The sequence below is a fragment of the Lissotriton helveticus genome, chromosome 8 (assembly GCF_964261635.1).
Source record: "Lissotriton helveticus chromosome 8, aLisHel1.1, whole genome shotgun sequence".
In the NCBI taxonomy this organism is placed as follows: domain Eukaryota; kingdom Metazoa; phylum Chordata; class Amphibia; order Caudata; family Salamandridae; genus Lissotriton; species Lissotriton helveticus.
The window spans coordinates 750,874,093-751,873,041 of NC_136069.1; the positions used below are offsets into that span (position 1 = coordinate 750,874,093).

General features: G+C 45.6%; 1 protein-coding gene and 1 pseudogene across 1 annotated transcript; one reads left to right on the top strand and one right to left on the bottom strand.

Moving 5' to 3' along the window:
• Nucleotides 1-302,150: 302,150 nt before the first annotated feature.
• Nucleotides 302,151-959,914, top strand: WWC3 (WWC family member 3; the record flags this gene model as incomplete). The annotated part of the gene is made up of 23 exons (XM_078658903.1): nucleotides 302,151-302,743; nucleotides 492,280-492,389; nucleotides 522,030-522,233; nucleotides 533,366-533,442; nucleotides 582,502-582,581; nucleotides 623,320-623,449; nucleotides 671,758-671,907; nucleotides 716,234-716,304; nucleotides 736,584-736,826; nucleotides 739,776-739,865; nucleotides 743,097-743,650; nucleotides 774,863-774,983; nucleotides 781,723-781,797; nucleotides 789,671-789,757; nucleotides 802,213-802,405; nucleotides 819,716-819,880; nucleotides 821,753-821,904; nucleotides 869,632-869,791; nucleotides 880,341-880,505; nucleotides 897,827-897,919; nucleotides 917,069-917,302; nucleotides 938,046-938,173; nucleotides 959,187-959,914. Coding segments are annotated over 23 exons (3,942 nt in total), but the record flags the coding sequence as incomplete, so codon positions are not given.
• On the bottom strand, nucleotides 932,851-934,114 carry LOC144772904 (actin, cytoplasmic 2 pseudogene; annotated as a pseudogene).
• Nucleotides 959,915-998,949: the final 39,035 nt, after the last annotated feature.

The following is a 998,949-nucleotide window of genomic DNA, read 5'->3' on the forward strand; positions in this document are numbered from 1 at the left end:
GGCCTGCAATCAGGAAAAAGTTGGAAGTCTGGATATAAGATTAACTCTTTCATGAATAAGAGGGACCCATATGTCAATAAATATGTATCCCAGGTCATTCAACCAATAGATCAAACTTTCATGGGCAGCTGTGAGTGCCACACTTTCCAGCTAGTCCTCCAGAGTAGGGACATTGGGCGTAGGCCACCAATGGACTATGAATAGTTTGGCCACCGACAAAATGGAGGCAATCCAGCAGAATTTGTGTGAGGTAAGAGTTGGCAAGCCCCAGGTGTCAAATCTTGGAAGGGAGTGGTGTGGCCAAGAGTGTCTCTTATAAGGTGATCAACCCTGTCCCAGAAATTCTGTGCAGAAACAGAGAATGTGTAGTATTTCGCAGTCTGGGCCACGGCATCAGCAACAATCCAATGTGGGAATCAATTGGGCCCTGTATAATTTAGCTGGAGAACTGTGCCGGTTTTGTTAAACCTTTAAGTAACAGAACTTCATTCGAGCTTCTCTCATACTCCTGCTATGAGAGGTAAGGAGCTGTGACCAGTGAGTAATCAATTTGTAGTCCAATCAGCCATTGATCCGGGGGAAGGTGTTCTAGTGACTCAGAAAACAATTTGCAGTTTAGGAGACTGCAAAGGCCAGAGATGAGCATTTTATAGGTGTCCCATTGCATTGAAGTATGCATGCAGCGAGGTTGTCTGATGGAACTACACATGCCACTACCTTCCTTGCCTTTACAACCCGATTTTTACAGCGCATGCATCTTTACCATGTATGCCTTTCCACGCAAGTCTTTACTGTGACTGTGCCTTAGCCACGCATGCCTTTACAATGAAAATGTAAGTGTTTTACTGGTAAGTGTAAACCCTTTATATTTATGTACATATATAAAGTGGTTCATACTTACCTGTAAAATACTTATATTATCATAGTTTTTCGTTGTGTATATATATATATATTTTGAGCACACTTTTTATTTTCATTTGTGAAGATTTAAGAGTGCTTTACATTCTGGTTAATTTTGACAAAATGAATTTACAATATCCATTTTACTCCCTTTGAGTGGCTGTCAGATCAAATCATGTGACGCTATTCTTACATGTCATTTGAGCACTATGCTCTTAACAGTGTCCTTTTGTACATCGATTAGAAACATAATTGACTGGCACTATTGCTTTAATTATGAATTGTTGGCCTATTTGCTGTGTTGCAACCCTTGCGTCCTGTTTCTTTAGGCGCTTGGGCTTTTAAATTGAATTTATTGCCCCGCCTACTCCTGACGCGTCATGTGATCAAGCTCCGCCTGCGGAGTGAAATGCGTCAGGGAGGGCACTCGCTCTTGCACTTTAACGAAAATAAATATGGATTGCTGGCAGCGGAATTCGTGATGTGGCTTCATTGGTGTTTGTTACTCGACTAAACACCTGGTACCGGAGTGGAGGTCTACGCCTGGTGTAACCGCTAACTTTGGTGGTCAGGTTTCTGCGTTTAATATATATATATATATATATATATATATATATATATATATATATATATATATATACAAATACATACATATATCCACCCACAATTCCATACCCACTCTATAACCTAAAAATTCCCTTCCACCAAAAATCCCATACCCACTCTAAACCCTAAAAATCGGCTTGCACCCAAAACCCCATACCGATCCTAAACCCTAAAAAATCCCATTGCCAGCCAAAAACCAACACCAATCCTAAACTCTAAAAATTCCCTTGCCAGCCAAAATCCTATACCCACCCTAAACTCTAAAATTCACTTGCCACCCAAATACCCTTACCCAGCCTAAACCCTAAAAACACCCTTGCCACCAAAAAACCCTACCTACTGCTAGTACACATGTTTGCCATATGCACACTGCGCAACATCTCACCCTTCATGTACTGTACTTCTTGCAAGCACATATACCCAGCACTCTTTCACTGTGCACGCACTGCACAGCACTACATTACTCAAGTAATGTATTCCTCTACGGTACACATACACCCAGTACACGCGCTCACCATGCATGCACTGCACTCTGAACACATAAATCCAGCACAGATTCACCCCTCCTGCCCTGCGCAGCACTCTACATCTAATTGATGTACGACAAGGGTGAGTTAAGTACACAGTAGCGGAACTTTGAAAAAGATGAGTGAACCTGTAGCCCTCACTCCAGTGTCACAGGTTGAAAAGGGCCTTCCACTTTTACTGATAACTACAGGGTATGTTGCCACCACTGCACTCATGCTATTTAACTCTTGGTGAAGGCAGGAGCCTTCCACCACTAAGAGGGTAACACTTTGTGTGCCCCTCCCAGTCCAACAAGACCACAATCCACCTGGCATGGCACACACAGATTATCAGTGTTTGCCAATGACAACAAAAATCAGCATTATGGATCCAGGCAACAGTACAATTGGGCACACAGAGCAGGGGTAAACGTCCATAACCATGCATAGGACTTTTCCGTCCCAACAATTTACAACTGCAAACTGAACTTTTGTGATTTTCTTGCAGCTATAACTAAAATGTAGTATGGGTTCAAATTTCTCTGAGCATATTTACATCTTCTTGGAACTCAATTGTGTGGTGATGTCATACTGAAAGTAATGAACTTCTACAGCTCTCCCTCTGTTACAGTATACTTCAAAGATTTATAGATCTACAATTAGGAAAGGACCTCTTTAATGTTTGCTCACATAAGCTTATTCATGGAGGTCAGAGAGACGTTTCCCAGAGACTGAGACACATTGAGAAATGAAAAAGAAATGTATTTTTTATTCTTAAAAATCAAGGTATAGAGATAAAATACAATGACAGAGAGGGACTGGGAATAGATTAAGCGAACTAGTCACAGGCGAAAAGTGGTTCCAAAAACAGGATCTTTTTGCACATAAACCTTTTAGATTTGCCAAATAGCCTAGCAATGGAAAAGGTGGACTATTATGTCTTATAGATCATGGAGAAAGACATACAAGCAAGCTAGGTGATACCTGTCCCAAAAGGTTGACATACCTGGCGAAAGATATTGTGCATTGTTAATCTGAAAAACACTAACTTTACAGTGGAGTATTTACTGAAATGATTATTTTAATGTATTTGGTGATAGAAGTGTAATGTAGCATTAGAACATGAGTGACTAAATGTTTGGTATTCCCTTCGGGATCCACTCGGTTTAACAAACAAAGCCGGAGGAGGGTAAACGGTCTAAATATCGAATCCAAAATATCGAGTCACCTAAATATCGAGTCTAAAATATAGAATGGACAAAATATCGACTGGACAGAATATAGACATCCAAAATATCGTTTTGAAGGTAAGTACTTTAATATCAAATTTAAAAATATAGACAGTCAAAATATCGAAGTACATAATATAGTTAATTAAAAATATCGACTTTTTAATAATATCTAATTTTTTAAAGTGTTTTATATGTTAGTTTATGTGTGAAAAGTGTATATTTATTTGTAATTTATTGTAAGTAATTAATTTTATGTTATTTAATTTTTGCGTAATTTAATTCTGTAGCGGGTTGTGGGTTTATAGGGGAAAAGGGTGGGAAGTAATGTAATAATAATTAATTAAATATGTTAATTAATTAATTGGTATTTATTTAGAATTAATTGTTAATTAATTTTTAATTGATAATTAATTAATTGTTAATTAATTTTTATTAATTGTTTAATTGACAATTATGTGAATAATATTATTTTATTTTCTGTAGCGGGTTGTGGGTTTATAGGGGAATAGGGTGGTAAGTAATTTAATTATAATTAATTAAAAATGTTAATTAATTGGTATTTATTTTGAATAAATTGTCAATTAATTTTTAATTGTTAATTAATTAATTGTTAATTGCTAAATATGTTTTATTAATTGATTAATTGATAATTATGTGAATAATATTATTTTATTTTTAGTAGCGGGTTGTGGGTTTATAGGGGAATAGGTTGGGAAGTAATTTAATATAATTAATTAAACATGTAAAATAATTAATTGGTATTTATTTAAAAAAAATGTTAATTAATTTTTAATTGGTAATTAATTAATTCTTAATTGGTAATTTTTTTTAATTGATTAATTTAAAAATATGTGATTTATATTAATTTACTTTCACGAGAGCGGGGATATAAAAATGTACCCCTATGCTAGCCAACGCTTTCCCTACTGTTGCACTCTCTGGAGTGGGAATAGTAATTTTTACCCCTACACTATCCAACGCTTTCCCTACTGTTGCTCTCTATGGAGTGGGAATAGTAATTTTTACCCCTACGCTATCCAACGCTTTCCCTACTGTTACACTCTCTGGAGTGGGAATAGTAATTTTTACCCCTACGCTATCCAACGCTTTCCCTACTGTTGCACTCACTGGAGTGGGAATAGTAATTTTTACCCCTACACTATCCAACGCTTTCCCTACTGTTGCACTCACTGGAGTTGGGATAGTAATTTTTACCCCTACGCCATCCAACGCTTTCCCTACTGTTGCACTCTCTGGAGTGGGAATAGTAATCTTTACCCGTACGCTATCCAACGCTTTCCCTACTGTTGCACTCTCTGGAGTTGGAATAGTAATTTTTGGCCCTACGATATCCAACGCTTTCCCTACTGTTGCACTTCCAGGAGTGGGAATAGTAATTTTTACCCCTACGCTATCCTACGGTAATAATATTGTGTATTTTTTATTAATATTATGTTTATATATATAAATGTTTTAACAGATATGATTATATATTTTTTTGTTTAGAAGTTAACTTAATTATTTATTAAATGTAAGGTAATTTAAGTATTTTTAAGCATATTTTAGCTATGTATTTTTAATAATGTTATTATTTTACAAATATTTTTAACAAATTTGATATTTTTACAATGTATATATATATAAATGTTGGTACTTATCTGTTTGTAGATAGGAATTCGATATTTTGTCCCTCGATATTTTGGCATCGATATTTTGGGTAGACGATATTCTGTCCGTCGATATTTAGTCAGTGAACCCCGGAGGAGATCTTCAATTGTTTATATTAAGCTAACTTATAGTTGATAAGAACCATATACATTTTATGGATGAAAAGTACAAAAAAACGAATTAACAATAAACGTACTTTTTCATAAAAGAAGACATTTTGAGAATTTCAATATATACATCAAAGTTTGCTACGAGAGAATTAATTACATGTTTTTCGGAGGAGGAGCTTGGCGGGCATCCGAGATGGCCGCGTGAGCACAGCGCTCCCCGGACCCCCGCCACTCCCGGCGTAATATCCTGAACAAATCCTGATTTTCCACGAGGATTTGTATAGAGGACGTTGGGCTGATCTACCTGGACCTTTCAGAAATTTATTTTGACACCGGGTGCCGGAGTTACGGTGATTCGAACTTTTGGGCTCCGCCCTTGAGGTGCGCCCGGGACTGGGTGAGGTTCAGTGGCCGTCTTGGAGTTGAACAACAACGGCAGGGGGATTGGACTTGTGGGTCCCCCTCTTAAGTTTCGGTTTCGATTCTGCTTCAGACTGAGACATCGGCTAGAGGGTCGGGCCGGAGCTGGGTCCAGGGCACGAGTCGGCTGTCGGGCCTTTGGCTGGACTGTTCTCCTATTTGGCTGTCCCTATCCTAGCGGTACCTTTGTGGCGGTCCTTTGGTCCTGAGGCCTCCCTTTCTGGTGCCCGGTCCGTTGACCCTGGTGAATCTCCTTGTGACGCATCTCCGAGATGGCGGGCAGAGGGGACCGGGAGACTCGGAAGACGAAGACACCTCTGCGCGGGGGTCCGGTCCAATCTAACGTCATGGATCGTTATACCCACTCTAAGGGGTCCCCCGGAGCTGCCCTGCCCGGTTCCAGCGCGTCTGATCACATCGTGGATGCGTCGACGGAGCCTTCCTTGCAGGACATCATGGGCGCCATTTCTGGCATGAGGGAGTCGATAGGCCAACAATATGAAACCTTGGCCCACAAAATTGACACCGTGGCCATTGATGTGAACTTAATTCGAGCCGATCTTTCAAAAACCAATGAAAAGGTGAAATCGTTGGACATCAAATCCTCCAGCCTCACGACAGACGTCTCTGAGATACAGACGGAGATTGGCAATCTCCGTAGGGTGAACGATTTCATGACCCGGCGCTTGGAAGACTTTGAGAACAGGGCACGTCGCTGTAATGTTCGCGTGGTTGGTGTTCCGGAGAATCCAGAACCCCACTCGGTTGATCTCCTGGTTGAAGACCTGATCCAAAACCACCTCTCTCCGTCTGGCCTGAGTAAATTTTTCACAGTGGAGCGCGCACATCGTGTTCCGGGGGGCCAGGGTAAGCCAGGTGCCCCGCCGAGACCTATTGTTGCAAAACTTTTCCACTATAGGGATCGGGACGCTATCCTGCAAGCATCACGAGTGAAGGGCCCGGTGGCCTTTGAGAATGCCACGGTGAACTTTTATCCGGACTTTTCCCAACAGGTTCAGAAGCAGCGAATGGGATTTCGTGGTGCCAAGAAGCGTCTTAGGGACATGGGGATGCGCTACGCTATGCTTTTTCCGACCAGGCTGCGGGTTGAGTACAATGACCGAACTTTTTTCTTTGATCGGCCGGATGCTGTGAATGACTGGCTGGACTCCTTGCCTGACCGACCTCCTGAGACTGAGTCCGATGCCCACCCGGGCGGTGCTGAAGGTGGTGTAGAGAGCTGAGCATTTCGTCTTCGCCTGGTGCCTTGTCTTGAATAACTTTTTCCAGGAGTGTATGCCCACGTTCCTCTATTGCTTATGTGATTTGATGTATGGTTTTTCTCGTTATTGGTCTTGATCGGGGTGGCGGGTGGGACGGAGCCTTTCCTCCTCCGGGGTCTTTGTGTAGAATGGGGGTTCTTGGGCGACAGGCACACTGCAGGTTGGGGTGGCTTTTTAGCTTTTTGCAGGGGTGCAGGGTGGGGGGTGTTCTTTTGTTAGTTGGGGGTGGGCGGTTGGGAAGTTCGTTGTTTGTGTGTTCTGTTCTCAAGGCGACTTTATCCTGTATTTGATGATGTTTCTTGTGTCACGCTCATTGGTGGGGGGTTTTGGCGTTGTTGGGTGGGATGGGGGGTAGCGGGTTGAGATTCGTTTCGTGGAACGTTAACGGTCTGGGGGACCGTGTCAAACGGAGTGTGGTGTTGAAATGCATACGACGTTTATCTCCAGATATTGTTTTCCTGCAGGAGACTCATTTGGTGGGCAATGTCTGTCATGCGATGAATAGGTGGGGCTATCGCCTCGTAGCACATTCGGGGTTTACCTCGGGTTCTAGGGGTGTGGGTATCCTTGTTCGGGCTTCCCTCCCCCTAGCTATTGATGATGTGATTCTGGATGATCGGGGGCGATATGCTGTCCTTGTGGGTCGCTATGAGGGTCGTGCCCTCTCCTTATTTACGGTTTACGTGCCCCCCGGCCTGCAGACTTCTACCTTTTCCGATTTGGGCCGTGTGTTGTTGGACCTCCCTAATAGTACTCTATTTATGGCTGGTGATTTTAATTCGGTGTTCTCCGGTCTACACGATCGCCACCCTCCTAGGGATACTCCTGCGGCCCAACAGTGGTTGGGTGGGTTTTTGGATACATTTGGCTTGGTGGATTGCTGGAGGCTTTTGCATCCTACTCAGCTTCAATACACCTTTCACTCTGGGGCCCATGGGAGTCTGTCTAGACTGGATTATTTCCTGATGCCTGCGGCTCAGTCGCCAGCGGTGCGTGAGATTGTACACCTACCCAGGGGCATTTCCGACCACTCTCCACTCTGGCTCCATTTTGAGGTCGGAGTGGAGGCGGTGGGCCGGGTGGCTCCTATCAACCCGTGGTACCTTACCTCCCCCGAGACCCGCAGCCTTTTGCTTAAGTCTTTGGACGCATATTTTCTGGATAACGAGGGGTCGGTTTCCTCTGCGGTGTCCCTGTGGGAGGCTTTTAAGACGGTGATTCGTGGGCAGGCCCTCTCCCTTATTGTGGAAACTAAGAAGGCGAGGAATCGGGAGGTGGTGGACCTTGAGGGGGAGGTTTCTGCTTTGGAGGCTGCCTTGGAATCGGGGGTCACGTCTGCGAAACTCCACGACCTGGGTCTGAAACAATTTGCCTATAAATCTATGGTTACGGATGCTGCTAAATTGATGTTTCGGGAGCAACAGGGTCGTTTGTATGATGTGGGGGACAAAGCGGGTAAATTGCTGGCATGGTTGGATAAGAAGGAGAGGGCTAATCGTGTGGTGCCTGTGATTCAGTCATCGAGTGGTGAGAGTGTGACGGACCCGATTGGAATAGTTGACTGTTTTGCTGAGTATTTTCGCGTGGTTTATACCCCTGTGTCTGTGAGGGATGTGGCTGACTCTCGCCTTCTGTTGCGTGATATAGCTCTGCCCTGTGTTTCCGATTTGGATCGTGTAGCGTTGGATTCCCCCTTTACTGTTGATGAGATAGCTACTGCCATCCGTTCCCTCCGTTCGGGCAAAGCATTGGGCCCGAAGGGGTTGCCAATTGAACTGTACAAGCTACGTCCCGACAGAGTGGCGCCATATCTTCGCGCCATGTTTCTGGAATCCCGGGAACGGGGTATTCTCCCATATGATCAGCGTCTGGCCACGATAGTTGTCATCCCCAAGGATGGTAAACCGCGGGACCTTTGTTCATCCTATAGACCCATATCCCTGCTGAATGTTGAGCCCAAGGTATTGGCGAAACTCCTGGCGACCCGCCTCCTGACGGTCATTAGTGACTTGGTCCATCCGGATCAATCCGGATTTATCCCGCATCGCAACACGGCTCTTAACCTACGTCGTCTCCACGGTGCGATTGCGAGGGCGGGGCTTCTGACGGAGCCGGCCATTTTGGCGTCGTTGGATGCCTCGATGGCTTTTGACACTGTGGAATGGCATTATCTTTGGGCGGCTCTTGAGAAATTTGGTTTCGGGCCTGAGTTTATTGGTTGGGTCAAGTTATTGTATGCTGAACCCCTAGCACAGGTAGTGGTAAACGGAAGAGTTTCGACCCCTTTCACCCTTGGCAGGGGAACCCGTCAGGGTTGCCCCTTGTCTCCGTTGCTTTTTGCACTTTCCTTGGAACCATTAGCTGCATGGCTTCGGTGGGAGCCTTCGCTTAAAGGGATTCGCTGGTCACCGGACTTTGAGGACCGCGTCTCGCTTTACGCGGACGACATTCTTTTATATCTCACCTCCCCGCGTAAATCTCTGACTGTTTTATTTGATGTTCTTACTTCATTTGGAGCCAACTCAGGCCTTGTTATTAACTGGGCCAAGTCCTGCGTGTATGTTCTTTCGGGTGTTTTACCCCCATTGCCGAGCAGACTTCCTATACAGGTGGTCCAGTCTGGCTTCAAATATTTAGGGATCTTCATTACGTTGGACTCCTCGCTCCGATTTGAGCGTAATCTCCTCCCCCCGTTGCTTAGATTGCGACTGGACGTGGCCCGTTGGCGTAAGCTCCCTTTGTCTCCTCTGGGCAGGGCGGCTCTGTTTAAAATGATGTCCTTGCCGCGGTTCCTCTATGCGCTCCAGAATTCCTATGACGACATCCCCAAGACCTACTTCCGAGAGATCGAGAGTCTTCAAAGGCAATTGATTTGGGACGGGCGTCCACGTATTGCCCTCGCGAAACTCACCATCCCTTGGTACGACGGGGGCATGGCGCTCCCCGACATCAAGAGATATTATTGGGCTTCCCAGTTGTCTGCTATTAATCACGTGATGTTTTCACCGGGTCGAAATCCTGCATTTGAGATGGATAAACTCCAGCTGCCGGGTGGGGACTTTAATAGAGCGCTTTATTCTCGATCAGCCGGGCGCCATCTGGTGGGTCCGGCCAGGATTGCAGTCACTGTGTGGCGAGCCGCGAATGTGAGTTTGGGATGGGAGGATCGAGTGACATTGGCGACGCCGCTTTATGCCTCTGAACGTTTGGGGTGCCTCTGGTCCACTAAGGGCTTCGACCGCTGGGATATGATTGGGATATGTAAGGTGGGTGATGTCTGTTCGAAAGGTAGTGTGAAGTCATTCCAGGCCCTCCAGGCGGAACACGGTTTGAATGGTAGAGAATTTTTTCGTTATCTGCAGGTCCGACACGCCCTCGCCTCAGTCCTGACTCCTGATGAGACCCTGCCCGAGTCTTCCCCCCTCGAAGATCGTGTCCTTGATGGCCACCTGCCCGATAGCACTATTTCCCTGATCTATAAGAAGCTGATCAATAATCGGGCAGACTTACTGGTCCGACTTTGGGAGGTTTGGGTCGGCGATGGGTTGGAACTGGACGACGAAGATTGGCAATCGGCACTCTCTTCTCCGAAAGAAGTAGCCATCCCTGCCCGTCTCCGTTTGGTTCAACTTAAAATCCTTCATCGAGTGTATGTCACTGGTCCGCGTCTGGTGACAATGGGCTTTTCCCCTGATGGGTTATGTAAGCGTGGTTGTGGGTCGAGTGCTACTTTTTTACATATTCTTTGGGAGTGCCCAGTGGTGGCGGCCTACTGGACTGCTGTGCTTGAAGTGATGACTGCTGTGACTGGTGTTGTCCTGCGGCCGGAGACACGACGGTGTCTGTTGAATGTGTGGGAACCCACTGACTACTCTGTAGCCCAGACCAGATGGGCTACCTTGGGTTACATGATTGCCAAACGGGATATTGCGCAACTCTGGGGCGCATCCAGACCCCCTGAGGTCTCGAAATGGGAAGACAACATGGACTGGTCCATGTTTCGTGAGAAAACAGTTTACGTGGCCAGGGGCAGACCCAGGGCGTGGACGAAGATTTGGGGCCAGTGGAATGAATATCTTGGGGATATCTGTACCCCTCCCCTTGTTGGCACTACTGATGTTACTCTATCTCCCTAGGCGAGCGTTCCCGGAACCTTTTCATACTGTCTTGTGCATTTCCGGTTCTCCCCGCTGCTTCCCCCCCCCCCCCCAACCTTATTAGAGTCTCAGGGCTCTTGTTATGTTCTCCTGATTGCTGACCATCCCCTCCGTTCTTTGGGCCGACCTAGATTACTATGCATTCGCCTTTTTAGTGTTTGTTGTGTTTATGTATAAAACAGAAAATCAATATGCTCTGTGATATGTTTGGAGTAATGCTTGATACTTGATTTGTGCCTGACCACGGGAGTACATTTTTATTTATTTCTTTGTACCTTATTATTAGCGGCCAGCCCGTGAGGTTGTGGGCCCATTTTTGTATTTTTCTATGCTTGCTCAAATAAAGGTTTTTGAAAAAAAAAAAAAAAATAAATAAATTACATGTTTTTCTCTACATATCATTATGTAAGAAAATGCATTTTATGTACAATAAAAATTAAAAATTAAATTTTGACATTTGAGAGCATAGAAAAAAACACATGCAACACTCCTGGCTGGGACTGTACAAGACATACAAACATCATACAAACATTGCTTGCGGCACATCTTTGACAGTGGCATTAGAGCATGGAATACTAGATAAATCCATGTTGGAGGCCCTGATGATGATGCTGCTAAGCCCGAATAAAAACCTGCAAGACTTTGTAGCATTTAAACTGCAACACATGCTCCACATAGACAATACAATATTATGCAATGCAAAGTGCTGTCCGTGAGTTTAAATAGGGTGATGACTCATTTGGTGCATGAAGATCAGAGTGGATTTGCGCTAGATAGAAAAATGACTTAAATCATCAGAACATTGGAACATATAATGTGAGAGAAAATGAAGGGTAATGGAAATTATAGCGATGCATGAGAGAGGGCTGTTCTTTGTCCTTATTATGGTTTGCACTGGCAATAGAAGCACTAGCTTTCAAAATCACAACAAAACTAGATAGAAAGGATAATACAAACACATATGACCGAAGAAGTGTAATATTGTTGTACACGGATGACATGTTAGTGTATCTGAGAGACCCAGCAGGCACAGTGGACAAACAGATTATTATTAAACACTTTGGAACACCGCCTGGACTGAAAATGTATCAGAAGGAATACTTCTGTTTCCAGTGGACTCTCTGAGACCGGTACTGGGTGCCACTTTGCTAGAATGACATTGATATGGCAGAGTGATTCCTCTCATTATTTGGATAAAGTATTGGACATACAGCCTAGAAATGGCATATTCTCAACTTTGAAAAAGTAACAGCGAACGTTCACAAATCAATTAGATCCTGGTTGAGTTTTCCATTGTCATTATGAGGCAGAATAGTAATAGCCAAATGATACTACTGCCAGGCTGCTTCCATTTATTTATTTCTTGCCACTATCCCCTCCAACAAACCTGCACGATATTGTAAGAATTAAAGGGCTGCAGGCTGTGACTTACCATGGGGGCGGCATGTCGTGGCAGCACTAAATGTTCTGATGCCAGAGTGCCAGTGCTAGGAGATGAGAGCCTTGCGTCCTTGAGCTTGCGATGTCCATCGGCTTGGACTATCCACCATATGGACCTCTTTATTACCATTTGTTCCCCACCCGCATGAACTCCAGTTTAAAAGTGGGGGAGAGGAAAGTAACAGCACATGTGCAGTGGTCCATGCATAGGCTGCCATTTTGGATTGGAGAAGGTACAATGCTTTCTTATTATTTCAACATGTTTCTGCCCGCTATTTCAGGCCTAATGAGTCTGGAGGCATTCATCAGGGCAACTGTTCCCTTAAACAACTAATGTTGCTCTATCTGGACTGTATAGAGTCATACGTCTGTTCATCAGTCATGAAAGGGGGAAAGACTACACCTTGCCTCTATCGGGGCACCCAAAATTGGTCATTATGACCGAATATGGCTTAAAATAGGGCCATTTGGCTAAGAGCTGTAGTTTCGTGGATATTTGTTATTCACAGGTAGGCCATGGGTGCTTGTGACCCTTGCAGTGAATAACAGAGACCAGCAAAACTACACTTTTTAGCCAGATGGCCCAATTTTAGTCCACATTCTGTCATATACAGTTGGATGCACATTAATTCCTTGGGTTTGCACCTTTTTTCCGCCCTTTTGTAGATTGTTTTTCAACTTCTGGTGGACCACTTATGGAACTCATCCCCAAGGGAGGTGTTTTTGAATGGTCAGCTAAGCACAGAGTGCTTTTCAACAGATAAATAAGCCCTTTACAGAGGTACCAGTTCTATGTGATCCCAGCCTACTGAATGGAAAATGATGTGCCAGATTCTGCTCTAGGTGCAATTCTGTAACAGAACATCTTGAGGCTGGGTGTTTGCTCTCATTTGTTTTGCTCCACGGAGAGACTCTACACCATCGCCAATAAGGAGTTCCTCACAGTAAAAGCTGCTTTTCAGGAGTGGTGACATTATCTGACAGGCATTAGACATCCCATGATGGTTCGTACTGATTACAGGAACCTGCAGTCTCTGAAATAAGCTTTGAGATTTACCCCATGTGAAATAAGATGGTCTATTTTCTTCTCCGATTTTGATTTACATACCACATACTGACCAAGGAAGTTAGACAGAAAGGCGTATACTTTATCCCTCATCGGTATGATATATTAGTGATAGTGATCTCTAAACCAGGCTCTTCCTTGTCCTGTTTTACCATAACCACATACAAATACCCCTAATGTGTCTGACCAGGTCAACATTAGGTCTTGAACAGTGGGTTGAGAATCCGAACACAGGGTAAACAGCGTTTACAACGCAACTTTACAACGCAGTACCTTTACCACGCAACTTTTACAATGAAAGTCATTACAACGACTTGCGCTGGGGGGCGCTCTAGGATAGGGAATAGTTAATTTACTATCCAAAACCTTCCCTACTATCCACGGGGACTGGAGTTGGAATAGTAAATTAAACTATTCTCTATCCAGCACCCCCCAACGCAAGCCGTTGTAACGACTTGCGTTGTAAAAGTTGCGTGGTAAAGGCATGCGTTGTAAAAGCATGCGTGGTAATGACATACATCCGAACACAGAGAGATCATTTGTGAGGGTCTGATGGATAAACACAATCAGCTTATAATACCAACACATGAGCTGCAGTCAAGTGTGTTTACTATATATCATAAACATATTTAGCTAGTCATTAGGGCTCTACTAAAACCCTGAAACCACTACAACCAGGCTGTTGGTGGTCATCTATAACTAAATGAGTGCCTATGTATGTTTAGCCCTATGCTGTATGTTGTTGAGGAACATGACACACTGTATTCCCAATAAAGCACCTCATATGACTTCAGTCCTAGGACAATTGATATTCACTCACTGCCATTCTTTGAATACCCTTCGGCATATTGACAAATTTCTGCCTCTGGACTTGTTAGGATTTCCTTTCAAACGCTGCTTGAATTACTGTCAGACAATCGCCACGTTCAGCATTGATTTGTCTTCTGTCCTTTCTTGGTGCAAAGCTGGGCTTCCTGACCCTGTTCCTTCCTTGGAGTGAGACTTTGGGTCTGATCTAGAGTTTGGTGGCTGTACCCTGTCCAAAAGGGTGGCGGAGGACATGACATCCCCCACCCTGACAGATAACCGGTCACCAAATGTAGAGATCACCGCTGGTCCAGCAATGATCTCTGTGCCATGACTGGAACTACCGTTGTGGCACGTTCTGTAGAGGTGCAAACACTTTGGTGGACAGCCACAGTCTGTTTTGACAGCTGTCTACCAAACCTTTACCTACTTTTGTTTTTTTCTGGAACAAACTCCCAAAGAGAGAGTGTTTTTCCCTTGTTGTGGGGGTTATTGGTTTTGTTTCTGCCCTCTGCTAGTCGCAGACATAAAAAATGGCATCTCACCTAAATACGGCGTTACAGATTGATGCCATTCCTCTGATGAGCCCCTACCCCTTCTGGCCATCGGAGGAAGCTTTCTGTCAATTGATCCAACATGGGGTCAATCATTAGAAATCTGACAGTCCTCCTGACCCTAACTAGGGTGGGTAAACCATCAGTTTGATGGACAAGGTACTCCACCGCATTCGCAATGGAGTTCCATGTCTGCAAATCACCCCCTTTGTTTCCTGCCCCTGTACCTTTCTGGTACTAGACCTTTGTTCCCTATGCCATGTCTTTCGGGTGCTAGACATTCAATGTCCTGACTTCTTTTCTTCTTCCATTAACTTCAGTATAAGTGACTCGTGGATGAAGCTCATACTACTGACAAAATGCTTCTTCGTGAACCTCTCACTGCTGAGATTCTATTTATGTGCTTCCTTATAGATATTAAAGTTCTGCAAAACACAGCAATTCTGAAATGGTGCAATTTTGAACTTTCTTTGGCAACATTTTATACTATGGCAGCAAATAACAGTCTAACATTAAGGGCCAGATGTACCATCGAGTCATTTTGCGAGTCGCAAATTGCGCTCAATTGCAAGTCGCAATTTGCGACTCGCAAAATGACATGTACAACAGTGTCAGAGACACTGTTAGCAATTCTCAATGGGGTCGCAAATTGCATGCCTCATCAATATTTATGAGGCACTCGCAATTTGTGACCTCTTTGAGAATGGCTGGCCCTCCCAGGTATGGTGGCCTGATGGGCTCAGCAGACCTCCATGTCTGGGACTGCTTTTCAATAAAGCAGTTTATTTTTTAAATGCAGCCTGTTTTCCTTAACCTGTTCGGTGCTGAGGACGGCCCTGGCCGTCTCACGTGACGCTGGGCGTGTGCGGAGGATGGCCGGGGGCTGTCCAAACCCCGCCCACTGATTAAAACTCCCGCACCGCGGCGGAATTCGCGCAGCTGTCAATGGGTTAAAGGAAAACGGGATACATTTAGAAAAAAAATGAAACATTTTCGCTTTATTTTTTAGGGGCAGGTAGTGGTCCCTGGGACCACTACCTGCCCCTAAAAAATATTTTACCCTGCATTTGCAAAGGGGAAGGCGTCCCCTGGGGACACTTTCCCATTTGCAAATGCATTACCACCCTCTTGAAGAGAGCAGTAAATTGCGAGTGTTTTTCTACCGCAATTGCTGTCGCAAAACATTCTCACATAGGGCAGCAAATCGCAATTAGGAAGGGACACTCTTAGAACGCCCCTTCCTAATTGTGAGTCACAAACCCTATTTAATGAGTCGCAAATAAATTGTGACGCGCTAAAAAGGGCTTGTACATTTCCCTGTAGGTTTTTGCATGCGCAAACGGGTCACAAACCCATTTGCGCATGCAAAAACGAGTCGTACATCTGGCTCTCCATCTTCTATATTTTTCTGTAAAACAACTATATCCAGAAGGATCGAGGAAATGTAATGCCGCACTTAACAGCCAAACGAGTTGGGCAAGTTATTAGTCTATATGTGGTGCATCGAACCAGGAGTGCAACCCCTCTCTACTCCAATTTGAAATCAATTTTCAAAACAACATTTTTCCCTAGTGGTCCAGCGCCCACAGTATTATAAACAATATGTCCAGTTAGTGAGAATTCGGCATATATTCATCAATGATTTGTACTGAAGCATATCCAAGAGTATGATACAAGACGTAAGCACTACGTCTGACGTAAGTATCTCAGTTCAATTCATCTTTATTCATTTTCTTCATTTAAAAAAACGCCATTGTGTAGTGATTATAGTAGCCAACAAGATTCGTCCTACACAGACTTCTTCAGGGCTCCAATGTATGTACAGAAATCTTATGTCTCTGGCATATTCACGGATTCTATATTTTTCTGTTGTGTAAGCTCCGTTTTTCTTTTTATTGGTAAGTACTTTAGCTTCAGGTAGGCATAAAGTGACACAAAAATATGAATGCAGCTGCAAGTTACAAATTGTTTTACAGTTTTCTTGACAATTATAATGATTACCTGCAACTTGTTTTCCAGAATTTTCCGTAGCTCATACGCCTTGTTTCTCTGAGGATCGTTTTACATATAATTGAGAACAAAACCTGTCTTGTCGATAGGGTGACCAACTGGCATGGGTGCAAATTCAGGACAGTGAGTGTGAAAATTCAGGACAAAGGGTCAAAATTCAGGACAAAAATGCAGGACAGGAGGTCAAAATTCAGGACAAAATGTAAGTTTTACAGACACATCAGAGGAGGTTGAGTAATAGTATATAAGTAAGAAAATACACAACCACTTAAGTACAAGTGAAAATAAGTTTATATTAGGTTGAGACAATTGTGCACTTAATGTTTTTTCAGTATGTGCACAGCTTTAAGTAAATGTGCAGTTCTTTTTGTGGTAACAAAACTGACGCCCCACCCCACCTTTCAAGCTCCCAGAGAAAACACCTGATGCCCGGTCCGGCCAGTCTGGCCTTGCTGCCACCCTCCAATGGTGCCCCTCATCAAGGGGTGGAATGGGATGGGGTGGGGCAGGGTTCACTATGCCCCTGCACATAGGCAATCCGAAAAAGTGGAAGGCATGAGTCATGCATGATGCACAGTGCCTCAACGTGAGGCGACTGTGACATGGTGTTGTTTCCAGAGCTTTAACTGGGATGAAAAAACTAGGGGGTCTCTCCAAAAGGGTGTTCGATGTAATTAAGGGCGTGGCTTAAAACACCTAAGCTAAAATTCTGTGCTTAATATAATGTGCCGCCCGACTGGTATTTTTGTTGCTTCTGTCATTGCACCAAGATATGTAATACAATATGTAGCGTTACACCTAGAACAAGTAAAGTCACACCTACAGCAAGCCAGAACTATTGGCTTTGTCAATGGTTGTTAGTTGCATAAAATGAAAAAGCAGCAACCATGGCTTCCTTGAATATAATATTGAAAATACATCAGTTCTAAAATGATGAGACTGAAAGAACTATAATCCTTTCCTTTTAACTTCTTTCACCACCTTCAAACTGGATTCTCACCTAGCAGCAGCATGGGTTTGTTTGTTTGCACTTCCATGTGACCGAATGCCCTACCCTGCACCGAGGTTGGAGGAGGCCACCACATGCTGTACCAGCCCAGACTGAATCGTTGTCATTCTGTATGCGGCAATCAGCCTGCATACTGAATGACAATGGGCGAGGTGGGACGGCTCTTGTGCTCAGAGTAGTGTGAGCCTGCCCCACCAGGGAGCTGAAGCCTCTCACAGAGGAACAGCACTGTTCCCGCAAAAGCTCAAAATTACAGACAAAAGGCGTCCATAAAAGGGATCCTCACGGACAACGGACGTGAGGTCTAATTTATGGACGGTCCGGAAAATTTACGGACGGTCGGTCACCTTACTTGTCGACTCCGTAGCGCTTCTAATCGCCAAGACCTACTTCCGATTTCTAATATGCAGCAAAAACACAACATTAAATTCACATCGTCGTCACCTCACGCAATTACAGTAGGAAGACTGGGGATATCGTTGTATTATCTCTCATTATGTCTCACATACTTCAAACATTCACTTTTGTTCCTTACTATTCCACTAGATGGCAGACCTGCCTAAGACATTTTATAGTGTCATTGGTGTACCATTGGGCAAACTTAAATCTAAAGTAAATATTGTCTTTATGATGTCTAGAATGAGCCAGCTGGTGGTAAGAGTTACTTATATATAATAACACTGATGTCAGGCGGGTGTACTGCCATTATCCCTGGCCAATGAAGAAAGCCAATTCTTTTAAAAAAAAATAATAATAATAATTTGAATTGTAAAGAAGCTAGACGAACAACTGCCTGAACATTTACTGTATGAGAAGCGTGTATTTGTTTCATTCCTCCTCACTATTAACTTGAATTGTCTTGGCGCATATAAATAATTATAATTACAATACCAGTGGGGAAAAACAGCTGCGATAATAATAAAAACCAGGCACAACAAAACTAATTATAAATGCAAAACACAAAACAGGTTTTGTATTCTCCATAGCTATTCCAATTTCACTAATAAGTGTGACCCTAGCTCACATTATGGTGGTAGTTTAATGATTTATCCACACTGAAGATCGTAAAGGAGAGAGCCCCTCGAAAAGGAGCACAACAGAGCGTACCACTCATTATCTAAATAATTACTCACAATATGTATGGTCTCTACCCAACTACGTGTAAAAATTGCAAAACTCCCAGTGGGTAAATAACTCATCAATAATTCACATGCACTCAATGGATCTCAAATTGTCATCCGCTCCACTCATTCACCTTGACCATATTACACACTCTATTTCTATATGTACCTCAAAGACCATGAATTGAATTGTTGTGAAATTTATTTGATTACAAGTTCCTTTAAAATCTCACATTAAAAGCTACAATACAGCTGTAAATACCAGCAAATTCATAAAAACAATACACAATGTCAATAATCACAGGTAAATACAATTTTTTTAAAAAGTTTTAAAAAAAGAGAGTGTTACACCAGACCTATACACTTGGTCTTGGAGAGCTACACATCCCCTGTTTTGCTATATGCTAAAAACATTACTTGACAACATTTGTATACTTTTTGCAGATCAAGCAATGCACGGCAAGAGGGTTGTGTATAAGTTAATGTGCTTCGACGCGTTTCGATGGGTTCTCAATTTATTCCATCTTTATCAAGACCAAACGATCACTCTCATTTAACAAGATACGGTTGTGATTAATAATGCACTTATAAAAACATAAATTAAATTCAGAAACTATCATTTATATTTACACACATCATAGAATTCAAATGGTCTTTAAGAGGGAGACATACATTTTCTAAACATGAGCTCATATTTGTGGTTAACAATTATATTCATTACACAAGTGTTTTTCTTATCTCCTGACTGTTATAGCAAATTCAAGATCGCTGTTAGTTAACTGAGGCTTCCTCTTCCCACATTGTTTTGTGTTGGTTCTGTCTATTGTTACAAGGCCCTTGTTCTCCTGCATACGTACTCACATATCCTTACTCACATATGGTCATTTAATACATGAGAACAAATGGTTAAAATAACTATTCACTCCATACATGACATTCAAAACTCAAAGGACACTGTGCATATACGCCTTAGTTATATTTGTCGTATTTTTATGTGTCAACTCACCTTCTATTTGTAAGGTTAGCTATTATGTTGACACCCCGGCTTCTATTACCCAATGCCATATGGCTCTGAGCCTGGAGTAATGTAGGAGCCCTTATTGTGGGGGGAGCTAGAAAGATGATATAACGGAATCATTAGGAACAATTCTCTTATTTGTTAAGCCATACCACTTCCTAATTCACATGAATCTCACCTCTGTTCACTGATGGTGATTATTAGCTCCACTGTTATTAACTTCTTTCCGTTTGTTATAATTTAGGCAACTTCACCTATAATGATATACAATATATAACTTGCTATTAATCCACTATCCAGACACACTAGGTGTCACGCAGCATAGTTACTCTACATATATTAAAGCACACATTTATTAGCTAGCATATACCTTAGAATAAGAAAGCGATGGGCCTCCTTCTGTCGAGGTACCGTCTGTTTCCTCCTTATGAATTTTTGGAAAAAGCCCGAGACTGGTTGGCTCAAATCTTATTTATCGATAGGCTCCGTGTCTGTTGGAAGATAAGTAACCAGCGTGTATGGTATTGGCTCATAATGACCTCTCCCATTGCATATCTCCTATCTCTCCTTTTCAATGAAGTGGGGGTTGAGGGCACCCGTTTAATCAGGGCATAGGATTGCGGTAGTGTGGTAGCACAGTCTTGCATGTTTTTAAATAATCACACCGCCACTCACTCGGAGAGCTATATTGAGCTATATGCTACATACCAGAGTTATCAGGCTATATATACTCTACCCAACTACAACAGATACAGTTGAATTAAATCATGTCAAGGGAAAAATCAAGAGTATTGTGCAGAATAGGGGGAATCCCTTTTTAAGGACAAGAACCCTCACTCACCCGAAGGTGACATGCTTCATCATAGGGGAAACATCCTTCACAACGCGGATTTTACTCCGCAAGGCTTTCACAACGCGTCCGTTACAACACAAGTCGTAACCACGACTTGCGCTGGAGGGCGCAAAAGGATTAAGAATAGTATATTTACTATTCCAACACCTTCCCTAGTGTCCACGGGGACTGGTGTTAGAATAGTAAATTATACTATTCGCAATCCGCGCCCCCAACGCAAGTCATGGTAATGACGTGCGTTGTAAGGGACGCGTTGTGAAAGCACGCGTTGTAATGGAACGCGTCGTAACGTCGTACATCCTCATCATAGGGTTCCCTCCTCACACTGGGGCCGCAAGATCCCCAGTGTGGACTTCAACTCTCCAAACAAAATGAAAGAGGAGCTGAGGTGTTTTGTTTGTTTGTTTTTAGAGGGGACCAAAAAGACACAGTGAGTAAGGGGCAGAGTGCAAAAATGACAAAATAGCTGTGTGAAAAATGTTAAAACTGTCTCCAGGAAACCAAATAACTTTATTTTGCGGTGTTCTGGGACAGGATTAAAAACTCAGAGGACTAGGGGTTAACAACAAATATACCCCTATTAATGGGTCAACATGTTTCTACCCTCTATTCGACCCCCAACGCGGTTCAATGGGCATTCATCAAGACCGGAAATGTGATTAGTCACTCTGCATCAGTAGTTTAATGATAAAATCAATCAGGGTCTAATATCAAGCATTATATATATTGTGAGAAGTTGGCCTGATATATGATGTTCACTGGTTCTAGTGACCACCTTATATCAGTCCAAGCAACCCTTATGGTGATTTGGTTGTAAGTCAACCCTATAGACCAGCTATCCTAATGGTAGCGTGGACAAAGCAGTCTTAGGCTAAACTCTTTTGGCATGTGAAGCCGGCTGTATTACCATATGTAACCCCTTTAACACCAAGTGAAAGAACGCCACACAGGATATATATTCAAAATATATATGTATTTATTACTACAAATAGTCCCCTGAACTCTTTATGAGCACAAGAGCAAAAGTTGCACAATTATGGATAGGCCCTGGTGGCCCCTAAAACCATATACTAAAGAAGGGGTATAAGTACCACGAGTCGAAAGGAAGTAAGGCCTAGGGCCTGGGGAATCGCTGGGGCTGTGCTGCACTAATGCCAGTTAGGAACTAGGAGGCCCACGGGATCTGGTTTGCAGTGCGCAAAGTTAGACGCAATTTACATTGGAGTCAATGGATGCGTAAAAGTTAAAAAGATAAAGGTAGGAAGTCTTCCGGTCAGTCTAGAACTTAACCCTTTGGAATCTGGACACTAGGAGTGTTAAACTACTCGGGGGCACCGGAGTGCCAGCGTTACCTCACCCATAGGAAGCGGGTGCAGTGGTGCCAAAATGTGTCGGGATTCAGCAGGAGTTCAGATGGAGCCTTGGAGTGTTGATGCTGCAGGCGACCTGATGTGAAGAGTTCCGGTGGATCCAAGGGAGGATCTGAAGTGATGAAGACCTGAAAGCAGAGGGGACAATGTTCAAAGTCACTAGCCAGTGACCGGCGTGGAACCAGGAAGGAACCAGGCGTTGTCGGGTGCCAACAGGTGAAGTCGTGAAGCTTGTCTTCTTCAGCAGCGTGGACTAGGCGACGATGACGATGACCAGGAGTCACTCGCGAGCTGTCCCACGTAGGCTCTAGTTGATGGCGGAGTCGGCTTCTTGATCGGAGCAAAAAGCCTTGGCTAAAGCAAGCCACGCAGGAAACAAAGAAGGCTTCTCACTCTAACCAGCAAGGTCAGAGGGGTTACTGCTTTTGGGAGCAGTAAGAGCCAGTCTGGAGCAACCAGACCAGCGGTGTAAAGATGTCGTTTGGTCGCCAAGATGGCCACTAGCCAACGGACTAGTAACCGGATAGGCGCGTCGAGTGGAACAAAGCAAAAGGGCCCCACGCAGATCTTGTGAGAGCTGGAGGGCTGGTCCTTGGTGCAAATGTAGCTCGGTGGTGGGGCTTCTCAAAACCCCAAGCACAGCGATGAGGGTGCCTCAGGTGCTGCGCAGTCAGCTTCTCGTGGACTTTTCAAGAGGTCCGGTCCCACGTCTCAGGTCACCTCCACTCGTCTCAGCTGTGCAGGGACTGTGGATCGGGCTGTTAGATGTCTGGGAGTCTGGTTCTTGTCAGGCTCTGGGCTCGGGCTCCGGCGGGAGGCGGCGGCAAAGCAAGTCATTGATCGCTGGATGGTACCTGTGTTCGCAGGGTGGCCACTCCTTGGCCACAAGGGAGATTCTCCAGTCTTCTGAGCAGCAGAACGTCGAAGGTCCAGAGTTTCTTCTTGTTTAGTCGAATTTCAGGGTACTCTGCAGTCTTGGGACTCAGCTCCTACTTTTAAACCAATTCTAGAGGCTGGACTACCTACTAGGTCCCTCCTATGGATGATTCTATTCAGCCCTACCTAACCAGATACACAAAATCCTGTCTGGGGTGGTGCTAGCACCTCCCAAGGCAGGAAACCCTTTGTCCAAGCCTCCCTCGCTGGAAGGATTCCCAGCAGCAGGCGGTCAGACTTGTGTCTGTGGTGGCAGCATCCATTTTGTGATGCTGAGGCTCCGTTTAACTTTAACCGGGGTTCAGGTTCTGTACATGTCGTGTCCCTCTAAAAGGGTGGAATGCTACCCCCGTTGCCAGAATTGGCGAGGGGGTAGTAGTTTGTCAAAACTCGCACAGGTATCGTGCGTTGATCCGGCCAGCACTCATTCGATCGCATCAGAATGGCAAAGTAACTACAACATCCGTCATGCCTTGCGGCGCGTCACGCAGGTGACGGGCGTTATGCACCCATTTCCGGAAATAAAGAACCCTTCCCGGAATCGGCGGTGCCGATTATTCGTTCCAGTTCTGGTGCCTGTCGGTTTGTATCGCTGGAGATGCGGTAAGAGTAGAGGGTCTTGACTCTACAGAACCTCGATACCCGTTTGGTATCGTTTTTGTCTCTTTCTTGTTGTCGGAACTGCAAGCCACATATCCGGTGTGGCACTCTGATTTGTTTCCTTCCCTCTCGGCTGAGAGTGGACTCGAGTCCTTACAACAACAGTGGATTTGGTGATTTCTTGTTGCTAAACTGTACCCCGATTTCCAAAGTGTCTTCAACTTTGGTATTACCGGGGATTTGCCGCATTTGCATTTATTTTTGGATTTACACACTGGGGCATTGCTTGGGCAGCGGTTAACTGTGCTAATGGTTACGAGTGTGTTCAGAACATTCACATATTAACGCACAGCCGCACACGCCAACAGTGAAGAGATTACTGTTATCCAGCCTGCTGGTTTATTCTTTGGATTACAGTAAACAACGTTGTTTATTTATTTATTTATTTATTTTTATTTTTTTTATTTATTTCTCGTGAAACAGCACAATACAGAGATCAAGCAGCCATTCGCCTACATCCCTTCTCGGGCCGTCAGTGGGTTGTCGGATTTTATACATGACATAGAAGCTTAACAGATGGAGAACAACAACGCCAACTTCAAGGCTGATCAATAGTCCGGCCGAGGCAGGACACCTTTGGCATGTCAATATCATCGACGGTGTGATGTGCACTGTGTGTATATGGATGAATCTATTCATTTTTAACATTTTCCCTCAACCTGTTTCCCACCCCAAGAACCCCGCCCCCCCTCAACTGGACCCCAGACTGTGCTCTTCATGTAAATTAGCGAGTGGCCCGTTGGTGTGTAGTGTATTTTGCTGCATGCTGCCTACCATTGGTTCGTGGGACCATACCTAAGTTCTTGCTCTTCCAGGGATGCTACAACCCCTACCGTCCAATGTCGCGCTGTCGTGTAAGGGGCAGATCTATCTGAGTCACCCAGGATCCAAGTGCGGGTCACACCCAAGTTCCTCCCCCTCCCCCTCAACTAAGTCATTCTCGACCATCCTGGAGGTGAGGTATGTCTGATACAACCCCCAGAAATTCTTGGGTCGACTACGGGGCGGAAGTAACTCACTGTACGTCTCCGCTTGTGTATTACAGTACGTCATGTCGCCAGCCCATCGTTTCAGCGTAGGTAGAGGGCCCCTCATCCAGCATAATGCGACTACTCGTTTTGCGAGTAGCAGACCCATGCTAACCAGTTTCCTGACGGAGGCAGGTACCATCCTTGTGTAGCCCAGTAAAGCAATGGCAGGGTCTAATTCTAAGGCCGTTTCCACTATAGTGCTAAGTTCGGCAAAGACTCTGGTCCAGAACCTCTGCACCCCCGGGCACATCCAGGCTAAATGTAGAAAGTCCGCGACTTGGGCGTGACACCTCTCACAGCTTGGCGTGTCCCTGAGCCCATACCTGTGTAGCCTCTCCGGTGTGTGATACACCCGTTGTAAAAATTTAAAGTGGATCAAGCGATGTCTCCCGTTCAGCGAGATCCGCCTGGAGGCCGCACAACAAAATGCCCACATTTGGTTGTCTATTTGAGCGCCCAAGTCGGTCTGCCAGGCTAAGCGCGCTCTCGTGTAGTGCAGTGCCGTGTGTGCATGCCCTATCTTATAGAGCGTGGAAATCAGCTTCTTCGGTGTCTCAGTATCAATGACATGGACTAGTTCTGGGACTTCAGGAGGTTCTTCCAAGTCGGGACCTAGCAGGTCTAGTAGGGCACTACGCACTCTATGGTACTGGAATCGCTGAAGTAGTGAGGGACGATCCCTCCCTCCTGACAGCTGGTCCCACGTCTTTACCTTCCCTTGCTCGAATAGGTCTCCCAAAGTGCGTGCACCCAAGTCGCTGAGGGCTCTGTGTACCCCTGTTTCCGCGAGCGTTGGGAGCCAAAGTGCCCAGTGCATCGGCATATTGGGTGCGTACAGCAGTTCCTTATTCTGCCTCTGCAATATGGAGTGCCAGGCGTGGTTTGTGGATAAGAGTGAGTCCAGCGTTCCCACCCTGCGGTCCCTAGGGCCACAGATAGTCGCTGGGAGCGGGGTAGGATCAGCAAACAGTCTTTCCAGTATCACATGCGGGATGTCCTGATTACCATGAATCCAAGTGTGGAGGTGGGATGCCTGTGCTATCCTATAATAGCGTTCCAGGTCCGGTGCAGCCAGTCCCCCCTGCTCGTATGGCAACTGAAGTACCTTCCATTGCACTCTAGGGTGTTTTCCAGCCCATGCCAGTCTCACTAGGAGTTTAGTAATGGTTGTGAAGAAGGCTTTAGAGAGGACAATCGGAAGGTTATTAAAAAGAAAAAGAAACCTCGGGAGAATCACCATTTTCATCATAGCGATTCTTCCCATCAGCGAAAGTGGGAGCTTAATCCAAAGCTCCACGTCATCTGCGAGCTTGCTATAGGCAACCCCGTAATTTTCCCTCAGCATAACGTCAGGATCCGTGTGGAGCATTATGCCCAGATACCTTATCGGCTCTGTGGACCACTGGAGCGGATATTCCATTTCGAAAGGTTCAGTAATTGGGGTCAGGGGAAAAGCTACTGACTTTGACCAGTTGACTTTTAGTCCCGAGAGTGCTCCAAATCTCACAACTTCCCTCAGGACCGAGGAGAGGTTATTGACCGGGTCTCTGACGTAGAGCAGGGTATCATCTGCGTACGTGGATATACCAACCTGTAGGTGGGGTAGTTGATGGCTTCATAAGAGTGGTATTCCCGAATCGCACTTGCCAGTGGCTCCGCCACCAGAGCGTAGAGTAGTGGGGAGAGGGGGCACCCCTGCCGCGTGCCTCTGCTTATGGCGAACGGTTCCGAGACCGCATCTCCCAGTCTAACTCTCGCCGTGGGCTGATGGTAAAGCGCGCCCAGGAGTTGGAGGAATAGCTCTCCCAGCCCTAACTTCCTAAGTACTCTGCGCATAAAAGGCCACTCCACGGAGTCAAAAGCCTTCTCCATATCTAGGAAAACTGCAACGGCCCTGGTGTCCTGCTTGGTGTGTTGCATGGCTCCCATGACCGTGCGGATGTTGTAAGTGAGGTTCCTAGCCGGGATAAAGCCTGCCTGCTCCGGGGCCACTAACTCCGGGGCCACCAGTGCCAGCCTGGCCGCCAGCACCTTCGCATACAGCTTAGCGTCCACGTTTAGAAGTGACAATGGGCGGTATGAGCCAGGAAGGTCATGCGGCTTACCTGGTTTCAATATTGTTACAATGAGTGCCTCTCTCATAGAGGGCGGCATAGCGCCATGTTCACATATTTCGTCAAAGAGGGTGGAGAGGTAAGGTAACAGCTTATCTTGATACGTTTTGTAAAAGGTCACCGTTAAACCATCAATCCCGGGTGCGCTTTCCGATCTCATGCCGTTTAGCGCATCTGATATCTCCTCTCGGAGGATAGGGGCCATCAGGAATTCCCTCTGCCAGTTCTCAAGGAATGGCATCTTGATATAGCTTAGGTAGTCGTCAATTTGATCCTCTACTCCTGAAATCTTGTTGGTGTATAGTTCCTTGTAGAACCCCTTAAACTCCGCCAGGATGTCTTCCTCTGCTGTCAGCACTGCCCCCCCTGAAGACTGCATCTCTGTGATAACCTGCCTGCGCCTGGGGCCCTTCATTATTCTGGCTAATAGCGCACCTGGTCGGTCACCCTCTCCATACGTGCGAGCTGTCGCATATTTTCCTAGGTGCCTAACTTCCCTGTCTGCCTCCTCATGGAATTCTTTCAGCAGCCCCTGTAAGGTCCCTTCCCCTGTTGGGGTGGGGTCTGCCAGCCGTTGTCGCTCGAGTTCTGCTATTTGCCCCTCTAGGTGCGTCAGTCTGTTTCGAATGTCTTTCAGGACACTAGAATGTTTAGCCATGACTATCCCTCTGATGTACACCTTAAATGTCTCCCATATCGTCCCGAAGCTACTCACCGTGCCCAAATTTGTGGCGAAGAATGTGTCTATGTCCTCCCCCAGGTCAGCCCTGAACGCCTCATCCAACAATGAATATGGTGGGAACCGCCAGGTGAACGGGGGTATTCTCTGCTTGGGGGTGTTCAGTTCTAGCAACACAGGGGAGTGGTCTGAAAGTGTACGGGGAAGCACCCTACATCCCCTCACTGTAGAGAGTAGTGCAAGTGAGGACAGCCAATAGTCTATCCTGGTGTGGATGTTGTGGTACGCAGAGTAGTGTGTGAATCCCCCTCTAGCACTGTGTCTCTCCCTCCAGACGTCCACCAGCCCCAGTCTCACCATTTCTGCTTGCATTTGCTGCGCGGCTGCCGCCGGGCGTCGAGGGGGGCCTGCCGACCTATCCAGCTCCGGGCTAAAAGTGAAGTTAAAGTCTCCCCCGCAAAGCATTCTATCTGAGGGCCACTCGGTGCAGTGTCCCGCTACTGCCGCGTAGAAGTCAGGGGAGTCGTAATTTGGGCCATAAACATTCATGACCAGTAGGTTATGCCCCTTGCCTGTACATTTGCTCAGTACAAATCTTCCCTCCGGGTCTGCCTTCAATAGCGTAAGTGATAATTTGGACTTCGGGTTGATCCATGTGAGGACCCCCCGTGCGTGCGAGGTGAAGCCTGCGTAAGTGGAGTTTCCCTGAAGCCCTCTATGTGTGAGCATCTTACTGGTGTTGGGCAAGTGAGTTTCTTGTAGTAGTGCCAAGTCTATGTGATGTCTTTGAAGATAGTGTAGCACCTTGCGGAGTTTGCGATAGTCATTTAATCCCCTCACGTTCCAAGTCAGCGCCTTCAGGGTGTCTGTATTATTCAGTAAATCTTCGTGGGGTGTATCAGCCATCAACAATGAAAGAACACCTCATATTCATGTCAAGTACAAGTCCCACCACCCTCCGTATGCAGCATCTGCCATTCACCCCTGTGGAATATAACATTTCAGAGCACATTTTGGGTCCCCCCCCGAACTTCCCTGATCCCCGAACATCCAACTCCTCCCACCTCCCACAGTCAACCAACCCCAACCTGGTGTGACCGGATCCCCAGCGTCCCTCCCCCCCACCCATCTTCAATCCCATTCAACACCTTCCCAAACTGGCTCAGTGCGAGCCGTAACCGCTGTAAGCGCTAGGGCAGAGGTAGCCTACTCAGTCCTTTTGTAGTCCACCGTCCTATCAGGACTACCGTGCAATGTCTATAATTTGCCCCTCGCCAGCGCCCCCATATTCTATCGCAGCAGTAAGTTGTAAGCACAGTATTCTACCAACATTTTTGTGCCTCCCCCCCCAACCCCAACCCCCTGCTCTCTTCGTGCGTCGGGCCCCCGCAAGCCCTCTTCTGTTTAGTATAACTATAGTAGTGACAGCGCTTCCCCACAGTAGAACCATTTCAAAACCTGCAGATCTCACCCACAGTATAGCATTCAGTAGTCCAGCAACTGCAGTGATGTGCTCCGAGTGGGCGCCACCTACTCAATCACGTAGGGGGTGTCTTGGCCGCAGAAGCAGCTCGGTCTCCGATGTGCATCACAGCACCCCTCCACTCGTTAGTCCTGTTCCTCAAGATCTCCTTCGCCTTCTCCATGTCGCTCCGCCGCCGGCTCCTCCGGGCTCCCCCGGTTCTCCCTGATCCACTGCTTCAACGATTTCTGCAGTTCTTTGGGATCTGTGAAGAAGTGCGAGTGTCCTTGTCTGTTAATGCGCAGCCTCGCTGGGTATAACATGGCATAGTCCAATCCCAGGTCTCTAAGTTGCTGCTTGTACGGGGCGAAGCGGCGCCTCTCCTCCTGCACTTTCAGGGTGAAATCAGGGTATAGTGATATGTCCATTCCCTCATACTGTAGCTTCCCCTTCTCCCGGGCAGCTCGGAGTGCAGCGTCCCTGTCCCTGTAATTTAACAGCTTCGCTATAATCGGCCTCGGGTTCGCGCCCGGAGGAGGCCTTGGGCCGAGGGTTCGGTGGGCGCGCTCTACAATAAACATTGGGGAAAATGTGTCGTCTCCCAATAATGTCTTTAATAGCTTTTCAATGAAGAGTTCCATCTTGCCCGTTTGGGTGGACTCCGCCACTCCCGTGACGCGGATGTTGGAACGCCTGGAGCGCGCCTCCAAGTCCTCCGACTTCTCCTGTATTACCTGAAGCAGCCTCCCAAATTGTTTGCGATCGGCGTCCCATTCTGTTTGCGCCTCCTCCGCCTCTGTCAGTCTGCGCTCCGCCATATCCAGCCGCTCCGCATGCTTGTCCACTATTTCCGTCATTCGGTCCATCCGATAAGCCAGCGCGTCAATCTTGTTGCCAATGGCCGACATGCCCTCTTGCAGGCCCTTCTCCATGGTCGTAAGCATCCCCTTTATTTCCGCGCACAGTGAGGCACCCGGATCACCTGTAGCTCCCGGAGACTGGGCAACCGGTTGTTCTGGCCCCTTCTGTCTTCGTTGTTCGAACGTGAGTTTCGTCTGCGTTCTGTCCCCCTTGCCCATCGTAGCGATTGCTGTGGGGGCTGAGGACCCGGGATCTGAGGGCAGGAGTTGCTGTCCGTGATCTGCGAGTGTCCCCTTGCTGTTCGCAGGCCAGTACAGGGGGGCCGTTGATCCGGCTGCGTAGTGCGAGTGTTCTGGTGGGCCGCAGGTGTAGGGTTCTGGCCGCCGACACTGCACTCCCCCGTCTCATCAACACTACCAAGGGCCGCTTCAGTGCAGTGCTCTAATGGAGGGGGTCTTCAGTACTCAATCCGCCTTCCCCTCCCCAATTGGTACTTTGCGCCCCCGAATCACTGGGGGGGCCCGTTAGCCAGAAGCCAGGGGTGCGTGTACCTTCACGGGGTCTCGCCGGCGCCACGTCGGCTCCACAGGCTCCGTAGTCTAGGCGGCGTCTCTTTCGCCGCTCCTTCACTGTTCCTGGCGCCCTCAACTTCTCAATTGGGCCCCCTCGGTCGTGGTGCAGGCGTGTGGGGGTGCCGTGGGAACTGCCTCCACTGGGTCCCGGCCAGCTCCGGTTCGTCCGTTCCGCTCGGCCGCACGTCGAGTGACGCAACTCGGCCTCGTGGTTTAGGAAAGGTCGGGGATCCCGGCCTGGTCCGGCTCTCCCCGAGCAGATGTGCAAAGAGAGGTTTCCCGTGCACGCTCTTCGCCCAAATTGCAGTCGGAGGTCTGGCAGGGGCAGGGGAGACAGCCCCTGTCGGTATCGCTCGGTGAACACCGCTGTAAAAGGATTTTTTCCGGATAGTCGTTGGCGCTGGCTCGGAGCTTCGCTCTTACGCGTCCGCCATAGACGCCGGCTAGCTCCGCCCTCAAAACAACGTTGTTTATCTTTTATATCCTAAATAGGAGACTCATGAGGGGTACCCATTCAGAAGGATTGAAACTAACCCATTGAAGTGCATTCATGTTTAGCTTTGGTATGTGTGGGAGACCTCAGTGATTATAACACGGCTTCTGTTAGTTTGTATTATTTCAAGATTTGCCTTTCTGTTCCTCCCTTGCAGGCGGGTAGCATCTTTGGTGCCTCCTCACTCCTGGTCTCCTATGAAGTGGTCACATGTATTTTCCTTTTCAGTTACAAAGGGGGGGTCTGTTTCAGTCTAGTTATAAGGGGCTCAACCGGGTGGGTTAGTAGTGAACGCTACAGGGGGAGTGTTTCTAAACGCCTGTTATTTGTCATTGCAGATCTCCCTCCCCGCTGTCCCCTTCCTTTCCCTCCCCGGTTGGACTCACTTGGTAGTCTGTGCTTCTATTTTCAGACTCTGAGCCAGTTCATAGGGGAGGTTATAGGTATATCAGCACAGCCCCGAAGAGGCCAGAAAGCAGAGCCTGACACAGTTTAACCGAACCACACTGGGTTCGTGATCCAACCTTATCGGCTAAGAAGGAGTAGGCAATTTCCAGTAATCTCTCTTTCGTCAAGGTTGCAAAGCCTCCTCTACACACCTATATTCACTCTTCTCCAGTACTTAATTTGTAAACAAATATAAGTGCTGGGGCAGCTTGCACCATCCACTGCCCCTGCCAGTGATGCCAATTATACTACTAACACAACTACTGCTGTCACACACCTAAAAGTGTGACAACTGAGATTATTCCAGGTCACTGCAGCTATAAGAATGGCTTGGATGTGTTTGAAAGTTCACAAAGGCTCTCACCTGGGCCCCACAGCCCATACGGTGGAGATATGGGGACAAGCTAATAACCGTCTTGGCTGGTTGGATGTACTGACACAAGCCACTCTGTTATGGTCTACCCAAAAACTAGGGCTATTATGTAACCAGCCTGGCATTGATAAGTGGGACATTATAGGAATTTCCACGATAAGCCACTTAGTGAAGAATGGGAAAATATTAACTTTTGAGGAGTTAAAGGAGAAATGTGAACTAGCCCCGAGGGAGGATTTTGGCTATTCGCAGATCTGTCATACCCTTAAAGCAGCACTCTCCGATATGGAGAACATAACGGTAACATCCCCTCTGGAGGACCGACTACTGTCTGAGCCTCTGTTAACGAAAACTGTATCATTAACATATCGGAAACTATGCAATAACCTATCAGATTCATTTCACGCTCTCCGAGAACGGTGGCAAGCCGATAGAGGGAAACTGGAAGACGATGATTGACAGACAGCACTGATGTCCACAAGAGGGGCAGCCATCCCCATTGGCTCCGTCTTATTCAACAAAAAATCCTACATAGAACCTATCTTACTGGGGTTACATTAGCAACAATGGAAGGAGACAAGATACTAGATGTCTCTGTCTGTATCAGCAAGAGGCAACATATTATCACACTATATGGGAATGTCCTACTATACAAACTTTATGGGAGACAATGACAAGCCATATGCAGAGAGCAGTAGGAAAAGAGATTAACTTAACACCACAACTAGGGCTTCTTAATGTATTGGAGGCAACAGACCTAAAGAAAGTGGAGCACATGGCATACATATCAGTGAAACAAGCAACTGCACTGAAATGGGGGGTGGCAGAAAGGCCTTCTACGAAAAGCTGGGCTATGGAATTGGACAAATGTATGATAGCAGAAAAGGAAGTGTTCAAGTCCAGAGGTTGCCCAAAGAATTGGGATAAAAAATGTGGCAAATGGAACATGTACAGAGGGGAATTGTGCATTTCACAGATGAAAGAAATGGAGATGGGGAGGAATTGTGGGGACACCATAGGCATAAATGGCTGATTCAATGTTGATTTTGACTTATTTCTACAAGTGCTGCAACTGTGGTAAAGTATGACGAATGAAAATATTTATAAACCAATATGCTTTCAAACCAATAAAAATATCTTTAACAAAAAAAAAAGAATGGCTCGGACTGTGCGAAGCAGTCATTTTTAATGCATATTGAATTAATAAACAACTGTTGTTGTGCTAATCTCTAAATTTGACAAAAGCTTAAACATGTGGCAGACGATCATAAGTGCCGGTGTTGTCAATTAAGTGCCGGTGCCGAGCACCGGAAACCACTGGCTCAAATTAAGCACTGCTCTCCTCTGCCGTGCAGGATGATCCGGGATCTGTTAAGCTGTAGTGACAGGTAGGAGAGCCTTATACCCTCCTTGCTAGTGACACTACTTTAGCATAAGGGGTAAGTAGGCAGGGAGTCTTTAGCCCTGAAGAAAGACGAGTAATCCACATGGGCGTTCAGTTTTCAGCTGAAACATGGACGAATATGTTTCAAGGCACATCCGTAATCTTTAATAATAATATGGGTACCCATTAAATAAAGAGATATCTGGGGTTTACTCATAGCCATTTTTAACTCGAACCCTGCACTTGTCTAGATAAATATCTTATCTCGAGCTCCCGACATTTCCAGTTTAGTTGAGCCCACTGAGATGGTATTTACCTGAGTGAGAGGAGGCACGTATGATGAAGCATACCGCAGTATGACGGGTGAGGTGTCTCCTCTAATATCTAACAGCTATTCCACTATAAAGTTATGTTAGGCCTTATGTAGAGAACTGGCCAATTTTCGGCCTTCACACTTCTTGTGGTGCACATTTGATTTTCTTGGGGAGAGGACATGAAGATCAATAGAGTTTCTCTAATTCCTTCATGGCATGAAAGGGAAGTTCTTTTATCTCCTCCCTGCCACATGTGGCCTGAAAGCCAAGGCCTTGGTGCCCAAAGCCAGCATTTGTGGCACTGGAGAAGGGGCAGACTGGTGAATTCACTCTGCCTGCGTTTGAGACAGAATTTGTACTTTGAGTAGCTGGAAATATGTATCATCTCCCAGAGGCCCATACATCTGGTCTCCGGGCTGCTGCAGATAGCCAAATGGCCGGAGCAGATTCTAGTCATGTGGAAAGTAAATGGAAATCATTTTCCATTGAATTCCAAGACTTCTTCAGAAAACTGTTATGTTCCTCGAATTACTTGCAAAAGACCTCTTTATAATATTTAAGCAGCATGATGTGCAATAATCTTTTATTTCCATTCAGTTTCCTGTGTAAAACCTCAAAAATGAACCATACCTATTATAAAGATTGAAAATATTGAATTCAAAGTTCATTGTGAGATGCCATTATTGGTTTTCCTCTGGTATTTTGACATGATTTTTTATCTACATGTTCTAACAATGCTTTAAAAACAAGCACTGGTGTGGCCAGCAGCCGAGGCGAATGGCTCCCCCTTAGTGAGGTTCCTCAGTCCTCGCCGCAAAATCGGACATTCATCCTGCAAAAATCGAGTGATCAACCCGGAATCTAGGTTGGAAGTATGCCTGCACCTCTGAGGCTTCATTAGCGGCATAACGGAGACCTGAGGTGCTCGGAAAACAACATAGCATCCAGACGTGCGGTCGACGGAGAAAATAAGATGGCGGTGGCGCCGTGCTCGACTGATTGAGCCCCAGAGCCGCAGCGCGGACGGCAGTGTCCAAAAGACCCAGAACGCCAGCACGAAGTGACCGCCTACTCCCACTCAAAAGGGAGGATGATGGAAGCGGAGAGTGCATCGGACCCAGCGGAGATCGCATCGGCAATAGGAGGCACGGTGAGTGCGGGGCGGGAATGCGGCGAGAGGGGACCTGGCCGGCCAGTTCAAAATCGAGGACTCGGCCGGAGCCTAGAGTGAGAACTCACCGAGGAATCGCGCAATAAACAGACCACGCAGTGTGTAAGCGTAAAAGGCCATTTTATTAGACCAGGCTGCGTAATCTGAACATAACAATAAACGGCTGCCGTGCAAACAGCCCCCGACGAAGAGACACTAACCCAGAAAGTACACTAACTCGCAAAAATGCGCAACACAGGCCCTAAACTAAAACTCCCTTTCTTTCTCCCCTCCCGATGGTGCCAGGCGCAGGAAGAGGAAGTTCCCTTCCTCCCCTGCGCCCATATACCCACCCCCTAACTCCTCCCCTTCCCCTGCCTGTCCTATCCTGCGCGAAAGACCCCCGGGGGAAGACTAGTCTGCGACTGTGCTTCCCCCGGGGCCCGGCATTGGCCCCCCTCACCCACCCCCCTCTACGCGCTCTCAACGGAACAACGGGGCATAAAATGGGCACTATGGGCATTATAAAGCAGGCACAGGTGAGGAATCAGCAGGGGGGCCCTGTACGAGAGAAGCAGTCCCACCCCCAAAGAGACGCTAAACTTACAGCTACAACGTGGAGTGGGAGGTCTTATTGGGACCACAGCGGCCGGCGGAGTGGAGGAGAAGGAGGGAGATACTCTGGGAACCCTGGTAAAGGTGGGGGCCACATAGATATCCTACTGCCGAAACAGGGACCACCGCGAAAGTTAAGGCCCAGACCGGCACAACTGGGGACCACAGATCCATAGATACCGGAGCTACACCAGCAGTCTCTATTAACAGTCAAGTTCCAGAAGCTCATAAGGGGCCGCCCCCTGGGAAAACTGACAGGCCGCTGAGGGAACAGTTTCCACTGGGCAGGGGGCGGGGACTACCAGTGTAGGCCACAGACAGTGGACAAGATCCCCAGCGGAAATGGCGAGTGAAAGAGGACCCAAAGCCTCGGCCCAAAATAAACTTACCAAATATGCCTGGAGCAAGGCGGGAGAGGAAGGGGACACAGTGCAGCCGGAATCAATGGACGGAAAATGCAGCCCTTTCCCGCAGGCGGACCTCACATTCCACGACATCATGGATGGGAGTGCGCACATCCCTGGACTCAGTGAATGTGGAAGTATCCTCGCTACGGGCGGACTTTCGCAAAATAGACCACAAAGTCAAACATATGGGGGACATGACGGCTGCGCTGCAGGTGGACACATCTCAACTTCAACAGCAAGTCAGTGCAATGCAAAGTCAACAAGCCTTGATGGCTAAACAGCTGGATGACTATGAAGAAGCGGAACGCGCAGAAGGGCCTGCAGCCGACCTTTACGTTGCAGAGCTGATCACCAAACATCTCCAACCCAAGAGACTGTCTAGCTACTTCTCCATTGAAAGGGGAAATCGGGTGCCCGGGTCATCCTTAGGGTGCCCCTCCACGCCCACTTATTGCACAGGTCTTCAATTTCAGAGACAGGGACACAATCCTGCAAATGGCCAGAACAACTCCCCCACTGAAGATTGAAAACAGCGTGGTCACCTTCTTCTCAGGCTATATTGCGAAGGTCCAGGCTCAAAGACATAGTTTTAGGGAGGTCAAAAAAGACCTGAGGCAGCGTGAAGTGAAATACGCAATGTTATTTCCTGCAAAATTACGAGTAGAATCGGAGGGGAGGACATGGTTCTTCTCCACACCAGAGGAAGCCTGGGATTGGATGGAAGGGTCGATAAGAGTCGAGGTCCCACGAAGGGGTCGTAACGGAGGACCCCGTCCACCCAGCCATGCACAAGGACAGGACCGGGAAGATGACACATCCTCGGCCGAGAAGGGAGAGAAGACATGCGGTGGAATAGACTGAGCCTCAACGTGGGAAGAACTGGTACTGAGCAGAGACTAATGGTGGAAAGAGACAGGGACATTGAGCGGCACATAAGTTGAAACAGAGCAGGGGTAGAAAGCAGGCATTGAACATTACATTGTACAACACAATTACTCACTATGGTAAGGCTAGGGTGATAGGTTGGCCAGCCAACACCCACAAGCACATTGGGGGGGTAAGAGGCACTCTGCCTAGTTTGGGAGTGGGTAGTTTTAAATCCACTGGCAGGGGTGCATGGAGTGGGGGAGGAACAGTTAAGGGGAGGGGGCTGGGATGTTTGTGTTGTTTGAGTTCACGAGCCAAAGGTAAATTGAGAGCATATTTCACGATTAACCGAGACAGTCACAATACAGTAAAGAAGGTTGTCACTGGGACTGAACATCATGTGCGCATCAGGGTAGACAAAGAGGAGCATTAGGAGATTTTCTTCTGATCAATTGCAATTCTACAGCTGGGGACAATGGTATATGTAAGTTTGCACCCATGGACAGTGGATGGCAGGGGCTAATATGGACGTGTCTCCGTTAGTGATGTCATGGAATGTGAATGGCATGGGGGACAAAATCAAGAGGGGGATAGTGCAGCAATACCTTAAAAGACAAGCCCCTGACCTGGTGTTACTCCAGGAGATGCATGTGGTGGGTAAAAAATGCAAGGCCCTAACGAGATGGGAATATAAACTGTTGGTGCATGCGGACTTGTGGCACTCATAGTGAGGCGAACATGGGCAGATCAGCGGGGCAAGTTTGCCTTAGCAGAGGTGCAATGGGAGGGAAGGATACTAAATGTGGTCTCAGTGTACCTCCCTTCGGCAATGGGAAGAGGAGCACTTGCTGGTCTGGGGAGGATACTAGCAGACCTTCCTATAGGCACACAAGTGGTGGGGGGACTTCAACATGACGATGGATGACAGCAGAGATAGACTTCCACCCAGAAAATCGACACGACCGCACACACACGTGGAAGAATTCGTGAGGCCTTAGGCCTAGTTGACATTTGGCATGCACTCCAGCCAGATGGAGTCCAGTTTACCTACTATTTCAATGCCCACAGAAGCTCCTCCCGAATTGATTATTTCCTTACACAATCGGGTTCCCTCAGCCAGTTTCAAAATCCCCGGGCATTTCCAAGGGGCATTTCAGATCACTCCCCATTGACAGTGGAATTTACACTTTTCGAGTGCCAACCACGCACTACGCTGACTCTCAGTACCTGGAAGCTTAAGAGCCCAGACATTAAAGAAGATCGAGTGGAACACACCCAGAATTACTTTAAAGAAAATGTAGACTCGGGGGGCGTGGCCAAGCACCATGGCCGACAGGACGTGAGCTCCTCCAGCTCCGTCCCGAAGACCCACTGAATCCTGTTTAATCTCCTGCCCGGGCTGTTCACTTGCCCGATTTTGGGGTCCGAAGTCTTACTGACCCAGCCGGTACCTCCGGTTTTGTAGGAGCGGTCCCTCGCACGTCCGTGTGAGGGGGAGACGACACTGCCGGTGGCGGCGAGGACGCGCTGATTCACGCGACACCGCGGCCTGGGCCTAGGTCGCGGGACTGAGCTGCTGGCGGATCGCCTGAGACTGCAGTGCTGCGAGCTCTGGCCGGAGCGAATAATTGGTGGACCCCGGCGCTTGATCTGCGGCTGCCGCTGTGGCCGTGTGGTGGCGTGAGGGGCGGCTGGGGGGCCCCGAGGCTCCGTGGGGATCGTGGAGACAAGATCCGAGGGCCGCTCATCTCGCGCTCTGATTTGACGGCGGTGCACCGCCCCAGCTACTGGCGCTACCGGGGGTGGCTTGCTGGATCTCCGGAGGCTCTTTCCTCACCGGCGGAGTGCGTGAGTACCATTGCCCCGGGCCCCCATGGGCGCGCTGACTGTGGAGCGGCTCCCGAACTGCTGGGCGGCCGACCGCCCCGGTCCCGCCGTTACCCCCCGTGAGAGCTGGGGCTTTGCCTCCCCCCCCCTCCCCCCAGACAGTGGACGGCATCTCCTGATTGATAATTTGAGCGCTGGGGGGTCCTGCAGAGAGGCGCTTTGGGGCTCCATTGCGCCCCTCCCCCGGCCGCCATTTTGACTCTCGCCTGGCGGATTGCACTGAGGATAGAGGAGACGCGTGGTGGAGCGCGCCGCTGCCGCTACCCACGCAGCGGCCCTGCGACCTCCTGAGGGGGGGGGGGGCCCGCTGAGGCCCCTGCACTGAGTTACTGTTGTCTGGGACTGGAATGACCTAGGTGGGACACGGGTGAGCGTGCCTCCTGATCCAGCTGTCCTACTACTTGGCCCTGGACATTGCCCCTCTCTGCACTTTGGGATTTGAGGGGGTGACGCCTGCACGTGGCCTCCATTCGGTTATGGCTACTGGATCGCCTGGTCTGCCCTGAATGCTGACTACACTGGGTTGACCGTGGACATTGCTGTGGCCTCGCTGCGCCTGCTGACCTTGGCCTGGGCCTGATGGTCTAACTCCTGCGTGACCAGTGATGACCGGTGAGGCTACAGTAGAACGCACTTGGTAGGAGCGGAACATATAATCATGACGACACGTAAAGACCGTTCCTCGAAGGCCACCCAGCCCAATACAATTGTGCAGTATACTACTCCACGCCTGCAGCCGCAGAGGATTACACGGCAGACGGGGCCTGACGACGGTGGGGAGAATCCTGCGGAACCTTCTAGAGCGGACATCCTTAAGGCCATTCAGGGCTCCCACTCTGCCCTGGAGCATCAGATAGAGACGGTCTCCATTGATGTTAACTTATTGCGGACCGACCTCCGCAAGGTGGCAGATAAGGTATCGGACGCGGAGGGCAATATCACACAATTACAGGGAGAAGTCGCTTCCTTACAGAAGTCAGTCGCCCAGCTCACATCTACCACCCGCGCTTTGGAGAGACGTGCAGAAGATGCGGAGGGGAGGGCCCGTAGGAGCAACATACGGGTCCTTGGAGTGCCGGAACGATTGGAGGAGAGAAATCCTGAACGTTTCCTGGAAACTTGGATCCGTACGCAGCTGTGCCCAACTGGCCTGTCCAGCGTCTTCATCGTGGAACGGGCGCATAGAGCCCTTGTGCCCCCTCCACGTCCTGGCGAGGCTCCTAGGGCCCTCATAGCAAAGATCCTGAACTATAAGGATCGTGACTGTATCCTGAGGGCTGCGAGGGAGGCGGAATCCCTTATGATCGAGAACAGTCGCGTATCAATCTACCCGGACTACACTCAGCAAGTACAGGAACAGAGAAAATCCTACTTGGGAGTTAAACAAAAACTCCGGGAAATGAAGCTCCAATATATGCTTTTGTATCCGGCCAAGCTCAAGGTACTCTCCCAAGGCCGTGCACACTTCTTTGAGACGCCAGCGGAGGTCTGGGAATGGCTTGAGATCAGGGGGGATGACTTGCCACCGGGTGAGCGAGGTGGCCCATGTGAGATTTGGGGGACCAGACCACGGAAGAGACGACGGTGAGAAGAGGTCGCCAGTCTGGCTCCCGCGGATCCCCTGAGCCGCGGCCTGTGGTGGGGGCCGATGGAGCTATTTGTATGGAAGCCTCACTGCTGGGAGCGGGTTCAAGCTCGACTGGGGATCCTGCCCCTGGTGATACTTTGGTGCCGGACACCTTGCAGGAAACGCTGCCGGATATAAACTCCACGGCCCCGGAGGTCCCGGAGACGGCCCTCTCTGAAACAAGGTTGGAACAACTGTTTGGTATCCGCTGAATATGCTTCTCTGGGCCGATCTCCTCCGATTGGGCGTCCTCGTCCTGCCACCTTGGTGGGCAGCCACGCTTTCTCCTTGTTGGTGGGGCTCCTGGATATTGGACCGAGCCGGAAGGCTTGTGCACATGTGGCCTGTGATGTGTGGGGAGGGGGGGGGGGGGCACCTATTGATAGGAGCACCTTTGTGGCCACTCTGCTAATGGAGGTGGGAAGACATGCCCGGGTAATGTGTTGGAAGTATTGGGTCTCTTGGGGAGCTGGGAGGGAGGGTGGGAGGGGGTGGACTTGTTGGGAGTGAGTGGTGGCTGTGTGTGTTGTATGGGGTGGCTGTGTACGTCCTGGCACTGGCAGGGGAAGGGCAGGGTGGCGTTTTTCTTTGTTGCTGTCCTTTTGCTCGTGGGTGGGGGTGGGGAAGTTGTTTTTGCACAAGTTACATGTCTTGGGGAGTTTTTGGAGGGTGGGATGGGGTTCTTGGAGAGGGTTTTGCTGACATCATGTGCGAATGTTCCAGATGTTGGGATTCCTGAGGGATGGGTTCTGTTTTACGCGGACATGGTTGCTGGCATCAGGTGTATATTGAGTTCGAGTTGTGGAGGGTCACCTCGTGGTGCTCCTCCTTTCCGCTTACCTATTGTGGGGACCGAGTGGGAGCGGGGCGTGTTGTATTTTCACTGTGCCCCGATTGGGCGTAATAGCTGGACATGGGATTTAAATTTTTAACGTGGAATGTGCGCGGGTTGGGTACTTGCACCAAGAGACACAGAGTGCTCACCTTTCTGAAGAGACATGGAGTCTCAGTGGCTTGCCTGCAAGAGACCCACTTGGATGACGATGGTGCGCAGCGCCTGTCCAAGAAATGGAGGGGCCAGATGTTTCATTCCTCCTTCTCTCCATATGCTAGGGGTGTCCTTATTTGGGTGGCTCCGGGGATCCCCTGCGCTGTCCAGTATGTCGATGCGGATGTGGAGGGTAGATACTTGTTGGTGCGAATCAGATTAGATGATAAGGAACTCTTGCTGCTTAACACCTATGCCCCAAACACCGATGACCCGGCTTTCTTCTCTCGGATCCAGGACCTGGTGGCCTCTGGTATGGATGCACCCCTCCTTTGGTTTGGAGACTTTATTTGTATCTTGCACCCAGAGTTGGACCGCCATCCGCCCCGGTCGGGCACTAAGCCCCGTATGACGGCACGGTTGCGGGACGTGATGCACAACCTTGGAGCGTTGGACGTGTGGAGGGCCTGTCACCCTACGCAGAAGCTCTATACCTGTTACACCCCGACGCACGGTACCCATAGCAGATTGGACCGCGTATTGGCGGCTAACCTTACCCCGTCTCTTACCTTGACGGTTACCCATCAGGCCCGGTATTTGTCGGATCATGCCCCTGTGACGTGTGTGGCGCAGTGGCCTGATCGGGTTACACGGCCCCGCACATGGCGAATGCCCGCTGACCTCCTTCAGGATCCAGTGGGTAAGGATCATGTAGAGACTTCACTGTTGGACTATGTGAACCTTAATTGGGGAGGGGACGAGCTGCCCTATTCTGCTAAATGGGATGCGTTGAAAGCGGTAGTGCGGGGGGCGTGTATGGGCCTCACGTATGGAGTCAGAAAACAACTGCTATCTGAGTTGCAGGATGCGGAGGCTGCGCTTCGGCGCGCCCAGTCCCGCCCTGACCCGGATGCCCTAGATCGGCAGGCTGAGGAGGACGCTCTGGTCTCGATCCACGACATCCTTTCCCGGCTTGATAAATTTACTCTGGGCCAGTACAGGCAGAGACTCCACCGTGAGGGCGATAAATCTGGCCGCCTGTTGGCCTGGATACTTCGCCGTGAGTTCGCACCTGAAAGGATAGTTGCCTTGCGCGACCCGCATGGGGTTATGGTCCACTCTGAATCCGATATCCTCGAGGTACTTCGAAGCCACCTGCAGTCTGTATATGAGGCGGACCCAACGGTTACGGAAGGTACCTATCAATCGTATCTTGAGGAACTGGACCTTCAAGCCTTGCCGGAAGCAACGGCGAAGGAACTAGATGCGAAACTGACACTGAGTGAGATAACTGCGGCAATGGCCGCCCTCCCTCGGGCCAAGGCCCCTGGTGGCGACGGCTATCCGGCAGAGTTCTATCACTCCTTCGGTCATGTCCTGGCCCCCCTCCTGTTGCAAGTCTATACTGAGGCTTTACAGACGGGCGCCCTTCCGACCACTATGAACCAAGGAGAAGTGTGCATTATTTTAAAGCCGGGTGGAGACGGTGCTGACCCCACGGCATACCGTCCTATCACCTTGATTAATACGGACGCAAAAATTCTCACCAAGCTGTTGGCCACTCGACTCGCCCCACTTATGACTCGGCTGATACATCCCGACCAGTGCGGATTCATTCCGGGTCGTAATACGGCGATGAACTTGTGCCGCCTGAACCATATCCTGCATGAGGTGAGGGGTCGAGAGGGCCCTCATGTCTTGGTGTCAATCGACCTGGCCAAGGCCTTTGACACGGTGCACTGGAGATATCTGATGCAGGTGCTCCGGAAGACGGGGTTCGGACCTGAATTTCGCGCTTGAATCCGGGTGCTATACGGAGCGCCTCGGGCCAGGGTGCGGCTGGGGTCGGCCCGTTCGGAGGAGTGGTTGTTGGGGAGGGGCACCCGACAGGGCTGTCCTCTGTCCCCCCTCCTTTTCGCACTTGCGATTGAGCCCCTTGCCGTATCCGCCCGCGCTGCACTACAGCGCTGGGCAATAGCCGTGGGTGGCACTGCTAATGTGATATCCCTATACGCGGATGATGCACTCTTTTATCTTGCCTCCCCCTCTGAGGCCCTTCCTGCCTTGATGAGGGTCCTGGACCGCTTTGGTGCGGCTTCTGGGTTGCGTATTAATCTTAATAAGTCCCTAGTGTTCCCGCTGTCGGGCTGCGCCCCGGACCCCGACGTGGATAGACCCTACCAGGGCCTCCGTTGGGAATGGGAGGCGTTTCGCTACCTTGGCATTCAGGTGGCCGCATCCGATGATGCCCTGCTGACTCGCAATGTGGACAGGGTGCTTATAGCCCTCTGCAAGTCTATCACCTTTTGGAATACACTTCCTCTCTCTCTCATGGGACGGTTGGCGGTGGCCAAAATGGTGATGCTCCCTAGAATCCTATATATCCTGCAGAATACCTTATGTCCGTTGCCTTCCCGAGTGTTTTGCACCTTGGACTCGCTCCTCACTTCCCTGCTTTGGGCGGGGGCGCAGCAGAGTAGCTTTGCGCACGGTGGTGCGATCATGGGAGGAGGGAGGCCTCGAAGCCCCGAGATTCGAACTATATTACTTTGCGGCGCAGCTCCTCCCGGCGGCGAGGTGGTTTGCGGAAGAACAGAACTGGGAATTGGCTCTACTAGCTGGCACGGCCAATGACAGAGTCCTGAGAGAGGCGTTGATGCAGGGCCGAGGCACCGACGACACCTTGCCGTATGTGGTACGCCACACAGCCGAAATCTGGCAGCGGTTTGTTGAGAAGGTGTTGAGGCGAGCTCCTTTTCATAGGGAGCTCCCGTTATGGATTTTAGCCCCGGTACTCCGGTTGGAAGAGACTATGTCCTACCGAGAGTGGCGCTCTGGTGGATGTGAGACACTGGCGGACCTCTATCCAGACGACTCTTTCCTATCCTTTGAACGAGCCAGAGAGTCCATTGAGCTGGGTAGGGGGCAATACCTTCACTATCGAAGCCTCCAAGATGTGGCCAAGATGACATGGCCCCAGTACCCGGAGGCTCCGCCAGTTACGCATACCCTGGACGTCATCTTGTCCTGTGGGCGAGGCAGACGGTTGATCTCCCTTCTCTACTCGGCCATGTGCCGGGATTCCACCCCCCCCGACGGCGCCGGCCTGGGCGGCCTGGGAGGTGGACTTAGAGGTGTCGCTGGCACCAGATCAGCGGAAGCGAATAGGGCTTTTAACCCGCAAGGTCTCCTGCAATGCGCGTTTTAAACTGATACACTTTAACTTCCTCCACCGAACCTATATGACCCCTGTGTCCTTGCATCGTATCTCGGCTGATAGACCTCACACCTGCCCGCGATGTGGAGCGCAGAGAGCGGGCTTTCTGCACTTAGCATGGGCCTGCCCTCCAGTACAGGACTTTTGGAGGAAAGTGGTGCCACACATTACCCGGGCCACGCATATCGAGCTCCTCTTTGACCCGCTCCATTGTCTCCTGGCACTGATACCCAGGCCCAGGAAGAAAAAGTTGTCCTATAAGTTCCTGCAACTTCTATTGGTCCTAGCGAGGAGACGAGTGGCCATTACATGGATGGGTCAGAGGGCACCTGACCTTTCTGTTTGGCTGAGAGATGCGAAAGAATGGGCTCTAGCTGAGGAGACGCACATGCAGCGTACTCGCAGGAACGAGAAATTGCAAGAGGACCTACTTGCCTGGAGGGTGCTATGCATGGAGGGGCTAACGGAGGATGAATCGGATGCCACCAGTGATGAACTGTTTTCTCCTGCTGATCCAGAGTCCGACAGTCCTGGGGAGGGGTCAGAGTTAGGGGGGCTTGATCGGGTGTAGGAGCCCATAGTACCCACGCCAAGTTCCCTTGTAATGTCTGCTTGAACACAGCGGGGATCCCCATAGGTCCAGCCGCTTCCTATGATCCATGCCTTAGCTTGTCCTCACACTAGTAATTTACCTCCTTAGAAGTTGTACTACTGATGCCTATGTTTGTTTTTAGGGGGTTTTCTGGTATTGTTGTAATATTATATGTACTCAGAATTTGTAGCGTAAAAAACAGCGAATGTATTGATGGTTTGGTATCCTTAGCACACAAAGGCGCTTCTTATATCCTCACTACATGCCTAGTCCCTGCGCCGCCCAGCCTCCGGGATGTGGGCCGTGATTGGCTGTGTATTATTTTGGAGTTGGCGTGATGTTATTCCTCCTGCGTATATGCTTGAGGTGTCATTGTAAGATGTGCATATTCTATATTTTCGCAATAAAAACATATTTAAAAAAAAAAAGAAAATGTAGACTCTGTAGATTCAGCGCAAACTGTATGGGAGGCATTCAAAACAGTGATAAAAGGGCAAGCCCCTGGTGTGTGGCTGCGCGCCGACATCATAAGGCACACTTACTCCAGGCCGCAGTGGACATTGAGGCCCTGGAGCGCCGCTGCAGTGTAGATGGGGACAGCCAGGCGGCGGGACAACTTCTATTGGCACAGCAACCCTATGCGTCTCTGCTAATGGATGAGGCGCGGCAGGTATGGCTGGCGACGCGCAGCAGGATCTATCAGTGGGGGGATAAGTCGGGGACGATGTTGCAGAGGCTCTGCCAAAGTACGTTCCAGGGGCAGACCATACCTGGGCTCCTGGATGCTGTGGGGGACCCGATTACAGACCCGTGGGAATTGGCTGACAGCTTTGCGACGTATTACGCTGCACAGTATGCCACGAATGAGTGCCTTCTGGCAGACATGGTAGACAAATTTATCGTGGATTTACCACCGCGTGCGGTGACGGATGAAGTGCGTGAGCGCCTTGAGCTCCCATTGACGGAGAAAGAGTTGGGAGGGGCCCTGGGGGAGCTTAACACAGGGAAGGCTCCAGGGCCCAATGGGTTTCCAAGCGAGTTCTACAAGAAATACCACCTACAGTTAGGTGCGCATTATAGAGCGGCACTAGAAGAGGCCAGGGAGCGAGGCAGCCTCCCCGCTGATTGGCGACATGCTGAGGTAGTAGTGTTTCATAAGCCAGGCAGGCCCCCGGAGCGGCACGCGTCATACCGACCCATATCTCTCCTAAACGTAGAGGCTAAGATTTTAGCTAAGGCGCTGGCTAACCGTCTCCTGCCCCACATTGCGGGGCTCGTTCACCTGGACCAGGCTGGGTTCATGCCCAATAGGGCAACTAGACATAATATTCGCTGGGCCCACGTAGCGGTGGTGGCAATTCGAGATACCGGGGAGCAAGCGGCGCTTCTCCTAGCGGATATGGACAGGGCCTTCAATTCCCTGAGCTGGGTCTACCTCTTTGCGCTTCTGCCTCCGTTTAATTTGGGGCCTCGGTTCCTGTTATATTTAAGACTCTTGTATACAGACCTGACAGCCTCGGTTAGGGTGGTAGGGGCCATTTCCTCTAAATTCTCCATTGGGCGTGGCACTAGGCAGGGCTGCCCCCTTTCCCCGTACCTGTTCGCCCTGGCCATGAAGCCGTTGGCGGCTTGGGTGCGCATAGATGCGCAGCTTAGAGGTTTTGAATGGGAGCGGGGCCCTTCAGATAAAATTGCCCTCAATGCTGATCATGTCCTGTTTTTTCTCACAAACCTTAGCAGGTCGGGCCGCATTTCCTGGAGATTATGCAGATATTTGGCGAAACCTCCGGGTTATATCGGAATCCTTGTAAGTCGACCCTGTGGGTGTTGGGGGAGAGTTCCAGGGTGGGGGACTGGGCGTCCACACTACAGGTAGCGGTGGGGGGCCTTAAATACTTGGGAGTATTCAGCTCCGAGATTCCTGCGATATCCTGGGAGCGCAAACTGGTGCCAGTTTGGGATCAGGTCCGGACGGAGATGAAGACGTGGTCCCGAATGCCCCTTACTATCTATGGCAGGTCGGCCATTTTTAAAATGGTGGCCCTTCCCCGATTGCTCTATCAATTACAGAATCACCCATACCCGATCTCACCCCATTGGTTCCAGCAAGTTGATTCGGCGCTGGGGCAGTTCCTTTGGGCTGGTGGAGCAGTGCGGGTGGCGCTGCGCACCTGTTTTTTGTCAACATACTGTGATGGTTTGGCGACCTCGACGTCCTTTCATACTACCAAGCCTCCCGTCTCCTGGTCCTGAATGAGTGGTGGTATGGGGATAGGGGGGACCCGGCATACGCCCTGGAGCGACAACATATGGGCTTTAACACCCTACATACGGTATTGTACGCGGCACAGCTGCGGAAGAGGTTGCCGCCGGCCACCCAGGTAGTGTTTCGGATCTGGAGACAGGCACTGCATCGCATGGGATGGTGGGGCACGCTGACCGAGGAGACCCCGTTGTGGCATAATGGACGTTTGCCTGCTTTGGCGTCTCTCCAGGGCTTCAGGGGCTGGGATGATATTGGAATCTCGTCCCTAGGGAATGTAATGTCAGGAACGACGCTGAAATCCTTCCAGGACCTGCGCGAAGATTATGACATGCCCCGGTCCCAATTCTTTAAATATCTGCAATTCCGCCATGCCATTACACCAAGCCTGGAAGGTCTAGATTCCCTCCCAGAGTTTAGTCCACTGGAGTCTAAGATCTTTATGGGGGACCTAGGGGACAAAAAGATTTCTTGCATATATCAAACACTGGTCACACATTGCTCCACTACACTGCTGAAGCTCCGGGAGTCCTGGGAGAGGGATGTAGGGGCACTGGAGTAGGAGGACTGGCGGGAGGCGCTGAAGGCCCCGAGAGGTGCGGCTATAGCGATACGCTTGCGGCTCATCCAATTTAAATACCTGCACAGGGTCTACTATACAAGGGAGAGGTTGTGGCGGGCCGGCCTCATCGCATCCCCAGACTGTCTCCGGTGTGGCACGGAGGTTGGGACATTGATTCATACGGTGTGGAGCTGTGGCTCACTGGCTAGGTTCTAGAAAGGGGTGTGGGATTGTATGTCCGAGGTTCTGGGATGGAAGCTTCCTCGCACACCACAATTAGGTCTGCTGCATGTCTTGGAGGGGTGGGGGGTAACATGTATAGGAGGCATTTACTGCTACTGGGCCTCACCTTCGCCAAAAGAGATATAGCCAAAGCGTGGAAAGATCCCCGAGCTCCCTCGGTTCTGGTGTGGAAGAAAGGGCTTGACTTTTGTATGGGACTGGAACAGCCAATCTTTGTGGCTCGAGGGTGCGCACGAAAACATTATAAGATATGGAAGCGATGCGCAGACTATCGGGGCCTGTGATTGGAGCCTCCAGTGGAACGGGAGGTTGATCGGGAAGCGGTATAAAGGGGCCAAAATGGAAGGTGTGTACACATTATTGGAACACAGCTTGGTTCGTAAGAAATGTGACATGATGCCGTGCGACTGGGAGGGGTGGGATCCGGGTGGGGGGAGTTGGGGGACAGGGGGGTTGGAGGGGGGGGGGGGAAATTGTTCAGTTTGATGCACTTTTGAATCCCAAAACAATGCATGGATTGCCAATTCTTTGATGCTGTGTATTTGATTGGCAGTTAACTCCGGAGTGCGGGGTGCTGTGCTATGTGTGCGATCTGTCAATAAAAATGTGTTTTAAAAAAAAAAAAAGGGCAAGCCCCAGCTCTCTGGGTAGAGTACACTAAACAACGGCAACAACATATTATCAGGGTTGAAAGCGATCTCCAGAGACTGGAAGATGAACACAATATGGCCCCCACAGAAGACACTAGACACCGCCTGACGGTCAAGCAGGGGAAATATAAGATCTTGGCTAGAGAAAAGATACAGGCCAAACTTCTTCACACCACACATAGACTATACGAACTAGGGGACAGAGCCGGGAAATTATTGGCGTGGCTGGAGAGGAGGGAGCAGGGGGAGAGATGGGTGCCTCAGTTGACGTTCGGGGATGAGTCGCACGTCACGCACCCATGGGATATAGCCAATGCCTTTACGAATCACTTAGAACAGGTTAACACCCCATCCACTTCATACACTTCAGAGGCCTCCCGACAACTCCTTGAGGACAGTGACATACCGGTATTGTTGGACGAAGACAGAGATGCATTGGAGGGAGATTTGACGGATGTGGAGATTCAGCAAGCAATGACAAAAATACAATCAAGCAAAGCATTGGGCCCCAACGGGATCCCCATAGAATTTTTTTAAGAAGTGGCTACGCAGGTGACGCCTCATTTGCGGGCTATGTTTGAAGAAAGCTATGAGAAGGGTCTCCTACCGGAAGACTAACAACTAGTATCCATTGTAGTACTTTGAAAGCTGGGTAAGCCTGCTGATGCATGTGGCTCTTACCGCCCAGTTTCCCTAATCAATGCGGAAGCAAAGATCTTAGCTAAAATACTAGCCCGATGCCTAATAGCGGTCATTTTATCACTGGTCCACCAGGACCAGTCGGGCTTCATGCCCGGGAGGAACACAGCATTAATCATCAGACGCCTCCATAACGTAATAGCATGTAATGAGTTTCATGAAGAAGACGCTGTAATACTCTCCCTGGATGCTTCGATGGCGTTTGATTCCATTGAATGGCCATACTTATTTGAAGTCTTGAGGCGAATGGGCTTCGGTCCTAAATTTATGGGTCGGGTGAGATTACTGTATACAGATATTTGGGGACAGGTCCGAGTCAATAACTATACATCTAGAACCTTCCCACTAAATAGGGGCACCAGGCAAGGTTGCCCTCTCTCCCCCCTGCTATTCACTCTGATGCTGGAATCACTCGTGGCATGGGTTAGGCAAGATGTTATGGTGAGGGGTTTGAAATGGGCGGAGGGGCACAAGCATAGCATATCATTATATGCAGATGATATATTGCTCTACCTGGCGTCCCCCTATAAATCCCTTCATGGGGTTTTGAATATATTCGCAAACTTCTGAAAATACTCAGGATATACCATCAACTGGAGCAAATCAGTGTTGTTCATCCTGAAGGGTCAGACTCCACGATTGCCATCGGGCTGCATGGTGGAGATCACCACGGAAGGCTTCTGATATTTGGGGATCTTTATAACTCCAGACCCCCAACTTTTCCACAACCATAATCTTGCAGCCCCTCTAACCTGGCTGCGGGCAGACGTTAAACACTGGGGCTCCCTGCCTTTATCCCTGGTGGGGCGACCAGCCCTTTTTAAGATGCTGGCCCTTCCCCGGTTCTTGTACATTATTCAAAACTGCCCCCACAGGGTCCCAGACTCATATTTTGCCGGGGTGGAGAGCAAAATACGAACATTGCTATGGGATGGTGGATCCCCTCGAATAGCCATGCACAAGCTGACTAAAGGGTGGTACGACGGGGGCGTTGCCTTCCCCGATCTCCATCTTTACTATTGGGCAACGCAGCTGGTGGTGGTGAATCACTGGATCTACAGATCCCCGGTGGATCCTGCATGCATGCTAGATAGATATCAGATGGGAGGGGCGGGATTTCTGGAGGCACTATACTCTAAGACTCGAAAGGGGCATTACGTGTGACCCACAGCTCACACGGTGATGATATGGCACCTGGCAAACTCCCATCTAGGATGGGCACAGACCCTCACCAAGGCCACGCCCTGTGGTGTAACCAGAGACTGGGGCTTCTTGGCAGTCACCCCAGGTTCGATAAGTGGAACATAATCGTAATCTCAACAATAGGAGACTTTGTAAATAAGGGGGGCACTTCTCAAATTCGAGGACCTACAGAGGACGTATGATATGGCCCATGGGGAGGTGTCCAGATATCTGCAAATTAGACACGCCCATACCACAGCTATCCCTGATAGGGCGGATATCCCAGACTCGTCCCCTCTGGAAGACAGGTTTCTTGACGGTCCACTGCTTACAAAGGCCATATTGTAGTGTAGTTCCTATTATCCCAATAGGCTCTGCGCATTGGAATAATACCTTCAATAGTATAGGCCTAGACCAGACGTTAACTAGGTCTACTACTGTCGATATTAGACTTAAAGTTTTGGGTTTGCCAGCTAGCTCAGAGTTCACTAGAAACTTTCTCGAATAGGCAAGGAGGAGTTGAACCTCCCTGGATAGACAAGAAGGGATTTAGTTTCTGACAACCATAGAACATGACAACTTTGCTCTCCCCTAATCAAGAGTGTATCTCGAGAGTCGTGTGAAAACAAAAGGCAATTTATTTTACTCAGTCAGTACGTGCATTCTTAGTCTCATCAGATTGTAGAGAAAAGGAAGAGACGGGCGTGTTCAATAAAAGATGTTATTTATTGATCAGTCTCTTTTCTCGTACAAGAGAAATGGATCGATATTATTGCAATACTTATGGTTAAGTAAAGTGCATACATTAAAAGCAGAAGTATAAAATAATACTGTAAAAACATTGATATGGTTTCTAAGCCATATGAAGGTTTAAAATGAATAAGATATATTACATACACATATACATTTGACTAATCGTACTCAACTGGTGTTTCTAACTACGCCTACCCCGTGTACCTGACCTAAGTCTAATGCGTGGGCGGGAATAGAAAGTTACAGTTTAAGTTAAGTTTGTTTTGCCAAGTGACTGACTAAAGAATTCTCTGCGAGGGGTTATTCAGTTCTGTACCTGGAATCTAGGATGGATGAGGGATGGTATCTCTCGTCTCTGGTCTCGATATTCCAGGCTGCCTGCGAGGGCTACCCGGAAGCGCCGGAGCTGGATTTCTCGGCAGGAGAAAAACGGCTTCTCGTTCTCAGCGCGTCAGGAAGGCGGGGCTGCGCCAGCGGGGTCTGCTCTGCTCTGGGCTTCGGCAAGTCTGGCTGCTCCGTCCTCGTCACCAACGCGTGTGTTTGCATAGGGCAATATCGGTAATATTTATACCTTTAAGGTGCCGAGATTGACGTAAGGATGGACATAGATACGTCAATAAGGATGTCATACGACCAGGTCGTTAGCACATTCTTTTGCTGAAGTTCTCGGTGAAATCAAAACAATGGCCGCAGGGTTTTTCCCAAGGTGTCATAGGTTTGATTTGTTTTGAGAACTCCGTATGCCTTATCAGGGGCTGGAGAAATATCGCTTGTCTAATTAGATGGCAAGCGTTATGACCTAATCAGATAACACGCTCCTGTGCCGTAGTGTGGCTTTATCAGATAACGGTTCCTGCATCATGGGGGTTTTCTGCCTCATGGGATGGCTGCTAGTTAACTTGTTAGTTTGTTAACCAGAATAGGGTCAGGAATAGGGGGATCGATACAGAACCTATAGGAATACATCACACCCACTCCACGCTAACTATGGACATATTTACTAATCTATGCATAGTAAAACATACTGTAGAGTATCGTGTATACCTTACCACCCCAAAATACATAAACGCATTTTGAAATTATCAAATATACGGGAGAAAAAGCATTTACATGTATTGTATGCACTCAAGCTGTGAAATAACGCTAAAGTAATCACGCATTTGTATACATTATTGCTAAATGGTATATGAGAATTTACACATGAAATGGCTCTTAATACAGAAAAAAGTTTCGAGACCATTCCATCACAGAATAAAATAATTACGAACATACCAGCGGGCAGCTAATGTCTATAAGCTATCTAAAAGTAGAAATCTTAGTTCTCTAAGAATAGTTCTTACTTTAAGCAGAAGATAGTGTCCCGAAAAATGCAGAAATATTTTGGGGCTGCTGAAAAAAAATTGCTGTCCGTGAACTGGAGGGAAAATTGTTCATGGTATTTTGCTTTTCTAGTTGAAGGTCAAATTCAGGGAACGCCGTGTACGAGCTTGCTCAAAAGTCTCTATTTCTGCTCTGGTGAGAACGTCATATCATTTAGACTCTCGAAAAAGTTGTCAACAGCTTCCTGGGAGAGTTCCACTAACTCGGAAATAGGTGTAACCATGCATTCGTGCGCATGATTGTCTCCATTGACATTCCGATTTGGATTGCTGACAGAAGGTCGTACCTGATCGATGCTGCTTTCATCTTGAACCTCACTACCCCTTAATCGTAGTGGTGAAGCTTCCACGAATGCCGTCATCAGGATTGGTAGCCGTTGAGGGCAGCACAAAGCATGAGCCTTTGTTGGACTCAACAATGTTTCTGCATCCATTGGCGCATCCGATTGTAGCGTCAGACAGGTGTCTAACACGCATTCTTCTCCGCATAGCAGGCACCTTAATACAGGTAAAACACATCGATGCCACATGGGTCGAAATGATAGAAACCAAGTCATGTTCAGGTCTCTAAGCCGGGATAGTCCCAGGATTTTTGATATCCGGTCCCGGTATCCAATGGCTAGGATTGTTTCTTCCCTTGTCGCAGGTGTTTTGTCTGTGACATGGTTTGCCATAACGAAATATAAGGACTAGGAATAGGATTCCTGCTATTAGTCCCAAAATGAGGGGAAGTCCGCCAAAAATCGAATGGACGAAATCTGGAAAAATACCCAGTATGGCTTTGAATGGTGTTAATGCCATCGAAAATACTGTCTTAAATACTTTTGAGACTCCACTGGTATCAGAAATATTTAAGATTTCATTCAGGATTTCTGCGAAATGTATGGGGGAATTAGTCGATAACAATGAATGTATCTCTGCAGTCGTCCTTGCGACTAGGAGATCATACGTTTCTTTTGATGACGTGAGCCTTGTCGGCGTCTGAAGAAGCACTGTTTTCATTCTGCTTAAAGTATCTATTCGAATAGAAGTAATTTTCAAGTTGGGCCATGCCCTTGCCTCCCTGTCTGGAAAGGAGCTGGGGAACAATAAGCGTCCACAGCACTTGACCTTCGCAGTCGTAGTTACGAGATAAGGAGTCCCGGGCATAAGACTACAGCATCTGCGGTCTACAATTAGAATGTAACTCCCATTATAGAGTCTTTGAAAGAATGGTTCTATCTCTGTAGCAGGTGTGCCTAGCTGGTGACATGAAAGGTTATTTGAGTTCCCTTCACAGGCTCCATGCAAACTAATTCCGTTACACAGAAGTGTACCGCTTAGTGACGTCGCACAATTATCGCCACTAAGAAACACTTTCTGTCCTTTATTACTGACACATGCATGTGAATAGGGCAGGTTCCATGTTGTTTTAATGTACCCCTTTCCCAATTTTTCGTACATGCCAGCCTGTATATATTTTTGGCAGTATTGAAACCTGAAGGTTGAGATAGGAATATTAATTATCCCATGTATTATCCATTCACTGACAGGTCGTTCTGACATTGTCACTGGTAATCTTTCGAGTTTTTCAATGCTCAGGATTGTATAATCAGCACCCTTCTGGGCCATACTGATTTGTTTATCAGTAAGGTTAAAGATATTGAAAAGTGACGTTGTGTTGATTAAACGCCAAGGCACATACCCTGAACGCAGATTTTGTAACGTCCAGCCAAGCTGTACAATAGAACGCAATTGAGACTGACCGTGTTGTAACAACAGTAAGTCTTGCGATATTATGTCGATTGCTGAAGACACAATGCTGTCCAGAGAAAAAATTCTGGAGGACAGAGTCATTAACCCATTGTCCACTACAGAAAGTGATTTTTCCAAATTAATACGGTCAATTTCCCGTATTCTTTCTGCTGCCTCAATTTGAGTAACCTTCCAGGCCTCGTTGTATGCTGCATATACAGAGGCTGCTATGAAACGTTTCTGACGCTGTTTGCGCGGTCCCATAATGAAATCACGCAAGTCAGCACCATCAGTAAGTAAAGTTAGGTGTTGCTTAATTTCTGCCAGTGTGGAAGTCTGTAGCCATTGAAGGCATAATTTGCCCACACTGTAGGTGGTAATTATTCCTGGGTGTTGTCTTTGGGAATATCTAGGGTCTGGCCTGGTCATTTTGAACCCCTGTGTTTTGTTCAGGAATCTGTCTTGACAGTTATTAGTATCTGTGGGCCAGATCAACCACTGTTTCCAATCAGGATGTGTTCTGTTTTGGTTTAATACATAATTTACGTCTATCTCTTCGTCTGTGGAGCTATTGCTGTTCAATGTTGGTTTTGGAATAGACGGTTTGTTTAAATCTTTGATTTTGGCTAAGCCAAGACAGGTAGTTTGTTGAACAGTGTCATTTAAAAATATAATTTGTTCTGGGATCATGCAGGCTCTAAACAAAGATTCTATACCCTGTACTTGCCATTCTTTTGTGCCCCAAACACTTTTCAATTCAACATTTTTGTCCCAATAATCAAAACTAAAAGTATTCATTTGTTCAAAGAATGAGTCTGAATATATCAATTTTGTGTTGGTTATCATGGTCTTTGTCCCTGTCTTATTTGACAATTTGTAATAAAATGTTTCAGCATTACTTATGTTAAAACCTAAAAAGTATGAATATTTGTCGTAAACGGTTCTTGAGCTTCCTTTTGGAGGGGTTGCACAATGTTCCCATTGATTATAATTTAAAACATTTCTAGGTTGTGCAGATCTATGTAGAAAATGGTTACCATAGTGGTTATAACAGTACATACTATCATAATTTGTCGAACCCTGCAAATAATCATGTTTGGTAAATTTAGCAGACATCACTAAGTCAGACATCATATTGTTTATACTTTCAAAGTCCCAATCATCAGCAAATGTGCTTGGTTTTACGAAGTCACTTAATGAGATTTTAATTTGGTGTGGATATTTCAGGATTTCAACCGGACCATAGATTTCGTAGTCAGTGTTGTCCCATGCTACCCCACCCGGTATAGGATTGGCTGTGAAGTTGACTGAAGAAAGTTCTCTTTTCTCGACGTGTGAAGATGTGTGTGGTTTGAGGATCAAGTTGATTTTCTGACTTGCTGTGTCCATTTTAGCATATTTTCCCTCAATGAAGCGTCCCAATGTTAGTATCATGATGAGCCAAAGTATGAGGATAAATGCACCAAAACCCACCCAAAATTCAATCCATGGAGAAATTAGATATGTTTCTTTCAGTTGTTTCAAAAGTACTTTAACTTTATCTTTAAAGGTTTTTGTTGATGGCTGTGTCTTTGATTCAGTGAAGCCTTCAGAGGAATCATCGAAGTTTATGAAGTAGCCGGATGCAGTTCTGTCTATTGTTCCAATTGTTTCAGGATTACTGTTTCTTGCATAGTCGTTTGTTACTTCATTATAGGTTGGTGTGTCTCTGCTAAATGTTTTTATTTGGGTGTTCAGAGGTCTAAGTTCCATTGCATTGTTGCATAGTCCTTGCTGTTCTTCTGTAGGTGTTTCGAATGTGATTAGCCTCTTTGTTAGGACCTCTGTACTGGTAGCAAACCTTGGTGTTCTGCTACTCATGGGGAGTCCACTTGGCCTACTGTTTGTTATCGGCCACATGATTGTGGTTTTACCAGGTCGATGGATACAACTCGGTTCTCCTTTTTACCAGCAAGCGGCGGTAGTACAACTGATCTTGTCCCGTTGATAGACAAGACAGGAACTGCTTTTCTGTAAGAAGGCCCAAATTCCTTCTTTACCGCGATCTTTTCTCTGACTAGATCCCCGACTTTTGGAATCCAGACAGGTCTTGCTGGGACAGGTGGTGGTTCTTCAGTGGTTGTTGGCTGTTGTTTCAACTTTATGTTGCTCAGGTCTTTTCTTGTTTCGTTTAAGTCCTGTAAAATAGCCAAACGATCTTTGATATCAAAGCTTTTTTCCTTTACCACTGAAGTCTGACTGTCAAGGTCAGAGATTAACATCCTAGTTCCAAATAATAATTTGTACGGACTGAATCCCTTCAGAGAATTTCTTGGCAGGTTATTTAGACTACGTTGGACACTTATTAGATGTTTGACCCACCCAGCTCCCGAACCTAATACCTTTGCCGTTATAGATTGCTTTATGTCACGGTTTTTTCTTTCAACAATTCCGTTCCCCTCAGGGTGAAATGGACAAGAGTACCGCAATGTCACGCCCATGCTGACCATGGCCTTCTTATAAGCTCTAGAGCTAAAAGCAGGACCATGGTCCGAATGCAGCATGCCAATTGCGTATGTGCCGATAAAGACTCGCAAATCTTTTATAACAGTTCTCGCGTCAGCCGTTCGCTGGGGCCACATCCATATGAATCTCGTACATGAGTCCACTGCAACCAAGATATATTTATAGTTACCATCCCTTTGTAAGGGACCACAGTGGTCTAGGTAAACACAGGCTAATGGTTTATCCGAGATTAGAAGGGGCGTCTGCGCTGGGCGTCTTACCGTTGATACTTTCATTCGTTGACATATTTCACATTCTAAAACATAGTTCCTTGTTTGTCTTCTCATTTGTGGCCACCAGTATCTCTGTTTTAATAATGATACTGTGGCTGAGACGCCAGCATGTATAGAAGCAAGCCCTTCGTGTGCCGCTATTATCAGTCCTAACCTATGTTCCATGTTTGGAATTGCCCTATCCCCCACTCCAGGGATTCGAGCAAAAGGAACATTGTTTGCATCAGTTATGTATGAGTATTTTACTGGGAAGCCTTTCGGGAGTGTTTCTATCGAATCCTTTTCTGTAGCGCTGACAGCCTGTAATATTTCGCTGTCTATTTTTGTTTTTGACCGTGTGATGGCAGCTACGGAAGCCGTTTGCACAGCTGCCTTCGCTGCCTCATCAGCCAATGAATTCCCTGCAACGTGAACGCCATCACGTTGATTACTCAGCGTATGTATCACGTGAGTCTTTGGTAGTTCTTTCTGTAAAAGAACTACTTGTTCCCAGAGCATTTTATGCTTGATTGTGCCACCTTTCGCATCCTTGAAACCATTCTGAAGCCAGATCTGCAAGTATTCATTGTAAGATTGAACGCAATAATACGAATCGCACACTATGAGTGTGAGGAATTCTCGATCGGTATTTTCAAGCGCCATCTTGAACGCCAGTAATTCAGCTCGCTGAGCTGTACAATCTCCTAGAGATTGTGTTTTAGTGATAGCTGGTTTAAATTTCCCTTCATGAGAGTGACCTTTAACGATCGCGCACGCAGCACTGTAGGCTTGTTTACCCCCTACTGCGGGTTGTGCTGATCCGTCTGTGTATATTATACAGCCGTAATGTTCTAGAGGCAGAATTTCGGTCGGCGGAGGACATTCAAATTCATATTGGAGAAATTCTTGTGTTTTTAAGTTAGGATCAAATTCGTATGCCACGTCTGTTGCAGCAAGAGAATTAGCCCATTGTATCCATCTCGGATGGAGCGCTTTAGCATTTGGAATGCTTGCCTTTGTTACCGCCTCTAGGGCTGGTATCGGTGTCACGATTATTATTCGTTTACCTTGTGCCAGGGCTCGTTCTTTTGCTATAGCTGTCTGTGTTGCAGTTAGAATTTTTTCCGTTGGGCTGAATTTCATTTCAGCCTTAGTGTACAAGTGTGATTTGAATGCAATTGGTACCTTTTCTCCCTCATTAGAGGTCAGGTATGTGAATCCGCATCTTCCTGGGATGACTCGAATCACAAGATTGCGTGTGTTATCACGTGTTTCTAATTTTGTTTTAATTAACATGTCTGTTTGTAAGGATTTCAGAATTTCTGTGTGTATTTGAGTCCAATTGGTTCTTTTAAAATCCGGTTTTATTAGATCATAAAGGGGTTTGACCCTTTCTGCGTAATTTGCAATGTATGTTCTTCCGAAATTTAGGAAGCCTAGAATTGACTATAGGTTTTTTAGTGTTCTAGGTGCTTGGAGTACGGCACATTTCTCTAGGAAATTGTCAGCCAGGCTTTTGCCTTCACTTGATAATTCATATCCTAAGAACAGGACTGTCAGATGGGCAATTCTGGATTTTTTAAAATTGAATTTGTAACCCTCTGCTGCGAACCCAAGTATTATGGTGTTCACTCTCTTCAAGTGAGTCTCCAAGTCATCATCTGTTAAGTATATGTCGTCGACATATGATAATGCTTCGTCGTCATATGTTTGTAGTAATTCTGTTACTCTCGCTGAGAATACTCCCGGGCTGTTCTTGTACCCCTGGGCTAACCGACAGAATTGTTTTTGAGTGCCATTTATTGAGAATGCAGACAAATATCTGCTCTCTGGTGCTATGTTTTGACAAAAGAATCCATTAGAGATGTCTAATGTTGTTTTGTATTTTTTGCGCACTATGTTATTCATTAGTGCAGCACTATGCGAGTTTTGCACTGCAAAAGTTTTGCAACATGAGTTAAGGTGTCGGTAATCCAAAACTAGACGATATGAATTGTCTGGTTTGGAGACCGGAAACAAAGGGTTGTTCATTTGTGAGGTGCAAGTTTCAATCACCCCCTGGTATTCTAGCTGATCTAGGATTTCTTTTACCTGTTTCTTAGCTTCTTGCTTAATTGGGTACTGCCTCTGTGCAGTAGGTTGTGATTTTAACTGGATTTTGTGAGGAGGAGAGTCCTCATCCCATCCTACGTGGTTTTTATATAACGCAGGAGCTAGGGCTACTGCCCACTTTCTAGCAAGTGTGTATTTTTTATGAATTGGGATGTGATTTGAGAAGGCAGGCATAATTATTTCTTCGCCATGAGGGCACTCCCTGACAAACTCTGGTGGCCAGTCTTTTTCAGCTAGAAGGATGTCATAGCCCTTGGAGAGATTATCCCAAAATAGTCCCCTTATTTTTCTAGTCTTATCCCCTTCTATACGTAAAGTTATTTCATATATTTTGTGAGGTTTGCTAACTCTGGTGTCTGCAGTTTCCACTTGAAGATATTCATTCGTGTCCACTGTCTCCAGATGATTCATAAGGACTTTGCGAGCTATGCTCACTTCTGCTGCGCTGTCTAGCATTGTCTGAGCCCATTCTCCGTTTTTCAGTTGTGTCCTCAGTATTCTCGGCATTGTTGACTACCTTGATACTAGCTACCTTCTTTTTTGGAAATTGTAATTTCTTTTTTAGCTGAGCAGGTTCCTTGTCTTTGGACTTGGCGTGCTCTTCTCTTTGTTCTGATCGTCCTCTTCTTTCCGATTTCTGCGAGGAAGTCTGAAAAGATTGAGAGGGACGTGTATCAATGTCTTGATATCTATCAGGCTTCTTTATATTATCCCTATTTCTAAGGTTATATCTTTTCCCAGAGGGGTCACTTTGGGGTGACCTGTGTCTTTGGTTCTGAGATTTTTCTCTCCGCCGAGGAGACCTTCCTCTGGACTGGAATTTCTTTTCTTTAGGATTGGATTGTTTGTTTCCATCCCAGCTCTTTTTTTGTGATGTTGAATTATTATTAAAAAATATTTTTTCAGGACTTTCAATCAGTTGTGGTTTTACTGGTATTCCACCTAAACTATCTCTACCTAGTTCCTCATAGGATTTTTCTATGATTCTGGCAATTTCAGCTGGTTGGTCTGCTATATCTGTCTCCTTTAACCTCTGGCGGATCGCCACGTTTGCTGCTTCTCCCTTTATGTTGGCTAATAATATAGCCGAGACCTGCTTGAAGTCTTTTAGTAATTTCATACCAAGAGTTAAAGCGGGCTCTGGACCATATTCGTCTTGAATTTGTTTTAGCACATCTGGTATTACCGAAATGGATGGAACACCGTGCGTTTTTGTGTAGATAGAAGCAAAGACTGTACCCCAAGTGTCACAGTCCTCAATGTGTGCTGCGATTCCCATTGGAAGACAGATAGTCAGAATCCTGTGTTTTTCTAACGGGGTGGTGTCTGGAAACACAGCCTCGATTTGGGTGATTTTTTGTGCTAACCAGAATGGTATTTGTTCCCGTTTAGCTGGTACTTTACCTAGGCAGGATTGTATGTTCTGTGGTGTAATTTTATTTGTGTTCCCCTGGTGAGGGGTCAGTTGTGGAATTTTAATTGCTGGTTGAATTGTTGAAGTCCGCATCACATATTGGACTAATTGTCTATGTAATTTTATTAATTGTTTCAACTGTGTTAACAGCTCTGCTGCAGACATCCCATTGATGTCTGGATGTGGTGTGTATCCGGCTAGGACCGGCCACGTTGCTCCTGGTCTACCTAAAGGACCGAGCCTTGTGATGTGATTATTGTGTTTTAGGGCGCCATTAAATAAGAGCAAATGCTCTTGAAATTTAAGTGGTACTTCCACCTCCTCGAAAGGAGTGTACTCTCCAGGAGGTTCCTCTGTTTTGTAATAGTGGAAGTACTTAGATACAGCATTTGCTGCTGGAAAATTTATCCATGAATAGTATACCTCTGTCTGCCGATATTCGTGTGCCTCAATTACGAATATGACTGTACCACCTCTAGGTGTCAGTCCATTTTCTATAAGTTTTAAAGTTATAGATTTCCTCTTAATGACCGGGATGAGTATTATATCCTGGTCTGCGTCTAGCAGTGCAGCATCAGCTGCTGCGAGTTCAGTTGCTAATCTAACTGCCTCTCTTTCTCCTTCACTGTCTGACATTGTACTGTCCAGAAGGTTATTTTGTTTGTTTGCAGATCAGGTTTCTTGTGGAAACAAAGATTAGATGCACAATATTTTGGAACGGTTTATCCTTCAACGTTGACTAAACCAAGTACCATACATAGGAGTTTCCTCCTGCGAGGTTTGGCGGATATTACCTTTCGCCCACTCCAGACGTCTTTGGAGTATTATGGGAAAAAGGGGTCTGAGTGAGAAAGCACGACTGAGTTACTCTAAATGTCTTACGTTAATGTTATCGCCCTTCCAAACGCGTTGGGCGCCATGTAGTGTAGTTCCTATTATCCCAAAAGGCTCTGCGCATTGGAATAATACCTTCAATAGTATAGGCCTAGACCAGACGTTAACTAGGTCTACTACTGTCGATATTAGACTTAAAGTTTTGGGTTTGCCAGCTAGCTCAGAGTTCACTAGAAACTTTCTCGAATAGGCAAGGAGGAGTTGAACCTCCCTGGATAGACAAGAAGGGATTTAGTTTCTGACAACCATAGAACATGACAACTTTGCTCTCCCCTAATCAAGCGTGTATCTCGAGAGTCGTGTGAAAACAAAAGGCAATTTATTTTACTCAGTCAGTACGTGCATTCTTAGTCTCATCAGATTGTAGAGAAAAGGAAGAGACGGGCGTGTTCAATAAAAGATGTTATTTATTGATCAGTCTCTTTTCTCGGACAAGAGAAATGGATCGATATTATTGCAATACTTATGGTTAAGTAAAGTGCATACATTAAAAGCAGAAGTATAAAATAATACTGTAAAAACATTGATATGGTTTCTAAGCCATATGAAGGTTTAAAATGAATAAGATATATTACAATCACATATACATTTGACTAATCGTACTCAACTGGTGTTTCTAACTACGCCTACCCCGTGTACCTGACCTAAGTCTAATGCGTGGGCGGGAATAGAAAGTTACAGTTTAAGTTAAGTTTGTTTTGCCAAGTGACTGACTAAAGAATTCTCTGCGAGGAGTTATTCAGTTCTGTACCTGGAATCTAGGATGGATGAGGGATGGTATCTCTCGTCTCTGGTCTCGATATTCCAGGCTGCCTGCGAGGGCTACCCGGAAGCGCCGGAGCTGGATTTCTCGGCAGGAGAAAAACGGCTTCTCGTTCTCAGCGCGTCAGGAAGGCGGGGCTGCGCCAGCGGGGTCTGCTCTGCTCTGGGCTTCGGCAAGTCTGGCTGCTCCGTCCTCGTCACCACCGCGTGTGTTTGCATAGGGCAATATCGGTAATATTTATACCTTTAAGGTGCCGAGATTGACGTAAGGATGGACATAGATACGTCAATAAGGATGTCATACGACCAGGTCGTTAGCACATTCTTTTGCTGAAGTTCTCGGTGAAATCAAAACAATGGCCGCAGGGTTTTTCCCAAGGTGTCATAGGTTTGATTTGTTTTGAGAACTCCGTATGCCTTATCAGGGGCTGGAGGAATATCGCTTGTCTAATTAGAGGGCAAGCGTTATGACCTAATCAGATAACACGCTCCTGTGCCGTAGTGTGGCTTTATCAGATAACGGTTCCTGCATCATGGGGGTTTTCTGCCTCATGGGATGGCTGCTAGTTAACTTGTTAGTTTGTTAACCAGAATAGGGTCAGGAATAGGGGGATCGATACAGAACCTATAGGAATACATCACAATATCACTCACATACAAAAAACTCTGTAATAAACTACCAGACACTTTTCACAGACTTCAGGAGAGATGGCAGTTGGACTTAGGACTTAGGACCAATAGATGACGATGACTGGCAGACGGCATTGATGTTCCCTCATGAGGCAGCCATAACAATGCGGCATAGACTTATCCAACAAAAAATCTTACACAGATCTTACCTCACGGGAACAACCCTGGCAAAGATAGGCTTCAGGACTAACGCAATATGCCTTAGAGGGTGTCAACAAGAAGCATATTTTTACCACACGATATGGGACTGCCCAGAAGTGAGACCTCTTTGGGAGGGGTCCACGGAGAGCATCCTTGAAGCCTTGGGGAAAGAACACACCCTTACACCTCGGCTGGGTCTCCTAAATATAGGGGAGCCGACTGACCTAGCGGAAATTGAACAACAATTTATGACACTGGGGTACACATTGGTCAAGAGGGAGATAGCGAGGAAATAGGGGAGTGGCAGAAAGACCCTCGCTTCGGATGTGGTCCAGGGAATTTGACCAGTGTACTTTTGCGGAAAAAGAGGTGTTCAAAGTAAGTGGGTGCCCCAAAAAATGGGACAAAAAGTGGGGCAAATGGAATACCTATCAAGGTGATTTGTGTGTGTCCTCAACAACAGAATTGGAATTGCAACGTACAAAACAAAGATGGCAAGATACACCCTGATTGCGCTGCATTTATCAAATGGAGGACTGTTATGTATGATGAAATATGCCAATTATCTCTTGATTATACACGTGATTTGTTATTGTTCAAACTCAATAAAAAGATTTTAAGCAGTGGCAAAGTCAATAGCTAGGCACTCGCATTGTAAAGGCAAGCACTATTAAATTGCCAATGTTTGCCTATAACTACTGTGAGAATAAAAATATTGATTTACATATTGCCACAATTATCTCATGTTACTTGTTTTCTTCAAACAAAGCATGTTTTAAAGCAATCCTTTTTTCAAAATTAACTTTCATTAAATATTTTCAGTGGCATAAAAATTAATCTCCTGTGCAGAAACAGAGCCAAGACAGAGAACCCAGTGCTGGAAGGAGTGGAATTGAACTCATTTGCTTTTGATGACCCTAACCCAACCTGAAGTAGCCACCTCCCTTCCCCTCCACCCTCACCAGCCAGGAATGACCTTAGCATCCTATTCAATTCTAAGCTTGTCTTTGTTTCCCAAGTCAATACTGTGGTGAAGAGTAACAACCTGCAACTTTCATGCTCCGTAAAATCCTTCCAATTCTCCAAACCATACACTTGATAGTGACACGTCTAGACTGTTAGAACATCATTTACTCAGGACTTACATAGAAACTCAGCCACAAAAATCATAGGTTATAAAGTCATATGCAGCGCTTTAAGTGGGATGAAAAAACTGGGGGGGGGTCTCTCAAAGGGGCATGGCCTATGTAACTAAGGGCGTGGCTTAAAAATACATAAGCTAAAAACCTGTGCTTAGCATAGTTGCCACTGACTGGTATTTTGCTGTGTCTGTCATTGCTTCCAGATATATGATACAACAAGTAACATCATACTACAACAAGCAGAGACAATTGGATTTGTCAATGGTTGTTAGTTGTATAAGATAGATAAGTAACAAACTATGGCTTGTTGTATATAATATTGAAAATGCTTCAGATCTGGAATGATGAGGCTATGGAAGACCTCAAATGAGTCTCTTCAAAGTTTCATCAAAGGCAGTGAAGGGTGGTAACTACTGCAAAGTTAAGATTTTTTTTTTACCCTGAGTGTGAGGACAAAAATGGAGAGCCCGACAGGGACCTGCTTCAGCACCTGGTTTTTAGACCTCAACACTGGCAGGACCTGGCCAACTTACAGCCCTAGTTATATGCCTGAACGTGCGTTACATTGCCAAAGTGGGACTGTATAAAACAGCTCGTAAGGTGCACCACTGGCATCAGGTGGCTATGAGAATTAGGTTAAAACTCTCTGCACCAGACATATTGGGCCTGATGTTTATGTTTATGATTTGTAAAGCGCATGCCCAAGGGCTTCCCAGCGCTGGTGAGTGCTGTTGTAAAGCTATGATCATAAAAGGAGGTTTCATTCAGTAGAGAACTGAGGTCAAGTGGAAGGGCGTTCCACAGCCTTGGTACCAGATGGGCAATGACCTATCTCCCCATCTTGCCCTTTTGGCTCTGGTTGTCCTGAGGAGCTGTAGATGAGAGGATCTTAGATGTCTAGTCAGGGTGTACCTGGATATCAGCTGTCTGCGCTTAAGTGGGCCTTTTTTTGTTAATGGCCCTATGTGCCATACAGAGATATTTGAACTTGATTCTGGCTTCGATAGGCAACCAGTGAAGCTGTTTGAACGATTCTTTAATTGATACGCAATTGGGAATTTCTAATAAAATTCTGGCTGCCGCATGTTGCACCACCTGGGGTCTCTTTGTTACATATTACAGCGAGCCCATATGAAGCGAGTTGCCGTAGTCCAGGCGTGAAATTATGAGAGACTGAGTGACCATTTTTTTCAAATTAACAGGGATCAGTTCAATAATCTTCCTGATCATTTTAAGTAGCAAGAAGCAAATTCCTGATAGTTTCTTGGATTGACAGTCCATTGTGAGTGTGTCCTCCTGCCAGATTCCCAGGTATTATTATGACTGGCTTGGGGACAGGTGGATCACCCATGCTATAGGGGCATTGTATTGCGGGTGCGGGAATGGCAAGGTTTCCCAAATAATAAGCTCTATCGTTTCACCATTTAGTTTCAAACAACTGTTTGACATCCAGTTTACTACCCTCTCAAGACAGTGAATGAGCTGATGGTTACTTGGATTCGGGCCATATGTCAAAGACACTACCAGCTAGGTGTCATCTGCATATGACACAGCTGATGTATCAAACTACTGCTCTATATTGGCAAGCTGTTGTACGTAAATATTGAATGGTGTAGGGCTAAGAGATGAACCCTGTGGAAAACCACAGGTGATAGGGAGACAATCTGAGAAACAGTCCCTTTCCATCACTTGAAAGGATCTGTTCTCTAAGAAAGAAGTGTGCCAGTCCATGACTTTGCCCTGAATTCTAACTTCCCTTAGTCTGTCTTTTCAGATGGTGTGATCCACGGTGTCAAATGGCGAGCTAAGATATAATATGAGAATAGTGGCTGACCCACCATCATCTAATAGCACCTTCAGCTCCTCTGTGAACACCAATACTTCTGACTCTGTAATATGGAATGCGCGAAAAACCATCTGAGTGGGGTGAAGGATGTCATTAATCTCCAGAAAATTGGCCAATGTGTGATTTACATGTTTCTCCAAGAGTTTACCAAAATTCGGCATGAGGGAGATAGGGAACAATTATTGAATATAGATGGGTCGAGGTTTTTTTTTTCTTTCAAATCGCCTGATGACCACATGCTTTCAGGATTTGGGGACCATAGCTGTGTCTAATGACAAGTTAAGCAATTTCATTACAGATGGCAGAATAATATCCAGTGCTTTAGCTAGGATACGTGGGGGTGCTGGGTCAAAAGGTGAGCCAGATTTAGTTGCTTTAATTACATTTAGAACATTCTCTTCCTCAAGTCTAGGGAACCAAGCTAAAATTGGAAAGGATGATGGTACTCTTGTCTTGTTTCCTTTACCTGGATCAGATTCCCTATTACTCAGGAATTTATCAAATATTTCTGTCACTTTTTTGTGAAAAAAAGATGCTATGTCATTGCATCTCTCTTTAGATGTGTGAAAGGAAATATTGCTTTCATGGGGGCTAGTCAGGGTTTTGACCACTCTAAATAGTTCCTTTGGGGAGTTTGCTGACTGGTAGATTTTGTTCTCATGTGATTTAGCTAGCACACTCTTCATTTCATTGTGGGAGGACCTGATTAACAATTTAGATTTAGTTCAAGGGCGGTGTCATACTCCTTTCTCCTGAGTCTTTCAAGTTTTTTTACATTGTTTTTTCAATAAAATGAGCTGTTCATAGTACCATTGAGCTATTCTGGGATGTGTTTTACTGTTGATAGTTTTCTTAGGGGCACCCACATCTACCAACTGGGTAATCCAATTCTCCCATTGCCCATATTGCCCTTCTAATTTATCAGCAAGGTTGGGGATATTGTCCCTTAGGACCGTTTGCCAGGTTTCTGGGACCAGCTTAGCCCAGCTTATAGTTGCAATTGTTTAGGCTCTAACCTTAATCTCCTGAACTGGTTTAGGTAGGCTGGAAATAATGAGAAAGTGGTCTGACCAGGGGACTGGGAAAGTTTTCGGTGCTATGATCTGGGGATAGTTGGAAAAGATAAGATCCAATATATGCCCTTTCTCATGAGTAGGTGATGTCACATGTTGAGTTAATTGTAGTGCTTCCAGGTCGCTCTGCAGCCTTCTTATGGTTGGGGTGTCTTGTGCGTAAAAATGAAGGTTGAAGTCACACAAAATTGCCATATGAGATTTCTCTGTCTCAAGACTGGTTGGAGAATCAGGTAGTGCCCCCATGAATCTGCTACTCGTACCCGGGGACCTATAAATGAGTACACCTGAAAAAGTGTAAGTGGGGAAGAGCACGGTGTGAAACTGGAAGCTTTCACATTCCGGGAGAAGAAACCGGGATGTGGTGCATCTAAAATCACCTTTAAAGATAATAGCTAAACTGCCCCCAATGTTATCTACCCAATCTGATCTATGTATCTGGTAACCTAAGGGGGCGAGAAGGATGTCCAGACCTGAGCTATCATTGAGACATGTTTCCATCACAAATAGTATATCTAGGGAGTCTTCCTCTACCATGGCTCTTATGTCTGAGATGTGCCTTGGCATTGAGCGGGCATTGGTCAATCCCAAATTCCATGTGGGCCCTGAGAGTCGCTTGTTATAGATTCCCCCTTCTTGTTCGTGTGTGGCTCATGACCACAATGGGGGCAGGTTCTTCTAGGAGTGGGCATGTTATCAGTTCCTAATTGTGGGGCACAAGCGGAGTGTGCCAGAGATCTAAGTAATAGTAGCTGATTACAGGAATATTTATATGCACCTGGGTTACGAGGACCAGGGTTCCTGGCCCTGGGCCCGTTTGGGTGTGAACGGGAGCAGAAGGGGTTGCCTGTGGCGTGCCTTTGGTGAGCCCGCACGATTCAAAAGGGGGTGGTGATGGACAGAGTATCTGAATTAAGCAGAACACTCCTACCCAGTCAAAAGATCAGGGCTTGATCCATCACCGTTTTTTAGCTCACTGCACCATCCCAGTTCAGAACCTGGCTACATGCAAATTAGTCTGACCCTGGCCCAGTGCATCATGGGAACAGGGCAGACCAAACTACCAAGCCAATTCTTTACTGGAAAGGAAACAAGCTTCCGGGGACCGTTTTCTGGCATTACAGCCGTCTTCGGCCCGGCTTGCTTGAATCCTGATGGTGCAGTGAGCAAGGGACTCACATCTGAGCATACCCTTCCACACTTGTGGTGGCCAAAACGATTCAAAAGGGGGTGGTGATGGACAGAGTATCTGAATTAAGCAGAACACTCCTACCCAGTCAAAAGATCAGGGCTTGATCCATCACCGTTTTTTAGCTCACTGCACCATCCCAGTTCAGAACCTGGCTACATGCAAATTAGTCTGACTCTGGCCCAGTGCATCATGGGAACAGGGCAGACCAAACTACCAAGCCAATTCTTTACTGGAAAGGAAACAAGCTTCCGGGGACCGGTTTCTGGCATTACAGCCGTCTTCGGCCCGGCTTGCTTGAATCCTGATGGTGCAGTGAGCAAGGGACTCACATCTGAGCATACCCTTCCACACTTGTGGTGGCCAAAACGATTCAAAAGGGGGTGGTGATGGACAGAGTATGTGAATTAAGCAGAACACTCCTACCCAGTCAAAAGATCAGGGCTTGATCCATCACCGTTTTTTAGCTCACTGCACCATCCCAGTTCAGAACCTGGCTACATGCAAATTAGTCTGACCCTGGCCCAGTGCATCATGGGAACAGGGCAGACCAAACTACCAAGCCAATTCTTTACTGGAAAGGAAACAAGCTTCCGGGGACCGGTTTCTGGCATTACAGCCGTCTTCGGCCCGGCTTGCTTGAATCCTGATGGTGCAGTGAGCAAGGGACTCACATCTGAGCATACCCTTCCACACTTGTGGTGGCCAAAACGATTCAAAAGGGGGTGGTGATGGACAGAGTATCTGAATTAAGCAGAACACTCCTACCCAGTCAAAAGATCAGGGCTTGATCCATCACCGTTTTTTAGCTCACTGCACCATCCCAGTTCAGAACCTGGCTACATGCAAATTAGTCTGACCCTGGCCCAGTGCATCATGGGAACAGGGCAGACCAAACTACCAAGCCAATTCTTTACTGGAAAGGAAACAAGCTTCCGGGGACCGGTTTCTGGCATTACAGCCGTCTTCGGCCCGGCTTGCTTGAATCCTGATGGTGCAGTGAGCAAGGGACTCACATCTGAGCATACCCTTCCACACTTGTGGTGGCCAAAACGATTCAAAAGGGGGTGGTGATGGACAGAGTATGTGAATTAAGCAGAACACTCCTACCCAGTCAAAAGATCAGGGCTTGATCCATCACCATTTTTTAGCTCACTGCACCATCCCAGTTCAGAACCTGGCTACATGCAAATTAGTCTGACCCTGGCCCAGTGCATCATGGGAACAGGGCAGACCAAACTACCAAGCCAATTCTTTACTGGAAAGGAAACAACCTTCCGGGGACCGGTTTCTGGCATTACAGCCGTCTTCGGCCCGGCTTGCTTGTATCCTGATGGTGCAGTGAGCAAGGGACTCACATCTGAGCATACCCTTCCACACTTGTGGTGGCCAAAACGATTCAAAAGGGGGTGGTGATGGACAGAGTATCTGAATTAAGCAGAACACTCCTACCCAGTCAAAAGATCAGGGCTTGATCCATCACCGTTTTTTAGCTCACTGCACCATCCCAGTTCAGAACCTGGCTACATGCACATTAGTCTGACCCTGGCCCAGTGCATCATGGGAACAGGGCAGACCAAACTACCAAGCCAATTCTTTACTGGAAAGGAAACAAGCTTCCGGGGACCGGTTTCTGGCATTACAGCCGTCTTCGGCCCGGCTTGCTTGAATCCTGATGGTGCAGTGAGCAAGGGACTCACATCTGAGCATACCCTTCCACACTTGTGGTGGCCAAAACGATTCAAAAGGGGGTGGTGATGGACAGAGTATCTGAATTAAGCAGAACACTCCTACCCAGTCAAAAGATCAGGGCTTGATCCATCACCGTTTTTCAGCTCACTGCACCATCCCAGTTCAGAACCTGGCTACATGCAAATTAGTCTGACCCTGGCCCAGTGCATCATGGGAACAGGGCAGACCAAACTACCAAGCCAATTCTTTACTGGAAAGGAAACAAGCTGCCGGGGACCGGTTTCTGGCATTACAGCCGTCTTCGGCCCGGCTTGCTTGAATCCTGATGGTGCAGTGAGCAAGGGACTTACATCTGAGCATACCCTTCCTCACTTGTGTGGCCAAAAAGATTCAAAAGGGGGTGGTGATGGACAGAGTATCTGAATTAAGCAGAACATTCCTACCCAGTCATAAGATCAGGGCTTGATCCATCACCGTTTTTTAGCTCACTGCACCATCCCAGTTCAGAACCTGGCTACATGCAAATTAGTCTGACCCTGGCCCAGTGCATCATGGGAACAGGGCAGACCAAACTACCAAGCCAATTCTTTACTGGAAAGGAAACAAGCTTCCGGGGACCGGTTTCTGGCATTACAGCCGTCTTCGGCCCGGCTTGCTTGAATCCTGATGGTGCAGTGAGCAAGGGACTCACATCTGAGCATACCCTTCCACACTTGTGGTGGCCAAAACTATTCAAAAGGGGGTTGTGATGGACAGAGTATCTGAATTAAGCAGAACACTCCTACCCAGTCAAAAGATCAGGGCTTGATCCATCACCGTTTTTTAGCTCACTGCACCATCCCAGTTCAGAACCTGGCTACATGCAAATTAGTCTGACCCTGGCCCAGTGCATCATGGGAACAGGGCAGACCAAACTACCAAGCCAATTCTTTACTGGAAAGGAAACAAGCTTCCGGGGACCGGTTTCTGGCATTACAGCCGTCTTCGGCCCGGCTTGCTTGAATCCTGATGGTGCAGTGAGCAAGGGACTCACATCTGAGCATACCCTTCCACACTTGTGGTGGCCAAAACGAGTCAAAAGGGGGTCGTGATGGACAGAGTATCTGAATTAAGCAGAACACTCCTACCCAGTCAAAAGATCAGGGCTTTATCCATCACCGATTTTTAGCTCACTGCACCATCCCAGTTCAGAACCTGGCTACATGCAAATTAGTCTGACCCTGGCCCAGTGCATCATGGGAACAGGGCAGACCAAACTACCAAGCCAATTCTTTACTGGAAAGAAAACAACCTTCCGGGGACCGGTTTCTGGCATTACAGCCGTCTTCGGCCCGGCTTGCTTGTATCCTGATGGTGCAGTGAGCAAGGGACTCACATCTGAGCATACCCTTCCACACTTGTGGTGGCCAAAACGATTCAAAAGGGGGTGGTGATGGACAGAGTATCTGAATTAAGCAGAACACTCCTACCCAGTCAAAAGATCAGGGCTTGATCCATCACCGTTTTTTAGCTCACTGCACCATCCCAGTTCAGAACCTGGCTACATGCACATTAGTCTGACCCTGGCCCAGTGCATCATGGGAACAGGGCAGACCAAACTACCAAGCCAATTCTTTACTGGAAAGGAAACAAGCTTCCGGGGACCGGTTTCTGGCATTACAGCCGTCTTCGGCCCGGCTTGCTTGAATCCTGATGGTGCAGTGAGCAAGGGACTCACATCTGAGCATACCCTTCCACACTTGTGGTGGCCAAAACGATTCAAAAGGGGGTGGTGATGGACAGAGTATCTGAATTAAGCAGAACACTCCTACCCAGTCAAAAGATCAGGGCTTGATCCATCACCGTTTTTTAGCTCACTGCACCATCCCAGTTCAGAACCTGGCTACATGCAAATTAGTCTGACCCTGGCCCAGTGCATCATGGGAACAGGGCAGACCAAACTACCAAGCCAATTCTTTACTGGAAAGGAAACAAGCTTCCGGGTACCGGTTTCTGGCATTACAGCCGTCTTCGGCCCGGCTTGCTTGAATCCTGATGGTGCAGTGAGCAAGGGACTCACATCTGAGCATACCCTTCCACACTTGTGGTGGCCAAAACGATTCAAAAGGGGGTGGTGATGGACAGAGTATCTGAATTAAGCAGAACACTCCTACCCAGTCAAAAGATCAGGGCTTGATCCATCACCGTTTTTTAGCTCACTGCACCATCCCAGTTCAGAACCTGGCTACATGCAAATTAGTCTGACCCTGGCCCAGTGCATCATGGGAACAGGGCAGACCAAACTACCAAGCCAATTCTTTACTGGAAAGGAAACAAGCTTCCGGGGACCGGTTTCTGGCATTACAGCCGTCTTCGGCCCGGCTTGCTTGAAGCCTGATGGTGCAGTGAGCAAGGGACTCACATCTGAGCATACCCTTCCACACTTGTGGTGGCCAAAACGATTCAAAAGGGGGTGGTGATGGACAGAGTATGTGAATTAAGCAGAACACTGCTACCCAGTCAAAAGATCAGGGCTTGATCCATCACCGTTTTTTAGCTCACTGCACCATCCCAGTTCAGAACCTGGCTACATGCAAATTAGTCTGACCCTGGCCCAGTGCATCATGGGAACAGGGCAGACCAAACTACCAAGCCAATTCTTTACTGGAAAGGAAACAAGCTTCCGGGTACCGGTTTCTGGCATTACAGCCGTCTTCGGCCCGGCTTGCTTGAATCCTGATGGTGCAGTGAGCAAGGGACTCACATCTGAGCATACCCTTCCACACTTGTGGTGGCCAAAACTATTCAAAAGGGGGTCGTGATGGACAGAGTATCTGAATTAAGCAGAACACTCCTACCCAGTCAAAAGATCAGGGCTTGATCCATCACCGTTTTTTAGCTCACTGCACCATCCCAGTTCAGAACCTGGCTACATGCAAATTAGTCTGACCCTGGCCCAGTGCATCATGGGAACAGGGCAGACCAAACTACCAAGCCAATTCTTTACTGGAAAGGAAACAAGCTTCCGGGGACCGGTTTCTGGCATTACAGCCGTCTTCGGCCTGGCTTGCTTGAATCCTGATGGTGCAGTGAGCAAGGGACTCACATCTGAGCATATACCCTTCCACACTTGTGGTGGCCAAAACGAGTCAAAAGGGGGTCGTGATGGACAGAGTATCTGAATTAAGCAGAACACTCCTACCCAGTCAAAAGATCAGGGCTTTATCCATCACCGATTTTTAGCTCACTGCACCATCCCAGTTCAGAACCTGGCTACATGCAAATTAGTCTGACCCTGGCCCAGTGCATCATGGGAACAGGGCAGACCAAACTACCAAGCCAATTCTTTACTGGAAAGGAAACAACCTTCCGGGGACCGGTTTCTGGCATTACAGCCGTCTTCGGCCCGGCTTGCTTGTATCCTGATGGTGCAGTGAGCAAGGGACTCACATCTGAGCATACCCTTCCACACTTGTGGTGGCCAAAACGATTCAAAAGGGGGTGGTGATGGACAGAGTATCTGAATTAAGCAGAACACTCCTACCCAGTCAAAAGATCAGGGCTTGATCCATCACCGTTTTTTAGCTCACTGCACCATCCCAGTTCAGAACCTGGCTACATGCACATTAGTCTGACCCTGGCCCAGTGCATCATGGGAACAGGGCAGACCAAACTACCAAGCCAATTCTTTACTGGAAAGGAAACAAGCTTCCGGGGACCGGTTTCTGGCATTACAGCCGTCTTCGGCCCGGCTTGCTTGAATCCTGATGGTGCAGTGAGCAAGGGACTCACATCTGAGCATACCCTTCCACACTTGTGGTGGCCAAAATAATGACAAAAAGGGGGTGGTGATGGACAGAGTATCTGAGTTAATCAGAACACTCCTACCCAGTCAACAGATCAGGGCTTGATCCATCACCGTTTTTTAGCTCACTGCACCATCCCAGTTCAGAACCTGGCTATATGCAAATTAGTCTGTCCCTGGCCCAGTGCATTCATGGGAACAGGGCAGACCAAACTACCAAGCCAATTCTTCATTGGAAAGAAAATAAGCTTCCGGGGACCGGTTTCTGGCATTACAGCCGTCTTCGGCCCGGCTTGCTTGAATCCTGATGGTGCAATGAGCAAGGGACTCATGTCTGAGCATACCCTTCCACACTCATGGTGGCCAAAGTATCTCAGTGGTTTGCACACTATCGCTCTCGGCCCCTTCTGATCTTTGGTCATTCGTCCCGGGACTCGATGTGCTCTGTCAAATTCTAATGGTTGAGTAAAGGTTAAGTTTGTTGCTTGTGTAAACCAGTTCTCAAGGAATGGGACGCACGATCCATAGCTTCCTTCTGATTTTTCTGGAATTCCGAAAATTCTCAGGTTCCCTCTCCTATTTCTGTCCTCTAACTCCGCAATCTTCTTTACCAGATGGTCCGAGCATAAGGTGAGATTTTTAATAGCTCCACAGGTTTTATTCTCCGTATCTTCTAGTTTACTTATTCTACTTTCAGATTCTGTCATTCTTGAATTAATATCTTTAATGTCTTGTCTTATAGCAGCAACCTCCTCTTGGTGGACCTAGCCAGATCTCTGACTTCATCTAGCCTATTCAGGATAGTGTCCATAGCGTCTGCCATATCTTTCCTACCTTTGATCGGCGTCGGCGGATCAGATTTCAGGCGTTTAGGGGTTTTGACAGTCTTTTCGTCACTTATTTTAGTCTACTTCAGTATTTGTATTGGAGGGAGATAGAGCAACGGCACCAATAACTCAGATGCTAGCCTTGTATCACCACTATGTGGTTAATAGTGGTAATGTGGTAGGACAGTATGGGTGAATGGCAGTTCGATAGCAGTTCAATGAATGCACGCACTGGTGCAGGACCCCTATTTTGTAATCCGCAGCACCCTTATTTTGTAATCCAGCACAGGAGTTTGCTGTGCGCCAACCGTCAAGCAAGTGAATCTCCAATGCACACAGCAGACAAGCACATAGTTGTGACGCCTATTGATATTTGCCTTTGCTGCTGCTTGTTTATGCCTGTATTCATTTGCATTTGTTATATTTGCTGTTAGATCACTTAGATTTAGAGCAGACACGCGTGTATCCCAATCACATGGCTTGGGTAAAGTTCAATGCTTCAATCACATATTTGGCAAGACTTAATGGATCTGGACACACTATTCATTATAGATATTAGCACGTGAGATCAAACATCTCTGTATACCCCTTTAGTATTGGCTGAAGTTCACCTTCTGAACACAGTGCAGTGGCGGTGTATATTCAAAAACAGTTGATATTCCCAAGAGTCAGGTCAGGCGACACTGTGGGTACAGACCGTGCAGCTAGGGAGATGCATATCGTCAAAGTCCGCCATTTTAGTTGATCGCTACCTTCTCATCCCGTTTTTATGTGTTTGCACTGTAATGTCATTTTATGGAGCATGTAATTTCGAGCGTTCCGAGTAGGCGTCACTCGCTTCGCTCTTACTCACGGTGTGGCGTTTGGCCATGTGTGCAAAGCCTTCCCATCAGAGCTCCGTAGGCGGACCGGGGAGCCTCGTGGCTGCAGGCGGGTGAAGGCTCCGTCGGCAAGCGCGTCCGCCGGCGGTGAAAAGGAAAGGCGATTTCCGCAGCTCCTTCCGAGCGGAATCGCCTCAAACTTACATCGCTACTTGATTACGGCTTCCGACGCCCAGTCATGCGTTTTGGGCTCAATCAAGCCAGTCCAGCCGCTCTTTTCGTTCAGGATTCGTTTGCCGCCTGGAGGAAGACCGAAGTTATGCCGCCATTCCTCTGGCGTCCAAGCCACGCCCTGCCAATTTTCTTTCTTTTTTACTTTAATAATGAGAGTCGCTCCTATTGGACCTCTCTTTCCACTCCATCAAGGGAGGGTCAGAGGTTATCACTCAAGAGACTTTTATCAGAAGAAGAGAAGCAGGAGGGTTGAGACAGCTTCCAAGATGACGCAGGGTTCGAACTACGGGGGTCCAGAGAGGAGACTCATAGACTTTATTCTGTCACCTGGATAAAATAAAATTTGAGAATATATATGTGGTTCGTAAGAGGTAGGCTCTATTTGAAACCAGGGGATTACTGGAAGATGCTAGCGGAGAGGGGCAGGGCAGATACAGAGATGAGGATGGGGTCCAGTGCGAATCCATTAATATATACATCGATCGAACCCGCTCTGTGCAGACAGGTTACAAAGGAGAATTATATTGAATAAGTAATTTATTTTTAATTGAGAAATAAGTACATTCTAAAATTCATTTGAAATTATGTCAACCTGTTCTCTTCATATAATCTCAATAAAAAGATGTCAAATTTAAAATTCATTGGAAAGCGTCCGTCCCTTCACATCAGCAACAGAAGCAGAACCCTGGGAACAGAACACTTCTGAGATCACAGGCGCTGCAATGTGGTGTCACGAGACCGGGACCTGGCTATATGCAGAGGGGGTGCCTCCACTGCGGCCGAGAGAAAAAGAGACATCTGTTGAGTAGTTGGGTCTGGTAGCACAGGGTATAGTTTCAGGTTCACTGCTGGGTAATTCTTAGCTACAGGAGCTGGATCTTATCAAGAAACCGGATCGTGAACATGCAGGATCCCCCTATTAACTTGAGAAACGTGGTATCACTCACAATGGTGATGCATGATGACACGCTGAAAGGACTCCATTGTGACGTGTTCCTGGTATAAAAGGTTGGTATCCAGGGACCAATAGCAGTGTGCACAAGGACACCAGATGGGGAGGGCCACTGCCAGTGATTGGACCTGAGAGCAATGTTCTGCAGGAAGCTGCACGGGGCTGAGCAGGCACCAAAAAGGATGGGGGCAAGAGAACAAGGTGGGTGAATTAACCAAACGAAAACTGAACTAAAAACCAAACTAAACTCGAAACCACACCGAAAACTGACTTGAAATTCCCATTTACACTCATCCTTAAGTTCTTCGCCCTTCTTTCAACTCGCAGCACTAGACACCCAATCTTTAATTTCACAACTTAATATTTTCCCACATTAATGGCCTTTCTTCTGCTACCGTCCTCTTTTTCCCCTTCCCTCCAAATCCACCCTCTCTTCGTCCCTTCCCTCTCCAGCCCGACTCCTTTCCTATTGTCCTCTACCATTCACTTCTTCCTCTTCCCTATCAACCATTTCTTTCCATTCACCTCTCCCTTTCCTTCACTTCTCGTTCCTTTCCTACCATTCACTTTTGATACCCTCCTATCACTTGCAGTTCTGTCATCTTTTTTCTCCCATTTTTAGGTCGAGCTTAGTGGCAGCGTGCATGCACTGCTAGCTCTGCGAGGCATGCTGTATTAGGGTATGCACTAACAGCTCCACCCACTCTCCGCCTATACTTGTCATTGGCTTTGTGTCATTGTCTTTCATAAAGGCTGGCTTCTGACTTATTATGAGGCTTGTTAGTCCCTCATTGGTACCGCCTTGTCTCCATTTTTTACCGCCCATAAGGACTGGACCTTTTACTTGGCTTGCCAAATGTTCGACTTTATCTAGTGGGTGAGCACCATTTTGTTTTGTTATGTTTTTTTTTTTGTATATGCATGCTGAGCACGGCTCCCGCTTTAGGGACACGCGCTCAGTTTAAATGTTTTTTTTAAAAACTTTAATGTAGAGCGAGATGCCCAATTTACGGACACCGCGCTCTGTTTATTTATTTATTTGTTTTAATTTACTACTGAGCACGGCGCCCGCCTAAAGGACAACACGCTCGGTTAAATATTTTTTTTCTTTTTTACTTTAATAATGTGCATCGCAGCCCGTGGACCTCTCTTTGCTCTCTATCAAGGGAGGGTCAGAGGTTATCACTCGAGAGACTTTTATCAAAAGTAGAGGATAATTTAGGATAAAATAATACCCAGAACATTTCCAATACAAAGGCTCCCGTTGACGACTTTGAGCCGGGAAGCACAAACTTCTGTCCGCTTCTTCAGCTAATAGCTCTGTCTCTGCAGATAAACCGGCTCTTCCCGCATTTTTGGCACCCGGATACAGGCAGCTGCTGTAGACAAACAGGCCCTTTGTGGAGGGGGGACTGCAAGTCATATGGTCAGAGACTACCGACCATCCCCTTCCCCGTCTTGTGCACCCCCACAATTATATAGAAATTGGACTGAGAGGAGTTTCTTTGGAAGGCGGGGGGTCTCACGACCCTCCGGCCGTATTTATTAAAACATGAAAACAAATAAAAATTTGAAATAAACATATTTACACAAGCATTTATGCAAAACAATCTATTGACATTAGATTACAATCATTGTAGACAGGTATCAAAGGGCTAACCTTAACAAATGTCTAATACAGCATGTTTCCTAACCGAATCTAACATGTTGGATCATGTTCACACTTATGGATTTTTCTGCATATCCTAATTTTTGGGCCTACGGCAAGGTCGCTAACCGGTGTCAAATCCTTATCAGCCAGCTACGCCCTCACGTATGAGTGTGCATGCGCAGAGGGCCCGTTTACCGAGAGGGTACTTCCCCCACTCCCGGTTATCCCCGTACGCTCCATGAACTCTATTAACCAAAGGGGTGTCCTTGCACTCTGTGCCGTTTAATGACGTCATAGTGCACTGTGGGGTGGCTAACCAGCCCAAAGAAAGCGTGACTCCCCCCTCCCCCGCACCCATCCAACCAAGCGGATGTACCGCCCCTGGAGTTCTGGGAGAGACCACTTGTCCCTCCCCCTGGGTGACCCCATTCAAGAATGGCGCCGCCCCCTAAGGATCTTAAATTAACTGCTCACCGATCATGACCTTACCGCCACAGGCCAGCATAGTTGCCCGACTATCTGGGCCCCCCTATGCTCCTTCTCTGAAAGGTCATGCCTACTTAGAACCCCCCCAGCCATGCCAAAATGTTCTCCAGAAATAGTTTGTTGCCTGCCCTAGTCAGGTGGACCCCGTCTTGTAAGAAGAACTGTTCTCCCCTGACACACCCAAGTGGAATGTTCTGCAGTTTAGGTGACCGAAATATTTTCTCTATCTTGTTGTTGGTCCTCTTTACGGAGTGATTCAACACTTTGACAGAGACCCCCCCTCCATCTGAGTCGAGGAATAATCTGAGACCAAACTATGGTGCAGCCGTGGTGTGTTTTAGCTAACCAGTTGACTTCTGAGATTATCTCTTCCATCAGGACCCTCCTGCCCAATTTCACAAGGTCGTTGCCACCCAAATGTAAGATAACAACTGTGGGCAGCGTGGTATGTCTATCGAGCAACTCCTTAAAGAACCCCCTAAACTGACTGAGGCAGAGACCTCCCTACCATGAAAGGACACCTTGAAACCTCCCTGTTCCGCCCTCTGTCTATAGTTACCTGCAAAGAAAACAGATTTAACACGTTCCACAAATGAGTGACCAACAACCCATACAACTTGTGCCTCCTTCCTATGTGCCTGGGTCCGCCGTGATGAAGATACTTGCTGTTGGTGATCCGACGACAGTTTCTGCCCTGCGTGACAGGCTCGAGAAACTGAAATACAAGCAAACAAACAAGACAGGCATCAGCGTAAATTATCCTGCCACCTCACAACATGTGCAGCCGCACATAACACTTGTAACAGTTGGAAGACCATCTCCCAATCCTGTTCACACTGCTTGCATGTAAACCTCTAGCAGTTGCTTCAGTGGCAGCCCCTAGCCCAAATGAATGCGTCCCAAAATCTTTCGGATTTAAACTAGCCCTGTCCATTGTCATTGTCAATACTCTTTGGAATTGAAACCTGGTCAGTGGGGTACCGTCTGCATGCATTAACAATGCTCCCCCCGTTGCGCCTGCTCTCTGTTTGATGAAGGCCTCTACGTGGAACACTGGGCAGCAAGGATTAGTCTGCGCCCGATTGAGTACCAGCCCATCCCCCCGGGCTTCCTGATCAGTTTTTGATTTACGTATGGTAATCAACAGCGTATCACCCAGTATCTTTGTGTGTTCCTGCCGGAGTCCACCTAGCATGTCCTGCTTATTGCTAGCCACCAGTTCACCTACTAGGAATGCCCCATAAAAGGCCAATGTAAAGGCGGCTCTGAACAGGAGTACCTCCCCTGGTGAACTGCAGATGTAAGACACGGCATTCAATAATGATGCCAGCAGTTCTAAACCTATCGGTTGTCTGGCGTCCGTGGTGGATGCTTGCAGGTGCCACCACCCCTCTAGTGCCTTCCGCATGATGAAACTATTAGTGGGATCTTTGGCCCCCCTGATCTGCGCAAAGAAAGAAAGAGCTGCCATGTGCCTGCTAGCAGTCGCTGTGGAGCGCCCTCTTTTATGTAAAGCATCTAGGTACTGATTGAAATTCTCTGCCTGATCTCATTTCTCCGCCCATTCCTGTCCCAAAAAGGAGCAATAAGACAAAAACGCCCCTTCGTAAGCGGTTCTAGTCCTGGCCGCTAGGTTAGCTGCCACGAGGTTCTGTAGCTGGGGGCACCAATTTGCCAGAGTGTTGCTGGGAAGTGTGTAGGCGTCGCCTCTGCAGATGGTAGATGTTCCCTGAATACCTGCATCTTAAAGCGAGAGAGTGCGTCAGCTGCATTATTCAAAACCCCTGAGACATGTTTGGCCCTAAACTGTACATTGAGTTTCATGCAAACCAGCACAATTTCTTTCAGTAGGCAAAGTATAGGTTTACACCGTGCTGCCTGCTGGTTGATACATTCCACTACCGTCATGTTATCTGACCAGAAGATTACAGATTGATTACATAACTGATCAGGCCAGACTGTTAATGCAACCCAGATTGGAAATAGCTCCAAGAAACCGATGTTAGCTGTCAGGCCGCTCTCCTCCCACCAAACCGGCCACCGTTGAGCCACCCACTTGTTTCCAAGTATGGCGCCAAACCCCACACTGCCCGCAGCATCAGTCCATAGACCTAACTCTGCAGATGTAGTGGGGGGACCGCACCACACTACTCTGCTGTTGAAGCCCTCCAGAAATGCGATCCAAATACGCATGTCCTGGCGGACTCAGCCGGCAACCTAGTGCGATGGTGTTTCTCCCGCAAGTCCGTCATGGTCTGCGAGATTGAGCGGGAGAATGGGCGTGTCATTGGTATCATTCTTTTTTTTTTTTAAACAATTTTTATTAAGACTTATTGTAGAACATTTCAATGACAGCATGACATTCATCGCTTTTAAAATCATAATTACTTGAATCACATATTTTGCTACAGTTATATGGACCATCACGCCCATTCTCTTCCCTCCCACCCCACACCACCCTACATGGACATGTTCAGGGAGTCACATATCATAATACAATCACGTACTTTCATCTGAATCAGAGTCTTCAGGCTGCGGGGGTTCACATATATCTCCTCTGTACGTGTTCCACTTTCCCCATACCTTCTCCCATTTTCTTGGGCAGCCTCTATATATATATACACTGATCTTTCTGCCACCATTGCTAGGTTCATCATTGGTATCACTCTTAGTGCGAAATTCAACTGTCCCACAGTCTGCTGTAGCTGCTGTAGCGTCACTTTGTCTTTGGCCAGACATTGCTGGAGAGCTGCTCTAAATTTCATGATTTTTTCTTTGGGTAACCTGAAACAACCATCCACTGAGTCCAATTCTATGCCTAAAAATTCCAATGTGGTTGCTGGACCCACAGTCTTCCCAGGCGCCAGCGGGACCCCAAAAGCCCGCATGAGCATGCAAAATTCCTGCAATGCCCACGCACACTCCTGTGAGCCCGCCGACCCGAGAAAGAGAAAGCCATCCAGGTAATGCATGACATGGTAGTGTCCTGTATTTTGCCTAAAAACCCATTCCAGAAAATAACTAAATTTCTCAAAGTAGGCGCATGAAACAGAACAACCCATGGGCATACACTTAGCCATATAGAATTTTCCTTGAAAAGAGGAGCCTAGCAGATGCTGATCTAGGGGATGAACCGGCAGTAGCCGAAAAGCAGATTCAATGTCTGACTTTGCCAGCAAGGCTCCAGGTCCCAGAGTCCTCAACATATCCACTGCCTGGTCAAAGGACGCATGCCTAACGCTACAAATGTCTTCATTGATGGCATCATTTAAAGATGAACCCCTAGGTGCTGACAGGTTATGAATGAACCTGAACTCGCCCTCCTCCTTCTTTGGCACCACGCCGAGAGGCGAGCAAACAAAATTAGGCACAGGGATGTTATTAAAAGGACCTGCTATCCTGCCTAGACGCAGCTCTTTAGCAATTGGTGTCGCTGCCACATCTGGGTTGTCCCTAACAGATAGTTGGTTCCTACATTCTGTTGTTCCGGTATATCCCAACGCTGGGATGCTAAAGCCCTGCAAAAAACCTTCTTGCAACATCCTCTCAGAGGCATGGTCTGGGTACCTGTTCAGCCAAGGAGTCATAGCCAGAAAGTCAATGGGTGAATGAGACACCAGCCGTCCTCTCTCCCTAATCCTGTTTCTTTCTTTCCCTGTTTCCAGAGGCGTTACCTTTATTGCGGCAAGTTGTTTCTGGGTGGGAAGGTTGGTTACAAATGGAACATGCGTGCCTGAACTTGCAAGTGCCTTGTGCCCTGGTACATGAATGCTTGTTAAAATCCCAGCACACCCCTTTTCGCCCCCCACTTCTCCCTGTCTTAGGGGCAGTGCCACCCCCCTGTGCCGGCCGAAAGGGCTGCTGGGATTTGGAGGGGTAGCTTCTGTTCCAACTTGGCCCCGCACTCCCTGGTTGCCCTGCTGTAAACTGGCCATACCATGAAATGGAATCCACTCGATCCCAGGACATTGAGGGGTTAAACTCTTTAGCCTTCCTGAAACTCATGTCATACTCCTTCCACCCTTCCCCTCCATAGTTATCACTGAAAGTTGTGATCCTACTCTGGTAACATGTCATCTCTGCCTGCAAACTCGGGGAATGCTCAGCTGTAATCGCCATAAATACAGAAAAGGCTCTAATCCAGTTGATCAATGTCTCCTCCACCCTGAATATTGCCATTTCTCCCCGCCATTCGCTAGGCGACATCCAGTCTTTCTGCTTCCTAGCATACTCCATTTCCCTGTTATCCACTAGCAAAGAAAACATATTGATATAGTTGCCCGCCCAGATCAAATCCTTCACTTCCTGAGTTACATGTTGAACCAGATTTTCCCTCCTGGAGGGTATTGTGCCTACACCTAGTACTGGTAATGCCACCTCCTTACCACTTTCTGCGGCCCGCGTTGGTTCAACAATCTTGTCTTTTTCGGAGTCGCTGCCCGGACATGTTGCTTGTGGAGTAATAGGCGCACTGCCCCCCCCCCCCCCGCCGCCAGGGGCAGTCATGATCCTTGCTACCATTTTTTGCGCCTCCGCTAAGGGATCCTCTCCCACCTCCTTTGCACCCACTGACGAAGGTATCATCCCCCTATCCCTAGCCAAGGGAGTACTGCCGCTATCTGCGCTGCCAGCTCTGGAGGTACCTGACCAACCACTGGAGGTGCTGAAACTGGGATAGTGATGCCGTGCCGGGTACCGGGATAGGTGCCGGGTTACACACGGGTACCACCGGGACTACCGCTGGTACCACCAGAGGCACTATGCTTGGTGCTGGTGCCGGTGTGGCAGGAGCCGGTGTTACCAGTACACCTGCCGGGATTAGGGGAGTGGGCATAGGAATCACTGGCGGCGCAAGCCCCCCATCAGGGACCCCCCTCCAGGAGGATCCCTCTCCCCCTGCTGCTTGTGGACCCGACCTCTACCCTTCTTGGCCCTGACCCGCTTGGGCAAAGCATCCAAGTCCCCCCTGGGCTGCGGGGGCACTATTATTCACTTGGGTCTCCCAGATGGGCCAGCCTGATCATCAAACCTCTGTCTAAGCTCCGTCATGCTTTTACCTAGCCGGTCCACTTTCCCCCATCTCCTGTTCATTGCTGCCATACTACGCATCATGCCCTGCAGCATATTTTCCATGCGGGAACGCTTAGCGCCACGTCTACTACCCATCCTCTTTTCTTTGCCTTGCAACATGTAAAACCACCTACACTTATGCCAACCCTATGAACACGATGTATTCCTGCACCCACCAGGACCTGCCTGGCTTTTACCTGTACCAAGTTGGAGGTACACAGACTGGCTATAAGCACCACACAACTGTGACCGCGACACACCAGCTAGCCTGGGTGTTGGGCGAGCGCACTCTAGCCCGGCGGCCCAACAGAAGCAGTGAAGTGCAGGCCTGCCTGTGTCCCCGGATAGCGGTGTCCACCACGCCACTCCCTGTTGGCTCAGCCCGCAGTGCCCCACTCAATGAGGTCCTACTTTGAAAAGAAAATTAGCATATAGCACTGCCACACCTAAAAAGAAAATTGCTAATCTTATAGCTGTATCCAAGCCCCTTTACATGAGCATCAGTGAAACAATGCCAGCGTATAAACACAAAATTATCCAAAAGACTGTGCTTATTACAAGATTCCCATGAACAGTTCCGTCAAGCACCCTCAATTTTAATCAAAACTGTGCTCATTAAAACAGTTCCCCCAAAGCCAGCGTTAACAAACACCAACTTATACCAAAACTGTGTTTATTAAAACATTCCCATGAACAGTTTTATAAAAATGTAACCTCGCTGGCCTGTGTAGCTGTATGGTTTTTAAATGCTTACAGCACCTTATCTTTCCATGTGGTTTCCCATCCACGTACTAACCAGGCCCGACCCTGGTTCGCCTTCAAGTTCAGGCGCTACTGCTGCCAGTTGTTCCTGTGACAAATTCTGGGAGAAATTGCCCCATGGTGCCTCGCTTGGCCCGAGCCCCCGTGCGTTGCGTGCCCGCTGCCTTACCGATTCTGAGGCAAGATCTCTTCCTCTGGTCCGCGTGGTGCCCAAACCTCACACCAGCGCACCTGGAGACTCGGGCTGTGCAGTGCGAAGCAGTGCTGCCAGCCGGTTCATGCTCTCCTGCTGCACCCGATGTGTGCTCGATGCCTGCTGCCACTAACGCCACTCACACCTCGACGAAAAGCGCTGGACGCTCCTGCCCGCTCCTCCGGCGTATAAAGAGGCTCCCGGGTCCCTCGACGAAATACACTGCCTGAAATACAAAAAAGAAAATTATCGGGCGCCTCGCGGCTGAGGCAAGGGGCAAGCCTGGGGAGCGCGGGAACAAGAGGGCATCTCCCACGTTCCCCCGGCCTTTTAACCCCTCTGGGGCAGACCAGTTGCAACTGGTCCGCCCCCCTTGGCTCCCCTCCTTTGACCTGGAAGCAATTAAATTGCCTCCAGATCAACCACGGAGCCAGCACCAATCGGTGGTGAAGCGCGCCCACCGCGTCATCAAGACGTGGCGGGGGCACGCCCCGTCACTTAATGAGGTCAGGGGAAGGAGGAGGCCGGCACCCCCCCATACGTGCGGGGGGGGGCCGAGCGGGCCCCCCTTTCCTTGCACACACGCTTTCTTCCTAGGGGGGTATTATGCAGCTTCCACGTGAGGCATTTAAATATCCGAGTCCGGAGTGGCAGAGTTATTTAGCTTTCACGCTCAAGTAGACGTGTTTTTCAAAACTAGAATTGCTTTTTGCACTTCACAATGGATTGATGTACACTCATAAAAAGAAATACACATACAAAGATTTATGCTCGAGTAAACGTGCTGCTCCTAGTTGCAATGAGTGGGAGGAGCCACGGGTGGTAATGTCCTGGCATTTGGGTACACACACAAATAAATATTTTTTCTTATGCTGTTTTATATAACCAAGTCTCAAAGTTATTGGAGCGCCTTCCATGAGCACCACATTACACAAAGGCACATTCATTTTTCAGTAGGCACGGAGAGGGGATTTAGTGATTTTCCCAGGATCACAAAATGTTGAGCCAACGCCGAGACTCGAGACCACTGGAATCAAGCTAGCCGGGCTGATGAGAGTTGTTACCTCGAAACCGGGCCGGTCCTCGGATGCTTGTTTCCGTTCTGGGAAGGATATGGCTTTTGTAGTTCGGACTGGACTGTTCCCATGGGGCACAGGGTCAGCGCTGATTTGCATATCGCCATTGTCCAACCCAGGGTGGTGTGGAGTGGAAAAACGATGGATTTGGGCCCAGATCTTTGGACTGGGGTGAATGTGTGCCATTGATCCACATTCTGTCCATCATTGTTGTGTTTGCAGTTACCGCTCTAAGTGTACTGGGGATGCTCAGACGTGAGTCCCAGACACTCCACACCACTGGAATCAAGCTAGCCGGGCTGATGAGAGGTGTTACCTCGAAACCGGGCCGGTCCTCGGATGCTTGTTTCCGTTCTGGGAAGGATATGGCTTTTGTAGTTCGGACTGGACTGTTCCCATGGGGCACAGGGTCAGGCTGATTTGCATATCGCCATTGTCCAACCCAGGGTGGTGTGGAGTGGAAAAACGATGGATTTGGGCCCAGATCTTTGGACTGGGGTGAATGTGTGACATTGATCCACATTCTGTCCATCATTGTTGTGTTTGCAGTTACCGCTCTAAGTGTACCGGGGATGCTCAGACGTGAGTCCCAGACACTCCACACCACTGGAATCAAGCAAGCCGGGCTGATGAGAGGTGTTACCTCGAAACCGGGCCGGTCCTCGGATGCTTGTTTCCGTTCTGGGAAGGATATGGCTTTTGTAGTTCGGACTGGACTGTTCCCATGGGGCACAGGGTCAGCGCTGATTTGCATATCGCCATTGTCCAACCCAGGGTGGTGTGGAGTGGAAAAACGATGGATTTGGGCCCAGATCTTTGGACTGGGGTGAATGTGTGACATTGATTCACATTCTGTCCATCATTGTTGTGTTTGCAGTTACCGCTCTAAGTGTACTGGGGATGCTCAGACGTGAGTCCCAGACACTCCACACCACCGGAATCAAGCTAGCCGGGCTGATGAGAGGTGTTACCTCGAAACCGGGCCGGTCCTCGGATGCTTGTTTCCGTTCTGGGAAGGATATGGCTTTTGTAGTTCGGACTGGACTGTTCCCATGGGGCACAGGGTCAGCGCTGATTTGCATATCGCCATTGTCCAACCCAGGGTGGTGTGGAGTGGAAAAACGATGGATTTGGGCCCAGATCTTTGGACTGGGGTGAATGTGTGACATTGATCCACATTCTGTCCATCATTGTTGTGTTTGCAGTTACCGCTCTAAGTGTACTGGGGATGCTCAGACGTGAGTCCCAGACACTCCACACCACTGGAATCAAGCTAGCCGGGCTGATGAGAGGTGTTACCTCGAAACCGGGCCGGTCCTCGGATGCTTGTTTCCGTTCTGGGAAGGATATGGCTTTTGTAGTTCGGACTGGACTGTTCCCATGGGGCACAGGGTCAGCGCTGATTTGCATATCGCCATTGTCCAACCCAGGGTGGTGTGGAGTGGAAAAACGATGGATTTGGGCCCAGATCTTTGGACTGGGGTGAATGTGTGACATTGATCCACATTCTGTCCATCATTGTTGTGTTTGCAGTTACCGCTCTAAGTGTACTGGGGATGCTCAGACGTGAGTCCCAGACACTCCACACCACTGGAATCAAGCTAGCCGGGCTGATGAGAGGTGTTACCTCGAAACCGGGCCGGTCCTCGGATGCTTGTTTCCGTTCTGGGAAGGATATGGCTTTTGTAGTTCGGACTGGACTGTTCCCATGGGGCACAGGGTCAGTGCTGATTTGCATATCGCCATTGTCCAACCCAGGGTGGTGTGGAGTGGAAAAACGATGGATTTGGGCCCAGATCTTTGGACTGGGGTGAATGTGTGACATTGATCCACATTCTGTCCATCATTGTTGTGTTTGCAGTTACCGCTCTAAGTGTACTGGGGATGCTCAGACGTGAGTCCCAGACACTCCACACCACTGGAATCAAGCTAGCCGGGCTGATGAGAGGTGTTACCTCGAAACCGGGCCGGTCCTCGGATGCTTGTTTCCGTTCTGGGAAGGATATGGCTTTTGTAGTTTGGACTGGACTGTTCCCATGGGGCACAGGGTCAGCGCTGATTTGCATATCACCATTGTCCAACCCAGGGTGGTATGGAGTGGAAAAACAATGGATTTGGGCCCAGATCTTTGGACTGGGGTGAATGTGTGACATTGATCCACATTCTGTCCATCATTGTTGTGTTTGCAGTTACCGCTCTAAGTGTACTGGGGATGCTCATACGTGAGTCCCAGACACTCCACACCACTGGAATCAAGCTAGCCGGGCTGATGAGAGGTGTTACCTCGAAACCGGGCCGGTCCTCGGATGCTTGTTTCCGTTCTGGGAAGGATATGGCTTTTGTAGTTCGGACTGGACTGTTCCCATGGGGCACAGGGTCAGCGCTGATTTGCATATCGCCATTGTCCAACCCAGGGTGGTGTAGAGTGGAAAAACGATGGATTTGGGCCCAGATCTTTGGACTGGGGTGAATGTGTGACATTGATCCACATTCTGTCCATCATTGTTGTGTTTGCAGTTACCGCTCTAAGTGTACTGGGGATGCTCAGATGTGAGTCCCAGACACTCCACACCACTGGAATCAAGCTAGCCGGGCTGATGAGAGGTGTTACCTCGAAACCGGGCCGGTCCTCGGATGCTTGTTTCCGTTCTGGGAAGGATATGGCTTTTGTAGTTCGGACTGGACTGTTCCCATGGGGCACAGGGTCAGCGCTGATTTGCATATCGCCATTGTCCAACCCAGGGTGGTGTGGAGTGGAAAAACGATGGATTTGGGCCCAGATCTTTGGACTGGGGTGAATGTGTGACATTGATCCACATTCTGTCCATCATTGTTGTGTTTGCTCGTACCTGGTTCCCAAACTCCAAAATCGGCAGCACTGGCCGTTAGGCCACATACTTTGGTGGGCATTCTCATATGCTTCAAGCTCCCTGCGTTCCCTTCCTATCCATGGGACAGGCCAGAAATGTTGGAAAGGTTAGAGATTTACTCGTGTTAAAGGCATGAGGAAATCCCTTTCCAGTGTAGGAAGGACAGAGCAACTGCAAAATTGGTGGCGGTGTAGGGGAGCAGTTTTCTCCATACAGAAAAAATGTGCTCTACAGAGAGGGGAAAAGGGGAAGGAAAGCATGTGCACAGAGAAGAAAGCATCCTCTACCTCCATGCACAACTGTACATTGCAAACAATTGTGCAGTCAGAAATGACTTGTCACATGAGCAGAAAAACATTTACAACTTTCCCCAGAGCTCAGCTGAAAACCTGGGACTGTCACAGTCTGGCAGGCATAACCATGGAAATCTTGGTGAATCCCAAAAATCCAGAAAACTGTATTAACGCAGTGTTGGAAATCTATGTGTACATTTTTTAAACCTTTTCTGTGAATGGAGCCACAATATTTTGTAGTTATGGCATTAGCCGAGAACTTTTGATTTAACCCCAAAAAATATTTATAGTATGTTTACGAATAGGTGCCTTTTAGCCTGCCCTCTGTTGCGAAGAAGGATACTCGAAGCAGTAGTAAGTTAACTAGCTTTATTCCAACTCAAACCCCCTTCAGACAGCAGGGACGTGCGGACGCAGCCACCAGCAATCAGCTCTCTGACCAACCATCACCGTGGAATCTTGGCACAGACTTGAGAGATAACACTCTATAGTGACTCGAGCACTAGCTCGAGTACAAACATAACACTTTCCCCTCCCACCAACAAAAAATTATAATAATAATAAAAACATTGAACAACAGAGCATAACTGCATAAGGATACATAGTATATCCATAAATGGATGAAAACTGAACAAAATTATTTTAACAGTTGATATGCGTGACAAAGTCATCGTATTTTCTAGGTTTGATGCACACATGTTTTGTATGATAAACTACCACCCCATCAATATTGGAAGGATTAGAAACTCGAACTCTAGGCGTAACAGTACTTTGCTTACTTCTTGGACTTACCACAGGCTCAATGGGAATATTGATGGTATATTCAGGTGAGCAAAATTCTTTGGTATCACTAAAATCATCAACCCAATCATATCTGCATGTATTTATACGCATCTTATTTCACTTCAATACGCCCTTTAAACAAAGCAATTCTGTTGGCGTTCCACACTTTACCATCACTCAAAAGTGCAGCATTGCAAAGAATTTAAACAATTTTTAAAGGAGTCGAATACTTACTCTCCCCTTTGCGTACAAGTCTACCTTTTTTTACCTTGACTATGTCACCAACTTGTAAATTGACTCTCCTTCCTTTGTTGGTTACAGAACGCTTCTCCACTAAGTGGTTCTGATTGGCTTCTAGGGATTGCTTGACTCCTTTAATAGACCAGGAGACACTATCAGTGCAACCGAGGCATCCCATGTTATCTTTAGAACGAGGAGAACGTCCTCTCATGAGTTCGAATGGAGAGTGTCCGGTGGATTGACATTTGGTGATTCTGAGGTTCTGTGAATTCTGAACCCGTGGGTTCCATTTTGTGTATGGCAGCCATTTTGTGGTTGCCCTCACATAGGCCGATGATTGTGGCTGAACTAGTCTTTTAAGGACATGTACACCTTAGCTTGAGTTCATGCTGACTTCTGTTTGACCTGAGTGAACTGACCCTGTTGCCTGAAGCTGACCTTGTTAAACCAGTTCCTGCCCTTTAGCTGATCAAGATTAAGGATCAGAGCACAGGACATCATAAAGTTTTACTGCACACAAACATGCCTTATCCTACTTCTATCTGTTTCTGTTTCTTCTTTTATGGTCTATTTACGATATGGGTTGTGGTCCTTTTTATTATGGGTTTGTCCGGCTTGTCTAAAGAAGAATGTTGGGTTTGTTCAATGATTGATTATGGGCCGGACAACTGTAAAATGGGTTTGTCATATGGCAGAGCTTGCATGTCCATGTTAGGCATTTTTTGCATGCTTGCAAAAGCAAGGACTGCCCCTTACTTTTATGCTGAGTTTTGTAACCCTGAGCATATATAAGGCCTCTGTTCTCTGTACTCCTCAGACTACCTCATTCAGTTGCTACGGCTTCTGTGTGACGTGGCCTCACTTATTAAATTTAATAAAGATGTCTTTTCATGGGGGGCGTGGCCAACTGCCGAGCATGGCGGTAGCTTGAAGAGGGAGCTCCTACAGGCACAACGGCCCGCGTTAACTATCCGGACATCCATCCGACTTCTGCCCGCTCGAAGGAGCGACATCGGCTCGGGGACCCGAGCGGCGCTGATTGCCCCGACCCCGGTGGTTCTCTGACGCCGGGAACTGCTCCGTCCTGAGACGGCGATCCGAGGCCTGCATCTGTCTGCCAGCACCGGCCTGTAGTGGCCGTGGAGCCCGGGCGGAAGTCGACCATCCCCGGCCCGGGCACTGAGACACTGACCGGTCGCTGCTGCCTTCTTGCCGCGAGAGGTGCGGGACGACGCCGCGCCTCCGGCTCTTACCCCTGTGTGGCCCAGGGGAGCGTTACAGGCCAGGACTAACACAAGCGCTGTCTGGGGGCACATCACACATCGGCAAGGGCAAAATCCTTCACTGGACACCGACAGGCGCCATTTTGGAGGCGCCGAGCGACTGAACCCGCCGCTCTTCCGCCGGGGTAAGGAGATGAAAGCCGGAGCCCCCGCCACCTCCCAGCACTGCTGACCACACGAGACTCACCCCAATTGCACGGAGAGGCGAGTCCCGGCCTCACCATCCTGGCGCAGAGGCGGCTTTCAGTGTGAGAAGCGGAGGCGACCTGCACAGGGACCTGTTGGTCTACACGCTCCTGCGTTGGCGCATCTACCTTAGGGGACAGAGACACTGCACAGGGGACCCCCCCCATGATAAGACCCACTACAGCGGCGCAACAAAGCAACAGTTGGCAGCGCTATATTACACGCTGATTACCGGAGTAGTCCCGCCACAGACCACACCTGCGGTCCTCGGAGACCGACGTCCTGGCCGCCACGACCACTTGATACGCTGCATCTCGGCCCTGGGTGGACCCCAGCGAACCCCCTTGCGGCCAGCATGCCCATTCACAGAATAATGGCCGCCATTCGGCTGGCGCGACTCCGGAACCGAGTGGCGCTCCGAAGGTGACCTTAGAGGACATTATGAAAACTCTCAACGAGGTCCGAACGACTGTGGGTTCCATCTCCACCGAGGTTACCCTGCTGCGGGCGGACTTCCAGAAAATGACGGAGAGAGTGTCGCAAGTGGAGGTAGTCACCAAATCGCTCGTGGAGGATACCTCGGATCTACAAGTGGCTATGGAGCGCATGGAGAGAATCACTAAGCAGTTGCGAGAGAAGCTCGACGACCAGGAAGGGCGTTCCAGGAGAAACAACGTCCGAATCCTTGGCCTACCAGAGACGGAAGGTAAAGCTGCGATGGACTTATACGTCGAGGACCTAATCAAAAATCAGCTAAAACCTAAAGGCCTCTCGCACTTCTTTTCTGTTGAAAGGGTGCACCGAGTTCCTGGAGGTACGGCCAAACCGGGTGCCACTCCGCGGCCTGTACTGGCCAGGCTTTTCCACTTTAGAGACAGGGACACGATCCTTCAGGCGGCGAGAGTCTCCCCACCTGTCCGGATCCAGAACTCAACCCTAGCATTCTTTCCTGACTACACGGCGGATGTGGCCAGGCGTAGAAAATCGTTCACGGAAGTGAAAAAGGCCCTGCGAGACAGAGACCTGCCATACTCCATGCTATTCCCCGCCAAGCTGCGCATTGTGGCCGAAGGGAAAACTTGGTTCTTTGACACGCCTGAGGTTGCCAGAGAATGGCTGGATGGCTGGAGGCAGGTGGGCCAACCCCAGCGGCCGCACAGAGACCGACAGCGTCAACGCAGCGGAAAATCGACGAGTCAACCATCAAGAGACCCCCCGAATGGAGAAGATGTGACAGTGCTGGATTCTGATCTTGAGAAGGACCCATTTGACTCTGGACAACCTGTTAGGGGCTGATCGCACTGGGATGTCCGAGACACTGCAGGTTTGCAGCCCTTGGGGACTTGCCGCTGATGGAGCTGAGTAGGGCGGGCATTGGCCGGTGCCTGTAGGGGTCTCACCAACCCCACGAGCAAGTAAGATGACCGGGGAGGGACTTAAGCACTCTGCCAAGTTGGGGATGCGGGCGGGTTTTCGTCCGTGGTGCAGGGGAGCAGGGAGGGGGTTGGGGAGGGTTGTAGTACTGTTACGGTTATGGTTATTGTTATGGTTATTGGTCATCACTACGTACATTACTTATGTTAGACACACAGTCACACTACAGGCCGTCCATACCCGGCACTCCGGAACGTGTCACTACATGCAGGTAACACCATACTGCTGCACATTAGTATCACTGGTCTTGCCTCTACATGGCACAACATACACAAGTTGCGCGCACTGAGGGCGCCCCTGCGATGACACTGGTGCCACCGCTAAAACTGCTTACGTGGAATGTCAGAGGACTGGGGGATAAAATTAAAAGAGGTTTGGTATTGCAGACCATCAAACGCCAGGGGCCTGAACTGGTCCTGCTTCAAGAAACACACCTGGTAGGGAATACATGCAAGGCACTTGATAGGCGCGGGTATACCATGGCGGTACATGCTGAGTTCACCGCGGACTCCAGAGGCACTGGGATACTCCTAAAAAAAACCTCATCATTTATGGTTAATAGTCACAAGACGGACGATCAGGGGCGTTTTGCTGCGCTCTCTGGACAGTGGGAGGGGAAAACCCTCAATGTGGTGTCCGTATACATCCCCCCAGCACTACACTCTACAGCGCTGCCAGCGCTTGGGCACTTTCTCGTTGGCCTCCCGGAGGGTGATATAATTATTGGCGGAGACTTCAATGCTATAGCAGACCCCTTACTGGACACCTTTCCCATAAGGGCACGCCCGAGGGGAGCAGCCACGCTTCCTGGCTTCCTGAGCGCGCTGGGTCTCACAGATGTATGGCGACAATTGAACCCTGCGGCGACTCAATATACGCATTACTCATCCACACACGACAGCCTCTCACGTATGGATTACTTCTTCTTTTTGGGGGTGGGACTGGGGTCCATAGACAAGCTAGAAATTTTACCCAGGGGCATCTCAGACCACTCCCCAATATCCATCCATCTTACTACCAGAGAAAAGAAGCGCGCTAGAACATATCCGATCTACCCTAATTATTTACTGGTCCCTGGAATCAGGAAAAAACTTAAATTGGCCACAAAACACTACTTTAGCGAAAATGCGGGAACAGTCTCCTCACCCACGGTGCTCTGGGAGGCGTACAAAACGGTTCTGCGCGGCGCAGCCATAGCGGCAATCACTGGCCATAAGAGGGACTCCAATGCTGAACTTGCTAACTTGGAATTGGCACTCCATGCAGCGAACACTGCCCACATGTTGGACCCCACCCCTGACAACACACACACGTTACACCTACGACAGGAGCAACACCGGGCGCACCTCAAGACGATCATTCAGGGTCATTTAGCAAACACCGCACACCGAATCTATGACGTTGGAGATAAGGCCGGGAAGATGCTGGCGTGGTTGGACAAAAGGGGCGGCACTAACAGAGGGATACAGAGACTATACGATCGTGAGGGCCGGCTGCAGACACACCCGGACCACATAGTTCGCACCCTAGCAGGCTACTTTCAAGAAATATACACCCCGGTTCGGTCCGTCACGGAACAGGAGGCACTGGCCTCGCTTGGACACATCAATATCCCTGAGCTTCCACAAACTGCACAACAAGAACTAGACACGGACTTGACGAAGGATGAGATCCAGTTGGCGATACAGGCATTACAGTCCGGCAAAGCGCTGGGGCCCAACGGGATCCCTGTAGAGTGGTATAAAGCGAATGCCTCGGCATTGGCCGGCCCACTGTTGGATATGTACACTGACAGCGTAGAGAACGCGTTGCTCCCACTCGATCAGCGCACGGCCACGATAGTAGCCATCCCGAAACCAGACAAACCACCTACTGAATGCACCTCCTATCGGCCCATTTCCTTACTGAACATTGAAGCGAAGATTTTGGCGAAGCTCCTAGCCAGTCGCCTAACCCAGCACCTGAGTACTCTGATACACCCCGATCAATCGGGCTTCATGCCACACAGGAGTACGGCTCTGAACCTACAGAGGGTGCATGGGGTGCTGGCTCGGGCACATCGACTCTCGGACCCAGCTGTGATTCTATCGCTGGACGCCAAAATGGCGTTCAACATGGTGGAGTGGGAGTACTTATTCGCGGTCTTGACCCGCATGGGCTTCGGCCCAAAATATCTTGCGTGGGTGCGGTTGCTCTACACGTCACCGGTCGCGCAGGTGGCTGCGAATGGTCACATTTCGCCTCCATTCCCACTGGGGCGCGGAACTAGGCAGGGGTGCCCACTGTCACCCCTTCTCTTTGCATTGGTGCTAGAGCCGTTGGCAATTCTGCTTAGGGCAACGCCACTATTCCGAGGCATTACCTGGGAGAGCGGCTGGGAAGACAAAGTCTCCTTATATGCGGACGATATGCTAATATACATGGTCAATCCAACCGAGGGAATCCCAGCCCTACTGGCGCTGTGCGATGGCACGGCCGGGCGTCAGGGTATACCCTGAATTGGTCCAAATCCATAATATACGTACTTAAGGGCCCGAACCCACTTCTACATGACGAATGCCCCCTAACGGTAACAACCACCTCCTTTAAGTATTTGGGAATTTTCATTACCACTGATGCCGCGGAATTTTATACCAAAAACCTACTGCCACCTCTTGCGCGCTTACGTGCAGACGTTAAATACTGGGCTACTCTACCGTTAACCCTCCTTGGGCGAGCAGCACTGTACAAAATGATGGCTCTCCCGAGGTTCCTATATGTGCTGGAAAACTCTCCATATATAGTGCACCAGCGATATTTTAAGCAGGTTGCTGCACTGATCTCCAGCTTGCTGTGGAGCAATGGCCCAGCAAGGATAGCGCAGGAAAAACTGGTGAAAAGCTGGTACGAGGGAGGGATTGCGTTACCCAATCTCCAATTATATTATTGGGCATCCCAACTTAAAATAATTAATCACTGGATACACACCCCGCGGGGGGACCCCGCATACAAGGCTGACTGGGCACAACTGGGAACAGACGGCATGCTTGCAGTGTTATACAATCCGTCGCGTGTGAGGGACCTACTCGGCCCAACATTTCATACAGCGACACTATGGCACACAGCACAATCCCGACTAAGCTGGAAGGGGAAGATAACCAGGATGACGCCACTGTGGGACACTAGAGCGCTGGGTAACTTGCGGTCATGTAGGGGCTTCACGCAATGGGACCACATCGGGATCTCAGTGGTTGGGGACCTCTGGGACAAAGGCGCGGTGATTGCATTTACACAAATCCAACAACAATATGGCATGGGCTCCACTGAGGCATTCCGATATGGGCAGATCAGGCACGCTCTAATGCAGGCAATTCCACCCGAAACCACACTCCCTGAATCGTCACCCCTAGAGGACAGGTTGCTGACGGAATTTATGGAGCAAAAAGCGACCTCTCTCACTTATAAAAAATTGATTAACAACCTGCCAGAGCCCACTCGGAAGCTTAAGGAGAGGTGGGTTGAGGAATTGGGTGAGATGGATGACACAGAGTGGAACGAAGCCCTTGCATCACCGCGAGAGGTAGGCATATCGGCACGGTTCCGTTTAGTGCAACTCAAGATCTTACATCGCACCTACTACACCAGAACACTTCTCCACAAAATACAAAGGGCACCACACCCTTACTGCCTCAGGGGATGCGGGGAAGAAGGTACTCTGTTTCACACATTGTGGGAATGCCCTCAAATCCAAGAAGTGTGGAGACAGATCATGCGCACAGTCTCTCAGGCCATTGAAGTGTCGGTCCTACCTGAACCACGTAAATGCCTGTTGAACATCTGGGACCCTACTGACCTGAACAGGTATGGACAGCTGTGGGTTACTTTAGCTGTGACTGTGGCGAAACGTGATATCGCACAAAAGTGGGGTGCCCCGGAACTGCCTACGGTGGCTGGCTGGATCAGATATATGGACCTCCTAATGGTGAAGGAAAGGGCAGTTTATGTGCTACGGGCTTGCCCCCGTAAATGGAATAAGGTTTGGTTACCGTGGAACAAATATAGGGGAGAGCCGTGTGCACCCTTGCCGGAAGGTGAGGATTCGGAGTCCGAAGAGGACGATGACTAAACAGTATGGATACGTACACCGTACAATGAGATGTGCGGGGAGGGACCGGGTTGCCACTGTACCTGGGATACAGTGAAGAATGTATGACGAGGCCTACCATTGACTGTGAGAATATGTGCTTCATTGTCGAGTGATGACTTTAGTTGGGTTTTATAGTTTTTTGATGTTTGCTACACGTTGAAATTGTTAGGGACGGGTACATGTGCCTATTAATACTCTGCTTCTCCGTTACCATCGAGGTATGGAACTGAATGCTTTCTATATAGTAATTGATTCTGACAACCTCATGCCATACTCAAGGTAACAAAAGGCATATGTTGTAGTACGGTCTATCTTATCGTTTATTCCTCAATATGCAAAAACTGATACTAGAACGTGAAATGCCTATGTTATTGAAACTATGTATCCTGTATTCCTGACAATAAAGTTTAAAAAAAAAAAAAAAAGATGTCTTTTCATATTTTCAGCTTCTGTGCCAAGTTCTTTTTTCTATTAGTAAGTATTCCCTGAGAATGAAGATTACAGTTCTTCAAATGGCGCGGCCAACTTTGACTCTCCTTCCTTTGTTGGTTACAGAACGCTTCTCCACTAAGTGGTTCTGATTGGCTTCTGATTGGCTTCTAGGGATTGCTTGACTCCTTTAATAGACCAGGAGACACTTTTAGTGCAACCGAGGCATCCCTTGTTATCTTTAGAATGAGGAGAACATCCTCTCATGAGTTCGAATGGAGAGTGTCCGGTGGATTGACATTTGGTGATTCTGAGGTTCTGTGAATTCTGAACCCATGGGTTCCATTTTGTGTATGGCAGCCATTTTGTGGTTGCCCTCACATAGGCCGATGATTGTGGCTGAACTAGTCTTTTAAGGACATGTACACCTTAGCTCGAGTTCATGCTGACTTCTGTTTGACCTGAGTGAACTGACCCTGTTGCCTGAAGCTGACCTTGTTAAACCAGTTTCTGCCCTTTAGCTGATCAAGATTAAGGATCAGAGCACAGGACATCATAAAGTTTTACTGCACACAAACATGCCTTATCCTACTTATATATGTTTCTGTTTCTTCTTTTATGGTCTATTTACGATATGGGTTGTGGTCCTTTTTATTATGGGTTTGTCCAGCTTGTCTAAAGAAGAATGTTGGGTTTGTTCAATGATTGATTATGGGCCGGACAACTGTAAAATGGGTTTGTCGTGTGGCAGACCTTGCATGTCCATGTTAGGCATTTTTTGCATGCTTGCAAAAGCAAGGACTGACCCTTACTTTTATTCTGAGTGTTGTAACCCTGAGCATATATAAGGCCTCTGTTCTCTGTACTCCTCAGACTACCTCATTCAGTTGCTACGGCTTCTGTGTGACGTGGCCTCACTTATTAAATTTAATAAACATGTCTTTTCATATTTTCAGCTTCTGTGCCAAGTTCTTTTTTCTATTAGTAAATATTCCCTGAGAATGAAGATTACAGTTCTTCAAATGGCGCGGCCAACGTGGGCTTCATCAGAGAAGTGACTATCTGTGGGAGTGATCTTGTCAGAGGACTGAAATCTACTGAGGAGGACAGAACAGGATTCTACTAAGGAGGTACTCTGTGCACAGGGATTCTGGAGATTCTTTGTTTCTGCAGCCCAGTATATTTCTGATCTTCCTGATTTTGATCCTCCACATGATGTCACTCCTGACTGAGAACCTTTTTGGCATGAGTATTCTAAAAAAAGACCGTTAGGTCATGTAGAACTTGACAGTTAGAATTTGGATAACCTTTTGATTAGTAAGAATAAGAAGTACAAGTGGGTCGCTCCCATGACTTTGTTTGGTTTCTTGGTTTTGATTTGGTTATTGCAATTACCAAAGCCGAGGGGTTGGTTTCTTGGTTTTGATTTGGTTATTGCAATTACCAAAGCCGAGGGGCTCGTATATTTGCGAGTATATCGTTTTTTTGATAACCCCTTGAAGTTTGAAGCTAGATTAGTGAGCTATAAGATGCCTGGTCTTAGCAAATTTAGGACTGTAACTTTGGAACTTTGGAATTTGTGTTGGCCAACTTTGGATTTGTATAGGTTTGTATATGCGAATTGCAATTTGTGTAGAACAGGTAATGAGGAGAATTTTCTCTATTTGGTTTAGTTGAACGGTGCACGTACGAAAAGTACATTAAGCACTACATTGATTATAATATTGTATATTATGCAATATTTTTGGCATGCCTGTTTAAAAGCTCACATAAGAAGAATGTGTGGCTTTATTTGGAAGGTACCATAGTGTGATGTGAAATTAATTAGCCGGCTCTTCTAGAAGGAATACTTAAATAGGTTTAAGTATACAAACATATTTCTTCCTTGGTGATTCTGTAATCCCCAGGGAATTAAAATATGACATGATACAAAACAAGGATCCTTTGTTCTGCGCAATTTTATAAATGAAGATATGCAGAGCGATTTTTTGGTGTTCTGCCAGCCAAAGCTAGTGAATTAAGTGTGTTTTGGCTTCTTGGATATGCAGCAGTCTGTTTTTGCAGTCTTTTGGAACACTATTGAGAAGTGTTTCTTGTAAATATGACTTACAACTAGTATTTGCAAATAGTTTGGTTTAAGTACAGTCTGTGGGCTGTCCTTTATTTTTGTTCTGAGTATTGATTTGTGGGTTAAATGTGTGTTTAAATGTCTATGTGGTTTTCCCATTAGTGCAACTTTGGTAAGTACATAGCGATGGCGCTATTTATGAAATGCATGGCTAAAGCGCGCCGTATTGTGTGTCCTGAGTGTTTCACCCCTTTCTGTTTATGTCTGAAATGAGCTTAAATGTGTGTTTGTGGTTTTGTATGTTTTTTGTCTATTAAGCAAAATGTCTAAATGCTTAAAAAAATAAAATTAAAATTCACATTCACTAGGAATAAAAAGGCCCCCAAAAACGAATGGTGTGTTTTTGTAGAAAAAACCACTTATAGCATTTCTTCATTATTTTGTATTACAGGAAGACATTTCAATTAAGGGTTTCCTCTCTTTAAGCATTTTGTACGCATATTCTGGGCTCTGTTGCTAAATAAAAATTGTCCTTTTTAGAAAGAAAAATGTGGCGCCAAATTTTGTTATGTTTTAAGTTAGGCTTCTGTGCTTAGGCTTATAAATAAATGCGTCTAAAAATGATAGGCAAGGGATGCAGCTTGATTTTATATGTGGTATTATCAAAAATGATTGGGTTTATTAAAAATAATTATTAAATTATGAAAAATAATTATTAAAAATAATTGCTACAAAATTCGTTTTTTACTATTCATGAAGCTTAATGCTCATACTGTGACCTCCTAGCATTATAATTTAATTTGAGTTGTGTTGCACTGCATAATGAGGACATTAGCATATGAAATCTCACTTAGCACAGGCGTAAAAAACTCATTTTTCTAAGGATTTGCATGAGATATGTCTAATGTCTAATATCTGTAATGTGTAAAGAACATTCTGAGGATGATTAATATGTAATATACTTATAGGATATTTATTTTTAAGTGCCCCAAATATCAAAGTCGAATTTGGGTATTTTTGCCATTTATATTAGCTTTAAAGTGCTTTTAGGCTTCAGTGAATGCATACATTTAGGTATAATACAAATTTGCAGGCTGTCCTCATTTGGGGTTTGCTTTTAAATGGCCCAGTGAGATTCATTTAAGGTTGATGAAATAAGTACCATTGCAACAAGCACTTGTTCTAAAACTGGTATGTGTGTTATTAGGTTCTGTGAATTATTCACAGTCAATGTTGTTTAATAATCTGGAAACAGAGATCATTTTTTAGCGCCTAAAAAGGAGACATTATTTTTCAAAATAGAGTGAATTATTGCAGGTTAGGAGGAATTAGGAAGGCCTTTTGCCTTTGTCAGCCTCAGAGTGGGGGCTAGTAGAGCTGCAGAGGCTTGCTCAAGTCGCGCTGAGGTGTTATCTTTAGTTACTTTAGTGTCTTTAGTTTCCCTGTAAATAATGCAAGGAGGCTGTCATGTTGACATTTGTGACCTTTAAAATTAGGGCCTTGTCTCTGTGAAATGCAGAATGACCTTGCTAAACAGGCCTCTAAAGGGAGGGTTTTCTGGTTTCTCCATAAGAACAGTTGCTTTTATTTGACAGAAAATGAGGTATTGCATTAAGTTTTACACAGAAAATAAGAGGAAGCTCTTTATTCAAATTTTGAAAGCTACATGCCTAAGTGAGAACGATTTGCCAATTAAGAATTATTTTTCAAAGTGGAAATTGTGGCACAAAGCTAACATGGAGTGTCAGCGAAAGAATTGTAGTTTTAGTTTAATGTTGCAAGCTGACCGACAAGATGGTAACAGTTAAGTAATGGAAATTTATTTTTGTGTCTGTTAATGTGTATCATGCTTTGTCTTCTGATTACAAGTTATAAAGGATATTTGTTTGTTATGAGAAATGTCTCTCTTTTGTGTGTTGTATTTTTTTTTGGCTTCTGCCCGCAGATCATTCATGGATTGTTCTGGGTGATTTTAAGGCTGACAAGACACGTAAGTTTGGTTGGTTGAAAAGAGATGTGTTTTTGCGTAACTCCTTTGGAAAGGAATGTTCAAGTGGTTTTCAAGCAAAACAGTAGATTGTCTTGCCAGCCGATCACGACTGACTAGTGATCAACTGTCAAAAGGAGGGAAAGGAAAGTAAAAGTAAGTGTGAGGAAAGTAAGGGAAAGTGTGTAAAAGAAAGTGTAATTTTGATTTTAAACCTGACAAAATAAGAAGGCCTGAATAGTGGTTTTTGGGGTGCAGGTTCACAGTGCATAAAGTACAGGACTTGAAGTGTGTGCGTCATCGCTCATTCACATATGCTATTGTTTGTTTATGGGTTTTTTTTGTGCTTGATATACAGCAAGTATATCTGATGGCTTGACATGTCCGTTGTGTGCGTTTTTTTTGCATGTTTTTTGTTTTATGTTGCTGCTTATGATACTATTACAAGTTTACCTGTGTTGTGAAGGGATATACATGACGATGTGTATCCTGTACAACAGCTGGGTGAATTTGCGCTAAATTTCACAGATATGATATTTTTTCATCCTGTGAGCAAGACAGACAACACTTCACCAGTGCATGTCAAATTTGGCTATAATGGTATTTGAACAAAAATAAAAAAAAGATATACAGGAAACACGGTTTCACCTACAGTTAGTCACGTTACTGCCCCCCTTCTCTTAAGGAACAGGCAGCCCTAAATTTATGTATCCTGATTGGACGTAAGGATAAATTATAGATTTGTGACTCTTGTACATGGTGACCTAATTTTTATATTACATTAGTCGGTTTTGTTCTGCTTCCTAAATAGTGTATGGCCTTGTACCATAAAGGAAACAAGGTTTAATTTTTTTCCCTGAAAAAGGAAACTGGAACATTAGCTGAGATTACCGTATATGGTGTAGAGGCCAGCGGTAGAGCTAACGTTCGTGAACTATTTTGATTTTTATGTATCACCCCCACTCTTGGTGTTGTGTCACATGCCTGACTATCACCCAAGTAATTTCTTGTTCTTCCTATAGATTTTTCTTTTGTCACTTCTCCCCTGATTGATGTTGCATCGTCCCTAGTAATTGGGGATGTTAGCTGTGTCCTAGTCCCATTTTCCCTTTTCCATATTCCTTTCACCAGTTAGCCTTCTTTTATTATTATTATTGTATTAGGTTCACACTTCCAGATTGCAGTAATGTACCAGAGACCCCCATATTATGTATAAATCCCTTTTGTATAACAAGACTGGTTTTTAAGAATTTTCTTTGGGCCTACCTCGATGTTTTCCAGTCTGACCGTCATGGTAGTGATGGACTGGTTAACTGACTCAATGCTATTATAAGACGAGTTTCCACATTTTGATCATTAGTCTGTGTATTGCACAGTGCACATGATGCACAGTTATTAAAAGGGAGGTATTTACATGTCCCTGATAATCTGTATCATGCAATTTCTCTTTTGAGATGTTCTAGATAAGAAATTTAGGAACACCTAGACTTAATCATTGAGAGAGAAAAACATGTTTACCCCATTAGACGATGTCATCATGCGTGAGGACATCCATTCAGATAGAATCCCTATGTTGCTATCTACCTTTAGATGGTAGAGGATATGCTCTCACATGGAAATTAATTGAAGAGGCTAGAGGCACTGTTTTGCCTACTGCCTTTGTCTTTGTATTGCTTTTGAGAATGACAGTGTGTTCTAGACCAGAATTGTCTCATGGCGTATGGCCACTCCCTCGCAGATTGCAGACCACCTGCTTGCAATCCTCTTGTTAAAGACAAACTGTTTTTTGTACTAAATTGAAGGTAACTAATAAATGTGTCCCATTTCCTACGTCACTAGGTTCTGCGGGATTAAGTCATAATAACCTGCGGACCTTTAATGAAAAGCTAATTCCCATCAGTGACAATCCCAGCACCCAGAAAAGCAGCAAGGCTGGACAGCGATCGCCAGAGTGCAATCCATGGTATCTCCAAAGAATCGTACTTGCTCCATCAGACGACATTGGACATCACAGAACCAGTTTCAGTGCAAAAGAGCAAAAGAGAAGGATTCCAGTTATTTTGAGGTTTTAGTTTTTCACCTGTCATGTGCTGGTAACCTCTGACAGTAGGCAGTCCATTGAGCCCCTTGGCCTGAGTTTTGGCCACACACCCCTTTTCTTTGCTCCAACGGAAAGGCAGTGCACCGGAGGATCCAAGACCGGCAAAAGGCACTACATTGTGTTACCTATGATTAAATGAGAGAGCAGCCCGAGCATCCTCTGACACTGAAAAGCGAGTGTTGGAGTCTGAAAGTGTTGCTGAGTATGAAAGCCTGTTGCTCTTTCCTGATTAATAGTACTTGGGTCTGCATGAGATGATCTGTGACCATGATCAATGGAGAGCACACTATCTGTAGTGCCTGCCGCAGAGGAGAGATATTGGTGCACTGCCTTGAGACATTAAGACTTTCAAATAAGCTGCGAGTGTTTGCCAGGAGGGCACTCCAACGGATACTGAGAAGGACCATTTTCATGAAAGGCCTGAATGAAGAGGCCCATGCGGAAGAAAACATCAGAAGAGGATTTGATGAACAATAGAAGCCTGCCGGAGAGGCTTGGTCAGACTCTGGGTATTTCCCGTGCGATTGCATAAAATGGGTGTTAGGAGACTGATTTTTGCTGTTTTGCTGGCATTGTTTTGAAGTAGTATTCTGTTTAGTAAAAGCAGAATAAAGTCCATTACCTGTGGAAGAGTATCCTTTTTCACCTCAGAGCATTGATGAGGATCACCACTGTTTCACCTGAACATATAATAAGTTACTGAAATGCATAGGAGCCATAAAAAAACATGTTACTAGATAATTTTAGGATTTGCTTTCTGCTTAGAGTTGTGAAAAATGATAATTTTGTTTGTAATAGTGGTCATTACTTTCTCCTGTTGTCCATATGTTCTTAATAACATGTTTTCTAGTATTTTTAAGCATGACGTTGTCTTTTGTGGGTTGGATTGTTTTTGCTACCCAAATGACATCTGTACCCTCCTCCCAACCTATGTCTCTTCCTACTACTACTTCTTCGCATTCTTTCCATACTTTACCTGAACATGAACTGGTTAGGAGGTCAGAGTTTACTAATAATTCCTTTGTACAGCTTCTGCATCAACACCAGTTAGTAATGAACACCACTAATTGTTGGGTGTGTGGTCTTATGCCACATACTACAGATAGAGGTATTCCCTATTTGGTTCTGTCATTTAGTTACAATGGGTCTGTATGGGCATATCAGATGATGTTTATTTATGCCAACGAAGTCTATCCCTTGCGTTCCATGAAAGATAACTCGAGTAATAATGCCATAGTGAAGGGAATAACGGATAATATTGACATCGATTCAGATACAGACTGAGTGATTGCCTATGTAAGGGCAAAAGGAGGGTCTGAGGTTCTGTGAATTCTGAACCCGTGGGTTCCATTTTGTGTATGGCAGCCATTTTGTGGTTGCCCTCACATAGGCCGATGATTGTGGCTGAACTAGTCTTTTAAGGACATGTACACCTTAGCTCGAATTCATGCTGACTTCTGTTTGACCTGAGTGAACTGACCCTGTTGCCTGAAGCTGACCTTGTTAAACCAGTTCCTGCCCTTTAGCTGATCAAGATTAAGGATCAGAGCACAGGACATCATAAAGTTTTACTGCACACAAACATGCCTTATCCTACTTCTATCTGTTTCTGTTTCTTCTTTTATGGTCTATTTACGATATGGGTTGTGGTCCTTTTTATTATGGGTTTGTCTGGCTTGTCTAAAGAAGAATGTTGGGTTTGTTCAATGATTGATTATGGGCCGGACAACTGTAAAATGGGTTTGTCGTTTGGCAGACCTTGCATGTCCATGTTAGGCATTTTTTGCATGCTTGCAAAAGCAAGGACTGCCCCTTACTTTTATGCTGAGTTTTGTAACCCTGAGCATATATAAGGCCTCTGTTCTCTGTACTCCTCAGACTACCTCATTCAGTTGCTACGGCTTCTGTGTGACGTGGCCTCACTTATTAAATTTAATAAAGATGTCTTTTCATATTTTCAGCTTCTGTGCCAAGTTCTTTTTTCTATTAGTAAGTATTCCCTGAGAATGAAGATTACAGTTCTTCAATTCTGTAAGCACAAACCATATTCCTCAATTCATCCTCCCAGTCTTTGCCATTACTGTTCGCAAGTTCAATAATGCCTTTGTTAACTCTATTGAAGTGCTCAACGCTTCTTCCAATACCCTCTGCGTAGTTAAGAGAGGTTGTTCTATGTACACTGCAGTGTTTTAACAAAGTTTTTAAAACTCTTTCCCACAAACTTTCCACCATTGCCGGTAACTAAGTCCTTAGGAATACCTTCACTAGCAAACACATCACCTAGGAAATGTAATACATTTTCTGAATCGGACTTATCTACAATTTTTTATTCAGGCCATTTGGAAAAATGGTCTACAATTCCTTACTTCCCAAAATGGAATTAGCATTTTGAGTAAACTAGACTTTTCCGGCCAACCTTTGTGAATGTATTCACTTACTTGCTGTAAATCTTCATCAAGGGAAATGTTCTTCACCCAGTCATCATAAGGAATGCTTGCAAGTTCACTGCTAAAAATGCTTGCTACGAACCAATGGTCCCAGTCACTGCTTGTGTCTTCACACAGTTGTAGGGGACACCTGCTAAAAAAATCAGCAATTCTATTGCGAATTCCAGGGACATACACTACTTCATACACAAAATCTAAAAGTTGGACAGAGAAACGGGAAATTCTGGGTGAGACATTATTTAAACCTTGTGAAGTGAGGACTTTTGTAAGTGGTTTATGATCTGTTCTCAGCGTGGCACAAGTTGGCCACACAAATTGTCTAAAATGCTTAAGTCCCCATAAACAACCAAGGGCCTCCCTTTCAATAACGGAATATTTTTCTTCCGTGGGAGTGAATGCCCTGGATGCAAACGCCACCACACACTCCGTTCCATCTCTCTGTAGTTGAGATAAAGCTGCACCAAGGCCTCTACCACTAGCGTCGGTTGTAATAATACTTTTAAGTTTGGGGTCGAAGCCTTGGAGTGCAGGAGCTAAGCAAACTTATTTTTTTACACTTTCCATACACACTTGACACTCATTGGACCAGCTGAAGGTACTACCCTTTTTTAGGAGTTGTCTAGCACAGTACATTTTCCCTGCAAAGTTGCAAACATACTTAGAATAAAATTCTGCCAGGCCAAGGAATGACCTGACTTCCTCCTTATTTTGTGGAATGGGAGCTTTCTTTATGGCTTCAACAAGCTCAGACTTAGGGCGCATGCCAGAAGCACTTATTTCATGTCCAAGATAAGGGGGGAAAATAGCAATAAACACCAAAATCCAAGAAATGTAGTAGTGTGGGTTCGTGGGGTTTGAGTATCTCATCGCCTCACTAGTACCGGTTTAATACCCAAAGAGGACAATAAGCTACTAAAGGTGACCAGGCAATCTTTGCGTATGGCCTATCACTGTGTGGCAATACATGTCGGTGCATTTTCAGTACGGCTTAATCTGTTCGAGCTACAAACTTTTTTTGCTAAAATCTGCAAATTATGGAGCAGATGCTTGATTGTGTGGTAGATTTATAATTATGTGGAAAACACTGATGCTGCAGAATCACGTACTTCCAGGGCCATGGTTAAAAGCCTCACAACAATCTTTCAAACCCCTTACACATCCACATATTATTCAAGCCTAAGTAAAAACACAGCACATCCAACTTACCGATTGACACTTGCCCAGTCATTCCTTGTGAACACGTGTGGTCACCCTGGCCCAGTACATCGTGGAGGTGCTAGATACTTCCCCCAAACAGGGTTCTTTTACCAAGGCCTTCTAACAGACTTTGGCTGCTCAGAGCTTAATTTATAAAAAATGTACTGCAGGAGCCAAGGTTTTTCATAGTAGCCAATCCTTGGAGCTACTGAATGCCAGAGCTACCGATTACCAGTTGACACTGGTTCCTATACCACAAAAGGAGGATGCACCTATTATTAACTTCATAAGGATAAGAGACTGGGTCAGCCCCACCAGGATGTAGCTCTGTGGCCTTCATGTTACCTATTGGGGTAGGTTACAAGACATTTTACCATCTACCTATTGCACCCCATCTTTCCTAGTCTCTGAACGCTGGCAGTCTCTGCCAGGCTAGCTGTGCAGGTCTGTGGAAATAGTTTCAGGGGTGGATGGGGGCTTTGTTTCATAGAATCAGCGGTGCACTCATCTGCAGCATGGCCCAGTGCTGCTTTTGTCAACACACAGAGCAAAGAACACATGGGCGGCGGTGCATTTACTTGCCAGCTGTGCTGGCTACTGCTGCCGGCAGCACACACTGTGCACTGCAAATACTTGGCTTTTACAAAACTCAACATAATCTATCCCTTAGGACCCAAATCGTAGATCTAATTATGTGACTGAATGTTACTCATTTTGTTGACCTTAGAAGGATGAAGTGTTGAGTCTCCCCTGCTATGATTCGATCCTATGACTAACATACTACTACTCACCAATACCCACAGTAGACGTTAAACTCACAGAGCCGACACCCCAATGACACCTAGACAAAAGATAGTTCACGTATCAGAGGTATTGGCATTGTAAATGACAATTACAATGCCTTTTATTTATGTGTTGACTATCAAAACAGATAAATAAAAGGCATTGTCATTTACAATGCCAATAGCTTAAACTCTCGCAAATGCAAGACCTATTGCATTGCAAATGCTTGTTTTTCTTAGGTGAGAATCCTAGTGGTTATTACACCTATGCAGTGAATTATACATATATAGCTTTTGGAAGTAGTGGTCTTTGTAATATGTTTACAGCGGTCTTGAGACTTCTTTCTTCCTACAAGCAATACGTTGAGTTTGTTGGGGATATGATTATGATGAGGATTGAATTTATGCACAGGAGGATCATATTTAGCTCTCCTTTTCTAGGACCCTGCATATGGATGTAGAAAACAGTCTCCCAACATGTAGTTTTCCACTAAATTGGATTCCCCTTCTGCTTACTAAGCCTATAAACAGAAGGCAGTATGATTAATCTTTTTTTACCTTTTAAGTATTAATCAATACATTTCACTTACCTTTTTCAGGTGTATAATAATGTCTCTAGCTTTCTGCTACCTTTAGGCATATTAAGATGAAAAATGTGTTTGAAAGTCCGCAAGTGCTGATATGTAAAAACATAAAGCATTTACACAACAATTTCAATCAATCTATCACGAAGATCTTAACATCACACATAATGATATCACGAGCTGGTTAGAGGGTATCTCCCTACCATCCTTGTCACTTGAACAGAGTAGATTTCTGGAAGAGGAAATAAGCATTGTTGAAGTAGAGATGGCTATAAGGGGAGCAAAAGGGGGCAAGGCGGCAGGTACCGATGGTTTACCGAGCGAAATATACAAAAACTTGATATCAGAGGTGTCCCCAATTTTAGCGGCTTTATTTAATCAAATAGTGAGGGATGGAGAAGTACCACCTGCTTCTTGGGACAACGCCTCTATAACCCTCATTTTGAAGCCAGGGAAGCCTCCCTCGGATTGTGGCTCATATCGGCCTATTTCTATTCTAAACGCCGACTATAAAATTTTTGCCACTATATTGGCCAAACGGCTTGGCCAGGTTGCGCCTGATATAATACACTCCAACCAAAAGGCTTTATAAGAGGGAGACAGCTATATGAGCTCACTTATGAACTAGTAGGTTCCATAGATGTGGCCAGAAAAGAAGTTCTTCCCTTATCTATTCTTACGTTGGATGCCACCAAGGCCTTCGACAGGGTGAACTGGCTGTACCTGTCGGAGGCCTTGAAAAAATTCAACGTCGGAGATAAATTCTGTAGAGCAATCGATTTGCTATATCGTAGCCCTTCAGCTTCAATCTTGATTAATGGGGGCCTTACGGCACCATTTAGGGTAACTAGAGGAACCCGACAGGGCTGTCCCCTGTCTCCCCTTCTTTTCGATTTATATATCGAGCCCTTCGCGCAAACATTAAGAGACAGTACACTTATCAAACCTTTTGTCTTCGGAGACTGGGAAAAAAAAGTGGCACTTTATGCTGATGATATAATGATTTTTACAACAAACATTAATGCAGCATATCCAGAGGCCATTGACCTAGCTCTCAAATTTGGAAAAATCTCAGGATACGAAGTGAATGTCTCTAAAACAGAGTCAATGTCTTGGAATATCAACTTAATTACAGGCAATGAAACCTCAAGACCTCAACTACGATATCTGGGGGTAATTATAGTTAAAGACATTGACTTGATTGCTTCTTTAAATTTTGCCAAAATAGCAGCGCAATGCCGAAAACACATGAGAGACTGGTCGCACCTTCCGCTTACTATTTTAGGTAAGGTTAATCTGGTAAAGATGTGTATTCTGCCAAAGATCTCTTTTCTATTTAATTCAATTCCACTTTTTTTTATCCTAAGTTAATTTCAAAGCTACAGAGCGCGATTTCTACTTTCATTTGGAATAACAAGAGCCCAAGAATCTCTTGGAAGAAAGTAAGACGCCGCAGAGAGAAGGGAGGGCTGGCGGGACCAGATCTTCAGGTTTACGCATGGGCGTTTCAGCTCTCGCATTCACGCATGCTATTAAAAACACCAGCAGCAACAGGGGTAGGCCGCATGTTCTCTACTTTATTGAATTGTGAGGGAGTAGGACAGGTCAGCTTTCTGTTTAAATTCGGAGACCCCAAATTTAAAACTAAAATAAAATTAAAGGTATTACAGGGGATAGCATCCACGTGGTATAGAGTGAGGCACGCGATCAAATTGGGGTATTACTCAGAGACTGCTGCTATATGGGACCTACCCGCTCCCCCAGCTTGGGCAGAAGATGCACTAATACATCCACTAAGAGAGGCCGAATCAACACTTGGGGAGACCTGTTCATGGATGGATCTCTACTTCCTTGGGACTACTTAACCAACAAAGTCGGGCCAAGCCTGTCGAGATTCAAATACATACAAATTTCAAGCTGGTCTCAGACATATAATGCACAGCCAACCCGGGTCAGTAGCTTACCTATAGGTGGCAACAGTGAACTAGTGATGTGCCTGCTGGACAGTCCCCCTGCAAAGAAGGAAATATTACTCTGCTACAACAAGATCATAGAGGAAACAGACGGTAAATTTTGCCTTCCGACATCATTATGGGCTGATTCAATGCCAGGTATAGACGTGGAGGAGCTTTGGTCCGCTTCTTGTGTAGTGTTGTGGGACCTGGTTAAACCTGCTTGGCTCCGCAGGAACCATCTTTTCACAATACACAGGGCATACTATTCCCCGCAGAGGCTGACAAAGTTTTCTTCGACAGGCCCGGTCTCATGCCCAAGGTGTGGACTAGCTGCTGCATCCGACATTCATATGTTTTACGAATGCCCAAAAATAACTTCATTCTGAGACTCTATTGGAAACAAACTATCCCTGTCACTGGGTTATCACATTTCCATTGACCTTGCCCTTGTTATCTTCGGCCTGAGAGGCAAAGCCCGTAATGCTGCTTCTAATTTGTTGTTTTATTCTATTCTGGCGGCGCGTAGGGAGATCTGCAGACACTGGAAAGATGCCCAGCCGCCTACCATACACGAATGGCGGTCATCGGTTCTCCAGATTTCTAAACTTGACCTAGCCAGGGGAGGGAATCCTAGCAGGAGAGCTTTTTGGACACAGTTAGAGCAGTAGTGTTGGGCCTGGGTTTTTTTTTTTTTTTTTTTCCCCAGGTCCTATGATTAATGCGGGCATTGCCTACCCTTGTATCTATGGCAAGGAGCCATGGTGCTTATGGGGCCTTGGTATCTCGGGCACTATCTACCAATGAATAGCCCTAAGTTGGATCTTTGAAGGCCTGTGTGAATGTGCTGCTGGGAACTGGCCTCCCCTCTCTCCTACGATATCCCTGCCAGCTAACGCTGAGACAGTACAGAAGCACAGCCTAATTTCCTGCTCTGAGGCAATTTATAGTTTTGATAGATTGGAGCCATGCACGCAAATGAGGATAAAAAAAAAAAAAAAAAAAAAAAAATAAAAAAAAAAAACAATTTAAGGCAAACTAGTTACTTGTATTTTTATCAATAATATCATTTTTTTCATACCTATATACATATTCACTGAAAAAGCAATAGGTTTTAGGGGTGTTATAGTTAGCTACACATTTCACTCGTATAAAACCATTTGAAATTCCCCCGTTATAGTTAGTTGTACTAACTATAACTCGCGCGCCCGCAATCCACTGCTGATGATGTCACATATTACATCATTCATGACTTGGTCAGTGACATCACTGATGACATCACTGATGACATCTCAAATGACATCACTGATGACATCACTGATGCCATCATCCAGTGAAAGTGATTTGGTTTGTTATTTAAATATGTATTATATTAGATTGCTATATGATTGCTATATAGGCAATCTGCCTTGAAGACTGAGTGGGTGTATAAGTGTGTGAATGAGGATTTAGTACCAATGTGATTGACTGTCTAAGTGAGGAATTTTAAGTGTCTCACTAAATATATGGGATAGTGATTAAACTGTATGAATACCTGTATCACTCTATCTCTTGTTGTATAAACTACTACGTAAGTTGGTTACTACCTATGTGAAAGTCTAAATTAGCTATAAATTAGTTAAATGAGTATTTGTATGGGATAGTGAATGAATGTGTGTGTGGTTGGGTGGGACGTGTGTGACTGTGGAAAGATGTGTAGATAGTTGATTTAGTAAGTATATGAGGTTAAGACTGTATGTGGAAACAGTTGTTTGGGTGAGTGAATCTCTTTATGGGTGTGGTGATGAGTAAATATATTTCTCAATGATATATGTCCAACAAACAAAAAATATAAAAGGCAGTGTATGTGACAGTTAATGTATATAAATAAGTATACATAATACTCAGTGATTGTATGATTGATGTATGGATAACTGTATACTTGTAATACTGATTTTATAACACACTAAGTAGGAGTTACTATCTATATGAATAAATAAAGTGGTGTTTGTGTAAGTGAGTAGCTGAGTAAATATAAGTATGATCAATTGTTTGCATGAGCGAGTAGGATGTCTGCATAAAGGAATAGGATATGTGCTTGTGTGTAATGTTGATGTAGGTATATAAGTATATTTATTAGTGTTCCATTGATCTTTGTTAGCATGTGTGAGTGAATCTATAGGTAAGTGTTTAGATGTGTGTGTAGATGCAGGAATCACTGAGTGGGTTTTTAGTAACTTGTACTGGTGTGTCAATGTTTCAAATATGGTTTAAAATGTGTATTAAACGATTATGCTACTGTAAGATCAGGTGTATCAGCTTGTCACATGGATGATGTCATCAGTGATGTGATCAGTGATGTCATTTGAGATGTCATCCGTGATGTCATCAGTGATGTCACTGACCATGTCATGAATGATGCAATATGTGACATCATCAGCAGTGGATTGCGGGTGCGCAAGTTATAGTTAGTACAACTAACTATAACAGGGGAATTTCAATGGTTTTATACGAGTGAAATGTGCAGCTAACTATAACACCCCTAAAACCTATAGTTTTTTCAGTGAATTTCTAAGGTTTTTTAAATGCTAATTCCTAACTATACCTTATCTGAAACCTATGTTTATTTTAGTGAATTTCAAATGTTTTTTAAATGCTAATTCCTAACTATAACATGTCTAAAACCTATGGTTTTTTCAGTGAATTTCAAAGATTTTTTAAAAGCTAATTTGTAAATATTTTAATTGGTTTTTTAAATATTTTCTAACTACATTTATTTCATCTTTTTATTTTTAGATGTTATTTTTAAATTGCATTACACATTTTTTTAATTATTTTTTTACATAAAAATATGTTTTCCCTACTTATATTGTTTATAATATACTTAAATTATTTTTATTATTTTTTTCTTTTTTTTTTGCAGTTGCGCACCCTACGAACACCCTACTCATTTACTGCGCGAAACGTCATTTTAGGGTCGCTGTCTAGGATCCGCAAAGGGTGTGTGACGGGTACAACTTTTCCCACGCGGTTGCTATGCGACTTGTGTGCGACGCCTTGCTCATACGCGAGATGTACGTATAAGGCGACGTGATGGACACGCGGTAGCGCGGGACGTCATATACATATCAGACGCGGTGTGTGCGCGACTTCCGCGATTTTTTCAATGTTGAAAAACTAAATTATATATATTTAATATAAATATTAAGACAAGAGATTATCTGAGGTTATTATTTTAATAATTTTCTTTAACTTTCTTAAAAAGTACATCACTGTTATCCTATGGGTAGAAATTCACTTAGAAGGTAAATAGTGTTATCGTTACCTTTTCTTACTCAGTGGTGGATCCCGGATACAGCACTGCTGCATCTCCTCTAAACATTTGAAAGAATGCAAGTTATCAAAGACGCGGGGAAGCCCACGTCTTTTTTTTTTAAAATATCACTAGAATGCGCGGATCATACGCGCACCCCGCGATTTTTTCCGATTTTTTCCCAAAAAATAGGGGCCCTGGGAGACCTTGTGGGACCCCCTGAGGAGACCTAGAGGCTCAGGGTGTGTCTACCCCCTTTTCACGTTTTAAACACACATTTCACACGCTTCTTCAGCCTCCCTTGTACCGAGACATAAAATGACTGCCAACAGTTTCTGGTTTTGAATGTTGACAACCACTTGACAGCCAATTAGCCTTCAGCACGTGATCGGAAGGGTGCGCTTATGGTACGATGACAATAAGCGGAATATCCGTATTCAATTTTTTTATGGGAAGTGGGCCGCGTGGCCCCCCCTCCCGTGCCCAATTCCGGGCACCGGGGTCCCCAGGCCCCGGGGTATGGCTAATTATATATTATTATTTTATGGAGGAGGGCTGCAAAGCCCCTCTCCTGAAGCCACTTCAAGACCACAGGGACATCCGAACTCCATCTATGTATGCACCCCGTAGGAGTTGCCTTCACTTTGCGCATGCATTTTTGCAGTAGCGCATGCGTGTTAATGTTGCACATGCGCACAATACGTCCCACCGTCTGGCTATGTACCCCTAACGTATTTTTTTTTATTTGCGCATGCTCAATTACAACATACCCAATCACAGCTCTCACACCCAGTGACATCATGCTCAACTAATCATCCTTCTGCAAAGCATTAATAAGCTGCCAACTTTCTCAAAGAGTACATCACTGTTATCCTATGGGTAGAAATTCACTTAGAAGGTAAATAGTGTTATCGTTACCTTTTCTTACTCAGTGGTGGATCCTGGATACAGCACTGCTGCATCTCCTCTAAACAGTTGAAAGAATGCAAGTTACCAAAGACGCGCGGAAGCCCACGTCTTTTTTTTTTTTTAAATATCGCTAGAATGCGCAGATCATACGCGCACCCTGTGATTTTATCCCAATAAATAGGGGCCCTGGGAGACCTTGTGGGAGACAAGGTCTCCCACAAGGTCCCCCTGAGGAGACCTAGAGGATCAGGGTGTGTCTATCCTCCCCCTTTTCAAGTTTTAAACACACATTTCACACGCTTCTTCAGCCTCCCTTGAACCGAGACATAAAATGACTGCCAACAGTTTCTGGTTTCGAATGTTGACAGCCACTTGACAGCCAATTAGCCTTCAGCGCGTGATCGGAAGGGTGCGCTTATGGTACGATGACAATAAGCGGAATATCCGTATTCAATTTTTTTATGGGAAGTGGGCCGCGTGGCCCCCCTCCCTTGCCCAATTCCGGGCACCGGGGCCCCCAGCCCCCGGGGCATGGCTAATTATATATTATTATTTTATGGAGGAGGGCTGCAAAGCCCCCCTCCTGAAGCCACTTCAAGACCACAGGGACATCCGAACTCCATCTATGTATGCACCCCGTAGGAGTTACCTTCACTTTGCGCATGCATGTTTGCGGTAGCGCATGCGTGTTAATGTTACGCATGCGCACAATACGTCCCACCGTCTGGCTATGTACCCCTAACGTATTTCTTTTTATTTGCGCATGCTCAATTACAACATGCCCAATCACAGCTCTCACACCCAGTGACATCATGCTCAACCAATCATCCTTCTGCAAAGCATTTATAAGCTGCCAACCTTCTTGAACTTTTCCTATTCGCCAATCACAGCCATTGAGAGTGTTAGTATCCACTTCTTCGTAGGTGAGCACTTTTTTTAAGAGTAATTAAATTAATTAATCTGAACAATCTTTAAATACCACGTAAATGCAAATTTATGTTCGATTTGGCAATGCTGTTTTTAAGCACGCTTTCCTGCTTTTTTATATTGTTAAAGTTGACTTCGTAACTTTTGTTTCTGTGCAAATCACTTAATCCTGGTGCGTTTGTTTAATTTGCCAAGCGCCACATGGCCACTCCTACAGCAGTGTGCTACGTGCTGTTCAAGTGAATGCGATGTACTTTTTCTCGTGTAAGTAGTGTGTCACGTGCCCCACGCATTGCAAAAGTAATGTTTTCGGCAAAAGTGTATTTTAGCACGGTTTCCAGCTCTTATAACTTAAATATTTTGCCTTGGTAGGCGATGTTTCTGGGCAAATCACTTAATCCTGCCGCATATAATTGCGTCACGTGCTGCTTCCTCCCCATGCACTGCACATGTAACTAATTGGTCAATGTTGTATTTTAGCACACTCTCCATGTTTTTTAATAACCTTAAAACTCATTTGCCCCTTTTTCTATCTCATTATACAGATATCTCAACCATGAGACGTACTGGTCGCTACAAGCTGTCCTGCCCATACACTATACCACGTGGTGGTGAACAACTCGACACACCAGATCCACTGACTGCCCTCCATATGTTATCATCCGAAAATTGCAATGGACCTAATGGAGTTATCAGGTTTGTCTTCAACATTTCATGATCTAAAACCATTCTGAGATAAGCATTTGTGTATTCCATGTGTTTGCAGACGGATAAGCGTGTTATTGTCATGTTTTACTAGAATTCGTAGAAATCAACCAAACGTAAAAAAGCATGTCCTCCTGATTTTATTGCCCAAATATGTGATTTAAAATTGAACAATGTATGAGTTATCATTTTTCTTGCTTCTATAAATATGTTTATAAAGTATAAATCTGCATTGTGATAAGCTTATAGACGTTTCTTTCTGAAACCCATTTCTCATTTAAATGCTCGTTACACGTTTTCAGCCTCTACTTCAGATACAAAGTAGAAATGTTGTTGTTTTTTTTTTTTTTTTTTAAACTTGTCTTTTAATTTTCCTTGCTATTTATTTCTGAATTTCTAGATCATGGAAGTCCAAAATGGGTTGCATCAGATCAAGCGGAGATAATCTCCTCGTCTTCGTGATGCGCAAGGAGAAAGTCTCTCTGGCCATTTGCCAACCAAGCAATGGCAGTGTCTTAAAAAAATGAGGTGAAGTCCACTGGAGCTTACCGGTGGGTAGCATATAGTTTTTTATAGAACTTTTTAAAGACATCGAGTAAAGCCGAAGTGTTTCTATGCGTTTGTCCGTCCTCATCTTCAATCTCGAGGACAGTGTTAGCAAAGCGAGAGGGGCAGACAGAGGAAGCCAGTAGCCTTCCCGGTCTCTGCCCCTCTCCATATTGACAGGCCTGATGGTATTTCCCTCTAAATTTACATTCTCGTTTAGCCGTTTCCTGGTATTCTGTGAGCAAGGTACATAGGTGCGTTTGCAGTGTGGGGGAGGGTGTGGACTGTATAGACAGCTCAGTTTGTTTAATGTCTATTTCCAGCTTACGAAGCGTATTACGGATATATTTTAACACTCCCCCGCTTTTGGCAATGCAGACACCCCGTATGGTGACCTTGAAGGCCTCCCATATCGTGGAGTATTGGGGAACTGAGCTATTATTGCGGGGGAAGAAGTCAGATATTTCCTGTTCAAGCTCGTCCTTGAAAACGGGGTATAACAGTGTCTGTGGGTTGAGGCGCCAGGAGAGGAAGGGGGTCTTCATGTGGTGGTGTAAGATTGAGGAGCACAGGGGAGTGGTCTGAATATGTGCGAGGGAGATAGCACGCAAGTGTCATCCAGGTCGCTAATCCTTTATCGACTAACCAATTGACTATGCGCCACCAGGAGGAGTGGGCAGAGGAATAACAAGAGCCCTCTTGAGCTTGCGGGTGGAGAGTTCTCCAGGTGTCTATGAGGTCATGGTCCTCCACAATGCTTTTGAGTGTGAATTGTGCATTAGTGCAAAGTGGCGTGTGAAAAACATTTCTTATTATTAAGGAAGTATATATTATATGTATATGTTTCATACATTTTTTTATTAAATTATGTATATTAATTATTAATTTTAAATATTATAACATATTATTTAATTTATTTTACTTTTTGTTTTTTTAACGATATTTTTTAATTACGATATTTTTGATATCGATTTTCTTTTCTCCATATTTTTGTACTTACCTTGTTGGAGATAGGATGTCGATATTGTTGACATCGATATTTTAATTGCGATATTTTTGTAGGTCGATATTTTGTATATCGACATTTTGTCAGACATTTGTGGTGAGCGAGCGATGGGTAGGATATTCACCAGATGGTCTCCCGAGCAGCAGGAGCCTCACATGAGTGCGGCCATCTTGCGTAGCGCCCTCTAGCGCCACCTCTTGACTGATGGTTACATGTGTCTATATAGGGAAAACCACAGACAAGGAACGCTCAGAGGTAAATAGAGCTCTGGGAAGAACACACAAATGAGACAATCGGTAAGAATCAACAACCTTGGTGCCTTGTGTAACTGTCGCGTCTTGAGGCTGCATAACAAGATAGGCTTATCTGAACAAACTTTATCTAAGGCTTTACTATTATTTAAAATACACACGAAACCCACAGTGCAGACATCAGCTGTTCTTTTGCACTGACTTTGCATGTTTATGCAGCCTACAATATCTCAACTTAGATTTGTGACCTAATATTTATGCAGGTGTGGTGTCAAGGATAGATTCAGGCTGAAAACATGTCAAAGGGGAGCATGGATAAAGCACAGCTAAATTAGAAAACGAGAGATTCAGTGTTTAAGGTTTCATACTCTAGAGAGTAAAGTATCGGTGCCAGAGAGGGTGTTACAAAATATCTTCAAAAGCTATAGTTGTTCTGATATCTGCCTTAGATTTTCTACACTAGTGGGATCTAGGGGGCTGTGTCACTGAGCCTGAACTACTACTGCAGCCTCTGTGTCAAATTCAATAAATCAAGCCACCAAGAAGTGAACTGGCCTCTCAACTAAAGTGGTAAGTGGGCTGCTGGCTGGAAGACGACCTGTTCAGTGTCTCTAGTCATTGAGGTTAAAGTTATAACTGTGTATCTTGATTCCGGTGGTGTGGCACAGGAACCATTTGTCTGTTTGCACCCGCTGTGAATAAAAGGACACCCAAAGTTAAGATTAGGCAGTCCCTCATTTTCTTTTCACCATGATAATTAGGGAAAGGTCATCAGACGATATTGCCAACAGTTCATTTCCATGTTCAGTGCAACCAGTCCCCTGCCCAGCAGTCTTCACTGAATGGGGAACACCCTAAGTTTCTCTAGGATCATAAACATTTAATAAACGTGCCATGAAGGGTATTCTATTGGACTAGGATTGTACTCATCCTACCCCTAGCTCTGAACTTCTGAAATTATGAGATTCAAGTGTCGTGGCCAGCGGCAGCATTGTCCACTGGCTTAGAGCTAGCAGCTCAAAAATAAAATTATATTTTATTATTGTTTATTTTTCAGCTACGGTCTGAGCCCGCGTGGGTAGGGAGGGGCAGGGACGAGCCATGGGAGGGAGAAGGATTGGAGTGCTATGTGCGCTTCTAAGTGAGCATGTCTGTTTGGTCGGTTGCCATACAGACATGCACACTTAGGTTTCTCTAACCCAGCTGTATTCTACAGCCGTGTGGAAAAATGACACAGAATCCCTGTGCCTAAGCGGAGCGCCAAAGCAGCCTGCTCAGGACTATACCGGTGCTGCTCTCATAGTATGAGTCGTGGGGACTCCCGGGAGCAGCAAAAGAACAGAGAAGCAGTGGAGCACGAGGCGGCCGCTGGATCAAGTAGTTTTTTTTTATTCAACCCTCCCCCTTCCTCCACCGCCGCTGCAGCAGCTACCATGCCAACCCACCATTGAATATTGCTAGCAGCCGTGACTGGTTGTATCTTTTGCAGAATTGTGGATTTACCTAGCTTCCCACTTAATGTACCACCTGCTTTATAGTTTAGATTTAGTGGAAAAAATGGCCTGTAGCAGACCACTTGCAAAAGTTAATTGGTCAATTTTGGCGTCCTGATTATTTTATTACCTTACTCAGGCGTTAAACTGGTATTAATGAGGTGAACCATTTTCCAGTCAGTATTGTATGTTAAAATGCAAAACAGGCAACGAATACTGGCTCAAAATAATGCTGAATCATGCACATAATTTGCTTTTTCTTAGCTCCTAATTCGGTGAAACACAAAAGGCGATGGGATGAATGCATGCAGATAGTATAGACTACTGGCAATCACTCTGGCTAGCACTCCAAGCCATAGTTTTTTAGGTCGAGGCTACCGTCGCACTGCGTAAGCAGTAGGCGGAGCCGAAGATTTTATGTTGTGTAGTATGGGGGCTTGAACCCGCCCCTCTTCTCCATTGGCTGGCCTCGTAAATGCTGGCCAGCCATTGGAGGAGAGGGGCGTCACTCCATTGACGCCCCGTCTCTTTCGGATTCGGGGGCGTGTTTTTTGCGTTCTTCCGTCCTGTGAAGTTGATGGAGAGGTAATTTCTTCTGGTAATTTCTCAATGTAAAACCTTCATGCTACCTCTAATTTACCGCTCAAAAGGTGTTGGGCCCTTCACACCGTGTATTACCTTCAGGAGATTTTAAATAAAGATGAACAGTCAAAATACAATTATTATTGTAAGCCAATAAAGAGAGTTGTTGAGTATTTTAAAGGGTTTTATTTTCTAGTCAAAAGTGTTTTTTTCACTGACCCTTTATTCATTAGTAAAATATCAATCAGGTTACAGAATTTGGAAAACAGGAAAAATAGCATAAATACAGAACACATTACAGTCTGCATATTAGCATTACATGTAGGAAAGAAAATGTGGCGCAAAATATCAGTCAAAATTCTTAAAGAGTTTCTAAGAAAAATAGTCTTGCAAGGCCAATCAATAATTAAATAGTTGGCAAAAATCTCCCATAAAGAGAAATAAATGCATAAGACAAATAAATCTTTCCTGACCTAATTAATTAGTCAAAGCATAAACTTAAAGTTTAGCATCTCTAAATCTAAAAAGCCTTTCTATCTGTTGCTGTTCTTCTGCATCTGTCTGTGCCTAAGAGGAAAACAGCCCGCCTTTCACAGGCCTCAAAGGAATGTGGCCTGCAGTGCCAGAATATGACGTGGAAGCAAGAAACCCCCCCCTGACTCTCCTCGGACGCAAACTCCGCCCTTCAGCAATCTCCCAGGTTGTTTCTCGTACCTAACCCATAGGATGTCTGGCCTAATCTGTTCCTTCTCTCAAGAGCTCACACTCACCCCTAATGAGCCTAGAAGCCAAACCCCCTCCAGAGAGATCATTATTTTATACTCTAACTCTTGGCAGACTACACAAAAATGTTGCATCTTCAGGAAAACCTGTACGTGATTGGTCAGTCATGATGGCATGAGTTCTCACTACCCTGACTCATTCTAAAAACCTGACTTTACCAGTTTTAACAAAAGAAGCTCAAATGATTTAATACATTTATAAACGTTTGCAACATTTACTAGGAAAAATGTTTCATTCTAATTCTCTTCCTTCCTTTCTCAGCGCAGTAGGACGGATACTTTAGTTAGCTGGTACATTGGCACAATCACAAGAATGTACAGTTCAAGATGTCCTTGACTTCTTGTCATGAGGAAAGCTGCCACCGTCTGCGCATGCTTCCTTCTCATTAAATTGCAAGCCATAGCCTTGCTGGATTTACAAGCAGCCATGTTTTCTTAGGCCCAAAAAATAAAACAGATACAAACAGAATATTAATTTCATGTAAATCAGCCCATTATGTTTCCCAACTCCATACTAATACCCCTTATAAATGTTTACCTAGCCAAGCTATTAGTGTAAAGCAGCTTTTCTATTATTTATGACAAGATGCAAAATAAATGTGCAATGTGCAACATAGCATTTTCATGCTTTAGTGTAAATTTGAAAAGCACACACAGTTAATATAGCGCACACAGTTAATACAGCACACACAGCAACATGCTTTAATGTTTTAGATAGCTTTTCATGCAAAAAGCATTTAGTCCCCATGTAGTGTTTGGTGCATTATTAATTCACACACATTATGAAAAGAGGTGTTATTAACTGAAAATATTTATCAAAATATGCAACAAGTCAAAGTCTTTTAAGACAGAAATAGTGAATTTAGATTGCAAGGATGAGCTGGGAAGAGAGAAACACATTCTATTAATCTTCAAAGGTAAAAAGGCCACTTTTCTCTACACTGCAAAAACACATGTTAATTCAGCAAAAGCATTTTCAGACTGAATAGGCCTCACTTTCATGTTTTTCATGTGCCATGTTTTTAACTTGCACCAAAATGTGTGTGGCAATTTAAATGCAGTCTGTCTGTAGCACAAAAATAAAACAATGCCTGACTGCAGATGAACTCCGCTCCATCAATCCACCCTTCTGATGATTCAAATCGTAATAAAATGATTTATAATTCATCACACAATTTTCATTTCACAAGTGAAAATATCTTTTTTTTGTTTTAAATTGCAAAAGCTGAGCATATAACAATGTTACTTCTATTTCTAAGGCAAACACAAGTTTGGTCTGTAATCAGATCATATATAGCCAAGATCAAATGTTTTAGTGCAGAGATCTGTAAGTAGCTTCTTGAACAGTTAGTCTTCTTTAAAATAAGGAACTAAAATACTAAAAAAGGAATTAAACAGGACAGTTTCAGCATTTCTTTGCTCATTGTCATCAGCTTGCCATCAGAATGGTTCATACAGTGTGGCATTCTGTACTTTTTCCATGCAAATTAGACTACTTAGGTGCTGAGAAACTCTGACAGAGCACCATCAATCCTTTTGCACTTTTTCAACCAAGGCCTTTCACTCTTATTTTCACTTTGATCAGATTCAGATGTTTCACCACAGCATCTCTCAGATCAAAACCGTTGCACCATCCATTATGCAGATCCTGTGTAGCAGCTGCAATCTGGTGAGAAACTGCACACTGTGCATCAACCAGACCTACACAGCAATGGCTAGTGTTCTCATCAGTGTTTTCCACAAGTGCATTTGCATATGCATTTTCAAGCCACTTTGGTGATGCTGAAAAACAGTCTTTTGCTAAAGGTAACTCTGTGCTGCCATTGTGTTGCTTTATTATGCTTCACACTTCAGGCAGATAGCTACAATCCATTCCTTGTCCAATCTGTTGTTCTGCACTCATTATCTTTAAGACTTCATTATGATCTGATTTCAGAGAAACTGGCAATCTATACCTGGGCATCAGTCTTTGCAATAACACATTTGCCACTTTGCAGTTGTCATTTGTCTCAAAAACAGTTCTGATACAACCCTGTTGTGCTGCTTCAAAAACATTTTCTTGAGCCTCTTTTAATTCAACTGTGAAGATTCCATTGAATGTATGTGCTAACAGAACACAAATTTGTGCAACTGAATTAGCATTTCTCTCTCCCATAACAACAGTGACTCCCAATTGAGCAGATATACTGCATGTTATGGTAAGGGCAATCAATTTTGAATTTTGGGCTGGGGTAATTACTAAAAGCCATGAAGCTTTGACAACATAATGTATAAGGAGCACAGCATGTGCTGCTTTTAATGTGTCACCTTTCAAACATTGGCCATCTACAAAATGGACATTGTTGGGCTGACTCAGACGTTCATCCTTAAAGTCTGAATTTGGCTTTATGCATATTTTCATGATATTTAGACACTCATATTCAGTTTCATCATAATCCAATTCATTTGCTGACATTTCTGTGAAGTTATGGTCAAAGGTCATTGGGCAATACATCACAGACCTTTGAACACAGTCATCTTTTTCAATAGGCAATGAGAGAGCGCAGCCCTCCCCCTCACTGCAAATTAGTGTATTTTCTTTCAAATAAACTTTCATTCCTAGTGCTGGGGCGCGACATTTTTTCTCTTTCAACTCTAGGAATGCTTTTGTGCAGTTGTTGTCCAATGGAAGCGGATCAGACACACCTGAGTGTGTCAGCCTCAGTAAAGGCTTAGCCACTAGGGAAAGGCTTAGTAACCACTCTCTACAGCAGCTAACCATTCCCAAAAATGTCCTGACTTCTTTCTGAATTTGAGGTGTATTCATCTTGTAAATTATTTCCACCTTCTCTGGTGACACCTTTCTACCTCCCTTTCCAATTTTGTGTCCCAGGTATTCATCTTCTTTTTGACAGTACTCCTGACTATTCTCATCCAATGGCACTGTGACATGAACTTGGCAAAAATCAATAAAAATAAGCCATTCTTCACCACATGGAATGTGAAAAAATATATTGGCTGGATTCGGTACCACAGGACAACATGGAAAAAATATGGTTTTAATCTGCTGCACTATTCTGTTCTTTTCATTTATTTTCTGTGAACCTATGATCAGAAAGTTACACAAACTTCTAATCAATTCCATCAAAAATCATTTTATTGGTAAAATTCCTGCAACTGATTGTTGGGTTCCTGAATACATGTCATCTGGTTCAAATTTTAATAAGACATGTTCTGCACATTTTATTAATCTGACATCCTTCTCTGTGAACTCTCTTATTTCTGTGTTTATTATTTTTTCCAAAGCAGAAGGTAATTTTTCAACTGTCTTTTCTGACAACAATGCTACAACTGTCTCTTGTTGGGCCATTTTGAAATTTACATCCTCATCAGGAATCTGAAAAATAACATTATCTGGTGTACAGTAATCTGTGCTGCTTAATATGCAAAATAATTGTTTTCCTGCTAGGCCTGAGTCACAGACAACAACTTGGCAATGTTCCTCAAATGGGCCTAATTTTGGTGCAAATTCTTCTAAAACTGGGTTTGTAATTTCTTTGTTTAAAACTCCTGCAACTGAATCTGGACTTTCCACTGCCTTCACAATGGACTTGGTAAATTCAGAATTGTGAGGGTTAAAACTCTCATTTTCAAACACAGCAACCTGTTGGACTGGGTTCTGATTTTGCCTCTGGAAATAATTCACATTTGCTCTGGGCAACGTATTTAAATTAATTTTAGCATTTTCCATATTTTGTGGTACCATCTGTGCTTGCAAAATTCCTGCCATAGGTACCTGTTTCTGATCTGACATTTGCATTTGCCTAACTGGCATATTTTGCATCTGCATTTCTCCATGTTTTTGTGTATCATGTTTATATTTATTTTTCTTCTTCCAATGCTCAAATCTTTTATAAATATGGCAAAAGGACACATTTTCCAGCAGTACAACATCCATACCTGAATTTGCACAAACCAAAATACCTTTACTTCCATCCTGTGTTCTTTTAATCTGTACCCAATCAACATCCTTTGCTGGCACTCTGCCCTTCAGGAAAGTAATCACTGCTGTGTTTTTCTCTATTACAACAGAAAATGATGGTGCATTCATGCAAACCCTTTCTATTGTCTCTTCACCTGGCTTTTTAACAACATTAGATTCAAACCACAATTCAGTTTGCATGGCAATGTAAAAGAACATTTTCGAATTAATGCACGACTCCTTTAAAATTTCAATAAATCCATCAACTTGTAGGTACAACAGCATCATTTTGTCTCTCAATTGTGGGATTATGTTCAGAAATACTGCAAGTTCATTTTTATTCTGTGGCAAATGCACATACATTTCTCCCACCTTTTCTCTCAATGAGTAAGCAAAAGCTTCTCCCTCATTCTGCTTATTATTTTTCTCAACTAAATCTGGTGGCTTCTTTTCCTTATCCATTTGCCTTGCTAGGTCTGGTGGTTTCTTTTTCTTATCATGTTTTCTTGCCCACTTGTCTCCAAATTTCTCAATCCCATTGCATTTAAAACTATCTTTTATTATTTCTGCCATGTGCAATTGCATTCCTGAAGAACACATTTTCTCATTTGCTTCATCATCCATGTGTACCCTGAAACTTTTCTGAAATGGAAAACTTCCTGAAACATCAGTTTCATATTTTTGAGCCATATCTGTCAGTCCATTATGTGTAGTTAATGCACATGCAGCTGTTTCCTTATTCAGGGAAATTAATTCTTTTTCCTGACACTGGTTTACATTTTCATTATTCAAACAGCAGAGACTGTTAATTTCTTCATGTTCAAATGTTGAATTTAAAACATTAAGCTGTTTCTCTTTTTCAGGTCCTGTGTTAATATGTTCTCCCATGTTTTCTATCTTTTTAATCACTGCTGCTTCCTCAAAGCAGGTTTGAAAAATCCCATATTCAAATACATTTATTTTATCCGGAGCTGTAGATGTTGCAAATACCATTTTTCCCTCACCTTTCAGTGCTTGGGGTAATTTCTGTTCAATAATCTGTGTATTCTGAGTTTCTGAAATAAACCCTTGCAAAATCACTGATTCTGCAGCTCTTTGAGCCTTTTCAGTAGGGACCATATTAATTGGGACAGTCATAATTTTTCTAGGCATTATCTGTGCATCTGCAGTTTGTAATTCTTTGACTGAATCAGCCACATTTGAAGCAGTAACACCTGGAGGTATCACTGTCAGTGCTGAATCAACAGGTAATGGGTTAATATAAAATATCTGCACAGTTCTCTTAGTCTGTATTTCTCTCTGTTCAACAGAAGCAGTAGCCCCTGTAGTATTTACTGGTACACTATTTTCAGTATTTTTCATTGGAACCACATAAAGTGGTGGACACTCAGTTAACAATGCATCCATTTTTTCATCCCCTGAATCATTATTTATTTGAAGCTCTTTTTCATCACTAATTTTCTTCTCCTGCATCTGGTGCTTTACCTTTTTATCCTCACTTGCTTCCTCTCTTGATGTCTTTTCCCACAGGCTTAAGGCCTCAAAATGTGCAGCTTTAGATTGTGTCTTTATTTCACATAACACTTCCCTTAATTTGTCAATAATTTGCAGTTCAAAAGTACCATCTTTTGGAAACTCAAAGCACCTTCTTTTTCAGTACTCCTGCACCATTGGTGAACCCACATACATGCATTTTGTCCTAAATTGGTAGACACAAAATGCACAGGTGTTCCTTCAGGAGCATCACCAATAAAAAACACATTTTTCACTTTACCTCCTAACAGCTTCTTTAAACCTTCAAACATTTTCATTTTTGCAATAGTTCAATGCAATTTCTTTTCTCCAAAGCTGTCAGTCTCAATTTTAGTCAGTTTTACTCCTACCACTGACCCTCCACAAAATCTTACTGCAATATTTCTCTTAATCAATAACTCTGTTAGTAACAACATAAATACATTCGCTACTCTGTCTGTTGTACTAAATAAAGGATAGATTTATATTCACTGCGAGTAACACATTCCGCTTACCCTTCACAAAGTAAGACCTTCCGTTTACTCTTCAAACACCTCAGGTAAATCTCTTCCGCTTACCTTTCACTCAACCTCAGAAGAACCTGCTACTCCTTTGGACTTATCCTTCAGGATATATTTTAGGCCAAAGTTTCACCAGCGAACCCTTTTGCTGTCAATCAAGCTCAGAAGAACCTGCTACTCCTTCAGTGTGACCCTTTTTAGGTGATATCAGACCAAAGTTTCACCAGCGAACTCTTTGCTATCAATCACTCACACAGAAAATAGTCCCTAATTTAACACTGCCAGCCCTACCTAGCTTCTCAGTGTTATTCCAACAGACAAGTAACCTCAGTGCAGTGTGGCTTCCATTTACCACCCGCTATTCCTTCCCGGGATTCCACAGGTGTGCATACCTGCGTGTTCAGACAACATAGAACAAGACACGTACTTAACATGAAGAGTTAAAACATGTAATCAATAAACAAAAAATGATATCCTATGAAATTACCAATATAATCAATAACACCATCAATTCAAAATGAGCAAAATTTCTACAACAATAAAAAAACCTTCATATTTTCAACACTTCAAAAAATACATCCTAGCACATTAACAATATTTCACAGCCCTATTGATACTCACACCACTTCTTGCATCACCTTCCAGTACTGCTTTGCCAGTCTTCAGGTTCTGAGCATTGGAGTCAGGAATCAGGACTTGGGCATTTATCTAGCTTGGGCAATTATTTTACTTCCCTTCTAAGGTCAATGATCCATTAGTTGAATAGTTGATGGTGAAATCAATAATCATTAATCACCAAACTAATCAATAATGACCATCCTCTGCTTACCAAAAACTGATGGAGCGGTAATTTCTTTTGGTAATTTCTCAATGTAAAACCTTCATTCTACCTCTAATTTACCGCTCAAAAGGTGTTGGGCCCTTCACACCATTTATTACCTTCAGGAGATTTTAAATAAAGATGAACAGTCAAAATACAATTATTATTGTAAGCCAATAAAGAGAGTTGTTGAGTATTTTAAAGGGTTTTATTTACTAGTCAAAAGTGATTTTTTCACTGACCCTTTATTCATTAGTAACATATCAATCAGGTTACAGAATTTGGAAAACAGGACAAATAGCATTAATACAGAACACATTACAGTCTGCATATAAGCATTACATGTAGGAAAGAAAATGTGGCGCAAAATATCAGTCAAAATTCTTAAAGAGTTTCTAAGAAAAATAGTCTTGCAAGGCTAATCAATAATTAAATAGTTGGCAAAAATCTCCCATAAAGAGAAATAAATGCATAAGACAAATAAATCTTTTCAGACCTAATTAATTAGTCAAAGCATAAACTTAAAGTTTAGCATCTACATCTAAAAAGCCTTTCTATCTGTTGCTGTTCTTCTGCATCTGTCTGTGTCTAAAGAGGAAAACAGCCCGCCCTTCACAGGCCTCAAAGGAATGTGGCCTTCAGTGCCAAAATATGACGTGGAAACAAGAAAACTCCCCCTGACTCTCCTCGGACGCAAACTCCGCCCTTCAGCAATCTCCCGGGACGTTTCTCGTACCTAACCCTTAGGATGTCTGGCCTAATCTGTTCCTTCTCTCAAGAGCTCACACACCCCCCTAATGAGCCTAGAAGCCAAACCCCCTCCAAAGAGATCATTATTTTATACTCTAACTCTTGGCAGACTACACAAAAATGTTGCATCTTCAGGAAAACCTGTACGTGATTGGTCAGTCATGATGGCATGAGTTCTCACTACCCTGACTCATTCTAAAAACCTGACTTTACCAGTTTTAACAAAAGAAGCGCAAATGATTTAATACATTTATAAACGTTTGCAACATTTACTAGGAAAAATGTTTCATTCTAATTCTCTTCCTTCCTTTCTCAGGGCAGTAGGACGGATACTTTAGTTAGCTGGTACATTGGCACAATCACAAGAATGTACAGTTCAAGATGTCCTTGACTTCTTGTCATGAGGAAAGCTGCCACAGTCTGCGCATGCTCCCTTCTCATTAAATTGCAAGCCATAGCCTTGCTGGATTTACAAGCAGCCATGTTTTCTTAGGCCCAAAAAATAAAACAGATACAAACAGAATATTAATTTCATGTAAATCAGCCCATTATGTTTCCCAACTCCATACTAATACCCCTTATAAATGTTTACCTAGGCAAGCTATTAGTGTAAAGCAGCTTTTCTATTATTTATGACAAGATGCAAAATAAATGTGCAATGTGCAACATAGCATTTTCATGCTTTAGTGTAAATTTTAAAAGCACACACAGTTAATATAGCACACACAGTTAATACAGCACACACAGCAACATGCTTTAATGTTTTAGATAGCTTTTCATGCAAAAAGCATTTAGTCCCCTGTGTAGTGTTTGGTGCATTATTAATTCACACACATTATAAAAAGAGGTGTTATTAACTGAAAATATTTATCAAAATAAGCAACAAGTCAAAGTCTTTTAAGACAGAAATAGTGAATTTAGTTTGCAAGGATGAGCTGGGAAGAGAGAAACACAATCTATTAATCTTCAAAGGTAAAAAGGCCAATTTTCTCTACACTGCAAAAACACATGTTAATTCAGCAAAAGCATTTTCAGACTGAATAGGCCTCACTTTCATGTTTTTCATGTGCCATGTTTTTAACTTGCACCAAAATGTGTGTGGCAATTTAAATGCAGTCTGTCTGTAGCACAAAAATAAAACAATGCCTGACTGCAGATGAACTCTGCTCCATCAACGTCATCGTCACTCGTGAACGCAAAAAACAAGCCCCCGATTCCGAAAATTTCTGAGCTTTGAGGCAGTCATTTCTGCCCGAAGCTCGCCCTGATGGTGGACGCGACTCCCTAGCGCTCTTCTTCTCATCCCAATCGCTTGAGCCCCCCCGCTCGGCCGGACCGCCCCGCACTCTGCTTCGGAGCGCCGCTCCCTTTGCAGCCACCACCGCAGGAATCCCCTGTGGAGATCTCAGAGGGGCCTCTGACCGCACCACTCCATTTGCAGCCCCCACCACTGGAAAAGACAGGCTGCGCTCGCACAGAGGCCTCTGACATCGCCTCTCCCAGCCTGCTCCTCACTGCAGCCCCCACCACTGGAAATGACAGTCTGGGAGCTCACAGAAGCCTCTGACATCGCCTCTCCCCACCTGCTCGTCCTTTCAGCCCCCACCGCTGGAATTTGAAGTCGGGACACAGCAGGGGCGTAACATAGGCCCCCTAAGCGCACAGTGAAGTAATTGACAGACAGCAGGGTCCACTGCGTCATAGTTTTAGTTATGTTCTAGTCCCTACTCCCATTATAATATAATAAATAAAAGGTGCGTGGTGTGCCGTGCACATCTAAGTGGTCTTCAGCTAACGTGGGATAGGGCTGGTATGGAATGGTCATGCGCAGTGTAAGCATGTGAGGTTTCCGGTGCATGCGGAAAACTAAGACTGAGAGGCCATAATATTGCTAGCCATGGCCTTCTGCCGCCCGCCTGTGCCTGTCATCGAAGCTGCGGGTGACTGTAAGTGGTTGTAATTTGTCTCCTTTGACGCACTTCTCCGTGGCGCAGCAGCTGCGGTGCGCATAGACCTGCTATGAGAGCCCTGCATCCGGTGTCTCTTCTCCCTTCAAGTCGGCTCTCCTTCCTGCAAACCCATCTCTCTAAGGGAGGGAGGGCCGAAGCCGGCCACTGCAAAGTGCTTTGGCCGGTCAGTGATACGGGCTTCATAATTGAAGGTGGGTGGCCACATGCGTTACTGCTAGTGGGTCACGGCCGTAGCGACATTCACACCTCGGTGCTGCACCTCTCATGATGTGGGACCGGGGTACTACGGCCTCCTTCTTCACCTTTCCCAAGCAGAAACTGCTCTCTTCCAGGGAGCGCGGCAGGTAGAGTCAGATCCCGATCATGCAGGCCTCTCTTCTAGCGTGCCACCGCACATGTGCACCATGAGGTACCCCCACAATGAAAAGGGGAACACGCTTCCTGCTCAGTGCTCACTTTCTGCTACGGTTTACATGCGCATTATTTTACTTGTTTGTAAAAGTGAGCAGGGGAGTATGTTTTAATGGAAGATGTTAGTGATTTGTTTGCAAGCAGTGGTCTGAAGCTTACAAACATCAGCTTACAGTAAACGAGATGACCCATGTTCGGACCGCCACAGAGGTGTATAATTACAACTCCATAGCTGCCGAGTAGCCCAATGTCAAGTGCGCTCCCGTAAATTGCTCTCTTTAACCAACAGCACTTTGCGGGCCGAGGTTTTAACTACTTACTTGGAACGTTAAAACAAGAAACTACAGGCCCCAGAATGAAATGACGCAGATGTTTGCTAAAAAAAAACAACATCAAACACCTCCCATGGCACACAGCTATGTAGGGCCCTGTCTAACCCAGTCCGATCTATTTTTTTCCTAGACTGTGTTGAGAGAGACTGTTAAGAAATCAAGGGTAACATCAAACTGGGAGAAGCAATTTTGTGTGAAATGAAGCCACATCGATTGTTAATTGTGGTGGGACATGGGAGTATTTTTTTGGCACTCTGATTCTGTCATAAAGTGTGTTTGATCCTTGATGTAGCGTTCCTGCTTCATATAAATAATGCAAAGGTATTAAATGTACTAATACATATGATATTTGTATGCCTGATGAACTGAGACAATACCCATAGTTTTGGCCATACAACTAGTCCACCCTGGGTCCAGAAGAGTGGGTGTGTGTCATATTATCTGGCTGAACAATGACTTTGTGAATGATTTCCATCTAAATTAATCATATGTACATTTATTCAGTGTGACATGTCTCAAGCCCATCTGGTCCTATATTGGACACCTTGATGGAATATTGCTCAGACCTGACTTTTATTGGCTTTGCAGTGTAGAGCGATAGACTTGTGACAGCCCACAATGCTCATTGTAATGAAAAGTGAACTCAAGTTGTGTTTAATTTGTGCACTGGAACCTGCACAATATGAGACACAAAATAACTTAAAGAAATGACACACAAGATAACAATTCCCTACTTTGGCTCATTTGAATATACTCTGGTTCAGATCTAGTGTATTTTAGCTAGTATAGCATATGTACATTTTGTTGGGTTAATTAAAAACAGATACTCTAATTGAGGCCAATGTACATGACTAACTTGGATACTGAGATATTTTTGAGGATGCCTTTTCACTTAATGTAGACATTTGTATCCTTGACTTTTCTTCTCTTAGAATGCAGTACATTTTTCAAAGGGAGTGAGACATCCTTCTCCTCTGATCAGAATCTGAGGATGCAGCCCACCAGTGAAACCTATAATCTGGCTCTATGTTCTATTAGGAATTATTATTTTACCATCCTTGTTTGCCCTTTTTCTCTCTTTCCGTTATCAGCACAAGGTCGCTAGTCCAAGTGGCTAACTCTTGCTAAATTTGATATAGTGGCTAGGTTTTCCATATCTTCTGCAACACCTTCATAGGTAACACCACTTAGAATTCTGGGATATGAAGTCTCACTGTTCCCAATAGGTGTAGGTTCAGCACTTACACTCGCTAAAAAGACAAAACTTACTGAAGGTGTGACCTCTGCATATACTGAAAACGATAAAAAAAAGTCCTCCTTACAGAGAAGAATAACTGATGATGAGTTGTGCACAGTGGCGTAACAAAAGCCCACGCGGTGTGGGGGGCTGCGTGGCCCGAGGTCCATGACCTGAGAGCTCCTGACTGGGTCCAGATCGTTGGGGCCCCCAGCATGTACTTTGCAGGGGGCCCCCTCAAGTTTTGTTATGCCACTGGGACACAGTCTCCTATGTAGTCTGCTGCTAATTTACATTTTGGCAAACAAACACTGATTTTATCACCACAGCCAACTTGCGGCAGCCCAGGCCCAGCCCCAGCCCCAGCCCTAGCCCTTGAAGAGCAGCACAAGACACGGTGACGGCGTGATGCACTGACTGACTCAGCAAGCAAAGGTAGACGAGCCTCGGCCCCCAGGCCACGCCAAGTCCAGCGGCCCAGCAGCCCCATCCTTATTTATTTTATTTATGCGTTTTTATATACGTCGAAAAGTGGTGCAGAGTGCAGATTGTGATTGCAGATGCAGAGTGCAGAGTGCAGATGCAGAGTGCAGATGCAGAGTGCAGATGCAGAGTGCAGGTGCAGAGTGCAGGGTGCAGATTGTGAGTGCAGATTGTGAGTGCAGATTCAGAGTGCAGATTCAGAGTGCAGGTGCAGAGTGCAGGTGCAGAGTGCAGGTGCAGAGTGCAGATTCAAAGTGCAGAGTGCAGATTCAGAGTGCAGAGTGCAGATTCAGAGTGCAGATTCAGAGTGCAGGTGCAGATTCAGAGTGCAGAGTACAGATTCAGAGTGCAGGTGCAGATTCAGAGTGCAGATTCAGAGTGCAGATTCAGAGTGCAGAGTGTGAGTGCAGAGTGTGAGTGCAGTGTGAGTGCAGAGTGCAGATTCAGAGTGCAGGTGCAGAGTGCAGAGTGCAGGTGCAGAGTGCAGATTCAGAGTGCAGATTCAGAGTGCAGATTCGGAGTGCAGATTCAGAGTGCAGGTGCAGAGTGCAGGTGCAGATTCAGAGTGCAGGTGCAGATTCAGAGTGCAGAGTGTGAATGCAGAGTGCGGATTCAGAGTGCAGATTCAGAGTGCAGGTGCAGAGTGCAGATTCAGAGTGCAGAGTGCAGATTCAGAGTGTGGAGTGCAGATTCAGAGTGCAGGTGCAGATTGTGGAGTGCAGATTCAGAGTGCAGGTGCAGATTCAGAGTGCAGAGTGCAGATTCAGAGTGCAGATTCAGAGTGCATATTCAGAGTGCAGACTCCGAGTGCAGATTCAGAGTGCAGATTCAGAGTGCAGAGTGTGAGTGCAGAGTGTGAGTGCAGAGTGCAGATTCAGAGTGCAGATTCAGAGTGCAGGTGCAGAGTGCATGTGCAGATTCAGAGTGCAGAGTGCAGATTCAGAGTGCAGGTGCAGATTCAGAGTGCAGATTCAGAGTGCAGATTCAGAGTGCAGAGTGTGAGTGCAGAGTGCAGATTCAGAGTGCAGATTCAGAGTGCAGGTGCAGGTGCAGAGTGCAGATTCAGAGTGCAGAGTGCAGATTCAGAGTGCAGAGTGCAGATTCAGAGTGCAGAGTGCAGATTCAGAGTGCAGATTCAGAGTGCAGGTGCATATTCAGAGTGCAGAGGACAGATTCAGAGTGCAGGTGCAGATTCAGAGTGCAGATTCAGAGTGCAGATTCAGAGTGCAGAGTGCAGATTCAGAGTGCAGATTCAGAGTGCAGGTGCAGATTCAGAGTGCAGAGTGTGAGTGCAGAGTGCAGATTCAGAGTGCAGATTCAGAGTGCAGGTGCAGAGTGCAGATTCAGAGTGCAGAGTGCAAGTGCAGAGTGCAGAGTGCAGGTGCAGAGTGCAGATTCAGAGTGCAGGTTCAGAGTGCAGAGTGCAGATGCAGAGTGCAGAGTGCAGGTGCAGAGTGCAGATTCAGAGTGCAGGTTCAGAGTGCAGAGTGCAGATTCAGAGTGCGGAGTGCAGATTCAGAGTGCAGGTGCAGATTGCATGTGCAGAGTGCAGAGTGCAGATTCAGAGTGCAGATTCAGAGTGCAGATTCAGAGTGCAGACTCAGAGTGCAGATTCAGAGTGCAGAGTGTGAGTGCAGAGTGCAGAGTGTGAGTGCAGAGTGCAGATTCAGAGTGCAGGTGCAGAGCGCATGTGCAGATTCAGAGTGCAGAGTGCAGATTCAGAGTGCAGGTGCAGATTCAGAGTGCAGATTCAGAGTGCAGAGTGTGAGTGCAGAGTGCAGGTGCAGAGTGCAGGTGCAGAGTGCAGGTGCAGAGTGCAGATTCAGAGTGCAGAGTACAGATTCAGAGTGCAGATTCAGAGTGCAGGTGCAGAGTGCAGGTGCAGATTCAGAGTGCGGGGGCAGATTCAGAGTGCAGGTGCAGATTGCATGTGCAGAGTGCAGATTCAGAGGGCAGACTCAGAGTGCAGACTCAGAGTGCAGATTCAGAGTGCAGATTCAGAGTGCAGAGTGTGAGTGCAGAGTGCAGAGTGTGAGTGCAGAGTGCAGATTCAGAGTGCAGAATCAGAGTGCAGAGTGCATGTGCAGATTCAGAGTGCAGAGTGCAGATTCAGAGTGCAGGTGCAGATTCAGAGTGCAGATTCAGAGTGAAGAGTGTGAGTGCAGAGTGCAGGTGCAGAGTGCAGTTGCAGAGTGCAGATTCAGAGTGCAGAGTGCAGATTCAGAGTGCAGGTTCAGAGTGAAGATTCAGAGTGCAGGTGCAGAGTGCAGATTCAGAGTGTAGGTGCAGATTCAGAGTGCAGGTGCAGATTCAGAGTGCAGAGTGTGAGTGCAGAGTGCAGATTCAGAGTGCAGATTCAGAGTGCAGGTGCAGAGTGCAGATTCAGAGTGCAGAGTGCAGGTGCAGAGTGCAGATTCAGAGTGCAGATTCAGAGTGCAGAGTGCAGATTCAGAGGGCGGAGTGCAGATTCAGAGTGCAGGTGCAGATTGCATGTGCAGAGTGCAGAGTGCAGATTCAGAGTGCAGATTCAGAGTGCAGACTCAGAGTGCAGATTCAGAGTGCAGAGTGCAGATTCAGAGTGCAGGTGCAGATTCAGAGTGCAGATTCAGAGTGCAGAGTGTGAGTGGAGAGTGCAGATTCAGAGTGCAGATTCAGAGTGCAGGTGCAGGTGCAGAGTGCAGATTCAGAGTGCAGAGTACAGGTGCAGGTGCAGAGTGCAGGTGCAGAGTGCAGGTGCAGAGTGCAGATTCAGAGTGCAGATTCAGAGTGCAGATTCTGAGTGCAGAGTGCAGATTCAGAGTGCAGGTGCAGAGTGCAGGTGCAGATTCAGAGTGCGGAGTGCAGAGTGCAGATTCAAAGTGCATACTCAGAGTTCAGACTCAGAGTGCAGATTCAGAGTGCAGATTCAGAGTGCAGAGTGTGAGTGCAGAGTGCAGAGTGTGAGTGCAGAGTGCAGATTCAGAGTACAGGTGCAGAGTGCATGTGCAGATTCAGAGTGCAGAGTGCAGATTCAGAGTGCAGATTCAGAGTGCAGAGTGTGAGTGCAGATTCAGAGTGCAGATTCAGTGTGCAGATTCAGAGTGCAGGTGCAGATTCAGAGTGCAGATTCAGAGTGCAGAGTGTGAGTGCAGATTCAGAGTGCAGATTCAGTGTGCAGATTCAGAGTGCAGGTGCAGAGTGCAGGTGCAGAGTGCAGATTCAGAGTGCAGAGTGCAGGTGCAGAGTGCAGAGTGCAGGTGCAGAGTGCAGATTCAGAGTGCAGATTCAGAGTGCAGAGTGCAGATTCAGAGTGCAGAATGCAGATTCAGAGTGCAGGTGCAGAGTGCAGGTGCAGAGTGCAGAGTGCAGATTCAGAGTGAAGATTCAGAGTGCAGATTCAGAGTGCAGAGTGCAGATTCAGGGTGCAGAGTGTGGCTGCAGACTCAGAGTGCAGAGTGCAGATTCGGAGTGCAGATTCAGAGTGCAGGTGCAGAGTGCAGGGTGCAGAGTGCAGGCACAGAGTGCAGGTGCAGAGTGCAGGTGCAGAGTGCAGATTCAGAGTGCAGATTCAGAGTGCAGAGTGCAGATTCAGAGTGCAGAGTGCAGATTCAGAGTGCAGGTGCAGAGTGCAGGTGCAGATTCAGAGTGCGGAGTGCAGAGTGCAGATTCAAAGTGCAGACTCAGAGTGCAGACTCAGAGTGCAGATTCAGAGTGCAGATTCAGAGTGCAGATTCAGAGTGCAGAGTGTGAGTGCAGAGTGCAGAGTGTGAGTGCAGAGTGCAGATTAAGAGTGCAGATTCAGAGTGCAGGTGCAGAGTGCATGTGCAGATTCAGAGTGCAGAGTGCAGATTCAGAGTGCAGGTGCAGATTCAGAGTGCAGATTCAGAGTGCAGGTGCAGAGTGCAGGTGCAGAGTGCAGATTCAGAGTGCAGAGTGCAGGTGCAGAGTGCAGAGTGCAGGTGCAGAGTGCAGATTCAGAGTGCAGATTCAGAGTGCAGAGTGCAGATTCAGAGTGCAGAATGCAGATTCAGAGTGCAGGTGCAGAGTGCAGATTCAGAGTGAAGATTCAGAGTGCAGATTCAGAGTGCAGAGTGCAGATTCAGAGTGCAGAGTGTGGCTGCAGACTCAGATTGCAGAGTGCAGATTCGGAGTGCAGATTCAGAGTGCAGGTGCAGAGTGCAGGGTGCAGAGTGCAGATTCAGAGTGCAGATTCAGAGTGCAGGTGCAGAGTGCAGGTGCAGAGTGCAGATTCAGAGTGCAGAGTGCAGATTCAGAGTGCAGAGTGCAGATTCAGAGTGCAGATTCAGAGTGCAGAGTGCAGATTCAGAGTGCAGATTCAGAGTGCAGAGGTGCAGATTCAGAGTGCAGAGTGCAGATTCAGAGTGCAGATTCAGAGTACAGATTCAGAGTGCAGATTCAGAGTGCAGGTGCAGAGCGCATGTGCAGATTCAGAGTGCAGAGTGCAGATTCAGAGTGCAGGTGCAGATTCAGAGTGCAGATTCAGAGTGCAGAGTGTGAGTGCAGAGTGCAGGTGCAGAGTGCAGGTGCAGAGTGCAGGTGCAGAGTGCAGATTCAGAGTGCAGAGTACAGATTCAGAGTGCAGATTCAGAGTGCAGGTGCAGAGTGCAGGTGCAGATTCAGAGTGCGGGGGCAGATTCAGAGTGCAGGTGCAGATTGCATGTGCAGAGTGCAGATTCAGAGTGCAGACTCAGAGTGCAGACTCAGAGTGCAGATTCAGAGTGCAGATTCAGAGTGCAGAGTGTGAGTGCAGAGTGCAGAGTGTGAGTGCAGAGTGCAGATTCAGAGTGCAGAATCAGAGTGCAGAGTGCATGTGCAGATTCAGAGTGCAGATTCAGAGTGCAGAGTGCAGATTCAGAGTGCAGGTGCAGATTCAGAGTGCAGATTCAGAGTGAAGAGTGTGAGTGCAGAGTGCAGGTGCAGAGTGCAGGTGCAGAGTGCAGATTCAGAGTGCAGAGTGCAGATTCAGAGTGCAGGTTCAGAGTGCAGATTCAGAGTGCAGGTGCAGAGTGCAGATTCAGAGTGTAGGTGCAGATTCAGAGTGCAGGTGCAGATTCAGAGTGCAGAGTGTGAGTGCAGAGTGCAGATTCAGAGTGCAGATTCAGAGTGCAGGTGCAGAGTGCAGATTCAGAGTGCAGAGTGCAGGTGCAGAGTGCAGATTCAGAGTGCAGATTCAGAGTGCAGAGTGCAGATTCAGAGGGCGGAGTGCAGATTCAGAGTGCAGGTGCAGATTGCATGTGCAGAGTGCAGAGTGCAGATTCAGAGTGCAGATTCAGAGTGCAGACTCAGAGTGCAGATTCAGAGTGCAGAGTGCAGATTCAGAGTGCAGGTGCAGATTCAGAGTGCAGATTCAGAGTGCAGAGTGTGAGTGGAGAGTGCAGATTCAGAGTGCAGATTCAGAGTGCAGGTGCAGGTGCAGAGTGCAGATTCAGAGTGCAGAGTACAGGTGCAGGTGCAGAGTGCAGGTGCAGAGTGCAGGTGCAGAGTGCAGATTCAGAGTGCAGATTCAGAGTGCAGATTCAGAGTGCAGAGTGCAGATTCAGAGTGCAGGTGCAGAGTGCAGGTGCAGATTCAGAGTGCGGAGTGCAGAGTGCAGATTCAAAGTGCATACTCAGAGTTCAGACTCAGAGTGCAGATTCAGAGTGCAGATTCAGAGTGCAGAGTGTGAGTGCAGAGTGCAGAGTGTGAGTGCAGAGTGCAGATTCAGAGTGCAGGTGCAGAGTGCATGTGCAGATTCAGAGTGCAGAGTGCAGATTCAGAGTGCAGATTCAGAGTGCAGAGTGTGAGTGCAGATTCAGAGTGCAGATTCAGTGTGCAGATTCAGAGTGCAGGTGCAGATTCAGAGTGCAGATTCAGAGTGCAGAGTGTGAGTGCAGATTCAGAGTGCAGATTCAGTGTGCAGATTCAGAGTGCAGGTGCAGAGTGCAGGTGCAGAGTGCAGATTCAGAGTGCAGAGTGCAGGTGCAGAGTGCAGAGTGCAGGTGCAGAGTGCAGATTCAGAGTGCAGATTCAGAGTGCAGAGTGCAGATTCAGAGTGCAGAATGCAGATTCAGAGTGCAGGTGCAGAGTGCAGGTGCAGAGTGCAGAGTGCAGATTCAGAGTGAAGATTCAGAGTGCAGATTCAGAGTGCAGAGTGCAGATTCAGGGTGCAGAGTGTGGCTGCAGACTCAGAGTGCAGAGTGCAGATTCGGAGTGCAGATTCAGAGTGCAGGTGCAGAGTGCAGGGTGCAGAGTGCAGGTACAGAGTGCAGGTGCAGAGTGCAGGTGCAGAGTGCAGATTCAGAGTGCAGATTCAGAGTGCAGAGTGCAGATTCAGAGTGCAGAGTGCAGATTCAGAGTGCAGGTGCAGAGTGCAGGTGCAGATTCAGAGTGCGGAGTGCAGAGTGCAGATTCAAAGTGCAGACTCAGAGTGCAGACTCAGAGTGCAGATTCAGAGTGCAGATTCAGAGTGCAGATTCAGAGTGCAGAGTGTGAGTGCAGAGTGCAGAGTGTGAGTGCAGAGTGCAGATTAAGAGTGCAGATTCAGAGTGCAGGTGCAGAGTGCATGTGCAGATTCAGAGTGCAGAGTGCAGATTCAGAGTGCAGGTGCAGATTCAGAGTGCAGATTCAGAGTGCAGGTGCAGAGTGCAGGTGCAGAGTGCAGATTCAGAGTGCAGAGTGCAGGTGCAGAGTGCAGAGTGCAGGTGCAGAGTGCAGATTCAGAGTGCAGATTCAGAGTGCAGATTCAGAGTGCAGAGTGCCGATTCAGAGTGCAGAATGCAGATTCAGAGTGCAGGTGCAGAGTGCAGATTCAGAGTGAAGATTCAGAGTGCAGATTCAGAGTGCAGAGTGCAGATTCAGAGTGCAGAGTGTGGCTGCAGACTCAGATTGCAGAGTGCAGATTCGGAGTGCAGATTCAGAGTGCAGGTGCAGAGTGCAGGGTGCAGAGTGCAGATTCAGAGTGCAGATTCAGAGTGCAGGTGCAGAGTGCGGGTGCAGAGTGCAGATTCAGAGTGCAGAGTGCAGATTCAGAGTGCAGAGTGCAGATTCAGAGTGCAGATTCAGAGTGCAGAGTGCAGATTCAGAGTGCAGATTCAGAGTGCAGAGGTGCAGATTCAGAGTGCAGAGTGCAGATTCAGAGTGCAGATTCAGAGTACAGATTCAGAGTGCAGATTCAGAGTGCAGAGTGCAGATTCAGAGTGCAGATTCAGAGTGCAGATTCAGAGTGCAGGGTGCAGAGTGCAGATTCAGAGTGCAGAGTGTGAGTGCAGAGTGTGAGTGCAGATTCAGAGTGCAGATTCAGAGTGCAGATTCAGAGTGCAGAGTGCAGATTCAGAGTGCAGATTCAGAGTGCAGAGTGCAGATTCAGAGTGCAGGGTGCAGATTCAGAGTGCAGGTGCAAAGTGCAGAGTGCAGATTCAGAGTGCAGATTCAAAGCAGATTCAGAGTGCAGAGTGCAGATTCAGAGTGCAGAGTGCAGGTGCAGAGTGCAGATTCAGAGTGCAGATTCAGAGTGCAGAGTGCAGATTCAGAGTGCAGATTCAGAGTGCAGAGTGCAGATTCAGAGTGCAGATTCAGAGTGCAGAGTGTGAGTGCAGAGTGTGAGTGCAGATTCAGAGTGCAGATTCAGAGTGCAGATTCAGAGTGCAGAGTGCAGATTCAGAGTGCAGAGTGCAGATTCAGAGTGCAGAGTGCAGATTCAGAGTGCAGGTGCAGAGTGCAGAGTTCAGATTCAGAGTGCAGATTCAGAGTGCAGATTCAGAGTGCAGAGTGCAGATTCAGAGTGCAGATTCAGAGTGCAGAGTGCAGATTCAGAGTGCAGAGTGCATATTGTGAGTGCAGAGTGCCGATTCAGAGTGCAGAGTGCAGATTGTGAGTGCAGAGTGCAGATTCAGAGTGCAGATTCAGAGTGCAGAGTGCAGATTCAGAGTGCAGATTCAGAGTGCAGAGTGCAGATTCAGAGTGCAGAGTGCATATTGTGAGTGCAGAGTGCCGATTCAGAGTGCAGAGTGCAGATTGTGAGTGCAGAGTGCCGATTCAGAGTGCAGAGTGCAGATTGTGAGTGCAGAGTGCAGATTCAGAGTGCAGATTCAGAGTGCAGATTGTGAGTGCAGAGTGCAGATTGTGAGTGCAGTGCAGATTCAGAGTGCAGATTCAGAGTGCAGAGTGCAGATTGTGAGTGCAGAGTGCACATTCAGAGTGCAGATTCAGAGTGCAGATTCAGAGTGCAGAGTGCAGATTGTGTGGGTGGCTCTGTGTGTGTGTGTGTGGGTGGCTATGTGTGTGTGGCTCTGTGTGGGTGTAAATGCAATAGGTCATGCATTTGCGAGCGATTAAGCTATTGGCATTGTAAATGACAATGCCATTTATTTAACGATTACGCTATTGGCAATGTAAATGACAATGCCATTTATTTATGATTTTAAAAAAACAAAAAAAACACACAAAAAAAATGTCATGAGCAATGCCAATAGCTCTACCTTTAATAATGCCGAGACCATTGCATTGTAAATGCTTGTTATTTACTGTGTCACTCTAGATCAGGGTTCTCCAAACCGGTCCTGGAGGGCCAGATCCATGCCAGATTTTTTGCATATCCCAATTAGATAAATGTAGTTATTTTAAAAATCTGGCATGGATCCGGCCCTCCAGGACCGGTTTGGAGAACCCTGCTCTAGATAGAGGCCCGCCTTATTAAAATCAGCACTGAGCCTGCCCCTCACGGGAACATTCCATCCTGAACTGCCAAATGAGGCCTCTTCTAAATGAGAAACACCAGAAACCCCAAATTAGTTTCAGTATAATTGAGCCAACCCTGCTTCTCAATTTAGTCCTTTTGAGCCGAATAATTCAGTGGTCCTTCCATCACGGAAGGAAACTACGAAAAATGGCAGCTGATTTATAATAAGGGGTATTACCATATCCACACCCCTGGAAAGAGAGACTACAACCCTCTGAGTAAATTACAATCTTTCCCCCAAAGTTGGGAATTTTTGGCAACACCTAGTCACTACTTTGCAAGCCAAGCTTTTCAATGTAGCCTGGCAATTATCTTCTAAGCCAAGCAGTCAAAGGAGAACTACTCTGGAAAGTTTAACTGAGTATAGAGCTGTCTTACATCGATGACCCTGAAAAAGTGGCAGTGTGACCAGGTTTATTACTATAAGAAGACTGATGGAACATGTTGCTTTTCCCACACGTTTTCCAAAGACAATATGCCTGTTTGCCCATTCTTCCTAAAAGGCATCTGTAATAATAACCACTGCACCTACAGCCATGTCTGCGTGTCTAGAGGGTTGAAATTTGTCAGGATTTGCTGAAGGGACAGTGTCCCATGGCTTAAAAGTGTAAAAAGAAAATACCTGGCTCTGTCCAGACATTAACAAGAATGGCAGCTGCCCCAAAGGCTCATAGTGTCAACAGCAGCACCACCTACGCAACCAGCCAAGGAGACAGCCAGGCTCTACTGAGCACTTCGATTAGGACAGGAGGACTCAAAAGAAGGCGAGGCACAGTGAGTTCACATCATGGTTCAGCATGCTTAGGGAGGCAGTTGCATCCCTAGCCATGGGGAAAACACTGGGTCCGGACGGGCTCCCTGCAGAGTATTACAAAGCATACCAAACACCACTGACCCTAGACGAGGGACTTCTTCCTCCGTCATTACGCGAGGCGAAATTGGTGACATTACTTAGGCCCGACAAGGAGCCCACTGAGTTAGGCTCGTACAGGCCACTAGCCCTGCTCAATGTAGATCATAACATTTTGGCAAAAGTCCTAGCATACAGGCTCACACAGGTGGTCACTAACCTGATTCATGCTGACCAGAACAGGTTCATGCCTTCCCGAAACACCTTGCTCAACCTGCGATGTTTCTTCAGAATCGCAACAGACTCCGTGCCCAACTGGCCATGTACCGGCTTTCTAATTCTGGACCTAGAGAAGGCATTTGATACTCTGGAGTGAGAGTTTTTGTTTGCGGCTCAATGGGCAATGATAATTACACATGAATTAACTTAGGAGGGGGAGCAGCCGGGGAACTCTGAACTTGTTTCACCAGCCCTGTGATATCTTTAGTTGCCCCAGTATCGTTATTGCACACCACCCTACAACATGAGGTCATAAGACAGTAGTATGTCATAGCACTGGCACATATCCTTAGTCACAGAGCTGGAGCGGACATACTGATGCACACAAACTCTAGCCATAGGATGCAAGCAGGCACTGCCTTCTGCTGTGCCTCAAAATGTCCTCTGTTAATTGATGCTGCATCAATGTTGTCATGCTGATTGTTTCGTTTCGAAATGTATATCACTGTTTCATGCTATGACGTGTATGGAAACTAAGTTGAAAACTCAATAAAAACATATTTTAAAAAAATCAAGGGTCAGCAGGTCCCATGAATAGAGATCCTTGTCAGAAAACGCTGCCATGAGTCATAGCAGTGTAGGACTCCTAGGATCTTCTATTTTGGTCTGTGTCAAGTCATTGACTGTCTCCCTTCTGTGGAAGAACTCACCCCTCACAAAGAAATACCCAGTGATGACAGTGGAAAGCCGATCCAAATCAAGTTGAGGCTGTGGAAAATCAGAAATTTGCAATCAACAACACTTTATTGCACACTACGTGGGTCATTAGGATGGCAGGGGTCCCGTGGGGGGAATTAGGATGCGCCCACCACAGTGGCTAAAAGCACCTCCTGCCGCAATGTTAAAAATGCATGTTATGCATTTGCATACACAAAGCGGCAGGCACCGCGCGGTGCCTGCCGCATTGTGTATGCAAATGCAGGGGGGTACCACAGGTACCCCCCATGTGCACCCCCTACCTCGCCTGCGGGCCCCCAAAGTAAAGACCGGCTGCATTTCCAGGCATCTCCCAAAGCCCATCCCAATATGGCTGGCGGTGTCTGATAGACACCGCTACCATATAAACCCTTTTCCGCCCCGGCCGCAAGGCGACCGGGGCGAAAAAGCAGCGGACAGTGTTTCCGTCCGCCGCGGTCCCCCCCGCCATAGTAATATAGCGGGGGGAAATGGGTGGCGGGCGGGCAAGGATGTCGGGCGGATCGCCACCGCCCTCATGGCGGTGGCGATCCGCCCGACATCCTAATGGGCCCCATACTTTATGCAAGAATGCTGGGGAGTGGTGGACCACCTCTGGAAATTGATCAGCCTTGAGTTGCCGACACTTCCCTCAGGACGTCTGCTGCTTGGCCCGCATGCACGGATTGTGTGAACTTGTTTGATTCCCTGTGTGTTGCCAAGAAATTCTTTGATTGCATATTTTCTCTCAGCCTAGGAGTGATGAGATGATGTGACAGTTAATAGATACACGATGTTCTTTATATTTTAAAAGGGATTTAAAGTTTTGAATAGATTGCTTTTAATGTGTCCACAGGGACATCTCAAGGATTTCAGGGCGCTGGGCCAAATGTAATATGAGATCCCCTGTTCGTAAAAGCTTTGGATGCTTGATTCAATTTCATCTCTTTCATGCCCTTTGGCCATGTCAGTGAAAGTGCACAGCTTCACTGGTCCAAATTATAAAAGTGTTTACATATAATATTCAAGGATAAAGCCATGTTTTAAATACTGGAATATAGTGCAGCAACTCACTAATAACAATAGCAAGTCATCTTTGTAACCTCCACACATTTCTCATATGTGAGGTCTTGTTTTAGCCTAAAAGAAGCTTTCTTATGGATGTTGCATAGTGCTGAAAAACATAAACATTTCTTTGCAAAATGTCTGTAATAGACTCCCACACATTAAAATGAAAGGAAAACGGTAATAAAAAAAGATCTGTTTAAGACTCACTGCAGAACAAAGCTGGCTGTATGGGGGGAGGTTTAAAGGCTGGGGTCCTGGGTTAGGGCCCACTTTCCCGTGCCTTAAAACGTATAGTGTCTCTGTGTCCACATTTTATAGTTTCAGTAAAGGATGGAGTGTTTCTGCCCTATCTTACTTTTGTTTCCCTCATACAGCCAGCCTGGTCAAGACGTCTGAAATATTGATAAAGGTAGAGCCTTAGGTGCTCCTTAATGTTTATTTAAACGTGGTTCTCAGAGTGAGTTCTTGCTTTTGAAGTTTTATAGTTGTGTTGTAAAGTTTGATACCTTTGAAACTAATTGTAACAAAATAAAAACACACTTGGGACTTTTATTATCCCCTTTTGTACTATGTGGTGTGGGGCACTTAGCGACTGTGTTCTTTATGAACAATGTCTTCGTCAAAAACATATTGCATGTCACACATGGTGGTTTTGCCGCTGGAGCAGCCTTGTGACCTTGGTCTCAAACAGTGGAGTAGGAATTGAGAGCGAGGTCCCACGGACAACTGGCTGTTGGGTAGTAGCCAGACATAAGTGGAGTAAAGTGGGCTGCTAAGTCACCCTTACCCCATGCCATTGCACCGACTTTACCAATGGGGTGTGTGTGTGTGTATATATATATATATATATATATATATATATATATATATATATATATATACCACCATTCACTCCGCTTTAAGAAAAGATTATCCGGGCCACTTCAAGTTGCAAAGCGTGTTTATTTAGGGAGGCTTAGCTCGACGCGTTTCGCAGTTAAAAACCGCTTTCTCACGAGACCGAGTAAACTGTTTCCAGTGCATTATATAATGATCACATGGTATTCAGCGTCATACCAATGAAAACAAACAACAGACACGCTGAAAATGCTGTGAGCTAAGTTCGCTTGAAAATGTGTAACGTAATTTGCGACATCTTTACAATGCTTAAATATCGGGCAAGAATTGTAATTGAATTAATTACATTTTCATGTGGTATCAGCTGCTCAATACTGTTCATGTTACAGGACTAATAAAGTTTTATCGATAATGACAAAATATACGAACTTCCTAAGCGCATTCAAATTCAACTGAACAGTACCATGTGCATACGTTCAGTAAAAGGAAGTAAAAAGAAAATAAACAGAGCACTAAGAACAATAAAGAGCCCATCTGTGATAATTTCAAAATTATATGTGCCGTCCCTGTGGACGAAATGGACATAATTAAGCCCAATATCAAACCCAAAGTTCAGGTCAGAAAATACCGCCCAAGTGGGCAAACAATGTATTATTAAGTCCAAGGTCTTAATCTTGTCGGTTTAAGCCCCAGTGGGCACATTAAAGCCAATCAATAACTCGATCAAGAGCCATAAGTGTACTCCAACTTGAAATTTCGAGGGGAGCAGCCAGTCTTAGCGCTTATTGTCCATGAGCACATTATTGTCCTTTTCTTAAAGAGGAGTGAATGGTGGTATTTGTGGGGATTCGCTATCCCGTCCGAGGCCCGCCACTGGAAGCGGCAGGGGTCCTAAGCGAACTTGTTGGCTGGAATATATATATATATATATATATATATATATATATATATATATATATATATATATATATATATATATATATTTATATAATTATTATTATTATTTTTTTCTGTCTTCGTTTTATACAACGAGTACGTTCGAGAAATATATATATATGAGGCCACAATTCTGAACCTTTCAGGATTAGAAGGTTCGATGCTCAACATGCAAACAGAGCTGACTTTTGAAATTTCTCACTCAGAGATATTAATGACTGAAATAATTCTGCAAACGCTTGCCTGAAATAATTTTTAATGAATAACTCACCTGCACAAAGGACAGCATGCCCCACAATGCATCCGGGGAGAGAGTGAGAGCAACACGCCCACGGAGGGAGGGTATGCCTAAAGACACCGGAAATGAATGTGCAGGCTACAGGTGTGCTGTTTGCTCACCCAGGAAGAAGGGGCGTGAGGCCCCGAAATGCGTTGGCAATGGAATAAAAATAAACACGCATTTTCAGAGGCTGGCTGCATTTCTTAGGCTGGATGGCAGAGCATCGAGTGTGATCCTCTAAAGCTAAAGGGCGATTTGTGGAGAACTTATACACGGCTGCCTGCGCCGTGGGAGGAAGCACCATCACCGGCTGGGACCCAATGTTTTCCCCAGCCGTCTGAGGCCACAATTCTGAACCTTTCAGGATTAGAAGGTTCGATGCTCAACATGCAAACAGAGCTGACTTTTGAAATTTCTCACTCAGAGATATTAATGACTGAAATAATTCTGCAAACGCTTGCCTGAAATAATTTTTAATGAATAACTCACCTGCACAAAGGACAGCATGCCCCACAATGCATCCGGCGAGAGAGTGAGAGCAACACGCCCACGGAGGGAGGGTATGCCTAAAGACACCGGAAATGAATGTGCAGGCTACAGGTGTGCTGTTTGCTCGCCCAGGAAGAAGGGGCGTGAGGCCCCGAAACGCGTTGGCGATGGAATAAAAATAAACAAGCATTTTCAGAGGCTGGCTGCATTTCTTAGGCTGGATGGCAGAGCATCGAGTGTGATCCTCTAAAGCTAAAGGGCGATTTGTGGAGAACTTTTACACGGCTGCCTGCGCCGTGGGAGGAAGCACCATCACCGGCTGGGACCCAATGTTTTCCCCAGCCGTCTGAGGCCACAATTCTGAACCTTTCAGGATTAGAAGGTTCGATGCTCAACATGCAAACAGAGCTGACTTTTGAAATTTCTCACTCAGAGATATTAATGACTGAAATAATTCTGCAAACGCTTGCCTGAAATAATTTTTAATGAATAACTCACCTGCACAAAGGACAGCATGCCCCACAATGCATCCGGGGAGAGAGTGAGAGCAACACGCCCACGGAGGGAGGGTATGCCTAAAGACACCGGAAATGAATGTGCAGGCTACAGGTGTGCTGTTTGCTCGCCCAGGAAGAAGGGGCGTGAGGCCCCGAAACGCGTTGGCGATGGAATAAAAATAAACACGCATTTTCAGAGGCTGGCTGCATTTCTTAGGCTGGATGGCAGAGCATCGAGTGTGATCCTCTAAAGCTAAAGGGCGATTTGTGGAGAACTTATACACGGCTGCCTGCGCCGTGGGAGGAAGCACCATCACCGGCTGGGACCCAATGTTTTCCCCAGCCGTCTGAGGCCACAATTCTGAACCTTTCAGGATTAGAAGGTTCGATGCTCAACATGCAAACAGAGCTGACTTTTGAAATTTCTCACTCAGAGATATTAATGACTGAAATAATTCTGCAAACGCTTGCCTGAAATAATTTTTAATGAATAACTCACCTGCACAAAGGACAGCATGCCCCACAATGCATCCGGGGAGAGAGTGAGAGCAACACGCCCACGGAGGGAGGGTATGCCTAAAGACACCGGAAATGAATGTGCAGGCTACAGGTGTGCTGTTTGCTCGCCCAGGAAGAAGGGGCGTGAGGCCCCGAAACGCGTTGGCGATGGAATAAAAATAAACACGCATTTTCAGAGGCTGGCTGCATTTCTTAGGCTGGATGGCAGAGCATCGAGTGTGATCCTCTAAAGCTAAAGGGCGATTTGTGGAGAACTTATACACGGCTGCCTGCGCCGTGGGAGGAAGCACCATCACCGGCTGGGACCCAATGTTTTCCCCAGCCGTCTGAGGCCACAATTCTGAACCTTTCAGGATTAGAAGGTTCGATGCTCAACATGCAAACAGAGCTGACTTTTGAAATTTCTCACTCAGAGATATTAATGACTGAAATAATTCTGCAAACGCTTGCCTGAAATAATTTTTAATGAATAACTCACCTGCACAAAGGACAGCATGCCCCACAATGCATCCGGGGAGAGAGTGAGAGCAACACGCCCACGGAGGGAGGGTATGCCTAAAGACACCGGAAATGAATGTGCAGGCTACAGGTGTGCTGTTTGCTCGCCCAGGAAGAAGGGGCGTGAGGCCCCGAAACGCGTTGGCGATGGAATAAAAATAAACACGCATTTTCAGAGGCTGGCTGCATTTCTTAGGCTGGATGGCAGAGCATCGAGTGTGATCCTCTAAAGCTAAAGGGCGATTTGTGGAGAACTTATACACGGCTGCCTGCGCCGTGGGAGGAAGCACCATCACCGGCTGGGACCCAATGTTTTCCCCAGCCGTCTGAGGCCACAATTCTGAACCTTTCAGGATTAGAAGGTTCGATGCTCAACATGCAAACAGAGCTGACTTTTGAAATTTCTCACTCAGAGATATTAATGACTGAAATAATTCTGCAAACGCTTGCCTGAAATAATTTTTAATGAATAACTCACCTGCACAAAGGACAGCATGCCCCACAATGCATCCGGGGAGAGAGTGAGAGCAACACGCCCACGGAGGGAGGGTATGCCTAAAGACACCGGAAATGAATGTGCAGGCTACAGGTGTGCTGTTTGCTCGCCCAGGAAGAAGGGGCGTCAGGCCCCGAAACGCGTTGGCGATGGAATAAAAATAAACACGCATTTTCAGAGGCTGGCTGCATTTCTTAGGCTGGATGGCAGAGCATCGAGTGTGATCCTCTAAAGCTAAAGGGCGATTTGTGGAGAACTTATACACGGCTGCCTGCGCCGTGGGAGGAAGCACCATCACCGGCTGGGACCCAATGTTTTCCCCAGCCGTCTGAGGCCACAATTCTGAACCTTTCAGGATTAGAAGGTTCGATGCTCAACATGCAAACAGAGCTGACTTTTGAAATTTCTCACTCAGAGATATTAATGACTGAAATAATTCTGCAAACGCTTGCCTGAAATAATTTTTAATGAATAACTCACCTGCACAAAGGACAGCATGCCCCACAATGCATCCGGGGAGAGAGTGAGAGCAACACGCCCACGGAGGGAGGGTATGCCTAAAGACACCGGAAATGAATGTGCAGGCTACAGGTGTGCTGTTTGCTCGCCCAGGAAGAAGGGGCGTGAGGCCCCGAAACGCGTTGGCGATGGAATAAAAATAAACACGCATTTTCAGAGGCTGGCTGCATTTCTTAGGCTGGATGGCAGAGCATCGAGTGTGATCCTCTAAAGCTAAAGGGCGATTTGTGGAGAACTTATACACGGCTGCCTGCGCCGTGGGAGGAAGCACCATCACCGGCTGGGACCCAATGTTTTCCCCAGCCGTCTGAGGCCACAATTCTGAACCTTTCAGGATTAGAAGGTTCGATGCTCAACATGCAAACAGAGCTGACTTTTGAAATTTCTCACTCAGAGATATTAATGACTGAAATAATTCTGCAAACGCTTGCCTGAAATAATTTTTAATGAATAACTCACCTGCACAAAGGACAGCATGCCCCACAATGCATCCGGGAAGAGAGTGAGAGCAACACGCCCACGGAGGGAGGGTATGCCTAAAGACACCGGAAATGAATGTGCAGGCTACAGGTGTGCTGTTTGCTCGCCCAGGAAGAAGGGGCGTGAGGCCCCGAAACGCGTTGGCGATGGAATAAAAATAAACACGCATTTTCAGAGGCTGGCTGCATTTCTTAGGCTGGATGGCAGAGCATCGAGTGTGATCCTCTAAAGCTAAAGGGCGATTTGTGGAGAACTTATACACGGCTGCCTGCGCCGTGGGAGGAAGCACCATCACCGGCTGGGACCCAATGTTTTCCCCAGCCGTCTGAGGCCACAATTCTGAACCTTTCAGGATTAGAAGGTTCGATGCTCAACATGCAAACAGAGCTGACTTTTGAAATTTCTCACTCAGAGATATTAATGACTGAAATAATTCTGCAAACGCTTGCCTGAAATAATTTTTAATGAATAACTCACCTGCACAAAGGACAGCATGCCCCACAATGCATCCGGGGAGAGAGTGAGAGCAACACGCCCACGGAGGGAGGGTATGCCTAAAGACACCGGAAATGAATGTGCAGGCTACAGGTGTGCTGTTTGCTCGCCCAGGAAGAAGGGGCGTGAGGCCCCGAAACGCGTTGGCGATGGAATAAAAATAAACACGCATTTTCAGAGGCTGGCTGCATTTCTTAGGCTGGATGGCAGAGCATCGAGTGTGATCCTCTAAAGCTAAAGGGCGATTTGTGGAGAACTTATACACGGCTGCCTGCGCCGTGGGAGGAAGCACCATCACCGGCTGGGACCCAATGTTTTCCCCAGCCGTCTGAGGCCACAATTCTGAACCTTTCAGGATTAGAAGGTTCGATGCTCAACATGCAAACAGAGCTGACTTTTGAAATTTCTCACTCAGAGATATTAATGACTGAAATAATTCTGCAAACGCTTGCCTGAAATAATTTTTAATGAATAACTCACCTGCACAAAGGACAGCATGCCCCACAATGCATCCGGGGAGAGAGTGAGAGCAACACGCCCACGGAGGGAGGGTATGCCTAAAGACACCGGAAATGAATGTGCAGGCTACAGGTGTGCTGTTTGCTCGCCCAGGAAGAAGGGGCGTGAGGCCCCGAAACGCGTTGGCGATGGAATAAAAATAAACACGCATTTTCAGAGGCTGGCTGCATTTCTTAGGCTGGATGGCAGAGCATCGAGTGTGATCCTCTAAAGCTAAAGGGCGATTTGTGGAGAACTTATACACGGCTGCCTGCGCCGTGGGAGGAAGCACCATCACCGGCTGGGACCCAATGTTTTCCCCAGCCGTCTGAGGCCACAATTCTGAACCTTTCAGGATTAGAAGGTTCGATGCTCAACATGCAAACAGAGCTGACTTTTGAAATTTCTCACTCAGAGATATTAATGACTGAAATAATTCTGCAAACGCTTGCCTGAAATAATTTTTAATGAATAACTCACCTGCACAAAGGACAGCATGCCCCACAATGCATCCGGGGAGAGAGTGAGAGCAACACGCCCACGGAGGGAGGGTATGCCTAAAGACACCGGAAATGAATGTGCAGGCTACAGGTGTGCTGTTTGCTCGCCCAGGAAGAAGGGGCGTGAGGCCCCGAAACGCGTTGGCGATGGAATAAAAATAAACACGCATTTTCAGAGGCTGGCTGCATTTCTTAGGCTGGATGGCAGAGCATCAAGTGTGATCCTCTAAAGCTAAAGGGCGATTTGTGGAGAATATATATATATATATATATATATATATATATATATATATATATATATATTACCTACTGGCGGCCACCAGTAGGTAGTTATAGTTAGGACCTACTTTCCATAGGAAATCCACAACATTCTATTTGGATTAACTTGGGCGTCGGTGGACGAATCTTCGCGAATTTCTCCAAGGAAATGGCCTACTCGGTTCCGCTCTTTCCCTCAAAGTTTGGGGGTGATTTGTCAAGTGGGGGCCGAGAAAAAAGTGGGGTCCCAAAACGTGTTTTCCCCATGCAATTTTCCATAGGGACCTTTAGCCAGGGCTACAGCCCGAACGGCTGAACGGAATTACACCAAATTTGGCAGAGAGGTAGATTTTGGTTCGCAGATTGGGATTTTTGTTAAATGGTGTAAATCCGTTCAGTAGTTCCTTAGAAAATTACAAGTAAAATCATAGCAATATCTAGAGACGGAGAACAGCACGCGTACGGAAATCCGTACAATTACGATCACGAGCTGCATGCTGATTGGCTGTCAATTGTGCGTGAACACTCTAAACCAGGAAGGGTTGGCAGCCATCTTGTTCGTCGCTAGAAGTGACTCACAAGAAAACAGTAAAAAAAAGTTGAGAAATAAGGAAAGGGGGCAGGGTAGAAACATCCTGACCCTCTAGGCTTGCCTCTCAGAGGGCCGTACATGGATCTTTAGGCTCAATTATTCTTTTTTTTTTAAATAAAAAATCGGGGGTACGCGTATGGTGTACGTACGCGGTGGAAAAGGGAAATAAAAAATGGAAGTTTGTTTTATTAATTAGGACCAAATTTCGGGGGCAACTTTTTTTCATAGTGCGGGGCTTGTAAGGTGCCCCGAGCACCAGGGAATGCCACCCCTCTGTGGTTTTATTTTGAAGTATGCGGGGGGGTTTCGATCCTCTTCCCCTCAGTCTCAGGGACCGTCACCCCGCGAGGCTTTTCTTTTAAAATATATATTTTTTAAAGTGTGTTTTCAGCTCTCTCTCCCCGTACACGTCGCGGGGACCGCCACCTTCCTGGGCCAGTAATATGTAAAATGACCTTCCAGCCCCGGGTACCTGCACTCCCCGGGGTTTTTTAATGTTGGGAGGGGGACGCGCTGCCCCCCTCCTGGAACCCTTGGTGGCCCTGGGGTCCACCATCTCCCAGGGTCGGTTCTTGCAGTGTCTCGGCGTGCGTACTTCCGGGACACTGCTGTTTGGTATGGTAGGGCGGTACCGTCGCCACTTTCACTTTACCACAGGAAACCGCTTTCCTATTTGAAAAAGAGAGCAAGTTAATCTGTTCTCTCTTTCAAGAAAGCAGATTGTTTTTCGAAAAAGAGAGCAGCATATATGGTGATGTCTCTGATAAAGCAATGCGGGCTCACGAAGGACGCGGGGAGCCGTCTGCGATCGTGGGGGCATTGGGGTAAAAAAAAAAATATATATATTTTTTTAAGAACTAACTTTACTGGTCAAAAAAAGTGCTATATTTCTGTGATAGTATGTAAAACTTTCCGGGTTTTTTTGTGCACCAGTTGTACTCTCTACGCATGCGCAGCCTCGTTTCCAAGCCCACGTTTTTTTCTTTTTCTGCAAGTTCGCCAAGCAAATCTCTTCTCATTTCAGGTATTAAATTTGCCGCTTTCTTTTCCCGGGCCGTGTGTGTCATCCGCTGCTATACTTTTGTAATATATTAATAAACATATTGTATCTATATTAATTTGAAATGTAGTGTCGAGGCGCCAAACGTTGATTACATACTCCGTCTACCGCCATTTTAGTCGTTTTCCTCCGTTATTTTTATTATACATGTTACTTTCATTTTACCTTCCGCATATTTTCTCTGTGATCGATGAGATTTCCTGCTACAGACAGCACGGTGTTTGTCGTTGGCCTCCGATCTTATCAGACTTGGTTACAGGTATACCTAGAAACTAATTTGAAGGACGTACTCTCTACGCACGCGCAGCCTTGTTTCCAAGCGCACTTTTGTTTCTTTTTCTTCAAGTTCGCCAAGCAAACCTCTCCTCATTTCAGGTATTAAATGTGCCGCTTTCTTTTACCGGGTCGTGTGTATCATCCGCTGCTATACTTTTGTTATATATTAATAAACATATTGTATCTATATTTATTTGAAATGTAGTGTCGATGCGCCAAACGTTGATTACATACTCCGTCTACCGCCATTTTAGTCGTTTTCCTCCGTTATTTTTATTATACATGTTACTTTCATTTTACCTTCCGCATATTTTCTCTGTGATCGATGAGATTTCCTGCTACAGACAGCACGGTGTTTGTCGTTGGCCTCCAATCATATCAGACTTGGTTACACGTATACCTAGAAACTAATTTGAAGGACGTAAGCCACAGCCATTACAACGCGTGTTTGTCAACACAAAGACATTATTGAGATTATGCGTTTATCATGCGTGGTAAATGCATACTAGTTGTAAAAGCATGTGTGGTAATGCCATATGCGTGCTAATGGCTTCGTGGTGACGATCAGGCGTTGTAATGGCTGTTTCCCCCCAGGACACTGCAGAAACCGGGTCTGGGCGTGGTGGACTCCAGGGCACCGCAGCCCATCTCATACAATATAGAAATCTTTGTGGGGTTATTGTTTCCGTGGTTTGAGGGGCGTCATTGAGGCGCACACACTTAATTTTGTAGGGGGGTAGGCATTGCATGGGGAAATGTCGCAAGAGGTTTGTAAATGCGGTACACATTGTTTCGTATTAGTTTGATTTCTTTACCATGTTGTAGTGTATCCAGAGAAAATATAACTCAGTACTTTTCAATCCTAGTCTTGAACATCTTCCTATAGTACTTCAACATTTGAAATATTATTTTCATTGTGGATCATCACCCCCCCACAAAGAAAAAGTAGTATGTCGTTTTTTTTATTAAGTTTTATTAAAAGAATAACTATAAACGAAACTTAATGATAACTATATAATAAACAACTAGAAAAATAACTTTAAAAAAACAATAGTATAAACAAATTGTGAAGTTGACTTCAAAAGACGTACGATTGGTAATCTGAAAAACAGAAAAGAAAAATAGAGTTTAGAATTATGTAGATGTGACTAAATGAGCTGAAGCATTGCAAGTCAAGGTAACACTACGATTTTACGTGTGCAGTGTGCCGGTACATTTCACTTCTGTTATAGTGCGGCGTTCAAGTGGTGTCTATATGGAAGTGCCTACTGCGTCACTGACACAAAAGTTGCACAACGGGATTGTAAATATGGCGACTTATTTCTAATGCATTGTAATGAAGGCATTGTTTATCTAGGCCTCTGTGCTTACCGTTGTATAAACACTGCGGCCAGTGGAATTCAAAACTTGAAGACTTCTTTGCTTTTACATATGAAAGCAGACAGCATTTTCTATACCTTTAAAAGAGAAAGAGAAATGATGTCACAGAGAGTGAGAGAGAGAAAGAGAGAGAAAACAACATTAAAACTATCTTGCAGAGTCTGGAGTTATTTTTTCTTGAAAAGTTAGACGTAGATTTCCCATGTTAAAAGTGACACAAAAGTGGCGTAATAAGCTTGTAGATCTGTTTGTCAGACTGTTGTAACCTATCTGTTGTCACTGCTCGGAGGTAATTATACATTTCAACACAGTGAAGCTGGTGCACACTACCACTGTCTCCTTTCACAAATGAAGGTAACACTACAGTTTTACGTGTGCAGTCTGCCTAGTACATTTCAGTTCTGTTATAGTGCTGCGATCAAGTGGTGTCTATATAAAAGTGCCTACTGCGTTACTGACACAAAAGTGGCAGAACGGTATTGTAAATATGCCGAATTATTTCTAATGCATTGTAATGAAGGCATTGTATATCTAGGCCTCTTTGCTTACCGTTGTATAAACACTGCGGCCATCGGAGTTCACAACTTGAGTTCAACTGTTGTTGTAGACGTCAAAGCAGACAGCAGTGTCTATAAGTTTAAAAGAGAAAGAGAAATGATGTCACAGAGTGAGAGAGAGAAAGTAAGAGAGAGAAAACAACATTAAAACTGTCTTGCAGAGTCTGGAGTTGAGATTTTGTCTTGAAAAGTCAGACGTAGATTTACAAGCTCCTTGCGTCACTTTTCCAATGTTAAAAGTGACACAAAAGTGGCATAATAAGCTTGTAGATCTGTTTGTCAGACTGTTGTAACCTAAGTGTTGTCACTGCTCGTAGCTAATTTAACCTTTTAGACAGTGAAGCTGGTGCACACTACCCACTCACTCCTTTCACAGATAATTTGTTGTTGTTTCGGAAACAAAATTGTTTGTCACCTAGTGCCATTGGCGTGATTGAAACATGGTGCTCTACGTGCGGAAGAAGCCTACACTGTAATCAAGAGAGTTAATCATTTCAATTCAGATAAGATTGTATACAGCAGAGTGGAGATAGCAGCGTCCAAATCTTTAAAAAAGAAAGAGAAATGATGTGAGAGAGTAAGAAAGAGAAAGGGAAAAAAGGATATTAAAACGTGGGAGAGACACACACGACAGGGGAGGGGTACGTGAAGCCAGAGGCGCAACCAGTCAAAAATAACGGGGGTGGGGGGGGCTACAAAAAATTTGGGGTGGGGGCTTTAGTTCAAGCAAATAGAAGAGTTGAGCTGCAGGGGCTGTAAGCGGGGGGGGGATTATCAAAGCCTCATTAACAAGCAAAATGTCTTTAAAAGACCTGTCACGTACTCGGGTGCGAGTGTGTGTGGGCCTAGGAATCTATCTCATCCTTGCTGAAGCCCCGTTAGCCCAATGTTTTTTTTGCGCCTGCTGCATACTACATATTCACTCTTTTGACAGATAACTTGTTGTTTCAGAAACAAGCTTATTTGCTTACCTTGTGCTATTGCCGTTGTCCCTGTTACATAATCCATCCTCAAGCTGTACATCTAAAAGATATTAAAAGCAAGATGGTATGATTGGTATTTCTTGCTATATTCATTTGGAGTTAGATAATATCGCGCTTTTATAGACGTTTGATTGTCAGATTTCTATGAACTGTTTGTATTGTGAATATATTCCGGACATTTCAGCGAATATAAAAACGTTACTGCTATTGGGGGAAAATACATTATGTAGCAGTGCGTTCATCTAAAATACAAAGTTGCATTTTTGTATGTAGTCAGCTACAACCCTTTGACTCCTTGCGAAGCGTACTCAAGTCTCACTGCTCACCTTTTCGTGGAAAAGGCACCTTCTTCATGAGGTAGTTCCGATCTTCAACAAAGAAGTCTCATATATGGTGCTGAGTCTTGATATTTCTATGGCTAACAATATATTCGTGCTCCCATCATCATCATCGCAGGTTCTTCACCCGCTCAGTGCTTCGGGCACCACTAACTCAGTGACCAAAGAGGCCACGCATGTGGTAGTGGGCCCCTTGTTCGGTGCTTTGGGAACAACTCTAAAATGGCATAGAACACGTGCGCCCCGTCTTTTTTTATTCATACGGTCACATGTGTAGTGACAGATGTGCTGAATAGGTGTGGTGTGGGTGTATACCAGCCATGAGAGAGTGTGTGTCGATCTGACAACTAGACCTGCAACTAAGAAATCACTACAATGGAAATCTGGGCTTTGTACTGTTGTTGTGTTTTTCTGGTAGCGTAAGCACAGTAGGCTGTACTAACGTATTCAGTCTCGATTAATTTACCACCTCCCCCAGGGGCTTTTAAATGTTGGGAGAGGGGTCAATAATTGTGTTGACTTTTCTTCTTTAGTGTGCAGTGCTATATTGTTTTATAAAATGTATAAGTCTTCAAACTATCTTTACTCTTAGGATGTACGTGCGATATTTCCGTAATTGATTTTAAAAGTAATATACACTTTTGTACAGTTTAAAAAAACTATTTTTGTGATTATCCCAGATAATGTTTTCTCTTGAATAATTAGAATCTCACGTGGAGTACGTGTACGGGGCGCCGTATATGACGTCACACGGGTTATTTTTTTTTATTAAAAAAACACAGGGTACGCGTTTTGGGTGAAAAAGAAAAAAAACGTGAAGCCCGCTTTATTGTTAATTAGCCTCCGGGGGGTCAAATCTCTTGGGCTATTGTTTTTCATAATGGGGGGCCTAGAGGGTCCCCCTGCGTGGGGATCGCTACCCCCGGATGTTTAACTATATGTATGCAGGGGGACTCATGGCCCCCCGGAGTTCCGGGGACCGCTATCTCCTCCACTCGATTCCCTCCCCCCTCCCCCACCTCCCGGGCCTCTTTTTATAAAAAAAAACTGTGCAAAGGTGTTGCAAATGTGGTATTTTGGTTTCGTTTCTGTCTTGTAGAGGATCCAAGGGAAATATAACGGTTTTTTGTACAGTCACTATCTTTCTGCCTGTTACCATAGTAACAGTTCATGGATCACTTGCGTGAGTAGAGAGGTTAGAAGTTTACCACAATATGTTGGTAATTGAAATGCTGGAGATTTATATTTATTTTTTTCATAGGAACCGTTAGTCGTAGAAGAAGTTTGTGGAAAAGTTTTATTACGGATTCCTTCCTGTTCGGGGAGTATTAGGGTAACGTGCTCCAAGCTGGACTTTACGAAGTTTAATGTTCATTGGCTGTAAAGTATTAAAAGTAGAAGGCTTAGCAGTCATTCCTTGCACGTCTTTGGAGAACATGGACATTTTATTAGTAAGTGTCCCGAACACAAGTTTGCTCCTTATTGGGTGGGAACGGTTCGCTGTTGTCAGTGATATTGTGATGCATTTTCCAAAGGAGTATGGGGAAAGAAAGTAGTAGAGGGTAGGTTAGGAAAACTATTAACTGTGTACAGTGCCCATAAGGTGGTGGAGAGGAATTATGAGGTAAACAATTTTTTTATATATGTTTCAAGGGCCATTTATATAATTGCTGTGTGGTGTTTAAATCATGGCGGAAAAATGACAGTGTTTTGCGCTGTTTTCTTTTATCAAGTTTGTAGGTGACATACTTCTTAGTACTACTATTTACTTATAAAGTGGTGTTTGCTTTCATAATGGGGAGGTGTGGTTGCGCAGCAAAAAATTCAGTCTAGGTTTGAAACAGTTTTTATTAAGCAAATACAAATAAACTTTCTTCAGAAACTGTTGCAGTATATATGAAAGGGGTGACAATTAAACATGGAATTTCATAAAATATCAGTTAAGCGTGGCTATATAGTTCATTTTTGTGCTACAGTTTGTAAAAGTGTTGTCCCACATTCTTGTTGATGTAAGAGGGCATCAGTTACTTTTAGATAAAGTAGAATAGAAGTGCTACAACAAACACTCCCGCACTACATTATCTCAGATCAAGAGAACAAGTAAAACAATAAAATCTAAATTGTTTCATATTACATAGAAATGCATGCATTATTATTTTTAAATTTTGTATTCTGTACAATTCAGAAACATGCTGTCGTAGTGTTTACAAGTTGCAGACTGTTCCGCTAATAAATCACATACTCACCAAAGACTATATAGAATGTTACTCTTATAATATATAGTACAGGTACTATATATTCTTCAGGGAGAAGGTGAATAGGAATCGCAAATAAGAAAAGAAATTAGAAAATAACATTCAGAAATGTAGGGTTTCTTAAATATTTAAAGTAACAAAGTATGCATGATAGCTATATATTAATATATATATAAAAATATCTGATCAAGTTTTTATAAATATTTGATAATTATATTACAGATGGGGCTGAAAAATCTCCCATTCCTCTTCTGTAGCAATAGGACAATCTATTATAATATAACGATTGATACCATTGTTACAGTAAAAAGAAAAGGAAAATAAAGTTATGTATTTAACAGAACATCCATAATGAAATAGTTTTGAGCTGTAATTATTTACTGAACTTCTTTTCTCCGGGAGGTGAAAAAATTAGATCTTCGTGGCGACGGCTCATAAACTCCTCTGAGATCATGACGGTGAGAATAATAATATGTATATATTCTCACAGCATATGATCACAAGGGGAAAATAGACTGAAAGCCCCAAGCCGGTAATGTTGCTTACTTATCGTTACTGTTTGTGACGACGGATTGTGAATTCCGCTAGGATCACTGAGACTGTTAATGTTATAATATACATATTAACAGTATGTGATCTCTAGGGGAAAACATAATAACAAGTGTATCATTTTCACATTGATTGTAAATGTTTAGGGTTTGCGTTGACGGGTTAGCAACACCTCTCGAGCGAAGTACAGTATCAATATTATAATATAAAAAGTCACTATATATAAGGTAAAAGGAGCCAGAAAAGGAGTAATATTTGTTATAATATATCTGTTTCTAAGAGCAAGCTGCTGACGTTACAGAGAAAAAGGGAAAAACACGTAATAACATTTTTTTCCACATATAAATGTTTAAATATTGACAAATAGTCACAATTTATAACTAAGTACTATGCCTATGCCATCTTGAAACAACTTACAACTCCGGAATATGTTTGTTGACGCAAAAAGAGAATCCGATGCTGGAGAACGGAACCTGCAACAGAGATTGATGATTCAGAAATAACTCGGGAAAACGAAACTAATTGCACAGTAGGTGTGGTTTATATAGTTTTGTGTTGTTTAGTAGTCTATGGAAGGAAGATGTGGCTCCGCCTATGTAGATGGCACGTTTTGCAGTTTACAGGTGCTCACGTTTTAACTGTTTAACTGTCAGAAAAGTTTCAAACTGTGAAGCTGTAAAGGTTTCGATTTTGATAGTAACACGTATAAGGTATTATTATCTACATACGTTGGAGAGTTTCAAAAGTGTTACTCGGTAAACTGTGTTCTTTGCATTTTCATGATTAAAAGCATCTAAATAGAAAACGTATAAAAAAATATCGTTATCATTAGAAGAAAAAAAAGGTTTAATATTTGTTATTTTTATGGTTCTTAATTTAAAAAATGGTAGCATTTGTAGATCGTAATCCTACCCTCGGAAAGGTGTGTTGGCGCGTGGGGCTTTGGGAAGGTTATTATATAATAAATTCCCTTTTCTATGCACCTGTAGACTTGGCTTTTAAACTTTCAATTGCCTAGTCTGTATATTTACACTTCCTTCAAACATTTTGGTACTGCTATTTTAGTATTGCAGTGAGCCATTCAGCAGTATGTGTTTATGTATACACTGTTCTAAAAGTGAAGCTGCTGTACATTTTGCCAGACACTCTCCTTGCAGAATTGTAATAATTCAGCCAGTACCCAAGTAGTCATGGTGCAAAGTGGGCCTTAGGGCATGGACTGCTTCAAAGTCCTATACACTATGCATGCACTCTTCTATGCACGGGCAAACTTGTCTTTTATAGCTTTTATTATCCAGTCTATGTTCTTACACTTCCAGCAAACTCTTTGTGATTGCTGATTCAGTATTGTAGTGAGGTATTCAGCAGAATGCCCTTATGTATGCACTGTGCTAAAAATGAAGCTCTTCCAAATTCAGACAGACACTCTCGTTGCAGAACTGTAATTATCCAGTCAGTACTCAAGTAATCATGGTGCAAAGTAGGCCTTAGGCCATGTACTGCTTTAAACCTGTATAGAGTATTCTTGCACTCTTCTATGTAGGTGTACATTTGTTTTTTATACATTCAATTGTCCAGTCTGTATCATTAGACTTTCACAATCACTCTCACTCTACTGTTTCAATATTGTAGTGAGCCATTCAGCAGTATTTCCTTATATATGTACTGTGGTAAAACTGAAGCTCTTATAAATTCAGCCATGCACTCTCTTTGCAGAACTGTAATCATGCAGTCAGTATCCAAGTAATTATGGAGCAAAGTAGGCCTTAGTATATGGACTGCTTCAAACTCCTATTTACTATGCATGTACTGTTCTATGCACCTGCAAATTTACCTTTTATATTTTGAATTCCCCAGTCTCTATCCTTACACTTCCAGCAAACACTCTGTCATTCCTCTTATAGTTTTGTAGTGACACACTGATCAGTGTGTAGTAATCCATTCTCTACATTGAAACAGTAATCAGGAGATGTACAATAAGTGGTACATTCCCAGAGATATGGCAGTTATTGTGCACTGTGATATCAGCACAATGGATGCACCGTATTTACAATGTAGTGTATTATGGAGCAAAAACGGCACAGATATGTTATGTAATGTATTTGTGTTGTGAAGGTGGTGCATTACTTGACTTGCGTTCCAAGTGCAACGCAGCTCCAGCAATGCTCTTGGGGTTCTATGCTCACAAAGCTGTGTCAATCCTTACACCTGTTTCAAGCAGGAGCAGGGTTTTGATGTAGCATAGCACTAAAAGTGACTGAATTAAATATTATAGATTTCACTCAGTCACTTTTAGGAGGTGTTCCTATGCTAGAACACTTGCACTCCCTCCCCCCCCTCTCTGCGTAGGAAAGTCTCTTTCTGGCGCAGGGCTTTAGAATATGATGCACCTTCCATATGCATCACATTGTAAATATCAGGTATTATGGTACATCTTTTGCAACACCACTGCATCACAAAAGTGACGGAAAAGATGTGTAAAAGAGGTACTATGGGGTTGTAAATTCGCTCCTAACACATACAAATTCACCCCGGAAGTTTCACTAGCAGTGCAAATTGAAGTATAGACTTCTAACATATTTATATGGATGTGTTACATTGAAGTGCTTCGGAGGTACTACAGTATAGTATAGGTAAACACCTTATACATTTATGCTGTAGCACTCTCTTATACTTTTTGCACTTTCACATTCACCATACACTACTAATTCATTCGTTCATTTATGCACTACACATTCATTCTGACAAAGTTTTACACACTAATATAGAAATATAGTTCTTTTTTAAGCCAGTGGAGGTAGTTCTGAAAAGAAGTGGGGTTTTTTCTTTTTAGTTTTCTATTTTTTTGGTATTTTTTCAGGAAGTTTTTAGTTGGTTTTTTTTTTAAACCAAAAAAAAGAAACTGGAAACAAAAAAACTGTGGAACAGGAAGAAAAAAGAAAAAGAAATATTATTGTTTTGGGCAACGGTGCTCTTCTTTACTCTTCACAATGAGGTGAATAGATTGCTCACCGTAACAAAGGAGTTCTCTGCAAAATTTACAATGAATTGTAAGATTTGCAAACTGAGGCACAATAATAGGATGCGGAATGTTCGGAGGAGGTGGTGGTGCTTTTGAGGTAGAAGGAACTGCAGGTTGAGGGTTTTCCAGGAACCTTTGTGTTGTCATCCTTCCATAATTATTTGGATGCAAATTTTTGACATGGTGAACCACTGAAGATGTCCCGAAAGAGTAGTTTTTAGTGGGGTCAACCCTGGAAAGTGTAACCTCACAGATCTTGCATGTTACTTTCGGTACATTCACCTTTTTCTGTCCCTCCGGAAATGAAGAAAACTTCCAAATGAAAGCTTCTTTTCTCTTTTTCTGAGGTGGCTTAGTAACAAAATGTTTCTTAGAGGAATGTACTGAGGAAGTCTCTAAAAGAGCAGCCATTGTAGAGTTTGGTTGTAAAAGACTACAGCTCCACAGAATAGATGTTTTTCCTGGGAAAGTCGAAGTAGGATAATCAAAATGAGAGGGGTCCTTCAACAGTTGGAATAAGAAGTGTTATGAACTAATCAAAACTCTCCTTTTATGGTCAGATGACTTTGCGTACGCTTACAGTGCTCTTACAGTGCTCTTAAGATGCGAGTATGTACGACGTACCTTTGCGATTTGCGTAATTGCTTTTAAAAGTAATAATTGCTTATTAAAAGTTTTTAAAAAGTATTTTCATGTTTGTCCTAGATACTGTCTTCCCTTAATATGTACATTAAATACATAAATAAATGTTTTTAAACAATTAGAAACTTTTGCACCGTATGCTTACGGGGCGCCGTATATGACGTCACGCAGAAGCGTTGATGCGATGCGCAAGGTCAAAGTGTATCTGTAATGAGTGTGTGGCTATGCGCAGAGGACCATTTGCCGTACAAAGTGTGGTGCGATCAATGTACGTGTATGGTGCGATTACCCCAAAAAATATGAAAAAGGAATTATAGAGATTCTAATTGTAAAAAATTGAGAAAAAAAATTGAGATTTAGTTTAGGTAATATTTTACATTAAGAATATGAAATATAATTAAAAAAATAAAATTAATATAAATATTCTTCATACAAATGTAAGAAATTAGTATAAAAAGAAAGAAATGTAATAATTTATACATTAAAAAAATTATCATTTACTAAACCTTTGAAATTCACTGAAAAAACCACAGGTTTCAGCCACGTTATAGTTAGGAATTAGTATTTAAAAAACCTTGCAAATTCACTGAAAAAACCATAGGTTTCACACATGTTATAGTTAGCTGGAGATTTCACTCATACAAAACCATTGAAATTCTCCCGTTATAGATAGTTCAGCTAACTATAACTCGCGCACCCGCAATGCACTGTTGATGACGTCACATATTACATCACTCATGACATGGTCAGTGACATCACTCATGACATCACGGGGGAATTTCAATGGTTTTGTATGAGTGAAATCTCCAGCTAACTTTAACATGTGTGAAACCTATGTTTCTTTCAGTGAATTTGCAAGGTTTTTTAAATGCTAATTCCTAACTATAACGTGGCTGAAACCTATGGTTTTTTCAGTGAATATATATATATATATATATATATATCCAAAGTCTCTTTCCACAATAAGTTAGTGCGCTCTCAGGAAATGAGTCAAATACCACAAGTAAGTTGAACACAGGTTTAATCCACACAACGCGTTTCGCCTTGCAGCTTGTTCACGTGTAGACGTGTCAGAAATCAAACCACATTGATAAAGTTATGTATGAACATCAAAGAAGGACCAAGTGATACAATACAATGGCAGCCATCTTAGAGTGGAACATATGTGTAACTGAGAAGTATTCAAAAGTTGAAAATCAAGGAGTAGCACGTAATAAACAAAGTATATACACATGTTAACTCTCAGATAAACGGAAAAGTATCTACAATATATTATTCACATTGTGACTGTTAATAACTGGGAGAGAAGGTTGTGTATAAACCACTTGTACGTGTATAATATCGGTTGTAAACATATATAACCAGTGGATGCAATGACTCCTCAGATTAATCTGTGGCAAGTGCCCCAGTATTTAAAACAATGTTCCAGCAGTGAAAATATTACTCTCATTGTTGATGATTGAAAGAGAGGGTTATAGATACACCACTTGGACATATATAGTATCGGTTGTACACATAGCAAACAATGATTACAATGACTCCTCAAGTGAATCAATGGCAAGTGCCCTCATGTGTAAGACAATATTCCACCTGATAGGTTTTGCCATGCTAAGGGCAAGTGCTCAGGACCAAAATCAAGGATGTTCAAAACAGTGAAAACAATCGTAACATACGTGATCTCTGAATAGGAGTGCAAAGGTTAGGTAAGCCCGTGAAAGTGAATGTTCGTGAATAGGCCCCTTCCTTTCCTCTGTGGAGAAAGAAGAAAAGATAAGAATTAGAAAAGATCCTAAAGAAAAAATAAAATTACAGTTAAAACCGATAGTACATTACATTTTCTATCTGTTCTTGCTATAGAAAACCAATGAAAGATATCAAGCAAAGCGAATAATTATTACAATCATTCTTTCAGGTGTATTGCCAGTTCTTCGTTCATAGTCAGACCACCAGGGATTTTAGTTTGGAAATCAATTATGTAACGTGACTCTTTTTTTCTAAGACAGAGAACTCTGTCCCCCCCTCTCGATTTTGTCGGGATATGTTCCAAAATCATATAACTGCAGTCTGCTGTGTTAGAAAAATGATGCTGTTCAAAATGTCTAGCAAAGGGTACTTCGGATCATGATTAGTTATAGCTCTTAGATGTTCCAAGATACGTTTTTTGGCAGCACAAGTGGTGCTGTCTATGTACCACAGTCCACACGTACACTCAATTACATAAATGACTAAATTCATACCACATGTAAGAAATTGTGTACGTTTTTTCATCACCCCATTGTAGGCCACCGTGTCTTTGTATTTGCTGTTTTTGCAAGCCTTGCAGTGGCCACAAGGATAGAAGCCAACTAGCCCATGTTGTGTGTTGGGGGGATAGACAGTCACGTAATTTCTGACCACTAGGTCATGTATGTTCTTATTACGTCTGTACGTGATGTTGGGTCTATTGGGTATGTCACACGTATGATTCTCACCTACAATTCTGACTCACAGAAAGTGAAGAAAATCATCACTAAGAACTGGGACATCCTCAAATCTGTTGGCACCCTAGGGAATTCCATACCCCATAGACCCAACATCACGTACAGACGTAATAAGAACATACGTGACCTAGTGGTCAGATATGACGTGACTGTCTATCCCCCCAACACACAACATGGGCTAGTTGGCTTCTATCCTTGTGGCCACTGCAAGGCTTGCAAAAACAGCAAATACAAAGACACGGTGGCCTACAATGGGGTGACGAAAAAACTTACACAATTTCTTACATGTGGTATGAATTTTGTCATTTATGTAATTGAGTGTACGTGTGGACTGTGGTACATAGGCAGCACCACTTGTGCTGCCAAAAAACGTTTCTTGGAACATCTAAGAGCTATAACTAATCATGATCCGAAGTACCCTGTTGCTAGACATTTTGAACAGCATAATTTTTCTAACACAGCAGACTGCAGTTATATGATTTTGGAACATATCCCGACAAAATCGAGAGGGGGGACAGAGTTCTCTCTCTTAGAAAAAAAGAGTCACGTTACATAATTGATTTCCAAACTAAATTCCCTGGTGGTCTGAATATGGACGAAGAACTGGCAATACACCTGAAAGAATGATTGTAATAATTATTCGCTTTGCTTGATATCTTTCATTGGTTTTCTATAGCAAGAACAGATAGAAAATGTACTATCGTTTTTAACTGTAATTTTATTTTTTCTTTAGGATCTTTTCTAATTCTTATCTTTTCTTCTTTCTCCACAGGAGGAAAGGAAGGGGCCCATTCACGAACATTCACTTTCACGGGCGTACCTAACCTTTGCACTCCTATTCAGAGATCACGTATGTCACGATTGCTTTCACTGTTTTGAACATCCTTGATTTTGGTCCTGAGCACTTGCTCTTAGCATGGCAAAACCTATCAGGTGGAATATTGTCTTACACATGAGGGCACTTGCCATTGATTTACTTGAGGAGTCGTTGTATTCATTGATTGCTATTTGTACTACCGGTACTATATATGTCCAAGTGGTGTATCTATAACCCTCTCTTTCAATCATCAACAATGAGAGTAATATTTTCACTGCTGGAACATTGTTTTAAATACTGGGGCACTTGCCACGGATTAATCTGAGGAGTCATTGCATCCACTGGTTATATATGTTTACAACCGATATTATTCACGTACAAGTGGTTTATACACAACCTTCTCTCCCAGTTATTAACAGTCACAATGTGAATAATATATTGTAGATACTTTTCCGTTTATCTGAGAGTTAACATGTGTATATACTTTGTTTATTACGTGCTACTCCTTGATTTTCAACTTTTGAGTACTTCTCAGTTACACATATGTACCACTCTAAGATGGCTGCCATTGTATTGTATCACTTGGTCCTTCTTTGATGTTCATACATAACTTTATCAATGTGGTTTGATTTCTGACACGTCTACACGTGAACAAGCTGCAAGGCGAAACGCGTTGTGTGGATTAAACCTGTGTTCAACTTACTTCTGGTATTTGACTAATTTCCTGAGAGCGCACTAACTTATTGTGGAAAGAGACTTTGGATTGTGATTCACCGGCACGCTCCGCCGGAGTGTGTGCCACCCCTCCTGGGTCCCAGTACCTTGGAAGGAGCTTTCTCTGAGGATTGATATATATATATATGTGTGTGTGTATGTGTATGTATATATATATATTATTTTTTGTAGTTTTAGACAGCGTGAATTCGACCCGAAGGCATGAGAGCACTTTAGCTTTACGTGAGCACCTGTTGCGTTACAGAAGGACACATTCATTTGTTTAGGCCTGGGGATATTAAGTGATCTGCCTAAAATCAGAAGTTGTTTGAGGCTCCCTTGCCAAACTCAAACCTGGCTCCCCAACTTCAAAGTCTGCCGTTCTAGCCTTTAAGCCAAATCTTCTGCCTTGCACTCAGATGCACAAATAATGCAGTTTTAGGAATAGAATAGATGCCATAGCTACAGTCTGCCACTGGTGGTACAATCCACATGGTGGAAAGTGTTTTAGATAGCGGCCCGCTTACAACGGTGATGGAAGGCTCCTGCAAATTAAAAGAGGTTTCGAATTTTTTTATTATAGTGTCCTGTTCAGGGACTGCTACTCCACTACATTCCACAGATCGTTTGCATTTGTGTGCTTCTCCATTTTATTATTAAAAAATGTAGCATGCAAATATTGTCACTTAGTAACACCTTTGTTGAAGCCCACATGAGTTCTATGGACTTGATTCACAAAGATAACTTACACTTTTTAGTAAGTTTACTACTTTTAGCTGTTCACAAAATCCAAGCATAAATTTACTACAAAAGTGTAACTTACATGTTTCAACACCTCAGTTGAGGGGGTGGAGTCTGAATAACTGTAATTTCCGACCAAATTTTATGTCTGGTGAAGCCTCCACACTTGGGGCAGAGAGTTCACATGGTCGTGAATAAGAGACCTCTGCACACGTGGCAGAATCGAATGGTAGAGAATAGGAGACCAACGCATAGCAATGAATAAGAAAATGATATACACCTTAAACCAGTAGGGCACAACATTCACCTACAGCCACATGTATACTGCTCATTACCTAGGATATGTTTCTGTCCTCTTCAGCATTTGTCTCCAACTCCTTGGTGAACTGCGTGGTTAGAGAAACTTACTCAAACAGCCCCAGCCTATGCTGAGCAGGAAAAGAACTTTGAGGAGAAGACAGCCCTTGAAGTTTCATTTGTGGTGGAAAACTACAAACAACTACGTGGGCTGCCTCCATTCTCCCTCAGTGAAGGCCAGAAGTCAGTTGTATGGCAGGAGGAGACTAATGTGGACAACACATTGGGAGAGGAGATCCTAACAGTGGTGGACATAAAGAAATGGCAGGATGAGAAAAGACAGGTGATGGGGAAGTTCTCAGGATTGAGCTTGATAAGGTTCTCCCTGGAGGACCAACTTGAGCCTGGCTGGCTCCATCTCCCCCTCCTTGAGAAGGACGTCTTCTTCACCATGCATACTCACCTGCTATATGGGCTGCCTCTTTCAAACAACACTGATGTGGTCCATGTAAACTTTTATCCCCTGCACCGTATACTCTCCCTACCTTCAACTCATTAACTGTAACTCTAGTTTCATGTCTACTTAGGTCAGCCAGTCCATGTTTTCCATTTTGTAGAATGTGACTTGTAGCCTTGATTTTAAATATGTTTAAGAACACTACAAGTCCTAGAATTCCCAAAAAAGTCGAATAGCTTAGTTATTCATGCATGGAGCTTGAGGATGTGCCTACTATGACCCAATCTTTTAAAAACTAAACCTAGAAGCACTCATCCATCTCTTTACTTCACTCATACCTGCAATGCTTGTTGCACACCATATACATGCCCCTCAAAAACATCCTGTAACACAAGTTTTAATAATGTTCTATATGTTGTGTTAATGTTATTTTTACTATTCCTCATACACCAGACTGAATGCTTCAGCTGGGGCAGAAGTCCATGTAACCTCAGCAGTGAAACACACAGGGCAGGTCTTGCAATGCAAAATACCAACAAGGACCAGTATGCAATTATGCTAACAAGAAGTGTATGTTTTACCTAAACCTACATAGATATGCCAACATATGTTAGCCATGTCTTTAAAGTAGAGTACAAACTAACCTTGGCATGTATACTGGTACACTAATACATGCTAATGATTATATTTTGTATTTATTAGGCCCTGTGTTGTTGTCCCGTCCACTATCTGCCACAAGAGTGACTTCTGCTCCTACCAGTGCTTTCACACCAGGACTAGTACCCCACAGCAGACAGATCGTAGACACCGGTAAGTTCTATATCAGTCCTTTTTCGGCAGAGAGATAACCAACATATACTAAAGTACATCCTAAAGTTACACGGTGACAAATTCACTCCAAGGAAGGTTATATTTGTGTAACGGTATGCGTTTTTTTTATTTTAGAATTGAAAAATGTATGTGAAATAAAGCGGTTATGTTTTGCTATGGATTAGTGTAGCAAAGTTTATGGAAAGTGTGTTAGTAGTCCAACATTCCTTCATTGACAACACACTGTCCAACATTATAAATGCAGTTACCAAACTAGCAACTCAAGAACAAAATGAGTTGTCAAACTGATCTTGCACCTGCAAACCCTGGCCTCTGTACTATGCCCCACCCCCTTGTTCTTCTGGGGGAGGGTCGATCAGGGTCAAGATCTATATGCAAGCCCCATCAGATGGCGATGTTGTGCAACACACAAGTTACAACAGGCTTGCACCCCCAAGCAGCATGGTCAAGATATCTGAATCATGGCTTGAGCAAGCCTTAAGTGCACTAAATAATGTCTTGTGTACATATATGTGCACTATTAAACCCCAGCTGAGATGCGATAGTTGGAAATCTGTAGGTTGTGAGCCAATGGGAAGAGGGAGCATATAGGTCATCATCAGAAGAAAAAACTGTTTTAACAAGGGCCCTCTAATCTAATTGAAGTACATTATGCATGCATACCTTCCTGCAGTGTGTGTCAGGGTCATGTGTGATGTTTGTGTTGTAGTCAGTCTTGATTAGTGTTGAGATGCCCTCCCCCATACAAATGCAAGGTTAGTATGAGGTGCTATTTCTTACCAAATAGCTACATCACCGAAATCCCCACCAGAGTGGTTGAGGTGACTGCTGGAAAATGAAGCTGCCATTTGTGCTTCCACAAAACATCTGTGAAGCAGCCGCTGGCATCGCAGACAGCCTGCACACTGATGGAGTGCCAGCGGTGTCTGTTGCTGAAAAGATGTGCTGTGTGGTAAGGTGACTGGAGTGTTGCATGTGTGCAGTCAATATACCAAGCACATGAGGAAAGTGGACAAAAGCATAAACCTCACTTGCCACCTTTTGCCTTTCTACCAGTGACTGTGTCATGGCAATAAACGGGTGGACTCTTCTTTTGATGCATCTGATGCAAGAAATTGGGACTGGCTTGCCTGTGATATACCAACATTGTCATTGGAGACTCTCTGGAAAGATCCAATGGCCTTAAATTGGAGTGCAGCTCCTATTTTGACTTTGGCTGTGAAACCCTGGAGGAGGCTGGCAGGTGAATTCAGCTTCTGCTCTCATACAGCAACCATGGCCATGATCACATCAGGTGGAAAACAGCGTCTGGAAATAACAGTTTCTCTGGATATGCCAAAGATGTTGATCATGTGCCTGTCAACCCTCACTAGCCTTCTCCTCAAATGATTCCTCCTCAAAATAAGGGGCAAACCCACAAACCTGTTCAATGACATATTGAAGGCGCGAAAATAGTTTTGGTGTTTGCGCTAATTTTTTATGTGGTCAGTCTGACTCTGATTGGTTGGTGTTGTAATGAGCTTCCGTTGGGGATGAGTGGAGTTAAAGCGATCACTACTTTCATCACCAGGTATGTAACATGTGCTGAAAATCTTCCTATTCATCTCCAGCATTTACGTCTATACGTTTCTGGAAGCTACATTTTAAAAAGAAAAAAATTGTTTAAAGTAAAATATAATTTAATTAGGCATTAATAACTTTTTGTAGTGATGTATTCATTTTAATGAGCCTAATTTCCTTCATTGTTTTTTTTAAGTTCTATTTAACTTATTAAGTTATAATATAAATAAGTGTTAATGAAATTAATATAAAAATGCATTAATTTAAAAGTCAGTTCATTTTACCTTAATTTTCAACATATATTTAACCCCTTGCATTCCCCTCCCCATAAGTAGTAAGTAGGCCCCTTTTTCCACACACCTCCCACATTTACTACTAAAACGTATTTATACTATCACATGCGGAGACTCCACATTCAGGGCGGAAAACTCTGCACTTGAAAAGATAAGAGAGACGGAGGCAGAAACTCTGCATTTAGGTTTGTGTACAGTATTTTGTAGTATAGTTTGTAGAACTACAACACGTACTAAAAAGTGTAGATTGTGAATATATTTTAAATTACAAACATCCTTTGGATACACATTCAAGATCGGTGTACTGCTGTGCTCATCTTCTGCCACTAGATGGCACATGAGACAACATTTATAGCAAATACATTTACACAACTACGATAATCTCAACAGCTATTTACTTGTCTGAACATGCCACTTTCATTTCATGCAAGTCGCGCAAGTTTATTTTATTTCCCCAGAAGAGTATTACATGCCTACCACTTATCCTAACCAGGGCCGGACTGGCTATAGCGGGCATCGGGCAATCCCCCGGTGCGCCGCACGGGTGGGGGCCGGTTTTGGGCCCCTGGGGGCCGTGTTTGTTACAGGGCCGTTTTTGCAGCATAGCAAAATCGGCCCTGTACCAAAATCGGCCAAAAACCTGCCTCGGCAAAAGAGCTCGGCGGCACCCCCAACTCCACCCCCCGCCCACCCCCCCCCCCCACCCCCCCAGTGGTGGGGGGGGTGGGGGGGGGGCGAGCACTTTGCCAGGCCACTATTTAAATAAGAAGTAAATGCAGTCTCACTTCACTTCTCTCCAGCGGGTATTAGGATTGTGAACATCAGCCCTGCCAAGTACCACGCATCAGGCGTTAGACTAACCATTTCAGTTTGGTTGTCCACATCACTGCACTGAAATGCAAAGTCATGCATAATAGACATAGCAACTACTCAGCTGGCAAGCCGTACTAGTGCTGCTAATCATGCACCAATAGAATATAAAACTAAAGCTGGAATGTCAGTGTGTCCTGCGTGCTGCTAATGACAGGCTTGGGGGTTGGCTAAGCTGCTCTGCAGTTCTAGCCGCTACAATGTAACAATCATTCGATTCCCAACACCACACAGCATTACAGATTGATTACGCATGATTGACGTCAGGAGAGGCAGTGACCAATGACTACAACTTAGACAGACATCAGCCAGGTGACTAGTCAGGAAGTGAGTTTTGTGACACAAACTTTAATAGGTGGCCCGTAGAACGTCCAGATGCCATCCATGGCTGCGTGAGCAGGTGGCTGCAGTTCATGAAGTTTGTGGGAGGCTGTGCAAGCTGTGGTAAATTATATTTCAAAATGGGGTCCCCATTGAACCAACCCGACTCAACCCCACGGACTGCGGCAGCCGGTCGAGCCCAGAGCACACCAAAGTACAGGTATGCAGCTGAGCCAGAATCATTCCCGGGCGGAGTTTGCCACGGGACTCGTTCTGCTCTGCCAAGTACCACGCATCAGGCGTTAGACTAACGCATTTCAGTGTGGTGGTCCACATCACCGCACTGAAATGAAAAATCATGCATAATAGACATAGCACCTCCTCGGCTGTTAAGCCGTACTAGCGCTGCTAATTATGCACCAATGGAATGCTAAACTACAGCTGGAGTGTCAGCACGCCATGCATGCTGCTAATGGTATGTTATTACAAAACAATGGTCCAGAGACTATTATTTAAGATGTCGCAGTTAGTCAACAATTTATAAATTTGTGATCTGAGTATAATCATCTACTCTAATCAAATAAATTGTAAACTCTTAAAGATGCAACAGCAGAGACAAAACTTTCAATGGTGGTTTAATTATTTTCCCACTCTCAAATGCACTATCAATGATGCATACAATTCTAAAAATACATAAGGGTCATACTGGTTGCCCCGATTGGAGCGTGCAAAAATAGAAAGAAGTGATAAAGTTCAGTGATAAGAAAAGAAAGGAATTGCAAAGATAAGTGACATATAATTACAATGATATTATTATACATTAGGATACATAAGTTATCCCCAAACTCGTGCCTGGCCTTCCAAAAGTCAACAGCTCTGTCTGGGGGCTTCATCTCGCCCCAAACAACCGCACTGCTAAATGTGCGAATTTCGCAAATGTTCATTAGTTTTTTCACCTTAATCAAACTTCATCAAATATAATCCTTCGTATCAAGAACTTGTTTTTCTTATTTTCAACTTATTCATGCGAGTCCACTCGCTATGTGTAGATGCAATTTCCGATTTTTTACCGTTCACTCTGCGTCTATCCGGACTTTAAGAATGACCAGAACTGAAGCATTAATTCATATCAGGCAGTGTTTATTCTTTAAAAGGTACCCAATGCATTTCGGGCTCAATGCCCTTCTTCGGGGGTCACTGTGAATACAAAATAACCACAATAACTATTCTCACTCATTGCCCCAGCTCATAATAATCTTCAATGTGTCATGAAATATTTAAAACATTTTTACCGCGTTATCTACCTCTGCGCAATAAATGAATATGTTGCAAACATGATATAAAATCTACCTCCTGCAATCCTTTCTGTTTTTTATCTGTTGTTCACTTTCCAGTTTTTAAAAAGAATTTTTAATAAACAGTTGAACCCAACCCCTTCATCATGCTCTATACCCATGGGTTTCTCCTACAACCTTTCTACATCCCTCAGCGGGCATCAATTCAATAGTATAGCCCTTGCACCCGTGTACACATTAGTTTACGATCACCCTTTCCCCTCCCATAAACAGTTCCCTCATATTTACTACCCCACCCACGTTCTCAAAGCCGCTATTATTTTAGCGCCATCACCTGTATTCATTCGTCTTCCAAAAGTCAAACCATCATTTATAAGTTGATCCGAAACCTATATTGATAAACTGTATTGCACGAAGGAATAATAAATGAATGGGTCCAGGCTGATATGTAATGGGCGTCGACGTTTCGACTCGGCTTGTGGCCTCCCGGTGAATTAAACCTGGGCCTTGCGAGTCTTCATCAGGACTGTGACGGGCAACCAATTATCAGTGGATGACCCTATAAGACAACAAATTCATGTCTAAAAACGCTGTTGCCAAACTAAATGTGTAAATCAATTAATTGCAACCAAAAGGGATCAATTGCTTACCCTAGTCACACGAATGATTTGGTTAGACTTTGTCTTTGGGGATCAATGAATGAAGTGTCCTCCTAGAATATAATAGTTTCATGAGGATTGTGAAAACCAAAAACCCAATACCTCATAAACCTTCTGGAGAACAGTAATTACCTTATCATGTGTTTATCCGATTAGTTGGTCAATTCTTGGTTCACACTGAAGTTTCCTGAGAAAAGAAACCGGTGAACTAGATTATCCAATGTCCCTACACAATGGACCAGAGAGACCACCCCCGTGGCTGCCTAGAAAGACAATTACCTGTATTTGTAGGTTTATTGTTAAACAGTGTAATTTGTCCAACCGACCGATGCAAATGATCCAAATATTTTCGGCCACGATGGTGTCTTAAATGACTGCAAGAGAGGAGCAAGGGTGTCTCCAATTAGGATAACCACTCTCAAAGCAAATAACGTATGCAAACAACGTAAATAACGTATGCCACCAACGATGAAATTAAAGGTGCCTCGCTTACCTAATTTTTCAGAACTGTCACAGCGAAGAACTTGGGTGTAGAATATATTTACACCAAGTGTAGACAGTCCCGTCTATTCAAAAACCGCTGTGAGTGGAAAGGGAATACATTAAGTTACTCGTCCCTTCACAACCTTATTCGAACAGAGAAACAAACTTCCTTCGAGCAGAGCAACAACAACGGATGCCTACCTGCGTGGACTGTTAATTCCAGCATATCGGCGTGTCGCGTCCTCTGTTACCAGCTAATCCGCGTGGTTGAATGGAACCGCGAACGGATGCCTAATAGTGGTTTAAGGACATCAAGGACGGACTACCCCCTAAGCGATAGACCGACTAACTGGGTGTCGCCATCTTGGAATGGTGAATAGCCAGAACACGTAACTTCCCAAGTCATTCTCCGGATTACGTGGAATCCATACTTTAAAAGATGCAACGTTCAATAGTGTACGCTGATTTATAAATATCGGTGGTGCTAAAGTTGTTACTGATGGTCCACAACGTAAATCGGATAAAGTTTTTACATATATAAGGTCTACAATTTAATACAAGAGTTACTAAACATGTAAAAACAAACAATAATACACAACAATTTCCACAATGTGTAAAGCATTGATGAACTGATCCTACAATATCGATGGAACTCAGAACAGTATTAGTCACTCAGTCAGATGCAATATTCACAGTATTAATCACTCAGTCAGATGTAATATTCACAGTTGTAAGGTAATACTCAGCATGTAAGGAATAAGTCCAAACATAAATCCTCAACATTTTACTATGTATCACACTGTGAAACATAACGATTGACTAATCCTTCAATAGCAATGGAACTCAGACCACTAAGAGAGAGACTTGTCTACTAATCTCCTCCAATTCATTCAGTCCTGTTTGCACGGTGTTAAGAAGATGTATCCACATACATTCCCGTTTGTTCAGAATCACACTCAAGTCCCCACCTCTGGGGTTTGGTCTCACTTTTTCAATGACCCACCATTGAAAATTCTCAGGGTCATGTTGGAATCGGATAAAGTGCTCGACTAAGGGCGCTCCCTGTGTCTTACAGCGTATTCTGCTCGCATGTTGGAGAATGCGGCATTTGACTTTTTGGATAGTCTGCCCAACATATAAGAATCCGCAGGGGCACATGATAGCATAAATTACCCCAGCGCTATTACAATTACTGTGGCTTTTCAGGGTATAAGTGAGGTCGTTGTGTGTGAAGCTAGTGCACTCCAAGGCGAGTGAGCAAGCTTTACACACACCGCACTTGGTGTGTCCTAGCACCGGTGGTAAGCCCCACAAAGTCGTTTGGCTATTTTGTTGCGGGACCGGTAGAAGGGATTTTACCAAGTGATCCCTGATATTTCTCCCTTTCCTGAAGGCATGCAGAGGAGGGGGTATTCCTCCTAGTTCCTGTTCTACCAAGTGCCAATGACGGTTTATAACCTTCTTTATCATGCTACTCTTTGTGTTGAAGGTGGTTACACAAACTAGGCGTTCTACACTTTTTTCTTTCTGTTGTACATTCAAAAGTTGTTCCCGATGGTTATGCCACGCACGTTTTCATGCTTTTTTTAGAAGACGTAGTGGATAACCGCGTTCAATCAGTCTCCCCAACAACAGGGATGATTCCTCGAAATAATCCTCCTTTTTAGTGCAGTTCCGCCGCAACCTCAGAAATTGGCCAAAAGGCAAATTGTCTCTGAGGTTGCGGGGATGATGACTCGTGTACCTTAAAAGGGTGTTCCTTTCACTGGATTTTCTATACAAGCTTGTATATAGTGTTCCCGCTTCAGCCTTGATCTGAATGTCTAGGAAATTGACACACATGTTGTCTGATTCCAAGGTAAACTGAATATTTGTGGAACAGTCATTGAGCCAGCCATGGAACCCGGACAAAGTTTCCTTGTTACCCTCCCATATCAACAGAACATCATCAATATATCGGGTCCACAAGGAAATGTGGGTCCGATATGGATTGATTTGATTGAGAACGAATTTGTGTTCAAATTCGTTCATGAAGATTATCGCCAAGTTAGGTGCAAAGCTAGCCCCCATCGCTACTCCACTAGTTTGGACGTAATATTTATTTTGAAAACAAAAATAATTTTTAGTCATCGCTATAGTGAGAAGATTTATAATAAACTCAGTGGAAACTCTGTGGGGAGCCGTTCTCTGATTCAAGACCCTTTCCATGCAGGCTAAAGCGGCCTGCTGGGGGATGTTGGTATAAAGGGACGTAATGTCCATAGTGGCTAACATAGAAGTAGTAGGATCGTACACCCGTCCATCTACCATTTGAATAGTTTGAGTAGTGTCTCGTAAGTATGTCGGCGTGGATGTAGCTATAGGTTTTAAAAAGACGTCCACATACTTACATAGGGGTTCCAAAAGGGAACCGCACCCTGAGATGATAGGTCGACCTGGTGGATCGGTTAACCGTTTATGAACTTTTGGAAGCGTGTATATGGTCGGCATCCGGGGGTGTTTGTTGTTCAGAAACTCATGTTCCAGCTTATTTATCAAACCATCCTCCAAAGCGGAATTCGTGATGGTTTTGATGAGAAGACTAATTTCCTTGGTGGGGTCTTTCTTTAACAGTGCATAATTTCCCTCTACTGTGAGTTGAGAAAGTATCTCATCTTTATATTTGTCGGTGCTTTGGACCACTATAGCTCCCCCCTTATCCGCAGGTTTTATTACTATATTGCCATTGTTCTTCAAGGCGTACAAGGCTTCCTTTTCTTCTTTCTTTATGTTGTAGGGGACGTATTGTCGTCTCGCCAATATGGTGTCAATGTCCCGTAGGACTACTTGTTCATATGCTAGTACTTTATGGTCCAACATGTGGACCGGTGGGTTGAACCTTGAGGGAGGTCTCAAACCACTACCTGAAAAGACAGGATTGTAGGGGATTTTTTTAAAGTAATGTTTGAGTCGCACTTTTCTAAAAAACTGGTGTAACTCGATTTTGAGATTGAAATTGTTGGGCATGGATGTAGGGACAAAAGATAGTCCCTTGGATAGGACATCGTGTTCCAATGGTGTGAGTACGTGTTCAGACAGATTGATTACAGGGTTGTCTTGTGAATGGACTACCATCTGTAATGCTTCTGTCTGGTGCGTATATCCCCCTGGTATTCTTGTTGGTTCTGGGGCTGTTGATTCCCTCTCCCTGTTCCTTGATTCCATGTGACGTTGCGTGCCCCCCTGGGCCTGACCCAGGGGCGCCCTCTGCCACGGGGCCTCCACCATTGGTCCTGACCTAAAAAAGGTTGGTAATCGGAATAGTTCTGAGCAAAGTTATTGGGGGGCCCACCCGTGCTGGTGCTAGGGCGTTCCGGTTCGCTGTCAGAACTACTGCCAGCTGAAGAGCCCGAAAAAGTGTTGTACTTCTTATAGCCCCCTCTACCTCTACTTGATAGACCACCTCTTTGATCTCTTACATAGTATCCCTCTTGGAGATAGGGATATGTGTGCTGCTAATGGTAGGCTTAGGGGCTGGCTGAGCTGCTCTTCAGCTCTAGCTCCTACAATGTAACGACCGATTCCCGACAAGGCACAGCATTACAGATTGATTACACATGACTGCCGTCAGGAGAGGCAGTCCCAATGACTACAACTTAGACAGATATCAGCCAGGTGACTGGTCAAGACATGAATTTTGTGACACAAACTTTAATAGGCGGCCCGCAGGATGTCCAGATGCCATCCACGGCTGAGCGATCGGGTGGCTGCAGTTCATGAAGTTTGTGGGAGGCAGTGCACACAGCGGTAAATTATTTTTTTTAAAGTGGTGCCCATGACTGGACTTGACTCAACCCCACGGACCGCGGCGGCCGGTCGAGCCCAGAGCACACCACTGTACAGTTCTGATACTGAGCCAGAATCATTCCCAGGAGGTGTTTGCAATGCAACAAAACAAATTGCCACTCGCCTCTAGAAGTAAGTGAGAGTCAGTGCCTGGAGTGTGGTATCTCTCACTCTGCTTCTAATAAAAATGTGCTCCTTTAGAATTATAATAGTACTTACTAGAGCTTAGCGCAAGGTCATCTTCAGCTGCCTGCCCTGGGCCAGTCAGGGTGAGCCACTGTCAGACTGACTCTGTGGTGGTGGTGCTGGTCCAATTACTTTCAGTGCCAGGGGCGTCACTAAAGTCAACAGAGCCTGGTGTAGCGCTGTGACAGCCTGCTGGTGTGATCTGTGCCACTGGGTGTGGGGCTGGGCAGGTAGCAGTGTGCCGACCAGGGCGGACCGCTCTGGTAATGATTTTTATTAGTTTTGAGACTTGAGTCTGGAGTAGTTTTTTAAATATATTTAGCACCCTAGCCGGCTGTGACATATGTGTGCCTCAACTGAGGCTTGCCCAATAAATGCCAGTGCTCACTGCTGTCTGTGGTGGCTGTCGAGTCCACGAGTCAGTTGAATGTGTTGACTCTTAATTACTGAGGCAGCTTATCTGTGCCGCTGGCTGCAGGTAGCAGTGCGCAGCGCTAACTGGGGCAGACCGCTCGGGTTAATGATTTTTATTAGGGTTGATATTTATATGTTTCTCTCGTCTTCATTTCTTCATTTTGCTTGCAAGAAAATCTCACTCATAGTCATTGAAATGTCACTGATAATTACACTGTAATTACGAAAATCTCACACATAGCAATCTGAAACCTTGGCAGCTATGGACCCACCTTTCCATTTAATTTTATGTTCTGCTCCTGGCTGGGAAATTTTTTATGTTTTGCCTCTTAGGATTTGTTGGATAGTAAGTAATTTTGTAGGAGTTGAAGGACACACTCTGGCTTCTGAAGTATCATATGATATCATGCCGAAAAAATATAAGCAGCCCCAACAAATGTATTTTTAGGTCAAGCCTAGCGGCAGTACGCATGCGCTGCATGCTCTGCGAGACTGCTGTAGTAGAGTATGGGAGAGAAGCCATGCCCACTCTCCTCCCATATTTTTCATTGGCTTGTGTCATTGTCTTTCGTAAACGCTGCCTTCAGATTCGTTAATAGGCTTATTAGTCCCTCCTTAGTACAGCCTTGTCTTCATTTGTAACCTCCCACGGCTACAGGCCCATTTACTTCGGTTGTTACACTGGACCTGTTATTTAGTCTGTAAGCTCTATTTACTTTATTGAGTTTCTCTTACTACTGACCTGACATGCTCTGCGTCGGCTGAAACCGATTGTATTTTTTTAAGCAGCAGGGCCGCCCCCTAACATGGTTGCCCGCATTCAATCACTTTAGCCCCGCATTATCTCATGTCTGTTTCAAACCCCGCCTCCCCTCAAGTAAAATGGATTTAGAAATGATTAATCAATCAATCAATCAGAACATTTGTAAAGCGCACTACTTACCCGTGAGAGTCTCAAGGCGCTGGGGGGGAATAGCCTGGTCTTCAGGAGTCTTCTGAAGGTTAGGAGGTCCTGGGTCTGCCGTAGGGGGATGGGGAGGGTGTTCCAGGTCTTGGCGGCGAGGTGGGAGAACGATCTGCTGCCGGAGGTTGCTCTTCAGATGCGGGGGACTATGGCAGGGCGAGATCGGCGGAGCGGAGCTGGTGGTTGGGGGTGTGGAAGCGGAGTTGTCTGTTGAGGTATGCTGATCCGGTGTTGTGGAGTGCCTTGTGTGCGTGGGTGAGGAGCTTGAAGGTGATCCTCTTGTCGATGGGGAGCCAGTGCAGGTCTCTCAGGTGGGGTGTGATGTGGCTGCGGCGAGGGATGTCAAGGATCAGGAGTGCGGAGGCGTTTTGAATGCATTGGAGTCGTTTCCGGAGTTTGGCCGTGGCTCCTGCATAGAGGGCGTTTCCGTAGTCCAATCTGCTGCTGACGAGGGCCTGGGTGACCGTTCTTCTTGTTTGTGTGGGGATCCACCTGTAGATCTTGGGGAGCATGCGGAGGGTGTTATGAGGGTGTTATGTGTCATGCGGAGGACGACACGGCGTTGACCTGTTTTGTCATGGAGAGAGTAGAGTCGAGGGTGAACCCTAAGTTGCATGCGTGGTCGGTGGGAGTTGGAGCTGTTCCCTGTGCGGTTGGCTTCAAGCCGGAGTAACCCATTGGAGGACTTTAGTTGTATACATCTCTAATTATCAAAATTAAGTACCTCCATTGCCAGTGGCCCGAATATCGTGTGAGCCGCAGAGGTTTTCAAATATCCTTGAATACCCTCCACTCTATAAAACTCAGGTCCTTTTTATGCCTGTGTCATCATCATAAAGTAGACATCAAGAGTTTGAACTATTTTCTTCCTCCTGGTGTCCATACATTAAACGAAATAGAGATTTATCTTTACGCTCGATTGGTTTGGCAAGTCTTTATATTTATAACCTTCGCTCTACATCTTCGCACTGGCCTGTTATACATTCCAGACCTGCTGTGTGCAGTTCAGCCTATTTCATCTTTTTATCACGATGTCCTTCATCTATAATGACAGCTTTGTAGCGTCTGATCAGTTTATCAGTTTTTAGCCTGTTACTTCATCGCTGGGGGTACAGACGCCACGTTCTGTACGGAACATCAAGTGTTTCTCCTGAAGAAGGCGATCCATCTCCAATACGCGTGTAGAGATGGTCAACAATATCTATTTCATTGTTTGAATACCTTGATTACCACTGTGCTCTTCTATTTTAATAATTTGTATGAAATGTTTTTAAGTTACTAAGGTAGTCACATTACAAGTTTTCTGCTGCTACCTTCTTTTAATTTATGCTTTTTATTGTACGCTGTTTATTGTCGAATCTCCCAATAAATATATATATATATTTTTTTTTATATATACATTTCTTGTCTGTCAGTAAATTGAGGCTTCTGCTTATCAATGGTTCATGTTTAACCTGACTTTTGACAGGTTAGTGGTTGCCTAGGTATAATTTGTACTAAATTTTCCAGTGCGGTCGGCCACCAGGAATCGTTCCAGGCCGAGGGGGTAGAGCCGAGGATGAGGACTTCCGTCTTTTCCGAGTTTGGCTTCAGTCTGCTCTTTTTCATCCACTCGGCGACGGCTTTCATTCCTTCGTGGAGGTTGGTTTTGGCGGTGATGGGGTCCTTGGTGAGGGAGATGATCAGCTGGGTGTCGTCGGCGTAGGAGATGATGTTGAGGCCGTGCAGTCGGGCGACGTGAGCGAGCGGTGCTATGTAGATGTTGAACAATGTTTGGCTGAAGGATGAGCCCTGGGGTACGCCGCAGAAGATCTGGTGGCTTCGGAGCGGAAAGGGGGGAGGCGGACGCTCTGGGTTCTGCTGGATAGGAAGGAGGTGCTCCAGTCCAGGCCCTTGTCTTGGATCCCAGCGTCGTGGAGGCGTGTGTGTAAGATGCGGTGGCAGACAGTGTCGAAGGCGGCTGATAGGTCCAAGAGGATGAGGGCTGCGGTTTCTCCAATGTCCAGCAGGGCTCCGATGTAATTGGTGGCTGCGATGAGGGCAGTTTCGGTGCTGTGGTTGCTGCGGAACTCAACTGGGATGGGCCCAGAATGTTGTTCTCCTCGAGGTAGCGGGTCAGTTGTCTGTTGACGGTCTTCTCGATGACCTTCGTCAGGAACAGGAGCAGGGAGATGGGCCAGAAGTTCTTGAGGTCCTTGGGGTCAGCTTTGGATTTTTTGAGTAAGGCGTTGATCTCGGTGTGCTTCCAGCTCTCCAGGAAGGTTGCTGTCTTGAAGGAGATGTTGATGGCTTTCCAGAGGTGGGATGCGATGGTGGTGCTGGCTTTGTTGAAGAAGTGGTGTGGGCATGGGTCTGACGGAGATCCGGAATGGATGGTGTTCATGATATTGTTGATGTCGTCGTCGTCGTTTATGTTGGTCCAGGAGAGCAGGGGGTCGGTGCGGATGGTGGTCATGGGGACGGAGGTCTCAGTGGTTGTCGGGGCGGTCTGGACATTGGAGCTGTCATGGATGTCTGCGATCTTGTGATGGCAGAAGGTGGCAAGGGAGTCGCACAGGTCTTGCGAAGGTGGGATGTCGTTGGTGTTAGAGCTGGGGTTGGAGAGTTCCTGCACGATGTTGAAGAGCTCTTTGCTGTTGTGTGCATTGTTGTCTAGGCGTTCTTTGAAGGAGGCCCTTTTGGCGGATCTGATGAGGTGATGGTGTCTGCTGGTGGCGTTCTTGTGGGCTGCGTAGCTGTCTGGTGTCTGTTCACGGTGCCATTTCTTCTATAGCTTTCGGCAGGTATGCTTGGAGGCCTGGAGGTCTTCAGTGAACCAGCTGGCTTTCTTGTGGGCGTGTCTATTGGAGGGTTTCTTGATCAGGGCAGGGGGTTGTAGCAGTCGCCGATCCATTCTCTGAGGTTGCAGGCGGCGGTGTCGGGGTCGGTGGGGTCGGCGGGTGGGCTCTGGGCGAGGGTGGTGGTTAGCTGGTTTCGGTGACTTTGCTCCAGCAGCGACGGGGGATCCGATGGGTGCGGTGGTGCGTGGTGGGTTTCCAGAAGGTGAAGTAGATGCAGTGATGGTCGGTCCAGTGGAGTTTGGTGGTGTGGTTGAAGGTGACGTGGGCGCTTGCGGAGAAGATGGGGGTCAAGGGTGTGGCCGGCGGAGTGGGTGGGTGTTGTGATGAGTTGTCGGAGTCCGAGGTTGTCGATCAGGGTGGTGGAGTTGCGGTCGTTGTTGTTCTCGAGGTGGAAGTTCAGGTCCCCGAGAAGAATGTGGTCGGTGGAGGTGAGGGCATGTGTACTGACAAAGTCAGCGACAGAGTCGCTCAACTGTGGTCGGGGTCTTTAGATGAGGTTCCTCTGAGGGTGGTGTTGGGATCGGTGTGGAACTGGAAGTACAGGTGTTCGGCGGTGCTGAGGGTGTCTTCGGTGTTGGTCGAGACTCTGAGAGTGTTCTTGTGGATGATGGTGCTTCTTGCTCCGTTGGTGCGGTCCCTGCAGGTGATCTTGTAGCCGAAGATGACAACGGGAGTACTCTCCTAGAAACCAATTTATTTTTCCTTTGGATTGCATCAAATGAATTTTTGGAGATACTGATCTTATATCTGAATAGATGATTGATTGAAACGTGACTTTCATGAGGAAAATCGATTTTACCTGGTTTTATGCTGTATTGGGCCATAGACAGGTCATACCTGGAATGTGGTGTATCTTTTCGCGAGGATTACTTATACCCTGATGAAGTCATTGGGTGATTGTTTCCTGTGACGAAACACGTGTCGGCTTGGCTTACTGGCTACATTTTGTATGATTCCAATCAACATAACAAGGAGAATTACTATTTGGTGAAAACTCCATGATTGTGAAGAGAAAAGAAAGAAAAATAAAGGAATTTATTGATTGAACTTTAAAAACAGATAAACTGTTGATTTATTCTCTTTTCTCTTGAACTTAATATATTTTGTGCTGTGCTCGGGAACAACAACTTGTTTATCAATAATATAAATGGACGCGCTGATACGACCGTGCAGCGGACACACGCAATAGTTGTGCCACTCACCCGCCGAAGGTGGGACAAAGGCAAGCCCGTCTGCGCCCATCTGCGCTCGGATCGCGCTCAGCGCCAGCCCCCCTGCACCTTTTAAGTCAGACCTTTCTACCATTTTAAAGTACTCTAGGGCTGAGCTACTCGCTTTGAATACTGTAAGGAAGGATACTGCCTGTATGTGCCTAACATTCAAAGCAATCCCTGGATCAATCCCCCTCACTTGTCCCAGCTGTAAAAACTCTCTCCCTCACTTTCTATTTCAGGCAACCAAGCCCAACAGGCCACAGAAATGGGCAAGCAAAGAGCGGCGTAATGCAAACCCATTACGATGTTTATTGCTAAACGCCAGATCATTGGTAAAACACAGCAGAGAGTGTGCCAAACTTATGGAGGATCATAATATAAAACTTGCATTTATCACTGAATCCTGGACAGACAATGCCTCAGGACCTAAATTAGTCAAAGCTACTCCACCGGGGTTCCTCTGTCACACATAGAATTGATCCATCAGGAGAGGGGGGCAGTAATATATCACAGCTCCTTAAATGCTGCCTTTCATACAACATCTAATTCAACTTGCGAAGCACTTTCCTTCAGTTTCCGCCTTTCCCATCATCATTCTTGTAAGGGCATTTTATTGTACAGATCAACAGGACCTAGGAACATGTTTCTAGCGTCAGTTGGAATCCTGCTAGAGGATGGACTCTCCTCTGATTCATTTACCATTCTTGGGGATTTTAACTTTTATCTCAAAGCACTTACTGAACCCAAAACAACCACTCTTGTCAATGTGATGAGTAGCGTTGATTTAAGGCAGATTTAGGGGAGATTTATGGCCTAACGACTATGACGGTCGACCACGAATCTGGGGAACTGGGTTTGAGTCTCGGCAAAGAAGCTGAACATCCTGTGATTCTGGACAAATAACTTAATCTCCCCGTGCCTAACAAAAAAAATGAATGTGTCCTCATGTAATGCAATTGGTGCTATGTAAAGCGCTCTGATACCCGATTCGGGTCAAGTTTGCGCTATATAAAACTCTGTAAAATAAAAAATAAGGCAACATGTAGAAGGTCCCATTCATGTTGCAGGCCATACGTTGAATGGGATTTTTTGCAATCATCCACAGCTAACCTGTACTGGGTTGTTGCCACTTGCCTGGACAGACCCCGTAGCAATTCAGTACGAGTTGGTTCCTCCCGACCTACACAATAGCACTGGGGCCCCTAAGAGGCAGATAGAACTAAGAGCATGGAATAAAATTAAGGGCACAGAGTTAAAATACCTTCTCACCATGACCACCTGCTCTCTGCCTACAGAGGTTGAGGAGGGCACTATTTGTCATACAAAGTGGGTGGAGGCAGCCTGCAAAAAACTAGCCCCTTTGAAAATGTTGCACCCCAAACGATCCCAACAAACAGCTCCCTTGTACTTTGTGGAACTAGGGGAACAAAAACTCATTTGCAAGCGTTTAGTACGCAACTGGAGAAGAGAATACAACGAAGCAGAGAAAGAATTATATTAACAAAGTCTTACGGTCTACAAAAGGCTTTTATTTAATACAAAAAGAGCATTCTTTGCAAATCAAATTAAACTGGCCAAATGTTCAACCAAAGAACTCTTCAGGACCGTATCTAGATTGGCTTCCCCCTCGCCTCGTAAAATTCCTAGTAGTCAAGAGTTATGTGAGGAAATTGCCATTTTCTTCTTGCAGAAGGTGGAGCTTATCTTTTCATCATTTAGTTTCTCCCCGATGGGAGGGACAAATGTTCTAAATGCGTGTGCCAAAATAGCAACTGACTTAGTGCCTATCCTTGATAAGTTTGCTCCACAGTTCATTAAAGACACTTTAAATCTACTCACCTATATCAGGTCAGACTCTCCTTATGATTCTTGTCCGATCTCTGTGATCCAATTTGCCTCTGAACCTATTGCCATCTTGCGTACTTCCTTATTTAATGCCATGTTTGAGTCAGATGCAAAAACAACAGGTGATGGACAGAATGCAGAAAAATGTCATACATTTGAGTCAGGGCATTTCCCCAAAACTTGGAAGATAGCATCCATCCTTCCATTGTAGAAAAACAAAACTTAGACACTAAGGATCCTCTTTCCTTGCCTTGTGGAGTGCCACAGGGGTCATCCCTTAGTCCTACTCTTTTTAATGTTCACGTGTCTCCCTTGGCCACCCTGATCAGATCCTTTGGCTTTCATCTCACTTCATATGTGTATGACATGCAAATTGTGGTGTCTCTGCTGCCAGGTCAGGAATCCGATAAGGGCAAGAGGTGGATGACACAGAATTGCTTGAAGTTAAACTCGAGCAAAACTGAAGTCATCATATTTGGAAATAATGCCAGCTTCTGGACTCCCGAATGGTGGGCGGAAGAATTAGCCACCCTTCCAAAACCTAGCAGGAAAGCAAAAAATCTGGGAATTATAGTTGACGATAAACTCACTTTTGGGGACCAGATAAATGCTCTTACATCAGCTACATTTCACTCTCTAAGAACGATTAAGAAAATAATGCCTTATCTGCCGGAGGACAGTCAACGCATAGTTATAACATCTCTCATTCTATCAAGGTTGGATTATTGTAATGGCCTCTACCTGAACATTCAACAGCGACATTTAAACAAACTCCAACTTTTGCAAACCGTGGCAGTTAGACTGCTTACTGGCATGCCAAAATATGTCAGTCACCAAGGAAATGAAAAGGCTTCATTGGCTACCAGTTACACAACGGGTGCTTTTTAAATCTTTCAAGCCCTTCAAGGAATACGGCCAAAATATCTTAAAAAATGATTTCAATGATATGTTCCTAAAAGAGCCCTCCGCTCCTCAGGAGCTAAGATGGTGATTGTACCTCCCATTAAAAAAGTCAACTGGGGAGGGAGAAGCTTTGTCACCGGCGAATGAACTCCCTTTCCATATCAGAACCGCCACTGACTTAATGGCGTTTAGGAAAGGACTATAAATCTGTTTTTTCAGCAAGTCGGATTTCCATGTCAACCTGTGTTCAGATGGTAGTAGCTAGCGCCAGGACACCCTCAGGTAACCGTTGCACATTAGAAATATAATTGACATAACCAATACCGCCACCAATACGACCACCACCAATACCACCACCAATACCATCAATACCCATAGCACCACCACAATACCAATACCACCACCAATACCACCACCATCAATACCAATACCACCACCACCACCAATATCTCACCACCAATACCACCACCCCCACCAATAGCACCATCAATACCATCAATACCAATACCACCACCAATACCCCACCATCAATACCACCAATACCAGTACCACCACCAATACCAATACCACCACCAGTACCAATACCACCACCACCAATACCACCACCACCACCACCAGAACCACCACCACCACCAATACCACCAACACCACTAATACCAATACCAATACCACCACCACCAATACCACCACCTCAGCGCCTCTCGCTCACTAGTAATAGCAGGGGCACTGTACGAGGTCGGAGCTGCAGCTGAGACCATCCCTCCCACCATAAAGCATAGCCCACCCTGCACAAGGAGGTGAAGCCAGGGCCCTACTACAGCTGGAGTGTTTTTTATTAGGCCAAAGATAGAAATGACATTACGCAATGTCACACTGCACACTTAAATCACGTAGGGGGCAGGAAATAGCCCCCCCGCTCTTCTTCCCAAGCCATGACAGTGTAATCGCAGAGTGAAAAGTGTTGGAGCGCGTTGTTAGCTTTTGTAGCTCGGATCATAAGCAACTCTCACTTCACACTTTGTGGCCTGTGTAATTTACAACATTTACACATCTTTTTCACTGCACTATTTATCACTACTTTGAAGATGTCGCAGGCCGGTCTCTTCCTCTGACATTTACAATCTACTAAGCGGCTGGGAAGGCCCTTTATTGCAATGCAACAGATCTCGAGTTTAAGCAATTAGTGTTGTAAATGACAATGCCTTTTATTTATGTTTAAAAAACCCAAAACATAAATAAAAGGCATTGTCATTTACAATGCCAATAGCTCAAACTCGAGTGAATGTGAGACCTATTGAATTGCAAATGCTTGCTATTAATATGTGTATGATATATTCACACACATTAACAGCTGGTCATTTTTAGACTTATTTGAAATTCACATAATATCCTTCATATAACTTCCCAAAAATGTACAAATTTTTTTTTTTTTACAGTGAAATCTATCCTCGCATCCATTTTGACGCAATGATGCATTTAGCACTAAAAAATAGGTCAAAACTGCAGGTGGTGCAAACATCAGCCACTCACGTTCCGTTCGTCCTGGTTGGTCCTGTACTACCGCAATAGGATTTTCACCCAAGTGACGTTTTAAATAAGCCACTGGTATTATGGCATAATCTTGGGCATTTCGCATAAAAAGAGTAATGCAAAATGTAGAAAATACGGCATCATAAACAATTTTCCTATGGTCCAGAGGGACGGTGGATCTCGCGTCATATACTGTCCTTCACCTTACTCCAGCAACGATTGCACCTAGGGGCGCACTCTCAGGAGGAGCGGACGTTGAAGTTGTGTTGGAATAGATGCCAGCATAGAGCTGGAATTGTCCGTCCGTACGCTCCAGCGTACGCTCCAGAGAATCTGCTCGGGATATGTACTGCCCTTCCGGGAGGGGACTGGACTGGACTGAGTTGGCTGAGTGGGAGGAATTGGGAGTACAGGTTGTGGGAAATTTGTACGAAGATGGCGCTCTATTGCCTTACCAGACCCTGCAAGATAGGTATGGCCTGCCTCGAGGGGACTTCCTGTTGCACTCTGCCCTGGTAGCATCGATACAGTGTCATTGGAGGGAAGGATTACTGGAACCACAGACTGCCATGGCATGGCAGTAAGTTGTGATGGCAGCAGGAACCTTTAAAGCTATTACGTGCTTATATTGGCGTATGGTGGGTAAAGGTATGAAACCGTTGAGCCAATTGCAAGAGAAATGGGAGGTGGACCTAGGTAAGGAGATCCCTGAGACAACATGGGCTCAATTGGTCTGGAGATCGAGGAAGAGTACGTGAAATGCCAGGTTCCAACTGGTCCATTTCTTTGTATTACACAGGGCGTATTTAACCCCAGCTAAGATTAACAGGTACTTTAGCGTGAATACGGCTCAATGTCCGCGTTGTAATTTTGAGGGGGCGGATTTTCATCATATGATGTGGGGATGCCCGCAGCTGGAGACATACTGGGAGGAGGTAGTCGACCGGCTCTGTGTAATTACGGGGCGACGGACTACCAGAGGTGGGCGTGTGCTTATTACACTTGTTTCCACATACATCTAAAACGAAGGTTACGAGTAAATTCTTGGACTTGGGTTTGTTACTGGCTAAGAGAGAGATTACAGCGCACTGGAAATCCAAGCAAGGGCCCAGCATTGTGAGGTGGAAGGGGCGGGGGGGGGGGGGTAATCAAATGGGCGTCGAGTGAGGGTTTAGTTTGGATGCGGCAGGCCAAGCGATCTAACAACGATAAGGCATTGGAGATGGCAAGGGCATGGGAGGGCCTAGACGCGTCATTACAGGAGCCTAAGGCAGATTCAGATGGGGGCTCAGTGCTGGAGATGTAGAAGCGGACGCCATTGGTAGATGGACCAGTTGGGGAACCCCTGGCATAATCATATGAAGCATTTGCTGAAGGGAATGTTGAGGAGCGGGGTTCCACAGCCCCGACGGTATAGGGACGCATCATGTTGAGGACTTTGTGGCATCCACTCTTATAGTTGAAAGCAGTTTGGACACACCGGTGGCCGGGGGTGGGCGGGGAGCGGGGAAGGAGTGGGCTGGCTCGATTAGAGGGACATACGTTGCTCAGTTGCAATAGCAGTGGCTCACTTTTGACTATGAGCTTAATGTAGCTCCCTGAATTATAGTTCAATGCTACACCATAATGCGGGAAACTGGAACCTGCCCAATGCTTTTGTGAATGTGGTCCATACACTTGTGACACTGAAGACCGGAGGGTATGGGCTTCAAGGGGCTACTGCTATGATTGGCGCTGAGTAATGTGAATGATGTAACAATTGCCAGAAGTTTTCTTTGTTTGGAAAATTAATAAAAAAGATTTTTTTTTAAATCATAAACAAGTTTCCTCTGGGCCTAATATTTTTTTACAGTGATGGGATGAAATACCTGCCGCAAGTTGCAATGTGTGACAGACAGTCTCAGTCGGAGACCTGGAGGGTTCACCCTCCAAGAAAAGCTTGAGATAAAAGTGTCACATTTTGCATCTTAATTCATATTTTTAGATACATTTTTCAAACAACCATAGACACCGAAAAGCACTCCTGAAATATTCTAGTAGTCTTAATTCACCATACCACCCTCCCATGCATATTCCTGATATCAATCATTTAACCACACCTATCCCACCTCTCACATATCTGGCTCCCTTTCTCCTCTACCTTGATCCTGGTGATGCCTTACTGCCTACACTTCCCATCAACCTACCTCATCTCTTTTTACCACTTGATCTTCAAATTCACTTTTCCAACTTTCTCCTCCTCCTTGCTCCTAACAACTAGCCATTTCTCTCCTAGCTACCTCAACTTTTACATCATTTTTATCTCAACTTAACTGATTTATTATCTCCTTCCATTCCCTCTTATTCCACCTACCTACTTCTTCCCCCTCTTCCTCTTCATTTGCATCTCTTCTTCATCCCATTCCTTTTCCTCCCAACACACCCAGACCTCCCCTTCCCACCTCACTTTTATCTAGAGCTTTTAGAACTGCAACATCATCTTCATCCCCACTTCCCGTTTCCTCATGCCCTTCCTTGCCCTCCTCTAATTCCTAACCTTTCCTCTTCTAACTGTATGCTTCATACAGTCATTCTTCTCATCCCACTTATTCCACCGACCTCCCTACTCCCCTTTTCCCAAAAGTACTGCTTGTAGGCAGCCCTCTGGCATTAGCTCTATTCTGACAGGTAAATCCTATTTCCCCGTCTATAACTCCCTCCCTCACTTCTTACGACACCCATGCAACCGGTTTAATGACGGAACAACGCAGGGAAATACCCTGCATGCCTTTACCATGCACTTTTTTTTAGAACGCATAAGCTTTTACAACGTATGCCTTTACCATGCATTGTTTTACATATATGTTTATATATGTGCGAACAATGTATTAGTGAGGGGACCCTCTACGCCCCCGAACTTACCTTTAAATGGACAGTAAAGGCATATGTTGTAAAAGCATATGCGTACTAATAACATGCGGGGCAAAAAATGCATGGTAAAGGTACAAGATGATAAAAACCTAGGGCCATATGTATCAAGCAAAATTGCATTCGCAAACGCCGACATTCGCAGAATATCGGCGTTTGCGAATGCAATTTTGCCAAATGGTATGTATTAAGGCAAAATGAGGAATCGCAAAATTTGGGATTCCTTATTTTGCGATTGCATTTAAGGAATCGCAAATTTTGGGATTCCTTAAATGCAATGTTAGAAGCACCAAAAAAGTGCAATTTGGCCTTAAGGAATCGCAAATTACCACCAACTTCAAGTTGGTGGTAATTTGCGATTTCTTTGAAAAAATTCATTTTTTTGCATTTTTCAAAGTGCAATGTGAAGCACATACATGTCCTTAGGGCATGTATGTGTGCCACATGTGCACCCATGCTTATTTAATGGGTGCAACAGGGTGTCCTTTTGACACCCCTGCACCCTTGAAATTGCATTCTCAATTTGCGATTCGCCAATTGCTAATCGCAAATTGAGAATGTCTTCCCAGTCATTCCTATGGGCCTCTAGGCCCATAGGAATGAATGGGGAGGTATTCCTCAATTGCGAATTGCAATTTGCGATTCGCAATTAAGGAATATGTAGGATTCGCAAAATTTATTGCAAATCCTACATACATAGCATTTTGCGATTCTCAAATAGCGATTCGCAAAAAATCGCTATTTGAGAATCGCTAAATTACTTTTTGATACATATGGCCCTAAGTTGTAAAGGCTGTTTCCCATGCAACCTGCAGAACTTGTATGATTCCCCTCACTGCTTGCTCACCAACCATACCATTTCTATATCAATCCAACCTTTCACCTCACCCTCCCTCGCCTCTCCTTACTCTTGCAGCCTAAAGTCTTCTTCTGGACGCTCCTATCTTTCCTAACCTCAGATATCTACCCACTCATCCATCACTCACCAGCACCTTTGTCCACCACCCCTCTTAAACTAAGCAGGCAAGAAGGGGATATAGGTGCTGTATTTGTGGATTGGAGAGGACAGTGAGCTGCAAGAAATGATAATATGGACTGCAGCTAAGACAAACAAGCACTGGCAATGCCAGTCGATCGCACTTACCTTTACAGGCAAGTGATGTTGATAGGAATTGCCAATGCTTGTTTATAGTAGTCTTTCAAGATTGATGTTTCATCTTCCACATTTCAGCCGCAGTTTTTTGTAGTGAAGACTAGATGCCACTTATGAGCAGCAAACTGGTCGTGTTTAAATGAAGCTCTTTTTTCAATGCTGCATTCAGAGTGAGAAAAATGACAAACCTACCAATGGCGTAACCGTTTAAGCTCCTGTGGGTGGGTGAAACAAAGAAAGGGAGGAAAACAACAATTAGGAGCAAGATAACGAAAATTGACATGAAAGTCATCCAATCTTGAGCAAGGATTGGCTCTGTGGAGTATGGTATGGAGTCGTCTTTAGCGAGACCAGAAACAGAGATTATAAGAATGGGTTTCAAGGTGCACATATTCCTGATCTGAGCATGGTACCACTGAGGTGGTCAGAAGCCCTACATCTCATTAAGAAAGAACTTCTCTCACTTTGGGCCATATGTATCAAGCTAATTAGCATTCGCAAAGGCCGAAAATGGTATGTGTGTAACATGTTTGATGCAAAATAAGGAATCGCAAAATTTGCTATTCCTTATTTTGCGATTGCACTTAAGGAATCGCAAATTTTGCGATTCCCTAAATGCAATGTATCAAACAAAAAATATTCAAAAAATGCCCATAAGGATTCGCAAATTACCACCAACTTCTAGTTGGTGGTAAGTTGCAAATTCTTTTAAAAATGCTTTTTACAAAAAAAACAAAGGTGCCATATGACGCTCATACATGCCCTTAGGGCATGTATGTGCGCCATATGCCCCCACATGTCATTTTCAGGGGTGCAGCAGGGTGTTCTTGAGACACCCCTGCACCCTTGAAAAAATTCCTAATTTGCGATTAGCAAATTGCTAATCGCAAATTCCCCCTTCATTCCTATGGGCCTCCTGGCCCATAGAAATGAATGGGTAATTTGCGATTAGCAATTTGCTAATCGCAAATTAGGAATGGTAAGGAATCGCTATAAAAAAGCGATTTTGTACATACATACCGTTTTGCGAATTCTAAATAGCGATTCCTTAAAAATCGCTATTTAGAATTCGCAAAACGTAACTATGATACATATGGCCCCTAGTCTTAAAGCTTATTTGAGGTTCTCAGACAGCTTTAGAGACTGTGATGTGAAGAGATGATGCACATTATCAAGCACTGATGCTGCTCAGGAATATCTTGTTGCAAAGAAGGGGCACAGTCACCAAGCTGGCTAGGGCACGCCGATACAACCCGGTCACACCATGTATGAACATTGGAGCTCTGTGATTGGGTCTGGCCCAATACCAGAAGGGAATGTGATTGGTGCAGAGTTATTTTCAAGATATTAAGCCATTATGAGTCAATGTTTTCCACTGGTAATTACTTGATGTTTTGATACCTCACATTTTCAATCTCTCCTCCTCTTCTGCCTGCTGTTAATTTCATTTAACTATACAAGATGATATTAATTTGTTACATTTACTAGGAGGATTAGGTTGCAGACACTTACGTTTTACAACGTGATTCATTGATGTTTGACAGGAAGTAATTGTCACTCTATAATGCTATAATATGGGTATTTGACATTTGACATGATGTCATTGTTTTTTAGTTTATTCACAATAAAAATCCATTTACCAGGAAGATCTCCCTCTTCTCGATCTTCATGTTATCCCATTCTGAGTCCCTTCTCTCCCTGTCTCATCTCACTGTGATGCTATGCTTCTCTATTACCACACACTTATCTTTCTCAGTTCACATTGTAAAGGTAAATGCATGTCTCTGCCTCCTACATCTTAGCAACACATCCAGTTGCTAAGGATACTATGCTTCCCTTTAGAGCTAGTTTAGCTCTTCGTAAATTAATAAAACCTGCATGTTTTCTATCTTTTGCCTTTTCGCTTTGCTCTGGACTTGCCACCTACTCTCTCTCCCTTCTGGGCCTTGATCCTGGCAGATTTTCCCTTCAACCAATTCCTGGTTATTTGGAAACATCCCAGAGAGGCTGGACAGGTAACAGTGATTCTAACATCTGGTGCTGGCACTCTGCTCTCCATGTATTCATAAAAATAATTCTCAATGAACAAACTTAATTCTGCAGCTTAAAAATGAAGATATCAGTTGCCCAAATACCTACAAGATTAATGTAATCTCAGTCGAATATGAATGATGATAATGGTCTTTCTAACACAAGTGTATGGACAAAAGCATTATATGTGAGATAACAATCCCAGGCATACAATATAAAGAAGTGGCACACTAGATTAAGGCAAACATACAACTAATTCAATATGAAAAAATACATGTTTAATATGATAGAGACATATAGTAAAAATCAATACATTGATCCAAATTGATAAAATAACATTGTACTAATACATATGTTGTCACAGTAAAAAATTATTATTAGAAGAATTGATGGTTTCCTGTCGACGCGTTTCGACATACACACTATGCCTTCATCAGGACTCTAACCATCATATTTCTGTGAAAAAAGGATTATAAAAATGTTTTATTACATAATTCCTTCAATCTGTAGCAAGATAATTGAATTAGTATTAGATTTGCCAAACAACATTCTAGTGCCACTTATTCTGTCCAACAAACTGATGTACTGCTTATTCATTTAATACATTCTTGTCAAAATACCTATGCCTTAAGTGTATGGACAAAAGCATTGACACATGCAAGGCGTTTATGTCCAAATGTCTGCCCTGGACAATATTATCATTATTACAATCGCTGAAAGCAATCGGCCGACATGTGAAGGTCAATTGTAAACTGTATGGATGACAATCCACAGCTATGTAACACATTTTACTCCTCGTATCCCAGGAGGAGCTCTGCTGTGGGTTAGACCAGGCGTTCCACACATTTTACTCCTCGTATCCCAGGAGGAGCTCTGCTGTGGGTTAGACCAGGCGTTCCACACATTTTATTCCTCATATCCCAGGAGGAGCTCTGCTGTGGGCTAGACCAGGCGTTCCACACATTTTAGTCCTCGTATCCCAGGAGGAACTCAGCTGTGGGTTAGACCAGGCGTTCCACACATTTTACTCCTCGTATCCCAGGAGGAGCTCTGCTGTGGGTTATGTCGTAATTTGGCAGTGAATAGGTTAGCATTTAGCCCAGCTACACGAACTTTAGTGTTTAACTTGACCAAACTTGCGGGGGCCATTTTGTATTTCCTGGCTTCCATTTTGTATGAACATGCAGCTTCATGGTCAGCATGCCCTTTCTCTGTACCAATGACCATTTACCTTGCCCGGCAACAGGCTATTTTTAGCACTGGTCAAGCTCACGCATGCGTACTCAAACGTTTAGACTAATGAGCGGTCACCTCTTAGGAATGTCCTCCAAAACTGACCAGTGGTACTAAACTCCTCCCACATGTTGGCTGTGTTCCAAAAAATGCCCTTATATGTACCTAAACTCGGAAAAGAGTATACCGCCTACCTTTTATTACTGTTAAACTTGTATAAAAGAGGTCACGCACCGATGTTCGGTGTGATACTTCTTGCATTACCGAAGGGTGCTGTAGGAATGTACCACCACCCCATGGGGTCCTAATAAACTTGTCTTTTGCATTTTCCAGTTTCCGTGCCAACTTCTATTCTATGGTGTTCAGGAGTTTTTTGCAGAGTATGTAGACCTGACGAAACCCAATACCACAAATTGGCGACCACGAAGGGACTCATCGGTGACTCGGATGCCCGAAGGAGAGGTCGTGACGAAGGATTGGAAACTCGCCATGGACGCGTACGCTGCCACTGAGTGACCCGAGTCTTGGCATCCACTGTGTTTTCTTCCTTTCCTTCCAACTCGACCTTCCAGGTGGCGCCGGTCCTCGACTGAGATCCTGATCGGTTGGGTTGTGCAGTGCCCGTTTGGCTTATTCGATTAAGGAACTTGGCAGTTGGAACCTGGACGTTTGAGAATATTTGGTAAGCTTGTGATTGGTAAGGTAGTCTACTGACACTTACTGTGGCTATTTGGATTTGTTTGAGTTAGCTAACATTTGGACCTATGATTTGAGTTATATGTGGAGTGCACCTTACATAGACAGGCATGTAGAGATATTTCTCTGACTTTGTAATTGTTTGAACGGCACATCGTGTGTAAACCATATTAAGTGCCATTTTTGTAATATTGCGTTTTCGTGATATTTTGACATGCCTGTTCTAAGCACACTTCGAGGAATGTGCTGTTTTGGAAATGGTACCAGTTATCGATTAAATGAATCTCAGCCGGCTCCCCCAGAGGGGACACCTAATCGTGAAATGTACATAAAATTTGGCCTCCCCCCCATTATGTATAGTACATTATGGCACAAATATACAAAAACTGATCGTGAATTGCAATGGCCACTACATGGGTCGTTTGATTTGCGAAAGGTTCAATATGTGGAGCAGTGTTTGTTTCAGCGCAGGTCTAGACAGGATATGTTTGATTGTGTGCGTATGTGGGAGAAAGCGGTGCGTGAACGAATGAAGCGTGAACAAGCCTTGGCGGACAAGGAGCAGCGAAAGGCTGCTCGTGACAAAGCTTTACAGTTGCAGGAGAAAGAATTGCAGGAACAGAAAGAGAGGGAGACTCGAGAACGTAATTTACAAGTTAATGGTCAATTTCCTATTCGACGTCCTCTTTATCCTGTCCTTACTAATGAATCAGATGATTTTTCATTATTAGATCGTTGTCCGCCTCCGTATATTCTGCCTACGGCTCCGGATGAGGACTCGGGTGAGGATGATCAGATGGGTGATCGTACCAGGCTAACTGCTGATCGAGCCGCGGAACTACGCGGGTTTGCTCGTAAACTTAACATTGATTCTATAAATGTTTCAGAGATTGAGGGCCATATGTGTAAGTGGTCTGATCGAGAACGATTGTATTTTTTGGATCATTTAGGAGAAGAAGTTGTTGGACGGTTTAGGCGTTATTCATCTGAGTTGGAACCTAAGGATATATCAGTTGGTCGTGATAATTTACGTAAAGGTCTTTTTGTTCTTACAGATGCGGATGAGTTTTTCCAGCGTTTGGTTCAGCTACGGGATGAGGCGTTACGACTACGGGCGGCGAAAAAGGCATCGGGTTCGCCTGCGCCTGGATCGACGGAAGTATCCAAAGAGTGCCCTATCTTTGGAACAGATAAGAACGCCGCAGTAACATGTTATGCCTATGCGAGAAGCTGCACCTTTGTATGTCCCTCCTAAAGGGCTAGGCACAGATGACGATAAGACATCTGTGAATGCGAAGGGTTATTTTATATATAATTGGGTTTATACGCCCTGGAATAGAACAGATGTTATGACACTTAAGAATACTTTGCCTGACCCTCGCAAAAACCCAGCAGCTTTCTATGAAGGAGTGGAAGGAGCTATTTCTTCGTGTGTTATGACATTAGTTGACATTGATCTTTTCTTTGGGTTAATATTGCCCCCTGATATGTGGAGAGCTATTCGTAAGTTTGATGATCGAGCAATTTTGAGTGCTGATTGGAAGGAGTTAGTTCAAGCTGATTTGGATAGGGAACCCGCATGTAAGCCGTGTCAAGTGATTCTAGACCTCCCAACGGCTATTTTGAATAAACTAAAAACGCTTGTCCCCCCCTAAGAAAATTGATTGGACGATGTTGGCTTCTTGTAAGCAGAAGCCGGATGAATCGGTCTCTGACTTTTTTCACGTTTCGAAGAAGCATTTCATGATTACAGTGGCCAATTATTAACAGAGGACACGGGCAGGCATTTGTTTGTTGATAAGTATGTGGCTAATCTCCTACCGGAGATTGCAAAACGTTTAAAAACTAGTGAAAGTTCATGGACCACGGCAACCCCTGCTTCTTTATTGACTATGGCTCTGTATTATGAACGGCAGGAATTGGAGGCTAAAGAAAGTAGTGATAAGAAAGCGAAGGATTTAAAAACGAATGTGATGTTGGCTCAGGTTTATGCTACGCAGTCGAGAGGGAACGATAGGGGTAGACGAGGATCGTATGGTACGTCTTCTGCTCGTACTGATATTTCAGAGGATCAGTGTGCATACTGTAAACAGTTTGGAAATTGGGCTTCGGACTGTCCAGTACTTTGAGAACTGCATAATCAGCGTGGTCGAGGAAGTGGAAGGTCACAGAACAGTTACTCAGGACCGAGGGGTGGAGCGAATGATCGTGGTAGGTTTGAAGCGAGGGGTCGTGGTCAGGCGGATCAAAATACTTTTGATCGACGCAATCAGTATCAGATAGCTGAAGGAGAGTCTATTGAGTCTCAGGATAATACTTATGCATAGGATTGCCTAGGATAGGGGGTGGAATCGGTTGAAGTACCAGTCGATCAAAGGGGTCCATATATATCAGCACATGTTTTGGGTTCTACTGATCAGTTTCTGGTCGATACAGGAGCTACTCGTAGCGCTCTGTCCAAACACTTGGTTCCAAGGGCTCCCCTGTCTGGCGAAACGATTACATCAATAGGGTTCGATGGAACACCTTCTCTTAGCCCATTGTCTCAACCCCTTACATTTCACATTGATAAATTTACTACCCCATGCCCGTTTTTGTTATCTCCAAACACACCAGATAATATTGTGGGACTTGATACGCTTAAACATTTTCGAGCAAGTATACGCTGTGCCCCTGAAGGGGTACGGGTTATTTTAAATGAGAACTACCCAGAGGTTGAGAGATCGTGCCTCATGCAGGAGGCCGATGCGTTAGCTTCTCTTCCAAGCACTTTATGGGCCACTTCTGATACTGATGTGGGTCAAATGATTATTCCTCCCGTACGTATTACTGTAAAGGAGGGAGTGTCTTTGCCTCGCGTACCACAGTATAAGATTTCTAGAGAAGGTGAAGTGGCCTTGACACATATTGTAAATGACTTGATTATGGCAGGGGTGGTGGAGGAAGTCCCCTATAATGTTTGTAACAGTCCGATTCTTCCGATCCTAAAGAAAGACACGGACACTAAGATCTATCGTTTCATTATTGATTTGAGGGAAATTAATAAGATAGTAGTACCCCAGTATCCGGTGGTGTCTGACATTACCACCTTACTTACCTTGATTCCACCTACATCCACTACATTTACTGTTATTGATTTAAAGAATGCTTTTTTCTCAATTCCCATTCATCCCGATAGCCGATATTTGTTCGGCTTCACATTGAATAATAAATCATAGAGATTTTGTCTAGTTCCACAAGGCTACACAGAAAGCCCTAGCATTTATAGCCAGGCTTTAAAAAGACAGCTTGATTCTTTTGACTTACAGTCTGGGGTGGGTCTTATTCAATATGTTGATGACATTTTACTTGCAGCAGACACGCAGGAACAATGTGAGGAGAGTACTCTCTCCCTACTTTCTTTTCTTGCCAAAAATAATCACAAGGTCTCGAGGAAAAAGTTGCAATATTGTAGACCAAAGGTGACCTACCTTGGTCATCTTTTGTCTAAGGAGGGGCGTGCATTGACATCAGACCGAATTCAAGCAATTTTAAATACTCCAGTCCCTTGCACTCAGAAAGATGTTCGTGCTTTCATAGGTTTGACGTCCTTTTGTAGACAGTGGATACTAGGATTTTCGCATATTATAAAACCTTTCTTAGCGTTGTTGTCCAAAACTACACCAATTCCCCTTGAATGGACAGATGAATGTCAGAATGCTTTTGACCAATTGAGACAAGCCCTTTGTTCTGCACCAGTGTTAGGTACACCAGATTATACAAAGATCTTTACACTATATGTACACGAGAAGGATGGGTGCGCATTGTCAGTCTTAGTGCAGACACACGGAGATAAACAGAGACCTTGTGCGTACTTCTCAGCAGTACTCGACCCTGTGGCTCGAGGATTGCCTGGATGTTTTCGAGCAGTTGCAGCAACAGCTGTGGCTATACGACAGAGTGAGGGAATAGTTTTGTCACACAAATTGTTGGTGTTAGTTCCCCATGCGGTAGATGCTTTATTGAACCAAACGAAAACACAGCATCTAACTAGCGCTCGTTTAACAGGATACGAGCTAACGCTGTTGGCGCCACATATTACACTGAAGAGGTGCGCCTGCTACTTTATTGCCATATCCTGTTGCCGAGACCCAGAAGGAAGAACATCATGATTGTGTTTTTCTGACCGAAGAACAAACAAAGGGTCGTATCGATTTACAGGGTACGCCACTTCCAGATGTAGATGGGGAACTGTGGGTTGATGGATCGTGTTTAAAGCTGCCAGATGGTACGACTTCCGCAGCCTATGCGATCACGACAATTAAGACAGTGGTAGAAACAGCACGAATACCGCAAAAATCGGCCCAAGCAGCTGAATTGATAGCCTTAACGAAAGCATGTGAGTTAAGTGCTGGATTATGTGTGAATATCTATACTGATAGCCGTTACGCTTTTGGAGTAGTGCACGATTTCGGCCTACTCTGGAAGGAACGAGGGTTCATGACCTCGCATGGAGTACATTTCATGCATGGAGAATTAGTACGTGATCTCCTGAATGCACTATTATGTCCAAAGAAAGTGGCGATAGTCAAATGTAGTGCTCATAAAAAGGTGACAGACAAAATAGGACAAGGAAACGCTTTTGCAGATCGCATAGCGAGAGAGACTGCTATGCTACAAAAAGTCTCTCCCATGTATGTGGTAAAATCACAGGCTGAGCGATGGCATGATGCCAGAGAGGAAATATTAGACATACAAAAATCAGCATCTGAAGCGGAACTTGCAACCTGGGCAACAGAGGGAGTGTTGGATGATGAGGGTTGTTGGCGCAGCAAAGATATGGAGAGGTGGAAATTGCCTGCCGCTTATTTGCAAGCAATGGTTCAAATGACACATGGGCTGGCACATGTTGGAGCTCTCGCAATTACTAAATTGCTTACACGAGTTTGGGAGCATCCTGAGATTGCTAGCACGGCTAAAAGAGTAGTGCAGACCTTTCTGATATGCTTACAGTACAATCCTGCCAAAGGGACTTATACTCCTAAAGGAGGGTTCGTTCCACCTACTGCACCATTCGAAGTACTACAAATGGATTACATCCAGCTTGAGCGTTGTAATAACTTGAAGTATGTCCTAGTGGTGGTGTGTGCCTTCAGTAAATGGATTGAGGCCTACCCCACGAAGGATAATACAGCATTGACAACAGCTAAGGTGTTACTCAAGGAGTACTTCCCACGCTATGGTGTTTGTAAATTTTTGTGGAATGACAATGGTCCTCATTTTGTTGGGAAAATAGTGGAGCATGTCCTGAAAGGATTGGGAATTAAACAAAAATTCCACGCTGTATTCCACCCGCAGTCAGCAGGTCTAGTAGAGAGATGTAATGCAACTCTGAAGCTGAAGCTAGCAAAGATCGTGGCATCCACGTCTTTGAAATGGCCGGACGCTTTGCCTTTGGCATTACTGTCTATTAGATCAGTGCCACATTCCCGATCTGGCCTCACACCCTATGAAGTGGTGTTTGGAAGGCCTATGAATATATGGGGAGTCCCTAAGCCTCGCTTTTTTTTTTTTTTTAATTTCTTTTTTTTTTTTATATATATATATATTTTTTTATTTTTTTTTCAACAAAGATGGCCGCCGTGCAGGAGCTCCTGTGAAGAGCTCCCAGTGCTTGGGATCCCTTTTCGGGCTTTATCCCTGTTAGCACTCACCAGCTCCCATCAGCACGACGGACCGAAAAGCAGAAATAATTACAAAAGTAACTGGATTGCCCGCTGACCCGATTTATGCAGACTGGAGCCTGAAAAGCCCCGCGATCGGACACCCACCTCGGACACCCGCATCTCTGAAGCTGCACCACTGAGCCTGCACAGCTGAGCCTGCACCGCAGATCGTCCTGCCAACAGCCCAGCATTGGATTCACGGCGGGAGGGCACACACATCGCGGCTGAAGCTCCGGGAGCCGTTGAGCAGTTACCGCCTGCCTGGGGATGCAATTCAAGGCGGGAAGGCACCTACAGCGCGGCTGAAGCTCCGGGAGCCGCTGAGCAGTTACCGCCTGCCTGGGGGTGCAATTCAAGGCGAGAAGGCACCTACAGCGCGGCTGAAGCTCCGGGAACCGCTGAGCAGTTACCGCCTGCTTGGGGATGCAATTCAAGGCGAGAAGGCACCTACAGCGCGGCTGAAGCTCCGGGAACCGCTGAGCAGTTACCGCCTGCCTGCTCGAGGGTAACGGAAGGCTGAGAGAGGCCCCCCCCCACCCGCTCAACAGCAGAGACACGGCGGAGACGCTCGAAGGTTTCGGAGGGCTGAGAGGCCCCCCCCTCCGCCCGCTCCACGGCAGAGACGCGGGCTGGTGTGCTGGGTTCCAGGCAAGGGGAGTTTAAGGAGCTCGGTCAGCCTTCAGCAGCAAAGGAGTCCCAGAGGCATCGAGGGGCAGCGAGGAGTCTGTGGAGAATGCCCCCGGCTGCACCGGAGATTGGTGGGGACCAGAGGTTGTGGCGCCGGTGCCCAGAGGAGCGACTGAGGTGAGCCCTGAGTCCTACAAGAGCTGTGGGGGTGACAGAAATCCGGAGCCTGCCCCCACCGGCCGCTTCCCAGGGTAATACAGGCTTGGAGCCCTGACCTAAAATATCGGTAATTGTGAGATTTGGAGCCTTGACCTAATCATTTGGGAGCACACACACATACATCTGCGAATCGGAAGAGACCGAGAAACTCCTGGATGGAAACTCTGCTCTGCAAAATTTTGACGGCAAACTCAACATGCACACAGATTCTTAAGGTACTTATTTCTCCCACCCGCCTGCTCACTTTTTAAACTTCTTAAACTTTTTAAACTGCCTCCTTTGTTCAAAATGGCTGGGGCCATAAAACTGTACCAATAAATCTCCTCCGGTACCTCTGTCCACGAGGCTCCTCAGACTAACTCCCCCACACAGAGATAAGAATTCCTCCCAGCTAGCCTTGAGCACTGCTTGCTCAAATAGAAAGTGAAATTCCTTCCCTTATTGCTCAAAGTAATAGCAGCAGACAGAGGACTGTCATCCCTGTACCCCCTTGCATGAGTGGGAAGGGAAGTTACTCCTCCCTGCTATACAAGCAACAGCAACAAACAGAGGACTACTGTCTCTATCTCACCTATTTGGCGGCCATTTTTGTGTGACTAGGCTCTCTCTTGGGGGCCATCCTGGACTAGTCAGTTTTTTCATTTTCATTTTCATCATTACCTGAACATGCACTAAGAATCTTTCATTTTACACTTATCCCAGCTACTGAGTACGTTGCTCAGTTATGTAATCTACACCTTCTTGTGAAATAATGTCTGCCGCTTATTGCAGTGTTATACTTCTACCTGTAGTCTGAACATTTGTAATGCACAGATTGCTACCTCATATATGAAAGAACGTCTACCTATGATTGCAGTATTATATTGTATTTTTATTATATTGTATTTTGAACACTGGTAATGCACGGACTACTACCTCAGATACTTTGGTTTCTAACTAATGCCACTCCTGATTTTTGATTCTTGATTCATGTACTCTGTCTTCATCTGTGTCTTGCTCCTTTAGTCGTCCATATTCTGTACATTTCCGCATCCTGCACCTATCCCCGCTTTCCTCTCCTGTTATGCACCGATTGCCATCTCATATCTCGCATACTTCTTCTGTATTCCGCAATATTCTACACAGTTCTGCAACCCGCATCCATTCTCACTCTTCTCTCCTGTAATGCACCGACTGCTACCTCATATATATCTGGCTGCTCTCTAGGGCCACGTCTACCTCTAGTTTGAACATTTGTAACATACAGATTGCTACCTCATATATTTTGATTGCTCTCTAGGGTCACTCCTACCTGTATTTTGAACATTGGTATTACACAGATTGCTACCTCATATTTCTTGGTTGCTAATTAATGTCACTTTGACTCCTACCTGTATTTTGAACATTGGTATTGCACAGATTGCTACCTCATATTTCCTGGTTGCGAATTAATGTCACTCTGATTTGTGATTTTTGACTCATGTATATTGCTGTTTGCATTTGTATCCTGCCCTTATATACTATCAGTATTATACCTACACTTACACCTTGTACTTTGGCTGCTAATTAATGACACATTGATTTGTGATTTTTGACTCGTGTAAACTGCTGTTTACATTTATATCCTGCCCTTATATACTGTCAGTATTATACCTACGCCTATACCGTGTGCCTTGTAATTTACCGTACCGTATGTATTTGCTCTATTGCACACCCTTATATCGTGGTGATGCTGGTTGATCACTAATGTCACTTTTGTAATTTATAACTTACTACTGTGTAACCTACTGTATGCATTTGTTTTTCTGCACATGTGTACCACTATAGTGCATTAGCGCATTCCCCCCATACCCACCTAATCCATCACCGCAACATGGATCCTATCGGCAAACACACATACAAAATCAACTACCCACCATCACTCACCAAAAAGGCCGCCAAACGCTTTAAACACAACTTCCTGAGGTCACACCCTGAAACTCCCTTTGTTGACACCCACTTCTCACCGGTCAATGGATCCCTGAACACTGATATCCTCTTCCACACCACACGCAGAGCTCAATGGAGAAAAGCGTTCCTCATCCTACTCACCGTCTCCTCCACCAGAAAATCCCCTCATAGCCTAACTCTCTCCATCACACCATCCCTAGTCTTTCCAGGCAGAGCCACCATCACTATTTACAATAACGGGATTGTCCTAGCACAAGCTACAGACAGGAACCTGGAACTGCTAGACAGCTTGTTCCCCACCTTCAAAGAACACCTCTCCAATTCACGGACCAACACTCATATCTCCTCCAGTCCCACCAACCATGACCTCACAGCCACACACCCCTCAATCGGGGGCACACCTACCACCCTTGACCTCCCATCCCCCACCCACAACCCCACTATCCCAATTCAGCTCTCAAGCACAGACACACACAGACAAGCACAGACTCACACCACCGCCCCTTCTACCAACTCGCGGACCTCCACACATACCTTCAACACTCCTATCACACCTACAGCGAGCATTAACACACCGCTCACCGCTGACAGCACAGCTCCCACCTTTAACACACCAAAATTAGTCCAGCACCAGAATAACACGCACCCCGACAAATGCCCCCCTTTATCACCCCCCATTCTCAGTCCCCATTACCCTCTAACCATCTACGCAGAACATACCTCCTCTCTTAATTTAACTCCCCCTCCCCTCAACAGGATCATCTCCAATGCCGCTTCTCCTCCTACTCTCAGCCCCCACTATCCTCCCTACACCCCCACCACGGCTATCAGTCTCACAGACTACACCCTGACCCCCCCGCCTACCACCAATGCCCTCAGTCAGATCACCAACGTCCTCCCTACCTCATCCACACCCCTCCCGCCCAAAACTTCTTGCCTGCCTAACTCCATCCCGCACACCAACACAACGCAGACCTGCTCGTACACCAGCCCTCTCTCCCACCTGCACACGAATTCCCTTGTCAGCCAATCACTCCTGACTGCCACCTCCACCCCCTCCACCTCCCCCACGATGGAATACATCATGGCCACCCTCACTCAGATCAAAGAAGACATACACACCATCAAAGAACTACTCTCTACACACCCTATACACCTCTCACCCTCCTCAACCTTCCCTCCCAACTTGCCCCCTACTCCGCCGGCTGACTCCCGCACTCAACACGCCCCACACCGGGCATCAATCCCTGCTCATAGGCGCAGCAACTGCCCTCGGCCCCCGCAACACCCCTGCAACGTCTCACGCAACTACACCCCCCCCCCGCCCAACCTGCCCCCCACCCATCCGACAAACTCTCTCACTCAGCTATCCCCCAAGCTGACCTCAATCCCAGGTCGTAATCGCAACAATCGCCCGCGTCGCACCCACAACTCTTCTTCTGACCTCGACACACTCACCCTTCTCCGCTCCTATGACCCAGCCCTCCAAAATAACACAACCACCCCACACCTCAACATTCCCACGATACACTCAAATCCCCTTAGACCGCCCACACTAAACAGCAGATTCTCCATCCCCAATAACCTTAGAAAAGTCCCTCTCTCTCTAGAACCATCTACCACCCTCAACACACCCCGTCTCAAATGCACTCTTCTCAACTGCAGATCAGCCAAGAAACATTCCGCCGCCATTGCTGACCTCCTCTTATCGCGGGACCTTGACCTAATCATCTTGACTGAAACCTGGCTAACTGAATCTTCGACACCTATAATGGACATCTTGGTTCCTCCCGACTACCACATTATCAGGCTCGACAGAACAGGCAAAATAGGTGGTGGAATCGCATGCATCTACAAGAACAACCTCTCTGTTCAGAAAGTCAATTCCACCTCCCTACCATCCCCAACATCCTGGGAATACATATGCCTTGACATTATTAGTGAGGGCAAACCGATATGCTCGCTTCACAGCATTTACCATCCACCCAGGGACAACTTCACCTTTTCCCAAGAAATTATGGAGTTGATCTCAACTAATTCCGGACGGCAACTCACCCAAATATACCTTGGTGACTTCAACCTCCACTGGAACGATCGCAACGACGCAGTGGTAAATAGTCTTAAAAATTTCCTCGATGCACTTAACCTCACCCAAATATGCAACAGCCCGACCCACGAGAAAGGATCTACCCTCGACCTGATCATCTCCAAAGAGGATTCTATCCAACTCGAGTCCATCCAACCCTGTGACTGGTCAGATCATCATATTGTCACATTTTTTATCAATGAAAAAGTCAAAGTTAACCCGGCTCAACTCTCCAAGCCCAAAGTCTGGAAAAGAGACTCGAAAAAGCTCAACCCAGGCTCTTTGCCCCCTAATAGTTGCAACCTCCTACTGCCACCGACAGGCGCTACAGACGTCCAAACTCTGACTGACCACTATCTCAACACTATGTCCTCTATAATTAATGAGGCTGCACCTATGGAGCTGAAAAGAGTCTCTACTAAAATCTCCAAACCATGGTACGACGGGAGTCTCAATGAGGATAGACAAGACATGCGAATGGCAGAGCGTACCTGGAGATCAGCTCCCTCTGCAATGCACCTAAAAGAGCTGAAGAAAAAGAGAAACGCCTACTTCAGGAAAATAAAACGCTCAAAATCAGACTTCTTCAGCCTCCAACTCGACCAAGCAAAAAACCGCCCGAGAAAACTGTTTGAGCTAATCAAAACACAATCCAAGGAACAACCCCAACCGGTCAACACTAGGCATGAGGCACCCTCCTGTGAAGACTTTGCTGCTTTCTTTATCCAAAAAACTGACAAAATAAAAAGCGATCTCCTCATTGACGCAAGCCTCTACTCCAAACCCCAATGCCTAGCACCCACCGAACCAAAAAACAATGCTACATGGTCTACCTTCGACACATACTCGGAAGAAGAAATTGGCAAACTACTCAGCACCTTGAAACCATCCAATCACCTCACGGACCCCCTCCCTGCCTCCGCAGTAAAAGACTTTACCCCTTTGCTTCTCCCCCTCTGGACTAAAATTATCAACAGCTCTCTACAACAAGGAAGCATACCTGACTCCCTCAAAGTTGGTCAGGTCACACCTCTACTAAAGAAACCTACAGCCGACCCCTCTGATCTCAACAATTACCGTCCCATCACCAATATTCCTACTCTCGCCAAACTGTTGGAAAAATGCGCACAACTACAATTGACTAAACACATTGAGCAATTTGATCTCCTCAACAGCCACCAGTCAGGCTTCCGAGCGGGACACAGCACAGAAACTGCTATGACTCACATAATTGACGACGCACTTCAAATGCTAGACCAAAACGACACCTGCCTCCTCATCCTTCTTGATCTCTCTTCAGCATTCGACACCGTTAAACATGAGAATCTACTAGAACTACTAAACACAAGAATGGGTCTATCTGGAACTGTGCTCAAGTGGTTCACTTCCTTTCTTCACAACAGGTCGCAGAAATTCAAGAGCAACAACCTGATGTCCTCGCCAATACCTGTAACGCTAGGCGTCCCCCAAGGATCCTCTCTATCACCAACTCTGTTCAACCTAGTCATGGAACCTCTCACCTCCTTGCTACATGCATCCAACGTAAACTTTCACATGTACGCCGATGACACTCAGCTATATCTCAAGCTACAATCCCCCAAAGACATCTTGCGTCTGAACTCAACGATCAGAAGCACCCAATCTTGGCTGGCTGATAACCACCTCAAACTCAACGCTATGAAGACTGAGTTCCTTCTGATCTCACCTCCCACTAAAACATCTACCACACAAACATGGCTTAAGCACCTAACAGCACTCAATGTCCAACCGACCATAGTGGATTCAGCAAAATCCTTAGGCATAACACTTGACACCAACCTCAACATGCAGCAACATATCAGCAAGGCAACAAAGGGAGCGAACTTCCAGATCAATACTCTGAGGAAACTTAAACCCTACCTCCCAGCCAAAGACTTCCAAACAGCAGTACAAGCACTAGTCATCCCACGTATTGAATACGGCAGTACCGCCCTCTGCGGACTCCCCCTAACTACTACCGCACCACTAAGAGCTTCTCTGAATGCTGCAGCGAGACTCATCACTGGGTCAAAAAAGCACTCCCATATTACCCCTGACTTGAAATCCCTGAACTGGCTGCCTTTTGAAGCCAGAATACAGCTGAAAATCGCCTGCATGACACACAAGGCGGTACACCTAAACTCACCCGGCTACCTCGCTCAGAAACTGACAATCTCTGGGGGAATTAGAAACACGAGAGGCACAAACAATCTTCTGCTGAAACCTCGAAGATTCAGGAAGGAAAAAACATACAAGCGCTCCTTCTCAGGATTGGCGCCTAGGATCTGGAACTCACTCCCTCCCGAAATCAGGCTTATCTCTTCCACTACACTCTTTAAAAAAGAAGTAAAAGCTATCCTCATGGCTAAATACACTTGATCTATTATCTCGAACTCTGTTAACACCCTGCACCGATGTGTACTACTTGCTTGACCCATTTACTTATTTGTATGAGTTGTCTTATTACTCATGTGATGGGCTTTGCAGCCACCTATCTGTACTATATGATCTATTGATTTATTGTTTGACTATGTTCCCTCATGTACCCCTCTATGTAAAGCGCTCTGATATCTGTGAAGATCTTGTTCGCGCTATATAAAACTTTGAAAATAAATAAATAAAAATAAATAAATACATGATGTGCCTTGTATAATGATGAACGATTATTTGGCACGATTAACAAATGATTTACTTTCTATTCATCAACAGGTTCGAGAAGCGCTCTCCGACAATTCCATTGGAGAGGCTGACGATCTCCGTCCTGGGGATCATGTTATGATCCGTGCATTCGAGAGAACCAGCAGTTTGGAGCCGAGGTGGCGTGGCCCTGAACAAGTATTGTTGGCAACTCGGACAGCTGTGCGAGTCACGAATAAGAAGCGGTGGGTACATTCCACTCACTGCCGTCGTGTCTTTCCGGACCTGGTGAATCCTGCGGTGCTGTCTGATTATCGAGACATCTTGTTACGCCTCATGAATCGGAGGGAGCCTTCCCGGACCACACTGTTTCTGGTGGAGCAAAATACAACCTACGTCCAAGAAAAGCAGTTGTTTTGTGCGAGATTGTTTGAGTTTCCGTTCTGAGGTTTGCGAAAACGGAAGCCGAGAATATCAAGGGGGGGGGGGGGTCAGTTCTGTCCAGTGTAGCGACACCCGTCTTGACTCTCGGAGAAGAAACCAGTGGCTACCTCGGATCTCAGCACTCATATTTTTTAGTTTTTAGTTTTGTTTTGAACTTTTGTTCTTTGGACTATGGCACCTACTATGACGAGAAACAGGAGAATTCTTGGTGCAGTACTTTTTGTTACGACTATAGTGGTAATAGCAGTAATAGCTTGGATCGTAGAACGATTGATTCCGGCGAGAGAATATTTACTGCCTACCACTCCAATCCCATCTGAACATTTCCATTTTACTCTGCCATATCATGAAGAGAGACATAGACAGACTTACCTAAATAACAACTTCATTCAAATTCTACATCATACCCATAATATGACGAACACTTCGAACTGTTGGGTATGTGGAATGTTGCCTGGACGTCAGAAGAAAGGAGGAATTCCACTTATTCCTCTTCCATTCTCTCATAATGGTTCGTGGATTGCCTGGTATACTCTTCTTTTTACTTTGAGATGGCCAACAAAAGGTGGACTACTCTTCCGACTAAATAAAGTTTGTTATAATGATAGAGATGGTTACCCACAGGCAGAAGGAACTAAATTTGAGTGGGAAGAATATCGACCAGACAATGTATCTACACCTCGTATTTTTACTAATCAAAGAATTACAAATATGTCCAGTTTACATGTAATTACTGTTATTGATACTAAAGCGGACCTGTGCGTACGAAATAAAGGTACCATTCCGGTGGGGAAGAGTGAATGCACTATTACCCTAGCATTTGACACACCAACTGGTACTGCCTTTGTAGCCTCACGAAATACTTACTTTATTTGTGGGAATAAAGGATATCATCGTCTTCCCATTGGGTGGTTAGGAACTTGCTATATATCTTTTGTACTATCCCCTGTATTTATTGCCCCGCCTATGTATCATAATGATTTTGTATTATATCATGATTTTATATTAAATAGGGTTAAGAGAACATTAGAGATTGAGGATGTAGACCAAACTGACACCTCTTTACAGCAATATGTAGATTTTAATTTAGGCCTGATTTCCTTTGTTGGTGCTGCCCTAAATAGCAGGAAAATAAGACGGCTAACACGTGTTGTGGAAGCCGTTGCTAATGAAACTGTCTCTGCTTTAGGGAACTGTGACGGGGCGGGCCGCCCCTGCGAGGACTACGAGAAGAGTGGAACTGTTACACAAGACTGGTGGTCAGCTGTGCCTTTTTTACCCCTTTCTCTTCCTCTCCAGCAAACAACGTCTTTTCCTGAAGAGGAGTGGTCTAGCCCTGATTATGCGTACCCGTGGGGTGGCGAGGCGGATTCGGGACTCTGCACCTTTAACACAGACAGCGACGTAGCCGAGACTCCGCCCACTACACTGCTCGACACGTCAAAAGGAGGAGGAACCCGGAAGACGCCGGAGAACGTTTCCCCGGAGGACGACAACGGAGAAGAGAGGAAGCAGAGGACGGTTCGGAGAGAAACCAGCCAAACGGAAGACGTCAAGTCAGGAGGCCAACGGTTCCGCGAAGCGCCCTGCCACGCTCCCGCGGGAGGGGCGTGGCTAACAAAGGTACGGGGCAAGGTTGCGGGCTGGGCGGGTTGGAGTGGATGATCCGCTCACTGTTTTCCGCCGCACGTTTCCCTGCACCCCTTCCTCACTGGCACTTCATCACCTCGCCTTGTATATACACTGTGACACCAACTCCCTCACTCCCGATCCCTTTGCGAGTGTGAGAGAAACACTCCCCTGATACTTTTCTTTCTTCATCTTCCTTTCTCGGTGGTGCTCTCCCGGACTCCGGCTGGAGGTCGACGGCGACCCGTCATTCTGGCGGCAACTCCACCTGCACGTCGCAGAGCCAACCTGGACTTACCTGTATTCCCGAAAGGCGTCAGGACGGAGACAGACGAATTTGCCCGATTAAGACTTTCCAATAGGAGAAAGAAAGCTTATTTGAAAATAAAGCCCTCGTTAAAAGCACTCTTTCAGCCTTACGACTCACTTCCTTCCCCCGTGATACCCACCCCGTTACAGGAACTTAACTGAGGAACTCCAAATTACTAGAATTGTAACGCTTCAGAACCGAATGGTTCTGGACGTAGTACTAGCTGATCGTGGGGGTGCATGCCGCATTATCGGTAATAGTTGTTGTGTGTACGTCCCAGATAATTCACCTTCTGTGTATGATGCCATTTCTAAATTGCACAAAATTGCTACTGAAATTCATCCTGAAAATGGTACATGGACATTCTCTAATTGGTTCTGGACTTTGTTTAGTACCTGGGGTTGGAAATTACTGACTGGCTTGTGTATGATTATTGGAATACTCTTTTCCCTTTGTTTGTGTATTCAATGTGGCCCTACCTTATGTTCTGTATGTATTACAGCCTGTATTCCATCCAAACGAGCTATTGCCAAAAACGAGCCAATGATTAACAAAGAAATGATGAAAATAATGATGATTAATATTGATGACGAGTATCCTGATTACTTCCATTATGAGGTAGCTTCAGCTAAATGCTAAAAGGGTCGTCTGTCGTAATTTGGCAGTGAATAGGTTAGCATTTAGCCCAGCTACACGAACTTTAGTGTTTAACTTGACCAAACTTGCGGGGGCCATTTTGTATTTCCTGGCTTCCATTTTGTATGAACATGCGGCCTCGTGGTCAGCATGCCCTTTTGTCCTTTCTCTGTACCAATGACCATTTACCTTGCCCGGCAACAGGCTATTTTTAGCACTGGTCAAGCTCACGCATGCGTACTCAAACGTTTAGACTAATGAGCGGTCACCTAGTAGGAATGTCCTCCAAAACTGACCAGTGGTACTAAACTCCTCCCACATGTTGGCTGTGTTCCAAAAAATGCCCTTATATGTACCTAAACTGTGAAAAGAGTATACCGCCTACCTTTTATTACTGTTAAACCTGTATAAAAGAGGTCGCGCACCGATGTTCGGTGTGATACTTCTTGCATTACCGAAGGGTGCTGTAGGAATGTACCACCACCCCATGGGATCCTAATAAACTTGTCTTTTGCATTTTCCAGTTTCCGTGCCAACTTCTATTCTATGGTGTTCAGTAGTTTTTTGCAGAGTATGTAGACCTGACGAAACCCAATACCACAGTTAGACCAGGCGTTCCACACATTTTACTCCTCGTATCCCAGGAGGAGCTCTGCTGTGGGCTAGACCAGGCGTTCCACACATTTTACTCCTCTTGTCCCAGGAGGAGCTCTGCTGTGGGCTAGACCAGGCGTTCCACACATTTTACTCCTCGTATCCCAGGAGGAACTCTGCTGTGGGTTAGACCAGGCGTTCCACACATTTTACTCCTCGTATCCCAGGAGGAGCTCTGCTGTGGGTTATGTCGTAATTTGGCAGTGAATAGGTTAGCATTTAGCCCAGCTACACGAACTTTAGTGTTTAACTTGACCAAACTTGCGGGGGCCATTTTGTATTTCCTGGCTTCCATTTTGTATGAACATGCGGCCTTGTGGTCAGCATGCCCTTTCTCTGTACCAATGACCATTTACCTTGCCCGGCAACAGGCTATTTTTAGCACTGGTCAAGCTCACGCATGCGTACTCAAACGTTTAGACTAATGAGCGGTCACCTCTTAGGAATGTCCTCCAAAACTGACCAGTGGTACTAAACTCCTCCCACATGTTGGCTGTGTTCCAAAAAATGCCCTTATATGTACCTAAACTCGGAAAAGAATATACCGCCTACCTTTTATTACTGTTAAACTTGTATAAAAGAGGTCACGCACCGATGTTCGGTGTGATACTTCTTGCATTACCGAAGGGTGCTGTAGGAATGTACCACCACCCCATGGGGTCCTAATAAACTTGTCTTTTGCATTTTCCAATTTCCGTGCCAACTTCTATTCTATGGTGTTCAGGAGTTTTTTGCAGAGTATGTAGACCTGACGAAACCCAATACCACAAATTGGCGACCACGAAGGGACTCATCGGTGACTCGGATGCCCGAAGGAGAGGTCGTGACGAAGGATTGGAAACTCGCCATGGACGCGTACGCTGCCACTGAGTGACCCGAGTCTTGGCATCCACGGTGTTTTCTTCCTTTCCTTCCAACTCGACCTTCCAGGTGGCGCCGGTCCTCGACTGAGATCCTGATCGGTTGGGTTGTGCAGTGCCCGTTTGGCTGATTCGATTAAGGAACTTGGCAGTTGGAACCTGGACGTTTGAGAATATTTGGTAAGCTTGTGATTGGTAAGGTAGTCTACTGACACTTACTGTGGCTATTTGGATTTGAGTTAGCTAACATTTGGACCTATGATTTGAGTTATATGTGGAGTGCACCTCACATAGACAGGCATGTAGAGATATTTCTCTGACTTTGTAATTGTTTGAACGGCACATCGTGTGTAAACCATATTAAGTGCCATTTTTGTAATATCGCGTTTTCGTGATATTTTGACATGCCTGTTCTAAGCACACTTCGAGGAATGTGCTGTTTTGGAAATGGTACCAGTTATCGATTAAATGAATCTCAGCCGGCTCCCCCAGAGGGGACACCTAATCGTGAAATGTACATAAAATTTGGCCTCCCCCCCATTATGTATAGTACATTATGGCACAAATATACAAAAACTGATCGTGAATTGCAATGGCCACTACATAGGTCGTTAGATTTGCGAAAGGTTCAATATGTGGAGCAGTGTTTGTTTCAGCGCAGGTCTAGACAGGATATGTTTGATTGTGTGCGTATGTGGGAGAAAGCGGTGCGTGAACGAATGAAGCGTGAACAAGCCTTGGCGGACAAGGAGCAGCGAAAGGCTGCTCGTGACAAAGCTTTACAGTTGCAGGAGAAAGAATTGCAGGAACAGAAAGAGAGGGAGACTCGAGAACGTAATTTACAAGTTAATGGTCAATTTCCTATTCGACGTCCTCTTTATCCTGTCCTTACTAATGAATCAGATGATTTTTCATTATTAGATCGTTGTCCGCCTCCGTATGTTCTGCCTACGGCTCCGGATGAGGACTTGGGTGAGGATGATCAGATGGGTGATCGTACCAGGCTAACTGCTGATCGAGCCGCGGAACTACGCGGGTTTGCTCGTAAACTTAATATTGATTCTATAAATGTTTCAGAGATTGAGGGCCATATCCGTAAGTGGTCCGATCGAGAACGATTGTATTTTTTGGATCATTTAGGAGAAGAAGTTGTTGGACGGTTTAGGCGTTATTCATCTGAGTTGGAACCTAAGGATATATCAGTTGGTTGTGATAATTTACGTAAAGGTCTTTTTGTTCTTACAGATGCGGATGAGTTTTTCCAGCGTTTGGTTCAGCTACGGGATGAGGGGTTACGACTACGGGCGGCGAAAAAGGCATCGGGTTCGCCTGCGCCTGGATCGACGGAAGTATCCAAAGAGTGCCCTATCTTTGGAACAGATAAGAACGCCGCAGTACATGTTATGCCTATGCGAGAAGCTGCGCCTTTGTATGTCCCTCCTAAAGGGCTAGGCACAGATGACGATAAGACATCTGTGAATGCGAGGGGTTATTTTATATATAATTGGGTTTATACGCCCTGGAATAGAACAGATGTTATGACACTTAAGAATTCTTTGCCTGACCCTCGCAAAAACCCAGCAGCTTTCTATGAAGGAGTGGAAGGAGCTATTTCTTCGTGTGTTATGACATTAGTTGACATTTATCTTTTCTTTGGGTTAATATTGCCCCCTGATATGTGGAGAGCTATTCGTAAGTTTGATGATCGAGCAATTTTGGGTGCTGATTGGAAGGAGTTAGTTCAAGCTGATTTGGATAGGGAACCCGCATGTAAGCCGTGTCAAGTGATTCTAGACCTCCCAACGGCTATTTTGAATAAACTAAAAACGCTTGTCCCCCCCCTAAGAAAATTGATTGGACGATGTTGGCTTCTTGTAAGCAGAAGCCGGATGAATCGGTCTCTGACTTTTTTTCACGTTTCGAAGAAGCATTTCATGATTACAGTGGCCAATTATTAACAGAGGACACGGGCAGGCATTTGTTTGTTGATAAGTATGTGGCTAATCTCCTACCGGAGATTGCAAAACGTTTAAAAACTAGTGAAAGTTCATGGACCACGGCAACCCCTGCTTCTTTATTGACTATGGCTCAGTATTATGAACGGCAGGAATTGGAGGCTAAAGAAAGCAGTGATAAGAAAGCGAAGGATTTAAAAACGAAGGTGATGTTGGCTCAGGTTTATGCTACGCAGTCGAGAGGGAACGATAGGGGTAGACGAGGATCGTATGGTACGTCTTCTGCTCGTACTGATATTTCAGAGGATCAGTGTGCATACTGTAAACAGTTTGGAAATTGGGCTTCGGACTGTCCAGTGCTTCGAGAACTGCGTAATCAGCGTGGTCGAGGAAGTGGAAGGTCACGGAACAGTTACTCAGGACTGAGGGGTGGAGCGAATGATCGTGGTAGGTTTGAAGCGAGGGGTCGTGGTCAGGCGGATCAAAATACTTTTGATCGACGGAATCAGTATCAGATAGCTGAAGGAGAGTCTATTGAGTCTCAGGATAATACTTATGCATAGGATTGCGTAGGATGGGGTGTGGAATCGGTTGAAGTACCAGTCGATCAAAGGGGTCCATATATATCAGCACATGTTTTGGGTTCTACTGATCAGTTTCTGGTCGATACAGGAGCTACTCGTAGCGCTCTGTCCAAACACTTGGTTCCAAGGGCTCCCCTGTCTGGCGAAACGATTACATCAATAGGGTTCGATGGAACACCTTCTCTTAGCCCATTGTCTCAACCCCTTACATTTCACATTGATAAATTTACTACCCCATGCCCGTTTTTGTTATCTCCAAACACACCAGATAATATTGTGGGACTTGATATGCTTAAACATTTTCGAGCAACTATACGCTGTGCCCCTGAAGGGGTATGGGTTATTTTAAATGAGAACTACCCAGAGGTTGAGAGATCGTGCCTCATGCAGGAGGCCGATGCGTTAGCTTCTCTTCCAAGCACTTTATGGGCCACTTCTGATACTGATGTGGCTCAAATGATTATTCGTCCCATACGTATTACTGTAAAGGAGGGAGTGTCTTTGCCTCGCGTACCACAGTATAAGATTTTTAGAGAAGGTGAAGTGGCCTTGACACATATTGTAAATGACTTGATTATGGCAGGGGTGGTGGAGGAAGTCCCCTATAATGTTTGTAACAGTCCGATTCTTCCGATCCTAAAGAAAGACACGGACACTAAGATCTATCGTTTCATTATTGATTTGAGGGAAATTAATAAGATAGTAGTACCCCAGTATCCGGTGGTGTCTGACATTACCACCTTACTTACCTTGATTCCACCTACATCCACTACATTTACTGTTATTGATTTAAAGAATGCTTTTTTCTCAATTCCCATTCATCCCGATAGCCGATATTTGTTCGGCTTCACATTGAATAATAAATCATAGAGATTTTGTCGAGTTCCACAAGGCTACACAGAAAGCCCTAGCATTTATAGCCAGGCTTTAAAAAGACAGCTTGATTCTTTTGACTTACAGTCTGGGGTGGGTCTTATTCAATATGTTGATGACATTTTACTTGCAGCAGACACGCAGGAACAATGTGAGGAGAGTACTCTCTCCCTACTTTCTTTTCTTGCCAAAAATAATCACAAGGTCTCGAGGAAAAAGTTGCAATATTGTAGAACAAAGGTGACCTACCTCGGTCATCTTTTGTCTAAGGAGGGGCGTGCATTGACATCAGACCGAATTCAAGCAATTTTAAATACTCCAGTCCCTTGCACTCAGAAAGATGTTCGTGCTTTCATAGGTTTGACGTCCTTTTGTAGACAGTGGATACTAGGATTTTCGCATATTATAAAACCTTTGTTAGCGTTGTTGTCCAAAACTACACCAATTCCCCTTGAATGGACAGATGAATGTCAGAATGCTTTTGACCAATTGAGACAAGCCCTTTGTTTTGCACCAGTGTTAGGTACACCAGATTATACAAAGATCTTTACACTATATGTACACGAGAAGGATGGGTGCGCATTGTCAGTCTTAGTGCAGACACACGGAGATAAACAGAGACCTTGTGCGTACTTCTCAGCAGTACTCGACCCTGTGGCTCGAGGATTGCCTGGATGTTTTCGAGCAGTTGCAGCAACAGCTGTGGCTATACGACAGAGTGAGGGAATAGTTTTGTCACACAAATTGTTGGTGTTAGTTCCCCATGTGGTAGATGCTTTATTGAACCAAACGAAAACACAGCATCTAACTAGCGCTCGTTTAACAGGATACGAGCTAACGCTGTTGGCGCCACATATTACACTGAAGAGGTGCGCCACTTTGAACCCTGCTACTTTATTGCCATATCCTGTTGCCGAGACCCAGAAGGAAGAACATCATGATTGTGTTTTTCTGACCGAAGAACAAACAAAGGGTCGTATCGATTTACAGGATACGCCACTTCCAGATGTAGAAGGGGAACTGTGGGTTGATGGATCGTGTTTAAAGCTGCCAGATGGTACAACTTCCGCAGCCTATGCGATCACGACACTTAAGACAGTGGTAGAAACAGCACGAATACCGCAAAAATCGGCCCAAGCAGCTGAATTGATGGCCTTAACGAAAGCATGTGAGTTAAGTGCTGGATTATGTGTGAATATCTATACTGATAGCCGTTACGCTTTTGGAGTAGTGCACGATTTCGGCCTACTCTGGAAGGAACGAGGGTTCATGACCTCGCATGGAGTACATATCATGCATGGAGAATTAGTACGTGATCTCCTGAATGCACTGTTATGTCCAAAGAAAGTGGCGATAGTCAAATGTAGTGCTCATAAAAAGGTGACAGACAAAATAGGACAAGGAAACGCTTTTGCAGATCGCATAGCGAGAGAGACTGCTATGCTACAAAAAGTCTCTCCCATGTATGTGGTAAAATCACAGGCTGTGCGATGGCATGATGCCAGAGAGGAAATATTAGACATACAAAAATCAGCATCTGAAGCGGAACTTGCAACCTGGGCAACAGAGGGAGTGTTGAATGATGAGGGTTGTTGGCGCAGCAAAGATATGGAGAGGTGGAAATTGCCTGCCGCTTATTTGCAAGCAATGGTTCAAATGACACATGGGCTGGCACATGTTGGAGCTCTCGCAATTACTAAATTGCTTACACGAGTTTGGGAGCATCCTGAGATTGCTAGCACGGCTAAAAGAGTAGTGCAGACCTTTCTGATATGCTTACAGTACAATCCTGCCAAAGGGACTTATACTCCTAAAGGAGGGCTCGTTCCACCTACTGCACCATTCGAAGTACTACAAATGGATTACATCCAGCTTGAGCGTTGTAATACCTTGAAGTATGTCCTAGTGGTGGTGTGTGCCTTCAGTAAATGGATTGAGGCCTACCCCACGAAGGATAATACAGCATTGACAACAGCTAAGGTGTTACTCAAGGAGTACTTCCCACGCTATGGTGTTTGTAAATTTTTGTGGAATGACAATGGTCCTCATTTTGTTGGGAAAATAGTGGAGCATGTCCTGAAAGGATTGGGAATTAAACAAAAATTCCACGCTGTAGTCCACCCGCAGTCAGCAGGTCTAGTAGAGAGATATAATGCAACTCTGAAGCTGAAGCTAGCAAAGATCGTGGCATCCACGTCTTTGAAATGGCCGGACGCTTTGCCTTTGGCATTACTGTCTATTAGATCAGTGCCACATTCCCGATCTGGCCTCACACCCTATGAAGTGGTGTTTGGAAGGCCTATGAATATATGGGGAGTCCCTAAGCCTCGCTTAATACATGATGTGCCTTGTATAATGATGAACGATTATTTGGCACGATTAACAAATGATTTACTTTCTATTCATCAACAGGTTCGAGAAGCGCTCCCCGACAATTCCATTGGAGAGGCTGACGATCTCCGTCCTGGGGATCATGTTATGATCCGTGCATTCGAGAGAACCAGCAGTTTTGAGCCGGGGTGGCGTGGCCCTGAATAAGTATTGTTGGCAACTCGGACAGCTGTGCGAGTCACGAAGAAGAAGCGGTGGGTACATTCCACTCACTGCCGTCGTGTCTCTCCGGACCTGGTGAATCCTGCGGTGCTGTCTGATTATCGAGACATCTTGTTACGCCTCATGAATCGGAGGGAGCCTTCCCGGACCACACTGTTTCTGGTGGAGCAAAATACAACCTACGTCCAAGAAAAGCAGTTGTTTTGTGCGAGATTGTTTGAGTTTCCGTTCTGAGGTTTGCGAAAACGGAAGCCGAGAATATCAAGGGGGGGGGGTCAGTTCTGTCCAGTGTAGCGACACCCGACTTGACTCTCGGAGAAGAAACCAGTGGCTACCTCGGATCTCAGCACTCATATTTTTTATTTTTTAGTTTTGTTTTGAACTTTTGTTCTTTGGACTATGGCACCTACTATGACGAGAAACAGGAGAATTCTTGGTGCAGTACTTTTTGTTACGACTATAGTGGTAATAGCAGTAATAGCTTGGATCGTAGAACGATTGATTCCGGCGAGAGAATATTTACTGCCTACCACTCCAATCCCATCTGAACATTTCCATTTTACTCTGCCATATCATGAAGAGAGACATAGACAGACTTACCTAAATAACAACTTCATTCAAATTCTACATCATACCCATAATATGACGAACACTTCGAACTGTTGGGTATGTGGAATGTTGCCTGGACATCAGAAGAAAGGAGGAACTCCACTTATTCCTCTTCCATTCTCTCATAATGGTTCGTGGATTGCCTGGTATACTCTTCTTTTTACTTTGAGATGGCCAACAAAAGGTGGACTACTCTTCCGACTAAATAAAGTTTGTTATAATGATAGAGATGGTTACCCACAGGCAGAAGGAACTAAATTTGAGTGGGAAGAATATCGACCAGACAATGTATCTACACCTCGTATTTTTACTAATCAAAGAATTACAAATATGTCCAGTTTACATGTAATTACTGTTATTGATACTAAAGCGGACCTGTGCGTACGAAATAAAGGTACCATTCCGGTGGGGAAGAGTGAATGCACTATTACCCTAGCATTTGACACACCAACTGGTACTGCCTTTGTAGCCTCACGAAATACTTACTTTATTTGTGGGAATAAAGGATATCATCGTCTTCCCATTGGGTGGTTAGGAACTTGCTATATATCTTTTGTACTATCCCCTGTATTTATTGCCCTGCCTATGTATCATAATGATTTTGTATTATATCATGATTTTATATTAAATAGGGTTAAGAGAACATTAGAGATTGAGGATGTAGACCAAACTGACACCTCTTTACAGCAATATGGAGATTTTAATTTAGGCCTGATTTCCTTTGTTGGTGCTGCCCTAAATAGCAGGAAAATAAGACGGCTAACACGTGTTGTGGAAGCCGTTGCTAATGAAACTGCCTCTGCTTTAGGGAACTTAACTGAGGAACTCCAAATTACTAGAATTGTAACGCTTCAGAACCGAATGGTTCTGGACGTAGTACTAGTTGATCGTGGGGGTGCATGCCGCATTATCGGTAGTAGTTGTTGTGTGTACGTCCCAGATAATTCACCTTCTGTGTATGATGCCATTTCTAAATTGCACAAAATTGCTGCTGAAATTCATCCTGAAAATGGTACATAGACATTCTCTAATTGGGTCTGGACTTTGTTTAGTACCTGGGGTTGGAAATTACTGACTGTCTTGTGTATGATTATTGGAATACTCTTTTCCCTTTGTTTGTGTATTTAATGTGGCCCTACCTTATGTTCTGTATGTATTACAGCCTGTATTCCATCCAAACGAGCTATTGCCAAAAACGAGCCAATGATTAACAAAGAAATGATGAAAATAATGATGATGAATATTGATGACGAGTATCCTGATTACTTCCATTATGAGGTAGCTTCAGCTAAATGCTAAAAGGGTCGTCTGTCGTAATTTGGCAGTGAATAGGTTAGCATTTAGCCCAGCTACACGAACTTTAGTGTTTAACTTGTCCAAACTTGCGGGGGCCATTTTGTATTTCCTGGCTTCCATTTTGTATGAACATGCGGCCTCGTGGTCAGCATGCCCTTTTGTCCTTTCTCTGTACCAATGACCATTTACCTTGCCCGGCAACAGGCTATTTTTAGCACTGGTCAAGCTCACGCATGCGTACTCAAACGTTTGGACTAATGAGCGGTCACCTAGTAGGAATGTCCTCCAAAACTGACCAGTGGTACTAAACTCCTCCCACATGTTGGCCGTGTTCCAAAAAATGCCCTTATATGTACCTAAACTGTGAAAAGAGTATACCGCCTACCTTTTATTACTGTTAAACCTGTATAAAAGAGGTCGCGCACCGATGTTCGGTGTGATACTTCTTGCATTACCGAAGGGTGCTGTAGGAATGTACCACCACCCCATGGGATCCTAATAAACTTGTCTTTTGCATTTTCCAGTTTCCGTGCCAACTTCTATTCTATGGTGTTCAGTAGTTTTTTGCAGAGTATGTCCACACCTTGCCCAACTCTCTCACTGCAGCACAGTGTCCCATGCTCGCTGCACCACTGGATTCAAGCTATCCTGTCTAATGTGGGGTTATGCCCCGAAACCGGTCCCAGGATGCTTGTTTCTGGTCCAGGGAGGACCTGACTTGGCAGTTCAGGCTGGACTGTTCCCATGAGGCACAGGGTCAAGACGGATTTGCCTTTGGCTGGGTCAAGACTAGGGTGGCGTGGTGAGAAAAAGAATGATGAATTAAACCCAGATCTTTGTGACTGGGGGTGAATGTTTGCATTGCTCAGCATACCGTCCATCAATTGTGCCTTTTGCTTTTGTCGCCCTGAGTGGGAAGGGTATGCCCAAACGTGGGTCCCATGCTCGCTACACCACTGGATTCAAGCTAACTTGGCTGATGAGGGTGATGCCCGAAAACCGGTCCCTCTTTCCTGTTCAGGGAGGACCTTTGCTTGGCAGGTCGGGCTGGGCTGTTCCCATGATGAACAGGGTCAAGAATGATTTGCATATGGCATGGTCCAAGCTGGGGTGGTGTGGTGAGCAAAAGAATGATGGATTAAACCCAGATCTGGGGGTGAATGTTTGCATTGTTCAGCCTTCCATCCATCAATTTTTCCTTTTGCTTTTGTTGCCCTAAGTGGGAAGGATATGCAGGACATGGGTACTGTGCTCACTGTGCCACTGGATTCAAGCTAGTCTGGCTGATTAGGGGTGATGCCCCGAAATCGGTCCCAGGATGCTTGTTTCCTGTCCAGGGAGGACCTGGCTTGGGAGTTAGGGCTGGACTGTTCCCATGAGGAACCGGATCAAGACTGATTTGTAAATGTCTAGGTTCAAACTGGGGTGGTGTGGAGAGCAAAATAATTATGGAATAAACCCAGATCTTTGTGACTGGGGGTGAATGCTTGCATTGTTGAGCATTCCATCCATCAATTGTTCATTTAACTTTATAAAAGTGGCATTTTCAGAATTGTGACTTAAAATCTGACTTTAAAAATATCAGGGTTGCTAGTGCGGATTCGTGAGCCTACTAAGTAGTATTCATTCCTGTAAAAAATTACAAACAAAGACAACAGGTGGTCCTCTTGATGATAAGTTCATTAGTTCATGAAATTACTGCAAATTAATCGAACCAAATGCCGAATGAACCAACCCACACACAATTTGACAACATAGTGGGTTCCCCTTCCCTCATCCAGATATGTGAGAAAACAATGCAAGAGTTGTTTAGAGGAAATGACACTTTAGTGGAGTGAATGTGCCCTATTAAGATGCTACAAGTGAAACTGACATACAGTTCCCTCCAGTTAAAACAAGCATTGGCAAAGTCAATAGGTTTATAGCTTTCACCCATGCAAGAACTGTTATTTTGGCAATGTATTTTAGCCATGTTGTTCAGTAGAGTGGAACAGGGTAGAGTGGAGTGGAGTGAGATGGCATGGCATAGAGTAGTGTAGAGTGCCGTAGAGTGGTGTGGAGTGAAGTAGAGTGTGGAATAGTGCAGTGGCATAGAGTGGAGTACAGTAGAGTGGCTTAGAGTGGCATAGAGTGGAGTGGAGTGGCATAGAGTGCAGTGGCATAGAGTAGAGTGATGCAGAATAGAGTGCAGTGGCGTATAGAGCAGTGACATAGAGCGGAGTCGAGCAGAGTAGAGTGGTGTAGAGTGCAGTGGCATATAATGCAGTTGCACAGAATGCAGTGGAGTAGACCAGGGTAGTGCAAAGTAGAGTGCAGTGGCGAAGAGGAGAATAGAGTAGAGTGGCATAAAGTGCAGTGGCACAGAGTAGAGTGATGAAGAGTGGACCAGAGTGGTGTACAGTGAAATGGAGTAGAGAGCAGTGTCACACAGTGGAGTAGCGTAGAGCAGAGTGGCCTAAAGTGTAGTGGTGTAGAGTGCAGTGATGTAGAATGCAGTAGCATAGAGTGCAGTGGCATGGAGTAGTGCAGCGTATAGTGGGATAAAGTGCAGTTGTGTAGAGTGCAGTGACAGTGTACAGTGGTGTAGAGTTCAGTGGCATAGAATAGAGGAGTGTAAAGTAGAGTAGAGTGGCTTAGACTGCAGCGGAGTAGAGTGCAGTGGTGTACAGTGAAGTGGTGCAGAGTAGACTGGTGTAGAGTACAGTGGTGCAGAGTAGAGTAGCATAGATTGCAGTGGTGTAGAGTGCAGTGGCTTAGAGTAATGCAGAGTTATGTAGATTGGCTTAGAGTTTAGTGGCCTAGAGTGCAGTTGCCTAGAGTGCAGAGGCATAGAGTGGAGTGGTGCAAAGTAGAGAAGAGTACATTACTCGTGCATACCATGACAAATGGTAGAGAAGCAAAGAGTGATGCTGAAGCTAACCAAGGGTAAGCTATGAGCGGGCTGGAAGCTCACTGTATGTAAACACAATGTCACACAGAAACTGTCTAGGCGAAACCTAAAAACAATAGTAGCGCTCGTGTAGAATCCCCATCAATGTAATCAACACTGTTTTAGTCAGCACACGTTCTACGTGTAGTGTCTTTTGAGTTAGAGATGACTTGACCCTTTTGGTTCCAGATGGACTCCGAAGAACAGTGACATAAGTGCGTTGGTGTGAGTGATAGAATTCCTGAAGTAGAATGTTCAGTTGATGATTACATGCTGAGGAATAAAGATGCGTAATACCAAGCTCTCTGTGTAGTGTGATCATTTGCATATACCTGGGCTGAGGAGGACACTACACTAGCATCGTAAATTGCCCCTTTTGGGTGACTGGAAACGTAACTGTAATAATGCCTATATGGTGTCAAGATTTAAAAAATAATACATTCCAAAGCCAATAGGGTACCCACTGACCACTTCAGGCAGCATCTCCCTCAATACTGTCACTCTTAAACAACATGTAACCGCTGACACCCATTAGGGCTAGCAATGAGCACATTCCTACGGGTCACAGAAGCGAAGAATATCACCATACGCCTATACTGCACATTTAATATGTTTTGTCTGCAGCATCATAGGTGTTGGAAGTAGGGGTGCCGGGGGTGGGGGGCGGCGGTGCTGCACCACACATATAATAACCATGCTGGAGTTTAGAAGGAGAATGAGTACTATAGATGCCTTTCCATTTTATCTTGTCATGTAGGTTACATGTCAGGCTCTGCCTTCTGACAAATGGTTACTTATTCTTTAAATGTGGAGATTGGGGTTTCCCTGCCTTTTCTGACTGCACAATGAAAAGATTTTGCAATGCTACCTGTGTGAAAATCTTGCTGAGTGTGAACATAAAGGCTGTTAAATGTTATTTTTTTTCTAACACAAAACAACAATTTGACTGTACAAATATTCCAAAATATACGAGCAGTTAGGAGTGCACAAATTAATAAGCACTTTCTTTTGTAATTCTGAAGTGTTTTGGAAACAAACATATTAATAGGCTTAAAACAAATAAAGACACTGTTTCTTGGTGATACGCAAATAATAAAAATTCATTGAATCCGGATTGCCGCACACATTATTGTTTGTGCGTTGTATATTATTATCAGTAAAACTTCTCGTCTGCGCAAATGTACTGGTCATTTACATGGAAAATATGGTGTCTGTAACTGACAGTGTGCTACCACATCATGCTTTAGTTATATATTTGAAATGTGCTGCAAAATACACCACTAGCTAATTATCCCAACCTTCCCACTCTCCTGAATGGACATGGCTCAATCAGCTACACTTTTCAGTGACGTAACATTGATGGCAGGACCCCCACTCCTAAACTTTTTCCAGCTCTGCTAGTCAGCATGCTATGTAAAAATGCCTATCTGCTTACACTAGATGACGTCATACCAGTATTGCACCAACCGTGCTGCAGCTAGTGCTCCTGATTCCAAAACAGATTAGGTGCGGACAGGTGAAATCTGGCAACGTCTCCATGGTGTGTATGACTCCTTTATACACAATTTCAATGTTGACACCCATTAGGGGCAGGAATAAGCACACACCTATTTAGAACATCCTGGTAGGCGCCCTTTGTCCTGCAGGTGCAATAACTTACTAAATTCTCAGGTGGCGCTACAGGCAACCCCGTGCTATATTTGCTTAAATAATAAGTGCCAGGGCTCTTGTCGGGAGGACACTGCAGGTTGCACCATACATTGCCATTGACAGTGCTGCCAGTGACAGTACAATCACAACTACTAACCATCACACTCCTACATGTGTGACACTTCAGACTATTCTGGGCCCCCAAAGCTATAAGAATGGCTTGGGTGGCAGGTAATAGTCATTTGTAATGTATATTGAATTATTTATTGCATAGACGCTGCAGGAACCTGGAACATAGATGGCATCAAAAATATGAACAAACTGAACTAACCGAGTTCAAGGCAGCTCTCAAAAAATACCATTCAACAAATCAAAGTTGCCAAGAAATCCTACTTTATCGAAATGCTTAAACTGGTTACTCAAACCAACAAGCATTGGCATAGCCAATAGGTCTCGCCTTTGGGACCTTATAAGTGCTTAGTTATCCAGCACAATATCCTTGGTGCAACAACTTTAACTGTTGCATGGCTAAACACTTATAAGGTCCCAATGGCGAGACCTATTGGCTATGCCAATGCTTGTTTTTATTTCCTGGAAAGCAGGGGACCGCATCGCACCTGGTGCGGACTTTAGGAGGTGCTGTGTTTTCAAATATATTGTGACTTTAAATGCACTTGCTGCCGAGTTCCTTGCCTCTAGCTCTTTTCAGGCAACAATAAATATGCCAAGATAACTCTGGTGATTTACGGGCCTGCTGGAGAGGGATGGGGTTTTGTCTAGTGGCAGTTTTCACTCATCTATAGTAGCCCAGGCAGGATTAGCATGCCTGCTGCAATGCACGTGTACCATGCAAATCACAAAGTGCATATAATGTAGCTAGTTCAGTGGGTTGTTTTTGTCAGAGAGATCCTTTTGTTACTTGCAGTTTATAGATTAAGATCCTAATATAGAGCCGTTAGCTACCAACTGTCATCAAGGCGCTCCATGCAAACTGCAAGGTATAGATTAGAGTTATGAGTTTTTCCCCCTAGTCTTTCATTATTTAAATGTTGTAAAAAGGATAAAAGGGTCAATTGGGTAGAAATCAATTCTAACTAAAGACTACCCTCAACAATGGTGTTTTATTTTAAATTCGGAGTTATTGTTTCTACAGATCAGCACTCAAACTATACTGCCTACCAGTATGGATGACATGCGATTCCTACACCTTGTAGTCCTCTGTCTTGTGTAACATTACCTACACACTTACTTACACCTATGATTCATGTGCCTCTGTGTAATGTGTGTGATGTAAAATGCTCTGAAACCCAACACAGGTATACGGGCTCTGTAAAACAAAATAAATTAATTTGAGATAGAGTGGTTATGGAGACTTAAGGGGCACTGTAAAAGGGTGGTGGTGAGGGAACCACAGTTAAGGAGGTTAATTGGGGGGTGTCAACAAACATTGTTGCACCGGACGCCACCAGTGCTGAAGCCGGCCCTTTTGGAAAGTAAATCATGTTGACTGTCCGTTCATAAATTTCTATAATGATTTTGTTTTAAGCACCTGGCTCAACTTTTAGACCACCTCTCAGGAGCTCCGCCTGGACTTCTTGTCAAAGCTACCCAGGAGAGTCAAGTATGATGAACTTTCCAAATCAGACCCAATACCCACTAATCCTAGTCAATAGGGAACCACAATATAACATGTTTGCTACTGGTTAGTGATTCCTAAAACGATGGCATGCCTTGAATTGCTCGACACACCAGTTCCAGAGGCATGTGCCCCATTCCAATCAATAGCCATCTAAAATACTGATTGCCGCACAAAAAAAGAAATAATAGCATCTTTAAGAATGTCTCAAACTATTGGGGTGGGGGGGGACAATGATTGAAGCTGCAAATGAATATAAATAGGTCACCAAAGAAATTAAGAAGATCTCATATCAGTAGATTGTGAAAACAAGGCACAAGATCAAATTCGTTTCCCATGATTAAACTAAGTGAGCATGTCAGTTAACCAGGATTAGAACCCTTTAATGGTTGACTGGACAGCCTACAGCGCCAATACTAAACATCTTTGCCCAAAGTAAAGGATTACTAAAGGTGGAGCCAAACAAGAAGCTTCAGAAGAAGGGAGGGAGGTCAGAATGCATTTCACCAGCTTGACAAGAAATAGAGACGGATATTCAGAAAAAGCAAATGATTGCAGTCCTTTTATATCACATTAGACCTTACCAAATAAATAAAAAGTAGGCTACCAAAGATCCTTGCAGCAGGCTCATTAACACAACGAGATATCTACTTGTAACCCACGTGGTAACATAACTGCATTGTTCACAATAGAGTGACATGCTATGGCTTGAGGAACACGAAGCACAATTAAATGTGTTTCTATTGTGGTAACAAACACACTAAATGTTTCCAGATGTCTTACACATGATCATCAGAATAGGATTGCTCTCTTCTGCTTCTTGGGATGTCCTCTACACCAAATGTGGCAAAGTAATGTCACTGACTTTCAAAGCACACAGGGCAGAGCGATAGGAATCTGTTACAAACTAGTTCCCTTGTAGCAAAAATAAAATGCCATCTTTTACTCTCAGTAAGCGAAAGGCACCCAGTACCCAAGCATCACAACTGCAAGTAGCAGAGATCCGGCTGGCGCGATTTACTGTGTTGGAGAGCAGAGATACCAACCACCCGCTGGACAAAGAGCTCCTGACCAAGGCACAAATTGCCTCTGGGGCATTACCCAGCGAAGGATAGCCAGGAAGGATATTGTATGCCTTTAGGATCCTGTGAGGATGGAGGGTAAGAAAATCAAGTGCAATACTGGCTTCTACAAAGGACATAGCTGTAGGCAATGCCTGGCTTTTCCCCATTCACATTTTGCACATTTCACCAACTCAATTAGTGGACAAATAGGTTTTCTATTCTGCACGACTTCGTGCACACTATATAAATATCTTTAATCAAACAGCAGTAAATGATTAGGTTAATCGATGGGAATGTTGTTCCAATTTTGTTATATGCAGACGATGCTGTTTTATTATCACGCACCCAGATTGGCCTTCAGCGTCTTATTGATAGTTTTGTAATATTTATTAACGGGAGAAAACTTTTAATTAATAAAACAAAGACCTTCGTCATGACATGTGGGAAGAAAGTTAAGTCAACCAGGACTTTTTACATAGATAATACTAAAGTCCAATCGGTTAAAATGTTTTGCTATCTTGGTATAACATTTGCTGGGGATGGGAAATGGATTCAGGAACATGAAAATGTGCGATATAAAATGACCAGGAATGCCAATAGCATATTCAGATTCTCTACTAAGTTGGGGGACCGAAGAATAAAAGATATGGTGGGCATTTATAATGCCAGGTGTGTATCCTCTGCATTATATGGGGCAGGAGTGTGGGGCCATCATAGTGGAAAGTCACTCCAGCAAGACGAAAATACGTTCCTCAAACGCTTGCTGTGTGTACCAACATCGGCTTCCACAGAACTAATACAAGTGGGAAGTGGGAATTAATTTTATCACAGACCTAGCTGCCCTACGTCCCCTGTTATTATGGCGATCAATTTGGTCTAAAAATGAAACCCTATTTACACAATCTATTATAAGAGATTGTATGAAGCTGGATCATTGTTCCCACATACCCTGGCTCAGATATATTCATCATTGTTATAATCTCCTGTTTAACTGTAATATCTTTGTGGAGCCAGATTATGCAGCCTCCATATCACAAAAGGAGCTTAAAGTAACTGTTCTAGCATGTAATAGGGAGGTTAGGGAGGGACTGATTGAGAAGCAAAGTACTTTTATATTTTATCAAGAACTAAATCTTAGAATTGGCTTTCAATCCTATTTAACTGAAGTGACAAGAAACTCCCATCGCTTTGTCCTGACGTGCCTTAGGCTAGGAATTGTTCATTACCTCGTGGCTTTTCCGTTTATGGAAAAAAACACTAATTCTGCATGTCCATGTGATGATATATCCAAACAACGTTTAATGATTGCTTATATGGTTGTGTATTACAAACTGAATAAAGCATTTAAATCGAAATCGATTAGGTTAATCGCTGTCTTTAGCGATATCTGTACAGGTCAAAGAGGTCACAAACTCGGGCCCAGACTATAGCGTTTCTGGGACCCTTAAAAATAGTACTATATAGCTTGAATGTAAACAATGTTTACGGCAGTATAGAAAAATCCATATTTGGCGAGGGCGGGCAATGCCACTGAAGAATATTCATATTATTTTGAGTGCTCTTAAACCAGTGGCAGGGTCAAAAGCAACACTGAGGTACTTTCAAGGTTTTTCCCAGTAATTAAAATGGCGTTAATCATACATTTATTTTTGCCTGGGCTGAGAATAGGAAACTGCAGGAATAGCACAATTTACTCGTTAACTCTTAAACGCGGACAGCCTAGCTCCCCTGTTCAGCCACAAAGAGCAGGCATTTGCCAAGGGCCCACACGACCTGTATCCACCCACACCATGCTGACTGCACGGGTAAAGCGCACATTTCTAACTTTATGGAATTGTATTGATTTATTCCACTGTACTAGCTAGCAGTTCACAAGCCCCTATGACTGAGCCGTGGGACTTAAGAATGTTTTAACTCTTACAGAAAACCCTAACAGTTAGCGAAACCCTTAATGTGGAAATGCACCTCTCTACAACGGACCAAATTCCGAATGTGGAACTCTTGCACACAGTTGACCACAGCCATCAATGACTACTAACAATGTCCTAGCATAGGCAGGCGAGGGACAAGAAAACGGTCATCAGGAGGATTTTCAGATGCTCACTCAGAAGGAGCAGACTGTGCATGAATGAAGGATTAGAGCACGCCACAAAAGGTGTGAGGGGCACCAGGCAGCTTTGAGGCGCACCTCAAAACAACGAGCACTCAATTGGTACAGCCGATATGGCGTCTAAGGCGACAGTGTAGAATAACAAAACCCCACAGTAATCCAACAAGCATGGGCCGCGCGGACATAAAAGTAAAGCCGCGCGACCGCGAAATGAAAAAAAAACTAGCACAAACACGCAGGCCTCGCGCGGAGGGGGGGTGTTGGAGAGGAGGGGAGCGGGTGCAATTCACTCGCGGGAGCGATAATTGCGACCAGATGGGCCGTGCGCTCCCACGAGTGAAACTCCTGACATGCACGCGTTGCCATTGAATGCAATGGAACGCGTGCACCTGCTTGGCTGAAAAGCCTTAGCGATCAGAAAAGGTCTTTTTCCTTTGCAACGCATGCGCGTTGCGAAGGCCGAGACCTCAAAACGACCTTCAAGATAGTCAACTCCTTTACCAATACCATATCCCTTAAGCAAGAGATTCCTCCATTACATTTTCTTTGTGACCACATAGCTGACTCCTTTGAACAGTCGGTCCAGTCACTACAACAAGATTTCTCAGCACCCCGTCACCTCCGCTAACTCTAATGTCGATTTAGGAACAAATGGACCTTCCTTTCAAACCTTTTCAAACCGTCAGCCTAGATAAAACTTGTCAGACTACTCCTGCTGTTAAATCCAGTTCTCCCTTTGACCCCTGTCCCCCTTTAATTTTACATACTATAATAGATACTGTTAATCCAGTCATAAACAATATAAAAAATGCTTCCCTGTCAATAGCGGAAGTTCCCAATGAATGGAAACTTGTGGCAGTCAAACCCCTCTAAAAGAAACAACTTGTTGATCTCACCACCCTTACCAATCTCCGACCCATCTCCCTACTCCCATGTCTAAGTAAGATCATTGAAAAACTAGTTAATTCTAAAATCATTACCTATCTGGAAGGAGCAAACATCCTACACCCAAATCAATCAGGTTTCAGGCCTCAGCACTCTATGATATCTGCCCTTCTGTACATGGCTGAATCCCTTAAAGCTGCCCCCGACCAGGGAAGGAATGCGTTGTTGGTCTTATTCGACCTATCAGCTGCCTTTGATATGGTCTCACATGTCATCCTTTTGGACCGCCTCGAATCCAACGGTATCTCTCACCTTGCCCTGGCCTGGCTAAAATCGTTTCTACAAAACCGAAGACAAATCATCACCCTTGGACAATACCAGTCGACTGAAAAGCCTCTGCTCTCCGGGGTTCCCCAAGGGCCCATCCTCAGCCCAGTGCTTTTTAATGTCTATTTGGCTCCACTGATTATTCTGATATCATCCTTTAACATCGAGACCATCTCATATGCGGATGACACGCAGCTAGTCCTGGTCCTAGACAAAAACACTAAACTGGCTGAGGAAACTCTCTGTCATTGTCTCACAGCGGTTTTTCATTGGATGAAGGCTAATGACTTAAAATGTAATGCAGAAAAAACAGAAATCATGTCATTGGGGAAAGGGAATACTTTTTTCCATAGTCTATGGTGGCCCTCTGACACCCCCTCACCCCCTAATACAGTAACGGTAGCCAAAAATTTGGGGGTCAAATTTGAGTCAGCACTGTCCTTCCACCATCAATCCAGAGCAGTGGCTGGCACCTGCTTCCACCTGATAAAGTCACTTAAAAAGTACTTTGACTTACTCCCCAGGACAGCAAGACATGCAGTCGCAGAGGCCTTATTCACATCTAGACTGGACTACTGCAACAGCCTCTATGGAGGAGCTAACAAGTCCATCCTGCACAAACTGCAGATGGTACAACATGCTGCAGCCCGATTAGTACTAAAATGGCCCAGGAGGTCATCAGCATCCGCTGCACTGGAAGCCCTACATTGGCTTCCAATCCACAAAAGAATACTGTTCAAAATCTTGATAATTACCTTTAGAATCTTTCACTCCTCAGGCTCCCACTACCTTCAGCCTAGGTTTGCGCACTATACATCTTGCCGTACTCAGATCATCCAATGCAAATCTACTAAAACTCCCAGCCTTCATACACGTCTCAAAAGGGGGAAAATCAGTTGCAGTGATTGGGTCCAGGGCCAGGAACCAACTCCCCAATAACATTTGTTTCATCCAATCTGAAACTGTTTTCAGGAAAGCCCTGAAAGCCTGGATTTTTATGGCCCTTGATGCATATTGTAGATGTAGAGCACTCATCTAAACCATATCTGTTCTTTCAGCCCCAGCCACCCCGTCTGGCAAGCGATCCGCTCAGCGCCACGATGCTCCTCGGAGTGACAGCTGCGCTTTACAAAACCCTTTTAATATAACATAACATAATTGACTATTGTTGTGGTCATCTCAGACAGCGCCACCTTGTGGCAGACTGTCACAAGCCCTGGTGTTGACAATGAAGTTCAGGGGTGAGCACTGGAACCCACCGGCTCAAATTAAGTACCCCCTCCTCTGTTTGCCTTATCCTTCATTGTCACAATGATATGAAGAGACCAGTGCTTTTGTTCTATATTTATTTCTGAAATTAATCAGGTGGTGCCATCTTTAACCTATGGTCCGCGCACCATGCAGTAAAGTGTAACTAAACTGTAAAATAATTTCAATAGAGAGATTCTCTGCCTCACAGTCAGTTTATTTACGATGCCTCCCCGACACAGCTTCTATTCTGAAAATGATATGAACGTAACAAGTAACTGTGTCAATTATGTTACAGTAGCCATTTCGCTATCCTACAATTATGTAAATTCCAGGATATTAAATTCCCTGGTGTGTCATCACATAACGCTATCATATTACATGCTTGAGCATGTAGCCTGATTTTTGTGACAAAAATGCTTCACGGGCATGGTCGAAGCTTCACAGGGAACACTAATTTTGCTGGTGTCTTTTAGTTAATAGTAAGGTAAATCTAGCTAGCTATGTATTTATCAATGTGAGACAAAGAACTAGGAACACCACACCCAGGATTTTTGTTTCCCATGGCGTATTCTTTTACAATGTGTGATGTAGTGGTACTTTACATTCAAGCATGGAGCTGGGCATGTAAAACTTCTCTGAGATAGCGTAGCTAGCCCTCTGGCCGCCCGTGGCTGTCCTTGCGTTTGCCGCCCCGCAGCATACGGCGCGGCAAATGCATTGAGGACAGGGCCGGACTGGCTGTAGCGGGCACCGGGTGTTTCCCTTGTGGGCCACCATGTTGGAGGATGTTTTTATACCCATGGGGGTCGTTTTTGTTACCGGGCCAGTTTTGCAGCATCACTGTAACATCGGCCCCCTGTAACAAAAGCAGCTGCAGTGTTTTCCATGTGCACCCCTCCCCCACCACCACCCCCCTGTGGGGCCGGTCCGACTCAAATGCCAGGGCGGTAATAGGTAGATAGGGTAAAATCAGTGTCCTTAGCTCTTGTCATCTCAGGGAGGGAGTGGACGGAGGGGAAACAGCAATTACATGTTGACTATGCAAAAAGTCGGGACAACGAATGCATCTTAACCACGCCTTCCTTAACCACGCATGTTCCTTTACCACGCATGCCGTTACAACGACATGCTTTAGGTAAAGCGACGTTGGACTTTAAAATCCATCGCGTTCCCTACTGTTGCGCGGACTGGAGTTGGAATAGTAAATTATCCTGTTCCAAAGTCCAGGCTATCCCTAAAGGAAGTCATTGTAAAGACCTGCGTGGTTAAGACACAATCGTTGTTCCAACCGCATTGTTATGGTATGCGTGTTTTAGGCATACTTAGGTGTGTCATACAACCTAGACTGAGGCATAAGCAACCTGATGAGCCAGGTGTTTCTTCTTCTCTTTCTGTTCTAGTAGGAATTTCTTACTGGAGGTACGGGATGTTCAGTCTTCACACTGGGTGGACAGCAGTAAGGTGGTGTTCCCTTGTTGCCTTGGTCTGGCGTCTACAAAGGAGGAGTGAAAAGTTGTGTGTGCGTTGTCTTATAAGGAGATGATTACTTTAGTCACTGTTCTTTTACATTATGGCACAATGCCAATTATGTTCACACACTGGTCATGTTTCACATGGCTTGGCATATAGTGATTACTACTTGTACAGGGAGTTTGTCAGTTTATTCTGATACATTCCTGCATGGATGATTTGTTTTGCCTTAGGGTTTTGCTGGGGATAATTAAAACACATATACTTGAAGGCAATTGTGCTACTGTTCTTAAGTTTTTTACAGCATGCAGATTGTGGAGGAGTTGCACTTATGAACACCACAGGTTGGTGTTGCAGAGTGTGGCAGATAGACTTCATCACTTTTGATTTCCTTGCAATATTTTGATGGGGAGAGGGGGGTATTTTAGAGAATAGCATTCACATTTCATATGATTAGGCAAACATCATTTTAGATGGCAGCCAAATGGTTCATGAGTCTTCAGGGTATGTGTGTGTCAAGAGTGGAGGAAATAGATATGGGGGTTTGTGGAAATGAGGCAAGCCCATTGTTTTGCAGTGCACCAAAGGAGGTGGCGTACCTTTGTGACAAATGTGAGGGATGGTGTTATTTTGTGGGAATGTGTGCTACTCTTCTGGATAGGTGTTATTTATATTAGCCCGTGGCTTGTGCTAAGGCGCTGAGTGATTTCTTGAGAGGCCAGCTGCTTATTAACAAGGCATTCACTGCTACCACAGGATGTGTTTGATGTGCTCTGAAGGCAGTTTACGGTTGCATCAATTTGAGAGTAACAGGTCATGAAACCGTGCCTAATTTGTAAATAAACAAGTGCCTTGACCCAAGGTATTGCTCAGGAGGCCACTGTAGATTGCTCAGGAGACCACTGTAGGGTGCACTACCGACTAGTATCATTGCTGTTACATACCTGTTTAAACGCTCTCTACTGAACTCACACTCATCACAAACATTATAGTTTGTAAAATTCTAGGCCACCCAAAGCAGTAAGAGGCGCCTGGACGCTCTAGAGTGATTTTTTAAATGTGTATTTAATTGTCAAACTAATATGCTCAGTTCAGAAACAGACAGACAGCACCACCATGTGGTGGACTGTCATAAGAAAGTGCAGTTTTAAACATTTAAGTGCAGGTGCCGAGCACTGCAAGCACCAGCACAAATTAATCACTGGCATGGAAATCCTCTCACTATGCACTCTAATGTTATTTTGTGGTCAGGTGTCATCAACGGACAGACAGAGGAATTTAAGTGACAAACAATGATTGGATAATGCAGGAATTTACATATGATCTATATTTCTGCATGGGATACTACTTCAGTGCTGGTGGCAGACCCATATGGCATGAGGTGTGTTCCTAGGGAGTTCAATGCCAGCCATCCTGTATCAATGGCGTTCTGCCTTGTAAATGGTTCTAAACGCTACATCTTTTCACAATAAGATACACTCAATGGCGAGGACTGATCTGGGTAAATATTGTGGCTGCAAAGGGCAGAGAACCCATACAAACTGCTTGACTGATGTGTGTCATTCGCAGCAAAATGGCATCAGAGAGTCAGGAGAGCTGGGATGCTTAATCTCATCCACTGACTGATGACTTGCCAATCAGAGTGGATGTGGAAAGCAATTTTGAGACAACTGGAAAGGGGGCTACGTATTGCAACCAAGCAACACAGAAAGAAGGAATTGCACCGCACCCCAGTTGAGTGATGCAGACAAACGGTGGAGAGGAGAGAAGCCTGAGAAGGCGAGAACCAATTCTTTTGGAGGAGGAAAGGAAAAGCACTGAAGTGCAGTTGAGGGGTTCCCCAGACTACCAGGGAGAACTGGGCCAGTGGAGCAGTGTCAGGATCAACCCAAGGACTGATGGACTTGAAGGATGATTTAGTTGGGGAAACCTGGTCACAGCCTAAGGCCTCATGGGGAGTAGTAAAGAGAGGGAATAAAAAAGGGACAACAAACAGTCTCCGCTACTGAATGGATGAGGTGCAGGCATCATGGCTCTCTCCATTCCCAATACTTTCCCAACTAAGCAGAGCAAGCAAGAGAGAAGTACCAGGTGTAAGTGGGGTCAGAAGGCCAAATCACAGAAACAGGTTCCTAACTGTAAGGAAATGCCTCTTTTGCATGATCACTTCCATTTTTTGGGTCTTATGCTGCTGTTTTTTCAACGTTGAGAGTGCACTGAAGCCCACTAACAAGACATCAGTGCCAGTGTTCTGAACCGACAAAGTATATGTTGGATTGGCTTGCACCCAATAGGTACAACTTGACTTACTTATAAATACATAGTATATGGTACCAGTGGCACCCAGTGCCTGTAAGTTACAGTGCCCCACCAAGACTGCAGCACCTATTGTGCCACCTTGGATGTGGCAACGTGAAAACATGTCTCCCAGTCTACCTCTGCAGAATGTCAGAGCAGTTTGAAACTGTGAACTCGCCTTTGCCATTTAAACTAAAGGCAAAGCCCAAGATGTAGGTAGCCAAATACCGGTCGGTAACGGCCGATTTCGTCCGTTACCGACCGGTATTTGAAAATGGAGATGTAGGGGCATGTTAAAATACAGAATCGTAATTTTACCGATTCTGTAAAATACCGAATCGGTAAAATTACTGATTCTGTATTTTGACATGTAGGTAGCACTTAAATAAGTGCTACAGGGGTTTAAGAAGTCGTTATTTACCACCAACTAGAAGTTGGTGGTAAATAATGAAAACCCTTTCAAAAGCATTTTTTTTGCTTTTAAAACGGTGCCATGTTGCAGACATACATGCCCTAAGGGCATGTATGTCAGCAACATGTGCACCCATGCACAATTGAGGGATGCAACAGGGTGTCAAAGTGACACCCTGCCACCCTTCAATGTTTCCCCCAATTACCGAATCGGTATTTACCGATTCGGTAATTGACATTCATTCCTATGGGCCTACAGGTAAATGGTAATTACCGAATTTTACCGATTCTGTAATGAATTCGGTAAAATTAGCTAAATCCCGATTGCCAGTTCTTAAATACCGAATCGGTATGATTCGGTATTTAAGAATCGGTAATCTGGGATTACCTACATCGGGCCCTAAGTTAGGGTGCTGTAAATTAAAGAGCAGGACATGTATTTTAATAAGTCTGAACAGTAAAGCCCCCAAAATGTTATTTTTACTGTGGAAATGTTAGTAGCCACATTAGTGAGTACAGGGTAGTCACTGACAACTCAGCTGTGATAACTTCTGAATGAGACCGCTAAAGTTGATACTTCAAGGTATCAAAATGATTGTTGCATTAAACCCGGCTTGATGCCCAAGATTAATTTAATGTAACTTTTGAAGAAATGCTACTTTTAGAAAGTTATTACTCTGTTGCCACTAGCCGATGCTTGCCACAAGACTGCCCTACTGGAGAAAAGTGTGAATGACTCCCAGGAGTACAAACAATAGAGGCCTGCTATTGGAAAAGGTGTCACTTCTCCCCCGCAGGATGCCATACAGGGTATGAGCCCAAAAGTGGAGCGTCAAAGAAGAAGCTGCCGTAGAAGGGCAAATGATGAACACACACAAGAGTGGCTGGCCTTTAGTTGAAATGGACGTGTTGGCATTGGGGACAGCTGCCAAAAAGGTTTTTCCATTAGCATGTAGCCCTCAGGTAGGGACACCCCTAGGGTGGGCTACCAAGCTCCATACACTGAGATAGGGGTACTGTGATCTTGGCATTGGGCAAAATAGTGCACTCTGGGATAGTCAGATGCCACACATCGCAAGACGTTGTCACCAGGCCAGGGAGGGACTTGGTAGCCTATTTGGCTAGTAACTACTACTTCCCCTGATGGCACTTTCTGGGCATAACTATAGCATCGTTCTCTGACACCCAGGCCTCAAATCACATCATGACTGTAGAAAGGACTGAAGAAGGGCTGCCCTGCTGATACCTGGACCTAGCAAAAAAGAGGGTGTACCAAAACTGAACTGCACCTGCTAATCTCTGGGCTAGCAAAGAGAAGACTGTGCATGTGGTGCCTAGCATGTGAAAAAGTTTAACACAATAGAGCCACCCGATTATCCCATGAGGACTGGGTATGATTAATAACAGAAATACAAAAGTGTCCCCTTAGGAATTATTTTACAATTATTTCTAGTTTCCAATTAGTCACAAAAAGTGAACACACGTTAACCAATGCATGGAATTATCATCATGTACCATTATTTATTATGGTCATTTCAGAATGCAACATGGCAACAATAATACTACTAAAATTCTAGACCTAGTTACAAGTAGTATATAACACCTTTTGCTTTTTGTATGGACAATCAAAATACCATACACAACAAAGCTTTCAAAACATAATACAAAGATTTTGAGTTCATACAAAGATTCATATGTAAGCAAAACGATGTTAGGCGTCGACATTTCGGTCCACTATCGGTTTATACATTCCACAGGACCATCTTCAGGACGAAAACATTGCACATCAATATCATTTACTTCCAGACGGAAGTTGATATACTGCAAAGGACACCAATGTCCTAAGATAGTTATGCTGAAACGCTGTTCTCAATTACATTGCATAATTCAACCAATTTCCTCTATAAATAGTAAGAATCTTCTCAGGCGTATTAATCACTTAGATTCAGCAACACCCGGCGTCAATATCCGCCCGACTCACTCGATCGAGACTGTGATGTTGCCGTGCTGTATCCCTCAATTATAGGTGGGCAAGTCCCCGCTAAGTGGCGTCTCCTTTTTGGGCTAACTTTACGTTGGACATGTAGCGGCTTTGCTCGGCCTGCGGAGACACCCTGCTGTTAACCATGCGGATCCTGTGTTTGAAGCGCAAACACATTGGAACGGGGGCCGCGTTGAAGGACGAATTATGACCAGCTCGGCGAGATGTTCAGTTTCTTCCTGACCCACTGGGGGAACACTACGATAAATACGAGGGGCATTGCGGCACCCACTTGGGTTTGTTAATTTTCAAGGAACTGCAAGTACCAGCATGCAGTAAGGCATACGCCCAATAGGGCGGGTCTTGGACCATTTATCAGAAGTTCCTTTGAACTGCCGCATTGCTCAGTTGATTTTGCCCGTGAACAAGAACACAGCAATGTTCGAAACGCGTTGGGCCTACAATTGAAAAGAGGGGGAGACTGTGATGTTGCCGTGCTGTATCCCTCAATTAAAGGTGTGCAACTCCCCGCTAAGTGGCGTCTCCTTTATGGGCTAACTTTACGTTGGATATGTAGTGGCTTTGCTCGGCCGCGGAGACACCCTGCCGTTAACCATGGGGATCCTGTGTTTGAAGCGCAAACACATTGGAACGGGGGGCTGTGTTGAAGGACGAATTATGACCAGCTCGGCGAGATGTTCATTTTCTTCCTGACCCACTGGGGAAACACTACGATAAATACGAGGGGCATTGCGGCACCCACTTGGGTTTGTTCATTTTCAAGGAACTGCAAGTACCAGCATGCAGTAAGGCATACGCCCAATAGGGCGGGACTTGGACCATTTATCAGAAGTTCCTTTGAACTGCCGCATTGCTCAGTTGATTTTGCCCGTGAACAAGAACACAGCGATGTTCGAAACGCGTTGGGCCTACAATTGAAAAGAGGGGGAGACTGGGATGTTGCCGTGCTGTATCCCTCAATTAAAGGTGTGCAACTTCCCGCTAAGTGGCGTCTTCTTTTTGGGCTAACTTTACGTTGTGTATATATATATATATATATATATATATACCCTGTGGCGCCCTTAGTTTGAACGTCGGCGCTCCTCTTGCGGCGCGGTGCAAGTTTCCTCCAGCAGGGCAGCCGGTAACCATACACACAAGTGATCCCTGAGCCCAGTGATCGTTTGGAAACGCACTCAGACGGAATCTGCTTCTTTTTCAAGTTGCTTTTATTGCTTGTGAATCCACATCGCTATCCCCAACGTGTTTCGGTTCTTCACTCGAACCTTGATCACGGGTAGTGTATAACCACCAGGCAAACCAGACCTTATTTATTTCCACTAACACAATTACTTCCTGTTTGTGTAGTTGCAAAGCATTCTGGTAATTGTAGTGCACCACATATTTTTACATGTCATTTTACTAAAACCATAATATTTATAAAGTTGTGCTCAATATAAAAGTGCTATTTACAAAACATGTGCTGGTGATGAAATTATAACATTACATATTTGTTGAGAAGCCCAAGGAATGCTTCTAATATTTGTCTGACATTTCCAGTAGTTTCATCCCCCTAGTGGGTGTTTTGGCATTTGCCATCAATTGTGGACTCCCAAGTACAATAAATCAAAATTAATGATCATTGTTCCAGATTGTTGCATCCTGTCTAGTCAGGAATACACTTACTATTATTCTAAGTTTAAGAATATGCAATCACAGATCATGCTATTGACATCATTTACCTTCCCTCAAGTGGGTATATATACTTGATCTTGTGATTATTTGCTATGTACTGAGGAGCGTGGGAGTTATACCACAATTTAGGGCACTTCCTATACTGTCAGTATTACAGCAAAAACCTATATTAGATCATAAAAAAATGTCTAAAGATACATTTTCTAAAAGGCAGTATTTTACATGTTGGAGTCCAAGCCAATTGTTCATTAAAATTTTAAATTTAAAGATGTTCAAAAAGTTCTTCATCCTGATTTAATCCTAAAGGAGTCGAAGTCCTGCATGACACAATATGCTTTGATTCCTTTTGTCTTAGTTGTTTTTGTCGATTTCCTCCTCGTTCTGGATTTGGTATTTGTTCTATTGCTTAGAATCTCAGCAATTCCCAGTTACTCTCATGCATTTTCTCCATGTGCTTTTCGATAGCATTTGAGCGGTCTTTGTTAACAGTAGCTCTTATATGTTCAAGGATATGTTTTTTAATCTCACAAATAGTACTCCCTATGTATTTTAGTTTACATGGACACTCCACTACGCATACAACATATTTACTTTTACAAGTGAAGTGTTGCTTTATCTTTCACTTAACACCCTTTTTGATTTCCACTTCTTTTTTTGGGATTGCTATTTTGCATGCTTTGCAATTTCTATTTAATTTATTAATTGGAAAATAATTATGTATAATGTTTTTATATTTCTTTAAAAAAAAGTAATTGGATGGTAAGTGTTTGTGAGAATGTGTTTCTGAGCTGATATTTGTTACTTAAAATTAATTTGTTTTTCATCTCTTAATTGAAATTAAATAAATAAGAGATGATTAAATTATTGTGTTTTTTTAGTTAGTCAAGTTGTCATTATTGTATGTAATTGTATTTTTTCTTTCTTTTTTAAGTTATACGTTAACTTTTAATATATATATATATTTTTTATTTTTTTATTTATTTATTTATTTTGGCATACTGTGATTTAATACATTTAATAATGTTATGTAGTATGTGTTTACAAGTTTTTACTAATTTAATAGGATATGTATTTATGTATGTAATTCTGTTTACATGAAACACTTTCCCTGCTGTTGGTTAGGATGGAGTGGGGATAGTAAATCTATTCCCTCCTACAAAGTCCAACACTTTCTCTACTGTTCCTTAGACTGAAGTTAGTGGGAATAGTAAATCTGTTCTCTTCAAAGTCCAACACTTTCCCTACTGTTGCTTAGACTGGAGTGGGAATAGTAAATCTAAGCCGGCCGAATTCCAGTGAGTGACCTACTGTTGCTTAGACTGGAGTAAGAATACAAAATGTAACCCCTCTGAACTCCAACACTTTCCCTACTGTTGCATGGACTGTAATAGGATGAGTAAAATTAACCTGTGAAAGTTCAACGCTTTCCCCACTGTTGCTTAAACTGGAGAAGGCATAGTAAATTTAACCCCTCTGAACTCCAACACTTTCCCTACTGTTTATGTGACTGGTGTGGGAACAGTAAATCTATTATTCGCTCCAAAGTACAACACTTTCCCTCCTGTCGCTTAGACTGCAGTGGCAATAGTAAATATAACCACTCTGAAGTCCAACACTTTCCCTACTGTTGCTCTGACTGGAGGGAATAGTAAATCTAAACCCTAATAAGTCTAAAACTTTGTCAACTTTTGCACTAACTAGAATGGGAATAGTACATTTAACCCCTCCAAAGTCCATCACTTTCCCTATAGTTGTGCTAACAGGAGTAGGAATAGTAAAGCTAACCCCTCCGAAGTGAAACACTTTCCCTAATATTCCATAAACTGGAGTGGAAATAATAAATATAATGTTCTCATTCTCTAATACTTTTCCTAATATTTGTTAAATAAATTGTATTGTATTATATATTTTATTTATTTTACATTATCCAGGTATTTTATTAATAATTGTTTTAGTTAATGTTTTTTAGGGGTTTTAATGTTTTAAATATTTGATTTATTTGTTACATTATTTCATATATTTTGCAATTGAATTATTTACATGTTTTACATTTGTGTATGTAGCTTATATTTACCTATATATTAGTAGACATGCTTTTTATACTAGTATTTTTTTAAATAATTAAACGTAAAATATTTATTTTGATTAACTATGTCATTTTATATATACATATATATAAAATGACATAGTTAATTTAAATAAATATTTTACGTTTCATTTTTATATATAAATATAGATATATATATATATATATATATATATATATATATATATATATATCTATTAAATAGAAAAAACAACGGTTTAACATTAGTATTAGTTATAGTTAGGAAAACTTCATTTATTATTTATATACAAAACCAATGAAAACTAATCAAACCATTTCAATAAAAAAGTTATAATTATAACTTTAAATGTTAAGTATACAGTTATAATTTACGCCCTGCCCAAAACTTATTATAACTCATGCACCTCCATACAGAGTGTTGTCAACTCGCTAGTCAGACTAAATTTACTATAGCTCAGCCCTCTCCCATGCACTCTCTTCTCATAAATTATGTCATTTGAAATGTCATGAGTGTTGTTATGAATGATATGATTTAACATGCTATACGTGATGTAATGTGATACTGTATAAGCATTGCAGAATGAGGGCATGGTCTGGCTTGCAAGTTGCAGATTTTGGGCCTGGTTACGATTTTGGCATAGAGGGGTACTCTATCACAAATGGGACTGAAATCCTGTCTGCCCAATTACAATTCCATTATATCCTTTGGAACTTGTAATCCATCATGTTTGTAATCAGGCTCTTAGTGTGGCTAGCAAGTTGACAACAGTTGGTAAGGAGGTGCGTGACTATAGTTAGTTTTGGGCGGGGCATAAATTATAACTTTGAGTTATAACTATAAAGTTATAACTACAACTTTTGAGTCTACATGGTTTGTGTAGTTTAAATTGGTTTTGTAAAGAAATAATAAATACAATTTTCCTAACTATAACTAATCCTAAATCTTAAACCTTTGGAATTTTCATTGAATTTATATTCTTTTTTAATTAGTTTCTAATAATAAAATTTCTGTTTATTGTGGTAGTAATATATTTTTCTTTGTACCACAGTACTTTTGCAATAGGTTACAGTTCATTATGAACATCAACATTATTTGTGTGATCCTTTTGCTTTCAATGTAGGTTCCTTGATATTGGCCAATAATTTTCGTCTTTTCACAGTTAAGTTGTTGGTATGATTTAGTTTCCTAATGGCCAATTAATTAATTATTTTGTTGCTTATCTGCATCATTGTTCCTGATGTCTGTATGTCAGTGTATGTGCAAGACATTTGGGTTTGGTTTGTTGGGCACAGATTAATTTGTCATATATAATTTTTTTTACAAATATTAATAAGTACTGCTATACTTTTTAGATACCTTCAAGAAAGTACAGTGGTACATCAAAAAAAGTTTAAACGAGGAGCTTAGCGCGCACCCAAGATGGTCGCGTGAGCTTAGAGCTCCCGGACCTTCGCCACCTCCATCGATTATCCTGTACCCTATCCTGACTTAGAGGACGGGTTCTTATTGGTGCGGCCCTGCTGATCGTTTCTCTGTTCTCGGACTTCGATTTGGACCCCGGGAGCCGGAGATATGGACTTTTGAACATTTTCGGCCTGCTCCATGGTACTGCCCCGGGCTTGGTTTCCCTGCCAGCGGACAGTAATTGAACAACAACGGATCCTGCGATTCTCCCCCGCCCGGTCTTCTACTTTCAGTTTCGTTTCTCGTCTTTAGACCCCTTTGACTTTGCCTCGATTGCCCTGGTTTATTGCTCTCCGCCTAACCAAGACACACCATCTGGCGTTCCGGCCGCTCACTATTCATTGCTTGGTGGTGGATCCTCATCTTATTCTCCATATTGCTGCGGGCGCATCGAGTGTAGCCATTTTCACTAGGTCTCAAAATACCCTCCGGGGCGCACGACCTGAAATGGCCACCAAACCTGAGGGAGAAAAACGCAAGACCAGACCGGCACTACGAGGGGGTCCCGTGCAGTCTAATGTTATGGACAGATATACCCTCGCTAAGGGCTCTCCGGGCGGATCCAGGCCAATATTGGAGATGAATTCCCGATGAATTCCCGATGGGTGAAGATCTATCGTTGAGAGACGTCATGGGCGCCATTGCCGGGATGAAGGCCACACTGGGTCAACAGTATGAAGCCCTGACCCACAAGTTGGACACGGTCGCAATCGATGTTACCCTGATCAGGGCTGATCTTGCGAAGACTAATGAGAAGGTCAAATCCCTTGATCTAAAGACATCTAGTCTTGTTACTGACGTCTCCGACTTACAGGCAGAGGTCGGTAACCTGCGATCCGCCCGTGACTACTTCTCTCGCCGCTTGGCCGATTTTGAGGGCCATGCACGACGGAACAACGTCCATCTGGTTGGTGTCCTGGAGACGTTGGAAGCATCGCCGGTTGACCTGCTGGTGGAGGACTTAGTCTTGAATCATCTAGCGCCCAAGGGCCTCAGCAAGTTTTTCGCAGTAGAACGTGCACATAGGATCCCGGGTGGCCCGCCTAAGCTGGGAGCCGCTCCGCGTCCCATCATTGCCCGGATTTTTAACTTTCGGGACAGGGATGCGATCCTGCAAGCTTCCGGCCTATCTGGTCCTACGGCTTATGAAAACACCGCAATTAGTTTCTACCCGGACTTCACCCAGCAGGTTCAGAAACAGAGACTTGGATTCCAGGGGGTGAAAAAGAGACTGAGGAACAGAGACATGAAATATGCTATGCTTTTCCCGGCCCGGCTACGTGTGGTTCACAATGACCGAACATTTTTCTTTGATCATCCTGGAGCGGCGAGTGACTGGCTGGACACGCTTCCCCCGGGACGAGATCTATCCGATCTTTCGGGACACTCCGGTGGAGCAGAGGGCGACCCGGTGGAGCAGGAATAGGGAGCGAAATCGGCTCCCGGACCAACGTATTGACTTTCAGCAGTGGCTTGAGGATATGCCACTATTATTTGCTAATATGTTGTCTGATTGGGGTGTGGGTGGGGGTTGGGTGAGTCTTCCTCCTCTGGGGTTCTTTTCGTAGAATAGTTGTATGCTGGGGCGACAGGCACACTGCAAGTTGGGGTGGCTCTTGAGTCTTACGCAGGGGTGCGGGGTGGGGGGTGTGATGTATGAGGTTTCTTGGGGGGTTGGGGGGGCAGTTTACGTTTCTTTGTTTTCATCAAGGCATAGTATCGATGATCTTCTGTTTTACAGTGTCGCGTCTGGTGTGGGGGGGGATGGGGGTGACCTCTGGGATGGGGGGTAGGGGACTAAGGTTACTGTGTTGGAACGTTAATGGGTTGGGAGATGGGATCAAGCGGGGTATAGTTTTGCAGCTGCTGCGACGTTTGTCCCCTGATGTGGCTTTGCTCCAGGAGACGCACTTGCTTGGCAATACGTGCCATGCAATGAATAGGCGTGGCTATCGTCTCATTGCGCACTCAGGTTTCACTTCTGGCTCCAGGGGGGTGGGCATCCTGGTTCGAAACTCCCTCCCTCTTGCTGTTGACGATATTATCCTGGATGATAGGGGACGATACGCCGCCATTGTGGGGCGCTGGGAGGGTAGGGTTATCACCCTGCTCTCCGTCTACGTGCCGCCTGGTCTACAGACTACTACCTATGCCGACCTGGGAAGGGTGATCTTGGGTTTCCCCGAGGGTTTGCTTGTAGTGGGTGGGGATTTCAACTCTGTGTTGTCTGGGATGTGTGATCGTTACCCTCCCCGTGAAATCGCGAAGTCTCATTCCTGGTTGGGGGACTTCCTGGAGGCTCTGGGCCTTACTGACTGCTGGCGCCTGCTTCACCCTGGGCAATTGCAATATACCTTCCACTCTGGGGCCCACGGCAGTCTTTCGAGACTGGATTACGTGTTGATGCCCTCCTCCCAGGCCTCCTCCATAAGGGAGGTGAAACATCTTGCTAGGGGTATCTCGGATCATTCCCCACTATGGTTGGTTGTGGACGCGCAAGTGGGATCGGAGGGTAGAGTGGCCCCGATAAACCCGTGGTATCTCCGTGATCCCAAGGTCAGAGCGGACCTAATTAAAACGATTGACCAATACTTTGCTGAAAATGTGGGTTCTGTGTCCTCCTCTGTATCGTTGTGGGAAGCATACAAAACTGTTATTCGGGGCCAGGCCCTTTCCTTGATTGGCAATGTTAAGAGATGTAGGCGGGAGGAGGTTGTCCGTCTTGAGCACGAAATCACTGTTCTTGAGGGGGAGTTGGAGTCCGAGGTCACCCCGGAGAGGCTGCACCTTTTGGGTCTGAAACAACTTGACTATAGAGCATTGGTGACTGACGCGGCGAAAGAGATGAGCAGGGAACAGCAGGGGCGTTTGTATGATGTGGGATAGAAGGCAGGTAAACTGATTGCTTGGCTGGATAGGAGGGAATGTGCGAGTCGGGTTGTCCCTGTGATTGTTGATTTGAATGACGTGAGTATCACTGACCCTGCTGATATTGTTGAATGTTTCGCTGATTACTTTCGGGAAGTGTACTCCCCTGTCAGAGACGTTTTAATGCATGGGCAAAGTGGGCTCTGGCCCAGGGCCCCAGCCTTTCAGGGGGCCCCCTGACAGAGTCAGCTCCTTTCTCCAGAGTTTTGCCCTAATGACCTTGAATATTTCTTAAACAGATTGTTTTAAATACTGTTTTCCTTTAATTTATTTTTTATGTATTTAATGTGTGAGGGGTCTAGTACAGCCATTTTGCAGGAGAAATGTTGCATTTATATTTCATGCAATGTACATAAAAAAAGTTTCTTTTAGATCAAAACAAGGCCTAACATATAAGAAATGGGAGGGTGTCATAGAGATTATTTGCAGTAATATTGGTGAGCTGCTGCTGTGTTACAATATTGAAAACACAAATAACTATCCCTGAATAATAGATGTAAACACATTTAGGGCCTTATTTATGAGAAGTGTTGCGTCACTGTGTGAAAACAGGGATGCATCATGTCACAAGGAGTTACAGATACGTCAGTATTTCTGACGTATCTGTTGTTGCAAAAGTGATGCATTGCTGGGGTGTGTCTGAAAATAGACACAGCTCCAGCAATGTGTCTTTTCAAATGGGGCAAGCTCCATGTGAGGCAGGTGTAAGATATCGACGAAATGGCATCCTAGAATTGGCGCATTAAGTTCACATAGATTTCAATGCGCCACTTCTACGAGGCTTTTTGCGGGGGAACACCCACCCTGCATACATTATACCTGTGCCAGGTATAATGTGGTGCAGAGGTTTACAAAGTGACCCATCTCCTAGATGCGTCACTTTGTAAATAGGGCGCAACATGGAAAAAATGTTATGCTGCTGGAGTGTCACAAATAGTGACGCACTGGCGGCATAAAAGTGAAGCAAGGCCTCATAAATGAGGCCCTTAGAATTTGAACGAGTGTTCCTTTGCACTGTCAGGGACCTAATGAAATGAAATTAAATGACACAGTGTATTTAATAAAGCGCACAGCTACTCAGACTAGAGTGTCCTGGCGTATAACAGCGGGAGGAAAACGTGCGTAAAAGACCATTCAGTTATTAAAAACCCAGATTTTTAAGTTCTCCCTGAAAGAGAGTAGGTATGTGGATAGTCTCAGAGACTCAGGGGGTCTATTCCACAATTTTGCGCCTAGAAAGCCGAGGGATCTGCCTCCACTACGGGCACGGCATATTTTAGGCATGATGGCCGGGTTGGCATTGGAAAATCTTAGGGGTTTAGATGTTGTGTAGCAATTAACACGCTTTTTTAGGTATCCGGCTCCTTAACCATGGAAAGCTTTATAGAAGATGGTCATCGCTTTGAAGTCTATCCGTTCTTTTATGCGGAGCCAGTGTAGAAACTTGAGAATAGGGGTCATACTAGATCTGGGTTTAGGTCTCAGCATGGCTCTGGCTGCTGCGCTTTTTACCACTTGTATGAGCTGGATAAGGGATTTGGGAAGACCAAGGGTACAAGCTGCTAACATAGTCAAGCTTTGATGTCACCAGAGCCTACCCCGTGATCTTTCTGCTCTCAAGCGGTAACAGTGGCAGGAATTTATTTAGCATCCAGAGTATGCCAAAGCAAGCGCCAGTTAGATTTTGGATTTGAAAGCGCATGGAGAGTGTCTTGTCTATGACAATTCCTAAGATTTTGACTTTCTCCTTTTCCGTGGGTAGGGGCGACAGAACTTTTGGCCACCAAGAGCTCCAGTCAGGCGTTTCTGGATTAACAAAGAAAACAACTTCAGTTTTGCTGGATTGCACTTCAGGTGATCGATCTTAAGCCAGTTAAAAACCTTTGTGAGGCAAGACCTAATCATTGCCCCGTCAAAGTCAGTTTCTTTTTGACATGTAAAAATCAGCTGAGTGTCATCAGCATAGGAAACAATTTTGGCGCCCTCTTGCTCTACCAGAAATGCAAGGGGGGATAGATATATATTAAAAAGGGTAGGACTGAGAATGGAGACCTGAGGGACACCTACATTTATGGCCTGAACGGTTATAAGAAAGTGGGGAGCAAGATGTCCTGAGATCTATCTGCCAAGAAGGATGACACCCATGTTAAGGCGGTCCCCACCAGGCCGATGTTAGAAAGTCTCTCCAGGAGCCTCTCATGTGGGACCTTATCAAAGGCTGCCGACAGATGGAGCAGAATCGGAACAGCCTTGCCTCCCTGGCCCAGCTTACCCTTGAGAAATTCAGCCACTTCCAGAAGAGCGGACTCCATACTGTAGTTAGCCCTAAAACCGGATTGGGACTCATGAAGGAGCTGCCCATCTTCAATGTGTTTTTGGAGGGCCTTGTTTACATGCTTCTCTAATACTTTTGGAGAGGGCCGAAAGAATGGAGATTGGCCTGTAGTTGGCAGGGTCCGTCCGTTTGGCGTTAGCCTTTTTTATCAGTGGAAGAATCTTAGCATTCTTCCATAATTTCGGCATGTTGCCTGAGGAGAGGGAAGCTTTAAAGAGCTGGTTTACCGTTGGGTTTATGGTGGGAGCTAATAGGTTCAGGATATTGGCTGGACCTGGGTCGGTAGGAGAGCGAGACTTAATGCTTTGGAGGAGGGTCAGTCACTCTTCAAGCTGAAACTCAGGAAAAGCTAGTAAAGATGGAGGATCCAAGAGTTTAAATGTGCTATTAGAACTAAGGTAGAATGTCAGTTCTTCCTCTGAGATGTTAGTTAAGGCTTGTTGGATCATTGAGACCTTTTTGTGGAAGAATTGAGCTATTTGCTTAGACCATTCTTCCGTGCATGGCCCTTCCTTTGTGCCGGCTTTCGGGGCGGTAAAGGATTTAAATATGCTAAAGATTTCCATACTTTTATTTTGGGGATTTTCTATCTTGGATTGAAAGAAGTTTGCCTTGGCTCCCTTCACAAGAATGTAATGAGCTTTTAAGGTTTTTTTTGTACACCTCCCTGTCCTCAGGTAGATAGGATTTAGGCCATTTCCGTACCATTTTTCTACAATTTCTTTTGCTAGATCTGAGGGAATCCTTAAACCATGGAGCTGGTGGGGTGACCTCTTTGAGGAGCGGGAAACAACCGGTACCGCTGCACCAATGTTGGTTCAGGGCCATGAATCTATCGAGAGGGCGTCCAAGTCGGGGCAGCCAGACAGCTCCAGTGAGGAACGACAAGGGCGTCTGCTAACATCGGGATGGATATTTTATGGAATTTCCTGTAATTAGGGACCCTCTGACCTGCGTTAGCCTGAGGGGCTGAGGCAGAGTTGGGAATGACACATTTTAAAAGGAAGTGGTCAGACCAGGTAATGGGAAGAGGGAGGCTTACTGATATGTCAAAGTTGTGAAAGATTTGGTCTAGGGTATGGCCCTTCTCATGGGTGGCCGAAGAAATAGATGGAAACATATTGCAGGCCTGCAATGTCTCTTACAAGGAAATTGTTTGAGGGTCTTTTCCATTGTCCATATGCATATTGAAATCTCCCAGAATAAGGCAGTTGTTGTATTTTAAGGCCAGGGAGGTGGTTAATGTTAATGTTAAAAATAATTTATAAAGCGCACGTACACCGGAGGTTTCATGGCTCTATGAAGGCTCAGAGATTGTTAGAGGACTAGCACTAGTTATAGGCTTGTGCAAATAGCCAAGTCTTGAGAGATTTCCTAAAATGCATTACCTCGGTACAGGAGCGGATTTCCAACGGAAAAGTGTTCCACAGTCTAGGAGCAAGAGTGGCAAATCTGCAGCCGCCTTGGCGGACGCGTCTGAAGACAGGGATGGTAAGAAGTGAGAGGTGGGCAGAGCGGAGGTTACGGGCCGGGGTGTGTCTGGATATTAAGGTGTTGATGAATTTAGGATTGTTACCATGCAGCGATTTGAAAATGAGGCAGCCCACCATAAAGGCACAGCGTTGAGGAATTGGGAGCCAGTGAAGTGACCTCAACAGAGGGGTAGCAGACTGCCACCTGGGTTGATGCAGGATCAGTCTGGCTGCCTGGTTTTGTGCCATCTGTAACCGGTTAAACAGATAGGTGGGCATGCCCAGGAATGCAGAGTTTGAATTGTCCAGGAGAGATAACACAGTGGCGACCACCACTTGTATCAAGGCTTCCTGTGTGAAAAAACAACGTATCTTTTTAATCTTCCTTATTTGGAAGAAGCATTTGGAGACGACCATGCCAACCTGAGTTTTTAGTGACAGTTCATGGTTGAGGGTAACTCCTAGTGTTTTAGCCGAGGGAGAAGGGGAGGGAGGAGGCCCTAGTTCTGGAGGCCAGTAATGGGGGGCCCATGATTTAAGGCTGTCCCCAATAAGCACAAGTTCTGTCTTCCCAGGATTTAACTTAAGGTGGTTCTGATCCATCCACAGTTGGATGTGTAACATAGTGGCCTGAAACTCGGTGATAGAGCTATAGGAGTTATCAATCGGGAAGACTAATTGGAGATCATCTGCGTAGTTGTAGACTGTCACGTTCCTGTCTTCGAGGGACTGGATTAAGGGGAAAATGTAATGGTTGAACAAATGGGGGGAGAGAGCGGAACCTTGTGGAACACCACAGTTAGTTTTGCGTGGTGGGGCCATAAAGTGGCCTAGGCGAACGGCCTGATGGCGATCCTCCAGAAAGGAGAAAAGCCAACGAGCCGCAGTACCCAAAAAACCAGCTTGTTTGACACGGTTGACCAAGGTAGCATGGTCGACCATGTCAAAGGCAGCTGAAAGGTCTAAAAGGACGAGTGCTTGAGGGGAGCGTTTATCAGATCCCTCACGGAGTGTGTCCAGCACTGCCAAGATGACTGTTTCCTGGAATGGGCTGGCCGGAACCCTGCTTGGTAGGCATTGAGATAGTTAGATTTTTCCAGGAAGGCTGATAGGCATTTTGCTACGTGGGCCTCTAGCATTTTTGATAGGAACGGGAGCAGGGATATGGGACGGTAGTTAGGTAACAATGTGGGGTCTGCACCCATTTTTTTCAGGAGAGGTACAACAATGGCTTTTTTAAAAGCTTTAGGAACTTGACCGGTGGTAAGTGACTCATTCAAGAGTGTTAGTGCTGGACCAGGATGCACTGATAAGCAGTCCTTGAGTATGTGGGGAGGGCAGCAGTCAGAAGGGGCCCCTGACTTGACTTTGACAAGGAGCTCCTGAAAAGTCTCTGTGCTGATAGGGGGGAAACAACTAAGGGTGCAATCATTACTATGTGTGAGGGTGGTGGGTGACGTGGTGAGTGACATGGGGGGTGCAGGGGAATACTGGCTTTGATGGTAATGATTTTCTCAATGAAATAGTCATTTAAGGAATTACATAAGGCTTGGGAGGGTATGACCTTTGTAAGAACCCTGTCTGGGTTGGACAGTTCGTTCACGATAGCAAAGATTTCTTTGAAATTTTTGTTGGAGTTGGGAATGCGTGAGGAGAAGTGGGTAGTTTTTATTAAACGTAGTAATAACATTTCCATTTGCACCGGAGGTCTGTAAATCAGAAAAACAGCTATGCTATGATGAGGGATAAGGTACAGCGGAAGCCTAAGGGTTCTATGCCCTCAATGTTTTCCATCAGGATGGGAGAGCAGTCTAGTTCTTTATAGTAAATTATGGCAACACCGCCCCCCTGCCCACTCTGTCGGTCCCTCCTAAGGATTTTATAACCTATAGGGATGGCCGAGGTGATAGTAAGGTTGGAAGTTTCAGACAGCCAGGCCTCAGTGAGAAAAAAAAGATCAGGCTGTTTGTTTAACAGTAGGTCATAAATGTGGGGTTCAGGCTTTTGCATAGAGCTTCAATTTAAAAGGGTGGCCATTAAGTCCTCTGTTTTATTATTGTTTTTACACTTATTGTTCTGTGGGAGGATCTTGGGTGCGAGTTTCCTGGGCTGGAGGAGAGACCAGTTGCACTTATTGCATCGAAAATCTACCTCCAAGCTCGGATCAGCCGCTGTACACTGACATAATGGTAGCCGCCTAAGGCTTAGCAGTTTTTCCCTATTGTAATAAAGTGGAAGAAACTCACCGGAGGGAAACTGGGCAGCATGGCTGGCACCGGTTGCTGACGGGCGCAGACGGGCTTGCCTCCACTCCGCGCGTCCGTTTGCATCGAGAATATATAGGCTAATGCCTATGATGTAAACTGGATCGCTAACGCAGCTGAGGAAGCGAAAACTGAGTGGGTGGTAGTGAGGAGTCCGATAGTAGTCCCAGCCCTCCGCACAATCGGCGTATCAGCCACTGTGACTGGAGGAAAAGCGAGATGCGAATAGGAGCAGCTAAGGAGGTGTAGGCGAGCAGAATCAAGTAAAGTGTAAGTGTGCGTAGATAGGAGAAGTTGTTAAAAAGCACAGAGTAATTCAGCCACATTTATACAAATTAAATAGTATTAAAACCTAGTAGCAGGGCAGGAAACACTAAATCCTACTGCTGTCAGCTGCACGCGTCCTTTTGCTTCGGGAATATATAGTCTTATGCCTATGATGCAAACTGGATCGCTAATGCAGCTGAGGAAGAAGAAACTGCGTGGGTGGAAGTGAGGGGCCCGATAGTAGCCGAGCCCTCCGCACAATCGGCCTATCAGCCGCAGTGGACCAGGACTGTAGAAAAAGCAAGATGTGAATCGGAGCAGCTAAGGAGAGGTAGGCAAGCAGAATCAAGTAAAGTGAAAGTGCGAGTAGGTAGGAGAAATTGTTAAAAAGCACAGAGTAATTCAGCCACACATATACATTTTTAATAGTATTAAAAACCTAGTAGCAGGGCAGGAAACACTAAATCCTACCGCTGTCAGCTGCACGCGTCCGTTTACATCGGGAATATATAGGCTAATGCCTATGTTGCAAACTGGCTCGCTAACGCAGCTGAGGTAGCAAAAACTGAGTGGGAAACAGGTGCTCAAATTGGATCATAAATTCAAAGCTGTTCTGAAAAGGGGCCACCAAAACATGTTTGGCCCAGGGCCCCCAAAATCCTTAAGATGTCCCTGTCCCCTGTGTCCGATAGACCTGAACAAGACTCCCACTTGCTTCTGCGCGATATCTCGCTGCCATGCTTGTCCGACCCTGATAGGGATCTCCTGGAGGCTCCGCCTGCGGTTGAGGAGATCGCGACTGCCATACGTTCGGTTCGCTCGGGGAAGGCCTCGGGCCCTAATGGGCTCCCCATTGAGCTCTACAAGCTCCGTCCGGATGTGATAGCACCGTATTTAAGGTCGATGTTTTTAGAATCACTAGAGACGGGCTCTCTTCCTTCTGACCAAAGATTGGCTTCCATTGTGGTTATTCATAAGGCTGGTAAGCCACGTGACCGCTGCGACTCTTTCAGGCCCATATCCCTGATTAACGCCGAACCGAAGATCCTGGCCAAAGTGCTTGCCAATCGTTTGGTTTCAGTCATAGGCGACCTGGTTCACCCGGATCAATCCGGATTTATACCGCACCGCAACACGGCATTGAACCTCCGGCGCCTGCATGGCGTCCTTGCGCGGGCGGAGACCCAACGTGAACCGGCCATCTTGGCGTCTTTGGACGCCACCATGGCGTTTGATACGCTGGAGTGGCCATATCTTTGGGCGGTTCTCTCTAAATTCGGTTTCGGCCCCACATTTATTAACTGGGTGAAATTGCTTTACTCTGACCCCTTAGCCCAAGTGGTGGTGAACGGACGTGTCTCGACCTCCTTTGCTCTCGGTAGGGGAACGCGGCAGGGCTGCCCCTTGTCCCCTCTTTTGTTTGCCCTAGCTTTGGAGCCGCTGGCGGCCTGGCTGAGATGGGAGCCGTCTCTGAAGGGCATTAGATGGACTCCGGAGTTTGAGGATCGTATATCCCTATATGCAGACGACATACTCTTGTATCTTACATCGCCCCGGAAGTCGTTGATCGTCCTTTTCGACGTTTTGACTTCTTTCCGTAAAAACTCCAGTCTTGTCATCAACTGGTCGAAGTCTTGCGTCTATGTCCTCTCCGGCGAGGCCCCTCTCCTGCCTCGTGGCTGTCCTATCTCGGTGGAGCTGGAGGGATTCAAGTACCTGGGTATCTTTATCACCTTGGACCCTGTGCTTCGTTATGAACGCAATTTGCTGCCCCCTCTTCAGCGCCTCCGTGCTGATGTGACTGCATGGGGTAGGCTCCCTCTTTCTCCTCTGGGACGAGTGGCACCCTTTAAGATGATGTCGCTCCCACGGTTTCTTTACGCGCTTCAGAACACACTTGACATTGTACCAGCCAGTTACTTTCGGGAGATTGAAAGTCTACAAAGACAATTGATATGGGGGGGCCGTTCTCGTATTGCCCTTTCAAAGTTGACGCTCCCTTGGTACGATGGGGGCATTGCGCTCCCGGACATTCGTCGCTACTATTGGGCCTCTCAGCTGGGGGCCATCAACCACGGCACTTACGCTCCTTTGCCGAACCCGGCTTTTGAGATGGATAAATGGCTACTGCCCGGTGGAGATTATAACAGGGCTCTGTACGCGAAATCTGCCGGCAGATCTCTCACGGGCCCCACTAAGTCAGCGGTGCAGGTGTGGTATCGTGCTACAGCAGCTATGGGATGGGCGGACAAGCCAACCCGTGCTACTCCGCTTTTTGCGTCGGAAAAACTTGGCTCCCTCTGGAAGTCGAAGGGTTTTGATAGGTGGGATGTGATCGGTATCAGCAGAGTTAATGATGTATGGATCAAGGGTAGAGTCAAGACGTTTGAGGAGCTGAAAGTTGAGTACGACCTGAATGATAGGGAATTCTTTCGGTATGCACAAATCCGACATGCGGTCCTGACCGTATTTCCCCTGGGTTCGGATATTCCGGAGGCGTCCCCGCTTGAATATCGGATACTAGATGGACACGTCCCTGATAGCACGATCTCGCTCATATATAAAAAGTTAATTAATACCAGAATTGACCTACTGGATAGCCTTCGAGAGTCATGGACTAATGATGGCCTAGAACTCGATGATGAAGACTGGCAGGCTGCGATCTCTTCCCCGAAGGAGGTGGCTATCCCGGCGCGCCTCCGGTTTGTCCAGCTCAAAATTCTTCATAGGGTATATGTGACTGGTCCTCGTCTGGTACGCATGGGATTCTCGGCAGATGGGTTGTGCAGGCGTGGCTGTGGTATGGTGGGCACGTTTCTCCATATTATTTGGGAATGTCCTGCTGTGCTACGCTACTGGACTCGCGTGCATGAAGTTATGAGTGAGGTCACGGGTGTGCAATCACTGCCTGAAGCGCGGAGATGTCTGTTGAATGTCTGGGAGCCGAATGATTATGACCAGGCGCAGCTTCGATGGGTGACCTTGGGTAATATGAATGCCAAGAGAGACATTGCCCAGTTATGGGGAGCCCAGAAGCCACCTACAGTTCAGGTGTGGCAACAAAACATGGACTGGTGCATGTTTAGAGAAAAGACTGTTTATGTTTCCGGTGGCACGCCCCGTAAATGGGGGAAAATTTGGACTCAATGGAACACATACCGTGGTGACATATGTACTCCCCCCGTCCGGAACTAGATGCTGACCTGTTCTACTCCCACCCTGATGTTTCCTCCGCAGGAGTGTAGATATTTTGTTTGCTTCTTGTCTCCTCCCCCCACCCCCAATCTCATCGTATATTTCTGACATTTGATTTGCATATGTACCCCCCCCCCCCGGCAGCGAAGTGACACGTTTGTATTATATTGCCTTGTCTTTGTTTTATTTCTGTTTTTTTGTTATTTGAATTCAATAAAAATATTTAAAAAAAAAAAAAAAGTTTAAACTTTAAAAAATGTATATTGATACAGGACCTTCAGGACCAGATAGAAACTACGCTACTGCAAATACTTCGATAATCTGTGCAAATAATTATATTAAACACTGAAATGATTGGTACGAAACATCCTACCAGTGTATGTAACTCAGAGATGAGTAGTCATATGATCTGTCACCTGAGGTGTAATTTCTTTCCCAGCTTTATGTGGGAGTACGCCTCACCTCACCTGGCATCTGCTCAGTGGTTGAGGCCCCGCTCTGTCCGTCGGTACCACACGCTATCTCTGAGTTACATACACTGGTAGGATGTCTCGTACCAGTCATTTCAGTGTTTAATATAATGTTTTGCACAGATTATCGAAGTATTTGCAGTAGCGTAGTTTCTATCTGGTCCTGAAGAAAGCCTGGTTAGTGACACCTTGATGGCTGAAACATGTAGACCTCTTTTCCCTATTGCTTGAGAGAGTTATTTTTTCAAACTATCAGTAGTTGGTTTTTAATCTTGACACTAAGATAGCGCTCATTAAAGTTATTTGTGTCTTAGTAGTCAATTTTAATTGGTTTTGCACTTTTTCCTTTACACTTTTTCTGCACTGCAAATCATCAGCACCACTGAATACAATATAACTGTGGTTGGAGTAGTAACTAGTAATGACTGAAGTGTAGCTGTTCCCCCCTGGATAGGTGTGGGCCACACCAGTCACATAGTTTACAACCACTCCCAGAGGACGATGCTCCGCCACTGTGGTGGGCTGATGGGATTTATTTTGTCTCAGTGAGTATGGGTTTGCATTATCTCTGATGCCATGTGCTTTTGTCTTTCTTTGTCTTGACGCTTATAGACCGGTAGTTCCCTTGTTGTTGTTTTAGTTGTGATTTGGGGATAGGATACTGCCTGGTCACTAAATATTGCTTCCCTAGGACCCCCTTTTCTAAACAAATGCGTTGTGTAGTCTAAGCAATTAACATTACGGCACAATGTTTACTTTAGTTAAGACAAATACCAATGTTCACCGTCTCAGGCAGTTACTTACCATGCATCATGCAGACTCATGATGGCAGCTGAGCCCAGCTGCCAGCGCCGTGGCCCAGTGGGCTGAGGCCAGGTCGGGTCTCTCCTGCTCATGGGATGTGCTGTCACTGATACCACCGCCACGGTCCACTGCTGTGCAACCCGGCAGCTGAGCTGCTATATTGCACTGACTCCACTGTAGGGACACTGGCCTGCCTCACACTGACTCGAGTCAGCTGGTGTTGGTGGGTCTGGGGTCAAGTCACGCTGGCAGGATTGAATCCTGCATATTATTGATTACCACGGGCCGTGGCGGAGGTCGGCAGCTGCTGACTCTGCCTTGCTCTGCCCTGCAGGTCACCAGATGATGATCGATCCCCCCAGGGACGGCTCTAGGCTCATGGCGGCCCTGGGCAGAGAGCGTAGGTCGGGGGCCTCTGGAGTAACGCAGGCGCGGAGGCCAGTGAAGAGGGGGGGGGTCAGGGTGTTTGGAAGTGGAACAGAGCCAGAGGCCGCCAAATCCCTGACAGGGGCCGCCACGCAAATATGTATCCATCCTCAGAGGATTATTATATTAAGGATATACATTGCCGTGGCGGCCCCTGGGGTTTGACGGCCGTGTGCAGGTGCACAGCTTGCACATGCCTAATGCCGCCCCTGATCCCCCTTATCCACACTGACACCGCCGTGGTGCAAGCGGAGAGGTTGGAGGTGCTGCTGCTTGCATTCTGATTTTGCCCCTTCATAGAACAGCCAAAACATTGCTGCATGTTCGCAACAGGGCTGATAGCTAAGCAGGATGGACCTGTGACTCACCTCCAACCTGACCTTAGCGTATAACTGTATCGCACTCACTGAGTCAGATTTACTAGTCAAGCCGTGATTGGGCACTGACTGTGACGCTAGCTATGCTTATGTATTCATCCCTGGGAAGGGTCTACAACTTACATATATTTTAGCAAAGAGAGCAGTACTCACAGAGCTGTGAGCTAGGCAGATCTTGAGCCATCCCCCTTAGCCTCCTTGGAGCAGCGCGCACCGCACTATGGCAGCTCACAGTCACGATCATGCATTATAGCATCTCCCTGCTTGACAGCTGAGCAGGGCCAAAATACATAATTAATGCATTTCAGTGCGGTGATGCAGACCACTATACCGAAATGCAATAGACTAACGCCTGATTCGTGGTACTTGGCAGGGCTGGGAACCAGAGATATGAATTATAAGAGAATTAAGAGAAAAATATCCAGGAAAACATAAATTAAAGCTCCAATACTGGGACCATGGTGCTATTTCAGGCCAACGACGACAGAGCATGTGTTGGATACACCAAGCAGGTTTTGTCCTGGTCAAAGGTTTTACCTTCTGAATTAGTCTCTGAAATTGAAATCCTCCAGCAAGACAAGACTGCAGATTGTATCTGAAGAAGTCTTCTCGAAGCTGGATAGCTGTTGGATGAGGTTCAGCTGCAGCTGTTGGTTCTGGCAGGAAATGTTCACATTTTGCACCCAGAGAAATCCTCTCATCGATCAGATACATTTCACGTCTTCTCCAGGCAAGATCTTTTCATTTAGACGAAATCTCTTTTTTTGGCGCTCAGAATCCTCTAGCAGGGGAAGGTTGCAGGCTGTGTCTGATTAGGTTAGAGTGACGTTAGATGGGCTTGCTGCAAGCGTCTGCTAAACAGGTTTTTAAGTGGCAAAAATCTCCAAGAAGGGCCAAATTGATTTACTTGACCCCAAGCCCCACTCCTTTGGGCAAATTGCCTTGGGTGGTTGTTTCTAATCTTCCAAAGGTCTGGAAGTCCAAATTTTTTCAAAGTCCCAATGTTTCAGTGGTTGTTGGAGAAGTTTGGCTAGACACATCCAAGTGTCTCAGGACCTCAGAGGCAGCACTTACGAGGCAGAACTTACTCCAGCAGAGGGCACCAGCAGGGTCCAATCCAGTTTAAGTTGCAACTGGTCAGGCTAGCACTTCAGAAAAAAGTGCTCTTGCAGCTTGTTGTGTCTGTAGCCTCACAAGTGGTCAGCCAACCGATTCTTTGAGTCAACTTCTTTGTGCTGGGTGCACGTGGGAGCAGGCCCAGCTCTTCAGGCTTCATGGGACTCAAACAACAGCTGTTGTCCTTCTTCTGTTCCTCCACTTTTAGAGACATTGCTCTGAAGACGAGAGAGTGAGGTCCATTTGTGTGCGGCTCAGAAGGTGGGGATGAGTCCTAGACACTGCCTAACCACTATGGAGAATATTCCCAGGGACAACCCTACTCATTTGTGCAGCGCATCATTAGTCTACCACTGCAAATTTGCTCAGCATGCACTAGTCTGTGGAGAATTTAAGATGGCACAGGCCTTCTTTATTTGCAGGAAGCATGTGTGAGAGGCAGGGGTGTGTTTAGGGAAATGAGCATCTGTCTCCTCCTAAGCTATACCTAATTGGTTTTGTGACCAGCTTCCAATTCAACTGGGCTAGTGCCCAACTGGCTACCTCAAAGTGAAAGAACAGACTCATTCTTCCTTAGGTCTCCCCTCACACTAAACAGGAACGGGGAGGTTTCACCCGTGTCTCTTTCAAGTTAGGAAGGTTCATGGAACCTCCCCAATTGCCTTTCTTGAGTTGATATGTATCACCCTCTATTCACTCAGCCCATCCTGTCACCAGGCCCAATTATTGTCTCTGCTCTGGGACCAGTCTTCACACCTCACTAATGCCACACACTGGCAGGCTAGATGCTGTCAGGTTAATGTAAATTAACATCCAGGAACTTCAGGTAGGGAAAATGTATCTTTCTAAAGGTTACCTTTCCTAAATATTTGTTAATAATCTAACTTCAACATTTGATTGCCTTTATATATTTAAAATATATATTAAAGCATTTCTCTAGCTCGTCCCGAACCTGAGATAGCAGAATTAGTATTTTAATCTGCACTCTAGTTTTCTTTGTAGGATAGGCAGAGCCTTCTAAAGCAAAAATAGCTTTTGGTGGCATGTCATTGTAGAAACATGGTAACATTATATTTCTACATATCCCACTTATAAATACTAATCACCTTGTGGGCTACAGGACCTATTAAGGGGTGAATTAATATTTGAAAGTGGGTTTTTTTTCCTGTCAAAAGGATGATTTTGACAGGTAGGATTTGCAGGTTTAACCCCTTGGATGCTAAGGATGTGCTGGACACGTTATCAGCGCCGGCGCTCAGGTATTGAGGATGTGTTCAGCACATCCTAACACCCACCTGCGGGGAAGCGCTGGCATTCCTCCTGTGAGCCCCCTTGTCACCTGCTCCAAAATTTCAGCACGCATATGGTCTGCCGAGGTTTTCAACAAGCATGTTGGGGAAGGAGGACGTTCAGGTAAGTGGACGTTCAGGTAAGTCCTCTCACCTGGGGGTTATCGGCAGCCGGAGAGACACTGGGGGAAAGGAAAGAGTTTTTCCTTTACCACTTTGTCTCTCTAAAGTGTATTCTTGCTGCGGGGTAGTGGGTTGGACTGCGATTATGCAGCAGGAATGCACCACTAGACAGCAGGGGAAGTTGTTTTTTGGGGGTGCGAGTGGCCCCATTTTCTGTCCCTCATCGGAGCAGATAGGCCATTTTTTAGGCCAAAGTGCCTCCTGGGAGGTGGAAAGCCTCTAGACACCAGGGATTTGTTATTTATGTGTATGGGGAGTGACGCCTTGGGCAAGGGTTGCTCCCCTTAAAGAGCTCAATTTTCCTTTGTTTCTGCTAGACACCTTGAGCAAGGATCACTCCCTGCTTATAAGAGACCAATTTTTTACTGTCCCCCCCCCCCGGTGGCAGACTGGCCATTTTTAGGCCTATCTGACCCTCAGGGGGAAGCCACTAGACGCCAGGGATGTCTTTATTTATGTGTATGGGGAGTGGCCCCTTGAGCAGGGGTCACTGACCTTTGATGGGCTCACTTTTCCTTTGTTTCATCTTGACACCAGGGAAATAAATCATTTTTGGGGGTAGGTATATGTAGCGATCCCTTGGGTAAGAGTCGCTCCCCAAATCAGGTTTTTTAAAAGCTGATCTGCTCCTGGGCGGGGGGGCCCACTATACACCTGGGAATTCTATATAGCCATTCAGGTAGTGGCCCTTTGGGCAAGGGCCATTTCCCAAAAATTAATAAAATATCTTCAGACAGTTTGCCACCCCCTGGGGGCAGATCAGCCACTTTTTTGGACAATCTATCTGTGCATTTTTGGGAATGGCCCTTTGGGAAAGGGTCGCTTTCCAAAAATACCTGGACATTTTTAGGCCATTTCCCCCCACTATCTGAGGGCAGTGTGGCCATTTTTTAGGTTGATCTGCCCCCAAGAGATGTGAAAAACTACTAAACACCAGAGGATTTGTACTTCTCGATGTTGGAGAATCGGCCCCTCCGTCAAGGGGCACTTCCCAGCATTGCCCACACCTTTTTTTCATTTCCCGGGTTTTCAGCATCTTAGATTTTGTTTCTGGCCCTATCTGCTGATGGGGGTGAGGGACAATCACTAAACACCAGGAACATGTTTTTATGTGGTTAACTGGTGTTTGGCTCGTAGTATTTGTGCACTGGCATGTGCCTAGGTGTTTGGCTAGAGTTAGCACTGGTAGTGCATGTGAACTAGTGTTTGCTTTGTGTTTGGCTGGAGTGAGGGTCACTTGGCAATGGGGTGCCAATTTTTTGCCTTTATTTTGTGCCCTCATCAAGGGCAGATGGGACAGTTGTGAAGCAGATCTTCCCCCAGGGGCCGGCTTCATTGTGTTTTATGATGTTAAATGTTTTATTTGTTGTCATCGTTTGTCAACTTAATGTTTTATTTCTTTTTTTTGTAGTTCACAACTTTTGATTTCCTTGGTGGTGAATCCTACTTGCAGTTTGGGCATTGATATATCTGCAGTTTGTGTAGTTGCATGTGATTGGTAAGAAAACTTTTTTGTACTGTTTACTACAAATGAGTATCATTTACCTGCATGAAGGTTTTTTTTAAAAGGTGAAATAATTGCAACATAGTTAGCTTCTGTTTTATTGTGTGTCAAATTCACTTTGGATTTGTGTGTAGTTCTAGTGGGATATTGTTGATGCTTGCTATGTCTGTGCAGAATAGGTGCAGTTGATCCTCTGACTAGTTGTCTTTTGTAAGTGAGAGGCATTTTTGCAGTATAAAGTTCATTGTGTGGTTTGTAACGCTATTTTGTTTCTAGATCATTATATGCCAGTAGTTATATTTACTGTTTGGAATTGGCACACCCACAGTTTGTTGAGTTCGAATTTGACACAGTGTTGTTCATTGTTGTGGTGTTTCATTAGTAAACATTATGGCTGCCCATCAGCTGACTGCTCAGCAGGTTGTTGGTTTGCTTTTTGAATCTGCCTCTGAACATGGTTCTGGGACCTGACTGCATCTGAGGCAGAGGATCAAGTTGAAGCTTCTGGCAGTGAATTGTCTGTCCGAGAGGACTCATCTGAGGATGAATCCACTATTAGTGCTGATTATGTGCCATTTCTTTATGTGGACACTTATATGACAGTAGTGCAGCAAGAGCAGTGGAAGTGCTGAATCCTGGGTTACCTCTAATATGGTGCAGCCTGTTTTGCCTGCCTTTAGTAGTGCTGCAGGGGGCAGAGAACTTTTTTGCCCATCAATTTTTCAAACTGTTATGGATGATGTGCCTTGGATGATATTGTTAAGCAGACTAATTTCTATATAGAACAGTTTTTGAGGGACAACAGAGCCACACTTAAGACCGACTCTAGAGCTATCCAGTGGACTCCCACAATTCTCCATGAGATTAAACAGTACAGGGGTTTAACTTTGTTGATGGAGTTGCTAAGAATGCCATCACTGTCTTTATATTGGTCTACCAGTCCCTTGATGACAACTGCTACTTATCCAGAAACCATGAGTCGTGACGGGTATTTGCTTCTCCGGCAGATGCTGTATTTTGTGGGTAATGCTACTGCATGGCCATCAGATCATCCTGATTATGACGATCTTTTCAAGATTCAGCCTGCTCTTGATCATTATCTATGTTCCAGGGAAAGATATATCTGTGGATGAGTCTCTGGTCCTGTTACAAGGTCCTTTGGTTTTCAGACAATGCATTCCCAGCAAGAGAGCACATTAGGGCATTAAGATGTATATGCTGTGTGAAAGTGCCACTGTATATGTGCATAATTTCATGGCATCCACTGTTAGGGATTTTTCAATTGACCCCCCCACTTGCCTTAGGACTTTTTAATAAAGGTCAACCCTTTATACATGGACGGTTTCTAGAAAGGTGTGCAAATATTTAAGGAATTGTTCAAGGTGGACACTGTGACATGCTGCACAATCTGCTCTAATCATAAAACGTACTCAATAGAGTTTATGTGTAAAACACTTCAAAGGGGACAGAGCAGTGCCTTGTTTAGTAATGAACTACTTGCTTTGAAATTTTCAGATAGAAAAGAGGCCCACAAGCTCACAACTATTCACAATGAAAGCATTTCACCTGTGACTGTTTGGGGTCAGGTAGCAGAAGTGTGCCAACCTGTGTGCATTTTAGACTATAACAAGCACATGGGAGGTGTAGTTAGAGTAGATCAATGGTTGGAGCCTTACAATGCTGCTCAAAAGTCATACATCTGATATAAGAAATTGGTTGTTTATTTGTTTCATTTGGCATCCTTCAATGCTTACGTTGTTTTCAAAGATCGCTCTCCAGATTCCAAGATGAGTTTTGTACGGTTTCAGCAGTCTGTAATAGGCAACCTTGTTGCAACTGAGCAGGCAAGTGTTCCTAGAGTCGCAGTGGTAGAGAATGTGACTAGATTGAAAGATCGCCACTTTCCTGAATACATTCCTCAAACACTCAAAAAAGGCATTCCTTTTAAGAGATAAAGGGGCTCATTAGGATGGCAGACGGACTTGAGTCCGTCCGCCATCCTGTGGTAAACCGGGACCGTCCGCAATAAATGCGGCGGTCCCGCATACCAAATCAGGATGCGACCGTCACCATGGCAGTCGCATTTTATTTTTTACCATTGCGGTGGATGCTGCTCACAGCAGCACCTGCCGCGTAGTGAAAAACCATGTTGTGCATTTCCCTGCATTATGTGACAGGCACCACACAGTGCCTGCCACGTAGTGTTGTGAAATGTAGGGGGGTACCATGGGTATCCCCCAAGTGCACCCTCTCCTCCCCCAACACATGGGGGCCCGCAACGGGTCCCCCTAAGTAATCCCCGTATGCCATCCCCGTATGCCACCATTTTATGGTCGCTGGACAGTCCGCCAGGCATTCTGAATGATTGCTTATGGCAGACAAGTGGCGGACGTCTTTCCGTCCGACGCGGTCAGGAAACGAATCCCCCACCATCCTAATTTGGAGGGGGAAAATCGCGGACGGAAGGTCCGCCAAACTGGCTGGCCAAAGGCTGGGGGTGGCGGTCCTTCCACCATCCTAATCAACCCCATAGAGTCTGTGTTCGAAGAGGAGTACAAAAGGAGAGTTGCATGTACTGTCCTGAGTATCCCTCTACTCCTGGTGCAGGAAAGTACCTCTTTTGAAATGGTTACCCCTCACTTTTCGCCTGGAACATGATGTGATTTTGAATGAAAATGCACTGGGTCCCTGCTAACCAGGTTCCCAGTGCCAGAGCTCTTTCCCAAAACGATACCATGATTGGCACAACTTCAGCAACCCCTGTAAGTCCCTAGTAAAAGGTATGCCTGGTACCTAGGGCATTGGGACCACTAGGGTTGCATCACAAATGTTGCCACCCTAGGGACCCCTCACCAAGACCATTTAAACTGCCATTGCAGGCTGCATGTCTTGTGTGACGGGGCAGGGCGCCACAGTGATGTCCACAGTGATGACCTTGATGTTGCTATAGACTGGTGGTCGGCTGTTCCCTTTACGCCCCTTTCTATTTCCTCTCCCTGGCCGGAGGAGTGGCCTCGGACGGACACTGAAACCCGTTGGGGAGACGAAGACCAGGAGGAACACGGGCCCTTTAAATCAGATGTCGAGGGAGACGAGACTCCGCCTCCCTGGTTCGTCACGGAGCCAAAAGGAGGCAGGACCCGGAAGTCTGCGGACGGCGTTTCCCGAGGAGAAGAAGGCGTGAGTGTTTGGAGAGCGGAGGCGGAACCGGAGTACGGCGGGGAAGAGAACCTGATGAGCCCAGCCGTGGACTGCAAGCCAGGAGGCCAACGTACCGGCGATTTGCCCCGCCACGTTCCCACGGGAGGAGCGTGGCTTACAAAGGTACGGGGCAGAGTGGCGGGCTGGGTTGCACGTAGTGGCCATTCGAACGAGTAGACAGCCAGTGTAAATAGTGCACAGTCTCCTCAACCCTTTCCCTGACAAGCACGAAAGGCACAGGATCCACCGTTTGTAAATCACTTCAGCACTTGGTGTCCCTCACGTCCCCGGCCCCCAAAGCGTCCCACGAGGAACATCAAAGTGACTCCTCTCTTTCTCCTTTCTTTTGCCTTCCTGACCTGTGAGGAGCACCCTGGCCCGACGACCACCGCTGAAGTACCGGTCTGGCGGGCTCTGCGTGGAAGAAGCACCCTGGAACTACCAGCATTCCCCAGAGGCGTAAGGACGAAGCCGTACGAGTTTGCCCGATTGAGACTCTCGAGTAGACGACGAAAAGCATACTTGAAAATAAAACCTTCTTTAAAATCTCTACTTCAGGTGTCAGACTCGCTCCCTTCTACCTCTCCTGTTCCCAATCCCGTACATCTTGGTGCCAAGAAAACTAAAGAGTCAACATGGCACACATGCATGGGTTCCATGCCCACAGACACTGTATGAGGTATAGGTTATTCACTCCTACTTCAGGCCTTACTGCTGTAAGGCAGGGTGCACTATATCACATGTGGTCATATCTGCCTCAGCAGATATGACCCTCCAGGGTCATAAGTTCATTCTTGGATATTATAAAAGCACAGGGAAGCCATATAGAGTACAAGGGCTTCAGTGGCAACTGCAATATATTTAAGGTGATGGTGCGGATACCAAACAGGTGGCATTAAGAAAATTTAAAAAAAGGCACTTACTATGCAGACTTGCCAAATGATGTTCTCTTTGCTCAAATGTCTTCGCTCCTGGAAGCTCCGGGCCAGCAAACTGCACTCTCCAATCCTGGCACTTCGTGCAGCATGAGAGATACGCAGGATTGGTGGCCTCTCGTAGCTCCCCAAAGAGCACTGGAGACCTGTGCTTTCTCTAACCTAGCTGTCTAAGACAGATAGGTTAGAAAAGTTTTAAATGTGCAAATCTGGCTGGCCGTCGCAAGACGTCTGGATAAATGGAAATGGCAACTTTAAACATAAGTGCACAGCTCCCTGCTGCCACTAGAAAGCACTGGTCCTGCCCTAACACTTGGTTCAGAACGAAATGCTTAAAAAAATGGTAATAAATAAACTTTATTACCATTTTACTTTTTTGCTGCTCTGTGTCATTTTTTTAGAGGCAATGCTCCTCCACTCTCACGGAGGAGCCAATCCTGATGGGCTGGACACCCGTCATTACGGGTTCCCCAGCACCATGACGGCTTCACTGTACCCAGGGATGTTTGGTACCAAACATCTTGTCTTAAGAAATCCACACTGATGCCAGTATTGGATTTATTATTAAATGCACACAGAGGGCACATCAAATGCCCCTTGAAAACCTATCAAACACTGGTGTGGACTCTAACTAGTCTTAGCCAGCCTGCCACCACCGTACAGGGTTCTGGCCTCATGGGGTGAGGGAATTCACTCTCAGAAGCCTTGGAATAATGCCTGCTCTGGGCGGAGGTGTTTCACACCTCCACCAGGCAGGAATGGCATTCCAAGGCAGGAAGCTTTAAAGGCGATGGTGCCTTTGAAATGCCACCCAGGCATCTCCAGTTAGTGGAGGATGACAACCCCCCATCCTGCTCCACTTTTGGTGGGAGGACAGGCAAGAATATTTGTTAGACCAGGAGGTGTGCCCATATTCAGTCAGCACCACCCCTAAGGTAGGGCAGGTGATGTGCTTCCCACTTTTCCAATCCTCCATCTTGAACCAGGGTCAGGGTTATGCCCACTTCCCAAAGGAAGTAGCCATATGAGGGTGTACTCACCCTAAAGGAAGGTAGCCCATTGGCTACTACCTGTCACCCTCTTTAACACCTCTCAATGTAGTCTTTATGTGGCACCCCTAAACCCTGAACTCTAGATTTGATGGACCTAAGAATAAAACGGACAAAGAGGAGCTGCTGCACCCTAGAACCGAGCGCCTGCTGTGGACTTTGGGCATGTAACCTTGCCTGCCACAGCAAAGACTCAACCATCGAGGTGTACTGTCTCGCCCTGCTTCTGTGAGGACTCTAAGAACCATGGAGGACCAAATGCTCTTTGCAAAATTCCCAAGAACTCCCTTAGAGTAGAAGAGCTACTCCCCTGCAGACTACAGGCATTAAACCTGCAAAGTCCAGCCTATTGATTTGCAGCTCCCCAGCCCGACCAGCGCTGTGGCTGCCCAGGAAGAGGTATTCTAGCTCTGGGAGGTCAACTCTGTGTCCTCACCCAGTGTGAAGACATCAGGACCTACCGGAGCCATGTCAAACCAATCCCCAGCGTACCGGACCACCTGTTACCAACACTCACCGAAAGAGTCCATGCTGGACTCCAAATGCCCAGGAAGTAAGCATCCGTTGAGGTACCCCTGAGACCCACTTCATGAGTGACCCTGCAATCTACTTGCCCCTGACCGTGACGACTATCTTGACACACAGAGCCTGGCTGACCAACCTGCTCTGCATCCAGCTCACCCTGTCTGGGTACCAACGAACCTGCTGTGCTCCCATCCTCCTGAGGCCCTTGCAACCTGATCCCTTGGTTGGGGTCCCTCGGACCTCCCTACAGGTCCATCTATGCAGCCTGTTCTAGGTGACCCCTCGTCTTCGTAGTGCACTAACTACCAACGCTCTCAGCACCCTGCTCCTGGCAGAATCCAGGGTGCTCCAGATGATCTGCTGGTGGAACATTTGGCCTTGGCCTGCAGCTACCTTAAACCTCAAAGCTGAACCCCTAGAACCGACTAAACGATTTTATATGCATCTTTTTCTCCCTTAGGAAATTATTGTACGCAATAGTAAATTATTTTTCGAACTTTGATAAATATAAAAAAATTAAGTACTTGCCTGTGAACAAAGTTCTTGGTTGGAAAAATTATATAAAAATAAGTATTCTTTTTGCAAATTGGTCTCTGATTTACTCCTAAGTGTGTGTCTCATTTATGACCTTAGTGACTACAACAAATGCTTAGCACAACCCTCTGATAAGCCTAACTGCTCACACACACTACCATAAATAGAGCATTAGTATTATCTACTTTCGCTTTTGCATACCAATCTGGGTGTCACTGGACTCCCTGCAGTGTCCTTCATTTTAGTACACTATGTAAGGAAGGAGCCAGCTTCCTACGCCACGTTTTAAATTTTACCATATACAACTCAAGTACTTTCACTTTTGTATACCAATCTGGGTCTCACTGGACTCCCTGCACAGTGTACTTCATTTTAGTACACTATGTAAGGAAGGAGCCAGCTTCCTATGCCACGTTTTAAATTTTACCATACACAACTCAAGTATTTGGAGCAACCATGACAGTAAAAGTGAACTGACTGTGGTCTGTATTGCTATATATTTTCTGTATATCTGTATAGATACCTGGTTGGAAGCTGTTTGATGTACTTAGTTACACCTGTTGTGTATGTAGTCAGTTGGAATTTCATCTTCTTCCAATAGGTTAGTTCTTTCTATCTTAAAAGAAATGATTTTCTTAGTTGGGTGTCTTATGTTTTTCTTGTCAGTGTCTACAGAGGATGTTATGTTTTAATTATTTTCTCAATATAAGAAAGGGTATTGTGAGGAAAGGTAATTTTTCTTAATAGTAATAGAACAAACATTTTGCACTTTGTTATCTAATCATGCACAAAAGAAAAGGCTCTTTGTATACATTCATGATTAATTATTTTTAGTATAAAAAATGTTAATGTCTGTTTTATTAAAGGCGTAGCGCCCGATTCACAAAAGTAATCTGAGACAAAATCCCACTTTACGACTTTTGGTATTCACAGAAGGCATTTAGGAGTACTTAAGTTAGGATTTTAAATTTAACTAAGACAAAATCCTAACTTTAGTACTCCTAAATGCCTTCTGTGATTACCAAAAGTCGTAAAGTTAGGATTTTGTCTCAGATTACTTTTGTGAATCGAGCCCTATATCTTTTTATAGAGGACTATTGAATCATAATTTCTCTCCTATCATCATGTAGTTATTTTTTATTATAAGAAACAGTTTTTTGTACTTGCCGATTCTTTTACTTAATGTTATTGATTACATGCCTAAGAGATAAAAATACTTGCATCTATGAAATTATTGCATTCGTTTGCACCGAAATGGATTGTGGGCCCGATTCACAGAACTAACTTAAGACAAAATCCTAAACGTACTACTTTTGGTATTCACAGAAGGCATTTAGCAGTAGTAAAGTTAGGATTTTGTCTTAAGTCTGTCTTAAGTCTGTCCTAAGTCTGTCCTAAGTTTGTCTTAAGTTTGTCTTAAGTGTGTCTTAAGTCTGTCTTAAGTCTGTCTTAAATTTGTCTTAAGTTTGTTTTAAGTCTGTCTTAAGTCTGTCCTACTACTTTTGGTATTCACAGAAGGCATTTAGTAGTAGTAAAGTTAGTATTTTGTCTTAAGTTTGACTTAAGACAAATTTAAGACAAACTTAGGACAAAATTAAGACAGACTTAAGACAGACTTAAGACAGACTTAAGACAGACTTAAGACAAACTTAGGACAGATTTAAGACAGACGTAAGACAAAATCCTAACTTTACTACTACTAAATGCCTTCTGTGAATACCAAAAGTAGTTAGTTTAGGATTTTGTCTTAAGTTAGTTCTGTGAATCTGGCCTGTATTTTTGCACTCAAATAGTTTTAACCCAGTATGGAAATAATATGGAAGAAATGTTCTCGTGATAGGGGATTAAGGTCTGTCGTTTTATTATGAAAAGGGAAAGATTTTTATGTTTTTCAATGATTTTAGACATAAAAGGGTCAGAGTTAAAATGAGTACTTGTTGATTTTCAAATGCATGTAAGTGGGCGAGTAAAGTATATTTGTATAATAGGGCTAAAAAAAAACTTTGGGGGTGATTACAATGTCAATGCGGAAACCACCTAATCGCGATGCAACAAACTTTGTTTGGTCGCATACTCCCATTCCCCTATGGGAGCTCGTGTTACAGCCATAAACCGGCTGTAACCCACAATGCCCTGTAAACCTCAAAATGTGCCTAATATCGCATGTTTCTGTTGCATTTCCATGACGTATTTTGCCAGAATCAGATGGAATCGACAACATTTCTACCACCCAGCATTCCCCCATTTGTCTCGATAAAAATACTGCCCTACTTGTGTAAAAAGAACAGATTATGGACGGAATGCTGAACAAATCAAACATTCATCTCAGTCACATATCTGGGCTAAATCTAAAGTGTTTTGTTCACCACTTCATTCCAGTTTAGACCCAGCCATATGCAAATCAGTCTTGACCATGCTCCCAATGAGTGGCTGGGCCTAGTGTCAGCAGCAGGAACAAATCAAACTGATATCAATGGGAGTCCTCATAAAGGGACAATTCATTGACCTTGGTTTGATCTGTTACTTTTGGGGGTACTAGGCTTAGCCACACAAGTGGGGCAGAGCTTTTAATGGGATGAGTGAGAGAATTCTGGATGGTAGGAATGTTGTGGATTCCTGTTTATTCCAAAAGTTTACATCACAGGATTGCAATGAAAAAGTGCAATATTAGGCAAAGTTTGAGGTTTGCAGGGCATTTGAGGTAAATAACCTTGTAGAACCCACGCAAGGCACACAACCCTGGACTCTCCTGGGTGTCTACTTTTCAGATATGTCTAGGTTTGGAAGGTTTCCCTAGGTGACTGTTGAGCCCTGGGTAAAAAACTGCTGCTATCCCCGGCCCCATGGCCAAATTAGACCGTTTTTGTGATGGGACATATTGATGTCCCGTATTGTATTTTGGGTATTCTTATTGTGGGCATTAGGTCTACCCACACAAGTGAAGTACCATTTTTATCAAGAGACTTGGGAAATGGTAAGTGATAGGAAATTAGGTGCTCCCTGCAGATGCCAGAACGTTTTATCACAGAAATGGGAGGAGCATGTGCTTTATTAGTCAAAGTGTGAGGTTTGCAAGGGCTTTTGGGTTGGAAAACTTGGTGAGAACCACACAAGACTCCACCCTAGATTCTCTTAAGTGTCTAGTTTTCAAAATGGTCTGGTTTGCTAGGTTTCCTTAGGTGCTGGTTAAGCTAGGGAACAAAATACACAGTTAGGTATGCTGCAAAAAAGGGTCAGTTTTCAGTGGAAAAATATGATGTGTCCATATTGTGCTTTGGGGCATTCCTGTCATGAGTACTAGCCCTACCCACACAAGTGTGGTACCAATTTTATCGGGAGGATGGTAAGTGGTAGAAAATTAGATTCCAGAACTTTCCATCACAAAAATGTGAGGACATGTGTTTTTCAGTCATAGTTTGAGGCTCGCAAGGGGTTCTAGGTAAGGAAACCTTGTCGGGCCATGCAAGTCACTCCACCCTGGATTCCCCTAGGTGTATAGTTTTTACAAATGTGCTGGTTTGCTATGTTTCCCTATGTGCTGACTGAGCTAGGGCCTAAAATCCACAGCTAGGCAAATTGCAGAAAAGAGACAGGTTTCAGTGGAAAAATGTGATGTGTCTATGTTGGCTATTAGGCCCTTTCCTGTTACAGGCACTAGCCCTACATGCACAAGTGAGGTACCATTTTACTGGAAGACGTGGGGCATGATGGGAAATTAATTTTCCCTGCCGATTCTGGAACTTTCCATCCCAGAACTGTGAAGGAAAATGTGTTTTAGTCAATGTTTGAGGTTTGCCAGGGCTTCAGGGTAGGAAAACCTGGTAGGAGCCCCACAAGTAACCCCACCCTTGATTTTCCTAGGTGTCTCGTTTTTTTAAATGTTCAGGTTTTATAGGTTTCCCTTGATGGCAGCTGATCTAGGGTCCAAAATCCACAGATGGCTACATTAAAAAAAAAAGGGTCAGATTTAATTGGAAAAATGGTATGTGTTCATATAGTGTATGGGCCCTTTCCTATTGCGGGCCCTAGCCCTACCCACACAAGTGAGGTACCATTTGTTATCAGGAGATTTGGGGGAATGATAGGTGGGAGTAAATGTTGTTGCTCCCTACATATTCCAGATCTGTTCATCACAGAAATGTGAGGGAAATGTGTGTTTTTAGTCAAAGTTTAAGGTTTGTAAGGGCTTCAGGGTAGGAAAACCTGGTAGGAGCCCCACAAGTAACCCCACCCTTGATTTTCCTAGGGTCTCGTTTTTGAAAATGTTCAGGTTTTATAGGTTTCCCTTGATGGCAGCTGATCTATGGTCCAAAATCCACAGCTTGCTACATTTCAAAAAAAGGGTCAGATTTCATTGGAAAAATGGTATGTGTTCATATAGTGTATGGGCCCTTTCCTATTGCGGGCCCTAGCCCTACCCACACAAGTGAGGTGCCATTTGTTATCAAGAGATTTGGGGGAATGATAGGTGGGAGTAAATGTTGTTGCTCCCTACAGATTCCAGATCTGTTCATCACAGAAATGTGAGGGAAATGTGTGTTTTTAGTCAAAGTTTAAGGTTTGTAAGGGCTTCTGGGTAGGAAACCTGGTGGGAACCACAGAAGTTAACCCACCATGGTTTACATAGATGCCTAGCTCTAGAAAATGTACAGGATTGCTCGGTTTCCCTAAGTGCCGGCTGACCTAGGGTCCAAAATCCACAGCTACCGTTATTGAAAAAAAAGGTATGTTTTCAGTGAAAACTAATATATGTTTCCATGTTTTGTTTTGGGATTTTTCCTGTTGCAGGCACTGGGCCTACCTAAACGGGTGAGGTACCATTTGTATTGGGAGACGTGAGAATGGTTGAACATTTGCTATTACCAATTATATGTCTCTGCATTTGTGTCATCCAAATTCAAACCAGTGTGAAAGAAAGAAAACATTTTGAAAAATTCCCTCTAAATCACATGTGAGTATGGGTACCCAAAATTTCGGAGCTGTACAAATTGCTACTGATCCTAAACTCTGTATCTAGAGTGTATTTTAGAATTACATAGGTTTCCTTGCTATTCATTTTTTAGTCTTTATATTTTACCTTATAAATAGCTCTAAACCGGGTACACAATGAAAACCCATTGAAAGGTGCAGTTATATTGTTGACTCTTGGTAACCCGTGTTTTTGGAAAACCTAAAAACCCTATATATCCCTGCAATTAAAAGGGTCTCGCAAACATAATGTTTTATTGCTCTATTTGTAATTGTGACAAAAAGTTACAAATGAAAAAATTGTCATCAATTACTGTTTTTTCCCTATTATTTCAACAGTTATTTTCTTCGGGAAAATATTGAGGAATCTACATAAATTAACTCGGAATTCTGTCTACTTTACAGAAATCTAAAGCTTTTTAGGATCACCCTGGGTTTCACTCTGATTTCTACCACAGACTGGAAGTAGGTTGAAAGCCGAAAAATTAGGAGAAATATCTTTGAAAAATGCCAAAATGGTGGGGAAAAAATAGGTTTTTGACTGAATGTTCCAGAAAGCCAGGACATTTGTGACTTTAGCACAGAAAAACTTTTATTGGTGCCATTTTCAGGAAAAGAAACAGACATTTATTTGCAGTGCACCTTTTTCCTATTTTCCCCCAAAAAGACAAGATGTGACTATATTTTGGCCATTTTTTCAGTCTCCTCCAAGGGAATCATCAAACCCTGGGGACCTTTAGGAGTCACTACATGTTGGGGAAAAAGGACACTCAGTGGGTGGCTAAGTGGTTTGCAGTCGTCCACAGAGGAGGAGAGATTTGTGGAGGCTGAGCTCCCCTTGAAAACAGTGATGAATTTGTTGTTGACTCCTAAATTAACACAGAGGGTTACCATGACTGCTCAGGGTATCTCAGGTCTGTTGGAAGCAGTGTTTAAGTAAGAAATCCCTTTAAGTTGCATATGCACCCAGAAGACTGGTACAGCACAAAGTTGCCCACTCCTTACACGTCACATATATGACACAAAATGTTAACAGATATGTGACATGAATGTGCACCTAGTACATGTTTCTCTATGATTCAATGATTACTGAAAATTTTTCACTTTACATTATTAATAAAGAGTGCACTTACTCACAAGTGTGTTCAGTCATGCTTTTAAGATATTTTAATGAAGTTTTAACGAAAGTAAAACCATTCTCATTTAACAGATAATGTACTTGCCCTGAAGAAGAACCCTGACTTTCCTAAACGTGTGCTATGATGTATAACACATAATGACTTGAAACTGTAATTAAAATAATCCTCATATATGTCAAATGCAATCTTTCTTTAAACAACAAAGTCTGAGTCTTTAATGTACGAAATCTGTTTGCTAACTTGAGGCTTCAGGTAACAATCAACGTATTTGCTGAGAGGTCCTAGTAATGAGCCCAAACAGGAAACAATCGGTCTCAGAGGTGGGCCCCTGTTATGGATTTTTGACAATTTATAGAATGCTGGCGTGATTGGGTCTATATTTCTGAGGAATCTGTACTCTTCCTTGCATATCCAGTCTTTGTTTTTAGCTTCTTCTATTAAATCAAAAACATCTCTTTTTAGTCCCCGTAATCTAGTTTTGGGATCTTTTGATAGTGTTCTCTGACTGATAATAGCCGTAATGACAGTGCCTTATAATCTGTTGTATCGAATATCACCATTTACCCTTTTATCTGCTGATTTGATCGTGATGTTTGAATCCAGCCTCAGAGATTTGATTGCTTCTCCCTGTGGTTTGGCTAAATTATTCATTTGAAAACAAAGTTCATCCATGATCTTTTTGATATTTATTTCTTCTTTTTTTTTTATAAATGTTTTTATTGGTATTTACAAGATACATGTAACAGAAACCACTCTTTTAAGTGTCAATATGTTTGTCTACCTCTGCTAGTTTGGGGGTAAACGTGGATTTAGCTCTCAGACCCGAGTTGTTATCAATTTCCCTCTCATTCTGGTATGGTCACTGCGGTGTGACTTGTGAGCGACTTAATGCTGTTCTGACGGAAGAAAAATAATGCTTGTGCAGCCTGTAACCAAAGGTGCATTTAACGGACTCCATTGTAGATTACTGAGGTGGGAATAGGATAAAGTGGTAGACCCTCTGTGTTATTCTAAATAATAGATATATGAAGGCCCACATTACTCCTATTCGGAGGCAACACCTTCAGCCCCAAAGTGCCGAAATGACTCTATGTTGCTTATCTCACGTAAAGCTACAAATCACTTATTAGGAGATATGGAAATGAGGGTGACTGTAAACTGAAGTATGAAAAAATTGGATTTATGTCAAAGAAACTGTTGTCAGCAGATAAAGATTTAATGGCAGCTACACTTACCTACTTCTTTGATCTACAGATCAGAAGCCCCAGCTGACTTCAGAAGTGAATTGAGTGACGCCTGGAAATTAAATAAGGCACTTTTCATTTCGATGGTAAGGCACTGAACAATTGGAAGTTGAATAATAGAACCTCTAATGAACGAGAATTTCATTGACCCTCATAGAATTTATTCTTTTATTTATCAGATCCAGGCAGAGGGCAACTTGTGCCCTATTGGACATACTAAGCGAGGAGGATTAAGTACCTTACCATTGATATTAGGGTACACCTTGATTTAAAAAAGGGGGGAAAAACACATGCATGCACAGGTTGGTCCTGGCCCGCTACCATTCAATCTGAATGGTAAGAATCGGAAAAGTATGAAAATTCACCTGCAAGGAAAATAGTGGTGGGATAGTGAATAAAAGGAGAAACAATAAATGTTAATGTTTTTCTTGCCCCTCTAGAGTGAACATATAACGTTTGGAACTCGGGAATAACAAATGGAGAAGAAGAATTCTGGGCACTTTGTTTAAACATAAAAGGCCACATAAAACAGTCTTCTCTCTCATGTTGGTGATTGTAGAATTTTTTTTTGTGAGCATCCAAGGAATGTTTGCGTATGAAAGCATCATGCATTTGATGAACATTGAATGGAGTCTTTCTTCACTAGGGGACTGTCCATTCATAATGGTGAACCCGACACTCGTGTGGATAACTTGAGGGTGTGTTGAGGATAGACCCATAGATATAACAGTATGGTGGTGTTTTTTTGTTTTTTGTTCCAAGACCTTTATTGTAGTCATATAGCAAAGAAAATACAGCTTGGTGCCCACAGCCTTGCTTCGGCTGGCAGCGTGGTGGCATGACCATTAAACAACGTATAATCATTTCAAACAATAGCTAATGAGTTACACAGCAAGTCGCCTACAACCACTGTGGGCCGGCCGCGTTTACAATATCAGTAGGTCTCAGTTTTTACTATTTTATTTAAATAACCACTATGTAACATAACCGGATCAGTCCACTACCGCATTCCACACCCATACCATCAGAGTAGTGCGCTGGTGTAGATAGTACCTCTGCATAACAATAATCATGCGAGTGTCTTGTAGGTCGCCCATGTAATGTGTTTCTCAATCTTCTACTTGTGCATTTAAATAATTTGTGAAATATGACCAGTAATCCCTGGGTCTAGATCTAGGGGGAAGTGATTCCTCATATGTCCTGAGCGTGTCCTGGCAGTATGATATATCCGTCAGCCATTGCTTTATCAGGGGTGCGTTTGGGCCGTCCCAGCACATAGATACTCTACATTTTGCTAATAGTAGTGCTATAGCACAGAATTTACGTTTCGCCGCCTTCACATTACCTAGTATTCCCAAAAGGCAACATTGAATCGGGCATGCAATGGGTACCCCCACCATTTTGGTTAATCTATTCACTACCTCCATCCAGCAGGCCTGTATCCTAGTACAGTACCAGGCTAGGTGTATAAAATCTGCTTGTCCGTGTCCACATCTTTTGCATCGCGCCTCATCACGTAGTCCGTAGCTATGCAGTTGAGTCGGTGTGTAATATGCCTGATGTAGGTATTTGAAGTGGATTATGCGCAAATTGCCATTTGGCGTGAGTAGTTTCGTGAGTGTGCAAGTTGTTTCCCATTCTTTTTCTGTAAGAGGGACTTCTAGTACTTTGTTCCACCTGTCTTGTGCTTTAGTCGCCTTATAATCTAGTTCAGTCTGTGCCTGACTATACAGCCGTGATACTAGATGTGGGGTGTTTTGGGAGGTAATCACCAATTGTAGGGTATCCATCGTTGGTGGTTCGTTTGGGAAGGTCGGATAATGTTGTCGTAATGCCCCCTTAAGTCTATGGAACGTGAAGCGGCAAAGTAGTGTTGGGTTCTGTATAAAGGCCAGGTCCTGCTCTGTGATGATGGAACCCTCCTTATAAATGTCTCCCATGGTACACAGTCCCACCTGTTTTAGAATGCTCATGCCAACCTCCTCCCCTGTGACAGATAAATTCGGGTGGTGGTGAAGGGGCAACGCCGGAGCATAGAGTGGTAGTTTGTGCATCATTTGGCCTAGACGTCTCCAAGCTGCGTTCGTAGCGTCTATCGTGTTTATGTCGTTTTTATGAAGCGGAGGTCTAATATGCGTAATGATGGCATCTAGTGGGATTGGTGCAGCGTCTCCCTCTTCCACCGCTACATGAGTCAGGTATGGTGTTTTGTGGTACCAGTGAGTGGCATATTGGGCCTGAGCACACAGGTAATATAGCCAGAAGTCTGGTACTCCCCAGCCTCCTTTGTGAATGGGCAATGTCAGTGTGTCTAATTTTATGTGCGCTTGTTTGCCTGCCCATATCAAGTGTAGCACCATCGTGGTTATGCGTTTGAAGACCTCTCTTGGAGGCTGGATTGGAATGTTATTAAAAAGATAGAGGAGCTTAGGGAGTATAACCATCTTCACGATTGCCATCCTGTCAGCTAGTGACAGCGGGAGCTGGATCCATCTTTTGACCCTGTCTTCGAGTGCATCTATCGTCCTTCCATAGTTAGTTCTGATAACCACCTCAGGGTCGCGGTGAAACCATATGCCTAGATATCTTATAGGGTCCGTCTGCCATTCTAGCGGGTATTCAGTCGTGTGTTGTCGTGTGGAGTCTGTCAGCGGAAACACAGAAGATTTATCCCAATTAATTTGTAGTCCCGAGTAACCCCCAAATTTGATGTACGCTCTTAACCGCATGCGTGCGGGCGGAATTCCGCTCGCACGCTGAGATTTTTAAAAACGCACTTTACATGACGAGCTGGGCTCGTCATGAGCGTGCGAGGAGGCTACCACATGACGAGCCCAGCTCGTCATGAGCGTCGAAGGGGTTAAGAGTGGGTCTAAGTTAATGGCTGGGTCTTTGACGTACAGTAGCATCTCGTCCGCATATAAGGAGATGTGCAAAGGTCTGTTCGGAAACTGAATTGCCAAATGATGATGTTTCTGTCTCACTATGCAGGCTAGGGGTTCCAGTGCCAGGGCGAACAGAAGAGGGGACAGAGGACAGCCTTGTCTCGTACCACTCTCTATGTCAATAGCTTCCGACACATATCCGTTGATCTTAATTCTAGCTGTGGGTCTGGTGTAGAGTAATTGCACCCATTGAGTAAATATACGAGGAAAGCCCATTCTATGAAGAATCGTGATTAAATAAGACCATTCAATAGAATCAAAGGCTTTTGCAGCATCCAGCATAATTGCTGCTGCTTTCGTGTTTGGTGTAAGGTAATGTGCCGTAGCAAAAAGCGTTCTCGTGTTGTGTGTAGTGTTTCTAGAGGGTATAAAGCCTGATTGGTCTGGGAGGACTAGTGCGGGCATAAGTGGTTGTAGGCGCGTGGCCAGGACTTTAGCCAATATTTTTGAATCTACATTTATTAGTGATAAGGGCCGATAGGACGTACTGGCGGTGGGATCTTTACCCGGTTTCAATAATGCTATTATCATTGCTTCGCGCAGCGTGGCCGGTAGTATCTGAGCCTCGAGGGCCTCGCCAAACATGTCTACTAAATGTGGGGCCAGTGAGTCGCAGAATGTCTTATAGAATTCACACGTGAACCCATCTGGTCCTGGCGCTTTTCCGTTTGGTAGTGATTGTATTACTTCTGTAATTTCTTCTACGGTTAATGGCTGGGCTAGATATTGTCTCTGAGTGTCAGATAGCCAAGCGATAGCAATATCTTCCAGGTAGTGGAGCGTCTCTTGTTGTGTGGCAACCGGTCGTGATGTGTATAAATCCTGGTAGGTGTGCACGAAGCTTTGTAAAATGCCCGCTTGATCAGTATGTGTTACGCCGTCTGGCCCGATAGTTTGTTTAATTACTTGTTGTTTGTGACCCGTGCATATTTTAGAAGCTAGTGCTCTTCCAGGTCGACCACCCTCACCATATGATCTGGCCACATGCCGTTTACTTAAATACTTGATTTCGTCTGCTACAAATTTTTGATGTTCAGTAAGTGTGTTTCTGATGTCGCTCAGTATGGTGGGAGTTGGCGTTAGTTCATATTGACGTTCTAATGCACGCAGTGAGGATTCGCAGCGTGATAATTCTGTTCTGATGTCTTTTAATATCCCAGCCGTTGTGCTTATACATATTCCCCGTATCGTTGCCTTGAACGCTTCCCATAGGAGGCCAGCGTCTTCAGTGGTTAGTACATTTATTTGGAAGTATTCTTTAATCGCTTTACCGATGGTGTCTACATATAGTGGGTCAGTAAGTGCCCCGGTATTAAATCGCCAATGGTATGGTGGAAGTACATAATCTGGGATGTTCAGAGACAATTTTACGGGGTTATGGTCCGACAAAATCTTGGGCATGTGTGTGATTGCACGTGTCCATAATAATATTTCGGTCGACCCCAACCAGTAGTCCAATCTCAACCAGCTGCCATGTACCACTGACGTGTGTGTCGCTTCACGAACTCCTGGGTAACGTTCTCTCCAGATGTCTTTCATGGATAGATCGCACATAATATCTAGCAGTTTGGTTCTGGCGCGTGTGTGGTGTTCTGTCGTATTTCCTGATCTATCTAATTCGTCATCTAGCGCAATGTTTATGTCGCCTCCCCATAGTATTAATTGATCAGTACCAGTACTCTTAGGTGTTGCCAGACTTCCTGGAAAAATTCCGGTGCATCAGTGTTTGGACCGTATGTGTTTATCAGTGTTATTTGCCTGCCTCTTAGTCTGCCTCTCACTATCACATAGCGCCCATGGGCATCTAGGGTAGTCGTGTCTACTTTGAAATTTGTGCCTTTTTTAACTAATATAGAGACACCTCTGGCATAAGATGAATATTTGGAGCAGTGTATTGACTCAGCCCGGCGTCTCCCCACTTGTGCATGTGAATGCGGAGCCTCATGCGTTTCTTGAAACATTACAATGGCAATTCTCCATCTATCTAAACATGCAAAAATATGACAAATCTTTTTGGGATTTGTGTACCCTCTGATATTCCATGATAGGAAATTTAACGCTGTATTAGGTATCACAGGTCTGGCCATGGAATTTGCCATAGACAGTCACGTTCCTCCCCATTCCTAGACAGGGGAAGATCCCACAGTGCATTATAGTGACGTAGCAGTAGGCTTTTACTTATACAATAACAGTCGTACTTTGGCTGGATGTAGGCAATGCATCTCAAGTAGTCTGATCCATAAATAACAGTAACAATCCACCCTTCCCCCCCACCCCACAACAGCAGCCCAATCCCGCTGATGCCATACCCTCGATGAACACCCCAATTGCATTTAACTGTGTCGGGGAACACCCATTTGGGGGTCCGCCTGGACTACACATCAACATCCGAACTAGCGGATGTGGACGGACATATTTACTGATACAGCTACTAAATCCTTTGCTGCGCTGGCTGCACCAACACTCGACAGCGGTGTATCCCACTATGCCCAGTTGTGTCGTACATCCAAATGTCCTTATCTGCCCTTAAAGGCGGCTGTGTCTATACCTCTTTATCAATACAGTATATATGTATCTATGCAGACAATTATATTGATATAACAGTGTGGCGGATCGCATCTAAATTTGACCTTCTCGATAAGTATAGCAATCCTATTGCGGTCCCATTACGCGATTGCTACATGGATGTGGTCTCTGACTGACATATATCCGTAGAGTCTATTACTCAAAGCCTCGTCTGCAAAGATAATACGAGGTGCTGCCGATAGGGTTAATTATATGGGCAAGCGCGTTGGACCACATGTAATGTCTGGTCGACACACATTATATTAAATCAACTGTACAACCTACTTCCCCATTATCAAAGAAAGAGTTACAATGCGTAGCAGTGTCTAAACATGTGGCAGTCGATTCTCATTGTCCTTGACATGTTACATTGGCATTTCGACATATATCCGCTCTGATTGAGGCATCTGAGCAGACAGTACCCCACAGCGTGAAAAGGCGGTCAATGCGGTCATATCTCAATTGGCGCTGTGCCCATACCATGGTGTGGACATTAATTAGTTCAAGCACTCCATGTGGCACAACAGTAGGGTGTACTCAGTTCCTGATAGTCAATAGTTAAGTTCAGCCAGGACTTACCCATAAAGATTCCGTTAGATACATACCGTTTTCAACGTACTTTTAGGAGGGGGTGTCAACGCCCCCCCAGTTAAGTCTCTCTTACCGCAGATGGTACCAGGGGTAGTGCATCAATTCTGTTCGCAGTTAGTCGTCATCTGGGACCTGTTGTTGTCGCTGACTTTCTTTACGATGATTCGCAATTTTCTTTATGAAATCGTTCGCCGCTTTGGGAGTGGTGAGTAGCGTGGATTTGCCTTCCCATGATACTTTCAGTCTCGCCGGATAGAGCATGGCATATTCCACTTGTAGTTCGCGTAGTTTCGCCTTGGCTCCGTTGAATTCCCTTCGAGCTTGCTGTACTGCTTGCGTGTAGTCAGGGTAGAATTCGAGTTTGTTGTTCTGGAATTGAAGGTCTTTCTGTTCTCGTGCCATCCGCAAAATTGCGTCTCTGTCACGGTAGTTTAGTATGCGAGCCACTATTGGTCTTGGTGACGTACCTGGTGGCGGATGCGGTGCCAATGTTCTATGTGCTCTTTCTACAATGAAAACGTGTGAGAATTTTTCCTTGCCAAAGAGAGTTGGGCACATTTCCTCCACATACGTCTCCATGTTACCTATGTTTGTCGATTCCGGTACGCCCGCTATGCGCACATTGTTGCGGCGCGATCTTGCTTCCAAATCGTCGGACTTGGATCGTATCAACCTCTAGAATTTTCTCGAAGCCCATGCTTTTAGAGGTACTGGCACGCGATTCATCCTCAACCGCCGATATGCGGTTCTCTGCTTCATCCAGCCGTTCGCCATGTTGATCTACTTTTGCTACCATAGTGTCCATGCGTGTCGTCAAGTGATCTAGTTTTCCGTGCATATCTTGTAGGCTGTTTTGTATTGGTTTCAGCATAGCCTCCATGCCCTTGGATGGCGAGTGTTCTGCTTCGGCTTCAGTATCAGAGTGCGGGTGCAAACCTCTGGTAGGATGACGTTGTTCAAAGTTTAGTTTGGGTTGTTGCCTGTCAGGATTCCCCATTTTTGATGATGCGTTACCACTTCGTGACATGCTGCAGTGGTGCTTTTATATATTTCCACGCTTCACGTGTGGTATAGAGGTTGCGTCTCGCGGAGCAGCAAGGAGATGTGGAGTAGCACTGGCGTAGCGTCAATTTCAGCTATTCCAGCACCCGCAGCTACGGGCAGCCCGCTTGGCCGCTTTCCCGACGTCCCCTTTAAATTTGGACCGTTAATTTGCGCCACTGAGGTGTTGAGTGTGTGGCTGTGTTGATTGGGTTATCATCACACGAACCGTCACTGCAATATAGGCTGCTATATTAACCAATGCGTGCGTCCAGCATGTGCTGGTATCCACATATGTCGCTACCACTCCACAGCGCACTTTCGACCAGTCTGGTTTCTTTACAATGCTTGTACGTTAGTCGCAACCCTGTCACCACAGATTATTATGCGATATAGCAGTTTTTTGATAGGTTTAGAATGCGTTTGGGCTGCGTGATGGTGCAATATACGTTATTGTTGCCAAGTAAACATTGCCGTTATACACCCGCGCTGGTGCACCGCACACGTCTAGCGCTACAATGCTGAGCTGACCGTCATAATGGAGTAGGTAGTGGTCGCGCATCAGATCGTGCTCCAAGCCCGGCCAGAGACGGTCGCAGTCGGCAGCGTCTCTTGTCAAAAACCCTGCAGTGCAAATATTTTATGTCCCTTTGCCTTTTGCAGCACCAACACACATCCAGCGTCAACTTGTACTTTTACTGCAGCCAGGCGATGATTAATAGGGGCACAGTGATCGCATGCACCGATCCAGACAGAAGTATTAGATAATCTATTGTCGCGCTGTCCTGACAATAATTTGTCCGTAGCCGCAGCTGCAAGTACGGAGCTGATAAACAATTAACGAGTCCCAAGCGCCGCCATCTTTGTTAGTGCTTTTCGCGCCTTTGCCGTTATTGAATTATGTACGGTCGTACCTTTCCTGCGGTATTGTTGCCTTCAGTCCGCGTGCACCAGTACTCGTTGCACCTCTCATTACAGCCACGTGATGTTTGTCGCCTTGTTGTTGAGGTGTGCGCGCGGAGACAGCTCGGGGATGATAAGCCGATCTGGCGCCGCCACTACGAGTGAGCGCACATAGAAGTACCTGATACGTTGGTGCTTGGTCGGTTTCTCAGAGGGTGCACTTCTTCCACACGCCCATACTCCGCATCTCCACGCAAGTCGGTCCACCGGCATCAGCACATCACCACATTAGGTTACACCGGGGTTCCGGACGCTGGATGTAATGTTGGGTCCCAGGTGGCCGCCATCTTGTCTGCATCGATCTCGGACATCCGCGATCCTTTTTTGTCAAATTGCACACATTCCGCTATGAGATCGGAATGCAGACCTACACCATTGCGCGCCGATGTCTTTCCGTCGATCCAATTTCTAATTCAGGCTATGGATCTGCAGCTGCATCGCCGTTAAATTAATTAACTCATGAGCCGTCCGGCAGAGCTGTTGAATTAGCCAGCCATTCCGCAGTGCGCCCTCTAACGCCCCCCATGGTGGTGGTTAAATGGTGGGAGATATTGTCGTAAGAAAATATTGGAATGATGAGAGATGTCTGCAGGCAAGTTTCCTTGAGTAATGATGCATGAATGAGAAATGCACTGAGAGTATGCTTTGGATACCACTGAGATATTGTCTGCATTGTGACTTTTAAACTGCTGGAAATGTACAGTGGAGTAATAGTTATTTCTTTTTTCTGCAAGTTTTCATTCGTCTAGCAGTGAATCTTTGTGGGAATGATGCATTTTAGTTTTTTATCCTGAAGAAGGTGGTGGTATATCTCAATAACCACCGGAACGTGTCGATGTATTTTTATATTAAGCGGGATCTGCTAGATAATGTAGTATGGTAGATGGTTTGTATAGCGAAACACAACATATTACTTTTTTGAATTTACAGCGGGCCAGCAACACTTGAACTGATTTATGTGTACTGTCTTGTGTTTTTCTCCCTTTCTTAAATTGTATTTCTGTAAAGGATTTTATACTGTCAGTTTAACTTTTGCACCTTATTATAGGGAAAGAGTCACTTTATGTATAATTAATGCTCTGAATTGTAGAGTTTCCATTTTATATTACATGTTGTTTTTAATGTATGAAAATATTACTTGACAACAATAGCTATGAGTATTTTGTAAATGGATTGCGCATGCTACCCTCAATCTAAAATTAAAAGTTCTGTGCAAATTCAGTGTCAATGTCATATTGATCTATGATTGAAAAAGTTTTCAAGGTATGAGCGATGAGTGCTGGCTTGTTTAATTTCCTTTGTTTGGATAGTAGACTTTCATACATTTACAACTGTGGAGGTGTTGATGAGGAGTACTTGGCATCATCTTTACATTTATTTTACTGCACTATATATGTGTCACTTGCAAGGCAGAGCGCATGGACCATTTTCAGTGCCTTATAGAAATGTACATGTTCCTGAAGTAAGCTTACATCACTGCAAATATTTATACAAGCATAACCTACCACCACCATGGTCTGCTTTTCCAGGAGGCATGTTGTTTATCATTGGCCATGGCTGCTGTTCTTAAAGCATGTATTTTACTCATCTAAAAGTCATTCTGTGCTACTTGGTTGAGTGGAAGCAATGCAGTGCTGTCTGTGAAAATATTACCTGATTTATTAGTATGATATTTTGGACAAGGGTGCCAGAGATGGGACAGAACATTACTTGTGGACTACTATCCACTTTCAATCAATGTGACTGTATGTGAAGGACATGTCTGCGTACTTGACAAGTGTTTGGGCAATATGGGGGGTGCCCACTTAGGCAGGAACATGGCATCATTTCTGAGACATATTTGTACAGTGCTTACCACTGTCCACTCAGCCTTGGATTCCCACAATTTCTTCAATGTGCAGGATCTTCAACACCTTCTCTTCCTAAGGTATAAGGTTGAGGGGCCTGGAAGACCCACCACTTGTCCCGCTGCATGTTTAAGGGACCGGATAGTGATGGAATGGACTCTCTCCTGCAAGTTGTTCCACCTCTTGCAGATGTCATTCTATGAGCACCGCAAATAGGAAACTGCATTAACTATTTCTACAATTCTGGACCACAATTCCCTACGCTGACTCATGGCAGTTGTCTGCAGCTGTGATCCAAACAACTGTGGCTGTATCCATGTAATTTCCTTCTTTACATGCAGCTCGTTCTCTGAGCGGTGGTGGGCTTTCCTGGATGACATGGCTCAGGCTGATATGGTATAATGCAAGTATCTGTAATGCGAGCGGTAAATGGTTTGGTTTGATGATTTGATCTGCTTTTTAGGGGGAGGCATCAGGGGTTCACATTTAGGTAATGTTCTGCAGGTGTGCCTTGGCGAACTGTCAGTCAAATTTTGACAGACGATTACCATACTTGTTTACATTTGCCATTGTCGTCCTCTGTCACAACAGCTCACCTGTTGTTCGTTGGTAGCAAATATTTGTTAAAAAAAGGTGGATAATGGTCCGCCGCACCAACTTTAGGAGGCGTGTGGCTGCAGACAGAAAATAGAAAATGCCGACAGAGGATATCAAGACCACTGACAAAGGTTAATTGATTTGGCAGATACAGGACTTCACTGGCAGTTCCCTAAATATTTCAGATATTATCCTCGTACACAATGCAAGCATCATCTGCATTGTTCTATTGATAAGAAAACGCCGTTAGTGGGCAGCCCCTGCTCCACCACGTTACACAACAGCATTGCGCTGTTTGCATCACTAGCACATGTGGGAAAACAGTTTTCCCCCTTCTCCTTTCTTTTTGAATCTGTCATGGTCGTTGTTACGCCAGTTTTACATAATGCGCCTTTCTGCCTCCTCAAGGTTACCTGCTATTATCCCAATTTGTTCAGTCATATGATGAACAACTGCCCAGGATTTTTGCGTTGTGTGGCCTGATGCTTGCTATGTGGTGTATGCCGTGGGCTGATCTTGGGATATGCTGTCCTTGTGCTAGGCGCAAGGGCCGTCGTTTGCATGATGCGGATGCCCTACTGTAGTCTTTCTTTGGTACCAGTCACAGTTTGACGCTCTCACCCTGAGCGGAGCAATACTCACTAAGTTCCACTGCGTGAGTCGTTTTTTAGGTCGAGCATGGGCAGCGCATGCGCTGCTCCGAGGCATGTTGTATTGGAGTATGGACTTGAAGCCCCGTCTACTCTCCGCTCATATTTTTTATTGGCTTGTGTCACTGTCCTACGTAAAGGCTGGCTTACAATTTGTTATCAGGCTTGTTAGTCCCTCCGTGGTACCGCATTGTCTGCATTTGTTACCTCCTATAACAACTGGACCTTTTACTTGCCTTGTTACACGGTCTGCTTTATCTAGGCTGTGAGCACTATTTTGTTTAATGATTAGCCCCTATTCCAGCCACTACGTCCCAGCTCGCCCCACTCTTTTATTTACTAATGGCAGTCTGCTTTAACTGTACCGGCCGCGTTTCTTAATTTATTTATTTTAGCAGCGTGGTCTGCTTTAAGTATAGCGGGCGTGCTTACTTATTTATTTATTTGTTTAGTAGCATCCATGTGGCACTTTCACATTCATGGAGGCCGCGCCCCTTTCTTTAGATAAGCCGCATCTAAAGAAAGGTGCGCAGCCGCTATTAAAGTGAAAGCATGGCATGAGCGCTTTTACAAAAAGAAAATCCGTTTGTCAACTTGACAAAAAAATGCTTTTTTTTGTCAAAGCGCCCCATGCCGTAGTTTCACTTTAATCGCGGCCACGCCCCTTTCTGTAGACGTGGCTTGACTGACATGCCATTTTATTTATTTGTGTTTGCCTGCACCACTCACAGCAGGTGGGGCAATGCTCCTCCATTTCAGAGGAGGAGACTCCCCTGGTCAGAAGACGGATCTGCGACACTGACAAGTTGCAACATATCTAAAGATCTGGAACTGATCTTTTTCTTTGTAAAAGCATGTCAAATGGCAAGACCAGCAACATCCTAATCGAGCTCAACACCTCATTACTAGCCTTGGAAGACTAAGAAAAAACCATCAAGGAACACATTGACAAGATTGTTCGACCTGTCACCCTCTAGCAGAGAAGAGTCCCCTTCCACCTACGACAACTGGTAGAATAGGATATGGAGAAGCTGAAAGAAACGTTATTCTTACAAAAGGTGTCAGTATCCACCTCCTAGGTGTCACTGATGGTAGCTACGATCAAACTAAATAGCTGGAAGCCCAAAGACTCTGCATTAACTTAAGGCTCCTGAGCAAAGCCATCGGAGGGAGAGGCACCTAACACCCATAATAGGTTATATGTTGACTGACCTCACTGAAACAGTGGCCACAAGTGCTTTGTCCACCTGTTTTGAGGATCCTCACAACACCTAGCCTAGCCCCCATGGATCAAAAAGTGGGTGATGCAATTGCAGAAGTTTAGACTCACAGTTGCCTACGAGCCAAGAGTTGAAAAAGCTTCTGACAACCTGTCCCCACATGCGACAGGCCAAGATAGTCAGGTGAGATGTCATTCCAGCGATACCGAAAAATATGAGCAACTTCTCACAAAGTTGTCATGATCCCAGACACTCTAACTGAAAGACCTCAAACTCACCACTCAGAATGATGAGTGCTTTCAGCTACCTCTACCAGCACTGCAAAAGGAATAATGGAATATGTTACTGACAAATGTGCGACGCTGAGACAGCCAAAGCAGAAACGCCCAGGAAACATTGTGGAGTGTGAGATCAGAATTAAGTGCCACATGAGATGGGCTAGTTTTGAGAGGGAACAATATTGTCTTACCGAAAGTCCTCAATCAATCAACCAGTGCTTGTTAAGCACAGCTACTCACCCGTGAGGATCTCAAGACACTTGGGGGAGGCGGTTTGCAGGTCCGACTGGGCCCTGTGATTCATTCAGAGAGCCAGGTCTTGAGATCCTTCCTGAATTGCGTCAGAGACGGGAAGAGCCTGAAATATGGCTGCAAAGTAGGAGAAGGATCTTCCTCCGGTCCTGGTCTTGCGGATCCGAGGGTCGGTGGCAAGGACCAGTTGGGCAGAGTGGGGGTGTCTGGTGGGTGCATGAAATGAGAGGCAGTGGCTCAGGTATACAGGTACGGCATCGTGGAGGGCTTTGTAGGCTTGTGTGAGGAGCGTGAAGCTGATTCTTTTGTTTCTGGGAGCCAGTGGAGTTCTTGTAGTTGTTCAGAGATGTGGTTGTGGTGGGGGAAGTTGAGGATCAATCTGGCTGTGGCATTTCACATGTTCTGAATTTTTGTGAGGAGTTTCTGGGTGGTATCTGCGTAGAGTGTGTTGCCGTAGTCGAAGCTGCTGATGATGAGTGTGTGGATGACCATCTTCCTGGCCTCCGTGGGGATCCATCTGAAGGTTTTTCAAAGCAGGCGAAGAGTGTGGAAGCATGATGAGGTGAATGCGTTGATTTGGTGGTTCATGGTGAGCAAGGAGTTCAGCATGATGCTGGGGTTTTGTGCGTGGTTCCTAGCTTGGGAGGCCACCCCAAGCTAAAGTGTTGGGCCCCCGGATAAGGACTTCAGTCTGGTCCAAGTTGAGCATAAGGCAGCTGTCTCTCATCCAAGTGGTGAAGGCCTTCATCCTGTTGTGAAAGTTGTTTCTGGCAGTGGTGGGCTCATTGGTGAGGGAGAGAATCAGTTGGGTGTCATCAGAGTAGGAATTGATGTTGAGTCAGTGGCTCGGGACGATGGCTGCGAGCGGGACAATGTAGATGTTGAAAAGTGTGGGGCTCAGGGGGGAGCCCTGAGGCACTCCGCAGCTGATATCTGTGGGTTCCGATAGGAATGGGGGAAGCCTGACTCACTGTGTTCTACCGGTGAGGAAGAAACGGATCCAGTCCAGGTCTTTGACATGGATGCCGGTGTTGTGGAGTCTTGTGATTACGATGCTGTGAGAGACAGTGTTGAAGGCAGCCAAGAGGTGAAGGAGGATAAGGGCTGCTGTTTCTCTCTGGTCGAGAAGGGAGGCATTGTCATTGGTGGTGGAGAGGAGAACGGTCTCGTTGTATAGTTGCTTTGGAATCCGGACTGAGAGGAGTCCAGGATGTGGTTGGCATTGATGACCTCTGATAGTTGAGCGTTGATGGCCTTTTCGATGACTTTGGCTGAGAAGGGTATCGGGGAGATGGGTCTGAAGTTCTTGAGGTCCTGTTGGGTCGGCTGATGGTTTCTTTAGCAGGGGGTTGATCTTGGTGTGTTTCCAGTCACTGGGGATGGTGGCGGTCTCAATGGAGCAGTTGATAGTGTGGCGTAGTTCGGGGGCGATGGTGGTGGAGGCTCTGTGGAAGACGTGGTGCGGGCAAGGGTCTTAGGGGGCTCCGGAGTGGATGCTCTTCATTGTCTTGAGAATGTTAACTGTGGTGAGGGGGTCCAGTTAAGCAGAGTCTGTCGGGGTTGGAGTCTTCCCGTGAGGTATTGTCGGGAGTGATGGCCGGGTCTTGGGTGTCGAAGCTGTCGTAGATCTGCTTGATCTTGTGGTGGATGTAGGTGCCGAAGTTTGTTGCAGAGGTCTTGGGAGGGTGGAACTTCTGTGGTCTCACTCTGAGGTTTGGCGAACTCCTTGACGATGGCGAAGAGTTCTTTGCTGTTGTGTGCGTTGGCCTTGATTCTCACCTGAAGGGCCATTTTATTTGCGTTTTTGAGGAGAGTGTGGTGTGCGGAGGCGGCAGATTTGATGGCTGCGTGGGTTTCTGAGGTTTTGTTGTTCCTCCATCTCTTCTCGAGCCATCTACAGGTGTGTCTGGACTCAAGGGGGGTGGGAGTGACCCAGTTGGCTTTCTTGGATTGTTGCTTGCTTTGTGCTATCTTGAGGGGCGCCAGCCAATCAGAGCAGTTGAAGATCCATCGGTGGAGGTTGCATGCTGAAGTATTGGCGTCTGTGGAAGTCAGCGGTATGGCAGTGCTGAAGGAGGCGGTGAGATGTCCTTTGGTGACTTTGCTCCAGTTGCGGCGGGTGGCGGTGAGTGCTTTGGTGTGCAGTGGGTTTGGTGAAGGCAAAGTGGACGCAGTGGTAGTCAGTCAGAGGAGTTTGGAGGTATGGCTGTAGGTGATGTTTTCACTGGCGGAGAAGACGGGGTTGAGCGTGTGTCCTGCTGCGTGGGTGAAGAAGTGATTAGCTGCTTGAGTCTGATGTTGGTAAGGTTCTCCAGAAGGAATGCCGTGTTCTGGTTGTTGGGGTTGTCCAAGTGGAAGTTGAGGTCGCCGAGTAGGATGTAATCAGTAGATGCAGGAGCCTGGGGTGCGATGAAGTCGATGATGAAGTCGGTGAAAGGCAGACAGGGGCCAGGAGGTCTGTAGACGAGGGTCCCGCGGAGGGTGGTGTTGGTCTGGACCTGGACCGATAAGTAGAGATGTTCCATGGTTGCCGAGGGGTCGTTCGATTGGGTGGTCAGGCGGAGGGAGTTCTTGTGGGTGATGCCTCTTCTGGGCCTGTTGGTGCTTTCCTTGCGGGTGATCTTGTATCCGGCCGATGACGATGTCCAGGGCCTGAGCCAGGGTTCATCCAGGTGTCCGTGAGGAATGAGATGTCGGGGAGATGGAGTCTAGGAGGTCCCAGATTTCTGTGGCGTGTCTGTGAAGGGAGCACATGTTCAGGAGGATGCAGCTGAACTGGTCAGGTGTGCTGTGAAAAGGCTGGGCAGCGGGCGAAGCTGGAGTGCGGTGGTGGGTGCAGTTGCAGCAAGAGAAAGGTCCTTGGGTGTCCTTTGGTGGCGCGAGGTGGCAGGCGGCATGGCGGCCGGTGTTGAGGGTGAGGTGGGTGTTGGTGTTGTATCATGGAAGGTCCGAGAACCAGGGTCCGTGGCACTGGGTCCGGTCCAGGCGCGGACGGGCTTGTCTTTGGTGCGCCTTTGGCACGCCCGCTGTGTGCGGCCGCCATTAAGTAGTGAGAAGGGGAGGGCTGGACAGCTTAGGGGCGGGAAGTGGCAAACGTCGTGCTAGGAAGGGGGCGGGCCGATGGGGATCGAGCAGCGGCAGAGGCACGGTGCAAAGAGCAAGGAGAAAAAGAGGAAAGCGAATAAACAAAAAAAGGTGAACAGAGAAAAAAAGCAGAAGAGTGCAAAGAGGCAGAAAGCAAAAGGACAGAAGGCAGTCCAGCAGCAGAGCAAAGATGCTCCCCACTAGACCACCAGGGATGAGGCACAGACGGGAGCCTGCTGGTGGAGCAGGGCCTCGAACCAGCAACCAGCAAGGGTAAGAGAGCCTGCAAGGGGCAGCAGCTACCAGGCAGAGCTGCACAGGAAGGGGAGCAGATCACTAACAAGGTCAGTGAAGTTGCTCCTCTCTTGGCGCAGCGGCTGCCATTAGACAGTGAGAGGGAGAGGGCTGGGCAACTGGGAGGCAGGACCGGGCAGCGGAAAACGCAGCGCTAGGAAGGGGGGCGGACCACGGGGTTCAAGCAGCGGCAGGGACACTGCGCAAAAAGAGAGAGGAAAAAAGTGAAAAATTAAAAAACAGCAAAAAAGGGTGAAGAGAGAAAAAAGCAAAAAAGAGTGCAAAGAGGCAGAAAACAAAAGGACAGAGTGCAGACCAGCAGCAGAACAAAGATGCTCCCTGTCAACCACCACCAGGGATCAGGCAGAAGCCTGAGGGTGGAGGAAGGCCTTGAACCAGCAACCAGTGAGTGTCAGAGAGCCTGCAAGGGGTAGCAGCTACCAGGAAGAGCTGCGCAAGAAGGGGAGCAGATCACTGGCAAGAACCGAGTAGTTAGTTTAGCACACCAGGGACACCATGGCATGGCCAAACCCCAAAACTAAAGTTTGGCAGAAAGACAGGTTATGGTTTCCCATACACAGTTCTAAGATATCAAGTTTGCCAGCTCATGAGTGGGGGTTAAGCAGTCGAAAGTCCAATGCGAGCAGCCATGGTGTCGATTTAGCACAGTCTTTGGTGCGCTTCCGAATGACTAGACAATTACTGGTCATGCTAGATGCCTACATGTTGCAAAGTCATCCTGTGCCCTGGGCACCCCCCAACTTTTTGCTGACTTCAACTGGTGGTAACTGACTCTGACTGACCCTGGGCTCTGTTTAACCAGGCCCAGGGCCAGTGCCAAGCTAGAAGGAACACATTAGAATATAGTTAAAACACCCAATATACACTAGGGTACACTATGGTATGGTGGGGTACCCCTGTAATTGGCATGACCTACCCCATAAGCCCCTAGTATCTAATAGGGCAGGGAATTAAAACTACCTAGAAGTCTCCAGTATCCTGGGGCATGGCAGTTTAGAGGCCAGCAGATTTTCTGCACTAGCATGTGTGCAGTGCTGAAGCCTGAGGTCAGTTTAAAAGCAGCACTGGTTGCCAGGACAGCTTTTATTCCTTAAATTGGGCCCACACTCGACTTTGGGGTTAGGGGCACTTAAAAATGAAAAACCTACCATGTTTTTGCATATTAGGGACCCCTAGGTATCCCAGGGGTGGGGGGTCAGTTATCTATAAGGAGCGCCCTTATAAAATGAGTTTTTATATGCCTTGGTGAAGTGAAATTTTACATTTCACTCCCCACATTTTGTTAAAGAGCTGCTCAAATTCGACTTTGATGCTACTATAATTGGGAAAGGATGATCTGCAATATTTCTGCAGATTCAGAACCCCTGAAGTCTTCCCTAGTTGCACAGGCAGTGGGGGTCCTGTAGAAATTAGGGAAATACTTATAAAATATGTTTTTATAAGCCCTGGTGCTAGAAAACTGGCCCAAGTAATTTTCCCCATTGCAAACCCCATAGGTTAACATGGTAGGAAGTTATTGATTAATAAATTGTGATAGGAGAGGACTAGCCGGACCATTCAAAGACTTCCCAGAATGGTAGTAGTAAACCCAACAATATTATATTGTTGAATTTCTCCTAAAATATACATATAAGAAGTTATAAGACGTTCTTGTTTGTAAGTCCAAATTCAGCCTTCCAGTGGTCTGCCCTGATTGGTCAGAGTTAAGTGGATTAGCCAGTTTGCTTTGAAGAGTTGATAAGGAACCCCTCGGGTTAATCACTCTGCTGGGAGGGCAGTGTGCTGGTCTATAGGAATGCCAGGCCAGGGGGTGGAGTCGTAAACCATCCTCTTCAAAGGCAGAGAGGAGGCCTGGGTTCCAGTTTCACTCTGACAATTTTGACCCAGACTCAGGGCTAGGCTTAAGGAAGGTATGTGCAGATGGTAGGGGGAGAGCCCAAGGAAATAACCCATCCCAGGGGGTGTGTTTAGCCAGCTCTTAACTCCTTGCTGGAAAATCAGCCATTATGGATTTGGAAGAATGATGCACTCTGGGACAAACTAACGCCACACTCTACAAGATGTGGTCATAACTATGAGGAGTTGCCCTGCTCTCATTGGTCAGCAGTGACCTGGTGCTTGACCCAGAGAATATTGAATAAGTATCTGAGAGGGGCAGAGCCCTCCAGATCTGCTGCTTGAAACTTACTGAAGCAAGAAGTGCCCTGCTGAAAAGATTTTTCTGTGCAAGGAACTCTAAGGCCTGATCTCTGAAGACTGTACCAAGTGAAACTGCAGCCCGGTGGATTGCCTTGCTGCAACAGTACTCAGTGGACTCCCTGCAAGCTACAGGTTAACAGAGCTCACCTGGACAGCCCCACAAAGAATTCAAAGCCTGGAATACCAGTGGATTTGTAAGGGTTTTGTAGGTTAACATGGTAGGAAGTTATTGATTAATAGATTGTGATAGGAGAGGACTAGCCGGACCATTCAAAGACTTCCCAAATGGTAGTAGTAAACCCAACAATATTATATTGTTGAATTTCTCCTAAAGTATACATACAAAAAGTTATAAGACTTTCTTGTTTGTAAGTCCAAATTCAGCCTTCCAGTGGTCTGCCCTAATTGGTCAGAGTTAAGTGGATTAGCCAGGCTGCTTTGAAGAGTTGATAAGGAACCCCTCTGGTTAATCACTCTGCTGGGAAGGCAGTGTGCTGGTCTATAGGAATGCCAGGCCAGGGGGTGGAGTCGTAAACCATCCTCTTCAAAGGCAGAGGGGAGGCCTGGGTTCCAGTTTCACTCTGACAATTTTGACCCAGAGTCAGGGCTAGGCTTAAGGAAGGTATGTGCAGATGGTAGGGGGAGAGTCCACGGAAATAAGCCATCCCATGGGGTGTGTTTAGCCAGCTCTTACCTCCTTACTGGAAAATCAGCCATTATGGATTTGGAAGAATGATGCACTCTGGGACAAACTAATGCAACACTCTACAAGTTGTGGTCATAACTATGAGGAGTTGCCCTGCTCTCATTGGTCAGAAGTGACCTGGTGCTTGACCCAGAGAATTTTGAATAAGTATCTGAGAGGGGCAGAGCCCTCCAGATCTGCTGCTTGAAATTTACTGACGCAAGAAATGCCCTGCTGAAAAGATTTTGCTGTTCAAGGAACTCTAAGGCCTGATCTCTGAAGACTGCACCAAGTGAAACTGCAGCCCGGTGGATTACCTTGCTACAACAGTACTCAGTGGACTCCCTGCAAGCTACAGGTTAACAGAGCTCACCTGGGCAGCCCCACAAAGAATTCAAAGCCTGGAATACCAGTGGATTTGTAAGGGTTTTGTTCAAGTGGATTGCGGAATTGAAGTTCCACACTTTCAAGGACCCTCTTGGAGATTCCAGAACCTTGGATTGTGTGTTGGATACTTTGGGACCCGCAAGCAGAACTCCAGGAAGGTGTTCTAACTGGACCCCGCTTGCTGAAGAAGGCGGCCCACCACAGTGGTGAGAAAATTCTTCAGAACAATTTATAAAGGTGTGTCCCTGACAGAGAAAACGAAATGACTCAAAGGGGCACTGTTGCTTTCTAAGCACCAGAAAGTGACTAATCTTTAAAAATTCATATCTCTGGTTCCGTACAGTGGATTTTTTTCGTTTTGGTGTCATTTAAAAGATAAAAATATTACCTATTTTTATAAATTGGTGTTGGATTTTTACTTTGTGTTGTGTCTTAATTATTTACTGAAATTGTGTTTTTAAATGCTTTACATAACTGTCTTTGAAGTTAAGCCTGTCTGCTCGCAGCCACGTTACCAAGGGTTGAGCATAGGAATAATTTTCTAAGACATATGCTGAGTCTTATCATGTGTTAGTGGCCTTATTGCCAGTGGCAGACCTACATTTGTCCCTACCAAAAACCCACTTTCCAACATTACACAAAATATGCAATGGCAGAGATCGTAACATCAACAACATTTGAGCACATACAGCCAAAGCTAGAGAAGACCATAGCAACATTTAGGATACCTGGAGATATCAAGACCACTGTCCCAAGGCGGAGGGCTCCAAAGCTATCTCCAAAGCCTTGCACTGGAAAATCAATTCCAGCTGACCAGAAGCAAATGGGGAGGTGAAGCAATTCATGGAGACCTTGAACAAAACTGCAGAGCTGCGCAGGAAGGGGAGAAGATCACTGACAAGGTCAGTGAAGTTACTCCTTTCTGGGACCAGCGGCCGCCATCAAGTAGTGAGAGGAGGAAGGCTGGGCAGCTGGGAGGCAGGAGCAGGAAGTGGGAAACGCAGCCCAATGAAGGTGATGGGCCGCTGGTGTCAAGCAGTGGGAGGGGCACTGCGCAAAGAGAGAAGAATAAATGTGAAAAAAACACCAAAAAAGAGTGTAGATGGAAAAAAAAGTTATTTTAGCACAGCAGGAACATCATGGTATGGCCAAACCCCAAAACTAAAGTCTGGCTGAAAGAAAGGCTATGGTTTCCCATAATGGATAAAAGTAGAGGATGACGCCGTTCTAAGATATCAAGTGTACCAGCTCATGAGTGGGAGCTAAACGCAGCGGGCGGCTCTTCCACTATGGCAGAAGAGCATTGCCCCCAGCCAGCACTTTAAAAATTTTGAGAAATAAAACAATAATAAAACAAGTTTAAACCCCATTTTATTCTCGTTTTATGTAGCTTGTGCTGAGACTTGGGGGTGGGGCCATGGTGGTGACAGGCTGGAGGGGGAGTGTTTTGCACTGCCTTCACTGCACATGAAGGTTTAGCCAGCCCTCCCAGGCCGGTCCTCACCACGTTCATCATCAGGACCCTGAAAAGTATAACTCCTCAGCAGACATCCATGGAGAAAAATTTAGTCAGAATAGTCTTAAATTCCAAAATGGGCGCGTGAAGCCAGGGATAGTCGTGTGGGACTGTTTATGAGAGTCTGTGTGTGGAATCACCATGAGGAAGGCTAAGGTCAGGGTGGACTGAAACAGGCTGCAACAAGGTGGTGTAGTCATCAGAGACTGCTCCTGCTTGGACTAATGGTACTTCATTACTCTGGCTCCTTTAGCCTGTTTCAGTCAGCCCTGGCCACCCATTTCGGAATTTAAGGCTGGTCTGACGAGTTCTTTCTCCATGGATGCCTGCTAGGGAGTTTTTACGCTTCTCAGTTCCTGTTAAAATGGTCTTGGGCTCATGATAGATGTTACAGTCCTGGTATTCGTTGAGGAAGGAAACACGGTTGGCTGATTATATCACAGACCCACTTTTAAATATATTTTTTGTTATGACGGATGTGTTGTTCTTGTTATTTTGACACACCAGATGATCATGCTTATCACATGCATGTAAACACAAGGAGATGATGGACGAAGCGCTGAAACTTTTTGGACACCCACCCCCAGTCACAGATCAGGGTTGAATCCATCATCGTTCTTTAGCTGAATTTGCCACTCTAGTTCAGACCCAGCCATATGCAAATCAGTCTTGACCCTGTGCCTCAGGGGAACAGTCCAGCCCGAACTGCCAAGCCAGGTCTTCCCTGGACCGGAAACAAGCATCCTGGGGCTGGTTTCGGGGTAACACCCCTGATCAACCAGGCTAGCTTGAATCCAGTGGAAAAGTGAGCATGTGTCACTTATGAAGGGCCACTGAGCACATTGTTCTGCAATGGCACTTACTGCGCTGTTTTTGAGGCTTTAATTGTTTAATTGATTAAAAATGTCATTTGGCTGCTCATCATTTTTGCATATTCCTACAACTAAGGACCTCTGTTCCTTGTTCTACCAACTGCCCCAGCTCCCTGGTGATTACTGTGTTTCCCTTGTGTTAAATAATTAGAGAAGGAGGGAGGACACTAACTATTGCACCAGCAGGAGGCAAAGAGCCATGACCCCGTCTACGAATGAGGACATTGTCTTAATTTGAGAGCGTTACCTCAGGTGGAGGTTTCTACCTCATAAGAGAGAGTTTTTTGGACAATTATATCGGTGAAGGCACCATAGTCACAGCCATGAAAGAGTTCGAAACGGTGTGGAAACTTCGGAGAATCCATTATTTCAGACACACATGGCAAAGTTAGCCTGCGAGAAAGTGCAAGAGGATGAAGGGTGTGAGTGGAATATCCCGGCATTTTCACCAGAGGCCCGGCAAACACCTCTAGTGTAAAGCACATCTCCAGAACAAGCAGCAGCCTAGGAGAAGGAAGTAACAGAGGCAGGTAAAGCATCAAGTGGTAGCCGGGGATAGAGCTCCAGGCCGTATACCAGGCCCAACCACTGACTCGAGAACATGTGGTGGTGGCCTTTTTTTAACCCAAAAAGAACAATTGATGGACAGAATTCATAACAATGTCATACAGTCACCCCAGTACAGAGATCTGGGCCTAAATCCATTGCGTTTTTTTGCTCACCTTTTGCTCACAATGCCATTCCACTTTGGACACAGCCATATACAACTGGAAACAAGCAACTTAGGACCGGTTTTGGGCTTTCAGCCCTCATCAGCTAGAATAGCTTGACTCCAGTGGCATGGAGAGCACGCAACTCAGGTCTGAGCATACACGTCCCACTCGGGGTGACAAATGCAAAAAAACAATTGATGGACAGAATGCAGAACAATGTCATACATTCACCCCAGTACAGAGATCTGGGCCTAAATCCGTCGTTTTTTTGCTCACCATGCCATTCCAGTTTGGACCCAGCCATATGCAAAACAGTCTTGACCCTACCCTCAATCGAAACAGTCCAGCCCGAACTGCCAGGCCAGGTCCTCCCTTGAACCCACCCAGGAGATACAAGAGGACAATACATAAATAAATGGGATCTGACAGTTCGTGGCAGGTTAAAAATCACAATAGCCGTTGTAATCCCCACTCGTAAAATACTACATCTCCTCCGGTTAAGAATATGCTAACGAGCCACGTGGGAGATAAGCACATTTATAAATGTTCTTTCTGAAGCAATGTAGTTGAGCCCATAGACATAATGAAACGCATTTTGTCCAGCTGGTATGTGTAGTTTCCCAGTTTATTTAATATGCAGATAAGGGGCTCGATCCATGAGCCAAACTAGGGAGAACAGTATGGGACAGGTGGCGCGCACGGTGATATCTTTCGAATGAATAAAAATAGTCATTATTTTCGAATGAATAAAATAGTGTCATTTGTGGAATGTACATGGGGTTCTGGTCGAATGGGACAAGGAACGTGAAGAGTGCCCGAGACAAGAGGAGTAGGGATAGTGATAGGCGAAGAGTGAACTCGAACGAATCGACTGAGTGCAGTTGTGAGCACCAAAGAAAGAGCCTAGTTGTTAAGTGGGCAGGACCGGGGCTGGGACAGGGGCGGCCCGAGGGCCGGGCTCCGGAGCACATTCCTTCGCCTCCTCAGAGGCTGGCTCTCGGCAGCAGTCTGTGAGCCCTGGATATCCCAGAGGCGGGGCAGGGGCCGGGTTTGGGGAGGCGGTGGCGGCGGCCTGGCTCCAATCTGTGGAATGAAAGATGGCCGGGCCGGGCGGCGCGGGGGAGCCGCGGCTCCAGCGATGAGCGCTCTGCGGGGCTCTGGGCACAGCGGCGCGTGCACCGGCGGACGCTGAGGAGACCGGGCGCGAGCGGGAGGCGGTGCCCGGGCAGGGCGCGCGGGAACCCCGGCCGACGGGCGAAGGATGCCCCCAGCGGCGGGCAGGGATCGGGGGCGCCGCGGCTCCCCCCTGCCTTCCGGCCGCTGAGAGCCTGGAGCGGCCACGGGTGCTGCAGGGGGGCAGGCTGGAGGAAGAGGGCACGCACTCCGCGGGGCCCCAGCGCTGGCCCCCCGGCAGCCAGACTCAGGAGGCGCCGCAGCATCTGTCCGGGGGCCCCCCAACCTGGTGGCGGCGTCGGAAGAAACCGAGTGGGAGCGGCGGGGCTGTACCTTGGCTGAGCGGGCGGCGGGGGCAACCGCAGCCGGTCCCCCCCTCCCCCAGGGCAGGCGGGGAGCCGGTGCCGAGCCCCCAGCAGCAAGCGGCCCCGGCGGGCAGTGGGGCCCGGAGGGAGAGCGCGGGTCTACCCCTGCCCCCGGGATGGGAGGAGGCCCGCGACTACGATGGCCGCGTGTTCTTCATCGACCACAACACCCGACAGACCTCCTGGATAGACCCCCGGGACAGGTGAGACTCCACAGCCATACACAGGAGGGAGGCATGGCCGCGGGAGGGGCTGCGAGCAGTGTGCACGCCGAATACAAGCCAGGATGTCCCCTTCTAACTGTCCGAAAGTTCAAGTACTTTTCTCCTCCTACATGGGGATTGTCTTTTTGTTAGGCTTACTTCCTAGTTTCTTTACAAAAGTTTTCCAGAGTTCCACATTACTTCTCATCATGCACACTTCCCAACTGCCCTTTTTCAAGAAAAGTTGTTTAAACGTGCGTAGAGTAACAATGTCAGGCTACAGCACCCCCAGTTAGAGCAACACTCGCCGAAAATGCTTCCTTCGTTCGTCCAAAGCTGTGTTGGAGAAGCAAGTGATGAGCAGCTTTCCAGTGTGCGTGGTTACATCAGAGAGCAGTTGCAATGATTGGAACTGTGTGCCAATACATATTTGCACGATCTCTTCTGTTCCACCTGTGCATCATTGTGTTTGTTTTGAGATAGGGTTATTCTACCTGCTTCCAGTGTGTCTGTAAGACTCGAACCCCGTTGAGCTTCAGGAGAGACAATTACAAAGAAACAAACTTGGAGTTTTAAGCCATTGTGTTAAATGAGAATCTCGTCTGTTTTCCTTTGTGCGATACCTGTCACTTTTGACCCAATATGTTCCTCGCCACAGCTTTCGTATGTCTGTAGTTATGGCTCATGTGTTTTTATGCGGTCATCTAAATTATGGGATTTTAGATAGTGGCCTCTTTGAATCGTGCCCACCTCAATGGGCTTTACGGCGCTTATGGTATCAGCATTGTGATGGGTAAGACTGACTTGAAATGTTATACCCAATTTGTGTCTTTAAAAGAACTGCAGGTCCTCTTTGAGCCATTACTTTTGAATAGCACTAAGACTATTGTCTGTGCTCATCATTTCTCCTTGCCTAACTAAAACTGTCCAGTTTACATGAGATTGAAATAAGCAAATGGTTATAACGGACTGCTTCAGTAATAAGCTAGGTCATAACCACTTAACCCAGCTGACGCCTTTTCGCTGTAATTCCTGACAAAGATCAGTGTCCTTGACTAAAATGCCACTCGCCCACCGTGACAGTTTTGTGTGTGGGTAACACCCCTTCTCGATCCACGAGGTTTTCTATATAGTGCAAGTACTGTTTTGAGAAAGGAACCAATGCTAGCGCTGGGAAATTTCTAATTTTCCTTACTCTTTGGGGAAAAAACAAGGGCCATGAAACCTGGGGTATTCATGACCATTGGTTTTAAGTCTGATGCTCAAAGCCCAACTTTCTGATTAAGGGAAAAACTAGAGAGTTTTTTTCGAGGAAGTGTACAGCACTTGGATTCTTATTATTTAGGTCTTGGATCTCCAACCTTTTCTGTACGGAGAGCTACTTATGTTCAATGAAAGGCATTGACAGCTACTAATATTATTAGTTATGTATAACTTAATATTTTTTGTATGCATATTCCTTCAACCAAGCAAAAACTTTCTAATTTAAGATCTACCAAAACGCTCAGGAAATTGTTTACTGAGGTGCCATGGCTCAAGTCGGAAATTTCACCAACATGGAGCTGATTGGTGAAGCATGTTAAATTAGTTTTGTATGTCCACCGGAAGACTTCTAGCCTTTTGGCACCTTTCCTATGGCTTAGTTTCAGATTCCGTTGACTTTGCCGGGTTTGTTGCATAGAAAGAATTGTATCCAACTTCATCATATTGTGTTCGCTAATGTTCAGGCTCTTGATGGTGCTCTACGTTGTGCCAATTATTGTTTTTCTATCATGTGCCATTTGCTATTTTTATGCACAATTATTACTGCTAATCTCCTGAAAGGGCAAGGTTTGGTGTTTAAAATGCTGGCTGGTTTTAGTTTTGGGTGTATTTATTCAACTATTGAATAAAGTGTGAACCTGTTAGTTTATTTAATTGAATAGGATAAACGATGGACAGAGGAGGAAAAGGTGGGACATCATATTAGTTAGATGAGGTTAGGGATGAGTTAAGGAGGGAAGAGTCTAGAAAGGGTTATTAGGGAACTCATAGTTTATTCAGATAGTACAAATAGTTGAGGTTTTTTCATAAAATCATCACCACAGACCCAATTTTCATCGAGAGCTCCGCAGCATTACATATGATAAAGTACCCCTTCTGTCCATTATAAGAATATTGAAGTCACCACTGAGTTCTCCGACCATATAGACGAACAAACCGAAGGTGGAGTTCCCATATAAGATCTTGCAACTCCAACATGCAATATCCTTATGATGTACAGGGGGTACTTTATTTCTTATAATACATGGTCAAACCACCACCTTTCCCACAAACGTCTAGAACGTGAATCCTGAAAAGTGAATGAAAAAAACCATTGGTGGTGTAATTGTAGATGTGAATGTGAGTTTTCCATTTAAAAGGAGGATGCCAGGAGTCTGTGAACGAATCAGTGTTGTTGTGATCCTGGGTGTTGAGTCCATGTGCAAAGGCCCTAGGTTCACACCTCCCCCCTGGGCAGGAAATATCTGCAATTTAAAGCATATCACACAAAACAGATAAGGGAAGAGGAGACTAGGGCTCTGAGATGTAAATCACTGAGTGCCTTGGTGCACTTCCTGCTCACCCTAAAGAGGGTAGGAAGCATACATAAATATGTGCACGTTCATAGAGGAATAATTAAATAACATAACGAGACAATCATTAATACACATGCTGGCATATAAAGGTGCGCCTAAATAATCATGCAAGCAAACATAAAGGCACAAGATATGACATGTGCATATAGGAGTAACACTCATATTTAAGCACATAAACAAACACACGCTAACATAACAAACCGTGAGAACAAAGCTGAGAAGTAATTACATTAAAGCAAAGCGGCATGCTGATTTACCTGCACACTCCATTTTGGAGTAGGGAAATAGTACAAAATTGGGCTGTTAAAATTGATGAATGATGGTGCGTACTTGGCTTTCACAACTACCGAGGAACAATAACTTTCTAATCATATTTTAGTCACTGGCAAACATGCAAGGACGGGGTGGGGTGATAACGAGCCCAGCATTGCAGCATGTCTGGAGCCCCTCCGGAGCCGCCTGGACTGCTGCTTAAAAACGAGATTTAGTAAAGCACATGAAATGTAAGGAGGAACAACAAGGTGACCATAACACACTCAAACCTGGCCATATGACAATAAATGACATGCAGCGGACTGGTGAACGGCGCGTTTCTTCAAATAAGAAGCAAGGGGAGGAGGAGGCAGCTGAGGAGATGAGTGAGCGGAAGCAATTTTGAAGCATATGGGCACTGTCAATAAATAAATAAAGGTGCAGGGCGAGCAGTGCTTGAGGACAGCTGAACGCCAGCGCTGCTCGAGGACTGCTAAAGAAATAGTGCTTCCAAGTGTTAAAAGAACATGCAGCGTAGGAGCCCAAGTAACAGAGGTTACAACATTTTAAAAGTGGGGACTAGTAAGCATTTTCACCAATGAAAGGCCAAAGGACAGTAAGAGCAGCCAATAAAAAAGATTGTGAGGGGCTTAGAAAAGACTGGAGGGGCTTCAAGCCTATGTCCAGAACACAGCATGTCTCCAATAGACAGCGCAAGCGCTGCCTAGGCGAGACCTGAAAAGGAGTATTAAGCAAAACGTACAAGTGACTAGGTTTAATTTAGCGTACTTTATAAATTGGAAACACCACCATAGGAAATGCTGATCATAATCAGGAGTAAACCTTATAGCTTGTGAACAACTAATGAGACCTGTAGTATTTAAACCGGGGGTCTTCAAATTTTCTTCGTTAAGAGCTACTTATGTTAGATGAAAATCATCCCCAGTTGCTAATATTGTTGTAATAGTGACCAGAGGAGACATTACATTGTGGCTACTCTATTTAAAATTACCACCAGTGATCACCTCAGTGCATCAGACAGGGTTGCCAACAGTAATGTGAACAAGCATTTGCAATGCAATAGGTCTCGCATTTACGCGAGCGTGAGCTATCAGCATTTTAAATGACAAAGCCTTTTATTTATGTTTTCGTTTTTAAAACATAAACAAAAGGATTGTCATTTACAATGCTAATAGCTTAATGTCGCGTAAATGCGAGGCCTATTGCATTGCAAATGCTTGTTTTTTTTTACAGAGGGCTAATTAATATGGACATGGCCTGCAAATTATACGTCATTCGAAAATATAATTGTGCAGAATTTGATCGGAATATTTCAGAACAACCAGATGGATCAACAGCGCCTCGGTTCAGGGATGTGGGATCAGTGAGCTTTGCGAGACAACCAACTGCACGAGCACGAAGACAACAGCAAAGCAAATCTGGTAGACTGGCCTTGGAGGTCTTTACCCAGAGGTCAAGGGCTCGGAAAGCCCCGAAGGGTTGGGGCAAGAGCCAGTTGACACCGACTACTCTGGCTCTCGTTGGCTGCCAGAAGCAAGCACAGAAGTGCTGGTGACCTGCCATTTCAGAACCCTGCTGCGTCACTGACTCTGCCCCAACCCTTCTGGCCCCTCATAGGTCCCCTCCCCTTCCTGTTTTAAGTGTGAGCTCCACTTTACTCCAGCAGCGCCCTGTCGGTCCCAGGGGCTTGTGTTGCTATGTGTGAACCGCCGGCACAACACAACTTTTTTCAATCCCCTCTTCATCTGTTCCTGCTCGATCAGTAATAAATCAGCAACATTGCACTTTTATTAGTGGTTCTCACTTTCAAATTCCAGCTCGCGCAGGAGGCTCATCATTATTCTGAGCATTCTTATTGGCAGGAATCAAGTTGCAATCTGCTGCTGGTGGCTGGAGCAGGGATCGGCCGACTGGCGCTGCCTGCTGCTCTCTGCCCCGCTGGACCACTCATTAACTCCAGCACTTAACAGATGCCTATATGGCACTGATTTAGCAAAAAACGTACTAGCAGCCCTGCAGATATATCCGCATATATGGTATAGAACGAGAGCTGCTACATGTTCCCATATTGGCAGGACACAACTTAATAGCCTTTCTACTCTTGAGTTTAACATTGGGGCATTCTGGGAGTTGTAGTCTTCAATTAAGAATTAGTCCACTATCATGAAAGCAGTCCCTTGTTGAAGGGAAGCAGAGGCTGAGAGCATGTTGTCAAACCTTCAAGGCTCCAAACCCAGATATGGTTGTCCCCGAATTTTGAAACTTTAGTACTTAAGTGCCATGATCCACCCTGCATTTCAATCCACAGCACGCTTAGTTGTCTATCCGTACTCCCTCCAAATCAAAAAATATCTGCCGATCATAGGTCCCTTTTACTAAGCGAGCAGACTCTTTAACATTGTGACTTTTGTTTGAACTATGGCATGTTGTCTTAACTTAGTTCTATGGGTGTGGTTTTATACAGGTATTTGTAGACTACCACTACCGTTTATCGCAAAAGGGAATAGTTGGGCAGCAAACTTGCCAAGGGCGGGCATTGTCTCATTTGTGACAATATCTCTTCATCCCGACAAGTTGTTGGTCATTAGCCACTTTGCATGTTGTGACTTATAAATCCACATTTGGATAAGAAAACTGCAAATTACAAAATGAAACTCCCTGCTAAGTACAAGGATACAAAACTGGGGTTCAGTGTGAAGTGTGTTGGAAGATAAACATTCTTGTTATAAAGACGGTGCTCTCAAATTAATCGCGATGTAGTTTTTTCAAATTTGTTTTAATTTATTGTTAAAACAAGTGTCAATATTAACTAAGTCTCATTTAAGGCTGGGGTGCAAGGATTTGAATCCGATGTTATGCCCTTGTTGGACGCACATTTGAGTTGATGCATTAACGGATGCACCTACCATGTCCACCCACAATGCAGACACAGATGGAAAACAACAGCAGTAATACCTGCTGGTCGTTATCGCGAGGGAACCAGAAGTTATTCCCAGGTAAACCGAAAGTGCCTGTATGTCTTTATTTGGTTATTTCAGAAACCCTTTCAATTGAAGTTGATATCTGGGAGGTGACCTGTGTGTGCCGGAGTCCGTGTGAACGAGCCTCCCGCGCGGATTGAGCGTTTAGCTTTGATATTTGTGCCAGACAGGCGTATCTTCCGCAATTTGGAGCTTACTACCTGGCAGTCTTAGTACCAGCAACAGCCGCGCTCCGTTTTCCAAAGAATGGAGAAAGCCCGTGGTGTATATGACATACTGAGATAAATCCAGTGCTTGTGTATTTCATTAAAATGCCTTTAAATTCACCGGATTGTAAATAATGCACAAGGCTTCCAGCATCATGACCTATCCGGAGCTTTGTTTGAAAGAGCACTTCAATTCATTTACTTGTAGACATAATGCAAATGAGTGGCTGGTGATTTAAGGGGGCGGGGGTGGCAAACAAACCAGAGGTTGCTGCTTTATGAAACAAGAAACAGAAAAGAGGCCAATAAAAACAAGCTGCAGTGAAAGCGATCGCGAAAGCAACGCTAATTAAAAGCGGCATTTTCATTGCTAAGGCAACCAAATGGCGTGGGACTGTCCACAGTGCCTACGGACATGCGCAATTTGTCTGCTATGGACAAATGGCAAGAGCAGCCATGTTTGTCCATGCAGACGCGTGCACGAAAGCCCTCGGCAGAATTGATTACAAAAGGTACTCGCAAAAGCGAGAGTAGCACATGCGCTGCTTTCGCCAGGCAAGACCTAAAAAGGATTTGTCAATTTGGAATGCCTTTCCATGAGTATTAAATATTAGTCATAGCTGGAACACCCCTACCACCAAGGTAATAGTAATAGTAACAATGCCAAATCATTTATCAATTAAATATCACATTTAAATATATTTACGAAATTCAGCTGTTTTTTGCCCTCCAAACATCGGCTTAGGAGTTCTGAAAATGCACACATTTTCGACTCAACTGTATACTTTTACATTTTGGTATCCATATGTGAACGGGCAGCAGAATCAAGGTCCACAACTATAGGGTTTTGTGAAGCTTTTTTTTTGTACACACGTCGGTACTGTTTTACCAGGGTTAATATGGGGGATAATAATTCTTATCCGGCCTGCCTTCTTTCTTTCAGTGGCACTTCGGGGTTTCCTGGCGTTTCTGCGGGGCGTCTTTAGTTTCGGATTCGCCTCGGAAAACAGAAAACAAAGATACTTTTGTTTTACGGCTGTTTTGTTTCTATGCCTCCACTGAGGGGAAGGGAGTGAAGGCACACCTGTAAGTGAGAGGGTACGACGGTCAGGACGATTCAGGGATACGGGGACTCACTGGGCACTTTAACCGCTGTGCTTCTCCCACCTTCCAATCCACCCAGCAACCCGTGCACGCACCTGTGAAAGCTACGCTCCTCTAGGAGTGTGGCTCAGCGAAGAATGGGGACGTTGGCCTCCAGGCTCTCCTGATGTTTTGGGCACCTCTCTTCTGGCTGCAGGAAGTGGAAACGCTGCGTCTTTTATCCCGTCTTCGTCCTCACAATCCCGGTTCTCCTTCGTCCAGCATCTTCCTGGTTCCTGCGTCTCGTTATCGGTTTCCCTGTCTTCAATTGGATTGGGGCTGATGACGTGCGGCCAGTCCAGGGATTCCACCGACTGCGGAGAAAGGAGGGGAACCGAGCTGTCAGGCACACGCCACCACTCATCCTGTTTTTTTTAAATCACCAGCAACGATTGGAACCCCGTGACACCATATATTAATTTATCCAAGCAAAATCTAATTTAGTAAGCTGGTCTGTACCCGAAGTAACTTCTTACAGGTTACTGGAGATATACCACTAGCTCACAAGCTAGTTGTTAGAGAAGCAAGATTTGAATTTTGACTCGGTGTAAATGCAAAAATGCAGCAAGTTGTTCTGCAAAAAAGCAATGTTCCTTAGGAGAGAAGCCTCAATTAATTTCCTCCCGGGTCTGCTTGGGCATGCATTGGCTACTTTATTTTCTAGCGGATGAAGTGGGACGCAAAAGTGAGAACATGTAGAAGACGATAATGAGGGTGGAAGTTGCCATGTGGGCTTGGTAGCACAACTTTCGCTACTGGTGGGTGTCTGTGATCCAAAGTTGCTAATCGTGTTTTTTTTTTTCATGGTGATTGATGGTGTTGTGGTGTTTTGTACCATGCCCATCTTGTCTTCAGTGCTTAATTTCTGAAAATTAAAATTAAAATCTTCTCCTTGGCCCAAATACCTTCTTATGACAGTACCAAGGTGGCTCACTGTAACTGCAGGTACCACCCCTGTCCCTCTGTGCCACTCTGCTAAACAGTTTCTATGTCAAGCCTATTGTTTTGCATATCACTTGATTGATTCCTCTATCTAGACCTGCACAGCACTACAGAAAAACAGTAAATGTATTGCATTTTAACATTTGGTTAAAATAAGCATTTTTTTGTGGCTTTATTCAAGATCCCCTCCAAAACTCCTTTTTACTCATCCAAAAGCTTCCTCCTACTGCTAAGACCAAAAAAAAAATCTTTCACTCTTTTATCCCTCCACTATCCTTTTCAATCGAAATTAACAGACTAACGTGTTCACTTCTCAAATTCCATATTAAACTATACTAATATACTACCCAAATAACTGAATAACGTATCCACTACTCAAATTACTTCATATTTTTTTTACTATACTAATTTTCCTTTATGGGTTCCGGAGTGGCATGCTACTCGCCAGAAAAGCGCTTAAACACCCATCAGGGGTAACAAGTGACTATATGAATGCAAATCTTTCTTCTCCTTTTATCCCTCCGCTATCCTTCTCACTCCAAGTCACTGACTAATATCCACCACTGAAATTACTTCATATTTCACCATATTAATTCACCACTAATCCTTTGTAGGCTTCCTGAATAACGTGCGTCAACAAGCGCTATATAAATACAAACCTTTGTCCTCCTCTATCCTTCTGCTATCATTCTAAATCCAATTAACTGACTAACCTATCCACCACTTAAAATGTACTTGCATTTTTCATTATACTAATTCAACACTAATCCTCTATGTGTCCCGGAGTAGCGTGCTACTCGCAGAAAAAGCGCTTCAACGCCTTGTCAGGGGTAGTAAGAGCTATATAAATGCAATTACAATACAATACATCACCATTTTATCTATTCAGTTATCACATCACTTAGTATGCAGGTCTACGAAAGTAGATTTGGACATCGGTTACACTCATTCTAATTTGAGTACAGTAATATACATGGCCCCGGTAATCTCTCTAAATACAACATATCGACCAGTTTTACCCCCCTTCATCCACAGGCATCTGTGAAGCCATAGCATAACCAAAGGCCTGCATACGTCCATCTTGGACCTCACAAGTTCCATCACCTACTGGCTGATCCGGTCTTTCCAAATAGCTCCAGGAAGACCACATATATTCTGGGGCCTACTTAACACAAGTTGCAACAGTGCCACGCATTCTGCCGAACCATTGCAATAAGCAGTCTTGCATATCCAGACCTTAGTGGGAAGTGGGATACCCCTTAGCTAAGCAGTAGCAAGTTTGCAACAATAACAGTAGTGCTGCAAGTCATCAAATTGTCTTTGGGAAGTCCTCTATATAGCCCAGTAGTGCAATCATGGGGGTCAGGGGCAGGTGGCACCGGGGGAAATCTTCCAGTAATTCCCTCACTTTGTGCCAGTATGGAGAAATGGCTGAGCACTGCCAGGCGAAGTGCAAAAACTCCCTCCGTGTGGACGGCACAGTGATGGTAGTCTGCACTTATTGAAGCATCATATTTGCACTCTATAGCTGTAGAGCAGTACAGTTGGTTAACACTTTTAAAATGAAGGATTTTGTCTGCAGTTAGATGAAATCAGCTTCACTTAAGAGGAACAATTATCCCATTTTTTTGTTGTAATCTAAAACATGCCCAAAGCCCACCTTCCATAAGCAAATTGGAGGTTTCAATTATATCTGAGCACAGCTTATAAAATTTAGAAACCCATCTACTGACAGAACTTAAGTTTGAGTTGTGTAAGAGAGGTGAACTCGGGAGGCGCAAGGGGGAATGTTGGGACTGCTACCCTAGCCACCTGTCCTAAGTTGAAGTATGTTAACATATGTATAGCTTTATTTCGAAATATTTATCATTTCTTAAAAGCGTTACAGTATAAAAACAGTTATAAAATATAAACAGTTATGCAGTTCGACCATCAATACAAACAGGCAGATCAATAAAAGACAGTATAATATGTACAACAATTGTGCAAATCAGCCATCTAAAATACATTTATACACATATACAATATATCATCCTTAAAAGGAGAAAAAAGAAAAAGAAAACACAGCAATGAATAGCTAACACCAGAGGAATCAGGATAGGTGGCCTTTACTGGAGGATCATTTTCCTTGCAGATCTTATCCTCCAAGCCCATCCCAAAAATTTTGCCAGGCCACAAGCAATAAAGGGGTGCGTGTCTGATCTTAACATCTGTAAGGCCTCCGCGTGTGACCGGGTGCCCAGCCTCAAACAAAGCGGTTTCAGCCATCTGCGGCGAGGAGCAGCATACGCTGAACACTCAAACATTAAGTGGGCAATGGATTCATCCCTATTAGCACAGAATGGGCAGGTCGCTATAGTTTGCCAAGGTGGTTTCCAATTCGCTGTCCATGTACCAAGGGGCAAAACTCTAACCCTAAATTTAAAATACAGTGCCCTATCTATTGGGTTGGAGATCACATCCAGGTAAGGTTCTCTAAAAGGGAGATCTTTAATGACCAAAAACTCAGCAGCAGATCTACATAGATTGGAGTGGCTCACTCTCTCGTTTTCTACCCACGACCAGAATATTTTCTTTAGCAGCTGTTTAGGTGGTGAAGATCTATTGGCCCATGCGTCTCCCAGGCCCAATACGCAAAGGAGGCGCTTTACTTCCAAGAGCCAGCCGATCTTATACCAACCCGGGGTTGAGAGGAGTTCACGTAGTGCATCGGCGTAGCTTAAGAGTTCAGGGACATTCCATATGCGGGCCCATAATAGAAGAGGGCGTAGCTTAGCCTGCTCGGCTATGGAGCGTGTGCCTGTGTCAAGTAGGAGGGGAAGAGTGGGAGAGCTATGAGGGAGCCTCATTAGGTCTTTGTGAAATTTATTCTCAAGTTGGGACAGAGTGTCAAATTTCTGCGTACCCCACAGCTCTGCCCCATACAACGCCGCACTCACAGCTTTTTCCCTATAAATATCTAGTATCACCCCGATAGGTTTAAGGGGAGAGGCACGATGTTCTTTTAGTAACGCACCCGTAACCCTCCTATGAGACAGAATAATTTTTTGGTGATGTGCCTTCCAACTCATAGAGTCACAGATTCGGATGCCTAAATAATCGAATTCCCTTACCCTTTCTAGTGGAACTGAGTCAAGGGTTGGGGGGTGTACTGTCTTCCTAGGGGGATTCAGCACCAGGAACTTGGTTTTACTGATGTTGATAGCCAAGCCCCTGGAGTCACAAAAGCCCTGGAACCTTGATAACAGCGTTTGGAGGCCTAGCGGGGATTTCGAGATCAACAGGGTATCATCTGCAAACAGGAGAGTTGGTATCTTCCTGCCCGCCAGGGAGGGTGCATCTGCTGGTAGTTTAAAAAGATGCTCCACCACTCCGTTTAGATATAGTGAAAACAGAGTGGGGGCTAGCACACACCCCTGGCGGACACCCCTGTCTACAGAGATGCGAGGTGTTTTTTGGCCCTGCTCGCCCCATCTGACTTGAGCAAAATTGCTTTCATGGAATTTAATGATCAATGCGAGCAGGTACGAGGGCATGCCCAAGCCCTCAAGGACAGCCCACAATTGGTTACGTGGGACTAGGTCAAAGGCAGTCCGCAGATCTATGAAGGCGAGATACAGACTGCCTTTGCCTAGTTTTACCACTTTCCAATAAAGCATTAGGAAACGAAATGTCTGCTCAATCGTGCCAGTACCTGTTCTAAAACCGGCCTGAAAGTCAGACAAGACATGCTTTTCATCGGCCCACTGCAAAATCCTCCCTAAAACTACCTTCCCTGCTACCTTCTGGGTGGAATCAAGCAGACTTATAGGTCGGTAGTTGGCAGGGTCGTCCCTACAGCCTTTTTTAAAAATAGGGACGACTTCCGCACCCCTCCATGAATCTGGGAAGCCTCCGCCCTTCATGACCTCATTCAGAAGTTGGGCAATGAATAAGCTCCACACCTCCAAGTTAGTCAGGAGCAAGTCGCCAGGGACGCCATCTGGGCCTGCCGCCTTATTGGGCACAAGGCACCTGATCGCTACTTCAACCTCCTTAGGTGTAAAAATGGAGTCTAAATCTATACTAGCGTCAGGTACGCTATATCTGGGACCCCTAATCTGGCCCAAAACCCCTGATGGGTTAGAATAAAGTTTGGAAAAATGAGCCAACCAGGCCTCCCCTGTGATGTTACATGTCAACAGTGAATCGACCGGCCTGTCCCTTCCTCTAAGCAAGGCCCAGAAACCCCTTGAGTCCTTGCTGGAGCAAGCGTCCATTAGATCTCTCCAGAAGTTTGTTTCATGGGTATCCTTTGCCACTGCTTGGGCTTTTTTATAGTTTTTCCTAGCGAGTGAAATCAGAGCGGGGTCTTTCTTACCAACTGCCCGGATAAGTTCGCTTTTGGCTACACGACAGGCGGGGGAGTACCATTGGTCTCTACCCCTGATTACAGCTCTCCGACTAGCCCTGGCCCTACCCTGGGGAACTAAAAACAGGTTACTAAGCGATGCGATGGTCTCCGTAAATGTCGTAAGGACGGCATTATCGGAATCCAGCGCACCCAAAAGGCGCTTAGCTTTCGTCATTATGGTCCCAGCTTGGGCCATTCTCGTTTCGTCCGCGGCGACTTTTGCCCATTTTAATCGCCTACCACAATTGGAAGGGACAACTACGTTGGACGATTTCCAGTTAGAACTGGGCGATAATGAATTCCCTATTTCCCACGGGAGGGCAAGTGATAGGACCAGAGGATTATGATCACTATCCATTGTTTGTTGGACTTCCATGTCTTGGAAATACTGCCATAAGTTGTGATTTAACAGTATATAATCTATTCTCGAGGTGTAGCCCACCCTGTTGAAGGTGTGCGCACCCCTGGTATCTGATTTAGAACGGCCATTTGTGGCCCTGAGGTCATATTCTAAACAGAGAGAATTAATATCAATGACATTCTGTGTCCATTTTTTGATTGGGTCAAGAACGAGCAAAGGGATGCCTCTCTTAGCATCGTCTTCCCAGGTGTCCAAAATGTCTTCGCTGGCCAGCGGTTCAAAACAGCAATTAAAATCCCCAGCCAGGACGATGAGGGAGTCAATGTTGCAACCACTAAGCTCCTCTTCGACTCCGGTTGAAGATAAAAGAGAGTTCCCCCCCCTGGCCCCCCTAAGATACAGATTAAACACTTCTAAGGTCCTGCCCCCCGGACACTGTATGGTAAGTCTCATGAGATCCGGAGATTGAGTATTTATGTGTCTTATGGAAAGCCCCAGTTTGATACTGACCCAGATAAGAAGGCCACCGGAAGGGCGGCCTTTACTGCCCTTGGGTTTGAGTGCTGGTACAGAGTACGTCGTGAAGCCCACCCTGTACAAGGGCTCCAAGCACCAGGTTTCTTGGAGGAGGCAAATCCCGAAAGGCTCCACAAAGGAGTTCCAGTCTGGCTTATCGAAATTTCGGCAAGCCCTGCCACATTCCAGCTTAAGATCTTAAGCTGGGAGTTGCCTGCAGGTCTTTTGCAGGTCGGGGGGGCAGGGACTGGGGGAGCAGCGTCGGAACCGACAAGCCAGGAGGACTGGAGAGGAGCTATAGGTGGCGACGAGTCAAGTGCTATCTCACTCGCAATTGCGGAAGTACTGGTATTACCGTCAGAGTTGGAAAAGTACAGCAGGCCCTGTACAGGGGAAACCTGGGTCCTGGTTTGAATCGGAAGGGCAGCACTAGTCACAACCAGGGTAGTCAACAGGGGGCAGATATCAGCTTCCAACGAAGAGGCCTTAGGTTGGGTTGCTGGTACCAAAGCAGGAGACATTGGGAGTCAGTCAACATCCTCAAGGCTGCCGAACCTATTTGAAGTTGTAATCCCAAGCCAGCCTCTAGTTGGATTATGCTCCCTGGAGGAGTACCCCCAGCTGGGCTGTTGGGGAACCATAGACCAATTGCCCCCCTGTGGGAATGCAACGCGTGGTGGATAAAAGAATGACAAAGGCCTCGGGGCAATGGAGGAGCCCCCATCTTTTTTTTATTTCAAATCATATTTTTATTGAAAAATAACATAAATGGTAGCAGAAGTGATAGCGGCAAGAAGGCATCATAAGAGTTACAGTCATGTTACAAAGATACCGCAATCAGACATGGATTATACATAAAACAATACGTATACATTAAAGGAAAATAAAGTACCAACATTGCATACTCACATTTGTACATAGTTCCATAGAGCCCTCCGTCTAAATCAAGTCAAATACTACCTTTTACACTTCATCGTTCCTGCTTTGTGGTTATAGGATTGTCAAATCTGTGAGCACAAGATATAGCCATTACAGTTCATGCCGCATGCACCCTACAGTTCACTGAGTAAAGACCTCAACATTTAGACCTTCAGGGTGGGTCAAAGGTGAAGGAGGCCTGGTCCAATGAAGACCATAATTTTTTGTTGGTGACCTGCCATGGTGATGAGTGTAAAGCGGGATTGTCAGTGCCCCTAATGCAGGACAGCCACTCCTTCCATGCATTGAAGGAGACCTCACCTGTTGATTTCCAATTGCATAGGATCACCTTACATGCTAATGTAAGTAGAAGGTCCAAGAGCTGGCGGTCATGGTCCCCCTTTAGTGATGGATCTAAGGCTCCTATAGGAGAATGTAGATGAATTCCCTTGTGGGATGTATGTCAAACGTGTGTCCAATGTAGTCAAAGATTTTTGTCCAAAAGGTGTGAAGCATGGGGCAATCGAACAACATGTGTGGGAGGTCACCAATATCAGAGGAGCAGTTCCAGCACGTCGGTGTGTCCCGCAGGCCAACCTTCAATAGTCTCTGTGGGGTCCAGAACGCCCTGTTAATAATCATATATTTGGTCTGTGATAGTATCGGTGATACCTTGTGTGTGAGTGCTGATGCATGTATCCTGACCCAGTCTATACTTATTCCAGTGTTGTTTGTTTCTGATTCCCATTTTACCTCATTGCGCCTCATCGACTTGTTGGCCGTTGGCGCGAGTAGTTTATATATTTTTGAGACAAAATGTCCAGAGGATTGAAAGTGTGGTAGCATAGCTTTTAGCCAAGGCGTCACTAGCTTGAATGCTCTAGTGGATAAGGCTGACTTTAGCTTTAAGAAAGCATAAAAGTCGATTGGTAGCAGGGAGTGTCTAGCCTGTAGAGTCGAGAATGGCAGTGGCATATTATTTTCATAGAGGTCAGAGACCACGTTAATACCTTTATCAGACCAATGGTCCCATATGATGGGTGATCCGCCAATTTTAATAGACGGGTTACGCCATAAAGACGCAGAGGAGGAATTGTGGATTTGTTGACCAAAGGCGTGAACGCGATCTATCCGCAGAAGTGCCCTCTTGGTATTGAGCATGATGTATTTAGAGTTCGTGAGGTGTGAGAGGTCCATTGTTAGGACAGCATAGAGCGGGGCTTTGCCTATAATGGATTTTTCAATATTGACCCATAAGGGCGTGTAAACAGGGTCTTCGATAAACCAGGAGGCTCCCTGCTTGCAGAGAAAGGCGGACTGGTAGTTTCTGAAATTTGGTAATCCTAATCCCCCTTTAAGCTTTGGGAGTTGCAGTTTTTTCATGGCAATTCTCGGTTTCTTTCCTTTCCACAAGAAACTCGAGATCAATTTCTCAATTTTATGTAAAAAGTCTTCCGTGAAGGTCATGGGGAGCATACACGCCATGTAATTTACCATAGGACTGATCATCATCTTTAGTGTTTCAGCCCTACCCCACCACGAAAGGAATTTAGGAGACCAGCCGTCTAATAGCTTTTGTATTTTTTTGTAGAGCAGTTCTTCATTAATCTTTAAGGTGGATATCAAGTCCTTTTCAAATTCCAGTCCTAAATATTTAAAACTCTTCGACTGCCAGGTAAGCCCGGAGTCGCCCAGGATTGTTTTATCACATAGGTTATTCAATGACTTCACCTCAGTTTTATCCTTGTTCAAGGAGTATCCAGAGATGACTGAGAATTCTTCTATTGTGGACATTAGCGCTGGGATAGCCTTGTCAGCTTGTTCACTCATAACCAACACGTCGTCTGCATAAGCCGTGAGTTTGATGGTACAATCAGCGAACCGGATTCCAGCGATGTCAGGGTTTTCCCTTATGTAGTATAGAAAAGGCTCAATAGCCAGGAGGAATAAGGACGGGGATAATGGACATCCCTGTCTAGTACCCTGTTCTAGACCAAATGGGGAGGAAAAAGCGCCGCCAGCTCGTACTCTAGCAGAGGGACAGGCATAGAGGGACATGACTAATTTAGAAAATACGGGGCCCAGGTCAAATTTATGTAGTACAGCATTTAAGTAAGCCCAGTCTACTTTGTCAAACGCTTTTTCAGCGTCTAGTGTAATGGCGACGGTAGGTGTGGATAAGAGTTTCGCTTTTTCAATGACATGAGCCAGGATTCTCGTGTTATCGCTCGAGAGCCTGTTCTTCAGAAACCCCGCTTGCGAGGGATGTATTAGAGACGGCAGGACTTTTTGAATGCGATTTGCTAAAATTGATGCTAGGAGCTTACAATCTAAATTTATCAGTGAGATAGGCCTGTAGTTTTTGGGGAGTTTGTGGTCTTTGCCTTCTTTGGGTATTACCGCAATTACAGCCTCTGCCATAGTCCCCGTAACTTTACCTGTATTGCCAATTTCGTGGAAGACCTCTAGGAGAGGAGTTGAAAGAATATGGGCAAAGGTTTTATAAAATTGGGCTGTATAGCCGTCAGGGCCTGGGGCTTTCCCCTTTTTGAGGGATTTGATCGCGCTAATAACCTCCGACTCAGAGATCGGCTCATTCAAGGAGTCTCTTTCTGCGGCCGTAGGCGTAGGGAGTGTGCAATTGGAGAGGTATTTCTTCATTTTTTCGCTGTCTACGTGCATGTTCTTAGCATAAAGTTTCTCGTAAAAGTCCTTGAAGATATTCGCAATCTTAGTGGGATCAGAGTTAGGAGTCCCCTTTTCATCGAGCAAGGATGCTATGGTATTCTTTTGAATTTTAAATTTAAGATAAGCCGCTAGCCCTTTCCCCGCTTTGTTCGAGTCGCAAATTTTGAAACGCTTCCTCCTGTCTAGCCAAACTCCCGCCTTTTCACTAATAAGTTTATTATAGGTGTATTTCTGATTGGACAGTTCAGTTAGGACCTCAGGGTTTCTACTCCTCAAGTATGTGTGCTGGAGTTTTGAAATGTCCTCCTCCAGTTTCAATAGGGCTGCAGTGCGGTTCTTATTAATTGCAGACGATATTTTTATGATAAGTCCCCTTATGGTGGATTTCAGTGCCTCCCAACGGGTGGTGTCTGAAGTGTCCCCCCTCTTATTTAATAATAAGAAGTCTTTAATGGCAGTGTCAAGGGTTTCTTTGTGTTTTGTGTCATTAATAATGGTGTCATTGAATCGCCACATAGATTGACGGGTGGTCGGTCTAATATTAAACAACGTAAGAGAGATGCAGGAATGATCAGAGACTAATCTGGGAGCAATGTCCGCGTCCTCAACTCTTGCCACCGCGTTGTTGGATATGAGTATGTAGTCGATTCTCGAAAACGAGTCATGTGGTGGGGAATAGAATGAGTAGTCTCTGTCATCAGGGTGCATCAAACGCCACGTGTCCACCATATGAAATCTATTGCATAGTTTCATGAACGCCTTATGGGCTCTTCCCGGGCGAAAGACGCATTTAGAGTCTCTATCTAGTATTGGGTCGTATGGGAGATTGAAGTCGCCCGCCAGAATATGGACTGCCGTGTCGGGGATGGAGTTTATCTGCTTCGTTAGGCCTACCCAGAAGGACGGATCATGTGTATTTGGGGCATAGATATTCGTGACAAAGAATTCAGTGTCATCCTTGAGTAGTCTCGCTGAAACCCATCTACCTTTCGTATCTGTTGCACTAGACTATTTCCACATTTGCATACTTGGCCACTAGTATCACCACACCATTCTTCTTTGAGACTGCCTCAGAGCCTACCACTTCAGTATAGTACTTATTACATAGTGTGTGAAATTGCTTTGCTTCTAATTTTGTTTCCTGCAATAAAGCTATATCTCCACGCTGCCTTCGTAGATAGTCAAGTGTCTTTTGGCGTTTAACCGGCTGGTTAAGCCCTTTCACATTCAGTGATAGTATTCTAAGGTTAGCTATAATTGTCGTCCCTATAGGAGTATCTATAACAGGAGCCATCAATTATGCAGCCAGTAATATCGTGTCACAGTACATGTGTATGCATAAGTATTAGGTCGTGGGAGCAGTCTCATAACCCTTAAGAAGTCAGCAGCATCTTTTAACACGTACAATGTGCGGCCAGCACAGTATGCAGGAAACAGAAGGACAGAGTATAAGCTTCGGAACGTAATGTGGTACATTGGATGCAAGCTAGTATGCAAGATGGACATAACTAAACAAAATCATAAGCAAAATGTCAAAACAACCCCCCCCACCATCCCTGTCAACCTCCCTCCTCCCTCACCCACAGCCCACCCCTCCCTCCCCAATAGTAGAAACAACAGACCATGGCGACTCGGGAATGACGACCAAGCGGCCGCCTCCAAGCAACTTACTCTTAACTAGCAGTTATATGGGCTGCAACCCAATTCTGAGAGAAAAAAAAAAACAGCCCAATTGTGTAGGCAACAATAAGCAATAAACAACTACGGTTTCAGAACGTTAAACACTGGAAAATCACTGCATTGGCTTCAGTGTCATGATCAAATATATCAGTACTTGCAACAGAATCATCGTAAGCGCATTCGACAACAGGGAGGAGTACTACATGTCAACATTACAGCATAGCGCCTATTCGAGGTCTATAAGGGACACAAGCAATATCATGGCAATATCATGGCAGCATGATATCATAGTGATGTATGTATCTTAACGTGGATATGGTAGCATGGATAGCACCATAATGATGTAGGTTTTAATGATAGAGCATTCAAGTTAAGGATTCATGCGATTGTTCAAGGGATCGTTCTAAGATAGGTCCGGAATCAGTTGATTCACCGTCCCATGGGTACAGAGTACACTACCATGTCATTATCGGCCAAAACCCAGTTGCGCTCACCAACTAGGTGACAAGTCCAAGAAGGAGACCCTCCTAGCAGATCCAGACCGGGTAGGCACTGTTACAAGGATCCTGGAGTCTGAGAGTGGCAGTACAAAATCTCCAACCCATAGTTTATCCTAGGCCAGAAGCAGAGGCTCCTTGTTGAGCTGGAGGGGAGACTTCCATATTGCCATCTCCATGGTCGAACAGGAGCTGTCGCAGTTTTCGCGGGTCCGAGAACACATGAGACACGCCTTGTATAGTAACTCTAAACTTTGTTGGACCAATAAAGCCATACAGGTGACCTAGTGATTTTAGTTGGGGTCTCAATGCAAGGAAGGCTTTCCTGATCTCCATTGTTTCCTTACTGAAGTCCTGTGAGATGAAGATCTTCTGGCCTTTCCATAGCACGTGGTTGTTTTTGCGAGCGAAGGTGAGTATCTGTTCTGTGTGTTGGTACCTCAGTGGTTTGCACACAATTGCTCTTGGGCCCTTTTGGTCCTTTGAGATTCGTCCTGGCACTCTGTGCTCTGTCAAACTCCAGAGGTTGAGTGAAGGTTAGATTTGTTGCCTGAGTGAACCACTCCTCAAGGAAGGGTATGCATGAGTCATGTTTTTCTTCCGATTTCTCCGGCATACCAAAAATTCTTAGATTCCCCCTCCTGTTTCTGTCCTCCAACTCCGCAACCTTCCTCACTAGATGGTCAGAGCATAAGGAAAGGTTCTTGATAGCTCCACATGTCTTATTTTCAAAGTCTTCCAGTTTGCTTATCCTGGTTTCAGTCTCCGCTAATCTTGAGTTAATGTCTTTAATATCTTGGCGGACAGCAACAACCTCATCTTTGGTGGACTTGGCCAAGTCTCTAACTTCTTCTAGCCTGCTCAAGATTATTTCCATAGCTTCCTCCATTTTTTTTGCTCCCTTTGTTCCCTTTGATCGGTGTCGGTGGGTTAGATTTCAGGCGTTTAGAAGCTGTACCATTCTCCTTGTCTCCCATACTTTAGATGTGTGAGGCGATGGGTTGTGTAGACGCCTTGATGTTTCCCAGGCATGTAGACACGTAGCGCCGGAAAGCTGAGAAGCAATCTCTGTTTGATCGTGCAGCAGATTATACACTTCTCCCGTTTTGAAGTTGATTTTACATCAGAGAGCTATGTATGCATTACCAGCTTATGTGTTGCATTCCCTTTAAAGCACTCGGTTTGCGTTGCTATTTTGTATAATTTGAAATATCACTCCTTGTAAATATCAATTCGTGAAGGTAATTACAGCATTAGCAAACTCCCCCCCCTCTAGTTTGTCATATGGTGTTGTTCTCTATCCAATGCTGCATGGAGCTTTCATTTCACTTTCACTGCACTTTTCACTGCACTTATTTGCATGCATGTAGAGTTTTTCAGGCGTTTTACACTTCACTTTCACTGCACTTATTTGCATGCATGTAGAATTTTCAGGCGTTTTACACCACTACATATGACCAAACCATATACACAGTCTCAAAACACTGAGCAGAGCAATGAATGAAGCCAGTAGCAGGATGACCTAGCTGCGATATCAGCGCGACGGCAGACGTGCCAGGGAGCCACCATTTCAGGCTGCTTACATAAAGTTATAAATTCTGTACTTCCGTTTTTCAGACAGTTCGTCAGTGTCCCTTAGCGTGTAGAGGAGACCGTGTAGATTCACAGAATGCACACGTGCGCTGTGTTTATGAATGAAAATGGACACTATGAGGGCATTCTCCTGTGTCGCTGCACATTAAGCCAGTCACAATACTCTGTCCGCCGCCATTTTGTTAAAGCGCGTCTTGTGTTTACAGATGCCGCGCTGTTGCTCACGGACCTTCAGAGACATTGAGCAGTTATGATCGAGCCGATAACACAAATAGTGCAGTTTACCCCAGCAGTTAGTATTGTTGCCCACAGACTGCGCAGATTATAACATTGGAGGTCGCTGGTTTTTTCCAGATCGCAGTCGGGAGTCGCAGTCGGGAGCTTGATCAGACCGCCATTAAGCTGCCGGTGTTTCGCGCCTTAATCACCCTTCCGTGTTGATCGGTTAAAATGCGGCAAAAAGCATTCTTTTTACTCACGGTTCCGGGGGCTGATAATATCGCTGGTCACACCGCTGGGTAGGGGGCCCATTTCTGGACTCTTTAGGCTCCTGTCGCTGACTATGGTGAGCGGACCTGGTGCTCCGGATAGCCGCGCTGTTGTACCCGGCATCAGTCTCCGTCCCGCTCTTCAGTCTACAGTGGTCAGAGCAGACGGTTCCATTTCTTTAGTATTCCGCGCTCGGAATCAGCCCAAAATTCAGGACATGTTGCAGAAAGACCACGACAGTCGAATCCCTCGCCCTTCAGGAGCTGGGGGTCAGATAGCAGCCCTCTATGGTCGTTAAAGGAGCAGTCGCCTGGAGGAGGTCAGAACTACGCCGCCATTCTCCCCGGCGTCCAAGCCACGCCCCTCGAGGAGCCCCCATCTTGACTCACCCAGGTGCAGATGTGATTAGCCGTGAAGAGATCGTCAAACGTCACGACTATGCAGTCACCGGGAATGGATTTCCTTGTTGATCCCACCCACGGTACTCTGCGTACCATAGTGACTCTGCTCCTCCTGCCATTGGGAATCGGTCTGTAGGTGTTGAGCCAGTGCATGACCTTGTTATGTAAGGAACGCTGATATTCGTGATGGCCATTCTCTACCTCCGGCACACCCGTCAGAACCACCACATAATCATTGGCTTCAGGAGGGAGATCAATATATCCCCCTCGAAAATTGCTCTTGGTATGAGGACCCCCAGTAGAGCGAGTAGAGGTTTTTTTCTGGTAGACCTGGGTGGGACGGAGGCTAGCACTATTAGGATTCTGTGTCCTCGGGGCAGCCATCTTAGTACGGGTGTGTGGTTGTAAGATGGAAGCGTTTGGGGTGTTAACCCTGGGCTGGGGTGCCGGGTTTGTGGTGACAACTCTCTTAGTGCGTGGTTTAGGGATGGGCTGAGTGGGACAAGGCGCAATAGGGTTGGAAGACGGGCCAAGCAAAGCTGTGGGGGAAGGGGTAGGAACCTGGGGAGCCGTATTATTCTCTATCAATCCCTGGTGTTCAAGACCTCTCAGCCAAGTGTGGCCAAGGCTATGATGCTTTTCCCCATCTCTAGGAGGTTGTTCTCAATTCGAGAGAGTCTTAAATCCAGGGGAGATAAGAGACTTTTCAGGGTGTCCCAAACCACTCCTATAAATTCCCTTTCCCTCCCCTCCTGGTCATTTGTGACAAGATCTGCTCTCTCAATTGATGGAATACTTTTGGAGGCAGCAGGAGCTAACCCCACGTTAACGTTGCACCAAGGAGCCTGCGGGGGAGTGTAGAGCATTTCCAGACTACCGTCGGCTGGGGTGTTACCAGCATTAGAAAAATTAGCCCCCTGGTTTTTGGTCTTTTTCTGTAAAGAAGTTGTGCTGGGAGAACGTTTTCTTTTGTGCGGATTGGCCGGGATGCTATCGAGTCTACCATAAGAAGTGGATGCAACAGAAATATCTGAGGAATAGGAAATAGAAGTGAGGGGATGGGGAGGGCTACCCACAGGGATGGGCAAACCTTCATGCAGAGGTAGTGAACACGGAGGTGGCGAGGGGATAGGCAAAACAGGAGTGTCGTGAACATTAGCCATCGTTAATACGCACTGTGGATTGTGTGCGCGATTTGGGGTGATGGCAGATGCTATGTGCCCTAGGGAAGATTTCTTGGAATTAGCAAATTCGAGTGACAACTTCCTAGCAGCTTCCAAATCAAGGGACACTCTAGTTTGGAGTTTGGTGATTTCATGGTCTATGGCGATATTTGTGCGTGTGATAAAATCGTCCATAGGACCATTGTGAACCAGCCCCCCCTTGGCCGCCCTATTGCGAGTTACACGAGTACACATGAGGGCATAAAGAAACTACCGGCCTGGGCAGTAATAATAACCAATGTCAGTGTAAGAAAAGGGCAAAGCTAGGGCGAAAGAGAAGGGGCCCAGACCAGACCGCTCAGACCTCGAACGGCCTCAAACGGCCCGCTCTTAGCCCGGTCTTCGCCCCGAGCTGCGTCCCGCGCTGCGGGAGTCCCGTACCTAGATTTATGGGCGGTGGGCGGGCCACGGGGAGAGCGGACCGGAAGGTCTTGCAGGGTCACGCAGGGACTCCTGGGCAATGGAGTCCCTGCACACGCTCGCAGCCCCGCTGCCTCGCACCCAAGCCCTGCACCAACACAGCGCCAAGCACAGCAGTCACGAACCTGCCCCCAGCCAAATGGGACGAAGTGGCACCCGCGGAGCGAGTGCGGCGAGCTGACCACGCAGGCAACAACAGGCAGCAAGGATCCCAGGAGTAGCGCCAGGAACAGCGCTCACAACATAAAAAGGCGTCCCAGGGAGCTGGTGTTCACGAGGAGGTAAAGTACCCTCCTGTGGGCGGTGGGCGGGCCACGGGGAGAGCGGACCGGAAGGTCTTGCAGGGTCACGCAGGGACTCCTGGGCAATGGAGTCCCTGCACACGCTCGCAGCCCCGCTGCCTCGCACCCAAGCCCTGCACTAACACAGCGCCAAGCACAGCAGTCACGAACCTGCCCCCAGCCAAATGGGGCGAGCTGACCACGCAGGCAACAACAGGCAGCAAGGATCCCAGGAGTAGCGCCAGGAACAGCGCTCACAACATAAAAAGGCGTCCCAGGGAGCTGGTGTTCACGAGGAGGTAAAGTACCCTCCTGTGGGCGGTGGGCGGGCCACGGGGAGAGCGGACCGGAAGGTCTTGCAGGGTCACGCAGGGACTCCTGGGCAATGGAGTCCCTGCACACGCTCGCAGCCCCGCTGCCTCGCACCCAAGCCCTGCACCAACACAGCGCCAAGCACAGCAGTCGCGAACCTGCCCCCAGCCAAATGGGGCGAGCTGACCACGCAGGCAACAACAGGCAGCAAGGATCCCAGGAGTAGCGCCAGGAACAGCGCTCACAACATAAAAAGGCGTCCCAGGGAGCTGGTGTTCACGAGGAGGTAAAGTACCCTCCTGTGGGCGGTGGGTGGGCCACGGGGAGAGCGGACCGGAAGGTCTTGCAGGGTCACGCAGGGACTCCTGGGCAATGGAGTCCCTGCACACGCTCGCAGCCCCGCTGCCTCGCACCCAAGCCCTGCACCAACACAGCGCCAAGCACAGCAGTCACGAACCTGCCCCCAGCCAAATGGGGCGAGCTGACCACGCAGGCAACAACAGGCAGCAAGGATCCCAGGAGTAGCGCCAGGAACAGCGCTCACAACATAAAAAGGCGTCCCAGGGAGCTGGTGTTCACGAGGAGGTAAAGTACCCTCCTGTGGGCGGTGGGCGGGCCACGGGGAGAGCGGACCGGAAGGCCTTGCAGGGTCACGCAGGGACTCCTGGGCAATGGAGTCCCTGCACACGCTCGCAGCCCCGCTGCCTCGCACCCAAGCCCTGCACCAACACAGCGCCAAGCACAGCAGTCACGAACCTGCCCCCAGCCAAATGGGGCGAGCTGACCACGCAGGCAACAACAGGCAGCAAGGATCCCAGGAGTAGCGCCAGGAACAGCGCTCACAACATAAAAAGGCGTCCCAGGGAGCTGGTGTTCACGAGGAGGTAAAGTACCCTCCTGTGGGCGGTGGGCGGGCCACGGGGAGAGCGGACCGGAAGGTCTTGCAGGGTCACGCAGAGACTCCTGGGCAATGGAGTCCCTGCACACGCTCGCAGCCCCGCTGCCTCGCACCCAATGGAGTCCCTGCACACGCTCGCAGCCCCGCTGCCTCGCACCCAAGCCCTGCACCAACACAGCGCCAAGCACAGCAGTCACGAACCTGCCCCCAGCCAAATGGGGCGAGCTGACCACGCAGGCAACAACAGGCAGCAAGGATCCCAGGAGTAGCGCCAGGAACAGCGCTCACAACATAAAAAGGCGTCCATATGTAAGGTATTAGTACTATTCCTTGTCAAGAATGGTCACTTCATAAAAAAGTCCAGTTTGGGTGATCTCCCTTTTGGGAAGCGAGGCCATGACTACTGGCTCAAGCTTGGGCAGCAGCAAAGGGTTATGGGTCAGAGACATGGCCTGAAAGTATAATACATTTAAGCCAGCTCTTCTAGCCAGTGTCCACAATGCCCACTGTGTTAAATAAGCAGTCTTTAAAAAATCAGGCAAAAATGGATTGATCTTCTTTCTCAATGTGTCTTGAGTAGCATTTCCATTGCTGACTTTCCACAATATTATGCTATTTGTAACCCAGCAATTATAATCGAAAACAAACTTCAAGTACTGTACTTTATGGAAAAATAATGACTAAATTGGTTACTTTGCTGCTGTGGTACTGAGAACTGTTTGATTTTGTTTGGCCTTTGATAATGAATCTAAATTTAAAAAAATTGAATTGGGTGGAGTGGGGATTTATAAAAGAACTCTGCACACCCTGCTAGCGTAAATTAAGGATAGGAAAGGTAGTACCGTTTCTGACTAGAGAGTAGCATTTTATTTATATCTATTCTAAATCTAATGCTGGATCCACCAGCCAGGTATCCCACTGTATTGAATGTTGCAAAGCAGATCGTGCTGCCTTAGCCTGGCCCACCTTGGCTCTAATCTGCCAAGAGTGGGTGATCCAGTGGTTCTACCAAGAGAAAGGTGTAACAGGGCCTAGGAGAGGCTGTGTGTGTGCCACTAGCCACGTGCAGTGATAGCAGTGGGAGTCTCCAAATAAAAATATGTGTGTCTAAAAGTTAATTTATGGTGTTGAAGTTCTTTCAGGAAAACCAGATCTCTTCTTTGCATCATTTTAAGCATCTCTGTTCTAAAACGAGGTGCTGGCCTGAGCTCCAGCAGACACTTCCCCATATTTAAGCCCTGTTTGTCTGATTGAAGTTGTTGACGTCTGTGATGATGTTGCCTGCAGTGTTTGTCATCTTGCCCCTCACTCCCAGCTGCACAGTTCCCGTACACTCTCCATACAGGACCGCACTGAAACCACAGACCAAATTAGTGAAGTGAAAAAGACCGCTTAAATAGAACAGGTTTACATATATACACAACAATTGGTATTCACGTTCAATACATTTCCCTGCCTCTCTAATGCATGAAACTCCTAGCATCCCCCACCTCTTCAACCTTCATTTGAGCCCTTCAAAAGCTTTCTCCATAGCGCGCAACCCATTCCGATTCTTGAGGTCCTGTAAACTGCCTTGCCGTTATGTCACAGTCCCCTCTTCTCTGACACGCTTAGCCCATAACTCGCCGTTCTTACTTAGCATCATACTCCATCTATGACCCTCCCCCCTTCGCCCCTCTCTGAGCTGTAATAGGGCGACCTGTGATGCGCCAACCCTCTTCTGTGTTTACAAATGTTTCCACTCCTCCCATCCTTTAAATCTATCTACATATGTTTTCCTGAATCAATCCCATTTTTCAAACAACCAATAGTCTTGCAACTCTGTCTTTGTAATAAATTAGTATCACTATGCACATCATAGCATCTCTCATAATACTACTACCATCTTGGCCCACTGCTCCATGAAATACAGTTCGTAGCTAACGTATGATAAGCCCTGTCTGTCCCATACTGGTTATGGTATTCTTGCTTAATCTCCACGTGCTGTTACCCAACAATACCTGAACAAGGCAGAAAACCCCCTCATTTCCAGACTCGCTATCTTCCTTGCTCTTTCCCTTGCCTTCTGCTTTCTCTTCCCTCTCCCCTTCCTTCTCTGCAGCAACACAGTCAACACGATATACATCCCAGACCAAGACTCTTAATACTCCCTGTGTTCATTTGTGTGTCCTTTAATAAACTTACCTTCGATAAAACAACCAGGTAATTTTCACCAATGTGCAGCACCAGATCAGGACAGGTCTTGCCTTTCATTACTTCCACAAAAGTGGATATGTGTCCGCACACCACATCCATTTTAAGAAACTAAATCTAGAGGAAGATGGCGGCAGGCTAACGCCGGCTGCGAGAGCACGTCCTGGACCTAGGAGAGACTGCCGAGTGAGACAGTGGTGTCAGTGTCAGTGCCGGTAGCAGCGAGATGCAGGAAACTAAGCGGTGAGAATATGCGGGGATTTTTGTTGTGAGAATAATGCCTCGGGTTTCTGACGGAGTTATTTGATTTTTTTTCTTCGCCGAGTGGGAACCCAGGGGCGCTAGGACCTGCGCACGCATGGGACGTCCCCGGGAGAGTTACCCGGAAGACACGACGCTACGGGCGGCTGCAGAGCAGCGCGGCGCCTGGAGTTTGGCAAAAGTCTGGTGCAGGACACGAGCGGCGGCGGCGAGGATTTACGTGAATGGCAGCTGTAGAGGAAGGCAAGCGGTGAGCACGGTGAGCGTGATCGGTCCCCTGTATGAAAGGCAAAGAGGGGGGATACTGAATGACACCTTGGTATTTAAGGAGAGTGTGGAGCACTGGGAGCGGATTAGTGCAGCGTCAGTGGTGGGGACCAAGGGTCAGGCTTCAGCAGAGTATAGGAGCCCCGAAGGAATGGACATTGGGGCAGCATCAACCAAAACCACAACGAGTATTGAGGAGAGGGTGTGTTTATTGCTGGGGAGTCAGGATCAAAAGGGCCAGGAGAGCCAAAAAAACGGAGGGGCAGGCTTAATATTGAAGCAGACTCCAGGGGTTGTTGTCCCCCCAGCAGCAGCTAGAAATAGATACCTCCTGCGCTCTCTACACGACAAAGAGCTGCTACTCCTAGGAGGTAATAGACCAGGCTGCCCAGCTACATTAACCCCTTTAACCCCAAAACAGAAGAAAAAAGAAAAAAGTAAACTAGGCGATTGCAGAAAGCTGAAGAAAGGCTGTATTATTGCTAAATCAACTAAACCTCCACCCTCTTTGGTATCCTATTTCAAGATAATGGAGAAGACAGTCTCCAGCCCTATGTTAAACACTGGACCCAGTTCAAAAGGAAGCGGTGGGCAAACAAAGCAAGTAGTGCAAGCAAGTACTGATACAGGTACAGGACAGGCCCCTCTGGCCCCCCCGGCTAATGCATTGGGAGACCCTTCACAACTAAATGTCACGCTCCAGAACAAATATGCCCCTTTGATGTTGGACCCCGAGACTGACCGGGGAGATCTAGGGGAGACTCCAGAAGAGCTTGAGACAACACCTATAGCTATATCTTCTTCTTCTATATCTATACCTATATCGCCATCCATGTCCATGTCCTTGTCAGCATCAGCATCGGCATCTGCAGCATCATCATCAGATGAGCCACGAAAGGAAAATCAAAGCCTAGAGAGCCTTTTACTTACTCTGAGGGAAGACCTCCTGGCAAGCTTGCTCCCTAAATTTGCAACATCGGAAGCTAACCAGAGTGAGATCACTCGAAAATGCACAAGTTTGGAGAATAAAATGGACGAGATAGGTACTAGAACGGAGGCTTTAGAGGGAGAGGTCGCTACTCTCACAAAAGTGTATGAGGCGCACTCTAAGGCCATAACGGAATTGAGAGAGCAGAACAGGTCTCTGCAACTAGATTTGGAGCGATTGGAAATTCATTCCAGGAGAAATAATTTGAAGTTTCTAAAGGTTCCGGAGGGAATAGAGAATGGGGACGTGAAGACTCTAGTATGCAAACTACTGCGAGAAGGTGTATTGAAGGATAGACCAGACATTGAATTGGAAAAGGAAATCCAAAGAGCACACAGAGATCCATTTCGGAAACACCCTGAGCGGAATGCACCAAGGAAAATCCTAGTAAACTTCCTAACATTCTCGGTGAAGGAGCTGATTCTGAGCAGGGCGCTCACAGATACATCATTGCAGATCAACTCAGTAAAATATTCAATCCGCTCAGATGTAGGCAAGGTAACCGCTCAGCGACAGTGGGAGTTAGGATCACGCATGCAGGAACTAAGAAGTTTCGGTGCTCAAGTCATGATGAAATTCCCAGCATCATTGCGAGTTGTCTGGAACAACAAGACTTATAACTTTATCTCCCCACAGGAAGTAGACCGCTTTCTGGAAGCAATGAAGGATCATCAAGCACAAAGGGAGGCCCGTAACTAAATAAATGTAATATATGTAAAAAAAAAAAATAAAAAAAAAAACACATTGTAAAATAATATAACAAAGAAAAAGAATACTTGAAGAAGGGTCTGGGAGTGAAATTAATAAAAAATAGAACAAAAAGAAGAAATCCCCAAAAAAAAAAAAAAAAAAAAACTTTTTCACAATTTTCTCTTTCTTTTGCACTAAAAATACACAGATATGAGGTGGAGATAGAGGCACTGGCACAGAATATGTAAACACACTAAGGTGAGGCAGAGACTAGGCCAGGGACAAGGCTCTCAACGGCGATAAGATCGCCAAGGTTCAAGAGGGGGGGTTCCTCAAGGGAAGGGAGGGGGGGGAAGGGTTAAAAAATACAAAAGAAAATTTTCCTCATATATCAATGGTATCTAAAATAGCTTTGGAAATTATAGTTATATCAAATAATGACGACAGCGACGGCCATATGATCAATGGCGGGGGATAATTTAAAGTTCATAAGCTGGAATGTGAACGGGCTTAGAGAGGATAAAAAGCTGAAAAGAATCTGTGAGTTTCTGAGAAAATCAGATGCTCATATTATCATGCTAGAAGAAACACATTTAGACCAGAAGGAATGTAAAATTGCCTTCAAAAATCAAAGATGGATACAAGATCTCCTCTGCTCTAATCAAAGCAGCAAAATAAGGGGTGTGGCAATCATTGTTAGAGTGAATAGTGGGGTAAGGGTGGAAAAGTACGATACTGATGACACGGGAAGATGGTTGACTGCCTTCATAACTATAAATAACATAAGGCTGACTTGTGGAGTCTACTATGGTCCGAACCAGGACTGTCCAGATGCATTAATTAGCTTAAAAACCAGTCTGTTGGAGCAAGATACACCTATTATTTTAGGAGGGGATTTCAATTTAGTTTTTGATTCAAAACTTGATCGTACTTCTAGGGCCGCTTCTTCTTCTCTACCTAAATCGAAGAGAGAGCTTAAAACTATTATGAAAGAATTTAGTCTGTTAGATGTATGGAGAATCAAAAACCAGAAAAATAGAGATTACTCATTTTACAGCCACAGGCATAAACATCATTCACGTATAGATTTCTTCTTAATCGATCAAGAGCTTGTATCCAAAGTCATGACCACTTCTTATGTTCCAGCTATATTATCTGACCACTCAGTAGTAACCCTGTCTATAAAGATTCCACAGGGAGGGCAGGCCAGAAGGTGGACATTAGACAGATCGTTATTACAACAGGAGGAAATAAGGGGAGATCTGAGGAGACAAATGGAGGAATATTTTATGTTTAACAAGGCAACTGCTTCAGAACAAATAGTGTGGGAAGCTTTCAAGACCTACCTAAGGGGTTTCTTCACAACCATAATGATTAAGAGAAGTAAGAATAGGAAGGAAACAGAGAGGAATTCACTACAGGAGATTAAGCAAAAGGAGCAACAATTGCAGAAGGCTTCACTCGAACAACATGCCAATATACACACCTTACAACAAGAATTAGAAAATCTGAAATCGAAATATCAGGCGAATCTTGATAAGATCATTAAAGAGAAATGGGATTCAAGTAAACTTAGCAACTTCGCATATGGGGAAAAATGTGGCCGCCTCCTTGCATGGAAGGCTAGGTCTGATAGAGCAAGAAATCAAATCAACGGCCTTAAAGTGCAAAGCTCTGGTGATGTCTCCTATGCCAATGAAGTAATATCGGAAGAGGCAAGAAGATACATGCAGACCTTATATTCTGAAACCAGGGACAAATCTAATCTGGTTGGTGATGGATGGTTGGAGGGGGTCAGACTTCCGCAGTGTCAGGAGGACGACTTTGATTTTGTAAAATCTGAGATAAAAGAGGGGGAAGTTCATAATCAGATGAAGAAGATGGCAAAAGGGAAAGCTGCGGGCCCGGATGGACTCCCTGTGGAGGTATATCAAATTGGTGCGGAGATAATCGTCCCAGTTCTCACTTCTTTGTTTAATAAAATATATTTGGCTGGTGAACCGATTCCAAAGACCTGGTTGGAGGCCTCAGTTGCTTTAATCTTGAAGCCGAATAAGGACCCCCTGACTATTGAATCATATAGGCCGATCTCCCTGCTGAACACTGATTACAAAATTTTTGCAGGAGTATTGGCGGCGAGGCTAGCCAAAGTGATTAAAACTATTATACATGAGGATCAGAGGGGTTTCATGCCAGGTAGGCAGATCAATGAGCTGACTTTTCAGGCCATCACAGCAATAGACTATGCTACTGATAAGAGACTTCCGCTGACTATTGTAGCAATAGATGCCGCAAAGGCATTCGACCAGGTAAATTGGGACTACCTCTGGGATGTATTGTTCGCATTCGGTTTACCTACTAACTTTATCACCTCTATAAAAGCACTGTACTTGAACCCAAAGGCAAGGATTTTTGTAAATGGGACGCTCTCAGATTGGGTGCAAATATCAAGGGGCACTAGGCAGGGGTGCCCCCTTTCCCCCCTATTGTTTAATTTATATATCGAGCCATTAGTGAATAAACTAAGGGCAGATCATTTAATAAAACCCTTTTCAATAAACGATCTGGATCTAAAATTCGCCCTATATGCAGATGACCTCTTAATGTTCACTTCCAATCCTGAGGTAGCAATACCTAGACTTTTTGAACATGCAGAAGCTTTTGGAAAGACCTCTGGTTATAGAATAAATAAGGATAAAACGGAAATTATGCAATGGAACCAGGAGGCAGTGTTGCCTGAAACAAAAATAAGGATGAGGTACCTTGGGATTCAATTAGTCCAGGACATTACTCAGATATCGAAAGTTAATCTGGATAAGGTGTATAAGGAAATCTGTGGACAATTACAGCGTTGGTCCGGGCTCCCATTAAACATCTTCGGGAGGGTGAATCTTATAAAGATGATTATACTACCAAAAGTAACTTTCCTGTTTAATTCAATACCCTTATCTTTCGATACAAAGGCGGTGGGAAAACTACAAGGAAAAATAGGCTCATTCATCTGGAATTCCAAAATGCCCAGAATTTCTGCTAAAAAGTTAAGGAGACAATTAAAAATGGGAGGTTTGGCGCTACCTGACATCTTGCATTATGCTCATTCCTTCCACTTTAAAAATTTTAGAGTTATGGCAGGTAAGGCAGATACATCTTTTTTGGGACGTTTGTTTCAAGCAATATTGCATGGTATCCCCCAAGGTCACGAATACTTTTTATTTAAGTTTGGAGACCCCAGATTCTACAAAAAGGTCAGGCTAAAGGTTTTAGTCACGGCTCTGAAGAATTGGGTTTTCTTCAGGAGGAAACTACAAATTCCATACTACGCCTCTCAGGCCCCAATATGGGACTCTCCAGGGACCCCAGAATGCCTTAGAGACCAACTGTCAACCCCTCTCAAATTAGCAGGGTTAATGCAGTGGAGAGATTTACAAAATGATCAACAGCTATTGGGGTGGGACTCCCTCTCTCTGTTGACGGGAGGAACCCTCACAAGATTTAAATATTATCAGTTGTCAAGCTGGTGGTCTACGGAAATATGGGATTGTACATCTAACCCGAAATTTGATTTTGTAAATAGAAAGGGGCGTTGGGATAAAGAACTCGCTTTTTGGTATGAGACTTTGATGGAAAAAGAGGGAGTTACTGATTTGGAACTTCAGAGTCTCTGGGGAGATGTTGTGGGGCTGGATAGCAACAAACTGGTAGACTTGTGGGGGGACTCTTTTAGTCTGGTGAACGGAATAGTAAAATCCGCTCCTCTTAAACGAAACCATCTGTTCACACTGTACAGGGTATATTTCTCCCCAAAAAGACTGACAAGGATCACAAACATACAATATAGCTGCCCAAGGTGTAAATCATTAGAGGCAGATGATTTACATATGTTTGTAGAATGCCCTAGCCTTAACTTGTTTTGGAAAAAAATTGAGGGTTTTTTGATGGACGTACTAGGAACTCGGATTGTGCTTTCACCAGCAATGATTCTGTTCGGTCTGGGGACGGATTACCAGCTTGCGAACCAGCAGACTAAATTTATTTTCTATGTGATGTTACTGGCTAGACGAGAAATATGTAAAGTATGGAAATCTGAAGATGCTCCCACCTTTTCTGAGTGTTTAAGGTATATTATTTATATCAGTGAATCTGATATAGCATGTGATAATTCCTCAGAGTCTAAGATCTGGGAACTCCTTGTGGCATGGCGGAACAGATGAGAAAATTAAAAAAAAAAAAAAAAAAAGAAACTAAATCTATATGCTCCTGCTACTTCGGAATATATTTGTACATGCCAACACATTTCTTCTTCCAGTACAGCGTTCTTATTGCACTGAAATGTTTCAAGAAGTATATGGGTATCTTCCAATGCACTCTCGGTCCTGCACCTAAGTGTATCATGTAGTATTGCAACCTTGCACCTGCTCTGGACACCCCCAATCTTCTGCAAAATGTTCTCCCTGCTGTTGGATCTCTACATGCAAAATTCAGATGACCCAACAACCTCTGCACTTCCCTGCTTCAACCTCTTCTTTACTAATGCCTTTCTAGCAATTAAAACCATACCCCCAACCTTCTCCTTTGGCAACCTTTCTTCCATTTTTAGTGTGTCTAATTAGTCAAAGCTGGAGTAGGACCCTCCATTGTTCAAATGCTTAAGGGACCCCCAATTGAGATATGACTTCACACTGCATAATGGTATCCTTACAATCCTCAGGAACTACTTCACCTACAAATAGAAAATCATCCAAGTAGTATCTTACTGATGTACCACCTGTTTTATTCCTAAACCAGTTGCTGAAAGGAGCTATACAATTTAGACATTGAACAGATGGTAGAACACCATAAGGGCAACACATATACATCCCCCTCAAACTGGCAAAAGTCTCAAAGGTGGACCAGAAGCAGCCAAGAAGCTGACTTCATCTTGCACTTGGCCTTTATTGCCCCGCTCCACAATCCCTAAATAAACCTATATTATTATTTTCATTGTATTGATACACCAGTGTATCATCAGGCAGAATGAAATCCTCGACAGAACTCCTCTCTGTCCATAGTAAGGGACGAGTACTGAGGTATTAGTACCTGTAGTCTTTTTGGGCACCAACCTATCAGTGACACCATTAAGTTAGAAATTGGCCCGCAATGAAAGGCCGGGCCATTCTCACTGCTTGTGCGACTTTAAGTATTTTGGTTCTCTTTGTTCTCGCCCCCTTCAGGTACTCTGCTGGTGACTTCACGTTTTCTGCCTACCTTCTCTCCCTTAGACTTTGGTATCCCAGTCTGAAACCTTCCTTGTCACATTGTTGTGTTTCTGCTGCCTCGCTCTCTGGATAGCTCAACAGCCACTGACACAATTTATGTATTTTAACAGGAGTAGACCCCCATACCTGAACTGTCTGTTGTCCCCTCCCTCTGTTTTGTTGGCCATGTCCTCCAGACCCAAGCTGCCACAACATTACATTACTGGATATTTCCTCCCATTTTTGCACTCATCTGTTAAAATTTGGAAAATGCTCTGCTGCGTTGCCATTTCTTAAATTGCCAACATGGCTCACACACCCTCGTTCAGATAGCTGTCCTGGATGGGGTACTTTTGAAAGGACTGGTATGGTATATGCAAACCAATCGCCATATGTCCTGGATTAACAGCCACACTCGCCCTAGACTCCTCATATTTTAGCCATGCCATACCCCCAAAATCCAATTGTGCTTTCTCAATGGCATCCATATAGTTGAAAATGGCCAAACACTGCTTTTGGTTGCGTTTGCAGTAGATGCTAGTGTAAATCAGAAATACAGATGTCCAGTTATCAACCATTGCAGGCACATTTGGCCTTCTTACCAGCTCCCATTCTCCCTCTTTTGACCGGCCTATGCCAGGATTTCTACAATTTAAACACATCCATAGATTTATCTTTTCTTTATTTTGTCTATTGCACTCACTGTTGCATGCTCTCCACTTACCCAACTAAGCCCATATAAGATAATCTTTTTAAACATATGTTCTACTGTCTTCCTGCTTTTTAGGTCGAGCCTTGGAGAAAGCAAGCGAAGCTTGCTGAGTCCAGCTTGACAACTATAGTCATCCGTCTCCTGGGAATCTGAGACAGGGGCCGGGCACGAGCGTCGACTTAACCTCGTGGGCGCGCACGCCCAGCCCCTGCCTCAGATTCACAGCAAGACAGGCTCTCGCCCGCGCGCACACACAGCCACACTCACGCATGCGCACACACATTCCCACGCGCACACACTCACCCCCTCCCCCCCGAACACGCAGGGCTTACACACACACACAAACGCACACACACACACCCTCCCAACCCCACTCACCGGGCACACGCAGGGCTTCCATCACTGGGGGGCGGGCACCGTCAATGTGCCCCGACGCCCCCCCTCACCGGGTCTGTTATACTCCTCGTCCTGTTCCTCCCTGTGTCCAGACTCCGCTCCGTTGTTTCTCCGCCCCTTCCGGACAGTTCGTGCGTGTCACGCCTCTCCTTTCTCCCGCCCGGAAATCCGATTTGCGTGTCAGGCCTCGCTCTCGCTGTCATCTGCACTGTAGTGCATTCATCTTTTTTTATTTTTCAACAGTTATTTATTTCATCCCTGGATGTTTAACACGCCTTAAACTTAACGCGCTTTCAACTTTAACGTGGTCAGGGTACATTTGCAAGTATCGGTATGAGAGTCCAGCTGTGATTAATTTTGCACGTGAGTGTATTTGTTTACATCGGGGCTCGAGTTTACTACCTAACATGTCATTGCGCACGGACACGCTTTTCTTTCGTTCAAAACACTTATTTTAGGTATGCTATGTCATAATTCCCTACGTGAGTGCATTTCTTGACGGCCTTTTTTTCCGTTCAAGGGGAGAGGGAGCGTGAGCAGTAAGCACCACCCTAGGGGCTTTACAAAGTTGCACTGCGCCGGAAGACCTCCCAAGTACGTATTTAGCACTGTCAGTGTTTCTTGGGAAGGTCTCAGGTGTTAATGTACACGTAGCAGTTGTCGTATTGCATGTGTGACGGCGCTATCAGCCACACTGGTTTTTCCATACCTAAATCAGGTTGCAATCTGTAGTTCCAATTTTAACGTTGCAAAGGGCCAGAAATGCGTTGCTGTGGTTATGCTTTGTTACGAAATGTAGCCATGTTGTTTTTCTCCCTACATAAAATATTGGTTTTCTCGCTGAAATCATGTAGTGTAACTGTAACCAAATTTGCTTGCATGTCTTCCTTCTCTGATGGTAATAAATGCAGGTGCTTTTTGTTAATCAGAAACAGTATTCACAGGAGTCACTGACAAGTTCAAAATGATTTAATGTATTGTGGTGATTACAGTCATCTGGGGATTTTATTGTGCTAAAAATACGTGTGAGCGAAGCTACGTCGCAGGAATGTGTGATAATGTGTTACATCGCCTAATATTTACAAGGCCCTAAAATTCCTACCAATGAAGCTGCTTCTGTGCTTTTTTTTGTGCTACAGACAGCTCTACTGACAATCAATTTTTGAGATGCCATAAGGCACCTCAGTAATTTCACTTACTGGAGGTTAATTACATTTAATAGACAGTCACCTTTGAAGTTTATATACTCTTCTTGGCCCGAAACGGACAAAATAGGTTTTAGTGGAGTGTGAGGTTGGGAGTGAGGGGGCTGCTATGCATTACACCCCCTCACTCAATCCCCCAAGAAGACAGTTTGCTGGGAGCAAAAAAAAAATTGTACCTGTCGAACCTTTAAAGAGTGGGATAGATGCGGAACCAGCACTGAATAAGGCAGGCGACTGAAAAATATTTTCTACACAGCAACGTACCGTATCACTGGTACACTTGAAAGGGTTAGTTGCAGGGACACAGGGTTTGAAGCACAGGCTATGGAATGTCCTTGTCACGTGACACGTTGATTTGGAAACCGGACTTTCAGTGAACAAGTTACTGCGTTCTGGAAGTGACCGATTTGCTACAGTTGAATTGAATCAACTGCACACACTTCTAACAAGCATTTGCAATGCAATAGGTCTTGCATTTACCCGAGTTTAAGCTAGAGGCATTGGAAATGACAATGCCTTTTATTTATGTTTTTAAAACAAAAACAAAATTAAAAGCATTGTTATTTGCAGTGTCAATAGCTCAAACTCGCATAAATGCGAGACCTATTGCATTGCAAATGCTTGTTAACTTACTTTGCTTTATTCCCCTTACTGTCCTGCGTAGATTCATCCTGCTTCACTTCTTCTTTACCCATCTCCTTCTTTTTCTTACCACCTTTTAACCTCATTTGCTTCGGTCCCTATCCCTACAGCCACCATCTTACCATCCACTCTCGCTTTTGGCTTCTTGGTGGAGCTACTTTTTTTGTCGAGCAGCTTACCTCAATCCTTCTTTTTCTTCCCTTCCATATCAAACCTTTTCAGACTTCTGCACATTTGCCCACCACCTCACTTAACCTCCTATTGAGCCCTATTCTGACAAACCAGACCACCAAGCATTTTTTTTAATTTCTGAGTTGCAACTGTACTGCTGGTTTTGCTCCATCAGCAGTCTGTCCCATCCTTTTCCATTGATTCCCCATTCTTGTTTTGTGCTATCCTCTTTGACTCTGGCATTTGTAATGCACCACAATGTCCTTCTACGTTAGCTATCCTCTTTTAGCCTACACATCATTAACCTAGTCCAAAACTGATGCTGAACACCACATCCACCCTTTTATCCTGTGCTTTTTGCAGACTACAGCTTGGACCCTAAAAACTTCCTGCTATTCACTTGTTATTATTTATTGGAAAAACTATATCTTTCGCCCCCGCCATTCAGTGCTTATGACCTTAGATAGTACGTAACTCATGACTTGTTTAATGCCTTTCACTGATGACACCTCAAATGAAGTCACTGTTGACATCAGTAATAATGCTATTGTCGCATACGTCATAGTTACTGCGTGTACATATGTGGGTGAATTGTATGCAAATATCCTAAGCCTTTGGGACAAGTGTAATTATGCAGTTGAAAAGTTTTATAGGGTACACCATTTACAAACCACTAAAGTTTGGGGTGGAAGAAGTACTCTGTGTTAAACTAGTGAAAAGGCTGAGTCCACCTGATGTGGGTTGCAGAGGTATGTTTTAAAGTAGGTTTTGGCCTAAAGCCAAAGCCTGTTCTTAAGAATCTGTCTGAAAAGCCATATCTGCTGTTGACAATACTTTAACCATCAGTGGATATCTAGGCACCACTCATGTTAAATAGTTGTAATACAGTGGTGTAGATAAATTATTTAAGCTGTCCATTTTTTAGGTCTCGCGACCTGTCCATGCGCATTGAGCGGAGCGAGACTATAGGGGCTTAAACAGACTTTAACTAACTGGCGATTTGATGCTGTGCCCGTGCGCTTTTAGGTCAATGCGCAAGCGCATTGACCTAAAATGCGCGTGCACAGCATCAAATCGCCAGCCATCTGTTCCCCAGCAGCTCTTCCCGCTCCGCCCCACAAGCTTCCCCCAGCGTGCGCTCTGCCTGAGCCGCACTCCTCCCACACCTTTGAAGTGAAGCTCACTTCAAAGGCCCCTGCTGCTTCACACTATTCACTCTCCCTCATCGCCGCTCTCCCCTCTCCGCCCCCTGCTGCGGCCGTGTCGCATTTCTCCTCCCCCCCCCCTCCCCACAGCAATGCCCTCCGTCTTGTTTTTCACTGTCTTTCTCGCTCTCTGCCTCCTATTTCTCTTCTTTTCTGTCATCGTCATCTTTCTTTCTATCTCCATTTCCTCCTTTCTTTCATTGTTTTCTTTCTAGTTTCCAGCGTCTCCTTTTGGTCTCATTGTCCTCTCCCTCCCTTCTCTGACTCCCTTCTCAACCTCGTTCCTCTCCCCCTTCATTTCTTTCATTGTCCTCTCCCTCCCTTCTAACTCCCTTCTCAACCTCGTTCCTCTCCCCCTTCATTTTTTTCAATCTCCATATCTCTCTCCTCCTCACCTCCATTTCCTCTCTGTTTTAGTCATCCTCCCTCTCTTACACATACAAGCTTGCGCGCATAAGTCCTACTCCGTTTTATTTTACACTTCTGCCAATTTTAAAGAAGGACTTTCAATCCGTGATATACCTTTAACGCACTCTTTCAACCACAAGGCGGGCCGACCTGCTCGAGGGCTGCGATCACGCGACAACCCTCACCTCAGCCAATCATGCGGCTGCCTAGACAGCCTTGCAAAGGGATTTGTGAGCTGGAGGACGGAGCGTGGGGCACCTACGCAAATGGTTTGCGCTCGAGATGAAATTTGAGAAGGAACAATGTTTCTGCAGGAGCGTTTGTGCAGCATTGTAACGAATATTCGGCGCTCATGCCTAACTTTTCACATCTCCTGTGATGTGCTTGTCTGTGATGCTCTTTAGCAAAGCAGAAAGTGAAAACATTGTGGTCAGTTATTTCATGTTGTAACTACCTTTCAAGACTTAGCACGCACAGCCTTGTAATCTACGCACCAGACGCCACTAAGTTCTGTGATTTAGCATCATTGCAACCAAAAGATTATTTTATTAAGTGGTAAGCCACCACAGTCACCTTTCACATGTTGGAGTCTGTCTAAACCATGTGTTAGCATTTGGGAACCGAAAATGGTGAGATTTAAACAACAAGCATTAAAAATGCAATAGGTCTCGCCTTTCATTAAGTTAAAGCCATTTGCTTTGCTATACAATACCATTAGCAAAGCAAATGGCTTTAACTTAATCAAAGGCGAGACCTATTGCATTTTCAATGCTTGTATTTAAAGGACTTCAAGAAAGATAGATATTGAGATATTGAAGTTTATTGAATTATGTTGGGGTTCCCAATAGAGGTGACTTATCACAAACGTGGCTCTACGGTTGTATGCCATAATGCCAAACTCAAGAATGTGTGGTGTATTTTTACTAAACTACAGAACGTTGCCCATAGGGTCTGACTGAAGGTGTTTTTACAGTGGCAGATGTTTACCTGTCAACCTTTTAATTTAAAGTTACAGGTATTGTGCAGTCTTTAAGAAGGTAATCCCATTTAGGTGAATGGAGTATTGACCTCAAGTGTAGCATGAGGAATTACTTCAAGTCCACAAACCTTCTAGGACAGTCCCACAATGACTGTAGGATATCGTAAGTGATGTAATTTGAGATGTTATGTGTGATGTACTATGTGAGGTCATTTGCAGTGCATGGCGGTGCATGTTCTATTAAGTCGGTAACTGGACAATTACATAGTTTTTAATTTTTTTTAATCTTGTTTTTACCTTAAGTACAACATCTAAGTATACTATTACTTTAACCTTTTTGTTTTTTTCAGTGATCTAATATACTTATGGTTATGCCTGTGGAGACCCCTTCCAAATCTTTTAAAAGATATGGTGTTTCCACACTGGCAACAAGTTTTCCTTTTAATGGAGTAGGTGTGTAGGCAAACACAAGGACATGGATGGAGCGCTGAAACGTTTCAGACACTCACCCCCAGTCACAGATCTGGGTTGAATCCATCATTGGCCTTTAGCTCACTTCGCCACCCCAGTTCAGACACAACTATATGCAAATCAGTCTTGACCCTTGACATAAATGGGAACAGTCCAGCCCGAACTGCTAAGTCATGTCTTCCCTGGACCGGAAGCAAACATCCTTGGACCGGTTTCGGGCTAACAGCACTCAACAGCCAAGCTAGCATGAATCCAGTGGCAAAGTGAGCAAGGGACCCATGTCCGGACTTACCCTGCCAACTTAGGCAAATAAAGCAAACACAAGGAGATGATGGACGGAGCGCTGAGACTTTTCAGACACTCTTCCCCAAGTCACAGATCTGGGTTGAATCCATCATCGTTCTTTAGCTCACTTTGCCACCCCAGTTCAGACATAGCTAAAGGCAAATCAGTCTTGACCCTGTGCCTCATGGGAACAGTCCAGCCTGACGTGCCAAGCCAGGTCTTCCCTGGACTGGAAACCAGCATCCTGGGTGTAGGTGATTATAGGGTGAGCTAGGATGTACAAAATATTTTGAAATGCCCATAAACATGTGTGGGGCATCACTGCGTTTATCCTGGTAAATTCTGCCCCCAAACACGTATCCACTTTAATCCATATCCTAAACCAATGATGGTGGAAATGCTGCTGTTAATTTTAAAGTTTTAGTAGAAGTAGAAAAGTAATACACTTGCACTACTGCTATTTACGGAAATGAGATTCATATAAAAATTGTATTCCTTTGGGTTCTGTGAAGTAGAGGCAATAAAGCTCTCCGGGAAGTATAGTCAAAGTTGTCACGATGAGAGGTTGTGCTTAGATGCTAATGAGTATCACAATTAACAAGTGGGTATGTATACCTTGACTCGCAGCTGTAAGCGTGTGCTTGAGGTGTCAAGTATACAATCCGCAGGAAAAACAGTTGCTGAAAGAAGCTATACAATTTAAACATTGAACATAAGGTAGAACACCATAAGGGCAGCACATATACATCCCCTTCAAACTGGCAAAAGTCTCAACGGTGGAACAGATGCAGCCAAAAAGCTGACTTCGTCTTGCACTTGCCCCTCTCCACAATCCTTAAATAAACCTATATTATTATTTTCATTGTAGTAATACACCAGTGTATCATCAGGCAGAATGAAATCCTCGACAGAACTCCTCTCTGTCCATAATAAGGGACGAGTACAGAGGTATTAACCTGTAGTCTTTTTGGGCACCAACCCACCAGTGACACCATTAACTTAGAAATGGGCCAACATTTAAAGGCCGGGCCATTCTCACTGCTTGTATGGCTTTAATATTGTGTTTCTCTTTGTTCTCGCCCCCTTCAGGTGCTCTGCGGGTGACTTCACTTATTTTGCCTACCTTCTCTCTCTTGGACTTTGGTATGCCCGTCTGAAACCTTCCTTGTAACATCATTGTTGAGTTTTTGCTGTCTCGCTCTCTGGATAGCCCAACAGCCACTGGCACAATTTATGTATTTTAAAAGGAGGAGACACCCATACTTGAACTGTCTGTTGTCCCCTCCCTCTGTTTTGTTGGCCATGTCCTCCAGACACAAACTGCCACATACTTACCTGGATATTTCCTCCCATTTTTTAACTCCTCTGTTAAAATTTGGAAAATGCTCTGCTAAACTATGGTTGTCGTAAAATATAATTGGGGTACTACTCTATGGTTTTGAAATGGTGGACAGATATATAGACTTGCGAACAGCTTTTCAGGAATAAAAACTCTGGAGGAAGGGTATCCTTTGCTCCAGAAGAGGATCTTTTAGGGTTTCATGCCTGGACCCAACACTGACCTTACACACCCCTTTCTTTAGATGTTTTCAATGAAAGTGAATGTTGCTTGAGTTGGAAGACTGCAAACAGCAAGGAGCTGATGTAACTTCATGGGTCTAATCCTTCGATACAGATAGTAATGGATCTTGAGCCACTGTTGGTCATGACACACCGTGAATTCCGGGAGTCTATACATACAAACTGGCTCACCAAATAAGGCCTTACCAGGATGGATGTTACTACGTCTTGTGAAAACTTGAAAATTGCAGAGTTTATAGTGAAAGGCTGCCAGATGATCAGTGGGTTTCTCTACTTATAAACCCACACCAAACCGCCCCTAGAACATATATACCTACTGATCTGTGATGATCTGAAACTTTCTGCAACTTACATCTTGCTGTGACTGACATTTACCACTGATTACCGCAGGAAGGGGGATGGAAACATTATGAGAATAAGGTGTACTTCCTTGCCCTAGAACTGAAAACATTTACCACTTGGTAAGGAAGAGACTCCGTTGCCCCCTCGCCTCCCTTCACCCTCAGACTCATGTGGCAGCCTCGTTATATAGTTACACTATTTTTTTTTTTAATAGATCCTAGGACAAAGAGACTCAAGCTTCAAATTCTCAGAATTTAGATCTAAAGTGTGTCGTGGGAAGGTCCTGCTGTAGTTCCTTGACAGAGAGCCTCGTTAAGGAGATGGTGGCGATTTGAAGTTTAAGCTCCTTCAACTTAAATTATGTATTTTTTTCTTTCCTTCCCTTTGTGGGCAAAAATAAATGTTAACCTCTCCCTAGGAGTTTGTATGAAATTGTACAGTCCAATGTCATTCAAACAAGCATTGGCAAAGGCAAGAGATATGACTTATGAATGCACTGTCAACCCAGACCTAAAAACCCATGTATGTTAATGACTGCCTTCCTCCCATCTGTGCTGCTGCCAGAGGAAAACACCATAAATTCTCTAGTTATCTAAGACACTTGATTAGCATTACAATGGCATGAATGTGCCCCTGAAAGTTTAAACTAACACAGCTGGATAAATAAGGAAAATTATCACAATTGTATGGAGGGCAGGCCCCTTTTTGTGGAAGCACACAACTTCTGCCCAATCAGATGATGTACTCCATACTCCCCAGCATGTGGGCGGAGCCAAAGCCCCTCTTTTGGTGGTTGTCGCCAAGCCAAGCCATAGAGACTAACATTGAAAATGTTGCTTCTATTGATTTGAATCAAAACCTAATCCTGGCACACAATGAAGAGACCACCAAATCAAGATGGCGTTTATAAAGAAGGCACTTCTAAAGAAGGCACTTCTCACTAGTGAAATGCAATAATCATTAGGTGACCACTGAAAATACAGACCAGCTCAGCATGGGCGTCCGCAGTGGGGGGCAAGGAGGGGCGCTTGCCCCCCCCCCCCCGGAGCACCCTTCCTTGCCCCCCCTAGGTCTCGCCTTTGGGACCTTCTGCATACCTAAATACTTATAAGATCCCAAAGGCGACCTATTGCTATGCCAATGCTTGTTTTTCTCAGCTTGGCCTGAGCATTACCCGATCCTGATTGTCTGCCATTTTAGCCCTGCCCCTATTGATTAACATTAGCCACGCCCCTTCATTTGTGGGGTTAGCCTCCCCCCTGCAAAAATTTCTGCGGACGCCCATACAGCTCAGTCCTGCACAGGGGTAGGACCGAGAGGGCAAAAGTCAGAGGGTGCCATGAATCCGGGGCAAGCAGCGCATACAATGTAAATCTTGTAAAATCGGATGCAGGTTTGTAGTTTAGGATAATGGATACATTATCAAATTATGTAACAAGCTTGGGGGTGTGAACCATGCAAAGAAAGCATAATTGTTCAAACCTTTGGCGTACAGAGAATCTCAGTAATTTATATACTTGGAGTGCAGGGGGAGTTGACAAACCGATGACATGCTGAAAGAGGTTTGATTTTTGCAACATGACCAGCATTTTAGTAATTTCAGAATCACATGATGGGTTGTATTTCGGTAGCGCGCGAGGAGATTACAGCATGTAATTGCATAGCACTGTATTTAGCCGTTGTATTTTTACACCAACCAAAATACTCCCGTCACAGCCATTGGGTGGGTATTTTGAAATGGTTGGCATCTAGTTGGGATACAAACACGGATGCCGAGCGCCTGAAATGGCGAAATTAGTGCTGGCGATTTGATGAGACTGGTTAGTGCTGGACATAATACGTGCATGTTGCTACACGCGGCAATCTATTGCAAATCTCGTATCTTTATTAGGGCTGGTGTCCAGGAGTTTACTACAGCGATTACCATATTAAATAATTGCATATATTTGACGTATGAATTGTAGGCATTAAAATATTTCTCCCCATGAGAAGTCTATGAAAACCGTTTAACATGGATCTTTCCCCACCTTACCAGTCGTGTTTAGTCACAGGAAAGGCTGTGTAAAATGATTTATTACTGCCACTATAAAAGTTAATCGTTCATTTCCGTGATCTGCAAATACAGATTCTATGCTTGGTTGATCCGTTTTTGGGATGCTGCAATACACTAATGGAGATGGAAAGGATAGAAAATGTCACTGTGCATTTTGGGTGCTGTTTGTAAGTCTTTCATCTGATAGATCCACCATCTTTAGACCCGTCAGAATGAGTAAACTTTAACTTTATGACGTGAACCTTTCCAATGGAAACCTCTAGCTCTCATCTCTTTTCTCATTGTACCCCATTGCGTATCTCATTTCTTTTTTCATTGTACCCCATTTCATATGTGTATAGGTGTGAATGGGTTGGTTTATACTTTCAACCACTCACATGGGATGTGACTTCAAAGTTACCATTGAAAATGCCAGGGAAAGGAATGGGAGATGGGTGCAGGTTTTATGGGAGCTGTGATCCATTCCACAACTGAGTTTCCAAAATCCAGGGAAGAGATAGCTAAATCATGGACTGCCATTTTAGCTGTGCATGCAACCGCATAAAAAAGAATTTGAGCATGGAAGTCATTGTTGCAGCTATGAATATGTGAGAAAGCAGTATGAGACCAGTGTAAATTTTAAAGATTTCAGGGTCTTAAAAGGAGAAAACCTTTTAGTGTGATATAGCCGTTGAGTATTGAAATGTCTCTGTAAAGTCTTCACGAGGACAGTTGTCACGAAGTTGTGGATAGTTATTTGGGGACATTACTCTCGTGTTTCAGAGCTGCTTCATCTCACCATAGCAGTTCCCGGAGAGGCTTTACGTTCTTATGGTGGTGTGTCTGGTCCCACTGCTTAAAGAGGGATAGCTTTTCTCGCTGCTTCAAGATAATGTATTTTTTTCTTAATTTGTAAATGGCACACACTCCATGAACGTGGCTATTAATACACAGTGGTCATTGAGAACAGAGTTTTGGGACCATCGTGAGGGGAGGGATTTTGAGATGGTGGTGGGGAGGCATGGATGTGTATGCATGTTAATTTTATGGTATTTGATGGACTATGGACTACATTTAGATTTAAAATTTCGAAATTTGAAATGTGGCATCTTGCTGACTACGGAAAGAGTGGTGGTTAATGGGACAATGTGGAAGCAATCTTACAATCACTCGTCCTGGTTGTATCAAAACGTAATTCATGATCTTCAATTAAGGAAGTCCTGAAACCCGAACTTTTCAGACGAATTCTGAAGCAAATTCACAAACTCAGCAGAAGGATTAACGAATGCTTGGTTGATGTGGGCCCACCTTATGCCCCCTGCTGTGCTCCAAGTCCCCCTGTTTCAACTCCTCTCATTCCACCATTTCAGTATTATCTTTTGACTAATGATCTGGAGGGCCCTAGGCGACATGTGGAACTTTATAACACTTATTATAAATAATTAAGCTCATACATCTGTGCTAGCTATGGATATTTGAAACTGCAAACCATTATATACTTGTCTGCTCTTATTTTTTTCCTTGCACCACTAGCTTCTTTTATTAAAAGCCAAAGAGCCTTTCTTTGGATAAATCATTTCGTTTTAGTTCTTTTTGTATTTTCTGTGTATAATTGCCCGTTTGTTCGCGACTTCACTGCAGCAAGGGCGGCCTGCTCGCCAGCTCCCATAATACCGCGGCAAAGGAATGCCTGGAATGCGGAGCAGGCCTCAGAAATGCTGAAGTGCAGTCCGTGTTTGCCTACAACAACAAGCTTAGCAATTCCTGTTTATGAGCACCCTTGCGAATCGGCACGCAGCATATTTTTTATGACTTCTGTCACGACAAACATGTTATGAAAATGGCTGAATGACTGCTAGGTAGTCTTGTTAAACAAATATGGTTCATGACTGGAATGCAAATATATTGTTTCAGGGATGTTTTCCTAAGCGGTGCACACTTCTCTTTAATTGAAGGGGCGTGCTTTGACTTTTATAATACGTTTTTTCCTTGGTGGGGCCATATTAAGGACTGCATTATGGGTGAATACTGCAAAGAAGCCATTCAGATAGTGTTTTGATTTTTCACGCACACTGGACGCCACATCTTCATTCTGAAAAACAAAACCGATTTAATGTTGCAAAGAAGAAAATGTATGTACATTTTTATATGCAAAGAGGCCAAAATTGCCTGCGTAGTTATAATGCGATTGCGTAACGCCCATCCGGTCAACATGATTGAAATTTATCCGGTTTATTTGCGTTTCCTATATGGCATTTTCATTGCTCGGCTTGTCTTAAAATAGTCCATCAGCAAAGTAGTTTTTCTTTTAATTAAGTGAATAAAAATACCACCCCATCATCGTAAAACTTGTTTCAGTCTTGAGGATCAATCACTTTTTAAAGCTCTTTTTCTCCATTCCAGAATCGGTTATACCGGTTGCTTTTGTGTAACCCAGTCCTAATTTCAGTGATTGGTTTTTGCTTTTTCCCCAATTTGATGTAGACCAGCTAGCTATCTGCCTAGCATCTGATTACCGAACGTATTTTCGGTGAAACCTGTTTTTATGGGCAAAATTTTGAAAATTTTAAATTGCTAGCACACATCATCCAAAAGCAAAGCTTACCTAAATCTTTGAGTTTAATGCCAATCCTTTCATGCGTTTCATGCTTGCTCCATAATGTGACTTTTAGTATGGCACTTTGTGGGAAAGTACACACTCCACAAAGATAGTTTGGGTCAAAGGGGGCGCAGCACAGACCACAAAACGCTTAGTTACCAAACGCCACTCCGAAAAGTCCCCGCCTGACTCTTACTTTTCTGACCCCCAATCTAGGAAGGTTTAGGATACTTACTTATATCAAAGGACCTTATCTAGGACCTCCTTTATCAGTATGAAGTATAGCTCCATCCCGAAGCGTGACAAGTGCAACTTATGATCCCTGAAAAAATAAACCGCAGCATACCTCAGCTCGGGATGCTCAACACTCCCAAAACCTTCCGTATCACAAAATAGCCTCATACCCCTATTGATTTTTCTCCTGCCTTTGTCTATTGCAGCGGGTCTTTCCGCTCCCCCCCCCCATATCGAATGTCTCCCAGGAATGAACTCCATCCAGATGTTATAATATCCTGACCACTGCCGCTTAATCTCTAGTAGGTCCTTTTTCATCTGTTTCAGTAATGACAACCCTTAACACAAACCACAAGGTCATTTTTCCCAAGGTGTACAATCAAAACATCAGAGCAAATATTACTTCAAATTAAATTGTTCAAAAGGGAAATCAGCTCATGCCATCGCATGCCACCCTTCCCATGCCAAGAAACATTAAATAAAAACATGTCCAAACCAATGTTCAAACCTTTCCCCTTTCTCATTTCATGGCGTTCAGCCCATTTAACAAAAGAATGACCTACTATCTAGATGGACAGCTCCGCCATAGCTGGCCCCGTCACTGCACCTGAAAACACACATGCGTAAGTATATGGAAAATTATACATCACAGAACTCCGTCTCCCCCAACTTAATGTATGCTTTAAAACAATCAGAAGTCCAACACCTCAAGCACATGATCCTGTCCTTCTCCCAGCCCTGTTTTGCTGCATCCGTCGCTACTCCGATTCAAAAGGAGTGAGTATTATATTTGCTCGGGGCTTCCCCTAAAAACAACACAGCTCTCCGCATCACCCACAGCAACTGCGCTGTAGTAACCATGTGGCCTGAAACCCTGCAAACTCCCTCCAAGAGCCAGGCGCAGCCAACCCTCTCAATGTACACCCCCATCACACCTGACATGCCTTAATGTCTCCTGTAGCACTTCACTATCCACTGCCCTGCTCCCGTTTGGTCTGTCTTCGATTGTTTGAGCGTCACTGCCACCACCCCATCCCGTATGTCCACTTTGCCCCATTGTATACCTGGCATGCCTTTCCTTCCCAGCAGCTCCAAAGCCCGAAAAGCACCAAAATACACCGAATACATTAAGGTAGAGCACAATGTTGTTGTCTCCATATTCCTGCAAATCCTTGGGATGACCTCTAACACGCATAACAACAAAGCTTTAGACACCGGTCTCATAACTCAAGGCCTAGCCCCCTTCTCTCTAACCCAGCCTTCTAGAATATGCCTGCCTAGCTCACCTGCCATCCTGCCTGCAGTTGTGACCTTCAACCAGGGCCAGACTGGCTGTAGCGATCACTGGGCAATCCCCCGGTGCGCCGCACGGGTAGGGGACAGTTTTGGGCCCGTGCAAAATCGGCCCTACAACAAAATCGTCCGAAACCGCCCCGGGGGGCACGGACGAGCACTTTCTCAGGGCCGGATTTGGTTCCCAGTTCGGCCCTGCCTTCAACAGGCCTCTGTCAATCATTGATTAAATAAACTGAACAACATCCTCTTCTCTTGCCCACATGTCCGTCCTCTTTTGAGCCCCCACGTCTATGAACTCCAGCCAAGCCTCTTTATACACCCTCCTAGTGAAGACAGCCAACGACTCTACCACCAATTGCAGCACCTTTTGTCTCCTATGGACCACATCTCTGCCGGCACTGGTGTCTTGCAGTTGTCCGCCTCTGAGGCCAGACCATGGAACCTCTCCCACTGTAAATGAGACAAAGCGTCCGCAATGTCATTGTCCAGCCCTGGCACATGTCTGACTTCAAACAAAATATCATGTTTCAAACAACTGAATACACACTCATCATCTTGAGTACTTGTGCATCCCTAGCAGATTGCTTATTCACCACTTGTACTACTGCCATGTTGACCACCCTAAAGATAAACTTATTTCGTGCCAAGTTCTGTGCCCGCACTGTCGGTACAACCCCAAACCACTAGCTCCTGCGGCATCTGAGTATGTGTGCACATCCCATTCCCACTCTTTGGTTGTCACCATTGGAATGTCATTTAATTCTTCAAAAAATATGCGCCACATGCGTAAATCATCCTTCGTCCCCTCGGACAAGCACACACGATGGTGTGGCATCGTAAGGCCAGCCAATGACCTGCCCAATCTCCTACAAAAAGTTCTTCCTATCCATACTACTCTACATGCAAAGTTAAGATGTCCTAGCAGCACTTGTACCTCCCTAACTGTCACTTTTCCTCTGGCCAGTATGTAGTCTATCAGCAGCATCATCATATGTAACTTTTTCTCCATCGGTAGGCGTGCCCCCATCGCCTTTGAGTCTAACTCGATGCCCAGAAATGACAACACCGTACTTTGACCTTGGGCCAGACGTACAACAAGATTGTGCATGGGCAAACGGGTTTGCGGCCCATTTGCAAATGCTAAATCTGATAGGACCATGTACTAACACTATTTTGCGAGTCGCAAAAACTTGCGAGTCGCAAAATAGTGAATAGTGTCTAGCAACTAGGAAGGGGCGTTCCTAGGGCGACCCTTCCTAATTGCGACTCGCTGCCCTATGTATCAATGTTTTACAACTGTAATTTCTGGTTGCAAAACACTCTCAATTTACCACCCTCTTCAAGAGGGTGGTAATGCAGTTGCAAATGGGAAGGGGTCCTTAGGGGACCCCCTTCGCAAACAAGGATATTGTGCTGCAAAACTAAATACTTATAAGGTCCCACAAGCGAGACCTATTGGCTATGCCAATGCTTGTTTTTAATGCAGGCTGCATAGTGACATATTGATGCGGAGTTGCCAAAGCAGTTCTGACTCATCGCTGCCACAAACTCGGTCAGAGGCGCTCGAGCGTTGCAAAGCCGGGATGACTCACACAGATCGTTCAGAGATGCATTACATGCGATGATTCAAAGGAAGGGAAAGCTTTGACAAGTCTCTGTAGTTTATAAATAAATAAAAATAATCAGCACCTTAAAAAGGAACGAACCTTGGTGTGGTTTACCTCGTCAGTGAAAACGTCAACCGGTTTCCAATTATTACCTATTGTTGCCGTTTTGTATGGTTTCTGTTGTTAGTAATGCAGTTCAAGTAGGCAAGAGGTGAAAATGGGGAAAGCGTAATAAAGATATAACTAGGAATCGAAAAGAATTTCGTTATGAAGAAAAGCGTCAAAAATATAGAACCGGATTAGTTTAAAAGTAGAAGGAGGAGGGGGTGCGAGGGATGAGTGAGGATGGGGTAGCAGGGGAGGGAACACTGCCTGGGGGAAGCTGGCTGGGGAGGGGGAGGAGAAATCCAAAGAAGGTTGTGTGCCGGCCGGCCATCCAAGAATTAGGGGAGGAGAAGCCGAGAAGACGCAGAGCGCACGCTGGGCGAAGCCCTTTGATGTGCTGTGCGGCAAATGCAAGCCGGCCATCCAAGAATTAGGGGAGGAGAAGCCGAGAAGCCGCAGAGCGCACGCTGGGCGAAGCCCTTTGATGTGCTGTGCGGCAAATGCAATTAGGAGGGAGGGAGGCTGATGCGCGTTCACGTTTTTCACGTGAACTTCATGAAAACGCCAGCAAAAAGCTGGTGGTTTCACGAGCAGTTTGCGTACTTGAATTCTCGCTCCGCTCGATGCGCTTGCGCGCATCGATAGGTCGCGAGACCTAAAAAAAGTAATAAAGGAAAAAAATGAAATAAAGACCTGTGATAACAAGTAACTATTCTGTGTGGAGAACTATGTCCATTATGCCCCTTGTTTGAGCTCTGAGAAGCCGTTATTTAAAGAAATTGAGGTCCTGAGGGAACACTACTTTGGCAGTTCTGTTTGGTTCTTTCTTTTTCCCCCTGTTCCCTGACCTGCCAAGTTATTTTTTAGGGGGGGTGCCTTGATAATCCTAGGGTTATGGGAAAGCCGAAGATATATGATGGTTTACCCTGTATCGAGCGCCAATATGGTTCCAGGAGTGGAAATTCAAAGAACATGTGCAGTTGTGAACCAGCTTCTTGGTTGTAGTTCCAGCATTTGTCTCTCACTCAAATTTAGTTTGTCAAGCCTAGCTGGGGTCCACTGAAACAGATTCATTGTAAAAAAACATTTGAATTGTATAAGAGAGGGGTTCGTTTTGTTACATAGTGCAAATTGACCAGTGCTTGCCATTGATCATCAGTAATGTGGTTAAAAACGTTAGCCTTGAAATGTTTAGCCCATTTCGTATATAATATGGATGGTTGTGTTGAGTGCAGTTCTGATAAAAAATGTGTAGATATTAGAGGCAAAATGCACTGACCTGCGGTGCTCTGGTTCCTGCGATGCCTATCACTTAAGCTTGTCCCCTATCGCACCTCAATTCTTTCCCACATGTTAATGGTCACCATTCAGGAGCCTTTTAATCGACCGGGGCATGCCCTCCACTTAGTGGTCCCTTAGTCGTCTCACTGGGGCCATCCGTGGAGCCAGCTGGCCCACTCGTCTGGGCCGTGCGGTAATAGACTCTAGTTTCTGCTTCGGCTGCCGCTAACTACAGCATCGCGGCCCCACCTAATCTGCTCTTTGCGGTCTTGTATGCGTCGGTTTTTAGGTTTCGACTGCAAAAAGCTGCGCAAGCAGCTTTTGCGCAGGAGAAATCTTATGAGAACTGTAGTGTGGCTTTGGGTCGGCCCTCGTCATTCATTGGCTGGCTCCATAAATGGAGCCTAGCCATTGGACGAGGGGCCTGTCCGTCAATGCCGGACCAGATTCGGAGGCGTTCCCGAGATTCTTTGGCTTTTGCCGACGTCACGCGACGTCAGCCGGGAACGCCCCCGAATCTGGTCCGGCATTGCCGGCACCTGATTTTCGAGTATTTTATCCGCTGGCAGGTGCCCACCCTGCCAGGGACCTTGCCGCTGTTGTGGTACCCCGAGCGAGTGCCCACCTCGCTTAATATTTAGATTTAAGGCCGGTGCCCACCCGGCATTGCTCCGTGTATTCACCGCCGCGGCCCCGAGTGAGAGGAGGAAGCAGCGCCCGCCTTCAAGCCCGGGCCGCGCTGGGATTGGCCCAGCCGGTCGAGCCCCCTTCCGCGTCATCGCAGGAGGAGGAGGAGAGAGCCGGAAGGAGGAAGCAGCCTGCATCGACCGTCCCGAGGCTCCCGAGCACAGGAGGAGCCCCGGGGAAAGAGAACGTCCCTCTGCGGCCCCGGAGAGTCCCGAGGAGCGGGAGCTCTCCTCCAGCAGCCGCCGGACCCGGTGAGTGCCTGCAAGGGGAGAGGGGCGTCGGGACACATTGTCGGTGTCGGGGAGAGAGCGAGCAGCGAGAAGGCGGCAGGTGAGCAGACACCTAAGCCTGGATGCAGGCAGCAGGCACGAGGCTCTGGCTGATGAGAGGGGCGGAGAGCGGCAGCGGGAAGCCTGTCTCCATGGGACCGTGATCCCCCAGCATAACAAAACACGGTGAGAGGATGGGGCAGCGCCGGGGAGGGTGATTGTGGCTCACCAGTCCCCGCCACCCGCCAGTGAACCCTGGCGCTGTCATGGGTGATGGAACCAGCTGCCGGGGGTCTGAGCTCTGAGCCACGACAGATCCTATCTGGGTCTGCGCCCGAGGCTGCAGGCGCCTCCTAGAGTCTGTGTGCCATCGGGGCAGGTGCAGAACATTGGCGCCTCCTGGCAGTGGATACATGATGGGGGTATTCTCTGGGCACCGTCGGGGGGTAACAGAAGCAGCAAGTAGGACAGATTGACACTCGATGGCGTGTGTGCCCATCACAGTCCAGAGGCAGACACCCATTCTTCACTGTGTACAGCCTCTAAATCCACCTCCCCCCCATAGCTTCCATGCACCCCTCTGCACACGCCACCCTGCTGCTCCTCAGCACTGCTCACCACCTCACAGTCCTGCGTGCACCATGCTGCATCGCTGCACGCCCCCTCTTCCGCACACCTACCCTGAGCCCCTGTCTTTTGGTGCTACCCAGCACTGCGCAGCTCCATTCGTCAACTGAGACCCCCGCATATCCGCAGAAACCCCCTCAACAAACCCTTCTCTCGTACCTGAGCCTCGCACACGCGCACCCCCCCCCCCATCATTTTCTCAACCCACACACTCTCACCCTGACAGGCTCCTCAGCCCTCACATCGCACCCTGCCTGGTCCCTCTTAGTCTGTATCCAAAACCCTGCACCCCTCGCGCATGCACGCAGGTGAGGAATGGGTCAGCCTGTCTGTACTGTAATGACACCCAGGAACAAAGCCCTGGCAGGGAGCGGTGGAGGAAGGGGGGCAGGGGTGAATGGAGGTAGGGGGGGGGGGGGGGGAGTAAAGAAACGCGGCACCTGCTGTTTATTTAAATCAGTCCTGGAGATTATGGTCGGCAAGGCATCACTGCATTGCTGCACTGGGGGCGTGGAGAGGTTTTGAACAACGGCGGTCGCCTGGCATCTTCGAACTTCTTTCTAACGTCATGAATTGTTTAAAGCTAGCTTTTGGTTTCAGGCTGCATTTTTTATTACCCAGCACAATGTCTCTTCTCTGTTTCGCTGTTCACCCGCGCTCCTGCCCCAGATATGTCCCACACGCCTTACACTGCTGCGGGGACCGGGAGCCGCCGTGTGATTAATAACTGTGATGAATTGTGTTTCTCTGGGCGCGCGTGCTCTTCAATGTGTGAGGACGGGAGGGGCTGCGGGTCTCTGGTGGCTCTTATGTCCCCGCTGCTTCTGTGTTATTGTGGGGGATTATGATAGCTGTAATAGGCTGTACTTTGGAAATTGAAAAAATGCGCACATTTCAAGTGAGCAAATCGAGTAATTCTCTGCATTGCTCTGAATGCGCCTCGTCAGTGGTCAGGGCTAGTAAGCGCTATATACATGCAATTACAATACAATACAATACAATGAGAATGATTTTTAAGGCAGTGCAGCGACGCGCATGGGTCGGTTATTTTTCCGTTTTTGAGTTTGTGTATAAGCCGGGTCGGGTTTGTTTTGCTCCTGCCTCTGTCTGCCCCCACGCGTTGTCCCTGCTCAGAGCTCAGTCCTCTGCGCGCTCACTCTGCACGCAGAGGGATGGATGGATGGCCAGGAGGAGGTAGGCACGTCCCAGACGGATTATTAGTATTCACGGCTCCCGTCGCGGCAGTCCCGCGAGATCTGCAAGTAGGCCGCGATTTCAGCTTGTGGCTGGAGTGGATGAAAGAGGATGGGTGTTATTATGAGCCATCCCTGCCTCCGCTTCCACAGCAGAACTCGCTCACCCCGAGAGTGAATTAGAAGGAAAGAGAAAAACAAGCATTTACAATGCAACGGTTTCGCCTTTGGAAAAGTTAGAGCGATTGGCAATGTAAAGGACAATGCCATTTATTTATCTGTTTTCAAAACCAACACAAATACAAATGTTGTCATTTACAATGCCAATAGCTCAAACTTTTCCAAAGGCGAAACCGTTGCATTGTAAATGCTTGTTTAGGACGGGTTCAGCCCAATGGTCTGAGCGTGCTGATCCACATCCTCTGGCATGCCCACACCTTGTATCCCCGCTGTTTAGCCTTTCTCCCCAGGGGACTTCGGGCAGCACCAGGGAGGAGTCCTTGGGGCCCAAGCCGCCCAGCTCACGGGTCACCTGTCCCGCTCTCACTATGGGATCGTAGGAGTCCTCCATTTCGTCTCTCCTCTTCTGGGTAAGACGGGGATGCCTCCGTTCCTTCTGTGCCGCCTTAGTTTTCGCTGGGTTCTTTTGTAGTCTGTGGGCCCATCTGTGTACCTTACAGCTTTGTCTGACTCCCTTCCAGTGAACGACCTGCGTTTCCCACTGCTCCTGCTGCTGTTTTCCTTGTGGCAGGCCCAGGTTGTAGTCCTTGCGACTCCCCCTGCACTGCACTTGTGTCTCACCGCATGGAGCCGCAGGGCCCGCGGAGCATCCCCTCTGTGTTCTATTTCACAGTCAAAGCGGCCATCATTCGATGCTCTAATTTCTCCAGGGGGAAGCAGCCATTATTGCCCTTTCACGGGTGTGAGTAGATTGGGCAGGATATGTGTAGGCTGATAACTGATTACTTCGCCATCAACGGGAGTGCCGGTAGAGACGTCTACTCGGCCATCTTGTTCGTATATCTAAGCATTGTCTATTTCCTATTTTCTTATGTGTGGAGTTGTTAATGTGCATGGTTGTTCAGTGTAAGCTTTTCTACCACAACCGAAGGGCCTCGTTTCAGGTCTGCCAGGTTATTTTCTAAGTGAGTGAGTAATCACAAGAGGTTTGAGTGCAACAACTACTTCAGAATTATCGAACACCCTTCGAATAATACTTGTATATTCCCTGTCCTGCTCCAGCCATTGTCCTTCAAATCAGTGAATAGGAAATACGTTTAAAAGCAGCAACAGTGTTCAGCAGCAACAGCAATTTCTACTCCAACCCCTACAGATATACTACATTGCATAAACCCAACACTTCAATCTTGATGACATAAATAAGCCACACGTTCACCCTTGACTGTGCCACCTACAAGAAGTAATTCATTAGAGGAATTTTCCCATATAATTAAAAATGACTGCAATCTTGACACAGTTATGCGACCCAACATAAAGAAAGATTAATAAGATAGAACTTTAACAAACCACAAAACCAGTCTGCCTACTTCTCAAAGCTCCCTCATTCACACTCTCTCTATCCTTGAGCACCAACCTCCCCAGGGACTTTTGAGTTAGCTGACGTCCCCCTTGTTACCTTTTGTCTTTCTCAGCTAACATATTCTCCTCTTCCACTCCTCGAAACCTTGCCTCCTGCTCTAACTCAACTTTCTCATACACTCCAACACTTGCCCAGCTTCGACCTGTTGCACAAACTCTCATCCTCTACCCCAGCTGCACTAAACCCACCCATGGCACCGCTGACATGACTCCTATTCCTTGTACAGCCCCTTGCCACCAAAGTATCTAGGTTCCACTTCTTTATTGGGTGCGGTTAAAAGAAGGAATTTGAAAAAGAAATATATTTTAACTACTTATGTGTTGCATGTGCTCTAATTAGTTTCAATAAAGGATTAAACAAATTGTTACGATATTTACAATGCAAATTTCACTCCCATCAGTTTAACATTTCGCTGCCGGCTAGAGTGATTTCTGGTTAGAAGCAATGTTAATGGAATTTTAAACTTTCCGTTCATTCTAGACTCTTAATAAAATGCATTAATAAGGTACAAATTGTCAACGTGTTAATGTATTTGTATGTTTTACATTAAGTTTTCCCCAAGGTCAAAGGATTAAATCACCATAGGTCAAAGGTTAAAATCACCTTAAGTAGTTTTCTCATTTTATCACGAAACTGTACTTCTAGTAGTAATATAACATGAAGTGTATTTCATATCCCATGGTAAGTGAAGGATGCCAACCTTCAACCATGTTTAAATAACCTTGCCAAGTTTCACTGAGGGAGCAATGAAAGTTGGACAGACGTGGGGGCTCGTGTTCTTCCTCCTGTTAAACATTTAAGAACGTGGAACCAAATTATTAATTTCACAGAAAAAAAGTAAATACATTGGATTAAAACCATAGGTTTTACAATAATGTACTCTTCTGTAGGTGTGGACGTTTAATAGGTCAATACTTTAAGGTCTGCAAAGCACATCTGCTCCACACCAGTGATGGTAGGAGTTAGACTTGGAAGAAGATGTATCTCCACCTACACTTCTAAACGCGCCTCTCGACAAAGAAAGTTGGTTTAATTATTAGATCGACCAGTTTTTGTAGCAAAATTCCACAATGACCAATTAACAGAAAAAACAGTTTAATTTATTTCTACCTTACCATTTCTTATATTTCCCATTCATGCCTTTAGATTTTACTTATCTGTCATGGCACTCTATGGCTCTCCTTCGAAGGGAAGTATGTGTAAGTGAATAGATAAACAGATCTCACACTCTCGCAGGCCTTTGACCTCAGAGAAGTCCCTCAAGTTAAACAAAAAGTACAGGCTGAGATTACACCGGTGACGCGAACTAGGGTCTCAATGCCAGTTCTGTATAATGAACAAGTTATAACAAGCTCTGAGCTACATATGAAACTCCTGCAGAGCACGGACGCACTTTTTGGCTGATTGAACTGCCCTCAGCGCCTCTTCAAAGGATTCCTGTCACTTCTTGCCGCTGCGTGCATTTTACAACCGGGACACAGGGGAAGGACTGCAGAGTTACCGGGTGAGTGCGGTCAGCGGGGCTGCGAGCGTGCAGGGGACTCCATTGCCCAGGAGTCCCTGCAAGACCACTCACCAATCCGGTCCGCTCTCCCCGCTGCCGCCCCCCGCCCTTTGCAGCTGTGTGTGTTTAAAAACCCTCACCTCTTTTTCTCCGGCGGGACGCCCTCCAGAGCACGGACGCACTTTTTGGCTGATTGAACTGCCCTCAGCGCCTCTTCAAAGGATTCCTGTCACTTCTTGCCGCACCCGCTCCGCGGGTGCCGCTGCGTGCATTTTACAACCGGGACACAGGGGAAGGACTGCAGAGTTACCGGGTGAGTGCGGTCAGCGGGGCTGCGAGCGTGCAGGGGACTCCATTGCCCAGGAGTCCCTGCAAGACCACTCACCAACTTCCGGTCCGCTCTCCCCGCTGCCGCCCCCCGCCCTTTGCAGCTGTGTGTGTTTAAAAACCCTCACCTCTTTTTCTCCGGCGGGACGCCCTCCAGAGCACGGACGCACTTTTTGGCTGATTGAACTGCCCTCAGCGCCTCTTCAAAGGATTCCTGTCACTTCTTGCCGCACCCGCTCCGCGGGTGCCGCTGCGTGCATTTTACAACCGGGACACAGGGGAAGGACTGCAGAGTTACCGGGTGAGTGCGGTCAGCGGGGCTGCGAGCGTGCAGGGGACTCCATTGCCCAGGAGTCCCTGCAAGACCACTCACCAATCCGGTCCGCTCTCCCCGCTGCCGCCCCCCGCCCTTTGCAGCTGTGTGTGTTTAAAAACCCTCACCTCTTTTTCTCCGGCGGGACGCCCTCCAGAGCACGGACGCACTTTTTGGCTGATTGAACTGCCCTCAGCGCCTCTTCAAAGGATTCCTGTCACTTCTTGCCGCACCCGCTCCGCGGGTGCCGCTGCGTGCATTTTACAACCGGGACACAGGGGAAGGACTGCAGAGTTACCGGGTGAGTGCGGTCAGCGGGGCTGCGAGCGTGCAGGGGACTCCATTGCCCAGGAGTCCCTGCAAGACCACTCACCAACTTCCGGTCCGCTCTCCCCGCTGCCACGCCCCCTTGTCTACCCGATCACCTATTTACTGACCCAGTTCTCCCGCAGCGCGGGACGCAGCCCGGGGCGAAGACCGGGCTAAGAGCGGGCCGTTTGAGGCCGTTCGAGGTCTAAGAGGTCTGGCCTGGCCCACCCCCCTTGGTTCCCCTCATCGCCATTGTGCCTGGACCTTGAGCTTTGTGAGTACTACATATAAAACATAATCGTCACACATCATGTGTACTCGGGGGACTCGCAGTAAGACTGCACTGGGATTAACTAAGTCAAAAGGCACCTTGGACAATTTTCTAGCAAAAACAAATCTGGCTATAGATGTAGAAATCACAAAAATGCAGAAAAGGGTTTCAATTGAGTTAGATGCGGCACGTAGACTCTCCCAAACTTTTGCTAATTCCAAAAAATCCTCTCTGGGAAATATCGCGTCCGCTGTTTCCCCCCAGCCGGCTGAACGCCCCCCTCCTCTGTTGATCCTTGCGGATGTTCATCATTCCCCTTCTTTTTCTTCACCATCACTAGATTCTTCCCTCATCTTTTCACCCATGACCGTCCAACCTAATGAGGGTGCACTACCTACCGAACAGGAAAATCTTACCATCTTGCCGGTTATAACTGCCCCTTCCTTCTCTGTAGCAAAAAGCACAAATTCAGGTTCCTATGCTCTGAAGAAGAAAAAAAATAATGTAAAATCTGCCTATGCTCGCAAAAAAGCCAAAGTGGCTAGGCAGCAGTTTTTCAATCGTAGAAGAACTCTACCCAACGTAGGGGATTGCAAACAAATACCACCGTTAGTTACACAGCCAATAGGGGGTGATAATAATTCCAATCTTCTCACCCCCCTTAATGCCCTTGTGGTCGAGAATCCTACTATTCCTGTAGATAACCTAACACCGGGAGGGCTAAAAGAGATAGAGAGGGATACGGATAATCCAGGTGATGATGAAGACTTTCTTCAAACTGTCTGGGTCACGTTAAAACAACTATTGACACCATTTGAACTCAGACTGTCTCGTATTGAGAATCACCTACTTGAAATGGATAAAACATTAGTATCCCTGGCCACACTTAGTCTAAAACAGCTGGAAGCAATACATCCCCATATTAACGAGGGTTTACCCCTGGCTAGTAATGTTGGTATTCAATCTGTCTCAGACCCTAAGACTAACACTAAAGTAGCCACAGTGTTAAAGGAGGACCCTCCTGTCCCTCTGATTTTGCCTGCACCCTTACCCACCCCATCATCTAAGCCGACACCAATCCCCAAACCGAGGAAATTTGTTAATGTCCCTGCCAATCTTCCAAAAGGCAAGGAAGAATCCACTAAAAAACATGTCCAGCCTAAACCTTCCTCTAGATTTGACCAGAAGGCGAGTAATTCTGCCACTCCTCTCCTAGAGCCCTTACCAAACTCACACCTGAATCGTCAGAACTTTCGTGGGGGCTATATTGACCTCCCCCCTGAGGCTGGGGCTTATGTTGTTATTTTGGCCGGGGTACCTCCGCTCGCCCCTGATATTGTTGAAACCCAGTGGTCCCTAAAAAATAAAGTGATCCACTGGTTGAACACCAATAGGCAGATCCCACAAACCAACAGGAGCAGGGTCCTTATGGCCAGGAGAGTCCCCTGGGTGGGCCGTACTTATAAATCGATACCAGGAGATTGTATCGTGGTGTCCTTTGCTGACCCTCACACTGCCCACCTTATCACCACATGGGATCCATATATGGCGGAGCAAACAATTGTCACCAAACCCCTTACCTTCTTTTATCCCCCTAAACAGGTAGTTGAGTATCCTGGGGCTTGGACTATGGTCCATAATCATAGATGGAAGGGTCAAGGACAGGGTTGGCAGCCCACTAACAAGTGGTGGGAAGGTGTACCTACCATGAATAGGTTTGCTTGCTTAGATCAGGTGGATTGACTGGAAACCGACGATCAACCCCCACGATCAAGTGACCAAATGCAAGCAATAATTGCCAGTAATAGTATCACATCGCCACATATCCCTAATAACTTGACCCATGCGATGGCGACCCAAACCTCCCTTGCCCGTCACCCGCCTTTTGCGCAAGTCATACAACATCTAGACAGGGCACATCCCCAAGACCAGGTTGATGCTATGGAGTATGTGGGTCACACACACCAGGTGGCTAGGGAACCGAAACACTCACTATTATCCTGGAATGTAGCAGGCTTGGGTAATAAGATCAGGCAGACATCATGGCTGGAGACCGTCCGGAAGCATGATATACTTTGCCTGCAAGAAACTTGGCTCGCAGAGGAAAGGCATATCATGGGGTATCGTACATTCCATTCACCCGCGGCTCCCGCCATCCAGGGGCGTAACAAAGGGGGCCTGTGTATATACATTTCAAATATAGGGGATATAAAGGTGTACAATTTCCACTTGGATCAATACTTTCAAATCCTTTCGTTTAAATGGGGCACCACACAAAAGTTTATACTGGTGAACTTTTATAATAATATGCCTGTAAATGAAATGGAATGCATCCTGAATAAAATGTTGAGCTATATTCACAAGGAGAGAGATCAAAACCTGGGAGACAGTACAGTTTTGTGGGTGGGAGACTTTAACTGTACCGTCTGTCCACTCTCTGAGTTAGGTTTGTGCGGCCTTGCAGATCGAGAGGAGGACGGTCCTTTCCATTTCTCACACACCAAGCTGGGGTCTCTCCTTAACAGCATTGTGTTTACTTTCGACCTCACCTTCATTAATCAGGTATGCTCTCCACCAGTTCCCTTTGCCCCAACATACAATGGAAGAGGTTGTGAAAGTATAATCGACTTTGCACTCATATCCCCCACTATACCTAATTTTATAACCTCTTGGGAGATAGGGGATGAACCAATGAGTGATCATTACCCTATTACCTTTGGGGTCAGGCTCCCACAGGAGAAAGCAAAGGAAATTAGCGGCCCACTCTATCCATTGGAGGTTACTTTAACGAAGTTAAATGGCTATGTGCTCAAGTGGGAGACCCTAAACCCTACAATCTTTCTCCACAACCTAACAACCTCTTGCTTTGCAGACATATCTGTCTGTTTAGAGGAAGACACTGAGCCTAAGGCGATTATGGCAGCTTTTGTTAATATTCAGGAGCACATAAAAAGCCTTCTTACCAAGAGCCATAAAAAGAAGGGGAAACGCGCTACCGGGTGGTTTGACCCTAGGTGTACAGCTGCCTTAAAGAACTTGAAGAAAGTTCTAAAGGCCATCCCGAAAAACAGGGTCCTAATCTCTGAGGCCAGACGCGAGTATAAGAGAGAGATTAACCTCAGGAAAGCAACTAGGAAACGAGAGGCCTGGGAAGCTTTGGGAGAAGCGGCCAGGAATAAGGATACTAACCTTTTCTGGAAAGTGATTAGATCAGCTTATAATACTAAGGATACTGAGAACTGTATAGATGTAGCAATCACAGCAGAGCGCTGGGTTGAACACTATGGTAAACTTTATACCAATAGTCAGGGGGACAACACGAATAAACAAAGGGCTCTTTCACCCCTGAACAAATCTACACAGGTTCATCAGTCAAGTGACCCCCCAGCTTCCCCCTATCCAATTGATTTGGTCTTCAGCACCTTAGAAGTGGAAAATGCAATTAGGGAAAGCCCTTCAGGGAAAGCCCCTGGTCCGGACTACACACCAGTTGATGTCTATAAAGCAAATTTGGAACTTTGGACTCCACTCCTAACTAATGTTTTGAACATGGGAAATAAATGTGGCTTAATTAAAACCTGGTCAGAAGCCATTGTTGTCCCCATTTTTAAAAAGGGAAATAGGGACGATCCGGCGTGCTATCGCCCTATATCCCTATTAGATGGCCTTATGAAAATTGCGGGAAGGATTATCCTCAAGAGAATCCAGTACTGGGAGACAGAAAACAAGATCATCACGGAATTCCAATATGGTTTCCGAAAAGGGCTAGGCACTCAAGAACAATGTTTAAATCTGTCCCTACTGATGGCAAAATATACTGAGGCCAAAAAAGGGGATCTGTTTGTTACCTTTGTTGACCTTAGCTCAGCATTTGATTGTGTGGATCATCTGCAGCTTTGGTCAACATTGGAGCTTATTGGGGTGGATCCCACCATCATTGTATTTATTAAAGAACTGTATAGAGAGGCTGGTGCCAGAGTAAGGTTCGGGACCCAGGGACAATGCACACAGAAATTTCCCATAAACAGAGGGGTCAGGCAAGGATGTATCCTTGCGCCCCTTCTATTTAGTTTTTATATCAATTCTGTTGTAGACCACCTGACAATGTTTCAAAATGATTATCCAGTTGTTAATGATAGGCCTGTACCCATCTTACTATATGCCGACGATGCGGCTATTATGTCTAGGACCATGATGGGGTTGCAGCGAGCGGTTAGAGAATTTTCATCCTATATGGGAAAAAGAAACTTAAAAGTGAATATTTCCAAAACCTTCTCTATGCCGTGCACCCAAAAGAGTAAAAAGTCACAATGCTCGATCTACCTTGACGAGCAAAGAATTGAGAGCATGGATACTTTTTGTTATTTGGGTGTTGTCTTTGGGAGAAAAGGAGACTGGAAGCATGCAGTATCGGCTAGGAGGCTTGCCTTTACGCGTGCCATTGGGGCCCTGAGAACTTTTGCAGCGAAAATTGGGGGCAAGCCGACTGCTGAGATGATACAGGTTTACAAAGCAAAGTGTGTAGCGACAGTTACGTATGGAGCAGGCCTATGGGGGTTTGAAGATGTGTCCTCACTCCAAACCTGTGAGAACCTTTTTATCCGTTATTTATTGGGTGTGGGTAAAACTACTTCTACTTATCTCACTCACATTGAGACTGGCCTCAAATATCTTAGCGACTCCTTAAAGCTGGCCCCGTGCTTGCTCTGGCACAAAATCTGGACTACCAAGGAATGCCAACTTAACAGAGACCTGATCAGTGATTGTATGAATTTGGACGCTGCATCCAAAATAAAATGGCTGCGACAGGTCCGGTTGATGTTTTCCAAGATTGGCTGTCCTGAATACTTTGACGATCCAGAGTCCTTAGAAAACCTCTCTAGGTCATCTCTCAGAAAACTTCTAATCACACATCTGGAGGGTATTAGATGGGAGGCTGAGAAACTCAAAAATACTACTTTGAGCTACCAAAGAATAACTCCCACTGAAGGCTTGCAACTGTATCTCAGGACCGAAACTGCACCTTATCCCCGTATGTTACTTACCAGACTCCGCCTAGGCACTTTCTTTCGTATGGTTACTTTACCAAAACAAAATGATTGGTCTACCCCGAATCTAATCTGTCCGTGTGATGATCACTCATCACAAAGTAACATTCATGTTATGTTCTTTTGTAAACTGTATTCTGCCCCAAGGAAATTGTACTTATTACCCCTCCTTAAATGCTGGGGCATAAGAACATGCAAAAACGCTTATTTTAAGTTACTTTTGCTAGATGATGTGTATGTCATCTATGTCGTTTCTCGTTTTTTAAAGTCAGTTATGAAATTTAGAAATTCTATGATGTAACTTTTATATATTTAAATCTTCGTACATGTTTCGACCTAAGGTTGATCTTCTGAAATGACATCACTGACTTTATGTTCTTATCATGTGAAAATGGCTTTTTCGACTTTTTAAACGTTGGGGAAAAATTGTTGTATAAAATGTTTTGTATGCTTTTATGATTTTTACCAAACAAATCGAATAAAGCTAATTTTGAATTTGAATTTGAACTCCTGCCAGAGCAGCAAGTACATTGATCTGCAACCAAGTAAATGTTGATGCCAGAGCATCAGCAATATTTGCCTCCTCAACGGCTAAAAGTGTTGCTCCCATATCATCTTCAAATATTTTTAAAATGCAGTAGTTTTGTCCTCCGATGTCAGCTTTTTGTTTTCAGTAAACAAGCCCATTTTGTTCAGAAATGCATTCTTCCTTTCTAGGGCTCGGCTATAACGCGCTGAAAGCGCGTTCTCCCCAGAGAACTATTGTCGGCGTCTCAGCAGTCTGAGACGCCGAAGGGAGACAAGACCATGCATTCTTCCTTTTTAGGGCTCGGCTATAACGCGCTGAAAGCGCGTATTCCCCAGAGAACTATTGTCGGCGTCTCAGCAGTCTGAGACGCCGAAGGGAGACAAGACCTGGCCGCGCGCAGCGTTTCCCCATAGGATAACGTTGTGCGCGCGGCCAGGTCTTGTCTCCACAGAATTGCATTCCAGACCGGATCGCGTCGCTCGCCTCTCTGGAATGCAGGAGGAGTCTGCAGAGGGGCACGCGGCGCTCTTCACGAGGCGCACGGCAGCCTCATCGCGGTGATGCAGGTACACGCGCGCTACACTCCCCACTGTCCTTTCACATAACTTCAGAATGGATCTGAATCTATAGCCGGTTCTCCCACTCTCACGGTACACAAACATCCTACTCGGCGTCACTCCCCGCATAGTGTATATAACGCCTCAGCAATGAGTCTGAAAAACTGCGATGTGTTGCAAAACAGGCCATCCCGGGACTCTGCTCCTGCGTCACGTTAAACACGTGAATGAATTGTCTACCGTGTGCATACTATGACGCGGGCAATGGATTGTGGGTATGCAGTAGCCATGTTCTAGTGCGGTTTGCAGCGTCGGTCATTAACACATATGCTAATATGCAGTACATTTCAAGACTTTACTGGAAAAATAAGACCTACAAGTGAACACCTCTGTATTCCCTTCAATACCTATTGTTTTGGAAAGCCCACAATTCCAGGCTATCTAATAGCATGCCAATCTGCTGCTGAGGGCCATAACAGTAATTAAAGGCCCTGAACCTGAATGATAGGCTTGATCTGCAGACACCACCTCTGCCGTGCACACACGCACACCACCACTGCCGTGCACACACGCACACCACCACTGCCGTGCACACACGGACACCACCACTGCCATGCACACACGGACACCACCACTGCCATGCACACACGGACACCACCACTGCCATGCACACACGGACACCACCACTGCCATGCACACACGGACACCACCACTTGCATGCACACACGGACACCACCACTTGCATGCACACACGGACACCACCACTTGCATGCACACACGGACACCACCACTTGCATGCACACACGGACACCACCACTTGCATGCACACACGGACACCACCACGGACACCACCACTGCCGTGCACACACTGACACCACCACTGCCGTGCACACACGGACACCACCACTGCCGTGCACACACGGACACCACCACTGCCGTGCACACACGGACACCACCACTGCCGTGCACACACGGACACCACCACTGCCGTGCACACACGGACACCACCACTGCCGTGCACACACGGACACCACCACTGCCGTGCACACACGGACACCACCACTGCCGTGCACACACGCACACCACCACTGCCGTGCACACACGCACACCACCACTGCCGTGCACACACGCACACCACCACTGCCGTGCACACACGGACACCACCACTCCCATGCACACACGGACACCACCACTCCCATGCACACACGGACACCACCACTCCCATGCACACACGGACACCACCACTGCCATGCAGACACGGACACCACCACTGCCATGCAGACACGGACACCACCCGTGCTTAATTTGTAAAAAAAAGAAATGCCAGGGCTTTCATTTGTAAAAAATTAAGTGCAAGGGCACTCGTCAGGAGGCTACTGTACTTTGGCATACACATTACGCGACTTTGAGCTATTGGCATTGTAAATGACAATGATTTTTATTGATGTTTTCGTTTTTAAAAAATAAATAAAAAGACCTTGTCATTTACAATGTCAAGACCTTAAACTCGCGTTCATTTACAATGCTAATAGCTCTAACTTTTGCAATGCCGAGACCGTTGCATTGTAAATGCTTGTTATTAAATGTATGTCTGCTATTCCCGCTATGTTCTTAGATATGGCTATCCAATTGCAAAGGTTGCCATGCTGTGCTTTAATGCACCCTCATTGCCAGTCATTATCATCCTGTACCGAGCACCCTACCTCCATCATGTTAGTCAATGCAATGATGTGCCACACGCATTCCTATATGTTGGTGCTTACGGTGGCTCATCCAGGTATACACTTTAGGTAATTAATTCAGTGATGCCCTCCAAGATTTCTGCTCTGCTGTTTACTGGTCCATGTCCCTGTGCTCAGGTTTACATCATGTAAGTCAGCGTCATCATGATCAGGAACTACCACCGGACTTATGTGCACAGGCATGTAGAGACATGCTCCTTCAAACACAGGCACGTGCATGTTCTCCTTCCTTGCAGTTTCTTGCATACCCATGAGCTGGTCTCCATACCTGCCATTTCGCACAGTATCACTGTATGACACACAATATCTGCTCCCATCACACAGCCTCCGATTGAAGAGCCGATATCACACAGTGGCAGGGAAAACGAGCTGAAAACCACTGTAAATAGTAGTTTTCTAACTCTTTTTCCAAGGCTTTGAACTGCCAACGTCCATTAACCGCTTCCGTGCGCCGGACGGTCCCCGGCTGTCTGACGTCACGGTGGGAGTGTGCGGTGGACGGCCGTCCAAAATGCGCACACGTCAATTTTTTTAAGCACTGCGGGGGAATTCTGGCCGCAGCGAAGTGGTTAAGGGGTGTGAAAACACCCCAGGACATCGACACCAGCCTCAGCAGGCTTTTTGGGGGGACTGGGGTAGAGGGTGCTTGGACTCTGGGTGAGGTTCAAAAGTGCCTTGTAGGTACTTGTTGGCATGAGGCCTCGCCCCCCTCCTCAAACGATGAGATTGTTCTTCAAGTTGCTAGGTCTCTCCTCTCCTGTTCATATCCACGCAGTCCATATTTGATCAAATATTAAGTGCCAGGGCCAAAGGTATTGCTCAGGAGTCCACTGCAGCTGGCACCACTCACAGTTCATGCCACTGCTGCCAAATACCAGTGACAGCAGTATCTTTGTGCTAGTTTTCAGTTTTTAGATAGTATATTAAATAGTTAAATGCTCCACTGATAGCATGGTGTTTCTTTATTTTTTAGCAGAAGTTATTGTTTGGTGGGGTGTCATGAGTATGTTCCCGTGTTTAGAAATGAGTGCTGGTGCTGAGTACCAGCAACCACTGAAAATAAAAATTAAGTACTGCCTCCACATGTGGCCCATGTGATGCTGAAAGTAGAGGCAGTTTACCAATAACCTAATAATCTGCGCTAACCGTGGCCACTGAAGAAATTAGAGCCATATTAGATAAGGATGTCAATGCAGCCCTAATCTTACTTCATTTGTCGGCAGCTTTTGACACTGTTAATCGTGACCTTTTGATTTACCGGTTACAGAGCTTAGGGATTGAAGGTGCAACTTTATTCCTGTTGTGTCCTTTTTGGGTTTCGCCTGCCGAAGGCTGCGCTCTGCGCAGCTCTTCAGCGCAGGTGAAATCCTATGTCGTCAATAAGGACTCCTGGAACGTCCCCCGGCTCTCATTGGTTAGCTCCATAAATGGAGGCTAGCCATTGAGTGCCGGATCTGTCCATCAAGGCTGGACCAGATTCGGGGGCGTTCCGGAGATTTTTTCCCCAGGGCGGAGTTACGTTTTTTCCCGTTCCCTCCCCTTTCACTGAAAGTGAATTCAGATGCGCTGTCCATTCCCGCCCCCTCCGTGTGCCTTTCCGCCCCCCTTGCTGTCCTGTGCACGTTTCCCGCCGTCCGTGTCCTCTCCCGACCCCTCCCGCCGTCCGTGTCCTCTCCCGCCCCCCTCCCGCCGTTCGTGTCCTCTCCCGCCCCCTCCCGCCCCCTCCCGCCCCCTCCCGCCGTCCGTGTCCTCTCACGCCCCCAGCGAGTGCCCACCTCGCGATTTCTGCCCGCCTGCCTAGCGAGGGCCGCCGCGCTGCCCGCGGCGACCCGGAAGTACCTGGCCGGCCGGCCAATCCCTTCGCGGCCGGCCGGAAGTCCCGCACCCGCAGCCCGGGGGAGGGAAAGGGAAGCCTTGCTGTTTGCCGCTTCCCCCTGCCTGGGGGAAGCCTTTGCCGGTGTTGCCGGTCTCCCATGCCTGGAGGGAGACCGGAGAGGAGCCTAACGAGGGTGGAGCGGAGGGGGCGCGGGGCACATTGTGGTGCCCGCCCCCACCGCAAATCCGTACCGGCAGCAAGGAGGAGGGCAGCAGCGATCAGGTAAGGATCAGCGGAAGACGTTAGAACCGTGCAGATCTCACCACCCACGTGAGCCCGTCCCCCCTCCCTGAGCCCGTGTGTAAATGCTTGTCTTTGTCCAGTAGCCGCCACCAAATTGTAGTTTTATTTCTATGTCAAGCGTATTTCACGGCCTTACAGCACTTCCTCTCGCTTTACGGCTTGCTGTATAGCTCTGTTCGTGGCCGGGGCTCCTTCCCTCCTCCCTTTCTACGCTTCACCAAGTTGGCCGCCGGGGTAAGAGTACGGAGCTGAGGGCCTGGATTAGGAAATCGGTTGCCATCCGCCTCCGTGAAACGGGCAGCGGGTTCAGAAAAGTGTGGCGGTCACTCAGGGTAGTACAGATAGAGTATTTAGATCGGGAGACCCCGGGGGGAGGGGGATACCAGGACTCTGCCCTGTAGGCACTGCCCCGACCCTGCCGCACTTCACTGCGAGAGCCGCGGACGGACAGACAAACAGTCACACACAAGCACACACATAGACACAGAGTACACACACACAGACGGCAAGGAGACACAAACACGAGCACACACATTCATCTATGCAAAGGCAGACACACAAAGAGACACACAACTGTGCACAAAGACAGACACACAAACACAAATGCACAAATAGGCACACACACAAACTCACACATACAATACCCACGTTCAACTACTGAAGTACGACACACTCAAACACAAACATACAAAGAGGCACACAGACAACAGATAGCCATGCACAACTCCCCAAACGACAGTCACACACGCAGACAGACAGACACAGGGGGGCAGATGCGTCCGACTACTCAGAGACAGACAGGTGCACACAGAGTCACAGAGGACAGAAACACACAGACACACCGACACCCCACACAGGTGCACACGGGCGAAGATTGCAGGATGCCTACACATCTGCACCAATAGGCAAACAGTCACACAAACACACGTCCTGCAGCGCACTGGAGCTGTGCCATTGTGCGGCTGCGACGTTTTCCGCACATTATGGAAGCGCTGCATTTGCTGCATAATTCGTCCTCTGCTCCACCATGGCATGATTCGAACAAAAAACAAATCCGTTTCTATTTCACACACTTCAAACGTTACTAAAGTCGCAGTGACAACTGATGGCGGGCAGTGGAAGCCCCTCGTAAGGTTGTCTTCTCTCCTTTCTGAGGCTTGTTGCTGTGTTTGTGTGTTAAGACGAGCTGCAGACTATTGTTCCCAGACAGTTTTAACGAGGGTAAAAATGACAAAATGATGTCATGCTATCAGCAAATGCGTTGCATGACGCTGCACCATTTGCCTTTTCTTGCCTCATATTTCAGTCAACCCTGCTGCATAATGTGCCCCCCTCCGATGCATAATTCCAGTGCCTTGAGGTTATGTCAGATAAAGCACCCAGCCGAGCCGTGGCTTAGCTGTTCATCCTTCCAATGTCGATACATTGAATATCATCGAGGTGGTTAGTCAGTGAGGTGCTCTGGATTATGTAATGAGATCCTTACAATGACACAATCCAGACGGATTGGGCGTCTAGGCGCTAGATTACGCTAATCTAGGAATGGTATTCAGCGACCAGGAGTCCTCAATGCGCCCAGCGCGTGTCCTAGCGCCTCTTGGCGCTTCGTTGTAGGTTTGCACTATGGACGGTGTGATTCTATGTGGTGTTTACTACTACGAGCCCGGCTGCTTCATAAAATGTTATTTAATGATTGTGGTTTAATTACACTAAAATACACATTGGTAAGCCATACCCTATCCATCCCTGGGCCCTAATAACACCTTACTGTAGCTAGCTGCCACCCTGAGCCGACCCTAAAAACGCCTTACTGCCCCTAAACACTTCCTATGAGTGACCCTTAAAACTCCCCACTCCCCGCACACTGCCCACGCATGAGGCCTACAATCTGCCCACTGCCCCTGCGCACTGCCCCTCTCTGAACCCTAAAGGCACTTTTGTGCAGTTTTAAGAAGCACAAACTTGGCCACGGCAGTTGGAGCCCTTGGATTATATAATAGAGGGGAGGAGGCATGTTTTTTAGGCCCAGGGAGATTATGTGATTTTTTTTTGTCAAGAATCACACAGTATATTGGCGCAAGGCGTTCAGCTGTGCTATTTGGCACCCCATTTGTAGGGTGATTAGATTGAGTGTATTTTACCGTTAAAGGACCTAGCACACTAGTGTAACCAGGTGCTGTATGTAGCACACGGACATACCAATAAAGGGAATTTAAACTGCATAGCTGCGCTGCTCTAACTTTTCCAAAGGCGAAACCATTGCATTGTAAATGCTTGTTTACTGATCGTGTCCATTCTGTCAACTTTGAGGATTTCACATCTGAATGCTTTTTCTTGCTGTGCGGGGTCCCACAGGGCTCTTCATTAAGCCCAACTTTGTTCAATCTCTACATCACACTTCTGGCAACTTTGATGAAGTTCTTTGGGTTGTCACTAGTATCATATGCTGATGACACCCAGAATGTGGTCTCTCTCTAACAGGGGTTCAGACATGGGCGATACATTTCCGAACTGCATGAGCGCAGTCAGTCAATGGATGATCAATAACTGTCTTAAACTTAATTATTCTAAGACAGAAGTAATCCTTTTTGGCAGTAAGACCTCTTTCTGGACCCCTTAATGGTGGCCAGACGAGTTAGGCTCTTTTCCCACGCCTGTCAGGAAGGTTAACAAGCATTGGCATAGCCAATAAGTCTCGCCTTTGAGACCTTATACGTGTTTAGCCAGAGATATTGGGAATGTTTTCAAGGTATGTTGGAGAGCAATGAAAAAAAAATATGCTTCAATAAAGTCAATGTATCCATCTGAAACTGAACTATGGAATTGAGTCCTTGCAATTTTAGCGCCGATACTCCGCATCCAATACCTGCTCCCTATTGGAAGGTCGTAGAATCAAGACAGAAAACGTTTTGATGGCGCTGTAAACCATATTTTAAAACTCTGGACTCGGATTGCATAAACTGCAACGTAGCCTTGATCACATGCATGCGAGCGTGTTCCTTGTGCATTAATGCACAAATAGTATTTCTACGGCACAAATGACATCCCCAGCTCACGGTAATCACCACACACGTGCCAGGGCAGTCCAACAGGGAACGTACCAGAGATTTTAAAGGCGTTCAAGCACTAGTTTCCAGGCGAAAAGAATCGATTGGAGACAGCAACATATGTACGAGTAAAAACACATTTGGCAAGTAATGCACTTCAGCGGTGTGCTTTGTATATTATATGTACAGGGAAGGCTGCAAAGTATGTGGGGGGTTTTGGGGAGGAAGGGGGTCCCACTGCAGAAAAATACATAGATGAGTTTGCAAAAGATTGCTGAATTCTACAGCATAGAAGTGTCGCCTAAAGAAAATGTGTCACCAGTGGCACAGCCTGACATCGAGGGCAAGGCGCTTCCATTGTGAAAAAAAAAAGATTAACATATTTTCTCACGGAAACTGATCTGTGATTTTACCCCTCGATGCATGCTAGAATTGCGCAAATGCTTACTTAAAAGATAGACGCACACATACTATTATTACGGCGCTTAAAACAACTGTTTCTAAATTCATTTTACACAAGCAGCAACCAGCTGCCGAACAGCTCCACAACGAAGAAATTGCTGTTTTGTGCACCTTAAGTAGACCAAATCATGTGAGCTAATTGTTTTGCAGAGACAGTTTTCCCCCCAAAATTAATTTTAAAAAGTGAAAACGGTTTTATGGATGCGTATGTTACAGCTCCGCGCAATGCCCAAGATGTGCACTAAATGCATACTGCCAGAGTTAGGTTTAAGATGCTCGGCCCAAAAGTACAAAAGGCCACGATGTTGAGCACAAATAAACTTTTAGCTCTCATGTCTGCAAGAGATCGCGATACGGTAGAGCGGCTGCTTAGCTGAATTCGAGCGCAGAGAAGACCCAACGACTTTCGGGTTTATCTCTAGCATGACCATTGAGCACACGTTTAGCCTGCCCTGATGAAAAGCAGCGAGACTTCCAAGACTTTCGATGCCGCTTGGTGCAAACCACCTCTAATTCACCTTAAGATTTAGCGATCAAATAACGAGGCAGGCGCTGGGAATTGGAAGGCGAGGAACAGGTTTATTTCTCTAGAGGAGAACACATAGCTTCGGACACCGGGGCTATCGTCGGGGGGTGCTCTAACAACTTCTCCGCTGCTCAGTCTTTTATACACATTTCAGTTAGTTTATTGGTGGTCAAACATCCTTGGAATTCCTGCCTCCAGCAGGTTCCCACACAGACCCAGCAGCTGTTGTCCCCCCCACCCCCCCAAATCTAACACATGAATGCTATCTTGCAGCTGGACATTCCGACAGGATCTAAAAGTGTGTGGGGTCGGTCAGATCTGAGGGTTCGTGCTACTGATTAAATCAGACTTCTTTGTTAGTGCTACAAGTCCTGTTGTGTGGGGGCAATAAACTATGTCTGCAGGGGTCGGTTAGTGCCTGAGACCGGATTGAGCAGCCAGGTGTGGTCAGGGAGGCTATCAAGAGGCCTTGCTCATGTGCAGAGGATGAAAGGACAAATGGGTTTAGGGCGGGAAGTGGCTCCGGGGCTTTGTCACGAGGACAAGGTTTTATAACCCCAGTATGTTTGGTCATGCTTAGTCAGGGTGCTGGGGATGATTGCGAGGTCAGCGTGAATCATAGGTGACTAGCAGTGAATGAAATGGCTGTGATATCTAAAATGGTTGCTACGAACGCGCTCGCTGAGGCCTTCGCTAAGCACGATGGCGCCGGCAATGTTCATATTTGTCGTTTTATATTTTACAGCCCGTTTTTTCAAAACATTCTGTACCCAAAAGACACTTCAGTTCACCGTCAGTTACAGTGTGTTACTTTCAACATACTTTTCTGGGGGTTTAAAAGACCCTGCTTCCCGAATCCATTAACAGGACTTGGGACCCAAAATGTTGAGAGGTGATTAAAATTATGGAAGCAGTTGTACACTGACTGAGGCATCGGTAAACAGTAGCGCACATGGTACACTGATAAAAAGCCGGAAGGGCTGGGGCAAGGTAAAACTGTCCCTGATCCCGCCCCTGAGCACTCGTTAGAGGAGGGAATGGGGCAGAATGGCCCAATCTGACTTAAGGAAAAGCAGCGCCTAAAAAGCCTTGCCCCAGAACAGGGAAATAACGCAAGTCACATGTAGGCTCAGGGGGCCACAACCATTCAAAGGTGCCCCAATCAACACCAGGTCAGTGAATATCCGAGATGGACTAATCGCCCCGCCGTCGCATTTTTAACAATACCCCTCATTTTGGGTTACACCACTGCCCCAGGACTGGGCTGCCAATACCACTGGGTGACTATAAGGCCTACCACTTAATTTAAAATGCTTAGAGCCCAACATCATGGTAGCAAGCGCTAAATAGACATGGTAATGCAGAAAAGTACGAAAACAAAACCACAGAACTGAAAACTTTCCTTTTTCCCAAATAGGACTTCCTCTCCCCCCCTGGTCATTACAAGTCTTTCATAGCGCGGGGATGCCTTCGGGTCACCAGGCGCTTTATAAATCGCTAAATAATAATAATAACCGAGCACAAAGTAACGCAAATTACACGAACCAACAAAAGCCCCTGAAAAAAAAAATGACGTGCGCAGGGGTGTGGAATTTATTAAAATATCTACTTGTCCATGGGGCAAGTTGCTTCATAAATCTACTTGTCCTTTAACAAAATCCACTTGTCCCTTTGGTACCATGTGGTTCGGCGACAAATTATGGCAGCAATCTCATTATATAAGAGCTTATATAGCCTCTCTGATTATGCCAGTGCTCATACCATAGTAGTTCTTGAATGCTGGCAATCCCTTTATGTTGCCACGTTTTTACAGATCTACATACTGGGACTGAAGGTAGTGGGAAGCAATGGTTCCAGGGTTGGAATGCCCTTTAAGTCTGTGCAAATCTACTAACTTGCTTGTTTTAAGGGTTTTCAACAACTCTTCTCTAATCTTTTCCAATACTGAGAAATGTTGGAATTTTACTCCTGACAATGGCAGACGTAAACCTTCTTCCAGAGTTGGGAAAAAAGTGGTTGATGGGAAAATGACCTTGCAAACACTCGGGTTTTCGCATGAGCAAATCTACACATTCATATTTGCTCATGATAAACTGGAGTTCACAAATATTTTCCAGGAGTATATTTCTTGCACTACTTCTTTAAATTCACGAAAGCCACATAGCTGCACTTAATGCATGGACATATACCAAGGCTGCACTTTGAGACTTTCTTTAATAATAGGGCCCCTAATTTGGTCTGGCGTTAACCACAACCTTTTGTGTTTATTAAAATTCTCTCTCCCTCTCTCTGTATCGGCTGGCTTCACTGTGAGTGACGGCATTAAGCTCTTTCACACGGAGTATATTGGCACACAAAGTAGCTTTGTTCAGTGGCAGTAACTAATGTGGCAGTGTGTGCTTTTTTAGACCAATTTTTTTTGCTTTTGCCAATGTTTGTTATAATGGTGAGGGCCCGGCAGCTCTCACATCAAGAAGGCTTTACAAAAACCATGCCAAAACAAGTCACGTATTGGCAAAATTAAAAAGCTGACACTAATTTCTGACCTACTGGCTTTGCCAATGCTTGTTTATTTGTATGCTTTTCATAATCTTATTGAAACTGGTTACACTGATTTTCCAATATGAATATTTTTGCAAAATACTGGCATGCACCAACACATTTTACTAAATGATGCTGCAAAGAAAGGGTACCTGAAATTTCACAGTAGTTTAGCAAAATGTATTTTTTTCCTACTTTCATTTTTTTAGGAACATTTTATATTGAAAGCAAAGAGTCATTAATCTTGCTCTCAAGCTTCTGCAAATATTTGCATCTAATCAGAGAGCATTCTGGGAGCATTATGCATAGCCTCAAATTGCTAAACTTTGAAACCGTGATTACACATTGTTATACTGTAACCACTGTCAGTAGTGCAGTCAGAACTTACATTTACTTAGAGCGCTCACCCTAATAATAAAGGCTTTCAATTGGTGAACCATAAATACAAGTTTGAACAGCATTAAGATAGGCACACAAATAATAACTTGACTTCAGGCTGTGCCCTTCCCTGGCCCTTAATGTTCTACTGCAAACTGGCAGCCAAAGGGTTTGTGCTGCAGGGGGTTGGGCCTACTAGTCCCAAGGACAAAATGCACATTAAAACTTGTTGCCCTTGACCCCAAACAATATGTCCTGGGCGTCGGGCTATGGGAATTCCACATCCCTGCGTGCAGTTCCGTATTCCACGCTGTGGTTTGGTGCTCTGTGTGTGCTTTTTTACCTGCGTGTAGCCAATGCGGTTGGTCTTTTCTTGATGCGTGACCACCGGCATGTTATTCAGGTGACAACGTTTTCTCCCCAAATTGGTCCACGGACTGAAATCAATTGCTTCCTTCCTTGATTCCGGAAGGGTTCGACTCATGCTTCAAGGGGAGGGGGTTTCTCACTGGTGATGAGTGGGGGCAAGTCAGGGCGCGTGAGTGAGGCCACCAGTCCTGAGAGGAGCTACCGGTGAGGGCTGACCGCGCTGTGTTTAATGATCAAGGAGAAGGGTCCTTTAGAGTAAACCAGCATTGGCCGCGCAGCCGTGAAACTGACGTTGCTGTGAAAGTAATATCGCGTGCTGTGAAAAGGAAGCTGACGAAGAGGGAGGGGTAGGGTGCCTGCGAGTGGGGCACGCGGCATAGGAAAGCCATAAACGAAAAACATAAAGGAAAGACAGATGGCGGCTGCGCGTGTGCACACACGCGTGCATGCAAGCTTGAGGCCACCAAAACCCTGTGGTGGCACTTTCAAAAGCCACTTACTAAATGTCTCGCAGTGCAGCGCATGCGCTAGCTCAGCAAGACCTAAAATCCGTGGCGTCCTGGTGGAGTATAGACTAACCATCAAAGAGCAGGTAATCTAGATTATTGCCACATCTTTCTACGCCGTACAAATCGTCAAACAAATTGCTCAGTTTTTGACTTTTTAAAGACAGTTATCACCTAAGAACTATCAAGATAGACTTTTGCTTTGGCCTTTATTAAAACCTACCCAAAAGGTATTTGAACAAACTTTAAATTCTTCCTAATTCTGCAGGTCGAATGCTCCTGAAGATCCCTAGATTCCATTTGGCCTCTCAAGCCATCAGCAGGCCACATTGGCTTCCTGCGAAGCAACGTATAGTCACTAAGACATTATGCATTGCATTTAAGGCACTTCATGTAGGAGAGTAGGGTATGCTTGCTATGGTCACCCCCACTTTTTGCTGTGATTCTCTGGTTTTTCGACTTTAGTGTGGCTGTGGGCCTGCTAATCAGACCCAGAGCCCAGCTGTTCTCTCTCTAAATTAACACCATGTACTTTAGGTACATACCAGATTGGTTACTGGGTCACTCTTGTGAGCCCCTGTATAGTGTACCATAGGTACCCAGGGCATAGGTGTACCCTAGGCCTACCAGGGGCTGCAGCATGTATTGTGCCACCCCTGGTTTGCCTTCCAAACTGACACCATAGGTCTGTTCACACAGCCTGGGTAAGGTGGTGTAATCACCCCTTACTTAGATATAGTATACCTATATCTACCTTATATATAGACACATATGCACCTATAAGTCACTCCTATGGTAGGCCTCGACAATCCTGGAGGCAGAGTGCTTGGTTTTATGTGAGAGGGTGCCCTAGCATGAGCTGAGCCCCTCTGCAGCTTTCGGAACCATCTCCTTATAGCTGTTCTATGATATAGCCATACCATATACTCTTAAGTGCATTATAATCCTCGCGGTTAATGCTAACTTTGGTTTGGCTTTATCAAAACATGTCGTATAAGGTGTCAAACACTTTGCAATACTACCCCCCCCCTGCCAATTCAGGCGGCGAGGGTAGCATTCCACCCTTCTAGAGGGAAAAGACATGTATGTTACTGCTTTACCAGGTTAAAGTTAAACAGAGCCTCAGCATCACAAAATGGATGCTGCTGCCACAGACACAAGTCTGACCTCCTGTTGCTGGGGGAAACTCCAGCAAGGTCGGCCTGGACGATAGGTTTCCCGTCCAGGGAGGTGCCAGCACCTCCCCAGACAGGGATTTTGTGTATTGGGGCAGGGAGGGCTGCATTCATTGAATGCATCTAGACACTGCCTGGGGCACACAAGGTGCTCCATGCATAGCCCGGTTCAAACCAGTTGCTGGGGCACTCCAGTTTCGTGCCAGAGCTGGGGGCTGGACAAAGGGAAAGGGGTGTAACCACCCCCTTCTCAGGTCCACCCATAGGAGGGACCTAGGCAGGAAATCCAGCCCCCATCCTTAGTATAAGTATAGGAGCTGTGTCCCCAGGACTTTAGATTATCCTGGAACAAAACTTTGATACAGAACTCTTGGACCTTCGACATTCTATTCTGACTAGGAGTGACCACCCTGTTCAAACAGGCACCAACAGCAACTTGCCAGTCTGCAGTTTCAAGGCTCCCGTCGGAACCTGAAGACTCTGCGACTCAAGAACTGGACTTCTAGACTTCTAGACTTCTCTGACCCCGACCCACATCCACAGTAAAGCTGAGACCCGTGGCGGACACGAGAGACGTGGGACCGGACATCTTGGAAATACTGCATTTTGCTACCTGCACTCCTTTTCTGAAGCCTCAGTAAGTTGTGCATTGGGGTACGAGAAGCCGAAGCCCCGAGCATCATTTGACCCGAAGCCCAGGCCTCCACACGTGTCCCGTGGGCCCCGCCTTCACATTTGTGCTCGAGGCGTCTTCCCGGTTCCTTGCCCGTTGGCTAGTGAGCCCCCTGAAGCCGCCATCTTGAATGTAACTTGCGATCCTGGTTGCTCCAGGCCTGCCCCAGCTTCCCTGCAAAGGAGAAGTGCCACAGACCTTGCTTGTCTGCAACAGAGCCAATCTCGACATCCTGCTTGGGTTGCGGTTGCCAAGGCTTGTTGGGTCCAATCCGGATACCGACGCTGCATTCAAATAGATCCATCGTGGGACAGCTCGAATCCAGCTCCTGGTCAACGTCGATGCCTCCTGGACCTCGTGGCTGAAGAGACAAAGTCACCTTCTACACCTTCAAGCACGCAACATCGCCTGGTTCCTTCCTGGTCACTGGCTAGTGACCCAGACTCTGTCCCCTCTGCTTTCAGGTTCTTCACATCCCCGATCCGCCCTTGGATCCACCCGGACACTTTTCCTCTGGTCGCCTGCAGCACTTCTTTGCAGCTCTCCATAGAAAATGACGACGAAACCCGACATCAAAAGACACCTATGCACCCAGCTTCCGTGGGTGAGGTAACACGAGTACTCTGGTAGTATCGGGGGCATTGGCGCTCCTAGTGTCTAAGTCCAAAAGGGTTCCATCCTAGTCCATCCGGAAGTGTCCCTAACTTGTAACTTTGTACCTTTTACGAACTCCATAGAAAGTCAATGGGAGCCTGCGCCTGTGTTTAGACACTGCACGTGACTCCCGTGGGTCTCCTACTTCTTAACCTTTGGTTGCTTAGTGTAGCCCCAGCGATTCTACAGGCCCTGGGCCTGCTTTCTAACTCTCACGTGGTACTTATACCACTTTCTTAGTATATGGTAATTGAGGCCCCTAGGGTATAAAGTATACTGTGCAACTTATTGTGTATTAACTGTGTGACTTGTATTGTATTTTTACCTCTGACCTCATAAAGAGTGCAGAGGGGTTGTGTTTAGATTAAATACATATATATTTAATATATACCTTGTGTGGTGACCTTTCATTTGGTATTCAAGGGATTATATATGGTAAAACAACTTGCTTAACTCACCTACTGAAGTCTTAGCCTGAAGACTGCTGGTTCATGCTACCACTAGGACATCTTTCTATAAGGTTGACTTTACAACCACCATCAATAAGGGTCGATTAGACTGGTGCAAGGTGCCCACTAGAACTAGTGGACATCATATGCCAGGCTACCTTCTCACACTTCATGGACTAGGTCCAGCCTATCTGAAAGAAAGGTTCTGATGGTATTTGCCATGCAGGACTTTTCGTTCCAGCTCCGCTAGTAATATGGTAGTTCCTTCCTGCAAACGTTCTCCTTGGGGAGCCACAAGTTTTGTTATTGTCACGCCCAAAATTGGAACCACCTTCCCCAGGATCTGAAAGCTGCCACCTCTCTATCAGTTTTTAGGAAATCTGTCAAATTTGGTTTATGTAGACATTTGAGGGTCTGCTTGGTCGCCTGATCATTGTCACTTACAGCGCCAAAACATCTCTGTATTTCTTGCACGCTACCAAATCAATTCTTTGAGAAGCCATTTTCAAGTCAACAGCAACTGTAGTCCCCGTCTCCTACTCGAACTGTCCCGGACAGAAAACCTCAGCTGTGTTGTGTAGAGCCTGTATGCACCTCAATTAACTTTGAAATACCCAGCATGCTCATTTGGTTGAGAACATATCTACCTACAAATACGTACTGGAACTAGCTAGATAAGACTGGGTGCATTCACGAGGCCCCACATTTAGCATTCGTGACACCCTATTGGACTGCCTCCCACTGCTTAAAGCTGTTAAAGTGTGCAATTTTCATTTTTGCTATAGAAAAACAGTGTCCGTATTTAAAATGGCAAAGGTTGTTCATGATTTATGTGCTCTGAGGTAGGTATTGGAGCTTTGGCTCATTAAATCGTAGATTAATGGGATGAGAATGTTACCTTCCATTGTTGTGACCGTCATTTTTCGAGCCCCCATCTCCTACCTCTCACACACTAGTCCCACTCCTTCCAAACATAATTTCTCGATATACTTCAGTGGGATTCATCCTTTTTTTTTTTAAAACCTGTATCTCCCTCCAAAAAACAACTCACTTTCCATTCATCTTAAAGGATTTACCCTGTTAACTGTCTGAATGCACCCTCTTTTTAGGGCGAGCCTAGCGTTGCAGCGCATGCGCTGCTCACTTTGCGATGCATGTAATATTAAGTATAGCGTGGAAGCTCTGCCCACTCTCCGCCCATCTTTTTCATTGGCTTAGGTCCTAAATGGTGTCTTCCGATTGGTTTTAGGCTTGTTAGTCCCTCCTCATGACCGCTAAGTCGTCATTAGTATCTTTCCATGGCTACTGGCCCCTTTACTCCAAACACTATTTTCTTCCCTGTCTCTCCCCCACAGTCCGTGACTTCCCGGACCCCCACACGTCCTCCCCCCATTGTTCGTGCCTTGTTACCCGCCTGCACTCCCGTTTCCAATGCAAAAGTTCTCACGTAAATGATAGTCCAATTGCATTGCAAATGCTTGTTTTCACAGTTAACGCGGTTGACGGGTATGCTATTATTGCACGCATTTCCGTTTTTGGTTTCTCTTTACTTTAAGACCTGTACACCACCATGCCCTTTTATTATCCGAATCTAGATGCATATAGGTGGACTGATAAAGGATTAGTTTTATAGGGCGTGAACGCGTAACTTGATCTGTGGGCGATAAAAGAAACGTTAACCATGCTTTTCGGATTTCAAGGTATTCTGCATATTGCACGTATTCGATCCTCGGTACCTTGACAAGCTTATTTTGGGTTTGTTTCCCCCCAAACCTGAAAAGCCGCTTTACAACGCGGCTTTGTCGGCAGTGATTGCCACAGAACAATGGACAGGTGCTACCCTTTTGTGTCAACGTCCATAGCATCCCCTCAAGCGGACGCCTGTACCGTCTAGTCGAAATCAGGGCAGCACACGAACGCCGCTGCAGCTGGGCCATTTAAAGTTCTCAAGGGGTTTAGAAAGTGTATGCTTTTATCAGAAACCATCATTTTCCAACAGTCCGTCGTTCCTGAACGGCGCGTGCCTCCTGGGAGCCAGAAGGCGGCTGCCCTCTGGAGCAGCGTCCGAGAGGTTTGCTTTATGGTGAAATGAGCGGCATGCGCACATCTTGCGGCATGTGGTTTTTCTAGAGCTTCGGACTCGGTTCATCGGCGTTTGGTGGAAGGTTTGGTTCTTGGAAGTCTGCTTTGTGCCTCTCGGAGATTTTATCCCTGGCTTTCCTCCACATCACCCTATTAATATAAACAGAAGGATTTTAATGCTTTTTTTTCTTTCAAATCAAGTTTATGTGGAACTGCAGAAGAGGCCAAAAATAAACCCACTCCCACTCCCAGAGAAGAAATCTGCATTTCCCTTGTAAACTTTAACAAGGGCCGTGACCGTCTCATGTGATTTTATTAAACATAAAAAAGCACAAACAGCACCAAGTTATGCACGAATGACAATTTATTCCTTGTTTGAGTCTAATTAATGCGCCATGAACTAATTTCCGATGGGGGCTGGGCAGAAGCATGATGATCTAACAATAAAGGGAGAGTTTGTGAGTAATTTGCCACACATCTTCCTTTGTTTCTTTTCCCCTTACTATGTTGAAGTAAAACTGAAGTGGAATTTTCAAGCAACAAATGGACAAGAAATGGGAGCTGCAGGTTGGTAAGTGTGAAGCTGCTGCATTTTAAGTTGTATCTGACGGGCTCCCCATACAAATCATTTAATGATTCCACTTAACAAAAGGATCTGAAAGTTTTCTTGGTTACTTGCCACAGTGTTGTGATGTTGATGGATTACTAGAATAAAATGTCGTCAAGCAGTGGAAACCCCCTTGCCACATGTTGGAGGCTTAAAACCCGCGCCATTAAATTGCATCCATATGTTGCAGAAAGTTTATTTGGAGTTTGGCATGCTGGTACAAGTTTACTCGTTCATTTCTTTAAATTTCCGAACCAACTCAAGCTAGACTTATTCCATCTGTGAGACCTTTCCAAAAGTGTACTGCAGGGCCGGAACCAAAATCAGTCCTGGTAAAAATGTTGAAACCAGCCCTACTCCTTTCCTCCTCTCTTTTTACCCCTCCTTCTCCCCACTCACACACACATTAGCCCTCTCGTGGCTGCTGTAATTACCTGGGGAAGTTAAAGAAAGTGGCAGAGGTGCCAGCAGCGCCGCTCTGCCTTAACATGCATGGGAAAAGCGTCTGGTTTATGAATGAGTCCCTTTTGTGTCAGTGGTGGGTTTATGTTTTCAATAAGTGTTGGAAATGTAGTTATTGGCTGAGGGGAGTGAAACCCGACTCCAGCAACAACCACAATCTCCGTCTGTGTGAAACGCAAGCAACCCCCAAATTAAACCGTGCTTAACTCTCTGGTAGCTTGGCACAAAGCAGTCAGGCTTAACTTGGAGGTAATGTATAAAGTACTTATGCAGCACTTCAAACAGTAATAAAGTGAAAACACAACACAAGAAAAATCTCACACAATTTAGAAAAAGAAGGTAAAATGTAATACATTTTATGGCACCAAAACGACAAAAATCCAACCATTAGACCTGAACATATGCTATTTCAAAGATGTAAGTGAAAATAATGCCTAGAAGCACAAAGCACCAGCTGTGGTTACCTGGTGGTGCCGGACCGTAACAAAGTCATAAGTTTAGGATGACTGCGATGGAACGCAGGCTGGATACAAGGACCAAGTCAGGCCCGCTAAACAAAAGTACCTTAAATCCTGGTTGCTGATCATTGTGAGATCCCTCGTCTAGGATGCGTCTCACTGCGGCCCTTCCGAGGAGCTGTGAAGCTGCGATGTGAGGTTCTGCTGTCTTGTGACGCAAAGGTCTTCGTCAATGAAGCATCACGCAGAAGCGGCTCCGAGGAGACTGCGGGCTGTGGTGTGAAGTCTTCCATTGTGGATGTGTCACGCAATGGTGGTTCTGAAGTGGAGCTGGGAGGAGATGCTTCGTGCTGCGTCGGTTCTGGCCACAGGACCACAGCTAGGCTGGCAGAGAACCTTCAGGTCCACTTCCAAGGGTCCAGGACTGGGGCGGCACAACTTGGGAGACAAGATTCATAGCAGACCGATTCCTGGTGCTGGGTTGATGCCTGTTCTGTCCCTGAGATGTCTGATCAGGAGGCCAGCCAACTGCCCCTTGGAGTCACTGTTGTGACCCTGGGTTCAAGATGCAGGTCCAGTACTTTAACTCGCGCAGCAGAGCAGCAGTTCTTTTTGCAGAGCAGTACAGCAATCCTTCTGAGTCTTACACAGGTCCAGAGATGTACTGAAGAGTTTGGACTGAAGGTGCAATGTTTGTACCTGAAGCCCACTTTGAAGTAGTTGAAGTAGGAGAAGGTTCTGGAGGTTTTCATCTCCGGGGGTGCTTGGAATTTTCTGCCTCCCTACACTGGCCGCAGATTGTCTGAGGTCACATTAGAGTAGTGTCAAACCCTAGCTGAGTGTGCTCAGACAGAGCCTTTGTGATTTCAAAGCTGGTAAGTGACCGCTCCTCACCCTCATCAACTCAGAATTTGCCCATCTTGCCATCACCTGTGGTCTTTTGTTTCACTGTCTTGAAACAGTGCACAAATACCAACTCCCAGCCACTTCTAGTCACGTGACCCATGATCCAGACTGTAGACACCAAATGGTTGGGACAAGAAAATATCTACTTTTTAAAAGTAGCATTTTCACATTAGTGACTTAAAATCAAACTTAACCATTAAAGTGAGCATTGAATTGCAATTCTTAAGTACCAAACTTGACATTCTCCCTGCTCCCAATTGAAAGTCATCACTTATCAAATGTAATAGGTTAGCCCAATGTTTTCCTATGGGAGCAGTAGGCTTTGTAGTAGTGAAAAACAAATGTAAGAGTTTTACACTGCCAGAACATGTAACTGTTAAAAGCACTCTCTGGGCTGTTTAGGCCCTACCCTAGGGGTGACTTGAATGTATTAACAAGCATTTGCAGTGCAATAGGTCTCGCATTTATGCAAGCTTGAGCTATTGGCGCTGTAAATGACAATAGCTTAAACTCCTGCAAATGAGCAATCCATTGCATTGTAAATACGTTTTCTTAGAAAAGTGCCCCGTGCCACACTTTTACTTTAATAGCGGCCATAGACCTTTCTTTAGACGCAGATAGTCTAACAAAAGGGGCGTGTACGCTATTCAAGTGAAAGCGTGGCACAGACGCTTTTACAAAAATAAAAAAGCAATGAAATAGAAAAAATATGCGCCCGTGTTCGTTCCTGCAAATAAACCTAGAGCGCAGCCGCAACTGTGGCGTGACGCACTATTAAAAAAAATAATAATAATAAAGCGTTAGGAGAGAGCGTGTCCAACAATTTAAGGAAATAGTGCTCGGAGGCTGTTATTAAAGCCTATCTAGTAACAATACATCTAGCAGGGGTTTTCGCCATGGGAGGTTAACAAAACGAGACAGTTGTACTAAGGAGGGACGACTAAGCCTATTGACAATTAAAAATATGGACGGAGCTTCAAGTCCATACCCGAATACAGCATGCCTTGCAGAGCCGCGCATGCGCCTCCCAGGGGCTTTACAACGCCCGAGAGCCTGCATGCATTCGTGCTTGCTACAGGCTATGTGTGTGGTAATAGCAGGGAAATTTAAAAAAATATATAAATCCACCCACTTGATCAGAAAACAGGCCACACACCTCAAATACCCGACTCACACACTGACGACCTATTTGTCCAGCCATACGGGCGCTGACAGATTGCCCTATAGGCAGTCTAACGGTCCAACCCCAAGTACATTAACAGTACCAGAATCACACCTCCATCAATCATAGAATCTTGCACAGTCAGCAGTACGGATGCAATCGTGTAAACCCATACCTCAATAATGAACGTGTGTCTGTACATATCTGAACATGCACACCAACAGCCTTGGAACAGGGAGTCTGCCGGCTTCAGCTGGAGGGTGTCAATCCATTTTAATTACCATTAACATGGCAATTCCTGTCATTAGGTGACAACAGGCGGGAAGGCAAGGTGAGCTTAGGCCATCAGGATAAGGAAAACAGATGGCTGACGGGCGTCCGGTGTTGCTTTTGATATGCGCGCAGCCTAAACTGAAACCTAACAGGACAATGTGCCTAGGTTAAGAAATGGTGGGACCCTCTGAATCACCCTCAGTTTGTGCCCTCACGGCTGCCTTCAAAAGAAGCACATTCACATGGTAAACACTTTCAACTTTATGCAATTCCTGAGTGGCCGTTGATGTTAGTGCTTGGATCGTTTGAGGCCGAACGTCTGGAACAAACACTGACAAAGCACAACTATTACAGCAGTGGTAGGATGCAAATGTGTTGTGATGGGTTCCGACAACGAACCGTGCTGCAAAAAGACGGACCAGAGGTGCTAGTAACTACTGCACTCATGAAACACTCGAGTTGCGGTCCTTGTGGGAAACCAACATATGAGGCAGTTTCCACAGGTATAGCTGTCATGCTATAAGAATGAACACATCCGAAAAGCCTCTAGATGCAGTCGATATGCCCAACTGAGGAAACAAATTAATTTCTACAGGCTTTGGTGTAAAATGACATTGAGTAGACTAATGTTTGAACCAATCAGTGCTACTACTATGTGCCCAAGTAGATTTTAACCATATGATTGCAGCAATAAATGAACTGTAAATTTCATCTCCTTGCAGCACCCAAAACAAGCATTTGACAATGCAATGGGTATTAGCGAGACTTTCACCTATTGTCTTTGTAAATACAAAAGCGGCCATGCTGCAACATAAAGCCCATGTTGTAAATACTCTCTGGGACTTGTGTGCAATAAAAAAACTTAAATATAAACATAGATGCACAGATAAGAGTAAGGGGAATTAACAGCTGCTGGTGCAGTACAGAAGCGAACAATGGGCAGCTCAGCATCATGCTGTGTAAGCACACATCACACCGCTGCGCTCTTTGAAAGTCCAGTTCTCTGATTGTGCAGATACGGTTATTTGGGTTACAGCTTTGGGTAAAGTGTACTGCTCCCTGTTTCTGGGGCAGTTTACTTGCTATGGCTGTGCCCAGGAGTAGGTCTCCACAACTTCCTGCCTTTGTTGTTGTACTGTGTCACTGCTAAAGTGAAAGCACGTATATTGAGTGGAAGGGGAGTGGGGATCTCTAAATGAACAAGCATTGGCATAGCCAATAGGTCTCGCCTTTGGGACTGCATACGTTTAGCCATGCAGAAAATTATAGAGACAATAAACCTAAAATCATAAGGTATGGCAAGAAAGAAGGCCTGTAGTAGCAAGATACGAGATATGCGAATGTGCACGTGGGAAGGCCTGATATGGGGCACTGCTGATATATACATAGTTTGAGCCGGATTTGTTTATTTTTATTATCTATATGCCTGCCAAAAAAGAGAATATTTGTAGAATGAGAACATCACAATCAAAATCCTTTAAGCACCCTGGAGGTTTACACACTCTTCTTCTTTGAATACCCATTTTCCCCCCAAACACCCTGTGCCTGGAAATACAATCTTGCTGTTTCAGGAGATATGGGCAGATGATTAAACAAGCAAGACTTTTCTTTGGAATGTGCTCGTATTTCATTGCTTTGGGTCAATACCAGATTTGAGCCTAGGTGAAATCAATAATTTTGAAAAAACATTTTCCTTAACTTAATAAAAGCTGCGTTAGCAAGAATTTCTCGCATTTCAGAAATGGACTTTATAAAACTTAACTTTGGGGGAGCGAACTAGGTATTATATTTGATGCCCACTGGACAATTAAAGATGCATCACTATTCATTACACATCATTGTACTGTACACTGTTGGTTGCTGGTCAGTAATTATGCCCGGAGTTGTCTTTAAAGTAAAAAAAAAAAACTAGACACGGCCTTCCGGCCGTGAAAGTGAAAGTACCTCGGGGAAAATACAGATTAACACCCAAACACAAGAATAAGCAATTTAACAGTGAACAGTCAATATTTGCCAAGAGCTTTCCATTTCACTGCAAGAAGCGTGGCTGGAATTTGCGCTTTCGCTAAAGCGCTTTAGGCATGCTGAAGGGCGAGGGAGGCGAGGGAGGGAGGAGATTGAGAAATGCGAGAAACGTGTGAAGCAGGGGGCGGGGGTAGCGGATACCTTTGAAGTGAAGCTAAGCTTCACTTCAAAGGCTTGTTGGCACAGCGCACGCTGGGGAATGCCTCTGGGAGGGAGGCTGGTGTCTGTGCACGCGCTTTTTATGGCAATGCACATGCGCATTGAGCAAGCTTTCACGGGCACTGCATGGAATCGCCCTATCTCGGTAAGCTCTGTTTAAGCCCCTTTATATCTCGCTCCGCTCAATGCGCATGCGCATTGATAGGTCGCGAGACCTAAAAATACAGGGGGGTGCGAGAGGGTGCTCAGTCACAAAGGCCTTCCGGTTCTTCACCCGCCCCTGGCCTCGCACAGACAACAGCGCGGCCGGGAGTGTATTACCTGAGGCTGCTCTCGCGTGGAGGATTCTCTCCAGTCGATCCTCCGGTGGGAGCCCTTCTCATCCGGCGGTGACGCTCTGGTCGGGACGGGACTTCATTCCGGCGGCTTTCCTGCTCTCTGTAGCGGTGATGTCGGTGCAGGCGTCCTGGTTACCAGGCAACCCTCTGGCTTCGCTCGCACTGCAACTTGGCTTCTCTGTACCACAAACTCGGCCCCAGGCAGTCGCCGGTAAATGCAGGTGAAATGCTCTCTCGGCTCCTGGTCTGGCGTTGGTGATTCAAAGAGGACACACAGCAATCCTGGAGATCGGGGGCCGGTGGTGAGAGAATACCGGCCCTCTGTACTTTACTCCTGACCTAAGCCGGCGGCGATGAGGCACGCATCGCTCTCGGCGCTTTTGTAGAGCGGGAAGGCGTGTGAGCCTAACAGGCTTCACAGCGGCACCAGCGACGTCCTGGGTGGTGCACAATTACCCCCAGAGACCGCAGCAACAGCAGAGCACGGTGCAGGGCGAATCACTGGAGTTCTTGGCGAAATACACTGACCATTGGAGTTGTGGAATTTCACCATGCAAAAGCCCAATAGACAGGTAAAAGCACAACTTTATTTAGAATATATCCTCTGCACCATACATCGAACACATAAAGACTGTCATTAAAGTGCCCACAGTAAAAACGAGTGGTGCGCGCGAGCAGCCCACCTCTTTCCCTCTTCAGGGAAGAGGTGTGGCGCCGCGGCCAGGGTGACTGACTCCGGAATCTAGGGATCACGGTTCGATCCCCGGTGCTGGCGGCAGATTGGCCCAGCACCATGTGACTCTGGGCAATAGCTTGCCTAATCTTCCCGACGGCCCCCAGTGCCTAGAGACCCTTACGGGTGATTGTTCACGCTTTACAAATGTGGATTATTATTATTATTATTCTTTCATTTAGTTGCTTCCCTGTGAAATGGATCCAAAAACAGAAGAAGCCAGCGAGTGGTGCGCATGCACCACAGGGAGACATGTGGTTTCAATTATCGCGACCGGGTCTGGGCACGATAATTGAAACCACATGACGGCCGGTGCGCGTAATAGACACCAATAGGCCATGGGCGGAGCAATGCGCCCGCCTTTAGCCTATTGCGTGCTCTCTTGGTAAAAAACATGCACGCAAAGCCCAAGAGCGTGCCCCTAAAGGAAAAGCACACACTCGTGCATGTGCCATTCCTAGGTCAGCTTCTGAAATCCAATTTTAACCTACTAAATGTGTCGTGCTGCGCACTGCAACGCTAGGCTCGAGACATCAAAAGTACATTAAAGGTTGTGGGTGGGCACTGATACTCTAGAAGCGAAAGTAACAGTAAAGAATATGGGGCAGTTATAAGAGTGTGTTTGAGAAAGGAGTCATCTCACATCTGAAGTAAATGTAGTATTGAAGGTAAATGGTTAGGCCAAGAATAGGAAAAGTGTGGACAGATTAGTTCAGAAAGAGGAAAGGACATAATTGCTATAGGTGCTGAAGTCCTAATCGCAAAGCAAAAGTTTTGTCCAGCTGTCCATAGTACATGCAGTACTGTAAAAGAAGGAAATGCTTTTTTGTGCAGGAATATTGTGGAGAGAAAAATGAGCTTATTTACAGAGGAAGGCTATTTGGAAAACAAAAAGAAATGGATGAAATTCGTGAATGTTGTTCAGCTATTGGTAATTACTCGGGCTGCATTCCAGACCAAATTTGTTTGTATAGTATGCATCGTTAGGCAGAGAACAGACTCCAGCAGATAATACTTGTTCTGGAACTGCCAGATCAAGACCTCTCCAGGTCGAAAAACAAGTGAAATGCACTGTTTTTGCCTCCTTTTAAGGATGGTGAAGAAGAGTAGTAAGAAGACTATAGCAATGACGCTCAGACCTGAACAGCAATGTATGCTTAAGTGTAGTAGGAAAGGAGCCAAATGCTGTGTTACATGTGACACAATGTAAATATGGATGTGAGACTAGTTAACATAACAGTAGATACCTGTGCATTGTATACCATTTTAACGGAAGAGTCTGGCTAATAAACCTTGGGAAAGTAGAAAAACACACACTACTTTTGACAGATGGGTGTATACCCAGGATTGAAGATACATATAAGAGGTTTTAGAGTGGGGATGGGTTTTCGAGGGAGAAGAACAAAAGGCAAGGTGTATGAAACTGGAAAGTCATACAATACCGTGTTTACTGCATCGATAGGGAATGGGAGTCCGATTAGCATCTGTAGTGGAACCTCCTGTTTGTGGTACATTCAGAAGAAGAAAATGGCAATGCTTAAAACAGCGTAAAAGTGGCTGGGGAAGTTATTTTAATGTACTGGAAGAAGAAATGTAGGAGTCCCTTTTGCTCATATTTTTGAAAGCCCGGAGGATGCAAGTATAGAACTATCTTAAGAGGGAGGCATTCCTATCATAGTCAGAAGCGTTCAGTTAACTGATGTGTACAAAGAGAGAAAATGCTATCAGTTGTGCCAAAAATAAATTCTATCGCCCATCTAGTTTCTTTCGCCAGCTGTGTTCTCATTGACTGGATCAGGTGATTGACTGGATTAGGTGATATAAGATTATGAATAGGTTTGCATAGTTTGAAAGTTTAAATATGTGTGGACAGCCACCCCGTGCCAAATCTCCATAAGGTCATTCTTTGGCTTCTATTCTGAACGAAGGTGCCTGGTTGGTCGTTGCATGGCCAAGCTTTAAGCGGAGATGCTTAGGTCTGTCATCCTTGTAATAAAGGATGACCGAACCACATACTGCTAATCTGCACACTGCAGGTACGAATACCTAGATTCTAACTGGGGGCACGGAACCAGGTGGAGCTGATTCTAATTGGGGGCACAGAACCAGACTGAGCCGATTCTGACTGGGGGCCCTAGCGGTGAGCTGGTGGGAGAGAGGACCAATGGGAATGCGCTTGACACGGAACCACTGCTGCTTGAGCAGAGAGCGAGTTGTGGGAAGCCTGTTCAGGGTAAAGCGGAAGTGTCAGGGGCCAGAGTCCTTTGCCTGTCTGCTCCATTTCTTTTAGTGTGATGAATAACGCTTCTCCTGTACCACTCGCTGCCAGGACAGTTTCAGTGGAAACCGGACCGTGGAGACTAGAGCCAATCCAAGGTAGCGTTCAGATAAGAATACAACAATAAGCTGGTGAAACTTCCCGTCGCGCGAAGCTGCTGTTAACAAGCATGGTCATTTATCAGATGGGCGGCGTCACTGCTTTCTAACGACGCATTCACATGGTGCGCCAGAGCTGTGTATAAAACGAGCACATAAGCTGCTCAAGACAAAGTAATCTATGTACACTAGACGCTCGCAAGTGTTGCAGGAAAGGGGCACGCATTAGGAATACGAAACATGTCTAGGTTCCGTTGCCTGTTAAAACGGCTATTTGTTCTGTAATAGTTAAAAATGTTGACCTAGAGATTCCACAATGTAAAGTTCCCAAAGAAATGTTATATGTTCTTCCGAATACACAGGGTGGACTAATGCTTAAGGGTTGAAACGTTTTTTCACTATAAAACAGCGATCTGGGTTTACTTTTAAATAATAAAAAGAAGCTTGCGAGTGGTGTGCGCGCCACAGCGAGACGTGGTTTCAGTTATCGCGCCCGTGTCTGGGCACGATAATTGAAACCACATGGCCTGGGTGTGTGTAATAGACACCAGTTGGCCATGGGCGGAGCAAAGCGCCCGTCTTTGGGCAATTGCGTGCTGTCTTTTATAAAAAGATGCACGCAAAGGCCAATAGCAGGACACAAAAGAAACGCACCCGCACGAGCGTGTGTGATTCCTAGGTCAGCTCGTAAAACCCCATTTTTAGCTACTAAATGTCTCGCACTGCTCCGCTAGGCGCGAGATCTAAAAAGGAAGGTTAAGGCCTGGCAAAATGTTTATTTTGGCAGGTCGCAATGGCAGTTTATACTGCACACAATGGCTGCAATTGCAGACCTGAGACATGTTAAAAAGGCTGCTTAAGTGTGTCACATTCAGTACTTCTGGCTCCATAGTAGAATTAAATTTACAGGCCCTGGGTACGCGTAGTACCATTTTTATCAGGGACATGTAATTTAAATGTGCTAATTGTGTGTAAGCCAATGTTGCCAGGTTTAAAGGGGAGAGCACAAGCACTTTAGGATTGGTTAACAGTGGTAAAGTTCAGTGTCCGAAGCCCAACAAAAAGGAGATTAGCATAAATGGAATAGGAATGCAACAAGTTTGGGGGAAGACCACCCTAAGGCTGTCGGGTCCAAAAAGAAGTCATCATACATGTACTCTATCACTCATCTTTGTATTAATGCAGTCATTCATTAATGCACTGATTCGCCCCTGCATTCACCCTCTGGTGCAATCACAATAAAACTCATACAAACTCAACAGGATCTAGAAGATAATTACAAGAATATAAGTAGGAAATACCTGCTGTCCTTCAGACACAGCGGGCATATACGAAACTAAACATAGCAATGGGTGTCCGTCTTGCAGAGATATTGTAAATAGCATATCATTGTTTTAAAGTTCCAGAATGGAGACCACGTTCAGAACCAACATGTTGGCCATTTTGTAATGATAGAACAATGATGCACTAAAGATAGTAGAATTCCATGATGGTATCATATCTATATAAAGATGTTTGTATTGCAAGATTCTGGCAGACAGCTAAGAGGAGGTTCTAGGTTTCTGCTAAGTATTATAGCAGTGCAAATCTCCCCGCCCCCCAATGGTTTCTCAGAGGCAGTACCAACACCAACATCTTTTCCTACAAAGATAATTTGTGAAATGTCATGTAACAAAATACTTCCATGTAGGCTTTAGTACAGAGTAATAGCAATCTGCCCTTAAATCTACTGTTAAATTCCTATGACTTTTACATATGCTTTTCACAATAAATGACAGACCTACTGCCTTTGTTGTAACCTTTCATTGTAAACAATCAGGCCTATAACTTGTATTCGTTGATTTGTCACCATAACCAACTCAGACCTACTGTGTTGATTTTAAGCTGTCTAACAATGTAACTGATAGAGCGCGCGGGTCACCCGACCAATAATTTCGCCACTTCCGGCTCCGGGCCCATATATTTCAAATCACCATATACATTGATCGGATGACCTCACGGTCTGCTATCAGATATTTGTGAGTTCCTTTCGTTATTCCTCAGAGTACCCGACTTACCATCCACCGATGCGGGTACCTATGACCACAATGGATCAGGGAGCTAGCTGTAAAAGGAAAGGCAGCAAAATACAAACCCAACAAATATCATTCAATACTTTTGTAAAATGACCACGGACAACTGGAAGTTTTAAAGTCTTTATCTAATTTAGTAAAATTCAGAAATCATCAAATTCACAGTAATTAAGCAATCGATAATCAGAATAACAGAAAGTACATAGCTGAATAGCAAATAAGTCAGTGCAACCATTTATAAACTAATGGAACCAGGACACATTTAAAATGAACAGCAGGTGCAGAATGGACACCCAGGACAGACAGGAACCCTCAGATTAGGATCAAGACAGGACCTCTCGGACAGGACCCTCAGGACAGGACCAGCACCCGCAGTTCGGAAGCAACGCCTGCGCTCCACCCTCTCTGCAGCTATCGATCAGGACCCCGATTGGGTCAGCGAATTCCCCAGCAAAGTGCTTCGCCAGCACTTAAGGTTCAGTAAAACCTTCAGAGTCTATGGTCAAATTTCGGACAGAGAGCTCCGCAGCTCCTCTGTATCAAGTCACCTATTGAGTGCGTTGGGTCAGTGACAGGTCAGCTAAACCAGACAAGTCGGACAATTTCCCTAGGTGAACCCAGGGTAGATATACTGTTTTGGGACGGTGTACCACCCCCCAATGTTGCAAAGTGTCAGAATCCCTCAATTTGGATTGGTCCTAAGGTAGGGTTTGGGTAACACACCAATCAGGACAGACTATTTGGAGGCCTACTTTGCATCTCTGGGTACCGCCTAGCAAGATTGGGGTTCCCATGAGAAAGTCGCACAGAATACAATGAAAAAGAATACATTTCGATACAATAGAACATAATCATGATGCTTCTGCTGGGTGAAGGTGCCCTTTCCCAGGGTGGCTTTGGCATCAACCTTCTTTGGCCTGAGTTCAATGCCGTGGCAGCCTCTAGTGATTCTGCGCAGAAATACCCTCCAAGATGGACTCCCCAGCCCAGCACCCCTCCGAGTCGAGGATACATGAAAAGTAAGCGAAAACAAATTAAGACATAGAAGTGACGGTATGAAAAACACATCATGGGTTGTGTACTTTAAACTTATCATTATAAAAATATACTATGCAGTTTAAATGTTAGCAACATATACACATTCACAAAAGCATCACCACGTTATTCACGAGAGCTGTGTATTACGCATGCGCACCCTTTCCCACCAAACTTATAACTACGTCAGGTCACGTGAGTGTGACTGACGCATGCGCAGAAGCAATTTTCCAAGCGGCGGCCATGTTTAGGAACACGGATTAGTTGTATTAGAAATACACATACGCAAGCTTGCTCTACTTCGTTAGAATATAAAATAAAAGATTAGTAAGACGTACAAATTTTATTAATTGATTACACACGGGCGAGGTTCATGACTCGAGCAAGTCGCGATGCGAAGCTTGCTCTATCAATCCCCTCTTTGATGATATTTACTATCGTCACAAAAATAATGGAACCAGATGCCAACTTCTTCACACTTTATACATCTCTATCTCTTCCAGCAAGCGATTCAGCTTCTCTTTCTCATTTTTGGTAGGGTGAGAATTTTTCACCTTTTTGTATATCTGATTATTCATTTCTTCTAATTCAAGCTCATCCACACTTCGTTTCACTCCTCTGGCATTCACTTGATGCTTTCTGGTGTGCTTACGGCATTTGCAACAGACAAATATGAAAAATAGGATAAGACCTATAATTCCAATTGGCATCAGTACCTTAAACAATAAGCTTTTACCTAAGCTAGCAAACCAATGACCTACATTTGAGAGACCATCTACCAGTCTCTTCCAGGCACTGTCAACCTCGAGTGGTTCGAGTTCTCTTTCCAAATTAGTAATGTTTTTCACATATCTTTTGAGCTGCACACTTTTGTCCGGAATATAAGTGCAACAATGTTGGGCCTTCAACATCCGGCAGACTCCGCCCTCTTTTGCTAATAAGGTGTCAAGAGCAAGTCTGTTCTGCAAAACCATTGATCTGATCGCAACCATTTCGGTATTGACCAGCAGAAATCCATGAGCTGTGTCCGTAGACAACACATCCACTATAGTGGACAATTTGCAAATTCTGTGAGTGTTCAGAACCACTCCCACTCCCGGTATCAGTGCACTGAAAATACTACCCATTATTTCACCTACGCTTTCTCTTTTACTACGCACTAAGCCATTAGTATTTTCACTGCTTCCAGCAACTTCATTCACATGGTATATTTTCGGAAAGACAATGCCAAAATAGCAGCTTCCATACCAGTGATCCGGCAATTTGAAATAAGCCTTGTCTCCACATATATAATAAATTCCAGGAAACACAGGCTCTGACCCATTTTTGAAACCCCATCCTCCAATTACCTTGTAATTATGTTCACATTCACTGGAACCAATGAAAATGTTATTATAATAGCTAGTCTTCTCGCGGTGAAGACATAGCTTTCCTTTCCTTTCCTTTCAAAATCCAGCAACAGAGCAGGTCCCGCCCCGCCATTTGAGGTGCCTTCCATGTTCTCAGCCCATTTTGGCGTTTTCTGTTTTTCGTCATCTGCCTTTCTTTTTATTTTTATTCTCCTCTTCTCTGCCATGTTCAGGAACATCTTTTCCTGCTCACGCAAAGAACAGGTCAAGTTATCTCTGTGTGCGTCACCTATGTCTATATTGCCTATAGTCAGAAAGTATTCGCCCATATAGCGAGTAACGTCACTTTTGGTATGTACAGGATTCAGGTTCCCACGTATAGGACGTGGTAACAGTTCTCAGTGGTAACAGTTAGTATGAGCGCTCAGCACAGTAAAGGTGCAAGTGAAATCTAGAATCAAAGTAAATGTGGTGCTCAAAGAATGAGGGGGCTGGTTACCACAACCCCAAAGATAACCACAAGGGTACAAGCTGTAAATTGTCCATCCGAGCACTCGTTCAGTATCACAAAAGTCTTTTACGGTTTTCACCAGTCCATTTAATATCCAATTTCTTCAGTTGTATCACAAATCATAAGTCCCAGTCGTATTCCAAATCATAAATCCAACATATGAAACGATGCAGCCAACACGTGTTTCGTCTGGTCAGTAAGACCATTGACTTCCTCAGGGCTGCAGCCCAAAATATCCACAATAAGTAACATTCTCTATATACATTATTTAACCAAAGAATTTCCTACTCTCTAATAGATTTCCTAGAGAGAGAAAAAGAGATACATCCACAAGCCGTAAGATACTTTATAGTATGTGCGGAAAGAGAGGACATGTAAACCAAAGTCGTGTTTTCATCAGTAATGCCTTGAGTTCAGACATAAAGTAAAATTAATTTAGACAACTAACGTTATGTCATGATCAAAGTATCCTAAATAAGGGTCCCTGGTGATGCCACAGATGCTAGGTCCACGCCCAATGAGACTGAATATTACAAATAATAAGTCCTCGCCCTAACTTAGCGCAACAACATGGCAATCCGAACTTCATCTAGAACCATGAATTTGAGGACTCTCACCTCCAAACTTTAGTATCCAGCACCGTATTCCAAACTGTGTTTCCGATATCTATTCACGTAACATCCTGCAAGTATTTCCAAAAATATATATGTATATGTCTCAAATGTACGTACTGTAATACTCTCACATAACACAATATTATATTTATATGCAAAGTTGATTATGACTTCATTGGTCTCTGTTAGACCACATGACCTTACAGAAACTTTAATTCTTACCTCCTAGTCTCGATTCAATATACTCCTTGTATTCCAATCCTATCTTTAATCACCACACGTGTACGTGTCTGTAAGTGAAATACACCATAATGAGATATATACTCTTCTGTCCTTAATAACGTGAGAGCAACCCCTTTCTTTGGCTTACCGTTTGTATTAGTTCTCTCGCGTGTCAAATGGCGTTCTGCGCCAGCGCCATCTTGTAATGGCTTTTTATACTACGTTGCTCCTCACGTCCTATCTCGCTGTTCACACTTATTATTCCTGTAATTACTATCCGTGTTTATTTAGACCGTATTTGAACACAAATACTAGTAAGTTCAGTTCAAAGTGAATCTTAGTAACTGAGCCGTGTTACTATACTCGTAATACAAAAATCAACTCCGCACTCGTAATTTCAAAGTCATACGTCTAATGCCTTTAGAGTGTTTAAAGTCCGCATCGTAATACACCCCATTAGTTGGTTATGCCATATTGATTTAGTATTGTATTAATATTCGATTAAACACCAGGTATACAGTTATACTGCTATGTCGCAAACAGACGCCATCTTAGGTCAGGCATAGTATGTCACCTACTATATTAATTCTCGTTCTTATCACAAATGTGTAATATATACTCGTAGAGAGTCTACATAGAATTATAATGTTCAAATTGTATATTATCCTTATCTCATCTTCCCATAGTAACAAGATGTCAGTGCTCATTGTTCGTGTATCCCGGGCATCCGCAGTACCCTCAGCCCCCCATTTCTTATGCAGTTGTTGAGCAAACAATTTGCACAACAAAGAAAAAGGCTCGGAGAGGTAGTTTAGAGTAGTAATTGATAAAAGCTATGTACATCATCATATTTTCACGGCATATAATAAAGCTTTACAAGTAATCAAATGTAAATCATTTCTTAACACGAGCTGTTATTGTAGTGAGACAAGATAGTTAAAGTGTTACTACATCATTCTGTTAATGACTGAGATGATTGCGGTAAGTGTTATAGGTGGGGATCATGGTACTCATACATCAGTATTATCAAAAGTATATACAAATTGATAACTAGTTGTTATTTCAGTCCTGTCTGACATATACATATACCTACTGTCCCAGATAAAACTCAAATTCATGATCGACATTGAGCCCCCATTCCACAGCTTTCAATTTAATCAGCCATAGAACCTCCCTTCTTCTCAGTATTAGAAGTCTGTTACCCCCACGGGGATCAGGCTTGATGTGATCAATTCCATGGTATGAAAAGTTGTGTTGATCTCGATTGTCATAATTCTGTACTATGTGTGATGCGATCGGATAACGTGTATCTCCGTTTTTTAGGGCTCTAAAGTGCTCAGCCATTCGATCTCTCAGCCTCCTGATCGTGCTCCCCACATATATCTTCCCGCAAGTACAAGTAATGACATAAACCACGAATGTAGTATCACAGTTGATAAACATACCAATCGTGTAATCACCTGAGTCATTATAGTTAAATTTCTGAACTTTCTTTTTTGCCCATCTGCATGAAACACATCTCCCACATTTATAAAAACCTTTGAAGCTGTTTAGCCAATCAGTTTTGTTTGTTTTGTCAGGGTAGCTGGGACTTAACATATTCCTCAGAGTATTTCCCCTCTTAAAGGTCAGGCTTGGTCTTTCATAAATATATGGTCTCAGGTCCTGATCCATAAATAGAAGGTGCCAATGTTTATTAAGAATAGAAAAAAGTCTAGAGCTACCTAGACCATAGTTAGTTATTAGTCTGACCTTCTGATCCTTTGCTCTTGATTCTTTGCTCTGTCTAATTAGTGTGGATCTCCTTTTGACTTTCTTTACTCTGGATACTGCAGTCTTAACTACATCCTGTTTGTACCCACGATTCAAAAATCTATCTGTCATATCTGATAAATTCCTCTCAAAATCCAAATCAAGAGCACAATTTCGTCGAGCCCTGACCAGTTCACCATAAGGTATGGCATTCTTCTGGCTGCTGGGGTGGCAACTCCCAGCATGCAGAATCGCATTACAACTGGTTGGCTTCCTGTACATCCTACTCTTGATCTTGTCTCCTTCTATAAACAGCTCCACATCCAAAAAAGTAATACTATGTCTGTCATGAGCCGTAGTAAATCTCAAATTATATGCATTGTCGTTCAAATAATCAAAGAAACCCTTCAGTCTCTCCACTGAGCCTGTCCAGATTAACAGGCAGTCGTCTATAAATCGACCCCAATAGTGGATATACTGTATCCACTGACTCCCATCTTGGCCCCAGATTCGCTCCGCCTCGAACCAACCCATAAACAGGTTGGCGAAAGACGGAGCGAATCGTGAACCCATAGCTGTACCAAGGCGCTGCCTGAACCAGTGTCCATCAAATAAAAAAACATTGTTCTTCAATACCAACTCAGTCATTCTCAAAATCATTTGGGTGTGATCGTACAATTCAGCTGCTCTTTGGCTAAGGAAATGATCCAAAGCAGCTCCCACGTATAGGAAGTTCAGAAAAGATCTCGTCATTGTTAGAGTAATAGTACTGTAACGGTCCTCTTTTGTAAAATAAACTAGCTAAAATGCTACAGGAAATTCAATATGTCAACGGCAAGTGATGGTATGTCACGCCTTCCGCCACAGAAGTAGGTAGCTTCATGCAGACATAGCAATCTTCAATTTCCATAGTCTCTACATAGTGTATTAACAAGTTTGCGAAAACATTTAAATGTGTCTTATTCTTAACTTCATGATAATGTAGTCCTCCCTCATCTGATGCTTCTAGGTCTCGTTTTGTTTGTTTGAGTGCTCTCTCATGTCTTGCTACACTCTGTGTTGTCAGCTCTTCATTGTCAGTATTTACAATCTCAGTAGGGTCAACATTAATATTTTTGCTCACCGCAAAAGGAATGAAAACGGTTAGTCCTATCCAAACTAATATCACTATAATTATACTACATACACATACCTTGCAGCATGTTTTGCAACAACTGCGACTAGGTCTACCATTCACGTTTGAATCAGACATTTTGGCTCAGAAGAAGTTTCTCAACCCCTCTTTTGTTTCTTTGCACCAGTAGCCTACTTTGTGCAAATTCACGGTGGCTCGTCTTCTTCTTCGGCAGAGTACTCGGCGACTGGTTCTCCGTCGCTTTCATCAGTTATATCAAGATCTTCAAATTCTTCCAAAACGAGCGTCCATTCAGGAGACTTGTACTTTTTGTTTTGTCTTTTTATTCGATCGCTCCTTCTTTTGGAAGTGTCTTCTGGTTGTTCTGCTATGCGAGAACTTCTCCTTTCTTCTGCACGTTTTTCTTCTACCGTTTTTATCCTCAGTCTCAATTTCTTTATGAATCCAGGCTCAATGTGCTTTCTTTTCTTAAGTCTTTTAGTTGGCACTGGGATTTCGTTTTCTTTTATTGCCCTTTTATTTTCATTTGCTTGTGGCAATTCTGCTTCCTTTTCTTCCCTTCCTATCTGACTAGTTCCAGGGCTCGTATCTATTTCTTCTGCCTGGTTACTAAACTGGCCTTGTTCAGGAGAGTTTTGTGTTTGTGTTTCAAATGTCTCTGGTTCTGTTTCCTGAACACGTTCTTCTAATCCTATCTGTTCCTGTTCGAGCACTTCGTTCTCTTGACTTTCTTCCGCTCGAATCTCTTCACTATGTCTAATCTGTTTGTTTTCGACTTCTGGAGTTTGGGGCGGTGTATCAATTATTTGCTCAGTCCCTGTCTGACCTTCTCCTTCCTCAGTTTTGATATGAATCTCAATAGTCTGAGGTTCTTCGCCTATGCCTTGCTTTTCCTCTCTATTCCACTCTCTACCTTCCCAAATTCGCTCTTGTTCTGATTGGGTCTTCTGTGAGGTCAATCAAAGGTATCCACTCATCTGGCCATATGCTTGGCAGCTCGTCATCAGCTACTTCTGGACCAACTTCTGGGAACCCTTCAGCAGGCTTGACTCTTGGTAGCTCGTCATCAGCTACCCCTGGACCAACGTCTGCGGACCCCTCAGCTTGACTGGTACTGGGCTGTACGTCGTCAGTTACTTCTGGTCTTGCTTCTGCAGGCCCCTCTGCTTGATGGCCTTCTTCTCCAGGCTCTTTGTCGGGTAGTACCTTCTGGGTGTGGCTGGCGTGGATCCAATGGGGAACACCTGCACACTTTACTGCTGTGGTCGTTACCAGGATTACTTGGCACTTCTGTCCCCACCTTGGTTCCAGGCAGCTCGACCGAGTATGCTTCTTTATTTTGACCCAGTCCCCTGGAACCAGTTTGTGGAGAGGAGTCGTTGGATTGGCGACGGCGTCTTCTCCGATCTGGCGAGAGATATAACGTACTTGGTCACCTAATCTCTTGCAGTATTCAAGCACCAAATCATCAGTAATACTCAACAGTTTGCTTCCTGGTACCCACGCTTGTCTCCTCACTCTTCCCATCAGGATTTCATGTGGGCTCTTGCCTGTCTTCCGGTCTGGAATACTTCGGAGTCCCATCAGAACCAGAGGCAGGGCCTTTACCCAGGTCATGCCAGATGCATCACACAATTTCGCTAGTCTTGTTTTGATAGTCCCTTTTATTTGTTCCACCACTCCAGAAGCCTCTGGATGATATGCACAGTGGTGTTTTTGCGAGATCCCAAATGCCTTACAGAGTTGGTCGATCACATCATTCTGAAAATGTCGGCCTCTATCTGATTCAATAGTGACTGGAACCCCGAATCTAGGTATCAGTTCTTTTAGTAAACACTTTGCTACTGTCAGTGCGTCACTTTGGGGAGTAGGGTAAGCTTCCACCCACTTTGAAAATAGGCAGACAATGACAAGGACATAACGCTTCCCCTCACAACGTGGCATGGTGATGAAATCAACCTGTATTCTCACAAAGGGACCCCCTGACCTCCCAATTTTCCCTAGTTCCACCATTGTTCTCTTGCCTGGATTCATCTGTTGACATGACAGGCACCTCTGGCAGAGGGACTCTGCTACTTTCCTGAACATTTTGCTGTACCAAGTCTGTTGGAATACCAGAATCATGGCATCCCTACCAATGTGTGATCCCTCATGTATCAGTCTAGCCATTGTGCCAAGCAAGTGTCTGGGTAACACAGGCATACCATTTGGGCCCAAGATGACACCATCCTCACGTCTTGGTCTACACCCTTCTTCCTTCCACTTCTCTCTCTCTTGCCAGGGTGCCGCCTGCTGCCATTCTCTCACTTCATCCCATGTTGGCACTTCTTCAAACACTCGAAGTTGGCAGCTGTTTCCGGCCCCCCCCCGTTTTGGATTTATGATCAATCGATCCCTGGCGCATAATTGTGCCACTCGATCAGCGAAATCATTTCCCAATGATACAGGGTCAAATTCCTTCTTATGAGCAACACACTTGACCACTGCCAATTCTTTTGGTAATTGGATTGCCTCTAAAAGGTCTTGAACAACTTTTCCATTTCGAATAGGGGTACCTGATGAAGTCAGGAACTCCCTCTGTAGCCATAGTTGGCCAAAGTCATGCACAACTCCAAAACAGTACTGACTGTCAGTATACACTGTTAGGCGTACGTTTTTCCCCAATTTGCAAGCTTTTATCATAGCGATCAATTCGGCTACTTGTGCAGACTTTACTTCAAATAAATAACCTGCTTCTACAATTTTGGTTAAGGAGACTACCGCATAGGCAGCTCTCAGGCCTCCTTGTTCATGTCTTAGGCATGAACCATCCACAAACAATTCCATGTCATGTTTAGGCAAAGGTGTTTCTTTAATGTCTGGGCGTGGCTTTGTGCAAAATTCTGTTAAATCAATGCAGTTATGCTCATCCTCCTCCCCATCTTCCATATCCATTGAGTTGGGAAGCAGAGTGGCGGGATTCAGAATGTTGCACCGGACAATCGTTATATTTGCAGCACCCACGAGAATCCTCTCGTATTTAGTCAGCCGACTAGGGGTGAGATACTGAGTTTTCGTTCTTGTTAGCAAAATTACCACTCCATGTGGAACATACACAGTTACAGGATGTCCCATGACAATGGATTCACTCTGCTCTAAACTTGTGCAAGTAGCAGCTACTGCTTTCAGACATCCTGGTAATCCAGCAGCCACTGGATCCAGGGTGGCAGAGAAATATGCCACAGGCCTTCTCGTTGTGCCATGTTCTTGGGTTAGGACTGACAATGCACAATTATCGCGAGTGTCACAGAACAGGGCAAATTCCTTGGAATAGTCTGGCATTCCCAATGCAGCGGCTGTACACAGACAATCTCGCAATTTTGTGAAGGCTGTTAAGCTTTCATCATCCCATTCTACAATATCCGGTGTTCCTCTCTTGGTCATTTTTATCAAAGGCCTAGCTAGGACTGCAAATCCCACAATCCATTGCCTGCAGTATCCTATCACTCCAAAGAACATTCTGATTTCTTTCTGAGTACGGGGTAACTGCATCTTTTGAATTATTCTGACTCTTTCTGACGTTACTTTCCTGATGCCTTTCTCTATCTGGTGCCCCAGATATTTTACTGATTTTGCACAGAACTGTAATTTTTCAGGGGCCACTTTATGTCCCTTCTCACTCAGGTGATTCAGTAGGGCAATGGTGTCAATCACACAGTCCTTATGACTTTTGGACGCCACCAAGAGGTCGTCAATGTATTGCACCAGGACAGAATTTCCAGGTAAGACCAAAGTTTCCAAACATTTTTTCAAGATCTGATTAAAGATAGAGGGGCTCTCTGTGTACCCCTGGGGGACCCTGTTCCAGACATACACGTGACTGTTGAAAGCAAATGAGAAAAGAAATTTGCTGTCTGGATGCAAGGGAATGGAAAAGAATGCATGACATAGGTCTATCACAGTGAACCACTCAGCATCCCAGGGAATCTGGTACAGAATCACTGCTGGGTTCGGCACAATAGGACAACAAGGAACCACTATTTTGTTTACCTTTCTTAGGTCCTGAACTACTCTGTACTTGCCACTAGGCTTTTTGATGCCCATAATCGGTGAGTTGCATGGGCTACTCATTACTTCCTGTATGATGTTTCCTTCTAGCAATTTCTGTATTTCCAGGGCAACACCTGCTCTCACTTCTGCATTCATTCTGTAGGGTTTAGTATTAGGGTATACTGCATTGTCCTTTATTGCTATCTGTATGGGGTCTACGTTTTTCATTAATCCTACATCTTTCCCGGTAAAGTCCCATACCTCTGGCTTCACTGTTTCTTGAAGCTCTTTGGGCAAATCCTGCATAGTCATTCGTTTAATTTCTGAGTCAGGTCTTATTAACATTAATTTATAAATGCCATCTTCATCTGGGGTCTGAATTTCAACACCCTTTGGTGTGCAAAAGATGGTACAGTTCATTTTGCACAGCAAATCACGTCCCAGTAAGTTCACTGGACTGGTGTCACAAACGACAAATCTATGCATTTCTTTAAAGTTTCCAATTGAGATCTCCATGGGCTCGGTAACAGGAGTACTAATCAGTTGATTAGATACCCCCACTACTTGGATTGCTTCTCCCGAGAGGGGTAGGTTTGGAACGTCCACTGTTCTCACAGTAGAACGGGTAGCGCCAGTGTCCAACAGAAAAGTGACATCATTTCCGTCAACCTTTCCTTCAATGTATGGCCCTGACTGGTCTACCGGCAAGGAGGCGCCAAGTACGCACTCCTCGTCCTCCCCTCTCAGGCCCCGTCAGTACTGGTCATCACAAAGGAAGGTATCATTTAGTAAATACTGCGAAGTTGCTGCATTTCTGTTCTCATTGCTCCCCCAGACTTCTACGTCATCACCCTGCGTGGATTTTCCCTTAAATACTTGCTTTGGTGCTCGGGGCAACTGAATCGTTTTTACCTGTTGTTGGGTCTTTCTTGGTCTATCATTCTGCGTCTGTGGAGTTAAATCAGGTGTTTGGGAGTTATCATCCTGCAAATAGGGACACTCATCTCGCCAGTGTCCAATTTCTCCGCACTGGTGGCAGGGAAATTTCTTCTTCGCCTCCTCCCTGCTCATTTTGGGCCGGGGCTTTCCTCCACCCCCACCCCCAGGACTTGGATTCTGAGTAGTTTTGGCCATTTTATTCAATTGTTTTTCCTGCTGTTCTGCGAGCTTCACTTGAGCCCACATAACCTTCTCCTTGAGAGCCTTTTTCTTTTCTGCCATCTCGTCCTCACAGTACTTTGCGTACCGTAGGACCTCATCCATCTTTTTTGTGTGCCAACAGATCTTGTTATCTTTTATCCATTGACAAATTTCGGGTCTTAAACCATTTACAAACCTGTAAATAAAATGTGTCATATCCTTCATCTCGATGTTATCTATACCACTGTATGTTTTGAACACCTGCAACAGCCTTTCATAAAAGGAGTGCACTCTCGTCTCTTTCCTGCGTTGTTCTATCTATCTTGGTCCAATCAGTTTCCTTTGCTGGCACCTTTAGTTTCAGATGCTGAATTACTTGTTCATATTTTCTCATCACTTCTTTCGATGGTTCCCCTGTTTTGTCATCTCTCGGGTATTCCTCACTAGGCCAAGCTATGGCTATTTTACACTCGGTCCATAGATCTACAGGGACCACTATGTCGAAGAACCCATCCAGGTCTTTCCACAGGCATTTTTGCACCTTTACGAACCTTTCCACCTGCCTGTACCAGTCGACTGGCTTTTCGCGCAATTTCGGGAAATCGTTAGTAAAGGACACAATATCCTGTCTGGACCATGGAACGTGCACATACTTTCCACCTGGTACTTCGCGCATAGGGCATAACTGTTCTGGCTTGTCAGCTTCTCTTAGAGCGAATTCGGGAGTTGCCTGCCTAGACCTGGCCTCATCCTTTTTCTTGACCCATCGGGCTTTCCACCTTTCCACATCTCCTCATTTTTGCAATACGGTAAATAGTTCCTTGACCTGTGCTTTCTTCCCTGAAACATTCAAGTTTTCCAAATCCTTGTCTGAGAAATCTGCCCTATATGGTTTTTGCAGCGGTTTCGATCTCGAAATATCTATTCCCATGCTAGCAGCAGTGTCTGTCAGTTTTTCATGAAGTACTCGGGTATTTCGGGTGAGACTCTTGCAGATAAACAGCATTTCGTCTTCGGAGTAGGTATTTAATCTGTCTAATCCTACGTTTCCTGCCATCAATTCCTCTATTTCTATTCTCAGCTTGTAGAGATCTAAAGGTTTCGTTGGGGACGCTTGTTTTTCAAATTCTTGACTCCATCTTTCGATTTCTTCAGGAGTCACCAATGTGACACTCTTCGTACCTGAGGTCGATTCCATCTGAATTTCCCTCGCGTTAAAAGGATTATGTCTTTTCTGTATCTTTTTTCCTGTATTTCTAACGGGCAGATCTAGCAGCGAGACCTCCGACTCACACTCACTTGTCTGGTCATCTATGATTAAGGGTTCTGGTCTGGTCGGTGCAATGACAGGAGTAATTACTGGAGTTTTCGGACTCCCTTGACGGTCCCCGTACAACGGAACCACTGGTCCGATAGTTACTGGGATCGTCAAGGCTTCAGGACTTGCATTTAGTTGTGACATTTTCCGTATTATTTCAGCTCTCTGATTTCCTAGCGCTTCTCGCTCTTTCTCTTCTAATAACCTGTCCAAAGATTTGTCATGTAACACCTGCGGGGTCAGAATAGGAGCATAACTCGGGGCAGTGGGATGTGTCTCACTCGGCCCTCCACCATAATTAGGTTTCTGAAACAAACTTCCTGTGCCTAGAATTCTCGGATCTTCCTCATCCCGGGGCTGTAATAACGGCATTCCTGAACCTAAGGACCTCACCTCCGTAGGGGGGACGAGGGCAAAAATCTCCTTCCCGTGAATATCCCATTTCCCCACCTACAGGTCTCCTAGGGTAAATACTTCTTGTTTCTACGGGTCCTAGATTCTCAGTATAAGGAGGAATTAGATAATCCCCTCCTACACTTGCGGACCTGACCTCTTCTCTTTGTAGGGGTCTCCGGGGAATATCTCCTGCACTCGCAGGTCGGTGTCCTTCATTATAAGGAGGCGGACTTCTCATGCATATGTCATCTAACAATTCGTCATCTGATTCTCCGAGGGGCCCCCAGTGTTTGGATTTCTGTCCTTTTCCACCCCGTTGGAGGATCTTCTGCTGGCATCATGGGAAACAGTCCCTCAACAATCATGCTCTGTCTCCATTGTTTCATCTTTTTGTCTCGGGATTCTTGTTTCTGTTTTGGGTAATACTTTGTCAGCCCTTTGTCCATTCGGGGCTTCTCTCTTTGGAAAGCCTCGATCTCCCATTCCTCTAATGCCTCATACTGCGTTAGTCTCGGTCTGGGATGTAATTCATTCATTCGGGTTCTTAAATTGAATAGGATCCTACCATTAAAGGTACCTTCTAACGGAAAGGCCATTATTCCGTCATCTTGTGTGTATTTCGCCCAATTTTCTAACCACACACATGTATTGTACCCTCTGTCGAACATCATGAAAGAGGCGGGCGTATTTGGTGGTGGAATAACAATGCCCTCTCTAGTTTTAATCGGCTTGTCCTTTTTGAAGTAATTCTTTACCTTATTTACAAGGGACAATTTTCGCTTACTTCCGTACATAATGTCGTATCTATTAGCCTTCCACTGATCCCTTTCAAACCCTAGGTTTCTTGGATCAGGTCTAGTCTCTGGAGTATACGAGTGCCACATACGATTTCTACGTTTAACTTTGTTTACAAATTTACCTCCAACCAGAATGCGTCTTGCAATTCCGTGCGACCAATGGGGTGCACGAGTTCAAATATTTTCGGCCAATGGGTGCGCGGCCTTTTCGTGAGACAGTTCTCACGCTTCGGCGCTCACCCCTCCTTCACAATTCCAGCCCCGCTACCCGCCCGCTGTTTCTACCAATCCCAGCGCGGCACGGAGTGACGTCAGAGACGCTTCGCGACTGACTCCCTCCCTTCACAAGGTAACGGAAACTTTCTTTCTTTCTAAAGTGCTTAGTACTTGGTTATTTGACGACGAATACACATTCGCCACAGTGCTCAAGTGTCTAGACAGGAAAGAGTTGTTTTACTGCAAGTAAACTACTTCCATTTACTTTTCACACACTACGGGTAGATCTCTTCCGCCTACCCTTCACTCTAGCATCAGTGAACCTGTTACTTCCCTAGACCCATCCACTCATTCCGGGATATATCCGAGTCTAAGGTTTCCCAGCGGACCCCTTTGCTTTCACCCAAGCTCCGATGAACCTGCTACTCTTCCGATGTGACCCTTATTAGGTTACGCCACTATGGGAATTTTGCCAATGAACCTCGTTACTAACATTTATTCACACATGTATAGAAAAAGCCCTAGTTAGTGCTTCCGGTTCTACCTAACCTGCACCTAACTTTCCTTGAGCCTGCGACCTCAAGCAAATGGATTCTATTCACCACTCGCTTTTCAATTCCCCGGGGATTTCCGACAACATTTAACAAAACGTTTTACATACGCATGGATTAATACATATAATAATATAAGAACAAGAATAACAATTTTCAAACAATTCATAAATTTAAAAGCAACACATTTCAAGAGAGTGATCAATTCCTCGAAACGGCCGCTCTTGTAGCAGCATCAATATACTAGCAGCTACCGACTTAGCTAGACCAACTAGTCCTGCCTAACCTTTAACTATTCCCTAACCATAACTCTGCTACCAGAAAATACTGATAGAGCGCGCGGGTCACCTGACCAATAATTTCGCCACTTCCGGCTTCGGGCCCATATATTTCAAATCACCATATACATTGATCGGATGACCTCACGGTCTGCTATCAGATATTTGTGAGTTCCTTTCGTTATTCCTCAGAGTACCCGACTTACCATCCACCGATGCGGGTACCTATGACCACAATGGATCAGGGAGCTAGCTGTAAAAGGAAAGGCAGCAAAATACAAACCCAACAAATATCATTCAATACTTTTGTAAAATGACCACGGACAACTGGAAGTTTTAAAGTCTTTATCTAATTTAGTAAAATTCAGAAATCATCAAATTCACAGTAATTAAGCAATCGATAATCAGAATAACAGAAAGTACATAGCTGAATAGCAAATAAGTCAGTGCAACCATTTATAAACTAATGGAACCAGGACACATTTAAAATGAAGGATTAGGACTAGTATTCTAGAATTATCTCAAAAATGAGACAGGAGTTCGGGACATTTATATAACTATAGGAGAGTCTATGTAGAGAGACACGCTATGCTTTAAGGCAAAAGTTCTTTAGATAGTTTAAGTAAGGAGGTTCTAGACCATATCAGGAAATGACAAACTGCAATGCAAAATATAATTTCTAACAGGTAGGGTAACATAGGAACACGTTATGAAATAAATGCAAATAACTTTATGATTCAATGGTTGCGGGAGAAAGCATGGAAAATTATTTCACGTGCAAAGGTATGTCTTTATTGAAGCAAAGACAGAAAAATAGAAAGGTGCAGTTTCAGGAGATTCAGAGCAATATTTACCTAGACTGGTGTGGAAAACCAAACCCTGGCCACGGGTCAGTTAAGGACAGGAAACCCTCAAGGAAGGATACCCCTCAATGGACAGCAGGTGCAGAATGGACACCCAGGACAGACAGGAACCCTCAGATTAGGATCAAGACAGGACCTCTCGGACAGGACCCTCAGGACAGGACCAGCACCCGCAGTTCGGAAGCAACGCCTGCGCTCCACCCTCTCTGCAGCTATCGATCAGGACCCCGATTGGGTCAGCGAATTCCCCAGCAAAGTGCTTCGCCAGCACTTAAGGTTCAGTAAAACCTTCAGAGTCTATGGTCAAATTTCGGACAGAGAGCTCCGCAGCTCCTCTGTATCAAGTCACCTATTGAGTGCGTTGGGTCAGTGACAGGTCAGCTAAACCAGACAAGTCGGACAATTTCCCTAGGTGAACCCAGGGTAGATATACTGTTTTGGGACGGTGTACCACCCCCCAATGTTGCAAAGTGTCAGAATCCCTCAATTTGGATTGGTCCTAAGGTAGGGTTTGGGTAACACACCAATCAGGACAGACTATTTGGAGGCCTACTTTGCATCTCTGGGTACCGCCTAGCAAGATTGGGGTTCCCATGAGAAAGTCGCACAGAATACAATGAAAAAGAATACATTTCGATACAATAGAACATAATCATGATGCTTCTGCTGGGTGAAGGTGCCCTTTCCCAGGGTGGCTTTGGCATCAACCTTCTTTGGCCTGAGTTCAATGCCGTGGCAGCCTCTAGTGATTCTGCGCAGAAATACCCTCCAAGATGGACTCCCCAGCCCAGCACCCCTCCGAGTCGAGGATACATGAAAAGTAAGCGAAAACAAATTAAGACATAGAAGTGACGGTATGAAAAACACATCATGGGTTGTGTACTTTAAACTTATCATTATAAAAATATACTATGCAGTTTAAATGTTAGCAACATATACACATTCACAAAAGCATCACCACGTTATTCACGAGAGCTGTGTATTACGCATGCGCACCCTTTCCCACCAAACTTATAACTACGTCAGGTCACGTGAGTGTGACTGACGCATGCACAGAAGCAATTTTCCAAGCGGCGGCCATGTTTAGGAACACGGATTAGTTGTATTAGAAATACACATACGCAAGCTTCCTCTACTTCGTTCGAATATAAAATAAAAGATTAGTAAGACGTACAAATTTTATTAATTGATTACACACGGGCGAGCTTCATGACTCGAGCAAGTCGCGATGCGAAGCTTGCTCTATCATAACCATCAGTTGTCATCTGTTTATATTGAAAAGTTATGACAAAGCAAGCAGACCTCCCTTAAGGTGAAGAACATGAGTTAAAGGCAATAGGCTTTTAAGAGTGGATTGTTATTACTCTGTGTTAAAGCCCAATGGCAGGTCTTTTGTCCCATGAAATCTCACACATGACCATATTAGGCAAGGGTTTTGGTGTTGGTGACCTACACAAACAATGGCGTTAAGATAATTTGCACCATGACAATCCTTATTAGTTTCTACTAGTAGGGATTTTATATTGTTTTGACAATGGTATTTTATAACATATTTGTAATTTTATTGCGGTATACTTAAGGAATCTTACATAACTTTTCTTACTGAATCGATAACGCTCTAGCCTTTGTAAGTGTCTTGACACTATATATAACACAACCCTACTCAACAGGGTGTAATAAGAATTATCACGGAGAAATTCTGTTCCCTGGATTTGTCTGAGTGGATGAACAGCACCTAAACTCTGGTTTACTATGATAATTTGTGAGATTCCTTGTAACCCAATACCTTTCCAAAGCCTTTTACATAATGTAATAACAGTGAAATGTTAGAGGCCTATTTGCTTTAACTGGTGCCTTTCACAGTAAATACGCCAGGCCTAGTACGCCTTTTTAAAACCTTTTCATAATAAACAGGCCCAACCTCTGGCATAATATTTCCCTGCACACCAGTCAACCATATAATCCTGATCATTGGTTTGTCACCATAACCAGCTAAGGCCTACTGTACTGAACATAAGTGTTCCACAAGGCAAACATCTGACATAGTCATAAAAGTACAAAATTGCACTTGGCAAATCAACATATTATCTCTTCTAGGGAAGCCTATCAGAACCAGAGGTTCACGGGGCAAGCAGAAGCTACTGTGTCATGCACTTACCTGGTCCTAACTGTGGCAACGATGCTGGAGCAGATGTGCAACCTCCTATCACTCTAGAGGACAGCAAATGCCAAGTAACCAAAACCTTAGAACATACACTGTCCACCAGGGGGAAGAAATTTGGAATAAAATAAGAAAAGAGGGACTTGCGGTATTGGATCTGCTCTGTGGCAGTGCAACACTGCATAATAGAATCTGTCACTTCTTAGACCTTCAACATATGCGAGTAGATGTGCACTGGACCAGAACCTCAGGTTTGGCGATGATGCAATGCTTTAGAAATAACAGGTGGAGGCAGTCACTAACAGGTCTCTATATACAGTGACCACTCATTGACCTCAGTGACATACACTTGCAATTTCATCAGCAGCACAACATGGGACATAATAACCAAACTCACAGACTGGAGTTTGGGACACTCCCAAGGATTAAACTCGGAACACAGATTTCAGCGCAAGGTTCAAACATCTAACAAGCATTGGCATAGCCAATAGGTCTCGCTTTTGGGACCTTTTTAAGTATTTAGTTATGCAGCACAATATCCTTGGTGCATCAACATCAACAGTTGCATGCCTAAACACTTATAAGGTCCCAAAGGCGAGACCTATTGGCTATGCCAATGCTTGTTCACTTCGCTTTCAGCCTCGCTGAACAGCAGACATGCTGTTATTCATCATGGCTATAAGACATTAACATTGACCACGACAATAGCTCTCGGATTGCTGAGACCTATTGGCTTTACCAATGCTTGTTAGCCATGCCTAACCCTGGCCCACACATTCACTGACCCCATGTCCCATTGCACTCAGAAATACGGTTCTCATAATTTTTCTAATGTAGTTCTGCCACTGGTAAACGGTAAAGAAAGTCAGGTATAATGGAGCCCCTGGTCCTGACAAAGAATGTATTTGTCTTCCTTATTAATTTTAGTTGAGGATATGCTTGTGGTCACATAGTGTTCTTATCATTTGGAAGAGTGCAACATCTTTGAAAAAATTCCAAAACCTGATATTTACATAAGGAAAACACTTCCATTACTACTCCTGATGGCTAGGGACTCCGCAAAATGCAGCTTTATTAAGTTTTCTCTTATTAGTTTTGCTAAAATAAGTCAAGCAGCATTTCCTGAGACCAGCCAGTTCACCTCCCTCCTATAAACATTAAACAACCTTAAAACCTTTTATCATTACTCTTGGAAAAAAACATCTTTCAAGGGGCGCATGTAAAGTGGATAAATTGTGCAAAAACAATGTAATTTAAAATATACGTAATACAGAAGTAAAATTAAAGTACTTTGAATAAACTCACAATACAATATGAATCAAGACATAAAGTACTCCATTCCTCTAGTAATAATTTTGCATTTCATGCTGTGGCTGCCCCTGGAACCGGTTGTCCTTAGGGCTAACGTTGACTAAACCTTTTCTATGATGGACGGCGCATTTTCATTCGTCCTGGAAGCACGTTCCCCGCTAGTCCTTCTTCTAGGTCTAGAGCTGCCTCTACTTAGGAAGTATTCTGCACATTGCCGCTTCTTAGTAAAGCAAAGAATTTTCAAGCGGTGTTGTGTCTGCCGGGTCGGAAGGAGTTGATCATGTTTCTATTTGCAATAGTGTCCCTGTGTATGCTGAGTCTGACGAGCTCCCGTAAAGCAGAACCCATCAGAGTGTTCGTACTTCCGCATAGCCACATGGACGTAGGTTGGGTGTACACCGTACAGGTAAAAACACTACTATACAGCGGGAGCTGTAACATTTACCACACTGCAAACCTGACAAAGCGGTCGCCGGTTCGACTAGTCCTTGCATGAGATTGAACTCCCACTCCCCGTTGCTGCCGGTGGGCTTCATGATATGTCTCATTTGTTTTTTGAGTGTATAGTTTACAAAGATAGAAGTGAAACTACAAGTCCCAGACTCCAATGGCGTTTACTGAAAAGATAGCACTGTTGCACTGTAATACCGCACAACGCACCATCTTCTGAAGTGTCAACCTCTTTGTACTCTACCCTCTAAGCATTAAAACAAAACCTTTCTCGTCCTTAAAAAAAAAAAAATTTACTCAGTTGATTTCCGTAGTCCACCCCGACGCCATTGTCCATTACGTGGTCATCAGTGGGCTTAACGTCTGCTGTAGCTAGCTGACCTTGACTTGCTCATAGTGGTATCACTTCCTTTCCAGCACACATCAAGCCCGAGGCCCCAGATTCTGCTTGCGCACTTAATCACTGCAGGTCCTCCTATCCACTCCAAGACACATTCTGTCACCCATTTGTCTGAATTAAAAGCTTTGTATCTAAACATTATCCTACATCTTGTAATCGTAGGGGACGAAACCGCTTTGTGAGGCTTTGTGAGTGCGATTAGCAATTGTTTCTCCCCATGTGGGCGGAGCTTTTCAGGTATAACCTCGTATGCTTTAAGGGTGCGAACTATACATAACTTCGGGTATTGTAAGGATGGATAAGACCCAATCCTGTAATTACACCTAGTTCTGCGAGAAATATGAAACACCCCATCCGGGGTAAAAACTCTACCTGTTATATTCAGGGCCTGGACATCTGAGACCTGGCGACATAACAAACGCATTGGCTTTGCCAACTTTGCAGGCAGCTGTTTACTGGAAAGGTACTTATTGTGAGGCCATGATTGAAATAAGAGTAGGACTTTGTTGATGTCCAATAGAGATGTGTACTTGGGTTTAGGAGGGACTAAGAGCCTGATACCCCTCAACAGTTTTCTGACCAACAAATGCTCCCCGGCCGGGTGACCATCCACGGGCAGCTGCTCTGCCGAGATCGCTGATCTGTGTGTAATAATAGACCGATACGCAAAACCCTGAAGAGCCAAGTTCGCTAGAAGATTTACCGCGTGGACAATGTCCGCCCTCAAGGGATCAATTTGGCATTGATGGTACCAACCCAACCATTTGGACCATGCAGAACTATAGCGTTTGTTCGTATTGTCTGCCCATCCCTTGGCGAGCAAGGAGGAAGCTTCTGCTGAAAGGGCTGGGACTTTCCAATGTCGCCTGTAACCCTCCAGGCCATGAGATGGAGTGACCCTGCTAGGACCAGCAGGTGAGGATTGTTCTGGGGATCCAGGAGAAGATCTGGGACTAGCTGTAGAGGGATTGGAAAATCCCAAGAAAGTTCCATCATCCTTGGAAACCAGGCTTGAGATCTCCAAATCAGGGTTATCACTACCAACACCACCCTTTGCCTGCGTACCTGTGCCATGAATCTGGTGATCATGGCGAAGGGGGGAAAGGCATAAGGTTGCTCCTTGCTCCAATCCTGGAAGAAGGCGTCCAGGGCTGTCGCATGCAGGTCCGGTCTCCAACTGCAATATCTGTCTAGTTGGAAATCCAGTCAGGATGCGAAGAGGTACATGGGGAAAGAGTCCCCACCTGATTTGGATCCGACGAAAGATCCGTGGATTCAGTTTCCATAAGCTGCCATCCCTCCAATGGCGAGAGTGCCAATCGGACACTTGGTTGGAGCTCCCTGGGAGGTGTTCTGCTGACAGGGAAGTCTGGTTGGATAGACAGTATTCCTAAAGGGTCCGGACGAGGTCGACAACCTCTTTGACCTCGTCCCTCTAGGTGATTGATGTAGCATACCGCTGCCACGTTGTCCATCTTGAGAAGGATGGGACTTTTCACCTTTTCCTTGTCCAACAGCTGATAGCGAAAGACCCCGCTATCAGTTCCAGATAATTGATTAGCAGAGAACGTTCGGTGGAGGACCATTTTCTGCCGGTGGAGAAATCTCCACAACGTGCCCCAGCCGGAACCGCTGGCGTCCTACTCGACTAAGAGGTCGGGATCCGAAAATCGCTCTGCAATTCCAGGCCTCCATGTGGGCTAGCCACCTCCTCATCTCCTTCGCTTCGATCGCAAGTGGATTCATTTGTGAGTATGAAAGGCCCTTCCTGAGATGGTTGATCCATATACACTGCAAAGTCTTGTAATGAAGAAGACCTGGGAAAATCTCCTGGATTGAGGATGACCGGAGTCCCTCTATCCGTGCCAAGTGACGGAGCGACACCTGTGATTTGGAGATGGTTCTCCGCAATTCGTGTCAGATTTTGGTCAGTTTCTGACCGGGCAAACGGAGAGTCACTTCGGGAGAATTTACCACAAATCCAATGAATTCTATTAACTGGGATGGGACCAGGGCTGATTTTTTTTCGTTCCATCACAAACCCTAAAGATTCTAGCGTATCTACTGCTGTTTGCAAATGTGTGGAAACTTGTACTGGGCACTGATCCATAATCAGGACATCGTTGAGGTAAATTATCAAGTCTTATTCCTCGCGCCCATAAATGTTCAATGACCGGTCTCATCAGCTTGGTGAAAAGACCATGGAGCCGATGAGAGACCGAATGGAAGGGCCGGGAACTCGAACACCTGGGAATCCCACAAGAACTGGAGGAAGCATCAGTGTAGGGCAAAAATTGGTATCGCCAAGTAAGCATCCTTTAGGTCCAGGTGGACCATCCAATCTGACCTCTGGAGCAGGTCCCGCAGGAGGTGGGTACCCTCCATCTTGAAATGATGGTAGAGTAGCCAAGAATTGAACTCCTTGAGGTTGATTACTGGTCGTTGCCCGTCATCTCTTTTCCACTAGGAAGAGGTGCAACTTTGCCCGTACTATTGACCCTTTCTGTAACCGATTGTGTACCTCCTGCCTCACCATTGCTCTCTGCTCTGGTGGAAAGGTTAAAGGGTTGGGCATACAGAGCTGGATCGGGGTACCATAAAACTTGATGTGGAAACCCCCCACTGTTTGCAGCACCCATGCATCCGAGGACAGCTTTCCCCAATCGTCCCCCAATGGAAATGCCTGCTGAGTCTTGTATGTACTCTTACCTTGGTTGTGGTTGAAGTTGCCTCTCTGGCCGGCCCTACCTCCATGACGACGATGGTAGGATTTTGTCTGGTAGAAATTGCCAAACTTGAAATCTTGCCATTGGCCACGCCTTGATTCGCCACCTTTGGAGGCTGCTTGAAAAGGACGGCCGGACGAGTGTCCCCTACCTCGACCGGCTGCAGCAAAAGTGCGGGTGGTAAACATTCTTTTGATTGAGGATTGTGCTTTATCTGAAGAATTTAACGTGTTTAGGGTTTTTCCTAATTCTTTGATAAATGGGTTCCCAAATAAGTTCCCCATGGCTATCGTCCCTGCCTCCGATGTAGAGTTCCCCCAACTTGGGGTACATTTTTATGAGAAGCGGCCTTCGCCTCTGTAGAGATCGCGCAGTTCGCGTTCCCCAGAAAAATGATGACTCTCTGAGCCCAGTTTGAGAGCATGTGTGAGGATATGAGGGAACCGCAGGTCTTCGCATTCTCTGCTATATCCATAATCTTCGACCGGCGACGTCCAGGAGCTTATTCTGGCACAAACACCAGGAGCGGTCAATGCCTTATTTGGGGTCACTTACAAACCTGGCGAGGTAAGTGGCCATCTTGGGATCTATCTCTGGCGTGGTAGCCACTTTCCCATCCAAGGCGGGCCGGGGGCATTCTGCCTTAAGACAGCCCCTCACCTCTTTGTCCAGGGCTTTCGTTAAGCGACTAGCCATGTAGGCCGCTACCTTGGAGGCCGGGCACCATTCAGAGGATCTCTTGTGTAGGAGATCGTCTGGATTCAGCAAATCCCCTTGGGAGGCAAGACTGGCGTCTGCGGGAAGGTCCGACCCTCCTTGGGAGTTGGTCATCGGATGCCATGGTCTAGAACCATCCCCGTCTGAAGTGTTGGGTGAATCATCCCCCACCCCTTGGTCTGCCTGTGGCGGTGTGAGCGGGTCTAACCCCGAGGGAACTGGTGTCTGGGACTCTAGGATAGGTTGGGTGTGCAGAAAAGCTTTCTTGAGATGCGGAAAAGCGTCTAGATTGACTTCGGGGTTGTCTGTGCGTTTTTGCTTTTCCAAACTTTGGGATGGAATCACCGGTGGAGTAGCCGACTGACCTGAAGGTGGGCGGCCGGGGTCCCATTGGAATCTTAACTCACTTTGAGGGGTTGCTGGCACTGCGCCTAGAGTGCCGCTAGTCTCTTTTCCAGGGGGGACACCACTTGAGTCACAGCCCTGAGGATGGATACGTCCATTACCTCTTAAAACTGGTCATCAATGGGGGGGTGGTAGGTAACCTCCTCCTCCATGTAGTCACCAGTTTCCGCATATTCCATGGAATCCATCTAGTTGAGGGGATCAGACCTCCCACTATAAATGAGGAATATTACTTGACAAGGCGTCAATACACCAGAATGGGACTGCCCCCCTTGGGTTCTGTGGGGTATTCAAGTGCCTGGGGTGTCCCTTGCTACCTAAATTTTACCCCATAGGGTGTTATAACTTCAGGCACTGGCTCGCTGAGGAAACCATGACCCCTGACACTGCTGATTCACAAGCGGCTTTACATTTTCCTAAAACTGCCCACTCACATGCAGAAAGGGATAAAATAGACCCACTCATTCGAACAGTAATCAAAGAACCTTCCCCCTGGTACTTTGCAGCAACCGGAACACTTTGTTTGTCAGTCCGAAAAAGTGATGTGTTCCGGCTGCCGGGGGAGGGGTTGGGGACACGCAGGGCGCGTAATGATGTGGATGCGGGCCCTCTATCAGTCGGAAGACCGCACCGCATCAGAGCGAGCTCAACACAAGTCGCGGCGTAGGTCCGAGGGCTCCCACGTTGTTAACCTAAAAATTAAACGGAAGCAACAAGGGCAACCACGGAGAAGCGGTTAAACTCATGCGGTGCCCACAATGATTATCACACAGAGGAATCGATAAACACTTATCTGCTTTGCTGCTGGAGCAGTGAAGAAAGAGGAGGCTAGAAGGGCTGCACAGAAGATTATAGATTGGACTTGAACTTGATTGGATGAATTTAGTTGGTAATTTCCCTAGTGCTCATGGGAAATGTAGTTGTTTATGGACTCTGTGTTTTTACTAAAATGGCAGCTGGTGTTTTACATGGAAAATAAAGTGAAGAGTGATAAAAGCCTAATCCTCGCCTCTGGGTCCTGACATAGAATCCCAGAGCCACAAGAAACTGAGACAGCGTCCTAGAGTGTTGCTCAGAACTTTGAAAAAATAAACTATGGGAATCCAACTTACTGGAGCTCAGATCTCGATCTTTGGAGCCAAATGCTGGAAGAAATGTGAATGAATATCATCGCATTTGTCAATAGATGAATAAAGAGGCTCTGAAGGCAACTCTGCCTTGATATGGGTTCCACGATAAACCGACCAGAAGTGATTCTAAATGTCTTAGTGCACGATGTATTAAACTTGTAATTAAGGTGATCACATGCCATTGAGACAAACCAGTAAAAATTACTGTTCGACATTAGAACCTCGAAGTTAACATTTGCAAATGACTTTCCAGTTAGAGAGTTATAATATTCCTCGCAGAACATTAGATCTGCTATTACTGATATCTCAGAAATAGCACTATACAATAATACAGTGAAAGAAAAATAACTGGAACCTGGTGCATTGGCACCTCTCAATATCCAAGGGATCTGCTTGTTCTTTCTGGAGTGAATATTAAATATAAGAGTGGGGATAGGGCATGCCTTTCATCATAACTTTGCTCCCTTCGCATTGAATGTCATTGAAACCAGAAATAGCTACCCTGGACGTAACTAGCTAACAAACAGTGTGCAACATTTTTACACATTTATCTACCCGTTACAAAATTATCATCTAATGAAGAGACCGCACCACCCCTTTTAAATGTGCCACCAGTTGATAGATTTACAGGAAACTCAAAATATTGGGAGTGAGCTAACCATGCTAAGTATCTGTCAAGTGTTGTTCATACCAATGTAACTGCCAGTTATTAGGAAATCAGTATTGTTTCTGCACTGCTCTGGGCTTAATTTGACAGTCTGCCAAATATCATGCGGTTTCATTAAACAGCACCAAAGATATCAGTACTTGAAAACGTTTGGTCTCCTCTAATTTTACCCCTATTCATTGTCCAGCACAAATATTACTATATCCACGAAAAAAACCATTCTAAATGTTTGGCAAATCGAATGTAAATTTGTCAAAGAGTGCCGCAGTTATTAGGAAACAGACTTTTTTGATCCCCATTTTGCCATCCCACTGCCCCCTTCCCCACGAAAATACCTTTCCAACTGTCAAGCTATTCTGGTAATTTAACCCTTGAAGCCCATCCAGTACCTTTTTAAAATCATAATTTTTTTGATCTCCTCACCTTTATTCTATTACCTTGGACAGTTCTGCTTGAAACTTATGTCGAAACTAACCCCGGTTTAATATTTTTTAAGATTCTAGCAGATTCCTCAAACTGCACCAAAGCAATAAGCAACGCATACAATTGCATTTCTATGGAAGCTTTGACTTTAGCATAATTACAGAGTTGCTATTGCCGAGCCTCTGATAAATATATCATTTTGGGATTACAATTTAAAACCTATATTACATGCAATATGATGTCCAGTGAAGAGCAGTGCATTGCGGATGGTTATGGTTGCATTGCTGATAACTCTGGTGTTGATTTTTTCCCTCTTTCATATTTGTTCAATTAATGTTTGTCCTTTTTTTGATTTTCAGACCAATATTTTTTCCTCCTCCCCTCCTTAAATCTATTTTTATCACTGCATTTCTAAAGGGAGAGGTCTGTTTTCCTTTGTCTAATAGACTCATGCTTCCAACCGGGCATATCAGAGACCACATTGGTATGCTATATGTTTGGGTTTTACCTTGCTTACAGTAGCACTGCTATGGCAGTACACACACTACCACCAAGAAGGACACATTTGAATGAACTCTTAAAAAGCATACAAGAGGCTCAAAAACACCAAGCAGTTTGCCTTTTGTGGTACCCGACCAACAACACTTGCCAGATCCTGCATACAGTACTTGCTGCACAGCACATTTTCGAAAACCTAAATTTGCCTGTCTCAAACAGAATGTCCTTACATATACTAACCTGCACCACAGCCAGATAGTTGTCAAAGCGAGGACAACAGAACAGCCCTCTCCATTCCACACAACCATTCTTCTTAAAACTATTGGGGTAAAATAAGCTTAAAGAGAACAAAACATTGCACGCACAGTATTGCACTGCCAACGATTTTTTATCTGGATACAAACTTGTGAAGACCTGGCTGAGGAACACGTGACTGGTCACTTGAACAGAAAACCCCAAAATCCTTTGCCATTCACACAGTCATAATCACGGTAGACTGTGCTATGCACATGCTCATAATATACCAAAGTCCATACTAGCTCATCAGAAGCTATTTAAAAGGTACATTGCTGTCTGTGAAATATCTTCTGCATGAACAGGGGATGAACTAGTATCCTTCGGTTGTAGATGTAAAAGTTCAAGACCCATAGAAGCCTTGGGATTAAATTTCTATTGGCAAATTGACACTTTCTAGTGCAGTAATTGTTTTTTTCTTTTAATGAGGACTCTGTTCATTTTGCTTTTTCACAATTAAGAAATCTGAAGTGACTATGGCTAATATGTCTGCAGACAAAAACTTTGCTACATGTAACATTGATAGGTGTGGAATTTTATAAAATATCTACTTGTCCGTTGGATAGACTGCCTCATAAATCTACTTGTCCTGTAAAACAAATCCACTTGTCCTCCTATGAATGGTGCCACATAGTGCAGTGACAAATTATGGCAGCAACCTCATTACTCATTATATAAAAGCTCCGACATTAGCCTTTATGATTATGCCAGGGCTCATACTATAGTAGAGTTTCAATTCTAGCATTTTCCTTATTTTGCCACCTTTCCGCAGATCTACATACTGGAGCTGGAGGTACTGTTAAGCAACAGTTCCATGGTTGGAATGCCCTTTTGAGTCTGTGCAATCAGACTTAATTATTGTGTTTTTTAGGGGTTTTCGCCAGCTCTTCTATAATTATTTTCCTATACTGAGAAAGGTTGGAAACTTACTGCTGACAAAGGCAGAAGTAACATTTCTTTCAGGGTTGGAAATAATTGGTTAGAGGGAAAGTGAACTTGTAAGCGCTCAACAGGTTTTTGCATGAGCAATTCTACACCTTCATAATTGCTCCTTCTAAAAAGATGTTCACAAATATTTTCTATGTGCATGGGAGTACGATTTTCTGGCCTACTTCTGTAAAGTTTTGCGAATTCATGAAAGCCATAAATCTGAACTAATGCAAAGACATATACCACAGGTGCAATTTTGTGATTTTCTTTAAGAATGGAGCACTTAATTAGCTCTGGAGTTAATGGGGACCTTTAAAAAAAAAAAAAAAAAAAAAAATCTCTCCATCAATAGACTGGCTTCTGCTCTTTCACAAGGAGCATATCGTCACACAAAGTAGTTTTGTTCAATGACTACTGTGGTAATGTGTGCTTTTTGAAACCAAAAAATATTATTGCTTAAAGCCAATGTTTGTTACAATGGTAAGGGCCTGGCAGCTCCCACAAACTTTTACAAAATCCATATCAAAACATAACATGGATTGACAAAATCAAAAGGCTGACCACCAATATCAGACTTATTGGCTTTGCCAATGCCTGTTTATTTTTATGTTTCGTAATATGTTCTACTGATTTCGCATTATGAATATTTTTTTTAAATACTAGCATGCATTACCACATTTTCCTAAATGATGCTTCAAAGAAATGTTACCTACAAGTTCACAGTAGTTTAGCAAACCTTTTTTTCCTAGTTGCATTTTTTTGTGTGAACATGTTATTTTGAAAGCAACGGCTTATCAATCTTGCTTCCAAGCTTCTGCAGATATTTTCATCTAATTAGAGCATTCTGGTAGCATTGTATGTAGACCTATATTATTAAACTTTGCAAACGTCTGTACACATTTTTACACTGGAGCCACTGTCGGTAGTGTAGTTCGAGCTTACAACATTTCCTTAGAGTGCTCACTCTAATGAGAAAGGCTTGTATTAATGAACCATAAATACAAGTTCCAACAGCATTATCACTTGGACACAAATATTTCCTTAACTGCAGCCAGTGCCCTTCCTTGATCCATAATGTGGTACTGTAAAGTGGCAGTCAATGGGTTTGTGCTGCAGGGGGTAATGCCTACCTGTCCAATGGACAAAATAAACATGACCTCTTGTTGCCTTGACCCCAAACAATATGTCCTGGTAGTCGAATTCCACCCCTGAACAATTTACCATGTTCCACTGACCTTTGCAGTGTATGTAAGTGTTTTACTCCGTAAGGAAGAAGTAACTTATGCATATAATTTTACATCTCCGTTCTGTCAACATTTCTCAAATATATGAAGTTTATCCTATTGGAAACTATTGATTATAGATGATTGTCCACCAGTTGCGTAGCTAGGGGGTTGGTACCCCCCCAATCTTACCTTCACTGAGTGGCAGTAGGTCTAGCTACACCACTGCCTCAACCCTCCTCTGTTATTATTAAGTATTTTACTACTACTATTTTACAATCTATAATTGTCCAATTGTTTGGTTGAAGGAATCTCGAAATTTGTTACTAGTATATTGAATTTTACCACTTTATTCTTTTGGGCTACATACTCTAGACTTAATATCTCACATTTTAGCAAAATAAATTGCTTATTTTCATCTCTTGGTAGACCTAGTTGCTTGTTATTCCATAGGGGGGAGTATTATGTTTTCTACATCAATTTTGCACTTCTTACAGAGTTACTAAACTTTCTTTTTTGTTACATTTAAACTCTCCCATTCTTTATTCCATTGACCTTCTTTTCAGGATTTAATTGCCAATTCGAACCACCCACTCCAGATAGACAGATGCCTCGTAAGTCCTGTATCGTTTTTTTTAATACTCTAGTGCTTTGACTAAAATGTTGACTCACATTAGAGCTTGGCGTTTTCAATAAAGTTTTATATTGGGTACACAACCCAGATTGTACAGCCTCGAGTTGTCAGCAGGCAACCGGTGCAGGAGCTATAATTTATTTGGGACATGTCCAACATAAAGAACATAAAGGAATTGTAGGATGAGATACTTTGGAAAATCCATAGGACTAAATTTGCCAGTGTCGAAAGACAGGTTTTTGATTTTGTTCAGTTACCCCAAACTTTGCATCTGAAAACCAATGATCGCTAAAAATACTTATCCTAAGAAAATGGAAGTCCCCAACGCAGCTTAAATTGGTAATCTAGTCAGTGAAATGCATAATCTATCTTCTGTGGAGGAGGTTACCACCTAAGGTTGTAGAACGGTCAACTATAAAGCTAATTGCTCAACGAACCTTATATGTCATTGTAACAGGGTTTTGTCTTACTTTAGACTCCAGCTGCCCTTAGTATATATATACAAGTATTTGTTTTAGGATTATATAGTAGATAGACCAACATAGTTTGTAGATCAATAATGATGGAGGATTCAATATGTATAACTTGGGTTATTTTTGTACTGTTTATTGTTATGAAAGATTTGATGTTCTGATAGATGTTTGTAATATTACCTGGAGACGTTTAATAGAATCTAATGTATTTGAGGCTTTCCTCTTACACGTGTTAAAAAGTCAGTGTTGATGTCGCTTCAATTTTAAAACCTTGTGAATGACACTGGATAACTTTAATAAAAGTCTTAAAAAATAAACCGAGACTGACCTGTTTCAAGGTGCTGTTTTGTCTTGGTTGTGGACTGAAGAAAAGGTTTCTTAAAATTATACTCTAGCATTGGTATAGTGCTGTGGGAGCTGAAGGGCATTAGCATGGACAATGGCCTAATCAGCTTTTTGTTTTTTATATTGACCCTAACATTGAATTCCGTAAAGAGCTGGCTCATATCTTCCATGCACATGTGTATAAACCGATGGGTGTGATGTGGCGCGCATAAAAGATTAAATTGTTTCTTTGTCCCTCTTTAATGCATTGTCGAATGTTAGCAATTGGCCAAAAAATAGTGGTTCTTCAAGAAAACCGTACTAGCTGTCTTGGCTACAAGGACATTACTGTACATTTATTTATATATATTGAATTTCCTGTTGGTGCTTTACCACTTTTTCTCTTGTTCCTGCCCGTGTTAATTTAGAAAAATTGCGGATTTTTTTCACCTTTTATAGCTTCTCATCATCCCTTGCTTCATATAAACAGTTTAAGGGTTGCATGCTTTCTTTATGGTCAAAGTAAGGAGGCAGTGAAATGCTTCTACTCCGTAAATATTTGGCTCTTGTTTTAATCTATTACTTTACTTACTCCAAGGCAGAATTTTTTTTTGGGGGGGAATGTATTTATTTGCATTTTTCCAATTACATCACAAAAACACTTCAAATAATCAGAGCAACTCTTTTTCCTGTTCATCACATGCAGAGCGGAGTTCGGCAATACTATTACACAATCAATCAACATTGCCAGAATATTGTGTGTCAACGTGGATCCCTTGTTTCCCTCCCCCACCCCACACCCTCCCTCCTCAACTCACTGTGAGTCCGTGAGTGTAAGTACGTGATAAGTCCACCAAGGCTTCCATATTTTTCTAAATTTTTTCGGACACCCCCTTGCTTAATAGGTTGTTTTTTCCCCCCAACATATGCAAGTCCATACTCCTCCACCATTCTTCTAGAGTTGGATTAGATACAGCACCCCATGCTTTTGCCAAGTCCCTTTTGGCCACCACCAGTCCCAGCTGGAGCAATATTAATTTCGCCTTGGGGAGATCGATGTCTGTGGGTATGCCCAGTAAAATAAACAGAGGATCTGGGGTTATTGAGTCCTGCAATATATGCTCCAGTTCCTTCAGTAGTTGTCCCCAATATACCTGCACTTGTGGGCACCCCCAAACAGTGTGGAAGAAGGTACCTACCCTGGTTTTACATTTCAGGCAATTGGGAGATTCTGCTCTTCCATTCCTATGCAATCGGGCTGTATAATAGTACATTCTGTGTAGATATTTGAATTGAATTAGTCGAAGTCTGGACCTAATAGCTACCTCCCGAGGATGCATCAGAGCCATTTCCCAGTCCAAATTATCTATGTCCCCCAGATCGGCTTCCCAGTGTGACCTCAGTGTCTGCAATCCATTGCAGATTTTTATGTTCTGCTTCCCTGCGATTTCCCACTTAGGGGGGAAAAATGAGTTATTTGGTATATTAAATTTTATGTAGAGGTAGAACATGGAGGAACATATTTCGTAATTGCAATTCACTTTGGAGTAGCTATTTTTGCTTTGGGGCGAGATTTCCTGTTCAGTCTCCATATATATTTGTTACCTTTATCCTGCTTTATTATATGTAATGTAATTCTTCACACCCGTTTTTTTAGTCCCCTTACTGAAAACAAACTTGGATTCCTTTTCAAAATGTTATTTTTTTTATTTTTACAGTATTGTAAAAACTTTTAGTGTATGAGTGGATTGTCCTAAAATATCCTTTCATATATTTTCTTTGTGAACAAAAGTGTGTGGTAATACGAAAATAGCTCGATTTGCTTGCTATAATTGTAGTTGCTTCATAGTGGCTCGGTTGCTAAGCTACTATGCTAGTAGCCATCCAGCGCTGAGCAATTGCTTCCGGTTGCGCACTGCATTGAAGCTTGCGTGCCACAAACTATTTTCTCTCATCTTCAAGTTTAAGGTGGGGTTGTTCCTGATGCTGTTCACTCACAACTCAGTGCATGTGCTGCATCTAAAACAAGTATTTGCAATGCAATAGGTCTTGCATTACTGATAGTATGAGGGATTGGTGTTGCAAATAATAATGCAAAGCCAGTGGCTCATACTTTCAGTAATGTGAGACTTTGTGCATTGCAAACGCTTGCGTAGTGAGCCAGGAACCAGCATTGCATGTCTCAGTACAGTACTGTAAGCTGCACCTGGAGGTCCCTAGTAAGCAAGGTACCAGCATTATATGAATCGGTGCAGTACCGCAAGCTGCTCTTAGAGGTCCCTAGTAAGCAAAGCACCAGCACTTCATGTCTCGGTTCAGTACCGCAAGCTGCTCCTAGGAGTCCCTAGTGAAGAAGGCACCATCACAGCATGTCTAGGTGGAGTACCGCAAGCTGTTCCTAGAGATCCATAGTGAGCAAGGCACCAGATCTGCATGTCTCGGTGCCTTACCACAAGCTGCTCCTAGAGGTCCCTAGTGAGCAAGGCACCAGCACTGCATGTCTAGATGCAGTACTGCAAACTGCTCCTAGAGGTCCCCAGTGAGCAAGGCACCAGCACTGCGGACCTCTTTTGGTTACGTATGATATTGCACGTTGCAGAAGATATGATAAATCCACCCTACCCATAATGCATTGCATGCAAGACCGTACTAGGAGTACATTCAAATAGCTATGTCAATATATACAATTAGCAGCTTTGAAATGTGACAAAAGCATGATTACATGAATTTCGGATTAGGTTGTACTCTGTGTGGAGCTGATGAAGGAAAATCTATAGACGGTTTCATATAAATGTGAGATGTTCTAGTGAGTGAAGTAACCACAGCCAGCCTAGCTTAGTATCAAGTGTTTGTCTTGAAGGGAAAGACAACAGTGGAAGGTTCCCAAGAGAACAGCACCTAGCCAAAAATTCTCCAGAAAGATTTTTCTTTCGGGCCCACCCCCTAGTTCCCGGGGCAGTCTGTGTGCACACTCCACAACACCCACTGTTACAGTGTAGGTTCAAAACATGAACTGTGAAAGGATTTGAAAAAAAGGTCAAGGTGCACCACTTAAGCGTTTTTAGAGACTGTTATCTCTGATAGGGTAAACAGTAATGATCACATCAACTATTCCTTGTATTCTTGAAGTTTCTTTATTCAATTCAGTTGAAAAGCTATACACAGGGTCTACAGCCGACGCGTTTCGTCCTCAAGGGACTTCTTCAGGGCTGTTACAAAAAGACAATATACAAAACATACAATTAAAACTTAGATTAAATAAATGTTTAAAAAGCAATTAAGCTAGTACAAAAAAATGCCAGGCTTCATTAACAGTTCTATGACAAGTTTAAGTCTAATACAGGCCCTATAGTCACAATGCCACAAATTAAGATATATGAAAAAAACTAACTGATTGTATCAGAATTTTTTTTTAACACAGCTTTTTAACTATTGTGATTGAGAGTAATAAATTTGAGTCCTTTGTCGAGATTTTCTGTCTGATTTGAAGAAATCACAACATCTCATTTGTAATCCTCATTATATCATTAATGTCTTCACCATATTGCATAGGAAAAGATAATACGGTATCAAAAAAACCCATATTTCTAAATTTTGCACATCATTCTCCATATCAGCATGCCCCTCTATTATTCGTGGCATACCCAACCTAGGCTTTTTGGCCACCATAAGAGTTGAAGATTGGGAGCCTCAGATATCAAAGAAAAAAGGGGGGGGGTGAGGGGGGGGGGGGGGTTAGCGAGTAAAGGAAACTAGAGATGTCTGTTAGGGACAAGAGAAGAATCATACCAAGACGGTAGCTAATGGTGGTGTCCTTGGATCTTCTCCCGTTGTCGAGGGGTATGTATGTTTTATCCGCGACGTTGTATTATGGTACTCGAGTCCTCTAAGAATGGTCAACAAGAGATCATTAATAAAGGCTGGCTGGAAGGAAGGAGAAAAGCCACATGTAAAACCACAAAAAACGGCACTATTGATTCCATTGACTGGAATAAAGTTGAGAACTTGTGACATACCACGTATTATAGACACCTATCCGTTTTGGTTCTGTTCCGGCAGATCAATTTTTCTGATTGGCAGTGTGGGTCTATTCGGATTTGACTAAAACCGATTTACACCAGTAATATGAGGTGTTTCAATATTGTGCATTCAAGCCACCTGTAGGATAGACAAAAGTTTGTAAGGTCTCCTAATAAGAGCTGATATGGGCTAGTTCACTCTTTATTTTATTGGGAAGTTGCTAGGTGCCAAGCTATAACAAGCATTTACAATGCAATGGTTTTGCCTTTGTTAAAGTTAGAGCTATTGGCATTGCTCTTGACATTATTTTTATTTATGTTTTTTTTTTAACATAAATAAATGGTATTGTCATTTACAATGCCACTAGCTTTATCTCTCGCAAATGACACACAAACACCCACAGAGAGCCCCCCCACACACACAGAGCTCCCCCCACACACTCACCCACACAGAGCCCCCCACAAACGCAGCCACACAAAGCCCCCAACAGAGGCACGAAAACAGGGTCACAAGCAGGCAACAAAGTCACAAGCAGGCAACAGAGGCACGAAAACAGGGTACACGGACAGCGGAGGGGGGGTGCTGGAACGGGCACACAGACAGCGGAAGACAGCAAGCACTCACAAAAAGTAGAGAAACATCCCGGGCTTCAGATCCGAAGATACTGCTTGTGCAAAGTACGGGGGTCGGTTGTTTCACCTGACAGCAGCTTTTGCCTCTGCCCTGGGGATAACGTACAAAACTGTGTTTGCGCATGTTTTGCGCATGATATGACTCATTACCACACTGTTTTGCCTGCGCATTTCTGTTAGAGCCTAGGTAACAACTTGTGAAAAACTAGGACTTAGCACCATTTACACGGAACCCATCAAAGGCGCCAAGTGCAAAGTCGGGCACAAGAACCACTTCAGCTCAGTGGCACGCCAACTACAGCCCTGAGGCTGAGGCCACAAGGGTTGGCCCCTGGGCAGACCCAGCCACACCGGTGGGTGGTGGGGCCCACCCAGGGCCTCAGTGCGGCCTGGTGAATATTCTAGTCTAGATTGAAGCCCTTTTAGGGCCTAGTTTAACACCAGTGCCGCTGTGGTGCAAGCTGTGTCCGCGTGAGGCTCTGGCACCGTAAGCTCGTGACAGCCACAAGTGCAACGCAGAAAAATGTGGAAAAGACGCGGACAAAAATGGCGCAAATAACCCTCGATTTTGTTAACGACATTGTAAACAGTGTAGTGGGTGACACCAGAACAGGCGGTATTTGTTCTGAGGGTTCCTTGCACTGTGTTCTGGTGAAGCCTCAAGTCATCCACCGGCCACATGAGAAGCCTAAAGCCCGTGACGTGAGCAGGGGCCTGGAGAGTCAGTGGGTAAAAGGTTGAGAGGATTTTCCACAGCTCATCATTAAACGACCACAGCGTTCACGGGCTGAGGCGCCGGAGCACGAGCCTGACTTCAGTGCCTCGATGTGCCCCAGCTGATAAAAAGTGAAAACCACTCCGTCTGCTTTCATGAGAAACGCTGGCTTTGGTGGTGTGCCATCAGCGTGGGCAGCAGAAGCGTGCCACTCAAACTGGAGTCCTGTTTGGGGCAGAACTACCCCTGCAGGTGGGCGCGTGGTCTGCTGCTATTCAGTGCGTGATGCACTAGTTTGCATAATTACACAGTCAGATGGCATATTGCAAAAAACGGTGCTTATGAACTGTGTCTCTCGAGTGTTCATGCCCACGGGATGCGCTAATTCCCATTAAAGTGAGGAAGCATTGTTTTTAACCTATAAACCGAGTGGTAAACCGTGCCAAGGCGTGCTGGCACGAATTATGCCATGGGACACTAGCCCCTGTCTTGTACCACCCTGCAGCAGCAGGGAGGTGTGCCAGGCAGGGTGCTGGCCTTTGTGTGCAAGCACCACACCGGCTGGCTAGAAATTGCGCAGCTGCGACTAGCGCCTTGGCGCCCTCTTCCAGGCGCTCCATCGTTTGAATGGGCCTGTAAGCCCATATTGCAGTATTTCGCTCAGAAGGGGGTGGCTGGGAGTGAGGTATGAAGGGGGTCTGCCCAGAAAAGCCCTCGGTTTATAAATGGATCTGTGACAATGTACATGCTGCCCGCCTCTTCTCTTTGTAACCCACAGCGTTAGCTGTGCTGCCGGAAGGAGCACAGAATAGGTTTGCAACGCGCACCGACTTGGATCGTTGCCTTCGCTGAATGTACGATGTCAAATAAACTGGGTAACGGTAACACTACGGCTGCTCGGTAACACTACAGCTGCTCGGTATAGCGCTTAGAAATGGCAGAAGCACTGTAAAGGCAACCTATTGACATTAACAAAGCAGCCCGCGCCTCCCGCGCCTCCCTCGCGCGCTGCTAGGCGCTACTACTGAGGCGAGCACACATACGCTGCAGTGTGGAATGCGTTAGCTTCGGTAACTACGGAATCACTTTTCGTTTCTTGTGCACTAAATTAAATGATCTTACAAGGATACCGATGCGTGCATCTGATTCGGAAAAACACTTCAGGGGTAGTAAGTGGGAGCCATTGCTATCTGCGCGGTTAGTTTTAAGCTGTGTGCTATTTGCAGGCCCCCACACATGTAATAATGTTTAAAATATAAAATCGGGCCATAAGGGGACAATATTTAATGAGAACATTACTGTATTTTTTTTGTTTACTAAACTATTTCATCTCGATGTCGAATGCACTCTATTGCCCCACAGCCTAATTAATGTCTCATTTAGAAATGCGTGAAGAGAAGGAAAGGTCACAGTTGTAATCATGATTTTGCGTCACCTTGCGCGGCACATAGACGCATTTCCGGGGCTTTAAATTCAACAGCCAGACTGCCATGCGAGCTGCTCTCGCCAGCCCACTTCAAAACACGTGTATTTAATGCATTTGACTACAGCTGCTGAATCCTGCCAGAGAAAGTGGAGTACAGCTACATGTTATTCTATTGACTGCTTTACAATTAACCTTCCAAAATATCCCAATTCTGAGAAGAGCTGTAAGATGTCAAATAAAACACGTTGTGTCGATATTTTGTTATAAATGTTAAGGCTTTACGACCTATCGTATACATCCATATGTATATTACGCCACCCTACTTTTACCTGCACCATACACGTGTCATATATATGAGACACACTTGTGGGCATCTTGTCGTCATGCTGCTTTGCTTTGTGATTGTTGCTCGGTGGTAAAAGGTGGGCGGGAAAGGGGAGGAGAGACGCAGAAGACGGCCGGAGCAGGAAGGCGGGTGCCGGCTCAATGCCGGACCAGATTCGGGGGCGTTCCCGGCTTTTGGCTGACGTAGCGTGACGTAGCCAAAGTGGAAAAATTCTCGGGAACGCCCCCAAATCTGGTCCGGGATTGACGGACAGAGCAGTCTCCCAATGGCTAGCCTCCATTTATGGAGCTAGCCAATGGGAGGAGGGGGCGGATACCCGACCCCACATAGAGATATCAGAGATATCATTAGATTTTGCTAGCGCCTGCGTACTTCGTACGCATTGCGTAGGCAAAACCTAAAAAGAAAAGGATCATAACACTTACATCTCAATAAGGATAATAATCCAATAATAGTAGAACCAGGGTAGAAGGGTAGTGGGAATCTCCGCTTGTCGTCTGTGATAGGCAAAGATTTGGGAAATATAAGCATTACTTGATCTTACGTGTAAGAATAAAAAACATATAATATACTGAGCCATGAAGCTTAAGGAAATAATTACACCCCTTGGCCACCCTTATTTGACATGCCGTTATATGGCAATCCAACTGTAGTGTATTACTACATCCCAGTTTAGATTAAAGAGCAACATTAAGAAGCTTACCTTCTAGGGATTTTTTTGATTGTTTCCTCTTTTTAGTGGAAGAGTGTGTAGAAGTTCTATTGTCAAGAAACTCTAAAGAAAAAAGGATAAAGAAAATCCTTAAGAAGCTTCCTGTTTTTTGTATAGCCTCTATTAAAGAATATTTTATTATCTAAGTGGGTTCAGGGAGAGAAGGAAACTAATTAATATCCATTATTTTTATTTGTAGTGAGCTACTTAGCAAATATAATAGTAAGAGTGAATGCACTTCACTCAATCTCTAACTCCAATAATAATTTACGGTTTGATTCAATTATCTGGGCTCCCGTAAGTGATACCCTTGACCCAAGGTAGGATGATGGACTTCATGCTTCATCACATACAGGGTTCCGTCCTTACACAACATGGCGGCCGTGTAGCTTCCTTTGGCGATTTACGTCCTAATCGAACACCGACGTAACATGGCCGCCGCTGTTCCGCCGATCTTACCTGGTTTCATTGAAACCAGGTGTAGGGAATTAGAGGCATTTGACTCCAGTATTTAAACCCAGTAGAAAATGGCAATTCTCTGCAGGAACTTGACGGAGGGGGACGCCTTTCTCCCGCTCTTTCATCGAGCCACGAATGAACCAGGGGATGCTGCAGCTGACTTTATTAAGGTAAATGGGATATTCAAATAGATTAGATATGGGGATATTAGGGATTCTGGGCCTTACCTAAAGAGGTCAACTATGATTCACTTAAGAAAAGCCCCACAGATAGTTTTGGGGAAACAAGGTCATTTTCATCTTTGGGTAGAAACGGAGGGGCTACCTCTTACTATTATATTTGCTAAATAGCTCACTACAAAAAAAAAAAAAGTGTGCCCCTCTTCCCCTTTTCAAAAGTGAAGCACAATATTATTTAATCGCTCTTACCAGCCTGAGCACAACCACACACCTAAGGTTGCATCAACTAGTGGGGATTTAAGAAAAATTTCACTTCTGGCGTACTTTTTCCGTAAACTCTTGCAGTTAGCTAAACCATACTTCAGGGACTATGTCCACCATTGTGCAGATGCCTGCATCATACTTCTGGTCTAAGATCTCCTTGTGCCCAGTCTGTTCGCCACTGAGGATCTTTCAGAGTGGTTTTACTAGACGACTGCAACCACAGTGCGTTCACACACTTCTCCATAGTGCAGTCTGATGATGTTGAAAGACCATATCCACTCACCTTTTCATGTGTTAAAAAATGCCTCAAATCTGCTTGTCAGAAGTGTTGTATTTTTGTCGCTATCTGCAAGCATATGTCATCGCCCCATTATTGGTCCTGCAAATGGCGGCGTGCTGTAATTGTGCAGCAAGAAACAATAGCAATGAATCTGGTACCTGTTAATGAGGTGCATCATGATGTCTAGCTATGCTCCAGGCTGAAAGCCCAGTCTCACCAGCATGGATGTGCAATCCAGGAAGAACTGGACATCCATAGAAAACTGAACATTTGCAAATTTATGGAATTCTTTGCCTCTTCAGATCCGTAGGATGGAACGCCTGATGGACTTTAGGAAAGCAATCAAAACGTTTCTCTTTCCCTCTGCCTAGTAATTTTCTGTCCTCTCTCCTGTTTCTGGCGCCTTACTGTCTTGGTTTTTAGTTCCGTTCTGATTCTGGCAGCGCCGAGACGCTTCTTCACTGGGGCAGCTGCGCACTATACAAATCTAGTTAACATAACATAGTATGTAACCTTCAATATGAAGTTGGCACTAGCTTTGGAGAGCAGTGCAGACATTTTTCCGCAACAGGAACATGAGCACTTGTTAGTTTGTTCACTGCTCAAGGCCTGTCAAAGTGGATGACACCCATGCACGGATTCGTCCTGCTTACAGGCTTATTTTTTGCGAGCTGACCATACATGAATCTGACCCAGTTAGTAAGGCTTTTAGGCAGTGGAATATTGTGGATGTGATGACTAACTAAGATCACCCTGTGGCACTGCCAGAATCGGGACATGAACTTGGTCACAGTTCTTTCCCTTAGTTATGCATTTCATTCCTGGGACCAGTGACCAAAGGGAGGGAGTTGCTGCAGTGTGCTGGAGTGCTTTAAATTCTGGGATTCGTAAACGTGCATTCTTGGCTGATTAGTGAAACTGTTAAGACCCCTACAAATTGCGCCATTTTATATACAATTACCATACGGGAATGAAAGACAATGGATTTTTAAAGTGGAACACTTTTACCTTTCGGTATGTAAATAAATAGGGATAGAATCCGCAGTTGTGTACATGTCTTTAGCTTCCCCTTCTCTTGTCCTCCATTGGGACTGGACGAAGACTGATTGGTATGCACTTTGTCCCATTCTGTAAAGATGCAGGGATTTTAAACGAGCATTGGCAATGCCAATAGTTCTGGCTTTAAAAGAATGTTGCATGGTACAGTGAAGCATTACAAGTAAATAGCATGGGGATAGATAGGTATTTGCGTGGAAGCAAAGGACTATTGAATTATATTGATGTAGGTTAAAAAGAAGGGATAACAGTTCCACTGTCAATTCACACCTAAAAATTCCTGTAGTTTAATGACTGCTGTCCTCCCATCTGTGCTGCTGTCAGAGGAAAAACATGAACTATTACTTTATTCACATTCCAAAGTCGTGTGTGCCCTTGAAAGTTCAAGTTTTTGAGACTGAATAAATAAAATGATCACAACTTCGAGGAGGGCAAGCACTTTTTTGTGTAAGCACACAACTTCTCCCCAGTCAAAACATGTACTCCTGACTCACAACATGTGGGCAGGGCCAAAGCTCCTCTCTAGTGATGCTCACAAAATTGTCTGGCGACAGCTGAGCTATTCATCCAGACCATAAAAAGGAAGTAATGCAAAAGAGGAATTTCAAGTGGCTAAGGAGCGCTGGCTCAAGTATTTTTATTCATTGCGTTCTGTTTGAGTTTATCGGCCTAATCATTTCAACCAGACCTGCTTAGATTAGAACCTCTAGTCCAAAGCTACCCAGATCCATCCCCCTTGCAGCTAGCTACCCATGCAGAATTTCCTTTTTACCATGTAGAAACCATGCCCCCATTGATAATGCCAAGTGCAATTTAATGGACATGCTCTACAGTTAGCAATGCCTGCACCCTTTGTATGAACAGTTCTGTTAAAGGAGCTCAACATAAGTCCCTCAGTGGAACATACAAGTTCAATGTGGCAAAACAAGCTACAAATCGTGGTAGAGGGACTTGTTGCATTTACACTGCTGTACAGGATGGTGGTATTTGGTTATCAGGCAACTTATTTTTACAGCTTCTTCACTATGATCTTGTTCTTGGTTAGAATTCCAAAAGAAGCCTGTTGTTTATTCAAAACTTGTTGCCTGACCTTCAGAGCTTTCCGCCTTGCTTCCACTAAGGTACCTGGCAGTTAAACTCTCCATATCCAGATGCAGTAAACTGCTACCCAACAAGCACGAATGGCCCCTGCAAGTCCTACGTTTCAATGAGTTGTCTTCTCAAGGGATGCCTCATGAAAACGTCATTCTTTCTCATCTGTCCTATGTACAATCCAAGCCCATTTGCTGTTCTGGTGACAGACCCAACCCATTCTTTTCAACAAATTTCATCTGCAGGTGTTTATTCTTTCAAAATATCATACAGTGAATTAATTAGTTTAATGCTCTTTAATCCACTCAGAACGACTGAGGACCCCTTGGAGTGCTGGCCCCTGCACATTCCTCACAAGATACACTTATTACTGAGACAGTAAACAGTTTGCTATTAATACTTGTTCTCTGGCTATTTATTTATTTTTATTTTATTTCGAAGCTTGTGTAGCGTGCAGCTACCCCCAACGGGGGTGTCCCGGCGCTTGGACAGGCGAAGGAGGTAAGAGAGCTCAGAGGTATTTAGGCACAGGAGAAGAGCCAAGTCTTAAGGTCACGGCGGAAAATCGATTCTGAATTAGACAGTCGCAATGGCAGAGACATGCTGTTCCAAGTTTAGCGGCGATAACCGCAAAGGCTCTACCTCCCATTCTGGAGCGATGGAAACGGGGGGGGGTGAGAGAAGGTGCAGGCGGTTAGATCTAAGATTGTGGCTAGACTGGACAAGTTTGAGCCGGGCTCTCAGGTAGGTAGGGCCCGGATTCCGTAGTGATCTGAAGACCAGAAACATTGATTTATACTTGATGCGTTTGGCCACTGGAAGCCAATGAAGCTTCATAAGGTAGGGGGAGATCGAGTGGCGGTAAGGGATGTTGTATATCCGCCTAGCCGCCGCAATCTGGACCCTCTGCAGACGTCTGATGAGGTACGCGGGAGCCCCTGCGAACAGCCTATTAGCATAGTCTAGGTGAGAGGTGATGAGTGCGTGGACAACCGGCCGGCGAGAGTCTTGAGGGAGGAAGGGGAAACTTTTACAGATCATGTGAAGTTTCCCGAAGCAGGCTGCAGAAACTTGGTCGAGTTGGGGGTGGGGGTGGGAAGGGGGGTAGAGTTCTGCTGGCCACCAAATGGAAGGAGGGGGCGGGCTGGGTTGGTTGAAAAACATGACTTCCGTTTTATCAGAATTTAGTTTAAGGGTATTTAGGGCCATCCAGGAAGAGATGTTAAGTAAGCAGCGCCTGAAGTTGGAGAAGGTGGCTTCGGAGTGGTCTCGGAAGGAGAACACTAGTTTCGTGTCGTTAGTATAGGAGATTACTCGAACTCCACAGGATTCAACTACTTTAGCCAGGGGGGATGGTTAAACATTGAAAAGTAAAGGGCTGAGTGCAGAGCCCTGGGGGATGCCGCAGTTAAGGGTCTTCTTGCTGGAGACAAAAGGCTGCAGGTAGACAGTTTGAGAGCGGTTAGTTAGAAAAGATCTAATCCACGATAAAGGAGGGACCTGAATTCCGAGGCTGGAGAGTCTCTCTACCAAGATGTCCTGCGAGACCGTATCGAAAGCCGCTGACAATTCGAGGAGCACTAGCATGGCTGCCTCGCCTGTGTCGACACATACGCGGATATTTTCCGACACCTCCAGCAGAGCGGTCTCGGTGCTGAAACCGGGTCTGAAGCCGGATTGGGAGTCGTGAAGAAGGTGGCCGGATTCAAGATAGGAGGCGAGTTGTTCCTGGACAATTTTTCATTGAAGCTGGTAACGTCTTGATCCAGATCATCACTGGGCGCTGTCAAGGGCGGAAGCTAGGGAGGGGCCAGAGACACTGCACCATTTCCTGCCGTGCTCCCGAGAAGGGCTAGGCAGCGTAGGACGATGGGTGGAGATTAGGCTGAAGGGGCTCAGGGAATAGTTTGACCAGGGCAGCGGCAGAGGACACTAGATCTAAGGTGTCCCCCTCCCCTCCCCCGATGGGTGGCACCCTTCACCCTCTGAGTGAGATTAAGGCCTTTTAGGGCATCAGTGAGTTGGATGGCTTTTGGACAGCCAGTGTCATCGACGTGAAGGTTATAATCGCCAAGGACAGTGAAGTGTGCGTGCTTCAGTGAGAGGTCAGCCACAATGTCATAGAAGTCTACAAGGGGTTGGGGTGGGGAGCAGGGGGGTCTGTAGATGAGAATGCCTGCCAGCACCAGATTGGAAGCTGAAGAGATACGGAAGTACATAGGTTGCAATGGGTTAATGTTGGAGTATATCTCCCACCCTTGTCTAAGGATCACAGCAATCACCGCCCCCCAGCTTGTTGTTTGCTCTGTTGATACCTGTAAAACAATAGTCTGGTGGTAAAGCCAGGCTAAGATCAGGGTTGGAGGAGTCCCTGATCCACGTTTCGGTCAGGAACATTATGTCCCACGCATGGGTAGTGAGGGAGAGCCAAATGTCCCTGGAGTGACAGGGAAGTGAACGACAGTTGAGTATACAGGCTTTAACAGGGGAAGAGGATTAGTGGGAGCACTGGAGGGAGTGGGGAATACACTGGTGGGGGCAGGAGGGTGGGGGAGGTAGGGTTCCAGACACATTTTAGTGGAGCAGTTGACACATAGAAAATGTGGCGAAGAATCGGAAAAATTGTAGAGGGAAGGGGAAGTGCAGTCACACTTTTTTCCCCTGTTAGCAAGTAATTAGGGGTTAGACCAGCGGATCGGGGCGTAGGGGGGCCGGCTGGCAACGTGGCTGGCACTGGCCACAGAACAGGCACGGACGGGCGCAGAGTGGCTTTCCTTTCGCGCCCGCTGGTCGCGTCCGCTGCGCGTCATACTGAGCATGTCCTTTTGTAGTGAGGAAGGCTGAAATGCTAACCTCAAAGTGGAAGGATGGGCGGAAGTGTAAAACTTGGCTTCTGGTGGGTGGCACCTCCCTCATACAAATGGAAGAATCCGCGCTAGACTGGAAGGGACGCCGAGCCCAACCGTCAGGTAAGCGAAGGTGAGGAAACTTAAAAGCACAGCAAGTTAAAAATGCGGCGAATCAAAGTAAAATTAGCAGGCAGAAGAGCCCTTTCCCAGGCGCTCTCTCTAGGAGATGTGCAAATGTGCAGTGACTATTGGTCATGAGTATCATTTCCTGGGTGAGTTCTGCTTCAATGACCCACAAATACGAGGGAGGAGAGAGAGAGAGAGAGAGGGGGAGAGGGGGAGAGGGGGAGAGGGGGAGAGGGGGAGAGGGGGAGGGAGAGGGGGAGGGAGAGAGGGAGGGAGAGATGGAGAGAGAGAACCTTTGACCTGTTACAGATGTAAGTGAAGGGCTAAAGAATCTGTTGGCAGGCTCACTGATTAATCAAATATGTGGTGGCACACTGCCGGTACGCCCACCCTTGCCCCGAGAATGCCTATGGGAGAGAAGTACTGGTGCTCAGTAAATGAAGCATGTGCCACAGCACAGTCTGTAACAGTCTCCAGATTCTAATGTGGTGCCAAGTATTGTCGGTAGGTTACATTACCATGCAGCAGATCCTCTGACCTCTTACTGCCAAGAGGCTTTAACAACATTGTTCTTATCTAGTGGAACTGAATTTACTACCCTTAATCGCTCACGCCTTGATACCCTCTCTCATTGTGCTGTCTCCTATAACTCACCTTCAAGATGATCTATGCCTATGGGACAGTCTTATGAAAGCATAGTTGTCACCTATTCTCAACGTCGCCCATCTCTTTGACTTATTTTTACTCAGTATAGACCGCTTGCAGTCGTGCCTGCACGTTTTTTTCAGGACGTGGGATATGGATTTTAACTGCTACTTTATTGTGCATAAGGATTACATTGTGTAACCATATCGAATTGCAACCACTGAGCCCTCTGTAGATCTGGCGGAGCCGCACTCCAAGTAGCATTTGGGAGACTAACGTTAAAGCATTAGTCCCAGCAGCCAAGGACAAAGGGGACATCTCTACTTCTGCCTTATCAAAACCTGTTATTGCCTGTTCATAGCCCAGAAAAGTCTAGAATAATTTTAAACAGTGACATTAGTCACTCACTCTATGCGTCCTTTGTTTAGCTAAGAAGCTGTCTAGTCCCCGTACCATATAGCACCACAGGATCAACTCTGAAACGTCAGATATGTTGACTACTTGGCAGCCTTGTAAAAGCTGCATCAGTGACTTCAAGTAAGAAACCAGAATACTTGTTATAGATCTGAGGGGGCGGTGAGAGTAGAAATAGTAATGAGCTGGCCACTGTGGTGGATAAAGGACATCTACCTTAGAGAGATTTATTGAAGACCGCAAGCAAGCGAAGGAGGATGGCAATCACCAAAATAGGGACAGGCAACTAATTGTGGAAAAGGACTAGAATGGACCACAAGTGGGAACAATGGTTAACCTTGAGAGGATTTGTTAAATTGGGCAAAAGACATTATGATGAGGTAGGCTTCAAATTAGTGTGATGGAGGAGAATACATTGACCAATAGTGGGAGTGAACAAGGAGTTAAGACTACAGGAAGATCTGCATTTTAACCTTTCTCCATTGCAAGGTGTGCTAGTGATCCGTTTTCTGAAATATATTTCTTGCAATGTTAATAAAATGAACAGAGCGTCAGCTTAGCATGTAGAAAGATGTGAATCTTCCTAAAATAAGCTGTTGTCTAGCATAATTGAAAAAATAAAACAAAACTAGTCACCCTGGAAGGAACCTTGAAGGTGCGAGGACGTTCAACCACTTTCCATCATAACTCACATCTAGTATTTAATTTGCATCAGTGCTTGATGCTGATGGGCACTGCACCTATTTTTGGGGAGCTTGGATTAATTCATCATTAGACTTTGGCCCAAAACAGTGCAAGGGGAGCCAAGGAGAACATGCATTAGTGAGTTAGTGATAAGAGATGTAGGGTGGTGGATGAAAGAGGTATGCGGTGCAATCAATACTATACCGGCTTGTTAGTTGGCAACCCTGCATTTGGGAATACTTGCATCATGCATTTAAGAAAAACTTGGGACTCCTGCACTTGCTTCATTTTTACAAATGAAGCACACAGGCAAGCATCTTTTTTTATACAAGAAAATATACAGAACCTGGTTAGACTGTCAATTAGTACTAGAGTTTGTATATGTATATGTTCTGTTTTATGTAGTGTGAGCCTAATGAAAAGGCATAGGAGCTTTGTTCGGTATCCATGGCCAAGACAGTCACTGTGTGATTGGACGGGGTTGCTGGTTTCGAAGTGAGCATAGATTGCTACGGCATAATGATGTAGTGCACCTTAAAGAGGTGCGTCTTCAGCTCTTTCCTAAATTGGAACATAGTTGAGGCATGAAATATGTGGATTCCTTTCCAAAGACACCTATAAATGCATAGAAGACCTTGTTTTTTTGTTTTTTTTACGCTTCTTCGTCCCCATTCTGACAGTATACTGGCTGTGTGTTTGCAGGGAGTCACCCAAGTGGGTGTGTTTGAGCCACAAGGCAGATGTACTAGTTGTGATTGCTTTGTAAATGATGCAGCTACTATTGGAGTGGGCTGGCAAGGGTAGCCGGTGGAGTTTTCTTGGAGATATGTTCTTTGAGGGTGGGATCAGTGTTCACATGAATGAGGTAGTTGACATAGGATGGAAATTGGGTTGGAAACCATCCAGAGTCTTGTCGTTGAGCACGGTTTGGACTAAATGTTACTTATTGTTCTTGCGAACATCAGGAATTCTGTTCTTGTTGGGCTAACCTTCAGGTAGATGAATAATGTGTGTTGGCATATTGGTCAATTTTGCAGTCTGCGAACAGAAGCCCATGGGGCTTCTTGTCGACTTTAAAGATGGGGCACATGATGAATGCTGGGGAACTCCACAGATGATCTGATATTCTGGGACCTGGAGGTTCCATTATGTGCAACTGCCATCGGATGGATAGATAGATGGCGAACGAGTGACGGACGTTTCCTATGAATCTCAATCGAGACTTCAAGATGTGGCTGAGAGTGAGATGGTCAACAGTGTCAAAGGCATCTAATAGATCCAAACAAAATTAGGAGACGATGGAGGTCCTCTTTTTCTTTAACAAGAAGTAAATCCTATAAGATTTGCAAGGTAGCGGTCTTCTTTCTGCAGCATGATTGAAATCAGATTAATAGTTGTGTACTCGATATTTTATATTGATAGGAACATGACATTGTACATAGGCTGTGTTTTTTGATGATCTGTCCATTGAATAGATGATGAGTGATGAGTGATGGGTGAATACGTGGCAAGGTTTTCTGGGTTTATTGTGGGTTTCATCATGTGTGACGATCTGGCAGTATTGAGAGCTTCAGGGAAGATGGCTTGATTGTAGAAGACCTTGAGTGTGGTGAGTAGGGGTGAGGTAGCGTCTCCAGAGAGGGCTTTAAGGCAGCAGGGTAAGAACTCCTCTTCTTAAGTATTAGCTTTGATGAAGCAGAGCATGTAGACAAGATGCTTGCGAGACAGAAGTTTGAAGGATGGCTATTGTGCAGGGCTGGGCGGGCGGGGGATGTCTTAGGAGAAGCAGGTTTAGTTTTGTGGAAGGGAAACCTTGAAGAGTGCACTATGCATCATGGGACCCTATTTAAAATAAGTAGATGCTACTTCCTGGGCAGGCTTTTGTCCCGGACTACTGTGAGGAAATGTTGCCCATTTGAGGATGTGCTTAACTACAGAAAACGCAGGAAAATCAACAGGATCTCCAAAACAAACCTTGCACCAAAAAAACAGCCTACTCACAAGGAACAACACTTTTTTTTGTTTAATGTTTTTTTTCCTTCTTAAAGTTGTACCAGTATATCAATCAGTGGGGACTATCAAGAAGACACCATGTGCTCTACATTGGTAAACATGGGTAAAGAAAATGTCCCTTTTTAGACAGTAAACTGCCAAATGCCGAATTCTCAGATTACTGATTTTATTGCACAAACGCGGCCACTTTAACATTGGCACACAAGGGAAATATAAATAATGTCCTTTTTTCTCTCTACGTATTTTATCTTTTTATTTATAAACGAAATTACAAATGTTTTAATTAATCATGCAAATAAAGACTGCTATGCCATAAAGGTAATTTCCTTTGTAGACGAAAAACTGGCAAATAAGTGAACTTTTAAATTGAAATGTCTGGTAATATACTGGCAGGCTCACTCAATCACACTTTATTATTTCACATTAAATATTACTGCAGTACTTTGGTTTTTATCGACATCCTCGAGTACGTTTTTAGGTTTTGCCTACGCAATGCGTACGAAGTACGCATGCGCTAGCAAAATCTAATGATATCTCTATGTCGGGTCGGGTATCCGCCCCCTCCTCCCATTGGCTAGCTCCATAAATGGAGGCTAGCCATTGGTAGAGGGCTCTGTCCGTCAATCCCGGACCAGATTTGGGGGCTTTCCCGAGAATTTTTCCCTTTTGGTGACGTCAGTCTCGGGAACGCCCCCGAATCTGTTCCGGCATTGACGGCACCCGCCCTCAATACCGTCCCTTGCCGATTTTTTGGAGCCCCCTGGCAGGTGCCCACCCTGCCAGGGACAGTGCCGCCTTTGAGCGAGTGCCACCTCGCTTTATATTTTAATTGAAGCCGGTGCCCACCCGGCATTGCCCCGTGTTTACACCGCCGCTGTCCGGCCTCCCGACCCCAGGGCCGCGCTGCGATTGGCCGCGACCCGGAAGTCAGGCAGGCCGGGGGCGGGACAAGCGGAAGTGCCGGAGAAGAAGAGCTCCAGCGCAAGGAGAAGAAGCCGCCTGCCGTGTCCTTCCCGGGGCTCCCAAGTGAAGGGGGAGCCCCGGAGTTCTGGCCAGTCTCGAGGGAGGAGCGGGAGTCCTCCAGCCCCTGGCCGCCCTGTGTTGCGTAGGTCCCGCCCCCCCAGCGCGGACAAGGAGAAGGAACTGCGCCCACCGGCAGGACTCCATGGTCGAAGAGGAGCCCCGCCGCCGCCCGTGAGAGCATCCGGCCCCAAGAAGCGGGACCGGGTGAGGAAGAGCTGCAGCGAAGTCCCCCCCCCCCCCCCCCGCCCCCCCCCAGCGCGGACAAGGAGAAGCAGATGCACCCACCGGCAGGGCTCCGTCGAGGTGAGTGCTGCCGTTCCCTCCCCCCTCACAGACCGGCAGTCCCTTGTTACCTCTGGGGGCGAAGGCCTCGTGAGTGTCGAGCGGTTCTCCGGCTCTTTCCAGGTCTGGTTGGTGGGTCTCAGCACATGGTGCTCCGTCGCCCGGAGGAAGAGGCACCTCAGGCCTCAACGGGTCCTCTTGTGGGCTGCCTAATGTTGGCTCTCCAGGTTGGCCGGTCTGTGAGCTGCTTGCGCCCAGCCAATCCCCCTCTGATGCGGCATCACGGGAAGCCAGCAGCAACAGGTCCCGGATGCACGTGGGTCCCCGAGGGACTTCTAGAACTGACAACCTGCTGGCTTCCTCCGGTATAAGATCCTGTGATGGTGTGGACTCTGACATCTGCAGAGGAACCAGAGTGGACGGTGTTGTACTTTCTTGAGAGCCTCCTGCTTCCTGAATAAAGCCTGCACCAGGGAACTGAGAACCACGTGAGCCTGTGTCCCCCTCCCCCATTACTGTGCTCCCTTGCTCTGGTACTGTATCAAGCCTCGTCAACGCGCCCTCTCGTGGGTCTCTCTCCTTTTCCAGTACTGTGCTCTTCCGTGGTATTGTGTCTTGACCCAGACCTTTTTCATGCCCTACTACTAGGTCCTGGCCTTCTGTACTCTTCCCTGGTACTGTTTCGTAACCTACAGCAGCTGTAACCTGGCCCAGACCTGTGACCTGTCCCAGTGCTTTGCCCTCTTCCAGTGCCCTGTTCTCACCCAGTGCAGTACCCAGTATCGGGGTTACGTCCTGTCCCAGTAATGTGAGATGCCCCAGTTCTATCTCTTTCCCTGGTGCTGCATCCTGCACTGGTACTGTGTTCTGCCTCAGTGATGTGTCCTGTCCCAGTACTCTGAACTGCCCTGGTACTGTGTCCTGTTCGTGCACTGTGAACTGTTCCGGTGCTCTATCCTGCTAAGCCACTGCGTGCTGCCCTGTAACTGCATCCTGCCCAGGTACTGTGTCCTGCCCTGGTACTGTGAGCAGCCCTGGTTCTGCTTCCTGCCCTGGTACTGTGAGCTGCCCTAGTACTAAATCCAGTCTCGGTACCGTGAGCTGTCCGGCTACCGAGAGTTCCTCCATTTGCTCTTGATCTCTCTTCATTGGTTAGGTAAGTGGCTCCACCGGTTCTCTGTTTTTTTTCTCCCACCGCTGCGCCTCTCTCTCCTGACGCTGTCTCTTCACCGCGTGGGGGTACATGGTGTTCCTCGGGGGAAGGCTGCTGGAGTTCTGAGGTTGGGGTATGTTCCTCATCCGGGGAACGGTGAAGCCCTAAGGCTCTGGAGTGTTCCTCCTCAGAGGCGTTGTCATGCCCCTCTCCTGAGGCCCCGGCAGGTCCCTCTTCTTGACCCTCATTACAAAGCCAGGGCACTTTATACTGCACATACCTGTTTTTTGTAATAATTGGTCTAAACTCGACCTAACTCCTTTTTTCACATTTTTTCCTCAGCACCCTGTTGAGGGTGCTGAGGGGGCCGATCTCGGAACACAGGGCCACACAGAGTGAAATAAGCGGCTGACCAGACAAGAAAATACAGGGAGTGAAAATCCCCCTCCAGCCCCACCCCCTCCCCAGCCTCTTACAAGTGAATGCTGGAAATGCGTTGCTTTGAAGCGATGTTTTCCTGCTCCTTTATGTGCAGCTTTCCTGGGTAATTGAGATTCCCTGTATTTCATGACCTTGGGAATGTTTACTCAAAAAAAACATAGATGGAAATTTTAACATTTACAATGCCAATAGCTCTAACATTGTCAAAGGCAAAACCATTGCATTGTAAATGCTTGTTGAGTTAGTGCGCATGCCAGAGGAAAGAACAAGTTTGCCGATGGTGCATCACTACCACGGACAAATACAACAGAAGTGCAGACTGTGTTTTTCATGAAATAACATGGGTGAGAAATATATTGGGGTTTCCAGTCGTGGGCGTACTTGTGTGTGCACTGACTAGTTACCTCCACATTTTGTTAATATCAGATTCTCCCTGCAGTCCTACATGAAACGGTAACAGGAAATGCCACCAAGCTCCGTTTTGCTTCAGCTAATCAGAAAAGCAGGAAAGGGGTGTGGTGATCTTGGAATACAAAGAATTCCAACAACATCCTGCTCTGCTTTTTGCAAAACAGAACTCTGCGTGGGCATTTTGTTTCAGGACCTCTGTAGCATTTAATGTATGCCTTGTGTGGCGACCTTAGTGGAGTTGTTTAAAGGCTATTCTTATTACTAGTATATGCACTCAAAAAAAGAATTGACATCCTAATTTAAAATTGTTGTGTTTTGCGTAAAACTGTAATTTCTTCTGACACTTTCGAATTCCATTTCTACAAGAGAACATGATTTCACACTTTTAGAAGTGTTCAGGAAATGAAAACCCGATTCCCTCGGCTCCTCGATTTGAAACACGATCCTTTCTTTTCTGCCTGTGACTTAAATTCATTTTTAATATCTTAAAATTGACTACGCAGCTCGTAAAACTGCAATAGAAAATGAGCATAGATTTCTGTCCTGCAGAGGTGGTGATTTTGCATTAGTGAATTGTACTTGATTGCGAACGATTTTTTTTTTAATATTTAGCTTTCGTGCTTGTGTATTAGATCTATTGTCTTCAAACAATTCTTGGCTAGGTGTGGCTTAATATAAATAAATTGATTGGTTAGGCATTGGAAGTTTTACTGTGTGTATACAAACTTGAACCTCACCAGTTTACAACTCAGGTGCCATTTTTAATTTTTCAAAACCTTTATTGAGAAGTGCAAAACAAACAAATTACAGTTTGCATCGGATCAGATCGGCATACACAGTAAGTTCCAGTTCAAGCATCCTAGTTGAAAATGACATTTCAATCTGCAAAAAACAAGTTTTGTGCAATCTTACTTATGACATCACAAGTACCTATACTGTCCCTCCCTCAAAGGGGGCGTGGGCGCGGCTGTGGGAATAGCCTGTGCAGCGAGCTGGGGAAGTGGAGTAATTAAAGGGAAGCGATTACTAACCAACACCGGTGGCCGGCGGGGAGCGCGGGAGAGGCAGCTTGACGTGCAGGGGTCCGGGAGCGGAGGTCACTAGGTGCCATTTTTAAATATTTCTTTAGAACTCCTCTTCGGACCTATCAGCCAGTTTGAATTCCATATTTTTCTGAACCGCTCTCTCATCAAGTTAGTTTTCTAGCCTCTTCTCAAATCTGGTGGTATATTCAACCATGCCTAAAAATGACCGCAACTCCTCCTTGTTAAGTGGAACCCCCAAACTATGAACGGTCTCCACCAACTGTTTGGCTTACATCCAGTAGACATGTTTCAGTGCCACATGAAATTGATCTCCTTGCATCCACAGCAACATTTTTTCAGACTTAGAAGTCCAACCAAGTTCTTCATATTGACTCGGGACCTTCTTACCCCTTTATGGCGCTGTTCCCAAATATGGTGATTTAACTCATAATTTTGATGAAACTTTACACAATCAAGTTCACCCAAGTTTGATGATGCCACTTTTTGGGATATTGAAGTGTCTGAAATTTCCCCAAAATGCATTTTTAGGACTTTGTATGCACAGATTGGCATGATAAATGCTGTTAAGTCTTGAAACTCTTTGTGACGAGTTAAAATCTTGCTCCTGCGAGTAAAAACATCATTTAAGTTATGTTTGACAAAAGGTGTTTGTTTACTTTTATGTCTTTATTCAAAGAGCACGGAGCCACACACATCTTTCCTGAAGCTTTCCTATCCACCTCTGTTAGCGCCAACCAGTTGGTGACCTCTGCAAGAATAACCACCCATCTTAACAGAGCTTCTTTAACATCACAAGGCTTGCTAACTGGTAGTCTTACTTTAGAAGCCATTGGATTTGCCTCATTTTATAATGTAATGGATGTGTGATTTCAGACAACTCAAATCTTTGTTGATGACTGAGAAATGGCTTTTCAGAGTTCCTGTACCACTCTTTTATTTGGTGTACCTGTACTTGGTCTCTATCCTTAGGGTCTAAAAATGCTCTAGTTTTGCATATTATGTTATGTCCTTAAACAATATGTTATATCTTCCTTGAAACTCCATTGGTGCTTGGAAAAACGTGTTGATTCTGACAGCTTGAGCCAATTGAATCCTGTTCTGATATCAATCTTTCATCCAATGCAGTGTTTATCAGGAACACGAATTGAACTTCATCTTTATTGCCTTACCATTCACACTGACTACTGCCCTGGAATTTTCCACTAGATTTGCCCCTAACTGCAACACCATTTCTTCGCACATATCTTGCAGCTCTCGACTGCCTCTCAGTCATGCGTTTTAACAGCATTTAATGGAGTTTCTTGTCTTATCACACGTTGCAAAATGCAGTTCTGGCAGGCCATGCTTTGTTAGCTGTATGTTTAACAAAGCTGCATTTATGACGTTAGTCTATGTGCTCCCAGAAAGTCCTTTCTTTGCAGTGTTCGTACTTGGAGCGGGAAAAGCACCGTATTTGCAGTCACCTAGGATACATACTAAGACTAAAACTAATCAGTTGATTAAGATTTTACAACCTGGGCCTTCTATTTCAAAGGCTTTGCAACAGTTTAATGAAACTTTTACTGAGTCCCTAATGGTATCCTGATTGTGTTGGCACAGGCCCGCACCAGATGATCCAATCTTCCTAACACACCACCTTCCCCCATAGAATCTGGTTGCACAGGCCAATATGAGGAAGTCCGTCCAAATAGTTTCCCCACTGCTCCACCAGACCGGGAGTCAAAGGGATAGATGCTGTGGGTATTAGGAGTTTAGTTTTCAAGGAGTCTGGCTTCTCCACTCATTGAATGTAGTTTGTATCTTCATCTGCTTTCCTCACTTGCTCAGGGACATGGCTAGCAAGGTTTTGTCAGCTCTGCCGAGGAGTTTTGTAATTCAGGTGTCTTCTTCCCAACACTTGGTTGTTAAGGATATCTTTGCCTGGTGGAATGACCCTTTTGTAGATCTGTTCACTACCGCCGAAAATACTCTGTCCAGCCTTGGCACCCTGGAGTTTTTTCTTTTTGGTTCCCTGGGAGATTGTATTAGGTGGGACTTCAGCGTACTCCTCCTTCCCACCACTGTCATTAAACCAGCAAATCTTAAGAGAGTTGGACGGGACCTATCACAGTACATTCTGATTGCCCTGGATGAGGCTTGGAGGAAGTGGTTCCCTGAACTCCTAAATTTGAGCATTTGCTCTCTACTTTCATTGCCACTTTGGGTGGAATTTACTGTCTCAATAACGGGCAGGGTGTTGCACCCATACCTCCCCAATTTACTCCTCAAATGCGTGATATTGACCTAAACTAACTTGAGGGAGCCTTTGAGTTTCCACTGAATCTGGTGGAAGGATGTCGAGTAGCCAAAATGTCATCCACCAAGTCTGTGCATTGGATGAAGTTTGTTGTGTGCCATGAGAAAAAGCAAGTTGAACCTGCCCAGGTAAGGTTGCCAGCTGGGTTGTGGGTTGTATTGTGATAAATGCTTCAAGGCTTTGCTGTGAGCACAGTGTCGGCTCTTTCAGCTTTCCTGTGTTTACTGGGTCAGCACTCTATATTGAATCCATCCTCTGTGATGGGTTTCTTAAAAGGGCTTGGGCATGTTTTTCTGATGCCTTTATTATGATACAGTGGGACTTTAACTTGGTCTTGACCTTCTTAATGTGTTCGCCATTTGAGCTTCACGTCGTATGCTGAGGCTTCTGATCCTGAAAAACTTTTTCTTATCGCAATCACTTTTGCCTATTATATCAGTGAGCTGTAGGCTTTGTACCTTAAGCCTAAGTATATGACCTTTTTACCCGACCAGCTGATACTTAGAACTTGTGCATCCTTTCTTAAGGTGCTGTCACCATGCCTTGTGGGGAATTTAATCACACTCTCAGCTTTCTTTTTTTCTCTGCCCCAATACAATGAGTAAAAATGTATGTTTTGATCCTAAATGTTCTGTTAGTTCTTGCATTGATTGAACTAAGGAGTACAGTGTTGAAGATGAACTATTTGTTTGGTACTCCTTTGTGAAGAAGGGAAAAGTGGTCCAGTGGGGAACCTATGCCAGTTGATTATTCGCAGCATCAAAATGTGTTATACCTTGGCTAAAGTGAACGCTCATGTGGATCTTAGGGCTCATTCCACTAGAAAAAGGCAGTAACAACTGCTTTAACTTGGATTTTACTGGTTTTGAACATCTGCCAGGCATTGATTCTCTAGCTTGCAGAGAGGGATGCTTTTCCTACTCATTTCTGCAGGATGTACTGTTGTAAAGACCACTCTCTGATCCATTTTCTTTAATAGATATTGCTTTGATTTATAAGGCGAGTAATATGTAGGCATAGACAACGTTGAGGGGTCACCAAAGGGAGCCCTTACCAACCCTTGCCACTGCTCGAGACACCTGGCCTCAAAGTGGGAAAAACTGCCCCACAAATATCAGGTAAAAAGTCCCTTGATGAGAACTGTTTATTTTCTGCAGCCCCACTGAGAAGCTTTCATTTCTCTAAAATAGTACCTTTTTCATTCTACTGAATACATAAAGTGAAGCTTACTGTTCTGCGTCATTATTGGGACTCCATGAAAAAGTATGTGGTTGAACAAAACGTTTGCCACTGTGCTCAGCACGTGACAGTGCTTTCCAAGGGACCATGAATCAATATGTTTTTACAATAAGGAATAATGTAAACCAATAAAATGGGTGGCCATAAAAAATATTGTTTTTAAAACGTTTTTGTCCGTCTCCCAGTCATTTATCAATACATTTTTCTTAGTATACAGTAGGGAAATCATTCAATCATAGTTTGTGGTATAAATAATTACGGATCCCAGTGTTTTGTGTCACTTTGTACTTTAGTTTAAAAACAAACATTTTTTTATTGCATAAAAAGTAAATTGTGAAATCTTTCCTTTTTTTTTATTGATATTTGCGTTGCAAGTTTACACAGATTATGACATAATTCCTTCTTGAAAAGAGATTCGACTAGAAATTATACAATGTATAGAGAAAAGGAACATAATACAATCCAATACAAAATAAAGAAGAACTGGAACATACATAAGTACACAATATATAAAATTCGCTATATCATTACTTCCTCAGTCCATTTCTGAATTGGTGACCAGATTTTTAACCCAAGTTGTTTCTTTTTTTTCCCCTTGGTGGCATATATTGCTGATTCAAGCTTATATCTAGCTAAGAGACGACCCCTCCATGCGGAAAAAGATGGTGATTCTGGACTGATCCAATCCTGAGATATACATGCGCGAAATTCAGCCATCATAATAAATAATAGATTATTTTGATCAATATCTTTTGAATCTTTGGAAACACCGAACAATATAAGTTCAGGCGATATGGCTATATTTTTACCAAGAATGTATTCAATAAATTTCTTAACATCACAGATTAATCCGTCTAATTTTACACACGAATAAAACATATGTAACGTATCGGCCCCTCTTAAATTACACCGATTACATTTAATTCCAGTAATACTCCCCCATTTCAAAACTTTTGCCGGTGTATAGTATAAATCACACAAAATCATATAATGTTGAGTACGATTACGCCCAGAAAATAAAATAGAGGAAGCCATTTTAATTGATTCTTCCAGAAATACATCCTTTGTACCTAATTTCTCTTCCCATTTATCCCTCAGATTATTAAAGTCATCCACAAGATAAGTCATTAAGGTGTTATAATAGAACCCAATCCTTCTTTTATTATTTAAATTATCTAGAAGTAGAATTGGGCTTAAATCCAGTCTTTCTATGTTGGAGGATGAATGTAGGTAGCTGTTAATCTGTAGAAATTTGAAATAATCCTTTGAAGGAATATTAAAGTTACTTTGTAATTCATCAAAAGAAAGTAATATTTCCGAATTATTAATATACAAATCAGAGAGAAAGGTAATCCCCTTATCATTCCAATTTTTCATCACCTGGTCCCTAAATATTGTGGGAAAGGATTGGCTTGAGTTTAGAGGCGTATATCTAGTGATTTTCCTAATTCCCACCAGTTTTTTAATAATTCTCCAGGCTTTATATGCTGCAGCCACTATCTTAAATTTTGTTTTTTTATAGTAGCTTGGCTCTATGAATTTTAACAAATGATAATTTGCATCAGTACCTATTACCATTTCATAAATATTTGGATAATGTGTCCAATTAATGAGGATCTTTTTACCTACGATTAAGGGAAACATATATTGGAGTGCGGCTGCTAAATAATAAAATAAAAAGTGTGGTGCGGCCCACCCCCCCTATCTTTCGGTATAATCAGCTTCTTATATGCTCTTCTAATACCTTTATAGCCCCATAAAAATCTTATTGCAGTTCTTTCAATTTTTTGGAAAAAGTTTAAACGAAATTCCAGGGGTATTGTTCTAAATAGGTAAAGAAATTTAGGCAATATAAGCATCTTTAAAACGTTGTTTCTACCATGAAGGGATAAATGTAAATGATTTATTCTTTCCAGAGTCGTGTTAACCTTTTTTAGAATTGGAGTATAGTTAATACTAGGTATCTGTGAGATAGGTGTAGTTAATCTAATCCCTAAGTAGACTGCTTCCGAAACTATATTTATAATAGGAGGTGGATTTGATCCTATAAACACAATTTGCGTTTTAGACAGATTTAATTTATACCCAGAGAAAGATCCAAATATACCTGCTAGTTCTTCAATCCTCCGAAACGTTCTTTCAATGTCTTTAGTGACTACTACCAAATCGTCAGCATAGGCAAGGGCTCTATATGTCGTACCTCCTAACTGTAATGGAACTATGCTTTCATCCCTATTAAGCTGATTAAGAAAGATATCTATATATATAGCAAAGAGAAGAGGAGAGGATGGACACCCTTGGCGTGTTCCTCTTTGGATAGAAAATAATGCAGATTTATTAAGTCCTATTTTTATTGCTGATACTGGGTTTTTATATAATGCCTTAAATGCATTTATTATTCCTGGGCCAAACCCTTTCATAGATAAGACATCCCAGAGATAGGGCCATGCTACTCTATCAAATGCTTTTTCAGCATCAAGCAGAGTAATTCCTATTGTTGTATTAGAAGCTTCTGCCCAATCCATCATTGCTATAATCCTACGTACGTGATCCGCCGTATCTCTATTGGGTATAAAACCATGTTGCCACCGAGATACAATTGTTGGAATAATTCTTGACAGTCTTGTGGCCAGTATTTTTAAATAGACTTTGCTGTCGGAATTGATCAACGATATTGGCCTATAGGAGGCTGGATTGCATGGATCTTTATCTTTTTTTAAAAATGTCATGATTATTGATTCAGCCCAAGATGCTGGAGATAAGCCTTTCTGTGCCTCTAAGAACATAGCCAACATCTCATTTTTTATATGTTTTCTAAAGGACCTATAAAATTCTAACGGAATAAGATCCGGACCAGTAGCTTTGCCCATTGCTAATGAGTTTATGGCGTTCTCGATTTCCTCCCATGTGATAACGGCATCTAAGACTAATTTTTGATCGTGAGTAAGGATCGGGAGAAGATTTCCCATGGCAAAGTTCAGACATATATCAGATGAATAATTATCATCCTCTTGTGTATATAATTTACGATAAAACTTACGAAAAACTTCTAGGATTTCCTCTTGTTTATTATACACTTGCCCTGTTTCATCCTGAATTGTATTGATGGCATTAAATACTTCTTTTTGCCTGATTCTTTTTGCCAAGATTTTCCCAGTGTTTTCTCCTATCTCATATATCTGAGTTCTATAGCTTGCCATCAGTTTTGCTGATTTTTCTGCAAAGAGTTCGTAAGCAATAGATTTACTAATTGCCAGCCTTGTTTCTATGTCTACAATTGGTCGTTGATGTATTATTGCTGTAACTAATTCCTTCTCCCAAAATAATATTCTTTGAAGAACCTTCTCATTCTTTTCACGCATAATTTTCTGTTTTTTTATTGTATATGACAGAGTCTCTCCCCTTATCCCTGATTTGAACGTATCCCAGACAATCTGTATTGACGCAGTACCTTTATTAATATCAAAAAATTCTTTCATCCATAAAGCCAATGTATTTATATATTCAGAATCATGTAGAAGTTTACGATCAAAAGTCCAGGATCTCAGTTGAGTGGTTATTTCATCAATTTTAATTTCGATCACTATTGGATTATGGTCAGATATTATGCGTGGAAATAATTCAAAGCTTGTATCATGAATAAATGATTTTTTAAGGAAAAAATAGTCCAAGCGGACCGATTTTTTATGAGGATGGGAGAAGAATGTATACATGGGAAGTATAGATTTTTTTTCATAAGCTACATCAACCAAACCATGCTCTAATACCATTGACCGTAGTGACATGAATAATTTTTTCTTAACGCCCTGGTAACAAGATATATCAGATATCTCTTTACTCACATCTAAATGAATATTTAAGTCGCCACACACTATTAATGATGAGGACCAGTTAGAGAGTTCGAGATTTAGACTGTCCAGAATACCTGGATCATCCACGTTTGGAGCATACACAGCACATATGGTCCATAATGCATCATTGATTTTAAACTCTGCTATTGCCCATCTGCCATATTTGTCCGCTTTATGTCAAGTTAATATGCCTAACCCCCTCTTAAATAGGATAGCAACACCTTTTGTCGTTGATCCTTGAGATGTACATACCGCTACCTGCATACCTAGGTCTTTATATAAATGTCTGTCATTCCATGTTATATGTGATTCTTGAATGCATACTATGTCGTTTTTCATAGATTGTAAAATTTGTGCCGCTATTTCCCTCTTCTTCTTATTATTTAAACCACAAATGTTCCAAGAACACACTCGTAACTTTCCCATTTATAAGATTTTTTATACAGCGATAACATCATCTTAAGTGAAAAAAAAGATTTCATTTCCTTCTCTGTCACAAGCCACCTATCCAACAGTGTACCTACAAATATCAAAGTAATAATATACAATCTGTTTTTACTTGCAACTTCATTTTTTTCCCTCACCCACCCCACACCCCTCTCTGGGCTCACACTGAGCCTCCCCCACCCCCCCCACCCCTCAGTGCTATCAGGGCAAAGGGACATAGTGTCCCTCGTATTGATGATGTGATGAGCACTAAGTGAATCTCATCGTGCGGCTCGGCTCATGATTACTTATACTTCACTCATAATCATTAAAGCCACAGTTAGCTCAAATATATCTGAATATTTCTGAACAAGTTTTGTCTTAGTACATTGCTATAATCATTTACTTTTTCCTTACACTTTTAGTCGTTGCTCAAACGAAAAAAAAAAAAAAACAGAATAAGCAACAACTTATCAGAGAGTCATCAGGAATTCTTTGGCCGCTGCCTCGGTGGTGAAAAAGCTAGCTCGTTCTTTGTATATGACTTTGAGTTTGGCAGGGTTTAGAAGAAATGCTTGGGCGCCTTTTGCCTGGAATGCTGTAATCAATTGTCTTAATTGCCATCTTAGCTGTACCGTAGTGTGACAATAGTCCGGTCGAACAAAAAATTCAATATCTCGAACCTTGCGCTTCTTATTAGGTCTTGCTAAGTCATAAAGAGCTTCTCTTGCAAGAAAATTATTCAGTGAAATAAGGATCACTCTTGGTTTAAAAGCTGAGGCTGTGTCTCGCCTTACTTGGAATGGAAATCTATGCGCCCTTTGAATTTCAGTCTCCCATTTCCATTGACTTAGCTCAGGGAAAGCAGCAGAGAAAAGATCTATCATGAATTGTCGTGGATTTGTCTTTTCTTTCCCTTCCGGTATGCCCAAGACTCGGAGATTATTACGGCGAGCTCTATTTTCCAAATCCACCAGTTTCCAATTAATCTCCTCTTTCAAGCCCACCATTGATTCTAGCTGTGCCTTCTGTTGCACCATAGAGTCTTCCATTTGTGATATCCTGCTCTCCGTCTCCGTAACTCTTATAACTGTGTCGTTAGAGATTTTCATTACTTTCCTGAGATTATTTTGTAACTTTTTTACAGCTCCCTGGGTTCGAAGATTTTCAGTTTTAGTCTCCTCTCTGTGGTGCAGCATTACTCTATATAAGACTTCCAATGTTATTTCAGGCAAGTCATCGGAAGAATTATGGGGTCCAGAGATTACAGGTGTTTGGGGTGAGTTAGGTCTGTTTACTCTTTGTGGGTCAAAGTTAGCATCCGAGTTCTCGATCTCCTCCTCTCGCCCCCACTCCTGTCTATTCGGGGACTCCTCTGGATCTGAATCTGAACCTTCAGAAATGCTAAGATCATCTTGACCCACACCCTCCTGCAGTAACTCAGTATTCGGTAACATCTCATCTATGTTATCAGAGTCCAGTGCTTGGGATAAATCAGTCATAGAGTAGAAGTTACCTGCTGAATCCAAGGACTCTGTATCGTCTCCTCGAGTATCAGCTGGAATTACTAGCTTTTGACTTAGATCTTTATTTTTTTCGCCGCCACTAGACTCACCCTTAGCAGGACCTTCTGCGTCTACTTGTTTATCTAGAGACTTCTGGGTTACGTCAGGATTAACAGATTTTCTCCTAAACATGCCAGGAATTTTCGGTATTGCTCCTGTCCTACAACTACCAGAAGTCATTGCGTTTTCGGCGTTTTCGGCGTTTTCAGCTGTACTACTTATTGTAGTTGCATTAATTGCGTTAGCGTTATTTAATTGTGGAGTAGCTTGATGTAACCCCTTGGCCGCATTTAAAACAGCTAAAAAAGTTTCATTACTTGCACTTGAGTTTGGGGTTGTACTCACATTTGTAGCAGGCTGAGTGTTACCAACTATCACTGCCGCCGTATGAATTGTATCTTGACTTGCTGCTGCTGTTGCTGTGTCAGCTCTTGTCTTCGGTTTCTGCTGCCGTAAGGTTCCTGCCGGATTTTTTGGCGCCATTGTAGCCGAGGGAAGCCGAGACACAGAAACAATGTTGCTGTCAAGCCCGTGTTGTTCCTTTGATTCCCGGTATCGACGTGCTGAGAAGGATTTTGACTCGCTCCCTACTCCTTCTCTTGTGTTATTCCAGTTAGCAGCTGACACTGATGAAATGGGAGTCGAGCGCCCACACGCCGAACGAAGGGATCGAATGTATTTTCTCCACGGGTCCAGGCGCATACCCAAGTTTGACAAAAACGTCCTTACTGTTGCCGACGCAGAGCACCGTCACCCCTTCAGACGGCTTTTTTTTCCCTCCCGTAATCGGAGAGAAGGAAACGAAACACTCTCTTCTCCAACACCACCTAGAGAGCACAATCTTTCCGTGAAAGTGGATAGTTAATTCCGTAATTAAGCTCCCGCTGCTTCAGCATCAACATCGCCTTCCTTTTCGGCCACTTTCAGTAAGGAACACCAATAACTCTGAACGAGCCACACGAGAGCCTGCACTAGCGTCTCCTCACTCGGACTTGCAGTCCGCCATCTTGCCCATTTTCTTTAATAGATATTGCTTTGATTTATAAGGCGAGTAATATGTAGGCATAGACAACGTTGAGGGGTCACCAAAGGGAGCCCTTACCAACCCTTGCCACTGCTCGAGACACCTGGCCTCAAAGTGGGAAAAACTGCCCCACAAATATCAGGTAAAAAGTCCCTTGATGAGAACTGTTTATTTTCTGCAGCCCCACTGAGAAGCTTTCATTTCTCTAAAATAGTACCTTTTTCATTCTACTGAATACATAAAGTGAAGCTTACTGTTCTGCGTCATTATTGGGACTCCATGAAAAAGTATGTGGTTGAACAAAACGTTTGCCACTGTGCTCAGCACGTGACAGTGCTTTCCAAGGGACCATGAATCAATATGTTTTTACAATAAGGAATAATGTAAACCAATAAAATGGGTGGCCATAAAAAATATTGTTTTTAAAACGTTTTTGTCCGTCTCCCAGTCATTTATCAATACATTTTTCTTAGTATACAGTAGGGAAATCATTCAATCATAGTTTGTGGTATAAATAATTACGGATCCCAGTGTTTTGTGTCACTTTGTACTTTAGTTTAAAAACAAACAAACATTTTTTTATTGCATAAAAAGTAAATTGTGAAATCTTTCCTTGATATATTATATCAGCATCGTTATTAAACTAGCTGGAATCCAAGAAACCAATGTGTTAGTAACTGCTGTTACTCTATTCTTGCACTTTTTATGGGTGTTTTAACTCCACTATTCTGCAGTCGTCAAGGTCATGAGAGGACTTCCTGGGAATATTCCATGGTCAAACATTGTCACTTCTGTGGTGTTATTGAGGTCAAATGAGGAGTCCCGTCACTTCTGCTATTCCCAACATTTGAATGAATTGACTTCTATGCCTGTGGTTAGAAATATCCATAAACTAGTAACTTACCTTTGATATGCTCTTTCTGAAGGATACTCTAACTGCAGATTTCTCACTGCTTGAAATCTTCAATCCGTAGAGGTGAATTTTAGGTGTTATAAGTTCCCAAGTTGCCTTGTTTTAACAACATGCTGGTGATGTTCTATGTTTGAGGGAATGGAAAAGCCACTGACTGAACTGGTGTCTGTGCCCATGAGTGGCACCCTATGCGGCTCCATGTTGTCTTATCCAGAGAAGGATGTAGTCCTGATGAAGGCCGATGATGCAACCTACTTGTGCACAGGGGCTATTTTTTCCAGATCCACTCTGGTGTCTCAGGAGATTAACAACTTGCGTATCTGCAGTTAGATTATCCACCATAAAAAATTGTTACTCAAGGTAATTAACGTACTCAATTAAACATTTACTGCTAGACCTACTAAGTTGCTCTACTGCTTACGGTCAGCTTCCCACTCTTACAACTCTTCTATTTCAGCTAGGGAAACAGAATGTTTATAGCAGTAAAATGTGTACCATGACCTTCAAAATATTTAGATCAATGTTACTAAACTACCAAGGAAATAACTAACCATTTGACTGTTGTAGCTTTCCCAGCAATAAAAAAGTGTTTTATAGTCACCAAAGATGATACAAATCCAGTGTAGTTAGATAATTGTTTTTAAACGAAACCATGTGATCGCGTATATTGTAGATAGGCTAAACCTTGCAGTCCTATTGGTTGTTTGCATTCAGATAAAACACAAAATAATATGTAAAAGACACATTTGCTTATTGTAACACGGTTCTATCACAAGAAACAAAATCATCTAAAGACTGAACACACTCGCCAATAATCCCAAAAGCAAATGCCAACAAACGTCATTCAGTGCTGTTGTAGCATAAAGATTGGTAAAAATTGTATTATACACCTACTCCCCTTACTCCTGTAACCGTACCGGGCCCTTTACGATTAGACCGTTTACTGCACTTCCATTTAACACAGAGGGAGTGTTCATCTGATGAATCTTTCCCCGCCAATAGGAGGGGTGGAAATTAGGGCTACCAAACTGCACGTTAGCTTTGCAATGAGGACCCTTAACTGACAGCCAGCTCACTCATTTGAAATCAGATTTAGATTCACCACTCTCAAAACCCTGCTGTAGAAATAAAGAATCGCAACAGGAAGACCCAACCTCCTAAGAAGTTAAGGTGAGTTAGGATAATGCAGACTAAAAGCTCTGCAACGCAAAACATAAGTAACACCTGATGTTCGGTCAGAGCTCGATGATTCTCCCTACAACACATTAAGTCAATAGGAAACAGCACAGTTTGAACGGAAGAATCCACAAGACTCAATAATGCTTTTATGGATATTTTTGTATCTGAAGAGAGATTAAATTGATTGATTGATTGACTCAATAATAGACTCCGACAGATGATTGATGCATTTAGTTATTGTATTAAAGTTTCAGAGTTCTTTGCAATAAGCAGTTGTTTGAAAACTTCAGTTACGAATATCACAGCTCGTATAAAAACGCCAAACATTTAAGCAGGCTCTATTGGATGGTTATTATTTAAAACCAATATCACAGTCCTACCACCATTAAGGCAGAAGGATAAATTGTTGTCTAAAGTCCTACGAAGATGGGAAAAGGGTTCAAAATTAAAGTACATTAAAGGCGAGTCCATTAGCATGAACAAAGAAATGAAGAAAAGGAAATGGCCCACCAATTGTAGCATCAGCAAGGTAGCCGCAAAAGGTTCTCAAAAATCAATTAGCATAGCATCCTCTCACATGGGGAAAAGAAAAAGTATGACGTTGCCCCTCCTTTGGATTTTCTTCTTTTTATAATGTTTTTAAGATCATGCTAATGAGGTGGCATCACTCCACCATTGAAAGACCATCGTATGGTCAAAATCATGTAATGTTACCTCAGATACTTGAAACATTGAGAAGCTTCACCATGGTATTCATGCAAAACAAGAAATTTCAAATTCCACATAGGCCTAACATTGATGGAAAGGAAATACAAAGTTGCATTCTGCAGTAACAGCTGCAATCCTGTTCCCACAGGAATATTACATTGTGAACTTAAAAAAAAAATCATTCCGGAATGTCAGGGTATATACACATGTACAGGACAAATAATGCAACATTCCATGAATAGAAAATAAACCATTGTACTAAGTCAGGGGAAAGTTCAGAATTAGAAAAAGCTTTTTCGAAGAGGCCTTTAAGTTAGCATCACATGTTTAAATGAAACCAGCTCTAAACGAATATCGCTTATAATAAAATGAAACCAATTTATAAAAGAATATGTAGAATGTTCGCCAGTCAATATTTCCTAAAACAAAAGCTAATGTTAGAAATACCAAACTACTACAAATTTTCTCAATATTCATATGTGCAGAGTTTTCTAAAGCCATATTACAAAAATTGTTTTTAAATTTTCATAAACTATAGAAGCTCTAGTAATTTCTACGCTAGGTTTCAAGCCTGTACTTCATTTCTACACGTTTGTGCATAAATGTTTCTCACTGGTGCATTCTCAGGAAAAAAGCATTTGAAACACTAGGCCACTTAACTTAGCATCAAAATGTCCTCAATATACTTTAATAAACAACATCGGCATTAGAAATTAGTGCAACTCGTTTATATGTATTAATATTATCTTGTGTATTTGTTTTCTTCATCTCATGTTTTAAAGCATGCTTTTATGGTGCTTCTATTACGCTTGTCTAATTTTCATGTCACTGTCTAGCATGTGCAATGTGTATTTTCAGCTAATGAACGTTGTCTTATGAATTTATAAATCTTACTGCATTCCTGCCAAATATTGATTTTTGCAGTTATGTACAAAGAGGGGGCAGATGAAGTATGTGTGAAGAAACCTTAATAATGGTGGCAAGCACAGTACAAAAGCCAAAAAGTGTTATCTTTGATGAGATGAGACAAGAAAATGAGCCCCGCTAAAGTTGTATGGTAAGGGGTAGGTGTTGACCTTTTCAGCACCTGGCCAACTATTGTCTAGGAATGTGCAAAAGTGGCATACGAAGTTTGCAGAATCCATTTTTCCTCACTAAAAAACGCGAATAAAATTGAAGTAACGATTAGCATTACTGCAATTCTGTTGCATGCATTCTGATATATTGGGAGCTTTGAGGCAAAAGAAATGTGCATTAAATGTTCACTGTAATACCATCAGTATCAGCTGATCCAGTCATGTGTTTACCATTAGTTAAGATGAAAACGTGGAGTGTACATGGGTATCCTTTTTTTTTTTTTTCTTTTTCTTTTTTTAATACTCATATCTGCCAAAAATGGGAACTTTTGTGATTAGGTTAAGATGTACCAGCCGTGTTTATAGAAATGGGACTTGCTCATCAAAATTTTTAGGCAAATGGATGTGATTTTGAAAGTCACACTATGCTGCATTTTAGGATCTAGTTCTAGCCAACGTTTTGTGGTCTAGTTATGTAGTAAAGCTACTCTAGGAGTGTAGCCTTTTTCTCTTAGTACCCCTATAGAATTTCCTTTCGCTGGAGATTTGTGGTTTGGCCGATCTGGTCTACCAAGAACCAGTGAAAACCTGGCTTTTCCAGCAGTACGCTCACTAGTGGCCTTTAATACTGTAGTTTCCGTGTTAGCAGTATGTCTGAAATCCTGAGAGGTCTTTGGCTATGTGACGCATTAAAAGTGCAGAAATAAATCCTCCATTAGTTAATATTGATAGCTTGTTTGGCCAAAGACCAGGGTGTACTATCAAGACCAAGCACCAGACAGAAGTGCTTGTGTCCATTCAGGGCAGAGGTTGACTCCTTTACTCCTCTAGAAGAAAATCACTTTATGGTTTTTTTTTTTTTTTTTTTTTTTAAATATGTTTTTATTGCAGAGTCAGAAACAAAGCATTCAATCAAGTAAACCAGTACACCCTTGACCCCATAATGCCCAGTAGTGTCCACACAATTGCACACAGCCAGTTCGCCCACATCCCGGAGGCTGGGTGGCGTATCATTATTCCGGCACAGTGTCATGGTGACCATCTCACAGAGATGCCTGGTCAACAACAAAACATGGTATCCGCATTTTCCAACCAACAAACCCCCCCCCCCCGACGAAGCCCGCCTAGTGTAGCTAGTTAGCCTATATGGGCTGCATCAGTATCAACTGTGCCCGCTGTCATTGATCCTTAGCAGTATCCTCCCAATGTGGCTGTACGTGAAGCCTAGCGAGGACCATTACCCCCGTGTCCAATACTCTACACCCACTAGTCTTGCCCAATCTGATATGCGTGATGGATCCCCACTACAGGCTCCCTACCTAGTGCTACAGCGGTACTCTAAAACCTACCCACCTCCCCCCCGCCCCCTCCAACTGCTGTTGATGTGGGTAATATTCATGGGATTTGGCTCTAGGGCTCTCTACCTACCAAAGTCAGCCTATCGTACTACCAGGCTTCACTCCACCTCACTCTCTGAATGTTCTCGCCCATCACTCGATGTTAGGTGATCACGCAGCGCCTGCACAATTGTCTCCCAAGCTCTCGCTGTTTCCAAACCCTTCTCATTACCCACCTTGGTGGCCTGCCGCAATCTCACCACACTCTCACATCTCGACCATTTCAGCAACTCAGTCAGTCAAAATACTTTATTGCGATAACTTAATATCATATAAAGACAATGGCAAAATACAGATTATTTAAAATACATATACAAACAGTACATAATTTAAAAACAGTTAAAATACAGTAAAAAATAAAGATCATGCAGCATATTACAATTCATGTCAATATAAAGTAAAAAGTACAAAGTGCTAAAATACTAAAAGGATGCTAAAAAAACCCAGAATGACAGACATAACTGGGACCAGATAAGTCCGTATTACAAGTACTGTTATAATTACAATGTGCTTTTTAAGATACACAGTCTATACTACTTGAAGGAGTAGCCGCTTTTTTTTAATCTAATGTTCCTGCTCCTAATAGCACTCACCAGAAAACTAGCCACATAAAACATAATCTTGGGAGTCTGTAGAAGCTGTAAATAAATAAGAGCAGGTTTAACTTGAATAAATCCAGCCTCCTTAAGGATAGGCACAAGGAACTTTCTCCTAGCATCAATGTAATGACTACAAAACATCACTAGGTGCATAGTATTTTGTTCGGAGAAATGATCGCAAGAGCATGGTAACGCCTTTTCTGGGGTACTCCATACGGGATAAAAACCAAGATTAAGATGTATCAAATTAAAACGGAAACGAGTTAAAATAAACCTGTGGTAAGGGTAAGTCACCTTATTCAAGTAATTTTCTGGGCCGTCAGGTATAGATAATATTAGACTGGCCCTAACACTAGGTTTTTTCAGCTCACACTCTTCTCTCTCCAAAGATAGAAGCTCTCTCATTGCACACTTTGTGAGCGCAATATCTTTGGGTGTTATAGATTCTATTACAGAATATAGCTCTGGCCTCCCCAACCTGGAAAAATTTTCCTTGATGTATGTCAACCACTTAATGTTGTTAACTTTGTCCAAACACAGACAATCTCTCAGGATGATATGGTTTAAAGGGGTTTCTTTGTTAAGCCACAACCTCAGCCATGCTGCTAAAGGTGCTGTTTTTATCAAATCTGTGATGTAGCCTTCCCCTAATTCCATATGAACAGTGTAGGACGGGGTCGATTGTGGGACACCAAGGACAGATCTAAAAAATGTATTTTCCATGATCTGTAGGGGATCCAGTCCCCTATATCCCCAAATTGAACTACCATAGGATGCTACTGAGATGCATTTAGCCTTATAGATTTTCATTATGGCTGCGATTGGCCTGGCCCCGAGTTTCCTAGAGAACCCCTGAAGAGCTGCAGATGTTCTTGCTAACGAAGTTACTCTATTCTTTACCTGGGGTCCCCAGTTTCCCTTCTCATCAAATGTAATCCCTAAGTAGGGGAAGGAGGATACTCGAGCAAGCTTCTCCTGTCCGCAGAGAAAAGTTTTGTGGCAATTTTTTCTTGCCACGCTGCCCATAAGCATAATTTGGGATTTCTTCGCATTTATTTTCAGATCTAATGAACCCATAAAGGTTTCAAAGGCGTCCAGAAGGCGTTGGAGACCCACCCCGGTACGCGCAAGAAGAACCGCATCATCCGCGTAAAGGAGAAACAGGGATCCCCTGTTCCCCTGCACGCGGAATATCGGGAGTCACGTCCCTAAGAGCAGGTTACAAGGCATTCACATATAGTGTGAACAATAGGGGTGCTAAAATGCACCCCTGTCTGACCCCTTTTTCTGAGGCGAAGACATCAGTACACCTTCCACTCGAGGTAACTCTAATTTTTGCTGTAAGGCCCGAGTGCAGGTCAGCCAATAAATTGACTATTGTCCTATCCAAACCCATTTCCAGCAATTTCGACCATAGCTTTGATCTGTTGACCAGATCAAAGGCAGAAGAGAGGTCCATGAAACCAAGGTACATGGACCCCTCTTTAGCCCTGGTTTATTTCTCTATTAACAGGTGGAGATTAAGACATTGGTCCTGGGTACTTCTTTTCGGTCTAAATCCATATTGCACGTTTGTCAGAATTCTATTCTCAGTAGCCCACTCATTTAATTTTACTAATATAACTCTTTCTAAGATCTTAACTGATGAGTCAATCAATGAGATTGGTCTGTAACATGCAGGATCCTGCCTATTTCCCTTTTTAAACACAGGGATAATTATAGAGGTTTTCCATGACTCTGGAATATTATCATGGCTTAATGCATTAAAGACCCTGCAGAGTAATATAGACCAAAAATTAGGGAAGCATTTAAAGGCGTCTGCAGGAACACCATCGGGTCCTGGCGCCTTTTTCTTCAGAGTACAGACTATGGCATGTAAAACTTCCGTTGCCTCGAAGTGCAATTGCTTCCCAATGGCTATACTGTCATCCTGAGCCCCAGGATCTCCGCTGGTATGATCAGAATAAATATCACTAAAGTGTTTTATCCAACCTTCATCAGGTATATTAGTTTCAAGGGGGGAATTCTCCTCCCCTGTAAATAAAGGTTGATTGACAATCTTCCAGAATTCTCCACTATTTTTCAATATTGCTGGATCTAGGAGCTGGGTCCAGGCTTCATCTTTAATCTCTTTTTTCCTACCTGCTATGGCTTTTTTATATTGGGCTCTACAGTTGGTGATAAGTTCATGGTCTTTCGGAACAGCCTTTAAAGCATTTAGCAGTGCAGAATGTGCTTTTGAACATCTGTGGTCAAACCATCTTTTGATGGGCAGTGTCTTAGGTTTAGAGCCAGCAACCAGTCTGCGATTAATCTTACTGCAGATGCTACCAAAGGCAAGTATCACTGCCCTATTTTCAGCCTCGCTAGATAGGCACACACCAACCTCGTCCTCAGCATCAGAGAGTACCTCTTGTACAAAGGATTCAGGGGTTATACTATCCCATTTCAATCTGCGTCCCTGGTCTTTAACTTTGAGTGCTTGCTTATTAATACAAGGACCATCTTTTCGCCCTATGAGATCAGTAGTTACTAAATCCAAGGAGACAGGATTATGATCGCTGAAAACAGAAACCACAGTTTTGTACATTAAAACCTTACCTAAAAAACACAATGAAATAAATATATAATCAATAATAGAGCTATTGTCTGTTCCCTTAAATGTAGGGGCCCTAACCCCCCCCTCCCCGCACCCAGACTCATATAAGTTCCATCTTGCTAAAAAAAATTCTAAACATTCCCCCTGTTTATTATGTTCAAGATGGATAGGCGAACAATTGGGAGGGGATTCTACTTCATCGCAAACACACCTTAATAAACACGGGTGTATATTAAAGTCACCCAAGAAAATGATTTCAAAAGAATTTACACTTTCACTATAGACTGACAAGAACTGATCCAATCTATCTAGACTATATAGGGTACAGTCAGATGCATTGGCATTATAAAAATTTATAAATAAAATATTGGGAAATTCTACTGAAGAAAGTTCAACAATTAAACATTGCTCGGAGCCCGAATCACATTTCTTTAGGAGACCTTTAATATCTACTTTAAAAAGGCTTAACAGGCCTCCCTTGGCTCTTCCTGCAACGCTAGACACTGCTGGAATACAAAAATGACTATAGCCATCTAATGAAAAACTATTTTTTGTGTCCCGTTTCTTGTAATGCAATAATGTCGAACTTAGTCAAAAAATCTGTCCATGCCACATTTCCTACTTTTGCCTTGATTCCTGCAATATTCCAAGTAAGCATACTAAATACAGTTACATATTTCTCTTCATGACTTTGTTGTTCAGACAAAAGTCAATCATTTTGGTCCAAAAAAGATAGAGGAGCATAACGGTTAGACAACGAAAGGAGTTGTGCAAAAAGATTTTGGTTGACTAAATGAGCTGGATGGTTTACAATATTAAGGTTTTGATCTTGGCCCCATCTGTTATTCATATCCCGATTGTTGTCCCACCCGAATGCAGGGATCCTAGGGTAGGTGACATTCTGTTGTTCTCCATAGAAATTTTTTAAGGTTAATGGGACAACAGTACCCTGTCTACGTTGGGGCGGGAGTAAATTAGTGAGGATGTTTGGCAAAACGCCTGTATGTGAAAAACTCACTGCCACACAATCCCCTTTAAATTTTTTGGGACGATTTCCTAACCAAGGAACCCTTTTTGCGGTCTTAATCTCCTGGGCCAATTGCTGCCCCCCCCTCCCCCCCCCCCGGCCAGCCTCATGTGATTTGTGAACCATTGCAATGCCTTGTTTGACAGAGAAGTGGGAGATTCTACTATACCGGCTTCTAGGTGGGGAACATTGGCTAGTACTAGTACCACAGGTGAAGCTTCAACTATAAATTGTAAGGGGTCCGTTATCTGAGCTTGTGCTGAGGGGATATCAACTATTAGAGGACCATCCCCTTTACCAACTGATTCATTAGCATTTAATACCGGTAACTGCATTGGGGGTTTATTGTGCAACAGATCATCTATTCCTTCACCATCAGCATTCCCTCCAGTATTATTGCCCAGATTAACAACCAATGTAGTGATATTTTCAACTCCCTCCACTAGCTTGTTCTGCTGCCCTCCTAGCTTTTTAACCTCAGTTTGTAGTTTGTCTATTTTAGCTACTAGAGGTTTAATGATGGCTATATTTTACTTTCAATAAGCTCAGCAATTTTTACAAACAAGTCATCATCAACAGTAAATTCTGCTTTCCCCTCTACATTTTCCTTTAATTTAGCCTTTGGAGTATTTACCCTTTTCCTCCTTGCCCCCGACCTTAGCCCTCCCCGTTTTGGCTGCTTTTTTGCACTAGAACGTTCCAACCGAAGGGCATGATCAGAGGTAGACTGATCTTCATCTGAGGGACAAACATGTATCTCCTGTTCAGATTCACTGTCTATATCGTTCACAGGATCCACAATAAGTCCATCAGGGGCTGGCACTATATTCTCAAATGGATTACTCCTGCCCTGGTTAGTAAGAGGGATAGGGCAATCCTCGAGATCAGTCTCTAAAGATATAATGTCATCGGTGGGAGGAAGTATGGTGGGGCTCAAGCGTCGTAGGTCTGGTGATTGACTCAACCCCAAAGATTCTCTCCTCTGTATGTTTATTTTTTGCACAGTTTGGACCAAGTAATTTTCCATAGTGTTTGTAATAGTGACAGCGCCTTTTTTCGGCATCCTGCCACTAGAGCCGGAAGACTATCTCCTCAGCCTTAGGTGTAGGTGATAAATTAAATATGACAATGTCTTACTTGGTTAATAGGGAGTGCCTCGAGCGTCCGACAGCGTTTCTGGCCCTGTCCCTGTCGATTCTTGCCGGTGAGGGCCGTAGAGGGCCCGCTCTTTGCCCGGGCTTCGCCCCGGGCGTCCCGCGAAGCGGGGTGCTGCGCTGTTTTTGTGCGCCTCCTGGCGCTCTCTCGGCGTCACAGAGCGCGCCGCCGCGTAGGCCGCCGGGAATTGTAGTCCCGGAGCGGCGGCGCGAGTTCTCAGCCCTGAAATGACTCCTGGCGGTGGCGGCGTGCTCACGAGTGCCTGGCTGCCCCCTGTGTGACTCCTGGCGGTGGCGGCGTGCTCACGAGTGCCTGGCTGCCCCCTGTGTGACTCCTGGCGGTGGCGGCGTCTCTCCGGTAAGTGGCAGCTTGTTTGCGCGTTTCCCAACTCATTCGACCATCTCCTGAAGGATAGGCCCTCCTTGGATTTCAATGCCAGGTAATTTCTCTTTGGGCTAATACGAGTCCCAGGTCTATAAATTTACTCGTAATTTTTGACCGCTTTGTATGAGGGAACCAAAGCAGCAGGCACGGCGCCTTGTCGAATTCCACCTCCCTGTCAGTCACCGTGTTCAGAAGCTCTCCCACCTCGGGCCAGTATGTTCCTAATTTCGGGCAATCCCATAATAGGTGATCCAGCTCCACCTCCAGCGCTGAGCACCTTGGGCACGCTGCGTCCAGTACCCGAAAATATCGACTAATCTTCCCTGGGGTTAGATAAGCCCTGTGGAGTATAAAAAAATGCACCTGCTGGAAGCGGGCGTTCCTGCTACTCTTCCATGTCCTTTCCACTATATGGCTCCAGACCGTGTCCGGTATCGGTTTGCCCACACTTTCTTCCCACTTTTCTTTGAGGGTAGTCAGCGGCTCCAATCCTTCACGCTGCATTCTAGAGTGAAGGCAGGTCACCGCCTTAATCGTTCCTGCCGCCATCACCACATACTGGCAGGCCAAAGTTGTGTTCGGCTCCGTCAGACCCCCCTTCCAATACTTTCGCATCGCTGCCACCACCGCCGCATGCATTAGGTAGTGTCCCTCGTGGAGGCCGTATTGGTCCCGCAGCACCTGGAAGGGGACCAACAACCCGTCGATGAATAAGTCCCCCACCATCTGCAAACCCAGCTCTTCCCACTCCTGCAGCGGGGACCAGTCGCCCCCATGTGGAAGCGCAGTCAACATCCCCAACGGGATCTCTGGCGCGTACGGGCGAGTTGCTTTCGCCCTCCCTAGGCTCCTGTTCCAGCTCAGCCGGAGAGTCTTCTCTTCTACAGACAAACCTTTCAAGTCTAATTGCTGCTGCATAATTATGTATGAGAGGACATGACGCTGTATGCCGGACCCTCGTTCCTGTTCCGGGCCTCTAAATTCTTTAGCTACATTTTACGTCAACACCTGTAACTGGGAAGCCAGGTAATACAATTCGAAATCAGGAACCGCTAACCCTCCCTCAAGTTTGGGCCTCATCAGGGTGCCCAATGCCACCCTACGCCGTCCGCGCCCCCAGATAAAGTCAATAGTCATTGACCGAAGATCTTTGAATATCCGCTGAGGTATCCAAATCGGTTGGGTACGGAAGTAATATAGTAATATCGGGAGAGCCACCATCTTTAGCAGTGCTACCCGGCCCTGTACCGACAAAGGGAGGGAGGCCCAAAAGGCCATGCATCCTCTCAGAGCCCTTCTACAACGGCCAACATTCCCCTCTAGCAGATTAGCGGCCTCGTGGTAAATGCGGACACCCAAGTATGTAAAGCATGTATCTTCCCAAACCACATCAACGGAAAGGGGGGGGATACCGCGCATTCGCCCGCAATGGGAAAACGCATGTCTTATTCCAGTTGACCCTAAGGCCTGAGTGTTTGCCAAAATCAGACAGCATCCCTACAGCTCCCTCCAACGCCCTCTCTGTGTCCTCCAGGTATAGCAGCAAATCGTCCGCGTATAACGAGATGTAGTGAGACTCCAGTCCGCAGACAATCCCCTCATACCATATTCCCGACCTCGCCCGTGCTGCCAGCGGCTCCATTGCCAGTGCGAACAGCAGGGGGGAAAGCGAGCACCCCTGCCTCGTTCCTCTACACACCGGGTAATCCGAGGATACGATGGATCCCAATCGCACCCTGGCCGTAGCGGACGAGTAAAGAACCCTCGTCCACCGCCCAAAACCATCTCCCAGGCCGAACTTCTCCAGCACCCCATCCAGGTACCTCCATTCATGGCTATCAAAAGCTTTTTCTATGTCTACCGACAAAACTGCTGGCAACTGGTCTGATTCCGAAGCGCCGTCCAATATCCTGACCAAACGGCGAGTGTTTATAGAGGCGCTTCTAGTCGGAATAAACCCGGCTTGATCCCGGTGTACCAGCGTTGTCATGTGCGGCAGTAACCTAGTGGCGAGGATGCGACTCAAAATTTTATAATCCACTGTCAGCATAGACAGAGGTCTATAAGACGTCACATTAGAAGCCTCCTTGCCTGGTTTTTAGCAGCGGCCCCACCAAAGCCTCCCTCATCGATCGGGGCAAGTGTCCCAGCGTCATCGCCTCAGAATACACCGTCAACAGCCTGGGCGCCAGGACATCAATATATTTCGCATAAAATTCAATCGGTAGGCCGTCCACCCCCGGCGTCTTATTCCTGGCCATCTGTTTGATGGCTACCCGGATTTCCGATAGTGTGATAGGGCCCCCCAGCTCTTTCGCGATCTCGGCCTGCAGTACCGGTAGACAAACTGCCGCTAGGTATTCCCCTATCTCAGGGGCTTCCACTTCCAGCCGACTCTTATAGAGATTCATGTAATATGATTGGAAGCGCAGCACAACTGCAGTCTGTGAGTATACCACCTCCCCGTCTCTGTTTTAATATTCATGATCGGGGCGCCCCTAGGGTCTGGATTGGCTAGTTTAGCAAGGAGGGCACCCACCTTATCCCCTTCTGCATGTATTTTGGTGGCGTACAACTTATAGTCAAAACATCGCAAGCGCCCCGTATCCGTTGCAACCAATTCTTTCGCCTCTAGCAGTTGGCCCTGTAATTCCGGTCGCTCCGGTCTACGCTGCTCTAGATCCCTCAGCACTCCCTCCGCCTTCTCCAAACCAGCCACAACCGTCGCCCTTTCATTCGGAAACCTACCCATGCATACCCCCCTCACCACCACTTTCAGTGCATCCCATTCAACCGACCTCGTGGCAGCAGTACCTTCATTCTCAACAAAGTAATGCTCGATTCCCTGGAGGACCATGTCACTAAACACTGGATCCTCCAAAGCCACAGGCTGCAGCCTCCATGATGGAACCGCCGATCTCGCCTGCTGCCACTGCATCGTCATCAGGAGGGGGTTATGGTCCGAAAGGGTTCTAGTCAGGTATTCAGTATGTGCTGCCATGGTCGCCAAAGGGCCGCTACACAAGATGGAGTCTATCCTAACGTGTAATGCATGTAGCGCTGAGAAGAAGGAATAATCCCTGACTTCAGGATGCTGTTCTCTCCAGACATCTACAAGGCCCCACCTCTCTTGCCAATCTTTTCTATGGGCGGCGAGCCTACGTACTGGAGAGTCAGATAGTGGGGGATGTGATCTATCTAGTGCAACATCAGTAATTGAATTGAAGTCACCTCCAAGGATGACGGGGCCCGCCAGAAAGTGCGCTAGCGAGCCGGACAAGCTGTCAAAAAACCGGGCCTGGTCAGAATTAGGGGCGTACATACTACACAACACCACATCACGACCATACAATCTTCCCTCTACCACTACAAAACGACCCTCAGGGTCGACCAACTGGTTCGTAGCCTGAAATGGGATCCCCGCCCTCACCCATATCAGTACCCCTCTGGCGAACGCCGAATACGTGGTGCCGAATACCTGGCCATGCCACCTCCTCTGCAATGCAGCACATTCCTGCTTGGTTAGGTGAGTCTCCTGCAACAATGCAATTTGGACACCTCTCCTCACCAAATGGGCGTGCACCTTATATCGTCTAGACATAGTACGTCATTCATTAAATAGACCATCCGCCGTCTGTGGGGTGACCGCCGGCCCCCCGGAGCTATCCACATCCGAAGTGTCCCCTTTAGACTTGCCATCGTCCTCGCCAGAGTCCGATTCCAGCGAGATCCTCTCCTGTTGCGAGCCCGTGATGATCGCCGTCGCAGCAAGCGCACCCCTCTTGTCCGCCGCCATCTGTTCCGCCTGCTGCGCTCTCTTGAGTTTATCCTTTTTGCGGAGGCGCTGTGATTTCCGCACCTTGACCAGTGGCTGCCTCTCCTTACCCCCTTTACCTTTACGGTCCGTACCAGCACGATACAACTCGAGCCATGACCACACCTCATCAGGGGTTTGAAAGAACTGGGTCGTGCCATCTATGATCACCCGCAGCTTCGCCGGAAAGAGCAAAGAATACTGTATACCCTCATCTCTCAGTTCCTTCTTCACGGCCAGATACGAGGCCCTGCTTCTTTGGATCTCCTGCGTATAATCGGGGAAAACCGTGACCGGATTGTTGTCCACTTGGAAGGGGCCCACAGAGCGTGCCCTTTGTATCAATAGGTCACGATCCTTAAAGTGCAACAGGCGGACCACCATCGGTCTGGGAGGGCGGCCATGCATAGGTGGACGGGCCGGGACCCTATGTGCTCGTTCAAGAGAGAAGAAGGGGGAGAGCCCTTCCGGAGCCACGACAGTTTTAAACCAGTTCTCCATGTACGCTACTGCGTCATCCCCCTCAACTTTCTCCGGAAGGCCTACCACACGCACGTTATTCCTCCTATTGCGGCCTTCGGAGTCCTCTGCTCGCTTCTCAAGCGTCGCCAAGCGGCTGAGGATGTCAGATAGTTTATGTTCTGCAGTTACCACCGCCGGCTTCAGCTCTTGCAGCGGTAGTTCACTTTCCCTCACCCTGTCCTTAAGTTTAGCATGGTCTGCCTTCAAGAGGCCAAGCCCCGTGGCCACTTGCGCTATATCCTGATGTAGGGCCTCCTTGGTTGCAGTAATCGCCTCCAATATCCCATCCAGCCGCGCAGTCAGCCTCCGTTCCTGTGCCGAGCTCTCCGGGTCATCATGGGCCCCACCACCCGCGTCCGGCGTCTTCGCCCGTTCCTGTCCCTGGTGCAGCATCAGTCCGTTGCCTTCGGCGGCCATCTTGTGCTCCACGGAAATCGTCCCAGGGCCGTCTCCGGGGGCTACTCCAGCCCCAACGGTCGTCCGATCAGCGGAGAAGGTCCCTCGTGCTCTCCGGCCACACGGTTGTTCAGTATCCCCCTCAGAGGCAGCCACCTCCAAGGGTCAGGTCCTCCGTGACTTCCGGGCCTTACTGGCTAGCAAAGATGGCCGCCCACTGTCTGGCACTCCTTATGCCGGGAGGCCTTCTCAATCCTAGGCCAGGTTAGGGATGAGCAGAGTCCCTTTCAGGGGCACGAAGTGTTCAGCGGCCCTCACTCGGCCACCCAGAGCCGTTCTGCGCCGAACCGGACACGAGTTCTGGGGAGTCGTCCCGCAGCAGGCCGTCTCATCGATCTCCAGTCGGCTCTGGGCCCCGACTCACCGCAACCGCGTGGTCACCGAGCCCTATCGCCAGCCGACGGGTGCCCGGCTCCGCCGCCTCTCCCCGGGCTCACTCGCCTCTCCGTCTCGCAGTAGGTCCCAGACGCCCCGGTGCGGGGTCAGCAATCCTCCGAGAGGTCGATCACAGCACCCGACGCCCCGTCCGCCAGCAGCAGCTCCTTCGTGGTTGTCCTCGGTGGGCCACCTCCGTTCAGCTCCCCTAGGCCGCGATGTCCTCTACTCCAGGCCTACACGCTAGGTGCCGGGGGCGGGGCGCCCCAGTCCAAGATCTCCGATATGGTGGGGGCTACTCCCAGTCGCTCCTATGATCAGCGAGCCATCAGCGGTAGGGGCCACCTTCTGCTCACCCCACCTCACCGCTCCCGGTGGCGTGTCCCAGCTACGGCGCCGCTCGCCTCGGAGGGCAGTTCTCTCAGGCCCAGGCTGCTGCCATCTTGAGCCCGAGACGCAGCTCTCTCAAAGTTCAAGATCGGGTCTGGGCACCATCGGTAGACCCCCGCCGGCCCGTGACAACGACCTTTAGTTCCCCTGGTGCTCTGTGCAGGGCCCCCGTGCTGCAAGCAGCCCGGGCGGGTCGATTTCAGGATGTTCGGCGGGATCAGGCACGGAGCTGCAGGCTCACGCCGCCATCCCGATCGGCGTCCAAGCCACGCCCCTGTCACTTTAAGTTTATTATCCTTTTTCTCAGAGTTAATATGATAAATACCTGAATGTTATGCTACTTTTCTACTACCTCAAATAGGGAGACATAGGGCTTTTCTTGTATTGGTGGTCCATCCCAGTAGTTATTATTATAAGATGTGCTTTAAGCAGATAAGGTATTGGATGCATTGTGTTGTCGATTCAAAATATCCTTTTTTCTTTTCCAGCTTCACAACCCCATTCCTCCCCAAACCCTTCAAAGACTGTTCACTACTGTTAATGTGTGCAATGTTGATTTATTTTTTTCAATATTGCTCCATCAAGGGATACATTTTGATAACAACCAATACAGTTGAAGAGTACTTACTCCAATAATGCCTTAGACACAACTAACTCTTCAATTATATCGTCCTTTCCAAATTCAATTCACTGTCACTTACATTGAAATCCAAAAGTATTTGAGATAAAACTCCACGAAAAAGTTACCTTTTGAAATCGAGTACCTGGTAAAATATCACTGTGTTTTCATTTTATGCTTGATGCTCTATATGATCCAGCAGTCTTGAGAATGGTTTCAATGTACTATACTCGTTCACATTAGTCCAGGTGAGTGAGCAAAGAGCGTATTTTAAGGTTTTCCAAATTTTTTTTAAGTTTCTTTATTGGCTTTGACTTTTTCTGAAGACTAGGAATATTAATGTAGCTTTGTTTGTGCCTCCATCTCCCAAATCAGTCATTTGATGGATCACAATGTTATGATTCTTGGTGTCAAAAGCCATTAGAGTCTAATTGAATACTGCACCGGACACTGTTAATCAAGTGACTTCAGGGGTTTATCGAACAGGGAGACTTAACCAAAGGAAGACCCGTAGGCTGACAGATCAACTGTTTAAATTCCTCCCAGCTAAAAAATGGATACCATGAGAAGAGGCAAAAGACACACAATTGATGGACGGAATGCTGAAGAAATCAAAACATTCACCCCAGTCAAGAGATTTGGGTTAAATCAATCATTCTTTTGCTCACCATGCCACCCCAGTTTAGACCTGGCCATATGCAAATCAGTCTTGACCCTGTGCCTCATGTGAACAGTCCAGCCCGAACTGCCAAGCCAGGCCCTCCCTGGACCGGAAACAAGCATCTTTGGACCGGTTTCGGGGTTTCATCCCTCTTCAGCCAGGATAGCTTGATTCCAGTGGCACAGTGAGCCCAGGACCCACATACCATGAGAAGAGGCAACGTTCATATGGAGAGGCATTTATGATGATCTCATAGGGTTTCACATCTCTGAGATGTGAAAGAATGAATGTGCAGTACTGGTTTTAGATATAGTAGGCATTGAATACTGGAATTGATGAATTACTCTGGCTAAAATATGTATTCTAAATGTTTGGTGGGCTTTTTTCCCAGAAGGGAGCTCTAGTGGGAATCCTGTCATTATGATTCAATGTTTTCCTCTGCACCTTTGCATCATAAAGTAAGGAACTTGGGAATTTAGTTACCTTAGCCAGGAAGTGCAACTGACTAGAGTCGTACAGGACTTGCAAACGCCACATCCCCTGGGCAGGTGCCTGAAGGCGAAACTTATCAATCTGACCCATTCAATGTGCTCCATCACCTATTGGTGGTGGAAGCGGTCTGACCATGAAGAAACATTTTTATTGACTAGATAATGGGGATTTGAAAATAATCTGACCAGAGCAATGGAACTAGGCAGCAAAATGTACATGTTTAGATGAGGTGATTGCTTTCTAAGGCGTCACTAAGGACTTTGTTTACACTGGCTTTGTGGGAAAGATGTTGAGTACCGCTATTTGAACTGCTCCAGCTGCCTCTGTTGTGGTTTTGCTGCCCTTTTGTTTTTAATTTGGATAGAGAGCTTGTATTTTATTCAGACTGTGTTGCATTAATCTTGTTCAGAGCTCCAATGATGTTTGGAGTTACAGATCTTCACCAGAACTTAACAGCAAAGCCTGTCACTCGAACTCAGTTTAGTTCTGATTTTTACGGAGTTCACCAATTATTGAATGTGCACATATTATTCTACTAGGCCAAACCAATAATTGCTAAATAAATAAATACTTGCATTTATAGATTAATTATAGTTATGGCACATTAATAACTTGATTGTGTGGATGCACCAAATGTTGCCCGGTAAGGAGAAGACCAATTTTTTTTATTTTTAAAAAAATATATATTTTTTTTAAACAGGCTCATGAGATCTCATACATTGTATTACAAGCGCATACAATTAACCGAAGGCTACATTTTTAAGACACTCAAATCTTAATATCATTGACTCTATCATTTTCACTATCTCTGGTTTAAGAGTTCTGCCCTTTTAAATTGTAGAAAGGAAAATACAGATGCTGCAAGCCTGTTGGGCTACCAGCAGAGAGATTCAGTTTCTAAAACTGGAGTGTAGATGTTTTGAATACAATTAATTCTACAGAAGTCCAGTTATAAAGCTGTGGAATAGTGATTGTGGGGTGGGATAATACTGGAATTAAGGTCTTTTCTTTGAGACTGCTTTAGATTTTTCATGAGTCTGTTGTTTTTTAAAAGAAATCCTACATAATATACATCCATAGAGGGGCTTTTAGTCAGTGATTCATCCATTGTTCTGTTAAAATGTCATTCACATTTTCCTTCTACCTATTAGAGCATACTAGATGGGGCAGTGGGTCAGCACACTTTACCCATAGTCTGTCTCCACTTTGAGTGACTGCACAAAGCCTGTGCACATTAACATCCATATAAAAATAGTTCCTCGCTCTTCTGTGACAATGGTGGTTCAAAGTATGCTTTATTTTTTATATATATTTAGTTAAATACCGGTTATTATTTTCCCTCAAATCTGGGTCCCCAGCTAGATAGTGATTCTTTGGTGTCTCGTTTATAAAGTTGATTTAGAGTTTTGAAAGTGACACTATCATTTTAAATGCTGACACTTTCAGTGCTTGGTTTGATGGTGGTTTATTCTATTCTCCTTCAAAAATAATTATAAAATGCATTGCAAGGCTTGTTAATTTTAAAAACCTAGAAAAATTACTACATGGATGATAATTCTTCAATTGAAATTTTTTGTGTGTGAGCTTATGGTAGCCAAGTAGCATATTTTTTAGGTCTCGCTTGAGGCAGCGCATTCGCAGTCTCTTCGAAACATTTAGTAAGTGGCTTTTAAAATTGCCACCAGAGGCTTTTGCTTGCCTACAGCTTGTGTTCACGAGCTTCTGCATGTACACAGCTGCCATCTGTATTTTTATTGCGGTAATCAGGCTCCTCTGGTTGCACGACCACCCTCCCTTTTCCCCGTCCCTCCTGGTCATCTTTCGTGCTTCCACCAGGCACACGCACCACCAGCCGTCAGTGCACTCTCCCACCAGGCACACACACCACTAGCCGTCAGTGCACGCTTCCACTGGGCACACACACCGCCAGCCGTCAGTGCACGCTTCCACCAGGCGTCAGTGCACACTTTCACCAGGCATGCACACTACCAGCCGTCACACACTACCAGCCGTCGGTGCACGCTTTCACCGGACACACACACCAGCAGCCGTCAGTGCACACTTTCACCAGGCACACACAGCACCAGCCGTCCGTGCACGCTTCCACCGGGCACACACACACACCACCAGCCGTCAGTGCACGCTTTCACCTGGCACACACACTACCAGCCGTCACACACTACCAGCTGTCCGTGCATGCTTCCACCAGCACACACCACCAGCTGTTAGTGCACACTTTCACCAGGCACACACACAGCACCAGCCGTCGGTGCACGCTTTCACCGGGCACACACACCACCAGCCGTCGGTGCATGCTTTCACCAGGCACACACACCACCAGCCGTCGGTGCATGCTTTCACCAGGCACACACACCACCAGCCGTCGGTGCATGCTTTCACCAGGCACACACACACCACCAGCCGTCTGTGCATGCTTTCACCATACACGCAACCACCAGCCGTCTGTGCACGCTTCCACCAGGTACACACATCACCAGCCGTCAGTGCAAGCTTTCACCAGGCACACACACACACCACCAGCCGTCTGTGTACGCTTCTACCAGGCACACACACACACACCACCAGCCGTCTGTGCACGCTTTCACCGGGCACACACACCACCAGCTGTCAGTGCAGCAGGCAGGCTCTGCTCAGAGTTTCTTGGTAAATATGTGTTTGATGCCTGGGAGGGAGAGGGTAGAGTTTCCTTAAACCATGCTGAGTATGCAGGTACAGTGCACAAACTCCTGTGTGAAGGAGTCATGCTGCCTGGGGCTCACTCAATCCACACTTGTAAATTGCGCTTCACCAGACTTTTTCTCATTTGCAAAGTTCGGCACATACACACAGCTAGGCAGCCCCACACCCCCGGGAATGACTGCTTCCTACAACCAGAATGGAAACAACATTCAGAGCAATGAAAACCAGTTCATTTGATGCAAAGAACTGTTAACAAAAACCATGTCCAGCTATTGTAGATCTGGCAACTTAAACAAAACTGCAACAAAAACCAAACCCGCATTGGCATAGCCAATAGGTCTTGCTTTTTGGGCCCTATAATTATTTGGTTACGCAACAGAATATCCTTGGTGCAACAACACCAACTGTTGCATGGCTAAACACTTATAAGGTCCCAAATGCGAGACCATTGGGTATGCCAATGCTTGTTTTTTTTTGCCATATTATTTTCAGGCATACACTTAAATTTCTAAAATATTTTTTTAAATATAACCTCAATTAGATTGCAAAAGCCCAACTTATTAGCTTTCTCAGTCCTTATGTAAAATTCGGAAGGATTGTGTGCAGTGCATGCTTTAGGGTGACGATTCGGTCATTAGTAGGACCAGTAACTATAAAAGGTAGAAAATTGACAGCAAAGCAAACCTAAGAAGGAAAGCCAGTCTGCTCTTCGTCTGTAGTTGGCTACTTCTCAATATCTCCATACTCCTAAATGCCTTTATCCCTGGGCCACTAATACGGACGTAACATGAACACGAAGGAGTGCTAGCATCCCCAATCTCAAGCAAAACTATTACCAATGAACCTGTGGGAGGGAGCCATCCCCACTAGGAGATACTAAATGCACACACTACAAAACAATATCCCAATAGAAGGCATATCATACGGCCACTATTTCTGGAGGCCCCACGTCTTCTCCATATCCATGTGTTAGCACTGACTACACAAAGGTGGCACCACATTAGCACCGATGAAATGCCCAATTACATCAAAAAAGCAACAGATAACTCCATGGACCCGGTTCCCCCGTCTTACTTTAAGGAGATTGAGTCTCTTCAGAGACGGCTCCTTTGGGATGGTAGGCCGCGAATCGCGTTTTCTAAATTAACACTGCCGTGGTACGACGGGGGGGATTGGCTTACCAAATATCCAGAAGTATTATTGAGCGTCTCAGCTGGCGGCAATTAATCATGCTATTTATGGATCGCCGCTTGACCCCGGATATGCTATGGATCGCGACCAGATGCCCGTTGGAGAGTACTCTAGGGCACTGTATGCCAGATGGGGGCGCTTTCCCTTGGTAGGGCCCGCGGCGGTAGCTGTTCAGGTGTGGCATGAGGCTAATTGTTCCCTTAAATGGGATGGGAAGATGACTTTGGCCACGCCACTATGGAATGCTGAATGCCTGGGTAGTTTATGGAAGACTAAATGTTTTGACAAGTGGGACCTCAATGGGATTTCCCAGGTGGGTGATATGTGGGGCAAGGACGGGAACCTCTCGTTTGAGGCTCTTTGGGAATGTCATCAGTTGCAGGAGAGTGAGCGGTTTCGTTATATGCAGATTAGGCATGCGCTATTGGCTGGTATTCCCTGGGGAGTCACGCCCCCGGAGGCTTCCCCGCTGGAGGATCGGGTGTTGGACGGTCATCTTCCGACGAAAACGATCTCCTTGATCTATAGAAAGCTAGTTAATCACGTGGACGATCCACTTGTGGCTCTTAGGGATCAATGGACTGCGGATGGGCTGATCCTAGACGATGAAGACTGGAGGGAGGCAGTAGCTTCCCCAAGGGTAATCGCGATCCAAATGAGACTCCGATTGGTCCAATTGAAGGTCCTCCATCCTTGCTATGTTACCGGCCCACGTTTGGTGCGAATGGGTTTGGCTGCGAGTGGTGAGTGTAGAAGGGGATGTGGTGAAGCTGGAACGTTTATGCATATGTTATGGGACTGTATTGTCATCCGGGGGTATTGGACCACAGTTCATGATAAGATACGCGAGGTGTGGGAAGTTGGCCTTGAGTTGGAAGCGCGCCGTTGTCTTTTGAATGTCTGGGAACCAACTGACCTTACGTCTCACGGAAAGGTATGGGTAACGCTGGCATGTGCTATTGCCAAGCGTAATATCGCTCAACTGCGGGGGGCTAATCAGCCCCCACAGATTGGGAAATGGATGGAAGACCTGGATTGGTGCATGTTTAGAGAGTGATCTGTGTATGTGGCCAGGGGTAGACACAGGAAATGGGGGAGAATTTGGGGGGGCCTGGAATGAGTACAGAGGTGATATGTGTTCCCCCTGCCATACCGGAAGATCATGTTGTGTCGGAGGATCCCTGAACCCGTTTGGTATTATCTGCATTATATTTTGTACTTTGAGGATGTGAAAACATTTATTGTATATTTGGATGCCACCCAGTGTAATTTTTATGTTTGTGTTTTTGTTTTTATTTGTGTGAGTTAATAAAAAGAATAAAAAAAAAAACAAAGCAACATATGTGACCAATCAACCTTTACTAAGGCCTTTCCACTGTGCTGAAATGCGCGTTTTTGCGTTTTCTGCAATTTATGATCATTTTGCGCTAGAAACATTTTTTCTTTTTGTCAAACTCTGCAGATTATGCAGTGGATAATGGTTAATGTGGCAAGTGCGGCAAATATACATTTATGTGGGAAATGCTGCTGCCGCGAAAATCTCATAATTTCAGTGGGCCGGCTTATTCCACACTTACCTTGACTTGACTTCTTGTAATGCATTTTATAAAAGCCATATGGACGAGTAATAATGCAGACTGAAATGGCTACTGTGTTCTACCCGTTTTCTCGCTAACCAAGTGAGCACTACTGCATTTGCCAAATTGTCAGATTTTATTGTGGTCTGCTATTGGGAGATGATTATGTGAAATGTATTTTTTTAATAATTTCTAACATTTCTGAATGTTTTTTTTACGGTCTCTTACAATCCACAAACCATGTTTAGCGTCTAGTCTACAGTAAAGAATCGCATCAGAGAGAAACTGGCGAAGCAACTTTTGGGAAACAAACGCAGGCCCTGTATGCGTTTTATGGGCGGGCTATTACCATAAATCTGTGTAAGTTCATAGCCATTGCCCCTTAATACACCTTCACTTTGCAAGCGCCATTCAGATGTTTCTCGTGTCCACTCGGCGAGGCCTACTCTTTACCCTGTCGCAGGCTGAATGTTCGTCTTTCATGGTTTCAGAGTACCACAGGTCTGGCTGGCACTGCAGCGCCGTTCCGATATTGGAAACATTGAGTCAAACCCATGTGGCATGTTTTCTGTAAGCCGGTGTGGCATAAAACGTAAACCTTCCATCTGTAATTATCCGTGGGCGATGGCGCATTTAGCCGTGGCAGTGGGACGGGGGTGCCGTGGGCGGAGTTCGTCCGGGCGCTGAAGCGTTGCCAGGCATCGACATTCTTGGAAATTGGAAAACTTCGGGTTCTAATTGCACAGTCTGCAGCTATGGAATTTGGCTTTTCTATGTTGCTTTTGTTAATCTGGATACCGAAAAACCTGACAGGACTGCATACCATCATAATTAAATCATGGAATACACAGCTGTGGAGCGGGTTTGGAAAAGGGAGGGGGGGGGGGAGCGAAGGGCACGCGAGAGAAAGTCTTGTTTTACCAGTTTAGCCCAGAAACGGCAGGCCTTGGCAATGCCTGAAGTTTCTATTTTAATTCCGCACATAGCTGGAACTATGGCGGCATGCCTTCCCGTGTAGCTTAAATTTGAGACGTAGCCTGCTTGCAACCTATTGCGTAAACACATGTACGCTTTTTGTGAAATGTTGTGTTTTTGCACTAGGGCCATATCTTGGGAGAGACCGAGGAGGGGATTTCCCGACTATCACCGCGGTGCGACCCTGGGAGGGGGCAGAGGAAAGGAGGGGAATTTGTAGAGCAGGAATCCTGTTTGAAGGAAGGACAAAGGCCTGCAAGGTAGACATTATTGGTACTAATGAGTAGCGAAGACTATACAAATAAAATAAAATAAATTCCATAGAACCATCATAGATTTAAATGTTGGACTCTTCAAGATTGAAGAACTATTAACACCCTTAGCCACTCAGTACTCATCTTTTTAATAGCTCTCGCTTAATGTATGAGCTAAGTATGTAGATAGATGCCCATTAATCAGGGTAGATGTCAAGAGCAACAATGACTGACTCCAAGGTTCGTAATGTTATCAGTACCTGATTTATCCTGCACTTTCCCCACTCTTGATCCCCTGCCCCTTTAAGTAGTCCGTTGTCTGTTGGGGGATGGCAGCTGATGGTTTTACTGATGGCTTCAGCGCGCATTTCAGGAATTATGATTGGCTGTTCCCTTCAACAGTCCAGATATTGTGACCGTTTTCTATTGGCATCCCAAGTACCGTGCACCTTGAGCAAACATTTTTATTTTTGTGTACTTTAAAAGAAAACAGTTTTGTGAAATTGCAGTTGGTATTTTGCATAGTTTCACTAGATCTCCAGATATAACTTTGCAAATTACATTTGTTAAATTCGTAGCGATGCAGTGATGTGTGATCACATATGGGATTCCAATGTATGTAATGTGTGCGTATAAGGGGTATGTATACTTCGTGATCTCAACTCAAAGGGTTAACCAAGAGCTCTATAGAAAAATATCTTCTGAACTAAAGTTGCTGAACATAGAACACTATTAGGGTCCAGTGTTTAAAGCCAGATTACAAAACCATAATGTGATGCAGATGAAGGCGAAACAGATGGCTGGAACGCTACTGGATTGCCTACTTACGTTTTTATGCTGTATATTATACATTTACTGTGATTGGCTCTTAATAAGCTTTTGATCATATTTCGAAGCCAGGTTTAGAACCGCACTCTACAGGTTCGAAGATGCACTTACATTTTAATATGGTAATAATATCTGTTTTTTTAAATGGAAGGTAGGCTTCTGTGGCAAAGTAACAAGCCACTGTTTATTCGCTTAGCTCCATCAATACAAACAAATGACCTTAAAGCATTTAGGTATGAAAAGAAAATAATGTAAATAAAAAATGTATTTGCCAAATATAGGTCGGAAAATTTTGATGGTCTTCCTAAAGCAAGCCACTTGGGATGTATGAATACATATAGCAGAAATTGTACATCCGTTCTCTATTTTACCTTATAAAAACATACAATTATAAACCAAGGTGGGGTGTAATTCTCCATGCGCCCCTGGGCCTTCTCTCCGCCTTGCCCTCCGGAACCTTTAGCATAGCCGGAAGGTCTGGACTTGGCAAGCTGGTCTGATGGTTGCAGTTTATTCATTGCAAGGATATGCTACACAAAGAAAAAGTAGAAAAAAGAAGAGAACATGCCTTAATGTAGTGGCCATAGGCTTGCAGTACACAATATGTAAATAAAAAAAACATAACTCCCCACATAATTTTAATAGAATAGTATGAATACTTTCTGTAAGGCAGGTGTACTTGGAACATGTGTAGAAACATTTTTTAGGTCTGATGCACAGTATCAGCTATTAACTACTATATACTGAAAAAATAATTTAAACTCAGAAGACATAACGTTTAAATAAATGCAACGAATAGGAAAAAACATTGGCGAAGTGAAATGTGGCTCAGTAACCTTGGAAAGCACTTTTTTCAGCCACATAGGCACACACAAGCAGGGAAAATGCCGTCATTTGCAGTGCAAGACAACCAATGGCTAAAATGGCCTGCCCCCAAAAATCTCTATGGGTGTATACATGCATTTTTAGGTCTCACGTGCGTTGCAGCACAAAGCGCTGCTCCGGCCTCCGCAAGAGATTTTGTAGGAGAGGATTTTCAAAAAGGGCTTTAGGCCCCACCCCTCATTTCCATAGTCACCGTTTATGGTAAACTGTGGCCTGCCATTGGAAATGACCTTTCTGGGTTGCCTCCCTTTTGCTTTTTGTTTCGGCCCACCCGGACTGGCTCGCCTGCTTCACGGCTGTCCTGAAGACTTTTCTTATCTGCTTGTTTATTTAACAAGCAGATAAGAAGTCTTCAGGCAGCTGTGAAGCAGGCACAGAGCTCAGAGACGCACAGGGTCACGTGGAGGACAGGGGAATCATGGCAGACTCTGTTTTCCTGCGGCAGCAATTACATTTCCCATCATACCTAAATGCAGTGTGCACTGATGACGTATTGGCTTGGATTCCAGATCACAAAAGTACTCATCAGCATGTTAAATACTCGCAAGTATTAGTTGCAACCAATGGAGCAAATGAACCGAGCTTTCAAGTTGTAGCGCGTGCGTTCCAAAAGTATCAAATGTCTCCTTGCATTAATGATGGCTCGGATTAACCCGAATGCAGACTGCACGCGTAGCTCAACTCGACAATAGGCTCGGGTTGCAGGCAGCCATTGTTTGGGGACGTAACATGTCTTACCTTTCTGCTCTGTGGCATAAACACGTGAACACATTTCACATAACCTACCCTAGCCTGATACAACATAACATAGCATAACAAAACATAACAGCATAACATAACAAAACATAGCCTAACATAACATACCATAACATAACAAAACATAGCCTAGCATTGCATACCATTGCATAACATAACTTAACAAAACTTAAAACATAACAAAACATAGCCTAGCCTAACAACACAACATAACATAGTACAACATAACATAGTATAGCATAGCATAACATAAAATAGTATAGCATAGTGTAACATAGTATAACATAACATAGTATAACAAAACATAACACACATAACAAAACAAAGAAAAACAATGCACAACACAACACAACCTAGCCTAACACAACATAACACAGCCTAACCTAATACAACATAACATAGCCTAGCCTAACACACACATAGCATAACAAATCATAGCATAGCATAGCATAACAAAGCATAGCATAACAAAACATAGCATAGCATAAAGCATAGCATAGCAAAACAAAACATAGCAAAACACAACAAAACATAGCATAGCATCAGAAAACTAGCATAGCAAAACAAAACAGCATAACAAAGCATAGCATAGCATAACAAAACAAAGCATAGCATAACACAACAAAACCTAGCATAGCATAACAAAACATAGCATAACAAAATAAAGCATAGCATACAAAACATAGCATAACACAACAAAACCTAGCATAACACAACAAAACATAGCATAGCATCACAAAACATAGCATAGCAAAGCATGGCATAGCATACAAAACATAGCATAACACAACAAAACATAACCTAGTATAACAAAACAAAACACAGCATAGCGTAACAAAGCATAGCATGGCATAACAATGCAAAACATAGCATAACAAAACACAACAAAGCTTAGTATCACGAAACATAGCCTAGCAAAACAAAGCATTTCATGGCAAAACAAAGCATAGCATAGCAAAACAAAACATCGCATTACAAAACGTAGCAAAGCATAACAAAACAACATAGCATAGCATGGCAAAACAAAGCATGGCAAAAGAAAGCATAGCAAAACATAGCATAGCATAGCAAAACACAACAAAGCATAGCATCACAGAACATAGCATAACCAACCAATGCATAGAATAGCAAAACCCAACAAAACATAGCATATCATCACAAAACATAGCATAGCATCACAAAACATAGCATAGCATCACAAAACATAGCATAGCATATCAAAACAAAGCATAGCGTAGCATAACAAAACATAGCATAGCATGGCATAACAAAACATAGCATAGCATGGCATAACAAAACATAGCAGAGCATAACAAAACGAAACCTAGCATGGCAAAGCATAGCATGGCAAAACAAAGCATAGCATGGCAAAACAAAGCATAGCAAAACAAAGCATAGCATAGCAAAACATAGCATAGCATAGCAAAACAAAACATAGCATAGCAAAACATAGCATAGCATACCAAAACCTAGCATAGCATACCAAAACCTAGCATAGCATACCAAAACCTAGCATAGCATACCAAATCAAAGCATAGCATACCAAAACAAAGCATAGCATACCAAAACATAGCATAGCAAAACAAAACATAGCATAGCAAAACAAAACCTAGCATAGCATAGCATAACAAAACATAGCATAAGAAAACGCAACAAAACATAGCATAGCATACCAAAACATAGCATAGCATACCAAAACAAAGCATAGCATACCATAAAAACCATAGCGTAGCATAAAACAAAGCATAGCATAACAAAACAACAAAACATAGCATAGAATGACAAAACAAAGCATAGCATAACCAAACACAAGAAAACATAGCATCGCATCACTAAACATAGCATAACAAAACAAAGCATAGCATAGCAAAACACAACAAAGCACAACAAAGTTTAGCATAACAAAACATAGCATAGCATAACAAAACGAAACCTAGCATGGCAAAGCATAGCATGGCAAAACAAAGCATAGCATGGCAAAACAAAGCATAGCAAAACAAAGCATAGCATAGCAAAACATAGCATAGCATAGCAAAACATAGCATAGCAAAACAAAACCTAGCATAGCAAAACGAAACCTAGCATAGCATACCAAAACAAAGCATAGCATACCAAAACAAAGCATAGCATACCAAAACATAGCATAGCATAGCAAAACAAAACATAGCATAGCAAAACAAAACCTAGCATAACAAAACATAGCATAAGAAAACGCAACAAAACATAGCATAGCATACCAAAACATAGCATAGCATACCAAAACATAGCATAGCATACCAAAACAAAGCATAGCATACCATAAAAACCATAGCGTAGCATAAAACAAAGCATAACAAAACAACAAAACATAGCATAGAATGACAAAACAAAGCATAGCATAACCAAACACAAGAAAACATAGCATCGCATCACTAAACATAGCATAACAAAACAAAGCATAGCATAGCAAAACACAACAAAACACAGCATATCACAACAAAACAAAACATAGCATAGCATAACACAACAAAGCATAGCATAGCATAACATAAGAAAACATAGCATTACGTTTGATAAACTCATAGTAGCGGGCTAGCTAGCTTTAACGGGCAGTGACTGTAAGCAACTTCGTCAATCCAGTAGCAGTCACTCGGCCACCTTTGCTCTTGTTTTGCAGTGGCTTAGTTTGTTAAACAGTGCTCATATTTGCACTGTTAGCACTTTACTTATGCAAATTTCAGGGCTCACAAAACTTTGATGAATCGAAATTCACAACTGAGGCCGTTAAGTTTGCGCTGTGTAAAACCCCAAGGATGAATAAAAACATTGCTTTAACGTGAATAGCTCTAACAGATACAAGACCTATTGCAAAGTACAAAACATTGACATTTACAATGCCAATAGCTCCAGTTCCAACAAATGCGAGACCTAATGCATTTACAATGCTTGTTTTTAGGTCTCGCGACCTATCGATGCGCATCGAGCGGAGCGAGAATTCAAGTGGCGAAAACATCATGAAACCACCAGCTTTTTGCTGGCGTTTTCATGCAGTTCATGTGAACCACGTGTTCAAACATGAACGCGCATCAGCCTCCCTCCATTTGCCGCACAGCACATCAAAGGGCTTCGCCCAGCGTGCGCTCTGCGGCTTCTCCTCCCCTAATTGAATCATGGCCGGCCGCAGGCCGGCCGTACTTTCAGTTTCCCGCTCTGCATTTGGCTTCTCCTCCCCTAATTGAATCATGGCCGGCCGCAGGCCGGCCGTACTTTCAGTTTCCCGCTCTGCATACTTTTTCCTGGCATATGTAGTCGTTTTCCCCCGAATGTGGACTACAGCAAAATGTAATGTTAAACGTATTCAAGTGTCAACGTTGTGCGTCATTCCATAATACTGTAGTTCATATTTTTTTAATTGCCAATTTTTTTACTAATTTACACAAATGCATTTTAAGAAAATATTTTTTGCTAATCAGATCTTTAACACCGTAGTGCGATTGTTTTTTTCTGTAAATCCCTTCTGCATTGTTTGGGAATGGGGCGTGGATGTTAAACGTATTCGCTTCTAATATAAAGGCTTACTAATAACTGTTAGTGTCAAATAAAAACTCGCCTTGGCGCTTTTGATCTCCTCGCTTTATTTAGGTTTCAAAGTGCCTCGCGAGGGTTTCGAATGAAAGCTGCTGCTAATTACCCCTTCCTCCCTCCCTCCCCACACAAGTACCATTTTGAAACGTAAAAAACACACAGCCAGAACCCAAAGCTTCCTCCTTTGCTAACACGGGGCCAGCAGCAGCGAAACAAGCGCTCGTTTCCCTTTCCAGTCAGGGGGTTTCAAATCCGAGTTAATTACCGCAGTCATTTATTATAATCGCCGCCCTCGTCTGGCCAGCCGCATTGTCATAAGGTGGCATCCTTTGAAGCCCTGCGGTTTGAAAGCCGCTGCAGGGTACTTGAGGCTCATTAGTGGGGCCTATCGTGCCTGGCCTGGGTCTGCGCCCTCATTAACTTTCCATTTCACTCCTTTTGACTCCACCTCCACCCTCCCAGCCATTCCAGTTAACGCTTTCCGTGCTGCAGTCGCCATGAATTTTAACAGATAAAAACAAGCATTGGCATAGCCAATAGGTCTCGCTTGTGGGACCTTATAAGTATTTAGTTACAAGGATATTGTGCTGCAAAACAAAATACTTATAAGGTCCCACAAGCGAGACCTATTGGCTATGTCAATGCTTGTTTTATATGGTTTTGGTGCAGCATGATCTGGCGAGACCGCTACAGCTGTTTGAAGGCTACACCTGAAAACAGAAGAGTTAGCAAATACACGCAGGAAGATTGGTGTGATGGGGAGAGCTGGGAAATACCAAAGATTTTTGAGATTATCAGCGAACATTCATGTAACTGAAAGAAAAAAAAAATGAGCAACAACTTTTTCTGATGCAGAAAGTGTGGAACCACAGATTTAAAACCAGAAAGGTTTCTCTGCAGTAGCTCGTTCTGAGGCATAAGTACTGTCATGATGTGTAAGTTACTCACTTTGCACCCACATACCCTGTAGATGTGTTAGGTGATCACTTTGACCAGATCCTTCTCTATCTCAGAGGTTCAGGGTAAATGTGTCTTTTGCGCAAGGGCTTCTAATCACAGGTGAAACAACTAAAAGGTTTCAACTGTGAGCTGCGGTAACCGGTTGCCAATCTGAGAGAGTTTTCTCCAAAGAGACACTACTGTTTGGTTCTTGCTTGCAAATGCATTGCATGTGCCATTTTTGTAGATGCGCATAATCCTTGCTTGTTTGCAATGTTTTGAATTTTAATGCTGGTGCTATTTTCCGATTTGCAGGATAACCAAACCTTTGACGTTTGCCGACTGTATTGGCGACGAGCTTCCTTTGGGATGGGAAATAGTCTATGATCAGCAAATAGGGGTTTATTACATGGATCATATAAAACGTGAGTAGAAATTTCTTGCTAAGCAGTACACCAACAGTTAATGCTTTTTTTTAAGACAGCACGTTTTTGTTCAAGCAACTGTGAATTGAATACTTTAGAATGTAATGTCACAGGCAGCATCTGCCGTTTTATATTTATCTTTCCTAATCTAAACTTTGTTTTGTGCATGGGATTGTAACAATTCATTTTTAAAGATAGCTCAGCTTTTTTTTGGTTTTAGTTGGTTGTTCACTCGGCCACTTGGAAATCTAACTATGTTTTTGTATTCTGGATTGATCACATGAAACAAAACTTTACGTATTGATAGCATAGGGGGGACGCTCCTAAACCCTGTGCTGCTCACCTGACTAAGCCCGTAGCTGTTCGGGGCATTTCTGTGGGACAGCTATCTTTGCCTGTTGCTCCCGGTGCCTGCATCTTTCCAGCCGGTCTACCTCTGCCACCGCAGCTCCTCTAGACCAGAGCGTGGCCGCAGTCAGGGAGGGGACCACAAGTTCCGGGAGTCGCTGCGGCCGGAAGCCGCCTACCAGGGGTCAGCGCCAGGAGGCGCATAAATTACCGACATCTTCGGTGGAGCGGGGGACGCTCCTAAACCCTGTGCTGCTCATCTGACTAAGCCCGTAGCTGTTGGGGGCATTTTTGTGGGACAGCTATCTTTGCCTGTTGCTCCCGGTGCCTGCAGATACATATGCAAAACCTCTAATCTGACCTGTTAATCCTTCAAAGTAGAGTTAATCTAAACATTTCACAGAAATGCAACCATGATAAAAAATATTCACATGGACATATTATTCTTTAGTTTTTCATTTATTTTCATTTTCATACTTTAAACTTGAAAAGACATTTTTTCACATTTTTTGGTATTTTTAAACATAAAGCAAAGAATTTATATTCAGTGCTAGATACTCAATATTAACAGTGATACATTTATTTTGAACCCCACATAAAAACTCCACAGTGCTGTCAATCTCTCTATCACTCAATATACCTCATTCATTCCAATTCCACACATACTCATACCAGTAACACAGTACAATAAAAAACAACAAAAAAAAGACCTCAATACATCTGAGAATCCCATATAATCATTTATGGATGAGTTATCGCGTATTTACCTTGATAGGCTCTATATTGTGTATAATTCCTTCTTTTAGTTCTCGTTCCTTCTTTGTTTCTTAGTAAGGGGGTCCCAGATGATAGGGCCTACGTACGTTTCGGTGTACTATTTAATTAACATCACCTTCATCAGGGCCAAACATATACATAAACATACAAATATTAAAATTAGGGGGTTCTTCACATTTATAGAGACAAAGAACCGCTTGGCAAGGTGCAATTTCCTATTTTGCTTTCAGATTTTAGATTATGATGCTGAAACTTATAGCCGTTATCTGACACAATCACAGTGTTAATTTGAAGAATTGCTAAGGTCTGTTCGAGTATAGACGGAAGCGCTGAGTAGATCTATTATGCCATTTATCTTTAAAAAGCTGAGTCCTTAAAGGTCTAGTCACCAGTTATTAATAATAATTATCTTTCTTCTTTTATTCGTTGTGTATCTGGAGTCAGCTCTATTTAACTTGCAATATCCTGTGCTATATTGCAGTTGCAGCTTGAGAAATCCGTACTGCTCCCTCGTACAAAAACGCGTTTTTGTACGAGGGAGCAGTATGGATTTCTCAAGAAGAAAGATAATTATTATTAATAACTGGTGACTAGACCTTTTAAGGGCTCCGCTTTTTAAAGATAAATTGCATAATAGATCTACTCAGCGCTTCCGTCTACACTCGAACAGACCTTAGCAATTCTTCAAATTAACACTGTGATTGTGTCAGATAACGGCTATAAGTTTCAGCATCATAATCTAAAATCTGAAAGCAAAATAGGAAATTGCACCTTGCCAAGCGATTCTTTGTCTCTATAAATGTGAAGAACCCCCTCATTTTAATATTTGTATGTTTATGTATATGTTTGGCCCTGATGAAGGTGATGTTAATTAAATAGTACACCGAAACGTACGTAGGCCCTATGCATCTGGGACCCCCTTACTAAGAAACAAAGAAGGAACGAGAACTAAAAGAAGGAGTTATACACAATATAGAACCTATCAAGGGAAATATGCGATAACTTATCCATAAATGATTATATGGGATTCTCAGATGTATTGATGTCTTTTTTTGTTGTTTTTTATTGTACTGTGTTACTGGTATGAGTATGTGTGGAATTGGAATGAATGAGGTATATTGAGTGATAGAGAGATTGACAGCACTGTGGAGTTTTTGTGGGGTTCAAAATAAATTTATCACTGTTAATATTGAGTATCTAGCACTGAATCAAAAATCTTTGCTATATGTTTAAAAATAACAAAAAATGTCAAAATGTCTTTTCAATTCTAAAGTATGAAAATGAAAATAAATGAAAAACTAAAGATTAATATGTCCATGTGAATATTTTTTATCATGGTTGCATTTCTGTGAAATGTTTAGATTAACTCTACTTTGAAGGATTAACAGGTCAGATTAGAGGTTTTGCATATGTATCTGTTGTTTATTTCTCCCCCTCTAGACCTATAAATTAAATTTGGGAGTACCCTCATTGTAAGCTCCCGGTGCCTGCATCTTTCCAGCCGGTCTCCCCCTGCCGCCGCAGCTCCTCTAGACCAGAGCGCGGCCGCAGTCAGGGAGGGGACCACAAGTTCCGGGAGTCGCTGCGGCCGGAAGCCGCCTACCAGGGGTCAGCGCCAGGAGGCGCATAAATTACCGGACATACTCCGAGTCGCGGGACCGCGCGTGGGACCAGCCGGGCTAAGCCCGGGCCAACTGCGGGCCCGCCAAGGACCGGTCATGGCCGGGCTGGGCCACCCCACTTGGTCTCACCTCCCAAGGATCTAAGGACAGTAAGCGCATTGTTTATGTGAATACTTAATGTTAACATAGTTTTTGGGGGCCCCTGCGCTAAACTAATACTACTCAACTCAACACTGTTATCTTGTGCACCAGTCTTTGAACGGAATTAACTGGAACATCCTCCGAATACTGTACAGGAAATGCCCACTAAAGCGAACAAAGGAATGAAATTCCAGGCGGGGGGGGGGGGGGGGGAAGTGTCAGAGGGACCTTGGATGCCTTCCTGATAAAGGCGGTCTCGACACTGGAGCATGAAATTTCTGTTGCCGAAAGCCGCCTGTCCCTAGAATTCCAACAAAACAAACAATCCTCCATGGGCTCAATAAGACTGACAATGACCCCCCCACACACATAGTATGCAAAGTAATGAGAACACTCCCACTGCAGACATTAGTATCCCCCTCTTACTCCAAGATCAATCGCCATTGCAGGAGTCGAACAGGACACCTGATGAAGTTGTTGACTTGGACCCCTCCCTATACTTTTCCTCGGAAAAGCCCTCATTGTTACAGTTGCCTAAACCCACTCCAAAGATTAACAAGAGCAAAGACTCCGTTACAATATCGGCTCAAGGAGCACCATTAAAGAGGAAGAGAGGGGGACTTTTTCAGCGGGGGAGGAGAACCAAAGTACCTAGAATTTCCTCAAATCCATCTGTTGATCAGAATACAGTAGATAAAATAAGTCAATCACGGAGGGAGTTAAAACTGCAGGGAAATAAAAACCTGCCCAAACCTTACCCCCCTGAGACTGCCCAAAAGCAGTGTACTCTGGAAAACATGGAACACCTAGTTAGGTCCCTACTCCTCCCGTTAACATAAAGGGTAAAAAGGATGGGTAGTGAACTGAGCAACTTAGCGGAAGCAACATCCTTAAACACTAAACTCCTAAAAGATTTAGTAGCACATAAAACGGATAATACGAATAATGGGCAAAATCCCAGTATTAATAACACTTCTCCTACCGGGGACATGTCCTCCTGCCCCAAGCTGTTCAGTAAGGTAGTTGAGAAAGAGACAACTGGGGGCATGATAGTTGCCACAGCGGCCAAGAAAGCAAAGATAGGGGGTGTGAAAGCACCGCTGGTAGTAGAGAAAATAAGAACTGAGGCATCAGGAGGCAAGGAGATAAAGGGCAGAGGGATAGTAGACCATGCTTCCAAACTACATCAATCCCATAAAGACGTAAACATAGAAAAGGCCCATCTGCCAGAGAAAGCCACAAAAAGAATAAACTGTCACATAGATTTGCCACCAGAGGCAGCCCCATATGTCATCATACTCACAGGGGTTCCTGAACTTATAGAAGGGAAGAGGGAAGGTTACCTCGAATTAAAGAACAAAGTTGTCCATTGGCTGAGGAACAACAGGCCATTGCCCCCTAATATGGATGGAGAGAGAACGTATGTGAGAAGATTAGCCTGGGTGGGACAGAGACCCAAAGATATACCTGGGGACGTAATTACTGTTAACTTTAGAGACCGGAGGGTGGTAACTCACATCACCGGCTGGTACCTGGAGCGAGGAGGTAGCGGTATTTCGACCAGGGATCTGAGCTACTTTTACCCACAGCCATTGATGACACCCTGGGGTCCCCGCGAACTTTGTAACAACTTTAATCATATTGCTCATCCCCCTCTTTCGACGAACATAAATATAAATCAACGGAGACCTATACACCAGAGTCTTAGGTTCACAGAAAGACCAGATAGTCACTGGGGTGGAAGATCACAACTCGCCACACATACCCCATATTGGTCAATCCCCTTAATGAATCGCTACAATGTCTTTTCGGGATTGGACGATCTAGATTGACAGGTGAGGAACACCCTGCCGGAACATTTTGTGATACCAATAACCCCGCCAACCACAATGTCAAATCAGAAAACGAGGGAAGCTCCCCATGGCCTGGTAGGGGAATCGTATGGTCCAAATATCTTAAGTAGTGACGCGGGGATGGAAGATGTAGAAGAAGTAGCAAATACACACCAACTTAGAGCGCCCCCAGGGGTTGATACTCATCTTTTTGCTGTCTCCGAGACTCATACGGACCTTCCATTAAGGGAAATTACAGAAAGTTCGATCACAGAGAACACATGCGCCAAGCGGAGTGACCCTCTCTATAGTGTCCTTTCTTGGAACATAGCTGGTTTGTTAAGTAAGGTATCCCAGCAACCATGGCTAGATGTTGTTATGGAGCACTGCATAATTTGTCTACAAGAAACCTGGACGATTAAGGAACTTCATATTATAGGTTTCCAAACTTTCCATACACCAGCTTTGGCTACTAAACAGGGCCGAAATAAAGGAGGCCTCTGTACTTATGTATCCACGACAGGGGACATTAAAGTTCTTAAGTTCCTGACCACTGAGTTCTATCAGTTATTGGTGTTTAGATGGGGCCAATTACATAATATAATTCTAGTAAATTTTTACAACAATGTGCCACCTAACATGATAGAGACTACAATTCATAACCTTATGCTTAGTTTAACATCTTTAAGAGATCGGACAACAGGAGAGAAGGTTATAATTTGGGTTGGCGATTTTAATTGTACCGTCTGCCCCTATCGTTCAGCAGGCATTTGCGGCCTTGCTGATCACAAGGAAACAGCCCCACTCACTTCATCCATACAAAACTTGGCAATATTTTTAATGATATCATCTTCCACTTTAATCTGTCCTTCGTGAATGAGCTATGCAAACCGAATTTCCCTTTCCAACCGACCTTTAATGGGCGAGGGAGCAATTCTGTAATTGATTTCACATTAATGTCCTCAGCCCACGTGGGTTTCGTGGGAACTTGGGAAACAGGGCCGGCTCTATTTAGCGATCATTACCCCAAATTTATTACTGTAAAAACTGTGGGGGAAGCAGGAACAACAAAGGGTAGTCTTCCTTATACTCCAAAGATTAAACTGGCCACTAAAAATGGCTATGTTGTTAAATGGGATAAGATTGAGCCTATTGGGTTTTTGAAACAATTAATATCGTCTTCTTTTGAAGACATATTGGTATGCCTGGCACATGATGAAGAACCTGATAAAGTAATGGCCACTTTTTCGAAAATACAATTAGCTGCAAAGAATCTATTGTTTAGAGAACACAGGTATGAGGTAAATAAAGTACATGGGTGGTTCGATAGCAAGTGCACCAAAGCATTAACATGCTTATAAAAGGCTCTGCAGAGCATACCTAAAAATTCCGACTTAATCGGGCAAGCCAGAAAGACATATAAAATGACTATTAAGATTAGGAAAGCTACTTTAAAGAAGGAGGCTTGGGCGGCCTTATGCGAGGCCTCCCACAAAAGAGATAACATGGCTTTCTGGAAAGCGGTAAACGCTTCATATCTGCAAAGCAATGATGAGGATTTTATAGATATAGCGATAACATGGGATACCTGGTGACCCATTTTAAACATCTTTATGATAGAGCCAGCCTTGGTAATAGTACGAACGCCCCTAATGACAGTATGCCTAGTTCTAGTGATCTTATCCATTCTAACCCATTTCCTCTAGATATAACTTTTAGCTGTCATGAGGTCAGCAACGCCAGTAAAGATAGCTCATCTGGCAAGGCACCTGGCCCCGATGGCGTCCCGATCGACGTTTATAAAACAGAGATAGATCTTTGGGCCCCCTTGCTTACGAACGTGTTAAATAAAGCCAATCAACATGGGTTCATATCCTCCTGGTCTGACGCCATTTTTGTGCCAATTTTTAAAAAAGGCAATAGAAATGACCCTACCTGTTACAGGTCAATCTCGCTTTTAGACGCGTTGATGAAAGTGGCCGGCAGAATAATTTTAAATAGGATTCAAATTTGGGGGGAGGAAAATCAGGTTATTTCCAACCTGCAGTAAGGTTTTAGATCAGGCAAAGGGACTGAGGAACAGTGCTTGAATTTGGCCCTACTCATTTCCAAATATACCCAGGCCAAGAGCCGAAAACTTTATATCACCTTTGTTGATTTAAGCTCCGCATTTGACTGTGTAGATCATGAGTTATTATGGGAAACACTTTGATATGGGCATTGACGGTCAAATTTTAATCTTCATCAAAGAATTATATAGGAATGCAGGAGCTAGGGTGAGGTTTGGTCGGCGGGGGGAGTGTTTGGATAAATTTCCCATTCTGTGGGGGGTCAGACAGGGGTGCATATTAGCACCCCTGTTATTTACCCTATATGTCAATTCCATCGGACATCACCTCAGAGATTCACAATAAGACTACCCCTCTATAAATGGGACACCTGTACCAATACTATTATACGCCGACGATGCGGCGATAATGTCACAGACTAGGCTAGGATTACAGAGGGCTGTGGTTAAATTTACAAGCTTCATGAGGGACAGAGGCCTAAAAGTGAATATTTCTAAAACCTACTCAATGGCCTGTGGGTCAGGGACTAAGAGGGTGCCTTGCCCAATTTTCTTAGAAGGCAAGAAAATTGAAACAATAGATAGGTTTTGCTATTTAGGCGTAACCTTTGATAGGAGGGGAAGTTGGTATCCTGCAGTGATTGCCAGGAAATTAGCCTTCACACGGACCATTGGTGCCCTGAGTAATTTCTCCGCAAAATTAGGTGGGAAACCGGTAAAGGAATTGATACACATTTATAAAGCTAAATGTGTATCTACAGCTACATATGGTGCCGGGTTATGGGGGGGGTAGAGAATGCTCAGATGATTCAATGTTGTGAGAATCAGTTTATTTGCCATCTATTGGGTGTCTCTAAATCTGCATCAACTTACATGACACACATTGAAGCAGGAATCCCATATATCTCTGACACCATAAGGAATTCCCCTATATTGCTGTGGCACAAGGTCTGGGTCACCAAGGAGACTACATTAAATAGAGACTTAATAATTGATTGCCTTGCACTCGATGGTGTAGTCAATATTAGATGGTTATCCTATGTTAGAAACATGTTCATCGAGATAGGCCATCCAGAATTCTTCGACAAGCCAACTAGCATGGGAAGGGATATCGAGAGGCTTACTGAAAAAGATGGTTTCTGACCATTTAGCAAGCGTTAGATGGAATCTTGAAAAGAAGAAAAACACAGTCCTCAGATACCAGGATATCACTCATTATGAGGGGTTACAATATTATCTTACCTTGCCCTTAAGTCCCTACGCCCGTATGCTGTTGACTCGCCTTAGATTAGGCACCTTTTTTCGCCTGATCACCTTCCCTGTTTGTAATATTTGGTCTATAGAAAATCTATTATGCCCCTGTGACACCTCATCGCAGTCAAATATACACTGCATGTTGTTCTGCAAATTCTATCAGGGACCACGAAGGGCTTTCTTGTTACCTGTCCTTAAGGCATGCGGGATTCGCACTTGTAGATCAGCTTACGTGAAACTACAACAGTTAGAAAACGATGATGTTATTTTTGTAGTTTCTAGTTTTTTAAAACTTGTTATTAAATTCAGGAATACCATGTAATGTCTTTGTAATGCACCCATGTTCGATGAAGTACTAATGATTTTTTATCTTATAAGATTGTATGCGTAAAATTAGGACGCTTTTTATAATAATTGTCTGATCAAGCTTATTTTGAATACTATGGAACATATTTTAAAAATGTATCGGATGATTGTATCATGCTTTTATGATTTTTAACTTGAAAATCGAATAAAGCTTGTTTTTGATTTGATTTGATAGCATATTTACAGCCTAACATGATGTAATGCATTCATTGCAGCCTTGAAATAGCACTTGAAAAAGAGAAACCGGGAGTTTTTTGGCCAGGCCCAGCACACACAATCCCTAGTAATAATAGTTCAAATACGTGGATGTGCAGTTCCTAAGGATATAAGTGGTGGTCAGGTCTCTTGAATAACTTCCAAATGGAGGAAGTGCCTTCACACACCCTGAGAGGTGTTATGCTTCATCATTGGGCGTGCTCCTCGTCGGGCCGGTGCTGCAATTCCTGACGGGCACCCGCAAAGGGGCTCTTTGGCAGAGTTTTTTTTATAAAGCCGTTTGGTGAGTGAGGGCATGTGAGCTGGAGTGTGTAGTGTAGTGAGTGAAAGTTTAAAATAGGTTTAGGGAGACTCTTATTAAATAATTGTTATTAATGCAGCTTGCTAACCCAAGTAAAAACAGTGTAGCTCATATTGGATACGATGATCCTAAAGGGTCTATTGGCAATTCATCAGGACCATACAGAGGATAGTTTCCTAATAATCGTACACTACTGCAAGGCTGGTGTATATAATTGGCAAATTGAGTCACCAGACGTGCTATGTAGCACAAGGTTAAGTATCACCTTGTGTTGTTTCGAGACCTGAAAGAGCTAAAAATGGGATAAAAAACATAGAGATATTTATGGCATCCTGCTTGGTTTGCATTCGTATTGTTATACACATTCTTAAAACCAAATTAGCAGATGATGACCTGTGGCAATAAACCACACATGCATTCTCAATTCTTTTTATTATGAAAAAGGAACAAACAAAACATTGGCATCAGGTGATCAACATATAGCAGCATTACAGGGTTTAAATTGTCATTCGTACAGAATCAAAAATTACAAAATATTGAAATTATTGGGATCACAGGGAGTCTTGTGTTTCAACTTCTCTGTCTCGTCGGGGGTGTACACAAGTCGCCACGATAACTATTCCAGGCCCCCCAGATCTTCCCCCACGTCTCCGTGCAGCCCCTTGCCACATACACCGCCCTTTCCCTAAACATCCACCAGTCTAGATCCTGGGCCCACTTGGTATGCTGGGGCGACCGGCTAGCTCCCCACAATTGAGCGATGTTGCGCTTCGCCACCGTGCACGCCGTCACCCACTGTTTCTGATATCCATTCAAATCCGTGGGTTCCCACACATTCAATATACATCTCCGGGCCACTGGTCGCATCTCCTCCCCCAGCACTTCTTTGATCACATCATGTATATTCATCCAATAGGTATGTATCTCCTCACAGTGCCATAGCATGTGCATGAAAGTGCCCTGTTCTCCACAACCTCTCCTACAGTCTCCACTTACTGCACTTACCATGTGCACTAATCTCGGCCCTGTGATGTATGATCTATGTAGGATCGGAAGTTGCACTAACCTAAGCCTCATCTGAATCGCAACCACTTTGGGAGAGGAAACAGCCTCTACCCAATCTTAATCATCTAACTCTAATCCGTCCGCTCCCCACGCTGTTCTAATACTCCCCAGTGGGTCTTCCATATTATTTACAAGCTTCCTATATATTAGGGAGATTGTTTTTTCTGGGATGTGACCATCAAGCACTCGGTCCTCAAGGGGAGAAGCATCCGGAAGCTCCGTGCCTCTAGGTATGCGGGCAAAAAGGGCGTGTCTAATCTGTCGATACCAAAAGTGTTCCTCATCATGCAAACTGTATTGTTTATTTAGAGACTCGAAAGTCTGCATACCGCCCTTCCCCCACACATCCTTAATCTGACTGATTCCGATGAGGTCCCACTTATCGAACCTCTTAGACTTCCACAAGCTTCCGAGTCTCTCTGAGCTAAACAGGGGGGTGGCCATTGTCAGTCAGTTTATAGCAAACCCGGAGTATCTACCAAATATGGCCAGGACATCTAAAAAAGTAATCAGGGACACCCTGGGGTTAGTGAGATATAGCAGGATATCATCCGTGTAAAGCGAAATTTTATCCTCCCATTCTGGCGTCCACCGCAAGCCACATATTGACCGGTCCCACCGGACCCAAGCCGCCAAAGGCTCCAACGCCAGTGCGAAGAGAAGTGGGGACAATGGACATTCCTGTCTCGTGCCCCTCTCGAGGTTAAAATCAGCTGACGTACAATTATTCACTATCACTCTGGCCAAAGGAGCGGCATACAATAGTCGAACCCACCCAACAAACTCTGAGCCAAAGCCCATCTCGGTCAAAACCGCAAATAAATAAGCCCATTCAACTCTATCAAATGCCATAGTGGCATCCAGGGACACCAAAACTGTTGGTTCCAGTATCTTCCGGGATCCACCCAGGACCCCGTGGAGTCTCCACGAGTTCAGGGCTGTATTGCGACGCGGCATGAAGCCAGATTGATCGGGGTGTATCCGGGTCGTAATGACCTTGACCAATCTAGTAGCGAGTAGTTTCGCCAATATCTTGGGTTCAGCATTGCGAAACGATATGGGTTGATAAGAGGAAGGGGATGTCTTAGTCTTGCCTGTCTTATGAATAACTACAATATTCGCCACCCGCTGGTCGTATGGAAGTTGTCCCAGCTCCCTACTTTCGAGAAACATGGCTCAGATATGCGGAGCAATTTTATGGGCGTTCAATTTATATAGCTCTATAGGCACCCCATTAGGGCCTGTTGCCTTCCCAGATTTTATGTTTCTAATTGCTCACGCAATTTCATCATCCGTAATGGGGGAGTCTAAATATTTTCTATGGTCCTCAGAGGTTCGGCATGACTATATCTCTGATCATTTCGCCATTTTCGGTCTCGGTAAAGCCATTCGCTGAGGTATATACGTCTTTATAATACTCAGAAAAGGTATCTGCCACTCCCTGCGGATCCGTAATTCTATCAGGTCCCAACCCTTCTAACTCGGGCACCAAACGAGAGGCCTGCTCTCCATTGTTCTAACCAGGCGATTAACTTACCTGCCCTATCTCCATGTTTGTATACTCGACTTGTATGTCATTGTTTTGAGAGACTGCCCTCTCCCTGGAGACCTTGGACCATCCAAGACGCCGATCGTGACTGGAACATGTTGCCCACTCCGAGTCGTCCAGGAAGGCAGACTCACCCCGAGTCGTTCAACCGGACAGACTATATCGGACAGTATATCCTTTTCCTACTGACTGTATGGGGTTAAGGGGAGCCAACTGGGGGAGGGGGGAGAAGGGGCTAAAGCACAAGGGGTCCCGCTCTACAGTAAGAAAAAGAACACATTGCACTGCACCACTTGATGGAACCACAGCGAAGCAGGAAGGGAGGAGGAACAGCAGTAATATCCACTAACATAAGAATAAGTCTCCCGGGGGGGCGGAGTGGGGATATTGCCATCCCACATCCATTTTACGATGGTTTATAAAGAGGGGGGTGGGGAGAGGAGGGGTGTCCAGGTTGTCTGTATTGTCTGTCTCTCCTAGATTTACAAATGCTATCCACTGTCTCCTATTCTATCATCTCTCTACTCACTATACTCTTAACACAAGAAGGAACATGGATCCCGATCAGGGAGGGGGGTGGTGCGGAATCAACACAAGAAGGTGTAGGCCCCACACACTGAACAAACAGGAGAGACACAAACTAAACACAAGTAGAAACAAAGGGGAAAGGTGAACACTCACAGTGGCCAATGGCACAAAGAAACAACATCTTCCTGGGTACTAATCTAAAGATAGTGTCTCTAAATGTTAAGAGCCTCAACCACCCAGTAAAAAAAAAAAATCCTAGACTATCTGGCTAAGACCAAGGCGATGTGCTCCTACTGCATGAAACTAGGCTGTCACTAGAAGACGCAGACAGGGTAAGAGCGAGGTAGATCGGCCAGATGGCCTGCTCACCAGCAACTGGAAAGAAGCAGGGTGAACACGCTGGTGTCTAGGAACTCCAACCTAACGATAGTGGACCAACAACACGATGGCACGGGAGGATATTGATAACGCAACTGAAAAGAGGGGAAGAGAACATACACATTGCTTACATATAGGCCTGAACAAGGATGACCCCGAATTTTGGGAGGGAGTCTCAAAGAGACTGAAGGCAATCCCGCAAAATGATTTACTAGGGATGGCAGGCGACTTTAACATAACGCTAGACCATACACTTGACAGACAATCACAATGCCAATCACTCCTGGCCAAAGCACACAGCACCCTTAAGAACATATGCATCAAACTCAACCTCAAAGACCCCTGGCGACTACAGCACCCAGTCACTAGAGACTACACCTTCTATTCCAACCCACACAACTCCTACAGTAGAATAGACTACATACTAATCTCAGGCACGCACACTCATTTAATAGACCACACAGACATTGCAGCGAGAACTATCTCAGACAATTCGTGCATCAGCCTAATGCTGAGTCGGCGCCACAACGAGGACTTGCCACGTAGATGGAGGTTCAACAGTGATGTCTTGACAGATCAGATTAACAAAAATAAGATAGAAGAAGCCACTAAAGAATGCATAAGAATTAATGATACACCGGACATGGACCCTAGGTCAGTTTGGGACGCCCTCAAGGCAACAATCAGGGGCACAATAATAGAAATTAAGGGAAAAATGAACAAAAAGGCGAAGGCACAGCTAGACCATGTAGAAGGGGACATTAAAAGACTAGAAACAGCCCATATCACAGACTCAAATAATAGCTCCACCTTAGCAGAACTCGCAAAGAAGAAATACGAATATAACAATCTTGAGCTAGAGGGGGGGTCTGTGGGTAAACAAGTATAAGGCAATCAACCTCTGCAAGGCGAACAAAGCAGGGAAGAATCTTGCCTCATACTTAAAACACAAACAAAAGCAACACACCATATCCTCGATCACTGATCCAAATAACAACACACACACAAGAAATAAGAAGATATTAAGTACGTTCAGTGGGTTCTATCAGGACTATCAGGACCTGCTAGTCTATCAGACGAAGAAGCATGCGCCCTAGGACGGGCGATAAGGACAGCAGAAATTGAGGGGGCAGTGAAGTCTCTTAAGGACAACAAGGTACCGGGGTCTGATGGATACACCGCCTCATTCTATAAAACGTTCCTAAGCCACCTTACCCCAACCATGAGGAAAGTGTTTAACCATCATGAGAAGGCAGGAGCAGTAACACAATCCATGACGGAAGCAAACCTAGTAGTTATCCGGAAAGAAGGCAAAAACACACAACTACCCCAAAACTACAGGCCCATCTCACTATTCAATGTTGACTGCAAGATTTCTGCCAAGATACTGGCCTCTAGACTGAATACTCTATTGCCAAAGCTAATAAGCAATGCACAGGTAGGGTTCCTAAAGACACACCTATCATATGATAATACTAGACTCCTGTGTCGCTTACTGGAGCGAGCCGCTGCGACAGTCGAGCCAGCGGTGGCAATAACACTAGACGCCTAGAAAGCGTTTGACAGGGTATCCTGGCACTTCCTAGAGCAGTGCATGAGGACATTCAACTTGGGAGAGGCATTCACAAAGAAAGTAATGGCTCTATACAAAAACCCCAGTGCAAGGATAGTAATCAATGGGGCGATCTCGGAGCCCTTCAACCTCCACCGAGGGACAAGACCGGTCTGTCCGCTGTCCCCCTCACTGTTTCTGCTGGCCTTAGAACCACTGATCAGAGAAATCGGGGCCAATGAGGAGATGAGGGGATTTGCCATCAAGAGGTGACGGTTAAACTAGCCGCCTACGCGGACGACATCCTCATAATCACAAAGTCCCCAACCCTCTATCAATGCCCTCATGGAGTCCATAGGAAAGTACTCCACTCACTCGGATACAAGCTAAACAAAGACAAATCAGAATGCAAGCCCCTTAACATCCATACCACCAAGGAAACACTGGGAAACTCGGGTCTTGCCTCACAGACCAGATTTATCAAATACCTAGGAATACAATTTGGCAGGGACCTCAGGAGCACGCTTGACCAAAACGAGCGACAAATAATAGCAAAGACGAAGGCGCTCTTAGAAACCTGGTCACCCAAATACATAACATGGTCCGGGAGGATAGAGACAATTAAGATGATGATCACGCCAATGGTCCACTATCTGTCTAACATGCTCCCCCTCACATTGACTGACGATTTCCATCAAAAAATAGATACGCTGATTAACAAATTTCTATGATGGGATAAAAGAGCGAGGATTAGCCTGAAAAAATTAAGGCTAGACAAGAAACTGGGAGGGCTAAATGTGGCAGACTTCAAAACGTTCCATACCGCCTTTTTAGCAAAACAAGAGGCTTTTTGGATCCTCCCCGAACAAGACTACACGCTGGTCTGGCTCATGATTGAGAAGAGCGTACTAGACAATCTTGAGCCGATAGCCCTCCTCAAGCCAACAAACACACCCAAGCGACAAACCCAATACTCAAAAACACACGTAATGCCCGGCTCAAAATAGACCCAAAAATGGAACATAGCATAAAAAACCAGAGATGGGAATCACTATGCGAGGACAGGAAAATAAAATACAGGTGAAAACCATTATCCATAGAGACATGGAAAAGACTGGGCATCTCCTACCAAGCCCAGCGAGAAGAGGGAGAAAGCCCATCCACCTTCAACATGCTAAGAGCAAAGCACAACTTCCCTGATCTAGAACTCAATCAATCAATCAATCATAACACTTGTATAGCGCACTACTCACCCAGAAGGGTCTCAAGGCGCTGGGGGAAGGGGTCTGCTACTGCTCGAACAGCCAGGTCTTGAGTTGTCTCCTGAAGGCGAGGTGGTCCTGGGTCAGCCGAAGGTGGATGGGGAGGGAGTTCCATGTCTTGGCCGCCAGGTAGGAGAAGGATCTGCCTCCGGCGGTGGCTCTTCAGATGCGTGGTGCGGCGAGGGCGAGGCTAGTAGACCGTAGCTGGCGGGTGGGCGTGTAGAAGGTCAGGCGGTCGTTGAGGTACTTGGGGCCAAGGTCGTGGAGAGACTTGTGTGCGTGGGTGAGGAGCCTGAATGTGATCCTCTTGTTGACGGGGAGCCAGTGCAGGTCCTTCAGGTGGCCGGAGATGTGGCTGCGTCGGGGGATGTCCAGGATGAGTCGGGCGGAGGCGTTCTGGATGCGTTGGAGTCTATTCTGTAGCTTGGCTGTGGTTCCGGCGTAGAGGGTGTTTCCGTAGTCCAGTCGGCTGGTGACGAGGGCCTGTGTGACCGTCTTCTTGGTTTCGGTCGGGATCCATCGGAAGATCTTGCGAAGCATGCGAAGGGTGTGAAAGCACGATGAAGAGACGGCGTTGACTTGTCTGGTCATCGAGAGGGAGGAATCCAGGATGAAGCCCAGGTTGCGTGCGTGGTCTGTTGGCTTGGGAGCGGTGCCCAGGGCTGGGGGCCACCAGGAGTCATCCCAGGATGAGGACTTCCGTCTTATCAGAGTTCAGTTTCAGGCGGCTGTTCTTCATCCATTCGGCGACGTCTTTCATCCCTTCGTGTAGGTTGGTTCTGGCGGTGTCGGGGTCTCTGGTGAGGGAGAGGATCAGCTGGGTGTCGTTGGCGTAGGAGATGATGTTGAGGTTGTGTTGGCGTGCGATGGCAGCGAGAGGCCTCGTGTAGACGTTGAAGAGGGTGGGGCTGAGTGATGATCCTTGCGGGACGCCGCAGATGACTTCGGTGGCCTTTGATCGAAACAGGGGGAGGCGGACTCTCTGTGTTCTAACGGCGAGGAACGAGATGATCCACTCCAGTGCCTTCTCTTGGATGCCGATGTTGCTGAGGCGTTGGACTAGGGTGCGGTGGCAGACAGTGTCGAACGCTGCAGAGAGGTCCAGGAGGATGAGTGCCGCTGTTTCCCCGTTGTCGAGCAGGGCTCGGATGTCGTCGGTGGCTGCGATGAGGGTGGTCTCGGTGCTGTGGTTGGCTCTGAAACCGGACTGCGACGGGTCGAGGGATCCGTTTGTCTCGAGGAAGGCGGCAAGCTGTCTGTTGACTATCTTCTCGATGACTTTGGCAGGAAAAGGGAGGAGCGAGATGGGGCGGAAGTTTTTGAGGTCGGTGGGGTCCGCTGTTGGTTTCTTCAGTAGGGCGCTGAGCTCGGCATGCTTCCAGCTCTCCGGGAAGGTGGCGGTGTTGAAGGAGGTGTTGATGACGTCCCGGAGTTGGGGTGCGATGGTGGAGTCGGCCTTGTTGAAGACGTGGTGGGGGCAGGGGTCGGTTGGAGATCCGGAGTGGGTGCTGTTCATCGTGCGGGCTGTGTCTTCGGTGGTCACCAGGGTCCAGGTGCGGAGGGTGGCGGTGGGGTGCGTTGGTTCGACGGTTGGGTGCGTGGGTGGATCGCCGAAACTGTTGTGGATGTCGGCTATCTTGCAGTGGAAGAACAAGGCGAGAGAGTCGCAGAGATCTTGTGAAGGAGTGATGTCGTTGTTGCCGGTGCTGGGGTTGGAGAACTCCTTGACGATGCTGAAGAGATCCTTGCTGTCGTGGGCGTTGTTATCCAGTCGCTCCTTCAGTGATTTTTTTCTTGGTGGTGCGGATGAGCTGGTGGTGCTTGCGGGTGGCGTGTTTGAGGGCGGTCATGTTGTCGGTGGTCTGGTCGAGGAGCCAGGCTTTCTCGAGGGAGCGGCAGGTCTTCTTGGAGTCCTTGAGTTCGTCAGTGAACCAGGGGGCCTTCTTGCTTCTGGGTCTGCTGGGAGGGTTCTTCAGTGGTGCGAGGTCGTCGGCGCAGGCGGTCAGCCACTGCGTGAAGTTGCGGGCTGCTTCGTTGGGGTCCGTTGTGCTGTCAGGTGGGTTCTGGCTGAGGGAGGTGGTGAGCTGGTCGGCGGTGATCTTGCTCCAGTTCCTGTGAGGAACCTGTTGCGGGTGGTGGTGGGTTGTGGTTTTTCTGAAGCTGAAGTGGACGCAGCTGTGGTCGGTCCAGTGGAATCCTGTGGAGTGGCTGAAGGTGATGTGCTTGCTGGATGAGAAGACGGGATCAAGCGTGTGGCCGGCGTAGTGGGTGGGGGTGTTGACCAGTTGCTTGAGTCCGAGGTTGGCGAGGTTGTCCAGCAGGGCGGCGGTGTTGCGGTCCTTGTTGTTCTCCAGGTGGAAGTTGAGGTCCCCTAGGAGGATGTAGTCGGCGGAGGTGAGGGCGTGTGGGCTGATGAAGTCTGTGATGTCTTCGCTGGATTGTGTGCGTGGTCCCGGGGGTCTGTAGATGAGGGTGCCTCTGAGGGTCGTCTTTGGGTTGGTGTGAATCTGGAAGTGGAGGTGCTCGGCGAAGGTGTCGTTGGAGTCGGTCGTGATGCGGATGGTGTTCTTGTGGACGATGGCGATGCCTCCTCCGGTCTGGTTGACGCGGTCCCTCCTGATGATCTTGTACCCGTCCGGGATGGCGATGGCGATGTCGGGGGGCTGAGGAAACGTTCATCCAGGTTTCCGTGAGGAAGGCGATGTCTGGTGATGTTGTGTCGAGGAGGTTCCAGAGTTCCACGGCGTGTCTGTGGACGGAGCGTGTGTTGAGCAGGATGCACTTGAGGTTGCTGCTGGTGCTTGGCTTGGCGGGCGCGGTGCAGGTTCGGAGGCAGGTGAACTTGCAGGTTCTGCAGTTGAAGGGTCCGTGAATGTGTTTCGGGGCGGCCCGGCAGCAGATGGGGTTCCGGCTGGCATTGAGTGCGTTGAGGGCAGCGGCGTCGTAGGTATGTCGGGTCGTCTTGCGTCGGTGGAGGACAGGGGTCCTGGCACTGGGCGCGGTCCAGGCGCAGACGGGCTTACCTTTGGCGCACCTTCGGCGCACATGCGGTGCTCCCGCTGCGCGTGTCCGCTGCGCGCTCGTTCAGGGGGCGTCATAAGTAGGGAGCCTGGAGGGAGGGTCAGCGAGGCGGCGAATGGGCAGGAGGGGGGGGGGGCCGCAGGGGTCAGTGGCGGAAAAAAGAAATCGGCCAGAATCGGCGGGAAAAGCGGAGGTGGGTGGCACAGCGGAGGCTGGGTCTCCCACGAGGAGCTGCGGCAATCTGGCGCAATCCAGGAAGCAGGTCGGGAGGCAGGTGGCAGTGTAGCATGGGGCGACCTCGCCTAAGGGGAGGCTCAGCGGTCGCTGCCTGCTTCTGGTGTGGACCCCTTAAGTAGGGAGCCAGGAGTGAGGGTCAGCGGGGCGGCGAATGTACAGGAGGGGGGGGCGGGGCCGCAGGGGTCAGCGGCGGAAAAAATAAATCGTCCGGAATCGGCGGGAAAAGCGGAGGTGGGTGGCACAGCGGAGGCTGGGTCTCCCACGAGGAGCTGCGGCAATCTGGCGCAATCCAGGAAGCAGGTTGGGAGGAAGGAGGCAGTGTAGCGTGGGGCGACCTCGCCTAAGGGGGAGGCTCAGAGGTCGCTGCCTGCTTCTGGTGTGGACCCCTTAAGTAGGGAGCCGGGAGGGAGGGTCAGCGGGGCGGCGAATGGGCAGGAGGGGGAGGCGGGCCGCAGGGGTCAGCGGCGGAAAAAAGAAATCGGCCGGAATCGGCGGGAAAAGCGGAGGTGGGTGGCACAGCGGAGGCTGGGTCTCCCACGAGGAGCTGCGGCAATCTGGCGCAATCCAGAACTATATAACTTCCTTAAAATCAGAACCGCCCTGACAAAAGTGAAACTCAACAGACACAAACCCTCAATCATCCAATACATGACTAACATTAACAGAGTAGGATATCAGGTGTCACATTTATACCGTCTACTACGACCAGACTCCACAAAAGTAAATGATAAAACAACCACATATTGGGAGAATGAACTAGGAGCCATGCTCAGCGAGAAATAACTCCACCTTCTCTGGTCTTCCCCCACACAAAATAAAATCTCCCCAGTGTTAGCACAGACAAAATTCTGGCTACTACACAAAACCTACTGGACGCCAGCCTGCCTGGCGACTTTAGGTCTGAGAGAAAATGACCTCTGCTTGAACTGCGACAGGGAGAAGGGAGACCTTGCACATCTTATATACCACTCCCCCAAGAACATAACATTTTGGGAGAAGATCTTTACCTTCATAAACAGAACACTAGGATGTACACTCAAACCAGTATGTGCCACTCTTACAACCGCATTTCTGTCTACAGAGCTAGACTCTCAACAGGACAGAGACCTACTGGATCTTCTATTAACAGCGGCGGTGAAAAAAGTCCTTACCAAATGGAAAGACACCTCTAAGGCAACCTTCAAGGGCTGGCTTAACTGGGTGATGTACCTGAGGGGGGCTGACAAAATCGCCGTCAAAAATTCGCCGTGAAAACAACCCAACTGGGGCATATGGGAGGCACTGGACAAATACCTTGACACATACGACCCGCCTTAAGCAATACGAACACAGAGTAACCATGCTGCCCTCACCCCCCCCCGCCTTCCGGGCCAAGACAGTACCGAGGGATCGCAAACTTCTTGTGTTCTTCTTTTTCTTCGTTTCTCCTCTTCTCGTCTTCTCCTTTTCTCTCCTCCCACATTCTCACCCCTTCCCCTTTTCACACCTCCCCATGGGTAGGGGGGACAGCCTAGCAGTTATAATCTGTAATCTGACGCCACAAAACTAGCAAGTTTTTGGCAGAAACCCTGTAATGGGGAAAAACGAGGACTGTATGTTTTGTGTTTGTAATGTCGTTTGGAAAAAAGATAATAAAAAATGTGTTGAAATCTAAAAAAAAAAGTGGACAGATTTACACGGGAGAGTGGCCTGTGGAACTTTTCAACTGCAAGGTACTGATAAAATATTTCTTAACCTTACAAACACTAATACAGGTAATTACTTTGAGGATAATAGCATTATTTAACATTTTATGCCAAGAGGGTCTATGTACATTTTAGCACCCAGCATTTTTTTAATGCATCATTTAAATTTACAGTAAATATTATTTGCATAGTGAAATTGAGAGCACATTTAAGTGGCTTCTTATGGTAGAAAAAAATAAATAAAATGACATCAGATAGTGGTGTTGAGTTTGGCTTTTTCATCCATTGTTATTTTAATATACTACTGCCCATTTCTCAATTCCGCATGGGGAAGCCTACTTCATCCATTATCTCTTTTGCAGTTTGAGTGGTGTCATATTTTCTTGTACATGTGTGCTTCTGCGTGTAAAGTAATGCACTTCATTGCCAGGGCTTTAGACCATTCTTTTCTTTTTTTCTTTTTACTGTTTATGTATTTTGTTTTTACTTTTAAACTTTTCATTTGTAGCCTTACGGCTAGATCGGTCGATTTGAAAGCTGAGGAACTGGGTTCGAGTCTCGGCAAGGGCTCTCAACATCCTGTGATTCTGGGCAAATCACTTAATCTCACCGTGCCCAACAAAAAATGAATGTGTCTGTCTGTAACGCAACTGGTGCTCCTGTAAAGCATTCTGATACCTGATATCTTCGGGTCTAGTTCGCGATATATAAAACTCTTAAAAAAAATAAAAATAATAAATTGTTGCTGTTTGCAAAAAAAATTGCAAAACAAAATTGAACGCTTGCCAGTGGGAAGTGTAAGACGGATTATAAAACTGTAAATGGAAAAAATCAGGCTCTTCCAGAAATCCATCTTGCAGTCTTGATCATTATATCAAGAGGAGTGAAATACAAGTATTTAATATTTAATTAATTTGCGTAAATACAAACATTTAGTTGTAAATTCACACAGACAATTTACACTCGATAAGTACACTATTGTCTCTAAAGTAAAAATCGCTTATGAGGAGGTTTGGAACGAATAATAGTTTATTTACTTGATTGCAAAATGATGCAGGTTTATTACAAGAATGTGTAAGATAACCATAAGAGAATTAACCTCTTTGCATGTATTGATCAGTTCTGTACCCAAAAACTTCATCGAAAATAATATTAATGTTGCAGTGAAAAAAATACTTATGCTGTATATAATTGCTCAACATTGATGAGAATAACTGCACAAGTTGTCAGAAAAGCAGGGACATGGAATCCTTAGGGTATGACCAGGTGTTGTATTCGATATATGGACAAAATGCTATGTCTATTGATTTGTAGGAAAGTGCATTTGGAATGTTGAAGGGGGGGCAGGGGTTCTTGCCCAAATATTTTAAAAATATACAAAACTGCATTTTATCGCAGTATATCTTTCACTGTAATTACAAAGCATTGATTGTCTAACCAATGCAAGTTTAAAACAAGGAAAATAAGATTACCAACCATCATACACTCAAAAAAGAAAAATATTGTAAATCAGAATGAACTGTATTTACAGTTTTGACATTCTTTCCTCACCTGTCATATATTTTCTTTTTGTAGATGTTATAAATGGAAATGTTTATATAAAGCATCCACTCTATTAATAACTGTACGCTCAATTGTGCTTTGAAAAGTTCCAGATTATAACTTTGCTAGAAAAAAGTGCTAGAAGAGCAATTGCAAAGCCCCAGTGAATTTGACATCACCCCAGAAGAGTTTGTTACATGTTATAAAGTTTTTTTTTTAATGTTTGAAAAGCTTTATTAGAATAATAAAAAGATAACAATTGACAAAAGGAAAGGTACAAGATAAATGGAGAAGTACAAAGCTTAAAAATCCTAATGTCAAAATGGATAATAACAAAAGCATTTTATGAATTTTAAGGGGAAAGGATAGGGGGGAGGAGAAAAGAGGGGGAAAGCAAAGAGAAAGAAAAGGAAAGATGAAAGAGAAGATGAAATGGGTACAATGCAATCAATAAAGGCAATTTGCAGAAGACTGAGTATTGAGTATTATTACAAGGAATTATGGAAGAAGTAAAAATAGGCAATAAACCATATCAAGAAAAGTAAAAGAGAAGTAAAAGAATAAGATATAAACACAGAAAAGAATAAGTCATTTAAGGAGGCTTAAAATTCTCTGAGTGGACAATCAATGGCTTCATTTTTGTAGCGGTCTAAATAAACAGTGAGGGTGAGCCAATAGAGCTCAACATCACAAGGAGGTTTACAGGATGAAGCGAAGGAAACATCGAGTCTATGAAATGACAGGGAGTTCCACCAATGTTGCATGGAGACATTCGCAAGAGATTTCCAGTTAGAAGAGATATGTTGAAAGACGAGTGCAAGCATAAGATCAAAAAGACCACAAGAATGTGGAGGTAAAGAAATGGTGTCCGAAAGACTACCTAGAAAAAGAAGAGGAGGTGAATGTGGAATAGAAAGTAAGAAAATCTGAGAGATGCAATGCCAAACCTGTTTCCATAGAGTAGAAACCACAGGACAATAGAAGAACATGTGTAAAAGATCAGCATTAGGCAATTTACAAGTCCAACAGGCGGAATCAGAAGAGGAAGAAAAGCGAGAAAGGGACAAAGGAGAAAGAGTCTGTGATACAAAAAGAAGAGAGATTGAGTGAGAGAAGCAGAGCGAGAGACCTTCAAGGATTTGAGCCAGAGGTTATCCCAAAGGGAAACGGGCCAAGTACAACCCAGATCCGCCTCCCAGGAAAGTTCAAGTTTAGATTTAGAACGATCCGGATTAGGAGAAGAGAAAAATTTATATATTAGAGACGCCTTAGGGAGTGTAGAAAGTAAGGTCAAGAGAGGGGAAGGAGTAATAAGGGAGAGTGCAGGAGGTAGAAAATAACGGTCAAGAATAATTCCCATAAGAAGGGTATATTTATGCACAAAAGAGCGGGGGCAAGAAAAACGAAGTTGAAAAAGAGGAAATGAGCAAGGGGCGGTGCCATCAAAGATCTGATGGATCCATATGATACCCCTTTGTCTCCAAGAAGCCCAACAAATAGGTCTATTATTGTTAAGAAGAAGCAAATTATACCAAATGGGTTGCTGTAAAAAGGATTCACGAGAAATAGTTGGAAGAGAAAATAAAGGTCGAAGAAGGGAGGAGGTATACTTAAATAATGGAAAAGATTCATAGGGGGATTTTGAAGAAAAACTGATCAATTCATCAAAGGAAAAGGGGGATAAAAAGGTATGTTCAATAGCTAGCCAAAGAGGAGAAACTTCGCGTGAGAGCCAGCGCGACGCTTGACGAAGAGAGAAAGATTTATGATATAAGCGAAAATTTGGAAAGTTAACACCACCATTGGATTTGGATCTACGAAGAGAAGAGAGAAATTCTAGCTTTTTTACCTTGCCAAAGAAATTTGGAGATGGAGGAATCAATACGTTTGATGTATAGAGCAGGGATGTGAACAGGTAACATGGAGAGCATATAGATAAGGATAGGTGCAATCATCATCCTAACGGAATCTAGTCTACCCCACCACGAAAGAAAGAGTGGATTCCACTGAAGAGAATAGATGATCAATACGAGAAAGGACAGCGGACATATTCGATTTGACAGAGGAAGTGATTGAATTAGAGAACCAAACCCCAAGGTATTTGATTTTGGAACTATTCCAAGCAAAGCCTGTAGATGAAAAGAGGTGGGGAAGACAGAACTTTGTTAAAGGGAGAATTTCTGTCTTATCTGAATTAATTTTATAACCAGAAACCAGGGGAAATGCATCAAATTCGGCCAATAAGGGGGGAATAGAGGTTTCCGGGTCTGAAATAAACAAGAGGATATCAGCATATGCAGAAAGCTTTAACTGGTGTTCTCCATAGGGAAAACCAGATATAGAAGGATTCTGGCGAATGGAGGAAAAAAAGGGTTCAAGAGCCAATACAAAAAGAAGCGCAGACAAAGGACATCCTTGACGAACGCCTCTAAGAAGAGGAGAGATGACCGTTAACAAGAATAGAAGCCTTGGGGGAGGAATACAATAAAGAAACAAGAGATATGCATTTAGGACTTAAACCATGCCATTGAAGAGAGGCAAACAAGAAGGACCAATCCACTCTATCAAAAGCTTTCTCAGCATCAACTGAGATAGCAGCCAAAGGGGACGACAAAGAGGGGGCTTTATTTAGGACATTAAGAAAAAGGCGAGAATTGTCAGAGGTAAGTCTACCCTTGATAAAACCACATTGCTCCTTACCAATAAGATGAGGCATAAAGGAATCTAATCGTAAAGCAAGTAATTTGGCGAAAAGTTTATAATCTACATTTACCAATGAGATGGGGCGATAATTTTTGCAATATCTCGGGTCTCTGCCATCTTTCGGAATTAGACAGATGATAGCATCTTGAAAAGTACCCGCGCCGGAACCCGACGAAGCAAAGGATTGAAAAAGCAATAAAAGCTTGGGCAAAAGAAGATCTGAGAAGTGTAAATAAAATTCCACTGGAAAACCATCAGGGCCAGGAGTTTTACCGTTAGTAAGGGAAGAAAGAGCAACAGAAAGTTCGTCAAGAGTAAGATCAAGATCAAGATCAAGGGAAGCAAAATTAAGATGAGACATAGATGGCTTAGGGAGATTTCCAAAGTAAGAAGAAAGCATAGAGGGAGAAGGAGGAGATTCCGGAGTATAGAGTTGTTGGTAGAAGCGTTGGAACTGTTCGAGAATCTTATCAGTCGTATGAAGGGAAGTATTATCAGATGAGAGAATAGATTCAATACAAGTGCGCTCCTTACGGGATTTAAGATAATTAGCCAAAAGCTTCCCAGACTTGTTACGACCTCCGTAGTAACGCGCAGTACTTCGAAGAAGGAAGGAAGATGTATTGTCTATAGAGTTTATTAAAGGAAATTTTGGCACGAAGGAGGTCTGGAGACATACATTTAGCAGAAGAGGTATAGACATGTTATAACGTTTTAATAGTCCCTTGTTATGGTACTATCACAAGACTTAAATCAAGCTACTTTTTTGGTGATTTGTTAGGTGTGCAGTATGACACCCCAATTTCGCACACTTTTGTGGGCTTGGGAAAAGTTAAACATCTATATAGTTTGACATCAATTAAGGAATTAGTGGATTTATTTGAAGAATGAAAATGCTAATACAAAATTACGTGCATCTGTCATTTCAAGGCTGCTGGTTGGAGAGCTGAATTTCTTGGTTTCTTCTAGTGGCCTCACTATTGGTGAAATGGATTTTGCACGTGCCAGTGAAAGGGTTGTGTGCTCCATTTCTTTTTATGTAAAGGATTTTTATCAAGGAGTGTTTCTTTGATGAGTTTACCTTTTGATTTATTATAATGCTCCAATTATTTCAACAAGCAAACTCCTTTAAAGGTGTTCCTGATATTCGGGGGGGGGTGATGAGCAGTGTTTTCCTGTTCATTATATTTGCCCTCTCCTTGTTTTACCGACAGTCTAAATCTGCTGACATGCTTTTAGTATGCAGTAATGTGGATTCTGACATGCTTTTAGTATGCAGTAATGTGGATTCTGAATGTTATCTGAGTTCAATACTTCATGCATATGTCTGAGCATTCTACTTTAGACAGTTAGCAACTGTCCCTCTCCTGTACAGGACTTTCTTTTTTAGCCTACTTCTCAACATAATTGGTGTCCAGATCCTTGCAATCCCCTCCTGATAATGGGTTGCTAATCATTCCTCTACCTTATTGACCTGTTTAGCTGTTTCCATATTGGCCTGTTAGTTTTAACCCTCTCGTCTGGCCCCTCCCAGGTCCCCATCTCCTACAGTCCATTGGTTATGCAATTGCCCCTTTCTATCCTGATGTTGTGGTCCAGGTCCTGATCCATGTTGTCTGTTGACGTTATGGCCCCTGACATTGTATTAAAACACGCATTGAAAATGCAATAGGTCTCGCCTTTGATTAAGTTAAAGCCATTTGCTTTGCTAATGGTATTGTATAGCAAAGCAAATGGCTTTAACTTAATGAAAGGCGAGACCTATTGCATTTGTAATGTTTGTTCTGTTTTGCTGCCTGCATTCCACGTATTGCACAATAGCACATACTGTGGCACACGTAAGATTTTATTGTATTGTATTGTAATTGCATTTATATACCGCTTACTACCCCTAACAGACACTGTTGGAGTTGCAAAGACAGACAAATGTGATGCAGCCACAGTAGCATATAAAATCTTAGTTAACATTTTTAACCCCATCCGCGCTAAGCGTTTTCCCGCTGTGCGCTAAAGATTCGCAAATACCGCGTTACATGACGAGCTCAGCTCGTCATGAGCGTACGGCAGGCGTACCTCATGACGAGCTGAGCTCGTCATGAGCGTGGAAGGGGTTAAGAAGGTGGTCCTGGCATTTTGCAAATGGCAAATGAACAATGAGACAAATTATGTTGTTCCACTAGCATCACTGAATCGACATCCATATGGGCCAAGCTGATAGCGCTAACGAAAACTAAGAGTCTGGGAGCCACGCGGAGACCATTCATCTTTAAAAATGCGTCACTAATGTATCACTCGCTGCGCTTGGAACCCATGATGCCAACAGGAGGTCGCATGGGGCGGGCACCATGGTGGATGAGGGCGTGCAGTCTCCGACCCTCAAAGGTTTAAAATGCATATATCTAGACTAAACCAAATCACCGCAGGAGAAACAGAAATCCACACTGCATGAGCCATTCCCACCGTGAAAGGCAAGACCGAGATGCAGTGAGTGATGACCCTTGTGATTCACTCGAGTGATTCCAGGAGATGACATGAAAGGGACACACATTCACAGCCCCTCATGCTTCATAGCCTCCCTGAAAATGATCTCTTGCTCTCTTCACAACTGTCTGCTACCCATCTAGCTCACAGATCAATTCACAATCCAAGTCAACATCACCACCACCCACGAGTCTCGGAAGCCCATTCCTTTCTCTGGCACAAGAACACTGATGTCCACTCCAATTCATAGTCCACCATACCAGCTGGTTTGCTATTTCACCAAATAAAAGGCTATCCTGCTATAAAATTGAGGAGACTGCATGGGCGAATGTATTCCTAACTATCAAACTGCATCCTGGATTTTGATCTTTCATGACAGCAGAAACATCAGAGCTCTACTGGGTTTGGTCACATGAATACCAGCTGCAGTTCGCTATTGCAAACCTTAAGTTTTTTTGCGTGCCCGTGTTTCAAGCATGGAGGCCTCTGTGACCCGGAATGAGCATCACAAATATGCTCGTCACATAAGAGTGCGCCGATCTCCTCCCTCTGCAATCCGCCGGCTGTTCCTTTTGTAGTTGCACATATTACATAAGATGCTCTTTTTTTGTCTTCGTATTGAAAATAGAATGCAGCTGAAACACGACGTGCACTTCCGTGAAACTGCTTACCGTACGTGTGAAGTGACAAACGAAAATCAGCTGAATGGCTCGGTGTTACTTCAAAAGACCACTTCCTGTGTCTGCCGACATTACACACGAAGTGTACTTTTTTCTCTAAATATGTATAGTGCATATGGAACGCAGCTAAAGGACTCCCTGTCATTTGAAAGGACTCCCGTTTCTGTTATGACATACCCCGCACCTGGGATAACTGCGCCGGTAAAAAAATGTAAAAAATGTAAATGTAGTGCTTATATAGCGCACAAATCACCCCCGAAGGGGTCACAAGGCGCTGTACACATACCGCTGTGGAACCCTTCCTGGCCTTTCCCTGTGAAGTGCCCACTCCTGGACACCCCCAAGGTGAAGTCAGGCATCCTAGCGCTGTTGGGGCCGTTGTGGAGATTAAGCAAGCTATTGCCCAGAGTTGCAGAGTGGGACCCATGATTAGAATAGGCACGAGGCAAGAATTATCAGGTCCGGGGAAATTGAGCTCAAGACCCGCCGAGGCGGGAATTGAACCCTGGTCCGGGCCAGACCTCTGCATCAGGGTCTGCCACTCTAACCATTGAGCCACACTTCTCCACTTCTCACACTTGTCGGTTCAGGGCAACTGTCCGGGGCACGGGGTGGTGCAATGCAATCAATGGCCCATAAGGACAGTTGGGACAACATGCATCGCACCTACTAGAAAATGATGCGCCTTGTGGTTCACCGGACACTCATTTTGCTCCTCGCAACACCTGGGTTTACGCAGCAGAGGGTGCAGCTCGACGCAGGCCAGCAGCTTCAGTAGCTGCCAAAGGGCACCTGACCTGGCTTGACTCCCCAGGAGGGTGGCCAGCAGTGCGGGGTCCCGGCCAATGTCCAGCGCCTGCCGGGCCCCTCGGCAGGGCGCTTCCTGCTGCCTCGGGCCAGACTCCTGGCACGGCATCCCCCAAAGTATAAATAACTATTTAAAAAATGAGACCTATCCTCTTTAACAATAAATAAATAATAAAAATGTGTATAAATATAGGTTCACGGGCAACGGACGGAGAATTGGATGAAAAAATGAAGCTCCGGTCAATAATGGAGGAAAACCCGGATTTGAGCGAGGCACCACCGGAAAGAAGTATCTCCGAATTCGGCAGCAGCCTCAATGGGTGAAAGGCTAGGTCCCTTGTTCCGGGACACGGCTCTGCCAGATGCCAGGCAGCAGGGCACAGTGACAGATGGAGCAAAGAATGGAGGCGGGCAGTGAATGTCTCATCGGCACGCGCCATACAGGCCAGAGAGAGATGAGGAGAGTGGGGTTGCACTGACCAGCCAGCCAATAGGGACAGTTATGGGGGGAAATTGCTCAGAAAAAAAGAAATAAATGCCATTGGCGATTGCTGCTTGATGCTGTTTGGGAGGTGGGAGGGGTGTTCTTTGCAGGGAAGCATTTCGAGCGCTGTAACGGGGCGCTTCTAAAATAGAGTTTTTAAACGCATACTTAATTCTGACCTCAAAGAAAGGCCTAAAATGCATCTCACATCACCCGTTACTAAAAAGAAAAGAAAAGTTTTACCAGCTCACTGGAAAAAGCAAACGCTGAGCTAGCCCCACTTCACGCCACCCACTCACTGGCGAATCTTATAGGACAGAAAAACAGTTGTTGCTGGACATGTAGGAAGCCTCCTCCTCCATGGGTCTTGAACTAACTGGAAGCAGATGCGTATTCCTGCGGACTACAGAACCTGAAACGGGCCATGTTGTTCGGAGGGGCTGTCCGAAAAACGGACAGGGTGGCACCCAAAAACACTCCTTTTCATTGGGAAGCCAGCGTTGGTCCAAGTTTTTTCTTTTTCTTTTTTTTTTTTTAATGAGGTTCCTTAAGTCTTTTAAAGACTTGTATAGATTTCTGGCTGTACTTTGTTAATTCAATTAAGTGGGAATTTTGAAAATGCTATGACTGCAAATGTTGTACTCCGCTATTTCATCCAAAGAGGCAGTTTGATTGGCTTTAACTTGCTTGTTCAATTTTGCTGTTAATTTTTCTTAGAACCTTACTTTTTTTCCTCTTCAGAAATCACTCAAATTGAGGATCCCCGCGAGCAGTGGAGGAGAGAGCAGGAACGTATGCTGAAGGAGTATTTAATTGTAGCCCAGGAGGCTCTTAACGCAAAGAAAGAAATTTACCAAATTAAGCAGCAGCGTTTCCAGCTGGCGCAGGAAGAGTTCCAACAGCTCCACGAACTCTGTGAGGAGGATACCCGCTCTCATGCGAGTTGTAAGTTTACTCGAACTTCAACACATTATTTTAGCCTTTTGTAACTACTGGCATGCTTGGAGAATGTTTTTGTATATATCATTTTTGCAGCTGAATTTATTGGGGAAGAAACATTATTTTTTTCCTGAGAACAGTTCACCTCTCACAATCGATCCAGTCTGAACACTGGGTTTAACAGTTCTAAGATTTGCTTCATCTTGATGGTGAATATCTATACGGAAAATATTTCCTGCATTCTCCAATTAAGTGACATAATGACTAATCGTAGCAGGTTACATTAAATAACCCCCTCCCTATCGATCTATGAGGCTTTAACAACATACTGTTTAGATAAATACTTATACCACAATACCCCCCATATAAGTCCTCACAGGAACGAGGGACACTTTTAAGGTGGTTTGAAGTTAAAGAAGTCCAATAGACAGTCCTTAGTCAAGGTTTCGATGCTGTGGAGGCCTTTAACCAGTTCAGACAAATATGGTGCTTGATTATCAACCATGCTATTCGTATAAAATCCCTATGAGTGTTGGCACCATGTTTCTTTATTCCTGCTGCTATTTCAATCCGATCCCAAATTGTGCTAGTGTCAATACATCTGACGTAATTCCCTGCACAGTGTATGATGTCGGTGTCCTGAACATGCCTGACATTTCCCGAACTATTTGGTTACAATATCCTCGGCCATTGCGAGGGTACACTTGTTAAAGAAATTTGAAATTGATTTGTTTGTCTGTAAGGAATAGCTTGGTAAAGCCACATAAATGACGACTGCCATTATCAGACAAACAAGTTACAACAGTGCTTCTCATTTAGATCAACTACTGTCATCCTTCTTGATACTACTCTCAAGAGTAATCTTATGTAGAGTTGAGACGAGGCTGCGCAGTTTTTTCATGTGCAGAACCACGTCTACAATGATAAATGTTTTGAGTTAAGCTGGAAAGCAAGTTATCATTGCTGATATGGGCTATCTGATTCTGTAATAGGCGAAGAACTGAAGTGCTTTGAAGTTGCACCCATCTTTCACCTCTACCAGGCTAAAAAGTGTTTCTTGCAAATAATTGTTGTGTAACTGTGTGCATAACCTAATTACTCTGAACATACCCTGAAATGAATGGGACGCTTCCACTTCCATCCCCTCCAAAGGGATCCCCTGTTGATCCCTTTGCTAGATGGTGGACCCCTTTTCCAACTATGATACCATTTGGAGAGGCTGGGATGTGCCAGGACCAGCTCCATGTGTATGTGATGAGGCAATGAACCATCAATCTTGGATGAAGGCAAAACTTGTCTCTGTCCCCTAAGAATAAGTTTCCGGTCAACGGCTGACATCCTTACCCTAAAGTTTGGTTGCATCGAGATTTCACACTGTCTACCGCTGTACCTATGCTCAAATTGTATTTATACAAGCAAAGACTGTTCCTGGATTTTATCACTGAGCACTTTCAAGGTGCAGCCTGTGTCCAGGATCTCTTGTGAACAAGAACTTTTCCTAAGAATGGCATCTGATGACCATTTTCTTTTGACTATTTCCGGATGAAATATTTCCGGTGATCCTTGTGCTGGTGGGCTATCTCAACCACCCGCTTAAATCATTTCTTTGTAAGAGCGTAAGATGGGCTCAACTTGTTTTTCATTTAAAATACATTTTTCAGTCAGTCAAAAATACTTTATTCGGTTCATAACAAAAACCATAAGAGTATACTAAACATTTTGTCAAGACCAGAGTTATTAACAGAAAACCATAAACATACAATAAAAAAGTGCAAGCTAAAAATGTATACAATGTATAGCGCTTGGACGCCTTCGGGCAACAATTGCGCTCTATAAATCCCCAAGTTTACAAGTTTATACAGTACCTATTATCATTTCATTTAAAAACATCCTTTAAAACCACGTAAACATTAAAAAAGAATGTCCTCAACCACAATTAATTTCGTCCGAATCATCGCATTAACTAATCCCATCTAATTTTCTTCTTCAATCTTACAGCCACAATGAGGAAATTAACAATATTAAAAATCTCCCATACATTAGAAAGTAGCTGCAAATAATGGAGGGCTGGTTTAACTTGCATAAAACCTTTATCTTTTAAAAGAGGGATGATGAAACGCTTACGAATAGGAAGAAAGTGCTCACAAAAGAAGATAAAGTGCATTGCGTCTTTAGTGGAGAAGCCATCACTAGAGCAAATCCCCAAATCTTCCTCCCTTTTCCACCCCGAAGATCCAGCAAGGAGGAGATGAAATTGATTCAACCTGAATCTAGTTAATAAGAAACGATGGTTAGAATTATTTACAATATTTAGGTATGGCTCAGTAGCACATGAAGTTTTTGACAATTGGTGAGCCCTTACAGTCGGTTTAACCAGCTCTCTATCCTCTCTGGCCAAGCAGGCCACTAACTTGTACGTGTCCTTAACCCACTTGATGTTCCCTTTCACCAACTTATCAGGCGATTTAAACAGTTCTGGTCGACCCAATTTGACAGACAACTTATGGACATAACTCAGCCAGGGGATACGGCAGCCAAAATCAAGTGCTAGACAATCTCTAAGGATTTCCTGATTCAATTCTAGCTCAGGGTTTAGCCAGATAGAGATCCATTTTATAAGTGGGACGATGGCTATTCGATCCTCCAAAAAACCGACTCCACACTCCTGGTGGACAATATAACCAGATGTGGATTGAGGAACAGATAAAATAGTTTTCAGGAACTTATCCTCAGCCACTTGAATGGCCTTTACATTCTTAAAACCCCAGAGGTCTGTCCCGTAAATTGCAAGGGAAATACATTTAGCATCATATATCTTTAGCAGTGCTTGAAATGGTTTAACTCCCAATTTGCGGGCAAAGCCCAAAACAGCTACGATGGATCTAGCCAATACATTTCATTTAGCTATTATTTGGGGAGACCATGTGCCCTTATCATCAAAGATAACGCCTAGGTATGGAAAAGTGGATACCCTAGACAGCACATTCCCTTCACAATGCAAGGTTTTTACCCCTTTCACTTTAGTGCCAACCATCATGATGTGTAATTTTGAGAAGTTGACACTAAGGTCTATAGATTACATAAAAGCAGAAAACGAGTTTAAAAGGCTTTGCAGCCCTACCGCTGTGCGTGCTAAAAGGGCGGCATCGTCCGCATACAACAATGCCGGTATTGATCGATTGCTTCCCTCGGTATGTCCTTGCATGCCTCGGATAAAATAGAACCTAGATCATTAATGTACAGGGTGAAGAGCAGGGGGGCCAAAATGCACCCCTGCCTGACACCATTAACAATACAATTCTTCCCTGTACAATTACCCCTGCGGTCGTATCTCACTGTGGCAGATAGGTCCCTGTGCAGTTCAGCGAGGAAGTACACAATGTTTTTTTCCACGCCCAAATGAAGGAGCATCCCCCATAATTTGGACCTATTCACACGGTCGAAGGCCGAGAAAAGGTCCATGAAAGCTAAGTATAGGGTGCCCTTTTTGGCGATTGTGTACTTTCCAATTAGTAGTTGTAAGTTGAGGCTTTGATCGATTGTGCCCGACCTTTCCTAAAACCAAATTGCAGACCTGAGAGGCTATTAGTTTCTGCCAACCACCCTGTGAGCTTGCTTAAAACCACCCGACCAAGCACCTTAACAGCGGAATCAATAAGGGAAATGGGTCGGTAACAACTGGGGTCCCCTCTATTTCCCTTTTTAAAAATAGGTACTATTACAGATTCAAACCAGGTACCTGGCAATCCTGATTTGCACACCTTATTAAAAACATTACACAAAACCTTTGACCATGTCTTGACATCCGATTTAAAAAGGTCAGCTGGGACGCCATCTGGTCCGGGAGCCTTATTACATGTCATCTGGCTGATGGCCTCTGCCACCTCTAACTCAATGACCAATAAAGTATAAGAGTCATGCATGGGTAAAGATTTAACCACCCCTCCCGGGTCTGCTCCTTCGTATACTGACTTAAAATGGGAACACCAAACTTGTTCCTGGATGCCACAATCTAATTGGCTATTGCAGGAATCTTGAAAAAAGGTTTATTGACCACTGCCCAAAATTTAGAGCTATTTTTAAGGACATCAATAGATCCCATGCCTTGCCTCTGATTTCTCGTCTTCTATTCTCCAGGGCTACTTTATAAGCTTTTCTTAGGGCTGGCACGATGGACTTATCCACCGGATTTTGTTTCATAGCCACCAACAAATTCCGATGTGCTAACGAACAGTTATGATCGAACCACCCCGGCCCGGCTATAGCTTGCGCCCTACCAGGCCGCTTAAGATCATCAGCGACCTGTGAATAGATTTTGATATAGGCCTCTAAAACCTCCTTGTCTCCTGCATGTTCATTTGTGCAGATACGCATCTCGGCTCCAACCTTAGTTAATAGGTTGTTATGAAAATCCTCAGGTACTAGTCGACACCACCTAATTCTGCGGGCCTGATCTATGGGCCGGATATCTAGTTTATCTATCTTCCTATTGCATATTTCAAATTTCTTGTCCACATCCACCATGGTCAAGACCACCGGATTATGGTCGCTAAATGTAGACAAGATTACTGTATATCCACAGACCCTGGTGCCCAACACGGAACTAATGAAAATGTAATCGATGATTGATGTACCATTCTCTTTAAAAGTAGGTACGGCCTCTTTCGGTATACAAGGATGTATTAATCCATTTTCAGCCATTAGCGCCTCCAGAAATTCTCCCTGCTGGGAATGCTCAAAGTGGATGGCCTCCTGATCTGGAGGACCTAAACTGTCCATGACATGACAGTTCTCAGGGCAGCCATGCACATTGAAGTCTCCTAAAACAATAACCGAATAAGGGTCTGTGTAATCTTCTCTGTATGTGTCAAGAAAATAATTCAGACTAGCAAGGTGTTCTGTGGCAGTAACTCTATCAAATGATTTATAAAAGTTAATAATCAGAATAGTGCCCACATGGGTAGAAGCAATTTGCACTACCAAACAGTGTGGTGAGTCTGTGTCCAATTTAGTGTGGGTACATGAAATACTTGCGGAAATCAGTCACTAACCCGCCCTTCGCCCTCCCCTTTTTAGAGGCAATTGCTGGGGCAAATTAAGTTGTATAACCATCTAAGCATAGCAAGTTCTCAGTGTCCCATGTTTCCTGCAACCCAATGATGTCAGCTCCACATAAAGAGTTTCTCCATAGGACATCATCTAGTTTGTTCTTTAGGCCTGCAATATTCCAAGTTAATATCTTGGTGCCCTCATTAATTTCATTAAGAGCCACCCTCTCTTTGGAAGAGATACTTGCTGCTAATGTTTCCTTCATTTGAACCCCATTCAACTGAACAGCAATGTTTGACGTTCCTGGGGTTGCTAGTCAATCAATCTCTTCCAGATCTGAAAATATCTCAAATCTATTTTGAATGGGTACAAGGAAGTCGCGAGGACCCCGGGCCTGTGGTAGTTGCCTGCGTTCTGACCTTTCGTTTATGACTGCTAGGGAGTCTCTATAGAAAAACCCTAAAGGTACAATAACAATACCATCCTCTAAATAATGCCTAATTCCAGCCCTATCCAAGATCAATTTAACGATCTGCGGTGAGGCAAAATTCAAAATCACACAGTCCCCTCTGCTGGTTTTGACAGAGTTCCCTACCTAGGGGATCCTACGTGTCATTTTGAATATTTTGAATTCTTTAAATAAGTGACTCCCCAAACCTGTCAAATTATTTACGTGGTGTAGCGCCTTGTTTCGCAGAGACATCCAGTGTTCATCCACACCACTCTGCAGGGGGCGAACATTTGTCAAGATGACAGTATGTGGGGTCGCCTCAGGGGGAAGATTTAGCCTGTCTGTACTGTGCTGACATACACGGTCACCCCGCCCCGGGACCTCATTTATATTACTACTGGGATCATTCCTTGGTCTTTTTTAGAGATCGGAACATGCTTACCACCTGTATTCACCACGAGGGGGGGGTGGTTACAATAGCCCCCACATCGGCCACAGTAGGGGTCTGATTAGACACGGCCCCCATAATCGCAGTCGGGGCAATAGATTCACTAGAACCTCCAATCAGCGAGTTACGTACAAGAGGGAGTAGCTGATTTTCAATTCTATCCAACCTAGAATCTATTTCGAAAAGTTTAGAGGAAATCGGTTTCAATAGTTCCAATACCTTCTCCTCAAGCTTAGATACAATTTGGTTTTCCAAATCACAGGGCACCTGCTCAGACCGTACCTGTGTGCTAATGTCCAACAAACTAAGGGTACGTGAACTAGCAGCCTCACGCGCACACCCCTTCTTTCCCCGTGTGCCACCCCCATTTTTCGACACTTTACTGGCCTGTTGTAAGGTGGCCGGAATACTACCCGCTTTCCTTTTTATTGAGGTTACACTAGCCAAGTGCTCCCCCCCTGGTAGCTTTATTCAAAGGTTGCTGGCGAGTCCGTATTTTGGGGGGGAAGGGTGGATAGGGGATTTGTCCCCCTCTTTATGAGAGTCGATTTCGGACGGCTCTGATAAAGACATTAATGGTCCCTGAAGGAGCGGTATATCCACCTGGCCATCTCTATTGTCGACAGATCCAGCTGGCTCTAACAACAACAATGAGACAGTTGCGGGAACACCAATAGAAGAACGACGATGATCCAGTGAAAGGCGCCTTTGGGTTAATTCAATCTCCCGGCACAGTACCAATTCTGCTCTTATTAGGAATGCATCTGGGGTTCCCACTACCCGTGAGCCCCCTGCCCCCTTATCACTGCCTTTACTCATGACCTCAAGTAGCTGACAGTTTGTGCAACAGAAAAAAGGACAAAAGATTCAATATGAATACCCCACCGGAACAATTAAGTCACTTAACCACTTCACAGGGGGAGCCAAGATGTCAATGTAAAGGGGCTGGCCCAGCCTCCTCCTGGCTTCGACAGGCGCAGATGGGCCCGCCCTTGGCCCGCGCACGTCCCTTGCTGCGGGAGGGCTGGGCCGGTTATGAGGGCCTCAGGCGCCCTCCAACAGCGTCACTTCCCCTGTGCCTCACAGGGACTTCTGGGGCTTGTGGTCCTTAGCTGCCCCACCAACAAGCAAACACGCCGCGCCGTTCACCTCACGGCTGGGATGGCGTCTCTGGGCTCCTGTCGTGACCGGGCTCCCGATTCCTGGCAATGCGAGGTAAGGTAATGGCGCAATGGAGCATTTTTCAGTCAACACGAGCCACTATACTGTGAACCATGGCTTCTGCACTGTATTGTTTAAGTCCAGTGGCTCACCTGCACATGAGGCCTTTTGTGCACCTGAGAAAGTGGTTCCAAGTGAACATGCAGACAAAACTCGCTCCTGATTTTTGTAACCTTAGTACAACCCTCCTCTGATGCTTGGAATATGTCAACTTAATTGAAGGGGTTATTAAATGCCACTGTTTCTTTGTCAGTGATGGTAACCTATCTGATCCCGTAGCAGGTTTTCTTCGGTGTCGTCAGACATGTCCGTGGATTCATTCTTAATAAAGGGTTCCTGTACGTCAAAGTGAAGCCGGAGATTGTGGTGCTGACTTTCTCAACGTTTAGATTTTTTCATCGCTGACATACCTTTAACTGTGGCAGAGTTAACATGCATTTAAAATTCATAACTTTTGGAAACCAAAGTCACTGTAGTATCTGTATCTCCGTACTGAAAAACTATAAGCACTTAGCATCTTTCATTGGGGTAGAAAAATATTCAAATCTTAATTTATGGTGGAGGTGGTGCATATGCCCAGCGATATTGTACTAACAGCCTTATCATTTTGTTGGCTGTTTAATCCCTTACGCATCAGTAAGGGATTAAACAGCAGGGTTAAACGAAAGAGCCACAAATACTTATGAAATTCCCCTTTGCGCAGTTACTCCTAAATTTCTCATGTTATTCAGCTCGACCAGTTCTCAAACATAGTGAAGCTTTTCTTCTAGCTGTTATTGATACGATAAATGAGCTGCCTGGCTATTTGGCTAGCAAGTCCCATTTCACAAATTCCTCCCTCAAGCTTCTTTTTTGAGAGCAAGGTACAAGTTTCTTTTAAGGCATAGTAAAAAAAAAATTTTGCCTTCATGCAAGACCCTGAATCTTGTTATAAATACGTTACAAATTCACCATCTATCTCAATTAAGTTTTTTGAAATTTAATTTGTCTTTCAGCTAAGTGTCAGTCGTCTAAGTAGAAGATGTTAAGGAGTCAGGAGCCGTCCATTCCTTTTGGCTACTCACATAGTAAGAAGTGACATTGTCCTAGACTGGGAAGAGTTCCCTGAAGCTATTGTCAGTAACTCGATCCTTTTGAGTGGTTCTAGCCTGTATTCTTTCACTCCTCTCCTCTCTTTTAGGACGGAATGAATCGTACCGTGCTAGTGTCCATTTTTACAATAGATCAACATGTAGCCCTCCTACAATCTCCTATAATGTATTCCCTCCCGCATTATCCTAATCACTTTTCTTTTAGTCTGTAGTTTAAATACATCTGGACCCTGTGTTAGTGTTTGCCTAAGTCTCACCTCTGCATCCAAGTGAAGAATTCACCTCCTGAAAACGCCTGAACATTTCTAAGTTCTAGATTCGCATGTGAGCAGTTGCTTTCCCTTTTGCGCTGTTACAGATCACCTGCCCCTCTAAATGAGCCACAAGCTCACCAACCTGCAGCTGACCCAATGGTCTGCCTTTCACTACAATATGAGGCACCAGAGATTCCTTGCTATTCTGGGAGTTCACGTCCTGGAGATCTTATCCGACTGCTGGTGGAGGTATCGCCAGTGGATCATGTCTATTCATCCCACCCTGTTTCTGGTTGTTGCCACAGTGGCTGCTGCACTGCTTGCCACAACCCTCGCCATCTCTTTTGTGCCGCTGCCTATCTGCTACTGCAGGATCGTGCTTAAGTGTCTGGTTTCACTCCACTGCCTGCTCCTCCTCCACTTCCATTTTGAGTACTCTTGTGCCTAAAAGTGCAGCAACTACAGGAAATTGTTTCTCTGTCCCTACCACGCGGCTGGGGAAGTCCCTTCTTAGGCTGCTTGGTGCATCTCCTCGTGACCCAACCTTTCTCCGTGTGGAGTGTAGAAGGTGTTACCAAGCCTTGTAACAGATGATACAGCAGTGTTCTTGGAACTGCTCTGCCCACTTTCTGATTATATACTTTTGATTTGGGCTGCAAGTCGGGCATAAAACAGTAATCTTGAAAACTGCCAACGAGCAGTTATCACGTTAATCCCATTGGGTTACAGCAGCTTTTATGTCTGAGAAAGCAACTGTTTTTCTTACTAAGTGTAGATCAAACATTGCTCCATTTTTGTAGTTCTGGTGAAGTATAAAAGTGCGCTGCTGCAGCAGTGCTATTACACATTGGCAGGGGGTGCTCCTCCTCGAGAGTGGAGGAGCGTTGTTCCCTTTGCTGCAAGTGCAGCAGGCACACACAAATAAGTAAAATGGACATTTTATGTATAAGTGCAGTGTGAGTGCAGGGGGCAGGTCCAAGTCCTCCAATTGCAGGATTACAGCTGCCCCTGCAGGGCGGACATGCAGGGTTGGCCAGCTGGTTTTCTATGACCAGCCAGGTATGCGCAGTGCGCACCCAGCCACCCCATAGCTGTGAAACAGCTGGGGGATTTCTGGCGGATGTATGACGGTACCACGCGTTCTTTTACAACGCGTACCGTTACAACGCTACTTTTACCACGCAAGTCGTTACCACGACTTGCGTGGAGGGGCGCTGGATAGTAAATTTTTTAATTTACTATTCCAACTCCAGTCCCCGTGGACTCTAGGGAAGGAGTTGGATAGTAAATTAAACAATTTACTATCCTGGAGTGCCCCCCAGCGCAAATCGTGGTAACGACTTGCGTGGTAAAAGTAGCGTGGTAACGGTACCGCGTTGTAAAAAATGCGTGGTAACCGTTGCATACCATTTCTGGCACCAGGCCTCCAGCTTCAAAATGAGTGCTGGGTTAGCCTGCTCCCACCAATCATGGAGCTGCTCTAGTGCTGAAAGCTGCTCCAGGATTGGTTGTTGGTGTTCCCCGCAGCAGGAAGGAAGTCCTTCCTTTTCCTGCTCGAGGACGCTGAAATGGGGAGAGAAGTGCCGGAGGGGGGGGGGGGCAGTAAATATAGTGAGTTTGGCGCTGTTGCACCTCTCCAACATTCCAATGTTTTACAAAGGCCTCTCGGAGCTCGAGGGGATTTAAATCCCCGTTTAAATATCCCAAAAAAAGCTAAAAATTACTATAGAGGTTATTTAGATCCGGTGCATTTCTATGAAGGTTCCGCCATCTGCCGTGTTTTGGGATTTAAATCCCCTCGCGCTTTGAGAGGCCTTTGTTTTATTTGTTAGAACATTCTGCCCTCTAGTGTCAGAATGTTCTAATAGCCGTATAGCCCTTCGAAGCAGGGCTCTACCGGTTATTAAAGTTCCGCTCCCTTGTTAAAGACCCTCGCCTTCGGCTCGGGCCTTGAACGCAGAAGCTGGACTTTAATAGCCGGTATAGCCTGCTACGGCAGGTTATAAGGCTATAGTAAAAGGTGTTAAAATCCCTCCTGTACACTGTTTAAGCCATTCATGCTTTGTGAAAAAATTCAAAACCTCCTTCCATTTGTATAGGGAAATGTTAATTATACTTAGACATAAGTTATATTGTGTACCAGTAATGCATACTGTATGGCATGCCTCTGCTCAAACCATTTTTGTTGTAGTTTGCTTATTATAAAGCAATACATTTTTAAAAACGAACATCCGTATTTTTTGTGAGAATGTGAACTTGTCTTACGCACCTTTGTTTAAAAACAGCGCAGCAAAAGTAACGATTATTTTCCTATCTTTCAATGGCTATTATCTGCAGCAGTTATTTATTAATTTTGAGTTCTGCTTAATAAGTGTAACGTTTATTTTGTTAAATGTCAGTGCATACATTGCAAAGCAGAGGCCGTCTTTCGTATATTATCCAAACCTGAGAAAAGCAGAGAACTCGGGGGATCAGAATGGAGATGAGGATTTGGGGTCATCCTGACTTGATGTCGGTTTGAGACTTTGAAAAGCTGAGTGTAATCTAGGAGCCACGTTGAAGTGGTAGCCCTAGTGGCTGATTATTAATTTAGTGATTTTTTTTTTTTCTTGTTTCATTTTCAGCTTTCTCTGGATTTTCAACCAACACAAAGTATGATCCATATCAAATAAAGGCAGAAATTGCAAGCCGGCGAGACCGAGTGAGTACAGTTTGCTTCTATAAAACTATTTGTTTCTATTAAACTTTCTATTTGGTGCCCTAAGATGGTATAGTATGTTGGGGTGCACTTTAGGTACCCATGTTCAACGATATTTTATACGTGCAGTCTTGCATTTATTCATAGAAAAGTTCCCTGTATGTATCGGATATTTCCAAAACTTTTCTGTTTGTAGTTTGTCTGTGATTCTGGGTGAATTGTCCTTTTTCACCCATCTGTCTGTAATACGTATGTGAGTAACCGCTGTTACATCACCAACCACAAATGTGCTGTATATGCCAGTTAAATGTACATCTGAGCTCATGTAACAGATGTGGCTTCCCCCCTGAGTACCGACTGTGCCAAATATCATCTCTTTAGTAATGTTGCTGTTTCAAGAGCTTGTGTTGGCAGGCGTCCATTTTTGTCTGCTAGATGCCCCAGTTACACTCCGGAATCTCCCCTCAGCCTTATGCTGTGCTTTATTCTGGCATGCTTCTGCTTGAAACCCTGGCCCCTTGTGTCATGGAAAAGCAGCAAGAGAGCATTTTTCTTGCTGAACCATGAAGTCCCATCACCTTGAGATTGGTATTAACCACACGCTAATTCGAGAACATATTCTTATGACTTGACTGTTAAAACTTAAATCTGGATGGACAAGGACCTCTGCATGTCGAACTTTAGTATGCATCTCTACAAATCATTAAATATTTGATTCCTGCTTCAAACCTATCGGATCTGGTCGTTTAGATCACACTAGAATTTAATATTGTAATTCAGTGTATGTGCTATTATGGTGTGTGATACTTACACCTGTCTTTAAGACTATGTGGTACCTTCCACTGGACAATGCAGCTAGAAGTGTGGTGATCTTAAATTCGAGAATGTTGCCAGCTGTTACCCGGTAAGCTCATGAAGAAATTAACTGATTCAGTGAGCTTTTAATTAATGCATGTAAAATAAAAACGTTGGCAGTTGTGTTTTGTTCACAAATTGGCGCTGGGTTCCATATGCCAGGTCTAACAGGGGAGAGCCTTAATGCCTTTTCTAACAAACTTTTTTGTGTCTGATGAGGTCACCTTTGTTGGACAATATGGGGTGTCCTACAGGCATGCTTCTGAATTTTTGTGGAGCAATTCAGGCAAGATCACAAGCAATGAGTTTCTTACCAGTGAATTTGAGTGTCTTAGAATGGACCCGCACTTTGCTTTGGTGGTTGGGCAAAGTATTGTGTTTATGGTCCTCTTGTAACAAAGAAAACATATGTATTCTGGCCAGAGCCTGCTATCCATCATGAGGACTTCTGAAAGTCATAGGTAAAAAGCATTTCTGTTGTAATGCAGTCTGTAAGGTTTTTTGCTGTTAAAAAAAATAAAGACCAACATTTTGCCGGAAGACAACGTATGGTTCCTTGCAGGCACAATTAGTCATTTGAATGGTTTTTAGTTGTTAGGCATCCAAAAACATTTAGCTTGGCGGTAGGTTCTGCAATGGTCTTGATTCTGATCTTTGGCGATGCCAGAATTTGTGACCAGACTTTTGCTTCAGTCTTATGAAATGTAGCAACATATTTGCATAGTTAATGATATTCTGGCGTGAATCTTATCGCTTTTCGCCTGTCCTGGTTGAATGCTAGAATGCTATTGATGTAAATGGGGTTGGTGGAGGGAGTCAGTACGGAATTTTATTTACATTTTTACAGGTTTTCAACCTTCAGTGAAATGTCTAAAGGAATGACTTGCACATTCCATTCATTTTGATTGTTTTTTTTTGTTTTCAGAAATGTCACTGAAATCAATGGGAACAATATGTTTTAATTGACATTTAGAAAATGCATAGCTCACTGAAGGTTTTTAGTTAATGTATTGACCTTTGCAGAAATTATGACGTTACCCTGCAAGACAATGTGAACTCACTTTTACACAATTCATTTGCCAGTAGCGTGATTAACTTATTCAGCAAGTCCATTATTAACTCCCCACATGAGGAAAGGGCAGATGACAAGCCACATGGTGCCTGCATCTGAAGCTCTTCCTCAGCTGCAGTTTCAGGAGAGAGAAGGGCTGCTAGCCTTTACAGCCAAGGGGTGGTTAATTTTTGAAGCAGCAAGTTCAGGTGAAGATGTGGAATCCCCTCTAAATTCCTGGGCTTTCTCATGCGAGCCAAAGGCTCGGGGATGAAGCAAAATGAAGTACTGAATTAAGGAGAGGACAAGTGACAAAAAAGGGGAAAGGCTGATTAGTATCATAAGCAAGGTGTATACCGAGAAGTCCCTTGAGTCATATTTCAATATTTCATGAGGGCTGGACACACCTCAGATTTCCAAGCTATCAAAATAAAATGTATTCACCTACAGTGAATCTAAATATAACTCCTTTAGATAGTGTTTTTGTGATAATCTGACATGAATCCAGCCCTTTTGGACCTACTTTAACCCCTGATATAGGTCCAGGGTGTATCCGTAATAAAGTTAAGCCTTTTATTTCAGGGAACAATTCAAGATCTTCATAAAAAGCTTTGTAAACTTGTTCTACAGTATGGATTGTTTAAATGTTCTTTGGAGAGCATAGCTTGCCCAATGTGTGCTTTTGCTGGAATATGTAAGCTAATAAGAATGTTCGTGATTGTGCATGGATGTGTTGAATACTAGCTAATAAGAATGTGCGTAAAGGTGCATTGTATTGTGATGCACTGGGGGTGCGAAAGAGTGGTTGCTCTCCGTTTATTTCTTTTAAGTGCATAGATGGGCGACTAAAGCTTGTTCAGCCTTCAGAATATAAGGGTAGAGCAGAAGGTTAGCAAAATACTGTCCTCGGACATTAGTATCTTGATGCAGTCTTCTTTCTGGGTTAGTATTCAACTTTTCATTTTGCAACATATTTTGGCATAGGTGTGATTGCAGGGTTGTAATTTTTTCGTTAAGTTAGCTGCTTAAGTGCTGTTTTTACTATACAAACTTTATGTATCTATATGTTAGAAGTGTCAGTCTCTTTAGATTTTAATATTAGCTGATTGCTTCTTCTACAATGTAATTTGATGGAATAGAGATTGAGCTTTCAATAAATGTCTGTTCTGGATATAGTTGCTTGGGAGTTCGTGAGTTGAAAAAGTGTTTACCATCTTCCTGAAAGGCTTAGTGACCAGGGGGGGTGCAGTGTGTTTTTCAGAAGAGCATCCCATGGGAACCTCTCTAGAGAACATTAATTAATTGTGCTCTGATAAAGGTAAGAGATAGTAAAAAGAAGTCTGAAGAAAAATGTCAGTACAATGATTGCTCTTGACTGGAGAGCTAGTATTGCATGGAAATGTGGTTTCTTTGATCCATGTAAAAAGTAATCAAGCTGCCATTTTTCAAATTATTTTAAGACGTAAAAGTAGGAAGTGAGGAAGACTTGGAGTCTGTTTTATCCAGGTCATGTATTACTGTTGTTGATATGGCAGTAATTCTTTGAGGGAAATGCGCGAAAGACTAAAATAAATAGAAGTTAACAACTGTGAAGACTCACAAATTATTTTCTGGCTGGGAAAGAGGCAGACTGCCGTTAAAAGAAAAGTGACATGGGAGTGAAATTGAAATTAAAGTTACTTTCAATCTGGATTTAGTTTATGTACTTTTGCAACATCCAGCAGTCTTTCTACTAAGCATTTGTAGAATAAGTTATTCCAAGAATTTCTGCACTTGATTGTACTTGATTAAACATTTTGACTAGGAAAGGAATATTTGATATTGAGCTGTAGTTTTGGTCTTTTGGGTAATCAAAACTGCTTTTACATCTTTGTTTCCATTTTCCCTTACAACTTCATACCTCCAATCAGTGGCTTTTTACACCCACACAGTGTCTTAAGGATTCTGCTTGGGCAGGGAGATGAAGGGGTACGCCCAGCGGATTGAGTCTCTTATGCTTTTAACATAATCCTGCTTATTAAGAGACAGTTCCAGCCTGGTGTGCCGGCTCGTTACCAAGAAAGACTAAGCACAGTATGTAAGTGCTGACCAGAAGAGCCCCATACTTCTGGTTGATTAGATATTCAGATCAGCATCTATTTTAGTGAACTGTGCTAGTAAAAAAGTAATATTGCCTTTAAAGAGCAGTATAAATCTTTAGGGGTGTGTAGGGCTGCTGAAATAGAATAGTTAGCAGTGCCTTGATTCTTGGGTGCTCCTAATTGTATCCCTTACTCCTTGCTCTTATGTGCTCAGACCAGCACAATGTTTGCACTTTAGAAAGATCCACTGACTAGATAAGGAGGGGGGCACATGCTCCACTGATAACAGAATGAAAGATGAACAAGCTACCCTCATTATGATTTGACTGAGCAGGGCTCGAAAACTCATTTAATTTTTACTATACCTGCAGGTCTAGTAACCTACAAATTCTACTCCACCTAACTGAAATGCACTTGACCTCGGTCTGTGAAAGCAAGCAAATGTGACAAGTTAACTAGATTTAAAAGCATCTTTATTGCTCATTTACTTTGTGAGCAATAAAGATGCCTTTAAATCTTGCTCTCTTGTCACATTTCCTCTGCTTTCAGAGACAGAGGTCAAAATTCGGTTTATTTTCCTACTCCAGAAAGGGCCCAAAAATAGCTTGCCCTAATTGAATCTGGCTTGGAAATGTAGTGAGTGGATTTTTCGAACCCTGCTAAGATTCTCCAAAGACTTGCAATGGTTTGTTCAGTATTTGACCAATCCCCTAGTATGTTTTCAAGGGGCCCTGACATGAAGAGTTCCATCTCACATTTATCTTGTGGTTTGCTGTTGTTTTTATGTTTCTGTCACATGTTTGGGTTGGAGTAGTGACTTGTAGCTTGCACCTTCGTAGTGTTGTGTGGGTGACCCAGCTAGGCTGCTCAAGTTTGTAATCTTATCCATTCCAACCGAATGTTGAGGCTGGTACTTTGTTGTTTGTCATTGAGGTAGCAACAGGGCCCCTGTGCCTGTTTTTCTTTGTTTGAAGAAGTTTATTAGGTGTAAATAAGTTATAACAAAATAATACAATCAAATTAAAAAAGATGCAAAATGTAATTGATGGAGGGAGGAGGCAAGGGGAACATAAATTGGGAATAATAGGGGCAGAGTAATATACAAGGTCCAAAATAAGTCTAATCTGATAATATTATGAGGTTAAACTTCTATATGTAAATGAGTAAAGCATAACTAGAAGAGACCTGTTTCTTATCAAAACAGAATAAGAAAATCAAGGGGGTTTGACATACTTCTTCAGTGAAGGGCTGGCAGTGAAAAGAGGATCTGGCTTGTTGATCCAAAAATATAGTAACAGGAGACCTTAAGGCAGTACGTTTAAAAAGAGGTTGAACATAAGCGAGGTTAAATCTGTGATTGTAACAAATAGCATACCACCATGCCTCAAATGAGTAGTTGAGTAAAATCCTTCCAATTCTCTTGTAGGGGATTTTCGTGTATAGTCATAATCATGTGAATAGTCCCGCCCATGTGCGTGGCCCCCGGAGCACTTCATTAGATATATCTTCTTAAGTTGTCATCTTCTGCCTTTCTTCAGGAAGGCCTGTGTAGACAGTTAAGAGATCAAAAGACAATAATGCAGCCTAACCAACTAGGCTACACTGGCCATTACTTCATCTTGAAGTGAAAAAAGATAGCCAGTTTAACTTTTTAAATTTAGCAATTCGCTGAGCTTTACACATAAAAAACTTTTCTTCACAAAACTCCTTTTTAGGTCTCGCCTGAGCCAGCACATGCGCTGCAAAACATTTAGTAGTGGGCTTTGAAAAGTCGTTCCACAAGCTTTTTGCTGGCATGAGGCGCACGGTTACGCGCCCTTGCACGAGCGGAGGGGGCGTCGCGCGCACCACTCGCATCCTGTCTTTCCCAAGCGTTGGCCGCACGTGCTTACAACTCCTGCTTCTACCCCTCCCCCACCACATATCTCGTCTCGCGGCCGCTCGCGCGGCCAATGCTTGTTAAATCAGGACTGCACAATAAGGGCACATAAAAATTAATTCTAAAAAGACATTCGTATGGTATGCTTTCTCTAGAAGGCAGATTTGATGCTATGATCTGTGCAGCACGTTTAATTTTCTCTGCCTCAAAATTCTGAAACAATGCCACCCTAGCGCGGTTGCTTTCTCCTTTCTGGTAACCGCATTCAAACGTTGTAGTAATTTGTTTGTGTTTGAAGTTCTGCTGTGCCATATTTAAAGTGCATGCGTTGTCGCCTATACTCAAGAGCTGTATATTTACCTCCTTTTGATCGCCTGCGCCACTGGTCAATCTCGGACAAGCTGGGAGACGTGTAACTAGCTTTACAGCCTTCACTTTATTCCGCCCGAAGCCCTTCAATTTAAGAAGGCCAGACCATGCTGCGTGACGCCTGCATGATTACAGAGCAGGGGGCTGCAAAGCAACCGTTGTGTAATGAATGGCAAAAGGGCAGCTCCCTGCAATGTAAACTGATATGACTGCTGGTCACACGCAGAACACTCCAGAGGGCCGTGATTTATTGTGCCCAGCACACCATGGTATCTCCGATTACTTCATCAGAAGTAAGTACCATAAATCTAAATGACAACAACCTAAATGTGGGTCATTTTAGTTCCAAATTACCAACATAAACAAATAAATCTACATCGTTTTCTTCCCGCTCTTCACCTGTTGAAAGTGTATTTAAAAAAAACAACAAAGAAAACATTGTCATAGCGAGACGCCTTTGGGACCTTATAAGTATTTAATTCTGCAGCACAATATCCTTGGTGCCACATAAACTGTTGCATGGCTAAACACTTATAATGTCCCAAAAGCAAGACCAATTGACTATGCCAATGCTTGTTTCATGGTAGGGATGAAAAGGAATGGATATAGAAGCCCCCTTTAGGCTGCCATTATGTGTCTACAAATGGATACCTTGCGTTTAAGAGTCTCCAGAGACTCCCGGTGTCTCATGATGCACAGCCAGAGGCAGTTACGTTCAGCTCTTTTTTTCCTGGTCCTGCTAGCAGAACCCTGGAGCATTGAGCTCTACGTTCTTTTGGTATTACATCAAATCTTAGTTATATAATTGGATTTTTGCAGTTTTCGTAACGTCTTTGGCCTTTATCTACCTTCTGCTGTCCTGACTGTGGTAGGAAGAAGGCCAAGTCTGAGACTCAGAGTCTGTATTCTGTGTTTGCCTGTGTCTCATGTGCCTGACACCTGCTCTATTTGTCAGACCTTTTCCAGGCGCACCCTGCGTGACAGGGAGAAGATTTGGCTCCAGGGTTGGAGCACAGAAGGCAGCTTCTTCAGCCTCTGGGCAAGAAGAAGGTAAGTCCTATACCAAGACCGATGCTTCTACCTCAGGGAGGCTCCCCAGTTGGAAAACTACGCCGGTCCCGATCAGCGTAGAAGACGGCGACAACGGCGTTGAGAGCAGGTATGACGACCATATGATCTGGGTCGAAGCGACGTCGACATAGAAGAGAAGAATGGCGAGGTCGCGATCGCCACCGACTCAACCAAGATTGCCGTCGAGACATCATCGTTGTCGATCGGAGTCTCACAGGCAACGGCGGTCGCCGTCGATGCGTCACTGCCGATCACCATCCGACATCAACAAGAAGATTGACGTTGAGGAGAAGATCGACGTTTACAAGAAGGTCGACTTCGAGGGAAAATTCGAAGACGATGAGAAGGTAGACTTCGAGGGGTTAATACCGACGTTCGATGTCTAGGTCCTGTTCTGGGCCTTGCTCCGTTGTGAGCCTATCATCGTTGATAGGAATTTCGCGTTCCAGACGACGTCGTTGAGGTCCCATGTCACTCAGGTGCCCAGCTCTTTTATAGAGGATAGCAACTACCTTTCACCCTGCCAGGCGGGTTTTCGTCCACGGCATTCCACCGAGAAGGTGATTATCTCGGTCATGGATCAACTCAGGGAGGGGCTCGATACCAACACTCCCCAGGCCCTTGTCCTCCTGGATTTGTCCGCCGCTTTCGACACGGTGGACCATTCTATTCTTCTGTCCCGTGTCGAGGCGGCGGGCGTAGGGGGACCGAAACTGGCCTGGCTCGACTCCTTCCGTTCTGACCGTAAGCAAGCAGTCCACCTGGCCGAGTTCTCTGCCCCGCCCCGCAGGGTGCAATGCGGTGTCCCTCAGGGTTCCTCCCTCTCCCCTCTTCTGTTTAACCTTTACATTTTTCCTCTTATTTTCGCACTCCAACAAATGAAGGTCACAGTGTACAACTACGCTGATGACCTCCAACTCCTTTTTAATTTCTCTTCCCCCACATCAGGTATCACTAGCTTCCAGTCCGTTATGCTGTTTATCCGGGATTGGATGAATGCGAACCATCTTAAGCTCAACCCGGATAAAACAGAGCTTGTTCTGACTGGTGGCAGTGGTAACCCTTGGTCCCCCTCTTTCTGGCCCCCTTCTCTAGGTTTACCCCCCACTCCTTCACACTCAGTTAAAACCCTTAGCATCACACTTAATCATCATCTGACACTTCACTCCCATATTAGTTCTGTTGTTTCCTCTTGCTTCTTTACTCTGCGTATCATTAAGAAAATATCTCGGTTTTTCTCCCCCCCTGCACATAAACTTATCCTTATGGCCATGGTCCTATCCAAGATCGACTATGGAAACATCATCTACAATGGTGTCCCCGCCTACGCACTTCAACGCCTTCAACTGGTGCAGAACCAGGCAGCACGCCTGGTATATGGTCTATCTAAATCTCACCATTCCTCCCCCTTGCTTATTGCTTTACACTGGCTCCCTATTAAACAACGGGCCCTTTTCAAACTCGGATGCCTTACATTTCAGGCCCGGGCGGGCACGGCTCCTGCCTTCATAAACTCGGCCATCACTAACTACCGCCCTTATAGAGACCTGCGTTCGTCCACCAAATCTCTTTTGGTAATTCCCCGTTTTAAGAAACAAAGATCAGGAGGTCAGAAACTTTCAGTCCTTGCTCCTACTTTCTGGAATGCACTCCCGCCCCCTGTTAGACTTTCCTCCTCCTATATGGAGTTTCGCAAGTCCCTTAAAACTCTTCTGTTTCAGCAAGCTTTTAGCCCCTAAACCCGCTGTGCCCTTCCTGTCCTGTAAAATAACCCCCAGCGCCAAGAAACTGCATAGTGTACGTGCGCTTTACAAATTCCTCAAAATTCAAATTCAAATTCGACGCTCGCCGTCTAGCAGTAGATCGACGTCGAGGGGGAGGTCTGATGAGTCCACGGCCCATTCTTCGCGGCCTGCTTGAAAACTGTGGAGGTTGGTCTCTTCTTCAGGTTGGGAGTACTCTCGTACCTATTCACCATCCAGGACGCCTCCCACTCCTCGTTAACCGGTAGTCCTCCCAGTCATCCCTTCGCCACCGCTAAGTCCTCAATCTCCTCTTCTGCCGGCTACTCCTGTTCTTCCTTCTCCTCCTCCTCCGCTGCCGCTGCTTCCTCCTCAGTCTGCTCCCACGGCTCCCTAGCCCACGCGTCTTGTGGAACCTCGAAGACCAAGAACACGGTCTTCGATCAAGACATTGTTCCCATAGACGCTACTGGTCTGCCACACAATCCTAACGGACTCTCCCCCTCAGAGGGTGTTTCCTGTTGACAATATCTCCACCTTCCAGGAGGTTTTGGTCAGAGGGGTTTCAAAGCTGAACATTCCCCTGTCTACTCCTGTGCAGTCGTCATCGGTGATATTTGAGACTCTCCAGCAGAGACAAACATCGCGTTCATTGCTCCAGTTGGTGCCAGGTTTGGAGGAACCGGCAATGGAGCTGTTCTTGACAACATCTTCTATAAAATCTACGCCTTCCAGGTTACAGAAGAAGTATGCCCACCGAAGTCGGATCCTGCCTTCCTCCGACTGGACCCCACCCCGGACTGGATTCGGTGGGGAGAAAAGCTTGCAACACCGCGGCTACATCCATGAATGCGGCCAGCTCTACCGCCTTGCTGGGCCGTACGACAGATCCCTATGGGAGTCCCTTCAACAATTTGTGGATCTTCTACCCAGAGACAAGCGGGAAGATTTTCAGGAGATAGTGAACGAGGGCCTGATGGTCTCGAATCGCGTCATCCGCGCTGCAGCAGATACTTCGCTCCTGGCAGCCTACGGGTATTGCCACGGAATTGCTGTACGTAGAGATGCTTGGCTTTGTCGTACTTCTCTGAAGCCGGAGGCGCAACAGCGCATTTCCAATCTTCCGTTCCCTGGCACGACTCTCTTTGGCTCGCCTGCGGATGATGAGATGGAGACTTTGAAGGCTGTAGGTTTGGAAAAACCTAAAGAAAAGCGAAAAACCTTCCGCCCTTTCCAGCGGCGTAATTCCTGTCAGCGGTTTTAGAGGTCTCAGGGCCGTCAGTCCAACCAACAACAGCAGTTTCAGATTTCTTTTCAGCAGTTTCCGAAACGCCAACAGCGAGGACGATTGAACCAGCAGTCTGGATAAGGGAACAAGGCTCCTGCTGGTTCCAAGCCCTGAAGGGTTTCTTCCTCCTTGTCCGTTATCCACTCCGGTAAAGGGAAGCATTTAAAACCATCTGGCAGAGTGGCAGAAAATATCTCAAGATAATTAGGTTCTGAATATTGTTCACAGTGGATACTCGCTACGTTTTACAAGTCCTCCTCCATCGATTCCTCCAACTCGATCTCGCTACGTGCTACGCGAGTCAAAGAAGGAGGCCAACACCCTCTTAAAGAAAAGGGCGATAGGACCGGTTCCTCGGGCAAAAAAGAAACAAGACTGTATTCTCAGTTCTTTCTAGTCTGCAAGAAAGACCAGAACGAGTTCAGACCCAGCATCGACTTGCGACAAGCCAACAAATGGGTTTGCAGAGAAAAGTTTCGGATGTTGTCCTTGCATGAAATCTACCCTCAACTTCATCATGGAGACTGGCTATGCGCAATAGATCTGAAGACACATATTTTCAAGTGCCCATAGCGAGGAAACATCGCAAGTTCCTGCGTTTCACCGTGGGCAACAACAATTATCAGTACTCCGTGCTGCCTTTCGGCCTGAAGTCGGTCCCTCTTACATTTTCCAATTGCATGGCCGTGGTGGCTGCGCATCTAAGGAGGAACAAGGTGTTAGTCTACCCGTATCTGGCCGACTGGTAGATCAAGGCAGCTACATTTCAGGAAGCGCAACTGCATTTCAATCGGAATTCCAATCTCCTTCTTCGTTTTGACCTCCACATCAACCTCACAAAGTCCGTTTCGACTCCTGTACAGTGTCTACAGTACTTGGAGGAAGCCACCATCGATACACGCACAGCAAACGTGTGTCCTTCGGAGGAGAGATGCTTATCGATCCTTCGGAAGGCTCAAGCTCTCATGATCATGCCCTCCCAGACGGTGAGGAAGGTATTGTCTCTCCTGGGCTCCATGGCCTCCTGTATCTTCCTCACTCCGAATGCACGCCTCCATATGAGACCCCTGCAAGAATGTCTGGAGGATCAGTGGGATAAGAAACTGGGGGATTGGGAAGACAGGATTCAACTGTGACGACCGGCTCTTCAATCCATCCGATGGTGGTGTTCTCCACGCAATCGCCTCCGGGGGATTCCTTTCCACAAGGAGATACCGACGCAAAGCATAGTGATGGATGCTTCTCTCCACAGCTGGAGTGCACATTCCGAACACCTTCAGATACAGGGCACATGGTCCCCAAAAGAGACCAAGTGTTGCACCAACTTCCTGGAGCTTTTGAGCAGTTCATTTGCTGCTGAAAGCCTTCCAGCCGTCATTTCACACCAGTCTCTCCTTGTTCAGACTGACAATATGACCATAATTTTCTACCTCAACAAGCAGGTGGGCTCCAGATCTCGAGCCTTATCTCGGCAAGCCCAGGCCATCTGGAACTGGCTGTTAGCCAGGAACCTGACCATCACAGCAACTCACCTTCCAAGTGTTCAGAATGCTCAGGCAAACGTGCTCAGCGGACTCATTCAAGAAATTCACGAATAGGTCTTAAACGACGAAGTGGTGCAAGACATCTAGAAAGATGGGGTACTCCAGAAGTCGATCTGTTCTCTACCGCAGAAAACCGCAAATGCAGCGACTTCGCCTCCAGGTTTTACCAACCAGGGACTCTGGGGAATGCCCTATGGATCAACTGGTTAAGCGGCTTTCTCTGCGCTTTTCCGCCAATTCCCCTGATCTTGACCATACTGATCAAGCTCTTGAAATCACGGCCAAGATGATCTTCATTGCTCCGGAGTGGCCCCGTCAGTAGTAGTTCACAGACATACTCCACCGGTCTCTCCTGCCACATCCATGCAGGCCGGACCTTCTGACGAAGTTCGGCGGTCAGATAGTGCACCCCAACTTCTCGTCGTTGAATTTGGCGGCATGGCTCCTGAGTTAATACAGTATGGACCTTTGAATCTCTCTTAGGACTGTATAGAGATATTGAAGGAGGCCAAACGGCCATCTACACGCACGTCGTATGTATATACATGGAAGAGATTTTGCATCTGGTGTGCCTCTAAGAACATGGATCCTACCTCCTGTAAGGAAGATGCCATCCTTCCCTACTTGCTATACTTGGCTCAATCTGGCCTTTAGTTTCATTCGATCAAAGTTCAACTGCTTATAGGAAATGTCCTCCGCAAACTTTCTTTTTTAAAATCCCAGTAACCATAGATTTTCTTAAAGGATCAGAGACCGTGTTTCCTCCCATTGGGGGTCCTTCGCCTCCATGGGAGCTCAATGTGGTCCTTTCACGACTGAGGAGGGAACCGTTTGAACCCATTCATAAGGCTTCTCTTCAGCATCTGTCTTGGAAGACAGCTTTCCTTGTGGCCATAACTTCTGCCCGCAGGGTTAGCGAACTTCATGTTGTAAAGAGCCTTATACAGTCTTTCATTCCTCTAAGGTAGTTATGAGGATTCAACCTAAGTTCCTCCCTAAAGTTGTTTCAGAGTTTCATGTGAACCAAACTATTACACTGCTTACACTTTTTCAGAATCCCTTCTCTCCTGCTGAGAGGTCGCTTCATTCCCTTGATATTAGAAGGGTATTGAAGTTATATTTGGACAAGACTAAGGATATCCGTAGATCGGACCAGTTAATTGTAAACTATTACTTGGTCCGAACTGGTCTAGCTACCTCCAAACAATCCATTTCTAGGTAGATTGTTTCCTGTATTAAGCTGTGTTATCAGAGAGCCAACAAGACTTTGGTTAATAAGCCTACGGCTCACTCTACCAGAGGTAAAGTAGCTACTGCGGCTTTACTTCGTAATGTACTATTTCGGAAATCTGTAAGGCTGCCACTTGGAAGTCAGTCCATACATTTACTAAGCACCACTGCCTAGACACTGATGCTAGAGCAGATGCTCAGGTTGGGCAGGCTTCACTTTGAAATCTATTTGCACAATAGTGCGGTTGTTCTCTGTTTCTGCCACCGCTGGAGAGTTGTTTTGGGTTGGGCTTGCTAGTCTATTCACATGATTATGAATGTACACAGAAATCCCATACAAGAGAAGGAGGAGTTTCTTACCTGTAACTCCAGTTCTCTTGTAGGGGTATTTCTGTGATAGTCATAAGCAACCCGCCCGCCTCCCCGGTGGCAGTCACAGATGTCCCCAAGACTCAGCAGGCTCTGCTTCTTTACGCCTTAAAAAATTACTGAAAGTAACTGCCTCTGGCTGTGCATCATGGGATACCGGGGGTCTCTGGAGACTCTTAAAGGCACGATATCCATTCCTTTTCATCTCTATCATGAAAAAGGAGTTTTGTGAAGGAAAGTTTTCTTTGCGTAAAACTCAGCAAATTGCTAAATTAAAAAAGTTAAACTGGCTACCTTTTTTCACTTCAAGATGAAATATTGACCGGTGTAGCCTAGTTGGTTAGGCTGGATAATTGACTTTTTATCTCTTAAGTGTCTATACAGGCTTTCCTGAAGAAAGGCAGAAGATGACCACTTAAGAAGATATATCTAATGTAGTGCTCCGGAAACCACGCAGATGGGGGGGGGGGGGGGGAGAGAAACTATTCGCATGATTATGACTATCACGGAAATACCCCTACAAGAGAACTGGAGGTACAGGTAAGAAGCTACTCCTTCTTCATTATTTGTTGAAGGCCACTGCTAACATCCGATCTACGATACGTGTGTAATGTGAAACATCTGTCCAATTACTATACAAACTACTTACAAAAATATTGCTAAAGGAAAGGGGTACTGAGGAATTGAAAACAAAATGTAACTGGTTCCAAACTTGTATCCAAAAAGCGTGTACTAAGGGACAGGTAAATAATAAATAGAAGAGATGTGATGAGTGACAGGACCAACAACTATTGGGGAAGTCTGGGAATAATTGAAAGGTTGGAGGAGAAAAGAAAAGTCTGTTGTATATTGAAAATAAAGTTTGTGTTGTGTTGGGGGCACATATTTTTTATCAAACTCTGTGTCCAAGTGGATATGGGCCAGTTTATTCCTAAATCTCGTCCCCTGCTAACTCAGCTTCAGACTTGAATCTATCATCAGATGGGTGTTGTAAGAAATGATAAATAGTTGAAGCTTTGGGAGATGTGCAAAGAAGCACATTAGAAGGGGGTTGCACAGGATGTGGGGTTAATGTTTGAAAGTATTTGTGAGCCTCAATAATGATTGTTTGTAATTGTTAAAATTTGAGTCCAAAGAAGGGTGGAAGATTATAAAGGTTTTGGACCTGGGAAAATGGCAAAAAGTAGTTTATTGATTCATATTAAACCAGTTTTCCACCAAGCTTTCCAGTAAAAGGGCTTATTCTTAAATAATGGTAAAGTGTTTTAGCCATATTGTAGAATTCAGGAAAGAAACATTATCAGTGGGAGTTTTTGATAAAAGCGGTTCTAACGGTGAACAAAGATGTTTGAAAATAGGGGTTGAGAAATTTAGAGTTTTTTTTTTTTTAAGTCAAATATTCACAAAAAATAAAGGGGGCGAGAAAGCATTTCTCCTGCTCGGTCTGTAAAGCATGGTAATCAGAAAGATCCAAAATCCAATATATAGATTGTTTCAAAATGAAAGCTGAGTAGTAATTATAGAAGTAAGGGGAGTTAACACCACCATCCAATTTAGGGCATTTCACTTTTAATAATGATATGTTCTTGTTCCTTAAAAAAGAGGAGAGTAAGTAGTTAATTTGTTGGGGTAAAAAAATTGAGGGGATGGATATTGGAATGTTAGAGATAGTGAATAAACCAATGGGTACTAACATCATGTTTATGGTATTGAGTCGACCCCACCCACAGAGGTAGAGTGGGTGCCATTGATTAACAAAGCTCTTTGCGGATGTGGGTGCGAAGTCTTTCATAGTTAGCGGTGACAGTGGCGGAGATAGTGGCGCCCAGTTGCACTCCCAAGTATGTATCAGATGTTCTTCCTGAATGTCGGCTAATGTGTGCGGTGTAAGGGAGAGATCAAGGGTCTGATTTATCCATATTAATTTTAAACCCTGAGGCCTGCGCAAAGCCATATAGTTCAATGAAAAGAGCTCTAAGGGCCTGGATTGGGTTAGAAAGGAAGAGTAGAATGTCATCGGCGTATAGGCTGATGGTATGAGTGTCCCTGACGAATTTAATCCCGGTGATGAGGGGGTGTTGTCTAATGCGCCTCGCCAGGGGCTCCATGTAGAGCGCGAAAAGGGGGGGGGGAGAAGGGGACACCCCTGCTTTGTGCCTCCACTTATGGGGAAACGGGACGATGTTTGGCTATTGACTCGGACTCTTGCATTAGGTGAGCGATAACAGTTCAATACGCGCGTGCACAGTTTGTACCCAAAGCCAAATTTCAACTAAACTTGCTCTAGATAAGGCCAGTACACCCTATCAAAAGCCTTCTCTGCGTCAATAGCCAGTAGCATATATTCCCCAGTGGTGCGGGAGGCCTTTTCGATGAGGTGCAGAACCCTTTTAGTGTTATCGCTGGTCTGTCTTTGGGGTATGAACCCCGCTTGATCCGGTTCCACTAGTTTGGGCAGGTAAGGCGCTAGGCTGGACGCTAGGATACTTGTGTAAAGCTTTATGTACAATTTTTAGGAGGGAGATCGGTCTGTAAGCGCTGCAGAGTGTCTCGTACTTTCCAGGTTTATGGATGACCACTATAGATGCCTCCAACATCTCTCCGGGGATAGCCCCAGTTTGTGCAAAGGTGTTAGAGGTTTCTGAGCAGGGGGCAATTTGGCCGCAAAAGGTTTTATAGAAGGCTGCGGAGTAGCCATCAGGTCCCGGAGACTTCCCAAGCCGGAGGCGTGAGATTTCTGCGATTACCTCCTCCATCCCTATCTCCCTATCGAGATAGTCTGCCTGCTCTGGAGAGAGCGCAGGTAGTTGTCGGCCTCCAGGTAATCAAGGCTGTGTAGAGTGTCAAGGGAGTGGCTCAAGTACAGGTCTGCATACAAATGCCGAAAAGCTTCGGCTATGTCTGCGTCTTGTGATGTGAGCTCACCCCCTGGTCCTCGAATGGCCTTGAACTCCCTGACGCTCTCACGTTTCCCGCAGCTAACAGGCGACTGCATCTATCTCCCCCAGTATAATAAGAGTGGCGAAGATGGAGGGCTGATTATTCGGCCTTGTCCTGATCCAACGCCGCGTGTTGCTTCCTTTCTATGCAGAGCTGGCGCCAGCCCCTAGCAGCACCTGTGCGCTGATGCATCTGTTGTAGCTGTGCCACCCGTTTAGTTAGATCAGCCCGCTTACGACTGCGTTCTATATTATTGGCCGCAGATATGGTGATGAATTCCCCCCGTAGGACTACTTCGAGGGCAGACCATTGTGTCGCCAGGGACGTGTCAGGGTTGGCATTCAGAGCCAGGAAGTTCCCGATGGCCGCTTTAATTTGAATGATCGTGGACGCCTGATGTAGCAGCGTGTCGCGTAAGCGCCAATGTCGCAGTGGCTGTCGCGTGTGTGGGATTTGGAAAGTAGCCATGACTGGGGAGTGATCTGATAGAGATGCGGTGAGAATCTCGGTGCCTGTCGCTAATGTTTGTAATGGAATGGAGCTAAGAAAGCAATCTAATCTGGCATATGTTTTATGCGCCCCAGAGTAGTAGGTATAGGCCCGGCTGTGTGGGTGAAAGTGTCGCCACATATCTGTGAGTCCTAACTCTTTGAGACACTCTAAGTCGGTCTGGGAGAGAGCCCCGATTTGTGTTGTGGGCTGGGCAAATCGATCAATGACATTATTGAATACCATATTTAAATCTTCCCCAAGCAACAGACATCGTTCAGGATTAGCTGTCGCTTTGGTGAGTACAGTATGGAAACATTTCCCCTGTCCTTCGTTAGGAGCATAAACTGAACCCACTATGAGGGAGGTCCCTGCCACAAGAAACTGGTATGTGTGTAAGCGGCCCTTAATCTCTCCTTGCTTTTGGATGACTTTACCCTGAAAGGAGCGGGAGACCACGATAGCAACCCCGGCAGTCTTAGTGGAGTTAGAGGAGAACAATTGTGTGGGGAATGCACGGGACTTCATTCTGTGGTGATCCTTGGGGATAAGGTGGGGCTCCTGTAGAAGACAGATATCAGCGGTTGATTGTTCTAAATAGTGGAGAACTGCCCTACGTCTAATTGGGTTGTTAAGGCCACGAACAGTGAGAGTAAGTATCTTAAGTGGTTTCAGGCATGTGTCATGTGAAAGGGGGAACCAGCTGGAGCATGCCTCTGGGGGCCCCTCTCGTGCCCGAGGCTAGAAGAGGAGGGGCATGTTACGCAGGAGATGGGGTCTGGCGCCTGGAAGGGGGGGGGGGCGGAAGGCGGACGAGGGGAATACCCAAAGAAAACCCCAAACATCCAATACCAAGAAAAAACCCAACCCTCCCTAACCCAGAAACAGGTTGAACCAGAACAGTCCCTGAAAGAGGTCCGTCGTCCGGAGACGACTGGTGTGACAACCAATTGGGGTCCATAGTGTGGTCAATGAGGAAAGATATCCTTCCCCCGCCGCCCACCCAAAATCAGCAAAGATGCATTAGGAGGTTTAAAAAAAAAGGGGTGGATCTGCTGCAGGGCCTTCACTTGTCTTCCGAGCCCTCCCCAGCGAGAGCCAGCGCGTCTTGTTGGCTTTGAGCAATCTCCGATGCGGGCGGTTTCCGAGGGCGCCGTCTCCTGCCTTGTCGTTGCCAGCCTGATGGAGAGACCTCCGGCCCCGCCCCCGGTTCTCCAGCATCGCTCTCGTCTTTCGGTGGTGTCAGGCCTAGCAGGCGGCAGGCATCCATCAGTGAGCGAAGCTGGTGAAGTTTACTGTTGTATCGAAAGATGAGGCGGAATGGGTGCCTCCAGGAATACGAGATTCCTTGTTGCCGTAGGTGATCGGTCACAGGGCGTAACTGTCGGCGTCTCTGTAGTGATCAGGGCCACGTCTTGATACAGTACCGGGGAATGACCCTGGAAAGCGATAGGGTGGAGTGTCCTTGCCTTGGAGAGGAGGGCCTCTTTGGTCTTGAAATCCTGCACACACACCAATATATCCGCCGGTGGCGCGTTTGGGCCGCGAGGCTGTCCCACTCTGTGTGCCCTGTCCAGGATGATATCGGTCCCATGGGAGTTACCAAGTATATGCCAGAAGAGTCTGGTCGTCAGAGGCCCTCACCCCCCTGATCCGGATGTTTTGTCTGCGGGAGCGGTTCTCGATATCTTCTAGGTGCATTTGCATATCCATGTTTTGGTCCTGCAGCCTGAAGACTTCTTGCTGAAGCATCGTCAAGTCTGTAACTGTAGCGTCACTTTTCTCTTCAAGTGTGGCCACCCGCTCCCCAACACTGTCGACATCCCGGCGTATTTCCTTAAGTTCCGTGGTGAATTCGGCCTTCATTGATTGAATATCTTCCCGGAGGGTGAGGAACAACGACTCCAAGAAGGCCTTCGTGATAGGTTCTTCCCCAGAGGACGCATGTTGTTTTGACGTCTCGGCCTCCGGCGTTGTGGTAGCCATGGTAGGGATAGACTGTGAACGGCCAAAGATGCCCTTCAGGGGTTTCACCTTGTTGGTCCTAGCCCTGGACATGCTCTTCTGTACCCCTCAAGTGCTCGTAAAGCAAGTTGAAACGCCAGTGGAGACCCAGGCACGCGCCGATCCGCCAGCAAAGGGCCAAGGAGATGTAAGGCAAGTGTCCCGAGGCTGCTGGGAGTTCACCCTGACTCTTGCTTTAAGTGTTTTAGAAACCAGCGTGAGATTTAGCGTCGCAGGTTCGCCCCGGACCCAGCCGCACCACCGTGGCGGCTGTCCTCCGTCACCTCAGGTCAGGGACGCGGAAGGCTCGGTGCTTCTTCAAGACGTCCAGGCCCCCAGCAACGTTGTCACTGGCTTCGACACGTAGTTTCACCCTGCATCCAGCTTCCTTCCCGAGAGCCTCCACCGATTCTCACCCCCCACAAGGCCACGGGGGTATGGCAAGCGTCAGCAAAGGGCCGCATCTGGTCCACCAGGTGCAGGGCCACGACGGCAACACCAAGGCCAGTACGAGAGTACCAGCAGTCTCTTGCGCCCTGTTGGGGTTTTGGTAGCCGGCCCAGGTGGCTAGGCCTCTTGTCCACGTTCCCACCGCTCTCTCTGGGTTCCTAGTGTGTCTCCCCTAAGGTTACTGGTAAACTGCCCTTTATGAGGCTGTGCTCGCGCTGGCCTAGAGTCCCCAATGGGCAGAGGGGGCGTAGTGTGCCGGGTAGGGTTGCGGCAGCCTGTGGGCCCGGCGCGGGGAAGCAGCGTCACCCACGGGCCCACTCCCGGGCGCCTCGGCCTCACCTGCGCACCGCCGCCTCGGGCGCTGCGGAGCCGGGCTCGCTGTCTGCTGTGGGCCGGGGTTCCATGCGGCCCGGACCGCTGGCAAAGGAGACCGGGCCTCAGGTAGCGTTTAGCCCTCGTCTAGTGGTGAGCTCAGTCGGGCCACACCTGAGAGTAGGCCTCAGTTTTGTCCAGGGAGCCGCTGCCAACTGTTGCTCCAGAGACTGATAGAGGAATGGATGGTCGAGGGGCCAAGGTATAGCCGAGCTCTCCTTCCGGCACCGCAACTCCGCCTTTGTTCTCGCTGCACCGTTGTGTCACAGCCGCTACCCACCGCAGCCGGGGATCTGCACGGCCCGGTCCGGAAGCAGAAGAGACCGGGCCACAAGCAGCACTCGACCCGCGCTCAGTGGCGGGATCAGTTGGGTCTCAGTCGTGGGGCAGTCGGAAAGTGCCAAATTCAAAAGCTTTTTAAGCATCTACGGCAATTGCAACTAATGAAGTAGCTAAGCAGGTAGATTTGGACAGGACGTCAAACATTAAATGTATATTATCGGATAAGTATCTTGTGTTGATGAAGCCAGATTGTTCTTTTCAAAGACGTTTGGGTAAAAAAGATTCTAAACAAAGGACAAATGCTTTAGAAAAGAATTTGTAACCAATGTTGATTAGAAATATAAGTGCAACATGCCTGTGGATCTTTGCTATCCCTTGGAATTAGACAAATGAGGGTGTCTAGGAAGGAGTGAGGGTGTCTAGGAAGGAGCCAGACGATTGACCCTTGTAAAGAAATGAGAGTGTAAGTGGGAAAGAAGCAAAATCTGCAGTAAAGCCGTCAGGACCTGGAGCTATGCCGGATTGTAGGGAGCATAGTGCAATGTGGACTTCTTCCATAGAGATGTCTGCTTGTAGGTCTTATAGGACTAAATGAGGATCAAAAGATTTTTTTGTATTTGAAATATAATCAATGATGTCAGTCACCCGGAGAATGTTCAGGAGTATAGAGGGTTCTATAAAAATGTGCAAATTCATGTAATATGTCAGGCACTTCATGTAATAGATTTGTAGAGCCAATTGTGTTTCTGTTTTTATTCTTAAGATAGTTTACAAGTGTTTTTTTTACATTCTGTTTATTAGGCAGTATGCCCACTGCAGGGGGCAATGCAAATGTATACATTTCCACCACTTATGCCTTTTTGTTTAGTTTGCAATTAATTTGCCTGATTTCTTTTGACCCCCATAATATTTGGCACTGGATTGGAGTAAGAAGGAGGAGGCATTATCAGTAGTCTACTTGTTAAATTGGAGTTTGGCATTGAGGAGTTCTTGTAAACAATCTTTGTATTTGGAAGAATAATATGTGGGTTCCAAGAGATTTATTTTGGCAAAAACCTTGTTGTTTTTTGCTGTGAAGGTTTTCTTTTTCTTGGAGACACATCTAATTATGAAGTCTCTAGCCATAGCTTTCAAAGCATCCCAAATAATAGTAAAAGAAATCTCATCATTATGATTGTCATGGAAGAAATAGTGAAAAAATATAGAAAAAGCGGAACAAAAGAACCAGACAGTAGTGAATTATTAAATCTCCATCTGTACCACTTTGTTTATATTAAGATACTAAGATGACATTTTATTACTTAGATCATGTATTGAAGTATTTTTACTCTTGATGTGTCTTATCTCTTCTGTGCTTTTATGATTGTTTTTTATGAAGCAACTGAATAAAGATTTTTTGACCCTGACAAATCTCCATCTGTTAGGCTTGGTGATGTTTGGTAGGATGCCTAGTTGAATGGAAACCGGGGCATGATCAGAAATTAAAATGGATCCTATTTCGGCTGAGTGAAGTGTTTGAGCGAGAGTATGGGAGATGAAGATATAGTTGATTCGTGACTTTGTATGGTGAGTTGGGGAATAATGAATTCACAGAGAGTTGGGTTTGAGAGTCTCCAAGCATCCATAAGTGCACATTGTTTAAGTGTCTAAACAAATAATTTTTGAGAGTTGATAAGTAAAAACAAAGATGATGAATTTCAGTCAATAAATGGTTTGACAAGCTGTTTACAGTCCTTCAAAAATAAAATGGTCTTCCGGTCAAAGTGTAAGTTTTTGATTTACATTTGACCAAAATTGGCAATCTGTAGTGGTGAGACCATATACATTTAAAATAGAGACATGGTCAATGATAAGATTGGTAAGTGACCATCGTCCTTCAGTATCGTTTTTTTGTGAGTTCAGACAAACATTTAGAGATGTGTGACATAAGGTGACAACCTTGTTCTTTTGGGCAGTTACCTGGGGAAAATTAAATATTACCAACCCACCTCCTCTTTAAATTCAAGGACTATGAGTCTGTAAGAAGAGATTCCTGGATGAGAGCAATGTCTGCCTTACGATTGTATACGTGTGTTAAAACCTGTTGCCTTTTAATAGGTGAACCTAGCTAGACACTTGACATTCCAAGACACCATTTTTTTTTTTTTTTGTAAACCTTTATTTGTACAAAAAGTATATACAAATCTGGGCCTACAACCAGACTGGCCGGCCACGACACAATAGAGCAGTCAAAAAACACAGAAGAAAAATATACAGAAACAATCAGGATGATGTGCAATCAATACAGTTCAAAAAAGGAGAGGGGGGGGGAGAATCTGGACGGCCCACAAACAGGAATAATGAAGGTTAATTTTATAATATTACAATAAGGAGTATAACAGGCTCGGATACAGCATAAATGAATCCAGGTTCCCAGAGCAAACCTTTGGCCATAAGAAAACTAAAGGGCAGCAATGCGGAGAATTGTCACTACAGTATACATCAGTACGAAAGCAGAGGCGGTTAACTCAAATCAACATACAAGTAGACTCATCTTATGCACATCTACCACCCAGTAGTACATCGCGATAGAACGAAGGAACCGGAATACTAACATCACTAGAGCTAACCCGTCATACTAACCTTAGGGAGAGAAAGAGGGAGAAGGGGAGGGGAAGGAAAAGGGGAAAAAGAAAAATACAGACTGAAAGAGAAGAGCGCCGCGCCGAAACAAGCATCCCGTAGCAAGGACACAGAAAAGAGCAGGAGTATTAGCAACAAGGAGGGGATGGGAGTCGTCATTGAAATGCAGCATAGCCACAAGAAGGAGAGAAGCGACGATACAGACCCCATCCCAATCATACCACGGGAGGCAGGGACAGTCGCGGCGCTCCTATAAAGAGACACAAAAGGGCCATAGAACTAAGGAAAATAAACCAGCAAAGAAGACCCATCCCACCCAGCACCCCTGCAGAAGGCTACGGCCTACCCCCCCAGCAGCGTGCCTGTCGCCCTAATCCCGAACCCGAAATGTAGTAGAGACACGAAAGAGAAGAGGAATAAGGAGATAAAAAGAAGGGCATGAAGACAAAAGAAGTAGGAGGGAGGAGTGAAGGAGCAAAGACAAAACGGTCGGCCTCAGCCCTCCGTCCAACCAGTCAATCGTAATACGTGTAAACGAAAACGACACAATCTAGAGCGTCATAAAACTTACAAGGGGGTCACCCACCGCACTATGCATACGGGAAAGCTCGCCACGGATATGTACACCAGCAATCCACCGGGAGCAGTGTATCTCACCCCAGGCCTTTCTTAGCCACAATTAACTCCCACCATATGACAGCGAGAAGTGAGCAACTCGGTGCGGGGCAATCACACGAACGAAAAGTAGTCCGATGAAGACGTAGGCCAGGGAGGTCAATCCATAAGCAAGAGAACAAAAGTCCGGGTATACAGTTCAAGTGTCCCAACAATGTTAACAAGGGCAGGAACCAAGACACCATTTTTATGACATAAAGAAAAATGAGGTGCTATATCAGATAATAGAAAAAGAATAAGTAAAAAGGACCAAATTGGAGAAAATTTGAAAGTAGTGAAAATGAACTACAGAAGGGGGAAAAGAAATGGTGAGGAATAGAAACAAATGGCAAATCAAAAGGGGTGATACATGAGAAACGAGGACTTCAAAACAAAAAACAAAAGGAAAAAGGACATACCAAAACATATTTTCAAAATATCTGGGGGTTGGTGAAACTTCATTGAAGAATGACACATCTAAGCTCTGGAAAGCGGGCACAAGGGAGACTGGATAGATGCAAACAAATAGAAAAAACCTGTAATTGGAAAGATAAAGTTAACTGAAATACCATATTAAGAAAGGCAAATACAAACAGCTAATACCGTGAATAACAACCTATGACGAACCATGTCATTTTAAAAAAAGAAACGCCTGCAATAGAGAAACAAGACTTAAGTGAAAAAAGAAAAATGGCAAGGTTTTGTAGATCTGGATACATCAATGTCTTCAACTTAACTTTGAAGAAATGCTTTGAGACGTGAAGGCTCCTCGAAGATAGTTCATGTATGTGACCTTCAAAAAGCAGGTATAAAAAGTCCATATCGAGCTCCAAGAGTGCGAAGTGCTTGTCTCATGGAAAGAAATGCCTTGTACTTTTACCATAGTCGTGCAAGAAGTAAATATTATTGCTGGACCGAGAGATCCTCTTCATTGTCCTGGTTGCGGAGAGAACCCTAAGCAAGTCAGTCTATTGAAGATAATGAAGAATAACACCTCTAGGTCTCTTAGAATTGGAAGCAACATTGGGGAGATGAACAAGAGGTGATTCCGACATGTTTAGAACAGTATGCAAAAATTATTCGAACAGATTTGGGTCAGGACCTTCAGAAGATTCTGAAAGACCATAAATGTGGGAGTTCTTACTGCAGTTTCTGTTTTCCATTTCCAAGTCTTTTACCTGTTTTTGATGCATGGAAACTTTGGTTTGAAGGTGAGTAACTGTAAGAAAAGTGGAGTGAAGAAGGACATTTGATGCTCAACTGAGACAATTCATCCATGATCATTTGTCATTGAGGCTGTGTAATCTTGCATTGGTCTCCTACATATACGGGCACAAGGCTCTTATTTCCTCTAATAAAAGGTCCATTGAAGTCTGGGAATGGTTTTAGAAGGCGAGGGAGGATCTTTTTAAAGATGTTTGGTGGAGTCTTTCCCTACTGCAGATGGAGGAATGGTGACTGCAGCCATAGCAGCTGAAGAAAGATGTAAATTGTGAGATATGCGAAGAGCGGAATCCTCCATCCCTGGTATGGTGGAATATGGGGAAAATGGCTAATGCAATACATGTCATGATTTCAAGACCTTTCTCTGAGATATGCGTAGCTTTCTCAGTCTGCCCATAAAACCAAGTATATGTAAGATTATTGTATGTTTCCAGTCATGAAAACCGCATGGCAATGGGACTTGACTCTATAATATTAATTCAGGGAAAGTAATACAACACAGGGTGAATCCATATACTTAGAAGAAATACAATAACACATGAAGAAAAGTCATAAATGGGAGGTAGCACTTATGAGGAGAAAAGGCAAAGGTCTTGGAAGCCAAAAAACCTCAGGGAGTCATAAGTGGAAATAAATGTTAATGCAGTCATTAAAAAAAAAAAGTACTTTGGGTAAAAAAAATAGCAGGAAGGAGCGTTGCTGAACATGAAATGGCAATATTGGGCATTTTGAGTGACACTTGAAGCGTTTAGGACCTGCCGAGCATCTCTGTCATTGCGGCTGTAAATCAAGATGGTGGGCCCTCAAAAGAGAAGAGGGCGTCGTAAGGAAAGGCAGTGAGACGTGACCTCAGCGAGCTAGTTAAACGATGTGGGGTCTTTCCGAGGCGTCTCCTCTTTGTATGTGACAGCAAGCAACGAAAAGAGGAGCCACCGCTGTTTGAAGAAATCTTCACTCGCCCTGTGGAGCTCCACATGAATGCCACCATCCTCCGTGGGCGCAACCACGCACCCATCTCCACCTCCATCACCCCTAGATGTGGTTTTCTTTCTGAGTGGAAACCACAGATGTAACGGTCCCTCTGCTTTCTTTGCTGTGACTTGTATGGTTTGAGTGCATTTTGAGTTGGCATATAGACTTGCATATGGAATTTTGTAAGATACTTCTTGTGTCCAGTTACTTTGAGCAGAAGACTAGTAAGAAAGTATCATAGTATCACGACGTATTCAAACTTAAAATACGGTGGTTGCTCTTTTTTATATCTTGCCCCCTACCATTGGAATCAGCTCGCCTTCCACATTAGGGCATGTAACGATTTTTTAAGCTTTAAAAGACATCTGAAGACCTGGCTCTTTTAATGACATATGGCTAACTAATCTGCCATCCAAGCATCAAAGTGCTCTTTTGAGGGCGAGTCGCTGCGCTATATTAAATTATCATAACATAGTCTGTGCATGGCAGCCTTGACTGTGAGGCTGCATTAGTGACATTTTTTCAAGGTGCGACAAGAAAGTAATTGATGGGTTTTTAAGTTCTCGACTATTCTATCCCGCAGGGATAAATAGACGAGAGTATAGTGGTTGAAACAAACTCTTTGACCAAGCGGAATCCAAGCGGATTCCTCCCAATGCATGTGATCTATTGAAGCGTGACGCTTCGCCAGCACGCGCTTACCCTCACTCACACCCCATATGCTGGTTCCCTCCCACGCTCGCTCCCCTGCCCCCCCACCCCCATCCGCCTCGCACACCAGCAGAGCTCCTTCTCTCCCACTTGCTTGCTCCCCCGCACCCCTGCCTCCCGCTCCCCTAGTCTGTGCCTCGCATATTGTACTTTCACTTTAACTAAGAGTTGCAGTCCCTGCTCCCCCGCCCCCCACCCCATCCGCCTCGCACACCACCATGCTCCTTCCCTCCCACTCGCTTGCTCCCCCGCAACCCCGCCTCCCGCTCCCCCCAGTCTGTGCCTCGCATATTGTACTTTCACTTTAACTAAGAGTTGCAGTCCCTGCTCCCCCACCCCCATCCGCCTCGCACACCACCTTGCTCCTTCCCTCCCACTCGCTTGCTCCCTGCAACCCCGCCTCCCGCTCCCCCCAGTCTGTGCCTCGCATATTGTACTTTCACTTTAACTAAGAGTTGCAGTTCCCTCCTTATTCGCACTATGTTTGTTAAATGAATGGTTCACTGCATGGTCCCGGTGTTCCTGCAGCAAGGTCGACAACCCATTATTTAGTGTTTGATGTGCAAAAAATGCAGACAGCGCGGCTTGGTAGCAATTACATTCGAATGGTAGTATGATGAAGTGTTAGAAGGAAACAGACAAGAGGCGCCACTGTGGCACAAGGCCGACAGAGCCATCCTCCTTGGTTCCAGTTTCCCCTCCGCGGAGCATTTGTTTGTTACTTCTCAACACTTCCATCCCCCATAAGTCTGTCCTTTCTTCGGTTAGATCTTTACCACTGTGTTGTTAAAAGTGCCGTTATTTTGTCTAGCGTTTGGGTAAACGCCTGTTAAATGAACGACACAAAGATTGAGCCATTCAAAATGTAACAATCATTCAAAATTTAACAAAAAATGTAAAGGGATTTATTTTGTAACATCGACACGGATATGATTTCATTTGTGTTTAGGATTTACTGCGACAGTTTTAACATCGCGTTTTATTACCTTGTGCTCGCTCTTTGGATGGTTTGAATTGTTTTGCTTTCAGCTTTTATTGCTATTTGAGTTATATTGTTAACACCTTGAATGAAAACACTCTTGCTTCCTTCGGCATATAGTGCATTATTTCTCGCACATACCCTCGGCGTCTCTGGTGTGTTCACACCTGGAAGCCTACACATTGCAGCATAGACCTCCATTGATAAAGGGCCTTTGAGGGAGTGCGGGTGAAGTCACAGATCTGCATTTGAAATACAGTTTGCTCACACCAGCATCTTTTGCGTTTAACTGCACTGCCTTGTGAAATCTGCAGATGTTTGGGGAATGGGATCTCGGCCGAGGAATGCAGACCTTTCTTACTTTTCAAACGCCTGCATGTTCGTGTGCTCAATTAGTCCATTGCGAGCCCCATAAAACGCTAGCTGTTCGCAGCAGGTATCATGCGACGCAGTGCTCGGAAAATGGAGGATTGTTTATGAATCTGCGACCCGGATGTTAGGCACGTGCAATGTGCCTTTACTGTGAATTAGACACACAGGAGCGGCATAGGATATGAAACACTCAGCAACACCACATCATCACTCGGGGCCAAGAATGCATCACTCACCACCACCACAGGATCACTCCGCACCACCACAGGATCACTCCGCACCACCACAGGATCACTCCGCACCACCACAGGATCACTCCGCACCACCACGGCATCACTCAGCACCACCACGGCATCACTCAGCACCACCACGGCATCACCCAGCACCACCACAGCATCACTCAGCACCACCCCAGCATCACTCAGCACCACCCCAGCATCACTCAGCGCCACCCCAGCATCACTCAGCGCCACCCCAGCATCACTCAGCGCCACCCCAGCATCACTCAGCGCCACCCCAGCATCACTCAGCGCCACCCCAGCATCACTCAGCGCCACCCCAGCATCACTCAGCGCCACCCCAGCATCACTCAGCGCCACCCCAGCATCACTCAGCGCCACCCCAGCATCACTCAGCGCCACCCCAGCATCACTCAGCGCCACCCCAGCATCACTCAGCGCCACCCCATTATCACTCAGCGCCACCCCAGCATCACTCAGCGCCACCCCAGCACCACTCAGCGCCACCACAGCACCACTCAGCGCCACCACAGCACCACTCAGCGCCACCACAGCATCACTCAGCGCCACCACAGCATCACTCAGCGCCACCACAGCATCACTCAGCGCCACCACAGCATCACTCAGCGCCACCACAGCATCACTCAGCGCCACCACAGCATCACTCAGCGCCACCACAGCATCACTCAGCGCCACCACAGCATCACTCAGCGCCACCACAGCATCACTCAGCGCCACCACTGCATCACTCAGCGCCACCACTGCATCACTCAGCACCACCACAGCATCACTCAGCACCACAACAGCATCACTGGTACAAATATGTTCTCTCAATGTTTCAAGCTTTATTACAAATGTCACAAAAAGATGTTACTATTTCACTTCTGTTCTTGTATTTTCGTCACAATAAAATACACTGAACATAATCTTCACAAAAGTTATTTACAAAAGTTTAAGCTATTGCCATTATAAATTACAATAACTTGTATTTAAGTATTATTAAAAAAAAAATCCATTGTTATTTGTAATAGCAAGACATGTAAGTCACGTAAATACAACACGTATTGTATTTGAAATTCTATAGGTGTCCGTATTTGCGAAAGTTATAACTATTGGCATTGTAAATGACAAAGCTATTAATTTAGCTATTTTCAAAACCAACACATAAATAAAAAAAATTGTCATTTACAATACCAATAGCTCAAACTTTCCTAATGCGAGACCTATTGAATTGCAAATGCTGTTTTTTTTAAGCTGAATCTTTGCATGCGTTCACAGTTGGTTTGGTATAGGTTTAGAGTTTTGTACTTTGCCGGAATCTCATTTTCCTATATTCTGTACTGTTCATCACGAGTAGGTATGCAAGGCAACACAACTGTCTAAGTTTGGTATTGTCATGCAGGCTGGCTACATTGCCATAGGCCATGGATTGCTGTTTTTTATTCTCTGGGAGTTGAATGAGTTAACGGTGCCATGTCCATGTATGGTATATGTAAGTTTGTCCCTAACTACATGTCGCCCAGTGGCCTATTGTGCATTGATTGTAATTAAGGCTCCCGGTTTTCCGTTTAAACGGATTTTTACACATAAATACAGACGGAAAAATATTTTTTTTCCGTCTGTATTTATAAATAGAAATGGAAAACTACGACCAAACCAGTGCTCCAGCCAAGTAGTTGCCCGCACGCCGCTCTTCCTGATTTCAGTGTCTGCCTGCCCACTTTAACACCTGCTGGGCCATTAATCTTTGGATATGCGCGGGGAAATTCCTTCCTATGAGGTTCTTGTATTGACCTCTGGCCTGCCCTCCATAGCCCTTTTGTTTTACTGTTTGCTCGTTATGGAGGCTGGGGACGAGTTAAGTAGCTGATGAAAGAACAGTAGAAGTGGGTTGAATGCAGGATAGATTGTGAGGATCGGCAGGGTGAAAAAGCATTCAAAAACTCTTTTACTCCTTTCTTTTACGTGTGGCTTCAGTTATTTTCTTTTTTTTAAAACTAATTATTATTGCCACACGCTTCCAATAAGCAATTAACCAAATGGTCACTGAGTCACTGTGAGAAACAAAAATGAATCTTTTGAATGTGACCTGAAAAGGGCTAAAAGACCCGCAGCATAAACACGGGGAAATTCGGTTCGATTAACATTCATATCCTTGCAGGCCATAAAACAAAAGTTTCCACCCTGACTTTGGTTGGCATGAAGAAACACAACAAGAAAACAATAGCAGAATGTAAACATTCCTGTGAGGTGCATCTTGCCAGAGACAGCCAAGGCATATCTGTAAACGCTATTGAAAGTTAAATCGTTTTTTTCCACTGTGGTCACAGTTACACTGTGTGATATAGCGCACTAATGCACCAAAAACGTCTTCAACAAACAGAACTTTGTCTTCTAAATTCAGTAAAAGGTTCAAGGCTACTAGACAGTAAAAAGTAAAATAAGGCAAATGAAACACGTCTTAGGCCCAGACTCTTCAATGCAGAGATTGTCTCTCTCTTCTGCAAAATGTATTTTGCACTAGTGAAGGAATTAGTTGAAAAAAAGTGATTCAAAAGATGCCAGCTCATGTGGGTGTTCATTATTTCAGGCTTCAGAAGTGTGAGGAAAATAGAGCCTGGAAGGACTAATACAGGGCCTTAATTTCTGAGGAGTGCAACTTTATTCCCACATTCGGTGGACGATTTATACTCAAGACGGCCCTAGCCACATGGGAGACTATGGCGAAAGGCGGAGATGGGACGAAGGTGTGGGCATGATGCTTTAAAGATACTTGGTCTTCAGAAATAAGAGCCCTCTGCCTCAAAGGAGGTTGTTTGCTCGCTCAGCTGTGGGCAGCAACTTGCACCACAGAGTATGCTGCGGAGAGGAGCATGGAACTAGCAATAAGAGCAATGAGGCACCCAATATATCTAAATTATCATGAAAGCTGTCAGCTCTTTCATGCCCTCTTTGGCCAGGTCACTGACAGTGCACTGGTGCACTCATCTAAATTCTAAACATGTTTGCGTCTAATAATCATGACTAGTGGCGCAGTGTTTCCAATATTGTAACAGCAGCAGCTCAAGAATGTATTGTATTCACTTAATTTGGCATGTATATATAAATGTAGCTAAACCTATAACAACCGGGTGCACTGTCTATTTAAATAAATGTGGAAACATAATAGCTCCAGAGTCTTATCTTGTTGCGCCAAAAATAAATGCAGATATATACAGATAAAATGACAAAAAAATAAATATGGATAAATACAGACGGAAATGCTAAAAAAAAATACCATAAAACCGGGAGCCCTAATTGTAATGCCTTCGGTGTTTCTATTTTGCAGGCATGTAGCGCCCCTCATTTTGTGTCTACCCTGTTTGTGGTATTCACTTATTATAGTTCTCTTGCCCTGAACAAAGGCTACACTTTGATGCATGTGGTTTGTTTGTGAATGACTTTGCTGGTAATGTAGGTTGTGCATCTGTTCTTGTCAATATGTGGTTGTGATTGTATTATAACGCCACTTTAGGCCGTTTTTGTATATCTTGCGCAAGACTGCGCTTGTGCCAGCTTTTGCAAGGTATATTAACTTAGTGGGCTTAGAGCCTTCCCATTGCTTAACATTGGTTGGCTTTATTGTCACTCATTTGCTTGCTACTTATTCCACGCTTCCGTGGGCTTTCCTTCCTCTTTTGCATATTGTCCTTCCCCTGGATCATGGACTCATTACTTGTGTTCTTCCACTGCTCCCTTTCCAGGTGCTACTTTTTCTGTTTTTGGCATGCACTCTACAAGAGTGCATGTATTTATGAGCTGTCTCCATGTTCCTCTGTCTCGCCTGTGTTTCTCCCCTTGCCCTCCCTCCCTCCCTCGCAGCTCTTTCTTTTTGCCCAGCGCCTTCTTTTTGTTGCTGTTTTTGCTTCCCCATCCTCACTCCCCCTCCTTTGTCCTTTTGCTTCCATATCCCTGCCTACCCTCTGCCCATTGTACTCCTGCTTTCCCAGTGTTGTCTCACGCCAGTTCTTAATTACCCTCTGACATCCTTCTCTCCAGTCCTCCTAGTTGCCTCGTACCCTGCCTGTTCTTTTCCCAAACACCCCATTTAAAAAAAGTACATTAGTGCTATAACCAAAAGGTGCATTAGCGCTACATCCAAAAAGCGAATTCACAGTTGATCAAGAACAATTTGCACAAATTGTTATTTATTGATCCATCTCAGATTGGTAAACTTATAGGCAAGCGCATCATGTTGGTGCACGCCTACAAAATGATGCAACGTCTTATCACCTTTATTTACATTCTTTTCAGCCATGCTGCACAGCAGCCAATCTGCTGTACAACATGGCTAAAATCATTGTCAAACCCAATAAGTCTCGTAGGCTAGACCTATTGGCTTTGTCAATGGGTGTGGCCATGCTTTGTGCAGTTAACCGAAGGGCTTGCTGTCCTGTTAGTTTTAGTGAAGGTGTAATCGCCAGATCCTGGTTTGCCCGAGGTGTAGGTTGCTTTCTGTTTCTGAATAAAGCATTTTATGCTTATACTAAGCATGGTGACCCCTTCATCCTGCTTTTTGTCGGTTTAGCATTCACTTGATCAGGTCCCTGAGTGTTTTCCCAGTGTTTTTCTTTTTCTTACAAAAAAACAAACCTTTTCAGTGCACACAAATATCTGATTTCTTTGACTGACTTGTTAGCATTCCATTGGCTGGGTTGACTTAAAAGAGACAGAGTGCAAATTCCACAATTCCCCCTCTGTAGTTTGCTTTTGAGTAGGGTAGTCAATATGCCTCCATTATATATACATATCCTCTGCGGAAGACCATTGAAGGATTGTTCTTCTACAGGAATTTGTAGGCCAACATTTCTTACAGATTTAGACTAGAGGTTCATTTGCTCTCATCTGTTTATGCTATATTTCCCATCCCTTGATTGTATATGCCAATAGCAGCTTCACATGAAGCACATCTTTTATATTGATTTACTATATTGGTAGTTGATTTCTTTCTTTATGAATAGGACATTGTAAATTGTCCCATTTTTAAAATGTTATTATTTTGAAGTTCAAAAAGCATTCCGTATCAGAACCCTATCCAAAATGAAGATGAGGACACTGTTGTATTTTGTGAAAATTGTAAAATATCAATGTAAAGAAACCTATCTCTTAATTTTTGGTTCTAACCTTTTAGTGTACCACTAAGGTTTGCTTTTACAGCAGAGGGAAATATCTAAACTTATTAAATTATCTTTTTAAAATGTATTAAATGTTTCAATGATTGTCAGAAGTTAACCTGTTACAGCAAAGTTTCTAAACAGAAGATAGATCCTAGTGTATACTCGTTCATGTAAGAATCTGTATAATTCCTACTTCTGATTGAATGAACAAGCATTGGCCAATCTAATTGGCATTGGCTATGTGAGAGCTAGTAACTTTACCAAACCTTGTTAGCCATGTTGTACAGCAGTGTGGCTGTTTGACATGGCTAAAGGTAAGTGGATTGGTGTACAGTGGATTTGGGTAGAGTGGAGTGGGGTAGAATTGTAAAGTAGTGGATGCAAGTTATTAACCAAGCAATCCGACTTAAGATCAGCAGAAAAGTATGAGGCATAAAGGAGTTGGATGGCTGAAAGGTAATACAACTAGGCGTGCAACGGCAGGCATCACGAAAGTGTCAATGTGTTAATGTGTCATTTATACATAATAACTGTTTGATCTGACCCACGTAAAATGTAATTGTATCCTCGTACGAGAAAGTCAAAAGGTGCAGGGTAGATAAACCATGTCCAAAAATGGGTTTAACATAGGAATGAATAGAGACAGCAGCTTCAGAACTCGAAACGGAGAGGAAGTGTCCTTGAGCGCATAACTTAATCACAGTGCGATCAGCGGATGGACACTAAGTTGAATCAAACTTAGCTCATGCTCCACTGAAAGAAAATTAAGTAACCATTTAGGAACCAGCAAAGAAGACTGACAGTGAAGTCAACGAATGGTAAGAAGTGGGTGAGTTCCAAGCTATTTTCTTTTTAAACAATGCCCCACGCAAGCGAGAGTGCATGCAGCACATGCGCTTTTGCGGGCGAGACCAAACAAGCACCATTATAGGCATTCTACTGCCCCTCTGTGTAGAGGCAGATAAGGTAAGGGCATCACTGGGACCCACCATAAATTCTTGATCGAGGACTCAGTAACTCAAAAAGTTTGCTTGTGTGGAATCTTGGCTCTTAAATAAATCCATGATATCCTAGCTGCTGAATATGGCTGACTCAACCCTTTAAGGATCATGTGAGGCCATGACCAGATAATCAGATTATCTTGGTCGTCTTCTCCAAGGCTAAAAGTACCACCAGGCGTTCTCTAGATACTTTCAAATTTGAAGGAAAATGTCAGAAGAGGACCGGCATACATGGGTAGGGGGAGGGGGGGTCCTCTTGACTGAGACAGGAGTGTGTACTGTCCCTTGGATCTCAGCTGCACAATGTAGTGGCTCCCGAACCAGTGTGTATCATCAAGGGGAAATTGTTGGCCTGGAAAAAACAAATAATGAGCCACAGGGCTGGAATTTTACGGAGTAAAGCAGAATGAAGGCATCGCACATAACTACTCTATAATTGGAAATCTGTTTCCTCGTCTGGAGACCCTCGCTGTGGATCGGGCAGCACCATCAGAATTTGCTTCCAAGTGATATATTGGCTCAGTCCACATTCCAAACTGTTAATTTCTCAAATAACATTAAAATTCAAGTTGTCGTTTTCAGATTGTTAGGAAATGACGCACCACACATAGTATATGCCTGTTTGACCATGTATTGCTTTAACTATAGATGGTTTTATATTTGAAAATTGCCAATGAATACTTTTATTTAAAAAAAAAAAAACATACCCAAAGACTATGATGCGGGTGTCAGGATATGCACAGTATGGAGCAGGAGCACAACGATACCATCAACACAAGCTAGTTCTATCAGATGTGCTTCTAACTTTAGACTGATAACTTTGTCCAATGAATGGCGTATGCAGCCTGAAATGCACTGAGGATGAGCAAAATACAGTCAAAAAGCAAAAATACTTGTATGAAGGTTTTACATTGATTCTGCAAAGCAAACTGAAACGCAGAAATACTTAATGGATTTGAGATATAAATAGGATTGATTTTATACTATGAATATTTGATTGATAAAATATGCTCGAAGTGGAATTGACTATTCGAGAGGAATTTGGACCCATGAATCACAATATTGTGCCTTAGGGAACATCATCTAAGTTTTATGATTCATTCTTTTATTTAGTGTGGATCTGTATTCGCGCACCAAGCTCAGTATGCACATCCAGAAGAGGCTTAAGCATTCAATTTACACATTACTTGGGAAGAATGAGAAGCCTTTTCTTAGGGGCGACACACTTCAATCTACTTGAAGTTTCTGCCACTTAAAAGCCGGCTTGAAAATCATGTACTCCACCCTTGAGAAACATGTCTGATAAGATCACAGGCTACAATGATGCTCAGATTTTTTAGCTAGACACGCGGGCACTGCATGTGCCAAACTGTCAAAGAAAATTGAGTCAATTGAGACAAGACTGTCATACAGTATATAGCATAGGGCTTAAGAGAACTGCAGGGGAGGACCACTTAGTCAGATTCACTCAGCCCCTTACCCAAACACCACTGTTTTAGAATGCAAACCAGACATGGTGCCTGTTCAGTGCATTCCCAATCACTTCTCCAGACATGGTTCTCTGTAGCACTGACACCATAGCTGTCAAATTGAGGCTGTGGACTGTTTTAGTTTGTGGCTATTCACACTTAAATTGATAAACCTTTTGTTGAACGATAAATTAAAACAGTAATGCATTATGTATAAAAGATCTGTGAACAGGTAAAAAGTTAGAGTTGTGCCAAGGGAGTGGATAAGAATGACATTTTTCAGTGATGCAGAGAAGGGAGAGTGAGCATGAAAACAAATTGTTATGGCAAAGAAGGTGAAAAGATTGGAAAGAAAGATGGATTTGTCTACTCTAAAGGAAACAGTTTGGCAATGGGTACACGTAGAGTAATGATAAAAATAGCCATAAAGAGAAAAGGGAAGAGTGAGATAGACAAGTGTGGCTCAATGGTTAGAGCGGCAGACCCTGATGCAGTAGTCTGGCCGGGACCAGGGTTCAATTCCCACCTTGGCGGGTCTCGGGCTCAATTTCCTCGGACCTGATAATTCTCGTCTCGGTGCCTATTCTAATCATGAGTCCCACTCTGCACCTCTGGGCAATAGCTTGCTTAATCTCTACAACGGCCCCAACAACGCTGAGGATGCCTGACTTCACCTTGGGGGTGCCCAGGAGTGGGCTCCTCACAGGGAAAGGCCAGGAAGGGTTCCTCGGCGGTATTCGTACAAGCGCCGAGATGCCTACGGGTAGTCGTGCGCTATACAAGTGCGTAATCATTTCATTTCATCATTTCATTTCATCATTTCATTTCATCATTTCATTTCATCATAGTTGTAGGAATGAGCTAGATGTAAAAGTTTAGAAATTGACTAAGTAGAAGATTATCGGTACAGGCGATTTTGGTAACTGTATGTACGTCTTGTAGGAAATGTCAATTGCTTTCAGTTTGAGGCTAATGAAGCGGCAAGCTTCTCCTAAGAAGTGGTCTGTTTGTTCAGTGTTTTATCCATTGACCCGGCTGGAAAGTGAACCATCATGGTTTTAGTCAGACCTCCTCCCTGGGGACCATATTTTATTTTATGAATTTGATTGCAAGTTAGAGGAAATGAACTAAGGTTTACAGTAGGTAGTCGAAGTATGGGCATGCTAGCAACTTAGCTTGAGATTTTTTGGCCAGAACGCCATGAAGCAGATGAGTGTTGCTGCAGGCCATGAATAATAGTATTTTAGACAGTGTGATCTTAGCTCTGAAATGATAGTCTATTTCTTTTCAAACATCTGAAAATATTCTGGTCTGAGGAAGCCTTTCCTTTTTTCAATAATTGTGCAATTTTTCTCTGCATTCCTTTCCTGTAGTCCTTGTTTTTGTAGTACTGAAGCCTTTTTTTGCTGACCTTCAAGGAGGACTGAGTATCTTGAAGTTCTACTTTGTTCAAGTAAGCAAGCAATTAGCGTAGATAAAATATAAGCAGGTATTTAAATTTCTAAGGCCTCTTTCAATGCTTTGCTGAATTCTTTTGACAACATAGTGCGGTATGGCATTTTCTGCTTAGTCTTCAACGAGCATGTACCCTAAATCTGATTTCAGTGGTGTAGGCATTGAAGTGTAATGGAAGTCCAGACTTTTCTCCACAGTTCCACTCCAAGCAACCTATTGACCTGTGTCTGCACTAGATATTTCCTCTCTAGCGTACAATTCCTCCCACTACCACATGTATTACAGGGTCTTAGCTTTGTTGCTGCATTTGTTTTTGGGTGAATTGTACATGTCCTTTACAGCCCTTGTGGTCTGCTCCAGTGCATCCACAATATAGTTCAAGGTATGAGAGAAGGCCATTGCCACTCCTGGATACTTGAAGTTACTTGCCACTGAGATTGAATGGTTTCCCAAGGTTAATGCTTTGCCTAACACCCTTTTTGCCCGAAAACCACAAACCATAACCTTTGATTTTGTTGGATTGATTTTAAGATCGCTTTTTCACAGAGTAGCTTTGTATTACATTGAGTTGGGCCTACAAGGGGTTTTGCATCTATGCCGAAATGGAATCATCGGTATAGAGGAGCCAAGTAATCATTGCTTTATTAATTCTAGGTATGACTTGTGAGGATTTTTATATCTTGGTGTATATGTCATTTGTGTGTAGGTTAAATAGCTAAGATGACTTGATGTAACCTTGTTTTATAAGTTGGTGGAAAATGGTTTGCTTCTTACATCGTTGGTGCTTGTATGTTTGAATCTGAGTAAAGGCTGTTCATTATTCTGGGCACAAACCCATATTCTCCAGTTTCGTCCATAGAAATTGCCTGCATATTCTGGTTTAGTTCTTGGTTAAAGTCCACGATTGCAACAAAGAGCCTGTTTCTTGAATAAGAACGCCTAGGCTCATAGAAGATGGTAAACATTGAAAATATGGTCTACGGTAAAGAGGCCTTCCCTGAAGCCGCTCTGGATTTTGTTTTCGGGATTTAGTTATCATTGACTCATATTTGTTTGTTGATGAGGCTGATGAGTTTGTAGGAGCTGAAAGTTGCCATTTTTTATATAGTAATATAGACAGTCTTGGGTTGTGGAGGCTGTGGATTGGCCCGCACATAATACAGAAGACCTTTAGCAAGCCATGACATTCTCTGGAGTCTGCTTATTTGGGCTCATATTGACAGTTTCAACACTAGTTTTGAAATAGATTAGTATACACAAGAGTTTAGACTCCAGATAGACAACTTGCTAATTGTTAGATTAATGGAGCCTCACCATCTGCCCATGCTGCATTTTGTTGTATGGATAGAGCCTCTGCATGGGTGTATGCTGCTTGTACCCAAACACCCTTTGAGGCAGACACTCGATTAAACTGTGTTGAACCAAATTTTAATGAAAATAATTCCACCTAATATGCTTCCATGCTGGCTAAGGCCATAATGTGACTTATTCAGCCTTGCTGTTCAGAGCGGACACATGAGTCTCCAGAGGAGGTACCTAGTTTCCAAATTGATGATCATTCTCCAGAGAAAATAACGGTGATGTTCTAGCCTGAGACAATATCTCAGTCGTGGCACCAAGACATTGGTATTACCTGCTCATTTCTCTCGATTTTAAATTTCCACTAACCGATGGATCAGTGGCTCACTTGGAGGCACGGGTATCTTTGGGAAAGTTAAATCGCTTTATCCACAGGAAGACTGGCTTGGCTGACTCAAATGTGGACGCTGGAATCTTTTCCTTACCTGCCGCGAGGGGAACGGCTGCTGCTTCTTCTTGCCCCACCAGCGCGAGGGAGACGCCGTGAGGGGAACGGCTGTCGCGCCTACACCGCCACTTCGCCTGCAGCCACCGGGGGGGTCAAACACTACACCTCCAGGTGCCCCGGCGGCTGAGTCGCGTCCCTGACTCCACCTCTGCGCCCGGAAAGAGAGGAACGCCTCTCGCCCCGCGCGGGAGCGCCCGGGGCTAAGCCCGGGCAAAGGGCGGGCCTTCTGTGGCACTCAGAGGACCGAGAAGGACGGGTCGGGCCACCCCCCTTGCCTCCATCAGAAAGAGGGTACAAACGTCTACCTCCTATTGAACTCACCAATAAGGTACTTTTTATCATCCGTTTGAGTATTCCTATTAATTGATTGATCATACTCCTGTTATCACGATGACACGAAAGGGGGCAATTAATAAAGCTATCTCACATAGGGGCTTGCCAAAAGGGACACAAGACTTACAAGGAAATAAGCCCACTCAGCAATCTCCCTTAAACCCAGGGGTAAACGATTCTACACAGTCACCTGAGTGTATAACTACTAATCATCCTCGCGTATCTGTCTTTGGCTATGGGAATAGCTTAACAGGGCTAGACGAACTAAACAGACTGTGTGGAACTAAGTACACTAAAGTTGTAAGCAGTCCTGAATACATTAGCACCCCAACTGGCTCACAAAACTTGAATAACAGTCTGTACGAACAACTCCAAATCAATCCAGCAGACGCCCAGAGTACAGCAACTGTACGGCCTCCACCTGGTAAAAGGAAGTGCGAAACAGACAAACAAAATGGGAATCAACCTAAACATCCCAAATTGTCTTCAAACTCCTTGCTGTCTGCGACTACTTCCCCTCCAACTCCAGAACCGGGAGAAACTGTGGGAGGAATAGATTTTTCAGCATCGCCCTCACAGTTGTCCTTACTGACTCTCATTGAACGGCTAATTAACTCCGCCATTTCACCATTGATGGCAAAAATAGACCTTCTGGGGGATAGACTTACAGAATTAGAGACGACGATCAACACAAACTTGGCCCCCTTAAAAAATCAGGTATATATCAGGCAATCCCCTTCATCTGCTATTTCTGGAACCCCGAAACCAACTGCACTAAGCACCAATGCTCAGACTCAGGCCTCAGCGCCTAATATACTAGATCCAAAGGTTCCTTATCCTCTGCCAAATCGTGTATTTCCACAGCGCAACATCGCCAGTTCGGGGTCAAACATAGCACCTCATATTCACTTACCACCAGAGGCTGCTCCCTTTGTTTATGTTCTATCAGGAGTACCACCAATCACACGGGGAAAAACTGAAACCCAACACGAACTACAAAACAAAGTTACCCACTGGATATCTAGGAATAGACCCCTGCCTGCTGAACTTAATGGCCAAAATACTAGCTGTTAGAAGGGTGGGCTGGTTAGGTCCCCTGCGAAAGGATATCGTGGGGGATCTGGTCTTAGTGAAATTTTGCAACAGAAACATTGTTTCATTCCTCCAATCTTGGTACCGGCAAGGAGAAGATGGACCGATACATACTGGGGACCTTTATGACTTTTACCCTCATTTCCCCGCACTTAGACCAGGGGCAGGCTACACCCATGCTATCGGTAAATCTGTTTGGAGAACGATCAATAGCAACCTCCCTGCACCTAACCGTCGCGATATGCAACACTACAGAGGCTTTTATTAGTAGCCCATGGGGAGGGCGATATCTATGTAAAGGCAGGACTGTTAGAATATTTAAATGCCTAAATATTGTGTAAAGTTGTTTTTACTATAATTAGGTATGCACATTTTAGGACCGGGATCCTTTCCTTTTGAACAATCTTTCAAATTTTCACTTTTAACTTTGTCAATATTTTGTGGCCCTTGTTAAGGTTGTTTTAATCGTATGTTTTTATTATTGTACGCTTTTATGATTTGTACAACAAAATCGAATAAAGCTAAATGACTTGACTTGACTCAAATGTAGCATTAGCTAGTCTAAAATATGGTTTACGTCTTGTGTCCTGATTTCTTTTTTATCGGTTTGTTTGAACAGATGTGGTGGCGTTTGTTCCATTTTCAGGCAAGTAAGTATCCACAGCTGCAGTCACGTTTATACTGTTAGGTGGAAAAAGGAACTTCCCTGTTCTTTATAGATTCAATTAATAAAGATTAAACATTTTATTCTGATAGCTATAGGTAAGCTACAACAGATATACCCGCTTACGGGCAATCTTGGCATTTACTTTTTTAGTACAGCTTAGTGTTGTAACTTGTTTATAAATCTTTGCTTGGGGGCGGTGGGAGAGGAGTTAAGGGATGTAGATGCGAAGGAAAGATACCCAGGTAGAACTAGGCATTGGAACCACTCCGAGTTGGTCACCCTTCTAGTCGAAGCCTGCTCTGAAGATAAAAATTAATGTGATCATTTAAAGGGTCCCTTCAAGTGGAAAGAACTGTACCACTGAATCCTTTTATATTGGATGCAGTTTGTGGCATCTAGCATCCAGGTGGCTAGGCTCTAACATCTGAATGACTTATAGACCTGGAAGTCCTTGTAAAATAGTGATCTGGCGTGCATTTCTTTTGTATGGTGATTCTAGTTTACTGGGGAGGCTGTGAAAGGTATTCAGAGTGGGCTTGATACAATTGTGGCTTCTAGAGCTAGATGCAAACTGGACAGTTTAGATCTATGCTCCTCGGCTGCCAAAATGAAATTTCTCCAAGTTCCAAGTGTAGATGGGAAACTTCAGCATTCCTGTCAACAGTTGAGCAATGACATAAACTAAGGTAATCTTTTTGTGAGATATAGGGAGTAGGAAATTCTTCTTCTTTCACAGAACGGCATGGTCTTTACATTTGCATTTATTTTTGCAGTTTAAGCCAGCTAGTCCAGGTTGTACACCTTAATGGGTGTCAAAGTTGACCCTAGCGAATCAGCTAAGATGAAAGGCAAGTTTGTATGGTCCACTGGGTCTGTGAGCCCAATACCATATTTTGGCCACAGAGGTAGAGCTAATGAAATTGAATAAAATGTTGGCCTACCTTCAGACTGTTTGCTGCGTGATAGGATTTCTTGAGTTACTCTCCAATTTGTAGATCTGGATTTAGTTTCCATAGACAGTGACATCTGATATGGTGACTTGCTAGGTCCACAGAATAACGTGGACCTGCTCAAAGTAACAGATGCATATTCAGATATTGTGCTTTTGGAGCAATGATTTACACAATGTAATAGTCATTCGAAGGAAAATAGATTCCTTGTGCAGCCCTATCAAAAAAGGAATGGAACATTTTTTGTGGTCTTTTATTTTGAACACTATTTTTCTCTTAGTAGGAAAGGTTGGCATAATAAAAGGTGTGTGTGAAGAATGTATGAATCTTCGCACAAGCAAAGGGGGAAGGAGGAAAGGACCTTACTTCGCCCTCCTCTGGGTAAACCCAATCACACACTCAGAAGTAAGGACATATAGATCGCTCTTTTATGAGAAAACTATGTACAAAGGGTAGCAAAGTGCAATTTTTTGAAAAACCTGCCCTCGCCCACAAAAGTTTGTGGCGTGCTTCATCATGGGGCTTCTGCGAACACCTCTGCGCAGACCAACGCTAGAGGTGGAGCAATAGGGTGGGGAAGACTATACAAATTCAAAGAAAAGGACAGGATCTAAAGAAAAATAAGTGCAGATAATAAGTATAAAACTAACTAAGGGAGATCTCAATAACTATTTTATTCCTGGATTCCCCTGTTAGGACTAAAAGGTATCTCCCTACCAAAGGATGGTGGTGAAGTAAGGCATATCATGAAAAACTCACTCAGGACTTATATTTCTTTTCTATCTGGGCAAACCTATATACAATAAGTCTTGACAGAGGTACAATCATATAAACAAAACTCAGAGTAAACGTTATCATTGTTATTTATTTACTTTTTTGTGCATTTTTCTGTAAATATCAAATATAGATTCATTTCTTTTCTCTTTTTTCTAATTACTTTTTTTAACTTGTGAGAAAATCAGCAGTATTGCCACAATAGGTGCAAACTTACATACAAAATACAACTAAACTAATAGCCCCGGGAAACAAATCTTTACATATACCAAGATCACACAATACACAACTCATACAGACTCATACAACATTCATATTGAAACACATCTGAAAAAGAGGGAGACTAGAGATAACATCTCCACGACCAAGTATGTTCTATATGTTCACCCTCCCCCCAGCGCATTGAGACCCTACTGGGTGAGTAGCGCGCTATTGAAATTATTATTGATTGATTGATTAACCCTGGGCGTAGTAGCGCTACGCTAGCTACACGAAGTGCACTTCGCGCTACGTGTAGCTACACGAACTGCGTAGTGCACTGTGCAAAATGCTGTTTGCACTGATTGCACAGTGCCAGATGCTCGTCCGCACTGTGCAATCAGTGCAAACCGCATCTTGCACAGTGCAAGCAGTAGTTTTCTGCCGCTCGAGTAGATTGGTAGTTTCCCATCGCGAGCGGTCGTGAGCCTACGTGACCGCTCGCAATGAGAAACCTGACCTCCCCACGTTGAGAATCTCGCCGGGAGGTTTATTTTCCTCGCTCCCGATCAGCAACTTGATGTTGCTGATCGCGAACGAGGAAAAAGTCTCGCTGGGATGTCATTTTGCTCGCTCGCGGCTGCCAACTTGACGTTGAGGATCGCGAGCAGGAAAAAGATTACCGCTACACGTGTTCGCACTGTGCTATGTGCAATTTGCGTAGTGCGAAGTAGCGCAAACTTTGCAAACTACGCGAGCGTAGCCTAGTACTTCGCCCAGGGTTAATGTTCACCAGGGTCTGAACATTGGGTCTGTTAGGGCTAAAAGGTATCTCCCTACCAAAGGCTGATGGTGAAGTAAGTGAATTCAGCACCATTCACCCCTCCGTTCTGCAAAGTAGTCAACATGTTTCTGCCGGGAATCGTGTCTCTCCCTGTTTTTCTCAGGACTATTAGATCCCTAGTCTTACTCCCTTCCTAATATACCTTAGTCTGTATATCTGATTGCTACACCTGTTACTTATAAGTATAAGACGATCCTGTAATCACAGAGGAAACACACAGTTGAAGACCTGTACTGGACCGTACTAGACAAGCACTATATCTCTACTACCACCAGAGACCCTAATAGAATTTTGTTTCTGAGGGAACAGAAACAGGTGTACAGACAATGGAGCGATAAGATTGCCTAAATGATGACATTCCATGGACCACCCTGGGTAGGACATGAGGAGGTTAACACTTCATTACATGATGGTGATATGCCGGACATGGGCTGAGGATGCGCCTTTCCTACTTGGTCCTGCACAGGTTACTGTCATTAAAGATGGCCTGACATTGCCATGAGTAACGTTTTCTCCCAATGACTTTTTATATATTTACTGATAAGTCAGGTGACTGCTCAGAGGGCTAACGTGCACCAGTAACACTGTTCAATTACACCATAAGACAGGTGCTCAGTACACTTTGGGGTAGAGGGTACTCACCATAAGTTCAGTTTCCTCCCACTGACTATTTATATCTGATCTGAATAGTCAGGTGGCTGCTTAGAAGGGTACCATGCACTAAGGATTATTATCCTACCATCTGCAGAGTGCACCCTGTAATTTCTCCAACATACTCATTTGATGTGGCTGTTCAAGATAACAGAAAGAATTAATAATATTTTTTTTTACACAAACTATCATTCTTTGTGTGTGATACAAGCCTGGTTTTAAACTAGTTTGCCCTGTAGAAGGGGCGTTGTAAGGCATGCGCAATCACATGCTTGAATAATAATAATATAGGGGAGCGTCTGAGCAGTTCCGATGCCTCGGCAACGCTGAGGCACCACCATGCATGTGCAATAGCATGCTAGGACCAAGGGAGTTAGCTCTCTAGCTGACTCATGAGTTGTGACACACCAGTGTCAGTACGTGACGTGCCCATGCAGTCACGTGTCAGGAAGAGGGGCTTCATCTGCACAAACCCCGATCACTGCCTCCCAGTACTTACACGGTGCCAGGAGGGACACTGGACCAGTGGCACAACACCCTTTACAAAGTAAGGAGGGGGCTTGGCAGTTTGTGAAGGGTGTTTGAGCGGAGCATCATTTTGGTGTGAGCTTACGCTCCGTGTCGTGAATGGGCATCTGTAGATCTAGTCCATTACAGACTTGAATGCTAACTAATTTTACATGGTTACACCAACTGCAAAGTTATGATATTACCACATTCCCTCTGTGTAAGTTGCAGGTTACGTGTGGGACTGCGAACAGTACCATCAGTATCTTTGTGTGTATCATGATCTAACTATCCATACATTACTCCTATTCTCCTGACTAGGGTGTAACTACAGGGGGTCACCCTCATCTACTGTGCCAATTCTAGCAGGTTCCGAAGTAGAACTCGGTAAGATGTACCGAGTTTTATGACTCATGACATAGGCCTTTCCAGCAAGGATATGTGCATGTCATTTTCACACAAGTGACCTTTTAGGTCTCGCTGAGCCAGCGCATGCTCTGCTTCGCAAGACATTTAGTGTGTGGGCTTTTAAAAGTCCTACCACACGCTTTTGGCTGGCATAGAGCATGCGGTTACACGCACAATGACGAGCAGAGGCACCATATGGCTTTCCTCTCTCGTCATGCTGTGCGCACACCACTCGCCAGCCTGCGTGGTTTTTTTCCCGGTCGCCAGCTTTCATGTAAATGGGCTTTTTTTCACTTTTTGTTTACTTTTGCTCAATCGTGTTCAATCACGGCACCCACGCTTTACTTTAACATGGTTTGCGGCAAAGTAAAGAAATAGAAAAAAATATCTATTTCTTTACTTTTGCTACAATCGCGGCACCCGCACTTTACATTAACCATGTTAAAAGTAAAACACTGGTGCCGCGATTGTAGCAAAAGTAGAGAAATAGAAAAAATATATATATTTCTTTACTTTTGTGCAATCGCGGCACCCGCGTTTTACGCAAAGCCTCCCTGCAGCTTGCTTCGCGCCATTCCACGCACATTGAAATAAAGCAAAACGCAACTATCTCTCTGAAGCAGTCTCGGAAGAACGGGCAATCTGCGTCCTCCAAACGCGTGACGCATTCTAATTCCACTGCTGATAAAGGAATGAGGAATGAAAGAGCTCCTGTCTCAACACTAAAGTACCACCTACTTACAAGCTATTCTTAGGGCATGACAGGTTTTCAATATGTATCTCTCTAACATTGTAACATATCCTTACAGTGTAACATACCCTTACATTCTGAATGAGACATCAATATCTACTTTGAATCTGTGCAGATGTGTGTAACTCAATTTGTTTGGTAATTTACTGTTTAAGCCGGATTTAAGTGACGTAGTTTTTTAACAATTGGATTTAAAAAATGTACACCTCAATTTGCGTATTACTTTATATATGTTCTAGCAAGGGGTTTTCCTTATTTCTGCTCTCCAATGTAAAGTGCTTGGATGTTGACTTGATTTGGTCAAATAAATGAATGTGGATTACTCAGCCAGCATGGCTCACATTCACACTCATGACATTAAGCTCACTTTGCCCGTTTCCTGACTTGATCCGATGACACTGCCTGGTTGGTCCTTGTTTAAGTTTTTATTTTTTTGCAAATACAATTTAGGCTTTTCTTTCTACTCATTTACAAGTCATTTTGGATTGATGCCTATTTTTTCCTCGATTCACAGTTTTTACCAAGTGAGCTCTAGAGTAATGTGCCTCGAGCTGCCACGCATTTAATGTTGCTTTTGTAACATTTAATATCCAGGTTCTGGTCTCGTAATGGAAAAGGCTAGCCTTAAGTAGCAAAGTTGCCACACGGATAACAAATCTCAGATGGGCTGCCTTGTATTTTGTGAGAGAGTAGCATGGCTCCTCAGAAGAGATGTTAATCACTTTGAGGAGCAGCACTTCGTGTCATGTCTGTCCTAATTAGAGCAGTACAGTTATACTGTTAGTTATAGAAAACTGCATTTCTTAGCAGAACTGTCCTACCTGAGGGCTGCCATGCTAGTAATGGGAATTATTGGCATTTCTTATCATGGATGCAGTACTTGTATTGGGTGTACCCACAAATGCCAACTATATTTTTGCTGAGTCAAACAGAGCAAATAGTTCCATAAGAACTGCCACAGCTTTAATTGGACCTACAATACTACAGTACGTTTAATTTGTCAGTTAAGCTGTTTGCAGGGCTGACATATTTTAAAAGTGGGTGATCATTACTTCTCGACAGGAAGCAGATATTTAGTGACAAACTCAATTCATCTTTTCCACTATTTATAATTGGCATAATTTGGAGTAAACTTAGTATTCCTGTTGTGTGTGCAGATAGTAAGGCCGTTATCCTATAGCTACTTTCATGTTAATGACTTTATCCTACAAAAGAACAGACCTGTGGGTATATTCTTCAATCCCACAATCACTTGCCCTACGCGCCTAGTAACAAGACAGACTGTGTGAAAGTAGCTGCTGTTGTAGACATTCTGATGGCAATACAGATAGAGCTATCTCTGCATTGTTCCCACTTGGTACACCTGGGGTCTGCTAACAAGGCTGGTTTTAAAGATCCCCGCTTGAAATGCTTTCAGCATTACTGTAGACACAATATTCTGCAGTGTTATGATGTAAAGATGGAAGTGATCACATTTGTTATTTTAATATCAAAAGAATGATAGTGATCATGTTGGATACAAGTAACTCATCCAGTCCTAGGTGGCTATCTGGTACTTCTAGTCGTAATGCATGGCAGAAGTACCAGAAAAATGATTTACTAGGATCTGATGGTGAAGTTTGGGACTCCTGAAGTTCGTAATTGTGAAGACCAGAAGCTGGGACATTTATACTTTGACACCGATTGGCTCTGCGGCTGAATACCATATGAACAAGTATTGGCATAGCCAAGAGGTCTCGCCTTTGGGACCTTATAAGCGTTTAGCCATGCAACAGTTGCTGTTGTTGCAACAAGGATATTGTGCTGCATAACTAAATACTTATAAGGTCCCAAAAGCGAGACCTACTGGCTATGCCAATGCTTGTTACTAGATATTGATAGGTGTGTTCATAAGATTTTTTAACGTTGGAGTTTTTAATAAAAGATCGTGAAATTCGCGGCCGCATCGCACCTAATGGGTTGAGAAAGGGGTAACGGTAGGAATGTTTTATCACACAAATAGACACGAGGTATTCTCATTTGTTATGAATACCAGTTTTCTTTTCACTTGTACATTTTATTTCTTCACTTGGAGATCCAAATTGGAGTGTGATTACAGGCCCGTCTTATACTTATAAGTAACAGGGAGAGAGACGATATCTGGCAGAAACATGTCGACTTCTTTGCAGAACGGTGGGGTGAATGGTGCTTAATTCACTTACTTCACTACCAGCCTTTGGTAGGGAGATACCTTTTAGCCCTAAAAGGGGAATCCAGGAATAAAATAGTTATTGGATATCCCTTAGTTAGCTTTATACTTATTATATGCATTTTTGTGTTGCCTTCCCCACCCTATTGCTCCACCTCTAGCGTTGATCTGCGCAGAAGTGTTCGCAACAGCCCTATGATGAAGCATGCCACAAACTTTTGTGGGTGAGAGCAATTTTTTCAAAACATTGCACTTTGCTACCCTTTTTACATAGTTTTGTCATAAAAGAGCTATGTATATGTCCTTACTTCTTAGTATGTGATTAAGAATGTATGAATGTTTGTTACACAAAAATATTTCTTGTAGTATTGAGTACTAAACGGTTAGTAAAGACAGGTATTTTAACAAAAACTTTTTTAGTGTTGGACTCAATTTCATAAAGATACACCAACTACTTTTTTTGGGTAAATATATTTAATACTTCTTTATTTCTTATGGTGATAACATCCATCATTTCAGGTTACAATCTAGCAACAAAGCATGTATTGCATTTGTGACAATACTTCCTAATCATTTTGGATATAGAACCTTAGAGTTTTATTTTCACAAATCTTCTTGTGATTGTCTCATTTATGACTTATATTGCCATTCTAACATATTATTCGAACTGAGAGTTAAAAGTGAACGTATGTGATCATTTCCAGAGTAGAGGGTCTGGTCCCCATCATATATTACATACACTCCACCTATTCTATGTACAAGAACAACTTCAGCAATATTCTAGCATGTAGTTTTAATTTTTTCAGTCTAGATGTGACTCGCACTTTGCTTTGTAGTACTACGTGAAATAAAATTGTGAGTGTAATCTCAAAATTCAGGTTGTATTGCAGATGCAAACTTCCTGTTATAAACAAAATAGTTCTGAGCAGTGGGTCATTGTTTAGATTCTCCATGTTAACATTATGTATTAATAATATACAAATTTATTTGCTTTTTCGCGTTTGAATGATGTATTTTTTCAGCTTTCTAGGCTGAAGAGGGAGCTGGCACTCATGAAGCAGGAGCTGCAGTACAAGGAGAAGGGAGTGGAGACATTACAAGAGTAAGTTGACTGTCTGGTTGGAATTTGAGACAGAGTTGGCATGAGCACACACAACACACAGATGATCTGCAATTGGTGATTAAAAAAAAAATCACAAAAACCAACTTAAGCGTTCCCTTTGTTGGCCTCCGGACATTAAAAGGCACAAGATGAATGCATATCCCTGTAACATTATTATTATTATTAGAAGTAGTAGTAGTAGTAGTAGCAGCAGTAGTAGTAGGAAAATGTTGATTCCTAAAGGCTTACTGTATAAATCACGATTTTATTAAAGACAAGGCATCTAGCATTATGCTTTAAGTTTTATTTGTCTCCTTTTGAGCAGCAACCATTAATAGATCCAAGAATCCGAACGCAAACTACATCACAAAAAAAAACTTTAAAGTCCACATAAATCTCCCTGTCCGCCATGTTCTTCCTATTTTGTTACTCTTCTCCGTATTTTCCTTGTTCTCATACTATCAATCCTTTACTTGTCTGAAAAAATATAAACTATCAAATCCTTTACTGGTCTGAAAAAATATAAACACGTGTATCTTTCTTCTCAACCTTAACCCGTACATCAACTTAATACTCTAGTACCTTATTTATTTCTTCAATATATATTTACATCATTTGTAAATCAACCACTTCCTCCAAATAATCTAGAAGGGTGTGGTGGGATAATGCTAGCCTCTTTGTCTTTAATAAAATTGTGATTGTTTATAAAGTAAACCTGTAATAATCTGCATTTTATAGCAAGACAAGAGGCTAGCATTATACATGTTCAAAGTTTATCAAAGCACGCTTTACAAGTCCAAAACAACACACAGCATGAAATGTTCTGTTGGTCTAAAATAAAAGTTCCTAAATATATCTGCATTTGACCAATCTGCTGCTTTCATAATTTCATCCGACCGTCTCTCAAACATAAATGTTTTACTTGCCATGTCCCCCCTTACTAAATGTGCCTAATACCTAGTCAAATCAATACCTGCCTCTTTCATTGCAGACTGAGCCCACCTTGGAACAGTTGTATTCTTAACCACGTGAAATGGTTTAACATGTATTAATAATTGATTCACACCAGAACTCCTTTTTCCAATACTCCGCACTCATATTATTTTATACATTTAACCACACATAATTTTTATGAATTATTTAAACTTGGATAAAATATAGAAGTTGACCTAGTCTTTGTTCTTTTCCAAATTCTGAACAGCACTCCTGTTGGTTGGAAAAATGTGTTCAATACTTTCAATGATCCCACATCTGAAACTCTTCTAAAAAAGATTAAACACAACTAAGTTGCTAATTTCCAGTACAATTCCCTCACTTGCAATACTTATTGCTAGACCTGTCTTGAAACCGCTTCTAAACGAAATCTACATCCCAAAGCAACTGATACTTTGGTTTTGGTTAACTTTTCAACCTTATTCCTTTCATCACCCTATAAATTAAAAGACTCTTTTCCAGTTGAAATTCCCTGAATTAATGCTGCCACAGCTGATCTATAACAATTAACTGTAGTGCAAGACAGTCCTTTGTCAAAAAACTCTGCAAAATAATTAGCTATTTCTATTTGATCAGCCTCTACGGGATCCATCCCTTGCCACGCACCAACGTAACCATACTCCCCATGCACTCCTATATCTTTTTTTATCTCCAGGGGTCTGTAACTCATTAAGCAACCCTGAAGCTGACTCCCAACATTTTGTGAAACCTCATGATTCCCTGAAATTCTCCAAACTAGAAGATTGAGGAAAAACCGGTTGAATTAAGGGATGCTCTCTCTCTTCTGCTCTTGGACCTGATCAAATAAGTCCTCTCCATAGCCATTTCCAAAGCCGTTAGAAACCAAGCCTGAGTTTTCCAAAAAGATGTAAACACATCCGACAATTCTGTATCCAGCACTATAGCAATACTCTCTGAATCGTGGAAAGTGGAGGGAACGCTTACACTTTTATCCCGGTCTAATCCTGCATGAATGCATCCACTGCGCCTAGATCGGATCTCCAACTGACAGTTTCTTAAATGTAAGGTCAACCTGGAAGCACAAAGACCCACCTCCAAAGGACCCAATAAATTCAGAATTTTCTTGAAATAACTGTTCTATAATCGCTAAAATCTGTTTGATTCTTCGATTTCCAGTGTGCTACCACATTGTGCACCAAAGGTAAATACTCTCCTTTCAAACCAATCTTGTGTTCTAAACAGAAAATCCACATTTCTTTTGCCAAGTTTGCTAATCTTTTCGAACTGTTTCCTCCTAAGTTGTTGATAATCATCATTGCTGTCACATGGTCCATTTTTAACAAATCACCCATAGTCTTACAGCAAATGGTAACTGCGCCATCTGTATTCAATCTACTGGGTTGAATATGGACGATACGGTTACTGTTTGCTGTAAAACTCTGTAAGCATACTCGCTTTTAGGTATAAAGGCTGTGCAGAGGAACTAGGGAGGGGTAATTGACCCATTAAAGTGAGTGATGGGACAGGAGGCACAGGATTTTTTTCAATCACACGATACAGAAACAGGGACAGTAAAGATATATAATTTATTTCTGGGACAAACTGGTATCAAGGACAGATTTGACATATACTACATCAGATGACAGCCCTGAAGAAGTTGTGGGGGGAATCCCTATGCGATGAAACACGTGCTGGCATAGAAGAAAGAAAATAAAGATAAAGAAGAAGAATCATTGTGTACTAACTGCCCATGCAATTTGTGATATTATTTAGCGTGTACTCAAGGGTTGTATGACTGCAATGATCCTTGGGATCCCATCTAATGGGGGAGGTGAATCCTCCTTCCTTTAGAGCGCTGCAACATATACATAGGCCCATCTTACTATCACGAGAATTGTGAGCGCCACAACTCACCCCATTTATATTCACCCCACCTAATTACAGGCTATGCATACCAACATCTATCCCACTCCACCATGTAACATCACTGAGATCTGGCTATGGGGCGCCAATCCCCTCTGTTGAAGTCTTCTGTCAGTTAAAGATGCTGCCTAATGACACCATCCTATTGAGAGTCAGATGGAATATTTGGGGCAGTGGAATAGCACTGAGCTTCTAAAATGCCTTCACATGCAAGGGCATCACATCAGTGAAGCAGTTGGGATGTTTGTAAGAACATAGGTTAATTGTGCCACCCCACTCATTACTCCAACAAGATCAGAGCAGTTTGATCTTTTAAGTTTGCTGATCAAGACACTCATGCATGTTCGAGTCCTAAGCCCCTCTGTAAATAATCACTCCACTGTTTAACTTTAAAGGATCTTTGCAGACAGGGAGGGCTAGCCTTGACATAGGTTGTTCAGAAACTCATGCAAGCGCTTCCATGCTTTCGACCAAGTGGCATCTGTATTTCAGACTATGCCTCGCTCTCTTTATCAGACCATTACTTTTTAGGTCAAGCTGGAGAAAAGCAATGTGAAGCATTGCGTCCAGCTCGACAACTTATGTCGCCCGTCTCCTGGGAATCTGAGACAGTTGTCGGGCACGCGCGGCGATTGGTTTCTGTGGACGCGCACGTCCAGGCGGCGCCGTGCACATCTCCTGCCTCAGATTCCCAGCAAGTCAGCACACAGACACAGCACACGCACACACACACATGCACACACACACATATGCACACACACACACGCACCCCCCCTCCCACCCCACTCACGGGCTCACGCGCACACACACAGCCCCCCCGACCCCACTCACCGGGTCTCTTGGGCTCCGCTCCGCGGTGGTGGCGGCTGCACGGATTGGTAGGCAGCGGGGGCAGGCACCGGCAATGTGCCTCGAGCCCCCTCCGCTTCTCTCCCCAGACTCCTGGTTTATTTTTATTGCCATCTCTTCGTCAGGCGAAAGACCGACCCGCCTTTGTCCCAGGAGCGCCCCTGCCACGGAAAGCTTAAAGAGCTTTCAAGCACGTTTTTGCGATGTGGCCCCTCCTCGCCACCACTGAGGGTAAACAGGAAGTGTAGGAATGCCGGGGGACGTAGTCCCGCCCCAGCAGTAGGCAAGTTTATGCCCGGGGAGCTTTAAACGCTTTTAATCACGTTGTTGCGGCATGCCCCCTTTGTGCTCTGTGCCACGGTAACCTTACATCGATTTTAATTGCGTTGGTGCTGCATGCCCCCTCCTATCAGCCACCGAGGGCAAACCGGAAGTGCAGGAATGATTGGGGGCCACCTCCATCCACCTTCTTGGGCAGCAAGGCGCCCCTTTCAGCAATACATCACTGGGGAGAAGAGGCGGCGCTGAGAGGTGAGTGCGGGGACGATTAGTGTCAGAGCATAACTTGTATTAAACTCCCTGGGGAGCACCTTCCACACCCCTTGAAAATGCAGTTGCCAGCAACCTCAGCTGGGCATCCCTCCTGGTGGGCATCCCTCCTGGTGGGCATCTCCTCCACCATGTGCCCGCCAGCTCCCGCGGCGTGCCCTCTACCCACATCCCATGCCTCTCACTCTTAGTGCTCAGTGAAGGATGCGGACCCGCCCCTCTCTTTGCCGTCACCCTTGGGATGGTATGTGTGTGGCGCTCCAGACCACGGCAGCCTCCGGGAGTTGTGCTAGGGACCCTGTTAGCACTTCCAGGCTGCCAACCTGCACGCATTGGATGCCCTGCAACGGCTCTTTGTACGGTATGCGGCGCTACATGCAGCTCTTGTCCTGCTTTAACCTTGTCTGTCACACGGATGCTGAAACTGTCGCCCTGTCTCGTTATCGCGCCCCACAGCTCAATGCTATTGCGCACCTATCCGAAACATGTCACTTTAGTGCTCGCTCGAGTCCCAGCGACTGAGCATTGTGAACTGGAAGCCCTTACAGCCTGGGACTGGACGCTGGCTGCCTGGAGCGACAGCACGAGAACACCCGCTGCTTGTTTTATAGGCTAGCCAGTAAATATTATAGCTCTTTACTAGGAGGTGCTACAAAAAGGCAAATGGAATGCAAGTTCTGACAAGCACACGGGGTACAGATGTACGGAATACGAGCAAGCCACTGGTCACTTCCTTAAACCGCAGCGCTATGTGTGCACAATGATGTTAGCGCTATAGTATAGATATATACAATAATTACCATACCACGCAGGGGGTGAACAGCCAGAGGCCACATCTGCCCGATCGTTCCCGGACACTTCTGCAATATTTTAGAGGCAGCAATGTAAAGAGGTGTGTGTTTGTGTGCGTCTGGTACGCGACTTTTTACATCTCCTTGGCGGTTTCACTTTACCAAACCGCGGCGCTATGGGTGTGCAATGATGTACATTGCGGTGCTTTATATTCTGGCTTGATAGCTGAGCGTACTAGTGTGCCTACGAACTGCAGGAATATGTGCCGCACCCAATAGTCACAGTCTCAAATTTGTGCTAGTCCGCTTGGTTTATCAGCTTCCCAATGTTGATAAATCATTTGTAATTAATCGGACACAGCACTTAATCTTCCAGTGCTCAACACACATATATATCCTTTACACTTGCCATCTCGCCATTGTGTGTTTGTGTGCGCCTGGTACGTGACTTTTTACATCTCCTTGGGGCTTTCACTTTACCAAACAGTGGCGCTATGAGTGCGCAATGAACACTGCACTCAATGCAACATACACTCCAAACAATACCACTCAGTGCCACATAATTACACACCACACAATTACACTCTACTGAATCCAACATTCACTCCAAACAATACCACTCAGTGCCACATAATTACACACCACATAATTACAGTGCACTCAATGCAACATACATTCCAAATACCACTCAGTGCCACATAATTACACACCACATAATTACACTGCACTCAATGCAACATACACTCCAAATACCACTGAGTGCCACACAATTACACGCCAAATAATTACACTGCACTCATTGCAACATACACTCCAAATCCAACTCAGTGCCACATAATTACTCAGCTCTCAATGCACATACACTCCAAATACCACTCAGTGCCACACAATTACACACCACATATTTACACTCTACTGAATGCAACACACACTCCACAAAATACCACTCAGTGCCACATAATTACACGCCACATAATTACACTATCTATCGATCGCCCTCACTCTATCTATCGCCCTCACTCTATCTATCGCCCTCACTCTATCGCCCTCACTCTATCTATCGCCCTCACTCTATCTATCGCCCTCACTCTATCTATCGCCCTCACTCTATCTATCGCCCTCACTCTATCTATCGCCCTCACTCTATCTATCGCCCTCACTCTATCTATCGCCCTCACTCTATCTATCGCCCTCACTCTATCTATCGCCCTCACTCTATCTATCGCCCTCACTCTATCTATCGCCCTCACTCTATCTATCGCCCTCACTCGATCTATCGCCCTCACTCGATCTATCGCCCTCACTCTATCGATCTATCGCCCTCACTCTATCGATCTATCGCCCTCACTCTATCGGTCTATCGCCCTCACTCTATCGGTCTATCGCCCTCACTCTATCGGTCTATCGCCCTCACTCTATCGGTCTATCGCCCTCACTCTATCGGTCTATCGCCTTCACTCTATCTATCTATGGCCCTCTTATCTATCTATCGCACTCACTCTATCTATCTATCACCCTCTCTCTATCTATCGCACTCACTCTATCTATCTATCGCACTCACTCTATCTATCTATCACCCTCTATCTATCGATCTATCGCCCTTACTCTATCGATCTATCGCCCTCACTCTATCGATCTATCGCCCTCACTCTATCGATCTATCGCCCTCACTCTATCGATCTATCGCCCTCACTCTATCGATCTATCGCCCTCACTCTATCGATCTATCGCCCTCACTCTATCGATCTATCGCCCTCACTCTATCGATCTATCGCCCTCACTCTCTCTATCTATCGCACTCACTCTATCTATCACCCTCTATCTATCTATCACCCTCTCTCTATCTATCACCCTCTCTCTATCTATCACCCTCTCTCTATCTATCACCCTCTCTCTATCTATCGCCCTCTCTCTATCTATCGCACTCTATCTATCTATCGCCCTCACACTATCTATCGCCCTCGCTCTATCTGTCTATCTATCGCCCTCTATCTATCTATCGCCCTCCCTCTATCTATCTATCGCCCTCACTCTATCGATCTATCGCCCTCACTCTATCGATCTATCGCCCTCTATCTATCTATCGCCCTCCCTCTATCTATCTATCGCCCTCACTCTATCGATCTATCGCCCTCACTCTATCGATCTATCGCCCTCACTCTATCGATCTATCGCCCTCACTCTATCGATCTATCGCCCTCACTCTATCGATCTATCGCCCTCACTCTATCGATCTATCGCCCTCACTCTATCGATCTATCGCCCTCACTCTATCGATCTATCGCCCTCACTCTATCGGTCTATCGCCCTCACTCTATCGGTCTATCGCCCTCACTCTATCGGTCTATCGCCCTCACTCTATCGGTCTATCGCCCTCACTCTATCGGTCTATCGCCCTCACTCTATCGGTCTATCGCCCTCACTCTATCGGTCTATCGCCCTCACTCTATCGGTCTATCGCCCTCACTCTATCTATCTATGGCCCTCTTATCTATCTATCGCACTCACTCTATCTATCTATCACCCTCTCTCTATCTATCGCCCTCACTCTATCGATCTATCGCCCTCACTCTATCGATCTATCGCACTCACTCTATCGGTCTATCGCCCTCACTCTATCGGTCTATCGCCTTCACTCTATCGGTCTATCGCCTTCACTCTATCTATCTATGGCCCTCTTATCTATCTATCGCACTCACTCTATCTATCTATCACCCTCTATCTATCTATCACCCTCTCTCTATCTATCACCCTCTCTCTATCTATCGCCCTCTCTCTATCTATCGCACTCTATCTATCTATCACCCTCTCTCTATCTATCGCCCTCACTCTATCGATCTATCGCCCTCACTCTATCGGTCTATCGCCCTCACTCTATCGGTCTATCGCCCTCACTCTATCGGTCTATCGCCCTCACTCTATCGGTCTATCGCCCTCACTCTATCGGTCTATCGCCCTCACTCTATCGGTCTATCGCCCTCACTCTATCGGTCTATCGCCCTCACTCTATCTATCTATGGCCCTCTTATCTATCTATCGCACTCACTCTATCTATCTATCACCCTCTCTCTATCTATCGCCCTCACTCTATCGATCTATCGCCCTCACTCTATCGATCTATCGCACTCACTCTATCGGTCTATCGCCCTCACTCTATCGGTCTATCGCCTTCACTCTATCGGTCTATCGCCTTCACTCTATCTATCTATGGCCCTCTTATCTATCTATCGCACTCACTCTATCTATCTATCACCCTCTCTCTATCTATCACCCTCTCTCTATCTATCACCCTCTCTCTATCTATCGCCCTCTCTCTATCTATCGCACTCTATCTATCTATCGCCCTCACACTATCTATCGCCCTCGCTCTATCTGTCTATCTATCGCCCTCTATCTATCTATCGCCCTCCCTCTATCTATCTATCGCCCTCCCTCTATCTATCTATCGCCCTCCCTCTATCTATCGCCCTCCTATCTATCGGACTCACTCTATCTATCTCTTGACCTCACTCTATCTATTGCATCACCACAGCTTCACTCAGCACCACCACAGCATCACTCAGGGGCACCACAACATCACTATACGCTACCACAGCATCACTGAATGCCACAGCATCACTCGTCGCCACCACAACATCACTCCGCGCCACCACAGCATCAATCTGTGCAACCATTCAACAATAACGAGTTCAAATATGTTCACTGAATGTTTCAAGCTTTATTACAAGTGTCACAAAAAGATGTTAATATTTCACTTCTGTTCTTGGATTTTCTCCACAATAAAATACACTGAACAAAATCTTCACAAAAGTTATTTACAAAAGTTTAAGCTATTGCCATTCTAAATTACAATAACTTATTTAAGTATTAATTATTTTAAAAAATTAACAGCCATTGTTATTTGTAATATCAATACATCTAAGTCACGTAAATACAACACATATTGCATTACAAATGCTATAGGTGTCACATTTGCGAAAGTTATAACAATTGGCATTGTAAATGACAAAGCTATTAATTTCGCTATTTTCAAAACCAACACATAAATAAAAAAATTGTCATTTACAATACCAATAGCTCAAACTTTCCTAATGCGAGACCTATTGCATTGCAAATGCTTGTTTTTAATGTACATACATTTCAAGACAAGCCAACCATATAATGACTACATTGTTCATGTGTAATATTTTACATAGTGTGTCCTTTAATGCCCAGGAGTCTGTCTCCATGTTTTAACCTCTTTGATGATTAATCTGATGGGCTGATATTGAGCGAAGGATTCTGAGTGGGTCACAGTTATGTGCTTATTTCTCCGTTTATCGTGTGCCTCAGTTCCAGAACGGCTTATGAATGGTGGACAAGATACTATATTTGGGGATTCCGGAGTTGGGAGCACACCGCTGACCTCTTCCGCCGAATCGCCCCACTGCATCATGGTCTGTGCAGTTCAAGTATTTTCAAGAACAGTTCAAAGTTCAAATTTCCAAAGTATTTCACCTCAATCGGTGCAAGTAAGTACTTGTATTATGATCATCTCTAGACACGAGCCTAGCTCGTGTTTCGGGATTGATTCCCTCATCAGTAGAGATAGTTTCGGGGTTGCAGAACAGGTCGCCAAACATCCGTCACGGGCCTCGTTGCCCCTCTGGCGCGCAGGTGCATCTCCAACAAGCTCGTCAGCTTACATGGCTACCGGGAGCCAAGAAAAAGGGGATTCCGGAGTTGGGAGCACACCGCTGACCTCTTCCGCCGTATCGCCCCACTGCATCATGGTCTGTGCAGTTCAAGTATTTTCAAGAACAGTTCAAAGTTCAAATTTCCAAAGTATTTCACCTCAATCGGTGCAAGTAAGTACTTGTATGATATCAACGGCTTATGAATGGTGGACAAGATACTATATTTGACCTTGGGTAGACTGGGAGCAGTGCAGTGCCTTAAAGGAGGGTGTGTTGTGGCCACTATCAAAGGTTGAGGCAAAATCCGCTGCCTTGTTTTAAAGTCTTTGAAGCCTGGCAATAAGTTGTTTTGGTGAGGCTATTACATTAATCTTTGTTTTAGAGCTCAAGTAAAAGGAATTCTGTGATTGAGCTGGAAGAATGGGAAGTTGTTTTATAGGTGTGGTAGCAGTATGTGCACACTCTACCACATTGTTCACTTGGCACCCTCCTTGCACAGGAAGTTCACAGTTTTCCTGTGGGAGTATTTGGGCCCGGCACAAAGTGATGTTGATAAGGCACTCTAGTCCATTTTCCAAACGGAAACGGATTTCTTTTGTCAGTGTGCATTTGTAGGTTCTGCGAGTACCACTGGAGGAGCTCAGCCAAGGGCCATACTTAAATGCTGAACAGAAGATGTGAAAGGGATGATCCTGAGGTACATTGAAACACTGTGTGTGTCTCAACAGTTGGTCATGGAGTATGTTCCACATAGTTGGGCGCAGGCCCTGTGACCAGCCCACCTTGGACACCAAACCCCTGCTGGCTGTGCTAAGTGTGGGTTTGCTGTAGAGCCACTCCTTTCAACCAACTTGGTATTCACCCAACCCCCTCTGTGGGCAGACTTTGGCTGTACAGAGCCAGGGTTTTCTGCAGGGACGTCTTATGATAAGCCCAGTGACAAACCCGCCTGGTTTGCCCTACTGCAGCTTTGAGGTTTGGACATTTGAATTCGGAGTTGGCCAAACTCTGTGGAGTTGAAGGCCTGCAGAACGGGGTTTGGATACAGAGCCTGCCTTCTGCCAGGTTCTTCTTCCAGGTTCTTTTTCCAACTCTAGATGGGTGCCCCACCCTAAAGCAGATATCTTTTGTCCGTGCACAGCAGGGGGGGGGGACAGTATGGCTTAGCCTGTCCCTATATTTATTTGAACTTTTTAGTGGTTTTTGAACCCTGTTTTGGATTTTTGGTCCCAGTATTGATACTGTGGATCTAAAATAGACAGCTGGTGCAAAAAGCTTTTAACCAATGGGGTGTTGTTAGTTTTTTAGGTCTCGCCTATGCAGCGCGCATGTGCTGCATAGGAGAGAGACCTTTAGCCATTGGCACAGCTTTCCCTGCAAAAACGTGCGCGCGTTGCATTGCTTCCAATGGCAACACGTGCACGTCTGGCGATTCACTAGGGAGCCAGCAGCTGGCGCCATATGTATTCAATTATCGCTTTGCTGCTCCCTCCCGCGAGGGAATCGCGCAGGCCCCCTCCTCTCTCCCCTCCCCTGCTGCAGTGCGAGCATCACCTGTCCCGAGAAGTCTACTCGTGAGTACTTTTATCACTTAACCAGAGTAAACTGAGGCACGGCTCGCTCGTTTAATCTAGAGTATGCTAGCTTTCTCTTACTTGGGAATCAACGTACATTTCCCTTTAAGAGAGTATTTGAATCGGCGTTAGCAGAGTTCTCATGAGCTACTTTCTACGTTCGAAAAAAAGTATTTCTGAGAGAGCCGACAGTCCTAATTTACGCATCCTACCCGGAGACACTGGAGCTTTTTGCCTCCCAATACATTGTGAGATTTTATTGCTGCCATACTTGGCGTAGCGGTAAAGGAGGTATGAGGTAAAGTATTGTAGGTGATTCGGCTAAGGTGCTTCGACTTGTTACCTAGCCTCTTTGCGCTTCAATTTTTCAGGACAACCCCGGTGCTGTCACACTGCTCACACGAATGAGACCGGTCTGCCAAGTGCCGCTCATGACAGTACTGTTTGCTCGCTTTGCATGCGAAATAGGTTTTTATTGATAGACTGAAGCAGACGCTGTAGTCCATGCCTTCTAGTCCACTGTGTAGCGTTTAATCGTCAGTAAAAGTTGGTCTTAAATGTGTCTGATATTTCAAAATGTCACTCACTGTGCAGTATGTCTACAACTCAAACTTAGCTTGAGGCCTTTCGAACATATGAACACCATCCCCATCTCCACATATACAATAGTCTTTTCATGACAGTTTGGGCTCAACATGGAACACAGAGAGACTAAGTGACAACTAATTTTTCTAAAGTGGCATTTTTGATAACTATTTCTAAAAGAGTTTAGTTCCAATTTGGCTTTTTTCAATTCACTGTACTATATGCGTATGTGAATCACTGTCTTAAAAAAACCCTCTAAGTGTAGGTGTGGCCCTTTGGAACTTCCTCAGAAACAGCCTTTTGTTTTAACATGTAATGGGTATGTTTCTTCTTAAAGAGATGATATGGTTGCACACCTTTGCCCCCAGACAGGCTGAGTAAGCAACAAACATGAGTTTAGGCTTTGCAGTTCCCCAACAAGGGAAAGCAAACAGGTGAGAAATTCGTAGCCCAGAAGGGCTTATTTTAACCATTTTGGAATCATCAGGTGGGTGACATGAGAAAAGGGAATAAAGAAACTTCAATTTGTGCTACTTGTAATAATTCTGCTGTTAAATGTGGGCGGCTGAAATAAAGCGAACTTCTAAGAGGAGTCCCACTGTGTAAGAGTTGGCTATCTTCCCAGTGACCTTTTTATTTCAAGGAAAACTGTGAGTTTTCTTAGAATAATAATAGCCAAGAAAAATCATGATAGCTACTAGGGTACTTGAAACATCTACCACTCCAGAACCCTGAATTCTCTGTAAAATGCCAGTTGTTAGATGTGAAAGCAAATCAAATTGAGGCCTGATTATCCCATTGCATCAAGAATTTGCTAATGGCTTAAAAAGGTTTTGTCAAAAACCCTTTCAGAGGGCCACAGAGCAAGCGGGGCGTTACTATGGATTCTGAGTAACTGAGCCGTATCCGTTCTGCACTGGACTCTGATGGTATGCATGGTCCAAGCAGTCCAAGGCCCAAGGTGTGGATACCGGATAGTAAACACTGACTGACAACTCAAAATGTTCCCTGCAGGGGCAATACATTATTGTCCAGCCAAATGCCGACTTTTATGAAACAAGCATTTGCAATGCAATAGGTCTCGCATCATTAAAGTTTGAGCTATTGGCATTGCTAATAATAATGCAACACCAATAACACGAATGACGGAACCACGCCGCCATGAGCCATGTGCTCATGACGGCGTGGTTCCGTCATGCTGCGGCCGCTCCGCCCACGCGGCACTGATTCCCCACCTGTACGGGCGAATTAGTGAACAGGCGGGGACGTGATGGAGCCACGCTGTCTTGAGCACACGCCGCCCGTGGCTCATGACAGAGTGGTTCCGTCACAAACGTGAAAGCGCCGTGCTCACCACCCACTCGCCCAGCGCCGGGGTGGAATTCGTGCCGCGAACAAGGGGTTAAAACTTTCAAGCTCCTAGACACATTTTTGTAATACGAATTTCATAAGCTACTGAACCAATTTACATCCAACTAAACAACTGCACTTCCCTGCTTAACATTAGAATTTCTTGCCAAGTTTGATGTTATTCTCGTCACCTTTTTCAGTAAAGTAGATCAAAGGTTCCAATGGTAGCTAAAATGGATAGCAGTAAGGTCAACATGGTGTCTAGAGATTAACACAAAATAGGTACGGTGGCTGACAATTGGAGAAACTGTGTAGTGTAATTTGCACTACAAGTAGATCCTGAAAATTCGTCTTCAGATTAACCTGAGAGGCACAGGCTGAGCCTGGGCTAATTACCCAAGAAAGGTTATCCTTAATGGAAGAGGAAACCTCACACACGTAATGGTGTCATGCTTCATCATAGTAGTCATCTCAACACCTCGGTAGGACAGTGCCACTGAGGCGGACTCAACCTCCTCGAAGACTGTAACAAAAGGAGGGAGTTCTTGAATAAATCTTACTGGACAACATAGACATAAAAGGGGATCCAGATGAAAAAGTAACAATACCTTAGTGTGCCATGGACAACAACTTTAATCAACTGGACACTAGGTATGATTAAAAACTAATGTGAATGGGTCGTGGAGACTCACACCCATATATCTGTCTGCCAACATGTTTCCACCCAACTAAATTAGCCTAAACTATCGGGGCATTGGTCAGGGCATGTGGATCCTTACTGTTAGTGAAATTGATTGTTCCTAACTACAAACTAAATGTACTTCAGTGGGAAAAATTATCTGATCCCTCAAGTTGGGTCCTACCCAACCGATTGATGAGTAAGGGCTTGATACCCTAGGTTTTTGGGGGAACTGGCATCTTGGTCACAGAGGGGGGGATGTCCTTTGTCTTCCCACCTTTGTCAAAAGGTTTGCCACTCGGTACTACCTCGGTTGGCCCCGTTCTTTGCCGCTGGAACCTTAGTGTCTATCAATGTTGTGCTAATCAGTAAAACTTGACCACTCCATTGAACTTTGGTGCCCCCTCCCCTGTTTTTCAGATCCGAGATTGCAGCATTGAGTTTAATATACTGAAAGCTTCATGCAACTTTGTTATATAACACCAAAGTTATTAGCACACCAGAATGTTTTTGCCCCCACACCCCTTGTTGACCCCCAGTGGATCTGCATGAAACTTGTCATACCCACAGAAGACTGAACATGCGAAATATGTCATATTTCATCTGGATTTGTTAAATGATGCCTGTTTCCCCCTCTCCCATTTTGACTGTGCCCACGCGTTGACCAATCTGCACAAATGTAAGGATACCAAGAGTAGGCTAAACGTACTAAGTATCTGCCAAATTGTGTGCAAATTTGTAGGTAAACAACTATTTACCTTTCCAACTATCAAGATGGCTCTTTTTTTTAGACTTCTCAAGTGCATCTATAAAGTTGTTTTACATTTAATTTCTCAAACTGCTGATCTGATTTATACTAAACAAAATAAACACTTCTTGCTTGAGTAAAGGTTAACACTCATTAAAAGTTTGATGCAAATCTGCTGAGCTGTTTTTTTCTGTGTTGGAGAGCAAAGAATCCTCTGGGAATTTTTTGACCTTCTACTCCCATTCCTTTTTTGGCAGATCTACACAAGTCTTTCCATATTGAATACAAATCGGATGAAATACTTTATTGGAAAGTTTTGTGCAGATTCATTAAACGTTGGCAACGTTAAGTAATCTATAAATGCCTTTCTAATGGGAACTCTGACTTAACTTTGTGTGTGTGTGTGTATATATATATATATATATATATATTCACTGAAAAAACCATAGGTTATAGACCATATATAGTTAGAAATTAGCATTTAGAAAACCTTATTTTACTCACACAAAACCATTGAAATTCCATATATAGTTAGTTGCACTAACTATATATCGCGCACCCGCAATCCACTGCTGATGATGTCACATATTACATCATTCATGACATGGTCAGTGACATCACTGATGACATCACTGATGACATCTCAAATGACATCACTGATGACATCACTGATGACATCTCAAATGACATCACTGATGACATCATGACACACCAATACCAGTTACTACATACGCACTCACTGATTCCTACGTCTACACACACATTCACTCATTCACCCATACAATCACTCATACATACAGTCACTCATTATTACAACACTATCATATGCACTCATACACCTATGCAGACAGTCACACACTGCCACTCATCCATGGAGTTACTCACACACCAAGTCAGTCCTGTAAAGAATCAATCACACTTCCATTTCTTCATCTATACAGTTAAACACAGAACACCATACTTCAGTGACATCACTGATGACATCACTAATGACATCTGAAATGACATCACTGATGACATCTCAAATGACATCACTGATGACATCATGACACACCAATACCAGTTACTACATACGCACTCACTGATTCGTACGTCTACACACACATTCACTCATTCACCCATACAATTACTCATACATACAGTCAGTTATTATTAGAACACTATCATATGCACTCATACACCTAGTCAGTCCTGTGAAGAATCAATCACACTTCGATTTCCTCATCTATAGTTAAACACAGAACACCATACTTTTCACACATATACTAACACATACTTACTCTCTTATACAATCACTGATACAAGTACACATTGATATGCACAGTCACACACCTCCCAGCCAGCCACACACACACTCAGTCTTCCATACATCCACTCATTCTTCAATATGTAAAACGTATTTAAACTTTACAAAAACACAGACACTAGATGATGTCATCAGTGATGTCATTTGAGATGTCATCAGTGATGTCATCAGTGATGTCACTGACCATGTCATGAATGATGTAATATGTGACATCATCAGCAGTGGATTGCGGGTGCGCGATATATAGTTAGTGCAACTAACTATATATGGAATTTCAATGGTTTTGTGTGAGTAAAATAAGGTTTTCTAAATGCTAATTCCTAACTATATATGGTCTATAACCTATGGTTTTTTCAGTGAATTTTCAAGGTTTTGTAAATGCTAATTCCTAACTATATAAGGTCTATAACCTATGGTTTTTTCTGTGAATTTCATTGGTTTTTTAACAGCTAATATCTGTAGCTGTAAAATGTATTCTTCTTTAAATCCAAAAATATATTTTATGTTTATGAATAATTTTTTTTTTAAATATTTTTTTTTCTTCGTTCCCGCTTCGCGAATCGGGAAGCTTCCCGTTAGCTGACCTTGATGCCGCGAAATAGACCGCGAGCCGGTAAACGTTTCTTTACCGCAAGTGCCGCGTTAGAAAACAACATCGTGACGCCTCCCGTCCGCATGACGTTTCACGTTGTCGCGTGATACGTCATATGACGTGCTACGTTAGCGAACTGGTACGCGAAGCGAGTCGCAAAGCGCAGGTTTCTGGAAGCAAACCGGGAGGCCCTGCAAAGCGCTTAACGTAAACACAGCAAGTCATGTGACTTGGTATTAACACTTTTCATTGGTTCATTTCACTTTTGGTTTCCTAATGATGTAAGACTAGGTCATATAATCTAAAATGAACACTTTTGATTGGTTGAGAACTCTTGTTTTTCCCAAATGATGAAAATCCCTCCTTCTTTCCTCACTCTGACTTTCATCATTGTGAGAGAAAGACCCTTTGTGATCACTGAGCAATGGCTTCTTTAGTAGCTTCAGCTGGTGCTTCCCCACCACCTCCACCACATCCAAGGAAGAGTGGACCACCTGCTCAAGTTATAATTCAACAAGAAGAGGAAGAAGAGGAACAGGACGACGAGCACGAAGAGAGGCAGTTTTTGCCTGAGCAGCCCAGGACGTCTCACCGGAAAGAAAACTTCATTTGGCAATTTTTTAAAATTCCCAAAGGTCAGAAAAAAGTAAATGCAAGATACGTAACTTGCCTTATATGTCAAGATAGACTGTCCAGAGGAACCGAGAAAAAATACAGTTTCGGAAACTACACAATGCATCGCCATATGACTAGGTGGCATCCTAACAACTACAGTGCTGCACAGTTTCGGAACGACCTAGATAATCTCCCTATTATGGCCAGAAGATCTGTTGTACCGGAAGTAACGGGACCAGAGGGCAGGGAGATGGTGCCAAATATACAAATGAAATTTGGTGAAGTAAAACACATCTGCGTATTTTGCGATGGATTCATTTCCTACGGAGAAAGAAGCATCACTCTGATCAACAGAGCTATTGACTATCATATGCAAGTTTGTACGAAACGCCCAAAATAATAAATACTTCTTTTTTTGTTTTGTTGCTCCTGTTGAGCCCTTTACAATGAATCGTTTTCATTGCCCCCTCCAAGAAAAACCCAAAAAAATATAAAACTGTTCAGAAAAATTCAAAAAAAGTAAAAAAATGTTCCGAAAAATAATAAAAAAAATATAAAACAACAAAAACAATTAAAAAAAAGTTCTTTTCAGAACTACCTCCCCGTTATTAAAAAATTGGTACAATATTTGGAACTGTGCCAACCTCTATTTCTCTTAGTTCGCTTCCCAGTTCGCTCGCCGGTACGCGAACCGGAAGCGAACCAAAAACAGTAAGTATAAGGGAAGGAAACAGACACTTATGTTAAAAGAAAGACAGCTATAGGGGAGTAAACTAGAGATACTATTACCCGTAATCCACTGCTGATGATGTCACATATTACATCATTCATGACATGCTCAGTGACATCATCAGCAGAGGATTGCGGGTTTTTTGGCAACGTGCCTTATCCACGGTTTAATAACGCTGCCTTTTGCTTTATATAAGTTTTCAAATTGTATGAAATATATACCAATAGGTCGTTATGAACCTTTAGGTAGTGCTTTTCTTCATGAGGTCTGGTCGCTTCCATACACATACAGATGTTTCAAAGATGATCAAGAAGTTTATCTGAATGGAGAGGAATGCACTGAGACGCCAGATCATTCACTAATGTGTAGGCACATACAGTTACACGGTTCATGCAACAAACACCGACCAAATATGGCTTGCGTGTTGCAAGGCACGCCAGTTCCTGCTATCATCCCCACGTTCAAGTTGTTGGAAAATGGTAGTTATTTGATGCTCAATAATGAAGATTGTTCTGAGTTAATTAAAAGTATTCCTTTTATCGTAACAGTAAGTGAACGGGTTATTTGCTGCAGAAATGTTCTATTTCCTCCCACACATGAACATAGGGAGTTTTCAATCTGGCCACAAATACCAACCTTGGGACAGATTTCAACGGCATGGCAAGAATAAGAGCTCTTTTGTCTCAGAGAGAGGTGGCCTTGAGTTCGGCCCGTGAAACTTTCGTGCTTCACATAGCGAACACCCGTACAGAGGTGCAGACCCTTTTCAATTCAGATTTGCCTTTCAATTTCAGCAAGATGGTTCCGACTATCTTTAACGCATCCTCCACAAAGGCCCTGGCGCACTTTTTTAAAGTTGTTACCAGTGGTCTCGTGACTTCATTTGAGAAAATCTTTGGAGTCATCCCTGCTTCCTTTCATTCTATTTTCTCCACTCTGGTTCGTGGATTGGCATTTTTACTTGCATTACCAGCGGACGCTCTTGTGCTTTTTTACATTTTTAAATATGGATGTCCCTCCTATGCAACCTCCCACCCTGCAGCTGCTGACACTGTTCCGCAATCGCATGCTAGAATATTATGGCACAATGCCGTTGGCGATATTAAGCACGGCATACGGATTATCTTTTCGATTCTCCTACTTCACCTGTGTCCAGCCTGTATTTCACTGCCTGACCTGTGATTTCGATTGGGCCATTGATTTGTGTCTCTGCGGACCGGTTTCTCCTGACGTCGACTTTAATCAGCTGATGACTCCTATCATTACTCACGAGTTGGTTTGTCCTGGCGAAAGGATTATTGCTGTGGCATTGATGCATGGACTACTTGGTCCCTGGAATTTACTGGCGGCAGCACAGTCTTTCTTGGAACAGAGCTTTCTTGAAAACCCACCGAGCTGTCCTCTGATGGTGATAGAGGATCCGGTGCTGGGAGAGCACGTATGTTCTTTTCCGCTTTTAAATTGGATGGCTGAACTGTTTTCGGATGAAGACGGTGACTTCCTATTGGAGGCTGTTGCAGCTTATTTTGCATACACAGTTATGTCATAGGCCTTTTTCATGTTTGATATGCTGAGTACTAGCATTTCATTGACAATTCATTGACTTATTTGTCAAGTTTTTATTATTTACCTTGCCTATTGGCTTAAGACTCGATAAAGTACTTGGCTGTTTTATTTTTCTTTAGCATTAAATTTTCCTAGTTTTTAATGCTTTACCTTGCGGACCGTCCACATATAAACTTGCAATCTGCTCTCATGAGATGGCACTTCTATTATCTTATTCAGTTCGTTTCCGGATCATGGGGAGGTGTCATCTAGGTCCTGGATATCTTTACACCGTGTTAAGTTAGCATGGGCTCATTACCGGTTTAAACGCCATTTTTCCTTTTTTGCAACTTCTGCACACGACACTTAGTTGTTGCTTTAGCTTTCCACCTAGTAGTTCATCGTGGTTTACATGAGAATAATATGTTATTGCTCTACTATCTGCTTTGCTTGTTAAACTATATCTGTACAGCGAGTGCTAAAGTTTCAAGAACAACACGATACAGAATTGTTATGAGGTCTGATCTCCACGACTTCATACTCATAACATAAGTGCAACTTCTGCCAATTCTGGGCATGAGGCGGGTTTTATATTGCTTTGCCGAACACACATACACAACAGTTGATGCGGTTCACATGAAGAGAGAGCTGGTGTATGCTGATGTGATTCCTTCAAATCTAAGACACTAAAGTATGGGCACGCCCTAAACCAACACAAAGAGACCTTCTTAGCAAATAATATAATATGTGTATTAGGGAGGGTGAGATATAAGCAGCCGCGGGCCGTGGAGGGAGTTACGGTGAGGCAGGGAGGCGGGGAGGGGGAGAAGCAGGGTGGAGCCCTCTCTACCTTGCCCCTCCCCCTCCCCGCCTCCCTGCCCCACCGTAACTCCCTCCACGGCCCGCGGCTGCTTATAAGTGTTGCTAACTCTTATTCATTTACAGCATGTTAACATACTGTCACCATTCGCTTTTTATGTACTAGTAACTATGCTGGTAATTTTGCTACTGATAATATGTGTACTTGTATTCTCCACCCTGCTTCTCCCCCTCCCCGCCTCCCTGCCTCACCGTAACTCCCTCCACGGCCCGCGGCTGCTTATAAGTGTTGCTAACTCTTATTCATTTACAGCATGTTAACATACTATCACCATTCGCTTTTTATGTACTAGTAACTATGCTGGTAATTTTGCTACTGATAATATGTGTACTTGTATTATCTAAGATACTACGCCTGAGAAGACGGCATTAGTAAATAAACATTTCAAATACACATGTGTTCTTCTTAACTCCATGTTCTGGTTTCTAAGAAATATATAACGACCGACTGTTCATGAGTTCCACGTATCCTGAGGTACTATAAGTTCATATTCTGGATTGTCTAAACATTGAGAGTTTGTTATATCCAATGTGACACTGTACCTAGCTTACTAAGGAGTTTTTGATTACTAACGTGAGTTTTGGGACACCCTAATTCGCCGAGGTTCCAATCCTCTGTCCACAGTTCTGTGTGAGAACAGAAACCCTGCGACAGGGGCACCCCCAACCCTTGCTGGAGCTTCATCAAAACTTGCGATACAACTCCAGCAATGCGCCACCTTTACGGCACAGATACATCACGCATCTGTGCTGTTTTTGCCCCATGATGCGCCGCATTGTAAATGCAGCACACCATAGGTGACGGAACAGCGGCACAGAATGACTAACACATCCCTGGTGATGCGCCAGTCATCATAAATGTATCCCTATGCTTCTTATCTTGTTAGAGATGAACCGCCATATGTATCATCAAAGTTTTTTGCATTTCCTAAATAGCGAACTTTAAGGAATAAATAGCGATTCTTTACCATTCCTAGTTTGCGATTAGCTATTTGCTAATTACAAATTACCCATTCATTTCCTTCATTTCCATAGGGCGGTTGGACTCACTTTTAGCTCGAACGGCTGAATGGATTTCCACGAAACTTGGCAAAATTGTAGGGACTGGTAGCCCGATGTGCCTTTGCTATGTCTCAAGATATATGCTCCAGTGGTTTTTACGAAAATTAACTTTGAAAAATATATATTGGGCTACATTGGCCTATATATATGTTGGAGCCCAAATGTAGCCCAATGTAGCCCAATGAAGCCCAATGTAGCCCAATGTAGCCCAAAGATGGCCGCCAGACACACAAAAAAACAAATGTAGCCCAAATATCAGCCAGATGTAGCCCAACTATAGCCCAGTGACAGAATGACCAATCAGCTTCGCAAACCTCCGTTACGCGAAGCGGAGCGCTGTTACAGATATATATCTTTTTTTGAACGTTAATTTCTCAAAATCCACTGGAGCACATATATTGAGACCTAGCAAAGGCACATCGGGCTACCAGTCCCTAATATTTTGCCAAGTTTCGTGCAAATCCATTCAGCCGTTCAATTATTATTATTATTTTTTTTTTTTGCCCCGCGGGGCCCTTTTAAAACCTCCACATCAAACCTAGGGGGTCAGCGAGGATCTACTATGCCCCCTTATAGTTATTTCCCCCTTTGTTTTGACCTCCTCTTGTCTCTCGATCCTACCGAGAGACAAGATGGCGGCAGCTACGGACTTTTTGGAATGTTGACAGACGCCGGAGAACCAATCAGCTTCGCTTCACAAAGCTCCGTTGCGCGAAAAGTACGCGTCCTGGGACGCTGCCAGGTCCGCTGTTACAGATATATATCTTTTTTTTAAACGTTAATTTCTCAAAATCCACTGGAGCACATATATTGAGACCTACAAAAGGCACATCGGGCTACCAGTCCCTACAATTTTGCCAAGTTTCGTGCAAATCCATTCAGCCGTTCGGGCTAAAAGTGAGGCCAACCGCCCTATGGAAAACTCAATGTTAAAAACACGTTTTGGGACCCACCTTTTTTCTCAGCCCCCCCTTGACGAACCCCCCCCAAATTTTCAAGGGCTGCTCAGAAACAAAATGTGCCATTTTCCTGAAAATTTCAGCCAATTCCGTCCACAAACGCTAAAGTTATTAGACATAGAATTTTCAAAAAACCCATAGAGAAAAAATCCTAACTATATATACCTACTGGCGACCGCCAGTAGGTAATATATATATATATATATATATATATATATATATATATATATATATATATATATATATATATATATATACATACACACACACACACCTCTTTCTTGTTGCATCTAGGACTGTATTTAAAAAAAATATATTTTTATTGATTTTTTTCCCCCCTTTTTTTTTATAAGATGTACAGTTCACAATAAAACAAAAAGTAAAAACTATACAAACATACAGAGTACGTATACATATGAGTCCATTCAATACATAATTACATCAGTCTTAATGCTGTTACATTTTTGAAGCAGAACCAAATTACTAGTAAACATAGTCATCAAACTTATATTAAACAAACAGATCAGCACAATGTCTATTAACTAACACTTCCTTCTTTCCACCGAATAATCGGTTCCCAGATTTTTATACCCAGCTTCCTTCCCTTCTTCCCCTTGTTAGCGTAAATAGCAGTTTCTAACTGATAGACTGAAAGTAACTTAGCTAACCATTGATGATGCGTTGGCGGGATGGGGTCCAGCCATGCCGTGGCTATGCATAATCTCACAAAAGGGTGGGGGGGGCCCTCCTCAAGGAGTTCAACAACTCAACAAAACACTGTGTTGCCCCTCTACTAGACATATACAAAGCACGTGCGGTCCCTGCGTCACTCTATGGAGCCGAACTGTGGGGCTTGGGCAAAGTGGACTTAATGAGCAAGGCCGAAAACAAATTCATCAAAGATCTCCTTGCCATTCCATCGAGTAGCCCGACTATCCCAGTGCTCATGGATACTGGCTGCAAAGCTATAAGGGATCAGGCCCGTCTTCGACCCCTCTTGCTCTGGGCCCGTCTGTGGAGGGTTCCTGAGCTAAAATCTTATGCCAATGGACTAGCTGAGGTGATGCACTCCGACGGTTGGCATAGCATTAAATGGCTGAAGGACATTAAACATCTTTTAGGGGACTTAGGCCTGGATTCCTGCTGGCATGGCCACTCCGCTCCCCCGAAGGAGACCTTAAAAAAACTTTTTGGGGAGTGGGTTTGTGTGAAGCGCATCAGTAGCCAGCAGCACTGCAAAACCACCGCAGCTTTTCTGTTGTTAAAAGATGTTGTCACCTATGAGCCGTACATGGACATAATAACAATTGCCATGGATCGGTCCTTGTACATCAAATTCCGGTTAGGAACCCTACCCTTGGCCGACTTCTGCTCTAGGTGGAATAAATCCCAGCCCCCATCATGCTTCTGTGCTCTTTGTCCCGATAAACCAGAGACGGTGCCACACTTTCTTTTTGAATGCCCGGACTATGGTCGCCCCAGATCACGCTGGCTTGGTCCTATCTGCAGAGAACTGGGTACCCGCCAGCACTCTGTTGCCCTTCGTATTCTTTTAACCAACACAGCCCCTCCCATTGTTTGTGCTGTTGCTAAGTTTTTAAAATGGGCTTGGTTGATTAGATATAGAAGACTGTCCATATCAATTTAATCCTCTTTTTTAATTAATTTATGCTGATCTAATGTGTTTTATTCTTTTACCAAATGTACAGTCATACTTTTTTTCGACATGCTGTTTTTATCTTTTGTACTGCTTTTATGATATATGCATATCGAAATAAAGCAATCAATCAATCAATCAATAATCTCAGAATTGCCATCGCTACAAAAATAAAGCTTCCACTCTGCGTCTGACCCTCCACCTCCACTCCTAGTAATATTATTGATGGAGTTAATTCAATTTCAATCCCCAATGCATTATTAAAAAAACTTTGAATATCCTTCTTAGTTGTTTCCAAATGAGGGCAGATTGCAAAAATATGAAATAAATCAGCATCTGAGCTACCGCATCTAAAACAACTGGTGCCCGACACCGCTCCCCATTGGGCAATTTTCGCAGGCGTATAGTATAAATGATACAAAACTTTATAATGTTGGGATTGTAGCGAAGCAGAGCACAATAATTTCTGTCCCATATCTAATGATTGATAAAAATAATTTCGGTCTATATCTAAACCATTCGCCCATTTATCCGCCCACTATTCCAAATCATCTTTCTTTAAATTTGATAATTCTGAATAGAATCTCTTAATCGTGCAATCTATGCCTACTTGTATAACCTCCAGTATTGAGTTTTTTACAAATCCCACTGGTCCACCTTTTTTTTTTTATAAAACTTCTTACTTGAAGATATTTGAAAAATTGTCTCGTATCTATACCATAACGTATCTGTAGTTCTGAGAATTGCATCATACCATGTAGATCTATAATATCCCCCACTTTCCGAATTCCTTTCCTACCCCACTCACTAAAAGCTATGTCAGAGAATACCTCTCTAGGAAGGGTGGGATTGCCTTCTAGCCTAGTATTATAGACATTGTATTTCCCAATTCCAAACCGTTTAGTAAACGATTTCCATATTTTATAGGCTGCTAGGATAGTCTTAAATCTTGTCCTTTTGTAATAACTTGCATCTGTGAATTTCAACAATACATTTTCTGCCTCTGCTCCCATTACTAATCCATATATGGCTAGTGTACCAAATTCATCCCGGGCTTCTACTTCTGCTCCTCCCAGTAAACCCATCATATATTGGAGTGCCGCTGCCCAATAATATAACTTCATATCTGGGAGCGCCCACCCTCCCCGTTCACGAGTTAATGTCATAAATCTGTATGCTCTCCTTGTTTTCCCCTTTGCCCAGATGAACCTGTTAATGATATGCTCACAGGTCTTGAACCACTTATTCTCGAAAAACAGAGGAATAGCTCTAAATATGTATAAAAATTTAGGCAATACCATCATTTTAACAATATTTGTTCGCCCAACAATTGTGAGATGTAGTTTATCTAATCTGTCTAATTGCTTCCCTACTTTAACAATTATTGGGACTATATTTTTTTCCACTAAGATATCCAACTCAGCCGTAATATTTACACCAAGATACACCCCTGTTGTAACCACCCGAGCATCATCACATTGTGTGTAAGCATTTTTAATTATTTGTGTCTTTAAGGTATTTAAGGAGTACCCCGAAATTTGGCCAAATCTCCTTGCCTCAATCTCTATCTGCCCAATCGCCTCCGTGGGGTTTGATGTAATCACTGCCACATCATCAGCATATGCAAGAACCTTGCATTGTCCCAAGTGTGTATATAAGGGAGTAATCCTCTCGCAAAGCTCTATCCTGCGGATTAAGGGATCCATATACATTGCGAATAAAAGCGGGGAGCATGGGCATCCCTGCCTCGTGCCCCGTTTAATCCTGAATTGTCGGGTGGTGCCTGCATTTACTCTAAAAGAAGCCACCGGATCTGTGTATAGTGTCTGTAGTGCTCTAATATACCCCCTTTTAACCCCTGCCCTCGTTAAAACATGCCACAGGTAATCCCAGGAGACCCGATCAAAAGCCTTTTCGGCATCCAATAGCATAACCGCCATCGGATCTCCTGCGACCCCTGCGGCATCAAACAAGGTGATAACCTTACGCGTGTGATGCGTAGTGCCCCTTCCAGGAATAAACCCGTGTTGGTTATTACTTACAAGGTTTCCTATTTTTGTAGCAAATCTGGTAGCCAATGCCTTAGAGTAGATTTTAGTGTCAGTGTTCATTAATGTGATCGGTCTGTAAGACCCCGGCTCAGTGGCAGGTTTCCCCTTTTTTAAAATTAACACAATATCTGCTCCTCCCCATGAGCCTGGAATAGATTCCCCTACTTGTGTTGTCTGTAGTGTCTTTACTAGATCATTACCAAGTATTTCCCAAAACATTTTGTAAAATTCTATAGGGAGTTGATCAGGGCCAGCAGCTTTTCCTGAGGGGAGGTCTGCTATTGCTGTTTTAATCTCCTCTATTTCTAGTGGTTCTTCTAATAATTCCGCCTCTACCTCTGTAAGCTTTTCAAGTGGGATTCCCTGTAGATACTCGGCTGTTTCCGTAGGATTAGTAATCTGTGTATCATCATATAATGACTCATAAAAATTCCTAAATACTTCTCGAATTTTCTGCGGATCAGTATGTAACCCGCCTGTTGTATCTCTAATTTCCCTCATCATCCCTGACGCTGCAATTTGTCTAGTACGTACAGCTAATAACCTACCTACCTTCTCGCTAAATTCATGACATCTTTTTCTTTTAGCCTTTTTTTAGACTTCTCAAGTGCATCTATAAAGTTGTTTTACATTTAATTTCTCAAACTACTGATCTGATTTATACTAAACAAAATAAACACTTCTTGCTTGAGTAAAGGTTAACACATTAACAGTTTGATGCAGATCTGCTGAGCTGTTTTTATCTGTGTTGGAGAGCAAAGAATCCTCTGGGAATTTTTTGACCTTCTACTCCCATTCCTTTTTTTGGCAGATCTGCACAAGTCTTTCCATATTGAATACAAATCGGATGAAATACTTTATTGGAAAGTTTGTTGCAGATTCATTAAACGTTGGCAACGTTAAGTAATCTATAAATGCCTTTCTAATGGGAACTCTGACTTAACTTTGTGTGTGTGTGTGTATATATATATATATATATATATATATATATATATATATATATATATATATATATGCACACACACACACCTCTTTCTTGTTGCATCTAGGACTGTAAGGTATTTTTGGTGCAGCTTTGCTTTGCCTGAGCATGTTCAACTGCACAAGCTGCCATCAGCCGTACACTCCTGTAACCGGGACAGTACAAGTTCAACTAAAGGTACTGGTTTAAAAGCTGTTCTGAACCTAGTGTTTGTGCACCCTAAAACTCCAAATGTGCGAAGTGGTAACTGCTGATACAAGCCTTTGCCCTAAGAGCGCACACTAGATATAGCAAGATACATACTTAAGATTTGTTTTCAGAGAAACCGGCAGAGATCGCGTTAAAACAAAAGGGGTATTGTTGCTGTGATTGGGACAAGGCCTGATTAAGGGTAGAAAAAACCTGGCTCCTTTAACAGTACCTGCTGTTGATGGAGGCCATGCAGGAAGCAGGCTGTGGTTGCGGAAGGCGCGCTGCCAAGGCTGATGATGCAAAAGGCAGGGGCTTCAACAAAACTTTCCATTCTTCGTGGAGGCAATATGTGGCATTTTAAGGGGAGTTTTTGTGGACGGCCGGCAGTGATTTTTTTTCCTTTCAAAATGCGGAGTAAAAATAGTTCACCGGAGTGCACACGTGTATCCCGGCTGGCGCTGCCATGGACAGGTTTTACATGCAACATCATATTTTTGTTTCATAATAACTTGAAAAATTATAGATGAGACTGGGCACAGTGTGAATCACTGCGTTAGTCCTAAGCATACCTTAACCTTGGTGAGCCACTTGTCCAGTTCTGTTAAGTTACAGTTAGGTCGACTTTAAAATATCAAGAAACGTTTATATTGGAGCAATAAGTAGAATATATATATATATATATTTTTTATTTAACATCAGACCAATCCGAAAAGTGTAACAGTGACTCCTTTGCTCGCTTTTCACTGCCACCCGTTGCCATCTTGCCGAGCCTCAAAATATGCTTGTGACATGAGCCCCGCAAAAGAGTTGAAAACATTCACCCCTACCCCAATCAGTATACCTCACGCATATACATACATATTACTTAATGGACAAACGTGGAGAACACTGAAGCAGTACTCAGTTTAGGCAATATGATAAGGCACAGCGAGTGAAATCCGTTTCTGTACTTTTGTTGAGGTAAAAAACAGTACTCTGTGTAAACATTCTGCTTTAGTTGAATAGTTGAACATCTGTTTTGTCATTCGTCAGTTACTCAATCTTCAATATTTAGTTGAGAAATTTATATCTCTTTACTGTCCATTCTTCTCAATTTAACACACGCTTACATGGCTTTGTGTGTATTTCAAGGAGATTGTGTTCAAGGCGCATTCGCTACCCAGAAACTGGCAGATAAAACCGCAAGTAGTTATTCAGTTTGCATAAAACATTCTGATTTTCCCTACAAAAAAATAAACAGCTTAAACCCGGAGACAATATCAGTTAATGGCACACTACAGATGTCTTAGTCTTTGAGTGAATCATCTTGGTGTTACTAAATATTACAGGATGCCATGCAGATTTCTGTATTTTAATATCCATTAGTTCTCCTATGAATGATCGCATCATTCTTGTTGCAGTTCCAATTTTTACACCCAGTAGATCGATTTAAGATTTCTATGAAAACTGGATTATTATTTTTTAACACCCCCTTTTCTTGCCATCCCATGTTTTTATGCCTAGTTATCAAGCATCGCCAATGCAGTCCCAGCTTTTGTCTCTGTCCTTGTGTCTTCTGCTAGGGAGTGAACACATCTTTCTTACCCTCACAGGGTACAAATTGAAATGTTATGTTTTGGTCAGGAATTGCATTGCAGCGTGTCTTTACTTGTGATTTGGGGTTGAAGTAGGAATCGTAATACCAGTAATAACTAGCTGTCAATTTTACAGCCTCTCAAGTTGTCTGTCTTCAAACCACCTGCTGTGTGTGGCAGTAAAGAGCTTTGGACACTGAGCTTCACAAATAGCATCCATAGTTCCTTCCAGGGCTACTTATTTGTTTTTTACTTCTTTTTCTCATCAAAAACCATGTAGCGCACATTTTCATCTTTTGTGACTTCTGATAGTGGTGTTCAAACTTTGTCTTTGTTTTGGGGAGAATGTTAAGTGACTCCTCCAAGGTTCTTTATCTTACTGTGATTTCCCATTGTAAACTTATGGTTACTTAACTCCTCTTAGAGTATGTCAGTTATTCGGTGGTCATGTACCAATGTCCTCCCTCCCATATCTTGATTCGCTTTCAGACTTTTTACTAAGGAAGGATTAGTTGTCATCCAGGTTACTTTGATAAGAATTCCTGTTATTGAGTTGCACAGTCCCTCCTCCAAGATTCGTTCTGCCAAATCTCTGTATAACCTGAATTCCTTAGGTGCGAAGTTCTCCATAGAGGTCTCTTAACTCATTCTCTTCTTCCTCAGCCTCTCCCCTCTTTATTGATCAGCACTATATATGAAGATATTCTCTGATGGACAATTAAATAAAACATCTGTATGTTCTTCAGTGTTACTATTTGAGCCAGCACTGCAATTTAATTGCTTGCCTTGCCCCCCCAAAAATGGCTTTGTTCTCGACTCAAGCAGGCCCATCTACTAAAGTAACGAGCAGCATGGCATTTTTAGGGTTTGGTCACATTTTTGCATTAATGCGCGAGCAGTATTGGGCGTTCTACATTATTGCATGTTGACAAAGGTAAGTGGAAATGTATATAAACTGCAGGCAAAAGCGACTCCAGCTTAACCCCTTTATGCAGTCAAACGTCCTTTCCTGATAATCAGTGCAGACCATTCTGTGATTCAACGCTGGTTAGGCTGAAGTAGAAAAATGCTCCTACGATTTCAGTGTGTGTAAAGATTTATATCGTAGTAAAGTAGTTAGATGACTTGAACTTGCGGACTCCGTCATCGCCCTCAAACAAAAGGGGCAGGGTGGAAATATAGTCACTCCCTTTCCTTCCTGTGCTTCCTTGGAAAAGAGAAGCTGTATTCATGCAGGCTTAAAAATGGGTTCTCATCCAAATGAAAACTTAGCCTTCTCCGAGAATCTAATAATTTTCACTAGTTTCAGATGGGACTTAAAATATTTGATTTTCGATATGGTTTGAAAATCTAGATTGAGGTAATTTCATTTACCCTTTTGTTTTAAATGCTATACATGTTCTCGCAAACAAATGTGCTGTATATTGCTTTAATTTTGGTGCTGACAGATACTTGTAGCACTGGGAGCAGTGATGTCCTGTGCTTAGTTTCTCCGAAAGCTACTTGTTCCAGATACCACTGACGGTGAACCACTAATTCTTGTAAATGCGAGAGGTTAGAAGTAGCCTATATGTGTCATTCACCCATTTAAGACAAGTGCCCTACACGTTGTAAGTCAGTTTTTAGAAGATTGGGTATTTCTTCCGGGATGCAAATTGTCTAGGCAAAATGTATGGGTAACAGAAAAGATGATTTTATTGATTTCTCAAAGGCCACACTTAACTCTCAAAATGTAAACAATAGTAGAAAGACAAAATGCTATTTTTTCACTGGTGTCAAAAACAATAGCACATCACTGCATTTTGTTATTCGCTTGATAAAAGAATGTATGAAAAAGCAGAGAAGTCGTTGAACAAATAGAGGATTTACAAAACTGTTAGGGACCTATTAAAGACGAGAATACAGATAAAGGATTTTGAAGTTGAATTAGGAAGAGAATGAAAGTACACACGAATGGTAAACATAAAACTCAGGACAGTAGCTGGCTCTGGCTTGAGATGGTTCCCTCCCTGCTTGTCTTTCTCTGAAATCTACACTCTAGCGCTTGCCTTTGAGCATTGTGTAACCATTGTTGCTGAGAACATTCGGGCAGGAGGAGTGCTGTGTTAGGAAAATCAAGGGATTGATTGGTGAGATCCTCCCATAAACACTCAAACAAATAGCATCAGGCATGCACAAGTGAAGCAAGAATGAGTGGCAAATGCAGGTGTGACTCCTTACCTGAGGCACAGGACGGCCTGAGTTGCACCAGAGATTTTGCATAAGCTTGAATGCTGAAGAGGGACCATGTGCTGGCGTGGTTATGAAGCTTAACTAGGATGCAGAGTGAATAACGGGCTCTGAATTGTGTAGCCATTTAAACATTTTGAGGTTGCAGGCATGTTGCACATTGAGCTGATGGATATTTTTGAACTCACTGTATGGAAGTGTACGGTGAAGGTTGCTGAGGAGGACTTGGTTTTTGGAACAGGCATTAGAGGTTTTGTATCACAAGGAAGAGGTGGGTACTAAGTCTAAAGGCTCATCTGACAGATGATTCTTAGTATGAAGAGCATTGAGGATTCCGGGGTGTTGCAGATACCCTTGTAATGTTTTAAATTTGAATGTGGGTGGGTTTAGAGACCAGATAAAGAGGTGTTTTCTCTCAAATTCTTAATAAACAAGACCCTGACTAAGTAAGGTTTCAGGAGCACCACCTGCTGTTTACTGGATGCCTTTGTGAGAAATGGCGGTACCCACTTCTGATTTTTTTCAGATTATAGCCAAAGGAGTAGCTACATATCGCTCTAATTTGAGCTGCGCAGAAAATGCGCAAGTGGTTGGTCTGTTAGTGTCAGGTGAATGGCACCACTTGGACATTATCATGTATTACTGACCAAAACTCTGAACATGGCTCATATATCCGGAAGCTTTTTAGGTCTCGCCCGGCGACGCAGCGCGAAAGCGAAGTCGCCAGCGAGATCTATTGTCGCTGACTTGCCTTCCAAGGAAGACAGGAGATGGGCACGCGCAGGACGGACTGGAAATGTGAACGTGCGCGTACAGTCCCGCGATGTGCCCATCTCCTGTCCCCCTTCCGTCCTAGCAAGCCATGCAATGTGCTGCATGCCTCCCGTTCAACCTCACTCACCGGGTGACTGCGCTGCTCTGCGGCTGGCTTTTCATGTCTCCTGCCAGACTTCTTTCTGCGGAGTAGGCTCCTTCACGCCGGCTGCAACACGCGGGGCTCCCTCAGCTCACGGGAGACCCGGACACTTCTTGCCGCGCGCTGCATGCCCCACCCATGTCTCAGGCAAGGTTGCCAACCCGCATGCTCCGCTCGGGATGACGTCAGCGCATGGCGTGCATGCACCGCTCGCCAGCGTTTTAGCAGAACGCGCGCATGGCGAGCTTTCACTTTCCAGGTCCCTGGTGGACACGGTTCTTGTGTATCTGTTCTAAAACGCTCTTCAGCTGCGCTTCGCCCGCACTGTAGCCTGTGAATAACCTCTCAATGCTGCATTCAGCTCAGCACTCTCGCAGCGGGGTGTCTCCAAGTTAGGCTTGGTTCTGCGCACATGGAATAACAGAGATTGGGCTGCAAAGGACGCTGTATGACGTGGGCAACAAGGCTGGTAATCTGCATGGCAAACCCATATGGCAGAAGGAGGAATTCTTGTGGCTATGTGAAATAGTGGACATGAAATGTGGGATTGTAAGGACTGATGTGGCATTTGCATTGGGCATTCACTAACTAGTACCAGCAATTCTACCGCCCATGCTTGTTAGATGATGGCCCCACCAAGGAGACAATTCTTCAGTACCTCAGGCTCCCTCTGTAGGAGCATTTACTATTGGATGAAGTGAAGACAACCATATACTACCTCCAATATGTCAACGTTCTTAGCCACCCTAGCCTAACAGTGTCGATGATCAAGCACTTGAATGACTCAGTTGGTCCCAGACTTGCCAGTCTCCTCTTGGATGCTAGAGCTTTGGGGAGATTCTGCTGCCAGACACGCCACAATTACACTGCTAAATCCCCCGTTTCTCTATCGATTGTGCAGAGGAAGATATTGGTTTAAGTCTTTGCTCATCAGCTTCTTGCGATCATGGTTTCTTTAATGTACTAGTCCCAGAATTTTTGTGCCACAGATTAACACGAAAGGATAAGCTTTGACTTATTAACTGCTGAGATAGGGTTTACAGTTTTGCAGGTCCCCTTATGGTTTCGTCTGTATATGCTGAAAAGACGCTTGACGCCGTTGAATGCAGCTTCTGTTTGAGTATTTTTGAGAAGATGGGTTTCTGGCTTGAACATGTTTTTGTGTTGCTGTTCTACATAGGTCTACCGTATCTGTAATTACAGTGAACAGAGTGCTCTCTCAACCGTTTCACCAGAGCAGGAGGACTTATTCCATCGCCACATCTTGTTTCTACGGTGTGAAGTCTGGTTAAAGGGTATACGTGAAACAGCAGCTGTTGTGGCAGTGACGACTAGATATCTCTGTATGTGGAGACCTTTTTGTTGCATATTGTGGATCTATGTGGACGCAATCCTCAGATTACTTTATGTAATAAGGGAATTTGGGTACAATTTTCTTATGAGCTGGTCCAAGTCCTCTCTTTATCTGTTCCGAATATATTCTCTTGCTTTACCTGTGGACCTATGCCTAAATGTGAGAACAGCTTTAGATAACCGGGTATGAAACCTACTGGTCTTTAAAACAATTCAGTGAACGCAACTTGGTCCCATTTCATAACGAATTCAACATAGTTATTCAGCACTGGAGTACGTTGCTTCTCTCCCAACTGGGCAGCAAAGCCCTGTTCGAAATAGTTTCACTCCAAGATTCACTTGGATCTTTAAGCACACCCAATTTTTGAACCCCTCAGAGTATTTTTGAGATGTGTAACTCTAAACTCAAAATCTTTGCATTGGGGCGGCCTCACCATAGATCTTTTTGCCTTCATTTTATCGGTCACTTTGTGATTGATGCATACTTAAGCATATAATGCAAAGCTGCCATCTCGTTTTGGGACAGCTAATGCTTAATCATATGCTCCATCACAGGATCACTTGATTTATATTAATCAATCAATCAATCATGCCATTTGTATAGCGCACTACTCACCCGGGAGGGTCTCAAGGCGCTTGGGGGGAGGGGTATGCTACTGCTCGAACAGCCAGGTCTTGAGTTGTTTCCTGAAGGCGAGATGGTCCTGGGTCAGCCGAAGGTGGATGGGGAGGGAGTTCCAAGTCTTGGCAGCCAGGTAAGAGAAGGATCTTCCTCCGGCGGTGGCTCTTCGGATGCGTGGTACGGCTGCGAGGGCGAGGCTGGTGGACCGTAGCTGGCGGGTGGGCGTGTAGAAGGTCAGGCGGTCGTTGAGGTACTTGGGGCCCAGGTTGTGGAGAGACTTGTGTGCGTGGGTGAGGAGCCGGAATGTGATCCTCTTGTCGACGGGGAGCCAGTGCAGGTTCCTCAGGTGGCTGGAGATGTGGCTGCGTCGGGGGACATCCAGGATGAGTCGGGCGGAGGCGTTCTGGATGCGCTGGAGTCTTTTCTGTAGCTTGGCTGTGGTTCCAGCGTAGAGGGCGTTTCCGTAGTCTAGTCGGCTGGTGACGAGTGCCTGGGTGACAGTCTTCCTGGTCTCGGTCGGGATCCAGCGGAAGATCTTGCGAAGCATACGCAGGGTGTTGAAGCACGATGAGGAGACGGCGTTGACTTGTCTGGTCATCGAGAGGGAGGGGTCCAGGATGAAGCCCAGGTTGCGTGCATGGTCGGTTGGCTTGGGTGCGGTGCCCAGGGCTGGGGGCCACCAGGAGTCGTCCCAGGCGGAGGGCGAAGATCCCAGGATGAGGACTTCCGTCTTGTCCGAGTTCAGTTTCAGGCGGCTGTCCTTCATCCACTCGGCTACGTCTTTCATCCCTTCGTGTAGGCAGGTTCTGGCGGTGTCGGGGTCTCTGGTGAGGGAGAGGATCAGCTGGGTGTCGTCGGCGTAAGAGATGATGTTGAGGTTGTGCTGGCGTGCGATGGCTGCGAGAGGTTTCATGTAGATGTTGAAGAGGGTGGGGCTGAGTGAAGATCCTTGCGGGACGCCGCAGATGACTTCGGTGGCCTCGGAGCGAAACGGGGGGAGGTGGACTCTTTGTGTTCTTCCGGCGAGGAACGAGATGATCCACTCCAGTGCCTTCTCTTGGATACCGATGTTGCTGAGGCGCTGGACTAGGGTGCGGTGGCAGACCGTGTCGAACGCAGCAGAGAGGTCCAGGAGGATGAGGGCCACTGTTTCCCCCTTGTCGAGCCGGGTCCGGATGTCTTCGGTGGCTGCGATGAGGGCGGTCTCGGTGCTGTGGTTGGCTCTGAAGCCGGAATGCGAGGGGTCGAGGGATCCGTTCGTCTCGAGGAAGGCGGTCAGCTGTCTGTTGACGATCTTTTCGATGACTTTAGCAGGAAAAGGGAGGAGCGAGATGGGGCGGAAGTTTTTGAGATCGGTGGGGTCCGCTGTAGGTTTCTTCAGGAAGGCGCTGATCTCGGCGTGCTTCCAGCTCTCCGGGAAGGTGGCGGTGTTGAAGGAGGCGTTGATGATGTTCCGGAGTTGGGGTGCGATGGTGGAGTCGGCCTTGTTGAAGACGTGGTGTGGGCAGGGGTCGGTCGGTGATCCGGAGTGGATGGTGTTCATCGTGCGGGCTGTGTCTTCGGTGGTCACCGTGGTCCAGGTGCGAAGGGTGGCGGTGGGGGGCGTTGGTTCAACGGTTGGGTGCGTGGGTGGGGCGCCGAAGCTGTTGTGGCTGTCGGCGATCTTGCGGTGGAAGAACGAGGCGAGGGAGTCGCAGAGGTCTTGTGACAGAGTGATGTCGTTGGTGCCGGTGCTGGGCTTGGAGAACTCCTTGACGATAGTGAAGAGCTCTTTGCTGTCGTGGGCGTTGTTGTCCAGTCGTTCCTTCAGGGATTTCTTCTTGGTGGTGCGGATGAGCTGGTGGTGCTTGCGGGTAGCGTGTTTGAGGGCGGTCATGTTGTCGGTGGTCCGGTCGAGGAGCCAGGCTTTCTCGAGGGTGCGGCAGGTCTTCTTGGAGTCCTTGAGGTCGTCGGTGAACCAGGATGCCTTCTTGCTTCTGGGTCTGCTGGGAGGGTTCTTTTGTGGCGCAAGGTCGTCGGCGCAGGCGGTCAGCCACTGTGTGAAGTTGCGGGCTGCTTCGTTGGGGTCCATTGTGTTGGCGGGTGGGCTCTGGCTGAGGGAGGTGGTGAGCTGGTCTGCGGTGATCTTGCTCCAATTCCTGTGAGGTACCTGTTGCGGGTGGTGGTGGGTCGTGGATCTTTTGAAGCTGAAGTGGACGCAGCTGTGGTCGGTCCAGTGGAGTCCGGTGGCGTGATGTACTTGCTGGAAGAGAAGACTGGATCAAGCGTGTGGCCGGCGTAGTGGGTGGGGGTGTTGACCAGTTGCTTGAGTCCGAGGTTGGCGAGGTTTTCCAGCAGGGCGGTGGTGTTGCGGTCCTTGTTGTTCTCCAGGTGGAAGTTGAGGTCCCCGAGGAGGATGTAGTCAGTGTTGGGGAGGGCGTGCGGGCTGATGAAGTCTGTGATGTCTTCGCTGAATTGTGTGCGTGGTCCCGGGGGTCTGTAGACGAGGGTGCCTCTGAGGGTCGTCTTAGGGTCGGTGTGAATCTGGAAGTGGAGATGTTCGGCTGCGGCGAAGGAGTCGTTGGCGTCGGTCGTGATGCGGATGGTGTTCCTGTGGACGATGGCAATGCCACCTCCGGTCTGGTTGATGCGGTCCCTCCTGATGATCTTGTACCCGTCCGGGATGGCGATGGCGATGTCGGGTGCAGAGGAGGCGTTCATCCAGGTTTCCGTGAGGAAGGCGACGTCCGGTGATGTAGCGTCGAGGAGGTTCCAGAGTTCCACGGCGTGTCTGTGGACGGAGCGGGTGTTGATCAGGATGCACTTGAGGTGGTTGCTGCTGGTGTTTGTCTTGGCGGGTGCGGGGCAAGTTCGGAGGCAGGTGAACTTGCAGGTGCAGCAGCTGAAGGGTCCGTGGGTGCGTATCGGGGTGGCTCGGCAGCAGGCGTGGGTCCGGCCGGCATTGAGTGCGTTGAGAGCGGCGGCGTCGTAGGTCAGTCGGGTCGTCTTGCCTCGGCGGGGAGGGCCAGGGGTCCTGGCGCTGGGCGCGGGCCAGGCGCGGACGGGCGCAGTCGGGCTTACCTTTGGCGCTCAATAGGCGCTCCCGCTGCGCGCGTCTGCTGCGCGGTCGCTCTGGGGGCGTCATAAGTAAGGAGCCGGGAGGGAGGAGCAGCTGGGTGGCGGGAGCGGGGCGGCGAATGGAATCACAGGGGGGTGGGGCCGCAGGGAGGCAGCGGCGGGAAATTCCAAGAAGAAGCGGGCAGCGGGAAATTCCCAGGAGCAGCGGGAAATTCCCAGGAGCAGCGGGAAATTCCCAGGAGCAGCGGGCAGCGAGCGAAGGAATCTGCAGGCAGGAGGCGGCAAAGGCAGGCAGGAGCGGCAGCAGTGAGTGGGGCGACCAAGCCCTGTGGAGGGCTGAGCGGTCATACTCTGTGGTCCCCTTAAGTAAGGAGCCGGGAGGGAGGAGCAGCTGGGTGGCGGGAGCGGGGCGGCGAATGGAATCACAGGGGGCGGGGCCGCAGGGAGGCAGCGGCGGGAAATTCCAAGAAGCAGCGGGAAATTCCCAGGAGCAGCTGGAAATTCCCAGGAGCAGCGGGAAATTCCCAGGAGCAGCGGGCAGCGAGCGAAGGAATCTGCAGGCAGGAGGCGGCAAAGGCAGGCAGGAGCGGCAGCAGTGAGTGGGGCGACCAAGCCCTGTGGAGGGCTGAGCGGTCACACTCTGTGGTCCCCTACGGTCCCCTTAAGTAAGGAGCCGGGAGGGAGGAGCAGCTGGGTGGCGGGAGCGGGGCGGCGAATGGAATCACAGGGGGGCGGGGCCGCAGGGAGGCAGCGGCGGGAAATTCCAAGAAGCAGCGGGCAGCGGGAAATTCCCAGGAGCAGCGGGAAATTCCCAGGAGCAGCGGGCAGCGAGCGAAGGAATCTGCAGGCAGGAGGCGGCAAAGGCAGGCAGGAGCGGCAGCAGTGAGTGGGGCGACCAAGCCCTGTGGAGGGCTGAGCGGTTAAAAGAAAAGTGAGGGTGGGGGGGGGGGGCTTTGTGTGAGGAAACTAATTTGTATTTCCTCTGTGGGAGTTAAGAAAATGGGGCATTGATGCATACTAGTCGGACTGTTCTCATGCCTTGAATAGCCACTATGACATAGTGATGTGCAAGATATACAGTATGAGAGACTAACCTAGAGGCAATACAGTCCATCCTGAGACGCACACAGCTTAAAATCTTACAAAGGGTGTACTTCGGCAGGTCCTGGCATTTTTTCCGTGGCTCTGATGGCGTAAATGACTTGTATTAGGTGCAGAAAAAGCAAGGATACTTTTTCCTTACATGGTAGATGTGGGTTATTGGGGACTCATGGGAAGGGGGAAACTGAACAGTCTTTTGTTTGGGGACGTAGATGACATTGACCATAGTTGTGTATCTATGTTCTCTTGTCTGCCTAGACACATAGCCACATTCTATCCGTTGGTGTTGGAGTCCAGGCAGGAACGTTACCTAGGGGTGGGGTCACCCTAAATTCCCTGCGAATGAGCAGTGGAGGAGAGGCATGGGCTGGTGTATGCATATATATAAAAGAAATAGGCAGAGTCTCCAGGGTAGTTAAAAAAAATATTCTCCAAAAACATAAGGCCTATAGGGAGATGGTCATTCAATTAATTCCTTGGGCCAGGACGAGTTGATTCTGATGTGGCTGTCCATCCACATTTGACATGTTTCTCTGCTGCAGCCTCTCCCTTACCACAGGGGCAGTGTGGTACATATTTCCTTCTCCTCACTGCCCTACTCCTTAAATCCCAGTTTCTCCTCCTAGGCGACTGAACATTGAAAGATTCTGGAGGCTCGATCCATGCTTAATAAACCTTGTAGAGTTTAATCAAGATCCGATTTTGATCTTTAATTAACCATTGCGGTCAAACGGATCCTAATGGACTGGAAATCTGCCAACCTCACCTCTTTCCACACATGGTCGCCTTGGGTAAATTCTGTCTGTAGTGCACATAATTAACAATGCCCTATGCGAGCTGACAAATAGTTCATCAAGCAATGTTTGATGTTCATAAGACAGATTGACTTATTGGAGGCTTCTTGTATATAGTTTATTAAGTTATCCACACTGAGTCATCCCCACGACCTAATTGATGCTGTCATCTCCCTAGTGCATCAGCTGGTCTACTTCATTATGCATTCATCCTTCACTTTTTCATTTATCCCCTTCTTCTCCTTACCTTCAATTTGTTGTTCTACTCCTCTGTCCTCTTCTTGTTCTTTTGTTTTTTGGGGATACAGTGTGTCCTTCAGAGTATGATCTTACCATTGTTGTGAGTCAATTAGATAGGTCATCTCAGGAATATATCAGTCATCAATCAGCAGTCATGGAAATTGCTTACTCCATTTTAAATCAAACCATTTGTGTATTGCTTTCATACCAGTCTTGACATTTTAGACCTTTATATATATTAGATGGCAATAATGGCAATAAGGTGCAGTGTCCGATTGGTTTGTTATGTTTATCAGTACTTATTTATATAAAGTAAGACTTGTGTAACTTATTTATATAATGTAACACTTGTGGAACAAAAAAATCCCAATACTTGTGATTTTGTGTCTGATGCAATCAGACTGTTCGTTGTTTGGTGTATTTTGGAACAAATGCGATTGCGCCTGTTTTGCAAAAAGAAGGAAAAATTGTGAAAATATCTCTTCAACATGGCTGAAGGTGTTTAGGATCATAGAAATCAACTCTGTTGATCCACTCCTTAATTCCCGATATATTAAATTGTTGGATTAGCTGCCGTCTTTTACATTTCAGAATGCTGATCTCGGTTGACGGTGCAGGCTGCTGTTCTACATCAATACCCTAAGAATTGATACAGCATGAGAAATTTACCTCTGTCATCTTAGAACTATCATGACTAAGATCACTGTCAAATTCCCAAGGCTAATCTTGCTGCTACCTATATTTTGTGTGCTTAAATCTTATTTAATTTCTTTACCGTTCTCTTAAAAATTAAAAGACCTTGGTGGCAGACTCCTCCTTGTGAATGTCTGCTTACCCGAGAATTAATCCAGTTCTCTAATCCAACGTAATGCTGATTAAGATATTTTGACTGCACAGCCCGTCTAAAATTGTCACTTTTTAATACTTTATAAGCGAGGCCGTTTAGCTGTATCTAGATCCTATATTCACTGCTTGTTGTGCATGCAACCTATATGTTAACTTTTGCCTACTTAGATGTGAATATTTTCAAATTCGATCGTCAGTTTTATTTTATTTCTCCCAGTGATGCTCATTAAATCTGCTGCTATTGTTAACCTTCTAAACATGGAACGATTTCAGCCCGTTATCTCCGTTTCTCTACAAATTTCAGTTGATTAAACCAACTCTAAGAACTAATAAAAGCCTGAGTAAAGGCAACTCTAGATATGAAAACAGGGCTGATGACGTTCCATCAATTGAGGGTGTTTAGCATTCAATAGCTTGGTTTTCTTAAGCTAAATTTGGTCTTCCACATAATCAGCATTTGTCTAAATTAGTTTAAAATTGAGTTAGAATCAATAATCTAGCCTAATGTTGGTTGTCGTGCTTCTCTAAACAATTGTATCCAGTAAAAATGCAGATTTTCTAATGTAATAAAATTACTGGATTTTTATACCATCTTTCTGCGTGTTGTATTGTAGGTGTTGCCTTTTTCATGCAGTCATGGAGGGACAGGTTATAGTGTAGTTACTTGACGGAGGCGGACATGGAATTCTGTAAAACATAGGATTCTGTAATTTAAAATGTAATCTTTCTGGTGCTATAATTTGTTTTCTTTTCTACAGAATCGACCGGAAGATGTCTACTGCTCACACAAACTATAAGTTGGATGAAGCTCAGGCTATAATGAATGAACTCCGGAACATAAGACAAGCCATTTCAATGGGCGAGAAGGAAAGGCGGGACCTTATGCAGGTAAGAATTTCACCCTACTTTGCTGTTACACAGATTATAGTAGGCAAAGTCACCCACCGGAGGTAAACTCAGCCCAATTCTGCTTACCTGGTCTTAAAAAATGTCTTCCGTTAAGTTGCACGTTTCTTGCCACAAGCTTATCAATGCATTTTCTTTTTTTACCATCTGAGTAATGTATAAAATCTGAGCTTATAGGCTGTTTTAATATTTGACTTTTTTCACTCACCAAACCAAGGGGGAGGACATAATTTTTGAATTTTCTTAATTTATGGATGTAGATGTTGTTGGGTTCTCCTCTCCTGTCTTGCTGTGGGGATTGGTTTATCGAGTTCCCTGAAATGCGTTTGTTTTGAAAAAATTCTATTTGTTAAGCAGAGAGGTATTAAGCTGTTGATTTTGTTATTTAGTATCTACATTTGAACAAAAATTAAATGATCATTTTTCAATGCACGGGGAGACACCTTATTTTAATGGTAAATGGATCGTGGAAAAGCACATATCACCTGTGTTAATGGCAACTAGCATTTACCATAGTTGATTTCAGTCATGGGATTTGTTTGTGGGTCCTTTAATGTTGCAAATCTCATGCATGCGTCTTAAAATTTAGGTATCTTAAGTACTGCACTAGTAGAACCAAATTTTTAAAATTTGGATCTAAATTGAATGGATATTTCAAGGTTATACATTATTTCACTATTCTTCAGTTAGTGCATCACTCTCCAGGCTCTACATATTAAACTGAAAATGCTCTTTATGGTCCGTTCATTTCCCTCTAATCTTCTTATCATAGCAGAACAATGGCCTTTATTTTCAACTGATCACTTTGGAGTATTTTCAATTCTGCTTTTTGTCCACTGTGATTTTGAGAAATTTGGATTATGCAGAATGGAGTCTGTTCATTCCTTGGAGAAGAGCATTAGCCTGTGGTCTCTTCTGTTAATACTTGGATTCAATATACAATTGATGCTGTTATTGCAAAAATGTCTAAATGTTTGAGATCATCACCTCAATGTGTGTCCTAGTTTAGAACCAACCTTCAAATTATTAACTTCTAAAAAGACTGCTTGCCATTAGTTTTATAACTGCGATCGCAACTTAAATCAAAATACCAGTTAGCGCTTGAACCTTACAAAAAGGTATTTTTCTTTCCAGGTGCCTATACTTTCACGATAGGAACTTCAGATCCACTAAGCCCATCAAAACTACCTTCTGAGGTGCTTCGGTCCTGCCTCTCATGCCATTGCTATTTCTCTGTCTAAAAAGTCATAAGAAGTGTCTCTGTCTAATTATTAGGAATTCTAATATGGCAATTAACAATGAAATACACCTATGGGGTTCAGAAGATTTTCATGTTCTTGGCCACAAGTTGCTGGTAAAATCGTTCAATTATAACCAGTTGCTTCAGAAGAAGTGCTTTCCAGTTTGATTTTTGTTGAATCGGCTCCCCTCATAATCTCCGTCCTCCTTGGCATCTGAAACATATTTCCAGTTGGTGGCACAGGCAATTTGTCCTACTCTATATTGTTCTCTTGGTACCGTATAAGTACCTTCAGCTTTTAAACAGTCCTTTTTTCTCTCTTCATTGAACAGGCCAATGCAGATCTCAGTGCTTTCAAGAACAATGTTTTTCTCTTCTTTCCAGGATATTAGAGCAGTTTTGAATAGGCAACAGCGCCTTAAGATGGTTAATGTAATTTCCTTCTGAAGATTCTTTGGCTTGACTCTATGGGTATGATTGATGCTACACAGCTGACGATCAGACTCTGACTAACTACAAATACTTTTCAGTCTTGTCTGTGGCATTGGCAGACTAGATATTCGTAAACACGGTTAGGCTATATTTGGCTAAAACTGAGGTTTTGGTGGGCCTCCTTTTGTCTAGATGGCAATGTGGTGGCTTGCTAGGCTGGGTCTCCCCTAGCCAACTAATACAGCAATTATCTTTGGCTACTGTTGACCTGCTTCTTCGGATTCATGGAAGTACACTGTACTTGTAGCTTGGCTAATGTTAGTGAAATCAAGCATATCATCAAATGGCCACATTTTACTGTCTAAGACTTTATGTATGGTTTATTGTTAAAAACACACGAAAAGTCCCAAGTTCCTAAAAAGAAATGCTGATTCGATCTTATTTTATTATTATTTATTTTTATAATTTTGTAGACAATCACAATTACTGTTGCCGGGTTAGCCACCACTGGCATATAACACTTTTACATTGTTGTATATGTGGTACACTTTCGCAGGTCAGTTTTTGGCAGCGAAGGAGCTGTAAGGCGGAAAGGACAGTAAAGTTAATGCACAGACTCCCATCATGAATTGGATTGATAGTTAACTCTTGCATCTGGGTTGACATTCTTTTATCTAATAGGAGTTCACTTCCTACCATTCTTATGCTTATTGAATAACTATCTTGTTTTGCATAGGCAAGTAAAAATATCTGTTCATCTCTTCATAACTGCACAAGGTTTGACCTTTTCCCCGTTGGCTCTCAATATAATATTTTCAGACCTGGTAGCACCAAGTTGTGATGCTGACGCTGCAGTCAGAAGAATCTGAGCTAAGTTAATCTGCCAGACATTTCCATCTTCAGCTTTGTCCAAGGAAGTCTTGGGTAGCTTCTTTGGGAAAGCAGTTTGCTCTGAGTTTTACTGTGTAGCTGATTGTAGACTGATTCTTCAAGCCTCAAATTCCTGTTCCTGATAGATACTTCTAACTGCAAAATCCTTTTACTTAGCATAGCTCCTGTGTGTGGGTAAGTAACATTGTGAGGCTTTGCGCTGGATTTATTCTCCCACTGAAGTGACACTGGAGTCACACATAAGATCACCTCCCCTTCACTTCCTGAAGTCAGCGCCTTTGTTTCTGCGCCATCAGACATTGACCTGGAGTTTGCCCACCTCAACATTTCCTCATTTGATTAAAGAGTATTTTCTTTTTCTCAAAGTTTTCATCTGTTTGCAAGAGACCATGTCTCTTTTGAAGACTCTGAGGTTAAACCTTGTTGGAACTGTCACAAAAAGACGTCTGTGACTGACTCCTCATCACGTCTGTCTCTGGTGCCTAGGGTTTTTGCGGGATGTTAAGTATTGTGGGGACTGCGCCATGATAAATCCCAAGGTGATCTGGGACTGCAAATCTAAGCTTTGTCGCTTAACCTCATCAGAAGGTGTACAAGCGCTTAACCTCATCAGAAGGTGTACAAGGGCTGGCTCCAGTAAATGTTGAGGACTCATTACTGTTTTCTAGGCTGTTTCAATGAAAGCGCCTTTGCACATTTCAAAATCGTAGGGGAAGTCCAAATCGGGGAAAAAACACATGACGTTAAACTGCCACTTTTGCCAGAAGTCGCATGGAGGTCAAGGTGCCTCTCAGTCTGTTTCAGTTCCCTTCGGAGGTACCAATTCCACAGCTTATAGTATACAGATGCAACCCGAATACCCATGTCCATTGATGATGCCGCAACAAGATGACGCCTATTAGGAAGCCATGTTGTACATCTTTGACACACTTCCAGCTCCATCTTGTGTGCCTTCAGGCCCCAAGGATCCGAGAAGGCCTCCAGTCAAATTACTGTCAGCCGATCTACCCTAGACTGTATCTTCACCTCTTGACTTGCTACACATCGTCCATCAGCTGATGCAGAATGACAAGAAGTTTCATATCCACTCTTGGTGAGACCCAGGACCAAAGTGAAACATCTGCTTCATCATAGCCCAAATGTCCTGGACTAGTTGATCCAGAGGGAAGTCTCAACATTGCACTGTATTCAGAACTGTTGTAATGAGCTGGAGCATCAATGAAGGAATCTGGTATCACTTCAGCACATTGATCGGGAATCCCAAAGTTTTAGGAGGCTCGCTGCTGTCTGGAGGTGGTATACAACTGACCGTGGCGAGCCCACCTTCAACGGTCAGTTATGAAGATAGAATAAGACTGGTATCCTCAACCTCAGAAATGGTGCTGTATCCACAGCCATCACATAGGTAAACACCCGAGGGGCACTGGTAGGGCTGATGGGGTGCACAGAAAACAGAAAGTGCTCCTGGCTCAACTTGAACTGCAAGTAGAGCCTGGGAGACTGCAGGACATCAATGTGAAACTAGGCGTCCTGCAGGTCCAACACCATCATCCCATTTCTGGATTCAGGGCGGATAGAACTTGGCCCAAAGTGTGCATCTTAAATATGTGGGAGTGCCACCGAAAGCGACCCCGGACCGGAGGTAAGTTGGGGGGGGGCACCACCACAGCCATTGGACCAGTCCCACCTGGCCAGTTAAATCAGTGCCCTTAGCTTGTCTCTGAGACAATGGTGACTCCTCTTTTCCCATACCATAGTATGCCCTCCACCAGCCCTCCACCGTCTCAAATTTTCTAGGCTACTCTCTGGCTGTGTACACCATTTTCTCTGCCCCCATGCATACATCCACACGATTGTATGATGTTAAAACCTGTGACTTTACCATGCATCCTTTACCACGCAGTGCCTTTACAACGCAAAGCCTTTAACACTCATGCATTTAACACAAATATATCTTTACCACCTATGCCTTTACAATCTGTTAAGTATATTTAGGATAATTTAAACATCCAAAACACAAGGTTAGCCCCCAAAGAGAGACACCAGCAGTTGCGTGTAGATCTTAGATTTTTATTGATGGCAGCAACATTCAGGCAAGAACAACCCAGATTTCATCAGGCAATGTAGCCACGCCAGACGCGTTTCAGGAACTGTGTTCCCTTCTTCAATGGCATAGTCTTAAGCACCCAAACGTACTTCCTGCACACATTTATTCCACGGAGCCTGCCCCAGTGGGCGGGGCCATTGGCATGGCCTTCTGGTCCAGGTAGTGCAGGTAAATTGGATAAACCTACAGTGAGGGCATTCGGTGAAAAAGTCTTTTAAAAGGATTATTACCCCAGTGGGTGGATGACAATCTCGTTGCTTTGTCTGCGTACTTAACAGCTGTCACCTCGAACGCAGACTCCCGTTGTACTGCAGAAACCACTTAAGCTCCAGCACAGGCCCGCTTCCTCGCGGTGAGCGTCTCTCGCGGCTGGGCTCAGCCGCTCAAATCCAAAACACAAGGTTAGCCCCCAAAGAGAGACGCCAGCAGTTGCGTGTAGATCTTCGATTTTTATTGATGGCAGCAACATTCAGGCAAGAACAACCCAGATTTCATCAGGCAATGTAGCCACGCCAGACGCGTTTCAGGAACTGTGTTCCCTTCTTCAATGGCATAGTCTTAAGCACCCAAACGTACTTCCTGCACACATTTATTCCACGGAGCCTGCCCCAGTGGGCGGGGCCATTCGCATGGCCTTCTGGTCCAGGTAGTGCAGGTAAATTGGATAAACCTACAGTGAGGGCGTTCGGTGAAAAAGTCTTTTAAAAGGATTATTACCCCAGTGGGTGGATGACAATCTCGTTGCTTTGTCTGCCGTACTTAACAGCTGTCACCTCGAACGCAGACTCCCGTTGTACTGCAGAAACCACTTAAGCTCCAGCACAGGCCCGCTTCCTCGCGGTGAGCGTCTCTCGCGGCTGGGCTCAGCCGCTCAAATCCAAAACACAAGGTTAGCCCCCAAAGAGAGACGCCAGCAGTTGCGTGTAGATCTTCGATTTTTATTGATGGCAGCAACATTCAGGCAAGAACAACCCAGATTTCATCAGGCAATGTAACCACGCCAGACGCGTTTCAGGAACTGTGTTCCCTTCTTCAATGGCATAGTCTTAAGCACCCAAACGTACTTCCTGCACACATTTATTCCACGGAGCCTGCCCCAGTGGGCGGGGCCTTTCGCATGGCCTTCTGGTCCAGGTAGTGCAGGTAAATTGGATAAACCTACAGTGAGGGCGTTCGGTGAAAAAGTCTTTTAAAAGGATTATTACCCCAGTGGGTGGATGACAATCTCGTTGCTTTGTCTGCCGTACTTAACAGCTGTCACCTCGAACGCAGACTCCCGTTGTACTGCAGAAACCACTTAAGCTCCAGCACAGGCCCGCTTCCTCGCGGTGAGCGTCTCTCGCGGCTGGGCTCAGCCGCTCAAATCCAAAACACAAGGTTAGCCCCCAAAGAGAGATGCCAGCAGTTGCGTGTAGATCTTCGATTTTTATTGATGGCAGCAACATTCAGGCAAGAATAACCCAGATTTCATCAGGCAATGTAGCCACGCCAGACGCGTTTCAGGAACTGTGTTCCCTTCTTCAATGGCATAGTCTTAAGCACCCAAACGTACTTCCTGCACACATTTATTCCACGGAGCCTGCCCCAGTGGGCGGGGCCATTCGCATGGCCTTCTGGTCCAGGTAGTGCAGGTAAATTGGATAAACCTACAGTGAGGGCGTTCGGTGAAAAAGTCTTTTAAAAGGATTATTACCCCAGTGGGTGGATGACAATCTTGTTGCTTTGTCTGCCGTACTTAACAGCTGTCACCTCGAACGCAGACTCCCGTTGTACTGCAGAAACCACTTAAGCTCCAGCACAGGCCCGCTTCCTCGCGGTGAGCGTCTCTCGCGGCTGGGCTCAGCCGCTCAAATCCAAAACACAAGGTTAGCCCCCAAAGAGAGACGCCAGCAGTTGCGTGTAGATCTTCGATTTTTATTGATGGCAGCAACATTCAGGCAAGAACAACCCAGATTTCATCAGGCAATGTAGCCACGCCAGACGCGTTTCAGGAACTGTGTTCCCTTCTTCAATGGCATAGTCTTAAGCACCCAAACGTACTTCCTGCACACATTTATTCCACGGAGCCTGCCCCAGTGGGCGGGGCCATTCGCATGGCCTTCTGGTCCAGGTAGTGCAGGTAAATTGGATAAACCTACAGTGAGGGCGTTCGGTGAAAAAGTCTTTTAAAAGGATTATTACCCCAGTGGGTGGATGACAATCTCGTTGCTTTGTCTGCCGTACTTAACAGCTGTCACCTCGAACGCAGACTCCCGTTGTACTGCAGAAACCACTTAAGCTCCAGCACAGGCCCGCTTCCTCGCGGTGAGCGTCTCTTGCGGCTGGGCTCAGCCGCTCAAATCCAAAACACAAGGTTAGCCCCCAAAGAGAGACGCCAGCAGTTGCGTGTAGATCTTCGATTTTTATTGATGGCAGCAACATTCAGGCAAGAACAACCCAGATTTCATCAGGCAATGTAGCCACGCCAGACGCGTTTCAGGAACTGTGTTCCCTTCTTCAATGGCATAGTCTTAAGCACCCAAACATACTTCCTGCACACATTTATTCCACGGAGCCTGCCCCAGTGGGCGGGGCCATTCGCATGGCCTTCTGGTCCAGGTAGTGCAGGTAAATTGGATAAACCTACAGTGAGGGCGTTCGGTGAAAAAGTCTTTTAAAAGGATTATTACCCCAGTGGGTGGATGACAATCTCGTTGCTTTGTCTGCCGTACTTAACAGCTGTCACCTCGAACGCAGACTCCCGTTGCACTGCAGAAACCACTTAAGCTCCAGCACAGGCCCGCTTCCTCGCGGTGAGCGTCTCTCGCGGCTGGGCTCAGCCGCTCAAATCCAAAACACAAGGTTAGCCCCCAAAGAGAGACGCCAGCAGTTGCGTGTAGATCTTCGATTTTTATTGATGGCAGCAACATTCAGGCAAGAACAACCCAGATTTCATCAGGCAATGTAGCCACGCCAGACGCGTTTCAGGAACTGTGTTCCCTTCTTCAATGGCATAGTCTTAAGCACCCAAACGTACTTCCTGCACACATTTATTCCACGGAGCCTGCCCCAGTGGGCGGGGCCATTCGCATGGCCTTCTGGTCCAGGTAGTGCAGGTAAATTGGATAAACCTACAGTGAGGGCGTTCGGTGAAAAAGTCTTTTAAAAGGATTATTACCCCAGTGGGTGGATGACAATCTTGTTGCTTTGTCTGTCGTACTTAACAGCTGTCACCTCGAACGCAGACTCCCGTTGTACTGCAGAAACCACTTAAGCTCCAGCACAGGCCCGCTTCCTCGCGGTGAGCGTCTCTCGCGGCTGGGCTCAGCCGCTCAAATCCAAAACACAAGGTTAGCCCCCAAAGAGAGACGCCAGCAGTTGCGTGTAGATCTTCGATTTTTATTGATGGCAGCAACATTCAGGCAAGAACAACCCAGATTTCATCAGGCAATGTAGCCACGCCAGACGCGTTTCAGGAACTGTGTTCCCTTCTTCAATGGCATAGTCTTAAGCACCCAAACGTACTTCCTGCACACATTTATTCCACGGAGCCTGCCCCAGTGGGCGGGGCCATTCGCATGGCCTTCTGGTCCAGGTAGTGCAGGTAAATTGGATAAACCTACAGTGAGGGCGTTCGGTGAAAAAGTCTTTTAAAAGGATTATTACCCCAGTGGGTGGATGACAATCTCGTTGCTTTGTCTGCCGTACTTAACAGCTGTCACCTCGAACGCAGACTCCCGTTGTACTGCAGAAACCACTTAAGCTCCAGCACAGGCCCGCTTCCTCGCGGTGAGCGTCTCTCGCGGCTGGGCTCAGCCGCTCAAATCCAAAACACAAGGTTAGCCCCCAAAGAGAGACGCCAGCAGTTGCGTGTAGATCTTCGATTTTTATTGATGGCAGCAACATTCAGGCACGAACAACCCAGATTTCATCAGGCAATGTAGCCACGCCAGACGCGTTTCAGGAACTGTGTTCCCTTCTTCAATGGCATAGTCTTAAGCACCCAAACGTACTTCCTGCACACATTTATTCCACGGAGCCTGCCCCAGTGGGCGGGGCCATTCGCATGGCCTTCTGGTCCAGGTAGTGCAGGTAAATTGGATAAACCTACAGTGAGGGCGTTCGGTGAAAAAGTCTTTTAAAAGGATTATTACCCCAGTGGGTGGATGACAATCTTGTTGCTTTGTCTGCCGTACTTAACAGCTGTCACCTCGAACGCAGACTCCCGTTGTACTGCAGAAACCACTTAAGCTCCAGCACAGGCCCGCTTCCTCGCGGTGAGCGTCTCTCGCAGCTGGGCTCAGCCGCTCAAATCCAAAACACAAGGTTAGCCCCCAAAGAGAGACGCCAGCAGTTGCGTGTAGATCTTCGATTTTTATTGATGGCAGCAACATTCAGGCAAGAACAACCCAGATTTCATCAGGCAATGTAGCCACGCCAGACGCGTTTCAGGAACTGTGTTCCCTTCTTCAATGGCATAGTCTTAAGCACCCAAACGTACTTCCTGCACACATTTATTCCACGGAGCCTGCCCCTAAGTAAACGAAAATCCCCTGCCGAAAAACATAATAACCCATTAGTGTGTCTGACAAAGGTTCATTAAAAAGAAGTGGTTCTGTGGCTATCCATCCAGGTTGTAGTAGTTCGTCTGGACATTAGTCTTCACTCCAACAGACGTAAGTTGGTGGCCGAAAACGTCCTTAGCCCTCCTAATTACCACAGCAAACAAAGCTGATTCCTCTATGGAGGTGTCAGTGTAGAGGTCACCTCATTATTCTGGGAAGTGTATAACCACTGGCACCCAGAAGGTCCATAAAATGATTGTTCTCATCTTAATAATGGGATGCATCATTCCCGTCATCTCCATCACTATGTTGATGGTGTATTGAATCTGAACCAAAAAGGAATGTTGAGCTTTCTAGGTAAAGGGTAAAGGTAGAGTTATATCCTAGTCAGAATGAGGTTGGACCGGCTGCCCTGGGTTGAGGTCATATCTGGTTTGCTTCAGAGTGCAGTAAGACAATGGGTTCTTCCTGTGGTGCTGCGCTAGTGTTGACGTGTGGGGAACCAGTGAAGATCGAGGCACCAGGTTTGAAGCCGAACAGGGTATAGAGTATCCACCTGAAGGAGTATTACGGAAGGTAAGCAACATGTTCTTCACTGCCTCAAGGGCCCTCTTTCTGGCAAGGTCACGAGGCTGAGATCTGGAAATGGCGGTTGCTTTCCCCTTAAACATGATCTCTTTTGGATTGTCTCTTTTAGGGTAACCATCATCTGAAGGGACTAGACATTGAACTGCTTTGTTCACTTTGTTGATCACTTTGGTCCTAACTTGCATGGTCTGAATGCGTTGTAATGGCATTGCGACGCGATGGTAGTTGCGTTGTGATGGCATGCATTCTAATGGCATGCGTTCTACTGAATTTGTTGTAATGGGTGTTTCCCTCACTCAGCATTGTAGAGAGTCCCCAAGGTTACACATCTCAACATACCAGCCACTGGCTTCCTGTGTACAATGCGGCCACAGACTGTGCCTGATTAAGGCCTTTGCTGCTGCCAAGAGCCGGCTCCTACTACTAAAAAAAGCTTTTTGGTGCATTACTGGTACACTCAGCACTGCCACAGCTCTTCCCAGTTCTCCTGTAGAAAGCCACTACTTAAAATTGGCACAATTCAAGTCTGGACGAGTTAAGCCTCTCTGAGCTAAACTAGGACACGACGGAGTCTTTAAATAGTCAAGAATTTCGTGGAAATAGCAAAAGTATATATACCCTAGTTTTGAAGAGCGAAATAAAAATAAAAATGCGTAAAGTGAGACTTCTCGCTGTTATTTATTATCTGGATATTTTTAGACAACCGAGTTAACTGGGCTGTCATTACCCTGTAACCGTCTGAAGACATTCAGGCTGCAATGCAAGCACATGACTACTATTACTAGAGCACTAGTGAGCTAGAAGCTGGATTACTGCAATGCCTGCAATACTTTTACCATTCCAATATTTGAAAACGAAGCCTGGACATTGGCCGACTTTTCGCAGCTAAATCTTCGCTCCCCCACTTTGCTAAAGATGTATTGGTTGCCCACGGAAGAAAATATTTTAACTTAATTTCAAGAAGCCGGTTCACAAAGTAGTACATGGAACGGCACCTAGTCACCTGAAAAGGAGGCTTTAAATTCACATCATCGGAGACAACTTCGTTCAAGGGGCAAAATGTACGCAAATCGAAGAAATTGTGAGAGCACGGATGTTGGAGGATTTTTGGGAGTGAGGGAGAAATGTCTCAAGTGGGAAAGCCATCCTGTGCAGCGCCCTCCCAGCAAAGTGAAGTCTTTACTCCGCCATTCTGAAAGGCAATAATACCCACTTGTTTTCAACCATAGAGCCAGCCCTTGGGTGCCTTTGGAACTTAAGCTCTTAATGTATCCGCAACATGATGAAAGTGTATAAGCGTGACTAGGGTCAGAGTGGCCAAGGATTGGACAGCTAGGATATTGCATCCTTATGCTTTGAAAAATGAAACTATTAAGCAAGATTCTCTGATCAAGGTCCGGGGAGGGAAAATTTAGATAAAAGCATGGTACTCATGCCCAGAATGTGGCCTTTACATGATCTTGAGGTTTCAGGATGAACCTCAATTGTCCAGCTGCTTGATTGGTTATCTCCGGAGCAATAGCTAAATTAAGGGTTTTAGTGTATAGGACGTTATGGCGCTCAGCAAATTTACGTTTAGTGTGTTTGGGTGAATGAGTGAGTACGGTGCCGACAAGGAAGGGGAGACCCCTGTAACCCCTCAATGTGTGTAAGGGAGACCCTACAGCAAAACAGTATAGCTATATCCTATGCACACATACATAATAAAACAAGTAGATACAAGAGTAGACGTAAGCAATAAGTACAGAGTTCTTGAGTGATGCTGTATATTCTTTATTCTGGTGAGAAACACAACCAGCCAACACTTATGTATGTTTGCACAGGATATAGCTATACCTCTGGAACAATGCATGGGCATCTTCAGTCTCATTCATCTTAGTAAAGGTACAGTATACCATTGTCCTCGTTTTTTTTTTTCAACGCCATTGCAGGTTTTGCTAAATATTCACATCTCCTTCATATGTATGTAACGTGATTTCCTAATTGAAGTTTGCGCTGGCTGCCTTAAGTCCATTTTAAAACAAATGTTTGTAAAAGGATGATTGGTGAAATGGGGATCGAGTATTGGTGAGTCACAATATCCTTCGGTAAAGGAACACTAGAAGAAGTAAAAGCGGTGGTCTTCAGGTTCTAGTGGAAATGTATAGATCTCATCAGAGATTTTGTTGGAGAGAGTTCCACCTGGCTGCCCTTAAACCGCAGTCCTTAGTCTGTGGTACTGCTGGCTTCTGAATTTTGGCTCGCGCAGTAGGTTGCCATTGTTTGAGCCCGATGATCTGACTGAGATGCATATTAAGCTGAACTTTGAAGATTTTGTGGCACCATATCCAAATTGATTTGTGTGTTGTGAAGACAACCATGATTTGGATTTAAGTTGTAATTGGTCTTTATTTTAAGGGCCATATTGGTGGCCTGTCAGCCCGCGGGCCCCATAGTTTCTACAAAGATGCTTGCAGTAAATCAGTGTAAAGGGCATTGTTATGGCTGATGAGACTGACTAGTGTCCCCAGTTTTGCAGTAATGTTTCTTCCCAGTCAAATGTAGTAGCTGTAGTACCTAATGTGTGTAATCTGGTGTCGTGGAACCAAGTTTTTTAGAGAAGAAATTCAAAACTGTGAATTAGTTGAACTTTGAGGCACTTGGGTTCTCCATCTCAATGGGCCCTAGATGGGAAGTGTAGTTTTCATCATGTAAAAAGAAAGTACTTCAAGTTTTACGTATTTGTACCAGAAACCATATGTATTCCTACCAACCTTTTCCTATTCTGTGTCTTGCAGTTGTACTCCTGGTTATGTTTATATATTTGAAATGGAGGACACAGTGTATCGTCCATATACAGGTTAGGGCCGGGGATACACAATAGGAATGCAATCTTATCCCCATCTTCAGAAAAAAATGAAGCAACCAAAGGGATGTATGTCAATACATCGCATACTAATACCATGCGTGCCATTACAACGCGGGTACTACTACGCGATGTCAATGACCTTGCATACCATTACATCGCATACTTTTACGAGTATACCATTACATCGCATACTTTTACGAGTATGCCTTTACCACGCATGCCATTACAACGCAGAGGCATGCGTGGTAAAGCCATACTCGCAGTAAAAGTTTGCAAGGTAAGTAAAATCCCTACCCCTACACCACACACTACTCCCTTACCTACACTACCTCTAACTCAAAAACACTACCACAGTACAACACTACCTCTACACCTACACAACACACTACTCCCACCCCTATACTACCTCAACCCAAAAACACTACCACACTACCCCAACACCTACCCTAAAACCTAAATCACTACATAAAGCCTACTACACTAAACCCTAAAACACTACACTACCCTAAACCCTAAAACACTACATTACCCTAAAACACTACACTACCCTAAACCCTAAAACACTACACTGCACAAACACTACTACACTACCCTAAAACCTAACGCGCTACACAAACACTACTACACTACCCTAAAACCTAAATCACTACACTATATAAACACTACTACACTACACTACCCTAAACCCTAATATACTACACTAAACAAAAACTACAACACTACACTACCCTAAACCCTAATACACTACACTAAACAAACACTAAAAGACTACACTACCCTAAATCACTACACTACATAAACACTACTACACTACCCTAAACCCTAATACAATACACTACACTAAACACACACTACAACACTTCACAACCCTAAAACCTAAATCACTACACTACATAAACACTACTACACTAGCCTACCTAATACACTACACTAAACAAACGCGACTACACTGCAAAACACACTAAAACGTTTTTTATAAAAACACACACAACACAAACATTACCACACTACTTTTACACTACCCTAAACACTACAAAAGTAACCCCCACCCCATGCGCAAACCCCCTTACCTCTCTCCTCTTCAGCGTTGTCTGATCCTGCTTCCTCCTTCCTGCTTAGTTCATGTTGTTGTGAGGAAACAGCCTAAGTTTCCTCACAACGACTTGGATAGCCGTCGCCGCCGCCATTACACATTACATCGCATGCGATGTAATGCTATGCGTGGTTTTACCACGCGTTGTAACATCGCATATGTTATAACGCATGTGATGTAAAAGCAACGAGTGGTAAAACCCGCGTTTAAAATGCTGTTCCCCAAGCAAAGGCAGTTTCTGGTCTTGCTATACAGTGTTGCAACGCTCTTGCTATATAGTGGTGCAACGCTCTCTGGAGCTGGCAGCTGTAAAGATCGGATTAGCCAAAGATCTTGGTGTTGCTACTCATGAGTGACTTAATTTTTCTGATTTGTTTGGTGCTTTGTAACAAGTATTTGCTAAATGATGTATAGCTGTGTTTTAGTTTAACCACTACACCCCTCAGTTAAAATGTGATTGAAAGAATAGTTAAAGTTGTCGGAGGGTGAAACAGTCCATAAGAGTAAAATGAGACAATAAGTTATTATTTTAAAAAATGCCCCTGGGGCAAAACTTTGTTATAAAAATTGGGTCATAGTTCTAAAAAGTTTGGGAAGTGCTGAGTTTGGAGAAGACCTAATGGAGTTGAGGTATTCCTGTAGGCAATAGACCACCAGGGTCATTGCAGTCTATACTGTGGCCATATGGTTGATATTAACACTTTTTTTTTTAAATGCATAGAATATTCCCTAGTTTTTAACATAATCCCTTCTTGGGTACAAATTATGACATTAAATTACATATACATTGCTCTTAGCATATTATCTCATTTTGTATTGGGCAAATTAGGCATATATCTCTTTTTACTTTCATTAACAATCTACAAACCTGGACTCAGTCATTCTGGTTAGGTTGTGGCTTGAAACTGCCTAACATTGTCTCCACAGCTCTAGATCATCCCCCAGCTTGTGGTCAGTGTGCTCTACCTTCACATGGAATTTCTCCGCTATCATCTTGTTGTTCAGTTTCTGCCACAAAGCAAATTCGGGGCCTGTAGCCTGTTTCTACTATGTGACTAGACACGTTTGGCCAGTATCCGCCCCAGAGCGGTGCAAGATGATGCATTTGTTTCACCTTTGGTTAAGGGGATAGACAATAGCAGTGCTTTAGTCCAGTTGAACCAAAAGGCCCATCACCTTTTGCACGGAGAGGATCGCCACTGTACAGAACCCACCAGGTTCCTACTCGACCAGGGTATGTGTATAAAGTCTGCCCCTCCGATTTACACCTGGGGACACCATCGGGGACAATTTGCTAAATTTTATGCAGCACAACAGTGTTGAGTCCTCTGCGGGTACTTTAGGTGGGAAAGGTGACCCTGCGGGTTGCCAGACACCCATGCATTGATATAAGTCAGTAGGTTCGATTCACTGTTGGACGGTGTGGGTTAGTCATTTTGCTGTGATTTAAAGTTCTTGATACAGGCGGTTGGTGAAGATCTCCCTACATAGTGTAGGCAGGAGCCCCCGTCCCCATGTCAGGAATGGAAGTGTCCCAAAATGAGCAGGTGGCAGTCTGCCAGGGACTCCCTGCGGTGGGTTGTGCTGCTCCAGCCAGTCAGGATCACAATCCTGATCCACGCCATTGACATGGGAAGCAGTGACAAGCTTTGTATTATTCGATCTGTTGACCCAAGAGGATTATTACTGCCTTTGCCTGTTGGATCTCCGGCACTGTACGGATTCAAACGTCTCAAATACTAATATGAATACAGATTCATAAAGAGATTTTAAAAATGCTGATCAGAACTTGTTCTGCCTTGTTTTGACGTTCACTGCCTGAAAATGTCAGGTCACGGAAAACCACCTCTGTTTTTAAGTCACTAAAGCCAGTTATAGCTTGTCTTTAATACCTACAGCTGAGATAGCGCTACAAAGCAACCATTGTCGCATACAAGAGCTTTATGAAGCTAAGCAACGTATAATACAATCGTCTTCTTATTTGCGTTTCTTCGTTTTCGGTTTGCTTTGTTTTCACTTGTGAATAATTTTGTCTTTCGACGACTTGCATAATCCTCTGAGCTCTTGCATAAAAATATGCTTTATTCACGTAACAAAGAAGTCATTATAGTCACGTGCAGCTTGCTAAGTTTAAGCTATTTGGTCTGGTTAGTGAAAAGATTTCAAAATGGCTAACACTTTTCTTTCGGAGAGCAAGTAGCGGCTCAAAGTCAGCCCTTTTATGGCTTTGTGTCAGTAAAACGCCTACCTACCCTCGTTCTGCCAAACTTAGACATGTTCCATGCTCTGCCTTTTACCCAGCATTACCCTGCTGCATATATCATGTGCCGGGAACATAGATTGGAATTGTAGTTTCCTGTAAATGCAAAAAAACAAAAGTTTTTCAAAGGCCTTAACTGTAGTATATACTTTCAGTGTGTGACGGTCATGCTGTGGTTTGGCTTCTCTATCAGGTAATTTTAGAGTTTAAGTGATCAGATTTGTAGTACACCTCTGTTAATAGGCAGGCAAAACTAACATTCTTACCCACTGCTTAATTTGTTAAAGAATAAGTGCCGGGGCGCTCGTCGGGAGGCCACTGCCGCTTGCTTCACACATTGCCCCTGCCAGCTGCCAATGCCAGTACAAGCACAGCTACTAATCATACAGGTGCGACAATTCAGACTATTCCAGGCCCCCAAAACTATAAGGGAGGCAGGTATTAGCAATTGTACATGTACATTGAACTAATAAACAGCTGCTGTTGTGCTCATACCTACATTAGCCAGACAGTGCCACCATGAGGCACTGTCAAAAGCCCTGGTGCTGGCAATTGGGTGCCGGTGCCGAGCACAGGAAACCACCGGCTCAAAATAAGCACTGTTCCCACCCCTTTCATATTTCTGCCTCTGAATTGCATTGTATTGTGTTGTAGCATTTATATAGCGCGTACTTCCACTATGCGGGGTGCTGGAGTGCTCGCCTCCATGAGTAGCATGCTATACCATGCATGGTGTGTGGTTGTAAGGATGTTGTCTGTTTAGATACTATGTGGGAAGTGTATCAATGTCATGCATAACCACAGAGTTGTGGTTATTGTGTTATGGGACGCAGCGCATACCAGTGTGCTGGAGAATGAAGTGTGAGAGACAGATGTGCAGCTTGATGATTTTCGGTGTGCCGGAAGCCTTGCATAGCTCTGCAGGTCCCTTAATAGTATTTCATTTGTTATAGTCTGTTTAGCGGGTTACAGCACTGGGTTGTCCAATCTGAGATTTTGTGCATAGTTGTCGTCTTGAGCTGTTGTGTTTGGAGGTGGAGGAGGAGGAGAGAAGAGGGGAGATCGGTTTGGATGGGTATTATTATTATCATCCCATACCTCAGTGTCAATGTGAGAGTGAGATGTAAAGAAGCGGTCAGATTTTATAGATATTTGAGACACACCGTGGTTTATTATATTAAATCCTCCAAATTGTCCACCGGTGTGTGTGCAGATCTCTTCAGTTATTCCATACCTGTGCATTTGGTGATGGCCTTTTCTTTGGGGCACAGTACTGGTGATGGACAACCCTCATAGCAGATGTCTTATGTGAATTTAATAGATATAAGTTACAATGTGTTGCCGACTGCAGCATATTATTGTTTTATTATTATTGTGGGCTATAACTGTTATATATGCAAGTACATAACTATATAATACCATGGCAAACCATAGGTCAGCCCTCCTTAGCTAACCTGCTTATCAAAAACTGTTTGCTGGTTGAGTTGTTTGCAAGTTCATGGGTTGTAAGCTGAGGATTACACTTGAGGGTGCGTCTGTTTTCTGGCTTCCATTGCCAGGATGTGGGTGGTGCAGTTATCTAGAAATTAGCCATTTTTCAACTGTCTTTGGAAGTGCACATTCTGGCTGGTAATGAGTTCCAGAGCTTGGTGGCTTGTATTGAGAAAGCAGTGCCCTCTACAGATATCTCATGGTAAGGTGGTATGATAAGTGGTGCAAGCAAGGAGTGCAGTGTTCTCCTTGGTTTGTATTGCTTGAATTTAACTTGTATTAATAGTGAGCATTTTCCTTGGGAGGCTCTGTGGACAATTCAGAGTGCCTTAAACATTGCCCTTCTAGCTATAGCTAGCCAGCGGAACTATTGCAGGACTGGAGTTGTGCGTTCTCTTGGGTGTAAGTGGAGAAGAAACCTTGAAGCAGCATTTTCAAAGAGTAATATTTTGCGTATAATGAATGCAGGTGTGCCAAGTTATAGGCTGTTGGCATAGTCAAGCTTGGGCATTACGAGTGAGGATGGCTTGCAGTTTATGTTGGTATGCAAGTTATGGGAAGATGTGGCATAGTATTTTAATTGTGTAGAAGGCAATCTGTGATGTTGTTAGCATGGGGTATCAAAGATAGGTCTGAGTCCATGGTTACTCCTAGGTTTCTAGCTTCTTTTGATGTTTTTGGAAAGGCTTGAAGGTTCTTAGGCCATATGGCGTTAAGCTGGTACTTTTTTCATTCTCTACAGGTCATAATCTGTCTTTGCAGTATTGATCTTTAGATGGTTTAGTCATCATCCATGTGTTTATAACACAAAGGCAGTCATCAAGTTGTGAATTGCAGAGGCCTACATTAAAATGTACATGGGAAAGTGGCTAAATAATTTGGGTGTCAACTGCGTAGTTGTAACAGGTGAGGTTGTATAATTTAATTAAATTTGGTAAGGGGTGGAGTTAGGTAGATATTGGATAACGGTATGTGATGGACCCCAGAGGAACTCCAGAGTTGTGTGTGAGGTGATGTGAAACGGTGTAGGTAGACTACACTTTCTGTCTGTGAGATGACAAGCAACCCATTTAAAAGCGTTGAGGGATTCTGATTTTTCTTTTTTGTAAACCTTTTTATTAGATTTTTCATATTCAGACAGAGTAGACATCTTACAACATCATTTGTAGTTGTTTAACTATTTGTGCGTTACATTGCTATTGTAAAATATCATTAAGTTGGCTGTTTCTCTGGGTGTGCATTGTCCAGTGCACACAACATGTGTTTAAGGGCATAAGATTACAAGTGTACCCAATGCACTCAAAGATAAAACAATGTTCAATGACATCCAAACAAATAAATGATGCACAAAGCGACAGAAGGATGTGGAATCTCCAATGGGTGAGTAGTCCGGTGGAGTCATTTATTGAGTAAAACAGCCAGCCGACACGTGTTTCATCGCTATTGCGAATCCTCAGGGCTATATGTGGCTGTATTGTATCAGTAGGTCGCTCTGCTGGTGATACTTCCGACCCAGCCGGGCCCTCGACTGTTGATAAAAGGTATCAGTGAAGTGTGGTGGTCACACCGGGATCACCACCCTGAGGAATACGCGGCGGCACAGAATATACACACCGGATTCGGGTGTGATATACAGAATTGGGTCGTACCCGACCCGGAGCGCGCAATACTAGCGCCATTCCCCGAGAGACATTGATATCTTTCACGCCCGAGTATAATTAAAGCAGAATATCGATTGGATTAAAATCTACTATAACGAGACTAAGGAATATTGACAGACAACAGGGGTTGACAGCAGCTTCACTGATACCTTTTATCAACGGTCGAGGGCCCGGCTGGGTCGGAAGTATCACCAGCAGAGCGACCTACTGGTACAATACAGCCACATATAGCCCTGAGGATTCGCAATAGCGATGAAACACGTGCCGGCTGTCTGTTTTACTCAATAAAGGACTCCACCGGACTACTCACCCATTGGAGATTCCACATCCTTCTGTCGCTTTGTGCATCATTTATTTGTTTGGATGTCATTGAACGTTGTTTTATCTTTGAGTGCATTGGGTACACTTGTAATCTTATGTTACGTGGTAGATTACTACCACCATTTGAGTGGTTCTAGGGCTCGCCCACTCCATGGAAATGGGGTGGCGCAGCGTTCCGCATGCCTCCTCTAGTCTGATTGCGTCTTTTCTGCGGCTCCCCATTTTGTGACTACCCCCCTCAATGCTTCTATCGGAGGGCCTGTAGGTGAACGCCAATGTAATGTAATGCCTTGTTTTGCTAGGAGCAAGGCCAGTACAGAAAAACGGGTCTCTATCTTTTTCTTTTTGTGAGGTTTAAATAGCCCCAAGGCTCTGGCTTCCCATGTGTCAAGGCCTGCGTTTGTATCGTGGTGTGTACTTCTGCCCAGTAGATCTGCAATGAGGGGGCTGTCCATAGCATATGGACAAATTTGGCGTCGGGAATCTGGCAGCGTGGGCATTCGAATTGGGCCACAGGATAGAAACGCTTGAGCCGCACCGGTGTAAGATACAATCACTGTAGTATGTGGAACTGAATGTTTTTAAAACATTGGTTGCATGAGACTTATTTAAGGTGCTCTAGGGCTGTGAGCCATTCATTGTCGTACAGTGCCAGACCAAATTCCTCCTCCTACTTTGATCGGAGCCATGTTAGCGGCGCATTTGTGCGGTCTATGATAGATCTGTTGATCCATGTGATGAGGTGGCACCTTGTGCCCATGTTAAGTATCACGTGCAGTGTAGGGTACGTTTTGGGTTCGCCGTCCGTCAAGTCCCATGTTTTCCTACAGTCGGATATGAGCTGTTTGTGAAGGAGGAGCTGACCAGCGGGGAGCCCGCTCCCCTCTGTCAGGCTTTCAAAGGATGACAGCTGTGCTTCCGTGAACAGCGCTCCCACTTCCGTAAGTGCATATTCTGTCCAGGTTTGCAGGTCCCTGGATGTATAGTGTTCGCGCCCCTTGGGAAGATCCGCCAGTGGAAGCAGTGGAGAGTATAGCGGTGCAGCACAGGATCTAGCCACCTTCATCAGAATGGAATGGGTTGGGTTCAGTTTAGTACCCGGGAGGAGGATTCAATGTATCGCTGGGATTTTGAGAGACCCTGTTTGTGTATCTGTTTCCTCCAGGTGATGCTTGGCAGTCCAGCATGAGAGCCATTGCAGCTGCACAGCGAGGAAGTAGGCCTCTAAGGACGGGGCGCCAAGACCAACCCGGTCTTGCGGTAGCTGCAGTGTCGCCAGAGCCACTCTGCGGCGACGTCTTCCCCATATCAGCGATATGAGTAAGGAATTTAACTCTCAGAAGAAGGCGTGTTGGGGGATCACTGGGACATTTGCTAAGTAGTAGAGGAGACGAGTTACTACCACCATCTTCGATAAGGCCACCATCCCTATGGGGGCTTAGGGTAACTTTCGCCAGAAGTTAATCTGGGTTTTAATACCTCTTAGGGCTCTGTCGTGATTGCCCGCAAGGAATTCTCTCGGGGTGCGGTATAGTCTAATTCCCAGGTATCTTGGGGCATCCCCGTTCCACGCCAGCCTCGCCTCCCCTGCGTTTATTTCCCCTAGGGGGTGCGTCGGGGTGAAGGAGATAGATAGTGGATTTAGCCCAATTCACTTTCAGTAAGGCCGCCCTCCCAAAATCATCAAGTGTGGCCCAGAGTGGTGCGAGGTCCGTGGTGACATCCCTGATATATACCTGGAGATCATCTGCATATAAGTATTCGCCATGGGTAAATCCCTCTAGTGGAATTCCCCAAAGTTTGCTTCCCTCCCTGAGCCTAAATCGCCATCGGCTCCATTGGAAGGGCAAACAGTAGCGTGATAGAGGGCACCCCTGACGTGATCCGTGGGTCACCCGTAGAGGGGGCAAAATGTGTCGAACTATGCGAACCCGGGTTGTGAGGTTGGTGTATAGCATTTTGATGTGCGCCATTAGGTGAGGCCCTATCCCCACCCGCCGCAATACTGTGAATAATTACTGCCACGCCAAGGTGCCGAAGACCTTCTCGAGGTCCAGAACTAGGCACGCGCCCCGCACACCGTCCTGGACGTGGAATAGCTGGTGAATGTTGTGGGAGGTGTTCCTCCCGGGAACAACCCCACATTGGTTGGGGTGTACTAGGTGGGGAAGCACCCTCGTGAGTCTATCTGCTAAGATCCTACTCAATATTTTGCAGTCTGCTGTGAGCAGAGTGATCGGCCGGTACGATGACCTGAGCAAGGGATCCTGATTTGGCTTGGGGAAAGTCACTAATATAGAGTCCCGCATGGATTTAGCAAGTGTTCCCGTTTTTAAGGCGGCTTTATAGACTGTCTAACTGCGGGGCTAGTTGGGGGGAGAATGTATTGTAGTATTCTAGTGGGAAGCAGTCGTTGCCGGGGCTTTGTTTTTGGCTAGGTGTTGGCACTTGTGGGCACTCTGATACCTATGGGTCTAGCCAGCGCTATATAAAGCTCTTCAAATAAATAAATACATGTGTTCCTCCCTGTCCAGAATCGGTTCTCTATACAGATCTTTGTAGTACTTGTGGAAGGTTACCATAATATCCGCCTGCGCGTACGTGATGTCCCCTGTCGCATTTCTTATGCTGGTGATGGGTTGTGTGTCTAGGTTCTGCCGGATACGCCAGGCAAACAGGGTTCCAGCAAGGTTCCCCTCTCTGTGGGCTCTAGCGGCATGGGCGTGGAAATTGTATCAACTCAGATCTGCGCAGGCTTCTGCATATTTGGTCTTGGCTTCTGCTAATTATGCAGGGGGACTGCGTGTTGGTCTGCATCTTTGGATAGATGTGCTAAACGCTGCTCAGTTGTTTGTATCATCTGCTCAAGTGTTTTACGCACTCAGTGATTTGTCTAATGCAGGCTCCCTTCATAACCACCTTGAAGCCGTCCCACTCCAGGGCCCTGGAGCCTGCGGTAATTGTGTTCTCAGAGAAATAGTTCTATATGTTTTCCCTTTGTTTGTGTTGCAACACCGGGTCCTCAATACAGTTTTGTGGGAGCAGCCAGGTGGGGATCGGTGGTGAAGGCAGGCGCCATTTGAGCGTTATGACATGTGCATCGTGATTGTGTGTGTGCACAAGAACCGGTTTAGCTGTACGCGCAGATCATGAGAGATAGAGTGGGAAAATAGAGTTTAGTTGTCGGGTGTGCGTGCTGCAATGCGTCCATCAGCGACCAGTTGTAGTATAGTTCCTATATTCCCAATAGGCTCTGCGCATTGGAATAATATATCCTATAGATGTGACATAGGACTTATGTCTACTAGGTCTCTATCAAATATATTAGACTTAATTGTGAGTGCCAGCTAGCTCAAAGGTCACTAGAAACTTTCTCGAATTCACCAGAAGGGATTTAGTTCCTGGCAACCGCATAAACATGACAACTTTGTTTCCCCAAGATAAACCTGATCTTTAGAGTCGTGGAAACAATAGACAGATATTTTACTCAGTCATTCGTGCATGCTTCGTTTCACCAGAGTTTGCAGAGAAGTAGATAGACGGACATTTTTAATAAAAGGTCTTTATTGAACAGTCTTCTTTCTCATGCAGAAGAAATTAACTGCTACAATCGTAATACTGGTTGCAAAGTATAATGTGTACTGTAAAAAGAGTAGGATAAAATACTATAAGAGCATAGTATGGCTCCTAGACAATAGATAAATACATACATAAATAACAAAGGCTAAAAAGTACTCAACTGGTGCTTCTAAAATACGCCTACCCCGATGTACCTAACCTAAGCCTAATACGAGGGAAGGAGTAAAAGAGGTGAAGCATAAATGTAGTATTCTTTGCCAAGAATCTATCCAAGATTTCTCTAAGGGTCTAATCAGCTCCGTACTTTGGTTTAGAATGCAGAAGGTCAGGCTCAGGACTCGATTTCCCAACAACCCGCGAGGGTAGCTTGGAAACACTGGAGCTGGATTTCTCGGCAAGAGAAAAGACAGCGTCTCTCTCAGTGTGTCTGCTGGAGGGTCTGTTTCCCTTGGCACTTGCTGTAGCAGGATGCGCCGGGCAAGTAGATAGCCTAACTGCTCCAAACCACCGTGTGTTTGCTATGGCAAGTGTGGGCATATTTATACCTTGAAGGTGCCGAGTTTGACGTAAAGTTGGACATAATAACGTCATCAAAGAGTCTCAGTTCTTTGAAAACTCCATGAGTTCTTGGACAAGTCAGTATTCAAGCAAGGGGAAGTCCCTAGCTACTGAAGAAGAGTTTTCCAAGAAATCGTTGTGGATTTTCGGAACTAGTGGAAGTAGCCCTGCTGTGTTTGGACTGCATGAGCTAGGTCTAAATATGGTTATGATTTCTATGCCTATATAAGGATACGATGATTTATACCTATATAAGGGCATGAATCGGGAAAATTACTGTAGGGTCCTAAAATGCTATACAACACCCACTCCACATTTATCATGTTCAACTAAATTCAAGCACTAAAACATTCTAGAGCATGTGTTTACAACCCCACCCCAAGTTACATACAAAATGCATTTTGAAATGGTTGTACACGAAAAAATGAGCATTTGTACTAAACGCATTTAAAAGCAATGATTTCATCGTAAGCACATAATATCATTTTGGAAATGCTAACCGAATGAATCACAAAATTACATTTATGAAATGGCTCTTAGTTACAGAAGAAAAGTCGAGACCATCCTATAGCAGAATATACAAACTGTTTTTGGTTTGTGGACTGGGTCAATATTGTTTCTAGGAAGTTTTGTTCTCTAAGAATAGTTCTACTTTAAGCAGATTGCTTTGTGCCAAAGTTCATTGTTTTTTGAAAAAAGTCAAATCAAATCATTGAAAAATAGAGTTCCAAAGTTAGAAGCTTTTGTTATGGAAAAAAGCTAAGGTCGAATTTCAGAGTTGAAAGAACGCTGTGTGCTAAATTCAAAAGTTTTTCTCGGTGTCAGGAGAAAACATGAATTCGTCTAGGCTGGCAAAGAAATCGTCTACCACAGTAGATGAAAGTTGAACCACTTCATTAAGATCAATCGTACACAGATAAGGATCATCGCCGTCCGCGTCAGTCGCATTAGCAATGTTCGCAGTTGATGGTACCTGTGTGCCTGTTGGTCGGCGTATCTCACCCTCAGCAGGAATTGCTGTTGAGATCTCAATGAATGCCGTCATCAGGATTGGTAGCCGTTGTGGGCAACACAAAACATGGGCCGTTACCGGATCCAGTAATACGTCAACATCCATTGGCAGTGCTGATGGAAGTGTTAGACAGATATCCAACACGCATTCCTCTCCACAAAGCAGGAATCGTAGAACAGGTAAGATGCAATCTTGCCAGATTGGTCTGAATGACAGGAACCACGTGGTATTCAGATCTCTCAAACGAGCCAAGCCAAGGATCTGTGTTATGCGTTCACGATACTGCATTGCCAGAAGAGCATTCTCCATGGTAATTTGGCTATCGCTGGTGACTGGACTTGCCATAACGGAGCAGGAGGAATAAAAATAGTATCCCTGCTACGAGTCCCCAGATTAGAGGCAGGCCGCCGAACACAGAGTGCACGAAGTTAGGAAAAATGCCTAGGACTGCTTTAAAGGGTGCTAACAGTCCCGAAAAAACCGTCTTAAATACATGTACAATACCACTCGTATCAGACATGTTTAAGATATGACCTAACATTTCTGCGAAATGTATTGGACAGTTTTTGATAATAGGGCATGTATCTCCGCAGAAGTCCTTGCGACTTGCAGATCATGCATCTCTCTGGACGAGGTCAGTGGCACAGTTTTTTGTAAAAGAATAGCTTTCATTCTGCTTAAAGTATCAATTCATATAGAAGAGATGTTCAGTGAAGGCCATAGTGGCGACTCCCCGTCTGTCTTAGTTTTTGGAAACAATACTTGCATACAACAAGTGACCCTCGCTGACACACTAAGGAGATAGGCTGTCCCTGGCATCATTCCACAACAGCTGTGATCATTCAGCATTATGTGCCTTCCATTGGAAAGCTGCCTAAAAATTGGATCTATCACTGCTGCCGGGGAACCCTGCAGGTGGCATGATAAGTTGTTTAAAGAACCCTCACAGGCTCCATGTAAATGAATGCCTTGACATAGAAGTGTACCGCTTAATTTCGTTTTGCTATTTTTACCACTAAGAAATACCTCCTTTTCCCCACTCCAACATTTGTGTGTGTGTATGGTAATTCCCAGGTCGACTTTATGTACTCTTTACCCAACCTTTCATACAGGCCTGCTGGTATGTGTTTTAAGCAATACTGAGACTGGAAAATCGTCACTGGTATCGTGATGGCGCCATGTATTATCCATTCAACGGCTGGCTTCTCAGAAACGGTCAATGGTAATCTCTCCAGTTTTTCTATGCTCAGCACCGTATAGTCTCCTCTCCTCTGTGCCAAAGAGATTTGTTTATCTGTAAGGTTAAATACAGTAAACAATGACGTGGTGTTGATTAGACACCAAGGCACATAGCCAGAACGAAGGTTTTGTAATGTCCAGCCTAGCAGCATTATAGAACGTAATTAAGACTGTCCATGTTGTAACATGAGCAAGTCCTGTTCCATTATGTCTATGGCAGAGGATACAATGCGGTCCAAAGAATAAATTCTGGATGACAAGAGTTGTTAACCCATTGTCAACTACGGAGAGAGCTTTCTCTAAATCAATACGATCAATTTCTCATATTCGTTCTGCAGTTTCCATTTGCGTGACTTTCCATGCTTCATTACAAGCAGCGTATATACGGGCGTATATGAAACGTTTGACGTTGTTTGTAAGGTCCAAGTAAGAATTCTCGTAAGTCAATGTCATCTTTAAGTAAAGTTAAGTGTTTTATTTCTGCGAGTGTGGTTTTTTGCAGCCACTCAAGGCACAGTTTTCCTACACTGTAAGTTGTTGTTATTCCTGGATGTTGTCTCTGGACATATCTTGGATCTGGCCTAGTTACTGTAAACCCTTGTGTCTTATTCAGGAATCTATCTTGACAGTTATTCGTGTCTGTGGGCCAGATTAACCATTGTTTCCATTTAGGATTAGTTCTGTTTTGATGTAAAATATAATTTACGTCTACCTCCTCATCTGTAGTTCTATTACTATCAGGTGTGGGCTTAGGTATGGACAGTTTGTTTAAATCTTTTATCTTAGCCAGGCCAGGCCAAGACGTCTGTTGAACAGTTTCATTTAAGAACATTATTTGTTCTGGTATGATGCAGGTTCTAAACAATGCTTCTAAGCCTTGTACCTGAAAGTCTTTTGTGCCCCCAGACAGTTTTTGTCTCAATGGTGTCTTTCCAAAAGTCAAAGCCTAATGTGGACAATTGAGCATAAAAGGCCGCAGAATAAATTTGCTTAGTATTAGTTAACATATTTTTCATGCCTGTCTTATTAACATTTTTAAAGTAAAAGGTTTCTGGATTTGTGACATTAAAACCTGAGATGTATGGACATTTTCCATAGAATGTTTTAGAGCTACCTTTTGGTGGCATTGGACAATGTTTCCATTGATTATATGTTAACACATGTCTAGGATTTGCAGATTTGTGCAAATAATGGTGACCAAAATGATTAAAACAATACATTTCTTCATAATTTGATGATCCTTCTAAGTATTCATGTTTTGCAAATTGTGCTGATATTTCTAAGTCTGCCATCATGTTATTAACAGTTTCAAAGTCCCAATCATCAGAAAATGTACTTGGTGAAACAAAATCACTCAAGGAAACCTTAAATTGGCGTGGAATCTTCAGCAGCTCTACCGGGCCATAAATGTCATAATCAGTTCTATCCCATGCAATTCCACCAGGCAGAGGAACGGCTGTGATGTTCACTGATGACAGGTCTCTTTGTTCACGATGAGATGATTTGTGTGGCTTCAGGAGCAAGTTGATGTTCTTACTTGCTGTGTCCATTTTACTATATTTTCCATCTATCAGCTTTCCCAAACTCAAAACAAGAATGAGCAATAGTAGGAGAAAAAGTACACCTAACACAATCCAAAGTTCAGCCCATGGTGATACCAGGTATGTATTTGTAAGCTGGTGAAAAATGTATGTTACTTGTTCCTTGAAAGTTTTGTTTGTTTGCGTTGTTTCAGGCTCACTGGGATCCTCAGAAAAGGTATCAAAGTTGATTAAATAGCCAGAGGCAGTTCTATCAATTGTTGGTATTGCAGCCGGATTATTTGAAATCGCTGGAGCTGCTTGTTCCCTTGACGTGTTAGTATAGTCAGATGCTACATCATTGTAGACGGGAGTTCTTGACGAACTGTTATTTGGGTTTCAAGAGGCACTAGTTCCTTGGCTTTATTGCATAGTCCTTCTTTTCTTACTGCAGATTCTTCAAAAGTGATGAGTCTTTCAATTTGAACCTCTTGGATGGTAGCAAGATTTGGTAGTCTACTACATCTTTGGAGACCACTGGGCCTACTACTTATCGGCCACATGGTGGGGTTTTACCAGATCAATTAATACGGACCGGTTCTCCTTTCTTCCAGCAAGTGGCTGCAGTAACACTGTTCTTGATCCGTGGACTGCTACGACAGGTACTGGTTTTCTGTAAGAAGGCCCAAATTCCTTCTTATCCGCTATTTTTTCTCTGACCAGATCCCCAGTCTTTGGAATCGAGACATGTCTTTCTGGGTCAGGAGGGTTTTCTTCAGTGATCGTTGGCTTTTGTATGGTGTTGCTTAGACTTCTTCTTCTTGTTTCGTTTAAGTCCTGTAAAACAGCCAAACGGTCTTTGATATCAAAGGGTTTTTGTTCTACCACTGAAGTATGACGATCGAGGTCTTCGACCAGCATTCTAGTACCAAAAAGGATTTCATATGGAGTGATTCCACCAAGAGAATTTCTTGGCAGGTTTTTAAGACTACTTTGGACACTTATTAGATGTTTGACCCACCCGTCACCCGAACCCAATACCCTGGCTGTTATTAATTGCTTTATGTCACGTTTTTTCTTTCCACAAGCAAATTTCCCTCCCGATGGAATGGACTTGAGTACCGCAATGCACCGCCCAAGCTGACCATGGCCTCCTTGTAAGCTCGAGAGCTAAACGCAGGACCCTGGTCAGAATGTAGCGTGCCGATTGCGTATGTGCCGATAAAGACTCGCAAATCTTTTATAACAGTTCGGGCGAGCGCTGAAGCCACATCCAAATTAATCTTGTGCATGAATCCACTGCGACCATGATATATTTATAGTTACCATCCCTTTGTAGGGGACCACAGTGGTCCAGGTAAACACATGCTAATGGTTTATCTGAAATTAGAAGGGGTGTCTGTGCCAGGCGTTTTACGGTTGAAACTTTCATTTTCTGGCAGATTTCACATTCCAAAACATAATTTCTCGTTTGTTTCCTCATTCGTGGCCACCAGTATCGCTGTTTTAATAATGGAACGGTGGCGGAGACACCCCCGTGTGCAGAGGCAAGCCCTTCATGTGCTGCTAGGATTAGTCCTAACCTTTGTTCCATATTTGGGATTACTCTAACCCCCACTCCAGGGATTCGAGCAAACTGAACATTTTTTGCATCAGTTATATATGAGTACTTGAGTGGAAAGCCTTTTGGTAATGTTTTACTACTGTCTTTTATTGAAGCAGTGACAGCTTGCATTATTTCGCTGTCTGTTTTCGTTTTTGAACGAGTGATTGCAGCTACTGAAGCCGTTTGCACAGCTGCCTTCGCGGCTTCATCAGCCAATGAATTCCCTTCAACGTGAACACCATCACGCTGATGACTCAGTGTATGGGTCACGTGAGTCTTTTGTAGTTCTTTCTGGAAAAGAACTACTTGTTCCCAAAGCATTTTATGCTTGATTGTGCCACCTTTTGTGTCTTTAAAACCATTTTGAACCCAGTTCTGCAGATACTCATTGTAATATTGGACGCAGTAATACGAATCGCACACTGAGTGTGGGGAATTCGCGATCAGTATTTTCAATTGCCATCTTGAAAGCCTGTAGTTCAGCTCGCTGAGCTGTACAGTCTCCTAGGGATTGAGTTTTTGTGACCATAGGTCTGAATTTACCATCGCGCCAGCGACCTTTAACAATCGCGCATGCAGCACTGTAAGCTTGTTTTCCCCCAATTGCGGGCTGTGCTGATCGTCTGTATATATTATACAGCCGTAATGTTCTAGAGGCAGAATCTCAGTGGGCAATGTTTTGACAGAAGAAACCATTTGAAATATCTAATGTCGTTTTGTATATTTTGCACACAATGTTATTCATCAGTGCTGCACTGTGTGCATTTTGTACTGCAAAGGTTTTGCAACAGGAATTTAAATGTCTGTAGTCCAAAACTAGACGATATGTATTGTCTGGTTCGGAGACAGGAAACCAAGGATTGTTCATGGACTAGGTGCATGTTTCAATCACCCCATGGTATTCAAGTTGATCTATGATCTCCCTGACCTGTTTTTTAGATTCTTGCTTAACCGGATACTGCTTCTGAGCAGTTGGTTGATTTTTTAACTAGATCTTATGGTGAGGGGAATCCTCATCCCATCCCACATGATTTTTATATAATGCTGGAGCTTGGGCTACAGCCCATTTTCTGGCATAGGTGTTTTTTTTATGAATAGGAATATGATTGGAGAAGGCTGGCATAATGATCTCTTCGCCATATGGGCACTCCCTGACAAATTCAGGTGGCCAGTCTTTTTCAGCCAGAAGAATGTAATAACCCTTAGATAGTTTTTCCCAAAAGAGTGCTTTTATTTTTCTAGTTATGTCCCCCTCTATCCGAGTGTTACTTCATATAACTTATGTGGTACACTAACCCAGGTATCTGCAGTTTCAACCTGAATGCATTCATTCAGGTCCACTGTCTCCAGATGATCCTTCAGGATCTTGCGAGCTATGGTAACCTCTGCTGCGCTATCCAGCATTGTCTGGGCCCACTCCCCGTTCTTGAGTTGTGTCCTCAAGATCCTCGGCATGTTTGATTTTTAGACCTGCTACCTTCTTTTTGGTGAATTGAGTTTTCTTATTTTTCGAAACGTGTTGATCGTCTTTGGACTTCACGCGTTCTTCCTTGTGTTCTGGTCGTCGTCTTTTTTCGGATTTCTGCGAGGAAGTCTAAAAGGTACGAAAGGAACGTGTATCAGTATCTTGATATCTATCAGGTTTTCTCAAATTTTCCCTGTTTCTTATGTTATATCTTTTTTCAGAGGGCTCCTTTTGATGAGACCTTCCTCTGGATTGAGAACGCTTCTCTTTAGGAAGTGTTTGTCTAGTATTTTCCCACTTCTTTTTAGGAGTAGGGAGTGTGTTTTTGATAAAAACTTTTTCAGGATTATCTGTTAGTTCGGGGTTTACAGGTTTCCCTCCCAAACAGTGGAGGAGTGTGGCTCACTGATTAGAGCGGCAGACCCTGATGCAGAGGTCCGGCCCGGGACCAGGGTTCAATTCCCGACGCGGCAGGGTTCTGAGCCCAAAATGTCCACGGACTCGATAATTCTCGCCTCGGTGCCTATTCTAATCATGGGGTCCCAAGCTGCAACTCTGGGCAATAGTTGCTTAATCTCCACTACGGCGGCCCACCCGCTGCGGGATGCCTGGCTTTCACCCTGGGGATACCCAGTAGGGGTTATCTCACAGGGAAAAGCCAGGACGGGTTCCCAAGGCAAGCGCCTTGATGCCTTCAGGTGATACGTGCGCTGTATAAGTCGCAATACATTTACATTTACATATCTCTTCCTAGCTCTTCATAAGATTTTTCTATTATTCTGGCCAGTTCATATGGTTGCTCAGTTACATCAAGTTCTTTTAGTTTTTGGTGGATTGCCACGTATGCTGCTTCACCTTTAATATTAGCTAATATTATAGATGAGACCTGTTTGAAATCTTTCAGTAATTTCATACCCAGATTTAAAGCAAGCTCTGCCCCCTATTCATTGTGAATTTGTTTCAGGACGTCTGGTATTACCGCCATGGACGGAATACCATGTATTTTTGTGTAGATTGCAGCAAAGACTGTACCCCAAGTGTCACAGTCCTCCAGGTGTGGTGCAATCCCCATTGGTAAACAGATAGTAAGAATCCTGTGTTTCTCATGAGGTGTACTATCAGGAAATACTGCCTCCATCTCAGTAATTTTTTGAGCTAACCAGAATGGAATTTGTTCCTTTTTTGTGGGTAATTTACAGATGACTCATTGTATAGTCTGTGGTGTAATTTTGTTTGTGTTCCCCTGATGAGGGGTGTGCTGTGAAATTCTTATAGCAGGTTGGACGTTAGAGTCCGCATGACACATTGTACCAATTGTCTATGGATTTTAATTAATTGTTTTAGCTGAGCTAATAGTTCTGGACCTGTCATTTGTCCAATGGCAGGATGTGGTGTATAGCTAGCTAGTACCGGCCATGTTGCTCCTGGTCTACCTAGTGGACCGAGCCTGATAATGTGATTTTGATGTTGTAGGGAGCCTTTAAACCAGAGCTGATGCTCTTGGTAAGTTAGTGGAATTTCAATGTCCTCCAAAGGAACTTATTCTGCTGGATGTTTCTCTATTTTATAGAAGTGGAACGCATCGGTTGTTGGATTTGCTTGTGGAAAGATAATCCATGAATAGAGTACCTCTGTCTGCCGATATTCATGTGCCTCTGTGACAAAAATTACCCTACCACCTCTTGCTGATAGGCCATTGTCTATGAACTTTATAGCTATTGTTTTCCGCACATTTTCCGGGATGTTTATAGCATCCGCATCGTCATGTCGGAAACCTGTAACGTCAAGACCTGGTCGGTTTACATTTACTGCATTTCTACTGTTTTCTTCGTCACTATTCGACATTTTGTTGAAAGTCTTGCAGAGCAAGTTTCAAGGAAATAAAGATAAGGTGCACAATATTTTGGAACACTGTATCCTTCAACGTTGAACAAACCAAAAACTAATAAATAGGATTTTCGTCCTACTCATTTATGGCGGATATTTTATCCTTTAACCCACTCCAGACGTTTATTGGAGTATTTTACGGGAAAAAAGGGGTCTCTGTGAAAAGCACGACTGAGTAACTCTAGTATCTAGCGTTAAATTAGTGTCTTACCAAACGTTGGGCGCCATGTAGTGTAGTTCCTATATTCCCAATAGGCTCTGCGCATTGGAATAATATATCCTATAGATGTGACGTAGGACTTATGTCTACTAGGTCTCTATTGAATATATTAGACTTAATTGTGAGTGCCAGCTAGCTCAGAGGTCACTAGAAACTTTCTCGAATTCACAAGAAGGGATTTAGTTTCTGACAACCGCATAAACATGACAACTTTGTTTCCCCAAGATAAACCTGATCTTCAGAGTCGTGGTAACAATAGACAGATATTTTATTCATCATTCGTGCATGCTTTGTTTCACCAGAGTTTGCAGAGAAGTAGATAGACGGGCGTTTTCAATAAAAGGTATTTATTGATCAGTCTTCTTTCTCATGCAGAAGAAATTAACTGCTACAATCGTAATACTGGTTGCAAAGTATAATGCGTACAGTAAAAAGAGTAGGATAAAATAAACTTTAAGAGCATAGTATGGCTCCTAGACAATAGATAAATACATACATAAATAACAAAGGCTAAAAAGTACTCAACTGGTGCTTCTAAAATACGCCTACCCCAATGTACCTAACCTAAGCCTAATACGAGGGAAGGTGTAAGTGAGGTGAAGCATAAATGTAGTATTCTTTGCCAAGAATCTATTCAAGATTTCTCTACGGGTCTAATCAGCTCCGTACTTTGGTTTAGAATGCAGAAAGTCAGGCTCAGGACTCGATTTCCCAACAACCCGCAAGGGTAGCTTGGAAACACTGGAGCTGGATTTCTCGTCAAGAGAAAAGACAGCGTCTCTCTGTGTGTCTGCTGGAGGGTCTGCTTCCTTCGGCACTTGCTGTAGCGGGATTCGTCGGGCAAGTAGATAGTCGAACTGCTCCAAACCACTGTGTGTTTGCTATGGCAAGTGTGGGCATATTTATACCTTGAAGGTGCCGAGTTTGACGTAAAGGTGGACATAATAACATTTTCAAAGAGTCTCAGTTCTTTGAAAACTCCATGAGTTCTTGGACAAGTCAGTATTCAAGCAAGGGGAAGTCCCTAGCTACGGAAGCAGAGTTTTCCAAGAAATCGTTGTGGATTTTCGGAACTAGTGGAAGTAGCCCTGCCGTATTTGGACTGCATGAGCTATGTCTAAATATGGTTATGATTTCTATGCCTGTATAAGGATATGGTGATTTATACCTATATAAGGGCATGAATCGGGAAAATTACAGTAGGGTCCTAAAATGCTATACAACACAGTGATTCGTCCATGTTCGAAAGCGGGCTGTTTGTGAGTGTGAGGTCGGGCCGGGTGGGTGGGATCTGTCTAGATTGAGATCTAGTGTGCAGTTGTAGTCCCCTTCCAAGATCCGCGGTGAGGTGGTGAATTGGGCTAAGCTGTAGGGGCAGTTGCTCTAACACACACCCCACCCTCCCATCTGTTTTTTATATAGAACACACATTATTGTGATGCCTGTTGTCACCTTCTTAGTCCCCCTCTTATGCACGGTTGTCTCACCTTCTATGCCTGTTCTTGTTCCCACAAATTGAGTGATGGTGCATGCTCTACCTACTTATAAATAACTGCTTTTCACACACTACTTCATATCCTAATAATGGTTCCCCATTGCATGTGCTCCGTCAAAATACACACCAATCTTGTAAACTGCAACATTTGCCTAAGCCTGCCTGCATCCAACCGTTCTTTTCATAGCAACATCGTGTACCCTTAAAGAGCTGAACACGTTGGCACACCATTTAAACAGGGCCATGTTACCACATATTTGTCTATTAAGTTTTCAAAGTGTTCTTTAACTATTACCCTTATAAATCCTTCATGGCATCTGGCTGGCAAGCACAGCCATGTACCAATTTACCAGCTTGATCGGAAGGAACAGACATGTTGTGACCCATACATTTTTCTCAGACCTACCTGCAGACAGTGTGTATTGGCTGCATAACAAACTTGTCAGGCATTTTTATTTATTGCTGCAAGTCTTTGCAACTTTTCACCACAAGTGTGCTGTTAACCCTGTCATCTTTTGCCGTGTTTCCCTTGTCTTTTTGCCTTCTGACCTCCTGTTTTTGACAGTATTCTGGATTTTAATTTTACTTGTTTAGTGTATCTGTGAACTTTTTCAGTGCGATTCAGTGCTAAAGTCCCAGTGCTCTTACTGTAAATTGTGTTCTGATTGGTTTTCCATGATTGGTATACTTGATTTACTAATAAGTCTGTAGTACAGTGCACTGTGTACGCCCAGGCCTATGAATCCTATGCTACTAGTGGGCTTGCAGCACTGGTTGTGTCACCCACACAAGTAGCTGCTCAAAGGTGTCTCAGACCTGCCACTGCATTTTCGTTGCACAGTTTTTACTGCCATGTCGACCTGGCAAGTGCACCCACTTTCCACGCCCTAACCTTCCCTCTTACTAAATGTAAGGCATCCCAAAGGTAGGCCCTCCTGTGTGCCTCTGCCTGTGTGTGTATTCACTGTTTGGTTTTGGAGTGACAGGAGCTGGGGATGTGCATTCACACTAGACAGTCGCAAGGGGTGGTTGAGGTGTGTCCTATCTTTCTTGGGTGACTTATAGCTAGGCTGAATAGACCTTTTCTCCATTTAGAGTGGTGGGAGGAGTTTTCACTAGCACCTGAATAGGCTGTGTCTGCTCTGCACAATCCTGTCTCGGACTCCTGTAGTGAAGCTGGACTAGGGAGGACAGAACTGGCTTTCACTGAACTGGTTTTCACTGGAGACTTGCTTCTTAAAACTTCAAAGGGAACAGTAGTATAAATATTGGGGCCCTGACCCCAGAACTCTAGAACTCTTTTGGACCAAGGAACCTGCCCAGAAGAAGAGCTGGAGAAGCTGTCAGTAGGAACTGCCACTTTGCTGTGTGCTTTGCTGTGTTGGCCTGCAGTGGCTGCTTCTGTCTTGGGCAGTGAAAGGACTGGACTTTCAGCAACTTATTTTCCTGAGTTTCTCCAGGGGCTGTAGGTACAGCTTGCCCCCTGCCCAAGAACTCTCAGGAACAGCTAAATCTTCAAGATCTGCTACCAGCACTGGGAACTATGTGTTTTGTTCTGCAACAGAAGAAAAAGCAACCCAACACCATCAACGAAGCCGGTTCCGTGACCTTTTGGCACCGCAGAGAGTACCCCCCGGCTGCACGCCTCAACCCTGGTCTCACCAACTCCACCAATGAGCTGTTGCTTGCACTGTGACCTGAGGGCACTGCACTTTGCACCGCCTTGCTTCACATTGCCGCCCTGGAATTCACTATGCCGCCGCTTCACACCAACATTGACGCTGCTGCCTGCACTGTGGCCTGGGGGCACCGCTCGTAAGTTACTCATCTGAAATAGACACGTTAGTGATAGATTCCTTACCTTAGAATATCCCCAGGCGTCAGACTGGATCCGGAAACTTTTGCGTAGCAGTACCCTTGCGCGTCGGTAGGCGTCGTCGTCGGCGCTGTGTCCGTCGTCGGCGCCGTGATGACGTCGTCGGAGCACTTAGACGCTGCCTCCGCGTGCTGACGTCAGTTCTTCTTTTTTTCGCGCCAGCAGCGCAGATCCTGAAAAAGTGGTACCTTAGTCTTTTTTCACTAAACTTTTTTGATCTCTTTTGATCGTTCTTTTTCGAGTTTTCGACTCCGTAAGGTGCCGGTAGGGATGCCAGGTTTCAAGCACTGTGAGGATTGCGACCGACTGATGTCGGACATGGATCCTCACCGTCTGTCTCCACTGTCTCGACGTCGACCACGACGATAAGACCTGTTCCGACTGCCGGGCCCTGACTTCGAAAGCTAGGCGGGAGCGGTCCCGCAAGCGACTCGAACTCCAGCAGTCGGCCCTGTGCCAAGAGAGGTCCCGGTCCGAACGGAGGTCGAGGGACCGGTCGCGGGAGCGGAGCCGCCATAGCTCCGGGAGTCGACATCACTCCTCTGGGTCGAAGTCGTCAAGTAAGCACAAGAAGTCGAAGAGACGTCATCGCTCTTCCGACTCCCCCCGACGCTCGCGCGACGCGGCCGGGGGTTCAGGTGACACCGCCCACGCGGCTCCGTCAGAGTTGCGCCGCGTCCGGCCCCAGGGCCGCGCGCGACGCAGGAGGAGATCACGCGGTTCCTCATGGCCATGAGGTCCCCCACTCCCCCGGCGGGCTCCGTGGCGCCTTCGGGCCCAGCGGACCCGTCTGGAGGCCCTAGCAGGTCGGGGGCTCCGGCCCCGACGCCGCCGAGTGCTTCGGCCTCGGCGCCGCAGGGCCCCACTGGATCAGATTCCGGGTCGTCGCCGGTGGACCTCACGACCTCCCCGGCGCCGACCCCTCAGGTGTCACCCCCTGTGCCGTCCCCGAGGCTTCCCTCGACCCAGCTCCGGCGCCGGAGCGGCGCCGCTGGGCGCCGCTTCAGACGCCGTTGGGAGAGTTTATCTTTCATGAGCAGGCCCCATCATTTGACACCCCTGGGTACCAGGAGATGGGTGATGAGGAGGATTGGGAGGGGTCTGAGGACCCTCTGACACGGGAGTGTCAGTCCCAGGAGGACTGGACAGGTGAACTTGGGGATGCCAGTGGTCTGGACACATCACCAGACACTGGCTTTGTCGCCCTCCCTACCGTGGCTAGGGAGGAGGGAGCTGCCTATAGTGTGGTGCTGACGCGGGCGGCCAAGGCCTTGGGCCTTGAACTCCCCGTCGCGGCCGTAAGGACTAACCTCCTCACTGAGGTCCTTAAACCGCAGGCAAGCTCGGCTGAGCCTCTGCTGCCGTTTAATGAGGCCTTGACCGACGTTCTTTTGGGCACTTGGTCCAGGCCCGCTACAGGTTCGCCTGTAGATAGGAACGTGGCCAGACGCCACCGCCCGTCCCCGGGCGACCCTTGTTTCCTGTCCACCCACCCCACCCCTGAGAGCCTGGTGATCCAGGGCTGCAATTCCCCGGCCGCATTCCCGTCGGCTCCGCCTGACAGGGAATCCAAGCGGTATGAGCAATACAGCAAGAAGGTATTCTTCTCCCTAAGTTTTGGACTGCGGTCTTCCAACACCGCATGCCTCTTGGGCCTCTACACCCACTCCCTGTGGGATACGGTCGCGGACGTGCTGCCAGAATTCCCGTTGGAGGTACGGGCTAAACTTGGCCAAGCCCTTGTGGAGGGCCGAGATGCGGCACGTTATTCTATTCGGTGTGAACTGGATACCACCGATTCCCTGGGCAGAGCGATGGCAACGACGGTGGCAATTCTTCGCCACGCCTGGTTGAGATCCGCCAACTTCTCGGCTGATGTCCAGAATACACTGATGGACATGCCGTTTGATGGCCGTCGCCTTTTTGGCGACAAGGCAGACCATGCGCTTGAGCGCTTTAAGGACTCCAGGGCTATGGCCACGTCCTTGGGCCTCTCGGCCCCGCGCCAGCAATCGGCTGCCTTTCACTCCTTTGGTGGCCACGGAAGGGGTGTTCCCACACGTGCTGCCAGCCATGCGCCGCAGGGTAATACGCAACGCGGTGGCGGCAGTGGAAACCGCCGTGGCGGCGGTTGGAAACAACGGCGAGGTCAGTCCACACCTTCCCCCGCGGCATCCGCCTCAAAGCCCTCCTAGTCCGTGCTTTCAGGCCCATGTGTCGCCAGTGGGGGGCAGGGTTCGCCATCACCTCCTCCACTGCCACACTGTCACTTCGGACAGGTGGGTGCTGCAAATCGTCCAAAGGGGCTACTCCCTCCCCTTCGAGACAACCCCTCCAGCCATGCCACCGCAATACCACCGAGTATCGGGGGATCATTTGAGACTTCTGCAGGAGGAAGTTACGGCCCTCTTGGCCAAGAGGGCCATCGAGCGCGTTCCTGGGCCAGAAGTAGGGTGTGGTTGTTACTCCCACTACTTTCTGGTACCCAAGAAGGGCAAAGGGGGCCTACACCCTATCTTGGACCTCCGGAACGTCAACGGCGTCCTCCGGAAGGAGAAGTTCAAAATGCTGACACTGGCTCAGGTCCTAGCTGCCCTGGACCCAGGAGACTGGATGGTAGCGTTGACTTGCAGGACGCTTATTTCCACATCCCTGTCCTGCCGGCCCACCGTCGCTACCTGCGGTTCACGGTTGGCCACGAGCACTTTCAGTTTACCGTGCTCCCCTTCGGCCTTACCAGCGCCTTACCAGCGCCCCACGGGTGTTCACAAAGGTGATGGCGGTGGTCGCAGCTCATCTGCGCAGGTTAGGGGTTTCGTCTTCCCCTACCTCGACGACTGGTTGTTGAAGGCGGGCTCGCCCCAGACAGTTGTCAGCCACCTCCAGACGACGGCGGACCTCCTGCACAAGCTGGGGTTCTCCATCAATGTGCCGAAGTCACACCGGTGCCCCTCTCAGAAGCTCCTCTTCATCGGAGCGGTTCTCGACTCGGCGCAGTTTCGGGTTTATCCTCCCGAACAGCGGGTCCGGGATATTCAGGCTCTGATTCCACTCTTTCGGCCTTTATCCCGAGTCTCGGTCAGGTTGACGCTGCGGCTTCTAGGGCTGATGGCCTCCTGCATCCTTCTGGTGCATTACGCTCGGTGGCGGATGCGGGCTCTGCAGTGGGACCTGAAGTTTCAGTGGGCCCAGCATCAGGGCAACCTTTCCGACTATGTCCTGTTCTCGGAGGGCACTGCCAGACAGCTGCAGTGGTGACTCACGGACCGCGATTGGGTCAGCGGCAGATCCCTCTCCCTTCCCCAACCGGAGCACGTAGTTGTGACGGACGCGTCCCTCCAGGGCTGGGGAGGCTGCATGGGAGAGGCGGAGATCAGAGGCCTCTGGTCTCCGGCGGAGTCCCAGTTCCATATCAACCTCAGTATGTCAGTCGATCCCCCGGTTCGTCTGCCTCTTCAGGGGGACCTTCTGTCGCAGCAACAGGGGACGGTCCTCCACCTGAACCTGTCCAGTCTCCACCTCCATGCGTGGAGATTGAGCGACGACAGTTGAGGCCATTTGACTTGCCTCCTGAAGTCTGTAATGTCATTCTGGCAGCCACAAAGTCAGTATACGCCTGCAGGTGGAACAGATTTGTGGCATTGTGCACAGCAAAGGCTGTGGATCCTCTTGCTGCCCCTCTTTCTGAGGTTCTTCTCTTCCTTCTTTCTCTTGCCCAGCAGGGCTCTGCTCTGGGCACTATCAAGGGCTACCTTTATGCCCTTTCAGCCTTTCTAAGGCTGTCTGATCAACCTTCTTTGTTCAAGTCCCCTATTGTAAATCACTTTCTGATGGGCATCACACACACGTTCCCTCCTCTTCCGTGTGTGATGCCTCAATGAGACTTGAACCTTGTTCTTACGTTTCTTATGTGCGCTCCCTTTGAGCCACTTCACAACTGTCCTCTCCGTCTTCTTACTTTGAAGACTGCTTTCCTGGTTGCCATCACCTCTGCCAGGAGAGTGAGTGAGCTCCAGGCTCTTTCCTGTACACCCCTTTCCTTTCTGTCCATCCGGACAAGGTTGTGTTGCGTACTAAGCCATCTTTCCTGCCCAAGGTTGTCACGGCCTTCCATATCGGGCAGTCTATCACCTTGCCCACCTTCTTTCCGCCACCGCATCCCTCTAAAGAGGAAGAGCGGCTCCACCGTCTGGACCCAAAACTTGTGCTTTCATTCTATTTGGATCGCACACGCAAGTTCCGGGTGGATGACTAACTCTTTGTTGGTTACGTGGGCGCTAAGAAGGGAAAAGCGGTGCACAAGCGGACCATCTCGCTGTGGATCATCTTGTGTATCCAGGCATGTTACTCCTTGGCTAAAAGGTAGCCCCCTGTTGGATTGCAGGCTCATTCCACCCGGGCCACGGCTACTACAACTGCCTTGGGCCGGGGAGTGCCCTTGCAGGACATATGCCAGGCAGCTACGTGGGCCTCGCTGCACACGTTTGCAAGACACTACTGCTGGACAGTCAGGTCCGGAGGGATGGCTTCTTTGGCCGTTCCGTCCTCCAGGACTTTCTGGTGTGATTATTGGTTCGCAGACCCACCACCGGGGTTGGTATTGCTGGGGTATCTATTCTAAGGTAAGGAATCTATCACTAACGTGTCTCTTTCAGATGCACAAGTTACTACTTGTGTAACGATATATCTGTAAGAGACATTAGTTAGTGATAGATTCCTTACCGACTCACCCATCCTCCCCGTTCTGCGAACCGATATCTAGGGTTAAGGTCAGCTCCTTTCAGGGCCCTAGTTTCAATGGCACCAGTGTTGGTTTTTAACATGGCTCGGCGCTTCTGGCGCGGAAAAGCTGTGTCTGAGAACTGACGTCAGCACGCGGAGGCGGCGTCTAAGTACTCCGACGTCATCACAGCGCCCACGACGCCTACCGACGCGCAAGGGTACTGCTACGCAAAAAGTTTCCGGATCCAGTCTGACGCCTGGGGATATTCTAAGGTAAGGAATCTATCACTAATTAATGTCTCTTACAGATATATCGTTACACAAGTTGTAACTTGTGCAACACACTACACTGTCCCACACCACAGACTTTGCCTACCGACACCAGTGCCATCGACTCTAGATAGTCTACCAACTGCAGCGCTTCAGCTATGACGCCGCCCCTGCTTGCACTGCGACCTTCCAGCACCGCAATGCGCACTGCTCACTTCATACTGCAGCCCTGATCTCACCGACGCCGCTGGATTCAGTCACTATGCCGCTGCCTGCATCGCCACCTGAGGGCACCGCACGCTTCACTGCTCCACGTAGCACAGCAGCCCGTTGCCCGCCGACTCTCCTGACTTCAACCTCACGGAGTTCGATCTGCAATGCGTGTGACTTCAAGGGCCCGACTACTCCTGCACCGAACTCCGGAGCCAGCGCATCTTCGGAGCTCATCGCAAGGTCTGCGATGCCCTGCATTGCCAAGGTACTGTTTGTGGTTCTTCTGACACTGTAGCAGGCCTACGATGCTGCGGTCAGCCTGTACTGTTGGATTTGTTACCTCCGTCAAATAAATAAATAAATAAATAAACCCATCCTTGTGAACTATCAACGTAGATGAACTGTATTTTGAGTTTTTATTTTTTGCAATATTCATATTTTGATTACTGTATGTTGATTATGTATCGCTTTGGTTTTGTTTTACAAAGAGAAATATAGAATGTTTTTTTAACGAACGTGGTGTCCTTTTGTAGAGTTTTCACTATATTACTGTGTGTTTTGTGCAAATGCTTTACACATTGCTTCAGAGATAAGCCTGACCGCTCATGCCAAGCTACTCCGGGGTGAGCAGTGGTTATTTTAGATGTGTAATCAATCCCCTTACCCTGACTAAAAGAAAGAGTCCCTGCTTGGACAAGCTGCATAACTCTGCTAACTACAGACCCCATTTCTAACATGTGCCCACACAAGAAATCCACAGCTATTTATAAGTGTTCATTTTAAGAAAAATCTTGTGGAAAATAAATTAAACAAAATAATTGTAAAAACCACTAATATAGCAAATGTCAAAGAAGCACAGAGTGCATTAAAAAATATTAGATCAAATACTACATGGTGCATTTATTAAGGATCCTTTTAGCACCAAGGATTTGCGTCTTGAGGGTTCAGTATTTCATTTTTGTCATGACATATGTGTACCTGAACTTCATCTTTCTTTCCAGTTCACAGACTGGCCCGTCTCTGTACAGATGGTTGTGAGAAAATGGTCTTAATGCTGCTCTGCAAGGAGCTGCAAATCTCTGAGAGGGCTGTGAACACCATCCATTTATACCATCCAAACCATTTTTTTGTCTTAGAAAAATAAACCATTTGACCCATGATGTCAGGTGAGAGAAATATTCATGCTAAAACCTAAGCCACTATGCCTTTTCCTAATCACCATTCATCTAAATGAATACATGTGTACATTGAATACATTGAAAAGCTCCTTGCTAGACTGGATCATATCCAAAAATAAAGCTGTGAGCTTAACCTTAATGTCTTGTGACTGGTCAGATCATCACATAATAACCTTCCAAATTCCCAGAGTATTAAAGAAAAGAACCACTCAACCAATCAAACCCAAACAATGGGTGAGGACCACAAAGAACATGGACAAGGAGAAGCTGGCGTCGTTATGCAGGAGAGATCTTCCCCCTCCCAGAAATATGACAAACGCCAACAAACTCACGGACACTACAATGCGAAGATGTCACAGATAATGGACACTATTGCACCGTTAAATAAAACGAACATCGGACAAAGATAACAAAAAACCCTGGTTCAGCGACACTCTAAAAGAAGAAAGACGTGAACTGAGACTAGCAGAAGGGAAATGGAGACCGCTACCATCATCTCCACAGCTAAACCTGCTAAGAAAAACCAGAAGCGCCTACAATAAAAATATTCTGAAGTAAAAAAAATTATTCTTCAGAACGGAATTGGAAAATACGAAAAACAGACCTCGGAAACTATTTGAATTGGTTAAACAACAATCAAACATAATGTACAAATCTGCACTAGAAACAACAAAATCTCAAATTAGCTGTGAGGAATTCGCAAATTTCTTTACATCCAAGGCCACGTCCCTGGAATGAGAGCTTAAGTCAGCAGCATCTACATGGGAGGCCTCTCAACCAAATATTCCATCATGCCCAACAATTCATTACCCAAAAACTAAGCTCATTGTTCCACTTTTGAGCTATATGACCAAAACGAAATCCTAAAAACCTTATCGGCCATTAAGACTAACAATCACTTTAATGACCCACTCCCTGCAAAATTTATGCCATACATAGACCAAGAGATCATCCCCATCTGGACATAGATAGTCAATGCTTCCCTGACTCAAGGATCCTTCCCAGACTGTCTAAAAATGGGAAAAGTCATTCTCATCATAAAAAACTGACCGAGAATCCCGCTGAACCTAACAACTTTTGGCCAGTATCCAACATTCCCTTATTAGTTAAATTGATTGAAAAATGTGCCCAGCTAAGTCAGCACGAAATTTAATTCCAACTATTATACGATTGCCAATCAGGCTTTAGACCAAATCATTGTACAGAAACGGCAATTCTGCACATAATAGACAACGCATTACTTGCTCTAGACCAAAACAAAGCATGTCTGTTAATCTTGCTTGATTTATCATCCACGTTAACCACTAAATGTTGCTAGAACATCTGGAGAACAGGATGGGTTGTTCCGGGAACGTTCTTGAATGATTCAAGTCCTACTTGAGGAACAGATCACAAAGATTTCTGGTGAATAAGAACCTGTCAACATCATCCCCCATCCAGAGAGGGGTTCCACAAGGATCAACCCTCTCCCCGTCACTATTCAACTTATATGTGGAACCACTGACGGACATGCTCCACCGTGCCAACATCCTTTTCCACATGTACGCCGATGACACTCAGATTTACATTAAGATCTCCTCCTTAGAGGAGATCAGAACAATGAACAATACTCTACGGGCGACGATGCAATGGCTAACAAGCAATCAACTTAAACTAAACGCAAAAAATGCAGAATTCCTCCTAATTTCCCCCACCAAAAGCCCGCCCATTATAAAAGAATGGACCAATTTGATCACCACACTCAACTGCACCCCGAACACTGTAGATTCAACCAAATCTCTAGGAATAACGCTTGACCAAAGCCTAAATATGCAGTCACACATTAACACGCTGGCTAAAAGTGCAAGATTTCACCTGAGCTACATTAAGAAATTGAAACCTTTCATCAAAACGGCGGACCTCAAAATGGCAGTTCAAGCATTAGTAATCTCGAGGATCGAATACGCACAACACTTTCTGGACTCCCCAAACTTGCAACAGCACCTCTAGAAGCCTGCCTCAACGCAGCAGCAAGGCTCATAACAGGGTCACAAACATTCTACCACATCTCTCCTCACCTCAAAGCACTGAGCTGGCTACCTTATGAAGCCAGAATTCAGCTCAAACTGGTGTGCATAACACACAAAGCTCTACACTTCAAGTCACCAAGATACCTAGAACAGAAATTGGTGATTTCTGGGGGAAACAGATAATCAAGGAGCGCCAGAGACCTAGTGCTGAACCCACCGATTTTCTGCAAAAAAAAACTTACAACCAAGCGTTCTCAGGTGCCGCACCGAGAATATGGAACTCACTACCTCCAGACATCAGAAGGCTACCCAACCACGCAAGCTTCAGGAAAGAAACCAAGAGCTTAATGAGTAAATTCCTACCGTTAACATTAGAGAACATCCACACATGGCTCGGCCAAACACTCTCGCTCAAGGACACAAGAGTTTTTTTGTTTAGTTTTTTTCTTTTTTTCAAGATTAATGTTTGTTCATTACAGGGTCGTGCCTCCCTTGAGGACATGGTCCCTCTAGTCTTTCAGCCTGCAAACGTACTATAACAGTTATCAAAAGAAATAGATGTCAACTTTGAACTGGAATGGAATATTTTAAATGCTATACAGAACTCTCACTCTCTCTTGTCACTTCATATCTTTCTCCCTAATCTTGGTGCTTAAACCTTCTTTTCAAATGCAAAACAACAATTGATGGACAGAATGCCGAACAATGTCATACATTCACCCCAGTACAGAGATCTGGGCCTAAACCCATCGTTTTTTTGCACTCCACACCACCCCAGGTCAGACATGGCCATATGCAAATCAGCCTTGACCCTGTGCCTCATGGGAACAGTCCAGCCCGAACTGCCAAGCCATGTCTTTCCTGGACCACAATCAAGCATCCAAGGACCGGTTTCTGGCTCAAACGCTCCGTCCATCATCCCTTTTGTATCGCGTAAACCTTCTTTTCAAAACATTCATTAACAGCTTTCCTTCTGATTGAATACTCACATTAGCCCCCGTATTCTAAGCACTGCCCTCAATTCTTCTCTTTTACGTCTAAAACTGGAAACCTTGTTTTGCCATTAAGCAGGAGGCGCATGTCCTCGTTGTTTCCTAATAAAACCACAATGTGGTATGTACTTGACATCCTTTTTGTATGGACATATTCTTTCATGTGCAAAGACAATATTTTTAACCATATTTAAGTGACCTTCCTTTGTGAAACACTTTCTGGAAAATTAAATTACTGTTTCGTTATGTGGGCTCCTCTATAAATCTTTTCTATTGTCTTTTATTCAGATATTTAGTAGTTACTACTACATAGTGTTGTCCAGCAGTAACAATTAGTGGATCAACAAAATCAGTCCCACCTTTACTCATGCAACATATACATTTGACTCTGCTCATCTCCGTGACACCTTTTGCTAGCATCCTGCCCATGTGATGTGGTTCCTCCTCTTTATTAACCCGTAAATGTCATGCCCATATATAATCTCCAGGGTAGATCTGAAAGTTCTGTGTAGTCAAATGTTCCCTCAAATATCCCCTATGTGCCCTCCCTTCATTATGTGCTGTGTTAAAGCTTTACTAACTTGTCTCCTTCAATTACCAAATATTCTTGCATATAATTTCACCATAGCTTCCCATTATAAACTTAAAACCTCTTTCCTTGGCTGATTATCCATGCCTGCTCAGCACTTCCCCTATGGCTCTCTGATATCTTTTTAATGTATACCGCCAAGCAGTTACATTAATAGTGTCAGTCCACAATTATACCACTAAAGGTTAGCTGCTGTCCCTGCTAGCCTGGTTAATGTCTTACACATGCCTTCTCTAGACCCGTCCAGCATGACTCTCCCTATTGGAACTGCAGGAGAGGCTGATTTACATATGACTGGTTCCTCTCAAAGTTGGCTTGGTGGACAAAAAAGCAATGGATTGGATTGTGGCTCGACTAATTGCTAGTGGCTGAAATGAATTCAAGCAGTCCTATCCCTTGCCCTAAGTGTGACGGGTATGCTTCGGCATGGGTCCTTTGCTCACTCTGCCATAAGACTCAAGCTGCGCCTTACTGATGAGGCCCGAGTAGACTGAAACCAGGCAAGGTTTGCTTGTCTTCTGTTCAGAGGGATCCTGGGCAAGAAGTTGAGTGGGTTGCTTCTTTTGGAGCAGGACAAGGGTGGATTTGCACATGGCTTGTGGGGTGGCATTGTGAGCAAACAAATTTATGGATAGCGTCCCAAAGTAAGTACTAGTGCCTGGTATAAATTCAAGCAAGCCACCGTCTCAATTTTTTCTTAGTTTGATACCCGGCAGACAACATTCAAAGATGTCTTGTGTTCGTAGCTCGAATGTCATTCCCAACACTTTTTGACAGGATTGACTGCTCATGCACACATCAGTTTCTCTCTATGAATGTTTCATTCAGCCTCCTAGAACACAGGGGTTGCCTACAAAACAGCCTTTTAAAAGTCATCTCGTTTCTATATTAAAACTATTCCCAACTGCACACAAAATGATAATATTTTTACAAACCACGTGATAGTGCGCCTCCGTCATGGGTAAGCGCCATAATTTAGCAGTCTTGTCACTCAATTGCATGGTACTCAGTTTACCACTTTCTGATAGTTGCTGATGCTTGGCCCCCTTCCCTATCTGCACCATTGTTCACCATCTTCTTGTACTTTCCTGCTCCTTCCTGAAGTAGGTTTGCCTTGCTCACAGTCCACACTCTTTGTATTGTTCAGAAAGCACATCTCATCCCCTGGATGCTCCCTGCCTCTTTCCCGTCTGCAAAACATACACAGTAACCAGTAGCTGTTCTGTTCACTTGGCTGTCGACAATACCTGCCCAGTGATGGGGATAGCATATGGAAAAAGCAATCTACAAACTTGATGCATGGACTCCACGTCAACTGACCTCTAGGAATCTGATCTCCCATACTTTGATATGAGCAGTCTTCAAATTAACAGGGATGTGAAAGCGATTCATGCACCAACACCCACTGCTGCTCTGTAATTCTCCTTTCTTCATATAAAATGTTCTCCATTTCTTGAGCATATTTTGGATGGATTCAACGTGCTTCTCTAATTTTCAGAACTAGTAAGAGTTCAGACCTAATTCTAAACTTTTCAAAATCTGTGACCTAAAAAGACCTGGTTTTGTGGCCCTACATGACAGCAGGACACTGTTCATCGTGCTTGGGGCCGCAGGTTTGCTTGTACTGCTTTACAACTGTCCCTTGCGCCGTGCTGTGAGACCCCATTGCCCGCCCAAAGTTCTTCACCCCTTTGCCCCAGCTCCATTCCCTTGTAAGGTCCAGTTTTCGGCACCGATCCATACTACTTGGCTTAATTCCTGGAAAATGCCATCACCTTTGCACTGTGCCTACCCCCTTCTAGCACCATCTCTCAACTATGCCTGCCCCCTGCCAGCATCTTTTAACTTTTGCTCACCGACAGAGTAGTCGGCTCGAGCGCAACACAATCCTCTGCTCCTGAATGTTGAGTTCCCTCTTCCCTGCAGTCCCCCCACAACTTTCCATCCCACTCGTTATGTTATCTGATGTGTTATATGCTATGTTCCCATGAGGGTAACCAGGCGATTGGGTAGGCGTGTGATCCCCCCAGCACTATTCAAAGAGCCAAGCGTTTAGATTCTTTCAGAACTCCAGAAGTGAGGAGAAGGATCTGATATGTTGAGGGAGGTGGTTTCATGAATTGGGTGCGATGTAGGAGTATGAGCGACCTCCTGCTGCGCTTTTGTTCATGCAGGGTTGGGGTGTGAAAGTGATGCAGAGCGTAGGTGTCTGGCAGTCTGGTGGAAGTCCCTAATGCAGAGTATGCACATGCTTGCTCGTGTTTGTCATAATACTTTGCTCCGCTATGGTCTGCATTTCTGAGACAATATATACTAATCTCATAAATAAAAATAGCACTCTTATGCTATAAATGTACTCAACATATGGGTGGTTTTTGTTTCAGAGCCTTGCTAAGATAACAGATGGATTCAGGAATAGTTGCTCCCTCACGGAATCTCTGCAGGATCTCCAACAGAATTTCAGCACGCTCAGCAATTCCACCTTACCTCAGCAGTACTGCGATGCCTTCTGTCAGACGGATGTCATTGGAGAGGTATGTGGCTGGCTGAAGTGTTTCAAGTGCTGCCGCTGTGCGCTGGTAAATTGTTTTTAGTTCTCATTCATTTGTTTATTTCTTTTCTATACCATGTGGCACACTTCAAAACATTGCTGTGCAAAAATAGTCTTCCTGGCAGTTAATCAATTGGACAAAATACCATTGCAAGAGTTGGCAAATAAATCTAAAATGAATTGTCATGCATTTTTCAACATATCCAGGCAAAGGAGTCTGTTAATTACTAACTGTTCCCTTCCATGGTGCTCTACAGCTGACATTTTGGTTTATAAGTACACACTGTTAAAACCAGCTTTCATCTTCTTGATTTCGGAATGCTGAAAGTCTGAGTCAGACCCTTTGAAGATTTGGAACTGTGACCCGAAGCAACCTCATATGCTAGCATTTGACTCACAGTGTCATTGTACTGGATTCCCGTTCTACTTATAGATTTTTTTTCTGCTTTTGCTCTTTTTTCGGTCTCGCCTAGGCAGCGCGCATGCACTGCTCTAGGAGATGACCTTTAGAAATTGGTCTGCTCCTTTTCAAGCACACTCGTGCTTGTGCTGGCATCCACCTTGCGGGAGCGATCAGCGGTGGGCGTGCCAATTCAAAACATACGGCTCTTGCGCCGCTGCTGCTCGCTCCCGCAAGGTGGAGGCCAGCACAAGTACGAGTGTGTGTGTGACCGTTTGCCACTTTGATCATCCTCACAGTTACAAAGCTCCTAGATTTTCAGTTTCAAGGTATAATCCCTCACATATGCGGTTTACGTAGCGCTTTCTACACTGCGTGAGGCCTGAAGCGCATATCAAACGTTTCTGCTAAACTTTCTTCCTCCGTGAAATTTCCAAACCTGGAGCTCTTCATAAAAACACGTTCTAAGTTTTCTTTGCCCAAGTCACTTAGATAGAGACACCACACTGCAAGTGTCCAGAGGGCCTAATGCACTATGCAGCAGTCCGCCCTCCTCTCAATATCAACCTGCCGCCTATTCAGGGCCCTTCAGGTGTATGAATCGTCTTGTTGAAATGCAGCCCGGCTGTCTTCAGCCTTTAATCAAAGGACACGCTGTTCCTCATCCCTCGTTACCCAAAGCTAAACCTCTCTCTCCTGGTGGATGGTCACAGTTTCCTGGGAGCAGGACTGGAGGTATGACCTGCCGCTGGACGCCAGGCTCCTCCTGCCTGATCTCTGCAGATTTTGCCGATGCTTAAAAACCTGACTTAACAGCCATGAACCATTTGTGGCTGGGTGCCATCAAGCCCACCTGCACCCTTCGTCAAATTGTATTGTGCCTGTCACACCATGCAAGCAGCTTCCTCTCATACTTTCTGCCACTTCACCGGGACGATGACGGTACCTACAGTTGGTGACGACCATGCAATTAATGCGGCCAGTCCTTTTCCTCCCTGAGTTGGCTTACCTTTTTTGTCTGGTGGTGCCAACTTCTTTGGGCAGTGTCCGCAGCAAAGGGCCAGCCCTCAGTCACTCACATTTGTCAACTTTCCTACCAGACACCGTGCTGTAAGTGACATTCTCTGTTTACAGAATACTGAAGGCAATACCAGTTGTTATTGGCTAGTTAGCCGTTTAACGAATGTATTTGAAAGAATTAGAAGTGTATATGAGTTTAATTGGAAGACAATGGGAGGAATGGATTTTCCATTCTGATGTTTGGGGCGTACCAGCAGGTGGGGTGCTGGTACAAGGGGTATCTGAACTAGAGTAGAGGGGTAGAGACTGCATACCATGTCTCATCACTGTTCAAGGGTGTCGACAGATTGGCAGTTTTAGAGTTACTTTTATGTATAGTTTGCAATTGCATTGCATTCTTTTCACATTTTATTCTTATGGCTGACGAGGAGTTGACATGCTTTTGGCATCTGTTTAGAACACTACTATGTATATTTTGGACTGTGGGTGAGATCTCACTGGGAGGAATATGGACTGTTGAGTCTCTACTCCAGGTGGGTAAAACGGCAGATAGACTGACATATGGAAGTGATTCTGGGCCAATGCCTAAGTAAAACTATCTCCGAACTAGCGACTACGTTTTTGCTCACTGTTGAAAATGTAGCAAATTTGATTATTGTCAACGATTATTTATTCCATACACTATACATCTGATCTTGCCCCAGGTTGTGTAGAGGACGAGGCTAGAACTTAAATCCACTAACACATAGTAGTATGCATGACAACCTCATTGGAAACAGCTTGCACACAAACGATCTCTCATCACTTGTTATGAATCAAGTAAAACCTTCTTAGCTGTGCCTACTTCCCATGATCCTGCCTGCCATGAGCTGTTTTCGAATTACCCAGTATTCCTTCTCGGGTATATTAAGAGTGGCATATCAAGTCTTGCCTACTGGGAATATGTTACACAAATAATTGCACAGTCTCAATTTTGGACATTCTCCTCTGGACCGTTTATAGTAGTGTAGTCTTAATTTATGATTCCGTTTAAAGGGGCGCACAGTTTTCACATAAATACAATATTATTGACCCTACGTTTACGGTTTAATTTCTCAGTCCTTGATTTCCCAAACACAACATCCTTCCATCAGTATTATTTGTGGCATTATGGAACAGCTTTCTACTTATTTTGACTGCCATATATTCTGTGACGTGGCAGAAAGTGATGTCTGAGATAGGCAGGCCGTGATGTTTGTTAGTCTACTAAAGTAGAAAGATACAACATAAAATCTTGCCATGTTATTTTTGTTCAGAAGTGAATTGAAATAAAATGTTAGTATTTTCATTTCACCTTAATTGTTGTAACAAGTCTAAACACCAACCCGCCCCCCCTCCCCCTCATACATGCTGCTGTTGTAAGTACTGAGAGCAGCTCCAAAATGGAAAGTAACAAAAGGAACACATGCTTACAAAGCGATCATAAAACTGTGAGAAACTTTGAATGGTTACTCTTAGAACACAAGAATAATAGCCACAAAAAAAATATTTAACTTTTTCCGATCTTAGAGACGAAAACTCGGTTGAGCTTTAAACATCCAAATTAGCCCCTGCGTGTGCCGTTTAATATTTCTACATGACAGTGAAAATCATGTTGTCTTTTCACATGGAGATTGTCTTACATCAGGCTGTTCTTGTCATACACTAAACTATGATTCCATTATTTAACAAGCATTTGCAATGCAATAGGTCTCGCATTTGCGAGTTTAAGCTAATGCCATTGTAAATGACAATGCCTTTTATTTATCTGTTTTGATAATTAACACAAAAATAAAAGGCATTGCAATTTACAATGCCAATATGGAACTGGCTATCGGACCCAATACTTGTTTGATGCATTTACGGATTATGGCTAAATGCCGGGGGAAATCGGGATAGTAATGCAGGATTGAATGAACATTTGCTTTGACGAGTAATACAAAATATATATGTTAAACAATACGGTGCAAGAGGGGGGTGTTATTTTTATGCAGTACTTAACAGTTTGCCAAAATGGCTGCCGCATAATGAGTCTCAGGAATGCTCAGTCATCAGCGGAAAGAATAAGGACTCTTTAGTTCCACTTAAAACTGCAAGGTCAGTACTCTGTGACTAGGTTTGCCCGCTATAAACCTAATACACTGATAATCTGGCCTCAAAATAATTGACTCCACTTTGGGCATCTCTAGCCATTCATTGCCTGCCCTTTCTTGGTGGACTCGCCCCCTCAGGCCCCTTATGCAGGCGCCAGGGATTTCCAGATTGTACTATATAACCTGCTGTACACATGCCTTCCTGGTGCAGTATTTACAGCCAAGTGGTTTGCTTGTGAAAGTCTTTCTTGCTCCTCAGTAGTAAAAGTACAAAAAAAAATGCTTTTGCGCTTAAGATGCAACATGTAACGAAACACCACTAGGTTTCCGTTATATGGATGAAATTAAGTACAAACCATAAAGTCCCGATTTTCAGTTCTGAATTAATTCGAAAAATAAAAACAGCACATTTAGCAGCAATCTCGCTCTTGTTGCTAACAACAGCAGAACTATTGGTTGATGAACTGAAGTTTGAACCCGTGGTTTCGGACTGCCAGAATAAGGAATGGTCACCTGATCACCCACACAATGACTCTCTGGTGAGCACGCCTCGAAAACAATACGCATCATGGCTGTGCCGGGCCGCCGCGCTGCCCGCGACGACCCGGAAGCGGTTGGGAAGCCGGCCAATGCCAGCGCGGCCCCAACCGGAAGTCCCGCCCCATCGCGCCGAGAGACAGAGAGAGCTGCCCGAGGAGCCACGAAGGCTCCGCATTGAGTCCCGGTCCCGAGATGGGGGGACCGGGTGAAGAGCGGCCGGGCGCATGGGGAAGGCGGGGCTCTCATGTGGTGAGAGAGCCCCGCAAAGCGCTACCGCCACCCGGGAGAAGGAGCCGCCGCCGTGCACCGCCAGAACAGGTAAGTTGAGTGAGAGGAGGGGTGAGTGGGGGTGGGGTGTACGCGTGTGTGTGTGTCTGTTTGAGTGTGTTTGTGCGTGCGTCTGTCTCTGTGTGCGCGTGTGTATGTTTAAGGGGGGGTGCGTGTGTGTATATGCAGTGTGTGGATGCCTTTGTTTGTGCGCATGCGTGAGTGACGACGTGCGCGCTCACGAGGTAGAATCTCCAGCAGGAGACGCTCGTAACACTCTGCTGTCCACATTCCCCGGAATCCCTGGAAAGTGGCGACATAAGTAGTCTCCCTAGACAGCAAAAAGCTTCGCTTTTTGCTTTCGTCTAGGCGAGACCTAAAAAACAAGCATTGGCTTAGCCAATAGGTTTATCCTTTGGGACCTTAAAAGTGTTTAGTTATCCAGTACAGTAACCTTGGTGCAACGACATCAACTGTTGCATGGCTAAACACTTATAAGGTCCCAAAGGCGAGACCTATTGGCTAATGCTTGCTGTAGATGGGCACTGATCTGCAGAAAGGAGATATTTATGGCAACATATTTATTTTTTGCATGCTTTCGGCGATTATAGAAACAATAAAATCTCTGGGTGCTTTTACACATTGTGAGCTACAGTTATTTTTAGTCGAATGGATATGAAACAGATTCTAATATATTTTGCAACAAAGATGTAACTGCTTTTGGTCTGTTTAATTTATACTACAGACTCTGATTTTATTCTTCATGTCTGCTAACATCCTATCTCTTTTATATGATAGAGTAACACACCATGAATTTAAGCAGTTTGTGGGAATGGTTACGGTGTGGTATTATAAGGAACAAAGTACCGCCTGAACACATTATATTGGGTTCCCCTATGTTCCAGCTTTGTCTTTGGTCTTGTTCCTCTATATGGCCACACACCTCATCAGTGACGTCCGGTGGTGGTGTACTGTACAGCAGAGGGTGCTTTATTTCATTTATATGGCGAAAACAAGAACAATAGGCACCCTACTCCTTACGAACCAATGGTTCTAGCGGAAAGTTAGGCTAATCTATAATAATATTCAAATGCACAATCGTAATCACAAAAAAGGGTTAAGGTGAGGTCAGAAAGAAAGAGGGCCTTGCAGACCTTATGTTCACATTAATTCTTTTGATCAGATTTGTAAAATTCAAATTGATATATACACAGACCAAGAAAAAATAATAGTGCTTTTGTGTCCCCAAATGAAATGGAACCATAAAACAAACAGTAAAAAACATGTAACCTGTACAGCTTGGTTTCCACAATTTTTTAAAAAGGCGACCAAAGATTAACTTAGTAATGACTCCAGCTTCTGTGTACAATAGTTATAGCTGTTAAACTGGTTCACTTTCAAATAGTCGATGGCGTTTCGACCCTTTTACAGTGCAGGGTCTCTTCAGGACCAAGGGATATGGGGACAATCTAATGATAAGAAAAGAAGGCATACGCTTTGAATGCTATATTCAACTAGGATCCTTAAAAAAGGACTTGGATGGAATAATGAGTACCTGATGGCGATTGTTGAGCCTCGTGAGACAGTGAGACACCTGTAAATTGGGAGGGGAAATGGGAATACTCACACGGGGACCCGGTCGGGTGCTGCACATGTGAGAATACAAAAGTGGTACTGATCAGTAAGCTGAAGATTGACGTTTGAGGTATTAATGAACTGTGGGTTATCGAGAAAATGGTTGTCTTACCCCCGTATGAGAGAGAAACTGGTGGGCTGACAAACTGTCTTAATCATAGGTTGCTCAATCGTGGTAGATGGCAGAAGTACATGACCCCCTATAACAGTTAGCATGGTGTGTATGAGTATTGAGCAATAGATATTTGAATAATTGACCACAACAATTTTAAACAGGTGCAAGCAGGCTTACCACTTAGTGTAGTAGTGATGTAGCAGATTCTTCAATTTAATTGAACCGGCCGCGGAGCCAATCGTGAACATAGTCTACGCTGAACCTTGACTGTAGGATTTTAAGCAAGGTTCTTGTGTTCGGGTTGAGCCCCCATATGACCTTGCTGTGGAGAAATCTGGCTTTATACAGGTGAGTACTACAGCAATTTACCTTACGAATAGTAGATGATGCATCTGTCGAAAACATGCCCAAAGGCTACATTTCTCGCAATGGATTTAGAGAAGGCATTTGATTCCTTAAGGTAGAAATTGTTGACTGGGGTTCTTCAGCACAAGGGAATGGGAGAGGACTGGATTAGGGGGGATCAAACTCATATTCTAACTCGATGGCCAGTGATATGACAGGGAGGTGATTTCATAGTCATACACAATACATTGTAGAAAATGGCATGGTACCTCATTGTCTCCTATGCTATTTGCCTTGGCCATTTAACTTTTTTGCAGACAAACTACACAGAGAAAATTGAGCAAGAGGAATCTTACTGGTAGATGGCCTGCATTTGTTATGATTATACTCATATCTTTAGAACTGGGGGTCTCTAGTTGGCTGAGGCAGTTGCCTTAGTCCAAATAGGGACCCTTGCTTCTAGTCAGGGAAAGGATAACCCCTCCTCACCACCTGGTAGCTTGGCACGAGCAGCCAGGCTTATCTTCAAGGCAATGTGTATTTGCAACCACACTCCCAGTGACACAGTGATAACACCCCAAATGGACACCACAGTGATATATGAAAATAGCGGTATCTTTATCAAGAAGAAAAATACGGCAAGATCAAACGATAAAAATCCAACATATGCGTATTCGTAATATTTCACTTTGCTGGTTATTAGGCCAGCAAACTCTTGTAGGTTCTTGCAGTATTAATGAGCAGTTCACGATATTCAAATGCAGTCCTAGTGCAATGCTATGCAGTTCGTAATGCAGTTTGTATTGTCAGACTAATGTAGTTCGTAATGCAAGAATAATGCAATCCTCAATGCAAGTAATCAGGCAGTTTGTAATGCAAGATTAATGCAATCCTCAATGCATGTAATCGGGCAGTTGGTAATGTGAGAATATTTCAATCCTCAATGCACATAATAAGGCAGTTCGTAATGCGAGAATAATTCAATCCTCAATGCACATAATAAGGAAGTTCGTAATGCAAGTATAACGCACTCCTTAATGCAAGTAATATAGCAGTTCATAATGCAGGAATAATACAATCCCTAATGCAAGTAATAAGGCTGTTCGTAATTCAGAAATAATACCAGGCCAATTCGACGCGATTAGCACGGGCACCACTATGCTCCAACCAAAGACAACAGTCCTGAACTTCCGAGGGCGGCCCCGGTGCTTCCGGGCAGGTCCGGGCCGCTAGAGGACTCAGTGCGTCTAACGCGATGCAGCGAGAGAGAGACGGGAGCACTCCTGTACGCCTCCCAAGGCCACACACGCTCGCGGCTCCCGACCAGAGTCCAAGCCTTACCTGTGGGATGCGCTGCTTTACTCTCTCTCTCACCCCGCTCGTCGGATGTCCTGCTGGGTGCTCCAGATGACAACGCAGCTCCAATACAAGGCGACGCTGTAGCCGGACAGGTTATGGCGCTGCCTTCTCCGTTGCTGACGATCTTGGGCAGATTCCTCTTGCGAACAGATTACCTCCCGACTTCCTTAGCTTTACGAAATCATTCAGCACATTGCGGCTCAGGCCGGTGGCGGCGATTTTGATCCCTAGCCTCCGTTCAGATGACGGTTCGAGCCACAACAACTTCACAGCTGCGGGGGCACTGCAGTCACAGGGCACTTTCCGAACAGCACCACGGACCCCACGCAGTCTCAGGCTGCACATGCACAAAGCGTCGCTGAGACTCGGTTGGGTTTCGGGCCACACAGTCCCGGGGCAATGCTTACGACGGTCTCAGGCTGCAAAAAGTACACTCACACAGCACCACTGAGACACACTTGGAAACTTTGCTGCTCCTGAGTTTCCACAACAGGGAGCCAGCTCTCCTCTGGCCCTTGGAGACAAGTTACTTCGGGACACAACAAAGTCCTTTCAAGCAGGGGAACTCAGCACACAGCAAAGTCCCTTAGCCTCTCCTTAGTTAAATAAATCAGCAAACTGCAGGCCAGCCCCAGAACATACAGCAAGGGTTAGTCTTTCTCTTCAGCTGTTCTTCCTTGACAGATGTTCCTCTTGACCACGAAGCAGTTTCAATCCTTTTCAGTCTTGATCAGTCCAACGTTCAGGGGTTTCAGCTGTCATCGTTTTACCCCTAAATGTCTTTGAAGTCTTTGTGTTCAGGGGGGCACTGACCCCTGTCCAAACCAGTTCTCGGTGCCTCCCTGCCAGTGACACCTTCTTCCTTTGATTAGTGGGGTCTGGTTCCTCAATCACTCAGCATGGGGTGGAGCCATTCTTTTATGACAGCCGCCCAGGCCTCTTCACCTCCAGGGGCTACTCCACTCAGCATGGGGTGGAGCCATTCTTTTATGGCAGCCGCCCAGGCCTCTTCATCTCCAGGGGCTACTCCTACCCCCTACACTCCAGATGCAGGTCAGCCTATTGCTGCAAAAAGTTTAAGGAACTTTCGCCACAAAGGGCCAAGTCCAACACGAATGATTTACTAATGTTCTTGAAAAATTGGCAAGAGGAACTTGAGCCCACAATAGGCTACATAGAGTAATATGGGAAGTTATCTTGATTTTGGACTAACTGGTTAAAACCAGTGTTGTCTTGATATTTCAGAATACTAGAACCGGAGTTCCTTGCCCCTTGAGAAAATAGATGGAAACCACATCGAGTTTTAGGTTGAAGCCTACCGGACAACACAGCTGTTTGGTTTGCTAACGACATCTTGGGGACATTTGGAAAGCTTACCTGGGAATGCATTTCGTTCATTGCTCACCATTGACTTTGTGGTTTGTAACTTACATTTGCTTGCTTTCTATTTGGTGGCTTTTTGTTTTAGGCTATCCAGCTTGAGTTTGTTACTTCCGTTGCCCTAGCTGTATTTACTGTATTCTTCCACCATTACTCAATTTCTGTAAACTGGGCTTTAAATCTTGGTCTTACCTTGTCACATTTGCTGTGCATTCAAAGACAAAGGTTAAATGTCAGGCTCTACCTTCTAGGGAGCTTGGTGTTTACTTTTCTTTTTCTGACTTCATACTGAGAGGATGCAACAACCAGGCATGTTACTGGGATTGTGCTTAAAAAAGGCTGTACAATGTTATTTTTTTTCTGGCACACAGCAACATTAAAATGTATGTAAATGAACTGTACAGATATTTCAGAATATATCGGCATGAGAAAAACACAAATGAAGCGCATTTTTAGTCATTCTGAAGTGTGGTGGAAACAAATCATTTTATACGTTCAAAACAAATCAATGCACTAGGTGATGACCTTTCCACTCATCGTTTGGGTTCTGTTTAATTTTTATCAGTAAACTGTATGTCTGTGCAAATGTAATGGTAATTTTCTTAAAGATGTGTTGTCTGTATTGGCAGTATGCTACCACACCATGCATACTTCACTTTACCCTGCTCCACTCTAGTTTGCACCACTCCAAACCACTGTAGTCTACTATGCACCACTTCGCACTATTCCACTTTATGCCTATCCACACTGCGTCACTGTACTCTGCAACACTCCAAGCCACTTCACTCAAGGCACTCAACTCAACTCCACTGCACTCTGTGCCAACCCACTCTAAGCCACTCTGATCTCTAACCCGCTGTACTCTACTTTGTACCACTTTACTTTATTCTGGAACAATATACTTTGTGCCGCGCTCTGCCACACTATTCCACTCCACGCCACTTAGAGCCACGCCACTTGGAGCCACGCCACTTGGTGCCACGCCACTCTACGCCACGCCACTCTACGCCATGCCACTCTACGCCATGCCACTCTACGCCATGCCACTCTACGCCACGCCACGCCACTCTACGCCACGCCACTCTACGCCACGCCACTTTACGCCACGCCACTCTACGCCACGCCACTCTACGCCACGCCACTCTACGCCACTCTACGCCACTCTACGCCGCGCCACGCCACTCTACGCCGCGCCATGCCACTCTACGCCGCGCCACTCTACGCCGCGCCACTCTACGCCGCGCCACTCTACGCCGCGCCACTCTACGCCGCGCCACTCTACGCCGCGCCACTCTACGCCGCGCCACTCTACGCCGCGCCACTCTACGCCGCGCCACTCTACGCCGCGCCACTCTACGCCGCGCCACTCTACGCCGCGCCACTCTACGCCGCGCCACTCTACGCCGCGCCACTCTACGCCGCGCCACTCTACGCCGCGCCACTCTACGCCGCGCCACTCTACGCCGCCCCACTCTACGCCGCCCCACTCTACGCCGCCCCACTCTACGCCGCCCCACTCTACGCCGCGCCACTCTACGCCGCGCCACTCTACGCCGCGCCACTCTACGCCGCGCCACTCTACGCCGCGCCACTCTACGCCGCGCCACTCTACGCCGCGCCACTCTACGCCGCGCCACTCTACGCCGCGCCACTCTACGCCGCGCCACTCTACGCCGCGCCACTCTACGCCGCGCCACTCTACGCCGCGCCACTCTACGCCGCGCCACTCTACGCCGCGCCACTCTACGCCGCGCCACTCTACGCCGCGCCACTCTACGCCGCGCCACTCTACGCCGCGCCACTCTACGCCGCGCCACTCTACGCCGCGCCACTCTACGCCGCGCCACTCTACGCCGCGCCACTCTACGCCGCGCCACTCTACGCCGCGCCACTCTACGCCGCGCCACTCTACTCTACTCTGCGCCACTCTACTCTACGCTCTGCGCCACTCTACTCTACTCTGCGCCACTCTACTCTACTCTGCGCCACTCTACTCTACTCTGCGCCACTCTACTCTACTCTGCGCCACTCTACTCTACTCTGCGCCACTCTACTCTGCGCCACTCTACTCTGCGCCACTCTACTCTGCGCCACTCTACTCTGCGCCACTCTACTCTGCGCCACTCTACTCTGCGCCACTCTACTCTGCGCCACTCTACTCTGCGCCACTCTACTCTGCGCCACTCTACTCTACTCTGCGCCACTCTACTCTACGCCACTCTACTCTACTCTGCGCCACTCTACTCTACTCTGCGCCACTCTACTCTACTCTGCGCCACTCTACTCTACTCTGCGCCACTCTACTCTACTCTGCGCCACTCTACTCTACTCTGCGCCACTCTACTCTACTCTGCGCCACTCTACTCTACTCTGCGCCACTCTACTCTACTCTGCGCCACTCTACTCTACTCTGCGCCACTCTACTCTACTCTGCGCCACTCTACTCTACTCTGCGCCACTCTACTCTGCGCCACTCTACTCTACTCTGCGCCACTCTACTCTACTCTGCGCCACTCTACTCTACTCTGCGCCACTCTACTCTACTCTGCGCCACTCTACTCTACTCTGCGCCACTCTACTCTACTCTGCGCCACTCTACTCTACTCTGCGCCACTCTACTCTACTCTGCGCCACTCTACTCTACTCTGCGCCACTCTACTCTGCGCCACTCTACTCTACTCTGCGCCACTCTACTCTACTCTGCGCCACTCTACTCTACTCTGCGCCACTCTACTCTGCGCCACTCTACTCTGCGCCACTCTACTCTGCGCCACTCTACTCTGCGCCACTCTACTCTGCGCCACTCTACTCTGCGCCACTCTACTCTGCGCCACTCTACTCTGCGCCACTCTACTCTGCGCCACTCTACTCTGCGCCACTCTACTCTGCGCCACTCTACTCTACTCTGCGCCACTCTACTCTACTCTGCGCCACTCTACTCTACTCTGCGCCACTCTACTCTACTCTGCGCCACTCTACTCTACTCTGCGCCACTCTACTCTACTCTGCGCCACTCTACTCTACTCTGCGCCACTCTACTCTACTCTGCGCCACTCTACTCTACTCTGCGCCACTCTACTCTACTCTGCGCCACTCTACTCTACTCTGCGCCACTCTACTCTACGCCACTCTACTCTACTCTGCGCCACTCCACTTTATTTGGCGCCACTTCGCCCCTCTCTGCGCCACGCCACCCCACTCCTCCTACTCTGTGCCACTCTACTCTACTCTGTGCCACTCTACTTTATTTGGCGCCACTTCGCCCCTCTCTGCGCCACTTCGCCCCTTTCTGCGCCACGCCACCCCACTCCTCCCTACTCTGTACCACTCCACGCCACTACATAATGCTCTACTTTACGATACTCCACTCTACTTTCATTTACCCCACTAACCTTTAGTCATGCTGAACAACCGCTACGCTGATGTATAACATGGCTAAACCATATTGGCAAGGTCAGTAGCTCTTGCATGAGCAAGACCGATTGGCTTCGCAATTGCTTGTTATTGTGGTGTTGATATTTACTATACCACAGAGGATTTATTAGGGGGAACCCTAAGTGCGGCAATATGTACTTTAAGGGGCAGTATCCAATTTTGAAGACCCTACCACGTCATGTCAGGGGCAGAATTGCTTTAATTAAGATGGTGATGATTCCAAGACTTCTGTATTATTTTAGCTCGTTGTCTATCTTTATTCCTAGAACCTCCTTCAGAGAACTAGAGAAGACTTTAGCCGACTTTGTGTGGACAGGGAGTAGATGTCAGAACTCCGTGAACCTACCTTATAATCCACAGAAAGGCTTCACAGAGACGATATGGGCCGACTCCACAAACCCTTCCCTCTTACATATTAGCACATACAAGAAAGAAAACCTAGGGCACTGGGGCAGATGTCCTGGATATCCAAACTTAAATCCCTCTCTATGTGCAGCAATGATACCCTAAAAGACAAATGAATAGTTATTAGAATATTGTGTTGGTTTGGGTTCCTCCGGTCATGTACCTCCCACCCTATGATATCACATGACGTTTACCTGCAGGCCACTGAGATGTACATACTAAATGTGGATGGAAGGGAAGACATAGGCCCACAGTGAAATCTTCAAAAGACCCAGGAATGGGGAGTTCTAACTGTATAAATCAAACACACCCGGAGATATTATTAGACAAACTTACAATCGAGAATACCCAATATGAGAAAATTCCTGAAGCAATTTGATGCAATTTGATTACCGGTTTTCTCCTCCGGAATCGCACCACCTCTCAACGGGCCATAATCTCCAGAAGGAGCTTCGGTGAGGAGATATATATATATATCTGTTAGCAACTCTGTTGCACATCAGTAAACTTTCTTCTCAAATCCAGTGGCAACTGCTGAAGAGACTGTTGAATTCACACTGTCTCCAAATACTAGGGCGAATAACTATAAATGATCAGTTGAGGGATCACTGATTACTGGCAACTGAAAGAGAAGGCATGCATATGCCTAACTAGTGAACACTAGTTTGTTTGCGGACACGTATGAATTTGGGGGCTTATGAAGAGTCTTATATGTGCTGATACTTCAAATACAATCATTATTGTGTTTGTAATCCAGATGAGTCATACATATCACCGTTTTGCATATGCTACGATTCAATCCAGATAGAAGCAAGCGCTCACAATCCAAGTACACACTAGGAATGTGCTGTAAATCTGATGTTTAGTGTTTGTGGCATAAGCAAGTACGGTGATTGTTGAAGGCGTCATAATAGAGATGGAACAAGTGAGGTGTTTCCAAGTGCACAGCAAAGTAAGTGCACAGCAAAGTGAGCCTGTATGATATCTTTACCTCGGAGGGAAGGTCCTGACCGTCAAGCAGTGTAGGTGTTGGCGGCGAGCTGATTCCTTCAGGACAAACGAGAGGCTGTATCGAGAGTCTCCTCTCGGGGTTCGGGAAGGCAAAAGTCACTCCCACCTGGAACAACAAGGCGAAGCGGCTTAAGGATATCTTATGCACGTTAAATCCCCTCAGCGCTGCATCCCGGAAGACGCCGCAACTCAGAACTTGTGAATCATGACAGTAGCCACTAGATGCCCCAGAAAGACTTGAGACCAATCCTAATGGAAGCATTAGGTTTCCCAGACATGAAGCTGCATTAATAGTGGCCAAAATTCAGTGAATACGGAGGCGGCTGGAGGGTAATTTTTCTCAGGAATTGGGACCTTTGGGCCTGGAAGCATCCAAAAGTGAATGGCATTCAAGAATACTGGGACAGCTTGGATGATCTACTCACCAGTATCCTGACCACACTAGCGCTGAAATCTTGGAAGTATTGTTTGTTTAGAATAAAACTCAAATTTGTGTATGCACTCCCTGTGCCCCAGTAGAATTTCTAAAACTTAAGGGATGGTTTGGACAGCTACAGCTGTACAGACAGATTTACATAATCCAACAGAGAACTATTGCCTTTGGAGACCTTGAGGGATGAAACTGGACCATCACAGTTTTTAGCTTACGAGTCTCTCACACAATCGACTAGGACACAGGAAAACTGGTAATAGTAAAACATAAACATGTGAAGTGTCAACTTTTATGCACAGCAAGGACTGGACACAGACATGTATCATGATTCTACAAATCCGGATGTGGGACACTTTATGATAGAATTGGGAGGGGATCTCAGAAAACAGGCCTACAAATTGATTTTTTCACATTTATTGGATGGAATTTTGTTTAATCCTGATGATGTCACATCAGCTGAGTAGGCTGCCTAGACACATAACATGGCTACAAATTCTGGGACAACACTGGTTGCGAACTTTCTGCCCCTTCCATCATCAGTGACAGACAAGGTCATTTTAGCCCCACATACACTGACCAAGCGACAGCACCAAGTTTGGGGAGGAGTGTAATAAGAGGATTTCTATGATGAATTGGAAGAAGACGAGGTGTAGAGAGTGTATATCTCTTTATTAAGTTAGATGGTAAGTTTCCTGGTAATAACCCCACCAGGAGCAGCCGCTTGCTGCTCAGCCCGATCACAACTGAAGTTCATGCACAGACACTCAAACACAGCATTCTAACCACTCACCAACATTCCATTCATTCCACTCTGGCTGAGCAGCAAGACTTACTATGTTTAGTCTTACATCACCTTCCCCCTTTTAACAGAAACAAAAAGAATTATGTAAGTATAATAAATATGAATCAACCAACATTGCATAAGGAGGAAAAAGATAAGTAATAATTCATAAAAGAAAATCATAGCTAGGCTGGAAATTGTTAACATTGTTACTGAAAGTAATACTATAAAGAAACACTGTAATAAAAATTAAGACAGGTGAAAATTACACCTAGTTGAACTTTAAAATAAGTCCAACGTTTCAGAAACAGATTGTAGATTCTACACATCGTGAATAAAAATCCAGTAACGCAAATTAGTAAGAAGTAGAAATCTAACAAGTGATATCTGTACATCCTAGTGTATATCACAAAGCCAGAAGGCTTATAACTGTCCACGCAATTGTGAACATTGTCATACCGTGAATAAAACAACCCCTTTAACTAAACGAGTTTTAAATTCTTTTTTATGAACCATACACATCAATAGATGAGAAATCCACTTGTCGGTGGAAGACCCATAGCCGAAGCCTATTTCGGCCATAACTTGAAAAAGAAAGAGAATTTAGTGAATAGTGTTCCAAAATATGAAGGTTGAAGTGCCCCATATACATACGCAATTAAAGCATGGTTACACTAAATATGGGTACTTGACCATTAAAACTACAGATGGGTACTCAGCCCATTGTGCATTCCTTAAAACAAATATGGTTACACTGGCCAAAATGATGGGTATACAGCCCATTGTACATTTTTGAAAACAAAAATGGGTAAACTGTCCCAAAAGATGGGTACTCAGCCCATTGCGCATTTCCATAAACAAATATGGGTACACAACCCAACGCTAAAGATGGGTACTCAGCCCATTGTGCATTAAAACAACTAGTATCCACTACCTATTGTACATAACCAACTAAAATATGTGAACTGAGTCCATTGTCCTAAGACTAAACATATGCACCCCTAACTAACGAATAGGTAGGTTGTATTTTGAACCTTAAAACTAAAGATGGAAACATCGTCCATTGTACATAAAACTAAAATTATGTATTCCTAAATAAAAAGTAGGTACACTGCCTTTTGAACCATAAACTAAAGATGCACCGTCCTCGCACATAAAAGGTAGAGGATTTGATACTAATGCTAGGCAAGAAGGGTAGAATCAGTGTATAGGGTGTGCACTACCCACACTGTAGATTACCAGAAAGTGAAGAGACCGGCTCTAACACAATGCCCTAAAGAAATCAAATCATGTCTAGAACCCTCATAATGGAAACCTCAATAAGTAAATAAAGATTTTGTTATGTGGCTGCAACATGAGCATTATACCAGTTAAGTATGAAATAGTGTGTATAACATTGACTCATTGAACTAAATAGATAAAAACTGTAACAATTCACCAAAAACAGTCAGGTACTGTAACTTAAATTAGAAGTACAGATACAGTAATGCCAAATGAGTCAAAACGAAATATCGAACAACATCAAAAATTACAAAACTTAGGACAGCTCCAGAATCTAGTCCGGCCACCCTGGTGAGCGATGTCTCACCCGAATCCACTGGTGTTAGTATCCGAACACCATCCCTCGGCGTATCTAACAGCCGTCTGAAGAGAATCCTGGAACAGCCAAGATGGAAGCACGGTTTTTGACGTAGTCCCGGGTGGTTCACCGTGTGTCAGTGCCCAAGAGCGTCCAGGAGCAGTTCTGGTCACCATGGAAACAAAGACGCCTCGTGGCTGCCGGAGCACTGTAAGCATAGTTTGCGAAATCCACAGCCATCAAAATCACGTAGTTTTCTTCCTCAATTGTATTAAGCGTACTTGTACTTAGGATTCATTTCCGGCAAATAAAAGTTCCATTAGAATCCAGTAGATGGCAGTAAATAATCCTTCTTCACTCACGATCTGCAACTAAATACTTGATTCTTTGAACTGTCAAAACGATGCGATTGTTCACAAGTCTGTCAGATCCATTCAGTAATTAAAACAATGTGATCTCTCTGAAGTTTGCCAGATTACATTGTAGTCGAACCCTCCCTAGAGCCTCAGATAACCATATCAGCTGATTCTCCTCGTAGTTCTCCTACCGATCGAGGTTTAAGGAGAAGGCCACTGAAACTGACAGCGCAGGTCTGCATATAGACTGAGACTTGATTCCTGACACGGCGGGCGACAGATGGAGGTCACTGGTGGGGTCTCTGTGTTAGGATCTTAAAGTCGATTAACGTCTCTTGAAAGTAGCTTTACTTTAAGCAATTCCTTTTTCCGTTTAACCATCCATTAAGGTAGCAGCACCGACAGGTTCTTCCGGATCGTCGCTAGATGTAATAAGAGGATTTCTATGATGAATTGGAAGAAGACGAGGTGTAGAGAGTGTATATCTCTTTATTAAGTTAGATGGTAAGTTTTCAGGTAATAACCCCACCAGGAGCAGCCACTTGCTGCTCAGCCCGATCACAACTGAAGCTCACGCTCAGACACTCAAACACACCATTCTAACCACTCACCAACATTCCACTCATTCCACTCTGGCTGAGCAGCAAGACTTACTATGTTTAGTCTATTACAAGGAGGTTTCAGTTTGAGTTGTTAGCAGTTGTAGTGATCATATGAAAGATAATTGCAGTGTTGGGACTCAATATTGATGCAATTCTCTCTTTACAATATGCAATGATACAGTTATGTGTGATGTAATAGGATTAATTGGCTAGACAAGCAGTTGCATTACACTGTTAACGTCTCAAATGACATTTAGAGTTGCATTGTATCCAAAAGCTTAAATAATAAACAGATTTAAAAATAATCGCTGAATGCTGAAGTTGGATGGAGGTTTCCATATTTTATTTTCTAATTTCATTTTTACACAGAAAAATCCCTCCCCTGATTAAGAAATTCCGTAGTACTCCATTTCTTAGCAAAATATTGCTCATTCATCTGGACAGCATTGAAGAAATACTGGTTCTCATTTCTTCCTTCTGCTGCTCGATTTATTGTCAGTAGCACATCAGGTGCCCTGGTGATTGCACCCACATGTTGATTTTCAGTTCAAATACTGGTGTTCATGAACCAGACCTTGTGTTCTTATCCGTGCTGCAAACATTGAGGCAGGCTTTGGTGATAGTCTGTAAACTTGTTCCTGTACCAGATTTGCTCATTCAGCAGGCATTTAAAATAACATCACTGACTACTCTTTTCTCATCACTAATTCATACTTTATCTCTTCTCCTTCTGAGAGATAACATATTTTCCAATTTTACTCATATGTTCTCATGACTAACTAGGAAAGTTTTTTTGTTTTATTTTTTTACGGGATAGTGTCTAACCAATGTATTTATTGCATCATGCCCTTATTTTCCTTGGTACAACTCAAGTGTGACAATACAGAGGAACAATGGTCAAGTGTCACCATGTGTCCATGGTGACATCCCTGTAACTCCGGCACACCTTTAGTTCTCAAATGAGACTCCAAATATAGTTCAAAAGAATTTTAATCATTCATCTTGAATTTTATCTTGAATTTCAAATCATTCAGATTTTCATATTTTCATATATGTGTAATTCATCCAAATGCTCCAATGCATTTCGGGCATTACCAGCCCTTCATCCGGGAGCTTCTGCAATTTAACCAGACATAGCTAGATTATAACCTCCATTCTAATGGTTAACGTGTATGTCATGCCAATAATTGGTGATGTACAGACATGCTGCCAAAACCAGTGATTTAATGCTGCAATGCGAGTGTGGTAACCAAATATATGCAACAAGTGAATAAAAAGAAGTGCATCGGAAAAACCGGGTGTGTGAAAAAGTATCGCATCGGTCCATGCGGGAAAAACATAACAGAAAGGTTCAACAGTGCAGTGCTTTAAAATTACCGAAGTGTCTAATCGGGAACATGCCGAGGCATCTAACCGGGAACAAGCGGTTAATATTTTAACCGACTACAGCCATACTGTCGACTGCGTCTTCACAAAAATCCATAAATGCTCGTTAGTAGGTCAAAAAAGTGCAGGAGAGTTACTTACTCGGGGTAATGCGGTTGCCGGCTTCAAACGCCGATGTTAGTGTGAAACAGGAAGTGTAATTAGTTTTGTTAGAGCACGAAGGTGCAAAAATAAAAAATGGACTATCAGAGAAGAGCAATAGATGGCGGCCATCTTAGAAAGGTGAAAATTACGAAAAAATGGTTCAAAACAGCATCAATTGCATGAAAAATTACAATACATATCAATCAAGAATCGCAAATGGGGAAACAATGATCATATATTAAATGAAACAAGAAAATTCCAGACGATCATTAAGTCCAACTGGCTTCATGGTCTGCATACGGAAAATCCAAGCCATTTCCCTCTGAAGTAGGTGCTGGTGTTGTCTATTCCATCAATCTTTCGCACTTGTTCTAACACCAAAAATTTCAGTTGAGAAATGTTATGTTTGTTTTCATTAAAGTGTGTTGCCACGTTAGATTTGGTGTTCTGGAGTCTGATATTGGATTTATGCTCGTTAATACGAGTTTTTATCTTCCTTTCAGTCTTACCAATATAGCCTTTTCCACAAGGACATTTGATCATATATACGACGTTGGTAGAGTCGCATGTCGCATTTACAAACAATTTGATAGGATTTCCTCTCATGGGATGGTTTATTACTGTTCCTGTGATGATGTTATTACAGTTTCCACAGTTTTTGCACGGTCTCGTTCCCCTTGCGGGTGGTTTCTCCTCATGTTTAATAGTCAAGATTTCTTTGAGGTTAGCATTCCGAGTATATGCAAACAGAGGTGGTTCTTTAAAAGTGGTACCAAAATCTGGTTCAACGCTCATAATCGGCCAATGTCTCAAGATTATCCGTTTATATGTGGAACTCATGTTTGAAAATTTAGAAACTAGTACCATCCTGTTTGTGGTCTTTAGAGGTTTTTTCTCAAACAGCAGCTCTCTTGGAGTGTCCATGGCTTTTTTCTTGGCGCTGTCTATGAGAGCCAAAGGATATCCTCTATCTGAGATTTGGACCAACAACATTAAAATGTACGCAAGGTACATTGACGATGTTTTCATCGTTTGGAAAGATACACAAGAATCCTTGTCACAAGCCCTAACAGTCTTAAACCAAGCCAATGAGCGTATTCAGCTCACCTGGGAGATTGATAACAAGACCATCACCTTCCTTGATGTCAGAATTACCATTAGTAATACTGGTTTCGAAACTGATTTGTTTCGTAAAAAAACTGATCGTAACAACACATTGCATTTTTCAAGTCACCATCAAGGACCATTGAAATCACACCTGCCTACGTCACAAATGTTGAGGATCAGAAGAATCACCTCTGATCCTGAGCAAACACAGATCAGATTGCATGAGATGGGTAAAAGATTCTCAGATAGAGGATATCCTTTGGCTCTCATAGACAGCGCCAAGAAAAAAGCCATGGACACTCCAAGAGAGTAGCTGTTTGAGAAAAAACCTCTAAAGACCACAAACAGGATGGTACTAGTTTCTAAATTTTCAAACATGAGTTCCACATATAAACGGATAATCTTGAGACATTGGCCGATTATGAGCGTTGAACCAGATTTTGGTACCACTTTTAAAGAACCACCTCTGTTTGCATATACTCGGAATGCTAACCTCAAAGAAATCTTGACTATTAAACATGAGGAGAAACCACCCGCAAGGGGAACGAGACCGTGCAAAAACTGTGGAAACTGTAATAACATCATCACAGGAACAGTAATAAACCATCCCATGAGAGGAAATCCTATCAAATTGTTTGTAAATGCGACATGCGACTCTACCAACGTCGTATATATGATCAAATGTCCTTGTGGAAAAGGCTATATTGGTAAGACTGAAAGGAAGATAAAAACTCGTATTAACGAGCATAAATCCAATATCAGACTCCAGAACACCAAATCTAACGTGGCAACACACTTTAATGAAAACAAACATAACATTTCTCAACTGAAATTTTTGGTGTTAGAACAAGTGCGAAAGATTGATGGAATAGACAACACCAAGCACCTACTTCAGAGGGAAATGGCTTGGATTTTCCGTATGCAGACCATGAAGCCAGTTGGACTTAATGATCGTCTGGAATTTTCTTGTTTCATTTAATATATGATCATTGTTTCCCCATTTGCGATTCTTGATTGATATGTATTGTAATTTTTCATGCAATTGATGCTGTTTTGAACCATTTTTTCGTAATTTTCACCTTTCTAAGATGGCCGCCATCTATTGCTCTTCTCTGATAGTCCATTTTTTATTTTTGCACCTTCGTGCTCTAACAAAACTAATTACACTTCCTGTTTCACACTAACATCGGCGTTTGAAGCCGGCAACCGCATTACCCCGAGTAAGTAACTCTCCTGCACTTTTTTGACCTACTAACGAGCATTTATGGATTTTTGTGAAGACGCAGTCGACAGTATGGCTGTAGTCGGTTAAAATATTAACCGCTTGTTCCCGGTTAGATGCCTCGGCATGTTCCCGATTAGACACTTCGGTAATTTTAAAGCACTGCACTGTTGAACCTTTCTGTTATGTTTTTCCCGCATGGACCGATGCGATACTTTTTCACACACCCGGTTTTTCCGATGCACTTCTTCTTTTTATTCACTTGTTGCATATATTTGGTTACCACACTCGCATTGCAGCATTAAATCACTGGTTTTGGCAGCATGTCTGTACATCACCAATTATTGGCATGACATACACGTTAACCATTAGAATGGAGGTTATAATCTAGCTATGTCTGGTTAAATTGCAGAAGCTCCCGGATGAAGGGCTGGTAATGCCCGAAATGCATTGGAGCATTTGGATGAATTACACATATATGAAAACATGAAAATCTGAATGATTTGAAATTCAAGATAAAATTCAAGATGAATGATTAAAATTCTTTTGAACTATATTTGGAGTCTCATTTGAGAACTAAAGGTGTGCCGGAGTTACAGGGATGTCACCATGGACACATGGTGACACTTGACCATTGTTCTAATAAGACGTGCCTAGGACGGACACGTTACCTGTTGGATGCACCCGAACTAATAACCACCTGAAATACAAATTTCTTCTAAAAATTATTGTAAACAGCTGTGCGCCCCCTACGTTTGTATTTGAACAATACAGAGGAACACACAATTAAGCATATTTTAGCAACATGCTTTTATTGTAGATTACAATCCCATGTTTCTAGTCCTAATCCTATTATTTTAAGAGTTGTAAGACATACCTAGCTTGATTTTGGAGATGTCATCTGTGCTGTGGTATTCCCTTGCATTTCATGCCTTTCTATTCCATGGTTGAGATGTAAATTAGTATTAGTTACACATACTCTTTTTCCGATGTGTTATTGTTCATACTTTTTTGCAATATCTTTTGTATAATCTTTCAACATTCATCACCTCCATAAGTAACAAGCAATCATACACATCAGACTTTTAAACAGACATGTGCAGACATAACATCTCATGATCATAAATATGACACAGTGGTGACAAATCTTCAATGTCTCTAAAAGTGCTCTACTGAAATATCCTGAATTAGTTGAGCATAAGGACTGGGTGCCTTTGCTATCTACACTTGTTTCTTCTTGCTGGTATTGTAACTCGTGATCTAGCTTCCCTGCGCAGGTCATAATCCGTTTCTGCACTGCTGCTGACATGGGACTGATATCCATCAACTACAACCTCAATGCACATTCAAAAATAGTAAGTCAATTTCCATTGTTGTTTCATGGACTAGAGAAACTCAAGACAATGAAGGTGCAACTTCACATTAATGAGGACATTTGTCCTGTTGCTCAGCAACATCTGATTTCTTTTCATTTGCAGGATGCTGTTGAGAAAGCACTAGAAACATTATGAAAGCATGACATCATTGAGCGCTCTACTGGTCTGACGCCATGGGTCCACCCATGGTGGTAGTACCAAAAAAGGACAGTGGCTGTGCATTGCGCATTTGTGTTGCTATGCGCCAGGTTAACAGCAATCGAGAGAAAGTCATGTTGGTCCCCACATTGCTGAGATGGCGCAAAAGTCTTTTCCCGTATTGATTTGAACAAAGAATACCATAAACTTGAGCTGAAGAGAACTGTAGGTACATCGCTACTTTTTTCAACTCTTGTTGGTTTGTTCAGATACAAAAGACTCCGCTTTGGTTTGTCATCGGCTGCAGAAATCTTTCAGAATTTAATTCACCGAGTAATTAAACCTGCCACACATGATTTTAACTACAGTGATGATAATATACTACTGTTTGGGGCCATGCGAAAGGAGCATGACAAAACTCTCACACAAGCATGCCATCTGCTTGCTGATGCAGGTCTTACTTTAAATGCAGAGAAGTGTGAGCATCACGAAACCAAACTCAAATTCATTGGCCATATTTTCTTGGAAGGGGGAATGAGTCCTGACCCTGAAAAAGTACAAACATTGGAATTCTCTTGTCCCCCACAAGATACAACCATGATACAATCCTTCTTGGGCATGGCCAGCTATTGCTCCAGATAAATTTGTGACTTTGCCACGGTGAGTGATTCCCTTCCATTGTTCCTCTGAATGTGACCGGAGTTTCAAGAAAATCAACCACCCAATTTAAAATGCAACTAAAGTGGCTTATTTTGATCAAAAGGTACACACGGAGGTCATAGAAGGAGCAAGCCCGGTGGGGTTGGGCGCAATCCTTGTTCAACACAATCGACTTCCAAATGCTTGTGGCCTATGTTGGCAGAAGCCTTCCCAGACTAAATGCGCCTATTCTTAGCCAGAAAAACAGAGCCTGGATGTAGTGTGGGCTTGTGAACTTTCTCATATGTTTTTGTACGCAACGCATTTCACCCTTTTCACTAAACACCAGGCGTTGCTCACCATTTTCAGAAATTTGAAAGCCAAGATGCCCCCTCGCATCGAGAGTTTAATATTCCGATTGCAAGAGTGGATTACACTATTCTGTGTAAGAAAGGATAAGACCCCGCAGATTACTTCTCAGGAGTTAAGCTACAGCGTCACAGTGCAACGTGTGAAGCGACTGAAGAGTATATCAGTTTCATAGTAAAGTATAGCACCCCAGCAGCTCCATCTATTGAGCAGATCATTTGTCAAAGCACCATTTATCTGGAAATAAATGAACAGTCAACACACAGTTATGGTGATTAAAAAAGAAGCAAAGTTGTTAGACGGGGACCTGGAGGGTCGGCCGAGCACAGTGATCGCACAGACAGGTAACTTCCCCCCCACAGATGGACACCACACAAAGCTTATGGTAACACCTTTTATAGGCACTTCGGGTAGTAGAGTGGTACGATACAGGGCGATCAGGACACGATGATCCTCTCAATTCTAGTCTCTAGTAAGGGAAGGGGGTAGCGGGACAGTCTTGGTACCCACGGGTACGGGTGTGTAACGGTGATAGCTCACAATCCTCGAGCTCGGTGTTCGGATGGGTCAGACCGCGGCAGCGCCGGCAGGTCCCGAAGAGGTCGTAGGTGGCACGGGCCGCGGCAGCGCCAGCAGGTCCCAACGAGGATGAAGGTTACAACGGGCCGCGGCAGCGCCAGCAGGTCCCACGAGAATGCAGGTTGCAACGGGCCGCGGCAGCAGGTCCCACGAGGATGAAGGTTACAACGGGCCGCGGCAGCGCCAGCAGGTCCCACGAGAAGGTAGGTTGCAGAGGGCCGCGGCAGCGCCAGCAGGTCCCACGAGGATGAAGGTTGCAAAGGGCCGCGGCAGCGCCAGCAGGCAGGACAATAGTTCACAAGGCAGGGCTGTGGCAGTGCCAACAGTCCGTCAAGGATGAGTTCGTCGCGGTGTCTCTCGACTCCAGGATACAACTGTCTTCCTGTCCTGGGGCTGCCTCAGTTATAGGTCTGGCGCCCTTTGATGTCCGGACCCTCGCTCTTGGAGGTCGGGAGGTCTGGGATGAGGGAGTCCAGACACCCAGCAGGGGGGTGGAGCCAGCGCCCGAGGAGGCTGGGGGTGCTCGGCACCTGGCGGGGGAGAGCCGTCGACACTTCGTACTCCCATTGACCTGCCAAGTGGGCCGTTCACCTCCTGGGTGGAGGGTGGTGCCGGGATGTCTGGGCCGGGCCAGGCCCAGGGTTGGGGTCGGGCTGAGGCCGCGTGGTGCCGTGTCCTAGATGGCGGCTGGGCCGGGCAATGGTGCTGACGGTGGCCCGGGCCCTGTCCTGCGGGGAGGGAGCGAGCCCTTCATGTGGCCTGTCCAACATGCGTCCCCCCCAGCTGAAGGCGGGGAGAGTCACCCATCTTCTTGGGGACTTTCCTCGTCGAGGCGGAAAAAGCGGGACAGGCCATCCGCGTTGGCGTGGTCTTGGCCGGGTCGATGTTCCACAGTGAAGTCCATCCCCTGCAGGGAGATGGACCAACGTAGTAGTTTCGGGTTTTCCCCCCGCATCTGCATGAGCCATTGCAGGGGTCGATGATCGGTCTGGACCCGGAAGTGGGTGCCGAAGAGATAAGGCCGGAGCTTTTTGAGGGCCCACACCACGGCGAAGGCCTCCCTCTCGATGGTGCTCCAGCGTCGTTCTCGGGCCAGGAGCCGTCTGCTGATGAAAGCCACTGGCTGGTCAAGTCCTTCGGGGTTCAGCTGGGAAAGGACTGCCCCAACGCCATGGTCGGAGGCATCTGTTTGGACGATAAATTCCCGACTGTAGTCGGGGGCCTGGAGCACCGGGGCGGAGCACATGGCGGCCTTCAGCTTCTCGAAGGCCGCTTGACAGTCTGGGGTCCAGTTGACCTTCTTTGGTTGGTTTTTGGAGGTGAGTTCCGTGAGGGGCCCTACGATGCTGCCATAGTCCCTCACGAACCGTCGGTAGTAGCCCGTGAGTCCCAAGAAGGCGCGGACCTCGGTCTGGGTGATGGGGGACTGCCACGACTGGATGGCCGCGATCTTGAGTTGCAGAGGGGCCACCAGACCGCTTCCCACCTGGTGCCCGAGATAGGTCACGGACCCCTGGCCAATTTGGCATTTGCTGGCCTTGATCGTGAGGCCAGCTCGTTGGAGGGCCTGTAGCACCTCTCGGAGGTGGTGGAGGTGGTCGGACCAGTGGTGGCTGTACACAGCGATATCGTCCAGGTAGGCGGCGCTGAATCCTTCGAGTCCTGCCAGGACCTGGTTTACTAGCCGCTGAAAGGTTGCTGGGGCATTCTTCATGCCGAATGGCATGACCTTGAAGTGATAGTGGCCATCCGGGGTAGAGAATGCAGATCGTTCTTGGGCCCGGGGTGTGAGACCGATCTGCCAGTAGCCCGCTGTCAGGTCGAAGATGCTGAGGTAGCGGGCAGCTCCCATGCGGTCGATTAGTTCATCTGCTCGGGGGATGGGGTGTGCGTCTGTTCTGGTGACCGCATTCAAGCCCCGGTAGTCGACGCAGAACCGGAGCTCCGGCGTGGCGCCGGGGGCGGCCGCTTTGTGGACCAGTACCACTGGGCTGGCCCAGGGGCTGTCTGAGGGCTCGATGATCCCGAGTGTGAGCATCTTGGCCACCTCCTCTTGGATGCAGGCCCGTACCCGATCTGGTACGCGGTAGGCCCGATGGCGGATAGGGGGACTGTCTCCCGTGTCCACGTCGTGTAAGCACCAGGGGGTGACCCCTGGGGTGAGGGAGAACAGGGTGGAGAACTGTAGCAGGAGGACTCGGCAGCCTTGGCGCTGTTCCAGGGTGAGGGCCTCCGAGAGTCGGACCCCGTCCACGGAGCCGTCCTTCTCCCGTGACCGTAGGAGGTCAGGGAGGGGTTCGGAGTCCTCCTCGGTTCCATTGTCGGTTGCCATCAGGAGGCTGAGTTCGGAGCGTACAAAGTGGGGTTTCAGTCTATTAGCGTGGAGGACCCGGAGAGGGTTTCGGGAAGATTCCATATCGATGAGATAGGTGACAGGGCTCTTGCGCTCGATTACTTTGAAGGGCCCCGTCCATTTGTCTTGCAGGGCGCATGGTTCGGTGGGAGACATTACCCACACTTGTTGACCGGGTTCAAATTCGATGGAGGATGCATTTCTATCGTACCACCTTTTCATGTCCTCCTGACTGGCCTCCAGGTTTGCTTTTGCCATCTCTCCGAACCTTCTGGTCTGGTTGCGGAGGGTTAGGAGGTACTTGAAAACATCTGGAGGGTTCTTTAGAGGGGGCATTTCCCAGCCTTCTTTGACTAGGCTGAGCGGGCCTCGCACCGGGTGTCCATACAAGAGTTCGAAAGGGCTGAAGCCGAGGGACTTCTGGGGGACTTCTCGGTAGGCAAAGAGAAGGCACGGTAGTAGCACATCCCACTGGCGACGGAGGGGCTCTTCCAACCCCCCAATCATCCCTTTGAGCGTGCGGTTGAACCGCTCAACCAGTCCGTTCCCTTGAGGGTGATAGGGGGTCGTGAATCGGTAGGTGACCCCACACTGTTGCCAGAGGGACTTCATGTATTTTGAGATAAAGTTCGTACCCCTGTCGCTGACGACTTCTCGGGGGAAGCCCACTCGAGAGAAGATCCCCATCAAGGCTCGACCCACTACTGGGGCTGTTATCGTACGAAGGGGGACCGCCTCAGGATAGCGGGTAGCGTGATCCACCAGGACCAGGATGAAGCGATGTCCCTGTGCTGTTCGGGGGTCCAGGGGCCCCACAATGTCTATTCCCACCCTTTCGAACGGGGTGGTCACCACGGGGAATGGTTGTAGGGGTGCCTTGAGTTTGCGGCCGCTCTTCCCACTGGCCTGGCAGGTCGGGCAGGACCGGCAATGGTTGGATACGTCGTTCCTCATTTTGGGCCAAAAAAAGTGAGTCACCAGGCGGTGGTAGGTCTTGTCTTGGCCCAGGTGCCCGGCCAGGGGGACATCGTGGGCTAGGTTCAACAGGAAGTCTCTGAAGTGGAGGGGCACCACCAGCACTCGCCCGGCCCCCAGTTCTGCGATTTTCTGTTCGCTGTACAAGAGATCATTGTCCCAATAAACCCAGTGGGCCCCGGTGGTGTCTCCTTGGCTCTGGGCGCGCGCTTGCTGTCGCAATCCCTCGAGGGAGGGGCAGGTCTTTTGCTCCTGCCGGAATTGTTCCTGGGTGGGCCCCCCTTCTTGACGCCACTGAGCCAGGTCGGGAAGCTCGGGGGGTTGTGTGGACCCCTCTGGGGTGGGGTCCGGGTGGTCGGTCTGGAGGAAGTCTTCTTCTGGAGTGATCGAGGGCGGAGGCGCTGCCCATTCTGGTTCTTCTGGTCTAGGGATGGTGCGGGTGGCCATGGACCGGGTGGTTACGCATGCCCAGTCCGGGAGACCCAACATCCCCAGATGCTCTCTTCTTTCCACAGCGGCCCACGGGGAGCTCTCGAGATCGTTCCCCAGGAGGCAGTCTACGGGGGCATCGTCACGGACAGTTACTTTCAGCATGCCGGACACTCCTCCCCATTCGAAGGGGACGCAGGCCATCCGACACAGGCTCTCCGAGTTGTCTGCCGATCGGACGGGGCAAAGTACGTTTGGTAGGATTTGTTCTGGGGTCACCAGGTGACAGCGGACGGCCGTCACACTGGCCCCGGTGTCACGCAGGGCCTCGGCCTTGCGCCCATTGATGCTCACCCATTGGCTGTACTTCCGAGTGTTGGCGGGCAGGGGAGTCCGCGGGACCATGTCTCTTCCTCCCAGGCATGCCAGGGTCATGGCGGCGGGTTCCCACTCGAACTGCTCCGACTCATAGGTCTCCGTGTCTTCGGAGATTTGTTCTTCTCCCAGGGCGGCGGCCGCCATCTGGCGGGGCCCGGGGACCTGGTTCTTCGGGCAGGTCGGGTCACTGGCATAGTGGCCGACTCGCTGGCATCGATGACACGTCACGTTAGCTCGGAACCCCGGGCGCATCGGGGGTTTCCCCGGCCTGCTGGAGCCGGGGTGGCGTTAGTGGGTGCGGCCGGGGCGGCGTCTCTGCCCCGGCCCGGGCCTCCTCCTCCTCCTCGGGGACGATGGTGACCTTGGTTGGTTCTGTTCTGCTCATTCGGCCCACTCCGGGCCACTCGGGTGCTCTCCCACCGGTCAGCCTCGGTGGCGAGCTGCCGGGGTTCAGTCAATTTACTGTCGAGGAGGTGCTGCCTGAGCTCGACAAAGCAGTTGTTGGAGAGGTGCTCCCACACAATGAGATTGAAGAGTTGTTCGTAAGTGGTTACGTTGTTACCCTTGATCCACCCCTCGAAGGCTCGGCTGAAATAGTTCACGTATTCCAACCACGTCGTACCTGGGATCCGGGTGCAGTTGCGGAACCTCTGGCGGTACATTTCGGGTGTAAGTCCATATCGACTGAGGAGGGCGGCCTTCATATGGTCATAGGACGTCATTTGATGGTCCGGAAGCTGCAGCAGGGCATCACGACCCTCGTTGACGAATCTCCCCCATAGACCGGCTCCCCAGTCACTTCGAGCGACCCGGTGGGCGGTCATGGCAATCTCATAGGCTTTGAACCACTGCTGTATGTCGTCGTTCCGGTGATATTCTCGGACCACATCCTTGGGGATGTGGACCTTCTGCTCGGTAGGACCCGGGGAGTGCGGTTGCTCGGGCACTCCTAGGTTTTTGTTCAGTTTGCGTATTTCTATCTCCGCTAGTTTGCACTCGTGCTCGTATGCCAGTCTTTTTTCTTCGAGGTCTCTCAGTCACTGTTTTTCCTCTCGCTCTTCTCTGAGCCGTAAGTGTTCTAAGTTTATTTTTTGTTCCGCCAGTTTCAATTCTCCGTCTAATCTGAGTCGTGCCAAGTCTAACTCGTGTAATCTATTTTTTTCCCGCTCCTGGATCTCTTCATGGGAGGGGCCTGGTCTCCGTTCCTCCGTCCGGGTGGTGTTGACTTCCGGGGCTGCGGGGTCCCGGGGGGTTGCGGTATTTGTCTCTGTCCAGGCCTCTAGGGCGTTTTTGAAGTCTTCCTTTGTGCTTAGCCCGGTGGTAGCAATGCCTAAGTCCATGCAAAATTGTTTGAGCTCTCGGTGGTTGTATTCTTCCAGCTTTTCCATCTGGAACTTCTCCGCCGATCCGCTCTCTTTGGTCGTCATTGTGGTTTTAGTCGTAGGGTGAGTTACTGTCTGTACGGTACGCGTTGGTTCGGATCGCGCCGCTAGCCACCAATGTTAGACGGGGACCTGGAGGGTCGGCCGAGCACAGTGATCGCACAGACAGGTAACTTCCCCCCCACAGATGGACACCACACAAAGCTTATGGTAACACCTTTTATAGGCACTTCGGGTAGTAGAGTGGTACGATACAGGGCGATCAGGACACGATGATCCTCTCAATTCTAGTCTCTAGTAAGGGAAGGGGGTAGCGGGACAGTCTTGGTACCCACGGGTACGGGTGTGTAACGGTGATAGCTCACAATCCTCGAGCTCGGTGTTCGGATGGGTCAGACCGCGGCAGCGCCGGCAGGTCCCGAAGAGGTTGTAGGTGGCACGGGCCGCGGCAGCGCCAGCAGGTCCCAACGAGGATGAAGGTTACAACGGGCCGCGGCAGCGCCAGCAGGTCCCACGAGAATGCAGGTTGCAACGGGCCGCGGCAGCGCCAGCAGGTCCCACGAGGATGAAGGTTACAACGGGCCGCGGCAGCGCCAGCAGGTCCCACGAGAAGGCAGGTTGCAGAGGGCCGCGGCAGCGCCAGCAGGTCCCACGAGGATGAAGGTTGCAAAGGGCCGCGGCAGCGCCAGCAGGCAGGACAATAGTTCACAAGGCAGGGCTGTGGCAGCGCCAACAGTCCGTCAAGGATGAGTTCGTCGCGGTGTCTCTCGACTCCAGGATACAACTGTCTTCCTGTCCTGGGGCTGCCTCAGTTATAGGTCTGGCGCCCTTTGATGTCCGGACCCTCGCTCTTGGAGGTCGGGAGGTCTGGGATGAGGGAGTCCAGACACCCAGCAGGGGGGTGGAGCCAGCGCCCGAGGAGGCTGGGGGTGCTCGGCACCTGGCGGGGGAGAGCCGTCGACACTTCGTACTCCCATTGACCTGCCAAGTGGGCCGTTCACCTCCTGGGTGGAGGGTGGTGCCGGGATGTCGGGGCCGGGCCAGGCCCAGGGTTGGGGTCGGGCTGAGGCCGCGCGGCCGCGTGGTGCCGTGTCCAAGATGGCGGCTGGGCCGGGCAATGGTGCTGACGGTGGCCCGGGCCCTGTCCTGCGGGGAGGGAGCGAGCCCTTCATGTGGCCTGTCCAACAAAAGTTTATTTGCTTTCAGCTCTGGGTGGAAATGCACAGAGTCCAATCTGTCGAGTGTTTCGTCTTTCTTGAGTTACTATGTCTCACATATGTTTGAATGCTCATTGGTTTGCATTACAAATGGTAACTAATCATCTACGTTCAATTTCAATGTTTATACTTCAAAGGAGAGATATTCATACTTCAGTGGACGGGTAAGTCTGTCGGCAAGGTAAATTTACAGCGAGAACATTTGGGGACCTGTGCCCGTGTCCTATCTCCAACCCAAGGTCTTTGGCTGAAGCCAACAGTCATCCGTATCAAAGCAGCCTAGCTTCCTCCAAAGGTCACATAACAGTTAAATATATGTAAAAGTTACAATTTTAAGCACATGCCACTTTTATCAAGCATAAAAGCAGTGTTTTTACAGAAGAGCGTTTGGCAGGAAATCCATTGCTGGCAAGTTATTTTTCTTAGTTCTATTAAGGTCCAAGGCCTTCAATCCATCAATTAATCAGGGATTTGTAAAGCGCACTATTCACCCATGAGGGTCTAAAGGCGCTAAAATCATACACAACTAAGATAAGGCAGCTTTGCATTTTATAATTAACAAGTTAGCAAGGGAAACTTTGCGTTTATGTCAAGTGATCATTCTACATAAACAGGAGCATGTTGCAATAAACATTCTGGAAGCACAATTCAAAATAGGGAATCAATTGCTTAATGCTTGACCAAAAGCTCAATTTGGTATGTTTCTCTTTTTGGCTTTCACACATTGCTGCTACCAACACAGACAGGGACATGCTTGCATTCAAATATATAATTGCAGTGCAATCATGGAAAAAACATACCCTACCTCTCACAGATGACATTGGATATCAAAAATGTTAAAAAGGGTCAGGGAAAACTTTCCATCACTCAAGAACGTATTGTACTAAGAGGTTTGAGAATTGTTATACCTTAGAACTTGAGGCAACAAGTTTTTGAACTGGCACACAAAGGACATTGTGGCATTGTAGCCACTAAGAGAGCCCTCCGAGACAGAGTGTGGTTTCCTCCCCTTCATGAGCGAGTTGAAAAGGAACTGAAAACCTGTCTCAGGTGTAACTGCTCATCCCAAAACAACATAGCAACCGCCAAATATGTCGGACCTTTCTATACCAGCGTGGGACAAAATTGCAGTTGATGTCTTTGGATCCCTAAACAATCAATCAATACATTTATAGAGCGCGCTACTCACCCGTGAGGGTCTCAAGGCGCTGAAGGGAGGGGGGGGTGTGTCGCTACTGCTCAAAGAGCCAGGTCTTGAGGTGTTTTCAGAAGGTGAGATGGTCCTGGGTCAGTCGTAGGTGCGCGGGGAGGGAGTTCCATGTTTTGGCTGCCAGGTAGGAGAAGGATCTTCCTCCGGTGGTGGTTCTGCGAATTCGTGGGACGGTGGCGAGGGCGAAGCTGGCGGAGCGGAGCTGGCGGGTGGGGTTGTAGAACGAGAGCCGGTTGTTGAGGTATTCGGGGCCCTTGTCGTGTAGCGCTTTGTGTGCGTGGGTGAGGAGCCTGAATGTGATCCTCTTGCATACGGGGAGCCAGTGCAGGTCTTTCAGGTGGGCGGATATGTGGCTGTGGCGAGGGATGTCGAGGATGAGTCGTGCGGAGGCGTTCTGTATGCGTTGAAGTAGTGTCTGAAGTTTGGCCGTGGTTCCTGCGTATAGGGCGTTTCCGTAGTCCAGTCGGCTCGTGACGAGGGCCTGGGTGATGGTTTTCCTGGTTTCGTTGGGGATCCAACGGAACATTTTACGGAGCATGCGCAGGGTGTTGAAGCAAGATGACGAGACCGCGTTGACTTGTTTGGTCATCGTGAGGGAGGAGTCCAGGATGAATCCCAGGTTGCGTGCGTGGATCGTGGGTGTTGGCGCTGAGCCCAGTGCTGTGGGCCACCAGGAGTCATCCCAGGCGGATGTGGATTGTCCGAGGATGAAGACCTCCGTTTTGTCTGAGTTCAGCTTCAGGTGACTGAGCTTCATCCATTCTGCGACGTCTTTCATTCCTTCATGGAGGTTGGTTTTGGCGGTGTGGGTCTTTGGTGAGGGAGAGTATGAGTTGGGTGTCGTCGGCGTAGGAGATGATGATGATGTTGATGTTGTTTGCGTGCGATGGTGGAGAGGGGGCTCATGTAGATATTGAAGAGGGTAGGGCTGAGCGAGGAGCCTTGGGGTACTCCGCAGATGATCTCGGTGGCCGCTGATCAGAAGGGAGGGAGGCGGACTCTCTGGGTTATGTTGGAGACAATGGACATCATCTCATGGTAGTCATTGAGGAGTAGTCACGTTTTCCCTTAGTGAAAGATTCATTATCAACCACCTATGCCAGTCATCAAGATGCTGGATGATATTTTCTCAGCATGGGATTTTTTTCTCTCCATTATTAAATCTGACAACGGTTCACCCTCCAAGAGCAGAGAGTTTAAGGACTTTCTTACTCATCTGAACGTCAAGCATAAGAAAAGCACACCTCTGTGGACACAGGCAAATGGCATTGTTGAATGATCTATAGCCACTCTGAAGAAAGTGGTTCATAGCGCTGCGGTACAAGGAATCAATATCTGGTTCAGCCCTTCGTGCCTATCGCCAACTCCCCATTCCACAACATGTGAAAGCCCTGCCACCTTGCTGTTGGAGAGAGCCATTGGGACAAAGCTACCACAATTGATCACGAGCCGAATGATAAACACTGATGAAATATGTTGTTACAGACACTTCTCGCAGAAGCAAAATGAAGACTTATGCAGATAGGCATAGATGCACACCTAAGAACACGGTTTTCGGAAAAGAAGGCCTGGTCCTTGTCAAACAAAAACCGAAGTGCAAGGCCGATGCTCCATTTGAAGCGGATTTATTGAGAGTTGTGACCAGTAAAGGACATATGGTGACCGCTCAATGTCCTGTAAAGTCCATTACGAGAGACTTGTCACATTTCAAGCTTCTGCCTCAGTTTATCGGCTACAGACATCACGAGTGAGACAAGTCCACCTGAGTGCCCAAGTCCAGCATCTGAGCCTACATCTACGATGCCAGTTGACTGCAACTCCTTCACCTCGTACGATTCGATCTGGAATACTGATGTGACCACCTCAATGACTCATTGAGGAACTCTAATGTATATAAGTTGTCCGTACTTCTTATTTAACAAAGGGGGAGCTCTAGTATTGTGTTATCAAGTGCAGTAGGACCCTTGTGGTACTCTGTGGACTCCTTTCAAAGTTACTTAATCACTTGTGAGGTATCTGGAAGTGTTCAATAAAGTTTGACGTACTGCGTTCGGTTAACCGCTGATTGCTGAAGAATAAATACGTGTTACAGAGCTGTGTGTGACATGGTCATTTGCATGCTCCAGAGCTGGGGAGGACACAACAGGTGACAACCCACATTAAGGAATAATCACAAAGTTTGTCAGTGTGAACCCTGAAAGCCACTAAATTAACCTGGGCTCAACTCCCTGGTAGGTATAGCACAGAGCAGAACTGTTTAAATTAGTGCAATCTGTAAAGTATTTATGCAGTACCAAAACCGTAATAAAGTCCAAATCCAAAACCATAAAAAGACCCAAACCAAATTAGAAAAATAGAGTAACCTATAATAAACAAGATGTCAAAAATCCATTAAATTGAACCGGAGATATGAATGTTTAAAGTTTCAAGTTGGAATCGCACCAAGAAGCATGTTTTGGTACTGATTACGCGTCAGATAAATCAACCAGGTTAATTCACCCCAGGACCTCAGAGCAGGCACTTAGAAACTCACAGGGTCTCAGGAAGAGGCCTACAGAAGGGTCCAGTCCAGGCCCTCTTACCACTGATCAGCTGGCCAATTGCAGGAAAGGGGAGCAGGTCCAGTCCTTCATGGCTGCTCTCTGCTTACAGATAGCACGTCCAGTCATCGTCTCTTCTTCCTCAGGTCCAGGAGTGTTCTGAAGTGGATGCCTTGAGGAGCAGCATTTATGTTGGACATGCGCTGGTGGGAGGAAATGACTCCTGGGCATGCCCTAACTAATAGGATTACAATTCCTGGGGCCAACCCTACCCACTTTAGGCATTTTCAGGATGGCCTAAGTCTTTGGCCATACTAAACTTTGTCTCTCATGTCTAAGAGTGTGTGTGGGTGGGGAGTTTACTGTAATAATCCAAGTGTCTCCCCACATCTAACTTTAAAATACAGTTTTGGCAGCCACTGTACCTATAATAACACCAGAGACAGAAGTCTGGTAGAACAAAAGCAGGGTTTTCTAGCAACCAGATAGTGGACACACAAATAGTTTTGACATCCTGTTTCTGCCTTTCATGTGTGCCCAAGTGTTGTATACAGGACCACTGTAATTATTCCACAGTGGGAGGGCCAAATATGTGGCAGGGTTGAGTAAATTATTTGGTAAGAGAAGCCAAAATATGCAGTGTAATGAGGCACATTGTATGATTATATTACATAACTATTTTTTCATTTTTACACTTCACACTGTCTGGGCATTGATTGCACCTCATTTGTTCCGGTTTAACACTGGAACATAACAAAAAGTAACAGAAAGGTGACCAGTCAAACTTTGCAAAGGGCCTTCCACATAGCAGCAACACGTGTCACTGTGCCTTTAGTAACTTGTGAACTGTTTGAGCTTGAAACATTTGTATTTGTTCAAATCCGCAGATTATGCAGCAGATGGTGGATTATGTGTCAAATGCAGCAAATCTATAAATATTATAATTATAATCATGTGAACCACCACAGTACAATCACATAATTCTAGTGGCCCTGGTTACATGTAACCCCAGCAGACTTGTCAAGCAGGATTTTACATTATAATGGCAAAAAGGATGCTTACAGACCCCACCTTTCATTTTCTGGGAGGTTCAAATGAGTAATTCTTGCCCATTCAGGTCTGTCTTTTGCTCCTGGCAAGGCATTTCACACCTTTTTGCATACCTATTCAAATAATCAGTGACTGGGAGAAGTGGGAGAGCAATTGTAAATTTAGGCTTGAGCAACTTAAGGCAGAGAAAGGGTGACTTTCTAAAAGTGACTTTCCTTTAATATCTATTAGAAATCCAACTTAACCATTGAAATAAATGTATAAATACTATTAAAAATAGTGGTTTGTTTATTTTTGTGGCTAGTTCCATTATTGCAATACAATATTGGGAGTTTTAATATGTACTCCTGGTTTTCTGGTTTGTCATATCAAGAGTTTATTTTCACAGGTTGAATTTCAGTTTTTTCACTGCTACTTTCAGGCTACACTGGTCGGCCTGAAGGCATGTTTTACACTGTCACTGTAGTGGATTTATCAATAGGTACTACAGTCCACTAGAGGCGTTTAACTCGCAGGCCCTAAATACACTTTCTACCATATACTAAGGACATTGAGTTAAGTTACTTATGCCAATTAGGTATACGCCAAGCTAATCATGTTGAAAGAAGGAGCACAATCACTTTACCCCTAGTTAGCAGATGTAAAATTCAGAGTTTCAAAGCACAACGCAAAATATTTGTGGAGACCACACAGAAGAGGGGAATTTCCTACAGTTTTATTCAGCAAATAAGTCTTGCTTATTGCAGTCACCACTTCCCTTGTTTGTGTCAAGTAAAGTGAATGCTTAGACTTTATAGAATGTGTGGCTTGAGCTATACAGGGTTTATATTTTGCTGTCCAAAATCGAGCACCTCTGTTATCATGGTGACACTTCTTAGAATAGATTTTCAATTTTGCAACTGGTTTGCACCCACCCTTTAAAAGTGAGCTTAAAATTGCGCTACTTGGCTGCTTCAAAGATTCAAAGGCTTCACCCATTAAACAATTGTATCTGTTACAAAAAAAAGAAAAATTTTAGTGTCAGGTTAGATAAAAAGACATTCTCTGCAGGGCTGAAATGTCTTCACCAACTCCATGTGTAGGTCTTTTTCTTTTTTCTTTTCAAATCTTTATTTCGGCATTACGCCATAAAAGAACAAATTAAACATTGCAATTCAGTAAAAATTAATAACATTCAGTTGAAATATAAAACACATTCTATGTAACTGTGCAACGTATGTTAGAGAACACTTGGAGCATAACAATAAAATCATATGAGACAGGAGGACACCTCAATAATTCTAAAAGCAGTTTCAGTTAAGGAATGCTATTGCAAACAAATTCAAGTCCATAGTTCAAGACCATAGATTGAGGAAACTTGGTTCACAGCTGATAGCCCATTTTTTTCCTACGGTAGCAAATAGAAAGTAAAAATCTACTAACACTAAATGTTATCTGTTGCGAAGTGTTTGTAGTTAAAATTCTCAGAGCCTGAGGGCAGGACCTCAAGCCTAATAATAGGCATATTGGTTTAATCCATCTTTTCCTTTCTTGACCGTAGATAGGACAGAAGAAAAGAATATGCTGCTCATTCTCTTTTTGGTTATTTTCACAAAGTGAGCAAACTTCGTCCAGTACCTCGGAAGATGGATCACGGTTCCTTGCCCAACGAGCCAAAGTTGATTTTATTAAAAGATTGCCATATCTGAACTTTAAAAATAGTGTTTTGGCAAGTGGGGGCTCTATTTCGTCCATAAAGGCCTCATATAAGGGTTCATCCTTAAAATTTAGAATTTTTGAAACTAATGAGCCACTAGTTATGGTATTTACAGTCACATTTGCTACATAGGACCAAAAAGCTTTTTTCAGGACTAGTTTGGGATTTGATGGTAACAGCTCAGGGTACTCCCAGAAATGTTTCAGGCCTATATTGTTAAACCAAGTGCTAACATGCCTAAGCCATGGGATTTTTTTCTGGCTGTCCAGCGCCATGATCTCTATCAGCCCTTCTCTATATGCTTGAAGTTCGGGGACATGCCACAATCTTACCCAGAGCATAAGCGGTCTAATAAGAACGTGGTGATCTGTTTTTAAAATTAAGGTCCAATTGCAGAGGTACTAATGGAGTTCCTCTCGGAACCCTTACCAAGCTTCGCATGAAATTATTATCTTGGATACTAAAGGTCTCCTTGGACCCTGACCCCCACAATTCGGCACCGTTAAGCACTGATGATTGAACTTTAAATTTAAAAAGTTCCATTACTGGAAGCACCGCTTTACTAGTGCTTAAGCTTTGCTCTCTAAGTATTGGTTTGACATTCTGAGCAAATAGCAATTTGCTTTTTTCCAATTGTGCTTTCCAGGTAAAGTTGGAATCTAGTGTCACCCCTAAATATGAAAAGTGAGGCACTGACTCCAACTTTATTCCTTTTAAGGTTAGGCAACCCTTGTCTGGTTTGGTTGGGTTTAGGGCCATGTATTTCGTTTTCTTTACGTTAATCTCTAGCCCCTTTTGACTACAATAATCATTAAAAGTATTCAATAAAATCTGCAAGCCATTTTTTGTTTGGGATATCAAGATAGTATCGTCAGCAAATAATAGAGATGCTACCCTTTCGCCATTTAATTTAGGTGCATCATTTTTACATCTTTCTAGGTATGAGGGAATATCATTCACAAAGATCGAAAAAAGCGTGGGGGCCAGAACACATCCTTGGCGAACTCCACGTTCAATTGGAATTTTTCGTGATAATTCGCCATTTTGACCCCATCTGATTCTCGCGAAGTTCCCTTCATGTAATTTTATAATCTGAGCTACTATATTGTTTGGCATGCCCGCTGTACTCAGCGTTTTCCACAGAAGATCACGTGGCACCAGATCGAATGCTGCCCTTAAATCAACAAAGGCAACATATAAGTGGGCCTTTTTTATCTTTACGTACTTCCAATAGAGGCAGCAAAATCTAAAGCACTGATCAATAGTGCTGACTTTTGTTCTAAACCCGGCTTGGAATTTAGTCAAAAATGAATTTTCATCCAACCAATTACTCACTCGTACTAAAATATGGCGTGAGTAAATTTTCTGAAGGATGTCCATTAAGCTTATTGGCCGATAATTACAGGGATCCTTCCTGTCTCCTTTTTTGTATATTAAAACAATTTCAGCTCCCTTCCAGCTTTCAGGAAATTCTAAGCTGTATGATAGTTTATTGCACAGATAGTTAATATATGGTGCCCATATTTTCAAATCATGCTTGTAAAGATCCCCGGGGATTTTGTCCAAACCTGGAGCTTTCCCAGTTTTTACTTGGCTTATAGCCAACTCTGTTTCCCCCAAGGTAAAAACAAGCGGATCTGCTGGAGTTTCATAACTTGCTGCGTTGGATGCTATGTGAGGATCGTCATATTTTCTATACAAATTGGTAAAATGGGTTACCCAGGTTTGCTCATCTAAAAAAGTGTCCTTAACCACCCTTCCTACGTTATTCCCATTTGCTATCAACCTCCAAAAAGCTACAGTGTCATGTGATCTTGCAGCTGACAACAATTCCGCGCATTTCTCTTCCTCCCACGCAATTTTTGATGTCCTTTGGACGGTTTTGTAGTTACTTCTAGCTTTTTGTACATCCAATTGCGATTTGGATTTAATCGCAATTAACAATTCCCTCTTGCAATCTCTACAGGCTCTGTCATACCAGGGCTTGCTATGAGACAAATTCTGAGTCTTCTGCTGGGTTTTTTTAGGCATTTTTGTTACCAGTAATTTTAATTTAAGAAAAAACTCCTGGTGTATAGTCAAAAAGGGAGTTTTAACTTCCTCGGGGGTTAAACTTAAGTATGTAGCAAAGGTCCCAGCAAAAAGTGAGTATATTTCGCTGAGAATATCATTACGATCCAAAATAAATGGCCATTTTAGCGATCTCCTGTTGTTACTAATATGGATCTCATTACCATCACCAACACCTTCCTCAGATGAGAGTGGTAAAAAAGGATCACTAAATAGTACAGCGTCTAGTGTCAAATTTAATGGAAAATGATCACTTTCGGCCCTCTCCATTATTTCGAGATCAATAAGATACGACCAGAGGGGGATGGAAACTATTACAAAATCCAAATTACTATTATAGGTGTTCCTACTAAAGGTTGGTTTTTTTAAGATGTCAGATGGTAACCGACCGTTACAAGCCCTAAGGTGGTGCTCTGTGCATAATTTGATCAGTTGTAGAGCCAGTGTGGAACATTTAACCGATTTGATATTCCCGAGGAAGGGGATTTTATTTGCCTGATCTTCTTCCTCAAAAATCTCACTTAGGCCCGAAACAGGTTCGTAGTTACAATTCAGATCCCCAGCCAAGATGACAAAATCCTCCCTAGGATCCAACCCACTCAAAAAACAATCTAACTTAAAAACAATTGAAGATTCCTTTGAAGAGGAGGTTGGCCTATTATAGATATTTATTAGGAATAATTTATTCCCATTGGAGGTTGTTATTTTTAATGCTAGGATATCTACAGAATTTGTGTCTATCACCTCAATATTAACCTCTAGATTGATTTTTGCCCAGATCAAGAGACCCCCAGACGGCCTACCACTTCTAGAGGGGGTTGCTCCAATACCATAGGTCTTGTAGCCCACCCTGTGGGGATTATCGACTGCCCATGTTTCCTGAAGTAAGCAAAAATCGAAGGATTCTATAAAAGTAGCCCACTCAGGATCCCTCAGATTGCTAGTAACCCCGGCTATATTCCAGCTAACCAGCCTAACCGGCGCCCCTAGTGCAGAAGACATAGCAATATCAACCCTTGGCGTCTCATCGCCAGTATGTGTCACCTGTTGGGTTACCGAAAATATTCCCTCAGAAGGTAAGTAACTTAAAGTGCGTGTTGGTTCTACCTGTTCTTCAGGAACATTATCATAACATATTACATTTCTAACCAGAGATCGGGATACATTGGTTGACAATAAATTACACTCAATTGCAACTCCCAGAACAGTGGGATTACTTATGTCTCTTCCCTCATCCCCCCCACTCGGGAAACTTCAATCGCAATTATCAAGACTACTGAAAACGTCAAATCGATTTGATGTTTCAAGTGGTGTGAAAGGTTTTAGATGATCCATCCTTCTGTCTTGAAAGTTTTGATTTCGATCTGGAACTGTCACAGAGCAAGGGGCATAATACGTATTTCTCATGCTCTGTTGAATCGGAGGATACTGGGCATATTGTCTACTCCCAACATTCTGTACAATTGGATAATTAGGTGGCTGAGTTTGGGTTATACAGTGTGAAGGGGGAAACTGAGATGGGAACACCACTGACCTTGGATAAAAATACGTTAGGGATCTTGGGATTATAGTATTATTAGAGCTGCCCATCTGCCAATTCAATATAAAATGGACCGCATTTTGGTCCCTAAAGTTCACAACCACTACGTCACCTTCGATGTCTTTGGTTCTGCCCCCCAACCAATCAAGGCGACGAACATGAACTATTTCCCCATTGATGTGATTTGCAATAGGCCTATGCATTCTCAGCCAATGCGTTATCTTATTTTTTAATTGAAAAAAACCCTCCCTCTTATTTTGTTCCAGGGCCGGCACACCTGTTAGGACTACCACATAGGGTAATGCCTCTGGTGGAAGTTCGGGCAATGGGACCCTTTTTGGTTTCCCCCAGGTGCGTCTAGATTCCCTCACCTCCCTTGTTGAATCTGTCAAAGCTAGATTAGATGTATTACCAGTGCTTTTGGATGTATTATCACTAGTTTTGTTAGCAACAGTACCCAGCAGTTGATCACCAGTTTTTGCTTGAGATGGTCTAGGGGATGCATGGTGATGAACAATAGCTGATACTATATTCCCCAAAGGTTTGGGGGCAGATATAGTTGGGGAAGGGATAGGAGCAATATAAGGGGAAGTACATGGAGGAGGTTGGACAGTAGATGACAACATTTGTGGTGCGTAGTTAGATGCCTGACTGTCTACATTGATAACACCTTTATGGCCTACAAGGTCTTTAATGGCCAATGCATTCTCAATTTTTGACAGTCTACACTCCACCTCCATTAACCTCTCCAAAATAGATGCAGAGTACGATCTAATCAGATTCCCAATATCAAGAAGGGACACAAGATCCTTATTCTCAATATGAACATCATCAATCACACTGGTGTCCATACTGTCCTCCTTGTCTGCAGATGTGTTCGGTAGGACTGGGGATGTAGGTATGGTATAGATCCCCTCTGAATCTGATTGTACAACACAGGGGTTCTTGGCAACCGTAATCAATTTTTTGCCAAAGTCAGAGCAGCTCAATTTGGGTTGCAATGGATCCCTCCTTTTCCGCCGTTTTTTGTTCGGCGGCGGACCATAAATGTTTCCCGTAGGTGGTAATTTTTTGGCCTTATTACGGGCTGCATGCAATTGTAACAAAGCATCTCCCTTTAGTGTCATTAAGCTACTTCCAATAGAGGTTACAGACAGGTCAATCGTATCCGATCTAGATACAGTGTCCGGTGAAAGTACAGCCATATTAATTTCCGGGAGTATACTATCCAATATCGGAATCATCTCATTGGCTATTATCCCAGTAACAGTGTCAGAAGGTCCAATCACGGGAGATAAGGGTAATGAGGCAGACCCATTCTTTATGCTTTCCACGGAACGGCGGCGGTCTGCCCGCCGCTCCGCCAGGACAATCTCCCTAGCGATATCAGGCGATGATTTAGAAAAATAATTATCCAAGGTCCCATTGAGCAACAGACCCTGTTTGTCCTGCACAGGCTGCGCAACGTTATTGGCAGCCATCTATGAGTAACAGGGAGCAGTTGGTAAAGCAAATTGGCGAAGATAATACAGAATTTACATAAATAGTCAATACCTGTAAACAAATGGTTATGCCCGGCCCGGCCTCCTCGGTTCTCGGAGGGTCTCAGAGGGTCGGCCCTTAGTCCGGGCTTTGTCCCGGGCTGTGTCCCGCACACGCGTCCCGCTAACGCGCTATATCCCCACTTGTTATACAGGAAGTTAGCCAAAGGGGAGGGGTTACGGGAAGAGGCGGCAGGTGTGCTCGGTGTTGCTCGCACAGCCTGGTGGGCCTCGCAGTCCCGCAATCAGCAAATCCCTTGGCACAGCTTCTCCAACAAACAGTCCGTAGGCAGGACTCACGGGCACAAGGGAGCTTCCAAGCAGCAAAAAGTCTGTTTACACTTAACTCCTCGGCGAGCGGCTCCCGCGGAGCGGGGGCCGCGAGGAGTTATGAAGGTGGACCCAGAGGGGAGGGGTCACGGGAAGAGGCGGCAGGTGTGCTCGGTGTTGCTCGCACAGCCTGGTGGGCCTCGCAGTCCCGCAATCAGCAAATCCCTTGGCACAGCTTCTCCAACAAACAGTCCGTAGGCAGGACTCACGGGCACAAGGGAGCTTCCAAGCAGCAAAAAGTCAGTTTACACTTAACTCCTCGGCGAGCGGCACATTGATTATGTAGATCCTTCCTACTACCAGTCCTAAAAATCATAGTGCCAGAGCTTAAACTTGACCACTTGCAGCAGAAGGAGCTAATCTGCTGTTGGAGCCTATTTTCGGATTACCTACCAAAGAGGATTGTAGATACATACTTTATATGACCACATGTTCATACTCCATGCGCGAGTCCATTGTGGTAGAAGGAGCGCAGTAATTTAGGACAGCTTGAAACCTTTACTTTTTTTCTTCAAACGTCTCAAGGATAGTATGTGGTCAGGGTAGATACATTTATCCTTTGTTCGATGTGTAGTTCAGAGGGTCCACAGCATAACACCTGTACATAGATATGTGCTTTATATGTTACTGTCATTTCTTTGCAGGATTTGGCTCTTTAGGAGAGTGACGTGAAGGTTATCTTCAAGCTAATGTAACAAGATCGAATTAAGAAATTGGCACAATGCTGTAATCCATTACTTGTTGTGAACATTTTCTTTGCAAGAATAGAGGGACACTCTCAGATCCCTGTAAAGCCTCTTTCTTGCTTCTAGCAGGTTTTTGAATGATTATTACTGATAGTATTTTTTCTTTCTGTCCAATTAGTTTGGGTTGGATGACAGAACATTGCTGAACAAAGAAAGACTAAGCTGGCAGTATGAAGAGGCAAAAAAGAGGTAATTGGGTGAAGAGTGATTTGTGTTTTCCTTCCCAAACGTTGGGCTGCCAACCTGAAGAAGTACCCTGAATGTAAAATATGGTGGTTCAACGTCACTTTATTTATATGAATTTTTCAGACAATTGGGATATGTTCATTATTTTTGTACATGATATCGTAGTATGGTAATTGAAACTGCTAACCTTTTTTACCTCTCCTTTTAGTAAGAACTACACATTAACCCCCAATGGTATATCTGACATTTACACTGTTTTATATTAACATTTGATACCCAAATTGAACATGTTGGCTATCTTTTAGTACGTGTTTAGTGTACAATTGGCATTTTTATTGTTTTTCTTACATTTGTGAAATCACTTGGAGCTTTAAATGTGATCCAAGAATGGACCACTAAGCAAGAGGTTGTTTTGGCAGACTAGACTACCCAGAGTAGATGCTGTAGATATCTCGTAATTCATACACAATATTGTCCTGTCCCATATATCAGCAATTCTGGGATGTGGTACTACACACACTCTGCAAGAGTACAAACCAGAAACTTAGCAAAGACCCCAGACACGCCCTGCTAGACATAACCTCTAGCTTAGATACTAAAAGATATGCACTGGATTTAATTACTTTGTGTCTGAGTGTAGCGAAAAGGAACATAGCCAGGGCCGGGAAAAACTGTGACTCTCCGGATCTTGAGTGTTGGGTCTGAGAAATGGACCACAATATGAGAGATGCCCATGCATAAAGCCTAGGATAGCTTTACAAGCACTCTAAGGTCTGGGGTAACTGGATGGCATATGGAGGCATAGTCCAGGAATTAAATGCAACATTAAATGGTGCGACATATATGGATAGTGTAATTATTAATGGGGCAATAAACTAGGGCCATGGACATTGTGCAGTCAATAATGCTATTTTGTTATGCGAGGTCTCGTGTTATGATAATGACTGAAACCTCTAGAACTTTTCTATTCATTCTATGTAGGAACTATGTGATGCATCTTCATTGAAAATGTAAGAAAGTGGCTTTATAATAAAAAAAGAATGCTCCATCACTTGATCCTCATTTGGCAAATGTGCTCTTGTGTTGACCTCTGGCATGGGACAGTGAAGGTTTCTGCCACACTGCATGCAGTTTCCTCACAGTGCCCTGCTGTCCCTTCTGGGGATGCCCCACAGCATTCCTGCTAGTCCGTGCCAGTCAAAGAAGACTACAAAGCATTTCTGTTTACCTGTTGGACCACCCTGCGACATGTCCTTAGCGTTGAGGTTTGTGTGCCCTTCTGATCGTCAGTTAAAGTGTCCTGAATTATTGCCATTTTCCGAGATCAGCATTGATATTCACAAAGACAGAATGGTAACGTTGTATATATGACGAAATACAAATAAATGTACTAGTAAGATGATTTATTGTCGCAGCACTGTCCGTCTGTGCATCTACTACCCAAATGCCACATACATACATATGTATGTATTTACGCTACGCACAAATTCTCAATGTTAATCAAACCAAGAAAGAGTCGGCCCTCCAGGAATTTCTTCACAAATGATTTATTCCACTGGCTGACACTCTTCGAAGTCAAAGCCATCAGGTGTATGGGCATTTAGCATATACAAAGTAATTCCCTTTGAATACACAAGAGAATGACTATTATCTAAACACCCCTACTACTTGAACAAGCATGCCTAAGCAGTGTATGTGTCCTTAGTCATCCTAGATACCATGGAACAGATATTGGAAATATTATCGCAGTAACAAAGTAATCCCTTATGTACTTTGAATGCTAGTTTCGGCCTTGTTGCTTCCTGGGGGGAATGCCAAATGTCTGTCACCTTATAAGTTGCTCTTATTCACCTATGATATCTTTACACCTACAGAAGTCTCTGTATTGAGAGAATCCAAAGGGGTTAAGAGGATCGCCCAATTTTCATTCTTTATTAGAACATTAGAATGTCGAGCACTCCATTGAAGGCATTGTTAGTGGCAGCGGATGAGTAATGACTGGTACTTGCCTTCAGCTTCAACATTTAAATGTTTATTTTTGTCCATGTTTTATTTATTACATTCCACCCTTTGTGGGTTTGATGTTCTAATGGAATTATAGCCATTCTACCACGGTCAACTGCTGAGGGCCTGTTAAAGTGACTGTGCCTCACAACTGGAAATGACTTAAGAATAAGGTGTTTCCTGTATGTGATTAATCACTGCAATTTTTTTGGAAAGCTAAGTGCACTTCCTTGTCCAAAAAACTAGTTGCAAATGCAAGCCAAACCTTCAGCACCTAGGTACTATAAAGGGTCTGCAGACAATAAACGATCCCTCTGCAGACCGGAAAGGAAGTAGATGAAAAACAGAACTCCCAAAGACCTCTTAATACAGATCTCATCTGCTGAATATGCACACATTAGCCAAAGCAAAGGACTATAACCACAACATCAGAGACAATCTATACACAGCATTGAATGGCTCATCCGGGGCCCCTAATGTGATCATATCACCCACTTCTTGATTGAACTCCAGTGGCACCCCTCTTGCAGGCTCTCACATTCTTCAAACCAACTGAATAATTTAGAAATCTGTCACGACCAGTACCCCGCTTATCTTGCAGGCAAGCTCACCATCTCTGGAGGATCTCAGCCTACCTACATCCAGGACCGCAAAGTAAGAGAACAAAAAAAGAAAGCAGGCCTTTTCAGTCCTTGTCCTCCAGATCCTGAACCAACATCCCCATATCCATCAGGACCACCCTAATGCTGCTCCAGTTTAGGAATGATTTGAAGACTCACCTCTTTAGATAAAACTAAATCACAAAGCATTAGCGGTCCACGACCATCTCCTCTTACTCATTAAATGTATGCTTGTCTTCAACCATATACAGCACTGTGCTGACTTTTAGCTAGGTTTGCGTTCTAGCCATACATACATACTACAGATAAAACCAGTCTTTAATTTATTTTCCTGTGTTGTCCAGCTGAGAACTCCTCATGGAATGTACTTTGCTTTGGAATGCTTTCTGGCCTTTAGGAAGGCCAACCATTTTCAGGGAGCTTCAAAGTTAATTGTTTGAGCCCTGGTACTTAAGTTTGCATTCTTTAGATCTCTCACCTTGATTTAATTTGAGCCTACTGTCATGTAAGACGAGACCTGCCCCCATGATGGTTGCATTGCTCCTTACCCTATTGGCGAAATGATGAATGCAGTAAAGGCGAGGCCCTGTGCCTCTGTGTGTGTGATGGTGCATTGCAGTTTGAAGTACTCTATGGCTGGCTCTTTCAGTCTCGGATATTGTTTTACTGGATTGCCCTATTTACATTTATTGTACTTTATGTAATGTAAAATATATTTGTTCAAGTCTTAGCCAGAATGGTTTGCTGCTGTCTGCCTAAATTGTTAGCTTCAGATAGATATCCTAATGTGCTTGAGTCCTGTGTGTGAAAGAAGTTAGGTTACTTAAACTGACATTATTTTTTTTTAAATGGGGTTGGTAACACAGGGCAGGACACAGTGTACTGTGAATTTTCTCATTTTGCGCAATTACACACATCTCAGGTTTGTGCGGCCTTCATGTTTGGAGTTGGCGAGGATTTGTAACTGATGAGTTGCCCGAGGCATTTCATTTAGTACCTTGTGACTAGTGCCCTTTTATGAAATCAACTTGTGATTTACTGGTAAAATACTGCAACAAATGTTACTTTGTCTGTGAAACACATAAAAACACAAGCATTAGAATTAACCCATAGATCTGCCATGCACTTGAGTCTTACCTAAAAACATACAACCTTTCTACAATGAACAAATAAAACGGATTTGTTTGATACTTCTTGTCATTGTGAGTGTCTGTTTCCTGCCTCGGTACCAGCGGTATTGACTGGTGAAGGGACGTCTGAGGAGAGTGGGTCCCCAGTGTTGTCATCTTAGGACGGATGTTTGGAATCATTTTTCTTTAAAGTGGTTGAAGCCCTGAGTTTTTTCTCTTGCTCTCTTAAATGCAAAATTCCTTCCAGATGCTAGAATAATTCAAATCTAAGTCCCTGGTTCCTCAACAGGGAGAGACCTTTCCTGGCAGTATGCAATGTTGTTTTCATGAAGCTAAAAATTATTCTAGTTGTGATTGAAAGCAACAGAAAGGGTGTGTGTTACATATCCGTTGGGCAGACCATTTTTATGCTTGCATAAGATTTTTAGCATTCTTTTAATGACCTGCAAGTTATTTTTGTGTGTTCTTGGCATAATATGTAATGATATTTGACAGCCCTACACATGCACTTAATTTTTATCACACTGTTTTATGATGTAGGTCCAATAATTGCAGTACTCTGTCATTTTCTGTTTTTCATTGATAATTGATGTAGGTAAGATAAGCCGCCCTGTTGCTGAAGGACTGTAGCTTTGCTGTAAATTCTACAGGGGAGGATAGTATAGCAAAGAGCAGAAATAGATTTGTATGTAATTGTTTACAAATTGGCATCGGAAGGTCCCCAACATTTTAGAAGTCTCCCTTTCAGTTTCGGTATCTGTAATTCCTTGAAACTAATACCACAATGCAATTTATATTTGCCATAATTATCTGGAGTTCATGGATTGGAAGATTCACACTTTTCCTGGGGGACATTTTTGCTGGGGCTGCAAAGGAGGAAGAATGCTATAAAACAGTGTGTGAACGTGCCTAGAAAATGTATATTCATAACCGTGAAGGACACTCGATAGAAGGAAGAGCTGTCCTAATTTAGAAAATGGCAGTGGAAACGTAATCTGATTTACACACGAGCTGTTTTAGAGTAGAACAGTAAACTTATATGATTAAACATCAGAAGTAGTGCTTTACATCTAAGGTGATGCTTCAAAATTGTAATTTTGCTCTGGAGGAGTTTACCTTTCAACGCAAAAAACATTTAAAGAATGTCTCCTGGCATCAGGAGTGTGTCAGGAAAAAAATAACTCAGTGAGCCATTTTAGTTTGCTAAGGATTTAAATTGTTTGTTTTGTACTTTTACAATTCTGTAACTCATTGGTTCTGCTACTGTTTAACAGCGCCTACCGTAACACAAACTAGAATAAAATATAATTCTCCATGCCTGGAAGTTACTCACCTTCGAACAAAATTTGATGAGTTACCAAAGTATAATCAGTCTCGGCACTTAATCACAAATCTCCCTGGACAAAGTCATTTTTTTTTCTCCAAGACTTAGCCTCTGAAAAAAACTGAACTCCTTTAAAAAAAATAGATTGTTTAAAAAAATGCTTGTAAGAAGCAAATTGCATTCATGCTCCTCATGTCTGCTAATATACATCATTGACAGAACAGTATTAAATAGACAAAGACACAAGGCATGGAACACTAAATCCGTCTGCTCTTAAGAAGGTCTGAAAGAGAAAGAAACCCACAAGGATCGTTGCAAACTGTAAATCAGTGTAACTTTTCCATTGATTATAGGGAAAAAGCAGAAGGCGCACAACTCTTCACTTGAACAGTGTAGTATATATTAGGCACAGAAGCAAGTATTATTCTAATCTTTTTACTGCTGGAAAAAAGCAAACATTCATAATCTCCATTTTTAGGTCTCGGCTAGAAACGTGCTGAAAGCGCGTTCTCGCCAGAGAACTATAGTCGGCGTCTCAGCAGTTTGAAGACGACGAAGTGAGACAAGACCTGGCCGTGCGCAGCGTTTTCCCATAGGATAACTTTGTGCGCGCGGCCAGGTCTTGTCTCCACAGCATGGCATTGCATACCGGATCGCGACGCGCGCCTCCCTGGAATGCAGGGGGAGTCTGCAGAGAGGCGCGCGGCGCTGATAAACAGGCAGGCACTGAGCTGCAATCACTTGTGAAAATGGCGAAAGGATTCTACATCAGCAACCTGCTGGCCATGGTGTGCATTTTGTTTGCCCGACAAAGCCTGGAGCCGACACCACGGTCGAATGACGTATAACTGGCAACGGCGGGAGGTTCCTTGTTGTTTTGGGGGTGGTATGCATGAGCTGCTGCTTGCTGGTGTCGCTGCGTTCCTTGTCCAACAACAGATAAAGGGGGTCGGACTGCCTGCTGCACTGGCGAACTGAACCACAAGCAGGACCTCTTGCTCTGCTGTAGTCTGTGGGTCAGGCGGGCAAGAGTTCCGGGCGTACATTACATCAGGTAAACCAACCAAGTGAACTCAAACACGGACAAGTCTCTCTACCACTATAATTAATGGTTATTTGTTTTCTTTACACACTGAAGCACTGAGAGAACTCTTTAGTAGCCGGTCACGAGTGAACTGACCATCGGGTTACAGAACCAGGAAGCATGATTGAACAAGTCATAGTGATCTCACAGCTAAAAAGTTTTATTCTGTGTCATTAAAATCGGTTAGCACCAGTCTTAAAACGCTATGCCAGACTGACCTTAAATCGTGTAGTATTCAGTTAAGGTGTAAAATAAAAGACATCCACTTTTGTTATGAAGATGAATCCTGAGCTGGAACGCATTTATTGTCTCTGTTGCACAAGTGTTTGATTTCCGAGCCTCCACTCCCTACAATACCTTCATGAGAAGTTTTTGACTGCTCGCACCATTACCCAGAGTCTCAAATGCCGAAAGGGTGTACATGGCACCCATTATGCAGTGCCATAGTAGGTGAGTCCCTGAGGCATTAGTGGTAAAAGGCCCCCAAACACCATCAAAATGTGCTCCCTCCATTTTCGATTGCTGGAAACTTCACACACTAAGATACAAATGACTGTACTTCAACTAGCACAATACCACAAAATTGAGTTTGTTCTCAGGAAATGTAACTCATGAAAGACAATGGAGTACTGATGAGAGCTTGCAGAAGAATTGAAACAATGGGAGACGGAGTGTGTCTGAGGACAGACGAGTAGTTTAACACATCTAGAATGAGACTGCGAAAGCATGTCCTGTTACTTCGGGGTTCTATAGTCTGAAAATGAGTCACCAACAGTTCCCCTGAGGACTAAATGCGGTACAGTTCAATCCTCTACCGTACCCACTGGCAACTGAAGTGAATAAAACACTGCACAGCCTTAAAGACAACTGCAGCTAAATGTATCCACCAAGATGACCATATACAAAAAGAAAAAATCATAACCAATTAGACTAATTTCTGCATAGGTATGAATGCATTCGCCATTAGAGGGAGCCTACTTGTAAGCTACAGTGATAGGAATACTAAATCACTACTTCGCACATACACAAAGTCATTAGCAATACATTTATTGAGCTTATTATTCACTCCAACAGCAATCCTTTCAATGCCCTAGAAGGAAGAAAGGCTGAATCAACCCTGCTGAGATTCAAATGGGAGATCCCTGGGCATTCCCAACAGTGACACAACAGTAACAGAACACCTCATTGCAACCTGCTGGCCATGGTGTGCATTTTGTTTGCCGTGACTGCTATTGCGACGATCATCGGGCTGTCTATCGTATATTCTAAAGAGATGTATAGAAATATGACCATTGCGTGAACGGAGCCCTCATGAGTTCTAATAAAGCAGCTGCGTGTTTCCCCGTGCTAGGGAGAGGTGCCGAGGCGCTGTGGGACGTGAGTTACAAAGGCAGGTGCCGCATATGTTTGCCTTCATTTACCTGCTTTCTGTCAGAGCTGAGCTTGCGCCTGCTCCACTTCTTCCAATCCAGAGCTCATCCCGGGGCACAAGCTGCTGCACTTTTATTGATCAACTCTTTATCCTCTGCCTAAATTATTTAACTGCCTCTCTGTGGTGAAGCATGTTTATTTCTTTATTGACTAGAGGGCGAACAAACACAGACTGGAGCACGAGCAAAAGAGGGTGGGGGAGGAGGGCCGGGTTTAGGGCAGTGCTTAATTTGTAAAAAAAAAAGTGCCAGGGCTTTCATTTGTAAAAAATTAAGTGAAAGGACACTCGTCAGGAGGCTACTGTAGTTTGCCATACAGATTGCCCCTGCCAGCATTGCCAATGCTTTTAACAACACAACTACTAACATCAAACCCCTTACAAGTGTGTCAATCTGGACTATTTCAGGCTGCCAAAGCTATAAGAATGGCTTGGTCGGCAAGTAATTTTTGATATATATTGAATTAATAATGTACTGTTGTTGTGGTCATCTTTAAATTGGCCAGACAGCGCCGCCATGTGGCAGACTGTTACAAGCACCAGTGCTGACAATTAAGTGCTGCGTGGAGCACCGGAAACCACTGGCTCAAATTGAGCAGGGTTGGCAAGACTAAGTCAGAGGGGTCTCTAGAAATACCACAGGCACAAGTGGATGTAAGATCTCTTGCTGGGCTTCCTGCCTCTGGGGAGCCCCCCAGAGGCCTCAGCAGGGGCAGAGGGAGCCTTCCCAGCCTGCCCAGACCCATCTGCAGCCTGCAGTCGCCTCTCCTCCAGGCCTTGAAGCCTAATCTTCAGCCTGTCCCTCAGGGTCCTTGTAGTAAAGGTCTGGCAGATGTCACAATCCTCAGGGACATGATCTTCAGGGAGGCAGAGTATGCAGATGTCGTGTGGATCAGACTTGGCCTTCTTCCTTCCACATGCTGGGCACTTGTCGAAGAGAGCAGGCATTTTAGAGCCCTAAAAAGCCTGAACAAATACACAGCAATGAAGGGAAACACCAAGTACACAATAGAAAACACTTTTAAAGCAAAAAGTGCACAAAAATCCAATAAACCCTTGAAAAAGGGCGAGCTCAATGCACCAGGGTCCTGTTAGCAGGAGCCGGAAAAAAGAACTGAAAGTAAGAGGGACCTGCTGTGCATTCTGGGATACTGGAAGAAGTTTTTGCTGTTAAAGCAAGGGAAATCTGGACAGGCTTTGCTGTTTGTGGATTTTTGGTGGAATTTCTAGTTGAAGTACTGGACAGTGTGGCCTGTGGATATAGGTTGCATTGTTTGTCTTTAAATTCTCTCTTAAGTGTCTTTGCAGTTCTGCAATTTTCTGACAGCTTAAGAGATTATTTTTGATTGCCGGGGTCCTCGCACATGGGCGGGACTATTCACTAGATTATGACTATACACAGAGATACCCCTACTACAGAACTGGAGTTACAGGACAAACTACTCCTTCCTAATCAAGCCAGCGCTACGTGTTAGCGCTAAAGCAAAACTTAGAACTCTATCTAACACACAAGTCTTGCTTGATAGTCTACCTACTGGGAGCACATGGTGTTAACCGTGGTGATTCTAAGCATTGAGAGCCTTTTTCAGACATTGGAGCAGAGCTGAACCCATGCCCGCCTTCAGGTTCTTAGTCACAATGTGAGAAATTTATACCAGCTGCGTACAACCTAAACTTGTAATCGTAAAGTCAATTTCCTAATCAAGCCACCAACTGCATGTACACTTTAGCACCGATTAACCACAACTGACATAATGGCTGACACTGCAAGAGTGCAATGGTCCACGACAGTTAATTAAATTCGTAGTTGCCAACATTTGAAAACAAGCATTTGCAATGTAATAGGTCTTGCATTTACGCGACTTTGAGCTATTGGCATTGTAAATGACAATGACTTTTATTTATGTTTTGGTTTTTAAAACATAAATATAAGACCTTGTCATTTACAATGCCAAGAGCTTAAACTCGCGTTCATTTACAATGCTAATAGCTCTAACTTTTGCAATGCCGAGACTGTTGCATTGTAAATGCTTGTTATATATTGTGTAACTTTTTGAACAGAGACATTTTACAAAAGAAAATGAGTGATTTATAACATTAATGATAAGAAGGTTAACAATAGAGTCAAAAAGATCTCTTGTGGATTGGGTGAACTATGACAATTAGCTGGATAATCTTTGTTACTAATATTTATTGATAAAATACATAGGACCTTATTATGATTACAGTGGCGGTGCGGGCACAGACGGTCTGACTGCCTTATTATGACTGGGGCGGTCGGACCGCATTGGCACCACCGCAACAGGTGGTGTTGCGCCTTTGAGGCTGCCCTATGCTTGCGCCAAGAATATTACGAGTTTCCTCTCTGCCAAGGTTTCATGGAGGTCAGCTCCATATTTACTTTAGAGTCTCATGGCCCTGCAGAACACTAGAGTCCTACTAGTATGACATTTCAGTATGTGCTAGTTGGTAAACAAAGTTTCTTTGAAGCTTTGTGTCCCACCAATCAGTCCATGCTACACACAGAAAAACCCAATCACATCTTGTGAACAGTCACCACCATAGTCCTTCTCTTGTTCCTCATCGATCCTTGAAAAATCCAGTCACTATCCATAGCCATTAAAACCAAGGGAGGAAACTCATACAACCAGTATTTGAAATCTCACATTTCTTCTGTAGCATTTTATGTATTTTGTAGATTAATTTAAATCATTGACCGTGTCAATTAAAGTTACGTGATTGGACCTCAGTTACAGTAGAAAATGGGATATATTATTTGTAGTTGTGCAGCTGATAATGAATTGATGGGAAAAAAGTAAAGTAATCACCCTCTGCAAACATGAAGAAAAACAACATTCCATTAATAACAGAATTTCCCCATTACCATATAGGTCTTGTATCACCTTAAAATCAGCTAAATAAATAAAAATCTTGAAGAAAAATGGCTGTATATTAGGGCATGTAGTAGATTTTCTTACCGCCCATTTTAATGAGGACAAAATGGCATCCCATTTTTGTTTAAAATCCACGTTAGAAAGCCATATAATCGGCATATGAGCACATCCCAAAATTAATATGCCCATCTCAACATACATTGTGGTTCTTGGCAGATTCCCAGAGTGACCAGAGTTAACTTCATGCGCATCAACTTTTTACAAAATCCTTTTAGGCAAGATGATGCACCGATATTATTTTTTAAAAATCACTTTATTGAACAAAGGTATTAAATCTAACATCTATTGAAGGGAGGGGTGAAGGGCCTAGAGGTTCACAAGTATGCCCATTTGAAATGTAATCATCATTAACCCAGCTGCTTAATCAATGGACATATATTAGCTTTTCCTAGGTACTGGCTTATCCAAACAATCTTTCTTTGACGATGCCTTCCTGTCTCACCAAGGCTGGTAAGGTTCTTGATACTATTGCTCCCCTTTTGGAGAGGTCACCAAAGCACTACCTCTCAGGCTGCTCTGCTGGTTTAATATTGAGATAACTCTTTCTCTGAGCAACCTAGTAGCACAAATTAGAAAAGATCATTGGGTAGGATATATTAATGATTTATATAAAATCTACTCCTATCAAGAGATAACTGACCCTAGTGTAAAGTCAGAACTGCTACTAGTAAGATCACAGGGTGTAGGGATTTTTGCAGAATTAATTGGCAATATGAAATCTATCGGTGTAAGTGGACGGTACTGTCTGCTAGCTGCCAGTTTTTTAAGCGGACCCTCTTTGGTGGATGAGGTTACTTAGCCCTTTTTTTTTTAAAGTGGATGTTAACTACTAGTATCATACAAGATACATGGTGAGGTACCATTATAAAGCTGTTTCACAAGAAGGGTAGACTGTCGTAACTAGCTAACTCCAGGAGGATTTCTTTACTTGATGCTACCTCAAAATCAATGCAAAATCACTTTTAATCCTTTTTTAAGGATTAGGCATTTACATAAAAAATATCCCTAAAGAACAGGGCGTCTTCAGAGATAACTGTTTTGCCCTTTAAACTGAGGCAAGAAAGTCGATCCTTTCAGTTAGCAAATTATGCTGCTGCTTTGTGGATTTCTGGGCCGCATTTGATCTGATTCCATACAGTGGAATAAACTAAATACATTCAAAATCCCAATTGATTTAATATTTATAATGAACAATTTCTTAGTAATCATGACTGAAAGTTTCAATTCTATTAAGGACGCGAAAGCCAGGATTATGCTCACAACTTTCCTTATTCCTTTCCGGCAGCTTCAACTTTATTCAACAACAAAATAACAGTCCCATAAAGCATGTAGCAATGGTAAGCCACAATCCACCAATAGGCAGTCCTCTTGGTCCACAAGGGCGTATGCTTCCTGCGTGACTTCCACTTTCTCGACTGCGACCATTTTATCCTTGAGTCCTGTTAGTCTGTCTTGGAACCCTCTGAGCCTGGAAGATGTAGAAAAAAACAACTCCTCCTACTTCAGGGGAACCCCTGGACATGATGCAATCGTATCACATTATGAGCAATATTAGAAACATACATTATACATCTGCTCCCCCCCCCCCCACGGTTCACAAACTAAAGAACTAGATAATAGACAAAAAGCACTTACGACCGTTTACCACCTTTGGGTTCATATACTCTATCTTTTCCGGGTTGGGATCAGGTCTCTCGTACCTCGGGCGGGAATAATCCTCGCCCCGCGTCCTTAATAGAATTTAAAATTTTCGTCATGATTACTAGGACATTTTTCATTCTGTCAGGACCGGAGGCGAGGATTATGCCCTTTCAAAGCTTATCCACCACCAACGAAGCCATGTCTGTGACTGGCTTAACATAGAATCTCTTGAACATAGAGTCTGATGACCAGTCTGCAGCGTTTATAATAACCTCTAACCTGGCACCCAGGGAGAAAGCCTTTGAAGCCATAGCTCCCCTTACTGAATGGGCGCCAAACTGCAAGACATTTATACTCACTTCCTGCATCATCCATCTGATCCAACTGGCTATGGTCGGTGGTGTAACAGCCTTAAAAGGCTTCCTTAGAGAGATCAACAAATGGCGTTCTATTGGACAGGTTTCCTCCGTCATACTTTCATACTACTTTAGGCAGGGGACCATGCACAACTTATGGGAATTATCAAATGCTGGATAGGACACTATACTGGAGTCAGACTTGGCCATAAGAACCATATGGAAGGTAACCCCCTGAAGTGTGAAAACCCTTCCCGGAATGTCTAGGGCTCTACATCAGACACTCTCCGACATAACACCAGGCACAAGAGCATAGCCAGTTTAGCTTACAGCTCCTTACGAGACAAATATTTGTTGGGCTGCCAAGACTAGAAAAGGTGTAGAACCTTATTGAAGTCCCATGATGACTAGTACCTGGGCTCCAGAGGGTAAGTAAGGCATATTCCTTGCATCAATTTACAAATCGGCGGATGCTCCCCTGGGGTCCCTTGAACCAGCACGTGGCCTGGTAAGATTGCCAATCTATAAGAATTGATAGTGCGGTACGCTGGACCTAGGGCCGCTAATAACGCCAAGAAATTAATAATGGCTACCACTTCACACCCTATGGGATCTTGGTCATTCCGAACACACCAACCAACACATCTGGTCCATGCCGATCTGTAGTGGTTGCTTGTGCTGTCGGCTCAAGCTGTTCCCAGTAGTCTCTGAGCATCATTCGATAGGTCTGAGACTCTCCAGCGATGCCTGAAATCCGCCAAGCCACCAAGGGCATTCGCCCTTGCTGGACTAGAGGATGGGGATTGCGCTTGGGATCCCTCCGAATAAATGGGTCCTGGGGTAGTAGGAATGGCGAATCTCAGGAAAGTTCCAGAAGAACTGGAAACCACACTTTAGATCTCCAATAATTCGTGATCAGCACCACTTTTTCCTGCTGTCTGTGTACTTGTGCCATGAGTCTCATTGCAAACAGGGGGAAAAGCATATCCCGCCTCCCTGGACCAATCTTGGAGAAAGGCGTTGGTCGCCGTAGCAAGAGGGTCTGGTTTCCAACTGAAGAATTGTGGTAGTTGGTGATCCAGATGGGCGCAAAGAGATCTTTCGCGAACGGCCCCCACACGTTGTAGAGTCCCTGGAAGGATGGTGGGTGAAGCTGCCACAGGCTCATGTCCCACCAGCTCCTGAAGCACCAGTCTATCACATTGGAAGCGCCTGGGAGATACTCCGCTGTCACCGAGATGTTGAGAGAGTCAGAACGTCCAAAGGTCCTTGGCCAGGTCCGCCAGGACCTTGGACTTTTGTTCCCCCGATATGATTGTTGTAACAGACTGCAGAGGACGTTGCAAGATGATACCTTGTCCTTCGTCCAACACTGGATGGCGAAGGAGGCCGCCATCTGCTCTAGGCAATTGATGAGTTGGCTTTCCTCGGCAGGCCACTTTCCTCTTGTAAAGGAGTCGCTTCATGAGCTCCCCAACCCGATTTACTGGCGTCTGATTCTATCAATAAGTCTGGATCGCTTCCAAAGATGGCTCTGCCATTCCAGGCCTCCATATGATCCAGCCACCACCTGCGCACTTCCTCTGAAATGGGCACTTGGTTGGAATACTGCAGCCTGCTGCGAAGATGCACGGCTTTCAGGCACTGTAAGCTCTCTAATGGAGAGGCCCAGGAAAGAGCACCTGAATTGACCAGGCTAGTAGGCCTACCAGCCGGGCTATCTGCCTCAGCGAGGTGGAGGAGCGCACTAGTATTCGCCTGAGTTCCCTGTAAATGTTGGTGGTCATCCTCTCCGGGAGGCTTAAGGTGCGGGTCACCGAGTCTATGACAAACCCCATGAAAGTTACCTGCTTGGAGGGTATCAGGAGCGACTTCTTGGCGTTGATCACGCACCCCCAGTTCTGGAGAAGATCTACAGTCTCCTGCAACAGTTGAGAGGCAGAGCGGACATTGCTCAAAGAGCACAATGTCGCCCAGGTAAATGATGAGGCGGGAGCATTTCGCTCTGAGTGTCTCCACCACCGGCTTGAAAACTTTGAAGCACTACGGGCCGTAGAAAGAATGAAAGGGAGGGTCACAAACTCATACACCTGATCCTTCCAACCATGCAGGGAAAAAATAGAGACCGCCAAATACACGTCCTTCATGTCCAAGTGTGCCATCCAATTACCAGGTTGGAGTAGGTCCCTCAGAAGATTAATGCCCTCCATTTTGAAGTGGCGGTAGACCAACCATTGATTGAACTTTCTCAGGTTTATCACCGGCCTTTGACCTCCATCTGTTTTGTCCACAAGAAAAATATTGCTGAGGAACCCTCTGGGATGGAGACGTGTCGGTACAATCTCTCCTTTTTACAGCAGTTCTGCCACTTCCTGCTCTATAAGGGTGACCTGATCTTGTGCAAAAACTAGCGGTCTGGGGCAAGAAACCTGTACAGGCGAGCCATAGAACTCTATCTGAAACCCCTGTTTGGTCTGTAACACCCATGTGTCGGAGGTGATCGCTCTCCAGTTGCTTTCGAAAATTGACAACCTGCCACCCACCTTTAAATGGGAAAAAAGGGGGAAAGGCTCAACTGGTGTGGCCGGGTTTGGCCTCTTGCTGCTCCCCTGGCAACGTGACCTCTGTAACCTATTTTCAATTAGAACTCTTGTTTGCCTGGATCTTGGTTTTTTTGTCTCCTCGTTGAGGGCCTTGGGTATGGAAGTGGCCGCCAGAGCGCCTCTACCACGACCCAGACAAAAATTCTAGGTTGGAAAACTTTTTTAATAGAGGCTTGCTCCTTATCCAAGGATGTAAAAGTGGCGACACACTTGGTTAGTTCCTTAATGAACGGGTCCCCAAAGAGCTCGCCCTGTGCCACCATGCCCGCTTTGGATGAAGCCAAATCTCCCAGCTTGTGATCGACTTACAGCAGAAACGAGAATCTCCTCTTGGTAGAGAGGGTGCAATTAGCGTTACCCAGGAAGACTACTGCGCGTTGTGCCCAGTTAGAAACTATTTCGGGAGAAAGGGGGGTGCCTGCCTGTTTAGCCTCCTCTGACAATTCCAGGATGTTTGTAATGGGGCCTGAGTTATCCCTTAGCTTATCTTGACAGGATTTCCACATTTGGTCTAACCCTTCCTTTGGGTCTTGTATATACTTCTGCAGGAACTTAGCCATTTTGGGTCCACCTCTGGTGTTGGCGCCACCTTACCCGGTAGGGTAGGGTGGGGCGGGGACATTCTGTCCTGAGACAAGCTCATACCTCCTTCGCTTCTGCAAGCCTCTCAAGCCCTTCTACAAGCCTCTCAAGCCCTTCTACAAACGCCGAGACCTTGGGGGAGGGCGCCCACTCCGAGGACCTGGGGTGTACTAGGTCCTCAGGGACTAACATGTCAGAGTTTTCCTCTGATTCCCTGGATCTGTCTAAGGAGGGCGACACCACAGGGCACCAATGCCTGAATGGGCCTGTCTCACCTGCGTATTCCCCCAGGAATCCTCCCCCTCCTCTTGTACACTGGAGATTTCTGGGGACACTGGGATGGTATCTTGTACCCCTATATTTGGTCTGGCTAGGAAAGCTCTCTTCAAGCGCTCAAACGCCCCCATATCCATGCCTGCAGCGCTTTTACGCTTCTGGTCATGCTGGGGTTGACCTGCTTGGCAAGCATAAGTTATTTGCATTATGCGACGTTCAAAGGGCTGCCACCACTGCTTGGTGGATGGAAGCATCCACTGTGTCGCAAAACTGATCAAGGGGGAGTACCTGCAGGGACTCCTATACATATTCGTCCTCCATGATGATGAATGCAAGTACTGCCGCAGTTAGGCCAATTAGCAGGTAAACAGTATAGCCAAGCCCTCTATGCGCTAGTAGGTGTAAACGCTCTATGCACTAATGGGGTTGTCAGCGTTTAGCTCAAGGCTAGTTCTGGCGTGACTGGAGTCATTAACTTGGTGCATGCTGAGGTCTAGTCGGAATCAAATTATCCTGTAGGGTCTGCCCCTATCAGCCTCCGTGAGAGAAAACAGACACTTGCGCTTTCGCAGCGTTTAAATTACAGGCCCGGCGAGCGGGCGTCAATTGAGGCACTGAACAAGAATACCAACCCGCAAGCTACAGGCGTAAGGGCTTCCAGGCGGCTCCAGCAACATGTGGAATCGCGGGTGCTGTGTCCGGCGCTCGTTGATCTCATCCACCAGCGGGTCTCAGATCAACAAGGCGCACAGACAGGCGCCCCCTGCCAATTCAATATGCACACCACACCGCTGCTCGAGATTCGTGAGGTAAGGAGGAGCCACGAGCGGCGCGTAGAAAACCGCTCCTGTGTCCCCGACTTGGTTTTAACAACAAGAATCACTAAGAAAACAAGCAATAGTGTATCACTTCACTTAAATATGTTTAGTACATGAATAAACAGTAAATTCCCTGTAACAATACAAGCAAGAGGGAAAGAGTACTTATCTGCTGGAAGCAGGAGAAGAAAGAGAAAGTCATGCAGGAAGCATACTCCCTTGTGGACCACGTGGACTGCCTATTGGTGGATTGTGGATGATCTTAGCTACATGTTTTATGGGAATGTTAGTTTTTTGTTTATTAAAGTTGAAGCTGCTGGAAAGGAATAAAGAAAGCTTTGAGCATAATCCGCGCCTCTGGTCCTGACACAGAATTCAGTAATTTCATTCGAGAAACTGGGTTCAGGTAGATTTGACTGATCAGAGAACCCTTTCAGCGAAAAGTTCCTGTTCTAAATGGTTTTCAGCAAGTGTGTGTCTTAGCAACGCTCCTATTTTGCCTCTTTAACTCAGATATTTAGGCAAGCTATTAGAGATAAACACTTTTCCATGAAAATCTAATGTTCCCATGTTCCCTGTCTTGTCTACGTGGATGAACAAATCCTAATGGACTAAACCCAGCATAATCTTAATGTTCTTTGCACATATTGTGAATCCAATAGACTTACAATGAGTGTAGAAAGGACTAAGTCTTTAATCTTTTCTAAGGGGTTCACGATGTTGGGATGGTTTTGCTGAATGAATCTTTTCAGGATTCTCATGCTGTGCATTATTCCTCCATCTAGTGGTTGGGTCGGTAATTCTCCACTCTCTTGCAGTCCTTCTGTTTTTGATTGTTCTTTTTTGGTTGGCGTTGACAGAGCCCCATTTGGTGTCCCTTGGGACATCGTACTGCTTCCGCCATAAGCTCCCACCTTTGGTCGTCTTCTTCAGATTCTTTTTTTTCCACTGTTGGGTCTGTATGCTGTGGGATCTCTAGTATAAGGAAAAGGTTTAGAAGTTTTGGAAGAAGTATGTCAGAAGGATCACCAAAATTGAAGCACACCACCGAAGAGGTACTGGAGAAGAATTCTAGGGTTCTCATTGAACATGGAGAAGTCCTCTCTAGAATCGGAACAAGAGAAGATCTTCTAGGGAGCAAGGATCAACTCAATACAGGGAAAGGTGTTTCCTAACAGAAAGAGCACAATCTCTATTTAACAGAAACTCACCTTTTTCGGAAGAGGCACGTTCTGACAATGAGGACTGTGGGGAAATTCTTAGGGAAGATGGCATCATGCATCCCTTTAAACCCATATGCAAGAGTTCTCATGAGACCAATACAGAAATGGTGGAATGGTTACAAAACCAATGGACACAAGCAATAGGGAATTGGGAAGAGAACAACAAATTGTCTGTCAAAATTTTGAAAGATGTACAGAATCACTCAGTTAAATTCTCTTGTCAAATTCTAAACTTTGCACCTAATTCTGATTTAAGAATTTACATTCTTGTGTCGATAAACAGCTTTCAGTGGTAAAAATCAAATGTTTTCTCAATGTAACAGTTGGAGAAACTATATAGTGAAGCGATGGGACATACTTGTCAACTAGAAAATCTGTAATGCACCAAATTGAAAGTCTGGGGTTTTCCATTTTCCCAAATCCCTGACAAAGGCATGCAGAATTACATTTTACTGTCTGTACAATCTGGAGAATATCCAGGCCATAGCAGAGAATTCATCAAAATAAGTTATTGTGTATTTGATATTAAAGTTGTACAGTTTCTTTTTTTTAGACTCCTTGCTTTTTAAGGCGAAAAGAATTCAAATCCTTCACCCAGTTTTTAAAAAGCATTAAGTATTAGCTTGGATTGATGCATTAGAGACTTTATTTTCTATGAAATGTTTTGACATAGCAATAGCCATTGCAAGATATGTCAGTGTTATACAGAAAAAGACACTTCCTGCTTTACACAATGTTTTTTAGGGCTTGTTGATTTATTGTGAAATGTAAGGTGGCTACTCAAATGTTCTGACTTGGGCTGTTCTTGAATTTGGAACTATCTTATTATTGTATCACTCAACTTACGACATTAGGTTTTATACCCCACTATTTGTATAATCTCTAAACGTGTAAATGACCCATATTTCTGTAAGATGTTTTCTTGGAAATAAAGATTTCACTCTACTGTTATTAGAGAGGTCCCCAAAGAGGTAGGTATTTGTATCTGTCTGCTGCATGTCTGACTTATCCCATCTTGCTAGAGAAATAGATAAAACTGAAGCTGTTTACTTTGTGACTGCCAGCTCCAGATGGTGTCCGGCCATTTATGGAAGCAGATGAGATTTCTAGTACGCCACTGTTCTGGTGTTTCTTAGTTCTTCTGAAAATGTGGATCCCTTCATCTGAAATCCATTTGGCCAAACACACTGAGTAGGAATACCATTCACCTTTGAAAAGGTTGTAGACCTGAATGAGTTATTCATTGAATATCAACCACATACAGATCAGTGGTGTCACAATATCGGGAAGTATTACCAGCTTGACTGTTCGTTCATTAATAGCAGGGGTATGTAGCATTGATCAAGGAATGGCATATAGTGCCGGTGTTCAATGCCCTTATGCTGACTTTCACAGCAAACTGGCGAATGGTATTAAGCAGGTTGGGATCACTGATTGCTGCTGTTGAATGGTTAGTTCATTGGCATGGGCAAGAGATGTCTTTGTTGTTATTTGTATAGCCTATCTTACTCATGGTCCTACATATAAAGAAAGGATGGCATGCTCCTGTATAGAAGTTCCATTCTGTTAACCTAAACGTTTTTAATGGCACCATGCGGCCAAAGATTTTGTATTTGAAAATACCACTTTTACTGTGGGCATCATGCTGTTTGTAAAGCTGGGTTTTATTCTGTGACATCCAAGACTTACTATTGAAGAGCAAGAGCCAATCGCTTGCAACATATGATATAAAATCAGAGGTTCAACATTGATCCTAAAATGTGGCACATATTACAACTTCCAAATTACTGTGTTAGGGAAGGAGATGAAAGTTTTTGATGTGTACATTTTACCCCTGTTCCAAAAAGATCATGATGGAATTGCTAGATCCGAGGTAGCCTTGTTGGAAGACTGTTTGATGGAGTTCTAATTTGGGAACACAAACATTTTGTTCAAACCCAGCTCCATTTCTGAAGTATTTGTTTCCTGATCTTTTTTAACTGAACTTTTGTTATAATCATTAAAATATTTAATGTATCAATAAACACAACATGCAATAATATTGGGAAAAGATAGATCGTAATGCTAATGTCAAAGGCAGAGAAGATCTGATCAATACATAGACGTGTCTACGAAGTAAGGTGAACGTATGCTAGTGTACCTTTCCCTGAAATCGATTCTCTACTTGCATAGACACTGTTGACCGCTGTTGCTCTTTCTTTAATCTTTGGTAATAATTTTTGCTCTTTTCCCTCCAAGAGTTTCCAGCATACAGCACCAACTTGCCTTGCTTGATAACGAGTCCTGGCCTGGTATGGCTGAGACTGACCGAGACCGTCTGCAGCTCATCAAGGAGAAAGAAGCTCTTCTCCAAGAGTTGGTCCTCATCAGTCAACAGAGACGGTCGCCTGATGACCTTGCCCACTTGGGAGAGGAAATAAGGCGTTTGGAAGAAGAGATCCAGAGGGCGAGGGCCACATCCACTCAAGGTGCCACAGAGAGGTAAGTGGCCTTTTCTACAACAGAGCCTAGCACATACGTCTGTCAACTAAGAACATTTGTTTTTTGCTTTATTTTTTTTTTACTATCGGTCTTAAAAATCTATGTCTTCTACGCAAAAGACATTGTGATGGTTCAGTGGCTGATCGTTTGCCCTGCTTTGTATTTATCTGTAAATAATGCAATCCTTTTAGTGAATATATACTTCACTTTCTCATTGTGGTTAGAAGACCATATTAACACAGTTGAGATGCAGTGTTTTGTCTCCAGTGGATCAACATGTCTTGGAGTATTGGAACGTTGAGAGCCACACTGAACACAAATTGGTGGCAAAAAATGGCTGTTTGTCTTTTGATCCACCAGAGGGCATGACTGTAGTTTGAAATGCTCATTTCCTATCCACGTCTGCTGCATAATCCGTTAGTTGCTGATGTGGTAAAACAAGCAATACGAACGTGAAAGAGCATGCTTTGGTTTTTCATTCAGACTAGTTTTCTGTGGCAGTGGTTATATGAAACGTGAGGAGCATTGCAGACTTAGTAATGTGCTACAGGATGAATGGCCACTTGAACTGCATGTGCTGATTGGATACGATAAGTTTGCACAGAGGCAATGTCTAAACAGTTTGAGTAGATGCCATGCTGCCACCCTATCTCTTGGTGGTGCTCTAACAGCACATTGAACAGAAATTATCCTGTTCAGATGTGGTAAAACTTGAAAGACTAAAAAAAGCATTAACATTATTCTTACCAAAGCAGAGAAAAATAAGTATCTTTGCTCTGCATAAGAAGAGTCTGGGTCTACATTCTGAATTTACAGTTCACATTTATCTTTTATTACATTCATTGAAGCATAGCAACTGATCAAAAAGCAAACAATTTATACAAAGAAAATGCCACAAAATATGATGACTGTAAAGAGCACACAAGGCAGATTGGAGGAGATTAGGAGGGAGGGTAGAAGTCCTCTGTAGCTGGAATCCACAAAGTAATAGAGGGGAGGACCCTAAGTTTGTAAAAGAAGAATTTGGAGGTCTAAGATTCAATTAAGTGAAGACTTAAGAAACTGAATAAAAAGGTGTTATAGAAAAACCAGGATACCATTCCTATAGGAAAATTAATATATTCTTAAATTGAATTAGTGTTCAAAAAAATACACACAGTAACATTCCAACAAAAGGGCTTGAAATATTTAATCTTAACTGGGAATTGCCCATTACGTGGCACAGTAAATTTGTGTTTTACCTCAAAAGCTAGTAAGCTTTTGTGCAGTAGGTATAGGGTAAGGTTCACAACCTGGCTCTTTGCTTCGTAGAGAATGTATGATACAGTGAAGGGCCTAGGGTTGTGACAATAAGTTAACTCTCGCTGAAATTCTCAAATCATATGTGTAGTAATGAAAGTTGAGTTTTTTTTGTGTACTATCTAGCTGCTCTGCAAGTTGGAGTATTCTAGCCCTCTTTGATTAGTGCAAGAGTCCTCAATAATGAATTTAAATTGTAAACTATACATGTCCTGGCTAGTAAGGTTTTGTGCAGGAATGATAGGCCATGTGCTTCCTAGGTATAGTGAATTGCCTTAGACTCCTCATGATTTATTATTCTTACTGAGATTTGAAATCTGACACATAATACTAGAAAGAGAGGGGGTATATTTGCCCACCCTCCATGTCCTGGCTAGTCTTAAAGTTGATGTATTCCATCTTGTTTGGACTGATGATTCCAGCTATCTTCACATTTAATGGACTACTTTGTCCTTATAGTATCTAGTAACCCTGGGCATAGTTTGCGTAGTAGTGTGTAGCTACGTGCAATTCGCGTAGTAGCGCAAACTACGCACGCTCCGCGAGCGTAGCATAGTACTACGCCCAGGGTTAGTATCTAGTGGTCATAATAAATTTGCATCACCTCTCCCACTGGGATCCACTCGTCTGAAAGTGAGTCTGCAAATTCTTTGAAACAATCTTATTTAAACGTTATGTCTGGGAAGTTGGGGGAGCGGTTTGCCAATATCTACCTTGTGTCCTGAAAGGGAATCTAAATAATCAATGATATGTACATAAAAAAAGCACTTCATGTTCACTACAGAAAGTCCGCAAAGTTGCCGCTTGTTCTCATGGTCCTCTTGCACCCACTGACATTTTGTAGGCTGTGGAAATGTAAACCCAAGTGTCAGTGTAATTGTTTGCTTAAATCTGAGAGAAGCTTGTTGCAGTGGTCCATTGAACAAGGCGCATGTTAGTAGTTCTATCTAATGCGGCATAGATAAGGTCATATAAGCATGTTAGACTTGAGAAGGGACTGGGCAGGCTTCAGGTCATTGTACTGTACTGTTGTGGCATTCAAGGCAAGTGACTAAGTATGTATAGTAGAATGTGCTAGGCTTTCATCTCTGCTGTAGCATTACTTATGACCTAGAAAATTTGTATTTCAGCTTATTCATTCAAGCGTGCCCAAATTTGGCTATCTTATACGCAGAAAGATTGCCTGTCCTCGTAAGAGCTTAGTAATATGTGTAAAAAAAAGTCTACCAGATGATGTATAATAAAACGATAATTTTGGTGCATGTGAGATGAGCATTGTGCGTGCAATAAGTGGTTGTCTTTATATGTAGCTCCAGAATGCTTTTTTCTGTATTCTAAAAACACGTTCTTGTGAAATCTGACAAAAGAATATTGAATATCCTTGGTTGCCAAAGCATTGTGGCACAGTATGTCAAGGATGTGACGAGTCAACTGTTCTTGATTTTGGTTCATCTGCCTATTGGGGGCAGGGGGAGGAGTATGCAACACCTTTAGGGCAATGAGTCTCTTCAGTAGCAGTAAGCTACGGTTGCATCGGTCTTGATTTGCCATACTAATATGCACCAGAGCTCATTTTTTTAGAGATTAGATTACATACCTGACTTGGCTTAATTTTCCTTGACATGATGGAAGTCCTTCATTTGTTGATAGATTGATCCTGCAAGAAAAACAAAACTGTCTTCTCAAGCATCTGGAAGAAGCTACCCGCTTATCTTCATATTTACACTCTCAGTTAAAAAGGTACGCTGTCCTATTTTCCTTTCATTACTTTTGCATATTTCCCTATGACCTCTGTGTGCTGTCAGACTTGTCAGCAGTGGAAAGATGAAGGTTTTTACTAGCAGCAGAAGTACCTCCCACCTATGAGGAGAGACTTTTAATAGCTTCTGTGTGTGCTAAGTTGCTGCTGTTTGACAGTGCAGTTTCTAACAATGTGTTTAAATGTATGTTTTTAAATTTAGATATTTCAGTTGACTATGTAATCCTTGCGTCAGGCTCTTTTGATTAAACAGTTTCTTTCTGTGTATAGTCCACTAGATAAATTAGTTGTGGGTGGTTCAAAAACTTGAAGCTCCTGTTTCATTTATTTCTCAGTCTTCTGCAGGTTTTCCTACCCAGAGTTCTCAAGATGTGCATGTACCACTGCTTCAAGCTTGCATCTCCACTTTGCTCTTAGTGGAAAACATGCTTGAGAGTCCTTTATTAGTTTCCTTGCCCTTGGTGCAAAGGCGACTCATTTGAGTGGTTCATTCCGTAGCCTCAAGGGAAGTTAGAGGTATTCACAGGGATACAGGAGGAAGAATTTGTTTTGCTTCTTTGCTAATCTGTCTTAAACCATTTACGGCCACAATGGCTAAGTAAAACCTTAAAAATCACCTCTACTTACCCTTTAGACCTGTTCCTACTTAGGGGAAGACAAAGTAATTTGGTGGGCCATATATGTGGAGTGAGCAAAAAGGAGCATCTGCATACAGGATTTAGCTGCAAGGAGAAGATGAAGTTTCTTGAAGGTCAAGATGGTGAATGTGTGTAGAGAGCCAAGAAGGAGTGTTGTGGGTAATCTCTGAATCATTTTAAAGATCCCAATTAGCTTTGCGCTGCTAGTCAGTGGGGAATCTCCTCGGGTTGCTAGGTGAATAACTTTGCCAGGGGTTGAAGGCATACAATGTGAGACTCGCATGTAAATGATTTTCCTAGCCTAATGTGTTACTTGCAGGTTTACTCAGAACGTCATGCTGTGTTAGTGTAATAGAATGCATGGGTGCAGTTGTAAAGTGAGATGCTGTTATCTGGTTGCTGTTGCTTTCATGAAGATTACACTTAAATAAACTTGTATCGAACAGCACTTCCAAGATGTATAGTGGAGGATGGAGGAATAAAGAAGTAAGGTGGAAACACAATAAATGGAGTTCAGCTGGATGATTATAAGATTAGAGAGGGTTGGAAAATAGAAGACTTCAGTTTTGAAAGAAGTGAGTATGATTACCCCGTTGATTGTCTGCTATGAAAATGCTTTAGGTTTGAAATCTGGATGTGAAAGATTAGAAGGGAGAACAACATTTGGGATTCACTAGTGTAGGGATATAAGATGAGACCCTACCATTTTTGGGGTATGTGTACAGCGGGAAGGTGGAAACTTTGTTTTGTGATGAGGTTGGTACTGATGTTGTGAATAGAATGTTCACAGAAATCTTTAATCAAAAGTTTGTAATGCGTAATTGTGGAGTGAGGGGGAACTATGATTGGTTGCATGGTATAGACAGTTATTTTTTGTTATGTCCGCAGTGTTACTTTCCTTGTAATAACTGGATTAATGAGGAATGTGCTGATTTGTTTTTTTTATCGAGGTTTGTGTCTTTCCTCTACATGCATGGTCATTGGCGTATTTCGTCTTTTGGGATTGGCTAAGGGGGTTATTCATGGGTAGATGCAGCGAAACAGTTGGGTAAATGTGTGAAGAAGGAAGCGATCTTTCAGTGGCGGGCATAAGGTATTTTAAGTCTAAGTCTTAAGGAAAGCAGTGTTAGGTAGTGCGTTTGAGGTCATCAATTGATTGGTAAATGGGAGTGGACATTTTCATTTAGATAGGGGAGTTGATCTCTGGTGGCCATGCTGGAGGAGTTGCACGACACCAATTACTCAAAGTGGTGGATAAATATTTGGGGGTGCTGGCCCTTTTCACTAATCCCTGAAAGTGGCTTGTGTCAAGGGATAACATTAGAAAGCGCTTGGGCCTGGAAGGGACAGTTCTCGGGGTGAAGGATACCATTGTAATCAATCGTAATTCACTGATGGGGCAGCATAGCACTCATGGTTACTTTGATATAGTGAATGTAATGGCTAGGGAACGGATGCCTCCCTGGAATCAACAGTACGTCCCCCTACATTTGCTGGAGGCTTTTGGTTTGGTTTCATATCTGTGGCCCCCACACCAAAATGTCTGGTAAGCTTATGCCTCGGGAGACAATTTAATTATTGGCAGTAGGGATACTCCATCGCAACGGTTACAGAGTATCACCACTTAGAATATGGTTAGCACGCTGAATTTAAATGCAGGAAGGCCTTAGAGCGATTCACTACTCAGTCTGCTCACTGTTTAATAAATACCCTTCGAGCTTGAGCCCTGTGGAGTAAGGGCCATTCAGATGGCCCTTACTCCACAGGGCCATGTCTATCTACCCACCTAATTTAGCTGGGCAGATTAACACTGGCGGTAAGGGGCAGTGAAAAGCGCTAAATGCTCCCCTCGCCATGGGGGAGGGCTCCCATGATGAGACGAGCATTGTTTTTTTTTATTTTTAAACAGAAAATCATGTTTCTAGATTTTCTTTTTTTAAATTAATAAGAGTAACCTATTTGGTACAGGGATCAGTTGCTGTGGTTCCTGCCAAGGCTTTATTTATATATCTGGATGCCCATCCCTCCACCAGGACGATGGAATAACTTAGTCGCTTTGGCATCCGCTAATATATACATGAGGCCCTGAATTAATGATGTTTCAGTCCCTACTTGAAGCACTTTGGGACTTAAAGGGGGCTAGCAGGGCATCCTCTTGTGTGCCTGCCTGCTTTGTTGGCCAGGTCATGGCTGACAAAAGTTATATATATTTTTTTTCTTTGGACGGTTGCTGGTTTCAGTTGAATTCTTTATCCCCAAATGTTTTTTTGAACACTGATCCTGAAAAGCTGTGAAAGTATGATATTTTTGCCACACATTTTTAACAGACCACTCCGATTTTACAACGCTTGGCAGGCAAGGCTATAGTAAATGCTTTCAAGCCTGAAATGTCTTTAAACCGTCCTAAAAAAAACTTACATATCAAGAAGAAAAAAAGTTTTGAAAGAACCAATACTGGATTAAAAAGGCATTGCAAAACCTTCCTACTTGTGAAGGGTCGACAGTCTAACCATACATATTTGTTTATTTACAGGATTGTGACATTTGACCAATCTTTATCCTTTTGTTTTGCAGTTTGTCTGCTAGCACCCTCACCATGTCTTCTGGCAGCAGTCGCGGTTCCCTGGCATCAAGCCGTGGATCACTGGCATCAAGCAGAGGATCCCTGAGCTCGGTCAGCTTCACAGACATTTACGGTCTTCCACAGTATGATAAGCAAGAGACACACACCGACTTTGGACAGCATTTGCGGTTTGATGTGATTCCATTTGATGCACTTTGCAAGGATGTTCAGCACTCTAATTCAGGAGGGCATCCCAACCTCAACAAGCATCGCATGTCCCTGGATACGCCCCAGTCCCTTGCATCCCTGTCCTCGAGGTCCTCCCTGTCTTCCTTGTCCCCTCCGAGCTCACCCCTTGACACTCCCTTTCTCTCTGCTTCTCGGGATTCTCCGCTGGCTCAGATGTCTGAGGGATTAGAGGAAATGGCAGGCCTGGGCGCTCTGGAGATGCTGCTAGAACAGTCCCCATCCATGGGTGTTGTACAGGGCACAGCTTCGAGTCAGACTCCTTCCCATCACAGGGACAAGGGCATCCGTGAAGCAGCTGCTGTGCAAACTGGCGGAGGTAAGATGGGTAATGAAGTGTGTTTTTTGTGATTCGTGATAAAAATTGTTAACATTGTGGAGTGGTGGAGAGTGCCTTCTACTTTAACACTGCTTGAAAGGTACACTGTAGGTGCTACATCCAAAATAAAGGTGGGGCAACTGTACTTCTGGTAATTACTTTTCAGGAATACATTAGATGTTGGATTCAATACACACTTACCAATTGAGGCACAGTAAATCAAATAGTAACCGTATGCCTTATAACTACGCATGTGGAGTTTTTGTGTGTGTGCGTAGACAGTTATGTGACGAGAACGTCACAGGCTTCTCATGGAATGCCGGACAATACAATTTTCTTTCTTGGTGATTGACAGCATTTTTGGCTTACAATAAGCCAGTAGTAACATTTTGTGTTGCGAAGTGATAACTTTCAGGCTGTTACTTTGCTGTTTTTAATTATTCTTTCCATTTAATGGCTTACAACAGGTCTTTACATTCTACTTAAAACATTTTGCATGCATCTACTTCATTGGCATTGAACAGAAAACACCAAAGCATGCAGATGAGATGCTAAATCGACTGTTTGTTTATTGTCAAATGAGATGATGCCCACGCCACTTCTTATCTCAACTTAGTAGTCTATGTTCATCTCTTTGGCTTTGAGAGTGACATCAAGACTCCAAATATGAGCGGGATCAGCAATGAAGGAATACGTTTTGCATGCGACTGCTTGGTAATAAGTTAGATGTTTTCTAGATGTTGCAGATGAAGAGGGATACTTGAAATAGATGGGAAGCCTTTTTGGGAAGAGGACAGCATGCACAGTCGGCTGAGGAAAAATTGTAAGAGGGAAAACTCCAAGTGATGTTTACGCAGACACTAAAAATTAGTCAACGAAGAGGCAGTATCCATGCTGATGGGTGCCTAAAAGAAGAGAGAGCACAATTAGTGCTTGGTGGGACTATGAAAGAGGAGGGGCTTGTATGTGCTGTAAATAATGGCAAGTAGAGAGGTAGAAGTATTTTCTCAGTAAGTGAGAAGGCGGGCGGAAATCAAGTTAAGGTTGCATGTGTCAAAAAGAAGGAATTAAGAAAATTGTGTGAGGTATATCTTTCTCTCCTTGTTAATGACTTCTGGGGCTATCTTTAGCAATTACTGAATTGTAGGAGTTTACAACCTGTGTTTGAATGAGGTTATTGAGGTCCTACCATAAAAAACATGGGACTGTTTTTTTGAACTAGTCTATTTCGTGTTATCTCTAGAAGGGAACATAATACTAGGCAAGATGCGTGAATCGAGCTGTGATGTCTTATTATAGATGTTGTTGCCTTTGATATTCAGGTATGATTTTGATCCTCACTTTGGTTAGTAGTCACTCAGTCGATGAATTTGTGATTTAAAATTCCAGGCTATTTTTTTCTTTTTATTTTAGTTCCTTGACTTTGTATTGGACTCTCTAAATCCAGTGAATGGATTTGTTGGGGGAAGGTAAAGGCAATTACAATGGTCATATTTTATTAATTGGAACCATAGTACTTTGTCACCAGCTTGGAGATAGTATCTTTTAGTAGACTTATGTTGTCGATCAGAGGTTTTTCTCTCGGTTAAAGTGAAGAGATGTGGTAGAAGCGATGCATGTAAGCTGAAGTATGTTCCATGTGTGTACTGGTTGTTGAGACCAAGAAGCACAGCTCCAATTTTTGAATAATTTTATTTTAGTTACATCTGCCCACTTGGCATGTGGTGACCGTTGGGAGCTGCTTAATGATCCTCTTGATTGTTTGCCATTTGTTTTATAAGGAAGAATAAGCTAATAAGCAATTGCCTAGGTGCTAAGTTTGCTACCATGGCGCATATCAACACAGACATAAGATTACTATAGATACAATAACATTCTGGCTAATGAGTGGTACAGCACCGCAAACGGGTCAGAATAGATGTTTTCTGAGGTTCAAGTGTTGCGATAGATTGTAATGGAAGAAACCAACTGTGTTGCCAGAACATGAGGCTTTGGCCACAGTGCTGAGCTGATTGAACTCTCCATAGTGTAAAATGGTGTCTAAAATTCAGACCCCAAGTATTGAGTAGTGGTCCTTGTCATTTTTATTATGCAGGGCAAGATATTTATTATCGTTAAAATAATTTATATTGAAGGCAACAGACTTTTAAATAGTAACTAACACCTTACTTCATTTACATTATAACTAAAATGACCTAGAAACATCAAATGATACTACGGGCATTAAAAATCTGCTCACCACACATTACATTAAGGAATTGCATGGCATATAAAAGACTATTGCATCCATATTTTCATAGTTCCATATTTAATAAGAACAGGTTTTAGTAATAGACAACTTAGTGTAAAAAAAATAGTAACAATCCATCAGTATATGTAAACTGGTACCACACGTCCTGAGACCACATCTGCTATTATATTTTCCATCAATGAACCTTAAATGTATCCTGCCTGTTACATATGGCGACCACATGGGTCACCTTCTGTAACTTTCTTTCTACACCTCTTTCTTGTTTCCGATCATCAAGGGAGGTGTTGGTAGGATGTCCAAATGATGACACTGACCTCTCTTGGCAGTTGATGGAAATCCGACTCCTCCTTATTGGTGTCGCTTTTTGGTCCTCTATATATGACTAATTGTGGAATTACTACTGTACTCTCTCGCTCTCATTTTTTGTTCTTTGACCACCAGATTCTGTTATGACAGGTTAGAATAGGATTGGGGATTGAATCGGTTTGTTGGTCGGTAAACTGTCCCTTAGACCCTCCTCCTTTTGTGGAGTTTTTTGGCTACCACATCTGCTATTCCCAGTTCATCCAAGAATGGTTTTGCTCCATCTCAACTAGCGTATACTATAATCAGTTCTACTATAAAGTTTATTACACATTTCACATAAAAAAGCCTCTAAATCTGTACTCCACTGAGCCTCTTTCATTTATATCTTTGTTTGACTTCATTTTAAAAATAATTTCTGCAAAAAATATCTGCCAATTAAATGAAGGTGGTCCCTTAAAATCCTTGCCTACTTTAGTTTGCTATTGATTACTTTTTTTTTTAAACAGAGTTTTATATTGCGCGAACTTGAAACAAATCGGGTATCAGAGCACTTTACATAGCACCAGTTGCGTTACATGAGGACACATTCATTTTTGTTAGGCACGGGGAGATTAAGTGATTTGCCCAGAATCACAGGATGTTCAGCGTCATTGCCGAGACACGAACCCAGGTCCCCAGATTCGAGGTCGGCCACCCTAGCCGTTAGGCCAACTCCTCTCCCCAATTAATTAATTACTTAATTTGTGCAGTAGCTCAACACGTTTCGTTTTGGAGCAATTAACCGTTTATTCAGAAGCATATGCTATAGTTCATCCCAATACTGTTCCATGATTTCAAGTTGGTTTCCACCCTTTTGGCTTGAGTTATTGCAGAATTGGGGAGATCTAGGATGTTCTTAAGGCAATAACCTTCGGTCTTCTCCCTATCTACCTTTGTACCTAGACATAATATCTCTGCCCTGTATAGCATTTGTGGGACCATCGCTTAATATGCTATCAATACAAGATTTAGAGAAGGGCCACTGAAATCTTTTACATTTCTTCAGCCCTCCTATAGTGGTTGACACACACATTTTAAAAATGTGTAGGTGCATTTTCCAGTTTAGTTTATTATTTTTAAAAAAAACATACTGAGATGCCTATTAGTGAAAGTTTCCTGCACAATCTGCTGTCCAGTTGACCATGTGAAAAGTTCAGTTTTTGTCCAAACACCAAATTTGATGTTTCCATGTTGCTGCACAGTATTTATTAAAGGTGTCTAATTTTCTTTGGAGCCCTACTTGCATCCTATTCAATAGAGCCAAGTAATCAGAATACATTGAACAAGGAGTATGCCACCCCCCCTAATTCTTATCAAAACAAATGTATGTTCTGTAGGGTCATCGATAGGTCTGCATGGGAAAGTGGCAATAGGGTGGAAGCTAATACACAACTCTGGCGAAGACCATTCTGTATTGGAATTTTGCATAGCAATGATCCATTTTTATCCACCTTCACTTTGTCCAATTGTTTCTGTGCAGTCCTTGCTACTTTGTTAGAAGGCCCCTGGAATATTCATACCTTATAATTTTGGCATAGATTTTCCCAGTTCAGTAGGTCAAATAAACTTGTGTATCAATACCTTTCTAAGCCACAGACCACAGGCTGAAATAATGGTCCGTGGTTAAATACCCTCCTTTGAATCCACCTTGCTCAGTAGGAACACCATCGCCACAATCATTCCGATAAAAATTTTGAAGTATTGCTTCCACACACAACTTTGCCCCGACAGCTATCAAAGCAATAAGGCGATAGATTTTGGAGTCGGTTGTGCCATTTGTCTTAAGAATGGTCTTAATAATTGTACTTTCCAGCTGTTGGGAAATTGGTCAGCTCTTGTAATTAATCTGAAGATTGGGGCAATAGTTCTGGACCACCAGTCTTTATTTGTTTTTATTATATTTGCAGGCATATCATCCAGGCCTGCAGCTCTAAAATTTACCATCAAGCATATTAGTAGTTCCACTTTGGCTATATGCACTTCATTATTCCTCTTAATCAAGGTGGTATATTCAGGTCTAGTTTCATAATAATATTCATGTGAACCCTAGTCTTTCAATGTTGGCCTTTTTCTAACCTAGTTCTCATCTTCTTTTTTTAAATCGCAACATTGGACACGAAGCCAAACTGTGGTTTCCCTCTGCCTCTTATCACCTGCAGGGCAGTTTCTCTTCAGTACCTATAATGAAGTCCTGATCAAATGAGACACATCATGTCAAAGCTTTTTAAAGGCTGCTGCACGCAGTGGTGCCCCATTTATTCTGTTGGGCATTTTATGGTTTCGACAGGGCACCAAGTCTGCTTTTGAAACAAAGTATGAGTTCTGGGTAAGTTTCTTCTTTATTTTTCAGGGAAAATCTCATGAAATTCCTAAATTCCGCCTTCAACTAATTTAAGGAAATCTTGAGTAATTTTTCAGGTGTAATGTTTTATGCCATTTCGCAAGTGTAATTTGTGTCCTTTCTCGGTGTGAAAATCTGCTTGATTTTTGCTTGTGACGAGGCTGGACTGAGCAGAAAATGTATCACATTAACAGTAAAGCCCAGTTCAGCGACATGCTGTTTTAGCCAGTCTCCTGCCAGTAACACACGTGACTTTTGGGTGGCAAGTAGGACGTTGTGTTCAGTTTTCACACAAGCTACATTACGTATACTTTTGTGTCATTTTTGCAAAGAAAATAAAGTTTCACCCACAGCAATATTTTACTCAAACCTTTTAAAAATCTAGAGTACAATAATTTCTTGTGGAATAAAAAATTTAGTTCTCATTTGCGGTTAGTTGTTTTTAAGAGGGTAAGAAATTACAAAATATATTAAAATATGGCAAATGTTTTTTTTTTCAGTAATGCGTTTTTCTTTGGAACAGGGCTGGACCGGGAACTGAAACCAGCCCTGGCATACTGCTTTGCCAACCCCCCTGGGGGACAGGGGGGTGCAGCCGAGCAGTATGCTAGGGCCGGTTTCGGTTGATTTAGTTACCGGGGCCCGATATTGCCAGCCCCCGGTAACAAAAAAAGCCACCCAGGGGCCCTAAACCGGCCCCAGTCCTGGCGGCCCGCCTGGGAAATACCCGGTGCCCGCTAATGCCAGTCCGGCCCTGCTTTGGAAATGGAAATCAACACAGCTGAAACAGTGTATTTTTCACATAAAAGCCCCCTCTTAAGATCAGGCTTCTGCAATAGTGGTGCACGTTCTTATGGCAGATGTCACAGTTGTACTTGTGTCCTTCCACTGCTTATTGTTCAGGCACTACTTGTAGGTCTCGCCTGCTGGCAGCACATGCACTTTCGCCTCATGAGGTATTGGTTACAATAAAGTGCTTGGACACAACCCCCCATTGCTTAGCATTTGTTGGCTTCATTGTCACTTTTCTTTGCTGCTAGGAAGTGCCAGGTGTCACTTTCTTTTCTTTTGGCGGAGCATGGATAAAGGACAGATTGCTTCCTTTTGAATAGTGTCCCTCCACTGCTCGCTCTGTGATTGAGGAACTATTTCTTCTTCCCCTCATGGCCACCCTTTCTCCGTGAATCTTCCATTTCTTCCCCCTCCCGCCCATCCCTTTTGTGTTGCTGCACCCGCCCAAAAAAAATGCGCTATGATATGGCGCCAGCGCTTGCCACATAATATAACATTTTTTCTAACTTTTAGCCGTGCTGCACAGCCACGCTGTTGTACCACATGGCTTAAAGACATCGACAAAGCCAGTATCGCTCGTAATGGCGAGGCCTATTTGTTTTGTAAATGTTTGTTTCTTTTTGCTTAAGCACTTCGTGAGTGCACGTTTTTGCAACTGTCTCGCTTGTGTGCTTTTCTCTCCCCCCCCCCCCCCCCCCCCCTCTGCTTCGCTCCGGGTTGCTTTTTCTGGCCCATATGCTTCTCCTCCTTTCCTTCTCCCCGCCCCCTCTGCTGTGCTCCCACTTTTCTGCTTCTCCCACTCTGTTGCTCTCTTTCCCACGTGCTTCTCCCTAGAGCGCTGTTTTCTCCTCCCACCTGCCAGCACTCCATCCATCGGCCTTTTTTGCTTTTAAAATATATTTTATATGGGGAAGGCCAGGCGAGAAATTGCTGCCGGCCAGTCCACCTTAAATGCACTTTATCCATCTCGAAACGGTCAATGAAAACAATCGTGCTCACGTCACTTTATAGACATGGATGCACAATAGAGCCAGCATAATGCTTCGACTAGAAGAAGACATTGTACCTGGACAGAGAATAATGTGTGCCATGAAAAGCTAAAAAAAAATCGAAATCAGGCCAGATCATCGTCAAAAGGAGTTGTCCTGCTTTTTTCTCCTGTTTAATTTACATGTGTGAACCAGCGCGGACGGCCGGCCTTCTGACGCTTGGCATGCATGCTCAGTAATTGCTGGTAAACCTCCTCAGTACAGTGGGGGATATAAGAGTAGAATTGTCCGAAATGTAGCTTGCCACATGTTTACTTGAATGTTCGTCATTTTGGAGTTATCATGCTCATAAAACGGACTCGTGTCTAATAATATTGAATATATGCACTATACTTTTTGATGTGTCTTCACGCCAACGATGCGCTGGAATATGGTGATTTCGTCTTGATACGTTGCTGCCATCTGCTGGTTTGTGATATATTTGTTGGATCTGTCATTTGCAATTAAATCCTCTTTTCTTTGTAATTTGTATAAGCTTAATTTTATTACTGAAAAAGAACCAGTAGTTTACGTGTACGTCATTGTTTTGCTTTTCTGTGCTTAGTCTAAAAATCGGCATGTTTCCCTTGAACAGAACACAAGTCCGTTTTAATTGTGTTCTTTCTTTATACGTTGACTGAAACAGTGTTCCACTTTTATTTACAACTTGTTTTGAAGTTCTCTCTATGTATTTGTTTTAGTTCATTAAAAGAAATCCTACCCCCTTCTATAGATGAGGTATATTTAATAATAATAATAATAATCCACATTTGTATAGCGCACAATCACCCGTTATGGTCTCTAGGCGCTGGGGGCCGTCGGGAAGATTAAGCGAGCTATTGCCCAGAGTCGCATGGTGCTGGGCTAACCTGCCGCCGGAGCCGGGGGTGGAACCCTGATCCCCAGATTCCAGCGTCAGTCGCCCTGGCCGCGGCGCCACACCTCTCCCACACTTTCATGGACTTTCGTAGAGACCTGTTTGCCTAAATCACCTTTCTGTTTTTAGGTCGAATTGACGGTCATTTTTTTGCCAATTACATATCTCTGACCCACCTTGTTTGAATTAATTATTGAACCTCAACGGGCTCTCGGAGTGTACTGGTTTCTCTTCCTTTGGCCGAGTAAATCTTTACATTTATTTATGTTTGGCCACAACTAGCCGGATACTACTGTTACACCCCTTTAATTGTATACCTCCTTGGGTTAATAATTCCCAGTATCTCAAAGTTTTCCGAAATATTTAATTGTTTATTTCCATATAACAGTAGAGTCACTAATCGTATTACGTATTTGAAAGTACACTTCATGTGTCATGTTCAGAGCTTCTTTAATCTACATAACACTAACAAAGCATATTTCTGTTTTAATATCAGGAAATAATGTTGAGAATGCTGTAGAAGCTCCCACCTTTAACTGTCACAGTACATCCCTTTTCTGAAGGATACTTCTCACCACAGATTCCTCACCTTGTGATTCGATTCAATGTGCCCAGGCAGTACACTGGACCCAGAAATCCTTGTAATAGCACCTGTAGTCCGGGAGATGGCAGTATTGGCCTTCATTTTTACTCCGTCCCGCTTCCGGATATGAAGACTTGGAGCTGCATTTGTGTTCCACCTCTGTGCGCTGATTTCAGGTCCTCTTTTACCGTTTCATTCAGCGCTCACCTGGAGCTCAGCTTCTGTCGAGATAAGCCCTTAACGGAAATCTTTTTAGACAACCCTGACATTTCTTGGCCAAGTGTTTATTGATGTTGCCCCCAAAGGTGACAGCAAGGCTTTAAGAGGGATGAAAATACTGAGGGGTCTCTCAAAGGAACGTGGCCAATGTAATTAAGGGCATGGCTTAAAACATGCAAGCTAAAAATCTGTGCTTAGCATAGTGTGCCGCCCACTGGTATTTTGCTGCTTCTGTCATTGCATCCATATATGTATATATATATGTATATATATATGTGTATATATATGTGTATATATATATATATATATATATATATACGCAACATGGAATATTACACCTACAACAAGCCAGATTATTGCCTTTGTCATTGTTTGTTAGTTGCATATGGTAAATAAGCAACAACTATGGGTTTTGTATATAATCTTGAAAATGCCTAATTCTGAAGTGAGGAGACTGAATGAAATAAAAGGAGCCTCCTTGAAGGTAATCAAAGGCAGTGAAGGGTGGTACTGCTGCAGTTATATTTTTTTCAACCTGAGAGCGAGGACAAAAACGCGCTTCACTTGTTTCTGGATTACACTGCAGCCTTGACGCTCAGTGTGAAAATTCAGAGCAGGGTCGTGCTGGAGCAGGCTGCCTGTGGTCGTCTCTCTCCTAATCATCCCACGATGTCAAGACTGACACCACGACGACGTTGCTCCTGCACTGCAAAAAGAGAAGGGAAATCCTGAGAGAAAATGGCTCTTTAAAGGATTTCCCTTCCTCCTACAACACGGCTCACCTGGCAGGAGGTCGTGCCTTAACCTCCACTACTCAGAAGTGAGCAAAATGAGCATGAGCACAGCGATGTGCATGCTCTCACTGCAGTCCAAGAAAAAAAAAAGAAAACTGACTACCTGTACGAGGCCCGAAAATAGAGGCTAATAGAGACCCGTTTCGAGGCCCCCTGAAAATAACTGCCGGTGCTCAGACCCGGCCCACTTAAAGCCCTTGGTGACATGTTTTAAACCATACTGAGCATATTGGAAGCTGATGTCTGTTATGGATCCGCACTGTCTCATTGATTTCTTGGTGCCAAATATGATTCTAAGTTATTTGACAAATGATCCCTGATGCACCCAAAGGCCATCCGGAAGTCAGAAGCCAAACTCTACAGTGCCAGACACAAAAAAAAACTAGGTTGATCACATTCTAGGGTACATGGTTGGTCCCAGGTCAGATCGCCCTCATCAGGTGTGTCGAAGGCTAAGTTGAAAACGTAGCAAAGGAAAAGTAAACAAGGCTTCTCGATGTCCAGAACTTAAAGATCTTTGGAGAGTTCTCACAGCCGGCGATATGTTATGTTATGTTATGTTATTCAGTTTTTGTATAGCGTACAGCTACTCACAAGGAGTGTCCCGACGCTTTCCACCCTCAACTCATAGGAAATAACACAACACAGCTAAAAAACAGACAACAAAACAATGCAGAAACAATGGGAAGTTAAAAACAGACTAGGAGTTAAAAAGCCAGGTCTTCAGGCCCCTCCTAAACTGGAGCAGATTGGCAGTACTCCGAAGAGAAAATGGAAGCAGATTCCAAAGCTGGGGGGATACAGCTGACTTCACTTTTCCGTGGCGCCCAGTACTAGTCATGGAGCTGAGTTTTTTGGCCCTTCGTTGACTCGGCAGCAAGTTGAGGTATTCAGAGAGACCATGCATCAGATATTCAAACTGATGGGGACTCCCTCTGCATGCACTCACTGGATCCACAGACCTGATAGGGGTCTTCAGTCATATTGGCACCGGCTGGCCCTCACCCAACAGACCCAGAAAGAAGTACGTTCTCCACTTGCAGTGCTAGGCCTTGCCAGTCATTACTCCAGCTGTTCTTCTGGCGGATGCTGCCATATCCAGTTCTGGCCCCAGGCTCTGACCCCCTCCTTGTCATGCTATACAATCACAAAGATGCAACTAGTTGTTGTGGAGTTCTTCTCTTCCGTTCCTCTTCATTGGCAACAATAATTTAGAAGCATGGAGACTATTTTAGGCTTTAACTCTGATGCAGTACAAGGTCTTGTTAAATAGATGGGAGTTGATATTGCAGTGGTACGGAAACCTTTCCAAAATCTGAATGCCAGTGGTGCGGAAACCTTTCCAAAATATGTAAATGATTCCCATTTGGGGCCCCAACTAAAGAAAGTGTCTTTCATTGTGTGGTTTGAAAGGATGGCAGAAGTGCCAGAACTGCCCCGGTCTACTTCTGAACCTCTGTCTTTTAACGAGGCTCTGGTTTACCTGATTATGACACCTTGGTCAAAACTATTTCTGCTCTGGGTGTGAATCGCCCTATTCCTAGGTACCATAATCCAGTTCCGGGTGACCATACTTTTTTGACTCATCCCAATATAGAGCACCTTGTTCCACAGATCGCCATTTGTAAGGTGAACTCTCGCTCCTTACCTGCTACTCCAGCAGCCGGGGATCCAAAATAGCTAATGCAGTTGGCAGGATTTCTGTTGTGGGCAGGCTGCCACCCCGTTCTTTGAAAGCTATCTGCCTGTAGGGTCATTTGAGTCGCACCTTTTTTGACATAAAGCTTTGACTTTGCTGTCTGAAGACCTATGTAATGTCTGCCGAAAGGTTCCAAGATGGACAAGATACAGGAAAAACAATATCTGATAGAGATATCCAGCAGCAGATTCCTTACCTTTGAATTTCTCAGGAGTCAGACTGGATCCAGAAGAATTTTCTTTGAGCAATACCCCTGCAAGCCGGTAGGTCCATGCTGGAAGTGACATCTGCGTCACATATATAGGTGCCGCACCACCTCTGTACGCTGACTTTAGTACTTTTCTTTCCACGGAAGTCATGCATTGATCTGTGAAGCGAGCTACACTCTGTCACTTTTTGACAGGATTTTTCAACATTTTGTCAACCCCTTTTTCTTAATGTGAAGCATTTGTTGAAGAAGACTTTAGGTTTCAAGCTGTGTCTGGTGCCTATCACTGCGCCATGTTGGTGACATACTCGCATTTGGTTTGTTTCTGTTGTCTGAAATGCAACCATGATATGTAGTCGAGCTCCGACTGCTGGACCATGGCTCAGAAGGTTTTAAGGGAGCGGTTCCTAAAGCTGCTTGTGGCCCGGAAGGTGACACCACATCGGTCAACTCCTCAGAGGTCAAAGTCCTGCTGGAGATTACCCTTCCCTCCATGCCTCCATCCTATGACTGGCTGATGGAGGATCATTTGATTTTACTCCGGGAGGAAGTTGTGACTCTCTTGGCCAAGGGAGCCATAGAGATGGTTTTGGAGCCAGAAGTAGGTTGTGGTTGCTATTCCTGAAACTTTCTGGTCCCCAAAAAGGACAAGGGCCTTTGTCCTATCCTAGAGCTAGAGGCCCAGAATTACTCCCTCAAAAAGGAAAAACTCAAAATGCTTCATCTAGCTCAGGTCCTGTCTACCCTGGATCCAGGAGACTAGATGGTAGCGTTGGACATGCGGGACGCCTATTTTCATATTCTTGCCTTCCCACCTGGACTACCTGCGGTTTACAATAGGCCTTGAGCATTTTCATTTCACTGTGCTCTCCTTTGGCCTTCTCTTTGGTTCCTTTGGTGTTCACCAAGGTGATGGTGGTGGTCGAAGCTCATCTGCGCAGATCAGGGACTGCCCGTCTTCCCCTGTCTCGACAACTGGCTGCTGAAGGCGGGGTTGGGCTTGCCCCATGCTATTGTCTCTCACCTCCAGGCTATTCAGAACCTCCTACATTCGCTGGGCTTCACTATCAACATGCCAAAGTCACACCTGACTCCCTCTCAGACGCTCGCTCCCCTTCATTGAAGCTGTTCTCGATACAGTGACGTTTCAGGCTTATCCTCTCAAACGGCGAGTCCAGGATATTCAGGCTATTATACCGATGTTTCAGCCTTTTACCTGGGTTTTGGTGAGAATAACTTTTGAGGCTGCTGGGCCTCATGGCCTCCTGCATCCTGCCACTTACACATGCCAGATGGCATTTGCGGGCTCTGTACTGAGACCTGAAGTGCCAGTTGTTTTAGCATCAGAGGAATCTCTCTGACATGGTCCAGATCTCACAGGGAACTGCATGAGACCTGCAGTGGTGGCTGTCAAACTGCGATTGGGTCAGAGGCAGGCCCCTTTCCCTTCCCCCACCAGATCTCACAGTATTGACAGATGCGCCACATCTGGGATGGAGAGGAGATCCGACAACGCTGATCTTGAGAAGAATCCGGACTCCACATGAACATGCTGGTGCATGAAACAACAATACTGTGTGGTGAGGGGTGCCCTACTTCAAGCACTTTGTGAGATTCAAATTTTTGACTGGATCATATGTTTTACTGTTTTAGACACTCAACTTAGAATGACCCACCACAAAGGTCACTACAACTAAGAATTATAGACACAACTAAGGAGTATCTTATATTCACAATGCTATCAATCAAAAGTCATGTGTAGACATAATTCATACAACAAAAAAAAAACTCTTTATAGCAGGCTTGATTCTTCTTTTGTGTTTTATTTCTTTTTTCCCTTCAAGTGTTATTGTTCAAAGATGTTTCCAAAAAAAATGGACAAATACATCCAATTCAATTGATGATCAAATACATCATAATACAGCCTACGCGTTTCGTCCACATTTGGACATCATCAGGGCTGTAAAGACAAAGAAAAACAAAGATATATAACTAACCATTCCAAAAAATATTCGTGAATTTACAAAGCTACTTTTCATAGTGCCTTAACTATAGCTTACTTCCAATCCTACCTATATAACAATCTAAAAACAATGTGAAACAAAGCCTGCCTATTTCACATTCTATCGAATTATATCGTTATAGAGACTTTTCAAAAGAACAACTCATCCTAAGTGTGACAGGTGACCTTTTAACCTTCTGTTAAAATTGCGAGATGAAAAACATTTTGCCACAAACCAAATCACACAGTCCAGTCCAGGACCAGAGCCACGGGTCACGGAACAGGAGGGACTCACCGGGACTCACCGGGCACACTCCGTCGCTGCTGCTGCTGCTGGGGCCCACATGCTGTGAGTGCTGCACGCCGCCGTTGCTTTCCACCTGCACGGCCGCCGGCAGACTACAGCTCCCAGCAGCCTGTGAGGGGCATTTCCGGTAGCTACGCGCCCGGAGGCGCAGAAAAAGGACGAGGCTCCCTCCGCGTCGCGGGACGCGCGCGGGACTGCGCCGGGCGAAGCCCGGGCAAAGGGCGGGCCCTCTGTGGCCCTCAGAGGCCAGAGGAGGTCGGGTCGGGCCACTACACTTGGTTTTACTACAGGAGGAGGTACAGTCAGATGCTAACCTTTCCCCCTCTATTGCTTTGATCTGTACATTGTTGCCCTCGGTATCCTGTCTCCCAACCACGATGTCAATCTGGGAAGAATTGAATGCCATGTGCGGTACAAACTATGCCCAGGATTTATTAACTCCCCCTATAGTGGTCAGAGACAATGAACAAGTAAATTTCACACCTCCCGCATCCCCCGAACCAACTTTCTGCAGCCCCCATTTATCCGCCCCAAACCCTGTCTCACTAACTTCGGATAAAGCGGAGACTCGATCAAACGACCCCGTATCCCCCCTTCATTTGACCCTGCTGGCCCAAATTGAACGAATGTTAAACAGTGCTCTATCACCACTGGTCGTAAAAATTAATGATCTGGGGGAGAGGCTGACCAGGATCGAAAACACTGTAATAAGGTCCCTCCCACCAAATGCCAACACCATGATATCCACATGCTCTACCCTTACTAACATCCATGAAAGGCCTATGAACAATGCTTCCAGCATACTTCCCATTTGTGACCCCCCCCCCTATACCACCCACTCTAAGTGGTCGCAACGCTCCTCTTAATCTAAAACATACCCCTCACAGACTCCTGGAAAGAAGGCATCAAATGGACCTACCCCCGGAAGCCGCGCCATACGTTACCGTGCTTTCTGGGGTCCCTGAACTCACCCCGGGTAAACGTGAACTACAGCAGGACCTAATGAATAAAGCCATTTTCTGGCTTAAAAACCATAGACATTTACCATCTGTTTTAGACGGCGGGATATTGAGCGTCAGGAGGGTGGGGTGGCTTGGTTCTCTGCCCAAAAATGTTCCAGGAGATCTGATTTTAATTAAGTTTAAAGACAGAAACATTGCCCCCTTTTTACGTTCTACCCAACACAAAGTTGGAGATGGCTCCATCCGTATCTGGGATCTGCATGACTTTTATCCTGGCCCCGGTGTACCAAATTACTATCATACCTGATGATAAAGGAGGATTCTGTGTGTTTTGGATTAGGATCTTGAATAGTTGATTCGTCAAACTGTTTTAGCTTGTCCTAAACAGTCTGTTTTTCTTTTAACTATGCTTTGATTTGCAGGATTAGTTCTTTGTATGTTTGTATCTTTTCTCTGTTGCTTTTATGGTTTTAAATTCAAAAGCCGAATAAAGCTTACTTGAACTTGAACTGAACCAAATCATTTTGTGTCCACATTGACCCTATAATGGACATTGAACTCTTATGTATAGTTCAATAAGTAAATGTACGCTCACCTAAATTTGTAATGCAACGGGAGAAATTCCTTCGATATAGTCAAGTCTCCAATTTTCTATTAACAACTCACTCTTATGTTCCACTAATCAAAAAAAAGGGAGAAAATAAACAAGATTTGTATACAATTTATAAATTAAGTCCTACTGTGATTAAAAAACCTAATCGATCTTATTATTATTGTGTTGCCCCCTGGAGCACACGTATAATGACCCCGGGTCAAGTACTGGATTACGAATTCCTGGTGCTTAGTAAGGCATTGTAACTGTTCTAATAACAAAATACTTTTTAAGTCCACAAAAAATCCTAACCTTTTAATCCTGCTTGTGCTGCCTGTTCAATCAATTTGCCCAAAAAACGATTTATATCTTCCATACGATATTGTCATAGTACTAAACAATTTCCTATTTAAAGCAAACGCAAAGGAAGACAAGGAGACAAAAAAGCAAAAGTAATTAGTAGTCTCCTTTCTATAAAAGCAATATCGTCTCTATTCTACACGAGACTACTGTCTATCCAGCGCCTACCTCTATGAGCGTAGATAAACTTCTCCCGCGTCTTTCGTCCTCGGCGACTCGCTTGATAAAGAGTCTACATTTCCCAATCAATTCCTACTTCTATTTAAATCCTCAGCGGGCCAATGAAAATGTGTCAAAAATACGCGCCAACACCTGCCTCTTATTTTTTTATTTTTTTATTTTTTAGGATCCAAGTTTCCTAATACGTCCGCTATCCCCCGTGACCGGAAAAAGGTCTTAGTAGAATCACAAAACTCGTCTATACGGAAAAGAACCAGTGTATCCCGATAAACCTCAAGAGAATATTAACAGTTAATTTATGATGTTTTAGTGATCAAGTACGAGTCATCGATTAGTTAGTGTTGATGACCGAAAATGTTAAAAAGAAACCTTGTTTATATATGTGAAAACATTTATGTACGTCACGCCTTAAACACACGGAAATCACAGAAGTGTTTCCGGTGTACGTCCCCTCTTCAGTGATAGGTTCAAAAAACAAGTCGTCTCTTAGCCAATCACGAATAGTGATTCGAGACGTAATTTCACTAGTTTTAGCCCTATATGTGACGATGCGTGTCGAACTTCCATTTCTTTGGCCGAGTTCCCTCCGTGGTCCGCTTGGCGGTACAACACAAATACCGTAACTACTCTGTTAATAAAGACAATATAAATTTTTATATAAGTAAAAAGCAACTTATTATATTTAGACCGATTTTTATATGAAGTGATATTTAACCAATGAACGCCACGGTTACTAGTAACGCACAAATTGTCTATTCAGTAAATTTTAACTTAGCGGTACAACAAGAATACCGTGACTTCTCTGTTACTCAAAGAAATATACTTTTTGTATAAGTAAAAAGCAACTTATTATATTTTTTGACCTATTTTATACAAAGTGATATTTAACCAATAAAACGTCACGTTTATTGGTAACGCACAGATTGTCTGTTCAGTAAATTTTAACTTAACACTACTCATGACTTAGATCCCAACGGCCGGTGTTCTATTCGAAGTAATGAGTATAGTTCGATATGGGTAAATCAAACTATATTTAGAGACCACCGCAATTGTATCATCTTATATTCATAGTTACAAGTGACCGGGGGAAAGATAAATAATTGGTTAGGGTGAAAACCTATCTACAACTTGAAGAATAACTAAACAAAAATGCTCATCATAGTCAGAGGGACCTGCTACAGATACCGAATACACATGTTACAAGAAGTGGTGCATTTCTGAATCACTATTGAGATTGCTGGTGCATGATGCTGGGCCGGAGCTGTCTCGGCTCCTTCGCTACTAGGCACAGGGCACCCAGAGAAGCAAGACCCCCGAAGTTGTCGAGCTGGCTCCCCGCCCCCAAGGGTACGTCGCAGGTGTGTTCCGCATGGTCCCCATTGCTCTCTTTCTGTCCTGTCCAGGGGTGAAAAGAGAACTCCAACCTGGTGGCACTGGCCTCACTGCATATCCCCTGGCTCCTGCTCACCTCTGCCTTGCCCAGTCAGTTCTCGTGAATGTGCTGCCAGTCCCAGCTAGAAGGGCCCTCCTGCGAACCCAGGGGATGTAGGCCTTGTCTTCACCCTCAATGGCAATTCCAATCTGCTTCCCTCTAAACGCTCCGGGTAGTACAGAGATATCCCAGCAGCAGTTGCTGCGTTGCTTCAGGCCTACAGCGCTGGCTAATTCCTTGAGGCCATAGGTGTGGAAGCCCCCCCTGCTCCTAATCTACCTGGGCACCTAGGACGGAGTCGCAGGCGGCTGTGGAATGTAGCCGGCTGGGCCAGAGACCTCTGCGGGGTTACCTCGTCCCAGCGCTGCCATCTGTTGCGTACCATCCGGCACGGTGCAGCCCAAAGGTTATTCAGTGGGTGCGCACCGCATCCAGCGGCTCTGCTTCTTTATTGTAACCTGGTGCCTTAGAGTGGAGCACCCGGGCTGGTCCGGTCAATCTGTTGCGGTGTTTGACCATGCGTGGCCGCTGCCATTTTGTGTCTCTGGGTGGCCAGGCTGGGCTGAGTGATTAAGGGTCAAGTCTCATCACACCCGCTTTCTTCCCTCGGTGCTAGACCTTCTCCGAACTGACGTGGTGCACCGAAGGGCCCAAGCTGTACCGTTGGGAGGCCAGGAGGCAGAATCCTGTAGGCGGCGGAGGGATGAGGAGTTACGTCCTATATGTCCGCCATCTTGACCACACCACGTGGTACATTTTTATCAGTAAAATTGTATGTGCAAATAGAATGGTACGGTCAATCGAAAATGTGTTGTCTGTAATGGCAGTACGCTACAACACCATGCATACTCCACTTTACCCTAATCTACTCTGCACTCTGCTTTGCACCACTCCACATTACACCACTCCCCACTGTATTACTGCAGTTTACTCTGCACAGCTCCACTCCTCACCGCGTCACTCAATGCCTCTTTGCTCAACACCACGCTATTCTATGCCAATGCACACTACTCTGCGCCACACTATTCTGCAACACTGCAGTCTACCCCAGTGCACTCTACTTTGTACCCCTCTAATCTACAACAGTGCACTCTACCCTGTACCCCTCTGCTCTACGACTGTGCACTCTAAGCCAGTCTCCTCCACGCCACACTAATCTACACTGCATTTTGCGCCATTCTACTTTGCCATGCTGCTTTACGCCACTGTACTCTACTGTGCACCACTCTTTACTGTGAAACAATATATTGGGCTCCACTGCATTCAGGGCAACTGTACTCTGCGCCACTCTAAGCCACTGCACTGTACTCTAACTAATACACTCTCCTTCAGTGCAATCTACACCACTTTACCCAAATTTAATGCGCTCTATGCAATCTACCACTTTACCCTACGCCACTACACTCCAATGCACTCTATACCACTACATTCAACACTGCACCACTCTACTCTTCACCACTCTATTCTAAGCCATTGTGCTCTACGCTAATGCACTCTTCACCACTTTACTCAAAACCAATGCACCCTGCACTCTATGCCAACTTACTGCACTCTGCACCAACTACTCTGCTCTACTGCACTCTACATCACTATTCTTTGCAACTCAGTACACCACTCTACTCTGCACCACTCTGCTTCAGTGCGCTCTAAAACACTCTGCAAGACTGCACTATCCGCCACTGAGCTCAACACCACTCTACTCTGCATCACTTCACTCTGTGCCACTGCACTCTGCTCCACTTTATACCAGTGCACTCTACACCTCTACACTCGCCACTGTACTGTACACCACGTCACTCAAATCTATTCTGCACTACTGCACTCCACACCAGTGCCCTCAGCACCACTTTACACCAATGCACTCTGCCACTGCTTTCTATGACACTCTACTCTGCAAGACTGCACACTCCGCTACTGAGTTCAATGCCACTCTACTCTGCATCATTTCACTCTGCCACTGCACTCTACTCTGCACCACTCAACTCTATGCCACTGTACTGCACTCTTAGTCTCTACACCAATGCACTGTATGCCACTATGCTCTATACCACTGCACTCTGCATCACTCCACTCCAGTCTACTCCACTCTAATCTATTCTGCACTCTGTACCACTGTACTCTACGCCACTGCACTATTTGGTACTCTACGCCTCTGCACTATACCCTGCTCCACTCCACTCTGGAACAATCTACTCTATGCCAATGCACTCTACACCACTTTACTTAAAACCAATGTACTTTACGCCAATCTATTCTGCACTGCTGTACTTTATGCCACATTACTCTAGGCCACTCCACAACACTTCAAGCAATGATGCTCTACTCTATTAACTCTGCTCCACTCCACTACTCCATTTGTCTCTACAACATTCCATTCCACTCTGCCATTGTACTCTTATACACTACTCCACGATAATCTAGTCCACTCTGCCATTCTACTCTACAATACTCTGCTCCACCATACCCAGCACCCTCTACGCCACTCCACTATGTTCTAGTCTACTGCACGACTCTGTCACTCCACTCTATTATCTCTACGCCCTTTCACTTGACATAATTCTGGTCCCTGCATGACACTCTACACCACACCACTCCACTCTGCTCTACTCCACTCCACATTACTCCACTCTACTCCATTTTACAATACTCCACGCCACTCTCCTTAACCCCACTAACTTTTAGTCATTCTGAACAGCAGCCAGGCTGGTGTACGACATGGCTAAAACATATTGGCAAAGCCAATAGCTCTCGCATGGACGAGACCCATTGGCTTTTCCAATGCTTGTTCATACTGTAGATTCATTGTAAAAACAAAAGTCTCTATTAGTCATTGCTATTAGTGGAAATTATTATGAGCACCAACAAAATAAGTGAGAACAATCTAATATATCGCTTCTTTTCAAATTGTTTATCATTCTTTTTAGGTAGAAGCCTACCAGACACTGCAGCTGCCTGGTTTGCTAACATCATCTTAGGGACATTCAGAAAGTTTCCCTGGGAATGCGTTCCGCTCATTGCCTACCATTGGCTTTGTAGCTCACGTTTGCTTGTGTTCTATTTGCTGCGCCCCTCCTTTCTGCGCTGTGCCCCTCCTTTCTGCGCTGCGCTCCTCCTTTCTGCGCTGCGCTCCTCCTTTCTGCGCTGCGCTCCTCCTTTCTGCGCTGCGCTCCTCCTTTCTGCGCTGCGCTCCTCCTTTCTGCGCTGCGCTCCTCCTTTCTGCGCTGCGCTCCTCCTTTCTGCACTGCGCTCCTTTCTGCACTGCGCCCCTCCTTTCTGCGCTGCGCTCCTCTTTTCTGCGCTGCGCCCCTCCTTTCTGCGCTGCGCCCCTCCTTTCTGCGCTGCGCCCCTCCTTTCTGCGCTGCGCCCCTCCTTTCTGCGCTGCGCCCCTCCTTTCTGCGCTGGGCCCCTCCTTTCTGCGCTGGGCCCCTCCTTTCTGCGCTGGGCCCCTCCTTTCTGCGCTGGGCCCCTCCTTTCTGCGCTGGGCCCCTCCTTTCTGCGCTGGGCCCCTCCTTTCTGCGCTGCACCCCTCCTTGCGCCCCTCCTTGCGCCCTTCCTTGCTGCGCCCTTCCTTGCTGCGCCCCTCCTTGCTGCGCCCCTCCTTGCTGCGCCCCTCCTTGCTGCGCCCCTCCTTGCTGCGCCCCTCCTTGCTGCGCCCCTCCTTGCTGCGCCCCTCCTTGCTGCGCCCCTCCTTGCTGCGCCCCTCCTTGCTGCGCCCCTCCTTGCTGCGCCCCTCCTTGCTGCGCCCCTCCTTGCTGCGCCCCTCCTTGCTGCGCCCCTCCTTTCTGCGCTGCGCCACTGCACTCTTCTCTGCTCCACCGCACTCTATGCCACTTTACTCAAACCAGTACTCTACGCCAACTACTTTGCACCACTATAACCTAAAACACACTACACCACTATACCCTACAAGTCTATATACCACTGCACTATATTCCTCTGCATCAACACCACTGAACTCTAAGCTACTGTATTCTACGCCACTGCTCTCTGTGCCACTCTACTGTGCTCCACTCTGTCCACGCCAGTGCACTCTAAACCACTCTACTATAAACCTTGGCACTCTACAACAGTCTAATCTTCAACATTGCCCTCTCTGCCATTCTTCTCTACACTACTCTACCCAGTGCACTCTACTCCACTACACTATGCTACAGTACTATGTGCTGCTTCACTGTATGCCATTTCTACTCTGCAACATTGCACTTTCCACCATTGAACTCTACTCAACGCCAATGCACTCTACACTATACACTTGTCTACTCTGCACCGCTCTGCTCTATTCCAGTGCACTCAACCCCACTCTACTATGCACCACTGCACTTTAAACCACTGCAGTCTAGGCCTCTCCACTCTGCTCCACGCCACTTTACTCTGCAATACGCCACGTTACTCTGCAACACTGTAGAGTGCACTGCACTCTGTGCCATTTCTCTGTGTACTCTGTCCTGCACCACTCCACTCTACGCCACTTCCTGCACCACTCCACGCCACTTCAGTTTACTCTGAATCAATCTACTGTGCGCCATAGCATTCTACACCAATCTACTCTACACCATTGTACTTTACACCATCTCACTCTAGGCCACTCTACTCTCTCTGACGTTCCTCTCTACAATACTACACACTACAATAATCCACTCTGACTCTCTACTCTATTAAGCTCTACTCCACTCTGGCACTCTATGCCACTCCACCCACTCTACTCCACTTTACAACACTACTCTAATCTACAAAACTTCACTTTATTACGCTCTGTGCAACTCCCTCTAGACCACTTAAGACCACTCTATTTTACGACACACTACTCCACTCCTCTCCTCTACACTGTATGCCACTCTGCTCTACGACACACTACTCCACTCAAAGCAACACCCTCTACGCCACTCCACTCGAGACCACTCCACAACACTCTGTGGCACTTCACGTTACAGCGCACTCCTTTACCCCAGAAACTTTTACCTATGCTGATCAGCAGCCATGCTGGTGTACAACATGGCTGCAAGAGCTATTGGCTTTGCCAATTTATAGATGAAACCTATTGGCTTTGCCAATGCTTGTTTTAATTGAGTTAACAGCAATACAAACCAGTAAAAACCTGCAATAGAACTCTTCCCACTTGCACTCAACTCATGCCTATGTAACAATTTTAAGTGATTGATTGATATGCAAATTGCACAATTAGAATGTTCCACAAAACAAACATCTTGCTCACCCTTACTGTATATACGTGCAATATTTAAAAAATCAAATAGAGACACTTGTAAGTCAAGCTTCGAGTGAGTGTATTCAGTAGTACATCTCAAAGGCTGTGTTCAACATCCTGTTTCATGCTCTAAGTGGGTTTGTGCTGGTTTTTATACAGCCTTGACCTCAGACTAAAAAGGCCCTGCTGCTGTCTGACAAGTGCTCTACCCAACCTAGGCTGACCAGGCGTCCCAGATTTTGCGGTCCCGGTTTTTCCCCTGCTGTCCCGGCAGATTTCAGGAAATGTAGCTTCTGTCCCTGTTTTTAGAGAGGGGTGACAGAAAACTGTGGGAGGTGCTTTTTTATATTTTACAAAGAAGGGATAGTTAGCAGTTGTTTCAAGAAAGCAATTTAATTAACAGGCAAGCTACTGAGTTTAAAAATGGGCATTGTATATATGTTCTAACTGCCTGTTCTGTAATTCTGTGCTGAGGAGCGCTGTCATTCTGTGCGCTCGCTTGAAGTGAAACTGTAGTCCTTCTTCTATTTTCGTGAAATGTCCCGGTTTTTGGCTTTAAAATTCTGGTCACCCTAACCGAAACCAATTCAAATAGACTAGTTGATGAAGAGAACGGAGTTGACCCACAAGACCCATAGCAATCTGCAAGCCTGACCTCCGCGTTCCCGATTTGAGGAGTGCATGATCCATAGAGATATCTGATTCCTTTTCCCTCAGCTACAGGTCGCTCAGAGGGAATGATGAAGTTGGGGCATTGGCACCATGGAATGTTTGAACAGAAGGGACATCTCTGCCTGCCACCCCTACAGAAGTGGAAACTGGACAGTGCCATCCTACCTCCTGCCCTAGCTGCAGTATAGAACATGTACAATAATTTCACTAAACGTATTAATTTATTTTTCAGTTTTATATAGCGCAAACTTGACTTGAATGTATTGGAGTGCTTTACATGAACACATGGTCTTAATGCAGCATCCTCTCACCTAGAATATTAATAGAAAAATGTAATTAATAAACATTGCCCAGATTAACTGGTTTCTTGGTAGCTGTCAAACCTTTCTTGACTTTCAAGGTAGTCTCTACAACCATCAAGTTCCAGGGGGCAAAGACAGCGGAGTATTGCCTGCTTAGATTACAGTTTACGGATCAATTCATGATAAAAACACTCTTGCTTTATTGGCACCTATAATGTTCACATTGTGGTCTTCACAATGGCTAGGATTTTGTGATCTTAGTTTAGCATAAACCAAGGGTGATACTATCCACAGGACGTGAGATCATTTTTTGACATGTGTAACTGTATGCTCAATTTTCCCAGAGTAAGTGGCTGCAGCTCTGCATCCAGTGCCTCCATTTTCTCCTGTAATAGTTTAGGAATTGGTCTTCCTGCTAAATGCTTGTAAAATGTGATAATATGGCCTAGAAACCTAAACACAGTTTTGTGACTCAGTTGTGCCCATAATTTCCTCCTCAGACAGGGCTGTTAATGTGAAGTACATAATGCATCCTCTCTAATGCAATGTGGGTCGAGGCATACTATGTATGGGAGCTGCTCCTCTCATTGATCTTCAGGCACCGTAGAGGTAATTTATGTACTTTGACTGGTTGATCCCTGCTGCTCTTGGGATGCACCCTCTTATTCTGCTGAAGTATCTATCAAGCCAGGCAGTAGTGGAGAGTGAGGTCACCCTCCACCAGAACTGATGACACATGGCCACGTTAGCAGGTCGTTTTCATGATACGATGTTCACCAAACCTTCAAAATGCCACAATGTTCGTGTTAATTTTTTCTGTTTAAGACACCCAATAGTTCGGACATTTTTCCTTCAAGACTGCTGCAGTCCAGGCCATGCTGGTACTGGGGTGAATGCCCAGAGGGGAGCACAACATGTGCCCCCCTGCATGCACTCCATAGCCCTGAGGCAACAGTGGGCCCGGCAGGCCCCCCTTTGTTTCCTCTCTACCACGGTTTTCATGGTGGGCCACGAAAAGCGTGACAGAGAGGAAACTTGTAATATGCTTGGCGGGACAGTGGCGGTCCCGTCATACATATTGCGACCTCAAGACCACGGCCCGACCGCCAGGGTTTTCTGATCCCTGGCTGTTGCAGCGGTCCCAGGGCAGCCTGACCGCCTTGGTCGCCACACAGCGGTCGGAAGACCTTCACCGACTCGTAATGAGGCCCTTATTGTTTGGCTTCTTGACCTGGGCATCTGATAGGAAAAACCTCTTTCAGCTACAGTGTTGGTTCCTGCCATGAAGTCTCAACTGGCTCTACAATCTCAGCAACTTTCTCTGCACCATTCTCTGTACGTGAAAGTAGAGGTTACATTGTTTGTGCAGTTTGCAAAGTTCATAGGCTTTAATGAAGTGTTAGCAGCATTGTCGAATAATTGCTTCTTGTGCAAAACAAATTATTATGTATATGGCCTTTCATAAATTATGTTCTATCTTACACTGTTAATTAAATTGAGCACAAACCAAACTCCATAATCACCGTCCAGTAGCTCATCATCTCAACCCAAAATGGTACAATAACTTGATTTCACTTCCCCTAATAATTTTCGTAGGTTTATTTGGTCAGTCAGCACTTCATTTGCTTCTTGATGCATACTCCACTCTTGGGTGAAAGGTAGCTGTTACATTAAATCAATAACTGGGTGTTGATTTTTGTAGAACAGATGCAGTTTTTAGAATGTTTAGTGAAGGTAACTTGATTAGTTTTGAAGCCCTCTGAATGGGAAGTGACCCGAAGCAAAAAGAATGTATGAAAATTAATTAATTAATTTCCACTACTACTTTGTTGTTTGGTGCACTGTTTCACAGAGAGCTGATCTAAACCCAGGGTGATTTCGTTGCCATATGCAAGCTAATCAAAATGATTTTTTTTAAAGCCTGATTACTTTATATGGACACACCAAAAATGTTTTCATTGTTTTGTTTTATTTTATACTCTACTTCTCATGCAATTCAGAAGCTAACATCAAAGTAAGTGAACCATAAATACATTTTAGTTGCTTTGTGCAATTCTCTGCTTATTCACAGTTACAGTAGCCTCCGCGCAATCACAAAGATACTTAACATTTGAAATGATTATTTCAAGATTCCATAGGTTGCCTTCGTTTTGTTTAGAAGTTAATAAACACTAAATGTACGTAGTTGGATCCTTTCAGGTAACGTGGCAAGTTAAAAACCTATGTATGTTGAAATTGTCCCACAAGTTGGGGGTTTGCTGGTGCTTGTGCTGTTGAACCCAGAGCCAATACAGATTTACAGTCAGGTCAGTCATGTTTAAGAAAGTGGGACGTGCTTCAAATTCGAGAAGGAGTCTGCTTTGGTATTTTCCAGAACTGTAGGAAACCTACAACATTTTTTGGGGGTGCGGGAGGGTGGGGGGCACCATCCAGCGGTTTATTGTTCTCTCAAAGTTTTTAAAGACCTCTGGTACATTTTGTGATCGTCATTTCCAGGACTCCCAAGTTCTCATAGAATGGCCTTTTGCAGCTTAACAGCACTAAATAAATAATAATCATCATCTTCTTTTGGGTGTGCTGTTTATAATGAGCATGTGTGGGGTGTTAGTCAATCGAATTTTCATCAAACTATTTCTGAAAGTAAACATTTGCGATGCATCATTAATTGTGCATCTCACTTGGGGTGTGTGTGTGTGTGTGTGTGGATTTCATGAAAAAGCTTCAATAACTAACAAAATGAAACCTCTTCAGTCTGCTAATTTCTTTGCTTCATTCCAAAACCCGATGTCAAATTTAATTCAAATTGCGATTGTAGGTTACAAAATGGGCTGCCTTTTGGAGTTTTAATGTCATGCTGCCTGTTTTTGTCTTTATACCTGTGGATTTGTGTCTTTTTGAGTTATTCCTAGGTTTGCAAATCTACCGTGGGTATTTTATCATATAAATGTGTTTATTTATTTATAAAGTTTTATATAGCGCAAGCAGGACGTGTATCACATGGTTTCATCCAGTGGCGGCTCCTCCGCTAAGGCGTATCCATCGCCTTACTGATCAAAAGGAAAAATAAAATGAAAACATAGTGTTATTATAATTTTATTTTTCCAATTGTAGTCAGTGGCTCTCGAGTGCGGCGGGGCAGGCCAGAGCAGGGAGAGGAGTGGTTTACACTCCTTAAGTGCACATGATTAAAGGCCGGTCCTCTTGAGCCAGCCAAACAGTCCTGCACACTTTACAGCCTGGTGAGGATCATGCAAAGCCTCCCAGTCCCTGTCTGAGGGCAGTGTTTCGGCACTCAGACCAATCACAACGCTGCACTGCAGCGTTGTGATTGGCTATGGGGAGCCTAGGGGCTTCCTGCTGCCAGTGGAGACAGACGTATGTCTAAGCGTGCCTGTATGCATTCATCAATTACAGATACAGACTCCCTACAGGGTGAAGGTAATTTGACTGATAAACCATGAGACAGTGAGGCCGCATTCATAATACGGCCAATGACTTAACTCCTGCATTTTTCGACGAGATAGACTAGGGGGAAACAGTTCCCTAATTGTAACCTCTGCTCAAGTACAGTATCTTGCCAGAACAGCACGTCCAGGCCATAACATTTTTCCCTTAAGAAACAATGGACAGTACCAATTTCAGGTTACTTAGTGAGGAGTCTTATAAAATCCTTAAAGTGCAAAGGCCTCAATATAGGTCCTTAATTATCGGTGTGCTTTGAATGTGTTTTGAAGAGATGGAAAACTGTGGACACCCGTACAGCGAGTTCAGTTATGATTAGATGGTGCAGGCCCCCTCAGTCTTCTCCAATGGGTGTCTGAAAAAGGTTTAGTTCTCCTCTGGCATCAAAGGGCACTTGGTGACAAATATAAATGTTAAAGGTAGCTTAACCAATTTAGGGTCTTCCAGATCTTCATGATTGATTTTGAAGAACCGTATACTCGTCAGGAAAGATTTATGCGGTCTCCACCAGCTAATCTACTCTGCATGAAATCCTCCATTTACTCGACCTTTGAATTGGCACTGTATGGATTTATGTGGTAGATCTATAGAGCAAACCCAGCCAAAAGGCAGGGAGTGTTGTACAGGGCCAAAGACAAGCAAAAAGCCAATGAGTGATAGGAGAGGTGCCTGGTTTTTGAACTCTTAATGCATTGTGATGTTGTGTCCTTTAAAAACGCTTTCCTAAATTTGAGCAGCCATGATGTATACAGGGATTTTGTTCCATAAGCTGGCTCAATAGATGGAAAAGGACTGCTGCCATGTTTCTTTTTGGCACTTCTTAATCTGTGGTTTGATTGTGTTCTGGCTGTAAGTGTGCCGAGAACCTTCAGAGACTGCCAGTGTATCTACAAGATGAGCAGGAGTACTGGTTTTGATAGCTTTGTAAATGGTGCCTCTGGTTTTGAAGATGGTGCATGCCGGCAAAAGGAGCTAATAGAGGTCTATCAGGATGGGAATGATGTCCTATTTCTTCAGACCCTGGATGAGACGTGCTGGGGTTTGTTTAATCTCCTTAAGGGGTGCCAGAGTGGTGTCTGGGAGTTCATGGAGGAGGGCGTTACCACCATCCAGATGTGAAAGTAGGAGGCCTTGAACAGCAGTTCTAAAGTGGCATTCTCTAAGAAATATTTTCACTTTCTTTAGAAGGGAGAGCTGATACTAGGCCATCTTTGATTTTTTGCGCTGATGTGTTCCTTGAGGGTGAGGATGATTTCCTGGGTGAATTGAGTTGACTTGGCATTCAGTGCAATTTGGGGTTTGAAGCAGTCATGGCAGTGGCGGCTCCTCAACTAAGGTAGAGGAGTGACACCCCACTGTTTTATGCAGTGTAAAAAAATGAAAACTAAAATGATGATAACCAATGTTATTATCATTTTAGTTTTCCATTTCCTGGTGCGGAGCGGGGCTGGACTGCCAGAGTAGAGACCAGGAGGAGAAGTGGTTGCTCCACTCTAAAGTGAGCATAACTGTTTGGCCGGCCCTCTTGGACCGACCATAATAGTTGTGCACATTGCATGTTCTGCCCCCAAGCTGCATTACAGCCTTGGTGCAGAACATACCGAGGCCCCCATTCCATGTCTGAGCATTGAACTACGGCGCTCAGACCTATCATAACACTGCTTTGCAGCGTTGTGATTGGCTAGGGGAGTCAGATGCCTGGGTGGTTCCTGCTTCCGAGGAGCGAGTGGCGACGAGCGGACTGAGAGGCGGCGGCCGACCTGACGGCAAGTGTTTATTTATTTTAATTTACAGCCCCCATCCTCCCCATGCCCTGCCACCCCCTGTAAATAGTGGGCGCCACTGAGTCATGGTCCATATAATTGAACAAGGTTTGTACTGTTTCTTGTTTGTTGTTCTTAACAGATGAAAGGAGTTGGGTCGTTGCTAAATTGAGCTTCAAGTAGGTGCTGGATATCCACGCCTGGATGATGTGCATGCAGTATTTGAGGCATTGGATGTTTGAAGCATAGGATGTTTTGAAGTAGAGTTCTCTTCCAGCTGACATTAGGCTTCCTTTAATCCAGGACATTTCATGTTCCAGACACAAATATAAGGCTTCACATTTGAGGGACCCAGCATAAATGATAAGATGCACAGACCTAGAGTTATCCAGACCTGGCAAGAGGGGTCGGGGTCGGGTATTGACCGGGGGGGGGGGGTTCAGGGGTGTTGGAAGGGTGGGGGAGTTTAATTACAGTTTAGTTGTAATGTTTATAAAAATGAAGAACATTGAAGATGGAGAATCCTCCACCGACACGACCTAAGGTCTGATTGATGACATGTATCATTGTTAAAACGTGCACCACCTGGGCTGAGGCGGAAGAGAAGTATGTTTGTTTACGTACATTGGAGGAACACCTAATAAAGATTTTTTTTTTTTTTTTTAAAAGCTTCACATTTGAGTGCAGATTTTTCACAGTGCAGGTATTGTGGGGTGTCTTCAGATGCTAATTGTTGCCAGAAACCGTGCAGTGATTTTCAGAGTTATACATAACAAACATTGGTAATGCCAATAGGTTCAGTTTATAAATAAAAGTACCTTTTCAGTCATTGATGGGTCTAGGCACTCACTAAGTCGTCATACATGCACTGTGGCACTCATCCTTGCATTCATGCATCCCATTCTTCCTCCCAATACTCATTTTTAGACCCGCAAACTGACGCGTACAATCTCAACAAAATAAATATCAATTAAAAGAATAAATGAAGAAATGCTAGTTATTCCTTACTTCCAGCTCTAGAATGATATCCAAAAAAGGTTTTGTTGGTTTGATATATTTTAGTATCTGAATATTTCTGGTTGTATTGAAAAGGGGTTTAGCTGGTGCTTTTGATGCTTACAAGGCAGGTTGTTGTGGCAAACAGCTGCTTGCGCAGTCCCTACTTGCTGATTATTTTTTTTATATATATATTTTTTTTTATAGCTTAACAAAAATCAGGTATATTTTGTTGTCATACATTGAATTTGGCATTGTCTCACGTAATGTTCCCTTCACATTGCAGCCTACTACCCAAACATAACTGAGTGAAGCTGTGCACATATGCAGTAAGTCGTGTTAATAGAACCAAGCATATACTCAAATCAAGCACCCCGTTGAAATATTTGTAAATAATTTATTACGGTTGGAAAAAAGTATAAAAAGCATATTACATAAGTTTTTAGGGTGTGAAATTAGTTTATAGCTGACAAAACTTACCTACCATTCAACCCTTCATTTAAGAATATAACAATTACTAGAAAACAACTTTATATTCGCAAGTACTGGTGTTAATGAAGTGAACCACTTAATCAAAACCCCAGCTAAACTTACCCCAGAAGCTTCCATTTTACCTTTCAGCTAGGCACGTCATTATCCAGGTTTTGTGTTGCCATTTTAGAAGAGAATATGGAGGCTAGGTCATGAAAGTGAGAAGATGCCAACTCAGGACTTAATACATTGAACCTTCCAGAGGATTCAATCCCACTGCTTCCAATTACCTTCTCCTAAATGGAAAATTTAGTTTTAATCTGTTTTTGTACCGTCACTTAAAAAAAAAAAAACATTTGCAATGCAATTGGTCTCGCATTTACGAGAGTTTGAGCGATTAGCAATGCAAAAGTTTAAACTCTTGCAAATGCCAGTCCTATAGCTTTGCAAATATTTGTTCACTAGCGCCTATGCAGCGCTTTCACATTCATGGAGGCCGCACCCCTTTCTTTAGACAAGCCACGTCTAAAGAAAGGCGCTTGGCCGACATTAAAGTTGACAAACTGATGTTTTTTTTGGTAAAAGCACCCATGCCGCTCTTTCCTTTTAATAGCGGCTGCAAACCTTTCTTTAGATGCAGCTTGTCTAAAGAATGGGGCATGGCCTCCATGAATGTGAAAGCGCCGCATTGGCGCTGGTATATAAACAAACAAAATAAATAAGTAAGCGTGCCTGCTATACTTAAAGCGGAGCACGCTGCTAAAAGACATAAATAAATGCTGCCGCTATAATTAAAGCAGACTGCCATTAGTAAATAAAATAAAATCGGGCAGCGTGCTACGACTTAGTCGGTGTAATAAGGGCAAATAATTAAACAAAATAGTGCTCACAGCCAAGATTAAGCAGACCATGTAAAAAGACAAGTAAAAGGTCCATTTGTTATGGGAGGTAACAAATACAGACCAGGCGGTACCCAGGAAGGTCTAACAAGCCTAATAACGCCTCGGAAGCCAGCGTTTGCGAAGGGCAATGACACAAGCCAATTAAAAATATGGGCGGAGAGTGGCGTGGCTTAAAAGCCATACTCCATTACTGCATGCCGCTCAGCACCACATACGCTGCCCAGGCTCGACCTAAAAACTAGTTAAGGGCATAAAATGTATCTCAATGTCCTAAGTAGAAGCTTTGTTTTAGTTCATTTTAGAGCGAAAAATATGCATTCACTCTACAAACCTGTGATAATTTAAATGTCGGGTTGGGTTTTGCAATCCTAACTTACTCAGTGCAGAAACTACACATGGTCATTCATTACTTTGTACATGTTATACAGTGTCTTAATATTATTCTATTTGTTCTTTCATAAACATGTAGCGGTGACTCTTCGTGAAGACAGTGCCAGAAGGTCTGAAAGGAGGGCGAGGCGAGTTTCTGCGGGTCTTTCAGATGAGTCGCTTGCTAGTGACAGTGGTGTTTTTGAAGCATTGATGAAGAGGTATGCAGTCTCTTTTTCTTGCCTTCTTATAGCTGCTCTAGTAATTCTGTATCTAATTTGCATGCTTCACAAGTTAGGTCCAATGGTTTTAGAAAGATTTCTATTTCCTCAAGGTAAATAACAATGGCTGAATAGCAATACATATATAACATGGAGTGAAAAAACAAGGTTTGCAGTACTTCCACGTTTAAGGATATTGCCTTCATATCATTAAACACGGATACTCATGTTCTGTGAGCTAACATGTTGACAACCTACAAATCCTATACATTGCCAGACGTAGGCAACATTGGTAATGGAAGAGCATGATCTTAAAAGTGATATATGACACTACAGCAAATGCCCTTTTAATTTCAGTAGTGCTACATAGTTAACTAACTTTCCCAACAAGCACTCAAATCCTAACTTGCACACTAAATGCCATGTTCATAACCTCATGCTTAGTGAAACAGATACAATTACAAAAGTTGAGATAAGATTACTTATCACATTACCCGTGCCACTTTGACAGAGATGACTATGGATGCACTACCATTTATTGGATTGTGTGTGTTGAAGTACATTTTGCTTTGAAGTATTACATATTGCCATAGATATTGTGAAGTCCTAAGACTGGAAGAGCTACCGGGCATAAACTAGAGCAATAGTCCCTCCCAACTCCATCAGAAGGTTTGTGCACCTGCAGTACACAAGAAACTCTGATTCTGGGGAGTGGCTTCCTCTGGGCAGGCAGCATGTTTCCTCTCGTCTAGGCGGGCCATCCTAGTCTCAGTTCCAAGGGCTTAAAACTCACTTCCTTCATGCTGGCCCCGTTTCAGGTATTAGTCAACACATCTGCCAGTTGATTTGGGGAGAGCTATCAATCTCTATGCTTCCTTAGGGGATGTCAGACCATGACAAGATACCGCTTGGCAAAACCAGGATTGTCTTCTTTCTGCCAGCACATGGTGCAGTGAATTGCGCATTGCTGCAGACGTAGCGGAAACGTAATCAAAACTGAGCTTGGCCAACTCAGCCAATCATTGTTCAGGGACTTATACATCTAGTGGCATCAAATTAAGCAACAGTGACTCCTGAAACATGCTATGAAATGGACAGACAGCTGTCACTAGCCATATGTCAAAAATTATTCTCGGTTACTCTATTATTAAGCCCTGGTGTCGGCTTTAATTTACGTCCTTCGCTGCAAGTCCCCTCTCAATCTTGGCTGTTTTGTATTGCAAAAAACACAGTTGATGGACAGAATGTAGAACAATGTCATACATTCACCCCAGTACAAGGATCTGGGCCTAAATCCATCGTTTTTTTGCACTCCACACCACCCTGGGTTAGACACTGGCTATATGCAAATCAGCTCTGACCCTGTGCCTCATGGGAACAGTCCAGTCCGAACTACCAAGCCATGTCTTTCCCAGACCGGAATCAAGCATCCAAGGACCGGTTTCTGGCTATCAGCCTTCATCAGCCTGGATAGCTTGACTCCAGTGGTGTGGAGAGCCTGGGACTCACGTCTGAGCATACCCAGCCCACTCGGGGTGAAAATTGCAAAAAACACAGTTGATGGACAGAATGTAGAACAATGTCATACATTCACCCCAGTACAAGGATCTGGGCCTAAATTCATCGTTTTTTTGCACTCCACACCACCCTGGGTTAGACACTGGCTATATGCAAATCAGCTCTGACCCTGTGCCTCATGGGAACAGTCCAGTCCGAACTACCAAGCGATGTCTTTCCCAGACCGGAATCAAGCATCCAAGGACCGGTTTCTGGCTATCAGCCTTCATCAGCCTGGATAGCTTGACTCCAGTGGTGTTGAGAGCCTGGGACTCACGTCTGAGCATACCCAGCCCACTCGGGGTGAAAATTGCAATTTGGCAGTTCGAGCTGGACTGTTCCCATGAGGCACAGGGTCAGACTGATTTGTATATGGCCATGTGTAGGAAGGTGGCTACCTGACTATGGTTACCCCAGATTTTTTGCCTGTGTTTAGCTGTTTTTTTGACTTAGTTGACCTGGTTCCCTGCTAATCAGGGCCCCAGGCCATCTGCTCTCTCTGTAAAATGGATTCCATGTACCCTAGGTACATACCACAATTGGAAATGGACTCCTTGTCAGCCCCTGTATAATGCACTATAGGTGCCCAGGGCATAGGGGCCACCAAGGCCTACCAGGGGCTGCAGCATATCTTTTGCCACCCCTGGCTGGTTCTTAAATTGACACAACTGGCTGATCACTCAGCTGGGGTAAGGTGGTGTAATCACCCCTTGCTTAGATATAGTATACCTATATCTAAACCTATATCTGGACACATGTAAACCTGTGAGCCACTCCTATGGAAGGCCTCATCAATCCTGGAGGCAGAGTGCGTGGTTTTATGTGAGATGGAGCTCCAGCATGAGCTGAGCCTGTCTGCAGCTGTCGGGAACAACTCCCTAAGCTGTTTCAGGATAATGCCATACCATATACTCTTAAGTGCCTTATAATCCTCGCGGTTAAATAGCAACTTTGGTTTGGCTTTATCAAAACATGTCGTGTAAGGTGTCATACGATTTGGAATACTATCCCCTCGCCAGTTCTGGCGACGGGGATAGCATTCCACCCCTCTAGAGGGGTAAGACATGTTCCTTTACTGTTCATAAAGATTACTGGGGATTGTTTTTAGTAATAAACACATATATTTTTATAATATATACTTGTGTGGTGTCCTTTCATTTGATATTACAGGATTGTATGTGGTAAAACAATCCCCAGTATTCTTTATGAATAAAGGGGCACAAGCGTTAAATCAAAAGCACTGTTTAAACATACAAGTTGCACAATTATGGATGAGGGCGGGTGGCCACTCAAACCATATACTAAACAAGTGGTATAAGAGATGCCACTCGAGCAGTGGTTAGGCCTAGGGCCTAGGGAATCGCTGGGAGCAGTCAGGACAAGCAATGCTGAAGTCGGGAATGGCCCTCGGGATTCGGGAGATGTGCGGAAAGCGCACGCATGCACCAATGTTAACCAATGGTGCGTAAAAGTCATAAAGTTAAAGTTTAAGGACACTTCCGCTGGACCTAGAGGAACAAAACTTAACACACAGACCCTAGAGATGTGCACCAGTGTGGGAACACCGGCGGAGCAAAGTTACCTCACCCACAGGAAGTGGGTGCACAGGGTCGAAGTGGCGTCGGGTTTTGACACGCAGGCTCTTGGTGCTTGAAGCTGAAAGGGCTGCAGGCGGGTTGAAGATGAAGTGTCCGGTGGAGTCCAAGGGTGGACTCAAGTCGAAGGGTACCTGAAAGCAGAGGGGACAGAGTCTGGGTCACTCAGCAGTGACCAGGGTGGAACCAGGACGGAACCAGGCAATGTCGGGCGCAATCAGGTGGTCGTCGAGGAGCTTCTCTCCGCTGTCACGTGGGCTCTGGGGCATCTGCGACGTCCAGGAGCAGGTCACGATCTGTCCCACGCAGGCTCTCACCGTCGGTGCAGTCGGCTTCAAGTTTGGAGCAAACAACACTTGGCAAGAGCAATCCACGCGGGATCGGAAGATTGCTTCTCACTCGGACCAGGAAGGTCAGAGTCGGGGCTCCTTTTCAGGGGAGCTGGTGTGGATCTGGAGCAACCAGATTCACGAGTCTTCTTTGTAGTTTCGTCGGCACAGGGACCACTAGCCAGCGGGCAAGTGACCGGGCCAACGCGTTGAGCCAAATGGAGCAGAAGGGCCCCACGCAGCACTCGTCGAGTGTGGAGGGCTGAACTTCGGCTCAGGAGTAGCTCAGGGTGGGGGCTTCTCAAACCCCGGTGCACAGCTTCGAGGGTCACTCGTGGACTGCACGGTCAGCGTCTCGTGGTCAATTCAAGATGGCGTGCCCCACGCTTCCGGTCGCCTCCACGGGTCTCAGCTCTGCAGGGACTGTGGATCGGGCTGTTGGAAGGCAGGCAAGCTTGATCTCGTCGATCTCAGTCGCTCGAGTTCCGGCGGGAACTGCAACTAAGTAGACGTCGAGGGCTGGATGGTGCCTGCTGCTGCAGGGTGGTCACTCCTTGACCACAAGGGAGATTCTTCGGGCTTCCACGTTGAGATGGAGGTCCAAGGGTCCAGAGTTTCGTTTCTAATGTTTCTTCCAGGAAATCTGATGTGCATTGGCACTGCTCCCACTCTTATTCCAATCTGGGGGGCATGATTACCTGCTAGGCCCCCCCCTATGGGTGGGACCCAGGAAGGGGGTGGATACACCCCTTTCCTTTGATCCAGGCCGCCCTGGCACGAGGGCTGGAGTGCCCCAGAACCGGTTTGGCTGGATTATGCAAGGGGCAGCCTTGTGCGCCCCAGGCAGTGTCTGGTTTCTTTCAGACCTCCCTGGGTGGCGGAGTGAGCTAAAGAACGGTGATGGATTAAACCCAGATCAGTTGACTGGGGGTGAGTGTTTGAATTGTCAACGCTCCGTCCACCATCACCTTTGGTTTTTCTTGGTTCGCCCTAAGTTGGCAGGGTATGCTCAGACGTGAGTCCCTTGCTCACTTTGCCACTGGAGTCAAGCAAGCCCGGCTGAAGATGGCTGTAATGCCAGAAACCGGTCCTGGGAAGCTTGATTTCGGTCCAGGGAAGACATAGTTTGGCAGTTCGGGCTGGACTGTTCCCATGAGGCACAGGGTCAGACTGATTTGCATATGGCCATGTCTGAACTGGGGTGGCGGAGTGAGCTAAAGAACGGTGATGGATTAAACCCAGATCAGTTGACTGGGGGTGAGTGTTTGAATTGTCAACGCTCCGTCCATCATCACCTTTGGTTTTTCTTGGTTCGCCCTAAGTTGGCAGGGTATGCTCAGACGTGAGTCCCTTGCTCACTTTGCCACTGGAGTCAAGCAAGCCCGGCTGAAGACGGCTGTAATGCCAGAAACCGGTCCTGGGAAGCTTGATTTCGGTCCAGGGAAGACATGGTTTGGCAGTTCGGGCTGGACTGTTCCCATGAGGCACAGGGTCAGACTGATTTGCATATGGCCATGTCTGAACTGGGGTGGCGGAGTGAGCTAAAGAACAGTGATGGATTAAACCCAGATCAGTTGACTGGGGGTGAGTGTTTGAATTGTCAACGCTCCGTCCATCATCACCTTTGGTTTTTCCGTGTTTTGTATTGCAGCACAAAGCCATGTAGATCAGAATGGCACAGACCACTCTGTACAAGGCCAGCCATTCTTCAACTGTGTAACCAGTTGCCCTATGCGGCTATCTCATTGTAAACTATTACATTGCTGAACATTACCACTCCAAAGCCAGACCTATGGGCATTGCCTTTGTTAGGTTTTTACATTCGTCCTTTTATTTGTATAGCAATTCAGAATTCCGGTTACGTAGCTTTGATGATAGTTATGGTTGTTTTTTTTTTTTTAGAGATATTTTTAACCACTACAGGTACTGCATTTAATAAAGTGTTGTTTTTTTAAATGTAACTTTAATAACGCAGGTTCAGTGATATTTAACTGTAGTAAATGTTTTTTTTATTTATTTTATTACTGCTCGCTGCCCCTCCTGAAGGAAGCCTTGTGTTACTATATCCTGAGAACCTAGTGTCGGTCAATATACGCAATATACGTACCGTCTCAATCATTTTTGCCTGAGTTTTGATTATTTAGTTTCTCTTAGTCTGCTTAGCAGTGCAAGGCAAATCTTCAGTTTCCTATTGAAGTGCTTAAGGAGAGCACATTATTGGCATTCTTTTACATTTTGAAAGATAATAGAAATGTAAAACAAAATGGACAGAAGTTTACAGTAATGAAAATCATAAAAAAATAGCATTAATTGTTACTTTAACATAAAATATTAATTATACATTACTTTATTCACATCAATATATAAAAGATGTAAGCAATGTAGAGAACATGTGGTTTTCTATTCCTGGTCTTGCTAAGACTTACTACATATAATCCACACACAGTCACTGACTCAACCAAATGGCAAAAACGTGAATGAAAATTCCAACTGCTTTTCTGTGAAAAAGGTTCAGTTAATACTAAGCCACTGGCCGTTAGATGTAAACTTTAAGTAATTGATTAGCTTTACTGAGCATTCTTCTGAGCTCAGCAAATGTATTTTTGTAAGATTGGTGGATTATGACTTGTTCTGCATACTTATTAATTATGTACAGAGAACGAATGGATTGCGTAGAATTTATGTAGGGTTAATATATTGCTTCCCCTGCTCCCCTTGCTACAGATATGCCTCACTTTGTTCCTGTAGCAGTTGTGTTCTCTTGTGTTCTCGTGTCATCCTTGTTTGCTTGATACCTCTTTCTCCTTTATTGCCTGTCTGTAAGGGAATGCCCTCTCTACTCCTCAGAGTTTTTGTCCTTTGCTTAGAGGACATTTTAATCACTTATGTTTACAAGCATGCTGCGTTTGGGTGTCTAAATATAGGTGTACATTGGTGTGGTTTCAGGCAATTAGATATGGCTTCTGCCCTTTAAAACCGAGGAATTTATTATTTTCCTGGCTGTTTGTTTTTATATTCAACACACTTTGTGGTTCAGCATTTTTTTCTTTGTACTTTTTTGGCATATGGGAACAATTAAGAAACCAAAATAGTATTATTCAAGTGTGTTATCCATGATTTAAATAATAATGTGTTCATTAAGTACGCCAACGTTCACAAAGTGTATGCATGCTGGCATGAAGGTTGGCTACACCGTGAATCTAACCACAGCCTGTTTTGTGCACTAATGTTGGCTTCACCAGTGTGTTTCTCTTTCAGGAATGAGGATGTTGAGGAATCTGCATACAGCAGTGTGCCAAGAAACGAGGAAGCCAAAATACATGTTGGACTACTGTAAGTAAAAAGCCACATACTGGCATCCCCATGATACTCAGCCAAGGCTCCTGGCAGCCGTCCATTGCTCGCTCTTGGCCCCAGTATCTAGCTGTTCAGACAGAGAAATAGTTCTCTTCATTTGAGCACAAAACAAGGGTTGCTGGGATTCCGTGGCTCCTGGATTGTTTTGATTCCGCGAGCCGTCTTCCTCATAGATATTCCTTCAGCTGGGCTTTGCATACTGCTTCCACTGGGCATTCCCAGAAGTAACATCAGCAAGTTGTTCCAGGAATTTTGGTTTGAGAGCAACCACTAGCAAAAGCAAAACTCCTGCCATTGCCTTTAGCCATAACTGATGTAAAAGCGCTCCTTGATGTTGGTGAGATATACAGTTATGAGCGAGTAGACTCAGTATTGCAACAATGGGGCACAGACTGGAAGCCTAACCCGACCAAAATTCTGTCTTTTCCAAAATTACATTACATCTTGCTTAATTGTCTCTAATTTTTCAGGCATCTGGAGCAGGTAGTCCTAGTTGATAATTCTACAGTTGAGAAGCACCTGCAGTATGGGTCATTGAAATTCGCACTAGTGTAAAATAGTGTTGTAATTATATCTTGCCTATGCTCAACTTGTCATGACCCCACTGCTCTGTGGTCACAGAAAATTAAAAATTAACAAACATAAAAAGGAGCATATAATTACAGCCGTTCTTTCTTACAATATGGGACCTTGACTTGAACTACCACGGGGGTACTACACCACCCAACAACTCATTATCTTGAGCAATTACTGGACTTGGTGCTTATTTAACTCCTCTGCATTCAGTGCTACAGTAGGTTTTTACTAAAAACAACCCTGATGAAGTCTGCCAGGACGATACGCGTTGGCTGGGCTGAGGTGCACAATAAATAAACCTCAATAAAGAGGAGTGAAACTCAGGCACAAGAATCTTGAGGAATTAGATTGGATGTTTAATCTTCAAAATTGGATGATAGCATATTGTTTGGAGCTTGTTGTACTGCTGCTAATTGACCTAGATTGATTATATACTTGTATGCACCTTTTCATGTTTGTTAGTCCCAGTTCATTGGTTTGGAACCCTTAGAGCCATCAAACAGAAGGGCATAAATGCCAGGCGATAGCCTGCAACACAGGAAGAGGTGAGGAAGGCAGGAGACCTCACTTTGTGTGGGGGTTTATTTTTAGTGGCCCCTGTCAGACGAACAGCTTATAAAATATACTTACATAATAGAAGCATAACTTTAGAAAGTAAACTTAGGGCAGTCCAGGAAAAACAATTGTGTGCTGTAGGGCACATCTGATCCCCAGCTTTATAGAATATAGAGGACCCTTGTCCCAACATTTTTTTTATTTTTTATAAACCTTTATTCGAGCAAGCAGAAATGTACAAGGATGGGCCTACAACCACACGGGCCAGCCGCTAAAAAGGAGGAGAGACATATCACATAAGCCCGCAGAGGTAACCGTCAATCAACAATGCAATACTCCACATTATATACAGAACCAAAACAGGTTTTATATATATGAAAGAACAAACATACAAAAAGGCGAGAGTGTATCACTGAAGGTCAGCCCAAGGGACGCAAGGGGGGGACAGCAGCGGAGGTGCAGTAATAATATCCTAAGCACTAAGGAGTATGGAGCGGGGGGGGGGGGGAGGGGGGCAGAGATCAGGAAGAAGAAGGGGGGAAAAGCCGGTGAAACCAGCTCAGTCCCTATATGAAGATTCCGGGAACGCCAGCCTAGGGAGATAGGGTAATCTCGATAGTGTCCACAAGGGGAGGAGTACAAATGTCGCCACGGTATTCGTTCCATTGACCCCACACCTTCACCCATGCCCTGGGTCTACCCCTGGCCACATAAACAGTTTTCTCACGGAACATGGACCAATCCATATTATCCTCCCATTGCGAGAGGGCAGGGGGCCTGGAGGCCCCCCAGAGTTGCGCAATATCTCACTTCGCGATCATATAGCCCAGGGTGGCCCATCTAGTCTGTGCCACCGAATAGTCCGTGGGCTCCCAAACATTCAAAAGACAGCGACGAGGTTCCGGTCGCAAGGATATCCCCGTCACCACAGTCATCAGATCAAGCACGGCCACCCAATAAGCAGCCACCATCGGGCACTCCCAAAGAATATGCAGGAAAGTAGCACGCAAACCACATCCACGCTTACACAGTCCATCGGAGGAAAAGCCCATCACCATCAGTCGCGGTCCCGTCACGTACACCCGATGAAGGATCTTCAATTGGACCAGACGGAGTCGAGCCGGTATAGCCACCTCCTTCGGAGAGGAGAGGGCCGATTGCCAATCCTCATCATCAAGTTCCAACCCATCCCCCATCCACTGTTCCCGAAGTCGGGCCAATAAGTCAGTCCGATTGTTGATCAACTTTTTATAGATCAGGGAGATAGTGCTATCAGGAAGATGTCCGTCAAGGATACGGTCTTCAAGTGGGGAAGAGTCAGGCGGAATCTCACCAGGAGCAAACACCGAAACCAAAGCGTGCCTGATCTGTAAATAACGAAAGAATTCCCGACTACTCAGGCCGTAGTCAGCCTGGAGGGCCTGAAACGGGCGCACAGAACCCTTAGAATATACATCCCCCACTTTAGAGATCCCAATCAAGTCCCAACGGTCAAAACCCTTGGAAGACCAAAGACCGCCCAGACGTTCCGAAGCATAAAGCGGCGTCGCCAACGTCAAGCGATCCTCCCAGCCCAGGCTCACATTCGCAGCACGCCACACTGTCAAAGCAGTCAAAGTAGGTCCCACAAGGTGGCGCCCAGCGGAGCGAGAATAGAGTACTCTATTAAAGTCACCTCCCGGAAGCTGAAGTTTATCCATCTCAAACGCCGGATTACGACCCGGAGAGAACATAGCGTGATTAATAGCGGACAGATGGGAAGCCCAGTAGTATCTCTTAATATCGGGGAGCGCCATGCCCCCATCGTACCATGGGATGGAAAGTTTCGCGAGAGCAATGCGCGGTCGCCCATCCCAAATAAGTTGCCTCTGAAGGCTCTCAATCTCCCGAAAATAGTTCTTGGGGATAGGATCATAATAATTCTGGAGAGCGTAGAGAAACCGCGGTAGTGACATCATCTTAAACAGGGCCGCCCGACCCAGTGGTGACAGGGGAAGTTTGCGCCAGCGGGCAACGTCCAAACGGAGCCTAAGCAACGGGGGAAGAAGATTACGATCAAAACGAAGGGACGGATCCAAGGTAACGAACACCCCCAAGTATTTGAAACCATCCCGAACCACCTGAAGAGGAAGTCTACTCGGCAACGGAGGCAAGATACCAGATAAAACGTATACACAGGATTTAGACCAGTTGATGACGAGGCCTGAGTTAGCGCCAAAGGACGCAAGAACGTCAAATAAAACAGATAAAGACTTGCGAGGGGAAGTAAGATACAAGAGGATGTCGTCCGCATAAAGCGAGACGCGGTCTTCGAAGTCCGGGGCCCAACGAATACCTTTAAGGGACGGTTCCCAACGGAGCCAGGCCGCCAACGGTTCAAGAGCGAGCGCGAACAACAGAGGGGACAAGGGGCAACCCTGACGGGTACCCCTGCCCAAGGAGAAAGGGGCCGACACTCTACCGTTCACTACAACTTGCGCCAGAGGTTCCGCGTACAACAGCCTAATCCAGCTAATAAACTCGCACCCGAATCCAAATTTCTCAAGTGTCGCCCATAAATAGGGCCACTCCACAGTATCAAAGGCCATGGAGGCATCCAGGGACGCCAAAATGGCCGGTTCAGTCAAAAGCCCCGCCCTCGCCAGCGCGCCGTGGAGGCGACGTAAATTCAGAGCAGTGTTGCGATGCGGGATAAAGCCAGACTGATCCGGATGGACCAACTCCCCAAGAACCGAAAGGAGACGGGTCGCCAAAAGTTTAGCCAACACCTTAGGTTCAACATTTAATAGGGATATGGGCCTATAGGAGGAACAGAGGTCACGCGGTTTACCCTCTTTGGGAATGACGACGATTGTCGCCAGACGCTGATCATAGGGAAGCATGTTCCGCTCACGAGATTCTAGAAACATGGCGCGGAGATACGGCGCCACCTTATCGGGGCATAATTTGTACAACTCAATAGGCAAACCGTTCGGGCCCAATGCTTTGCCCGAACGGAGCGAGCGAACTGCATTGGCTATCTCATCATTCGTAAAAGGGGAGTCCAAAGCAATACGGTCCAAGTCGGTGACACAGGGCAAAGCGATATCACGCAGAAGAAGGCGGGAGTCGGCAACATCCCTCACAGACACGGGAGCATATACCACACGGAAATATTCCGCAAAACGATCAACAATGGCGGTCGGATCTATCACATTCTCACCACTCGCAGACTGAATCACGGGCACCACACGATTAACTCTTTCTTTCTTGTCCAACCACGCTAGGAGTTTGCCCGCTTTGTCACCCACATCGTACAATCTGCCCTGCTGCTCACGAAACATCACCTTTGCAGCGTCAGTGACCAGAGATTTATATGCAAACTGTTTTAGACCCAGGGCATGGAGTTTGTCAGGCGTGACACCAGATTCCAACTCGTCCTCCAAAGCAGAGATCTCCCCCTCAAGATCCACCACCTCCTTCCTACCTGCCCTCTTAGCTTCAACAATCAAGGAAAGGGCCTGTCCACGAATCAGTTTTAAAAGCCTCCCACAGGGACACAGCCGAAGAGACCGACCCCTCATTTTCCAGGAAATATGAATCCATGGACTTGAGCAAGAGGGTACGAGTCTCAGGGGAGGAAAGATACCAAGGGTTAATGGGAGCCACTCGGCCCGCCGCCTCTACCCCAACCTCGAAACGAAGCCAGAGCGGCGAGTGATCAGAAATACCCCTCGGCAAGTGTAAAATCTCACGAACCGCCGATGATTGGGCTGCGGGCATCAGGAAATAATCCAGCCGGGACAGACTGCCATGGGCCCCAGAATGGAAGGTGTATTGGAGTTGAGTAGGATGCAACAGTCGCCAGCAGTCCACAAGGCCAAAGGTATCTAAAAACCCACCCAACCACTGTTGAGCCTGCGGGGTATCTCTAGGGGGATGGCGATCGTGAGGGCCGGAAAGCACCGAATTAAAATCACCGGCAAGAAAGAGAGTGCTATCAGGGAGATCCAACAGAACACGGCCCAAGTCAGTAAAAGTAGAGGCCTGCAAACCCGGGGGAACATAAACATTGAAGAGAGATAGGGTGCGGCCTTCATATCTACCCACCAGGACAGTATATCTCCCGCGGTCATCATGAATCACCTCATCAATAGCCAGGGGGAGGGAGGTTCGAACAAGAATACCCACACCCCTAGATCCGGAGGTAAACCCTGAGTGCGCCACAAGGCGGTAGCCCCATCTATTCATTGCATAACAAACATTACCAATCAAATGGGTTTCTTGCATGAAAACAATGTCCGGTGACAAACGTCGTATACATTTTAAGACCACACTGCGCTTAATACGATCTCCCAGGCCATTAACGTTCCAGGAAAGAAATTTCAACCCTCTACCCCCCATCCCAACCACCCGAGCCAAGACCCCCCGTCCATGAGCTAGACATCAGAAACAGCAGCAAACACAGGAGTAAATCGCCTTGAAAACAACACACAGAAAAGAAAAAACTTCCCAACCCCCCTCCCCCAAACTGAAGAGAAACACCCCCCACCCTGCACCCCTGCAAAAAGCTAAAGAGCCACCCCAACCTGCAGTGTGCCTGTCGCCCAAGAACCCCTATTCTACACAAAGACCCCGGAGGAGGAAAGGTCTCCGTTCCATCCACCCCCCGACCTCAGCAAGAACAAAAATAACAAACGAAAAGACAGAATGATCACAATGTAGTGGGACGCCGGCCAACACTCCTGAGAATGTATTCAAAATAAGACATAAGAGCCGAACAGTTAGATCTCCACACCACCTTCGGCACCGCCAGGGTGAGCAGCGGAGTCTGTCTCAGGAGGACGGTCAGGCAATGAGTCCAGCCAGTCATTAACAGCATCAGGCCGATCAAAGAAAAGGGTACGTTCATTGTATTCGACCCGGAGTCTAGTGGGAAAGAGCATGGCGTAACGTAGGCCCCGATCCCGGAGACGTTTCTTGGCACCACGAAACTCCATACGTTGTCTCTGAACCTGTTGGGAAAAGTCCGGGTAAAAGTTCACCGTAGCATTCTCAAAGGCCACCGGGCCCTTCACCCGCGAGGCCTGCAGGATAGCGTCCCGGTCTCTATAATGAAAAAGCTTCGCTACAATGGGTCTCGGCGGGGCTCCCGGCTTGACTTTGCCCCCTGGAACACGATGTGCACGTTCCACCGTGAAAAATTTTGTGAGACCAGAAGGGGCCAAATGGTTCAAGACCAGATCCTCAACCAGGAGATCCACCGAGTGGGGTTCAGGGTTTTCCGGTACACCAACCAGGCGAACATTGCAGCGACGCGCCCTATTTTCAAAGTCCTCCAGGCGACGGGTCATGAAGTCGTTCCCCCGACGGAGATTTCCAATCTCTGTTTGGAGCTCCGAGACGTCATTCGTAAGGCTAGAGGATTTAATATCCAGTGATTGTACCCTCTCATTCGTCTTGCCGAGATCAGCACGAATCAGATTCACCTCAATAGCCACGGTGTCAAGTTTGGGGGCCAAGGCCTCGTACTGTAGGCCGATAGATTCCCTCACACCCGAGATGGCGCCCATGATATCCTGTAAGGAGGGCTCCGCCGATTCTTCCAAAATTCGTTCGGACGCAATACTAGAACCAGGCAGGGCAGCTCCGGGGGACCCCTTAGAATGGGTATAACGGTCCATGACATTTGATTGAACTGGAGCTCCGCGCAGAGGTGTTTTCGTCTTGCGCGTCTCTCTGTCCCCTCTGCCCGCCATTTTGAAGATGCGTCACAGGACAAGCCACCAGGTTCGACGGGCCCGACACCCAAAGTACAGGATCAAAAGTACATAAAAAGGGGGCACAACTCGGGTAGAGGTCGCCAAAGCAGCAAATAGGTCACGTGAAAGCCCAACAGCCGATCTGCCTCCAAGTCTCAATCGCAACACGACATCCACAGCCGTGGCCCAAGTCGGAACGGAATCGAAACCGAAACTTAGGAAGGGGGGACCCACAAGGCCAGATCTCCTGCCGTTGTTGTTCAATTGCAGGACGGCTACAGTACCGCACCCCGTCCCGGGCGCACCTCAAGGGCGGAGCCCAAAAGTTCAGAGCACCATAACTCAGGAATACGAGATCCAAATCGATTTCTGAAAAGTGCCAGGGTAATCAGCCAAACGTCCCCTACACGAATTCTTGCAAGAAATCAGGATTCAGCCAGGATAAAATGTCGGGAGCGGCGAGGGTCCGGAGAGCGCTGTGCTCAAGCGGCCATCACGGATGCCCACCAAGCTCCTCCCCCCCCTTGTCCCAACATTAATGGATTTACTGAGCCAGACAACCCCATCAATGGATTTTTAGAGCCATACATCTTAGTTAATATTTATTCTCTAGCCTTCTAAGTCAGATGAAAGTGGGAATAGGAGACTGGAATAATAAAAAGAAAAAATAGTTTGAAAGAAAGTGTGAAAAAACCAAAAGATTAAGTTCACAGGAATGAGGAGGTTTGGAATAAAGGAAGGATGTTGATCTGCAGATTCAAGGTGGCTTAGCTGGTTCAGGAGAAAAGGGGTGACTCTTTATCCATTTGGACATTAAAAGGTATTGCCTTTATAAGCAGCACACGTTAAGCCTGAAAAAGGATGATACACCCATAGTCCACGTTTCTCTCTTAGATTTGAAATCAGTGTTTCGTGCATAGTTCACCCTGCCTGTTTTATCTAGGTAGTAACTGTTATTTGTCTTTTCTTTGATGTAGGCATGACAGTGGTAGTGAATGTCTGTTTGTTCATGTGCTTCAGCTGAAGAACTTCACCTGTGTGGCTGCCAAAGAATCCTGCAAAATGTAAGACTTCAGTTCTCTTTTATAATTTTCTTTGTTTTTTTTGTTTTGTCTCCACCCACACATTTTATGCTCTCACCATGCTCTCCCTTATTATTAAATTGCGTGTTACGAGACTTTCAACTGAGCAGTAGATTACCTTCCTTTGGTTGAAAACTTGAAAGAGAAAAAGTTTCCCAGCTTGTCCGTTTTAGAACAATACATTTTGTTTTGCATAGATATTCAGACAAGATTATCTAACCTATCTAGACCTTTCTAACTATAACCATCTTTAAATGAAGCTATTTATATTCCTTCATCACAGTCCATTCTCTTCGAGAATCTCAAGTCCCCTCTTGTACAGGTTGAGACAAAAGTACGCCTATAAGGTGGAAATTATTTCAAAATTGGAAGTGGGCGCTTCGAGATAATGCTACGAAAGTTGATGTCTACCTTTTGAGATGATCGGGCTAGATTATAAAAATCTGGTGTTCGTTCGTTTTCAGTTAGTCCCCTCTTGTACAGGTTGAGACAAAAGTACGCCTATAAGGTGGAAATTATTTCAAAATTGGAAGTGGGCGCTTCGAGATAATGCTACGAAAGTTGATGTCTACCTTTTGAGATGATCGGGCTAGATTATAAAAATCTGGTGTTCGTTCGTTTTCAGTTAGTCCTCAAATTATAAAAAACATCTTTAAAGCTTATGAAAATCATAGACATCCAGGTGTAAAGTGTCATGATTAAAGTATGAAGTCGATAAACAGCAGTTTAAATTTTAATGTAGTGGAGGGAAAATCCCCAAAAAGACCACCTCCTCAGTGGAAGGCACCTTCTCCCTGGCAATGCAAGGGGCAAGAAAGGAATGTTTGAATTGAAAACATGGGAAACTAAGAGATATGAGAGGCTATGTCACACAGAAAGAGTCAAAATTCATAAACTCTACAAATGGGAAAATTAGCAGGACTATTTGGCCACACAAGACCATTAGAAGAACCTGCCATTTATAGGAATCAGATTGGGGAAACAAACCACACCGTGGCAGGAGAGGTGGAATCATCCACGCAGGAATGCGAGGGAGGGGTGTCTTCCACTCCGGGAAAGGAGATTCGCCACACGATTGGAAGGTTAGATACAAAGAGGCGGGTAGAGACAAAATATGTAAGTGCTTTTATTCTCTAGTCAAAGTCGAATAAAGAAGTGAAAATCTTGTTAAATCATTCTGAGGGTATTGCACTCTGGATAAGTGCATAAGCACTGCAGGGATCTTGGGCCATATACCTTTCCAAAGTCCAATGGATTCCACTTCTTTGACAGTGTGGCTGTCACGAAGACTCAAGTCTGGAATATGGACTCAATCTAATCTTTCCTCCTTTAGGCAAAAAACATGTACCATTTACTCTGGGAAACTGGCTGGGAAGGCTAAAACACATTTGCCAAAGTACTATATGTGGCATCAGTCAGTATGTGGATTGGTAATAATAGACACCAATCGTTATGTATATCAAAAGGATGTGAATGGTAATTAGAATAACGTGTACTGTGTTGAAAGTGGGTAGTCTAAGCGGATACTTTTAACAATCGTAAAACCAAAAGTCAGAGCCACTAACCTGAGCCAATTAATCTGTTAAACAATAATATAATTGTGGATAGTGCAGTGTGGTGTGAATGTTTAAAAAAAAAAGTGTCTACATTACTCACTTAACAAAAAGTGAATCACTGTTCACATCCATTCAGAAAGCAGGACCATATTCTGATAGAGATTCTAGTTGTAGATTCCGTACCTTGTGAATTTCCCCCAGGCGTCAGTCTGAATCCGGAGCCAGACAATCTACATGTAAAATATAAAAGGATAATCCAAAACAAACAGATACCTAGGAAAATATATAATTGAAGAATACGTTGCTTACCTTCAGGAAACATGTATCTCTAGACATATTCTAGTTGTAAATTCCTTACCTTGTGAATTCCCCCTAGGTGTAAGTCTGGATCTGGAGATTTTTCATCCGAAGTACCCCTGCTTGTTGGTAGACTGCATCGGTCGGCTCTTTGTCCATCATCTGCGTTGTGCATGCCGGAATTGGCGTCGCGGGACCTATGTAGGCGCCTCCCGGGCGTGCTGATGTCAGTTCTTTTGTTTTTCTGCGCCAGACTAAGTGCAGATCTGGAGAGAGCTACCCCTTAGAGGTATTTTTGGGTAACATTTTTTTACTTTTTCATGACTCCTGGTGTGTCGACGTAGGACCAGCTTCAAGCCCTGCGGATCCTGTCATCGGATGATGTCTGTGACATGTCCGCACCATGTGTGCCTCTGGTGCTTGGAGCACAACCATGACTCAAAGTTGTGGTCCGAGTTCCGGGCCATGAATCCGAAGGCTTTGCGGGAGCGGTTCTGAAAGCTGTTGGAGGCTTGGTGCTGGGCTCCGCCTCACTGCCGTTCTCATTCGAGAGGAAGGTCCTGAGGATGGCCGGGGAGCCCACACACTTCATCCATTCAAAATAGTCAGGGCACTCAGGTAAGCACAAGGAAAATTAGAAGAAGCATAAGTGTTTTTCAACTTCACCCCGTCCGTTGGCCAACGGTACAGAGCGTTGTTGCTCTAGGCCTCTTTCCTCGGAGCCTCTTTCTGAGACGACTCAGTGCCTCCCTACCTTTTAAGGAGCCGGAACATCTGCCCAATTACCAACATTTTATGAGGTCCTGCATCTCATCTTTGGGCCGCCTGGCTCCTCTGGAGCACCTTCTGACCCAGCGGAGCCGGTGTCTTCGGCGGGCCCTCTTCAGATTTGTTGTTGGATCTGGTCTGGCATCTATTTATCCAACTCGACCTTCCCATGACGCCGATCCCAGTGACAACGCTCCCAATGTCTATTGTACCCCCGGTCGGCCTGGACCCCATCCTCATCCCCAACATGGATACTGAAACGGACTGATGTCGTTCCCTATGCCCGAAGGGACTTTTGTTCCTTTGTTCATCCCTGGTGCTGATTTTGAGCCAGTTGGTGGTGAAGATGATTGGGAGGGGCTGCGGAACCCTTTAACTGACAAGCTTGATGACCCTATGGACTGGCGATGGACCTGGGTGAGGTCGGTGGTTTGGACACTTCCCCTGACACTTGCTTGCTTTCTCTACCTACCGTGGCTACAGAGGAGGGGACTTCCTACACAGTGGTGATGAGAAGGGCAGCCGTGATCCTTGGCCTCTAGCTCCCTTCGGTGGCAGTCAGGACTAACCTCCTGACAGAGGTGCTTCAGCCTGCGGCTTCTACTTCTGAACCTCCCACTGATGTCCTTCTGGGCACTTGGTCCAAGCCCAGCACAGGAGCTCCTGTGGACAGGACAATCACCCCTTGCCACCGCCCCACTCCGGGCGAACCAGCGGTCCTTGCGCAAAATCCTTCCCCTGAGAGATTGGTTGTCCAAGCCTCATCTTAAATAGGCACATTCCCTTCTGCACCCGCCAATAGGGAATGCAAGAAGCTGAACCATCTTGGGAAGAGGATGTTTTCTTCGTCCATCTTAGCATTGCAGTTGGCGAATACCGCTTGCCTCTTTGGCTGATACACCTATACCATCTGGGATACGGTTGAGTAGGTGCTTCCTCAGTGCCCCGAAGAGGCCCGGGCCATTCTCTTCCAGGCAGTTGCGTACAGGAGAGACGCAGCTAAATTCCCCATCCGTTGTGGACTGGACACCACTGACTCACTGGGCCAAACGGTTGCCTCGTCAGTAGCATTACGACAGTAGGCCTGGTTGAGGACTTCTGGCTTTTCAGGGTATGTCCAATCTACCCTGATGGACATGCCCTTTGATGGCACTCTCCTTTTCGTCGACAAGGCAGACCTGGTGTTAGAGCACTTCAAGGAATCTCGAGCTGCAGCCAGATCTTGGGCCTCACGGCTACCACCCATTCCCCTCAGTCTGCCTTTCGTGGCTACGGAAGGGGCACCGAACTACGTCCTGTCAAGACCAGCCACCGAGTCATGCAGGCTGGCCAGTCCACCCTTTCCCCCCGCCACTGCCTCCAAACCTTCCTAGTCTGGCGTTTCAGGCCCATCATCAGCCAGTCGGAGGCTGGTATCGTCATCATCTCCTCCGCTGGCAGTCCATAACGTCGGACAGGTGGGTTCTGGCTTGGGGCTACTCTTCCCTCCATGTCACATTCTTACGATCGCATATTGGAGGATCACTTGCCACTTCTCCATAGAAAGTTACGGCTCTCTTGGCCAAGAGGGTCCATAGAGAAGGTACCTGAGACAGAAGTAGGACGTGCTTGTTATTCCCGCTACTCTATGGTTCCCAGTAAGGACAAAAGCATGCGTCCTACCTCCGGACCTTTAACTTCTTCCTCCGGAAGGAGAAATTAAAAATTCTCACTTTGGCCCAGGTCCTGTCTGCCCTCGACCCAGGAGACTGGAAGTTAGCGCTGGACTTGCAGGAAACTTATTTCCATATCCCCATCCTGCCAGCCCACAGACATTACTTTTGGTTCATGGTGGGCCACAAGCACTTTCAGTTTACCATGCTCACCTTTGGCCTTACCACTGCTCCTCGGGTGTTCACAAAAGTGATAGCGGTGGTCGCAGCTCATCTGCTCATATCAGGGGTGCCAGTCTTTCCCTATCTCGACCACTGGCTGCTGAAGGCGGGCTAAACCCAGGCTGTCATCTCCCACCTCCAGACTACGGGGGACCTCCTGCACTCGCTGGGGTTCCCTATCAACTGCTGAAGTCACACCTGATTACCTCTAACGCTCCTTTCATCAGAGCGATTCTGGACACAGTGCAGTTTCGGGCCTTTCCTCTTAAGCAGCAAGTCTGGAATATTTGGGCTATGGTTCCGAAGTTTCAGCCTCTATCCCGGATTTCGGTGAGAATGACTGAGGCTGCTGGACCTCATGGCCTCCTACAGGTTAAGTATGCCAGATAGCGTTTGCGGGCTCTGCAGTGGGACCTGCAGTTCCGGTGGGCACAGCATCAGGGAAATCTTTCCGACTACGTCCAGATCTCGGGGGGAACTCCACACCAACTGCAGTGGTGGCTAACAAACCAAGATTGGGTAAGAGACCGATCCCTCTCCATTCCCCATCCAGATCGGACAGTGGTGACGGATGCAGGACTCCTGGGATGGGGCGGCCACCTGGGAGAGGCGGAGATCAGAGGCGTCTGGTCTCCGGCGGAGTTCGGGCTAACCTTTTGGAGCTCCAGACGATCAGACTGGCATTGAAGGAATTCCATCCCTCTCTCAAAGGGAAGGTGGTGCAGGTGTTTACCGACAACACCACTGCCATGTGGTACTGCAACAGGCAGGGCGGGGCGGGGATCGTGGACCCTATGTCGGGAGGCTCTCTGCCTCTGGACAGGACTGGAACATCAGTCAACAAACTCAGCCATTGGTGCCTGGTCGATCCCAAATGGCATATCCATCTGAAGGTGGCGCAAGGTCTCTTTCAACAGTGTCAGCAGTATTGTGCGTTTTGAAGTTTCCAAGACCAATGCAAAAACAACAATTGATGGACAGAATGCAGAACAATGTCATACATTCACCCCAGTACACAGATCTGGGCCTAAATCCATCGTTTTTTTGCACTCCACACCACCCCAGTTCAGACATGGCCATATGCCAATCAGCCTTGACCCTGTGCCTCAGGACGGCACTCTCTCTGCGACGCTTTTCGTCACGAGTGGAGCTTCAGCCTCCTCTATGACTTTCCTCCTATACCACTTCTGCCCAGAGTACTCAACAAGAGCAAGCACGACTAGGCTCAAGTCATTCTTGTGACTCCGGATTAGGCACGAAGAGTCTGGTATTTCAACCTTCTGAGCCTGGCCATCGATCCTCTGATCAGTGTGACTTTCGGGAGGATCTTCTGTTGCAGCAACAGGGGACAGTTCTTCACCCAAACCTGTCCAGCCTCCACCTCCTTGTGTGGAGATTGAGCGGCGACAGTCGACAGCTTTCGACCATCCACCTGAAGTCTGCGATGTCATGTTGGCAGTCAGTGGTCCCTCCACTAGAACAGTATACACCTGTAGATGGAACACATTTGTGGCATGGTGCACAGCAAAGGATGTTGATCCTCTTTCTGCCCCTATTTCAGAGGTTCTATTGTACATACTTTTTTTGGCCCCCTGGGTTCTGCTTTGGGCACCCTTAACGGTTATTTTTCGGCTATTTCTGCCTTTCCGAGACTTTCAGATCAGCCTTCTTAGTTCAAATCTCCAATTGTGAACAGATTCCTTAAGGGCCTTACTCACTTGTTTCCTCCGTCTCCTGTCATAATGCCTCATTGGGATTGAAATGTGGTTTTGCCTTTCCTTATGTGTACTCCCTTCAAGCCTCTTTATAATTGTCCTCTCAAACATCTCACCCTTAGGACTGCTTTCCTTCTAGCCTTCATCACTGCTCGCAGAGTTAGCGAGATCCAGGCTCTCTTCCAAACCTCCCTATTTCTCTGTTCATCCGGATAAAGTGGCACTTAGAACAAAAGCTTTGTTCCTTCCTAAGGTGGTCATGCCCTTTAATGTGGGACAATAATTTTCTTTACCCACCTTTTACCCACCCCCACATCCTTCCAAGGTGGATGAGAGACTCCCCCGCCTAGACCCAAAACGTGTGTTGTCTTTTTATCTTGACCTTACCAAAGACTTCCGGGGGAATGATGAACTCTTCATTGGCTATGTGGGTGTGAAGAAAGGTTGGGCACAACAGAAAAGGACCATCTCTCGATGGGTTGTTCTCTGCATCAAATTGGTAAAGAAGAAACCTCCTGTAGGGTTACGTGCTCACTCTACTAGAGCAACAGCTGCAACCACTGTTAGCACGCAGAGTCCCAGTCCTGGATGTTTGTCAGGCAGCAACGTAGGCATCCCTGCACATGTTTACCAGACACTACTGCAAGGACAGCCAAGTCCGGAGAGACGGGTACTTTGCCCATTTGGTCCTCCAGGACTTCCTTGTGTGGTCTTGGTTCACAGACCCTCCTTCGGGGTTGGTATTGCTGGGGCATCTATTCAGAAGGTAAGGAATCTACAACTAGAGTCTCTATCAGATGAATAAGTTACTTACCTTTGGTAACTATGTATCTGGTAGAGGCATATTCTATTTGTAGATTTCCTACCACCCCACCCATCCTCCCCGTTTTGGAGACTGATGTCTAGGTATAGAGACTCCCTTAAAGGGCCCTATTTTTGACGCACCTGTAGTCCCTGTCTTTTACGGCTATGGGCTTAGTCGTGTTAAAATCTGACATCAGCGAGTTCGAGCGGCGTCTATATTGTTCACACAACGTCATTTCCGGCACGCACAACGCCTCCGACTGGCACGGAGCCGACCGACGCGCAGGGGTACTGCTGATGAAAAATCTCCAGATCCAGACATACACCTAGGGGGAATTCACAAGGTAAGGAATCTACAACTAGAATATGTCTCTACCAGATACATATTTACTGAAGGTAAACAACGTATTCCTCAATTATATAATTTCCTAGGTATCCGTTTGTTTTGGATTATCCTTTTATATTTTACTTGTGGATTGTCTGGCTCTAACCGCCTTGGCAACATGTGCATTTTCTGCTGTGGCCCATCAGCTTGAGAAACCTTGCATGACATTTTACTCGAATAAACTGGCTAGGGCTGAAGGCCTGGCAAAAGCCAGGTCAAACTCTATAGGTCCCCATGGAATGATGTGTGCATCTTCTCGCACCCTTAGGTACTATTTTGCATCGTATGTATAAGAAATCAGGTTATTGTTTGAGGGGGTGTTAACCTTCATCAAGCAGCAACAACTATCTTTGTTAGGATGAATCACAACTGTAACAAAATTATCCTGTGCTTAACCCTCTGGTAACTTGGGACAAATGCAGTCAGGCTTAACTTAGAGGCAGTGTATGAAGAATGTATTCAGCACACCATCATTAAACAAGTGAAAACTCAACACAAGAAAATTCCAACACCAATTTAGAAAAACAAATTAAAATGTAAAAAATAATTTGAGGTCAAAGCGAAAAAAGTCCAGTCAACAGAACCGGAGATATAAAGGTTTAACCCCTTCGCTGCGGCGGCTATTCTGCCGCAGCGCTAAGGGGGTGGGGCGGCCGCGCGGCGGTTCCGTGCTTGTGACGGAACCGCTCCGTCACGGCTCGCGGGTGAGCTGTGCTTGTGACGGAACGGTTCCGTCACCGCCCCACCCGTTCTTTAGAACGTTAGAGCAGGCGCGGAATTCGCGCCACGCAGGCGCGGCGGCAGGGCCGTGACGGAACCGTTCCGTCACCAGCACAGCCCACCTGTGGCTCGTGACGGAACGGTTCCGTCACGAGCATGGAAGCGGTTAAGTAAAAATAGCACCAAGAAGCAGAAATAACTAACTACGGGTATCTGGTCGAGCTAAACCACAACAAATTCACAAGTTCAGGATGACCTTAATGGAGTGCGGACTAGATAAAGGAACCAGGTTAGTCCGTCTGAAAAACTGACATTGTCAAAGTCTGGTGAGCAGAGTTCAAAACTTGAGGATTTCACAGGACGGGCTCTACTGATGCCAGTCACAGACATGGGGACGCACTTCCTGGGGATCAGGAACTCACTCCCGCAGGGGCAAGCAGGGCTCAGGCAGTTCCAGTGGCAGAACTGGGCAGGATCAGTTGTAGCGAGTCCGCTGGAGCTTGTTGTGTCCCTGTAGCTCAGACAGGAGATAAACCAACTGACCCTTGAGTCACTCTGGTAGTCCTGAGTTCAAAGAGAAAGTTCTCTCTCCTTAAAGCAGCAAGGCAGGCCTCAGGCAGCAGGGTGGTCCTCTGAAGAAAAAGTCAAGCCTCAAGCGGCATGATAGTCCTCTGAAGAAGGCAGGCCTCAAGCAGCAGGGCTATCCTCTATAACTGCAGGCCTGTCCTCTGAGAAGCAAGAAAGGCCTCGAGTGGCAGGGCAGTCCTCTGTGAAACGAGGCAACCCACAAGCAGCAGGGCAGTCCGCTGAAATATAAGGCATTCCTTCTGAATTCTTCCACAGGTGAACGAGTGTACTGAAGAGGTTGTCTGAGGGTCCAGTATTTATACCTGGCTCTAGCTTTGAAGTGGGAAAAACTTCTAAAATTACCCCAACACAGTTGGATCTGGGCTTTTATTCCTCCCTGCCCAAGCCCCAAGGGGTGTAGGGTTACAAAGGACTGATGTGAAGTTCTTTGAGTGTTCTAAGGCAGCTCCTTTGATTTGTAACTGGGGCAGGGAACAGCTCTGTCCCCTCCCATCATGCCAACACCTAGTCCGTCTCTGCCTCACTGTCTGGGAGGCATACACAAAGGCCAACTGCCACTCTAATCACAGTTAAGTGACCCAGGACACAGGCTGTGACACTGTGGTTTAAAGTCTGACTGTGCCATTAAATATAATTTTAAATTACATTTATTTAGAGACCAAACATGACATTTCTACCTGTTCCCAAACAAAAGCTATCACTTATTAAATGCAGTAAGGTAACCCAGTGTTCTACTATGAGAAAGGTAGACCTCACAGTGTTGAACAATTAATTTGGGAGTTTTTTACTACCAGGACATGTAAAACTTATGCACCATGCCCTGTGGACTGTTTAGGTCTACCTTAGGGGTGACTAGTTTGTATTAAAAAGGGAGTTTTATGCCTGACAAAAGGTTTATGTTGCCAAGTAAAATTGGCAGTTTAAAACTGCACACAGGCTGTAATTGCAGGCCTCAGCACAATACACTGATTGTGTTGGTACTGCATGGGCGGTGGGCCCCTGGCCTGAGAACTCCTGACTGGGTCTGGGGTGAGACGGTCATTGGTGGGGTGGGGGGGGAGGAGGGAGTGTCCTCCATGTACTTTGCATGGGGGTCCCCTCATGTTATTTTACACCACTGCGTTTTGTGCCAATTAAGTACATTCAATTAAATGTGCCAATTAGGCGTGGGCCAATTTTACCATGTTTTAAGGCGAGAATATTAGCACTGGTTGGCAGTGGTAAAGTGCAAAACGAATTTCAATAACCGGATGTGAGTAAGCAAAATGTTTTGGGGGAGGGCTACCCTAAAGCTGACAGGTCTAACAGTCTGTTACAGTTGTATGATACATAGGACTCTATATTTGATCAAAAATGGTGCCAGCAAATTGTAGGGCCAACTCAGAGTCTTATTTAAAGAAAATGTTTTTGGGTGCCTACTGGGGCAGTGGCATGTAGCTGGAAAAAGTAACCTGCTGCACATATAAATAAGCAATTAAACAGTGGCCTTCACAGATAGACAAATATACATTTTTGGAAATCGGGGCAAGATGTCCAAGTTGAAACAGTGATGGGTGCACTGGCCTTGCCGTATGGCACATAAGAACATGTGACCGACCCCCATCGTTGAAATCCCAGAATCTTGCTCTTTTCTTAGACCTATGTGTACCAAATTCTAACATTAAAAAAATGCACATGTGGGGCATCTCCTTTATTTTGGCACTTACCTATGAAGTGACTGTCTCCTCTCGGCAGAAAAATCGTAATTTCAGCAGCACCAATTGAGTTTACTCTGTTTTGGTTGGTTTTCTTACATATTGACCAGACTTGAAGCTTCAGTATTTTCAAAGTATGCAAACCGCATCACACGGAAGGGACAAAAATGATGGAACCCTATCTGTGGTGATGGAGCATTTGAAAAAAGATTGCGGTCTCATTAACAGAATCATTGTCTATGAATTAGCTTACATTTTTGCCTGAAATCTTTAATAGTAGATCATGTAATTCAAGCGAAATGAGCAGTGCCCAAGGCTTCTTCTGATTTGATTGAGGTGGAATCCATATTGCAAGACCTGCATGATAATAGTTGATACTATGCTGTTCGACAAAAATCACTTTATGCTTGAAGTGCCAAAATACTGGTCCTCCCTGAATCATTCAGCTCTTCTTTGGAGCTAAGGCCTGTTCTATATTAAATACCTAGAATTAATCTTATTAAGTGAGAGATTCACATCCCCACAGTTGAATATTGAATTTATTGACTTGGACCTTCATTGAACCTAAGGTAATAATTCTCTGATGACTTAAAAAATTGCATTTCTGGTTGCCATTTTGTTGTTTGCATTAGTAATTATCCAGAAAACCTTCACCCTCACACAGTCTTTTCAAGGCTGTGATCTCCACCATATCTTTACTTTATCTCTGTCCTGCATTAATCTGAAGACTTCTTAAACGTTTTCCACATAGTGCACAATTTTGAACTTTAATAAATCATTCAAAGTTAAGAACTTAGACCTGCTGGCACATGCTGTGTTTTAACTTAAATTGCACCAAAAACAGCCTGTATTTTTATATTGGTTGTGGTCAAAGACAAATGTTGGTTTAGCATAAAAGTTTCTCAGACTCCCACTGTCAAAAGATTGTTTTCATCCCTAAATTGTACTTACGTCAAGTGAAAATTCAGATTGTTTGGGACGGAAACTTGTCTGTCCACCTACAGCACTTCTATAATCTCATTAGTGACTTTCTGGAGGCATGTCTGAGCCTGATTACTCTGTAAACTACCTACAGTGACTACAGACATTTGGTCTCGCTGCCAGTTATAGAACAGGCACCCACTTCAAAGAAATGTTTTTGAGAAGCTTTGAAGTCTGGCCTTAGAGGGAACTACATTCATAAGCTATACTCAACTATTATTTGGAGTAGTAACTCATTTCCGCCACAGCCAATTTCGCGGACGCCCACTCCTCAATTGTGTAGGAACTCAGGGTAAGCCAAGAATGGGACATTTGAGCAAAACCAGGAAAAAAGTATATAATTCCTTGTTTATTTTTATCTGGGCACTCATTCTTGTGTATTACACTATGCAGCACGTATCCCACACAACCGTATTGATTTAGGTTTAGTGCCTGCTACTGTGCTGCTTGTGTGTCTAATTATTTAAAGTTGCATGCACCCAAGTCCCAACTGATTTTGCTTTTTGTTTTATGATAATAAAACTTGAAGGAATCCAAAATTGAACTGTGTTTGCAATGTCATTTAAAACATGTATTTTTCCTTCCTTTGTGCTGCGTGTTGAATTTAAAGTCTACGCGATTGTGTTTTCTGGGTTCAGCCTAGATATGTTGGTAATGTAAAACTGTTTCTGACATTACAGTATCTGTGTTATAGGCAATTCAAGCTCTCTAAGATCTTGTCTAATCATTTGGTTGTTCAGAGTTATGTTTTGGAGAATTTACCCTTTGGCACATAGTTGCTTGAGACCTTACTTGCAGTTACAGTGTTTTGAGTATACAGTATGTGGTAGCAGAGCGAGTACAGTGCATTGTGCTCCCACTCAGTTCTGTGCTTCCTCCTTAGTTTATCTAAATGCACTTAAAAGGACTGGTAACCATGTGGACTTTCAGGGTTCATGGACTCTCTTGCCGTCATGCATGTAGAATAAGTAACCTGTTGTGTGACCGGTCTGAATTTTATCAACATCCATACAAATCACCCTACATATCCATTCTGGTCTTGTTCTGGTTTCCAGACGCCTCAGGCTGTACTTGCCTCCACTTGACTCCAGTGCACCCAGCACTTACTGTTCCAAAGCTCTAGACTGGCAAAGTCAGCTGACGTTCAATGAGGTTTTTCAAATCCCTGTCAATTTAAGTGTTCTGAAACTCAAGTCGGTGCAACTGTACATCTGTTCTGTGGGCCAGCAGCTGCATGAAGAGCTACTGGTGAGTAAGAGTTCATTTTTAGCATGCTATTGCTGATGGAAAAATTAAATCCAATTACTTTAAAAAAAATGTTATTAATTTGCCTTCTTGTATGTCACTGTTCTTAAGAAAAGGTCTCCGGTGTTTCACTTATGTTGCTAGTGGGTGTTTATTATGTTTTTAGATTTTCATAAATAATTATACTTTAAAACTTTTTAGCATTCTAAAATTTCACGTGTGCTATATACAGTTCATCTTTGATGTAACTCTTCCTACATCTTACCACGCCACTTAACTATAAGTATGTATATTATGTATATGTAGCCGTTTTTGAATTCCACTACCATTCTGTAAGTGTATATTGTAACACTGTTGTACCTTATGTAAATGGAATTGTTCCCAACTCATTGATACCCCATCTGTCTTTATTTTCCACCCCTCCACTAATCCTGTGTACAACTTGGTAGAATGTATGTACAACAGTTCTCTTTGAAGCCTCAAGTCTCCATACATGCAGTACAACATAGCTAGCAGAAAAGGTATTTTTGCAGCGTGAATCTTTCTGGATTCACTATGCTGTGCATATTCCGCCATCTAGTGGTTGGAGTTCGGAAAGTGCTTTGTATTTTTTTTTTTGCTGTGGGAGGTTGCGAAACCTGATCCCCCTGGTGAGGCTACAACCCCCAGCATGTGTGTGCAGGCTCTCAGATTATTTTTTCCGCCATGGAGATCGGAGGTGCGCTGCAGCACAGCAGCAGACATAGGACAGAAGAGAGAGGCCACCAGAACTCCGAGGGGAGAGGTGGCATCAAGGAATGTTGCAGAAGGGGAAACAATTTTCAGCAAAGCAGTGGGTTACCACTGCTCGCCCCTTTTCCTCCTCATGCACCAAAGCGAGCACATTGTTCTCTGGCAGAACAACCTACAGGTATTCGGGGGGGGGGGGGAGTACTCTGCAGTGTAAGGATGCTTCATCCTCAAACAAGGTAAGAAGAGCTTGCTCTTTCATTTATTTCATGTGGCAGCAAGAGCATGGATGGAATGCTCCACGTGTTTGTACAATGTTTAACGTAGGACCAAGAGCACAGGGTATGGCCCCATGTGCTACCGTAACATTGAAAAGGGTGTAGCACAGTCAATGGTTAAACCTACCAGGCTGGAAGGTTAAAAGCAAGTCTACTCCAATGCGCTTACAGCAAGGGCGTCCAGGCGCTGTTTTTTACTTTTAAATATGGTGTAAAAATGTCTTAAGACTATTCACTTAGGCTTTACTATTATTGTGTAGTGAGGGACGTAGGTGCCTCTTCCTTACACCACGGTACTGCAGGGAAAAGGGATATTCAGGGATTCCTTATTCCTTCTAGTAGCTAATACAGCTAACATAGCTTAAGCAGAAAGCGCACCACGTTTTTTAAAAACGTTACAAAGGTACGCTTTTGGGCATAAAAAGGAGATTCTAAGAATCTTTTATAAAATATGCGAACCTACAGTAGGTTCTACGTACAAAACCTTTTGTATTGCACAAAATGCAATTGTTACGCCATTTGAAAAGGAGTTATGGCGGGAGTCAAAGCCTTTCCCTTCCAGGGGTTTTAAAAGCTGGCCACAACACTTCTAACGTGGCGCCAAATGCAGCCCACATTCCAAGGGGTTTCAAAGCGAAGGAGAAGGCCATAAACCTCCCTCCCCCGCAACCTCTTCCAACACCAAGGCTAGGCTACATGATAGACTATCCTTATGCCTTATAACCATTAACAAAGATAGGTGCAACGTTTTTTTTTTTTTTGTCAAAGTTATTTTATTGAGTAGAGAACAACAAAAAAAACAGAGAAACTCAATCAAACATAGCGACGATGCTCAAAGACCCCTAGGGGGACTCCGTGGACTGCCACCCATCGAGGCTCGGGAATGCATGAAGGATAATCCGCTCAAAGACTGCCAAGTCAGTGTCCACTCGCAACAGCGGTTTAATCAGTTCTCCTTCAGGTGCGGAAAGCGCGAAGTCGAGCCTCCATCGAGGCACATCTCAGCACCGGAGTCCTCCATAGTCCAATACTAACTGCTGAATGTCGCAGAAACAAATAAATTCAACCACCCCCAAACCAACCCCCACCTCCCGCCCACCCTCCACCCGTGGTGGCAGCTCAACACTCATTCACACTGGGAAGCACACTTCTCCGCATTCAAATGTGGAACAGGTGTAGCGCTCGCAAAGCCGATGGGCAAACTGCTGACGGAAGACCCCGGGATAGAAACCTGACCAAGGGGCCCCATGTAAACATGAAATTCTTAAAATTACCCAGAAAGATATCGGATACCCTCTCCAAACTCAGCAGCCGCCACAGCCGCGCATGCCACCGCCAGTGTCAATTTAGCCGCACCCAAGCACAGCCATATAATCCGTTTGTCAGCTCTAGTCTGGTGCGTCAGCATCGGATCTCGAAGCCCCAGTAGGACATAATCCATGGTCTCCGGGATCGGATATCCAATCGCCTCTTTAATATGCGCCAGTATCTCTGACCAGAAAGGCTTAATGGTCGGGCAATCCCACCATATGTGGCGGAAATCACCCAGTAGGCCGCACCCCCTCCAGCACCTGTCAGAGGTCGACGGGAAAATGCGGTGCAGCTTGGATGGGTAAAGGTACCAGTCGTACATAAGTTTCAAATGAGCTTCCCTGAGGCCAATCGAATGGTTGTGGGCCTTGATATCTCTCCACAACCCCTTCCATTCGACTTCCGAAACGTCCCTCCCAAGACAATTCTCCCAGTGCTCCTTATAGCGGGGCTTCGGGACTATCACTGTGTCCAGGAGCAGTCTGTATATGAAGGAAATTGTCCCCTTCATACAGGAAGTGCGGACGATGAACCCCTCGAAGGCCGTCAATGGGCGCGTGGCCGCATCCCTCACTCCGGGTGAAGTAGCCCAGTGTAGGAGTTGAGTATGATGGAACCGTTCGGTGGGCGGGACCCCGTAGTCCCTCATGCAATTGTGGAAGGTAAGTGGGTCAGCCCCATGGAACAGGTGAGTAAGCGCCCTGCAGCCACCCTCACTCCACTGCGTAAACGGACCATCGCGTTCCGCCGGCGGAAAGGACGGATTCCTGTGTATAGGGGTGAACGGTGACGGAAAGGTGGTCCAACGGTCATCCCCTGTCACCGTGTCCCACACCTTCAGGACCGTACCAGTAGGAGTGCATATATAGGCATTCACGGGTCGGTCTGCCTTGGGCTTCCAGGCTAAATCCCAGATGGACCTCCCAGCCACACTACGCTCCATATGTAACCAATGCTTCTCCGACATGGGTTGTGACCATTCCACCAGCACTCTCAGTTGCGCTGCCTTGTAATATAAATGCATGTCAGGGAACCCCACTCCCCCCTCCCCCCGTGGCCGACGTAGTACTGCAAACGGAAGCCGAGCCCGTCCCCCCTGCCACACAAATTTCAGCACCAGGGTCTTCAAGCGCCGGAAGAAGTCCAAGGCCACAGGTATGGGGAGGGCCTGGAAAAGGTACAAGAATTTGGGCAGCAGCACCATCTTGATCGCATGAATGCGACCCAGCCAAGAAATGAACTTTGGCTTCCATTTCTCTAGCTCCCCCCGGATCGCCGCCAAAGCTGGGGGGAAATTAGCTGCAAACAACCCACTTAAGGAGGGGGTTAATTTAATACCCAAATAAAGCAAGGAAGTGGAGGACCACGAAAGAGGTGTAAGTGTCCGCACCTGTTCCACCACATCAGAGGGCAATGTTAAATTCAAGATGTAGGATTTGTCCATGTTGACTTTAAAACCCGCCACCCTCTCAAACTCAGAAAGAACCTCATGTACATGGGGCAGTGAGCGAGCCGGGTCTCCTAATGATAAGAGGACGTCATCTGCGAACAGGGAGATCTTATGTTGTTCGCCAGTGAAGGGAATGCCTGCAATCTGTTCCCTTTCCCGTATGGCAAGCGCCAGCGGCTCTATACTGAGCGCGAAGAGCAGCGGGGAAAGCGGGCACCCCTGCCGCGTACCGCGGGTATGGGAGAAGCAGCAGACCGGTGCCCGTTAACCAACACCCTGGACGCAGGCCGGTCATAATTAGCCCGGATCATTCTTATAAAGTGGGGAGAGAATCCAAAGGCTTCCAGTGTCAAATTCAAAAATCCTCAGTCAACACGGTCAAACGCCTTCTCCGCGTCTAGTCCCACCAACACTGCAGGTAAGCGAAATCGGTCGGCCTTTTCGATCAAATGCGCCACTCGCCGCAGATTGTCATGCGTTTGTCGACCTTTGATAAATCCAGACTGGTCAGGGTGGATAATAGCCGGCATCAGATCTTGTAGCCGCTTTGCTAAAATCCCGGAGTACAGTTTGGCGTCTAAGTTGAGGAGCGCTATCGGGCGGTAGGAGGCGCAGTGGGTGGGGTCTTTCCCAGGCTTGGGGAGAATGGTGACCAAAGCCTCCGCCATCGAGCCCGAGGTGCGACCTTCCGAAGCCATGGAGTTGAAGAGGGTGACTAAAAAGTCGCATAGTTCTCCCGCGAACGTCTTATAAAACGAGGCCGTGTACCCGTCCGGCCCAGGCGCCTTGTGCAGCTTAAGAGCCTTTATAGCGTCAAGCACTTCTTCCCTCATAATAGGTGCCGATAGGAGCTCATTCCACTCCCTGGAGACTTGGGGTATAGGGAGGCCAGCCAGGAAGGCGGACTGCGCCGTCCGATCCAGATCCTCTCCCCTATATAGGGCTGCATAAAAGCGGCTAAAGATAGCAGCTTTGTCCCCATCCCTGTGGTGGTCCCTTCCCGTCTCATCTTTGATTCCCCCAATATATTCCCGCTCCCGTTTATCCCGAAGCTGTCTCGCCAGGTGCCTCCCCACCTTGTTCCCCATCGAGTAGGAAGTCCGTCGCAGCCGTAATAGTGTAATTTCCGCCCTGTTATTATAGTGAGCCCGGAGTTTCCCCCGCACCGCAGTTAACGGTCGTAGGGTCACCCGAGACGGATTGGCTTTATGCGCCTGTTCCAGTGTCGCTAATTCGGCTTCAAGAGCCTCACGCTCCTTCCTCCTCTGCTTATTTAGCTTAGCATTGAGACCAAAGCAGGTGCCACGCAGAGAGGCCTTGCATGCATCCCAAGTATTGTACACCGAGGTATCCGAAGGCGGGTTTAGTTCCAGAAAATCCCGAATGGCCCTTCGCAGCTCCTTACATGCATCATCATCCCGAGTCAATGCCTCGGGGAAGTACCATTTCCTCCATCCGTCTCCCCCCATCGACCAGTGCAACCCGAGCACCACTAAGCTGTGGTCCGATACTGAGAGTGGAAAGATACCGGACATCTGGACATCCCCCCTCAATGCTTGACTCATGAAGATATGATCAATTCGGGAATAGGACAAATGTACATGGGAAAAATAGGTGTAGTCCCTGGATTGGGGGTAAAGGAAACGCCAACTGTCGACCAGCCCTAGATCCTCCACCCGCCTCTGGGTTTCAGCAGTAAATACTCCCGCCCCTGACCTCTGTGAGCATGAGCTATCCAGGACCTTATCCCACACCATATTGAAGTCCCCCAGTAGGAACAACTGGCCCTCCACAAACTCCCCCACTCTATCCAACAAATTTTGCACAAAACCATTCTGCGAGGCATTAGGCCCATACATCACCACGAAAGTACACCTACGTCCATACAGCAACCCCTTGTCCATCAGCCACCTTCCCTCCTTATCCCCGCACACCCCCTCCGGTTGGAAGTGGAGGGACGCTCGAAACATTAAGGCAACCCCCCTGTGTTTAGTGGATGCAGACGCTCTGTATATAAGTGGGAACTGCCGATGGCGGAGCCGGAGCTCATCCTTCCTCGCCAAATGAGTTTCTTGTAGCCCAACCACATCCAGGTGGTGGTCCGTCAGGTACTTCCACACCTTCTGCCGCTTCTGCGGGGAGTTAAGTCCCTTCACGTTCCAGGTGCCTATACTAATAGTCATAGTAAATCAAGAAGCGCCCCTGTGCCATGTTACACACTGTCAGTGAGGAGTAAGACACCCCCCTCCATCCCTCCACCCTCTCCTTGTCCTCCTCCATCCACCCTGTGTTCCCTACCCCCCCCCACCAATCCGCCCTCCACCGTGAAATGCAAAGCAAGGACGAGTCCAAAAAGCTGACCACACATCCACCCCCACACGCACCATCCCACACACACAACCTACAGCCGCCACCACCAGCCACCCAACCCCCCCCCATGCCCCTGCCCCCCCAACAAACCCCCCCCTCCCTACCACAAACAAGAAACAACAAAATACAACTCAAGGCACTGAACCTGAACCTCGTAGTCTTCAGTTCCAGCAGGTCACAGTCCGGGAGACCCCCGCTGGACTGGAATCGGGGTAGGGGTGTCAACCTGGTGACCCCCAGGTCCAAGGTCCGGGGTGTCTTCTCCAAAAGTACCATTATACCCCGGGGACCTCAGGCCAAGAGCCCCTCCGACGCCATTCCTCGAAGTCGGGGTCATGCTGCTCCAGAGCTCTCCTGGGGAGCCGCCATGGTGGCGGAGGCCACCGATGCCACCACGGCCCCTCTCTCCTGCTCTCTAGTAGCTGGGTCCGGTCGTCGTCGCTCCGGGGATGGGCCCACCCTGTGCCAGGAGGAAGAGCGTCGCCGCCTCCGGAACGGCGAGCCATTGGTCTCTCGGGAAGGTTCCACGTCCTCGATGCCCAGGAGATCCTTCGCCTCCCGCAGGGAATTGATCTGCCTCAGTCTGTTCTCCCACCGAAAAATAATCCGGAAGGGATGGCCCCAGGAGTAGGATACCCCGCGCTCCCGGAGTAAAGCGGTCACAGGCCGAAAGTCCCTGCGCTTCTGCAAGGTTGTCGCTGCCAGGTCTTGGTAAAGCTGGGGGCGGTGGCCTCTAAATTGCAACGAGGTGATGGTTCTAGCCTTCCTCAATATCCTTTCCTTTACCTGAAAGTCATGGACACAGACGAGGATATCCGGCGGTGGGCCCCCGCCCCTTCTAGGCAGCCCCACTCTATGAACTCTGTCCATCTGGATGTCACTCATCTCTTCATCCTCTAGGATCTGGAGAAACAATGCCAGGACGTATCCACGCAGGTCCCCCGATTCACCGTCCCATGGCACCGCCTTGATGCGAATGTTATTTCTCCTGGAGCGGTTCTCCAAGTCCTCTGCGTGTGTTTGCAAATCCAGATTCTGCTCCGTAAGGCGTATGATGTCCTGTTGGAGCTGGTGCACATCATTTGCCATGCTAAGGTCATGGTCCTCCAGCGTCGCCACCCTGTCGCCGATCCCATCCACGTCCCTCCGCACTTCCCTGAGGTCTGACGCCAACTGTGTGCGAAGTTCGGAGATGTCCTCCTTAATGGTCGCGAAGAGCTCCTTCATGAACCCTTTTGTCGCTGGCGCCTCGTCGTCTGATTGTCTTGTGGACCCGCTGGCTCCCGGCGACGCTGGTTGCTGCGACGACTTGGAGGTCCCCTCCTTCACCGTTTTCCCCCCCTTGCGCTGCGAGTTGGACATGGCCGTGGGTAGCCGCTGCACTCCTACCACCAGGCTTCAGGTAGCCGCAGCCGGGAGGCAAGTCTAAGGACGGCGACCGTCCGTCTCAGGACGTCCCGATAGCAGTGCGTCCGCCAATCCTCCAGTACCGCAAGTACCGGGAGCCTCCTCCAATCCAGGAGGCAGGGAACGAGTGGCAAGATCCTCTCCTCGGTGTTGGCGCCCAGTCTCAGAGCTCGCGGGACTCCTCCATCAGCTCCCCCGCAAAAGCCAGATCCAGGGATCCGCAGGATCGGTCCTCCAAGGGCAGCAATGCAAGACCCCACCAAAATGGCGTCTCGCGTGTCTGCGCAAGAGGAGTCCGCTACTCGGGCGGGTGATCGCCTCGGCTCCCCTCAAGCCGGTCCTCTTGCTCTCTAGCTGCAACCTCCCTGCCTCTCCTGCCAGGCAGTACGCAGATCAACGAGCTTACTCACGCTTCGGCCACCTCCTGAGCCCAGCCGGGCAGGCCCCCTCAGATCTTTCTTCAGGCCCCTATGTCACCTAGGGCACTGAGGTCGTCTACGAGCCAACTCTGTCCAGCCCGCGCTCCGCGCGTGTGGGCACAGCTCCTCTCCGGTCCACGTGGCGCAGTTCACCGTCCGGCCTAGCCCACTGCCACTCCGAGATCAGGCCTCCACTACAGGAGAGGCGGCCCCCTGCCAACTCCGCCTCGCACTCTGCCCTACCGTGGGCCAAGCAGGCCGACCCGCTCCTCCGGAGACGCCGGGCCTCTCCGCGCCTCCCCCGCAGTCGCTGCTCAAGCTGGCCGGCCCGGGATCCTGACTGCCGCCTCCACACGCGTCTCCGCCCGGCTCCTTACGTCCTCTCCTCGGCAGCTTCCAGCCCCCTGCAGGCACAGCCGCTCTTCCCGCCGAGCCTCCTCCTCTGCGTGCCCACCGCTGGCCAGTCTAGGCCTCCGCTCTCCCCATGCAGCGCGGGATCACCCGCGCCCGGATTCTCGGCCGAGTTGGAGCCGGCCAGTCCCCCGGCGGGCCCTGAAGTACGCGAGGCCGCCGCCTCACAGGCCGCAACTGGCCGGCACTCCGCCGGCCCCAGGAGGTGCCGAGACCCTCAGTTGACGGCACCGGAGCACACCGCCGTGGATCGGCAGCCCCCACCGACCATTTGGCGCCGGTCAGCGCTCCTTGGGACCCCGCTGTAAGCCGCTGTGCAGGTCCGGCGTCGGAGAGGCTCGAGAAAGCGTCCTACTCCGACGCCATCTTGGCCACGCCCCCGTGCAACGTTTTTTACATTTTGCAGCCCCACATGAAGGGCTTTTAGTGCAGGTACTTGGTTGTTTTAAATAGCAACAGGGCAAAGTAACAAAAAAAAACAAAAATGCACTATCATGGCAACTGCAGCAGTTAGCTCTGTCACTGGGTAGCATAATCGCATACCCATTTTTTTTTTAAATTCATGGGCCAACAAATACACCATTTTGTCTGGAAGCAAATATTATGCACATAGACAAAGGGCCCAATAAGCCACAGCAATACTTGTACACAAATGCAGAAAACTATCTTTGCGGCACAACATGTGCAACATATATGTACAATATTTATGCACAGTTTTAATTTAAATCGCAAAATATTTCTTGAGAGCTAATGCACTATTATGCAGTTATATACTGTGGGGCCCCTCCATTGCTGGTCATTTAAACTTTTACTGGTTACTTACACTCTACTGGGTGCTAAGGTAACTTCACAAGGTTTATACACTACATGCATAACGTGGCAAGAGGCAGGATCACAGATCGGGCCAAATCCAAGCAATGTTTATCAGCCGGCTGCATAGTTCTGCAACAAGCGAGGCAAAGGAGGGACCCCTGACTACAAGATATAAATACACACAGTTGGGTAACTTGCCTACTGGCCTTCCTGAAACTCTTAGGTTGTAAATAGGAGGCCAAAAGGAGGTAAATTCTTCCCATACCAACATGACCATAATGCTACATTGGTAGGTATGGGTGTATGGATATGCGTGCATATAATACACAACTGCATGTTCCACTGTGTGGGGTGCATACATATAGATATACATGCAATTAGGAGGGAGATACACCAAGTACTAAGGTACAGGTGAAGTTATTTATATATATATATATATATATATATATATATATATATGTGTGTGTGTGTATATATATATATATATATATATATATATATATATATATATATATATATATATATATATATATATATATATATATATATATATAACTTCACCTGTACCTTAGTACTTGGTGTATCTCCCAAGTATGGCGGTGTTGGGGTCATTCAGCCTCACGCTGGGCGAGGTTTGATTTCAGCCTTGCCCCCGTCCAAAGTGCTCCCGGTGATGGCAGGGTGAAGCGGTTGGGGACACGAGGAGACGGCGTGTTCTGTTAGCATGGGAACAAGGAAGGTTCCCCTCAGCAACTCTGTGGACCCGCCCCACGCAACAGCCTCCAGACACTAACATGAATAATGCATCCTGGGACTGGTAGGCGTAGAGTCATATAACGAACTACCAGAGCTGTTAGCATTTAGGCATACACCTTTAAGGAGCGGGACACTGTGCAACCTATCAGGAAGGGCTAGAAAATATACTTGTGAAACACGAACCTTCCTGAACCATTTACACCCCTGGCGCTGAGGAAGGCAGAGAATACGCCGAAATGCATTCGCAGATTGTGGGTGATGGAGGACTGTGACTTACCCATGTGAAAGAATAAAGCCGTTTCCAAACTGTTCCTCTGTTGTGGCCTCTTCACTTTTGCTTCGGTTGAGGTGTGGAGTAGGATTATATATATATATATATATATATATATATATATATATATATATATATATATATATATATATATATATATATATATATATATATACACACACAACATTTTCAAAACACGGTATTACATATGCAAATAGTTCATGTATGTGTTTTAATATATACATATACACCCCTTTTACCGGTAACGTGCCCTGCATGGCGCCTTGGGGGGAAAAGATGAAAAATAGGAAGGCTGTTTTTTCTATAGGGGGTACTTACAATGTCTTTTAAAACACCGTCACACAAGACGTTGGAAGCACATACCTACTTCCTCCTCTATTCACCACTACTGGATGGCACAACCCGGTTTCTAAAACGGGCATGTGCCACATAAACACTATGTACAATCTCTAAGCACAACATGCATAATTATAATGGGGAATTAAGTCTCACACAACAGGACTACAAACCCCAGAAGATAAGTACATAGTTTCAAGCGCTAGACAGCATTACCCCATCGCAACATGTACTTCCAACACATTACGTGGGCTATATTTATACCAATGGTGAATCAGCTCCACTAAGGGGACTGATCGCCACGAGATGCTGGGGCATACCACAACCATCTCATACACATTATGGGTGGTTCACTGCGGCCGGTGTAAAATATACAACATACATAAGGCCTGAAACAGACAGTGCTGCAAATATGACACTATGCATACTCTAAACGCACTGTTACTTCTAAGGGGCATTTGAATCTCACTCAGCAAGACTACAAACCCCAACATGCAGGTACATATCTACGCACGCTACACAGCATTTCTTTCACCAATGCAATATGTACTTGCAGCACAACATTATGTTTTGCTCCGATGACAAAGCCGATTCAGCTTCACTAATTGGGCTGATCACTATGAGAGGGGTGGGCTTACCACAACCACACTCACCTCACACACACTATGGGCGTGGCGAGCCCAAAAGGTGGAAGTCTTCTCCTACCACAAAGACTGCACTTCACACCATAGGTGAGCTGGCAGCTCTTCAAGGGGAGTTAGCCACCGATTCCAATCAGAAAGCCGGCAACTGAGGTTCAATGCGGCCTTTCTGAACACCATAAAGAAGCCACAACCACACTCATCTCACACACACTCTGGGCGTGGCGAGCCCAAAAGGTGGAAGTCTTCTCCTACCACAGAGACTGCACTTCACACCATAAGGGAGCCGGCAGCTCTTCAAGGGGAGTTAGCCACAGATTCCAATCAGAAAGCCGGCAACTGAGGTTCACTGCGGCCTTTCTGAACACCATGAAGAAGCTGGGGGTTCTTCAATGGAGTTCACAGAGACTGCCAAAGGCATCCCATATGGCCGGCCAACTGCGGTTCGTCGCGACCATAAAATTCGCCAACTACAGTGGGGGGTGCACACCCTACCACCACGTGCTGCACATACACACAGTAACACAAACACAATCAAAGCAATACCTCAAACATTGCATATGCCTACCGTATAGCAAGTTGGTTGACTGGGATTATGTAGGAACACATACCCCACATGTGGCCCACCGGAGGGAACCTCCTACTCATCACAAGGTATAAGGGCAAACGCAACACACACCTAACTAGGGCGTGTTCCAGTTTCAACTACCATTACCCTCCATAAGGGCACAATGAAGACAAGCAGGGTGCAGTTCTTTAGGCTTCCTGCCTACATGATAGAAACTACACATGGTCTGCACACGGCACAGTGAAAAGTTACGGTGTTTCTCCCTTGCACGGAATCACAAGGCAGCTAAATACCAAATGACACCAGGCAATGTCCTAATAAACATTAGGAGACCATTCGCAAGCAGTTAGCCTGCAGGCCCACGGTGTGCAATACACTCAAAGGGCCGTCACCTTCCTTGAACCGTGTGGCCAAACTAAGTCCAGAACAACTTCTCCTGTACAAGTCAATATTTGGATAGGCCACATGGGTGGAGTATTCTTCATAAAGAAAGGATAAGCGCACACATATGTGGGCTTCTGCATCAACATATGCATATTAGATATATGGCTGATGTAGCATCAGGTACACTTATATGTACAAGCCAAGGCAGATAATAGGGTAAGGCCTTTCTTTCCTCTACCCTCCTTTCTCTACTAAGAACATTACCAGGACGCATAAGCAGGTAATAGCGCCCAGGTTCTACAATACCATAACCACGGACAGGTGGTAACAAATTTCTACAGGGCATCAGCATGCCCATGCAGTGGTCTGGGCTACCAAGGTGAGCATCAGACAACAAATACGTACTACCGTAAATCAGCCAGGCACCCCAAAAACCATTAAGCCGTATCTACTTATAGTAGTAAAAACCGGCCCATTGCATCCCCCCCAAAAAAAACAAGCATTGGAAATGCAATAGGTCTCGCATTAGGAAAGTTTTACTTTTTTTATTTATGTGTTGGTTTTAAAAATAGCAAAATTAATACCTTTGTCAGTTACAATGTCAATAGTTTTAACTTTCGCAAATGTGACACCTATAGCATTTGTAATGCAATGTGTGTTGTATTTACGTGACTTAGATGTATTGATATTACAAATAACAATGGCTTTTAATTTTGTAAATAATTATTACTTAAATAAATGTTATTGTAATTTATAATGGCAATAGCTTAAACGTTTGTAAATAACTTTTGTGAAGATTATGTTCAGTGTATTTTATTGTGACGAAAATCCAAGAACATTGCATTTGCACCTACACACACACATAGCCACACACACACATATAGATGTGGTGGTGGTGGATCTGGGGGATATGGTGGTGGTGGATGTGGTGGTGGTGGTGATGGTGGATGTGGTGGTGATGGGGGTGGATGTGGGGGTGGATGTGGTGGTGGATGTGGTGGTGGTGGTGGATGTGGTGGTGGATGTGGTGGTGGATGTGGTGGTGGTGGATGTGGTGGTGGAAGTGATGGTGGTGGGTGTGGTGGATGTGGTGGTGGTGGATGCGGTGGTGGTGGATGTGGTGGTGGTGGAAGTGGTGGTGGATGTGTTGGATGTGGTGGTGGATGTGGTGGTGGATGCGGTGGATGTGGCGGTGGATGTGGCGGTGGATGTGGTGGTGGATGTGGTGGTGGATGCAGTGGTGGTGGATGCGGTGGTGGTGGATGTGGTGGTGGATGTGGCGGTGGATGTCATGGTGGATGTGGCGGTGGATGTCATGGTGGATGTCGGGGCGATGGTGGATGTGGTGGTGGATGTGGTGGATGTGGTGGTGGTGGAAGTGGTGGTGGATGTGTTGGATGTGGTGGTGGATGTGGTGGTGGATGTGGTGGATGATGTGGTGGATGTGGTGGATGATGTGGTGGATGTGGTGGTGGTGGATGCGGTGGATGTGGTGGTGGATGTGGTGGTGGTGGATGTGGCGGTGGATGTCATGGTGGATGTGGAGGTGATGGTGGATGTGGAGGTGGATGTGCATGTGGAGGTGGATGTGGTGGTGAATGTGGTGGTGGTGGATGCGGTGGATGTGGTGATGGATGCGGTGGTGGATGGGGTAGTGGTGGATGTGGTGGTGGTGGGTGTGGTGGATGTGGTGGTGGTGGGTGTGGTGGATGTGGTGGTGGGTGTGGTGGATGTGGTGGTGGATGTGGCGGTGGATGTGGAGGTGATGATAGATGTGGTGGTGGTGGTGGTGGATGTGGTGGTGGATGTGGCGGTGGTGGATGCGGTGGTGGTGGTGGTGGTGGATGGGATGGTGGATATGGTGGTGGTGGATGGATGGTGGATGTGGTGGTGGATGTGGTGGTGATGGTGGATGTGGTGATGGTGGATGTGGTGGTGGTGGATGCGGTGGATGTGGTGGTGGTGGATGCGGTGGATGTGGTGATGGTGGATGCGATGGTGGTGGTGGATGCGGTGGTGGTGGTGGATGGGGTGGTGGTGGTGGATGGGGTGGTGGTGGGTGTGGTGGATGTGGCGGTGGATGTGGCGGTGGATGTGGCGGTGGATGTGGCGGTGGATGTGGCGGTGGATGTGGCGGTGGATGTGGCGGTGGATGTGGCGGTGGATGTGGCGGTGGATGCGGTGGTGGTGGATGTGGAGGTGGTGGTGGATGTGGTGGTGGACGCGGTGGTGGTGCATGTGGTGGATGCGGTGGAGGTGCATGTGGTGGATGCGGTGGAGGTGCATGTGGTGGATGCGGTGGAGGTGCATGTGGTGGTGGTGGATGTGGCGGCGGTGGATGTCATGGTGGATGTGGAGGTGGTGGTGGATGTGGTGGTGGATGTGGTGGTGATGGTGGATGTGCTGGTGGATGCGGTGGTGGATGCGGTGGATGTGGTGGAAGTGGTGGTGGATGTGTTGGATGTGGTGGTGGATGTGGTGGATGTGGGGTGATTGCGGCTTGCAAGCTTATTCCGCTCACGTTATGCAGTTTCAAACATGATTGCCACTATTACTCTCAAATTCACTTGGCAGCAAACTGGTGAACTAATTAAAAGAAAGTCGTATTCAGCGTTATGGCCGGTACTTTATTCCAGCAAAGTGGCAAGCCAGTACACACCAATGAGCTAGTAAAGCTAAAAACACACCACATGGCACAATTGCTGGCTGAGCGAGCAGAAGTAAGCCAAACAGCTTTCCCGTAGCTAAGGAGAGCTGAGCTCTTTTTGTAGCAGCACGCATAAGAAAAGTCCCGTATTTTCACCAAAACACTCTCTGATAATGATCAGCCGAATTCAGAAGGCTTCCTGCCCTCATATATTCCCAAGAGAGCAGTAATCTTATAAGGAAATGCTGTCATCACACCTAAAGCTACGGATGAGGAGAGCTTGCTGGAAGACATTCAATTAATGAAAAAAAAAAAAAAAAGAAAAGGAGACACGGCCGGCCGGCCGTGAACTGAAAGCACGGCCGGCCAGTCGTGAAAAAGCCTTTGATGCCGCAGGGGGTAATTAGGGGAGGAGAATGGCTGGGCTGAGGCACAGCGCCAAGCCTTTGATGCAGCAGGGGGCGGAGCGGGAAGAGCTGCTGGCGGCACTAAGCTGACGATTTGATGCTGTGCACGCGCATTTTAACTAATTGCGCTTGCGCATTGAGATAAAAGTGCACATGCACTTCATCAAATCGCCAGTGAATCGCCAGTGTAGGTAAGCTTTGTTTAAGCCCCCATAGTCTCGCTCTGCTCAATGCGCATGCGCATTGACAGGCGAGACCTAAAAAAAGGAAGCTAGTGGTTGGTGAGGACCATATTAAAATTAGCACGCACAGAATATAACAAGCAAATCGGGTGTTAGCCTACACCGGGATGAATGGGCCTAGAATGTTAACCATTTGAATAAAATATCCAATGGGGTTGTTCCTGGTCACATCTAACATTTTTAAGCAAATACAAATTAATAGGCAAGGTAGTACGTATATGGGTACTTTCCTCAAAAGAAAGCCGTATGGATACCTACTAGGTAAACAGGTAGGCCAATAACTAGCAGGAGGGGCACAGGCCCACTCTACCAGGAAGAAGGGTGCAACAATAGCCTTCCTGGCTAACACACCCTTTTAAGACATATGCCTGGCGGCAACATGGGCTTCGGTGCACACGTTCACAAAGCACTACTGTGTGGATATACAAATGAACAAGGAAGCACAAGTCGGACAGAAGGTGCTTCAACATATATTCAACAACCAAAGCTCATCTTCCACCCAGCCGCCGCAAACGTAACTAAACCGCTACAAAGTCTATGCACAGCATAGTGAATCCAGAAAGATTCACGCTGCAAAACGAATAGTTACTTACCTGTCGGTGTAGTTTTGCAGCTTGAAGATCTTTCTGGATTCACTAGCGATCCCACCCACCTCCGCCAGAAAGATGAGGCTGGAGAAGCAGGTGGTAATAGTAGGAAATATAGAGATATAGATGTTTGCATACGTATGTGGACACATACTGGCAAAAAAAAAAAATAATAATAATTAAAAATAAAACATTAAAAAATAAATAAATAAAATAAATAAAAATAAAAAACAGGTGTGTACATGTCAATATGTATATAATATTTATATAGAAGTCACCTTTTTAAAGATCTACGAGTGTCCCTGCACTCTCAGCCCTTAGGCAATATATATAGTAGACTTATTAAGCGATGAGAAAAAATTGCAAGGCAGAAGGGGAAAAAATAATCTGAGAGCCTGCACACACATGCTGGGGGTTGTAGCCTCACCAGGGGGATCAGGTTTCGCAACCTCCCACAGCAAAAAAAACAAAAAAAAAAAAACAAAGCACTTTCCGAACTCCAACCACTAGATGGCGGAATATGCACAGCATAGTGAATCCAGAAAGATCTTCAAGCTGCAAAACTACACCGACAGGTAAGTAACTATTTGTTTCTATACATTGTGACATCTAGGAGCGTGAGGAGAAGAGAAGGTTAAGATGCAATACAAAGAGACTCAACGTACAAATGGACCTTTTGAGGGTACATGGTCAAGTCTTTAGAGTTAACATGCACCAACAGCTTATTTTAATATACCTCATGGCACAGTATGTTCACACTTCTCAGATATAAAACCATTGTACTCAGTTTTACCTCTAAATGACGATTCTGCAACACTACACATGACGTCAGCCGGCAGGTAGAAATAGTTTGTTAACGTAAGTCCTGCATAGGCTTGCGAATTCAATGACCTGTGAAACAGGAACGTGGTAACTGGCACAATCTTAAAGAGATGCATCCATATAACCATTTTCCAGACAATTGCCAGCCAGTTTATTGTGGACATGCTGATTAGACCAGAGTACTGTCTCAATCCAAGGGCAACTGTTAGTTGTCTAATTTGCCTCTCTTGCTTGTTCGTTTTACCCAGCACACCCAATCATTTCAGATACTTTCCTTTAGAGCATAACTTTTCTAAATCTACGTACTCTGCATTGTCCCTTGTGTTTCTCACAGGACAGCTGGTCGTATCCTTGTGATCACGAAGGAGACATACGGCTCTTTCATGAGGCTGTACAATGAATTATTTGATTATCTTGTGTGCTGCCTCTTTTATCTTTCCTAGGGAATTGCTCAGATTAATTTGGCAGATTACGAACGTTCCAGTGAGATCTCTCTTCAGTGGTACCCAGTGCAAATCTTTTCCGGTGCGGAGCCAAACAGGACAAATGAAAGCAGTCCATGCGAAGAACAGATGGCTTCTGCTGAAAGCGCAGCTGCTGTTAAGACGGTAACTCCTGCTCTTGCGATTTATAAAAGTATCAAAATTGTTGAATTGTAGGCTCACTCCCTGATAATTTGAGTTGAGGTGGGGTAATGGAATGATTTTATAATCACATTTGCGAGTCAGTTGCTGAGTGTTTAGAATTAGGCTCATAGGGAATTTTAAGGACTCCCTAGAAGCTTGTGGTATGTGAAATTCAAAAATTTTGTGGATGCAAAATGCCTGTTTTTTCTTTTTTACCAAGGGTGGAAGGGTTTGAGTAGAAACTTTCGTACTTTTTGCTGAACAAGGAGAAAATATTTTTATTTGGGGGGGGTCATATTCTTCACAAATCAGACCCACTATGGTATCTTACTTGACTTTCGAACTTGAGGTATACCTTCGAATTCTTTTTCCAGGTGAAATACAACAAATAGAATTTAGCATAAATTTACATAATAATTTTCAAGACATTTTGAAAAATAAGATTTTGCATAGTCTTGTTTACAATACACATCTTGCAGAGATCTTCAGATTGAGCATATTTTTTATTGTCATGTTCATGTGAGATCTACTGTTTAGACATCATTATATAGTGCTTGCTATTACAGATTCACAGTTTAATAGCACTGTAAAGACCTGTTTCTGTCCCCCAATTGAAATTCCTCAAAAAGGTAAAAAGGTTGAGTTTGCCCTATGCTATTCATTTGTAACTACCATGTTGCAAGTACATCTTGCTAGAGAGCGCTGAACTTGCTGAACTGTCTTTTCTTCTCCTCAAGTTGTTATACTTTGTGACTTGCACTTTCTGGTTGAGTCCACTTATTTAATATATAGTAGTCTTCAGACTCCAAGAAATGCTAGGCTTTTATTGATAGATAAGCAGGAGTTTGTTGCGTGTCTGTCAGGTCAACTGAGAAGAAATATCCCTAAAACTAACTAACTGACCATTTAATCAGATCTGTAATTCATTTGTATTAGCAAAAACTTAAAAATATAACAATTCTGAAAAAGGAAGCTTAGGGTCACTTCATAGCTGTGCGAATATTTGATTATTTCCTTTTTCTGGAAGGACACTTACTCAATACAGTTACATTGTGGTTTTGCTAAACCATGGTTTCATATGACATACGGTACTACACTCTTAATTCTGCAAAGCAAAGGCCTGGACTGAACTGAATTTGGCTTCACAGATGTATATTACACAACTCAGTCCATATATTTTACTTTACTTATTTTACTAGCATTATTAAAATTCGGAATGAATAATTGGGGACGCTGTATCGTACTATATAAATGCCTACTACTTTTAAATCTAAACTCGTAAATAATAATTCCTCCAGGTGCCGAATGAGTAAAGCGAAACATGCCTAAGATAATGCGAGCCAAATGACCATATTTTTCTTCATTTTTTGTTTTAAAGTTAGAGGGCTTTTTTGTAGGCTAAACTGTATGGGTGACATGGTGATTATTACTGAAGTACACCGAGAATGGGGGGTGATTCCACAAAGGTGGAAAATGTCTTCTTTCAGATAAGGCATGTTTCCGACTCTCAGCGTGACCTTACAATTTTGACTGTCAAAAATAAAAATTCAAAGCATCGGAGAAGTTTGTGGGATATGCCAAATAAAATTTAAATGTTAGTAGAGTGAGGAGTTCCTAAAGTGATGAAAAACACTTTAGTGCAAAAGGGCAATTTTCAAACATCCATTCTTTATTTAAGTATAAAATGGTGATTTTCAAAAAGTATTTTTTCCTTAACTAAATGAACGCACAGAAAAGTATTGTCAACAACTGGAGCCAGTAGAAACAATTTGCAACTTGTCAACAAATTCCCCCCTGGAATTACTTCTGGGTTGATAACATGTATTTAATATGTGTTATTTTGTACTCTTTTAGGATGCAGTATCAGCACTGCTAGCTAAGACCACAGCACAACTAAAGGCAGTGGAGCAAGAACTTGCAGTTGAAAGAGTCAAACTTGTGTACACAGAAGAGGAGATCTTAGAATTGGAAAGACAAGAAGATCAAATAAAGGCTGAATCTGAGAGGTAAAAATATGCATTTATCCAGCTTTCATTCACTTGCACATGAAATGGATGCAATGTGTTTCTTGAGGAATTTGGTCATAGCATTTGAATGACAGACTATTCCCTACGTTATTACACACTGAGTTCTATGTTTAAGCCTGACCTTTCCAGGGAATTGTTTGCTGAGAAGCTGCCCCTAATATAGACCAATCTTCAAAAGGATGTCGTCAAGCCCTCCTACCAATGTGGAATTTGTCTTGACTACTATATCATTAGCAATTTTAAGGGCTGCACAGTACACCAGTTTAAATACTCTGTGTATTTTACCTGTTTAGGAGCCAGTGAGTTTTAATGAATCCAGCTCTCGGGCTAACCCAACTTGAAGATGTACTTCAAAATGAACATTAGGATGCACATCACTCTCTGGCCAGAGTGCACATTTATTAGCACTTCAACTAATCAATCACCACCCTCTGCCCAAATTGTCCCCTGACTTGCAGATTGACTTTAAGTCAAAAAGCAGATCTTGAAAGCCGTTGATATCAAGCATGCTCTATCTTGGAGAAGTGAACAACCCTTACAGAAAAGGCAGAGGTTGAAGCATTTCATATTCTTCATGTGGTTGTGCATGTTTCGCGTAATGGGGAGTGGGGGTTGGCAGTGTTGGACGTGTCATGCCTCTGTTTAATACCACCAACACATCTGGGATCTGTATTCTTATTAATCTGAACACTACAGGCCCAGTTTTCGTGTGCTCTTCTCATGATATTATTGTACAAGGAGAGCTTTCACCATGTGCACCTGAAGAAGGCCCTGCAAATACAAAAATGACTAATACAGTTAAATAGTTTACTGAGAACAAGATCCAAAAATATGGAGCTGTCTTTGAAAGTATTCAGCCATACAGTTTGGCTAAATGACAGTTAACTGGAGCTTAGTGAGCCTATAAGACGCCATACCCTGTCTATCTTGACCTCTTTTCTGTGCTTCACTAATGAAATTTCTTAGCGACTTGGTCAATTATCTCCTCCTAAAATTTCCCATCTAAAGCCCTTTTGTAGATGGCCTTACCCTATGAAGCTCCCAAGAGGACTGCTCAGAAAAAGGTTAGAAAACATCATAGGAAGGAGAAACACTTTTCCTCCTTGAGGAATTGGTCCCAATCCCAGGACTATTTTGAATCCCATTGCCCTTCCTCTTCAGGAAACTATTTCACCTCTTAAAAAAATAGTAAACTGGAATTTCTCACACCAGGATCCGATCTTTTGCAGTTTGAAGCCTTCCTGCTAGCTAGTCTTGTTGGATCTTTTCAGGACTGCTCAGTTACCACTCCCTAAGGTTGAGCCTGCCCTGTGGTCGTGCTGGCCTTGGTAGCTCCAGCCACCACACCTCCAAAATGTCAATGCCCCCCAAAGCAGCCATTGCCGGCCTGCCCAACTTAGCCTATGATGCGGTCACTGGCCCTAACTGCAGAAGCTCTTTCAGTGACCTCGTTAAAGCTCTCTGTCAGTTGACTTCTCGGTGGCAAAAGAGAAAATTCCAGCCTGTTTTGATAAGCGCTTGGTACAACCCAGGGATTTAGGTCAGACCCCAAAGCTCCTTCTATGCCGGATGCAGACTATTGCCTTACAGAGCATGAAGATTTGGTGGTTGATGTCTTAATCCCCAAACAGGGAAGTAAGAAAGTCTTTGTTCAGAGGAAATCTCTTCATACACTCTGGTAATACAAGTGTTACAGCTGACTTCTGCGGAGGGCAATGTTAATATTTTAACAAACATCTATCAACCTTCATCCACAGTTTCAAAAGCTCTACAGCATTGTACCAAGGCACTCTTGGACCTTCTACTGGGTGCCTGGGAGGAACTGTTCTCGAGCCAGACCATTCATGCACACATTTTTATTGTCACACCCTTCAACAAAATGTCTAGTGGTCGAAGCCTCCTATGCTAAATTGAATCCAAATGCATTTTCTAAGCCCCCGTTCTTCCCCACCCCGGATCAACGTTGTAAGAAGGTGGGCAGAAAATCCTTTGCCTTTGGTAGCCTTGCCTTCCGCAAGAGTAATTCTAAATACCTAGTGAGTCCCTGCTTCCTTGCCCTGTTTGAATTGACAAAAGTGACTGTCATCAGTCTATCTTGTTATATGAAGAGGTTCTTCTCAGATCTGTTCAATGACTGTTTAGATGTTTTCAAACATATCCTCATTTGCAGACAAGACACGAAGCTCGATCCATAGGTACAGCTGTCACACTGCATCACCAAGTTTGGCTGCATTTAATTGGCTTCTCATAAGATGTTCTAGCCACACTCCTGGACCCGTCCTTCGATAAAGACTGAAAATTCTGCCAGAAGTGTTTCAAAAATTGCCGTGTCACAGCGTGCTTTCGTAAGCCTGACCTCTGCACCGAAAAAAATGTTACAGTACAGGATCTTCCAAGACTACTCCAGGGCACAACATTCTCAGCAACATTAGCCTTAACAGCCAGTCCAAATGGGTCCGCAAATCCACCTCTCCTTTCTGTGCAGGCATGGATCTAAGGGAAACCATGATCAGCATTGGCAGCTCCAGTTAAGGTCCCACCCTATTCCTTTGGTTCTGCTGTTTCAAAACCATTGTAACTCCACTCTGAACAGCCACACCCCACCCCCTTTATACCACTAACTTCTTGGGGGTCTGATTGTTTACCATCTCTCCATCATTTGGGAGCGATCATCATGGAACGGTGATTCGTTCAGCTAATTTGCAAGGGCTGTGACCTTCTCTTTCTGTTCCACCCTTTGGGACCCCCCTCAAAACCTGCCCACTAAAACGAGCACAGAAAGCTTTGATGGGGAGGATTTTGCCCTGCTCAACAAAGGGGCCGTAGAGGTGGTGCACCTGGGAAAAAGGATCCTGGGATTCTACACGCTTCACTTCTTGCTCCCTAAGAAAGACCGAAGCAGATGTCTGAGACTCATCCCTGAACCCTTCTCCACCTGAATTTGTTAATTGAGCCAAGTCTCAAACCATTAGATTGGCTAGTGCCGTTTTGTAGGAAAGTGCACCTTTTTGACATGGTGACCCCCCCACATTTTGCCTGTTATTTTTTTGCAATTTTGACAGAACTGCATTGGGTTCCTTTTAACTAGGTTGCCAGTCCCCTTTCCCTAAACCAAGGTAACTGTTCAGTTGTTCCCCAGTTGGCAAGATAATCATCATCTCTGTAAGTTTAGTAAATGGTACCTCTGGTACATAGGACATGGGTACTAAAGAGAGTCCAAAAGGGTTGTAGCATGTATTGTGCCAGCCTGAGGACCCACCACCAAACTCATGCAGCACACCGTTGCTCACTGCATGAAATGGTGCAAACAAGTGTGAAAAAACAACATGGCACACACCCTGTGTGCCATGGCCACAGACATTGCATGCCCTACAGCAGGCCTTATAGCCCTAAGGCAGGGTGCATTATATTACATGTGAGGACATATCTACATGAGCAGATATGCCTCTGTGCTGCCTAGTTCAACTGCTAGATAGTACAAGTGAACAAGGAAACCATCTTAAGTACATATACTGGGCACAGGTCATCATTACGAGTTCCCCAGCCACATGATGCCTTTACTGAAGCCTATGGTGTTTGGTATCACATATCTGGTCTTAATAAATCCATACTGGTGCCAGTAGTGGATTTATTAAAGCATGCACCTAGATGGCACCTTAGAGGAGCCCTCTAAACATCTACCAGCCTCTTAGTATGCTGGCTGACTGGTATCATCCAGCCTGCCACCACAGACTAGTTTCTGTCCCTCAGGTGAGAGCACACTTTCTCCAGTATTAGGGGTGTCTTTCATAGATTCACATGCTTGAATATTCCCCGTTGTCGAAGTGGGAGTCCCACGGTAAATAAAATAGCAATAATGCTAAATATATATATATATATATATATATATATATATATATATATATATATATATATATATATATATATATATATATATATAAACATAAACATAATACAAGAAAAAGAAAGGAAATACAACTGAAATCCTCTAAAAACGATTCCTACATAGGAATGTAAGGCAAAGAGAAAAAACCCATTTGTAACACATTAGTGTCATTATGTTAGTCCAAACTGCAGCCAATCAGGCGCCAGCACCCTCTAGAACCTTCTCCTCAGAAGCTCAAGCCCTCAGATTTTCTACCGCACGTCGTGTGAAGGGAGTCTCCCTGAGCTCTGCTCAGTTTTCTTCTCTATTCCTCTATTTCCAGAAGTTTCTTTAACATGTCAAGTAAGAAGTCTTTATTTAGACCCTGCTCTTCTTGTGGGAAGCTGCGCCTTTTTGAAAAGGACCCCCACCAGAAGTGTATTTATTGTTTATACCCGGATCATGAGGCTGGCAGCTGCAAGTTTCGTAGAACCTTTTCTACCAAAACTCTGAAGGACAAGGAAGGCCGTCTTCTCCTTTGGCTGCAACGTCTTAAGGACAAAGACTCTGTGCTCTCCGACGCAGAAAGTTTACATTCTGGTTTCTCTTCAGCAGCCTCTAAGCTTGGTAGTGTTCAGGAGGTTCCTTCTCCTTTCCTCAAGAAACCGAAATTAGCCTTGTCTGTGGCTCTTGTGGTGTATTCTGCCACTCCTACCACCTCTACGCCCACAAGACCTGGCTCTCAGGCGTCTTTGGCTGCCTCTCGAGGTGTTCTCACACCTCTCAAAGTTCCGCCGTCGACGGGAGCGTCGGCGAGCGCTCCGACGAGAGAACAGCTTTGCCTGCATTTTCGACGACGACGCCGACTACCACTTCAGCATTCTCATCGTCGACGACTGTTTCGTCGACAGCTTCGACGTCGACGAGGGTTTCGTTGCCTGTCCCGTCGACGATTCCCATCTCGTCGACGAAGAAGAGAGAATCCTCGTCGACGAAAGACCCGAAGACGTCGTCGTCGTCGACGTCGTCGACTAAAGCCTCGTCGACGAAGACACCGTCGACCAAGATCCTGTCGACGAAGACAGGCCCGTCGACGAAGACTCCGTCTACGGAGTCAGTACCAGCATCGACGATGACCCCGTCGACGACGACCCCGTCGACGACTGCATCTTTAGTGGATCGCCCGTCGACAGTGATACCGTCGACGACCACTCCGTCGACGAAGGTTTCTTCCAAATTACCGTTGACGATACCAAAATCAGCCTCGTCGACGTGAACGGCGACGGCTCCGTCAACGGCGGCACGATTTCATTTGCATGTATGCCGTTAGTGCCATTGACGACCGCAAAATCTTCACATCCTCGCACTACAGTACCCTGCCAACAGATTTCTGATCCAGAGCCTCAACCACCTTCTCCAATGTTCGCAACTACATCGGAGCATGACACAGATTCGGAGCATGAAGAGGACACATTTGGGGCAGCACATAGTCCCTCTGATTTGATAATTAAGTGTCAAGACACAGACTCTGATGATGGCAATGACACAGACTTTCAACAAGAGGAGCAGTTCACTCAAGCTCCTGTGGCCACCATTCCTTTGACCTTAATTTCTAATCTCCAACATATGCTGGACGATTACAACCGCCGTTTTCCTGCAACGCCGCAGACTACACCTGCGCAATCTCCCGCTCCTGTGGCACTACCTCCACCTGCATTGCCGCCTATCGTGCCACCTGCACCTTCTCAGGTTTATAGATCTATAAGCATCCATACCACTGTATACCCGCAGGATGCGGATGATGAGGAGGCGAACGCAGAACCAGAACGTGAGGACGGTGAAGTCCCAGACAACACGGATGATTAGGCAGGCGACCAGAATATGGGCGAATGGGATGATTATCGGGCGCAGACGCCCTCTCCTCAACCTGGTACCTCGAGTGAGTCTCCACCAGTAGATATCGCCAGTTTCCATCTATTAATGGATAAAGCGGCTCAGCGTTTCAAACTCCCACGATCACAACGCGAGGAGGATTGTTTTCTTTATGACTTTAAGGACAAACCTTTTAAGCAGGTACACACAATCCCTATTATTGATTTTGTTTGGAAAGAGGGCATTAAACTGATGAATGCTCCAAACTCCTTACCTGCTCAGATTCCGCGCCTTGAGAAGAAGTACAAGGCCCCAACTGGTTCTCCAGCTTGCCTGATTTCTCATCCCAAGCCGGACTCTGTCGAGACTCAGGCCGCACAGCGTAGAGCACGGAATCCGGCGTCCCAAATCACAGCCCCTCCGGATAGAGGTTCGACGCTTAAATGCAATTGGCCGCAAGTTCTCAACCATGGCCTCCACATCTGTCCGAGCAGCCAATGCCTTAGCCATTTTGGGACGTTATGACCGGCAGATGTGGTCAGACATCGCAGATTACATAGCACTCATACCTGATGCTTCCAAGGCTGACGCACAACAGATTCTCCGCGATGGTCAAAGGGCATCGGAAGAAATCATCGATTGTGCAGTCGATATGGCTAATACGGGTTTCCGGCTCCTGGCAAGTGCGGCTGCACTCCGACGACAAGGCTGGCTGAAGTCCACCTCCTTCCGGCAGGAAGTCCAAGCCAGAATACTGGATATGCCGTATGATGGAGAATCATTATTCGGATCCCATATCGATGATGCCCTTGAGTCCATCAAGAAGGACACCGATACGGCGAAGTCCTTGGGCACGCTACAATTTCGTAAGCAGTCCTTTCGAGGTGTGCGCGGACGCGGCACTTCCTCCAACTTTCGAGGTGGGCAGCAATACCGTTCCTACAATCAGAGCGGCCAACGTTACACGCCCAATCAGCAGTCTCGACAACAACCCTCCAAAACATACAGAGGAAAGTCGTCCTATCGTGGCGCAAATCTGAAACGCCAATGACTTTTGCCACTCTCACACTGTTGGAGGACGAATCTCTCTGTTTTATTCCCAGTGGTCCTCGATCACCTCGGACCGCTGGGTTTTGGACATTGTCAAACGGGGTCATACTTTGGAGTTCACAAAGATTCCTCCTTGCACCCCACCTCCTCCACATCTCGAGGAGCTTTACCATCAGGTCCGTCTTCTTGTGTTGAAAGGGGCAGTCGAAGTGGTCCCGAAACATCTAAGAGGGAAGGGTTTTTACTCTCGATTTTTCCTCATACTCAAGAAGAACGGAGATTGGCGACCCATTCTGGATTTGAGGCCTCTCAACCAGTTCCTAAAGTCTCTATCATTCCGTATGCTGACGCTACTGAAAGTCCTGCGTCTTCTATCCAGCGAGGATTTTATGACCACCATAGATCTTCAAGACGGGTACTTTCACGTTCCGATAATCAAACAACATCGCCAGTACCTGCGTTTCAAAGTGGGACCAATGCATTTTCAGTTCAAAGTTCTACCCTTCGGACTGCGTTCAGCTCCTCGTGTATTCACAAAGGTACTGGCCCCGGTGGTGGCTCACCTACGTCTACAAGGAGTTCAGATCTTTCCCTATTTAGACGATTGCCTTCTCAAGTCTCAATGCCACCATCAGCTGGGTCGGGACACGCACCTTTGCCAGCAGGTGTTTCAGTCTCTGCGGTTGACCATCAACGTCGAAAAGTCACAGTTTGCACCTCTGCAGACCAGATCCTTCCTGGGAGCGATCCTAGACACGCAGCTCTCAAAAGCGTTCCTCTCAAACGAGCGGCGTCTGAAGATACTTCGTCTGGTCTCACTCATTCGACGAAAACAGTCCGTTTCTGTTCGGACGTTAAAGTAATTCTTGGGAATGGCTTCGTCTTGTATCGCACTGATCCCAAATTGCAGGTTGCGCACCCGTCCTATTCAGGAAGAACTGGACTTACAGTGGCGTCAGGTCTCCGGGTCCTTCAACGACGTAGTTGCCGTCACAGCCCGCATGAAGATGAGCCTGTTTTGGTGGGCGCAGCCCGCAAATCTGGAAATGGGTGTGTCCTTCCTCGAATATGCTCCAGACCTTACGCTGACGACGGACGCCTCCTTGGAGGGGTGGGGTGCTCATCTCCAGGGCCTCTCCATCAAGGGCAAGTGGTCGCAAACACAGCGCACATGGCATATCAACAGGCTAGAATTGATGGCGATCTTTCTAGCGCTCAAGTCCTTCCTCCCAGTTGTTCACGGGGAGTCAGTGCTAATCCAAACGGACAACACCACCAGTATGCACTACGTGAACAAACAAGGAGGGACCAGGTCTCCACTTCTGTCCCGCTTGGCCCAGTCAATCTGGGATTGGGCTCTGCACCATCACATCACCTTGACAGCTGTCCACCTTCCTGGCGTGTCAAACCTCCTGGCGGACTCTTTGAGCAGGTCCACTTCCTCAACACACGAATGGGAACTGCACCAACCGACTCTGGATCTTGTGTTCCTCCAATGGGGTCACCCAGATCTGGTTCTCTTTGCAACGCCGGAGAATCGGAAATGCCCGTCTTATGCAAGTTGGCATCCCCACCCAGGGTCCTGCGGGAATGCCCTTTTGATCAACTGGTGCGATCTATTCGCTTACGCTTTTCCGCCGCTCCCATTAATACCGCGGGTACTGTGGAAAATGCGGAGGCAACCCTGCCACATCCTGTTGATCGCACCTCGTTTGCCCAGACAGGCATGGTTTACGGAACTGCTTCTAATGTCCCAGTGCGAGCCCATTCCTCTACGTCCTCGTCCGGACCTACTAACTATGGACAAGGGCCTAGTGTGTCATCCAGATCCCTCAACGCTTCAATTGTGGGCATGGAACCTGAGCACCTTGAGTTCGCGGACTTGAACATCTCCCAGGAGTGCAGAGACATCCTGGCTCATGCCAGAGCTCCGTCTACCATCAAGACTTACAAACTTAAATGGAAGCGGTTCTGTCATTGGTGCCCTTCAGCCAATATCCATCCCATCCATTCCACTCCTGAGCAGCTCCTTCCATTCTTTTTAAGCCTCGCTCAGTCAGGACTCTCTCATTCTACACTGAGAGTTTTCTTAGCTGCAATATCTCGTTTCCGACATGATGGCTCTTCATCCCTCTGTTCATCATGAATCATACGTCAATTTTTCAAAGGGCTCTTCCGCAAGTTTCCACCTGTGCGTCGCCCTCCGCCAGCTTGGCACCTCAATGTAGTATTATCTCAACTTATGAAGTCACCATTTGAGCCTATCCATAAGGCCGATATCAAATTCATCACCTGGAAAGTTGCACTTCTTCTGGCTTTGACCTCATCTCGTCGCGTGAGCGACCTTCACGCTTTCACTGTCAAACCGCCTTATCTACAGTTCAAACCTACCGGAGTGGCACTTCGTACCAACCCTTCTTTCCTACCTAAAGTACCTATGGATTTATTTGAATGAGCCTGTGTTCCTTAAAACTTTCTTTCCGGACCCAAAATCTCCGGTGGAGCAGCGCCTACATTCTTTGGACATCAAGCGATGTCTTAAATTTTACATTGCAAGAACTGCTCCTTTCCGCAAGTCCGACGAACTATTCATTGCATAAGGACGACTGCGCAGGGGTCATCCAGTTTCCAAGCCGACTATTGCTTTCCTCAGCCATTGCCTTCTGCCACCAACAAGCGGGCAGACCATTGCAGTCTTCAGTGAGGGCTCATTCTACGAGGGCGATGTCTTCATCCACCGCCTTGTTTGCTGGTGTGCCACTTCATCAGATTTGCCGTGCAGCGACATGGTCCAGCAGGCACACCTTCACCAAACATTACTGTTTGGATGCCATCAATGAAGCGGATACCGCAGTGGGACAGGCAGTGCTTCGCCATCTTTTTCAGTAAGGTGAGCCTCTGTTCCCTCCTCCTTATTGTTTACTGTGATTGCTTTGATGTTATATGACTGTACTATTATTATTATTACAGTACTGTCTTGGTTTCTTCTTCATATGCTTAGCAATCTCAGATCTGAAAGAAACAGGTTAGTATTAGATTCCTTACCTTAGAATATCCCCAGGCGTCAGTCTGGATCCGGAAACTTTTGCGTAGCAGTACCCCTGCGCGTCGGTAGGCGTCGTCTGCAGGCGTCCCCTGCGGCTCCGCGTCCGTCGTCGGCGTCGTGCGCCGTGATGACGTCGCTGGAGTATATAGACGCCGCCTCCGCGCGCTGACGTCAGTTCTTCTTTTTTCCGCGCCAGTTAGCGCAGATCCGAAGAGCAGTACTCGGTCTTTTGACCAAAGTTTTTGATTACTATCTAACTCTTAAGGTGCCGGTAGGATGCCCGGTTTTAAGAATTGTGACGGGTGCGACCGCACGATGTCGGTCACGGACCACCACCGACTCTGCCTCCGGTGCCTGGGCGCGGACCACGACGTGGAATCCTGCGTCGACTGCCGGGCCTTGACGAGTAAGGCTAGGCGGGAGCGGTCCCGCAAGCTGCTCGAGCTCCGGGTGTCGGACCAGCGTCGAGAGCGGTCCCGGTCCGGCCGGAGGTCGAGGGAGCGGTCGAGGGAGCGGTCGCGGAGCCACCACGAGCGCTCCGGAAGTCGTCACCATTCCTCTGGTTCCTCAGGTAAGAAACACAAGAAGTCGGGGCTCGCGCGATGCGGCCGGGGGTTCGGGTGGCCCCATCCCCGTGGCTCCGCGTGGGTCGCCGGCGCTGCCTGCTCAATATCGGACGGTCCCTGGGCAAGGCGTGTCGCGCGAGGAGATAGAGGAGTTCCTCATGGCCATGAGGGCACTGTCTCCTCCGACGGGGCCTACGGCGCCTGCGGGCCCGGTGGTCCCGTCCGGGGGCCCGAGCGGTTCGGGTGCTCCTGCCCCGACGCCGGCGGGTGCTCCGGCCCAGACGCCGCCGGCGGCTCCGGCCCCGGCGCCGCTGGGCCCTTCAGGGTCGACGCCGGCTGGTCCGCTGGCCTCTCCGGCGCCGATTCCATCGGGGCAACCCATGGTGCCGCCTCCGCGCGGCGCCGGGACTCCGACGCCGGCTCCGGGCGGCGCCACTCCCATTCCCTCTCCTACTGCGGTCGCGGAGTCGGACCGGCGCCGTCCGACGCCGAGTCCGGCGCCGATGGGGCCCATTGACCCCGAGGAGCCGGTCTACATCGTTGACTCAGAATATGGTGAGGATGCAGATTATGGAGAGGGTTGGGAGGGGTCTGAGGACCCTCTGTCACGCGAGTGTCAGTACGACGTGGACTGGACAGGTGACTTGGGTGACGCCAGTGGTCTGGACGACTCTCCTAACCCTGGTTTTGTCTCGCCTCCTACTGTGGCCTCGGAGGCTGGGGCTGCTTATTCAGTGGTGTTGATGAGGGCTGCCAAGGCCTTACGCCTTGAGCTCCCTGTCGCGGTCGTGAGGCCTAACATCCTCACTGAGGTCTTCAAACCGCAGTCATGCCCACAGGAGCCTCTGCTGCCGTTCAACGAAGCCTTGACAGACGTTCTTTTGGGCACGTGGTCCAGGCCCGCTTCAGGTTCGCTTGTTGATAGGAACGTGGCCAGACGCCACCGTCCGTGTCCGGATGACCCCAAGTTCCTGTCCACCCATCCCACCCCTGAGAGTTTGGTGATCCAGGCCTCGACTTCCCAAACCGCATTCCCGTCGGCCCCGCCCGACCGGGAATCTAAGAGGTACGACCAGTATGGAAAGAAGGTCTTCTCGTCCCTGAGTCTGGGACTGCGGTCTTGCAACACCGCATGCCTCTTGGGCCGCTACACCCACTCTCTGTGGGATACGGTCGCGGAGTGTCTGCCACAATGCCCGCAGGAGGTACGGGCAAAGCTCGGCCAGGCTATGATTGAAGGCCGAGACGCAGCAAGATATTCCATCAGGTGTGGTCTCGATACGACCGACTCGCTGGGCAGAGCGATGTCCACGACGGTGGCGATTCGTCGCCACGCCTGGCTGAGATCCGCCAATTTTTCGGCGGATGTCCAAAATACTTTGATGGACATGCCGTTCGATGGCAGTCGCCTGTTTGGCGACAAAGCGGACCACGCGCTGGAGCACTTCAAGGACTCCAGGGTCACGGCCAAGTCCTTGGGTCTCTCGACCCAGCGCCAGCAAACGGGTTCGTTTCGCTCCTTTCGCGGCCACGGAAGGGGCGGTCCCACACGTGCTGCCAGCCACGCACCGCAGAACACTTCTCAACGCGGTGGCGGCCGTGGCTTCCGCTGTGGAGGCGGTCGGGGACAACGGCGAGGTCAGACCACACCTCCCCCCGCAGCATCAGCCTCCAAATCCTCCTAGTCCGAGCTTTCAGGCCCATGTGACGCCAGTGGGTGGCAGGGTTCGCCATCACCACTCCCGCTGGCGCACAATCACATCGGACAGGTGGGTGCTGCAGCTCGTCCGAAGGGGCTACTCCCTCCCCTTCGAGAGCACTCCTCCAGCCATGCCACCGCAGAACCACCGTGTGTCGGGGGACCACTTGACACTTCTGCAGGAGGAAGTTACGGCCCTCTTGGCCAAGGGGGCCATCGAGCGCGTTCCTGGGCCAGAAGTAGGGTGTGGTTGCTATTCCCACTACTTTCTGGTACCCAAGAAGGACAAGGGGGCCTCCGTCCTATCTTGGACCTACGGAACGTCAACGGCTTCCTCCGGAAGGAGAAGTTCAAGATGTTGACTTTGGCTCAGGTCTTGGCTGCTCTGGACCCACAAGACTGGATGGTGGCGTTGGACTTGCAGGACGCGTATTTTCACATCCCCGTCCTGCCGGCCCACCGACGTTACCTGCGGTTCACGGTAGGCCACGAGCACTTTCAGTTTATCGTGCTCCCATTCGGCCTTACCAGTGCCCCACGGGTGTTCACGAAAGTGATGGCTGTGGTCGCAGCTCATCTGCGCCGGTTAGGGGTTTCAGTCTTCCCCTACCTCGACGACTGGTTGCTGAAGGCGGGCTCGCCCCAGACAGTCGTCCACCACCTTCAGATGACGGCAGACCTCCTGCACGAGCTGGGGTTTTCCATCAATGTGCCGAAATCACACCTGTGTCCCTCTCAAAAGCTCCTTTTCATCGGAGCGGTTCTCGACTCGGCGCAGTTTCGGGTTTATCCTCCGGAACGGCGGGTCCGGGATATACAGGCTCTGATTCCGATCTTTCAGCCGTTATCCCGGGTTTCGGTCAGGTTGACGCTGCAGCTGCTGGGGCTGATGGCTTCCTGCATCCTTCTGGTGCATCACGCCCGGTGGCGAATGCGGGCTCTGCAGTGGGACCTGAAGTTTCAGTGGGCCCAGCATCAAGGCAACCTATCCGACCATGTCCTGATCTCGGAGGGCACTGCGAGACAGTTGCAGTGGTGGCTTACGGACCGCGATTGGGTCAGAGGCAGATCCCTCTCCCTTCCCCAACCGGAGCACGTAGTTGTGACGGACGCGTCCCTCCAGGGCTGGGGAGGCCACTTGGGAGAGGCGGAGATCAGAGGCATCTGGTCTCCGGCGGAGTCCCGGCTCCATATCAACATGTTGGAGCTGCGGGCGATTCGCCTAGCACTGAAGGCATTCCTCCCCTTTGTCAACGGGAGTGTAGTGCAGGTGTTCACGGACAACACCACCGCCATGTGGTACTGCAACAAGCAGGGCGGAGTGGGGTCGTGGACCCTTTGCCAGGAGGCTCTGCGTCTCTGGCAATGGCTGGAACGTCAGAGCGTGACTCTGACGGTTCAACACCTGGCAGGTTCTCTGAACGCCAGGGCGGACGAACTCAGCCGTCGGTGCTCGGTGGATCACGAATGGCGTCTGAACTCGGACGTGGCGAAAGGCCTCTTTCTGCAATGGGGAGAGCCTTGGTTAGATCTATTCGCCACAGAAGAGAACGCGCAATGTCATCAGTTCTGCGCGTTGGAGTTTCCAAGACGGCACTCGCTCGGCGACGCCTTTCGGTGCGAGTGGAGTTGCAGTCTATTGTACGCCTTTCCCACTATACCACTTCTGCCCAGAGTGCTGAAGAAGATCAGGCGCGACCGGGCCCAAGTTATCCTTGTGGCTCCGGACTGGGCTCGAAGGTACTGGTATCCCGAGCTACTCAGCATGTCAGTCGGTCCCTCGATCCGCCTGCCCCTTCAGGAGGACCTTCTGTCGCAGCAGCAGGGGACGGTCCTCCACCCGAACCTGTCCAGTCTTCACCTCCATGCGTGGAGATTGAGCGGCGACAGTTGAGGCCATTTGACTTGCCTCCTGAGGTTTGTGATGTGATTCTGGCAGCCAGGCGTCCCTCCACAAAGTCGGTATATGCCTGCCGGTGGAACAGATTTGTGGCATGGTGCACAGCAAAGGCTGTGGACCCTCTTTCTGCCCCTCTTTCCGAGGTTCTCCTCTTTCTTCTCTCTCTTGCCCAGCAGGGCTCTGCTCTGGGCACTATCAAGGGCTACCTTTCTGCCCTTTCGGCCTTTCTAAGGCTGCCTGATCAACCTTCTTTGTTCAGGTCCCCTATTGTAACAAGATTCTTGAAGGGCATCACGCACATGTATCCACCTGTTCCGTTCATGATGCCTCAGTGGGACTTGAACCTGGTTCTGACTTTCTTGATGTGCGCTCCCTTTGAGCCGCTTCATTCCTGTCCTCTCCGTCTCCTGACTTTAAAGACGGCCTTCCTGGTTGCCATCACCTCTGCCAGGAGGGTGAGTGAGCTCCAGGCTCTTTCTGTCAAACCTCCTTTCATGTCCATTCATCCAGACAAGGTGGTTCTGAGAACTAGACCTTCTTTCCTGCCCAAAGTAGTCTCTGCTTTTCACATCGGGCAGTCCATCACCTTACCCTCCTTCTTCCCGCCTCCGCATCCTTCAAAGGATGAAGAGCGGCTCCATCGTCTGGACCCAAAACGTGCGCTTTCATTTTATATGGATCGCACACGCCAGTTCCGGGTGGATGACCAACTGTTTGTTGGCTACGTGGGTGCGTAGAAGGGAAGGGCGGTACATAAATGGACCATCTCTCGGTGGGTCGTTCTGTGCATCAAAGCGTGCTACTCTTTGGCTCGGAAGGAGCCTCCTGTTGGGCTGAGGGCCCATTCCACTCGGGCCACGGCAGCTACTACTGCCCTGAGCCGGGGAGTCCCTTTGCAGGACATTTGTCAGGCGGCTACGTGGGCCTCGCTGCACACCTTTGCGAGGCACTACTGCCTGGACGGTCAAGTCCGGAGGGATGGCTTCTTTGGCCGTTCGGTCCTCCAGGACTTTCTGGTGTAGGCTTGTATTGGTTCGCAGACCCACCACCGGGGTTGGTATTGCTGGGGTATCTATTCTAAGGTAAGGAATCTAATACTAACCTGTTTCTTTCAGATGAACAAGTTACTTACCTTCGGTAACGATATATCTGTAAGAAACAGTAGTTAGTATTAGATTCCTTACCGCCCCGCCCATCCTCCCCGTTCTGCGAACTGATACCTAGGGTTAAGGACATCCCTTTCAGGGCCCTAGTTTCAAATGGCACCAGTGTTGGTTCTCACATGGCTCTGCGTGTTCTGGCGCGGAAAAGCTGTGTACAAAGAACTGACGTCAGCGCGCGGAGGCGGCGTCTATATACTCCAGCGACATCATCACGGCGCACGACGCCGACGACGGACGCGGAGCCGCAGGGGACGCCTGCAGACGACGCCTACCGACGCGCAGGGGTACTGCTACGCAAAAGTTTCCGGATCCAGACTGACGCCTGGGGATATTCTAAGGTAAGGAATCTAATACTAACTACTGTTTCTTACAGTATATCGTTACCGAAGGTAAGTAACTTGTTCTTCTAGGAGGTTACTGCTTTCTATTCTATTCAAGCATGTGAATCTATGAAAGACACCCCTAATACTGGAGAAGAACAATTGTTACTTACCTGTAAACAGGTGGTTCTCCAGTATTGGTGTCTTTCATAGATTCACATGCGGCCCACCCTCCTCCCCTCAGAGGCTCTCTTCTCCTCATACACTCTTAGTTACTTTGTGCTACGAAAATCTGAGGGCTTGAGCTTCTGAGGAGAAGGTTCTAGAGGGTGCTGGCGCCTGATTGGCTGCAGTTTGGACTAACAATGACACTAATGTGTTACAAATGGATTTTTTCTCTTTGCCTTGTATTCCTATGTAGGAATCGTTTTTAGAGGATTTCAGTTGTATTTCCTTTCTTTTTCTTGTATTATGTTTATTTATATATATGTTTATTTATATATATATATATATATATATATATATATATATATATATATATATATATATAATTTAGCATTATTGCTATTTTATTTACCGTGGGACTCCCACTTCGTCGACGGGGAATATTCAAGCATGTGAATCTATGAAAGACACCAATACTGGAGAACCACCTGTTTACAGGTAAGTAACAATTGTTCTTCTCAGAGGTCAGAATCAATGCCTGCTCTGGTAGGAGGTGTTTACACTTCTCCAGCAGGATGACTAGTGAATCTGCTTACCAAGGCCAAGGGCTTCAAAGCTTCTGTTGCCTTTGATCTGCAACATCAGCTTCCCCCAGACCTGGGAGATGCCGCCCCTGCCCTTGGGCCCATTTGGCACCAGGACAGTCAGGAAATTAGCCATGCAAGTAGGCGTGTTGCACTACCAGGAGAGACACACCTTTAAGGTGAACTGCCTGATGTGCTACACAAAAGGATTCCACAATTTTGATTATGGTGGAATTAGGAACTCTAGGACAGGTTTATACCCACTCCCCATAGGAAGTGGTCATATTGGTCACTCCCCTTAACCCCCCCTTTGATTCACCGGACTAAAGAAGAAGGATCAAGATGAGCCAAAGAAGCAAGAACTGGATCAGCTGTGGACTTTTGGCTCCAAACCCTGCCAGCTCCTGCCCCGACAATCATAGCAACCTGACTCGTCCTGCACTGCGCATCCTCCAAAAGTCTCTGAAGGCTGCTAGCACTTGCCAACCACCCAGCATATATCCGAAGGGGGATGGGAGCACACTGCTTCACCTCCCGGCACAGTTCCACCCAGCATACCCCTTGAAGTGGAGGAGTCACTTTCTGCAACCTGCAGACACCTACTGCAATGTCCAGGTCATCGTTCTGCTGAACACCAGGTCCACCGATGCATTAGCCACCCAGAATGATGTAACCGTGCCCCAGGGGGTCCGATTCATCTCCTCACTAAGTTTGGAGATGTCTGGTGCCTCAAGCCCTGCCAGGGACTAATACCCGGGGTACCAGACCCCTTGTAGCAACCAAGGTTTGTTTAAAGTCCTATCCAGACTGACACCGCCAAGACTGAACAGCCGACAAGGGATGACAGCTTTGCAGAGGCCAGCACCTGGAGTTGCCCAGCTGTCCTGTTTTGCCCTCCTCTGTAGGTCTGGCCAAGAGCCGTGAGCGCCTTTGACAAAAGGGAACAGCCGACAAACTCTCTGCCCCCAAGCTCCGGATACACGAACACAGACTGTGCCCCCCTGTTCCTAAACCCTCACAAACTGAGCCCCAAATATTGGAAGCTCCCGGACTTGTCCCCAAGTCCCTCTCTGCAGCCCAAGGCTACCAACCCATTCAGCACCTCTGCGCCAGGACATTCTAAGGCAGGTGAGCCCATACTGCTGCCGGATCTTGTGACCTTGACCCCCTAGCACCTTAAGTCCTAAAGGGGACTCCCGAAATATGATTGCAAATACTTGCAGTAAATGTTTCTTTTTCAATAGGAAAGAATTACTGCTTAAAATTCAATTTGTGACATTTTTGCTTAACTGTGAATATTGATAACTCAAAGTGCTTTTGCAGCATGCATCCCTTTCTGGATTCACATGCTGTGCATTATTCGACCATCTAGTGGTTGGGTCAGGTTTTCTTTTTTTCTTTCATCGACCACCATTTGGGGCTAGGCCTGTCCTTTGTTTAACGTCCGACGGCGCTCGGAAGTTCCTGTGCGTGATAGCCATCTTTGGATACTTTTTTCAGCCTCTGGGTCTGGAAGCAAGGGAAGAGTCTTTGAATTTTGGGAGAAAATTCCTGAAAATATTAGATTTTTTGGCATAAAAAATGAATGGCGAAGGAGCGGGTATCTGAGAAGAAAAGGGACCTCATTTCATGAAACCTGTTGGGGGATCCCGTCAGAACTTCTCACTACGCACTTGGACCGAGAATGTGGCATGGTTGGGGTCATGGAAAAAAATCCTTTTAAGCTTTGCCCAAATTCACACAACGCAATCTGCCCGAGGTCTGTAACCTCTGCCTACCACGGGACCACAGGGACAAGGACTGCGAGGCCTCCACCGTGTTTGTATCAAAGACTCTCATGGCCTGATGAAAGCAGAGAGGAATATCACTTGGCAATATACAGCAGCCCGAAACAACAGGTATCGCTGAAGGACTTGTCCCTCTCAAGCGAAGAAGATGAACAATTTGCGGCTGCAGAGTAAGCCCACAGAGGCGCGGACGTTGAAATCCTCGAGGTGAATGTTGAGAAGAGACGTGCCACAAAGAAGACTAACAAAGATGCCGAAAAGAGACAAGAAAAGGTAACAAAAACCCACCACCCCTTGGATAACTCGGGCCTCAAAAAGAAAGCAAAGAATGCAGCCCATACGTTAAAAAAAGACGATGACTGAGGGTCTGCCGTGACCAAAAGAATTCCACAGATCTCATACCAGGGATAATGACTAGGGAAAAGCGTTGAAACCGATGAAGATGAGCTTGGGTCGAGAGGCCCCGAAGGAAAAGCCCAAACCATCGGAGGCAGAAACCACTGCGCCAAGGAAGTGGACATCCCTGCCGAAAGATGTTGAAAGGGCCTTCTAGGTGGAAAAGAAAAGAAGCCGGTTAGAGGCAGAAATGGCAGAGCTACTTCAACTAAAAAAGGAATTCGAGACTAAAGCAATTCAGAATTCCTACAAGACTTTCCACAACTTTGAATGCTGAAGAGGAAGAAAATGCCCTTGAGGTACCAGCAACCCCCAGACCTCACGAGGAGGAAGTTGAAGAAGAACTGGTCATCCCAGAAGAGGAAGCAACAGGGACTTTCGAGGACGAATGAAATGACCTTGATACAGAGAGTCCAGAAGAGTAGGTTTGTACTTACCCCTCAAAAGCTTTGCCACCAGATGACATTGCCTTTTATAACCGCCTGGTCAAAGAGCAGCTGACACTTTCGGGGTCTCCTCAGAGGAGTAGAAAGGAGACTTGTGCTTTCTCCTAGAGACCTATACCCAATACCTTCCAATGTTACCAAGTATACAGGACCAGGGCAAAGAGGCCATTAAGGAGCCAGCCTCAACAAAAAGATTCACACCAAGGGTAGGAAAAAAGTACAGACCCTCCACAAAATACCTCAAATATATACAGGAAAACACTGTGGCAGATTTCATCGTTGTCACCACAGCAATGAGAAGGAGCAACGCTCTTTCTTCCACCGGCCCAGCTCCCGAAAGGGAAAGGAATAGACTGGATATGTTGGGGAGGAAGATTGAGGAAATAACACCACAATATAACCTTGGCGTGCCACTGCTATTGTATAGAACTAACAAGCATACCACACCAACTGCAGTGGCATTATTCCTACGAAGCAAGGGCATCCATGTATGTCCTGATCTAGACGACTGATTGATAAAATGAAACTCAAAACAGAAATGCCACATACACATTCAGAAGGTAATCACAAAGCTGTAAAGGTTGGGTTTCTCTATAAACCTCAAGAAGTCATCGCCAAACCTGTAACAGGAAAAAAAAAATTCCTAGGGGCAAGACTGAAAATTAAGGTGGTACGGACGTACTCGACCCAAAGGAGGATTCAAGCTATCTGAAAGAAACCTGTTAGTGATAGATTCCTTACCTTAGAATATCCCCAGGCGTCAGACTGGATCCAGAAAGCTTTTGTCAGCAGTACCCCTGCGCATCGATAGGCGTCGTCGTACGGCTCTGCGTGCGTCGTTGGCGTCTTGTTTGCCAAGATGACGTCACTGGAGCTACTTAGACGCACTGATGTCAGTTCTTTCTTTTTCTGCGCCTGCACACGCACATCTAGAGAGAATGGTACCCCGTCACTTGGTGACTAAGTATTTTTTTGTTATAATTTGTGAGTACACTGTTGCCCTTGTGCATAGGGATGCCCGGTTTCAAGCATTGCAAGGCCTGTCCGTGCACGATGTCGCTGACGGACCCGCCTCGTGAGTGTCTCTTCTGCCTGGGGCGAGACCACGACACGGAGTCTTGCTCCCACTGCCAGGCCATGGCCATGAAAACTTTGCGGGAGCAGTCCCGAAAGTGGCTGGAGGCCCGGGAGTCGGCCCTACTTCGTTCCAGGCCCCGGTCCCTCGGGAGGTCGAGGGCCCGGTCACAGAACAAGCACCATCATTCGAAGTCTTCGCACTCTGAGTCAGGTAAGACGAAGTACAAAAAGACGAAGAAGCGTTGACGCTCTTCGTCCTCCCCTCGCCGGTCACGGGACGCAGCAGAGGGGGCAGGTGGCACCGCGCCTCCAACGGAGCCTGAGCAGTTACCGTTGATTTATCCAGTATTATGGGTGTCTTCCCAGTTCCATCCTTGGAACCACCGGACTCCTCCATCTGGCTGTCTGCCAGCAACTCCTTGTTTCAGGCATCACCGAGATCAACGCAGCAAACCCGACACAACTTCAGCCCTATGCACCCGCAGCCTGTGGGTTAGGTAACTAAAACTTCTAGGTGCTGAAGTCTGTGTACACTATCCTAGTGTTAAGGTCCACTGTGATTTTCCCTCCAGCCAGCCGGGTTCGTCCGGAATTCGTAACTTTCTAAATTGTAAGATCCATAGACGTTGGTACGCATCCCGCGTGAGAGTTCCCACTCTGCACGTGAGTCCCGTGGGCCTCCTGCTCCTTACTTACCTAGTTCGTAGCGTAGTCCCAGCGATCCTCCAGTCTCTGGATCCCCTTACAGTACTTTCCTTCCTCGCATTCCATTGTTTTGAGTATATGGTTTGTCGTGCCCCTAAGGCGCACTTGTAGATATTGTGCGAACTCGTATTTCTTTTGAAGTATTGTCATGTGCTTAACCCTCTGATCTCATAAAGAGTTCAGAGGTGTTGTTAATAATAAATATATTGTTTATTTTCATAACAACCTGTGTGGTGTCTTTTCATCTGGTATTCAAGGGGTTATATTGTGGTAAAACAGCTGGCTTCACATGCCCAAAGAGTTTAGCCTAAGACTGCTTTTGTCCACGCTACTAGGATAGCTGGTCTATAAGGTTGACTTACAACCAATCACCATAAGGGGTTGTTTGGACTGATACAAGGTGATCACTAGAATTAGTGAGCATCATATATCAGGCCAACTTCTCACATTGGTGTGCAGCGGTTGGGATTTGAGCTTGCTGTTGTTTTACCAAATATAATCTTGAGATATCATTTCAAAGATCACATAAGGTACCTAGGTACATATAACAAGCTTAGAAATACTCTGAGTTCTACTGAACCAGCTGTTGTAGTAGAAAGGGCCTAGCACACCCTGACTACAACTCAATCAATCAATCAATCATGGACATTTATATAGCGCGCTACTTACCCGGAGGGTCTCAAGGCGCTTGGGGGGGGGGGGGGGGGGGTGCTGCTACTGCTCGAACAACCAGGTCTTGAGCTTCCAATCCTAGGTTTATCCCAAAAGTCCCGTCGGACTTCCACCTTAATGAACCTGTGGTTCTGCGTTCCTTCTTTCCAAACCCAAGCACGGCAGCTGAAAGATCGCTGCATTCTTTGGATCTCAAACAATGCTTGAAGTTTTACATTGACAAAACGAAAACATTCAGGAAATCTAACCAGCTATTCGTAGCTTACCGCAGACCTAGGAAAGGTCTACCACTTACCAAGCAGAGCATCTCCAGATGGATTTCTGCAGCCATTGCTTTCTGTCCTGACCAAGCTGGACAGCCATTGCATTCCAAAGTGAGAGCGCACTCCACGAGAGCTATGTCCCTTCTATGGCTCTCTTTGCAGGGGCACCAGTCATTGGCATTTGCAGGGCAGCAACATGGAAGTCGCCACATACCTTCACTAAGCGCTACTGCCTGGATACGGAGCTGATGAATGATGCAGCAGTGGGACAAGCAGTGTTACGCCATCTATTTCAGTAAGGTGAGCCGTCCTCCGTCCCTCCATCCTACTCTGGTATGCACATTTCTTTACTAATACTTATTGTGGATGTCTAATGATGGTTCATGCTCGCCTGATGTGTATTATCTAGGGACTTGTATATGCTGTTCCATCAGAAATGTGCACTCTGCATTGCTTGCTACTCTGATTCAGGCATGTGAATCTATGAAAGACACCCATTATACTGGATAGGAAATGCGTTACTTACCTGTAACTGCAGTTATCCAGTATTGCTGTCTTTCATAGATTCACATTCAACCCTCCCGCCTCCCCTGGAAGGACTCACCTAACTCTCTGTGTCACGCCTACTTAGCTTAGTGCGTACGAAAATCTGAGGGACTGAGGCTCCTGCCAGGAAGGTTCTAGAGGGAGGTGATAGCTGATTGGCTCTTGTTTAGAGTTTGGTCCTTTTTTCAAAAGGACATGGATATGTTACTAACTTAAGGCCTTTAGGCCTACTATTCTCTATGTATGTCTATAGGACATTACTTTTCTATGTTCCGGAGACTCCCGTCTCGACAACGGGGAATGATTCAGGCATGTGAATCTATGAAAGACACCAATACTGGATAACTGCAGTTACAGGTAAGTAACGCATTTCTTACCCACCTTTCCTGGGTCCATCGGCGACTCCGGACGAATTGCAAGAGTTCGTGTCTGCAATGGCACGTGTCTTCGGCTAGTGCGGCCCCGTCAGCACGCCTTCGGGCCCCACTGTTCTGTGCTCCTCGACGTCGCCAGGTCCGGCCTGACATCGTCGACGCCCAGAGGCCTCTATGGCTCCGGCCGTGGATCCCCGTTCTTGCTGGTGGACCCCATATGGCCCTCAGCGGCAAAGACTTTGCCGAAAGCGGCAAAAGATTCCAGGGTCGACTTCTTTTCTGACGTCGGCACGGTGCCGGAGGAGTGTCTCCCGACGCCAATCCTGATGGGGGATTTTTACCCTTCCATTCGCAGAATCCCTCGTCCACTTGTGGAGGAAGGTGAAGACTGGGAAGGGTGTGAAGACCCTCTCGCGGCACAGTGCGAGTCTGTCTCTGACTGGGATGAGGATGCGGAGGCTGGTGGCCCGGATTACACTCCAGCTCCTGGTTCACCATCCCCTTCTGCTACTATGGAGGGTGGGACCTTTGCAATGGTGCTGCATAGGACGGCCGAGGCTTTTAACCTTGTGCTCTCTACATTGGCTGTCAGGACCAACCTACAGACAGAAGTGCATCTGCCAGCTTCTTCTTCTACAGAACCGATGTTGCCATTCAATGATGCACTCACTGATGTGCTTCTGGTCACTTGGTCCAGGCCCAACACAGGGGCCCCTGTGGACAAGGGTGTGGGCAGACGTCATCGCCTGGCCCCGGGCGACCCCGCCTTCCTCACCCAGCACCCTACACCTGAGAGTTTTGTGGTTCAAGCCTCGACGTCCTCGAGCGCATTCTCTTCTGCTCCGCCAGACAAGGAATCCAAGAAACTGGAGCAGTTTGGGAAGAAGATTTATTCTTCCTCAAGTTCCGGACTGCGGTCTGTGAACACTGACTGTCTCTTGGGCTGCTATTCTCATTCTGTATGGGATGCCGTTGCGCAGGTGCTGCCTCAGTGTCCAGAGCGGGCCCGGACAGTTCTCTCCTGTGCTATTACGGAGGGAGAGATGCGGCTAAGTTCACGATACGTTGTGGGCTTGATACTGATTCGCTGGGTAAAGCAATTTCCACAGTGGTGACTCTGCGCCGTCATGCCTGGTTGAGGACGACTGGTTTTTCTGTGGATGTCCAAAATCCTTTGATGGACATGTCCTTCGATGGCACTCTCCTTTTTGGTGATAAGGCGGATTCCCCATTGGAGTGTTTCATGGACTCTCGAGCCACGGCCAAGTCCTTAGGTCTTTCGGCCACACGTACTTCTTCCACTTCAACCTTTCGTTCCTTTTGTAGCTCCGATAGGGGCGTCCAAACACGTTCATTTTAGAACAGGCCTGCGCGGCAACGGTCCCAGTGCAGCCGCGGATGTGGGACTCGCAGAGGCGGGTCTCGGGGTCAGCTTGCGGGTCAGTCCACCACCACCCCCGCTGTCAGTGCCTCCGCACTTTCCTAGACCGGTGTTTCAGACTCACCAGACGCCAGTGGGTGGCAGGATTAGTCATCACCTCCCCACTGGCGCACCATTACATTAGACAGGTGGGTTTTGGAAATTGTTCGAAGGGGCTACCCCCTCCCCATCGAATCTACCCCCCCAGCCATGCCACCGCAGTTCCACTGTATGTCGGGGATCATATGGATCTTCTCCAGCAGGAAGTTATGGCCCCCTTGACCAAGGGGGCCATCAAGCGCTTTCCGACACCAGAAGTTGGTTGTGGTTGTTACCCCCACTACTTCTTTGTTCCGTAGAAGGACAAGGGTCTACGTCCCATCTTAGACCTTCGGAACGTAAATCGCTTCCTCCGGAAGGAGAAGTTCAAGATGCTCACTCTGGCTCAGGTCTTGTCTGCTCTCGACTCACAAGACTGGATGGTTGCACTGGACCTGCAGGACACTTATTTTCATATTCCCGTCCTGCCGGCCCATCAGCGTTACCTGTGATTCACGGTAGGCCAGGAGCATTTTCAGTTCACCATGCTCCCCTTTGGCCTTACCAGCGCCCCTCGGGTGTTCACAAAAGTGATTGCGGTGGTCGCAGCTCATCTGCGCAGATCAGGGGTTTCATTCTTCCCCTATCTCGACGACTGGTTGTTCAAGGCGGGCTCGACCCAGACAGTCGTCTTCCACCTCCAGACTACGGCCGACCTCCTGCATTTGCTGGAGTTCTCCATCAACGTGCCGAAGTCGCACCTGATTCCCTCCCAGAAGCTCCCCTTCATTGTAGTGGTTCTAGACATGGTGCAGTTTCGGGTTTATCCTCCCGAACAGCCAGTCCAGGACAATCGGCTATGATTCCGATCTTTCAGCCCTTGTCCTAGGTTTCGGTCAGGACGACCTTGACACTGCTGGGACTCATGGCCTCCTGCATCCTGCTGACCAACCATACCAGGTGGCATATGCGGGCTCTGCAGTGGGACCTGAAGTTCCAGTGGGCGCAGCACCAGGGGAACCTGTCTGACTTCGTCCAGATCTCAGAGGGCACTGCTCAGCAATTGCAGTGGTGGCTCACTAATAATCATTGGGTCAGCAGCAGATCCCTCTCCCTTCCCCAAACGGAGCACACAGTGGTGACTGATTCTTCCCTCCGAAGATGGGGTGGCCACATGGGAGAGGCTGAGATCAAAGGCATCTGGTCTCCGGCGGAGTCCCGGCTCCATATCAACCTTCTGGAGCTTCGGGCGATTCTTCTTGCACTGAAGTCATTCCTTCCCTCTGTCAGGGGGAAGGTGGTGCAGGTGTTCACGGATAACACCATCGCCATGTGGTATTGCAACAAACAGGGCGGGGTGGGGTCGTGGACCCTATGTCAGGAGGCTCTGCGCCTCTGGACATGGCTGGAACGTCACAGCATTTCCTTGGCGGTTCAAAACCTGGCGGGTTCTTTGGATGCCTGGGCGGACGAACTCAGCCGCCTGTGTCTGATGGATCACGAATGGCATCTTCACTCGGAGGTTGTGCAAGGTCTCTTATCAGTGAGGAGAGCCTTGGTTAGATCTATTCGCCACAGAAGAGAATGCACAATGTCCGCAAATCTGCGCGTTAGAATTTCCACGGCGGCACACGCTCGACGATGCTTTTCATCGCAAGTGGAGCTGCGGTTTGTTGTACGCCTTTCCGCCTATACCTCTTCTACCCAGAGTGGTGAAGAAAATCAGGCATGACTGAGCCCCAAGTCCTCCTTGTGGCTCCGGACTGGGCTCGAAGAGTTTGGTATCCCGAGCTACTCAGTATGAGCCTGGCTCCCCCGATCCGACTGCCTCTGTGGGAGGATCTCCTCTCGCAACAGCAGGGGACAGTTCTCCACCCGAACCTTTCCAGCCTCCACCTACATGCGTGAAGATTGAGCGGAGACAGTTGATTCCATTTGACTTGCCTCCCGAAGTCTGTGATGTCATTCTGGCAGCCAGGCGTCCCTCCACTAAATCGGTATACACCTGCAGGTGGAACAAATTTGTGGCATGGTGCACAGCCAAGGTTGTGGATTCCCTTTCTGTCCCTCTTTCTGAGGTCCTTTTGTTCCTTCTTTCTCTGGCCCGGCAGGGCTCTGCCCTGGGCTCTATCAAGGGCTATCTTTCGGCCATTTCAGCCTTTCTGAGACTTCCAGATCAGCCTTCTCTTTTCAAGTCCTCTGTTGTACAGAGATTCTTAAAAGGCATTACGCATATGTTCCCTCCGGTTCCTTTCTTAATGCCTCAGTGGAACTTGAATCTTGTTTTAACTTGTCTCATATGCGCTCCCTTTGAGCCACTTCACAATTGTCCTTTACATCTTCTGATTTTGAAAACTGCCTTCCTGGTGGCTATCACCTCTGCCAGGAGAGTGAGTGATCTTCAGGCTCTTCCTTGTAAGCCTCCTTTTTTGTCGGTTCAACCGGACAAGGTTGTGCTTCGCATTCGTCCTTCCTTCTTGTCAAAGGTTGTCACTGCCTTCCACATCGGGCTGACTATCACCTTGCCCACTTTCTTTCCGTCTCCGCACCCTTCCAGAGAGGAAGAGAGGCTCCACCGTCTGGACCCAAAACGTGCGCTATCCTTTTACCTGAATCGCACACAAGCATTCCGGGTGGATGACCAGATCTTTGTTGGCTACGAAGGCGCCAAGAAAGGCCTGGCTGTTGCAAGAGGACTATCTCCCGCTGAGTAGTCTTGTGTATCAAGGCCTGTTATTCTATGGCTAAAAAGGAACTTCCGGTGGGGCTACGTGCCCATTCTACCAGGGCAACAGTAGCTACTTCTGCATTGGGACGTGGTGTCCCCCTGCAAGACATCGGTCGGGCTGCCACGTGGGCTTCTCTGCACACTTTTACAAAGCATTATTGCCTTGACAGTCAAATCCGGAGAGACTGCTTCTTTTGCCGTTCTGTTCTCCAGGACTTTCTGGTATGATTTTAGTTTTGCAGACCCACCACTGGTATTGCTGGGGTATCTATTCTAAGGTAAGGAATCTATCACTACTGTGTTTCTTTCAGATGAACAAGTTACTTACCTTCGGTAACAATATATCTGTAAGAAACATTAGTTTGTGATAGATTCCTTACCGCCCCACCCATCCTTCCTGTTCTGCGAACTGATTTCTAGGGTTACGGTCATCCTTTCGGGCCCTATTTTCTATGCACCATTGGTCAGTATCTTGCATGGCTCTGATTTCCTGTAGCGGAAAGTTGTGTACAGAACTGACGTCAGCACGTGTGGGGGCGTCTAAGTAGTTCCAGTGACGTCATCTCGGTGCATAAGATGCCACCGACGCACGTGGAGCTGTACGACGATCGACGTGCAGGGGTACTGCTGGCGAAGTTACTGGATCCAGTCTGACACCTGGGGATAGTCTAAGGTAAGGAATCTATCACTAACTAATGTCTCTTACAGATATATCGTTACGAAGGTAAGTAACTTGTTCATCAAGGAGCAAATTGACGGGATCTCACAGTGACGCTCACCTGACAATTTAACACAGTGTCTTAAATCAAAATTTGGAAAGTTGTGCACATAAGGGAGGAGTGTTTACCTTACACTCCCAATCAGAATCCCTAAAGAAACAGGGTCCTTGACAAAGTCAAAGAATATCCAGAAGCATACACTATGGCCAAGTTATATATTTAGAGTTTTACACAATTTTATATTCATCAAATATATTTTCTTGAGTAATTCCATTTACCACACGAGAGTTAGTGATCCAAATCTTGGACTCCAGCACAAAACAACAAATTCTTTCCAGTAGCCAACACGTGTTTCGTCCGATTTAACAACTTCATCAGGGCTGTATTTCTCTCTGTGAATCAATGACAAGCACAGCCAGACTTTATGAGCAAGGTCAGTAGACCACCCTGATTCATTTCTTTGCGCCGTGTATGAATATCCCAATGCAGAGAATTCGCTAACAGTAATTCCGTATCTGATAGAGACTACTAACTGCAGATTCCTTAATGTAGAATTATCCCCAGGCGTGAGACTGGATCCGGATTTCTCTGCGCGCTGGGGGCGGCACCTTGTGACTCCGCCCTGACGCCGTCTGCGGACGTGACATCAGCGAGGTCACATAAGCCTCATCCCGGCCGCACCCGGCACTCTTGACGTCAGTTTCCTTCTTTTTAGGGTCCAGAAATCGCCAATTCCAAATGAGACATTGTCCTTCACCGAGGCCCCAGGGGCGTCGTTTTCCCGCCGGTAAGTCTTACAGCTTGTCACGGAGGCCTTGTCCTCGCTCTCCAGAGGGTGTGGTTCCCCCTCGGGACGTGCGCCCTCAGCCGTCGCCACCCTATACGCTGTTTCCTGGCGTCGGGATGACTAGGGCCCAAATGAAGGCCTATGATATGGCTCTGCAGGCTTCTTTGGGCCTCCCTCCTCTTCCTGAGATGTCCGCGGATCCCTTGCCATGCGCGGGGCCTTCCACGGAGTCCCTGCCGACTTTGACCCCAGCGCCGACCAGTTTGGCTTCAGGTTCTGGGGGTATGGTGTTGTCGAGGTGCAGACCTCCGTGGTTCCCCTCTTTAACCACAACATCCCTGCCTCGCAGCAAATCCCAGCGGGGGTCGCTGTGGTGTCGCAGGAGGTTGCCGGGACTCGGGGGTTGTCCCCGAGTCCCCCTCGGTCCTTTGGGCAGGCGGCTGCCTAACCGGAAGTCGACTTGGTGCCCCTGATGGCCGCTTCGGCGCCAAACGAGGACACACCGGTTCCTATGGCCGACTCCATAGCGCCGTCCTGTCGTCGGGTCGTTGACTCGTCTCCGTAGGTCCCTTCCTCTCCGGAGGTTTGTCATCTCCTTGTCTCCTCTTCACCGGAGACAGGACACCGCATCATTTTTTCCCCGGCATCTTCCAGAGAGGGCTCTTCGCCGTCTCCGCGGCCACAACCCCCGGACCCTCTCTTCCGCAACTCGCTGTTGGTGGCCCCGCAGGCTTCTCTGCCTTATCCAGAGGCCCCTCAGGCGCCCCTCTCGTCCAAGGATCTTCATCCTAAAGGGGCTGGCTGTTTCTCCCTCCAGCTGAATTCGGGGATGGGCGGCTTAGTTTATAGCCGTCGCCCACAGAGGAATTGCTTTCTCCCCCGCGACGCCCTACGGAGGCGAGCGTTGCCTTTGTCCAGGCCATTTCCGCGCCTGCTGACATTTTGCAAATGGGCAACCCGGTCACCCCATTCCCTACGGACCATTTGTTGGATGTTCTCCACCAGGGCTCTGGTGGAAGGGAGCTGCTCTTCCGTTTTAAGCGTCACTCCACAACTCTCATCTATAGGCGTCCTGCCACGGGAGATCCGGTGCCTTGGCCGCTCCTCCACCGTCCTGCTCCGCACGATCCAGTCTGCCTTTCTTTCCACACTTCTACCCAGGGCCCTCTCCGGCAGACTGCTTTTCCTTCCTTGCCTTCAGTGTTGCTCCCTCCATCACGGGAGGCCCGGTGGTTGGATTCCTGGGGGCGTAACATCTTCACTTCCACTAGTGCTGCTTTGAGAGCGTTCAACATACTTTGTGTGTTGGCCTGGGCTACCTCCAGCCTGTGGGATTCCGTGAAGTCCCTTATCTCTTGCTCCTCACAGGAGGGTGTCTGCGCTGATCTTCGGCACCATGTACTGGATGGTCGGGAGTTAGCTGCATTTTTGCAGCGTGAATCTTTCTGGATTCACTATGCTGTGCATTATTCCGCGGTCTAGTGGTTGGGTCCGGAATCGTAGTCTTTTTTTCTTTTTTTTCGTAGCCCAGGTGGGCGTCGACATCCCACCTTTTGGTGTCCTTCCTGTGACATCGACACTCTTCCTGCGGAAGCTCCCACCTTTGGGCGCCATCTTCAGATTATTTTTTCCACTGTTGGGTCTGGATCTTCACCGTGAGTTTCCAGAGTTTTTGTAGAAAAGAAGAGGAAAAAGACACAAAAAACACGAAAAAGATTTGGAGAATACTTCTCCAAGTCAGACCACTAAACCGGGACGACGAAGAGGAAGGAGAACATCGAAAACTTCGACGTCCAACGGAGAATGCGCACACAGGGGGCCCACTGAGCGCAGGAATGGACAAAACACCTTTCAAATTCTGCCGCAATTGCCACCACAAGTACGCCCAGAAGGACCAGCATCCGGTTTGCAACCTCTGCTTGCCGGTCGACCACGAGAGCAAGGATTGCAACGCCTTCTCCGTTTTTACCCCGAAGACGCTCAGGGTAAGAGAGAGACAGAGGAGAGCCAACTACAACATGAAAGGCCATGGTCAACTTCCGTCGCCCCGGGACTTGGGCCTTGCCAGTGGGGAAGAAGACAACATCGCCGAGGGACCAGAAGACTACACGGTCGTAGAGACCGATGTGAAAACAACAAAGGAAGTAAGAGAGACATTGACCCCTACGACCCCGACAGAATCTCGAAAAACAGAGTCGGAGTCCTCGAAAGGAGCACTGGTGCCAAAACATTCGACGGATGCAGCTGCATCCAGGGATCCATCGAAAAGGCCTCCCAGTCTGCGAAATCCCAAGACAAACCTAGGTCGTCAAAGCACGTCCCCGAAAAGGCGCGCTCGACGCCGAAGGAAAAAGACCCGAAGTCAACTTTGACATCGAAGAGATCTTCTGATACCCTCGACGCCGGACAGGCCGCCGAGATGGCGAGAAAGAAGAGCAGGCTCGAGGCCGAAAGTCAAGTCAAAGAATTTATATAGCGCACTACATACCCAGAGGGTCTCAAGGCGCTTAGGGAGGGGAAGAGGATTACTTGTCAAATATCCAAGTTTTAAGTTGCTTTCTAAATGCTAGGTGGTTCTGGGTAAGGCGAAGGTAAGTGGGGAGTGAGTTCCATGTTTTAGCAGCCAGGTATGAGAAGGATCTACCTCCCATGGTGGTCTTGTTGATGCGAGGTACAGTGGCGAGGGCTTGGCTGGAAGATCGTAGTTGGCGGGGGGGGGTGTAGAAGGACAGTCGTGAGTTGAGGCATTCTGGTCCGATGTCGTAGAGTGATTTGTGTGCATGGGTTAGTAGTCGGAAAGTGATCCTCTTATTGACGGGTAGCCAGTGGAGGTCTTTCAGGTGGCCAGAGATGTGTTCGTTACGCGGGATGTCTAATATGATCCTGGCTGAGGCGTTTTGGATTCGTTGGAGTTTTTTCTGGAGTTTAGCGGTAGTGCCTGCGTAAAGGGTGTTTCCGTAGTCCAGTCGGCTCGTGACCAGAGCATGGGTGACTGTTTTTCTGGTTTCGGTGGGGATCCAGCGAAATGTTTTTTTGAGCATGCGAAGAATGTTGAAGCAGGATGAGGATACGGCGCTGACTTGTCTGTTCATTAAAAGTGAAGAGTCCAGGATAATGCCTAGGTTCCGTGCGTGGTCTGTCGGGATGGGTGCTTTTCCAAGGGCTTTCGGCCACCAAGAGTCGTCCCATGCAGAGGGGGATGTACCTAAGATGAGGACTTCAGTTTTATCTGAGTTCAGTTTCAGACGGCTGTGTTTCATCCATTCGGCAACTACTTTCATTCCTTCGTGTAGGTTAGTTTTGGCGGTGTTGGGGTCATTGGTGAGAGAGAGGATCAGTTGAGTGTCATCCGCGTAAGAGATGATGTTGAGGTTGTGTTGGCGTGCGATGGCCGCGAGGGGGCTCATGTATACGTTGAAGAGGGTGGGACTGAGTGAGGATCCTTGTGGTACGCCACAGATGACTTCAGAGGCCTCGGACTTGAATGGTGGAAGGCGGACACTCTGGGTTCTTCCGGTGAGGAACGAGGTGATCCATTCAAGTGCTTTTCCTTGTATTCCGATGTTTCTGAGGCGTTGTAAAAGGGTGCTGTGGCAGACTGTGTCGAATGCCTCGGAGAGGTCGAGGAGGATGAGGGCGACTGTGTCTCCATTGTCCAACAGAGTTCGAATGTCGTCTGTTGCTGCGATGAGGGCGGTCTCAGTGCTGTGTTTTGCTCGGAAGCCAGATTGTGAGGAGTCGAGGGATTTGTTGGCTTCGAGGAAAGCAGCGAGCTGGTTGTTGACAGCTTTCTCGATGATTTTGGCCGGGAAAGGAAGGAGTGATATGGGGCGGTAATTTTTGAGTTCGGTGGGGTCCGCTGTGGGTTTTTTCAGAAGGGCAGTGAGTTCAGCGTGTTTCCAGCTTTCTGGGAAGGTAGCGGAGTTGAAGGAGCAGTTGATGACGTCTCCGAGGTGCGGTGCTATGACGGAGTCTGCTTTGTTGAAGATGTGGTGAGGACATGGGTCAGTGGGGGATCCTGAGTGGATGGAGTTCATCAGGCGGATGGTGTCCTCAGTGGAGATTGGGTTCCAGTTGTTAAGGGTGTTCAAGGGGGGAGAATGTTCATCATATGGTTGGGTGGGTTGGTCTCCGGGTAGGTTGTCGAAGCTGTTGTGGATGTCTGCAATTTTGTTGTGGAAGAATGAGGCTAGGGAGTCGCAGAGGGCTTGAGAGGGGGTGATGTCGTTGGAGTTGGCCGAGGGATTGGTAAATTCCTTGACGATGTTGAAAAGTTCCTTGCTGTTGTGGGCGTTGTTGTCTAGTCGATCCTTGAATGCTGTTTTCTTGGCCTTTCGGATCAGTTGGTGGTGTATGCGGGTGGCGTTTTTGAAGGCGTCCTTGGTGCTGGTGGTTGGGTCTTTTTTCCAGGCCTTTTCAAGGGAGCGGCAGAGTTTCTTGGAATTCTTAAGATCATCGTTGAACCATGAGGCCTTCTTGCTGCCAGGTTTGCTTTGACGTTTTTTCAGTGGTGCTAAGGTGTCTGCGGTGTTGGATAACCATAGGGTGAAGTTGGCGGCGGCTTGGTCTGGGTTAGAGGAGTGGGCTGGGGTGTTTAGAAGGAGCGATGAGGAGATCTGGTCGATGGTGATTTTATTCCAGTTTCTTTGTAGAGTTGGTTGGAGGTGGTTGATGGGTTTCGGCTTGTTGTAGGTGAAGTGAACGCAGCTGTGGTCAGTCCAGAGGAGATCCGTAGTATGGCTGAAGGAGACATGATTGCTGGAGGTGAAGATGGGGTCGAGTGTGTGACCCGCGATGTGGGTGGGGGAGGTGACCAGTTGTTTAAGTCCAAGGTTGGCTAGGTTGTCCAAGAGGGTGGTGGTGTTGCGGTCGTTGTTCTTTTCAAGGTGAAAGTTGAGGTCTCCCAGAAGGATGTAATCTTTGGAGGGGAGCGCGTGTGGAGTGATGAAGTCCGTGATGTCTTCACTGAATTTTGCGCGGGGTCCTGGTGGTCTGTAGAGGAGGGTGCCTCTGAGTGTGGTCTTGGGGTCGATGTGGATCTGGAAGTGAAGGTGTTCAGAGTTGGCGAGGTTGACGTCAGAGCTGGTAGAGATGCGGATTGATTTTTTATGGACGATAGCGATTCCTCCTCCTGTGTGGCCGGTACGGTCCTTGCGTGTGATCTTATAATCTTCAGGGATGGCAATGGTGATGTCTGGGGCGGAGGAATCGTTCATCCAAGTTTCTGTTAGGAAGGCGACGTCTGGAGAGATGGTGTTTAGTAGATTCCATAGGTCAATGGCGTGTCTGTGGACCGATCGGGTGTTGAGAAGGATGCATTGTAGGTGATTGGGGTCGGGAATCAGTGGTGTGGTCGTAGCGGGGATGTTGTTGGTGCCGATGAATTTGCAGGAGTGGCAAGAGAAAGGTCCATGAGTGTGTCCAGGAGCGGCTTGGACGCAGTTGGGGGCGCGACCGGGGTTAAGGGCTAGGAGGGTGGCGGCATCGTAGGTAATGCGGGAGGGCTGGGGAGCGCGAGGGGCAAGGGGTCTGGCACTGGGCGCGGTCCAGGCGCGGACGGGCGTAGACGGGCTTACCTTTGGCGCACCTTCGGCGCGGACGTAGCGCGTGGACGCTGCGCGTGGGCACATCTGTCATTTAAGCTCCTTGAGGGGGGGAGGGGCGTGGGAGGGGCAGCAGGGAGGCGGGAGCGTTGCGAGGAGGAAGGGCTCAGGGAGACAACAACAAACAAGATGGAGGAGGTAAAAAGTCGAGTGAGGCTGGGGCACTGAGAAAGTTCACAAGCGCTTTTAAACACAGGTAGTTTCTATGTTAATAGGTAGAGCGCAGCTCCGTTCCGTCGCGCTGATTGTATGGCAAAAACGATACTATGTTGCTAAATACCTGAAACGCTGTAGCGTTATCAGTGGCACAGAGCAAGCAGACTGAAGAGGAAATCACAAGCGCTATAATAAATGCACAGTTACAAGCGCTAATGCAAATGCGCAATTCAATTACAAGCACACAGATGCTCAGAGGTTAATGGAGGGAGTAACGATACCACTGGAGCCAGGGAGCGTGGGAGCGACCGTGAATGGACAACATCCTGCAAAGGAAAAGGGAGTTCGACGAACAGATGAAAAGGTTCATCCCGTTAAAGCCGACGACCATAGTCAAGGTCGAGGACGAAGAGGAGTTTGACGCCGAAGAGCCGCCGAAAACTCCGGAGCCCCACGAACACCAAGAGGAAGAGGGCCTATACTATTACGAGGGAGAAGGCGAGGAAGACCGGCAAACAAGTTTGGGCTCGGCATCCTCGGTGGCGCAGGACCTGGATTGACAGGACCTTGACGCCGAAAGCCTGGATGAGGCAGTAGATATGTATCTTTTGAGGCCTTCGCGGCCAGATGACCTTGGCATCTACAATATGGTCATCAGGAACGCGGCAACAGCATATGGGGTGAAACTGGAGGAAGAAAAACAAAAGCCTGCTTCATCTTAGAGACACTGCTTCCAACCAAACTAGGAGTCAATTCCTCCTCATGCTCCCAAGTGTCCTGGACCAGGGAAGGGAAGCATTCAAGGAGCCCTCCAATCTGCAGGTCTGTCCCACCTAGGACCGAGAAGAAGTACAAGCACTCCTCTACGGATCCACCATACATACAGGGATCCGTCACGGCTTACTCCATCATTGCAGCATAGACCTCACTGGAAGGAAGATAGAGAGGAATGCAGCAGTCCACTGGCGCATTGCCAACTCTAATGCCCTACCCAACAGGCATACGTACCAGCATTGGGAGGAGGTCGGACAGTTACTCAAACACCTCCCTGAGCAATACCAACAGAGAGCAACCCACTTGGTGAAGGAAGTCAAGAACGTAGCAAACTCATGCCTAAAATCAGCCCTGGATGCGGCAGACACATCCAGCAGACTCGTGATAATTGGGGTCACAGAAAGAAGACATGCCTGGCTGAGAATCTCAGGTTTCAAGCCGGAAGTCCAGAACAACATTCTGAACACTCAAAAAGGAAAATGAAACTGCAAGGTCCATGGGGGCTTTCCAATTCAGAGGAATGAGAAGGGGCACCCCGACACGGAGACCAAACGGAAGGGGGTGAAACCAGCCAGGAACATCACATCAGACAACCCAACAGAACTACCAGGGCAACAACCAAGCGCAGCAAGGCCAGCAGCAGCAAAACTGGCAATACCAGCCCTGGGGCCAGTCCTTTCGCGGGAGAGCAAATGGACGAGGACAAACAAGAAGAGGGGGCCAGCAACCCACCTCAAAGTGACTCCGCTCCACCAAACGTGCCCACCCACAGAGCAACTCGGAGGGGGGGGGGGCACAACAAAATAAGCAAAAAGGCCTTACACAAACTAAAGTCAGGGATCAACGAACATGTAACACCACTAGGAGGCAGCCTAAATCACTTCTTCCAGGAGTGGCAGAAAATAACGACAGACAAATGGATACTGAACATCATACAGTTTGGATATTGCATAGAACTGGAAAAGAAGCCTCCAAACAGGAAACCAAAAAGAAAGGAGCGCTCTGCAAAAGAACTAGCACTACTCCTAGAGGAAGCACAAGAACTTCTCTACAAGGAGGCGATAGAAACAGTACCATTCAAAGACAGAAACAAGGGAGTGTACTCCAACTACCACGTGCCAAAAGTGGACGAAACATTAAGACCCATCCTGGATCTACGGTTCCTAAACCAATACATAAAAACTCAAAAATTCAAAATGACATCCCTACAAGAAGTCATCCCTCAGATAAGGGATGGAGATTTTATGTCCACCATGGACCTCAAAGATGCCTACCTACACATTCCCATGAACAGACAACACAAACATCTACTGAGATTTGCCATAGACAAAGCGCACTACCAGTTCACAGCCCTGGCCATCGGACTAAAATCCGCACCAAGGGTCTTCACCAATTGCCTCGCAGCAGTAGCAGCGCACCTACGGAGGGCAGGGATTCATGTATACCCCTACCTCGACGACTGGCTAATAAAAGCAAGTTCCTACACACAATGCCAAAGACATGCACAGCGGGTCACACAGACGCTGACAGAACTAGGATTCTCAATACACTGGGGGAAATCCTCAATGGAACCAGAACAAGTGAAGATCTTCCTAGGCGCACAGCATACAGAGCAAGGTGTTCCCCAGCAACAAGAGAACACTTGCCCTGCTGAAGGAGACACGTCAATACTAGAAGGGGCGAACTCTGACAGTGAGGACAGCGAGCAAGATCATGGGGATGATGGCGTCCTGCATACAACTAGTCCCCATTATACGACTCCACATGAGACCATTCCAGGAATGGCTCCAACAGCAATGGTCACAAGCTACAGGGAGTTGGGAAGAGCTAGTGGTTGTAACGCACGCAGTGCAAGAGGAGATAGTGTGGTGGAACAAGAACATAACAAAGGGGAAGCCTTTAACACCACCAAACCCAACAGTGACCATCACCACAGACGCATCCCAGAGGAGATGGGGAGCACACATGAACCAGCTCAAGGTGCGGGGTCTGTGGACTCCCAACAGATGCGATCAAGCACATTAACTACCCAGAACTAAAGACAGTGTTCCTTGCCCTAAAAGCCTTCCAGAAACAACTGTACAAGCAGAGTGTGTTGATACAAACCGACAACACGACAACAATGTTTTACATCAACAAACAGGGAGGAACACAATCAGTTGCACTATCCAACCTAGCGCAGGAGATATGGAGATGGATCATCCCTCTACAAATAGAGCTCCTGGCTATACACCTACCATTAAAGAACAACGTGGAGGCAGACAAGCTCAGCAGGCAAACATCAGCGTCCCACGAGTGGGAACTCAATGCACAAGAAACGCAAAAGCTATTCAAGAAGTGGGGGACACCAAAAATAGACCTATTTGCAACACACAAGAATCCAAAATGCCAATACTTTGCTTCCAGGGGAACAGTTCCAGGGGAATACCCTATGAATAAGCTGGTTGAAAACATTTGCCCTTGCTTTTCCCCCGATACCACTAATACACAGGGTACTCAGAAAATGCATAACCAGCAACATGACACGGATTCTGGTGGCACCACAGTGGGCCAGGCAGTCCTGGTTCTCCCAAATAGTGGAGATGGCGCAGGGACCACCTCAGAATTTCGCAAAAAAAAGACTTTCTCATCATGCAAAACGGGGAGGTACTTCACCCAGAGCCAGAGAGCCTCTGCCTAGCGGCATGGCTCCTGAAGACGTAGAGTTTGCACACCTGAAACTTCCAGGGAGCACACTGCGGGTGCTACGGGAGGTAAGGAGACCTACCACACGGGGTGCTATGTGGCGAAATGGAATAGATTCCCACAATGGTGCATCAGGAAAAAGCTACACAAGAAAATGACGAAGGAATCAACCATGCTAAAATATTTAACACACCTGCTAAAAGCTCTACCTCGCTGAGAGTACACCTAGCAACGATAGTTGCCTACACAAGAGGAGAGACTGGAAAGAGATTCTTTACATCCCAAGTAGTAAAGAGATTCCTGGAAGGGGCTAAAAGGGTCGCCCCACCAAAGAGGATGCTGCCACCGGCATGGAACCTTCATTTAGTCCTAACAGAGCTTATGAAGGCGCCTTTTGAACCTGTCCATAAAGCCTCACTACAAATGCTCACAATGAAGACAGCCTTTCTAGTGGCTATCACCTCACTACGCAGGGTAAGCGAGCTGCAAGCGCTAACACTACAAGAACCCTACATTCAAATACACAATGACAGGGTGGTAATGAGAACGGACACACACTTTATGCCAAAGGTGGTGTCAAGGTTTCACATGAACCAAACAATACAGATACCAAGCTTCTTTCAGAAACCATCCACAAGCGCAGAGAGGGCACTGCACACTCTGGACGCTAGAAGGGCAGTAATGCATTACATTGAAAGAATTAAAGAGCACAGGAAAACAAAGCAGTTATTTGTGTCCTTTGCAAGCAGTTTCGTGGGAAGACCAGTAACAAAGGGCACCATTGCACGATGGATCGCACAAACTATACAATTCTGCCACAAGCAGGCAGGAAAAGAACTACTAGGAGGGGCACAAGCCCTAGGAGTGGCAAGGGAGCAACAATAGCCTTCCTGGCTAACACACCGATTCAAGACATATGCCTGGCGATAACATGGGCTTCAGTGCACACGTTCACTAAGCACTACTGCATGGATATACAAATGAACAAGGAAGCACAAGTATGACAAAGTGCTTCAACATATATTCAACAACCAACGCTCATCTTCCACACAGCCGCCACAAACATAACAAACCACTAAAAAGTCTATGCACAGCATAGTGAATCCAGAAAGATTCACACTGCAAAATGAATAGTTTCTTACCTGTCAATGTTGTTTTGCAGCTTGAAGATCTTTTTGGATTCATTGGAGAACCCACCCACCTCCGCCAGAAAGATGAGACCGGAGGAGAAGGGAATACAAAGATAATATACAGTCAAACTCTTTAAAAGAGACAAATCAGGAGTTCCTTGAAAAAGAAGAAAGAACCTGAAATGATTGGAAAAGGATGAATAACAATGACACAAAAACAAGAGAAAAAACAGAATCCGAAGATGGTGCCCAAAGGTGGGAGCTTCCGCATGAAGCATGCCGACATCACAGGAAGGACACCAAAAGGTGGGACGTCGACGCCTACCTGGGCTACGAAAGAAAAAAAAGACTACGATTCCGGGCCCAACCACTAGACCGCGGAATAATGCATAGCATAGAAAACAACACCGACAGGTAAGAACCTATTCGTTATTCTTCGTTCGGCCCTGGATGTTTGATTCTCTCGGCCATGCTATGGCGAGTTCTTAGGCTCTCCGCCGCCATGCTTGGTTGCGGGATGGCGTTTTTCCAGAGAATATTAGGGAGCATCTTGTTGACCTGCCTTTTGATGAGGTTCTTTTGTTTAACACCCACGCGGACTCCGCCATTCAACGGCTCCTTGTAAGTTTTGGCTGGTCGGTACTCAGGTGCTTTACGGGAGATGTTTATCCCACCTTTTTCTTTGGTTAGCCCTTCTGTGTGTTCTATGTGGTGTGCAATGCCTTTGTGGCCCTTAAGTTGGCCCCTCTGTACTGTTGGCTGCTGGTACAGCCCTTTGACCTTTGTGCTGTGTTTTTTGGCTGTTGGTGAAGCCATATAGCTCCTCAGGTTGGGCCTTCTTTGTATTTTTCGGCTGATTGGTAAGCCGTCTGTGGTACTAACCACAGGTCTATTATGTTCTTGTTCTCTGCTGCTGGGTTTTTTCCCTAAGAGGTATTTGTTAAAACGAAGTAATGGGGTAGACATCTCTTGTAGGTGGTATAAGTAGGTTTAATCAGGTAGAAGTCAGCAGGTATACAGTTACAAGAAGATCCTTAGTAAATCAGGTAGTCTCTGGTAAAGCCCCACCAGGAGCAAGGTCCACTCTGCTCAGCCCATCTCACCAACTGATCTTGCCACATACAAAGCCACCTTAACATTCCACATGACATCATAGCTGGCTGAGCAGGCAGAGAGAGAACCAAAGAGGGGAGACATGAAAAAGGTAATAAGTACATTATAACACATCCCCCTCCTTAATAACTGAACAAACAAAGGAAGAAGAAACAGAAAATGTATTAAAACATAGAACCAAAATATCTCCTATCCATCCTAAAGAAAGGGAGAATAAGAAAATGCATTAATAAACGCAACAAGTGGAAGAAGAGATAATTATCTCATAAAAACCAAAAGGAGAAGAAGAGAAATGCATTATCTAATGCAATAATTCTAACTCTCCCCATGGATTGTGATCATTAGTACAAAAAGAAATGCCCAGATGGAAAACGCATTTCCAATAGAAAGAAGAAGACACAGTATTAACACAATACAATACCTCCTTCTCCTTGAAAATGATCAAAAACAAACGAAAAACAATGTAAGATAAATCATTCTAAAAACCAATAAATCCAAAACTATGCCCAAAACTTAATGTGCCATTCACAAAAACTGCGATAAAACAAAACCTGCACAATACTAAATCCGGATAAACTGGGGCAAATCAGGGAATACAATCCTTTAATTGTACAAAATCTCAAAATGAAGGTAATAAGTGTGTACCCGTCACACACAGACTGTGTAGCCAAATAGCACAACCAGAAAAACCAAAAACTTAGGGTAATCCCTAACCCATGTGTGAAGAAAACACATACAGCATGTACACGCTAATCAAAAACCAAGGGTAACTCAAAACCTAAGACACTCTCGTACAACTGTGGGCAAGCTTTAACCCACGTCACACACTCGAAAAACTAAAAGTAATTCTTAATTCAAAAATCCTGAACGAAATTGACCAAAACTTATAAATTCAGAAAAAACCAAGGACAACGTGCAGACAAGACACTCCAGAATACAGAACTAAGGGAACAATCGTACTTAATGGAAAACAAAACATGGATCAACAAGGCCCATGACAAATTCCAGGAAAACCACTATTCATCTAACACCCACACACAACCGTAAAAGGGACACACCACACAAAGTCATGGAAAAATACTCATACTTATCAACACCACCCTAGAGAGCAAGAGACAAAAATACAAGTGACCAGCAATGATAAAAGTGTCTCAAACTCCGGGGAGCTGTTTCAAGTAAAGAATATTGTTAATACAGGAAGCTTCGCGACGTTTTCTGCAAAACAATATTATTCAGACAATACATACTCAAAAGTCATACACATTTCAATGACAGTAATATGTCCCCAATTGAAAGTTGTGAATATGCAATTATAAAACAAGGTATTATTAACAAAATAAACTAAAACAAAAAACGTGGTCACCGTAGTCTAAGGTGAGCGATGCCTCACCCGAAAGTCCAGTCAGCAAAACAGGAAGCCAAATCCATGGAAGTCTAATTTAATATTCATTCATCCAAAATCCAAATGCAGCAGGTAAGTAGATAATTTTGTCACTAACAGCACCATCAATACGTGAGTTCCCTTCATGGTTGAGCGTAGAATCACCATGAAATCCTCTTTAGTGTATGTAACTTTAGATCAGCGTATGTAAAACCAGGTTTGCCACCTATAATAATGTTAGCTTTCAGGTAAATAAGATGTTGGCTAGAGTAAACATCCGAAGGTAAATAAAGTCAAACGTCGCTGGAAGACTGAAGGTGGCAGCGCTGAAAGAGGCAGTGAGGTAAAGGAGTCGATCGTTAGTGAAAGCGCATAAATTTTCCTTTACTTAGTTGCTAGGTAACTACAGCCTAAGCAACAAGTCATTAAAGATGGCGGCACGTCACGTATGCGCGGTGACGTCACGCGCGTTTGGACAGTGCGCAATGCAAGCCGGGATCAGAGAACTCGGTGACGGAGTTTTGTTGAGGGGCGACGCGCAGTCGCGAATGCCTGCAACACTCCAGCGTCGATGATGGCCGAACAGAGAGAACGGGGTAACTCTCGAGGCAGTGGTCGGAGCGCGGAGGATGGCAGGTAAGACGGTTTAAACTTGAAGACACACAAGTTACACGGAGATTGCTTTTGGGCATAATAAACAGGAAATTTAGTGCTGAAAGAAACCAAGGGAAAACAGGAAACTTCCCATATGTAAAAGTAAATTCGAAATTCAAAATCTTAAGGCAATAAGTGCAAAGAGAATAATTCCAATAAATTCAAGGTGATAATCCACTGCGCTGTATGTTATACACTTGAATTGACAGCGCAGCAAAACGCTGATGAGGGGAGAATTCAGTTCAGTAAGGGAATATCGATCCCAGTTGCCAAGCCTTTACAATAAACGAAAAGGGCTCATTTGGAATTTCAATAGGCTCATCAGATATAAGCTGAGACTATTTTCCAGGTAGTAGGCAGGTCAATAGGAACTGGGCTAATAGAAACTGGCACCATGTAGTAAGGGCGACCGTTGGCAGGGTCACTGGTGGGGCAATAGGGTGCCAAGTTTCATGAAATCCATATGAAAATGTTCACTTACTTTAAGTCTTTAAATCTTTAAGTCCCAATTCTTGCTGAGCTTCTTTAAAAACTCTATTTGATTTACTTCTGTTTTAAAAGTCAAATCTATCCAAGGTAGCATAAGTAGGTTCTTTTCCAAACGTCGCCAGTGTTAAAACGAAGTAATGGGGTAGACATCTCTTGTAGGTGGTATAAGTAGGTTTAATCAGGTAGAAGTCAGCAGGTATACAGTTACAAGAAGATCCTTAGTAAATCAGGTAGTCTCTGGTAAAGCCCCACCAGGAGCAAGGTCCACTCTGCTCAGCCCATCTCACCAACTGATCTTGCCACATACAAAGCCACCTTAACATTCCACATGACATCATAGCTGGCTGAGCAGGCAGAGAGAGAACCAAAGAGGGGAGACATGAAAAAGGTAATAAGTACATTATAACAGTATTCCCATGTTGGTTTTGGGTAGCTCTGTCCTCTGCTGGGGGGGGGGGGGGGGGGGGGGGTGGACACCTTTTCAGGTTCTTCGCCTTTCCTGGCGTCACTAAATGCCGCTTGGTGGGGTCTCCTTTTTCTTCTGTATTGGCACTGCTTGCGCTGCTCCAGATTCTATTACTCTCAGTATCCGCTACCTCGCCAGACCGACTTTGGCATGCCACCTACGGCGTCGTGTCATGGTGTTTCCACCTTGTTGTCCGGCGTTTCGGTCCAGCCCTTTGCCTTGTGTTCCGGGGGACTGGATACTCCTCGTATCCTCCTTTGTTCTGGCTGACCGCTTAGGGCAGTCCTACGTATTTTTCCTCTTTCTCGTCTAGCTGGTCCCACTTCTTTTCATGGGTCGAGTTGTGTCTCTGGAACGGTCCTTCTCTGGGGCTTGTTCTGGGGTTCCCTTGCCTCTGCCTTCGTCTTGCGCTTCACTTGTTCTCGGCGCCCTGCTCCATGGTATTTGCCAGCTGCCGGCTACGCATGCCTGATCCTTATGGTCCACCTCCTTGGGCCTTGGCGTGTACCCTTGTGCTCCTGCCCTTTGTTCTGCTGGAGCTTGCTCGACTGTTTTTCTTATCAAGCCTGCCCTTCTTGACTGTTGGGCCGTTCCTGTCTTACCTGCTGCCTCAGGACTGATGCCCGTTCAGCTGTGCCCTTCACTGTGTGTGTGTTCTCCTGCGACAGGCTCTGCCTCCGTTTCCACCTCTTCTTCTTGGAGTTTGGCGTGGTTCTTTTCTTTCTTGGTCCTCTTTTGGCGCTGTCTATCCCTCCAGGATTTTCTGGCGGAGATCCTTTGTACCTCAGGTATCCTGGCCTTCCCTTCGCCTTGTTCTTGCTTACTTCTGCTTGGTGGGGCCTGGGCTTCCTTCCTGTCCCCATGACACATCCCCGGTTGGGGCCCTGTGTTCTTCCAAGTTGGTGAGTTTCTCTCGCAGACCCTCATCCCCTCTGGGTATGGCTCAGGTATCTATTTACATTAAGGAATCTGCGGGTAGTAGCCTCTATCAGATGGATGAGATACTTACCTTCAGTAACAATGTATCTGTTAGGGACGATTCTAGCCACAGGTTCCTTCACGACCCACCGTTCCTCCCCGTTCTGCGAGGATCTTCATCTTGGTCTTCTGCACTCGCCTACCTCCGGGTGGTTTCGTCTTCTGCGAGTGCCCTCTTTCACTTCCTCCCTGGCGGGATGTTTTGTTTTGTTTGTTTGTTCCACTCCTTCCTTTCTGGTAATTGGACGGTAGGTTCATGTGTACTTCTGCATCCCTACACCCTGGTTATTGCAGTGTGGGGCCTACTCATAATCTTCTCCCTTTTTCATTGCTTGAGGTTTCTGACTCCTCTGCATTCCTCTGTATTGGGGTTTATGGGCTGTGCCTCAGCCCTTCGCTCTTTACAGGGGATACAACCCTTCTTGATGATGTTGTCTTGGGGTAATTTGTCGTTACTCATCTGTTCTGGACTTGTTACCCTTCACTGTTATTGATTGGGGTTGCAGACTTCTGTCTGCTGTGTCGTTTTTTGCATGTTTTTCTGCCTCCAGGGAGGATTTCGCCTTAGCCTTGCGAGGTGGCTTCTCAGAGCGGTGCTCTGCTCTTTCCCTTGTATGACTTTCAGTACCACAGTGCCTGGCACTTTTGCAACTGGTGCTGTTCCTCACCTTTCGTTTCCTCCCTTTCTGTTTCAATGCTTTTTCGCACACTGTTCCCATACTCTCACCATTTTGTTAGTGATGGCTCCGCGTTGTGGCTCGGAAAAGTTCTCCGAAGAAAACTGACGTCAGCACACCGGGGTTGGGCTTATGTGACCTCGCTGACGTCACGTCTGCCGATGACGCCAGGGCGGAGTCATAAGGTGCCTCCACCAGCGCGCAGAGATGCTGTGGCAAATTAAAATTCCGGATCCAGTCTCACGCCTGGGGATAATTCTGCTTTAAGGAATCTGCGGCTAGAATTGTCTCTACCAGATACATCGTTACCGAAGGTAAGTAACTCATACGTTAGAAACCCCGCGTTACTAGTTCTGTGTTATGCCCCAAATATGTAGGGTTCGGTTCACGATCAATTCGCGCCAGGTCCGTGTGTCCTCTTCGGCATATGTTGTTACGTTATCGAAGGCGTTCCTATTGTACTGATACAGCTTATGACAGAGCCTTTTTAACCCATGCTCAAAGCCGAACTTCAACAGATCACAATAAAAACTGCCTTCTTAATAGCAATAACGTCACTACAGAGTAAGCGAACTACAAGCATTAACTATTGAAGAACCATACATGCAAATCCACAAGGACAAGATAGTTCTAATAATGAATCCCCAGTTCCTACCAAAGGTGGTGAGCAAATTTCGCATAAATCAAAGCTTTCAGTTAGCAGTATTTAAAAAAAACAAAAAAGACATGACTGGAAAGAAGCCTACACTCCCTGGATGTAAGATAAACGTTACTATATTATCTACAGGAGACAAAACTATTCCGTAAGTGGAATCAATTGTCTCTTACGCATAGTCCAGCAAAGGTTCACCCGTTACAAAAGCAACAATGGTGCGCTGGATTGTGGAGGCAATTCAAATGCACCACGCCTCAGCGGAAAATACATTAAGTTCACATGCAAGAGCGTATTTAACAAACAAATAGGGTGCAACCCTAGCCTTTATAGCAAAATAACATTATGTGCAGCCGCTACGTGGGCATCCACACATACCTTTATCAAGCATCCTGTTGGTGCTGCCTACCAGACAGTGGGTAAGAGCTTGTTAAGTTTCTAATAAAATATTGGTTTCAACACCAGGGGAGCCTCTAGTCTTAGGCATAGATTTTCGATTTGTAATATCTGGATTTTCACTGTTGAACATGACCCTCCACTCTGATGGTGTGTCATCCCTCTGGCCCCCCTACGGATGATGCTACTGTAGTTATGGATGCGTCCAAGCAGGGCTTGGGCAACATAACAGTGCAGGGTCTAAGTTCTGTATCTGAGCTACTCCTGCAAACCAGTGTTGCTGGACTGTGGGCAGTCTGTCTTATCATGAAGGCATTCCTCCCTTTCATTTCAGAGAGCAACACTTTTCTGTCTGATAGCATCTTTAATAAACATACATGGCTGTGTGGGTCGTGGAAGGTAATACAACTGGGCGTTGGCTTAGCAACAGGGCATTTTATCGTTGTTGGCCCACCTTACATGATTCACACTGCCTCTTGCTCATCAGAGACTAGAATTGGCTATGTTAAAGGTTTTCTTTCTGCCCCATCCACCTTTGTATTTCCCTGTTTAATCGCCCCTAGTGGTAAATTGTATGAAAGGTAAACTTTGTTTCCTACAACTTCATTCGTTGTTCTCAGTAGGATTTGAATTTTTCCTAGTGGCCTTTCCATTCGCTCCAATGCACAGTTACCCAGGTCAACTCCTGACTGAAAACTGTATTCTTGGTGGCAATGACTTTAATCCTATATTCTGAGATGTTCAGGCCCTCTCAGTTCGACGACCATTCACAGTGTTCTCCCCACATAAAGTGATTCATTGCATCTGCCCTTCTCTACCAAAAGTGGTATATGCTTTTCATTTGGACAAACCGCCTTTCATCATTCTACCTCTCGTGCCCCCGCAAAAGCTAACTGCACATTCTAAATCCCAGTCGACCACACTCCACAATAGACTTGTTGATCAGGTGCAAGTGGGCTTTGCTGGGAATAAGAAAGGCAAAGCAGTGGCTAAATGGGCATTTTGCCTTTTCTGTACATTAGGATCTGCTATTCTTTGGGCATGAAATACCCTCTTGCTAGCATTAGTCCTCACTCCCCTAGAGTCATGGCTACTTCCATGGCTCTCTCCATAGCCACCCCAATGGTTGACCTCTTCTGAGAGGCCATTTGGTCTTTTTTGCATCCTGTTTATAAACATCATATAGCCTCACAGCCCAAGCATGCGCTGATGGATATTTTGCCAGGACTGTGGTAACTTCCTTGGTTAATCAGCACAAGTCGGTGCCAACACCCAGAGAGTATTGCTTTGGGACGCTTTCATGTGGTGAGAAATATGCAGGAGGATCTGAAAGAAAGTTACCTTTGGCAATGGTATTCGGGTAAATACATTGTCTTCTACCAAATTCATACTGCTCTTTTTACCTCCTTTGTTGAATTGAAGCCTGCTGGAAAAAGAAAGGGCAGTGGTTTAAACCGAAATCAATATTCTGTCTGCACAGTGTCATGATCAACAGTGGGCTAAACTCAGAAGGCTGTACCTTAACGGATCAGAAACCGGTTACTGTACTTGAAGTTGTGGACCTGACAAAGACCCCATTCATTTCCCCTTCCTCCTGTTTCCTTGTCACACTTATTCCACCATCAGGCTTGGTTTACAAGATATAATTGTATGTTTTAAATTTTAAGCTGCCATGTGTTCAACAACTGAACAATGTAACCAAAATCTCAACTTTTTGGTTCTGATAGATGCAAATGTTTTGCAGACGCTACATTAGCAAGGTGCATACCCAAGAAACTCCGATCCCTTGTAATAAGTCACTTTTAAAAATACTGGAAAAACTAGAAGAGCTGCCTCAACCATCGAGCATACATACCAGAATTTGCATCATCTCCTCCACACTACTCACAATTCCTAGTCTTCAGTTACATTTTTAATCACCAGAGACTCACAACCGATTGGTTCAGAAGAGCTTTAAAGCAGCTAAGCAGCGTGAAAGCTATAGAAACACAAATACAATTAAATTCAACTGTATTAATAAAATGCGGTCTGCATGGGAGTTATGTTTAAAACTTATTTGCTCATTTGTAAAAAAGTTGTCAACCTGACAGAATTGTACTGCAGTGAAAGTGTGGCTTGTAGGGCTTTGAGTTCCAACATTTACTTTTTGTACTCCAAGAGTAAAGCACAAAAAACATGGTGACCTTTGTTTTCATTCACTAATAATTAAGTGCCATGAAAATGTATTTTGTTTATTCTAAAACGTTTCAGCATGAAGAAGTTGCCATTTTGTTCAAGCATTTCATTTTCCTCTCTGCAAGTGCCTATATAGCATTGGAATCATATGACCAGTAGTGTTTATCTTAATTCTGCCTGCTTTCTAGGAGTTGGCAAGCTGATTCTGTTGATAGTGGCTGCAGCAATTGCACTCAACCTCATCTTCCTTATTCTGAAATCTGCTGTGGGGACTTGAGCCAGAGACCTGTTTTTGCAGGGCCTGAAGAGCAGTCCGTTTCTAGGAAGACTCCAATGCCACCAATGCGGGTATGTAGAAAATAGTTTGGTTGCCATCTTTAAAAACTTTACTTCAAGTATTTATAGGGCTGGTGTGCAGCTGCTGTCTTGTAATTTTGTTATTTAGCCTATACTTGTACATTATGAGGCAGAAATGACAAACTTACCATTAATCTGTTTCAGATTATAAAGCCAATGTTTATCCTGTGATCAAATGGTTTTGCTTGATCGTCAAAGCTCTATTCCAATTTGAAAATTGTGGTTGTTGGCTAATGGTGTGTAGTTAAAAAGGCTATGATGGAGAAAGAAGGATCAGAGACACACTCTTGCACGTATTGATTTTATGGCCGCATATTAGCTATTATTAGACGGCACAGTTATCTTGCCCTCTTCTCCATCACAACATACCCACATGAGTGTGAAAAATGGTGTAAACCCCCAATATGGTCCCACTGCAATTTGTGATATTGTAACCAGTATGCAGGATGTGCTGCTGTAGATCACTGGCTGTGCACATTTCTGCCGGGTATTGTTGGGCACAGGTGTTGCAAATTGTTACTGCTCTTTAAAAATGAGTCTGCTGTTTATAATGCTATAAATTCACATGCTGTGCACATTCCTTCCATCTTGTGTTGAGTGTGGATGTTGCAAGTTGTTCTACAAAGAAGAGGGTTTAGTTTTGGAGGTGACTCACAATTACTCCACCCTGAACTGTGTTTTTTCTCTGCAGGGAATAATACATAGGGTTAGAGATGTAAAACTGTGAAGTCTATGTGTACTGGTAAATTGAATATCTATTTAATAAAACAGTGATAATGCTGAAATATATACATACCATATGACTGTACAACAGGGGTTTGCTTCAAAAGAAACCAGGTACTTCCCTGAATAGCTTTTTACTGTATGTTATATGATCCACCCAGCTTCCCCATGGCACAGACCTCCACCCCACCAAACCTCCCACCACTGATGCAAGGAAAAAGCAATCTGTAGAGTGACCCAAAATGAGGGGCTTTGTGTGATCTCCATTGACATCATGTGTGTCTTTCGTAGGCACAATCTTGCCCATTAGCCAAAATGTTTTTGAAGCAAATCTTTCTGTCCAATGCTCAGCCCCTAGTTTGAAGGATGATGAACAGTATTTGGGTCTGTCATCCATATTAGGATGCAGATAGTTTGTTACTATTACATACCTTGTTTCATAAAGCCATTTGAGAGAGATCTTGGTAAGTCCAGTAAGCCTCTCCTTACAATTTTGCTCTAAGTCCCAACACTGCCTCAGAGGATGTGAACGTTGTGGTTGTTTGAATAAGATCACAGTAGGGTTATTGGGAGGAAATTGGTCTTGAGCCTGTTCTATCCATCTACTCCTTGAGAAAGTCCAGGGCTTTAGAGATGGGAATGTCTGAGAGCTGCGGTAGAGCTACAGTTATCCATGTTTGGCGGGCGTGTAATGCTGTGCTGTTGGTGTATGGTCATAAGTGAGTGCAGATGTGTATTGAAAACAAACCGAACGGGTAGAATAGAAATATTTGGCAGCAGGGTCCAGGTCTACAGAATTAAAACACCCAAGGTACCCTTCATGCACTGTCCAGTTTTGAGCGACGGCGCACATTTAAAAGTGTGCACCAGATACTCATTTAAAAGGTGCAACAGGCACCGTACAACAGTTAATGCAACAAACTCAGACAGCCAACATATCCTCCTGGGACGGGGCTTATCCTGACCACCTCTTCATGTCTGCAGTTCCGGGGGTGACACCTGTGCACCTGCAGTCTGCCACGACGATCGGCCGGACTGTTTGCTGCCTGGTTGGATCGGGTGTCGGAGCAGAGAACCCCGCGTGGTGAAGCCTAGCACTGAGCGGTGGAGCCGGGCGCAGATTTTGGCGAGCCCCGTGAGTGTGGTGGACTGACTCTTCTGAGACCGGCACTCCGTCCTGTGAGTACCCAGGGCGGTGGACCCAGTGGGTGGAGGTCGGGGGCATATCGGCCACCTTGGCAATGCTGTGACACGGCCAGAGCAGAGCGGCCCGAGGCGGGCACAACGACAGGTCACGCAGCCTGGAGGAGATAGGACGCCCGGGGTGGTGACCGGGGCCCTTGGCTGCGGGCTCAGACAGCCGGAATATCCTTCTGAGACATGGCTGCTGGGGGCTTAGATGGTTGGAGGCTCCGGAGAGGAGGGCCCCCTCCTCTTGTCCTGAGACCTCCCCACGGAGCGTGGTCGGGGTCGCGCCACACGGGGAGACCTGCACAGCTGCTGGTTGTTGGGCCTAGCGCCTACCGCTGCAGGGGGCAGCGGAGGTTGGGTGGCGGAGCCCAGCATTATCAGTAGTGTTGGAGATAGAGGCCTCTCCCGTTGGCTGGGCCTGGGGGGTGCCCTCGGGGTTCGGCGACTTCAGGAAGGAGACAGTGGGGTCTGGTGGTGGCCACGAGGTGGACTTGTGGGTGGCGCTGGCTTGGAAGAAGTCCTGAGGCTGTCAGACCGGGCCACGCAGGTGAGGAGAGTGGCGGAGGGGCTTGTGCGGTGTCCCGCGGCCCCATACTGACGACAGCGAAATACTAGCTGAGAGCCCAGCGCATGAAGCCGGGTGTGTCTGTCAGGGCTACCAGGTGTACTGGCATACGACTGTTGGGGTCCCCCCCCCCTCCCTCGTCCTCGGTCAGTGCCTGGATCGACGGTCGATCGGGCTGTGGAGGGGCTCTGGTGACAGAGCTCGTGGCTGTGCCCTGCGGGTGGACCGGGGCAGGGGGAGTGAGGATGCCCCCTGCTCGGACGCTACAGGAGACGCTCTGGGTGGATTGCGGACCCTAGATCGAGGGTGCCTTCCACTGGAGAGCGGCCAGGGTTGGACTTGGGGGTGCTTACGCTGAGTGAGAACCGTTGAGGACAGCGAGCCGGGCCTGGGCTGCGTCAGTGGGGTACCTGCTGCAGGCGGACATGACGAGGGACAAGAACACTGGCGGAGCCACTAAGCATGGGCCCATTGACAAATTTACTGGTCCTAGCGGGGGGGGGGTGGGAGTGGCCGGAGATCAGCAGGAGCCCGGGCCGGACAATGCGGCGTTGATGGCGGCAATTACTCAGTCCTGGGACATGCTGGAAGCCAAAATTGGCGCAGTGAGTTCAGATGTCATGCTACTGCGTCAGGACCTGCGGAACGCCATGTCCTGCATTACGGAGGCTGAGACCCGGATATCAGGGGTGGAGGACAATGTCACAGCCCTGAAGCTTCAGGTGGCCAGTTTGGGAAGTACACAGAAGGGCCTAGTGCTGCGAGCTGAGGATGCGGAGGGGCGGGCTCGGCGGTTTTCCGTAGGGCTGCTCGAAAGGCAATGGAGAGGTTCTTAACTCAGTGGCTGGAAAGCTAGCTCCCCCCTGACATTATATCCCGGTGTTTCATGATAGAGTGGGCCCACAGAGCTCTAATTCAGAAACCTCCGGTAGGGGCTCGCCCGCGGCCGGTGATCGCAAAACTTTTGAATTATCATGACCGCGATGGCATATTGAAACAGGCCAGTGCCAAGGAACCCTTGCTCTGAGAATTAGCGCATCTTTGATTTTTCTGGATTATACACGCTTAGTACAGCAGCAGCGTCAGTAGTTTATGGCCGCGAAAGCCCGTCTCAGAGACCTCAAGCTCCCCTATGCCTTGCTGTTCCCGGCCCGCCTGCGGTTGGTGTTCCCGTCGCGCACCCACTTCTTTAATACTCCGGAGGAGATGTTCAAATGGACTGATGAAACAGTGATGGTACGGGTGCACACACTGCCGAGACTGGAATCGGACTCTTCTCTGAGCAAGGCACAGTCGAAAACCTCCCGAGGAGCGCGCCAGAGGGGCAACAGGCGGTCTCGATCCCTGCGGCGCTCTGCGTCTTGCCGGGCCTCCGCCCGGGGGGCCCCGGCTCCTGGGCAACAGACAGTGGACTCTTGACTTTTGTTTCCTGCTGCCAAGAGGGTGTCGGGGTGCTCCCCCTAGTAGGCGTATGTCTGTCTGCTGTAGTTGGATGGAGGGAGTTGTAATTTGGGCGGCTTCCCCCTTAGTCTGGTACTTGTGGGGGGTGGGCCTAGGAGTTATGGGCTGTAGGTTGGGGATCCATTGGCGTGGGAGGCCTCTCGTCCCTCGTTGGGGGTCGAGTGCCAACCTTGCCGGGACAGGTACTTCAACGGTTTTGAGGTATGGGGTGAGGGTCTGTTTGGGGGGGGGGGTTTGTTCTTGGGCATGAGGGGTTCCCTACACTTGCTTTGTGCACGGCCCTGTGCCCGTGCTGTGGACCTGGTCGTTCTCTGATCGCGGGTCGCACTGACAATGCTTCAAGGCCCTAGGGTACCCTCCGTATTCTCAGCTGGAATGTGCATGGAGTCCTGGATAAAATCAAGAGAGGGGCAGAGTTACGCCAAGCAAAGAGGGCTAGGGCTGATGTACTTTTGTTACAAGAAACCCACCTGCTGGGTACTAAGGCCCTGTTCTCCCAGCGCTATGGGTATCAACAAGTATTCCACGCGGACTTTTCAAGGGGCTCAAGGGGGGTGGCCATCTTAGTGCATCGTAGAATTCCTTACATTCATTCAAAGCAGTGGGCTGACAAACAGGGGTAATACTTGTTTATCAGGGGTATAGTTGGGGTGGACCCTCTAGTGTTGGGCTGAGTGTACTCCCTGCCCCACCTACAGTGGTCGCTAGTTGAGAAGCTGTTTGCGATTTGGGCGGACATCTCCAACACGCTATCGGTGGTGGGAGGAGACTGGAATGATGTCCTGGATGTGATCAGGGACAGATACGGGCCTGGGGGAGGCCCGCGTGTAGGCCATTCCACAAAACTACATGATATGGTCGTGGGCTTGGATTGGGTGGAGACATGGCGGCGCCTGCACGGCGATGAACAGGAATACACATTTCTCTCAGCAGTTCACAAATCCTTTTCTAGACTGGATTACATTTTTGTCCCTAGGGAAATGGCTGGAAGAGTGGAGTCGGCGGAAATCCTTCAGTGCGGACTCTCGGATCACTCCCCTAAATCCGCTTATCTCCGGTTGGGCAGGGGGCGGCAGCCATTTAGTTGGCGCCTCTCGGTGTGGCACCTGCAACAGGAGTACTGCGGGCGGCACATGAGTGAGGTCATTGCTGATTACTTGGTTGGGAATGTGGGATCCGTCTCTAGTGCCGGGACGCTGTAGGAAGCACTGAAACCCACACTACGGGGGTGGATATTGCTTGGTGTGCAGCAGCCCGAAAGAGGCACAGGGCAGAATTGGTGCGGGCCGAGACGGAGATTGAGACACTGGAACGCCAGGGCCGCGCTGCGGCTGAGGGTCAGGTGGTGGGGCAGCTGCTCCTAGCACAACAGTCCTATGCAGCTCTCCTGATGGATGAGGCGCGGCAGATCTGGCTTGCAACGCGCAGCAGAAAATGTCAGTGGGGGGACAAGTCTGGCAAAACGGTACATCGGCTCTGTCAAGATGCCTTTCATGCGCATACCTTACCAGGGATACTTGACGAAGCGGGTGCCCCCGATTACGGACCCGAGGGAGTTGGCGGAGAGCTTTGCTGCATACTATGCGGATCTATATGCCCGAAGGAGTGCCTGTCGGAATATGTGGTGGACAAGTTTATAGCAGACTTGCCGCCTAAAGCTGTGTCTGATGAGGTGCATGACCAGTTGGAGCTCCTACTGACGAACAAGGAGCTGGGCACGGTCCTGGGCAAGCTCAACTCGGGAAAAGCTCCCGGACCGAATGGGTTCCCCAGTGAATTCTTCAAGAAATATCACTTGCAGCTAGCCCCCCATTACCGGCGGCGTTGGAGGAGGCCAGGGAGCAAGGAAGACTCCCCCCAGACTGGAGGCATGCGGAAATAGTGGTATTTCACAAGCCGGGCTGACCCCTGGAACATCATGCCTCCTACCGCCCAATTTCTCTTCTGAACGTGGAGGCCAAAGTCCTGGCCAAAGCGTTAGCCAACCGGCTTCTACCTCATATCTCAGCGCTTGTACACCCAGATCAGGCCAGCTTTATGCCCCAAAGGGCGACCAGCCACAATATTCGGCGGGCGCATGTGGAGGTGGCGGCGGTCCGACGCACTGGGAAACAGGCCGCACTTCTTCTCGCCGACATGGATAGGGCGTTTGACTCGCTGAGCAGGGTCTATCTGTCCACACTACTGCCCAGACTTAACCCCGGGCCTCGCTTCTTGTCCTACCTGCAACTTCTCTACACTGATTTGACGGCATCAGTTCGAGTGACGGGAGCAATCTCTTCCAGTTTTTCCATTAGGCTTGGCACCCGGCAGGATTGCCCCCTCTCGCCATATTTATTCGCCCTGGCTAAGGAGCCGTTTGCAGCGTGGGTGGGCATCGATGTGCAGTTGAGTGGCTTTAAGTGGGCGCAGAGATTATCCGATAGGATTGCATTATATACAGATGACGTCCTTTTCTTTCTTATAGACCTCAATAGGTCCGGCCAAGCCTCCTGCGGATCATGCAGATTTTTGGCGAATCGTCGGGGCTCTACATGAACACTCGCAAGTCTACACTATGGGTGCTGGGGGAGCGGTCAAGAGTGGGTGATTGGGCATCTACACTTCAGTTGGCTGTGGGGGGCCTTACATATCTGGGGGTGTTTTTATCGGAGGTGCTGACCGTCTCCTGGGAGCGGAATCTGGCGCCAGTGTGGGAGCGAGTTCGGGCAGATCTAAAGACCTGGTCCCGTATGCCGCTTACGATCTATGGCAGATTGGCAATTTTTAAAACGGTGGCACTCCCCCAGCTATTATACCAACTGCAAAATCACCCATATCCAATCCCGCCCAAATGGTTCCGGCTCGTGAACTCTACGCTAGGGCAGTTTCTGTGGGAAGGGGGTGCTGTGTGTGTGGCTCTGCGCACATGCTTCCTCTCCACTTATTGTGGAGGGTTGGCGACCTCTGCCATCCTCTCCTACTACCAGGCCTCTCACCTTCTGGTCCTGAATGAGTGGTGGTATGGTGACGGGGGGACCCGGCATACGCCTTGGAATGCTATCTCATGGGGCCTCATATGCTGCACACTATTCTGTACATGGCGCTGCTACGGAGCGCACTGCCATCGGCCACACAGGTAGTGTTTCGAATTTGGAGACAGGCTCTGTGCCGTATGGGATGGTGGAATACCCTGACTGGAGAAACCCCCTTGTGGAATAATGGGCGATTGCCCAGCCTTGCAACATTACAGGGCTTTCGGGGATAGGAAAACATTGGCATCTCGACCCTGGGGGATGTATTGAGGGGTACAACACTTAAGTCCTTTCAGGATCTTTGTCAGGAATTTGGCATGCCTCGCTCCCAGTTCTTTAGACACCTCCAATTCCGTCATGCATTGTCCCCCAGCCTGGAGGGTTTGGGGTCCCTCCCTGAGTTTAGCCCCCTGGAAGCGAAAGTGTTCATGGGAGACTTGGAGACGAAGAAGATATCCCGCATATATCAGTCACTAGTCACGCACTGCTCACCCAAGCTGCAGAAGACATGGGAGGAGGATGTGGGCGAGCTAAAGGAGGAGGATTGGAAGGAGGCTCTGGCTGCCACCAGGGGTGCAGCCATAGCGATGCGCCTCCGTGTCATCCAATTTAAGTACGTACATAGAAGCTATTTCACCAGGGTTCGGCTTTGGCGGGAGGGACTGATTGCCTCACCGGAATGCCTCCGCTGTGGCAGGGAGGAATGGACGTTCTTGCATACAGTTTGGAGTTGTGGATCCCTGGACCGGTTCTGGAGGGGTGTCTTGGCCTGTTTATCCGAAGTATTGGGGTGGGAGCTCTCATGTACGCCACAGTTTGCCCTGTTGCATGTAATGGATGGGGTGGGTGGCAACGTGTACAAAAGGCACTTGATGCAACTTGGCCTCACATTGGCCAAGAGACATTGCTAAAGCGTGGAAAGATCCACGGGCCCGTCGGTGGCCGTATGGAAAAAATTGTTGGATTTTTGTTTGGGGTTGGAGCAGACGATCTTCGTGGCCAGGGGGTGTCCTCGAAAACATTATAAAATTTGGAAACGCTGGGCAGAATATAGGGGCCTGTGGCTTGAGCCCCCCGTGGTGTTGGAAGATCTCCCGGGGGAGTGATGAAGGGGTGGGGTGGTACTGGGGAAGGGGGCGTGGGAGGGCCTGGGAGGCAGGTGTGCATATACAACTATTTTTTTCTGTGCACTATACATTTTGTGTGGGTAGAACTTGGTGGGCGTTTTGCGACTCAGGGGGGAGGAAGTCAGGGTGGGGGGTAGTTGGAGGGGATGGGGCTGTTGGGAGGGGGAGCGGCAGATTGTTAAGTACTGCTATGTTATATATTTGCTTATTCTTGCTCGTAAAGAAAAGTTGATTGCCTTCCAGCTGATGTACTGTTTCAAACCTGCAGATGCCTCTGGTGGTCAGAGCCCTGCAACATATGTGCAGTCTGACAAAGTCTGTTTAAAAAAAAAAAAAAAAACTGGGACATCAACCTTTCCGGGCTGCTTGTAGCAAAAGCTAAAAATCCCTAACCAGGAAACAAAGAATCCTGCTTTTAACTCTTTTCCAAAGTTTTTCTATATAGTATCCTCCTTCTAGACTAGGCCCTTGCCTTACTCTTTTCTAAGCACAGCCGTCTATAAGCAGCATATTGATCATCCATTCCTTGACTATTGTAGCTTGCCTCCCCACTAAAAGCACTTGTTGGATATCAATGCAAGCACACTTAAATTACATTGGGTTTTTACAAACCCCACAGCTGTCTGTGTATTGTCTTTCACCCCACCCCTTACTTCTACCAAAAACGCACTGCATCTTGATGTAATGCTTATCTAAGGAGTCTGAATTCTAGAATTACAGGTACTTGAAAACGGCCTTTTGCTATGAAAATTCGAACTCTTTCTCCCCCTCTTCTCTTTAATCTGGGGAGCATGTTTGATTAGATACAACAAACCGTGAATGCTTGTAAGGTAAGAACGGAGACGAATGCTTCCTTGCAAGTTCTAAATGCTGTGGCTTTAAAACCAGGACTCTTCCACGTGATTACACATGTTTTTATACGTGGGTCAATATAGAGACAAATGTGCCCCATCAAATCAAGGAATCCACTTTCAGCAACTAAGGTATAACGAGGTTAATTTATGTAGTTCTGATCTTGAAATTAGAGGCCGGCCTTATTGTATGGTAACTGTATCTAAATAAGTTTGTCATCAAATCAGTTTCCACAAATGAAATATAATGTAAAAAAAGCCTTATTCTGGTAATTTGTCTTCAGCCTTACTTCCGAGCTGTACCATGTGAAATAAACATGGCAGGAGTTCCAAAGTCAAAAACAGAATCAAGTTCAATGATTAAGTTCCAGTGTTTAGTTACATATATTGAGGTTTTCTGGAACCGTGCTTGACACCATGGTGGACCCCGTAAGAAAGAGGGTTCTCTCAAAACATGTCTTGGTAGAAGTAAAATACGTTCTGACGGCCTGCAGCCAGATGATTGACTTAAATCTTTTTGGCAAAGTCTCTGCTCAGTTAGTCTTTGTACCCTTTCCTTGTTAGGTGGCAAGATCCTTAGGTTTCTCCTTCCCACTCCTCCCCATTCCTGACCACTTCTAAATCCACATACAGTATGTTTTCTTCAGACTTTCCTTGTAAATATCCAAGATTGGTTTATCCTCATGCTGTTACTTTCCCTTATTCCCCGCAGTCTTCTTTTACTCTTCAGCACTCCTCTTTCCCACCTCTTTTCTCAAAGTTTAAACCCATTGTCTCTGCAAAATATGTGGTCTTACAATCCCTGCAACCTTCTGTATCATCAAACTTTTGTTTGTAGTTGCTTGTAACCCACACATTACGTACCCATCTTTCCAACCTTTTCATTCATGGCACCTTCTTCCCCATTGTCCACTCCCGCTTTAAGACTGGGGTAGTCACTCCCTGCTTAAACTCTCAATTACCCTAAAGCAGAATAATATTGGCCTGCATGATAAGATCCCCAGGTTTCAGAGACCTCGATGCAAGGTTAAAAAACATAATGGCCTGGTCAAAGAGCATGCGCACACCCCAAAAGTGAAGGGATTAGTGGGTTCACAGCTTAACCTTAGTGTCTCCCTCCTGCCTTTCTCAAGGTTTTGGATGAAGCTTATGTTTACTCTCCCTTGGGCACTCCATTCTGATTCCTTGGTTTTTTCGGAACTACTAGAATTCCTATTTCTTAATTTCATATTTTCCCAGAGATGTAGGTTCTCTTTACAGTGAACATACCTGTAGAGTCTTAGATTTCGAGCTGACAAACAGTAGAGATCAAAGTCTAAAGGTCAACAATTAATGAGTATTAAACTTGGGATAGCACCTTGCCTGAAACTACCAGTGAAGGTGAGGGATCAGACCCGAGATAAGGCAGGTCATAAAGCTTCTTATAACAAAGCTCAAACAATTTAATTAATCCAAAACCAAATTGTTTTATTAGTTGTAGATTTTGGCCAAAAGTGAGTGGTGGAAAGTTACCAGAATGATACTGTAAAATAAGCATAGTTATCGATTTTTGATCCCTTTTAAATCTATGTAGATAATCTGTATCTTTTCTTTGAATATTTCCTGTAGGTGGATAAGGAGACCAACACAGATGACTTATTTCCTGAAGATGTTGGTTTTCTTCCCAAAGAGAGAACTAGCCGCAGGTCACGTGGTTCTCCTTTTGTTCGCAGTAGTACTATTGCCCGTTCGCAGACTTTCACGCCTGGAGCACGAAGTCAGTATGTTTGCAGAGTAAGTATAAACTCGTATTTAAATAACACTTTCAAATGGAAATGTCTTCTGACCCGTCTGAAAGGGATGGCTTCCATGAAGTAAAGGGCAGGACTGGCAGTCTTTTCCGCAGTGTAGCAGCAGAAAAAGAGCCACCTCCCTTTCAGAAGAGGCAGAAGTGATTACTTTGACCAGTATCCCTGATACAGCTGTTCGGTCACTCATGGAGTACTGATGTGATGTAAGAAAAAGGTTCCAAAAGCAAATGGAGAGACAATCAGGTCAGAGTAACAGTGTGCATTTATAGAAAGTATGGAAATGGACATTGGAGCCGAAAATGATAGGGAAAGGAAGTGAGGATCCCACCATAAAAGAAGAGGTGATATTGGGAGCATCTTGTCTAATATTCAAGTACTAAACATTTATACCTTTTGTGTAGGATGTATACTTCTAACTGCATATTCCTCACCTTGTGAGTACTCCAATACCGGATATGGAGATTTTTCTCAACATTGCTCCTGTTCAACAGTAGGTGGTGTTGTGTGGCTCCATGTCTACCTCGTCTCTCCTATAAGTGATGCTGGAACCATCCATGTGAACCAACCCTGTGCACTGATGAGTTTCTTTCTTTCCATGTATTTGGACTTGGATTCGGAGCTCGCTCCCAAACTTTCTTGGCTTTTGACAATTAATTTCTCGAAATTGTTTTCACAGTGTGCAATGGAACATGTCCCCTCCAAAAAACTAGATAGTTTGAGCCTTATTGGGACTATCACAAGCAGGTGTATGTGACCCTCATGAGGTAGGTCTCTGGGGTCTCGGGCCTCCCACGGCTCCAAGGCTTGTGAAGATAGAGCCTGAATGAATCTCAAGGCAATCCAGGTCCGAGAAGCCAAACTTTGTCACAGGACAGTATCGGAAGGTTTGTAAACCTGTTCCCGGTTGTAGTCAAGGGTGCGGATAGACTCCTGTTCTCACAGCCATCCTACAAAAGATTTTCTGCGCACTTCAAGTCTTCAAGGAAGGCTTAATTGAAGGAAAAAGCTCAAGAATATTGAAGCAGGATTCTTTGTCACGCTGCTTTTAACAGACAAAGCACTCCTGACATTAAGGTTCTTTCGGTCTCTGTCTTGGTCCCTTTCTGAGGAGTAGATTCCAAAGCGTTTAATGATTTCAGGATCCATCAGCAGTGTTTCAAGAGATAGAGGTTTTTAAAGAAACCTTGTTGCAAATGTTTGGCACTCTTCCAGCTCCCTATGGCATCCCTTAAGGCTCGAAGGATCTGAGGAGGCCTCTAGTCGGAATACCGCTGACTGATTAATCTTTGATGCTGTCTGTGCCTCATGACCCCACTGTGTGGTCTGTTCTGACTCCAGGGCTGACACCCAACCTGACTCTAAACCACGCCGGTCCGTGTCACATTGACCCCACGACCTCAATTGTTTTGCCCGACCCCGAGATTATTCCGACACTACCTTGACTGAAGTTGCGTCCCCCACAAGCTTTTACCTTAGCCAGTCCAACCTCACTCTGATTCCAGCCTCACTCGGATTCCAACAGAATGCTGCCTTTACCTAGGAGTTGCCCATAGACACTCCAAACCTCTTTGGTTCAGACTCGGAACATAGTCAACATGGTCTTAGAGGACTATAATGGAGATAACTGTGATGCTGAATCCCATTATTACGGTTATAACAATGTATCAGTTTATACATGGACCGTCAAGAGGCCTGTGGACACTGGGTGGAGTCCCCCATATGCCGACTCCCCACCGGTTCTTCCGCAGTAGAATCTACCTCCTTTGCTGTGATTGTCCTGCTTGCAGCCAAAGTTCTGGACGTACAGCTCTGGTCTTTTGAGGTCTAAACTGATGTCCTCACTGAAGTTCTACAACTTGTACTTGCTAGCTGGTAAATAGGGAAGTGGCTAGAGGACTCAGACCTGATCCAGGGAACCCACGCTTTCTCACTCAACACCCTACGCCTGAGTTTGGTGGTTCAGGTGTCCACAACTACACTGAACTCAAACTCATTTCCTACCACACCTCCTGATAGAGAATCAAAATATATGGAGGCATTTAGGAGAAGAGGGCGTTTTCCTCAGCTACTCTCACCTTTCATTCAATGCTGCCTTTTAGGCAAGATACTCACATGTGTTGTGGGACCTGGCTGATGAGCTATTGCTGACACTCATTGATGAATATTACGCCACTTTAGCTCAAATAATTCAAGATGCAGAAAAGTCTGTCATCCGCTTTGGTCTGGACACTACTTTATTTATTTATTTATTTATTTATTTATTTTTGACACTTATAAAGCGCTGCTTATACCCTTAGGCGTCTTATACTACTGGCTTTTACAGCAGGACAGCTGGTGCTTCAACGCCATTTGTGGATGAGATAGATCATGGGTTTCTCTGGTGACATCGAAGCATCCATTTGACAGTACCCATTTCTTTGGAGATAAAGCGCTTCAAAGGTAGTTGGCCATAGCCTCTCCCTCTGCCTGTTTGCACTCGTGAGGCAGTATCCACTGACATTTCACTCCTGTTGGTACTTCAAAAGTTGTTTAACTCCATGACCTCACCTACGCCCATCACCCCAGCAACAGACTCCTCACGATGCTGGGGATCCAGTCCCCTACTTCTGCACTCAAGCCACTTTTGCTTGCCCCAGACACATGGCCACACTGTTGGAGGCAGGAGAAGTTATTCCCTCAATGGGTGGCAGAGGATATCATCTTGCAAATGGGGTGCTCCATATAGTCCAACAGGATACACCTTTCCACTCCTGCCCGAACCACTGCATATCTCACACACAACAGAGCGGATTTTAAAGGACCATTTATCCATTTTGCAGCATGAAGCCCAGGCTCTTTTGGACAAAGGCGCCATTAAGAGGGTTCTGACCTCGGAAATGAGGACTGGCTATTACTATTGTTATTTCCTGGTGCTGAAGGATGGAAGCCTTCATCCTCTCAACCTCTTCCTGAAAAAGTAAAATTTCAGGATACTCACATTGGCCCAGGTTATATCTTCTCTGGATCCAGGAGACTGGATGGTAGCACTGGACATGCAGCATGCCTATTTTCATATCCTCATCCTACTGTCCTTGAGTCATTATTTGCAGTTCATGGTCAGCCAAGACTATTTTCATTTTCCCGTGCTTTCCTTCTGTCAGTACAGTGTCTCTCAGGTGTTCATGAAAGTAATGGCAGTGGTCACAGCACACCTTCAGAGGTTAGGTATACCGGTTGTCCCCTACCTTGATGACAGGCTTTTGAAGGAGGGCTTGTCTCAATCAGTTGAGCCACCTCCAGACGGCGGCAGTCCTCTTGACATTGTTAGGGTCTTTGATCAGGTGGCCCAAAATCACACCAGAGTCCTTTGGGACAGACTCCTGTTCATCAGAGCCATTCTTGATCAGGTGCAATTTCAAGCCTTCCCTCCGGTTCAACGAGTCCTTGACATTTGGGCTATGAACCCGGTGCTTCAGCCCTGGGTCTTAGTAAGAGTGGCTCTGAGACTTATACTTTTGGCCTCCTGCATTCTGCTTGCGGACTATGCCAGATGGCACATGTGGGCTCTGCAGTGGATACTGAAGTCTCACTGAGCTTGGCACCAAGGAACCAGTTGGATTCCATCTAGGTTTCAGAAGAGAATGCAATACAACTACAGTGGTGGCTACTTGACCAGAGGTGGAGATGCAGCAGAACACTTTCCCTATGCCACCCAGCGCTGATGTTAGTGACAAATGCGTCCCTGCTGGGATGGGTAGGCCACCAGTTAGAGATGGAAATACGAGGAGTCTTCTTAGTGACTCCAGATTGTGTCAGGAGAGTGTGATACCCAGAAATTATGGGCTTGAGAATCTAGCCTCCGAACAATTTGTTGCTTTAGGAGGTTTTTCTGTTGCAGCAGAATGGCAGGAGCCTGCATCTGTGTGCGCGCAATATGCACATCCACATGTGAAGTTTGAGCAGTGACATTTGACTGCTTTATACATCCCTCCCAAACTTGTGGCTATCATTCTAGTGGCTAGGCATCCATCTACAAAATGGGTTTGCACCCTATGCTGTGATAAGTTTGTTGCCTGGTGTAGCCCCCGCCCCTCCCCCTCTATTTATGCTTTGCAAGCAAAGTTGTTGAATTATTTGCTTTTTGTGCTGTCTTTATCCCAATAAGAACTTGCCATGGGAACTGTAAACGGTTGTCTGTGCTTTCGTCCTTTTTGTGTTTACTGGCCCAACAGTTCTTATTTAAATCACCTGTTGTCATGTGTTTTCATAAAGGTTTACTACATGTGTTCCCACCCAAACCATTTGTGTACCCATTTACCCCAATGCATAGCTGTCCTCTGAGCCTCCTGACTCTTAATATAGTCTTTCTCATTGGGAGAACCTCAGTGCATAACATGAGAGAACTGCAAGTGTTTTTTCAATTCAGCCTTCTCACACCACCTTTTTACCAAAGCAAACTAGTGGTGTTGAGTCCCAGAGTGGCATTTCTGCCGAGGGTTGTGACCTGCTTTCGTCTCGCCAATCATTCACTCTTGCGTCATTCTTTGCTGGACCTCTCGCCTCGAAAGTGGAGGAGAGATTCCACCACTTGAACCCCAAAAGAGCCTTGAGTTTTTGCATCTGTCGTACCAAGGACCATGGGGTGGACCACCCGCTCTTTGTTGGGTTCTCTGGGGCAAAGAAGGGTAAGGCAGTGCAGAAAAGGAAAACATTGAGGTGGATAGTCCTCTATGTTCTGATCTGCTATGCATTGCCCAAAAAACAGCATCCAGAGGGTCTGAGGGCTCATTGGGCCAGAGCCAAGACTGCTACCACTACATTTGAACAATGAGTGCCTGTTCTGGACATCTGTCAGATCGTGATGTGGGCGTCACTCCACATGTTCACGATCACTACTGCCTCTGGCTAGATCTGGCAGGAAGGCACTTTGCCCACTCTGTCCTGCAGGACCTTTTGGTTTGAGCAATTTCACAGACCCACCACCTTGGGAGCTACAGCTTTGATAGAGTGCCACCAGAAAGGTCTTCTGAATAGCTAAGTGCAGATTCCTTACCACCCTCCCACCTCCCTGTTCTGTGACATTGTATCTTATTCTGTCTATAAAAAAATCCAATTTTTGAGATCTGCACACTGTTACATATGGTCAGTTACTGAGCTTCCTGTCTGATGGTGCAGACAGAGTCAAGAAAGAAACTGACGTCACCTTGCAGCTGTGGCCCATATGTGCGGCTTCGGCGTCACTTCTGGATAGGTTGATGTTGAGGCATAGCCGCAGGACATCACTTTCTGGTGTGCGGGAGCAATGCTGAGAAAAATCTCTGAATCCAGCCGTGCAACAGAGGAATTCACAAGGTGAGGATTCTGTGGTTAGAGTATCCACCAGAAAGAGTTTTACGAACGGAAAGTATTTTGCTGATTTTCACAGATTTATAAAAGTGCAACGCTTCCTCCTATGAAGATTCCCTATTTAACCCTGTTCCAGGCTAGTTAATAGGGTTATGCCTTAAGGTGCCATCACAGCTCCCACGCACAACCCGTCTAACCTAGTTCAGCAACAATCGGACCCGCACAACGACAAATCCCACCCTTTATCGCCCCCCACTCTTAGTCCACACTACCACCCTCTAACTAACCACGCAGAACACGCCACCTTTCTAAATTTAACACCTCCTCCCCACAACAGGACCATCTCCAACCCCATTTCCCCCCCATTCTCATCCCCCATTACACTACCTGCACCCCCACCACCACCAACATACACTCATCCTCCACCCTGCTCTCTCCGCCTACCACCAAAGTCCTCACCTATACCAGCATCCTCCCCCCTACTTCAAACACACCCCTCCCTCCCAAACCCTCTCTCCTCGGGGCCCCCTCCACGGAGCCCCGCACGAACACAAGTCCACCCCCCCACCCGCACGCCAATTCCCTGGTCAGTCACTCACCCCTGACTCACCCACTCCCCACCACCAACACCCATCCCACGCTGGGCATGATTATGGCCACCCTCCTCCAGGTCAAAGAAGACATTCACATCATCAAAGAACTACTCCTCCCACACCCCAAACACCCCTCACCCACCACCACCTCCCCTCCCAACAGGTCCCCCACCCTTCCGGACAAGTCCCACATTCAACACTCCACTCAACGGACTTCAATCCCGATTCGCAATCACCGCCCCAACATGTCCCCCTCCCTTCCGGATGACTCTCCCACTCTACACTCCCCAAACTGGTCTTCAATCCCTGTTCGCAATCACAACAAACACCCCTCGCCCACCACCACCTCCCCTCCCAACAGGCCCCCCACCCTTAAGGATGTTTCCCACATTCAACTCTCCACAAACCGGACTTCAATCCCTGTTCGCAATCGCAACAACCGCCCCAACATGACCCCCACCCTTCCGGATGACTCTCGCACTCAACACTCCCCTCACTGGACTTCAATCCCTGTCCGCAATCGCAACAACCGCCCCCGTCGCCCACGCAACACTCTTTCGGACCCCGACACTCTCACCCTCCTCGACCCAGCTCCCCTACACCACACATCCACCACACACCTCGCCATTCCCACGATACACTCAAATCCCCTTAGACCCCCCACACTAAACAGAATCTCAATCCCTAATAACCTTAGAAAAGTCCCCCTCTCTCTAGAACCCGCTACCTCCCTCGACACACCCCGTCTCAAATGCACTCTCCTCAACTGCAGATCGGCCTCTAGACACTCCTCCGCCATCGCTGATCTCATCTTAACACTGGACCTTGACCTAATCATCATGACTGAAACCTGGCTAACCGAATCTTCTACACCTATAATTGACATTCTGGTTCCTCCAAACTACCACATCATTAGACTTGACAGGTCCGGCAAAATAGGTGGTGGAATCGCATGCATTTACAGGAACAACCTCTCTGTTCTGAAAGTCACCTCCCCCTCCCTACCCTCCCCAACTTCCTGTGAATACATCTGCCTCGATATTATCAGTGATGGCAAACCGATATGCTCTCTTCACGGCATTTACCACCCACCCGGTGACAACCCCACCTTCGCCCAACAAATCATGGATATGATCTCAACCAATTCCGGAAAGCAGCTCACCCAAATATACCTCGGTGACTGCAACCTCCACTGGAACGATCACAATGACGCGGTGGTAAATAGGCTTAAAAATTTCCTCAATGCCCTTGACCTCACCCAAATATGCAACAGCCCGACCCACGAGAAAGGCTCTATCCTCGACCTTATCATCTCCAAAGAAGACTCCATCCAACTCGAATCTATCCAACCCTGTGACTGGTCAGATCATCATATTGTCACATTCTTCATCAATGAAAAAGTCAAATTTAATACGGCTCAATCCTCCAAGCCCAAAATCTGGAGAAGAGACCTGAAAAAAACTCAACCCAAACTCTTTACCCCCTAACAGCTGCAATCTCCTACTTCCCCCTACCGGCACTACGGACGTTCAATCCTTGACTGACCACTATCTCAACGCGATGACCTCAATAATTAACGAGGCTGCACCTATGCAACTAAAAAGAGTCTCCACTAAAATATCCAATCCATGGTACGACGGGAGTCTCAATGAGGATAGACGAGCCATGCGAATGGCAGAGCGCACCTGGAGATCAGCTCCATCTGCACTGCACCTAAAAACACTGAAGAAAAAGAGAAACGCCTGTTTCAGGAAAATTAAACGCTCAAAAACAGACTTCTTCAGCCTCCAGCTCGACCAAGCAAAAAACCGTCCGAGAATACTGTTTGAGCTAATCAGAACACAATCCAAAGAGCAACCCCGGCCACTCAGCACCATGCGCGAGGCTCCCTCCTGTGAAGACTTCTCCGCTTTCTTTATCCAAAAAACTGACAACATAAAGAGCGATCTCCTCAGTGACGCAAGCCTCTACTCCAAACCTCAATACATAGCACCCACTGAACCAAAAAACAATGCTACATGGTCCTCCTTTGTCACCTACTCTGAAGAAGAAATTGGCAAACTGCTCAGCACCTTGAAACCATCAAATCACCTCACGGACCCCCTTCCTGCTAACGCTGTAAAAGACTTTACCCCTTTGCTCCTCCCACTCTGGACTAAAATTATCAACAGCTCACTTCAACAAGGAACCATCCCTGACTCCCTCAAAGTGGGACAAGTCGCACCTTTACTAAAGAAACCTACAGCCGACCCCTCTGATTTAAACAACTACCGTCCCATTACCAATATCCTCACTCTCGCCAAATTGTTGGAAAAATGCTCATAACTACAACTGACTAAACACATTGTTCAGTTTCATCTCCTCAACCCGCATCAATCAGGCTTCCGAGCAGGACACAGTACAGAAACTGCTATGACCCACATAATTGACGACGCCCTTCAAATCCTAGACCAAAACGATACCTGCCTCCTCATCCTTCTTGCTCTCTCTTCAGCATTCGACACCGTCAAACATGAGAATTTACTCGAACTATTAAACACAAGAATGGGTCTATCTGGGACTGTTCTCAAGTGGTTCACTTCCTTTCTACACAACAGGTCGCAGAAATTCAAGAGCAACAACCTGATGTCCTCGCCAATACCTGTTTCGCTAGGCGTCCCCCAAGGTTCCTCCCTATCCCCAACTTTGTTCAACCTAGTTATGGAACCTCTCACCACCTTGTTACAAGCATCCAATGTACACTTTCACATGTACGCCGATGATACCCAACTATATCTCAAATTACAAACCCCCAATGACATTCTGCTCCTGAACTCAATGATCAGAAGCACCCAATCCTGGCTTGCCGATAATCATCTCAAACTCAATGCTCTGAAAACAGAGTTCCTTCTTATCTCTCCTCCCGCGAAGATCTCTACCACTCAAACTTGGCTTAAACACCTAACTGCACTCAATGTCCAACCCACCATCGTGGACTCAGCAAAATCTTTAGGCATAACACTTGACACCAATCTCAACATGCAGCAACATATCAGCAAGGCAACTAAGGGAGCGAACTACCAAATCAATACCCTGAGGAAACTTAAACCCTTCCTCCCTGCCAAAGACTTCCAAACTGCAGTACAAGCACTAGTCATCCCTCGAATAGAATATGGCAGCATCGCCCTCTGCGGACTCCCCCTAACTACTACCGCACCCCTAAGAGCTTCTCTAAACGCTGCAGCGAGACTCATCACTGGGTCAAAAAAACACTCACATATCTCACCTGACTTGAAATACTTGAACTGGCTACCTTTTGAAGCCAGAATACATCTGAAAATCGCCTGCATGACGCACAAGGCTGTCCACCTGAGATCACCCAGCTATCTCACTCAGAAGCTGACAATTTCTGGAGGCTCTAGAAACACCAGAGGCACAAACAATCTTCTGCTGAAGCCTCGAAGATTCCGGAAGGAAAAAACCTATAAGCGCTCCTTCTCAGGAATGGCACCCAGGATCTGGAACTCACTCCCTCCTGATACGAGGCTCATCTTCTCCACTACACTGTTTAAGAAAGAAGTAAAAGCTAGCCTCATGGCTAAATACACTTGAACCATTATTTTGGACTCTTAAGTCTCTGCACCGATCTTTACTATTTGGTCGACCCCTTTGTTCATTTTTTTACTTGTATTATCGACTTACGTGATTTTCTATGTTTCCACGTATTTGTACTATTAGCTTTACTGACGTATCTGTTTGACTATGCTCCCTCATGTTCCCCCTTTCTATGTAAAGCGCTCTGATATCTGCAAAGATCTTGTTCGCGCTATATAAAACTTTCAAAATAAATAAATACAAATAAAGGTGCAAGAAGATTTTTGGCAGCTAAATTTGGATGCCATAAATTCAGCAGGCAATGTGTGCATGGCTTTATTAACAATCACCATGGCTTTGAAAATAATTGTGTTTCTCACAGGTAGCCAGTGGAGTTGTTTTATGAAGGGAGAGATGTGCTTATGTCATGGTCCATTGCGAAGTATACAGGCTACTACCAAAGCTAAAATGGATTGGCTGAATGGTAGTGGGAACTGTGAAACATCGCATTCAGAAAGAAGGCACTTAAATAAAATGCATGGTAAAATAATTCAATGCAGTACCTGCACAGCACGGCCATAGTAGTAAAATGTATGATGTCACTTCTTACGTCTACACTTGCTAGGGCAGCATTCAGGTTAGAAAAATTTGTAAGCAAAGGGAACCCTGAAACTTACCCCAAGGTGAGGCTTGTTGGTTTTGGCCACCCCAACGAGGAGCACAAAATATGGCCTCCTTTGATGAGGTGCAGATAGAAGGAATCTGCAATGTCAGATTTTGAGTAATCCGCCTGAGTGATGCTGAGACACAGCTTGCAGATGGGTTGATTGACGTAACACTTCAAACTGCAGCAAAAAGTGTCTAGGTGAATTATGGATGCAGTTATACATAGCGGAGCATGAGGTTTACTTAAATTCAAGTAGGTGGGCCAAAATTAGCAATAACATTTCAGTGCCTTCAGAAAACCTAAATGTAGTTTCCAGAGCACGTAGAGAAACTGGCATATACGCTGTTATGATCCCTGAATAAAACAAATAGTCTGATTGCAAATTAACACCAAAACAGTCCAAAATGACGTATGTATTTTTTGTGTGATCACAAAGTGTGACTGGTTAACCTAAACCTGAAAGTTCTCCCTACTGCACTGAAAATCCCAACTCTGAATGGAAAATTTGGATCCAACATGATTTATCTGGAAATGAAGTGTGTTGAGATGATCCCTGGGTTGGTAGGTACTGCACATAGGCAGTACCTACCGACTTGGTGGTGGCCTCCAAACTGAAAGATGGTGTAGTGACTGGTCTCTTACTGGAGCCTGAGCTGGTCTTGTCCTTCCTTTCTGTGTTTTTGCAGGAGGCTGGGCAGAACAGAAATCTAAAAAGGAAAACTCCGGAAGCAAGTCCTTTCTCCTTGCAGATTCCCACAGAAAAACTTTGATTTGTATCCATTCCCATTTACAATGATGTTGTAGTCTGCCTAGGTATTTTTTGAAAAGGATAAAACCAGTAGATGTTGTGTTCTCCTAAACTGATGAATTCAGCTTTCTGAAGTATTTGCACATTTTCATCCCATCACCTGGTATATTTCACAGGCCATTAATTTTCATGTGTTATGTTACCAGGTTTTCTTGACCTCTACCCCTGGATTAAGCTGTGAGTTGGGCCTTTATTCTGAATTTCTTCGGCAGCCTGCATTGTTGCTGACCTTTGAAGCTCAAAGGAACTTATCACGAGTCCTTTGTTTTAGTAACTGTGAAGTTGCCTCTAATTATACCTATGAGCTTGACCTTCATTTTCCTCTTCTGACTGGCTCACAGTTGCACATTAGACAAGGGAGTCTGCCTTACAGCTGTACTGTAAAGCTTCATGTGACATGCCCCTAGTTACTATTCTCCTTTGAGGGGACTAGTTTTTAATTACCTAGTGCAAACAGAATACCCTTTGAACAAGAGCCCCTCATCCTACCGATCCTTATAAATCTGTCCTACCTGGCTTTGTCACTGTGCGGAGGCCCTGTTATGGGTTAGTGGGTCTGTGTTGGTAGGCGCCGGCTGGTAGTTTGGCTGGGATTCCCTTGTCACTGTCACATAGTGCCATAGGAAGCAGAAACCAACTCATTCTCTATCTCAGTACTGTACAGGAGCCATGCCATGACTCCACCAGGACAGGTGTGACCTGCCAGCTTACTCTTACTATTTGGGAAATAGTGGTGTTGCACCCACCTCTCTTGCATCTAAAATGGTTGGGGCACTCCCTGGTGCAGGTGTGTCTGGGTGCTGGGGGGAGGAAATAGGGTTTTCCAAGATGAAACACAAAACTGTGGCAATGACACCTTGACTGATAAAGGAACTTGGCTCTATAAATGCCCAAATCGTAATCCCTTTTGTAAGTGAGCAAACACTACATATATTTCACCTACAAGTTCTTTGTATGTTCTGGTCATGCCATCACCTCTGTGCCGATGACACCTTGTGGTACAGAATAATAGAGATGTGAATTGATAGTCTCTAGACCAGTCCTTAATCCTACGCACAAAGTTGGATAAGAGCAAGTTACTTTCTAAACAAAAAATTATTGTGCCACTCTTCAGAAACAATTGAACTAGTCCGTTTTAAACCATGTCTTCAACTTAGATTCTAATAATATAAAGTTCAATCACACTATCTTCTGAATTGTTAACTCCAAGACTGTACACCCCTCCATGCACCTGCAAGTATGGAGCGATAGTGTTGGGAGGCTTGAACAAGGAAAGGCTATGCTGTTAGTAAATTGTCTGATCTTCCCCAGACATTGGCTCCCTGAACACAGTAGTGAGTTTTGTTTTCTGTCTTGGCAGCTTGTCAGGTGGCCACCTTTTGGAGAGCACTAAAACATTTCTTCCGGGGAAATTGTGTCACTGCATGAATACTAGTCGCTGCAGTCACAGGATCTTAAGTGGCTTTAAGCACCCAATTTAAATTAAATTCCACTGGGAAGAGAAAGGAGGCCAAGTGCCTTTGATTTAAATGCAGTGTCCAGGAAATTTTTGACAATTAGTGCTCCCTCACTGTTGGACCTGGCCCTTTCTGCAGGGTTACCCCACATTGTTGCCTTCCTTTGCTTAAACCAATTGTGTTGGCTTTAGAACTCTGCACACTTTACTCCTGCTATCCAGTGGTAAAGTGTGTGCTCACCCTTCCAAGCATGGTAAAATTGGTGTACCCCTAATTGGCATATTTAATTTACTTTTAATTCCATTGTATGTGGTACTACAAGTACCCAGGACCTATAAAGTGAATGCTACTAGTGGGCTGCAGCACTCTTTGTGCCACTCACTAAATTAGCACTGTGAAACATGTCAGGCCTGCCACTGCAGCCTGTAGTGCAGTTTTAAACTGCCATTTCGACCTGGCAATATACATCTTTTGTTATGCCTAAACCTTCCTTTTTAAGACTTTATAAGTCACAGTCACCCCTAAGGTAGGTTCTAAAGGCTCATAGTGCAGGGTACCTAGTATTTAAGAAGTAGGACATGTGTACTTACGTTTTCCATGTTCTGGTAGTGAAAAGACTACCAAAGCTGTTTTTCACTGTGACAAGGTTAGCCTCCATAGACACTGGGATACCTCATTACATTTAATAAGTGATAACTTCTGTTTCTGAATAGCTAGAGAAATCCTTCTGTCACTCATTTTAATTTGAATTTCAAATCTTCTATTGGTAAAGCTGGATTTTAAATTACTTTTATGCAAATGACACTTTTATAAAGTTTCCATTTCCTGCCAAAAACAAATATTTTATGCCAGAGTCCAGGGTCACATGACTGTTAATGGGAATCCTGGGATATAATATGGATTCCTTCCAGACAGTGGACAAAAGGGCTTTGGGTGTGGGAAGGGTGTGTTTCTCCTCAGCAGGATGGATGGCCTGAGGGCATTAACCCAGCCCTTCATTAGCTTCAAAGGGTAGCCTAAGGGTTGTACCAAGCCCCTTCCTGACTTCAGAAGATGCCATCCCTGTTACCACAGGCAAATGCAGCTAACACTTAAGCCTGCCTGCCCTTTGCTTCACTAGCCAGATTAGAGCCAGACTCTGGGCAAAAGGAATAACTGACCAGAACCAACTTGGGGTTAGAAAACTGGGGTGTCCCGCACTCACAGGCTAGAATGGGTATACATGTGGCGACCCCTGAAACTGTCATAAGAACACTCCTGGACTTGTGTAGACTAAGGAGAAGGCTTTTCGTGCCTGAAGGAAGATTGAACCTGCTTGTCTTGAACACAGGATCTCAGAGTGACTCCAATTGTCAATTAACTGACAAGCTACATGGATACTACAAGCTTCCAGAGGCCTTCCCTGCAACTGCTCAGCTAACCACCACTAACTGGACCTGCTAAACACTGCTGCTGGCCTTTGCTGGAGTGAGTCCTAACCTCCAGAAGGTGCCCCCCAGGTCCTGGACCTTTGGCTGGTCTCCAGCTGACCCTATTAAGCCTGATTTTTTAGTAAAGCACTCGGACTGCCTGTTCCGGATTGCCTGGATATTATTAATCTCTGTCTTTCCACTGCCAAGGTCCCTAAAACCTGGAAGCATGCAAAGGTTATCCCTCTCTTGAAGAAACCCTCATTTGATGCTTCCAGACCAGAGAACTATCGCCCAATCTCACTTCTGCTATTTTCCTACAAAATTACTGAATCATACGTGAACAGCATTCTGATGCAATATCTGGAATCTAATTCTGTTTTGGATCCCTCCCAGAATGGCTTCTGTCCTAAACATAGTATGGAGTCTGCTCTGCTAACTGTCTCAGAAGAACTTATGCCTCTATGGATGAGGGCAACTTGACCGCACGCATTCTGCTTGACCTCAGCGCACTCTTCGATATGGTCTCTCACAGTATTTTGTTACATCGGCTGTGTGAGATTGGTATCAGTGGCGGTGCCCTTGACTGGCTAGTCTCTTTTTTGAGTGACTGGTCATTTCAGGTCATTGCCCCTCCATTTGATTCTGTGACACACACTGTGAGCTATGGAGTCCCACAGGGGACGGCTTTGAGCCCTACTTTATTTAACATTTATGTTCGTCCGCTGGCCTTGTTGGCCAACACCCGTAACATACAGATGGTTTCTTACGTGGACGATACACAATTAATTTTTGCTTGTACCAAAGACTCCAGTCAAGACATGATTAAATTTCAGGGTATGGGGGCAAATTGTCTCCAATTAAACTCATCCAAAACTGAAATTCTAATCCCTGGCAAAGATTCACATCAGTGGGGCAATAACTGGTGGGTGCCAAAATTGGGCAATCTACCCACGCCCAAAACAAGGGTAAAAAACTTGGCGTAAGAATGGATTCTGCACTCTCGTTTGAGGAACATGCTAAGTCTGTGGCAGGGACCTGCTTCGGTATTCTGCGCGGACTTAAACCCATTCTGGGTTTATTTGACCCTCAAACGCGCCAGCTAGTTGTTCAAGCGACCATCATATCCAGGTGAGATTATTGCAGCAGCCTCCTGTTAGGGACTGTTATTAATAGGCTTCAAATTGTTATTAATGTGGCAGCTCGCACTTTATTTGCTTTGCCTAAGTACAGTTCAGTTTCAGGGATACTGCGTCCACTCCACTGGCTTCCCGTGGAGCAGAGAATTAGGTTCAAAGCGCTCCGTGTTATGCATAAAGTTCTGATCGGCTCCTGCCCTGCGATCCTCAATGACTTGGGCCGCCACTATGTTCCTTCCCATGCTCTGCGCTCCGCCGACCTTAATTTGAAGCATATGCCTCGCTTCCGTAAAGCCAGAACTGGAGGCTGCTCTTTTAGGGTACTGGTTCCTACTTTATGGAACTCACTACCTCTTGTTATTAGGAGGATTTTTGATCATTTGATGTTTAGAAAGGCAGTAAAGACGTGACTGTTCCTGTAGATTTTCATCTCGCTTTCATCCTTTCCCGCTCTCTAGCGCCGGGACGTCTCTTTGCTGGGACAGCCATGCGCTTTATAGACTGCATAACATAACATAACTGTATTCCTCCAACCTTAAAACTGACAGAACTGGACTCCAGGTTAAAACACAGGGTCTCTAAGCTGTTTGTCTCAAAATGAACTGGCCCCGGTGTCATCATGAACAGACTTCACAGGCCAAAACTGAAGCTGCAGCCAACTGCCGACGAGAACTTCTAAGATATACACCCCAAACTCAACGAGCATGGAGCTCTTCGCCTCAACAATGACCGGCCCTTTTTTCCCACCACAGTGAATTTTCAATAGCCAACTAGCTCCTTTTGCTGACAGCAGCCTCCACATGGTCCACTGCCAATTCAATGTGGCATCCAAGGCCTAGAACTTCAGCAACCTGCCATTGACAGGCCTCCGTCTGGCGCCAGTCTGCCTCCGTCAATCTGGTCAACATGTTTCTCATGTGAAACAGGACTTGGCTAGAAGGTAACAATTCCACCAGGACAAGCCTGGTCCCTGTATCCAACCCGCACTCCATCGCGGCCTGCCTTAACATTTGACTTTGACCCGATCCAGCACAGCCAGATAACCGCGATTGGTGCTATTTCTACTGAAACTTTAAAAATTCATATATCTGGTTCTACTTATTAGATGTTTGTGGTTTTGGGTTAATTGTGTCCAATACAATGTTCACTATTATTCAAATTGGTGTGGGATTTTTCTTGTTTTGTGTTGTCAGGTTATTACTGTTTGAGTGCTGCATACATACTTCACACGTTGCCTCTAAGTTGCTTATGTGCCAAGCTACCAGAGGGTTAAGCGCAGGTTTAGCGAGTGACTTGTTCAACCTGACAAAGATGGTGATAATTACTTGGAGATTTCACCCCTCTCAGCTGAAAACCCAATTTCTTACACTCACTTTCTCCAAATTGCTGAAAAATGGTCCTATTCTTCTAAGATATTTATTGCCTCTGCTTAGCATTAGGTCGATGAGACACACAAGGGCTTAGTTAGACTTATAATAGCTGGTAGACATATCTTCTCAGTCGACCCTGCTGCATTGTAGATGTTTTTTTACTGTTATGAATAACTACACAAATGAAGTGCAAACTGGTCCTAATATGAACACACATTCTTACTCTGCAACTGTTACAGCATCGGGCCCAATTGAATCCTCTTTCTATATAGAAACCCATAGTAATTTGTCGCTGTAGACTTGTATTTTCGTTTACCACTCAGTCCCAATTAAAGACTATGGAAAATTGAAGCACTGTTTGATTTTTGTAAATGTGTAGTAATCTTTTTTTTTTTTTGGAAGGAAACAACACAGCCTTAAAAAGTGTGCACTATTCTTGTTTCAGCAGTTGATTCTACTCTGTATGCTGAAAACCTATGGTTGCATTTTGTAGTAGTTGTGTGTATTTTATAGATCTACTAGAACATAGATTGAAATCAATTTTAGAAAGTTACAGGTTAGGGCTGGAACGTTAGTAGAGCATCATGTTCCAGGTTCTCTGTAGGAATGGTAAGGTTCAAAGGAGTGGTCAGTTGCTATTTAATTGTGTGCTACCAGCATGGTGCGCGTAAATAAACTTACTTTGAAGCAGATCTTCATGTTGTTGGCGTCCATTGATCACCATCCATTCGCCTTCCACAGTGAACTATAACCTTGTGGTCTAAAGCAGCAAATCAAGTTTACTTATGCTATTGGTATCTTCGAAATGTAAAATATATATATATATATACACACAAATGTGTGTATATATTTTAATGTATATATTATTTTATTAACGTATCATATCTCAGAGAATTTCTCCAACTGTGAGATATAACAAACATGCTATAAAATGTTTATAATTCTTGCTTTGCTTAAACACAGCTCTACCGCAGTGACAGTGACAGTTCAACCCTGCCTCGAAAAGCTCCTTTTATTCGAAATACACTGGAAAGGCGAACACTGCGTTATAAGCAGGTGAGGCTTGTGAAACTATACCCCCACACAATTATCTGCTTTTCTAAATATGTAATTTTAGATGATCTCTGATGCTTCCTGAGAGTAAATGAACTGTTCCCTCATGTCCTAATGGCAAGCAGGACCTTTGAACTCAAAATGAAACCTTAAGTGTATTGGGTTTGCAATGGTCTCCAAGATGAGCTTTCAAAATCAAGCAGATACCATTAGGACGGAGACTAAAGGTTGAGATTTAGTTGGTTAAAACAGAAGTTGACTTCTCCATAAGGCATCAGTAGCAGCCGTACTTCTGTTTCATTTAATAGTGCGTTCATTTATAGTAAATCTGTGGAACTAGTGTGCGGAGTTTGCATAACATCCTCAAATTCAAAATCCAAGCTCTTGAAGAAGGCCAGTCTACTGAACAAGCCTAATGCTTGACTTTTATAGTTCCAGAAAACAACATTTTTACAATTCTTTTGTCTTGTTATGCCCTGTCCCTTTGGTACGTGGGGCCTCTCTTATTATTGACTCATTGTTTGGTTCCAGCACTTATTTTTCCCCATAAGATTTCAAACCAGAGCAAGAGAGTGAAAAACACTCGAGGAGAAAAGGAGGAAGAAAAATCTGTAAAAAAAATGTGCTAAAGGGAGTAGGAATGAACCGGCAAGAGTAAATTAAAGGGGCATGGAGTGTCTGGTGATTAATTAAAGAGGCATGAGGTGGAATCAAGACTATGCAGTCTTTGTAATTGGCACACCGACATACAATAGTACTGGCTGTGGTCTTATGTGCAAAACTTAGGACCCGGCACTTATTCTTTAACCCCTTCGCTGCGGCCGCGATTTTTCCGCTGTGCGGTAAACAAACGAACAGGGCAGGGCCGTGACGAACCCCAGCCGTCATCAGCACACGCTCACCGCGGGGCGTGACGGCTGGGGTTCGTCACCAGCATGGGAGGGGTTAACAAATGAAGCACTAATCTGAGAGAACTGAAAGCTTTAGCCTACTTTAGCTTCCTGAATACCATTGATCACCATGCATTCTTCGCTCATCCTTTTTGCCTTCTTCCCACATTTTTACTCATTCTGCATCTGTCTCCTCGCCCTATCCTAATTGCAGGGCATTTCATTGAAGAGTACAGTCTTTACACTGTGTTCTGTTAGTTCTGTGCAAAGTGTCCTGTTAATGGTTGAGTTTCTGGTAACTAGTTTGAATTGTTTTTATAAAAACGGTGTGAATAAGAGCAAATATTTTACAGATGAAAAGAAAGTGGAGCAAAACCAGCCCTGTATTAGCTCTAAAACAAATCAAACTCTAATACATTGCATATACTCCTAATACAGAATAAGGATATCTACCTCTATAGGACCAGGCAAGATTTACAAGAAAATATGGATAAAAAATAGAGGGTGCAGTTCATAGGTCACTTATTAAACCTGCTGTGCCAAAATATGGTTTGGCTGCCCCATGAAGTAAGAACCTTGGTTACCTAGATTAGGGACTTCTGGTGGGACATTTGCAAATGGTTTAATTTTTCCACAGTATAAAAGTATGAAAAGAGACAAGCCGGTTTCTCCAACACCGTTACTACCATACAGAGAAAGAGGTAATTTGTCAAAACTCCAACTGTACAAATAAACTGCACAGAATTAATAAATTATATAATATGATATTCTGTAATCCTTATATAAACATCATTCTCTAATTTCATCATAATACATGGGATTCTGTAATCCCTGTGTAAATGTGAGTCTGTGATTTTTTAAATCGGGAACTTGTGACGCTCCCAGTCTCTGCTTATAAAGAAAAGGTGCTAGAACTCGACTATAATAAGTTATTGGAAATCACCTTGGAGTACCAGAACCTTATAAAGGAACTCAGACTTTGGCCTCTTTTATCTACAAGGTTATGGAACTCCTCTATGACTTGTGATATCTTTATGTATGGCAGGGGGTACTTTAGCCATTATACAACCATTATACAACCACAACGCAACACTGCCTTAAAGCGCATGATTTGAGCAAATAGCATGGCAACCTGACAAACATGATGAACACGATGTTCCTGAAGGTATCTGCACGCAAATTCATTATGTTAAACAATGAGGTCGGATTCCTATAGTGGTAGCTGCATGCATAATCATTTTTGCGGACAAAGCGGTCCCTGCACTTTCCACTATCTAAAATGGCGGGGGCCATAAACAGGAGTCATAAATCTCCTCCGCTGCCCACTTGATGACCATGAGGCTACATACCATTGCGTTCAGGGGTCACCAAACAGAGATAATTCTCTCTCCTCACCACCAAGCATCACAGAAGCTGTAATCTCCCCTCCCCACCAAGCAACTCTCCTCCACACCAAGCAACATAGAAGACGGACTAATCTGACTTGCCCCTGAGTAGAAAGGGAAACTAAACTCTCTAATCCACAACTACAACAGACAAAGGACTACTACTCCTGTCTATCCTTATACTACTCTGGCGGCCATCTTTGACTAATCCTCCACTTTGGTGGCCATCTTAGACTAGTTATCCTCATCAACTGCCTACACCTAAGACTATCCTCAACTTTCCTTTTTCTTTTTAGGTGTACACCCCTGTAACCTCAACCACTCACACCCCCCCCCTCCTCTACCTACTCCTCTCCTATCATGGATCGCATGGGCAAACACACATACAAAATCAACTACCCACCCGAATTATCCCAAAAAAAGCCAAACGCTTCAAGCGCAACTTCCTGAAGGCCCACCCTGAAATCCCATTTGTGGACACCTATTTCTCACTAATCAATGGTGCCACGAGCACCGATATCATTCTCTACTCTCTTCGAAGAGCACAGTGGAGGAAAGCGTTCCTTTCCACTCTCACTATCGCCACCACCAGAAAATTCGCCTTACTATCACACCATCCCAAGTTTTTCCAGGCAGTGCCACCATCACCATCTACAACAACGGGACCATCCTATTCCAATCCACTGATAGGAATCTGGACTTGCTTGACAACCTGTTCCCCATCTTCTTAGAACACATCTCCAACCAGCGGACCTCCTTCCCTACCTTTGCAAGCTACACAACCCCCCCACTTCCACTTCCAATTTTCAACCTACCTTGCCCAACCTATCACAACAGCTGAACGATACACTCCTCTCCCATCCCCCAACGACTTAGTCATTCACTCACCCGATGTAACCTCTTCACACCTCTCACCCACGTGCGAAAACTTCTCCCCCTCATACAGCCCCAGTGCTGTAGTCAGTCACCCACCTGTTATAACCTCTCCACACCCCCCTTCCAATGGCGGAGATTATTCCCCCTCATACAACCCCCATACCCCCACCCTCCCTACCCCCCACCTCTCACCTACTATGAATATCGCAGAAGACTCCATCGACCGGAACTTATCTCCCCCGCCCCGCGGCAGGTCCAGGCCCCCTCCCACTCCCCACTACCCCACCCCCCCAATCGGTCTCACAGAACACACCACCTCCCCTACCTCATCGCCTCCTCCCCGCTCCGCCCCCATTCTCAGCCCCCACTACCCTCCTCTCTACAGACTCCCCCCATTCCTCAACGCACCTGCGCCGCCCCCCACCAGCGCTCTCACCTATGCCTCCAACCTCCCCCTTCCCCATCCACACCCCCACCCACTATCTCTCTCACCCGTCGGAAGGCACCACACTCACTGTTACCGCAGAGCCCTGCATCAACGCTAGCACATCCCCCCCCCTAACAAGTCGCCTCTCCAGCTCCCCCATCAACCACTCGCCCTCGTCTCCCATCGCCTACACCATCCCCAATCCACCTCTGGACATGATTATATCCACCCTCATACAAGTCAAAGAAGAGCTCCACACCATCAAAGATCTTCTTATCACACACACCAGACAACCCGTACCTACCACGGGCTCCTCACGGAACAAATACCCCATCCGCCCCACATATCCTCTCAAGCCAGACTCCTCGCGCTGGCCTTCTATCCCTGCTCGCAATCCCACACACCGCCCCCGTCGCGCCCTCAACTCCCTTTCGGACCACGACCTATACACCCTCCTTCGCTCTTTTGGCCCTGGTCCCTTAAAACACACAACCACTACACACCTCCCCATTCCTACAATTCTCACAAATCCCCTTAGGCCCCCCCACGCTAAGCAACAGAAGTTCCGTCCCCAATAATCTCAGAATAGTCCCCCTCTCCCTAGAATACTCGACCACCCTTCTCTCCCCCAGACTCAAATGCATCCTGCTCAACTGTAGATCGGCCCGAGACACTCCTCCGATATCGCGGATCTCATCTTAACAATGGATCTTGACCTAGCCATTCTGACTGAAACGTGGCTAACTGAATCTTCTACGCCTATAATGGACATACTAGTCCCCCCTCAACTACCACATCATTAGACTCGACAGGACCGGCAAGTTGGGCGGTGGAATCGCATGCATTTTTAAGAGCAACCTCGCTGTCACCAAAGTCACCTCCCCCTCCCTCACTTCCTGTGAACTCTTCTGCCTTGATATCTCCAGCGAGAGTAAACCTGTATGCTCTTTACATGTCATCTACCACCCACCAGGGGACAACCTCACCTTCACCCAACAACTCATGGACACGATCTCTTCCAATGCCGGCCGGCAGACCACTCAAATCTACCTGGGTGACTTCAATCTCCACTGGAACGATCAGAAAGACGCGGTGGGGAATAGTCTCAAATCCTTCCTCAACGCGCTTGACCTCACCCAAATCTGTAACAGCCCGACACATGACAAAGGCTCGATCCTCGACCTTATCATTGCCAAAGAGGACTCTACCCAGTTGGGTTCGATCCAACCCTGTGACTGGTCAGACCACCACATTATCACTTTCTTCATCAACGAAAAAGTTAAACCTAACACGGCTCAACCCACCAAATCCAAGATCTGGAAAAGGGACTTGAAGAATCTCAACCCTAACGCCCTGCCTCCTCACACATGCAGTCTCCTCCTCCCCCCTGCGGGCGCCCCTGATGTTCAATCACTGACTGACCTTTACCTCGATTCTATGAACACAATAATCAACGAAGCTGCCCCCCTGCAACTGAAGAGAGTCTCCACCAAGAATTCGAACCCTTGGTATGATGGTAGACTCAATGAAGACAGACGTGCTATGCGAATGGCAGAGCGCACCTGGAGATCTGACCCCTCCGCACTGCACCTTAAAACTCTCAAGAACAAGAGAAATGCCTACTTTAGGAAGATCAAGCGTTCGAAATCCGACTTCTTTAGCCTCCAGCTGGACCGAACCGACCAAGAAAACTGTTCGAACTAGTCAAAAGTCAAACCAAGACGCAACCTCTACAATCAAACAGCACAACAAGCGATACTCCACACTGTGAAGACTTTTCTGCTTTCTTTAAGCTAAAGACAGACAACATAAGAAGCGATCTCCTCATTGATGTAAATCGATACTCCAGCCCCATCTGCATGGCTACCACTCACCCTAAAAACAACGCATCATGGTCGTCATTAGACACCTACACTGAAGAGGCAATTCACAAACTGCTCGGCACCTTGAAGCCCTCTAATCACTTCATTGACCCCCTACCGGCAAATGCTGTGAAAGACTTCACACCCTTGCTCCTCCCACTCTGGACCGAAATAATTAACAGCTCCCTTCAACAAGGTCTCATCCAAGACTCCCTCAAGGTGGGGCAAGTCACACCCATACTCAAGAAACCTACAGCGGACCCGGCTGACCTAAATAATTATCGCCCTATCACCAATATCCCCACCTTGGCCAAACTACTGGAAAAATGTGTACAACTCCAATTGACAAAACACATTGATCAGTTTGACCTCCTCAACCCTCATCAATCAGGCTTCAGAGCGAAACACAGCATGGAAACGGCTATGACGCACATAATTGATGACGCCCTTCAAATCCTTGATTGCAATGACTCCTGTCTCCTCATCCTTCTTGACCTCTCCTCAGCTTTTGATACGGTCAAACATGAGAATCTATTGGTGCTGCTAAATACCAGAATGGGTCTATCCGGGACTGTCCTCAAATGGTTCACCTCCTTCCTACACAACCGGTCTCAGAAGTTCAAGATCAACAACGTGCTGTCCTCACCTCTGCCTGTAACTTTAGGCGTCCCACAAGGATCCTCCCTATCCCCCACATTGTTCAACCTTGTCATGGAACCACTCACCACCTTGCTTGAAGCATCTAATGTACACTTCCATATGTACGCCGATGACACTCAATCTCAAGCTACAATCCCCGGAAGACATCAAGCTTCTGAACTCCACACTCAGAAACACCCAATCATGGTTGGCCATCAATCACCTCAAGCTAAATGCTCTGAAAACTGAATTCCTTCTGATCTCACCTCCCGCGAAAATGGCCATCACCCAAACCTGGCTCAATCACCTAACTGCGCTCAATGTCCAACCCACCATCGTGGAATCTGCGAAATCCCTAGGTATTACACTTGACGACAAGCTCAACATGCAGCAGCACATTAGCAAAGCAATTAAAGGAGCAAACTTCCAAATCAACACTCTGAGGAAACTTAAACCCTTCTTCCCAGCTAAGGACTTCCAAAATGCTGTACAAGCCCTAGTCATCCCTCGCATAGACTACGGAATTGTGTCCCTTAGCGGACTCCCCCTTTCAACAACAGCACCCCTAAGAGCCTCTTTGAACGCTGCCGCGAGACTCATCACTGGTTCTAGGAAGCATTCGCATATATCTCCTGACTTAAAATCCCTGAACTGGCTGCCTGTTGAAGCCAGAATACAGCTGAAAATAGCCGTTATGACACACTCGGCTGTACACCACAAGTCACCCAGCTACCTCACCCAAAAGCTGACTATATCTGGAGGCTCGAGATCCAATATAAGTACAAAAAATCTACTCCTGAAACCTCGTAGATTCCGGAAGGAAAAAACATGCAAACGCTCCTTCTCCGGAATGGCTCCCAGGATCTGGGATGCACTCCCTCCTGAAACCAGGCTTATCTCCTCCACAGCACTTTTTAAAAAAGAGGTCAAAGCCATCCTTAAGGCCAAATTTACCTAAACTCTATTGCTGATGGAACAGAGACTTTTGCACCGTTTACTGTAGTACTGGTTACCTGATTGTCTGGTGGTTTTATATTTGTACAGGACTGATATCCGATTATGTAATCTCACTTACTACCGTTTACTATTTTGTACCCAATAGTTAGTCTAACCACTTTATGGTGGCCCCTACACCTTGTTTCCCGTAAGTTTTAAGTACGAGGTAAAAGCCATCCTAATGGCCAAGCTCACCTGATCTTTATTGTTGTTGGATCAAAGACTCTGCACCGTCTTGTATTATTAGTCACTGGTTCGTGGACTGATATCATATTTGCACATGATTGCTATCCTATTATGCTACTATATTGTACCCAATAGTGTTTTAATCACTCTCCTGTTGCCCCTACCCCGGTCTCTGTAAAGCGCTCTGATATCTGCAAAGATCTTGTTCGCGCTATATAAAACTTTGAATAAAAATAAATATTATCAGTGACTTGTGACAAACCCAGGCACCGATTATAAAGAAAAGACATCCAACCTCGACTGTTATGTTATTACATTTAACCCCGTGCATGCTCAGTACGGCCCCCGGCCATCATGCGTCATGGAGGGTGTGTGAAGAGGCCGACCAGGGTGTCCCTATCCCGCCCACTATTCAAATCGCCCCCACAGCGCGAAAATTCGCACCGCATGCAAGGGGTTGAGTTTGGGCATCACAATGCCTGCTGCCAGAGCCAGCAGCCTAGGTGAAGCTCAGGTCAAGTCATGGAGTAAAATTGAAGTAGCTGTTTAAAGAAATGAAAATGGAACGTTGCTTTTCTTTCTTCTGCTTTATATTCGTAACTTACAATGACGAGCATAGAGAACATGTATATTTTTTGAACTCCTTAGAGAAAAGCTAGATTCTTTCTGCATCTTTCTAGACATTCTGAGCTACTGCAGTTTTTTAAAATGTATTAAACAGACTCCTGTTAGTACAGGCGACATCTTGGAGAAGGCTTATACCTTATTTTATTGATTTTATTAAATTTAGTGTCACACTTTTCCTTAAGTTGCATTTCATTTATCAGCATCAGCCCTCATCAGGGGAGCCTGCCAAAGGGGATACTGGACCCCAGTTTTGTGTTTTTAGTTACCCAGCTGTTCGCTACTATACGCTTGCTGATAGGCGTAACTGTAGCCACGTCCCTGCCCTCAGTGAGCTATCTGTCTGCGCAGCTTTGATTTCGAGATGTGACACTGCCCTATTTTGTTTCCTTCTAGGCACTTTTTGGAGTTAACCATGCTCCTGTAAGTACGGGTGCCATCTTGGAGAGTTTACCCTATATTATTTTTTTTTATGGTTTTAGTTTCACACTTTTCCTTTAGTTACATTTATTTTACCAGTATCAGTCCTCATTAGAGTAGCCAACTGAAGGAGTTGTTGGACCCCAGTTTCGTGTTTTTAGTTAGCCAGCTGTTGGCTATTATGCTTGCTGATAGGCGTTAACTGTATCCATGCCCCTCCACTCAGTGGGCTATTTAAACAACTATGGCAGCGCTCCCGCGCCAAAGGCGCCCCAAAGGCAAACCAGTCTGCGCCCGTCCGCTCACGGATCGCACCTAGCACCAGACCTCCGAGCTGTCTAAAACCCAACATTCACATAGGATACATTACTCCTACGAGGCGCTTCAAGCATTGAATCCTACAGGGAAGGACAATGGCTGTACCAAAATTAACCTTAATGCTCTCACCAATATCATTAATTTAGCCTGCCACAGTTGCAACTCCCGGATAGAAAATCCCCCAATTAGCAATATCCATTTCTCTGCCAGCAATATGTACACCTTACTACCACTTAGTACGACCGATTAAATTATCTGTGTGCTGATGAATATGAAATCTCTTGTGAATCATAAATTAGAATTTTCTGATTTCCTTGAATCCCAGAATCTAGACATTATCTTTGTAACTGAAACACTGGTAGACCAAGCCTCAGGTCCTGACCTGGTCTGTGCTACCCCTGCTGAATACTCTCTATAAACTAGATAGACTACGGAAAAGTGGTGGTTGCTTAGCCATTGTTTACCGTGACCACAGGCAAACCACTTTCCAACCTGCTTGCATTTAATTTTGAAATAACGATCACCCAGACCAGTAAGGAAATGTTAAATTACCACCCATCGGGTCCTAGAAACAAGTTTGTACAGGAGGCCACTGCCCTTCTAAAACCTTGCCTGCACCACCCACAATACACCATTTTAGGTGATTTTAATTACCATTTGAAGACTTCAACAGTGAAAGACACCAAGTCCCCAACAGTAATGATGTCCTGCTTTGCCCTCACCCAAAGTGTCAATACCCCCACCCATTTGGCAGGCCACACACTTGATGGTATCTTCATAAATAACCCCTCATTCTACCTTGAACAGTCAGACCACAGCGCAATAGTTTTTTTAATTATAATTGGCCCAAAAAGCAACCGTACTAGACAGCCCCTCACGCTTCATGCATGCAGGGCATGGCATACAAGTCAGACTGATCAATCCAACCAGCTTCTAGCAGAATCTCAGCCACCTGAAACTGGTAACTTAGAGCAGCTAATTGCAGGTTTTCCAATTGGCTTAGCTTAACGGTATCTGTACTGGCACCAGCGAAGTTTGCCAAGCATCTTAGAGGGAAATTGTCCGCACCATGGTTCTCAAACAGACTTAGAATTCAGAAACAAAAATTTAGAAGACAACACAAATGGGGAACGAACTATAGCAACATTGAGAAGAAAAAATATAAATAATATCTTGCTGAATACAAGGCACTAATGGAGGAAGAAACATTACTTCACTCAAAAAATCTTACTAGCCTAAAATTCTACAAAAGACTTGTTCTTGACAGATCAACTCTCCGCCATACCCTGTACTAATTTGACTGAACACAGTCAGTCCTTCTGCAATACATTAGCTAACTGTTTTCTTCACAAAGGGGAAGTTATTTTTAATAATGAGCTACTAAATTCCGCTAAATCAGGTACACCAACAGTATTTGGTCGCCGTCTGTTAAAATGGTCACTAATATTATTACAGATCAGCTAATTTTTAATACTATGTGCAATACTTGTTACTTCCCTAAAGAATAAAAAAAAGTAAAAAAGTATCAATCCTCCCTTCAATAAAAAAAAACATGAACATGTAGGACCCTAATAGTTACCGTTCCATCTCCAGAATTCTGCTCCCTGCTAAAATAGCAGAAAAGCTATCAATAACTGTCCACATTTATACATAACCAACTCCTTGACCCGACAATTTGGATTTTTAAAAGCGGGAACACCACAAACTGCTTTGATAGTAGCCATTGAAGAGATTAGAGCTACCCCCGTTAAAGGGGGAAAGCAGCACTTATCCTGCTCGATCTCTCGGCAGCATTTGATACGGTCAACCATAAAGTGTTGTTTGCCCCCTCTCTGAGATAGGAATCAAAGGGAAGCATTAGTCCTCCTAAGCTCCTTTCTTAGTGAGAGAACAAACAGTGTCATACAGAGAATTTGAATCGGACCCTTTCTCCTTGCCTTGTGGATTCCCACAGGGGTCTCTTAACTGAGCCCTACATTAGTTAACGTGTACGTTTTATCTTTGGCTAGTCCGATCAAATCCTTTGGCTTCTCTCTTACATCATATGCTGACAACACCCAGATTTTCTTTTCCTTAGCCAGTAACATTGAGAACACCAATATTAGATTTAGTAACTGTATGGTGGCAGTCTGTGAATGTAAGCGCTCACACTGAACTCAGGAAAGACAGAGGTCAGCCTCTTTGGCAAGGACACCTCCTTGGGCCCCTAGCTGGTGGCCTCAAGAACTAGGTAATCTTCCCCATACCGGCAAAGAAAGTAAAGAACCTGGGATTTCAAATGGACAGTAAATTGACGCACGGCAACCAAGTAAAGGTTGTCATCTCTTTATTATGAAACTAGTGAAGAAAATTCTCCCCTACCTTTCAGAGATATTACGGAATCAGGTATGACAGCCTTAGTCTTGTCCAAACTAGACTACTGTAATGGCATGTACCTGAACATTTAACAGCAATTCCTCAGTAAACTCCAGGTCTTCCAGAATACGGCAGAACGTTTGCTACTGGGAATTCCTAAATATCAATCTGCTAGACCAGCAATATGCAAGCTTCACTGGCTTCCTGTCCGTCAGAGAATTAATTTCAAGGCCTTATGTATTACCCATAAGGCACTCCATGGCATAGGCCGGAATACCTGTTTCAATTGGTACTGCCCAACTAGACAACTGCGCGCTCTCAGCGCCAATAACATCTTTGTTCCCAACCTCAGGCTCGCCTCTTGGGGCGGAAGATGCTTTATATGAAATGCCTTTAGGCTGTAATACCCTTCAAGCACACATGAAATCTATCTCTGACCTCTGGTCGTTTAGGAAAGCTCTGGAAAAATGGCTTTTTAACAACTAAGGACATTACAATCGAACTCTAATTAGTTGTCACATGTCAGCAATTTGAAGGAATGCCAAGACACCTCAGGGTATACGTGCGCTTTACCAATAATTTTAACATAATTTAGCTTATATTGAACTGTTTCTGTTTGCAACAAATATCTAACAGGTTTTTAATGTCTTTAATTTTGTAAGTAAAACAAAAAAAAGATATTTTTTTACAGAAGACACGTTGCTACTTGATACCATCTTTCCCGATCTTTTGGACTTCTTTTAAGTTTTGGAATTTCTTAATCGCATGCGAGAGCCACTGCAGACAGAGCCTCAGTTTTTGATCTATGTAAAATAATAAGTAACGGATTGTTCATGTCTTTTACACTCAAAGTGATATTTTAAGCCTGGAAATAGTGTTTTGCACCTTGGGAGTCTCATTGTTTGTCCTGGGAATTAAGCAGCAGATTCTCTCTTTATTGGCAAGTATAGTAAATGCAGAGGCTATCAAATACTAGATGATTATTTGCCCCAGTATTGGAACTTTCATAGATTCCCATGCTTTGTATCATTCCCCGTCGTCGGAATGGGAGCCTCGGTAGTATAAAAACCATAGAAACAAAAGAGAAGCCTAGGCCTCATCTCATTTTGTATCCTATCACCCTCTTTTTGTAAAAAGAGACCAAACTTTTGCCAGGACCAATCAGAGCAGCCTCACCCTCTGGAACCTTCCTGAGAGAGCTCAGAGCCTCAGATTTTTCTACCGCACGTTGTGCTAGGGAGTCTCCACTGAGCTCTGCTCAGCTTTTCATTCTACTTCTGGATTTCTTCAAGTTTCTACTGGAAAATCAACATGTCTGACAAGGAGAAGGCCTTGTTCAGGGCCTGTGCCTCTTGTGGGGAAAAAACGTCTTTTTGTGGAGGATAAGCATGACAATTGTATTTACTGCTTATATCCTGACCACAAGGCCACAGAGTGCAAGATCTGCAGAACCTTCTCCAACAAGACTCTTCGGGACAGGGAAGGTCGTCTGTTAACCTGGCTTCAAAAAATGAAGACTCGCAAGGAGGTGCTCTCTTCGGAGGAGGAAGATTCCACGTCTTGTGCTTCCTCTCACAGATCTAGGAAGAGGGGTAGGTCTCCTCCAGGAGCTTCTACATCTCAGCCCTCTCTTCAGGCCCCTCACAAGATCTCTGATAGGTCTGAGAGGGCTGGTCCCCTTCAATCTCCTCACGGAAGTGAAAAGGAGAGGCAGGGACAGGCTGCTGGAGTGGGTGCAGCTTTAAAGGACATGAAGGAGGTTCCTCTGTCTCCCCCTCCGTCCAAAAAGACCAAATCTAGTGACAAACACTCTTCAGTCACTTCAGGATCTGGGCCGGAGAAGAAACAGCGCCCGTCGACGACGAAAACACCAGGTACGTCGTCGACCGTTTCTTCAGTTAAGATTCCCGCCGTTTCTGTGGCTCCGTCGACGGGCTCGTCGACGGTAGCGCCCTCCACGATGACTTCGTCGTCATTCAAGGTCCCGAGTTCGTCGGCGCTGACATCTTCCACGTCGACGACGGCAAGCAAGGTACTGTCGACGGCAGCGGTGACGACGAGAACTACGTCGACGACGACAACAATCTCGACGACGACGATGTTGATGACGACGAGTTCGTCTACGAAGCCGTCGACGATGGTTCCGTCGACGACGAGACCGGCGTCGACGAAAGCGATGGTGCCGTCGACCATTCCGTTGACATCTTCGTCGACGACGGCATCGTCGACGGGACCGTCGACGGGGCAAAAGATGCCTTTTTCGACGCAGAAGATGAAGATTACACCGGAGATGACTTCTCCGTGACGGGTCCCTTCACATCCACCAACTATGCTTCTGGACGATGAATCTGACGAGGATGAAGTTGAAGTTGAGGATGATGATTATGGTCCTGCCTATAGTCCCTCTGACTTGAACGTCAAGATGCAGGAGACAGACACGGAGGAGTGTTACGAACATGCTGGTGGCCAGCAGTCGTATCCATTTGTTCTGGAGGAGCGACACACTCCGAGTTTGGGCCAGGGCATGGTGGCCATGCCTTCTTCACTCATATCTGATCTGCAGATGATGCTGCAGGATTATCGGAAGAGGTTTCCGTCGGAACCTTCTGGACAGTCTACAGTTCCTACACAGTCACAAGTGCAGCAGGCTATTAGTCTTCCAGTGGCACCCCCCTCGCCACTACCGGTTGCACCTGCGGTCCGGGTCCGCACTCCGGATCCCGCACCCATTCATGACGTCCAACAGGATACCTCTTCGGATGAGGAGGTGATACAGGGGGATCCCTTGGTTGATCCGTTGCAAGACCCAGATTTGGATCAAGGAGACAGTGGGCCACAAGATCCGGACGCTGCTGGTCGTGACACGTCCATCTCCCCTCCAGTGGCTATAGGGGGTTTTCATCACCTGATGGAAAGGGCAGCTAAAAGATTTGGATTGCCGATTTCGAGAGAAGAATCGGAATGTTTCCTTTATGACTTTAAGGAACAACACAGGAGATCGGTCAAGTCTATTCCCATCATTGAGCATGTATGGGAGAAAGGGATGAAAATTATGCAAAATCCGGCCACGGTGATTCCAGTCCTCCCGCGGCTGGAAAAGAAGTATAAGGCTCCGGACGGCAGTCCTGCTTGCCTTCTTGGTCAGCCGAAGCCTGATTCAGTCATCTCTCAGGCGGCTCAAAGCAAGTCCAAGAATCCGTCCACACCTTTGACCACACCTCCGGATAAGGACGGTCGACGCCTAGATAACGTGGGGAAGCGGTTTACCTCAATGGCCAGCTTGCTTGTTAGAGCGTCAAATGCTCTTGCCATCCTCGGCCGATACGACCGACAGATGTGGTGCAACATGGAACCCTTCGTGGAGCAGTTAACAGAACCTACAAAGGAGGAAGCCAAGAAGGTGCTTATAGAGGGGGAAAAGTCTTCTGCTGAGGTTATAGACTGTGCAATGGACATTGCTTCCACAGCATTTCGAGCCTTAGCTGGCTCGGCAGTACTACGGCGCCAGGGCTGGTTGAGGGCCACCTGGTTTCGCCAGGAGGTCCAGAATAGAATCCTGGATCTACCATTCGATGGGGAGATGCTGTTTGGCAAGCATGTGGACGATGCTCTGCAAAATATCAAAAAGGACACGGACACTGCAAAGGCCTTAGGGTCCCTCACCTACCGGAAAGTCCCCTTTAGGGGCGCACGAGGCAGAGGATTTACATCATACAGAGGGAACCAACAGAGATATTCCTCTCAGCCTTCTCAGTCCTATAAGCCCCAGTACTCCAATCAGCGCCAGGGACAATCGGCGTCTTTCTCTCGCCATCAGCCGCGGGGCCGTCAGACCCGGCAGGGACGTGACAACACCAAGCGTCAATAGCGGCTTTCCGGCTCTACCTACTGTTCCTTCCCTCCCAGTCACATCAGTGGGGGGCAGGATTTCTCTGTGTCTGGAGAGCTGGAGATCAATAACATCGGACCAATGGGTCCTCAAAATTGTAGAGAGTGGCCACGTGTTGGAGTTCCAAGACCTTCCTCCGACAAGAGCTCCGGGCACCATCCGCACGGGACATTTGGGACAACTCCACCTCGAAGCCCATCAACTGTTCCTCAAGGGAGCGATAGAACCGGTGCCTCTGTCTCAGCGGGGCCGGGGTTTCTATTCAAGGTTCTTCCTCGTGCGGAAGACGATAGACACTTGGCGCCCCATTCTAGACCTGCGGGAGCTCAACACCTATCTCGTCAAGCTCTCCTTCAGGATGGTCACTCTCCAGGAAATTCTTCCTCTCTTGAATCAAGGCGACTACTTGGCGTCGCTGGATTTAGAAGACGCGTATTTCCATATTCCGATACATCCAGCTCACAGACAATACCTACGCTTCACAGTGGGAAAGAGCCATTTTCAATTCAAGGTGCTTCCGTTCGGCCTTCGGCCGGCACAAGAGTGTTCACCAAGGTGTTGGCGCCGGTTGCAGCCTTTCTTCGGAAACAATCTCTAGAAGTTTTTCCTTACTTAGACGACTGGCTCATCAAGGCACCATCTTTCGAGGAAACTTCTCAAGCAGTGGCAACTTGCATCCATTTGTTCCGTTGCCTGGGCCTTCAGCTGAACGAACGCAAGTCAGTCCTGCTGCCCTCCAGAACGGCCAGATTCCTGGGATCCGTGTTGGACACCACGCAATGTACAGCTCGTCCCTCGGAGGAACAACAACAAAAGTTGATGATTTCGGCTCGACTACTCTGCCGCAAACAATTCCTGTCGGTCCGCCAATACAAATCCCTTCTCGGGTCGATGTCATCCTGCATACCATTGGTACCACATTGCAGGCTGCGAATGCGTCCTCTACAGGAGGAGCTAGACAAGCAATGGCGCCAGGCAGAGGGGTCATTCAACGACAAGGTGGTGGTGACAGCAGCGATGAGACAGGCGAGCGAATGGTGGCTTCTAAAAAGCAATATCGCCCAGGGTCTAACATTCAGGAGTTCACCTTCACCCATGGTACTGACCACAGACGCTTCACTGGAGGGCTGGGGTGCAGTTCTCCGAGAGCTTCAAGTCAGTGGCCACTGGAGTCCAGGACAGCGCCAGTGCCATATCAATTTCCTGGAACTGACGGCCATTCGGTTGGCCTTGCAAGCTTTTCTGCCCAGAGTTCGCAACCATTCAGTGCTGGTCCGGACGGACAATACGACGGCCATGCACTACGTCAACAAACAAGGAGGTACCAAATCGCAGACTCTGTCCGCAGAAGCTCAACGGATTTGGGATTTTGCGATTCTGAACAACATCACTCTGAAAGCCGAACACCTGGCGGGAACTCTCAATGTCAAGGCGGATGCCTTGAGTCGACAGACGGAGGTGACTCACGAGTGGGAGTTGAATCAATCCATTCTGGACAGGGTGTTCTCAGTCTGGGGGACACCAACCATCGACCTCTTTGCTTCACCGGAGAACGCCAAATGCGGGTTCTACGCAAGCAAAGTTCACCATCAGGGGTCCCTGGGGAACGCTCTTTCGATGGCTTGGTACAGCGCATTCTTTTACGCTTTTCCTCCAATTCCCCTCATTCCTCGAGTCCTCAGGAAATTGAAGGCGGAGCCCTGCAAGATGATTCTAATTACTCCAACATGGCCCAGACAATTCTGGTACACCGAGCTTCTGAGGCTCTCCCGAGCTCCTCCAATTCACTTCCAACCGATTCCGTCCCTGTTGTCCAGGAATCAGGGGCAGGTTTACCATCCGGATCCGACATCACTCCACTTGACAGCGTGGCTCCTGAACACAGAGAGTTCAGTCATCTAATGCTCTCTCAGGAATGCCGGGAGGTCTTAGCTCATGCCCGAGCACCAAGTACCAATAAGACTTACAAGGCGAAATGGAAAAGATTCTGCCTGTGGTGTCAACGTCAAGGTCTCCATCCTTACACTTCCCAACCCCATCAATTGTTGCCATATTTACTATCTCTGGCTAAGTCGGGGTTGGCACATTCATCTGTAAAGGTACATCTGGCGGCCATATCGAGGTATCGACGCAATTCTTCGGGTCCGTCCTTATGGTCCTCTAGGGTTGTCAAACAATTCTTGAAGGGATTATTCCGGATATATCCTCCAGTTCGTCCTTCTCCACCAGTGTGGCAGCTCAACCTGGTCTTGGCGCAACTCATGAAGGCTCCGTTTGAGCCTGTGCACAAAGCAGACTTAAAGTTCTTGTCTTGGAAGCTGGCCCTCCTGGTGGCTCTCACATCAGCGAGACGGGTGAGTGAGCTTCAAGCACTCTCCATACTGCATCCATTTTTGCAATTTAAAAGGGAGGTTCTTATCCTTCGGACCAATCCAAAATTTATACCGAAGGTACCATCGGAGTTTCACTTGAATGAACCCTTGATTCTGAAATCTTTCTTTCCGCGCCCTTCTACTCCTGCGGAACGCACGCTCCATTCTTTGGACGTTCAGAGATGCTTAAAGTTTTACTTGGAGCGCACACGTCCTTTTGGGAAGACAACTCAGTTGTTTGTGTCCTACAGTGCACCACGAAAGGGATTGCCTTTGGCAAAGAGTGGCATTTCCCACTGGATCTCCAGTGCGATTCAGTTCTGTCATCAGGAAGCTGGCAAGCCACTGGATGGAAGAGTCAGGGCACATTCCACGAGATCAGTGGCATCATCAGTGGCTCTCTTTTCAGGAGTGGCCATTAAGGACATATGCAGGGCAGCAACGTGGAGCAGTACTCATACCTTCACGAAACACTACTGCCTGGAGTCTGCAGGACGAGACGACGCGGCTGTTGGTCAAGCAGTCCTGCGGAATCTTTTTCATTGAGAGGTGAGCTTTCCCTACGATCCCTCCAGCCTGGTGAGCACATTTTGTTTGTTTTGCTATGCTTTATGTATTGCTTATATGGTTATGTGATGCCATGTACGTACAAAATGTGTTCTTCGTAATTTACTGCTAGCTACTCTGATACAAAGCATGGGAATCCATGAAAGTTCCAATACTGGGGCAAGAAAACAAGTTACTTACCTGTAACTTTGGTTCCCCAGTATTGGTAACTTTCATAGATTCCCATGCGCCCGCCCGCCTCCCCGGGGAAAGCTCAGCCTGGTTACAGAGTTAGTGGCGGTTTGCACAACGGCTACGAAAATCTGAGGCTCTGAGCTCTCTCAGGAAGGTTCCAGAGGGTGAGGCTGCTCTGATTGGTCCTGGCAAAAGTTTGGTCTCTTTTTACAAAAAGAGGGTGATAGGATAAAAAATGAGATGAGGCCTAGGCCTAGGTTTCTCTTTTGTTTCTATGGTTTTTATACTACCGAGGCTCCCATTCCGACGACGGGGAATGATCCAAAGCATGGGAATCTATGAAAGTTACCAATACTGGGGAACCAAAGTTACAGGTAAGTAACTTGTTTTCATTTCAATGATTAAACCCTGGTGATATGTACATGCCATAGTTGCTTTCTTCCTATTGCTTCATGTTACTTACCTGTACACATTACCAGTCTGAACTTAAGTGCTTATGAAGTGGATATTGATGCCATACTGTCGCCTCCTTTTGAGAAACAGTCGTACCTTTTGGAAAACTGATAGATAACACATCCCAAGTGGACCTTGTTGAAAACACTAGATTACTCACTTTATTGCTGATGCTAAGCTCGGCTTATCAAGTTTGACTTTGTCAACAATCTCGATGGAATTTAGTTTCCAAGAATAATGAAGACTGGCTAGATATTCAAAGGTATTGTGAAGGTCTAAGCTACTTCTCTCTTCAGTGTCCACTGTTGCACAATGTGTTCTCTGGAGTTTTGTCCCTCGCAATGGGTAAGATGGACTTGGGAGTGAAAGGAAACTGATGCAGAGAAAACATACTTGAATTGTTTTAAAAGTTTTAATTTGCCTTCTGTCCATCGCTAATTATTATTTTCATAGAGGATGCATCCAATTGAAAATGTTGTCTCTGGATGCAAACATGTTCATTTAAGATTACTTGGTTTGATACAATTTATTAACCAATAAAGAAGTTTGTTCATCTTGATGGCTTGGTTTTTTTGGGTTACTGAACGTCCACATCTTGCTTTTCAATCCAGTACCGACACCTGTGACTATTACTCAAGAGATGTTTTTCACATACCTCTTCAATTTCATGTATTCTTGTGTTATGTAATATGTGGTCTGTTTGTTTTTCGTGAATTCAGCCATCCTGCTGCAGACCTTCCTTAGCAGAGTTGATGACGCGGACATCTCTCGACCTGGAGCTGGATCTCCAGGCATCCAGAACAAAACAGACTCAGCTGAACGAGGAGATAAATGCTCTGAGGGAGCTAAAGCAACGCCTGGAGGATGTTCAACTTAGAGGGCAGGTTGAGTTACCCCAGTGGGTCCTTCGGGATGAACGCTTCCGGAATCTGCTTAAGGAAGCAGAGAGGCAGGTATGTAATATTCACTTGCAATGCGTAAACCTGCCTTGGTTATTTGAAATTTTAGTTCCCTGGTGTACCCTTGTCCGATCCATGAACTTACAACATTATGGGTGATGCACATTTAAACATCATGAATGCATATTATCTACAAAAATATATCTTCATTTAGCTACATAAGGATTTTTTTTTCAAAAACATTTACATTTGTAATTTTTTCCTATGACATGCCAGTAAAAACCTGTGTTGCGTCCATCAACTTCAGCTATTGTTTTCTCTTATCTCCCTTTCTCACTTCACCACCATATAAGTCTGTAGCTCAGTCATGGCAACTGAGGTTTCCTGAAAAAGTACCTCAAGAGATCTTCCACCAATACATTCTTTGTTGCAAAAAGAAATAAAATAATCCGCCTAATACTTTTTTTTTTGCAGATTAGCGTTCCCCGTAGATGTCTGTGTAATGTTTGTTTAAGACACTATTTCTTTTTGCAGTACAGGGCCATACTCGTATATAAAGGGGCTCAATGTATTTCTCTGAGGAGGAAGGGAGGGCTTAAGTTCCTAATACCATTAGTTTAGAAAAGGCTCATGTGGATTGTCCATTGGTTTAACCCCAGTGGTTTCCTCCATGGTTTAAATCTGATAAAAACTTTTTTAAAGCGTCCACAAATATAGAGAAATAAACCAACTACCCCACTTTTTCTGCCAGTCTAGGCCCTTGTCTCCTTTTACAATGTGCTGTATCATCAGGAGAACACTAGGTCATCAATATATTGTTTATAGTCATCTCATTTTTTAAAAACAAATTTATGAAGCTCTTTTACTTACCTTTCCCTCTGTGGTGTTATGAACTTACCATTTTTGAAATATTTGTTTCATACTTGGACTAAGTCTTTTTGGCAATCCCTGAAATATTTCCACTAAATGCTGGAGATGCTTTTTCTAGAAATTAGCCTATTGGCCAGTTCTTTTTAAATGTCTTTAAAGTGGTTCTCTTAGGGCCCACTTTTTTGTAATTTGCAGGTTGAGTAGGCAGCTGATGCAGCTCCTATCCAAAGCAAAAGTGCTTTGTGCTGTGCTTTTACGCTTTCACTAAAGGATATGAAGTTCCTTGAAACTATCAGCAAAGCGTTTTGTCAGGGTTGCTATCTGTGCCAAGTCAATGCAGATCCTTCTCTGGAGGATTGCAACAGCAGGGAAGATTTTTCTGAGGTCCCTGAATTATTTAGATCAGCATGTCTTTTGTTAAGTTCTTTTCTGGGGCATTTTATCTCTGCCGCCTGGGATATGACGCTTTGATGGGCATCTTGGGGAATTTGTGACTGAAGTTCTTCTTCCTCTCTGAGGGAACAAAGCCCCTACTGATGGGAATGAACCCTTTGCAGAGGCAGCTTTGAAGCGAGCAGTACAAACCAAGGACATTCATTAGCTGTGACTTTGAGCTTGCCTTGAAGCCTTAGCTTCTGAATGTTCATGAACAAGCTATGATTGTCAGCAGTCAACCAAAGTTTTAGCCTATTTTGTATCACACATTAGACCTGTACCTTTTATCCAAAGTCAGTTCTCACTCATTGCAATTGTTCTATGTCTTTAACAACTGTAGAACCTATCATGGCTGATCTATCACTGTCCAGAGGTGGGTGTAGCAGAACTTCCCCACAAACGTCTATCGCGCTACCTTGTACAATTTGCATAATGGATTGCTCTGACTTTACCTTAGGATCATGTTTCACAGGTTGGGGCAAATTCCCTGCTTACGCCAGCCTGCATAGCCATTGACCAAGATCTGTTACCATTTCGTTCACAGGTTCGGGCTATTTGTGCCCTTTTGCTTCTGTCTCATTGATCCTTCCTCCATCCATTATCTTAATGGTGCTTGTCGCAGTTAAAGAAACTGCAGATGATTCGGCCCTTCAAAAGTGTGCCATCAAAGTGAGCAAGCTATGGGTTTTACACCAGGTTGCTTGCATGACGGACGAACAAGACTGATCTTGCAACCACCCCGATTCTCTACTTGCCAAACCGCTTCCTTCCAAAATCATCAGTCTTGGTTGTGGCTCTAGGACACATTCTCAGTAAAGTTGGTTGTGTGGGCCCTTTTCACGGGTCCTGTGGTTACTCGGCAGGGTGCTGTGTAGATATTTAAACCACAGTTGGATACTCCTCTTGATCACCTCCTCTTCCAGTGGTCTTATCTTGTGTTTATGCTATAGCTTTTTTTTCACAAGGCTGTTGGTGCGCTTTCCATTCAACAAGTAATGCCAGACCAAGACTCACGAGTACATTTATGCATAGAAAAGAAGCTTTGAAATATTACTATACGAAGAGGAATGAGGGGAGATGATTGGGAAAAGACTCGAGTATATTAAATAGTCTTTCGCCTTTTGGCGAGTAGGGGGGCAGTGTTTTCCTTGTAGTAAAGGTGAGTAATCATGACTCACTCTAGTAGGTTTTTATGGGGTTTGAAACTCAGAATAAGCATCTCAAAGTGCACAATGTTCAGTTTGTGCTTTAAGTTATAAGAATGATTTTATTGTTAGGTTTGTTAAACCATTCTGAAACTGGATAACCCCAATACAAAGTGCTAGCACCTACTGCTATTGATCTATGACAGCATTATAAGAGCTACACAATAAATAACATTGGATCCACAGCTTAGTGTTATGTGGTCTCTCTTAAGCAGGATTGCCACAATAGAAGTGTATGGCTTATACTGGGTGTTGAGTTTTATGGTTTTAAGTTAGTTTTACTTGGTCTCTGCAAGCTTTGTGCTCGTTTTGGAAAGCAGTAAGTTATTTTGTAAAATAACGGCTTCAAGCCAGCTTGAAGATTGTATCAGAGCATTTAGAGTACAAAAAACGAAAAAGTATTTAATGCCCCAATAGAAGACACGCATAGTTAAAGTTGTACATTTGTTCTTTGTGGTGTTAGTCATTCATTATGCTCCTCGTCAAAGCATCATTTGATTTTCCTGCTGTGTCACCTCTCACCTCTGAACCTCACTTCATCTTAGCGGGCATTACATGATTGCTGGCCTTCATATGTATGGTATCCTAAAAAACAGTTGTGCAACTGCTTATTGATTGGTCACTGGAAATCTGCTGTGAAAGCAGAAAGCAGTTCGCTTCTGATATTATCACCGATCCTTCACATCTTACACCCTCTTCTCCCCTGTGCTGCTTCTCCTTGAGTCAACTCTGCTTTACAATGCAGTATAGGGATGCCTCCAGTAAGTGCACAGCGCCACGTGATAAATAAAATGCTAAAATCCACCACAACTGTTGATAATCAGTCTGGGTGCATTCCATTCAATTGTTCATAGCTCCTCTGTTGCTGCAGACAGACACCAACCTTTTGTAAATTACTATTGGCTAGTCTCCAAAGGGGCAATATTTCTTAGATGGTTAAAAATCATTCCGCTGACAAAGCCAAAGGCGACCTCAATGTGTCTGTCACTTTATTGGTAAGTGAGTCCTCTAAGTGGGAGAGGTATACTCTGAGGTGAGGTCTGAGCTTGCTGTGCTGTACAACTCTCCAGCCCCATCTTGCCAGGTTCAGTTGCTCCTGTCCCTTTTGAGGCATTGGATGGACGTCTGGTGGGGCAAGACTGATTCTTCATATATTGGGTGTGTGAGAAAGTGGCTCTATATACACTGGACCAGAATAAGGTAGAGTGTGTGTATAGAGTCCACAAACCCCAGAGGTATAACAGAGGTTAAAGCCAGGTGTGACCTTACTCTCTAAAATGGTAGCTTGGTCGAGCAGTAAGGCAGTACCAGAGGACACTGTAAAGCATTTGGTGTACCCACTCAGTCAGCAGAAGGTTTCACACACTCAAAGACTGAACTCCCGGTCAATTGTTTTTATATCAAAGATATAGTTGTTTTATTTATAGAACCAACAGGCATCAAAATATATTGTTCTCAATATGAGAGGTCTCAGGTGAGTACTTTGCAGAAAGGCAATAAGTTTGGTAACCACAATAGGTACAGGGGTTGCAGTAGGCAACACAATTCTACACACAATTTAGCATTGAGCACAATGGGTTTTCCTGTATAAACAGAGCTGATTACTTTGTAGATTACTTTGGTAATTCCAGGACTGGCTCCTAAGTTCAGTCCTGGGTTCTAAGCTGGAAACAGTTTAGCAAAAACGTTTTAGGTATTGCAGTGATTTTTCAGAAATAAAAAGCTATTTTAAAAGTTCACACTTCGAAACTTTTCAACAGAAATCTGGCAATGTTATCCAATGGGAGAAAATTCAGATTGCAGGAAAAGTACAATCGTGTTACTTTTGTAATACAGTACTGTGCTCTTGGGGCCAGCACTGGGGTCTCAACTGAAAACAGGTAAGTAATTACGTTTCAGTATTTCGTATGATTTTTAAAGAATATTTCTGGTTTTCAAAAGTAGACACTTAGAAGAAATTTCATAGAAAAGCAGACAATGGATTCCATTGGAAAAAATACAAGTTACTAGTAAACCCGCTACAGATTACTTTTGCGTTTTAGCACAGGGCTACAAGGTACAGTACTGGCTCCTCTCCTGATCACAGGTGAGTATTTCGGAATTCAGATGATTTTATATGAATATTTCAAGTTTCAAAAGTAGACACTTTGAAGATTTTTTGAGTCAAACCAGTCAATGTTATTCAATGGCAGGTAAGTGAGTTACCGGTTTCCTGGTGAGTACTCAACTGGTGAAGATGTGGTTTTGGGCATAGACTCGGGGGTCCCCCAGGGTCGGGTAGGTACAGTTGGTTCACCCTCAGCGGCGCAGGGGCTGCCGAGTGCAGAGGAAGTTAGGCCTAATTTTATCCAAAGGGGTACGGGGGCCTCCGGTTGGTGGCTTCTGGCTAGCAGGCCACGCAGCTGTGGGAGCTGGGCTCTTTGTCACTTGCTCAGGGCAAAGGGGGAAGCAGGATAGGACAAAGGTGGCACAGCCAGCGGTACTCAGGCGGCTGGATGCAGGGTGCTTTTGGGCCATCGGGCGCTCAATGTTATCCAATGAAAAAGGGAACAAAGGCTGCAGGCTCAGGGGCGGAGACTCTCCAGGGGGGATCAGCACGTCGAGAGGTAAGTTGGGATCTTGGAGCACAGGTAGGTACCCCAAAGGGAGGCACAGGGGGTTGCAGGGCGCCGGGTGCAGGGGTGTCGGGAAATCTTACACTCAGCTCGTCGCGGTTGGGGGGGGGCCCTGGTTTTGAGTCTGCAGGTGTCGTCTGGTTCGTCGAGGAGGGTCTTTGGGCACTGGACTTAGGGTCCCAGTCGCCGGGGGGAAGTCTTCGTGGTCTTGGATCACTCGGGCACGGGCCAGGCTCGGCGAGTGCAGTGTGGGCTGGTCCAGAGCTTCCTGGCTGGCACCAGGGGGGTTGTTGCAGAAGAGCCTCTGCTGATGGGAGTCAGTCTTTAAGAGGGTCAAGGCAGGCAGGTTCTCTGGGTGTCCCAAGGTTGCTGTCCGCAGGAGTCGCTGGGATTTAGGCAGGAGCAGGTTCCAGGATCAACAGGCCGGTAGGGCTGGGGCCAAGTCAGTTGTTGTCGTCCTGTTGGTAGCAGCTGCGCGGTGGGTCTTCTTCTTCTTGATCTTCTTTCTTCTTTTGGTATCTGGATCTGAGGAAGGAAGGTTCAGGAAGCCTCTAAAACTGAATTTAGGGGCGTTAATAGGTAGGGTAAGGGCAGGGACCAATAGGTCCCTGTCCTGGGGTGGGTACACCCGTAACCTGCTCCTCTCATGTGGGAGGGGGGCAGGAGCCTAGCTGGATTGGGTAGGGCTCCACATCTTCAAGCTAGCCGGAGCCCGGGGTTGTGCTTCACCTCGTCTCCCCCACCTGAGTGGTGGGGTTGGCACAGGCTGCGCACCCCCCTTCCTGACGTAGTTTTTCCCGCCAGTCTTCCCGCCAGAGTGGTGGTCAGAACTGGTGGGGGCCAGTTACTGGGTATGGCAAATGGTCTGGAGAAGCTCACAGAAGCAGCATGCCTTTGAAGATTCACCCTGCCCATCCTGGGGGAGGAGACCTAGCACCTCGCCCAGGATGTGCATTGTTGCAGACCCAGGAGAGCGGGGGGCTCTCCACCCAGGGGTCCAGCAACATATCTGCTGTGTGGCAGCCTCTGCAGCTACTCAGCCCAGACGTGGATTGTAGGTTATGTTTTCAGAGGGCATCTCTAAGATGCTCTCTGGTGCATTTTACATTAAATCTCATACTGGCATCAGTGCAGGTTTAATGAGCTGAGAAGTTTGGTACCAAACTTGTCAGTCTTCAGTGTAGCCATTATGGTGCTGTGGAGTACGTAATGACAACCTCCCAGCACCATATACTCTTAATGGCATCACTGCACTTACAGTGCCCAGGAATGGCCCTGGGTACTGTAGGGGCACAGGGCTCATGCACCTGTGCCCACACATCTGGCATAGGGCACCCAGCTAGAGGGGTAACTGAAGTATGCCAGGGCAGTGGGTTCTGTGGGCATGGCACACAGGGTTGTGTGCCATGTTGACTCTTTGTTTAGCTCTGTACCTAGACACTCAGCCTGCAAAGGCAGTGTGTGGGTGCCAGGGTACAGGGACCTGGAGGGTGGCACAGTAAGTTCTGCAGTCCTCAGGGGTCTTCTCTGGTCACCATGCCCTGGGTACCTATGGTACCATTTACTAGGGGCTGACAGGTGGCCAGAGATGCCAATTGGGTTTTAGTTTCAATACAGCTTTTAGGGAAGGAACACAGGCCCTGGGTACCTGGTTGGCAGGGACCCAGGGCACACTCAGTCAAAGCACATCAGCAGTTCAGAAAAAAGTGCGGGGCATACCAGTACAAGAAAGATGGCACTTTCTCACACAGTGGGCCTTTTTTTTTTTTTTGTCACACAAGGCCCCCAATGCAATGGAATGAGATATAACTTATGTAACTTGCAGTGGTTGTGATTGGTGAAAGCATTTCCGTTCATCTACTTTTTGCGGACCAGTTAGTAGGCTAGCTCATAGGTCTTTCAGTCATCAGGGATGATAGCAAGCAAAAGAGGATTAAATGCAGAGATGGAATGAGGGTGTAGGAAGGTAGATCCCTGACTATGGTTGCCCCCAACTTTTTGCCTGGTGTTTTGCTGGTTTTCTGACTTAGTTGACCTGGGGACCTGCTATTCAGGACCCCAGGCCTTCTGCTCTCTCTGTAAAATGGATTCCATGTACCTTAGGTACATATCTAATTGGATACTGAGTCACCTTATCAGTCCCTGTACAGTGTACCTTAGGTACCCAGGGCATAGGTGTGCCCAGGGCCTACCAGGGGCTGCAGCATGTATTATGCCACCCCTGGCTGGCCATCCAAATCTGACACAACTGGCTGCACGACAGCTGGGGCAAGGTGGTGTAATCACCCTTTGCTTTAGATATAGTATTCCTATATCTAACCCTAAAATGGACACATATATTCCTATCAGTCACTCCTATGGCAGGCCTTAACAATCCTGAAGGCAGAGTGCTTGGAATAATGTGAAATGGTGCTCTGGCATGAGCTGAGCCCCTTTGCAGCTTGCGGAACCAAGTCCTAATAGCTGTTCCATGATAACGCATACCATATACTCTTAAGTGCATTATAATCCTCGCGGTTATATGCCAACTCTGGTATCGCTTTATCAAAACATGTCGAGTAAGGTGTCATACGAATTGGAATACTAACCCCTCGCCAATTCTGGCGACGGGGTTAGCATTCCATCCTTCTAGAGGGACACGACATGTATGTAACCTGTAACCCCGGTTAAAGTCAGACATAGCCTCAGCTCCACAAGATGGATTTTGCCACCGAGACACAAGTCTGCCCTCCTGCTGCTGGGAGTCCTCCCAGCACAGGAGGCAAGGACAAAGGGTTTCCTGCCAGGGGCGGTGCCAGCACCGTCCCAGACAGGATTTTGTGTATCCTAGGTAGGCAGGGCTTTAGAGGAAGGTGACTGCAAGTGGCACCCCGGTGCTCACTATGCATAGGCCGGCTGGAACCAGTTCCAGGGGCACTCCAGCCCCTGACCTGGGGAAAGCCCGCCAAAGGAGAGGGGTGTAACCACCCCCCTCCTGGTCCCACCCATAGGGCAGGACCTAGTCGCGTGCCAGCCCCCTTTTTCAGGATAAAGGTAGGAACTGGCCCCCTTCCAAAGCAGATCATCTTTGAATCCTGAAACTACTTTCTACAAGAAGGAACTCAAGACTCTTCTCAAGATTTCTCCCTTGTGACTAAGGAGTAGTCACCCTGCAGCAGCAGGCGCCAACCAAGTATCGCGGTTTGTTGCCAGTCTCTCCTTCGGATCAAGACTGCTCCAGCACGACGAGAACCGGCTTCCCTGGCACCTCTGACCTCAACCTACATCGTCCGCTACGCTGAGATTCGTGGGTGTGACGAGACCTCGAGGGACCGGCCATCTTCAGAACTGCACGACGCTTGTCCAGCACGACTCCCGAGTGACCCTCGACTGAGTGCTTTGGGGTAAGAGAAGCCCCGACCCTGAGCAGCTCCAGCACCGAAGTTCAGCCCCCCTGCATCCACGAGATCTGCGTGGGGCCCTTCTGCTCTTTGCTGCTCACCGCGTTGTCCAGGTCGCTTGCCCGTTGGCTAGTGGCCCTCTCACGACGCTCCACGACGACAAACACTGCTGGTCTGGTTGCTCCAGACTAGCCCTTGCTCCCCTCCAACAGAGGAGCACCCTGGACCCTCCTGGTCCACTCAAGACGCCATCTTAGGTCCACCGCGTGGGCCTTGCATTTGCCAAGACTTGTTGCCCAATCCTGGGTCCAGCGACGTCAGCAGCAGATACCTTCGTGGGACAGCTCGCACCTCCATCCTGGTCGCCGACAACGCCTCCTGGTCCGAGAGACTGCAGAGCCCAGCAGCGCCCACTCACCTGGTCGAGGTGACTTCGTCCGGTGCCACTCTGGTGCCCACCTAAATCACTGGCTAGTGATTCAGAACTTGGTCCCCTCTGCTTTCAGGTTTTCTTCTTCCCTGATCCAGGCTTGGATCTCCACGAACTCTCTTCACTGGCCGCCTGCCAGCAACTCTTTCTTCAGGCTCCTGGTTCTTCAACGTGGGTTTCCGACGCAACTTCAACCCTATGCAGCCGCAGCCCCTGGGCTAGGTAAACCAAGTACTCCGGTGCTTCAGCATAGTCCAACACCCTAAGTGTTCGGATCCACTCCCGTTTTCGACCCACCTAGTCGGGTTCGTCCGAGAACAGTAACTTTGTGACTACTAGCCTCCATAGACTTTTTCCCGCCTTACGCGTGAGAGTTCCCACTCTGCACACGACGTCCACAGGCCTCCTGCAACTAATCGAAGTGTTTAGCATTGTAGGACTAGCGTTTCTAAAGTCTATGAGAATAGTTACTTACCTGCTAGTAGTTCGCATTCCACTTTTGTAATATATGGTTTTTCGTGCCCCTCGGGCATTTGTGTAAATTGTGCGACTTAAAGTATTTTCTTAAGAGTTTTGTTGTGTGCTTAGCTCCCGGTCTCATAAAGAGCCAGGGTAGTCTTGTTAGAAATAAATATACGTTTATTTTCATAACAACTTGTGTGGTGTCCTTTCACTTGGTGTTCAAGGGGTAATGTGATGGTAAAACAGCTGGCTTAACACGCCCTCTAGAGTCTTGACCTTAGACTGCTCGTATCCATGCTACTAGGATAGCTGGTCTATAAGGTTGACTTACAACCAATCATCAATAAGGGTTGTCTGGACTGATACATAGTGATCACTAGAATAGTGAGCACTGCATATCAGGCCAACTTCTCACAGAGGGTTAGAGCATTACAGATTGTGACACACAAAAGATGAAATGATTTGCAAAATAAATATGGAATAACGAATACATGGGTCATTATAGAAGGAGGCGGTAAGCTACACTAAGGTGAGTATAGAAGGAAGGAGCATTAAAGGCAGAGCAACAGACAGTTAACAAAACAAGCATTGGGAAAGCCTGTCAGTCTCACCTTTAGGCTTTGCAAGTGCAGACCTATTGGCTTTGCCTATGATATTTAAATGAGGCTTGAATATGGAGAGGTGGCAGAACACAGTGATGGGGAGAACAGTGGTAGAAGCATGAAAGGTTGCAGTAGCCATTGGCAAGCCAAGTGGAGACAGAGGGGTGTTGGCAGCAAAAAACTCAGTGATAAATGGAAGGATTATTAAAGTAATACCCCTGTTCGAGACATGTGAGCTGTGGTCACATGCTTTGCATACTCCTGCCATCTAGTGTTGGGTCTGGATGTTTGCAAGCTATTTTTCTTCAAAGAAGTCTTTCCAGTCATGTGGTAAGGTGACTCCTTTCGGTGAAAGAGGAATATCAAAAAAGGGAGTGAAGAGGTGGTGCAACTCGGCACCGCGGTGGGCTAATCCTCCTCTTATGAAAGCTTGAATAATCAACAAAGACCACCTGAAAAGAAAATATTCAGTACATATTCCGATGTTGTTGGAATATACTCAGTGTGTTAAAATACCCCTCACACACCAAAAGGGCCCTTGGTGTCATGCTTCATCATCGGGGTCTTCCCGCCCCCGCTGCGGGACGGGGCAGTGCTGCGACAAGCGGCTACGCCGGAGCACCTTTTTAGTGTGAGTGCTATGTGAGTGATGATGGAGTGAGTGTCAGTGGGGTCAGGAGTGATAAACAGTGAAATTAAAAGATACCTGGCCTGGTGTTTAGAAAAAATTATTTAATAGGCACTGGCTGGTATCGTTAAAAGGGGTGAGGCGGAGGGCAAGAACGGGTTACTAGTCTTGCTCTCCTGTGTGGGTCAACATGTTTCGGGGCGACATGCCCCTTCGTCAGGACCGGGTATATAGATCCCCCTGTCACTCACTAATGCGCTCCCACAGATAGAGAGTGTTATGTTTGATCAATGTGTATAGATAGACTTTATAGATACACGTGAAAAAGCTAGGTCAGTAATACTGATGATATAAGCTTTTTGAATGAGGAGACAATGCCCCATGAGCCAAGCTGGGCGAAGGGTACAGAGGGTCCAATCAACCCCCACACCTCAGTGCTTCCTCCTTCGTCAGTGGCTTCCGTGTTAATTTCACTGTTTATCACTCCTGACCCCACTGACACTCACTCCATCATCACTCACATAGCACTCACACTAAAAAGGTGCTCCGGCGTAGCCGCTTGTCGCAGCACTGCCCCGTCCCGCAGCGGGGGCGGGAAGACCCCGATGAGGAAGCATGACACCAAGGGCCCTTTTGGTGTGTGAGGGGTATTTTAACACACTGAGTATATTCCAACAACATCGGAATATGTACTGAATATTTTCTTTTCAGGTGGTCTTTGTTGATTATCCAGACTCCTTTCGGTGACCATTCCTCGGGTTCCCCTCGGTGCGCGATCCACTTACCCTCAACGGTATTGTTTTCGATCGCATATCCCATTCTTATCGTATCGGTTTATAAAACTCTTTTAGATCAGGAAATTTGTGGAAGGCCGCCGGGCCTAGCCACGCCAGTCCACCTCGCAGTCCATGGATCGGACTCCATTTAAATTCAGTCCTAGGTGCCATGCAAAGTTTCCGGGCACCGACTCACTCGAAGTATGCAACTTGTGCTTATCCCCAGAGCACAACAGATAGGACTGAGACGCGTGTAGATCTTTCCATTCGAAGAAAATGCTCCGTGACCGTCGGGCTTGACGTCATGAAATGCAAAGTCAAAACATCTGCTCGTCGGGCTTGACGTCATGAAATGCAAAGTCAAAACATCTGCTCCAATCCGGACCTCTTCAGAGAAGATTCCTAACGAGACTTACGACGCATTAGGAGCCGAGGAAAAAGAAGCACAGGAGGAGTTTGTTTCCGTCTCAGAATCCGTGTCCGATATGGACGAAGAGTTTCCGCAAGGTCAGCGTATCGTGAGTACCAAACCCCCCTGCGTCCATCATCCCCTTTGGTATTGCTTTGTTTGCCCTAAGTTGGCAGAGTATGCCCAGACGTGGGTCCCTTGCTCACTTTGCCACTGGATTCAAGCTAGTCTGGCTGATGACGGCTGATTAGCCAGAAACCTGTTCCAGGATGCTTGTATCCGGTCCAGGGAAGACATGGCTTGGCAGTTCGGGCTGGACTGTTCCCATAAGGCACAGGGTCAGACTGATTTGCATATGGCCATGTCTGAACTGGGGTGGTGGAGTGAGCTAAAGAATGATGATGGATTAAACTCAGATCAGTTGACTGGGGGTGAGAGTTTGATTTGCTCAGACGCTCCGTCCATCATCCCATTTGGTATCGCCAAAGTCCAAGTCACCCAAGAAAAAGACTACAGTCCCACCTCCACCATTGGGCAAAGGTCGGCACCGAGAAAATGTTTCCATCGCCCCGCCTTCTGGCTCAGCACTGAAAGACACACAAAAGCCTTCCGGCTCAGGATGGAGTCAGCCTCACTCGGGCACAGAGCCGAAACCTTCAGCCTCGAAACTGAAACCAGTCTTGGAGCCGGCTCCTTTTAAAAAATCGAAAGCTTCGGCACCGAAAACACCGCCACTGAAAATCTTGGCACCAAAATGCTCCTTTACAGCAACAGGAGCCAAATTCGACGTCCCACCTTCCAAACCGGACCCAAAACAAAAAGTACAGTTTATTAACCCTAAATCCTGACATTTTCCACCAAATTGCCACTTAAACGCAAACCAAAGCCAGAGGACACTTATCACATTCCTCTTAAAAGGAAACATGTTGGTACTAACCCTTCTCCTCCTCCTCGATCACCTCCTTCCCCACAAAACAAAAATGTACTGATAACACCTACTAATTCACCACAAACACCTGATGGTCAGGATGATGGTGATGGCGGAGATGATACTATGCCGGCAGACCCCAGGACGGATTATAATACTGATTCACCCACAGATAATGATCCTGACCTTTATCCTACAAAGCCTTCTCCACCAGATGATAATGTAGGCTATATATAGCTATTAAATAGGGCTGCTGAATATCATGGGGTTCAAGTACATTAGGAATCCCTAGAGGAGGACTTTCTCTTTGAGACACTTAGTACTTCACAAAGATCAAGCTATACACTCCCCATGGTCATTGTTGAGACAGGCAGATGACATATTTAAAGACTTGGTTCATGCACTCATTCTCACCCCTAGAATAGATAAGAAATATAAACCTACACTATCAGATCCAGCTTTCATTAAAGGCCAATTATAATTAGATTCTTTGGTGGTTTCTAATGCCTGTAAACGGGCAAACTCACAAACACCAGGGGATGCCCCTCTCCAGACATAGACTTTAAAGTAATAGATGACTCCGGGAATAGAGTAGCCCCCCAAGCAGCAAATCACTGACGTATTGCTAACACCCAGGCCCTTCTGGCCAGGTACGACAGAGCGCACTGGGACGATATAGGGCAATTGCTCCAATTTCTACCAGATGAACATAAATCCAAAGCTCTAAACTTAATACAAGAAGGGAAGCTCATCTCTAAATCGTCAATTAGGTGTGCTTTAGATGCCGCCAACACTGCAGCTAGGGCCATTAATAAGTGTTTTATTTAGAAAACCTGCCTGTTTAAGAATTTCCGGGTTTACACCCAAGTCCAAGCTTCCATTCTAAACCCACCTTTCGACAAGTAGCATCTCTTTGGTCCCCTTTTAGACACCTCCTTAGAGGAACTGAAAAAGGACACAAACATTGCAAAGTCTATGGGAGCCCTACAGTCCCAGTCTAATAGGCCTTCCCTTCTTCGCTACTTCTATCGTGGGAGGGTCAAAAAGTATCTCATCAGACACTGCCTCTACACCATACAAAGGCAACAATCAGTCCACCTCTTCAAGAGGTTTCTTTAGAGGAGGGTACAGAGGCGACAACGAGAAGGCTAGGGGTAAAGGTTTCACATCACGTACCCCCACCCATCTCAACAAACAGTGACTTGCCTCCACTTCCCCTTAATCCTTCAACACCTGTCGTGAGACGTCTTTCTCAATTCCTCCTTGTCTGGCAATCAATAACTACAGACAAATGGGTGCTAGGAATTATCCACTCTGGTTATAGCCTGGAGCTTACCGACAATCCTCCAAACATTCCTTCATGTTCACACAAAATGTCACCATAGCATCTACACCTCCTCAAAAAAGAGGTTCAATCTCTCCTAATAAAGGGAGCCATAGAGCCTGTACTGCTACAATATCAAGGGTCGGGCGTGTACTCCCTATACTTTTCAATACCCAAAAAGGACGGCTCTCTCAGACCCAAACTAGACCTCAGAGAACCAAATCATTACATACAATCAGATCATTTTCACTAGGTGACACTTCAACAAGTGCTCTCGCTTCTACAGCGAGGTGCCTTTGTCTACTCTAGACTTAAAGGACGCATATTTCTATATTCCTATACTTCCCGCTCATCGCAAATTTCTCAGATTTGTGATAGTGGGGGAACATTACCAGTTTAAAGTGCTTCCATTTGGAGTCACCACTGCTCCCAGAGTATTCACCAAATGCCTAGCAGTGGTCGTTGCTCACCCACGAAGACAAAACATTCATGTCTTCCCGTACTTGGACAACTGGCTCATCAAAGCTAGCACTTACCCAAAGTGTCTCCAGCACACTCAAATAACACTCCAGTTACTGCATTGACTGGGATTTACAGTAAATGTGTTAAATTCTCATGTTCAACCTCCAACACACAAACGTATCCGGGAGCCACTTTAGATACTCAAAAATCGCTAGCTTGTCCCAATGCAGCCAGAGGTCGCAATGTTCAGGCTCTAATCGCTCAGTTTCAGCCCAAATACTCACTACCAGCTCAAGTGTTCATGCAACTGCTGGGAATGATGGTGTTCTTGCATCATGATTGTTCCTCATGCAAGGCTTCACATGCATCCCCTTCAACAATGCTTAGCGAGTCAGTGGAACCAGTACCAGGGTCAATTAACCGATCTAGTGTTGGTAAACGGCCACACCCATCGCTCTCTGCAGTGTTGAACCCACAAAATCTGTCCAAAGGGCGGCCCTTCATCGACCGTGTTTCACAGACAGTGCTAACAGCAGACGCGTTACTCACTGATTGGTGAGCTCATCTGCAGGATCACACAATTCAAGGCTTGTGGAGTCAAAAGCAAATACTTCTCCACATAAATCACCTAGAGCTGCTAGCAGTGTTTCTAGCGCCCCAAGCCTTTCTTTTTTTTCTTTTCCCTTTAACATGTGCACTTTATTTGAATGTCTTCAATTAAGTGTACAGGTAAGACCTCTCTCGCCACATAATGGCACCACATCTTACTGATGTCAGAAGAAAGTTTGTAGACCTTCAAACAGCTGATTGGGGATTGTCCATACGGACTAGAGGAACAAAATTGAAGATACGGACCAAGTGTTTTAAGGCAAAAGATACAAAAGACTTGTTGGGTAACATAACTTCACATACAAGCAATACTATCACCAATATATGATTTCCGTACAAGCCCCATGGAACTGGGCAGCCTTCACAGAGGCAAGTAATGTCCTGTAACAATACATTTGAACAATTTGGAATGACAAAGTACATTGCCATGGACAATAAAGTCCATGGGAATGTTTACTCAGCAATACTGCCATCCTCCTTTGTTCCAGTTTTCAATCCTGAGTCAAGCGCCAAAAACAAAGTAAAAAAGCCATGCCTCGTCTTGGTTCTTTTTGCGAAGTTATATTTCTCAAGCTGTATTGAGCTACAGTCATTTAGAAGCATTTATGGTGGACAATTGAAGGCCCAGATTCATCGTACTCCTGCTTGCTGATCCACATCTGCTGGAAGGTGGACAGGGATGCAAGGATGGAGCCACCAATCCAGACAGAGTACTTGCGCTCAGGTGGGGCAATGATCTTAATTTTCATTGTGCTTGGTGCTAGAGCTGTGATTTCCTTCTGCATTCTGTGTGCAATATCGGGGTACATTGTGGTACCACCAGACAACACTATGTTGGCATACAAGTCTTTTCAAATATCAACATCACTCTTCATGATAGAGTTGAGTGTGGTTTCATGAATACCACATGATTCCATACCAAGGAAGGACAGCTGGAAGAGAGCCTCCGGGCACCTGAACCTCTCATTGCCAACGGTAATCACCGGACCGTCAGGCAATTCATAACTCTCTTCCAGGGAGGATGAAGACGCAGCAGTGACCATTTCCTGCTCAATGTCCAGGGCAACATAGCAGAGCTTCTCCTTGATGTCACGCACAATTTCTCTTCCGGCTGTAGTTGTGAAGCTGTAGCCTCTTTCTGTCAGGATCTTCATGAGGTAGTCTGTCAGGCCACGACCAGCCAAGTCAAGACGCAGAATGGCATGAGGCAGGGCATAACCTTCATAGATGGGCACAGTGAGGGTGACACCATCACCATAATCCATCACAATACCAGTGGTACGACCAGAGGCATACAGGGACAGCCCAGCCTGGATAGCCACATACATGGCTGGAGTGTTGAAGGTCTCAAACATGATCTGTGTCATCTTTTCTCTGTCGGCCTTGGGGTTGAGTGGAGCTTCAGTTAGAAGTACAGGATGTTCCTCTGGGGCAACACGGAGCTCGTTGTAGAAGGTGTGATGCCAGATCTTTTCCATATTATCCCAGTTTGTGACAATACCGTGTTCAATGGGGTACTTCAGGGTGGGATACCACGCTTGGTCTGAGCTTCATCACCAACGTAGCTGTCTTTCTGGCCCATGCCAACCATCACACCCTCATGTCTTGGGCTCCCCACGATGGATGGAAAGACAGCACGTGGAGCATCATCTCCAGCGAAGCCGGCCTTGCACATACCGGATCCATTGTCAACAACGAGTGCGGCAATATCATCCTCCTTTTTGATCTTAAGGTGGGTGGTTCCGGGGAGATGAGCGACCGGTCCTTAGGCACGAGAGTGATGAGGAAGTTCAGAGCGACTGCCGCACTTAAAGCCTTTCAAATGTACCATGTAGGCAAAGCTGTCCTAGTCCGCACACACTTGACAGCCATGTACTATATACAAAAACAGGGGCGGGGGGGCACTCCAACTGTCACTACTAGCACAAGCCATACACCACAAAATGCATCTCCTAGCAGAACACCTTCCAGGAGTAAACAATTAAATTGCCGACCTTCCCAGCAGACAGAAACAACAAATCCACGAGTGTGAACTTCATCCTCAAGTTCTCCTACCATACTTGAACATTGGGGTTCCCCCAAATAGATCTATTCGCCACAGACTAAAACGCAAAATGCCCAAGCTTTGCATCCAGGTATCTACACCCATTCTCCAAAGACAATGAACTTGTCAGGGATATTTGTCTACGCTTTTCCGCCTCTCCCACTCATTCCACTAGTGGCTAGGAAGCTCAGGCAAACATCCCTCCCACTAATCCTAGTAGGTTCCACGTGGGCCCATCATCCTTGGTTCACAACCCTGTTGGAGCTAACAATAGTTCCACGTCAAAAGCTGCATCTCACATCCAGTCTCCTCACACAGAGCCATGGAGAAATAAGACATCCAGACCCTGAAGAACTCAACTTAGCGATTTGTTTCTGAAGTCATGGAGTTTGGTTATCTGAATCTTCCACCAGACTGTATAAACATCATAAAAGAGGCCAGAAGGCCTACTACAAGAGCTTGTTATGTAGCTAAATGGAAACAACTTGTTATATATTCTAATAGTAATAATATTGATCCTTTGGATGCTTCCATTCAAAATATCATCTCTTACAGGGTTCATCCCAGCAGGTGTAGTTTGACAGAAAATAGAGTAATGATGGCACACTCTTATTTCCTTGGATAGAGGGTGAGGGCATAACAAAAGCCGAGTAACTGAGCAAGACCAGCGATTACAGCAAGAAACAGTGGCTAACTATCTGAATAAGTAGAGAAGATTATGGGTTCCAAAGCACAGCAGAGACAACAACGCTCTGTAACACGTGCTGAACAAACAAACTCAGACCATGGCCATATGCCAGAATCGTCGTCTAGTCTTAGGAGTAACTTCTGTACAACATATGCATTGGTGATTTTTGTTATTGCTGTTTGAAAATAACCATCCCATCCCTTTGTCAACAGTGCTTGTTTCCTAGATAAAACAACAAAAACTATGCCTACACCCAACCACTTGTCTGAGAAAATTATTCTTAGAAAAAGGGGCAAACAGATTTTTCTGATTTGACCCGGTATTTTTATTTATACCTGTCTAATTATAAATGTTTATACACTATTTTTTTCAATTTTCACAAAAAATGATAAACTATATATTCACTATATTACAATTACATTACACGTATTTTACAAACATATATTTACAATTATCATACATTCAACAATGAAAACAATATACAAACAACAAAAAAATGCAATTTTTTCAATGAAATTAATCAAAATCTATAATAAAAGAAAAGACAAAGTCAAAATGGAGCATAATCTTAAGGTGAAGATAGCTTTGTGACCAGCTCATGCCAGTTACAACACTTAATGGTATTGTTTGCTCCCTCAGTTGTGCCGACGCGTTTCTAGTCCAGGGAAACCAGTTCCCGGACTGTCATCAGGGCTTTATCAAATTTCTGTATAGAATGCAGAGAAAACATCAAGAATATATGAGCTGACTGCAACTTGCTCTTATACCTCCTATTGTTTCGTAAGGAATTAAGTACCTCACAGTATTTGATGTACTGGCCTTAAATGATGTTAAAGACCGGCTCAAGATGAGCTTATTTCAAAGTTTATTGAAAAGATGGCGGCTGCTAGTATAACTCAGGGCATATCGATGGCCTGGAAAAGGAAAAAACATATACATATGGACACTAATTATTTTGCACAGTGAAGGAGAGAAAGGAGTTTGTATAAGGCATCTTTAAAAACGATTCAATTGTACCTCTCTTCGAATCGTACTGTTGTTCTGGGGCCACTCGTTCGTGTGTTTTTCAAGCTTACTGGCCGATTCTAGTGAAGATAGATAGCAAAGTCTGTTGAAACCGTGTGCTAACATAAAATGCATTATTTTTTTTATTTTATTTTTTTAAGTTCAAGTTTATTGAAACCAAAAACATAGCATAAATACAAAATGTAATACAGTCAATCAACGAGAGGCATAAGAGATATATAAATGAAATTTAAGGAGGTATAATAAAACGGAATCAATAAACACCTATAGCTAAATCATGAAAAAAGAAATGGCAAGGAAGGGAAAAAGAAAACAAAATAAAAGGGGGAATGGAGCTTGACAATTCATAAAACGTTACTTTTTTAATGAGCGGGAACGGGACTCAAAGTGCCACATACCTTTCGTGGCACGTTACTTGTCAAATGCTTGCTCTTGCCAATGGCTCCTACAGTCTGTCTATTTCCTGCTTCGGCAGCTGACAAGTGCACGCTAGAACGAACGAGGCATCGATATATTAAGCCTCTGCTCACACTAAATGTTTATAGCAATTTCAAACACTCTCTATGTACAACGGTGGAGGATGTACCTGTTTTGAGTTTGTGATGGTCACCGGTCCTTAGGCTGATTTGGCGGCTCCTGTTTCCTAGATAAGGCAAAAAGATCCCCCCTACCTCCCCGCCCCCACGCCCTCACAACACCTTTTGCTTCCTCCTTACACCAGCAGTCAGGTAAATGAACATCCCTTAGTGCCTCCTCCATAACAAGCAAAAACACCCCTCCTTGCTCCTCCCAGAGTGTCATGTCTGAGTTACAAAAAATATTGATACAGAATTGCTTATTGTATAGTTTCAGAAGTTTTTTGGTATGTCTTCCTTTCACTTTTTAGCAACAGTAAATCCTTATATCACTGTACAACAATTATTACAAAACTAAATATTTTGTGAAAAAAACATATAGTAACTATATTGAAGCATTTCGGTAAAGGGGAAAAGGAGTGGTCTTTTGAAGATGATTCCTGTCATTTTTCTCCCCTTGGTTGATATGTATGTAAACGTGTTTTAGGTTAGATATTGAGGGCTTGTATTTCTTCAACCATTATAGCAGATGATGTGAGTTTTTGAAAGCAGGTGAAATTCATATTCTCATGTTGTGCCCCTAATTTTAGGTGGGTAGATAAAACAAATCTAAGAAAATAGCGCCCTTGTCCTGATGCTGGCAATGCTTTATGTATGCGTAGTTACACGGGCACCCATACGCCATCACACATACACGCCAGTATTATGGCTGTGTCAGTACAGCTTTTATTTTTTTTCACCATGCTGCACAGTATAAGCATTTTGCTTATTCCATATGCTGAGCAGCATCGGCATAAATTATTGGGGAAACCGATAGGTCACCTAGCCGAGAACTAGACTTGCCAATGACTGTTCTTCTTGAGGGCCTTCCCTGTCTTCCTTCTAGCTTGCCTCTGTCCTGTCCTACCACTGGTTGACTTCTGCATTTGCCCATTTCTATTTTGTTTCCCTGGCTATGCCATCCCCCATAATCTTAGTCCTTTCTCCCACTGAAGCCACCTCCTGCATGTTTCTCCCGGTTGCATCTGTACTCTGCCTTTTTTGCCATTCCTACACATATGTGCCCTCACAGCTTTATATTATGTGATGGTTATTATGGTTAACTTGAATGTCCACAGTATTAATTTCTTGTTTGTGCACGATCTTTTTGTGATAGAAGTTTACTACGCCATTCAAGTTTTTTATCCTTCTCTTCTACTGTTGATATGTTTTGGATTTTAGTGTTGGATTTTTAGTCCCACAAGCGAGTAAAAAGAGAAAACATTCAGGATGATTAGAATTTTGATTGGGTGCACAGTTAACTATGTTTGTAATCCTTTTTCTCATTAGACAAGACAGACCAAACTCGAGCAATGTCAAGAACATGCAGCTGAAAAAATGCTTAAGAAAGCATCCAAAGAGGTATATCAGCTGCGTGGGAAGAATCAGAAGGAGCCTGTTCAGGTGCAGACCTTTAGGTAAGTGGGCGTGCACACCATTGTAATCAAAACTGGACACTGATTTGTTCTCATCAAACTGCTTATCAATGATATGACACTTTTGAAATCGCATCCTCCTCAATGTGCAACAGAAACAGTACCTTTCCTGTTGCAGTCTATTTGCCATTGTAGCCTTCAGTAGTGGTAGTGGAATGTCGCCACCTGAATTGAGGTGTAAGCAGGAACTGGGGGTTTGCTTATTTTCTGGCAGTATTAGCTAAACTCATTGTAGACACCGGTTCAAAATAAGGTCCTAATGTAAACTATCAATAACGTATGATTTTCTCAAACCGATGGCGTCCAAAGAAACTATACTTTCGCAGATGTCTTTCTCTCTGCTCAAGTGTCATACGTTTTGCACTGTAGATTTTATAGATTATCTATGGTTTAGGCTATGACAAAACATTTGGAAAAGAACTATGGGAGATCCTCTCAAAGGGATGCCTTTGATTTGAATACACTACTTTAAGTTGTATGCCAGCCCTCTCTTTTCTTTGTCCTCCATTTTTGTTACACTTGAAGTTTTAGATGGCTGTTACCAACCTGCATTAATTCACCAATGAAAATATGTTTTCATGCAGCCTGAAACTGGGCATCAAAGTAGGTTCCATACCAAAGACTGAGACAGTGTTATGGCGTTCTTTTCTTCTTAGGCCACAGGCTGCATTAACCTGCTACTTGTTTTATAACATAGTCAACTTTCCACTGAGATGGAACACTGCGTTCTAGTTCTGCCTCAAGTGACACCAAAGACTCACTGATTGATCAGTCCAATCTCGAAAATCTTTGGCTTTGTCTAGAACAGAAGGATACTAACCCCAGTCTGCCAGGCTTCGTACAAAGAGGACCACAAAAGAAGTTAGCACCTTATCGTTGCTTCAAGTTTTAGTTGATTGTGAAAGTACTGGATCTGATGAACATGACTGCAGATCTTACCACTCCTCTCCAGAAAGATGGTCACCTTCACAACAGAAGATTGCACATATCTGTCCAGAAACGCGTCTCAATCGGTGCTTACTTCACAAAAAAGTGCCAAGGCCATTCAGAGGGCACTGCAGCGTGCACCACCCCTGCCAGTACCAACACAACTGCAAACCATCACACTCCTACAAGTCTGACAATTAGGACTATTCCAGGTCACCAAAAGCTATAAGAATGAGCTGGGCATCCAGTGTCATTAAATTTTAATGTATAGTAAATAATTAAACACTCTTTTGTTGTGCTCACCTCAAAATTAAACAATCAGCACCAGGTGGTGCACTGTCATAAATGTTTGTGTTGAGAATTAAGTGCCATGCCAAACACCTGTAAGTTGACTCAAATTAAGCACTGGTCTTAACTATTTTACTCTGTTGCCATTAAAACTCATGAAGTCTTTCTTCGTCCTACGTAGCCCTTCAGATTGTTGAACTGAAATCATATGTATTTGATGCCATAAAAACAGATTTATTGTTTTAAACCAAATCTGTAGCGGACATCAACCTATCCCCAGAACTATCTCAACTTTGAAGAGCATTCAGCACGGATAGCTGCTGAACGTATGCACCGTGTGAGGCATGTGCAGCTTAGCATAGAGAACCAGTGTCCCTCATGCATATGCAGAGGTTGACAAGGGACAAAATAATATGCAGCACACATGACAAACATGATACGAGGTGTCAGATGTGTCTGTGAAATTAATAACGTTTAGGATTCATATGACTATACCCTGGATGAAATGTATCCAGATTCCAAATGGAACGAGTTTAGTACAAGCTCTGTTTGACAAAGCCATGCCTCTATCATGTCCCTTTCTGCTATATGACCTAGCAGCTTTTTAAGGCTACCATTCAGAAAACAGCCCAAATGTGATGTCAGTCAGCAATGAATACCGTTGAGCAGAATTCTGCACTATGAGACTCAGTTTCTTGCTTTGCCCCTGAGATAGTCAACTTTAACTCTAGCATTTCACAAGTGCATAGATATGGTGGGAAGCCAGAAGATAACCACCCGGGTATCCCTGTTAATTGAAGTCCAGTTAATTCATGTTGACATTGTTGGAGCTTGTTCATCTCCACTCTCTAGATCTCACATATTATCACGTTTACTGCCTTGAGCATAGTTCTGATCTAACGGTGACTAGGAGGAGCGCAAGAACTATTTTTCTATTTAAGATCCCACAGATCCATGCCTTTGTGGAAGGGTTCAAGAAAACGATTCTCAGCTTGGGAGGTCAGCATGATGTTATCCAGAGTGATGGTGCCACTTGTGTACAAATTATAAAATGTCATTTAAAGCTCCTGTTGTGCAAGGTACCATTCACTGTGGCAGTCAGCAGCAGCAGCGTGGAGTAGCAATGCCCTTTCATAAGACCGATCATATATAATCTTTTATTTAAGGAAGGTCGAATTATTCTACACTCCTTATACATACTGAAAGTACTCTGCAAATTGAATCTTAATTAAATGAGTTGATTTTTTTTTTCTAGACCTAGAACCCCCAGCATATCATACATTGCTTGCCCAGCCTTGATGAGAGAAGTGCTCTGATATTATATCAAAATCAAGGGGAACTTCAGGGGAATTCGAGCTACTATTAACATGAAATGTGCACAACCTTTGTACACAGCTAGAGAGTTGATCTCCTTTCACCATGTTCTTGAACTAAAAATAAAAATTCAGAATATTGGGGTATTTTGGAGCTCTGCTCAGTTTGGTAGACTGTTTTCGTTACAAACATGTTGCAGAATCAACACTGGAGGCAGATAAGATGCTGGAGGAGTAGATCTACGGCAGAATAATCCGCTATATCTGGTAAGCCAAAGGTCTAAAATCTGCTTTACCAAAGAGCTCTATAACGATATGGGCGCACAGTTTGTTTGCTTCGTGGCGCAACTTTGCTGGTTGTAAATAGGGACAATGTGCCCTATTGTTAAGGTGCTGCCTCCAGGGGCAGACATGAAATCGTGCTGCCCTTTGGACAGCACATTAGTGAAAGGTGGACCGTCTGTTTGAAGCAGCTGGTCCAGCTTTCTAAATGCAGGCGGCACCTGGCCGGAACTGTAAAAAGGGACAGAGATCCCTCTGCAGGGGTCCATGGACACCCCTTCTCTCTCTCCACCCACCCCGAGGGGTTACTTCTGGGGGTGCACTGACAGTGCACCATCTCCTCTGACACACAGTCAGTGTGCCTCCTGACAGCCTCTTTACCTCTGCGCCCTTAGTAAAGCACAGACGCAGAGGTAAAGTGATTCCCTCATTTTCATAGTCACACCCCATGCAGATGAGAAAAACTCATCCTTAGGATAGCGCTAGTACTATCTGCATGGCAGAAGGGGTCGTGAAAGGGTTTCCAGACCCTTCTTTAATACCAAAGTTCTCCTGGCGCAGAAAGTGGGTGCACATGCCAATTGTGCCCCCGGGGCACTTTTCATAATCAGCCTCTGAGTTATGTCCTGGGAAATCAGCTTTTCTTGACCAGATTATTAGTCTAACAAGGTTTTCGTTCATCATAATCGTCGTTCTGTATTCGGCTTTAAATATCCATAAAAGCACAGATAAAGTAAAAAGAAAAACATAAATTCAAATAAAGTGCTAAAAGTGGGTAAATGTATTCTATTTTCATACAACAATATCAAAAGCAGCAAAATAATACATTCAGACTAGAATCCATATGTCTTCCTTAGAATCAGGGAGTATTAAAAAAGAAATAACAGTATGACAGATGAGCAGAAGGCCAAAGAACTCTGGAGTACCCACGCTATTAAACTATTTTACATATGCGAACCAGAGAATAGCCAAGACATTATCCAATGCAAGAAAATCTGATAGAATCTCCCTGGTGAAGATTGCCTCTGGTAAACCCCAGATCCTTAGCCATAGTAACAAAGGGCTTAAAAATGTGTTGTCATAAAATCCAGCCCTGTTTCAGAGTGACTCATAAAAGACTGAGTAGATTTTGCCAGTAGCCTACATAGAACCTTATTTTCCACCCTTTGGCTGCTTCATACCCCCAGTCCACTGCCGCATAGCTCCGTATGGCCACACACTTACTTTTATTAATTTTAATAACCACCTTCACTGGTTTTTGGCTCAGCTTTCTTATAAAGTTGAAATAGATTCTTTGGATCTATGTGAAGTTGAAAATGTGTCAGTGTTGGGCGCTGCGTAGAGTTCTAGCCCAAAGCTGGATGTAAAACACATTGCAAGTTAACTTTATGCAGACAATCTCGTAATAATGGACCAAACCGAGATAGGTTTGCAAAGAAAGCTGAATATGTTTAATCGATATTGCAGCCTTAAAAAACTTTTTGTAAACATGGAAAAAAACTAAGGTTTTGAACTTAGGTAAAAAAACGACGCAGTTTAGTTGGGTCCTGGGCTCCGCAAAGTTGACAAAGGTAAACGAATAGAAGTTTCTAGGGGTGTGGTTGAGAAAACCTAAAATGGCATATTTATCTGGATGCATTGAGAGTAAGGGCCCTTGCTTCCAATAGCGGTTTGAAAAAAATTAACAAAGATTATAGAGAAATGTCTGATGGACCTGGCCTAAAAACGTACACGGCTATGATACCACCTCAGTTCCAATACGAAGCAGAATTGTTCTATTTAAGTGGCAAAAATGGGTGGGATTCTGAAGAAAGGAAATGCGTGAAAAACGTACGATCCTTACCCAATTACTCAATGATCCAGGCGTTCAGATTGGAGACTAGAGTGGTATCATGGGATATGATGGCACATATAGCGCTATTAAGATTATGGCAGTGCCTGGGTTGCAGGGAGGAGTATAAAATATCAGTGGTGTAGAAATGAGATATTGCAGAGGGAACTAAAGTGGGCAAAGGGGACGAGGGAAACAATAACTAAGGCATGTAGAGACATGAGGGTCAAGTTGTGCCCACAGAAATGACAAAATCTGAAAGAAACAGGTTAGTATTAGATTCCTTCCCTTAGAATATCCCCAGACGCAGACTGGATCCGGAACTTTTTGCGTAGCAGTACCCTTGAGCGTCGGTAGGCGTCTGCGGCTCCACGTCCGTCGTCGTGGGCGCCGTGATGACGTCGTCAGAGTACTTAGACGCCGCCTCCGCGTGCTGACATCAGTTCTTCTTTTTTCCCTGTCAGCAGCGCAGATCCGGAAAAAGTGGTACCTTAGTCATTTTTTGACTAAACTTTTTACGATCTCTTTTGATCATTTTTCGAGTCTTTGACTCCGAACGGTGCCGGTAGGGATGCCAGGTTTTAAGCCTTGTGATGACTGCGACCGACTGATGTCGGTCACCGACCCTCACCGCTGGTGTCTCCGCTGTCTCGGCGTCGACCATGACCACAAGACCTGCTCCGACTGCCGGGCCCTGACTTCGAAAGCTAGGCGGAAGCGGTGCCGCAAGCGACTCGAGCTCCGGCAGTCGGCCCGCGCCGCGAAAGGTCCCGGTCCGGACGGAGGTCGAGGGACCGGTCGAGGGATCGGAGCTATCGTAGCTCCGGGAGTCAACATCACTCCTCAGGTTCGAAGTCGTCAGGTAAGCACAAGAAGTCGAAGAGACGTCATCGCTCTTCCGACTCCCCCCGACGCTAGCGCGACGCAGCCGGGGGTTCGGGTGACGCCGCCCACGCGGCTCCGTCGGAGTCGCGACGTCGCGTCCGGCCCCATACCCTCCGGTCCCTGGGCCGCACGCGACGTCGGAGGAGATCGAGCGCTTCCTCATGGCCATGAGGTCTCTCACTCCTCCGGCGGGCTCCGCGGCGCCTTCGGGCCCAGCGGGACCAGTCTGGGGGCCCTAGCGGGTCGGCGGCTTAGGCCCCGACGCCGGCGGGTGCTTCGGCCCGACGCCGCCGGCGTCTTCAGGCTCGGCACCGCAGGGCTCCGCTGGATCCGCTTCTGGATCCGGGTCGTCGCCGGTTGATCTGACGACCTCACCGGCGCCGGTCCCTCAGGTGTCACCTCCGGCGCCGATTTCGGGCGACGCCGTCCCCGATGCTTCCCTCGATCCGGTTCCGGCGCCAGCGCGGCGCCGCTTTCTACGCCGGTTGGAGAGTTTTAATTCAAAGAACCGGCCCCATCATTTGACAACCCTGAGTATCAGGAGATGGGTGATGAGGAGAATTGGGAGTGGTCTGAGGACCCTCTGACACGGGAGTGTCAGTCCCAGGTGGACTGGACAGGTGGACTTGAGGATGCCAGTGGTCTGGACACCTCGCCAGACACTGGTTTTGCAACCTACAGCGTGGTGTTGACGCGGGCGGCCAAGGCCTTGGACCTTGAGCTCCCCGTCGCGGCCGTGAGGACTAACTTCCTCACTAAAGGTCCTTAAACCGCAGTCAAGCTCAGCTGAGCCTCTGCTACCGTTTAATGAGGCCTTGACCGACGTTCTTTTGGGCACTTGGTCCAGGCCCGCTACAGGTTCGCCTGTAGATAGGAACTTGACCAGACGCCACCGCCCGGCCCCAGGCGACCCTTGTTTCCTGTCCACCCACCCCACCCCTGAGAGCCTGGTTATCCAGGCTTCGAATTCCCAGACCGCATTCCCGTCGGCTCCACCTGACACGGAATCCAAGAGGTGTGAACAATACGCAAAAAGGTATTCTCCTCCCTGAGTCTGGGACTGCTGTCTTCCAACACCGCCTGCCTCTTGGGCCGTTACACCCACTCTCTATGGGATACGGTCGCGAACGTGCTGCCAGAATGCCCGTTGGAGGTACGGGCTAAACTCGGACAGGCCCTTGTGAAAGGCCGAGATGGTGTGGGTTGGATACCACCGACTCACTGGGCAGAGCGATTGCAACGACGGTGGCGATTCATCGCCACGCCTGGTTGAGGTCCGCCAACTTCTCGGCTGATGTCCAGAATACCCTCATGGACATGCCGTTTGATGGCCGTCGCCTTTTTGGCGACAAGGCAGACCATGCGCTTGAGCGCTTTAAGGACTCCAGGGCTAAGGCCAGGTCCTTGGGCCTCTCGGCCCCGCGCCAGCAAATGGGTCCCTTTCGCTCCTTTCGTGGCCAAGGAAGGGGCGCCCGCACACGTGCTGCCAGCCAAGCACCGCAGAGTAATACCCAACTCGGTGGCGGCCGTGGAAACCGCCGTGGCGGCGGTCGGGGACAACGGCGAGGACAGTCCACACCTTCCCCCGCAGCACCAGCCTCGAAACCCTCCTAGTCCGTGCTTTCAGGCCCATGTGACCCCATGGGGGGGCAGGGTTCGCCATCACCTCCTCCACTGGCGCACTGTCACATCGGACAGGTGGGTGCTGCAAATCGTCCGAAGGGGCTACTCCCTCCCCTTCGAGGCGACCCCTCCAGCCATGCCACCGCAAAACCACCGCGTATCGGGGGATCATTTGCGCCTTCTGCAGGAGGAAGTAACGGCCCTCTTGGCCAAGGAGGCCATCGAGCGCGTTGCTGGGCCAGAAGTAGGGTGTGGTTGCTACTCCCACTACTTTCTGGTACCCAAGAAGGGCATAGGGGGCCTACGCCCTATCTTGGATCTACGGAACGTCCACGGCTTCCTCCGGAAGGAGAAGTTCAAAATGCTGACACTGGCTCAGGTCTTGGCTGCCCTGGACCCAGGAGACTGGATAGTAGCGTTGAACTTGCAGGACACTTATTTCCACATACTCGTCCTGCCGGCCCACCGGCGCTACCTGCGGTTCACGGTTGGCCACGAGCTCTTTCAGTTTACCGTGCTCCCCTTCGGCCTTACCAGCGCCCCACGGGTGTTCACAAAGGTGATGGCGGTTGTCGCAGCTCATCTGCACAGGTTAGGGGTTTCAGTCTTCCCCTACCTCGACGACTGGTTGTGGAAGGCGGGCTCGCCCCAGACAGTCGTCAGCCACCCCCAGACGACGGCAGACCTCCTGCACCAGCTGGGGTTTTCCATCAATGTGCCGAAGTCACACCTGTGCCCCTCTCAGAAGCTCCTATTCATCGGAGCAGTTCTCGACTCGGCGCAGTTTCGGGTTTATCCTCCCGAACAGCGGGTTCGGGATATTCAGGCTCTGATTCCACTCTTTCAGTCTTTATCCCGAGTCTCGGTCAGGTTGACGCTGCGGCTTCTGGGGCTGATGGCCTCCTGCATCCTCCTGGTGCATCACGCCCGGTGGCGGATGCGGCTCTGCAGTGGGACCTGAAGTTTCAGTGGGCCCAGCATCAGGGCATCCTATCCGACCATGAAGGCACAGAGGGCACTGCGAGACAGCTGTAGTGGTGGCTCACCGACCGCGATTGGGTCAGCGGCAGATCCCTCTCCCTTCCCCAACCGGAGCACGTAGTTGTGACGGACGCGTCCCTCCGGGGCTGGGGAGGCCACATGGGAGAGGCGGAGATCAGAGGCATCTGGTCTTCGGCGGAGTCCCGGCTCCATATCAACCTTTTGGAGCTGCAGGCGATTCGTCTAGCACTGAAGGCATTCCTCCCCTCTGTCCGGGGAGTGTAGTGCAGGTGTTCACGGACAACACCACCGCCATGTGGTACTGCAACAAACAGGGCGGGGTGGGGTCGTGGACCCTTTGCCAGGAGGCTTTGCGCCTCTGGCAGTGGCTGGAACCACCTGGCAGGTTCTCTGAACGCCAGGGCGGATGAGCTCAGCCGTCGGTGCGTGATGGATCACGAATGGCGTCTGCACGCGGACGTGGCGCACGGCCTCTTTCAGCAGTGTGGAGAGCCGTGGTTAGATCTATTCGCCACCGAAGAGAACGCGCAATGTCATCAGTACTGCGCGTTGGAATTTCCAAGGCGGCACTCGTTCGGAGACGCTTTTCGTCGCGAGTGGAGTTGCGGTCTGTTGTACGCCTTTCCGCCTATACCACTTCTGCCCAGAGTGCTGAAGAAGATCAAACGCAACCGGGCCCAAGTCATCCTTGTGGCTCCGGACTGGGCACGAAGATAGTGGTATCCCGAGCTACTCAGTATGTCAGTCGATCCCCCGGTTCATCTGCCTTTTCAGGAGGACCTTCTGTCGCAGCAGCAGGGGACGGTCCTCCACCCGAACCTGTCCAGTCTCCGCCTCCATGCTTGGAGATTGAGCGGCGACAGTTGAGGCCATTTGACTTGCCTCCTGAAGTCTGTAATGTCATTCTGGCAGCCAGGCGTCCCTCCACAAAATCAGTATACGCCTGCAGGTGGAATACATTTGTGGCATGGTGCACAGCAAAGGCTCTGGATCCACTTTCTGCCCCTCTTTCTGAGGTTCTTCTCGTCCTTCTTTCTCTTGTCCAGAGGGATCTGCTCTGGGCACTATCAAGGGCTACCTTTGTGCCCTTTCAGCCTTTCTAAGGCTGCCTGATCAACCTTCTTTGTTCAAGTCCCCTATTGTAACTCGTTTTCTGAAGGGCATCACACACATGTTCCCTCCTGTACCGTTTGTGATGCCTCAGTGGGACTTGAACCTTGTTCTTACCTTTCTGATGTGCGCTCCTTTTGAGCCAATTCACAACTGTCCTCTCCGCCTTCTTACTCTGAAGACTGCTTTCCTGGTTGCCATCACCTCTGCCAGGATAGTGAGTGAACTCCAGGCTCTTTCATCCAAACCCCCTTTCCTTTCTGTCCATCCGGACAAGGTTGTGTTGCAGACTAGGCCATCTTTCCTGCCCAAGGTTGTCACGGCCTTCCATATCGGGCAGTCTATCACCTTGCCCACCTTCGTTCCGCCACCGCATCCCTCTAAAGAGGAAGAGCGGCTCCACCGTCTGGACCCGAAAAGTGCGATTTCGTTCTATCTAGATCGCACATGCCAGTTCCGGGTGGATAACCAACTCTTTGTTGGTTACGTGGGCGCTAAGAAGGGACGGGCGGTGCACAAGAGGACCATCTCTCGGTGGTTCGTCTTGTGTATCAAGGCATGTTACTCCTTGGCGAGGAAAGAGCCTCCTGTTGGGCTGAGAGTCCATTCCACTCGGGCCACGGCAGCTATCACTGCCTGGGCCGGAGAGTCCCCTTGCAGGACATCTGTCAGGCAGCTACGTGGGCATTCCTGCACACGTTTGCAAGACACTACTGCCTGGACAGCCAAGTCCGGAGGGATGGCTTCTTTGGCCGTTCCGTCCTCCAGGACTTTCTGGTGTGATTATTGGTTCGCAGACCCACCACCGGGGTTGGTATTGCTGGGGTATCTATTCTAAGGTAAGGAGTCTAATATTAACCTGTTTCTTTCAGATGAACAAGTTACTTACCTTCGGTAACGATATATCTGTAAGAAACAGTAGTTAGTATTAGATTCCTTACCGCCCCACCCATCCTCCCCGTTCTGCGAACGATATCTAGGGTTAAAGTCATCCCCTTTCAGGGCCCTAGTTTCAATGGCACTAGTGTTGGTTTTTAACATGGCTCTGCGTTTCTGGCGCGGAAAAGCTGTGTCTAAGAACTAACGTCAGCACGCGGAGGTGGCGTCTAAGTACTCCGATGACGTCATCACGGCACCGACGACGGACGCGGAGCCGCAGACAACGCCTACTGACGCGCAAGGCTACTGCTACGCAAACATTTCCGGATCCAGTCTGACGCCTGGGGATATTCTAAGGTAAGGAATCTAATACTAACTACTGTTTCTTACAGATCTATCGTTACCGAAGGTAAGTAACTTGTTCTTTAGGCCAATAAGAGGGAACTCCGGTCATTAGGGAGCGAAATCTCTCAAGGTCATGACAAAAATATTGCAGGAGTAAAAAATCTGTATGTTTTATGGTTAACTCATGGCAAAATGAAGAGCAGTTCCCATATATAGATGTACTCCCCATTCATGGGATTAGAAAGGAATTACTAAGGAATGTTAACTTCGGGGTAAAAAGAGCTATGATTGATTCCAAAGGGAAGTGTACCTGTAATCTGGGTACTACATGCGACATCTTGCACATATTATTGGACTGCTGGAAGGTCGTGGATGCAAGAAAATGTTCCTACACCCAATTTTTGTAAAGTAAGATATCAAAAAACGTTCGCAAGAGGGTGATCTTTTAATTGAAGTGCGCAATTTGGACATAGCATATACTGTTGGGAGGTTTATGCTCAAACTTAAAAAAAAAAAAAGTCCTTACAAGCAAATAGAAGTCTTTTTTAGATATTTATACGATAAATGTTGGAGTTGGCCTAACGGCCAAGGCGCTCGACCTCGGACCTGGGGATCTGGGTTCGAGTCTTGGTAACGACGCTAAACATCCTGTGATTCTGGGCAAATCACTTAATCTCCCCGTGCCTAACAAACATTAATGTGTGTCCTCATGTAACGTAACTGGTGCTATGTAAAGCGCTCTGATACCTGATTCAGTTTGGGTCAAGTTTGCGCTATATAAAACTCTGCAAATAAAAAAAGGCATTTTGCTCAAAAAAGATGGAACAAATAATGAATTTTGTGAGTCTGAATTTTACATCCGGTTTTACTAGACATATACATCCATTTTAAACAGTTTTATACAGGATTGTATTTATGGATGTTTTATTTGTTTAAGGACTAATTGGTCCAAATAAACTTTGAACTGAACTAAACTGAAAGTTGAAACGCCCTAGTTTTAAGCAGAGATTCCCAGTTTATAAGCGAGACCAGGGGGATGCCCAAGTATGTAAAATTTTGTACCTTGACTAGCTCAATCCCACTCAGTTGGAAGTTCCTTGTTTTTGTAGGCTTTAGTTTATTAAATTAGAACTGCATCATAAGCATATAACAAAACCAGGTCTTAATTGTTCCCTAGTTGTGATATGTTCCCCAGTTGTGATGTATCTTTACCAGCTTGACATGGATGCTTATCTAACCCATTTATATATAACAGAAAAAGCAATGGGGTCAGCACAAACCCCAGAGGAAATTTCAATGTCGACCTTATTCTAGATTATTCTAGGGGAGAGTTCGCTATCTATTCCATTTCTAGTTCTTGGTGTGGTGTCATGATGCATTCGGAGGAGCAAGTCAATAATAGCTAAAAAAAAAAACGACTTCTTCTCCAAAACGGCCCAGAGTTTGGATCGATTAACTAAGTCAAAGTCACAAGAGAGTTCCAATAAAAGCTAAATTAACAGATCCGACCCTGGCCTTCATAAACTTTCCTAGGATTAGGTGCTCTACTGTGCTTACACCGGGTGTTTGAAGCCAAAAAGTACCCTAGATAAAATCTGCTTCTCCTCCATGAAGTTTCCATTTTGGAAACTAAGATTCTCCCTAAGATCGTGAACGAGATATCTAAAACGGAGAGTGGGCGGTAACAGCTGGGCAGATTCCGGTTTCCTTTTTTAAAAATCAGGACCATCACTGCCTCCCATCAGGGCACTAAATACGCTATTATAGCTGCTCCTATGACTGGTTAGCACAGAGGCCCAAAGAGGACTGTTTTCTTTATACATGTCATAGGACCTCCATCTGGGCCTACGACTTTTCCTGAGGGATTTCCTTGATTGCGTGTAAGGTATCCTTTACACATATGGACCTACTCAGTGATTATAGGGCCCCCTGATTACATGATGATTCCACAATACTGGGGGACTTGAGTTTATATTTGACAGGATCAAAAATATTGGCAGAATGATCGACCCTTGTCGAAACTAGAATGAGGGATTCAAGTGCAGGTTTTTGATAGCATGAAAAAATGGAATGGTAACAACTTTCCAAAATGCTGCTGTGTCCTTTAGTTTCCGGTCTTCTCTAAATCCTCCCTGGCTTTAGCGCTAATCTCGGCTTTCCTTTTATTCAAGATTTCCTTATATGGCCTTCTACTACCAATTCATTTAGTTTATTTCATCCATTATACTTGGTTTTCTTTAGAGTGCTAATTTTAAATGTTTGTGTGCAGCTGCACAAGCATGATTAAACCAGTTCTGTGTGCGTTTCTTTTGCTGGTTTATTTATGAACAGCTTAGAGGGAATTGCAGTACAAACCGAATTAAAGGCCTTTGATATTTTCCAGAGCCTCATCATGGCCAGTCATTACTCTAAAATCAGGCATCTGAAAGAGACACATTAGTGATAAATTCCTTACCTTAGCATATCCCCAGGCATCAGATTGGATCTGGAAAGCTTTGCTACGAGTACCTCTGCGCGGCAGTAGGTGGCGTTGTGCGGCTCCGCGTCCGTCGCTGGCGGCGAATGCGCTGAGATGTCAGGGAGACTACTTAGGCGCCACCCATGTGAGCTGACGTCAGTTCTTTCTTTTTCCGTGCCAGTAAGCGCAGATTCGCTTAGAGCACGTACCTTAGTCACTTCTTGTCTATCTTTTTGGGACTTTTGTCTCTTGTTGGTCTTCTCTGGTGCAAGTCGGGATGCCTGGTTTTAAGTTCTGCGGGGCTTGCCGTTGCAATAGGTTGGTGGCGGACCCCCACGACGTCTGTCTCTACTGCCTGGAGCGCAACCACGACTCCTGGTCCTGTCAGGCCATGGCCCGAAGGCCTTGAGGGAGCAGCGCCAGAAGTTACTTGAAGTTCGGTACTTGTCCCAGCGCCGTTCGAGGTCCAGGGGCCGTTCCCAAGAACGCTCGGGGACCACCGCCACCGCTCCTCGGGATCGAAGTCTTCACCCTTGGATTCGGGTAAGAGACGACACAAAAAGAAGTCGAAGAAGCGTTGTCGCTCTCCGACATCCCCCTGTCGACCCCCAGATGCGGGCGAGGGGGTCAGGGGCTCCGCCCCTACTGCTCCTTCAGAGCTTGGGAGTCCCACGGCCTACCCGCCTTACCCGGGTTCGTTGGCGACTCCCGCACAGGTGCACGAGTTTCTTGCTGCATGGACCGCCTGTTTAGGCCTCGAGCTCCCGCCGGTGCGCCTTCGGGCCCCCAGTCCCATGTCAGGATCCTGCTGGTCCGTCGACTCCTCCGGCGGATCCAGCCCCGGCGCCGCAGGATCCTGCACCGTTGGCTCCGGCCACAGCGCCAAGAGGTCCCATGCAGCCGGCTTCGGCCCCAGCGCCACCCTCGGCTCCGCCTGCAGCGCCGCAGTGGATGCCATTGGTTCTGTCCCGGTTCCCGGACGGTTCTGTCCCCACTTGGGATCCGAATTGGGACACGGCGCTACTCCAGGCACCTTTCCCGGCGCCGTTTGTTCCTTCTTCGGTCCCTGCCCCGCAGCCGCGGCCTGTGGCACATACGGCTGAGTTAAAGCACGACTGGGAGGGGTCTGAGGGCCCTCTTGCTCGTCAGTGTGACTCTAAGCAGGATTGGGCGAACGACTTGGAGGAGGCTGGCTGCATTGACGTCTCCTCTGATCCGGGGTTTGCCTATCCCCGCCTGCTATGGAGGAAGGTTCCTCGTATACGGTGGTGCTCCGTCGGGAAGCTGAGATCCTTAACCTTAATTTCCCCACGGTGTCTCTGAAGACTAATATCCTCACTGAGGTGCTCCAGTCGGTTTTCCACTTCATCGGAGCCACTATTGCCCTTTAATGATGCCCTCTCTGACGTCTTGTTGGGCACTTGGTCGCGGCCGGCCACAGGGGCTTCTGTGAATAAGAACGTCGCCAGGCGTCGTCGCCGGGTGACCCTGCCCTTCTGACCACTCACCCTATGCCCGAGAGTCTGGTCATTCAAGCTTGGACGTCCCAGAGTGCCTTTCTCCCGGCTCCGCCGGATAAGGACTCTATGAAGCTGGAGCAGTTTGGCAAGCAGTTGTTCTCTTCGGCCAGCCTAGGGCTGTGGTCGGTGAACACCGCATGTCTGTTGGGCCGCTACTCTCACGCAGTATGGGATACCGTTGCTCAGGTGTTACCTCAGTGCCCAGAGGAGGTCCAGGCTGTGCTGTCTCAGGCTGTGGCTGAGGGTAAGGACGATGCTAGGTTCGCGATTCGTTGTGGCTTAGGCACCGCGGACAACCTCGGTAGGGCAATTTCCACGACTGTGGCACTTTGTTGCCACGCCTGTTTGAGATCTACTGGCTTCTCCCCGGACGTCCAGAGCTAGCTCCTGGACATGCCCTTTGATAGCACTCGCCTGTTTGGTGATAAGGTGACAGTGCGCTGGAGCGTTTTAAGGACTCTTGTGCTACAGCCCAGTCCTTGGGCCTTTCCTCCACGCGGCCGGCCATGTCTGCTTTTCATTCCTTGGAAGGGGCGTCCCTGCCTGCTTGTTCTGTCAAAAACCTGTGCAAAACCAAACTCAGCGTGGCCGTGGCCGTCGTGAAGGCTCCGGGAGTTGGAGCGAGGGTCTGTCCACCTCCGCCCCACACCCTCCGCCTCGAAGCCTTCCTAGTTTGAGCTTTGGGCCGCACCCCGCACCAGTGGGCGGCAGGATTCGACATCACCTCCCCCATTGGCTTTCCGACTCTTCCAACAAGTGGGTGCTGCAACTCGTCCAGAGGGGTTATTCCCTCCCCTTCGAGTCTACCCCCTCCCCCCCCCCCCCAGCCATACCATCCCAGTTCCACCGCATGTCGGGGGATCACTGCGTGCTTTTCCAAACAGAAGTTATGGCCCTCTTGGCCAAGGGGGCCATCAAGCTCTTTCCTGGGCCGAAGTAGGAAGTGGTTGTTATTCCCACTACTTTCTGGTCCCCAAGAAGGACAAAGGGGGCCTGCGCCCCATCTTGGACCTCAGGAACGTCAATCGCTACCTCTGGAAGGAGAAGTTCAAGATGTTGACTGGCTCAGGTCTTGACTGCCCTGGAGACTGGATGGTAGTGTTGGACTTGCAGGATGCATATTTTCACACCCCGTCTTGCCGGCCCACTGGCGTTACCTGCGGTCCAAGGTAGGCAAGGAGCATTTTCAGTTTGCTGTGCTCCCCTTCGGCCTTACCAGCGCCCCTCGGGTGTTCGCGAAAGTGATGGTGATGGTCGCAGCTCACCTGCGCAGGTCAGGGGTGTCATTCTTCCCCTACCTCGTCGACTGGTTTTTGAAGGCGGGCTCGCCCCAGGCAGTTGTCAACCACCTTCAGACTACGGCCGATCTCCTGCATTTGCTGGGGTTCTCCATCAACGTGCCGAAGTCACACCTGAGTCCCTCTCAGAAGCTCCCCTTCATCAGAGCGGTTCTGGATTCAACGCCGTTTCAGGTTTATCCTCCCGAGCAGCGAGTCCGGGATATTCGGGCTATGAATCCGATCTTTCAGCCTCTATCGCAGGTTTCGGGCAGGATGCCCCTCCGGCTCTTGGGCCTGATGGCCTCCTGCATACTGCTAGTACAACATGCCAGATGGCATATGCGGGCTCTGCAGTGAGACCTGAAGTTCCAGTGGGCACAGCATCAGGGCAACCTGTCTGATCATGTCCAGATCTCGGAGGGCACTGTACGACCACTGCAGTGGTGACTCACGAATCACGATTGGGAACATGGCAGATCCCTCTCCCTTCCCCAATCGGGGCACACAGTGATGACGGATGCGTCCCTCCTGGGATGGGAAGGCCACTTGGGAGAGCCGGAGATCAGAGCCCTCTGGTCTCCGGCGGAGTCCCGGCTCCACATCAATCTTTTGGAGCTTTGGGCGATCCGACTTGCACTGAAGGCATTCCTTCCCTCTGTCCGGGGAAGTGTAGTGCAGGTGCTCAAGGACAACACCACCGCCATGTGGTATTGCAACAAACAGGGCGTAGTGGGGTCCTAGACCCTATGTCAGGAGGCTCTGCGCCTCTGGACATGGCTGGAACATCAAGGCATTACCTTGGTGGTTCAACACCTGGCAGGTTCTCTGAACGCCAGGGCGGACGAACTCAGCCACCGGTGCTTGATGGATCATGGTGTCTGAACTAGGACGTGGTGCAAGGTCTATTTCAGCAGTGGGGAGAACCTTGGTTAGATCTCTTCGCCACCGACGAGAACGCGCAATCAGTTCTGCGCGTTGGAATTTCCAAGGCGGCATTCGCTCGGCAACGCTTTTCGTCACGAGTGGAGTTGTGGTCTATTGTACGCTTTTCCGCCTATGCCATTTCTGCCCAGAGTGCTGAAGAAGATTCGGCGCGACAGGGCCCAAGTCATTCTTGTGGCTCCGGATTGGGCACGAAGATTCTGGTATCCCGAGCTACTCAGCATGGCAATCGATCTTCCTATCCGACTGCCTCTTCAGGAGGATCTTCAGTCGCAGCAGAAGGGGACGGTCCTCCACCCAAACCTGTCCAGATTCCACCTCCATGCGTGGAGATTGAGTGGCGACAGTTGACAGCTTTCCATCTTCCTCCCGAAGTCTGTGATGTGATTCTAGCAGCCAGACGTCCCTCCACGAATACGATATACGCCTGCAGGTGGAACAAGTTTGTGGCATGGTGCACAGCTAAGTCTGTGGATCCCCTTACTGCCCCTCTGTCCGAATTTCTTTTTTCATTCTTTCCTTTGCCCAGCAGGGCTCTGCTCTGGGCACTATCAAAGGTTATCTTTCTGCCATCTCCGCCTTTCTATGGCTTCCTGATCAGCCTTTTCTTTTTAAGTCCCCGTTTGTTACCTGTTTTCCGAAAGGCAATACGCACACATTTCCTCCTGTGCCGTTCATTATGCCTCAATGGGACTTAAACCTTGTCTTGACATTTCTGATGTGTGCTCCCTTCGAGCCCCTTCATAACTGTCCTTTGCGTCTGCTTACTCTCAAGACGGCTTTCCTGGTAGCTATCACCTCTGCCAGATGAGTGAGTGAGCTCCAGGCTCTTTCTTCCAAACCTCCTTTCCGTTCATCCGGACAAGGTGGTTTTAAGGACCAGTCCTTCTTTCTTGCCAAAGGTTGTTACGCACTTCCACATCGGGCAGACCATCACTTTGACCACCTTCTTTCTGCCTCCGCATCCTTCGAAAGAGGAAGAGAGGCTCCACTGTTCGTACCCAAAAAGTGCACTCTCGTTCTATCTGAAGCACACACAACAGTTCCGGGTGAATGACCAGCTCTTTGTTGACTACGTGGGCGCCAAAAAAGGTCTGGCCAAGCACAAACAGGCCATCTCTCAGTGGGTCGTTCTTTGCATCTAAGCCTGTTACTCGTTGGCTAAGAAGGAGCCTCCTGTGGGTCTGCTTGCCCATTCCACCAGGGCAACGGCAGCCACTACTGCCTTGGCAAGCTGCGCTACCTTGCAGGACCTTTGTCAGGCAGCTACGTGGGCCTCGCTGCACACGTTTACCAAGCATTACTGCCTTGACAGTCAAGTTCAGAGTAACGGCTTCCTTGGCCGTTCTGTGCTCCGTGACTTTCTGGTGTCATCTTGTTCGCAGAGCCACCACCGGGGTTGGTATTGCTGGGGTATCTATTCTATGGTAAGGAATCTATCACTAACGTGTCTCTTTCAGATGCACAAGTTACTACTTGTGTAATGATATATCTGTAAGAGACATTAGTTAGTGTTAGATTCCTTACCGCCCCACCCATCCTCCCCATTCTGCGAACTGATTAATAGGGTTAAGGACATCCCTTTCAGGGCCCTAGTTTCTTGGCACCAGTGGTCAGTTTCTTGCATGGCTCTGCATTCCTGGCGCGGAATGTTGTGTACAGAACTGACATCAGCGCGCATGGGTGGCGCCTAAGTAATCTTCTTGATGTCATCTCAGCGCATACAACACCAGCGACGGACACGGAGCCGCACAATGCCACCTACTGCCACGCAGCGGTACTGCTAGCAAAGCTTTCCGGATCCAGTCTGACGCCTGGGGATATTCTAAGGTAAGGAATCTATCACTAACTAATATCTCTTACAGATCTATTTTTACACAAGTAGTAACTTGTGCTAATGGTCCCTAACAAGATCTTTCAGGAAATGTTCCTTCTCTACATTTTCGCATTTGATTCTAATTCCGTTATATCCTGACCCTCTACTCCACTAGGATTATCTTTTAAATTCAAACCCAAGGAAGCAAAGAGAAGATTATGATCACTGATGCAGCGAGATACAACATTATCATCTTACAGTAAGGGCACCAGTTCAAGAGATAAAATAAAGTAATGAATATCGCTACAGTTTATATTTCCTTTATAAGTGGGTGCAAAATCCATATTTCTGGAGGTTATAATCTCATGTAGCCCTTCCCCATATGGGACATGCTTAAAATGAGCCTGTTCCTCTCCCTAGAACAGTTAAACCACACAACACGATATTACCTGTGGTACACAGATGTAGATTAAAATTACCCTGCCCATAGAAATAGGATTTATTTTTTTGCATTCGTCATGAATAGTTGCTATGTACTCTTCTAAATTATTCCTACCCTTAGCGGAATAGTCATCAAAAAGGTTACAATAATAATTGATCTGCAGAATATCAAAGGAATAGGGAACTTTAAAAGTGTCATTTGATAGAATGGAGTGGTACATAGATCCTTCACAACAATCTTTTTAATTTAACTGTGACTGAGGTTGCTAGACCCTCTTTTGCTCTACCAGCACGTGACGGGATAGCCGGACTGTGCATACAGCGTAAGCACTTTATGTTAAAGGTATCATGAATTCAAGTTTCCTCTACATCGATTACATCTTAATCCCCAATAATAGCTGCTAACCAGTCTGGGGTACAGAGTTATGTTCAATGCCTGCAAGATTTCACCTTGACAAAACGATTTGCTATTAACTCATTGACCGCAGCGCGTATTCCGCCACGGTGTGGGCTTTTTAATCAGTGGGTGGGGTTTGGACGGCCCCCGGCCGTCCTCCGCATCAAACGGGTTAAAGAGTTACAGGTGGGCCCTCTTTTGGGTAACCATAATGTGGTTTGATATGCAGTGGTATCCCTCCATGGGCATTGTTCCTCACAGGAATTGGGTATAGTATTTGGGGCAAGTCAGTCCTGGCTATCCAGGGTAGATAAACTCACCAAACTCTTCCTTGTCTCAATATTAACAGTCATACGAGCCCTGGGAGATTTAGCATTTATTTTTGTTGATGTTGACTGTCTATAGAATGAACCTAAAGACCTGGCTTTAAACTAGTGGTTAAAAGGTAGACATGTTTCACGCCTCTGTTCTCCTAACGGATGAGTGGTGTTTCTTCAGGACCGGGGTGCAAGGGGTACCTAATCTACTCTCTGATTAAGGAAACGGTCAGTGGATTCCTAAGGTGTACCATTCCTATGGTAAGGCTTCCGAGGTAATCCAAAGCGGGGGACAGTATGTCAAGTTTAGTAAGACCGATCAAAGAGATCCGGGACGAGGGCGTCGGCCTATATGTCCGCATCAACCGCAGCAATGACGGAAGGCAGTAGCCTCCAATACGGAGCTCCTAAATGTGGGACCTACCCATCATGTCTGGACACCAGGAATTGCCTCCTGGTGGTATCGATATGATCTTCTACTAGTCTTATTCCAGAATTGATTGCCCCAATAACAGTTGTCAGATATAATTAGTGATAGACCCCAGACTGGTATCAATAATTCCCTTTCTCTCCGATGAGGGTTCTTCTTTTCTCTTACCCATCTCATTTAACAAACAGAATATATAGAAGAACCACTGCACTAGCAATAAGCCAGCTATATCGGCCAATCCAAAAACAAGGACAGTACCTTCAATATCCAGCTGTCAGGTGGCCCTTAGTCCACAAGCCAAGAGGGGGGCCCAAGTCAGCCTCGCCCAGACACCAACAGCCACAGACGTCCCGGGCCCGTCCCGCACACAGGGTTTCCCCCTGCGCTTAAGAGCACTTACGCACTGTTGGAGCACCTCCGACTTTCTGGGCTTTATTGAGGGATGCTGGGAGAATGAGTCCCCTCAGGCGGCTGGTCAAAGGCTCTGACTGCCCTACATTTCATATAGGATTTCTTAACCTCAAGGAAGGGCTGAAGTAGTGTTTGGGTCTTGAGCAGCTTCCTGAAATTAATAAGGATCCTCTGTAAGTCGTGTATATATATATATGTTGGATCGTTGTATTAACCAAAATGCATTTAATGTGAATTCGTATAACATTTTATAAGATATAATTTCATGTTTTGAGGAAAAATATCAAGAAAAATCAAGTGAAGAATGTCCTTACCACTAGTCGGCATCCTGGTTTACTACTGACCCATTTCAACCACCTCTTGCCCAAAACATTTTTTAAAGCAATCAGAATGCATACTCTGTATTTAACATTTTTGAAAGCAATCAGACTGCATACTCTGTATTTACTGAGTCCTGTTTAGGTTATGCTTAGTCCTCTTTCCCTTTTCTCTCACCAGGGAGAAGATGGCGTTTTTCACAAGACCAAGAATCAACATACCTCCTCTGCCAGCTGATGATGTGTGACGTGCTATGTTACAAACATGAAGTATTTATCCGCCTGTTGTATTTTCATGAAGTTATTAGAATAGTCAAGGTCAATTTTTAAAAGACAAATGGTTTGCGCAAACGCAATTAATATACATGTTTTGTAAAAAAAAATAAACAAAAACTTATGCATATATATATATAAATATAAATATATATTTTATTATACTAGTGACTGCAACGAGGCTTGGTTTTTCCTTGTTGTGACATTGACATCTTTGAAAACATCTTATTTTATAAAAGATCGACTATCTTGTTCAAGAGTGTGTACAGTTTTTATGCTGTTTTATGTGACTAAATAAAGGCTGGAAGGCAGAAGCAAAGTGAGTTCAGGCAAATTCACTGTATTGTAACTTATTTATAGGTCTTTTTTTCCTTGAAGGAAAATACAGACGTAAAGATGAAATTATGCTCTTCAGTATTTTGTCATGCAGTTGAATGGAACCGTCGAGCTGGTTTTGTTTCTGATACCTGATCTGAAAATACTATGTACTTACTGTCACTTTTATCAGCTTTAATTTCTTAATCTTTATATGTGCCTTTAATATGTACGTTATATCTTTATCACTGTTTCTGTACTATCCAGATATTATCATGAACAATGCATTTAACTTGGATTAAAACATTTAATATCGCAGAATATGGTTGTATGTTCCTTAAACAATAGCTTATTTTTGTTTTCCTGGTACGTATCGGTTGGAAAATGTAATGCCTGCGTCACAGTTCCATATTTCCAGTGCGTTAGGTATCCGCTACATAGTGCATAGTGACAGACGCCAGCTCTGTTGCTGAATCTGAATGTCTTGGACGTAAACTCTGACCGATTAGGTTTGCTCTTTTGCTTGTTTGCTGAATACTGTAGCATGTTCCGAAGGAAGTTGTGATTTCCAACAGCGGGTACTCTTTCTGCGGTTTCTCAAGATTTCCATTTTAATGTCTTGTAAGTTACTGGCTTGTTCCACTGAAGCCACTAAATAATGGCTTCAGGTGAAGCAAATTGGTATGTATCTAACTTGTCAAACACTTATCAGAAGGGTAGTTAGTTAGTATGTACCTTGACAACTTCGGGTATGTGTGCTCTATAAATATTATCCTATTTATGATTTCAGTTTTCTGGTCACACCTGCTTATTAGTTCTGTATAATTCATTTAGTTTTGTTTAAAGATTTTCAGAAGGATATATTATTCCAATGTACATTATAGTAGATAAAGCAGCTTACAGAATTGCAAGAAAAATATTCACAATAGATACTGAGATTTTAACATAGTAGAAACAAACCTCTAAAATAAAGTTTGGAAGCCTTCGGAATAAACTTAAATTGTTGGTGGTTCACAGGATGCCAGACGAATGTAAATGGAGACTGGCATGGCAGTCTGTGACACAGAGTGATGTGTCTAAGCCATAGGCCTTGAAAAAATGAGGACTTGGCATAACCAGCCTGTATTTGGTCTTGATGTGAGCTATTCGGCTAAGCAGGATTTGCTTGCTGGCCACATAAGTAGGCTGGCAATTGCTTTAAAATTATACATTTGTTTGAATGTGTCACTGGAGAGTTTAGTTGAGTTTGCTGAGATGGGCTTCTTTAAACTGACAACATTGGACAACGAAGGCCCTTGTAATCGGTCGTCAGTGTACCCTCTGAGTGTCTAGTAAAAGGTTCATGTTACTCCCATCTGAAAGTGGAGACCAGGTTCAGTTCAGGGGCTGCTTGGCCCAAAGTCAGATGACCTCACCACTCATGGACTCTGGGCTTTGTATACACTAATGAATCTGTCTGTGCTGTTGTGGTGGGGAGACGGTCCTAATCAAACTCTTTGTTATCATTTTCATAGAGTTCTGCTGCTCTAATTGTTTACTTTTTACGTATCTGGGAACTAGGGAATCACCCCAATTATTCAGCAATATATATATTAACCTCAACATCATACATTTACATACAAAAACTAGAGAGTAATTGAGAGTGTCTGTGGTTCTAACTTCTGTAGGAATTTTTTTTTTTGTGTTTGACAGGCGTTCACAATATTTGACAGACACTTGGTACATCCTTAATCTCAAATAAATGTAATGCACATCGGTTAAAATGCTCTTTCGTTTAGGATGATCAAAAATTAGCATCTCTCATTTTAAGTTTCATTGACATTTTTTATTTGCTGTGAGTTACATCAAAAGTTGCTGAATTAAATTGCACCAAACCTGGCATGATGATGAAGCATTACTTAAAAGAAGGCCTTTTTAGGTCTTCCCTACGGAGCTCGCATGTTATGCATAGGAGGAGACCTCTTGGAATCGATTCGCTTTTTCGGCCAAAAACGTGCACCCTTTGCATTGCTTTCAATGGCAATGCGTGCACGTTTGGCAATTCCCTTGGGGGAGCGAGCTTTGGCTTTGTAAGTAACTTGCAAGCTGATGGTGCCCCTGCTCTCTCCCGCAAGGGAAATGCTTTGTTGGTCTTTTTTTTTTTTAACGCAGCGAATATCTCCCAGAGATTTCTTCCAGCAAACATAATGCTGGCATACAGGCTGCTTTCAGCAGAGGAGAAATCCCCGCGGCAGTCACTGCAAAGCAGGGTATGTTTAGTGGTATTAAACAAGAAGTCATATGGAACGTGTAACAAAGACTTGTGTTTTTAATGTCGTTTATTCCCTTAATTCTTTTAGACGAAACAATGCTAATAAAGGCATTTCCAAACAGCAGACACTACTGAGATACCATTCAGGAGAAGTACATTTTAATGCCGCCGCGCTCGCTGTAGGGCTGTTTTGGGAATTGTCGCATTCACATCTGCGTCACCGGAGCAGCGATTAATCCTCCTGGCTAAAAATTCACGGTTTAATCGTAGAGCAAACTTCAGCATCCGTGGCACACAATAGCGAAGCTGAAGGCAACATGTTACTTCACTGCTGCGTGCAACAAACACACGCAGCCTGAGTGAGATCAGCACAAATCACCACGTGACGCTACAACTGCCTGTAGAGTTCCAGCGACTGACTGCTGCTTTCAAACTTGGGTAGCCACACTTTGAGCGCTGGCAACACTCCTCCGAAAATAAACGTCTGTGTTCGGTTTTTTCAGAAGAGGGAGGGGAGATGTTTCTAGTTACGTTTTTTTCCCCTTTGAAGAAACAGGTTAGTACATTGTGAATATCAGACACTTGGTTGACTCATTTCTCTCTTTGGTTCCAGGACTAGTGCAGTCCAGTTGACACAATGGCACGTTAAGCTAACAAACCGTTTGATGGGTACGTTTCCTTAAACAAACACTGACTCCCTGACACCAACCCGCTAGGTGCTTCCGACAACAGTCATCTGGCATTTGCTCTCAAGCCACGGGGGTCCCCACTTCCCAGTCATTTTCATTCTGATTTGAGCTTCTTACTCAGAGTGCACGTGAAACATACGTCACAGTCCACAGCAACGGTCAACCCCCATAAAAAACACAACAGTAGTCCGTCAAACTTGAGGTAACTACTTTAGGAGTTATTAGCATATCTCTGCGCTCTGGCTGCATCGATGCTCTGTCTACTGTGTTGTGTATGCATCCTGAGAATCAAAGAAAACACATTTCTTTTTAAATCTGAGGGAAGTGAGTGTATTGGAGCGCATAGAACAAAAATACCAGGTGTCGCTCAAGGTGTCAGGTGTGGCAGAAGGTGCAGAGAGACAGATATTCAGGACCCCCTCACCCACTCCTGCCGGCCCCCTATCTGCCTGGAATCTCTTTAAACACCTTCCACTCTCTTTGGTTTCTCACTCGGAACTCTCCCTTGAGTGAGCCTCAGGTCTTTGTCGTATTATTATATTGTCCCCAGGTGAGGGTCCTCGTTAAATGATGGGGCGGATGCGAGGCTGATTGCGCCCACTCGTCATCTCCTGACACCTATAACATGCCCTGAGGCCCAGCCCCTCTTTCCATCTTGAAAGACGAGTTTCTGTGGAGGGGAGAGTTGGTGTTGACGGCCTTCTTTGCCTGCACGAGGCTGATGCGCCTCTCATAGGCTGGCTAGCTTATGTTAGAAGATGCCCTTGACGAAGGGACTGTTTTATCCCGAAATGCATTGGGTTCTTTTTTTAAATTAAACATCATGTCGTGTGGAATCTACCTGTGCCTTGACGTCTGTTTGATCAGTCTTGTAGCAGGAAGCGTATGGATAAAACGAATTGAATTAATAGTTTAAAAAGGAGCAAAAATTAAACAGATACAAAAATGGTTAAAAAGAAGATGAATGCGGAAAAATGCAATTCATTGGATTCATACAAGGTGTATGGCTGTGCTACTTGATGGAAGTTGTAAAAAGTTCCCCCTGGATTTGTTTTGGTGCTGTGGCAGGTCTGTGCACAAACCGGGTCTGAAGAGAGATGCAAATGTGAGAACATTTAATTAAGTCGATATGAAACCCAACCTCAATAAAAAAAGAAACAACATACTACAAACATTGGCTACTAAAAGGACATAGACATGCGGATATGCGTGCATTAAATATCGTGCTTTCCTTATATTTAGTTTTCTAATCACAGGTCGAAAACCGCCAGTGAACAATGATTTGAGCGTGTTAACTGAGGATATTTAAACAGGGCGAAGAGTTATTATTACAGCAGGTGCCATCTCCTGGGAGACAAGCGCTGGCATGTGAGGATGTGCTGAAGGTTGCGTGCATAGTGTGTAAGGTGTGTGTGTGTGTGTATGTTCAGAGATGCTTGGGAAGTGTGTGCGTGGAAGTAATCTGTAAAACTATGTGCCGCCAATCTGGTTTGTGAAAGAGATAAATGTCACCAGTTGTGCATTATAACACTTTACTTTTAAATTTTGAAAGGCCCCACAAGCGAGACCTATTGGCTATGCCAATGCTTGTTGTGGTTTGGTGTAAACTTGTTCAGTTGTTTTGCAAGATATGTTTTACAAAAAGGTTTCAGTGAACTGTAAAGGGTTAATTAGTTGTGTATCTCTGTTTTCACTTATAACTGTGGTTCGGTTTATTGAATCTACTTGTCTGTTCAACTTAGGTCTTTGTTTCAAGTGTCATGCAACTTTGGCAAAGGGGGAAGTATTAATAGGATTGATTCAAATATAGCATTTCCCATTTTAAATTAAATGGGAGTTTTCTCTCTTCCTTACAGTAAATACTGCTAAACCGATTTATACCAAGAATGTCATGAAGATTGTAAGGAAATTACTCTTTTTGTATAGACACCCCCATGTTTTTGACTGATGATGCTGGTTTTTCCACTCTGAGAGTGGACAGAGGCCTGCTAACCAAACCGCAGTGCCAGTGCCACGACTTTAAAATGTGTGTTGCTTTGGCTGTGTCCTATTGGAAATGGCTAACTTGTAGGTCCCTAGTAAATGGTACCCAGGGACCCAGGACACGTAGGTTAGAGGGGTACCCAAGGGATTGCAGCACTGGTTGTGCCAGCCTGTAGGTCTCCCAAGTCAAACAAGTCCCCCAGTCTGCCACTGCAGACTGGGTGAGCAGCCCTGCACTGCTAGACCAACCTTGCCATTAAAAACAATGGCAAAGCCACCACCTCACCTGTAGATGTGTGCAAGTCACCCTTCTAGCAGGCCTACTGAGTCCTAAAGGCAGGGTGCAACATATTAAACAGGCAGGAAATGGACTGTGCCTGTCCTAACAGTACAACCCACAAAACTACTGTTTTACTGTGGAATGACTTCATCTCTCCATTGGCAAGTACAGGGTTGCACGCTTACCCCCTCAGCTGTACTAACTCCTGCACGGTGTGACCAAAGTGGGCACTACAAGGTAGCAAACAACTCATTACATTAACCTCGACTTGTATCTCAATAGCTCAAGCCGAAATGAATACAAGTTGTTGCAGTGTGCAACTTTGTTGCCTTCTGAGGCAAGTTGGTAGCCCAAAGTCTTCAACCCACTACCACTGCAGATGTGCAGCACAAAGGGCCAAGACCTGACGCACAGATTTGCCCCTGAATTCGCTGAACCCAGGAGTGTTGTCTGAGAGAGTTGCTGTGACTCTCTGAATGAAAGTTATCAACCCAGGAAGGATTAGTCTGTGAATGCGACAAAGGGTGAAAGTAGTCTAGAGGCGAATGGACTTCCGTCTGACCGTAGAGGACTTTGTGGGATGTCGACCCTGCAAACAGCAAATCCTCACCATCTCGTGAACCGAGTAACCCCTGCAGGAGGACCCCTGTTGACTGCAACGCATCCACCTCATCGTTGGAGGATCTTTAATCCCTTCCATCAGGACCACTCCATAGGAATCCATTGCAACACGGGTAAAATGCCTGGTTCTTCTAACCGACTGCATTGCCAAGGCTTGTTCATGACTGAGTAAAATTACTTTGATGTATTTTTACTTGCAAAAGCAACATGTTCGAGGCATGTGAGCTGTAGATCACATGCTATGCATAGATCGCCATCTAGTATTTGGTCCGGATGTTTGCAGTTTGTTTTTCTTCGAAGAAGTCTTTCTAGTCACAAGGTAGGTGACTCCTCCTTTCGGTGATAGTGCTCATGGTCATCAACTTCATCTTCAGATTGTTTTTTCCCGCCATCGGGTTTGGATGTTACTTGCTGCACTCTGGCTCAACACTGATCCTCGGTGCATGGAGCACTCACCCTAGACGGTATTGTTTCTGATCGCGTATTCCATTCCTCGTGTATCATGTTTAATTGGAAAAAAAACCCTCTTTTGATCAGAGAGCTTGTGGTAGGCTGTCTGGTCCAGCCGCCTCGGTTCGACTCGCAGTCGATGGAAAGAACTCTTTTTAAATTCTGTCCTCGGTGACACGCAAAATACCCGCTCACCGACTCACACAAAGTGTGCAACCTGTGTTTGTCACCAGAACAGTGAGCACGACTACGACGTGTGCCGCGCTTTCCGCCCAAGAAGATGCTTTGCGACAGTCCGGCTTGACGCCGCGACATGCAGAGCCAACACACAGGCTCCATTCCAGACCTCTTTGGATCTCAATCGGATGAAGAAGTCTGCGACGCTATTGGGCAGAGGAAGAACAGGATCCAATCTCCCTTTATGAGGACGGCTTCGACCAGGATGAAGACATCCAGCATGGGCAACGTACTGTAAGTACAGTCCCTACCTCGCCCCAACTCCAAAGTCAGCCAAAAAGAAGGCTCCAGACCAACCCGCACCCTCAGGTCCCGCTCGACACCGAGACCAAGCTTCCGACGCCCCGCCTTCCGGCTCGACACCAAAGCCTACCAAAAAGCCTCCGGGCTCTGAAAAGTCCCACTCCAGGTCGGGCACTGAACCAAAGCCTTCGGGATCGAAGCCCAAGTCCGTCTCCGAACATCACCACTCAGCACCGAAAGACACTTCGGATCCGAAGACACCAACCCCTCAGTCGTCTGCACCGAAAACTTCGGTGCCGAAAAACACTGATGTCTCAAAGTCACCTAAAAAGCACAGTTTTAACGATCCGATCAATAAACTGACCCAAAACAGAAGCTGTTATACATTCACCATAAAACCGGACACATTTCCACCAAAGTGACTCTAAAGAGAAGGCCTGATACTGAAGAGGAATATCACATTCCTTTGAAAAAGAGAACAATTGGAACTAACCCTTCCCCTCCTTCTCTTCCTCTTCCAACACCACATTCTCCTCAGTCTCTACCTGTACCAACTTCACCTGAGCACTCGCCACCACATATACCGGACAATCAGGATGATGGGAATGGGGATGGTAATGATGTTGATCAGCCAGGACCTGTAGATGAATGCGACGACTAAAGTACTGACTCGCCCACAGACAAAAATCCTGACTTATACCCTACCAAGCCCTCTCCTCCAGATGACAGTGTAGACTATATTGAATTGCTAGGCAGGGCTGCCAATTACCATGGGGTGCAGCTCCACAAAGAATCCCTCGAAGAGGGTTTCCTTTTTGAAACACTTACGAGTACACAGAAGTCCACACATACGTTACCCATGCTGAAAGGGATGATCAGGCATGTAGATGACATATTTAACGATCCCGTCGGGGCACGTATCCATACCCTTAGGGTGGACAAAAAGTATAAGCCAGCACCATCTGACCCAGTGTACATAAAGGGACAATTACCCTTGGACTCATTGGTAGTTGCAAATGCATGCAAAAGGACAAACTCCCAAGCTACAGGGGATGCTCCACCCCCAGATAAAAACTCAAAGCTTCTTGATTGTTCAGGGAAAAGGGTGGCCATACAAGCAGCGAACTTATGACGCATATCTACACACAATCGCTATTAGCCAGATATGACCATGCGCATTGGGATGAAATGGAACAATTCATCCAGTTTCTACCCCAAGAGCATAAATCTAAAGCACTAGACTTAGTACGGGAGGGACAACTTATTTCGAACAATCAAATCAGATGTTCCCTAGTTGCTGCTGACAAATCTGCCAGAGCGTTAAACACTAGTGTCCTTTTAAGAAGACACGCCTGGTTACGTATATCGGGGTTCAAACCTGAGGTTCACACCTCCATATTGAACACACCATTTGATAAGCAACACCTCTTTGACTCAGTGGGAGATGTTTCACTGGAAAAGCTGGAGGACACTGAAGTGGCCAAGTTAATTGGAGCCCTTTAGTCCACACAAGGCCGTGGTTCCTTTCGGCGCTCCTTCTACCGAGCAGGGTCCTAAAATACTTCCTCGGAAACTGCATCCACATACAAGGGCAATAACCAACTCTCTGGCTCTAAAAACTACTTCAGAGGAGGGTACAGAGGAAACAACAGCAAGGGCAGAGCTAGAGATTCTAACAAACGCACCTCCCCCTCCTATTCAAAACCATGACTTTCCCATACCCCCCACCCCGACCACTTAACACCTGTCGGGGAAGACTGTCAGATTTTTTACCAACTTGGAAATCAATAACAACAGACAAGTGGGTTCTGCAGATTATCCATTCTGGTTACTGCCTGGAGTTCATCAACATTCCTCCAAACATTCCCCCAAAGTCACACAAACTTTCACTGCATCACCTATACCTCCTCAAACAAGAGGTACAGTCTCTACTACTAGAAGGAGCTATTGAGCCCGTACCGACACTACATCAAGGGTCAGGCGTGTACTCCGTTTACCTCCTAATTCCCAACAAGGACAGCTCTCTTAGACCAATATTAGATCTCAGAGAACTACTTTTTTACATACAGACCACTTTCACATGGTAACACTTCAACAGTTATTACCTCTTTTGCAAAAGGGCGACTTTCTAACTACTCTAGACTTAAAACACGCCTACTTTCATATTCCAATCTCTCTGCAAATTTCTCAGGTTTCCGGTAGCAAGTCAACATTACCAATTCAAGGTACTCCCATTCGGAGTCACTACTGCCCCCAAAGTCTTCACAAAGTGCCTGGCGGTAGTAGCTGCTCATCTAAGAAGACAAAGCATACATGTCTTCCCATACCTACACTGGCTCATCAAAGCCAGCACGTACCAACAGTGTCTCAAGCATACCTCCATAACCATTCAGTTACTTCACCAACTGGGGTTTACAGTCAATGTGTTAAAATCACATCTCCAGCCAGCCAAGACTCAGAACTACTTAGGAGCCACTTTAGATACTCAAAAGGCTGTTGTTTCCCAATGCAGCCAGAATTCGAAACATTCAGGCGTCAGTTCTCCAGTTTCAAGCCAATCAATCACTTCGAGCTTGAGTTTATATGCAACTGCTGGGAATGATGGCCTCTTGCATAATGATCGTTCCCCATGACAGGCTGCACATGCGTCCACTTCAAGAATGCTTAGCCAACGGGCTTACAGCGGAATTTTACAAAGCGCATGCTGACATACTGGGCCCTCATCTCTTGGCAATGTACGTGGAAGCACACAAGTCTGGTCGGCTTCCCCCTTCCCTAAGACAGGCCCTGATTATAACTTTATTGAAAAAGGATAAATCCCCGGAGTATTGTGATTCGTATCGCCCCCTATCTCTTATAAACTTGGATGCCAAGATAATGGCGAAAATCCTTGCCACCAAGTTGCAACCTCTCATGCCACTGTTGGTGCTCCCCGATCAGGCGGGGTTCATCCCTGGCCGCTCTACTTCCCTTCATTTACGCACTATTTTTGCCATGCAGCATGTACTCAACCCTGACCTCCCCGCTGTTGCAGTACTGTTGGACGCCGCAAAGGCTTTTGATTCTATAGAGTGGCGTTACATGTTGCACATACTGCTCAGAATGGGTATCCCCCCAGTCTTCATCCGCTGGATCCAAATATTTTACACTGATCCGTCTGTGAGGGTCCGTGTGGGCGGTAGCACGTAAGAGCCATTTGAAATAGGACGGGGCACGCGCCAAGAATGTCCCCTCTCCCCCCTCCTGTTCGCCATTGTGTTGGAACCCCTGGCGAGTAAGATTTGTCAATCACACAGGGCGACGGCCCTTAATTTCCACAATAGACCAGTGGGGATTTTAATGTATGCGGACAACATGGTCCTCTATATTCGAGAGCCGCAGCAATACCTTTTCCCGGTTCTCCGTGAATGTTCAACTCGGCCTTTTCTCTGGTTTATATATAAACTGGGACAAATCTGTTATTATATCGCTAACACAGGCCACTACGTCCCCCACAGTTGAGTACCCACATGTTTGGTCTGCAGATCCCGTTAAGTATCTAGGGGTATGGATACACAGAGATCCAGGGGTGGTGATTATTGAGAATTATGGCGCAGCCTACACAGTGCTAGTCACACAGGTTGACAGGTGGCTCTGCCTCCCGTTGTCGCTGGCAGACCGGATATCAATTATAAAGATGGTCATTCTGCCCAAATTTTTATATTTATTTTGTAATATAACGGTCCCACTGACTAGGCATTTTTTTAAAACTGTTCAAACTCAACTATTGCGCTTAGTGTGGGGTACTAAACAGCCAAGAATCAGTTGGCGTACATTGTCCTTGACATGAGAAAGGGGGGTTTAATGCCCCTGATTTTTATGTGTACTATTTGTGTTGTCAAGCCTAGTATACATACTACTGGTATACGCTACACGAGTTCATCCCTCATGTCGCATTGGAGGAAGGAGACGCTCACCCCATCCCGTTACATAGCATTATAACACATGTCCACAGGCATACACCACGGGTGGAGATCAATACCATTGATGTCACGATGGCGGCTTGGCAGGCAATCGGGTGGCGCACACACAAACTTCCCCTGTATGCGCCTGCACTGCCAATTGATGGACATAACTGGTCCGTAGCTCAGGATAGGGGTTCAGTAACGGCGCTTCGCGAAGCGGGACTTACACACATGAGCGATCTGTTTCCGGAGGGTTCATATGTTACTGGGGCCGATTTAGCTTATATAACTAATCCATCGCTCCTGTTTCAGTTAACCTGTTATAGGTTACAGAGGGCAATGAAGGGGCATTACCCTAGCTTTCCGGAAGAGCCGGCGACACTGGCAGCCTTACAAGTGGTGATTACAGCCTTGACGAGAAAGAAACTGGTCACCAAGTTATATAAGGCGATTCAGGATGACACTCCGCATGACCCTGCTGCCAGTCTGGCTAGATGGAATGATGGGCTAGACCCCCCTATCACGGAGAGGGAATGGGTAAAGATATGCTCGTTGACTGGCCGGTTAACGTCCAATAGTAATCTTCGCATTTTTCACCTCAAATTTATACATCAAACATATCACACCCCTCATAGACTGTGGAAGATAGGGCTCAGGGAGTCTGATAGTTGCAAACGATGTGGATCTGATGGTGCGGATTTCTTGCATTTAGTGTGGCAATGCAGGCAAGTCCTTAGTTACTGGGAGAGGGTCATAGCTATGCTCGCTAAGATGACAGGCCTAGAGTTCCTCAACACCCCAACGCTATGTTACTGGGTTGTGCTCCTCAGGTCAAAGGTGCTGTGGGGAAATTTGTCCAGGTGGCTTTACTCCTGGCAAAAAGACGGAGTCTGTTTACATGGGACAGACGTCTGTGTCCCATGGCAGACGCCTGGCTGAAGGATATGGTGTATTGCAGGGAGCAACTGGAGGCGTATGCTGAGGAATTCCCGCTTACATCACGGCCTACGGACATTTGGGCTCCCCTGCGGGAATATTTGTTGGCCTGCAGTGAAATGGACTCTGACTGAGACACACCAATGGGTAGCAGGTTTTTCTTTCAGTGATTATCTAGAATGCCTGAACGCTCATTGTCTTATCCTATCATGCTGTGGAGGGGGGGGGGGGTACTTACAACATGTGGCAACCCACTGTTTTTTGCTATATGTAAGGTGCCTGTAAGTATTCACTGATTGATGTGACCTTTGGCTCTGTTATGTTCGGTTCTCTGAGCGTTACTTTGCTAATATTCGATTATATGCTATGACTATGCTATGTGATTATTGTACGGTCAATACAAGTTTGATAAATACATTTTTTTTTAAAAAGTGCTTAGCCAGTCAGTGGAACCAGTCACCCGGTCTATTAACCAATCTAGTGTTGGTAAACGGCCGTACTCATCGCTCTCTGCAATGGTGCGACACACAAAATGTGTTAAAAAGACTGCCTTTCATAGACCCAGTTCCACAGACCTTAACAGCGGACGTGTCCCTTACTGGCTGGGGTACTTCTCTTCAACAACCCACAGTCAAGGTCTCTGGAGCCAACAGCAAAAGATGCTCCATATCAATTATTTAGAGCTGATGGCAATCTTTCTAGCTCTCAAAGCCTTTCAAGATCATCTGTCTGGCAAAGCTGTCTTGGTACGAACCTACAGCATGACATCTATGTATTACATACAGAAACGGGGGGGGGCACTCTCTCCAGCGTACCACTTAGCCCAAGACATCTGGAGGTGGGCTAATCACCACAATATCTATCTCCTAGCATAACATCTCCTGGGAGTTAACAACCAGATTGCGCACCTCCTCAGCAGGCAGAGTTGCCAAATACACAAATGGGAACGTCACCCTCAAGATCTCCTCCCATACTTCCAAGCTTGGGGAGTCCCTCACATAGATCTATTTGCAACATCCCATGAACTGGTCAGGGATATTTGCTTACGCTTTTCTGCCTCTCCCACTAATTACAACAGTGGTTTGAAAACTCAGGCAAACATTTCTCAAACTAATCCCAATAGCTCCTACGTGGGCACGTCAACCCTGGTTCACAACCATGTTGGAACTGTCCCTGGTACTGCATCAAAAATTACATTTAACTCCCAATCTCCTCACACAGAGCCATGGAGAAATCCAACACCCAGATCCCAAACAACTGAACCTCGCGATCCGGCTCCTGAAGTCATAGAGTTTGGTTATCGGAATCTTCCACCAGACCGTAAGGACATTAGGGAGGCCAGAAGGCCTACCACAAGAGCCTGGTACGCAGCCAAATGGAAGCGGTTTATCTATTGTAATAACAATCACATTAACCCTCTTGATTCTTCCATACAAAACATTATCTGCTATCTGTTCCATTTGCAGCAGTCAGCATTAGCCTATACGTCCATCAGACTGCATCTTTCTGCCATAGCTGCGTATCTTCAAAATAGGCAACATCTATACCTTTTTAGAGTGCCTGTAGTCAAAGCCTTCATGGAAGGACTAAAAAAGAGATATACCACGCAGTATGGAATCTTAGCATAGTCCTCACAAGCTTATTGGGATCACCATTTGAACCCATGCACATGTGAACTACAGTTCCTCACTTGGAAAACTACTTTCCCAATTGCAATTACTTAAGGAGAGTGGGTGAACCACAGGCACTTACCATAGAAGAACCTTTTTTCCAACTACATAAAGATAAGGTGGTTCTTCGTACAAATCCCAAATTCCTACTTAAGGTAGTATCTGCATTTCACATAAATCAGTCACTAGAATTACCTTTATTCTTCCCTCAGACTGATTCTGTAGCAGAACGAAATCTACACACCTTAGGTGTTAGAAAAGCACTATTGTACTACACTGAAAGAACAAAATCTTTTCGTAAGACCAAACAACTCTTTGTCGCTTTTGCACCACCTCATAAAGGCAATCCTATCTCCAAATCAAGTATTGCTAGGTGGATTGTTAAATGCATTCAAATTTGCTATGCAAAAGCCAAGAGGACTCTAACTGTACCCCTTAAAGCACATTCCCCTCGTAAAATAGGGGCTATATGGCTTTCTTAGGGAACATCCCTATTACTTATATCTGCAGAGCTGCAACATGGTCTACACCACACACATTCACCAAGCACTATTGTGTAGATGTGTTAGCAAGACAACAAGCTAATGTGGGACAAGCAGTACTGAAAACGCTGTTTCCGACAACTCCATCAGTTACAGGATAGCCACCGCTCAGGGAAGACTGCTGTATAGTCTATGCATAGCATGTGATCTACATCTCACATGCCATAACGGAAAATTCTACTTACCCAGTATGCATCTGTTCTTGGCATGTAGAGCTGTATAATCTCATGTGCCCACCCGCCTCCCCAGGTACCTGAAGCTGCTGTAGTTCTCTTGTCACTATACATATATACGCATGGACATCTCTATTCTTTACTATCACTCCTCTATCTCACCCTCTGCGGGAAAATAATCTGAAGATGGAGTTGATGACCATGCGCACTATCACCGAAAGGAGGAATCTGATAGAGACTGCTAGCCGCAGATTACTTCACGTAGAATTATCCCCAGGGGTGAGACTGCATCCAGAAACTTTTTGCCACAGCATCCCTGCGTGCTGGGGGCGGGGCGACATCACGCGACACCGCCCTGGCGTCGGCTGCGTACGTGACGTCAGCGAGGTCACATAAACCCCACCATGGCACGCCTATGTCAGTTTTTTCCTTTTCCGCGTGCAACGCGGATCCGGTCCTGTTTAGGGCCCTTTTTTCTTCACCAATTGTCTTCTGTCTGGTGGAACAGTGTGAAAATGCCTTCGGGCTTCAAACTTGCACGCCGTGTTGGCGTCTTACGTCAGTGACGGACCCTCAACTAATTTGTATGTGGTGTTTGGGGGAGGATCATAGCACCACTGATTGTGAGGCGTGTCAACAGTTGCAGCCGAAGTCTCGGCGGGATCGCCAAATGAAACTTCTATTGGCGCATCTCTCCAGGTCGACCTCCTCCCCTCGATCAGCTTCGGCATACTGCTTCAGATACGGCCATGGTCGTCGTCCTCGCCCATCTCCGATGTCACAAGAGTGTCGCTCCCCGGTTGGGTAAGTGTCGCAGTTTGTCCCCGGGGGCTGGTGTTTGGCCTTCCGGGGACGTGGGACCTGCGTGGGTGATGCGGCCCTGCGTGTCGTCCTCCTATCCGCCGTTTCCCAGTGAGGGGGAAGTTGAGAGTCCAGATGGAGACATACGAGGAGGCTTTTCGGGCCTTGCTGGCATCTCCTCCTCCTTTCCCTCCTGGGGCACCGATGGATCTCTTGCCTCGCGCAGGGCCCTCTGAGGCACCGCCGGCAGCTCCGGCCCCGCCGCCGACTGATTCGGATCCAGGCTTGGAGGATGTGGTGCTTTTGGGTTGCGGCCCCTCTGGGGTCCCTCCTGTAGGCCACGGCACCTCTACCTCGCCGCAAACTCCCGCCGGAGTCCATGTGGTGTCTCGGGAGGTCGCCGGGGCTCGGGTCGCATCCCCTAGCCCCGCTCTGCCCTCTGGGCAGGCGAATGCCTTGTCCAAGGCTGAGCTGACGCTGTCAAGGCGTCGGTGTCTGCTTCGGGCAGTGCCACAGGTGTTGGTGACCTCTCCTCGTCCCGCTCTAGGTCGAAGTGGGGAGGGGGCTCCTCGTTCCCCTCCGGGCCTTTCTCGTTCCTCCCCGTGGGCGGCTTCCTCGTCGAAGGGCGAGTGGGAGGTTGATTCGTCCCTTGCGCCACCACATGGGACGCTGGACCGCCTCTGCAGCGTTATGGGCCGAGGCTGGCGGAGGATTTCAGGTCACTCCCCCGGTCCCTCTCGTCCCTCCACGCAGGTGGCTGCCTCCCGGCGCCGCCCCTTGGCCACTATGGCTCCAGCCCCGCTGCAGTCCCCAGTGCGGTGTGACTTGGAGGAGCCCTATCCGGTCTCTCCTTCAGCGCCGGATGGTGCTGGTGTCCTACCTCAGGTTGCGGACTACGCAGCTCCACACAGAGGTCATGCCGCGGATTCGTCTTAGGGCGCTCCCTCTTCTCCGGAAGCTGGATGCATATTGGTGTCCTCTTCCCCGTAGACTGGCTGCCGCGTGGTGTCTTTTTCACCGGCATTGTCGAAGGGTGGCTCCCTGCCCTTTCTGAGGCCGAGGTGCTCGTCGGAGGAGTGGAAGGTACCCAATTCTTCAGTACCTTCTGGCTTTCAGGTCTGGCCTTTGCCCGTCCTGCTTAGCTTTGTGGATGGCCGACTTAGTCTACAGCCGTCATCCACGGAGGAACTGATTTCTTCTCCGCAGGGCCCTAAGGAGGCGGGTGTGGCCTTCGCTCACGCGGTGTCCACTGCTGTGGGCATTCTGCACATGGGGGACCAGATTGCTCATTTTCCGGCAGACCATCTCTTGGAGGCTTTCCACCATTGCTCTGGTGGGACGGAGATCTTACTCCCCTTTGAGGGTTTGCTCCTTTCTTCCCTGACGGGAGCTTGGAGGCGGCCTGCCTCAGGGGATCTGGTGCCTCCACACCTGTACCGACACCTTCCGGCGCCACATGACCCAGCGTGCCTCTCCCTCCACCCCTCTGCTGCCAGTCCTCTTTTGAGGGCCGCTTTCCCCTCCCTGCCGCCACTGTTGACTGCCGTCCCGGGAGGCCCACTGACTGGACTCTTGGGGACGCAACATGTTCGCCTCGACCAGTGCTGCCCTGCGGGCCCTTAACACCTTGTGTGTATTGGCGAGGGCCTCCTCTTGTTTGTGGGACTCGGCTGAGTCTCTGGGATTCGCCGCTTCCCAGGAGACTGTTCAGGTGGACTTAGGTCCTCATGCTTTGGAAGGCTGGGGCTAGCGGCGTTTATTCTTCGCTCCGCTCTGGACATCTCGGAGGTATTGGGCCGGGCCATGGCTTCCTCATTCGCCCTCCGTCGCCATGCTTGGCTTCCGGACGGCGTGTTCCCTGAGAAAATTCGGGAGCGGCTCATTCAACGGGGCCAAAGTTATTAGCAAACCACAACTACTAATGGATAATCATATATATATATATATATATATATATATATATATATATATATATACACACACACACACTATATACTAGTGGTGTCAGTGTGTGTGTGGGTGTATATATATATATATATATATTGCTTCAACTCCCTCGCATTCGAAGGAAGGACGCACTCACAAGCCGGTGATTTGAGGTTAAATTTTTTTATTTTCAGTTTGCCGCCTGACTCGTTTCGGGGTATCTTTACCCTTCCTCATAGGCATAAAATGGACAACACGGCAAAATTTACTCCCAGCGTTCCCTGCATGCTTTTAAGTTCATTTGCCTCCAGTGTGCCTCACTCCTGATTTTCTTTCAGGTGCATGCTGGAACATGTAGTTATTTTGCGGGCTCATTAATCCCCTCCAGTGGGTGCTGTGAAATTCAATTGTCCATATTTATTAATGAAACGTTTTTCCTTTTTTGCTGTCCGTGTTTTCAGTGTTTTTTAATTACGGCTTGTTCCAACATAGCCCTCCTTCCAGGCTAATCAGGAAAACTACCTCGATGGTTCGAGGCGGCAACCAATACTCCTTGCTGTCTCTCGACCCACTTCCAACTCTGTCCACTTCGGATAATTGTGGCGCTCTTTCTCGGGCGGTGCATCCATCGGCGGGACCAAGCCGGAAAATATTGCTTCAACTCCCTCGCATTCGAAGGAAGGACGCACTCACAAGCCGGTGATTTGAGGTTAAATTGCTTTATTTTCAGTTTGCAGCCTGACGCGTTTCGGGGTATCTTTCCACTTCCTCATAAGCATAAAATGGACATCACGGCAAAATTTACTCCCAGCGTTCCTTGCATGCTTTTAAGTTCATTTGCCTCCAGTGTGCCTCACTCCTGATTTTCTTTCAGGTGCATGCTGGAACGTGTAGTTATTTTGCGGGCTCATTAATGTCCTCCAGTGGGTGCTGTGAAATTCAATTGTCCATATTTATTAAAGAAAAGTTTTTCCTTTTTTGCTGTCCGTGTTTTCATTGTTTTTTAATTCCGGCTTGTTCCAACATAGACCTCCTTCCAGGCTAATCAGGAAAACTACCTCGATGGTTCGAGGCGGCAACCAATACTCCTTGCTGTCTTTCGACCCACTTCCAACTCGGTCCACTTCGGAGAATTGTGGCGCTCTTTCTCGGGCGGTGCATCCATCGGCGGGACCAAGCCGGAAAATATTGCTTCAACTCCCTCGCATTCGAAGGAAGGACGCACTCACAAGCCGGTGATTTGAGGTAAATTTCTTTATTTTCAGTTTGCAGCCTGACGCGTTTCAGGGTATTTTTCCACTTCCTCATAGGCATAAAATGGACATCACGGCAAAATTTACTCCCAGCGTTTCCTGCATGCTTTTAAGTTCATTTGCCTCCAGTGTGCCTCACTCCTGATTTTCTTTCAGGTGCATGCTGGAACGTGTAGTTATTTTGCGGGCTCATTAATCCCCTCCAGTGGGTGCTGTGAAATTCAATTGTCCATATTTATTAAAGAAACATTTTTCCTTTTTTGCTGTCCGTGTTTTCATTTTTTTTTAATTCCGGCTTGTTCCAACATAGCCCTCCTTCCAGGCTAATCAGGAAAACTACCTCGATGGTTCGAGGCGGCAACCAATACTCCTTGCTGTCTCTCGACCCACTTCCAACTCGGTCCACTTCGGAGAATTGTGGCGCTCTCTCTCGGGCGGTGCATCCATCGGCGGGACCAAGCCGGAAAATATTGCTTCAACTCCCTCGCATTCGAAGGAAGGATGCACTTACAAGCCGGTGATTTGAGGTTAAATTGCTTTATTTTCAGTTTGCAGCCTGACGCGTTTCGGGGTATCTTTCCCCTTCCTCATAAGCATAAAATGGACATCACGGCAAAATTTACTCCCAGCGTTCCTTGCATGCTTTTAAGTTCATTTGCCTCCAGTGTGCCTCACTCCTGATTTTCTTTCAGGTGCATGCTGGAACGTGTAGTTATTTTGCGGGCTCATTAATCCCCCTCCAGTGGGTGCTATGAAATTCAATTGTCCATATTTATTAAAGAAACGTTTTTCCTTTTTTGCTGTCCGTGTTTTCATTGTTTTTTAATTCCGGCTTGTTCCAACATAGCCCTCCTTCCAGGCTAATCAGGAAAACTACCTCGATGGTTCGAGGCGGCAACCAATACTCCTTGCTGTCTCTCGACCCACTTCCAACTCTGTCCACTTCGGAGAATTGTGGCACTCTTTCTCGGGCGGTGCATCCATCGGCGGGACTAAGCCGGAAAATATTGCTATAACTCCCTCGCATTCGAAGGAAGGACGCACTCACAAGCCGGTGATTTGAGGTAAAATTTCTTTATTTTCAGTTTGCAGCCTGACGCGTTTCGGGGTATTTTTCCCCTTCCTCATAGGCATAAAATGGACATCACGGAAAAAATTTACTCCCAGCGTTTCCTGCATGCTTTTAAGTTAATTTGCCTCCAGTGTGCCTCACTCCTGATTTTCTTTCAGGTGCATGCTGGAATGTGTAGTTATTTTCCGGGCTCATTAATCCCCTCCAGTGGGTGCTGTGAAATTCAATTGCCCATATTTATTAAAGAAACGTTTTTCCTTTTTTGCTGTCCGTGTTTTCATTGTTTTTTAATTCCGGCTTGTTCCAACATAGCCCTCCTTCCAGGCTAATCAGGAAAACTACCTCGATGGTTCGAGGCGGCAACCAATACTCCTTGCTGTCTCTCGACCCACTTCCAACTCGGTCCACTTCGGAAAATTGTGGCGCTCTTTCTCGGGCGGTGCATCCATCGGCGGGACCAAGCTGAAAAATATTGCTTCAACTCCCTCGCATTCGAAGGAAGGACGCACTCACAAGCTGGTGATTTGAGGTTAAATTTCTTTATTTTCAGTTTGCAGCCTGACGCGTTTCGGGGTATTTTTCCCCTTCCTCATAGGCATAAAATGGGCATCACGGCAAAATTTACTCCCAGCGTTTCCTGCATGCTTTTAAGTTCATTTGCATCCAGTGTGCCTCACTCCTGATTTTCTTTCAGGTGCATGCTGGAACGTGTAGTTATTTTGCGGGCTCATTAATCCCCTCCAGTGGGTGCTGTGAAATTCAATTGTCCATATTTATTAAAGAAACGTTTTGACTTTTTTGCTGTCTGTGTTTTCATTGTTTTTTAATTCCGGCTTGTTCCAACATAGCCCTCCTTCCAGGCTAATCAGGAAAACTACCTCGATGGTTCGAGGCGGCAACCAATACTCCTTGCTGTCTCTCGACCCACTTCCAACTCGGTCCACTTCGGAGAATTGTGGCACTCTTTCTCGGGCGGTGCATCCATCGGCGGGACCAAGCCGGAAAATATTGCTTCAACTCCCTCGCATTCGAAGGAAGGACGCACTCACAAGCCGGTGATTTGAGGTTAAATTTCTTTATTTTCAGTTTGCAGCCTGACGCGTTTCGGGGTTTATTTCCCCTTCCTCATAGGCATAAAATGGACATCACGGCAAAATTTCCTCCCAGCGTTCCCTGCATGCTTTTAAGTTAATTTGCCTCCAGTGTGCCTCACTCCTGATTTTCTTTCAGGTGCATGCTGGAACGTGTAGTTATTTTGCGGACTCATTAATGTCCTCCAGTGGGTGCTGTGAAATTCAATTGTCCATATTTATTAAAGACATTTTTTCCTTTTTTGCTGTCAGTGTTTTCATTGTTTTTTAATTCCGGCTAGTTCCAACATAGCCCTCCTTCCAGGCTAATCAGGAAAACTACCTCGATGGTTTGAGGCGGCAACCTATACTCCTTGCTGTCTCTCGACCCACTTCCAACTCGGTCCACTTCAGAGAATTGTGCCGCTCTTTCTCGGGCGGTGCATCCATCGGCGGGACCAAGCCGGAAAATATTGCTTCAACTCCCTCGCATTCGAAGGAAGGACGCACTCACAATCCGGTGATTTGAGGTTAAATTTCTTTATTTTCAGTTTGCAGCCTGACGCGTTTCGGGGTATCTTGCCCCTTCCTCATAGGCATAAAATGGACATCACGGCAAAATTTACTCCCAGCGTTCCCTGCATGCTTTTAAGTTCATTTGCCTCCAGTGTGCCTCACTCCTGATTTTCTTTCAGGTGCATGCTGGAACGTGTAGTTATTTTGCGGGCTCATTAATCCCCTCCAGTGGGTGCTGTGAAATTCAATTGTCCATATTTATTAAAGAAACATTTTTCCTTTTTTGCTGTCCGTGATTTGATTGTTTTTTAATTCCGGCTTGTTCCAACATAGCCCTCCTTCCAAGCTAATCAGGAAAACTACCTCGATGGTTTGAGGCGGCAACCTATACTCCTTGCTGTCTCTCGACCCACTTCCAACTCGGTCCACTTCAGAGAATTGTGGCGCTCTTTCTCGGGCGGTGCATCCATCGGCGGGACCAAGCCGGAAAATATTGCTTCAACTCCCTCGCAGTCGAAGGAAGGACGCACTCACAAGCCGGTGATTTGAGGTTAAATTTCTTTATTTTCAGTTTGCAGCCTGACGCGTTTCGGGGTATCTTTCCCCTTCCTCATAGGCATAAAATGGACATCACGGCAACATTTCCTCCCAGCGTTCCCTGCATGCTTTTCAGTTCATTTGCCTCCAGTGTGCTTCACTCCTGATTTTCTTTCAGGTGCATGCTGGAACGTGTAGTTATTTTGCGGGCTCGTTCATCCCCTCCAGTGGGTGCTGTGAAATTCAATTGTCCATATTTATTAAAGAAACGTTTTTCCTTTTTTTGCTGTCCGTGTTTTCATTGTTTTTTAAATCCGGCTTGTTCCAACATAGCCCTCCTTCCAGGCTAATCAGGAAAACTACCTCGATGGTTTGAGGCGGCAACCAATACTCCTTGCTGTCTCTCGACCCACTTCCAACTCAGTCCACTTCGGAGAATTGCGGCGCTCTTTCTCGGGTGGTGCATCCATCGGCAGGACCAAGCCGGAAAATATTGCTTCAACTCCCTCGCATTCGAAGGAAGGACGCACTCACAAGCCGGTGATTTGAGGTTAAATTGCTTTCTTTTCAGTTTGCAGCCTGACGCGTTTCGGGGTATCTTTCCCCTTCCTCATAAGCATAAAATGGACATCACGGCAAAATTTACTCCCAGCGTTCCTTTCATGCTTTTAAGTTCATTTGCCTCCAGTGTGCCTCACTCCTGATTTTCTTTCAGGTGCATGCTGGAACGTGTAGTTATTTTGCAGGCTCATTATTGTCCTCCAGTGGGTGCTGTGAAATTCAATTGTCCATATTTATTAAAGAAACATTTTTCCTTTTTTGCTGTCCGTGTTTTCATTGTTTTTTAATTCCGGCTTGTTCCAACATAGCCCTCCTTCCAGGCTAATCAGGAAAACTACCTCGATGGTTCGAGGCGGCAACCAATACTCCTTGCTGTCTCTCGACCCACTTCCAACTCGGTCCACTTCGGAGAATTGTGGCGCTCTTTCTCGGGCGGTGCATCCATCGGCGGGACCAAGCCGGAAAATATTGCTTCAACTCCCTCGCATTCGAAGGAAGGACGCACTCACAAGCCGGTGACTTTATTTTCAGTTTGCAGCCTGACGCTTTTCGGGGTATCTTTCCCCTTCCTCATAGGCATAAAATGGATATCACGGCAAAATTTCCTCCCAGCGTTCCCTGCATGCTTTTAAGTTCATTTGCCTCCAGTGTGCTTCACTCCTGATTTTCTTTCAGGTGCATGCTGGAACGTGTAGTTATTTTGCGGGCTCATTAATCCCCTCCAGTGGGTGCTGTGAAATTCAATTGTCCATATTTATTAAAGAAACTTTTTCCTTTTTTGCTGTCCGTGATTTGATTGTTTTTTAATTCCGGCTTGTTCCAACATAGCCCTCCTTCCAAGCTAATCAGGAAAACTACCTCGATGGTTTGAGGCGGCAACCTATACTCCTTGCTGTCTCTCGACCCACTTCCAACTCGGTCCACTTCGGAGAATTGTGGCGCTTTTTCTCGGGGGGTGCATCCATCGGCGGGACCAAACCGGAAAATATTGCTTCAACTCCCTCGCATTCGAAGGAAGGACGCACTCACAAGCTGGTGATTTGAGGTAAAATTTCTTCATTTTCAGTTTGCAGCCTTACGCGTTTCGGGGTATTTTTCCCCTTCCTCATAGGCATAAAATGGACATCACGGCAAAATTTACTCCCAGCGTTTCCTGCATGCTTTTAAGTTCATTTGCCTCCAGTGTGCCTCACTCCTGATTTTCTTTCAGGTGCATGCTGGAACGTGTAGTTATTTTGCGGGCTGATTAATCCCCTCCAGTGGGTGCTGTGAAATTCAATTTTCCATATTTATTAAAGAAACATTTTTCCTTTTTTGCGGTCTGTGTTTTCATTGTTTTTTAATTACGGCTTGTTCCAACATAGCCCTCCTTCCAGGCTAATCAGGAAAACTACCTCGATGGTTCGTAGCGGCAACCAATACTCCTTGCTGTCTGTCGACCCACTTCCAACTCGGTCCACTTTGGAGAATTGTGGCGCTCTTTCTCGGGCGGTGCATCCATCGGCGGGACCAAGCCGGAAAATATTGCTTCAACTCCCTCGCATTCGAAGGAAGGACGCACTCACAAGCCGGTGATTTGAGGTAAAATTTCTTTATTTTCAGTTTGCAGCCTGACGTGTTTTGGGGTATTTTTCCCCTTCCTCATAGGCATAAAATGGACATCACGGCAAAATTTACCTCCAGCGTTTCCTGCATGCTTTTAAGTTCATTTGCCTGCAGTGTGCCTCACTCCTGATTTTCTTTCAGGTGCATGCTGGAACGTGTAGTTATTTTGCGGGCTCATTAATCCCCTCCAGTGGGTGCTGTGAAATTCAATTGTCCATATTTATTAAAGAAACATTTTTCCTTTTTTGCTGTCCGTGTTTTCATTGTTTTTTAATTCCGGCTTGTTCCAACATAGCCCTCCTTCCAGGCTAATCAGGAAAACTACCTCGATGGTTCGAGGCGGCAACCAATACTCCTTGCTGTCTCTCGACCCACTTCCAACTCGGTCCACTTCAGAGAATTGTGGCGCTCTTTCTCGGGCGGTGCATCCATCGGCGGGACCAAGCCGGAAAATATTGCTTCAACTCCCTCGCATTCGAAGGAAGGACGCACTAACAAGCCGGTGATTTGAGGTTAAATTTCTTTATTTTCAGTTTGCAGCCTGACGCGTTTCGGGGTATCTTTCCCCTTCCTCATAGGCATAAAATGGACATCACGGCAAAATTTACTCCCAGCGTTCCCTGCATGCTTTTAAGTTCATTTGCCTCCAGTGTGCCTCACTCCTGATTTTCTTTCAGGTGCATGCTGGAATGTGTAGTTATTTTGCGGGCTCATTAATCCCCTCCAGTGGGTGCTGTGAAATTCAATTGTCCATATTTATTAAAGAAACGTTTTTCCTTTTTTGCTGTCCGTGTTTTCATTGTTTTTTAATTCCGGCTTGTTCCAACATAGCCCTCCTTCCAGTCTAATCAGGAAAACTACCTCGATGGTTCGAGGCGGCAACCAATACTCCTTGCTGTCTCTCGACCCACTTCCAACTCGGTCCACTTCGGAGAATTGTGGCGCTCTTTCTCGGGCGGTGCATCCATCGGCGGGACCAAACCGGAAAATATTGCTTCAACTCCCTCGCTTTCGAAGGAAGGACGCACTCACAAGCCGGTGATTTGAGGTTAAATTTCTTTATTTTCAGTTTGCAGCCTGACGCATTTCGGGGTATCTTTCCCCTTCCTCATAGGCATAAAATGGACATCACGGCAAAATTTACTCCCAGCGTTTCCTGCATGCTTTTAAGTTCATTTGCCTCCAGTGTGCCTCACTCCTTATTTTCTTTCAGGTGCATGCTGGAACGTGTAGTTATTTTGCGGGCTCATTAATCCCCTCCAGTGGGTGCTGTGAAATTCAATTGTCCATATTTATTAAAGAAACGTTTTTCCTTTTTTGCTGTCCGTGTTTTCATTGTTTTTTAATTCCGGCTTGTTCCAACATAGCCCTCCTACCAGGCTAATCAGGAAAACTACCTCGATGGTTCGAGGCGGCAACCAATACTCCTTGCTGTCTCTCGACCCACTTCCAACTCGGTACTCTTCGGAGAATTGTGGCGCTCTATCTCGGGCGGTGCATCCATCGGCGGGACTAAACCGGAAAATATTGCTTCAACTCCCTCGCATTCGAAGGAAGGACGCACTCACAAGCTGGTGATTTTGAGGTAAAATTTCTTAATTTTCAGTTTGCAGCCTGACGCGTTTCGGGGTATCTTTCCCCTTCCTCATAGGCATAAAATGGATGTCACGGCAACATTTCCTCCTAGCGTTTCCTGCATTCTTTTAAGTTCATTTGCCTCCAGTGTGCCTCACTCCTGATTTTCTTTCAGGTGCATGCTGGAACGTGTAGTTATTTTGCGGGCTCATTAATCCCCTCCAGTGGGTGCTGTGAAATTCAATTGTCCATATTTATTAAAGACATTTTTTCCTTTTTTGCTGTCCGTGTTTTCATTGTTTTTTAATTCCGGCTTGTTCCAACATAGCCCTCCTACCAGGCTAATCAGGAAAACTACCTCGATGGTTCGAGGCGGCAACCAATACTCCTTGCTGTCTCTTGACCCACTTCCAACTCGGTCCACTTCAGAGAATTGTGGCGCTCTTTCTCGGGCGGTGCATCCATCGGCGGGACGAAGCCGGAAAATATTGCTTCAACTCCTTCGCTTTCGAAGGAAGGACGCACTCACAAGCCGGTGATTTGAGGTTAAATTTCTTTATTTTCAGTTTGCAGCCTGACGCGTTTCGGGGTATCTTTCCCCTTCCTCATAGGCATAAAATGGACATCACGGCAAAATGTACTCCCCGCGTTCCCTGCATGCTTTTAAGTTAATTTGCCTCCAGTGTGCCTCAATCCTGATATTCTTTCAGGTGCATGCTGGAACGTGCAGTTATTTTCCGGGCTGATTAATCCCCTCCAGTGGGTGCTGTGAAATTCAATTGTCCATATTTATTAAAGAAACGTTTTTCCTTTTTTGCTGTCCGTGTTTTCATTGTTTTTTAATTACGGCTTGTTCCAACATAGCCCTCCTTCCAGGCTAATCAGGAAAACTCCCTCGATGGTTCGTAGCGGCAACCAATACTCCTTGCTGTCTGTCGACCCACTTCCAACTCGGTCCACTTCGGAGAATTGTGGCGCTCTTTCTCGGGCGGTGCATCCATCGGCGGGACCAAGCCGGAAAATATTGCTTCAACTCCCTCGCATTCGAAGGAAGGACGCACTCACAAGCCGGTGATTTGAGGTTAAATTTCTTTATTTTCAGTTTGCAGCCTGATGTGTTTCGGGGTATTTTTCCCCTTCCTCATAGGCATAAAATGGACATCACGGCAAAATTTACTCCCAGCGTTTCCTGCATGCTTTTAAGTTCATTTGCCTCCAGTGTGCCTCACTCCGGATTTTCTTTCAGGTGCATGCTGGAACGTGTAGTTATTTTGCGGGCTCATTAATCCCCTCCAGTGGGTGCTGTGAAATTCAATTGTCCATATTTATTAAAGAAACGTTTTTCCTTTTTTGCTGTCCGTGTTTTCATTGTTTTTTAATTCCGGCTTGTTCCAACATAGCCCTCCTTCCAGGCTAATCAGGAAAACTACCTCGATGGTTCGAGGCGGCAACCAATACTCCTTGCTGTCTCTCGACCCACTTCCAACTCTGTCCACTTCGGAGAATTGTGGCACTCTTTCTCGGGCGGTGCATCCATCGGCGGGACTAAGCCGGAAAATATTGCTATAACTCCCTCGCATTCGAAGGAAGGACGCACTCACAAGCCGGTGATTTGAGGTAAAATTTCTTTATTTTCAGTTTGCAGCCTGACGCGTTTCGGGGTATTTTTCCCCTTCCTCATAGGCATAAAATGGACATCACGGAAAAAATTTACTCCCAGCGTTTCCTGCATGCTTTTAAGTTAATTTGCCTCCAGTGTGCCTCAATCCTGATATTCTTTCAGGTGCATGCTGGAACGTGCAGTTATTTTCCGGGCTGATTAATCCCCTCCAGTGGGTGCTGTGAAATTCAATTGTCCATATTTATTAAAGAAACGTTTTTCCTTTTTTGCTGTCCGTGTTTTCATTGTTTTTTAATTACGGCTTGTTCCAACATAGCCCTCCTTCCAGGCTAATCAGGAAAACTCCCTCGATGGTTCGTAGCGGCAACCAATACTCCTTGCTGTCTGTCGACCCACTTCCAACTCGGTCCACTTCGGAGAATTGTGGCGCTCTTTCTCGGGCGGTGCATCCATCGGCGGGACCAAGCCGGAAAATATTGCTTCAACTCCCTCGCATTCGAAGGAAGGACGCACTCACAAGCCGGTGATTTGAGGTTAAATTTCTTTATTTTCAGTTTGCAGCCTGATGTGTTTCGGGGTATTTTTCCCCTTCCTCATAGGCATAAAATGGACATCACGGCAAAATTTACTCCCAGCGTTTCCTGCATGCTTTTAAGTTCATTTGCCTCCAGTGTGCCTCACTCCGGATTTTCTTTCAGGTGCATGCTGGAACGTGTAGTTATTTTGCGGGCTCATTAATCCCCTCCAGTGGGTGCTGTGAAATTCAATTGTCCATATTTATTAAAGAAACGTTTTTCCTTTTTTGCTGTCCGTGTTTTCATTGTTTTTTAATTCCGGCTTGTTCCAACATAGCCCTCCTTCCAGGCTAATCAGGAAAACTACCTCGATGGTTCGAGGCGGCAACCAATACTCCTTGCTGTCTCTCGACCCACTTCCAACTCGGTCCACTTCGGAAAATTGTGGCGCTCTTTCTCGGGCGGTGCATCCATCGGCGGGACCAAGCTGGAAAATATTGCTTCAACTCCCTCGCATTCGAAGGAAGGACGCACTCACAAGCTGGTGATTTGAGGTTAAATTTCTTTATTTTCAGTTTGCAGCCTGACGTGTTTCGGGTTATCTTTCCCCTTCCTCATAGGCATAAAATGGACATCACGGCAAATTTAACTCCCAGCGTTCCCTGCATGCTTTTAAGTTCATTTGCCTCCAGTGTGCCTCACTCCTGATTTTCTTTCAGGTGCATGCTGGAATGTGTAGTTATTTTGCGGGCTCATTAATCCCCTCCAGTGGGTGCTGTGAAATTCAATTGTCCATATTTATTAAAGAAACGTTTTTCCTTTTTTGCTGTCTGTGTTTTCATTGTTTTTTAATTCCGGCTTGTTCCAACATAGCCCTCCTTCCAGGCTAATCAGGAAAACTACCTCGATGGTTCGAGGCGGCAACCAATACTCCTTGCTGTCTCTCGACCCACTTCCAACTCTGTCCACTTCGGAGAATTGTGGCACTCTTTCTCGGGCGGTGCATCCATCGGCGGGACCAAGCCGGAAAATATTGCTATAACTCCCTCGCATTCGAAGGAAGGACGCACTCACAAGCCGGTGATTTGAGGTAAAATTTCTTTATTTTCAGTTTGCAGCCTGACGCGTTTCGGGGTATTTTTCCCCTTCCTCATAGGCATAAAATGGACATCACGGCAAAATTTACTCCCAGCGTTTCCTGCATGCTTTTAAGTTCATTTGCATCCAGTGTGCCTCACTCCTGATTTTCTTTCAGGTGCATGCTGGAACGTGTAGTTATTTTGCGGGCTCATTAATCCCCTCCAGTGGGTGCTGTGAAATTCAATTGTCCATATTTATTAAAGAAACGTTTTGACTTTTTTGCTGTCTGTGTTTTCATTGTTTTTTAATTCCGGCTTGTTCCAACATAGCCCTCCTTCCAGGCTAATCAGGAAAACTACCTCGATGGTTCGAGGCGGCAACCAATACTCCTTGCTGTCTCTCGACCCACTTCCAACTCGGTCCACTTCGGAGAATTGTGGCACTCTTTCTCGGGCGGTGCATCCATCGGCGGGACCAAGCCGGAAAATATTGCTTCAACTCCCTCGCATTCGAAGGAAGGACGCACTCACAAGCCGGTGATTTGAGGTTAAATTTCTTTATTTTCAGTTTGCAGCCTGACGCGTTTCGGGGTTTATTTCCCCTTCCTCATAGGCATAAAATGGACATCACGGCAAAATTTCCTCCCAGCGTTCCCTGCATGCTTTTAAGTTAATTTGCCTCCAGTGTGCCTCACTCCTGATTTTCTTTCAGGTGCATGCTGGAACGTGTAGTTATTTTGCGGACTCATTAATGTCCTCCAGTGGGTGCTGTGAAATTCAATTGTCCATATTTATTAAAGAAACGTTTTTCCTTTTTTGCTGTCCGTGTTTTGATTGTTTTTTAATTCTGGCTTGTTCCAACATAGCCCTCCTTCCAGGCTAATCAGGAAAACTACCTCGATGGTTCGAGGCGGCAACCTATACTCCTTGCTGTCTCTCGACCCACTTCCAACTCGGTCCACTTCAGAGAATTGTGGCGCTCTTTCTCGGGCGGTGCATCCATCGGCGGGACCAAGCCGGAAAATATTGCTTCAACTCCCTCGCATTCGAAGGAAGGACACACTCACAAGCCGGTGATTTGAGGTTAAATTTCTTTATTTTCAGTTTGCAGCCTGACGCGTTTCGGGGTATCTTTCCCCTTCCTCATAGGCATAAAATGGACATCACGGCAAAATTTACTCCCAGCGTTCCCTGCATGCTTTTAAGTTCATTTGCCTCCAGTGTGCCTCACTCCTGATTTTCTTTCAGGTGCATGCTGGAACGTGTAGTTATTTTGCGGGCTCATTAATCCCCTCCAGTGGGTGCTGTGAAATTCAATTGTCCATATTTATTAAAGACATTTTTTCCTTTTTTGCTGTCAGTGTTTTCATTGTTTTTTAATTCCGGCTAGTTCCAACATAGCCCTCCTTCCAGGCTAATCAGGAAAACTACCTCGATGGTTTGAGGCGGCAACCTATACTCCTTGCTGTCTCTCGACCCACTTCCAACTCGGTCCACTTCAGAGAATTGTGCCGCTCTTTCTCGGGCGGTGCATCCATCGGCGGGACCAAGCCGGAAAATATTGCTTCAACTCCCTCGCATTCGAAGGAAGGACGCACTCACAATCCGGTGATTTGAGGTTAAATTTCTTTATTTTCAGTTTGCAGCCTGACGCGTTTCGGGGTATCTTGCCCCTTCCTCATAGGCATAAAATGGACATCACGGCAAAATTTACTCCCAGCGTTCCCTGCATGCTTTTAAGTTCATTTGCCTCCAGTGTGCCTCACTCCTGATTTTCTTTCAGGTGCATGCTGGAACGTGTAGTTATTTTGCGGGCTCGTTCATCCCCTCCAGTGGGTGCTGTGAAATTCAATTGTCCATATTTATTAAAGAAACGTTTTTCCTTTTTTTGCTGTCCGTGTTTTCATTGTTTTTTAAATCCGGCTTGTTCCAACATAGCCCTCCTTCCAGGCTAATCAGGAAAACTACCTCGATGGTTTGAGGCGGCAACCAATACTCCTTGCTGTCTCTCGACCCACTTCCAACTCAGTCCACTTCGGAGAATTGCGGCGCTCTTTCTCGGGTGGTGCATCCATCGGCAGGACCAAGCCGGAAAATATTGCTTCAACTCCCTCGCATTCGAAGGAAGGACGCACTCACAAGCCGGTGATTTGAGGTTAAATTGCTTTCTTTTCAGTTTGCAGCCTGACGCGTTTCGGGGTATCTTTCCCCTTCCTCATAAGCATAAAATGGACATCACGGCAAAATTTACTCCCAGCGTTCCTTTCATGCTTTTAAGTTCATTTGCCTCCAGTGTGCCTCACTCCTGATTTTCTTTCAGGTGCATGCTGGAACGTGTAGTTATTTTGCAGGCTCATTATTGTCCTCCAGTGGGTGCTGTGAAATTCAATTGTCCATATTTATTAAAGAAACATTTTTCCTTTTTTGCTGTCCGTGTTTTCATTGTTTTTTAATTCCGGCTTGTTCCAACATAGCCCTCCTTCCAGGCTAATCAGGAAAACTACCTCGATGGTTCGAGGCGGCAACCAATACTCCTTGCTGTCTCTCGACCCACTTCCAACTCGGTCCACTTCGGAGAATTGTGGCGCTCTTTCTCGGGCGGTGCATCCATCGGCGGGACCAAGCCGGAAAATATTGCTTCAACTCCCTCGCATTCGAAGGAAGGACGCACTCACAAGCCGGTGATTTGAGGTTAAATTTCTTTATTTTCAGTTTGCAGCCTGACGCGTTTCGGGGTATCTTTCCCCTTCCTCATAGGCATAAAATGGACATCACGGCAAAATATACTCCTCGCGTTCCCTGCATGCTTTTAAGTTCATTTGCCTCCAGTGTGCCTCAATCCTGATTTTCTTTCAGGTGCATGCTGGAACGTGTAGTTATTTTCCGGGCTGATTAATCCCCTCCAGTGGGTGCTGTGAAATTCAATTGTCCATATTTATTAAAGAAACGTTTTTCCTTTTTTGCTGTCCGTGTTTTCATTGTTTTTTAATTACGGCTTGTTCCAACATAGCCCTCCTTCCAGGCTAATCAGGAAAACTACCTCGATGGTTCGTAGCGGCAACCAATACTCCTTGCTGTCTGTCGACCCACTTCCAACTCGGTCCACTTTGGAGAATTGTGGCGCTCTTTCTCGGGCGGTGCATCCATCGGCGGGACCAAGCCGGAAAATATTGCTTCAACTCCCTCGCATTCGAAGGAAGGACGCACTCACAAGCCGGTGACTTTATTTTCAGTTTGCAGCCTGACGCTTTTCGGGGTATCTTTCCCCTTCCTCATAGGCATAAAATGGATATCACGGCAAAATTTCCTCCCAGCGTTCCCTGCATGCTTTTAAGTTCATTTGCCTCCAGTGTGCTTCACTCCTGATTTTCTTTCAGGTGCATGCTGGAACGTGTAGTTATTTTGCGGGCTCATTAATCCCCTCCAGTGGGTGCTGTGAAATTCAATTGTCCATATTTATTAAAGAAACATTTTTCCTTTTTTGCTGTCCGTGTTTTCATTGTTTTTTAATTCCGGCTTGTTCCAACATAGCCCTCCTTCCAGGCTAATCAGGAAAACTACCTCGATGGTTCGAGGCGGCAACCAATACTCCTTGCTGTCTCTCGACCCACTTCCAACTCGGTCCACTTCAGAGAATTGTGGCGCTCTTTCTCGGGCGGTGCATCCATCGGCGGGACCAAGCCGGAAAATATTGCTTCAACTCCCTCGCATTCGAAGGAAGGACGCACTAACAAGCCGGTGATTTGAGGTTAAATTTCTTTATTTTCAGTTTGCAGCCTGACGCGTTTCGGGGTATCTTTCCCCTTCCTCATAGGCATAAAATGGACATCACGGCAAAATTTACTCCCAGCGTTCCCTGCATGCTTTTAAGTTCATTTGCCTCCAGTGTGCCTCACTCCTGATTTTCTTTCAGGTGCATGCTGGAATGTGTAGTTATTTTGCGGGCTCATTAATCCCCTCCAGTGGGTGCTGTGAAATTCAATTGTCCATATTTATTAAAGAAACGTTTTTCCTTTTTTGCTGTCCGTGTTTTCATTGTTTTTTAATTCCGGCTTGTTCCAACATAGCCCTCCTTCCAGTCTAATCAGGAAAACTACCTCGATGGTTCGAGGCGGCAACCAATACTCCTTGCTGTCTCTCGACCCACTTCCAACTCGGTCCACTTCGGAGAATTGTGGCGCTCTTTCTCGGGCGGTGCATCCATCGGCGGGACCAAACCGGAAAATATTGCTTCAACTCCCTCGCTTTCGAAGGAAGGACGCACTCACAAGCCGGTGATTTGAGGTTAAATTTCTTTATTTTCAGTTTGCAGCCCGACGCATTTCGGGGTATCTTTCCCCTTCCTCATAGGCATAAAATGGACATCACGGCAAAATGTACTCCCCGCGTTCCCTGCATGCTTTTAAGTTAATTTGCCTCCAGTGTGCCTCAATCCTGATATTCTTTCAGGTGCATGCTGGAACGTGCAGTTATTTTGCGGGCTCATTAATCCCCTCCAGTGGGTGCTGTGAAATTCAATTGTCCATATTTATTAAAGAAACATTTTTCCTTTTTTGCTGTCCGTGTTTTCATTGTTTTTTAATTCCGGCTTGTTCCAACATAGCCCTCCTTCCAGGCTAATCAGGAAAACTACCTCGATGGTTCGAGGCGGCAACCAATACTCCTTGCTGTCTCTCGACCCACTTCCAACTCGGTCCACTTCGGAGAATTGTGGCGCTCTTTCTCGGGCGGTGCATCCATCGGCGGGACCAAGCCGGAAAATATTGCTTCAACTCCCTCGCATTCGAAGGAAGGACGCACTCACAAGCCGGTGATTTGAGGTAAAATTTCTTTATTTTCAGTTTGCAGCCTGACGCGTTTCGGGGTATCTTTCCCCTTCCTCATAGGCATAAAATGGACATCACTGCAAAATTTACTCCCAGCGTTCCCTGCATGCTTTTAAGTTCATTTGCCTCCAGTGTGCCTCACTCCTGATTTTCTTTCAGGTGCATGCTGGAATGTGTAGTTATTTTGCGGGCTCATTAATCCCCTCCAGTGGGTGCTGTGAAATTCAATTGTCCATATTTATTAAAGAAACGTTTTTCCTTTTTTGCTGTCTGTGTTTTCATTGTTTTTTAATTCCGGCTTGTTCCAACATAGCCCTCCTTCCAGGCTAATCAGGAAAACTACCTCGATGGTTCGAGGCGGCAACCAATACTCCTTGCTGTCTCTCGACCCACTTCCAACTCGGTCCACTTCGGAGAATTGTGGCGCTCTTTCTCGGGCGGTGCATCCATCAGCGGGACCAACCCGGAAAATATTGCTTCAACTCCCTCGCATTCGAAGGAAGGACGCACTCACAAGCCAGTGATTTGACGTTAAATTTCTTTATTTTCAGTTTGCAGCCAGACGCGTTTCGGGGTATCTTTCCCCTTCCTCATAGGCATAAAATGGACATCACGGCAAAATTTACTCCCAGCGTTCCCTGCATGCTTTTAAGTTCATTTGCCTCCAGTGTGCCTCACTCCTGATTTTCTTTCAGGTGCATGCTGGAATGTGTAGTTATTTTGCAGGCTCATTAATCCCCTCCAGTGGGTGCTGTGAAATTCAATTGTCCATATTTATTAAAGAAACGTTTTTTCTTTTTTGCTGTCCGTGTTTTCATTGTTTTTTAATTCCGGCTTGTTCCAACATAGCCCTCCTTCCAGTCTAATCAGGAAAACTACCTCGATGGTTCGAGGCGGCAACCAATACTCCTTGCTGTCTCTCGACCCACTTCCAACTCGGTCCACTTCGGAGAATTGTGGCGCTCTTTCTCGGGCGGTGCATCCATCGGCGGGACCAAACCGGAAAATATTGCTTCAACTCCCTCGCATTCGAAGGAAGGACGCACTCACAAGCCGGTGATTTGAGGTTAAATTTCTTTATTTTCAGTTTGCAGCCTGACGCGTTTCGGGGTATCTTTCCCCTTCCTCATAGGCATAAAATGGACATCACGGCAAAATTTACTCCCAGCGTTCCCTGCATGCTTTTAAGTTCATTTGCCTCCAGTGTGCCTCACTCCTTATTTTCTTTCAGGTGCATGCTGGAACGTGTAGTTATTTTGCGGGCTCATTAATCCCCTCCAGTGGGTGCTGTGAAATTCAATTGTCCATATTTATTAAAGAAACGTTTTTCCTTTTTTGCTGTCCGTGATTTGATTGTTTTTTAATTCCGGCTTGTTCCAACATAGCCCTCATTCCAAGCTAATCAGGAAAACTACCTCGATGGTTTGAGGCGGCAACCTATACTCCTTGCTGTCTCTCGACCCACTTCCAACTCGGTCCACTTCAGAGAATTTTGGCGCTCTTTCTCGGGCGGTGCATCCATCGGCGGGACCAAGCCGGAAAATATTGCTACAACTCCCTCGCATTCGAAGGAAGGACGCACTCACAAGCCGGTGATTTGAGGTAAAATTTCTTTATTTTCAGTTTGCAGCCTGACGTGTTTCGGGGTATTTTTCCCCTTCCTCATAGGCATAAAATGGACATCACGGTAAAATTTACTCCCAGCGTTTCCTGCATGCTTTTAAGTTCATTTGCCTCCAGTGTGCCTCACTCCTGATTTTCTTTCAGGTGCATGCTGGAATGTGCAGTTATTTTGCGGGCTCATTAATCCCCTCCAGTGGGTGCTGTGAAATTCAATTGTCCATATTTATTAAAGAAATGTTCTTCCTTTTTTGCTGTCCGTGTTTTCATTGTTTTTTAATTCCGGCTTGTTCCAACATAGCCCTCCTTCCACTCTAATCAGGAAAACTACCTCGATGGTTCGAGGCGGCAACCAATACTCCTTGCTGTCTCTCTACCCACTTCCAACTCGGTACACTTCGGAGAATTGTGTCGCTCTTTCTCGGGCGGTGCATCCATCGGCGGGACTAAACCGGAAAATATTGCTTCAACTCCCTCGCATTCGAAGGAAGGACGCACTCACAAGCTGGTGATTTTGAGGTAAAATTTCTTAATTTTCAGTTTGCAGCCTGACGCGTTTCGGGGTATCTTTCCCCTTCCTCATAGGCATAAAATGGATGTCACGGCAACATTTCCTCCTAGCGTTTCCTGCATTCTTTTAAGTTCATTTGCCTCCAGTGTGCCTCACTCCTGATTTTCTTTCAGGTGCATGCTGGAACGTGTAGTTATTTTGCGGGCTCATTAATCCCCTCCAGTGGGTGCTGTGAAATTCAATTGTCCATATTTATTAAAGACATTTTATTTTTTCCTTTTTTGCTGTCCGTGTTTTCATTGTTTTTTAATTCCGGCTTGTTCCAACATAGCCCTCCTACCAGGCTAATCAGGAAAACTACCTCGATGGTTCGAGACGGCAACCAATACTCCTTGCTGTCTCTTGACCCACTTCCAACTCGGTCCACTTCAGAGAATTGTGGCGCTCTTTCTCGGGCGGTGCATCCATCGGCGGGACGAAGCCGGAAAATATTGCTTCAACTCCTTCGCTTTCGAAGGAAGGACGCACTCACAAGCCGGTGATTTGAGGTTAAATTTCTTTATTTTCAGTTTGCAGCCTGACGCGTTTCGGGGTATCTTTCCCCTTCCTCATAGGCATAAAATGGACATCACTGCAAAATTTACTCCCAGCGTTCCCTGCATGCTTTTAAGTTCATTTGCCTCCAGTGTGCCTCACTCCTGATTTTCTTTCAGGTGCATGCTGGAATGTGTAGTTATTTTGCGGGCTCATTAATCCCCTCCAGTGGGTGCTGTGAAATTCAATTGTCCATATTTATTAAAGAAACGTTTTTCCTTTTTTGCTGTCTGTGTTTTCATTGTTTTTTAATTCCGGCTTGTTCCAACATAGCCCTCCTTCCAGGCTAATCAGGAAAACTACCTCGATGGTTCGAGGCGGCAACCAATACTCCTTGCTGTCTATCGACCCACTTCCAACTCGGTCCATTTCGGAGAATTGTGGCGCTCTTTCTCGGGCGGTGCATCCATCAGCGGGACCAACCCGGAAAATATTGCTTCAACTCCCTCGCATTCGAAGGAAGGACGCACTCACAAGCCGGTGATTTGAGGTAAAATTTCTTCATTTTCAGTTTGCAGCCTTAAGCGTTTCGGGGTATTTTTCCCCTTCCTCATAGGCATAAAATGGACATCACGGCAAAATTTACTCCCAGCGTTTCCTGCATGCTTTTAAGTTCATTTGCCTGCAGTGTGCCTCACTCCTGTTTTTCTTTCAGGTGCATGCTGGAACGTGTAGTTATTTTGCGGGCTCATTAATCCCCTCCAGTGGGTGCTGTGAAATTCAATTGTCCATATTTATTAAAGAAATGTTTTTCCTTTTTTGCTGTCCGTGTTTTCATTGTTTTTTAATTCCGGCTTGTTCCAACATAGCCCTCCTACCAGGCTAATCAGGAAAACTACCTCGATGGTTCGAGGCGGCAACCAATACTCCTTGCTGTCTCTCGACCCACTTCCAACTCGGTCCACTTCGGAGAATTGTGGCGCTCTTTCTCGGGCGGTGCATCCATTAGCGGGACCAAGCCGGAAAATATTGCTACAACTCCCTCGCATTCGAAGGAAGGACGCACTCACAAGCCGGTGATTTGAGGTAAAATTTCTTTATTTTCAGTTTGCAGCCTGACGTGTTTCGGGGTATTTTTCCCCTTCCTCATAGGCATAAAATGGACATCACGGTAAAATTTACTCCAAGCGTTTCCTGCATGCTTTTAAGTTCATTTGCCTCCAGTGTGCCTCACTCCTGATTTTCTTTCAGGTGCATGCTGGAATGTGCAGTTATTTTGCGGGCTCATTAATCCCCTCCAGTGGGTGCTGTGAAATTCAATTGTCCATATTTATTAAAGAAATGTTTTTCCTTTTTTGCTGTCCGTGTTTTCATTGTTTTTTAATTCCGGCTTGTTCCAACATAGCCCTCCTTCCAGTCTAATCAGGAAAACTACCTCGATGGTTCGAGGCGGCAACCAATACTCCTTGCTGTCTCTCGACCCACTTCCAACTCAGTCCACTTAGGAGAATTGCGGCGCGCTTTCTCGGGTGGTGCATCCATCGGCAGGACCAAGCCGGAAAATATTGCTTCAACTCCCTCGCATTCGAAGGAAGGACGCACTCACAAGCCGGTGATTTAAGGTTAAATTTCTTTATTTTCAGTTTGCAGCCTGACGCGTTTCGGGGTATCTTTCCCCTTCCTCATAGGCATAAAATGGACATCACGGCAAAATTTACCTCCAGCGTTTCCTGCATGCTTTTAAGTTCATTTGCCTCCAGTGTGCCTCACTCCTGATTTTCTTTCAGGTGCATGGTGGAACGTGTAGTTATTTTGCGGGCTCATTAATCCCCTCCAGTGGGTGCTGTGAAATTCAATTGTCCATATTTATTAAAGAAACATTTTTCCTTTTTTGCTGTCCGTGTTTTCATATTTTTTTAATTCCGGCTTGTGCCAACATAGCCCTCCTTCCAGGCTAATCAGGAAAACTACCTCGATGGTTCGAGGCGGCAACCAATACTCCTTGCTGTCTCTCGACCCACTTCCAACTCGGTCCACTTCGGAGAATTGTGGCGCTCTTTCTCGGGCGGTGCATCCATCGGCGGGACCAAGCCGGAAAATATTGCTTCAACTCCCTCGCATTCGAAGGAAGGACGCACTCACAAGCCGGTGATTTGAGGTTAAATTTCTTTATTTTCAGTTTGCAGCCTGACGCGTTTCGGGGTATCTTTCCCCTTCCTCATAGGCATAAAATGGACATCACGGCAAAATTTACTCCCAGCGTTCCCTGCATGCTTTTAAGTTCATTTGCTTCCAGTGTGCCTCACTCCTGATTTTCTTTCAGGTGCATGCTGGAATGTGTAGTTATTTTGCGGGCTCATTAATCCCCTCCAGTGGGTGCTGTGAAATTCAATTGTCCATATTTATTAAAGACATTTTTTCCTTTTTTGCTGTCCGTGTTTTCATTGTTTTTTAATTCCGGCTTGTTCCAACATAGCCCTCCTACCAGGCTAATCAGGAAAACTACCTCGATGGTTCGAGGCAAAAACCAATACTCCTTGCTGTCTCTTGACCCACTTCCAACTCGGTCCACTTCGGAGAATTGTGGCGCTCTTTCTCGGGCGGTGCATCCATCGGCGGGACCAAGCCGGAAAATATTGCTTCAACTCCCTCGCTTTCGAAGGAAGGACGCACTCACAAGCCGGTGATTTGAGGTTAAATTTCTTTATTTTCAGTTTGCAGCCTGACGCGTTTCGGGGTATCTTTCCCCTTCCTCATAGGCATAAAATGGACATCACGGCAAAATATACTCCCCGCGTTCCCTGCATGCTTTTAAGTTCATTTGCCTCCAGTGTGCCTCAATCCTGATTTTCTTTCAGGTGCATGCTGGAACGTGCAGTTATTTTCCGGGCTGATTAATCCCCTCCAGTGGGTGCTGTGAAATTCAATTGTCCATATTTATTAAAGAAACGTTTTTCCTTTTTTGCTGTCCGTGTTTTCATTGTTTTTTAATTACGGCTTGTTCCAACATAGCCCTCCTTCCAGGCTAATCAGGAAAACTACCTCGATGGTTCGTAGCGGCAACCAATACTCCTTGCTGTCTGTCGACCCACTTCCAACTCGGTCCACTTCGGAGAATTGTGGCGCTTTCTCTCGGGCGGTGCATCCATCGGCGGGACCAAGCCGGAAAATATTGCTTCAACTCCCTCGCATTCGAAGGAAGGACGCACTCACAAGCCGGTGATTTGAGGTTAAATTTCTTTATTTTCAGTTTGCAGCCTGATGTGTTTCGGGGTATTTTTCCCCTTCCTCATAGGCATAAAATGGACATCACGGCAAAATTTACTCCCAGCGTTCCCTGCATGCTTTTAAGTTCATTTGCCTCCAGTGTGCCTCACTCCTGATTTTCTTTCAGGTGCATGCTGGAATGTGTAGTTATTTTGCGGGCTCATTAATCCCCTCCAGTGGGTGCTGTGAAATTCAATTGTCCATATTTATTAAAGAAACGTTTTTCCTTTTTTGCTGTCCGTGTTTTCATTGTTTTTTAATTCCGGCTTGTTCCAACATAGCCCTCCTTCCAGGCTAATCAGGAAAACTACCTCGATGGTTCGAGGCGGCAACCAATACTCCTTGCTGTCTCTCGACCCACTTCCAACTCGGTCCACTACGGAGAATTGTGGCGCTCTTTCTCGGGCGGTGCATCCATCGGCGGGACCAAGCCGGAAAATATTGCTTC